The following is a 1,153,433-nucleotide window of genomic DNA, read 5'->3' on the forward strand; positions in this document are numbered from 1 at the left end:
CGGTATAAGATAAATAACTGTAAATCTTGCATCTTCTAGAGCCCCAGAATATAAATACAAAACTGTAAATGAGTGTGATATTTCCCCTTTAACAAAGTAGTAGATGTGTAACACATATCCAAGCCTGGCAATGGACAGAAAACATGGAACAAGTTAGCAGCCAGTATTAACAATAATAATGACAGAATGAGTGTGTCAGAGTGTTATCATGCCCGACCTTTCAGAAACCGGACCTTGTGGCTTTGTTTTTACACACTTAAAAAGCTCTCGCAGAAAAGCAAGATTAGCTGAAGGACCTGGACCCAAGAATGTTGATTATCCACATATTTTTCACCCAAAAGATTAATATATCTCCAAAATAAAGCAGAGTAACTTTTAAAAAAGTAAGAAAGTGATAACAATCAGTATATCTCTCTATCTTTGAAGCAGTGATATGGAAGTAGTTGGACTCTGCACTGCGAATGAAATGAAAGGAAGGGATTTTCCATCGCTGGGCAAATCCATGAACACAACAGAAACGTCAGTTCAGTCACTGATATCCTTGTTTCAGGTGTAAGTAAGCTGCATGAGATTAGAAGTGGTTTTTGTTTGTGTTAACTTCAAAAAGATAAATGTTAACGTCATGATTTTTGGCATCCTTCCATCTCATTGTTCTTAAAACAGCTGTGTATATATTACATCACGTGAATAAGTAGCTATTAATTCTAATGGTCAAATTCAAGCTTGTTCTAATTGTCTTTCCTCCTTTCTCTCTGAAATCTGAAAGCAAAGGAAAGGAAAAAAATATAACAATGGTGTTTTTGGAGGATCTGAGGGATTTCCTTTTACTTCTTTCCGTTTCGGACAACCCTCCCAGTTTCTTTCCACAGTGCGTGTTTCTGACATTACATTCATATTTGTACAGTAAACTTGGCGGTCATGATGTTTTATTAACCTAATCTTCTAATGTGGTCTGAGTCAGTGGATAAGTGGGTATAATTGATGCGGTTTCCTTTCATAAAACCCCCAAATAACAGCAAACTTTCAGTAAGCAAATAACCTTTCAATGTTTGAAAATGGCATAGGATGAAGTAAAGAACTTTTTTAGTCCAACACCTTTTTTTTTTATACTTTATTGATCAAATCAAAGCCAAAAAAACATTCAAAACAACACGAGAGAATAAATATAACTTGCATAGAAACAATAACAACAAACAAAAACAACACAAGTCAAAAAGACACTCTGTACCAAATCAGATTGTTCCACCTCTTTGTTCATTCATTCTATATCTGTTCATATCTGTTCATTTTAAAGATCTGTTTACTTAACGTTCTATATGTTTTCATTTCTTCACTTCCATTGATTAATTCCCTTTGTTGTGATCCATATTCCTCTGAAATCATATTTACTTTCTCTCATTTGAAACAACCTTTGGATACTATTTGATAACTGCTGATTTTTTACTCCGTACATCAATCAATCAATCAATTCAATCAATTTTTATTTATATAGCGCCATATCACAACAAAAGTCATCTCAAGAGACCCAACAATTCCCCCATGAGCAGCACTTGGCGACAGCGGTAAGGAAAAACTCCCCTTTAACGGGTAGAAACCTCAAGCAGAACCCGGCTCTTGGTGGGCGGCCATCTGCTTTGACCAGTTGGGTTGAGAGAGAGAAAGAGAGAGGGAAAGGGGGAGGGGGGACAGAAGAACAACAATCACAACAACAACAATAAGTATAAGCATCAATAGCCAGGGAAGGATGCCATCTGGACTGTGAAGGACCGCGAAGGCTCGGCCCAGAACCCAGGGTTTCCTGTGAGATGAGAAAGCACAACAAAGTCCGGGGAAGAAGCAAAGTTATTGACATGCTTTGATATTACATGAATGCATACAGATGGAGAGGAGGAGGAGAGAGGAGCTCAGTGCATCATGGGAAGTCCCCCAGCAGTCTAGACCTATAGCAGCATAACTAAGGGCTGATCCAAGGCGAGCCTGGTCGGCCCTAACTATAAGCTATATCAAAAAGGAAAGTTTTAAGCCTGCTCTTAAACATAGAGAGGGTGTCTGCACCCCGGACTGAATCTGGTAGATGGTTCTGTAGGAGAGGAGCCTGATAGCTGAAGGCTCTGCCTCCCATTCTACTTTTAAAGACTGTAGGAACCACCAGTAAGCTGCATTCTGGGAGCGCAGTGCTCTAGTGGGATAATACGGTATTATGAGCTCTTCAAGATATGATGGTGCCTGACCATTAAGGGCTTTGTAAGTTAGGAGAAGTATTTTAAATTCTATTCTAGATTTTACAGGAAGCCAATGCAGCGAAGCTAAAATGGGAGAAATGTGGTCTCTTTTCCTAGTTTTAGTCAGAACACGTGCAGCTGCATTCTGGACCAGCTGGAGAGTCTTTAGAGACTTGTTAGGGCAGCCTGATAATAAGGAATTGCAATAATCCAGCCTAGAAGTAACAAATGCGTGGACTAGTTTTTCTGCATCTTTTAGGGACAGGATGTGCCTGATTTTTGCGATATTACGTAAGTGAAAAAAGGCAGTCCTTGAGATTTGATTTATGTGGGAGTTAAAGGACATATCCTGATCAAAGATAACTCCCAGATTCCTTACGGTGGTGCTGGAGGCCAGGGTAATGCCATCCAGAGTAGCTATATCATTAGATAATGTGTTTCTAAGGTGTTTAGGGCCAAGCACAATAACTTCAGTTTTATCTGAATTTAGTAGTAGAAAATTGCACAATCATTACATGATTTTAATAGTCTTGAGGTCAACCAAATTCTTAAATTTTAGCGTATTTAGTTTGGTGAAGAGTGGGTTTGTTGGTTCTCTGTAACTGGTTTTTATTTACGATTCTTATGGCTCTTTTTTGGAGGGAGCAAGAACATAAACACTGGAAGAAGGTCCTCTGGCGATCATTGGTACAGCCATAATTAACACTGAGCAGACGGACTGGGATACAGACAATTAAGGGAGAACGTTATTATAGGATACAGACGTCAGTTAATGCCAAACAATGTAAAGGAGAATGTCGTAAATGCAGAAAGGCGGTGACCATTACACAGTTAAGGTTTGGGCATGCAGGTTTTCACTCGATCTTATATTTAATGGGGAAAATTCCATCACATCTGTGTCAGTGGTGAAACATTCTGGAAGATGTAGAACACATTATTTTACACTGTTGTAAATATAATACAGAGCGGGAGACACTAAGAGCTATAGTACATGAAGCGGGGCAGGGATGGAGTTTAAAATCATTGCTGATTAAGACTTCAGGGAAATACGAAGGGGGTTGATAGGCTATATAATGCAGGCAGGAAATAGAGTGGTTTTATTTGTTGTTCTTTTTTTGTTTTTTCAACAGACCAATCAGTATTCAGATGATTTAATGTCATGAATCTACACACCAGACGGTCCTCTGGCTAAATACAACGTTCTTCATTTCGCCTCGATGACTTCACTGCATGGATGTATTATAATATCATTATATAAATATTATATAAGAGCTGGATACCGGACCGAAAACGGTCCCTATTCAGTCCAATAAGCCTGACATATATGCCAAAAAAGTTTCTAGCTTCCGGGTTGACTTTCATGTTGTGCGGCCCACTGAATATGTTCAGTGGTGTTTCTCCTGGTGGCCCCGCCCACGTGTTCCCGCTTGGCCCATCGACTTTACATTGTGATGACGTCACAGATCTTTAAAGTTTTACAAATATAAAACCTCCAATGGATCGAAAATTCATAATAGAAAGAGTCATAATTGACCTTGTTTGCAGTTGGAGGTGTCCTGTCAACAGTTTTTATAGATGCCTGTTTTACAATGGCAGTCTATGGGGACAATGCTGTTTGGGCTACCGTGAGTGACCACCGGGAATAAGTGATTGCAAGGCTGAGCAGTAGCATTGTATCCAGTTGGGTCGGATCGAGGCCGGATCACGTTCCCACCTCAAATGAACCCGTTTGGGACGCGACCACATCCTCAAAAGGTATCAGTATGGTTGTTTTGGTCTGAGTATGATTGCTGCGTTCAGATCTGCCTAATCGAGTCACACCAAGGAGGAGAACCAACCAGAGTCCGATTCAACCGGGAATAAAAAAGCACAGGTCTGAAAGAACCGTTAGAAGTATGGAGTCATAGGAGAGCCATAAAAAAGAATAAATCTGTAAAAGAACAAGAAAATAAATGTGGAAATACAAAGAAAATAAATAAGTAAATAAAAATGTGGAAATATAAAGACAACTAACAAACTATAAAAGAATAATTTCAAGCATTTTCATATATTTTCACATTTGTTCATTTAATTCTGCATATATTTATATATTTTTTTTATTTAGCCTAATGTCATTTGTTTATCTTAATCTCTTCACCTTTCATTATCCTTTTCCCTATTGCTTTTGGGCAGGTCTTCCTGTCCAGACTGACATCATGCTCAGTGTGGGAAGCTATCAAATAAAACCTGTGCAGAACCACAGAAACCACGTTTTCCTTTGAGCCTCCCTGACTGACTGTTAAAAAATGCATGACCCTCCCTCCACTATAAATAACCATATTTTGTTATATTCATATCAAAGGTATGTAGTATTGGAAAAAATGAAAAGCAAGGTGAGTGAGAAAACGTGCAAAACAGCATGCAATCAATATAATCTCTATCTACGGAGCTGTGTGAAAGTTAATCAGGGATCCTTTCTAAGAAATGGAAGAAAACCAGCTGATGTATGGCAGACATGGCAGACAGCCTGTAAATAAAGCCTGATTCACTCAACACTTCATAAAAACTTAATAAAAACTCTTTTAATCCTGCTGCTGCGGTTGTTAAACTGTCACATTCACAGCGATATGAAGAGTCAAACTGGCAGGTTTTATATGAGCAGCCCGCTTTCAGAAAAGATCAGCAATATTAAATCTCAGCATTTTTGAATTGAGTTCTGCACACAACAAGCTGCTTCGCTGTCACATTACTGTAACAATGATGCAGGTTGAGCACGAAAACATATAACATTAGTTACTTTTTTATGGTTGCACAAACCAATGATTTGGTATGTCATCTGACAGCTTTAGTAGCACTAATATTGACATTAATGTTAATTGCAAACTTAACATTTGCTATCCTAACAGGACTTTAAAAAAAGGATTCAGCAACTGGATTGAAACTTACATCCACAATGTTGAGGGTAAGATCCAGCCAGCACCTGCCTGGCCCACACTGGAAACATTAACACTTTGTATATTATATATATACAGTATAGTTTTTATATTATATATATATATATATGCACACACACATTACAAAAAAATTAATTAAAAATTAGACTACTAGAGCACAGATCTCCACCAGGTGCATACAGTCAAATCACAGAACTACGTACTAATATACTGTACATACATACAGTATCTACATACCTCTGCATGTGTCTCACAGTTCACGTTTAGCATATAAGTGAGAGTCCTATTCCCTCTTTGTTTAATACTCAAAGTAATGAATACTAAATAATCTATATGAGGTCAATTAGCTCTCATCAGAATGAAGATAACCAATCTCACACAAAACAAGTATTAAACCAATTAAGGAATCAAAGATCTGATCTGGTCTCTATCACTTTCTAGAAAGAAATATGATCCTATTTGGCATTATCAGATGTATCAATGGGACTTTCGAAGCACAGTATGTCCCAGAGTGACAGACACCACTGTGACATATGGATAGATTGAAGTTGCTTCCATCTGGTGGCAACAAGTTTTTTGGCAGCGGTTAAACCAGCTAACATAATCCAGATGATTGACAGGTGCTTCTAAACCTGTGTCATCATTTAACAAAAGCAGGGGGGTGGACATGTTTTTATTAATAATACTCGTTAAGGCAGATGCCACTGAGTGTCAAAAGTATCCTCGCATCATATGGGTTAGACAATTTCTTCTCCTAAAACTCTCTTTTGTGAGGTCTGTACATACAAGTGTTGCAAGTTGAATTAAACTCTTTTAAAAGGACAGGTTCACAGTTTTTCAAGTGTGTCTTAAAATAACAGTCAGATGTCCATATGAACAGTGAAAGAGGTTTTCGTTGTTGTAATCATTCCTCCTCTTCATACTGGCTATTAAAAGATCTCCTTCAAATGTGCTTTCAATGTAAGTGATGGAGGCCAAAATCCAGTGTGTCCACGCGGTCACTTAGTGCAATGATTCATTTTTATAAGAGGCGTCAGCAGTCTGAGTTAGTCATATCTTATTATCAAATTCCCTCTTTGTGTTTCCTCGAAAGGGGTTTCCCTGTTGAACTGCAGTGGAAGAATAGTAACAAAAAGAGGGACTTTGGCACTAAAAAGACTGTAACATTGAAAGATCTCTATTTGATTTGACTCATTTGGACGCTGAAGCTTCATATTAGCTTCAGATAAACTTTTAAATACATTTTTGCACAGAAGGAGGACTGTGGATTTTGTCCCCCATCACTTACATTGTAAGTGCATTATGAAGGGATCTTCTAGTGTTCAGTATGAACAGGAGGAATGATTACGGCAAGAAAAACATGTTTCGCTGATCATTTGGGCTCCTGACTGTTTGTTTAAGACTCCTGCTTGAACTTGTTGTAAATTGCTCGTTTTAGCCTGATGAATGTCACTTGTTCATGAGTCAGTGAACCTTTGTGAGATCTGATCTTTATCTTAATCAACATCTCTAAAAATGTCCATATAAGGTGACCTGTTCAGCTCCATTTGTGGGCAAGTTTCATTTACAGAAATGTTTCCAAAGAGTAAAAACAACAGTTTCCCACAGTAGAGCTTCAAGTACTGCTTTTAGAAATCAGCAGACACATTCATCAGTTGGCAAAACTTGCTTGTTTTGCTTGTTACATGTGTTTATTATCTTTTATTGTTTTTGAGATATTAAAGTGTGAGTTATAAAGTCTTTTCTTGTTCCTCCTGTGATTTTATAATGAGTGTGTATTGCGGAATGTTTCACAGCACTGAGGGAGTGACATCACCAGGAGCAGTTGGAGAGGAGGATTTTAGAGTACACTTTTTGTGAAATATCTTCATGAATCCCATGACTCTGGCCAAAGCTTACATTAAAAATTATATTTTTTGGTAGGAAATTTCGTTGTGAATCCATTGATACAGGTTTGAAAGTGGTCAGACTTATAGTTTAGACGTCAGAAGCCTCTGTTTGACACAAAGTTCATGCCCAGAGATTGCCTCCCCATTGTTTTACATTGTAAGAGTGATGTGGCACTGCAACTTTCAGGGCTTATAAAATCCAAACCGTTTGAGTTATTACAAACTTTTTAACAACTTTTTTCAGCATAGTGCCATAAGTCACCTATTAAAGTTTGAAGCCGATACTATTAACACCCTCCGAAGTGATGGCGTTTGTTCGGGGGCCAAAATTGGGGCAAAGTCTTATCTTGAAAGGCTAATTGCGGACTTCCTGTTGGATTTAGGTCAGGGGTGTCAGCGCATGACTTGTAGGTCTTGAGACGAATAATTGAGTTTTGGTTTGATCTCTCTACGACATTCCTACCATTTTAGTTATATAGGTGGCGCTAGAGAGCACATTTTGGCACTTTAGGGGTTAATTTTTACATTTTATCAAATTTTTCACCAGACCTGATGTACGTGCCAAATTTGTTGAGTTTTTCGAGCATGTTTAGGGGGTCAAATTTAGGTGTGATGTCCTGTAATAATAAAGAAAGATTTGTTTACAAAAATATGTGCAGATGCCAACACTTTTAGTTGGTCATTTATGCCTGTTTGTCCATTGTCTTTCACCTGCCTAAACACAGCTTACCAGATTACTGAATCATATCATCATATCCTTCCTCACATATTGTAGAACAGTGAGGGGGTGTTTCCTTGAAGTTTTCCTAGAGTAAGCAAAGTTACAGACTACAGTGCCAACACACACACACACACACAGAGCAGGCCACAGGCCCATTCTGCCTTTTACACAAACATGTGCACACATACCTCATGGTAACTTTCTAGGTAACGTTGTTTCTGTTGCACATTAACTCACTTTTTTTCGTGCCACTGTTCCTCTCATGGTTACGGGTTTGGCTGCAACAATAATTATGGATACACACTATGAAAAGTCAAGTTTTACAATCTGCGACACACGGACAATATACGCTAACGTTACTTTGCCACCTTAAATGCCTGGTGAACAGGCAAGCTAGCTTGCAAATTACGTAACGTTAGGCTAACATTATCAACGGTAAATATTTTCCCAAAGTTGGCAGGTCAGCATTAACTTAACTCAATTAACAATTTCAACTTTCCACATCCACCCCAGTCCGTTTAGGTTTACAAAGGAGTTAAAAGTAGTGTCCTCACTTGATGACATAGCCAGCTGGAGTGAGAAGGGGGGGTCAAGAGGGATAAAATCAGTGTCACGTTGCTGTCGATTTGCAGTCACTTGAAATGACATTACGCATTTGTCAATTACAACCATTCCCACTGATATTTAGGTGAAGGCTGGAGGAATTAATCCGGTGCTATGATTGGTCTAACTGTTCTTCTTCTATTGCTTTTCAGCAGGCTACACGCTGCTGCCTCTTGCTGTTAGACTTGAATACTGCACGTGCACAATTGAGCCATGGATGTATGAATTGAGCTCACAGGCGTCACCAGCTTTTGCATAGTTTAGAGTTTTGCTGTGTATGGGGGTGCCAGGTAACCATAAAGAGTGGAGAAGGGTTCGAAGAGTCCGTTTTGTTTTCCCCATGACCCAAAATCAGTTCAGTTCAATCCAGTTTCACAAACATGAAAGAAAGACGACTCAAAAGTCTGCTCTGGGTTTTACCACTGATCCAGACAAAACAAAACAAACCAAAAACACTAGTTAAGCACGTTCTAAATGTCTAGTTGACCAATCAGATTGCTTGGTCAACTACCTGTTGTACAATGTGTTTTGTTTTTTTTTACATTAAAGGATGTTGCATGATGTTTGCATGAAAACTGATGTCAATGTCATATTTTGGAGGGAGGTTGTCTGCTCTAAGGCCTTTTAAGCAAGGAACTCTGGTGTCTTCATCTGATGTTGTTTTACATCAGTGAAAGTACTATAAAATGTCTGTGAATCACACTTGTTTTTCTCCTTCAGTCTCTGGATTAGAGCCCACTATTCTTTCTTAAGAAAGCCTTCATGTGTTTCTAAAAAGAAATGTTGAATTTCTTCTTAGGGATCATTAAAGTAATATCCATCTATCTATAAAGGTCACAACTAATAGTGAACTACATCACTAGGAAAACTAAAAACAGGCATCACAGTTGCTAAGGTGTGGGCCCAGTGTAGTCACGTAGAGCACACCAGATGTTGTGCTGCAGGACGAGGGGTGTTATTGTGTTTTTTTCTGTATACGTCATTACAAACGGAGAAACTTCTCACGAGTCACCTTTTGACTCAGCAAACGCCCCCATTTGCTGTGTCAATTGTGATGAGTGAATTCATGAAAATCTGCCAAATAGCGAGCCAAGGGGAGGAAACTCAGAGTTTATCAGTCTTTCGTTATTGCAACTACTGCATGTAATACTTTCCTGCCTCAGTCACGTGTTTTCCCCCTTAAGATTTTTGCCTCTGTCCTCTGCCAAACCCCCCTCTTCCTTGTCCTTCCCATTCTCCACCTTTCCACCAGACGCCCCCAGATTTTATTTCTTGTTTTGCACACCCACCACTTCAACGGACACATCCCAGCCATCCTAATGCTGCCTGCTTGTCAACCCCCTTTAAAATTGTTGACCTGTTTTGGACCGCATCCAGTTGCCAAACTATAAGACTGTCTTTTTGGATTTCTTTATTAAAACTCCTTCTCATTTTACCCTTCTGCCGTGTCTGCATTTGACACCTTCCTGTTTAAAACAATCAAAGGCAGTTGGAAATTGGGGTGCCATGAAAACAGAACACTACTGCTAAAAAAGTTTTAGAAAAGTTTCTAATAAGCGTAAACAAAATAAGAAATGTCAACATAGAGCAAGATGAACATCAAAGAGGGTGAAGCGATGACTGCAGATTGGATGAAGCCACGCGGTTAATTCTTTGCTTGTGAGTCAGCTCTGTGCAGTGATGAAATTGTTGGACCAAATATTCTTTTTTATATTTTGATCTCCCTCTTGCCTCTAAAAAAATAGAGGAGGATCAACCTCTGCCTCTATGGACCAGCCTCGACTGTGTGTGGTACACACCCCTCACCCCTCCTTTCTTCCCTCCTCTCTCTCTCCCTCTCAGTTGGAGAGGAGAATGTTAAAGTACACTTCTTGAGAAAACTCCTCATAAATCCCATTACTTACATTAAAAATCATATTTTTTGTAGGAAATTTCATTGCCAATCCATTGAGACAGGTTTGAAAGTGGTCAGACTTATAGTCTAGACATCAGACGCCTCTGTTTGACACAAAGTTCATGCCTCCCCATTGCTTTACACTGTAAGGGTGGTGTGACACTGCAACTTTCAGGGCTTATGAAATCCAAACCGTTTGACTCATTACAAAGTTTTTTTTCCAGCAGTGTCATAAGTCATGTATCAAAGTTTGAAATCGATACCATTAACACCCTTGCAGGAGAAAGCGTTTGTTCCAGGGCAAAAATTGAGGCAAAGTCTTATATTGACAGGCTAATTGCGGACTTCCTGTTGGATTTAGGTCAGGGGTGTCAGTGTATGATTTGTAGGTCTTGATGAGACAAATAAATCGGTTTTGGTTTGATCTCACTACGACATTCCTACGGGCCGTGGCGGCCATTTTAGTTACATAGGTGGCGCTAGAGAGCACATTTTGGCACTTTGTGGATTAATTTTTACATTTTATCAAATATTTTACCAGACTTGATGTGCGTGCCAAATTTGTTGAGTTTTTGAGCATGTTTAGGGGGTCAAATTTAGGTCGGATGAATGACATTATCAGGGGTGTAGATGAGTGTTGTGCTGACTATGTCACTCAGGAAGTAATGAAATATGAACTATTCACCTGTGAATATGAACAAAAGAAGTTCCCATGCTGTCTAGACATCACTGATGTATTTTAAGATACAGGTAGTTTTTTCCATGGTTATGTGTTCTATGTGGAGGTGTATCGATACTGAGGTATTTAGATGTTTCTGCTTTTCCAGTTGAGGAGGGTGATCTTTTTGGCCACAGTGAGAGTGAGAGTTCTTTACACTGGCTTCCTGTCTGTCAGAGAATTGATTTTAAAATACTGCTGTTGGTTTATAAAGCACTGAAAGGTGTAGGGCCAAAATACATTTCTGATCTGCTGCTACATTATGAACCATCTAGACCTCTCAGGTCGTCTGGGACAGGTCTGCTTTCTGTCCCCAGAGTCAAAACTAAACATGGAGAAGCAGCGTTCAGTTTTTATGCTCCACATACAGTTGTGCTCATAAGTTTACATACTCTGGTAGAATTTGTGAAATATCAGCCATATTTTGGAAAAAAATGACTGATCATGCTGAAAACTTTTGTTCTATAATGTTAGTGGTCAGGTGAAGCCATTTATTTTCACATAATTGTATTTGCCCTTTTTACATCATAATTATAACTGACCATACCCTTGAATGTTTGACCGGATAATAAACACACAAGTTGACACACACAGGTTTAAATGGCTGTGAAGGGTAAGTTTCCACACCTGTGACTTGTTTGATTGTAATTAGTGTCTGTGTATAAATAGTCAATGAGTTTCTCAGCTCTTGAGAGACCCCTGCACATTTCATCCAGGGCTGCTCTGACTTTACTGGATACTGAGCCACGAGGAAAGCAAAAGAACTGTCAAAGGACCTACGAGAAAAGGGAGTTAAACTTTATAAACCAGTAAAAGGATATAAAAAGATATCAAAAGATTTGAAAATGCCAATCAGTAGTGTTCAAGCTCTGATAAAGAAGAGGAAAATGAAGAGTTCTGTTGATACCAAGCCACAGTCAGGTCATGCGGCGGACAGCCCGATCCATGGCTGGCCGTCATTCAAACCCCCATTGCCTTCCCATGCCTTCCAAAGAAATGGCTCATGCGAGGTCCCCACCCGCCCAGTCAAATGTTGTCTCTCCTTTCTTCAGACCCTGGCACTAACGCCTACACTTTTCCAGTGCATCTTCGGGTCGACGACGAAAAGGGGGGGATTGTAGCAGTATGATTTTCTATTTGAGTTTCAGCCCTAGAGCAGTGTGTTAGCACTTTAGTTCTCTTTTCAGTCATTTTTTAATATATTGTGACCAACTAAATAAATTTGTTAAATATTTGTTAAACATTGAACCACGTCTCCTGCCCTTCCTTGTATTACTTTTACCTGCGTGCCTCTCCATTACCATTTATATTGATTTAAAATTCCCTGGGTGAAATTCCCAGGGTGGCGTTGTCGGTTTTCTTTTCCAATTTCATGAGCTTAAATCTTTACCCATAATCGTATCAGCCACTCGTATCGCCACAATTTAAATAAAACAAAAGTTTACAGCATGATCAGTCATTTTTTTCCAAAATATGGCCAATATTTCACAAATTCTACCAGAGTATGTAATCTTATGAGCACAACTGTATCTGGAACAAACTCCCAGAAAACTGCAGGTCTGATGCAACTCTCTGTTCTTTTGAATCACAGCTGAAGACTTTCCTGTTTGCCTTTTATTAATCCAAATTTGAGGGTTAATTTTTTACACTGCACTGTAACTTTTACTCTCCTGTTTCATTTGTCTTATTCCTTTTTAGCTTCTTTTTATTTCCAAATTTAACATTTTTTAATTGTATTTAAATTATTTGTGTTACTTTCATATTCTGTCTTGATGCCTTTTATGCTCTATGTAAAGCACTTTGAATTGCCTTGTTGTTGAAATGTGCTATACAAATAAATTTACCTTGCCTTGTTTTCAGTTGATCTTGTGTGATCTGAGTTTTGGATTATGTGTTGAAGTTGTGTGATGCCTTTGTCTTTCCAAGTGGTGAAATTCAGTGGGGTTTTTTTGTATAGAAGGAAATACGGATTTTTCCATATTGGTGTGTATTTAAGAGCTTCTGGATCCAGGCTAGATCCTGATTCTTTATGATTGCTTTTTTGGAAGTCCCTTCTGACATATTAATTTGATAAATAACACAACATGCTTGGTTCATTTGGAGTAAAGCTCTTAAATAAACCAGTATTTCTTTTTTCAGTATTTCTATTTCTTTATTTCTTTGTCATAATGTGTAGTGTCGTATGGGGCTGTAATGTAGCGATCAAAATGTTCGTAGCCTCGAGAAAAGAACCTTGTTAAATATGTTCTGGTATTTTCTAAGACAAGCCTGAGGTAAGCAGTTGTTTTGAGTAAATCAAGGGGTTTAAGTGGGATTTGGCAGGAGGGAAAACCCTAAAATTTGGTGTCGCGGTGCAGCAGTGCAGCAGGAAAAAATGACTCACCTCAAAATAACTCCCGAATTGATTTGTACTGTGAGCTCTGGTGGCTTTGTTTTCTTTTTGGATGACCTTTTTGTAAGCATCTATGTTTTGACATATTTTTCTGGTCCAAAGGAGGCCCAACCAAAGTTGTTTTGTAGTTGTGTCCGCAGTGATGTTATTCTATTGTTCATTTCAGAGGATCCTCTTTCGCAGTCAGCACTGCTAACAGCCGAGACAAAACACAGACAAGTCCTGTTTCCACTATGAAATAAACACATGTGCCTATTTACATGACAAGCAGCATCAGGTCCATTGATCCAGATCTCCCGATGGTGTCACAGAGTAGCTTACAGCTCAGATCAGGCTGGGTGTCTGCTGACTGTAAGGAAAATATGCAAAACCAAGTGAGGTTACTGGCACCCCTTGATACAGAGCAGCTGTGGAAAAAGCATGACACTGAACTGAAGCCATGTGCTCACTCAATGTGCTATCCTCATCCTGGAGCCATCAGACATGGAGGAGTAGAGGCACCAGTGAAGGCCACTGCTGAGGTCAGAGGTGATGATATATATTCAAATATATATTCATAAATATATATTCACAGATTCACAAACATATCTATCAGTCCTGCTGCTCCACATGGTGCCTAAGAGTTTTTCAGCAGCTGAATGGACCTCAGCTCAGACAAGTCATTTATATAACTGACACTTCAAATATTACTGAGTTACATTATCATTTTTTTTACTGAGTTACATTGTGCTCACCCCTGTCTAACTTACTGTTTATCTGACAAAGCTCGCGTGGCTTCGTTTATCTGACTCAGTTTATCTGTCTGTCTCTATAGTAACTTACAGGAAGCTTCTTTTGTTTTATTTCACTCCTGGAAAAGGAAGTGTGCAACATTTACCTGGCACAGCACAAACTAGTTTCTTCTTCTACGTGCCTGACTCTTAAATGGCCACTATGTCAATATTACAGTGCCACCTAGTGGACCAGCTGACTAGCATTCAATAATCTCAATTTTACATGTACAACAGACTCCATCAGAGACAATAATGATACAGTGGTTTACTGTCAGTCACTAACACAAGAGACAGAGCAGTACGGTCATTTGTTGTTGCTCGTTGTTGTTATTACCAATTTTTATTATCAATGTTATCGCATGGAGAGATTATCAATAACGTTACGTTAAGAAAATGACAACATCACTATCACTTACCGCTCATCCGGCACCACAGCGGAGATAGATGTCAGGAACAAACTAACTGAAGACCAGCAGAGAAATATCAGCTCAAACGAAGAAAAGTCTTGCAAGTTTCATTGACCACAAACATAAAAAGACACGAATATCTCATATTTTAGTTAAACTTTCAGCGACGTTAGAATCGCTGTTTCTGCAGTCTTTACTGCCACGTCAACGAGCCGAAATACGGACAGCGCCACTCTGCCATTGCAACCCACGTTGTGTTCAGATGGGGGAATTACACCCTGGTGTGCAGGCAGCAGCCGGTCGCCAATTTCTTTCTCCTAGGATGGCGAGGTCATGACCCGCCCTATGCTGTAGTGGTTTTTGATCTGGACTTGATCTGATGTGGTCCGAATGTGGAAAAAAAAGCAGTGGAATCTCCCTTTTTTGTATTTTCACAAATAGAATAAAGGTTTCGAGATCAATAAGATAAAAATGCTACCATAAAAATGAATAAAACTCAGGATTATGATACCCTGTGATGTCCCCTGTCGTACTGGAGTATTGGTTTCTTGAGACTTTTAACACTGAACAGGTAGGAACACAAATGGGCAGAAATAGCTATAAGACTGAAAATCAGTTTACCATGAGTAAAATTATCAAAATTTAGGATTGTAAATCAATTAAAGACCATTTCATTATATGATTTGTTCTCATGTCATCCTCCCCCTATTTGTTAAGTTTTTCAGTTCATGAATTAACTTGAAAATGACTGAATAACACCATTTCCAGGCGTTATGCCACTAAAGGCCTTTACACACTGGGGGCGTGATGAATACATTACACGAAAATGCGAAATAATCGCCTGCCAATAGTACACATCAAAACTGTTCACACTAGCAGCGAGCGATACAAATTTTTGATAGAAACACAGAAATATGCATTTGCGAAAGAATTTGTTGACCGCTTTAAAAAAAAGAACGCAATAACGTTCAAAAGAAGTGAAATAGTCAAAGATCTGTTTGTTTTTCTCAGTGCACGACTCCTGTTTCTGATTCTGATTTATTGTTTTATTTTGTCCTGTCTCTTTTGCAAGGTAACCTCTCATTTGTAAGTAATGACAAAAGTTGGATTTTAGTAGGTTATATAGTTTTGATAAATTCTCGAATGTACTACCGGTATATCTGTTTCTTTTATCTGTGAATATCTGATTATATAAGTTCAAGCCTTTACCTGCCCAGTTTTTAAATGCGTTGGCATTCACTGTTGGTTTAAAATCCCTGTCCATTGCTATCGCTCTCAAAAATATTAGATCCTTTTTTTACCCAGGCCATTACTAGGTGGGTTTCTGTCCACCCTTTTTTATAGACTTTGTCAATTTGTGCATAAAAAAAAACACGTGAGTGGAAACGGTGGAAATTTGAAAAAGTTCAGATATCTCAAAATATGTTCTTTTGCTTGGATGAGGTAGAAAAGTTGATGCATCAATAAAAGCAAAATTCAACTAAGTGCGATGGAAACAGATTTAGTGAATAAATACTGACGTACAGTAAACATATGACTTAAATGCATGGATGTATAAAGAGAACAGCATCAGAGGCGGGGCCCCGTTCATTCCTATGAAAGTTGTTCAGTGGCGAATGAAGCCAAAAAAGTTAAACTTCTTCCACATCTGTCGGGCCCGTAGAGCAAGCGCACTCCGGCTAACTTGAAAGGGGATAAAACAATTCAATCATGCGGCTCTTCTAGACTTTTGAAATGTGATCGGACTTAACAGATCAAATTCTGATAGTGAGACGAGTCATTTCATAGAGGTTGTGATGCTCAATAAAATACATCCGCTGATTTACAGATGTTTCTTGCAAGTCTATGGGAAAAAATCCCAATAACATCATGTGATGTTGTAATTATGTTACACCCTTGAAACGGGGAGGAATAATCACAAGAGTGATACGGTAATGTTTCCTCAGTGAGAGCGTTTACTTAAAATGAATTATTGAACATATGCACAATCTACAAATAAACACCCCCTGTTTAACAGGCTGGTTACAGCAGCGTACATGCCCTATTTAAGTTACACAAATATACAGTATTTCTTTGAGACATAATTCCTGTTCTCTCTACTGTTACTAGTAAATAATATACTGCTGTAAGTTACGAAATAGACAATATACAAAAACTGTGTAAAATACATTTACATATGTATAAAATTGGATTTACAAAATGGCGGAAGCAATTGGCGTAGTTACGAGTTGAACTCTGCTAACAAGCGGGAGCTAGCTCACCAGACACTTTACCATACTCGGCAAACTTTACTTTAACTCACTTGAAATGTTACACGTACATTCACTTGACACTCAAAACATATTAGAAGATTATTACGACCACCTTAATAGTGTCAAATGCCGACAACATACCTGAAACGGGGAGAAATAATCACAAGAATGATAAAGAATGAAATAAACAATGAATTAATTAAAGACCTTTTAAAATTTTAACCTCTTTCAACATAATGAATTTCTACTTTTTTTTAAACACATCTTATAAATTGTTTCTCATGACTGTTTGATCTTTTTAACCTTATCACAGCATTTTAAGTGCACTGTCTTTTTTAGCTTGTATAGGCCTTTAGTGTATCATTCTTTTAACTCATCACAATTACGCCATTTGGCAGCTATGTCATATTGGCTTCACAGCTCACTGCTGTTCCTGGGGCCTTGCTTAAATGTCCCAAGACGAAACGGCATTGAAACTGATTCCTGGATGGGTGGACCTGGGAATATGTTGTTACAACAAATACAGCTGTGTCTTTGTGTGCTATCATTTTGGTTTGCAATCTTGTAAGTATGATTGAAACTTTAAGTGTTTAAGCATTTAAACAAACACACTCTGGTTATATTAGAAGAATAAGGAGTTATAGAGTGAGCCGTTGCTACTACCTATAACTAAATGCTGGTATTGATTTGGTATCTATAGTATCTATGTATTGGTTCTTGTGACATCCCTACATTTTCCACTTTGTAGTGTGGTTATCGAGTTGTTTAGAAGAGTAGTTTCCAAACTGGGATCCGAAGACCACCGGGGGTCCCTGAGAGGGCTGCCTAGCAGAAAGACAAATAGATATCCAGGATATGTACACTATATTGCCAAAAGTATTGACTCACCTTCCTTGACGCGCATATGAACTTAAGTTTCATACCATTCTTAATCAATAGGGTTTAATATATCAGTCCACCCTTTGTAGCGATAACAGCTTCAACTCTTCTGGGAAGGCTTTTCACAAGATTTAGGTGTGTTGGGGATTTTTGACCATTCTTCTGGAAACACCGATCATGAGTGAGATCATTATATTTTCTCTGTGACTCTCTGTGTGTTTGCCTTTGGACAGACATGTTTTTTAGTTGTTGTTGAAAGGCTCCACTGACCTTCTCCATTCTGTTTCACGCTCAAGAAGGTAATATTCTGGGTCCTGGAGTAAACAGGACATGTTAAGAGGTCAAAGGCCACATATGGCTTGGGGCTCTTCTCTGATTTGTGTCTTTAGGTGATGTGGCTCTTATCTAATATACCTGTGAATATAAATGTATATCTTGTGGCTGTTTGCCATTGGCTTTAATCCATAGATATATATGTAATAAGTTTGTATGATTTGACCAATCACAGATCATTTCTTTTGTTCCTTCTGTAACTATAAAAGATTAGGGTTTGCTTTTTGCTCGCTGAGACGAACTGATACAAATCTTTGTGTTCTGTCTCCTTATTGTACAATAATAATTTTTAATCTTCAACCCAGCAGTGTTTTGTGTATTATTTCATATGTGTGTTTAGTGTTTTCAGACAATATCCACGACATGGCTCATGAGAGCACACATGAGATTCATTGACAATAAGAAAATCGCCAGCTTTGTAAAACAAGATCACCAACAAGCAGAGAGACAGTTACACACTAACAGAATAATGAAGGATAATTATAGCTGCATATTAATCAAGGTTCATTTATTTCTGACAGGATTCCTGACAGTGTAGATACACTTTACAGCCTTTGTCCATCTCTGCAGCTCAGGGTAACATGAGGTGACTTTTAGAGTATTACATTGTTTTTCAAACAGATGAAAAAGTTCACATACTGTTAGTTAGCTCTGTAAATTATAAACAAAACCTCTCAAGCTAAAATTATGGTTCTCTGAAGAAACTCGTAAACGTTTCTGGGAACCTTTGCTTGGAAGGGTGTTATGCGTTATGTTGTGGACTTGCAGCGGCTCCAAATCTCAAAGTGTAATACAGACATGTGCATCAAGCAAGTTGGTTGCTGGATTCAATCGCTGTTGGGAGTCGGATCCAAAACGGAGACGAAAACAAACGTTTTGTTCAAGTATAAAATAAATTGCTGCATGAACATCTTCAATCAACCCCCGAGCACGTTTGCCCACGTGCAGCCCAGGGAACAACGAGTCTAGAGCTACAACGCTTACTCGTTCACCAGAAAATTAATCACCAACTATTTTGATAATCAATTAATCATTTTGAGTCAGTTTGAAGAAGAAAAAAAATCTTCAACCAGCTTCTCAAATGTGAATATTTCTGGTTTCTTTATTCTTCTATGACAGTAAACGGAATAAGTTTGAGTCGTGGACTGTTGGACGGGACAAAACAAAACATTTTCTGATATTTTATACACTGACTGAAAATCAACAGATTAATCAGTGATGAAAATAATTGCTAGTTGCAGCCTTATTTCACTCAGATTGATGTCATTAGAGATTCATTTCTTTCCGTCTTCAGACCTTTTTTTGAACAAAAAACTCCCAAATTGGGCTACTTTTACAGTGCCAGGCAGTTTTGAAGCTCTGATTGGGAAACTGGACTTACTTCGTTATACAGACCTCTGGTGGCCCTGACTGCAAAAATGAAAATATCAACAACTGCAGCCCACAGTTACCCTCTGTATTAACATGGTAACCTGATAACAGCATGTCTGAGTCAGTGTCATTTCCCATCTCTGGTTTAGCTCTCTTCAGGTTCTCCTTTGTGCAGTTTAGTTTAACTGTAGATCAAGAAGCATGATTATGTAATACACAATAAACCTGTGGAGTCTATTCTGTGGTATTTTACTGTAATAAAACTGCATTGACAATGTTGACAATAGCACCCTCTGCAGTCATATTATTACTGCAGAGTTGAGTTCACCATAGTAACTGACAGAGTTTAATCATAGAACAGGTGTGACGCAAACTTTTGCTTGTTTTTTTTTTATGTGTTGGGTGATTTTTTGAGTTCTGAGGAAACTTGAATTCCAATGAATCATAGCTTTGACCTATAAGACAGAGATAAAACAGGAAGTGTGGAAAAACAAAGCAAAAAAAACAAAGAAGGGTGGTCCATGGAGAAAAAAGAACAAAATGATACAAAGCAGGCACAGACTATTCTTCAAGAAGTTCAGGAATTTTTCCAGAGAGCTTGCCTTGTCATAGCTGTTCTCTTTTTTTCTGAACCCAGCATTATACAGTTTACATACTGATATTCAAAATATTCTGGTATTTTAGCTGCAGCTGAGGGTTGAACAATCCGTCATAGCAGGTAAGTATCTAACTCTCGTTGCCAAAACGTGCATAGAAAGAGAAACATATGAACAAATGTCAATGCCAATATTTACATCTAAAAAATACATCTTTCTATAGATAACAGATATAGATATTTTAATAGTAATACCAGATAAATATTTTTCATACAGGTTGTTAATATGTTTAATATATTTAACGCAGACAGTGACAGATCTGCACACATGATTTTATTTTTTAAATTGATGATCTAATTCTGTGCTGGGCATAAATATACTGCTGCAGTCTGGGACATGGGCTGCTCCATTATTTATTAGAAAAAGTACTAGACTTTCGTTCATTCATCTCTAATTAGTCGTTTCGCACAGAGGCAGAAACATCAGGGAGCAGATGCTTTGTCATGCTTACATACCTACGAACTAAAGCTAAATGAACTAACTAAAGACCAAAATGTTTTTGTTAACCTTTGGGTTTCAGTGCTTAGAGTCCCGCTGCAGATAGTCAGACAAATTTCACTTAAGTCTTTAAATAATGGTCATCAACTTCAACTGTAAATGGGAACATTAAACATGTGAATTTGATCATTTTCTTTTAGACGACTCACCCATTCTTTTTATAATATTTGATAGCCAGCAATAAAAATGATTTGTTAAATACTTACTCTGCAATTTTTATATTTGCCCCAGTGACTCAGTAACCAGCTGTCCCCTTTGGAGCAGTCCCCCGCCCCCTCTCCCTTTCCCTCTCTGTGTGGGTGTGATTGTTTGCAGTCATGGTGAAGCCTCCAGCTACACCTCGTGACTGTATTCAAGATCTCTACTATCACTCAGCACTGCTCTCTCCATACTGCCAGCTCATGATCTCATTGACCAGGTGGTGTTGCTACACTCCAGCTTTACTTTTGCCTGTTTGTTTGTTGTTTTTTGCTCTGCTCTCCGTTCCCTGACTTACCTTGTTTCTCTGTTTTTCTCTCAGTCCTGCTGCCACTGACTCCGGCACTGCAACCCGGTCGCCAGAACAAAACATTGGCATTGTACGTTTCTGCAAACCACAGAAGTGTTGAATATCTATATGAGCTGACTTAGGAGGAGGAAGGGTCGGTGGACGGTTAGGAAGTTTCTTGGCAGAAAGTTGGAAATCAGCAGAGAAGGCGGTTCAAGACCACCTCGAAACCAATGCCCGCTTCCCGTTTCAACCAACAAAAGTGGGTGTTTTTAATGAGGCGTCGGGACATGTGCAGACGTTTTTATTTTATTTTAACCCAAACCATGATCTTTCCCTAACCCTAATTAAATGGTCTTTGTGCCTAAACCTAACCAGACCTTAACCACAGTGTTGTCACATCATAAAACATCATTTTTCAACAGATGATGGCCAACATGGAAACGTAGACATTCAACGTATCCATGGTTTGCAGAAACGTCCAGTTTTGTTCTGACGATCGGGTTGGGCACTGCATCTACTCCTTCACCTGCTCTGTTCTACTACTCTGCTGATTCATAACCAGCTTAACAGCAATCTAAACAAACAGGTGCACATGGCTCTGAACAACAAGGGGAGAACATGAAGGACGAGGAGGAGGAGGGAGCAGGAACCAGCACAGATCCAGTTGCACTATTGAATGTTATTGTGTGACTGTGAAGTAAATTAGAGCACAATACATCATTCATATGATCAGGTTGGACTCATTCAAGTTGTTTATTGTTGCATTACAAGATTAATGGCACATGTATTTTCCTATGTCCAGGTTGGACTGTTCATCATAAATTTAATGAATACAACAATATTTCATGCTCATGTCAGACAGTCTGAATGATGTGCTTTATGCATTTTTAAGAAACTGTGACATTTCAGGTTATTGGTTATTTTTTTGTGTGTGTGTTTGTGTGGTTTTGTTCTTAGATGATGAAAATAATGATGTGGCACAAGTAAACAGTAGTAAAAGAGGAACATTCACTGTTTTGAATAAACTGAGAAACACATAAAGTTTTTACTTTATATGGTCAAAAATGAAAGAGTGGGCCTTTTGGTCAAATAAATGAACTGAACTATAAATGAACTGAAATAAATGATAAAAAAAAAAGCTTTCATGACATTGTTCATATGGCTTCATTGAGTGCTCTCATGAATTTGAATCTAACTTCTACTTCTAAACCATTTCCCCCTTTCCTCTCCTAACAAACACATACACACATCTCACCTAAACACAAATTTCTGGACAATATCAAGTAGTTTAAAGTACTCAAAACTGCCCTTAAAGGAGGGATGCCCAGTGTCTACAAAATGCATTTGTTAAGGCCTCCTGTAACAAGCCAGCAGCTTTAGTTTTAGTAAGTTGCTCTTTGTACTTCCTTGCCAGCAGGTGGCGTTGTTTCCAATCATTAGGAACTCTCTTCTCTCTGGCAGCCGAACTTGAAGAGTGAAGTTGGAGTTGATTTGTGTATTAATACAAGGAGAAAGTCTGACAGGCCTGTACTGCAGGCTTATTTCTGTATAGTCATGTAAAGTCTGGGTAAATATTAAAGTCACATGAAATTAAATTCTTCACACCTGAAAGCTTGGTGTGAAGGGAATTGCTACATCCAAAAATACATATATATAGATAGATTATGTAAATCTGCCTCCAGCTGTTACCCAAGAAAACAATTTCAGAAGGTTTGTGATTTTATTTACAATAAAAGTGTAACTAGAAAGCCACATAGTCCTTTATATTTGTTATTTTAGTAATAGTAAATGTTTTGTTTTTTTTGCATCTGGATCCAGATTTGCATCAAAACACAGTGATGTGATACACTGTTATTGTTATAAGTGCCAGATTTTCCTCATGATAAAATATTTATTTATAGAGCACTTCTTAAGCAAGAGAGCTTATAGATGCTCACAGAGCCACAGAGAAAAAAACCAACTAATTTGTGCTCTCAGATTAATGATTTGTGCTCTCAATTTAACAAATTCGCCTGTTGTAGAGGCATCAAATGCAATCAGTCAGCCGCAAATTTGAAAGTGATGAAGAAGACATTTTCCCTGTTCCCTGTTTCCCTGAGAAAGTGTGTCCAAACTTTTAACTGGTACTGTATATCCAGAAGTTTTTATGAATTGGATGACATCTACAAAAGTCTGTTATCTACAGAATATTATAAGGGATGTCAGAGATAAGTGTTGTGCTTAAAGTATATCCACATGTCTCAGTCCAAGATCAAAATAAAACCTTATTAAATCCAAGTGAGTACTAAAGAGTACAGTCTAGACCTGCTCTACGTGAAAAGTGCCCTGAGATGACTTTTGTTGTGATTTGGCGCTGTGTAAATAAAATTGAATTGAACTGAAATTGAATTGAAGTGATCCATAGTGAGGATGTACACCAGATGAGAAAATGAGGGTGAAGTCAGTGGCGCAAATTTGTGTGTAAAAGTTCAGCAAAATTGAACTTGAAGCAAATAATTTTTACAGATTTAATTCTCCCCTTCAAGTAAATCCACAAATTGCAGTGACTCTATTGGAATGACTTGATTTTGCTGTAAAATTTTGCCATTTTAAATGCTGGTGTGACCGGATATTAAAGGAGACATATTCTGCACATTTCCTCCTCTATTTTTATATATTCTGGGGCTCTACTGGAATATCTTTGCATGATTTACAGTTAAAAACTCCTTATTTATCTTATACAGACCTTTTATGCAGCCCCTCAGTTCAGCCTCTGTCTGAAACAGGCTGTTTTAGCTCCTGTCTCTTTAAGGCCCCGCCTCCTGATGAGCCCACTCTGTTCTGATTGGTCAGCTTCAGCAGACCTTCAGGCACATGAGAGGCTACGTCAACAAACCATGAAACAAACAAACTATCATAGGCCCAGTAGGATTTCACTCGAAATGTAAAACCTTAGCAACAAAGGTTACGGAAAGGACGGCCGTTCATGAGCACGCACATCAACTCATCGTCAAGGTAGAAAAACGGTCCCAAATAAAGCCTTTAGAGCAGTTTTAAGCCCTGACTTTTGACTTGCAGGCAGCATTTCATTTTCTACATACATTCACCTCAAGTTTGGGAACTTTAACCATGTTTAGCAGAGATATCCAACATCATAACAGTTTATAAGGAACAGAGAAACACAAAAAGCATAATAGGTTTGCTTTAATACATTTTCAAAGACACTAAAAGGTGGAATTGCATCAAAGGCAACTTTTGAAGTCCTCACTTTAATGATGTTTAATTGGTACTATATAGAGCAAAACTGAAGCCTTCATTACATCTATTTGGTTTGAGATGCTACAAGTTCAAACCCACTACAGCATGAGAATTATGTTTTGATGGAGTCTTTAATTTCAGACAGGTCACCGGGAAGCAGGGATGTTTCTCTACAGTTGTTTTGTGACAATTTTCAATGAAATATATGTTTTATTTCCTTTCTTTCTTTATGATTCAGCCAACCAGAAACATGTTTTACCGCGACAGGTGACAGAGGTTCTGAGAAACACACTGACTGTGACGCTGGCACCGATTTGACTTTGAATAAAAGCTAATGATGTTAGAGGGAAATAATGACATCCAGTAACACGACAGGATCAGACTTTCTGCTGTGATAAATGTGTCTTAATCCGTCCAGCGTGCCTCTCAGGCCGCTGCACGTCTGGATTACCAGCTGGGCCTGCAGGGCACACTGAAAAACAAAAGTGTTACAACCAAGGGGCATGAACTGGAAACAGGCTGGAAGGACGGACAAATTCAGCCTGAGTCTGAGTTGTTTTGACTTTTAAAAACAGTTTTATTGGTACATAATTAGTCAAGTGCGAGTACACCAGATTAGGTCTTTGTGTGAAACTGTTGTGAGAAAATCAGATCTGCCCCATAACAACATATTTTTCTGTTCAAATGAAAAGCTCTCTAGCAACCTGAAGGTCAACAAAACTATACATGGGAGGCTACGTTGGGAGTCAGTGTTTCTTTTAACCATGACTGCCGTCGTTCTCTCACCTTAACAAAGTTATAATTATAACCCAAACTACCATCTTTTCCTAACCCTAACCAAACCTTAACTATTTTGTTGTCACATCATAAAACAGATCTATTTTTCAACAGTTTTGGAACACACAAACACATGATGTTGCCTTGACGACGGGGGCGTCAGAAAAGAAAAAGCTCCTAATTGTCGTTCTGAAGGACAATTACAAATGGCGTATATTTTTATTTTTAAGGACTTGTTTTTTTGTGCAGGTGAGTTCAGGAAACAGTCAGGTCATCATGTGTTAGCATGCTAACATTTTTTCTACTTAGCACTCAACACAAAGTACAGCTGAGGCTGATGGGAAGAGAGATGTGAAGCGTGAGGGGCCGCTGGTACTGAAAGTGTTTTTTCTCATTCCATATTCCATGTTGCATTTATCTTTTAAACAGTATCTTCATTATAAGTTAATTTAGAAAGACAAGACTCTCCTGGATAATATAACAATCACATAGGTTTATATTATGATCACCATTTCAGTGATTTCAACTTAATATCGTCATTTGATTTGATTTGATTTGATTTATTGATTGGGACAGTGTGCAGTTTTAAACATTAAATATGCACTGTACCGGAGTAAACTCGATGCTAATTTGCATCCGTAGTCCCCAACAATCAAAATATACAACAGCACAACAACAAACAGTACAAAGCAAAAAAAAACAAAAACAAAAACACCACACAGAACACACCATACAAAATACAAAGCTACACACAACAGCACATCACATAAAACCACAATGTCAATTAGAAATTAATAATGTAAACTAGACTCAGCGGTCACACAGCTGATTGGTCTTGCGTATTTTTTTTTAGTTTGGCCTTGAATGTATTGATTGAACTACAGTTCTTCATATCACCAGGTAGGACGTTCCACTGAGTGATGGCTGACTGTCCAAATGAAATGGTACAATCTTGTATGGAGGATATTCTGGAGGATCTAATAGAACTTACTGAGCGAGTGAACAAAAAGTCACATAGTGGAGGAAGCCAAACCATTTAAAATTTTATAAACAAGGCACAAATTTGAGAATAATCTAAAATTGTCAAAGCTCAGTAAATTGTATTTCTCCAGTACCCTACAGTGATGGACTGTATTATGATATCTCTAAATACTACAGTACCCATGAGCTTCGTCATTGTAAACAAAACGGGTCACCATAGTCGCTGAATTCACTCAAAAGTGAAATTAAAACTGAACTGATTCACGTTGGGGTTAAAAAATGAAGTTTCCACCTGCGGTTAGCGGTGCACAAGACTGAATCTTAAGCGCTGTGATTGGATGTTTCTTGCAAAAAAAAAATGCACCTTGGGAGCTGTAGCTAACTTCTGCCTCTAAGTTTCTATGTACACAGTCTTTAACTCTAACTTTTTATCGATGTTTTCTAACGCAGTTGTTCATCTTCTGTGCTGACGATTTAACCGGGAGAGTTTCATGTCGATCAAATTGTGAGTCACTAACACTGTCTATGGAACCATTGGAAATAGCTCTTTGAAACTCTATTATATTTACTGGTATTTAGTCATAAACCAAAGTGTTGAACATATTCTATTTGTGCCCTCATGGTGGCAGTAGAGGGGATCATCAAAGTTATTAGGATTCATCCTCTGAGAACCATGAACGTCTGTAAGAAACTTGATGCCAATCCATCTTGTTGATGTTGAGTTATTTCAGAGGATAAGTGTAAACTTTGACCTGCTGGTGGCGCTAGAGCAATATTCAGGTATCTGTACCAAATCTTTAGTTGTTGAGATATTTCATTCGGGACCAAAGTGGTGGAGTGACCGACCAATGTTGAAATCCATAGAGCTCAACTGTCTCCCAACTGTCAACACTGAGGTATAGTTTTGTTTTTATCCTGGTAACACAATGTCGGTTTTTATCTTTTGGGCTTTGAAAAGGTTTCGTGAACATCTCAGTCTCTAGTCCATCACTTGAACAAAGTAATGTGCAACTAGATTTATTATGTTCTCTTTGAGCTTCTGTATCCGTAGTGGTTAAACATTAAGGAGTGTAAAGTTAATTTTGCACTGGAACTTTGAAATAGCCAATAAAGTCAATTAAGTTGCCCTGCCTTGCATTTGACTGACCTGCTAATGCACTGTGACTCTTGCACTGAAATATTTACCTTCAGACAGGTAATCTGAGCAGGTCTCATTGCAGAGTCTCACCCAGGTGATCAGCAGGTGACAGAAGCGTCCAGGTAACATTCCTGTCGCATTCCAGTCTGTCAAGCCTGACACGCAACGCACATGCCGAAGGCGTGTCTGATCCACTGCGGGATAACTCCGCCTCAGGGTGACTGTGGGAGCACGTCGGGTAGCGTGGAAACGTTAAAAAATATGTAATCTAGTGGAAAGCTGTGTTAAGACGTCAGCTTTTATGATATGGCTTTTATCAAACGCCTACATCCTGTTGATTTTATTATTACAAACTAAATGTCTGAAACAGAAGATTAGATAAGTGTCAGGGTGGTCAACGGAAAGACACTTCATTACAACACTACATAACAATGTTATGGTTACAGTTTGGTTATGTTTAGGAAAAGATGATGTTTTAAGTACCAAATAAGTAGTCATGCTTACAATAACAACCACATAGGCTAGTTAAACCTACATTAACTGATTTCTTCTCCTCTTGTTTTCAGTGGAAACAAGTAGTGAACACAACAGTGACCTATCATGACTTTTTATGTTATGTGTGTCCACATCCAGCAGTCACGTAGCAATATTATCATTCATTTGGAGTCGTGTTTCTGTCCACCCGGTGAATTTAAGTCCAATATTCACTCTCTTTAAGCTTCTGTTTCTGCTCTCTACCAACTCCTGACTATGTTCACCAGCTAGTCTACAGCTAACTGCGTCTGCTTGTCGTTTGGTGCTGAGCAGGTAGTGTACAGTGGCTTTTTAGAGATTTTTCTCTGAAAACGACGCTATGAGAGCGCTGAGAGTGAACCAAAACAGTAAAGTTGCAGCCGGACAGTTAAACAATGAGCTGAAACTTGATATAAAGCTCTGTTAAGAAAACAAAGCAACAGGTAGCATCACAATATGTATCGCTATTGTCTATGCAGGTATTTTGTATTTATTTATTCATTTATTTTGCATAAACCAAGATTCCATTAGAACAAGAAATACTTTATTGCATGGATTGTGCTACCTTACAGTATATGTCACATAATTTAATCAGAAATGCTGCAATATGCTAAGTCTTTGAAGTCCAAATAAGCAGAAATGTCTGCAGAAAATCCCGACATTTGACATTAAAATAATCAATGGCATGATCTTTTACCAGATTCAGGCATAAAATAAAGAAAACAGATAAACCAGAGCAGGAACAGTAGGGTCTACAAGGCCAATACTTGTATAAATATAACAGACAGATGTGACTTTAATTAATTAAAACATTGAGAAACTAGTACTGTTATGGCTCAGGGAGATATGAATTTATCACATGTAGAAAAACATTTCTATCGAGGCAACATGTGGGCAAACTTCACCTGATGAGGAAGATCAACTATTAAAAGCTCCAGAGCAGCTACTAATAAACTAATGAATGGTGAAAAGGGGTTTTATCTTTTAGTGTTAGGCCATCTTGCCCTCCATTTCCCTCAAAACATTATTAATATTAATATATCATATTAGAATTATTATAATCCCTTTTTGTGAGAAGTTTTCTCACCTACTCGACCAGCTTTTGTCACGCTGACAGACTCAGAGTGAAATCCAAGTCGGTCATAAAAGCCTGTTTGCAAAGAAAGTGGTGACAGGTGACATTAAACACGGGGACTTGACTGAACAGCTCGGGCTTTTACTAAACCGACGCCTTCCTCCACTTCTCTTCTAACGAGGTGAAATTAAGTCGGATTAAAGCGTTTATTAAGCCTCATGACCCTGTCGGATAATCCCTTGAAAGTGACCCAAACATTCTTTTCCAGGCCAAATGAAACCAATCTCATTCAACTGCACCAGTGAATCCGCAGCCTGACTGACTCACACACACACGCCTCCTCCCTTTCAAAACACTGAACTAAACCGGTCCTGCAGTTTTGACAGCAGACTTTTTTTTTTTTTTTTTTTTCTTCTCGGTTCCTCCGGTGTGTAGTTGTAACTTCGAGAAATATCTTGCTCCATCTGATATCCAATCTTAACCATGTTTCTCACGCACAGAAAGCCACAGGGTCTATAAGAGCCACGGTGCCACCAGGAACCTGGTCTACAGTGCAGACGGATCCGACACACAGACACACACGCAGCATGGGTGAGTCTCCGCTCTGATTTACTGACAACACCTCCTATAAACCTGCTTGTCTGCTGCTGCTGCTCCGATATGCAAAGCTTCTCTGTACAAACAAAGTCTGGTTAGATTATTGACAGGTTTTTTCTGCATTCGCTCACAGCTGTTTACAATTCACATATGTTAAAATATTCACAAAAAAAATTATTATGTAGATCTAAATTGTCAATCTGTGTAACACCCTCAGAACTGTAAAAACTCCATATTTCTATCAGAAGACAATGACCTTGGTTTTGTGTCATTTGTGTCATTTTCACATTCATATAAACTAATATAATATAATATAACACGGTACACTGTAAAACCTATAAAATGATCCATTGTGTTAAATCAGTACTCATGTTTATTATTAACTCAGTGTGATTACATTAGATAAGATTGTCAGTTTTAAATCAGGTCAGAAAACTTACAGTCATGAGTTCAGTCTTGTAGCTTAAAATGATGAGTTCACTGAATGTCCAACTGTTAGCTTATTTATTTAGGTTAAAATTCTCCAAAAAAGCTCTCCTTCTTTCTAAGCTGCATGAAGTGAGACAATAGAGGCTTGTTCCTACATATGTCTCAAATGTGTCACATGATCTTCTCTGATCTAAAGTAAAGCAGCTTTAATCGATATTTATCATTATAACAGTCTGATCCGTCAGTGTGTCGGTCGTGGCTCGTAGTGATGAACCTACAGAGAATTATCTGCAGCTCCTCTCGGAGCTTTATAGTGAGTTTCAGCTCGTTGTTTATCTGTCCGGCTGCAACTTCACTGTTTTGGTTCAGTCTCAGCAGCTCTCATAGTGTCGTTTGTGGCTGCTGTTTTCAGAGAAAAAGCTGTAAGAACTGGTCTAAATGTAGCTGCCAGCAAAACATTAAAAGCTGCAACAGTTACATGATAGATTAGTTCATGAGTTATCAAACTTTACATTATTATTCATAAAACCAAATCATCAGGTTATAATACACAGATCTGAGTAACTTCAAACAGTATTTTTATATGTGTCACATGACCATGCAAAATGTAAAGTGCTCCCTTGTACTTACAAACCCACAAAGACCAACTCTGCAGTTTTAACATTTTTTTTTTTACGCCCTAAAACTTCACTGTTCTGGCTCACTATGACTCTAACTCTCATCACCCCTTGTTTCCAGATGCAGGCAGATGTTTTCAGTGATAAACCCTCCACAGTACATTACCTGTCCAGTATCACACAGCAAAGCTGACAAAGCTGGTGTGAGCACAGTGACATCAGAAGCTTTATTACGTACAATAAACCTGTTGTGTTACTGGTTCAGCTCTGTTTCTTTTCTGTCTTTTGCCTCGAGGAACATTCAGATTGTGGTTTCTCTGTTCCAACACACAGAGGAATCCCTTGTTTTAAAAGCAGTGATCACAGATCAGCAGACTGCGTTAAAGACAGTCTCCGAACGCTCGCACAGCGCCAACGCCTTTAATTTAACACCTACTCATCCTGCTTTATTGTGTCACAATTAAAACTGCTGCTGACGCCCGGCGCGTCGGCCTCGTCAGACACGTTTCACAGCTCCTTTAATGTCATTATTTGTCATTCAGCTGTGTTTCAGGTCCGGCGACGGAGGGACGCTACAGTTCCTGTTTAGGTTTATCTGTCTGCTATATTTTCTGTGTGCATCTAGTAAAAGATCAAACCACTGATTATCTTAACGTAATGCCAACTGTCTGGTTTTTCTGCAGACGTGTGGCTTACTTAGAGAATTTCAGAGCTTGTTTTCTCTTTCAAGAGATGTCGTTTGTTGCTGTAAAGTTTGGATTTTAGAATATTATGGAGAAAAAAAAAGATCTCTCATAAGGCACCCATTACAAGTTGTATCAAATAACTTTATCAAGGTTAATTGATGCCATATAGATCCGTTCTGATAAATGTTTCTCAACCTTTACACCTGCCGACCTGATGGACTGTTGTAAAACACTTCACCACACTTTATTAACGAGCAGAATCATTGATTTATTTGCTCTTTGCATGAAAGTTTTGCTCTTTACACTTTATTAATGACCTACTAACATTTATAACTGTGTAAAACTTAATGAGGAGGAGAAACAACAGCCAAAGGAACGTTTCACAACCGTGTAACCCGGCAGTTGTTCTTATTAATGGATTATAACTGATCTAAGAAGCATTAGTAAATTATTTTTAGCGGCGTGACTTATAAGTTTTAAGTTCAAGTTCAAACGTATTTGTCATTCCAACCACATCCATATAGAAATACGCATACAGTAGGACGGAGATGCGTTTCTCAGGAACAGGGTGCAAAAATCTACTAACATACCTAGAAACACATAAGAACAGTTAAAAACTCAATAAAAAGAAGCAGATTAGTAGACCAGCGCTATGCTAAAAAAGTGCAATTAAGTAACTGAATGTAAAATATTTTAGGAAAGGCATAGGAAAGGTTTTACACAAAATAAATAAAGCCGAAATAGATCATATAATATTAAAAAATAGCCGACATTGCTAAAAGTTAGCAATGATCCTTTGACTTTTTCTTGAACATTTGCGTTTTTTTCCGTAATGTAAAACTTAATAATACAAAAAAGATGATAAAAAACTGTCATTATATATATTTTTATATATTTTTTGTACTGATGTAAATTGCCACGTAAATGTGTTTGTCTATCTGTGTGTGTTTGACAGCTCAGAAGACGGCTCTGATCGTTTACGCCCACCAGAGCACCGGCTCGTTCAACGCGGCGGTTCGAGACGTGGCGGTGCAGGAGCTGACGGAGCAGGGCTACAGGGTCGTCGTGTCTGACCTGTACGCCATGAACTTCAAAGCTAACGCCACCCAGGACGACATCATCGGTAATCCCTGTCTGTCACTGACTAAATTACCGAGCGAGCACAAAACAAAGTCAAACCCTGAGCGGCCTGCAAGATCTGCTTTGCTCTTTTTTTTCTGGAACACTTGAGAACAAACGAGGGATATTAAGGTCACAATACATAATTAAAGGATAAAGCTGGTGTTATTCTATATTTTATTGCTGACAAATCGCATGAAAATGCCAAAACCGACAATGTGTTAGTTTGTTGATCGATTCTTTCTGCCCCGAGCGCATCGGCTCCTACTGACATAAATCTTTAAAAACAGCTCACAAATATATATTTTCCTGTTAAAAATAGACTCAGTACTTTCCTAAAACAGCTGGGCACTGAAATGTTTAACAAACGTTACTAAAACAGGAGGAAATACTGCATTTGTTGGGGACTATTTTCATCGGCGGATGAATCCATGTTTGTTGCTCTAGTGAGTATTTCTTCAGCAGGACGGTGTGTGTTAGATTGAATAAATAAACTACAATAAACTACAGTGTATGTAAGATAAATTAAGCTCTGGATACACACACAATACTTGTTAGTAGATAAGTTCGTTGTTGGTTTGGATCTTTTCATGGGATTTATCGCCAGCAAGAGAAACATAGAATATCATCAGATTTATCCTCTAAGCTCTGACAGCGTGTGTCATGTCCAGGTGATCTGAAGAACCCGGAGCTTTTCCAGTACGGAGACGAGACCATGCACGCCTGGATGGAGGGCCGCCTCAGTGACGACATCGTAGCAGAGCAGCGCAAAGTAGAAGAGGCTGAACTCATCATCTTCCAGGTCAGAGGTCACTCACATCTCTTGTTTGTTGTTATTATGTGCTGAACGAGCGGCAACTACCACGACGGCACATAATATTCAAATAATACTTTCCAAAACAAGGAATACAGAATCAATAAATTATGGGATAAGCAAAGACAAAAAGGAAAATAATTTACTTAAATAATTAAAAAAAAAAAACAATAAAGTAAATGCATTAAGTGGATTGTTGTGTCTCTTTCTGCAGTTTCCTTTGTACTGGTTCAGTGTGCCGGCCATCATGAAGGGCTGGATGGACAGAGTGCTGGCACAAGGCTTCGCTTTCTCCCTGGAAAAGATGTACAATAACGGCATTTTCAAGGTCTGTCTCAGGTGGACAATTACAGTAGATCTACTGAACCAACATGAGACAAACAAAATGCTGATAATGATAAAATGAAATATCATAACTTTGAGGTACTTGTACTTCCCTTGAGTATTTCCATGTGATGCTACTTTATACTTCCACTCCACTACATTTCAGAGGGAAATATTGTACTTTCTACTCCACTACATTTATTTGACAGCTTTAGTTACTTTTCAGATGAAGATTTGACACAATGGATAATATAACAAGCTTTTAAAATACAACACATTGTTAAAGATGAAACCAGTGGTTTCCAACCTTTTTTGGCTTTTGACGTCTTACAAAAAGCAGTGTGTAGTCGGGGTCACATTTCACATGTCTATGAGTTGTTAACAGCTCCACCAAATAGTGATTTTTCCCTCTAAACTTCTCACATGCTTTCATTTCAATAAATGTTCAAATGATCCAATATTTCAGCAAAAATCAAAGATTAGAGAAAAAGTCCAAAAACTGAAAACAGATTTATGTATCAGAACTTTGTTTTTTCTTCTTTCCTCTCCCATTAATCATCTCACGACCCCTCAGATTTATCTGCTGACCCTTTGGAGGGGTTCCTAGGTTGGGAACCACTGGACTAAACTAGCTAACTGTATATAAAGTAGTGTAAACTAGCTCCACCTCCAGCAGCTACAACAGTAACATGCTGCTCTAACACTGATGCTTCACTATTAATAATCTAATGATGTCATATATAATAATATATCAGTCAGAGGAACCAAACCACTACTTTTACTGCAATACTTTAACTACATCAAGCTCATAATACTTATGTACTTTTACTGCAATACTTTAACTACATCAAGCTCATAATACTTATGTACTTTTACTTAAGGAGGATTTTTCATGCATGAGTTTTACTTGCAATGGAGTATTTTTACATTGTTGTACTTTTACTTAAGTAAAGCATCTGAATACTTCTTCCACTACTGCAGATTATAATATAATATAATATACATTTATAGGTCACAAAAACAATGCACCATGATACTGTTATTCCATCAGATATAATACAATAAAAATGCTACATTATTGTCAAATTTTAGAAAAAAGAAGCTGTTTGAATTCACTCCTGAAGTTTAATCAACTTCTCCCACAAACATGCAGTTACTGTGTTTTCCTCACAGATCAGCACCTATACGAGTAATTATATTTTAGTACAGTTCCTCTCATCACACTCTTTAAAAACTATTTTTTATGTTTCTCTGAAGAAAAAGAAAGCGATGTTGTCCTTCTCGACCGGAGCGACACAGACTATGTTCCGCCCTGATGGCATCAACGGAGACATCAACATCTCACTGTGGCCTCTACAGGTGAGTCTGAACAGCCTGTTTAAGCAGAATTAAATTGTTGTTCTTGTTACTTTATTTTTTGTAATTTAATGTTACTGTTAACAGCATGTACGCTGAGCCAACCTACTCTGTACAAATAAAGGTTAAATAAATAGAATAAATCAATTATTCACCAGATATTAGGTGATATATAGTGTATATGGTGCATGAATATAAGCATAAAGCATTATGCTTTATTTAAACTGAAATACATCAATGTAGATAATAACGACTTGTACTATATTTTATTTAGATTCATTTTTTTTATTTGCATATAAAATGTCAAATTAAATTTTAAGAACCAAACTATATATCAATAAATCAATAAATTTGTGCCTGTAATTGGGGGGATCCTGCAAAAAGAAAACTTGTTTTCAATCATAAATAACCAAAGATATTCCATCAGTCATTCTGAAGCTTTTTTTCTCACTTTTATCATAAGGCTTTTTTATAATCTTTATTTATTAATTTACCTTTTTATTCTTTTTACGTCTGCCCTTGTAAGGCACTTTGTAATTGCTGATTTTTATACGTGCTATATTTATTTTATTTATTTGTTTGTACTTGATAGGGACAGAGCACATTAATGAACATCAGTATAAAATACAAGATGTAAACACGCTGGAGTTAGCAAAAAAATGCTAATTTATATCCGTGTTCCCTATAGGCAGGTAACAAAAACAGAAACAGTTCAAGTAACAACATGCAAATACACAAGTAGAAAAAGACAAAATACATTGTACACATGTCCAATTATATAATAATATGTATATAAATATATTGTTATTGGTGGCGGATGGTCGTTAACCTGCTTCTCTCTTATTTCTGTCTCCCTCCTTTCTTTCAGAACGGGACTCTGCACTTCTGTGGATTTCAGGTTCTGGCTCCTCAGATATTCTGGAGTCCGGCTCACTGTCCCCCCGCCGTGCGAACCGCGATGCTAGAAGGGTGGCGGACCCGACTAAAAGGACTGCTGGCTGAAAAGTGTTTGACCTTTGCCCCCTGCGAGATGTTTGACCTCAGCTTTCAAGGGGGGTTCATGCTGCGGCCCAAGGTGAAGGAGGAGCAAGAGTCGCAGCCCTTCGGTATCACCACGGGACACCATTTAGGGAAACCGCTGCCGCCTGACAACCAAATCAAAGTTCAACCCACTGATGAGAATAGTGTGAAACCATCCTGCAGGAACTAGAACCTTCTCTTCACTCATGAATGTGCCTTTAAACCATCTATATACTGTATGTGACAAGATTACTTTAATACCAAAATACTGTATGACAATGAAAAAACTCTGCACACGGTCTCACTTACTGCTGAAATATTGAAAAAGTCTTTGGACGAATTGAGACTAGTGTCCTTAATATGTTTGATCTTAAGTCACTTGTTTTCTATTTTTGATCTTTGGGGTCACATAGATGTTACTTAAGATTTATTGGTGTTGTTATATTCTGTCATTTTGTATTCTTCTAATCTTTTTAATGCTTTTGCGACGGTGACAGGATATTTGTTGTGTTAGTTCAACGTTCTCATCAGTCAAACTAATGTTTATAGTCCTCTGATTGGATGATTGAGGCAGCTCCTATGTACTCCCTCTCTATATATATATGTATGGAAGTGTGTTGATGCCGCTGAAACGTTGTGATCTAATAAATATTCCAGCAGTAAGTGAGAAAGTGTTTAATGAAGCTGAAATAAAACCATTTAGAACAATGACTTGAACTTATTTTTATTTTAGATGCATAACGTGTTTTTCATTTGCATTTACACAGTGATGGAAAGTAAACAGTAAGTGCATTTATTCATCTCTGAAGTACAATTTTGAGGCAATCAATAAATAATCAAGTGGAGTATATTTTGCTGATAATACAGGACAAATGTTCACTGTGTGTATTTATTTTCATTTTTACTATTTACTGGTTATTTCTGTGTACTGTGTACAAAGAACATCTATGTCTTTCTATTCTGGAAAAGGGTCTTTCCTCTGTTGATCTTACTGAGATTTCTCCGTTTTTTTCTACATTTAAGAATTTTTTGAAGTTTCCTTCCATGAACCGAAGCTCTAAGTACAGAGGGTTTGTACAGATGTTTTTGGACTATATAGATTTGTTATGGTACCTGAAGATTCGCTAGTATTTCCCTGTGTTTCCAGTGTTCCCCTGTCCGTCTCTCTCTGTGTGTGTTTGTTTGTGTGGGTGCTTCCAGCTCTACATTCCTGTCTACAATCAGCTCATCACCTCTCCCAGTCTGCTCACCTGACTCTCATCAGTTCATCAGCTTGCAGTGTGTGTATATATACCCGGGCTCTTCAGCCACTCATCGCCAGATTGTTGTTTCTACTCAAGTGGCCTCTCACTTAGATATTGTTATTTCTCCAAGTTTGGATTTTTTGCTAACTGCTGTCTCTCTTGCTCTAGTGCTCCTGGACCATCGCCTACCTGCCTGCCTGCCTGCCAGCCTGCCCGCTTGCCCGCTTGCCCGCTCTCCGGCCCATCACCACCTGCTCCCTTCTGCCAGCCCTCGCCATCCTCTCTCACTCCTCTCAGCCCTCCAGTCCTCTGCCTCAGCCCGCTTCATCTCCACTCCATCCACCTCCATGCCCTCACTTCCCTGGCAATAAAGCCTTATTTCATTCACTGTCACTTTCGTCTGTGTCTGCATTTGGGTGCACCTTGCAACCCCCCCTACAAGATTAAAATGCTTTGACTTGATTGGTGCTGAAATGATCAATTAAACAATCTTATAATCAAAAAAATATTTTAGGTTATTTATCAAGCAAATGGTCAAGTGAATCATGATGGGACTTGTTATATATGTGCATATATCCTCATCTCCATATATCCTGTCATCTCCAAGGTCACATTAAAGGACAGGTTCAAAATTTTTCAAGTCTGTCCTAAAACAACAGTCAGCTGCCCATATGAAGACTAAAAAAAAGGTTTTCCTCACTGTAATCAAACTCTCCATGTGAGAAGTTTAGAGGGAAAAATCACTATTTGGTGGAGCTGTTAACAACTCATAGACATGTGAAATGTGACCCCGACTACACACTGCTTTTTGTAAGACATCAAAAGCCAAAAAGGTTGGAAACCACTGGTTTCATCTTTAACAATGTGTTGTATTTTAAAAGCTTGTTATATTATCCATTGTGTCAAATCTTCATCTGGAAAGTAACTAAAGCTGTCAAATAAATGTAGTGGAGTAGAAAGTACAATATTTCCCTCTGAAATGTAGTGGAGTGGAAGCATAAAGTAGCATCACATGGAAATACTCAAGTAAAGTACAAGTACATCACAAATGTACTTAGTTACTTTCCACCCCTGATAAAACTGTTTTGTCATACTGTTATTGATCTGGAGACATTTTTAATTTATTTAACAAAAAAAATTGGATGTGTTCATTTCAAGTCAAGTTTTTTTTATAACAAGAAGGTGTGTTTTAATTTTAAATATGTATATACATATAATATATATACTTATATTAAAATTTAAAAAAAAGATGTTAATAGTAGGGATAATACTGTCGCTCCCCCCTCCTGTGTGCGGCAGAATGGAACAGTCCGTCACCGCTGGGGCAGCGCAGTGAGTGCTGACGGTGACGTCACTCCCGGACTGTTCCATTCTGCAGGCTGATCGTCAAGAGGAGGTTGTTGTTTGTTGTTTTGCTGAAGTGTTGAGCGAGAGAGAGAAAGCGAGCCGCTGCCCTGCTCCAATACCGATTTAAGAGTTACTCATTTAAAGGATACTAGGAAAAAAAGAAAGACATTTAAACCCCCAAATTAACCTTGAGTCGTGTTTATAATCAACTGCATCGAGCGGAAAGAGAGAGCCCGGAAACGGCAAACATGAAATGGATGTTCAAAGAGGATCACTCCTTGGGTAAGGGAGGAGGGAGCTGTTATTGTGGTTTACAAGAGTGATTAAAATGTTAAATAAAAACCCAGAGAAATCATAACAATAATATCTATTATGTTGCCCTGTGGGAACATTTCTTTGGAGTTAAACGTGTAGAAAACGTCACTTTAAACTGCGTCGGTCGTACAGAGTGGCCTGTCGGTTAGGCTTTTTGTTTAGAGGAGGCTTTGGTTTGTACATACACGCTAAATACAGCTGTAAATATTAATGTCAGCTCATGTAAAAGCCAATTCGCATGTCTCTACTTTAAAATAGATGTTTTGGGTTTGTGTGTGTCAACAAATCATCGCGTCATTGTTCTTATTTCCACCCCGGAACGACGACCTGCTTTCAGGCTGATTGATGGAGGATATTGACACATTAAGCTGCTAAGCCTCCATTCTGCTGTGAGCTGACTGTTTGCAGCTGGATATTAAAGATTTTTTAGTGTCTATATATGTAGTTAAACATGATATTTTTCTGTTTCCCCACCTGCCATAAACTGGAGGCCTGAGAGGCGTCACCAAGAGGGGAAAAAAGTTGTTTTGGCTGAACATTGAGGAGGCCTGCAGGCTTCTTTTGCATCCCTTCTATAGTGTTTTACATAATGACTTCTGTTGATGCAAAGTCATGATTATTGTCAATAAACTGACTAATCATTTGCTCTTTAGAGACACATGTAACTTTTCCACATTAAAATGTCTAAAAATGATTAGACCTATTTATATATTTTTATATTCCACTGTTTTACAGACGCTCCTTTTCTCACGATTGGGAGCCAAAAAGACGCTCTTTGGGCCCCTGTTAGACAGGAAGTTGTAATTCCACAGTTTGGTCACTATGTCAAATTGGCTTCAAAACCCCACGCTCTTCCTGGAGGCTTGGTTCAAACCCAGAGAAATTAGTAATTTTAATCAAGGTAACGGTCCGTTTCATTTGGTCTCCTGTCAGTGGCGTCATATCCCCTTTACCTCCTCTACTCGCCATAACGGGGAAAGACCAGATAATACGTCAGGGAATCAGAAAGGAACTTGACAAACTAGCTAGCTAGCCACACTGTTGTTTACTATTGTTTATATTGCTCACTCATTATGGAGCACAAGATTATTTATTACCGTTTGCTGCTCGTTCCGTCGCCGAAGCTGTCCACGTAAAGCCAACGTTAGCTAACGTTACTTGCCGCTATTTTATTAGAATGGAATGACATAACATGAATATAAATTTAATACATTACTTTATCCATGAATATGATTTAGCCTCTCTTCTTTTCTTCTGTCTGAGTCACATCAGATCGATTTTCATCAATGAAGACAACAACTCCCATGATCCCACGCTCCTTCATGACATCGTCAAACTGTTTTTTGTTATTGTTTTGCTTGAGAGACCCCTGGTGGCGAAAATTAAACTGACAGCACTTATATAGCGTTTTTCTAGTCTTATCAACCACTCAAAGCGCCCCACAGTGTTTCTATGCTCACACGTTCACACGCATTTGGGGTTCAGTATCTTGCCGGAGGACACCGCGACATGTGGTGGCATTTAGCCCTATATCATATAATCAATTATCAGCTTTTCATTTAATCATTTGGCATATGAAATTAAGAAATAACCTGATGTCATGATAATGCTAGTTATAAGTAACCAGACCTCAAAGTGATGCCTCAGAATTGTCTTTTACTAGCAGCCAAAACATCCAGATATCTTTGGTTTTTAATAATATATAATAAAATATGTAACTCTTGATTTATGCAACACTTTCATTCACAATTAAGATAAAATCCTCATAATTTACAAGAGAGATACAAAGAGTATTCATACTAAAAATGTATAATAATAATTATAATAATCTTACAGCATCTTTCATACAAAAAATGCAGCTTTAAGTGCTTTACAACAAAAGAAATGAACACAAAAAATTTATTCATGATAAAATTAGTTATGATGAAAGTAGACAATTCTGACAACATGTTTGATGTTTTAACCATTAATTCATAATCGAAATTAACTTCCTGTTGACAGACTAGCTGATAATGACAAGTAGAGTGTTTACAAGCTTTAAAAAAAGGGGCTTTAATGATCAAATTTACATATTTATCCTTTGTGTTAAATCTTAATCTGAAGTAATATATTTAAATATTGATAATGTACATGTAAGTAGCATTTTAATGTATACTGGTGGGTGGTCTAATCTATAGAAATATATATTTTATTGGGTTTTTTTAATAAAAGTGGTCAGATCGTATGTTTTCCATAAAAATATTGATCTGAAAGGAAACTACAGCTGTGAAGTAGATGTAGTGGAAGCATAAAGTAGCATCAAATGGAAATACTCAACTGACATGTCTGATATTTAACTTCCTGTCGACAGACTAGCTGTTAATGAGAAGTAGAGTGTTTACAGACTTTAAAAAAAAAAAAAAAAGGCTTAATGATGCAATTCACATATTTGTGAGAACATATGAAATGTTGCTGCTGAGAAATAATGTGGTTTTTAAAGGTGCAGCACTTCAAAACATTACAAGTGTAAAAACAAACAAGTACATGTCAGAAATATTTGGCTTATGTCCCACCTCAGTGTTATTGTTAGTGCCCGTTATAGGACCACATTACCCATAAACACCCACTACCTATTCTTCTTATTATTATTATTATAATTATTATGATACAGACAGTTACTAGCTATTGACTGTTGATTAGTTGCCAGTTATTGAATTAATTATTCAGAGTCAAGAAAATCGGGACAATAGAAAACATTTTAGGCAACGTCTTTGGGCTTTGAGAAACAGTGATTGACATTTTTCACCATTTTATGACATTTTAAGGACAAATGATTACTTGATTTGAGAGAATAATAGACAGATTTATTGATAATGAAAATAAACGGTAGTTTCAGCCCTAAACTGTATTGTTCTTGTCAGTATACTGTTTTTGTAGTTGATATACAAACAGATCAACATAATATCCCTTTATACTAACAGGAAATTATAAAATACATAAATGCAAAGTAGAGTGTAGAGGCTAGGGTTAATGATCAGTTAATCTTTTGATTTTTTTGATTAACCAATCAATTGTTTAGTAATTTAGTAATAAATTGTGAAATATTCTCATAAGTTTCCCCAAGATGACGCCATCAGATTTCTTTTTGTCCGACCAACAGTCCAAAATGCTGATCTATTTAATTTACAGTCATATAAAGCAAAAAAAAAGTCCTGTTTTTTTATAATAATTAATTGATTATCAAAGTTGTGTTTTTTTTACTGTCAAAAAGCTAATCAGTTATTCAACAAATTCTTTCAACACCAGTAAAAAGCTGACTAAAAATTGTTTTTGTTATCAAATTAAAGCCGCAACGATCAGTCAATCAATCAGTCAGTTAAAAGAAGATTAATCTGCAAGTGTTTCGGCAATTGATTAATTATCAAAAATATTTTTTAAGCAAAAATGTGATTCTGATGTTTTATAGACAAAACAACCCTTTCATTCATAATAAAAAATACTCATTTAAAAGAAGCCTACTACTACTTTTTAGTAATGCCAGAAAATGTAAAATATTCAATGAATACTTTGAGCTGGACTTCAGTGTAGAAGCTGCCAGTCTGCTATAGACAGTACAGAGTTAATATGGTTAATAAAGTTTTCTAGAAGCTAACAGTGACAGGAGTGACAGATGTGGAGGTTTAACTGGTCTCGGTGAGTTTAAATCCACTGCAGCTGTCTGTGAATCTCTTACCTCAGCCGTCAAATATCGATCTGTGTCCGTCTGGTGAAGAGGAAGTGTTACCTAAAAGGTTTCTGTCGTCACTTAACATCAACCTCAATAACACAAATGTTTGTTTTTTGTCCTGCAGAACATCGATGCATAGAGTCAGCCAAAATCCGCAACAAGTACCCTGACAGGGTCCCGGTGAGTAAAAACCATCACCGCTGACTTAAAGAAGGTCGTTCGCCGTGTGATGCATGTTGGCTGTAATCACGTCTGCTGGTGCCTCTGTGTGGTTTGTCAGGTGATCGTGGAGAAAGTGTCTGGATCACAGATTGTGGACATCGACAAGAGGAAGTACCTGGTCCCCTCCGACATCACAGTGGCTCAGTTCATGTGGATCATCAGGAAACGCATCCAGCTGCCCTCAGAGAAGGCCATCTTCCTGTTTGTGGACAAGACGGTGCCTCAGTCAAGGTGAGGGCCGGGAGACAGGAGGAGGGGTTCGGTTTTATGTTTTACTTCAGAGGTTCCCGACCTGCTGGTACCGGGCGCCAGGCTGCAAGGAAACTGAAGATAATTAGTTAACTTAATAGGCTAGTTTTGCAGAAATTACCTTGAACTTGGTGCATTTTGCTCCCCGTCATGTCCGCAACAGCAGTATGTGAGGTAACCAGACCACCATCACTTCCTCTCAGCAGAATCTGAATATTACTTATTTGTCATTTTTAAATTGAGTAAATAATCATAATGAAATACAGAGGAGGAGGACAAAATATGGTTTAAATTAGAGCTGAAACAACTAATGTTACTAATTGATTAGTCGAACAACAGAAAAGTAATTGGCAACTATTTTGATAATCATTTAAATCTTTTTTTTTCTAGCAAAACTGCTAAAGATTCATTGTTCCTGGTTTCTTAATTGTGACAATTTGCTGGTTTTCTTCATCCTATGTGATGGAAAACTGAATATCCTCTGGTTTTAGACTGTTGGTCGCCAAAAAAACAATACTTTTGAAGACTATGTGATGGGCATTTTTCACTGTTTTTCAAACATTTTACAGACCAAACAAATAATTAACTAATCGAGAAAACAATCAACAGATAAATCGATAATGAAAATAATTGTAAGTTGCAGCCGTAGTGGTCTTTAGTTGGTAAGTTGTAAATGTACAGAACAGATTACAGTGTGTCCGTAAATAAACGCTGCAGCTTCTCAAGACCAAGAAAAGTCACGTCTGTTGTTTCCCACAACTGCTGGAAAACTGAAAGGAGGTTAGCTTCAAAGTTAGCAACAATGAGGTTAGCCTAACCTGACGACACTAAACAGAGAAATAGAGAACGGAGAACCGTGTGGCTGCTAATCACGCCAGCAGAAATGCTAAAGATTCATTGTTCTCAGTTTCTTAATTTTGACGATTTGCTGTTTTTCTTTGTTCTGTTTGATAGTAAAGTGAATATCTTCTGGTTTTAAACTGTTGGTCGCAAAAAAAAAAAAAAAAAGCATTTGAAGACTATGATCAAGAAAATAATCAACAGATCAATCGATAATGAAAATAATTGTTATTTGCAGCCATTAGTTTAATTACAGTCTCTCCTGGAAGGCAGTGGTAGTGTTGAACTCTGTTTTTTAACATGAACAGTGACAGAAATAGTTGAATGAAGAAAGTTTAAATCGAGCTCTTTTCTCACCTCTGCATGCCCGGCCAAACAGAGAAGTGGGTGTAAATGTCAGACTGTCAGATTCAGTTGTGGGGGGGCGGGGGGGCTTCAGAAACCTGCTGAACTAGAATTGAACCAGGTCAAAAAAATGATGGCAGGTTAAACAGCAGGACGTTTATAAGTCACCTTATGTTTGTTTTTTTTATGCCTGTAATTGGCTCTGTAATGATCTGACCTGTTGACACACAAATGCCTTCATGGTCATATAAGGTAGTTAAGATTAAACCATCAGTCAAAGTCACATTTATGACTTTTATCAACAGGAACTCTGTTTAGTTTTATCACCACAGTCTGGATGAAGAGACACTGTCGCCTTTTAACATCTATATTTTTATGGCTGGGTGTAGAAGTGCTGACACTCCCCCCCCCCCCCCCCCCCCCCCCTTTTTTTTAAATAAAGTTGACACCTGGAAATTATTAACTAGAGAACGACACGCAGAGTGAGCAGTAGTCGCACCTATGAGCACCAAACGCTCAGACATTCCTCATTGTCATTACTCAGCACTTACAGCCAGTATTTTTAGCTCTGTCAGGGAGAGCAACAGGCAGGAAGGATTACAGCATGAGTCAGAGGAAAGGAAAGTGGAAAGTGGCCTCTGGGGGGATTCCAGCGAGACTTCTAAGCATGTTTTCTGTTTAAAAGGCCATGTCTTGTGTCATCATGAAGGTCCAGTGAAGAAATAACTGTGTGAAAAAACAACCAGAAAACTAAATCTAGTTACACTTTCACACTTACCCATCTGCTGTTAAGTCCCAGTTTCTTCTCAGGTTTTACTAGCAGGGCAGGGCGATATCACCTAAATGACCTCAGCAACAGTTAATCAAACGATATCTTATTAAATACTAAATACACAAGACTGTTTTTATTATCAGGTAATCTGTGGGTTATATTCTCGATAAATGGCTTTGTCTACGCCCGTTACAGTTTCTCAGTGACCATTGTGACGTCCTCAAATGTCTTGTTTTGTCCCGACCAACAGTCCACAACCCAAAGATGTTCAGTTTATTCTGTCATAGACGACAAAAGACACCAGAAAATATTCACAATTGAGGCTGGAATCAGATTTTTCTTGACTCCAAACGATTAATTTAATAGTTGGCAACTAATCGACAGTCAATAGCTAGCAACTATCTGTATGATGATAATAATAATAATGATAATAACAACAAGAATAAAAATATCCTCCCTGTCACAGGAAGTAGCGGGTGTTTATGGGTAATGTGGTCTTATAATAGGTACTAACATGCTAACACTAAGACGCTGGAATCAGAGAATTTGGACTTTTTTCTTAACAAATTACTTAAAAGGACTAATCGATTATCAAAATATGTGGCAATTAATTTATAGTTGACAACTAATCAATTAATCAGCTAATAGTTGCAACTCTTCCAGACATTCCTGTCTGCTCCTGTCTCTTTAAATGTACTATATTGTCATATAGATTCCATACATATTGAAAGAGGATGCAGCTGGTTTCTCTGTTTCCTCTCTGCTTACCAGTGAAACCAGTATCCCCAGTTTGGCTCTCACTCATTATGAAAGTGTTGACATCATCATCATGTGTTTCCTCTCGCATGTGCTCGCAGCAGTCGTTAACTCTGCGTCTTCCTTCCCGTTGCAGCATCACGATGGGGCAGCTGTACGAGAAAGAGAAGGACGAGGACGGCTTTTTATACGTGGCTTACAGCGGTGAAAACACCTTCGGTTTTTAAAAAGAAAAAAAGCCGATGATCGTGACCCCGGCCTTACCTGCGGCGCCGCTCGGCCACACCGACACCCCTCCCGCATCTAATCACAGCCCCGACTCGGCCCCTGGAGAAACCCGTGGGAAGCCCCAGAGAGATTCAGTGACATGAATGCAACAGAATGATTGACTGACTGCTCACCTGACTGGATAGAAATAAACGAGTGCACCGGTGTGTTTTGTTCTGGCCCATGTTGCACCAGTTCTTCATAGAGTCATAGATTAAGTTGTGTATAGTGTGTTCAATTTCAATTATTATTATTATTATTATTTGTTTTGATGTTGTGATTTGAGTGTTTTTAGCTTTTTTTTTTCCACCTTTGAAACGATATGTGTGAATGAGTTTTGCTTTTAGTTATGCTTTCTTCTTTGAAGACAATATTTAAAAGAATTTTAATTTAATTATTTGAAGGTAAGGTAGCTGGATGACCTAACCAATAAAAATATTAAAGTTAAACTGGGTCAGTTTTTTTTTTATTATTATTATTTTGAATATTTGCACAATATTTATTTTAACTAAGTTTGATCAGCTTCGACATGTGCAACTTTTTATTCTTCACTGTCCACATAACACTTTTACTCAAAATATAAATTACAACATCAACAAAATACACAATCCATGATTGAAAAGGAGCCGGGAGAAGAAGAAAGATGCACACAATAAAACACTCGTACACCAAAGACGGAAGACTAAACACAAACATTTAGTTCATGTTGTCCAAATATTTGGTCTTGGATCATTTGAACATTTATTGAAATGAAAGCATGTGAGAAGTTTAGAGGGAAAAATCACTATTTGGTGGAGCTGTTAACAACTCATAGACATGTGAAATGTGACCCCGACTACACACTGCTTTTTGTAAGACACCAAAAGCCAAAAAGGTTGGAAACCACTGGTTGTATTTTAAAAGCTAATCTAATAATCTTTCCATTCAAATTGTTTTAGTTTTATTTGTCCAGTTTTTCAGATCTCTTGTCTCTTACATTTCTGCCTCTACTCAAAAACAATGGAGGAGAACTGAAATTCATTTCTGCTGCTCACAGCTTTGTCAACAGCCACAACAACAACATGTCCTTTCTGAATCAGCATCTTGGTTATTCTTGATAATTCGCCGATGTCACTATAATATGTCATTATCTGTAAGAACTTTTTTAGTTAGTTCCAACGAACACTGACAACACCCACGAAAATAATGCAACATCTGTCCGCGGCCTTTCGTCTGTGGTTATGACTCAGTCAACAAAAGCAGAAGTATGATCAGCGAAAATGTATTGAATGTATATAAGTATTCATTGTGTTCACTATGCAGTCTGGCTTGGAGTGTTAAACTAACAAATACATGTAAGAGCATTTTAATGTTGTAGTTTATTGCTGTGAGGCCAATTTTAGCTACTTTGGGTAGATTAATAGTAACAGCACTGCATCATATTATATAAGTATCATGTTTAACTAATAATAATACACTATATAGCACCTTTCACACAAAGTGCATAACAAATTTTTAAAAGAAAAGACAATTTAAACAACAGAATATTGAAATATTTTATGCAAAAACTTGTAATTATATGTAGTGGAATAGAAGTACAAAGTATAAAATAAAAATACTCAAGTAAAGCAGAAGTACCTCAGACTTGTTAAGTCCAGTACTTCAGTAAATGTAAGAAGAAGTAATGTTCTATTAAAATCAACTGTAAAATGAACAATACTTAAATTAATGCTATTGACACACACTGTATGTCAGGCTGTGTGTGTAAAATGATGCATAAGACATATTTCCATTTGATGTGATGGTGCAGCCATAAACACACGAGGTCTTGGGTTTGAATATTTCGCTCACTGTAAACATCATATAGCTTCAATTAAACGCTGGAAGAAGTCGATACCAGTGATGGAAGAAGTACTGAGATAATTTCTTTACCCTGATATACTGTTAATATTCTGACCCTTCACAGTATCTCCTTATAATTAGTCTCTGTACCACATCTTTTTTTTTCTATTCATAAATATCTCATCAGTCACTCATAAATGAGTGATTTAGAGGATGGGTTCACAAAACAAAGTCTGTCTTAAAATAACAGTCAGGAGCCCAAATGAACATGAAACCTGTTTTTCTTGCTGTAATCATTCCTCCTGTTCATACTGACCATTAGAAGATCCCTTCATAATGCACTTACAATGGAAGTGATGGAGGACAAAATCCACAGTCCTCCTTCTGTGCAAAAATGTATTTAAAAGTTAATCTGAAGCTAATATGAAGCTTCGGCGTCCAAATGAGTCAAATCAAGTAGATATCTTTCAATGTTACAGTCTTTTTAGTGTCAAAGTTCCTCTTTTTGTTACTATACTTACACCGCAGCTCAACAGGGAAACACAAAGAGGGAATTTGATGCTAAAAAGACTGTAAATGTGGTATATATCCACTTGATATGACTAACTCAGACTGATGAAGCTGAAAATAAAAATGAATTATTGCACTAAATGACTGTGTGGACACATTGTGGATTTTGACCTCCATCACTACCATTGAAAGCACATTTGAAGGATCTTTTAATATCCAGTATGAACAGGAGGAACGATTACAGCGAGGAAAACCTTTTTCACTGTTCATATAGACACCTGACTGTTGTTTTAAGACACATGGGAAAAAATGCGAATCTATCTTTTACTGAAGCTCTCAGAGAGTATTCTTTAGGTTTTACAATATTTGTTTATGGAGAAAAAAACATTTGCAATCACACTGATTCAAAGGAAGAATCACAACATTTCAGGTTAAAATAATGGTGTTCAGGGTGTTTTTGCTGCTCACAAAGAAACAATAATCTATCACAAGTCCAAAGACTGTAAAATTGTCTGGCTCAGTAGTTTTCTTTTCCTATTTTTACTTCTGCATCTGCAAAGGTCGTTCTACGAATATCCTCTACTTGGTAGTAAACAAACAGAATTTCCCTGATTCATAGTTCAGATGAAATTTTTGTTACATTCTCACACATTTATTCTGCTATCTGTGCAATTTTTTTATTGATTTTTTTCAATCCTGTGACTTTGGGGAAGAGGTTGAAGAGGTATTCAGATCCTTTATTTCATTAAACACATTAAAAAACAAAATATATTTTGTTGCCAAAAGTTAAACATCCTGCATTCAAAATTCTACTTGAGTAAAAGTACATAAGTATTACTAGCAAAATGTACTTAAAGTATCAAAAAATTGTCCCTTTCAGTGTTAAATTATGGAGCCCCAAACGTCCCAAAAGTTGATATTTTTTATTTTATGTGTACAAGATAATAATTTGTCTGCACGAGTGTTTATTTTGTTAGATAAAAAAAAAAAAAAACTTTTTGGGGCTTCAGGGGGTGTCATGTTGGTTATTCTGCAGTATAATGTACAAACCTTACAGTTCCTATTAGTACGTGGCGATGTAGGTTAGTCTAATCGGGTACAGCTGTGCTTGTTTGCAGGGCCTTTAATCTACAATAATGCACCATCTTTTTATAAACTTATTATATCTTTTGTAAGTAAAAGCAATGTAGCAGCTTTAGCGGAGAAATAAATGTGGTTCAGGTTAAAAAGTTGGATATTTCCTCTGACTTGTAGAGGTAGAAGTACCAAATAATATCCCAGTAAAGTATAAGTATTTGTAAATGTTTTGGAGTGCCGCAGGGAATCATACTGAGTCAACTATTATTTTGTATATGAAAGACCTCTGCTCTGTATATAAATACTCTTCTTGTGTGCTTTAAGCCGACAACAAATTAATCTTCTTCTTCTCTTCCCCAAATGGTGGTGTGATTTACTCCAAACAGAATTTTATTTTTCTATTTAACCAACTACCACCGAATTATCGGTCCCTGTGACACTGTCAGACTCAGAGTTTTTGAAAAAAAAGGATCAAAATCAATGCTTGGTCTGGTAACCCCACTTCTGTCTAACTCCACACTCCCAGATTTTTTTAAATTTTCAAACTTGTAGTCTTCAGCTCCAACCGACACTGACTCAATTTATCAGATTTCACCACAATCTGTATATAAAGATGAACGTGGCGAGGTGTGACGTCATCCCGTTGGCACTGGAGCCAGTTTGAAGCCCAGAGTTGCATCTTTTCCGTTTGGAGCCAGGAGTGCGGGGTGTTGCCTTTCACGCTCTGGTAACACGCCCCGCTACCCCAGACCCAAGCTAATGCTAGCTTACTGGGAACACCGAATGCTGCACACTTGGGCTAACATTAGCTACTTTAGCTAAATTGTACTAACAGGGCAGGTATCATAATCAAGTAACATTAAACTCAGTGACATATTGTGACAACAATCCGACTCAGTGTGAGTCTTGGAGCCGGGGAGAGCAGCAGGTGAGCCAACTGTCAATCACAGCTGTCAATCAATGCCGGAGGCAAACAGAAAAGTCTTCAGCTGCGATTTAAAAGAACTGAGAGTTGCAGCAGACATACAGTTTTCTGGGAGTTTGTTCCAGATATGTGGAGCATAAAAACTGAACGCTGCTTCTCCATGTTTAGTTTTGACTCTGGGGACAGAAAGCAGACCTGATCCAGACCACCTGAGAGGTCTGGATGGTTCATAATGTAGCAGCAGATCAGAGATGTATTTTGGCCCTAAACCATTCAGTGATTTATAAACCAACAGCAGTATCTTAAAGTCAATTCTTTGACAGACAGGAAGCCAGCGTAAAGATCTGAGAACTGGAGTGATATGATCCACTTTCTTGGTCTTAGTGAGGACTCGAGCAGCAGCGTCTGATTGTTTAGGGAGTCCTGTGAAGACAGCGTTACAGTAGTCAAGTCTACTGAAGATAAATGCAGGACAAGTTTTTACAAATCCTGCTGAGACATAAATCCTTTAATTCTTGATATATTCTTCAGGTGATAGCAGGCTGACTTTGTAATTGTCTTAATTTGGCTGTTGAAATTCAGGTCTGAGTCCATGACTACACCAAGATCTCTGGCTTGGTTTGTGGTTTTTAACATTATTGATTGAAGCTTTTAAACACTCTTCCTTAGCTCCAAATACAATTACTTCAGTTTTGTCTTTGTTTAACTGAAGAAAATTCTGGCACATCCAATCATTGATTTGTTCAATGCACTTACTCAGTGCTTGTATTGGACCACAGTCTCATGGTGATACGGTAATTTGTGTGTCATCCGCATAACTGAGGTAGCATATTTTGTTGTTTTCCATAATCTGAGCCAGTGGGAGCATGTAGATGTTGAACAGAAGAAGCCTCAGAATGGAGCTTTGGGGAACTCCGCATGTCATTTTTGTCCACTGTGATGTGTAATCACCCATAGACACAAAGTAGCTCCTGTCCTTTAAGTAGGATTCAAACCAGTTTAGCACTGTGCCAGAAAGTCCCAACCAGTTTTCCAGTCTGTGATCAACTGTGTCAAATGCCACACTGAGATCTAGTAATGCTAATACTGTAATCCTGCCACTGTCAGTGTTTAAGTGTATGTCATCGAAGACTTTAACAAGAGCAGTTTCAGTGCTGTGGTGTGGTCGAAATCCTGACTGGAAAGCATCAAAACAATTGTTTAGTGCCAAAAAGTTGTTCAGCTGTTGAAAAACAGCTTTTTCAATGATCTTGCTTAAAAACGGGAGGCTTAATATGGGCCTATAGTTGCTCATTAGTGAAGTGTCTAGAGTGTTCTTTTTTAAGAGTGGCTTGTTGACGGCAGTTTTCAGGGCCTGTGGGAAGACACCTGAGAGAAGAGATGCGTTGACAATCTGTAGAATATCTGAGGCCATGCAGTTTGAAACAGTTTTGAAAAAGCCTGTAGGCAGAATATCAAGGCAGCAAGAGGAAGATTTCAGATGTTGTATAATGTCCTCCAGGTTTTTATGGTTGATCGGATGGAATTGTGTCATACTACTCAAATTGATTTTAAGTGGACACAGGTACAACGCATATCCTGCACCTGATATGGAGGCACTGACTGCTTGTCTAATTTTCTGAATTTTGTCGGTGAAGAATGAGGCAGATTCATCGCAGGCCTTGGTGGATAGAAGTTCAGGGGCTACTGACACAGGAGGGTTTGTTAGCCTGTCGACGGTAGCAAATAAGGCACGTGCATTATTATTATTATTATTATTGGCAATGATGTCAGAGAAGAAGGACCGCCTTGCATTTTTCAGTTCCAAATTATAAATGTGATGTCTCTCTTTATAGATGTCATAATGAACCTGGAGATTTGTTTTTCACCACCTGCGTTCAGCTTTTCGACACTCTCTTTTTTCCATTCTGACCAGCGAGGCATTTCTCCACGGAGATCTTTTCTTACCAGAGACAGCCTTCACCTTAGTAGGTGCAATGGCATCAATAACATTTGTAATTTTACAACTGAAAGCATCTACAAGCTCATTGACCAAGACCCAAGAGAGGGCAGGTATAACAACGAAGGCCTGAATAAATATTTCACCGGTGTTTTCAGTGATATACCGTGTTGTGATTACCTCTGTTTGAACATTTGTGTGCATGGAGATAGCACTCTCAAAGAAAACACAGGAAAGATCAGAGAGAGCAACATCAGTCACCACAACCATAGAAATGTTCAGACCCTTAGAGATAATGAATTAAGCAGAAATTTGCAGAGCAGCAAGGCTCACTTGTAGTTTGAGTGTGTTTTTAATCTGTAAATAATGTGTCCCAAAGAGTATCATGTAGTATTTCTTGCTCCTATTAAAATACAGTTATGTTTTTTACAGTAGAGAACCAACTTGCCTGACTTCTAGTTTTTTATTCTGGTAACTGTCGGTGTTTAATCGTGTATAATTTCACACTTTCATTTTCTTTTGCTACTGTACTGAAGTTCACAGAAATAAACAAATTAACTTCTCACTATTTCCTCGTATAATTATATTGTGTCATAACTAGAATAATGAAGTAAAAATCTATTCGCTTTTTTTCTGTGTAGAAAACTTTTGGTTCTCAGAAAGAGTTGAGGAAGTGAAAATTACAGTGTCGACCATGCAGTCGTTTCACATCATTATATTATATTATATATATTATATAAATGTTACAACAGCCACTACTTCTTATACTGCAAATATTAGTAATACTGCTAATGTTCACATTGTACTACTAATGCTTTAGCTACTATTACTACTAGTACTACTAGTATTTAATTGGGATATTTTTCACAATCATCTCTAGGGAAATGATTTGAAATCCTTATTTTATTTGAACAATTTGTCGTTCATTTTCCAGAACAGGTCACTTTGTGATATTCAGGAGATTAGGAGTAATATATGTATATGTATATATATATGGTATAAACAAAAATAATGAACTTATTCTCTCATAAAGAATAGCTATAGTGTAGAACCTTATGTGAAGTATAATTTAAACAAAAGACAAAGATCCCTATGTGCACATTCAGTAACTTTACCATCGGCCTTGGAGACCGGCAGGTTTAATGTCTCTTGAGAGGAGAACAAACTGTTTGTTGAGTGTGTTCGCTGAAACTGAGAATGAGGTTCATTTTTTGTTTTACTGTCTTGTCTATGAGGATGTAAAGGATGTAATTTTTAGTAAAAATGTCCTCCATTGATGTTGATTTCTTTGGGCTGGATGATAATGAAAAACTTGCTTCAGGAAGTGCACCTTTTTTGTAGCAGTTTTTATTTGCCAAGTTTGGGAGAGAAAGCAGAATATTTTGTTAAACACCGAACTGTAAAATAATCTGTAATTTTGTGATGAAATGTTTGACCACTACATCTGTACTGTTGGTGTCTTGTAAACTCACGAGGGTTCAACACTTTGTGTATATGACACAAAACCACTATTACTGCTTATACTGCTAATATTAGAGGACTGCTAATAATATAGAGGAACTGCTATTATTCTTCCTGCTATTTGCTATTATTACTGCTATTGAAAGTCTCAACCTACAGCTACTACCACTAAAAGCAATAATTATACCACTGCAATTTCTACTACTACTACTTCAGTCAACTAAATCAATGAAACAAAAAGCACTGCTCATTAAAAAAAAGGAGTATGCATTCCAATTAAACTGGTTTTGAGTCTAGTCCCACATCAAGTCCCCCTGCACTCAAAAATGTGTTTTATGTATTGTTCCCTCACTTGGATGTTGTTTTTAGTGTCACTGCAGAATGATGTATGTGCAAAGTTTTCAAAGTCATCTTCTGAAGGAAGAAAGTTTGGTCCAGTGTGCAACTTACGAGCGATTCTTCTCCATAATGCAACACCACGAGGGAGGTGTCTGATCTTCCCAAATGTATTCTGCAGTATGACAACGAGCCCAAACATCCAGCCAGAGTCATAAAGAAATATCTTCAGCAACAAGAAGAACAAGGAGTCCTGCAACAGATGGTCTCTGATCTCAACATCATGGAGTCAGACAGGAACAACCGACCTGCCGAGTACCTGAAACACTGTGTGCAGGTGAACTGAGGAGAACTGCTGCTGATTTAAAGACAAAGCTGCTCACATTTAGGTTTCTTCTGTTTACTGAATTTTGTATCAAGTTGATGAATGATAAATGAAATTGATAAAGTGCTTAAATCTTTTACACAGTACTGTATATATCTCTAGATTTCGAGGGACTAAATGTGCTTTTAAGAATTTCAGACTTCTTTTAAATGCAGAAAAGAACAAGGTAAACTATTCCTTCACTCGTCCTTACACCCGCCCTGCATTCGTCCTCGTTGGCCTTATCTCAGTGTCTTCCCAGCCTGCCCCGGTGTCTTGTCAACTGTTCCTTGTTGTCTAATTAGGTAAGTTTGTACTTAAGGTCTGGTTTTCAGTTGAGTCTTGTTGGATCATTGGTTATGTTTTGATACAGTCAGCCAGCTTTGTGTTTTTTGCCTGCGACTCTTCAATAAAGAAGTCTCCTCAGAATTGCTTGACCTGCTGTCCTGCATTTGGGTCCATTTCCTGCTATTCTACATTAGGGATGTGCAGAGAGCCCAGTATTTGTATTTGTATCTGTTTTTGTTGAGGCAGCAAAATTACTTGTATTTGAATAAAAGTGGAAAGAGGCTTAAAAATCCTGTTTTTGTACTTATTACGCTTTTAATTTTAGAAAATTAAAGTGTTACAATAAGTGTTGATGAACAAACTACCTACGAAGGAGGTCCCCACACCAGGTCTCGAACTGGAGTCTCCCAGATCATAGACGACTGCGCTGACTATTGAACTAAAACTTTACTCATTGCCTCTTTGCAGACAGACCTCTACCTATTTATACACCCATAACACAGAGACAGCACACTGTGTAACATGTAGAAGAACTTCAAAGGTGATTCTTGCTTTGCACTTTTCATTTATTCCCTTTTTTTACAACCCAACTTTGTGGAAAGGAGAATGGGAACAACAGGTTATGGAGAGTCTCTTGGGACCCCTGATAGATGTAACAGGACTGCCCAGCTTCTATATAAGCTGGAGGCAGTCAGTCATTTGCCCTCTCTCCTCTGGCTTCCATGTTGGTTTTTGGTTGTGTTTAGTTTCATTTATCTTTTAGTTATATACAATAAATCCATTTTAGTTACAACTCATGTGTGGTCTCCCCTCCTTTGTCTATCTATGGCTATCTATAAAGCTCCACTGCTAAAGCTTCCAAACTACCTCACATCTCTTCTCTCATTTAAATCTTATAACTACATTATCCAATAACAACCTAACACTCATTTTGGCAGAACTGGTTTCATGTACTCTGCACCTTTTGAAATGGAATAAACTGCACATATGACATTATCACGTTCATGTTTTCTCTGTATTGCAGAATATAGCACTTAACAGAGAATAGAGAAGAGGAAGGACAGGGGGAAACCACCGGGTGCTTTCTTAGAATATAATTAAGCAATGGAGAGATCATTAGTATATAAAGGGAATCCAGAGCAGGTCTCCAGCATCAGATCACCCCTGAAGATCGAAGGCTTTCATCCAAACAGCAGCACATCTGTCTCTGTTGAGGAACCATGAAGACTCTGGCGGCTTTCATCCTTCTGACTCTGATCTGCTTCGTACATCACAGCTCTGCAGGTCAGTGACTCTGCTTGATTTCTCTGAGATGCCACTAAAACTGCATTTAACAGACTAAGTGTTATGTTATGTTAAGTATTAAGTGTGTGTGTGTGTTCACAGCCAACGGTGCAGTGTTCGCGACTTCAGACGGATACTGTATGGGCCACACTCAGATGAAAATTCCTAAGCAGAAGGTGAAACATGTGATGGAGAACCCAAGTCACTGCACAACCAAAGCGATTATGTAAGTATACAGGTTTTGTTTTTGGATCACATTAGATTGTACCGATATTAATCATCTACCACATATTACATGTACTTTTAATGCAATGATTTTGCATCAAAAGAAAATCAGAGAAACCTGCAATTTTTTCTTCCTGCCAGTAAGTAAAAATAAGGTAGAAATACTTCTTTAAAAGTAAAAGCTTTAAGTAAAAATAGTAGCACACAGAGTATTAATATATATAGTATTAGCAGCAAAATGTCCTTAAAAGTATCCTGTGTGTGTTTTTTATGATTTCAATGAACTGACAATTGAGGAAAATATTCAGTTCAGTGTATTTAGTGAGAAGTGCTGAATGTAAAGAAATCTGAAATCTCTACAATGAAATATAAAAGTTAAAAAAGAAGTACTTAAAAAAGGAATATATTCCTTTTAAAATCAAACTACTTTGTATTGAGGGGTTATTTCATCTATAACAATGTCTCATATTTTATGAGGTTTCATATGTTTTTATATGTAAATCTATGTATCTGTGCAGGTAAAGACGTCAGATAAATGACTTAAAAGTAAAATATTTCTTTTTAAAATGTAGTGAAATATAAAGTTTCTGAAGATGGAAATGCTGAGTAAAAGTACTTAAAGTACCATAAAAACTTAATTTCTTGAGTATTTCTCTATAACAATAACTATTTATGACTAAATAATCAACAAAACACAAATACAGAAATGTTAGATGCCAATCAGCAAATGACCAGTTAACAAATTGATGTTTAGTAGGTTGCAGAGTCTCCACAAGGGAGCGCTGTTCAGTCGTTATATGTGAAGACCTTCAGGTCTAAAACAGGAGGATTTGATTATTTCTATTTTCTGCTACTTTATATTTCTATTTCAATTCATTTCTGAAGTAAATATTTGACATTTTACTCCACTACATTTGTTTGACAGCAGTAGTGCAGATTCAGATTTTACATACAAAACATTCAGTGGTGGAAAGTAACTAAGTACATTTACTCAAGTACTGCATTTAAGTACAATTTTGAGGTACTTGTACTTGTACAAAGGTTAGTGTAAGTCTCCAGGAAATGAATGTAAGTCTATGTAATGTCCACAAAAGTGACCTAAGTCAACGTATGCTTGTGCCTCTAACAACATACAATATGTTTTGTGTGTTTCTTACAGAGTCACGTCTGTGTGTGATAGGCAGTATTGTATTGATCCAAATTTCCGATGGGCAAAGAGGCTGTTGGCAGAATTTGAGAAGGTCCCTGATAAGACGTCTCCACCTGCTCCTTTCAATAGCTCCAAGTGTGAAAAGGAAATATAGTGATGTGGTGCGAGAATGCTGTTCCTTTGTGTACTGCAATGACGTGTAAATGATCTATTTTAGTGGTTGTTGTAATTGATAATCAATGATAATTACACAGAAAAGTATCTTTGCAGGTTAAAGCTGCCTTTAACTGACATCGTCACCTTTGAAAGTTTCATGTTTAATGACTTTGATTAAAATACAGCTTGAAATACTTTCTAGAATATTAAACACACCAGCCAAAGTTTTGTCTAAGATTAGAAAATAACAAGTGGTACTACGGTTTATTACTGACTTTTTTAAATGTATGTTTATTAATACTACACGAGCTAATGTCTCTTTCTGTGTAAAAGCTGTATGTTTGTATTATGTACTTAGTTTTTAGCTTTTTAAGTGCAATATATATCCAACGAGGTAAAGGCTGTTTAACATATCTACAATAATTTAATGTACTTATACTATTTAAAAGGAGAAAAAAGACTGTTACTCCTTCTATATGAATGCAAATCCTTTCATGAAAATATGTGTGCAAATTTTTGAAATTTCCATAATTATGTAAATGTTGATGTGAACTTCTGTGTTGATTTCCAAGAATAAAACCTGTTGAGACAGAAATACAAAGGTTACTGAGTATGAATTTATGTAGTATTAGAAAAAATTCATTTGAAATCTGAAGCTAAAGTATCATCATTACTGTAATAATAATGATAACAAATGTAAGTCCCAATATTCAGCATTTATAAGCAGTATATAAATGGTTTATAACACTATAATGTAGATGTAAGCAGATATAAAACAGTTGAAATAATATAAAATATGTCTTCATAGGAAAAGTTATAATTGTTGACAAACACTGTACATTAATAAACACTTAGATATGTTCTTATGTCTGTTTCTAACTACATTATAGTGTGTTACAAACAATTATTAAATATTTGCATACTACTTATGAATAACAGTGTTACCATTAACATAAAACTGTAAAAAAAAATCCAACAAGTCCTCCAAAGTAAACGACCAAATCTGTCGTTTGACCATGTGACTCCAGAAAGTCGAGTCGGAAGTCATCCCCTAACCTCAACACCGTGGTTATTACTGCTGACATGACGACGAATGTGGCCCAACTTTAAGGAAGTAGTAACTTTAATTTACACCGCACGTTCCTCTAATCTTAACAAAGTGATCATTATAACCCAAACCATGACCTTTAACCCTAACCAGACCTTGACCACAATGTTGTCACATCATAAAACATCATTATTGTTTAACAGTGATGTGTAACAGTTTTGGGAAACATAGGAAAATGATGTTGTTCTGCTGATTAAGGTGCCAGATTAGAAAACGCTCCTATGTGTCGTTCTGGAGTCACATGGTCAAACCAAGCCCGTTCTCATTTCCAGGGCGTCGAATACCAACACTTTGTCACACCCTTTGGCGTCTGTATGAGGCGCACCGGGCTTTCAACTAACTCCAATGTAAACCCATCTGTGTCATTATTAGACGACATGAGACTGATGACCGATGACGTCTATACAAGGTGACAATTTCCCTCTTAGCACGAGGCATGCTGGGTGGATGACTAAATAGTTAGATGGTAAAAGGTGGATTTTGTTGCAGTCATTGTGTTTACTGTTGCCATGACAACGTTTCATATGATCATTTCAATTCAAACCATGATCGTTCCCTAAACCTAACCAGATCTTGACCAGCTCTGAACGCGTAATATTGCCGCATATGGATCTACATCAGATTTAGCTGAACGCGTGGTGCGTCTCATACAGACACCAAAGGATGCTGACAAAGCGTATTTGACGACCTGGGATGAGAACGTGCTGTCAAACAACATATTTGATCATTTAATGTGGAGGACTTGTTGCGTTTTTAGCTCCGTTTTTGGTCTCCACCAGCTCCTCAGAAAGACATCTGTCTCTTCAGCTGCTAAAATCCTCCATTTTTGTGTCACCAGCTCATCACTGCATTTGTTTGTCTGCTGTTTAACGTTAGCGTAGTTTTTAAAGTTATCTGAGTGGTAACGTGCATGTTAATGAAGTAACGTTACCGCAGTCGTATCTTTAATGTTTTCTGTCCCAGTGTGTGAACATCAGGGTTGAAAATTTAAAATTAAGAATAAAATCCACGAACCTTGATGGTTAAGTCCCTGCTGCCATTTAGTATTATATGTTTCAAACTGCATTTGACAAATGAGTATCATGTGATGTATCAATAGATGACATCTGATGACAGTAAACATTATTTTGTTCAGAAAATGTCACGTTTTTGTTCATGATTTAGACTCTGCTGGTTAAATGATGTTACTTGGAGTTGAACATCTGGTTCCTTGATTGTCATTTTAGACCTTTTATCAGGTTATGATGGACACACAAATCAATCATGTCATTTCCTCCACTTGAACATATGAAGGAGAGTCGTCGATGTTTCAGGCAGTTTGTGTTACAGTCTCCTCCTTTAGGACTTTGTTTTTTCTGTTTTTCGTGTGAATTCAAAGCAAAACAAATCAAGTTTTTCCTGTTTTAGTCTGCAAAAGTAGCGTCTCATTTGACTCTTGAAACACATTGAAGTGCAAACACTGTTGTGTAACATTAATTACTAAACTATCCGATAGTTTAGTAATTAATTTTACATTAGTGTACGATTAATTATTTTTTTTTTTACTAGGCCAACTCACTGATGAAAGTAACTTCTCCATCTGTCTTCTCTACAGATTTTTGATGATGTGTGTTCATGTTGTAACACTTTGAACCATCCAGACATTTCATAAAGAAAAGCCTTCTTTTTGTTTAGATGTCGTTATCACGTTTACTATGATTGCGCAACTGTTTCACATCTATGTGACTGGCTGAGAGAGCGTTAATCATCACACCCACTGATCTATATTCACCGTCATCCATCCCTTTTGAATGTTGCACTGCTGCACGTACATAGCAGGTGCACACGGAGATGTCCACACAGTCTGTGAGCTTAAGACCCACTACGCTGCTCTTGTCATTGCACTTAATCAGTTAAATTAGGGCCCAAATGTATTTAGCACATCTGTCCGAGTGGACAGACATAAATACTGTAATTTATTCGAATGAATGAATAAAAACTTTTTGAAAAGATCTTCCTCTGATTTTTTTCTCAAATTAGTCCCTGTATTTGTCTGTCTGTCTATCTATCTATCTATCTATCTATCTATCTATCTATCTATCTATCTATCTATCTATCTAGATAGATAGATAGATAGATAGATAGATAGATAGATATACAGATATAGATATAGATATATTCTATAGCGAAAAACAAGTTGTTGTCTGGATTGGGTTTCTTTTCTATTCCAATTGCCGACTTGCAGACTAAAACAGAAAAGCATGTGGATTTTCGTTTGTTTGTTTGTTTGTTTTAATTCACACGAAAAACAGAAAAACAAAGTAATACATTGATTGTTTATTCTGTTATGAGTCAAGTTGAACACAGCTTTGGGTGGAGACTACACGGACCCCAAATGAAGGCGGACAGCACCTCCTTCCTGTTAAAAAGACGGACAGTGCGTCCGTCCAATCAGCGATGAGTCTTGTCAATAGGAGAGCGTCCAATCAGCAACAAGCTTCGTCGATAGCAGGTACCTACCTTTTCCGGTAGAAGTTAGTGTTGCTGTGTTGTCAACTTTTACGGTTGTGATTTCTGATTTGTTGTCGTGTTTTCTCTTTTGTTGTTGTGTTTTCTCTTTTGTTGTTGTGTTTTGTAATTTGTTGTTCTGTTTTGTAATTTGTTGTTGTGTTTTGTCATTTATTGTTGTGTTTTGTTATATGTTGTTGTGTTTTGTCATTTGTTGTTGTGTTTTGTCATTTGTTGTCGTGTATTGTTATTTGTTGTCGTGTATTTTGTCATTTGTTGTTGTGTTTTTTGTCATTGTGATCTGCACTTCAGGGCCACCGTACATCTGTCTCTGTTGAGGAACCATGAAGACTCTGGCGGCTTTCATCCTTCTGACTCTGATCTGCTTCCTGCATCACAGCTCTGCAGGTCAGTGACTCTGCTTGATTTCTCTGAGATGCCACTAAAACTGCATTTAACAGACTAAGTGTTATGTTATGTTAAGTGTTAAGTGTGTGTGTGTGTATGTGTTCACAGGTCCCCACAGGGTAGGGTTCATGTCTGAAGTCGGATGCTGTATGAACCACACTCGGAAGATAATTCCTAAGCAGAGGGTGAAACATGTGGAGGAGACCCCAAGTCACTGCCCAACCAAAGCGATTGTGTAAGTATACAGGTTTTGTTTTTGGATCACATTAGATTGTACAGATATTAATCATCTACCACATATTACGTGTACTTTTAATGCAATGATTTTGCATCAAAAGAAAATCAGAGAAACCTGCAATTTTTTCTTCCTACCAGTAAGTAAAAATAAGGTAGAAATACTTCTTTAAAAGTAAAAGCTTTAAGTAAAAATAGTAGCACACAGAGTATTAATATATATAGTATTAGCAGCAAAATGTCCTTAAAAGTATCCTGTGTGTGTTTTTTATGATTTCAATGAACTGACAATTGAGGAAAATATTCAGTTCAGTGTATTTAGTGAGAAGTGCTGAATGTAAAGAAATCTGAAATCTCTACAATGAAATATAAAAGTTAAAAAAGAAGTACTTAAAAAAGGAATATATTCCTTTTAAAATCAAACTACTTTGTATTGAGGGGTTATTTCATCTATAACAATGTCTCATATTTTATGAGGTTTCATATGTTTTTATATGTAAATCTATGTATCTGTGCAGGTAAAGACGTCAGATAAATGACTTAAAAGTAAAATATTTCCTTTTCAAATGTAGTGAAATATAAAGTTTCTGAAGATGGAAATGCTGAGTAAAAGTACTTAAAGTACATAAAAACTTAATTTCTTGAGTATTTCTCTATAACAATAACTATTTATGACTAAGTAATCAACAAAACACAAATACAGAAATGTTAGATGCCAATCAGCAAATGACCAGTTTACAAATTCATGTTTAGTAGGTTGCAGAGTCTCCACAAGGGAGCGCTGTTCAGTCGTTATATGTGAAGACCTTCAGGTCTAAAACAGGAGGATTTGATTATTTCTATTTTCTGCTACTTTATATTTCTATTTCACTTCATTTCTGAAGTAAATATTTGACATTTTACTCCACTACATTTGTTTGACAGCAGTAGTGCAGATTCAGATTTTACATACAAAACATTCAGTGGTGGAAAGTAACTAAGTACATTTACTCAAGTACTGCACTTAAGTACAATTTTGAGGTACTTGTACTTGTACAAAGGTTAGTGTAAGTCTCCAGGAAATGAATGTAAGTCTATGTAATGTCCACAAAAGTGACCTAAGTCAACGTATGCTTGTGCCTCTAACAACATACAATATGTTTTGTGTGTTTCTTACAGAGTCACGTCTGTGTGTGATAAGAAGTTTTGTTTTGATCCAGATTTCCGATGGGCAAAGAGGCTGTTGGCAGTATTTGAGAATTTCCCTGATAAGACGTCTCCACCTGCTCCTTTCAATCGCTCCAAGTGTGGAAAGAAAAAATAGTGATGTGGTGCTAGAATGCTGTTCCTTTGTGTACTGCAATGACGTGTAAATTATCTATTTTACTGGTTGTTGTAACTGATAATCAACGATAATTACACAGAAAAGTATCTTTGCAGGTTAAAGCTGCCTTTAACTGACATCGTCACCTTTGAAAGTTTCATGTTTAATGACTTTGGTTAAAATACAGCTTGAAATACTTTCTAGAATATTAAACACACCAGCCAAAGTTTTGTCTAAGATTAGAAAATAACAAGTGGTACTACGGTTTATTACTGACTCTTTTAAATGTATGTTTATTAATACTACATGAGCTAATGTCTCTTTCTGTGTAAAAGCTGTATGTTTGTATTATGTAGTTAGTTTTTAGTTTTTTAAGTGCAATATATATCCAACGAGGTAAAGGCTGTTTAACATCTCTACAATAATTGAATGTACTTATACTATTTAAAAGGAGAAAAAAGACTGTTACTCCTTCTATATGAATGCAAATCCTTTCATGAAAATATGTGTGCAAATTTTTGAAATTTCCATAATTATGTAAATGTTGATGTGAACTTCTGTGTTGATTTCCAAGAATAAAACCTGTTGAGACAGAAATACAAAGGTTACTGAGTATTAATTTATGTAGTATTAGAAAAAATTCATTTGAAATCTGAAGCTAAAGTATCATCATTACTGTAATAATATTGATAACAAATGTAAACCCCAATATTCAGCATTTATAAGCAGTATATAAATGGTTTATAACACTATAATGTAGATGTAAGCAGATATAAAACAGTTGAGATAATATAAAATATGTCTTCATAGGAAAAGTTATAATTGTTGACAAACACTGTACATTAATAAACACTTAGATATGTTCTTTTGTCTGTTTCTAACTACATTATAGTGTGTTACAAACAATTATTAAATATTTGCATACTACTTATGAATAATAGTGTTACCATTAACATATAACTGTGAAAAATCCAACAAGTCCTCCAAATTAAACGACCAAATCTGTCATTTGACCATGTGACTCCAGAAAGTCGAGTCGGGAGTCATCCCCTAACCTCAACGCCGTGGTTATTACTGCTGACATGACGACGAATGTGGCCCAACTTTAAGGAAGTAGTAACTTTAATTTACACCGCACGTTCCTCTAATCTTAACAAAGTGATCATTATAACCCAAACCATGACCTTTAACCCTAACCAGACCTTAATCACAATATTGTCACATTATAAAACATCATTATTGTTTAACAGTGATGTGTAACAGTTTTGGGAAACAGAAAAATGATGTTGTTCTGCTGATTAAGGTGCCAGATTAGAAAACGCTCCTATGTGTCGTTCTGGAGTCACATGGTCAAACCAAGCCCGTTCTCATTTCCAGGGCGTCGAATACCAACACTTTGTCATACCCTTTGGCGTCTGTATGAGACGCACCGGGCTTTCAACTAACTCCAATGTAAACCCATCTGTGTCATTATTAGACGCCATGAGACTGATGACTGATGACGTCTGTACAAGGTGACAATTTCCCTCTCAGCACGAGGCATGCTGGGTGGATGACTTAATAGTTAGATGGCAAAAGGTGGACTTTGTTGCAGTCATTGTGTTTACTGTTGCCATGACAACGTTTCATATGATCATTTCAATCCAAACCATGATCTTTCCCTAAACCTAACCAGATCTTAACCAGCTCTGAACGCGTAATATTGCCGCATATGGATCTACATTGGATTTAGCTGAACGCGTGGTGCGTCTCATACAGACGCCAAAGGATGCTGACAAAGCGTATTTGACGACCTGGGATGAGAACGTGCTGTCAAACAACATATTTGATCATTTAATGTGGAGGACTTGTTGCTTTTTAGCTCCGTTTTTGGTCTCCACCAGCTCCTCAGAAAAACATCTGTCTCTTCAGCTGCTAAAATCCTCCATTTTTGTGTCACAAGCTCATCACTGCATTTGTTTGTCTGCTGTTTAACGTTAGCGTAGTTTTGAAAGTTAGCTGAGTGGTAACGTGCATGTTAATGAAGTAACGTTACAGCAGTCGTATCTTTAATGTTTTCTGTCCCAGTGTGTGAACATCAGGGTTGAAAATTTAAAATTAAGAATAAAATCCATGAACCTTGATGTTTAACTCCCTGCTGCCATTTAGTATTATATGTTTCAAACTGCATTTGACAAATGAGTATCATGTGATGTATCAATAGATGACATCTGATGACAGTAAACATTATTTTATTCATAAAATGTCACGTTGTTCATGATTTAGACTCTGCTGGTTAAATGATGTTACTTGGAGTTGAACATCTGGTTCCTCGATTGTCATTTTAGACCTTTTATCAGGTTATGATGGACACACAAATCAATCATGTCATTTCCTCCACTTGAATATATGAAGGAGAGTCGTCGATGTTTCAGGCAGTTTGTGTTACAGTCTCCTCCGTGAGGACTTTGTTTTTTCTGTTTTTCGTGTGAATTCAAAGCAAAACAAAACATGCTTTTCCCGTTTTAGTCTGCAAATTGGCAATTGGAATACAAAAGAAACCCAATCCAGAAAACAACTTGTTTTTTTGTTATTGCATATATATATCTAGATAGATAGATAGATAGATAAATAAATAGATAGATAGATAGAGGGTGTGATTTGGAGGGAGAATCCCCGTTTGCCTCTGCGCAAGAGCGCAGTGCCATTACGCACAGCTGTTCACTTTTTTTTACCTTCATTAATTCGCCTGAAAATTACACCAGGCTGCTACAAAATAACCACACACACCTCTACACACAGCAGACTGGTCGGTTATACCTGATATTCTGCTTTTTATGAAGGAGCGTCCGTTTACCTGGGCTCATCAGCCTCTTTTCCAACTTTCTTTTTACCAAAAGTAGCGTCTCATTTTACTCTTGAAACACATTGAAGTGCAAACACTGTTGTGTAACATTAATTACTAAACTATGCGATAGTTTAGTAACTAATTTTACATTAGTGTACGATTAATTAATTTTTTTTTACTAGGCCAACTCACTGATGAAAGTAACTTCTCCATCTGTCTTGTCTTCAGATTTTTGATGATGTGTGTTCATGTTGTAACACTTTGAACCATCCAGGCATTTCCTAAAGAAAAGCCTTCTTTTTGTTTAGATGTCGTTATCACGTTTACTATGATTGCGCAACTGTTTCACCTGTATGTGACTGGCTGAGAGAGCGTTAATCATCACACCCACTGATCTATATTCACCGTCATCCATCCCTTTTGAATGTTGCACTGCTGCACGTACATAGCAGGTGCACACGGAGATGTCCACACAGTCTGTGAGCTTAAGACCCACTACGCTGTTCTTGTCATTGCACTTAATCAGTTAAATTAGGGCCCAAATGTATTTAGCACATCTGTCCGAGTGGACAGACATAAATACTGTAATTTATTCGAATGAATGAATGTATTTGTCTGTCTATCTATCTATCTATATAGATAGATCTATCTATCTATATAGATAGAAATACAGATATAGATATAGATATATTCTATAGCAAAAAACAAGTTGTTGTCTGGATTGGGTTTCTTTTCTATTCCAATTGCCGATTTGCAGACCAAAACAGAAACGCATGTGGATTTTCGTTTGTTTGTTGTTGTTTTTTTAATTCACACGAAAAACAGAAAAACAAAGTAATACATTGATTGTTTATCCTGTTATGAGTCAAGTTGAACACAGCTTTGGGTGGAGACTACACGGACCTCAAATGAAGGCGGACAGCACCTCCTTCCTGTTAAAAAGACGGACAGTGCGTCCGTCCAATCAGCGATGATCCTTGTCAGTGGGAGAGCGTCCAATCAGCAACAAGCTTTGTCGATAGCAGGTACCTACCTTTTCCGGTAGAAGTTAGTGTTGCTGTGTTGTCAACTTCTACGGGTGTGTTGTCAACTTTTACGGTTGTGATTTCTGATTTGTTGTCGTGTTTTCTCTTTTGTTGTTGTTGTGTTTTGTCATTTTTTTTGTTGTGTTTTGTCGTTTGTTGTTGTGTTTTGTTATTTGTTGTTGTGTTTTGTTATTTGTTGTTGTGTTTTGTCATTTGTTGTTGTGTTTTGTTATTTGTTGTTGTTGTTTTGTCATTTGTTGTTGTGTTTTGTTATTTGTTGTTGTGTTTTGTCATTTGTTGTCGTGTATTGTTATTTGTTGTTGTGTTTGGTTATTTTTTTGTTGTTGTGTTTTGTCATTTGTTGTTGTTTTGTTATTTTTTGTTGTTGTGTTTTGTCATTTGTTGTTGTGTTTTGTTATTTGTTGTTGTGTTTTGTTATTTGTTGTTGTGTTTTGTCATTTGTTGTTGTTTTGTTATTTGTTGTTGTGTTTTGTTATTTGTTGTTGTGTTTTGTCATTTGTTGTTGTTTTATTTGTTGTTGTGTTTTGTCATTTGTTGTTGTGTTTTGTTATTTGTTGTTTTGTTATTTGTTGTTGTCTTTTGTTATTTGTTGTTGTCTTTTGTCATTTGTTGTTGTTTTATTTGTTGTTGTGTTTTGTCATTTGTTGTTGTGTTTTGTTATTTGTTGTTTTGTTATTTGTTGTTGTCTTTTGTTATTTGTTGTTGTCTTTTGTTATTTGTTGTTGTGTTTTGTCATTTGTTGTTGTGTTTTGTTATTTGTTGTTTTGTTATTTGTTGTTGTCTTTTGTTATTTGTTGTTGTGTTTTGTCATTTGTTGTTGTTTTATTTGTTGTTGTGTTTTGTCATTTGTTGTTGTTTTATTTGTTGTGTTTTGTTATTTGTTGTTTTGTTATTTGTTGTTGTGTTTTGTTATTTGTTGTTGTCTTTTGTTATTTGTTGTTGTGTTTTGTTATTTGTTGTTTTGTTATTTGTTGTTGTCTTTTGTTATTTGTTGTTGTCTTTTGTCATTTGTTGTTGTTTTGTTATTTGTGGTTGTGTTTTGTCATTTGTTGTTGTTTTGTTATTTGTTGTTGTGTTTTGTTATTTGTTGTTGTGTTTTGTCATTTGTTGTTGTTTTGTTATTTGTTGTTGTGTTTTGTTATTTGTTGTTGTGTTTTGTTATTTGTTGTCGTGTATTGTTATTTGTTGTTGTTGTTTTGTTATTTGTTGTTGTGTTTTGATATTTGTTGTTGTGTTTTGTCATTTGTTGTTGTGTTTTGTTATTTGTTGTTGTGTTTTGTTATTTGTTGTTGTTGTGTTTTGTTATTTGTTGTTGTGTTTTGTTATTTGTTGTCGTGTGTTGTTATTTGTTGTTGTGTTTTTTGATTTGTCGTTGTGATCTGCACTTCAGGGCCACCGTACATCTGTCTCTGTTGAGGAACCATGAAGACTCTGGCGACTTTCATCCTTCTGACTCTGATCTGCTTCCTGCATCACAGCTCTGCATGTCAGTGACTCTGCTTGATTTCTCTGAGATGCCACTAAAACTGCATTTAACAGACTAAGTGTTATGTTAAGTGTTAAGTGTGTGTGTGTGTGTTCACAGCTGCCAACGGTGCAGTGTTGGCGACTACAGACGGATGCTGTATGAACCACACTCGGATGATAATTCCTAAGCAGAAGGTGAGACATGTGGCGGAGAACCCAAGTCACTGCGAAACCAAAGCGATTATGTAAGTATACAGGTTTTGTTTTTGGATCACATTAGATTGTACAGATGTTAATCATCTACCACATATTACGTGTACTTTTAATGCAATGATTTTGCATCAAAAGAAAATCAGAGAAACCTGCAATTTTTTCTTCCTGCCAGTAAGTAAAAATAAGGTAGAAATACTTCTTTAAAAGTAAAAGCTTTAAGTAAAAATAGTAGCACACAGAGTATTAATATATATAGTATTAGCAGCAAAATGTCCTTAAAAGTATCCTGTGTGTGTTTTTTATGATTTCAATGAACTGACAATTGAGGAAAATATTCAGTTCAGTGTATTTAGTGAGAAGTGCTGAATGTAAAGAAATCTGAAATCTCTACAATGAAATATAAAAGTTAAAAAAGAAGTACTTAAAAAAGGAATATATTCCTTTTAAAATCAAACTGCTTTGTATTGAGGGGTTATTTCATCTATAACAATGTCTCATATTTTATGAGGTTTCATGTTTTTATATGTAAATCTATGTATCTGTGCAGGTAAAGACGTCAGATAAATGACTTAAAAGTAAAATATTTCCTTTTAAAATGTAGTGAAATATAAAGTTTCTGAAGATGGAAATGCTGAGTAAAAGTACTTAAAGTACCATGAAAACTTAATTTCTTGAGTATTTCTCTATAACAATAACTATTTATGACTAAATAATCAACAAAACACAAATACAGAAATGTTAGATGCCAATCAGCAAATGACCAGTTTACAAATTGATGTTTAGTAGGTTGCAGAGTCTCCACAAGGGAGCACTGTTCAGTCGTTATATGTGAAGACCTTCAGGTCTAAAACAGGAGGATTTGATTATTTCTATTTTCTGCTACTTTATATTTCTATTTCACTTCATTTCTGAAGTAAATATTTGACATTTTACTCCACTACATTTGTTTGACAGCAGTAGTGCAGATTCAGATTTTACATACAAAACAAATTAAAAGTAACTAAGTACATTTACTCAAGTACTGCACTTAAGTACAATTTTGAGGTACTTGTACTTGTACAAAGGTTAGTGTAAGTCTCCAGGAAATGAATGTTAGTCTATGTAATGTCCACAAAAGTGACCTAAGTCAACGTATGCGTGTGCCTCTAACAACATACAATATGTTTTGTGTGTTTCTTACAGAGTCACGTCTGTGTGTGATAAGCTGTATTGTATTGATCCTGATTCCCGATGGGCAAAGAACCTGTTGGCAGAATTTGAGAAGTTCCCTGATAAGACGTCTCCACCTGCTCCTTTCAATCGCTCCAAGTGTAGAAAATATAGAAAAAAATAGTGATGTGGTGTGAGAATGCTGTTCCTTTGTGTACTGCAATGACGTGTAAATTATCTATTCTACTGGTTGTTGTAATTGATAATCAATGATAATTACTTGAAATACTTTCTAGAATATTAAACACACCAGCCAAAGTTTTGTCTAAGATTAGAAAATAACAAGTGGTACTACGGTTTATTACTGACTTTTTTAAATGTATGTTTATTAATACTACACGAGCTAATGTCTCTTTCTGTGATGAATGTTTTGAGTGTGTGAACATCAGAGTTGAAAATTTAAAATTAAGAATAAAATCCATGAACCTTGATGTTTAACTCCCTGCTGCCATTTAGTATTATATGTTTCAAACTGCATTTGACAAATGAGTATCATGTGATGTATCAATAGATGACATCTGATGACAGTAAACACTATTTTGTTCAGAAAATGTCACGTTGTTGTTCATGATTTAGACTCTGCTGGTTAAATGATGTTACTTGGAGTTGAACATCTGGTTCCTTGATTGTCATTTTAGACCTTTTATCAGGTTATGATGGACACACAAATCAATCATGTCATTTCCTCCACTTGAACATATGAAGGAGAGTCGTCGATGTTTCAGGCAGTTTGTGTTACAGTCTCCTCCGTGAGGACAGCAGGTTGGAGGGAAAAAATCGATTACTGGACTTTTCAGTGTTTCCATTGTTTCTGGTTTGAGTGGAAGTAAGCGTGCCAACAACACTGTGTGGAGAAGTTCTGTACAGATAAAAAGAGGCTCTTCAAAACACTCCATCTGCGTCTTGAAACACTAAACACTTGATAACTGCAGATGTCAGTGTGAGGAGAGTTTACTTGGTTTCAAATGGACAGAAAGTCGGTGACCACAGAGAGTGAAACTGATCTACATTTAAGTTCCTCAAACAGAAACAGTCAGATATGTTCAGGGAGGAACTGTGAAGACTTTCAACCAGGCTCTCAGTTTTAACATTACTGTTAAATATTGTAATATTTAATCATGATATGAATTATGATAATTACACTACACATCTTTTGTTGTAGTGTTATGTATGGTCACAGTCCTCCCATTAAAATGACCACTCTGCACATACTGTACTTCTGTTACTTTCATAAAAGCAGTAGTCAGTCCTCTGTGTGTTTTATAGTTTTTACAATGTTTAATTCAGCTGATATAATAATATGTTTTTGGTAACATGGTTTAATGTAAATGTGCTTAACAAAGAGCCAAAAGTCAAAATTTGTGATCATCTTTTAGGCCTGTATTTAATTTACTCTTGTTTTTAACTCTGTGTTATTCTCTTGTTGTGCAGTATCTTACTTTTCTCCAGTTCCTCTTTTTATTTTATAACTGTTCTTGTAGAAAAAACAAAATGTGTGGAACTCTGATTGCTAAACTGTGCAATAAATTAAACTACCTGTGTGCACAGATTAATAGCCAGTACACAGTCCAGCACTGAGTAAAAATAAAGTCTGAAGACTTCTGGCATTCATACGAGCTGAATGAAAACACAGTATAACAGTTAAAATACTATCATGAGTCATAGCATGTTTGTTAAAGCCAAACTAATATCTTGCAACTATTTTGATGATAAAATAATTGTTTCTGTCATTTTTTTAAGCAAAAATACGACAAATATTACACAAATATTTGCTGGTTGCAGCTTCTCAAATGTGAGCATTTTAAGCTTTTCTGTAAAATATAATATATCTGAAGACGTCACCATGAGCTCGACGAAACTAAAACCAGCATTTCTCACTGTTATTTAACATTTTATAGACCAAACAATTAATCAGTGTGTCTAGAAATTCCACAGATCAATCAATAATGAAAATAACTGCAGCCCTACGTACATTATACATATTATATTTATGCATTAATATTCACATTTGACTTGTGCAGTTTCTAACTTATACACAGATTTAAGAGTCTGATTGTCACTCTATCATATGCAGCAAGTAAGATTCCTCAAAACAGTCAGTCAGCATTAATGTTCAGGAAGTCTGAGGTTCGAAGGCAAAAGATGAAAGATGAAGAGTTATTATTTCAGTTTTAAAATACCTGGAAGTTCGATAAACAGCGAGGAGACAACAGGAGTTACAAGACGTCAGAGTATAAGATATGATGCACATTAAAGTACATTAAAGGTGGTTTTGCATGTTTTAGCTCATGAAATACACATCGTAAACACTGCTGTCCATCATTTCCCACAGCGTACTGAAAGTTTTTAAATTACTTTTCCTTTCATTTCTACTCCTGTCAGAAAAAATATAAACTTGCAAAGACATGACAGGTGCTTGTGCTGAGTAATCTGTCACACTGAGGAGTTTGTCACTGTTACTTTTGTGTTTGTTGACATTATCGTCCCTCAGTAAAGCAACAGCTGCGAGCAAACAGTTTTGTTTTTTTAAAGCTCTCCTTGACGGTGCGTTTAAGGACACTCTAACATCGTATATTTGAGTCAGCTACATGACAGCATCACGTTCGTGAGACGTGTGATCGAAAAAATCAGAACCACAAGACAAACAATAAGCAGACAAAGTTGTTAACTGGATCATATGAAGTTTTTCTATTACTTGTGATCTTCCAACGCTGATTTTTTTTTGTATTTATCTACCGTCGTGCTTTACCGTGTTCCTCCTTTAATCCCTAAACTACATCAAAATGTAGTTTGTATTCTGTGTGCTGTAAAAAGTTCTTCATCGGTTCGGTTTAGCTTGTAGTGCTGCATGTTCTGTATTCGCTGATATTAAAAGGAGCTTATAATAAATAGCCTTATAAGTACCAGATAGAGTTAAAGCATGAATCCAGAACATGAATACACAGGAACGTAAAGGTTAAAATGTGTATTATAGTGTCTACAATATAACAGTCCTTTGAGTCTAAATGTACTTCTACAGGATAAAATATGTAGTTGAGTGTCACCATTTAATTACTGGATGAACGTGTCCATTAGAAAGCTGTAGACGGAAGTGTGGATTGATGACTTTTGGTTGACATCAGCCACTCGCTTTCTTCTTTGGACAACGACGTGAGCTCATCTGGTGACAAGTTGACTTTGGAACAGCTCTCCTCTGACTCGGCGGTCATTTCCTCGTCTCTCTCCTCCTTCCACAGCCTCTCGTACTCGTGCTTGAGCTCCTGATAGGAGCGGGAGAAGGTGTGAAAGATGGAGGTGGCTGGGAACGCCATGATGAGGATCCCGCTCAGGATGCTGGTCAGTGCGACTATCTGTCCGGGGATGCTGCGCGGCACCATGTCGCCGTATCCAACCGTAGTCATAGAGATGATGGCCCACCAGTAAGAGGCCGGGACGCTGCTGAAGCTGTGGTGGGGTTGCGTGGCGGCGTACGGCGCCAATTCGCTCTCCGCAAGATGGACAAGAGGTGAGAAGAGGGTGACGGCCACGCAGACGAACAGCAGCAGCAGGCCGAACTCCCTCATGCTGCGCTGCATGGTCAGCCCCAGCGTCTGCAAGCCCAGAGAGTGGCGAGCCAGCCGCATCACGTAGAGGATGCGAAGGGCCCGCAGCAGCCGCAGGATAAGACTCAGTTTGTCCAGATAGCCTCTGCCGGCACCCATGATGACGTCCTCCTGTGACTGATCTCTGACGTCGACCACCAGGGACACGTAGTACGGCAGGATGGCAATGGCATCGATGATGTTGAGGGGACCACGAGCGAAGGCCAGCTTGCTCTGAGCGTTGACGAATCGCAGCACAAACTCCAAGGTGAACCAGGCCACGCAGATGGACTCCACCACAAACATGCTCTGACACTTCTGGGAGCACTCGCCCTGCGGACACGGAGATGAAAACACACTTAGCAACTTTAAAGAGGAACTTCAACAGTCTTTATATTTATGCTTTTTGTGATTTTCTGTTACTTTTATACTGTCATGATGTCAGATATCTTTGTTAAACATGGTCAAAGTTCCACAACTTGAGGTTAACGTATGTATAAATTATCCCTGCAAGACAAAACCCAGGGCTTCAACCTGCTCCATAAACAGCCTTTGTTGCTAAGGTCTTTTTATGTGTTGTTCACGTTGTCCACTCTCACATTTCAGATCTGATTTTGGCTCCAACACACACGGATGAAAAAGAAGTGAAAACCTGCTACTTTAGTTTGTTTACGAAGCCTCCGAAGCTGCGGGCTCATCAGGAGGCGGGCCTTAAAGAGACAGGAGCTAAAACGGCCTTTTTCAGACAGAGGCTGAACTGAGGGGCTGCATAAAGGACCAGTAGAAGATAAATAAGGAGTTTTTGACTGTAAATCATGCAAAGATATTCCAGTAGAGCCCCAGATTAAAATTATCGACCTTAGATAGATAGACAAGATCCTCTTTAAGATCAGTTTAGTTGTCACTGTTAGTACTTCTACTAATATCCTCTGTAGCTCCAGAGGAAGTTTTATAAAGTCAGAGAAAATAACCCTGATGACCTGAACAAAAAACCTGCGTTACAAACTGCATGGAGTCTGAAAGATGTGGACATTTACCAGGCAGGTGGAGTCTAATGCTGTGTTCACGTCCTACGGGACGGATGGAAAGACATGGAAAGATCACGGGCGTTAACATCATCAGAGTTGGCCCAGTGAGGGTTAAAAATAATGTGCATGTGTGTCTGTATCCATTAATCAGCAGGAACAATGAACTTTGGCTGATGTGAGGCTTCTTTCTTTAGTAGTATTTCTGTATTATATCATAGTGCCAAGTCAGAGTTTCCAACTTGGAAATTTATGACTTGGAAGTTGGCATGAACACTATTTACAAACCAGAATCTTGTTTTTACGATGATTCTGATATGACATGAATGCAGCATAATGAAAAATGCTATTGAGTTGCATTATGGGAATTGTAGGATTGGACATTTGTGGACCTTGATGCATACGGTACCCAGGACTACAGTAAAATTCAGGATATTTTGGCCTTTTTATTTAAATTTCCAGATGGCACTAAATGGTATAAATTTAAGTAAAATTTATAAGAAACCCAACAAAATATATACAAATATACTCTATACACATACATATACCCATGAAACATATACATACATACGTATTGTATAAAACATGCATGTTTATACACACACATATGCATACGTGTGTATGTGCAGATACCACTAAAATGCCAAATTAGTGAATTTATATTAAAAAAAAAAAGACGAAAATGAAGCAACGCCTGTGAGCTCGTTCAGGCACTCACATGCCGTAATCCCTTCACTGTGACTGTTGACAGGACACCTCAAACTGCAAATAAGGTGCATTATGACTCTTTCTATTATGAATTTTTAATCCATGAAGGTTTTATATTTGTAAATCGGCTCTAGGCTCATCTAGACAGCAAACACTAATGCTGCACATATTCTACATTTAAATAATAATCTACTCCGCGTGAGTTGGCTCACTGAAATAAAATAAAATAAACCTTCCTAGCACACGTTTTACTTTTCAGTCAAACTAAAGTGCCAAGTTCCAAAACAGGTAACCAAATGTGATCAATTTTAGCCACTTTTCCTCTCAACAATACTCACAAATAACTACTTAAATTGTAAACAGACTGCACATATACATATATATATATATATATATATATATATATATATATATATATATATATATATATATATTTATATATATATATTTCTAGTCTTCCGACCACTCAAAGCGCTTTCACGCTACAAGCTGCATTCACTCATTCATATCAAATCAATGTGCCTGTTGGCTGACAGTGAAAGACTCATTTCGCTCTGATCAAAGCTTTAAATATTGCAGAATTTTTCTGTTAAATAACAAAGACGCCACAGAAAACAATCACCTACCTTCCACAAAGTATCGTCAACTGTCAGTTATAGTTTTTCTTGACATCATTTCAGTGCTGTTTGTTTGCCTCTCCGAGTAAGCAATTGAAAAAGCTTTTTTTTTTTTTAAAACTACACAGCAAATAAATTGATTTTGGTTTGAATACGCAAGCAAATACAACATTTCTTTGGTGCTGAATGTTAAAAAGTGTCAGTTGTAATGTGAAGAATCAGTGATTAAAGTGGAAGAAAAAAATCAATTTCCATTTCAGTGCGACTTGGAGGGCTGACTGAATGACGGCAGGAAATTAGAAAACAAGATGTCTGATGTCGGGGTGATACCGGGGTGAGAAAAACAGATAAAATCATAATTTTGTAAAGTGCTGGTTTATAACGAGTGCCTTAATGGTTACTAATGAGAAAAGGCTGACGGGCAGATTTTGATAAGCATTCGAATCAACACTTTTAATCTAGAGTCCGTCAGAGGAAATGCAACTCCTGGAAATAAGTGAATCATTTGTGGAGGAATTCAGGGTGAACTTCATTTGAACTTTCTGTTTGCCAACGACTCAAACCAGGCAGCTAAAGAGAAGCTGGCAGAGTCAGTACATTTATTCAACTATACTGTTCAATATATCCCCTCCAAACAGCGATTCATCATATCAGTAACCATAACAACACTCTTATAACCTTTCACACCAAAAACATAAGAGCAAAAGACTAAGAAATGTATGAAGCCTTGGAGAGACTATGGAGAAAAACAAATAATGTACACTCTCAAATTAATAATTTGTGTGCATGATTATTTAATTAGTGTTCTTGATTTAACTATTTTGCTCGTTCCCCTTATGTAGAGGACAATAAACGCATCCAGCCTGGAAGTTTGAAGGAAGCGACAGAAGAAGAAGACATTTCCTCTATAACTCTTCGTGTGCAGATGTGTGATGAATTAAGAGATGGTAAAACTTTCTTTGATTTAATTCAGGTTTGTGAGTAATCCTGAACTCTGAAGCTGAGTTTTTATGAGCTGGATGACAACCGCAGGAGGCAGAAAAGTCTGTTATCCTGTTTTAAGGGACCTCAGATAAAACAGTGTTGTGCTTACAAGCCAAAACCCCCCAAACAAATATATCCTGGACTGACACACACACAACACACAACACGGGAGACGGTTTAACACAAGTCGGTTGCTACTAAACTCTACAGCAGAACTTCAGCTCATGTAACTGCTTTGTTGTGATTTACTCAACATGACTTTGCCAAATTCAAAGGTTACACAAAAGAGAAATAATTTGACAGTAAAGAATAAATCTAACCTTGGTGTTGTTTGTCCAAGTTATCTATATTTTACCAGGAATAATAAAATAATACTCCTTTATGTCTGCTGTATTGATCACCAGCTGGTGAGGATGCTGTTTGCAGGATGCAGCTTTAGTCTTTTTGCTGCATCATTACTCATCACTGAATTAACATTATGTCATGAATGTAGCCTTCAAACGTATACAATATTCTTTTGTAGGTTTCTCATTTTCATATCAGGAAATTAAAGAGTCAGTTTGAGACAGATTTCAACCAACTCAAGGTGTTATGTTACTCAGCTAGAGATAATAAAATGTCATTTCAGCCGGCAAAATCGACAACGCTCATCTAAAAATGAGAAGCTGCTTTTATCTACCTCAAGGACGCATTGTTCTATAAATTACCAAGGATTTTAATAGCTTCAAATTTGCTTTCTTTGCCTGCCAACACTCTGATTTATCTAATTTATTTAATTTTATTTACCCGTCAAACTGAATAACAGCCAGTTAAACCAGTTAGCCATCATTCAACTTCAGACGGTCTGCCAGACCCAGAACTGAAAATTACACCGGTTTCCAGACGAAGAAATGAAAATGAGCCTTTGAAACATACAAAAAAATTAATAATAATTTCATGTGTTTAATCTTCTGAACTGAACAAAGTCATTGCTTTTGATTTTCTGTTGTCCTGATTAGTGCGACTGGCTGAACATCCGTCAGGGAGAAATCGATCCACCAGCTCCGGCTTAGAAACATAATCACATCCGCCCAGACTCAGACTCTTCACGCTGACAATTAGTTACACAATCAAGCATTAACACTGGCCAGAACAATTTATTAACGGCTCCTCATCTCACACTTAGGTTTCTCTCTAATGACTTTTTCACCATCGATCTATTTATGTGAATTTATATTTATCTTTTTTTTAATAATTAATTTTCCTTTTAAAATGTTGATTTATTATTTTAACTTTATACAGTCCAACTTCATTTAATTCTTGGCTTATTCCTCTGCATGACTTGTTGATGGGACTTTCTTGAAAAAGCTGCAAAAACAACAATTTAAATTATAACCTTTATTAAAATAAGATAAACTGTGTTGATCCCATACAGGAGAAGTGAAGAGTTACAATAATAAATTATTTTTTACATTTTTTACAATTATATATTTTCTTCTGTTTCTAGTTCACACAAAATCATAAAGCCTGCATGTACAGAATATACAGAAGAAATTTTATGTGATTATAGCTTCTTTTAAATTACTCATATGACACGTTTTTGTCCGTTGTACTTTGGATTTTTCTGATCATATTAACGTGATAATACTGGAATCACATTTTCTCCAATTAAGAAGTAATTCTGAGGACAGAAATATTTTATCTTTTGAAAAGTACTGAAAAACGAATCCATGCTTTTGTGTCTTTACAACTAGATTATTGTAATTTACGACGCTTTTATGCCCCAGCCGAGGAGCTCTGCAGCTCGTCTGCAGACAGTTTAATCCTATCAGACTCTACACGGTGAAGAATCTAAATACATTTCTGAATTATTGTGTCCATGAGGCAGCTTAAAGTCTCTCAGGTCAACTAGCCAGTGTCTCCTAGATGTTTGGCTTAAAACGATGAAAGACAGCATTTTCTATCTTCGCTGTACACTTTTACATGATCCAATTAAATTGAAAGTTTGGATGTCCTTTTCTAAACTGATGTTTTGCTCTTGTGTTTGTTACTGTCCTGCCTGTTTGATACTTCATGCTAAATTATTTCATTGTGAAGCTCTGTATTATTTAGAAAGGTGCTGTACTTTGAGAAGTACTTTGCAGTCTGTTATTGTGTGTTTCTGATGCTACCACCAGGGGCTGCCACAGTCACAAATCTAAATCTTCAAACCCTACACACAGACAGAGATGCTGTAAGGTTTGACCATAGTTTTCTTCATCGAAGACTCCCTCCAGACACGTTTTAAGTCACATAAATAAGACTCTGCTTTGAATAATAATTTGTGTCTGATATGATTTTTCCACACAAAAGTCTCTTCTTAAAACGTTTGTTTATCGGAAAGCGTTTCCTGATTTTACCTGAACTGCCTGCTTATTTTACTTGACTTTATTTGTTTTTAATTTCATGTTTATTATTTTTAATGTTTAATTTTGTGTTTTATTCCCTTTGTGTTTTATTATGTGTTTATTTTTTATGGCTTTCAGTTTGTTTTAATCTCTCTGTGTTTTAAATGTTTTTTGTTTTTATTGTAAAGCACATCTGTAACTGTGTTTTGAAAGGTGCTACATAAAGTTTATTGTTATTATTATCATTGTTGTTGAAAATAATCTATGAATACTACAATTTTTAGTGTAGGGGGACTTTAAATACAATTGTTACACAATTGTTTGTGATTGAATTCTGTTTCTCACTGCTTCACTACATCTAAACCTCCCTGGAACACATTCAGAAAAGGCTGCACGTGTGTAAAACAGGTGTAATGGCTTCATACTCACTCTGGTCTCCTCGTCTCGGAGGTCTGGCATGGTGCTGATGCACAGGCTGACAACAGTGACCAGCACCATGATCACAGAGAGGCAGGCGAACATTTTCCCAGCCAACCCTGAGTGAGGGTTTTCCACCACTTCTCGCAGCATCCAGATCATTCTGCGGTAGCCCTTTTCAACCTCTACGGGGTTTTTCTTCAGCATCACCCTCTTCTGCCTCCACTCCTCCTCCTTACGCTCTCGCTCGGCCACCTCCTCCACACGGGTGATCATACGGCGACGGCAACAGCGCTCCATATGGCCCGGGTCCACGCCCCAGTAGTCGAGCTCATCGTGTAGCGACACGGCGCACAGTTCTCGCAGCAGACGTAGTTTGCCTGCAGCCAGGAAGTTGAGGATAACCCTAAAGGCTGTAGGGTTACGGTCGAAGAAGTACTCCTGGCACGTCTCGTCGTAGTCGTCGCAGAGGCGTGCGATCTCCTCGGGTGTGGTGCAGAAGCGCAGACGTCCCAGTCGGCTCTGGGGGAACTGCTCCAAGGTGCTCCAGGGGAAAGTGTAGCGGTTGCCCCCGACATTGATGAGAACCTGCAGGGTGTGGTCGACCACATACGAGGCCTTGGGGTCACGAAGCAGCTGGGCGCGCTGAAAGTACACGCCCTTGATGGTCTCAGTCTCTGGGATCTCAGTGAAGAAGCGATCAAGGCTGCTGTCATCACTGCTGATGGAGTAGGTGCTGAAGTCGTGGTTGGCATTGCTGATGATGGGCATGCTGGCTTCTGGATGTGTGACGGGATGGCAGAGATATTTTTATGTCCAGTTGACAGGAGATTAAGAAAAATCTGTGATGACAAAAAAAGAATGAAAAAGTCAGTCTTTTGTATCTCAACACCTTATGAAATTGTGTTTTTTGGTTACACTTGAATATACAACCTGCGATTTACAGTGTAATTTTGTTGTATGAATCAGGTACTTTACTAGTACCTAAATGTGCCTAAATGTGTTTCCAGTGGAAGAAAATAAGACTACAGGGAACATGAGAGTGACAATCAGGTAATTTGAGGGAGCATTTTTCTAAATAATGGGTACCTGCAGAGTGCAGTACTGGGAAACCAAAGGGAATTTGGACAAAACAGTGCTAACAACAATGTTATTCTGTGGAACCTTTTAAGCAATTATCAATTATCATCATTAATTTAGGCTACCAAAACTGCAGGGGTACAGTAAGCAATGAAAGAGGCTTTGGAAAAATCTCTTGAAACTCAGATGGAGAACATGTATGAAAAATATGTTAGTGGTGTATAAGTGCATTGCTGTACTCCATAAATATTCAACAAGTCCCTCATTAGTCCAAGATTTGCTTCCTTTTTCTTTGAGCCTCCTAACTCAAAACTAAATTCCTGTACCCAAGCATTGCTAAGTACCCCTGTCATCATTTTGGGAATGTAACCCATACATGTTGTTCTTCAATAACCCCTCCACTTGAGTTTTGAGATTTTCCCCAAAACACCTTTCACTGTACCACTGTGGTTTTGGTAGCATATGACAACTGTGAAAAACATTATTACTTCATAGGTTCTACAGAATATCACTGTTGTTAACCTCATACTTCTTATTGTTTTTAAAGCTATGAACAGCTTAGCTCCCTCCTACGTCGTTGACATGCTCTCTGAACACACACCAGACAGACCCCTGAGATCATCAAATAAAGGTCTCCTCACTATACCAAGAATAAACTCTAAATCAGCTCATGGTGCCTTCACTCATTATGGTCTTACTCGTTGGAATTCTCTACCACATGAACTCAGGTCTATTACAACAGTGTCTTCCTTTAAAAGCGGACTAAAAACATATCTTTTTTTCGAAAGCTTTTAGTTAGGTTAATGGGTAAAACCTTCATTTTAGAATGAGTATTATTATTGTTATTTCTTTAATAATGATAATAAAAACACTTTCTTATCCTACTCTCTTATTGTAATACCTTCTTAACTTCTAGTTTTATATGTTGTCTTATATGTTTTTATATATATAACATCTCCTTATTTTATGTTTTATCTTATATGTTTTATATATGTACTGTTAATGTAATGTTGTATGTTTTTGTCATGTATGGTCTTTACTTATTTTTTTTGCTTTTGTTTTTAAGCACATTGAGTTTACGCCTGTCGTATGAACGCCGGTCAAACTTCAGTTTTGTTTCCCAGTACTGTACCCCGAAGACACCCAGTATTTACAAAAATATGCAGAGTATAATTTATTTCTCCACTCCTCTGAAATGCCCAGTTGTTACTCCTTTGTTCACCATCGTCTTGTTTTCTTATACTCTACATATATTTACATAATTAAAAGAAGTATTCTTTTTGTACTTGAAGTGTTTTTAAACTTTTCTGTCTCATTTCAAAGCTTCTCATCAAATAAACCGACATTTCATATGGAGTACCACAAGGCCCTTTCCTGGGTCCACAACTGTTCACTCTGTACATGTTGCCACCACAGGTCATAATCCATAAATACAGTATTAAATGTCATTTCTATGCAGATGACACCCAACTCTATATAGCTGTTGACCCTGATGACCCTTTATACCCTTAAAAATGCACCTGTTACATCAATTTATGGCCGATCCAAAATGTCCTCAAGCTAAATCAGAACAAAACTGTCTCTGCACTGGCCTCCAGCTGGTTTTAGGATCCAATTTAAAGCTTCTTATACTTGTACAAAGTTTATATATGGACCTGCCTTTGACTATTTATTTGATATGATAAATAAATAGTCAGCTGCAGTTTGTTCCCAACCAAGAAGTAGTTCAACAAACAAGGTATAACTTGTCAGTTATTGTGCTTCAGAGGTTTTATTACCTTTGGACAGAGCCAGGCTACATGTTTCCCCTGTTTCCTGCCTTTGTGCTAAGCTAGGCTAACTGGCTGCTGGCTGTAGCTTCATATTCACTTACAGAGGTGAAAGAGTTGCTTCGATCTTCTCATCTAACCGTCCCCTGTAAAGTAAACTATTCCTTATTATATAAGATTATTCTACTACTGTACGATATACTGTGATTGGCCACAAGGACAAAATTGCAGCATCATATTAAATCCCAAATTTTCTTTTGATTGGCTCATTAATTAATTGACAACACAACAACATTAGAGATTACATCCACTCAAATGATATCTAGCATACTAAATTTAATTGTGTTGAGCAGCCTGTTTCCATGTGTCTGTATCTGTTCCAGTTTCCATGTGTTCCTATAATTGTTCATTAAAGTAGACAATTCACCGAAAAAAAAGAAAAGACCTTGACACTCCACTTTGAGCCCTGACACCCTGCTCAGTTGGCTTCTCAACAATTCACGCCTGGATTCATGTGACTCTGACGACTCTCACACGGCCGTTGTGCGACCTTGAAAACTGTCAACAGCTCTGGTGTGACATCATAGTGTGATCAACCCAGAGAAGTTAAAATGTCTGAAACCCGCCAGCCAACAGAACCAAAGAGGCTCCTTCGACTCTACAACTTCACTTCAGTTCAGTTTACATCCTGAAACAAGTTTTAATGGATAAAAATATCTATGCTAACATGCAAAAACACATTGTGAGCTTCAGCCTAGTACGCTTTTTACGTCCATATTAGACGATTCAGCAGCTCACGATTAGGAGGTTTGTTTATGTAGAGAGGGGAGAAGTCGAGGTGTGGAGGTCATGGTGGCAGATTGATGTTTGTGTCCCGTCAAACCTGCAACTGTTTGCTTCTCACTAGAGCTGCAACGATTAGTCAATCAACAGAAAATTAATCAGCAACTGTTTTGATAATTGATGAGTCATTTTGATTCATTTTTTAAGAAAATTCTCTGATTCCAGCTTCTTAAATGTTAATATTTCTGGTTTCTTTAGTCCTCTATGACAGTAAATACTCTTTTAGTGGAACTACACAATAAGCATTCTGGCTTTTTATCAGCGGTGGAAGAGGTACTGAGCTCTTTTACTACAGTAGTAGTAACACAATTATGAAAAAAATACTCAATTACAAGCAAAAGTCCTGCATTCAAAATCTAGTACTTAACAAAAAGTTAAGTAATAGTATATAAATATTAGCAGCAAAATGTAATTTAAGTATAAATGTAAAAGTACACATTATGCAAAACAGCCCCATTCAGAGTGTTATATTTATCATATCATTTATCTTCAAATTGATTAATTGACATTTACATGTAAGTATCATTTTAATGTTGTCAAGTTGGAGCTTATTTTAACAACTTATACAGTCCGCTAGTCTAATCTATAACAATGAATATTTTATAAACTGACCATTGTACATATGAAATATTGATGTGAAAAGTAATTACAGCTGGCAAATAAATGTAGTGGAGTAGAAGTACAAAGCAACATAAAATGGAAATACTCAAGTACAGTACTTGAGTAAATGTAATTATTTGCTTTTTATATTTTATCTTCTATTTGATATTGTGCAAACAAACAAACAAATATACCGTATTTCTGCCATGATTTTAAGGCCAATATCTGTCCCGAAACCAACTTTTAAGAAATTATAACCTGATATTATTGAGATGACTCATATATTATACAACTATATTAAATATATAATAACAAGTAAATGTTCCAGCTGGATGTCCAGTCTTTGATGCTCAGGACTAGAGCTGCATGCCAGATAAAACACTCCAACCTCATGTTAAATCATCCAACTGCACTGAACTGATCAAACAAACAGATAAAATAGCAAGGTTTTTGTTCATCACCACAAATCAGGTTTTATTAATCCGAAGAAGATCCAGTTAAAGGACGATCAGCTTTGGGCAGTAAAGCAGTGGTGGAGGAAGTATTCAGATCCTTTACTTAAGTAAAAGTACCAATACAACAATGTAAAAATACTCCATTACAAGTTAAAGTCCTGCATGAAAAATCCTACTGCAGTAAAAGTACATAAGTATTATGAGCTTGATGTAGTTAAAGTATTGCAGTAAAAGTACATAAGTATTATGAGCTTGATGTAGTTCAAGTATTGCAGTAAAAGTACATAAGTATTATGAGCTTGATGTAGTTAAAGTATTGCAGTAAAAGTACATAAGTATTATGAGCTTGATGTAGTTAAAGTATTGCAGTAAAAGTAGTGGTTTGGTCCCTCTGACTGATATATTATTATATATGACATCATTAGATTATTAATAGTGAAGCATCAGTGTTAGAGCAGCATGTTACTGTTGTAGCTGCTGGAGGTGGAGCTAGTTTCAACTACTTTATATACAGTTAGCTAGTTTAGTCCAGTGGTTCTCAACCTAGGGGTCGGGCCCCTCCAAAGGGTCAGCAGATAAATCTGAGGGGTGGTGAGATGATTAATGGGAGAGGAAAGAAGAAAAAACAAAGTTCTGATACACAAATCTGTTTTCAGTTTTTGGACTTTTTCTCTAATCTTTGATTTTTGCTGAAATATTGGATCATTTGAACATTTATTGAAATGAAAGCATGTGAGAAGTTTAGAGGGAAAAATCACTATTTGGTGGAGCTGTTAACAACTCATAGACATGTGAAATGTGACCCCGACTACACACTGCTTTTTGTAAGACGTCAAAAGCCAAAAAGGTTGGAAACCACTGGTTTCATCTTTAACAATGTGTTGTATTTTAAAAGCTTGTTATATTATCCATTGTGTCAAATCTTCATCTGAAAATTAACTAAAGCTGTCAAATAAATGTAGTGGAGTAGAAAGTACAACATTTCCCTCTGGAATGTAGTGGAGTGGAAGTATAAAGTAGCATCACATGAAAATACTCAAGTAAAGTACAAGAACCTCAAAATTGTACGTAAGTACAGTACTTGAGTAAATGTACTTATGTTACTTTCCATCACTGCTGTAAAGTCTTTACGTTGACAGAAGTGGAAACAAACGAGAGCAGCATCGAGTTCATTCAGCAGAAATACGTCTTAATTGACAATAACGTGTTAAAGTTATCAGCCGTGAATGAAATAATAAAAGCGGAACAAAAAGTTCAGTCTCACACTCACCTTTAAAGGCTGCAGGCGTGCTGCCTCAGCTCTGTCATGTCTATAATGAAGGCGTTTCTCACTAATTAAGACTCAGACCAAACCGCCCGCATAATTGCGCTGACTGAGTCGCACATCAGCAGTTATAAGCCCAGAGATCATTCTCACTCTCTCAGTTTATAAATCCACTCTGAAGTTTGCAGCTCGCTATGAGTCTGTGCAGCATCAGCAGCTCCGGAGAGACGTCGCCTCTCCGGCTTCCTCGGAGTTGGAGGGAATTAAATTGATATGATTTGTTCCTCGGCTCGTCGCTCCGTCTCCATTGACCCCCCGCTGCTTCCGAGGAGAGAAGAAATGCGATTATCTAACGGCGGTGTCCTCCTGAAACCTGCTGCTGCTGCTTCTGCTGCTGTATTTTCATCTGACAGCAGGACCACCCTCCTCCTCCTCCTCCTCCTCTTCCTCCTCTCTTCACCCTCCTCCCCTCCCTCCCATCTACAGCTCTCACTGTTTTCTACACTGTAAAAAAGACACGAAGGCAATGCAAGTCAGTAAAGGTGAAACGCAGTCAGATGGAAGAAGTATTCATTCTTTAATTAAGTAAAAATACTCACTGACAAGTAAAAGATATTTAAATGATTCATTCAAACATGCTGTCATAATTTGGAGTGGTGCTTACGTCATTGTTTTATTTGTCTGTGCTTATGTGATCAGATGAAAATGAGCCTGTGTGGTTAAATCTGACAGATTAACATGATGGAAAGTTCTCATGTTAATGTGTTTTTTCCTTCTTAAATAAACATAAACATTAATTATTACCCTGAGAAGTATTATAAGCAGAATATACTTAATTTATCATCAATTATAGCACTTATGTAGCCAAATATCCCATGTCAGTTAAATATTATTAAATATACATTCATGTATTGGTAACAATCAGTTAATCAGTCAGACTTTATTTGTAAAGCAGCTTTCATACAGATTAGTGTCATTCAAAGTGCTTGACAAGCTGATAATGAAACAGAACAAATGTAGACAGTAAAACAATTTGAGATTAATGCACGTGAGAAATGAAAATGTAATAAAATTAGATTTTTTTTTTTTAAAACTATAATAATATTAAAGTTTGAATGGTTATAAAAGTTAGATTAGAAATTTAAATCAAATAGATTAAAAAACAAAGACAAATAAAAATCAATGAGGGAAAAAATAAACATTTTTTTAATTTGAAAAACTTTAAGTCTGCTAAGTTGTTAGCAGATAAGTGTTTATTAATGTATTTGTCAAAAATTATAACTCCTCAAACTACTAAACAGATAAATAAAATATAGTAAAACACAGAGTTGTGATAGTATAAAATATGTCTTCATAGGAGAAGTTACAAATACTGTATATAAATTAACACTTAGAAAATAACATTATATCCGTTTATAAGTTTGTTATTAATCATTTGTTAAATGTTTATAGAGCTATACTGCTCATAAATGCTAAATAAGGAGAACTTAAACCTTCATTAAGTGATTTTTTGTCCACTTGTTTTCATCAGAAACAAGCTGTTGAACTTTTAAGCTTTTGAACTTGTTGCCGTGTTGCACATTCAGCAGCATTTTACAAACTAATCTTTTGTTTTTGTCTGCATAATCTGGTTGTCAAATAATATTTGCATATGAAATGTAAGTAAGATAGAGAAACATAAAGTGAAAATACTCTGTAAGATATTTCACAATTATATTTAAGTACAAGATTTGAGTAAAAGTACTCTGATTGATTCCACAGCTGGTGAAATGTAACGTATGTTAGAGATGTGGGCGATGACGTGTTTCAGTAAAAGTTAAGGAAACTTTATCGTCAACACTTTGTAAAGTTGGAGTCGTGTCTGAGCTGTCTGCTCCTCTTCCTCTTCAGTCAATATGTGTCTCATATTGGATTGTTCAGGTCCGGACTGAAAGCAGGGACATTAAACTCCCCGTCCAGGTTTCCACTGATCAAACAGATACTTTTGTGCTGTCAGTGCTGTTCTGAAGCAAAATCACAAGAGCTGGATGCTGGATGGGAAAACTGGTCCAAGAAGTTTAAACTTCCTGTAATCAGTTTTTATATCAACTATGTGTCATGTGATGAACCCACACAGCTTTTGAGCTTCTTTTAGCTCGTAGTTTTAGTTCAGTGGCACATTTCTATTGTGTAACTATTTCTTAAAGCTGGAAACAGGCCTCCCCAAATCATGCACGGTATGGCTTTTTCTTTTTTTTCTTTTGTACGTGTATGTAAGATGTTTATGTTTTGTTTTTGTATATTAAAGGCAACCAATCAGCTTGTTTGAGAAGTATAATTATGCCACATTCATGTTATACGTGATGGATATTAGAGAAACACGTGAGCGTTGATGTCATCAAACAAGTCAGCATAACTGACATAACAACAAAACACTATATCCATTAAATCTGGCTTTAATCAACATGAACATATCCGTATTATGAAACATCATGTCGAATGTATCAGAGCTTTCAAAAAAGTCATACTTACAGCTTATAAATTGATGTGAATGCTATTTACAAGTCAGAATCTTGCAATTACAATAACTCAAATATCACGTAAACGCAGCATTAATAACCAGTACTTCCATACAGAATCACCACTGGTTGCCTGGCAACATCATGCTGACAAAAATGCTCAGGGCTGTTGTTCAAAAACCATAAATTGCAGGTTTAAAACAAGATATAAAGTTTGTTTGATCATTTTTGAACTGTGATGATCCAGGCTAACTGCTTCCAGTGTTTATGCTAAGCTAAGCTAATCGCCTCCTGACTCCAGCTCTGTATTTAACACATAAACATGAGAGTGGTATCAAACTTCTCTTCTAACGCTTGACAAGAAAGTGAATAAACGTACTTCCCAAAATATCTAACTATTAATTTAAGCCTGTTTTCAGCAAACAATCCTTGATGAATCCACCATACACCACCTGCTCAGCACCAAACAGCAACAAGACAAAGTTAGCGACTCGCTGGTGAAGAAAGATGAACGCTTAGCAGCTAAAGATCTGAATGTTTTTTCTCAGAAGATGGTGGAGACCAAATCTGAGCTAAAAGGAGAGTGACGTCGCAGTCAGACAGTGATATTGAACTTCAATCCATCAGCTGGACAGAAACTCAGCTCCAGTGAGATGTTAGCTTTGTTCTGTGTCAGCTGGATAAACAGACACTTGTTTGCTAACACATTCACCATAACAATTCACTGATGATAATATATCAGAGCTGCATGTCCTGTTCTGTCTGGATTGCATTAAACGTCCAGCTTTGCAATCTTCCTTAGAGGTTTTGCTGACGTGTTTTTTTGTTGTTCAAATGCCCAAAAGGACTCTTGTTTATGTTTATCTGACAGGGAACAAGTGATCATGGAAATTATGACTGTCATTTATGAATTTGTCACAGAAGACTTGTATTTCTGTACTTGTACTGTTTCCTACAGACTAACAGCGTTGGTTTCTTTTAACCATGAGCATGCATGTGATTTAAACGTCACTGAAGTTTCCACTGAAGAGATGAAAACATCAGATCTGTGTGGAGCGATGAGGCGACTGTAACGTTCCTCTAATTAATACATGAACAAACATATTTCATCACATTTTCCGTATGGTTTTCCATCGTTTGAGCTTTGATTGCCGCTCTTTTAATGACATCATCTCCTTGCGTCGTCTTCTTCTGCAGCGGTTTAATGGCACCGACTGGAGAATTAGCGTCACCTGCTGTTTATCTCTCACATTTTCCATTGAGTTACATTTGGATGAAACAGTGTATTTTGTCATTCAGTTTAGAGGACTTGTTGCTATTGTTATATGATCTTAAATAATCATAAATGTTCTTTTAATTCATAATCTTTAAGTTGTGATCGGATGTTACAGTATGAGGCAGATAAGTAGCCGTACAGTGAGTTAAGGATGAATTAGTTTGACCTTTTAAACATTTTTTTCTTTTCTTAAGCCAAGAGAAAAGAAGCTCTGTACCAGATATACAGTAGTTACTTTCCATCTGCAGTTATGCACACAAACAATAAACAATAAATAAACAGTGTTTTTTACAGTGTAAAGCTGCGAGTCTACTTGATCATGACTCTTCAGTATAAACTGAACTCCACTGTGAAGCCTTTGTTTGAATGCAGCTAAATCCAGATTGACAGTTTGTGCAGGCAGACATCCAAACAGAGAGGATTAATACAAAGGACAGAAGATAAAACACAGCCTGTCACGCACACACACACACACACACACACACTATTATGTCACTCATGATTTGCATCGCTGCTTTACAAGAAGCAGGTGGTTGTTTTGGTTCAGATCTAATAACCAGAACATCAGTCGCAGTGAAGGTGACATCCTTGCTCTTTAAATGTGACTTCTGTGGAAATAAATGTTTATGAAATGAGGTTTCGTCTGAGGATTTATGTCCTGTTTATATTTTGTAGCGTGCATGGAGGATGAATCACACACAACTTGGTGTCTTCTTGTTTACTTTGATTAACTGAAGTGAAGTTACCATGGAAGCTGATGTAGGTTAAGGGCTTATTTGGTGAGACAAACTACTTGAATTTAGTATGTTGTGGCCTTTTTCTCCTTTATCTTTTCAGTTGTACATGCTTGTTATCAGCAGTTAGCATCTATTTTGTGTTTATTTTATGGTTTGTTAATGTACTCTCTTTTTTACTTAAATTTATGATGTTGTTGTTTTGTTTTTTCATTTTGGTGATATAATTCCTTATAAGCCCTTTTAGGGTTTTTTCAAAAACTCACCAGCACAATCATTTTTTACTTCTTCAATGCATTATGGTTTTTGTTGTGTGTTGCTATTTGTGCACCTGACTGGGCCTTATAAGTGAGCCTGTCAGTGTTTTTGCATGAAAACTTTGCAACTGCAATTTACATGTATTCAGCATACAGTGAGTTTTTTTATAGGCTTTAAATAGGGATGTGCTGCAGCTTTTGTTCTTAAGGATAATCAGGGCTATTTGAAAATGAAGAAACATTTGATGTTGATGTTGATTTCAAGACTTATGATGGATTATGTCAGACATAATACCCGACAAGACATGATGATGTAACGTATGAGACCAATGCTGAGAATGAAGGTTCACAGTCTGTCTTAAAACAACAGTCAGGAGCCCAAATGAACACTGAAACATGTTTTTCTGGCTGTAATTATTCCTTCATTAGAAGATCCCTTCATAATGCATTTACAATGGGAGTGATGGAGGAAAAAACCCATAGTGTGTCCACACAGCACAATTTTGTGCAAAAATGCATTAAAAATGTTATCATCATTATCTGATGCTTGTATGAGGCTTCATCAGTCTGAGTTAGTCATATCAAGTGGATAACTGCCACATTTACAGTCTTTTTAGCATCATATTTCCTCTTTGTGAGGACAATCTTTCAGTTTTCTTGTTAAAACTGAGTGAAAACAATTAGAGAGTTAAAAAAAAACAAAAACCCTGCAGAACCAGAACCAATCCAAGGTCTTCAGGGCGGCCCTTCATATTGGGGCGGTGACATGCAGTTCACCACAGAGGAGAATGGGGGCGAGAGCATCATTTCCAGTAAGGCGTGTCCTTGACTAAATGCAAGGGGCGTTAGCTGCCGTTCTCGTCGCCGTTCTCGCAGCTACCGTTTATTTAGAAATCCCCAGATGATCGGTAGGCGGTGAGATCTCTGATTGTCTGCAGTCGTGAGTCTAGAAGTATAGTAATAAAAAGAGGGACTTTGGCACTAAAAAGACTGTAACATTGAAAGATATCTACTTGATTTGACTCATTTTAATGGCTGAAGCTTCATATTAGCTTCAGATAAACTTTTAAATACATTTTTGAGGTGGACGACATCTGTGGCAGACCGCAGCGCTGAGAGAGGGGAGATGATCAGAGTCGTCATCCTCATGTCTCGTCTTTAAACCCAACAAACCAGAACAATCTAGTTCATCTACACCAAGATCAGAGTGATGTTGTGGAATTGTGATAAGACGACCTCTGACCTCCTAGGCTGATGAATATCAAGGATTACATGATAATCCACAAGCAGGAGGGAGGCAAACTAGAGAGCATGCTGGGACGCAACAGGGCTACAGGAGCATGCTGGGAAATTTGCTGAAAACAATCAATCAGGACTGTAAGCGTCCGCTCCGCTGCTGGAACAGGTCTGAGGATTCAAACACCGACAGACGATACTGAACAGCCACCCGGATGAGTCTACAGATTTATTATGAGACAGGAAATTCAGTTTTTAATGGGGGAAAAAAATCACTCAATAAAATAAACTGAGAAATTGTTTCTAGTGCAAACCAGACTTCATACATAAATATCATCCAGTATTAAAGGGGTAGTACTGATTCTACACATGTTGAGGACTCAGCCTGTGAAAACAGCTGCATAATGGTTCTCTGGAGTGTGATGTCATAGTGATGTCATCAGTATAAAGGATGAATATTCAATCCAGTCGCCAGAAGAAAACATCGGCATTGAACGTTTCTGCAAACCGCAGAAACATTGAATATATACGTTTCAACACGTGAAATACGTATCCTGTTAACATTTCTACCTGTTGAATAATGATGTTTTATGGTGTGACAACGCTGTGCTTAAGGTCTCGTTAGGTTTAGGCACAAAGACCATTTGGTTAGGGTTAGGGAAAGATCATGGTTTGGGTTAAAATAAAAATAAAAAATAAAATAAAAACGGCCGATGTCTCACTAAAAAAGCCAGTTTTCTTGCCAGAAAAACAGCTGCAAATGTCCTGACGTCTCGCCAAAAACACCCGTTTTTGTCGGTTGAAACGGGAAGCAGACATTGGTTTTGGTTTCGAGGTGGTCTTGAACCGTGTTCTCTGCTGATTTCCAACTTGCTGCCAACAAACTTACTAACCGTCCAACTACCCGTCCTCCTCCTGCATAGGAAAGATCAACTCATATAGATCACATGTGAACTACGTCACTTTAGAAACGTTGAGATGATACGTATTGTTGAAATGTTAATATGCTACGTATCACACGTGCCGAAACGTAGATATTCAATGTTTCTGTGGTTTGCAGAAACGTACAATGCCGACGTTTTCTTCTGCCGACCAGGCTGGAATATTCAGCCATGACTTTGAAAATCTTTTAGATAAACACTGAGCTACGTTTTCTGTCCTCCAACACGACGAACTCCTCCGACAATTCAACTCTTGTGACATTTCGGAACAAGACTTCTCCTTGAGAGAGATTTGGTCTAACACAATAAAAAACAGACCAGATCAAAGGTAAAGAAAAACATCTTATTTCTCTGTTTGGTCCTTTCCATAATGTTGTCAGACACTTATAATAATAATCTGAGCCTGTCAGTGGCAAAAACACTTTAAGTGGACGTACATTTAGAGGACGCTATTGCCCCATTGGATTACATTGCAGCCTGTTTTGCATCTGCTGGCTGAAGTGCTCTCACTCAATACTGAACCAGTTTCATAATCTGTTCTCCCCATGAGTCACTTAGACACAAAAAGATGGAAAATAGGGTCCAGGTTGAAAAATACCAAAGTTTCCTCTTAAATGTCACTCAAGAGCTGAAAACATCAGATCTGTGTGGAGCGATGAGGAGACTGTAACCTTCCTCAAATTAATACATGAAACAAACAGAAATGTCATATTTCCATCACATTTTCCAGATTGTTCTACATCGTTTGAGCTTTGACTGCCGCTCTTTTAATGACGTCATCTCATTGTGTCCTCTTCTTCTGCAATGGTTTAATGGCCCCAACTGGTGAATTAGTCCCACTGACTGTTTATCTTGATGAACCAACTCCTAATATTAGCAAAACGATAGTGGATGGAAACAAGCATTAATTTGAATCTTCTTTTGCAGATATTCTTGAAATTCTGTTAAATTTTGCACTAAATTTGGATGGAAACCTGGCTTGAGATACAGACAGATGACAAATTAAAGGAAAAACCAACATAAAGTGTTTCTGTAAGGTATTGGGCCACCACATGCTGCCAGAACAGCTTCAATGTGCCTTGGCACTGATGTTACAGTCTCTGGACTCTACTGGAGGGATGAACAACATTCTTCCAAAAGATATTCCCTCATTTGGTGTTTCGATGATGGTGGTGGAGAGCGCTGTCTAACACAAAATCTCCCGTAAGTGTTCAGCTGGGTTGAGATCTGGTGACCGTGAAGGTCATAGCGTATGATTCACATCATTTTCATACTCATTAAACCGTTCAGTGACCCCTCGTGTCCTCTGGATGGGGGCATTGTCATCCTGGAAGAGACTGCTCCCATCAGGATAGAAATGTTTCATCATAGGACAAAGGTGATCAATCAGAACAACTTTGTATTGATTTGCAGTGACCCTTACCTCTAAGGGGACAAGTGGACCCAAACTGTGTCAGCAAAATGCCCCCCACAGCATAACAGAGCTACCAGACCCCCTCACTGTAGGGGTCAAGCATTTAGACCTGGACTGGTTTTTCCTTTAATTTTTCGCCTGTCTGTATATCATACTATGTGATCATTCAAAGATCATGTAGTTGAGTCCAGCTGTGTTTAAAAAATTAAAGTTCATGCAGATAATTTATTTATTTGTCCCAAATCCACACTACATACTAATTATATACAGTATATACTACTGTACCTACCACTCATCACAGTACACTGTTTTTGCAGTTAGTGTAGAACAAATGAAACCTCATACTAAAACAATATAAAACCTCCTGTGACAACCTATCATCTGTTACCTCTGGGAGAAGCTGCCATTTTGCCTTCTGTTGTTTTTTTCCTGCTTTTTGGGGAGAGCAGCAGGTGAGTCAACTGTCAATCACAGCTGTCAATCAACACCCACACAGCAGACATCAAAGCTACTATAAGTCTTCAAATCTTATTAATGGAGCAATAATTTCCAAAATGACCACCAGCACACTTATTAGAGGGTCTGAATTTAGAGATTGAGACCATAATGACTCATTGAAAAAAATGATTGACTCACTATTTCTAGAGAGAAGTTGAGGCTTTTTGACTGAGAGTCAGTTGGAGCTTCTAGCAGCTGTCGGTGGCACTTTAGCCTCTTAACATCCACCGGGTCGCTGGCGACCCGCCTAAGCCAGTTTTGGAGAGGTTCAGGGACATCAGTGACACCACAAATTAAAAACTCCCTAGCTCCCATAAGTTCAGGCTTTTTTGATACTTTCTTGAACCAAATTTGAACTGAGGTAGTTTTGGTTGTGTTTTAGCCACATGCTAAACAAGCGCATTTCCAGAAACTAGAAGATGTTTCAAATGAAGTCTAATACATGCACTATGGCCTTACAGGTTTTCCATTTGGGTGTGCCAAATGGGCGAATTCCAAAAGAAGGGTGGATGTTAAGAGGCTACGGTACTTCTGCATTGACTTCAACATCTAGCCGTGGTAGTTGCTGCTTGTACAGCATGCTCAAAAATTGACGGTATTTATTTAGTATGCATACTGTCTGCTTTGATTGATTGATTCTGAATGTTGTCACTTTTGTAAGTGTGAACACACTACATAATCAAAATTTAGGACACATCAAATGTTTGTCTATCCGCTCCTCTGACCTTGACTCTAGTATTCTCTACTGAGATGTGTCAATGACGAACTACTTCCTGTTTAAAGCTGTATCTCCCCAACAAGTTCACAGAGCAGCTCATTAACATTTTGAAATATTCCTCTCTCTTCACAGAATTTCATAACGGCAGGCTGATGCAGACTACAGCCCTCCTTTCCTTTCATTTTGTTTGGAAACCTTAAGCCTCTTTTGCAACTTAATTTCCTGATGGTGCTGGAGGTTAACATGGTTCAGTGGAATCTCTTCGACAGAAGAAATTAAACCAAACTCCTGGGGAATTGCTCTGCTCTCTCAATTTGTGCCAAATCACCAGGGGAGCCTGTGGAGCAGGGCAACTGATAATTCACCCTTGATTCAGCACAAACAGTCCTCTCAAACACTCATTAATTAACTCCTGCCTCAAATCCCAGCCTTATCAGGTCTCTGGGAGTCTACTTTCAAAGGCCGTCACCACTTAAAAATGCTGTTGAACTGTATTTCATTAATATGAAATGTTGATGTGAGCTTTACTTCATTAAGCATTCAGGCTTTGTTTGTGTCGTTCCTCTAAGTCTCCTGTTTCTCATAATGGAATGAAGAGAGGATGTAGATGGAGGAAACCCTCAGAAAGGAATCGGATTATATAGGCCAGGTGTCCTTTTACAATTATTGACTCGCTGCCCTCTCAGCCCCCCCCCCCCCCCCCCCCCCCCCCCGACTCAGCTTACAAGCTGCTCGACAGATCCAGGATATACATCATGTCCGGGATAAACAGAGTGCATCTTACTGTGGTAATGGAAATTTTATTTATGTAGCACATTTCATTACAAGGAAGCTCAATGTGCTATAAATTAAAAAAACAAAATATATATACTGTGAACTCAAAGGGTCTGCTTGTAAAATGTGTTTTAAAGGTGCAGTCTGTAGAGTTTAGTGGCCTCTAGCAGAACAGACTTGGCAGATATGGAATATAATATTCATCAATATGTTTTAATTAGCGTATAATCCCATGAAAATAAGAATCGTTGTGTTTTTGTTAACTTAGAATGAACCCTTTATACCTACAGAGGGAGCGGGTCCTCTTCCACGGAGCCCGCCATGTTGCACCGCCATATTTCTACAGTAGCCCAGAATCGACAAACCAAACATTGGCTCTAGAGAGGACCTTTCACATTTTTTTGTGAGTTTTGCGGCCACATGCTTCTACATGCTTGGAAGCAGTTAGTTGCAAACTGCAACCTCAATGCTAGATGCCACTAAATCCTACAGACTGCTCCTTTAAAGGGAGCTTCACCCAGATTACACAAAAACCCAAAAAACATATTAAAGATTCAATAGTTATTGAACATCTGGTACAATAATAAGATAGTTTCACTGCAAGTACTGTTAAGAAAGCGTTATGGTTTTTGGAGTCTTTTACCAGAGGGAAGGGGGATTTGAACAGAGTTGGATGTTCATGATCCTGGACAATTTTCTGTCCATTTTGAGGAATACAAGTGATGTAAATGTCCAAGATGGAGGTATGTATTTGATGTAGTCAATGTATTTAATTTGTTGTCCTACGACATCCGCTCTGCCATTACATTAATCACTCATAGCAACTAAAGAATGACGTTTTTTGTGGTTATATTTAAGCACTCACAGAACTAAGTTAAGGTTAAGGAAAGATTTCAGTCTCATTGTTAAATAATGTCAACAAACAAATAAGTCAACAGTGCCTTGATGAACGAGACAGGACGTGTTCATTTCAATTTACATTTAACAGAAACCACAATCTCACCGTAACCCAACCAGTGATTTTGCCGCCTAAAGTTAACCACAGTCGGACCCCATTACTGTCTCATTCATCATGTGTCTTGGATGCTTCCCATTAAAAAGTTAACCACACATACATTTGTCAAAGCAACCAGTTAGTCCACATCCTTGAGGTCTTTTATCGTGAAAAAAGAAAAACGCTTTTTGAAAACATTTCTGATGAAGCATAAATTTCACCTTTGTGTCACTTGTCAGTGTTTTTAATTTATTTTCCTACAACATCCACATTTGTTTTCAAGTACGGGATGGGCTCATTGTTGCCCCTTGTGGTTGTTGGGGGGAAGAACATCTGACCGTCAAATACCAGCAGGTGTTTTCTGCCATCGGAGACTGTCTCAGTAGATAAGACAGTTCCAAAGAGAGCTACTGGCCGAGCTTTGTGTTTTACTGGCGCTGAGTGCGGAGGCTGTGTTTTCTCATGGAGGGCTTAATGTCGCTCTGAACGTGGCCTCACTTTGCAGAAACAAAATCCCAAGATACTTTGGGGCAGCAACTCGTTCCAACCCAGAAGGAGCAGCCTGCTCCAGCAGAGTCCTCAGACTTGGAGGTGCAGATTATTTTTCCAACCACTTAACACTCAGCTTCAAACCGCCTGCTGCATGCTGATGGTTACAGATTGCTGAAGCCAGCAGAACTATATCATTGGCAAAAAGCCGAGAGACAATCTTGACAATCTACCAATCTGGATGCTTTCCACTCTTCAGCTGCACATACATCACCAGCCAAAAGTTTGGACAGACCTTCCCATTTATTTGAAAGAGTAAGTGTACGCCATAGATTCTGTACATAAAAATCAGAACAGAATCTGCAACATGCTTCGTTCAAAGCATTAAATGACCATTAGAGCTTTACTGTTAAGAGCTACTCTGCTGGACAACACTGCTTTATCTTTGGGGAAGAGATGCATGGTGGGATAAATGTGATCTTCTGGAACAGCAGTGATTTGAAATTTCCCAGAGCTGTCAGAGATAAATGGAGCTGAGTCATGCAGCAGAAAGAGGACAGAATGCTTTAAAGACTGATGCATCTCTCATTTACAGCCTGAACACTGCAGGAGCGGAGCAGAAATGTGAAAACAGGAGTCCACATAAAAATGCAAATTGTTGTTTTCACACACCTCTGTTTGGATTCAGATTAAACAAACAAGATAGATGGTGTTCAGCAGTGAGCTTTAAGGTGTTGGCAGGCAGGTTTTTTAACTTTGGACAGAGCCAGGCTAGCTGTCTCACCCTGCTTCTAGTCTTTATGCTAAGCTAAGCTAAGCTAAGCTAAGCTAATTGCCTCCTGGCTCAAGCTCCACATCGAACGCACAAACATGAGAGTTTTATAAATCTTCTCATCTCACTCTACAGATGTGTTCAGACAGAAAACTGCGAATTTTCACCTTGTGTCAGCTGCACAAATTTGACAGATGACACAATATGGACAGTTTGTGTTTGTTTCACGTATTAATTACAGTCTCCTCATCGCTGCACACAGATCTTATGTGGATGGTTGCAAGTCACATGCTTCATTTACATCATGATTTAATCGGTAAGGTTTTTTGATGCACAAATTGAAAATGTGAAAACGTCTTCCCACTTTCTATGTTACTGCGCTGCCCTTAAAATTCACTTCTGCTTCTGTCTGAACACATAGTTGGAAAAAAAAAGCAAATAGTTCAACCAGCTTCCTGTCAATCATTATGCATTACGTACTGCAACACTGATATGAAAAAACACAAATCTGCGCAATCAAACAATGGTGAAGTTTGACCAAACTAAATGATGGCTCCATATTTACACTGATGAATTTTCTAACTCTGTGCAAATTGGTTTTCACACCATACAAAAATGAAAAAAATGGCTTCTAGTAGCAAAACAAGTTATGATACCTGTTATAATCTTATAAAGATTCAGATCTGTCTTCCTCCACAGCCCGACCTCCGACCCTCCATCCTTGCAATAAATTTCGTGTTCTCTCACAATATTTACTATGCTAGTCCATTCCTTCTGAGTCATATGTCTATTTCCACTCTGCGATTAAGAAAAAAGCATATCAGCTTGATTATGGAGGAGCTGGATCCCAGAGGGTCTTCACAGAGGAAAAGGAGACGTCTCCTGAGGCAGAAAGGCTTGAGTTTATCATAAGAGTCAATATGCCAGATGACATTTGGTCCTTTTGAAAAGTAATTCGGCCTCTGGAGACGTTCTCCTTCTCCTCAGTGAAACCCCTCTGGGATCCAGCTCTTTCATAATCAAGCGGACGTCCTCTTTTCTTCCTCGTAGGCCGAACTCTCCACATTTAGAATACATCCATCTCTATCTGTGCACTTTAACTGAGTATAGTAACTGGTAACGAATGAAACCGACAGCATCCTGCAGGTTAGCATACTGCTTCCTTCTGGAGAAACCTCTCAATCGAAGAATTCGTTTAGGTTTACTTTCACTAATTACATAAACATGCCTATTGAGCAGTAATACTGTATCAGCACACTCAATGCCCGGTTCAAAGTAAAATTCAATGAGCTGATCCGTATTGGGGCGTTGCGCTGGGAGCAGCTGAGCAGAAATAGACATATGGCTCAGAAGGAATGGAAGAAGAAAGAGAACGCAAAATATTGAGAGGCAATGCAAAAAAAAAAAAATCTCGCTGTGACCCTCGCGGGGCTCCGTAGTTTTCACTAACTTGTAGTTAGATAATATCTGGGAATTCTGCCAAACCAGTTTGTTGATGCCCTTACAGGTCTAATCCCTTGTTTCTTTAATTCGCCATCTCTTGTTTCTAAATATGCATCTCTTCTGGATTTTGCTTTTAAATGACTGTTCCTATTTCTCAGCAGGTAGTTTAACATGTACAAGGTTTTGTTATCTTTAAAGCACCATACAGGGAAGGTTGATACCGCTGAGTGATAAAGCTCCACTAAAGACAGTTCAACCAGTTTTCACAGCACACAGAGGTTTTGTGTCTGATGGTTTGGCAGCGACGTCCTGTTGGCATTTTCTACCTGAATAAGCACATGTCAACAGGGAAACAGTAAACATAACTCAGCACGACAAACAAACAGGCAGATCAACATCGATGAGGGTGTTTGTATGTGCATGACATTCATATGTTCTCTTCGTCTGTCCAGTCTGTCTCTCTTTTATCTCATCTTTTGTTCTATTTACATGACGTTGCATTTTAACTCATTTGTACATTTCCAACCTTCATGACGCCCACATTCATCAAATTGAGAGAGAAAAAGAGAAAAATACTCCAACTGGTAACTAAAATAATAAAGCTATTCATCAAACTTTTTTACAACTTAAAAAAAACTCTTAAATCTAATAATAATCAGATTTAGGAGAGCTCATCGAGTCTGTGAGGTACAAAATATTATGATGATGAATACGACTGTATTTTAATTAAAGCAATTTGTCTTTGTCAGGATGGGGTATTTTTTAACCTATTATTTATATTGGATCTAAACATGTGATTGGATTTTACACAGGGGGTTGTTTTTTGTTTTTTTTGCATTTATCAGGGATTGAAACAACAAGAGTAAAGCCTCAGATTTATTTTAGTTTTCAATCATTTTGCTTCTTGTCATTTGTACTAAATCCTTCTTATTGTATGATTTCTCTGATGTCTGCAGCAGAATTACTTTCTTGCTCCAGTTGGTTTTCTTTTTGTCTCCATTTTATCCAATCTCCTTTCAGTTCATCCCTACCAATATATATACATACATTATAAATATATTAGATTGTTGTCATGTGTTAATTGCTACTGAAGAAATTAGGGATTGCACACAATAAAATTTACTTTTAGAAAATGTTACAATTGATATTTTGTGCAGAAAAACATATCACTGAGTAAAATATGATCTGACAAGACAGAAGTGCTTGTCGGAGGGTTGAATAGCCTCAGAAACTCCTTCCTCCAACACCTTCCTGACATTGGAGTTGGGGGGGATTGTGTCCGACAACTTTTGTAACTTTCTGAAACCAACAATGCGACATTCACACCCGCCTCATGCAGTGACTGGGCAGCTGCGTGGAGGCGAGAAAGTAAGCAGAGTTTCTCTCTCAGTCTTTCTCTTGTACATTCCCAAGCCGTTTGACCATCTGACTAAAACTGCTGATGAATCATGCTGCCGCCTTTGTAGTACGTTCAGCTCTTTGTCCAGACTGAAATTACATATTTCTTGCCAAAAACTGGGTTTTTTTCCCCAAAAACTGAATCCAGAGTTTGAAAATCTTAAAATGCGGCTTGATGTGTCAGTGTGTACAGGATATACGATGCAAATCTTCTCTGTGATCACTCATAGAGTTTATGGTCTGCCATTAAATTTCATTCTCGTTCCGTTGTCTGACAACAGAAACAGAAAAATATGTAAAAGAGACAAACTATATCGTCACTTTGGCTGCGTGACAACACAGTGATCACAGAGCAGGAGACTGGAGGTCGAACAGGCTGACGCTCTGCAGGGATCTGCTGATTAGGTCCTTCTCACCAGATGTTGGCTGTGATGCAGCTCTGTTGTTTGCCAGCTGAACAGAGGATGAAGATTTTGCTGTTTTGTGTTGTTCAAGTGTTTAAATGTGGGCAGAGGTCTTATTAAAACGACCTGGAAACACTAGTGCAGACATTAATCATTTTCACATGAACACCGGGCACCATGGTTGAGACGTACTCATGTTGTCTGCTGCTTCCTTCCTTAATTCATTGATTGTACAAAGACTCTTTAAGTGACTTTAATCAAGGCTTGATTGTGCACTTAATGAAGTGAAGATTAAAGTTGGTGCATCGACCTTCTTCTCACAAACCCAATCAGAGCCAAATGAGTCTGAACCAGGTGGTGAAGGTTTGTAACTATTGATGAGCTCGCTCATAGATTGACAATCCAAAGACAATTTCTTCCCCTTGTTTGAATCCAAACAAGCTGTTTGCTTAGCCTAGATTCCCCCTGACTGTAGTTCAAAAATCAATAGAGGAAATTGTAAAGCAGAGAAATTAGAGCAAAGAAAAAGAGGAGAAGAGCTGCTGATTGGAAAACACAAGGAAAAGGTCAAGCAGGAGGATGAGAGGGAGGAGAGGAACGCTGCTGAAATCGAATCATTCCCCCGAGTTTAACAAATGAGCTGTCGAACTCTGTGTGTGTGTGTGTGTGTGTTATGTCAACATTGGCTCGCAGGTTCTGCTTCAGGCTCAGTTTGTTTATGCAGAAATAGCAGCTGCCATACCCTCCACACTGTTCTACGCCTGTACTCACACACACACACACACACACACATACAAACAGAAAAACAAGAGAAGGGAAATGTAATTGCATCAGGAACGTAACCGGACTCCTTCATGTCTCACGCTGGTGTAACATGACATTACTGTACTGAACTAGTTTACATGTTACAAACCAGGTCGTTCACACACACGAACGCACTAAAAATCACCAGAGAGCGAGTCCAGCATCTGTTTCCTCCGTCGCTGATTCAAGTCGTTCCCACTGTTGGATGTAAGAACATTCAGCTGCAGCTTATCTTCTTCTCTTTTAGCTATTTAATCATCATCCTCACTATTAATGTTATTGCACTTTTACAAAGGAAAACAAAAACATAAAGACGTTCAGATGAAAATGATAATAATATTATTTATATGACACTTTTCAAGCATAAACAAAGTGTTTTCCAGATTAAAAATGATATAAGGAATAAAAAAAAAATCATAAACCCATGTGAGCCTCCTCCATATGACGTATAAGAGAACAGAAACGTGAGAGCACAGAAATCAAGCAGCACTGTTATAAAACAGATGAAACGAGTTCAAACATAAACAAATAAGATGCTTTATTTATCTATTTTTACTTTATTTTAGTTGATTACTCATGTGTATTTGAATATTGCCGTATGTATAGGTATATGATGTATATATTTTTTGACTATTCTGTAACGTGCATATGCCTTTCTGTACTTTATTGTGTAATAAAATAAAAAATTTGATCACAAAAAAAACCCAAATAAGATGCTAATAAAATCAATAAGTTCATGTAAAGAACATAAAAATGCCAGAAAAAGAACAAAGTTTGAAAATAAAACAGATAAAAGTGCAAAATGTACAGATGTGCATATAAAAAATACTAAAACAATGACATGAAATAAAAGCAGAATTACAATTGAAATGACAATAACATTTAATAAAACACCATAAAAATATAATTATATAACAAGGAAATATAAAAGTGATGCAATGATGTAAAAGTTGGAAAACAAGTGTAGGTCAAAATAAATAAGATAAGAGTTTTCTGGGATTTTCTGGGAATAGTAAACGGAAATAAGAAATAAGAACTGGGAATAGTAAACGGAAATAAGAAATAAGAACTTAATATTACTAATATTACTTAATGAGGCGGCTGTGGCTCAGGAGGTGGAGCGGGTTGTCCACTAATCAGAGGGTCGATGGTTTGATTCCTGGCTCCTCCAGTCCGCATGTGTCCTTGGGCAAGATACTGAACCTCAAATTGCCCCCGATGGCTGTGACAGCGGTGTGTGAATGAGCATTAAAATAGATCCTGATGAGCAAGTTGGCACCTCGCATGGCAGCTTCTTCCATCAGCGTGTGAATGTGTGTGTGAATGTGTGTGAATGTGTGTGAATGTGTTTGTGAAAGGGCGAATGTTGACATGTAAAAGTGCTTTGAGTGGTCAAAAGACTAGAAAAATGTTATACAGTCCATTTACCATTTATTCGGCTTTTCAGCAGCTCAGACAGCAACAGAGAAAAACATATTTCAGCTTTAAAAAAGCATTTAAAGCAAAAACAAGCATCAAACATACTTAAACTAAGTCCTGCTGTTGTTAATGTCTTTTATTTAGTTTCCCTCCATTTGCTATTTTAATCATATTTTATCTCTATATTGATTTTTATCCTTATTGTAATTTCCTCATTGTTTAAGTCTTACTGTTTCTTATTTGTATCCCGTGAAGCACATTTGGTGTTTGAAAAAGTTCTATACAAATAATAATTATTATTCAAGCTTAAAACCCCCTCTCACCATGAAAGCCAGGATTATTTAAATGTGATATTTCCTTTAAGTGTTAATGAAAACAAACAGCAGGCTGTCCTTTTATAATTTGAGTTGTGAATTCCTGACTATCCTCACAGATTTTTCATGATGCATATTAAACAGCACAACAGTGATGATCTCTGCTTCTCACCCACTTACTGTGTTCTGTTTCTATTCCTGTAGAGCAGCTCTGAGTCAAAAAAAAAAAAAAAAGTCTTTCAGGAATCAAAACAGGGAAAAAACACAGCTTCTACATGCAACACAACAGTCATGATGATTCACCTGACAACATACACTGGAAACACAGAAAACACCTGCAGCTACAGGCCCCATTATCCTACAGAGGATGTTCATCCACTCAGCACCCACATGCAGCACTTTTGGCCTCCTCTGAGTGCACGAACCAGCTCTCAGAAAATAACTTTCCACTGCACCGACAAAACTCTCAGCATCTCAAAATCCATTAAAACACAAGCGAAATCCCTCATAATAGCCTTCGACATATAACAGACTGGAGCAGTAAACCGGCTTTAGTGCGTCTACTTCAGTGCAGAATGATGTCTGTGCAGAGTTTGTTTTCACATTCACCTGCTGAAAGAGGAAAGTTGCACCATGTACCAACAGTATGAGCAGGATTTGTGACATCACGACTAGTTCGGAGCCAATCGTTGTCCGGTACGCACCTTAAACTAGTGCCATGTGAATGAACTTTACAGCGAAGGAGGAGACGTCTCGCATCTTACGGTCAAACTTAAATATTTGCATATTCATGGGTTTTTCAATGAGGGAGAAGGATGTAATTTTAATGTCCCCCCTCCAGTCAAGAATCTATTTTTCTTCTTGTTCCTTCACTTTGATGTTTGAGCTTCGCTGTGCAGAATGATTCATGTGCAGAGTTTGACACTAGAAGGCTGTTTTCACATTCGCCTGCTGAAGGTGGAAAGTTTCTCTGAGCTTAAAATGAAGCTTTGTTTATTCAGGAAATCTCATTCTATTATTTTAATTTTTTTTTTTTTTTATTTATTCAAATCTCTCATTTTGCAGCCAATCGTGGTCCAATATGCAGCTTAAACAAGTGGAGACTCGAAGCCTCCAGAACATAAACACTGAGACTTTACAGTGAAGGAGGAGACATCTGATGTCCAGCAGTTAAACTTCTGAAATAAAATATATTTGCATATTAACAGATTGAGGCAGAAGGAGGAGATGCCATTTGAAGGAGTTTTAAGGAATTTAAATTTTATGGGGTAAAACCATATCAGACACAAATTATTAGTCAAAGCAGAGTCTTGTTATATGTCCTCAAACGTGTCTGGAGGGGATCTCTAAGGATTTTATTAAACTCACTTTTATGTGAAAAAAACACATCAGACACCAATTATTATTCAAAGCTGAATATATTTATTTTATATATATATATAAATATACTTATATATATATATATATCTTAAAATGTCTGGAGGGGATCTTTAAAGCTGCACTGATTCATATATTGATAAAAGCAAATATTATGTGTAATGTGAGAAGGGAGTCTTGATTAACCTGCAGAGAATTATCACCCTCAGCTCTACTGAACATTTTAGTGTCTTTCTGTGATATTTTTTTGTATTATTTAAGGCGCCGAGGCTTTATTGTTTTCACTCTGACACTCTATTTCGTTTCCAGCTGCAGCAGCAGGCAGCTGTTATCAGTGAAAAAGCTCTAAAAAGCCGCTGTACACTTCCTGCTCAGCAGCAAACAGACACAGTTAGCTGTAGACTCGCTGCTGAACATAGTGGAGCATTTAGCAGCTAAAGAGCCAGATATTTCCCTCAGGAGTTGATAGAGAACAAAAACAGAGCTTGACCTTATTAGAAAGGGTATTTATAACGTAAAAGCCAGGCTTTTTTGTTTTTTTTATCCCAATCTATGTTAGATTAAAATATTACTTTTTAATGCTTTATTGAACAGTAAATTTACAAACAACAAGACGAGTCAACCGTGGTATTAACAATCTGAGCGTCTGAGTGAGAGAAAACAAAACAAAACTACACAATAAAACTATTAAAAATAATAATAATAATAATAATAATAAAGTCAATTAAAATATATAAATAGTAAATAATACAGCATAAATAATACAATAAATAAAGTTTAAAAGGATAAATTAACATAAATTGGTGTTCAAAATAAAGGTTAGTATATTTATTTAGATTTTAGATTTACATCTAAACTAATTATAAAAACATTGAAAATGGGTGGAGAGTTTTCATAAATCTGGCTTTGTCTATATAATATTTTGCCATTATGAGAATTGTGTAAATCAGCAGAGATTAAAACATTTTACTGTATTGAAAACAGTGAAATTAAAAAAAAAAAAAGTATGAGGAACAAAAAAGAGGAAACAAAGTGTCGGGGAATTCAATTATGACATTATAAAATTTAAAAAAAAAACATTTGGTAAAGGAGATTGTGCAAGAATGTTTTTACATTCAGTAAAAAAAATAATATATATGAGGAGGAAAAAATAAATAAAGGGTACAGATTAATAATCAAGTAACATTAGTCAATAACTTTATATGTTTTAAAATTGTTTGGGTTTTTGTTGCTTTTTGATTTTGCTGCTTGAGATTAAAATGTATTTTTTAATGCTTTATTGAACACAACATTTAAAAAAACAACAAGGCGAGTCAACCATGGTATTAAAAACCCTGAGGTCTGTATCACAGAGGAAGTGCATCTTAGTCTGGTTTCACTGGCCATCCTAGATAACCAGTATAACCAGTATAAACAGTATCACAACCAGTTCAGTCAGCTCTGGGTTTTGACTGAGCTATGAGTGTGTTCACATGAAAGAACTTTGTTTTTTCTTCTTTCCTCTCCCATTAATCATCTCACGACCCCTCAGATTTACCTGCTGACCCTTTGGAGGGGCCCGAACCCTAGGTTGGGAACCACTGGACTAAACTAGCTAACTGTATATAAAGTAGTTGAAACTAGCTCCACCTCCAGCAGCTACAACAGTAACATGCTGCTCTAACACTGATGTTTCACTATTAATAATCTAATGATGTCATATATAATAATATATCAGTCAGAGGGACCAAACCACTACTTTTACTGCAATACTTTACATCAAGCTCATAATACTTATGTAGTTTTGCTATAGGAGGATTTTTCATATAGGACTTTTATTTGTAATGGAGTATTTTTACATTGTTGTATTAGAACTTTTACTGAAGTAAAGGATCTGAATACTTCTTCCACCACAATCTCCATTTCTGCAGATTAACATGTGTCTGAAGTATTATTATGGACATTTAACAAAAAGTTAATGTACAGCCCAGCAAAATGTAATTATTTGATTGCCATGACACTAGTTAGTGCATTCATGGTCCGTACAGGAAGACACCTCTCGACTGTGGTGGCCGTATTAACTTTTACATAGCGCCACCTCCAGGACAAACATCTCTATTGTAACAGCCAGATCACTTTGCTGAGTCTACTTGTGATTCTCAGGGAATGAAACACATCAGTTCAATTGTCACCATCAGCTTTTCTCTAACATCACCCTATAATGAAATAATCTAATTTGATAACTGATCTGATTACATTCATCTGACACTTAGTGAACACATTCATGCAGCCAACAGAATTAACTCGTTTAATTTTGGGTGACCTCATGACTTCTCCTCTTACTCCACCATGTGGCCAAAATGCTCCACTTGCACAAGATCTATGACTAAATCTGAACAGTGGATGGATATTTGATGAGTGCACTCATAATCCCTAAATTGATCCCATTAGTTCACCTTTTGAATTTGATGTCTTGAACAATTTATTGGACAGATTGCCATGAAGGTTTGAGAGCACATTCATGCTGCTCAGAGGAAGAACTCTAGTCAACTTTGGTGACCTCATGACCTTTTCTGTTTTAAGGCCAAACTCCATCCTCCCACTACATACATTGCATTCATCCCAATGACCCCACATGTCTGCTGTCATATCAGTTTTTTGGTGCTGTAAAATATTCCAAAGTGTTGTACCTTTTCAGAGGTGGGTGAGGAACCGCCATCACTGTTTGGAACGTCTTCCTCGTGCCGTGTTGACAGATGAGGGGTGGCCTCTACATCACTGCTGTCCAGACTCTCTAAAGCCTCCTGCAAAAGTCACTAAATACCATATTAGAGTTTTAGAATCCGCAGTTTTAGAAATTACATCTGTCATTTTGTTATTTAGAAGGCAAAAAAAATGACAAAAGAATAAGTACTACTTGTCTTTCATGACCATCCACAACAGGAACATATTTGTGACATCTGCTCAGTCGGCTACATTTTTCATCTGTATGGGATACAACAGTCATAACCTTGAGTTCTGTTATGTCAGCTTTCCACATACACACACAATGACATCTTTTGACAGGTGGCTTTCCGGTACCGTCAGCTGATCGATTGCTGCTTTAGTGGATCCATTGTCATCCTAGTGTGAGGCAAAGTGTGTCAGTCTGTAAGCGATATATCATTCCTACACATAACAACAATAACTGTATATTAACATAATTCATTAAGGTTACTTTTAGACTGTTGGCTTCAGGACCAACACTCAAGAAATTCAAAACTGAGGGGGAAAACCAAATTATAATGACTTTATTGGGAAGTTGAGGAACTTACTCCACTGTGTTGAGAGTTGTCCTCAATCAGTGGCGACAGTTTAACAGTGACCCCAACATCAGTCTCATCTGGACTCTCTGCAGCTGCCTGCTGAAATAAACAAATACCTCATTTGAGTTTTACGATTCCAAACTATCACAATGCCAAATTTAGATCCATTATGTATGTCATATCAATGGTGTCAGTTACATTTGTATGAGAAAAATAAGTAATACACACTATTCCCAGTGCTTCACATTATCAAAGTAGGTTCTCTAACCTTGACTGCCACTGCAAAAACTTATAATGGAAGGAGTAGGCTCTGCTCCAGTTATGTCCTTATGGTTTTTGTCAATCTCTGTTTTGCCATGCAGGACCTTGGAAATGTTCATAAAATACAACATTAATTTCCTCTATCTATCTATCTAACTATCTAAAAAAATAAAATAAAAATAATAAAATAAAATGAAATGAAATGACATAAAATAAAATAAAATGAAATGAAATGAAATGAAATGAAATGACATAAAATAAAATAAAATAAAATAAAATAAAATAAAATAAAATAAAATAAAATAAAATAAAAGCTACGTCACGAGAGCTGACTCGTAACCTCTATGCTCGCAACCTCTCGCGATACTTGGCGCATATATAAATCTTTCCGCAGCCGATATTCGGCCTTTCTTTCTCCCGTTAGCGGTGAAGGTGCAACAGTAATCGGTCGTCCCGAGCCCGGGTTCATCCGACACCCTCACCAACCAAGCTGAACTGAGCTCAACCTACACAGCAGCAACATGCCTCCCAAATTCGACCCCAACGAGATTAAAGTTGGTATGTTTTCACTGTCAAGTGGGTAATAAAAGCTTGAAGAAGCTTGTTCACATCCAAGATGGAGTCGTTCGTGCCGGAGAGAAAACGGTAACTAAAGAAGGGGCACGAAACGCGAAGAAGAGAGCTTAAATATTTGAAATCATGTCGCTAGCCTGCAATGTTTTGTTTCTCGCATGTGGAAGTTGATACTTTTGTGGTGGTGTAATGAGAAATCTGGTGTCTGGGGCGAAACACGGTCGATTCCACGTGGGCTAATCCAGCTAGCTGCTAATTTAGCATCACGGGTGTTGACAGAACCTGAAAGTTGACGTTTCTTTTTGTTCGAGTTAAAGGAAAGTTTCATAGTTTTTCAAGCGTCTTAAAACAGTCAGGTGTCCTTATGAACACACAGGTTTGACTTGCTGTAGTAATTCCTCCTGTTCATACTGGATATTAAAAGATCCCATTCAAATGACTTGTAAGTGATTGCAGCATGAAAAACCTTTTCAATGTTCATTTGGACTCCTGGCTGTTTTTAAGACAGATTTGAAAAATTGTGAACGCGTCCTTTAGTTTAGCCTACGGCATTAAAATGTAGAGTATATTAGGCTAATATACTTGCACTATACTATATTGCTACAGTGCAATTAACGCTTGTTACATAAGGTAAGTTAACTAGAAAATGTTCTTGATATTAGTGTGTTAATTGTTGAGGGCTGAAGCAGTTTGTAAATATTTACAGGATTTTTAAATTAAGATATCTGTATTCTAAAAGTTCCCAATACTAAATATTTAATTTATTCTGGCTTAATTAATGTATTGATTTACTATATGCATGCCCCTTTTGATTTGACCTACTTATTGATGGATTATTTAGTCAATGAGTCTAAATCTTTTTTGCATATAAAGCAAATTTAATGAGTTTAAATGGTGTAACATGGAAACGGCTTCATGAATCTGCAGACGATGTCATTTCTACAATTATTTAATATGGCAGAAATCAGACATAGGCATAATTTATGACCACTATGAGTGCGTACAAACTGATGCTTCCTTTTGAGACAATTAATCCTGCCACATCTGTACGAGCACTGCTCCATAAATTACTCATATTAGCATATATTTTAATGTGTCATTTCTCAGCTCTTTAACAAGCACTTTTTTCTTTTAAAACAAAAGTACATTTATCTGAATCTGGGCGATGTGCCAAATACACCCTACAGTTAATAGTTTGACTAATATTCACACTCATCCCACCTTCTTGTTTCAGTGTTAAAAGTAACGATGGAGGTGTCTTCAAATTAAATAGCGTTTGCATAAAATGTTTGATGTCCCGTCCCATATATTAAGACATTCAGTTAATCTCTACAGGCCGAAACTTGTCTGTTATAAAGAAACGCCGATCGACTCAGTCTGTTAATTACAGGGAGAAGTTGTTTAGATAAAGTCTTGAACATAATCTCAACTCAAAACATGGGGATTTTGTAAAGATTCCTACAAGAGCATAGACACTGTTCACATCAGTGCAGTGCTCATAATGAAGCAGACCTGTATATTAATGATGTTTTACAGTATAATCAGTCTTGGTTCTTGTCTTGCAGTGTACATGAGGTGCACAGGAGGAGAAGTTGGCGCCACCTCAGCTCTGGCCCCCAAAATCGGACCTCTGGGTCTGGTGAGTATTCAGATATATTTCTCTGTAGTCGGAGCAGCCTCCCGCCACTATGCCTGTCTGTCTGAGTGACTGAGTATAATCCAGTGGAGGCTCAGATTGACCCAGCTTTAGGAAACAGGGCTGCTCAAACTAATGGACAACTCTGTGCCGAAAAGTCTGGAACAAATCCTGAAGCTCTATTATCCTGCTGAGTTACTGTAGAATGTAACAATAATATTTATGGCGTTAATAAAATTGTAAGTTACGTTAGCTTGTAAGTTGCAGCTTTGGTCTGAGTTCAGTCGTCTTGTTTTGAGGATCTGTTTTCTGTAACAGCTGATTTTAAGCTCATCACTTGTTTTTTTTTTCCTCGTCAGTCTCCCAAGAAAGTTGGTGACGACATTGCCAAGGCCACCGGTGACTGGAAGGGCCTGAGGATCACTGTGAAGCTGACCATCCAGAACAGACAGGCAACGGTACGTACTGAACATCTGCCAGAGCTTCAGTAACTCCTCACAGCCTGCTGTGTTGAGTCAGGATGATGAACATTGATTTAATTACTAGAGCTGCAATGATTAGTCGGACAGAAAATTAATGGCAATTACTTTGCCAATTGATCAATCGTTTGCCAAACATTTGAGCCCAGATCCTCAAATAAGTTTGCTGTTTCTTTGTTGTATGACAGTAAATTGAATATCTTAACATTTTAGGTGTTAATCAGACAAAACAAGCAAACTGGTGACATCACTGTGGAATGCCATTTACCCCTCCAATTATTTAAAAACACCTCATAGATTAAATGAGAAAATAATCAGCAGGTTAAACAGTAATAACTGTTTGCAGCCTTCATAATGACACTCTTGGTTTTCTTCCAGGTTGAGGTGGTTCCCTCTGCATCTGCTCTGATCATCAAGGCTCTGAAGGAGCCTCCTCGTGACAGGAAGAAGGTCAAGAACAGTAAGTGACTTTGGCATTCTTGAACCAATCAGTATTTCAAACTTTCCTCTTTTTTTTTTTTTTTTTTTTTTTTAATAAACAAAGAAGTAAGAAAATGGAATGACTGTATTTCATTTATTTTCCAGTCAAGCACAGCGGAAGCGTGACCTTCGACGAGATTGTTGGCATCGCCCGCATCATGAGGCCTCGCTCCATCGCCAGGGAGCTGTCCGGTAAGAACACAAGGACTACGCTCTCCCCCCCAAAGGGTTTTCTTTTGTCCACCTATTAACCGTTCAGCCTCCCGCCACTATGCCTGTCTGTCCGAGTGACTGAGTATAATCCAGTGGAGGCTCAGATTGACCCAGCTTTAGGAAACAGAGCTGCCCAAACTAATGGACAACTCTGTGCCGAAAAGTCTGGAACAAATCAGCCTTAAATATTCTCACATTGCTCTAAAAATAAAAACAAATGAACATGTCTGACTGTAAACACTTGTTTATGGTAGATAACAGCCACTGGCTCACTTTTATAATTTATTTTCTTCAGGAACCATCAAGGAGATCCTGGGTACCGCTCAGTCTGTCGGCTGCACCATTGATGGCCGTCCTCCCCACGATGTCATCGATGACATCAACAGCGGCAAAGTCGAGTGCCCATCTGACTAAATGACGCAAATAAAATGTTGAAAAATCTGAACATCGTTGTTGTTGTTGTTGTTTTTTTTGTTTTTTTTTGTTTGTTTTTTAACCCTTTGGTTTACTCAGTAGAAACTCTTAATACACTAAAATGAAGGACGAGCTGCTGTTCTGATGTTCTGGTTTTGTATCTCGAGCTGAGAGATTTGAAAGAAACCTGTGAACTAATTTTCAGCAGCAGGTTGTTTGTAGAACTTCAGTTGGTTTTTAAGAAATGAAAGTATCTCAGCCTGAGCACTTATGCTGTATTGGCTGATCAACTGTTGTCTCAATCACAGGCTCATTAAATGCTCTGACATCCCATAATATTAAATGCAGGTGTGCAGCACCAATATAACCTGACAGTTATACTAAAATCAGAATTCCTTGACACTACTGTGATTCTGAGCTTTTCCATCAAATCTAATAGTTTGTTATAAACAGTCATTTCCTTAATGTGCACTAATGTTTAAGGTTACTTGAGTTCAATTTAAAGTATATTTCCTTTTTGTGTAGAGCTGCAACAACTGTTAAACATTTTGATTAAATTATCATTTTCAAGCAAAAACAAATTCTCAAAGACATTTGGTTTTCTTAGTGACGGTAAATTAAATCTTCAGGTTTTGGATTGTTGGACAGACATTACAGACTTCACTGTGGGCTCTGACAAACTGTCAGATGTTTTTCCTCAATTTTACAGACAAATCAATCAAAATAGTCTGTAGAGTAATTAACAATGAAAATAATCATCAATAATTGGTACAACACAGTCTATCCTTTGATCCTTCATTCAGATTAAAGAGAAAAACTCCCAGAAAAACCTGAAACTGAGCAAACAGAACTACTGTAAGAACAGATAAAAACTGCTGTCATCTGTCAGATAAGAATTATATCTGAATCATAAAAAGAATTTATAATAAATTGAACATAATAAAGAACAAGACTTCAGTTATCACATTAATCACAGCGATGTTCATTTTTAGTGTTTCAGTGAATTCAGACTCACCTGAATTAAACGCAGCCATGATTAATTGACTAATTAACACCTGTGGTTTTCCTGCTATGACGAGTCTATAACTGCGTATAATTACCTTCCATCAGTCTCATCTAGTAACGACAGCTGCTTAATGTGATCGTTTATCATCTTAATTACACCAGCAAGTTTGAAATTTGTCAGCTGCTACTGACAATTATTTTCACAATTAATCAGCTGATTTTTAAAAAGTTAAGGTTTAAGTTGATGAATCGTCAGAAAATAGTGAAAAATACCTTTTATGCTTTTCCTGTAGCCAGAGATGTATTCATGTCCAACAGCCCAAAACCCAGATATTCAGTTACATACAGTATCAAAGATATTAATCAATCAACTAATCATTGCAGCTCTACACTGAACTCTAATATTAGATCAAGAAGTTACTTTATTATAAGATGTGTAGAACAAAGCTTCATTTGCTCATTTTTAGTTTGAATTAAAGACAAGTGAAGCCTTGTATTTAAATCTGGTAGAAAACATCTTTTCTCTTGTGTGAGATCAATGTTTTCTGTTGTAAACAGTCCCTGATAAATAATGTTCTGCTATTATAGCATCTGTTATCATTTTATGTTACGTGAGGTTTGGAAAGGTAACAAGCTGTTGATTCACAGAATAATCAAAACCGTTCAGTGTTTATGCAGCTAAAGTTTGGAACATCTTTACTATTCGATGCTGTCTTCTTTTAAATATGAGTTTTATTTAATTTAGCTCTTAATTAGTTTCGTGTGTGTTCATGCATGCTGTCAGCCAGTTATGACTCAATACAGTTTTGCTTTTTATACAAAATATTTATTGGAAATCTCAGCCAGTCATATACAATTCTACAAAAGTATAAATGGTTCAGAAACTCAGCAGATAAGGAACAAAAGGGCCGACTATCTTTTTACTGGATATGAAGTAATGCAGTTTATAAACAAAGCTGTAATCTACTTTTTTTTTTATTTTTTTTTTTTTTATCTCTTCTGACAAATGCAGCCTTTATTCCAACATTATTTCTCACATTTTGCAAGTTTGGTTTTCTTGTATTTTGTCAAACATGTCGTGTGTCAGTGCATAGAAATAAAAAAAACCCCAAAACACCTTAAAGTCAAACCTGGGGCATCAAACATCTGGTCAAATTCTTTCATCTTTCTTCAAAGTATTGCCAATTTTAAGACAGTTTTGTTCAAAGTTCTTCTACGGCTACATGTGTTAAGACAACGCTTAACATTTAAGAACTTTGGTTTCTTTTGTTCAATGTAGAAAAACATATTTGTCAAAGTAAGAGATCTAAAAAAAAAAGGCTAATTGTGACGGTGCTCGTGTTCAACACCGGTCAACTGTTTATTTACCAGCAGTGTTTTTGGTTGATTGAGGACAGATTAGAGCCAGAATCAGTCACTTTCAGCTCTCAGCGTCTTTGTATTTCTGTCACGGAATCTATAGTTTACTGTCAAGAAATCCAGTTACAGAGGAAACAAAAACAGTGTTTGTATCAAAACGTGGATGTATAAAATGATGAAAATACAAAACGGACCGAGACAAAGATCGGGATGTAGTCTGACGTCGTGGTTTCGTTGTGCTTTTTGTGTTGTGGGGCGTCTGGTTGGAAGACAGAAAAAAACAAAAGAAAAACAAAAAACTGGACTCTACAAAAACGTACCCTGACCTCCTATGAGCTCATCACAGGTTTGCTGCTTTGAAACCGTGAAGCGTCGATTCGTGTTGACTCTTCTGGTCCAGACGGTGATAACCTCAGAGGAGGTGTCGGGAGTGCATCTCGTCGTTCAGTGGTTTGAACGTCCTCAGTTCTCCACCTCCTCCTCCTCCGCTTCGTTCTCCGCTTCGGGCTCCTCCTCCATGCGTTCCTCCTCCTCCTCTTCCTCCTCCCTGCTCTTATCGTTCTCAGAGTCGGTCTTCTTCTCTTTATCTTTGCGCTTCTGCTCCGACACCTCCTTCTTTCCCTTCTGGCCCTTCTTGTACACTGTAGAGGAAAACAAACGCCCACCGTTAACAGGAAACATGCATCATTAGAAGCTTAATAGAGTCGTTATATTTCACATTAGTATCTGTGTTTTGATCGTTTGCTCCTCCAGTCAGAGCTTAGCAACCGTAACTAAGGAAGGCGGTGGTTTGCATGGGGTTGCAGTAAGAGAGCCTCAACATTTAAAAAAAAAAAAAATCAAGTAAAATCAAGAGAAAAAGTGTAAGAAACAGATTAAACTGCACGTTTATCATCTCAAATGTAAGCTGAGAACATTAAACGTTACTAGTGCTGCAACTATTACTTTCATTATCCATTAATCTGCTGATTATTGTCTTGATTAATCGATTAGTTGTCTGGTTAATAAAATGGCAGAAAACAGTAAAACATGTTGATCACTGTTTCCCAAAGACGAAGACGACAAAAATGCCAGTCATCTGGTGGTTTTAGGTTGTCAAATTTTGCTGCTCTTCTTTGTCGTACATGATAGTGAACTGAACGTCTTTAGGTAGCTGGACAACCGAAGCCTCATTTAAGGTTCAGATAAACGATTTTGTCCTCCATTACTTTAATTGAAAGCACATTATAAAGGGACCTTTTAATGGCCAGTATGAACAGGAGGAATAATTACATTAAGCAAAACCTCTTTCAATATTCATTTGGGCTCCTCATTATTCATTTAGGGCAGACTTTAAAATAGTGAATCTTTCCCATTAAATCCTGAGAAGACTCAATGATGAACTGACCTTCTAAAGCTTCTCTCAGAGGCTCCAGGAATCGTTCAAACTCCATTTCCTCCATCGCAGCCAAGACGTCTCCTGCGTTCAGAGTTTTTCTTTTGGCTTTCATGGCAAAGTTGTTTGCACTGAGACAAAACACAAAGAGAGAAAAAAACATCTTTTATGTTAAAAACGTGGTATAATGGAAAGTTTTACAAATCATATTCAGTGGTTCAGCTTGATAATGACTGAGATGCTCCTTATTGTTTGATGGAAAACTCCTTTTTATTGTCCTGGATCGAACAGAATTTTGTGAATCGGTACTCCAGTCTCTGTCAGACTTTCTAAATGTTTTATTTGAATTCTTACCAGGACGTTGCATACAACACAAACACGCTGGCAGCTTGGGATATGGCTCTCCTTGCCTCTTTTGACACATTCACCCCATCTGGGAGCTGTTGAAAACAAACGGTGCGGAGGAGTTAGCTCAAAGCTACATTCACACATCACACAACACAAGCAGGCTGAGAAAAAGTATTTATTTCCTCAAGGACGTTAACTACTCAATGCAAAAAGAGCAGTGAGCAATAAATGAGTAAAACACAGCAAACTGTTCTTTTTTCTTCTATTACAAAAACATGGAACTTTGGTTTGCTTATAAACCACAGATGATAATTACTGAAAATAATATTAGATTATGGGAGATACATATACAGTAATCCTTTTCTCAAAATACCATTATAGATGTCTGCAGCTTGTGTTTTTAGTATTTTTTTTTTTTTTAAGTATTTTATAATTCCACTTATGTTTAATTCTTATTTTGTGGTATTTCTGTGTTCTTTCTTAAGAGATTTTTTTATCTCAAGGAGGCTTCCCTGGTTATATAAAGGTTAAAAAAAGCAGGTCTTGCCATAGAGAAGAAAATACTTACAGCACTTGTATTTTCTCTTAAAAAGGACAGAATCACAATGTTTCAAGTGTGTCTTAAAACAGCAGTCAGGTGTCCATATGAACATTGACAGAGGTTTCCCTTGCTGTAATCAGTCCTCCTGTTCATACTGGCTAAAAGATCCCCTTCAAATGTGCTTTCAATGTAAGTGATGGAGGCCAAAATCCACAGTGTGTCCACACAGTCATTTAAAAGTTGATGTGAAGCTTATATGAGGCTTCAGCAGTCTGAGTTAGTCATATCAAGTGGATTTTTAGCATCAAATTCCCTCTTTGTGTTTCCTCGGACAGTGTTTCCCTGTTGAGCTGCGGTGGAAGTATAGTAACAAAAAGAGGGACTTTGGCGCTAAAAAGACTGTACCGTTGAAAAATATCTACTTGATTTGACTCATTTGGACGCTGAAGCTTCATATTAGCTTCAGATAAACTTTTAAATACATTTTTGTCCCCCATCACTTCCTTTGTAAGTTCATTATGAAGGGATCTGCTAGTGGTCAGTATGAACAGGACGAATGATTACAGCAAGAAAAACATGTTTCACTGTTCATTTGGGCTCCTGACTGTTGTTTTAAAGGTGCAGTGTGTAGAATTTAGTGGCATCTAGCGGAACAGACTTTGCAGAAATGGAATATAATATTCATAAGTATGTTTTAATTAATGTATAATCACCTGAAAATAAGAATCACTGTGTTTTTGTTACCTTAGAATGAGCCCTTTATATCCAACCTACATTGGGTCCTCTTCCATGGAGCCTGTCGTGTTTCTACAGAAGCCCAGAATGGACAAACCAAACACTGCTTCTAGAGGGGGCCTTCGTGTTTTTGGTGAGTTTCGCGGCCACCGTAGGTTATTTAGTTGGTTGCAATCTGCAACCTCACCGCTAGATGCCACTAAATCCTACACACTGGTCCTTTGAGAGAGACTTAGAAATTGTGAACCTGCCCTTTAACACAAAGAGCAATCACATAGCACATATTTATCCCTAAAATGTCCCCTCAAGTAGCTTTAAACTTGAATAACTGTGTGTCCTTTACTCCGCATGTTAACTTGTTGCTCCAGCGCTATCTTTAGTAGACTAAATAATAATTATCTGAAAAATAATCCAAACATTTAAGCTCAAATATCAAGTATTTGCTCGTCGTTGCCAATGGTAGAAAGTAACGCAGTACATTCAGTAGTACTGTTATATTTATTTAAATCTACAGTTAGTTTATAGATTGTTCAGACACAGATAAGATGATTAAAACGAGGCTCTCAGCGCTCACTCACCGCCTCCTTGATGATGCGGGTGATGACCGCGTTGGGAAGGTTCAGGTCTTCTGGTCTTTCTGCCATTTCACTCACCGAGTCTTCAACCCTGCTGTCCGTTAGCTTCACCGTCCGTCACGGTTAACGGTTACCGGTCAGCCGTTACGTCCGTTGCCTCTCGTATGAAGCCCGAGTGAGCTGCTAACCGACCAGCGCTAACCTGAGCTCCGTAAAGTAGCTAGCTAACGTTACCGGCTCTTTCCGTTTCACCGGAATGTTGAGTTATTAGACGTACGTTATAAAGAAGACGTTAACGTTTTATTAACTCTTTATGACTCGGTGAGAAGCTGCTCGCGTGTCCATCAGAATCGGTTTGTTTTGAGACGTTTCCCGCGAACCTTCCAACCACGAGCCCTCCTCCGTCACCTCTCAACTTCGACCTCTGACGCGTGCGTGACGTACGTTGACCGTTACGTAATTAACATAAAAGAAGAAGAAGAAGAAAAAACATGAGCTAAATAAATTAATTTAAATGATTGAATAAACATTTTCTTAAAATATTTAAGAATATTAATGTATCGTGTTAATTTTGCTCTTTACTTTAAGACTGGCACGAGGTTGCTAAGTTTATTAATTATCAATTTAAAATATGGCTGACTGCTTTATTTATAAAATTGTACTATTTGGGTTGAATGAGAAAGAAGCATACGTCATTAATCTTATCTTAGCTTAGCTTATAAATTTTATATTCATAAGTGTAGGTTTGACACCAAAAACCTCTCTTCTCATATTATTATTATTTTCATAAAGAATCTTTCTGTTTCTTATGCGTTGTTTTGTTCCCAAGTATGCACCTCATGTTCATTCATGTGATCAATACAGAGAAAGAGGAAAATAAAAAATAAATAAAATAATTTTATGTCGTCCTTTATTGTTATTATGGTTTACTTATTGGGTTTGGGATATTATTTGATTATATTGTAAGGATCTTATTGGGGTTGAATAGTATTTCATTTTATACATTTCTTTAATTGTATTTACTTGACATATAATTTATGTTTTGCACAACAAATTGCACAAGAATTTATATTTCGATTTCATTGCTGAATGTCTGTATGTTCATGAAATTAAAAAGTTAAATAAAATAAACAACTTGACAAATATGAATAAAACAATGCTTACATAATTAGATTACTAGGCTTTTAGATCTCAAAACAGGTATATATGTATATATATTTAAATATCTTAAATCTGCTGTTGCAATTAGGTTTTTTAAAGCACTGTTCATTTTTCTGATTTTTTTGAATATATTATATTTGGGGGGTTTAGGTTGTCATTTTTTTTTGAGACTGTGCTGCGTTTCCTTGACTAACATTATAGTAAATTCAATATCTTCATTGGACAAAACAAGACATTTGATATGACTTTGGGCTCAATTTTCTGAATGTTTAGATAAGACATACAGTACATGTGTTGTTTTTTTCCCTCTTCTTTCCCCTCAAAAATGTTCTGAATTTATTGTAAATTGTTGTCATTATTCATACAGTGCTTTGATAATATTGTATCTGAATACATTCATGCCATTAAAGAACTTTGAATTTTAATTAGAATTACATAAAATACACTAAACACAAATCTAAATATCAATTGTTGACAACATTCTCCAATAATTTGGTGGTGTCACAAACTTTATTTATTTTTTGTGAAAGATTCATAATTATATGTTGTTAAATAACTTCTGGACAGAGATTTTTAACACTGTTTCAGACATTATTGGAAGAAGAGTTTGCAGCTTTGTTCAGGATCTCTCGCTCTCTGTCTGCATCTGAGAAACACACTGTAGCTTTTGTATCCCTGCTGGCAAGACAACTGATACTCACTTTTGTTGTATTACAGATATTCTTTTCCAGAATATTCTATTCACACATACATCTATTATTCTGTTTTCTAATTAGCTCAGACAGTATAATGATTGTGACAACTATCTTGTTGCTGTAAATATTAATTGTAAAACTTAATAAATAAAAGTGATAGGAAAAAAAATAATTGTTTTTGGTCATTCAAAAACAATCTATTGATTTCCATGTAAACCAGTATGTGTAACTATGAAAAATAATCCAAATCACATCTGTTAGCGGGAAGTGTCTTGATAGATAATGTAAAAATGTGTTTAAAGTGTGTAAAGACCACAGCCAGTCATCTGAATCCATAACAAAACCATTTAGCAAAGACATCAGCTGTAACAATAAGCCTGTGATCCTTCTTTCTCTATTTTTTGTATTGTCAGTGAAGACCAAAATCAACAATGTGTTAAATGTGTCTCTCAACACTTTCTGACATTCCTGCCCTGTCAGACTCCAACCTGCTGGTTGCCCATTATTTTTATATCCAACGCCTGATATATCTTATTCCTGTGTGCACCGTTGTTGTCCAAAAACTATTAGAAACACGTCAATGAGCCGCTGGGTGACGTGTTCCTTCATCACCATGAAAACAAACACTGTAGTTTATTTTGACTCAATCCCACACACACACCGTCCTGCTGCCAGAAATCCTCAATAGAGCATCAAATGTGGATAAATCCTCTGCTGAAAATAGTCCCCAACAAATGCACTATTTCCTATTTTGAGTAACATTTGCTAAAAACTACAGTGCCCGACTGTTTTGGGAAATTACTCAGCCTTACTGAAAAAGTGAACTACACTGTATCTATTGGATTTTAAGTTTTCCATCTAACAAGAAAAGAAAGAGAGAGAAAAAAGACAATTTCAAGCACAGACGATAAAGAAAAGAACAGGCACATCTGTCAGACACTGCACATCGTTTTGAGTTGATTATCACATTATCACAACAACCACCACAGCTAAGCCTTAATATCTCATGTACCTCATATAAAAGTTCTAGTTAAAACAGCAGACACGTTCACAGTAACATATCTGTGAGGCATTTTTTTTTTAAGATTTACGCCTTCAGCTTGTAGCAGAGAGCCACAGACGGGGTAGAGAAGTCAGAAATTAACTCGTTGTCGGTTTTGGTCTTTTCCTGGGATTTTTTGATGGTATTTAAAATATAGAGTAACATCTTTACTATATCCTTATGATTATAGTGTTACAGTGACTACAAAATAGTAGTAGTTGGAGTCTCATCTCTGAGTGTTTGTTGAATATTTTGGGCTCTTCTTGAGGTTTCTTCCATTTTTTTAGTTTTCTCCTTATCCAAATCAAGGGTCTAAAGATAGAGGATGTTGTATGCTGCACACATTATTATAAAGCCCCATTAGGGACAGTTGTGATTTGTCATGTTGGGTTATATCACACTGAAGTGTTAATGCCACCACTTGCCTGCTTGCACATTATCTGTAGTGTACCGATGAATGTTAAAAACCCAGAACTGGGCAGACCTCCAGCTCAGCTTTACACCTTCCCTGCTAACAGAGTGGATAAGGTCGGGGTTTGTTGGGTGAAAAGGTATTTAGGTGGTTTCCATGGTAGCTGGCTTCCTCACACATGCAGCAGCGTGATACAGCCCACACAGAGAAAAAAAAAAAAAAAACAAGACATTTAAAGCATAATAATGTTCAGCTCAAAGTTAAGAAAAACATCCTTCTGTACAGGCACATCTGTCACATCTGTGCACTGCACATCGTTTCAACTTGATTATCGCAGCAACCGCCGCAGTTGAGCCTTAGTATCTCATGTACCTCACATAAAAGTTCTAATTAAAACAGCGGACACGTTCACATTAACATATTTGTGAGGCGTTTTTAAAAGATTTACGTCTTCAGTCCAATGAGTTTAGAGCTGAGAGCCGCAGAGACGGAGTCAGACATTAACTCGTTGATGGTCTTTTCATTGGATTTTTTTTAAGTAGGGATGTGATTTACATGCATGCATCTTCATCCCTAACTTAAAAAAACTGGATTCTGCATATCACGCTGCATTATGTTTTGTAACAAGAACAAGCTCATGTACTCACCATTGCATTTTATATGAATCTTGAGGATGAGGAGAAAAATACACATGTTGCTATTTACTGTCAAGACATTGTTAGGTAATCTACCTTCTTATATCTGCAGCCTTTTATCCTGCAACTATAGCACTAGATCTACTGATCAGATTCTTTTAAATGTCCCCAGGTGCACTCAGAACTTGGTAAAACTGCTTTATCCTTTTATGCACTTTTAGCCTGGAATGAGCTGCTAAATACCAGTAAACTTAGAAGAACTCCCCTCTTTGAACACCTTTAAAGGTCTTTTACATGTTGCTCTTTTAAATAACCTTGACTTGAGATGGACTGTGTTATGGATATAAATGGTATGGCCTTTATGCTTCTCTCCTTTTACTCTTTCCACTGTGTAGCTTTTATGTATTTATGTGTTCTATCATGTGAAATTGTTTTTTATGTGACACTGCTTTTGCTGCCGTCTTGACTAGGAATCCCTAGAATAAGAAATCTTGTGTCTCAATGGGACCTTTCTGGCTACATAAAAGATAAAACAAAAGCAAAAAAACATTGTAAACCACAACATTGTAGAGGAGGCTATGAGGTCAATTTCTACGCCCACCAAGTTCAAGCTTCTGTAGCTGTTTCTAGGCAGCGCTCCAGGATACTCAAGTTTCCTCGACTCGCAGTAGATCGCTCGGTGTTGTTGGAACAATCACCGCTGCTGCTGAACTCTTTCTGTGTTCATCTAACATGTCGACAGGCTGCTGCAGATAGATGTAAAACTCACCCCTTAAGATATCAATGGGTCAAGACTTTCTCTTCTGCAGTGTGATCGTTTTTTAGTGCATTTTAAAAGTCAAGGAGTTAATATTGTTTTACAATCAATACAAATACAGTTTATTACACACTGCAAATACAGAATGTTATTGTTGGCTGTTTTCACTGCAGCCCACAACTAATTCACTCATTTCTTAAAAATGTATTAAATATAGCCTACGGTACCAGTCAAAACTTTCTCATTTATTTATTTTTATTTATTTATTAGTTTATTTGTCAGGGACGATGCAAAAAACATTATAACAGATTAAAGTAACATGAAACAGATGTGTTGCATATAGGATTTCTAGCCAAGGCTAATTTGCGACCCCTGTCCCTCGTTAGGCTTTTCTACTTAAAAATAGTAATATAGTAAACAAAGCTCATAATAAATAGTGACATTCTCAATGACAACAGTTCATGGGAATGGGAAAGTGTTACAGTAAACACTCATGCAACCACAAAAATACACTGGAAGATGCAAACAGCTGGTGGATAACAGATAACACAATAACGTTTGTATTTCCACCATAAGGTCTGCACTGAGAAGTCATAGTGTACAGAGCGCTGAGGTCACATATGGAGCTGATGTAAAACCAAAACTATCTGACGGGGGGCTGCAGTCGAGTCATAATTCTTTGAGTTTTGTCACTTTATACATTCATTTTTTCCCATTTTGAATATAAAAATATTGATTTGTGCAGCTTTAAGTTGCAGTGCATCGAGCTCTCAGACTCCGAACCCTTTGAGGAAATCGCAGCCACAGAACGTCAGAACCTGAAGACCGTTAAACAGGGTTAAGACTGTGAAACCACAGACAGACTTGAGATCTGTCAGTTTGTTTTAGACTGATGAGTACAGAGATACCATCATCTCCTTTATATGTTTTGTTGAACATGTGGTTACTTTAGCAAAATTTCTTACTTATCTGTCAGTGGTAGAGCAGGAGAGTCAGACCTGTTTGTACAAGAAGGAAATAAAAGGAAGGCCCACAAATCGGCCTGTAAACAAAAAGCCAAGAACAGAATCTGTTGACGATAACAGGCTTTAAACTGAGTCATGTGACCCTCATCAGTAACACCAGCACACCTGACCTCTACTGCAACAATTAGTCAATTAACTGATTAGTTTATCGCCAACTATTTTGATAATTGATTAATCGTTTTGAGTCATTTTTTAGAAAAAGATATGTCCAAATTATCTGATTCTGATCTTAAATATGAATATTTTCTGGTTTGTTTAGTCCTCTATGATGTAAACTGAATATTTTTGGGTTGTGGATTGTTGGTCAGAACAAATAAAGACTTTTGAGGGCGTCACCTTGGGCTTCGAGAAACAGTGATTGACATTTTTCACCATTTTTGGACATTTGATTGACCAAACAGCATCGATTGATCGAGAAAAGAGTCAACAAATTTATTGATAATGAAAATAATTGTTAGTTGCTGCCCTAATAATAACGCTGTTGAACTGTCTGGTGCAAGAACATTATGATATAAACAACTAGAGATACACACAGCCTCAAAAACTGTAGAGACTACAATCCTCTCTACCAGTAAGATAAATGATGGCTGATAGATTTGATTGATGTTCAAAACAGACATCAGTCACACAAGGTTTCAAAGAAGAATTAATTGTTATTCTTTCCATATACAATACTCAGTATACAGAGGATTAAAATTGCATTCCTTCAGTACAACAGTGAACACTATACAATAAGTAAAAAGACAATAAAGTGCACATAATATTAATTAAAGTGCAAGGGATGAAAAGTGCTTTGTTTCATTAAAAACAATGAAATGTTGTAGTGGACAAGAAAGTGTACACAAAAATAGTAATAATAGCTGCAACAGTGAAAAGAGACAACATAAAAATGGCAACAGGAACAGTAGTAATAGTGATTACTCAACACTGAACACTAAAACCTGGAGGATCAGGAACTGCGCTGCTGCATCTGTGGTTTGTTATTTTAAGGCTGTTGCTCTGTCATTAGCTTAGCAGCAGTTTGAGGTTTAAGATTGATTTAAACCTATGTTATCTGGAACAAAATCATGTGTTATATCCTGTCTTATCCCTGCTAAACACCACTAGAGGTCACCGTATCTGAGGTTTAATTTACAGTAAACTGGTTTAGATTTCTACAGCTCAGATAGTTGTATTCATTTCTAAAAGTTCAAATCTTTCACCATGTATGATCTATGTATGAAGAGTTGAACTTAAGTGCTAAATTATGCTTTTTTCTTTAAAATTGTGTTAAATATAAATTCTTATGGTAACAATCATGCATAAACACACTACAGAAAGTAGTTTTGTCACATGATCTTCCATCTTTGTTTCTATCAGAGGAATACAGGGTTCATGTTTACTGAACAGAAAACACAAACCTGCAACATTATTCATAGACGACATTTTGACACACTTACAGAGAGACCGTTAACGTCATTAGTAACACCTGATCTTTTCCTACAATGACAGGTCAACATGTCTGGACCACAAAAGGACCATATCTGTTTATACGCATATCAAACTTTATTGTTCTTGCTCTTGATTCTTATAAGAATCATTCAATTCAATACGCTCTGGTGGCTCACGTTGGTGGACCTTTTGTTGCTCATCTCTCTCCTTATTTCCTGTCTTCTGTCTCTACTATTGCTGTCTAATAAATTACCTTAAAATTGACTCAATGACAAAAAAATAAATAAAATAAAAGTGTCAAATCAAAATGTGTCAAACCGAAGGCTGCAGACTCCATGGATCAAACTGTGAAGGCTAAATCTATTTATGCTTTCAGATCTTCTGTGCAAAGGCCAAATAAATCTGTTTGAAGTGTTTTGAAATGTGAAACATTGAAAAACCTGCAGACAGACTTTGAAAGGAAAATTAGTTTGAAAATGAATTAGTTTGAGGTTAAAGGTGTATTCTTGGCTTTGGAGTTTTTATATGTTTTCAGCTGGTAAGATATTTAAAAAATATATACATTTGAATAATGAATTGAATGAATCTTCTATAAATATTCATTTATTTAATTTATTTCGTAAGAGAAACTTCAGGAAGCCGTTTTAGGGTTTTTTTTTGTATTTCTATAAAATTATTGTATCTTATGCAAAGTGATGGATGTAGGATGGTTGAAGTGAGGTTTTTTTAAATTTATTTATTGTTTTGTACTGTACTTTTTGTTGTATGTACAGTATGTATTTTCCTCTATAATGTCCAGCAATGTTGTTATTTATATCCTTTCTTTTCAGAGCATAAAGTCAATGTAGCTTTTTTCTTATCCCACGTTATCCTAAAAATGTTAAATTTAACATTTAATCGGAGTATTTAACTATTTAACCTGCTTTTAAAGACAGGACTTTTCCAGCAGATCTGTAATTTCAATGGAATTATAAAAAAAAATTAAAATATCAATTTAAAAAACATCAGTCACAACAGTTCATACTTCAGCTCTTATCCATTTATGCATCAAAGTATTGTAGATACTATATGAATGTAAACTGTTGTGCAGCAGGTGGCAGCTGGGTGTGGTGCTACAGTACATGTGTGTTGTTCTTTGCACACTGTGGAAACGTCAGAAACAATACAGATCAAGATGGACGCTCACATTGTTCATCAAGGGTGAAACCAAAGACTGTATATAAAAGTATATACAGTACAATACTCTTTATATACAGTCTGTGGGTGAGACAGAAGCTAAATTAAGCTTTTTGTTAAACAGTTGTATAATCTGTTCTGTTACACAGTGACGTTTATCCTTCCTTAAAGCCCCTGGAAAGGCAAATCCATGATTGGCTATTAATCATGTAATTTGGGATCTAATGTGCATATAGTAAACACCCAAAAAGTATGAGAACACAGCCTCTGACTTAGTCTATGTAATTCTTTAGAAAGTTTCTCTCCCTTCCCTTGTTACCGGGTTGCAATTAGGCGGGGCTAAACTAGGGAATTTATTACATAATAAATACCTGCCCAATCATATTTAGGAGAAAGATGATTGACGTGTAAAGTGTGGTAAACTGTGCAAATTAAATTTAAAATAAGTTGAACTAAAACAGAAACATTCTGGAGGCTGATGGTTTTATGTAATTTGAAGATTTAAAAATGTAAATGTAATGTAGTGTGTGGTATTGACTGGAGGGCTTGTTATTATCTGAATTATTATGGCATTTTTATTAAGCTGATAAAAAAAGCATATTTGTGTGATGATCAAAAGTGTAACTAAACCTTTTTATGATTGTTAAATCCTTATTTCATGTTATGTTTATTGTTCTGCAATTTATTATAAGACATCAAAACAGATTGCTAGCAATTAACCCGAGAAAAATCACAAGTTTATCTTAAAATGCCATCTCTATCTATGTGTATTGATATATCATAAAAGATAGAAAAAAACCCACAAAGACAATGAATTAAACCACCATCAACCTGAACAAGGATCAATTTACCAAGAAAATCTTATTAGGACAAATGAAAGAAACCTTTGGTGTATTTTATATTGCTTCTATAGACCAATATCACAAATTTGCCTCAAGGAGCTTTACAATCTGTACACAACGGACAACGCCCTCAATTCTTACAGAGTCCAAAGGTCAAAGACAAGGTCAAGGGCTGGAGGAGGAAGTTATTGTCTTCCTCATTGTCTCTTGTTAGTGCAACGCTCAGCACACAAACCTGTTCAAAGATTATATTGAATTTAAGTCCAATCATGTTAACTGGTGGCCTATAATGAAACTATGTTGTAATGAGGTCATTTTATTGAATGTTTATTACATCATGTCATGAGACTCATAAATGCCACAAACACAAAGTCTATTTACCACCAGTAATGCCCTCTCATTTATTGTGGCCCTCATAAACTTAATACACTGATGATAGTAAATCTTGATAAAGGAGACGTTGTCTTAAAACAACAGTCAGGTGTCCACGTGAACAGTGAAAGAGGTTTTCCTCACTGTAATCATTCCTTCTGTTCATACTGGATATTAAAAGATCCTTCAAATGTGCTTTCAATGTAAGTGATGGAGGCCAAAATCCACAATGTGTCCACACAGTCATTTAAAAGTTGATGTGAAACTGATATTCAGCTTCAGCAGTCTGAGTTAGTCATATCTAGTGGATATCTGACACATTTACAGTCTTTTTAGCATCAAATTTTCTCTTTGTGTTTCCTCGGACAGTGTTTCCCTGTTGAGCTGCAGGTGGAAGTATAGTAACAAAAAGAGGGACTTTGCCACTAAAAAGACTGTAACGTTGAAAGATATCTACTTGATTTAACTCATTCGGATGACTGAAGCTTCATATTAGCTTCAGATAAACCTTTAAATACATTTTTTCCTCCATCACTTCCATTGTAATTTCATTATGAAGGGATCTTCTAATGGTCAGTATGAACAGGAGGAATGATTACAGCAAGAAAAACATGTTTCAATGTTCATTTGGGCTCCTGACTGTTGTTTTAAGACAGACTTGAAAAATTGTGATTGTGATGTAATTTAATTGAACATTGGGCATGTATTCACTTGAACAAATAATAATTCAACTTATTATATTAATGTCAAAGGTTGTGGAACAATTAGCAATGGCAAGTGGTGCTGGAGAAAAACAACTAGGAACAACCCATTTATGAACCAAAATAGATGAAGATCGAAGAATGGACAGTGGAGGACGAAGTATTCAGATCCTTTATTTAAGTAAAAGTACCAATACATCAATGTAAAATACTCCATTATAAGTAAAAGTCCTGCCTGAAAAATCCTACTACAGTAAAAGTACATAAGTATTATGAGCTGGATGTAGTTAAAGTATTGCAGTAAAAGTAGTGGTTTGGTCCCTCTGACTGATATATTATTATAGATTATAGATTATTAATAGTGAAGCATCAGTGTTAGAGCAGCATATTACTGTTGTAGCTGCTGGAGGTGGAGCTAGTTTACACTACTTTATATACAGTTAGTTAAGGAAAAATCACTATTTGGTGGAGCTGTTAACAACTCATAGACATGTGAAATGTGACCCCGACTACACACTGCTTTTTGTAAGACGTCAAAAGCCAAAAAGGTTGGAAACCACTGGTTTCATCTTTAACAATGTGTTGTATTTTAAAAGCTTGTTATATTATCCATTGTGTCAAATCTTCATCTGAAAAGTAACTGAAGCTGTCAAATAAATGTAGTGGAGTAGAAAGTACTAAAATGTAGTGGAGTGGAAGTATAAAGTAGCATCACATGAAAATACTCAGGTAAAGTACAAATACCTCAAAAATGTACTTTACTTTAATCCTACTGACTGGGGTACCTGCAGAACTCAGAGGTCTACTTTTGTCATATCTCACAGGTGCTTTATTTTGTCATGACTTTGTCAATCAATTTGTTCCTAATGACTTCATGTCATTGTTTTCTGATTCTGTTTTAATTAGTGCTTTTTAAAAATACCAATATAATTTTTACACAATAATAAAAAATATATACTATTTACACAATATTCATATTAACTATAACTTTCCTCGAATAATAATGATCTATTTTTTTCAGATGACATTAATTACATAACTAATCATGTTTTGAGAGGAAATAAATGAACATTTTGCTATGCTGGTTGTTTATGACACTGGTCTATTCTTGGGGTCTCCAGGGGCCCCAGTCAGTCGTCCTTGTATGTTAAATATGTTGGTAGGATGAGGGTTGAGTAAATGTGCTTGGTTACTTTCCACCACTGAGAGAGGGAGGCATCAAAACAACTGTGGAGTAAAATAAATAATTAATACAATAATATAGTTTTAGTTAAAAGTTAAAACTTGCTGGTTCTAGTTTGACTCTCCCCGAAACCGACAGAACCGACTGTTGGATTCTTTAGGAAGCGTAAAGAGGTTTGTTTATGCAGCACTACTTTTGTGTACATCCGACAATTACAACCACAGACCAAGATAACCATTTTCGACAATTTGTGATAAAGAAAAAGAGGCCATGAAAAGTCGACTACAACGCCCAGTTTTCAATTTCCAGTCTGTATTTACAAGTACTGCTGCTCGTTTGATGTCCCGACGGACGGGAACGGCTGCGTATCTGTTGGATCTACTTTCTCTTGGATGGCAGTGCTGCGCCTTTCTCCCCCTCTCTCCCGTGCTAGGCCGCCATCTTGAATTTTAATGTTAATTTCCAAAAAAAAAAAAAAAAAAAAAAAAAAATGTGTTTCCTGTGATATTTTCGTTTAAGGGTGTCGTGCCAAAATTTGGATTAGTTTTAAGGAGTGGTGTGTTATTTCGTGGCTGTTTGAGTCAACCACCCAGTGAGTATTTTGTGTGTTTGTTGTGTTTCTGTTGTCGACTGGAGACATTTAACGAAACCAACGCGTGAAAATGCTTCCAGCTATTTAACTGCTAACGTTAGCTATCATGCTAAATAACAGAGCCGCACCGATACACCGATTATCCGCTGGCTCCGGTAGCTGCCGCAGATCGTTTTCGACAAGGATACAGACACGGAGTCCAACTTTTAATTTGCTTATAAACGACAGATTTACCCCGTTAAACCGGCTAATAATGGCTTCCACATCAAACAACCAGAGCTAGCTTTAGTGTTAGCTGCGGTGCCCCAGCGGTTTGCAGGTAACGTTAGCTTTACTTATCCACTTACTGGGACATGTGTGTGGCCAACTAGCGACTGTCGACGTCGAATATTTGATTCACATATAATTCAACATTAGATATCTCTAATGGGAGGAAAGGTAACTGATTTGTGTGTGTGTTTTAACCGACTGGTGTTCCCAATTGACGGTACTAGCTGACGTTAGCAGCCTGCTGAAGTTAAGTTTGATGCTTGCTGGCACAAACAGAGAAGTAACGTTACGTTAATGTTATGTTAAATTCACTAATGTTGACTTGTACTATTATCACCAGGAGATAACTGTTAACTAACATCGTCTGTTAGCGTTAAGGCGTTTGTTGCATGCTGAACGTTAGTGGAAAAACGTCGAGGCGGCTTGAGATGTGGAGTTTATGTATTTTGGTGTAATATTATAGTTAAATATCACTATCCACATGTGTCACTATGCTGCTGATATTGTGTTTCGGTGTTCGTCTTTATGTTCGGGGTAACCACTGGTGTTTATGTGATTGTGTAACTTAGCCAACATTAACTTGCTCGTCGCAGACTACCGGCGTTTGCTGCAAGCTAACCGCCGCGGCCGAGCATCTCTGTGTCGGTGGAGGAGGACGGGTGGAGAGACTAGTAGCAAACAATAGCAAAGCTAAATTCATAACTATGAAACAATCTCGGCCTCAGCTGTCGGTGTGGCCTTCCGGGTTCCCTCTGCCTCTCCTTATCCCTGTACTGTGTTGTGTTTTAGTGTGGCTAACGTTAGCTTCTGAGCTGATAATGCGAAGCGTTTTATGCATCGATTACAAATCCGATGATGCTCCTATGCGACGCATTTGGGAACTAATATACTTGTGTTATACACATCTAAACATTGTGTGTTGTGTTATGCAGTTATGAATACGAACGTGATGCGGTTATATGGAGCATAAATTCACAAAGCAGTATTTTATATGTATGGATGATAGCGCACTTGACAGTAAGCCAGTGTATTATTTGGGGTTACCACTAAACGGCGCTACAGGAACATTTTAAACTTGCTTCCCAAACACTGCTGTGATGTGTATCTTCAGCCTACTACAGTGTAAACCATTGGTTCCCAACCTCTTTGACTTGTGACTTCTTAAAATAAAGCTAAGTCTACCTGGGATCCCTCGTTACACGTTGTCTACCAGTTAAACAAAGGAGGATTTATAACTTTTAGAGGCTTGAGGAGATAAAATACAGTGATTCACCATAAGTAAAGCAAAAATTAGTGGAAAGCTTGAAGAAAAAGATCATTTTGTTTGTCAGAAATATGTTTATTTCTGTTGTCCTATCCTGCCAAATCATCTCGCGACCCCTTAGAGTAAACTGTCATGTGACACTTTAGCTTTGGTGGCATTATTTTCAGAACCACTTATACTCATTCTGACTTTTTGTTTGTTAAATTTAAAGATTTACCTTTTTAAATGAGACCAGGGTTATGACTGTACTTAAAAGGGTTGAAGAACAGTAACCCTTATTTTTGGTTCTTTATTTTCGGGCTTGTGCTCAAAAATAGGGTGCCTGGTAAGAGGTTAATCCAGTGAACCCTTTGGGGGGTCCAGACCCCCAGGTTGGGAACCACTGCCTTAAGGAACCTCTATTCTATCATTGAGTAAATTGACGACCCCTGACGAAGTGACGTATTTTATGGATATTTCATATTATATTCAGTGCAGTGTTAAAGTGTACAAATAGTGATGCAATAACTACAGGAAGTTTGTGTAAAACTAGCAATTTGGATGAATTTTGAGCAGATTATTGCCTGTGAATATTTCAGTGCATCAGAGATGAGTTTTCCTTATATTTTCAGGAACTTTTTATACAATTCTCTGTCTGTATTATTTGTAGTCTTTCTGACAAATTCAGTGTTTTCTTCTCCCTGACGCCTGGCCATTGTTATATGAGCTCTGTGGTTGTTTTAATTTGCATACTTTTTTACTGCAGGATGAGGCTATTTAGCAGAGTGAAGAGTCTGTAAATATAGCTTGTGTTAATGTCTTCACTTTGTCTTTATCCTGGTGAGATTTTGCTGAGATATACTGTGTGTGTGTGTATATATATATATGTGTGTGTGTGTGTGTATAATATATATATATTTTTATTTTTTTTTCAAGTTTTCCCCCCCGTGAAGCTTTGGCGACCCCTAGTGGGGGTTGGGACACCCAAGTTGGGAACCAGTGGTGTAAACAACAGAAGTCACCACTTAGTAAACTGACTTGATGCTGGTCACATTTTGAACGTCACCAGCCGCTAATAATAGGCTGTAATGGTTGTCCTCTTACTGGGCGAGCTGTGACTGATTGGTACCTCACTTTAGGTAGACTTCAAAACCTTACCCAAGTTGTTTGGCAGAGATGAATCATCTGTATCCAAATGTTGTTTAGATATTCATGCAGATTGGTCAGAGACATATTTGAGTTCACTTTGTACATGTGTGGTGCAGTCTCATATCTGTGTTTACAGCTGTCCATTTCTGATAACATCCTCCAAGATGCAGTTCAGTTTTAAGTGTACACTAGGTGAAGAATTAAGAAAGTTCCTTACTTAGTCGTGAGAATAGTTGCATTTTGTGTTCTCTGGTAAATCCTGTTCATTTCATAATTGTCTTATTTTCTTGGTAGTCTTTCCGCAGTTAACATCTCCACCTGCCTGTTTTGATCCTGTTTTGTTTTGTATTTTTTGTAACCGAATAACATTTTTTTCGGATGTTCATCTAGTCTAATGGCTACTGTGTTGTTTCTACTCCGCCTCAAGATTTCAAACACTAGACCCCAGTCTTCCCCACTCAAGAGTGTTTCTTCATCTCGGTGACTAAATGCAACTGGACCAGGGGGCTTGTGGGCATGAAGTGGCTGGGCGAATCCAAGAACATGGTATTAAATGGCAGACGACACGGAAACAAGTTGACCAGCGAGCATCCTGTGAGCCAGAGCCAGACTCGCTCTCAGCATTCACAACGAACATCCCTACGGCACAACAAAACCCACCCCAGAAACCGAAGATGTAGCCGCAGTGAGTTAGACGTATTGAAGTTAACAAATGTATAGATCCGTCAGCAGTTGCATACTCTAACGTGTCTGTGTTTGCTTTTTATAGGGTTTAATGCAGCCAGCCTGGAGGCAGAGAGGCGCTATGTGCCCTCCTCAGGAATGACTGCCAAGGAATTGTGTGAGAATGATGATCTGACCACAAGCCTCATCCTGGATCCATACCTGGGCTTTCAAACTCACAAAATGAACACCAGGTCAGCAGATTTACTACAGTGGAGAGCATTCTTACTGATGTGCACGGATGTCTTCTCCTTGACATTGTTTCATTTTATTTCAGGTTTTCACATTTTTAATCCGTTTTGTGCCGTTAATGTGCCTCCACAGATTTCGACCAATTAAGGGAAGACAAGAGGAGTTGAAGGAGATCATCGAGCGCTTCAAGAAACACGACAACTTGGAGAAAGCTTTCAGAGCTCTGACATCAGGGGACTGTTCCCGAAATCTTTTTCTCCACAAGACGAAATCTCAAGAAAAGCTCTTCAAGCAGCATGTAAAAAATATCATCTAAGATCTGCTCCGATGTTGTTTTTTTTTCCCAGCATCACAGTGAATTTAATTAAAAGATGACTAACTTTATGTTTTTACAGGTATTTGTGTATCTGCGGATGTTCGCCACTGATAGCGGCTTTGAGATTCTTCCTTGTAATCGCTACTCATCAGAGCAAAATGGAGCTAAAATTGTGGCAACAAAGGAATGGTGAGGACATGATAGATGATAACAACCCCTCCAGTCAATAGTAGTCATTATATGTATGTAACTGTTCTGACTCGGCTGTGTTTGTACTTCTGTGTGATGTCCAACAGTGATGGTTGCGAAGAGCGCTGCAGTGATTGGTCAATAATCGATTAGTTGCCAACTAACGGCAACTATTTTGATAATCGATGAATCGTTGTAGTGGCCATTTTACCATGTTCCAAGTTCCTCCTTCCACTTAATCTGCAAAGTATCTTAGTTTTGACTCGTGTTCCACTTTTCTTGTGAAACCCAGCGCACTCACAAGTCCACAGGAAAATGTCACATAAAGGCTGATCCACCACCGCCTTCATGTCGTATTCCAAACACACATGTTATAACCCGCCATCTCGATGTACACATTAAACACGTTATACAGGTTACAAGTTGTACATGACTATACACATGCACAATGAAACTACCTCACAGCACAATCCACTCTTGCAAACAGTAAAAATTTGTTCTTGCATTTTAGTACCCAAGAACACAAAAATATCAAGTATTTGCACCTATAATCCTCCTCAAAATATACTTGAACTGTACATATACTGTGGATTAACTGTTGCATGAATTTTAAATAATGTAAAATAGAAACAATTTATTAAATATCAGTATGTACCTAAGTGGCGCTCTCAATTGTTTTGTGGTTCCAGCTTCTCAAATGTGGATATTTTCTGGTTTCTTAAGTCTTAAATGACAGTAAACTGAACGTCTTTGGGTTATGCACTGTTGGTTGGGATGTAAGAAGATATTTGAGGACATCATCTTGGGGTTTGGAAAACAGTGATCACCATTTTTCACCAATTTTGACATTTTATGGACCAAACAAATAATCAATTCAGAAAATAGTTGCAGCCCTAGTTGTGATGCCCAAATATTAAGCCTACACATATACAGGCCTGTATGTGTAAAAGCACATTAACACAAGGTAAAGCAGTCAGCTGCTGTAGTCTGTAACACACTTTTGTGCCTTGTATTGTTTTACAGGAAAAGGAACGACAAGATCGAATACTTGGTGGGTTGCATTGCTGAGCTTTCAGAGAGTGAGGAGAACATGTTGCTCCGACACGGGGAGAATGACTTCAGTGTCATGTATTCCACCCGCAAGAACTGTGCGCAGCTCTGGCTGGGGCCAGCTGCATTCATCAATCATGGTATTAGCCCTGATCACTAGTGATTGGGTTTCATTAGCACTGTAACAACATATTAAAATGACTTTTCTAGTGAAAAAATACATAATTCTTGTTTTTATCTTCATTAGTCCAATATTCGTGATATGGATAGTAATTTGATTGTTTATTTCGTCCCCTCTTTTCTCTCAGATTGTCGACCAAACTGCAAGGTAGTTTACTTTTTTTGTAGGTTTTTATTTAGAAAGCAAGAACTATTGATCAATTATTGCTGAATGTGGAAGCTCGGATTATTAACACATCTTTATTTGTTTTTGTTTAGTTTGTATCGACGGGGCGGGACACGGCCTGTGTGAAGGTTTTGAGGGACATTGAACCAGGAGAGGAAATCTCATGTTACTATGGAGATGGCTTTTTTGGGGAAAACAATGAATTTTGTGAATGCTATACATGTGAACGGTAGGTAATATTTTAATTGCACTACAGTGTGGCAGTACACTACTGGAACAGCTAATGTAACTGTATCAGTGTGGTGCCATTAGTTTAGACAATATAACTGATACGTTTATTTCATAAAATGTAGAGACTTCATCAAAATGACTTTTTTTGCTGATTCTAATTTCTTTACTGAAGTTTTTTGTGACGTCTTACAGAGTCAAAATCAAATTTGTATGGTTTCTCAAGTAGAATCAGTAGTTTGTTAAAATCTTTGTTCTCTAATCACAATATTGTTAAGGTTTTAATTGTTTTGTTGTTGTGCAGACGAGGTACTGGTGCTTTCAAATCCAAAGCTGGACTGCCAGTGGAAGTGCCAGTGATCAACAGCAAGTACGGGTTGCGGGAGACAGACAAGCGTCTGAACAGGCTGAAGAAGTTAGGGGAAGGAAACAGGAGCTCAGATAGTCACTCTGTAGGCTCCCACACCGACGTAGACTCTCAGGAAATGCCAAAAACACATCAATGTAAGAGTCCCCCAAAACTTTCATCTTTGTCTTCGTGCTGTTGCCATAGCTACAGTAACGGTTTAGATCCCAAACTCAAGAACGGGAACAGAGAAGAATTTCCATGTGGCAGTAAAGGCAGCCTGCCATATCTGTATTGATTAAGTACATACATTAGAGCTGGACAATTTATAGATTTAATACTGTTAAGTACTGAATGATTAATGTCTCTGTAATCATATGCAACGATGTTGTATGTAAATATCTCCTGATTGCACCATTACTCATTCTCAACATTATATATTATTAATTTTGAGGCATTCAGTGGAAAATGTCACATTTCATTTTGTAAATATCACCTTGCCAAAGTACATGAGTTCAGTTTTTCTGAAAATGTGATAAATAAGTAACATACAACATTTGATCTTTTCCCTTTAGCTGCCAGAAAAAGAACGTCATCATCTGGCCTGAAGTATAAAAACAGGACTCAAACCAGACAGACTTTGTCAAGAGCCCTTACTACCTCATGTTCAAAACAAGGTCGTGTAAACAATAACAGGGTACCAAAGAGACTAAAATCCCAATCCAAGCCTTCACTAAGTAAAGTCCAGTTGCGGAGTCGCAGGAGGGGTGCAGAGCCCAAGGCGTTGTCCAAGGGAGAGACTTGCCAGCTGGGTCTCAGGGACTCAAAGGTGTCGCTGTGTAAAGGTGTCACCGTCAAGAAGGAGAAGGATGGACAGGAGCTGGTGCAGCAGACACTAGGCCAGCGGGGCTGCCTGACTCGTCATGCTGCCAAGGAAAATGGCAATCTACCAGTTGTGCAGAGCAGTGAGGGTAGTCAGTCTTCAACGTACAGAACTCGCAGGTCCACAAGGACCCTTGTAAAAGCCCAGGAAACGGCAGCTGGTGTTAAGCTGGAGCCCAGTGCTATGGACGGCTTGAGCCCGGTCCCTGGCGGCGTGGTCATTAAAACAGAGCCTGCCGACATGGAGGAGTATCTCCGCCATGGGATAGGCCTGGAGCAGCCGGCGTTAGACACCGGCTATTCCAGAAGAGGCTCGTGCAACAGACGGAAACGGCTGACACGGCTCAGGACTGAGCGGACAATTAAATGTGAGGACTCATATAGTGAGCCGTTCATGCCGGTGGCTACTGGCCACACCACTAACTTCCCAGACTGTGGTAACGTGCTGTTGAGCTTCTCCGACCGACACAGGGACTACAATGGGGTTGCCAATGGCAGCAAGTCCCTCCGCAGGGACAAGGGTAAGAGTGGCTGCCGGTCACAGGACAAGGGGAAGAAGAAGCGTCAGATCACACGCTACGACGCTCAGCTGATCCTGGAGAACAACACGGGAATCCCCAAACTGACGCTCCGCCGGCGGAGGGACAGCAGCAGTAGCAAGACCAATGACCCCAGCGACGCCATTGGCTCCTCCAACCTTTCTGCCTCTACGGTCAACTCGGCCTCTTCCAGCAAGATTAGCATCAAGTTCAGCAAGGACCACGATAAGGACAAAGGCAGCTCATATATAGCCAAACTGAATAACGGCTTTCCGCCTGTGGTCCACAGTAACTCCACCAAGCTGAAGATCCAGCTGAAGAGGGAGGACGATGCACGGAGAATATCCCAGACAAAAGCGGACCAGATGCCCTATAACGGGGATATGGGTCAGAGTCTGGAGGCCAGGAATGGTGGACATCGGACCCAAAAGGTCATGGCAGATCCTTCATCTGAAGAGGACAATGACGAGGAAGGGGAGGATGACGACGATGACTACTTCGACAATGAGTTTGAAGACGATTTCATTCCACTTCCTCCAGCAAAGCGCCTCCGACTCATTGTGGGTAAAGACTCCATAGACATCGATATCTCCTCCAGCTCCAGGAGGAGAGAGGATCAGTCTCTGAGGCTCAATGCATAAGCTGTGGAGCTCATCACTCCCACCTTTCCCTGTAAATAAAGATGACTCGCTAATCAACTGTTGTGTTGATGTAAAAGAAGTACAGTAATTTAAAAACAAAAAAAATTGCTGAAAAATTAAGAATCTGAAGAATCTGGCCGGATCCTAGGTGAAAAATGAGAATTTGTTTTAAGTTCAACTATTCCTTTAAGTGAATGCACTTGTTATATTCATAATGGACATGGATATTGTAGAAAGTGTACAGTATGGTGTCTATCCCCTCTGTCTCATAGGCAGGTTTTTATTGAACCTTTTGATTTTTATTTTATTTTTTTCTGTCTCATGGTTTGTAATTTTTGTGTGGCAAACCATACTGAATGTACAGTATGGTGCAGATGGTCCAGAGGCATTATAAGATCAGTCAGTCAGTTCATTTGGTTTTCAGGTGCCATGTTGTCATTATCCCAGTAGTTTTCCTGAACCACTTGAATTTTCAATAATTCATCTATTATCCGCATTATTTACTGTGTAAGTTTATCATGTGTCTCTTGACAGTCAATGAAAGTTAAAGCAAATCTGTGCTGTTATGAAATTTATTCCCATGTGAGCGTCATAGAAAGAGTTGCACAATTTGTTTCCAATGAATCAGCTCACTGCAGTTCATTCAGAGTGCTGTAAATAAACGTGTTCATTAAACTGCAGAATCCCAAGAAATAAAAGCACACAATGTTTTATAGTCAGTTGAGTACAGTCAAAATGGACCAGTGTTTCCTTTAGGAGCTGCTGTATAATGGTAACATGGCACACATGATATTCCAACCCTTTTAAACAAATAAGGAGGTAAATCAAACTAAATTCATGAGTAAAGGCTACCTATATACTTTTCAACCTGTAATTTTGAAAAGTAATGTACAGAAAGACTGGCTTATGTCCCCCAGCAGAACTTGACATGACATTTGTTTTCTCTCCTGTCCAGTCTCAATTCTTATTTACCTAATCTGATTTTTTTTTTTTTTTTTTTTTTGCAAGCAAGTTAACTGATGTCCATCAACACGAGAGTTTGGGGAGGAAAATCACACATTGTCTGAAATGTACTTACTAGCTTAGAATCATGTATTCTCTTCTCTGTGGTGCTATTTTATTTCCTGACCATCTGTCTGAATTTCTGTCCTGTGTAACTCTTTAATTGTTATTGATTGTGGCAGCATTAACTTCAACAGGCCCAAATTCTGTAGAAATACACATTATACATCACTTGTTATCTGTAGCCTACATATGTTTCCTTTTTCTTATCAGTTTGTATTTTCTTAAAGGACTAGTGTGTAAGATTTAGTGGCATCTAGCAGAACGGACTCGGCAGAAATGGAAAGATAATACTCACAAACACAGACGGGTGGCAAATTAAAGGAAAAACCCAACATAAAGTGTTTTAGTCAAGTGTTGGGCCACCATGAGGGATGAACGCCATTCTTCCAAAAGATATTCCCTCATTTGGTGTTTTGATGATGGTGGTTCACATAGGTGTGCAGTTGAGTTGAGATCTGGTGACTATGAAGGCCGTAGCATATGATTTATGTCATTTTCATACTCATCCAACCATTCAGTGACCCCTCGTGTCCTGTGAATTGGGGCATTGTCATCCTGGAAGAGACCACTCCCATCAGGATAGAAATGTTTCATTAATAGGATAAAGGTGATCGCTCAGAACAACTTTGTATTAATTTGCAGTGACCCTTCCCTCTGAGGGGACAAATGGACCCAAACCATGCCAGCAAAATGCCCCCCCACAGCATAACAGAGTCACCAGACCCCCTCACTGTAGGGGTCAAGCATTCAGACCTGGACTGTTGTTTTTTCTTTTGATTTGTCACCCGTCTGTATGGTTTAATTAGTGTATAATCACCTGAAAATAAGAATTGTGTACCTTAGAATGAGCCCTTCATATCTACATAGGGAACAGATCTTCTTCTACAGAGGCCGCCATGTTTTTACAGTAGCCCAGAAGGGACAAACCAAACACCGGCTCTAGAGAGGGCCTTTCGTGTTTTTCGCGGCCACCATAGATTCTCCTACACGCTTGGAAGGGCAGGTTGAGGGGAGGGGTATTCAGGTGGTTGCTAACCTCACTGCTAGATGCCACTAAATCTTACACACTGGTCCTTTAAAGCTGGAGCGCGGGACTTTTGTCTCCCCCTTCTGGCAGTGAGAGTAATAACAACACTGTCAACACGTGTTTATGTCACAGGCTCCGCCGTAGCCTACTCCGTCACTACTGTCGTGGCTGTAAAATGGTGGATAAATTGTTTTGAGCGTCACACAACTGCCGCGAAACGACTCATTTCACCATCAGAATTTGATCCGTTCGGTCCGATAATATTTGGAACGTCTAGAAAAGTCGCACGATTAAATTATTTTATCCCCGTTCAAGTTAGCAGAGGGCTAACCGGAAGTTAGCGTCTCGGCCGGCAGAAGTCTCCGGTGCACAGGCTCGGCCGTTAGAGCATGCTTAGTATGCATTCATCCGGCCAGCGCGGGAATGTCAAACCCGACACCAGATTAAAAACTCTATACGGTGAAACCCAGAGAGATTTATCTGGTGGTGATTGGCTCAATCAGCATTGTTGTGAACTTGTTTGGCTTGAATGTAACAAACGTTCATTTATATGTAAAAGTCCCGCACTGCAGGTTTAGGAGGAGCAGATATGCTTACAGGCGTTTTAGTATGCAAAATTGTAAAAACTACTGTATTCAACAGCATTAGGTGCCTTAACAAAGAGCTTTTTGACACATTTAGACCAAATTTGTGACTCGACTAATCAATGAAGAGTGAAAATGCTAAGACATCTGCTTCCCCCTTTGAAATATGGAAACACTTCTCAGAGTTCACTGTCAGTCCTTCTGTATATTATTTTTGTTGTGTGGAAGTAAATGAACTGCCCAATCGATTAAGGGATCAACTGAGATGAATGTTAACCCACTTTTCTTGTGTTTAATATGTACTGTTCATATCACCAGCAGCTAATCACCGTTCTGAACCTGGCTCAGTCTGTCCTTCCCCTTCGTCGGACGTCTCCATCCTACACTGTAAACTGTTCCAGGTGTACCGTCTGTGTGGTCTTTGTCCAATAGACAGCTGTCAAGATTTCCAATTGATTTAAAAAAACAACAAAAAAAAACACAAAAAAAAAGCAAAAAAAAAGCAAAACAAATGTGAATAGTTTGCGGACATTTTAGCGTGTTGCGTGGGTAGTGGGAAACATGTAAAGAGAATTAAAAATGGGCAGTGCATATATTGTCCAATATGTAAATCATGTGAACACATCTTGTACTTATTTAACAGTTTTGAATACTTGAAAACTATATAAAGTTTCTTTGTGACTCTTGTTTCCTGAGCGTGTTTTGACATCTGCTGGATGTTGATGTCAAAGTGATATTTGTTATGTTTTCATTTATATCTTCATCACAGTGCAAACATGTCTGTCATTGAAGAAGTGGCTACATCTTACTGATAAAGTTAGGTCATATTCTATATATTTCTTATTTTCAGCAAATCCCATGAAAAGACAGAAAACCAACAATGTGTTGGCCGTCCATCAATCATTTTAAGACTTCCCTACTCTGTATCTCTCAACCCCAAGCCCATTGGTTCCTACTTAAAGATATCTCATAAATAAGCTGGTTGCTGTAGTTTTTTAGCAAACGTTGCTCAAACAGGGAGAAATAGTGCATTTGTTGGGGACTATTTTCAGCAGCGGATGAATCCACACTTGCGCCAGTGAGTATTTCTGGCAGCTGTGTGGGATTGAGTCAAAATAAACTACAGTTTATGTTCATGGTGATGAAGGAACACGTCACCCGGTGCAACAGTGTGACTCATTGATGTGTTTTTAATAGTTTTTGGACAAAAAGGAGGTTTACAGCACAGAGGAATAAAATATATCAGACTTTGGATACACACACAATACTTGTTAATAGAGCAGTTAATCGTTGGTTTTGGTCTTTTCATTGTATTTGTTTACAATAAGAAAATTATAGACTATCACCGTATGTATCCTCAAAATTCAAGACAGCAGAAAAGTATATAAAGGTATATATGAGAATGCTAAAACAGATGTTCAGTAAGTATGATGTTCACCATCTTGTAGCAGAAACACTTTAAAATTGACCGTAGTTTAATATGAATCAGCAGATTTATGATTAAATAGTCCATATATGGAGACAGCATTACTATTCATGATTATTATGTTTTATTTTTCCCACATACTTCAGTTACATCATTGCATTATCATTTTTTTTCACATTTTCCCCCCAACAAAATGTATTTTATTTATATTTATTTCATTATTTTTATTTAAAATCCAGAAGTGCTGATAATATATTCAATGTTACAGTATTAAGGTATTTCTAAAATAAAATATAATAGAAATATATAATTCTTGAAATGAATGAGAAATATTCAACCGTTTTTTATAAAGAAAATTAAGAAATGGAAATTTTTCTTAAAAAATGTATGTCACAAGAAAAGATAAAAGGAAGAAATTTGTTTTCAGGGGTTTTTAAAAATATATTTCTATAATGTTTTTCAAGAACTAGTTAATTAATAAGAATGAAACGATAATAAAAAAGCAACATAATTGAAAGTGTGCATCTCAATCAAGAAAAGAGAACAAAGTTTGGAAACCAGAAAGTTAGTTTTTGAATTTAAAACACAATAAAACAAGACAATCATACAACCACATGTAATCATATTGTAGCAATCTAACTTTTGACCCTGTTGTTGTCAGCCAATCAGGAGCGTCCTTTCAAAGCTTCATCCAATCAGATTCGACGGAGCGCTATTTGAAAGCTGCTCGGCTCACTGTTGTTTACCTGCAGAAATCGGTGTTCACGGATCTGGTCGGTAAATCGAGCTGGTTGGTGCTAAAATAAATAGTTTCTTTGAGTCACAGTTTGGCCTCGTTGCCGACGTTAAACATGTCGTCTGTTGAAGCTCGTGCTGTGGTGAGTAAATGAATTTATTTAGCTGTTTTTTCTGTGTTCTTAGTGAAGCCGCCGCTATTAGCTTCGTCGGCTAACACCGTTAGCCAACACCATCTGTTCTCTGGCTTAGCTTGGAGTTAACTTGGTCATTTGTGCTTTTTATGCAGCTATCAAAGGCAGCTCTGTGTCAGGCGGCTTTTCTCTAGCTTCTCAAGTTTTTGAATTGAATGTCCTTCTCTTTTCAGCGGCTCCCAGCCGGAAACAACCCAGTAAAGATGGGTAAAACCACCGCAGCAGGTCCGAGGAGACCTGCTCTTGGAGAGATTACTAACGTCACTGCAGCAGCAGTCAACAACACAAAGGTAACATTATGAAAGAGAAAGTTTGGTTCACTAACAGGTCTTCATATTTTATGCCCCTTAAAGGACAGGTTCACAATTCATCAAGTCTCTTAAAACAGTCAGGAGCCCAAATGAACATTGAAACCTGTCTTTCTTGCTGTAATCATTCCCCATGTTCATACTGACCATTAGAAATGAGTCAAATCAAGTAGATAACTTTCAACGTTACAGTCTTTTTAGTGCCAAAGTCCCTCTTTTTGTTACTATACTTCCGCCGCAGCTCAACAAGGAAACACTGTCCGAGGAAACACAAAGAGGGAATTTGATGCTAAAAAGACTAAATGTGTCAGATATCCACTTGATATGACTAACTCAGACTGCTGAAGCCTCATATGCGTCACATCATCTTTTAAATGCATTTTAGCACTAAATGACTCTGTGGACACTGGACTTTGACCTCCATCACTTACATTGAAAGCACATTTGACGGGGATCTTTTTAACAGCCAGTATGACCAGGAGGAATGATTACAGCAACCTCTTTTACTGTCTATGTGGACATGTGACCTCAATCTTGAGCGCTGAACAGCTGTTTATTTTCAAATCTAACAAGGCTTATGTACCCAATTATATCGCTATTTACTTGTCAGCCATCATGTATAATCAGCAGATGTTCAGGTCAACTTATTTATATAGTCCAATATCACAAATTTCCCTCAGGGGGTTTTACAATCTGTACAGCAACATAACATCCTTGGACACTCATCCTTAGATGTTGCTGTTGATTTGTATCAGTTGGCTTAAAACATTGTTTTCATCTGTAATTCCATGGCAGGTTGCAATCAAAACCTACAGTGACAGAGCAAGAGATATACAAATTATACACAACAAAAATCTAACACAGTTAGACATAATCTAGCAAAGTGTATCTCAGGCAAAAATAAAATTTATGTACAAGGCAAACCCAGTCAAATTCAGTGTCTGGACAGAGTTGGGTTGTTTTTAGTCAACTTTTCATTTTTGCTTGCAAGCTACTGTGAATGCTGACAGAACAAACGATCAACTTGTTTCCACAGAAGAAGGGAGCAGCCAAAGAATCAGCCAAACCATCTTGTGCCCAAAAAGTGAAACCGACCCAGCCGGTGCATCCAGTAGTCCGGGTCGAAGCGCCCGTGGATCCTCTCCCTCCGGTTTCAGAGGAGTCAGCTGACGTGTCGATGAAGGAGGATGAACTGTGCCAGGCTTTCTCTGAGGCGCTGCTCACCGTGCAGGACGTAGACGAGCAGGACGCTGATATGCCGCAGCTCTGCTCAGAATATGTCAAAGATATTTATAACTATCTACGTGTCCTGGAGGTAATTTATCCCCCACTCAGCCAAACTCTCTGCTTTCTCTTGTAGCTGTTACAACCTCGTCTGTCTCCGCAGGTGCAGCAGGCTGTACGCGCCAACTACATGCAGGGTTATGAAATCACTGAACGCATGCGAGCTCTTCTGATCGACTGGATGGTCCAGGTTCACTCCAGGTTCCAGCTGCTGCAGGAGACTCTGTACCTCACAGTTGCCATCCTGGATCGTTTTCTGCAGGTAAAAACCGCCTGAATCGTGTTTTTATGTTCATGTTTTTTGTGAGCTGTGTAAAAACCTTCCTGCTGCGCTGCAGGTCCAGCCGGTCTCTCGTAGAAAGCTGCAGCTCGTCGGTGTGACTGCCATGCTGGTGGCCTGCAAGTACGAGGAGATGTACGCTCCAGAGGTCGGAGACTTCGCCTACATCACAGACAACGCGTTTACAAAGTCTCAGATTCTGGAGATGGAGCAGCTGGTTCTGAGGAGCCTCAACTTTCAGCTGGGACGTCCTCTCCCGTTACACTTCCTCAGACGGGCTTCCAAAGTGGCTAATGTGAGTTTTTTTGCATGAATGAGATGTAAGGATGAAAACTCTTTCTTCATGTTTAGACCAGATTTATCAAGATTGTAGCAACGGTGGTTGTCGGTAAGCCCAAACTGCAATAAGCACCAATCACCTTTCTATCTGAACAGTTCATTAGTTTTTCCTTCACAATATTAAACTGATCTGCCAACAAAATGCACTCAAATTTCCATAATTAGTCTTTCAATGAAGAGTTTGCACACAACTCATTTGACCACACAAACAATGCTCCTAATAAAATTCATACTAACAGTCAGATCTGTTGGCCGCTCTTTTCTAACAATAGTTGGAAAGTTGTACTGAAATTTTATTTGCTTGGACTGATAATTGTATCCCTGACTCTCTTTTTACTGCACATTAATGCGTACACACAAGTGTATATGGGACAGTTGAATGTTTTTATAATGTCCTGGATGTTTTTCTCAGTCTGATGTAGAGAGACACACGCTGGCCAAGTATCTGATGGAGTTGACCCTCATCGACTACGACATGGTGCACTATCGTCCCTCTGAGATCGCCGCTGCTTCCTTGTGCCTCTCTCAACGGCTGCTGGAAGGGCTGCCGTGGGTGAGTTTGTTGGAATTGAAGCAACCAGTTTAATATATAAAGAAGTTTCCTTTCACTGCTTTTTAAACTGGTCTGTGCTTTCTTGTCAGTCTCCTACACAGCAGCACTACTCCACTTACGACGAGGCCCACCTGAAGCCGATCATGCAGCACATCGCCAAAAACGTTGTGATCGTAAACGAGGGGAAAACAAAGTTCCAGGTGAGTCGTCTGATTTTAAAAAGCACAATAACTAATGTAAATGTGTGAAGCACAAGTTTAAATGAATAAATCTGTTTCTCTGCAGGCTGTCAAGAATAAGTACTCCAGCAGCAAGCTGATGAAAATCAGCCTCATTCCTCAGCTGAAGTCTGCGATCATCCAGAACATGGCGGCTGCTCTACTCAACAACCCTTGAGACCACTTTTTTTTCATCAGTGGACATTTCACTTGCACTTTATTTTAGATTTTTTAGATTTACAAACTGTGGAGAAACTTCACTAGTTTTTAATAAATGATTTTTATAATTTTTGATCCAAGCTTGTAGTTTGTTCAGAAATTTGGGCACTAATCAGTTCTGCTTTTTGCCAAAAATTGTGGTACGTGTGATTTTTACTCTTCTGCACCATGGTGTCTTGCAGCCTATCAATCAGTCTGAGTTTCCTGCTGATAATGAAAATTACAGTTTTAAAATCGGTGGTTTCTAACAGCAGCTTGGCTGGACCTTTAGTGGACATTTCTGTGGACTTAAATAGTCTGAAGGTTTTCCGCTGAGTTCAAATACTTTCTACCTCAGTGGGTGACGCAAGTGCCTTATTTGTTTTTTGGGTTTTTTCCATAATGGATGTTTTCTGACTGAAAGATGCATGGTCATTGTATAAACACTTGGACACAAATGTTATCATGCAATAGATGTAAGCAGAGCTGCATCTTTTGTACTTGTGTGTTTCTGATGTTTGAAATATTGTGCCGTCACACATGCAACTTGTGGTAAACATGGGATTTTTTTTTTTTTTTTTTCATTAAAAAAAAACTGAATAAATTGCTTTAGCTTGGCTTGTAAATGTTGTTGGATCTTGTTGACATGTGACAGCTGTGTTTACTGAATCTAAACATTTGATCAGCCTAATTTTTAACAGTAATATATTAATCTGTATAAAGTACTTTGAAATTCCTACATTATAATCTGTCTGGGCTGCATTTTAACATACAACTGCAAAATTACATCTACTTTGGTACAATCTGGGAAAATACAGTTACATACTGAATCATGAAAACTTGCAAAAGCAATTACATTAAATTGAAATGTACCTTTAAACTGTTACCAGGAAATCTACAGTGTCTGTACAAGAGTCCACAGTAGGAATGGAACAGTGTAGTCATGATTACAGGTGATAAACATCTCATTACCTGCATCTATATATATATACTCCAATAACTTTGAGCCTTGAGGGAAGTGACATCAGGTGTGAGGAAAACCTCTGATGTACAGACTGTGAACACAGTCTGGCCACAAACCAGCCAACCAAGAGAAGACCAGCTGACTTTGCAAGATGTTGAGACGGAGCTTCGCTTGCTCCCTGAATGCACCGATTATACCGACCTGAGAAAACACTCAAACCGATCATCATATGTCCAGCGGACTAGAGGAATTTCCCCATGTTTTTGAGAGAAATTGGCAAAATGTGTTTTTGCATATTGCAACTGGAGCCTGTTTCAACAAACCAAGATTAGTGGGTTAGCTGGCTGTCTGTGGGCTTAAAGGATGGGTTTATCATTTATAAAAGTTTGCCTTAAACCAACAGTCAGGAGCCCAAATGAACATTAAAATATGTTGTTCTTGCTATAATCATTCCTCTTGTTCATACTGACCATTACAAATGAGTCAACTCAAGTAGATATCTTTCAATGTTACAGTCTTTTTAGTGCCAAAGTCCCTCTTTTTGTTACTATACTTCCACCACAGCTCAACAGGGAAACACTGTCCGAGGAAACACAAAGAGGGAATCTGATGCTAAAAAGACTGTAAATGTGTCAGATATCCACTAGATATATGACTAACTCAGACTGCTGAAGCTTCATATAAGCTTTTCATCAACTTTTTAATGCATTTTTGCACAGATGGAGTGGATTTTTGTCCCCCGTCACTTCCATTGTAAGTGCATTATGAAGGGGTCTAGGAGGAAAGATTACAGCAAGAAAAACATGTTTCAATCAATCAATCAATTTTATTTAAAGTGCAGATTCACCATGCAGCGTGGTCCCAATACACTTTACAATTAGAGAGAATACATAGGACAAAACATACAGCAAGAAATTAAAATAATAAACCACATTAAAAACATCAATATTAAAGGAATGTTAAAGGGTGATGGACCCCACTAAGTTGTAGGTGATGCTGTAATGAAGTGATGCAGGTTTTCAGTCTTGATTTATAATGGAAGACCATTCCAGAGATAAAGGGCACAGTAGGCAACGTTTCAGTATTCATTTGGGCACCTGACTATTGATTTAAGACAAGACTTGAAAAATTGTGTGTCCTTTAAATTTGTAATGGTGTATTTTTCAAGTCAAGTCAGTTTTATTGGCTATATATTTTTTTTTTAACAGAAGTTATCTCAGGGCATTTTTCACATAGAGCAGGTCTAGACCGTACTCTTTAATTTACAGAGACCCAGCATTCCCTCATGAGCAGCACTTGGCAACAGCAGCAAGGAAAACTTTTAACGGGAAGAAACCTCAAGCAGAACCGGACTCTAGGTGGGTTTAGGTCCATCTGCCTTGACTGGATGGGTTGAGAGAGAAAGATGGAGAAGCACAGTAACAGCAATAACAACAATAATATGACTAATAATAATAATAATAATAGCAGGCGTGGGCATCAAGCAGGAACACGGCAGCACAAGGTCTGCAACTATGACCCACTGAAGCCCGCAAAGTCTGTCACCCTGTGAGACGAGAAAGCACAAAAACTCCGGGGAAGAAGCAGAGTTAGTGACATGCATTAATACATGAATGCGTACAGATGGAGAGGAGGAGAGAGGAGCTCAGTGCATCATGGGAAGTCCCCCGGCAGTCTAGGCCTATAGCAGCATAACTAAGGGCTGGTCCAAGGTGAGTGTGGCTGGCCCTGACTATAAGCTTTATCAAAAAGGGAAGTTTTAAGCCAACTCTTAGACATAGAGAGGGTGTCTGCCCCCCGGACTTAATCTGGTTGATGGTTCCATAGAAGAGGAGCCTGATAGCTGAAGGCTCCCGTTCTACTTTTGGAGACTCTGGAGAGTTTTATTGGTACTTTTTCCTCAATAAAGGATCAGAGCACTTTTTCCACCACTGTGTAACCCTGATAACCGTCGCTTGTGACGTTGCTCTTTGTGTGTTTGAAGAAGAAAAATCAGGCCACTAGGATACGACGTAACCCCAGTGAGAGAAGAAATGTGGGACTGAGGTCGATGAGGTCAGGCTTCAGCTCACCAGCTCTAATAGTGTCATTAATCCGGAGCGTCGCTCATCTGTTATAAAACCATCTGAAGCCCAGAGATCGACTGAGAAACTGTTCCTTCAGTCACCCGCTTTGTTCGACGCACAAAACAATCAGACGTTTGGCTCCGTCTGCGCTCTGTGATCACAACTGTAACGTTTACGACGTTGGAGGCTGTGAACGTAGCTCATGTTCCCTCGCATGCTGAACTGACTGACTGTATGTGCTGTGTTGTGGTGTGTGGAGGGCCATTGTACTCCTCAGACTGACCCTGACCTCACCACTACCACCACCACCACCACCCGCCTCCACCCAGACAGGTCAGTCAATACTGAATGGTGTGAGCTGCTGAACACTGTAACAGGACAGGACAGTAATCCGCTACACACAACATAAATATTACCACTGTTATCTGACACCCTCACACACAGGGCCAGCTGCATTAACAACACTGAGGTCGTGTTCATTTTCAATGGAAATACAGGATTATTAGCAACTTGAGGGGAATCTACAGTATATTATGCCAGTAGTTCTCAAGCTTTTCGGTGTCAGGGACCCTCAAATTGATACACATCAGGCCGCAGACCCGTATTTGATAAGATGTAGTCTCAGGGATCCCCATCTGATAAGAATTAGTTAATCCATAACTGTCTATAGTGGCAGATTAACAGTGAAGAGTGTGAAACGTTCTCTCATTGGGTTAACCTCTAGTCAATGAAATAACAGTGAAATTCAAATATTTCCCATTTTTCTGGGGACCCCCTGGAGCTCCCTCAAGGACCTCTGGGGGTCCCCAGTCCCCAGGTTGAGCACTGCTGCATGATACAACTAAAAACTAAGCTGGTGGTATTTTATAGGCCGATTTCTGTGTTTCATATTTAGCTTTTTACAACTTTTAGGCCAATAAATAAAGGATGAATTATTTCACATCTGCTGGAACCAGCTGCAGCAGCTGTTCATGAGTTTAAACCTCGTTATACTCAACTTTATATAGAAACACTTTACACACAACACAGTTGATGCCATATAATAATATAATGTGAATCTAAGATGATCACTGGGGTAGGAAATATAAACCCAAAGGGGAAATGGTGATGTAGTAACACCCTGTAAAACCACAAATCTTCATTTTTACATTTCTGTTTGTGTTCAGATTAAACAAACAACATATAATGTGTTAAAATAGTGAGTTAGAGAACTTTGAACGGAGGCATGCTAGCTGTTTCCCTCTGCTTTCAGTCTTTATGCTAAGCTAAGCTAATCGCCTCCTGCCTCCAGCTTCATACTTAACACACAAGAGCGGCAACCTGTTGATCTTCTCATGCATATTTACCAAAAATATTGAATATTTCCAACTGTTTCCAACCCTTAGTGTATCTAACAGCTTTGTTTTTTTGTCTTGTGTCTTGAGTATTTGTGCATCTAAAATCCTGTTTCTGGCAGTTTTGGTGTTGTGTGAGTAAATTCACATATTGGAAAAATTCAACAAATACATTATAAAATAAATAAATTGAGGGAAAAATGTAAATTAATTGTGATTCCTATCATTGAGGTAGCATATATGTTTTAAAAAATGGGTCATCCAATAAAATAATTTAGATAATAACAATAGTAATAATAATTTTGATGGGTTCCCTCCATTACATAATAACAATAACTACTATTTTTATAGCACCTTTCACATAAATTGCAATAAAAACACAACAGATCCCTTCTTGTGTGCAGTTGAGATCTTCTGTTGTTGCACCAGCAGCTTGTTTTTAATCCTCCTCTTGTTCCATGATTACGCGCGGCCGTTGCGGGGATTTAAGGGTTACAAGGACTCGTTAATTCTCATATCTGCCACACGGTGGGGACTGAAGGAGACTCCCCCACTGCTGAGCTTCAGTCTGCAGACTCGCTGCTGCTGCCGCTGCTGCTGCTGCTGCTTTGTTGTTCCCGTCGAGCAGGAGGTCACTCAGTCCGACCAGCAGTCCACTCAGAGCGCACAGGAGCCGCACAGCTCTCCGCAAACACCGTCCAACTCTCCTCCGCAGTTCAGCGCAAAAACAGGTAAGTAACCCGCAACTCGGACTCCGTGAGGTGAAGATCCTGTAGACGGAAACTGCATGTCTTACTTATGATTTTTTTTTTTTTTTTGCACACGAGGCGCATGTGGCTGCACGGGTGATTGGGTTCAGATTGATCCCCAGATCATCGATTGATTGGTAGTTTATGAAAACGGTCATATCCTCGAAGCTGTTTTATGAATGTAATTAACTGAACAGGGCTGATGATGTGGCGCATGTGGGATGATTTATGTATTTGAGTTTCACTATTAGACCACTTGTTACTTTGGGACTTTCTGAAATGTCAGTTTTCTGTTCAAATTGTACATGAAACATCTTATTTGGCAGCTCAGACATGCACTTATGATCTTTAAAGGCTCTTTTGGGAACAAAAACTGATTAAAATGTGCACAACTCAAACTCTGATTAGTTAAGATTCAGCTGCAAACTCTTAAGATATTTAAACACAAACACAAGGCTGCTTTGGTTAAAAATAGCTGAGTTGATGCAAATAATTTGGTGCAAGCAGAAAGTGAAGGTAAAGTTTATCTGTCACTGTGAGGAGGAGGAGGAGGAGGAGGAGGAGGACTGGACTTTGTCCCTAAACTGGATTTTATACTCACACCTTCCCACACAGTTGCTGATTAAAGTTTTTAAAGGGGAATCAAGCGTTCAATATTTGCCAATATGCAGTGTGTGAAGCCAGAATTTTCATGTCAAAAATTTTAGAGTCAGTTTCTTTTTGAGTCATGAGGGTCCTAAAGCCTCTGAAACAGCATTTAGCTTCTGACCCCTCAAAACAAAGCAGTGTCTCATTTGTTACAGATTGTCTGCAAGCTGTGATCAGTTCAACCACAATCTAATCTTTACCTTTTTATTTTAAGAGTCCAGAGGAGGTAAAACTATCCGACATATTTCTAGAAAAAGGCAAAGATTAGAGGAAAGTCTGAAAAAATCAAGAGATGAGACGATTAATTGATAGTTTTGAGTCATTTTTAAGAAAAAATGTCCAAATTCTCTCATTAAAACTTCTCAAATGTGAATATTTTCTGGTCTTTAGTCCTCTGTGACAGTAAACTGAATATCTCTGGGTTGTGAATTGTTGATCAGGACAAAACAAGACATTTGAGAACGTCACCTTGAACCAGTGTCCACCATCTGCCGACATTTTAAAGACAGAGTGACTAATCAGTTAATTGAGGAAACAATCGTTAGTTGGGGCCCTAATGATTCTGTGTAGCAGAAATGTTTCTGTTTGCTGTTAATCATCCTGTGGGCTGGTCTTGTGGGAACCAGTGATTTCAGACCATCATGTGACACTTAAAGTCTCCTTGAACTAATTTACAGAAACATATTCAATCAATCAAATGAATTGGAAAAAGGTGTAGAGAGGAAATAAAAGTTGGCTGTTTTTTAAGTGAATCTGAATTGCAGTTGATTGTCGGTTACAAAAACTCCAAGGTGGCATCTTTACATGTCTTGTTTTGTCGGACTAGCAGCCCAAAAACACCAAAATATTCAGTTTATTATGATATAAAACACAAAAAAGCAGCAAATTCTCACACTGGAGGAGCTGGAATTGATGGATTTTGGCTTTTTTGCTTGAAAAACGACTTAAAATGCTTTCTCGGTTTATAGGGCTGCAACTACCGGCTATTTCTCAATGAACTGATTAGTTGTTTGGTCCATAAAATGTCAGAAAATGGTGAAAATTGTCAATCGCTGTTTCCAAAAACCTTCAAATGTCTTGTTTTGTCCCGACGGACAGTTTACTGTCACAGAGGACTAAAGAAACCAAAAAATATTCACATTTAAGACGCTGGAATCAGAATCAGAAAAATTGCAAATTTTCTTCTTAAAAAAATGACTCAAAACGATTCATCACAATAGTTGGCGGTTAATTTCATAGTTGGCAACTAATCGATAAATCGACTAATCGTTGCAGCTCTATACTGGATACAGAGAGGAAACTCCATCAGCGACTGACCCGTGTCTAAAATGTAATAAAAGATCGATACTGGCTCAAAATTTTATCAAACTTACACAACATCCAGTTCTCCTGCAGGGCGATCGACTGAGCTGTGTGCCCCCGTTTTTTTTTTTTTTGTTTTTTTTTTAAAGCCGGGAGGGACTGTTATGTGTTTATGAGGACTGGTCTGCGTTACAGATGGAAATGTGGGTCAGTGTTGTTGCATGGTGGCATCACAGCTCGGCCAACATTTCAGCTCGCTCCCCCTCCTGTGTTCCCCCCCCCCCCCCCCCCCCATCAGTGAATCTCTTCCTCAACATCTGAGGCTGTAAATCATTTCAGCTGCAGGGTGAGCTTCCCTCCAGCATGACCTTAATTACCTTTCCATACACCGGGAACAGAAAAGAGTGTCTTGTTGAATGGATTATGCTCTCTGCAGCAGTCAGCAGCTGTTGGCGGTTTAAGGTTTGGACGGCTGTCAGACAAGAAACTATAGAGTCACCTTCGCGAGCGCCGTACCAGTTTGGCTGCATTCTGAGACCTTTTGAACAGGATTAGTTTAACCTGACGCAACACACCTTTTGTGTTTTAAAACGTAGGGAAAAAAATAGTCAACAAACTTCTGTGCATCTTGGAGGAAGGAGAGCTGTGTTTGATGATTGCATGAATCCATAACCTGTTTACCCTGTTTAGTGGAATTGCCCTGAAGGTAATTATGGGTTTAATAAGGTTTGAGCCGCTCACATTTCTCCTCCACAAACAAACAACAGACTCGACTCAAGTAGAGTTTTTGCTCACAAATCAAAGGTTGTTGCTGTCAGATGAAACCACTTTTCTTCATAATGTCAACTTTTCTTAAATAGGAAAGTAAATTTGAGTAATCAGAGTTTCATAACTCACAGAAAAGGTACTTTTAAAGGGGAAGTCTGGTCTATGTTTTTCTTTTTGTCAACAATAAGATAAGATCAAAACCAGCAATTAACTGATCTGCAAAGTGCTGTCTGTCATATATCTTATTCCTCTGTGTCATAGAGCTCCTTAAAACTATTAAAAACACCTCAGTGAGCAGCACTGATGCACTGAGTGACCTGTTCCTTCATTACCATGAACACATGCTGTAGTTTATTTTGAATCAATCCAACAGAAATACTTACTAGAGCACCAAATGCAGATTCATGCACCGCTGAAAAATAATATTTCCTCCTGTTTCAGTAACGTTCGGTAGAAAACTACAGTGACCAGCTGTTTCTGAAATTACAGAGAGTTTAAAATAAATAAACTATTTAGTTTGACTCATTTAGTTGGAACCAGTCGTCTCGGAGCTGAGAGCCCCAGAAAGTATCGAGAGACAAATTTTTCATTGGATTTGTTGACAATAAGAAAAATAAAGACAATTGGAAGCTTTATTGTTTTTTTAATTTTGAAGTTAACAAAATGAAAGTGGCACAGGACCAGAGCTGCAACGATGGATTATCATCATAATCAATTATTCTGATGATTGTTTCCTCAATTAATCGTTAAGTCTGTAATAGAGGAAAATCCCATCATGATCTCCTGGAGCTCACGGTGATGTCATCAAACAACAACAAACAACAAACAGGTCAACAAACCCAAAGATACTCAGTTTACCTTTTATTAGAGAAGACTGAACCAGACACTGTTAATATATGACTTAATCAATGATCAAAACTGTTCTTTTCAAATTGTCTTGTATTGATACTAAACAACATCTATAATATATATTGATGCTACATGATAAAAGTTTCAGTAAGGATACAAAACAACTTACATCTAAAGATATGAACACGTTTTTCTGCTAAATTTATTTTATCATTGAACAAAAGAAGCCGAAGTTCTTAAATATTAAATGTCGTCTAAACACAAGCAGCTGAACAGCATCAACTAAATAAAACTGATTAAAGACGCCAGCTTATCGTACTTTGGACACATTTTGGTCATTACTAAGGTTCAGTACTCGGCCCTATAATCCACCAATTGATTAACGACTAATTGTTCCACCATCACATGAGACAACGGCGTCGTATTTTCTCCTGTTTGGTTGTTTGTCAGCAGGAAATCTGAAAAAAGGTCCAAATTGATTGATTTTCTTCAGCAATAATCTTCAATATTCAAGTTGTACCATCACTGATCACTAAAACTGAAACAATTAGTTGAATGATTGATTAGTTGATGGACAGATAGTCCAGCAGTCAACACTTTATTTCTACATTTCAGTGTAAATACAAGTGATGGACAGTTACTTATTGGGTTCTTTAAAAAGAAAAAACACCAACAATGACTGGTTCCAGCTTCTGAAATGTGAACATTTCCTGATTTTCTGAGTCTTATAATATAGTAAAACTGAATATTTTTGGTTTTTAGGCTGCTTGTTCGGACAAAACGAGTAATTTCAATATGTTAATTTGGGCTCTGAGAAAATGTGATGTGCATTTTTCAGTAGGTTCAAACATTTTAAAAACCATATGATTGATTTTTAATTTAGAAAATAATCTGGAGATCGATAATTACAGGAAAGAATAGTTGCAGCCTTAATTAAAAAATAGAAAATATAATAATAGACTGACTCAGATACAGCAGAGTCAGCTCTGATACTGATGTGTTGTGATGAGTTCATGTGTCAGAGGAAAAAGCAGATTCGTTCAGGTTCAGCTGATGTTTGCATCAAGAAACGCAGCAGATTTTCTGTTTACATGCTTCATGTCGTGGGAGTGAGCGCTCGAGTTTGAGTCTAAACAAGCATGAGATTTTTTTTTTCCCCCCTTACTTGAAGGGATTTGGGACGACTCCTTTTTCCCACACCTCCCCTCACCGCTGCACCTCCCCTGCTGCAGCATCATCATGGAAACCTGCACAGCTTGCTCCTTTCAGTTGAGTGGGAATAGAGTCGTCTGGGAGGCCCGAACTGGTTTTGGCACTGGAGTGATCAAACATTGAATTAATCATGGTGGGCGGGATTCACTCACTGACAAGCCCAGGCAGTACCTCTCTTTGTTGTGGTGACACCCCCCCCCCCCCCCCCTCCCTGACCAGTAGTCCACAACCCAAAGATATTCAGTTTACTGTCATGGACGACTGAAGAAACCAGAAAAAAATCACATTTTTGCACACAAAAGCAAGCTGGAAGGGAGAATTTTAGCTTTTTTTTTCTGTAAAAAATGACTCAAAACGATTAATTGATTATCATTAGTGGGAGATTATTTCTGTTAGTTGATTTAAGATGAAATTTAAGCCCAAATTCTCACAATCTGACTGTCAACCAATCAGAATACGCTTGCTGGTTTGACATGTTTTAAGTGCAGTTTTCTGAATAAAGTTTAGAGGAAGAACACACTCGTTAATACATTCATGACGCACACAAACCAAAACGATGGTGGAGGTGAAGTTTATGTGACTTTGCTGCAGATGGATGACGAGCTGACGTCATCGTAGCGCTACGATTCGCCACATGTTGATCTCACGATCTGACAGCCTCAAACTGATACCGCAGTCTGACACCGATTGTGACCAAGATTTTATTAGAGCTGTCTTTGTGCAGCGTGACGTGCAATGAAAATTATACGAGCTTGGTTGTTGAACAGTGTGAAGGCGCTGTGTGAGCTGCATACTGGACCACGATTGGTTCCAAACTAGTTGTGATGATGTCACAAATCCTGCTCATAGATTTAAGACGTGAAAACAAACTCTGCACAGAGAACAACATCTAACTGAATATTTGCTGGTTTTATTAGTCGTATATGATTGTAATCTGAATACTTCTGCTGTTTTCTGGATATTTTCCACTATTTTGTGACGTTTTATAGACTATATGATCTGTTAATATCTTCTATTTCAAGCCAAATATGTTGCAGATTAAATGACAACAACTTCTAAATTTAAAAAGCTGAAAGTTTTGTCATTTTGCTTTAATGTAAGTGATATTTTTGTAATCACACCTTCTTTTTTTTTTCCCAGTCTGAGCTGCTTCCACACTGTGTAGATCTGGTCGTGTAGCTCAGGGCAGCTTTACATTGTCTGAAACGCACCTGAAAAACGTCTCAGGTGTCTCTGAAAACAAGATCTCACGGTGAGAAAGGGGCATCTTTCAAACGGACGCGGCTGTGTTTTTTTTGTATTGTTCTGAGGAAATGTAAGGCTGGAGCGGCCCTCCGTGTGTCGAGTTTCCCCTTTTGTTCCTGGAGAGAAAATAGTGTCTGAAAGCTGCCTTTGTGTCGGTGGCTGCTCTGAGCGGGACCCTGCGAGGAAAGAGGGAGGGCGTGTGTGTGGCGGGGTGGTTGTACTATTGAGAGGGTGGGTGTGTGTGTGTGTGTGTGTGTGTAAGAGGGGTTGTTGTCAGGTGGGGAAAAGACATGGAGGGGCGTTGTCAGTGTATTATGTGTATTTTGGTCTCTTAGCTTAAGCTATTGAATGGTTAAGACCAAATATGGAGTATCATACAAATTATATGCTTCAGAAGAGGCCTTTTGTGCTCTTGTTGGAGTAAGAAAATCTTCAGACAGCTTAAAAATATATTAAATTGGCCCAAATATATAAGATGATATAATTTTTCTGGAGATTACATTTGAATAAGGGTTGAAAGGGGTTTTCATGGACAAGATAATTACGTGTCAACGACATCAGATATTCTTTTTGAATGGAGAGAGTATAACTGTGACTCTGGCTGCTCCAGAAAGTGTTGCATTATGGGTTGTTTGTAGCCTTAAAGGATAAGCCTGGCAATTTTCTATGTTTTCTTTTTGTCAACAAATCTCAACAGTATTTGAGAACAACAGTATTGTGTGTGTGTGTGTGTGTATCCAAAGCCGTTGTTGTCCGTCAGCGAGCCACACCGCTGCACTGGGTGACGTGTTCCTTCATCATGAAGAGTTTGGTTACGTTAGTTTGTTTAGAAATGGCTCCAAAGACTAATAACAGTGTGGAGTTTTCAGTCTCTGGACATCAGTTCTGCGTCATGCAGACGTCACTGAGCACTTGCAGGAACGTGGTTCTGTTTACAGCTTCGTTAGCTTGTTGTGCTACATATCACAAATTCTTGACTGTGTACTTAAGTTGTTTAAGAAATTTACAGTGTAGCGCAAAGTCAAGAGGTTGTGATGGTGATGAAGATGATGGTCCTGTTTACACCTGGTATTAACATGCGTCTCGGGTGATCCGATCACAAGTGGACAGCTTTAAGTACGTCTGTTTACACCTGGCATTAACATGCGTCCTGAGTGACCACTTGTGATCCGATCTCACTTCCCCGCTCTGTATGCAAATAAACACGGACATCATTCCCGTCCGTAGACCAGACCACCTCCGAATGTGGTCTGAGTGATCGGATCTCAATCTGTCCTCAATGCGTCTTGGGTGCGTTTGCACCTGTATTTAGAGCCCGAGACTGATGTTAATACCAGGTGTAAACAGGGCCGATGAGAGGAATAAGATATATCAGGCTTTGGACACACACGATCGTTGCTAGTTTGGCTCCAAACATGAGATTTGTTGACAATAAGAAAAATATAGAAATTTGCAGCCTCATCCTTTAAAACCACAACTTGCCATTTCTTATTTTTGTACGGATTAAACAAACGAGATATAATGTGATAATCACTGAGCTTTAAAGGTGCTCGTAGTTTGATCTTTGAACTTTGGGCTGAGAGAGGCTAGCTTGCTTCTAGTCTTTATGCTATGCTAAGCTAAGCTAATCTTCTGGCTCCAGCTCTATACTTGATGCACAGACATGATGGTGTTATCAATCTTCTCGTCTAACTCTGGGCAAGAAAGTGAATAATTGTATTTACCAAAATGTCAAACTGTTTTTTTTTTTAAAAGGAAAATGCTGAGGTGACCCCATAGCACGTCCCTGGTTCGAAAGGAAAATAGCAAATCATCACATTTGACAAGCTAACCAAAGAAGATTTGGCATTTTTGCTTGAAAAATTATTGAAACAACAATTTTCTATTGATCGACTAATCGATTAAACCATTGCAGTTCTACTTTAGATAGAAATTATAGTTCTTAATCTGGTGATTTTTGGTCAATGTGTGAAATTGTGGCCAGTTTGTTACAGGGATAGTTAGTGGTCGTGTCTATAATGTGAATTCCAGGGTATTAAATGTTCATCTGCAGTTTTCTGTAGTGGTCCCAGTAATATTTGCTGGTAAATTGTACTGAAGTAGCATCACATGACGTGGTTAAGCGACGTTTGAGTAAAAAAAAAACATAAATGCAGTTGCAAGAACAAAACTTTCCACTTATATCTTGGGATGTTTGATTTGAAAGGGAACTTATTTTAATTCTGTTCTTTCATCTGTTTCACTCTGCGGATGTCTCGCACCCACCTGGTCACGGCAATTACAGTCAAATCAAGTGCACCTGCAGAGCGGCCGGCCCACACTAAACTGATATAACAGCTACATGAGTCTCATGTTTTACCTGCAAGACTCGTGTTTTAATGCTGTTGTTCATCGTTTGTGATGTGAAAACGTCATAAATAAAAAGTATTAGTTCAGTTATAAATCTAAACGCACCGCGGAGCGTCTCTCCTGCAGAGAGTCGATCACACTGGACGGTAGACGAGGAGACGCAGAGACGCGTCTGTTTAAATGGGAGTTTAACCGACTTCTCTGCATTTAACACCAGAGCTGAGAGCGTCAGAGCTTGGAGCAGAAACACAGTCGCTCTGCATCGCTGCTTTTGTCTGCTTCCATCATCTCGCACTGATTCATTTTGAAAGAACAACAGCCAATGGGGGAACTCCAACCCTCGGCCAGCCGACAAATGGTGTAACTTCATCACTCACTCAGTCACGGACAGGCGAGGTTGTAGGGCTCCTCTGTAGCCGGTCCAACTAAAAATATTAAAGCACTTCTTTGGGTCTATGTGCCTTTTTTGGAAATAATAGCTGAGAAATGTTTTGTTCCTTCAGTCGTGTCAGATAAACCCTCGCTTTGTTTGTGCTAATATGAGATTTAAATTTCAGGCTACAAATAGATTCTGAGCTGTTATGAAAGGAGCAGCGAGGGAAGAGTGGAAACAAAAGAGTTGATTGTTGTTGTTGTTGCCCCCACGCACCTCCCGCACATTTCTGCATGAGTCAAAGAGTGTGTAAGCAACGTGGACCCGATGTGCTACAGATGCTGCTCACTAACACTGTACAACTGTCAGTCCTGTCTGTCACATGACCAACCGTCAGCTCCAGTCAGTCAGGAGTTAAGAGAGACCGTCTCCTTTTATAGCGTGACGGCACTAAGTTTCTAAGAGTTTTAAATCCAAACTCTCATATTAACACCAACAAAATGACAAAACAACGATGTGCAGAAGTTCAACTCATAGCGAACATCACATGAACATCTGCCCCGTCACAGATTCCAGTGTTGTTTCAAGTGGCATCAACGTCTGGAACCTACAGCTGAAACAATTAGTCATTTAGTTGATAGACGTAAAATTAATCGGGGGGTGATAGATATAGATATTAGATAACAGATTAATCTCTTTTAAGCAAAAATACAAAAACATCACTAGTTGCAGCTCCTCAAATATGAATATTTGCTGGTTTTCTTTGTCTTCGATGACAGTGAACTGAATTATTTTGGGATTTGGACAGTTTGTCAGAAGAAACAAGTAATTTAAATATTTCTAGAGCTGCAGCGATTAGTCGATTAATCGATTTACAGAAAATTAATCGGTAACTATTTTGACAATAAGTTTATCGTTTTAAGCAAAACTGCCAAACATGTTGATTTTAGTTTCTCAGATATGAGGATTTGATGTTCGTCTTCGTCATAAAAGAATTAAATCAAGAAAACAACCAGCAGATTAATCTAAGTCTGCAACTAACGATAATTTTCAATACTGATTAATCTGCTGATTATTTTCTTGATTAATCTATTTATCGTTTAAGTCTTCGGTGATGTCGTCAATGCGCCTGTTTTGTGTTTGAGAGTCAATTTACTGTCATATATGACAACAAAAAACAGTTTCATCACATTTTAGAAGCTGGAACCATCAAATGTTTAACCATGAAACGATTCATCGATAATCGTTGCAGCTCTAGATTAATCGTTAAAAATAACTAAAATAATCTTTAATTGCAGCTATAAATATTTCAACTTGGGTTCTGTGATATTTTGATGGTCATTCTCCACTGTTTCCTGATGTTTTACAGAACAAACCACTAATATATAATGAATGTATAATGTGTAGTATAGTAGTCGCAGCCATAATCCAACAGTTTATATTTTATTTTTCCAGGACAAATGTTTAGCAGATTAAACTTTAATGGAACATTTGTCGATCATTCGGCAGTGCGTCCGTGTGGGTGGTATTTTTTCACTCACACATTTTTTTTGTCAGCCAGTATCAAGTTGTCAGACGGAGCTTGACGTTAACTTGCTGCCAAAAAGATGCTGTAAACAAAAATATGTGACAGTTTCCCCAAGAAAAGAGTTGATAAGAGAATTATTGGTGTCGGGTTATTGACGGGGAATCAGAGCGAGACATCAAGCAGCTCAGAAAAATGAAAACAGAAGAATGAAACAGAAAAAAAAAAGTGGTTTCATGTTGACTGTGACGGATTATCTGTTGAACAGCAGCACGCCGCCGCCTGATAAATGTAGCGTCACTGGTTTTTACTGTGTACGGACCAGTTTTGACGCACTTTCCCATCCGAGTGGTGGAAGTGTGTCCAAACTTTTGATTGTTACTGTCTACAGAAAGAATTAAAAACAGCAGAGAGACCTAAAAGTGATGTGAAAAGTGACAGCATTAGAGTCCATAATAACACCATCTGTCACCTGTTGAATATTTGAGACGCAGCTCATCAGTTCGGACGTGACGGCCGGCTCGGCAGCATTTTTCCTCTCAGGAGCGTGTAAAAGTGAAACCTTGTTAAACATACAAGGGAGACATTTTCTCAGGACACATGAAGGAATGTGGCAATAGAACAGCTGCTCACACAATTGCAAAATAGAAATGAAGTTTATTTGGCCTCATGAATCGGTAATTCCCAGTATATTTCAAATATTTACAATAAACCTCACAAGACAGGAGGAAGAGGAGGCTGAAACAAAGACTGATTTGTCATGTAGGGAATGTAGGGAGGCGCATTTGGTGACTAACAATTAGTTTTATTATCGATTAACCTACTGATTCTTCTTATCAATTCATTGATTTATGGTCTAGTCTATAAAATGTGAAAAAATGATGAAAAACTTATCTTGTTTTGTCCGATCAACAGTCGAAAACCTAAAAATATTCAGTTTACAAACAGAAAAACAGAAAATCCACATTTGAAAAGCTACAACCAGAGGATTTTTTTAAAATTTGAAACATCACTGGCACGATAAACTGATCCGATAAAAACACTGCCAATAATTCTTTTGATTGACTAAATTGTTTCAGTTCTTGGTGACTAACTTGAAGACTTAATTCAACTGGAAAGTAAAACCAAGACCCTTCCAGATGCTACTGGTTATAGCAAAATGAGAAAATGAGAACCGAAATTGGCAATCACACGGAAAGTTTCTGATCTCTTTTTCTTTAATTGGATTTCTTTGAATTTTTATGTATTTATAGCTGGAAACATGAGACGGCAGCTGGGAAACTAATAAAAACTCATGCAGATCCGTGTGAGACAGACAAAGAGAAACTTGCTCTTATCTTTAGTTTCCTCATTGAGTGTTGAGTCATTCAGTGCAACTGAAGCTGTGTTGTTGTTGTGCCTGGTACAATCAGAGGCTTTGGAAGGAGGAGGAACAGACAGGCAGAAGTGGAAAAGTTTATTTATTAACAGAATTAAACCAAATGGCTCCACAGGGAGCTCAAGTTGTTGAATTTCTCCAACAGAATCCAAACAATGCAGCTCCACAATTATCTGGGTTTTTATACCCAGTTTTGGGCATCGCAAAGAGTTTCTAATGTTTCTATTCGTCACATATTCCACTGGACATTTTAAAAGTGTTGCACGAGTTTAGAGATTGATTATAGTTTTAGTGGAATATATTTAAGTAATATACCAACTGAACTGAAAGCTCATGACAAATATCTTCTCAAAATATTTCTTGTAACAAGCAAAAAAGTAATCACTAATATGCAACTAGTGCAATTTGTGCATTTGCAGTTGCAAAAGAAATTATAAGATGGATAGATTTGACTTTTTTTTTGTTAAATTTGTCAAATATTGTATGTAAATGTTGATATGGCACAATAAAGAAGAATAACTTTTTCTAGCCTTTAAATATAACTGGATAAAGACAATCTGATGTGCAGACATACAAACCAAAGCTCACATCTAGCTAAAAGTAAAATGGATCTATAAACGGATCCGAGTGGTACATCACATTAGTAACATGACGTCTGAACTATAAATGTCAAACAGGTAAAACCTGAATCTGTCTCTCCACCATCAGTTACAGCAGCTTTGTGTTGTAAAACCTCTAAAACATATCGACACAAAGGAAAGAAGAGAACTGAAAGTTGAATCACACCTTGCAGGAGGAAAATATAACTTTCACCCTCCAGGTGTTCTTGGAAAGAGACAGCACTGTTTCCTTCATTCAGTGAATCATCTTTGTCCACACGTTCACCTGCTGTGTTCTTTTGTTTGTTTTTAATGCATCGACGCCGTCTTGGACACCGGTTGAATGTTTGTGTAATGGAATATGTGACAGAAGCTGGAGATATAAAACCCAGATAACTGTGGAGTCTTTGTATTCTGGAGAAATTCAACAACCAAAGCTTCCTGTGAACCTTAACAGCCTGAAGAAGCTGAAGAAGCTGAAGTACGTTCATATTATATAGCTGCTTTTTAAATTTCATTCTGAATCATAATAAATAAACTCTTCCACTCCTCTGTATGTCTGTTTGCCCCTCCTCCAGAGCAAAAAAAATTACCTTGTTTGCAGGCAAATGTGTCCTGCCAACAGTTTTACAGACATCTTTTATAATAGTCATTTATTTAGAAAAAATAAAGATATAAACTTAGAAAGTCTCCACAGATTAAAGGCACACGCTGTAGACGTGAGCTCAGGCTGTAGTGTAGCAAATGGCTTTGTCCTGCGTTGCAAAACTACGTAGTGAAATCAACCAAAGAGCTAAACGAAAAATGGCCAAGCATCAAGGAGACTGAATGTGTCAAAATGAAAGTGGGGTTTACCAGGACAGTTATCAGTCCCTCCAGGACTTCACAGTTTTTATTTATTATTGCGGGCAAAAATGTTTGATTTTGCAGCAGCTTTTCTCAAAAATTGCAATACAATTTGCAATGTTTTATGTGCTCTTTTTGCGGTAAAATTGCAGGAATTGGGAAAGCAATACTGCAATTTCTTTTCTGCAGTACTGTTAGTGGCCACCGGGACAAGTTGGTGGCGGCGGTGTATCCAATGCACTCAATGCTTTTCTGTTTTTAGCCTCAGCTGCGTTACTGCCAACTTCCACATTTATTAAATCACATCTCAATATTCTTCAGACATAAAACGCTTGAATGATGAGTGTAAATGGAGCCTCAGAGTAGCTCGACCCAACTAAAACCTGCGCGGGTGTTCAATTTGATGCTGCGCAGAAGAAGAAGAACTTCACTGCTGACTGTGACCACAACAAATAAGAGAAAATATATATAATGGAGGCAATAAACTGAAGGTTCATAGGTGTGTTCAGCTGGGTGTGACTTCTCTAATTATGAAGTTTAGAAGACGGTTAGTGAAGTTCGTTAAACATTCATTATCATTTGATGTCACCTACAGCGTCAGTCAAGTCTGGACACACTTTCTCATTCTAGTGAAAGGGAAGGTGTGTCCAAACATTTGATTTGTGCTCTGAAGTACATTCTTTCTCATACATTTGAAACTTTTCTAAATAAAAATGTTTATTAGAAAAGTTTAGAAAAGTAGGTGAAGTTGTGCCAGAAATGTCATCATCCAGAGGACTTTACTGAGTGACTAAAGTGAGATCAGAGATGATTCACACTATGAACAGTAGGATAACAGTTTGGAGGACACTGAATGTTTTGTTTTTCTTTTTTTGGAGTCAAGAAACTGCCCAGACTTGACTACAGCGGTGTTGACAGCAGCGCTGGCTCACACTTCCCTCTTGCTCATCTTGAAAGTGAAATTCAGTTACACATGTCGTATAATTAGCGCAACACCTGGGAGGTTTCTTGGCAGCTCAGGAGAGCTTCAAATTAGGAAATGTGTTGTGGTAAATGAGAGACACCAGCTTCTCTCTGTGTGTTCTGGAGAAGCTCTCAGTCTCTCACTTGTGTTGAAGTAGTTTCTGTATTTGTGAGCTGACCGACTGACCGGCTGCATCACTTCAACACACAGCGGTCAATACTGAGCTCTGTGTGCTAACTGGGACTCAGGAAGGTCAGAGAGGACAGACAACCCAGTTTCTAAGTCTGTGTGAACTGGGTCAAAAAAAAACCTTCTGACCGGACTGATTCTACCTGTAGAGCTTCAGTTTGTGTCCAAGAATCATTTTTAGACTTCACCTTTCTTTTTCAACAGCACATTCATGATATTTACAGCCTTCATATGTGCTCCAGACTGTGTAGAAGCTCTTTGCAGAAAAAATTTGATTACTCTTTGACTTCTACACATTTGACATTTGCATTTTTTTTGGTGTGAACAAGCAGAAGCTATAAATAGCATCTTTCTTATTGGTTTTATTTAAAAGACATTTTTAAAAAGTTGCCATATTCAACAACTTTTGGCCGATAAATTAATTGAAACATCATGTACATTCCTGATGCAGACATGCTGCTGTTCTCTCAGCAGCTGCAGCACAAAGTGTCTCCGTGGCACTTTTTAAATTCAACAGAGCCTTTGTTACAGGACAAGAAACATAAAAATGCTTTTGTCATGTTAACAACTTTCAGTTTTGGTATTTAAAGCTGGGAGGGAGCCTTGAAGGCACCATCATGTTGTTTTGAAGGATAAATCTGGAGAAATGATTTGGCATAAACATTTCTTATTGTCAACAAATCCCAAAAGACCAAACCCAACAGTGAATTGATCCTACTAATTATTGTAGCCTGGTATATTTTATTGCTCTGTGCCATATTTGTCCCAAAACTGTTAAAAAGTCATCAGTGAGACGTGTTGGGCCACATCAAAAACTGACACAACAAGATTCACCCACACATGTTCACAAAATAAGCAGTTTATGACGCAGGAACTATTCACAGCGCCAGTTGATTACTGTACATAGCAAGCTAACGGCAAACCAGGACTATGCTAGCACTGTTCAGCCATAATGGCTCCTCAAGCTTCTTTCTATTTCTACTCTAGTGGTGTTTTTTTTTTTGGTTATTGTGGCTTTTTTCATGTTTTATTTGCTCTTTTTGCAGTAAAATTTTGGGAATTGGGAACAATTGCAAGCAAAGGAAAATAATGCGAGTTATTTATTTATTTATTTTAAACTACTACCAAGTGAAGAGTCTTATGTAATCACACCCTTCGATAAAAGCACACTGCATATCACAGAAACTACTATATTTCACTGTTTATATTGACATTTCTTTTCTGAACATTAGAACCATGGACTCAAAGTTATATTAAAAAAGAAAATACTTTACTTGAATTCCATTTATGAGCCTTTATTAAATAAACTTTTCAACATTAGCACCAAATGAAATCAGTCAATAATGCCATTAAAATAAATCCTTTAACATAAAAAATACAGTCCGCCATGGGCCTTGATGCAGCCGCTTCGGTCACAGTGATTTGCCTACATAGTTCATTCATTCTTTCATTCATTCATCCATTCATTCATTCATTCATTTATCCATTATTCATTCATGTAGACGTTTCTTATGCTTCGCAGTAGAAAACTGACTGTCCAGTGAAGATTTCTGCTTTTCCACAATGTTATGAGGACAAAAATGTTTCCCTCCACTGTTGTGTCCATTTGTGTTAATAATTGTGATGGCAAAAATCGCAATTTCCTGAAGGGACTGGATAGTTGCTTCCCGCTGGCATTTTGTTCTTAAGACTGAACATCATTTTATACAAGAAAGAGTATTATTGACTAATCAATACAGCTCTAACAAAAATGAAACTAAACATTTGTGAAGCTTTTTTTTAAAGATTAATATCTTCAGGATCCAATGTGTTCGGGGCTGAGAGCCACAGACAGAGTAGAGACATCAGAAAGTGAAAGAGAGACGGACTCACGCATTGCTGGTTTTGGTCTTTTCATGGGATTTGTTGACAAAAACGAAACTATAGAATATCACCAGCCTTGTCCTTTAACTCTGCATAAGATCTTGTCTCTTGCATTCGTGCCACTTTTTGTTTCACTTTTTTTTATCTATGGTTAAATCCCTGATTTTTACTGCTCCTGTGTTGTTACAGTAAGCATTTTTTAAGTTCTAGGTTTGAAAACGAACCTCAAAGAACCTACTGAAATTAAGTGTAATTTGTGGTTTCAGTCTTAAAAAGTGGCGTGTCTCCTTTCAAACGCTTGCTGTTTAGTATCAGAGGCTGACCTGGTCTTTGTTAAGGCTTCAGCCTGCTCTGTTTATAGTCTATAATACCTTCCATCTGGCTTTACCGAGACCATTTGCCAAAATGTCTTTCCCATTGCATATTCTCTTCCTCTGTCATCCCTGCAGGTGCCCCTCCCATCCCTACCAGTCTCTGAACTGGCACAGGCAGCGTTGTAACAGTAACCCATTTACAGTGATGGGGAATGTGGGTCGGATACACGGGCACTGTGCTCACGCTACAGGGCTTCACTGCCAGGAGGAAAAATCCAGCCTGGCCTCCATATTTCACCCAGATTTTCATAGATTTATTGGACAGTAAGAGGCCATTACTGTACAGAGGAGGAGAGCAGGGATGGTTACAGGGAGGTGAAGAGAATGTGGAAAAATTACTGAGAGAGAGAGATGCTGTGTTCATGTCAGGCTTGATTTTTGTAAATATGATTCATCAACATTTTCCTGTTGCAGAATGCAAATAGTGGTGTAGCAAATAGTAGCAATTTTAGGGTGTTTTTTGTTGGATTTAATAACTTTGTGTCTGCATTCAGATATAAAAAAAAATCAAAATTATTCATAATTTCTGTACAGTTTCGCTCCGATAGCTAGTTACATTTGGATCTGGTTCCCAAATGGCAAAGTGTCCCCATTCGCTGAGCTCCAACGCAAAAAAATCTCCTTCACATGCAAGTATGTGGAAAACATTCAGGCAGCAGGCTTGTCATCTTTTGACAGTGTGGTTTTTGGTTATTTCTATACTATTATGATATTGGATGTCTCTGTTGAACGTGGACAAAGTTCCAAATCGTGAGGTGAATGTATGTAGAAATGCTGCCTGCAAGTCAAAAGTCAGGGCTTCAGCCTGTTCTAAACGCTCCGTTTGTGATGTTTTTCTTCTACCTTGCTGATGAGCTGACGTCGGCTCGTCGCAGAAGCTCATAAACAGCCGTTTGTTCTGTAGCTTATGTTGTTGTTTTCTAAGGTTTTTCCATGTGTTGTTCATATTGTCCACTCTCATATTTCAGATCTGATTTGAGCTTAAACATGTACAGATGTATTTGAGAAATTTGGTGGAAAGAAGGAGAAAAAGAAGTGATATCCTGCTACTATAGTTTGTTTATGCAGCCTAATACTTCTAACCAAATTCCCTCCATATCCTGGAATCAGATTTAACTTCTTGTTTTGCATGTGTGAAATCTTTTTGATTGTTTTAAGTGATTTTTGTATTCTGTTTTTATTGATACTGGAGGGAAAATGCTCTCATTGATATCAGGATATTGACTCCAGGCAGCCTTCGTCCTGCCCTACATTATACTGTAAATTAGTTGTATCTGGATCTCAGGGTTTGTGTAAGTCAGAGAAACCGCGGGAGGTCAGAGGGGGTATTGACCCTCCTCCTCCTCCCGTGCTCACAGATTGAGGTTGGGATTGTGCTGGTTTTGCGGGTGTAATCCTGCAGATTTGAGCCCCCCCTTAGTCCTTGATCATGATCAGCCAGACCAGCTTAGACACGGAGGTCTTTCGGTTCTGTAGCATCTGTCACCTCGTGTTCACATCGAGCTCATCACCAAACAAATCTACACACTCGTGCTCTGACTTGTGGTACAGCTAAACCACATCTCTCCCACACACAATAACTTCTCTCCTGCTCTAACCATCATTTGCATGTCTCTTGTTCATGTAAACTTGTAATGTGACTGTTATGTTTCATGTTTACAGATCCGGCACCATGGGGAAAGGCTGCATGACAGCGACCAAGTACTTCCTGTTCCTCTTCAACCTTATCTTCTTTGTGAGTATTTATTTTATTTATATGGTTTGAAGTACAAACAACATACACAATACGATCATAACAGAACAATAAAACCCAGCAGGGACAAAGTACAACGTACATTACTGATGAACTTTTAATAACAGATGAGATTTAGCTTCATTAATGATTCATGATAAAATGTCATTAAAGGAGAAATCCACCTTAAAACATCAAATACAGAGTAAAAAAACTTCTCTATTTCATATTTTCCTTATTTGTTTTTACTAAATGTAGTGACTTCATGTGTAGAAACAGTATTTCCAGCAACTGTTAAATGTTAAAACATGAACTATAAATAAATGTAACACATATAAACTATTTAAACATTTATAATAACATCAATAATTTATAATATTAATAATGCAGTTTTAATAAATTAGATAGTCTGACTTTTTTTCCAGTTGTTGTTTTGTTATTGTCAAAAACTAAATAGTTGTGTGTTATCAGACCAAATCAAACAAACAATCACCTTGACTGCAGCTCCTCCTCCGTCAGTCGGTGCATTCAAGCATTAAAGATGACGTTGTTTTGATGGTGTTCAAGTATAAAAGGAAATATAAGTTAATATAAAGTTGGATCAGACTGTTGTGAACAGCTTGAGAGCAGCGTCGAAACAATCCAATGAACTTTTCATTCATGTTCTGGTTCTGTTTCTCAGAGTCTTAATTACAGTGTAGATGAAGTGTTTGTCACCTTGTTACCATGGCGATACTCATTTCCTCTCTGTCTCTGTTGTGGAATTGAAGTCTTTGGTTTGAGGTTAAGAGTTTCTCAGCAACCTGCCAGACGGATGTGATACTGTGTGCGTGTTTTGTATTTCTTCTCTTACTCGTCCTCTATAGGAATATACTGTACGATCTCCGCAGCTCGTGCTTCTCATGTTGTTGTCATTGTCGTTTGAGTCTTATTATACTCTCCTCAAAAATAAACAGAAATCAGACTCTGAGAAACTCAACACTTACATCTGTTTTGAAGACATGTCAGACGTCCTTATAGACTCTTCAGCCCCGCCAGAACCAAAAATAACTGAGCTGAACACGGCTGTATTTACCACTGAGGACCTCGGTATTTTCTACAAGGAATTTGTCTATTTTTAGCAACATTAGAAGGAGCACTTGACATTTTACAAATTAAAGTTACACAAGGTGGTCTTTTATAAGGCTGATAACAATACTTTTTGGACTCTTTATACCTTAGATATTCTTAGATAGATATGACTGTTTTACAGACATCGAAGTCCTTGAAACTTTGACTTGACTGCTGTGAAACTGCATTTACTTTAGGCTTAAAGACTTGAAAGCCAAAACATTTCAGTTTCAGGTTTTGACCTTGTAAAGTCCTGAATCAATAAAAAATGAATAAGACAGTGACACATAGGCATTGAATAGCTGCGCACCTTGAATATTTAACAGTCAGGTCTGTTACTGAACTAAACAACTTGCCTCTTGACTTTCAAGAGGCATTTAAAACTTGACTTTAGGACTTCAAAACATCTTTTTTTACTGGACTTCTGTTTACAAAAACAGAAGCCAACTCAGGACAGTCTCTGTGTTGCGTTAAACTGTTTGCTGCAACACGTGTCTGTGCTGGTGACTAAAGAGAAATCTCTCTGTCTTCAGCTCTCAGTACTTCTGTAACTTCTAACTGAATTTCTGTGGTTTGGAGTTTAGTTTTACTCCTACTACTTTGATATATCAGCTTTATTTCTCTGTTTACTGAAGGCTTTCATCTGTATCAGAGCTATGGTAAGATGCAGAGTATTTCCTGGCAGTGCTTCACATCAAAGGTTTTCGGTGAACCAGCAGGAAGCTTTCATTGTGGAAAATAATTTGAAGATGAATCTATGCAACAAGATACGGAAAATTTCTGTACAATTGTATCAGCGGATCAGTTTTAAATCTTGCAGGCAGAAACAGCCACTGAGAGATGTTAGCTGAGCTGCAGAGAACAGCACACCTCCAACACATCAACAGTGCTTTTTACTTCGCCATCCTGTGCTGTGGAAAAACATTCGTACTCTGCCTGCACAGCTGTTGCTGTATCCCCACCCGTGACAAAAAACGGCTGAAATCAAACTGCTTGTTTTTTTGTCTGCAACTTATCTGCTCTGTAAATCGCTTATTCTTTGTTCTTTGAGAAAATTAGAAACCTAAAGGTAGAAATTTATGTTTCAAATTCTTTGATTTGATGACGGCGCCCCCTGCTTTTACATTTTTTCAATTAAATACTGTTCAATGATCCACTTACGTAGCTGGAGTCCTTATTTCCATACAGCAAATCAAATGCGTAAAACAACAACGTGCCTATTGTTGGCAGAGCAGATGGTTACACTGAGCCTGATAGCATCCTGCTACACAGCACAAGACTCCAAAGACTCTTTCCTGCTAAAGTCTCCTTCTTATCTAACTTACAAACATGAACACATGTCTTGTCCTGCACCTTAGCTTGTTGAACGAGCTACCAAACAAACATTCACCGGGGAAAAGTGCAACTCTAACGTCAGTTAGCAGGTTAGATAGCTAATCAGCTGCTCAGCACATTAAACAGCATGTAAACATACCTGAAAATGTCACTTCAGACCTGTTAGATGCTGGTTTTGTCGTCCTTCGAAATCCCTGTTAGCGACACACTGTTTGTCCATGACTTGTAGCTACAGAAATTTGTTTACTTTGTCTTCATTCGTACACCGGTAGTCTGCCAGCTGCTGTCAATCAAACACAGACACCGACACGCCCCTCCAGCAAGCTGAGGCATAAAATAGTATTCTGATATTTCCCCATTTTGATGACTAAATGTGATTTCAGTTGGACTTTAAAAGAAGCACACTACTGCTGTTCAAATAAAACTGTATAAAACCGATCTGTGAGTTGAATATGTTGTTACCTTACATACGCAGGAACACAAACCTGTTAAAGTGTATTTCTGACTTTTCTGACCCGTCCGTGTGTTTCTCCTCCAGCTGTTCGGGGGCGTCATCATGGGCTTCGGACTGTGGCTCCTCCTGGACAATCAGAGTTTCATAGTCGTCCTGAGTAAGTGCCTGTATCGGATTTAATGTAATTTTCCTTTCAGTGAAACCGAGGAATGAACGGAGCAGATTTGTGTTTGACTGTAAAACTGAAGACTGTCTCATAAGTTATTTTCTTTATTGTTGATAGATTAACGATGGGCAATGTAATTCACTTGACCTGTTTCTTTTTATTTGTGTGTTTTGAAACAATTATCACTTCAGTGAGGTCAGTTATCTGTGTCGGTTGTTTTGATTGAACCGTCGTCACTTTGTTCTGGATTTTAGTGCGATGACTAGTGAAGAACAAATAAAACAAAACGGCCAGTATATTTTTTTTCCACTGGACTCTTTACACTAATCCACTTGTAGAGCGCATGTAGGCCAATACAAATGGAGCCATGATTACACAGGCTGAAAACAGGCCAAGTTCTGGCCGCAGGCTCCCTCTCTGCGTGTGTGTGTGTGTGTGTGTGTGTCTTTAAAAGAAACAGAGAGACAAACAGAACCAAAGATGAAGACATTTTTCCAAAGCCTCTGATAAGACACTCTTTCAAACTGTTGACCAGTCACAGTGACCCTGATGAAGTTCGTACTGTAGACCCACACGTGTTGATGTTACTGTGAAAGTGAAGTCTGTGTGTAGGAGGCTGAGGTGTGATGTGTGTTCACTGCTTGTTTTCCACCATATGAGACTGTTCAGTTAAACACAAGTGTCCAACAGATTTCCTCCATTTTCATCTGCCTGGTTCTCTGGACTGTGTTTTTAAAAAAAAAAAAAAAAAAAAAAAAAATTCCTTTCAGCCACAAGAGGAATTTTTCCTTTTACATCTTTGTCATCATTGATCTACGAAGCCCAGGAGAGGCCATGGAGAAAAGAATAATAATCCATGCTCTCAAATTAATAATTCATCTTCTCGATTTATCTATTTTGCCTGTTCTCCTCATGTAGAGGCACCAAACGCATCCAGTCTCCCGCAACTTTGAAGAAAGCGATGAAGAAGACATTTCCCCTGTTCTTAGTAATGCATCCATGTGTAACATCAGTTACTGATCCAAACTGGATCCGAGGCAGCCAGGATTAGCTGTACGTCTTCCTTTCTCACACAAAGGCCATGTTCCTTGCACTTATTGTGCATCCCGAACCCTGAAGCATTTTTTTTATGAACTGGATGACATCCGAAGGGGGCATCAAAGTTTTTTTGAGAGTGAAAAAGTCTGTGTTGAAGGGTTCTTGGATAACAGTGTTGCGCTTACAAGCCAAAACTCTGAGTATATCCACATATCGTAGTCCAAGATCAAAATAAAACAATTTAGCACAAATTACAAAATTGAGAGCAGGAATTATTAAATTTAGAGCACAGATTATCCATTGACCAGTGCTTCTGTGGAGCGTCTGGAGCGTGTCCAGCTACAGCACATATTACCAAACCTGGCAATCGCACCATTGCTGCATCCAGCTGTTGTTTGCACGAAACTATCCATAAGACGTTTTTACATTTCTATGTGTGTACAGATGAAACAAACAACATGCAGTGTATTATAAGTGAGCTTTAGAGGTGCTGCTAGGTGTATTTTTGAACTTTGGACAGAGCTGAGCTAGCTGGTCCCCCTGCCTCCAGTCTTTATGCTAAGCTAAGCTAACCTCATCCTGACTCTAGAAACATTTTCCCCAAATGTTAAACTCCCTGCTGTATCTCTGTCTGAACAAGTGAAAGTAAGTGTATTAGAGGAAGAGAATCAGAGAGGAAGAGAGAGAGAATGAGACGAGCAGTGTCAGCGAGACAGAAAGGCACAGAGACGACTGAAGAAGAGTTGATGCTGAAGGAGAGACAGCCAGAAATATAGAGACAGACACTGAGCAAGTGTAATGGAGAGATAGCCTGTGTGTGTGTGTGTGTGTGTGTGTGTGTGTGTATGTGTGCTCTCACAACAGGGAGCGTCACTGAGGACATTTGTCCCTCGTCCGTGGCCACTCTGCAGGTGTCCTCCCCTCAGACACTGGGCCCTTTCTGCTCCGTCCAGCATCAGCATGCATCACATCAGCCCAGTGCGCTCACTGCCTTACTCATCTCTCACACACACACACACACACACACAAACACACACACACAGAGCCACATCACCGGTCTGACCGAGTGGAGGGAGCGTGAGTCCGGGGATTTCATGGAGGTCAGGGATGCGGTCATACGACACAAACCACACGTAACGGAGGGTTAAAGTGCAGCTGACAGATTAGCTTTGTGTCTGGACATAAATGACAAGTATTGATGCTCAATGGAACATTTTATAAGCCGAGCCGGTGGCCCGTTCTAGGCTCACAGATGATCGCAGAGGTTTTGAGGGTGAATAAATGAGCGGCCTGGTGCAGCATGTGAGAGATGAAATCAGCCTGGTGCTGCTGAAACCTGATTGTACAAAGTCTGAGCTGAGTCAGAGTGAAGCAAACCAGACGTAGTTCCTGCTTTTACCCGTCTGATATCATCCTCGTCATCTGGTTCATTACAACTTCAATCTTGTTTTTTGGTAGTTTTGGCCATCATTGGTGTCAGTCAGGATCTCATAAATAGGTTCTGGGAACACAACTACAACTAACAACTAACATTGTGCATTGCATTCTTGCATTTTTGTTCTTGTCACCTTCATATATTTCATACACTTCATTTCTTTGTCCACAGCACAGTCAGGATTTTAATATTTCATTTCAAGTTTTATATCATATGTCACAACTATCATTATTCCATTTTGTGAATAGAGTTAAAATTTTTAAAATTTCTCTGATTTCATGAAGGTGCCCCCTACTTTAACATTTTTCAATTAAATACTGTACCATCATCTGCCTACATAGTTGGAGCCCTCATTTCCTTACAGCAAATCAAATCTTGCATAAATTGATAATGTGTCGTTCTATCTATCATCAGCAGAGCAGATGGTCACACTGAGCCTGATCGCATCCTGCTACACAACACACAGGGCCCCTTTGTGCAATTATGAATTTAAGATGACTTTGTGTTTGTGTTTTTTAAATATCATCTTTTTTGAGAAAACCAGAATGTTGAAGTCCTGGTATGTAAGCTTTAAACAAGAAAGCTGATCCTGAGGGTGACTCGGCGGTGTTAGCCAAAGTGAGGCGTAATGGAAACTTGTGCGTGTTGTTTTGTGGGATCGGTGTATTCATGGTCTGTTGGCATTACATGTCAAGGTTCACAGATCGTAATTCAGCATGCAGTATTTCGGCTTTAGTCTGGGGTTGAGGGCTGCGCTGGTCGCCCTGCAGGTTGACACGGCACACGTGTGCATGTGTGTAAAGGCACCGAAACACAGGCAGGCTTTCATTTCCTGCGTCACACCCCCCCCCCCCACCCCCAGCCTAATTTTCCATCATAAACTCCGCTGGTTTCCCTTTGTCTTGGTTTTGAGCTGCGAGCTGCGTGCCCTGGTTCACTGATCCCAGGGGTATCCCATGTTTCCTTGAGGCCACAAGGACTCTGTGAGGGGGGGTTTTCAGTCTTTAAAAGGGTCTGTTGGCAGACATCAACACAGTTACGTGTTCCTTCCAGCATGCTGCATGTACACAACCTCGACTTGCTTTTGTTCAACTCTGAATGTATATCTCAGACGCTGTGATTCTGTATTTCTGCAGGTTCAATGTTAAAATAAAACTGTCGGTTCTTGATGCGTCATGCTCCATCAGTGAAGAGGGTTCCCCAAATCCCAATCTGGAGTTTGAACTGTAGCTTTTTATTTTAGGTTCCTGCATTATTTTCGACACTGATTACACATCAGTAGAAGAACATCGCAGCCACACGTTGGTTTCTGATTTCATTAATTTGTGATGATCACACATGAGCTCGTCTTGTATCAGTTTCCCCAAAGTTTGTAGAGTTCTGTTTACTTCATGGAGTTTAGAGGATTCTACAAATGTTTTTCTTTATGAAATAATCCTTCAGATGAATTCAAAAATATACGTAGGTCTAACAGAAAAAAGATACTGATGATGTACTACGATATGAATGTTTTTCATGACCAACTTTTTATTTTTTGATTAGTTGTATCCCATTCATACAGAACGGGACAAGCATATATTAATACAACTAAATGACAGTTGCAGAAAAAAAGAGCAAAAAACAAATGAAAAGGAAAGAAAATTAAAAACAAAACAAAAACTAACAACACATACAGTTCATCCACCCATACAGCCCATCCCATCCTGCATTTTAATTCCTGAAAATGTGACTGTTGACAGTCTGAACATTGACAGTCACAGTCGATCTTTCAGATAGTGATGAACCTACAGATAATTATCAGTGACTCTGCAGCTCCTCTCGGCTTTACAGAGCTTTCTAGTGAGTTTTAGCTCATTGCTTATCTGTCCGGCTGCAACTTTACTGTTTTGGTTCACTCTCAGCGCTCTCATAGTGTCGTTTTGGGCCGCAGCAGGCAGCTGTTTGCAGAGAAAAATCCCTAAAAAGCCACTGTACACTACCTGCTCAGCACCAAATGGCAAACAGACACAGTTAGCTGTAGCTGGTGAACATAGTGGAGCATTTGGCAGCTAAAGAGCCAGATATTTCCCTCAGGAGTTGGTAGAGAGCAAAAACAGAGCTAAAAGAGAGTGAATATTGGACTTACATCCACCAGATCCACTCAGATACATTTATATGTAGGATTTCAAATACTAAAAGACCATGAAAACTATGATATTAATGTTGTAGTAGGTATGAAGTATAGATTTACAGATTCTGACATCTTTCATAGATTGAGACAGCAGATTTATAGATTCTTTTGCTGCACTTTGTATGTTTTTACTGTGCCTGCCAATCACCCGCAAAACTCTGTCTACCCTAAATGATTCTCTGGAATTATATGTAATTTGGCGAAGGTTGTTGACGTAGAGTTTTGTTTAGTTTTGAGCTGTTGAGATAAAATATAGTGTGTGTTTTTGCGGTGAGGTCTGATGACACTCTGAACAGACTTTTCGACTCAGATGAGGCGAGATGTACAGTAGAAGGAGTCTTATTTTTCAGAAGATGTTTTGCAGATTTTTCAGGCTGTGATGTGTCACATGGAAGCCCTCATTTGCCAATGTAGAAGTGCACACTCCAGCAAATTCCTTTCTTTATCTCCACACTCTAAATCACATCGTGAAGAGGTTTTTCTGTGTCAGAAATTGCTGATGACTTAGAAACAATAAAGTAGATATAGTTTGTTATTGATGGACACAAAGATCTGAAAGTATGATCCCTGAAGTAGGCATTTCTACGCAGTTTGGTGTGGCCTGGAGCCATGCGCCTGCTGAAATATCTCACCAGCCGCATCTTTTCACCTGTAAAATAAGATAATAAAAAACAACTTTACATATATAGCACCTATTATACATAAAAATTCAGCTCAAAGTGCTTTGCAAAACAAAGAGAAGAGCAGACGATGTTAACCTTTTAATATATTAAAATACATTTAAAAATAGGAGGAAAGTAAGATAAACAGTTAATAAATGAAATAGAATAACTGAATAGCCATAATAACAGCAACATTTATCTTTATCAAAACCATTTCCACCATCATTATCTCAATAATTGTAATCCGCTAAGACTGAGCCAAAAATAGCAGTAGCAACAAGGATACAATCTCTCATTGGCTTCCCACCCATGAACACTGCCAGTTATGTTCCAGGAGTTACTGCTGATCAAACCTGTGCCAGCCTTGTAGATTGTTTTCCAAGCAGACCTGCATCCAAGATGAACTTATTTAAAAGGAGAACTCCAAAGATTTAGCATTTCACTGCTGTAACATGATCAGACACACAATGCACAGTTTTAAATAAAAAGGGATCAAAATCAATGCAGCAGAACCAGATATCATCTTTTTATTCCACGTTCTTTTTCCAAAACCTTCTGAAAACCTGGTGCCTGCATTACCCACAATGCAGCTGGTGATTGAGGGGTGTTATGCTAGTGCAGCTAGCACAGTTTTAAATAAAAAGGGATTAAAATCAATGCAGCAGAACCAGATATCATATTTTTATTTCATCTTTTTCCAAAAACTTGTCAAAACCTACCCACAATGCAACTGGAGATTGAGGTGTGTTATGCTAGTAACGGTTAATGTAGCCTGGAGCTGCTAGCCTGCAGCAGAGATGAGGAGCTACAGAGGTCTTTTGTAACTCCAAACCCCCAGATTTATTTTGAACTTTTCTGACTTGTAGCCTTCAGCCCCAACCGACGCTGACTCACATGACATCACTTGAGGCAATTTATCAGATTTCACACAGCTCCCTCTGGAGTTAGTGTTAGCATCTCCCAACACCTGGAAATGCACTTGTGTGTGTAAAATAGATGGAATTCTCCTTTAATGCTGGCTTAATGTTGTACAGAAGTCACTGTTGTTTTATTTATTGCAGGGATGTTTTATTATACTACATTAGTTTTATTTAAGTGTACCTAATGAACTGGCAAGTGTGTGTATTTTATATTGGTAGTTATGTTTTTATGATTTTTGGCTCTGAATCGTTGCTGTTTGTTGTCCTCAGTACATTTCTTTGTTCTGTGTTTTTAATGTCTGGCTGCTGACCACATTTCCTTCAGGATGATAATAAAATTAAAGCTGAGTTTTCAAAACCTGAAATCTCATCTGTATTGTTTAACAGCCTGGATGTATTTATAGAAACATGCTCTGCACACCTCTATGCTGTGTGTATGACGCAGACAAACTACTGATGTTTAGGGCTGCAACTAACGATTATTTTCATTATTGAATTATCTGTCAGTTATTTTCCTGTTTAATAGATTCGTTGTTTGACATATAAAATGGTGAAAAATGTTGATGATTGTTTCCAAAAGCCCAATTTACAACCTAAAATATTTAGTTTTGTCCCGACCAACAGTCCACAACCCAAAGATATTCAGTTTGCTGTCATAAAAGACTAAAGAAACCAGAAAATATTCACGTGACAAGCTGGAATGAGAATCTTTTTTCCTTAAAACTGAGTCAAAATGATTAATTGATTTTAAAAATATTTAATAGGCGATTAATCTTCTGTCAACTGACTAATGGACTAATCGTTGCGGCTCTGCTGATGTTTGAGACAGCGCGGTTTCTGATCTGCTCTCCTCGTTTCTCTGCAGATAACTCTACAGCTGTAAAGGTCGCTTGCTACATCCTGATTGGAGTCGGAGCTTTCTCCATGCTCATGGGCTTCCTCGGCTGCTTGGGGGCCATTTATGAGATCCGCTGTCTGCTCGGCCTGGTGAGTGAGAGGAGAATACTGCATGTTTGTATTTATTTATGTATGTATGGAAACATCCTTTAGACATGATGATGGATTATGCAGACATCGTACGATGGGAGCATTTACTGCCTTAGAGGTTAAAACTAGTTCTGCGTTTATCACTGATGGCAACAGCAAAGCTTGAAATCACTGGATAAAAATTTAAAGGAAACACTTAAAAGCAGCAACAATCAGTCAATTAATCAATTAGTTGATAACTGAAGTTATATGCAACTATTTTGACATTCAATGTTCTCATTTTAATTGCGTCTTTCAAGCTTAAATACCAAACAGTTGACAGTTCTGGGTTCTCAAATGTGAGAATTTGCTTTTCCTTGTTTTACATGATAGTAAATTGAATATTTTACGGTTTTGGACTAATCACCGGCTCTAAGAAATTGTAATGCACTTTTTTTTTACTATTTTCTAGGAATGAGTTGAGAAGCTGGTTGTGTCCAAAATCACTCCCTATTTTCTATATAGTGCACTACATCTACTGTCTGCCATTTTATTTGAGTGTTCAAGTGCTAAGTGTGTAAATGTATCCACTAAATATTATAGTAGTAGTAGCAGTAGTATAGTAGAGTATTTCCATTCGATGCTTTATACTTCTACTCTACTACATTTATTTGACACTTAAAGTTACAAGTTACTTTTATTAGTTAAGATTTTATGTAAAATAATATATTTGAATATTCTAACTGTTGTTTAAATTGTCCACTCTTTTCTTTTCTTTTTAAAATGTGTTATGCACTTTGAGCTGCATCAGTGTGTGAAAGGTGCTTTTATTCAGTAAATAGTGTTTCATTATTATCATTATCAAAAAAAACATGATACACTGTATATAATATGAAGCAGTACTATTACTATTAAATACTGTCTAAAATTGGCACCACAACGATAAACTACAACATTAAAAATGCTTTTACCAGCTAATTTGATAAAAACAAAAATATAATATACTGTCATATAATTCTGAAGGAGTTTTACTTGTACTGGAATATTTTTAAGACTACAGTATTTATACTTTTACTTTAGTAAAGGATCTGATAGTAATCTGGATTTTCCATCACTTACTGTCACAGGAAGTAGTGATGAAGTGATTTCACAGAGTCGATGTTGTCAGTTGAATCATCTGCCTGTTGTTTTATCTGCGTCATTGTACACAGAGTAACGCAAGAAAACATCATGACAGGCTGGTTTCTGTCGCTGCTCTGACACTCTCAGCTCTGGTGCTGAATGTTAACGAAGTCAACTAAACTAAACGTTGTCAGCAGCCAATCAGAAGAGACGCCCAACTCAACCTAAATATGACCAGGACACACAGGGATGATGAATACTGACAATAAAACATGAATCTTACAAGTCAAACGAAAGACTCACGTAGGCTGTTAAAGCAGTTTGATTATCAATTAACCATGTTAATTAAACATGTTTATAGATATGAAAAAGCTTGAACCATGAGCACATGACAAAGTAATATATTGACGTACTACTACTACTATCTTCTGAGGTTTTATAGGTTTTACATATGATTAATCAGAAAGATAATCAATAGTTAGTAGCAGCCCCAACACACTGTTTTAAAATGTGTCTTCATGAGTGTGTTTGTCATCTATTGTTGACCTCACAATCCTTCCTCCCTCCTCTTCAGTACTTCACCTGCCTCCTGCTGATCCTCCTCGCTCAGATCACAGCCGGCACTCTCATCTACTTCCAGAAGGCGTTGGTGAGTGATGTCACTTCCTCCATCCCACTGAACTTATGTGTTTTTCAGCAACAAGAAAGCGCCTTCAGCTTCCTGTCTTCACCAGAAGTGGAGATGTGACGCCTTGTGTACATTGACATCTGCAGCTAGTAATCACCTCGCGCCCACATTTACGTAGATATCTGATTGATTTTATAAAATAATGCACAAACGCTGGCAGAGCTGAAAGAACACCAGAGAGACTTTCTTCTGCAGCAGTCTGACAAACACTGAGCGCTATTTTCATACCGGCGCTAATTAGATCATTTCTCCTACACAACACCCGAATCAGCTGCTCATGTTTCTGTTCAAATAATCATGAGACTGTGTCGATATTTGTATTTTCATTATGTGTTTATAACAATATGATATCAAAACATAAGTTGCCTGAATGTGGCCATTCAAAACGTGCTGATACAATATTTCTTTATCTAAAACACAGAGTGCAGAAGAGTGGAAACTCAGTTAGTTACACTATTACACACAGTCCTCATGGCTTGGGCTCTTTATTGTGTAACCAGCTAATAATTCCAACTTGTATTATCAATAAAATATGTTATTAGTTGTGTTTATAAATCAGAAAACAGAGCAGCAAAGAAGAAAAACCATCTGGTTTAGTGATCGTTTGTGACAAATGCAAAGAATGGTGATGTAAAACTATATATAAAACTATATATTATATAATATATTAAGTAATAATCTGCATCATTGTACCTCTGTGTCAGCAAATCCAATGGATGTCACGTAAGAGTGAAAACACTTATTTCAAACATGGTCCCAAGATGTTAAAAGACAAAGAAACATTAACAAGAACAAGATGTTTGACATATGAAAATAATCTTTCTCATCTCATATCTGTGGTGGATGCGGTCATGTCAGGTCACATGACCTCCTCAAACTTGTGAAACATTTGTTCCCAAAAACCGCAACATTCATTATGGGAATTTCCCCCTTTTTAGTCTCACCTAGAATCTGCATTAATGAATGTAAATGTTGACTGTGTGCAGTGAGTTTTAACAGATGGAATGTGGTGGTTTGCAGCACACCTGTTAATAATACACCTTCATCCTCTGATTGGTTGGCGCTCACTCTGGCCGTTTGTCATAACGTGCCATCAGAAGCAGTGTAACAACAACAAGAAAGAACAACAACATGTGCTATCAATAGAAACTGATTCGAACCTTCCTGGGTTTCATAACAAGTGTACGACTTTAACTGAGAATACAGCATCTGATAAGCATCATCTGATAAGGTGACATCTGGTCAATGTCATACACCAATAAACTGAAATTGAAACTGACAGCGTTTGGTGTCGCGCCGCCCTCTAGTGTTTAATATGAAGTATTTACATATAAACAAAAGGCAGCAGAGATGTTTAAGTGGAAAATTACTCTTGAGTAGCTACTGTATCGGAATATGTCAGTAATTTTACTTCTTTTGTGGTTATTTTAATATTTTTTTATTATTTTTTTTCTTAAAGATCCCCTCCAGACATGTTTTAAGACATATAAAAATACTCTGCTTTGAGTAATAATTTGTATGTGATGTTTTTTTGTCACAAAAAAAGTACAAATACCTGACATCTACTTCTTCCTCATTCAAAAATCCAGAAGCTATGAATATGCATATTTTTCATTCCAAACGTTGAACGTCGTGACACAAGACGTCTCCTCCTTCACTGTAAAGTCTATTCTCAGTGTTTGTGCACCGGAGGCTTCAAGTTTCCACATCGCGCTCGTGTAATGTCTCTGGCTGACGTCCTGAGGCCAGTTGTCTTTTGAACTCTGCCCCCTTCGTCTCGGGGAATCATCTTATCCCCACCCTGCACTGCTGACTGATGAGCCCAGCGCTCTATTAATATATAATATACAACATGCACTTTAGTTGTTGCACTTATAGTTGCTACTTTGTACTCCGTTATTATGCGCTTTATGCTTTTTCATTTTTATTTATTGTCATTCTTTCCTGTATGTATTTTAGATTGTCCTGCAGGGGAATAAAGTTCTTTGAATTGAATTGAAAAGTACTTTCACCTCAACTTCCAACAAAGTAACAGCACATCTAACTGAGTCGGACACAGTTCTGTTTATTCCAGTTTATTCCTGGACTGTTTGTTGTTATCTGTGCTGCTGCTGTCACAGTATCACACTGTGAAAAGTTTATGAGCTGGACAGTGACATGAACGTCCACAACTAAAGATTATTTTCATTATCAATTAATCTATTTATTATTTTCTCAGTTAATTGATTAGTTGTTTAGTTTATAAAATGTCAGAAAATGATGAAAAATGTCTGTCACTGTTTCCAGAAGCTCAAGCTAACGTCCTCAAATGTCTTGTTTTGTCCCGACCAACAGTCCACAACCCAAAGATATTCAGTTTACCGTCACAGAGAACTAAAGACACCAGAAAATATTCACAGTTGACATTTGGACTTAAAAAAATGACTCAAAACAATTAATTAATTATCAAAATTGTTGGAGATTAATTTAATAGTTTGCAACTAATCGATTAATCGACTAATCGTTTCAGCTCTAGTAGCATGTTTGTTTATATTTTACTGATTTGCTCAAGCAACAAAAGAAGAAGAAGAGAGAAAACCCGACAGACTTGGAGCAGAAATCGTCTTTGCTCTGCTGAAATGGACTTTGAGTTCATGGCTTCATGTCTTTGCTTCAAGTATCTGAATAGAAAAGGCTGTAAAAAAAGAGGAACTCAGTTCTTCGGACTGCAGACAGATCTCTGTTTATTGTATCTGAACATTTGTTGGAAGCTCTTGGCTCTTCTCAGCCTCTGCTCACTCTCTGCCAAATTGAGTTTCAAGGCAAACCTCCCCTCCTTCTGCTCTGTAACGAGGGAATATCTGCTTTTCCAGGACAGTACGCAGATCTGTGTTCACTGGAGACCTTGAGCGTCTGGATCCTCGGATCTCTTAGAGAAAAGATTTAACAACAATTACACACAGATTTCCTGCGTCTCCAGTGGTTTGGATCCATTCAGAAACAACACTTCTGTGTTTGGCTTCTGGTTGAAACTACTTAATGTTCTGAACATGCTGGAAATCTGACCACTGATCGCAGATCTGGCTGCCAAAATCTTCACAGCAAGAATGCATGGCTCATGATTCACTTGACATACCAAAGTCAAGAAAAAATAGGACATTATTCAGGAATGCAAGTGAAACATGACACTGATTTAAACTGCTGTAATACTGTGATGTTAATTTATCCTACAGATGTGTTTCTTTTTCAGGAAACTTTATGGTGTTTTTGTTACAAGAAAATCAATCTCGTGTCTGTATGTTGCTGGAAGGTGATTTCTTTATGTTTTGACAAAGCTAGGCTAGCTGTTTCCCTCAGTTTCTAGTCTTTATGCTAAGCTAAGCTAACCAGCTGCTGGTGGTAGCTTCATGTTTACCGTAAACATTCGAGAGTGGTATCAATCCTCTCATCTAACTCTCAGCAAATAGAATAGAATAAGCTTATTTCCCAAAATAATAACAATAATGAAACTTTATGTATGTAAGTGCTTCACAAGTCAATACAAACAAGGTAAACAAAGACAAAAGTTAGGAAAATTAAACCATTAAGACAGAGCAGTGCTAAAAAGATCAAGAACATTAAAGGGAACATAATCATGGTTTTTGTGATTTTCAGTTTTTTTATACAGTTATGACGTCGGGTGTTAAACATAGTCAAAGTTCCAAAACTTGAGGTGAACGTGTGTAAAAATGCTCCCTGCAAGTCAAAACCCAGGGATTCAACCGGCCCTCAACACATAGTTTGTAAAGTTACCACTACTTTCCCATCGAACTGACATCAGATCGTTTGCACTTCCCCACAAACGGCCATCCATTCTGTAGCCTTGGTAGCTAACGTTGTTCACGTTGTCCACTCTTATATTTCAGATCGGATTCAGACTTGAACATGTACGGATGTGTTTCAGAAGTTTCCATTTTGAGTAGAGAAGGAGAAAAAGAAGTGAAATCCTACTATGATTGTTTATTGACGTAGCCTCTGGAGTGGAGTTCATCAGGAGGCGGGTCTTAAAGAGACGGGAGCTAAAACAGCCTGTTTCAGACAGAGGCTGAACTGAGGGGCTGCATAAAGAGCCAGTATAAGATGAATAAGGAGTTTTTTGAACTGTAAATCATGCAAAGATATTCCAGTAGAGCCCCAGAATATAAATATACACCTGGAAATGTGCATGATAGGTGCCCTTTAATTAAAACATATTAAAGAAGTAAAACAAGGTATAAGTACATAGATTCATACACACACACGGGCGCATACATACATATATTCCCACAGATGCTACATCACACATATGCACATATCAAACTATTCCTTTAAGTCAATGATGAGACAAAAAACTAAACCTACAGCTTCTTCTTCTGCACTCTGTCACTGATGTGTGTTCAGATTGAATACAGTGTAATTTTCCATCTAATTTATGTGTGCGGGTTTGAACACTGGAGTGTTTTTGCAGTCCATATTTATTCACCACAAGAGACTAATGAACATGACACACCAGCAGTTGCACTTTCGCTCCTGTTGTCTCTGTGTGTTCTCTTAAACTGGAGTCCTACAGTTCTGGGAATACAATATTTTTCCTCGAGGAAACATTTTCAATTCAAGAGGACACAACTTTCCGCTTCAGTTTGAACCAGCTAGAGTAAATCTGCCATGTTTGATTAGATATTTTATCAACACTACAACCTGTTTTCTTTCAGTTAAATGATGAGATGTCCAAGATCGTCACCAAAGTGCTGGACAAGTATCCAGGAAACAACTCCACCACAGAGCAGGCCTGGGACTTCATCCAGAGGAATGTGAGTCAGATTCATGCTCTTTAAATCTGTTTTTATCTGAAATGAAAGCTGCTTTTAAATAACTACAAATACAAACATGAACTAAGTGTCTCATACTGAAGTGTTTCTGTCAGTTGATGTTTCAATCGTTACTGCAAAAAGAGTTTTTGAGTGCTGAAATTCTTTATTTTCCACCCTTAACATGTTTCCAATACAAATTAACCCTTTCAGCCCAATTGATTTGAGTAAAAAATATCGCCCCTTATTCTCACATAGACGTACTGTAATACACATCTGTATGAAACCAAATCCATCCATTTTTTTTTACCTTTGATGATGAAATTAAGATATTTTAATGGATTTTAAGGGGATTTATTAATGGATTGTAATATATTAAGGTATTTGTAATGGATTACACGCACAGGTTAAGGGGTTTTTAAGAGGTAAAAAATTGATGGTTGATTTTCATGTTTTTTTGTTCAATTTTCAAGGGTTTTTAATGCTTACAATGTGTGATATTATATGTTGTAGGCAGTTAAAGCTGAGGCCATTGCTAAATTATTTATTAACATTAATAAATGTTTGTGAACTTTTTGTAAAGGGTGACTTATCAGACAGTGGTACCAGAAAACAGAATGATTTGTTCAATTCAATATTCATTTTAAAATGCTGAAAGATAAATGAGTTTTCCTTTTAATTATTTGATTGTGAACTTTGAAGACAACAATAGACAGTTATCCAGTCCTGGTGTCTATATTCGGCATCAGTTTCAGTAAGTGGGCCGAGCTGATCTGTCATTCAAAAATCTTCCTGCCAAACTCTCAATCTAACATCTGACAGGAAAATTGATGCAGAGACCAATTTTTCTGCCTCTTAAGTCGACAAATTGACTTAACCCATAATTGACGAGGCGTTTTCATTCCTGTCTGAAGAGCTGCTCAAACTGAAACATCCTTGAAAAGTGTTTTTTTTTTTTGTGGGCTGCTGACAGTCTCTCTGATCTTTTCATTCATGATGCTACTGATTCTCCCTGCTGACCTCCGTCCTGCCGTCTGTGTGCAGATGGAGTGCTGCGGCTGGAACGGTCATCTGGACTGGAACGGGAACATGGTTATCATCAACAGCTCTCAGCTGCTGTTTCCCTGCTCCTGCCAGAACATCTCCGTCACCACCGGAAACTTCTCCGACAGTGGATTCTGTGAGGCTCAGACACCCGACTGGCCCGTATACGACACGGTAAACCGTGTTTTCTGTTACTCTCACCTGACATGAAGGATTGGGGGGTGGAGAGGCTCATACTGGTTGTGTTCTTCATTCAATCACTCTGTGTTTCTGTGTCTTAATCAGGGCTGTGCTGCCAGCGTGGAGAGCTGGCTCCTCACCAACATCTGGGTCATCCTGGGTATCTGCCTCGCAGTGGCTTTTATTGAGGTACAGCAGCACCATCGTTCATAAACAAGTCATTACCTGCTGGCTGGTGATTTTCTATATTTTTCTTATCATCAACAAATAAAAAGACCAAAGCTGACAATAACCTGATCTACTAACAAGTATTGTGTGTATCCAAAACCTGATATATCTTATTCCTCTGTGCCATAGACGTCTGTTGTCGTCCAAAAACTATTAAAAACACGTCGGTGAGTCACACCGCTGCACTGGGTGACATGTTCCTTAATTATAAAGAGTTTAGTCACATTGGTTTGTTTAGAAACGGCTCCAAAGACTAATAACACATTTATATTTTACATTTACATTTTGTCTTTTGGCAGATGCTTTAATCCAAAGTGACTTACAATTGAGGCAAAACAATCAAGCATTAGAGAGTGACTCCGAAAGAGCCGTGGTACAAATTCTCAAGTAGCTGACCAGATACAAGTGCATTGAGAAAGAGACAGAAGGAGGTGTTTTTGTTTGTTTTATTAATATATAAAGTAAGAAACAACTTGAAGTAGACAAGCACATAAGAAATACCATAAGCAACAAGAAAAAAGTGCAACAATCAACAAAGTGCTAAAAAGGTTAAAGGGGCTCAAGACTTCAGGTGTTCACGAAAGAGCTGAATTTTCAGGCGTTTCTTGAATGTACACGTTTTTAGTCAGTTGGTCCGTGTAGGGCAGACGCCACTGAGCATGTGCAGGACCATCATTTTTATTGTAAACAATTGATAATTTTTCATGTCTTTTCGACCTGTATGAAGTTAGTATATTCTTCTGAATCCTCCAGCTCACAGTTTCTTCTTCTTGTGCGTCAGACAAATAGTAAAAAAAACAAAACTTAAGTACATAGTCAAGAGGTTGTGATATGTAGCACAACAAGTTAGTGAAGCTGTAAACAGAACGTTCCTGCACATGCTCAGTGGCGTCTGCGACAGAGACTGAAAATGTGATCGCTGTTATTAGTCTCTGGAGCCTTTCTAAACAAACTAACTTGACCAAACTCTTCATGGTGAAGGAACATGTCACCCAGTGCAGCGGTGTGGCTCATTGATGTGTTTTTAATAGTTTCTGGACAACAATGAAAGGTCTACGGCACAGAGGAATAAGATATAACAGGCTTTAGATACACACACAACACTTCTGAGTAAATCAGTTCAAAGTTGGTTTGGATCCAAACATGAAATTTGTTGACCATAAGAAAAATATTGAAAATCACCAGAATGATCCTTTTACAAGCAAAAGTCCTGCATTCACAATTGTACTTAAGTAAAAGTAAATTCTAATTAAATAATCTATCTTGCCTTCTTTTCCAGGCTTTTGAAATAAATTTAGAAATCATAAATATATCCAAATTAAACATTGCATTTCATACAGTACTTTTTTTTTAATGTGGTGTTGTTTTACATGTAAACGTTCACGTTGCTAAATGCTCCACTATGCCAAATGAAACATTTAAATCATGTTTTGAAGATATGAAATGTTTGGTCTGTCTTGTGTTTGTGTTTGACAGCTGCTGGGGATGATGCTGTCCATCTGCCTGTGCAGGAACATCCACACGGAGTACAGCAAAGTGCCAAAGTACTAAAGATCAACCAACAACGTCCTTGAACTGAAGATTCACAGAAACAGAGAGAGTAAACGTGATGCATTTTTCCACCCTGTATTAGGTGAAATATTTTGTCCAAATGTAAAATACTGTAATGTGTGTTTGCTTCATATTTTGTTGGATTATTCTTCTTTTGAGGCACTTCCATCTGTTTTTTGTCAGCCCAGTTTTCCTTGGAGAACTTTTAGAGACTTTTTTTAGTTTGAACTTTGGATCAGAGAGCGATGCTGAAAAATGTTTTAGAAATATTGGATCTGAGAAATGAGCTGAGGAAAGTAAGAAATGATGGATGAGGAGGATACATGCAGGCTCCCAGGCTCAGATTACAGTGTTGCTGGTATCCATTAAGACTGTTTCTCTGTTAGTTTTCGCTTCATCGTTTCACATTTTAGTTTCCCAGAAAAACCTGAAGAGAGAGATTCATACAGATTTGGGAGATTCTGCACGACAACTGATTTGGACAACTGGAAAATCCACAGAGTGTGGTGTGTGTGTGTTTTTTGTTGTTTGTTTTTTTTTTGTTTTTTTTTTATTTTTATACACCAGCGTTTTTGAGTTATTGTGAAAAGTTTTTAGTACTTTGTATATAATTTTAGTCATTATTTGTGTGAATTTGAATCAAAAAAAAAAAAAAAAATACTGCCAGTGTTTTCTTTAGACGCTGGTCTGTCCTTGAATTTTAAAAAGTTCTTTTCTTTTCATGCTTTCTTAATTTTGAAAGGATTTTGTTTTGGAAATAATGGAAATAATGAGGTACTAAAGAAAAAAACCTTTATGACTCCAAAAGTACCACTCCCAGTTTACAATTGTCTTTGATGACAAGCAGAAACAAGACTTCTTTTTAAAGATAGCTTTAAGTTCATCTACAAGCCCATATTCTACCTAGTTTAACCTAAAAGAACAAGTGTTTGAGCAGTGAAATGTTTCTTTTAACCACTTTTGAAATATGTGAACTTTGAATATGAGGAAAGGGAAAGAATAGATTTTAAGTTCTATTTTGGAGCAGAGGAAATATTTTTGGGGAGATCCATCCTGGAAGTGAAATTTGTTTATAAAAAAATCATTTAAAATTCATTTATGTGAAATTTTAACTTTCAGCCAAGATCTTGTGTTGTTTTTAAGAATGTACAAATACACCACTCTGTTTCCTTTTTATGTACAGTCTGTATGAAAAACATTCACTTAACCTTATAATGGTTCCTAAGACAGAAAAGGACGTCTGTTTATAACTAGATGGACTTCTGGTAGCTAGCTGGATTAGTAAGTGTGTACTCACAACATTCATTCTGTTTCATTTTGCCAATAAACTGATTACAATACTTTCTTTGTTTGAAATCAATCATTGCTGCAAAAATTGCATCCAAGTTTTGTTGCATTCATATTGTATGTGTGTATAAATATAAAATGAAAGAAATCTCAGCACAATTCTGAAAGGTGCAGTGTGTAGAATTTAGTGGCATTTAGCAGAACGCACTTGACAGAAATGGAATATAATATTCATAAGTGTTTGTTTTAATTAGTGTATAATCACCTGAAAATATTGATTGAATTGTTGTGTTTTCATTACCTTAGAATGAGCCTTTTGTATCTACATAGGGAGCGGATTCTCTTCTACAGAGCCCGCCATATTGCACCACCATGTTTCTGCAGTAGCCCAGAACGAACAAACTAAACACTGGCTCTAGAGAGGGACTTTCACATTTTTCGTGAGTTTTGCAGCCACCGGAGGTTCTCCTACATGCTTAGAAGGGGTATTCAGTTGGTTGCACTCTGCAACCTCACTGCTAGATGCTGCTAAATCCTACACACTGGTCTTTTACAGCCATACTAATTAATATTTTTATAACTATGTATGAACTGTCAGTGTGTTGGTTGTGGCTCGTACTGATGAACCTACAGAGAATTATCAGTGACTGTTTTGGTTCACTCTCAGTGCTCTCAAAGTGTCGTTTTTGGCCGCAGCAGGCAGCTGTTTTCAGAGAAAAAGCTTCAAAAAACCACTGTACACTACCTGCTCAGCACCAAATGGCAAACAGACACAGTTAGAGACTAGCTGGTGCAGCCGTGGGGGGCAGGGGTCACATCCTCTCCAATTTATGAAATATGGAATTTTGTCCCCCCCCAATATTTGTAATTTACATGACATCAGACTCCCTCAAAAGGTGAAAGAAAAGTAATTTTTTCCCCTCAATATTCAGAGTTAAACCGACTCCAAAAAGCACAGGATTTGTATTATTCACAGAGAACCTCCTGCATCATGTGTTCATTTCATGTTCTTTCTCAATGACAACTTAATATATAGATACAACACTCTGTACAGATGTTTAATTAAGATAACCATTAAAACCTTTATGTGTAGGTTTGAATATTTGTAACTTTGGTGACTCCTGGTGGTGGAATTACTTATTATTCCATAAACACCTCTACTTTATTACCATGTCCAAGAGTTTATATTGTACGTGATTCCACTTGTTGTTATTGTATTAATCCATAATTCCACCCAGGAGCATCTAGCAGTCAATGTTTTTGAGGTTTCACAATGCACGTTAAACCGAGTTAACAGTAATTATCCACTTTTGCTGCTATGTTTATGATCAAACCACCCACCATCAGTAACTATCTACAACTATAACTGAATACAGTAGTGGAGCATTTACTCAAGTACTGTACTTATTTTGAGGTACTTGTACTTTACTTGAGTATTTCCATGTGATGCTACTTTATACTTCCACTCCACTACATTTCAGAGGGAAATATTGTACTTTCTACTCCACTACATTTATTTGACAGCTTTAGTTACTTTTCAGATGCAGATTTGACACAATGGATAATATAACAAGCTTTTAAAATACAACACATTGTTAAAGATGAAACCAGTGGTTTCCAACCTTTTTGGCTTTTGATGTCTTACAAAAAGCAGTGTGTAGTCGGGGTCACATTTCACATGTCTATGAGTTGTTAACAGCTCCACCAAATAGTGATTTTTCCCTCTAAACTTCTCACATGCTTTCATTTCAATAAATGTTTAAATGATCCAATATTTCAGCAAAAATCAAAGATTAGAGAAAAAGTCCAAAAACTGAAAACAGATTTGTGTATCAGAACTTTGTTTTTTCCTCTTTCCTCTACCATTAATCATCTCACGACCCCTCAGATTTATCTGCTGACCCTTTGGAGGGGCCCGACCCCTAGGTTGGGAACCACTGGACTAAACTAGCTAACTGTATATAAAGTAGTTGAAACTAGCTCCACCTTCAGCAGCTACAACAGTAACATGCTGCTCTAACACTGATGCTTCACTATTAATAATCTAATGATGTCATATATAATAATATATCAGTCAGAGGGACCAAACCACTACTTTTACTGCAATACTTTAACTACATCAAGCTCATAATACTTATGTACTTTTACTGCAATACTTTAACTACATCAAGCTCATAATACTTATGTACTTTTACTGTAGTAGGATTTTCACGCATGACTTTTACTTGTAATGGAGTATTTTTACATTCCTGTATTGGTACTTTTACTTAAGTAAAGGATCTGAATACTTCTTCCACCACTGACTGAATGACACTTATTAACACTATATTGCATTTAATATCATTATAGAACAAGAAAATGTTAGTGAAAAGACTTTAAACTCAGGGCTAACATTAGCTGGTTAGCTAGCAGCAGCTGTTGATTATTAAACATTGAATAAAGAAAGCTCAAAAACATTTAGCTGCTGTTGTAGTGCTGATTTAGTTGCTAATAATAGCAAAGGACAACAAGCTAACACAGTTAACAACGTCATGACCTGGCTCCAGTGGCCACAATAAAAAGGAGACACACTATGATGAAGCTTCAACAAAAGATATTTATTTAAGTAAATTAAACCAAATTAAATAGATAACAGAACATCTACAATAGGAGGTGTGGAAGTCAATGGGATCAGTGGTGTATGTGAAGCATGGATGGTGAGTGTGTGTGCGTGTTGAAAGGTGCATGAAAGCAAGGATAAGAACTAAACCAACATAACCAAATCAAGAGGGAGAGGAGCAAGGCTGCAGAGGTGCAGCAGCTGCAGCAGATAGGAGAGTCAGCCAGAGAGTGAGCTGTGCTGCAGCCACCTGAGAAATCAGGTGTTGCAGGTTAGCTAACGAGCACCTGCAAAGAGAGCAGACAGGTGACTCACACAGCAGCCGCAAGATGACAGGGGTCATCACAACATAGTGGAGCATTTAGCAGCTAAAGAACCAGATATTTCCCTCAGGAATTGGTAGAGAGCAAAAACAGAGCTAAAAGAGAGTGAATATTGGACTTACATTCACCAGGTGGACAGAAACACAACTCCAAATTAATGATAATGTTGCTCTGTAACTGCTGGATGTGGAAATAAGCAACTGTTTGCTTCAACATATTAACTTGAAAGGTGATGATGTGTCAGTGTTGTGACCACAAATCAATTAATACAGGTTTAAATTGAGGATTCCGCAGCTTAAAATATTTTAACTTGAGAGAGGTTTTTTAAAAAAAACAAATAAAGAAGATAGAAGATAATAATAGAGGCAACTGTATCTCCTCATAAGCTTCAAAGTCAGTCTGAGCCGCAGTTATAAACACAAAAACATCCCAGTGGACAAATTTGTGTGTTTAGTCTGAGCACATCCAGGACCTGCAGCTTTACAAAACTCAAGAGGCAGAACTGCAGCAGCCGTTACTTTTCTTACCTGTAGACAGAGCAGGTTGGACTGAAATTGCTGAGCCTGATGGTTTCAGGTGCTTCACATCACTAGACACTGTATGCGTCCTAGTTGAGTACTTTACCTTTGGTATTGTGAGTATTTTCAAGTACCTTGGGCCTTATATTTGATACATTTAGTTGGACACTTATTATGCTGCACATCATGTGCTGTTTTTAGCTCTCTAAACTTAGCGGTTTGGAGTGACTACAAGAAAGAGTATTAAATCACATCTTTGAAAACAGCTTACATAACAGCATGACTACTGTTGCTACCATTTAGTACCACTGTTATTCCTTGTACTATTCTCATAGTTATATGCATCTCTTTTAGCAATGTAGGAGACTTCTCCTGTGTTTTGTACAATAATATAATAACTTAAACAGATAATGAATGACAATGTAGTAAAACACAGTTGTAATAATATAAAATATGTCTTCATAGGAGAGTTTATAATTGTTGACAAATACTGTACTACTGTAATAAACACAAATCTGTTTACATCTACTTTATAGTGTGTTATAAACCATTTATTAACTGTTTACATACTGCTTATAAATGCTGAGTAGGATAAAATAATTAGTCCTTGTGTACAGGATTTTAAAAAATGAGAAATTGGACATCTACATTACCATGACACCTGACATCTGCTGATGAAGATCATGTGATATGACTGAAACAAACAAATGAATGCAGAAAACAACAATAAAAAAAACTGCACACAGTTCTGCAGTTCCTGCTGTAACCAGCAGGGTGAGATGTACATCCACACAAAAACCTCAGTAACAGATGCAGTTATCAAAAGTGTCCAAAGAAACCAGGAGAGAGAAGACAGGTGAAAGACTGATGAAGAACTGAGTTAATGTTGTGATGTCTATTTGAGTATCAATGAGGATTACGTAGTGTTTACTTCAATATTAAGATATTATTTGGTATTTTCAAGCGTGTTTCACAAGCTTCATTTCTTGTGTAAGTCAGACTTGTAGAAGTTAAGAAAAATATAAACATGATTGAGGGAAAAGGGGATGGAAAAAGTTTTTGATTGTGATGTAATGTTTTTAATGTAACATTAAAATGTATTTAGGTCAGATATTATCAAAACATTCTTACAAACCCCCTCTAGACAACTTTTAAGACATATAAAAAGACTGCTTTGAATAATCATTTGTCTGACGTGGTTTTACCTTGTTATTATTGGTTGGTTATTACCTTGTTAGAAATCCTTAAAATTACATTTCTTCCTTCTCTCTCAATGTAAAAATCCAGAATCTATAAATATGCAAATCTTTTTCATTTCAAAAGTTTTCCTGCTGGATACCAGATGTCTCCTACGTCACTAAAAATCTGTTCTCAGTGTTTGTGCACTGAAGGCTTTAAGTTTCCACATCACACATGTGTAAACTGAATACTGGTTGGCTCCAAACTAGTTTTGATGTCACAAATCATGCTCGTAGGAAACATATTTTAAACTGAGATTTAATGTGAGCACAGAGTAACTTTCCTCCTTCAGCAGATGAATGTGAAAACAAACTCTGCACAAACATCATTCTGCAAAGAGAACAACATCCAACTGCAGGAACAAGAAAAAAACATTTTAAGTGGAGAAGGACTTTAAGAGTCAGTGAGGAGTTTTTGATAGAATTTGTACAAAAAGTGGACAGCTGTGTTTTCATTTAGTAAATCTTTTAACTAGATGAAAAATAACCTCATATCAGGCTTCTTGGCATGTTCATGATTGCTTAGATCACTGTTCCCAACCTTTTTGGCCTGTGACTAGGAATGGGTACTGACCGAATTATGTCAGTACGACAGAGTACTGACTCATGTTAGATCAGTCGGTGCCAAACTTCAGTACCCGCAGCCCCGAAATAAGTTTTAAAAACACACATTTACTGACTGAACCGTTTCACGCAGGGGCTCCGACACTGACAGGAGCACCAACCCACAGATAAAAAGGGACAAGACAGATCCATTTTACCATCCTGATGGCAGCTAGCATCGTTATCATAGCTGTGCCATGCTGTGTGTAGCCCATAGAGTTTATAAAAATAAGGTGTATCAGGCACTACGGTGTCTCTGGTTTAACAGCACCATGTTGAGCAGGTTGACAGGTGCGTTTAAGGCGTTTGTGGGCTCTGAAAGACATCAGCAGATATAAACTCACACAACTGACGGACTGTTAGCCTAGCATGCTAATTCTACAATCTCTCTATAATAACAATGTAATACCGCTTTGTTATTACAGAGACCATACGAAAACATATCCATATGTTTATGTGTGGTCTCTCTGTATAAACAACTTATTATTATTACAGAGAGAGTAAAGTACCAAAAAAAGGTACCTTTGGGTACCAGTACCAAATTTGAGGTACTGGTACTGGTATCAGTTCAAACCTTTACAACCATAAAATTTATACTTACAACTTGTCACAGGTTGTCCATAAGCAGTGAGTGGCTTAACTGAAGAGGGACATTTCCTTCTCATTTTGTTTAATTTTAATGTTTTTTAAAGAATTCTGAGGAGGTACAAATGTCCAGTGTTTTACAAGAAAAAAGATTTTAAAGGCAGGAAAAATAAAACAAATTTTTTTATGCAGTAATGTTTGGTCTCCTTGTTAATCATGTCATGACCCCTCAGATTGATCTGGTTAGTCATTGGAGGGTCCTGACTCCCAGATTGGGATCATTTATCCGATGAATAAGGGTGTCAAGAGTGTCTGTGGCGTTCACTGCTCAGTGAGTATCGACAGAAGTTCTTTCATACTATTCAGATAAGTCAATTACACACACTCACACTTGCATAACAATGACATCTCGCCTGCCAGCCCTCCTCATACTGAGCTACCTTTAACACTCACACACACTCAGCTTCATCCTGTTTTCAGAAGGAGGACAACACTCCCACGTCTGTCCAACACACACAAATTCAACACGCTGCTCGGAGCAAAGTGTTCAGAAATCTCTGCCAAAACTCCACATGCACATGTTGTATCCTCCTTCACCCTGTGCAACAGTTCATCTGACTGTAAACACGATGTGTGTTAAGGGTGAAAGAGAGACTTGTTTTTCTTATTATTTTATTACAGATATAAGCAGGTTATTATTTGTACTGTAACCTTGCAATTCACAACAAATGCAACATGTAGAGCAGTGATGTAAGCAGCCATAAAATCATAATTTCCAGTGTTACTCAAACAAGTCTTGCTAAAACAAGACTAAGGGCATTTTCAAATCTATAATTCATTTGCTCTGGTCTGAATCAGTGGATGAGTTGGTAAACTTGGTTCAGTTTCTTTTCACAAAGAGAAAAATCCAAACGAACCAAAATGCATCACTACAAGTCAGGTTAGAATAATCTCTCCTCTCATTGGTCAGATGTGTCTGGGGCGGGAGTAAGAATGTAAACACAGGAAGAAAGTCCTGAAGAAGGTCCTATTTGCTAAATATCAAAAATGCAACACACCTCATTGTTAGTCCAGGTCAGAACACAATAAATTCTCCAGCTAGTTGTTAGCAACATGGGTGTATTGTAAGAGCTGGATACCAGACCCAAAATGGTGCCTACTCAGTTCAATAAGAATTGCTCACCTGGTGCATATGCAAAAAATGTTTCTAGCTTCGGTGTTTACTTCCGGGGGTATGTGGCCCACTGAATATGTAGTTTCTCCCGCTCAATCCATAGACTTTACATTGTGATGATGTCACGAATTTTTAAATCACGTTTCTAGGCTCAAGGAAAGCTTTACAGGCGTCTCTTTTAGCAACTGTTAAATTCGCTCATCCGCATCCCAGCATGCAACGTGCACCTGGCTACGGGAGCCGTTTAGCTTAAATTTGCAGCCTTGTAGTCGGAAAGATGGATATCAGACAGAGACTGCTTCCTCTAAAGGGTTTAACATCTCATCTGAGGGAAGGCATCTTGTGGAGCACAGTGTCTGTGCTGGGGCATTGGGATTTATTATTAGGACCAGATTCATTATTAGAACTTCCAGCAGCAACTTAATTTTTCCGAAGAGGTCTCCCATCCAAGTTCTAACCAAGCCCATGCCTACTTAGCTTCAGTCACTGAGCAGATACAGGGTACATGTTGGTATGGCTGCTGGATCTTTGTACTCCATGAGCACTGTTGGATGGTCCGGTGTAGTAGTTTTGTGTATTTTACGAAGGATGTGTGCAAGGTTCAGACTTTGTCTTGGATTGCTTTTTTCTTCTTAGTTTGTATATTTCTTTTATTGTTTATGTTTATTGTGTAAGTTTTGGGCACATACTGTAAACCAATTTCCCTCTTAATCTTAATTTTTCTCTATTTTTTGTTATTTCATAGAAAAAATAATTAGAGACATCTCTACCTAGATTTACTCTATCCTCTCCCCACATTTTTAAAAATTTCTTTTTAAATTGATTTATTTCTTCATCTTGTGCATGCTAAGTCTCTATGGATCGCTGTTTTCTTGTATTGTCACTTGGTGGCACTGTTTCCTTGTTTGTATATAGCACTTCATTTCAGCAATAAAGTTTACGCAGAATCAATAGTGCATTATCAGTGCTCCATTACCTGGCAAACTAGGTAACTAGGAGTTTGAAGTATGATAGCAATATCAATTCAGTGCTAACGTTGAGCTAACGTTTGCTTGAATAAACCTAACCAAGAAGACAAAGTGCTATTTCTTCTTCCTCTCATGTTGGACTGAAGGCAGACTGGATGCTACAGTCACTCACTATCGCCTCTTAAGGTATAAAGTGGTATTACAAGACAGGACAGGCTGGGGCTAGCTGGTTAGCATGCTAACTTCAGTAGATAGCTCTGCAACACCATACATACGCATGTATTATTTCTTTGACATAACATGAAAACTGTTATTTCTTCATATTCTGTTGATAAATTTAGTTTTTGAATGTTTTAAATTAAAATTCTTGCCAAGTCTTACACAGTGCAGCTTTAAGAAATAAAGAAAACACAGACAGTCTAAAGTTAGTAAATTTCCTGGAAAGATCCAGGTACTTTAGAGCTAATTTAAAGGTAAAATAAAGACAGTGTTCAATTGATACACTTCCAATTAACAAATTCCAATTGCTAAGCTAGCATAACCTATAGTCAGTTCAAAGCAGGTCAGCCAAACATGCAAACATGTTTTGTCTACAGAAAAACATACAATTCAACATATGTGACAGTAAAGTTTCCAATAATAAATGACAAATGGAAATCTATAACTTGTACCAAATTACACTGACAATTCTTTCCTGGAAACTTTGAAGAAATTAATAAGAAGAAACTATAAGAATAATGGACCTTTAAAATAATGCGTAACCAAAAACTGGTCCAGTGGTTAGGCAAAAAAAGTCTAACAAGTCCACAGATATCCAAAACAAAGAACACAGATTCAATAAAATATGGGTCATTTACACACAAAGACAAAAAATAACTAAAATAAAAATAGATGTTATAGATGAAGTTGAAGCTTGACACTGGATAAAAACACTGCAATTTAATTTATTTCCACAGATGTTACAGCTGTTAGTATGTGGTCTTTGTTTACCACTACCATCATCCCATAACCCTCCCTTGAGAAGTGTATAAAACTTCTCAAAACCAGTGTTACATAATGCTTTACACAAAACTAACACATACATACAGGAAGAAAATAAAACAGTAAAACAGACATAAGATTAAAATGTAAGATGTACAGTATATAAAACAAAAACAATTGGTAGATCATTGGATAAAAATGAGTTTTAAGAGGTGATTTAAAGGAAGATGACTTATCAGCCTGAGCTCCTCAAATAGGTTGATCCACAGCCCTGACTATAAAGACCAGGGCCCATATTTATCTGTGCTGATAATCATTACTAATTCATTTCCCACCGCTCAGTGTGAAGTTATAGAAAATCAAGCTGCATTTGTGCAAATTGTGGCTTTATTTATTCAATTATTCTGTTTGAAATGGCTGATGGCAGAGATATATTTAAAAGACCTGTAAGGACACATAAGTCAACAGGAGGTTTAGCTGGAGATGAGGTGAACAATGGAGAAGATAAATTTAATGTTTTTAATGAAGTTGTGCCCACTGTCCGTTTGCATCATTATTGCTGTGTGCAGTGGTGTACAATACATGCAAGATGCTGCATAAATCTCGAAAAAAAGATGTAAAGTATCTGATTGGATAGGGCTGGACCATGCAGCTGAATCAAATTATCTCACCTACAAGTTTAAATTATATGGTCATTGTTGTAGCCACCTGATTGGCTTACCAGTGTTTACTTACAGCCCAATGCAAATGACTTGTTAAATATCATTATGAGATATAAAGTATTCATTTTAACATCATATTTTTGCATATAAAATCTAGATACCTATACCTTTGATATTTATACACAGAGCGACTCTGAAATGTAATCTGGAGCCATGAAGAGGCGGCTGTAGATTGTAGATGGTAGAGTCCACTAATCAGAAGATAAGCAGTTCAATCCCTGGTTCCTCCAGTCTGCATGTCAAAATGTCTGAACCCCAAATTGCTCCTGATGGCTGCACCAGTGGTGTGTGAGTCTGTCTGAATGTGCATTAGAACAGATCCTGATGAGCAGATTGGCTCCTTGCATGGTAGCCTCTGCCATCAGTGTATGAATATGTGTGTGAATGGGTGAATGTTTACATGTATTGTACAGCGCTTTGAGTGGTTGGAAGACTAGAAAGGTGCTATATAAGTGCAGTCCATTTACCATGTAGATAACAGAAGTTAACTTGGGGTGTAGTTGAAAGAGGAATTGGACAGTGGAAGAGAAGATGTTCTTCATGGAGAGGGTTTGCAACATGTGTCTGTGCAATATGTGCAAGATGCAGCACTATTACAGGCTGTGAAACCATGTGGCTGAACCAAGATAATTTCACACAGCTGAGTCAAATTACCTGTTACCTTAATTAACATATAGGCTACATTTATTTCTCAGGCTTTCTTTACAGTTTTAAATATCATCTTATAATGAATTTTGGCATCATGGTTTTGTTACATAATATTTGTAAGTTACCTGCCTGGTTACATGCCTGTACACATAATATACCAAATTACCACTGTTTAACATTTCCAGCCGAGACTGTGAGAAAGCTACAACACGCCATCATTATTTCTACTTTGCTGCTCTGACTGTCATAAAACAGCGACGTCTCACTCTCTCCCAGGAGTAATCCTTCTCCTGCTGAAAGTAGTAAGTAGTGAGTGAGTAAATCTCTTCTGCTTCATAAATAAGTTTTAGCCCTTGGTTAACTCTCAGTGTGATTCTGAAACACTTGATAAATATAGGCCCAGGGTCAAAATCTTACTTATAAAACCTGTTCTTTTAATCTTTTCTGCATCAAACAGCTCATATATAACACATTTGTAAAGTGCTGACATCAACAAAATCCAGAGATAACTATTCAGTTTGTAGTCAGTTCAGTCCAGATTCAGACTCCGGTCCAGATGGATATTCAGGATACATCTGATCCTCTCTCAACACACACACCTGGATGTTCACTCACACTCTTACAGAGATAATCACTTCCAACTGATGAGAGAAGAAGAAACAACAGAGGTCATAAATCAGTGTTTAGTGAGGCTCATCAGCTATCAGTCAGTGATGCAGCACATCCAGCATAAAGACCAGCTGGGACTTCAGTCCTGTTCAGACCAGAAGTGGAACAGCTGTGCGCTGTAGCCAGCTTCCTTTCAGCTCTTATGTTGATGTGTTGGAGTGAACACACTGAGCTCCACACTCACAGCCCTGCAGAGACTTTTGGTATCATGTCTGTTTACTCTGCAGATTTTACTGAAGTACACAGAGGAATTAAACTGCTGAAAGTCATGAACACATCATTACTGCAGAAACAGAGACATTCACTCATCAGTTTACTGATGGATTGACTGTTTATCATGTGAATTGTTACAAAAGTTTAAAAGCTACAGAGTTTCTGTGGGATTTGAAGATCTTTCCTGCTGTTAAATGATCACATGACAATCAGTCAGAGCTCTCAGCTAAACACTGTGATTCCTGGACTTCAGCAGAGGTTCTGGTTTGTATAAAAACCACATGGTTACTAAACATAATTATGGTTCTGTGAAATCAGAGCCAGTGATTTGCAGGCTGCAGTCAGACTGATCTTAGAGCTCTGACAAAGATGAACTTATCAATTCTTTAGTGTTGAAATTAGAAACACTTTCAGATCAGATTTGATGGTATGACAGTCTGATGATCAGGACCTCTATCACTATACATCTTGTAAGACATCAACTCAAACACATGATCACAATAAGCTTCTGGCTGATCTGTTTGGCTGACTGTTCTCTCACTCTCTCTCTGTCTTTCTGCCCAATCCTGAAGCTTGTCACCACTCTCCTCTCACTGGGGAAAACAGCCTCACTGAGGAAAACAACCACTGGGAAGGTTAGGGGTTCTCCAGAAAATACTGGATATTTGCTTTGATACTAACTGTGCTTAATACAATACTTCTGAAACCAGCATGGAATGACTTCAACTCTCTACTGACCTCAGAGTCTCCAGTCTACAGTGTTGAATTTGCTTAAGATCAGACAGCAACTTCATGTCTGAAACCTGCAGCTTGTTGTTACTCAGATCCAGCTCTCTCAGATGGGAGGGGTTGGACTTCAGAGCTGAGGCAAGAGAAGCACAGCTGATCTCTGATAAACTGCAGCAACTCAATCTGAAAAAGGAATAAATGATGTCACTTTAGAACACAATGTTGCTGCTTTAAATCATTCAATGTTTCGTAATCTGCTCAGAGCTGAAGAAGGTTTAGAATGTAGAAGTTTAGAAGGTTGTGTTACGCCTTACATGTAGTCAGCCCTATGGGGTGAACAACACTCTACCATTCACCCAAAGCAAAACCCTAACACCTTTTAAAATACCCAAACCATGAAATTTATTGACAAAAACATACAAAATCACCAAGGCACTAAATATATACTATAAATCAAAAAACAGAAACACTAAATAGAGAGGCAGCGAGACCAGCAGTCCACAGTGCAGGTTAAAAACTGTCAAATACAAACAGTGAAAAAGAGCTCTCATTAATATTAATGACAACATGCCGTTACTTCAATAAAGACACAATAACTTCACTTCTTAATCTCTGTGGCTCCATCTATACAAACTCATGTTGTGCAGCCAAAGACAAGTAAAAATGCAAAAAGACTAAAACATGACACATCTATATTTTTTAGGCCTACATGTGCAAAACAGTTGAGCAAGAAACTGCCTTGAAGCCAGTAACTACAGACCAATAAGTACACTACCAGTACTCTCAAAGGTTGCTGAGAAACTTGTCATTGAACAACTGACAACATTTCTTAATACAAGCAATTTTGGTCTACATTGTATGCAGTTTGGCTTTAGAGCAAATCATTCCACTGAAACTGCTACCTTGCGCTTAATAGAGCAAATTAAATCAAGACTTGACAAAGGAGGAGTAGTTGGTGCTGTATTTTTAGATCTGCGTAAAGCATTGGATACAGTCAATCATGATGTTTTAAAACTCTCTAAATTTAACTTCTCATCTAGAGCACTGGCATGGATGTCTTCATATTTATCTAATAGGATACAATGTGTTAAAGTTGGTGACACACTGTCCAGTAACATGAAGTGCACAATGGGTGCTCCACAAGGGTCAGTGTAAGGTCCCCTATTATTTAGCCTATATATTAATGATCTCCCTCACCAGTGTCATGATGTAGAACTACAAATGTATGCAGATGACACTGTTGTGTACACACATGCAAAAACAGCTGAGTTAGCTGCTGCTAAGCTAACAATTGCATTGGAAAGGATCACACATTGGCTTGATCAATCATGTCTGAGTCTAAATGTAAACAAGACCAAAGGTATGTTTTTCTCTAAAACCATGGTACAACCTCCTAATGCTGATGTTTTCATCAAAGGTGAAAAAATTGACAATTACTGATTTTAAATATCTTGGTGTGACACTGGATCCAAATTTGAACTTTAAGAAACATGTTAACATGTTAAAACAGTTAAAACCATAAAGTACAGCGTAGCAAATTCTTGACATGACTGTCTCGCTTTGGACACAGCCAAGATATTTATGCATGCTATGATTCTTTCCCATATGTCTTATGCATCACATGTTGGGGGCAGGCTGGAGAAACATCCATAAAACCTCTTGGGTCCTTATACAAACAAACTCTAAAAACTCTAGACAAAAAGCCAATACATATCCGTCACTGTAGGGTACTGGAGAAATACAATTTACTGAGCTTTGACAATTTTAGATTACTCTCAAATTTGTGTCTAGTTTATAAAATTTTAAATGGTTTGGCCCCTCCTCCACTATGTGACTTTGTGTACACTCACTCAGTAAGTTCTATTAGATCTGCCAGAATATCTTCTATACAGGATTGTACCATACCATTTTGTCGCACTGCATTTGGGCAGTCAGCTTTCTCTGTGAAAGCCACAACTCAGTCGAATGCCCTACCTGATGATATGAAGAACTGTAGTTCAATCAATACATTCAAGGCCAAATTAAAAAATCTACTGAAGACCAATCAGCTGACCACTGAGTCTCGTTTACATTATTAATTTCTAATTGACATTGTTGGTGTATGTGATGTGCTGTTGTGTGTAGCTTTGTATTTTGTATGGTGTGTTCTGTGTGGTGTTGTTTTTTTTTTTTTGCTTTGTACTGTTTGTTGTTGTGCTGTTGTATGTTTTGATTGTGGGGGACTACAGATGCAAATTAGCTCTGAGATAGCTCCAGTGCAGTGCATCTTTAATGTTTAAAACTGCACACTGTCCCATTCAATAAATCAAATCAAATTAAAAAAAAAGAATAACACAAGACCTGCATCACTTGCAAGGGCTTCATCATTCTGCACATTAAAAAACATAAATGCTATCCCTTAATGCAACACATGAACTGACAGTACCTGCTGTTTTAACTATATAACTTTGAGCACAGACAGCAGAAACTGAAGGTGTGCTCATTAGCTGATCTGCACTGTTTGTATTTGTGTTGACAAAGCATTATTCTGATACCTTCAGACAGCTGCTGGCTGGCGTTAACTCCCCAGCAGGTAGAGACAGACTGAATACAGTACAATCTGCACTCTGTTCAGTCAACTTCCATGATTTCACATCTTGTAGTCAGAGATAATATCAAGTCAAGTCAAGTCAATTTGATTTATATAGTGCCAAATCACAACTCAAGGCACTTTTTACACAGAGCAGGTCTAGACCATACTCTTTAATTTCCAGAGACCCAACATTCCCCCATTAGTCATCACGTGACGACAGCAGCAAGGAAAAACTCCCCTTTAATAGGAAGAAATATCTCATTAACAAACAAACCGAGAGCTCAGATCAGTGTGTGGAGCCCTTTTTCATTCTGTTCCTCTCATAGATGTGATCTCTTGATCTCCCACAAAACAGCCAGAGTCAGCTGACTGTCCTGAGTCACAGCAGTCCCGTAAACTGCGGCAGATCCACAGACTAGAACTATTCACATCACGGTTTACAGGACTGTCATGACTCAAGGCAGCTAATATAGCAGCTAGCATCTACGTTACTTTTAAACTTCAAATACGATTTTTGTGCATGTTGTAATAACTCAATTTCCACAAAGTAGACATTTTACATTGCTCTAACTGAACTATTTACAACAAGTAACCAATGCATACAACAAACAGTGAACATGTACATGTTTACTGAATAAAGGCACAAATGCAAAGATTGATCTCTGGATTTCAAGAATCAACTATTGGTCAATCAAATAAAAATAGTGAGTAATTGGAAAATCTATTTTCTTGTTTAGGCCTAAAGTTTAGAAGATGGAATCATCAAACACCTGAATCCAACAGGATGCGGGTTAAAACTGTCAGATATAAAAGACAAAAAACAGAGGTTCAGAGTGAATTATCCAGTGTAGGATTTTTCTTGTTATATGATGGTTTCAAACATGTGGCTCAACATTACTCTGACACAGTCAATGGACTAAACCACTGAACAAGAAAAGAAAGACTTTCCCATTAACATACTCATTGTGGATCCACATAGTATCAGCTTTATGTCTGTAGTTTAGTGTCACCACAACTGTACCATCATATTAGTTAGGGCCGGCCAGACTTGCCTTGGATCAGCCCTTAGTTATGCTGCTATAGACCTAGACTGCCAGGGGACTTCCCATGATGCACTGAGCTCCTCTCTCCTCCTCCTCCTCTCCCATCTGTATGCATTCATGTACCATAAATGCATGTTACTAACTTGGCTTCTTCCCCGGAGTTTTTTGTGCTTTCTCAACTCGCAGGAAACCCTGGGATGCAGGCCGAGCCTTTGCGGTCCTTTGTGGTCCTATTGGTGTCCTTCCCCGGCTATTGCTGCTGTTATTGTTATTGTTATGATTGTTGTTATTCTGCCCCCCCCCCCCCCCCCCCCTTTTTCTTTCTCTCTCAACCCAACCGGTCAAAGCAGATGGCCACCCACCAAGAGCCTGGTTCTGCTTGAGGTTTCTATTTGGTGCTATGTAAATAAAAATTGAGTGATTGATTAATTAATCTCAGCACAGAAGTAAAAATGGTGTCTGACCTCAGAGTCTCCAGTCTACAGTGTGGACTCTCCAGAAAATCACACAGCAGCTTCACTCCTGAATCCTGAAGGTTGTTTCCAGTCAGATCCAGCTCTCTCAGATGGGAGGGGTTGGACTTCAGAGCTGAGACCAAAGAAGCACAGCTGTTCTCTGACAAACTGCAGCGACTCAATCTGAATAAATAAATAATAAATAATGTAGATTAAAATCCATTTATAATCCAATCAGATGTTTTCAGGTTTTAAATGTGTAGTTCAACATTACTATGTCCTAATCAATGAGCTTTTCTCTAAAATGAACAGAGTGACTCTGTCATTATGTTGTTGTGGATCATCATAATGTCAGCCCGCTACAGAGAGCATCCAAATGTCACCACAACATTCAGACAACTGTTCATGTCAGCAGTGATTCATAAAAATACTTTGAACACCTGCACTAATCTCTCTGTGTCCCTCTGTGTGTGTGTGTGTGTGTGTGTGTGTGTTTATGTGTGTATGTGTTCTGAAGGATCAATATCAATGATCAGACATTATTCATTAAAACCAATTAAAGAATATAGTAAAGAAATATTTCTCCTTCAGCAAGTAAACTTGATCAATTTAAAATGCATATTAGTTGAGAGGATCTTTTGTACACAGATGTGACTCTTTACCAAAAATGATAAACATTAGTTGATTTTATGAACTGACAGTGGACATTTTCTATGGTTTCTTTAAGAATCAGTCATCTTTTATAACTATAGCCCAAATTTTGTACAGTAAAAATATGAATATATGGGGAAAAAATTAACTTCATGGATGTAAGTTATGGATGTATATAAATTAGGTTCAGCTGTCAAACATTAAGATCGATAATAGTAACAGACAATCAATGAACTGACTTCAGAGTCTCCAATCTACAGTGTGGACTCTCCAGTCCAGCTGACAGGTGCTTCACTCCTGAATCCTGCAGCTTGTTTCCTCTCAGATCCAGCTCTGTCAGATGGGAGGGGTTGGACTTCAAAGCTGAGACCAGAGAGGCACAGCTGATCTCTGACAAACTGCAGAACCTCAGTCTGAATAAAGAATAAATGATGTCAGTTCAGAAGACAAAGTTCATAAATGCTATCCCATAAGGCAACAAATGGACTGTCAATACCTGCTGTTTCAACTTTATCACTTTGAGCACAGACGGCATAAACTGAAGGTCTGGTCATTGGTTAATCTGCCCTGTTTGTATTGGTGTTTACAATACATCATTCTTACACCTGCAGACAGCCTCAGGCTGGTGTTAGCTCCCTGGCAGGTAGAGAGAGACTGAATACAGTGCAATCTGCACAGTCAGATCAGATCAGTGTGAGGAGTCTTTTTCAGTCTGGTCCTCTTGTAGATGTGATCTTTAGGTCCCCTACAACAGTGGTTCTCAAACTTTTTCACATCAAGAACCTCTAAACTGACACAAATTAGTCCACAGACCCCAATTTGATAAGATTTTTGCTTTTAGATGTTTTATTACAGGAAGGGATGAAACCCATGACCAAAATAGTCATACATTCTGTCATTGTGTTTCTTATGGATGGCATTATAGTGAATATAAATTATTCCCCTTTTTGCTGGGGAGCCCCTGGAACCCCCTCAGGGATACCCTGGGGGTCCCTGGATCCCACTTTTAGAACCACTGCCCTACAAGACAGCCAGAGTCAGCTGACCATCCTCAGTCACAACAGTCCCGTAAATTGCAGCAGGTCCAAAGACCGAAACTATTTATGTCACGGTTTACAGGACTGTTGTGACCCAATGCAGCTAACATAGCAGATTATAATAACACATTATAATAACTCGATTTCCACAAAGTAGACATTTTACACATTATGCTGCTCTAACCAAACCATTTACAACAAGTAACCACTGCTGACACACAACACAGTTCACGTGTACATGTTTACTGAGTAAAGGCACAAATATAAAGACTGATCCTTGGATTTCAAGAATCAATTATTAATCATTCAAATAAAAATCTGTTTTTTGTCCAGCCTTAAAGTTTAGAAGATGGAAACTCCAAACACCTAAACTCAACAGGATGCAGGTTAAAACCTGTCAAATATAAAAGACAAAAAACAGAGTTCAAGAGGTTCAGAGTGAATTATCCATTGTAGGATTTCTTGTTATATCAAGGCTTTAAATATGCACTTACTCTGACACAGTCAATAGACCACACCACTGAAGAATAGGCTAAGTCTATAGAATAGACTTTACCAGTGTGGATCAGCATAATATCAGCTTTATGTCTACAGTTTAGTGTCATCACAATTTTCACACCATATTAATCTCACAGAAGAAGTAAAAAGTGGTGTCTGACCTCAGAGTCTTCAATCTACAGTGGGGACTCTTCAGAAAATCACACAGCAGTTTCACTCCTGAATCCTGAAGCATGTAGTTTCCTCTCAGATCCAGCTCTCTCAGATGGGAGGGATTGGACTTCAGAGCTGAGGCCAGAGACTCACAGCTGATCTCTGTCAAATGGCAGTCACCCAATCTGAATAAATAATAAATGGTGTTACTATGTCCTAATCAATGAGCTTTTCTCTAAAATGAGTAGAGTGACTTTGTCATTGTATTATTGTGGATCATTGTAATGTCAGCCTTCTACAGACATCATCCAAATGTCACCACAACATTCATGACACCTATTCATGTCAACACTGATTCATAAAAAATACGCGTGCATTGATCTCTCTCTTTAAAACAGATATTAGTTGAGAGCATCTTTTGTATACAGATGTGACTCTTTAACAAAAATGATAAACATTAGTTGATTTTAAGAACTAACAGTGGACATTTTCTACAGTTTCTTTAAGAATCAGTCATCTTTTATAACTACAGACCAAATTTTGTACAATTAAAAATGAAAATACGGAAAACAACTTCATGAATACAAGTTATGGATGTGCATAAATTAGGTTAAGTTGTTAACACATAAAGCACAACAACAATAGTAACAGAGTCAGTGAACTGACATCAGAATCTCCAGTCTACAGTGTGGACTCTCCAGGAAATCACACAGCAGCTTCACTCCTGAATCCAGAAGCTTGTTTTCACTCAGATCCAGCTCTCTCAGATGGGAGGGGTTGGACTTCAGAGCTGAGGCCAGAGAAGCACAGCTGATCTCTGACAAAATGCTACCATTCAATCTGAATAAAGAATAAATTATGTAGATTAAAATCCATTTATAATCCAATCAGATGCATTCAGATTTTAAATGTGTAGTTCAATATTACTATATCCTAATCAATGAGCCTTTCTCTAAAATGAGTCATTTTATTCCATTATTAACTTTATCATTGTGTTATTGTGGATCATCATGTCAGTCTTCTACAGCAATCATCCAAATGTTACCATAAAATTCAGACACCTATTCATGTCAACACTGATTCATAAAAAATACTTTAAAACACCTGCATTGTTCTCTCTGTGTCCCTCTGTGTGTATGTGTTCTGAGGGATCAATATCAATGATCAGACATTATTCATTAAAACCCATTAAAGAATATAATAAAGAAATATCTCTCCTTCAGCAAGTAAACTTGATCAATTCTAAACAGATATTAGTCGAGAGGATCTTTTGTATACAGGTGTGAAGCTTTACCAAAAATTATGAACATTAATTTACTTTAACAACTAAGAGTGGACATTTTCTATTGTTTCTTTAAGAATCAGTCATCTTTTATGACAACAGACTAAATTTTGCACAGTAAAAAAATTAACATGGAAAAAAGAAAATTAACTTAATGGATGTAAATGTATGTATAGTACATAAATTAGGTTCAGTTGGTAAACATTAAGATCAACAATAGTAACAGCAGTGAGTGAACTGACCTCAGAGTCTCCAATCTACAGTGTGGACTCTCCAGCCCAGCTGACAGGAGCTTTACTCCTGAATCCTGCTGCTCGTAGAGACTGAGGTCAATCTCTCTCAGATGGGAGGGGTTGGACTTCAGAGCTGAGGCCACAACTTGACAGTGAGTCTCAAAGAGTTTACAGCGAGAAAGTCTGTCATGACACATATATTACAACATATGTTATCATGAAAGAGGACACTTTATATTTACTTCATGCATTTGATGATGAGACAGTTTGACATTCCCTATTTTGATTAACATTTGCTCTTCACATCAGTGGTTCAGCTAATTTTGTTTTTACATTCAAAAATAATTTTCATCAGATTTGCTGATCCCCTGTGCTCACTATGAAATGGCTCTGAAACCATTAAGAAAAAAAATATGATGAAAGCAATTCTCCATTAGTTCAGAAAGTGCCTTTGGAAAATGATACAAATCATATTTTAAACTCTTAATCATAATGGTAAAAACAGTTTGTCTGATTATATATTATTTGTAGAACCTCCTCATGTAATAATAACTTTACTGCATTCACTGATAACTAATATGATTTTCAAGTTTTTGAATGGTCATTAAATTATAAAAATCAAATAGTTTATGTCACTATTGCCGTGTCTTAAAAAAATATATTTTCCCCTGTTTTAACTACCAGGTGCCAATAGAACATGTGTGGCACGTTCAGTTTGGCTCTTTTCCATACAAGGGCAGTACCTACAGCATTTACTACAGCCATCAAAAAGTTCTGTGTGGAATTCCTTCAAAAAAATAAACAAAAATGAGGTAAAGCACAAACTCTGCTAGGTAAAGCTAGCATATTACAAGTCTGAAACTACTATGCATAGTCGTTTGAGAGTGTTGAGAGTTGTGAAAATCGTGACTGAGTTTCTCTCTCTGTCTCTCTCTCTCTCTCTCTCCCTGTGCATGTGTGGTATAATTTTAAAGACTTGTGATGTGCTGAAGGAAACAAAATGCAAAGCAAAACGATGATTATTGATATGATAAGTTTTAAGCAGAAGTATGTGGAATTGTTATTATTATGAAGCATTATACCAGTCATATTATATGTACACCTCACAAATTCTTGTGATTAATGTAAGGACACATAATATGATAAAGATAATCACACTCAGTGCACTGGATTAAATTGTAAGTGTGTTTGTATTAAATTTCATTATTTTTTTAAAATAACTTCAAGAGAGAATTAAGAAATAAGGATGAAAAATGGCAAGAATTACCTTTAAAAAATAAAGCCAGAAGAAAGAATATGGAAATGATAGCTGATGTAAAGAGTTTCTAATTGTGTAATTGGCCAGTATGAAGAGGTTGGACAAGAGGTGTGAGCTGATTTGAGACATCTGCAGAAACTTCTTCAAACTGAGGTCCAGAGATTTATGCATGTGAGGAACCTTTGAAGAACGGTCGAATAGTTCCTAGTGAATATAGAATAGTATTTTCTCTTGAAATGCCTATCCCTACTGATAACTGAAAAATACTGATACATGTATCACAACCACCACAACCTCTAAAGTCCCTTATTTGTTTTACCAGGTTTGAACAATGCCTCCATCACCCAAAGGAAGATGAATAGAAGAAAAAACTGTAAAATCCATTAATAATTACTAAAAATAAATAGAATAACTGCATTCATTAACAGCTAAACACAACCAACTGAAAAATCAACATTATTTGCACTAACAACATTTGAAACGGCTCAACAACATCTGTGACTAAATATAATTGATGTATTATTTTGGCTATAAACAAGTAGCATATTATTTTAACAATAATAAGAATTTTATATTATATATATTTGAAGAACTAAACTACTAATCTACACTGATTTATAATGTTAAGCACATCTGAATTTACCGAGCCTTTCTGCAGTTCCTCACAGCTGGGATCAGTCTCTTGCGTCCCTCCAGTGATGTGTTGTACTTCTTCAGGTCCAACTCATCCAGAACCTCCTCTGACATCTGCAGCATGTAGGCCAGAGCTGAGCAGTGGATCTCAGAGAGTCTCTTCTCTGATCTGTTCTCTGACTTAAGGAACTCTTGGATCTCCTGATGTACTGAGCAGTCGTTCATCTCCATCAGACAGTGGAAGATGTTGATGCTTCTGTCAGGAGAGGCATCAAGAGTGTTCATCTTCTTCAGGTTGTTGGTGACTCTCTGGATGATTTCTGGACTTTTCTCTGTCTGACCCAGCAGGTCCCCCAAGAGACTCTGGTTGGACTCCAGAGAGAGGCCATGAAGGAAGCGAACAAACAGGTCCAGGTGGCCATTTTCATTTCTGAGAGATTTCTCCATGGCTCTCCTCAGGAAGTCATCCAATGATGGGTAATTATGATTACTGTCAGATGGGTCATGCCTATCATTGTTTCTGAAATAAGCAGAAATTTTCTCAAGGAAAGACTTTGGTTTTGACTGCCTGAGTTTGTACTCCTCTCCCAGGAATTCCTCCAGTACCTCTGCCTTCCTGTTGGTGTAACAGTGGTACATGTAGACTGCAGCCAGAAACTCCTGAACGCTCAGGTGAACAAAGCAGTAGACTGTTTTCTGGAAGATCACACTCTCTTTTTTGAAGATCTCTGTACAAACTCCCGAGCACACTGAGGCCTCTGTGACATCAAGACCACACTGCTCCAGGTCTTCTTTATAGAACATGATGTTTCCTTTCTTCAGATGTTCAAACGCAAGCCTCCCCAGCTTCAGAAGAACTTCCCTGTCAGCCTCTGTCAGCTCCTGTGGACTCGTCTCATGTTCCTCATCATAGTTTTGCTTCTTCCTCTTTGTCCAGCAAAGAAGCAGCAGGAAGTGTGAGTACATGTCAGTCAGGGTCTTGGGCAGCTCTCCTCTATGGTCTGTAGTCAACATGCACTTCAGAACTCTAGCAGTAATCCAGCAGAAGATTGGGATCATACACATGATGTGGAGAATCCTGGATGTCTTGATGTGTGAGATGATTCTGTTGGACAGCTTTTCATCACTGAATTTCTTCCTGAAGTACTCCTCCTTCTGGGCATCAGTGAAGCCTCGTACTTCTGTTACCCTGTCAACATATGTGAGAGGGATCTGACTGGCTGCTGCAGGTCGGGAAGTTATCCAGACAAGAGCCAAGGGAAGCAGGTTACCCTCAATGAGGTTTGTCAACAGCACGCTGACTGATGACTTCTGTGTGACATCAGACACAACCTTCCTGTTCTTGAAATCCAATGAAAGTCTGCTTTCATCCAGGCCATCAAAGATGAACAAAACATTACAGTCAGCGAGCTTCTCTGCTGTGACATTCTGTAATATTGGATGGAAATCATGGATCAGCATGAGAAGACTGTACTGCTCATCTTTGATCAAGTTCAGCTCCCTGAATGAAAGCAGAATCACTAGATCGACATCTTGGTTTTCCAAGCCCTCTGCCCAGTCCAGAGTGAACTTTTGCACTGAGACGGTTTTTCCAACGCCAGCGACACCATTTGTCAGAACGACTCTGATAATGTGTCTATGTTGGTCAGGTAAGGCTTTAAAGATATCGTGGCACTTGATTGGAGTGTCATGGAGGGTCTCCATCTTGGAAGTTGTCTCAAGCTGCCTCACCTCATGTTGGGTATTAACCTCTTCACTCTTTCCCTCTGTGATGTAGAGCTCAGTGTAGATCCTGTTGAGGAGAGTTCTACTTCCTGCTTTATCATTTCCTTCAGTCACATGTTGATATGTCCTTCTCAGTCTGAACTTATATATATCTGAAACCTTGTGCAGACCACTATCTTCTGAAAGAGAAGAAAAATATAAATGTGAACATTTATCAGTGTGTTTACATGTTCTTATGTACCCAGGTTATTCAGAGAAATTACGTGGGTAATTGGGGAACGTGTTAATACACACAGTTGTAACCTGGTTACTGTAAATATGTGTGTACAAGCAACAAATCAGTCATCATATTTCTCCTCTACATTGATCTTTCTTATGTATAGCATACCTTTCCTTTTTATCAGTATTAGTGATAGAAGACGTGTGTTAGACCTGACTTTTTGCTCTGTTTTGCTCTGTGTCTGAGTCAGAGCTTTTTCTCACAATGTGCATATGTCTGAATTCAACAAACAGTAAAATGTTAAGAGGTGGAAACTGACTTGATTTCTAGAGGGAACTTTGTGTTAGTTTAAATTTTAGTTAGACTTTAAAACAAGGATAAATCACTCTGTGCAATGATCTCCCCTGTTATTCAGTTGCTCCACTTTCCCTATCTGATTTGTTGAGTGCATGGCAGAGAAACTAGCAATCTCCAGGAGAAATCTACTCGGGGAAATAATAAAAATAATAAAATAACACATTTAATTTGTACCACACTTTTCATTCAGTAAAACTCAAAGCTTCTCTACAACCCTGATTACAGTAACCAATAATGGTTACTTTGTGGTGACCACCCATCAGAATTAAATCATTGCCCACCTGAAAAGAGTTCATTCATGTTTTCCACAGTTGCATCTACAATCTTTCAATGAGCCAATGACGACCCCCCCAGATTACCCACGCAGTGTGAAACCAGCCTCCAGGATGTATTGTATGTCTCAGAGCCACCAGTGTCTATTGGTCAGTGGGGGAGATATTACCAGATTTACGGTTTGCATTGTTATGTCTGTCGTCATATGATCATTTAGTCTGACTTCATATGTATCTGTCCCATTTCTTTTGAACCCCTGCAATTTAGGCACTATGTGTTCATATTTCTATGTTGATGTAAACCTATAAAGCTGAGACTTTAATGTAGTATCAATTATTTTATTTTAAATTGAATGTGCTGAAGCACAGAACCTGAAGAAAAAAAGATGAGTTTGGACTGTATCTAAAATTATGAAAAATATAAAGATACAGTTTCTCCTCACAGATCTGCTGTCTGGATGTGATTTCATGTTTGTCCCTCACTGTGACTGACCTTCTGCTCCTGAGCCGACATTTGGCAACTTCCTCACCAGATCATTCCTGCTGATCTTCTTTAAAATGCTCTTGATCACTTCAACCGCTCCAGCAAATTCATATTTCTGCACCATCAGGTCCACCGTGTCCCGCCTCTCTGCCTTTGACAGTGGGTTCTCTTTGATGGGTTCGATGTCACCCACCTTTTCGTACTTCAGGAACCACTTGAAGTTCTCAAATTCATTGTCTCTTAAATCATCCAGAATGTTGAGGAGGTCCATGATCTTTGTCATCTTGGCTCTCTGGTAAAATCACAGAACATTGATAAGAGAACAGTTTTGTTTCTCTAGGGCTTTTCACACTGCACTTAGCCCAGGGTTAAAAGCATTCTTAGAGCCTTCTTAGCCCCAGGTTAAGGGAGCTTTTAGCCCCTGGCTAAGAAAGCTTTCACACTGGCACAATTCTGGCATATTGCTAACCCCATGGGCTAACCCCGCCTTTAGCCTAGGGCTTGCTGGCCCTGCACCAGGGCCTGGTTAGCTCTGAGTTTGCAGGGTTATCCCCTGAAAATTGACTAAACATGGAGCTAAAAGGTGCCAGTATGAAACAAGGCTACAGTAAAATAGAGTAGTCATGCGTCATTTCAGGGCTTTTTAGCCCTGGGCTAAAAATATGTAGTGTGAAAAGTCCTTGTCTGTCTGCCAGTAGAAACTTATTCTGTGTTCCTACTGGATCTGACTGATTTGACAAAAAGCCCGGTTTGGCTCAGAGAAACTCAAGAGAATCTTCAATAAAAATGTCTCATCACAAGTCTACTCAGTATCTGTTCTGGAGCTTTCTATCAGATCGAGTTTTCTCAGTTGTCATGGAAATGTACATTTTAAAATTTACATTTTTCTGGCTTAAATGTTGACAATAAAAGTTCAATCTTAAACAGCAGTCAACAAAGCAATCTCACCACAAGGTCCAGTTAGTCTTCTGCTTTCACAACTAACCCATTTGTTGTGGTTCTGTGAACTCTGGTGTGTTCACGTGTTTTGGTTGATTCGTAACGCTGGTGTTAAAAGAGTACCTAAAAATGAAGGTCGTCTCTCAAAGTGCACTCTTGTGTGTTTTTTTGTTCTGTGAAAGTAAAAAGGACAAACCATTGGATTTTAATAGTAGGCTACATATGTAATTAAGTCATTAATTAAAAATTGAACTACTGTTAAATCTGCTGAATGTAAAACTGTCAAGGAAGTGATCTTATACATGATCTGTAAGCCTAGCAGTTCTCCAATAAAAATGAGTGAAACTATAGTGAAACACAGTGACTATCCTCCTGTAATATCATGCTTTTTCATTGTATTTCATCCTTCCTGTCTGTCTCTAGTTATGATAAATGACATTCTAGTCCTAACTAATGATGTTGATAGTATGTCTCTGAGCTCTTTGTGACAACAGAGAAGATCAATAAACTCAACAGGTTCAGTCCGTGATTTTGATGATTGTATTAAGAGTTTTCAACACCTTTTGGAGCATTTTCTGTTATGCAAATAAGAAACAGTTTAGGCGTTTGTGTGAGAATTGGGCCTTTAGTTTCTAACTGCTAATGCTGAACCCACCTTAAGGCCTTCATCATTTCAGGTGATATCGTACTATTACGGCATTTTCCTGAACATGTGTTTAAATACCAAAAAACAAAAAAAACAACAACAAAAAATAACATAGACACTATGACCGTGGGGTCTGTGCTTCTTTTTGTATCTACAGATAAAAACATACGTGAGAGCAAAGAGATTTAAACTTCTAAATGTGTAAACTCTGAATGAATATGATGAACATCCTGAACATTTATCTCCTGTAAATTCAATTTGTTTGTAGTGTCTAGTGTATGCATGTAGTTTGACCGTATTGTCTACAGACATTTTATGAGCTGCAGTGCTTTGTTAAACACATCAGGTGCCACTTTACATTTAGATGGCTAAACTTGCTGCATAAGATCTTAAGACACTCACTCATAAAATTATGGCGGCACGTGTAGACGCAGCGGCCCCTCGCTGTCCCGACTGTGCGGTATTTTGTTCTGTTAGTAAGTGTTTGTCCGGAAGTTTTTCGTATTCGTCTCATCTGTCTACGCTGGAATACAAGTACAGTCGACAGACTCTGTTAGACATCTGCAGGAACCAGCTTTACAACACTTTGGATACTGCACAAACAGAGTCGATAGAGGAGCATTTTGGACCTGGTCTACACTACCCACAAAGGGGCATACAAGGCCTCACCCCTGCCCCACATCGGACTCTCTGATCACATCACTGTTATGCTAATACCAGCATACAGGCCGAGAGTGAAAGTCACCAAACCGGTTCAGAAGCAGGTACAGGTATGGCCAGAGGGGGCCTCCTCTGCTCTCCAAGACTGCTTTGACACAACAGACTGGGAAATGTTTAAGCAAGCAGCCACACACAACTACCTCACAGACATTGAGGAGTACACAGACACTGTTACTTCTTATATCAGCAAGTGCATTGATGATGTGACCCACACAAAAACCATCATCACTCGATCTAATCAGAAGCCATGGCTGACAGGGGATGTCCATCGGCTGCTGAGGGCCAGAGACAACGCCTACAGAGCTGGGGATGAAACTGGCCTGAGAACAGCGAGAGCCAACCTGTCCCACGGCATCAGGAAAGCAAAACAGGAATACACAAGCAAGATAACCAGCCAATTTAAAGACAGCAGAGAAACACGTAGCCTGTGGCAGGGCATTCAGACCATCACAGACTATAACCCCACGCTACAGCTCTGCGACCACAACATCTCTCTGCTCAACAACCTCAACAGCTTCTTTGCACGTTTTGAAGCATAAACCAACATGACCAACACATGAAGAGGACACTCTTCGCCATCAACACCCGCAAGTCAACAGGTCCAGACAACATCTCTGGTTGTGTTCTGAAGGACTGCGCAAAGGAGCTTAAAGATGTCTTCACAGATATATTTAATACCTCTCAGGCTACCGTTCCATCATGTTCACCATCATCATACCTGTGCCAAAGAAACCCGCTCCATCCAGCTTCAATGACTGTTGCCCTGTGGCACTGACCCCCATCATCATGAAGTGCTTTGAACGGCTAGTCATGTCACATATAAAATCCATCCTCTCCCCCACCCTGGACCCCTTCCAGTTTGCATACCGGGCCAAACGGTCCACAGAGGATGCAATCTGCTCTGCTCTCCACCCAGCCCTCACCCACCTGGACACAAAAGACTCATATGTGAGAATGCTGTTCGTAGACTTAGGTTCAGCATTCAACACCATAATCCCACAACAGCTAATCAGTAAACTGGACCAGCTGGGGCTCAACACCTCCCTCTGCAACTGGTTGCTGGACTTCCTTAGTGAAAGGCCACAAGCAGTATGAGTCAGCAACAACACCTCGAGCAGCATCACACTCAGCACAGGGGCCCCCCAAGGCTGTGTGCTCAGTCCCCTGCTCTTCACCCTGCTGACTCATGACTGCACACCAACCTACAGCTCAAATCACATGGTGAAGTTCGCGGACGACAACCCTGGTGGGTCTCATCACCAAGGATAATGAGACCCACCACAGGAAGGAGGTCAACCTTCTGACCACGTGGTGCAATGACAACAACCTCCTGCTGAACGTCAGCAAGACCAAGGAGATAGTTGTTGACTTCCGGAGAGGCCACACCCAACATCCTCCACTGACCATCAATGGTGCTGCCGTGGAGAGAGTGAGCAGCACCAAATTCCTGAGGGTGCACATCAGTGAGGACCTATCCTGGACCACCAACACTGCATCACTGGCGAAGACAGCACAGCGGTGCCTCTACTTCCTCCGCAAACTTAAGCGAGCGAGAGCTCCCCCACCCATCATGTGCACTTTCTACCGGGGCACCATTGAGAGCATCCTGTACAGCTGTATCGCTGTGTGGGGTGGGAGCTGCACCAACCAGAACTGGAAAAACCCTGCAGCGCATTGTGAACACAGCTGGAAGGATCATTGGTGCCCCACTAACCTTCCTGTAAGACATTTATAACACCCACCTCACCCTCAAAGCGACCACGATTTTGCGCGACGCCAGCCACCCTGCACACAGTCTGTTCAGCCTCCTGCCCTCAGGAAGAAGGTACCGAAGCCTCTGTGCCCGCTCCACCAGACTCACTAACAGCTTCATACACCAGGCTGTCAGGAAGCTGAACTCTCTCCTCACCCTCCCTCTCCCTCCTGGACACCCTGGATTCTGAACCCTGACCTTCAGGGTGCTTTCCTCGACGGACTGTGTCACCCCAACAGTTCTGGTTCTTCCTCCGCAGGCTCCACTTCACTCAGCTGCCCGTCAGACCCGCTGCTTCTTCCCACTTTAACCTGAATAACAAACCGGGCTCAGGGCTCTGGTTGGATCCACATGCAGAACCAGGGCTAACGTTAGCTGGGAGGCTAGCAGAGGCCAGCTGGCTGTGCTTCCCTTCGGTCATGCTGCAGCTAGCCTCTCAGCTAACGTTAGCCCCGGCTCTCCATGTGAATCTAACCGGAGCACCAAGCCCACCTTCTGCTCCAGAGTGTGGACCAGAGATTAAATCCTACACATTGATCCTGTTTGTCTGATAAACTCAAAGAAAACTCTACTGCTCCTCCCACTTGGCAGGTTCATTTAAGTTTTAATGCTGAGATCCTGAGCTCCAGTCTTCCTAAGTTCTTTCTTCATATATTGTCTTTCTTGATCATACTTAGTACAATCTACGATTGCATGCATAATAGTCTCCTCAGCCAACTGGAAAAAAAACGTGCATATATTGGTATTGGCAATCAGCCACAATGAGTTGGAAATATCAGCATATTGGCATATTGGATATTGGCAAAAAATCCAATATTGTGCATCCCTACTAATAACTGATGTATGAGGTTGTTGGAGGTGGTTGTTGTAGTGTTGGTTGTCAGTCAGTGGTGTTTGATTTTAAATTATATTTCAACACTGAATCATCTTCAGGTCAGTTTGCAGTAGAAACAGTCTCTCACTTTGTGTCTGATGGTCCAGGTTCATTACTAAAGTCTGGAGGATCAACTTTAGACCAGTTCTCTTCACAGACAGACAGCTGAATATTAGAGACTCTGCTCCATCCTTCTCCTCTGAGGAATCTGAGAGGTAACCAAGTAATACTGGAGACACACACACAAACACACACATACACAGTATAATAAACCCAGGCCTGTTCTCAAGTTAGTAGCTTCTTATTAGTTTACATTACTTTAACTACAACCATGTGTGTTTTCTAGCCATCACAAAGATAAACTTTGACTCTGGTTTAAATCCAACAAATAGACTTCAAATAAACATCTATCTTGTTCTCAACTGTGACTTTTCTTTATTTTGACCCTGCCAGTGCGCCACTTTACTTAGCTGTGAGGACACAAAATCAGGAGAAGAAAACGGGAAACAATGTTTGGAGATGTCCACACTGTGATATCATATTTTTCTGACAGTTGAATCAACTAAACAATTATTCCAAAAACTAATCAGCAATTTAATCAATAATGACATTATTATTATTTATATAATTATCATTATTTGCAACCCTAATATTAACACTCACCCTGCGTCAGACTTTTTTCCTCCTTCTGCTCTGTTGACTTTAAAATGGAGTCAGCTTTACTTCCTTCAAGTATATCCAGCTGCAGCCCCAGCACGTACATGCAGTATCTACATGACACACCCAGGTAACTACATGACACACCTACTTGGTTAGGTTTAGGCATGAGGAGGGGGATGGTTGGGTTAGAGGTTGGAGGGGGTGTGTCATGTAGTAAAGTGGGTGTGTCCCGTAGGGTTAGGGTAAGTCTGCAAGACTACAGCTAGACCCTCCTCACTCTCTTCCTGTTTGCTCCTCTCCCTTTCATTCCTGGAAGTCACGTGAGAGAGAGAGAGCTGGTCCAAACAGAGATAAACGTTTTGCTAGTCACCATTTAAAGTTGCTCCCAGCTTTCTAGAATTACTTACAGTAGTTTTTCTCAATGGGGGTGGTACCACCCCCAGGGGGCATTCAGAGAACGTTGGGGGGCGCTGGAAGCAAGATTTTTGATAGGGAGGCGCTAAGGTGTTCTTGGGGAACGTTTGTGTGTGTCTGTTTTTAATGCCAATTTAGTCCTACATTCTATGCACATTTCATCATTAGACTTCAAGGTTTTCCTATGTTTTTTCACAGCTAATCCTGTTCTGAATTTATTCTTTTTTCTAAAACAATAATTCAAAAACCCCAAATTCTTTAGTAATGACAAAGAACCAATAAGAGTATTGATAAATACTCTTATTTCTTGCATTTGGCATTTTGTTCATTCCACCAATGCAGTCAATAAAGCAACATAACACATCACTATAACTACCATCTCTACTGTCATCAGATCATTTTAACACCTGCTGACACAAACATGATGAAAACTGTTGGTTACATTACCTCTAGATGCTGAAAATAATCTGAATCAAGCTGATGAGTGAAGGTGAAATTAATCAGCAGCTTCAACCAGGAAACCAACCAGAAGAAGAAGAAACATGTAACTCAGAGCAGGAGGTTTTTAAGGTCTGTTGATTCACAAACAGTCTCAACTCTAGCTGTGTTCTTTAAGGAAATCTGATAACAGAACAGCAGCTCTGAACTTTGGAATGAAAAACCTGGAACAAAAGTCAAATATTAACAGACAGTATACATCTTTGTCAGTTTAAGTCTGATGTGTGCCTTTTATTCCAACAAGGAAATAAAAAGTGCTGAGATGGCATTAATGTAATCTGTTGTATCTCTGTGATATGTGCAAAACAGGACAAATAAATTGTTTGTGGATAAAATAAAGATAAAATTCTAACCACAGCTGTTCCTATAGCTGGCTAGTGGCTACAGCCTGACTATGGGAGGATGAGAAAATCGCAGTTCAAATCCATTCACTATAAGCCTGTTTTACCAATGTTTTGTGATTATTATATTTTATGACACACAATGCGTTTTTTTTAAATAAATATTGTAATGATAATAGTCCAAAATCGTTTGAAAATGCATAGTTTTTAGTCAAATAACATCAAATTTTCTTGGGGGAGGACCCCCAAACCCCCTGACCAAAACCCATGTGGGTCTTTGACCTGGTTATTTTATTTGACCACTGCAAAAAAACAAAAAACAAAAAAACAAAACAAAACAAAAACAGATGGTTGGATGTGTTCTTTGTGGTTTCTTGGGTGTGTTTATGTTTAACTGACCTGGCTTACTGGTTAACATAATTTTACCACCATGACTAACACTAAAGTCCACCCTACACACCTTGCAAAATGGATGGTTGGTTCCTAACATGTTTTTGTCAGGAATGGGAAAACAGTCTTTCTAATAGGTATTTAAATATTTACTCAGATATTTCATTGTTTTGTTGGGTTTTTTTGATGGCCTGGTCTCATGTATTTCATTATCCATTTTTCATGCTGTTTACTGACTGAATGACTGTTTTTACTTGTCAAAAAGAAGAAGACAGGGAAAAGGATGCTGCTTGCTTTATGCTGCCACCTGCTGGATGGTTGTGGGTATAGCAAGGCTTTGCTGGCATATACAGTACATATATGAATTCAATGGTGCTAACCAAAACAACTTGAATGGGCCAATAAGGATTCTGTATAACTGTATATTAAAAAAGGGAAATACAGGAGATTTACAGCATAAATTCCGAAATGGGACCACAGTGGGAGAGGGCATGAATACATGGGAGAAACTCGGGGAAAAACAGGAGTTGGAAGGTCTGCACATAGAGCCACTAGTATGGCTAGAAACACATTAAAAGTATTCCTAATTACTGAAAGTTTAACTGTCCAATGTCTTTGTGTGACCTTAAACTTGCAGCCAGCAACCTTTTGTCTCCCCAATATGGTAGAGAGAGTAATTACAAAAACAGTCTGTCACTACTGTTGCAGATGTAAAACGGTGGATAAATAGTTTTGAGTGTCACAACGCCCTTGAAATTTCATTATCAGAATTTGATCCATTCGATCCAATAACATTTGGAAAGTCTACAAGAGCCACATGATTAAATTATTTTATCCCATTCAAGTTAGCAGAGGGCTAACTGTTAGTTAGCCAGCTTGGCCAGGTGGAAGTCTCTGATGTGCATGTTCTGCCCATAGAGCATGCGCAATACGCATTCATTTGGCCAGCATGGGAACGAACCAGACACTAGATTAAAAACTATGTATACTATGAAATACAGAAAGATTTATCTGGTGGTGATAGGCTTAATCAACATTGTGTGAACTTGTTTAGCAAGGGCTTGAATATAACGGACATTCATTTATGGAAAAGTCCCACCATCTGTTTTGCTTTATATGGTTTCAATATCTTTCCATTTTTTCCATCATTGGGTTCATTGTATTTTGTTCATTTGTTTTCACTGGATAAACAGATTTTTATCAGTTTTGGTTTTTTTTTTCGATTGTGAGTTTTGGAGGGATAAATGTGAGGATTTGTTATAGCCCGCATCCAAGTAAGAGCTACAGCCTCCATCTTGATAGTTAGTTCAAGCTTTTCAACTATAAAAAGTATTGTATTGTTTTTTTTATTATAGCTGAGATGAGTCATCACTTGTTTGATATCACAGCACAAAAAAGAATATAAAAAAACATAAAAACATCATGACAATAAATAAACTGTTGTTGAGTGAGCAGCTTTCATGGTGGCAGTTTGGGGTTGAGGTCCTTACTTAAGGGCTCCTCAGTAGTGGTAATGATGGAGGGCCAACACTGCTCTTTTTGTTCTGATTAAACCAAATTTAACGTGCTGGTCAAGAGAAAAGTGAACACGCTTTTCTTACATTGACCACCATGGTCCCCACGGGTACTTAAGTAAATTTTGTAGTTAAAAATGGTAAATTCACCCAAATTTCCTTAAAAAAACAAAACATGTTTTCTCACTTACCTCTTGTGGAATCTAACTACTGGAGGGTGGTTTTGAATACAGCTGAAACAATTAGTCGATAAACGGAAAATAATCCATAACTATTTTGACAATCAATTTGCCGATTCCCTATTTCCTGCTTAAATGATTTGCAGCTTTCGGTCTTAATAGGAAACTGAATATTTTTAGATTTTGTGTTTTAATTATTAATCAAGAAAATAATCAGCAGATGAATCAATCATAAAAATAACTGCTAGTTGCAGCCCTTATTTTAATGTATCTATCCCTGCTATTTCTGCCCTCCATCCCAATATAATGATTTATATAATGAAACTAGTTAATGGAGAGATGAGTTGTTATTAAGAATTTACTAACTGCCTGTGTGTAAAATCTTTCTTATGTTCGTAGGGACTACCATTAGGAAATATTTTATCTAAATACTTTCATAATGTGTAAATCAGTTGCCAGGAAACATCTGTAGCTCTGTGAAATACAAAGCAACCAACAAGTCACTGTAGCGTTATACACTGTAACGACACTTCCAAAAACATTTTTAGAGGCCAAAAGATAAAATAAAGTTAACTGCCAAGGCTTTGTGAATGTATTGTAGGTCTGACTTTGTTTTATTTCTATCTGCATAACAGGAGAAACATCTGTCTGTTTCATTCCCCTATACATGAATGTGTAATTGTGTTAACTTGTGCTGTGCTACTCCCATAAAAAAATAATGGATGTAGCCACCGTGATGTGACCCACTGGTTTGTGGACTCCTGTTTTGAAGCTTTGAGTTTGCATTTTGAACATCGTCATCTTGGAGATTTGGAGCTAGGTGACCATATTTGAACGAGAGGGAGGAGCTGACCCTAGCACTAGCTGCTAGCTTGATTAGCATGGTGCATTTATAGTCTATGGTTAACTGTGATAATGCTAATACTAATGCTAATTTTTGCTAGCCAAAAACAGCTCCCAGTCTGAAAAGTGAAGTCAATTCTTTCTAATGGCCAGCAGGGGGCGACTCCACTTGCTGCAAAAAGAAGTCAGATTGTATGGAAGTAGATGAGACAATTATCTTACTTCTCTCTTGATTTATTACCTGAGTTAACACTTTGCTAATGAGTTTATGGTCTCAATCGCGATCTTTATCTGTTCTCCTTGTATATTTTATCTGGTGTCTTTGTTTTTTATTTATTCTGATTTTATTTTATCGTATTTCTTTGACTGTGAAGCACTTTGTGACTGGTGTTTGTGAAAGGTGCTATATAAATAAACTTTGCTTTGCTTAGTATCAAGTCTTCTTTAATGCATCATGATGTTATTTTGTAAATTATGGCCCCATTTAGAGTGAAATAGATGATAAAGCAGTGTATGCTTTAGGGCATGGATACGTTGTGATTGACAAGTCGCTACCACAGTGACAGCGTTGAATACGTAACATCACCATGGTGTAACCCCAGAGTCACAGTGTATAGGCGTAGCTGCTGCTATTTGAGAGTGTGTTTTCAGTTCATTAAAATTAATTGTAACATTTTGGTCACCTAAAAAAGTCTTGTTCAGCATTTGGTTGTGATAAAAGACTCTCTAAGGAGTCAGATGTTCCGTTTTTCTGGTGAGTACATTTTGAAAGTCGCATTAGCATTAGCATTATCACTGTTAACCATACATTGTAAACGCACCGTGCTAACCAAGCTAGCAGCTAACGCTATGGTCAGCTCCACCCACTCGTCCAAATATGTTCACTTCTGGCTCCAAAAGTCAAACATGATGACGGTCAAATCCAAGATGGGGATGGCCAAATCACTAAGTATCCAAACCGTACACCAACTATCCAGTTACCAGATACCCAGTATCCAAACCGTGCACCACCTATACAGTTACCAGACACCATCTATCCAGTCATCCTACGCTGCCACCCAGTGGACATTGCGTGCGACCCAGTCGACAGCGCGCACCACCCAGTCGACAGTTGGACATCGTGACAGCTTGCAAATGAAAAACAGAACAGAAGTTTGAGCATTTTACTAGATATTTTATTTCATGTCAGAAAATGCTTTGATATCCCTTTTTTCAAATTGAGTGACAAAGCATTTTTAAAGCACCGTATTTAATTTTATGATTTTGTTTCAGAATAGGAAATCAATTGAGGTGAAGTTACATGGATTTAACAATCTGCCTTGTGAATTCTGTATAATATTTGATAAATCTCTGCCAATATATAATATATAAAGAGCTCTCCATAGATGTCATGGTGATTACGTCCATATTTTTTTTACAGTCTATGGTCAAAATAGACAGTTAACAATAGTGAATTTATTCCAGTGCATAATCAGCTCTCTATTCAAGATTCAGGCAGAGTTAATACAACAGTCTGCATGAATATTATTATTAGAGGTAGATTTAGATGCAGGTTGAGGAGCTGCTTGAAAAGAGAAATAGCTAATGAAATAGCTAGTTACAGTCAGTTTAGTTTAACTTTCTTTAAATTTTAATAAATCTTGTGCGTATGTAATTACATCATGATGTCATCGATAAGCAAATTAGAACGTTATCTAGTGACATCTAGTGACTTTTCCTGCAGGCTTTAGCTACTTCCCACTGACAATAATTGGCAACACTGCCGAGTCGTCACCATCAGTTCATGGCTGCATGTCAGGATAATAACCAATCCTCTCCGTCCCCGTTGTGGAGAAGGCGCACTTTGTTTTTCCACCCCATCCTGAACAGCTCTCCACTCTCCTCTCATTCCTCTCCTCTGTCTGCCTCCTGCTCCAGCATATGTCATTTTGCCTGTGCAGGGGTGCGTTACACAACCAGCCCGTTATGCTTCTCCATCCCAGTCTTGCAAACTATTGGCTAGTTGGTTTGTTTACAACGCACAGAGCTGACCATAAACAGGCAAGAGGCCATGTGTCACAAACTGCAGTAAAACCCCCAGTTGAGACGCATATTGCAAATCCGCTGTATACATGTCCAAAGAATGCTCCTAAAACCCGAATAATAACAGCATATCCCACGTCTTGATCGAAAAATGCTACATTCGGAATAAGGCCTAATTTGGAATTTCCAAACGGAATATGCTGTTAACATGACCCATATCAAATTCAGAATATTGTCATATTTGGAATAATAGTGGCATGTAAACATAGTCTTTGACTCCTAAGATTCTTCAGCTAGTTTTATGTTACTTCCCTCTCCCCTGGATCAACTTGGTGTCATAACAGTGTGTTTTTCCGAATTAATAGTATTCGTGCAGTTTACAGTGAGATTATGCTAACATAACAGATGTTATTTGGCTATTTAGTCTAAAGTTATTGACATAACACTGAGATATATTGTGTTTTTTCTGTGGAATGTTGAATGTCAGGTCAGATATGTCAACTATATTCCATATTTTCTCTTTTATTCCTCAATCTAAACAGCTCAGATATTAATAAGATAACATTTTCAGTTGGTTCATTTAGCTAGCTTAGCAACAGGATCATTAAAACATAAGAAATGTGTTACCTAGTAAATGGTAATGTGTATATCCGTTGCAAGGAAATATCTGTAGCGCCATCAAATGTGAGACAACACACTACAAGTCAATGTAGCATCAGAAACTTCCAAAAACAATATTTTTAGGGACCAAAAGATAAAATAAAGCCACTGTAGGTCTGGATTTGTTTTATTTCTACCTGCATACCTGGAGAAATATGTCTGTTTCAGAATTAGTGGTATTCTTGCAGTTTACAAGGACATATCCAATTATGCTAAGCTAACCATCATTATTTGGTCATTTAGTCTAATGTTATTGACACAATGTTATGCAATTTGAGGTTTAGTTTTTGTTTTTTCATATGTAAAGTGTCAGGTCAGACATGTCAACTATATTCCACATTTTCTCTTCAATCTAAATGACTCTGATATTAGCAAGCTAACTTTAACTTTGTCAGTTAGTTCATTCAGGAAGCTAACGCTACAGTTACCCCTGGCAGTTAGTAGCTGTAAATATTTAGTAACAACTCATCTCTACGTAAGAACTAGTTTGTGTGGTTTGTGTGTTAATTAAGTGATAAATCTTCACTTAATAAGCACTTGAGTTACAACAAGGCCTAAGTTTGAACTTACTGTACAAACAGCTGGTTGGTTGTTAAAAATGAGGTACGTTCCCTGTAACTGTGAAAACATGTTGCTCAGGAAATGACTAAATAAAGTTAGATGCATGTGTGTCCTGTCATGTTCAGTTCACAGTCTGAACACACAGAATCACATCAGATGTCCTTCAACACAGACATGTGAGAAACAACAGCTGACAGGAAACAGGCAAGACATTTAGTCTGTGTGAAGGTCTGTTCATGCATTCACACACACACACACACACTCCACAATCCAGAACAATGAGATCATCATCAGCCATGTTAAGCATAATGTAATTTCACCTCACAATGAGGGGCGTTGAATCCACAGAAAGGAAGTCATTAGTGATATGGATGAGAGTCTGTGTGGGGTCGATGGTGGGTGTTGGGTGGGGGGCTAGGTAGGTTAAAACCCTGTTGAGCCTTTTCTGATGAAATTCTGCTGGTTGAAAATATTCAGGGAAAAGCTCATACAACAGCACTTTGGTGAGGGCGGTACTCATTCACGTCATGAAGTTTTGTCTGAAAAAGTCTCAAGTGCGCTGTTCCTTTTTCTCCTCAGACCTAACATAAGACACCCAAGTCTCCCTCATTGAATTTAGCTTCACATCAGCTTTTTTAGCTCAGATTATGGAAAACAACAAAATAATTTACCCTGATTATGCAGACGACACAGAGATTTACATAACGATATCACTACGTGACATTGATCCCTATAAGCACTGAATCACTGATTGGATGTACCAAACATTTACAATAACATTAAAAACCTCAAACCAAAGCCTGAAATCTGGGTGTAGTAATGGACTATGACCTTAATTTTAACATCGACATTAAGACAGATACAAGGAATGAAAGGACGTAAATCTCAGCAGGATTTAGAAAAACCTTTCCACACGTTTATCTTCAGACTACTGTGCTCTACAGTGTCTTTACAGGTCTCTTTAAAAAGTCAAACAGATACAGCTGCTTCAGAGTCCTCACTAAGGTCACATTCAGACCGAGTCCGGCAGTGCATGAAAAACTGGTCTAAACATGGCTAAAGACCAAGAAAGACCATATCAGTCCAGAATTGATTTTAAAGTCTCTTTTATCTAATTTACAAACATGAACACACATCTTGTCCTGCACCCTAGCTTGTTGAACTAGCCACCAAACAGACATTCACCAGGGAAAAGTGCACCGCTAATGTCAGTTAGCAGGGTAGATAGCGAAATAGCTGCTCAGCTGCAGCACATTAAACAGCATGTAAACGTATCTGCAAATATCACTTTCGACCCATTAGATGCTGGTTTGTTTACTTAGTCTCTGTTCTGTATGGTGTAACACTGGTAGCCTACCAGCTGCTGTCAATCAAACATAGACACTGACACGCCCCTCCAGCTGGCTGAGACAAAAAAAAGGAGCATTACTGATATTTCCCCAAAGGCCATTTTTCCTCATTCAAAATTATTAACAATACATTTAAAAAAATCATGTTGACAATATTTTGACTGCAAAGAAGGATGATTAAATGTGATTTCAGTTTGATTTGAAGTAGAAGCTAAATGCGTATGAGACAATGATTGAGCTTAAACACTTTCTGTGTAGACACCATGTAAGTGGATAATTGGGTTTAACAGGTGACTTATTTAAAACTGCCTGATCACTTGATTGACTCACCTCTAGCACTCTTTTTGTATCAGTCACCCAAAAATGATTTATAGCTATGTTTGAGTGACAAATGCCATCTAGTGGCCGTAGTAAATCTGGCCCAGAGCAGCGGTGCAGTTCAGATGATGTATATATACGTTGACAGATTTCCTCATTCAGAGGAGGAGGGGTGGATGAAGGCATTAACTCAACAGTGGACTTTGCCACAGGACACCGCTGTTCATTTCCTGTTTCCAACCGCGATTTGGGACCATTTTTAAAAAAAATGTAACTATGATCGTCCCCTAACCTCAACCCTGTGGTTATCATTGTAGCCATGACGATGAAGGTCACCTAACTTTAAGGAAGTGGTAACTTAAATCCACACCACATGTTTCTTTAACCTTAACAAAGTCATCATTTTAATCAAAACCATGATCTAACCCTAAACCTAACCAGGTGGTTTTTGGGCCTAAACCTAACCAGACCTTAACCACAGTGTTGTCACATCATAAAACATAATTATTTTTTAACAGTGATTTGTAACGGTTTTGGAAAGCACAGACGAATGATGTTGTCCTGTTGATTACTGCCAACAGGGGCGCCAGATTAGAAAATGCTCCTATGTGTTGTTCTGGAGTCACATGGTCAAACCACGTATTTGGACGTTTAATTTGGAGGACTTGTTGAAACTGTGAGATGTCTAGAACCTATAATAGAAAGATCTTAACTCATTTTAGCTTATTTGAGAACTATCTTAGCACCTTGCAACCAAAATAATGAATGCAAAAACTCCCCATATACTTTAAGATCTAACGTTTTTGCAAGTTGTGTTTTGATAGACCGGTTCTTGAAATGCTGTATGAGTCACTTTTTCTGTCCATTGAGCTTAAAGCTTGACACTCGCCGCCCCATGTTTCTCCTGCATATACAGGAGGGAAGTGTAGCATGGAGGACCTCATTTGGAGATATTGACATAGCTGTGAATGTCCACAGAAGCTCCCAGGTGTCCTTTCCAACAACAGTCAGTGTGTTTGTTATTCTGCATGTGCTGAGACCCAGGAGTGTTCCTTCTCCTCCTCCACCTCCTCCTCGTCCTCCTCCTCCTTGTGCAGTATCAAAGTTCACAACAAGAGGATTCATTCTGCATGAAACTGAAGGTTTTGAAGGTTTGGGTTTCTGTGTTTTTGCCAACATCATTTATTTAATATTTAATATTTGAAGTGAAATGTTGAAATGTAGTGGCTAATGTGTTTATTAAGTGTGTTTTTCTATTTCCATCTTGTTACTGTGAGCCTCATTGAGTGGTCCTTCCATCAGCTGACAGTGAATTAATTCGTGTCACGTACCATCACAAAGCTTTCATGGCTATAAATGCAGTTGTATTTGTAGTGTGATGGTGTTTTTCTCCAAATATCTTAAACATATTTGAATATTTGTATCTGATCATATTGGGGACTTTTGCTGTTGTATTGCATGAGTGGGTGAGAAATGCTAAAGAAGGAAACCACATACTTATAAATGCAATGAAAAACTAATGGAACATCTGGGTTAGTGGTCCACCATCTCCTAATTACTGAAATATATAAATAATACAGAAAACATGTATCAGAGGCAGGATTTTACCACTCATCACAGAAGCAATTATTTTTTCTTTCATCATGACAATGTGTAAAAAAATGCAATTTGTTCATTCATTTGTATGACAGCATAACGCCACCATGACAACATTTTTTAATATAATTTAATAATTTTTAATATTTGCTAAGTTTCTTAACATAATGACAAAACACAGAGTTTTCAGAGACTCACTCATTTATGTCAAAACTTGTATATAATACATAAAATACATGCTATATTAAGAAAGGTGTTTGAAATATTAGACTGTATCTGTATCTCATAAAAACAGCAGTGGTGCTGCTGCTGCTGAAATGTTATGCATGTGTACGTTTAAACCAACTGATCAAGTCAGGCTGCCAATGCAGAAGGCTCTGGCAAAAAAAACACGCAGGACAACTTTTCACTCAAAGCAGAATTTTGAGTAGCAGTTACCTCCATTTCCAAAAAAACAAAAAACAAAAACATGTCTTTATGTCAAAGAAGTCACAATGCAAAAAAAATCAGAGATTTCTTTTCAAACACATCATACATGTTAGAAAATAATTGCTGAAAACATGTGAAAAGACTGTGAACTATGTGGAACTGATTTGTGGATTTAGAGCATTAAACTGTTTCCACCATTTCTGTGTTCAGGATTTTTTGGGCGGGCCTGAAATGGTGGCTCAATGGATGGTTGATGGGTGGAGCTGCCAGCAGCTCCGGCGTCAGCACTGGCTGTTTGACTGGGAGGAGGGGTAGAGTCAATGGATGCACTACTGGCAGCGGTCAACACCTGCCACTGCCTGCGGCTTTGGCTTCAGCATCGACTGTGCAGCTGGGAGGTCCCCGGCCAGAGGGAGAGCATTTGCCGGGCTGCACTTCATAAAAAAAGCACAGCGTGAAAGGCAATTTTTCAAATGGTGACGGCCACAATGAAGCCGCCAAGTATGTTGCAGCAGAGAAGTGAGTAACGTTAAGTGCACCAAACTCCATTGAAAAAACATCAATTTAACATAATGATGATTGGTGATGGATTATTTTTACTGAAACATGTCCACATTTACCTACAAAATATGTCCCGAATTAAACAGTGGCTCCTAGTGTTGTTTTATTTTTGAAATATCTTCCAGGTTGCTTGTCTTACATAACAAGGCCTATTCAAAATTGTGTATTTTTATACAGGAGTTTGGTATGAGCGTTGTTAACTCAGAGGCTGTTTAGTTGGGCAGACACGCCCCCGGTGTTTTCAGAGCGGAGAATACTGCTTATTTTTCCACAATTTTGAAACCTAATTTTATGAACTCTGCAATTTTTTAATCATTCATATTTGGCTGGGTGGTTAAGTACACATTTTTCTGTGGCTGCGAGAAACTCAGAACACATATTTATTATTGCTTTATACAGACTGTAAACACTTTTTTTCCCACAACATCAAATTGAATGTAATGTTTCCAGCACTGTTTCAATCACAACAGTTCACATAGACGCAAATCTACCCCCTGCTCGTGCCAAGTCCCAGTGGGCGACCTTTCTTTTTCCGAAGTCCTTCATGCTTGCAGCTCCTCCGCAGGCCTGTCAGGGTTTATACATCAGGCACCTGCAGCGGGGATCGCTGTGCCCATCACATGTGACAGTGGAACACGCTGAGGTAATGGACAGAGACAGAGCATGCACTGACTTAACTCACAACTCACTGCTCCGTGTCTCTCCAACCAAGAAGACGAGGAGGGTTTTTTGTATCTCCAAAATGTCTTTCTTCAGAGGACAAGACACAGCAAGAATCTCAATTTCACTGGTGGTGATTAGAGATAGACAAGCTGTCATGCTGGATGACAGGTGATGTTTTGGGTGGTGAAATGAGAAGAAAAAAAGTAATTTGTATGCAGGGTCTTTTTTTGTTTGACGTCTGAGGAAAGGAAATGTTTTATCTTATCTGTTTAGTCTGACAAACAAAAAAAGCTGCATTGTTTGTCCACACCATATGTCTCTTTGTATCAACCATATGTTTTTGCAGAGACTAAAACACACATTTGTTTTTTCACTTCTATCCACACTGTTTCAGAGAAGGTGAAATATGACAATAAATCATAAATGAAATAAATTAGTATCTTACTGGACAAAAAATTAGTATCAACAATATAATTGAGCACCTCATAATTAAAAGATAAAATGAAACAAAAATTATCTGAGGTCAACAAATGAACTTTCAATGCTTGTTTTGTTAGCATTCAACAATTACAGGTCCCATGAGTCAGCCATTGGCCCACAATTAACATTTAGTGCTTGTGTGAGGTTTTGAGTACGCTCGTTGAATACTAACATATTTGTTCGAATGATGAGGTGCTCCAATGTGAAACTGGAACTGCAGGTTCTGTTCCTGAAGTAGGAAAACCTCCTTTAAGATCACAATGACTTTTGTAGTAACGGAAATAACTGAAAATCCAGTTTTAGAACAGAACCTTACTCAACAGTATGTTGCGTTGTTCAAGACATAAAGACATAAGTTGAACCAAATAATTACAATAAGTAAAATAATCACACCAAAAAAACTCTGGTTCTTTGATGGAAGGTCAAAAGTGAATAACTTATATAAAAGTTTTAGGAGAGAAGTTAACTACCACTCCTGCATTTCAAGTAGCCTGGTTTCAGACCTCAGAATAACCGCCAACATCTCAGATTTGCTCATTCATGGCTGTTTCTGCTAGATGGAAAAACAATCGACCAATCAGAGCTTTGCAGGTGGGATTAAGAATGGGAACGCTATCTTCCTACATAGCTAATTAATTAGCTACAAAGCTACATCCATGAAAAATTGCAACAAGTGTGTATAGGATTGACTCAGCTGTCAGAAGTCAACTTACAGAAATAACTTTCTTTAATTGAAATATTTCTTCAATTGATGTGAAATTGATGTTATGTGCAATGTTGTCATGTTATGTAATTGTTGGTGTTGGTATGGCTGAGGACGTATTGTGTCAGAGTCCAAGACAAATTTCCCCGAGCGGGACACTAAAGTTTATCGAAAAACATTAACTGCTCTGAACAACTGCCACTGCAGCTTCTGTGTTGATTGAAAATTACGATGGTGGGACACATACAGTATGTCTTAGTTAGGGGAAAAGAAAGAACTTTCATCCCAGCAAGAAATAGGCTAAAATGAACCTAAAATGATATTTTCTGTTGGTTGTTTTAGTCAACCAACAGAAAATAAAACCAACATTGACATAATTAATTGAAATATTTCTTCAATCAACGTTAAAAGTGTTAACTGCTTCGAACGGCACCTGTGTTGAATGGAAATTACAAGAGTGGGATGTATAAATGAACCTAAAATGAACAAAATGTTAGGTTGAATAAAATGGCAGTACAGTCTGATTATCAAGTCATGTTTCAAAAAGAAACAGTCATCAATCTCAAAAATTCTGCAGCATGCAATGATTTCACTGTAGAAACCTGATAAAACATTTAGAAGTTTAAGTCAGCTCATTTTCAGACTCTGGATCAATGTTTAAATGAATTCAGCAAATATGGTTTGCTTGCCATTGCAAATGAAAAAGTGTTTAAAGAAGCCATGTTGCTATGGCTTCTTCTCCATAGCAACATGGGCTGAGGCTCATGGGTATTGTAGCATTTAGAGGCTTTTCCCCTAAAAACATATATATGAATATCATTTTTTTATCAAATCATTTTATTTCTGTTTTTTTCTTTTTTTTTTTTTTAAACTAAGCTTGATTGAACTCCACAATCTATACAAGTACCCCTGTTTGGGAATCAGTGCTCTACAATCACACAGTTTTTTTTTTATCTGAACCAAACGTAATCATGGAAACTAAATTTGTTTTTGGAAACAGCCATCCTCATATTTTCAACAGATTTTAGATACAGGGTTGAAAAAATATTTAAAGTCTACCTCTATTCAAAAATCTGTTTTTCTTCTTGTTCCTTCAGTTGGATATTTAAGCTTCACTGTGCATAATGATGTATGTGCAGAGTTTGCAAATTGGTTTGGTAACTTTTTTAATGGAGAAATTACATCAGGCACAAATTATTATTCAAGTAGTACCAAGAGTATTTTTATATTTCTGAAAACATGTCTGGAGGGGGTCTTTAACTAATATTTAAATACATGTTTTTCAGGGGAGAATCAAATATTTTGCAAACTGTACACAACAAATCTGAAGTTTCCATAAAGAAGCTGCTACAGCCTTTGTACTACAGAGGAAGGACAATCGTTATAAGCTGAGATAAATCCTAGTGATGTGTTATGGTTTCCCCGCTGCGACTGGCTTTCTCACCCGCTGTGAGACCAGGAAGTCTGCTGCATTATTTAAAAATCACCCTCCCAGCCACAGCCTCTAAACCGCTGCAGGTTCCCTTCTTCTTTGAGTGCAGAAAATAAAAACTGTTTTTATAGACAAGGAAAAGAGAGAAGGTGAAGGCTCCTCAGGAACAAAAATGCTGATGTCAGTCGAACCACCCATGGAGAAGGTGGTGAGTGGAGGTTTAACTCGTCTTCATCGCTGTTCCAGATTGTGCTGAACAGACTCGAGCTCCCTGGTGTCCTCGACATATTCTGCCAGATGGTTCTCCTCTGTCAGTGCAGGGAACAGAGGTGTACTGTTCACAGTTCAGTTAGGATGGCAATGCTTCTCTACCATTTCACTGAGCTGTGTGGGCTGTACTCCTAAACCCCTTCAAACTGAAATACCAAGCAAGGGGTTGTGGGAATACGATGTATTTTTGAATTAGGATTTGAAATAATTTTTGAACTAGGAGGCATGGATGTTAGTTGTTGCTCCAAAACACTTTATTACAGATTTTTATGTGTATTTGTGTGTGTGAGAGGGGATGGGTGGAAAAATCTACCTGACTGACCCCTTGATTGTAATTAAAGATAAGAATTTCATGACTTCCAAAATGCAGCAAACCAAACTACATTGAAGGATTCTTTATTTCTCTTATTGTAAACAAATCCCATGAAATTACCCAAACCAACAAATAATTGATCTATTTACAAGTATTGTGTGTGTATCAAAGCCTGATATATTTTATTCCTCTGTGCTGTAAACTTCCGTTGTTGTCCAAAAACTATTAAAAACATGTCAATGAGCCACACCGCTGCACTGGGTGACATGTTCCGTCATCACCATGAACACACACTGGAGTTTATTTTGACTCAATCCCACACACACCATCCTGCTGCCAGAAATATTCACAAGAGCACCAAATGTAGATTCATCCGCCACTGCAAATAGTCCCCAGCAAATGCACTATTTCCTTGTGCTAGAGTCACATTTGCTAAAGACTACAGTGCCCCATCATTTTTAAAGATTTACATCTTCAGTGGGAACAAATGGGTTGCTGCTGAGAGCCACAGACAGGGTAGGAAAGTTAGAAAGTATTGAGAAATTGACAGACTGTTCTGGCTTAACTACTGCCATCCATTTCTAAAAATGAGGCATTCCAGGCAAGGTAAGAATTTTAACTGTTAAACCTTACAATAAACTTGATTAACTGCAAGCTTAATGAAAGAACTGAAAGTTGATTGTGGTGCCACAGTCTAAAACTTTGACATTGGTTAGACTGATCAAAATTGGAAGCAAGAGGAAACAGCAAGCCTGGTCCTCTCCAAAAATATGCCTGCAAATAGTCACTCAATCAGAGCTTTGTGGACGAGATTAAGAATCATCTTCCTACATCGCTAGCTAATTAGCTACATAACTACAATCATGGGAAATAGCGACAGAAAAATTGGACAAGCATCTACGAGATTGACTCAGCTTTATAAGTTGTTGTAAGTCAACCAACAGAAAAAACAATCTTTAATTGACATAATTAATTGAAATATTTCTTCAATCAATGTTAAAAGCATTAACTGCTTTGAACAGCTTCTGTGTTGAATGGAAATTACAACAGTGGGATGTATATGTCACCATATTGGTTGGCAAAACAAAAAAAAAAGACCTTTCTCCCAACAATAAATCAACTAACATGAACACAATGTAAGGCTGAACAAAATGACAAATCAGTCTGAGATGTCACAGAAACAACATATTTCTTGGCAAACAGCTGAGTGCAGTAACTTCCCGCTTCCGGTTTTTATGCTAAAATTAGATGGAGAAGAATGCCTTTCACATCAACTTCTGGTATCGATCTTCTCATCTAACGCCCAGCAAGCGAACAAATAAGCGTACTTCCTGAAATGTCAAACTTTTCCTTAAAGGGAAACTCCACTGCTTTTCCACATCATTGTGTGTTTCCAGGTTTTGGGGAGTACAACTGCATATGTGTAAAAAGTAGTAAAAAGCCTTTTATGTCTCCAGAGGGAGCTGTGTGAAATCTGATAAATTGCCTCAAGTGATGTCACTTGAGTCAGCATCAGTTGTGGCTGAAGACCACAAGTTTGAAAAACAAATTTGGGGGTGTGGAGTTAGAAAGAAGTGAGATTACCAGACCTCATCTCTGCTGGAGGCTAGCAGCTCCAAGCTACATTACTCACTACTAGCATAACACACCTGAATCTCCAACTTAACTGTTGGCTTTCGGGGTGTATTTTGGGTAAAGTAGGCACTGTGTTGTCCTCTTTTAAAGCAGGACTATCTGGGACTATCAGGACTGCACTAGTTTCTTTTATAACCTTGTCTATGTACTATGTACCTGTGTACTTTGTTGACAGTTGTTCATTGTGATTCATTTGATAGTACTGATTGTATTCAGTGTAATGAATTTGATCATTTTGTAAAAATAATTTGCTGTGATTGTTTTTACCTAATTGGTCTATTTTTATGTTGTAACTTGGATTATGTGTCCATTTATTGAATTTATGTTTTGTTATTGTCTAATAAAATGATTGTGGATTAGACTGCTACATTAAAAGCAACTAGAAAATGCATGTGAATGCTGACAGCTGAAATAAATTGCAAAGCATTGCTGAAAATTCTACAGACTTGTTCAGTACATTTGTACATTTAAGAGATATGGCAGTTAATAAGTAGTATGGTGGTATTTCACTAATGGCCACAAGGTGGGGCTATTGGTGCCATGATTCATTATGTCGTGCACATTCTCATGGAGAACTTGTGAACAATGTTTCATTTTATTAAAGACAACATAATTGTAGAAATATGTTATGATATTACAGTAGCGCCCCCTGTGGGTAGAATTGTATCAAATGTTACACACTTGTGCAATGTGGCGTGTGTACAATATTCCCAAATTTGGTTGCAATCGAATTGAGTAGTGAAGAGTTATGGCCCGTTAACTGCATCAGGCAATGCCTTCAAAAGTTTGGTAACCAATCAGAGACAAACGGTAAGTGATACCAACAAACTAACACATAAGTTTTGTTCAGGGTTATTTAAATATGGTGTGTATTAATTTTGGTGAAGATTAGATCAAACATGTGCCAACAGAAGCCAAAAATGTTTTTACCGCAAAACCCAAAATGGTGGAAAATTTTTCCTGGTGCAAATGGGCATGGCCTATATCCATCGAACACACTGTGCAAATATTGTTTTGATAGGCCACGGTTCATCGGTTATTAGCAAAACACATAATAACTGGTACCATGTTTTAATATGTTAAGCATTTCCATGTGGGACACCTTTCCATGAAGTATGAATACACTTTTAGTGCACTTTTAGTTTTTGAAATATGTACTTTCAAACATTCCTCCCATAGACTATTCCAGAATAAACTTTAATATTTTAAAAATATATATAAAATCACAGGAATGTGCTAGAAAGAAGAAAAGTTATAGCATAACTGTCCTCAAAGAGCTGAACATTTTGATAATTGAAAGGTTTCTGTTGCTGAAAGTATGCCGAAGTAGTTAGCAATTGAAAAACGTATGGAAGACTAAATAAAGATTTGAAGAACAAAAGTGTGAAGTGCTTGTCAGCATTCACACTAAAAATGGATCCAAACTAAACTGTGTGGAGCGACTTCATGACAGCATTTAATGATCAAGCAGGAGTAGGTCACCTTGCCCAGAGGTATCGTAGCTGCACTGGCCCATCAACTACATCTGCACCAGTCCATTAAAGTGAAACCAGCATCAGTGAAAACACAGCTTGCACAACTGGATGTGTCATCCTTTTTATCTCTGCTCTCATTTTATATTCTTTAGTTGTTTCATGCACTATGTGAGTGATGGCTTCTCACATCTGGCGGCTGCAGATTAGCATAGTTTTCTGAGTAGAGTGCAAATTCAAAATCAAGAGATGAGAAGGGCAAACTGCATGGATTCTTCGGAGGTTACTTTGTACCTTTAATATTTCTGATGTGATACTTAAATTGATGGATTGATTTATGAATTACGATGGCAAGAAGCTAAAATGCAGAGTAGATATTTCACATTAAACATCCATAACAGCTTCCTTAGAGACATTGTACATCCACACCGGTGTTTTCAGTTATTCTAGTTCATTAGCTTAGGTTGAAGTTGGAAGGAGCTTTGTTGGGAATAACGACAGGTCACCGGACTTCGTGTACTGAATATATATATATGAATTGTGGAGATATGTGATCGGCAAACTATTTCATTTCTGTTGTCATTTTCAGCCATATATGTAATATAATACAGTGGTCCGACCTATCTGATGTTTCTACTGTGCTTATTTTATGTACTGTGTTGCTTTGCTAGCGTCTTTGTAAACCAAATCTACTGAACAGTAACATTTCACTGCCGGTCAGATTAACTGGTGGCTGCCTTTGTCATAGTGGGAAGCTGCCTTACCACTGCTTTACTCATTTATTCTTACTTTTAATTACTTTTACTACTTACTGCTTATACTTATGTACATGTGCTTCTTTGTTTATTTCTTTACTAGCTTAAACTGACATTTATTTTTGCTCTGCGCCATTAAATTGTATGTATGTGATGCCATTTTTTTTGATTGGCTAGTGCTTGTTGCCTTCATTGGTTGGGTTGGTTAGGTTTAGGCAGGAGGAATGAGAATGGTTAGGGTTAGGGTAAGAATATCAGGGTAAGCCAATCAGAGGCACAGTAGGGCGGGTCATGACTTTGCCATCCTGGGAAAAAAAAAAAATTGGCCATGTGAGGCAGAGATTTTCTACCCTGAAGTTATTGTAAACAAACATTGCGATTGGTTCTATTATACTTTCTTGGTCAGTACATTTGTTATCAAACATGTAAAAGTCTCGAAATATACATGTTTGTCGGTTACATGTTATGTAATATTTTCAAATGTGTTTCTCTAATTTTGTTTGTGATGAAGAATCTAAAAGTACAAGTTAATGTTTGTGAAATAAGAGTTACAAAAACATTTTCCACGTGGTTTTATTTTCCTAGTATTGTCTATTGCTTTATTCTGAAAATCAGATGCGGAAGCTGTATGTCTCTAACGGTTAGCTTGACTGTGGTATAAATAGCAGCTAACAGCAGCAACAGCCCACATCAGTCTGCTGCTGTCTGTGTCTGCTCTGAGCTACCGGCAGCGTCAGTGCTGATTGTAAGAGTTTACTGGATGTATTAGTTTGTTAGGAGACACTCGATTTCACTCCCACAACAGACAACTTTGGAGGAAGAAGCTCATCTGTTAGCGGTAAGTTACCGACGGAGGTTTATATTGACGTTACAGTGCTGATACACTAATAACAGCTAATTTACAGTAGCTATGTTATCAAACACTTAACGTTACCTTAATCATCTGCTCTTATCAAATCAAGTTCCGACTAACATGAATGTTTTTAATATTTTAGTATTAAAACAACTAATTTGCTCATATTTTCTATTAACTTCAGCGGTTCAGTGTTAATTTGCGACCGTTAGAATTGAACAATTTAACGGTTTTGGTTTCAAATATTGATAGAAAACAAGAGATATTGTTTTAAGGTCTGATTTGACCTTTTTTTTAACGTTAGAGAGAAATAAAAACATCCTTCACACCTTTCTGTCAGCCTGAAATGTCAAGACCTTTCCTAAAGTGACCCAGAATATAAAAAAATAGAAATATTTCAACATTTTATTTGTGTGCAGCTGATACACAGTCTTGTCACTTTGTAAATTTGACCCGTATTTATTAAAAAAACAACAACTCTAAAACCACCATTCAGAAATGTTGTTGTATTCTTCACGTTCACTAACATTCATTGAAATCATGATGGTTGTTATGTTCTCCTACTTTTAGGTAACACAGGGCTATAATATAGTGTGATTGTGAATGTTTTTTTTCTCCATAAACAAAATAAAAGCATAAAATCTAAAGAATACACTTTCTCTCTGAAAGCTTAATTACGTATTAATCACCTATTCATTAATGACTGATGAGGTGCTCATGAATGAAAAATACATTTGTGGCTCAGAAGTTTGGTATAGAGACTAATTATGAGAGGATACCGAGAGGGTTCAGAATATGAACAGTATGTTACGGTTAAAACCTTTATTATTACCATTACCATTACCATATTACCATTATTAAAGCACATTTGTTCTGACTTCCATAAATATTTTATAAGATGCAGTTAAATTCTGTGCAAAACTAGTGAAATATTAATTTACTGATTTTATTGGTTGTGCTGATTTTATGGCTCTCATTGGTCTTATTGGGTGTGTGGTTATGTGTTTATTTTTATGTATGAATGATTGTTAGGATGATGTTTGGTCTGGAGATAAATGCTCTGTGTGATGCAGTGATGCTGAGCCCAAGAAAAAAATTCCCAAAGGGGACATTAAAGTGATACTGCAACCATATCTAGGTGTGCATTTTTAGCTTAAGGACTAATTAAGATTGAATTAAGGGCTGCAACTAACGATTATTTTCATTATTTTCATTATTTTCATTATCGATTAATCTGTTGGTTTATTTTCCGATTAACAGATTAGTTGTTTGGTCCATAAAATGTTGGTCATGTTTTCCTACAGCCCAAGGTGACGTCCTCAAATGTTTCATTTTGTCCCGACCAAAAGTCCACAACCCAAACATATTCAGTTTAACATCACAGAGGACTAAAGAAGAAGAAGAAGAGAAGCTGGAATCAGAGTATTTAGATTTATTTATTTATTTATTTATTTTTAAATGACTCAAAACGATACATGGATTATCAAAATAGTTGGTGACTAATTTAATAGTTGGCAGCTAATCCTTGTTCAGAGTGATCAGGTGTCTGAACAATGATATGTGATGAGGACGTGGATGATGACTGACAGGTGAACAGGAGATACAGTAAGAGTACTGGAGGTCTCCTCTGAATGGACAACCTCATTACCTGAATTAAAACAAGTGGTTTACATTGTGTAGAAAGTCGAGAAAAAAAGGTTTTTAGAACCATTTCAGAGCAGTTCCTCTGACATAGAATATGTTCTTTTTGCAGGTGTGTCGAGCTGCAGTGATTAATCCATTCATTGTTTTTAGTCATTTTTTAAGAAGAAATTTCCCAAATTCTCTGATTGCAGCTTCACAAATGTGAATATTTTCTGGTTTCTTTAGTCCTTTATAACAGTAATATGAATATCTTTTGGTTGTGGACTGTTGGTCTGGACAAAACAAAACAAAACATTTTAGGACATCATTTTGGGTTGCAGGAAACAGTTATTATGTTCTGTTAATTGATTGGGTGTTTGGTCCATAAAATAATTAAATAATGCACAGATTAATCGATAATGACAATAATCATTAGTTGCAGCCCTACATGTCTGTAAAACAGGACACTGCCTCTTCTGTTGACAGTTCACCAGCCGGCTATATTTCATATTTTTAAAGTAAAATTAAATCTTCAAATGAGACTTGATTACCTGCCATCGTGGCCTGTTGAGGAGCCAAACAAGCATTTGGCTGGTGGTTGGTGTCACTTTTACACCCAGTGAATCTCTACAACACACTGCGACCCTGCTGCTTCAGCTGCCAGACTGTCTGTAGAGACACACTTTGTTTTTTCAGTGTGAAGTTGTTTTTTTTTGCATTTTGTATAAATCAGTTTGGCACATTCATGTGCACCATCTGCATGAAAAAAAGTTCAGAATATGATCATATTTATTGTTCCAAAGCAAACCAAAAGAAGATGCATTACATATCTACTGTGGTGTTACATGTTCACATTTATGAGGCAAATGTCAATTAACGAGTTAGTGAGCGAGCAAATCCACTTTAAATCGACCCTCTTGGCAATGCATCAGTGTGTTTTTGGGTCTGTTTGTTGTCTGGTCTTTTCTTCAGGCTGCAGCTGATGATCATTTTTCATCTGTTGATTTTTTGATCAACTGATTAAGCATTTAGCCTATAAAATGTCAGAGAGTAATGGCAAATGTCCAGAGAGCTCAAGGTGACATTGACAAATTGCTAGTTTTATCTAACTAACAGTTAAAAACTAAAATATTGTACGTTTAAAACGATATAGTACAGCAAAAAGCAGCCAACCTTCCCATTGGACAGTTGCTGTTGGCATTTTTAGCAAAGCTAGCAGCGTGGCTCTAGGGATGGCATTATCAGTCAGTCAGTCTTGACAGACAGAATTGTTTGGACTACTATTAGATGGACCATCATGACGTTTTGGACAGACATTAACAGATGAATCTTCCCAACTTTGGTGATTGTTTCCCTCTAGCACCACCAGCAGGATTTTGTTTGTTTTGGTGTTTGTTTGCGTTTGTCTCAACAACTATTGGATGGATCCCCTCAGGATGAATCGTAATTTCTTTGGTGATCCATCATCAGGTCAAAATTTAAATGTGTTCAACACGTTGGTTTATGACCTAATACCTGCCAAACTACTAACATTTCCATCAGCCTCAGCCCTACTTTGTGTTTAGTGCTAATTAGCAAACATTAGCAAGCTAACATGCTAAACTAAGATGGTGAATATGGTAAACATTTTACCTGCTAAGGATCAACATGTTAGCATTTAGCTCAAAGTACTGCTGTGTGTAAGTACACAGAGCAACTAGTGTGGCTGTAGATTCTTCTTGCTTAATAAATCACAATTAATTGACAATCAAAAATTTCTGTCAATCGACTAATTGACTTTTGGTTTCAGAAATTCTATTCATACTTTTCCCTTTGCAACAAAGGAGTTTGAGAGGTGAAAATGCTGCCATTTCCTCAGAGGTTTCATGTCTTTAACTATTAGAACAAGGTTTTGTTTTGATTTTTGCTTTTTCTTGACTGCGCTCTGCTGCCGGTCTCACCAACTCAACATGCTGAAAGTTCAGGTCATGTCTCTGGGGGGACGTTGACAGTCATTGTGGCGAGGGGAACCACAGGTCCATCTGTCCCTTCCCCTCGTGTGCAGCACTGAGGGACTTACTCTATTTGTGGATCACAGCGTGGTCGCTGTGGTCTGACAAAAGGAGTAACGAGCCGCAGGGGGCGTGATCCTCAATGACTGGCAGTTACTTTACTTCCCATCCTGCCAACAGAGCGTCTCGAGGGTAAACTGAAGGAGGAACGCTGCTGATTGGACTGAAGCTGAGCTGTGACAAATAGAGACCTACTGTAGACTTGAGACATCTGGTGTCATCTGGAGAAAATACAAAAGATCAGGCTGTCAGAAGCTTCAGTTTAAAAAAATATTCCTATCAGCCAGTAATTTGGATTGTAGTGTTGATAGTTATTCCTTTCTTTAGTAAAGTTTGGTGATTAAGCAGAAAGAATTTAAGTACTTTGTTTGGATTTAGAGCTGAAATTAATTGATTAGCTGATTGGAGAGCTGCAACGATTAGTCACTCAATTAGATGCCAACTATTAAATTAATCACCAACTATTTTGATATTTTGATTTTTTTTAAAGAAAAACAGTAAAATTCTCTGGTTCCAGCTTCTCAATATTTTCAGATTTCTTTAATCTTCTGTGATAGAAAAGTAATTATCTTATCTCGGGTTGTAGACTGTTGATCAGGACAAAAGAAGACTTTTGAGTTTTTCACAATTTTCTGACATTTTACAGACCAAACAACTGATGGATTAATCAAGAAAATAATCAGATTAATTTTCTCAATTTATCTATTAGATGTTTAGTCTATTTAATGTCAGAAAATAGTGGGAAATGCCAGACATAAGTACCCAGAACCAGTGGTGGCATCTTCTAGCCTAAATTTTTTGTTCAACCAATAGTCCAAAATCCCCCCAAAATTCAGATGTAAAGCAGAGAGAAGCAGCAAATTCTCAAACTAGAAAAAACTGGAACCATAAAAATTTCTACTTGTTTTTGCAGACTAATTTTTTGACAGACTAATCAATTAGCTCCAGTCGATTAGAAAATTAACAACAGTTTTGATATGATGTGAAGCAAAAACAATTTCAGCCTCTCAGATTTGTGGATTAGCTTCATCTCTCTGTTTTATATCTTTGTAAATTTTATATTTTTGGCTGTTTGTTGGACAAAACTAGCATTAAAAAGATGTCATCTTGGGCTACAGGAAATCCCTTAGACGGGCATTTTTGTTTTCTGACATTTTATAGACATTATATAAATGATTAATTGAATATCGTTGTGTCTTTTGCTTGGACAAAACTTGCAATTGGAAGACACCATGTTGGGCTTTGGGCAATTGTGATGGGAATTTTACAAGTAAAGGTAAACAAAAAAGCATTAGTTGCATCCCTGCTTAGCTTCGTTCAGAAAAAGCTAAACTAGAGCTTCCAGCCTCTTAAAATGAAGCAACTCGTGACCCCTCATCACAGCCCTAATACGGCCTCAGTGTGAACATAGGTGTGATCAGTTCAACCAAAGAGTGATTTTTCCTTCGCAGATTTATCTCATTAAAGGATTTTTAAAGGTTTGAAGAGGTGCCCAGTATCGTAAAAAACAAGGTAAAAAGTAAGAAAAAGAGATGAAACAGTGCATGAAGGATTTCTGTCTGCTAATGAGGAATGTGTGTGACTGAGTGGTAATGACTCAATCTGGCACAAAGGAAGAAGGAGGAACTGCTGTTTCCTTGATTCCGTTGATTTAATCACCAGCGTTTAACACAACCAGCTCCCTTCAAACACACTGCAGACACATCATGTTAATGACCCGGTGCTCTGTCAAAGGTTTCTAGTTCTAACGAGATTAAATTCAGCCAAACTGAATTAAAAAGCAGATGGTGAGTCCCACCCTCCACAGAGCGACCCCTCCCCTGAACTACGCTCACCTCTGCTCTGTCATGCATGAGGGCTTTATCAGCTTTTCTCTTTCTTGGTGGTCTCGCTCAAAAAGCATTTTGATTTTCTGTATTGTTCAACCACATAAAACATTTACTGTTATGTGAAGATATTTATGATAAAGCACTTTTAAAAATCTGGGTTTCAAAGCACTTCACAATAAATTTGAAGAAAATAGAAGAAATAAATGCACATGAAAAAAGAGAAGAACTTACATTTGAATAAATTAATGAAATAAAGACAAGTGAGAACATTAATAAAAAAGTACAAGTAGGAGACATCATGTATCCTGCAGTTAAATTTTGCATATTCATAGATTCATAGATTCTGGATTTTTCAGTGGGGGAGAAGGAGGAAATGTCATCTAAAGTATCTCTAATGAGTTAACTGAACGTTTTGTGAAAAAAAAATCAGGTTATTAGCATTACGTTTACAATTTTTCAAAGAACTTTAGTACGAAGTCAAGAGGTTGTGATACGTAGCACAACAAGCTAGCAAAGCTCTGTAAATGGAACTGTGTTAGCGCACATGCTCAGTGGTGAAGTACAAGGTAAAAATACGATCACTGTTATTAGTCTTTGGAGCTGTTTCTAAACAAACCAATGTGACTAAACTCTTTATAATGAAGGAACACGTCACTCAGTGCAGCGGTGTGGCTCACTGACATGTTTTGGTCTGGAAGGTCTACGGCACAGAGGAATAAAATATATCAGGCTTTGAATACACACACAATACTTGTTAGTAGATCAATTCATCATTGGTTTGGCTCTGCACAGGAGATTTGTTGACCATAAGAAAAATATAGAAATGGAGGCGCCCTTTAAGGCTTTTGTTGACCTTTAATAAATGTATGTAATACAGAAAAATGCCCTTTACAATTTACCAGAGTACAAGTTGACATATTGACATGTCAGTGCAAAACCCCAAAAAATCCAGTTTACTACTGAATGAGCAAATATTCACATTTTAGAAGTGAAATTTAACAATTTTTGCTTGAAACAAAGATGATAAATTGATTATCGAATAGTAAAGACTTGAACATAGACAAAAGCATAGGTTTGTAGAGCTAAGGATTTTACAATATTTCATAATTAAAGTAACACTTGAACACTTTACATGTTTATTAAGGTTCCGCTGGGAATCAAAAGTTATAGATATATAGTTATAGTTATAGGCAGATATAAGACTAATTAAACTAAAGAATTTACAGTCTTGATGCCATCTAGCAGTACGTGAAACTTTGCGTACATGATACATAGAGTGTGCTAACCTTTAGTGCATTCCAACCAAATTGGATTTGGTAATTTAGTCACTGTGGTCAGAAGTAGTGCAGCTGTAACACAGTGGCTAAATTACGAGATAATTTGGCACCAAGCCACTCGTGCACACACTGAGCGCATGAGAGCCAATAAATCCGACCAGAGTCTGTACACGGCTGCTGAGAGAAACCAGCAGACAGTATTTTTCTCCACATGAACATCAAGTTTATTCTCACAAACCTGAACCAGATGGTCCTGGCTGTAATGACGGTGACGTTTCTTTTAAACACCAAGGCAATTACAGCGAGTGGAATCTGCTCCCTGTGTGGTCCCGGTCAGACAAGAGCTGCTCAGCGGTTCAGTTAGTTATATAATCTGCATGGAGGGTTACAATGTTAGTATCTGAAATGCAGTTTTTAGTCACACCCAGTGTATCGGATTCACTTAATAAACAGCAGTAAACACTAGTGACTGTCAGGATGACGAGAAGCAGCACAAACCGTCCTCTGCCGCTGTGCAGGACTCTCAGCTGTCTGAGGAGAGTGAACGCCACACTCTCCGCCTCTGCTTCCACCTCTTGGGGTTCGAGTGTAATTGGGTCTCTGGAGGATTACGTGTCTACCTCCGTGCTCAACATTTTTACTTTAATCTTTTAAGGTTTGGTTAGTCCTCCACTGGCTGACAGCTCAGCACTCTCAAGTGGCACTGAGGGCTGAAGTGTTGGCAGCAATTGGGAATAATTCTCTTTTCATCACACTTCCATTAGGGGTGAAGCTGTTCTTTAGCTTTTAAAGCAATCAGATAACAGCTTGTAGTTTGAAACTGGCTGACAGTGTGCTGGAGCTTGTTTCTCTGGGTGCATTTTGTTGGTTAGCCTTTGTGTAATGACAATAATTTTATAGCTCTCGTGTTCTTACTGTCATTGTCGTCCAGAGGTGTAACGGGACACAAAATTCTAAGTTCGGTATGATTTCAGTACAGCAGAGAGAACAAAGAAAAAGGTAGAATATAACATTTTGGTCCTTCATTTTGAAAAACATAAACATCTGATAATGTCTCATTGGCAACAACTGTTAAGGAAACAGTTTAGTCGTGCTGCAGTGGAAAGTAAAAACAACATTCAGAACAGCTTCACTCAAAGGCTGAGTGAAAAGTTGACAGCCACAGAGAGTTGAAAGGGACAGAGGAGACACAATAATGTTTAAATACAGAAATATGGTGCATATTTTAATAATAGTGCACTCAGTCAGTGTAATGGGAGGATCGTCCAGCTCAGGTCCCATGGCAGCGACACTACATGAGCATGGTAACCAAGGTAACCAGGCTAACTTGGCTAAGCCAGCTAGCATATATCCATGGATGTATAAAGAGAACTGGATACAGCATCGGAGGCGTGGCCCTGTTCATTCGTATGAAAGTTGCTCAGTAGCGCATGAAGCCAAAAAAGTTCGACTTCCGCGTATAATATTACCCGGATCTTCTGTGATCATCGGGCCCATAGAGCAAGCGCAGTAGTGGCCTTCACTGGTCGAGCCAGCTACTTCCGGTTTAGCCCTCCGGCTAACTTGAATGGGGATAAAACAATTCAATCGTGCGGCTCTTTTACGCTTTCGAAATGTGATCGGACCGAATGAATCAAATTCTGATAGTGAGACGAGTCATTTCGCAGGGGTTGTGATGCTCAAAAAATGTATCTGCTGATTTACGGACGTCTCTTTCACAATGTAAGTCTATGGAAAAAAGTCTTTTTGGGCCCAACAGCTTCACATGACGTTGTAATTACATGGTTTGGCCACTATGTCAAATTGGCCTCACAGCCTGGCGATGTTCGTGGGGGCTTGCATATATCCACTAGCATGCTACAGCTAAGTGATGCACTGCCAAAACATTTCACTGTGGAACTTGCGCTCTAGAATTATTGTTCCGCATGTCGGAGTCAGTGGATTATCAAACTATTTTGACAGTAATTGTTTGTTTCATGGAGCATACCAAACTGAGGAAAGTCACTTACCGAACTGAACATCTTGTACTGAATAGTTTGGGACGAATACATAATTACATCCCCCTGTTGTCTAATCTGCAGCTGAAAGGAACAGTTTTAAGCCCCTTTGCTGTTGATGATCAAGGTGTTATGGAGTCGAAGCAGACGAAAAACAAAATGGTAAAACTTTTAGGTTGTTTAAAAGGTGCTGTTTAGGTTGACATCTTGTACGGACATAGATGGTCCCCAGAAGATAAATCTTAATAACTTTGCTGCACCTCTGACTTTTCCTTTAGTGCTACTAGCAGGTTTAAACTAGTGGTGTTGGGTAAAATGTGTCGATAACTATTGGATGGATTTAACATTGATGTTCCCCTGAGGATGAATCATAATAACTTGGGTGATCCTTTAATTCATATAGCACCATCATCAGGTCAGAATTACAGTTTGCCAAATACTTGCTTTGTTGCTCTGGTCGAAGAGGAAACAAGGAGTGTTTAATTAATTTAAATATTTGTATTGTATATACAGTATATTACTTTGTGTTGCTGTACCATTAGCTGTAGCTAATGTAACATTAGTGCCATAACTAATGGTCTATTTCTGACTTGTATTTTTCTCTTTTCTATGTATTACTTTGCTCTAACTAACTTGGTTTAAATAAGGTGTAATAGTTCTTTTTTAGATGAGAAAAAAGACAAACTTGCTTTGTGTTTAGTTCTAAAATGCAAATGTTAGCAAACTGAGATGGTGAGCATGGTAAACATATTAAACATCAGTATGTTAATGCTGTCGTTGTGAGCATGTTAGCATGCTGACTTAAGCATTTAGCTCAAACCACTGCCTTGCCTAAAAAAGTCTCATAGAGATGCTAGCATAGTTGTAACTCACAGTCAAATATGTCTTGAAATGAGTAAACTGTGAATCTGTTGCTGCACACATTAAAAAGACAGGAGAAGGTTTTTCCTTTGAACTTGCTGTCATCAGGATGACTTTGAGTTCATTTACATTTGTAATCTGCATCTCAAACAGATCATTAAACACTTCAGAGATGAAAACAGTTATTGAGGTCTTCTGAGATGTTAAATTGGTGCAGGATTAGTCACCGTTTCACTCATCTGCACATGAACGTGATTTTGTTTTTTTCCCTCCATTTCACACTGAGGAAATAGAGCAAGTAAGAAACGGGAGCGGGGCTTCTTGCTGTGTGGGCAGCGCTGCTGTCAACAGATTTGGAAGGTCCTCCACATCCGTGAGTCATGTGCCTTCTGTTTGATAGTCCTGCATCATCGGCACAGCTGCCAGCAGCAACCTGTAGCTGTATGCAGAATGAGCAGACAATATCCTGCTCAACAATGAGAAAAGCAAATGACTGGCCTGGACTTATTCTTAAAAAACATAATATACTACATACTGTACTATATTAGTTAACCACAATCATGGTGATGTTCGTACTTTTGAAAGTTATTATGTCCACAGACTTTCTGGTTTACTTTCTTTCAACTCGTGTTGTTCACTAAACCAGAATATCTAACAAAAAGGCACAAATTACTGTTCATTGCAGAAAGGTTCAGATAGAGCAAGTGTTTTGCATTAATTTGCAGTTGTGTTTCAGGCCATCTGGCAAATGTAAATCCAACATTCACTCTGCTTTTAGCTCTGTGTTGCTCTCTACCAACTCCTGACAGAAATATTTGTCTCTGTAGCTGCTAAATGCTCCAGTATGTTCGCCAGCTAGTCTCCAACAGTCTGTACACCAGGTCTATTATAGCCTTTTCACTAAAAACAGCTGCCTACTGTTTGTGGAGTCAAAGGTGATGAGAGCAGTAAACAGTTAAGTTGCTACCAGTAAACCAAAATATGTAGCTACAGGCTAAAACGCTCTGTAGAGTCAGATGATAATTCTGTCACTTTGATCCATGTTAAAGAATAACTCAACACTCACTGAAAATCTGGTTTTTGCTGACCTGCAATGGTTTAACTTCACACCTTGCTGCAGCGATGTACAGGTGTACTTGGGACACTATGACATCACTACTGGGTGTGGTTACAGGTACAACAGAGCAATGGTGGAGCATTTAATGATATAGATCATATTTGGGCCTGTATGGTATCTCTAATTGTAGTGGTTTTAATGTGATCAGGTTAAGCCACAGCTACACTTTTTTGACTTTTTCGTTCCCATTTTGTGAAATAAAATTTAATGCTTGTCAAGCGTGATTGTGGAACGTGACTTACTGACTACAGAAAAACATAAACCAGTTGGGATTACTGGCCCTAAATCACATTATCAACAGATCACCATCATCATCAAAGTCAAAGTCTGACACATGCTCTGCAGCCTGAAGCTGCATGTTTGATCGTGTTCAAAAGCTGCTTCAGTGTTTTCACTCAGAATGAGCTGAAAACAATCGGCTGGTCATCAGCTCTCACAGATCAGCTGTGGTGGCTCACAGGGGACAGTAGTCACACTGAATATTCAACAAAAGCTTTGCAAACACTGAAATGCAAACAAAGGAGCTCCTAAGTATAGAGCATTGAGGGATTAGTTGGTCCACTTTTAATGTTGCTGCAGTATTGTCTGTATGACGGGAGCAGAATAATAGTGTACTTACTCAGCTTTACCGGTTATCAATGTTTTTCACGCTTTTCTGTTCTGTCACGACTCTTCTGTCTGTCTGTTTACTGCTTAAGTCTTGATGGTTTTGACAAACAGCTCTGCAGTTATGAATCATGTTTTGCATGTATGTTTAAAACAAACAAAGAAAACATGAATCATGAACTGTGAATTGTGTAGAACAAAAAGCTTTGTGTTAACGTTTCAGAGTGATGAATCACTCTCATTACTGAAGTGATTTTTCCTTTTCCTATGGCATTTCCCTCCTAATGTACTGTAGGTACCATACTGTATACAGTCGCAGCAACAGCATCGATCATCATTTTATTCCTGCATGCGTGCGGTGGTTGCTATAGAAACAGCCAGGCATTAGGTAGGCTACAATGCCCAGGTCACAGTATATACCTTTGTCTAGAAGGAGAGCTTTGAAAAACTTCTGAGTAATGACTTTAGAAATATGTCGATACATCTGAGACGTGCAGGGTCGGGTTGATGTGTTAAATGTATTTAATGAGGCCTGCAGACTGAACCTCCTCAATGTTGTCACATCTCTTGATAGATTATTTCAGGTATGGAATGTGCAAGAGGCGTAAAATACAGAATATACAGTATTTTAGTTCATTTGATTGAGATTGAAAATGATGTGTTTATCTTTAATTCAACAAGACTAAGAGTCTCATGCTGGCGGCTCTGAGAGGCTGCACAGCAGCGCTTTGAGCTAAATGCTAACAACAGCAAGCTAACATGCTCACAATGACAACAATAACATTTCGGCTGTATTGTTTACCAGGTATGCTGTAAATGGTCATCGTGTTAGTTTAGCGTGTTAGCATGCTAACTGTTTCTAATTAGCCATAATAATCTTAATGATAAAGTTGATATGACACTTCTAGCATGTGCATCGTTTAAAAGCATAAAAGACATAAAATTATTCATAGGCTGTGTGACAAAAATGAGTTTTAAGACGCAATTTCAAATAAACATGATTCGGTTAGTCTGAGCTCCTCAGACAGATCTTTCCAGTGATTTGGTGCCCTGACAGCAAAGGCAGCTGATGCAAAGTACAGCTGAGGTAATATTGACATGACTTGACTACTCTTGGGACCGTGAATATCTGAACCAAATTTAATGGCCATCCATCAAATAGTTGTTGAGTCATTTCAGCCAAAGCGGTGGATGACTGACTGACAGAAAGACAGTCAGTCAGTCAGACATTGTCATTCCTACAGTCCTGCTGCCAGCGAGGCTAAAAACAAATCATGTATTTCAGTAGAGAAACACTGCTTAGCTGTCATTTCCTGTGATTTTTATAATACTCATCAAGATAAGAACCAGAAACAAAATCTTACATGTCAGTCAATTAAAATGTGGTAATGTTTTATCTTTTGGTATTCCTTTCACGGGTGATTTCTTTGTGTGTGAATATATTCCAGCCATTATTACTCCTCTTTTTTTCTCCTCTACAGCTGATGTAAAGCAGCACCTGGTCAAAGGCTAAAGACGTCCATTCACCCACCTACATTTGTCTCAAGAGCCATTAAACAGGTACAGATGGTATGATGCTTTCTGTTGCTATTCAGTCCTCTCATAATGTTCTGTCTTCAGTTCACTTCAGTTTTGTCATATTCACAAAATTTCTGTTTTGTTCGTATTCGTGTTCGAATTCGTTTCAACATTTCTGAGTGCTTTTACCTTCATACAAGAGCTCATGTTTACATCTGTATGTTAGTCTGAAAAACTTTGGGATTTCAGTGATATTTGGTGGACAGTTATGTCTAATAAACAAGTCATTTGTTTTTGGTAACGATGGCACCACAATGTAGCTGTTTACAGAGCATGGTTGGTTTTTCTTAGATTTCCTGCTTCAGGATATCTCGCTCAGGTTTCTCACCACCGTGTCTACAAATATTGTTAGTTCTTCACCAGAAACGGTTGGATGAGCCCAAAAAATAGTTTGACATTCTGAAACTTTTTCTAAGCTAGGAAGATCTGTAAACATCTAAGAGTGTAAATAGCGTGTACTGAGCCAGTCTCCAACATTTGAGGGCATTTAATGGCAACAATGTGTTTGTGTCTGACTTTCCTTCTCTGTCTGTGAATCTTTAAAAAAACAGCTCACAAACATAGTAATAAAAAAAGATTTTTCCCAAAATGGCTGGTCACTGTAGCTTTTAGCAAATGCTGCTCAGACAGGGGGAAATAGTGCATTTTTTGGAGACTATTGTCTGCAGCAGATTAAACCACATTTGGTGCTCTAGTGAGTATTTCTGGCAGCAGGATAGTGTGTGTGGGATTCAAGGAACATGTCACCCAGTGCAGCAATGTAGCTCATTGATGTGTTTTTATTGTGTTGGGATACACACACAATACTTGAAATTTGTTGACATTAAGAAAAATATAGAATATCATCAGTGTCACTCTTTTTCTCTAAAAAACACTGCTGCCATCACCATGATTGTCGTGTCATTGTGTATTTTGATGCAGGTCTGACTGCTTTTTCTAGAAGTTATTTTACTTTTTGTCTCATGTCACAGTGACTCTGTTTTTATTGTGGCATACAGATAATTACCCTGGTCTGGTTTACATCATTAGACTGATCAAATAGAATTCAAACTCGTGGCTGCAGACAGACAGAATAATGAATGTAAATCCCCACAGAGGTCAGACTGAAGGCCTGATCAAATTTAGTCCAATTAACGCTAACTTATTTACACTGTCAGATGTCTTTGATGTTCAGGAGCTTCATCTACTTCAATAGAAACATATTAGTTTATGTGGATCCCAACAAGTGTTTATTCATGCAGTTTTATAAAGAATGCAGTCTGGAAAAGTATCAGTTAATTTATCTTCTCACTGTGTGTACTGCAAAAACTCAACTGCTTTGTACAACATGCAGCACGCAGGCACATGTGGTCATCCCCACAAACTTATCAAACACTAGGGCTGCACAATAAATCGTTTCAGCATCGACGCCGCGATGTGCAGAAGTCACATTGCAGGACGCATGATGTTACATGCTACAACTTTTGATGTGCTCTGGTTAAGGGGTGCTCTGGTTAAAGTGGAATTACCCTTTAAAGCAGCCCTCAGGTTGACCAACAGAGAACATTTCCTCAGAGACGAGGGTGACGGCATCTTTCTCCCCCTCATGTCAACATTTATAACAGCTCCAGACTAACAGGATGGAAAGACAGAACCAGCGGCACTGACTAAAACATGACATGTTTGCTGATACTGAGAGTAGTATTTTAGCTGTGTTAAATAATTAAATTGTCTGAATTTTAAACTCTATTTTAGGATACAACTTGTCCCCGTGTGCATAGTCAGCACAAATCATGACATCACTTTCACCTCAGTTCAACTGGAAGAAAAGAATCATCTCACTTTGAGAAGAACGTCATGTTCACTGCACCACAAAACACGTGCGTGACTAAAGTTTACAGGCATTTTATCACAAAAGAGTCATCTTGTCATTTTAAATTCACACAAATTGTGATTTTTTTTTGTTCTAATGACATTTAATTAGTAAACAAACTCACTTTAACTTTTAGATAAATTCTGGATCTTCACCTCCATGTGTTACGTTTGTGTGGTATAATAAGTTATGTAAATTAAAACTGTTTTACATCACGTCACAACCTTGACAGCATTTTTCAGAAACATAAGGCTCCTAATGAGAATGACCTTAATTTACTTTCTAATAATCAATATCTTCCCTGTGGAGAGAGGATGCAAACTGACCACTGGACAACCTGCAGCGACTGTTTAAACAGGTCAACAGTGAACAGCTCGTGGTGCTAAAATCAGGTCAAACTTAACTAGATCAATGATGATAACAACACTTAATCTTAATTAAAACACTATTTGAATTCCACTGCATCATTTAACCGAAAGAGATTTACAACTAGAATTGCAGCCTGGGATTGATAGGATACATACAGTACTTCTCTGTCTGTGTTTTCTTTAAAAAACATTTTCATTGCAAAGAAGAAGGCCAGACAGTCTAATAAATCTATTTTTATTTCAAGTTGAATTTAAAAAAAATCTTACTCTTCTCCACTTTAGTAGTAAAACTGTTGGTCCTAGCCTGATAATCAGACTAAATTGCCTTTCCTTTTCAGATTGTATAGAACTTGGTGTGCTCAGCTAAAGATCATTTGTTTTGTGTGGAAGCTGATGAATCTCAATTGTGATAGTTTACTGATCTGAAATATCATGTTAAGCTGGAATAAAGGTGATATAAGTAGCTTATGGGGCTGCGACTCACAATTATTTTCATTAGCAATTAATCAGTTAGTTGTTCGGTCGATAAAATGTCAGATAATCGTGAAAAATGTTGATCACTGTTTCCCTAATGCCAAGATGCAACCTTAAATACCTTGTTTTGTCTCGACCAACAGTCCACAATCCAAAGATATTCAGTTTACTAGCATAGAGGACTCAAGAAACCAGAAAATGTTCACATTTAAAATGCTGGAACCAGAGAATTGGCATATTTTTTCTTAAAGGCCTGATGAAACAGAAGTTAGAGTGTCTTTAGCTTCTGTACTGTGGCGTATTTCCCAGTGAAACGGAATATTTGAGCAGCGTACAAGAGGGATTTAAATCAAATCCTTCGCATTTGACTGGACCATCTGGTTAAACTGTCAAAGTGATGTCACTGTGTTCCCAGATCTCAGCAATTAATTTGGTGAGTACAGTGTTATCATAACTGATAGAAATAAGAGCCAAAACTTTAAAAAAAAAAAAAAACCCAAGTTGTAATAAACCAGTTTTTTCTTTAACTAGTCCTCTTGAGTCCTTTAGCAGTGAACTGATTCCTCCCACAGCTTGTGCTGCAATGAACAGTAAAGAATGCTGCACTCAAACAAGAGCAGAAAGTAAAAATACATAATGCAACAAAGGGTAGTGGAATACGTGTTATCCCGCCCAAAAGTGGGATGATACTTCAGATCTCTATAGTTTAAAATGTCGACTTGAGATCCATTGTGTCTAAAATGCAGAGAATTGCAGAAGTGATAATAAATGTTTATCACATTCCCCACATGGTGCATATCTCACACAGCAGTATGAGATTGCTCTTCAGATTCCCAACACAGAGTGTTTGAAGTGGCTACCATGGCAATAACTTCTACATTGCAGCTAATAAATAAGGGAAAAGGAAAGAAGTGACACTAAATTAGCCCAAACTGGTTTGAGTGTCTCACTGAAGAGGCTGATGATTCAACTAATTAAACCAAAACTGCTGGTGACCCCATAAGAGCTTCACTTCTTCTTGCTTCTCCACTACTATTCTTTCACATCTGTTTAGCATTCAGAACAGGAAAGTCAGTCAGTATTGTTGTGACCTGGCTCAAGTGGCCACAACAAAAGGGAGACACACCAGTGTTAAGTTTTAACAAATAGATATTTTATTAAAGCAAAATGAAACCAAATTGAACCAAATTAAAGGATTAACCAAATATGTAAAGCATGGGGTGTGGATATCAGTAGCGTCAGTGGGTGTATGGTGTGCATGGGTGTAAAACACAACACAACTAATCTTAACAGGTGCCTGCGGGGAGAGAACTGCAGCAGCAAGGCAGCCAAGTGTCAGAGAGTCAGCGAGAGCGTCACCGCAACCAGGCTTAAATGATGAGGGAACACACCCTCAGGTGTTCCAGGTTATACTGACAATCCACCTGCAGGACGAACAGAAACACAGGTGAACCACACAGCAGCAGAAGATGACTCAGCAGGGGTCACAATATGGATGCTCCAAAGAAGCCTCCGCCTTCAGGGACGCCCCATCTTTATGTATTCCTCATCCAACTGTTATTATTTGATATGCATCTCAGGGCCTTTCCAAAATCAAAGTGTGTGAAAGAAGATAATATGATGTCTCCCCCGACTGGCTCTGTTTATGGTTATGAGGCATGGTGGCAGCCCCTCAAAGGGAGCAGCTGTCCTTGTGACTGGTTTTCATAACAGGTAGCTTTCAGCAAGGACAGAGAAAGGGGGGAGTGGTAATAATTACCTCTTTGAAAACACTCCCCCGAGGCTAGCCTTATCCAAGATTTCTCTCCTCCATTTCACCAGTCTTTCTCATCCACCTTCATTCAGTTCCTCCACATGAAATGAAAGATAGAAGAAAATTGTTCATTGACTTTGCTAAAGTAACTTTTAAATGCTGAAAGGAGTGTATTCAGAAGCATCTCTAGTTGACAGGACTGATTTTAGGGAGATTGAAGGATTTTCTGAGAGATTGGCACCACTTTTTGCCACCATCATTTACAGAAAATATCCTATTGTTTATTAATAACATATGTTCAAGGTTTCTTAATTAGTACTCAAGGGTAAATTTGTTGTGCAGACGAGAGATTCAGCATTCCAGAGTTAAAAACAACATCGCAGCAATACAGATTCAAGAGACGTCAAAACAAAATACATTAAAACAAGTATCATCATAGTATCAAAAATAGTATCAGAGTACAAGAACTCCTAAGAAGGTCATGACAAAGTGCCTCTACACACACTCATCCACTCACTCAAAAGCTTAAAGTGCCATGCATGGGTAAAGTGCATCATCTTGTGATAGCTTTGTTTAGTAGTGCAATGGCTGCAGGTACAAAAGCATTTCTGTATCGTGTTGTTCTCCACCGACAGCCTGAGCGAAGGAGCTGGAATTCACTATAGAACAGAGCTCACCTTACAATGTTTTTTTTTTTTTTTTTAATGCATGAATTGTGCTATATGAATAGAATGAAAAGTTTCCTCCTCCTCCTCCTCTTCTTCTTCTACTTATTATTATTACTATCAATAAAAGTCCAATAAAAGAGTTTCATCTTGGTTTTATCAATGTGAAAATGGGACAGTTTTCTGAGACAAAACAAATGCTCATGTCCCTTTTTACACACTGCTCTCAAAATTCTTCTCAAAGGTCAATTTAGAGTCAATGGCCCTGTTCACGCTTAGTTTTAAAACCTGTCTTGGGTGATCGGGTCACGGGTAGAGCGCAGTAAATACAAGTGTAAACGACCACCAAGACAAGTTGTGATCTGATCACTCAAACCACTTGCTGAGGTGGTCTGGTATGCATTTTACCACATATCTTTTGTAGTGTAAATGCTAATGCATCCTGATGCGTCCTCGACAAGGATGTAAAAAGAAAATACATCAAACCAGGATGTGGTGGTTGTTTTGGTGACAATAGTCCTACGCCAAATGACTTTGTCCTGCCAATCTCAACAGTTGGAATAGCCCGTACATGTATATTAGTTCTTGAAACATTTGTGTTTTCTTAGCTAGTCCGTGCAAAACAAATTTGGTGCTTGTCTGGATACAGACTGACATAATAACTATGCGCGTGGCCCTTTGACCTTCTAGCGGAAGTGACATAAGCAGTAACAGAATCTGAGCAGAAGTGGTCAGCTGTGTTCAGATCACTGAAATGCATTTTAAAACCAAGTAAACAGCCTCTATGACTGTCCCAAGATACCTGTAGCTTTCTACACAGTCTGGTCTTTGATTGATGGTAGTCTCATAGATTGAAGTATGAGTTCTGAAATCTATGATCATATCCTTTGTCTTGGATACGTTTAGCTCCAAGAAAGATTTGTCACACCAGGTGATAAACTCATCAATGACTGAGCCTTGGCTGGACTCCTTGTTGTGTAGCAGACTCACAATGACTGAATCATCTAAAAACTTCAATATGATCCTGTTCTTATGCTTACTTTGGCGCATGTTTGTGTACAGAATATAAAGTAAAAGTGAGAGAACACATCCCTGGGGTGAGCCAGTAGATGACCATAATGAATCTGATAAAATGCGGAGTTGGATAGTATTAAAGGCTGTAGAAAAATCAATAAATAGCAATCTAGCATGGGTTTTATTCCCCTCTAGGTGTTTAAACAAAAGGTTAAGTAAGGTCATTATAGCATCCTCAACTCCTCTGTGTGCCCTATAGGCAAATTGCATAGGGTCGAGTGCATGCCTGGTTTCCCTTGTAAACTCTGTCTTCACACACACAAGAGAAGTGTGGGCAACCAGCCTGAAATCATTAAAAGCTTTGGGGCTGCTGCCTGTAGGAAGAGGGGTGATCAGATCCTGCTTCCACAGGTTAGGTATACGTTGTAGGTTCAGAGACAAATTGAAAATATCATAAAAGATAGATCTTAATTGCCTTGCACATGACTTCAGTAACTTTCCACTGATATACTCATGGCAGGACAACGCCTCTTGATTATCTTTAGAGAATGGAAGGACTTTTCAACTTCTCTTTGCTCCAGGACAAAGTACTGATTGTCTTTGAGTTTACATCTAAGTCCCTCAACTTCATCTCTAAAGTCAAACTGATCAAATCTCTGATAGAAGTTATTAAGAACATTGGCAGATTCACTATCTGACCTGAAGCCATCCATACAGTAGTTATGTTGGTTCTGTTCTTGCTTTGCTGTATGCCTGTGATTGTTTTCATGCCAGACCAAGCTAAGACAAGGTTCCTCTCAGCCCCTCCTCCTTGACTGAAGGACAGGTTCTTCTTCTGTGGACTGTAGACTAGACCTAATTGCCTTAGACATCCACTGTTATTGGAGTAAACCTTAATCTTTTTAGTAGGAATAATCATATTCTCACAAAAGGTAACATAAGAACAGATTACATCAGTGAGTTCATCAATGTCCTTGCAAGAGTCTTTGAACATCTCTCAGTCAATGCAGTCAAAGCAGCCTTGAAGACAAGCAGTGGATTCCTCAGACCAGATTTTAACATCTTTGGTCTGGATTTTTTCAGTTTTATATGTAGAGAGAAGGAGCATGTAGTTGTGGTCAGCAGAACCTAAGGGAGGCAGGGGGATTGATTTATATGCTCCCTTAACGGTACCATAACAGAGATGTTATTCTGCCTGGTTGGACACGTTACATATTGGTAAAAGTTTGTCTAAGACTTTTTTAGGGACATATGATTAAAATCTCCAAGTTTGAGGTTCAGTGCTTTGGGTGAAATGGACTGTAGTTTTTGCACTACATTAAATATAGTGCTTGTGGCAGTGGCAGGATTTGCCTTTGGATGAATATACACAGATGAATATTTGTGGGAATTCACATGGTAAATAGAATGGACGGAGCGACACTGATAGAAGTTTAACATCAGGCGAGCAGAGTCTTTCTCTGACAGTCGCAGAGCCACAATAGCACTTATTGACATAGAGGCACAAGCTCCCTCCATTAGATTTTCCTGTCACCTCTGCTTGACGATCCAGGCAAAATGGAGTACCTAATCCGTCTATAGACAGGTCGCTATCTGAGTCCTGCTCAGTGAGCCAAGAATCCGTGAATAGCATGATGCAGCTGTCTCTGTAGTCTTTGTAGTAGATTTCCTTGTAGCTCATCAAGTTTATTCCACAAGGACTGGACGTTTCCTGTAACCAGGAGGGCAGGGGAATACTGGTGAGCTGCTGTTTCCTTAGTCAGTCTGACACCTCCTTTTTTCCCCCACTTCCTTTTCTTAACCACTCAAATGATCACAAATCAGGGTTTCATTGTTGTCCCTTCAAATAAAAGTGAAAAGTGCCCTGAGATAACTTGTTATGATTTGGTGCCATATAAATAAAATTGAATTGAATTGAATTGAAATAAAGTCGGGAAACTGAAGATGATTAGATGAGGCAGCGATGATTAAAAGCTCCATCACTGCAAATCAATAGTGAAATGTCTAAAAGCACCTGTTCATGACGATCATAGGCAATCAAGCATCAAAAACACGCACAAACTCACTAAAAACATCAAACATAGGACGCCGAAAAAACCCACAGCAGGTTGCCGCATGAGCATGCACCCTTGCGTTCCAGGCAGATGCCTGACTGGTGAGTTAAAAAACAATTTTTCTCTGCTGTCTGCCAGTATGGTGTGACATTTTAAAGCTGCATTGTTTCATTTTTGGACACTGGGGGTGGAAGAAAACAGCTGCCACCAAATCCCTTCCTCATAACGTTATTAGCAAAGGCATCAAGCAATATTAGCATTCATTTTGAGTGATGTTTTTGTCCAGCTGATGAATGTAAGTCCAATATTCTCCTTTAAGCTCTGTTTTGGTCTCCACCAACTCCTGGGATATCTGTCTGGGTCTGGGAGTGCAGGAGTTATGACTCATTTATATATACAGATGTGTATACATATATGGATGTATATGTAAATATACAACAGTGGAAAGCATGTAATTTCAATACTGAGCTCCGACCGTGTTTTGTTAGGTTTCCACTGAACCAACAGAAAACAAAGTAGTTAATTTCCAAGCAATGAGTCCATTCACTGTTTTTCAAGTTCTGGTGGCTCATTAAATAATTACAATAAATGCAAAAAAACAAAAGATGTAGTACCAAAGACCTGCTAACAGCATCAGCATTCTCACAGAAGTCAACCAACCACACAGTAACTACTGAAGCTGACTTTTTTACAACTTCAAGAAGGATAAAAAGTCTATTTTCCAAACTCCAAACCGTTAACTGCGCTGCAAATCCAGAACTTAAATATGCATCTCATTACTACTACTTTTTTTCCTGATGATAAATGATCTATTCTCATCCACTGAGGTAAAAACAACCTGACAAACCCTTTGATTTTTCTTCACACACTGCTAAAAGCTGTTCAGTAACTTCAGTATATTGAGAATATGCTTAGAGAGGATAACATTTGTATTTAATGGTCCAGTAAACTTCTCTGGAGTTTTAGCTCACAGTGATGAGTAGAGAATGATTCAGTGAACTTTTCCTTTAAATATCTACATAAAGTCATTAATTTTGCTGACATTAAAAAATTGCTTCCACAGTGACACTCATTGCATACGCCACCTTTATTAGCATTTATAATACACAGTGTTGAGGAGTGCACAGTCAGCATATTGCAGCAGTGAAACAAGATCCCAGTGTGAATCTCCAGCTTTCCACAACCTGTGTGCGTAACTGTTTCTGCAGCGATTACCCACCTGTGACAGGATGCTCCAGTCCAATAAATCACGGTGTCAGAGAGGCTGGAAGGAAGTGCAGCGTATACAGAAGTGTTTTCCCTCAGTGCAGGAAAACTAGTAGACCTGATTGCCTTCATCCATCAGAACAGAACTGTGCAGCAATGAACGGGGAGAGGAAAGCCCAGAAGATTTCATCTTTCTGTCTCCGTACATTAGAAAGTGATGTAAAGTGATGAGAAAGTAAATATTTATAAGATTGGTATTGATATTGGTAAATCTCAGGAATATCGTGTGGTTGCTTGTTGGTGTTTGTGTATTTTCCCTGTGTGGCTTCTGATATTCTGAATACAATGATATATGAGGTCCGTCCAAGTGTTCAAATATTTTGTCACCATGGACAAAATGTAATAACTGTGAATAAATATGTGAATGCTCGATATGGAGTTTTGGAAAAGCCACTTTCAGATGGTTCTTACACTAAACACCAAAAAAATTATAAATTTGTGATGTTCAGCTACTCCAGGGCTTAATGTATAATGCAGTAAGTGCTATTTTTTGTCTGTTTTCTTTAGAAAGTCTGGTCAAGAGATCAAGAGATTTTATTGTCATTTGCGCAAGTACAGAACAGTAAAGGTACATTGGAATTATTCTCTAACTCACTGGTCCCCAGTATAGCCCCCAATAAATGCACTATTTCCACCTGTTTGAGCAACATTCACTAAAAACCAGAGATGCACCGATCCACTTTTTTCAGTTTTGATCCAATTCTGATACCTGAATTTGGATATCTGCCAAACCAATACTAGAGCTCTTTTTTCTTGACTATTATTATTAATATTGTAATCATTATTATTGTTATTGTTGTTGTTATGTGTAAGGCTACATGCGGCTGTAATAAACCACACAGCACTTCTTATTAAAAGAGGTAAAAATATACAAAAATGTATTAAATTTTAATGTATTCCAAAGCAAAATTTGACATGGTGTGTAGTGTGACTTTAAAGAAAAATCCATTAGTTTCTACTGGGGAGTTGTGCTGACCCAAAACAGCATGCAGACAGATTCTGAGGTTAAAAACAAATTAATTTATTATAAGCTAAAACACAAGTTAAGAACAGATTGAAAACACAGGTTAAAAGTCCAAGTCTCTCAGAAGAAATAAAACATCACTAAAGGAAATAAAATGTCTCAGTGTTAAGAGTCCATCTTAGAGCAGTCCTGTTTTAGCTTTGTCTGCAGCATGCGGGTGGTCTCACCAGACTTATCTGTCTCAGTCTCCTACTGCATCAAGAGTTCATATGATGTAAGGTGGAAGAATCCAGCTATATAAACTAAAAGGGACGAGCCAAAATAATAGCACAGATTCACCCCTCCGCTTTCCAACAAAGTGTGTCCCTCTTTCCTCCAGCGGCCTGCAGGCACAGCATGCTGAGCTCCGTCTCCTTCCTTCTGTTGGCTGTTTGCCTTGCTTTTATACTCTCCTTTTCCGCAACCAGGCCATAGGCTGGCATCTTCCCTTTGTTCTTAGGTTGCGTTCATTGCAGTCTCTTCTACACTGGTCCGTCACTGCATCCATGAGCTCTGCTTCTCTGTCGGCCGGTCAAAACATTAGACTATGGAATCTGGATTGGAATGTGGATCAGTAATGTCAGTCCAATATCCGATGAGTGAATGATGTCAGTATCGGCACTGATACCTATCAGTGCCGATACTGACTATCAGTATCGGATTGTTGCATCCCTACTAAAAACTACAGTGGACAGCAGTTTTTAAAGATTTACATCTTAAGTAGGAACCAATAGGCTTGGAGCTGTAGTCTGCTCCTCATCTCTGCTTGAGGCTAGCGGCTCCAGGCTACATTAGCTGCTACTAGCATAACACACTTGAATCTCTGACCGAACTGTCAAGTTGCATCGTGGGTAATGTAAGTGCCAGGCTTTGACAGGTTTGGTATAAAAAAGATATTATCTTAGGCTCTGCTGCATTGATGTTGATCCTTTTTTTAAAGGATATTTATAGGTATTTTTTACAAAGTCCATCATAAGTGTGACAGTGTTATAGAAGTGAAATGCTAAATCTGTGGAGTACTCTTATAAAGGTTATTTATAGTTGTGCATTAGGAGGCAACCATGTAGCTTCTTTTGAGAGCCTGTAGCTGGACAAGTGCCTTCTCAAAAATGTGACTACATCTTGGGGCTACAGTGACCAGAAGAATGCTTGTGTTTTCTCTTACAAGTTTCCAGTGCCATGGAGATCGTTGATAATAAAGACAACATTAAGCAATTTAAAGAAAGACTCTCACTAGTTTTCTCCTTTTCAGTAACACATCTAACAAAGTCACATCCAGATTTTCACAGTGACAGACTGCTCAGCAATAGCCTGCAAATCAGTAATGAGACAACATGAAATAGAAGTTACCCAGATGTAACTACAGTACTAGGAGGACGTGCACTGTCCACTGTCACTCAGTATCACAGAATAAATGAAACAATGTAAACACAGTTACTGTGGGGAATATAATTAAATCATGTAATGATTTGGTTAGTGTTTAATGACAGTTGGTGAGAAGCAAAAGACCAAAATCAAATCAAAAATGGGTTGACCTCTTTCCTAAACGCTTAACAAACACTTAATGGAAAACAGACTGATGGACTGTGAGAATCAATATCTTTTAAGTTATTGTGTTTGATGGCAGCTGGGCTTAACAAACAGAGAGAACATCAGTACATGGACACACACTCATACAAACAGCCACATACTAGGTGCTAATACAGACACACTTACTGAACTATCAGGCTGTCCCAGTATGAGCTAATCAAACCCAACACCTGAATGATCTCCAGTGTTGCCCCGCAGGAAATCAGTGCAGGGAGAATCAGGCTGCAGGATTATTGAATTGAAGCAGAGCGATTCTTCATGACTGCAGAGGGGAGAGAGAATTTTTTGTGGCCATTCTCTGTATGGCTGCGTGAAATTACCCAGCTGCCCCCAGACCTATTTTTGAAAGGAGCCACAGCTGCTAAATGGGACGAAAGCACTACTCTGTGTTTCTGTGTGTGAGTGTGTGGTACAAACTCAAAATGTAAGATACAGGAAGAGGAGGACCTGCATTTTTGTGTCATAAAAGTACCTTTTTCGCTAATGTACCATAACAGGCCAGATGCATAACTTTTGATCCATCATAAAAGCTGGAGTGCGGGACTTACATATAAATGAACATCCATTACATTCAAGCCCTTGCCGTACTAGTTCACACAATACTGATTAAGCCCATCACCGCCAGGTAAATCTCTCTGTATTTCACAGAATACCAGAGTTCTGGTGTCTGTGGTTCCTGTGCTGGTGCACCAGTAGTGATGTGTTTTACACATGGTAAGGTCGGACTATCCTCAGTGCCCTCCAACCACATTGCGTCACCAGGGTGGGGACAGGCTCATGTAAAAGATTTCAGGGGTCTACAGTGATGACATCAACAGTTTTTGTGTAATTACTCTCACTGCCAGAAGGGGGAGACAAAAGTTCTGCACTGCATGTTTAAGGTTGATAGTTCAAGTTTCATACCAGTTCAGCCTAAACTAAAACTACAAACATCATACACTTGTCACAAGTATGAATTGCATAAATCAAGCCTGCGTCCCTTTTTAACAGAGGGGTCACGCTATATAATTATATATAATATACCGTATATGAAATATGAAAACGTGTCTTCAGTAATTGTATTTGACAAATCACATCGCCAGATTCCTCCAAAAGCTGAAAGAAAGTAAATTTGTTCCCCTCTGTCAATCATACCATCACTGATGAACATGTTAAATATAAACTAGTGCGTCACTGCTATGGATGATTAACACATCTGAACTGGGATTCATAATATAACAGGCCTGAGGATGATCTATTATTGCCTTTGGTTTTAGGTTTTAAAATGTCTTAAATTCAAATATATAGTCATTCATTTTTGTTAAACTTTTTGTCTACTTGTGGGCAGTGGAAACAAGTCGTGAACCCAACACTGTCATATCATCACCTTTCAAGTTAATATGTCAAAGCAAACAGTTGCTTATTTCCACATCCAGCAGTGACGGAGCAACATTATCATTCATTTGGAGTCGTGTTTCTGTCCACCTGGTACATGAAAGTTACCAGAACTAGTAGAGTTCAAACTGTTGATGCAGATGGTTTCAAATCAAGCCCCCAAACTATTGATGAAGGTGTCACTCAAGGATTAATATAATGCCCACTGCTATTTACCCTACACATAAATAACATTTATTTTACAACTCAGCACTGTAATGTCCATTTTTATGCGGATGATACCCTCTTGTATGCCATCGGCCCTTCTGCAGACCAGGCTTTCTCTAGAATCTGTAAACCACTTGCATCAATCAGGCAGTCATCAGTGGCAAAATGTCCAATTTTTAATCATTTTAAAAACACACCACACTCATTGATGAAGACTTTAATAACAGAGCCTTAAGCAGCTACAAGAAGATGTGTCCTGCCAAGCTGAGAGGAAAATTACACACTTGCATTTCATACATGTTTAGTGTGAGGTTCTAAAATAAGTGGAGGACATCACCCTGATCATCCAGTTTTGTTTTTTGTCTTTTTTATTGGAACAGCAGCTGATGTTGAATTTATAGATTTTCCTTCTATGTCAGCTGTTTTTGGATTGAGTTTTCATCTAAAATGTAAGTGTAATCATGTAATTATAACAGAAGTAATGTAATTATGATTGATTAAATCATGATTACTGGTAATTGTGACTGCTGTTTTTGCATTTACAATCCCTGTTGGTTTTTAATCAAGATGTCTGTTTCTGCTTTTCATTTTTATAATTATGGCAGCGGTTTTGTGATTGCAATAACTGCAACTGTGTAATCATGTTTTCTCTGACATCATTACAATGCTTGTTAGGTTTTAATGTTTTGTTTTTTGACAGCTCTTTATGTATTCTTTTTTTTTTTCTTACAAACACTGTCTCTGTAATTGTGTTTTTCTCTTTGTTCATTTCATAATCACAACGCCACTTTCTGTTTTCTTGTGGTATTTGTGTAATTTCAGTTCTTGTGTAATTATGTTGACATGAGTGATTGACAGAGATGTGCTAATAATGCTGAGTGCAGACAAACTCCCAGCACACCACACATGCCCTTATTTTATTAACCCTGACCTCACCCAAAGAGGCAGCAATTACCCAGAGTGAACCGGCAGTTGCAAAACCTGTGTTTAATTGCAGTGAGAGCAGAGCAGCCGGCATTTTACTTCATTAAAATAAAAGCCCCACAGTGCGGTCAAATTAGCAGTAAATGCACATTTACACAGCTGAGAGCTCACCAAAGTCAGACAAAGAGAGAGATGGTAAATAAGCAGGAGTGACTGGTGTTAACCGGCGTGTCAACCCTGTTAAAAGGGCGCAGCGGAGGACAGCTGTCAGTTCCAGTCAGTCTTCACTGCTGGTTTTAATCTCAGAGACCTGACACCCACCAGACATAACCCTGGCAAACAAATCTCACCTCCCAAATTTAAGGTGTTTTTCAAGGTATTTTTCTTTGCATGAGCAGCAGTTTATTTCAAGCTAGGATTTTTTTATTGTTAATCTAAAAAAAAGACAATTTTAAACATCAAAAAATGAAAGTCAGAAAATCTAATTAAATACAGCATGCATTGCACAAAGATTGGAGAAATGTAAATAAATGGAAATGTTTCAACAAATAATAGATTTAAATGTGAAGAAATAGTACACAGGCAATAAAAATAAATAAAAGAATTATTTAACTCAACTTTATTTCTACAGCAATTTACACACACACACAAGAGAAATGATAAAGAAAAGAGAAAAAATGATTATTCTCATTTAAAGTTTTCACAGTTGTAGAATCATACAGTAACATTACAACACAGTGAAATAGACACCATCAGACCCACAGCACATACTTCCTTAGAGCAGATACAGATATTGATGAAAACAACAATATAAAGCATTTTATAAACAAGTCTCACAGCTATTGTGTCCAAATTCAGCGACTAGATCCAGCAAAGTCTGCATTTCTACATCACATCATGCAGTCTGGCCTGCTGGATCCTTTACTCAGATCTGGAGCACACATCCTTTGCAGTTTCTAGTGCCAGTTGTTTAATGAACCATTCAGGTCATGCTCATCAAGTTGAGGGCAACTTCCTGGTATACCCTTGAAAAATGTGACTGAGTTTTGACGCGACCAGTATTTTGGTCTTGTGAGACTAGACACAGGTTCAGCCTGCCCTTCGGGTCCTTGATGGGCTGTTTCCTCTGGAGGATCCTGCAATTTTCCAACCCAACTCTGGAAGGAAGGGATTCTGGATTCCCTCCAGATTTACGTTTCTTTTTAAAATATTCCACTATTTCACAGCTTTGTGTTGTAACAACAGTGAAACCACCCACATCATGTTTCCATGTTTTTATTCTGTAATGTGTTGCACACAGTGGTTCATATCACACATTGTATAAAAGAACAAGAGGTAAATGTCCAGAGTCTCACTGATAACAACACATGCAAGCATATGTCTGGTGATACTCTACATATCCTGTTTTTTTATTGTCCTCAAATCTTATGAAAAGACCAAAACCAACAATGAACTGATGTACTAACAAGTATTGTCTGATTTATCTTACTCCTCTGTGTCATAGAGCTCCAATGTTGTCCAGAAACTATTGGCAAAAACCTACATATATTTGAGCTGTTTTTAAAGATTTAAATCTTCCTTAGAGACGCCAGAGAGTATTGTGAGCCAGACTAACACATTGTTGGTTTTGGTCCTTTATGGAAAAATATAGAATAATTAATTTGTCTTTTAAAAACAGTAGTAATATAAACTATAGCCAGTTCCTGAAAGTGTCTCAGTTTATTGTTCTGATCACTAGCTGTGTTACTGTATGTCTCTCCAAAGAGAAGATTATGTTTTGTCTCTTGAATAAATAGAAGAAATGCACATGAGCAGAAACAGCTACCATGGATGAAAAACGTCTACATCTCCAAAATGTGTAATTTCATCAAACCAAACTAAACACAATTGTTGATGAGATTTAATCAGAAATAAAAACCTTTAGCATCATCGTTTAAAAGTTTCAATGTGGTAAAACAAGTGAAATCCTTCACAGTAGTCTCGCTCTTGATTAAATTTGCCGTTATTAAACTAAACTGCTTTTGGTCCCCTCAGATGTGACAGGAGGCTATGTGTTAGTTTTAACTGGTAAACACCATCAGGGACCATAAGTGCACAGTTGGTCCTCTTCACACCCACACGGCTGGCCCCACTTACATCAACATGTCCTCCTCACCAGCAGCCAACGTCCCTCCATGTGTCATACGATCCCACAGGGACAGGCTGTCAGTGTCACGTCCCCAGAACTGACAAAAACTGTCACTGCTGATGTGTCATCATGCTTTTCTCTGTGCTGCTCGTTGTGTATGCTCATATCAAACGCCGAGTCTTCAGTGCCTTCATGCAACATGCTGCATAAAGCGACAGTGTAAGATGTTTCACATTTATGATTGATATAAGACTAAAATAATGCATTTACCTGTTCCAGTTGAAGCATGAATTCACACCAATCAGGAGTTGCAGCACACCTCCACAAGGTTGTGTGGGAGTGGGAGGTGGGGGTGTGGGAGTGTTCATTTGTAACCGCCATGAAACAATCAGAAAATAACAGTTTATTCCTTTCATTCACCTGTTTTCTCGCTACCACTCCCTAGCTTGTTTGACGTTTCTCCAAAAGTTGATTCTGGTTCAACTTTCAAGCTGCAGGCTGCTGCTCAAACTTAAAATTGACATTCAAAATAATAAAAAAAATTTTAGTAATTAATTTTTTGTTGATTGATAAATTGATCATCAACTAATTGTTTCCGCTCTTTGAACTGTATATATGTTTGAATTTTCTTAAATTATATTTTTCTACAGTTTTCTACTTATATGTTTAATACCAACAGAAGTGTGTGTGTGTGTGTGTGTGTGTGTGTGTGTGTGTGTGTGTGTGTGTGTGTGTGTGTAGGGGCAGGGGGAGGTTTCAGTGAGAGGCTCAGCCATGGAGGGGGACTGCCTCAGCTGTATGAAGTACCTGATGTTCATCTTTAACTTCTTCATCTTTGTGAGTTCTTCTTCTCTCTTTCTTCTGTTGTCTAAAATCAGAATGAAATGAAAGCAGCAGACAAAAAACAAATCTGTGACTTTGATTTGTTTCTCAGAATATCTGACAAGAGCAAATGTCATAAGACAGAAAATTAAAAACATTATTACTTGAATAATAGTGTCCATAATATGCAGCATCTTTCCTTGTTGTTTTCCAGTCGTAAGATAATATAAAAGAAAATATTAATAAGCCTGTTGGGTTATTTTTGTCATTTTGCTGTTGCAATTAGTGCTAATGCAGAAAAAAAAATCACCCAGATCACATTAAAATACATAAATGAAATTCTGACAAGCTAAAATAAAATGTATTATTTATGTGTTTTCATACCAAAAATATGAACTATGGGCTGTTTACAAACCTGGATTATTCACTTGGTCTTCACCTCTTTCAAAATATGTTTGCTTTTGTTTGGTACCATTAACTCTACTGCTGGTATGAGCTGTATTGGACTTATTCAAAGGATAAGGCTGCAATTTTCTATATTTTTCTTCTTGTCAACCAATCTCATTGTGTATGTATCCAAAGCCTGATAGATCTTATCCCTCTGTGCTGTAGACCTCCGTTGTCATCCAAAAACTATTAAAAACACGTCAATGAGCCATACAGCTGCACATCATAACCTCTTGACTTTGTGCTTCATTGTAAATTCCTCAAAGATCTTCAGTACAAAGATACATAAGATATATCAGGCTTTGGATACACACACAACACTTCTAAGTGGATCAGTTCATTGTTGGTTTGGCTGCATCATAAGATTTGTTGGCACTAAGAAAAATCAGCAGCTTGATCCTTTAAATATTTTTGTCAAGTCTTGTACACTCTGTATTCTGACTGACTCAGCAGAGTATGTTGATGTGCTGAACAAGTATCAGCAGTTAGTGAAAGTTTACTGTGTTTCAACTTCAAAAGTCACCAGCTGAATGTTAACACTGTAGCTTACCCCAACACTTTCAGCCCCCAATGAAAAACAGCATTTCGCTGGTCTTTTTCTTCCCACCAGTCAGGAATCTGAATTCTCTGGATACTTATTAATTATCTGTGATCACATCGTATCGCTCTAACTGACTAATTAACCCCCTATCTCCCAGCTGGGTGGCTCCTTCCTGCTGGGTGTCGGTATTTGGGTGCTGCTGGACCCGATGGGCTTCAGGGAGATCGTGGCAGCCAACCCCCTGCTGTTCACAGGGGTCTACGTCATCCTGGCCATGGGAGGCATGCTGTTCCTGCTGGGTTTCCTAGGCTGCTGCGGAGCCATCCGAGAGAACAAATGTCTGCTGCTCTTTGTGAGTCTGCTGCAGTCAGCAAGTGTCATCTTTCATTAATAAGATGAAGAGAGGGAGTCACTGGTTTTATTGTGACAGAAAGAAACAGGGAATCATGACATCCAGTGGGATCATCGTAGGAAAAGTGAAACACTTTGTCATCACTAAAACATTACTGCACATTTTCAGATCTTTAATCAAGAGTTAGTTGAGTAATGATGTGGTTCTGGTCACAGCATGTCACAAACGAGTCTCAAAGTCTCACTCTAGTCTAAAATGTGTTTTTCATCTTGAGCTTCTCTGTGCAGAATGATGTTTGTGCAGAGTTTGTTTTCACATTCATCTGCTGAAGGAGGAAAGTTTATTTGTGTTCAATGATGGTTTCACAATTTTTCAAGTCAAACAACAGTCAGGAGCCCAAATGAACACTGAAATAGGTTGTTCTTGCTGTAATCATTCCTCCTGTTCATACTGACCATTACAAGATCCCTTCATAATGCACTTATAATGGAGGTGATGGGGGACAAAATCCACAGTCCTTCTTCTGTGCAAAAATGTATTTAAAAGTTTATCTGAAGCTAATATGAAACTTCAGCGTCCAAATGAGTCAAATTAAGTAGATATCTTTCAACGTTACAGTCTTTTTAGTGCCAAAGTCCCTCTTTTTGTTACTATACTTCCACTGCAGCTCAACAGGGAAACACTGTCCGAGGAAACACAAAGAGGGAATTTGATGCTAAAAAGACTTGTTGTCTAATGCTAACAAAGACACATTATGAAGGGATCTTCTAATGGTCAGTATGAACAGGAGGAACAATTACAGCGAGAAAAACCAGTTTCAATGTTTATTTGGGCTCCTGACTGTTGTTTTAAGACAGACTTGAGGCGTGTACCTACAACCATGATTTGTAATACAAGTGTGATGTGGAAGCTTGAATCCTTCAGTACACAAACACTAAGAATAGACTTTACAGTGAAGTAGGAGACATCTTGTGTCCAGCAGTTCAGTTGTTGAAATGAACGATATTTGCATAATTATTCATAGATTCTAGATTTTTTCATGAGTGAGAGGACGTAATTTTAAGGTTTTTCAACAAGGTAATTTTACTTTTTGATGGAAAAAGCATATTAGTCACAATTATTCAAACAGAGTATTTTTAATGTTTTAAAACATGATTGGAGGGGATCTTTAAAAACATTTTCAACCATTTTTCATCATTCTGATTGATCCTGAAATCTCTGCTGCTTCACTTTAGAGCTTCTTCTGCTTTATGTACATGGCTGCAGTTCCTAACTGGCCAGTGGACACAGTCACCTTCAAAATTACTCTTTTTCAACATATCCATGGCTACTGTTTGAGTCTTTGTTTCCTCTCTACTCTTCGGCTGCCTCCTGTCTACATGCACTGCTGTGTAGAGTAGTGTATAACATACAGTATGAATGCCTCATCTGCTTCTTAAAGATGAAATATTTAGTCGCTTTTGAGGTTGATTTGTTTTATTTTGTTTCATTTCATTATCGTTTGACTCATAAACTCAGAGGAGAGAATGACACCCACAGAGCATGACAGAAGAAGCTTTAGAGCGAAGTGATCATAGGTAGAGCTGCAACAATTAGTCGATTTAATTGATTAGTTGATCAAAAGAAAATTAATCAGCAATTATTTTGATATTTAATTATCGTTTAAGTTGTTTTTAGTAATTTTTTCGAGAACATTTGATAGTTCTTGGTTCTCAAATGTGAGAATTTGCTGCTTTTTTGTCTTACATTATTACATTTTTCACAGTTTTCTGACATTTTCAAGATATATATAGAACAATTAATCCAGAAAACAAGGAACATATTAGTCAGTAAAGAAAATAAGTTGCAGCCCGAGTCACAATCAATCAGAATTATGAAAAATTCTGGGGGGATCTAAGTAGAATATATTTGAAGTTGTACATTAAAAGACCCTATATCTGTACAGTGTGTGTTTCATCAGATTGGTACTGCTTAATTTAATATACACTTTACATTTATGTGTTAATTCAGCCTAAAAATGGTAAACAATTATAGTGAAACTCCAGTAAGGAGAGTTAGAGGAACTGAACCATCTATCCTCCATTATGTAAAGCCAGCTTGAGACAATACAAGTGTGCCATCTAGAGGACTTTAATGTAATAGTTCTCATCATTATTACTGTCAGTGTTTATTTATTTGACCTTCATTTCACTAGGCAGAGAAATTATTATTAACAGCCTCGTCAGCTTACTGTTGCATGTTGTGTGTGTTTGTTTGTGGTACACAGTTTGTACATATATGTCACATATCTGGAGTCATAGTAATATTTGTTTAGACAGTCTATGTAGAGTAAGTTACTGTGTAGATGACAGTAATCCATAAGCATAAGCTCTCTGGGTAACACTGTGACCTTGTTTGTGTCTTTACTGGGCTCAGTTCTTCATGCTCATCCTCTTCATCTTCCTGGCTGAGCTGGCAGCTGCCATCCTGGCATTCCTCTTCAGGGAGCATGTGAGTAACATCTCCGGATCACTTTGTTAGTGAACAAAACTTAGTTAATCAGTACATCACCCAACATTCTGCTGATACCAGAAAGAGTTCCTGCTGTTGTTTTACAGTTTCTCTGTCGCACCAACAGGTTTAAGCAACTGATGCATTTTCCTTTTGTGAATTCCTGTTGAGTCTATTATTAGTCATCCACCCTTTACTATAAATGACCACAGAGAAGGTTTGAAGCAACAAAAGGTTTTCATATTCAAGTACAGCGACAGAGCAAGTCAAGTAAGTTTATTTAAAGTGTAAAATCACAGAAGTCTTAGAACACTTTACAAGAAGGTAGTCAACATTACAGACAAACAGATTATAACACATGAAAACACAGTACAACAAAATTAAAATTCAAGACAGAACAGAAACCAGTACTAAGGAAAGTACAGCTTTTATAGTCAGGGTTTAATTATTTAACTGCAGGCTTTTAAATGATAAACGATTAATATTTATGCTGCTTGCTGCGTTCTAGTAACCGAAGCTTCGTGGCATCATCATAGCAGATCTCACCACACAGATGTTTTCATTAAGTTGTAGTTTTGTCTGTATTTTGTCTGACGACGTCATGATCAACACAAACAGAAAAATATGTAAATGAGAAAACTATATGTGAATTCAGCCGTATTAAACGAAGAGCAGGAGTTTCCACATTAGTGTTTTTGTTCTAACACATGACCCCTGAGGGGCTCTGTAATTAATGGATGATGATGATGATGATGATATAATCAAAGGAAAATACAGTCCCTATAGTTACATCTCATAATTTTCTCTCTAACAGTTTTAAAACATGTATAATTATCCATAAAGTATCCAAACATTGTATGCACCAAGTTTCAGCCAAATGAGTTCATCATGTGCATAAAAGCACCACAGAAAACTGGCGACGGTCAGACGTCTCTTTACACGTGAGGTTTATCGGCCCTGATGACCTCACAGACAGACATGGATGTGAATAGCAGCAAAGTATTCTTGTACTCGAGCACGTTGATCCATGTGGTTATAAATATTGGGCTGCATGATGATGTCCACACAGACACTTGCTGGTCAGGCCAGATGGCAGAATTTACATCACTCATAGACTCATGCGGCTATTATAGTATTTTAGCTTTTCATGCATATGGACTCAAAGTGACAGCCGCCTTCTTCCCTCTCGCTGGCTTGTGGTCGTGTTTAGCGTTGATACGTTATTTATGTCTTCAGCTCAGAATGTTATTTCCTCACGTTGCCAAAATACTGGTGCAAGTTATTCATTTTAGGACCGATGTGTTTCCATGCATTGTTTTTCTTCCTGGAAGTCAAGTTATTAAGACGTTGACAACAATGAGCAGCTTTTCCTTCATTTTGTTTGAAGTACTTCTGCGTAGTGTATCGCCAGTGTTCCTCTTTACAGACTCACAGACTTTTGACTCACATTCCTTCTAAGTTCATTAGGATTCAACAGTCTCGCTGTGAAATCAACAAGCAGTCAGCTGACTTTCCAAAAGTCAGCAACTCTGCAGACTTTGCTGAAGGAATTAATGATAAACTTCATTTATAACCCAGCACTGCACAGCGTTGTGATGATAACGATTACTGGAATTCTGCAGTGTCATTGAAAAAGTCATCAGAACAGGAGTTTTTTAACCAGCATCATGTTTGTATAACTGTTTGTCTTATAAGGACATGATGGTGAGAGAATCCAAACAAGTGTGATTGGTGCATAAAGTTGAACCTCACATCAAACCGCTGAAGTCATGGTGGACTGTGCCAGGATGTTATGTGGATGTTAAATTCACAATGAACGGCATCCTGTTGAACCTCCAGTGTTTGTGTATGTATGTGTGAATGGGAGTGAAGCTGGCGGTGACATCTTATCCTTAATTTGGTGCAGTAAATACAGGATATATCAAAAGTGTTTTAAAAGAAAGCTTGAGGTAGAACTGTGTTTTTAACAGACGTACAGTCCTCAGAGTTGTAGGTCATGCATACCTGGTAACAACAACTGAACTGTGTCTGTGTCTCTGTACAGTTAACCAGAGAGTATTTCACCAGGGAGCTGAAACGTCACTACCAAGGTCACAACAACACGGATGTCTTCACATCCACATGGAACGCCATCATGACCACGGTGAAGCATCAATTCTTCAATTACCTCTTTTTTCCACCTTATAATCAACCCAGTGTGACAATATTTACCATCTGTTGTCCACCATCCCGTTTCTTTGTGCAGTTCGATTGCTGTGGCGTAAGTGGCCCTGAGGACTTCGAGGAAAGTCTCTTCAGGCTTCTCAGCCCCAATAAGATGGTCCCTGAGGCCTGTTGCCAGAGGAACAGTTACCCTGGAGACCTGGAGCACATCAGCATGGAGCAGTGTGTGAGCGGCAGCGTGACCTTCCGACACAACAAGGTCATTAGAGAAAACACATTTTTCACACAGACCAGAGTGCACTTCATGTCAGTTTGAATACACACGCCTGAAAGACCCTTTAAAGTAGCAATACAACAATTTAAAAACACTTATTTCATTATCACTGATGCATTAATGTGTAAGCAGCGTTTTAATGTTTCAGTTGGTCCAGGTTGAGCCATTTAAATACTTCACATACTGTATATAATAATGTTGTATAAAACTAGCTTAATCACAGCAAATCATGTGAATTCTGCTAAAGATGACAGTTACTGCTACTCTGCTGAGCTAATCTACTTTAGCCAAGATCGTCCATTTTTATGGTTAATTTAACTCCTTTTCAATAGAGTAAAAACTGCTTTAAGTGAAAAAAAATAAAAATCCAAGAGGCAAAGAGTGAAATGTGCAAGTATTACTGAGAAAACACAACTTTATCTTTTGTCTTAAAGACATTTATAACTAACATTAACATTTTAACATTAGCAAGGTGTGGGAAAAAAGCAGGATCCAACTTAATGCTGATTAAATGTTTATCAGCTAATGTAGCTTCTGTTGTAGATTTTGTGTTTTTCAGTTCTTTCCTGAGCTGATATTAGAATCTGTTTCACATGAGGTTTTATAAGACTAACAGAAGTTTTTAGGTAATTTAGCAGAGTATTATTGTCACCTCACACAATACAAGAAAGAATAACTGTTTTTTAACCCGACAAAAACATTATGTTAACGCTGCTTAAAGTCTTGAGCAGAGAAACGTGATTGTTCTCAATCACTATGATGTCATCATGGTTACTTGACAAAGCTCCGCAGAGCCACAGAAGACATTTTAAGAGTTTCAACTAGTTAACTGATCTTGATATATAAAGTTGGTGGAGTTCCCCTTTAATTAAAGCTGAAATGCAGAGTGTTTACTTCGTGGACTACAATCGTGTTGCGGGATTCGTACTTTTAATTAAAGTGAAGAATTGTTGTACTTCCTCCATCTCAGAAACATGATTCATGACTTTCAAAACTGTGCTTCAAAAAGAGTTTAATGCTCTCAAAATTATTTCCTCTTTCTTTCTAACCCTAACGCTTAAATACAGACTAAAACACAGCGTGCAGATCAGTGGACATCAGGATTATTGAGTATGGTTGTAGTTCTCTTCATCGCCGTGTTTTTTCATGCAGGGCTGCTACTCGGCGATGGTGGACTACTTTGAGACCTACATCTACACAGCAGGAGCCATGGCCATCGTGGTGCTGACAATTGAAGTATTTACTCCTTTTTATTAAAATACTGTTTCATTTATTGCTTTTCAAAATCTGCATTCGGGACAGCAAATGCGATAAAAGCACGAGTGTGTTGAGTAGTTAAAGTGTAGAAGTCGAAATGCTGAGTAATGATATTTAACAGTATTTTATTGTGGAAACCAACAGCTGGTTGCTTTTTGTCTCTAGAGAATTAAAGGATAGATGAGGTGATATTATATGTTTCTCTTATCGTCAGCAAAGTACCATGTGGATTCATCCACTGCTGAAAATAGTCGCCAACAAACTTCTCTTGTTTGAGTAAAAAACTACAGTGAACAGCTGTTTTAGGAAAGCGAAGTGAAAGTAGAGCTGCAAGAAAAAATGCAACAAGTTTGCTGGTTGCAGCTTCTCATATTTTAGGATTTGAAGCTTTTATATTTCATACATGATAATAAAGTGAATATCTTTAGATTTTGGACTTTTGATTGGACAAAACAAGACTTGATGACATCACCTTGGACTGGAAGAAATTATAACCGGCATTTTTCTCTATTTTCTGACATTTTCTAGGCAAAGTGATTAACCGCTTAATTTAGAAAATAGAGACACATTGTTGGTTTTGTCTTTTCATCTTTTTATGTTGACAATATGAAAAATATAGAATACCATCAATGTTGACTGTACACTTTTTTGCGCATGCTTGAAGGGTTTGAGCTTCTCTCCTCAGCTTTAAAACAAAAGCTCATCACCTCTCTGATCGCTGTGTGTCTCGTTGTCTCCGCAGCTCTTCGCCATGGTGTTTGCAATGTGTTTATTCAGAGGCATCCAGTAACCGCCGCCTGCAGACGCATCATCAGCAGCAGCGGCAGCAACAGCCACCACGAAGGCAGAAGCAGAAGGAAGACAAAACTGTAAAATATGAAATGTATTTGTACAGTGATCGTTTATGTGTCTCATTGGTTTTGTGACATCATTTTGTATTTCACAGCAGCAGCAGCAGCAGGAGGAGGAGGAGGAGGAGGAGGAGGAGGAGGAGGAGGGGGGGGTTGAGGTTCTGCTTTGGACACAATAGACACACACACAGGAAGTCATCTGTGACCTGAAGCCGAGGTTCTGCACTGTCAGCACTGCTCTCTCACAAGTAAAGGATTAACACTGGTGCTTAGAAGTTCTACCAGCTAAAAACTAAGGGCAAAGTTAACGGTAGACGCGATTCTGAACACTAAAGTCACTTTAGTCCAGGACTTAATCTGTGTCCAGGCAAAGATGGAAACACACACCACACAGTTTAAAGCATGATTTATAACCTCAGCTGGTCATGATGATTGATTTTCAGGATCATGAAGAGTCTGTTCAGTTCTGCACAACAGTTCAGGGACCGGCGACAGCCAGCACATAATATCTGTCAAAGATATAATATCTATCAAAGATGTTTGGTTTCTACACTTAGAGTCTGAGAAATGTGAAGATGATCGTGTAGTTTGAGTCGGTCGTCAGAACACAACAGGCTTCATGCACCAACGTTTTATCTTTAAACTCTGAGATTTGTTTCAACTCGGATTCAACAAACTCTTTTAAGGTCACAAACTTGTTTCATCGTGATGAACGCCTCCTTTTCATGAGAGATTTTATCATTAAGGAAAGACAAGTTTATTTATACAGCACATTTCAACAACAAGACAATTCAGAGTGCTTTACATAAAATATAAAGGGCATCAAGACGGAATGTAAAAGAAACACATTAAAAAAAGACACATTTAAATACAATTTAAAAAGAGTTCAATGGACAATAAAATAGAGTAAGTAGACAGATAAAACAGGAGAATAAAAGTTAGAGTGCAGCTACAGTGTAAGATATGAATCAAAAGCCTCAAAACTGATTTAAACAGAAAAGTCTTCAACCTTTATTTAAAATAACAGAGTTGCAGCATAATCGACGCCTCTAAAAATGTCCATATAAGGCGACCTGCTCCGCTCCGTTTGTGTGTGAGTTTCATTCACAAAAATGTTCCTAAAGAGTAAAAACAGGAATTTCCCTCTGTTACAAATCAGCAGACAAAAACATAAAGTTAGCGGTGTCAGTATTCAAGGACAAAAAACGAAATAATAAGAAAATATAAATCATCAGAGCAGCGAATGATTTGACATGAAGTTAGATGCTCTTTCTTTTAAAGCAATGTGCTCCACGACTATTATGAGAGGCGTCATGTGACAGTCACAGAGATATCTGCCTGCAGCAGGTGATGTTACACCGTCAGCTGCAACACAACATGATACTGGACAGAGAGCTGCTTAAAAACCACGAAGCAGCTGTTCCATCTAACTACTGAACTGTAGAAGTCATTTGTGCCAAAACGTGCCAACAAAATAATAGAATAAATTAAAAAAAACATGAACTTATTACTACAAATATTACAGTTGCATTTTGCAGGTTATCTATTTTAAAAATTTTTTTTGTTTGTTACATATTTAAACTGTGAACTCATTCAGATTAAGGCGTTATACTAATTCAAACAAGTGTTTTCCCCCTGAGGAGAAAGATAAACTGTCTGCACACGACTTCATTCATACCTGAAAGAAAAATCTGAATATGAGAAAACTGGTGAATGCGACGAGTTCTGTGCGTCGTGCATGAGGCCCGTTGTCATTCAGACGAGTCATAAATCATTAAACGTCTTTTCACAGTCTGTTTTTAATTGTGTGTTTACGAGAGTCTGAACGTTGAAGTATTAAGATAAGTAAAGGAGTATTCAGTATTTAAGTTTGTCATGGAGCACCTGTAAATGCATGCATCTTCATGAAAAGGAGTGTGTGTGTGTGTGTGTGTGTGTGTGTGTGTGTGTGTGTGTGTGTGTGTAAATATACCTCAGTAGGACTGTGCTGGTGTACAGTATGTGTTTTTCTCTTTGTGCACAGTGGAATCATGTTAATTTTGTCAGTGGTTATAAAATGGAAATTTAGCTAAAATAACTTTTTTTTTTTCTGTACGTGTGTTTTGAAACCTGTAAATGGCACTGAGTGACATTAAACTGATGTCTGTGATTTTAGTGGTGGTTTGTTTCATTTGTCCTTCATGAACAAACGCTGCATGTGGGGAAGTGTCAGCTGTAAATTCAAGAGGAACAATAAAAAAAGTGTTACGAACACAGGAGATCATAGATATAAACTAATCTAATCACATGCAGAACAAAACATATTATCTATATTAGTGTTTCCCAACCTTCTTACCTTGTGGTCGTTAAAATTAAGACACTAATTATCAGTTTAACTTGACATGATAAATGAACAACAACCAAAGACTTATTTTTCCCCCTCAGATTGTTTCATTTGTATTATTTTTAGAGGCCTGAAGATGTAAAAGTATTGATTATTTCACAAGCAAGAAAAAAGTCAGAAAGAAAGAAAAAACAACCTAATTTTGTGTCTTTTAAACTTGACCCACTACTGATCAACTGTCCCAGCAATAAAGTTAAACACAGTACTCATTAAAACACTGCAGCTCCGTTTAAAGTGTACAGACACTTTTGGAGTGTAAATATCGATGGATACTGTGGTGAAAACTTCCTCAAGAGGCTGAAAGAGGATTTCTGGATTTATACTCTAGAGATATTTGTTGTGGTTATTTAACAAAAGAGAGTTTCATATGCTGTATATTGAAAGTGCATTTCTTGCCATGGGAATAGAAGTTAAAATAATCTCACCACAACTTCCTGTTTATATATGTATAGACATTACATCATGGCTGAACCGCTTCCACTTATAAAATGAGAAGTAAACATTTAAAGGGTCTGACTCTGAAGGACGCTGCTCCACAATCAGAAAACTCAACAACATGTTACATGAACAGTAAAAACTACAACAATAATACAATCATAGAAATAAAGACACAATATAAGATCCAAGTAAATATTAAAAACTGCTAATAAAGTGAAATAAACTACATAAAACATTGTCATCACAAGGTCCATATTACTTACTAGCAGTTTTCAGCATTTACTTGGATCGTAAATCATATTTATTCTATGGTTGTATTATTATGACTGAGTGGTTGTTTTTACTGTTAATGATACATGTGTGTGGTGTGTTTTTACCCATTACAGGATGTAAATCACCTGATTGTTCCCCTCTGGCACAAAAACAAACTGTTTTTTTTTTCTCCTGATTTGGGTGGATCACATTTCTGCCTGGTCACCATAGAGTCAGTACATTTACACCCACACCGAGGCTTGTAAACTGATATAACTGTAAAAACAAAAGTGATAGGGAGACAGCTGTTGTTTTTTACTGAACTTTGTGCTGCAGGTTTCTTAATATTACAGATAATATTCATGTAAGTATTTGAGCCTGTTGAGTTAATCCATTACCAAATGTGGAGAAAACCTCTTGAACAGACTGGGACGGCTGCTCTGTACCTTGGACTCGTTCTGTCACACTTGGTTGGAGAAGGTAAGTTCATGGAGTAATTTGACATGTAGAGTGTTTTTTTTTCAGATATAAAGGCTTCACACTCCATGTGCACTAAAGGAATAACAGTGTAGATTTTTGTTTTTTCCTTTCTGTCCTTCTTGCTGGTTTCTGTTGGTGTAGTTGTTGATATCACGGTTTGTTTCTATATCACAAGAAACCAGCGGCTCCATCTTGTTTCTAATTCTAATGTTGAGTCAGTCATGTTGCATCATGTGATTCTCTGCTTCCTGTTAATCACCTGACACACTGGAAGAAAAGAAAATCTCCAGAAAATAATCCCCCAGAAACATGTCAGCTTAGTTTACTTCCCTAATTTAAAGGCAGTCAGGTTTCAGCACAGTGTGAGAATCAACAAACCTTTTCCCCTTCACTGAAGTCACACTGTCATTGTGTGTTAGTGCAGTCAGTAAGCAGGAAACATCTTAAAAACTCTCTTAGATGATGCATTTATGGACACTCCTGAAAAGCTCTGCAAATAAGAGTAATTTTTATCGATTAATCTGGTGAACAAACCAATCATTTGGTCTATAAAATGAAAATTCAGATCACAACTTCCCAATAAAGCCTAAAGTAATGTCTTCAATTTGCTCATGTTGTCCAACAAACAATCCAAAGATATTTATTTTGAAATGATACAGAAAGAGGAAAAGCAGCAAATCCTCACAAATGAGAAGCTGGAACTAGAATGTTTTTGCCATTTTTACTGATAAATGACTTAAAGCAGCTATAAATTATATTTGTTATATTAACAGTGTATCAAATGTCAGTGTGTAATGTGTTGGTTGTGGCTCGTACTAATGAACCTACAGAGAATTATCAGCGACTCTGCAGCTCCTCTCGGTTTTACGGAGCTTTATAGTGAGTTTCAGCTCATTGTTTATCTGTCCGGCAGCAACTTTACTGTTTTGGTTCACTCTCAGCGCTCTCAAAGCATCGCTTTGGGCCGCAGCAGGCAGCTGTTTTCAGAGAAAAAAGCTCTAAAAAGCCACTGTACACTACCTGCTCAACACCAAACAGCAAACAGAAGCAGTTAGCTGTAGACTAGCTGGTAAACATAGTGGAGCATTTAGCAGCTAAAGAGCCAGATATTTCCCTCAGGAGTTGGTAGAGAGCAAAAACAGAAGCTAAAAGAGAGTGAATATTGGACTTACATTCACCAGGTGGACAGAAACACGACTCCAGATGAACGATAATGTTGCTCCATAACTGCTGGATGTGGAAATAAGCAACTGTTTGCCTACTAGTTCAACATATAACTTAAAGGATTAGTGTGTACAATTTAGTTGGATCTATTGGCAGAAATGGAATATAATATTCATAAGTATGTTTTAATTAGTGTATAATCACCTGAAAATAAGAATGATTGTATTTTCGTTACCTTAGAATGAGCCCTTTATATCTACATAGGGAGATAGGTCCTCCTCCATGGAGATGTTTCTACAGTAGTTCAGAATGGACAAACCAAACACTGGCTCTAGAGAGGGACTTTCATGTTTTTCGCAAATTTTGTGGACACCATAGGTTCTCCTAAATGTTAAGAAGGGGAGGTGAAAGGTATTCAGTTGGTTGCAATCTATAACCTCACCTCTAGATGCCACTAAATCCTACACACTGGTCCTTTAAAATGTGATGATGATATGTTAAAACTTGTTTCTGTTGCCCCCAAGTAGACAAAAAGTCTGTAAATGCATGTTTAACTGGCTCTAATATTTACTGGCAGTCTTTAAGTATTCACAGTGTGATTTTCCGTCTCCAGGCAGTGTTGTTAAGGTGCTCTGTCAGCCTGGTCAGCGGGTCACTTTGCCGTGTACGTATCACTATGAAGACCACGCGCACATCTCTCAGCTGTCTGTACAATGGAGGAGCCCAAACAACGAGCTGCTGTGTCACTATATCAAACACAAGGCTTTCGAGAACTGCACCACCGGCTACACCATCACCTACACCCCTGGCAGCATCACGCTCAACATCCAGCGGGTCAGGATGGAAGACTTTGGCACTCATGTTTGTTCTGTGAGCAAACGATTTGAGTTCTCTGACTTCAGCATTGAGCTGGCCATGACGACGGGTGAGTCCAACAGTTGGTTTATTTACTTTAAAGGATAAGGCTGGTTGATGATGATGATTTTAAATGTTTTTCTTATTGTCAACAAATCTCCTGTGCAGAGCCAAACCAACAATGAATTGATCTACTTACAAGTAATGCATTTGTATCCAAAACCTGATATATGTTATTCCTCTGTGCCGTAGACCTCTGTTGTTGTCCAAAAACTATTAAAGACACATCAATGAGCCACGGCGCTGCATTGGGTGACATGTTCCCTCATCATGAAGAGTTTGGTCACGTTAGTTTGTTTAGAAATGGCTCCAAAGACTAATAACAGTGATCTGCTGTACAGGAAGTGATGGAAGAAGTATTCAGATCCTTTACTTCAGTAAAAGTACCAATACAACAATGTAAAAATACTCCATTACAAGTAAAAGTCCTGCATGAAAAATCCTACTACAGTAAAAGTACATAAGTATTATGAGCTTGATGTAGTTAAAGTATTGCAGTAAAAGTAGTGGTTTGGTTCCTCTGACTGATATATTATTATATATGACATCATTAGATTATTAATAGTGAAGCATCAGTGTTAGAGCAGCATGTTACTGTTGTAGCTGCTGGAGGTGGAGCTAGTTTCAACTACTTTATATACAGTTAGCTAGTTTAGTCCAGTGGTTCCCAACCTAGGGGTGTTCTGATACACAGATCTGTTTTCAGTTTTTCTCTAATCTTTGATTTTTGCTGAAATATTGGATCATTTGAACATTTATTGAAATTAAAGCATGTGAGAAGTTTAGAGGGAAAAATCACTATTTGGTGGAGCTGATAACAACTCATAGACATGTGAAATGTGACCCCGACTACACACTGCTTTTTGTAAGACGTCAAAAAGACAAAAAGGTTGGAAACCACTGGTTTCATCTTTAACAATGTGTTGTATTTTAAAAGCTTGTTATATTATCCATTGTGTCAAATCTTCATCTGAAAAGTAACTAAAGCTCTCAAATAAATGTAGTGGAGTAGAAAGTACAATATTTCCCTCTGAAATGTAGTGGAGGGGAAGTATAAAGTAGCATCACATGGAAATACTTAGTTACTTTCCATCACTGCGTACAAGGAACTATTAGTCTTTGGAGCCGTTTCTAAACAAACTAACGTGACCAAACTCTTCATAAAGAAGGAACATGTCACCCAGTGCAGCGTTGTGGCTCACTGACGTGTTTTAGATACACACACAATACTTGTTAGTAGATCAGTTCATTGTTGGTTTGGTTCTGCACATGAGATTTGTTGACAATAACTAAAATATAGAAAACAGCAGAATGATCCTTTAAAGACTGTGTGAGCTGTGACTCTGTGAGCTAACAGGATGTGTTGGTTTCTTTAGAATCTGTCACTTCAGCTCCAACGAGTGGATCCAATCAATCAGGTATGTTTACATGAAGCAGACGTCAGGCTATTTTCTCCTTACTTGTCAGTGTTAAAGGGATATTTCACCACAAATTGAAGTTTTAGTTACTACATCAAACACACAGCAAGTCACTGCCCTTCAGTTAGTTACATGTTGCTCTTTAAAACTTACTGGTGTGATCTCTATTAAATTTCTGCACATTTCTCCAAACAACATTACATTTTATGTCATCTTTCTGGCACAATATAAAATATAAAATAAATATATTAAGTTTAAAGTCATCAGGGACTTTATAGCATTATGCCACTTTAAATTGGAATTTTTCATGAGTTACTGATTAGATTTTATTTGATTTTAATCTAATAGTCTAATTTTATTTGACATTTCCGTCTAAAGCAGCATCCATCGTGTGAGCACAGTCTTTAACTAGAATATTATCACATTTGAAGTAAACTTTATTTCATTATGTGTTGAACTGTTCCTTTAAAGGATCTGGTAGACATTATTTATTATCAAAAAACTGTTCAAAGCTTTACTTTGTATAAACTTGACATAATGTGAACAAAATAAGAGCATTAATGTGTGTCTTTGTCTTTTCAGGTCCCAGCTGGAGACTCATTCTACTCCACACTTTGGTTTTGTGTGTTTATATAGGAGTTAAACAGTAATCAGATATATTTATTCAATGAATGTTGATGCAGCTGCAGACAGAAACACGCTTCAGTTCACTGAACAAAAATATAAATCCACACAGAAGATGCACCTGTCCTGAGCAGAGCACTCAATAAAAATCTGCTATGATATGGGATGTTGTGTTGGGTCTATGACTCGTGTGTGTGTGTGTGTGTGTGTGTGTGTGTGTGTGTTTGCACAGCCTCTCACATGTCTGCACACGAGAAGTGCATCATTGTTTCTGCTGTTTTGCTGAATAGAAACATCAGAGGAATTCAAAACACTGCTTCCTATTGGACAGTCTGTGTGTGTGAGTAGGTGTGTGTACATGTGTTTGTGTGTGTGTGGGCGTCTGTTGCCATCTTTGTGAGGACCCATTTCAATTTTAAACCATTGTCATTGTGAGGAATCCAGGTTTGGCTTTTCTATCTATATATAATACTGATATATTTCAATAAGGAGAGCTCAACCGGAGGTATATAATAATATTTATTGATGTTAGTGACAGAAAGATTTTTGGCTATTACACTTTGTTGAATCTTCATAAAGCCTAGGCCTGTATGAAGATAGCAGAGAGATGACAGGAACCCGTGGACTCTAGATGAGCGGAGCCAGCAGGTGGTTGATGGAGAAGGAGATGATGGAGGTCTGGTAGTGATGGGGAGGAGGTGGATTGTGACAGAATTGCAAGAACACTTAAAGAACAGCATCTGGGGACTGATTGGCTCGAGGAACGTGGGCAGACAGATTATCGGTCAGGTATGATGATGACAGAATTATGAATAAAGGGATTTTTTCTGTGATGGAGAGGAACAGAACAGGGGTGGAAAAAAGGTAGAATGTGGAGGAAGAGATCTTCCTTTTTGAACCTTCGGTCTTGGTTGCTGTAACAGTTATTACTCTCCATACTTCCCTTGACGCTGTTCTCTCAAAATGAGTCTACACTGTAAGAGATGGGGGACGAAATCCACCACAGTCCTCATTCTGTGCAAATATACATTTCTACGTTTGACTGAAGCTAAAAGTTGGTCTCTTCTAAATGTAGAGTCAGTTTAGTACGACATTCCTACCAAGAAAAACAACGATAATATGATGATGTATATATAAGTTGATGATCTTCCTCATTCATAAGAGGAGGGTGGATGGAGGCATTAACCCAACAGTGGAGACCGCTGTTCATTTCCTGTTTCCAACCACAAGTCGGGACAGTTAACTACCATCATCCCATAACCTTAACCATGTGGTTATTATTGTAGCCATGACGATGAAGGTAGACTAACTGTAAGGAAGTAGTAACTTTAACCCACACCACATGTTTCATTTTAACCCAAACCAATCTTTCCCTAAACCTAACCAGACCTTCACCACAGCGTCGTCACATCATAAAACATCATTATTGATTAACAGTGATGTGTGATGGTTTTGGAAAACGCAGACAAATGGTGACATCCTGCTGATTACTGCGGATAGAGGCGCCAGATTCTTGAGTCACATGGTCAAACCACGTATTTGATTCAATTTGGAGGACTTGTTGGAAACTCTTTGTTTATGTAAACCTGTGTACTAAAAATCTGTTGTGTGTATGTGTGGTGTTGTTCTTACTTTTTTATGTGAATATCTGTAAAGGTTTTAATCAGGTTTCCTTTTATTTATGCAATATCTTCTTACACAATGTTGTTTTGTCTGCTTTTTGTTTGTCTTGTTTGTTTCTTTTAATCATTAACATCAACCTGTCCAGGGACTGCAGATAAAAATGAGCCTTTTGGCTAAATCTGACACATTTATATCATATTGGTGTTAATTAATGTATGTTGTCAGCACAGAAAATCCCTCATATGTGTACAGAGGTTATAATGAGATATTCATACACTGGTTGCAGAAATGAATCCTGGGTTTTCACATGAAATACAAGCGTTTCAGCCACAGTTTCTCTTTTTACAACAAAATCTTCAAGTATTTGTTGACTGTGTTCGGCTGTTACACTTGTCCTGTTGCAGTTTCCCGACTCTTCAAAGTATCGGTACACTGAGTGCCCTCGCTGCACTGGCACCAGCAACATTTCCAGGAATAGATAAAGATTTTCCTAGAAAGACTGCAGGAGGCTTGCAGCTACATAATTGAGCTTCCTGTGGTCCTGATACAATCTACAGATGTCTGGTGACAACCGATGCACAGCTTCATCTCCACTGAGACACACAAACCAACCTCGCTGTGTTCAACCATCAAACAAAAATAAAAATAAATAAAACAATAAATTAAGTGTAGATATAAAAAAAGCAATTATTAATAACTGGGAGATAAATTGAGGAGGATGTTCAGATTTATGGGCTCAAATAAGGGTCAATAAGATTTTGAGAATTTTTAAGCCTGTGTATGAGAAATTCAAGTTTGTAAATATGAAGAAAACATATGCACGTTGAGTGTGTCTAAATAAACTCGTAGTATATATCAACGTATATCCATGTATATGCTGCTTTTGTGGGCATGTGAGTACAGATTTAAAGCAAAAAACTGTTGTGAAACTCAAGGCGAGCTGAAAATTCTAAAACTAAAACTATGTTCAAACTCAATTCACACAGTTTTTTTCACAAGCTCCAAATCTTTTTGACCCTCATATGAGCCTGTACACATTCTCTCTATGTCTGAGTTTGTAAGACTGTTTATATAAACAAGATGTCACTCTGTATGTGGGAGTTTCATTGTCAATATTCACAAGTGAACAACAATTTTGATCCTTTTGAATTCAAATTCTTTATTATTTAAAGATCCCTTCAGACATGTTTCCTCTGCTTGGAATAATAAATACACTTCACATGTTTTTTCTACAAAAACTCTTCAGTTACCTTGTTAAAAAAAAACAAAAAAAATGTGAAAGGTCCTCTTTAGAGCCAGTTTTTGATTTGTCCGTTCTGGGCTACTGTAGAAACATGGCGGCGCAACATGGCGGGCTCCATGGAAGAGGACCCGCTGCCTCTGTAGATGTAAAGGGCTCATTCTAAGGTAATGAAAACACAACAATTCTTATTTTCAGGTGATTAAACACAAATTAAAACATACCTATGAATTTTATATTCCATTTCTGCCAAGTACGTTCTGCTAAATGCCACTAAATTCAACACACTGCACCTTTAAATTTCTCTTCAAAATGATAAGGTTCAACATCTTTTCACAAATGTTTGACATTCGGTGTTTCACAACATTACAAATATGATCTGTATCTGTTTTTGTTTTTAATAGCTGCACCCTTATGTCAAGAAACAAATTGCCTAAAAATATTGCTTCATGCAGATTTCAGATTAGTCTCATGTTTGAAATATGTTCATGTTATTTCCCTAAGCAGATTATATACTGATATCATGTATATTTTATAGCTTATGTTTTAGTTTTTTATCCAAACTAATTCGACTATATTTCAAGGGCAGAAACTACAGGCTGTAATACTGAATTATTCCACTTGATGGCGATATTATCAAAACTTAAACCTGTAGAAAACCTGTCAGCGTCTGTGAACCTGAACCAGTCAGCAGACAACCAGTGAAGAAAAGGTTGAGAGTGTAACAAACCTTTTTCACAGCAGACATTTTGACTTGTCATTGTAGAAAAAGCTCAGGTGTTACTAATAACATTTATGACAGCGAGGCAGCAAGTGCAGTACGAGGACCCTGAAACTGAGACAGCTAAATGGGATTCAGCCGCCATTAACTGTATTTATTTATTTAGTTTCCTGTTGTAACATGTCAACATGTCTTCTGTGGAAAAGGCCTGAATTAACTGAGCTGCTGTGGTCTGTACCGCAGCATAAAATATAAAAGGAACCAAGTCCTTTAACAAATGCGCTGTTCAGGCACAGCACATGTCAACAAATTACACAAGGAAATATTTAAAGGAGTAGTCTGACAGTTTGGGAAATATACACATAAATGTCTTTTTGCAGCATGTTAGATGAAAGGATTGAGACCACTCTCATGTATTTACATCAAGTATGGAGTTAGAGTAAGGAGGCGATTAGCGTAGCTTAGCATAAAGACTGGAAACAGGGGGAAACAGGTAGCCAAAGCCTGTCCAAAGTTGAAAAATTAACCAACCAACACGACTAAATTGCAAAATGTTCTCAAAGGGAACATAAGATGCTTTTTGTGATTTTCAATCATTCACATCCTCTTGAATGAGAAACTATTGACTGGTACTGTTTATAGAGTTATGATGTCGGATGTTAAACATGGTCAGAGGTTATGTTTGTGCTTCATATCACACACAATCAGTTAAGTCAATACTAATATCAAACATATTGATTAATGCAGGTCATGTTTTATTCTTATACAGGGTCAAACTCACAGCAGTGGTATAAACAAGCATCAAGGAGGAATTTTCCAGAAGGACTTTTTCAAGGCAGCTAGCTTTGAAGAATTCTTTACGTAAAACACCAACTGTGAGCACAAGGAAAGGTTGATATTGGGAACTGACCTTTGACTTTTTGCTTTTCATGAGATGTGAAACATACAGAAAATAAAAATGTGATAAAAGCCAAAAAAGCAAAGTAAAAGGTACCACACTGAAATACATATGCTGATACTTTGGCATTCTTGTTAAAAGTAAGTGTATTTATGACTGCTGTGTGTGAAACTGTGGAGTCATTTTAAAGTTAATATGAAAAAAATACAAGCTTATTTTTCCCAAATGATCGTTTTAAGTACCAGTTTTTTCTTTACATGTGTTTTTCCTATGAAGAAAAGAACACATCCCGGATTAAAATGCATTTTGTAAGTTTTTTTGCTGCAGCCTTTAAAATAAAACAGGAGGAAGTTTGTGGTTTAATACTCCCCTTGTGTTACATATTTGAGAAGTTAAGCAGTGAAAAGGGAACACACAGATCAAAACAAATGACAAGAAGAGTGTATCTTGACAAAATTATGGCCGCTGTCACAACGGAGCTGTAAAACCAGTGAGTTCCCTGTGTGATGGAGCTCATGGATCAAGTCTGTTTGTTTCATTTTATCTGCATCTGTAAAACCCACATTGTCAGCGCGGCCCAGAACGCACGATAAACGGCCTTATGTCAACAGCAGGATGTGGGGTTTCCTGAGGACGACCTGGACGGCTGCCAGCGCTGTGAGTGAATCCTGATGTTATATATACAGTGTGTCTGATTCGGCCACGTGAGCAACCTATTTTAGTTCAGTTCAAACCTATGGCACAGCTGGCTGCACGTTCCAGTTCAAATGAGGCAAAGCGAATCGTTTCTGTCCTTAAATCACATTTGTTTTTTTGCTGCAAAAAGGCTGAAATGAAGAAATGAAGGGATCAAGTTTTTGTTGAGTGTGTTGTGATTTAAAGGAAGTTTTGATCTTTTAAAGGAAAAAACTCTGTTGAAAGCACATTTTCTCAAGTACTGTAGTTAAATACTGTTTGAGGAATTTGTACTTTATTGAACTCATTTACACTTTATGGTGCTTTATACTTCTACTCCACCACATTTCAGAGGTAACTTTTTACTTCATTTTACATCTCTGACAGCCGTAGTTACTAGTTACATAGAAGGCATTTATCAGCTTATAAAATATCAAGGCCATTTCCACCACTGGAAACAACAAATACACCACCTTAGTGTGTTTTTGTATGAGATAAAAAAACTCATAAATATGAGCTTATTTTGAGAAATTATGTGATAGTATCTCAGCATTTAATTAATGACTTAAAATATGGGTTAGTAGAAACTACAGCATAATTATAAAATGTAAAGTAAGGGTTATAAGATAGTTCATGACACAGTACTCTAATAATTATGGGAATAATAATAACAATGATAATAAGTCATCATTGTGAAATACTATCTTATAATTATGAGATAATAAGTCAAATTTTGGGGGAAAAAATTACTTATTTTCAAGCGGAAACTAATATCTCATAACTGTGATCTAATATTGAATATTCATATATATTCACAATTCATAATCATAAAACAAGTTGTAAGTGTGAGATTTCACAATGATGACTTTTTAATCTCATAATTATGAAGCATTATGAGTTGAAATTATCTCATAATTATAAAATAATATAAATAAAGTCTTAGTATCTGATAATTATGAAACACTGTCATTATGTGACTAAGTCGTAGTAACTAGTAGTGCTAGCTATACTCTGCATCTGCAATAATAATCCAATAATATAGTATATAAATTTCCAATGCAGAACTTTTATTTGTACACTGTATTATTGATACTTTGACCTAACTGAAGGTTCTGAATATTTGCACCACTGGTCATCCCACCATTAAATATTGAAATATGAGAATTATAACCTCATGTCATTCTCAAACTCATCGACAGATCTTTACCTGCATCAATTGATTTTTTGGCCACTTGAGGGAAGCAAGAAAAGCAGGAAAACACAACACTGACATATATGACCTTATAAAGTTGTGATGGCGAACATGTTAGCAAACAGTTGCTTATTTACTCATCCAGCAGACAAGAGCTGGAACATTAGACCCATGTTTATCTCTCCCTGGTGAATGTAAGTCCAGTATTCTCTTTCTTGTAGCTCTGTTTTTGGTCTCCACCAACTCCTGATCTGGCTCTTTACCTGCTAGTCTCTAACTTCATCTGCTGTTAAGTGCTAAGCAGGTAGCGTACAGTGTATACGGGGGTTTATCAGGGACTTTTCTTTGCTGAAAACAGTTACTGCTGGGTTGATGAGAGCAGTGAAAATGAACCAAAACAGTAAAGTTGCAACAACGAGCTGAAAGAAGCTACAAAGCCCAGCAGAGCTGAGAGGACCTGAAGAGTTGGGTGATGACTCTATAATGTGAGTTTGTTACAATAAACAACCCTTTTTATAGTAAACACAATCATCTGATCCATTGTTAATATAAAAACATTGATTGGTGCAGCTTTAAACAAACAGAAACTAGAAAACAACATTTCTGAGTGTTTGGAACATATTGAGCATACTGATGGACAACAGAGAAGTGGATTCATTTGGTTTTAATGGTTTAATTAATGTTTTATTTGTGCTTTTTGTTTTATTTTGTACACTCTGAATCATTTTGTTGCAGTGTGTTAAATAAACTCTTTGTGAATATTTTTGCCCTTCGCTGCACATCAACCTTTCTCCTTAAAATAAAATACAGACTCTTCAGCTGAGGATCCATCAGAGGTTGTTTTCTCTTGTGCATGTTAGGCAGTGTTGGGGCGGTAACGTTAGAGTACTCAGATTACTTTTTTGTTGTAACATAATGCGTTAGTTTGTAATAGAAGTAATCTGTTATTTAGTTACATTTTCAAATAAGCAATCCATTACTGTTAAAATATTACTATATTTCCCTGCCACAAAAAAACAAAACAAAAAAATCCCTGATGCATTTGCACTGTTTCTTTTCTGTTTATGCATCTATTCCTACTTCTTAGCTTCTGATTGGTGCGTATTAGTGGAAGGTATCCAATCCTGTTGTTGTGTCAGTGTGAATGTGTAGCTCAGCTGTGTTGGGCACAAAAGTACTCTTTCTCAATACGTAACGCTGTAACCTAACAAGTTACTTTTTAATGGCAGTAATGTTGTAATGTAACCAGTTACTTTTGAAAGTAATGTTACCCCCCCAAGCTCTGGAATAGTCTCCCAATAAGCTTAAGGTCCTTGGATACTGTGGACTCTTAAAAACCAACCTGTTGTTGCCTGACAGGCATTTGGGTAGTATGTGGTATTCTATATTTTAATTTGTCTATTTTGTCTGCTCTCCTTGTATATTTTATCTGGTGTCTTTGTTTTTATTTATTTTTGATTGTATTTGATTTTATTTTCTTTGACTGCGAAGAACTTTGTGACTGATGTCTGTGAAAGGTGCTATATAAATAAACTTTGCTTGCTTGCTACCCAACACTGATGTTCAGGCTACTGTGTTGAGCAGGACAGCTGTGTTTGTGTTTAAACACTGGAGAGAATGATAATCAGCATGATGACAACATGTAACACAGCATGTCGCTCAGAAGAGGAACAAAGTTCATCTGCGATTTCATATGTTTGATGTTTTTTCTCCAGTTGTTGTGTTGTTGTTTGTGTCCTAAAGCTTGTCCCCGGCGTCACAGTTCTTCCTGCCAGATGTCAGCAGAAATTACTCAGACAAATGACTAATTTAGAAGGTGTGTGTTCATTAATATCCCATTATCCTTCTCTTTCCATCCTTTAATCTTCTGTCATAATGAATTACAATTTCAGCCCATCAGTGTTCTTGGAGACTCTGTAGAAAAGAAATAGCATCATGTACATTACATTAAAATAGTGTGGCTCACATAAATGTTGTGACATTCTTAAGTTTTATTGTTAGATGGACTTACCTGCTGTTTGAAGTGTTAAATATTTCAGTACTCACATACAGGACTTCACTGTCGCTCCCACCGAGGATCCTCAGTTTACATTGACATTGTACAGCTACATGCAAATATACTTGGTGGGCTTTTCTTATTATCAGCAATTCCATGAAAAGACCAAAACCATCAAATAATTGATCTACAAACAAGTATTGCATGTGTATCCAAAGCCTGATATATCTTATTCCTCTGTAGAGCGCCGCTGTGTCCAAAAACTATTACAAACACATCAATGAGTCACATCGCTGCACTGTGACATGTTCCTTCATTATCATGAACACACACACTAGTTTACTTTGATTCAATCCCACACACACACACACACACACACACACACTGTCCTGCTGCCAAGAAACACTCACTAGAGCAACAAGTCCTTCAAAAGAAACAACAAAATACGTCATCGGTCCATGAACTCTAGAACGACACGTGGAAGTGTTTTCTGATCTTTCGCCTGTATCAGCAGGACGAAACTCAAAAATAAATAAAAATAAATGTGTTTTATGATGTGATAACACTACGGTTAAAGCTTGGTTAGGTGCAGGGAAACAGTGTGGTTTGGGTTAAAATGATGGTGAGGAAACCTACGTGGTCGTGGTTTAAAGAAAAACAATGTTTGTGGTTGGAAATGGAAAACAAGCAGCAATCTCACGTGTTAAAGTCTGATGTTTTGTTGATCCGTCCGCCTCCTCACCTCTGTACGTGGACTTTGTCGCTCTATGACACCATCACCTGATCGCCTCTTTTTCTCCCATCATAAATACAACAGCCGCTAGAGGGCGCTGTCACTTGAATGTAGTTTTAGTTTATGGATTTTTCAGCTTTGAAAGCTGAACTAGGCTCAACTTTGGCCGCAATGCAACTGGGACGTCATCTGGCAAGATGCTGCATTGGCCAATCACATACATGCAAGTGCACGCTACATTTCTGCTGTTTACCGCACAATTGTTGCGAAAAAAGATAAAACAGTTGCCGCTATGATAATTTTCCTCAGTTGTAAAATCCTGTGTGAGTATTACAACCCGCTGCACAATGTTGTAGCGTCTGATAAATCTTTAAATGCATTAATCAGTAACTCCAACTTCCTTGATTGTCTTTCATTGTGTCACCAGAACCTCAAACAACATGCCCCCGCCGCCGCTGCCTCTTGTAATGTTTTAACGCAGGGCTGTTTTCAGTCTGAATGCCGCCTTACTTGGGAGAACAGTCTCCACAAGAGCAACAAACGCAGATTAATCCTCAGCTGGAAATAGTCCCCAACAAATGCACTATTTCCTCCTATTTGAATAACGTTTGCTTAAAACTACAGTGCCCAGCTGTTTTCCATCAATTAAACTAGATATTTGTGCCTTGTTTTTAAGAGTTATGTCTTCATCAAGAACAACTGGGCTTGGAGCTGAGTCTCATAGACAGAGTAGGCAAGTTAGAAAGTATTGAGACAGAAAACAACACATTGTTGTTTTTGGTCTATTCATGGGATTGGTTGACAGTAAGAGAAATATGAAATGGTGCCATTTTTACCCTTCAACAATAATGACACTGTCATACTAAAACAAATACTGTTACAGTAGCATGAAAGAGACACGTGAGCTTTAGTCAGTGTGGCAATTTTTGCTGTTAGAGGGAAAAACACATGATGTCTTTAAAGAAAAAGAACAGCTTCAGTCAAGCCAAGCAACACGTGCAGCAGCACTGTGTTGTCATTCAACTTCTCTTCACAAGTTGCGTTTTCATGTCTCACTATCATATGGATATCCCTGACATTTCTGCAGGGAGTTGTTTGTGTGTAGTGGAGAAAAAAGGAAAACATGAGACTAAAGCAGCAGAGAGCTGCTTCACCTTCCCTCCGGTCCATTTGTTACTATGGTGAAACGAGGCGGCGAGCAGCAGCAGAGAGGAGAGCGCGCTCAAGGACGCTGTGTATTTAGTCTGAGCTGGCTGAATATCTAGAATAACAAACCTTGTTGGGCTGCTTTGTTATTCTAGATATAGAGAGAAGGCTCTGGGAAAAAATGACATACAGTACAGGTAGACTGGTCCAGCTGCTAAAACTCCAGATATTTTGAAGGACATGTCTCTGTATATCTCCGAATATCTTTGGGTTTTGAAGTGACAACTACCAGCTTGAGGCTGAAGCTTTAAAGTACATTTAAGTACCACTAGATGATCCAATTGACTCCCATTCAAAAAGCATCAATCTCTCTCTAAAAATACCAAGTCAATCATCTTTTTCAATGAGTTGTTATGGCTCAATCTCTAAACTCAGGCTCTCTAATAAGTGTGCTGGTGGTCATTTTGGAAATTATTGCTCCGTTTATAAGATTTATGTCTGCCGTGTGGGTGTTGATTGACAGCTCTGATTGACAGTTGGCTCACCTGCTGCTCTCCCTGCTGCTCCGGGACTCGCACATAGTCGGATTACTGTCACAATATTTCACTAAGTTTAATGTTAGTTGATTATGATACCTGCCCTGTTAGCTCAGTTTAGCTGCAGCAGCTAACGTTAGCCCAAGTGTGCAGCGCTCGGTTCCGGGCAAGTTAGCGTTAGCTTGGATCTGAAGTAGCGGGACATGTTTCCACCCCACACTGCTTATTTGAAAGCTCCTGGCTCCAGATGGAGAAGATGGTGCCAACCTTGAGTCCTTGAGTTCTGACAATCTGTCTGCTGCTTATTGAAATGCGACTGGAAACATGTTTCTTTTACTGTTTCCTTTGATGTGACATAAAGCTGAGCCACAAATCAGACTCAAGGTTAGAGAGACACTGTTCTTCCTATAAGAGGACTAATATATTATTTAATGAGCAGAAAAACATTGCTGACCATTAACATGAACACGGCTGAATTTAAGCTTATGAAAATGTGAAAATTAGAGGATTTGCCAATTCTTTGTACAGATACAAATAAAATTTTCCCAACATTTAAAACTGTTGATGCATCAGTATTCTGCACTGTGGATAAAACTGGAAAAGTTAACAGGAAATTATGACCTTGAGAAGTCAAAAGCCTCAGTGAGTTGATTACGATACCTGCCCTGTTAGCACAGTTTAGCTGCAGCAGCTAACGTTAGCCCAAGTGTGCAGCGCTCGGTGTTCCGGGTAAGTTAGCGTTAGCTTGGATCTGAAGTAGCAGGACACATTTCCACCCCACACTGCTTATTTGAAAGCTCCTGGCTCCAGATGGAGAAGCGACCGACCATAAACTGCAACACTGGGCTTCAAACTGGCTCCAATGAAACCAACAGGTTACATCACATCTCGCTATGTTCATTTTTATACACAAGCTATGCATGTTTTTAATTGTTCTTCACTAGTCTGAATGGGCCAAAAGGACAAACAAAAAACAAACAAATGAAATAAAAAAGATGTTTTATTCTATTTTCCGTCGAGTATCTTTAAGAGTACTCACTCAAAAAATCTAATTTGAACAATAACAGCATAAAACGTTTTAAGTCTTATATGCTTTACAGGGTCCATTTGGGGCAATCACTCTCCACAGTCTCTCATTTACATCTTGTGCTTTCTAAGCAATGCTGACGGTTTTGATTTTTGGGTTTTTAATTTAATCCTTATTTAACTTAAAGTTATTGTTGGAAACCTCTTTTGCACGGGAGACCTGGCCAATATTTATTCAGATAATTCAAAGTAATTTGTCTTTCTAGAATCAGTGTTCTTGTTATTCTGAATAACCACAGTTCACACTATCAACAGTTTTTACAGGGACTATTTCTTTGGTAGAAAGTAGTTCAAGTGAAAAACATCTCCATTGTTTTTATCTCAAAACCTGAAGAAGAAAAACCAAAACGATCTGCTTGGCTTGAAGCTTCTAGAGATTAGTAAGAAAATATATTTTGTTGTTATTTGGGTAAACTGACCCTTTAATATGAACCTCGGATGATGGCTGACAATGTTCTTTGTTAGGATATTACGTACTCAAATGAAAATTACATCCTGAAGATTAAATTCTTAACAGCTGATCCTAATCTGATCAAAAAGACTATATTTCTCAGAGGACAATGAGGGAAACAGTAGACAGAAGCAACATTACATCACCAGAGTGTCTCTTCTTCTCTTATCTCATCTGACACATTTCCTGGTCAGGTTCTGACGACATTTTCCTTCTGTAGAGCAGCCAGAGTGCCTGGTCTAACTGGTGGTAATACAAGTAAGTCTGTTATGTAAGAGTATTAGCAGGATTAGCAGTGGTAGTCGTTTCACTAACAGGGTAAATTATAATAGCAGCAGAACTTCTGAAGGTGATTTGATTGATAAGTTTGTTTTTGCCACTGCAGTCCTTTGTTGAACAGAAAAACCCATAAAAGACACCAGCCGAGCAGTGATCGAGCATTAATCTCGACATGATCCAGAATTTTCCTGGCATTGTCGTGAAGCTTCGATTTATTGCAACAAGAGAAGTCAAGAGTGTCCCGAGCTGATGGATGTGGCGTCAGAAGCTGCACGCCGCCCACGCTGACACACATCCTAAATGACTCCAGCTTTGTTCTCCAGATGGCCAGAACTTGTTTTACTGTTTTAGAGTTCAGAAGTGAATCACATCTCTATAAGATGAGACGAACCTTACAATGATGGGCGTTGTAAGGATTGGCCGAGTGGTGGAAGAAGGACACGTAGAAGCAGGAGCAATCTTCACCCGGTTTGCAGACAAAAGGAGGAGTTCAGACTGACTTTGCTATTTAGAAAAAAATTAAAAATATACTTGTCAAAAGAACTCAAGGAAACTCATCAGTCCACAAAATAAAAACCTAGCCTCGGCCCATGGCTATCAGGTACAAAACACACAGGTCACTGGAACATTAGTAAAACTCTACAGCAAAGAAAAAAACACAGTAAAGTTTCAACCTTCTGTGTTTCTTTATTCTTTCACCACTGTTTAGTTTGGACAAATTGTGATTTGAACAATACGAAACATTCACAAATGTTTAACTGATGGTGATAGATGGTGATCAACATCAGGCCGGAGCGGCTCACTTTGAGCTTCAAAACCGCTCTCCAGAAACCAACGGGTGATGTCACAGTAACTACGTCCATATTTTTATCATGGATGTATAAAGCAATGCATGAAGCAAAAAAAATCGACTTCCGGGTATGAAAGTACCCGGATCTTCCGCATTGTGTCACTTTCGCTGGCCGAGCCGGCTTCTTCCGGTTTCCCTCCAGCTAACTTGAATGCAGATAAAACAATTCAATCATATGGCTCTTCTAGGCTTTTGAACGGATTTAATTCTGATAGCGAGATGAGTCATTTCGCGGGGGTTGTGATGCTCAAAAAAATGTATTTGCTGATTTACGGATGTCTCTTTCACAATGTAAGTCTATGGGAAAGTCTTTTTGGGCCAGTGTGCATCACGTGACGTTGTAATTACACGCTTTGGCCGCTATGTCAAATTGGCTTCAAAGCCTGGAGCTCTTCCTGTATCCAGTTCTCTTTATACATCCATGATTTTTATACAGTCTATGGTGCAGTAGTGGTTGTCCTTCTGGCTCTGCCTGCGAGTTCCCACTCAGCTATAAACTTTACATTATGATGACGTCACAGATATTAAAATCACTTTTCTAGGCTTGAGGAAAGTTTTACAAATATAAAACCTTCATGGATTAAAAACTCATAATAGAAAGAGTCATAATTTACCTTATTTGCAGTTCGAAGAGTCCTGTCAACAGTTTTATAAATGTCTGTTGGTGGTCTGTGGTGAAAATGCTTTTTGCATTGTAGGGGTTCTTTTTCCACATTACCTCAAGTGGCCTCTGGGAGAAATTGGCAGGAAGGCTGAGTGGAGGTACCGTATCCATCTCTCTTAGTACATCCATGGGTAATATAAAGTGGAGCCCATGGAGCACAACAAACATTTCAGTAATGTGTACATTATGTCAGTGTAAGTAGCAGGTTAGCATACAAAACTCCCTGTATGCATCATCCTAAATAAGCCTTAGAGGGCTACAGTGTAATGTAAGAATGGTGCAGTGGTAAGTTAGCTTAGCTTCACAACTATAACTATAGATCTGTTGTGGCAGCAAGATATAGCTGTAAATAATAAGAGCTAAACTAAAAAGTCACACCTTTGCCCGTCTTTCCCATCTGACTGATGGGATGGCTCCATTAATCAAGTGTGTCCCAATGAGATCTGATATATAGATATACATGATATAAATAAATACATCACACAAGTAGACACATGTATACTTGCAAATACATCAAGTGTGGGGATTGTTGTATACCCTAAAAAATAGGTCTTGTGTTGATACAACAACTGATATTAGCATCTGCTAGCATAGCTTCAGATTGAAAATGAGGCCACCAGCGGCTGATTGATTGGTGGAAAACAAAACAAAAGTGAAAAGTGAAATGAAATGGCAAATTAGTCTGATTATCAGGCTAACAGTTGCTACCACTCCAGGATTATATGAGCAGCTCTGACTGCAGTCACTGTTATTATCGTATTCACTCGTCAAGCTGCAGCAGACACCGTTAAAGTCACCACAAAGTCATGAGGCTGATGGGAAACACTTTATGTTTATGTTCGTTGTGTCCTTGAGTTCTGACAATCTGTCTGCTGCTCATTGAAATGCGACTGGAAACATGTTTTTTTTTACTGTTTCCTTTGATGTGACATAACGCTGACTCAAGGTTAAAGAAACACTGTTCTTCCCATAAGAGGGCTTATATATTCTTTAATGAGCAGAAAAACATTGCTGACCGTTTACATGAACACGGCTGAATTTATGCTCATGAAAATGTTAAAATTAGAGGATTTACCAGTTCTTTGTTCAGATACAAATAAAATTTTCCCTGTTGATGCATCAGTATTTTGCACTGTGGATAAAACTGGAAAAGTTAACAGGAAATTATGACCTTGAGAAGTCTAAAGCCTGAGAAATAATGGAGTGCTGGACATTTATAAGAACAACAACAACAACAACGTACTGACTCATAAATAATTCATGAAAACCATTGTAGAGTAACAGACATGACAAGTTCAATTAGGAAAACTGAGTTTGCCCTTGAAGAAAGAAAAAGAAAAAAAATAAGCACACTCTTTTTTAACATTAGTATGTGTTATCTGTAAACCATTTTTCATTTATATGGTTAATAAAGGAGATGATGCTGAGATTGACAGGAGTAATGTAGTTTTACAACAGTCGGGCGATTCATCTTGTACCAACAGCTGAGAAGAGAACTCACCAGCTCTGGTTTATCCTCATTTAGCTCATATTATGTGAAAATAAACATTTTAAAAATCACCTTGAAGTTTAGAAGTTTGTGAATTAATCTTGTACTTAACTTGAGTATTTCCATTTGATGCTACTTTATACCTCCACTCCACTACATTTCAGAGGGAAATATTGTACTTTCTACTCCACTACATTTATTTGACAGCTTTAGTTACTTTTCACATGAAGATTTGACACAATGGATAATATAACAAGCTTTTAAAATACAACACATTGTTAAAGATGAAACTAGTGGTTTCCAACCTTTTTGGCTTTTTGACGTCTTACAAAAAGCAGTGTGTAGTCGGGGTCACATTTCACATGTCTATGAGTTGTTAACAGCTCCACCAAATACTGATTTTTCCCTCTAAACTTCTCACATGCTTTCATTTCAATAAATGTTCAAATGATCCAATATTTCACCAAAAATCAAAGATTAGAGAAAAAGTCCAAAAAGTGAAAACAGATTTGTGTATCAGAACTTTGTTTTTTCTTCTTTCCTCTCCCATTAATCATCTCATGACCCCTCAGATTTATCTGCTGACCCTTTGAAGGGGCCCGACCCCTAGGTTGGGAACCACTGGACTAAACTAGCTAACTGTATATAAAGTAGTGTAAACTAGCTCCACCTCCAGCAGCTACAACAGTAACATGCTGCTCTAACACTGATGCTTCACTATTAATAATCTAATGATGTCATATATAATAATATATCAGTCAGAGGGACCAAACCACTACTTTTACTGCAATACTTTAACTACATCAAGCTCATAATACTTATGTACTTTTACTGCAATACTTAAACTACATCAAGCTGACAGTTCTTACCCAGTTAGCATATGGAATTGGGCCACTTCAGGCAATGATGAGACACTGCTGACCTTCTTCTGGCCCGGACAAAATGGATGTGAACCTGAAATGGCCCACATGTAAAATAGCAAATATGGCCCAAATGTCCCAAATCAAAAGTTGGCCTTTTTTTGGTAAAGCTGCGATGCCACTTCTGGTTCATCTGGTTTGCTCTTGGTTGACATACGGCTTTCTTGTGGCCCAGATCTGGGAAACAGGGGCGGACCGCCCAAGTGCCATCATTATACGCGGTATGTGGGCTGGATGAAAGGGCCAAAAATGGCGGGTGTGGGCTGGTTCTGGGCCACAGCAATTTTGCTATCTGTGTATGTACTTTTATTTAAGTAGGATTTTTCATGCAGGACTTTTACTTGTAATGGACTATTACTGTTTTTACTTAAATAAAGGATCTTAATACTTCTTCCACCACTGAGCATAACTCAAATAATCTGAATTTACTATTTATAGGCACAGACGTCTTAATTATGTTGCATACTTGCCTGAAAATGTTGTAACTTGTTAAGTTATTCTATTTAACATGTATGTGCTGATAGAAATGTATTATGTTATCACATGAAACGTTTGTGTTTAATTTTGTATTGTTATCATGAAGACAATAAGTAACAAAGTAGTTTTTAGAGATTTAAGAAGAAAAGTAAATATTGTTAGAGTATCTAAATTTTTAAATAACCTGCAGCCTCACATTGATATTGATTTATTACTTTTAATAACATCACTGTTTTCAGTGCACCTGCAAATTCTGTACTAATACAAACCTTGTCTTCTTTTTTCTTGTTTTTATCTAAAATTGCAAACACACGTAAACAGAGAAGGTTAACTAAAGGATCCAGGTTGCTGTAAATAATGAGCACGTGTCAGTCAGGCCCCAGATTATGCAACCAGACATTAAGATTAAGATTTCTTTTATTGTCATGTGTGTATTTGACCAATCCTACACACACACTAGGAGCAATGGGCAGCGCTCAGGACCAACACCAGTTATTTTTACCAGTGCCAATGGTCAAGGGCACTGACAGGAGTATTAACCCTAACATACATGTCTTTCGATGGGAGGGAGAACATACAAACTCCACACACGGGACCTGAGACGGCCGCGGCGTGAACCCAGGACCTTCCTGCTGTGAGGCAACAGTGCTGCCCAGACGTTATTAAGATCATGTCATATGTGGACATTTACTGTTCCTGACATCACGAGACACTGAGAGTCTGAGAAGAGGGAGACAGAGAGAGAGAGAGAGAGAGGAAGGGAGGGAGGGATCAGAGTTACATAACTGTGTTGAAATATATCTGGAGTCACATGTTCAGAGTAAAGGCCTGCAGTGAAACACACACACACACACACACACACACACACACACACACACACTCTGGGATGTTACCAGACAGACATTAAAGATTGCAGTGTGGTTCGGAGCCATGTGAAGGCTGTGGAGGAGAGCTAAACATGTGACCAGGAGAGGGGCGGAGACAGGAAACTAAGCCCCGCCTCCTGCTGGGCGGAGCTCTACTCTGCTGTCCAACACAGTACTGACACAAGTTACTACTGTACTACTGAATACTACTACTGCTACTGCAGTATTACAGTTACTACTGTTCAAGTAAAGAATACTGAATACTACTACTATTACTGCAGTACTTCTACTTCTACTGTAACAGTTACCACTGTAACTGATAATACTACTACTTCTGCTGTCACTGCAGTAATATTTATACCAATACTAGAACTTCTATGTAGTAGTACTGCTGCTATAGTGCTTGTATCTCAACTACTACAAGCACAGCTACAAGACTAGTTCTACTAAAACTGCCACAGCACTACAGTACTGTATTAGTACCACTATTACTAATAGTATTACTCTTACTACAAGACAATTACAACCAGAACTACAGTACTAGGACTTCTAGTACTTGTACAGTACAGTACTACAACAGTATTAGCACTAATTGTACCACAGGACTAGTAAAATCAATACTACAGTACTAGGACTACTGCTGGACTAGTACAATAACAGCACTAGTACTTGTAGTACCACAGAACTAATACAACAATAATGCTAGTATCAGTACTATTACAAGTACAACTCCTGCAGGAGTAATACCACAATGCTGCTACCGCTGCTGCTATAGTACTTGTACTACAAGAACTACTACTAGCTACTAATATTAGAGGTACCGCAACCACTACTACAACTACTACTGCTTATTACTTGAACTAGAGGACTAAAAATATACTAGTACTGCAATAGTACTGGTATATTTTTATCATTACTGCTATTGTTTTCTGCTAACTCAACTTTTAAAGTACTATTGTTTCTGTGACTACCATTACTTCTACTACAAATGTTACTACTGTGGCTGCTACAAGTACTACTGTTGGTTGTACTCTAACTTATTAAATTTTATTAATTCTACTGTTAGTTGACTGATACTACAACTGATACTGATACTACTACTACTACTACTGCTGATACTGCTAATATTCATGACATCATTGAACAGTTTATACCCAGCAAATAGTACAGTTATGGTTATATCTCTTGTCTCTATTCTGTTTTTAATTATTCTATTTATTCTTTATATTTGATTCAGTCCATTTAGTTATTGTGCATAATTTAGCCTTCAAGTGTATTTGTCGCTTTTATCTTCCTCACTGTTTTTGTATTTTGATTTATGTGAAGTGGCTGCTGCAACACTTTAATTTAGTACTCTATCAATCTTTTACCTGCTGCTACCTACAACTACCCCGACAGCCAGTACTATCAAATAAACGAGGTTTTTCCTCCAACACAGCTTTATATCATATCATCATCCCAAGAAGCTGACAGAGTAATTAAACAAACATAATGACACTAACATAAAGACAAACTGTTCCTGGCTCAGATCTAGTTCAGTCTGTTCTGTTCTGATCTCTTCTTCATGTGTCTTTTGTAAAAGTCACTGGACGCGAAACCAGAGCTCATTCAGGCTGCGGCTGAACTCAGTGTTCTGACGAGCTACATTTAGCGATACTTGGCACGGTCTCACATGTTGTTGATGACTCATCGATGCTGGTTTATGAAAGCTATGAAAAAGCTTTTGAAACTCTGACTTAGACAAACTACAAAAATGTTGGACGGCCAAGTTAAGAAAACAGGACTGTGTTTCTTTGTTGTTGAGAAGTTGGCAGTGGAGAAGATACTGTAAGAGAGTTTGACCCCACGGCAGATTCTACCAACTCTGATACTGTTACTGCCAAACAAGTTTTGATAGTGCTTGATGTTGTACCTGAAATTACTTTTTGTGAAAGTTTACAGGAAACTAAGCTGCCTCACAGTAGCAAAACTATCTGCTAATACTATAATTATCTTCATAACATGTTTTGGTTGTTAGTAAATGTGTAAACAGTTCCTGAGAAGGGGCGGGTCGAGCAGAGGGAGGTGCAGGTGATGATGAGGTCAGTGAGTACATGTGTGAGGTTGCAGAATGCTATTTGTTAAGGATACCCAATACATAATACACTGTTTTTGGACTATAATACTATATTATGTGTTAACAATACTGTAATAACCATACAAACATACCATAAACAATACCACATAATATAGTAATATAGTCTAAAAACAGTGTATTATGTATTGGGTATCCTTAACAAATAGCATTCTGCAAGTTTTCTCAAAAAAGTGCATTTTTCAGATAGGAGGTTTTGCTCTTCGGCCATCGATATGTTTTTAAATTATTTTATCACCTGCTACATTTTTAATGGTTGGGTAATGTAGGGGTGCAAATGCGGCCTGAGGTATCTGTATTTTTAATGTTTTAATGGGTCTTACCATGATTTTATGTTTGCTGAAGGAAAAAGGAGGAAGGTCGTCTTTTAAATACCCAAACGACTTGAAGTAAGAACATTTTATATTTGTAGAATCTATTTTAATCATGTTAACTTTGGGCCAGTCTTAATAGTGCTGTTTTTGTGTTTTTACAGGCGGTACTGGCTGCTGTTTATTTTAAGGTTTAAGTTTAGTTTTTAATTAGTGTTCTTATTTATTTATTGCTTTTAGAGTCAGTTTTTAACTCTGTTTTCTGTTTCTTTCTAGTGCTGCGGTTGGTGGAGGCCTCCAGTCACAGGACTAGTTGGGAGTTCACTCACCTGTGATAGTTTGGGGTGTGTGTTGGCACATTATTTAGTTGGTGTTTCTTCTGTTTGTGGTGTTTTTGGGGGTTTTTTTGCAGATAGTAAACTCCCAGACCCTCTTGCTGTGGTTTGGTGGACGTCAGGCCGCAGTACGACTGTCAATCAGCTCCCTTCTCTAGCTTTGGTTTAATTGTTTTATAGATTTTTAATTGGTTTTAATAAAAGCCCGTTATGGCCTGACCCACACTGACTGTCTCGGTTTCATCATTGAAGCATTTTAAATTTTTACATTTAGAATAAATGAATGTGCACATGCTCACAGTTTTGGACTGCAAGCCTTCTCTAAGATCGATATCACTCTTGTGCATTAACTATGCAGCCATGAGGCAATTAGCTTAGCTTAGCACAAAGACTGGAAGGAGAGGGAAACAGCTAGCCTAGCTCTCAGCAAGTACGTCAACAAGCATACGTCCCAAAATGTCCAACAATTTACAGTCTTGGTATGTCATGTGAAAACAGGACACAGCTCTTGTGTTTCAAAGGTAGATCAACTTATGAGTGAATGTTTTTGATCATGTTTTCCTGCATCATTTGGAGTCTATCAACAGCAGAGTTTGTCAGTAACGCTTTACTTTAAAATGTAATGGGATTACTTTTTTCAGTAAAGAGTAGTGTGAGAGATTACAATGTGAAACTCAATCATTACATACCAGTTACTAACTCCAATAACATTCTGTTACTCAGACAGCTTGGGGGTGGACTTGTTTGTCGTCTTACTATTAGCTTGATGACGGTTGATATCAGTTTGGACAGACTGGTCTTACTGGTAGTTTGATGGAGGGTTGATATCAGTTTGGTATGTGCTAGCTTAGTGCGGGGGTTGGAGGTTTGGAGACATGGTTAGCCTCCACCGAAAGAGGAGAAATGTGTCTCCAGGTAACTCCAGAGTTGTCATGTATCTTTCATAGCTAATTTACTAATGTTAGCCACTGGTAAGACTACATTCAGGAAATAGCTGGTTTGGTCCACTGTCAGAGGGTTTGAGAGCAAAGCAGCTTCACTGAGAGAATGTTAACGCTAACATTAATGGATGGGTTCACAATTTTTGTCTTAAACTTTTGTCATAGTTTTTGTCAGACTTTTGTCTGTTTTAAAAACAACAGTCAGGAGCCCAAATGAACCCAAATGAACAGTGAAACATGTTTTTCTTGCTGTAATCATTCCTCCTGTTCATGCTGACCATTAGAAAATCCCTTCATAATGCACTTACAATGTAAGTGATGGGGGACAAAAATGTATTTAAAAGTTTATCTGAAGCTAATATGAAGCTTCCAAATGAGTCAAATCAAGTAGATATCTTTCAACGTTACAGTCTTTTTATTGCCAAAGTTCCTCTTTTTGTTACTATACTTCCACCGCAGCTCAACAGGGAAACACTGTCCGAGGAAACACAAAGAGGGAATTTGATGCTAAAAAGACTGTAAATGTGTCAGATATCTACTTGATATGACTAACTCAGACTGCTGAAGCCTCATATAAGCTTCAGATAAACTTTTAAATACATTTTTGCACAGAATGACTCTGTGGACACACTGTGGATTTTGGCCTCCATCACTTACATTGAAAGCACATTTGAAAGGGATATTTTAATAGCCAGTATGAACAGGAGGAATGATTACAGCGAGGAAAACCTCTTTCTGTGTTTATCTGGGCAACTGACTGTTGTTTTAAGACACACTTGAAAAATTGTGAACCTGTCCTTGAAGCTAGCTGTTTATGGTCAGTAAATACCTCCAAACGGTCGGCTGGCTGCTTGTTAAACCACAACGTCTCCTTTTCTTTTTCTACACGTGTTAAACACATAACATGGAACATGTTGATGTGGAGGTTTTGTAATTGATCAAATTACTGTTGAGTCATCAGTAAAGTAATGTGATTACGCATGGTGTGTTCACATGATGCCATCATGTGAACACACCATACTGACAACACTGATGAAGTCACTTTGTCAGGTCACAACTCCCCTGTTGTCGCTTCAAATCCCCCTCAATCACCTTCTCCTCTCATGTTACTGTCGTCACATCAAATTCAAAGAGCTTTATTGGCATGACCATAATCAACACAGTATTGCCAAAGCAGTGTATGAATACTGACAATCATTAACAATACATTTCAGAACAGGGAAAAGTGCAAAGAAAGGAAATGTGTATATAAAGGCCAAATGCAATGATTAACAACTTAGAAAGCTGTGTTTGAAGTGTTTGAAACAACAGATTTAACTTCTTTCCTTTAAATAAAATTGTATCACATTTTAAACATTAGCCAAACATAACACATCACTCATTCACAGGTAAAAGCCAACCAGTGGAGGAAGTATTCAGATCCTTTACTTCAGTAGAAATACCAATACAGCAATGTATAATACTTCATTACAAATAAAAGTCCTGCATGAAAAATCCATAAGTATTATGAGCTTGATGTAGTTAAAGTATTGCAGTAAAAGTAGTGGTTTGGTCCCTCTGACTGATATATTATTATATATGACGTCATTAGATTATTAATAGTGAAGCATCAGTGTTAGAGCAGCATGTTACTGTTGTAGCTGCTGGAGGTGGAGCTAGTTTACACTACTTTATATACAGTTAGCTAGTTTAGTCCAGTGGTTCCCAACCTAGGGGTCAGGCCCCTCTAAAGGGTCAGCAGATAAATCTGAGGGGTCGTGAGATGATTAATGGGAGAGGAAAGAAGAAAAAACAAAGTTCTGATACACAAATCTGTTTTCAGTTTTTCTCTAATCTTTGATTTTTGCTGAAATATTGGATCATTTGAACATTTATTGAAATGAAAGCATGTGAGAAGTTTAGAGGGAAAAATCACTATTTGGTGGACCTAACAACTCATAGACATGTGAAATGTGACCCCGACTACACACTGCTTTTTGTAAGACGTCAAAAAGCCAAAAAGGTTGGAAACCACTGGTTTCATCTTTAACAATGTGTTGTATTTTAAAAGCTTGTTATATTATCCATTGTGTCAAATCTTCATCTGAAAAGTAAGTAAAGCTGTTAAATAAATGTAGTGGAGTGGAAGTATAAAGTAGCATCACATGGAAATACTCAAGTTAAGTACAAGTACTTCAAAATTGTACATAAATACAGTACTTGAGTAAATGTACTTAGTTACTTTCCACCACTGAAATCAACCAAACCTGCCGACCACCACTGAGGCAGAACACAGCTTTGAGAGACACACACACACACCAACAGTAATACAGTAAGTTTGTGTGTTTGCACTTCAGGGTTAAGCTCCCACACGACTTCACTTAGTGAACATCATTAGACCTGACAAAGCATCGATCACCAGCTTTTCAAAGCCAACGCTGCAGGAGGGCAGCAGCTGAAATCCCTTTTAATTACGGATGAATGGGATTATGTTGTCAGAGCATTTCACCCCCTCAACACACACACATTCACACACATACAAGGCCTGACTCATGCTGAGATTAGTCAGACCAATATATCAATTTGCTGATGTATCAGGCCTTTCATTAAATATCAGATATCAGCTGGTTTTGACCTTTTGCCCAGTCGATGTTAGTCTGATCTGTCTGTGGGCTTCCAGTCTGCAAAATGTGGCAGTAATACATTATGGTCTCAGCACTTTATTAATGTAACTGTTAAGTAATGTACTGTACTTTGTTAATTAATTATTGATTATAATGCCTAATATACACCACCATTTATATTGTACAGTTGAGTTGTTTCAGTAATTTATTTTCCTTGAAACCTTTAAATTATTTTGGGAATTAACATGTAAATAATACAGATTTTAATGTAATGTTTTGATGCCAAAGAAAATTTATAGAAACTGAAAGAAATGTGAAAAAATATTCACTATTTGCAGCTTCAAACATCAACTAACCCCCCAAAAAAGAACATGAATTGTAAAGTGTTCAAAAACTAATCATCTGTAGGTGTCATTTCATCACATATATGATGTGTTTAAAATGCGATTATCACAGTTATGTAGCTAATGCTAATGCTAATGCTAATGCTAAGAAAGTTAGTTGGCTAACTTTCTTAGCATTAGCTCGCCAGCCAAAATGTTTCAGCTGCTGTTGCAAGAGTTTACACAACATCACTTCAGCAGTACACAGTGTATTAACAAATTACCTGCTTCAGTGCACTTTTATGATTGAATTAGCTTCAGTGAGGTAGCTAGCTTAAAGGGCTAGTAAAACCGGTGTTTCAGGTAATCTAATCACACATCCTCTCAACTGGAAAACTGGAAATGTGGTCAGAAAAATAGCTGTAGACGTTCTAGTGGGAACACAGGAGATAAATAAATGATTAATTACTGTGTACTGAGACCAAGTTTTGTGTATTGATTAACTGGTTTATTCAACAGGAACAGTGAACATTGATAAATATTAAATTAAATGCGTCAGAATTAAATTAATTTTTTTCTTTCTTTTTTTTCTATCTGGATTTCACACACCCTAAAAATAAATATATAAAGGGTTATATAAAGAGCTTGTTGAAATAGTTTATAAGCAAACAGAATGACAAAAATAGTATTTTACACATCATTATGCTAATTAATACATAAAACACAGAAACACAATAAACATCATATCATACATACATACTGTATCTTTCTATTTGACACTTAATTTTAGTTATTTTACTGAACAGTATTGTTTATTGATGTATTCAGTTATGTCTGATACACTTTTACTGCCTTTTGCTGGTTTTGGGTTCCACCAATTCACATGAAATATCTGAAAATCACTGCGTACATTTACATTTATTATTGGCAGACATGTTTTCTCCAAAGCAACTTACACATGAAGCACAATGCAAGAAAAGTTATCACATGTAATCAGACAACCACATGTGCCTTCACTGTGTATGTGCAATAGTTTTCCACCTGTGATGAACATGTGAAAAATCTTTCACATGTGAAAAACAACATGTGCTTTTGTGAAAGTGATGTAACTGTATTGGTTGAACAGCTCTGTTGTCTTCTCCAGCAGCAGCAGCAGCGATCAGTCAAAGTGATAAATACACACGGCCAGGAATTTTCTCTGACTCATCAGATGACTCAGCTGCACTTAAATATCCACTATAACTGTAGCACGAAGGCTAAGACTAATATCCAGACACCAGCCTTTAACTTGGTTAGAAATCCTCCTGAGATTAACTGTGTAACAACCAAGATGTTTTATTTCTACAGAACACACAGCAGAGCATCAGTATGAAGATTAAACACACACAAGTTCTCCACAAGTGCACAGACCACTGAAATCCAACCCCCCCTTCTGCAAAAACTAAAAAAATAATTAAATGAACCCATTGTTTATTATACCTCAGTGAATAGCTGAATGTAAAGGGCCATTGTTGGAAAATATGTGCAAAGGGTTCAAGATTTCCCTTCTTCCCCGCTTATCCAGTATAATGTTATCACTAACAGGATATGACACACTTGAACAATTGTGGTTTCAGTGGTCTTAAGCTGAGTGGAAGTGCAAGTCATTGCCAGGCAGATGGAGCAGGGTGTGTAGAGGACAACTGATAGGCTCAGTGTGCCGGGGCAGTGAAAAGAGTGTAGATAAGATAGGAAGTGAGAGGCAGGAGGCCACCAAAGAGCAGAGGAATTAACACAAAGCTTTGTTAAGTCCACTGATCATACAAGGGTGTAACTTTGGTTTGTGAAGTGGAGGGAACACAGTAAAGTGGGGGGTCTGGTATATCAGCTGGTTTTGACCTTTTGCCCAGTCGATGTTAGTCTGATCTGTCTGTAGGCTTCCAGTCTGCAAAATGTGGCAGTAATACATTATGGTCTCAGCACTTTATTAACGTAACTGTTAAGTAATGTACTGTACTTTGTTAATTAATTATTGATTATAATGCCTAATATACACCACCATTTATATTGTATAGTTGAGTTGTTTCAGTAATTTATTGTCCTTGAAACCTTTAAATTATTTTGGGAATTAACATGTAAATAATACAGATTTTAACGTAATGTTTTGATGCCAAAGAAAATTTATAGAAACTGAAAGAAATGTGAAAAAATATTCACTATTTGCGGCTTCAAACATCAATTAACCCCCCAAAAAAGAACATGAATTGTGACATTTCACATTCTGTAGGTGTCATTTCATCACATATATGACATGTTTAAAATGCGATTATTACAGTTATGTAGCTAATGCTAATGCTAATGCTAATGCTAATGCTAAGAAAGTTAGCCAACTAACTTTCTTAGCATTAGCTCGCCAGCCAAAATGTTCAGACCTCTACCTATTTATACACCTGTAACACAGAGACAGCACAGCGTGTGACATGTAGTAGAACTTCAAAGGTGATTCTTGCCTTGCACTTTTCATTTATTGCCTATTTTTTACAACCTAACTTTGTGGAAAGGAGAAGGGGAACAAGTTATGGAGAGTCCCTTTGGACCCCTGATAGATATAACAGTGGAGCAGAGGAGAGAGACTGAGATAACGATGTAACCAAACTTTTTTTTCTTCCCAAAAACAAATAATTTTTAAAATATTTGTATGAAACAAATATTTGTAGAAAACCCACTATTTGTACTTTGCCGAATAATGTATTTCTATTCAGGCACACCCCTAATATATATATATGCATATAAGGTCTTCCAGTCGGTCAAGTCACATTTCCTTTCTTTCTTTTCATCCCCTCTCCAAAGAAAGACATTAAATTTACCTGTGAGCAATTTTTCAAGTGCGCATGTACTATAGAACAGTGTTGGCAGGCCGTCTGTGTCTGCTACTTGTGCGTGTTAATTTTTTTGAGTATATCAGGGCCTTAAAATCAGCAGCTCAACTCACATTCTCAGCCAGAATCTGATAGCTGGCCAAAACAGTTGCCTACTAAGCACGATTTATGCTGTTAAAAAAATTACAGTGGAAATTACACCCCAGGATTCATGTCATCAGTCTCTCACTGAAGCTGTTTGGACACCTTTTACTTCACATTCTGATAGTTTTTAAGTGTTAACACAGCTAAAATATTTAGATAAACTCAATAATTCATACCATGGTGCAGCTTAAACCAAAGATGCTTTTTCAGCCAGAGAAAAGTTTGGACATTTTAGACATAACTGGTTTATTTGACAAGGGCTGCAACTAAAGATTACTTTCTCAATTGATTGATTAATCATTCAGTGAAATGTTACAAAATAGTGAAAACAATAGAGGCTCCAGTGAACCAATAGTCCAGAATCTTAAGAAATTCAATCGACTGTTAAACAGTGTCGAAGAAAAACAGCAAATTTTCACATTTAAGAAGCTGGAAAAAGAAAATGTTTGGCTTGAAAAATAAGTTACACAATTAATCGGTTAGCAAAATAGTTGACAGTTCATTTTCTGTTGATCAACAAGAATTAAATTAACAGAAAAGAAATAATAATGAGTAGATGAATGTGTAATGAAATAGATAAGAGAGAAAAGAATTGAATAAGATTAGATTTGTTATTTGCATATTTCTCTTGTTCCCACTTTCCTCTCTGCTCTGTTTCTGTTTATTCTCCTGGGGATCAATAAAGTTTTATTTACACTTTCCTCTCTAGATCACAGGTTTAAACTCAAAAAGTGTGCAGGAAAGTTTCAGTATAACACATATGCTTTGAATAGAGAGCACATGCATCCTTTAAAATTAATTTGCTGCTGGAGTCACAGCTGAATAAGTTTCTCTCTCTCTTTTGTTTTGTTTTTATAGTATCGATTAAACAGTTTTAACACTTCCTGCTGCTCTCTCTCGCTTATCGCAGATCATTTGGCAGTGACACAGTTGGCAGTAAAGCCACATACAGGAAATGGGCCGTATCTCTTCAATTCTTTCTCCAGTCAGTTTAAAAACATGCTCAGTGGGCAGATGAGTCCTCACTGCGCTGGTGCAAGGACGAGTTATGAAACAACCTCTTGGCACAGACACCTAAGAGTCCGTCTGTCCAACCAGCAGCCTCCTCGAAATTACAGCGTAAATTACATGAAGTCAGAATACAAAACCAGATTCTGTAAAATCCAAACATTTCTCAAATTCTTGATTTCTACAATATCTGTGCATGTTGAAGGTGAGAGAATGATTGTGACACATAAACTACATAACAACAGTGGGTTAATGTTACCCAGAGAGCCAGTGGCTCTCAGACACAAGGGTGTTTTGACCAAGTTTTAGTGTTATTTTCTAATATTACTGTCAGATTATTTATCCAAACTAAAGCTTGTTATAGTCTACTTGACTCTTTTTGAACTTACATGTCACAGTTTGTTATTGATTGTTAATAACTTGTGTCTTTTGAATGTCATATGCACATTGTTTTGTACAAAAAACCAATAGATTGGTGACAGTTTTTAGCTAAAGCTTGTTATGTGTAACGTTGGGTCAAAATAATGTTGTATTGGTGCAATATTGATCCAAACTGGGTACAATCTTAACCCAGTGAGTTTTAGTGTGTATGATTAAGGTTTGTTTGGATTTGGCGAGTAAAACATGCTGCGGTTACAGTTAATAATAATAATAATGATATCTTTATTTGTGTAGCACTTAATGGTTTCAAAGTGCTCCACAGAGCGATGGAACATAATAAATAAATTGTTAAGGATAATAATAAGATTAAGGTTCTTTGAGTCTGTGCAGTGCTGCTTTGAACTAAATGGTAACACATGCTAACAGGCTCTGAATGCTCACATGACAGTTCAAACATACTAATGTTAAGCAGTATGTTTAGCATGTTAGCATGCTAACATTTTCAAGGTTAAACTTTATTGTCGTTATACAATACGGGATTACACAGTGAAGGCCGGATGTTATTAGATTTTGACCAGATGGTGGCGCTATATGCAAAATTAAGGGATCACCACAGTTATGTTGTTCGTCCTGAGGGGATCATGAATGTTTGTGCCAATTTTTGTGCCAGTGTATTTTATAAATGTTGAGATATTTCACAGGATGAGTGAAAACTGTGACCAGCTGGTGGCGCTAGAGGAAGTCTGTAGTCTGTAGGATTCCTCCTCTGGGGACCATGAACGTCTGTACAAAGGCAAAAAAAAAGGCAAATCTTAATTGTATTTGTGTGATGGGAGGCAGACGTGCTACATCACACTCTTACTCTTCGCCTCAGTGCATGAAGGAAAATCTATTTTTCTGCATCAGCACTGAACGTTGGCATTGGATGTAAAACGTGAAGCACTGAATCATCCAATATGGACCTAATTCACATGTTTCTGTAATAGGGAGCAGCTGGCCTAAACGTCATTAAAAATGTTTTTTTCTCTTTTTCTCTTTTTTTTTTATAGTTTTCCTTTTTTCTTTCTTCTTTGCCTAATCGTCTCTAACATTGATTGCAGGCTGAAATACATTTCAAATAAAAAATAAAAACATTTCAGAGAGTGTGACGTATATCTAACTTTTTCTTGATGAACAACAGATGACCATTAGACCAGTGATTCTCTGCAGTGTCTCTGCTTGTTGCCTGGCAACCTCACGGTGACAACAAAACTCCAGGAAGTCACTGCTCCTGGGTTTTGTAACTCCTTCTGAAACCACAAATTGCCATTTTTACATTTCTGATAGTTTACGGATTAAACAAACAAATGACAACATGGTTACAACTGAGCTTCAGATGCATCTGTAGTTTAGTTTTTGAACTTTAGACAGAGCCAGGCTAGCTGTTTCCCCCTGTTTCAAGTCTTTATGCTAAGCTAAGCTAATCACCTCGTGGCTCTAGCTCCATACTCAACGCAGAGACATGGAATCAATCTCATCTAATTCTGTGCAAGAATGCGAATATTTCCCAAAAATGTCAAACCATTTCTTTAAAACGTTTGAGTCTAAAGTAATTTCCAGCTGTTAATATCTATGCCTGTTTTTGTTTTGCTTTTCAAAAAAACAAAAACAAAAACATCTTAGACCTGCTTCTAGTTATCTGGGATTATTTTATTGTTGACAATATGATGTTTTATGGCTGGTAGAGTGTAGAAACCTAAAAACTAAAGGTGACGGGACCTTTTTAAACTCACTACTTTAGACTTGCTTTTTTTTATATTAATTTTACTATTTTTTAAATAATCTTTGTGGCATTTTATCATTTTATTACAATTTATTAATTGTTTGCTTTTATTCTTAATAATTCTTTATATGTCCTTTATAATTTTATGTAAAGCATTATGTAACTTGTTTTGAAAAGTGCTACGTGCATAAAGGTATACTATTATTATTATTATTATTATTATTATTATTATTATTATTATTATCTACTGTAAATGTGTTGAATCAATGACACTGACTCTTCCCGGAGGTCCTTTAACGCAGCATTAATTAGCCCCCTCTCTCGTCACGTGCTGCAGTGCGACTCTGATCCAATGGGAGACTTTAATTGAAAGGACACACGTGGTGACGCGCTACAGTGTTTCGTCACGACCAGAGTGATCACGTGCGTAGCCTACTTTTTTTTTTTTTTTTTTTTTTTGTTCCCATCTTTTATTTATTTTTCCCTCATAAATGTCCGGTTGACGCAGATGTGTGAGGCGGTTTCCTGCTCGTGTGTGTGTGTGACAGTCAGACCGGGGGAGGCGAGGACCGGTGGAAGAGGTTTGTGCCCCGCCCCTCTCGGACACGTTGCCCAGGGAGAGGCTGCACGGGCTGGATGGGACTCCTGCCCTCCTGCGTGTTGCGCGCTGGTTTCACTCCATCATCAGTCCGCTCGGTCCCGTCTGCGCGTCCGCACACGGGTCCACTTCTGGTAAGTGACGGTCGGGTCTGCCGCTCGCACACACCCGCCTCTCTCCCGCTTCTCACTCACTCACCTGGATTATTATTTTTTTGTCAGTATTATGAGAGAGGATCGATCCGTGGAGGTGAGACTCTGCTGCGCAAAAAAAAAAGACGGATTTTGGAGGTGATGTTTGCGGCTTCTGCACCGCGCTGAACATGCAGGTCTGGTTCATTTCTGTGGTTGTTAAAAAGAAATCCTCTGCTGCTCAACTTCCTGCATTATTTTTTATTGCATAATTACACTGTGATGGTGCATTTCAGCAGTTGAAAGCTGTGTGTGTGTTTCTGGTTTTAATGGGAGTTGAGAAGATTATGCATGAAGCCACAGATCTTGTCGTTGCATCAGCAGTGAGTCTGCATGTGAACTGACAGGCGAAGGGAAACAGGTCCATGTGTTTGGATGTTTTTTCTTACATAATGTTGGACGACCTGCCCATTTGGAAGAGGCAGAGGAAGGTTATTTAATCTACTGGCCTGTATATTCAGTCATTTCAGGAAGCTGTGCAGTAATGTCCGTGAGTGCAGAATTCAGACTCACATGCGGGATGTTTAGGCTTAAATCCAGAGCTGAAGGCAGGAATTTAGAAATACTGAGGTCATGGGTCAACATTTTTACAGTGGAGCCACTTTTTTGACAAATGAAAGTCCGTAAAGTTTTCTGTTAATTCCAGTTTTTTTTTTAACATTTAATCATTAATTTAACTGGATTATATTTGACGGTCTAAATTAGAGCTGAAACGATCAGTCAAAATTAATCTGCAAGTCGTTTATTTAAGAAGAAATGCCAATATTTAACTGGTAACAGCCACTCAAATGTGAATATTTGCTTGTTTTCTTCATCGTCTGTGAGTCTAGTTGTCTTTAATATTTTGGGGATTTGGATGTTTAGTGTTCAGTTTAGGCTCTGGTAAACTGTGATGAACATTTTTTACTATTTTCTCGCATTTAAGAGACCAAATGATTAAATAATCAATCAAAGATATAACTGTCAGGTTAAAGGATAATGAAAATAATCATTAGATGCAGCTAAATGAAAGTCTGGATGTCTCCTCACAACCAGGAAGATACTGTAGTTCTGGTGGAGAAATGTAGAATCTCTTAATTTCATTTTATTTATTTATAGCCTACTTTTAGTTAACTTAGGCTCTGCATTAGACTACATTTGAATTTTGCGATCATCTCTCAGCTGTTAAAGCTTGAGTTTAGTCTTTGTTTTGTCTTTTTCTAACAATTCTGTGCTCCAGTTCCCAGAGCCGAGGACTGAAATCCTTTTTATATTCAGACCCAGATGTTCAACTGTCTGAAATGTTTACCGTGATGTAGGTTGAGTCTTTGTTCTAAAAGTGACAACAGGTTCTTAATGCAGGTTGTTCAACCTCTTTAACTATTGATCTCTGTCTTAAATTTCCCTGTGAGCTCCTGAAGCTCTGTTACCCTTCTGACCCATCGGTGCGTCAGTCATTACAATCTCACGCTGCGCTGCCAAACAGTGTTTAAACCCACAAAACCTCATCTTTCCAAAGTCTCCAAAGACTCTAAATATGGCAGAATTTTTTTGGGAGATGTGTGTGAAATGTTAGAGCCATAAAAAACAGTCTTGGATTTAAATATTTCACTTGGTGTAAACATCTTAACTTGTAGATTAAATGAAGAGTTGGAACGAGCTGATACACAATATACATACAGTTTATGATACTGTCAAACAGTGCGGAATAAGATGATTTTTCAACCGTAATGCTACTTAATGGGGGATATAAGGGTGCAACACTGGATTTCAAGGGGTTAAAAAGATCAGTTAGGGGTTAGGGTTATGGTTAGGGTGGGTTAGGGTTAGGGTAAGGTTAGGGTTAGGGTTAATAACAGTTTTCCATACTGTATATAGTTAAAGTTTTGGTATTGACAACACTCTGTGAGGGATAGAATGATACATTTCTGGACTTATTTCCATCATTGTCCTGCTGTTTTCACAAACTATCAACCACTTAAAGTGTCTGACATGAAGAAATATCACTAAATAAACACTGAAATGTAGATAATTGAATCTCAAGAAGAAACAATCAATGATATGTTTTAGTTCTTCATTGTTGTGATGATTACAATCAGATATAATCAGGTTCTTGGAGCATCTTATGTTTTGTTTGGTGCATATAAAGACCACATCCTTGTTTTTAAAAGTCCTCATCCTGGTTCTGATGAACCTGGATACCAGCTACTCTGGACTCTGATAGAAACCAGAATACTGTGGCATGTAAACACCTCATCCAGGTTTCTGATTGTTCTCTCGTTACTTCTTAACATTGTTATGATGTAGAGATGCGACTATCGCTGGACGACATCACGATATTTTTGACCAAATACTTCGATATCGATGTTGCGACAGTATTGTTGGGATGATTATCGGTGCTTTCACAAAATATTTACACAATGAGATTTTTGATAAATAAACAATAGTAATGTGGATATAATGACTAAGAAAAAGCACCAAACGCTCCCGTCTGAGAAGCTGGAACCAGTTTGATACTTTGACTTAAAAAATATCTCACATGATTATCAGATTCATGAAAACAGTAAAGGGGCGGCTGTGGCTCAGGAGGTAGAGCAGGTCACTGTTGTTTAACACTTTATAGACAAAATAACTAATCATTTGATCAAAAAAATAATCCAGATTAATTGATAATGAAAAGAATTTTTAGAAAATAGTTTACATTCACACTTTAAAACATCATCTGAACATTTCTGCTGTGTGTTTGGTGTTTTTGGCGGCAGGTCCGTGATGCTCTCTGCTGGCTGATAATCTAGCTTCACCATGTCGACCTCAGACTCGGATTACTCCATTGACTGGCTCGCCAGCGACGAGGACGATTACGACGGTCCAGAGAGATTAACCCCTCAGCACGCAGATGCTCCGCCGGTACCCTCGTCGTCGTCATCATCAACAACCACGTCGTTAAGAGAATCTCCTTCGAGCTGCTTCCGCTCCGGAGCGACCCAGAGGAGGAGGAGTGACTGTAAAGACGGAGGCCGCTGCGGGGACGTCGCCGACTCTCCGGCCCCTCTGGAGACCCCGGCGGTCAGTCCAGTTCAGGGATTTACCTCTGTTTGTAAGCAGCAGACGCTTTCTGTGGAGTCAAAGCATCACGCGGTCAGGAAGAGAGCACACAGCGCTGCTCTAGACGAACTCTGTGAAAAGCCTCAACCAGACACTGAAAACGAACTGTTCTCGCACAAGGTGAGAGGTTTTTAAATGATAACACACAGACACTATCAGAGCTTTCAGGGAGGATTAATGTCTGTCACACTGAAATCTGGTACTTGAAGCACATTTTTGCCTTGTATTTCTTCTGGTGGTGTAACCTCGTTCCTGTAGAAGATTGAACAACATTTAAACAACTGAACTTCAGATATCTGTCATGTAGGTTAGTTGCAGAAAATGTAGTGATGTAGAGTAAAGCTTTGAAGTCAATCTCAGAATCAGAGAGTGAGATCTTTCTAGAGCTGCTATTTAACATCAGTGTTTTCCTACAGTACACTATGTGGCCAGAAGTATGTGGACAACTGAACTACGGCTGCAGTGTTGTGATTAATGTGTTGATTAGTTTCTCAATTAATCGATTGGTTGTTTTGGCTAAAAAATGTCAGAAAATGAACCCAGAGTTCAGTTTACTGTCACAGAGAACTAAAGAAACCAGAAAATGTTCACATCTGAGAATCTGGAATCAAAGAATGTGACTCCAAATGATTAATCAGTTATCAAAATAGTTGGTAATTAAATTAATAGTTGACAACCAATTGATTCATTGAATAAATCATTGCGGCTCTAAACTGAACATGTGATTGATGAGTATTAATCTGCTGCTGTATCAGCCTCCTCCTCCTCTCAGCAGAGATTTTCCACCAGATGTTAGAACCTGCTGATTCAAACGTAGCATTAGTTTGATCCAGTGGAAGAATTTCTTCAACAAGTTGAGGTAGAAGTTATAATTTACTCCTCTCCTGAGCAGGTGTAAGTGATTTTTTTGGATGGAGGAACAGTTAGAAAGACTAATGATAGAAAAGGAAGCAGAGGCAGAGCACATTTACACTATATATGATGCTCTGCAACAATATTTTGATCAAATTAAAGTATATTATAGTAAAAGTACAGATGGTTCAACTGAACAAAGAAGGGAGGTTAGTGGGAAACCAGCTTGTTATAATGTCAAACTGTGTACTAACTTTACACTCTGTGGAGTTTTCTCATAAACAAACAAAAGTTATTTTTACATCCAGCGTTACTCATCAAAACACTCCGTGTGCATCCTGGAGGTCCTGGAACAAAACTGTTGAGTGAATTTCCTTCCTTATAAAGCATTTGAAAAGCCAACTTAAAAAAAAAAAAAAAAAAGTATTTTAAATCCTGTATTGTTTACAACCGTGTTTACTTGCAGTCTTCTTGTTTCCCGCCTTTGTTGGCGCATTTCTGCATTTCTTGGCTCAGTGCAGCCACCTGCGGATCACTGGAACAGTGTGAAACATTTGGCAGGACTGTGAACTGTGTCTCCTGCATGCATGAGTGTCCTTGTACATGTGCAGAAGACAAACAAAAAGGGAGATGCACTGATAGAAAAACTGCTCCGTTGGGCTATTAGAGCTCATAAACTCCACAGGGAACCTTTCAAATGAAAAGCAAAGTATCATCAAAAATATGATTGAAAGCTGTAGCAAAAAGATTTACCTCAGCTGGAGCTGACGGTGTCCATCGATTAATCTGCTGGTTATTTATTTGAGTAATCGATTAAATGTTTTGTCTATAAAATGTCAGGAAATAATAAAAAATTCCTGTTAGAATTTTTTAGAGCTCAAAGTGATGTCTTCAAATGTCTTGTTTTGTCTGATTTGTTCGATACGACACCAAAAAGCTTCATATTCTCACATTTGAGAAGCTGCAACCAACAAATATTCTGCATTTTTCCTCTTAAAAAATGACTAAAATGATTATTTGATTATTGAAATAGTTGCTGATTAATTTTGTGTCAACTGACTAATCAATTAGAAGCTCTAATCAATTAGAAGCTCTAACCAAAAGTACACAAAAATTGGTGAACATGTACTCATACTTTTGGCCATATAATGTATCTGACCGTACAGAGAGAAACTCTTTGTAGAAGAAGCACCGAAAGCAGGAAATAGACCAGAATGCAATGCAGCGACAAGATTGTTCACACTTTGAGTAAAGGGGCACAACTTTAGCTTCTTCCAGATTCTGAAAACTCTTCTGTACTTTAAGAAATCAATAACTGATGTACAGCAGAAGTTCACAGAAGTGGGAGAAACCTGAAAGTACAAACTCTAAATGACAAAGTAGCCTCAGGGAGGCATCGAACATCAGCCTGCCGGTATCAAACAGTGTAAGAGGATCTGATGGTGCCAGTTTTCAGGGTAGTCTGGTGTCACCGGGTCTCACGTTATCCGTCTGAGTGTCACAGTGACGCCGAGGGAAGAAGGCGGCAGCGCGACAGCTCGGCGAGACACGTGTGAAGTCGTCGATTGCTATCAGTTTCTCCATTAGCTTCTGTCAGCTGTTTAATGGCGACTCTCTTATTGAAGTGCCCGCGGACATTTACCTTCAGTGGTAACACGAGACTAATGGCATCAAATGGGAGCGGGTGTAAATGGGTGATCAGTCACTCAGCTGTAAATCAATACGTCCTTGACAAAATGAGAAATTTAAGGTATTCAGAAAGCTGTGAATCAAACTGTTGACACACTCAGACACACGCTGTTCATTACATTTACTGACTTATGTAATCCTGTATGCAGTTTTAGGAACGCCATAAGCAACGCTCTGCTGTGGATAGATACCCTTAAGTGGCTATTAGAAAGCACTTTAGGTGGTGCAGAGCTGATAGCATGAATGTTAACCTCATTATCTGTTCCACACAGTGCATGGAGCTGCAGTGCTACGTCCAGCCTCTGTCGTCCATCCTGCGCGGCCTGAGATCAGGCAGGTACTCCGAACGTAAGTGTCTAATCCCGGATCTCATAATCCCCCCCCTCCCTCCTGTAAGGTTGCCACTCTGCTCTGCAGCTCAGCGGCAGGTTTGTTAATGGACACATTTTGTTCAGATCAAACTGCTAAAGATAAACACATCATGCTGACACAAAGTGGGATGATTATTTCACTGGATGTTCTCCTGAATCAGACTCGCTCAGACTAACACTGAATGTTTTTTAGCAGCCTGGTGTTTGTTGGTTGGTCAGTTAGTCCAATGTTTTGGTCCAGATGATGAATTTTGTCTTAAAAGTTTGTCTTAAAACACTTGTTGTCCTTTTTTGCAAAAGTGTTTATTTGAAGCTAAAATGAAGCTTCAGCCGTCCGGATGAGTCTAATCAAGCAGATATATTTCAAAGTTTGTCTTTTTTGTGCCAAATTCCCTCTTTTTGTTTCTGTTCTTCCACTGCAGCTGAACAGGGAAACACTGTTGAGACACAAACAGGAATTCTTTACTAAAAAGACTGTAAATGTAGAAGATATCCGCTTTATCTACCTTCATATTAGCTTCAGATTGGATTGGATTTTCTCCTCCATTGTAAGTGCATTATGAAGGGATCTTCTAATGGTCAGTATGAACAGCGGTTGTAGCTCAGGAGGTAGAGCGGGTTCAATCCCCGGCTCCTCCGGTCCACATGTCGAAGGGTCCTTGGGCAAGAAACTGAACCCCAAATTGCTCCCGATGGCTGCGCCAGCACAGCATATCTCACCGCCATCAGCGAATGGATGAATGTGGCTCGTAATGTAAAAATGCTTTGAGTGGTCGGAAGACTAGAAAGGCTGCAGTCCACTTACCGTCTACAGACACGAGAGTGATATCGATCTTAGAGAAGACTTAGAGTCCAAAACTGTGAACATGTGCACATTCATTTCTTCTAAATGTAAAAGTTTAAAATGCTTCAATGATGAAACTGAGACAGTCAGTGTGGGTCAGGCCATAACAGGCTTTTATTCAAACCAATTAAAAATCTATAAAACAATCAAACCAAAGCTAGAGAAGGGAGCTGATAGACAGTCGTACTGCGGCCTGACGTCCACCAAACCACAGCGAAAGGGTCTGGGAGTTTACTATCTGCAAAAAAACCCCCAGAAAACACCACAAACAGAAGAAACACCAACTAAATAATGTGCCAACACACACCCCAAACTATCACAGGTGAGTGAACTAGTCCTGTGACTGGACCACCAACCACAGTACTAGAAGGAAACAGAAAACAGAGTTAAAAACTGACTCTAAAAGCAATAAATAAATAAGAACACTAATTAAAAACTAAACTTAAACCTTAAAATAAACGGTAGCCAGTGCCGCCTGTAAAAAAAAAAAACACAAAAACAGCACTATTAAGACTGGCCCAAAGTTAACATGATTAAAATAGATTCTACAAATATAAAATGTTCTTACTTTGAGTCGTTTGGGTACTTAAAAAACGACCTTTCTCCTTTTTCCTTCAGCAAACATAAAATCATGTTATCATGACCCATTAAAACATTAAAAATACAGATACCTCAGGCTGCATTTGCACCCCTACATTACCCAACCATTAAAAATGTAGCAGGTGATAAAATAATCTAAAAACATATAATAAAAGCTGTTTCCTGGACAGCAGCAGCAACCTCACACCTGTACTCACTGACCTCATCACCCGCCCCTTCTCAGGGACTGTTTCCTGTAAACTTCCATAAAATGTCAATTCAGGTACAACATCAAATACTATAAAACTTGTTTGGCAGTAACAGTATCAGAGTTGGTAGAATCTGCCGTGGGGTCAAACTCTCTTACAGTATCTTCTCCACTGCCAACTTCTCAACAACAAAGAAACACAGTCCTGTTTTCTTAACTTGGCCGTCCAACATTTTCATAGTTTGTCTAACAGAGTTTCAAAAGCTTTTTCATAGCTTTCATAAACCAGCATCGATGAGTCATCGACAACATGTGAGACCGTGCCAAGTATCGCTAAATGTAGCTCGTCAGAACACTGAGTTCAGCCGCAGCCTGAATGAGCTCTGGTTTTGTGTCCAGTGACTTTTACAAAAGACACATGAAGAAGAGATCAGATCAGAACAGACTGATCTAGATCTGATCTTTTTAAGGTATTTTCAGACCTGTTGTAGTTGTTTTTTGCTCTGGTCTGAATCTGTTTTTTCCTCTCGGTTCTGTTTCTTTTCACACAGAAAACAAATAAAGCGAAAAAATGTCACCTCACAGTGAGTTTCGTGTTTAAGCTTGTCTCTTTATTCCTGCATCGCTCCCCGAGGAGTCTGCACATGTTCGTCTTGGCTGAAGATGTTAAATACTCTATATTTATGTCATAATTATAAAATATCTAATTATATACAGCATTCATCTCTACATGATTAAAGAGTTATGAACATTCTGTGCTGCCAGTGACATTGATATATTCCTTTTGATTCACTTTCTTTTCTCAATTAAGGTGTTCATTTAGAAATAATTAAAACTGAACGTCCACAGTAAAAGACTCAGGGAGGCACAGCACACACTGGCAACTACAGTAGCGGAAGAAAAGGAAAAAAGGATCAAAGGCCTCACGAGTCATTTAACATCCGTTTTAAACTAAGACCGCTTCAGAGATGAAAGACCGGATCAAAGACGCTCGGTTGTGCACACAGTTTAGGTGAGATATGGACTTAAGAACGGCTGTTTGCTTTTCCTTCCTGCACGCAAACATCACTCTGCCAAATATTAGAGGGATTCAGTCATAAGTAGAGTTTGGGCATCGCTACTTTTTTTTTTGTTGAGAGTATATGATTCACTCACCACAATACCTATAACAATGTGTTCCTCTAAAGGCTTCATCATAAGATATTTTCTCAGTTAAATAATCACTCAAAATGTACCAAACACCACACGGTCATCATTTTATACATATCTTTAATATTACATTAAACCACTGGAGTGAACTCATAGAAAACCATACTTGAGTTCTCTTATTAAATTCTGAATTTAGCGAAATTGTGAAAATTAGAATATTTTTATGTTTGTGACTTTTTAAAGCAACCACTGTAGGTCCAAAAATTAGCATGCTAACATGTTGAACTAAGATAGTGAACATAAACATTACACCTGCTTAACATCAGCATGTTAGCATTGTCATTGTGAGCATTAGCATGCTAACGTTAGCAGTTAGCTCACAGCCTCACAGAGCCGCCAGCATGTCTGAATACTCTGAATTCTCTTTTTTCCAGCTTCTCCAATGTGAGAATTTGCTGCTTATATATATATATTATATGATATTAAACAAAAAATCTATGGATTTTTGACTCAACTCAGTCAGATAGCTTTTATCATGAAGTAGCTGCAGGAAGTAAACGTGGAGGTTGTTTTGCTGAGGTCAGTAAGGTTTTAAAGGCCCTGAAATCTGATTATTTTCTTGATTAATTCATTATTCGTTTCGTCTATCAAAATGTCTCAAAAGAGTAAAAAAAAAGCCCATTACAAGAAGTCCAAAGTGACGTCTTGAAATGTTTTCTTTTGTCTGACCAAGTTGAGTCAAAAATCCAAAGATATTTTGTTTAATATCATATAAGACGAAGAAAAGCAGCAAATTTTCACGTTGGAGAAACTGGAATCCAGGAATGTTTGAGACTAAGAGTATCCAGACATGCTGGCGGCTCTGTGAGGCTGTGAGCTAACTGCTAACTTTAACATGCTAATGCTCACAATGACAATGCTAACATGCTGATGTTAAGCAGGTGTAATGTTCATGTTCACTGTCTTAGTTCAACATGTTAGCACGCTAATATTTGCTAATTACCACAAAACACAAAGTACAGCGGAGGCTGATGGGAACGTCATTAGTTCAAGATATTTTAGTTTCGTAGTTGAAGGTATTTAGTCATAAACCAAAGAATCTTCATCCAGATGATGGCGCTACATGAAAAGTCAGTTATTAAAATTCATCCTGAGGGGATGAATGATTGTGTGTACTAATGTCATGACAATCTAACAGTTGTTGAGGCATTTCACTAAAAAACACAAATATTAACCTCATGGTGGCGCTAGAGGAAAAGTTAAAGGATCATCAGACTCATTAGGATTCATCCTCTGAGGAAAATGAATGTCTGTACAAAATTTCATGGAAATCATCCAATAGTTAAAATATTTTAGTCTGGACCAAAGTGGTGTACTGACCAACTGACAACTAACACGGCTAAAAATGACTTAAACGATTATCAAAACAGTTGCTGATTAGTTTTCTGTCGACCAATCAGCTAACAGATTCATCGACTAATTGTTGAAAACATATTTTCTCAATCAGCTTGTTCTTATGAGCAGTGATATCCAACATGAACATTTTCTGCTAAAGTTTTGATTTTTTGGGGGATTTCTGAGCTTTTCTCACTGGTTGGGTGGGGCAGTGGGCGGGGCTCAGTACCTTTGCACCAATCAGAGTTTAGCAACATTTGAATCAACTTTTGAGATGTGGTTGAAAGCTTCAGAAAAAGATAGATCCCCCTAAATCTTACACACTGGTCCTTTAAAAGCTTAAGTCAGTGTGCAGAGCCAGTGCACATACATACAGGAGCCTTCCTGAGTGATTAAGAGAAGTATCTGTTGACTCTAAGCGTAAATTGTATTTCTAATGATGCTGCTGTTGTGTTTTAAGTGAATCAAGCTGCTGCGGTTTGTGGTTTTAGCGTAGTCGAGGCTTTAAAGAATAAAGCTGATGAGCATGACGACACAGCAGAGGTCATAATTGGTACCGTGCTCAGATTCAGAGCCACGTGCCTCCTCTCCTCATGCTCAGTGCAGATTTCTCTTTTTTTTTCTCCTGCAGGTCTCAGCAGTTTCCAGGAGAGCGTCGCGATGGACCGTATCCAGAGAATAATGGGGGTCCTTCAGAATCCAAACATGGGGTAAATACCTTTTTAGAAATACTGCAGTAGTACGTACTCTAGTAGTCAGTAGAAACAACAGCATGCTAGAAAATCCTCCATGTTTGCTTTCTTCCTTTTTGTGTGTCTGATCTTTTTTATCCCGAGCAGCCGGATCACATAGTTTAGAGAAATAGTGTCCACATGTCAGATAAAAGCAGTTCGGACCACTGGAGGGCTGATTGAACACAGTCAGGAATGTTTGTAAGATAAAATACTTTTAAGGTGGATGAGAAATGCTAAAAAAAATCTGTTGGTTTTGTTCAGCGGCCACACTTCACTGCATCTGATTGATTATATGCTTACGAAGCTGCTTTTCTTAAACATTTATAGTTGTAAATACAAAATACCTTTAACACATTGCACCTAAGGGACACAGTATGTGTCAAAATTTATGCCCCTTAATCTCAAAATGATTCCCGTTGAACCATAAACACGCTGTAAAAAATCAGACAAACCTGCCCTTTACAAAAACGCCAGTTTCTTAGTGATCTAGTACGGATAAGTATCAGTAAATCCACTTTAAAATCATGGAAAGAACTTAGAACTTGGTTCATAATCATTAAATTTATGACATTTTCTTCAGTAAAAGCCTAGTCGATCTTTTTTTTACAAGCAAATGCAGCTTGTAACTCTGGAGCTGGTTAACAATCATGTAAACAAACGAAAGCAAAATATTCAGCAAAACAGTCAGACTGACAGAATCAGTGAAAACAGCTTCTGTATGTTGTTTTTTTGGCTATATTCATACATTTTTTTGTTATTATTGAGAACTCAAGAACACATCTGTCGATAGAAAAGGCTCTTTGAGCAACATCAGCTTTGGAGTTCTATCTGGTCTGAGCCAATAAACAATATTTATCACATTAACTGGCTAAACTTCCGAACCGTTCCCCGTTATTTCCTGTTTTACAGTCTTTAAAGTCTCTCTTTTCAAATCTGTCTTAATATTAAAAAAAATGTGTTATTTATTTTACAAAACATAAAAATCAACAAAAAACAAAATTCCTTCATGTTTCCCTGTTGAGCGGCAGTACATTTGTACTAAAAAGGCTTCAACTGTGGAAGATATCTACTGAATTTGACTAACTTAGTGGCTGAAGCTTCATTTAAGCTTCAGATAAACTAACATACATTCCTAAACAACAGGAGGGAGAAAGTGATCTTTTATGGTCAGTTTGAACAGGAGGAATCATTACAGCGAGCTAAACCTGTTTCAATGTTCATTTGGACGCCTGACTGTTGTTTTAAGACAGACTCGGAAAAAGTGTGAACTCGTCCTTCGAGTCCCAACCTGCTCTGTTTGATGATGAGATGCGAGTAGGTTAACAGGACTGGATCTACTGGTAGCAAAAAGATTCAGTCATCTGAGGTTCAATTTGAAAAAAATATACAGTTAAGCACAAAGTCAAGAGGTTGCAACAAGCTAGTGAAGCTGTAAACAGAACTGTGTTCCCGCACATGCTCAGTAGCGTCGGCCTTACACGGAACTACTCTCAAGAGACTGAAAACATGTTCACTGTTATTATTATGTCTTTGGAGCCGTTTCTAAACAAACATGTCACCCACGTTTTTAATAGTTTTTGGACGACAACGGAGGTCAACGACACAGAGGGATACACACACAGTACTTGTTAGTAGATCAGTTCATTGTTGGTTTGGATCCAAACATGATATTTGTTGACGATAAGAAAAATATAGAAAATCGCAGCCTTATCTTTTTAAGTATTTGGTACCAACTTTCTGTACTTCAGTTTTTTTTTTTCAGTGAGTCTACAAAAGCATCAAAAGGATCGTATATCTCCACCACTTCGGAAAATAAAATAAAACATTAATCTCAAAAGCCTGCAGACCCAAAAATGACCTTTAAGCTTTAACTGTAACAAAAAGGCGATTTTTGTTTTTATTTCAACATGAATAACTGTTAAACATTCATGTATTAAATGTTGTTGAAAGGACCCATTTCACACGTCATATATTCTTCCTGGACTTTCTACGACCTTCAGTAACGTCACAGACATGAAATACGACTCTTGAGTGACTTCAAACAGGTCGAACACAGTTGTTAAGAAGCTGTTTCCAGCCGTTTCAGTCATCTTGTGTTAGTCTTTGATGCCAAATGGGTGGAGTTTGTCTCTCCAGAAAAGTACAATGAACGTCGTGAAGTTTGTTTGACAATCACAGGAAAACATATGAAGGTCATTTAAGACACTTTCCTGTGATTTACAGCGTCTGTGACTCTATCAGCACTGAACAGACGCGGTAAACTGCAGCCACGTGCAGATTAAAACAAATGGGGAAAAACGTTTGGGAAGAGTAAAAGACATCTGACGTCATTAAATTTAATCTTCTGTGACGGCCTGAAGGATTCTGGTGAAACCACAGGATTTTATATATTTTCCCCTGAAGAACATTTTGCAGTTGACCTCCCAAACTCTTCAATTTTACTATATAATTTCTTTTGTTTTTTTTACATTTTGGAAATAAAATGTGTTTCTGAGTCTGACTGACGCTGGATTGATACCAAAATCGATGTTGATACTTAAAATAATAAAAAACTCATGCACAATGATGTATTGACCAATACATTTTTCTACATAAACAATTTTTTTTACACAAACAAAAGTGATAAAGATATCTGAGTAGAAAGTATTTACACTTGAAAGACAAACTTCAATATCAAAAATGATAATAAAAGAAAATAGAACTGTTTAAGTATAATAAACATACATTAATTGCAGTAGAAAAGTGTAAATAAAGACAAACACACAATAAACGAAAATAAATTTGAGTGTGAAACTTTATTCTTGACTTTGGAAATTCCAGTTTGGCAAAAATAATCTTAACTCATTGTCCACTTACTAGCTTTTTCTGTATCTTTCAACAGTATGTCAACTGTTGGATGGCACAAAATTTCCTTCAACTCAACAATTCAAAAACAGAAGTCATACTGTTCAGTCCCCCTAATCTAAATAACCCCATCAGTCTTGGTCCCATATACACCTACATGAAGCCCACAGCCAGAAATCTCGGAGTACTGTTCGATCCAGGTCTAAGTTTCAAACCACACATTAAACGCACAATATGTAATTTCAGCCGCTAGGGGTCTCAATCAAAACAATAACAAGAGACGGAGTGTGATAACGGTGTGAAGTAGCAAGGGATCATGGGAGTTGTTGTCTTCCCAGCTTCACTGGGATACGATTACTCCGGTGTTAATCATTCGGGATGTTTTTACCCGCAGAGGTCTCCTCCTCTCCAGAACAAACGGACCCGGAGATTACAGGTAAAAACACTGAATAAAGCTGTTTCACCTAAAAAATCAGTGTTTCTCCGACGATGTTTGGCGACCACCGGACGTCCGGTACGGGCTGTTAGCCGAGCTGCTGCGAACACTTGTTCGGTTTATTTCTCTTATAACTTTAGATCCAGACGTTCGGTCGGTTTCTACCGGGAGACGAATTATCCGCAGAGGTCTCCTCCTCTCCAGAAACAAACGTACACACAGATTAAAATCGTTAAAAATACTAATTAAAGCGTTTCACCTAAAAAAAAAATCAATATTTCTCCGACGATGTTTGGTGACCACCGGACTTCCTGGAGGGGCTGTTAGCCGAGCTGCTGCTAACGTTTGTCCAGTTTATTTCTCTGATAACTTAAGATCCAGACGTCCAGTGACTAAAATCCTTCTTCCGGCTAAAAGATATAGTTAAAAACGACTTAAATTTATCATGAAAATGTGTCTTAAAACTGAATAAAAGTCCATTTATAACAGTTTGTGTGGAACAACCACAACGCCGATGTATTATCTTGTATGTGTGTAAGTTACTCTTTGGTAGACGCCATTGTAGCGGACAAACACAGCACCGCCGTATGCATCTTGTGCGTGTTTACTCTTTGGTAGAGGAGGTATGACGCCATTGACATGCGACCAAATGAAACAGTCCGTTACTTTAATTAAATTACAGATTTCTCTGGGTTTGAAAATTGTTGGAAACATTTGGGATAATGTCAGTACACAACTCAACAACATATATAACATAGGTCTAGTTGTTTTTAGACATTTTAATGTGGAATAATTACATATTATACCTTTAACAAAGTTGTCCAGTCCTGCTTCTTCCAAATCAGAACCATTTCCAGAATTAAGCCAATGCTCCACCATTCAGACCTTGAAAAAATCATCCACACTTTCATTTTCTCTAGACTAGATTACTGCAACTCCCTCCTTTCTGGTATAACACAAAAATCCCTGTTACGCCTCCAACTAGTTCAGAACGCAGCAGCTCGGCTTCTTACTGGTTTTAACAGACAACATCACATCACCCTGATTCTGGCTTCTCTCCATTGGCTCCCTGTTCGTTTTAGAATTGATTTTTAAGATTTTACTGATCACTTTCAAAGCACGTTTGGGTCTGAAGCTCCAAGCTACATAACAGACATGCTGACCCGTTATGAGCCAGCCCGCAGCCTTAGATCCTCAGGTGGGCCCTTCTGGCTGCTCCAAAGTCGAGGCTTAAATCTAAAGGTGACCGTGCTTTTTCCATCAGGGCCCCTCGACTTTGGAACGACCTGCCTGAGGAGATAAGGCTCACAGAATCAGTGACTTCCCCTCCCAAAACCCATTTTTACAGACTTGCTTTTATGTAATGTTGTCTTTCGATCATCTTTCTTTTAAACTTTTTATCATCTCTTTATTGTCTTTCTTTGCCTTTGGCCGCCATCTTTTTAAGGTCAGATCTGTTATTGTCTTCTGTTTCATGTCTTTGCTTTGCATTTGTCTGTCAAACCACTTTGTTTTTAAAAGGTGCTATATAAATAAAGTTATTATTGTTATTATTATTATAATTATCTCCTGGTCTTCATCAGTGGTATGTCAGTTTAGTTGCATCATGAGACCCAAGTATGAAACCTGAGTCATGTTTTCATCTCCGGCCACTGATGAAAACCATAAGATGTAGTTGAAAGCCCCAGAAAAAAGCTAGTAAGTAGAAAGTGAACCTTGAGTCAAGATTATTTTGTCAAACCTTATTAAATTTGAATAACAAATATACACAAGTAAAGCTTCTCCTTTAAGAAGTTAAGGTCACAATGCAATCTAACTATAAAAGGTAAAAAATAAATTATAAAACAGTGACTGGAAATTCCATGCAGCCTTTTTTTTTACCTCTTTGTATCCTGATAATATATTTTTAGGCTCAATTATTCCATTATCAGAATCTGTTTTGACCATTAATCAGTCTAACTGCACAAAATGTCCAAAAAAAATCACTGCAGAGAAGAATCATTTCAAACACTTCAGCACAAGATGATCCCGAAACTCCACCAACACACTCACGTAGGACTCCAAGTTTCTGTTCCTCTGAAACGAAACATTCGTTAGTCGCAGATTTGATGTGAAACGTTTTGTTCCTGGAAACTGAACTTTTTATAGAGTCACAGCTGAAAAACGATCTGGATGACGCACGCTTTTGTAACATAAGGGATGGTTCTTTTGGGGCCAAAGCTGATCTGTCCGCCACATGACAAAGATTCATTCATTCATTCATTCGGTTTGTAAATTATATCCCGCTGACAGACAAACTAACAGGTGAGAATCATGATCTCCTCTGTGGGAGAAATGAAACATCCCACCTGGAAACACAAACACGTAGTAAAGTAGGAACATTTATGTGCAAATCTGATCCAAAAACATAAATAAATCTGCATTAACGGATATTTTTTTGTCCAGCAGAAACAAATTATGAGCACAACACTGACATTTCATGACCTTTTAAGTTGATATGTTAGCAAACAGTTGCTTATTTCCACATCTAGCAGTTACGGAGCAACATTATCATTCATTTGGAGTCCAATATTCACTCTCTTTTAGCTCTGTTTTTGCTCTCTACCAACTCCTGAGGGAAATATCTGTCTCTTTAGCTGCTAAATGCTCCACTATGTTCACCAGCTAGCCTACAGCTAACTGCGTCTGTTTGCTGTTTGGTGCTGAGCAGGTAGTGTACAGTTGCTTGAAACAATGAATAAAAGACAATAAAAAAATCAGGTCAACAGGTTTCCTTTGCTGGCCAAGAATCTGACCCACTTTCTTAAACAAAAACAGAGCACATTCTGTACATTTTTTTTTGTTGCTTTCCGTTTGACACATAAACCTGACATGTGGGCTGTGAAATGAACGTCTATGTTAAACACATCTGAGGCTGGACCACACATGGAGCTCTGCAGCGTAGGTGGCATTAAAATGTGTCTCAATAACATCAGATTTAACACGCATAGGTCCTCCAGTGTTGGGGGGGGGAAGTATTCGACTCATCCGCCGTCAGAACACATGCAGTGTTTTTATAGGCTCCATTGTTTCCCATTTGGCAGAATGAATTGCTGAAGTAAGTCAGGAAAAAATGGCAACAAATCCAGTCATGTTGGCAGTCAGAGGCCGAGAAGAAAAGAAAAAAAGATATTTACAGCAATAAAGTCAAAGCTGCTTGTGAATACTGAGATATATATTACCTGCTGGGATTCATTCATTTGTTGCTTTTAGAGTGAATACATGGAAAATATCTTTAGTTTGTGTTCTAATGGGTTTAATGTGAAATTTTAAAATTTGTAGCAACAATACATCAAATGTTCTTCCTCTGTTAACATGTGATAGTAGTCTGAATATCTTTGGGTTTTGGACTGTTGGGCAATGTATTGTATTGTATTGATATCGTTATATCATAAGGCAGAAGTGTCTTCTCCTGGTTTTAAAGGCTGTTTTACTGTAAAATTTTGTAATTCTCTGAACTTACCAGACTGTCGTAGCTGTTCTATTATTTGCCCTTTACCTACTTAGTCTTTGTATCCACATTACTGATGATTATTTATCAAAAATCCCATTGTGTAAATATTTCGTGAAAGTACCAATAGTCAACCCTACAATACTGTTGCAATATTGATATTGAGGTATTTGGTAAAAAGATATTGTAATATTTTATTTTGTCCATATACATTCAATTAGTTGGTCGATATGCTCTCGTCCGACTAAATTCTCATTGGTTAAATAATCTTTGTGTTACTTTCATTAGGAGAAAAAATTAAGTCGATTTAGTTGAAGATTATGTACGCTTTCAGTCGACCAAGATTTTCTTTGGTTGCCTACATCCCTAGATGTCTGCGTTGTCTACCTCATACTTCAGATCAGATTAGGGCTCAAACGTACAGATGTATCTGAGAAGTTGCCATTTTGAGTAAAGAACAATACTAGAAAAATAAGTTGTTGCTTCTGTTCGACACCATCTTCTCCGTTTGGACCTTCCTGCTACCTCGAGGAACGCTAGCTTACTATGAACACCCAGTGCCACACACTTGGGCTAACGTTAGCTGCTTTAGCTAAATTGTGCTAACAGAGCAGGTATCGTAACCAAGTAACATTGAACTTAGTGAAATTTTGCGACAATAGTGTGACTCAGCAGGTGAGCCAACTGTCAATCACAGCTGTCAATCAACACCCAAACAGCAGACATCAAAGCTACTATAAGTCTTCAAATCTTATTAACGGACCAGTAATGACCACCAACACACTTATTAGAGACTGAAACCATAATGACTCGTTGAAAACAAGTGTTTCTAGAGAGAAGTTGAGTCAGTCGGCGGCACTTTAAGGTTGTGGCTTGCTTTGAAACCAGCGGAAAATTTTTTAAAAAATTCTGTAGCCTTGGTAGCTAAGGTTGTCCACTCTTTTATTTCAGATCGGATTCAGACTTAAACATATACGGATGTGTTTCAGAAGTTTCCATTTTGAGTAAAGAAGGAGAAAAAGAAGTGAAATGCTACTATGATTGTCTGTTGACGCAGCCTCTGGAGTGGAGTTCATCAGGAGGGCGGCCCTTAAAGAGACAGGAGCTAAAACGGCCTGTTTCAGACAGAGGCTGAACTGAGGGGCTGCATAAAGAGCCAGTATAAGATAAATAAGGAGTTTATTGAATTATAAATCAGGCAAAGATAATCCATTAGAGCCCCAGAATATAAATACAGACCTGGAAATGTGCAGAATATGTCCCCTTTTGATATATAAATACAGATTATAACCACTTTAAATATAATAAAGTCCAGCACAACAACTAAAATTAAGGACTCAGACATTTCATTACCACAACGTTGAATCACCATCTGTTTGACAGTATTACATGGTGTGTGGTGTGAAGTCATGTAGGGTGTGTGTGTGTGTGTGTGTGTGTGTGATGCTGTCCTGGCTGAAATAGTTGTTTTTTAAATCCAACTCATGGCTGTGAGCAGGTGGGCGGGGCCTCAGCGGGCCGCTCTAGGGCTTACTGCTCTATTTATAGCCTGTGAATGGAAGGAACGAGGGCCTTCCCCCGCTGCCACGTGTGGGCTGCAGCCTGCGTGCGTGCGTGTGTGTGTGTGTGTGTGTGTGTGTGTGTAAAGCAGCGCCGCAGCAGCAACTCGCCGCGGTCACATTTCTCATGTGGAACTGAACATGCCCTACTCGCCTTCCTCCGTACATGTCATGTGACCCTCGTATAGATAGCATCACACAGACGGCGAGGAATGCAGATATATAAAAAAAACACATACACACACACACACACAGCACTCGCCCCCTCTCAGGCTTTTTATTTATTCAGTCTTTGTGCTATTTCATGATGTCCACCAATCAGATGAAGCCAGAGTGCTGAATGTGTTGGCAGAGGCTTTATAAGGCTTATGTAATGGCCATTGGCGAGACATCCCTAAGCCATCTGAGCTGCAGGGCGGCTCGTCTCCGACTCTCTGTAATCTGCAGCTGAAAACTCCTCTCCTGTTCAAATGTCAGATTCAGTCTGAAGTCTGAAGCAACACATGACTTCACCCTCGTCTCCTGTCAGCAGCACGTCACTCTCTCTCATCACCTCGTTCTCTCTGTCTCCCGTCTCTTCTAGCGGACGCTTCCTTAGCATTATACTGAAAATAGAGGAGATGCTTCAGAGCTGGTTCCCCCATATCAAACCAAATCTGACCCAGAGAGACGACAGCACTCCGGCTAAGAAGCAAAAGGTAAATATATGTTGAAAAGTGACAATAATAAAGATTAAAAATCCTGTTTATGGAGTAATGTGGCGCTGACGGTAAGGAGAGAGTCATGAATCAGATTATGTAACAGCATCCTGGAAGAGGACAGTGGAGGCATTAATGTATTTTTATTGGGCAGAGGAACTGGCAAAGATTTCCAACAGCAACAGTTTCACAAGAAGAGTTGGAGGTCAAATAAGGATGGGGGGGGGGAAACCAGAGCGGCCTCGTGCTCGCACACAAGAATGTGTTGACTCCCCCCCCCCCCCCCGATCGATAAATCCACGTTTGGAAACAACCGAACCAAATTTAACCGAGGATCTGGAAGGGATTCTCAGAATAGAAACCTCCCGAAAACCAAATAAATCATTGCTGTCACTCGGATACTTGAGTGAAATGTATTTATTGGCCCCGTAAGAACAAGCTCAGATCGCTGCTGTTCCCAGTTTCAGCTAAAAATGGCTAAAATCTCAGAACCCCAAACCCCGACGTCCACACTCACGGACTTCGAGGCGTGTTCCCGTTAAGTCTGCGAGGGCTTAGGGCTGTCCCATTGTCAAATTGTAAAGTGCACGAGGGCTCTCTGGCAGACATTTTGAGCCCTTTATGTACACCTTATGTAAGTCCGCATTGCTGTCATGGATGCACAAAGAGAACTGGATACAGTGTCGGAGGCCCTATGAAAGTCGCTCAGTGGTGCATGAAGCCAAAAAGCCACTTCCTGAACAGGGGACTATCTTCTCTGACTATATAAACCTCACAATGCCTCCGCTAAGTTTCTTTTATATCGCTGATATAGTATCTGCGTTGTGAAGATGGTGAACTAACGGCTGACAGTTAGTAGTTGACTCCAACGAAGATACATAGGCAGCTCTGATGTCATACTATAAGTATTTTTTTTATATATTTCAGAAGTTTAAGATGTCTCCTCTCAGGGTTTGTGCACTGGAGGCTTCAAGTTTCCACATCGCACTTGTGTGAGTCGCATACTGGACCACGATTGGCTCCAAACTAGTTGTGATGTCATAAATGATAGTCTTAAGTAAACACCTTTCAACCCAGATTTGCGGCGAGCGCAAAGAAACTTTCCTCTTTCAGCAGATGAATGTGAAAAAGAGAGAAGAGGACAACATCCAAAACACATTTTTGAGTGGAGGAGGACTTTAAGTTATTGTTTGTCTTTTTTTGTTTTAAGCAAAATGCCAAAAAAAACTCTCTGGTAGCAGCTTCTCACATGTGAATATTTGCTAGTTTGCCCAGTTTTCTATGGCGGTAGACAAAACATCTTTGTGTTTTTGACTGTCGGTCGGACAAAACAAGTCATCTGAATATGTTCTCTTGGGCTTCAGGGAACAATAATCAGCATTTCTGTTTATTTTCTGACATTTTATACACGGAAATATCAACTGAATACTAAAGCAAATAATTGTCAGACCTATTGATAATGAAGATAATTGTTACAGTTCTCCTGTGATGGAATAATACGACCTGTTCCTCAGTTTTCTGTGTGCAGTTTGATTAAAAACACAACTTTATGACAAAAACGCTCAATATAAACTAAAACTATTAAAGTGAAACTAGATTTTGACACATATATTGCAAATTTCTAAACATTTGACTCAAATGATTTAAGTAAGCCTGAAGCTTTTGGCTAGTTTTTTGTTTTTGGATGCAGAAGCTGATGAAATCCTTCTTTTCTCCTCCAGCAGCATCATAGCAGTGCCTCCCCTCCTCCATCCTCTCCGGTGTCGCTCTGCTCCTCAGACTCCGCAGCCTCCTCCACCCACCTCAAATGGTTTCACACTTCACCCATCTGCTCCCTGAAAACACCTGAGTCAGCGCTCGGCCGCTCCGCCGCCGCCGCCGCCCCTGCCCCCACCACCACCGCCTCCTCCTCCTCCCCTCTGCCCTCGCGCTGCAGCCGGGAAGTGACCCAGGACAACGCCGTCTCCTCCAGCACCGACTCGCACACGCGCCGCCTCAGCGCCAACCCTCGTCTGAGCCGGGGGCCGCTGCCATTCAAGATCAGCTCGCCGTGTCTGGAGAGACTGCTGCAGGCGAAGGAGAGCATCATCGCTCCCAGAACTGTGGGAGACGGCGGCTGGTTGTCTTAGCTGCCCGCGGAGCAGCGTGACTGTGTCAGCGGGTGATTTGGGGACAGATCCATGTGAGACAGGATCTCACCTCGCAGGCCCCCACATGGCTTCCATACAGCCCGAAGATACTAAAAAGGCCTTAAAAAGCATGTTTCAAAGTCTTCTAAATCTTTTTTTTTTTTAATCTACAGCTCACTTGGACTTCAGTTGGTCCAGGATGAGCAGGAAGAGTCCGAATGTGAGAGAAATAAAAACGGGGCAGTGGGTTAAAACGACTGCAGATTTGACGTGTTTCGATGACAGCTGCTTGTGTCACGAAACACGGACCTCTAGGTTGAGTTTTCACTAGTTGTTTGAGTTGGATGGGTTTAATTTTCTAACAAATCCAAAGGTTAAAAAACAATGTTGGCAGGAGAGAAATACTCCCTCAACAATCGACTGACTTGACTGAACAAATAAGGCGGGAATCATGAGCTCTGGGTCTGACTTCCTCTGAAAACATGTACACGACTGTATTTATGGATCTAACTCTGAATGAATGCACATTACACTTGATAAGGAGACTTGTGGTTTTTCATACCTGAATACTTTTGACTGTTACCTTGTTTTTGATCTGCTTCAGTTTATAATGATTCCTCTACCTCATGCTGATACCACGTCACAGTTCGACGATCGCCGTCGAGTCAAACGCTGAATCCTAAACTCGTGAACTTTTACAAGAGCTGAGAAAAGTCACTTCTTGCTTTTAAGGCTGAGTAAATCAATAACATGATTCAATCAATACTATGAATGTGGCAAATGCATCCAAAGTGAGTTTTTGATTAAAATGAGTCTAAAATCATTGATTTAACACGATACAAAGTAATATTTTATTATCGCTCAGCACTAAATAAACCAGTCAGTAACTTTTCTCAGCTCTCAGAAACACTTGATCCCTCAATACAAAGGGTCTCGTTTTTCATTCACTTTAAGTTTTCGTCTTTCACATCCTGCATGTGTGAGTTTCAGACTGGTTTAATTGGTAGGTTCACATTTTTTTCCCCCAAGTCTGTCTTAAAACAATAATGACATCTGCTGTAGTTGTTCCTCGAGTTCATACTCGCCGCAAAAAAAAAAAAAATCATGTTTTAAAACAATTTTAATATTTTCTTATGAGGGAAAAGTTAATTCCAACGTTCAGCTGAAGTTAACGTGAAGCTTCAGAAGTCCAAGTTTGTCTTTTTAGTACAAAAATTCTACTTTTCCGCATCGTAGCTCAGCAATGAAACATTTCATGGGAACATTTCAAGGAAACATGAGATTATTTTTGCACTAAAAAAGACAAACTCTGGAACATAATCACTCGATTCACACTGCTGCAACCTCACAGTAGCTTCAGCTGAACTTCAGAATGTGTTTTTACTCAGAACGAGGACCATTGCTGACATAGATATCGCTTTAAAAGGCAATTTCTTTGCAGCAAGTACAGACAGGAGGAACACTAATGCTTTTTAAAAGTACAGACTTGAAAATATGTGAACGTACCTTTTTTAAAGACTTCTTTAACAATAAATACTTGGTCACAGGTGGTGGCGGTGCCTGTACACATTTTAATTTAAACGCTGTTCAACTCCAGAGGAAATTCAGAAACCAGAAACATCTCCTGCCAAAATGTTAAGGACAGATTGAATTTTTAAAAAAAATCTTGTTAAGTTAATCTTAGTAACTTGATGATTTATACATCGAGAGAGTTTTTGGTCGCTTTTAATAATTCCTCCTCTTCATACTGGCTGTGAAATGATCCTTTACCAACGGCTACAAATCTTTCATTCAGCATGAAAACAGTTTCAGCTGAAAGTGATCTGGTCTTAAATTTCTGATTCTGTCAGAATGTTTTTTTTGGTCGCCAAAGCTTCAAATCAGTCATCACAGCGAGATCCGTCAGCATCGTTTTTAGACTGACGACCAAAGATTTCACCACATTTCTCTCAACGATTGTCGACTGGGAATCTTCGTCCTGGCAGTCGTGTTGTTTGAATTTTATTGCTGGTGTGTGTTTTTTTTCTTAGCAACAAACCTACATGTGACTACCAGGATGATTCAGTTCATAGAAGCACAAAGAGAATTTCATTGTAAAAACACCGAACAGTTAGAAGATCCGTGTTTGATCTGCTGAAGCTTCTCTAGAAGACAGTTTTGCAGATATTTTGTCACTTATTTCTTTACTTTGCGAGGCAGCAGGATTCACAAGATCACGAGAGAATCTATCTCGTCAGAACCACCGGTCGTTTGGACCAATCGGCGTTCTGTGAGGATTCTCGCTTCTCTCACGTATCCAGCTGCCTCGCAAACTAATACAGCGATAGACAGATGGTTCATCCAATCACCTGCCAAGTATTTTTTTTTTTTAAAAGTGCCTGCCCTTCTCCCAACAGGACGACTGACGGCTGCGTCATGTCTCTTATTTCTAGCAGCAGAACAGAAATTAAGATCATCTTCAGGCTGGTATGAAGAGGAGGAATTATTGCAGCAGCTATAAACTCTCTTAAACAAAGTATTGTTTTGAGATAGATGTGAGAAAATCCAAATCCATTGTTTAAAACAGCTTCTTGCCAACATGTACAGTATGAAACACACTGCGTAGACATGTTGAGGTTTTCCTTTATGTACATACTTTTCACAGTTTATTTACGCCCCCCCGCCCCCCTAAAAAGATGGCCTTTGTGATATTTTGTACTTCTGAAATAAATGTGATGTCTGCTTTCTGAAAGGAAGTGTGTGTCTTGTTTTAAACAGCAAACCACAAATCAATTATGCAGCATTTATTGTTGTTTTTTGTTTTTTTTTGTATGCTTTGGGAAACTCGGCATAGGCAATGAAAACAATAAATATGGATATTATGCAAAACATTTTTCCTAATGAAGCATTTTACACAATGTACAATATTCCTTTTTCTTCCTCCATCACCTGCTTGAATATTCTATACACATGTCCAAACAAATAAACATACCTCCATGCAGAAACCCTGAAAATGGGATGTGGAGTAATGGAAAAAAAATTAACACTAAATGCACTTCTCGTGTGGATTTTCGTGTCATTTAAAAACTGCTAATAAACCACAAGGAGAAATGAAACTTTGTGCTGTTTTAAAGTACATAAAATTAAAGTAAAAAGTGGCCCATCTGCTCAGGAGTTCCCTACAACTGGTGCAGTGATGGCGATGCATCTCTGGGTTTGTGTGTTTGTGTGTGTGTGTGTGTGTGATAAGACAGTCCGTGCCCGCTCATTCCTGGGACTCAGTCATGTATTCAGAGTGTGGAACTGCCCGCGTCAGTAGTCCGTATCAGAGCCCTCGGCGTTGTCCACGTTACGGGAGAGCATATAGTTGTCCATGTCGATGGAGCGGCAGTTGTTGATGGCGTAGCGCAGCCTCTCCGCCATGACGGCCTGGCTGGAGTACGGAGGCAGACGCAGCTGGAAGAAACAGGTCTGAGAGGTCGGCAGGCTGTCGTACGGCTGCGGAGAGAAAACGCAGAAAGTCACATAAAGATCCTCCAGATGTGTTTTAACCCTTTCATGCATGAATAACCAGTCAGGAAGTGTTTTTATTCCTCTTTAGGCATGAAAAAAAAAATTGAACTTTTTCAAGGAGTTTGTCCAACTCAGTGGACGGATGATTAATCATCATTTTCTCCCAACATAAAATCAATACTTGCAAATTTTAACAATTGTATTACTGCTTAGTTGTTACTTGATGTTACAAAATTTTATGTACCTGCAAGGGTCTATTACTATAGAAGGATTGGCGAGATGTTCCTGAGCTGCTGAGTATTTCCGGCCGGCAGTCGGCCATCTTGGTTTTGAGAAATTTGTGTTGCACTTACAAAGGCTGGCCAATGAATGTCAGTGTCTGGGATGACACACACGAGTCCACTGTGTTGTGCAACTATACCATTAAAACTCGTGCATATATAAGAAAACAGCTTTTGAACAGCTGTCCGCTGTAGTGACCACGATGCATGAAAGGGTTAAATACATGAAAATGCTCTGCTTGGAAAAACACCAGACTGGCCCAAATATCAGGTGATGTTTTATTATGAACTTGAAAACATTTGAAGAAGTCGCGGTTTTGTTCACAGGATCAGAGATCCTTTTTGAACGGAGAGAGTAACCGCTGTAACACTGGCTCCAAAGGAGAGTGGTGCATTATGGGTTGTTTGTAGCCTTAATGTTGCTATGCTAGTGGGTTTCTTGCAGTCTTAAAGCCCCTGGAAAGGCAAATCCATGATTGGCTATTAATCATGTAATTTGGGATGTAATGTGCATATAGTAAACACCTAAAAAGTATGAGAACAGCCTTTGACATAGTCTATGTAATTCTTTAGAAAGTTTCTCTCCCTTCTCTTGTTACTGGGTTGCAGTTAGGCGTGGCTAAACTAGGGAATTTATTGCGTAATAAATACCTGCCCAATCATATTTAGGAGAAAAATGATTGGCGTGGCTATCTGGTCAAGCTGACTTCACAACACTTACTCTCATCTCCCGCAGGAGAAAACAATGCAGTACACTTTTCTTTGCTTTTCGCTAAAATGAGAATTCAAATGAGCCTGATGTGGTTTGAAAGTTACTGTGTTAAGCTAACTAGCAGACTTGGGTACATCATCCAAATCTGTATTAATCACTGAGTGGATAAGTAGCCCAAAAGTGTAGCATAGCAATGCTAATGCTAACCGCTTCATGTAAGTGAATGAAAGATGCTAAAACGATTAGCATCCTGCTCCAGGAGTCTATAATGAGTCTGTTAGTCGGTTAGTTCAGTTTAACCTGCAGGAGTTTCTGGAGGCTCGTCTAACGTGTTTTTCTGCTGTGGAGGAAATAAATTCGTGACGAGTGAAAACGAACTGAAAGTTTTTAGAGCTTTTGCTCAGAAAACAGCTGCCTTCTGTGGTTGAAAGCAACATTATTAGAGCGCTGAGAGTGAACCAAAACAGTAAAGTTACAGCCAGACAGTTAAACAATGAGCTGAAACTCACTATAAAGCTCCGTAAAGCCACTCATGACATTTTTTCACCTGATAAAATTTCTCTCATTATTTATTCTAACTAACTACCAGAACTGAGCCCTTTAAAGGATAACTCCACTTTATTGCAACTTGGGTCTTATTTTTGTACCTTTGAACATTGTTTCTTTCAGTTGTAACAACAGATGTTTCAGTTGAGGGCAAATCATTTTACTATTCGACTGTTTTCTCTTCCAGTTAAGTTGGTCTAATCTGTTTACAAGCTGCCTGATTGTCTGACTGCTCGATAACGACTTTGCAGCGTTTCCAGATCTCAGCTAGACTTGATGAGTTTCATCTCCAGCTAGAAGTTGATGAAGTCCCACATAGATCCTGATTCACTCACCCTGTCCACCTTCATGATCTGAAACCTCTGAGAGATGTCGGCCGTGTTGGCGGGCAGCCTGGAGCGTCCGGAGACGAAGCGCATGAAGAGGACTCTCTCCTCGTTGGAGAACTCCTCCAGAGTCTGCCAGAACCACTGCACCAGGGAGTGCTGCTCGTCCACCTCTCGGTAGCGCACCACCTTCTTCAGCACGTCGCAGCAGATCTCCGGCATGCCGCACACCATCTGCTCCAGCTGCTTGGCCGTCAGCAGGGACAGCAACGGCACCGGCACGATCCACGACATGCCTTCACGCACCGCCGCCACCTGACAGAGGAGGAGCATCGCTGCGTTTGAGTAAAGAGTCGCTTCACTCTTGCTTACCTCTACAGTAGAATCTAGATATATAGTTTCTGCTTTACTTCTCAAAGCTTTGAGATATCTGTCTCCAATATAATGGGAGTGAAAGGAATTTCATGGCATAAACGTGCTCATAAATCCAGTTCATACAGTGTTCCTGTTACTGGATAATCCACAGACCTCACTATGAACACTTTTCATTAAAATTACTTTCTACTGAAGAAATATTTCCTGTAAAACTGCTGATTGTTATTCAGATGAAGGCTGAAACTTCAGACAAATAAAAACGCGGCTGAGCAGCACTAGAGGTGAAGTCTGGTGATCGTCTACGTTATAAATCCAACGAAGAGACTAAAAACCAACAATGAACTCGTCTACTAACAAGTATTGTCTGTGCTGTAGACGTCTGTTATCCAAAAACTATTAAAAACATGTTAATGAGTCACACCGCTGCACAAACACACACACTGTGGTCTGTTTTACTTTATTTTTTTTTTTACTTTATGGGATAAAAGCGTCGGCCAAATGACAAAATATAAATGTAATCACACCCACACCGTCCTGCAGCCAGAAACACCCAGTTAGAGCAGGGCTGCAGTTAACCGTTATATGTTCATTATCCATTAATCAGTTAATTGTTTGATCTATAAAATGTTAGAAATGTCCGTCACAGTTTCACAGACTCCGAGGTGACGTCATCAAATGTCTTGTTTTGTCAAAACCCAAAGACATTCAGTTTGTAAGCAAATAAATCAGAAAAAAACCCAGAAAATCCTCTTATTGGAGCACAAACAAGAACATTTTTGGAGTTTTTGCTTGACAAATGATTAATCACTCATCAAAAAAGTTGTAGATTAAATTTCCTGTCGACTAGTATTAATCCGCCGCTGAAAATAGTCCCCAAAAAAATGCACTTTTTACTCCTGTTTGAGTAACGTTTGCCAAAACTACAGAATCCAGCTGTTTCAGGAAATTAATTAAGCCCTTTTAAAAAAAATTAAACTACATATTTGTGAGCTGTTATTAAAGATTTGTCTTCAGTCAGATCTGTTGGGTTATTTCCAGACGGACTAACACATTGTTGGCTTCGGTCCTTTCATGGGTTTTGACGACAATAAGAAAAATATAGAAAGTCATCAGCCTCATCCTTTAAGCCAGATGTGTATAAATGAAATGTACTGGCGACCTTCTACTGAACTAATGAAACCTATTAAACAAGAGGAATAAATGAAACCGGAGAGCAGAACTTTGAAACCTTCTGCTCCGGTCTGATGAACTCAGTGACCTCGTAACATGAGAACAGTGAAATCATCACCTCTGCATCTGTACTGGTCTTTAATAATAATCTACACTGAAAAACGCTGCGTCACTCACATAAAACAGGAAGTCTTACCTGTCGATCTATCTCGTGCAGCCTGTACTCGATCGCTCTTTCCACGTATTCCTTTCTGTTGGAGAAGGTGAGAGGGATGCTGTTTCCTCCCGGGATGATGGGCACCATCTTACCGTCTGCACTCTGCCCGACAAACGAATCCAGAGGAATCATCTGAAAAACAAAAACACGACCGATAATCAATACGACACTGAGATACAGGTGTCTGATAGACGGACCTGTGCTGCTGTTAGAGGACGATTCTCACTGATGGAAAATATGATCTACTAAAAAATAACAACCAACACAGCAATTTAAACATGTGGCAATATTTAATACAATCAATCTGCAACAATTCTGATAATAAAATCACCGTTTTTGTTCATTTCTACGTAGTTTTTGTGCAGATTTAATGTTTTTCTTTGTCAAACGTGATGGTGAACTGAATATTTTGGGGTTTTGAACTGCTCAAGACGTTACTCTGGAAAATGATAAAAAAAACATTTTCATTACTTCAGACAATTTATACACAAAATGATTGATTGAGAAACTGATCATCAAAATAATCGTTAGTTGCAGCCTTAAATACGACATTTAAAAACATTATTCTAGTGCTGATATATTCTAAATAGTGACAAAATAATCAAAATATAAAAACATTTGTGTCATAGAAACAAATGAGTCTTTTGACTGATCGTTAATATAAAATGAGAAAAAGTGCAGCTTTAAAGTTTCTGCACATCTGTATATTCTCATTTTTGATTTATCTGTCGGTTTTCTTCGATTAATCATCGAGTCTATTAAATGTCAGAAAACAGTGAAAAACGTTCATGTATGTGTTTTCATAAAACTCGTCTATAAAAACGTTCCTTTGAGTGATTCACGTCGCTATTGATCTGTTACAAAAGCTGTAATTTATCTATTCTTTCATTCACTGGCCCGGAGAGCGACGCGAGATCGTAATATCACGGTGAGACATCTGACGGCTCGTCTGGCGGAATTCGAACCAACGCCAGCAGAGAAGCAGAAAAGGCAGACAAGGAGATTCTTTCTCTCTCCCACACTCCCTCCTTTCATGCCAAAGCAGCAGATGCAGCCCCTTCCTCCTCCTCCTCCTCCTCCTCCTCTCCTCCTCCCTCGGCCTGGCTGACAGAGCTGGCCGCGGCCGTGTTGTGGTTCCAAACCCCCTTCTCTCTCCTCTACAAGGCTGGGAGCGGCGCCAAGTCTCCACCAGGCAGGATACGCTGCATCAACAGTGGCCCTGGCATTCCTGCAGGCCGGGGGCTTTACAGTGCAGGGGTTGTGTGAGGTTGTTTGGACAGAAGAAGGGGCTCCGGGATGTGTTAGCTTTCTGCTGCTCGAGCCAGCCTATCTGCGGGGTTCGTGCGGGGTGGGAGGGAGGGGAGGGGGGGGTGTGTGTGGTCTGTGTCGGGGCGGTTTTGTCAGTAATGGTTGGAGCCACAGATGCGAGGTTTTTATCGGAGCTGGGAGAAGAACAGAGTGTACCAGAGGAGAGAGGAGAGGCACAGCTGAGCTCTGAGTGCTGGTGTCTGAAAGCTAAACCACAGCCCCCCCAGCAGGACTTACATCAAGCTTTCACAAGGCTTAAAGGAGAACTACAAGATCTCTAGAGCTGCAGCGATCAGGCCATTAATCAATTAGTCGATCAGTCGATTCTGATAGTTGATTAATCGTTTAAGTCAGGGCTTCCACCACATCAAGGCTCCAGTAAAAGTGCATTAAATGATATTTCAGTACAAAAACTCCATTTCTGTATTAATGGGAGACGTGACACCTTCGTTGTGTAACCATGTTCTTAAAGGACCAGTCTGTAGAATTTAGTGGCATCTAGTGGTGAGGTTGCAGATTGCAGCCAACTGAATAGCCCTCCGCTCCCCTTCCAAGCGTTTAGGTGAACCTATGGTGGCTGTGAAAGGACCTCTCTAGAGGCAGTGTTTGGTTTGTCCATTCTGGGCTACTGTAGAAACATGGCGGTGCAACATGGCGGCCTCCGTGGAAGAGGACCCGCTCCCTCTGTATATATAAAGGGCTCATTCTAAGGTAACGAGTCCTGTAATTGTAATTTCGTTTCTTTGTCTACCTTCTCTTTTGTGTTTTTAATTATGATGTCTAGACCTCTTCAAATGTAAACACTAGACCTGCAGGATGCCTCCGGTGCGAACCACACCCTAGGGTATGTGTGTCAAACTCACGGCCCGCGGGACAAATGTGGCCCGCCACGTCATTTTATGTGGCCCGCGAGAGAAAAAAAGTCTGATTGTAAAAAAAAAAAAAAAAAGAAGTCAAAAGCGGGCATTGACCGAAAACTACATTTCCCACAATGCATGCCGATAACGTTACCCACGAAGTGACGGTATCCCACCAGTAGACTGCAATGAATCCACATCTATGAGATTTTCCCAACAAGTGGAATTGAGAAATATAAATAATGACTCCAAAAAATGTCCAGAAAGAGAAAAACTGATGCAGACGGAAGAAAGACAGGAAGGAGAAAACATGTTTGTGCTCCAAGGAGAAAAACCGGTATTTCTTTTGTATTATGAGGCGTCTGTGATCAAAGAGAACAATCTACCAAACACAGAGCGACGTCTGCCAAAAAACAGCCTTCAAGAAAAACAACAAATTGTCCAAGAGCTCAAAGGCAAACTGTGATCGCAGCAGAATTTGTTCACGAAAGCTACAACAAAAAACGATGTGTTGTGTTAATAACAATAATAATAATAATTAGCAACAAGTTATTAATAATAATAACTTGTGTTTGATGTTATTTTTCTTTATTCTCTTGGATAGTTTGATGGTTGATTGATGGAGTAATGTGGGTTTCATAACCTGACAAAAGGTTTGTGTTATAATTACAAGGCAACAAGCAAACATATCTTTTTACACCTATGCAAATATATATATATAATATTTGTAACTTGAATAAGTTCAGAGTTATTTAACATTAAGGAGTAGTTACATTTATTTTACATTTAAAAGCTACATCTGGCCCTTTGAGGGCAACGATGATGCTGATGTGGCCCTCGCTGCCCTACGGGGGGGTCGGCTCTGATACCCACAGCAGACCAGACGGTGTGAAAACACATCTTTGGGAGGGGTGGGGGGCGTTCAACAGGTATAAATGTTTAGCTCTCCTCATGCTCGGGGTCTCGCATGTTGAACGACCTTTTCTTTGCAAAGAAAATAAAACCTTGTCGGCCGGCAGAAATCTCTATCTCGTTCTTCACCAGCAGCGGAGAGTTTCCACTTCGGTCCGTTCTGATAGACGCCACTAAATTCTACACACTGCACATCAAAAAGTGTCCGAGCTGTTGCTGATATCTGTCTGTGTTTCTCAGCCAGTTTAAAGTCTGGATTGAGAGAAACGTTTGGTTCGTTAATGTTAAACGCTGTCAGCTGTAAATAGGCTGAACCGCCAGTAAATCACATGTGTTCACTGCTGGCTGCTGCTGGCCGTCACTGGGTGCGGTGCCGTATGGTATGTGACATCATTTTGAAGTGTGTGTTTTGCTTTGTGACAGTCAGGTCTGGTTATGGGAATGAAAACAGGCTCATGAGGCTGTGAACTGACTGCTTATTACGTTTATAGCTGTTGCACGCATGTGATTCTGATGAATCGAGCGTTCACATGGCGAGGAGAGGTAAAAAACACGCTGCCCCTCTGTCAAAACAAGACCGGGTCAAAACCTCGTATACGTCAGCGGTTGTGTCTATAATGTGAATTCCTGGATATTTGATGCTCATCTGTGATTTTCTGTAGTGGTCCCAGTGATATCTGTTGTTAAAGTGAGCTGGAGTAGCATCACATGACGTGGTTAAACTACGTTTGAGTCAATAAATGCAGTTCTAAGACCAAGATTTTCCACTCATATCTTGGGATGTTTGATTTAATTCTAATTATATTCTGATTATCTGTTGACTCCTCCCGCTCTTACATCTGTTTCGCTCTGCAGATGTCTCTCATTTTTCACTCTGTATTGAGTGTTTTGACAGATTGATGGTTATTTGGGTGCTTTAACTCTCCCTCCTGCCTCTATGAAATTGTAAATTAAAAGTTTTGACAGCATTTTGGATGCAGATTCAGGAGGTTTATCTCTGCCCGGTTTACTACAGTTAGTCGAATCAAGCGCACCTGCAGAGCAGCCGCCCCTCACTAAACTGATATAACAGCTACAAGACGTGTTTAAATGCTGCTGTTCATCATTTGTGATGTGAAAACGTCAGAGAAATAAAAAGCTCGCATCCTGGTATTAGTTCAGTCATAAAGATCCAAACGCGCTGCGGAGCGTCTCTCCTGGCGGCTGCTGTCAGCCGGCGAGTCGATCACACTGGATGGTAGACGAGGAGACGCAGAGACGCCGCTACGCGTCCGTTTAAACTGGAGTTTAACCGACTTCTCTGCATTTAACACCGGAGAGCTTCGCAGAAACACAGTCGCTCTGTATCGCTGCTGTCCGCCGCTTCCATCATCTCGCATTTTGAAGGAGCAACGACCAATGAGGAAACTCCAACGCTTGGCCTGCCGACCAATGGTGTAACTCCATCTCTCACTCACTCACTCACTCGCTTGCTCGCTAACGGACGGCGGCGGCGGTTACAGGGCTGGTCTGTGGCCGGTGAGCCGACAGCCAGCCAACTTCTTTATTGTGCTGTTGGAGCCTGAGGTTAATCCTAAATACAGTGTATGTAATGTAGCTGTGATCAGCAGCAGGGAGGATACGGAGAAGTGGCGGCTGTGTGTAACCGGTATTTACTGCTCAGCCCTCAGGAGGAGGACTGGCACCTATTCAACTTTTATAAGCAATAAAAAGTTTCCAACTTGATGCGTCCAAGGACAAATTAACATTCACCACCGTAAATCCAGTCTGTGTGCAAACTCAGGCCGCTGGCTGTGATGTTTCTCTGTTCTGTAAATGTCTTTATAACAGATTTCTAATATGTGGCAGCAAGATATTTGTAACTGTTACAATCAAATGACCAGTATTACAGACACTTTATCCCACCCAGATTTACTTCATCTTCTTCTTCCTGATTCATCAGTCTACCTCCCTCCTGTCAGACAGAGTGACGACGTGTAGAAATGAGACTAAATAAATGTGTTCAGTTTATACTGAGGCGTCTGTTTTAACATCATCAATAGTATGAAGCACCTCGTTCAATCAGGTTTTCAATTTAGTGGAATAACTACAACAAACAGACATTTCCATCGTTTTTTAAACCAATTAATAGTTTCTCAATCATATATCATAAGACTGAGAGATAGAAACCAGATAAACATTCATCTAACAACTAAACTAACAACCAGTCACATCACAGAAACTCTTACATGATGGTTCTTTAGGAACGTAAAGCTCACTTCACAAAATAGACACATCCGGGTTTCTAACCACAGGTAGACGTGAGGAGACGAGTTACAGTTACTTAGTTACTTGAGAGGAGCTGTTGTGGACAAACAAGGTAAAAAGAGGCGACGCTTTGACAACTTAAAGCACCTTTTTGGTCTCAAAGTAGTTGAGAGACACTCGAACTGTTAAACCACGTAAAGTCACAAACAACACAGACTGATAATGAAATGTTTATACTTCATATATTCATAAAGGTTTCTGTTAACTGAGCAGAAAACCTGCGACATCAAAGACAGGAAGTACAAGTTTATCACCTGAAACATCAAATAAAGCAAACAGAGTGCAACCGCTTACAGTCTGACACCAGCAATTAGACCCATCCGCTGGAATAACAGCAAACCGTTCAAGAGAAAGACAACAAACAACAACATGATCAGCTGTTTCCAGCGTCAACATGCTGCTTATTTCAACTCTCAGATGATCTGAACGGTCGATGAACACAGCTGACATCATATGATATATCTTATACACAAGATTGAAGATTTTTGTTAATTTTTGTATAATTGATTTATTTATATAGATTTTCTGTTTGTAGCTCACACAGTTATTGATCATTTTTCAGGTTATTGATCTACTACTGGCGAATTATAAGCTCAACAGAAATAGTGACTTAACTCAAATTATGATATATATCAATATTAATATAAAAATATCATGAGAAAATATTTCCAGCTGTGCTACATCACAACTAACGATTAGTTTCATTATCGATTCATCTGCAGAATATTTTCTTGATTAATCGTTTAATCGTTTGGTCTAAAAAGCCATGAGAAACGCTCCTCACAGTTTCCTGCAGCACAACGTGACCAAACAACAACAATTTAATATCACACCAAGAAAAGCAACTAATTACCAAATTTAAGAGACTGGAACCATCTAACAGCTTGAAAATGATTTCAGTGATTAAATCGATTAACAAAATAGTTGATTTATTTTCTTTTGATCGACTAATGTTGCGTCTTTAATCACAATATATACTGTTATTAAAATATGTAATTATATATATTGTGATTGGGGATTTTATCCACTCTGATGCCTTCCATAAAAATAAAAACTGCAGACATGATCCACATTAACATCTTCATCCGTTTTCTCACCTCATGGAAATTATCCTCGGTGATGCCGCTGTCTTCAATGTGAAGAATGCTTTTGAGCGTCTGCACATAAAGGAGGTCGACTTCCTCCAGGTCCTCCAGCAGCAGGGGGATGCAGCACAGCTGTTTCCACACCAGCGGCGCCAGGTGCAGGTCCAGAGGTTTCTTGGTGCGGATGGCCACGCCCATCAGGATGCCCAGAAACTTAAACTGGAGCATGTGCTCGTCCAGACACGCAGACGGGTTGAAGAGAAACCTAGAAAGATTAAAGGAGACGGAGATATTGAACTGATTTAAACTGGTTTAGATGATGAGTTTAAGATTACACTCGTCATGTCAGGTTAGCCAATGAGCAGCGCGACTGAGCAGCAGATCTGGCCGATGACGGAGCTGGAGGCAGGTATGACAGGGTTCATATTTCACAGATGAAATGAGCACATAAATGGACATTTTGGAAACTTGGATTTTGCTGCACGAGTACATAAAGATGTTTTTTCAGATGTTATAATTTTGTTTTACTGCTGCTTTTGGAAGCTCATTCACTGCTGAATTAACTTTGTCATCCAGCATCACAAGCTGAGACTGATGAGTAATCAGTTCCAATAGATGGTGAAGATTCAACAAAGATATTCAAACATGTTCAACTTTATAAGAAGAAGAAGTTTTGTTCTTGTTTTCTACAGTTTATTTTAAACAACAGAGGATGAAGTTACATCTGCAGCTGCTTCATTTGACTCTTGTGACTCACTCAATGTTACCAAGATAGAAGAGGCGACTGCAAAAGATACAAGAAGGTTGATGATGTAGGGCTTCAACGCAGGGTGTGAAAAAATGTAATTAATTTAAAATAAAATAAGAAACATTAAACAAATACAGAAAAAAAGTCTAAAGAAATGAAAAGAACATCTAGTTGGGGGAAGATGAATAAAGGCAAATACGAAGAACATCAAGTGTCGTCTGTTTGGGGAATAAAAAGACTTCTATAGATTCAATCTGACATATTATCAGTATCGATCGATGTCATATTGTAAAAGGATCATCATATTGATCCAATATAATCATACTGATGATATTTGACAGATTGTGGAACTGTCATTTCTGGGAGTTCAGTTCTGTTTGAGACTCTTTATAACTGTGACATTAATGACAGAACAACAGTATCTTTGGTTTTATGTCAAATATCTCTTAGTTACTTAAAAGTAGACGTGTCTGATAAGTTGAACTTGTGCTCACACACTTGTTCTTAAATAAATGTTATTCAGTATCAGCCATTATGGACGGGAGAATATATTGATACTGATTTCAACGTCTCTACTTGTACCTACAATTGATCCTAAATCTCTCAGAACAGAAGGATATTTAAGGTGGACAGTCAGAATCGATGCCGACAGGTCGACGTTTCCCTCACCTGTCTCTGTTGTAGCCGACCTCTGCTGTGGCGTTGGGGGAGGGGATGAGCAGGTCAACCACTCCCGTCTCCAACTCCTATAAACACATTTCCAGGAAAATAAAGAAATTATATCACTGTATCACAGGACAACCAGTAAACTCCTGGTTTATTTAGAATAATTCTGACTAACGTGCACATTGTGTGCATGACAGATCCGTTCATACCTGACACATCTCTGTGATGGTATCATCAAAGACGCCCCCTGCGTCGTCGGCTCCCTCTCCCACCAGTTTGACCTTCCAGGCCCTCGAGGGCAGTCGAAGGTCAGACGCATTCAGCTTCACAACCTGACGCGCGATCTGCACGAAGATCGGTTTGCACTTCCGTCCCCTGCAGAGAGCGAAGAGACCCGAAACCAAAAACAGAGAATCGTAAATTTAAAGACAATGACGCAACAAGTCACCCCCCCCCCCGCCTCCTCCTGCTCCCCCCCGCCTCCATGTTTCCTGTCTGTTTCTATAAACCAGTCTGTAAATGTTTTTTCCATTGTTGGCAGTTTAAAATCCCATTTTAAGACCCTTTAACTTCTGCTTTTGAGTCTACAAATGTTATGAGAACATGATTATATTCTGTCTTTATTATATGATCTGTTTCTGTGATATATAATTATCTATTAAATAATCATATTATTAAATATATTTTATTTAAGATATTTTCATTATCTTTCTATACATATTGTTTTCAAATTCAAAAAGACATTTTAGCTCTATTATGCGTATCATAATCTCCTCTCCTGTTTCAAATAAAGGCATAAAAGCCAAACAAAGTACCTGACTGATGTATTTTCACTGTGACCTTTTGTCTTATTTCAACATGTTTGTTGGAGCCAAACTGGGAAACGTGTAAAAGGTTACAAACACACAGTACTGACCGCGTGGAGATCCGTTTGACGGTGATCTGGGGGCCGTAGTTCTTCCCCTGCACCATGGTCTTGCCGATGGAGCGCACCATGGGCAAAGTGTACACTCTAGGGGCCAACAGGGGCCTCAGCTGGCCCTGGACGATCCCCCAGGTACCAGCGTTGTAGTGGGAGGTGCAGCTCTGCATAAATAAATAAAACTTACAGTCATTACGTAACAGAGTGAAACACACTGCTTACATAAAATAATCAAGAGGAGCAAAATGCAAAATCCCTTCAAAACAGTTTGAATCAGTGTTTACGGCATCAAAAAGGTTAAAATTTGACATCTTAAAGTCATCAAGTTACTTTCTCTGACTTTATGAGAAAGGCAGTTTGTTCCCTGCAGTAAAGACAAACCATGTCATTTGCTGAAGTTTGTGACAAAGTGATATTTTTCTCAAGTCCTGATCTGTATCCTGGACTAAGATTTCAAAGCTAACCCCTGATTCAAGCTGGAAAACAGGTTTTACATCTTACAGTCATTATATAACTTTCACCTTCTGTCTCATGTGCTCTGAAAGCTGTTCGGAGCAAAGAATCAAAACACAGTACGCAGCGTTTCCTGTGGCGTCATAATTATTGTAATGGTAACACATTCATCAACACTTCATCTAAACCTCTGTAATTGTGTGTGTGTGTGTGTGTGTGTGTGTGTGTGTGTGTGTGTGTGTGTGTGTCTCTTTGCGTACCTGGTTATTGGGGCTGAGGTTGAGAAGTCTCCATGAGGAGTACATGAGGTCGGAGAAGTGGTAGAGGAGGCGTAGACGAGCCCTCACCGCCTCGATGCTCACCTCTTTCAGCCCGCTGTACTGAGGAGGCACCGCCACGGGCAGACCCAGCTGCAGAGGAACCGACGAGCCTGAGGACCACGAGACGCACAGAGAGACGGAAAGATGACGAGAGGATGAAGGGAGAGGAGGAGGAGGAGGACAGAGAAGGATTAGAAAAGGGACAGGAGGTGAGGGTGGGAGATAGAAATGGTAAAACTCTTGGGTCGCTGCTAGAAGTCACACTGAACACAGAAATCTTGATGTAGAGCGTAAAAACTAATTTATAGAAACAATCAAGGAAAAGTATTTTGTTGTAGGTGTTCTGTTTGTTGTTGTGCTGTTGTATGTTTTGATTGTAATGGACTACAGATGCAAATTAGCTTCAAGCTAACTCTGGTGCAGTGCTTCATTTATGCTTAATACTGCACACTGTCCTGTTCAATAAATCAAATCAAATGTAAATAATCTCAGTAGTATACAGTATCAGAATCACAGATATCGTCTTTATTATTCCACACATTCCTCTTCCTTCGCCTACGTTCCCCACAATGCAACTCGACTGCTTTGTCTGATCGTGGTGTGTTATGCTAGTAGCGGCTAACGTAGCGTGGAGCTGCTAGCCTCCAGCAGAGATGAGGAGCTACAGAGGTCTGACTTCTTTCTGACTCCAAACCCTCAGATTTTATTTTATTTTTTTTTTAACTTTTCAAACTTGTAGTTTTTCAACCGACACCTCGGGGACCCTGAGGCGAGCGGGAACGATTACGGCCGATCCCTCCCACTCCAGACATAAACTTCTTGAACCACTCCCCTCCGGCCAGAGGCTGCGGTCCAGACCAAAACCTCAAGCCACAAAAACAGTTTCTTCCCAACTGCAGCTGGCCTCATCAACAACAAGGCCTGTTTCACATTAACGTTAAATCTTATTATTAATGCATCTGAAATGGAGCGTTACATTAATGCAAACTTTGTAGATTTACTATTATTATTTGCACATTTGCACGTTCCTGCTCAGTATTTTCTACATTTGATTCTATTCACTTGTAAGTTCTTTTCACTTAGAACATATTTTACACTTTTTTATTGTCCATTTCTATTCTATATTATTGATTTTTGTGTATATTTTCATTGTTAGGCATCACAACACCAGAGCAAATTCCTTGTATGAGCAAACCTACTTGGAAATGAACCCGTTTCTGATTCTGATTCTCCACAACACCTGGAAACACACTTTGATGTGTAAAATCAGTGAAGTTCCCCTTAAAATTTTATGAGGTATTCACATATTTTTTCTGTTTTACAACTACATGAAAATAGTCTTTCTGGCACATACTCGTACTGGAACGTGGCAGCTTTGCATGAAATTCCTCAGTGTTTGTTCACCAAACAATGACGGTGCCTCATCTGACAAAAATGTGCCGTTTGTTGCTTTGGTATTTACTGCGCGTCCCAGCGGCACCGCAGGAAATCTGACCTCTGGGATAAAGTGTGTATCCATTAGAAAGCAGCGGCGGCGGCGTGGCGGGAGGGGGGGGGGCTTTATGTGTGTGTGTGTCTAACCTGGTGCTCGAGGCGGCACGGAGGGAGCCGTCCACGCGGCGCTGTGGCAGCGTCCAGCAGAGATCTGGTGGATGTTCTTGCCCTGCAGCACCGTCGCCAGCGTTGGTTCTCTTACATGGTTGGTGTGACCCAGACCCAGCTGGACCGCAAAGATACATTTATAATCAGGACATTTACTGGCTGGATAAGGTTATGAGTAGCATCCTGGCGTCATTAGTGGTGGTTCAGTGTGTCAGCAGGTTACCTGTCCCTCAGAGTTGCTGCCCCAGGTGTAAACGTCTCCTGTGGAGGAGAGAACCAGAGTGTGTTCGGCTCCTACAGCCACATCCTGGATGTGGATCCCTGACAGAGCTGGCACCTGCTGGGGACGGTTGTGGTTCCTGGCTCGGCCCTCTGGCAGGCCAATCAGACGGTCTGCCGCAGGAATGGAAAAAAAAAAAATTATGTGTAAAAAAAAACAAAACAAACAAACAATAAAAACCTCTATTGTGAAAATACTGCTATCTTGATTACTGCATGAATTCTGGGAATGAAGTTGAGGCTGGTTTCTGCTTTTCTGGCCCCTAAACTGTGACTTTATGAAACGAAACATGGCCGCTATCCACTCAAAGTGCATGTTATCAAGAGCTCACAATCTCTGAAAATGATAAAAAGAAATCATTGATGAATCATTTATTAGCTCAGAGTTTATTTGGTTTGTTTGTTTTATTAAGTTGAGAGGAGTTTCATCGTATTCGCCTGCAGCTTTTTGACCTAATTATATATACAGATATTCATCATTACCACTTATGTATCGGGAGCTGTCAAAAAGAAACTATTTCACTTAAAACAACAATAAATAAATAAATAAATATTGATTACCTTGGCCGAACGTAAACACTTTGCCATCTTTGGTTAAAGCCACAGAGAACTGTGTCCCACAGGCCACTTTTTTGATGCCGATTCCACACAGAACGTCCACTTTCTAGGGAATCAAAATTCAAAATAAACCTACATTACATTCATTTAAAAAAAAAAAAACTACAGCAGTATAATAGATGAAGATTCAGTTTTTACAGTTCCAATCACCCAGCAGGCCTCACAGTGCCTACCTGAGGAGAGGACTTGGCTGTGGAATTGCCAAGTCCCAGTTTTCCATAATCTCCATCACCGAAAGCCCAAACCATCATTCCATCAGCAGAGACGACCAGAGTGTGGTTCAAACCACAAGCCACCTGAGGAGAGAGAACGGGCCAACGTAAACACCACGCTGTCTACATTCATCTGTGTTTACTAAGCCTGCAGATATTTAAGCTGTCAAACAGAAATGAATGCCTCTTTCTGCAGCCTTGAAAGGTTCACTGGTGATTCTGTTTCACCATTAAGAGTCTGCAAGCACTACATAACGATAGTTTACTTCAATATTCACACTAATCTTTAGATAAATGTCATCTGGTACTTTCTCAGACATGTATTTTTGTCCAACCTGTCCGACTTGGTAGCCCTCCAGCGCGGTGACTTTCTCTGGTAGCTTCTTGTTTGAGGTGTTTCCCAAACCCAGTCGGCCATAATCACCGTTACCAAATGTGAAAAGCTTCCCATCAGCTGTTACCACCGCCGAATGTTTGAACCCACAGGACATCTGGAGAGGAAAAACAGAAAAAATGTTGGCAGACAGAAAAAAGAAAAGAAAGTATGACTGAACCCAAGCTAATGAAACTGTATATTAGTATTTAAACCCTTTTAACTAGATGATCCATCATCATTTCAATCTGACAGACCGACCTGCACCACTTCCTCTCCTTGCAGGGCTTCGATCTGTCTGGGTCGACGCTGGCGGTCGCTGTTCCCGTGGCCCAGCTTGCCGTAATCCCCGTCTCCCCAACTGAACACCTCGCCGCTCTCCGTCAGAGCCATGGAGTGGCCGTCGCTGCCGCATGATGTCACCAGCTGAGTCACGACAAAACCTGAGAAACAAACGGGACGGACAGTCAGTGAAGGAGTAACTACCACATTTATTCCTTTAAAATCTAGATATCCCACATTGGGTTTCGCCCTCTCGTCAATGCAATAAATTGGAAAAATCATTCATATTTTTTGTGGAGCAACTTTATGAGTAGAATAAGCTCCACTCTGTAGCATCACTGTATGACAGAGAGAGATATTTTGAGCTTGTATCAACTAAATAGTTCTGCATCACCTCCAGTACTCTGATCTAGTTGCTCATAAAAAAAATCATCTAATTTCCAGGCTGCATCTACAGGTTGTGAAAATTAAAACTGTATTATTTCTGTCTTCTCAGCTGATCTAACTGCTTTTAGTTTTATCACAAATATATATCCTGTGTTATCTAACAGCACTGTGTACAGTACAAACAACAGATGATTCAGTTCCACCTTGCAGAGCTGAGATGACGGTGAGGACGTGCAGGTCGTCAGAGTTGCCTTGTCCCAGACGGCCGTAGCTGCCCTCTCCGCAGGCCAACACCGTCCCGTTAGGCTGGATCACGAAGGTGCAGTTCTGACCACAAACCACCTGGAGGAGGAGGAGGGGGAGGAGGAGGAGGAGGAGGAGGAGGAGGAGGAGGAGGAGGAGGAGAGATGATGACAGGTAGACGAATGAGGGAATAATTAGGAAACAGATGAGGTTAGAGTAAAAGAGGAAACAGATGCAGGAAATGAGGTTGGTCTAGTGGTATATACAGAGTATAAATCATCATCTCATTTTATGACACTGGACAGAAACAAGGATCAGTTGTTAAGCTGGAGAATCCACATGTCAGTGGAAACACCTGTAGTTTGGTCAAAATTATTATTTTAGTATTATTTTAAGTGCTGTTGTTGTATTTTCTTTGAAGTATTTTTGAATTTTCTATTTAAGTCTTACTTAACTGAATTTCTTTGCTCTGCTTAACATGTTTCTTTTCTTTCTTACTGCAAAAATATATATCTAATAGTGCTGGAATATTTATACAGTGTAAGAAAGAGATAATAAATGCAGTGTTTCCCCCAAAAATATTTTTTTGATGCGATGATGGAGAAACAAATAAATCAATGTTTTTCTCCAAAACTCTGGAGTCAAGAAAAAATACAGATGGGGAAGAAAGGAGAGGGACAGCTTACTTTTATGCAATAAATGCAGCTTATTAAGTCATCCTCTCTTTGTGACCGCTTTGTTTAAGTCTTGAATATACTGAGCAAACAAAAATATATATACACCATCCCATGTGCCTCGTCCCTTAAGGGTTTTTTCAGTTCATACCACCAGGCCTGAAAAAAAATCTAGTAATGTATTCTAAAAAGTATACATGCTGCTTGGAGGCTGTACTTTGGCACAGTGTTGCTTTGCGTTCAATGCTAATGTCGCCATGCTAACATGCTGACCATGCAAATGCAAACCTGCTGATGTTTAGCAGGTGTTATGTTTACTATTTCACCATCTTAGCTTTGCATGTTAGCATGCTAACATTTGGTATAAACTGCAAAACACAAAGTACAGCTGAGGATCATGGGAATGTTATCAGTCTTGTAGGTATTTGGTCATAAACTAAAGTACTGAAACTAAAAAACTGAAACTTTGACCTGATGATGGATCTTGAGGAAACATCAGGGGGGTCACCAAAAGGATTATAATATATCCTGAGGGGGGGGCATGAGTTTGTGTACAACGTTTCATGGCAATCCATCCAATAGTTATGTCCAAAATATTTCACTGTTTTGACCAAAAATGTTAACCTGCTTAAGACTCTACAGGAACATCAGAGGATCACCAAAGTCAGTTGGATTCATCCTTTGGAGACCATGAATGTTTGTGCAAAATGTGATGCTAATCCAACCAATAGCTGTTGAGATATTTGGGTTTGGACCAACCAACCAACCGACCGACCAGCTTTACCGTCCCTACAGCCTTGCTGCTAGCATACCTAAAAATAAGAACTACATCGAAATCCTTAACTGTCACGTGATGTAACTGGATGTGATGGGTGTAACAAAGACATGACAATCGTCTGTGTACCTGTTGTGCCTGAGAGAAGGACGGGGCAGTCGTTGGCACCAGGATGTTTCTACCAGCTTCTGCCAGCTGTCCGTGTCGCCCGGCACCCCACAGAAACACATCACACTTCCCTCCGAGGTGCCAGTCCTGGAAACACCCAACACGAGTGACAAACAAGTCAAAAGAAGTGGGTTAAAACAGCAGCAATCACCTCGAGAGTCAGAGTCTGATTGATTCCAGCTAATCTAAATCACCTCTGGTCTGGAGGTGGCCCAGGACATGATCTGTTCATCCATACCAGACGCCCATTTACTGTTGTCCTGGAAAAACACAGTTCAAAACGTTTTATTACACGTGACACAGGTGTTCATTACATCATAAATTACAGTTTTAACAGCAGCAGCCTCCCTCACCATGAGCAGAGCCATTTCATCTTTGGGCACAGGCTCCAGGTCAGGAACGGAGAACGACTCGGGGAAGGTGGCGCCTCGAGCGAGAGCCTCGGCAGCTTTGACCGTCGTGGAGAAGCAGTCCAACCAAGCCCACTCGCTGGCGCTCCAGATAGCGGTACCAGACTCCGGCGGGCAGTGTCGGAGGTGAGGCGGCACGGGGGGGCGACACAGGAGCTGGTCCAGGTGGAGACCCACAGCCAGGGAGGCGAGGCACTGCATGTAGGGGCTGTGGACAAGCTGCTCCCCGCAGACGACATGAGGCTGGAGGTTGAGGAGAAAAGGCGACGTTAGAAACAATCAGAACGATGAAACTCAGCCTCAGGTGCTCTAAAACTCTTAAATACCATTAACGATGATGAATTCTGTCTGTCTTACTTTCTTCTTTATAATCTTTAATGTTTTATCGTATTGTTATTAAACCTTTTTTATTGTTAATCTTTATTTTCATTTTAGTTTTTGGGCTTAACTTTGTAGAGCTGCAACGATTGATTAACTGACTAGTTGCCAACTATTCAATTAATCTCCAACTACTTTGATAATAGATTCATCATTCGGAGTTTTTTTAAGAGGAAAATTTCCAAATTCTCTGATTCGAGCTCCTCAAATGTGAATATTTTTTTCTGTTTCTTTTGTCCTGTGACAGTAAACTGAACATCTTTGGGTTGTTCAGGACAAAACAAGACATTTGGAGATGTAAACTTGGGCTTTGGGGAAACACTGATTGACCTTTTTCAGCATTTTCTAGACCAAACAACTAATCTATTAATAGAGAAAATAATAAACAGATTAATCCGTGATGAAAATAATCGTTAGCTTTGTTTTTAATCTTGTTTTGTGAAGCACTTTGGGCTTCATCTTTGCCTGAAAGGTGCTGTACAAATAAAGTTATGATTAATATTATTATCGTAAAATTCTGGATCTTAAACAGGTGCATGAAGACTGGGAGGCTTTCTGGAGTATTTGTGGGTGGAAAATTTGGTCTCTGTGCTTCATCTGTGAACAATGACGCACTAATTCGCCTCTTATAAACAAGCCTACTTTGATTCTGAAACCCTCCGTAGGTCGGATTTGAAAAGACCCGAGGTTAATTAGACTTGATCCAAAATTCGGTCAACCCAATCAGAGCTAAACAGACAGAGAACATCAACCTCCTCCAATTAACGTCATTATTCCTGCGCTTCACAGTTCACACATGAAACACATGATGATTCAAAGCTGATAGAAACTGCAGATCAACTCGAGTCTTTTGGGACTGAAATTGTGCAGATTGGAAGAATTAATTCCCTATTAAGACTTCAGTTTATGAGCGTTGAATAGCGGAGCTTCCTCCGTGTGTCACAGACCACCACAAAGAAATTTGAATATTGTGGGAAACACACTGCACTGATAGCTCCGAGCAAATTTAATTCAACAGAGCAAGGTTTCAATCTAACAGAGATCTTCAGGCGTTGAACAAACTATTTTCTGCTGTCAAAATCAATCAATCTGCTTGATGTTACGTTATGTAAACCTCGCCAGTTATCTGCTGAGCCAAATGTCTCAAATAAAATGTTTTAAGGTGGATTATTTCTCTAAAAACCAAGTACTGTTCTCCTTCAGCTATTTTTAAGATTACTGAGCACAATAAACGTCTCTGTACCTTCTCGTAGGCGTACTGCTCCTGCAGCATGACAGGAAGTCTCTCCAGGAAAGCCCTCATGCAGGGCGCCATGTTGAGGCCGACTACGCCCTGCTTCTTCAGAGCTGTGCGGCAAGTGGCCAGCACATGGTTGGACGCCATGAACTCTTTGGAGCTGTTCACAACCAGCACATCCTGGATGAACACACACACACACACACACACACACACACACACACACACAGGTGAAGCAGACCAGGGAGTAAATAAATACTCAATTTTATTTTAGTGATGCGGCTAAAAATTGTGGAAAAGTTTGACTCAGGCGAAGGGAAGAGGTCTTACCTTTGACCTGTTGGAGCAGACGGCGACACCCACATCTGGGATCCAGACGATATTCTGGATCGCCCCTGAACCGGCTACTACCGTCTGGACGACTGATCCGTCCTGAACACACACACACACACACACACACACACACACAGTGACTCCAGTGCAGAGGTATTCAGTGTCACTGTAAACCACACAGTGTTCTGTAGCTGCCAGTAAAGATGAGTATGTAATTAATCATTTGTTCTTTTATTCTTGCACATCTGTGTATCTCTGTGACTTGTACCTGCAGTATTTACATATATCCTGTGTGGGTGTTTTCACCTCCATCTGTGTGTGTGTGTGTGTGTGTGTGTGTGTGTGTGTGTGTACTTCTTCTTCTTCTTCTTCTTCTTACCCTCAGAGACCAGATGTTCATGAGGCCTCCCACTCCTCCAGATGCCAGAGCCAGACCGTCGGGACTGAAGGCCAGCGTTCTTACTGGAGTGATGTGGCCCTTCAGCTGGAAAAAGCACGTCGCTCCACCTTCTGACCACCGGGAGGACTGCAACGTAACCACAGCGACAGTATGTGAAGAGGAAGAATGCAACATGTCTGCTGTGCTATTGTCTGGATGTATGATGATAACATTTAAGAAGTTAATAATAATAAAAATGACAGTTAACTTTATTCATGTAGCACCTTTCATGGATAAAATGCACAGATCACACATTTTAAACAAATAAAATATGAGAATATATTTAAAGTAGGAAGGAAGTAAAATAATAAAACAGTAAAATAAATCCAGTTAAATGAAAAACTAACCTAAAAAATGTCCCTTTTTTGCATTTTACCCTGATTATACTGTAATATCACAAAAGAAAAAAGCTCAATAACATCTCACTTCATCAGTTCAGACTTTCATTCAACATGTCGGGTGACAATTAATAGTAACTGTTAACTAAATGAATAAAAGTACCATGAGTTTAGGGTTTGCTTCGTTCTCCCACCATCCCTCTGATTCAGAGGAACAGGATTCTGGGAAGTTGGAGATGACCTGAGGAACGGTCCAGACTGAGACCAGACCGTTCTGGCAGCATCTGAAAAACACAATGACACATGAAAAGTTTCGACCAAACCAAAAGGAAATACTTCTCTATTTTGGGAAATATGTTGTCAACATGCCAACGTGTTTAAAAAAAAAATGAGAATGTTTCCTTGAGATTTCTTGAGAAATGGTTTGAAAAGCCTGCAGGCTACAAAATCTCTTATGTTTCTGGAGCAAATGTATTTCTGTGTGTGTGTGCTGGAAGTGAAACAGCTGTTCTTTTTCTTGCTTATAAGTCGCTTTGGGCTAAAAGCACCAAATGTAAATGTTTTGTTGTGGAGATTAGCTGAGAAGTTACTGTCAGGTGTGTAGAAATCTAAACGTGAGTCACTTAACATTTCAAATATGCCTAAACGTGTGGATGTTGACATTAATCTGCTAAAATATTTCGGTCAGTGGTTAAAGGAAGATTTTAGAGTGAGACACTGGATGTTTTAATGTACTGTACGGCTGCAACTAACGATTCTTTTCATTATCAATCAATTCGTCGTTTCCTCTCAAAAAACATCAGAAAACTGTGAAAATATGTCTTCATATGTCCTGTTTTGTCTGACCAACAGTCCAAAAATCAGTTTACTATCATGTCAAGTAAAGAAGACGCATCAAAGTCTCACATTTGAGAACCTGGAACCAGTAAAATTCAGACATCTGACATTTGACAACAACGATTAATTGATTAATCGACAAATTGTTGCAGCTCTGATTGTCTCTATCGTACAGTTCAGTCACTTTATCTGACATCAGTTAAAGGTATGATTCTGAAAAAACAATGTGACGCAAAACAGGAGCTCTTGATGAACAGATAAGCAATCAGTGTCCACAACAAAAGGCGAAAAAGTGAATTAAGTGAAAGCTTCAATCACTTGTCTGATCAGTATGTGATCAATACGTCTTTCAACCAGGCTTTTTAACTTCTGTAACTCGACGAATCAGCGTGCACCTAAAACTCTTTAGTATCACAGAGCAACCTACATGGCCAGCATGCTGAGGGGATTCGGTCCTCGTCCCTGCAGGCTGCACCAGGCCACGCTGTTAACCAGGGAGGGTTGTCTTATACTCTGCAGGCAGTACCAGCCAGAGCCTGAGTCAGAGTGAGAGTCGGGACTGGCCCAAAGCTTCACCGTCTCTTCTTTGGCACAAGTCAGCAAAATCTGACCGGTAGGACTCCACTTCATACTGGTGATTGACTCCTGGAAAAAAACAACATGCAGGTTCAGTATGCAAAAAATGTATTAAGTATCCACCAATTTAAGGGCAAAACTACTTCGTTAATTCGTTGCAATTAAGTAAGCAGGTAACTGTAAATCTGTGTCCACATGCAGCACGTCAGTAACCACATTTCTCTGCTTCCTCCGACATTATTCTAGAAGTGCGTCTTACGGATTTTAACTGTACAAGTGATAGAAAAACACTGATTTCCGCCTTTTTTTAAATGTCACTTCTACAGGCTACATTGTGTTAGTTTCAGTCAGACTTTGGATGGTTTTATGTTAAATAAGAGGAAGCATCGGTCCATGTCATGATCTCAGCTTTCATCCAGCCGCTATGCTGTTACGTTTCCTGTCTGCAGTTCTTTTGTTATGCACATGAATACTTGTGAAAAGCCAATTAACAACCTGGTTTCTTGTAAACACGGCAATGAAAACAGCATTCTCCAGGAGGAATCTACCTGTGCTTCTCTAATCCTCTACTCAGATAGTTTGCAGAGGTGACTGTCGTCTGGCTCATTAATACATTGATTTCACGTTATTATCATAATATATTTCTGAAATTTGTCTTGCATCCAAAGGCGTACACTGTCTCCAAACAACAAAACAAATACTCGTATATAAACGCAGTGTTTGTGCAGTGCTGCTCTACCTTGTGTGCATCAATGACCACAATGGCTCCTTTTTCTAACGGCTCTTTGGATCCAATCAGCAGCTTGCCATCTGCGTAGCCCACAGCGAAAGGCTTGTCTTCACTGTACCAGGCTATGTGCATCACTGCCACTGAGGGAGGATGATAAAAGTTCACTTTGTCACTCACATGAATAATTATCAAAGACATTTAAACTACTGACAATCGCTCAGTTGTGTGAAATCATAAATACAAAAAAACAGAATAATCACAAATAAAAACCCTCCTCTTCATACCGTCTTTCCTGTAGCAGTGCTCCAGCTCGGTGCGGTGCATACTGGAGGTGTCCAGCACCTCGATGAGGCCCAGAGATCCGTCCATCCGACCCACCAGCAGCATGTCCATGGGCTCCCCGCACCACAAAGACTCTGCTTCCTCTTCGGGCCAGGCCAGCGCCGACACCCAGTGAGGCTGCACGTCCAGAAGGCCCTTACCACCTTAAAAGTAGAGGAGAGGAGATCAGAGTTTATGTAAAGCTGTTTTTATTACACTGAGAATATGTGTTTATTCTGTACACAAATATATAAGCTGATTTAAAATGTACTGAGAGGCAACATCATGTGGTTTGAACTAATTATACAACAATGCCCACAGAGAAATGCTAATGTACAGAGTTTCATTTGCTTGTGCAGTAAAGGATGCATTCATATTGCAGAGGCACAAGAGAAAATGCGCTCATGAAAGCTAATACTAATGTAATTGTGGACTTTCATCCTTGAAGCCATTGAAAGTGGCCAAGGACAGATGGTATGTGCTGCAGGGTGTGTGGTGGGAGGCAGGAAATGATGATTGGACCACATCCAGTCCCAAGGCATATTTATTTTTAATGGGCTATAAAATCTTAATGCCCTCTCATTCATATTCTGTGGACCTCACACACCAGTTATATGAACTGGGGCCACATACACACATTTTATGCTGAAACAGTTTCTCAAAACAACTCTAATGGAGCTCATCATTAACACAAAGTATAAAAAAAAAACTAATAGAATTAAGACCCCGGAGGAGCTGGAAATAATAAATTTTTATACCATTAACTTGCCAGATGTTGACCATTTTTTCCATAGCGGAGGCCAGATATTTTCCAGTGACGCTCCAGGACAGAGGAGACAAGGAAACATCACTGGGGGATCCCAACCCTGACATGCCCTCCTCTGAAGAACCATCACTGATGACAGACAACAGACAAAAAAAGCACAAATTAAGACAAAAAGAAAACATCAATATGGGCAACAGGATAACCTCAAAACACAACATCTGACATATTATCACCTTATAAAGTTGTTATGGGGAATGTGTTAGTTTCCTATTTACACATACAGCTGATGCGGAACAACATTAGCATTCATTTTAATGTACTGTAAGTCAAATATTCACACTCCTCTTGGTTCAGTTTGGCTCCTTAGCTGCTGGATGTTCCCCTTTATTCACCAGCTAGTCGCTAACTTTGTCTGATTTGCCTTTTAGTGTTGGGCAGGTTGCATACAAGGGCTGCAACTAATGATTATTTTCATTATCAATTAATCGATTAGTCCTTATTAGTCTTTAAAATGTCCAAAAATGGTAAAAAATGTGGATCTCTGTTTCCCAGAGATCAAGGTGACGTCCTTAAATGTCTAGATTTGTCCCAACCAGATATTCAGTTTACTGTCATAGAAGGCCAAATAAACCAGCAAATATTCACACTTGAGAAGCTGGAATCAGACAATTTGGACATTTCTTCTTAAAACAGAACTCAAAACGATTTATTTGATTACTAAAATAGTTGGGGATTCATTTTCTGTTGATCGACTGCGACTGATTGTTGCAGCTCTTTTGCATTCAGTGGCTTTAACAGCTGCCTGCTGCTGGAAATGAGGTTGATGGGAGCAGAGTTTGTAGGCTGGGAACCAAAGAGCTCCAAGAGGCTTCAAACCTAACAATACGAGACCCCTTTCACATAACAGATAATCATCTGATCTATTGTTTAGAGAAAAATATTGATACTGACCTTTAACAGTCATAAAACATGAATCAGACAGACCATATGTACGGCAGACAGAACAGACTGGCTCCTGTCAGTCCCTCTGGAGTTTTTTGTGATTATTGTGGCCAAAATTATTTGACTTTGAAGTGGCTTTTCTCAAAAATTGTGATACATTTTGCAATGTTTTATGTGGTTTTTGGGGGATAAAATTGCAGGAATTGGGAAAACTACTAACAATGAAGAGTCATATTTAATCACTTCCTTCAATAAAAAGCAACAATAGAAGCAACTATATTTTAGTACTTATTTATTTTCTGAACATGAGAACCAGGGCTGAATCACAAGCAGCCTGTTGATTTCAACATTTAATGTGGAAAAGTTGCAGTAATTTAGCAAAATAAGATTTCTTGAATTTGCGTTTATTGTGATTGCAAAAACAGAGTTTCCTGGAGGGACTGACTCGTCATTAACTGATAGAGATGCACAACGTTCGATAGCTTTTCTCTTTAAAATGTAACACACTGATGTTTCTGGAGGTTTGTGGTGTTTCAGAAAGTCTTACTCCTTATTGAAGATGCAGGTCTGCTGGAGAGTGTACTGGCTCTTGGTTACATTCCACACTCTGACTGTCCCATCGTTCCCAATAGTAGCCAGCAGGCCTTTCTTACTGCACCAACTACATGTGATGACCTGAGTGAAACAGAGAAAAATTTAATTTAACATGTTTGAGTTCTAAACAAGCCGACAAACCGCCGTCCTGATCCCCGTGCCGACTCACCCTGCTCTGGTGAGCCTCTAGCTTGATGAAGGAGCACTTTCGCAGATCACCCGCCATGTCGGCGAAGGTTTGCGGCCGGCTCTGGTTGTTGTCGCGGTCGTGGGCGGCCAGCGTGCGGACCAGCTGCTGAGCGGCCCACTGACGGTGCTGCGAGGAAAGTCTGGAGGACAGACAGCAGGCCGCCAGAGCGTTGGCCAGTTCCAGAGGGCCTACAGCGGAGGGATTATGGGAAGGATGGGCATACAAATGCGCAATTAGACCTGCTCGACACGGAAAACAAGGTGACAAGGTTGCCCCGGTGAGTGAGAGAAGGTGCACAAATGAAAAAAAGACACACACACCAAAAACATAAAAAGCACAGAAAAACCAAAATTTGACCCAAGTGGACAAAGAAACAGTGCAGAGCTACCACAAGTATGAGCCACGTGAGCATGACAGCTAAACATAATATATGAATTATGACATGATTATGAACATGAATTATGACTACATGAATTACACAAATACATGCTTATTACAATGAGATGATTAACATTTAAGCCAGCAAAAAAAAAAAAAAACACATTACAACACATTGCTTTGACATTAAACTTTGTAAAAACACACACTGTCCCATTGAATTCAATTAAGCAGTTTAAAGCTGAATCACAACGTATAAAATACATCATTCTGACAAATATTTGAAAGATAAAAGTATTGAAAGTGGCTTAATCAACCAAGGAGGTGCCATATATGGTAGTTTAATTCATTTCAAATATTGCATCTCAACGTTGTATCTTACAGAAAACAAGGAAACAAGAAAGAGCAACAATGGTAAACCGTCTTATTTCTATCTCCTGCACTCCTAATATTCTACAAACCTCTTTTCTCCAGATCAGCCTTGTCATGAGCAGGCCTGAGTCTGGCCCCTTTATCTGCCAGCAGGGCCACCAGAGCCTGTGTGACCACAAAATTGGGTGAGGTGACGAGCTTGTTCTCCTCGGCAACGCCGCGCAAAAAGCTGGGCAGGAACTTCCGCTGGATCGGATCGTCAACCGTGGTGAGATTCATGCCTGTGGCTGCTGAGATCAAGTTCTGGAAATGACGGAAAAATTGATTTAAGGCAGATGTATTTGTTTTGATAAGCAAACAGCAGCGACAGTAATTAACAGGGAAAATATTAGAAATTATACTTCTAAAAGAAAATTAGTTCACAAATGTATATTATATAAATAAAGGCCTGTTTTTAATGAGGGCCTGATTCTGTCTTCAGTTAAGATAAATGCCAGTATTTTAAAATTTAGAACTTAAAATTTTACACCCATTAATTCTTTATTGAGTTGTCCTGGACTTGATATTGTTCCTTTTATCACTCGACATACAAGTATTGAAGTGTTGAAGTGGCTTTACATTGTATGATACGCATCAATGTTTCCATCACTTGGATAGAAACTGACGACCTTCTGCTTGATTACTGATCAATCCTTGTAAACAAATCATCTTAATTGTGATTTTATTTCTATATATTGTATCACAGCTTGTCACAGACCATCAATAAATGTTTTGTGTGTGTTCAGCAATTAAAGGCAACAAACAAATATGTGAGTAGCGTTGCACTGGTGTTCATGTTATATTTGAATATTGGATGATTCTTACTGGCTGTGACATTTAAGAAACGCCACATGACCTATAGTATGGAGCACAGAATCATAGGTTTCACGTTTTAAGGCAGTTCTGCACTGTTATATAACTAAAACACGATGACACACGATACAACTGACCAGATTTGGGATAATTGCTTAAAAACAAAGATTACAGGGCATCCTGGTGGCTTTAAGACATCGGCCATCTTACTGCAACATCCCCCGTTTGAGTCCAACAGACATACTAACAGACAGATACAACAGATCTCAAAATGGAGCTATTTGGATCTGTCTTAAGAAGAGCGAGGCAGCTGAGTAACATCGTGTACCTGAGTGCACAGCTGCACCAGCAGCTTGGCGGCGTTGGGACTGTTGGAGGCCAAGCAGCCCACTGCTGTGCTGAGGTAAGCCAAACAGGAGATGGGTTTGCTCGCCTTGGCGGCCCCGCGGGGCCTTTCAGTGTGGCCGGAGCCCGCTGTAGGACTGGTGGAAAGACCGGCTCGGCCCGCTGCCGCCAAGCACATCAGCCTGACCAGAGTCCTGATGTCAGTCAAACCAAGAGACTCCAGACCTGCCGCGAGGCTGCAGCTCGAACCGCTGAGAGGGAAGGAAAAAGGAGGAGGAAAGATAAATATATATTATCTAACAGATAGCTGCTTCTTTCATCTGCCTGTCAAATGGATTTAAATGTTTGACTGTTTTCATTTAAAGGGTTGAAATGATTAAAATACTTTGGGATTATAACAGCTCACTTTTCTCATTATTATTATGTCAGTTTTGGTGAGTTAAAGCTGCTGTATTTAGACTTTTTATGTAATTATGGCATCTTTTCAATTATCATAATGTGATACTTAATTTGTAGTGTCAATTTTTTATCCTATCATGACGGAGGGGTTGCCAGGGTCGTGAATTTTCACCACACATTGGCTTTACATTACAAATAGCTTAATACTGTAGCTAGTGTTTTTGATGAGGCCAATGTTTCCCCTCATGTTAACCTCACACAAAAAAACAAGGAAAAAAGGAAAAAAGAAAGAAAAACTGCAGGTCATATAGTCCACACACACACACGGACAGACAGAGGGAGTGTGTAGAAATGTTCTTGCTCTTGTGTTGGTGAAGGTTACCTGACAGACAGCAGGGACAGGGCTCGCATCACCATGGTCCTGGCGAGAAGCACCTGGGCTGCAGCCGTCACCCTCCTCAGCGCCATCACTCGGTCATGTGGGTTCTGCAGGGCTGCGGCCTGCTCCCCGAGGGTCACCCTGCCTGACGAACTCTTATCCACCGAGGTCTGACAGCCTGGAAACAACCACACACTCACTTTACAGCTGTTATATAAGAATAAAGAGTTGACAGTTTAACTCATGAAGGTTTCTGAAGACTGATGACGACAACTCACAGCTAATATCTGATATTAACTTTGAGCTTAATAAAATAATATATTTCACATGCCAACACACTGAAATCTAATTGTCATAGAAACCAGGTTAAGTACATGTTTCCATCTGTTTTTATGTTTTTTAATCTGCTGTTTCGTGTTGATTTAATAATGTATTGTATGTCATTTATCTAATGACAGAGTTCAACATTACAAGACAGCATTTAGTACATCACAACATGCACAGACACACTGTTGAAACCAGAATGTTTTTATTATAAATAGTACTGCTCAGTTAAGGAGCTGCAGCTAACATTTATTTTCCTTATTGATTAATCTGCAAGTTATTTCTCATTAATCGTTTAGTCGCAATTTGCTCACAGCCCAAGATGTTATTATCAAATGTCTTGTTTTGTCCAAAGAATAGTCTAAGGCCCAAATATATTCAATTTACTACAGTATTAAAACAAGGAAAATCAGCAGTAGTTGTCTGTTTTTCTGTAGTAATAGTAATGTAACATTTTTCTGTCGGTCAACTAATTGATTAATTGACTATCGTTGCAGTTCTATTATCATCATCACCAGTCATCAGTGAAGAACACAGATCCAGGAGGAAAAGCTTGCAGATGTTTGGATGCCTTTGTTTTGTGTGTAACGGGCAGAAAATGACAAACAGGCATGTCACTGACAGCTTCACTCAAAAAGCTGAAGACAAAACATTAAATGGTTCCAAGGTTACTGGCCCCTGAGGTCAGAGGTGTTAAAGGGAAGACAGTGAGATCATGAACCCACCTATCTGCAGCAGGGTCTCCTCCATACTGTTGGTGGCTGTCACCATAGCTACGGAGGCTCCCAGCGGGTCGCTGTCGGGGAACTGGACAGCTTCAGGGACGATCCTGCGCTCGCTCAGACCCAGCGGGCCGGCCAAAAGCTCGAACTCCTCCTCCCCCGTCAGCTTCTCGTCTTCGTCCACATCCAGCATGTCCCAGTCCTCTGTAGCGGGATGGACAAACACGCATGATTTAAAAACAAACACATACTTCTGTGTATCACTGCACGAAATATTTAATACATCACATGACATTACAAGTATCCATAATGCACCTTACCTTCATAGACACTGTCCTGCTTTCCCAGGAGGTCAGGAGCCTGTCCTTTATATCTGAATAACATGAACAAGTTTAAATAATAAGATAAGACAAAATAGTGCAGAAATAATACAGATCACAACTACAGTATGTGACGCACCGCCCATACACAGTGGTAGGTGGCAAAAGTTATTATTAATACAGTCAGATAAAGATATATCTGTGTATATGAGCATACTCTAGCTCTAGTGGTAACCTTAAGTTGCTCAACAACAAGCCATTTCCACCACCTCTCTTCGTAAACAGCTTAGTTGTAAGAACCGTTACAGAGAGGAAACATCCATAATGCTTTCTGCTTTCCTTTCTCTCTTTCTCATGCATTGCATACCTCTCCACAATGGGGACTTTAGCCTTGCTTTTGATGGCCAAGTACTTCTCTCTGCAGGCGCCACACAGCAGGTAGTAGGGGTTTCCGCTGCCGCACTCCCCTCCGAACCAGCCGTCTACGTAGGAGCCGTTGCTGCGGTAGCCCTGCCGGTTGGCGCTGCGGCCGCAGCCCGGGTGGCTCTTCTTCATGTGTTGATTGAAGTTGGCGACGTTGGCCTCGCACAGCTCGCACACCACCACTTCGTCTCGATCGTCTGTCTCACATACATGCTGTGAGGTGCAGAGAATCACACACACGCACACACACATACATGAAGACAAACACAGACACACACACAGGACAAAGTTGTCGGGCTTTAGCAATGCAGAAAATGAATCCTTGTGATGGATTATGTTAGAAAAATGAGTTGATGGCAGCTTTGCATTAATGGATTAATTTTCCAGCCACTTATCAACATCCAGAAAAATCACCTTTCTCCTCATGCCAGTTAGATCTATGAGTGAGTGAGCTTTCAGGGGAAATGTGCTTGGACGAGTGAGAGTGTTGCATAAACCGGGTTAATGAAGCTGGGATTTCAGCGTGCACATGTGAGTTAAGTGTGAGTGAGAAGTAATGCGCAGCAGGTTAGGCAGCAGAATGGAGATGGCAGCCCTCTGGCCATAGCATAAAGTCACACACACCCATGTTGGCCAGTCCAGTACCTCCGGGATCCACATTCCCAGAATGTCGGTGTCACTGGCAAGGTCCTGTCCGAACATGGCCTCCATCGTCTCCTCGTCCAGGTCCATCTCCAGCTCCTCATCCAGGTTGAAGTCATAAAGGGCTCCAGGGTCTTGCTGCTGCTGGAGGGATGAGACCTCCCGACGTGACTGGCTATGGTGGGCCTGCACTGAGCGGTACAGTCCGGCTTAGAGGGAGAGAGAGTGTAAAATGAAGTGAGGAAATGGGAGAGAAATATGCGCTTTGTTTAGACCAAGTGCGAAGAAAAAGTAAAAAGGTGGAATATTCTCACCAGCGCGGGCTAACAGTGTGCGTGCAGCCAGATCAAAACGATGTTTCCTACCGACAGCAGAGCGGCCTCTGAGAGGAGCGCCGCTGGAGGCTGATGCGCTGTCCTGCTCCAGACCCTCCGGACTACAAAAGGTACACAAATATAGATTTTATTCATTTTTTTTATACATAGATTTTCTTAATAAACTTAGACTTGCCCTGTCTGACTTTGCACACAAATAAAGAAAAACACATTTACCCTAAGACTAGATTCCTACATTACTATCTTCATTTCAATGTCCCTCACCCCAAGTACAACATATTCTAGTGTCTGTTCCACCAACTCAAAGGAAGGCCATTAAAATACTTCAACATCCTGCTGACGGTATTTAAAAACTATTCTGGGCTTCTCTCTTTGTTTACTCAGGTCTCTCTCCTGTTCTGCTTCCTGTAGATGAGACTTTGGATCAGATATTTATGTTGCTTTGCTAATGTTTACTTGCTACCAAATGTCAAACCTTCCCACAGAGCCAGAACCAAAGCATCACATTTTACTGAACATATTGTAAGAACAATTTGAACATGTAAGTCTATACTTTGCTCATGTATAATACCAGTAAATTAAGTTACTGGTAGTGAAACTGTGATTGTACTCATCTTATTTAAGGTTAAGATAACGTATAAACTATTTGAGAGCTCCTCCTCTACCTCTCACTGAAGCCTTCCTCCATTTCTGAAGCGTCAGCGCTGGCGATGTCTCCGGGTGAGCACAGATACGAGCTCCTGTCCAGAGATTTGCCTCCAGCGGACGCCGTCGCACCCGGACAGGACGAGTCAGATCCATCGCCGCCGACGCCAACGCCACTGCCGACGCCGCTGCCGACGCCGCTGCCTCTGGTGTGAGGCTCGTCGTGCTCGTCCTCTGTACCTGGATGCTCTATCATCCACATGGCGAGCACCGTGATGTTCTGAGCGTCTGCTTCTCCTCGAGCGCCTGGGGATAAGCAGGAATACACATCAGACCCCTTTAATGAAGATACCACTCATAGTCATATAAAACACTTCTTTGGGGAATAATGACATCCACCTACTGTGTTTATTACGCACAAATTCCATGCTACAATCGTGTAAACTCACCGTATATCCTGTACTTTTTCCAAATTTGGTGAGAATAAGAATTAAGCTCAAATACACAGCATTAAAAGAAGCATCTAGGCAAGAACAATCCAGGCAAGCGGCTTGAGAAAGACTGACCAGTTGCCTCCAGAGCTTTGGTGATCTGGCGCAGGGAGAAGCCCATCTCCAGCAGGGGCACAGCGATGGCGGGAGGAGGGGGAGACGTTGACAGCCTGCTGCTGGGGTCTGACAGAGCTGCAGCAAAGATCAACCACTGTGAGTGAAATCTGGCACGTATGTTTGAATATGCTGCTAAAAGCATTTAGAAATATGTTGAGGTTTGTGTGTATCACTGTAAAAAAGGAATATATAACGTGATTTTTCTAATCTATTTATCTATGCCGTCTGTTGTCCCATATGAAGAAAAACGGACAAGATAACTCATATTATTGTGGCTGCTGCATTGCTTCCTGAATTGTATTATAGTGGAGGCGTCTCCACAAATGTAAGAAGAAATTACTACATTTTTGTGAAATATATATATTGAGCTTCGGGGGAAAACGAGCAGAAGTGCAAATTCACACAGTAAAGGCCATGTATCAAAGGACTGACTCATCGTAATATCTCAAGCAAAAACACCAAACATTCCCTCGCCTCTTGATTCTGAGAATTTCTTGTGTTTTTCTTTTGTGTGTATGATGAAAAATACAATTATCTTTTAGTTTCTGACAGTTAATCAGACTGAACAAGCTATTTAAAGATATTAATGTGGGGTTTAGGAGATTACAAAAGACATTTTTTACTGTTTTCTAACATTTTTAGGGTTAGGGTTAGGGCATCAGGGCGTTAGGGTTAGGGCGTTAGGGTTAGGGCGTTAGGGCATCAGGGTTAGGGCATCAGGGCGTTAGGGTTAGGGCGTTGGGTTAGGGCATCAGGGTTAGGGCGTTAGGGCGTTAGGGTTAGGGCATTAGGGCGTCAGGGCGTTAGGGTTAGGGCGTTGGGTTAGGGCGTTAGGGTTAGGGCGTTAGGGTTAGGGCGTTAGGGTTAGGGTGTCAGGGCGTTAGGGTTAGCGCGTTAGGGTTAGGGCGTTAGGGTTAGGGCGTTGGGTTAGGGCGTTAGGGCATCAGGGTTAAGGCGTTAGGGCGTCAGGGCGTTAGGGTTAGGGTTAGCGCGTTGGGTTAGGGCGTCAGGGTTAGGGCGTCAGGGCGTTAGGGTTAGGGCGTCAAGGTGTTAGGGTTAGGGCATCAGGGGTAGCGCGTCAAGGTGTTAGGGTTAGGGCGTTAGGGTTAAGGCGTCAGGGCGTTAGGGTTAGGGCGTCAGGGCGTTAGGGTTAGGGTTAGGGCGTTAGGGTTAGGGCGTCAGGGCGTTAGGGTTAGGGCGTTAGGGTTAGGGCGTCAGGGCGTTAGGGTTAGGGCGTTAGGGTTAGTGCGTCAGGGTTAGGGCGTTAGGTCAAATGATTAATTGAGAAAATAACTGACAGATTAATGAAAATAATCGTTAGCTGCAGACCTACATCAGACAAGTGAACAAGCTTAAAACTACTTAATTTCTTTGGCTTTAATGTCTTTTCACCAGCACAACAGCGGTATTTACGTGCATATCAGTGCGGCATACTTACAGGTACCTGTTCTGTTCTGTGGTCTGGTGGGCTGGGAGTCGGGGGAGGTGAGGCTCTGCCTGCGGCCGACCTCGTCTGATGGAGATGTTGGCAGAGACGAAACCGGAGGCGTCTGGGCTCGACGGGTGGGAACCAAGGTGGTGGTCGGGTAGCTGGAGAACATTTGCCTGTCACAACACAGAGAGGGGTCAAAATAATCATCTCAATTTAATGAAAAAAAAACACAAGGCTAATCATTAACGCTGACTGTGTGTGTGTGTGTGACTGACAATATGTGCAGCCATCTGTTTTCTGACCTGAGGAGGCTGAGAGGCATGACCCCTGGCGACTCCGAGGCAGGGACGGTCTCTGTGTCGGTGACAGGTGTGGTAGCGGTGGTGGTGTCCTCCAGCGAGGAGCTCATGAAGGAAGTGGTGCTGGAGGCGGAGGGGCTGGTGGTGACTGGGGTTTGTGCCAACTGCTCTCCCTCTGTGCCTTCCCCCTCACCCTCTGGTTCACTTCTCACTCCTAAGAGGGATCAAAAGACAGACTAAGCTGACAAAATGCCGTTTTATCTACAGCATATTGATATAATAGTGATCTTTCTGTAGTTAAGCAGTAATAATGATCAGTGTAACGCTGAAACAATCAGGCTACTGTCAACTGAATTTATAAAAGCAGATCAAATCTCTGTATTTTCTCACCAGGCTTGGCTTTTCCCCCACTGGGTTCCTCCAGCAGTCCGTTGACGACTAGTTTGTAGATCATGGCCTGCGCCCTCTCCAGGTCTGCCAGGCCTAAGGCCCGCTTGATGGGGGAGCGCATCACCGCCCGCTTCACCATATGGCGCATTAGAAACTGAAGCGCCGCCCGCATCTCCACCTCCTCTTGGCACACTGGCGAGGTGGCAGCTGTGCTCCCACTGGTGCTGGCATTTAGATCAGCGTTGTGCCCGCTGGGTGCTGCTTCCGGTAACACCTTGATGTTAGAAGAGAGAATGAGTTATCATACAGTAAATGTGACAATATGTGACCTGAATGTGGAGCTTTCATCCACATCAGCCAGCCTTTTTGTACACAGATGTCCTCATTATTTAATTTATATAAAAAGTAACATATAAAACTACGATAGGAAGGTGAAAAACAATCACTTCATAAAGGAATAGTTTGACATTTTGAGAAATATGCTTTTTGTTGTCCAGAGTTAGATGAGAAGATCAATATCACTCTCACAGGCTCATAGAGACTCATTTAACTCCAGAAATAGTCCTGAACATAACCCCGAGTAAAATCACTAATCATACGGATTAAACAAAATGTTTTAATAAGAAAACTTTAGAGGTGCTAGTAGACGGACTAGCTGTTTCCACTTGTTTCCAGTTTTTATGCTAAGCTAAGCTAACCGGCTGCTGGCAGTGGCTTAACATTTATTTAATGAGATCGGTATCAATTTTCAATTCAAACTAAAATAGAAAGAGAAGAAAGAATTCGAATAATTCCCAAAATGCTGAACTATTCCTTTAATAGTGTCATCATCCAACTGGAGAACATGTCGGTGTTTAAACTGGTTTTGTGTGAGTAAACCTAGAAAGCTTCAGTACCTTCGGTATCAGGAGCAGCTCAGCGTACTTGCTGCAGCTAAGCAGCGCGCTGAGGGTCTTCATGGCTCCCAGGTAGAGGTAGGACAGCTGCACGGCGTGGATCTCTGATTGGGTGGCGACAGAGGCAGACGTGGGCTCGTGGTTGCGGGTGCCGTGCTCGTGGCCCTTCTTCCTGTTCCCCTCGGCGGGAGTGTGAGGAGCTGCGGAGAAAAGGGTCTCGCTCCCACCTACCCCACCGCCGACCACAGAGGAGATCTCGCTCTCTGACTTTGAGTTGGGCGCCACGTGTGCTTTGACCTCATCCAGGCTGTGGGACACACGCAGGTCAGAGGTCGTGGTATTCGGAGCCGCTCCAGACGAGGCTCCGACGTTATCCTTCGGTTCGTTACGGTTGTGCCCCTCGTTGTCCGCTTTGTCTTCGTTACCGGTCGGCTCGTGCCCGGTCGAGGCCGCGTTGCGATGCTTCTTGTCGTGGCGACGCGCGCTGAGCTTAGCGGCGGTTTCCTCGTGGATGCTGGTAAGGTAGGTGAGATCCAACAGCAGCGAGGCGGTGAGGCCGCGGAAACGCGCCACGTCGAAGGGCAGCGGCTCACAGGGTTCCAGGTTGTATAGCGGAGTGTCACTAGGTGACCAGAAAGTTGGGAAGCTTTAATAGAAGGGAGTGGAGAGTGAAAAGAGACAAGGGAAGGAAACACAAAGTGAGGGAAAGGGCAGGAGAGAAAGAGCACGGCATGCATGACGAGAGACAAAAAAAAAAAAAAAAGGAATGTGTGGGTATAGCACAAAACCATGCCGAGTGAGGATTTATCGGGCCGTGCAAAAGAGTAATGGATTAATAATGATGCAAAAGGGCAAGTCAGTAACAGATGTGAAAGCAGCAAATTAGAGCGAGGGGGAAAAAAAACGGAGGAAGTGATAAAAGCAAGAGGCTAATGCAGAGTGTGTCAAGAGGAATGTGAATATACAGGCAGAAACATTCAGAAATCACATTCAACTCCATCTGTGTTTCTAAACGCATTTCAATCAGCCATGTGGTCATACCGCTGATGACCGTATGCCTACACGGAAGCACACTTCATATTAGTAACCAGAACAGAACATCATGCATAGCACTGCTGCTGGACCCACATTCATGTGATCTTACTGTTGAGGAAGAACAACAGCTTTCTTTCCCTCCATTAAAAAAAGTTATTTGAAAGTATATTTTTTTTACCCAACAGCAGTGACAGTCAAGATCTCGGCTGATATTAGTAAAATCAAAATAAATTTACTTGCTGACAGTTTAAAATATCTACAAAAATATACCAGTAAATAAGAAATATAACAACATATAAGAAAAGAGGCCACAGCAAAACTTTTTTCCCGCAGTACCTGATGGTGATCTCCGCCTCGTCCCACTGCACCTTCGCCGAGGTGCTGCCTTCCTTCACCACGCCCAGCAGAGTAGCATGCCGCCCGGTCTGCTTGTGCACACACCGCCCGCCGACACGGAGTCCCGCGTCCGCCCCGCCGATCACCGCCAGGACCGGCCACACCTCTGTGCAGAGCGTTCTCAGGTGGTGCTCCGACAGCTCCCCCAAACCGTGCTGCCGTCCGTGGCGTCCTCTCTCCTCGTCCGTCCTCGTGGGGGTTTCTTGGCTTTCCCGCTGGGCGTCGTGCTCCTCGCGGCTCTGCACTGAGCGGCTCTTTTTCAGCCTCTGACCGCCGCCGCCGCCGCCGCCGCTAGATGCGCCGGCCGGCTCTCTGAAGCAAGGCTTGATCTTGTGAAGCCGTTCGACCATGGTCTTGTTGATACGTTGAGTCCAGTGGTCCGTGCGGTGTAAGATCCGGATCAGCTGTGTGGTGGCCTCGGCCAGCACGGTGGCCATGGGGCTGCAAACCGGGTCTCCGGGTAGGAGGTCTCGAGGTGTTCCCCGCATCTGCATGTCACAGATCTTAACCTGGAGACATTCAAACATTATCAGAATATAGATTCATGATATGAGCAAACATCCTGTATACAAGTAAACAACATTAAACTTAAAGATATTCCTTATCAGAGATAACAAAGCCTTTATAATACTGAGATAAAGTCAGCGTTACCACACTAGACATAAAAACACTTCCTCGCTCTCGTCTCTGGTATTTCTGACTTGAGAGTAAAATGTGCTGCTCAGCCTTCATCACTCAGCAAATAAAAGTCTGGAGGAGGAGGAAGGTGTGTTTGTTTTAAGTATTGTTACTGTTCTTCACTGTATTTACAGAATAAGCAACAATACACATTAATCATTATTGACATTTTAAAAACAGCAATGTAAATGTGCTGAGATTAGCTTAAAAAGTTAATTTGCTCCTGTAGTCCCGAGTGTTTTATCAAAGTGTTCGTTCCAGAGAGAAAACATGAAAATAAGTAACTGCTGAGTCACTGCTGTTTATATACAATCCAATTAATTCTCCAGAGATACTCTTTAATATGGTAATTTTCTGCTCATCAACAGAAATCTCACTTGCGGTAAAGAAAGTATAAACAACTAAAAGTGCAGTGACTCCTCACGTTGCTCTTATGCAAAGTCTGAACAGCTGGACATTTATGTCGTCTCACCTTCTCTCCTGGGTTGCTGCTGTAGAACATCACACAGGGATATAACTCGGTTGCATCAACGTCCTCAAAGGCTAACTTTGGCTCCTGTGGAGTCACAGAAAAAAAACAAAAAAAAAGCTTTTTGTACCGTTTCTTTCATGGATCGTCTCTGTTCTTTCATTTGGTGTATTTGAATAATAAAGGTTAGATTTATAATAATAATAATAATAATAAGATTTATTTATAGAGCACCTTTCATGACATAAAATGCAGCTCAAAGTGCTTTACAAAAGAAATATAAAACATATATACACATATACATATGCACATACACATGGATACACACACACACACACACACATATATATACACATATACATATATGTATGCATACATTCATTCACATACATACACATTAAAATGGGATAAATATCAGTTAAGACAGTAAAAGAGTAAAAGACAAAATTCTAGAAAAGGTATAAAATCATAGAAATAATAGTAAAACTAAATGAATTAAAGGTCATAGAAGTTGGTTTTGAGTTGCTTCTTAAAACTGTCAGCTGAGGTTTCCTGTTTAATACGAGGAGGGGAAATGATAAAGAGAAGTGGCTGAATACAGCCAACAAAAGACTAATACTGAGTGTTTGCAGCAGGTTAGTGGAGGGAGTTTCTTAAAAATACCTATTTCTTTTCATTAAAAAATATACATTATGTACATATATACTAGAGCTGCAACAATTAGTCGATTAATCCATTATCAGATAATTAATCGCCAACTATTTTGATAATCAATTACTCGTTTTGAGTCATTTTTTATTGATAGTAAGCTGAATATCTTTGGCTTGTTACGTGACGTGGAGCCGTCTCTCTCACCTCTCCGTTCTTGCCAAAGGAAATGGTTCTGGCCTCCATGTCCAGGACGCAGGTGATGAAGTCTCCCTGAGTAAAGCTGCTTAGCGTCAGCGTTTGCTCCCCGTTGTGATAGAGGTTGCCGCTGTACGCTCGGTATAACCACATGTCTGACGTGGTGCGGTGGTTGAAGTCGTGCACGGGCCATCGTGAAACGCCCACGCATGTGCCCTCATTGCCTCGGTTCTCCTTCACGATGTAAAACTACGAGGACGATAAAACGTGAAATGAATCAAAACCTTTGAGTAAAACACTTTCTCATCAATTAATGCTCATTAATGCAATTAATTCAGCTTTTTTGATTATCCTCAGCCGAGTTTACAAGACTAGATTATCCTTTTCTTTGTGCCACTTACCTTCCACTGGTAGCATCCGGAGGAGATACCAGTGGAGGCCAGGCCGTAGCCTTTACCCCCACTGCCATGCGTCAGCCCCTGGCCGTTTTCCACCACACAGCACTGAGCCTTCTCCGGGTCAAAGGACACTTCCTGAATGGGAAGGTTCTCGTCCTCCTCCTCTGCCTCTCCCTATGTGGATTAAAGAAACGGGTCAGTCCCTCAAACCAATAATGACGTTAAAGACGTGTGAGCGGGAGAGAAGAGCGGTCGGTCGCACACCTGGAGTTTGAGTTCCTGGACTTTTTCTTTAATCTGGTTCGAGTGTTTGGCTTGAGCGATGGGAGCTTCCCACATGCAGTCAGACAGCAGAGAGAAGAGCCGCTCAACCACCTGGAAGAAAGTAAATTATATTAGCCATAAAAGCAAATTATTAGTCAAAAAAATCCTGTGAAAAGACTAAAACCAACAATGTGTTAATGTGTCTCTCAGCCCAATCTTTTAAAACAGCTCACAAATACTTTAATACTTTCATTTTTAAAAAGGTTCAGTAATTTACTCAGACAGCTGGTCACTGGAGTTATAACAAACAGGAGTAAATAGTGTATCTAGGCTTCTGTTTGTTTGTTTTTTAAAAGGGGAACGCCGCCCTTTAAGACTTGTAAACATCAAACTAACTGGCATACCTGTGTCATTTGGTCATCCTCCATATTGGCCTCGCAGGCAGGCAGCACAGCCTCCAGAACATGAAGAGCCAGAAGACGAGTTCTCAGGTTTCCCACCAGAGGGACCCCTAGAGCCGACAGCAATGGAGTGTGAGAGGCTCATCTGTGTTTTCCTTTGTTAACACATTTATGCATGTTGTGTTACATAAACTGGTTGGTTACCTGAGCAGCATTTCTGTGCAGCGATATTGAGAAGCACTTCAGTCCATTTAGGGGAGGCCATCTTGGACTGGATGGCCTTGGAAGACACCACTCTCCTTAAGAAGACCAGGAAGTCTCCGAGGTGCAGCTCAGCCGTGTGCTGCTTACGAAGCAAAGCTGAAAAAACAAAACAAAACTGGTTCCTGATCTTACAAACAACTGTGCATTTGTCTACTTCTCAAATTATTGTTCAGGTTCTTGTTGGGGGGAAAAAAGCACAGGGGAAGTTCAACAAGGTGTTTTCCATCATCACCTCTGAGGTCTTTCTTTTCAGAGTCTGCACCGTCCTCGTGTTTGTTGTCCTCTTGGTCTTTCCCGGCAGACAGAAGACTAACTCCGGCCTGAGACAGCAGATTCTTCAGCTGACTGCAGAGCAGGTCCAGCAGAGATTGGACAACTTTGGGGCTCAGCTTGTCAGCGTATGTGCTGCAAAGCCAAAGATGAGACACAGCTGTTAAAGTCATCTTTTCTTTCATGCCTACTCCATCTCTCTCTCTATAGTTTTAAACCCTCCTAAATCCCCTACCCGGTGCTGATGGCCAGTATCTGCAGGAGCCGTGTGGAGGCCACCTTCAGGGCGGTGCTGAGCTGGGACACTCCGGGTTTCTGTAGCAGCTGGAGGGGCTGCCCCAGCATGGTCTCTGTGCCGCAGAGCTGGGAGAGCACGTTGAGCAGCCCGCTGGAGATGGCCAGGGAGACGTCCACCGGCTGGTAGCGAACGCTCAGTGCAAACACGGTCACCAGCAGGAGGCGCTGCTGGGCTTCTAGGATGGAGAGAAGAAACCAGAAGATTTGAGAAATGTGTTTTGCTCAATGGATCGTCTTCTCGTACACACACGAGTAAAATGAAATCCAAAGTTCTTCCACTTGTAGATGAAGCTGCCGACTGAAAATTTAGAGTTAATGTTAGTGGATTTTGTAATGAATGTCTATGCACTACTGTGGATGTTCAGGAGGAGTCTTTGTTACCGATGTGGTGCTTGTTTGCCTGCAGCGCTCTCTCCAGTGTGACAGACAGTTGCTGGTAGATCTTATGAACAGCTGTCTGGATTTCCATCTGGAGGCTCCTCTTAGCTGCTTTTACACCATCCTGCAAGAAAAACACACACTGATATGTTAAAACACAGGTAGAGAGCACAGTAATATGATTATTCTCGTGCCATCTGACCTGACTGAAAACGTATTAATCTACAAAACCCACAGATGGAAGTACGTGTCGATACCAGCTTCATACCTGATAATGATGCAGCTGCACGCTCTCCCTCTTCAGCCCTCCGGTGCCCACGGTGCCGAGGCCGAAACAACCTGCAAGGAACTGCAACCTGACGGAGGTGAGCAGGGACGAGGACTGGAAGGCACCGCTGGACCGATCTGCGTTCCCGGGCTGGCTGCCCCCCTTCTCCTCCATGCCAGAGATCAGCACCACAATCTGGTGAAGCGCTTCCAACCGCAGCTGTAGAGGAACAGAACATCCCTGCTGGTCAAGTCGTTCTAACAGGTGAACCACTCCGACTCCGACTGCAAACAATATGATGCTAATCTCAGATAATCCACTAACGAGAGCAAACCTTACTTGCTTGAAATACTCAGCAGAGCACCAAACTGGCAGGTGAAAAGTCTCTAATGAATGCACTCTGCAAAGGTTACAGCGCCTTGATGTTTTAGGATATTTTAAAGTACACATTCATGACCCATTTACAACCTCAGCAGGAACTTGAGGCGCCACATGCTGGGAATCAGAAAGTATTGAGAGATGGACTAACACATTGCTGGTTTTGGTCTTTTCATGGGATTTGTTAGACAGCCCCTCACCTCTGCCCTGCTCTGTTGCTGCTCCATAGCCAGGATAGTAGCCTGCGGACTGGTGGACATGCTTTCTTCTGGCTCCTTGAATGCCGGAGCCAGGCCCACGTCGCCGCTGATGAAGCTGACCATGTTGTCGATGAGAGCGTGGATGCCCAGCGAGCGGCTCAGGTCCAGGTCCGACTCTTCGTACGAGTGCGCCGAGCTGTAGCTCCGCTGGCGGCTCAGTTTAGCCCGGAACCAGGACTCGGCCAGGGAGTCCGGCGAGCTGTGAAGTAAGCCTGAGGGAAGGGAGGAGAGGGAGAGAGGGAGCCTTTCAGACGCGTAAACACATTAAAAAAAAAACTCTACTGATGGATGGACCATGTTGCTTTTAAGCACTTTAGAGCTATGCGGTGCGATGTGATATTACTCCATAAGAGCTCATCTAATGATTAAATGCTGATTCTTCATGCGGACACAAGCCTTCATCAGCCATTATGAATTCATCTATAATGGGCGCACTGAGTTCCCAATATCCACTGAGGAGGAAATGCTGCAGTTGGAACAGTGAAATGGTAACCAGTGCTGGCATTTCCAACAAACAAAATAACAACTGAAAGCACTGAAGTCAAAGAGTATCAGCACTGATGGTTTCTTTAAACGTGTCAACTGGTAATTCCATGAAATCTCTTCAGTGGGTCAAACCACATTCTTCACGAGGAATGAAGTCATCTTTGTGCAAAGTAACAAGCATTCCGAGCAGAAGAATGAACTTTTATATCTTCTACTTTAAGATTTCTTTCTGCTGTTTATGCATTTGCACGCTACACAGAGAGGAGGAATATGAAGTGTCTGAGCTCAAAAACAAGGGCCCTCATCATGTGAGATGAATGGAGAGGGGGGGGCGAGGGGGCGAGGGGGGGGGGCGGGCATCACAGTCATGGAGGTTATGAGCTAACAAGAGGAAGAAACATGCCATCGTTTACTTGCTTGGAGCTCCTCTTGTGTTTGGGGCTCAACTGCCCCAAAAGAAGCAAATAAACTATCCACAAAGGGATCAGAAGACAGAGAGACAAGAGTAACATATGAAAGATGACAAACCGAACAGCTGCATCATCCTTACTCCGCAACGTCAAAGTTAGATTTACTGATCTTTACCTCTCTTTTTGTGAGAGAACGCCAAGTCAAGGTCGACGTTTCTCCGTCCACTCTGGAAGAGGAAAACAGATCACGTCACCACGCTGTTGGAACTTTATAAACACAAAAATATAAATGTAGTGAAGGATACGTATATGTTTGGGAGAGTGTATGTTTTACCAGAGTGTAGCCCTCTTCATCTGACTCGGGCTGGGAGAGATCAGACTCGCTCCTGGACTTCATCAGCCTGTAGCTGGGGCTGCTCTGCACCGAGCGGCTCTCTGCGCTCAGACTCTCACTCCTACGTACACAAACACACCGCAGACACCAGTTAATCATATGTCAGAGCAACAGCTTATAAATACAACTCAACTAAATACATAACGATTTTACCCACAATGATGCTACATAAAGCAAAAACAATTCCCACTACGCCACTAAAAAGTATAATATAAAGTTCTAAACACGATAAATCTGATACTATAATTATATGTTGTTCTCTACTGTTTATTTCATAAACAGTAGAGAAGAGAAACCAGACACTATCAGGTTCATGGTGCTCCGGGGGGGGAATGTGGAGCGTAAATATAGGTCAACGTTTAGATGAAACTTGTTGACACAAGTGAAAAGTAGGTTGAGAACGTCGAGGTTCTTTGTATCAGCAAATTTTTGATGAAACAGCCAAACGCTATAAAAAAAAGTTATGCCTTCCTCTGCTGCCTGTAGGCGAGAGTCGAGGACTGGACGCTAACCTGTGTAACTTAATATCCCAATAAAAAATATTAAGCTCTACAGTAAAGTTTTACTGTTATTACCAGACCAACATGGAGCAGAATTCTGACGACACCTTCACATATTTTCCACAGATTTTAAACCGATAGAGATGCTGCTTGTAGGTTTTTTAGAGGTTACCGGTTATTTATTTATGTATTTGTTTGTTTATGTGTTGTAGTGTTAATTGTTGGGAGATGATTAATGGTTAATTTTTGTTCTCTCTCTGCTCCACATTGAACCTCTGCATTTTAGTGGCCATGTGTCCTGTGCATTTTATGCCGGTCGAGTTTTCCAACAAACACTTTGTTTTGTTTGTTTGTGAGGAAATAATAACGGTTCTACTAAAAATCTACTGAATATTTCTTTCAGCCTGCTTGAGGTCATTTTAGGTTGTTTTAATGTATGTATAATGTGTGTATATGTGCTTATTTTTTGCTCAAAAACAATCTTTGTTGTCTTAAATGAATATTGTTTATCACATTACAAGCAAAAAAAACATTCGGCTGAATTCTGCAGATTTTCATTCTGGATCACCGATGAAAACTGTAAAAAAATCCACAGATTATATATTATATTATTATTATAATGTCTGGTTATTATCATCGTTATGACGGTAACCAACAACAAAGACAAGAAGAAGAAGAAGAAGCCTCTCCTACAGCACAGATTTTTGTTCATAGGCATCATATTCCAGTTTTAGAAGATAACTGTAGTGTTAAACTTTTTATATTGGTGTACATCTTGTTGTCCAATTAGTCTTTTTTCCATTATGTACAAGCTCAAACATTAAAGAACAGGTTCAGATTTAAAACATCACTCAAATGCCAACATGAACACTGAAACAGTTTCCTCTTGTCTTTACCAGCCAGATGAATCTGAATATATCTGGCCGGCTGAGCGGGGGTGAAAGCAGTGCTCGCCCCGACCTCGTTACCACAATAATATTTATTAATTTGGCAGATGCTTTCATACAAACGTGGTACAATCTAAGCCCTTAAACCCCCCTCAGACTGGGGGGGGGGGGGTTGTGCTGGGCAGCTTCCAGGTGTGAATGTGTAACTACGCGACTGTTTCCCCTGGAAAAATAAACAAGTCCATCCGACGCTTATATGAGTCTTCAGCAGTCAAGAGTTAGACAAATCATGTGGGCGGCAAAATTCCCTGTTTGTGTTTTCTTCCTAACACAAAGAGGAACTTTAAACTAAAAAAGATTGTATCACTGGAAGATATCAATCTGATTTGCCTAACTCAGACTGCCAAAGCTTCACATTATCCTTGGCTGAACTTTAGAAAGCAGTTTTACACAGAACAAAACAAAAAGGCCGGGGATTATGTCCTCCGTCTCTTAAATTGGATTCTCTTTAGTCTGGGATGTGTTCACGGCCGGTATGGACAAACAAGAACTGTTTCAACGCTCATACGGGCGTGTGCGTGTTGTTTAAAGATACACTAGAAAAAATGTGAAATCTATCCTTTATATTTTGTCACAGGAGAGGGATCTGTGCGTCCAGTGCTCTGACCTTGTCATGAAGCTCAGACACTCCTGCGTTCCTGTAGCCGACTGGGTCTGACCCTCTTCCTGGTTCTGCTTGGTCAGTTCTCCCAGTACAGGGCTCACCCCCAGCACCAGCAGGGCACAGCGGTGAATCACAGAGTTACAGGCTGCCGTGTACAGGTCTTGACCCTCTGGGAGACCCGTACTGCCCCTCCTCCCCTCCTGAGACAGAATGGCGTCCTCCTCTGTGCCTGCGCCTCCTCCTCCTCCTCCTCCTACTCCTCCTCCTCCTCCTCCTCCTCCACTCCTGGAAACAGAGCCGGAGCCCAGGCCTGTGCTGCTGCTGCTGGCCCGCTCTCTGTCCCGACTGCGAGCCACCTCCCGCGCTGAGAGGAAACATTGAAAAATTTCTGTGTTGTGCGACAATGCACATACACACACATATATAAACACACACGCACACACACACACACAAAAGATGCTGGGTTAGAGGACAAGCAACAGCCACATAATGCACCATTAATGTTTATTCAAGTCCAAAACCAAAGCAACACACCAACATTGATCCTAGCGCATTTTAAGCCCCAGTTGAATCATCTGTAAAAGAGCTAACAAGTAACTAAAATGCACCTGTTTCCACCCGCCTGCATGTCAGAAGCCACATTGAGCAAGATCACACGACACGCTAAGAAACTTCCATTAAACTAACTGGTGAACTGCTTCGTCCCTGACAACTGCAAGACTGCTGCAGACAGAGAAATGTCAATAAACTGGTTATCAGCAGTACTGCTTTGTCATATAGAAATCATTTGGATTGCACTTAGATCTAATGTGCATTTAAATGATTTAAATAATAATGTAATATTCTGGTACTCTGTGCTTGTTTGTAAAGTGAGATGTGTCTGTTTTTTTGTAATCTTAGCCCAGTGTCTGCACATGTGCTCTTATTTAATGTGTTTTAATTGTGATGTTTGTTGTTGTTGTTGCAGCAATTCTCTTTATCAGAGCCTACTGGGTTTATACTGGGTTTATGGGGGGGGGGGGGGGGGGGGTTAATGGATTTTTATGTATGAATGATTATAAGGATGCTGCTGAGTGCATCTGGAGAGAAATGCTCTGTAATGCAGCGATGCTGAGCCAAAAAAAGTTTCCCCCAAGGGGACGATAAAGTTTATCTTATCTCATCTTAAAAAAATATTCAAACCATTTAAACTGCTACACCTAAATTACCTGAATAAACTTGTCTTTTACCAGCACAATACATTCAACAGGTTATAGTGCAAAGCAGAAAAATTCATCATTTTCAACCAGTTTAATAACTGAACTCATCAAGCAAAGATGTGGTGATCTGCTGATTTGCACACTGAAAGCATATTGTAGCGAACAACTCCAGAGAGATGTACTCACTTCCAGCCGTCATCACTTCGTGTTCCCTGTCCTCCTCGTCATCGTCTTGTTCCTGATGGCCTTCCTCTCTCTCACGGTCGGCTCTCTCCTCCAGCTCTGCCTCCTCATCGATGGTGCGTGTGAACGAGTGTTCCTGAGGGTCCATGTCCAGAGAGTCCTGATTGTCTGAGATCTGAGTGGGTGTAAACAAATGACATCCATCACATCCAAAGCCGACCAATTCACACAGGAAGTATCTAATTAGAGAGGGAAACGTTAAAGCTATAATATGTAATTATTCCACATTAAAATGTCTAAAAACAACTAGACCTATGTTATATATGTTGTTGAGTTGTGTACTTACATTATCCCAAATGTTTCCAACAATTTTCAAACCCAGAGAAATCTGTAATTTAATCAAAGTAACGGACCGTTTCATTTGGTCGCATGTCAATGGCGTCATACCTCCTCTACCAAAGAGTAAACACGCACAAGATGCATACGGCGGCGCTGTGTTTGTCCGCTACAATGGCGTCTAACAAAGAGTAACTTACACACATACAAGATAATATATCGGCGTTGTGGTTGTTCCACACAAACTGTTATAAATTGACTTTTATTCAGTTTTAAGCCACATTTTCATGATAAATTTAGGTGGTTTTTAACTATATCTTTTAGCCGGAAGAAGGATTTTAGTCATTGGACGTCTGGATCTAAAGTTATCAGAGAAATAAACTGGGCAAACGTTAGCAGCAGCTCGGCTAACAGCCCCTCCAGGAAGTCCGGTGGTCGCCGAACATCGTCGGAGAAATATTGATTTTTTTTAGGTGAAATAGCTTTAATTAGTATTTTAACGATTTTAATCTGCGTGTACGTTTGTTTCTGGAGAGGAGGAGACCTCTGCGGATAATTCGGCTCCCGGGAGAAACCGGCCGAACGTCTGGATCTAAAGTTATCAGAGAAATAAACCGAAAAAGTGTTAGCAGCAGCTCGGCTAACAGCCTGCACCGGACGTCCGGTGGTCGCCGTACATCATCGGAGAAACACTGATTTTTTTTTAGGTGAAACAGTTTTATTCAGTGTTTTTACCTGTAATCTCCGGGTCTGTTTGTTCTGGAGAGGAGGAGACCTCTGCGGGTAAAAACATCCTAAACTAAAATAATCCTATCCCGGTGAAACTTCACACCGTCATCACACTCCGTCTTTTGTTATTGTTTTGATTGAGACCCCTAGCGGCTGAAATTACATATTGTGCGTTTAAGGAACATCGGAAATGTTACAAAACTAGTTTCGGAGCTTTTGAACCACCTACAAACTACTGAATAATTAGAGATGTCATATAAAGATAAATACATGTGTGTAGATGTGTTTATGTCTGCAGCTGTAGTTTACTCACCCTCCTCTCACGCGAAGAGGATCTGGTCTGGATGAAATCCATATTCTTACAGGCCAGCAGGCGGTTTCGAACTTTATAAACACTGCGATAGACTTCAGCCAGGGTCTTAGACGGCTGGTACCTGATGGAAAAATGAACACAATGCAGATGTGACATGTGATTTGTAATTCAGGCTGGTATTATGGAACAATATCAACAGTTTATCCTTCATGTCATATACAGAAGATCATGCTGGATTACCTTCCCTCGCCGCAGGCTTGGCCCTGCAGCCCCGTGTGCTTCAATAAGGCTGCCAACACAAACCTGGACACAGTGTCTAACAGGGACTCATTACTGAGAGACGCATTGTCCCAGTCTGCAACAGAATGCACAGCACAGTCAGTAAAATTCCTCTCTAGAAAACAGCCAATGTAATTCATTATGTGCTCAGTCCAAAGACAGACCTTTGCTGATGGCATAGTCTTGCATGTTGATCCAGAGGCTGTTGGCAGGTTCTTTAGTGGAACCCAGAGCCAAAGCCACCAGGACACTCAAGTCAGGATGCAGCGTGCAGTCGAAGGGCTTCTGCTCCTCATTACCAGAAAGTGCCGCCTCCAACAATGAGCTGATGCAAGTGTCTAAAGGACAAAAGTGAACGAGCATTCATCACCTCAGCAAGTCAGTGAAAACAACAAATGAGTAATGGAATAAAAATGAGTCATTAGAAAAAAAAAAAACACTTTAATGAGACAGTCCAACTAAATGTCCCGCTGGAATTTTAACAACTGGGATCACTACATCATGTTGATAAAATGTAAACAGTAATCTATCCGTCCTCTGCCTACCCAGCTGTGGGATGTCCATCTCCAAGCCGTTGCTGAAGAGGGGGGTTTTGAGCCAGTAAGCAGTGTCCTGTTCCTCCAGCGAGGTGGGGGCTCCCTGCAGCATCCCGCCGAGGCAACGGCCGACCAGCAGGGCGACCGTCCTCTCCAGGTCGACGAGCCACACCCAGGAGAGCGCCGGCTGCGGCAGGGACATTCCTGAGGCTGGCTCAGCGAAGTCCGAGGTGCCTGGGAATTTAAAAAAAAAAAAAGGTTTTGTGTAGTGGAAGAGGGATAGGATCAATTATACTGCTGATTGTGAGGTTTAATGAGGTATTGAGAGCTATTGAAAGTTCTGTTATTTTTGATTTGTACAGTGAAAATGTGATGGATCACGAGAGAAATGTCATATGGTGGACACCTTTAAACAGCGTTAATGGGAACCAGACTCCCAACCTGAGTTACAGCCATGTATTATCTAGAAAACTACAAGATTCCTAAATAACTTGTGTGCTGTACTTTGCAAAATAATTTAGGTTTTTTTTTTTTTTTAAATGCTTGTTTTTTTAGGAAAGTATGTCCCTATAACAATTTGTCTTTCCTACACAGAAACATGTGCAAAATCAGTTTTACATTAGCATTGCAACATGAAAATAACATTGTGTCAACTCTCATTTGGTAAGTTTGCAAATGCAGAAATTAACACACTAAATTAGGGATGCACGATATTGGATTTTTTGCCGATATCCGATACGCCGATATTTCCAACTCATTGTGGCCGATTGCCGATGCCGATATATGCACATATTTTTTTCCAGCTGGCTGAGGAGACTATTATACATGCAGTCATAGATTGTACTAAGTATGATCAAGAAAGACAATTTATGAAGGAAGAACTTAGGAAGACTGGAGTTCAGGAGTTCAGCATTAAAACTTTAATGAACCTGCCAAGTGGGAGCAGGCAACATATCAGCCTCTCATAATCAGCAGAAAATTTCGGGCTGATGCCAATATTTCATTTTAGAGCTTATATCGACCGATACCGATGACGTGCCGATAATATTGTGCATCCCTACACTAAATCTTTGAGTAGAGCCAGTGCAACATACACACCAACTTAGCTTTGATGCATGTACACTTTACTGTTTAAAAAGAGGACTCGACACAGATCTGGTCTGGTTTACAGCACATGACATTAAAATGTTAAATGTGTTTGCCACAGACCAGTCCAGTAAGGAACCCCAACAGATTTTGTAAGGAACAAACATCGACTATACTTAAGAAAATAAATTCAACCTTTTCATTCACAAAGAATTATTGTGTAGTAAATGTGTTTTAGATATAATAACTACACACCTGTTATAAACCAGGCCTCATATTAATATGCAGCGATAAAGTATACAAAACCCTGGGGAAGCAGGTGTTTAATTAAGAGTGTCAAATACGCAGAACATTTTCAGGTTTCCATGTTTCGTGCTCACCATGAAGAGGCCACTGCAGCTCCTGGTCCTCCAGAGGGGAGGCAGCAGGCAGCAGTCTGTTGAGGCGGTCCAGAGGCGGCAGCAGGTCCAGCAGGTGGCTGAGCAGAGGCCTCGCCACCGACACGGGAAGCAGCAGCAACGAGTTGATGATCTGACACAGCATACTGCCCGCCGCCGACACGTAGATCACATCTGGAGACGACAGAGACATGATCAGCAGTTTACAAATGTAGTAAACAAATGTAGGGAGTTTTAGGATCAGATCTGCTGTAAAAAGCAAAGTGAAAAGGAGAAGAAATATGGGAGAGGGTTGATGGAAATTATGTGGGTCACTTCCCATTACTGTGAGTAAATAATCCTCTTTAATTTACATAATTAACACCTTAAATAATTTCTGTGTTTACTTTTAATAATAGATTTAAACAGCATGCATTAATATTGTTTTCTCATCATGGTCTCAAGCTGCTGCTGCTGCTGACTCTGAGTTGACGAAAACATAAGTTAAGATTCTAATAAAGATCAATATAATGAAAGTGTTTCATGATGAAAAGGCAAAAGAAAAACAAGCTGAGGAAAAGGTCAAGATAGTGACGCTGCTGAAATGATTAATTGCTCCTCTTCACCTTGCAGCTTCTCTCGTATGCTGCCGTTCCAGGAACTCTCTTTAATCAAAGTGGCTGAGCGGGAGAAAATGTCTGTGGCGTGAGGCAGCAGGAGCTGCAGATGCTTGTGGAGCAGAGCCACGCTGCTGGAGTTCTGGGAAAAACAAGAAGATATTTTGGTACACAGTCAGAGAAAATGTGATTTATATAAATACCCGTGGCCACTAAAAATCCATTCATTTTGTCAAGTGTTATCTTTAAAACAAAAAAAACTATACAACTAGGTTTGGGTTCATGCATCAGTTATTAAACTGCTTCCAGAAAAACAATTTAATTTAATTTTACACCTCATTAACAAGAACATGCGAGTCCTGAAATTAGACATGCAATAAAAATTACATAACCTTATGATATTGAACATCATGACGCATCTGCCTTTCAAGTCTGCTTGATGCATAACTGCATGCATAACATGTAAGACATGTGTATTCCCACCAGTGTCTCAAGAAGACTTTTAAATAACTACATGATGACTTTCTGATTGTGTAAATGCCGTTTCACCAGATTATACAACTCTAATCTATGCAAGAGAAGCTGCACATCTACAAACACTGAGCGTCCGAACCTCGGTGACAGAGTTGATGTGGCAGTATGCGAGCAGCTGCTTCTGCAGGGAGCAGAGGAGCTGGTGGAGGTGCGCTGGTTGGCTGCTGTCGGAGGAGGACATGCCCTGCTGCAGCTTATCACTGTTCTTCTCCAGCTCACCGAACGCCTGATCCTGCAAAACACAGAGCAAAGAAATCAGATACGGACAATTTACGGGTTCACGGGGATCGCAGGTATAACAGGTATCTTAATTTGTTGATCTAAATGTTCAAATGAAATGAGTATAACTGCTTCGTAGCCGAAGGGAATTGAGTTCAGGAAAGGTGTTTTTCTATGGCGGAACATTTTTCAGCACAGTTTGCTCTGGGCTGTCGATTTAATGAAAATTACAGAGGAGCTATCAAACGGATCCAGAATTGCCTCGGACGATGTGATTTTCATGTCCAAATTTAGCAGTTCGTTAAAAAATGTTTTGTTTCTCCTGAACCTGGTTTGTCCTTTTTTTTTTTAATTTTCACACCTGAAATCACTTTGCAGAACCGATATGTTCCCTTGTAATAACTTTTAATACAGCAGGGAAGCACACACATTCAACTACGAATGATGAGTTTAAGCTAATAAGCTACAGAGAAGGATTTCTTTGTTCCACCATGGTTCGAAAAAATACTTTAACTCATAAGATACAAATACAATCTTGAAATTTAGACCACACAAATGTATTTCAGAGCTGTGTTGGATTCTTTATTATAGATGTGATTTTTCCATCTGTGATTTTTCCCAAAACAGAAAACTCAAGAGATAAAGAAAAAAAAAGGAGGAAAATCCGAAAGGGAAAATTCAGCGAGAAAGCGACGAATCCAAAAGAAATTACTCAAACGCAGAGAGAGTCTTTCAGTCTAATCATCATTCATTGCTCAGGCCTGCATAATCACACACACACACACACACACACACACTTGAAAACAGCCTCTGTGTGTGTGTGTGTGTGTGTGTTAGAGTCAATAAAATGACGTCTTTAGAGAATGAGGCACAGGAACAAGCCCCTGCCGTGCCAGGAAAAAAGGCAGCAGGTGATAATAACAAAGGATTATGTATGACTCATGCTCTCTCTGCAGTACTTGAATATTGAGAGAAGCAGGAGAGACGATGGAGTGTAACAATCCTGCTTTATACGTTGACTTCGTAACGTTCGCCTTTGTCAATTCTAAATAGATATCATAATGATACCACAACTGATGCTTCGTTATTTAAAACAAACACTGAAATCAATAAGAACAAACGCGACGCTCCTCTCACAGAGCCGTCGACTTACGGTGTAAAAGCCCAGGTTCCTGAGCAGCGTCTTCATCAGGATCTCAGCCAGGTGGGTGTCAGGGTGGCCGGCTGCGGTGTTGTAGTTGGGGTCCGGGGAAGCTGTGAATCCCGGACCAGAGGAGAGTACCTCCGGGCCGTCAGCGGGAGAGCTGTAACCCAGGAGCGAGGCCACGTGGGTGTGATCCTGCAGACTGGTCAGGATGATGTCTAGCTGCATCCTCTGTGGTGCAAATGTAAACAAATCAATGAGACTGCTGACAAGACATAAAGGAAATATGTTCCTTTAGCAAAACCAAGTCGCAGCACTGATAGAAAACTTGTTACTTGGTTCAACGTGTTCATACTAGGGATGAGTTTCAGATGTTCATGCTTCAATTTATCACAGTAAACAGTATCATCATATAATCATCAATCTTTTCTGAAATACTAGTATACAGTAAAATGACTTCAGACTGTGATCAGCTTGGATTTAGTTTAAAAAAAACAAAACTAAACAGTGAACCGCCATCAAAACCAGTAAAAACACCACAAACAGCAGCAGGTGAGATGGTGAGAGATGAGATCTCGCTGCAACAGTAAGAAGACATTCGGCGGCGTCACTTTGGGCTTTAAGAAAGAGTGTCATTTTACCACTTTCAGACAAATGACTAACTGATTAATCCAGAAAATAATGTAGCTCTAGAGAGAATAAGTATATATTTTTTAACTATTCCATTAAGGGCAGAATGTTCCACAAGTTGATAACAACCACTCAAAGCTTCTGCTCTCTACAACTTGTATTGAAAGAAGTCATTAATTAAGATTTCAAACAGTTCCTGGAAAGGAGCAGTTGTTACGGTCACTATTAGGGCTATACAATATGACAATATATATCATGTGACAATAGAAGAACATCCATCATTTCATATTATGCTCTATCGTTTATTTTGTTTTGTCGCAAATCACACTCTTTACAGCAATATCTTTCGTCATTTGGAGTCCGTCCATCTTCTGTGTGGATTACATTAATAAATTAATTAATTAATTAAAAGATTAATAAACTTAATCCGTGCAAAAGATGGACAGACGAGGAGGGGCGGGGGGGACGGACCAGAAACTATTTATTCATTGAATTTACAGAAAATGTGCTAGATCGGGATATGAGACTTTGGTCATATTGCACAGCTCTAGTCACAGGTGAAGGCTCGAGACATTTGAATGCTGGACGTTAAAGCTGACCAACCAGAAACAGAGACTGACTTCTCTGTTGTTGAGATGTGTATTGGGAGGATTCTCTTAAGGCTTCTTGGTCAAAACTTTGTGGCTGGGAGAAACATCAAACACAACCTCTTACACCAACCACACAACCGACCAAACAGAGTGACCCATTAACCAAACTCCTCATGGTGTAAAAGCTGCATCCATCACTGATCGTACTTTTTCAAAATCTTTCAGTCTACAACAACAAATGATGCACCGAGTGATCTATACAAGCCCTCAGTACAGTCATTTACATTAGTGGCTCTTAACCTAATGGCTGTGAGCTAATCTTGATGGGTAATTAGATGTTTTATGAGACATTTAAAACATATTTCTACTACACAAATGCATCCACAGTTCTTACAGTAGAGCAAACGCTCAGTTTTCATCATTTACGCCTCCACTGATAATCAAAAAATAAAAATGTTCTTAAATTGAACAGTTCAACGTTCTACATGTGCATCCAGCGACACTGATACTGATATAAGACGGCTGTTGAAAGAGCAGGAAGGAAGCTCTCGCCGTGCATCAGGCAGCATGGAGTACCTGTCCTTTAGAGAGACTCTCCCATCTGTCGGGGCCCTGAGGCAGCAGCGAGTGAAGAAGCTCCATCCTCTCTCTCAGCGGAGGCAGCAGCATGGTCGCCCCCACCGACAGAGTCTCAATCACCGCCTGACGGGACAAACACACACCCACATATTGTCACAGCTTGACCCGATGATGGTGATAACAGCCTACAGGTTCAGCACTTGTTGACATTCGTTATCTTAATGTCTTCCACGCTTATCAAATTAATATGTTTATCAAGGCAGCATAAAATGAAAAGTACAAGGCATTAAAAACATATTTAGTACAATGCTACAGTAATTAAAAGCATGTTTTCAGACAAAAAGAACAGCAAAGAAGACTACATTTTCTAAATATTTCAATTAATTAAAAGGATATTTATAAAAAAAAAAAGTAACCAACTTAATCTACAACTATTTTTGTAATCAATTAATCATTTAAATCATTTTTCATGCAAAAATACAAAACACTGGTTCCAACTCTGCTTCTTTTTTTATATCATTAATTAAATATCTTTGGAGTTTGGACTGTTGGTCGGACTAAACAAGACATCTGAAGACGTCACTTTGGGAAATTGTGATGAAAAATTTTCACACTTTTTAATATTTTTACACCAAATGATTAATAGTTAAGGAAATTATTGGCTTATTATATTTTAAGTGAAAACTGACACATTTTTATTGTGCTTCATTGTCGCTTTTGTATGTTGCTTTGCTGCAGACAGTTTCCTCTCTCTCTCTCTCACCTCCTGAATCTCATCTGGCACCGAGGAGTCCATCAGTCTGAAGAGCAGGTTCCTCAGCGGCCTGGCCTGCCGACCTAAGATACTGGTGGCCACGCCCCCGGCCAGAGCCAGAGCCAGATGATTGGACAAAAGCCGAAGGCACAGCTTGAGGAAGTTATGATGCTCCCTGCGAATACATAAAAAACAGCATATATGTGGGCATAATTATAATTTGACAGTAATCTACAACTGAAAAGGAAGGGACCTCGCACTCTGGCCCGTCGGGATCAGATCATTTTGCTTTTTAAAAATGAGGGATATTTCTTACAAGTGTGGTGTGCTTTTATTTTGAAAGTTTGATTGACATGTGTACTGTCAGGTGTGTAGAGACAATAAGTAACTGCAGCTGGACACAGAAAATTACTCATATATTTGAATGGAGAGTGTGAGCGAACCCACATCTTTTTGAACATTTACTGCTTCCACATAGTTTTAGATACAGACTTCATTTGAACTTTAAATGAGTCACGAGACTTTGACCTACAAATTTTGAATTTACATGTTTTTTCTATCTTTTATTGTTTTTGAGATATTAGAGTGTGAGTTTTAAGGTCTTTTCTTGCTCCTCCTGTGATTTTATAATGAGTGTGTATTGCGGAATGTTTCACAGCACTGAGGGAGTGACATCACCAGGAGCAGTTGGAGAGGAGGATTTTAGAGTACACTTCTGGTGAAATATCCTCATAAATCCCATGACTTTGGCCAAATCTTACATTAAAAATCATATTTTAGTAAGAAATTTCGTTGTGAATCCATTGATACAGGTTTGAAAGTGGTGAGACTTATAGTTTAGACATCAGAAGCCTCTGTTTGACACAAAGTTCATGCCCATAGATTGCCTCCCCATTGTTTTACATTGTAAGGGTGATGTGGCACTGCAACTTTCAGGGCTTATAAAATCCAAACCATTTGAGTTGTTACAAAGTTTTTAACAACTTTTTTTTCAGCATAGTGTCATAAGTCACCTATTAAAGTTTGAAGCTGATACTATTAACGCCCTCAGAGGAGATAGCGTTTGTTCGGGGGCCAAAATTGGGGCAAAGTCTTATTTTAAAAGGCTGATTGCGGACTTCCTGTTGGATTTAGGTCAGGGGTGTCAGCACATGACTTGTAGGTCTTGATGAGACGAATAATTGAGTTTTGGTTTGATCTCTCTACGACATTCCTACAGGCCATGGCGGCCATTTTAGTTACATAGGTGGAGCTAGAGAGCACATTTTGGCACTTTGGGGGTTAATCTTTACATTTTATCAAGTTTTTCACCAGACCTGATGTGCGTGCCAAATTTGGTGAGTTTTTGAGCATGTTTAGCGGGTCAAATTAAGGGTTTAAGTGGCGTAATAATAAAGAAAGAAAGAAAGAAACAAACAAACACACGAAAAACAATAGGGTCCTCGCCCTTAGGAGAGGACTACTGTTTTACAGTAATCCTCCGCCTTTTGGGCTCGGTCCCTAACAAGTAAGTACAAATAATTTGTCAGTAAGAAAGAGCACAGCCAGAAGTACATGAATGTGTTTTGTTTTCTCCACAGTCTTTGTCACTGTGTCGCTGTCACTTGTGCTGATGGTGGCTTTTAGAAGTGAGTGACGTTACCTGGAAGAGGGGAAGGGGAGAGGAGGAACTTCACTGTTGATACCGTCACAGTAGCGCTCAAGGAAGGAACGCAAGTGGGAGAAGGTGCTTTCTTCGAGGTCGACGCAGTAGGGTCTGTGCCAAGCCACCACTTGCCTAGAGAGACGTGAGTAAATATTTATATATCAAGTGCTCTAATACTTAAAATGGTAGAAAGAAAATACATCATGTTCACCCCAAAGAGTCACAGTGATGTTGTTGAAACACATTTTCTTAACATTTCATATTTGCATATACAAAGTTACAGAAGACTTCTGTGCTTCCTTCCTCCAAACTAACACAGAGATGAAGAATCATCCCTTCCCCCCGCCGTCTGCCGGTGTTCGTGCACTGTGTCACGCACACAATTTGTTAACTAAGCAGGAAATTTGACACTAAAAACCACTTCCAACTTAATTCTGGACTGTTAGCATTCTGCGTGGGCTGAATGATGCAGACTTTATTTCCTGTAAACTACAGCTGCATCAATTAGATATGAATATTTTCTGGTTTCTTAAGTGTTCTGGGACAGTAAATGCCAATAGTTTTTCACCATTTTATGACATTTAATAGGCTAAATGATTATTTTATCAACTTTTACTGAGAAAATATGCAAAAACATGGCAATATGGATAAAATCCTGTAGCCTGGTATATGTCATTTTATGCTGTGATATAGATAAAAAAAAGTGATATAGTAAATTTTCAGGAAAATCATGTGTATCATCTCATGGTATATGTCTTTATATCATCATATTGCCCTAATCTATATACATGAATAAGGAAAGAAAACACACACCAGCCCTCTTTTATATAAACAATGCTGGTGTGGTGTAAATCTAACCATGTGAGAATAAGCTGGTTACCAAAACATCTGCATCTGTACGGCAGGTCAGTGCAACGTGATGCTCGCAGTCAACTTTGTAACACAAACATGAAAAAGTCTGCTGTACATTTCACATGCAGTTATTGACCTTTCACTTATGTTACGCAATTCCACAGAAATCCAGAGATGTTGTGACATCACCCTCCCTCCCTCCCTCCCTCCCTCCTCTACAGTACATGAATATCTTCTGAATAAACCCAGGTTATGTCAGTGTATTTACTGTGCTGGTAGCTCACCTGTCTCTGGGCAGGGCTGTCCAGGCCAGGCTGTGGGAAGTGCCGGCTGAGATCTGCTGGATAGCGACTCCATCCAGACCTACCACCTTCTTGGGCTTGGTGATCGGCCCTGTGGAGTTCCCCTGGCCGCACTGACCCATGGAGTTGTTGCCCCATGCGTATACTTCATTGTCTAGATGGCGGTTGAGTAAAGTATTTCAACATTAAACTGAATTATAATGTGTTAGGATTTGCTTCAGAGCTGCTTCAGAGGGTTACGTATTAGCTTAAACAAATTTAGTCTGTGTGTTTGCTATTACATCACGCTACTTGCGACATGTTTAACAAGCACAAACTCTTGCTGTGTCAGCAAAATCACATTCATACAGTGACTGACAGAAGCAGCAGATCAGATTTAGCATGTAGTATTGAGCATTGATCCCTGACAGCATGCAAATGTCGCTCAATACAGATAAACATTTAAACAAAAAGAGAGAGACGGTGAGGTACCGTGTGACAGGGCCAGACAGTGACTGTCCCCGATGGAGATGTCCACCACCCTGGTGGTAGCCAGCTCCTCGATAAGTTTAGGTCTGAGCGCCGTGGCCTCAGAGGAACCGCAGCCCAGACAAGCACCACAGCCCCACGCGTACACCTAGAAACCAGTCACATGAATGAATATTAGCAGATGATTTCTGATATTCACAGTCTGTCCTGTTTATCTTGACATCTTTGAGACAAAGCCATGGAAGAAGAACTACCGCGTGTTACGTAACAAGTCCTGACAATAACATACATCACTGTCAACGTCCAACCAGCTGCATAAAATTCCTTTCTTCGGGACAAGCCTCCATTTTTTCCTCAACAAACAACAGCTTCTGTTCTGTTCTCGGTTAACAACGCAGGAATGAAAGCTCACCTGTCCAGTCGAGGTTAAGGCGAGAGACGACTGGCTTCCTGCGCACACTTTTCTGATGAACATTCCTTGAAGAGCTTCCACTACTTTTGGTTTGTAGACCCGATTAGTATCACCATGACCCAGTTTACCTGCAGGACAACACATGGTTCTTCTTAGACAGTAGATAAAATACTGTAAAATAAATTCTTAGACACACTACAAATTAAAAGCATATACAAAACTACAAAGATTATGAGGAAATATTTGTAGAAATTCACATATTTTGGACAAGGCTCGTTCAAAATGCGAATTTCAGACAAATCAGAGCATCAGAGCTGCAACAATTAGTCAATTAATCGATAGTCGATCGGCAGGAAATTAATTGCCAACTATTTTGATAATCGATTAATTGCTTTGAGTCTTTTTTTAAGAAATTCTCTTGTTCCAGCTTCTTAAATGTGAATATTTTCTGATTTCTATGATGCTAAACAGAATATCTTTGGGTTGTGGACTGTTGAATCTGGACAAAACAAGACATTAAAAGTTTGCACTTTCAGCTTTGGGAAACATTTTTCACCATTTTATAGACCAAACGACTGATAAACTAAAACAGAAAATAATAAAGCGATTAATTGATGATAATAATTGTTAGCTGCAGCCCTGTATGGCACTAATTGTGATATAAAACATTCAAAATAGATGTTTAGGAACAAAGTAACTCATGGTGTAGAGGGGTTTACACACCATTGTCCCCTCCTCCGAAGGACCACACGGTGCGTCCATCCTTTGACAGCGCAATCGTATGAGAGCTACCACAAGACACCTCTCCCACGTTGCTGATGTCTTTAACCAGGGTAGGAATGTTTCGGCTGTTGCTGTCACCGTGACCTGCATTCCCGAACAATGAAAAAAAAAAAAAAAAGGGTCAGGCTGATTACACGACACGAGTGTAGATTTCCCTTGTCTGAATTAGGAATGGGTTAAGAGAGGTTAATTAAGTTAAACAACTTACCTAATCTACCAAAATCTCCTTCACCCCACGTGTACAGCTCTCCATCCTCGCTGACTGCAGCACTGTGTCTGTAGCCAGCAGACACACACACCACCACCTGACACAAACACACACATGTTATCAGACTTTATTGATGCCAGTAAATGCACAAAGCTAAAAGACTTTCTCTTGTCTGATTGCATGATACAGATAAAACACCACATGTCAAGTTGAAAGCCTACCTTTCCCTGTAGCGGCCCCTGGATAAGTTTCGGGTATTTCTGTGTTGAGCTGTTCCCGTGACCCAGTTTGCCGTAATCACCGTCACCCCAGCTAAACACCTCACCCTCCGTGGTGAAAGCCAGCGTGTGGCCATCTGAGCCTTTGGACGACGACACCTTCTTGATGGCGCGGTGGGGTTCAAAGGTCAGCTTCTTGAGCGTCGACTGGTTGTTGGAGTCCCCGAGGCCCAGGCGGCCGTAGCTGCCCTTCCCGCAGGCCCGCACGGAGCCGTCGGAGGAGATGACGAAAGTGCAGTACTGGCCTGCTTCGATCTGCACGGAAATGAAGGAGAGTTATGCGTCTGTGTGTATGAGAGACTGCAGCCTGACTCAGCAGTTTCACAACAATGACGTGCTGCTTGAGTGAGTGAGTGGAAGTCCAACTGGTATCCTACAAACGTTGTGGCAAAATACTATGATAATGATGCTATGCTACAGTATATCATAAGACAGTATGACATATGACCTATCAGCTATAAAGGATATGAGTAGCAGTTAAAGTTAAAGGATATTTCTGGCAATTTTCTATATTTTTCTTATTGACAAGCCTGCGTCGGTGTGCTGCAACGCCTGATTTTGTCGGCAAACGGCCTGAGACAAACAGTTAACAGAGCTTCACTAGCTTTTTGCGCTACATTTCACAACCTCTTAACTTTGCACTACATTGGTAATTTCTTAAAGAGCTTCAGTTATTGGAGCCGTTTCTAAACAAACTGCCGTGACTATAATCTTAGTGGCGAAGGAACATGTCACCCAGGGCAACGGTGTGGCTCTTTGATATGTTTTTTATAATTGTCAGCTTCATCCTTTAATGATGATTTATGAATTCCAGTGAGATATTCAATATCATACATAAAAAACAGTTTAGTGCAACCTCATTCCACAGAAATGCCCCAAAAGTCACAGTGCACACCTCGATCACCTGAGCTTCCTGATACTAAACAGAGATGTGAAGTGCAGAGGTAAAAAAAAGGATAAACATCAGGTAGGAAAATGATATGAATTATAAGGTGTATTCTATCGTCATAATGCTGTTTTTCTTTCCCTCCTAGCAGAAAAAGAGAAACACATTGCATGAAGGAAATATAAATTAGGATGCTGTCTGTTCCACCATCTTAAAGAGCACTTTAAGAAGAAGAGCACAGCGAGTCTCTGTCTCTATCTGTAACAAACACTGCATGTCACATTACTTTGATCTGCACTTGTACTTTCCCTGTGGGGGAACCAGTGTAATTTGAATTTAAATGCATTATGTCACCATGTTGATGTAACAGCCCTCTTTTATGCTGATCAGTGAAACATTATTTTCCCCCTTAAAAGTCAACAACACATTTGCAGAAACCTAGTTTTTTTTTTAAGCTCATGCCAGTTTTCTCTGCTTTCTATAATGAACGCAGGAGAACAGATGCTTCTTCTCTCTCGACATGTGCAGTCACGGAGCTCTACGGCGGACATGTCTTACCGTCTGCGCGTCGGCGAAGCTGGCGGCCAACTTGGGCTGCAGGATCTTCTCCTGTGTGCCCTCCACAAGTTGGTGGCTGCTGTTACTGCCCCACACATACACCTCACAGGTTTCAGACACTACAGGCGCCTCGCCGGTCTGAATGCTGTCTGGACTGACACAGGTGCGAGAGTAGTCTGATGCCATGCGACATACCTGGAAGAATAAGATACGGTTAAAGGAATGAATTAGATTCTCAATATTAACCTTTTAGGTGACAAATAACAGCAATCCTGGAATTTATCAACACATAAAGCAGGTTTGATGAAGGTGTTGTTTACAGCTCAACAATACAAAGTCCTAAATGTAAAATACTGCTTAAATGTCTTACTTCCTCAAAAAGACAGAGTGCCGCCTCGTACAATGAGCAGAGGCCATCAGAGGTCCGTGTGGGTTCTCGCCACTGGCTGCGATCTGCTGAAGAGCCCTGCAACAAAAATCAATGTTTAGACCATAAATGGCTTTAAAACCTTATAACAGACCCTAATTAACCACAAACCTTCAGGGAACCAAGACCTTTTTGTACCGATTACTATCATATATTTTTAGAAGGTAAGAAAACAAACATACATCTGAGACTGAACCTGAATCCTCAGTGGATTTTCACAAATGTTGATGAGAATTCACTATGGCAACACTCTAAATAAGTGGCGCAGAATGCAAGTCACGCTTAACCGAACATCTCTGAAAATGGTTTCAGTTATCACACCTTAAAAGCATACCCCTGACTGTTTCTTTGCATTAAGTTCCTACAATTTCCACTGATTTCCACTGGAAAGAGAAACAACTGTTTGAATGAATACTGTCGGATTTAATGCTTGACAGACGGTGCATGACATTTTAAAAGCCCATTTGAGAGCTAAGAGCAATAAAAAGCTAATGTGTCTTTGACGTAAGCAAAAGGCACGTTTACTGTGATCTGCTTCGCTTATCAAACCACTAAAAGCTCAACCTGCCTCTGTTGTTGTTACTGTTTACTTACCAGAGAGCGTCTCATCTGCATGAGGATGTTCATGAAACAATCATAGCCGATGAGGCCCTCTTGGTTCTGTAGCACCTTACTCTGCTCCATCGTACTGACCACGGCTGATGCAGCCAAGGCCATCTCGATCCACTCCAGCAAGTAGCGCAGGGAACCTCTCTGGGAAGCCAGCCCCAGAAGTAACTCAGAGGCGAGCCGTCGCCCTAAAATATCCGCCCCGGAGTTTGGCATGGTCACTCCCTTCAGAAAAGTGGTGACCTGGGCCAGACAGTCCAGGCCCATCGGTGGGATCTTGCTCTCGTTGGCCAGAGAGAGGGGCGGCAGGGAACTAACGACATCGATGGCTGTGTGAATGACATCATTACACAAGTTTATATTGCCGCCGGGACCTCCTCCGGGGCTGGGCGGAGGAGGCATCATCCAGCTCTGCCGCAGCAGAGCGAAAAGGAGGCTGAGGCCCGTGCGAACACCCATCTCGATGAGCGCGTCGGTGCTGGAGCGCGGCCGCTCGCTGACGGAGTGCAGATCAGCCGAGCCCGAGTTGTTCTCCGGGGAGTGCTGCTGCTGCTTGACCTTTCCCTTGTCGTGGTACTTGTTGGAAAGCGCGTAGAAGATGCGTTGGAGCACCAGCACGCGTTTGCGTAGGGCAGCTGCGAAGGGGGAGTCAGAGCAGACCATCTTGGCCAAGGCCAACTGGCTGTTGAGCAGAGCATCCAGGTAGTGTTCCTGCTCATCGCTGGAGAGGGATTCACGCTCAAAGTCCGGAAGCTGGGGACCCTTCAGACACAGCACCTGCTGGGGCAGCAGCACAACCTCTTTGTTGGCCAGCAGCTTCGAGTAGAGCACCGTAACTCCCTCCCGTGTGGCTATCGACTCGCTGTCCTCCGTGATCCATGAGCTGTTTAGGTGCTCCAGCCATTTCAGTTTCACCGGGGGGATCATTAAAGCCATGGCATGTCACTCCGGAGCCATCAGTCCTGGAAATATTAATTAGACATGATGCAAAATGTTAATGTCGACCTGTTCTCAAGGGCCACAAAAAATAACTTTGACAAATCTTTCTAGGAGCTTTCCTTTCCATTTAACACTACTTGTTTCACCAGAAGCCACATTCAAACATACTGTATGTCATAATCATATGACGTAGGTAAAATAAACTAAGATTTTCCTTTAAATAGACCAATATGCTATCAAACCAGTTGAGGTAAACAACTCATTGAATTAGACAAAATATAGTCCAGGTTACTGTATCAACACAACCTCTAATGTCCGCTGACTGAATATTTCTGGTTCTATCTGATTTAGTTTGAGACATTTCTTCCGATTCGAATGAGTTTATGGGAACTTGACATGTGATTTATCTTTAACGGCTCATAATATGTTGAGGTCGGTCTTCCCTGAGAATCCCTGCTCATGTTTGTACACAGAAGCAGGACATTTTATACAGTTTATCATCTTGTAAACATACAATCTTAATGTTTCTGTGCTGCTCAAGTTCTCCTTTAACATTTATCAGAAATTGGCGTCACATAAGTGCACGAAGGCAACATCGTCTATACACATGCATCACTGAACTAAAAACACATCATGACAATTCATGAAATTTGATTTATTCCATGTAGGAGAAAGTCTGTAAAAGGTTTAGTTATGCACTCGTGTATAGTTACAATCAGAATATCTGACACCTGCACAGGCTGCAAGTCCTCGGCTGCAGGAATAAAACTATACAAGGAATTAAAGTAAAAGGAATAATAGATATAAAGTAAACACTTGTGTTTCACATGGAGTTGCTTCTTTGTTGGTGAATTTGATAAATATCAGCGTTTGAGGCAAAGAAAAACCTGCTTAACCTTTCTTTAACTCCTTGGGATCATGAGCATGAATCCTGGAAGCAACAATTTGAAAAGAGACATTAACTGATTCTTTATAAGTGCTGCTTCTTGAGGTTATAATTTATATTTTATTGATTCTGATTCTCCTTATAAATTGAGAATCTGATTGATATCTGCAGATCATTTGAGTAAGAAAAGAAAGCAAAGACCATCTTCATTTTCATCTGCTTTAGGCAGCTATATAATAACTATACACAATGATTACAGTTCATCACTACTGTCTTTGGTGATGTTTAGCCATACTTTAGAGGACAAACTCCAGGCGCCACACTGTAAACACTACACACGCGTTGACCTGTACTTAACAGGTCAGAGTACTCCGCACTTTGCTTTCAAGGATCGTTAAGCGGGACTAATAAGAACGCTTCTCGATTAAATTAACATTTGAAACCAGTTTCAACATAGAACCGGTTCTCTGTACCCAACCCTGCTGCTCCTGCTGCCTCTGGGTTCATCTTGACAGGAGTGTAAGTCAGAGGTGAAAAATAGGTCAAAATCTCATTCAAACAGGTTTAAAACACCACCTGACGTGATGATGGTTCTTCATACCTGAATGAAGGGTGATAATCCGCAAACTCAACAAATTCTGTGGTTCACACTGTTATGTGTGTGTGTGTGTCTGTCAAAGACCAGTTCATTGAGGACAGCTTGTCTAACTGTGGACAAAAGCCCAATTGGGAAAAAGCTGATTTTTATGTCAGTGGTTATGGTTAGGTTAAGGTTAGGTTAAGGTTAGGTTAAGGTTAGGTTAAGTCTCCAGTGAATTAATGTAAGAATGAAATGTCCCGAAAAGTGACCCAGAACAACAGATACGCAGACGTACACGCGAAACACGATGTGCAAGTATAAAAGAACAAATGATTAATTACACATTCATCTTACTGGCAGCTACAGAACACTGTGTGGTTCACAGTGACACTGAATACCTCTGCACTGGAGTCACTGTGTGTGTGTGTGTAGGATCCATTAAGATGTTATAAATAATCTACTGGTTACCAAGCATTTAATGCAAAACAATAATGTCTGTAAGTGTATTTCCATTCGCCTGATTGAATTTTGCGTAATAAAAACCTGAGTGGAAACGCCAGAAATTCTAAAAAAAAAAAAAAAAAAAAAAACATCCAAAAATCAAAGGTTTTTATGCTTGGCTGAGGTGGTGTTTCGATAAAAAGAAAATGCGACAAAGTGCAATGGAAACAGATTTAACGAATACACGATGATGTAAACGAGACATAGTGATTTAGCTCACTCAAGAGACAAAAAGCAGTGGATCCGAGTGGACCAAACCGATGAAAAGTTAGAAAAATTACTACATGAAACAAACTTAAACGCCATAAATACATCCATCTACCAACTGTTTATCTATCTGGTCCAATCATGTATGTGAATTAAGCATTCAAAACAATGCAAACCATCAAAACACCATCACCACCATGAACAAGAGCCTCACACATTTTAAATCAACAAAAACTTAACATTAAAAATTGATTGCAGAGTTTATATAACCAATCACATGAGCTCCGGCAAAGACTTAATGTGATTAATGTGAATTGCAGCCAATGATCTTACAGCTGGAATAAACACTCCATTCAGACACGGCGCCTGCATTTATCTATTCGACTTGTGAGCATTAAGTGAAACCGTGCCTGTGGATTGACAAGACGAGGGATCCGCAGACAAACAGATTGTGGGAGGCTTTGGCAGCCTTGGCGCCATCAGTCTGGTTATATCCTGTTAGGTTCAATGCAATCACATACAATTTCAGACTCAGAGCCTTGTACAGTTTTTTGCAAATCCTAAGCAAAGTATAGAAACACAAACAGCAATATTCTTGGCTAAAGCACACAGAAGCTTATTATGACTGTTTTATACTGAGCGAGTGAGCCTGTAAAACAGACTCAGAAGGGGATATTACAACCTGATCGCAGCGTGCATTTTGTCATTGCACTTGTCATTGTCATTTGTCACTGTCTAGCATCATGAGCCAAACATCGAGTCTTGTGCTAGCATTACCTAATCTGTCAGGAATTGTCCTGTCATGGTAACAGACATGATAGAGATTTTTTCCACATACAAAGCCTACATGTGAACTGCAGAACCACATACTTCAACCAAAGTGCACCAACTGACCCAGAACAGGCTGCAACTAATGATTATTTGCATTACCGATTAAATTATTTCCTTTTATTAATCAATTAATTGTTTAGTCTATGAAACGTCAAAAAGAAGTGAAAACCTAGCACCACCACAACTTCCCTAAACCCAAAGTGACGCCCTTAAATATGCTTGTTTAGTAAGACCAACAGTCCAAAACCAAATAGAGAAACAGTCAAAAGTTTGGTTTTCTTCATTTTCACTCATTTCTACATTATACAACAACAATCAAAACTATGAAATGTGACGTGGAATTACATAAATATGTTAACTACATGCTTCTGTTATTTCATAGTTATGTCTTCAGTGTTGCTTTACAATGTAGAAAATAATAAAGAGAAACCCTTGAATGAGTAGGTGTGTCCATCCCTCTTACTGGTGCTGTATATTTTAATAACTATCAGGTATGACGAGCTGGAACCTGCAAATGTTTGACGTTTATGCTGATTTATGTTCTTTCTGTGGACTTATCATTGCAGCTGTATATCAAAGTCATCTTTTCCAATCCTTCAGTGTGTTTTTGTGCAGGTCAAGAGGAACTTTTCTCTTCAGCCTGAGCTAAATAAATATGTTTTGTACTGACACATTGTGCATATTTCCTTTTTTAGTGCCTGTTTTGTCTCATTTTATCGTGAAAGTGAGTGACAGGAGACTCCCTGACCGTGTTGACAATTACACTGATAAGCTTGCAGGCAACACTAAGTTACAGTTGTTTAGATACAGTGTGATTATAGGCGGTTAGCAGCCAGCTAGCGAACTCATCCGTCTCAACCGGCCCATGCTACCGCTAACACTGTGCTTTCGTTTCTAGCTGAGGTTATTAGCAAAGAGCTAGCAGATAACATTAGACAGCTAGTACCATGACACAGCTGGCTTGAAAGCAGACTGTGCTGCTGCTGCTGCTAACCTGCTTGCTGTGTCAGGTTTAGAGAGGCAGCTTTCCTTAGATGACCGAGGTGATAATCACCAACAGCTAACCGTTAATTACAAATCACTGACTGCATAACAGGAGACTGACAGACAATTAACTTAAGACATTAAGGCGAGTAACGGTAACGTTAGCCTTTCTAGCTCTTTAAGCAAACCGGGACGTTAATGCTGAATGTTATAATGTTGACAGTTTGTTTTGCAATCAGCCAGAGAGGCAAATAACGCTACTTGTTTACGTTAGCTAACGTAAGCTAACTTTCCTCACGTCACTAGCTAGCGATGCAAAAAGACCTAAACATGGAGGTAACACCCTTATGTGCAGGTATGACAGGGGGCGAATACACAAGATATGCAGTCGTACACGTAAGTATACCTGTGCAGAAAGCCCAGCACCGTATACCGTGAGCTATTTTAGCCAGTATTATGTTGGCTTATCTGCTGTCTCATAGCGGCAAGCTGGTTAGCTTCCTGGCTACACTTTACTAACGTTAGCTGGAATAAAAAGCTCGCTTACCAGAAACTGTCAAAGGCCTCCTCCTCTCTGCGCCGAGCTTACACAAGAGCCTAACTGTGCCTCATTGCACAAACACGAACAGTTCAGTCAATATCCGTACGCTTTGATAACGTTACTGTGAAAGCAGACAGAGCCATGCGTGGATGTCCATGCCTCCGCCCGCCTCTCCCGTACCGTCCGCTGCAGCGAGTCCGAGCAGCAGGCTGCTCCGCTCAGTCCCAACCCCTCAGCGAGCCCCGGCCCCGTGCTGTGACGTCGGAACCTGTCTGTCTATCTGCCTGTCTGTCTATCACCCTGTCTCTCTCTCTTTCTCTCTCTCTGTCTCTGTCTCCTTGTCTGTCTTCCTGCCTATCTGTCTCCCTGCTTGTCTTCCTGTCTCCCTGTCTGTAAAATTGAAAGAAGTACATAACAAAATTATGCATAATATTCAGCATATCCCACCAACAAAAAGAGCCAACAAAACATCTGTTTTATGAATGTCAGTACACATCAGGATTACTTATAAGATTACTTGGACACTCAAACCAAACATTCAGTTAATCTGGAAGCCAAGGATGTAATACTATAGTAGAGGGCTGACCAATATATTGAAAACATATCGATATTGTGATATGAGACTAGATATCGTCTTAGATTTTGGATATCGTAATATCATGATAAGGCATAAATGTTGTCTTTTCCTGGTTTGAAAGGCTGCATTACGGTAAAGTGATGTAATTCTCTGAACTTACCATACATACTATAATGTCATACTTAGTCATTATATCCACATTACTCATGATTATTTATCATAAATCTCCTTGTGTGAATATTTTGTGAAAGCATTGATAATCATACCTACAACACTGTCACAATATCAATATCGAGGTCAAAAATATCATAATATTTGATTTTGTCCACATCGACCAGCACGACTATGAAAACAAAAAACAGGAAGTTCAACACACTGTCGATTTATTAATTTTACTGGGAAAATTTCACATCCATAAATCCAATTACTGGAGGTCTCGACCATCATTTGAACTTTTCATGATTGAATTTAGAAAGTATTTTGAGTCTATCCAACTTATAAACACAAAGAAATGTGCACATACACTCAGTATGCTCCAATCATTTTTTAAAGATTTTATTGCCTACCTTTTTTATTGAGTTATTTTTTAAATTAATTTTATTATCATTACTTTAAACCCTATGTCCTGTTAACATGATGAATGTATCCACCGATAGAAATTGAAGTCATGCCTGTTATCTTTATTTCATTATGATGCCTCAGTGTTTTTTCTGTTGTCTTAATGTCACATGCTGTAAGTGACGGTTTCTATAAATAAAGAGATGGAAGAAAAAAAGTCTCCCTTTCTGTCTGTCTGTCTCTCTCTCTCTGTCTTTTTTTAAATTTTATTTTTCAAGAAATAACAAGACATGACAGGACAAACTGTAGCCTATCATTCATCGGAGGAGGATAGTAAACGTATTTACACAGCAAAAACCACGAGGCAAGGTAGGCAACTACCTGGGGCTGCGATATAAAAGGGCCCCAAACAGCTATAGATTAATTATGATGTTTAGACATAAAAAAATATTGAATTATGTTACCATTCTAGCTCATTTTACCCTGAAATAACCCTGAATTAAGGCCTCCAAAGCATTCGCAGATTCAGATTTTATGATGCACTATTATTGATTAAACTATCCAGCATTATATAAAACAGTTAGCATTAAAAGCTTCAATCTGAACAGACGTTAAGTAAATTAAAGTCTTGTGCTGATAAAACCTCTATTTCACTTCTAAGTAAAAATTTAAATGCAGGACTTTTGCTTGTTTTTGTTTTCTTGGCTTCAGTTAATGCTATTAAGATGAAAGTTTGGAGTTTGGTTGTGCGTCTGTCTGCGTCTCCGTCTCTCTGCCTGTATCTGCCTGCCTGTCTGTCTGTCTGTCTGTCTGCGTCAGCCTGATTACTTCGCTGCCTGTCTATCTGCCTGCATATACTGTCCCTCTCTCTGTACGCTGTGTGTTCATAGCAGAAAGTCAACAGTGGCTCACCCTCACTGTCATTCACGCCCACAAAGACAAAGACGTCCAAAACACATACTGCGATTTTGCACGGTCAGTGGTTTCAGCAATACGTGACCAACACTGCCATCACTGGTAACTGTTATAACACATATAGTGACGCTTTCATTATTGTCATAGTGTTGCAAGATCAATTAAAATGTGACTAAAGACACATTTTTATGGGTCCAAGTTGTCAAAAAATGTTCAGCGGTGAAGAATTAATCAGCATTACCTGATCTATCCACAGTGGTGTTGTCATGGTAACAGAAATAACAGAGATTTTTTCCCAAGCTTATACATGAACTGTAGAACCACATACTTTAACCAAAATACACCAATTGTCCAATAATCCCGCATGGATTATATCAAAGTAAGGCTGCAACTAAAGATTATTTTCATCACCAGATTAATCTGTAGATTATTTCCTTTGTTAATCAATGAACTGTTTATGGTGTGAATCACAACTTCCTTGTTTTAACCGACCATCAGTCCAAAGCAATTAAAATATGATAAAAAAAAAAGACACATTTTTATGGGTTGAAGTTTTAAAAAAAAAAAAAGATGTTTGTTGTCAGCAGGGATGGAAGAACTACTCAGATCTGTTACTTCAATAAAAGTAGCAACACCACAATGAAAAAATACTCATTACTTTAAATAATCTTACCAGTAAAAGTATATAAGTATTCTGTATTTAAAGGATGGATTCACAATGTTTCAAGTGTGTCTTAAAACAACAGTCAGGAGCCCAAACATTAAAACATGTTTTTTCTTGCTGTAATAATTCCTCCTGTTCATACTGAGCATTAGAAGATCCCTTTATATTATACTGTGTTTACTAATTGTTGGATTTATTTTATTATTATTATCATTATTATTTATAAGGTTTGGTTAATTAATAGAAACACACACAGTGGTGATGTCATGTCATGTGGTGTCTAAAGAGGGTTTTGTGGTTATCTTGTTCTTGCAGACTCACAGAAGCCCAGCCTACTCTGCACTTTATCTCAGAAGCAGATGCTATTTTCAGCTTTTTTTTGTTTGTTTGTTTGTTTTTAACTATGTTTAGCCTGCAGTTTTTGTTTTTAATAGAAAACTGACAGTAGAGAGCTGACAGGAAAGGAAGAAAGAAAGAAAGAGAGAGTTGAGGAATGAAATGAAACAAAGGATCCCAGCTGGACTCGAACGTGAGACGCTGCAGTTACATAGTTCAGAAAACCTCACGGCCAGCAGACATGTTCCAGAATGTATTTAAACTTCATCACCAGTATAATCACTGGTTTCAGTTTCAGTGTGAGTGAACTCAGGCAGTCACTCTGAAGACATAAACATCCTCACTTTATCAAACACAAACCGGTTTGGATGAGCAGAGGTGGAGATTATTATGGAGCAGTTGCTTAAACACCAGTTTGTTAATGATTGCAGTGTTACTGGTGCTTACAGGCAACAGTTTACTGCATTATGTAAAGTATTACCCAAAAGAGGAAACAGTCCCTGTCAGCAGTATTAGAACTTTTCTATTGCTCATGGTTTTTTTTGTTGTTTTTTTTTTACTTCCTGTGGTTTTTGTTCTTGTGTTACTCAGTTTTTCAGTTGACGCACATTTTGTTTTTGTTGTTGATCTTTCAGTTTGCAGTGTTTGTCATTTATCTTGATTATAAAGCCGTCGCTCTTTATTTATTTTTGTTCTTTCTTCATGTAACATTACTTTCCATTAGTTTAGCTGTGATGATTTTTAATTATCTGTTAATGCATTAATTTTTTATACAAATGCATCAAACATTTGGTAAATAAAGTCAAAAATAATGATGACAAATAAGGATAAACATCCATCAAAGCTCAAGGTGACCCTAAATGATAAAAAAAACCCAAATATTTATAAGATATTTTATTCACAATAATATGAAACAGTCTGATTTCAAATGATAAAAATGCCAATTAGTAAACAACCACTCGATCAATTGGCTTTATAATTTCAACAACTTGAAGAGACAGTTTGCGGGTTGCAATAAGCCAGCAGAGTCATTTCTGTGTCTGTTTCAGTTCTGTTGGTGTGGACGGAGACCACAGGGAGGAAGTTCCCAACCACTAAGCACAAGTCTCAGCGACACCCTAATGTCACTAGTTGTCTAATCACCATATTTTTTATATCTGTGGGAGGATGAACCACAGATGATTCCTTGGACTCTCACTTGAAAACAACAAACAATATTTTACACCACTTGACCTCAGTCTCGTTTATTCCTTCATCTCCATTTGTATGTCATTTCCAATAGAAATGCAGTATATATCGTGTGGAAATGTCAACATTTTAACACATTTTGAGTCTGATATGCATTCAGGATGTGGAGAGGCGGTGAAACTGTCACCTCACAGTCATATCTCATTGTTAATATCACAACTCAAGTTAACTTTCATGTCACTTTCCACTTTCATAACTGTAATGACGAACCTTGCACGTAAGCTGCTTCCTTTAGCATTCAGCAGTGTTCATTTAGTTATTTATGTTTTTATTGGCACCATGTACAGTGTTAAAGTTAAATGTTAACATTTATAGCTAATTTTGATCTGCAGTCCCTTATAATTAAAACATATAACAGCACAATAACAAACATACACAGGACACATTATACAAGCTACATACAACAGCTCATGTATTCATGAATCTGTTTTTGGCCTGTAAGGGGTAAAAAAAAAAAAAAGGTCAAACAAAAAGCTGACAGACACATAACCTTCACATATTATCACATTATATCAATTGTTATGGCTAATATGTGTGACAGTAAGCAAACAGTTGCTTACTGTCACACACACAGCACAAAAACAACATTATCATCCGCTTTTAGTCTCCTGTCACCTGACAAATATAAGGGACTGTACAGTTATTGTGTAATTTTTCTTTACTTTGCCCTTGACTGAGAAAAAAACAATTCACCTTTCCCCCTAATGTTTCAACATAATATAACAGCAATGAGTTGGTACAACAAGATTAAAAATGGGTGTCAAATATTCACCAGCAGGCCTCTGATGAAGCAGATTATTACAGTTTATTTATAGTTTATTACAGTTGGCAGTGGAACCGCTCTAATCAGGTTTTTACTACTGGGACAAGCAGAAGTTAATCCTCCTCTGGTTAGGCAATATCTTATTTAAATATGAGCTTTGTACACTGATCACCTTTTTGTTGGCACAAAAGCAATGAAACGCCGCCGTGTCATTCACAGATAGTTAAATGTTCTCATAACGGTGTGAAACAGTTTAACAGTCAGCACATGTTCAGTTCAGTAAAACGCCTTTAACTGTGCTACTTGGAGTCGTTCCAGGTAGTAAACGGGCTTGATGTTTTATCTATGTAGGTTAAGTGTATTGGATTCATGCTCATATTTGAAGAGTGCATCAATTTTTGTAACTTGATTACATGTTTTTGTGGTGCTAAAATCGCTCTGAAACTGCAGGTGGTGGTTAAATATAGTGAGTGGGAAGTGTAGTGAGGAGTGCAAAATACTTCAAAAGCATAAAAAGATTAAAAAAAATATACAGTTAGTTATAATAAGTGCTGCTCAGATCCAGTCTCCCCCCCTTCAAAATGAGCGACCCATAAATAAATATGTGCTCTCAGAATAGTAGTAAGTGTCTACATATGGTGTTGTAGCTCTGCGGGTGTTGATTTCAGGAGGTCTCGGTCGTGTCCCAGCTGGTCATAGTCTCTGATCCGTTCCAGCGTTTCCCTGCAGGCAGCCGCTCTCATCTCTGCCGTCATGACTAACGCCCCCACGGCTGACACACTTGTTAGCTCCATGATTCAGCAGCTGGCCCAGAGTGTCTGCGAGTCGCTTTTTAAGAGCTTTTTAAGAGGCATTTCAAATGAATCATGAGACCATTTTCACCACACACACAAAAAAAAAGAAAGAAAAAGAAAATGAAAACACTGTTTCATGTAGCTTTTTCTGCACAGACTGTTCAGAAAACTACTGAAACTGCTCAGTTTGTTTACGGCGCTGAAGACATTTAAAAATATGTGTTTTTATTCTTGCTGCTTCAGTTGGATGCAAACTAATGTATGTGCAAAGTCTGACACTGAAAGGCTGTTTTCATAATCATCTGCTGAAAGTGGAAAGTTTCTCTGCGCTCCGTGAAAATCTAATTTTGTGCCTTTTGGGTATTTGAGCATGATATGTGACATCACGACTAGCTTGGAAGCCAAATGGTCCAGTATGCAGCTTACACAAGTGTGATGTGGAAACTCGAAACCTCCAGTGCACAAACACTGAGAATGAACTTTACAGTGAAGTTTCAACAACAAGGCAACTCAAAGTGCTTTACAGAGAGCATAAAAGGCATCGAGACAGAATATAAAAGCAACACAAGACAACGTAAAGAGACATTTAAATACAGTTAAGTGTTTAAGAAGGAGACATCTGGTGACCAGCAGTTCAACTGTTTTTCTTTTTTAACCTTTACTTGTTCAGGGGAATTTTCACTATGAGTAATTCTTTTATTTTTCTGGAACGTCTTGATCACATTCACACAGTTATACAATCATAACTGGAAGCTGCCCAGTACAACCACAGTCTGATCTGCTGCCACTGGAGCAGCTAAACTGGAGCGGTTGGGGTTAAGGAGGGTCTTGCTCAAGGTGGTAACGAGGGAGGGGCGATCACTGCTTTCACTTTCCCACCCGGATTTATCCTGCCGGTCTGGAGGATTGAACCAGCAACCCTCCAGTCAAAAGCTTGCTTCTCTAACCTTCAGACCACCACTGACCTTTGAAATTAATGATATTTGCATATTTATAGATTCTGGATTTTTTCATGAGGGAGACACACATTATTGTTCCCAACAGAGTATTTTTTATATCTCTTAATATATATCTGGTAGGTATCTTTAAATCTATTAAATAGTTTAAAAACCCCCTCTAGACATGTTTTTTTTTTAGGTTTTTAAAAATACTAATAATTTGTGTCAGATATGTTGATATGATATGTTAAAAAAGTTCAATTACAAAAAATGACATCTACTTCTTCTTCCTCACTGAAAAAAGACACCAGATGTTTCCTCCTTCACGGTAAAGTCCATCTCAGTGGAGGCTTCAAGTCTCCACATCACACTTGTGTAAGTTACATACTGGACCATGATTGGCTACAAGCTATGTGATGTCACAAATTATGCTCTTAAGTAAAGGCCTTAAACTGAGATTTAAGGTGCACAAAGAGAACAACATCCAACTGAAGGAGCAAGAAGGAAAACTCATTTTTTGAGTGGAGGAAGACTTTAAGGAGTTTGGATATAGTAGCAGTATAAGTAAAGATATTTTATAGCTTTTCATGAGCTGTGAGCACATTAAATGCCTAAAATGATACCAGTTTTGATTTTACACCGACAGCCTTCTAGGAAAAATAGCCTTGACTCAGTGATGTGAATTGTATATTGTCAACAAGTCAACAAGTGAAGAATTTCTGTAAACAAACTCATACATTGATTCAGTGGATTCAAATGAACACGGTGCTGATTTTCTGTACGTGCTGATGCACACATATACTGTACACAGTATTCATGAGACTTCTCAGATAGCATTAATGTTATGGGAACTACAGTCTAGCACAAGTTTACAGAGCAAACAGTATTGTGCAAGCGTGCTTGTGTAAACGTCAGCTGAGGCTGTCGGTATGAATCAATCTGAACTTGACTCACGAGTCTTTAATGTCTGAATGAATACTCTCATTAGAAAAATAAAATCAAAATGTGCAACGACTATTGCAACAAGTCTGTGAGCACTTTTGATAGGACTCTAACAGTAAGCATTAAAAGGGAACTCAATTGATTTTATACATTAGATTCTGTTTCCAGGTCTCGGGGATCACTGCTGTATGTGTGTAAAAGGTCGTATAAAGTCTTTCGTGTCTCCAGAGGGAGCTGTGTGAAATGTGATAAATTGCCTCAAGTGCTCAAAGGCTGAAGGCTACAAGTTTGAAAAGTAAAAGAAAATCTGGGGATGTGGAGTTAAAAAGAAGTGAGGTTACCAGACCTCTGTAGCTCCTCATCTCCGCTGGAGGCTAGCAGCTCCAGGCTACATTAGCAAGAGGGGTCTGTGTGCTACACGACCACCCCTGACCTTTGACCCCTAAACCCTAACCCTAACACCATCTCACCACTCATGCCTAAACCTAACCAAGTGGGTGTGTCCTGTAGCATGGATGTATAATAAGAGCTGGATAGGGCGCCACCGCTCAGCCTTGCAGCCAATTTTTCCCAGTGGCCACTCGCGGTATTGCAGCGAAAAATCCCCCTGTGGCCCAAAAAGGATTTTCCCCGAAGACCGCCATTGTAAAAGAGACGCCTGTAAAACTGTTGACAGGACCCCTCGAACTGCACACAACATCAAATGTGACTCTTTCTGTTATGAACTTTTGATCCATGGAGGTTTTATGTTTGTAAAACTTTCCTCAAGCCGAGAAAAGCGATTTAAAAATCCATGACGTCATCACAATGTAAAGTCTATGGGCTGAGCGGGAGCTCGTAGGCCGTACAACACGGAAGCAAACCTGGAAGCTAGACACTTTTTTGGCGTATGCGCCAGCCGAGCAGTTCCTATAGGACTGAATGGGCGCCATGTTTAGTCCGGTATCCAGCTCTTATAACACATCCATGTCCTGTAGATCCTGCAAGACATTAGCCGCTACTAGCATAACACACTCGAATCTCCACACGTCTATATCACCAACACAAATGTTCATACTGACCTATATTCAGTTATTATAGACAAAATGCACAGGAAAAAGTCGTCATTGTCTCAAACACACAGCACAAAGGACATTATTGACTAAAAAATATACTTCAGTTCTTTAGCTGAGAGTTGCGCTGTATGTAAAGACAGATCATTTGCAAAAAATAGAATCATTCTTCTCTGATGTGCAACTGTATTTTTAACAAATATTTGTATGTATCAATCATCCTTTAGAGCCTGATACGGTCCTATGTATTGCAGCCTCTTGTAAAGGACCTGTACAAGTCACCGTTGTGATTCTGAATGGTTTGTGCATCGCTGATCATTTATCTTTGCTGTCCAGGTTCTGTGAAGTCCAGGTTGATCCCGGACAGCAGCTCTCCTCCACAGGAGCGGTTCAGCAGCTCTTTCAGGGCTTCATTCACGTCGTTGTTGAAGACAGTGGAGAAGTTACAGTTGGGGTAACCTCCACCACCTCCAACCATGGGAGATGAACCCATGACCTCCTGCACCCATTTCAGCTCGTTGCTAAGCTCCTGGCGCAGCGCGTCCAGGTGGTTCTGTCTCTCCTGGTAACGGTTGCCGATGGCGCTGAGGCTGGAGCTGAAGGCCTGCATGTCGTCCTGCAGGCTCCTCTTCATGGCCTCCACTTTGCGGAACTCGTAGCGGATTTGTGAGATGTCATGACGCACTTCTTCGCTCTCCTCTTTATACCAGGCCTCCTTTTCATTGTATATAGAAACCATGGCGTCGATATCTTCCTGCAGATAGTCATGGGCTGCTGCCAGGCTGGCGAACGAGCTCTCCATCTGGTCAATGTCCTCCACCACCTGGGCGAAGCGTTCAAAGTTTACATAGGTGTTGTTGGGGGGCATGCTCGAGTGGGATTTGATAGTGTACTCCCTCAGGCGCTTCGTCTTCAGCTGGCGCCGCTCCTGTTTCTTCGGCTCTTGGGCTTTATTTTCCTCCTTGTGCTCGTTGGACTTTAGGGTTTAAAGAAGGGAAAGTTAGGAACTGTCAAACATTTAAAACATATGATAATAATACAATAATACAATAGACAAAACAAAAATAAAATAAAATGTAATAAAGTTTTCACTGTACCTTAATCCATGGGTGATTAAGAGCATCTTGAATTGTTAATCTTTTCCTGTAATGGAAAGAAAAACACCCAAATCATGTTGCGAAACTTTCATAATCACTCATGCATTATGTGATTTTGGTGAGCAGAACAAATTTAAAAAACACAGAGATTACATTTCTTGTACTAACTAGCACAAGTGTGCCCTGAGGACAATGTAATTCAATAAGTTACACTTAAGCTCTTACTTCGTATCCTTCTCCAGCAACTGGCTGATGAATTTCTTGGCCAGCTCACTCGTATGGCAGAAGAACTCTTCATCAAACTCATAATTTATGGCCAAAATGTTCCTCAGGGTGTCTTGTTTGGTTTCCCCCAGGAAAGGTGAAGCACCACTCAGCCTGGAACAAAAAACATTAGAGGAAGTGCTGTTTATCATCCTGTTTGAGGGGAAAGTGTATGATATACATTAAGTGGAATTATGTTCATGTTTTTGTTGTGGTTCACTTGCAGGATGTAGGTGATGACCCCGATGCTCCACATGTCCGCTTCTAATCCCAGCGGCTCGTAGTTGACGATCTCCGGTGCTTGAAAGGAAAACAAACGGCAGGAAAAAAAAAGATCATAATTGAAGTAGCAGAAACATTAATAAACTTGAGAAAAAGGAATAAATAACAGATGAACTCGTCTTACCTACGAACTCTGGTGTTCCGAAGATGTTTTTGAACTCGACACCAGCTTCGATCTTGTGAGCGAGACCGAAATCGATCAGTTTGATTCTTGGCAACGGCACATTCTTGTCCAGTAACATTATGTTCTCAGGCTGCAGAAAATACAAAAAAAACAGACATGACATTTACTCTACAGTTACAACATTCATGTTACATAGCAAAAATACAAAGAGGACTTCATACTGTATACATTCAAAAAGTGCAAAACTTTCAGTGGGTCCATTATTTTTGCCACTGCACAGACAGAGAGTAGCTATTAGTCTCAGAGTCACTGTGCACCTCATTATTTCTATATCAAACACAGCTAATTGCTCCACCTAGTGGAACAAATCTCACTCATGTATTTTATTGTGTTTGTGTGCTTTCTGTATAAGAAACATTTTGTTCTACAGTGCTCTTCTCCTCCGGCTGCACCTGTCAGAACACGAGAAGAAGAAGAAGAACTCTGTCTAAACTGATACATCCTACTTAAAATGAGGGAAGACTGATCTGATACATTTACTGAATAAAGGCAACAAGACAACAACACAGAATGTCAAAGCCTGAAAAGCTGTTGGTTTAATCCACGGTTTAGTATGTCGAATCCTTTTGATATTATAAGATTTAGTTACAAAAAAAAGAAGCTATACCTTGGAAACATCAGCTGAGAAAACAATCTCCAAGTCCATTTATTAGCTGTTGTGGAGCTTTCAGTCATATCACACAATCTTCACAAGCAGATGAAGTTGTCAAAGAATTGTAGATGTTCAGTGACTGACTGTGTATCTACTATGGGATATTTTAAATGTGTGTCAATATTCTGTATTTGTTTTATGTCATTTCAGTGTGATACAGAAACAGAAAAATCAATCAGAAATCAAGTAAATGTATTTTGTTTTTACAACACAGGCCTGGACAGTCAAGTCAAGTCAATTTTATTTGTATAACCCAATATCACAAATCACTAATTCGCCTCTGGAGGCTTTACAGGCTGCACAGCAACACAACATCTTCTGTCCTCAGACCCTCGATTAGATAAGGAAAAATTCCTCCCAAAAAAACATATACTGGTAAAACAATGGAGGAAACCAGTATGCTGATTGGGTGTTAAAGATGTGGTTATGTTCACTATCTGTCAAACACATCTTATCAATGTAACATGTGTATCTTCTACAGGATTCAGAGGGAAATTGTTTGCTTTCCTTGTTGCATTTTCTTTGTTTGTTTTGCTGTTGCTGTGTTGCATTCATGTTCAGATGGCAGAGTACATGTAAATTTCACAGTGTAATCTACAACACTTTAATTAAGGGCTTAATTTAAGGGCTGCTCATCCATGTCGGCTTTAAAGCTGAGGTTCATATAAGATCATGATCGAAAGCTCCAGAACAGTAAATGGATCTTGTGGTGAGCTTGTTTTGTCAACTGCTGTTTCCGAGGTAAAGGATGAACTTTGACCCTCAGCCGACATGGACGAGATGTTTGTCAAAATGCTCAGAAAAATGGAAATTTGAACAACATAGGCAACCTCCAGCTGCTGAAGAAGACAGTGCAATATGATCAAAAGCTCCAGAACAGCTTTATAAAAGGATCTTGCGGTGAGATTTTTTTGTGACTAAGCTTCTGTTAAATTTTTTTTATCTTCTGTTACGGTGAACTAAAAGAAATGAAAAACAAGAAAAATATTGTGTGAAACAAATTTGAACTTGAAGTCACATGACATGTTTTGCTGTTTTTTTTTTTTTAAACAGTAAAGCAACAGAAACTGTCACATGTTTGACAGCTGTTTGTTATTTACTGATGTGACCTAAGGATAAGGATCATTATTTACAGCATGTGGTCTCTGCTGATTACATGTCATTCAAACATTTAAACAGCTGGAAGACGTGCAGTCACACACAATCTGCTGAATCATTCTGAACAATAAACTCTGAACTTTAACAAAATGTCACAGTTAAATTTAATGAGTTCATGAGATCTTTGTGCTCTTCAATGTGACTCCGCCATGCTTTAGAGATGTCTCCTACACAGAGCTGCAATGATTAGTTGATTGACAGAGCTATTTTCTAGGGGTGTGCCCGAATACAAATACGTTATTCGGCAAAACACAAATAGTGGGTTTTTTTTATGAATATTTGTTTAATACAATATTTTAAACATTATTTGTTTTCGGGGTGAAAAATAAATCATGTCAAATACCAGCACGCAGGTCGGTTACATCGCTATCTCAGTCTCTCTCCTCTGCTCCGCTGTTACGTCTATCAGCAGGTCTTAACGAGGGGAGTCACATCCACCTGCTACATGACGCACATTTCCTAATTTGGACATCACTCCTGGAGTTGAGGATGTTCCCCAGAGATAAAGCTGAGCTACTGACACATGCTTCATCTAAAATTAAAAGCGCGATAAAAACAAAAACAGAATTTTTAAGCCTCTTTCCACTTTTATTCAAATACAAATACAAATACTGGGCCCTCTGCACATCCCTACTACTTTCATAATCGATTAATCATTTTGAGTCATTTTTTAAAGAAAAATGCACAAATTCTTATTCCAGCTTCTCATATTTTCTGCTTTCTTTTGTCCTCTGACAGTAAACTGAATATCTTTAGGTTGTGGACTGTTGGTCGGGACAAAACCAGTAATTTTAGGTTGCATGTTGGACATTTTATAGACCAAACTAACCAATTAATCAAGAAAATAATCAACAGATAAATTAATCAATAATGATAGTTAATTGTTGCAGCCCTTCTCCTACATGCAGTTAATACAGATTGAGTGCGGCATGCTTGTCTGGACAAACCTTGAGATCAAAGTGGGCTATTTTTCTGGAGTGAAGGTAGTTCACCCCCTCCAGGATTTGCTTGATGAACTGAGTGGCTTCTTCCTCGCTCAGAGACTCCTTCTGGGCCAGGAAGTCAAACAGCTCACCTCCAGAGACCCTGCAATACAGACTGTTATCATCCAGCTGCCTTTATTATTATCTGCATAAAAAAATCAGTTGGTTCCATAAATGAGGTGAAAGATGGTCACACCGACTCACAGATGATATTTTGATATACTACAATATTAAAAACACAGGTTTATGGTCCTTTTATTGTGTGTGTTGGCTCAAAGTGACACTGTAGGGAATTTTGTACTATAAAAGCTAAAGATATGCTCTTAATGTGACTAAACTCAGACTGCTGAAGCTTCATATAAACTGCAGATAAACTTTAGAATTAATTCATAGCTGCAGGAACATTTACTAATGTACAGTATTTGTCAGCAATTCTAACTTCTCCTATGAAAATATTTTTTTTATATTATTACAACTTTTACTGTATTGTCATTCATTATCTGTTTATACAGCAGACTCCACTTATGGCTGCCCACAAGAGGACAAATACATTATTCATGCTTTTATTACCTCTCGGCTAGACTATTGTAATTCTCTGTATGTGGGTGTAGAATGGTCGACTGCAGTTAGTATAAAATTCAGCCGCTTCTCTTCTAACTGGAAAAAGCGTGATCATGTAACACCACCAGTATCGGCCTCACTCCGCCGGCTTCCTGTTCATCCCAGGATTGATTTTGAGATTTTTATTGCTGGCTTTTAAGGTTTTTAATGGGCTGGTTGCTGCCTTATCTAGCAGTACTGTGCATCATCATACTCCAGTTAGAGCACTGAGGTCGACCAATCAGATGCTCTTGGATGTTCAGAGATTCAGTGACAAAAATAGAGATGAACAAGCCTCTGCAGTGGCTGCTCCTAATCTCTGGAACAGCTTATCTATTCATATAAGAACTGCTCAGAGACCCTAGAAAGTCACTGCTGGAGACCCTCCTCTTCTCGTCGGCATTCAGTTTGAGTTGAGCTTGACTTCATCTTCTATTGTGCCACAATTCTTTTATTATAATTATGTTTATTGTTTTCTTTCATTCCTATTTGTTATTTAGTTTTATATTGATTTATTTTGGTAATTTAAGCCTGTTCAGCACTTTGGTCAACTGTGGTTGTTTTAAATATACTATATTTTGGCTTGACTTGACATTATAGTGTTATTAAAGGTTTATTACGGTGGCCCTGAAGTGCAAAACACAACGACAAATAGGAAAACACAACAAAAAATGACAAAACACAACAACAAATAACAAGACACGACAACAAAAGAGAAAGCACGACAACAAATCAAATAATAAATAATAAACAAATAATGTTGTGTTTTCTGCTTTTGCGGGTGTGTTTTGTTATTTGTTGTTGTGTTTTGTTATTTGCGGTTGTGTTTTGTTATTTGTTGTTGTGATCTGCGCTTCAGGGCCACCGTAGTTTATATACTGCTTATAAATGTCAAACTGGGGACTTTAAATAAAGTGTTACCAATAACAACACACACATTATTTAGTCTTTCAGAACTGACAGTGTGAATCAGTGTGTGTCGTGTTGGACAGATTATTCCCGCTCACAGCTCCAGGATGAGCACCACGTCAGTGCGGTTCTCGTAGACGTCATGCAGTGTGACGATGTTGGGGTGCTGAATCTGCTGCAGGATGTCCACCTCCCGCTCGATGTCCTCCCGCCGCACTCCTCGGGAGCTGGCCATGCTCTGCCGCTTCTTGATGAACTTGGCAGCGAATTCCAGTCCCGTACTTTTCTCTCTGCATTGCTTTACGATGGCAAACTGCCCACTGAAACACAAAATACGGAATCACAGAGGTGCAAAGAAAAATCTCTGAGTGACGCTTGAAGTGATAGGGGAATAATAGGATTAGGGTTAGGGTTGGGTTAGGGCCAGGGGTTAGGTTTAGGGTTAGGGTTAGGGTTAGGGCCAGGGTTAGGGTTAGGGTTGGGTTAGGGTTAGGGCCAGGGTTAGGGTCAGGGGTTACGGCCAGGGTTAGGGTCAGGGTCAGGGTTAGGGTTAGGGTCAGGGTCAGGGTTAGGGTCAGGGTCAGGGTTAGGGTTAGGGCTAGGGCTAGGGTTAGGGTCAGGGTCAGGGTTAGGGTTAGGGCTAGGGCTAGGGTTAGGGCCAGGGTTAGGGTTAGGGCCAGGGTTAGGGTCAGGGGTTAGGGCCAGGGTTAGGGTCAGGGTTAGGGTTAGGGCCAAGGTTAGGGTTAGGGTTAGGGCCAGGGTTAGGGTCAGAGTCAGGGTTAGGGTTAGGGCCAAGGTTAGGGTTAGGGTTAGGGCCAGGGTGAGGGTCAGGGTCAGGGTTAGGGTTAGGGCCAAGGTTAGGGTTAGGGTTAGAATTAGAGGTTAGGGTTAGGGTTAGGGTTAGGGTTAGGGCCAGGGTTAGGGTCAGGGTCAGGGTTAGGGTTAGGGTTAGGGTTAGGGCCAGGGTTAGGGTCAGGGTTAGGGTTAGGGTTAGGGTTAGGGTTAGGGCCAGGGTTAGGGTCAGGGTCAGGGTTAGGGTTAGGGTTAGGGTTGTATAGGTTGTACAGTACATTTTTTATTAAAATACAAGACATGTGCAGAACCAAACCAACAATTAACTGATCTACTTACAAGTATTGTGTGTGTAACCAAAAGCCTGATATATCTTATTTCTCTGTGCTGTAGACCTCTGTTGTTGTCCAAAAACCATTAAAAACACATCAATCAGCTAGGGGTGTGCCCGAATACAAATACATTATTTGGCAAAGCACAAATAGTGGGTTTCATATGAATATTTGTTTCATACAAATATTTTAAAAATTATTTGTTGGGGGTGCTCCCCAGAGATAAAGCTGAGCTACTGACACATTCAAAGTGCTCTCAAGGGACTCTCCATAACCTGTTGTTCCCCTTCTCCTTTCCACAAAGTTAGGTTGTAAAAAATAGGCAATAAATGAGAAGTGCAAAGCAATAATCGCCTTTGTGACAGTGTGCGGTCTCTGTGTTATGGGTGCATAAATAGGTAGAGGTCTGTCTGCAGTGAGGCGATGAGTAAAGTTTTAGCTCAGTAGTCAGCGCAGTCGTCTATGATCTGGGAGACTCCAGTTCAAGACCTGATGTGGGGACCTCCTTCGTAAGGTAGTTTATTCATGAACACTTATTGTAACACTTTAATTTTCTAAAATTAAGTGTCATAAAAACAAAAACAGTATTTTTTAAGCCCCTTTCTACTTTTATTCGAATACAAATACAGATACAAATAATTTTGCTGCCTAAACAAATATAGATACAAATACTGGGATCTCTGCACATCCCTATAATGAGCCAAACCTTCGCTCCAAAGACTACATTTATGGTAGTTTGTCTAGAAGCGGCTCCAAAGACTAATAACAGTGATCACATTTTCAATCTCAGGAGAGTATTTCCTTGCTAGCTTGTTGTGCTATCCAAACCTTTTGACTTTGTCCTGAAGTTCTTTGAGAAATTTACAATGTAGTAGTTAGTTAGTAGTAGTTTAATGAAAATAACCGTCAGTTGCAGGAAAATGGGACGATGATGCAATTACATCGAGTTATTTTGTTATTTGATAAGTTGTCCCGCTCACTGAATGTTGTTCACTCCACAACAACAACTGGTCTGCAGTGCTGCAGTTGGCTTGTGATCCTAGTTTGTCACTCAAATTTTCCCACCACCTCAGTCTATTTATAGTAGCACACACATTCTGCAGCAAACGGCACATGGCACTTCGTCACCGCAGACACTCGCTCGCACTTGCATGTTAAAACACAACAGAGGCAAAGACTCGCATGTAAATTTTCTGGGTTTCACGCTGTATTCAAAATTCAAAGTTTATATGACTCTACAGCTGCATCTATTTTTGTTTCCCGGTTCACATGAAAGGTTTGTAAGCGAACACTCTTCTACTTCCTCATCTGCAGCCGGTCTGAGAGCAGATACAGCTGCTGCTAAAGATAGACGACTCCTTTAAAAAGCAGCATGACATGCAGAACAGTTGTCTCCACCTGACAGCACACTGCAACAAAACTAGGCCTAAAATACATGCTAACGTATTTTTTCTTTATCTTTTATCTATTAGGAATATTTCTATAAACTATGATTTACTTCAACATTTTAAATTACTACTTGAAATTGTGCATACATGCCAGATATCTCCAGTCAAGGAAGCAGCTTTTGCACACAGTGTGACTCCTGTTATAGCAGTGAAAGAGGCTTAAAAACACATTTCACAGGTGCTGAACGTAGTTAATGATTCAGTGTAATTTCCATAATGTTACAGCACAGCAATAACTGCTTCGTGCAGATACCTGCATGTTGATTAATGCAAATTTCTGTTCTATAAATTGTTTTAATGAATAACATTTCAACACCAACATTGATATAAAGGTTCAGTTTTTCTTTAATGTGTGAATAAATTAATGTGGTAACAACACATGCCAATATAGATGATTAATGTTGCTGCAAATTTATCAATATTACTGATGTTTGTGCCTGAAGTACAATACTGAAATAGTTATCTGAGAGTTATCTGGAGTAATACCACTAGAGCTGCAACGATTGGTTGATTAATTGATTAATTGATTGACAGAAAATTAATCAGCAACTATTTTGACAACTGATTTATTGTTTTGAGTTATTTTTATAGGGAAAAAATACAAAAATTCTCTAATTTAAGCTCCTTTAATGTGAATATTTTCTGGTTTCTTTAGTCCTCAGTGACAGTAAACTGAATATCTTTGGGTTGTGGACAAAACAAAACATTTTAAGTCGCTTCTTTGGTTTTGGGAAACAGTGATCAACATCTTTCACATTAGTTGCAGCTGTAAATAACACTATGAGGCTGTTTCTATGTTTACACAAGTATTTTGAAGTGATTCGTTCATGCTGTACGTCCTTTAACAAAAAATGTTAAGAAAAACATCAGCTCACTTATAAGACAGATACCATTAATTTTATTTTTTATTCAAATTAAAGAAGAAAAAGGAAAAAAAAAACATAAGAGAAATTTTCCAACATTTGAATCCTTCATGTTAGTGAAAAACAAAATAAACATAAAATCGTCATGTCCTGTTATTTATTAAATTAGCATAAAACTGACAGGCAAGTGCATTCACACAATCTGTTATTTAGATTCTGATTTACAGTAAAGCCCCCAACATAATTCATTAAATTATGTGTAAAACACATGCAAATAATGTGTGCTTTGATACACATAAATTCACCATCCAGAAGTAAATGAGACACTGCATGTATGTGTGTGTGTGTGTGTGTGTATGTGTGTGTGTGTGTGTGTGTACTGTACCTTCCCAACTCTTCACCAATTTCATAGAAATCTTCAACTTTCTGTTGCTTGAATAAATCCATGGCTGCTGTCACAGTTAGGCTGATAATTCTGCTTCAGTTAACCTGGAACAGCAGACCGCAGTTATTTAATCATCTGGAAACAATTCTACAACTTATTAATAACATAATTTCAACATGGCAGTGCTAATAAAAGATAGTCTGTTATAAATTCAAAGTGTCACTGCAGTTTCTTTGGATCTGTTGCCAACCAGACAGCTTAGTTTACTGTAAACTCTGTCTGGAGTGACAAATGTTATTGTAAATGTCACCAGTAGATACATTAGTGAATAGAAAATGTCTTACCATGTTAAAAATACTTGGTGAACAGCATGTCCTCCTCCTGCCCTGCTGCGCTGCGTCCTCAGTGTGGTATACAGGCCAGGAGGGCTCTGCCATGTCCCGACACATTCCTGATCTATCATGGGGAGGGCGTCATGCTGAACCCCATTCAGAAAACTGCTAATTTAATGTGGCATTACAACAACTGCATGAAATCTAAAAACACTTAACTATATGTGTAATGTAGCATCAAGCAGTTAATTTGAATAATCAACATTGATCCCTGTGACTTTACATGATACAAAGTGGAAATCTTATTTAAAAATATGAATCTGGTGTATTGATTACATGCAGAATTACACTCTCAAATTGTGGCAACTTAGAAAATACCTTCAACTATGTTAAAAGAGTTATTCTGTACCTTTGCCAATAACTGAGGAAATGTTTATTTTGCGATGTTATGAACGGAGTTTGTTGACACCACACTAACTAGAGGACCCATGTTGCCTTCTGGCTCGACCATCTGTTCAGCAGCCGCGCTGAAACCGACACCTGTTGAGGCTCTTGAGAGAGCTCCCAAAAGTTTGAAAATCACTGAATCAATTATTTAATCATTAATTTATCCTTATGATTTTTAAAATAAATCCAATTTTTTTTTTTTTTTTTAAATTTTACTCCCTGAAAAACAGTGTAACCTCATAGTGAACCAGAAAATCAAAATCAAAATTCTGATCAGTGTGTAAGATTTCGTGGGATCAACTGGGAGAAACGGAATATAATCTTCATAAGTATGTTTTAATTGGTGTATAATCACTTGAAAATAAGAATCGTTACCTTAGAATGAGCCCTTTACATCTACATAAGGAGCAGGTCCTCTTCCACGGAGCCCGCCATGTTGCACCGCCATGTTTCTACTAGGGGTGTGCCCGAATACAAATACATTATTTGGCAAAGCACAAATAGTGGGTTTTATACAAATACTTGTTTCATACAAATATTTTAAAAATTATTTGTTTTCGGGAAGAAAAAAACCTGTTGTTCCCCTTCTCCTTTCCACAAAGTTAGGTTGTAAAAAATAGGCAATAAATGAAAAGTGCAAAGCAAGAATCACCTTTGAAGTTCTTCTACATGTTACATGGTGCGCTATCTCTGTGTTATTTATTATTATTATTAGTTTTATACTATTCAGATCTGTAATATTTTCTTTTAATATTCCTTTGTATAGAAAAGATCATCCACCATTCACCAATTGCCATCCAACTGTTAACCATTTAATTCATCTTTGACTACAATAAATTGTTGGAACGTCCATTGGACTCTGTGTCCAACGCCACCACGATCAACACAACTTTTTCACAAACATCACAGATTTTCCATTTACACTTACATCCCTTCTAAATTAAAGAAACGTAAAATAATGTTATTTCTGTCCCAATCAAGTACAAAATCGCTCTTCTTCAATAAGGTTGTTTGATCAACACCAGCAACTTCATGCTAATATAACCACAACTGAGATTAAGCATCATTCAAAGGAGAGTGATGGCAGTAGATTTTCTGGTTTGTCTGTTTTCACATGCCAAGGAATCTGACAAACTAATGGTTTAGTTTCCATAAAAACAGCTGAAGATATTAATGGATATTAATCGCCACCAAATGATGAATCTATTGAACCCCTTCAATACTGAAAACACCACTAATGTAGCTCCACCTGCAGCCAATACTTTGTATTGTAGATTGTAATGATTGTTGAAGCCATTTTGGTTCAGACTAAAGTATCTCAGTAATTACAGGATGGATTGCCATGAAATTTGTTTCAGACAGTCATGGTCCCCAGAGGATGAATCCTAATGACTATGATGATCCTCTGACTTTTCATTTGGCACCACATCAGATCAAAGTTTTCACTTTTCAGTGAAATAACTCAACATCTACTGAATGGACTGACACAAAACTTTGTACAGGCGTTCATGGTTCCCAGAGGATGTATCCTACTGACTTTGGTGATCCTCTGACTTTGTTGACTCTGGTTTTGTTGTTGTGTTTTCTAAAATGTTATGGTTCCTGTTTTGTTGTTGTGTTTTGTGGAATGTTGCTGTTTTTAGGGTTTTGTTTTTTTACCGCATTTGCTCAAATTGCCGTGAGTTGGAATGAGTGAAGAACATGAAACTTGGCACAATAACTGGAAATAATTTGCATGTGCTTCTCAAGCAATATGAGCCCAATTGGCCGGACGGTGGTGCTGTAATTAATTCCATTTTTGAAAGGCAACACCCCTCACACTGTAAGGACGATTGACTAAGCTCAATGTGGTCTACAACTATCAGCTCTTGGACCATAAAAGTCCACCATGATGGATATTTTGCTAATTTGCATAAACTTAAAAACAGTAAAATTAATAGAGCTTTTTGTTTTTTGACCCTGTCAACATCAAATTTAGTATATATACAGCATTGTGGGACGGAGATACACATTTCTATCATAAATGAGCAAGATCGGTTGAAAAACATATCTTTGCAAAGGGCGGAGCTTAGCAAATATTACTCATAGCCATAACTCATTAACCATTTGTCTGATCATCATAAATTTTGGAGCATAACTTCAGTCCGGGATTAGGACCGGGTCTACCAAAGCATTTTGAGCCCAACTTATGGGGGGCGCCACAATTGCCACAAACATGTATCTGAAAACCTGGTGGACAGAATTTTACCAAAATATGAAGCGCCATATTGATCAGTGCAAGTGGGCGTGGCCGAGCACATATTGGCTCATAACTGAAGATGCCTTTGAGAAATACTGATTAAAAGAACTGGAGACACATCAAGTTTCATTCAAATCTGATGAAGGGGGGACAAATGGCGAAACTTTGAGTGCACAATTATTTAAATGCTGCAGGCTTTCTGATGATGAAACAAGTGTGTTATTGGTACCACTCTTTCTGTAAACGGAATTAAAGTAGCTGAAATGAGTTTGCTCACTTTTGTAAAGACTGAAACCCGCTCGTTGATGCTCGCAGCTTTAATTTTGGCCATTTGAGCTGCTTCCTTCCGATGACCACAAAAAGGTTTGAACCCGCAAATTGCAAAAATTTCTTTTTGTTGTTGTGTTTTCAGATTTGTTCATGTATTTTTTGAAATGTTGTTGTTGTGTTTTTAGTTTTGTTCTTATGCTTTGTCCAAGGTATTTGTGTTTTGCACCTCAGGGCCACCATACCAATTGAAGGGTGAGTCTTGATAATATGTCTGACTGTGTGAACAGATTTTTGTTTCCACACAGTGATCAATAGAAGTACACACAAACCCATGTCCCTACTTCCCACATCAGCTCCTCCATTTCTTACAAAGTCAAGTAAAAAGTATATCAAACCAACAAACTTATAAAATGTACTACTGTATGTGACCAAATCGTCGAAGCTGAATCTGGGACAAGGAACACAGATAGTAAAATGAAACAGTCAGTGAGAGGCAAAGGAGTCACAGGTAGATAAACTGAAACAATACCGCTTTTCAGATGGAAGAGACGCCCAACGGAAATAGTCAAATGAGGCACCTTTCCTTCCTTTTGAGAGATAAACGTAATTCGAGCAGAGAGCACACATGGTGTGCCAGTGCTCTGTCAGCTCCTGACTAAACGTAGTGAGGATGGAGAAGAAGTCAGGTGTTGACCTGCAGATGGAGACATCAGAAGGAGGCCTGAAGGAGCTGGTGCTGCGGTGGTTCACTGAGACGCAGGCGCCGCTCATCCTGCACAACGGAAACTTCCCAGACTGGTTTCAAGGCTTCGCTGCAAGAAAGTAAGCAACACCAAGATAAGTGTTTGGCATAGGAATCAGGAGAAATAACACTTTTCTTGTGAAAGTTTGCGTCATAAGAGTTGCATTTGTTTTTGGCCCTGTGAGTTTTAGTAGGTTGTTGCATTTTATTTGCCTTTATTTGAATAGATTTCTGCAGCACGCTGTTATGTTTTTCCCAAACTTGTTTACCTGTTAGTTGCAGGGCTGTAGCTACCTATGAAGACACTGAGGTCATGCAGTGGTGGAATATAACTAACTACAATTATTCAAGTACTATACTTTTATTGCAGTATTACCACATATTTATAGATATGACTACTTTTGGGCCAACAAAAAATAAATATAAAATGATTAAGTATGTCCCCAATTTATTCCTAGTAGTGTGGAGTGTTTAGATCTTCAAATATAAAATACAATATAGAATTAAACAGTTAACTGAATGAAACAGGAAAAAATCCAAACAAATTAATAAATAAATACATTTTCTGAAGGGTTGGGGTCGGCCCTGGTTATTTAAATATCTGAAAAACCTCCAATTTGGTGGGAACATTTGTATTAAGTACTGTAGAAAAGTGCAGAATCCTTAAAGACAACAATCAAAAAATCAGCAGTAGTTCCACTTAAACTGTTTATTCATGCTTTGCACAGACTGCCTACTCCTGATTTTACATTTCTGTTGAGGTAAGGAACAGATGATTTTCAGCTTGACATAAAGGATAAGTGTGCAGGGTGAAAAATCATCAGTTTAATAGGATTGAATGGACGTAGCATTGACTGATCTTTGTTTCCTCTGAGCGTTGGCATAAAAGAGAGATACGAGTTGGAGAGGGGTTTCATAACATGGCAGTGTTATTCTTAAATCTAATTTGCCTGTAAGTCTGTTTAATTGGTTCTGTCTCGCTCTCTGCCCCAGGGATGCGGAAGATCTATTGAGAGATAAAGCTCTGGGCTGTTTTCTCATTCGCCTCAGTGATAAAGCCGTTGGCTACATCCTGTCCTACAAGTGAGACAAATCAAGTCTGTTAAACATTGGTGTATTGTTTCTTCACGGTCTTTCTGATCTGTCTCACTGCCTCTGTGTGTTTCCTCCATAGGGGTCTCGACAGGTGTCGCCATTTTGTTATTACCCAGGACCAGGATGGACTGTTCGTCATATCAGGAGACTGCCAGACTTACCGCACTCTCACAGAGTTAATAGAGCACTACAAGGTCAGCCCCATCCAGCCCTTTGGAGAATACCTGACCTCCAGCTGTAATCAGGTGAGGAGGAGCCTGTTAGCCATGGAGAGGTTTACTTTAAGTCCCCTTAGTTAGAATTAATAATCAATATATAAACAGTTAATAAATGGTGTACAACACACTATAATGTAGTTATAAGCAGATATAAGTGTAAATTCAATAACTCCCTCTGTGGACACCCGTAAGTGGAGGCTGCTGTATAAACGGATGTGACAATATAATAAAACACAGCTGTAATAATATAAAATATGTCTTCATAGGAGAAGTTATAATTGTTGACAAATACTGTGCATTGATAAACACTTGAAAATGTCCTTATATCTGCTTATAACTACATTATAGTATGTTATAAACCATTTATTGAATGGTTATATACTACTTAGAAATGCTAAATAAGGAGACTTTAAAGAAAGTGTTACTGATTTGGTGACTGGATCCCCCTAACCTTATAATAAATGTGTAGTTTTACCTGAAGGAATACTTGTGTTGTGAGTGTTAAACATTAAATGTGGTTTATAGTTTTGTTTTGTTTTGTTTTTTTTCACTGTGGTCGGTCGACTGGTCCATCATTTTTGTTCAGACTGAAATATGATGGATTACTATGACATTTTGTAAAGACAGTCATGGTCCCCATCCTACTGGCACTGGCGATCCCCTGACTTTTCTTTAAGCACCTAGTACAACAGGTTTTACAATTATCCATTAAAATATCTTCACATCTACTCGTTAGATTGGCATAAAATTTTGTACAAACATCCATGGTCCCCAGACGATTAAATCCTTTGGACTTTGGGTGATTCTTTTAGTGCCACTATGAGGTTGGTTTTGTTTTTTTCTGAAACATCTCAACAACTGGATTGCCATAAAATTTGGTACAAACATTCATTCATTCATGTACCCCACAGATTTATTAATTATAAGACATTTGGTGAAGCCCTGACTGTTGTAGCTGCACCACCAGGTCCAAATTTCACTTTGTCCAATAATTTGGTTTGTATTCAAATACCTGCAAAATCCCATCAGCCTCAACTCACTTTGTATTTAGTGCTAATTAGCAAATGTTAGCATGCTAAAACATCAGCATTTTAAAATGCTAACATGCTAAACTAAGATGGTAAATATGGTAAACATTAAAACATCAGCATGTTAGCGTGCTAACATTAACTTTTAGCTCAAAGCAGTAGCCTTCTGTGCCTAAGTACAGCCTCACAGAGCTGCTAGTAGACTTTAATGTTAGTTGGTGTAAAGACTGTTATTTCCCTCCAGTCTCTTTCCTTTTCCTCCTCTCCTCTCTGTACATTCATGAAGTACATTACAAAGCTCAAGTTGAAAACTTTTTTAACTTGAATGGGTGTGTATTTGCATTGACCTTGTATGTAATCACACCGTGCGAAAAATTTTCTTTGCATTCTGTCTGAACACACCACAGATAATGCTGTAAAAGTCTTATTTTTATTTGTAAAGTTTTTGATTTGCTTATTTCCAACAGTAATGTGATGATGACATGTCGTCCATCCTGTTGTGTGGATCCATTCTTGTTGCTTTATTTGGACAGTTTGTTTATTTATGCTTTTATAAGACAGACCGATAATTTTAATGACAGTAGGTTTGAATTATAATTTGGTATATTAGTTGCATCAAACAAAGACAAAAACAGCTGCATATTTCTGACATTAATAACATAAAGACACTACAGTTTCTAAATCTAAAAGCCTTAACTGCTACCACACTGGTTTAATTTGACTGGTGCCTGCATCATTTCCATGTCTCATCTGTTTTCCTTGTTGAAGCCAAAATGTGCTTTAAAGGAATCATAATAACAGCGGTTGTTGTTTTCAGGTAAACACAGGTGAGCTGTATGACGTGGTGAATTACAACGACAAAGAGAAATCAGGAGTGAGTGTTCAAGCTCTGCGAAACCTGTGGGACAAGAAGAATGATCACAGTGACCCGATCAATAATCAAAGGATCCATCAACAAATCGACCCTCTCACGGGGCAGCCACCTGCGCTGCCACCTAAATCCAAAAGCAGAAAGCTGACAGGAACTGTGTCTGTGGACGCAATGTCCCTCTCTCAGGTGAGACGGAAGGTGGAGCCGACTGATTATCATTTCCTAGAAATACGTTCAACACAGCGTCGTTGGATAATTGTGCTGCATATAAAGACACTAAGAGTTCTACACTTGTTCATAAAAATATTTGATTAGATTTGAAGTGAATGTCTGACACGTAACATTACACTAAATTATTAATAGGAAACATTTAAGTTTAATTGCAGGCACATATACAGTATTGTACACTTTCTGTCTGTAATTTCAGATATACAGTAAATTTACAAATAACTTCCAAGAAGTTTCCTGAAAATAACTATATAATATGTTATTTTCAATTGGTAAACTTCCAATCTACAGTCTACAGACAAGCACACAATTTAACATCTATGATAATAGTGGAATAATAAGGGAATATTTATTCCCAGATAGCATATGGAAGTGGGCCACTTCAGGCACTGCTGGTCTAGTTCTGGCCCGGACAAAATGGATGTGAGCCTGAAATGGTCCACATGTAAAATAGCAAATATGGCCCAAATGTCCCAAATCAAATGTGGACCTTTTTTTGGTAAAGATACGGTGTTCTTAGGTATGTGTATTCTGGATGTGGGCCAGTTCTGGTTTATCTGGTTTGTTCTTGGTTGACATATGGTTTGCTTGTGGCCCAGATCTGCGAAACAGGAGTGGACCGCCCAAGTGCCATCATTCCACGCGGTATGTGGGCCGGATGAAAGTGCCCCAAGAGTTGGGTATGGCCCGGATCTGGGCCGCAACAATTTTGCTATCTGGGTTTGGTTTGAAATCAAACTTTTCTTGCAAGGAAATTACCATTTTTTCTTATAATTAGCATCAATTACATTATTCTTTCCAGGACAACTTCTAGGAAATTACAAGGAATTGTAATAATGTAATTATGATCATTGTCGTTCAGTGAGTATTTATGGATGTAGAAACTTCACCACTGTCTTTCAAATATTTTTTTTATATTTTCAAATATATATCAGCTCACACAAAGAACACATTGCTGACATTGATAGGTGAAGCATTGATTTCAGTTGTATCTTCATTCATAAAGCTCAAACAGCTCTGTGGCAGCATGTGATAACATTATTATCACTCTACACTTGAATATTTTAGTTTATCGAGCACTCATGTACGTACATGAAAATCTTCCTTTGTGCTTTGATGTAGTGATTAAACAGTAAGAGTGAAGACAAAAATAATTCTGTCACTCATACAAAGAGATCCACATTCACAAACATTGGACCCAAATAAACTAGTTAAAAAATAAGTGATATATAGATATTAATAGTTAACTGAGTGTTCAGTGGTTCAGTGGCAGTCATAAAAAAACTAGTGTTAGACTCTTCTTTCCATTTAGATCAAATAAGCCTACTGGCAAGAAGTGAGCAAGAAGCTACCACCTCATCTTGATGGCTGTTTAGTGTGAAGATTTTAAACTAAAATATTTGCTTCTTGTTTGTCTAATTTGAAAGAGATCTCCCTCGATTTCATAACGGACAGTTTAGGAAAAAAAGGAATCAAAATTGATGCAGCAGAACCAGACTTATGGTCTTTTTTTATTCCACACATTTAAACCCTGGCGCCTACATTACCCACAATGCAACCTGACCACCAACACTCAGAGATTTTGGTGTGTTATGCTAGATGCTAGTTGTGGCTAATGTAGATGTGAGAATGAGCTGCAGCCTCCATCAGAGATGAGGAGCTACAGAGGTCTGGTCACTTCTTTCTAACTCCAAACCTCCAGTTTTCTTTACTTTTCAAACTTTAGTTTAACTGCCTCTAGTGACATCACTTGAGGCAGTTTTTCAGAAATGTGTATGTGGATGTGTTTATTAAAGTTCCCCTTTAATAAAGTTACCCTTATTAAATAGTTGTTTCCAAGGTCAAGAATGAACTTTCAGTCTCAACCTTTAAACCAAAGTCCTTCTGGCCTTTGAGGCTTGAGGCCGTAACAACAAGGCTTCATTTTCTTTTGTTTCCATCTTGAATATTTTGTTTTTATTTGTATTGTAATTTTGTATCGTCTACCCTGTCATATGTTGAGTCATTTCACCTATCTTATGATCTTTATATTTGACTTGTTTTGCTTTTTCTTGTTTTACTGTAGAGTTGCAACGATTAGTCGAAAAGTCAGCAACTATTTTGACAATCGATTAATCATTTTGAGTCATTTTTTAAGAAAAATATGAAAAAATTCTCTGATTCGAGCTCCTCAAATATGAATATTTTCTGTTCTTTAGTCTTTTATGATAGTAAACTGAAGATCTTTGGGTGGTGAAAGCAATAAGACATTTGAGTCACTTTGGGTGAAAAGTGAAATCAACATTTTTCACCATTTTCTGACATTTTTGGAACCAATCGACTAATTGATTAATGAGAAAATAACCAACAGATTACAATAACGAAAATAATTGTTAGTTGCACCCCTATTTTATTATAGTTTTATTTTATTTTAAATTATCGTTTGTTCTATTGTTGCTGTTCTTGTATGGACCCGAGGAAGACTAGTTACCACTTTATGGAAGCTGATGAGGATAACAAATGAAGAATAAAGTCTTCAAGTGCTTAAATTAATGTAAATTTCAACACCAGCAATGACAAACTGGGCAAACTCCTTCTGCTGAGGAAGACAGTGTGATATGATTGAAAGCTCCTAATGGCCCTTGTGGTGGTGAGCTTGTTTTGTCATCCCTGTTCTCACTGATTTGGTGTTTTGTGTTTCAGGGTGTACCTCCACTCCCAAAAAGAGGCATTCCTCTGGTCTTCACCCTGAGCGGATCTTTGCCCGATACGACATCACATCCAAGCGATGCCCAGAGCGACACAAACAGAGCAGAGAGACTCAGAGGAAACACAAACCCGCTGCTCATGTCTGACAGAAACTCATTTAACACCACAGACACAAAATATCCGGGTGATGTTTGTCCTGCGGGTCACTCAGAGCGGACACAGGTGGAGAGCAGAAGCAAATCTCTACCAAGGCTGGACAACAGCAACATGGAGGAGGAGGAGGAATACTCCAACCAGCTGAGCAGCCCCCCTGTCACAACGCCAACATCTCATTCTCCCTCTCCAGTGAAGAGGGTCACCTGCCACACCTACTCACTCCACGAGCCCAGGCTGAGCAGCTCCAGGTCAGAGCAGCAGAGTGATGATCACGAGGTGCTGAAGTCCAACCCGCTGTACGACATCTCACAGGCGTCCGTAGGGAGTTCAGCTCAGCAGGGTGATGTCATGTACGCCAAGGTCTCCCAGAGGTCAGCGTCCGCTGCCGCTCTGCCCGACGACACCTACGAGCTGATCCCAGGGGAGGCCGCCGCCATGCAGGGGAATATGTACGAGTCGCTGGAGGACATGAAGACCAAGAAGTCTAAATCCACTTGGGGCAAAAATGTAAGTCACACACTGTGAGCAGAGATATTGATCTTATTGAGAGTTGAAAATATTTAATCTTTTTTCTTATTTTCTCTTTGCAGAATATGAAATGGAAGAAATTCCTGCCTGATTACAAGAAGAAATAAAAGTGACAAAAGGACTCACATGGATAATTTGTGTTCAGATACAGAACAGACTGATGTTGATGTATGAAACAAAAAGAAATGAGAAGCAAATAGAAACTCGTTTTAAACACTCCATGAATCACACTCTACATACATTTTGTTAGTTTTCCTTCATTTATAATTTTTTGTATGTCTGGATTTGTCAACTAAGCTATTTTTGATTCTTGTTTTTGTGGTACAGTAGTGGTAGCAGCGGTGATATTTTAGTAATTGTATCAGTGGTGGCATAAAAAGTGGAATTTTGTCATTTGTTTATTTTGTCTTTACTGTATCTGCAACGATTAGTCCATTAATTGATAAATTGCAAACTATTAAATTAATCAGCAACTATTTTGATAATCGATTAACTGCTTGGAGTCATTTTTTAAAGAAAAAAAACATACTCTGATTCCAGCTTCTCAAATGTGAATATTTTCTGGTTTCTTTAGTCTATATGACAGTAAACTGAATATAAGACATTTGAGGACGTCATCTTCACCATTTTCTGACATTTTATGGACCAAACAACAAATTGATTAAAGGGCGGGCTCACAATTTTTCAAGTCTGTCTTAAAACAACAGTCAGGAGCCCAAATGATCAGTGAAACATGTTTTTCTTGCTGTAATCATTCCTCCTGTTCATACTGACCATTAGAAGATCCCTTCATAATGCACTTACAATGGAAGTGATGGGGGACAAAATCAACAGTCCTCCTTCTGTGCAAAAAATGTATTTAAAAGTTTATCTGAAGCTAATATGAAGCTTCAGTGTCCAAATGAGTCAAATCAACTAGATATCTTTCAACGTTACAGTCTTTTTAGTGCCAAAGTTCCTCTTTTTGTTACTATACTTCCACCTGCAGCTCAACAGGGAAACACTGTCCGAGGAAACACAAAGAGGGAATTTGATGCTAAAAAGACCGTAAATGTGTCAGATATCCACTTGATATGACTAACTCAAACTGCTGAAGCCTCATATAAGCTTCACATCTACTTTTAAATGACTGTGTGGACACACTGTGGATTTTGGCCTCCAGCACTTACATTGAAAATAAATTTGAAGGATCTTTTAACAGCCAGTATGAACAGAAGGAATGATTACAGCGAGGAAAACCTCTTTCACTGTTCATATGGACACCTGACTGTTGTTTTAAGACACACTAGAAGAATTGTCAACCTGTCTAATCTAGAAAATAATTGACAGATTAATCGATAATTAAAATAAATTGAAGCCCTAGTCGTCTCACACATATTTAAATCCTGAGAAATGAAACAAAAAGAAGCCAAAACTCACTGGGAAGCTCGTGTCACTATTCGCAATTATAACTTGTGCTTCTCCTACAAATGTCTGCTGTGAAAAAGGTGTATTAAATGGTTTCATGGTCTCATTCAGTCCTGTCTGCAGAAGTCGTCCACACATTTCCATCTCTGGTACAAGGAGCTCCAATATATTTAGAATAAACAGCAGAAACATGATATCTGTATTGTCTGTAAAAACTACTGTAGCAATAACACACTATAAAAGTGCTTCACTACAAGTAAAAGTTCTGTATTCATAATGCAAATGTGTCCAAGCAGCTTTTTAACAGCTTTTTTCTAAAAATGTTTATTGAATTTTGAATTTTCCACACCAGTGCTAATTAATTAATAATTCATAATGACTGAATACATTGTTGTGTTGATTTTTAAGTCATTGAAAGTGAATTCCACATTAGGAAACAGTGGTCATGTCATTTATACAACCTGAACCAGGAAAGGTGAGTCTGTCCTGATTGGCTGAAACGGTGGTGTAGTGCAGGGAGTTGTGAACACATTCCTCTAACTGCAGGACCAAAATCATCCTAGCACTATGGGCAAATTATACATTTTCTGAATCCTTGCAATCCAGTGAATCTTCAGCTTTTTAAATTATGTGTCTGTGATGTTGGTAGTTGTCACAGTGCCAAAACAAACACCATAATTTAGATGACAATTGTGGGAAAATGTATGTCTTTGAGACTTTTAATAGCTCAACGGAGCTCTGTTGTGCCAGGCTCTGTTGTGTCCTTTCAAATGATACCAAACATAGTGAGACACAGTGGTGGAAGAAGTATTCAGATCCTTTACTTCAGTAAAAGTACCAGAACAGCAATGTAAAAATACTCCATTACAAGTAAATGTCCGGCATGAAAAAAGTGTTTTTTTATTGGTGTATTTATTTGTTTGTTCTGTGATAAAAGGACTGTTCAAGGACCTTTAATTGTTTGTTGGAGATAAATAAAGGACTTTGATATCGTATATAGCATGAATTAGTTTATGTTCACATTTTTTATTGGTCATTCAGGAATACAGAGGCGGAGCAAACTGCATTCAAATGCTGAAAATGCTTTGACTGCAATATATTTTTATTGTGTTATTATAAAAACGCTCAAAGATTTTGATCGTTACATAAAAATAAACGTGTAGATAAATAGAATAAGGCCCATTGAGACTGGGAATGCTGGTATTGGGAGTAAAAGAAGTTCTCATAATTTCCTGTAGTCCTGCATTCAAGTTTTTACTTAAAAGTGGAGAGTAAAAGAGAGGTGTTATCAGCACAATGTACTTAAATTTACTTAACGTCTGTTCAAGGTGGAGCTTTTAATTCTAACTATTTTATATAATGCTGCATAGTTTCATGAATAATAATGCATCATATTTAAATTGTTATATTTTGTGAGTAAAATCTGAATCTGCAACATAACCGGTAACATTTATCTGTCAGGTAAATGCAGTGGTACAATGTTTTCCTCTGAAGTAGAAGTATACAGTTGCATATTTAATTTTAAGTGCTTTATTGGGGCCTTTTGTAAGTTATTTTGGGGGTATAATGAGTTAGAATAGTAACATAATACAATCATATCTAAACATCATAATAAATCTATAGCTGTTTAAGGCCCTTTTAGTCGGTTGGGCCCCAGGCAATTTGTCTTATACACTTGAATCTCAATAAAGACGTGTTGGGCAGTTCCTCTTTTTCACCACTAGATGTCGGAGGTCTGTGTGTGCTGCCATCAAGCTGCCACAGAAGAAGAAGAAGAAGAAATTACGGAAGTACGGCTTCCAAACAGATTCCCGTTGGAAGAGGAAAATACAGTATCGCCTCCCTGTCATTAAAACTAATTAAATCTTGGGCTAACCATTACTCAAAAAGACGATGGGCACTAGAGATGACGAATATGATTATTTGTTCAAAGGTAAAAGCTTTTTTCTCCTCATTATTAGCTGTCAGGCGAAACGGGCCAGCTGATTAACTGTCAGGCTATGCTAACTTAGCCGCCGCTAACCTTTGTGCTCTGCTCGGTTTTCACCGAGCTTTCTGGAAAATGTCAGCAGGTTTAATTAATTTCCACGGCACGGAACAACCCTTCTCTAAACATGTGAGCTAAAGATATGTGTTAGTTCATCACCTCATGTTAGTTATCGTTAAACGACCGGGCCTCCTGACCGTTAGCTCGCACTTAGCGTGTTAGCAGTGGGCGCGGAGCAGCTCAGCGGCGGACACACCTAACCGTTAACCGTTAACACGTCATCTTCACGGGGTACCACCGGCCCAGCGGGCAGGACCGATAAAGGATAGGTTCACAGCGGTCCAAGTTTGTCTTTAAACAGCATTCAGGTGTCTATATGAACAGTGAAAGAGGTTTTCCTCGCTGTAATCAAACCTCCTGTTCATACTGGCTATTAAAAGCTCCTCTTCAAATGTGCTTTCAGTACAAATGATGGGGGCCAAAATCCACATTAAAAGTTGATGTGAAGCTTATATTCAGCTTCAGCAGTTTGAGTTAGTCATATCAAGTGGATATCTGACACATTTACAATATTTTTAGCATGAAATTCCCTCTTTGTGTTTCCTCGGACAATGTTTCCCTGTTGAGCTGCGGTGGAAGTATAGTAACAAAAAGAGGGACTTTGGCACTAAAAAGACTGTAACGTTGAAAGATATCTACTTGATTTGACTCATTTGGACGCTGAAGCTTCATATTCGCTTCAGATAAACTTTTAAATACATTTTTGCACGGAAGGAGGACTGTGGATTTTGTCCTCCATCACTTCCATTGTAAATGCATTATGAAGGGATCTTCTAATGGTCAGTATGAACAGGAGGAATGATGTATTTTAAAAAAAATATTGTAATTAAACCTTTATGTTACAATTTAAAACCTCATTAATATTAAAAATATCTTTTGAAAGAGTGTCCTGGCCAAGACAGGCAGCAACTTAACAACGTAAAAACAAATAATACAGACAGATCAATCACAACCTCTTGTTAGTTAATATAAAATAATGAAATCATGAATAAAATAACAATGAAGAGAAATTAAAAATACAACCTTAAAGGTCCCATATTGTAGAAAGGGAGATTTCCAGTTCTTTTTTTGATTATAAAGCTGGTCTAGATGCTATAGAAATACTGTGAAAGTATCAAAACGCTCAGTCCAGGGAGAAATGCACACAGCCTGTATTCAGAAACTGTGGACTTCTGTAAGGCTGTGATGTCACAACTATACGCTCAGCATTTGTCTTGGAGGGGTCGCTCGCCCCTCCTGAAAGAAATAAAGTATATTTATTCATGTTATTAACCTAATTTATGTGCACTCGTTTCATGTCAGCTCAGTGTGAGAGTCTTTTCTGTGTCTTACGGTCATTTATGTTCGCACTGGTTTCTCCCCTCTGCTCTGCTCTCTGTGTTTCACTGAGGGCGGGGCTCGCCCCCCCCCCCCCACACACAGGGAGCAGAGCAGAGGAGAGACGGTAGTGGAGGAAACACTGCATAGTTGTTGGATGTCAGGAAGCAAGTTTGTCTTTACACAGCCGTCCAAAGGTTGGTTAACATTATCCTCAGTGGTGGCCATCGCAATTTACTGGTGAGTTTTACCTAGCTAAAGGCTAGGCTACAATCTGTTACCTGTGGATGGCCTGGGCGAGCGTCTGAAAACAGTTAGCCAATCAGAAGAGAGGAGCATTGAGCAGACATCAAACAGCCTGTTTTAAGTGGAGCTCCAGAGAGAAGCTTAAGAGAGGAGATGATGATATCTTTTTGATATCAAGACTTCAAATAAAACACCGGAAAAGTATAAAATAAGGGACCTTTAATCCTAGAATTGGACTGAGAAACAGCAGCAGTCTGAGGCATTAAAAACCTTCCAGCAACCACACTGACGCTGGCAGATGATGCACAGAGTTCCTGCAGCTTTAAACCTTCCCAAAGAAACAAGTGACTGTAAATTATGGCAAGAAAATCCGATTTCAATGTTCATTTGGTTAACTGACTCTTGTTTGAAGAAAGACTTGAAAAATTGTGAACTCGCCCTTTAACGATACCAAACTGTATAATATAAATTTAAGGAAGATACAGTGCCGCATATAGCTAACTGACTAGGCTAAGTGTTAGATAGTTGTTGATAGCTTGGTTTAGTAAACAATAAGGTTACTGAAATGTCAAAGTAAACAAACTACTGGTGTCTGTCTACATTTTAATATAACTAACATATATATACCTTCTATCTCAGACTGGCAGATTCAGTATCTTCTTTTAAGTCGCTTCTGAAAACTCACTTTTATCGTACGGCTTTCTTGTAATCTTTATTCATGGATTTATTTATGTTTGTTTGTAATGATATATATGTGGGACTGTTTGTGTATTTGGCATTCTATTCTATCCTTTTGTCTTTTTATGTCTGCCATGTCATTTAATTTGATTATTTTGATACGTACTATGTAAATAAACTTTATTATTAATACCTAGGTGTTAGCTATAATGTTAAGATATGTAGAATAACTTGTAATTATCATGTAACACTAGGTAAGATGTAGGGCTGCAACAAATGATTATTTTCATAAACGATTATTTTCTCGATTGATGGATTAGTTGTTCAGTCGTACATAAACAATCTGCTGATACTGTAACACACATGTTAAACATTTAGATATCAGTCCTGTGATAAACTGCTGAGCTTCTCATCTAACGTGAGCTCAGATTGACTTCAACCCTCCTGCAGGATAAGCTCATATTGATAACGGCTGGAAGTCAATAAATAAATGAGAACTATGAACTGGTTCATAGCAGGACTGCGACTAACGAGTACTTTCATTATTGTTTCCCAATTATTTTCTTGACTAATTGTGACGTCTTCAGTTTGCTTGTTTGTCTGACTAACCGTCCAAAACGTTAAGATCTAACATTTACTGTCACGTATGACAAAGAAAAACTGCAAATCGTTGCATTTGAGAAGCTTGAAACAAAGAACATTTGGCATTTTTGTTGAATAATAACTGAGATGATTTATTATCAAAATCGTTGCAGCTCTGGTTCTAAGCTGATGAGTCAATCTGAGCAATTAAATTCTCGGAACAAGCCTATTTAAGGAGCTGCCAGGCATTACTCAAAGATGGTATTTTATAAGAACTATGAAAATGAAAATCTAGAGAAAAAAAATGTGTAAATTTGAAATAATAAAAAGTATAAATAAGCACCAGGTATAAAAAATAGATGCATGCGGGTACTGATACTGCTCTGAACAGTAAGTAGGTAATATTGTCACTAATTAAATGTGACATCAATAATAGAACATTAATGTCATCCATTAATCTGCTGATTAATTTCACCATTAATCAAATCACATCACACATCATTTCCCAGAGTGAGTCTTCAGCAAATCAACAAGCTGCTTGTTTATCGACCAACAGTCCAAAAAAGATTTTCAAAACAAAAGATATTCAAAACAAAAGATTTTCAAAATAAAAGATGTTCAATTTACTATCACATAGGACAAAGAAAAGAAGCTGGAACCAGAGAATGTTTGGTATTTTTTCTTGAAAAATGACTTAAAACATTGACATTAATATCAAAATAATTGTTAAAAAAAAGCATTAATCAACTAATTTTTTAATCAGATAGCTAATTGTCGCACCTCCAAGAGCAGCAAATTACACACAATATGTCGTACGTAATGTAAATAATGATCATATGTAGCGATAAAGTTCTCAATGTCAAATTAAGTGATCAGAAAGTGAGATCAGTACGTACATGTGTAATATAATAACATGTATGAACAGTAAATAAGCTATAATATCTAATGGGTATCATTTTTTTTATGAAATTGATTAGATAGTGGACATTTAAGGAATGTTTTGACGTGATTGTTGAAGGTGGTGTTTCTTATCTCTGTCTCCTCAGTGGTCCTCATCGGTGACTCAGGCGTGGGGAAGAGTAACCTGCTGTCCCGTTTCACCCGCAATGAGTTCAACCTGGAGAGTAAGAGCACCATCGGAGTCGAGTTCGCCACACGCAGCATCCAGGTGGACGGCAAGACGGTGAAGGCTCAGATCTGGGATACAGCCGGCCAGGAGCGTTACCGCGCCATCACATCAGCGTGAGTGTTGTACAGCCACAATACACTAATTCACTAACACGTGTCATAAATCACAGTAGAGCTGAAATGTTTAGTCAATTCATTGATCACCGGCTCTGATGAGAATTGTGTGACGATGATGATGATGATGATGATGATGAAAGGAAACGTTTCCTGCAGGTACTACCGCGGGGCGGTGGGGGCTCTCCTGGTTTACGACATCGCCAAGCATCTAACTTACGAGAACGTGGAGCGCTGGCTGAAGGAGCTGAGAGATCACGCCGACAGCAACATCGTCATCATGCTGGTGGGCAACAAGAGCGACCTGCGTCACCTCCGAGCCGTTCCCACCGACGAGGCCCGGGCTTTCGCTGGTAAGATTCAGTTCTTCCTTTAATTATTTATCCTTTTAATTAATGAGAAAACTTCCCAGCGTCCTGGCTAAGACAGGCAGCGACAATCAGTTACAGAAAAACAACGTAAAACAGATTAACATAAAATCAGAATTAAAAAGAAATGTGATGACAAAACCCATGAATGTCATTTCTAATAGTTTTTAAAAATATTTCATCTTAAAAACAACTTAAAAAACTTGTCAAAACAACTTTAGAGTGTCTAAAACCACAAAACTGACACTTCTCAAAACAAATGTTAAGGTACAGGAAGAAAAGCGAAGGCTGAAAATCAAAAGAACAGACTATAAGAATCAATAGATATCAAACATAAGAAACATACAAATGATTAATAGGCCAGCTGATAAAAATGAGTTTAAAGAAGCGATTTAAAGGAAAAAGGTGAATCATCAGGTGTTTCTAGTGTCTTGACGTCTTCAGTAAAGTAAAGAAATTGAATTAATTTGAATGATTTGTAATAATGCATAGAAGTGATTGTTGTAGTGAGATGTTTTCGTGTAACACGCTGTGGTTGAGATGTTTGTGTGCAGCGGGTCAGACCGGCCTGTTATCTGAGGAATGCCACATATTTGATATACGCGCTCTGTTGCTCAACTTTACCCCGCAGAGAAGAACGGTTTATCTTTCCTGGAGACATCGGCTCTGGATTCCACCAACGTTGAGACAGCCTTCCAGACCATTCTGACAGGTGTGTACTCTCTGTGTGTTTGTGTGTGTGTGTGTGTGTGTGTGTGTGTGTGTGTGTGTGTGTGTGTAAAAATTCCTGTTAGTAGTGTTGGGCTGATGGACAGTCATCAACCACTGAGCCTTTAGCATCGTAACGTCGTCTATCCATCTTATGCGTAGATTAAATTATTCTTATTGGCTTTTTACTCACAAAGCTTTTATTGCACCTACAGTAAGGCAGTTAGATGTTAGTTAGTTATTAGTTGCCCTCAGAGTTGTTGCCGAAAACGAGCACAGAGACCCGGAGACATGAGAGTAGCTGCAAGCTAACAGCTAGCGCTACGTTCATTTACAGCAGAGAGCAGGACGGAGAACAGACGTCTCACTCTGCTGCTTTTTGCAGCGACTCTGCTGCTGCTGCTGCAGACAGTCAGTTTATAATCGTAGCGTCTCTCATCAGAATAATTATCGACTGTTACTGTAAGTGCAATAAAAGCTTTGTGAGTAATTTATCCCCCTTATGATGTTTCACCGTGGACATCGTCACATCCCAACCCGAGTTCTCACAGCAAGACGTGCGCTCATTTATAAGAGCAACTGCTGCCTCGGCTCTAAACACAAGTTTATTGAGGAAACGATACACAGGTGTCGTTGTCACAGGTGTCTTTGTTATCAGAGAGCTTTTGGTTTTTATGAGGGTGATTACAGTGAGAGGAAAGTCAGGTGAGTGAACTTGAGTTGCTGGGAGAGAAACAAACAGAAACACAGCAGCACTGGATTAACCTCATTACATAATGTAATGTATGAACAGCTTATCTTTGTAGGAGTGGCAAAAAAAAAACAACCTTTTGTTATCAGGAGTGAAGAGATGAACAACTGCAAAGATAATGCTGTTGTATGTTTTTGAGTGCTAATGGTCCTGCTAGTGTCTCTACATTATCTCTGTCCACAGAGTCAGATAGTGAAGTTGAGTGAACTCGACGCCCTCGTTTAGTTCAACTGATTACTGAGTCAGTTTAGAACAAGAAACAGGTTTATTACCAAGAACTGCCTTTGTGTTGCGGTGCATAACAATCAAAAAAGCAATGAAAATAGTAAAAACTTATTCTAAGTGAAAATAGATGTTACAGTTTTAAGAATCTTGACCAGGAAGTGACATTTACTTCTCAAAAACATGTTTTTCTTCTTGTTCTTTGTACGTAAATCTTTAATAAAAAAGGCCACAAATTTATAGCTTCATCTTTTTTAAAAAGACTCAGTAATTTCCTAGAACAGCTGGACACTCTTAGTTTTTAGTGAATGTTATTCAACCTGGTCCATTTGTGAAGGACTATTTTCAGCTGTGGATTAATTGGTGCCGGTGAGTCATGCTGCTCTGCTCTGCATGTTTAGAGAGTGTTTGTGGAGAACAGCGGCTTTGACAGAAGGCAGCTATATTAAACTCCAGGAAAAAAAACTAATCACTTATCTTCTGCCTCTTCTCGAAACCGTTTGTGCTTCACGTTCAGGCTTTCCTCCGTCTACGCACAATAACTGATGGTGTGAGTGAACTGGAACTCGATGTATTTATAAGTATGTTGAATGTCCAGATGTGTTTTTTTGTACCTTTCTGTTAAATTATTTGGAATTAACTAAATTAAAGAAAATGGAAACAAGTGAAATAGCCTAATAATCCAATTTTGATGCTCTAATAAAGTCCGTTTGTTCAATAAAGTTAATTTGTATTCACATTTAACAGTAAACTCATCATCTGGATCTGAGCTCAGCTGTTAGTCTGACGTTCCTGCTTTAATGGTTTTTGATATTTTGCATAATTAGAAAACGTTCACTGTGACTCTTTTGTCATCAACATCACAATCTGCTTCCTGTCAGTCACCGGGCAGCCGCGGAGAGAAACAGAAATCATCTCTACACACGACCTCGTCGTTTGTGAACCGGGACGGCGCTTCGTTTCAAGCTAAATAGAGAGCTGAAGTCATGACGTCACTTCCTGTCTGGCCTCTAGCTCTCATCCAGCGTCTCTTTCATCTGTCTTGCTGAAATAAATGAAGCGTGTTTCCATATTCTCCTCAGAGCGCTCGGCTCCACTCCAGCAGCTGCTGTTAAAGGTTCAGTATGTAGAATTTAGTGGCTTTATAAGTATGTTATAATTAGTTTATAATCACCTGAAAATAAGAATTGTTGTATTTTCATTACCTTAGAATGAGCCCTTTATATCTACATAGGGAGTGGGTCCCCGTCCATGGAGCTGCCATGTTTCTACAGTAGCCCAGAATGGACAAACCAAACACTGGCTCTAGAGAGGGACTTTCATGTTTGTTGCGAGTTTCGCGGCCACCGTGGGTGAAGGGAGGGCTGTTCAGTTGTTTGCAATCTGCAACCTCACCACTAGATGCCACTAAATCCTACACACACTGCACCTTTAAAAGCTCAAACTTTTTTACGATTTTAACAAATTTAAACAACAATTATTTGCTGGTATTTACATCATCAGACTTTGGTTTCGTCCATATTCATAAAATTCCTCAACGCTTTATTTAAAGTCATTTTTCAGTGTTTCTAGTTGAAATCTGTGCAGTTAGTCCTCTCTATCAGCAGATTAATCACTAAGTAGCGAATACAAGGAATTCAACGTGGTCCAGTAAAGACGGTGTGTGGCGGGGCTGGACTATGAGTTTACATGTTGACATTAAACTATGTGTGTGCAAAGAAGCAGCATATAAATAGAAGTATAAATATACATGAGTTTTAATAAAGCATGTGTATTAACAGGATATATAATGTACAGTTAACACATCTGTTCTCGCTCATGATCTCGTCTCCTTCGTCCAGCTGATATGTGGAGCTTCTGAACGTCCAGGGCCGCTAAAAACATAAATACTGAATAAACAACGATATTTGGATGTTTTTGAAAAATTTGCCGTCCTCATCTAAACATATAATGTAGACAAAGACTCTGTTCTAAAGCTGCATTCTGACTTATTAGTACAGTTACAAATGTCAGCGGGATTTAAATAAGATTTTCTTACTTCTGGAACAGAACGCAGAGGTTCAGGTTTGAGTTTGGCTATTTCTTTATCAATCGATCAGTTGTTTGATCCATAAAATGTCAAAAAAAACTGTCCTCAAATGTCTCGTTCTGTCCACAACCCAAAGACATTCAGCTTACTGTCATAAAGGACTAAAGAAACCAGAAAATATTCACATTTAAGAGGCTGGAATCAAAGAATTTGCACATTATTTTTCTTAAAAAATGACTCCAAACAATTAATTGATTATGAAAATAGCTGGCAATTAATTTAATAGTTGACAGCTAATCGATTAATCAACTAATCGTGGCAGAAAGAATATAAAGTACATGACGTTTCTTCTGGTCTCCTCCGTCTCTCCCCTCAGAGATCTACCGTATCGTCTCCCAGAAGCAGATGTCGGAGCGCCAGGAGAGCGACATGTCACCCAGCAACAACGTGGTCAACATCCAGGTGCAGCCCACCGAGAACAAACCAAAGATGCAGTGCTGTCAGAACATCTAGCCCAGTCCTGGATCTGCTGCTATCCCTCCTCCTCCTCCTCCTCCTCCCTGTCTCCCCCTCCTCTCTCTCTCCACAGTCCTGCCTCCCTCCCTCCCTCCTCCTCCTCCTCCTCCTCCTCCTCTACCCAGCTCCCAGCTGCCTGACTCACCACTCACCCTCCTTCTTCCTCCCCCTCCTCAGAAAATAGACTGCCTCGGTGTACTGCGTGGAGTGGGAGGGACGAGCCACAGCTTCAAGGCTGTGACCCGAACTCTGCACCTACCTGTACCTGCCTCCCCCCCCACCCAGCCCCCTCCTCCTCCTGCTCCTCCTCCTCCTCCTCCTCCCCTCCCTACCCCAGGTAAATAAACCCCGTTATAAGAAGTCACCGCGTGGGGTGGCCCCCCAAGCAGAGCCCCTCTGTCTTTAGGCTACTGCAGGACAGCAGGCAGCAGGCATTTCATATCACTTTAGATTTCATTACTGTAGATGCGCTGACATGTCACAAAAATGTCTTAATATATGAATGTGATTTGTTTTCTTCTTCTTCTCTTTTTTTTTCTTCATACTTTGTGCTCCTGTTGATTTCTCACTTTTTTATGATCTTTCTCTGTATTGTATCATATATCTACTATTAGGTATATATGAATTTAAAGCACATCAAAGTTGCTCTGAAGTGTATTCCTCTATACAAGCTGTCTGTCATTTTTAGGCTTCCCCCCCCTCCCTCCTCCTCCTCCTCCTCTTCCTCCTCCTCCTCCTCCTCTTCCTCTCCTCCTCTTTAGTGCAATGTACTGTTTGGAAACCATGTGGATGTATCGGGCACAGTGTAGACGCGTGTGCTCCGTCGTCGCGGTAGTGTCATGCCATTCTGATCTGATTGCTGTGAATATGACGCTAGTGAAACGTAGAACCTTTCGCATTTGCAGAGCTTCAGTTTGCGCCGTTGGGGGTGTGGGGGGGAGGGGGGGGGGGGGGGGGGAGGAGAAAAAAAAGGGCCAGGTGTGAGCTAGCATTAGCATGTAGCGCGCAGCCTCGTGAAGTTGTTGTCGCCGTGTTTACAGCAGGCGGCGGGTTCGGGGGGGGGGCAGCTTTTCTGCATGTTTTTTTTTTTTTTTTTTAAAAGATGGAACTCTGCTGCGCTGCATGTTTTTATCAGGCGAGAGAGACTCGATCTGGACTCTATACGGAACACTATCATTGCCTCCAAGGGGTGTGTGTGTTATATATATATATTTTTTTTTTTTATAAAGGCTGTCATCATGAAAGCTGAACACGACTCCCGCACGTTCGGATTTTCACATCGCGCTACTTTTAAAGTCTCGGCGCGGCGTCACGCAGAGACGCTGACGCTCATGCTGAGAAGGATGTTCAGATTGAAGTTCAGCGTTAATCCATCGGGCTTTTCCCCCCGCTCCAACATTAGGAACACAGTATGCATTCATTATTATAAACATATTTGACTACAACTATGCAGAAACTAGTACATGGCTGTTTGGATTTTTTTTTTTTTTCCTCTTAGTGCACTTCTTATAGCAAATGAAGGAATTTAAAAAAAAACAGCAAAGGTAACTGAGGTAGTATTCTCATGTGACATTTCTATGATACTCAATAATATTATAATCAGAAAAAATTATGCTTTGCATGTAACCACAGAACCGTAGTTAAGACGCACTGAGAAAGTAAGAAAAAGTCTTTCACTCACTAAGTTAGATTTCATGAGCGTGAAATTGTCAAAAATCTTGCACTGAACCCTCAATAGTTGCTCTAGTAAACATGCTTTCTTGTCTGGGATTAGATTTTTTTTTTTACTGCACATGGAGAATCTGGACCTCTTCTGTCATATTTGACTGTTTCAAAAAACCAAAATATATAACGTTCAACACTGCAGAACATACGCCGAGTCTCCAAAGTCTTTCCTTTAAATCCTCAGTATTCCAACTGGCAGGAATAAAAAGGTTTGACGGCGTGTGTTTTGTTCAGCTTTATTAAAAAAGCCAAACACATTCCTGCTAACGTCTGGTCACAGTGCCTCCTTCACCGCCTCCCATTCACCCGCTAACAACTTAACCACCATAATCCGCCTCCTCCTCCTTAACCAAACACCCAAGCTTCGTCGTCTGCCCCCCTTCCCGTCGGGGGAGAAGAGCAGACGTCTGTGTCGTCCCTGTCACATAAAGCCTACGTACACCGAGCTGCCTCTGACTTCAACACAATGCATGGCTTTTCTGTACGACCGCAACGTCAACGTCGTATCCCGCCTTACGTAGCTTACATTGTCTCATTACTGTCCATGAAATCTGCCGAGGGTCAGGCTTGGCTAGCTAGGAACGACGACATGCTTTATTAACAAGCTAATTCTGTGTCCAGTGCAGCGTGTAAACCGGCAGACGCCTCGCTAACAACCTCCCAGCTAATTAAAAAAAAAACTCCAGAGTGTGTAGTCTGTTGAATTTCCAGGTTATAGTTGTGTCAGTGTGTGACGGTGTTAGCGGACATATACAATGCCTGAAGTTGGTGTGTGTGCGTGTGTGTGTGTGTGTTTGTATGTATGTGTGTGTGTGTGTGTGTGTTTAGAGGCAGAGGGTAGATTGGTAGCTCTGGAGTGTGTGTATGAGCCTGGCTGGCAGTGCCAATGGCGTTTCTTCGAACAGACGGCGCCGCCAGCCGAGCTTCTCCAGACTCACTAGCTGGCAATCCGGACAAGTCGAAGTGATTCCTTTTTATTCTGAAACTATGATTTCTGATCCTGTTTCATGTACCTCCATTGTTCTGTTTGTTTTTTTTTTTTTTTAAGAAGTGTGTTTTGATTTCTTTTTTTTTTTTTTTTTTACATATTTTTATTACAATTCTATAACTGACTGTAATTCCAGTGTAAACGTGTAAGAGTGAAATGATGTCATTTCAATGAATTTGGAGGGTTAAATGTGAGAGGGGGGTCAAAATGAATGGTTTTATGTTTTGTACAGATTGATAAATTGTACAATTGTGTCTATATCTTAAGTTATCAGTTCATCTTAATAAAGCGCACCAGTCATAAACCTTTATATGAGCTTGTATCTTACTTGTAATGTTGGTGATGTCATGCAGCTGACACATGGTTTATATAAACAGTATTTACATATATATATACACACTACCGGTCAAATGTTTTAGAATACCTCAATTTTTATTGAAATTTACAGTTTAATGTCTCAATGTACAAATAATTGGAGATAATAAAAGAAATTACGGAATCTTTTTGTTTAATATTCACAGTCGACACCTTTTACAGTGTTTCACTCGCAGGTTTCTTTCACCCTTTTGTCCAGTTCATCCCAAACCAGCTCGACGTCTGTACTGGTTCCATGATCTGAAGCAGACCGTCTTTTCTTTTCTTCTAAGATAGTTCTGATGTAGATGTAGACCAGAGGGGGGACTGTGTGGGTCACCAGTCTGCTCTGTGCAAGACACCGACTCTGGATCTAAGCAAAAGAGCCGCAGACCGTCACGCTTCCTCCACCGTGATTTACACAGACAGACGGTTTGGAAGTTAAAGTTGGGACACTTGTAGGAATTGTTTGTCCGTTGCTGCAGAAAAGCTGTGAGATGTTTACCCATTACTTCATCCCTAAAAGATGTATAACGCTGGAATTTACAGTGTATTTCAGGTTTTGGTAACCTAAACTTTTTTTACCTTTTGCAGTTCACTGCTTACCTTCACATCCTGTAACGTTAATCACTGGACTTGAACTGCTTAAATTTCAATAAAAATGTGAAAAAAGGGGGGATTGTTCTAAAACCTTTGACCAGCAGAGTGTTTACTGTATGTTCATTTCACCAGATCACAGCTCTCGATACCAGAAGCTGCTTCTCTGCATAAAATATGTAAATTATTATTAACAGTAGTGGAAGTTTTTTAGTTAACATTAACTCAATTACAATTTTGAGGTACTTGTACTTAAATTGAGTATTTCCATTTGATGCTACTTTATATTTCTACTCCACTACATTTATCTGACAGTTTTACTTCTCAGATGAAGATTTTACATGAAATAACATAATGATAATCTTATAAATTACACTGTATTATTTAAGATTAAACCAGTTGTTACCAAACTTTTGGTAACAACTGCTTTACAAAAAAACCTGTTTATTTGTGTCTCATTATCTGAGTTGACATTTCTCGTCTTCTCAAATGGTTTTAAATAAATAACTGTTTGAGGCCCAAAGAGTTAAAAAAAACAACAACTAATATTTCACAGAAAAAGCAAAGATTCTGAAGAAGAAGTTACATAAATTCTGAAAAAAGTTATGTAACTTCTTTCCTCTTATTAATCATCTCACAACCTCCCAGATTTATTTGTGATTCTTATAAAGTTCTGTACCAGCAACAATAAAATGCTGCTTATGCATTGATTCTTCAGTATTAATTATGTACTTTATTTAAGTATTTAATGCAAAATGAGTACTTCTATAACTTTATGTATATTTAGCCAATAGTAAATTGTAAATTGTAAAATTATACAATTATAAATTGTACTTGTAATGCAGTATTTTTACATTGTGGTATTTCTACTTGTGCGTATTTGTGTAACCAGACATGACACCACTCCCCTGAGCTATGACGACTTTATTAAGCTTAAGAGCTTGAAACAAACAAAAAAACAAAAAACACAAGTAGCACTGGATACATCTACTATAGCTGAAACTATTTTCTGGATCAAAGATGAGAAAATGACATACGAGCAAGATATAAAGTCGGAGCAAAAAAAAAAAGGAACAAAAGCAGGAAAACAAATACGTTGAGAAAACAAAGCTGATAACATCTGATTGTCAACATGTCCTGTTATTGCTATTTGCCAAAGTTTTAGAATATTTAAAAAAAACTGGAAAATTAAGCAAAATTTCATCCATTTACGGCTCAATTTCATCTGGATTATAAGAGATAGTTGCCACAAGGAGATGAGAAATATTTTCTTTGTTTTTAGGAGCTTTTATGTGAAGTAAATAAAAAATTTTAACTTTCATTGGCCTTTTTTTCCTCACTATACCAAATACATCACTGCATATCCTTAAAACACATGTTCCAGATGTTTTTGGTTCTCATGTTGAGTCAGTCAGATGACAATAATTTGCACCAAAGGACATAATAAGGGTTTTTTCCTGACTAACTATTAATATCTTGAATAATCTTTGGCATGCATGTGTATTAAGCTCGACACAACAAAAGAAAAAATCACAATAATAACCACTACAATGTACAGCGAGTGTACATCCGATACACCACTTAGTCTACAGTACATACAAAAAGAGAGAAAATATGGATCCCGTCAGGATCTTTAAATATGTAAACAGGAAATAAGAAACAATGTGTAAAAATACCAGAACTATACAGGTAGTGTAAACCTGACCAGCATTCCTCAGTTCCTTTTTTTTTTTTTTTTTTTTTTTTTTTGGGAAGGAACATCTTTTTCTTGTACAAGTTTGTACAAGTTTGTTTGCACTGCGAGCAACAATGTTCATATGATGCTTGTTCAGGTGTGAAGTCGGCGTCTCTCTTGTCTTTGGCACATTTACAGTTCAACTCCGCTAATTTTACACGAGTAACTCAGTCAGTTTTTTTCCCGTCGTCCTCCGGTTTCCGTCTTCTGACTCAGGATGTATCAAAAATGACAAAGACACCAGCATACCAGAAAAAAAAGGTATACTCGTGCGCGTATGTACGTGTATATTCCCTCTGTTGACGTTTCTGTTGATGAGGGGGAAATTTACAATACGACACAAATATGTAGTATTGACTGGCACGAAACAGCTCGAACAGTTTGGATATAATACAGTGATAAGATATCAAACAGCAGTGCAACGGTGTGAGCACTGCGAGAGGGAGATTCACACACACGCAGAAATAAATATTAGTCTCAACAAATCATATCTTTGTCCTCCTCCTGCGCTCATCAATCAAAAACACATCCCTCCAACGTTGTGTCCCAGTTCACAGTTTCTGGATGAACTGGGTGTGCACTGGGTTCCCCCCCCCCAAAGGCGTCCAGTCTGTTGGGGTGTCGGGGGTCTAGAGCAGCGAGCTGGTGGGGCTGCCGGGCAGCGGGGGGCTGTGGCTGTGGAAGGTGAGGCTGTGGCTGTGAGACGGGCTCGGGCGTACGGGCAGCAGGTCATAGTGGCTGGGGATGTGGCTGTTCCTGGGAAGGTCGTACGGGTTCTGAGGGTAACTGGGAACCACCATGCCGCCGGCTCCCTGGACGATACTGATGGTTGGTTCTGGGAGAGAGAGAGAGAAGAGAGGAGATGACTAAGAGTCTGCAGCCATGCTGGTGGTAGAAAACAGATTTTGACCAGATTAGAGCTGCAACAATTAGTCGAATGACTGATTTTGATGATCGATTAATCGTATAAGAGAACAAGTTCAACTTCTCTGATTCCAGCTTCTCAAATGTGATTTTTTAAAAATGTATTTAGTCTTCTATGATCGTAAAGTAGAAGTAAAGAACATCAAACAGGGGTGCTGAAACCAAAGTCAAAGTTCAAAGCACAAAAAAAAAGTTCACACATCCAAATCAGTTAAATTGTTCCTTTTATTCCGCTTTCTCCGTCAAACTTGAGCGCAGCAGAAAAAATGCACAGATGTCTCTTCTTCTTCTTCTTCAGTATGAAATCTATTTATTCTATGACAGTAAACTGAATATCTGTGGATTTATGGACTGTTAGTTGGGACAAAATGACATTTAAGGTGTCAAGTTCAGCTTTGACAAACAGTGGTCAACATTTTTGTAACATTTTTGTATTGTTATTGTAATTGTTATTTGCAGCTGTAGACGGGATGACGGCACTAGAGGAAGAGTCAGGAGAACCAATCCATCCAACAGCTGTAGAGATATTTCAATAAAAAACTAAAAAGTCAGCCTCACGGTGGCGCCAGAGGAACAGTCAGAGGATCACTTAAGTCAGGAGGGTTCATCCTCTGGAGGCCGTGAACGTTTGTACAAAATTTCATGGCGATCCATCAAATAGTTGTGAGGATATTTCAATCTATTTGTTTATCCCCCTTTTTACTCTAATAAAACAGAATGAAAATGAAAATTATAAAGTGAACAAACGTACCCATGTCGTAGACGTTCTTGGCTGGCGCCGTGGTGGTGGTGGTCGTGGTGATGATGGCGGCGGAGCAGCAGTGCGTCATGTGTTCATGGTGAGCCGGCGATTTCATCTCCACGTAGCTGCTCTCCAAGTGTTTGCAGGCCAGAGCAGGCGGGTCGTTGATGGTGGCGTACGGGTTTTCACTGTTGAGGGAGCAGGTGCTGGACAGGGAGCCCTTCATGTAGTCTGACGGAACAAAACCGACACAAGCAGAGCGGAAGAATTTATTAACCTGAGTGGTTGAAGAGGTTCTTAACTGTCACTGAACGTCTGCTGGTGATGCTATATGAAAATAATGCTCTGCTACTATTGGATAGAACCTCATATTTCCACTTTCACCTTTTATATCGATTAAAAAATGATATTCTGCTCTATAAAACAATACTATAAACCTTTTGAAATGCTTTTAAAACCTAAGAAAGACACTGAGAGCAGCACAGCGGCTGAACAAAACCGTCCTGCTATTCAGCTTCAATAAAACAATCATGTCTGAAACATTTGCTGCAAAGTAGGAATAAAGAACAGGCTGCTTGGTTATTGCAAGAGTTACCATGGTGACCAATTTCATCCCTGATAAAAAGGACTGGGCAATCGGACGTCATGTCAGGGATTACATTTCAACATGTATGTTAGAGGAAACATTACATCACAGGACAAATAGAAGATGAAAACATGGCAGTAGTAGTTTTAGTGGAGGAGAGATTCTCCGGGTGAGTTTTGGGAGTGAAAGCAGGAGGAGAGGATCCCGGCAGAGAGAGGGGGAAACACACAGAGGAGAGGAGTCAGATTCATCCTGCAAAGACACAAACACACCTGTAACACAGAATCACGGAAATCTGTTAAAAATGATATGTTATCACTACAGGGAAGCAGAGCGTTCAGGTTCATACTTGGAGTTTTTCATGCTGCACCTGAAGAAACCACTGAGCTGCTGTTCTTCTCATCTCACCCACTTCTCCTCCCGCTGCCTCGTCCGCATGTTGTTTTGTTTTATTTTGGCAGGAATTTTCTCATAAAACAAAGTATCGGACAAACAGAGTGTTTGATCCGATGATGGAAAGTCAATGAACATGAATGACAAAGGCGATATTTTACTAAAAAACTAAAATGACGCTACAGCAGCGGCTCCATATTTACCATAAACTACTGATGAACTGATGTATTTTATGGACATTTCATATTATATTCAACTCATAACAATAACAGTACAGAACAATTAATAACTGTACAATGAACCCAAACATAAATTCCTGCAGGGAGTTTGGATCAAATTTTTAATGGATTATTTCCAGCGAATCAGAGACTAATTTTCCTTTTTTTATACAATTCTATGTTTGCATTTTTATTACTTTACTCTTATACTACCTACAGTACTGTGCAAAAGTTTTAGGCACTAAAAGTAAAGTGAGAATGCTACAAAAATATTGCTATAAATTGTTTTAATTTATCAATGAACTTCTTATAAAAGTTGAGTAAACAGCAGAAACCTAAATGAAATCAACATTTACTGTGAGCAGCTTCGCCTTTAAAACAGCAGCAGTTTTTCATGGTAACTTGCAGGTTGTTGGTTGTTTTTTATTTTTCTTCTATGGATTTATTATTTAGTCCATCTCAGGTGCTTCTTCATGTTAATCCCAGATTGACTCCATGATGTTGAGATCAGGGCTCTGTGGGGGCCAAACCGTCCCATCTGTTGCAGGACTCATCATTCTTCTTCTTCTTTATGACTCTAGCTGTTTGCTCGGGGTCGTTGTCATGTCATGAATAAATTTGGGACCAATCAGACGCCTCCCTGATGGTATTGCATAATGGATAAGAATCTAAACATCTTGCACAGTACTGTAGATCATATTTAATAGGCTTCTTTTTGACACATTCAGTCATTTTTCACTATATTCTCATCATCACTGCTGCCAGTTTACTGAGGGCTTTTTTTTTTTTTTTTTAGATTTTATGATTTTTATCATCATATTTTGGCGCAGCAGCAGTTTCTGCTACTGTGAGTAGTTGTTGTAAACAGCAGCCTCAGGCTGTTTTCTGCAGCTCTCTGTCCAGCGTCATGTTGTGTTGCAGCTGACAGTGTGACATCACCTGCTGTAGGCTGTAATATTCCCTCCTCTAATGTCTCTGTGACGGTCACATGACACCTCTCATGTTAGTCGTGGAGCGCTTTGCTTCAGAAAGATGTTTTTTTAGCATCTAACTTAATGTCAAAGCGTTTCCTCTTTATTTCTGCTCTGATGGATTCATATTTTTTTAATTGTTTTTGTGTTTCTGACAGTAGGAATTGGACTTTTTAGGAATATTTTTGTGAATGAAACTCATCCACAAACACAGCTGAACAGGTCGAGTGACAAAGGTTGAACTCCTCATGAACAGGTGACGTTCATCAGGCTGAAACGAGCGAGAGTTTGTTGAATCTGACTTGTAACAAACCTCACAGAATAAAGTCAGAGAGAGATTTAGAAGAAGCACATGAAACTGTTCTTGCATGAGAGCCAGTGTGTCTGGCAGCCATGAATATATGTACAAAAGCGATGAGGTGACATGACGTGAGATAAAACCTCCAAATTCTTTCTCTTTGGTGAATGTAATGCACATCCATGGATATTTATGAACACAGAGAGAAGAAAAGAATGACTGATCACAGCCGTAAATCTCTTCTTCATATCTTCAGTGGTTATAACTGCATGAGGCTGCAGTATCTGCACAGTGTGGACGGTCAGGGCTGCCGTTACATGCGACATGCAGCGATCAGCATCCAGCAGGACTTTAAAACACAGAAAAAACTGAGGGTTCAAGGTTCAAAATGCAAGAGAGGCAGTCATTGGTTGAGGGGGGGAGGGCTGTTCGAGCAAGAGGATTGGTCCGGGGGAGTCGGGCGTGTGATAAGGTCACATGGGGCTCAGTCCACCTCACACTGTACCTCTGTAGCGCGGCTCCATGTGGTAACTGTAACGCCGGTCGATGCAGTAAACACCTGAAACCAGAGAGACGTTTATATACCAGTTATTAATATGAAGATTAAAAGGAGAATTCACATGTATTCATGAACTACTGTTATGATTATTACCAGTTTGCATATGCATGAACCAGTGAAATGAAGTCATGTGTCCCTGTGTTCAGTTGTTCACTTGTTACACGTCAAATATAAATAAAAGCATTTTTTGTGTATTTCTATATTAAAATCCCTCTTTTCTCTTCCTTTTTAAAAAAAAAAAAAAAAAAGTCACTTTAAGTCAACATAGAGGGGTAATACAGGGGTAAACAAGACAAATAAGAATATCAAATAAGTATATCAAAAGAGAAAGAGTAAATAAATGTGAATAAATAAATAAATAAATAAAGTTAATGTTCAAAGAAGGAAATAAATAAACAGTTTTAGTTGCTTTTGAATTGGAGGAGGTCCAAAAACATCAATGAATATTTAAATACAGTAAACAAAGGCTTTGTTTATGTGAATTTGCATTTATGTATGTGATATTTGGCAGGAACAAAAAATGTGATTTATTATTTAAAGAATCCTTTATAATTATTGTTAACAACAGAACAAAAGGCGAAAATAAAAACAGTGTAGATGTTGATAAAATATGTGTGTGAAGTTGCAGAAGCAGAATAAGTGAAAGTGTCTTTTTTTACTTCCTGTAAGATGTTTTCATGTTGGCGTTTACAAAAAAAGTACACGCCACCCATCATATAAAACCACACGTGACCGTTTGTGGGTCGTAGCGATATCACGGAGTGTGTGATGTCAGAGGGCAAATTTCTACCTCATCATCCTCCTGATCTAACAACAGGTGAGGAAGATGTTTGTGGAGGCCAACAGTCCTCTACAGCTCAGTATTGTTCTGTATTTGTCACAAACACCTCTTAATGGTCCAATCAGATTCTATTTATTTTATTTTAATTAACCCTTTAACATCCACCCTTCTTATAGAATTTTTGCATATTTGGCATACCCAAATGGAAAAGCTTTTACAGAAGAACTGTAAGGCCGTGACGCATGTATTAGGCTTCATTTGACAAGTGACATCTTCTAGTTTCGGGAAATGTGTTTGTTTAGCATGTGGCTAAAACACAAACAAAACTACATCAGTTCAAATAAGACTCACAAAAGTGCCTCCTCGTTATAGTCAGTGAGTCATGTTTGAATAACAATAATTAGGACATGCTTTATGCCAGAACTATGCAGAACACCATAAACCTTCTACATCTTGTCAACCTGTATAATATTCCAGACCTCTAGGCCTCTAACCTTATGGGAGCACTGGTGTCCCCGAACCTCTCCAGTTATCTCCAACTGGCCAAATTGTGCCAGTTGCTTTTACTCATTACTGCGTGATGCTAAACCGGGTTAAATCCTTCTTGTAACTGCACCATCACTGAGAAATACGTCACAATACAGAAACTAAAGAGACTCTAACTTCCTGTTAGTGATCCCAGCTCGACTTTGCTTCACTTTCATCCTCATTCTATTATGTTTCATATGAAATAAAGATATTACACCTAGACTACAACTACAACATGTTGTTACCATATCAGGCTTAAATTGACCTGCTTGACTTCACCAATACTGAAATTCTGCTACACACTCAAATAAATGAAAACTCATAGATTACATAAAAATCCTCATAATTTTTCTTTTCATAACTTTCATTACAGTCAAATACAATAAAATAAAAAAGGAACTTAATTGATCTGCTAATCATGGAGGTTTAGCCTATTAAAACTGGAGGATGTTTTTAATGTGAGACCAGAATGGACGACATCAGTGAGGAATTTGGCTCGTAGATATTAAGCTGCTGTTTGTTTCCTTTGGTTCAAACAACAACAAAAAAAAAGTTTCCACATCTGTGTCTGTTTGTCTTAAAGTACATCTCTAAGTGCGTCTGACTGAGAACGTTACAGCCGAAAACAAAGTAAGAGACAAAAGAGCAGAAACTCAGACTGACCGAGCTCACCGAGGTTACAGTAGGCTCCCCACTCCGGAGCGCTGTTCCTGTGTCGCTTCTTCCTCTTCATCTGGGAAAATCAAAGCAAGCTGATAAAACATCAGAAAGCACAGACGCCTTCAAAGAAATCAAAAAATGCATTATATGCTTGTAAATATCAATACCGAGAAAAAAAAAAGCATTTTGTAGATGAAACAGAACATGAAGATTTCATCTGAAAGTATAAACAAATGTGAGATAAATGTGAGTTCTATTTGTTTCCAGGTGCAGGCAGCTGTGTATTTACACTTTCTGGTCACCATTAACGACTATTTTCCAGGAAGTAAAGCTGTAACACTATAATGAGGCTACATGATTTAATAAATAGAGTCAAACTGTAGATGTTAAAAGCTTCATCCAAAGATTTAATCAGGAAAATTTCCTCTTTAGAAAACAGTTCCTGTGAAAACTTTGGTGGATTATCAGGTGTAACCAGGATGTTGTTCCTGTATAGAAATGTTATTTTTGAATGTTTTAGTGTAATTTCTTTAAATTTCACTGTAAGCACCATAAACAGACATTCAATCACCTCCGTTGTTTTGGAGTGGAGGCAGAAATTTCAGACACAAAACCTGAGTAAATAAAACCATTTGAGTTAAATGAGAAAATCTGTTTGTTTTTTAACAAATATGTGAGATATGTAATGTCTCTATATAAACTTGACAAAACTTGGCAGCCTTAAATGTGGAATAACTAATTTTTTGGCCACTAGTTTTCAGCAGAAACATGTTATGAACACAACACTGACATATCATCAGCTTTTAAGTTGATATGTTGAACTCCAGCAGTTACGGAGCAACATTATCATTCATTTGGAGTCGTGTTTCTGTCCACCTGGTGAATATAAGTCCAATATTCACTCTCTTTTAGCTCTGTTTTTGTTCTCCACCAACTCCTGAGGGAAATATCTGGCTCTTTAGCTGCTAAATGCTCCACTATGTTCACCAGCTAGTCTACAGCTAACTGTGTTTGCTGTTTGGTGCTGAGCAGGAAGTGTACAGTTGCTTTTTACAGCTTTTTCTCTGAAAACGAGCACTGAGAGTGAAGTGAAACGGTAAAGTTGCAGCTAAGCAATGAGCTGAAACTCACTATAAAGCTCCGTGAAGCCGAGAGGAGCTGCAGAGTCGCTGATAATTCTCTGTATGTTCATCACTACGAGCCACAACCAACACATTACACACCGTCAGCTCAGACATTGTTATAAAAATATCGATTATAGCCGCTTTAATTAACAATAGCTGGTACAATTTACACTACTGTCTTCTGTTAAAGTGTAACACACAAGCTGCTGCTGAGGAAGAGAGAACTTGGACCCACCTTGGCGGAGCTCCTCTTGTCTGGTTTGGCGTAGTGTGCGGAGTAGGTGCAGGGCCCCAGGGTGCAGTAGCTGGGGTTGGAGAAGCAGCGGCCTACGGAGCTGTTACTGGGAGAAGACTCTGCAGAGGAGAGCAGACCTGTGCACTGCAGCCTTTCTGTCACCACATCACATCACAACACTTTCTCATATCCTGCCCTCCACATATCACCTTCATATATACATGCATGTGCACCTGAAGTGACACTGTCGTCCAAAGCTGCAAATTAAAAATGAAGGAGCTTCAACTGGAACCAAGAGGAGGAAATTCACTGCTGATTTTTCCACATTTTATAGACTAAACGATTAATTGAGAGACAATCGTTAATAAAAGTGAGTTGCAGTCTAGTTCAGGTTGTCCAGTTTGTCGGGATGTGTGCGAGGAGAGAAAAGCACCTGGAGGACAAATGAAAAACATCCAGAGATGCGGACGTCTCACCTGAGAGGGAGTAGTCGGTGGAGTTGATGTGCATGGCGGGCGTGTAGGTGACGTTGGGCACGTGGTGACCTTTCTCTCTCTGCCGATAGCGGAACCAGACCACCAGACCCAGCATGGCCATGATGAGCAGCAGCAGGAAGATGATGCCCAGCACGGCGCCGGCTGACTGGCGCTCCGACGCCAGCGCCGGGCTGATCTTGGTGTACGGGTTCAGTTCCTCCATCATCAGGGCCGCTGAGGAAAACAGTCCACAGGTAAACATGAGAAAATATTTAACACCTGAACTCCTACAACGACCATAAAGTACAGCTACAGCTTACATGAATCCTCATAGTAATTTCAAAAAAGTCCTCATGTTTCAAGGTAATTTCTTGAATCTAATGTTGAGAATCACACTAAATTATGATATTTTGCCTCACTGAAATAACCGAAATCCAAAGGGGTTAAACAAAATATCAAACTCTTATTATACTCCTTGTACTATGAAGGTTCACATTCACAAAAACGGATCAAAATCAATGCAGCAGAGCCAGAGATCTCATCGTTTTTTATTAAATACATTCTTCTTCATTGTCAAAACCTGGCGCCTACATTACCCACAATGCAACTAGACTGTGGACAGTTTGGTTGAACATGCATGTGTGTAGCCTCCAGCAGAGACGAGGAGCTACGGAGGTCTGCTAACCTCACTTCTTCAACCTCGACCGACCCTGACTCAGATAACATCATCAGTGACATCATCAACTCCCTCTGCAGACCACAGAAAGGCTTTTAACTACTTTTTCACATATGCAGCATCGCTCCCCAAAAACCTAAAAAACACACTTTGATGTGTAAAAATCGATGGAAGAGACTTCAGCTTTACTACAGACACACAGCTATAAATAATGAGGCCTCATGTCAAATTACAGCATATTTGTCTAATCCCTCATATCCCGGTTGGTTAGTTTTAATTCCTTGTTCCCTGTTCCTCATTTAGTCTTGATTATTACACTCATTCTCCTTAAAGTCTCCCTTAAAAATGTGTTTTTCTTCTTGTGCCTTCAGCTGGATGTTTGTTCTTCTTCTCTGTGCAGAATTTATTGTCACGTTCATCTGCTGAAGGAGGAAAGTTTATCTGAGCTCACCTTAAATCTCAGTTTAGCGTGTGCATCTATTCTCTCAGATCATAGACGACTGCGCTGACTACTGAGCTAAAACTTTACTCATCGACTCATTGCAGACAGACCTCTACCTATTTATACACCCGTAACACGGAGACAGCACAGCGTGTAACATGTAGTAGAACTTCAAAGGTGATTCTTGCTTTGCACTTTTCATTTATCGCCTATTTTTCACAACCTAACTTTGTGGAAAGGAGAAGGGGAACAACAAGTTATGGAGAGTCTCTTTGGACCCCTGATAGAGGAGAGAGACTGAGATAACGATGTAACCAACCTGTGAACTGGTATTTGACATGCTTTTTTTTTTTCTTCCCAAAAACAAATAATATTTAAAATATTTGTATGAAACAAACATTCGTATAAAACCCACAATTTGTACTTTGCTGAATAATGTATTCGGGCACACCCACTAGTATCTATGATCATGATTTGTGATATTACAACTAGTTTGGAGCCAATCATGAAGCCTCCAGTGCACAAACACTGAGAATTTACAGTGAAGGAGGAAACATCACACAATGCTATTACTATACAGTATTACATGGTAATAAATGACAAACTAGTTTGCTAAAAATACAAGAACAAAAAGTTTAAGACAAAAAGTTCTTACAAACTGTAAGATGAAGAACTCCTGCAGACATGTGAGTCCATCAGAGCACTTTCATCTTTATAGGAATATCATCTCACGCAGTTTCTCTGTATTTCAGTCTATCTGTTTACTCGTCATCTCCTGTATTTATGATTCACATGAATCTACATCTAAAGAAAACCAGAAGAAACACCGAACACTCTCGTCCATTAGTTCTCACCCTGGTCACAGCGGATGCCTTTGAAGCCGATGCTGCAGTAGCAGGTTCCCGTCACGTAGTCGCAGGTGGCGTTGTTCATACACTCGCACAGCTGCTGGCAGCCGTAACCGAACGTCCCCGCAGGACACTCTGGACACAAGATACACACATATAACAGTTATCACCTGAAAGCTGTTTGATGTCCACTTGTTTGTGGGTCAAATTTCAGATTATGTGCATTAAATGAATATCATGTGGATGATAAACAGAGGCAGTAGCGCACACACGTTTGTTTTTAGTACAAAAAAATCTAATTTTCATTCTACTGTGACTTCCAGACAAAAGAGACTTTTCTCACCACACAAATTCAATCTCTTAAATGCAGTTTTTTTTTTACAGCCTCTCATGAGTCTTCTGGCACGAGTCTCGTAGTTGTTCAGGACAAAAACGTTTGGCGAGGCAGCTTTTAGTTTTTATGCTCCGAGAGGATCTGAGAGCAAAGTGCTGATGTCTTAAAGTTGTTTCTATTTTTTATTGTTTCTAATCTACTTTATTGTTTTTATTATTCCTCTTTTATAATTTATATTTCCCCCTGATTTAGTGTCCAGTTGTTTTTAATTATCTTATTATCAGCTTGTCAGTCACCTTTGAATCACAATAACCTTTATTAAAGGTGCTTTATATATAAAGTTTGATTGACTGACTGTATTTACTTTATATGTGATTGTGAGGAAGCCTGACTATAGTGGCTAGGAAGGTGGTGGGAGGCAGACTCTTGTTGAATGTGTAAAAACTGATTTATTCAGTCCAGTGTAGCAAAAAACAAACAAAAAGGTCAAAAAATGAAATTAACACAAGCAAAATCAAAGTTAACTAGCTTAACTAAGGCATGATCACATGCACACAGCTACACCGTCATCCCCCTAAACCTACATCTCTCCCCTTAAATAGGCCCTCCAATCTATCAGGCAGAACTACATTTATTGCAGGGGTGTCCTTTCCCTTATGCCACCTGGCATATAACAATGCTACTTGTATCAGTCAACATTGTTTACACAAAACACATCCACAACATTAAACCTCAACCTGAGCCAAACAAGTACAAATCATATCGATACTAAACCAAACATTTAATGAAATAACATAAATGCCCCAATACTTGGTCTAACCCAGTTACATCACTGATGATGTCACCCAGTGTATAAATACAGGAAGTAGTTTGTTTGTTTGTGGAGCACATGGTGGGTACGGTAAATACCAAAAAGGATGATTAACTTATGAAATACAGAAGTTAACCAATAAACAATAACTAAACTTAACAATACTTGTCGGTGTTTTACTTTAACCAAAAATGTTGCTGGTATGTGAAGTGTAACCAAACATAATGCAAACCACAAACAAACCTGGGGTAGTCTGTGTCTGCAAGTTACAGATTAATGCTGGACAATTAATTACAAACAATTAACAAGCATGGTCAAATGAATAAGCTTTCTGGCATTAATGGTGAAAATAGGGACAAATGGTGTGTTCTCACCCACTTTGTCACAGTGATTATTTATGTTTTTAATAATATATAATTGTATACTTACCATTACTACATGTGCAGTGTATTTGTCTACATGTGTACATACATATAGTGCTTCTTATTGTATTTGTAATATACATAATATTCTAGTGTGATTAGGTTACTTCTTTTATCTATACTTGATTGATATATTATTATTACTAGTAACAATTATAATAATGTGAGGTCCTTCATATGAATTGCATAAAAACATTTAATGCAAAAAAATATTTCAGTGATTCAATAAAATAGGCAACAAAAATGTGAACAGTCTCGTTAAAAGTGAAAAAGGTCTTAAAAAGGTCTGAAGATGTTTGTTTTTTTTAATTAATTCACTGCAGCTGGATGTCAGATGTTTATGTTTAGGTTGTTCTGCAGGTTTGATAATAAGAGAAAAGTGACTCTTCACTTCTTTGTTTTGACATCGACAAACAACTATGAAGCTGATAAACTATTCAGGGTAAAGTAAAGTAAAGTAGTGATAGAATTAAAATATCTATTGTAAAAGAGACAGGAAGTCAGTGTAAAGGAGCTGCAGTATGGATGTGAATAAAATACTAACAAGTATATAAATTAATGACTTTATTATGTTATATGTGATTAGATATCCCAATTTTTATACTTATACGTATTTATACATACTCTAACGGTTGAAAGATGTATATTGTTTTATGATATATATTTTATATCTATACTATAAATCTGTTGCTGTGACACTTAATTCCCACATGTGGGATCAATAAAGTTTATCTTATCTCAATATTTACAAAATCATGCTAAAAATTTAATTAATGTTTAGTCCATTAAACTACATTTTCATACAAAGTGTGAAAAGGTTGTATTTTTTATAATTTTTATTATTGTTGAAATATATGAACAGAATTATGTATGATTGTTTTTTTCTAATTTAATGATTCCAATAAAGACAAATATAGATTATTGATCAACCTTCTCAAAGCACTAAAATCTCCCCAAAAATGAAAAACTAAGCTGAGTGGGAGTTTTTAACATAATATTCATAACTATGTGCTGAACATGAACACACTCACTGAGTTCACAGCTCTGTCCTATGAAGCCCGTCCTGCAGGAACACTGTCCGCTGATGTGGTCGCAGTCCGCCCCGTTCTGACAGCGACACACCTCGGCGCACTGGGAGCCGTAGAAACCAGTAGGACAGCCTGGTGGGACACGACACACAACAACTGTTTATGTCTGTGTCATGTGTTCACGACATCTGTCTCCAACATGAGCGAGAAATCTGGAAATGTGTCTGGAAGCAGCTTTTCTGGGATCGGCTAATCTGTTCTGTCTCAGTGGAACCAACACGGATCATCTCTGGAGATTGAACCGAACCCAGTTTTTGCGATTCAGGCGGATTTTAAAGAGTTGAGAAGACTGTTGAGTCTTTGTTTTTCCTCCTTCTTGTTTCTGAGGACGCAGCAACATCGCTACAGCAGACTTCAACAAGTCAACATGATGATCACACAGGTTGTAAACAAACCAGAAATATAGCAAACAAACATTATTCCCAAAACTATCTGTTATAAATATCTGTCTGTCTGGTGAGATGATGTGGGTCATGACATCATCAAAACTGTCCAATCAATGAGTTACCTGTCAGTCCGTATGACTACATGTTTACTGCTGTTGGTTCATATGTAAACAGTTAGTGTGAACTTGAACCGGACAAGAACTAAAAGCCAACAGCATGTGAATGAACTGAACCTAAAGCTGGTTTTATACAGACTGGACATTAATGGATCAGGCAACAATAATAATACAACATGATAGGAAACAGTTTTATTTCCTCAAACAAGGAGTTTTAGAAGTAAAAACCAAGAAGCTGCTTATTTATTGTCAAACTGTATTTGAAGGGTGTCGCTAAAATCAGTTTCCAAGTCACAAAGGAAAGAAGAATTATGTAATCGCTGTATCCCAATTCCACACTACATACTGACTGTATACAGTATATACTGCATAATATAGTACTGACTGTATACAGTATATACTGCATAATATAGTACTGACTGTATAGTTTACTTTTATTTTGCAGTTAGTAGCTGTACAAGAAACATGCTTCTTCATTTTATACCAGCAGGAAATTATATAATATGTGTGATGTGCAAAGCCAATCAAACCTGCTACTGCTAGTTAAATCTGACCAAAAGACAGCTCAATGTTTTCTTTTGAAATGTGTCACTATATCACTATTAATTGTGTCCAGCTGTGAGCTCCTCCACTTCCTTTGAGTGGGCTCTTCTAAAGGCTGATTTATAGCAGGTTGCTCCACACTTTTGTTACGTGTCATTCAACAGAAATGAAAGAGTCAGGCAATGTTTTCAATTTATTGACTAATTAAACAAGGATGTTACAAGTTATCAGTAAGGAAGTTCAGTGAAAACTACAGTCTCCATGGCAACGTTAGCAATACTACTCAATCACATTGCATGATAAAATATGTGTCCACAACATAACAAAATTCTCCAGGTGGGCAACATGAAAGTCTTCCATAAATCAGCCTTATGTCACTGACACTGTGGACCCTTCTCAGACAAAACAAGAACACTGCGCCCCTCACCCAACCTTTTTATTTTGGAGGGAGGTTTGCAGATGAAAACTAGCTGTAAACTGTAAAATCTGGAACATCAAATGGTAGCATTTATGGTTAACACTGTACATGGTCCTTATAAATAAATAAAATTGGCAAACTAAAAAGGTGACGATTCTCAGGAAAGTTCTGGAGTCCAAACTAACTTCTAGTTGTTCTTAGAATACCAGCATGCAGCTTCCTCTTTCACCTGTATCTTTGCCTCACGCCAAACTACACTCATCCTTATTGTTCCAACAGCTACAACAGATCATTCATTGTTTTGTCTCCTCTTGCATCGATATTCTTGTTTAAGCCACGACACAGTTACACAACTACAGGTAGTTCAAGGATCAGTGGCACGACTCCAAAGCGTTCTCATATCACCGCGCTGCTGGCCTCACTTCACCGGCTCCCTGTTAAATTTAGGACTGGATACAAAATCCACTTAATTACTTTTAAGGCCTTAAACAAATTGGCACCAACGTATGTCAGTGATTTACAGACATATAGATCCATCAGGCCTCTCAGTCAATAGAACTAGGGCTTCTAGTGGTGCCAGGCTCAAGGATCAGGACCCGTGATGATCAAGTTCTTGCTGTCCTGGCTCCCAGGCCACATAACGGTCTACCTCCGGGGGTCAGAGCAGTGTTTTAAATCTCATCTTCAGACCTTTTCTCAAAGGCATTTTATTGATGCTTCATCGCCCTGATTTGTTTCTCGTTTCTCATATTATTTTGTTATTGTATGTTTGCACTTTGTAACCTTGGTTCTTCTTCTTCATGTCGCTCCCTCTGCTCCCCCCTCCAACTCTCCCATGCACCTCCACCTTTGAGTTTTGCATTAGAGTAGAATAACAACACATTCAAAATTCAAGACTTTTTAGTGAGTATACTTCATCTGGTCACCTTTCCAGTTTGAACAAACTACATACTAAAAAAAAAACAGTTTAGAATCAGTGTTGGATCTGGGACACAGCTCTGGTCTTCAGGCTTGTAGTTCTACTATCCGCCACTAGATGGAGGTGAAGGTATGAGCTAGTCAAGCAGTGACTCCGGTGCAAAAAGTGAAACTGCATCAATGATCTCACAGCAGCCAGAAAGAGCATCACTGTTTCCCCTCATTGCAACCTTATTCGATCTGTGTGTGCATCTGTGTGTGTGTGTGTGTGTGTGTGTGTGTGTGTGTGTGTGTGTGTGTGTGACACATACGCTGAGTACAGTAGAGTCCCGTCCATCCAGGGCTGCAGTTACACTCTCCATCTGTAGCGCTGCACTGGGCTCCGTTGTGACAGTTACATGTGTGGATGCAGTCTGGACCCCACGAGCCCTGAGGACACGCTGTCATAAACACACACACACAAACACACACACACACACAATTAGAGAAACACACACGTTAATACACACAACCTCTTATCAAAACACACCAGCAAACGTCATCCGCCTGAGGGCCGGAGATCAGGACGGTCTGCGCCTTCGTTTGCCTCACCAGTGATTGAGTGATTGTGTTCTGTTCAATGTAAGATGGATAATTATTGTCAGAGCCGATAAAGTAATTGTCTTGAGGTTGTTGTTTTTTTTCTTTCTTTAAGTCGTCGGCTGGTTCATGGTCAGGCACAAGTGAGTAACAAGATGCAGAGAAAATTAATTTCAGTTGGTTCTCCTTTGGAAAGCAAAGACTTGAAGTCGATAATTGCTGAGTTGAGAAAGAGAAAACAGAGAGAGAGAAAGAGAGAGAGAGTGTGTGTGTGTGTGTGTGTGTGTGTGTGTGTGTGTGTGTGTGTGTGTGTGAAAGAGGAAGAAAGATTATTGGTTACGTCTTACGTTTGGAGCAGTCCTCGCCGATCCATCCAGGGTAGCACTGACAGGAACCGTCGATGGGATTACAAGTGCCGTTGTTGGTGCACAAACATGTCTCGGCGCAGGCTTTACCATACTTTCCACTGGGACACACTGTGGAGATGCACACACACACATATAAAGTTAGATAGATAGTCTGTTAAAACATTGAGAAATATAATAAAAACTATGTGGTCCAGATACATTTCCAAGCAAGTATGCAACATAGAAAAGACCTCCTATATAAGGGGAATTAAGATCATTTGTGCAATTTTTTTTAAAAACCTGCAATAATTGATTTTTTTTGGCCACTTGGGGGCAGCAGATACAAGTTATGAACACAACACTGACATATCATCAGCTTTTAAGTTGATATGTTGAACTCCAGCAGTTACGGAGCAACATTATCATTCATTTGGGGTCGTGTTTCTGTCCACCTGGTGAATGTAAGTCAAATATTCACTCTCTTTTAGCTCTGTTTTTGTTCTCCACCAACTCCTGAGGGAAATATCTGGCTCTTTAGCTGCTAAATGCTCTGCTATGTTCACCAGCTAGTCTACAGCTAACTGTGTCTGTTTGCCGTTTGGTGCTGAGCAAGTAGTGTACAGTGGCTTTTTACAGCTTTTTCTCTGAAAATGAGTGCTAAGAGTGAACCAAAACAGTAAAGTTGCAGCCGGACAGCTAAACAATGAGCTGAAACTCACTTTAAAGCTCCGTAAAGCCGAGAGGAGCTGCAGAGTCGCTGATAATTCTCTGACACACATTACACACTGTCAGCTCATACGCTACTATAAAATATAAAATATCGATTATAGCCACTTTAAGTCCTCATCTCTGCTCGAGACTAGAGGCTCCAGGCTACATTAGCCACTAATAGGATAACACAGCCGAATCGAGTTGTGGGTAATGTAGGTGCCGGGTTTTTAACAAGGAACAAGAATGTGTGGAATAAAAAGATATGTCTGGCTGTCCAAAAAAAACTGTCCATTGTGAGTCTGACAATGTTATAAGAGTGCAAGTCTCAGCTGGTGGAGTAGTCTTATTAGGAAACAGGAGCTAGAAACAGAGCATATGGAGGAGTGAGGCAAGGACATGTGTGCATGTCACAGATAGGATCCAGAGAGGATCTGCTTTAAAAAATATGGTAGAGTATAGTACTTTGAACTGGAGTATAACCCTGGGTATAACAAATTCATCTGTCAATTATTAGTATCAGTATCTTGATGTCTTTAAAGTGTAACTGCACCCACTGCATAATTATAAAAAATGCTAAAAAAGTGGACAAAAAGCTGAAAGGGGGTTGATGTGGATGTGTGAGGCAGGAGATGCTCAGTGACATCCCCTGGCATGAAGAATGGTAATAATAATAATAATAATAATGATAATAATATATGAAGACAGTTTTAGCTTCAGCAGCTAACAGCAGCATTGACCAGCTGCAGAGCTGCGGTCCACAGCTGCTCCACAGCGGGCAGGTTCAGTAACGTTGGAGCTCCGGTTACGCAGCGATCTAACATTTTAAAACATGATTTTAGCAACTGATAACTGCAGGAACAGACAGCTGGAGAGTTGAAGAGCAACAGGATGAAATGCAAAGAGGATTTCTGCTGTTTTTGTGTATTTCAACAGCGTTTCCTCCCGCAGACAGTCACAGACGGAGAGATTTCCTCCAGCAGGTCAGTGCTGCTGTTAGCTGCTGAAGCTAAAACTGTGTCGATCAGCATATATTTGAAATGAACGCAGGGTTTGGGGAAGTAAACATTCTACCATTTATGTAAATTTCATGACGTAAAGACTATGTCAGCAGTGTTTCCGCCTTTTCAGGGCTGATTTTATACATTAGATGACAAGTTGAGCCATTTTCAATCCATGAAATTTTTATAAATTTGGTGTTAATGTCAATATTAACACCAGCACTGATGTGTTTCATCACAGTAGAGTCATATAATTTAGTTTGCAGCTCAAAAAACACGTTTAGGTGTGCAGCACCTCTTTAATCTCCATCAATGTTACTCAATCTATCTTACTCTCACAGCCACTAAAACATTAACAAATGAGTGCCAATCATATTTTATAATTTAATTAGTGTTCAAACAGTAATCAGAGTGGATGGACAGACGAAAATTCTATCAAGAAATGTTGAAAAGAATAAAACAAGCAAATATAATTTGATTAAAATTAGTAAAACCAATTTAAAGACAACTGTAAAAAAGTGAAAAATATAAGTTAAGGAGAATTAAAAATCTTTTTAATTCAATTTTAATAAAAATTAGAAGTTTAATAGCATTTTTTGTGCTTTTTAAACATATTGTGCAGTAAAGTCTGAAATAAATCAACACTATTGACTGTGTCTAATGTGATAAACTCACAGAAAACAAGACGAGGGAGTTAAAAAAGAGAAAAAACTGTTTAAAGTTTCTCTTCCAGACGCCTAAAAAGGGCTGAAAGAAGCTTTATACAAAGTTAGTTTGTTTTGCAGATAATCATTTTAGGGAAATGCACATCCTGTTGCTTAAGGATGTGATATTTCTGTGATATTTTTATATTCAGATTTCACTAAATTTAATAAAATATTGAGACAGATACTGTAGTTTCTGATGAGCCTGATAATATATTAATATGCTCTGGGGTTTTTTTTGATTATTGCCAGTGAACATGAGAGGACATACTGATATTACTGCATGTTATATATCAGCGTAGTGTTTGGTTTCATCTCATATTTATGAAGTTAAAAGACTGCTTATAAAACTTGACATATAGTAACGTCCCCAGTTTTATTCCCTGCAGTAACATCATATTACATTTTAAAGAGCTTAAAGTGTAAAAAGTTATAAATATTATGAGCTGGCATTTAACTTGACCTTAACTCATAACAGCAAATTTTAAAATGTTTAATGGTCCCAGTCTCATTATGCTCCTACTCTCTAGAATTAGGAGTTAGGTTTAAAGTACGTGGTTAATGACTAAAACATTAAGTTTTGAATCAGTATTATTATTATTCCCTTTTTAATAAAATAATTATATCTCCTTCTTGTATTCCCTTGTTATTGTAATACCTTCTTATCTTATATGTTTTGATCTTACCTTATGTGTTTTATATATGTAATACCTTCTTATCTTATATGTTTTGATCTTACCTTATGTGTTTTATATATGTAATACCTTCTTATCTTACGTGTTTTAATCTTAACTTATATGTTTTATATATTTAATACCTTTTAATCTTACGTGTTTTAATATTAATTTATATGTTTTTTATTGTAATACCTTCTTATCTTACGTGTTTTAATCTTACCCTTATGTGTTTTATATATGTAATACCTTCCTATCTTACGTGTTTTAATCTTACCCTTATGTGTTTTATATATGTAATACCTTCCTATCTATATGTTTTTGTCATGTATGATCTCATTTGTCTGTTTTTTGCTTTTATTTTGAAGCACATTGAGTCTATGCTTGCTGTATGAAATGTGCTTTATAATTCAATTCAATTCATATTCATCTGTATAGAACCATTACATACAAAAGCAGTTCAAAGTACTTTACATAAAAAAAGAAACAGCAAAAATGTGCAAATAAACACAAACAACATGTATACACATAAAATCACATACAGAAACATGCGTGCAAACAAACAGACGCTGTGTTCATTTAGAAAAAAATGAATGAAAAGGAAGGTTTGCTTTTACAAGAACAGTGTTGCAGTGAGTCTAAGTTCAGCAGGCACACTGTTCCATTCTTCTGGTGCATAAATACTGAATGTCATCTCACCAGACTGTAAAAAGTGCTCCAGGCACATGGAGGAGATTTCCACCTAGTGACTGCAGAGATCTGCTGGGGTTATACACTGACAGCATGTCTGAGAAGTACTGTGGAGTCAGACCAGCGAGTGCTTTGTAAATCCGAGAGGTAGGATTTTAAAACTGTATTCTGAAAACAACAGCTGGTGACGGATCCAAAGGACTGGAGTTATACAGTTTTTGTCCTGGTTTGGAACTCATGCGGCTGAGTTCTAGATAAATTGCTATCTATGATTGTGTTGTTCGGGAGACCTCATGAACAGAGAGGTGCAATATAATCCAGCCGGCTCATGATAAATACATGCATGAGTTTCTCAGACTGGGGGAAAAAGAAAAAAAACCTCTGATTCTGGAAATGTTTCAGAGTTGGAAAAACTTTTGGTGACGCTGTTATAAATAAACTTGACTTTCATAAGGATTTGCGCTGCATAATAACGACAGTGAGATGCAGTGTGTGCTTATAGTCGGCTTCATAAAACATTACAGCCGTATTAAAATTTTATGAATGAGTGATATTTCTTCCTAATGTTAATGTTCAGGCAGGAGTTGGATAAGATAAATACATTAAACACACATGAGCTATGTAGATATTCATTATTCTTACATTACTCGTCTCCACTCATTTGCATTTTACTGTGTTTTCCACCTGTTACGTAAAATCTATTGTCTTCATTAATAGCTTCTGCCTGTCTGTGCTTATAATGGCCATTAGTCACCACACAAACACACTAAAACCCAGAGGGGCTTTCTTTGGTGTGAATCAGTGCAATAAAGATCATTATGAATGCTTTAATGAAGTCTCTACACTTATGTAACAGTTACCAATGTGTGACTAGTGTCTGTAAAGTTTGGATCAAAGTAATAATATACTGTATATACAGGACACATGAATAAAACCAGGAGGATTTAATGAGCATAATTAACAGAGGAGGGACTGTTCAGTAGCTCCCTGGTGATCTATTATCTTAGCACACAATTAATTTCCAGCCTGTGCTGAGGAAACATCTAGACAACTGTTGGACATTTATTTGACAGCTTTAGTTACTTTTCAGATGAGGATTTGATACAATGGATGATATAACAAGCTTTTAAAATACAACACATTGTTAAAGATGGAACCAGTGGTTTCCAATCTTTTTTGGCTTTTTCACATGTCTATGAGTTGTTAACAGCTCCACCAAATAGTGATTTTTCCCTCTAAACTTCTCACATGCTTTCATTTTAATTAATGTTCAAATGATCCAATATTTCAGCAAAAATCAAAGATTAGAGAAAAAGTCCAAAAACTGAAAACAGATTTGTGTATCAGAACTTTGTTTTTTCTTCTTTCCTCTCCCATTAATCATCTCACCACCCCTCAGATTTATCTGCTGACCCTTTGGAGGGGCCCGACCCCTTGGTTGGGAACCACTGGACTAAACTAGCTAACTGTATATAAAGTAGTGTAAACTAGCTCCACCTCCAGCAGCTACAACAGTAACATGCTGCTCTAACACTGATGCTTCACTATTAATAATCTAATGATGTCATATATAATAATATATCAGTCAGGGGGACCAAACCACTACTTTTACTGCAATACTTTAACTACATCAAGCTCATAATACTTATGTACTTTTACTGCAATACTTTAACTACATCAAGCTCATAATACTTATGTACTTTTACTGTAGTAGGATTTCAATGCAGGACTTTTACTTGTAATGGAGTATTGTTACATTGTTGTATTAGTACTTTTACTGAAGTAAAGGATCTGAATACTTCTTCCACCACTGGAAAGGGATTCATAAAATTAAGTGTTACCGAAATTGTTGATAGTTGCTCACTCATTAGTATTTTCTACCAGTTAAAGAATTTATTAAGAATTTTTACAAATTATCAACTACATATGAACCCAAATATAACAAGTGGGCACTTACCAACTAAAGTAACTTAAAGGAGGTTCACAGTTCTTCAAGTGCGTCTTAAAATAACAGTCAGGTGTCCATATGAGCAGTGAAAGAGGTTTTCCTCGCTGTAATCATTCCTCCTGTTCATACTGGATATTAAAAGCTCCTTCAAATGTGCTTTAATGTAAGTGATGGGGGCCAAATGCATGCATTTTAGTGCAAAAATGCATTTAAAAGTAGATGTGAAGCTTATATGAGGCCTCAGCAGTCTGAGTTAGTCATATCAAGTGGATATCTGACACATTTACAGTCTTTTTAGCATCAAATTCCCTCTTTGTGTTTCCTTGGACAGTGTTTCCCTGTTGAGCTGCGGTGGAAGTATAGTAACAAAAAGAGGAACTTTGGCACTAAAAAGACTGTAACATTGAAAGATATCTACTTGATTTGACTCATTTGGACGCTGAAGCTTCATATTAGCTTCAGATAAACTTTTAAATACATTTTTGTCCTCCATCACTTCCATTGTGAGGTCATTATGAAGGGATCTTCTAATGGTCAGTATGAACAGAGGAGGAGGAGGAGGAGCAATGATTACAGCAAGAAAAACATGTTTTAATGTTCATTTGGGCTCCTGACTGTTGTTTTAGGACAGACTTAAAAGATGATGAACCTGTACTTTATCACTTTTTGCACCACTGAAAATGTCCTAAAAATGAATCATTAAATACCTCAAATTCCCAGGAAATGATTATAAATTTAAAGGACCTGTAAAATAAAGCATTACCAAAATAGAAATTTCTTCATTTAAGTAATGGAAGCTCATTCTGTCTCAGTTAATGGTTCGTTCACAGTGAGATGTTTTCTTTAGGGATGCAGCAGACCATGTGAGAGTTTTCCAGTCAATAACATCATTAGTTTGTACAAAAGGAGAGAACAGGGACGGGAGCAGGACCGGCTCCTCCGGCGGTTAAAAGCCCTCCTGCTGGACATCTGATTTATCAAGCCTCACCCAGTTATGAGCCTGTTAAAAGATGCAGCGGCCAGCAGAATGGCTAATGTAGGACAGGGCAGAACTAAGGCCGTCTTCATGTTTAATGATGATGAATATTTCATGGCACACGCCTCCAGTGTCTCTATTTCGATTTGGCAACGAACCTTGGGCCATCTGCCTTCATCGGAGAGTTAACACCTGTTTAACCTGCAGAGGGGCTAAACCACACTGAAATACTGATGTACAGGAGGAACCCACAAAAAGATTATTCAGATAAAATGAGGTGGTAGACGTTGTATAAAAGGGACGCAGAGCGAGCTCAAGGTTTTTTTATTCTATCGCCTTCAATTCTAATGAAATGTAGACATTGTAGGGCTTCGCTTTGTGCACGGTGCGTCAGATACTTTGAGATATGAGGGTTTTACAAAAGAAAAAGCTGTGTAAATGAAGATGTCAAGAGGATCATTGTGGTGGTTCTATTGTACAGCAGCTGTTCTCTGTCCTGTTTCTAAATAAACAGAGTTGAGTGGCTGCGAAAAGTGTGAGAATGTGAGATAAATCCTCCTTTTTTGGGGGGAAATTTGGGCATTTGATCAACTTAAAAAACTAAATATGGGTCCCTGTGCACAAAGCGTGCAAAACAGTGATCTTGCAGGTCACGCTATGTGAGATGGGTCTAAAAATATTTCGGTCACAATCTGTTGCAGAGTTTACAGTATCGGTTTGAGGCTGTGCGATGAATGGTTGGTCAATCATAGTGAGCATAGAAAAACAAAATGCAAGTAGAGACGCCATCAACTATTATATATTTAAAAATGCAGCAGAACTAAAAAACTTTGCCCAAAGCTCTGGCATTGTTGTTTTTTATAAGCTTGATTAAAAAATGGTGATTACAGTATCACGTCGGCCATTATGGTAAATGATAAATGGACTGTACTGGTATAGGTACAGGTAGGTATAGGTATAGGTAGGGTACCATGCTAGGTCCCAACCGGCCCATCAGAGGAATCTTACCATTCACACACATTCATACATTGATGACACAGTCATCAGGAGCAACTTGGGGTTAAGTATCTTGCCCAAGGACGCATCGGCATGTGGACTGGAGGAGCCGGGAATTGAACCACCATTAGTGGCCACAGCCACCCCATATGTTCTGCATCGTTTCATGTCGTATTGTTTCACAGTTTGGTCTAATATGTAGGCAAATAAGTAAAGAATAATTAATTTAGCAGTTTTAAAAAGTTACAAAGTGCTTCACAATAAAAAACATTTTGTACAGACAGGATAATAACACAAATTAATTCACTCTAAAACAAAGAAACACATACATAAACGCAAAAGTTATATCCTGCTGGTTAGCGACTAACCAGCCGTGAGCAGGAAAGGAATAAATGGTTGTGATTCTCTGAGCAGCATGATGTCACCTCTCTGCTCTCTTATTAGACTTACTAATGTTACCAGCAGCTCTGTGTGTGTGTGTGTGTGTGTGTGTGTGTGAGGCAGTGAGTTAGCCTGATGTTTATACTCGTTGTGGCAGCTGATATATGGAATAAACCTCAGTCTTCCCTGTTACAAGTCCAAGCAGATCCAAGCAGAAAATAAGCTAATTTTGAGCAGAAAAAGTAGTTTTTAACACACAATATATTGTTGTTTTAACATCAAATGCCCAACACAGACCTATGTGATTATGTGTACAGCGTAAAAATGATTTGCTGTGTAGTTACTCTGTTAGAAAAGGCAGAGAACACAATCAGGTCTTGAGTTGGATAGATATTAAAAAGGTTTCTTGATGCAGCACTCCACTGATTTTACACATCAAGATCAATTTAATCATCATGAGACGTATTACTCCGCCTGTGAAAACAGTCGTATAAAGTCCTTTGTGTCTCTGCAGTGAGCTCTCTAAAGTCTGACACCGTGTCCGAACTGAATGTGACTCGAGTGAGCGTCAAAATCAGTTTGATTGCTTTGTTTTCTATCGGAGCGTCCTGACCGGCGGTGAGTGACGCAGCTGTCAGACGTCCTGTTTCTGTTCACTTCCTGTAGCTCGTGTTGAAAGTGCTGTAGGACGTGGTGTCACGGATGAGGAACAGTTAAAGCTAAATCAGGTAGCAGCAAAGAAACATCTAAATATCACAATAAAAAAAAAGTACAAACGTAGAACAGCAAATACTCGCCCATCTTTTACCTGAGTGGTTATATATGATCTTGAATGCACCGCTGATGCGTATGCAGTTACGTAAGTGCATGTGTGTGCACATCCTGCACTTATGTTAATTTTTTTTTTGTATATCTTATAAGGTTCTTATTAGTTTAAATCAGAATTTTAATGTTTTATGCAGTTTTTCTTTTTTTTTTTAATATTTATTAATCATTATTGAATTACCCCTGTGTGCGTATGTGTGCTATAAAAATGAACTTGCCTTGGTGTATGTAACCCCATTAGAAATCTGTGATGTCATGAAGCAATAGTTAAGCAACCACCAAGAATTTTCCAGCTTGAATCTTTGCTATAGTTCCAGTATTTAAAGAGTTTCTGCACATCTTGAAGGTTTTTTTCATTTCATTTCCATTGACGAAAGTTTTTGCAGCAATTTATATATTTTTTAATGTAAGGACATAGAGTAACAATACATGAAAATAAAAACTTGAACTGTTTTGCCCTTAAAAAAAAAAAAAACAGAGCAGCAGCAAATATTTTCTGTAACTGAAGGACTGAAGGAAGCTGGAACTGACCTTGGTTGCAGAGTGAACCGAAGAAACCGGAGAGACACTCGCAGTGGCCGGTGACATGGTGACACGCCCCGTCGCTGTGGATACACTGAGGACAGGACTGGCTGCAGCGGTGGCCGTAGAAACCGGGCGAACATGCTGCAGAGGACACACACACACACACACACTCATTGTTAGAAGGATGTGGGTGAACAGTGTGTGTGTGTGTGTGACAGAGAGAGAAAGATCCATGTCAGAGTCGAGGAGGGGAAACTTCTGATTAGTTCTCTGATTAGTTCTTTGATCATTTTAATAATGAATTTCATGGTCCAGTTAGTCCCAATTTAAACCCCCGTCTATATGAAAGCTTAATATCTGCTACCTATATATTTGTGCGTGCGTGCACATGCAAAAGTGTGTCCAAGAAGCCCTCCGCCTCCTCCCTCGGGCTGCCCCCTTGTTGGCTGTATCAGCTTTGCTTTGTTTTCCTTCCACCACTGATTCCTCCCTCCTACGTCTTCCTCAGGCCTTTAAATTTGTTTTAATTGATGTTCCTCTAAGTGGGAAGACAAGCCGGTGCGGGCTGGCCCAACGCTTCTCTCACGTTACAGGATTTTTCCTAATTAAGATAATTACCTAAACCGTGAACCGAGAGCTTTTAAATTCATCAACCTGATGCAAGGGAAGCAAAGGAAAAGTGGTGTGTGTTATATATATACACACACATATATCAATAGAACAAAGCAGGCTTGACTTTCATACATGTTAAACACACGGTGGATCTTCTCCTGAACTGTCCATTATAAATTAACTAAAGATGAAAAATAAACCATGTAGTTGCAGGATAAAAGCTTTAATGTTCACAGATTTTAACTGTACTGTAATTAAGTGAACAGTCATAATAACTTATTGATTAGTCTGGTGTCTATTTGGTTGTTTTCAGTCTTAAATCTTAAATAGTGAAACATGTTTGGCTTTGCAAAGCTACCAAAACAGAGCAACCAGGAAGTTAGTCATATCAAGTGGATATCTGACACATTTACAGTCTTTTTAGCATCAAATTCCCTCTTTGTGTTTCCTCGGACAGTGTTTCCCTGTTGAGCTGCGGTGGAAATATAGTAACAAAAAGAGGAACTTTGGCACTAAAAAGACTGTAACGTTGAAAGATATCTACTTGATTTGACTCATTTGGACGCTGAAGCTTCATATTAGCTTCAGATTAACTTTTAAATACATTTTTGCACAGAAGGAGGACTGTGGTGCAACTGGTCATAGGTCATCATCCATTATCAGACCTCCACAATTAAATATAAAGTAGAGAAGACGCTGACTGGTGCCATTAAAGGCTTTTAAATAACTACAGGAGATCATGTCTCAACAAGATTAATGGTGCGTTCCAAGTCAGAGGTCAGAAACTGTAAGAGTTTCCTCACAACAAAATGCAAAATGTAAATAATCAACATGGCTGACTGCGAGAAACTCCTCTCCTCACGGCAGGCAGCGTACGACTATCTGCAACGTCAGCAGAGCTTAATGAGAAACATGAACGAAACGGAGGAGGATAGAGAGGTACGAGCCTGTCACAAAATATTTAAATCAATTTTTTTGGGTAGCAATACTGAAGGCAGTGATATTTGGCTTCTTCGAGCTCTGGTTCTATTTGAGTCCAAAATAAATATTTAGAATTGTGAAAAAAAAAAAAAAGAGAGACAGAAAAGAAAGATAAATATTACAGTCAATATTCTACCAAGTATTAGTAATGTTACATGTTTCTGATATTAGTGAGTGACATAAGTAAACATTGTTCATTGTGAGATTTTTATTACTTTAACACCAGTTGAAACGTCTGTGCTCGCTGCCGTATTATGTGCCGTCAGAGCGTCTGCTTCTCAGTGAAGTCGGGATGAAACTGGAGTTTCACAGTTGGAGCTCTGACTTCGAGAGCAGTTCCATCAAACTTTTTCAAGTCGGAGCTCAGAAATTTTCAAGTTCTTCTCGAGTTGTCTGGAATGCATCATACGAGTCTACAGCTTGGATGTATTATAAGAGCTGGATAAGGCGCTGCTGCTCAGCCTTGCAGCCAATTTTTCCCAGTGGTCGCTTGCGGTATTGCAGCAGCCAAAAAGCATTTTCCTTTTAACTGTGCTGCATTCATTTGTTGGCTGGAAAGACGATCAAATGTTCTGCTATGATCAAGCTTTCAGTCATAAACCCTCTAAATCCTGCCTGCAGATCTGAAAGGGTCAGAAATCCATCCACACTTGTAGTATAAAGAACAACTTATGAAACCAACATATTTCAGCTTGTGGTCTTCATCAGAGTCAGTATACAACACAACACCAAGAAACAAAACCTCATTTACAAAGGTTAAAAAATAAATAAAAGACAACCAATCATATACAAACACATACGTGCTAGCCAATGAGGTAGTCACATGTGTTTTTTGTTTCACACTCATCTAATTTAAATGCTCTTTGTAGTGTGTTGTATACTGACCCTGATGAAGAAGTTGAAACACGTTGGTTTCATAATAAACTTGTTCTTTATGCTACTGCTGCCTGAGTCTTTCTTTCTCCATTCACCTTGGAAGTAAGTACCAGAAATCCCTGCTCTGCATATCATAGTGTCCTTTTTATATAGACATTAAGGTAATTTCTGTTAAAAAGCTTGTCCATAAAAGTGAAATTATAACAAACTATAAATCCTTGTTTCAGCTCAGCACACATGTACATCGCAGTACATTGAATGTAGACATTAAAGGGGTTTTAGAGAGATCACATTTCCATGTAAAGGAGCATGTAATCCCAATCTGAAAGCAGGAAGATTATTATCTCATTATCTAGAGGATTTCCATTACTGATGCAAGAGCATGTCTGACCGTTATTCACAATGAGTACTTTGATGCTTGAGTGAATTTGACTTTAACATATGTGTGATGTTACTATGTTTTGGCCTCATCCTTGCTGCAATAAAGAAACTACAGTATATGGGGGATAAAATATGTGTGAGCGTATCTGGTTTCTTTACTTCGTCTGCAGTTGGTGCCGCGGTAACCCGGAGCGCACACACAGGCACCGTCCTCCGGCGAGCACGAGCCTCCGTGCTCGCAGGTGCAGCTGTAGGAGCAGTTGGGTCCCCAGCGTCCCTCCTCACACACGCTGTCACAATGGACACCTGCAGAAAACACACACACACACACACACACAGATTTTAGTCTGAGGTAAAGCAGGAGACTTTGTTCTGAGCTACGTGGCTTTAAAGTGAAGTCAAACTGACTTCTCTAACTCCACTCACAAAGTTTCAGATGTGTCACTTCAACTTGAAAAAAGGAGAGAAAAAGAAGTGCAAAAAGTGGCGGATGAGGGAACATTAGAGGATACCGTTTTTAAGCACCTACTCAGAGATGGAGTTAGCGGGGAAGGAAATAGTGTGAAGGAGACGTAAAGAGTGGAGGGAGGTGACAGATAAGAATGACAAAGATACTCTGCAAACCCCTCGATATTCTTCTCCCTGTTAAAGGATAAAGCTGGTGATAGTCTGCATCTTTTTATTGTCAACAAACCCCATGAAAAGAATTAATCTACTAACAAGTACTGTGGATCTTATTCCTCTGTGCTGTAGAGCTCCGTTGTTGTCCAAAAAACTATTAAAAACACATCAATGAGTCACACAGCTGCAGTGGGTGACATGTTCCTTCATTACTATGAACACACACAAACATTCATCCGCTGCTGAAAATAGTCCCCAACAAATGCACTAATGTTAATTTAAAGTCTCTCAGATCAGCTGACCGGTGTCTCCTGGATGTTTCCAGAGCTTGATTTAAAATGAAGGGAGATGGAGCATAAACTTTGGAATAGTTTTTTCAATCTTGCTTATTTGATATTTAATGTTTTTAATGTTTAATTTAACTGCCAGACTTTGTGCTGAAAACAGACGTCACATAAGTTATTTTATCAACAAGAGCAAACTAAATACTTCCTGCAAACATACTGCAATAACATTAAAGTTTGAAATATAAATAAGTTATTTCATTTAATACTCTCAAACCAAAGCAGGAAAGTCCGCAGCTGTTTATTCTGTATGAAAAGCTTCTTCAGTGCAGCAGCACCTGAAGGCAGCAGGACAGATATGTTGATAAATCTGCAGCCGCGGCGCCATTACGCACGGCTGTTCACTGTTATTACCTCCATTAAACCACCCGATGTCACCAGGCTGCTATAAGGTGAACACTCACACCTGTACGCACGTCAGGCTGGTCGGTTATAACTCCGTAATCTGCATTTTTATGCAGGAGACGTCGGGTTATCAGAGCTCCTCACTGCCTCCTTTCCAACTTTCTTTTTAGCAGAAGTAGCGTCTCATGTTTTATCCTTGAAACACACTGCAGTGCAAACACTGAGTGTAACATTAATTACTAAACTATGTTAACGAGGTGAGATACATTAGAATTATGGCTATAACAGTGTCGGCGTCAACAAATTTATTTTTTATTTCTAGTTGTTATATTAACTAACTGATGATGACAAAACCTGCTCCGTCTGTCTTTGACTGCAGATTTTGGTGATGTGTGTTCATGTCGTGATGCTCAGACGTTTCCTGAAGAAAAGCCATCATGCTTAACTGTGATTGGTTAAAACAAGTAAGGATCCTTTAGATTTGGTTATTAAAGAATTGTGTCCCAGATAAGTTCTGAGCAGGACATTTGACTTCCTGGTAGACAAACTATGTAACACACACAGTTTCTAAATGACCTCGGACATATCTGAGTTTTTTTGTTACTTATCAGCCAACACATGCACTGACACTGATACATCTTCCACCTGTTGTCACCAGAAAGAACTGTGCAAACAAATGATGTAATTATTAATTCTCAAATTATTATCTGCTATAATGTATTATCTATGAATATAGCATCTTCCTGAATTGCATTTTATCATTTGTGTGGATTTTACTTCATGTTTATTGGTCCCTGCCTGCTGCTACAGACTACATTTTCCAGACTCGCGTCCACAGTACACCTACAGTGGCTGGCATGAAGGTGGGTCTAGCCCCTCTCTCACAATGCTTATGTGGGAAGATATGAATACAGATGCTCTGACTGTTAGTGAATTCAATGTAGATCCCATGAAATTGATGACAAGTGGGGCAGACTGTCTGACAGATCAAGTGTGAAATATTTCAAATGATGCTATAGCACGGCTACGGCACTAGACTTTCTTAGCAAACACCAGCTCACTTGAGAAAATTAACGAAGAGGATTTCATACTCGTTATGGAATTTTCCATCTTTAGAGGTTACAAATTGGGTTACATTGGGTCAAACTTGGCTTTGAGGTCACACTGTTCATTCTTCTCCTTGAGACTTCAGCTGTCTGTGATGTTTTGGGGGAGGCGGGAACCTCTCTGATAGAGGGTATATCAGCATTTCCATGGTTACCAAGGTCAGAGGAGGCTTCCCTAAACAACACAGATGGGTGGATGACACAGTCAGACGCTCAAACCAAAACTGCTGAAACTGCACGCATCATGACTTAAATGGTCCCTTGTTTAGAAACTAGTGAACCAATCAGACTAATTTTTCATATTGTAGGCTGATAAAAACGAGGACTCGGACCTTCAGGGGGCAGAACGGAAACTTGGCCGAGTGCTTCCATAAACATTTTCAGCATTAAGACATCAAAAGTCTCATGTGCGCCTTTCTCCACTGCTGACCATCACTCAAAATATCCACAACAACACTAGTTTGGATGAGAAATTGGAATTAAAATGCCTTAAAGCCCACCAGCCAGGGGATATCATCATCACTCATCAAACTGAGAGAGGATTGCAAAACATGAGAGCAGCATGAGACCATCTGGACAATGGGCGTACTGGTCCAAATTGACAGTTCATACAGGAGCTCAAGTGAGCATCATAACAAACAAGTCACATGTATTAAACTGTGTGGAAAGCGTCTCTCTTTTGGAGACTATGTGTGCATGAGACACAGTGATCTCTCAGGCGGAACAGAGGTTTTCACACAGTGACCCACCTGATCGCTGCAAAGCTGGTTGACAGCTCGCTCTCCCTGCAATTTGTCCTGTCGTTCCCTACGTCTGACTGTGCTGTGAAACTAATGAGGCCGTAGGAAAAAAAGCCTGTAGGAGAAGTCTGATCTGACCACACTGAGCTTCATACTGCTCTGCTCTGTTCAGTAAAAGGAGGCTTTTACTGAAACCCGTCACTCTGCTGGGAAATTATCATAACAACTCCCATGACGACATCTGAGTCAGAGGGGAACTTTTTCCACCTTGAAGAGGATGAAATCTTTCGCTTCTAATACCACGGGACAGCCGCGACTCAACTTATTGGCCACGCTGTCCATCGAGAACCAGCTGATTCAGCAGCTACATGACTTCATCCCCAAAGTCATCAAGAAGTTACCCAGAGGAAGAACTGCTGCGGCCTGCCTTTCTCTTCAAGTGAGCCGTCAGCTTCGGTGAATGAAAACATATTTTATGATCCTGCCTTTTGTGGTGCTGGTCTGTATTTTTGCGCTGGATTGATTGATATTGATGGTGATGAGCGTCAGTGTGTCCATGCGTATCTATTAAAGTTGTTGTATTAATGGATCTGTATCCCTAAAAAAAAAAGTTGTCTTGTGTGCTTTGTTATGTGGCCTTCGGTGGTGTTGAGCTCTTTGCTGTTCGCTTATGGTCCTGTAGGCTCATTTGTTCTGAGCTTCTCTCTCTCAATCACTCGCTCGCTCTCTGTCACACACACACACACACACACACACACACACACTTCCTCTGTGTGTGTGTACAAGACCTGCTAGAAGCAAGTTGTTGTTGTTAAAAGTGTTTTGTGGAGTCATTCATGGACCCATGACGTGTTAAAAAAAAGCACATCTGTAGTGAGAGATAGTACTGTAGTTCTCCTGGTATCTGTTGAAGTGGTTGGCGCCCCACCAATTTTTTTACATATAAAAAAGCCACTGAATCTGTCGCTGACATTAACATTCAAAACTATGCAAAGTAGCTCATACAGAACCAGTTTTACACAGACGCTTCTTCTGCTTCTGTGAGAGTAAATGTCAAATTTTAGGGCCCTTTCACACCTGAAAGTCCGAACCAAGCTTCATGTTTTTGTTGCATTGTAAACATTTGATCCGGTCAGTTTTGGTTTCTTATTGCACTAAAGAACTTTCCATCTACATCCTGTCGTCATCACCTATGCAGGCTGCGTCTCCCTATACATGATATTGATTTGTAGACAACATGTGTCTGATGTATCCTTGTCGTAGCCTTATTACCATTTGAATTAAAGGAGAAAAATGAATGAACAGATTCATTTCATTGCCACTATACTATATTATTATATGATTATACTATATATACTAGTTTCTTTATCTTCAGGTAGCTTTGCGCTCTCGTCCTCTCATCCTCTCTGAAAATACCTAAAAGTGTCGACGTTTTTATGATTTTTTTTCCAGTTGACTTTTTGTAACGTCATCAGAATATATTTCAATTAAAACCTCGGTCTCCTCCTCTCCCCATGTGCTTTTCTGGTCCTATCAGAAGTTCCTGTAATCACTCTGAAAGTCTGCTGAACCATCCAAGAAATTGTCAGGATGTAGCATTTATTTTTTGACGCAAGCATACAAACAAAAAGTGACAGGACAGGCTTGACAAAACAAAAAACAGACGATCCAGCAAACTGAAAAGCAGACCTTAAATACAAACTAAACTAATCAGGGAACGAGGAACAGGTGACTAGACACAAGGGTAGGCTGGGAGTGATTGGCTGAGGAAACGCAGGACTAACGAGGGTGATGCAGGGCAGGTGAGGGAAGGAGCACACGATCACAGGAAGAGGAAACACAGGGGAAACCAGGAAACCAAAACACACAATACTCTAAGCTACCGGAAACCCAAAAGAACACAAAAAGTCCAAAAACCAAACAAAGTCCAGGTAGGATGTGACAGAAATGTTTTCACACTAGAAAAGAACCAAACCATGGTTCAGTTTGATCCGGACCAAGATCACCTCTTTCTGTCGGTCTAAGGTTCGGCTGTTTGGTCTGGATCGTGATCCGGGGGAAGTTTCACACCTGTAATGTTGGTTCGGATCAAACTGAAAAGCTTGAAAGTCCACATCGAACAAGGTACGTGTGAAAAGACCTTAAGACAAAAATCTTAATTCCCTAAATTCTGCCCGGGACTTTATGCCCTTTAATCATTTGCTGAAGTGTCTTCTTCTTTCATCAGTCTTGCATTTGTGTGTGTGTGTGTGTGTGTGTATGTGTGTGTGTGTGTGTGTGTGTGTGTGTGTGTGTGTGTGTGTGTGCATGTGTGTGTGTGTGTGTGTGTGTGTGTGTGTGTGTCCTAAGAGGCAGGAGTCTGTCTACACAAAAACTGGCTTGCAGAACGGATCAGAGCCCTCGCTGCTCGCAGGGGGACGGTCTGGAGACTGCAACGCCCGAGAGACTGACGTTACATTCATTCTTAGTTACACTCACCCACACACACACACACACACACACACACACACACACACACACACACACACACACACATCTAAATATAGAAACAGACAGACAGCAGGACACACAGACAGAGTAAGTATCGAGTATGTGCAAATACAGTATTTCTCTCTCTCTCTCTCTCCGTCTTTCTGCAGCCTGGCGTATCTGCAGCTCATTAGAAACTTCCTTTGACATAGAATATGAGAGAATATGAGAGTGGAGCGCAGGCAGCCATTATTACTCAATTAATAAACTACCTCTGAGCCATAAAGTGAATGAAAATCAGAAGCTCTCTTCCTAAGGCTGTGGAGTTAAAACAAAAGGGAAAATGGAGGAGAAGATACGGAGCAGAAAAAAGGCCAGATGTTAATCCCTTCTATCACCTCATCACATCCTAAAGTTTTTGGAGAGTATGTTGCTACTGGAATAATCATTTCCCATGTGACAGCAGCGTTGAGAGAAAATTCGGAAAGCAGATTTGACACAAATCATATGAATGTTTCTGACCTAATTCAGTTGACGAGACACTTAATGTAGGAGAAGATAGTCTAAAACAAAGGAAAGCAAACACTTGGAAGTAACTTCTTTGTGTCTGGCGCTGCTGCATGTATATAATATATGTACTATGTCTTATTTCTGCTCACAAACAAGTGCTGTGTCAAAGTTTCATTCACTTCTATTAAATCTGAGTATGTACAGTAGTGTGTGCACACTGGGAGATTTATGGGATTTTCTTCCTATCTTTATTCGAGAACGTGGTTTCTTGATTTCCCTCAAAACTCTGCCCTCATACTCAGACGGTCTCACACAGATTTGCTCTGCTCCTGCTCGAAACTGTACGTCTGCACTCAGATATACTGGTTAAGTCCTCCTGCTTAAACCCTTCATCTTACATCCAGGCTGCTTCTATGAACTCCTGAAACGTCTCCTCTCAGATTTCTGCTCTTGCTTTCGGATTTTCGTGCAAATTTACCAACAGAATGCCGGTTATGGTGAAATGATCACTGCAACCTCGCAGGTGTGTCTGCTTTACTACTTAGAGTGTCCCTTTAATCATGCTCATACACTCCCTCCCTCCAGGGTTTTATTATATTTACTTCCCTTCATTGCACGACTTTTGGAATGAAGGAATGGTTGATATAAACATTAGTTCCCCAATTTTTTTGCACTTCAACAACCTTTAAAATACTTTTCAAAGTTTCACTGTGCAGTACATCTCTGCATGTTCTGTTTTTAACAAAGTTCAGTACTTCATACTCAATGCAATGCAATTCCCACAATGCAATGCACGAAATAAATAATAATAGTGAGACAGCTTGAGGGACATCTCTGATGCACATTTCATATACTTTCCTGTTATTATCAAGTGCATAAATGTCTTTTATACTAACTGTATAAACAGTACAATATACAGTTAATACTGCTTCAGTGCACAGCTGTGCACCAGGGGTGTAATCACCCACCTGCCTCCTCTCTGCTTAATTAAACAAATGGTCTTTTTTTTGGTCATTAGATTCTTTTATTCTTGACATAAAGTTCTCAAAGATTTATTACGCTGTTGGGAGTGAAAGTAGGGAGACAGCACATTTATTAAGGTTCAGGTATCTCCTCTGCAGTGAATTGTGCCTTTTTTTACGACAGGATGTTCCTTTTTGAAAATGACTGCAATGAACAAAAAGACGAGTCTCATCTATCGACACGTACGTTACACACTCATATTCATGTTACTTCTCATCGTATTTGCAGTCTGTCAAAGTGCTGTCTAATGCTAGCATCCCATAAAATGTTAAGGCACTACAGTGGTATGACTATATGACCACACATTCATTCAAATGTTACATGTGTATCCTCTAAAAATGGGTTTTCCTTGTCCCTTTCCTCGGCACAGCCATGTATGTTTTACAAATACCTAAAATACTAATGAGTCTGATAGTATTATAAACTGCTGCACAGTGTTTTGGCATCTGATACGCCTTTAAACACATGTAAATTTATCTTGTAATGTCTCATCTGTACCTGAAGCAACACACCAACACAGCTGTTCTCCATCTGAAGGCCCGGCGGCACAATCTAAAGTTTATTGTTCTCTGTATGTATCTAAATTAGCCTTTCTAGCTCAACGGATCAATATTTGAAAAGAGATACAAGACAGAAACAGCTCAGGTGAATCAAAAAGAAAACAAATCATAATTTTCTCTCTTTGCAATTTCTTGTATAGTTATATTGAGATTAAAATGAATAACAAACGGTCTAATGAAGCCTTATTGTTTTCTGTTTTCACCCACTAGGAGCATAAAGGATCATGGGAAAAGACTCACAGGACTAATCTTCATCCACGGTCATCATCACCCAAACTGTAATTACATGGATTTATCTGTTTCAGATTAGCATATACACACCATGTTTCTTTATTTCTTCAAACCAGACTACTAACCTTTGATCTAAACTTTGATCCAAATATATTAATCAATACATTGAAGTTTCTCATAATATCATTTCATAACTAGTTCTCCCTTCTGGCAAAACACCCTTTACATGTTAATCAGTGTATCAATCATTGCTCATCACGACTCTACTGATTGACAATTAGTGGGTAAAATAAGCAGAGCTACATCTAGAACATGGCAATTAATACCGCTGCTGAGGATGTTAATAAAAAAAGGTCTCGCCTAAAAAACACGTAAGACACACGTGTCTGAGAGGAAAGCCGAGTTTCACTTGAAAGAGGCTTTATCCACAGGGAACCTTTGAGAAGTTGAATTATTGAAGAGAGCTGGGCTGTCAGAGTCATTCAAGCTTGAATCTCCATCAGTTTTAGAATTATAGGTTTGAGTTTCGGCGTGTGTCACATTGATTAGTTGTCTCAGTTCATGTCATGGTGTCGCCTGAACCGCCTCCCCTCTTCCATCGGTTCGGCCTCAGACTCTTTTGTCTTCTCTCTCTCTCGTTCCTGCTTCACCTGCCCTCTAATCTGTGTCCCAGTGCAGCGACTGGAAGTGGATCACAAAGGTGTGTCCTTCAAAGGACCTAAAGGCCAGACTGCCAGCATTTATTGATGTCCATCACTCACAGCTTCATGGAACACAAACATTTCAATTTTAAACCTGCATTAACTGATTTTTTTGGACACTTGGCGGCATCAGAAACAAGTTATGAACACAACACTGACATATCATCAGCTTTTAAGTCAATATGCTGAACTCGCTTATTTCCACATCCAGCAGTTACGGAGCAACATTCTCATTAATCTGGAGTCGTGTTTCTGTCCACCTGGTGAATGTAAGTCCAATATTCACTCTCTTTTAGCTCTGTTTTTGTTCTCCACCAACTCCTGAGGGAAATATCTGGCTCTTTAGCTGCTAAATGCTCCACTATGTTCACCAGCTAGTCTACAGCTAACTGTGTCTGTTTGCCGTTTGGTGCTGAGCAGGTAGTGTACAGCGGCTTTTTACAGCTTTTTCTCTGAAAACAGCTGCCTGCTGCGGCTAAAAACGACGCTATGAGAGCGCTGAGAGTGAACCAGAACGGTAAAGTTGCAGCCGGACAGATAAACAACGAGCTGAAACTCACTATAAAGCTCCGTAAAGCCGAGAGGAGCTGCAGAGTCACTGATAATTCTCTGTAGGTTCATCACTACGAGCCAAACACATTACACACTGACAGATCAGACATTATTATTATAAAAATGTTGATTAAAGCTGCCTTAAGAAATTAGTTTAGATATCCAACCCACTGACTAAGTGATGCACATCTAAAAGTAACCCCAAGTGTTTTTATATTGAGTCTATATTCATAACCTTACTGTATCAATAATGATTGAAGGACCTTTCCAGTTCAATTACAGATATATCAGGTGACACAGGTCAGGTGGTTCTGAGGAGAGAGATGCTCTAATGAAGGTTTGTGTGGATTTAATGGATAGATGCTTCAGTAACGTTTATGCTCCACTGATGTCTCATTTTGTGAGTAAATTTGGCTTAAACCTGCATTTTCCAGAATGTTCTTCAATATAGCTGTGTTATTGTTAAAACAAGTTCTATTTGAACTGTGTGTACTTGGATTTTACCCAGAAGTTGTTGTTCTTCTGCAGCAATCATTGCTTATCGACTTTGGACTCCGGCAGGCCCAGAGGATAATTCTACTCTTCTGGAAAAATGTGGACTTACTTTCTGAAGGAACGTGGACAAAGGAACTTGCAGCCTGCGTCGCTCTGGAGAGACTGACTTACAATATATTGTTAAAGTTAGAGACAAGAACTTTTGGAAAATCACACTTTGCTGTCTTGTTTTTTGTTTAGTTGTGTGTTTTTTTGTTTTGGGAGTGGGAATGTAACACTGTACAATGTCTATAACTTAAAAACATAAGAACAATATATTTTTTAAACTACGGTGCATTTGAGCGCTCCTTATCAATCATTTCCTCACTGTGATGCTTCTTTCAAATGATCAATGAAGTATCAAAACAGAGACAACTTTCATTATACACAATTATAGAGTATGATTTGTAATTTTTCACTTTCATGCAGGCACATGAAGGAACATGACATGGACAACTGGTAATAGTGTGAAAGATTAGTGATAAATAAATCCATTTAACTTTCCTTTTAACGCCGGGTTTCAATCATCTACCTCCTGCGGCATCTTTTCATTAATTAGTCTGGTTTGTGTAACATGTATATTTAGCTGTGACGGATAATCACAGGAATGCAAATACCTGGTAAATGTGTTATTTCTTGATTATCTGAGTTGATGAGGATCCACTAAGAATTGATTGGTGCATAATGGATTGTGGGATACTGAGCGCTGCAGGGGACCCATTACTTATCTTTTTCAAAGTTCAGAGCCTTTACAAATTTAACAGCCTTGTCAGCCTTTTATCACCTACTTGGTTGGATTGGTTGGATGCTTGGTGATGTAGTGACCACTCAGAGGGTTAGTTGGTGACCTGTTGTAGGTAGCAAGCTAACCACTAATTCACTAGCTGGCCCAGCTGGGCTAATGCTAGTCTGTTTTCTCTCTGCTGTTGTGTTTACTTCCCTCTGGCATTTTGTTCAGTAGAAGGTTATAATAAAGTTATTCAAGCTACTGAGCTTGCTAACAGTCGGTTATGATGTGATATGATTTACTCAGACATAAAACAAAATCCGAGGGATAACATGTTAAAGTGAAAACATTTCTTTCCAACATGGTCCCAAAAAACATTTGGACCAAAAGTTAGCAAACTTGTTTTCTCGTTAGCTTATATTGGTCATTAATGGAACAATAACTTCACACAGTTTATTCAAAAGACGTATTTGTAACATCGACTCCTGTCTTATAACACACTGCAAACTGTTGCTCTTTTGTGGAGAAGTTTTCACTCTGACAGAGGAGATTATATAAGAGTGAATGGTGCAATACAGTTGATAAGCTGTGATAGCTTCCTCTACTTTTAATGGAGTCCTGTTCCCTCAAAAGGTCAGAACTGTCAGGACGGTTTGCTGTTGTTCAAACGCACAAATTTGCAGGTTCACTAGAATTTAACTCAACAAGAAAAATCTGATTTACTGTACTTCACCCCTCTAGCAAATTCACTGATTGGGATTTCACTGTAATTAATTATATTTGCTGGTGTATCCAAGGTTTTCTAAATGTTTTTTTGTTTGTTTTTCATGTTTGTACTGTTACCTGTTCTCATTACATTTTATCTATGCTGATTTTTTTGGACTTGTTCACCTGATCTGACTGCCTGTCAATTATGAGGTGGTTTATTTGACCTCTAAACCTTGTTGTAAACTGACTGAGACTCCACCACTGTGGTCTCTGTGTCTGCATTTGGAAAATCAATTCAGTGCCAATCGGTCCCGAACTCTGGCTGCACCACTGACCTGTCCAACCTGCGAGACAGCGACATAAGCCGGTCACTGGATCGCAGCCATCGGCGTTGACACAGTCACATCTCTCTCTGCAGTCCAGTCCGTATGATCCCTCCTAACGACAGCAAGAACACACCAGACAAATAAAATATAAATGCAAATAAACTGTGTTGTCTATACGAGGCATTAATGTTCTCATTAATTGTAACATACTAGAGAATTGGTGTTTTATTAATTCAGTTAAAACTAAACAAAGATTAATGAGCCTCCACCTCTTTGAACTACAGCGCTTTCCTGCATGTGCCCAAGCGGGTGACTGAACAATAAATTCATATTTAAATGAAAGAAATAATGACTGTTCAGACCACTCACAGGACACGGTAAGTCGCAGTATTCATCCCTCCAGCCCGGGGAGCAGGTGCAGGTTCCATTGACCGGGTCGCAGGCCGCCCCGTTGGCACACTGACACGTCTGATTGCAGCTCAGTCCCCAGGTACCACTGGAGCACGGGATGGAGCAGTCCACGCCCTGCCAACCTGGACAGAAACACACAGACGAGACGGACCATCAGCACATAGCAAGGCTGGAATGCTATTGTGAATATCAGTGAAATTGTAATTCCGGTTTGTTACAATTTTCATAGTTTTGTTCATAATTTATATCGGGTATGATAACATTGTGCTCACCAAACTAGATCTGGAAACGCGGTGACATCCAGAGAATAATGTGATTACTTTTTTCAGTTACAGTAGTTTAAGGGATTACAGTTTGTTACAGTTTGTTTGCCGTCTTACTGCTAGTTTGATGGAGTATACAGAACATCATCCCTCTAAGATTCCCAGAGATATCCTGTTTGATTTGTTTGATATCCTGTCCTCTTCCTCCTCTCCATCTGTATGCATTCATGTCACATCAATGCATGTCACTAACTTGGCTTCTTCCCCGGAGTTTTTTGTGCTTTCTCATCTCGCAGGAAACCCTGGGTTGCAGGCCGAGCCTTCGCAGTCCTCTTGGCGTCCTTCCCTGGCTGTTGCTACTGCTATTGTTCTTGTTATGATTGTTTGATTGCTGTTATTCTGTCCCCCCCCCCCCACCCCCCCACCCCACCACCCTTTCTTTCTCTCTCTCAACCCAACCGGTCGAGGCAGATGGCCGCCCACCAAGAGCCGGGTTCTGCTTGAGGTTTCTACCTGTTACAGGGGAGTTTTTCCTTACCGCTGTCGCCAAGTGCCGCTCATGGGGGAATTGTTGGGTCTCTGTAAATTAAAGAGCACAGTCTTGACCTGCTCTATGTGAAAAGTGCCCTAAGATGACTTTTGTTGTGATTTGGCGCTATATAAATAAAAACTGATTGATTGATTTGCAAAGACCAGACCTTCTTATGCTTCTTTCTTTCATGCTTTGCTGATTAATTTCTCACCCTCTTCTGCTACTGTCTCCTGTGGTGTACCCCAAGGCTCCATCTTAGGCCCGATTTTATTTTCATTATGCTTCCACTGGGGCCAGATAGAAGAATAAACATCCATTATCACTGCTACGCTGATGATACGCAGCTGTACTTAACTAAGTTAAACATACATTCTTTAGTCTCTGTTAAGTTGTCTTAAGGATGTGAAATGCTGGAATTCCCAGCTAAGAGGTCCTTCTTATGGGTTCCAAATATTTCAATATAGCCAGTTCTCTGTGGTCTCTGTCCTCAAATCTCAGTAGACATGCCAGAAATCTGCGAATATCAAATTAAATATTAAATTAAGACTTTAAAATTAAATAAATTTGGTAATTAGCTATATCTTTTTCCACATTATGTTGATAGCAACAGCAAGACCTTTTCTTTCTTTTGTAGATCTGGAGACCGTCTTACATGCTTTTTTTACCTCATATCTTGAATACTGCACCTCTCTTTCTGTGAGAGTCTTCCAGAGCCTGCAGCCAGTTCAAAATACAACAGCAAGGCTCACATCTTGATTTTACATCTTGCATTTTGCATATAATGGTACGCACCTTAATGTGAACATTTTTGTATTTATTATGTATAATGGGAACATTTTGGTATTTTTGTATTTATTGTTATGTATATTTTATTCTCTATTTATTGTGCAAACTTGTCTCTTGCACCTGCGTTGTGTAGACAAGCACAGTCCCGCACTGGACTCGACTCACGACCTCGGACATGGGAGGCCGGTGCACCAGCAAGGAGGCTAAAACCCATGGGCGCTAGTGTCTGTCACCAGCACGTCTCTTGAGGTGTCGGGGAGTGAGGTTTACTCGCTGCATAGCACTGTACCCGCTGGCTACCGTCACATTGGTGCCAGCGTCAGTCCTCAGATCCCCTGATCAGTTACTCCTCATTATTCCATGTTCTCTCTAGACAAAATCTAAGGGTAATTGAGCTTTTTCCATTAATTTATTTTTGTTTTAATTATCTAATTGTATTTTGAACTTCTCTGCAAGGCACACCTGACTTGACTTGACTTTTGACAGTATATTGAACTGCATAGTGCTTTAAGTCCAGCCTAGTTTTGTGACTCAGGTGTTTATTCAGACATGAGTCATACATGAACATCTAAAATCACATTTATGCAGCAAGGTGCACTTTGCAGCATCTTATCATACACAAAGTTTTAATATACACTAGTAACACAGCCAACACATGTTTGATAACCCTTTACACTCGGATTGAACTTCTCCCTGTTAAGTTTTCCCCTCAGTAGCTTTAAATGAAAAAAAAAAGAAATGAGGGTTTTTACAAGGTGAAGACAGACACCCACTTGGTTTAGCCAAAGCTCTCAGGCCCCTGGCTCCGCGCTCTGCTTCAGATGTCTCTCCACTTAATTACCCATGTTCCCAACGAGGTTCTGTGGCCCATAAATATTTAAAGATGCTGATATTGAGAGATATTAAGGAAGTGAAGTGGAGAACAAAATATGAAACGAGATAAAGTTCTGGAGATTGTTAAGGGAGGAACTTTTACACTTTTTTGGAGGGTCAGGAGTTTTCACAGGTGAGTTTAGAGAAGTGTTTGGGAAGAAAATAAGCAACTACTACTAAAATAATGATCAAGAATAACCAAAATTTCTCATTTTAAACATGGCAATGAGTCTAAAAATGAGTAAAACATTGTGAAAGTAAAACTGATGACAATAATGATGAGTTATTCCTCCACAGGAAATGAGAAAAGCAAGAGGCAGCAACGGAGGCGAGAAATGTTTGTGGAACTGAGAGCAAAGCTGTTTATAAAAAACCCCAATTTCAGACACCACAGATGAAGCTGCTGAAAAGTCCTGCCAGAAAATACAAAGTGGAAATCAGTCTGCTGAAAGGAAAAAAAAAAAACACTCCTTAACCACTTAAAAACACCTGTGGGTGTTGTAATCAATAAAAAACGGTGTTATATCACTGTTTGGTGTTTTCAAGTGTAATGGAGTTTTATGGCAAAAAAAGATTTGTAGCATCTGGAGTGTTTACGGTAAAATGTGTGAGTTTTGGTGTGAGATCCTCCAAATTTAAGAGCAAAACAAACTCTGAGACGAGTTTTTCCTTCCACAATAGAAGCAAACAGATCTGAAAGCACTGCGGGTACAAGAGAGATTGTGCTTTGAATTACAGCAGCCGCTGCTGTATTCATACGTCCAACTTTAAAAGAAATGGTCGACAGGCATTCAGAGAAACACGGCCTATCAAAGCGAAGAAGAGGGAGATGAGGAAAAGTATGTGTTGCAACTCTGGGTCATATGTTTGCTGTGCAGGATTTTATTTTTTTTGACACACCTCTCCATCTCCCTGCTTACTGTGTGTGTCATTGTGTGTGAGCCAGATGAGCTCGACATCCAGCCGTCCTGTGAGCCAAAGGATTGCCGGGTGCTGATGTGCTGATTGGCCGGTTGATAACAGCTCTGCCACACATAAAGCATCTGAATGCCGCATTCGTGACGCATCATTTGCATTGTAATTACGAGCAGCAGAGTTGAGGGAAAAAAAAAATTCACATCTGCCTCCTTGTTGTAATTCTGAGCTGGAAATATCAGAAAATTGTGACAGTAGTGACGGTGAAAACTACAAGTGTCAACAGACCGGCGGTAAAATGGCTAAAAAAGCTACCATCTCTGACAGTTACATTTAAATAAAATACAAAAAAGGTTGTTGCTGCTAGTGTAAGAGTGCTCATTCTTACCTGTATGACTGTGTGACTCTCTCTTATCTTGCACAAAAGGGGATATACGCTCTTTGTGATTTTTATACTGTTATGATTGTGGATGTCGATGTTAACGGTCCAAAACTTGAATTGAATGTATGTAAAAATGCTCCCCTGCAAATCAAAATCCAGGGCTTCATCCTTCTTTGAACGCTTTGTTTGCATAGTTACCTCTACTTCCTCCTCGTGATGATGTCAGATTGTTCGCAAATGCCCACAATCGGCCATCCACTCTAGGGATGTGTATTTGTATTTGTATCTGTATTTGTTGAAGCAGTAAAATTATTTGTATTTTTATTCGAATAAAACTAGAAAGAGGCTTAAAAATCCTGTTTTTGTTTTTATTACGCTTTTAATTTTAGAAAGTTACACTAAGTGTTCATGAATAAACTACCTTACGAAGGAGGTCCACACATTGGGTCTCAAGCAAAACTTTACTCATCACCTCATTGCAGATACACCCATAACACAGAGACAGCACACCATGTAACGAATAGGAAAGAACCTCAAAGGTGATTCTTGTTTTGCACTTTTCATTAATTGCCTATTTTTACAACCTAACTTTGTGGTAAGGAGAAGGGGAACAACAAGTTCTGGGGAACACCTCCAACTGCGGGAGTGATGTCCAAATAAGGAAATGCGCGTCATGTAGCAGGTGGATGTGACTCCCCTTGTTGAGACCTGCTGACGGACGTAACAGCGGAGCAGAGGAGAGACACTGACATAGCGATATTTGATGTTTGGTTTTTTCTTCCCAAATACAAATAATTTTTAAAATATTTGTATGAAACAAATATTCGTATAAACCCCACTATTTGTGCTTTGCTGAATAATGTATTTGTATTCAGGCACACCCCTAGTCCATTCTGTAGCCTTTGTTGCTGAGGTTGTTGTTAAGGTTTCTCTATATGTTGTCTGCATTGTCCACTCGCATATTTTGGATCTGATTTTGGGCTCAAACATGCATGTTTGTATTTGAGAAGTTTATATTTAGTTTAAAGAACAAGAAAAATAAGTGAAATCCTGCTGTTTGTTTACAAAATGCTTCCTGAAACTAACCAATCAGAACACAGTGGGCTCATTGTAAATTATGCAAAGATATTCCAGGAGAGCCCCAGAATATAAATATAGACCTGGAAACATGCATGTCCTTTTTAATGTCTGTTCTCTGTTGCACTGTGGCCCATAAGGTAGAAATGACAAGATTGCTGAATTGAACAATATTAACACTGATACAGTAGATGCAGCAAATGTAAAAAGGCTCAATACTTTGTTTGTATCTAGTTTCACTTGTAAATAAACTGCTCCAAACAGGTAACACAGCTCAAGTAGCTACTTTAGGCTAATTAAATGGTGTGACTACAAGGTCAGCAATGATAATGTGTCAAAATCAGAATAACTCTCAACAGATGACACCAGCCATGAGAGAGACTCTCTCATCTGTGTGGAAGTGTGCTAACCCTGTAATTTTGTAAATATTAAATCTAAATAATTACACTTGCTGAGCACTGTGTATTTAGAGTAGAAGCAGTTTTTTCTTTTCTAGGAGTGAGATGTGCTTTTTGTTTAACCCATTTTTACCTTGTATAGAAAGCTGTAATTTATCATAGTTATATTTCTGTTCAGGGAAACTCGTTAAGAGATCTTTTATTTCTTATTTTGTTCATTCGCCACCAGCAAAGTTTTGTCTGTAAAAAACTGCTTTGAACTTCAATTCCAACTGTGCTGGGGGACATAACATATGTTAAAATACATATATGTTACACTAAATAGGGAAATTTCACCACTACATAGATCACCAATATCTCCTGAAATCCCTTGAACATGATAAATAAACGATCTCTAACAGTATAACAGAAGATCACAGAGCTGAACCGCACCTTCTCTGCAGATGCAGGAGCCGTCGATGTGCCAGCAGGAGATCTCGTTGTGACAGGAGCACGAGGAGGTGCAGTTGATCCCGTACAGGCCTGCAGGACAGCTGATAGAGCAGTCGTCACCCTGAACACAATGAAACACACAGACAGACAATGAGAGATGAGGAAACGCTCACACAACTGAGAATGACAAAGGGCTCATTCACTGATAACCAAAGAGTGAATGTGAATGTGTATATTAGTGTATTAGTGTATATGTGGGAGTGTGAGCGGTACATGTGGGTATATGCACCTGAAACTTGTATGGTGGAAAAATATTTTTACTTTTAATACTTTTTTGCATTTACTGTCGTAATGTTTCTTCTATATAAGCGTAAAAAAGGAAGAAAAGTTATGTTGGTACCTTTCATAATGTTTTTCAAACTAGTTCAAGTATTCATTCATATTCTGCTAGACAGTCTGAACATCTTCATCATCTTTATGTCCCGGTAATGTGGTTACATTTTCTTTGTGATTTAGAGGCTGATTTGTGGAATTCAAACTTACATATCGTCACCTTCCTAAAATAGCGGCCTGAGTCATTTTTTCAGGTTTCTCAGAAAACACAACGGGCTTCTATAATACCGGTCAAATGATGTTATGATGACTAATGTTCAAGTGAGATTTTCATGAAATAAAAACACAAAAGCAAAGAGGATCCTTTGTAATTTTTTAGCTGTTAGATTACAATACAGTATTCAAATCTTTCTTAATTAGATCATGTAATGTGGAAAAAACGAGACAAAAACTGTAGATGAAATATTGTTTAAAAGGCAGAAAATAGTTAACAGAAAGCCCTGTAATCACTTGTAGCCTTTCCACTCTTTGCTAAATGCTAGCTTCATTAACTTAGCTATTTAGCTGACTAAACAGACTAAATAACTACGCAATATGACGATTTAGACTTTTTAGACTTTTTTACACTCTTGACATAGGCCGTTATACTACAGGGGTAGAATCACATGATCTGTTCAACTGAGGATGTGGGCCATTATTTTAGGAATGTGACGATATTGTCCATCACTCATCATCTTTGTTTATCTTTGTTTATCTTTAATAACACTGATAACTCTTGTTTATTGTAATTCTGTTCATCTTGTCTTGAGTTTTTGGGAGAGGTCCTTGTATCCTACCTCTCCTGCACAAGTGTTTGTTCTCTTTGAATGTAAGTATAGCTGAGTCGTTATGACGTCTCCCTTTCTGCCCGCAGTGGTTCAACTAGCCACTTCCTGCAGGAGCTGGTAGTCAAAAAGGGTTGTTAAGGTAACGGCTACAACCAAGGCTACAACTACCAGTCTGGTCTCATTGTCTCTCTCTCTCTCCTTGGCTCCACACCTCTCCTGGTTTTGGGTTTGTTTTTTCCTGCATTCAACAGCAGCATTGTACACATTTCTCACTCATTCATACATTCCATTCACTATTGATGCAGGTACTCTCCAAACCTCACGTCTTTTGTAAATAGTTATGTTGTTTTATTTCCCAATAAAACATTTAGTTGATACTTTAACCTGACTTGTCTCTCTTATTTGTCACTCACACTGAGCCGGATTGTGACAAACAATAGTTTTTTATATGTGAGTGTCCTTGTGTAAAAAATCAATAATTTTATTTTTTCAAATTGAAATATATTTATTCCAGCAACATAATGCTGCTAACTAACCATAAATAAATAAATTAAATGATTCAGGTCTGCTTGAACTAATAGGGACTGGATTTCTGTCTTGTCTTGTTTAAAGCTATGAACATGTACCTTTGCGGTCATTTCTACACTCTCACTGCAGTTCTTACAAAACTATGTACGTAACTGTGTGTGTTGAGCTTTCTCTGCCACCATTAACAACATGTCAATGTGACATTTCATGAGGACTGTTTTCCTCATTCACTGTCTGTGGCTCTTTTATTTTTCATGAGACGACCGGCTCGGTTGCGTCACCGCTACAGAAGGTACACCTGACTGTGTACACAGGGTTTGTAGGGTTTGTTAGGACATGACTGACAGAGAGTTTTCACCACTATTTCCCACTTCTGCTGCGCCGCTCCGAGTAAACAGCAGTTCATCTTTAAATTCATTATAAGCCCGTGACTGCAGCAAATTTGATGGCGGCGATGCAGCAAACAAGCACACACATTATAGAGTAGAAAGACTGCAGGGACGCCATCACCGGTGATGGCGTCCCTGCAGAGAAACATGATGTCTGTGCTTGTCCAATCAATAGTGGACATGGTCAGACCAGCTAGACAGACAGTTTGGCATTAGCAGGGTGTGTAACCTTCTTCTGAAGCTGTTAGCATGCTGTGAAAACAAGCTTCACACAACCTGAACCTCCAGCACGCTGTCGCATTGATCAGGACCTTCAACATATACTGTAAACTGTGCTAATTAAAGCTGCCTGCTTCCAACCTGCTGCCTTTAAATTGCTATTAATCTAATATTCACAAAGCGAGCCAAATGTGCAAAGACAGAAGAGAGAAGCCTTATTAAAAAGTTGGGGAATTATAGACTTAAAAAAAACTTTGTTAATAAATAACATGTGTGGACCCAATAAGGAAACTCATTGAATTTCCCAGAGGAAGTAGGAGTCTAACAAGTGACCTCTGGAATAATAAATACGTGTGGATCGATGGATCCTGATATTTATCATGTAATTTTTAATTCAAAGTGGCAGTTTGGAGTTTTATAAGCCTTTTGTTTATATTTTTCTTATCTCAAGTTCAAGATCAGAGCCAATAAATAAATATATAAAGCAGTTAGTTTTTTTTTCTTACAACAGTGTACAAACAAGATCAGATATGTCAAAGTTTAAATTAAAAAAAAAAAAGAAACATGACATTTAATCACTATGGGGTAAAAATCCCACTAATTAGCACTCCTCGATGGATTGGAGGAACATGTAATTAGGCCAGCAGGCTATTAGGCTTATAACCCTCTTGCACACTGTGGGCAGTAATGCCAAAAATACATAATTGGGTCCAAAAGTACTTTAAAACAATGAAACCATTTTATTAGGCATCACACACACTCCAAAATTACTCTCTGTATAATCACAATATTATCCATTAAGTCCAATAAAAATTAATTTTCCTCCTCCTGTTTCTCTGTGCCGTAGACTTTTAGCCTGTAGATTAAAAACACATCAGTGAGCCACATTGCTGCACTGGGTGACATGTTCCTTCATTATGAAGAGTTTGGTCACATTAGTTTGTTTAGAAACGGCTCCAAAGACTAATAACAGCGATCACATTTTCTCTGTCTCTGAAGAGTAGTTCTGTGTAAGGCCGCTGAGCATGTGTGGTAATGTTGTTCTCTTTACAAAGCTTTGCTAGCTTGTTGTGCTACATGTCACAACATCTTGACTTTGCACTGAAGTTCTGTGAGAAATTTACAAAATCAAGAGGTTGTGACACGTAGCACAACAAGCTAGCGAAGCTCTGTAAAGAGAACCGCAGAACTACTCTCCAGAGATTGAAAATGTGATCGCTGTTATCAGTCTTTGGAGCCGTTTCCAAACAAACTAATGTGACCAAACTCTTCATAATGAAGCAACATGTCACTCAGTGCAGCAATGTGGCTCACTGGTGTGTTTTTAATACTTTTTGGACAACAACGGAGGTATACAGCACAGAAGAATAAGATATATCAGGCTTTGGCTGCACACACAATACTTGTTAGTAGATCAGTTCCTTGCTGGTTTGGCTCTGCATGAGATTTGTTGACAATAAGAAAAGTATAGAAAATTGTCAGCCTTGTCCATTAGGGGTCCTGGCAAAGTGCATGCTGGCTCACTGATACACTTTCAACTGGAATAACATCTTAACGTCAACAGTAGGGCGCCACCTGTGGCTTAAGACGCCGACCATGAACTTCAGCATCCCTTGTTTGAGTTCAGTCAAGGACCTTTGTACTCTCTCTACTGTCTGTCTGTAAGAACAGTACAAAAAGCCCCCAGAAATACTTAAAAATGTAATGTAATGTAACACTTGTGCATCACAGACCTGCAATTACTGTTTGCTTTATTAAAACTGTAAGGACAATCTTTCCCTAACCTGAACGGTACCACAGTTGCATTTTAGAGGTAAAATTGTTTTCACCTGACAAAAGCAATTTGTAGTTTGGTGGTTTTTTGGTCCCCTGGTGGCTACAAGACCCTGAACACCAGCTTTGTTTGATTTATATTTTGTCAGACCAACTCTACTAACTTTTTCTATTGAATTCACTGTTTAGTTTAAAAATCAATAGAATCCTGGGAACAAAGCTTTTAGTCGGGTTAATGAAACTGATTATTATGTTATTTTCTCTCACAAATACTGGTGCCTCTTGTACAGTATATCCATTAAATAACTGTAATATATGGACTCTTGGAAGACAACATGATGAAACAATAAACAATTAATTAATCTAGAAGCTAATCATACACATCTTCAAACAAAGTCCAGAGCTGTCCAACTATAATGACCAGTAGGCTCAGAGATACTGTGACAGTATCTAGAAAGAAGGTTTTGTGGAACATTTTTTGTGGTTTACAGACTGTAATAAAACACTTATTTGGAAGAAAACTCTCTGTAATTCTTTCACTGAAACCAACACAACAATTCTTCATGGTATGACAGATCAGAAATGTGGTCCTGTAAATTTCAAACCTTAGCTCAGAGTTGCACATGTTTACAGATATCGATCCAAACTGTCCAAATTGGTGACAATACCACATATAAATTCTGTTTAAAGCTGGTTTCTTGTCTACACAGTGACACACAGACTACCCGACTGTGAGTTACCATTGCAGCATAAATTCCCTCTAAATCAATAACACTCCGCTGAGAGCAACATCTATCTGAATTTAGCTACTATAAACCAAACAGACATTCATCTATAGCGCTCATCCTACTTTCATCTGCTGAAAATCCCTGATGTTCTCAGTCCAATTATCAAAGTCCCTGTCATCTCCCTGCTCCTAGGTGTCTCATCTCTGCTCTCCGCTAAGTCACTGCAAGATCACTCAGCACACCAAGAGCCTCCACCAGTTATTGCTTCACACACACCAGTCAAAATCCTCACATGCTCACCCTCACACATAACTTTCATGTTAACTCTTGCTCGACTGTTTAAAATTCGAACTTGACCTGCAGCCTCTTAACATCCACCCTTTTTTTGTGGGAATTTCGCCTATTTGACATACCCAAATGGAAAAGCTTATAACAGAAGAACTGTGAAGCCAAAATGCATGTATGAGGCTTCATTTGAAAGGTAACATCTTCTAGTTTCTGGAGATGTGTTTGTTTAGCATGTGGCTAAAACAAAAACAAAACTACATCAGTTCAAATATGGCTCAAAAAACTGTTTTTGGTCTTCATCTACAATGAGTCATATTTGAATAACATGCAAATCACTGCATACCTTCTACATCTTGTCAACCTCTAGGCCAAACCTTATGGGAGCTTTTTAGTTTGTGGTGTCACTGGTGTCCCTGAATCTCTCCAAAATGTCTTCAAGTGGCCAAATTGTGGCAATTACTTTTACTCATTACTGTGTGATGCTAAACCGCTTACAACTGTCTTAAGCAGGTCGCTGGTGACCAGGTGGATGCTAAGAGGTTAAATCTGTCCTCTTGTCTCCACGAAACCTAAGCTCTAACTTTTAATTTATATTCTATGTTAGAGCCATTTGTATCTATGTGTGTGTTAAGGTCTTTCCCTGGTTGCCACAGTGGGTGGCGTATTGGACAGCAGCATATGGAAATGGATATGTAGAAGAAGAGGCTATTACTCCTAGCACACAGTTTTTTGGCCGCCATTTAGAGGCTAATCTTTAAGCCTTTTTTTTTTTGTTTGTTTTCATGCAAGTTATTGGTGTAAGTGTGTATATAGCAAAGGCTGTATTGGTACACGGTGGTAAATAAATACATCTTAAGCACAAGTCCGCAGATGTTTGATTTACTACATGGAGCCGCTGCATGACAACACGTCAATTACATATCTCGGTAACAGCCCCTCCCTGTGGCTTGGTTTTTTTTTGCTTTGTCGAAATCAAGTCACTACATTCTAAATCCAAGTTTTTAACCTAAATGACCACTATTATATATAGAAATATGTTGTTTGTTCACACTGAAAAGCTTGCAAAAAAAAACAAGCAAGCAACACATACAGCAAGTGGAAAATATAACAACTATGGCTGTAGCAAATGATTATTTTCATTATCATCTGCTGATTAATTCCTCGATTAATCAATTAATTGCTTTGTAATAATAAAATATCAGTGAAAAATGCCCATTAAAATTTCCTTGAATCAAAGGTGATGTATTCGTATGTCGTGTTTTGTCCAATCAGCTGTCCAAAACCCAAAGATAATCAGTTTGATATCATGTAAGATAAAGAAACCAGCTAATATTTGGCATTTTTTTCCTGTCAATTGACTAATCGTTGCAACTCTAATCAAAACAATCTGAAATGGCTCTAGGGATATTCTGAGAAAGAAAAAAAAATAAAGCATTAAATTCTCTAAAATCACTTTTGTTTCCCTTTTGTGACATTTTCATTTTTTTGACATTAACAGCAGCATTTCAAAATTGCAGTTTGATTGACTCATATGATTCCCTGATGGTAGAAATAGTTACGTACAATCTTGTCTTGCTAACAGTTAAAATAGTTCCCAGTCAACATGAGTACATAATGTGTATTATTAGTAGGGATGTGTAGAGAGCCCAGTATTTGTATTTGTATCTGTATTTGTTGAGGCAGCAAAATTATTTGTATTTGTATTCGAATAAAAGTGGAAAGAGGCTTAAAAATCCTGTTCATGTTTTTATTACACTTTTAATTTTAGAAAATTAAAGTGTTACAATAAATGTTAATAAATAAACTACCTTACAAAGGAGGTCCCCACACCGGGACTCAAACCGGAGTCTCCCAGATCATAGATAGACGTAACAGGAGCAGAGAGAGTGATGTAACCAACCTGCATGCTGGTATTTGACATGTTTTTTTTTTTATTCCCAAAAACAAATATTTTTAAAAAATATTTGTATGAAACAAATATTCGTAAATAAACAAAACAAAAAAAACACTATTTGTGCTTTGACGTATTTGTATTTGGGCACACCCCTAATTATTAGTATTATTATAAAGTATGTTTGGGTTTTGTACACAGTGAATATGACACATGACAAGCACCAACAGCAGCGCCGCAGTGACACATCAGCAGGGACACACATATTTATCAGGATCACTCAGGCCTGATATGCACACCAGTCAACTAAATTATGGTAGTTAATGGCAGTTTGGAAGTTAGAACATTTTTTAAAACCTTTATATACTGAAGGCTCTCTCTTTCAGAAAGGCGGCGTTCAAACTCACACAATTATACACATTCATACCTGGAAGCAATGGTTTGTTTCACCTTTAAACTGAGGAATCAAGGAAATTACTGAAAATTACTAATTACAAATGACTAAATTACTGTTTAGCAGCACAGTTCCAGACCTACAAGTAACCACCCACATCTCAGATGTGTTCAGTGACTCAAATAGGTTCATTTACAGCTTTGCAAGCTGGAGAAAAAAAAAAACAATCAGATGTTTATAGGCATGTTTAGGATGAGGGATGTTATTTACCTACAGAGCTAGTAGTATAGAGCTACAGCCATGAAAAAAGCAACAGAAAAATGGTTACAATGACTCTTAAATAAACATATATTTTGATAATTGTAAAATATGTTACGTTAATCTTTTAGCACCTGCAACTGCAGCTTCTGTAGCGACAGAAAATAATGTCTGCCAGATCAATACGTCACACTCTACTTACTGGTCAGGTAAAACAACTCAAAAACAGCCCGAGAAACTGTTTAATATGAACATGAGACTGAAGGAATGAAGTGAAAGTAAATGTTTAGTTCTGTCTGGTGTTGCTATTTGCACCAAAAAAAATGATTTGCTCTTGGCTCACGGTCTAACTTTCACCTAATTTCACTGAAAAGTAATCTGTTGCTAACTGTGAAGGATGTTGTTTGGTGTACAGACTGTAAAACCTCCAGAGAGAAAATTGTGATTTTGGGCTATATAAATAAAAACGGACTAGACTTTAAATTACTAAATCTGTGACAATATCCTGATGCTGAGAGCCTTAAACCTCGAGTTGGTTTCACAATGAAAGCTAAACATGTACTCACACACACAAACACACAGAGGCTGAAATTGAGTGTTGGTAATAAATGACAGTGTTAAATTCACTCTCACACACACACTTTAATACCGCTTACATACACAACACTCGGACTGATGTCTACACATCCTCTTTCTCCTTTAGGTTGACCTATATCATGGGGGTTTTGCACCTGCGGTAACCTTTTTTCATTACGAGCCATGTAACTCTGCGACTAAACCTGCAGAGTCAACAGCCGCTGATAAATTAACTTCAGCGTGTTGCAGAGCATGTTCTGCACCTGCTGCTGCAAAGCCTCCGCACATTATCTACACATGAAAGAACATCTATCGAATCAGGTACCGGTTTCTTGTTATTGAGAACAAAGATACTGAGCTTCTGGATGAACGAGGAGTATTTGTGTAGAATTTGTTCACAGAGACACATCATCATCATGTTTTTCTTTGTTTGAATACTATTTTATGTACTTCGAGATAAAATTGATTTATAAAAAGTGTTTGTTTCATATTTAATTTCTCGCCGCTGAAGCTTCTGTGTCTGTTCCGCTTTGCTCAGAATAAACCGCTGCAGTAAACCTGGACTTAAAAGGGTGGACCGATGTAGAAGAATATGACATTATCTCTTTGGTTGATTCATTAGGTCTTCTGTTCAGCTGGGCTTTAGTCAAAGCCAGCGACTCCTAATCAGAGATATTGTGTTTCTCTTAAAAAACTGTGCAAAAGAAAGGCAGGTAGTGAAAACGTATAATTTAAACCTGCAGTAACTGATTTTTTGGCCACTGGGGGGCAGCAGAAACAAGGTGTCACCAACCCTTTCAGTGATCTGGAAAATTCCTTACACAGCTTTATCCTTCATTTTAACTCATGAAGTCCCTAAGAGACATCTACTGAACATCCTGGTGCAGTCATGTGACAATGTGTGAATCTGTGTACCCATGACATCACTTCCAAAATGGCGGTGTGCCTGGTCAGCAAATGTGACAGAACTAACTCATTTTAAAAAGCTTGTTTTTTTTGTTACTAAAGGTAAGTTTCAACCCATTTAACAATTCTGCTGCTTTAATAAGACGTCCTGTATTACATTTAACCTGTTCTGACCACATTTCTTGAACAAATTGATATAAAACAAGTTAGGGAAATATCGTTATTACATATATGTTACATTACAGATCTTTGACACTAGGGGGTAGAATTTCAAAAAAAAAAAAATCTGAAATGTGTTCCTTGTGGTCCATTTGACCTGTTTTATATTACCCATAATTTTCCTTTAAGGAGAAATGGGTCGGGGTTCTTATGGGTTAATAAGTTGATGTGTTGAACTTGTTAGCAAACAGTTGCTTATTTCCACATCCAGCAGTTACAGAGCAACATTATCATTCATTTGGAGTCGTGTTTCTGTCCACCTGGTGAATGTAAGTCCAGTATTCACTCTCTTTTAGCTCTGTTTTTGCTCTCTACCAACTCCCGAGGGAAATATCTGGCTCTTTAGCTGCTAAATGCTCCACTATGTTCACCAGCTAGTCTACAGCTGTGTGTGAACAGGCCTTTATCCAGTTAAATTGTCCTAGTAGTAAATGTAAAGTAAAAATTCCATGGAGAAAACATGATTTTGTGTAGAAGAAATATATTTTTTCTGCTTTCCTATTCTGTTAATCATCTTCCAACCCCTTAGCAGGTTCCTGACCCTAAAGGTTAGGTAGCAAAGGGTCAGTTCACCCAAATTATAAAAAACAAAACATATTATATCTAGTTGTATCCATCCATGCAGAGAGTTTTGGTCTTATCTTTCTGAGATTTCTGCCTCCATCCCAATACAATGGTTGTGATGCACCCAGGATTGAAAGATTACATTAAAAACATCATTTTTCATGATACAAAGTCCAAGTTACTGTGGATGGATATGGTATATCATTGGATCTATTTTCTTCCAAAGAAATAGTCACTATGAAAACTTTACGTTTATGTTGTCATATCTATAAGCAGATTCATGAAAAAGCCTTAGAAGTTTCCAAGAGGCCCACAGAAGGGAAGAATTTAGATTGAACTGGTCCGTTTCCATTATGTAAAAGAAATCTCATGAAACAAACAATTTGCATATAATCAAAGGAGAGGCACAGATGACGCAATGTCCTGTCTCCTGCATTTTCTACTACAACACTTGGACACCCCTGGAAACAATGCCAGACTTCTTTTCATTGATTTTAGCTCCGCCTTTAACACCATCAGGTAATCAAGAAGCGACAGCACCTACAGGTTCCATCACCGTTAATCCATCTGATCCATAACTTCTTCTCCAGCAGATCACAAGCAGTAAGGGTTGACAACTCGCTGTCAACCACCATTATTCTCAGTACCGGCGGTGCTCTACAGGGTTGCAGCATTTCTCTGCACCCTCTATACAAATGACTGTCAAAGTCCATCCGCCATTACCCTCTACTTCAAATATGCAGATGACATGGCCGCCCTCGCAATGCTCAATGACGCAAATGACTCTCTGCCTATCAGCATTCCCTATATCATGATCTGGGTGAATACTCTTTTCTGATTGGCCGGCAGGTGTGTGTTAAAACCGTATATATTGCACACGTAGTTCGGCTCAAGTTTAATAACCGTTTCTAAATTTATTACCTGTAACCATAGCAACATTAAAGAGCACAGCTGTCAAAGCTTACTCATTATGAAGTTTTGAAGAATGGGATGCAGCAGAGGAAAAAGAAATGGAGACCTGAAGAGCTTAAGATGATAGAAGAAGAGAAGGATGAGATTAATATGAAAAAGGCAACAAAGTGGGCTTTTAATATACTGAGAGACTTTCTCTACCAAACTCTGATTTGGAGACAAACTCTGCAGTTATGCTTAATGACACCTTGCGTGAATTTTATGCCTCGGTTCAGGCTGGCGGCGAGTACAGTGTGGCAAGTTGTCATGACAACAGTAAGCTTTTATTTTATATTGTTGACAGATGACCATGTTATAAGCAGGATAATAAACTTGTACATGTGCGTTGAGCGATTTTAAGGAACTTCGCCTCCACGTTGTGCCTTAAAACCATTTAACACACACCTACTCGTTGATGATCTCGTACATATCCCATTTTAGCACATGGTGCAACAAACACCTTCAACACCTTAACATTTAAAAAACTAACGAGCTGCTCTTTAGCCCTGAGATGCACCGATACCAATACTTATATCGGATATCAGTCTGATACTGACCCAAATAGCTGGATCTGGTATCAGTGACAATGGGCCGATCTGGTATTGGATACCATTATTTTAATAAATAACAATTCAGTAAATTTATATCTATGTATTTATTTGTTACATTTTGTTTCCCAGTCTCTTCCATACGGTGAGGCATACAGCTCATTAATTAAACACTGGTATAGGATTGGTACTCATTATCGACTGATACCTAAAGCCCAGGTATCTGTAACAGGACTGAAAAAGTCGGATCAGTGCATCCCTACTTTAGCCCCCCCGCAAAACACTGGTCCAACCCCCCAGTCTCACCATTAAAGGACAGAAGGTAGAGGTGGTGGAGTCTTTAGGATATCTTGGCAATAACCTCCACTTCAATCATCATACCATGGACATTTACAAGTGTTGCCATCAGAGACTCACATCCATCCATAAACTAAACCACCTGTCTGTCCAACCCCATCTTCTCCTGTACCGTAGCATCACTGAGACAGTTCTTCTGTGTGCTGCCATCTGTTTTTTTTCCATATGCTTACTGTTACCAATACGAACAACTCATTTAGCCAGCAAACTCATTGGTATTCCCAACCCCAACTTATCCAATTGTGTCACCTCATCCCTGAGTCACAAACACTCACAATCACACATGACCCAGACCCCCCCCCCCCCCCCCCCCCCCCCCCCCCCCCCCACCAGCACTTTACCCCCCCTCTTGTGTAGAGTGTCAATCCACGTCTTCATCTTTGTCTCTGTAATTAAGTTTCCCCAGAATTTTATAGGTTTTACTTGTTTGTGTTTGTACGCACCTACTGTGGAAAATCATTTCCTCCTTGAAGACAAATAAACTATCTGAACACCTGCAACTCCTGAAGATGTAAATCTGAGACGATGCAGTGATTAGACTGATTCTGTAAAACGGACAGCTTTCTCAACATCAGATATGAATCACCGCAGATGAGTGACGATGATGACGATGATGATGGTTGTTATTGCATTCATCTCAGAGTAGGTGTCTGTCTATACTTACTATATATCCTGGTGCACACACACAACCTCCAGTGGTGCCGTCACAGTCGGCTCCGTTGGCGCAGGCACACAGCTCTCTGCAGCCCTCGCCGTAGTAACCCGCCGGACAGGTCTCGTTGCAGTAAAGCCCCGCCCATCCCGCTGCACAGGTGCACTCTCCTGACAAAGGGTGACAGCTGAGAGGGAAAAGGCATTGTAAAATTAACCCTCTCATGCATGAATTATTAAATCACAGAGTAATATTTTTTTTGTTTATTTTTACTCTTAAATATAATGAATATTAATATATTGTATTTTGACATGTGTCCACTGTAGCAGACACCATGCATCAATGGAGTAAAAAGTGATTAATGGAAATCAATATAGGCAAAATATATTATATACATACATATATATATATAGAGAGAGAGAGAGAGAGCAAATGGTATGAATACACATAGGAACATTAAATAACAACAACAATAGAGAGGATATTTGAAAAACATGTCATGGGCCCAATAGGCAGAATGTGCCCTTTGTTGCATGACGTCCACTGGAGAGGACAGAAGAAAAATAGTATTAAAAACTTGATAAAAGTATTTCAAACATCTTATTTAGTTGAAAAATATACTTTTTTTACCTGTTTTTTTCTCTGAGAATAAAAGAGTTTAGCAGATATTCCTGAGCTATTTATTGCATTTTAATTTGCATTTCCTCCACTTTACGCCATTTTGAATTTATGATTCAATATCTCAAAATCACTGAGAGAATAAAAAATGACATTCAGATGGAATTGTAGACAAAACTTTGGGGGTTCAACACCTGGTAGTTGGGACATGGTACTACAACGTAAATGGTTCAAAATGGCTTCCAAATATCCGTCCACTGTAGTGGACACCATGCATGAAAGGGTTTTAAATATTTATATCTCTAACATACTATCCTTACTATATTTTGATCTAATAGTTTGAGAACAGACACTTTAAGTACCGTTGAAACACGACATAACTGCACAAGACAGTCCTGTGTTTAACTGAATGCAAAATGCTTCACACTGGAATGCAGAGACATCAATCATTTCTGCATCTGGACTCACTGGCAATGATTCAAACAGAGCTTTCGTCTATACTACGTCACTTTCTTTCTTTCTTGACCAACAACTGAGCACCTGAGCGTGTTTGTCTCTTTGCAGGGGCAGTATTTGTCGCAGATGAGTCCGTACAGGCCGGTGGGACAGAAGCGGTCCTGGCAGCTCGGGCCCTTGAAGCCCTCGTTGCACAGGCAGGCACCGTTGATGTGGTAGCACTTGGCGCCGTTCTGGCAGTCACACTTGTGGGCACACTGCGGCCCGTAAGTGCCGACCGGGCACTCGTCCTGGCATCTGGGTTAAAGACAATAAGAAAGCAGCGGTGAGAGGAAGTTTTTAGTGTTTCTGGTCAGCAGATGAACAAAGAAGCTTCTTGTCACAGTTAAAAGCTTAGCTGTTCATTCAATTAGCCGTCTTTTGTCCGGGCGTATTTATTCGCTCCTAAAGAAGTACCGAAAAACATTAAGAGATAATTGTATTCACTGTGTTTTTTAAACCCATTTTCCATAAATAGTTCCTGTGGAGTTTTGCTTGTTTTGCCAAAGAAGCTATTAAGTTATTATCTGACAATTTTCTGACTTCTGTTTGCTTTCATTCTACTCTAGTTAATGGAAAAATACAACTTCAAAGATAACATATTAAGTAGGAATGCAGTCCTCAGAGATGTCGTTAAATTTGTTTTTGTACAAATAACAGTAAACATTTTTGAGTTAATATGCATGTTTAAGAAGTTATCATCAGACCAAAAAGGGACGACGGAGACCAGACACAAGACTGGTGTCAGCAGTGTCCGAATTATGTACATCCAAGTCCGGTTGGGTTGAAGGTCTCAATATGTCTAATAACTGATTGGATGCAAGCAGACTCTACCAGCTTCATCATCATCATCATCAGGGGAGAAAATATGTGTTGTAAGGCAGAGTGTTAACTGTGAAGTGTAGGAAAAATGACAAGTATTGCTGCTTTTTTTTAGCAGAGCATCATGCTGCTGCAGATGTTGATGTTTTCTCTCTATTTCGCTCTGTTCAGGTCGACCACATGTCGCATCAGGTCTAATTATCCTTACGTCAGATCTGGTCCGACAGTCCTTAACCTGCACTTAAGCAGCTTTTCCACGGTCTGTTTTGGCTCGGGTCCAAAATTTTGGACCTATGACGACCTCTGTCAGTGTCTCTAAATGTAAAATGTCAGACTCATTTTTCCTGGGAGGACAGTTCAGATTTGTAAGTTAAACAAAAAATATGATGATTAATAAAATGTGAAATATGAGTGAAAGTCTGACACTGGCATAGCAAATTAAGCAGAGTGAAATCATCTCAGTCTGTGCAGGAAGTGGCTGAAATGTCGAGAAATCAAAGACGCAGCTGAATCAATGAGCTCCCCACTATCAGAAACATGGATAAACCTGGATAAATAACACATCAGATCCCAAATATGATAAAAACTGGGATAAACACCCAAAACCAGGATCAATCTCATGATAACTGAAAGCTTGTTTTGTTGTTCAAAACATTTAAAATAAGTTTCACATTCTTCACAGTCAGAATTATACTGAAAGGACACATTTAAAATTTGAATAATGGTCAATGATACTACTTTACAATAAGTACAGAATGATATTATCCAACACTCACTCAGAGCTCTCCATTTTTCCTCCCAGATGACATGTGCTCCACCGTCACGTACGCTCACACCATTATAAGGTCAACAGGCTACACATTATGCTGAGACCCGGTGTGGCGCTCAAGGTTAAAGCTTACAAAGTGGCCATATGGATTATAATGAGCCCCCCCCGACTGAACAGATAGAACCGTATTGAATAGAAAATTGTTTCAGCTAAGTGAAAGCCTAAGTTAGGCTGACGTCTCTGCATCATTCTCAACACGTCCCGCGAGATGAAACCATTAAGAAATAGACAAATCACTCAATTAAAACGGCTCAGCGAGGACTTCTGTTTTGTGTCACGTTTAAATCATGCCAACTTCCTCAGGACTCTTATCTCGGCTAATGCCATTAGAACGCCGACCAGGTGGAGGAGAACTCAATCTAGGAATTATTCCATGTAGGCTAATTCACCTGTCTGGGGCCTAAATGAATGGAGGTAATTTGAACCAATTGAGAATAACGATGGAGAGCGAGGGAGAGAGAGAGAGAGATGGACAGAGAAAGGAGGAGAGAGGCAGAGAAAGAGAAGGAGCCACCGGAGGGACGTAAGGGGGTTGGAGAAAGTCTTTTTCAACTAATAGACAATGTCAGAGATGATGGAGGCAGTAAAGTAGAAAACAATTTCAAATGGCTCTTGGTAAAAATCTCCCACTTTTGTTGACGGGGGAATGGACAAAGACAGAAGGAGTGTAACAGCAATCCAAGAGCATTAGTTGAGCATTACGGGCAGAGTAGGGAGGAAGAACATTAACACATAACACTGAAAAGTCTTCATGTTCTCTGCACACACTGTACCTCCAGCTCACATGTCGTAAGATATGTCTAATTTTGAGAACACATGTGAATTTCAATAGAAGTCTATCAAAATTAAACAAGTCGTCTCTAATATCCAACATATGTTAAGATAAATAAGTAAGTAAGCTTTTATTTATATAGCACACACAGTTACAAAGCGTTTTACAGACACATGCACATGCAAAATTGAAACAGATAGATTAATAAAACAGACAAACACGACACAAGAGAGAAATCAACCAAAATGAAATAAAAACAGGACATGGGAACTAGAAGGGAGGTCTATAGAAAGATACTTCGTTTCAAACAGCCCAAGGATTCGGCAGAGTTGGGTCTAAGAATGCAAATGCGCGGTCACCTTTTACATTTACATTTTTTCATTTAGCAGATGCTTTTATCCAAGGCGACGTACATATGAGACTGATACAACACAAGCAGGGATCTGTACAGGAGACAACAACACGAGTAAGTGTCATAAAGCTTAAGTTTGGGACGTAGACGCCAACAGGCGGTGCAACAAGGCAATGATTAGATTGCATAGAAGCATGTTTGTTTTTTCTCTACCTACAGTCCATCAAGTGCAGAGGTGTTCGTGAAAGAGCTGGAAGATTGAGAGGGACTCTGCAGATCGAACAGAGTTTGGTAACTCGTTGCACCACCGGGGAACTACAGAAGAGAAAAGTCTAGCTGGTGACTTAAGGTCCTGCTGTGGTGGATTGATTGTGTGAGTGGCTTTTGATTGGCTGTTTGTGCGAGTAGATAGAAGGCCGAGATTTGAGGATTGAAGAGGTCGTGAAGTGGAACGGGAGGACAAGGAGCTCAGAAATGTAGCTAGGGGCGAGGTCATGGAGTGCTTTATATAGAATCAACAGGATCTTGTAGTTTATTCTGAATTTTACTGGAAGCCAATGGAGGGACGCAAGAACAGGGGTAATGTGGGAGGTGGTTAGGTATGAAAGTACAAGACCATTTATATAAATATTTGGGGGTAGAAGTTAACTACAACTCTGAAGGTGCAGCAGAAGCTACAGATTATAGTGTTGAGAAAACTGATTTTACAATCTGCAGCTTAAATCAGTTTAGTTTTAATTTCTGGGTCACGTTTGAGTGAAATCAGCAACTGCGGTTGCAGTAAAATTTAAAATCAATGTATATGAGTGTAAATATGCTGGAAACAGCCTATACAATACACATCATGTGTCAGTTTTTAAACATGTAGATTGTAAACCCATCCCAGGCTGCTGAAATACACAAATTTCCTGAGAAATTAAGGAGCACATGCCCAGGGTTATCCTTCAAGGCAGAGATTCACAATTATACAATTCTGTCTTAAAACAACAGTTAGGAGCCAAAATGTTTTTCTTGCTGCCTCATATATATATAAGCTTCAGATACATTTTTAAATGCATTTTTGCACTTAAAGACTGAGGACACATTGTAGATTTTGGCCTCCATCACTTACATTGAAAGCACATTTGAAGGGGATCTTTTAATAGCCAGTATGAACGGGAGGAATAATTACAGCGAGGAAAACCTGACTGCTGTTTTAAGACACATTTGACATGAAATTGTGAACCCGTCTTTTAATGCCTCAGTTAAACTGCAGTTAGATCATTTTCTGCAGTGTAATGTTTTAGTGAAACATATATTTTTTGGAGTATCATTTCAAAAGGAACCAGATCAAATTGTTCAGGGATTTGATTTGATTGCATGAGTCTCCGGAGAACCACAACAACGTGGAGCTGAGGGGGACTGTTAGCCTCCACCTGCACCTCCATCACCTGTGTTGTTAGACCAGGAGGCAGAGAACGAGGGAGAAATGAAAAAAAATAGACCTGGACCACATACTGTTCCTCCTACTATGATATCACTGTGTTAGCTACTATAAACCACAAGCTAATGAGGTCAAGAGTGGTTTTACTGTATGATGGATGGGGTTAGCTCGACGCCCCGAATCACATTAAACACATTTATTGGATAAATGTGGGTCATTAAAAATATCAAGACATTTTAAAGGGAGAGAAAAGAGAAGCATTTTGGTGTATAAATAGTCTCTTTTATTTGGCATTTAACAAGAGATGAAGAAATATTATTATTATATAATTTATAAAAGGTATTTTGTTATTTAAATGTATCTTTAAGTGTTAAAAGACAGAAGAATTATTCTTGTTTTTTGAAAACTGAAATAGCAGAATCAGCTATTTGGTATTGCAAAAATGGATGAAAGATGGAAAATAAAAGATGAAATCTGTATTATTATTATTCATTTACTAATTTATGTTTTGCATCCATTAAGATCAAATTTTGTATTTTGAAAACCTATGTTGTATACCCCATATTCATGGTGATTTCTCTTGTAAAGTCACATGACAAGTTGTTGGACGCTACAGTATATAAATAAACCAGACACAAGCTTGGACTCCACCCTGATGATGGTAAGATAACTGAATATGTCTGTTGAGTATAACGTTGTATTATGATTTAATTTTGATGCACACATCTGACAGCAGATATGTGCACTTTGTCATTATTTTTATTTAAGAATTGCTATATTAAAATATCAGAAATGACTAATTTAGTCATCTAAATTTAAATAAGCAGTCAAGCCACCTGGTAACATCTGCAAGTTAGAGGGCCCAGTATTTGTATTTGTATCTGTATTTGTTGAGGCAGCAAAATTATTTGTATTTGTATTCGAATAAAAGTGGAAAGAGGCCTAAAAATACTGTTTTTGTTTTTATTACGCTTTTAATTTTAGAAAATTAAAGCGTTACAATAAGTGTTCATGAAGTGTTCCCTTGTGTCTTTAGTTCAGCTTTATCTCTGGGGAACACCCCCAACTCCGGGAGTGATGTCCAAATGAGGAAATGTGCGTCATGTAGCAGGTGGATGTGACTCCCCTCATTGAGACCTGCTGATAGACGTAACAGTGGAGCAGAGGAGAGACACTGAGATAGAGATGTAACCGACCTGCTCACTGGTATTTAACATGTTTTTTTATTCAAAGTATTTGTATGAAACAAATATTTGTAAAAAAAAACCAAACAAACACTTTTTGTGCTTTGCCGAATAACATATTTGTATTCGGGCACACCCCTACAAGCAAACCTACAAAAATAATCGCATTTCATCTGTACTCTCTGTATTTCCCACTAATATAGTCACATAACTTGTTTAGATTTACAGCATCAGTGTTGCTTTATTGTCTGTATTAATATTAGTATCAGTATCAGTATTTATTACGTACTTCACAGTCATGTTTATCTTTCTCCCTGCTGGTTAATATTTGCAGTTGCAACAAGCTAATTTCCTAAAGGGGTTCAATAAAGTTTTATACAATGTTACAGCTGTTTTCATACTTCACCTCTCTCCGATGTAGCCGGCGGTGCACTGGCACTGACCGCTGATGTGGTCGCACAGGCCTCCGTTACGACAGGTGCACTCCTGGGAGCAATTAATTCCAAACGATCCGAACGAACACGGCTGAGCGCAGACGGGACCCTGAGGAGGAAGATTACATGATCATCGTGTTTATATCTACATCAGATAAATGAATTTGACAACATACCACAGAGTAAACACCGTACGCTTCGCATTAATGAAATTGAGTTTGTCACATTAGAAGTTAGCAGTGACATCAAGAGTTTATTTTCAAAATGTTGACTTCTCAGAAAAACATTTTTTTTTACTGCCCTCATGTTTGAGTTTATTCAGGGAATTTCAAAATAAAATAAAAGGATTTTATGAAAAGCATAATAGTATAATCAAAGCAATTAATCTTCCATTTATGCAGAGTCAGTCATTTGTTTCTAAAACCTGCAATTATATATTTTCTTTGCTTGTTGTTTGTTTGATACTTGTTAAATTGTAGTCATATTGTGACTCATCTGCCGTTAATCTCACATGAATTTGTTGCTTTCAGCCTGGAAAGATAAAAGTTTGTGGAGGCAAAACAAAAAAAAACATTTTAATATTGAATCTCTATACAGAATATTCATCCCCAGATCCAAACTGATCTCAGCTTTGGCTTTAAAGATTCTCTACTGGCTGAACTCCAACAGAAATGCACATTATTTGGAGTCGGTTAGCTGGATGCTGTGTGTGCTGTGTTGTGGATGTGATGCGGGTCGTACCACCCAGCCGGCGGGACAGGAGCACTCCCCTGTGACGTGGTGGCAGGTTCCTCCGTTCTGACAGGGACAACGCTGTTCACACAGGGAGCCGTGTTTACCTGGAGGACAAGGCTCCTCACAGCTGGAGGTAAAAGAGAGAGGCAGGAGTTAACGTACGACCATTTCTAAGAGCATCTTCAGTTCAGTTACGATGCCTTTGTCAATCAGCTCTTAAGTTAGAAGGACGGGTTCACAATTTATAAAGTCCGTCTTACAGTAACAACAGTCAGGTGTCCATATGAACAGTGAAAGAGGTTTTCCTCCTGTTTATACTGGATATTTAAAGATCCCCTTCAAATATGCTTCAAATGTGTCCACACAGTCATTTAAAAGTTGATGTGAAGCTTATATGAGGCTTCATCAGTCTGAGTTAGTCTAATCAAGTGGATATCTGACACATATACAGTCTTTTTAGCATCAAATTCCCTCTTTGTGTTTCCCTGTTGAGCTGCGGTGGAAGTGTAGTAACAAAAAGAGGGACTTTGACACTAACAAGACTGTAACGTTGAAAGATATCTACTTGTTTTGACTCATTTGGATGTTGCGGTTGTTGTTGTAGCCGCTGTGTAAAGCTGCAGACCTGCACATATCATGCACAAGTTGCCAATATCAAAACCATTAAGAACCGTTCAGAGAAACACTTTGAAAATGAGTTGCAGGGTTATGAGTTTCAATTCATCTCCATGGAAACACTTGAGGCCTTAAGTACCATATTTTTTATCCCCTCACAGCCCGGCGCCCTCGCAGCCTTGATGTGATGATGATGAACATGTCAAAGTATGTGTGACAAAAACTCTGCAAGGGACGTTTGGATTCAGCCTTTATTAAGAGGGACACTCAGCAGCATAAACAGCTACTCACAAGGCACCGGTGTATCCGGGCGCACAGAGGCACTCGCCGGTCTGATGGTGGCAGGTGGCACCGTTGAGGCACTGGCACTCCAGCATGCAGTCCTTGCCGTAGAAGTCGAGGTCACAAGTCTCCTCGCAGCGCCAGCCCTGGTAGCCGTCGGTGCAGACGCAGGCTCCGGTTATCGGGTTACATTTGGCCCCGTTCCGGCACTGACAGCGGTTACTGCAGTGGGGACCCCAGTAGTCGCTCTCACAGCCTGAACGGAGAGAAGGGACAGTGAGTCAACGTGTGTGATTTAAAACTGCGTAATCGTCGATATCTGTGTGAGTCATGAGGTCTGAGACTGTGGAGGATTCATGGACTTCTGAAAATGAAATAATCCTCGTGAGAGTGTGAGCATCTCACAGGAGGGGGAGAGGAGGAAAGGTGAGATGAGCTGAGGTCAGAGAGGAGAAAAGGAAGAAAAGAGGAAGAAAAAAATTAAGTGCAGTGAAGAAAAAGATAAAGAGACGAGAAGAGAGAAGTGCAGAACAGAGGAGGAAAAAGAAGAGAGGGTAACACATTACTTTAAGTCCCTCAATGTAGCATCTATAAGTAGTATATAAACTGCTAATTCATGGTTTATAACACACTATAATGTATTTGTTAGCAGATATAAGTGTTTATTAATGTATTTGCCAACAACTATAACTCCTCCTGTGGACACACATAAGAGGAAGCTGCTATCTGATAGTGATTGAAAATATGGTAAAACACAGTGGTAATAATATAAAATATGTATTAATAGGAGAAGACAAATACTGCACATTAATAAACACTTAAAATCTGCTTATAACTATATAATAGTGTGTTATATAACATTTACAGTATTACATGTTTATGAGGTGAGGTTTATCCTGATATAAAACATTAAACATTAAGCTTAAACCTGCATTAACTGCTTTTTTGTCCGCTAGTTTTCAGCAGAAACAAGCAACGAATACAACAAATATTCAAATATGAGAAGCTGGAACCAGCAAATATTTAGACTAGATGTTACTTAAACCTGCAAAAAAAGTTTTTTGTTCACTTGTTTTCAGCAGAATCAAGTAGTGAACACAACTCTGACATATCATCAGCTTTTAAGCTAATATGTTGAACTTGTTAGCAAACAGTTGCTTATTTTCACATCCAGCAGTTACGGAGCAACATTATCATTCATTTGGAGTCGTGTTTCTGTCCATCTGGTGAATGTAAGTCCGATATTCACTCTCTTTTAGCTCTGTTTTTGTTCTCCACCAACTCCTGAGGGAAATATCTGGCTCTTTAGCTGCTAAACGCTCCGCTATGTTCAGCAGCTAGTCTACAGCTAACTGTGTCTGTTTGCCGTTTGATGCTGAGCAGGTAGTGTACAGTGACTTTTTAGAGCTTTTTCTCTGAAAACGAGCGCTAAGAGTGAAGCAAAACAGTAAAGTTGCAGCTGGACAGCTAAACAATGAGCTGAAACTCACTATAAAGCTCCGTAAAGGCGAGGAGTCACTGGTAATTCTCTGTAAGTTCATCACTATGAGCCACGCACAATACACAATGTAATTTGACATATAGTTATTATAAAAATATCGATTATAGGCGCTTCAAAGTAAAGAGATTAGTAGAGATACAGGTGAGACAACAGACACTGATATCCACAACAATAACTACACAGAGAAAAAATTGGTGTCAGTCTTTCATGAATAGTGGAAGGAATTATTCTGTTGCACTTTTCGGCACCTTGAACACTTCTCTGAGGGGAGTAAATGTGGTCATTCTTCATATTGCCAGCTTTAAATCTCAGTCAGTTGACAGGTGGCTTAAAAATTGTGAACTGCAGTTCCCATAAAGCATCTATCCTGACATCGGTAAACTCTACAACAGCACGTCGATGTTTACCAACCGAGCTGGTCTGTGATCTCTTCATACCAGCAGATAAGTGCAGGCAAGCCAAGTTAACTTTTATTTATGAAGTGATTTAAAAACTATGAACTCACATATGCCGATAACCGAGTTCAGGAGGAGTTTTTAAAGTTTTAGTTAATGAGATGTTTTGGAGAAGAGTAATGCAGAGTCTTGGTGCAGCCTGTTACTGATGTCGGGTTGCTGGTGGGAAAAAAAAGGGATAAACCACATTTTACTTTTTAAAATGAATCGATAACTAAGCTCATTACTGGAGAAAAGTAATTAGTTACTCCATGTTTCATTAATTATGTTATACCATAGCAGAAAGAATATTTCTTACAAGATTTCCAATAAGCGTTGCCTTTCAGTGTGTTATACTTTTATTTATGATATTTTCAACATGACTTAAAAAAGCAGAATAAAACAAGAGAAATCTGTTTTAGATGAATAACAAGCCGCAGAAACTTAAATCAATAATGTCTCTTTTTTACTCTGCGGGGGAAAGTTCACTTTACTTTACTTAAAGTTTACTTTACTTTGTGAAGTCCCATCCGTCAGTCTTACATTGAGACCTTGACAGAAGATTAATCAGCAACTATTTTGATAACTGAATAATCATTTCAGTCATTTTTCAAGCAAAAAATACCAAAAACATTGACTAGTTCCAGCGTCTCAGATGTGATGATTTGCTGTTTTTCTCTGTTGGTGAATTGAATATTGTAAGATTTTAGACTGTTAATCAGCCAAAACAAGCAAACTGAAGACATCACAGTGGCCTCTGGATAATTGTGAATGCAATTTTTTCACTATTTATTAACATTTCATAGACTAACCAATTAATTAAGAAAATAGTCAGTAGATTAAATGATGAAAATAGTGATTAGTTGCAGCTGTTGACCTTTGCACTGCTAGAAGCATCTGGCAAGTTTTGAGGGACAATCAGAGACGTGATCTGGATCATCCAAACAAAAACAAATAGATTTTAAGGTAACGTTAATGTGACCAGCTTCCTGTCTGCAGAGCTTATTCTTTATAGTTTGCTCTTACATTTCGATCTGTCACTTCCCTACATGTAAAGTGTATATTTCTGACACTTAAACAAAATTGAAGCAAACTCCTGAATATTAAGTGGAGATAAATTGGATTTCTGTAGAATAACCAACTTTATCATCTAAGCTGATTAGTTGTATTTTTCACATAAAGCTTTCAACTGTGTACCTTTAACTTGGCTAAAAAATAAAACACCACCAATGGTTTCAGTACCTCCCATAGCTGCTTCAAGGTGACTGTTAGTAGATCTCTATTCTGGATCTCTTTCATCCCAAAAGTCACTTCAGTCCTCAGTTGGCTGAATTCACTGTCACTGGTGCTGCTCTTATGGTTTTATCCTGCAGTTAAACTCTGTAGGACTAATTGGCCTCAATATGCTTCAGACAAAGTGTTTGTCAGATCGTCCAACAGCATCTAAAACTCCCTTTTCTGACGACAGGGGACAGTCGACAGTTTAACAATCACACCGACTTCACACAGTAATTAGCAGAGGTGTGAAAGTAGGAAGGGTTTGAACTTGTGAAAGCTCTTTTTTTTATATATATATTTGTCACACAACAACTTTTGTCACTTTTTGTGTGTACAACCAAGCACCATGAATGAGGAGAGACTGATTTATTATTGAACTTCTGTAACGTTGTCGGACTCACAACGGACAGTAGATGCACCAGAGATGTCACTGTTTTTATCCCACACATTCTTCTTCCTTGTCAAAACCTGACACCTACATTACCCACAATGCAACTTGACCTCTGACAGTTCAGTTGGAGATTCAGGTGTGTTATGCTAGCAGTGGCTAACGTATCCCGGAGCTGCTAGCTTCTAGCAGAGATGAAAAGCTACAGATGTCTGGCAACCTCACTGCTTTCTAACTCCACACCCCCAAATTTTTTCAAGTTTTCAGATGCAATTTATCAGATTTCACACAGCTCCCACTGCAGGCTATATGAACATATGTATTAGAACTCACCAACACCTGTAAACAGACTTTGATGTGTAAAATCGCAGGTCTCTCTTAAACCATTTGTACTAAACTACAGAGTTTTTGGAGAGAGGCTGAGAGGTCAGTGGGATGCAGCCAGGTGGAGGCTATGATGGCTTTGTACCCCTCCTTCAAGCGTGGCAGACATTTTACCTTTAGACATGCTTGGTCAACACGTAAGAACTAGTTTGTTTGAAGCACGCAGAGGCCTTAAGGCAGAATACACCTGCCTGGAAATGCATTAACAGTCAAATTTTACTCCTATATTTATCCCGACGTGATCTAATAACAGCTCAAAACAAAACATCAGCCTGCAGTGTCGACATGCAGCATGATGGATGCAGGAACTCACGGAGTCCCATCAGCGTGAAACAGCAGAAACTTAAAGTCATCAAATTCAGCATTTAAATTCTCTAAGCCAGTGTTTTGCAGAATGAAGTGGAACTACCACGGGACAATGGATTATGCTATTTTTCTTATATTCTAATGAACCCTCACTTACAAAAATTAAACCTAAATATTGCCGGGCACAGTTAATTTCAGCCTTTTTAGTCTCTTGTCAAGAGATAAATTAAATGTTTTCTATAACAAATCCTTTCTTTAACCTGTCTCTGACGCTTTATAAACACTGACGACGGTTGATTCAACAGAAATTCAAGGATCTCTTGTCAGAAAATATATCACAGAGCTGTAAGTGGATGAATTGCTGGTATAAATCAGAGCCTGCAGACATTAGATGAAAACAAGTACAATGATGGAACACTTTATTATATATTACATCATGTTAGATAGCATAAATCAAAGCTCTATTATCTTTTTGATATATGCTCACGGGGTGAACTGCACTCCGCAGAAAGGATGTAAAGTACAGAGAGTTTGAGTGCCAACAGCTCTAAAATGAATGCTTTTAAAGGTATACTATGCAGGATTTGTTAGTTGGTTTTTTGTAAAACAGCATTTAAAGTTGACCAGAGCGAGCTGAGAGAGAAAAAGAGAGAGCAGCACCGGCGAGAACAAAGCCGTGAATCAGATAAATAAAACATTATTTTCGGTGATGTTCTAAAGCACAAATAAACACGCCCACACCCCTGCACAACCCTGCAGGAAGGCGCCACATTGCCGGATTTTGTGTGAATGCAGAGCTTCATCCTGTCCTGCCGTTTGAAGTCAGTTGCACTCCTACTATAGTAATTACGGCAGCCTGGTCAAAGCTGATAGTCCCTCAAGGCTACCATAATTACTGCAGTAGCAGGGCAACTAAACTGCCCAATTTTGTTAACTTGCTCAGCTTTCATTGATTTGGTCATTTTCCTTGATTTTTGTGCTTCTTCTGTGGTTAAGTAGGCTGCGTAGTTAGTTAGTTTCTTTATTCATCTGTTTTAATTGTGTTTATTGTTGATATACGACCAGGAGTCTGCACAGGGTGTTTTATTTTGAAAATTGGATGCTCAATGCTGTTTCTGTGTCTGACTTCCTGCCCAGCTCGATCTGCTCTGTGCTGCTTGACGCGGCTTCCGTAAAAAGTAGACGAGGCGCCTATCTTTAGCGCAGCGCAGCGGAGAGCCGCCTCTGGGACGCTTCTGAAACGCGCCGTGGCACACTCAGTGGAATTTAGGGGTAAACGCTGTTATTGGCTGGGAGATACACACCCACTGCCCAAAGGTCGACGCCCAGAAACGTCCCGAACACAGCAAAATACTAAGAAAATACAGGCAGAAGGCAGAGTCTCTGCAGATAAACACACTTCTAGTGGGTCGTAAGTGATGATTGAGAGGGATTATTTTTATATGAGTCTACACATTGTTTATTAAGAAAATCCTGCATATTATACCTTTAAGTTAAAAAGCAAAAACCCTAGAAGTGGTGTCGAAACAAGCTAGAGGAGGGATGGGCAAAGTTGTCCAGACTTAGGGAACTTTTCTCCCCCAAATGTGGGTGGTAGTTTCACAGATACTATAGTGTTAAATGTTTCATCAGTACTGTGGTGGACAGAGCTATGAGCAGACAAAGAATAAATTAGACTCACACTCCCGTCCTCTCAATCTTTCCTTAATTTACTCTACACATCTCTCAGTTCCTCCTGTCCTCTCTCTATTTTCTCCTCCTTATGCCTCTGCCTCTCTCTCTCTCTCAAAGAGGGGAGTTCTCTTTATTACTCTTAACTAGTGAGCCAGCATAGTCAAATCCTTTATCCTCTCACTGCCTCAATTATTCAGCAGCAAAGAGTCCAAATCAAGTGACTAATGACTTTGATCAAGAGTAGCTCGCTGGCACTAAGCAGAACTTTCTGTACTAAATTAAGAGCTGCATAATACACTTTGGCAGGGGCCAACTCTTTAAGGAATGTTTCTAGGTTTGTCTTTGGTGTAGTCACTCTTTGCCAATAATAAAATTTGAGCTTGCTCAAGAGGTTTGGCCCTTCAAGATTCAAGATTCAATAACTTTATTGTCCCCAAAGGGCAACAGTTTGTGCAGCAGTAGAACAACACAAGACAACACTGAGCATAGAGTACATCAAAAAAAAGATTTTAAAAAACATATAAAAGTCAAAACTGTTCAAATGCAAAAAAGAAATTCATGTAAAGGTATTTAGATAACCTTTTCCTCTCTGAATTCACCAGAAATCACATTTATATACGACTAAATTGCAGCAGCAGAACTGTTTTGCTAGAAACTTGGAGTAAACTTCACTTCTAGGAGACAGAGTTGAGCTCTTTTCTCTCTCATGCCTAAAGGAGAAACACATTTATATTACATTTTTACCCTGGAACTTTATTTCTGTGACAGTCTCCTCCAGAGTTTGTTGTCAAAGGCATGAAATAGTTTGATATTTTGAGAAATACGATTATTTGCTTTCTTAATGAGAGTTAGAGGAGAAGATCGATACCATGTGGTAGGTGTGAAGCTAAAGCCAGGAGATGATTAGCTTAGCTTAACAGCTAGCTCTGTTGGATGTGTAAGTAGAAATGGTTTTCTACTGTTTAGTGGGCAGAAATCACTTAACACAGCTTAACTGGCAATGAACCTTGGTTGTGCTGGTCCATTTTGTTGTTTAATGGTGTATGTATGATATAACATGACATCAGATGCAGGTGCTCAGCTTCACCACAGTTCAATAGCTGAAAATGTTTCAGTAAACTTAAAGTTCATCAAAATGTGACGGCTTCATCTTAAAGCTGCCAATTTGCAACCAATAAAAATTAGACACAGAGCCAAAGAGGACATTTTGTATTTTGGACAGCTCCCATTTTTCATAACTAGAAAAAAAACTCTTACCGTTAAAATCTAACATTATGTTTGCTCTCTCCACCTCTGTTTAAAGTAGGCGACCACAGCTGTATACTTATAAAATGATTTTAAAAAAGTGTGGCTGCGTATTTATGTAATTACTTTTCACTGATTTACAGCAGCTATCTAACAAAAGGCAGTAACTAATTTCATTTTGTTTTGCTCTAAGACTTTGATGGGTAAAAATATATTATTTAGTCCGCAGCTGTTCTATGGAACAACCTAAACTCATCACATCAGAGCACATATTCAAAGTGGCCTTGAAACGATGGTTTCTCAGTAATTCATAACCTGATATTCATAACGAAGGGAGGTCAGAGCATGCAGAACATGCTACCTCGCTGTTGGCATGTATGTATTTGTCCTATGTTGTTACAGTAATGCTGTTTGTTACATGTGATGGACCATAATGGAAATAAGCCTTTTTTAACTTTTTTGTGATTTAATCCTCAATGATTGTAACTATTTTACGTTTTGGATCATCAAATAAATTAAATGAATCAATGGAAAAGGAAACACACCTGTATTTTTCTGTTAATATTCATGTAAGGTCCTTAAAAAGATGATTAAACTGATTTTGAAACCTTGAGCCGGATTGGCAGGTTCAATAGGCACTTATGAGATGTTTCCTTTTGAAACCTATGTTCAGAAGAAATGCAAGGTCAGCTTTAGTGGATTATTTTACTGCATGTTTGAAGACAAAAACATCTTTGATCAGGACAGTAATTAAGAGCATTCACTATAGTCATATGATGGTATGCTCACCAGTGGCGGGGTGGGCGCTTGAATGACTTTCCAAATTCAATTTACTAATTCAAGAGTTTGAGTGTTTTTTCCTTCTTATAACAGGAATTCAATAAATTACAACCTATCTTAACTGAATTGGAAGATTTATAGACGAACCTCCTACACAGAAAGAAAATCTTGGAGATTATATTGTTATGAGGTTATTTGTTTTCAGATGTATTCTATAACATATTAAATCCGACTTTCTATCTAAATTAACTGACCAGCATTTAACATGAACAATAACAACAGGGAATGGGAGTCAAGTGAAGAAAGATGATTATAATTTTGTTTTACAGAATGAAAAAAAGGAAGGAGGTAATCAACACGTATAATCGACTCCAGCAGGAAGAACTCCACATAAAAAACAGACTTTAAGGCTCCGAGGAAGTTAAAATAATCCCTGTTGCACAAGCTAAAGTGCTCCTTAATGAGTCAAAACATGAAACACACCAGGAACACTTCAGCTTCATGACTGATGTCCTCTTTAGTCTAATCTGTTCGCATGGCATCCTGCTTACTGCATACTGTTGCTAAAATCTGCCAGACTTATCAACACCACTCATGTTTATTACTTCTGATGTTGAGTCAGGCTTTCTTGGTTTGTGTGGCGACCCTGGGGCGCCATCTCCCCATGAGTCGTGCTCTTGTCCAGAGCAGTGGTGGAGGAAGTACTGAGATCTTTTACTTAAATAAAAGTAGCAATACTACAATGTAAAAATACTTCATTACAAGTCAAAGTCCTGCATTCAAAATCTACTTAAAGGATATGGCTGTCATGAATCATCCTGCATTTAGGTTAAGTTTTGTTTTTTCTCTCTTTTAGTTCTGCATTCCCTGTTTTATTTTGGTTTCTAACTCTCCTCTCGTTTCAGATCCACTTCCTGCCCTTGTGTGTTTCCCGTTCCTGTCCTCGTCATCATCCCCTAATGTCCTCCACCTGTGTCTCATTACCTTCACTCCCCTTGTGTATTTAGTCTGTGTGACCCCTGCTCCCTGTGCTAGTTCGTCTTAGCCCTTAGTCGCAAGCGTTCCAGCATTATCCTCTTTGTTATAGTCTCTAGTGTTTTTGACCCCGGATCTGCCTTTTTTTGTTTTTGGAACTACTGTTTGAGTCGTGCATTTGGGTCTAGCCCTGGTGTACCAGACAACCTTGTCAATGGCTGGCAATTTTCTATATATTCCTTATTGTCAACAAATCTCATGTTTGGATCCAAACCAATAACAAACTGATCTACTAACAAGTGTTGTGTGTGTATCCAAAGCCTGATATATCTTATTCCTCTGTGCCGTAGACCTCCGTTGTTGTCCAAAAACTATTAAAAACATGTCAGTGAGTCACACCGCTGCACTGGGTGACATGTTACTGCATAATGAAGAGTTTGGTCATGTTAGTTTGTTTAGAAACGGCTCCAAAGACTAATAACAGTGATCGCGTTTTCAGTCTCTGGAGAGTAGTTCTGTGTAAGGCAGACATCACTGAGCATGTTTACAGCCTCACTAGCTTGTTTTGTGATGCATATCACAAACTCTTGACTGTACAATATTGTTCAAAGTCAAGAGGTCATTCCCCTCCTCTGCCTTTTGAGCAACAGGATTTGGACATACTTTAGTGAGACTGACTTTGACATTTAGCAATATATTTGCAAAAACATGGCTAAATGTCAAATCACTTTATAAGGCCTGCATTCATGATAGGAGAAAGGAAAAAGTCAGACAAGCCTATTTTCTGCCTAATTCTAAGGTTATTATAACCTTTATCTACTCAGGGGAAACCAATTGAGAGCAACGTTCTCATTTACAATGGCGCCCTGCAAATACACAACCAAAACAAGTCATATAACAAAAGTGTACAATCAACAAAACATAAATACAACACAAACGCAAGACAATAACTTATAAAATACAAAAAGAATACAAAGAAAAAGACTAATATAAGTATAATTACACATGGATTAAGAAAAACAAGATCATTCATTATATAAAACATCATCCAACAGAATCTAAAAATGTTCTAACTTTAGAGAGTCCTGAAGCTTATTCGACCTATGAGGAGTATAATAGGTGAATGCAGTTTTTTCCCAGTTCTGTATTCATAAGGTAATGCATTCTTGTGAGCGGGTACAGTATCCCATCTTTCTAAGTCTTACAAGTGATGATAAATAACACGGTAGCTTATTTAGGATGGCTTTATAAATAAAAAAGACAGTGTTGTTCCCTTCGAGTGGTAAGTGATGTCCACCCCACTTTCTCATAGAGGATACAATAATAGTTCTAAAACTGTCACCTGTAATAAATCTAAGAGAGCTGTGATACACAGCGTCAAGGGGCTTGAGGGTACGAGCAACGGCATGCATGTAAATTACATCTGCATAGTTAAGCACTGATAAAAATATTGCCTCTACAATCTGCAGCCCACTGCTAAAAGAGAGGCACAATTTAAATTTAAACTTCTCTGTCAGTTCCTCAACATGAGTTTTAAAGGATCATTTTTCATCTAACCGGATACTGAGGTACTTATAACATGGAACTTTTTAAATTTGACCCTTAGATTTTGTACTATTAGTTAAACTTACTGGATTTTTCATGTAGGCAAAGAGCATATAATTAGTCTTATCTGGTTTTAAGTAAAAGTTTAAGTTAAATCAAGGCCTTTTCAATAGCTAAAAAAATCTGTCTTTAAATTAGACAAAGCTTTGTCAATAGAGGCCACCGATGAGTAAATTACTGTGTAACATAAACAGAAGAGGACCTAGTATTGAGCCCTGTGGCATCCCTTTTGTAACTTCAGGGAAGTCAGATTAATGGCCTTCTGCAACTATTGCTTGAGTTCTGCCAGTAAGATATCTGTGAAACCAGTTACATGTATTTGTATCAAAAACCAATTGATCAAAGTTTATCCAAAAGAAGAGTATGATCCGCTGTGTCAAATGCTTTAGACGAATCAACGAACAGGGAAGTACAACAGTCCTTCCGATCCAGAGAACAGATTATATCATTTACTACCTTACATGCTGCTGTTAAAGTGTTATGTCCACATCAGAAACCAGACTGATGGGGGTTTAAAATGCAATGCTTAGACAGAAAGCAAAGTAATTGATTATTGATGAGCTTTTCTAAGATTTTGGCTAAACATGACAGTTTGGAGATTAGGCAGTAGTTACTTGGCTCACTAGTGTTGCCTTCTTTATGCAGAAGCAGTACATGAGCTGCTTTCTACACTTATATAAGGAATATTCCTGGATACAAGAGTGAGATTAAAAATATCTGTTAAAAGATAAACTATAATAGGTGCAGCCGGTAGTAAGAGTCTTGTATTCAAGAGGTCTGCTCCAGTGGCCTTTTTTTTTTGGATCAATGAGGCCAGGACATCAAAAACCTCCTCAACAGAGAACTGTCTAAGGGAAAATCTTTCCCCAAAAGAGGTATTGCTATTATATCTGCACCCAGCTTTGACTGATGTAAGTGTAGATAGATTTGGATTTTTTCAAACAGGTGACCAGAAGAAATAAAACGACTATTAAAAATATCACAGATTTGTTCTTTCTCATGCTTTCGCCCACGCTACATCTTTTAACCTCAACATCTCTGAGATTTCAGGTGTGAACCAAAGATTCGATCTGTTTTTTACCTTGTAATTTCTTAAAGTGAGCATGTTTATTTGCTAAGGAGTTAAAAACGACTGAGAAACGGCTAATTCAGGGTCAAGAAATAGCACATAACCTTGTGATAACACTGAGAAATAAATCACGAATAAAAGCCTGCTCAGCAAAATGTTTAAAGTTTTTCTTTATAATAATATGTGATGGAAACTTTTTGGAATCTCTAATGCAGAAAATTGGACAATAATCACTCAAGTGTAGTGCAAACACACCACTGTGGCTGTGAATTTATGTTTGTTCGTTAGGATTATATCTATCAGTGTTGACTTTTCTGGATTTCTGGTGTCTGGCCGAATAGTTGAAGAAATGAGCTGAGTTAAATTTAATTCAATACAATGATTTTTTAGCCCCTCAGAGGAAGAACTTAACCATTCAAGGTTAAGGTCACCCATGAGCAAAACTTCAGAACCTTCATACTGGGATATAAGATGTACCAGTTTGTATAAGCAGAGCAGACGGGGGGCGATGGATCCTGATTACCACAACATTATTATTAAAGATATTTAATGCAAGGAATTCAAATTCTTTTGGAAGAGACACAGAGTGCAACACAGACACAGCAAAAGAGTTTCTCACAAAAATAACAGTCCCCTGACTTGTGGTTCGTTCCACCCTACATGTAAGTAAGTAAGTAAAACTTTATTTATATAGCACCTTTTTTAACACAAGTTAAACAGTCAACAGATTCAGCTGATCTGATGGAAATGGGGAGATTGTTCCAAAGTCTGGGTGGGGGTTAGGGCTAGGGCTAGGCTTAGGGTTAGGTTTAGGGGGTTAGGGCTAGGGCTAGGGTTAGGGTTAGGGTTAGGTTTAGGGTTAGGGTTAGGGGGTTAGGGGGTTGGGGTTAGGTTTAGGGTTAGGGGGTTAGGGTTAACAAAAGCACAGTCGCCTTTGGTTTTTAGTTTGGCACGTGATACGGCCAACAGGTTTTGGTTGGAAGACCTAAGTGACCGCATGGTAGTATACGGGCTTCGTAGCTCAGATATATATGCAGGAGCTAAACCGTGTAAGGCCTTATAAGTGATTAAGAGAATCTTGAAATCAATCCTGAACTTCACTGGCAGCCAATGCGGTGAGGCTAAAACAGGAGTGATGTGGAATCTGCGGCCACCAGTCCTAGTTAATAGCCTAGCTGCTGCATTTTGTACAAGCTGAAGATGTGACAAGTCAGCTTGGCTAAGGCAAATGAAAAGGGAGTTATAGTAATCGAGACGGGAAAAAATGAAGGCATGAATGATATGCTCTAGGTCAGAGGCTGACAGTAATGGTCTGATTTTTGCAATGTTCCTAAGTTGGAAAAAAGCAGCATTGAACCTTTTTTACTGACATGGTGTTCAAATTTCAATTCAGGGTCAAATATATAACGCCAAAATTCCTGGCGTTAGTTTTGACATAGGGGGCAAGTGGGCCAATATGCTGAATGATGCCTTTAGCAGTATTTCAATATTTTCATGTATTGTAACTGTGAATTGCAATGACATTATCCTTACTTTTATCAGACAAGTCAGCTTTCTGTTAGAATTAAAATATCTGGATCAGTTTGTTGGCCCCAGATTCTAATGGAGTCCAGTTTTGGTAACAAGCTTCTCACATTCATGTTGGTTTAATCCAAGACCTCTGCGGTTTAAGAGGAGTCAAAACTTGATTAGTAGTCGCCTGACCCTTGGTCATAAAATGGGGAATTAGCTTTAGATTGCCAGTATTTACACCATGCCGACCATGTCACTAGCAAGTGGTGACACCAACACTGGGGATAAAATTAACCTTAAAGCAGGATGTCCATGAGGTGCACAGACTCCTCTTTGAGAGTCTCTGATTGTCATTGATTACAGCCTGAACAACGACCGCAGAGGCAGAGTTGTGTTGCTGAATCAGCTGCAGAACAGTGGATGTAATGTTCTTTACGCACGCACCTGGATAGCAGACAGTCCAACCACCGCGCACCGCCACGTGCCGGACCGTAGAGGTGCTGACAACAAGCACCAAGAGTGGGCGTCACACCTGAGTGTTCCCACCTGACTACCCGAGGGACTGGACCTGTCTGACCGCTACTGTTTGGAGGAAGGAGGAAGCTTCCTGAAGCTGACCAATCAGAAGAGATTGGGCTCATCAGGAGGCGGGCCTTAATGAGACAGGAGCTAAAACGGCCTGTTTCAGACAGAGGCTGAACTGAGGGGCTGCATAAAGGACCAGTAGAAGATCAATAAGGAGTTTTTAACTGTAAATTATGCAAAGATGTTTCAGTTGAGCCCCAGAATAAAAATGTAGACCTGGAAATGTGCATGATTTGTCCTCTTTAAGAAGAACTGCTGCTGTTATACTGTTACAAATCAAACTGCCAAGTCCTTATACTTTCGGCATAATCAGGTTATAATATATCAGAAGAGTCATATCTTATCTTATCTTATTGTTCTCCAACAATATTCAAATTTGTAGTACATGATATGATTACGTACTTATATGAGCATTTCATATGCTTAACGGCCCTATTTTACTATTATATTGCATTGTGTTGTACAGGCCTGTAAAGTGCTTTCGGTGATGTCTGCATAGCTGATTGATGTCGTCATTAAATTGTCTGCTGCACCTACTTTAAATGCTGCTCTCTCTTGTCTCTCCAGCCATTCGTAAAAAAAAAAAAAAAAAAAACCTTTTCACTGGGTTTCACTGTACTGCTTTTTTTTTCCTGACGCAAGCAGAATGTAATAATATGCAAATGTAATAATCATTCATTAGTCATTATCAGGTGGAAGTCAGCTGGTTGAGTTGTTTTGCTTTTTCACAAAAGTGCTATGTGGCCTAAGCAAAAAATATTTTGATATGCATTTCTGCACTGTATTTAATTTAGTTTGAAGATATGAGCGTGCACAGATCAGTTTCTCTACCAGGATATTCTACTGAGTGTGGTCCCCTTGCAGCGCCCTGCTTCACATTTACACAGTTTCAAACATAAATATATGCACAATCTTAATGTCTAATCAACATTAGAGATCTGATGTCTGCAAACTTTCTTTTCCTTATGATTGGCACTGACCGTCAGCATACACAAACACAGTCCTCCAGTTTCTGTCTGTCTCGCTTTTTTTTGAGCTACAAATGAACAAGATCCAATCTTATAAATCTGTGCTTTAGAGATACTGAAGCCATCATACATGCTTTCACTTTTATATTACTGTAATAGTCTCCTAACCGCCATAAATCAGAAAACAAACCACAGACTGGCTGCTAGATTATTAACAAAAAGCAAGAAAATGGATCATATTTCTCCTCTTTTAATGTTTTTATACTGGCTACCAGTTTGCTACAGATGATTTTACATATTACCTTTAAAGCACTTCATAGCCCCAGACTGTATCTCTGAATGACTCGCCCCTTATCCGTTGGCAGTTCCCATGTCAAGGTGTAAAACTAAAATGGAACAAGCTCTTCCTGTTCAAGCACCTCAGCTGTGGAGTGAACTGCCTGATGAACTCAGTATCCTCTTTTAAATCATTTTTAAAAAAATGTATTTTTATCGAAAAGGTTTATGTAACTTGATTTGTCTTTCATGTGTGCATTTATATCTATATTAGGGCTGCAACCATGAATTAATCTGCAATTTTTTCTGACCAACAGTTCAAAACCTAAAGATTTTTAATTTACTGTCACATATGACACTTCCTTAATCCTCACCTGTGAGGAACTGAAACCAGAGAATATTTGTCCTTTTTGTTTGGAAATGACTTAAATAATTACTTATCAAAATAGTTGCCAGTTAATTTTCTGATGATTGACTAATCATTACAGCTCTAATGTATATGTAGATATATGCAGCATATTCATTTTTGTGTGCATAACTTTATGTTGTAAAGCACTTTGTAATCTCTGATTTTGCTGCATAAATAACTAACTTTTATTTAATTATCTATTATAATTATTACATGCATATTGCAGGTGGTGCAACGTCTTGCTGTCTCGCCTTTTTCCACTCACTTAAACGTCTAGAACAAATTAAAAAAAAAAAAAAAAGCAGATAATGTTTCTGACCAGTAAGAAAAAAATACAAAACCTCTGCAGCATTAAATTAATATTGAAAGTATCTCTTCCCCCCCCCCCCCTAAACAACCGCTGACAGCTGCGATGATGAGTGTTTTTTCATTCATCAAAGCTGCTTATGTTCACCAGTGGATGCAGTCACAGGGTTACGGTAATTAACTGTGTGAAATGTGAAAAAAAAACAAAAAAAAACAAAGCTCAGCATTCAAAACTGTCCATTCACAAGAGCAGGAGAAAAAAAAAATAATCTGAAATTGAATTAGCTGCTTTTGTGCAGCTCTTGACTGTGCTTCATTTTTCGGCTGATTGAATCAGAATTAGAGTGGCGGACAAGTAAGAACACAATACACTCAGGAGAACATTAATTGTTGACTTCCAAAAGGGCCACTAGAGGGCATTTCACACAAAACCTTAATTTATTTATTTTTATTTGCTTAAATGAATCACAGTAAGTCTGACTAAGCACATCAGCATGACTTTCTACCTGATAAACAGCACAGACGTCAGTTTAATCTGTAATGATTGATCAAGAAAGAACTCAACTACTGATCTGGATAACTAAAAATTTAGATGACAAAGTCTGTGACAAGATGACTCAGACACATAAGTTATTACTGAGCACTCACAGAAATTAAGTTTTTAAAGCTGCAGCAAGTTATTATTGGACTCTTATTGGGATTTTTTGCCCTGAGTTTTGCCTCTCAGGCAGGAAACACACACAAGTCTGCAGACTCTACTCTGGGCTGAAAAAAGGGCCTCCACCTCGTCTGCATTTTCAGATGAAAAGATTAATTAATATGCTTTTGAATTGATTACCAATCAAAGATAATGCAGTAAAAGACAGTTTCAATAGTGGAGATTGAAATAAAACATTATTTCTTGAGTTTAAAGGTTAATTTGTTTGCATTTGAAATAATAATAATAATGTTATAATATTATTGATCATAAAGTATCATGTGTTTATCAAGGAAATTATGGTTGATTTTCCTGTTAGTGCACTATAATGCAGATATTTACTTGTTTTTTTTATATACTACCATTACTATGGAAAACATTTAAGTGAAGAAAATTACATTTCTCTACTTTTCTCTACTTCATCGTGAGCCGTAATACAGTATGATTAGAAAACTGTTTTCCCATAAAGAGGACGCACGCGTCCCACTGAGAGGGTGATCGATGAGCGGCCTGATCAGACGGGAACGAGAGGGGAATACCCTGCCGATGAGGGAGGCAGAGGGATAGTGCTGAGTGGCCGAAAACACAGCGGCACTCCCGACTGCCACCGGGCCATCTGTTGATCTATGGAGCAGCAACCGCATTCATTTGTCTTGGCTCTGCCCTGCTGATCACATTCTGGGTTTATGGGGGGGCCACACACTGAGCTACAAGGTGGGGGGGGGTTTATTGGAATTTATTCAGTTTATTGGACTGAACAACTGGACAAATTAGCAGCAAGCGCAGGGGGAGGATATGAAATATAGTAGGTGAGTATCTTACTCACAAGCAGATACAGAACTCACACACAGTAAAATGTATGTTCACTTATTGTAGAAGTGGAGATTCTCCCATAAATACACATTTTTACTTTCTTTTTGATAAGACACCATTCACAAAGGGTTTAGAGCAGCAACTAACATTTATTTTCATTATCAATATATTTTCTACATAAATTAATTGATTGTTTGGTCTAAGGTATGTCAGAATATAGAGGAAAATGCTATAGTTGACACTTTCAAAACAACCTTTTTTGTCGAACCAACAGTCTGAAACACAACGATACTCAGTTAACAATCATAGGAGACTGAAAAAAACCATCAAATAATCACATTTTAGAAGCAGGAACCAGTGAACTTTGTGCACCTTGCTTAGAAAATTTAAAATATTTTGCTGATTAATTCTCTGTCAATCAACTAATCGTCTTCTTAAAACATGTTTTTACCGTCAAGCATCACCTGGTTTTAGCTAACGCCTCCATGCCTCTATCTGTTATATTATATGTCTGTTAATGTTGGTTTTTACCTGATTGATTGATTACCTGATCTGTCCAAATGAGGAGTAAAGACTGCAAGTAACAAAAAAGTATCTTCTAGATAAATCTACGTTCAAAAACACCAACAGGATGTGATTTGCACATGAACTCACATGTCCTCCACCAGTTTGAGCTTCATGCGTAGCTGCAGACACACACAGAGAGAAGAGAGCCCGTCTTCTCTGAACCGAGAGCCACTAAATGGCTCGTTGCACGGATGAATAAATGATCATAAAGTTGTTCTGCATCTGTCATCGAGCTCGCCTTTAAGATTTCACCCCCATCAAGATGCTGTTGGATCGATGCCGCTGTCAGCCAATGAACGCCCTCTCAGCTGCACTCACAGCTTCTGTCAGGCAAAAGCCGATGAACTATCCAGTCAGTACACACACACACACACACACACAGCCTCTAGCTTAATTCATTCATTTTTAATTCAATGGCATCTTTGTCAAAAACCTGTGGAACAGGGAGGAGAGCGCTGTAGCAATCTGCAAGATACTCATTTTTTTTGACTTTGACGACACCTTTGGCATAAGCAGTCACTGCTTTGGTGTTTTGCATTTACCGCAGGCAGTGGCCCAATATAATCTATTATTAAACGCTGCTCTCATATTTATTCCAAACAAATTGCTATTGTTGCCTCCATAAACACAAAGAGGATAACTTCCTACGCAGCAGAAGAAAGAAGAAAGAGAGTCCTTCTCATGGCTGAACAGCAAAGTAAGGGCTTTCAAAGCAATCTATAGTATTGGTTGACTCATTATTGTATCAGCAGTGGAACGAATGGGTTTTATTTGTATGAAAAATTCCAAATTATTACCTAAAAGCGAAGCAAATCACACCCAGACAGGTTTTTTAACTGGAAAGTCCCACAGGCTCATTGAGAAAGGTCAACGACGGGGACGAATTGTGCTTCTGGAAAGTATACAGTAGTGAAACCGAGGTTCAGTACATTTATATTTCCAACAGCACCCGGCTATTGCCCAGAAACGCACCACTTTATTCAAGGCCACAGTGCTTGCATGAGTAAAACTATTTTCATCAGCACACTGTCAGACAGCCACCGTGCACTCCCTTGACAAATGAGTAAACAATACTTTATAAAAGAAGCCGCGACGGTGTTTTTTCTGAAGTACGCCTCTTTCACCTCCACAACAAACTGATGAAAGTCACCGATTACAAAAAAAAGCTCTGGATGTACAAGTGTGCTGCCAACTGTGTGTGAACTGCAGTTAAGTTTTTATACTTCGAAACACCCCCGTCAATAGATAACTATGTCAAGCAAAGCTTGAGTTATTAGGAGACGGCTGACCCATATACAAACACGCACGCTTGTGTTTAACTCAGAGCCATTGATTTCCTATTTTCAATTAATAATTGTAATTAGTGGCAGCATATTTCAGGCTGTATGGGACGTGGGTCGATGAGAAGTGGGGGCAGCGGGGGGGAAGAGGGGAGGGGGGGGTTTGTGATGGAGGACAGGCCAGATGGATGACACAGTTTACTGCTCACAGGCCTGGAATAAAGTGTCAGTTTATTGTGACATTGACGGACTCGATGACCGTGCGTGCCGTGTCTGCAGCTGTCTGTGCATCTAGGTGATTTTGTTTTTTTTACAGATTTTCCTTTTAATGAGGCTATTTTCATGTCCAGATAATAAGCCGGGAAAGTCAACACTGCGTTAATCAATGTTAGAAACAGTCATTTTAAGACCTCGGAGGAGGAGGGGGGGACATATCACGTCTGCACTTATTCATTACTTTACTGACTTTGTTGCGCCGCTCTCTTCCTATTGTTTTTTTTTTTAAGACTAAATAATTGTTGTCATTAGCAGTCGTCAACAGGTTTTGCGGTGGAATGATGCATGAGATGTGACAACCTTTCACTTGATGGTTTTTGTGTGTGTGTGTGTGTGTTGGACTCGTTCAGCCGTAGTCCACCTTGCTTTCTTGTGTGGTAATTGCATTTTAATGATCTCACTTTATGCAAACTTGAGGTATAAATTTGAGTTCAGGTCTAATGGCTCTTGGCAGGTGGCTGTCCTCCCACTGACCCACTGACAACTATCTAGAGGTGAGAGGTGCACATCAGACAGCTGACGGCTCCATTTGGTCGAGGTCAGAGGTCAAACCTTCAATCTAGCACAGTTACCGCACAGGAGTTGCCCACTGGACCTGAACGAGGTGACTATCTATGAAAGGGGTGTTCAAATACAAGTCTTACTAAATTTCTACCACATCAAAGGTTCAGTATAAGTGAGTTAATTCATGATATTTCAGTACAATAACAGTAAACTGTAAACACCTGCCAGCCTTCACTATGGGAGAAAACAACATTTCTGTGTTAATAGGAGACGTGACGCTTGTTGTGTAACTAATAGGGATGTGCAGAGAGTCCAGTATTTGTATCTGTATCTGTATTTGTTGAGGCAGCAAAATTATTGGTATTTGTATTTGAATAAAAGTGGAAAAAGGCCTAAAAATACTGTTTTTGTTTTTATTTACGCTTTTAATTTTAGAAAATCAGTCAGTAGCTCCAGGAGTGATGTCCAAATTAGGAAATGTGCGTCATGTAGCAGGTGGATGTGACTCCCCTCATTAAGACCTGCTGATAGACGTAACAGCGGAGCAGAGGAGAGACACTGAGATAGAGATGTAACCGACCTGCATGCTGGTATTTTATTTACAAATATTTGTGCTTTGCCGAATAACGTATTTGTATTCGGGCACATCCCCTAGTAACCAAGTCCTTAAATTTGGGCACAAAAGGTGTGATGGACAGGCAGAAACACTGGGTATAAGTGTGTAATAGTGAGTTCTTCACTGTATTCGTTGTTGAAAATGTTTGATTTTACTATTATTCTGCCGGAGGCTTCATATGACGACTTCAGCTGGTTCAGTTTTGTGGTTACCTCCATGTTTTTTGGGATAATTGAGTTTAAAACTGGCGTGTTTGGTGTCGCACTTCATTATAGACACTGTTTCATTGCTAATAAGCACATACAGTAGGTCTGGTGCTTTCCTCAGGCAAAATAAACGCATATTTTCACTCAACCAGTCATCCTTAAACGCATGTTTTTCACTATATTTCTATTTTGTATCGGCTATTTTACCTTTTCAACCAAAGCTCCAACATCTGACACCAACCTAACTAACTGTAGTGGCTAGCGGGCATGATAGCAATGTGTCAATCAAAAGCAGTCCGGGTCAGGCTGTCGTTGAAATTTTTAAATTATTAAATTGTTGATTAAATTATTAAATTGTTATTCTGTCTGTATCCAGACTGGAGTTAATATTGTCTACATCCAACTGAGTGTAGAGCTGCTGGCTCCCGTTGACTCTTATTCAAAAAGTGTCGACTTCTCTCTAGAAATACTAAGTCAGTCATATTTTTCAATGAGTCATTATGGTCTTAATAGCTAAATTGAGGCCCTCTTATAAGTGTGCTGGTGGTCATTTTGGAAATTATTGCTTCCTTAATAAGATTTGAAGACTTAAAGTAGCCTTGATGTCTGCCATGTGGACGTTGATTGACAGCTGTGATTGACAGTTGATCATAAGCTGCAACTGGGCTTCAAACCGGCTTCAATGCAAACCAACAGGTGACCTCACTACGTCCATCTCTGTATACAATCTAGACTGCATTGTCATTGTGAGCGTGCTGACATTACCGCTGAGCACAAAGCACCGCTGTAACAAAGTGCCGCTGAAGCTCAAGCTTTTATTTGCTATTTGTTCCGTAAGACATTTCCTCTGCAGGATCAGTGAAGTGCCATCTTATTCTAAACCTTGATTCTGAGTCAGTCCATACGCCAGCCTGGAGAGCAGACTGGCTTTAGGTGGATCCTTTAGGAATCAGCACACCAACCTTCCCTCTCAGTTGGAAGTTACGCCAGCACTGAGCCCCTTTGAAAAAGGTCAAGAAGGCTTAAAGTGCAAAATTACTGAGGAGGAAGTGGATGAGGAAATAAAGAGACCGAGGAGGCTGCGATTGTGCCCCTCTTCTCTGAGCAAATGTAAAGAGAAGGAAGACAGCCAATGAATAATTCCTGGCCATTTTCAAAGTCAAAGCGAATTCAGTCGTGTGGGGAGGAAAATATCTTTTGTGCTGGCCACTTCAGCTGAAAGCCGGCGGTGGACGATAAACAAGTTAGTTTGGAAATTAATCAGAGTGCAGAGAGAGAAATGTTAAGACTGTGGAGGAGAAGGGAGAGGGAGGGGAAGGAGGGAGGGGGCAGGTGGGAAAGCAGCACAGAGTGGGCAACTCGTTATATTCCTTAATGGGTTGTCTGTCATGAGGTTTTGCCAGCGTGGGCTCACGTGGCATTAGAAGGAAAATGGGTAATCAAAAGGTTCCCGAGGTGAGGTGCCAGTCCATTTCCCCTTTCACTCTCAGACACACAAGATTGATGGCGTTCAGGGGGGAGAAGGAAAGGGACTCTCTGGGTTTGATGGGAAAACAGCGGCCTGAAATTTGTTTACTGATAGAGTCTATTTTCTCTAAATCTGTTAAAAGAGCAGCTGAAGCACAAAACTATTCACTTTGACAAAGAAATACAAGTGAGTTGCTTCAATATCAAACTCCCATAAAACAAATCCAATGTCCTATATGTTGATATCATGAGATACACTTGCTGTTTACGTAGACATAATCTTACAGCGTCTAATTATACAGGCCATTTTCTCCTCAACCTCAGTGAGTCAATTATTCAATATATAATAAATATAAATAACAACAAGCTGGAACCCTGATGAAACAAGAAAGATGATAGCATCATTCAAAGGGTTTCTTTTTCACATATTTAGTCAATTCTGCTCCTTAAGATTTTCATTAAAAAAGTCAAATTAAACGAGAAAATGCACCGTTTGTAACTGCTGTCTGTATTTGTTTTCTGATCTGACGCCTCTATCAGCAGGACGACATCATTTATTGCTGCCTTCAAAAACTGTTTTCTGATCTAACACAGCTTTGGTTAAGGTTTGCTTAGGTTTAGGCACCAAAACTAATTGTGTTAAAGCAACAATAAACGATATTTTTTCACAATAACAATGTATCAAATGGCAATGTGCAAGGTCAAAGGCGTTTGTAGTGGCAAACCTACAATTATCAGCGACTCTGCAGCTCCCCTCGGCTTTATGGAGCGTTATAGCGAGTTTCAGCTCATTGTTTAGCTGTCTGGCGTCGTTTTCAGCCGCAGCAGGCAGCTGTTTTCAGAGAAAAAGCTCTATACAAGCGCTGAACACAATCTGATGTTGCTCTGTAACTGCTGGATGTAGAAATAAGCAACTGTTTGCTCACAAGTTCAACATATCAACTTGTGTTCATTCCACTGAAAACAAGTGGCCAAAAAATGAGTTAATGCAGGTTTAAGTTTATGGAACAATTGTGTTCATGATTAAAAGAAATCAAAGAATACATTAACCCCAACCTCCTCTGTCTGCGTACTGTGTAGCTCTATAGTTTACTCAAATCAAAACTTTATCTCAATCAGTTTACTGTCTTAACTTCCAAAAAGTGTTTTGTAGCACTATAAAAGACAAGAGAAATACTATTACAATACATGCATGACTACTCTCCCTTCAGGTGTCTTTTCTATAATTACATCTGTGAATGGTTGCCCATTTTCTTGTTAACCTGGCAGATATATAAAAAAAATTGCCTTGAGCAGGTTACAATGAGTCTAACATCAAAAAAATGTGTGTTGAACACAAGTTTTTGTTTTCCCTTAAAACCACTTTGTGCATTTTGTTCCAGGAGAGATTAAAAACGGGTCTAATGAATCCATTTATCCCATCATTGGCACTGACACACGGGTGTTTGTGTTGTCTCCAGCTGCAGAGCTTGTTTAAAGCAGTTTATTTCAGTTCTCCTGCTTTGTTTCTCAGCTATGTGACTAGCCTATTTTTTCATGGTTTGCAAACAAGTCACGTTGTCGGGACAAAACAAAGATCATTAAATCGTTAGTCTTTTCACAGGAAACTGTTTTCTGTCCATATCATGACGGGGGGAATGGTTCATAAGATAAGGACAAAGAATTTAAGGAAATTAGTAAGAAATGTAAGAATATGTATGTATTGTGCCAGAAATATCTCCTTCCTCATAGAACACAAAGTATGAATGAAACAAACGAGCCGCCCCTTTGTATACTGCGGCCAAACATCTCAATCTGTGTGTGTGAGGAGAAAAATTCCACTTGCAGTGCATAGTGATATATATCCTATATACATATATGTATATACATATATATATATATATATATATGTGAGCAGCAACATGTGCCTGAACTGTGTATGCATGCTGTTTGTTAGGATTATGTTGTTGTCAGGTTACTGCACATCTTTGCAGTCTGGACTTGATTGTGTGAAATACTGGAAATATCCAGTATTTCACACAATAACAGTAAACAATCACAATAGAGGTTTTCTCCCATAGTGAAGGCTGGCAGGTGTTTAAATCAGGCAATTTCAGTCCAACTGAAATTAAACTGCTTTTTTCTGTCTACCAAAAAAGTTATATTTAAGTTATATATAGTATATAATCTATATTTTAAATTCTTTGATTTCTTGATGGCGCCCCCTAGTTTTATATGATTTTGATTAAATACTGTTCCATCATCCACTTATATAGAAGTCCTTATTTCCATACAGCCAATCAAATCTTTTCATAAAGCGATAACGTGTCGTTCTATCATCGGCAGAGCAGACGTCACACTGAGCCTGATTGCATCCGGCTACACAACACAAGAGCCACAGACTCTGAACAACAAGCCACATTAGCTTTCCTGCTAAAGTTTCCTTCTTATCTAACTTACAAACATGAAAAAATGTTCCCAAAGACCTTTTTTATTCATTCTAATACTACAAAACTATTAACAATACATTAAAAAACATGTTGACATTATTTTTGACTGCAAAGAGGGATGATTAAATGTGATTTCAGTTGAACTTTAAAACATTAGACTAAAGCTGGATTCTCAATGATATTTATGAAATATTTAAATACATAAAATGATACTGGTGTCTTAACTGTGACTTCAGCCGTAACAGGAATGAGATATGAGATCCACAGACAGAGATACTCAGAAGTCATTGTACTACCGTTTATCTGAAACTACTTTCAAACTTTGTTCAAATGGTTTTGACATATGGTATTGCTCACATCTAGAATTCTGTTGGAATAGGTTGCCTGGATATTCGAAATGAATGAATATCCTATGAATAGCAGTTTTTTTTTTCTTTCTGGCAGTAGTAAATGTCTGTGGAATATTATTATTTAACACAAAAGTAAAACCTCGGTGACATTTGAGCGTTTTGCTTTTCAGCGGACAGACTGTGGCTTAAAATGTGTTGCACGCTGTAATTTAACAAACTGCAGGAAATGCTGAAGGATCATTTTTCTTACCCTCACAACAAGCAGGAAAACACATGCTTCACAGCTCCCTATAGCAGCGGACAGGCATCAGAGCACCAAACAGTGGAGTGCATAGAGCCAATCACCCCTCAGGGGTTGTGGTGAAATTTGATTAAAAAGTTTGTTGGTAAATTAATTTTGACCAAACACAAGGGGCATGCTGATGCGGCTGTAGCCGTTAATTGGACTTGGCAATGGGGCAAGTCCACTCGTCAGCTCTGTGTGTGTAAAGCTGCGTTCGTGTCGAGCAGGACAATCACTGTCCCTGCGGACTGTGTGTATTATCACCGAGGACCTAAATGAAGTGCCAGGATAAACATCCAGAGGAGGTGCGGCCTTGGCTAATGCACACACTCTCTAATGCCTTTCTGAGTGGAACAAGGACAGCAGTGTGTGATACTGACTGCACAATATATGTAAACACATATATAAAGTAACAACTGGTTATTTTATGTGCATCCCTCCCCAACACACACACACACACACACACACCTTCCCTTGATCTCCATCGCTCTGCCGCTCCATACATCCACACTCTCTCTTTGTAATTATAAATCTCCATGATCCTTTCTATCCCTTCCTCTTCCTCAGCTTCTCATATACAGTAGCGCTCCCTCGACTCTCTGCAGAAACCCGCATCATCATTCCTGCAAAGCTACACTTAATGACTTGCTGAACTCAGTCTTTTGGGTAATGAAGGATACACTTTGTCATAAAATGCTAGTCTCTCTCCTGAATGGGGTTCAGAGCAGGATGAAGCCTGGAGGACGGACCGGCTAATGGCTAGTGACCCCGCAGTATCACTACCCTTCAACACGGACAACAGGTATTAGCTGCTTAATGAACTCGATGCTAATGAAGAGCAGAGGGACTTCAGAGTCATCTATTGCTAGGTGAGCATGCATGATTCTGTGCAAATGACTGTGCTGCAGTGACAGTTCAGAGAAGCGGGGATCAAAACAAAAATACAAGAAGCAGAAGAACAGCAAGATCAGGAGTGAGGAGATCCTGGGAAAAAAACGTCTGTGATTTATTATGTAGTAAACTCATTAGATTCCTCAGTTGTTTTGCTGTTTTAGGACATCAAGTTGTCTTTGCACTGTTTCTTCAGATGCAGCCGACACTCCGGTTAGCATCATAGTATCAGTGTAAAAATGAAAGATTAATTACAGCATGTCAAACTAATGAGGATAGCATGTTTTAGACAAAAGACATAAACACTTCATAGTTTCTTAGAAGCTAATCCCTTTTCAAGCATGGCTGAATTTTTCATGTCCTCTGAGACCATCTAGTTTTCTGTGACATCTCATTAACCTCCCAGCCTAGAGCTACAATGGATTATGGGATTGAGAATGGGCAAATGAATCTACGGGTACATCCCAAGTCCCTTATTTGATCTTTCCTCGCTTGAACCGGAAGTAGTTCTGGTCCACCATCATGAAGGCCGTCCCAAAGCTCTTATTTCTGCTGCTCCTGTTAATTATAGGTCAACAAAAGAACCATAAACGACTTTCTTCAGTTATTAGAAAGATTTTTCTTTTCTGATCTGTTATTTCCCCCGTTAACTTTTATTATGGATAAAATGAAAGTAAAGTTGTCTTTCAGCAAGATAAATAACTACAGATAATTAATGCCTCTGAGCAGGACACAGTATAAATACAGAAAACAGGTTTTTATTCATGTGCAGGTGTTTGTTAAACAGGTAACAGACTGCAGAGAGGAAACAGCTGCTGGCAGTGATAACTGTGCACCTTTTATTAGTGTCACCACAGTGCACATATGTGCGGACACAAACTCCATCAGAAGTCTCTGCAGCTGTTAAAGCTGACTGACAGCTGTGTCCAGCTGTGATCAGCTGCCGCTGTCACCAGAAACAGACATCGCTTCACATGATGCTTCAGAGGAAAGACATCTCACTTCTCTAAAAACATGTTTCCTCATTTATTTCCTCATTTCCTCCCCTTGCATGGTTTCCTTGCATCTCTCCATGCATCCTCAGTGGGAGGGACTAAGATGCATGTGAGGGAAACATGGATGCAATTTAAGGGACTTGGGATGCACCCCGAGTAATGTGTCATAATGCTAGTAAAACTGTCAGCAACTGATTTTTTGGTCACTTGGGGGAAGCAGAAATATATCATCACCTTCACATAAAGTTGATATGTTGAACTTGTTAGCAAACAGTTGTTTATTTCCACATCCAGCAGTTACGGAGCAACATTATCATTCATTTGGAGTCGTGTTTCTGTCCACCTGGTGAATGTAAGTCCAATATTCACTCTCTTTTAGCTCTGTTTTTGCTCTCTACCAACTCCTGAGGGAAATATCTGGCTCTTTAGCTGCTAAATGCTCCACTATGTTCACCAGCTAGTCTACAGCTAACTGTCTGTTTGCTGTTTGGTGCTCAGCAGGTAGTGTACAGTGGCTTTTTAGAGCTTTTTCTCTGAAAACAGCTGCCTGAGTGAACCAAAACAGTAAAATTGCAGCCAGACAGCTAAACAATGAGCTGAAACTCACTATAAGGAGATAAAGATATCTACATGTTCAACCCTAAAAGGCCTACCTTTTTGATTTACAACTCAAATATATGCCAGTTGGACAGGGTGTTTAATGAAATGTACAGCAAAAAAAACAAACTTTTTAGGTATTGAAAAAATGTTTAGGTATTTTACTGTAACTGTGTAAGCACTACATCATCAAGGTAGTTTTAAAACATTTGTTTTAGATTATTTTGGGGGCATTTTGCTGTTATATGACAGTAGAGTAGCGGATGTATGTTGCTGTCATATGGTATACAGGCCACAGGTACTACCCAAAAAATGTAGCTACTCTACGTCTACTCCACATTTACTTGTTTAATTCTAAAGAGTATCTATTAAATTTCACTATATTTAAAAATGTTTATTTTAAATTAACTAAATCATTTTCTTTCAATTAGAAGTGTGACATTATCCCTTTTTGGCTTCCACAAAACTTTGTCAGTTTAACAGCAGGTGTCACACCGAGTCTTGTTTTCAGATTAAAACCTTCCCTTAATTCTTCCGTCAATTTATCAATTCTGTCATTTTAATTTACATACAAATGTAACTATTCCACTAAAGATGCACAGCAATGGCAGAAAACAATAAGACATCATAGAAAAATAGCTAAAGGCACACAAAATTTAAACTTAACTTAAGAAATACACCCAGACTGACTGTCACTCTTTAAAGATTGATTGTGTTTGTGCATTCTAGCTGTTTCAAAGCAGAAAAACTCAAACCGCTCTGAGGGAAAATAAATTTTTGGACTCGCAACTCCACCGTTAGTGAGGAAGGATAAATAACAAGACGGAAATATATTCAAAACAAAATTGAAATTTAGTGTGTGTGTGTGTATGCAGAGACAAAATGCTCAATTTGCTACAATAATGATGCTCTACATTGGGTTTTGGTTTGGTTTGTACCAGTTTGCACCGGCTCAGCTTCTTCACGATCATCTGTGTTTCTTCATGTTTGCCCTTGCAGACGTTGTGAGAGGTGAGACGTGAGCGTTTGTCTGATCGTCAAAGCGGGGGGACTATAAAGGCGCCAGGTATCTCCTCCCATCTCATAATTAACTCCACTAATGTTTGCTCGCAGTGGTTCGACTTTATCCGTTTTTTTTTATCCGTGTGAGTTTAGGTTTTAAGTAAATGTATTATTATAGTAGGTGTGCTGTGAACTTTCTCGTACCAGTGGGTCTTCTGCTGAAGTCCTTGAACCTGGCGATCTTTCAGATAAAAACACTAAATAACAAGGGTGAGTGAGCCCCGGTGTCTAATTGTAATAGAAGTAATCTTCATGAAAGGCCACACTGCAGACTGTTCCCAGGGGTTTTTGTCTCTTATAGCAGCCTATCAGCTCCTACCGGGAGCTTAGTTCCTCCTTTCCTACGGTAAATTGCCTCCAGGCGGCCTCGACTTTGTTCCCTCTTGTCTCCCAATGGAGGGATGACCTTCCCATCTCATTCAGGACTGCATAGTCACTGCCTATGTACCGGTGGGGATTGAAAACTCATCTCTTCAAGAAACATGTCACGTCCAGCTCGGCCCTACCTTCCTCTCACTCCTCCAAATCACACCTCTGTCTCCTCGTCTTACTCCTGTCTTCTTAACCTCTTATACCTGCCACTTATTTCCTCTTATAAGTTATTTATTTGGTACTTCTCACAAACAAGTGTTTTCATCATGTATGAGTAGCCAAAGACAGGAAGTAGCCATGGAGCATATTCCTCTGTGCAATTGATGATTACGTTTTATTCTCTTTTTTATATATATATATAAAAGTGACCCTAGGATTCTGAGAAACTAAATAAACTAATATGCTTTAGTGTTGTTGAGCACAGAGCTCAGAGAACATTAAAGTGATTCAAATTTAAAAGAAATAAAATGGCCGTTTTGGTTCATTTAAAAACACTTCTAAAATGAATAGACTCCAGTCAATAATGATACAAGACCTTCAAAAACACAAAGTAAGATGAGGAGTGCATAAATGAGTTATAGATAAACACACTTCTAATTTAGACACTTAACTGAAACCTGAACAAAAACTGTTTCAGCAGAAAATACTCTTAACCCCGATGTGTTTTTCTAGACTTTATTTAGAGGCCCAAACCAAAATGTGTTTGTCTGTCTCGATACGTTGTCCGTGGCCCCGAGCCCATAAGATCCTTCTGTAGAAATAAATCATTTAAAAGTACAGACATAGACATATAGTTTAAATTTTAAAAAACTCTGTTATTTCCCAAAAAAGCTGATCAGCAGTCTAATTTTTAACCCTTTAACATCCACCCTTTTTATAGAATTTTCACCTATTTTTGCATACCCAAATGGAAAAGCTTTAAACAGAAGAACTGTAAGGCCATGACGCATGTATTAGGCTTCATTTGACAAGTGACATCTTCTAGTTTCAGGAAATGTGTTTGTTTAGCATGTGGCTACAACACAAATAAAACTACATCAGTTCAAATAAGGCTCAAAAAAAGTGTTTTTGGTCCTCGTCTATAATGAGTCATATTTGAATAACAATAATTAGGACATGCTTTATGCCAGAACTATGCAGAACACCATAAACCTTCTACATCTTGTCAACCCGTATAAAATTCCAGACCTCTAGGCCTCTAACCTTATGGGAGCACTGGTGTCCCCGAACCTCTCCAGTTATCTCCAATTGGCCAAATTGTGCCAGTTGCTTTTACTCATTACTGTGTGATGCTAAACTGCTTACAACTGGCTTAACAAACATCACTCAAACAAGAGAAAATAGTGCATTTGTTGGGGACTATTTTTAGCAGCGGAAGAATCCACATTTGGTGCTCCAGTGAGTATTTCTGGCAGCAGGATGGTGTGTGTGTGTGTGTGGGATTGAATCAAAGTAAACTACAGTGTGTGTGTTCATGGTGATGAAGGGACATGTCACCTCGTGCAGCTGTGTGGCTAATTGACGTGTTTTTAATAGTTTTTGGAAACAACGGCGCTCTACGGCACAGAGGAATAAGAACAATACTTGCAAGTAGGATGAGTTCATTGTTGTTTTGTTTTTTTTCATGGGATTTGATGACAAAAAGAAAAAGGCAGAAATATCAGCAGACTCATCCTAATGTCAGTGGATAAAGCCTGTTGAGGCTATAATCTGTGTTTGCGATATAAAATGTATTTATTCTTCCTCACTCACTGGAAAAAGAACAGAGAATAACTAAAATGTAAAATATGAAAAACACGTGATAATCAAACTTGGTGAGGGGGGAAAAAAAAGGGGGGGGGGGCCTTGTAGAGCGTCTGAGTGGCAGCGAACCGAAACACATGCAAACACATCAAAAGCTGAAGCTGAGGCAGCAGCGTTGCACTGTGATGGATCTGTATGGATTTTGTTCAACTGAGCTGAAGAGTGGCACCGCGAGATAAGGAGAGAGAGGCACACAAGAGACAAACACAAGAGAGAGAGAAGAGAGAGAACAACAGCTGAGGGAAAAGCACAGGCAGCATTATGTTGTTGCACACCTTGACAGGCTTTCCCTAACATGGATGCCAGCAAGAGAAATCATGTGAAACTTGGCTCTTGTGGGGGACTTAGGCTGCACGAGGAAGAGCTGCAAAGAGAGGCAAATACATCATTCTAGGCGAGTGCAGTCGAGAGTTTACACACAGTTGTAAGAGACGTGTTTATTATGGCAGGATTGAGATTATATTTTGTTTCTGCAGCTGTTTCTCTTTGTAACAGAATGATTGGAGAACACACTTCCCCTTTTTCACATAAAACAGTGTCAAACTTGGTTTATTTAACTAATTAATTGTGTGTCTCATGAAAATATAACAATATCTAACGGGTTAAAAGTACACATACACCACACTGTGTGGTGTAATTTTATAAGACTTATGATGTGCTGAAAGAAAAGTAAAATACAATGCAAATTATTACTGTTAAAATGACAAGCATTAAGTAGAAGTGTGTTGAATTATCATTATATTGAAACTTGTGATTGATATATGGGCACAAAGTATGTTCAAGATAATCTCACTCAGTACACTGGATAAAATTGTAAGTGTGTTTGCATTAAACTTCACTTTTAAAAAAAAAATAACCTCAAGAAAGGATCAAGAAATAAGGGTGTAAAAAGAACCTTGAACAGTAATAAAAAATAAAAGAGCATAACTGGATAGAACTGGATATGCCAGGCATAACCAGTTCAGCCCAAAATCTATTTAGGGGATTTTAGGCCTGCAATAGGTGATGTAAAGAAATTATACTGGTGTAACTGGCTAGTATGAATAGGTTGGACAATAGGTGTGCCCTATATAAGACAAAAGATATAAAAACTGGGGGCCGAGGGCCAGCCATCCTGGTGAACCTTGTGTACACTGTATTGCTCTCCTTTTTTGCATTAAAGTACATTTTGCTACTCAGAACTCTGACTCCTGATGATTCTTCTTTTTTTGAACATCAAAGAGAAGTTTTGTCCTTGAGTTAATTTAAAACTTTTTCCAACTGAGACCCAACGATCTGACGCGTTGCTTGTCCCCTTTTCATCTCAATTAGCCAATTTTGGAAGCTTCTGATTGGATCTTGGACCGCTCTTCTTGGCAGAATTGGTGCAGTTCAACCAAATGTTTTAGTCCAAAACCTTAATTTCAGCTTTACTTTGAAATCCCAAAACCACCATGTTTGTTTAGTCCTGCTGGAACACCTAATTGCATCCAGGATTGAACTTTCTAGCTGATGGTTTTGATGTTGTAATCTTCAGCAATGCTCCAGTTCCACTGGCAGCAGAACATGATGCTACCAGCACACCTGACATAGCATTAAATGCCTCACCTTTTCTCCTCCTAACATACCTCTTGTCATTGTAGCTGAATAACATCATCTTTGTTTCATCTGACCAGAAAACTCCTCCAGAAGGGTTTTTTTTTCAGAGTAGCCTCTTGTAAAACTCTCTTGACTGAGGACAGAGTTTGTTTGTTTGTTTTTGGTGATTCTTGGATTACATTTTTACCCCTCTGGACCAGTTATCTCCCAGCGGTGGGTGATAGTTTGGGTTTTCTTCTTGGCAAAGAGACCATTCTTCCCAGTACTTTGCATTTAACAAACAGCTGTTTGCACTGAGGATCTTGGATACCTGAAGTTACTTTGAGATGGTTCCAGTTGATACTTCTGAGATCTGTACTGAACTCTTTGGACTTTCCCATTGTAATGTTTGTGGCTCAATCTAGTGCAAGCTCTATTTATAAAGTCACAGAGTAATTCCCAGACAGAGTAATGGATGGATATGAACTTTTTGCTATTAAACTCTGATAAAACTGAGTTATTAGTTGTTAGACCAGCAAAACATGAGCATCAGCATGAGAACCTGAGTGTCAATATTGATTATTTTCTCTTATTTTCAAATGCAGCCCTATTACGTTAAACATATCAGCAGTCATACATATATGTTCAGTTCTATGTTACGTGACAATAAATATTGTCAAAAAGTTTTTGAATTGTACAGTCCAGGTGATATGTGCCAAATTTGAGGTGATTTGTTCACTTTTTCATAAAAGCATGAAACCTGGACAGTTTGGGGCCCTGAACATTTTCAGAAATGGAGCCATTGCAAAAACACTTCATGGTGGCCATGACGACCAATTTACTTTCCGCCATAACCTAATTATGTATATTGCATAACACAGAAAAAGTGATGTCTACCCCCTATGTTTTTATGGCCAAGGATTACAATAATACCATATACAACATCATGAAACTGTTCAAGTTAATAGTTAATGGTGAATTCATTAATGCTGTGAGAAGGAAATCACAGTATAGGAATACCTAGGCTAGACTTTATAATATCGTGTCTGTTGCATGCATGTTGTGTAAAGTTTTAAAAGCTTGAATGTCCAATATATATATCAATTTGAACATCAATATAGCAGCAAACAAGTATTTGCTATGTAAAGATATAATGGTGCAGAGAATGAAGTCACACTCCCTCTGTATGTGTTGTTATCCGAGCTTCTATGTTCTTTGTTCAGATAGCCGTACTGAATATACTGAAGTCAGGTATTGATTACATGCAGATGTTGATACAACTACTAGGCTACTTAAATATATATCACATTAAATAGTTAGACATTATGATCTTACAGACCTTTGCTTCAAGAAATTTTCTCTAACTGGACCTCTAGTTGAATACCCCTGCTTTAGAGAAAGTGGTCTTGGTCCAATCCCAAACAAATCCTGGAGCGTTTGTGGTGAGAATGTAAGCCAACCTCAATCAGACTCAAGTGCTAAGTGTACCCTGCAATTTTTGCTTTGCATGCTGGGATGTGATGACTGAGCGATGTGTGATCAGTGAGCTGGAGAGTGAATCAAGACCTGGACTTTCTTCCTGTGTTTAGGTTCTCGCTCTCGCCTCAGACACTATTGCAGACATAATTGAAATCCCCCCCAAACTTGTCTCTCTGTTTGACCCTTCAAAGGTCATCCATTACAAGAGACACACACAAAAAAAAACCAAACGTATTCTCTGCTGGCTCAAAAGCTGCACATTGCTCATCGGTAATGGCACGTTAATGTAATGTGCTCGGGCATCGTCCGTTTCCGTGACAACAAATGGAGACCTGTGCCAAATTGATCAGTTCTGGGAAATGCGGACAGAGGATGGAGAATGGGGTTCACAAAGAAAACCTGATTGTTTGTGCTTTCCTGACTCCTTCCGCCCCTTGTGAAGAGAGGTGAGCTACCCATAAACCCTTGTGTTCAGGGGTCATTTCCTATAAGTCGGTTGAAATTGCACTGTCACCTCTATCAAGCCAGGACACGGCTTTTTTTTAAAAAGAGGACAGAGAGTCACATTTTTAGGTGTGTACTGAGGTTATTTGGGGGCAGCTTGAGTTGAAATGGCGTTGCTGCTCTCAGCTGCCCAGATGAAACAAGATAAAAGGTAAACACTTCAGATCGAAAATACCTTCTCCCATCATGCATTTGTGAATATATACACTCACCGGCCACTTCATTAGGTACACCTGTGCAATCTAATGCAATCCAATACAACAGCTCTGCTATAAATTCTACATTTATGAAGCTTATACACTTTCAGTTTTTGCTGACATTATCAGAAAGATGATAATTCTACTTTATGTTTATTATTGAGGTCATAGTGGGTGGTGGTGGTGGTGTACTGGAATATTTTTGTCCACTCCATTAACATACATGAGGGGGGTAAAATATTAGGAACACTTTTTAATATAAAGCACTCCAGTACACCACCACAACCACCCACTACGACCTCAATAATAAACATAAAGTAGAATTATCACCTTTCTAATAATGTCAGCAAGAACTGAAAGTGATTAGATTGCACAGGTGTACCTGATGAAGTGGCCAGTGAGTGTATATTTATGTATTTTTATTGCTGTCTCTGCTTGTATAGCTGCTTTTATGACTCTTCTGTTTCTCGTGATGGTGAAGTACTTTGTAAACTTTGTTTTTGAATACCTCTGCTGTTATCAATATCATCATATACGGACAATAACTTAACTTACTTAACTTAACAACTTATAAATGTGAATGTTTTTGCCGAGGTTAAAGGGGACCATAGACTGTATAAAAATATGGACGTAATTACCGTGACGTCACCCGTTGGTTTCTGAAGAGTGGTTTTGAAGCACAAAGCGAGCCGCTCTGGCCGTCACCATCTTGGCAGTACGTGACTCTGCCTAACTCCCAGCCAATCAAAAATGGGCAAAGTGGCGGGCCGAATGGCTGAAACAAGCCACCTAGCGGCTGGCGGACCTGTCACTCAAAGCAGCCACGTCCTTCATTATGCATAACTTTACGGCTTAATAAAATTTAAACGGGTGAGTTATAAAAAAAATTCACCCCCCGTACAGTTGTCATGAAAGAGGAAATTAGCTATATAGACCAGGCTGTAAACATGTTTATTTCTATTGTAAAGTTGGACATTTTAACATGGGGGTCTATGGGGATCAACTTGCTTTTGGAGCCTCAAGTGGTCATTCAAGGAACTGCAGTTTTTGGCACTTCCACATTGGCTTCATTTTACAGCCCCAGAGGTTGCCGCTTGCTTGGCAGCAGCAGAAATGAGCCGTTAACACAACATTGACACAGCCAGCAGATATGGAGCAACCTGACAAACGTGAATCCAATATTCGCTCTCCTTTTCCCTCTGGTTTGGTCTCCACCAACTCCTGAGAAAATATTTGGTCCTTTAGCTGCTAAATGATTCACTGTGTTCACCGGCTAGTTGCTAACATTGCCCTTCTGTTGTTTTGTGCTGGGCTGTTAGCGTACAGCGGGTTTAATTAGCTGAAAAACATCTTGAAACAACATTAACAAGGCTGATGAGACTGAACCGGAGCAGTAAAGTTGTTTGTCACTACGAGCAATCACTTCACATTACGTTTTGTAATTTGATCTGTTAATATAAAAATATTGATTAGAGAAGCATTACGTTGCACAATACGAGCTTTTATAAGTCCTGCAGACTCTTAAAGTGACTCTTCTATTCAACACATCAACATGATTCTGTCTCCTGTGAGCTCTCAGGACAGTAATCAACTGTTGATGTTTCATTTGTTCTCATTGAAAATAATGACATAAAAATACCAATATAACTAAACTAACACAGTTCTGTCACCTCTGAAATTAATAAAAGTCTGAAGGCACAGATGAAATCACTGTTGATCAAAATGAAACACTATAAATCGCTTATGTAGCAACTCGCATTTCCTCTGCTGGATTATTTTAAGAATTTCTATCATCTTAAACTGCTTCTTTGCAATGTTCTTTCCCTTCATCTTATCCTTCTTGCTCTTGATTATCTTTCTCATCATAATCACAATCTTTACATGATAATTTTCATCATAATTTGTCCTTATCTACCATTTTCTTTTCTTCTTCTTCTTCTTCTTCATCTACTTTTGAAGCATCTTCCTGAGTCTCCTCTTTTGTCATTGCCGTCTCATCCTCTTCCTCTTGTTGCTTCACCCCACTTCTGTCCAAGCTATTTATAATGCCTGGCAGAGCAACAAAGTCCTTCAACTGGACTGGAGTTTGGAGAGGGAAGGCAGCTCACAGCTTCACCAGATAATCTGGTTAGCTACAGTAGGAGACAATGCAAAAGGACAATCCTGTGGCCTTTTCTGTTCTTCAGTGTCCTTACTCAGAGAGCCCACTTCAAGTTTGAGCCACTTGTTACTTAAAGATTGTGCTTTATATGCATAGGAAGTCATGAGGATGTAGCTTTCAAAAGGGAAGAAACCCACACAGTATAATCTTGTATAAAGCAATCAAATCATTCTTTACAGTATCACATATACTACTAAATGGTTTTGCCAAACATGTGTGCAGTGTTACCACATACGGTAGATATATAGGGAGGTGATTGGGGTGGATTTGCAGCATACAAAGCGAAGGATAAGCCTGTGTTTGGTGGTTTTCCTCCTTGGTACGATTCACTTGTGCAGATCTGAACACTGCAATCATACCCATTAGAGGAGGTGGTCTCAGTCCGCTAACAAACAAATTCTGGGGGGGTTCGTTTATGGTGGGAAAATAATCTGACCCCCATCTGATCCGACTACAAGGCTGCAAATTTGAGCTAAACGGCTCCTGTGGCCAGGTGTGCTTTGTATGCTGGGATGAGCAAAATCAACAGCTGCTAGCAGCTAGTCGGAGAATGAAGCGAGGGCAGAGAGGAGCTTCTTCAGGACCTTCTTCCTCCCGCCCCAGAAGCATCCGACCAATAAGCAGAGAGAACGTTCACAACTGGCTTTTAGTGATGCTGTTACGGTGTTCTGCTGTGCTTCTTGAGCGATTGCTTGTAGTTAAGGGACGGGGCCCTTGGTAGTTAGATATCACTGATTGCTCACACGCGCACACTAGTTGTTTGCTTTGTTGGCCTCATTAGGAGCAGGGGTGCTGTTCTTCTTGTGTTTGTTAAAAACCACTGAGAACAAGACATAGAGAGTGAGGGGTTATTTTTGTTGTTTTCTTTGTGTTAGTAAGTTTATCTCTGATTTAGGAGTCCTCTTTTGGTTATATTGTTTTTTTTGATTTGCTCAGCACCCACCGGCCTCTCTCCCTCAGTTAGCAGTTTGCCTTTTGTGTATGTGACATCTGTGAATCACCGGCCTTCCTGGCAATAAATGACTATTTACCAAATCAACATTCTGGTTTTATGTTGCTTCCCTTTCCCCTAGTGAGCTGGGTTGTAACAGATGCATTTTGGTTCGCTCTGATTTTTTTCAACTCATCCACTGATTCAGATCACAGCAAACAGACAATAAGTCTGGAAATGCCTTCAGCTACTAAAACACAACCTACAAACTGTAGGTTTAAGTGGCTATAATAGATATTTTTATATTAACAATAGTTCTTCTACATGAAATTAAACGCTTGTCGTAATGAACTGACAAAGATCTTCACTGTGCAGAATGATGTATACGTGCGTAAAGTTTGACACTGGAAGTTTCTCCAGCTTCTCTAGAGGTGAGAAATGATCTGTGACATCACAACTAGCTGTAAAAAGCAACTGTACACTACCTGCTCAGCACCAAACAGCATATAGACACAGTTAGCTGTAGACTAGCTGGTGAACATAGTGGAGCATTTAGCAGCTAAAGAGCCAGATATTTCCCTCAGGAGTTGGTAGAGAGCAAAAACAGAGCTAAAAGAGAGTGAATATTGGACTCACATTCACCAGGTGGACAGAAACACTGCTGGATGTGGAAATAAACATCTGTTTCAACAGATCAGTTTAAAAGGTGATGATGAGTCAATGTTATGTTCATATTTTGTTTCTGCCAAGTGGATTAAAAATCAGTTAATGCAGGTTTAATGAAGAGGTTTTAACCACCTAATGAACAAGGAGGAGGGTAAAAGCTCAGAGAAAGCTTATAAGTGGACGTTGACGTTATTTAATTATACATTCTGATCCCTTTCATGCTCAAATATATATTTTATTTGAGTGCTTGGTTTAGAAGTTATTTGATTATTTGCTTTTTTTTTTTTGCAGGCAGGTTTGAAGACATCTCATCAACAAATCACAGCTGGACTTCATCTTGTCGGCTCCCCTCAGTGAATAATTGCTAAACTCTTTCCCCATCAGGCCAGTCTGATTCATACCAACTGGAAGAGCCTCCAGTTAACTGATCTGAATTAAGAGAGCAGGTGTTATCCATTAATCAAGATCCAGTGATGTAAGTGTTCTGCCTGAGAGAAATTAAGCCTTTTAAATTCACTCGATACATAACCGCCGCAACTAAACTCTGTTTATTTGCAAAACATCATGAAGAACGCTGTTATCATCCTGAGCTATGAAACAATGTAGGAGACTTTTAAATCTGTTACTGACCACAGGATTGATTTCCTCAGACCAATCAGGTAAGACCACGCATAAAATAAAACACAGTCCGTGTGAGAATAAGCTCAATATCCCCCATGAGATCCCTCCCATGGGGATAATGAGCTTATTTGAGCGGTTCAGGCTCACCGTGCAGCATCTTTATAGCAAAATAACATTCTTGCACAGATAATGAGCAAATGACAAATTCTGTTGTTGGGATGTAAGGAGGCAGAGTCTTTTCATGCTGTGGTGTATTAATCTAACATAGCATATTGGGAAAAGTTTTTTTATTTTCCAGTCTTCATCAGATTCACCTGTCATACAGCTGCACTATTCTGCAGGTGTGAGACAGACGGAGGAGGGAAAATAAGAGGGAACGATGAATAGATGGATGGAGGCACAAATAAAAGAGTCAGCCGAACTTCCAGAGTGAACTTGACATACTAGATTGAGTTTGTGTTTACCTCCTCTTCTTCCCTTTAACAGGGACATTACTGGGCAGTCAATACTTCATCCTTCTCTTCCCTTTAGCCTAAGTGGTGGTAGATTTACCTAACCCCTTGTCTTCAGTCTCCTGGCCCCCGGACAGCAATAAAAAACTGGTAAACAATGGGGAGGCTAGAGCACTCCAATAACAAAGGGGGGCTAAAGGGGCTTGTGTGACTCATTAAGTGTCAATAGCCCCTTCAAATCCCTCCAACCGCACACACACACACACACACGGTTCATACAAACTGGACTCCCTCAGTACCAGTAAAAGAGTTTGAAGAGTCGAGAAGTGGAACCAGACAGCAGAAATGAGAAAGATATTGAGATGAAATAGCTTCATTTCCAACTTAAAGGTGCAATCAGTGCAATTTTTTTTTTTTTTACTGTTCCATGTCACAAAACCTGAGTGTGTGTTGGGAGAGTTTGATAGAGCTGCTGATCAGCGACCGTGACTCAGTCATTACTTCACCAGATGCTGAAATGTCTTTTATTTTTAAAACAAAAAACAAAACAAAAAAACTCACTTTCTTTGTTTGGCCTCAAACAAAAAACTCATCCACTTCTACTTTAGCCCATCATCATCTCAGATATGTTTTTTATTATTATTATTATATTCTGATTTTTCTACTCTAGTCAGGTTCAGAAACACTGTCCACACTTCTGCAAACTTATCTTCCGGAAATGATCTTTATATATAAGTATAAAGTAGTATTAGTTTACATTACAACAGCAAATATGTTTTAAATGAAATGTCCAAGAAAAGTACATTTTTTTTGTCAACATAATGAGAAAATGTTAATTAATGTATCTGGCTAGTTGCAAAAATGTTGATATTGAACTTACGAGTAAAAAGTCCTTTTTTTTCTTTTTGGTGCCAAAATATCCTAAATATCATTGACAATAGAGCGTTATTAATCTTATTTATGGTTATGTTTAGACACTGGCAGCACTTGGTTGAGTTCGGGGAAAGATGATTTTGGTTTAATAAAGAAAAAGTCCCGTGTTTATTAGCATTTAACCGAAACCTAGATCTTTACACTAAATCCCAGCGACCACTAGAGAGCACTGATAAGAATTATTTTTCAGTTGTCAAACATCCCACTCATATAATCAGTAATAATCAGTCTCATGACATATTTATGACATATATCAGTTACAACCTTTTAAAAATTAAGTTTGTAACCAAGTTTGTTGGTTTAAAACATTTGTTTATATCATATCTTTATGTTAAAATTAATATCGGTGGAAGTGTTCTGTCAAAATTTTCGGCCTGAGGGTCAAAAATGCTCCATTATTCATAATACATGTAATTGTTGTGTTGTATGTCAGTGGAAGGAAAGCATGAAATGATTGCTGTAGCTACATATGGTAGACATGTGAGGATTTACATTTTACATGAATGTGAGACAAAGATGAACTAGAATTACAGGGTAATTTTTATTTAGTTTTTTTTACCTTGCAGTAGAATATGCAGGTTGAAGAGATTTTAGATGTGATGTCATCACTCCCAGATATACTTCAGTCTTGCTATATGATCTGATTACATTTGCATTACCTTTTCCAGGGTTTTTCCCACTTTTCACTGTGTCTGCAGCTGAGTTTGTGAAGAAATTTCATGACTGAGGCAAGCTGCTGTAACGTTTACTCACCGCTGGAGCAGTCCAGTCCTCCCCAGCCGGGCTCACACTGGCAGGTATCAGGAGAGACACACCGACCGTGGGCGCACTCCTCAGTGCACAACGCTGAGGAGAAAGAAGAGGACGTCGAGATTAATAACAAACTTTTAATTACATCTAAATAATAAAGTGATTGTGCTGTCTCTCATCTTAAGTTTGATAAATTGCCTCGGGCTGCAACTAACAATGATTTTCATCATCGATTAATCTGTCGATTATTTTTGGGGGGAATTGATTTGTCGTTTGGTCTATAAAATGTGAAAATGGTGAAAAATGTCGACACCTGTTTCCAAAAGCCCAAGGTGCAACTTAAAATGTCTTGCTTTGTCTCAACCAACAGTCCACAACCCAAAGATATTCAGTTTACTGTCATAGACGACTAAAGAAACCAGAAAATATCCACATTTAAGAAGCTGGAATCTGAGAATGTTTGCATTTTTCTTAAAAAATAGCTCAAAAATTGATTATCAGAGTAGTTGCCAAGATGCTTTTGATCTCAGGATGCTTTTGCTGTACCAGCGCATAAATCATGCGAGATGAGTGGTCGGACAAACTACAACATAAACAGTGATCAGGTACACTCATCTAGAAACAAAACCTCACAAAATCCAAATAGAAGCAGCACTATTCATCAATACTGTATGTGCGTGTGTATCTTTCCTTTATCAACAGTAATGCAGCATCTTGAATGAGTTATTCAGAACTACGACAGCTCATTACACTTTTTCAAAGACTGATCAGAAACATTTTTCCAGGTTTGATGTTTTGAACCGATCTTTAAAGAGGACCTATTATGCTCATTTCAGCTCTAAATTTTTATTTTTGGACTCCACTAGAGTAGCTCTGCATGATTCAAAGTTAAAAAAAACTCCTTATTTATCTTACACTGGCCCTTTATGCAGCCCCTCAATATACACAGTTTCTCTTACGCTCCGTTTTAGCTCCTGTCTCTTTAAGGCCCGCCTCCCGATGAGCCCGCTCTGTTCTGATTGGTCAGCTTTACGTATCAGAGTTGTCATTGCAAACCAAACATTTACTGCTTTACTGCTTCAAATTAAAAGCTTTTCAATGACTAACTAATGGGAGACTTTTTATTGTGTGTAATTTACAGGAAGTAAAAACGTGTTCCTCACTGACTTAGCGGAGCTTCGTTAGCGGCGCTAAAAACCGGTCGAAACAACAACATTTGAAGCTATTTGTTCAGCAGATCAGTTAGAAATAACGCAGGGAGGAAGAGTACTAGCCGAAACAACCTCAGTGAGATGTTTTATGAAGAGCTGCAGACAACCAGCACACCTCCAACAGGTAAACTACTTATTTTACTTTGCTGTGCTGTGTAATGGCGTCGTAGCTTGGCGTAACTACTCTCAGAGCTGAGCAGCGAACTTGCGCGCTGTGCACGTAGCAGATGTCCATATAAAGAAATGCGTCATGAACTGACGTCAGCTTGGGCTGAAAGTAAAAAAAAAACGTTGGAAACCGAGCGTTCAGAGCAGTCTGAAGCTGCTGTTTTTTGCTCACAGGGATTAATGCTACATATGTTTACCTCATTATTTGACACATCGGCCAATTTTAACATGAACATCTGACATTGTGACATTATATATGTATGTCTGAAAATAAGGAAAAGCATAATACGTCCCCTTTAAGTGCTGCAATGCAAAGTATCTTTTTATTTATTTCTCATTGAATGTTGTAAATTTTTAGCTACACTTGCAGCGTGGCTCTGGGACGGCAATGTCTGTCAGTCGACCACTTTAGTCCAGATTGAAATATCAACAACTATCGGTGCCTTGAAAGTCTGCAGTAAATTTTCATGATCGCCAGGATACGCCTGCTACTGACATCTGTGAAAACATTTATTCATGAATAAACTTTACCTTTAGGAGAAATGTATGTGAACATTTTTTGAAATTTTCTTTTCAGTCGACCCATGAGGAACAGATTAATATGTGACTGTAGAATATGTTCAGTACTGACGTTTGGCATCTAGACTCTGACCTTGTCACTCCCCACAAGGAAGCACCCAGCTCAGAAAAGTGGTGATAATAACTTCCCCCTTAAAGGAACCTGGACTCAGTCCCTATAGGTGGATGCTGCAGTAGAGATTTTTTTTATATTTTATTTTATATGAACAGCAGCAGCAAGTGTCAGCACTGACAGCTTAAGTACACCGCCGTAATCAAAAGGGTGCGTTGGATTTATGAGAGGGAGTCTGCTGACAACCTGAACTAGCTCTTAGGCTTGGTTTAATTTCTTTCATGGAGGCATTTTCATTGTGTGTGTGTGTGTGTGTGTGTGTGTGTGTGTGTGTGTGTGTGTGTGTGTGTGTGTCTCTATAATATTTGAATCAGCTGGATTGAAAATGGATCAATTCTTATATGTGTGATTCCAGAAATCACCCTGCACTTGACAATTTATTTGACCATAAACTGTTACAAACAATAATGATGTTTTATGATGTGACAACGCTGTGGTTAAGGTCTGGTTAGGTTTAGGGAAAGATGATTTGGGTTAAAATGATCACTTTGTTAAGGTTAGAGAAACATGTGGTACAGGTTAAAGTTACTACTTCCTTGGAGTTAGGCCATCTTTGTCGCCATGGCTACAGTAATAATCACAGAGTTAAGGTTACAAGACAATTGTAACGCTGTTGGAAATAGGAAGTTAACAGCAGTCTCCTGTTGGGTTAATGCCTCCATCCAACCCTCTTCGTCTGAATGAGGAAATCTGTCAATTTTTATATACATCATCTGAACTGCACCACTTACTACGGCCACCAGATGGCAGTCAACTATATGTCATTTTTGGGCGACTGACGTTACGACTAAGCGGGTAGCTCCCAGTCTGAAAAGTGAAGTCAACGCGGAAGTGCCTTAAACCTACACTTTCACTACACTTTCTGCAAAAAGAACTCCAATTGTATGGAAGTCTATGAGAAAATGACCCTACTTCTCTCTTGATTTATTACCTCAGTAAACACTTTCCTCATGAGTTTATGGTCTCAAACGCTAGTTTCAAGTCTTCTTCAATGCATGATGATGTTTTTGTATATTATGGCCCCATTTAGAGGGAAAAAGATGATAAAGCAGCGTATGCTTTAGGGCGTGGCTACTTTGTGATTGACAACGTTGATTACATAACGTAGCCATGGCTAGCCAGATTCACAGAGTATAGGCGTAGCTGCTGCTATTTCACAGCGTGTTTTAGTTCATGAAAGTTAATTGTAACATTTTGGTCTCCTAAAAAAGTCTTGTTCAGTGTTTGGTTGTGATAAAACATCCTCTAAGGAGTCAGATGTTCAGTTTTAGGCCTGTTTTTCACTAGTGAAAATTAGCATTATCACCGTTAACCATAGATTGTAAATGCACCTTGCTAACCAGGCTAGCAGCTAGTGCTATGGTCAACTCAGCCCTCTTGTCCAAATAAGGTCACTTCTGGCTCCAAAAATCAAACATGGCGACAGTCCATTCCAAGATGGTGGTCGTCAAATCGCTACACTCGAGACTTCAAAACGGCAGTTCACAAACCAATGAGTGACGTCACGGTGACTATGTCTATATTTTTTACAGTCTAAGGTTAAGAACTATTGTGTTGTTTTTCTTGGGAGGACAGTCTCAAAAAATAATGGTTTACAATGTATTTTCACTTTATTTTATTTTATGTTTAGTAATATTATCAAATAGGTTTTATTTTCCATATTATGTACATGTACATGTTTTTTTGTTCTTTTGTTGTAAAGCACTTTGAGCTGCATTTTTTGAATGAAAAGTGCTGTACAAATAAAGTTATTATTATTATTATTATTATTATTATTATTATTATTATTACTACTACTACTACTACTACAAGGGCCTTAATCCCATGCATGGAAAAAGCGTAAATTTGTAAATTTTGCCCTTGTCCCTGTTTCAACTGTTTGTGGTTTGACAAATGAATGCATCAATGAGTCATAGATGAATCCATCAAGAGTACAAATTGTGACCGGCTGTTAATATTTATGTATTCAACGACCCTAAAAAAATCAACTTCACTCAGATACGGTTAGATTCCAGGAGCCAGTCTCCTGATAGGGTGTAAGGCAAATAATCTGAGTCGTATAGCAAACCGATAAGGCAGCTGTGACATCTTCATTTTCACCTTAAGCTTCCTCAACTGGTGTAATATTTCATTATGACATGACCTTACAGCTGAGCGCTGTCACGCACTATCAGAACAAAACAAATGACTCTATCATAGCATAATAAAGGATGCAGTGTTTTCACGGGGCTGCCGTGTCTCACTTTGTCATTATCTTGTGCAGCGATTAGCTCAGAGGCCAGAGGTGGCCATGAGAAGATGTGAGGATGAGGACAAAAGTACAGAGAAAGAATAAAAATAAAGGGAAAATGAAAAGGTGACAGATGAGAACTTAGAGCAATAAAGACATAAAACAGATTAAGACACACACACTTACACACATATACGCAAATCTATTTCTCTCCATATATCACATTTAACACTAATCTAAAAACATCACTCTCACTGACTTCAAAGAGTAACATGTAAAACTTTAAACCCACAGGGAGAACAGCAAATTGACTTTTAATAATAAAACTTGACTCTTTCACCTTTAATAAATGTGTCATTGCATTATACAGTGAATTTTGAGCGGCTCTTTCTGAGAAACCACCAAAAGGCTTTCATACTGTACAATGCTATGTATAATTATAAATGTGTTATATGTGGTTTACAACCTGCAGATGTATAAAGTATTTCATTCACACATGAACGTTCATGACTCCATATAGCATTTATGTGAATGTTTTTGCCGAGGTTAAAGGGGACCATAGACTGTATAAAAATATGGACGTAGTTACCGTGACGTCACCCGTTGGTTTCTGAAGAGTGGTTTTGAAGCTCAAAGCGAGCCGCTCTGGCCGTCGCCATCTTGGCAGCACGTGACTCTGCCTAACTCCCAGCCAATCAAAAATGGGCAAAGAGGCGGGCCGAATGGCTGAAACAAGCCACCTAGCGGCTGGCGGACCTGTCACTCAAAGCAGCCACATCCTTCATTATGCATAAATTTACGGCTTCATAAAATTTAAACGGGTGAGTTATAAAAAAATTCACTCCCCGTACAGTTCTTTATATGGTCACCTGCTTCACACACAGTGAGCCAGTTCCGCTAACATTATAGAATTTTTCCATTGTTTCAGGGGTAGTCACGCTGACCCATTTTTCAATTACACAGCAATGAGGACTGAGGGGCTGCATAAAAGGGCCAATATATGATAAATAAAGAGTCCAAAAATAAAAATATAGAGCTGGAAATAAGCATAATAGGTCCCCATCAACTCTTTTGTAAAGTCTCTATCTGTATCACTTTTCATATTGAAGAAGGACACAGAAACACTTGCTTCAATAGAGGTCATTACACAGATAATACATCATCTGGCAGCATCTTGGCAACAGCATCCACGGACGGCTATGACTGTATCAAACCTTAACAACTGAGCTATCTCAACCTAATTCAACAGACGTGATGACACTTCCTGTTTCAGTGCTATCAGTATGTTTGACTGTCAGTCTTTGGACTATAAAAAATAAACCTGAGCATCTGAAGGAAATACAGTTTAAACAGGGGAGACATAAAAACTTCCAGAAAGAAAGAACCAGACTGAGATTTTAACTGGACCTTCAAGAATATATTTGTAAAACATCTGCCATCCGGCACCTCAGAAGCTCACATATTTGACCAAGTATTGCAAACAGATGAGGTCTTTTTCTTCGTTTCTTGGTTTTTCTTTAAATGCAAAAACAAGAACACAGTATAAAGGAATATAAATCTGATAGCCAAGAACACACACACACATCCATCCTTCCACATATGGCAGCATGATATTATACAGATTGTATTTCCTAAGCAGTGGTAATTTGTCGATACTCCATGACAAGTAGATTAACACAAGTAAATAAGTATTCACCACAAAATATATCACCAAAGTATATCACCAAATCCAAATGTATACAAGACATAAAAAAATGAAAGACAGCCAAATAAGAATTTCTTCTTCCTACCAAGTTAACAATAATGTAGTGTCAGTGTCATTTCATGCTCTCAAACTGTTTACAACAACAAGTAGCAGTTTTACGAGGTGTTATGTGCAGGTTGCCAGGCAACCGGCGGATAGTGTAAATGGGGTCAGAGTGGCAATCTGTCCAAGCTGTACGCTGCCAAATGCATGCTGGGAAAGGTGGTAATTGTTCTTTCTCCCTGTTAAGAGGGGAGAAAATGATACCTCTTCCTACATCATAATTAATAGACACACATACACACACACACACACACACACACACATACACATAATTACAATGATTAAAAATAGTCATTTAAAAAGAAAAGATAGAAACTATAAAAATGGCAACTGAAGCTATCACAATAAAACTCTGTATTGCTTAAAGAGGGCATATCAGGCTTTTTGTGAGTTTCTGTTATAATGTTGGATATCTATGTTCTGGTAGCTGACCAATCAGAACAGAGTAGGCTCATCAGGAGGCGGGGCCTTAAAGAGACAGGAGCTAAAACAGCCTGTTTCAGACAGAGGCTGAACCGAGGGGCCGCATAAAGGACCAGTATGAGATAAATAACTGTAAATCATGCACATATATTCCAGTAGAATAAAAATATAGACCTGGAAATGTGCACGATACGTCCCCTTTTAAAGCAAAACTGTCTTTATTATCATCTGAGGTTTATCAATCATCCCTTCCAGCTCATTTTGTGAGGATCACTTGTGCATCAGAGTATGAATACTGCATCATATATCAGGTAGTGATTGTGCGGGGAGAAGAGTCTTTAGCTCCTCCATCACTGAGATATGATGTGCTGCTTCTCTGGCTCTCTGTTTGTGCAACTGAGTCGTCTCGAACTCAGAAACAGACGGCTTGACTTGCATAAATATGTGCACAAATTAAACATCACATAAATGAAAAAGGAATGTCTCTTTAGTTTCACTGCGTGCACACATGCAGCGCAAGTTCATACACACTCACCTAATCCTGCGTCACACACAGTTTTCACAGCACTAGCTGTGTTTTAAGGCTATGGGGCATTGTCTAAAATCAGCAAAGCGCACCAAAAAAAGTGAAGTGCTGAGTTTTGAAAGTTGCAAAGAAGTATGCGGGCAGGAAGGAAAAGAGGGTAGAGTGGATGCAGGAGTTAAGAGCGTCCTCCGTAAAAAACAAGGTTTTATGGGTTTATGGTGCTTTAGCCACGGAGGGGTCATCCTCTCTAAATTTATGGTGGCAGTGTTTTAACATTTTACAGCTTTTTTCGTGCATTAGGAGAGGAATCCTTGCAGACACATGTACTTGGCACTGCACGCTGAGTTAAGATTTATACTGGTGGAGGGGGAGACCGAGGAAGAGTCGCTGCCTGTATTTGCTCAGAAAAAATACACAGTGCAGGACCGGCGGCGAAATGTGTTTTAGTGTGGTCGAGGTGATGAGTATTTTGTTTGCACTCGTTTTCATGAAGACATTAGAAACACTGTTCAACATTGAAAACATTAAAGAGTTAAATAATTTTGTTCAGTGAGTCTAAACACCTAAATGACAGAATACGTCGCTTGTTTGTGTCTTAAAACAACGAAGAATACGACAGTTCTGCCTCCTCTATGGTTAATGTTTGGTTAGTGAAGCTTAGTGTAAGTTCTCAGCTGATAGGGGCGTTTACTCTTTTACTTAAACCAACCAGATTTTGCCACGATCTCTATCAGCCAATCATATCTCCGCTGTTATACATTAAATCTGTTCTCCTTCCTGTTGCTGTCAGCTGTCTTTTCAGTGCTAATCGTCGTGACCTTCCTCCAGCACATTCACCTCCAGCTTCATCACTTCCGGCGCCAGATCTGAGCTCATCAGAATCCGGGTCTCAGCGTTCTCTTCATCCGTTACCACCTCCAGTGTCTTGACTCCATCGGTAGGTATCCTCCTTTACTCACGGCTTCACTACCCCCCTTTAAAATAATTACAAATAATTGTTGACTCTAATGAATTCTCTCCTGATTGAACTACTTTGTTAAGGTTAGATTAGAGGACTGTCATGATCAAGGTTAGGGAAATGACTGCTGTTGGTTAAAGGAATAGTTCAACATTTTGGGAAATACGCTTATTTGCTTTCTTGCCACAAGTCATCTCTGTAAATATGAAGCTAAAGTCAGAAGAAGGTTAGTTTAGCTTAGCATAATGACCTTTAGACCTCTGGCCACCGAAGACTGCCTGGTCCCTAAAATTTCAAGACTCTCCTCCCAAGAAAAACAACAAAATAGGTCGTAATGTCAGTCGGCCAAACGTAGAGATACATTTCTGGTTTCTAACCACCGTGTCACATCTCCAACCACCAGTTGGGACAGTTTTTTAAATACTGTAACTAAAATCATCTCCTAACCTACAATAACACTGTGATAATTATTGTAGCCATGACATCAAATTATGTCTAACTTTAAGGAAGTAAAATCTTTAACCCAAACCATCTTTCCCTAAACCTAACCAGACCTTAACCTTAATATTATTACATCATAAAATATCATAATTGTTTAACAGTGATGTGTAACAGTTTTGGAAAATACAGACAAATGATGTCCTGCTGTTTACTGCCGATAGAGGCGCAAGATTCTGGAGTCACATGGTCAAAACACGTATTTGGTCATTAATTCAGGAGGACTAGTTGAAATTCTCACAGTGTGACTGCTGCATCTACAAACCAACCAATCAGAAAACAACATGAAACTACCTGCACAACATTTCTTAAGTACCATTTTTGAATAAAGTAAAAAAAAAGGGAAAAACACACATGTCCTCATTAATACAATGACTGAAAGGAAAAAAGTTTGTTTGGGTGATATTTGTGTAAAATAAATGGCAGTTCAATCACAATATCTTCCCAAATTTTGCTGTAAGTTCACCCTTTAAAGCATTTCTATCACTGTTCTTGAGGAAAGCATTTTTTAAATTGTAGGTGAAAACAGTCTCTGTGCTCCTGCAACCACAAGCTTATAGTTTTATAGGTTTTACATCTATAAACCCAGGATTCAAAGTGGAACTATGTTTACAGAGAGTAATGAAAGTTAACCTGAGCGTTGCAGTGTAAAAAAAACTTCTTCATAAATGTCTCGTTGGGATCTATCCAGCATATTTCTGGAAGGAGAGAGATGAAATGCCTTGCAAATATCGGCCCAGATTTTAATAAGAGAGCCAAAGACACATGCTCTTGTAATCCTAAAGGAGAGTTAATAAATCATTAAACCGGTGCCTAATCCTTTCATCCTGCGGATTGGAGCAGAAACAAGGAGGATTACATCAGCAACGGGTACAACAAGATTAATAGATATCAAATTAAATAATCACTACCTAATTCCAGCTATTGTCTCTGCATGCTAAAGCAGTGCTCAGTGCTCTTGAATCTCTTGATCTGCTGCTGCAGGGAGAATGAGAGTGGAGGTACGAACAGCAGCGCACACCTGGCACCATCCTCTGGTGTCTGATCTCCGTCTATAACTGTCGACAGGCCTGTTCACGACATCTCGGGGCAACCGGGGATGAAAATGAAATTGTTCTGAACAGAAAAAGAAGTTTTGATATTTCTCCGCTTGTGCTCTGGACGTAACATCACGTTCATAAGATCATAATAGTTCTGCACTTTTCTGTGTAAAATGATTACTTTGATAAGAGACTAAGGGAGATATTTACTAAGGTTTTGTGCCTCTTTTGAGGTGCTAAGCAGGATTTCCTGTTTAGAAGCCCAAAATATGGGAGGAGGAAATGTAAATTTATACAAATATCGGCTTCGCCTGCAGCAGACTGACAACTGAAGCAGGAAATTGCGTCCGGAATTTAACAAAGCAGGTTTAAAATCTGCAGCTTTGTTTCTGCAGCGCGAACACACAAACGGACAGAGACACAGTTTTAAAGACACATTACAGAGTGACTTTAGAGGAGCTCAGCAACACAACACAAGACAAAAGAGACAGACACAACCTTTCTGTTTCCCTCAGGTCCGTCCTGCAAATGTTTCCTGACTTTCACAGCAGCTTCGGTCCTGATTCAAGCAGGTAGTTATAGTTATTAAGCAGAGTGTTTTATTATCTGTTTACAAAAAAGATCTTGTTAAAGGAATTTAAAAGTCTTACCAAAAACCTCCAACTGATTTTTCATAACTTATTCAATCACTGATCTTCAACCAATGTTCCAATATTCAACAGCAGAAAGCACTTCTGTTTGCCAGACATGCACAACGTGAGTCAAAACAGTCCGGCTTCAGCTCTTACTTGGCGACACTTTATGCAAATCGGATGAACTGCGGCTCATTTGCAGCTGTAGTTAGTAAAAAACATGCTAAATGAAAAAAATTGCGCCCCTGACGGTAATTTGCGACAAGCTTATTAACCCATAAGAACCCAGATCTATTTCTCCTTAAAGGAAAATTATGGGTAATATAAAACAGATCAAATGGACCACAAGGAACACATTTCTGAATTTTTTTTTTTGAAATTCTACCTTCAGTGTCAAAGATCTGTAATGTCACATATAATGTCATAACGATATTTCCCTAACTTGTTTTATATCAATTTGTTCAAGAAATGTGGTCAGAACAGGTTAAATGTAATACAGGACATCTTATTAAAGCAGCAGAATTGTTAAATGGGTTGAAACTTACCTTTAATAACACAAAAAACAAGCTTTTTAAAATGAGCTAGTTCTGTCACATTTGCTGACCGGGCACATTTTGGAAGTGATGTCATGGGTACACAGATTCACACATTGTCACATGACCGCACCAGGATGTTCAGTAGATGTCACTTAGGGACTTCATGAGTTAAAGTCAAGGATAAATCTGTGTCACCATGGGTTCTTATGGGTTAAAAGTCCTCGTATGTTTCTGAATGATGAATCACACAAAGGAAATGTATTGATGTGTTGGGGATCTAACCGAATACAAAAACATTATTTAATTATATCTAATTAAAACTATTTGCACCACTGCTTCCAGGTGACTCTGTGAACAAAAACTACCAGCAGCCAAAGCAGCATGACAGAGTAAAAAAAAATTTATATTCCTCCATAGTAAATTTCATCAGTTTTCTCCAGATTTGTTGTTCATTGCAGGAAAAAAGTTTGACTGATGTTGTGAACAGCTTTCTCATTTTTCATCACAGACATTTCATTTATCTGTTTTATACACAACCTCCAGTTTCTGGAAGAAAAATCATGAAATATGGCTCAATGCAATTCAGTCCTGGACCATTAACAGCTTTTATTTAGACTCAGTTTAGTTTACAGTTTAGTTTCTTTCTTTTTTTGGAGCTGTGCATTCTTTATCATTCGATTAATTTCAGTCTATGGTTCAAATATGTTATTTTGCATATTTTCTCCAGTGTTTATCTGAATACAGACATTATTGTGAAGTAAACAGATACAGATAGCTTTCTGTTACACCCCTTCTATGTTTGTTATTTTGCATGTTGACACAAAAATACAAATTATATATTAGACATATTGACTGTCAATGTATTTTCTGTGGTGTACTACACTATTTTATACAAGTGAGGATTACTGGATGTATGTTTTTTTTCTGGGACATGATTACAAATAACATATACATTCCAGCAGTAGTTTATATCAGATTTGCTGTGGAGATGTGACAGCAGAGGTTTCTGTGGGTGGAGGGTGACAGAGAGGTGAAAGGTTGAAGCGGGTTGACAGGTGACGAGGTCACAGACGGGCGAAGCTTCTCGGGTTCAACATTCAGAGAGCAGCGACACAAACAGCACTCAGCATCCAGGAGGAAAAAAAAAAAAAAGAATGAGTTGGACCGAGAATGAAAAAGGAGACAATTGAGGGAGAAATACTGACAAGAGATAAAATGGCCTCAGGCAGTGATGAAAAATAACAAAAGCTTTCCTGCGGCTGCAAGACGGGGAACATCAACTAAAGATGTGCTCAGTTTAGTCACCCTAAAAATTTAAAGCCTACATGTGCTACATCCTATAAATAATTACATGTTTATTTAAGAGACACAGACAAAACAGGAAATGAAAAACAGAAGCCTACAAAACAGCAAAGAGGGGGAAAAAAGCCCCTCTAATCAAATTAGCAGCCCTGCCTTCTTCCTTCTTTTCTGCATGCGGAAGAGAAACCTTTCAATTAGCTCCTGCTGTGCATATCACACAACAAAAGACCTGTCCGAAGCCATTAACGTTAGCAAACCAAGCAGGCATCTTTTCATGGTAAAAATTGAAGAATTAGCTTCCGGCATTTGAGCTACTCAACCAGCGGGGGCACCAGACTGCGTGTATGTGTGTGTGTGTGTGTGTGTGTGTGTATGTGTGTGTGTGTGTGGTGGAGGTAGTGTCACACAATGGAGTCGATGGGTATTTGTCCGTGTCCCCCCAGAAGAATCTAATAAAGTTGTTTACAAGCAGATGTTGAATAAAGACACACAATGCGCTCCTCTTTAGCCTCCCCCCACCTCCCCAGGCAATCCCATTCACTTCCTCTCTTCAATAAGAAAAGGCAACACAGCGCTATAGAATTTACCATCTAGGGTGGATAATTGATTTCTTTTGCCGGATCGAGGAGGAGTCCACCAGCGTGAGATAAAGAGCAAGCGGGGTAGATGCTCCTCTTCTCCCCCTGCAAATGTTGAAATTGTTTCTGACAAGTTTGAAAGCTGATTTTGTGCTTTTTAAGTTCGACCTTCACACATATATATTTTCAGCATCTCGCTTTTATTGGCATGAATCTGCTCGCATGTGGATGCTCAGACAGAAGAGGCACACTGAGGAACTTTTAGTATTATTATTAAGATTATTATAAACATTTCCAGTCTATTTAAGGCTTCGTATGACCGCCTCCCGACCTCCTAACACCACTCCACCCTCAGCATGTGGAATTCAGCAGGTAGTCCAGCTCACTCTGGGCACTAAGGGGATTATTTTTCCCCAGAGATGTTTGGACATATCCATAAATAGCCAACGTGTATGAATCTTAGCTGGCTGGAGGCAAAATAAAAGCACAACAGATCTTAGGTGTCCTTTCAATATACGAACTATAGCAACCAAAACACTAATGTTTCCGGTGGAGTCTGTGAAAATAACAGATTTTAATTAGAAAGCCATGTACTCCTCTCTAAAAGGCTGCTCCTTCCCTGTATGAGTGAGCATCATTCACAAATATTACACTATAAACCCAACAGGTATCAAATTACTCATTTGTGCACACAAATGAACAGAACGTAACATTATTCAGTTTTGTTGATATGTGAGTAAATGTTTAAAGGTGTCTGTCCTTGTTCATCTTCCACATTTACAGTCTTTTTAGCATCAAATTCCCTCTTTGTGTTTCCTCGGAGAGTGTTTCCCTCTTGAGCTGGAAGTATAGTAACAAAAAGAGGAACTTTGGCACTAAAAAGACTAAGGAGTAGGGATGTGCAGAGATCCCAGTATTTGTATTTGTATCTGTATTTGTTGAGGCAGCAAAATTATTTCTATCTGTATTTGTATTCGAATAAAAGTGGAAAGAGGCTTAAAAATCCTGTTTTTGTTTTATTGCACTTTTAATTTCAGAAAATTATTATGATTACTGAGATAAACCCATACTAGCTACTAGGGGTGTGCCCGAATACAAATACATTATTCGGCAAAGCACAAATAGTGGGTTTTATACAAATATTTGTTTCATACAAAATGTAATGTGTAGGGAGGAACTTCAAAGGCGATTCTTGCTTTGCACTTTTCATTTATTGCCCATTTTTTACAACCTCACTTTGCTTGTGTCAGTAGCTCAACTTTATCTCTGGGGAACATCCCCAACAAATAATTTTTAAAATATTTGTATGAAATAAATATTCGTATAAAACCCCACTATTTGTGCTTTGCCGAATATTGTATTTGTATTCAGGCACACCCCTACTAAGGAGGACTGTGGATTTTGTTCTCCACCACTTACATTGTAAGTGCATTATGAAGGGCAAGAAAAAAAAACATGTTTCAATGTTCATTTGGGCACCTGACGAGTTTAAAAGAGACTTGAATAATTATGAACTTTTCCTGTACATAAAACTGTGCAGATACATATTAGTGTTTTGTCTCTCAGACCAAATGGATCCAACCCAGACACCAGAGAATGAAGTTACATTCACTTCATCTGCTGATACGGTGAATGCGGGAAAATATCACAGACATCTTTTGTCTTCATCTCTTTACAGAAATATAAAAGGTCTCTTATACTGGAAAATAAAAGGCAACAGAAGAAGAAGCACTCAATGACCCAAGAAGACAACTCTGTTCTAACATCACATCTTCAGAATAAAGCTGAAATCTTTCCGTTAAGAGAGATATCGTCCACAGTAACTCTATATTAGCAGATGTTTCGTGCTTGCAGCTTTCCTTCTGTTTACGTTTATTTCAAAGCTTTCTGTGGTCAAACTTAAATGGAATCACTTTGTAACAGAGCCGGACTGATCTAACTTTGACAGCTCTAACAGCAGCAGATATAGATATCTGCCTGGGCACAGAGTGAAAAGATAACGACAGAGATTGAATCACTGTTCCACCAGATACACTGCAATTTTAACAAGCCCGCATACTTCTTGTGTATCAAGTGGGGAAAAAAAAGTTTGAAAATAACAATGCAGATGACAGGAAAAAATGATTTTGTTTGTTGCGGAGACGTTATGCAGAGCTCACGTTCCCCCTGTGGAGGGAATATTTCACATCCACCTGTATTCTGGAGATTGTGCCTGATGATAAACAACAATGGTGGATATGTTTTTATTGCCATTTGATCAAACATGCATTATATAAAAAATACCCTTACTTCACATACATAAGACAAAAGCAATATGTATTAACTTTATTAGATTGTATTAGACACCGTTCACAGTTGTAAAGGACTTTGAAAAGCTACCGTGACCTCCAGCAGCACAAGATAAAGTATTTAACTAGACTACAGTATCAAAGTGGTCATAAGACACGGTTGTTATATTAAACGCTGATCAAATTTTGGATTACTACTTCTTCTAGAGAGACAACGATGAGATGAGAAATTGCAGCTGTACAAAAAGATTCATCTCACAAGAGAGAAATAAAACCATATTTCTTCACACAAAATATTTGATTTTACTTTTTCTTTTTTTAAATAATTCCCCTTTCATGTGAAACACTGGATTGTTTCAGGCTGTCTCGCCTTTAAAAAAATATTTCACCAAAACATTTTGAAGGCAGAAAATCACTTTGGTTGCTGTTCACAGCTCATAACATATTAAACCTGTGACAAAGAACCACACAGGGACTCTTCTTCATTTTGAAGGGACACAGAGGCCCATAGCTAAAGCAGCATAGGCGTTGCTGCCTTGGGGTTTTCATCTAGTTTGTTTTTCAAAGTCTTGCTGGCCCGTCGTGTGCTCCCTCAGGTCAGGCCACCAAACTCTCTGAGCGACGCCTTGAACCCCAACTTGTCTTTTTATCCGGAGGACTGTGTCTGGGCTGGAAGGTGCCATAGTTGCACTTTATTTTAGTGTGAGTTCATATTCAAAGTTTTAGGACTGGAGGTGCTATTGTTGCACATTTTTGAGGGGCTCCGATTTAAATCTATTGGGGCTCCAATCTAAAATCTTGCCTAGGGCACCGACATAATCAGGGCCGGATCATGGCCACTGAGATTCATCGGTTCTGCTTGGCTGGCACGTCTGGGTATCTCTGACGCAGGTGTTCTAAATAAATGTACCTGTATTTAACCATAGGTAGCATAGCAACAGTTTTCAGCTGTGTTTTCCTTATATTTCAGTTGTCCTTCAAACCATCAACCAACACCATGTTTGCTGTAGTCATTTCTATACTCGTTTCTCTTCCTCCTCTCAGTTGTTTTGCTATATTTTGAGGTAATGTAAGGTGATCTGTATCACTGCTGGACATCATCTTGGTAAAAAGATGTGTCTTGAGATGCACGTTTCTCTATTCTTGTTGTTTGACTGTGTTTATAATTTGAGAACACATAACATAATATGTGTGTAGGGATGAAACCGGATTTTGGATAGATGAGAACCGACGCGTTTCGGCTTGTGGCCTTCATCAGGGTCATCATAAACCACATTACAAACATGATGACCGTTCCGTTATATCCGTTACATGAATGAACGACATACAATGACATATGGCAGTTTGTTATCAAGTAGCAGCCACTCTATAACCTTCTTTCTAAACCAATCTTCATCTTGTTGTGTGTTACAATAATCATTTTATCACATATTTGTATAAATATCTGTTTAGCTGAACTCATCCAAGTGCTACTTACGAACACACAGGTCTCCGCTTTCATAGAAGCCCGGGCAGCACTGAGAGCGTCGCCTGTACATGGTCCTCACACCTCTCCTGTAGGCTGTCTTATAGCTGATCCTGCACACACACACACACACACACACACACACACACACACACACACACACAAATGAAGAAAAGACTGCTTCACCTGCCCATCACCTCCAGTTTTACTTTTATTGAAGTTAAACTGAACCACTTCAGTAAGGTTAAGACCAAAGTGACACCTCTTCAAGTCTTCTTTTCATTAAAATAGTACATTTAAGTTTAAAGGAGCAATTCACATGTTATCATGTTATTCAGAATATAATAACATACAAAAAACGTCTTCAAATCATTACACTTCTAAAAAAAGGCGACACACTTAAATATAGAAGAGAGTTTCTCCCACTCACTCAAGGACTATGATGTTTTCTGACATTTCAGCTTAAGATCAATGACTCAGCTCTTAGCTGGAGGAGCTAAACTGGTGGCTATAAAGCTTAATGTGGTCATTAAAGCCGATACGCCGACGGTCGCTCATCAAAATGACCACATCAGATAGAGCTGAATTGCCGTTGTTAGGTAGTAGACTGACTGCCTGTGTCTGAGTTTGACTTACTGTACGAGACGTGAGCTTCAGACTCATCAGTGAGATAAAGAAGAAAGGATCTGATTTTATAGTCCAGACTAGTGCAGGAACAGTTAAGACTTTAAATTTAAAAAATTTAAAATGACAATATGTCATTTATCAAGTAAAAAAGCCAAAAGTTTGCTGGTTTCAGCTTCTCAAATGTAAGAATTTGCTACTATTTTGTGGATTAAATGATTAATCTACACTATTCAGGGCTGCAACTAACAATTATTTTCACTATTGATTAATCTGCTGATTATTTTCTAAATGATATCATTATGTCTATAAAATGATACAGTAAAAAATGTCTCTTATAACTTCTTAGAGTCCATGGTGACATCTTTAAATATCTGGTTTTGTCTGATCAACAGTTCAAAACATAAAGAAATTCACTAAAACAATTATTTGTTTGCACAGGAGGAAGCAGAGATGATAAACTGGAGTTTATTTAGAACCATAGAACCACCATTTTATTTTCTTTGTGTATAAGATGATGATCAAACATCACATCTATTACACTGATTGCATTTATCTCCCCTCTCTCTGATTATTTATATTATTTAACCTCGTGCTGCTGTGGACATTATGTTAATGTTACTGAAAGACCCAACATAGTAAACCTGATACCGAGACATTTACAGAAAGGTGACTCTTATTCAAACATGAGTTTCAATAAGCTGTGAGATGTAAAATTGCCAGATCATTTACATAATAAAGCGAACATCTGACAGCAGCGTTTGTGTCGTTGTGGGATCTAAAAGGTTTCTCCGTATGTTCGTACCAAGCGGCAACCTCCGGGGCTATAAAATGAAGCTGATGCAGAAGTGCCAAAAACTGCAGTTCCTTGAACGGCCACTTGAGGCTCCAAAAGCGAGTCATTCCCCATAGACCCTCATGTTAAAATGCCCAACTTTACAGCAGAAATAAACATGTTTACAGCCTGGTACAAAAAATGGTTTTGGTCTCTGTAGCTAATTTCCTCTTTCATGACAACTGTACGGGGGGTGATTTTTTTTATAACTCACCCGTTTAAATTTTATTAAGCTGTAAAGTTATGCATAATGAAGGACATGGCTGCTTTGAGTGACAGGTCCGCCAGCCGCTAGGTGGCTTGTTTCAGCCATTCGGCCCGCCTCTTTGCCCATTTTTGATTGGCTGGGAGTTAGGCAGAGTCACGTACTGCCAAGATGGCGACGGCCGGAGCGGCTCACTTTGAGCTTCAAAACCACTCTTCAGAAACCAACGGGTGACGTCACGGTAACCACGTCCATATTTTTATACAGTCTATGGTTCGTACCTGTGTCTGGTGCATTTGAACCAGTTGAGGATGTCGGTGCAGCGGGTGTAGTAGACCTGGTCGAACGGATGAGCGTAGGACTCCTGGACAGTCACTGCATAGCTAGACGGACAGGAAACACAACAAAGTGTTAACAAGATGCTTAAAGAGTTTTATGAAGACCATGTTCTATTTCTAATCTTGAAAAAAAAAAATATTGTAATTGTGAAATTAACAAAACAGCCTCCTGCACTCCAATATCAAATCCAAGGTTTTTTCCATTTATTTTCAAGGTCTTGTTGAAAACTTAAAACAGAACGATATTGTTGTGGAGCAGAACAGCTAAACATCACTTATTTTTCTAATGCAGCTATAAAGTCAATAACGTTTTCCTTTTAAAACTGATCACCAGGATGTGAAGTATTGATCCCAGGATAGAAAGCCAAGGCACAACGTGTCCTTGCGGTGCTATTTTTTTTAAATATGAAAAATGTTTCAAGTCGATCGATTGTTTCTGAGAACTTTGAAAGCTTTACTTTATTTCCCTAAAAACAAAAAACTTTCAGGGTTTCCAAGAATCCTGACAAACAATAATAAACACCTGACACAGAGTTTGTTCTCAGTGTGTTTCCCTTTGTGCTGAATAAAGGTTACAGAACTGAGTCTAACCTTCAGTAAAAACTGTCATCAGATCATAATATCCATTTCTACAATTCCTACTGATTACACAGAGAGATTATCGATCACAGCACCTGCACTCGTGTCGCTCTCATCAGAAAGGACACGGTGCTTTTTACTCAGCGTAGCACTGAGTGGTGAGACCACTCAAGCAGTCACATTAGCATCACTGTGAATTTATGGTTTCAGTATGTCCCCAGGAGTAAACCTTTTCCTTTTTGCTTTTGATTATTGGCAAACCCCCTCACCCTTGATTTGTGACGGGGAGTCCATTAGTTCACCGCAGCATTTTTGAGTGGTGTTATTTCATTCTGAATATGGAGAGAAGAGGCTGAATTTTTTTTGTTGGAACTGACCTCTCCCAGTGGCTGCACACGTTGGGGTCGTCCGGGTTGAGGGACGACGCCAGAGAGATGAAGCTGAACAGGTTGAGCCACAGCAGGGCTTGGGGGGAAACCCCACCGGCCCCCATTGTCCTCTTCCCTCCGTCCTTTTTGGGAAGCAGAAAGAACAGAGTAGAACAGTAAGATTTCACCTTTAAAAGGCTGCTGTGTGCAGTGAATCAGAAAAAAAAGATATAAATATTACCACTAAAAAATACACTGTCATAAGCTGTAGAGCTGCAACAATTAGACAGTTAATTAAAGGATTTTCTGTTTTTCTTATTGTCAACAAATCTCAAATCTTGCACTGATCTACTAACAAGTATCGTGTGTGTATCCAAAGCCTGATATATTTTATTCCTCCGTTGTTGTCCAGAAACTATTAAAAACACATCAGTGAGACACACTGGGTGACATGTTCCTCGTCCCTGCAGAGCGTGGTTACTTTAGGTTGATTAGAAACAGCTCCAAAGACTGATAACAAGTCAAGTTCAAGTAAAGTTTTCACTCTCTGTAAAGTATTTCTGTGACAGGAAGAGGCCACCGCTCTGCTAGCTTGTTGTGCTACGTATCAAAAAGTCCTGACTTTGTACTTTATACTTGAAAAAAGCGTCCTCGCACATGCGCGGTGGCCTCTTCCTGTTAAAGAAATACTTTCCAGAGAGTGAAAACGGGGTCGCTGTTATTACTCTTTGAAGCCGGTTCTAAAGGAACTAAAGTAACCAAACTCTTCATGTCTGACTGACTTATTTTTGATACATTTTGGACAACAACAGAGTTCAACAGCACAGAGGAATAAGATATATCAGGCTTTGTTTTGTTGGTTTGGCTCTGCATGAGATTTGTTGACAATAAGAAAACTCACCTGCCAAATCCTTTAAATTTTAATGACATCTGTATTTATTTGTCTTTAACAAACACTTGCATGCAAACTTAAAGTAGTAAAAGAGAAAACGCCCCCCTCTCTGTTTAGGTTTAGCATGTGGAAAGAAACAAAAATGTTCAGTATAAAGTTAGTGATATTGCAAAAACCAGTAAAGAAGGAAAAATTACAGTAATTCACAAGAGCAGCACAGAGCAGATCATTGATAAAAAATGAATCAGTGGAACTAATGACAACATTTTTAGAGCAGCAATTTTAAAAACAGTATCAGCAGGTTGTGTTGCTGTCGGTGGGTAATGTCATCATATAAAAAAGCAACAGGATGCAACTCTGCTGTAAAAATAGAGATTTCCACAGGCTGAACGCACGTCATAAGAAAAGAGCGGTGAAAAGTTAAAATGTCTTGTACTTTATGCAAATAAAATAGCAGAGGCCACGGGTGCACCGCTGAGAATGCCAGTCAGCAAACGTGGCTCTGCAAGCAACAACTCAATGTGCCTGACACAACAAATCTTGTTTCCACAGAAATCATTCTCTGCTTTACATAAAGGTTAGCTACGACAGTAAAGGCAGCAGTGGGGAATCATCAGTCTTTACTGAAGCTGTCAATTTTTTTTTTTTTTTTCCCTCAAAATGGGTAAAACTGCTGAATTTCAATGAGAATTTGAGATGTTGATGTTTGGCTTCACAGATGTTGTTATTGCCACCTTTAAGGCAATAGTGCAAGGGGAGAATTTAAAGCAATGCAGATGGAAATTTCCAACAAAATTATTACCAAAACAGCCCCGACAGAATGAATGTCTCCATTGAGCCGCCTACATCGTCAAAACATTTTCACAATGAATGTTTCCTGGGAGTGTTGTTGACGGCGACTGTGGGCATGACAGTGACATAAGACTCGACAGGGGACCTATTCCTCACGCCGTCGGGCCATTTCAGCACCGTACACACTTGACAGCCCCTGGAAAATCACCGTGATGATGAATAAAACCCCTGAGTGACAGACGTGGTACGAGCCAAAACTCTCCCTCCCTCACTGTCCTGTAAAGGGACGACGTTGTGATGTTCGTTTGCGGACGAGCGGCGGAGCGTTCTCGTTAGATATGAGCGAGGCCGTGAGGAGACGCTGTGAGGATGTTTTGTTGTTGTTGTTTTTTCTTACAGGTTTAAGAGAAGCTATGTGGAGACGGTGGTTATAATTATTCAGGTGAGGCGGCCTTGACGAGATGAATCGACAGTGATGACTGAAGCTTAAACAACTGTATTGACAAAATTGCGATGATGGTAATTATGTGGTAAATGTGGGAGAGACAGACACGTGTGTTGGGTCATTCTTTTGTTATACATCTATTTAGTAGGGATGTGCAGAGAGTCCAGTATTTGTATTTGTATCTGTATTTGTTGAGGCAGCAAAATTATTTGTATTTGTATTCGAATAAAAGTGGAAAGAGGCTTAAAAATACTGATTTTGTATTTATTACGCTTTTAATTTTAGAATATTATTTACAATAAGTGTTCATGAATAAACTACCTTACAAAGGAGGTCCCCACACCAGGTCTTGAACTGGAGTCTCCCAGATCATAGACGACTGCGCTGACAACTGAGCTAACACTTTACTCATCGACTCATTGCAGACAGACCTCTACCTATTTATACACCAGTAACACAGAGACAGCACAGCATGTAACATGTAGAAGAACTTCAAAGGTGATTCTTGCTTTGCGCTTTTCATTTATTCCCAATTTTTACCACCTAACTTTGTGGAAAGGAGAAGGGGAACAACAGGTTATGGAGAGTCCCTTGAGACTTACCCCTGATAGATGTAACAGTGAAGCAGAGGAGAGAGACTGAGATAACGATGTAACTGACCTGCAAACTGGTATTAAACCCACTATTTGTGCTTTGCCAAAAAATGTATTTGTATTGCGGCACACCCCTACTATTTAGGTGTAAAAAATTGGACAATTTTGTGAAATAAGCCCAATAACAAAATACCAAATATGTATTTCCTACACGAAAAGCAAGAGGATTATTTAACCTCAGCAGGAAAGCAAAATAAAGCTTTTGTGATGAAACCTGAGCAAACACTCAGGACGTCAGATCAGGACACATTTACACTACTGAATGTTTTTATTGAAATGTACCTGATTTAATGTCTCAAGGTACTCAACACATAAACAACTAGAGATTAAAGATAAAAAGAAATCTTTTTGTTTAACCAGATTTAATCTAAGTCTTTGACTCATCACTGTCTAGACCTTTTGCAGATATAACAGCCGACACACACGTGACGTTCTTCCTACAATGGAAACCGAATATTGTTGGGAAAGTTCTTCCCATTTGACCGTCTTGTTCTTTTCTTCTAAGATAGTTCTGACAGCCTGGAGGTTTGTTTTGGATCATTATTTTGCTGGAGGATGAACTCCTGACCAGCTAGCTGTAGACCAGAGGGGACTGCATGGCTCTGCAGGATGCTGTGGTCGCCCTTTTGGTCCAGTGTGCCAGTCACCAACTCTGGATCCAGCAAAAGAGCCGCAGACCATCACACTTCCTCCTCCGTGCTTTATACAGACAGATGGTTTGGAAGTAATCAGCTAAATTTGACGCCTGTAGGAATTATTTGCATCAACTTTCAAGGCTTTATTTGCTTCTATTGCTGCAGAAAAGCTGTGAGTTGATGTAAAAAAAAGTTATTATTTTTCTGTTTTTGGTCATCTAAATGTTTTTTTTTCCCTCTGACAGTTTACCTTTGTACCATTTAAGGTTATTCACTGGACTTAAACTGCTTAAATATTAATAAAAACTGGAAAAGTGGAGTTGTTATAATACTTTTTGTATATCGATGGCCGAAGAGCAAAACCTCCTTTTTTGAGAAAACTTGTTGTTTTCTTGCAGAATGCTATTTGTTAAGGATACCCAATACATAATACACTGTTTGTGGTATTGTTTACAGTATGTTTGTATGGTTATTACAGTATTGTTAACACATAATATAGTAATATAGTCCAAAAACAGTGAATTATGAATTGGGTATCCTTAACAAATAGCATTCTGCAAGAAAACAACAAGTTTTTCTTTAGTTTTGTCAAAAAAAGCGCATTTTTCAGATAAGAGGTTTTGCTCTTCTGCTATCGATATGTTTCATTCTGGAGTGCACAGGACAAACAACGTAATTAAGGAGCAAACATGTTACTTCGAGATACAAACTGTAGCTTACCTTAAGCAAATATTAGTGATGATGAGTGGTAATCTGAGGTGAAACTGAACTGTATCACAAGAAAGACGTCCAGCGGATGAAGACGGTGAGACTGGACCTCAGGATACCTGTGTTTAAGACAGAGAAGAAGAATAAATATATTTATCACTCAGATGGACAGCCATGAACAAGGAGAAGTATGATTTTTACAGCCCTACAGCTCCTGATCAATAACTCTCAGCAATTACACATGGCGCGATGCCGTTGTCTCGTGAGTAAAACGGTGCAGATTTTACCCTTAATATTGTTGCACTGCAACAACGTCTTAATCATCACCTTCTAGTTAGATGCACCTGAGGACACCAAAACTGCAGCGAATTCACTTCCTCAAATTAATTCAATTTCAGCACATACAGGTAGATGCTTCCATCTGATATTCTCTAGGATTAAACAGAGAGATAATTCAGACCCATCAAACATTCAGTCAGCACTGATTATACCTGAGCTCTGCCATATTTTATCACTGCAGTTCATGGAAAGTAAAAAAGAAATAAAAAAAACAGCTTTGAGGTGGTTAATGTGTGTGTGTTCCAGTGTGTGAATGGTACATTTCTGTTGCATGTGTAGGCTTTTTGTTCAGTGGCTGCTGTTTCTCATAAGCAGCAAGTCACAGCGACAGAAAATCAATAAAAACATTGTTATTGTTAGTCAAACAATATTTCCCCGGCACTGATGAATGTCTCAGCATCGGAGGGGGGGGGGGGGGGTTAGCAGGGGGGAAAGCTGTCAGACAGTGAGCTTAACCAGAGCTGCCGAGATGTGATGCAGACACTGGTACGATGGGGTTATGGGGGAAGAGGATGTGATGCATTATAAAGTACTGGTGAAAAAGACAGACATACTCTCAAGCCGAAGTAACTCTATTAAAAATGGACTGACAGGACACAATCAGATCAGAGGTTTCAGTCTGTGGTAAGGATTAAAACTGAGATAGTGTTTTTGCCGACAATTTTTTTGTGAAATCAAATCAGTTCTTTGCACAATTAGGCTGCTTCTGGCAAACATTACGACCCTCCATGTCCGCTTGAATCACTTTCCACAGATTTTTCCATTAATCTTGATGGTTGCACAGTTCCTCAGAGCCTTACTGTTCAGAATCTGGGGATAGTATTTGATCCCTTTTTTTTTTTACCTCTGAGCCAAACATCGAGTATATTACGAGAACTGCCTCCTTTCACCTTGGTAACTTTGCCAAAATACATTCTCCGTTTTATCCAGTTTAGACGCTGAAATCCTTGTACATGGCTTTACAACATCCAGAATCGATTACTGTAGCGCACTTGTCTCTGGCCTTCCTAAAACAGCAACAACAGGTGTTCAGTTGGTTCAAAACACAGCTGCCAGAGTCCTCACGAGTTGGATCTTACTGTATAACCCGTCCTGATGTCTTTGCATTGGCTGCCTCCTTCTTACTTACTTATATCTTACTTAAATGAGCGGACTCCTGCGTGTGTCTGCAGTCTTATTACTCCGTATTAGGGATGTGCAGAGATCCCAGTATTTGTATTTGTATCTGTATTTGTTGGGGCAGCAAAAATTATTTGTATCTGTATTTGTATTCGAATAAAAGTGGAAAGAGGCTTAAAAATTCCTGTTTCTGTTTTTATTACACTTTTAATTTTAGAAAATTATTATGATTACTGAGCTAAAACTTTACTCATCGCCTCATTGCAGCCAGACCTATCTATTTGTACACCCATAACACAGAGACAGCACAGCGTGTAACGTGTAGGGAGGAACTTCAAAGGCGATTCTTGCTTTGCAATATTGCTTTGTGGAAAGGAGAAGGGGGACAACAGGTTATGGAGAGTCTTTAAGAGCACTTTGCTTGTGTCAGTAGCTCAACTTTGTCTCTGGGGAACAACCCAAACAAATAGTTTTTAAAATATTTGTATGAAACAAGCTTTGCCAAATGATGTATTTGTATTCGGGCACAACCCTACTCCGTATACTCCATCACATCCCGTACCTTCTCTTGATGCCGGCTACTTAACTGTTCCTCAATTTAACAAACAATCTTTTGGTGGTAGAGCCTTTGCCCACTGAGCCCCCCCCCCCCCTCCATTGGAAAAAACTACCACTCTGCACGTTCGCGGGAGGTAAGCCCTGTTGAGACCTTCAAATCTAGGCTGAAAACACATCTTCATCCTCTATGTGCTGTGGCCTCTCCTAATGTCACCAGCTGTCTTCCTCTTCGGCAAGTAGTTACCTCAACTCTCTCTGCTATATGATCTCTATTTTTCAATTCCTAACCTCAGTCCTCTTGTTATATTAACATTATTACCTCTATGTGTGTGTGTCTCGTTTACAGAGACTTATTGGGTGATGTTCACCTTAAATAAACTGTATTTGAAATTGAAGTATCAGCATGGAGCTTTTAGATTTGGGATTGTCTTATTCTGAAAGGAGGAATGGAAGTAAAAAAAACACACACAGTAATCTATATTTCCTTTTAGGTGAGGTGAGCTACACTTCATACAGTGTTTTCATCCAAATGCTGCAGAAATTTTTAATTATTTTCCAAAAAAAGAAAATGCTAATCAATGTGGTTTTCCATTATCTACTAGGTTGCAAATATTCAGAAGAGTGTGCAGAAGTTACATTCTTCTGTAACTTGGCTGTAAAACTCAGCATTTCATTGCATATCATTGCATCTTCCCACCTAAAATGATATTTATTGGTGCTATTTGTTTTTTTTTCTCCTCTGGCCACACATACCCATCAGTGTTTTTGTCTGCTGCATTTTGCTTGGTTTGGTCTGAAATCTGAAATGATGAGCGTCGGAAATAGGCTGATGTGTCTGCACTGCTGGAAAATAAACAAGCAGTAGAAGATTTTACCATAATTTCTCTCTCTCTCTCTCTCTGTATTTCTCTCTCTCTCTTTCTCGCTCTCTCTTTCTCAATACACATAATTTCCCAAAACGTTCAGAATCTTTCAGACTATTTTTGGAGATATTTTTGCCTTGATTCATAAGTGAGCAGGTAGAGAGGTGACAGAAGATGAGTGGAGAGAGAGAGGGGGATGTTGTAATCTCAGTACACAATATGCATCCAGGTCACCACAACACACAGAGTTTGTTCAATCCATCGTGTTCCCATTTATGTACGTTGTATACACAAGTTCTAAAGTAACATCAAACAGGTGGTCACATGTCTAAAACCAAAAACACAAACCTCTACCTTGATGTAAAGTCCTCTCAGACTGAAATCAGGCCATTTAGCACCATTTATTCCTCCCTCTGTCCCTACAACATGATGTCACTGCCACTGTTCATGGTGTTATGGATCAGGGATCAATAATCAGGTTCAACATGGGCCTGTTTGTTCCAGCGTTGCTCAAAGGTCGAGCCAACTACAGGCACAGTGGAGACGTAGGCTTTTCTGTTTTTCAGTATATTTTGTTTGAGTGTTATTTTATTTCATAAGGTAAAACAGATTTTTAAAGGATAATGCTGCTGATTTTGACGATTAAACTCTATTAAAATGCATCGTTGCACTGGGTGAAGTGTTCCTTTGCCCAGAAGATAACGGTTACAGTAGTTTCTTTAGAAACGGCTCCAGAGACTAATAACGACTCGTCTCTGAACAGTAGTTCATTTACAGAGCTTTGCTAGCTTGTTGTGCTACATATCACAACCTCTTGACTTTATACGTAAGTTATTTACGATGTACAATGTAGTGCAAAGTCAAGAGGTTGTGATATGTGACACAACAAGCTGGTGAAGCTCTGTAAAAAAAAAACACATTCCCACACATGCTCAGTAGCATCTGCTTTACACAGAACTACTCTCCAAAGAGTGAAAATGTGATTGTTGTTATTAGTCTTTGGTGCCATTTCTAAACAAGCTATTGTAGCCGTAGTATTTGGGGTGAAGGAACCAGTCACCCAGTGCAGCGGTGCAGCTCATTGACGTGTTTTTAATAGTTTTTGTACAACAACAGAGGTCTACAGCACAGAGGAATAAGATATATCAGGCTTTGGATGCACACAGTACTTGTAAGTAGATCAGTTCATTGTTGGTTTGGATCCAAACATGAGATTTGTTGACAATAAGACAAATATAGAAAATAATGCCAGTCTTGTCATTTGTAAGTAAAGCCTTTCAGAGTTACAGCAGCATATATTAAGCACTGTGAGACTCGGTTATTGATCAGTTATTCACACAATATAAACAACAGCATGCTTCATTTATGGCTGAATTAAAGTACTGTTACCTTTTCTGTTACACCGGCACATATTTATGTTTGAGACGCAGATTATTGATTATTACATTACATGATATGAGGTTATATTTATTGGGATTAACATGAGCCTTGTATTTAAAGCACTGGTAAAATCGTTGCTAGAGATCGTTGCTGAGCTTCATTTTTAATTTTATTTTACAACCTTTCAGAGTGAAAGTTTTCTATTTGCAAACTGTCTGATGTTCTTCTATCAAGGTCTCTCATCACATGCAGTCAATGTGGTTATTCAGACAGAGTTTCTGATCCGTTCTATGTTCTCTCTCAGATTTCATAAGGACTAAAGTGCTCCACTGAAATTGATGTTCAATCAGTTGTCACAAGTGAAGTCTAACCCTGTTACTGAATTATTGCGAAAATTGTCTTTCAAAAGAAACAAAGGTACACTTTTCAATTCAATTTAAAATGTTTTTCAAAGGAGTTAAACTTGAATCAAAATATGTCCTCTTTTAATATTTTGATTTGTGAATCTTAACTGAATCTGTAACTATAAAATTCTGGCAGGACCTTGTGTCACGCTTCCTGTTTAGGCCTTGTGTGTGTTTCCTTTGTCCTTTCTGTCTCCGTTCCTGCCCTCAACCCTTTATCTCTCTGCTCTGGTCTTTGCCATTTCTCCACCCGTCCACCAGATGCTCCCAGACTTTCCTTCCTGTTTAACAAACCCACCTGCTCACGTGTTCCCTCATCAGCTCCTCACTACTTATACCGGTCTGAATCATCCATTCCCAGCCAGTCCGTCATAGTTGCTTTGAGGGACTCTTTGGTTCTTGCCAACCTGATCCTGATCCTGATTCTGCCTGTTCCCATCTGTTCTTCTTCGTTTTGTTACCTGTTCCTCCACCTGTTCCTGCCTGATCCTGTGGTTTAGACCTTCAGCCTGTTTTTGACCTGCCTGCCTGCCTTTTCCCCTTTTCGACGTTGTTTTCTTGATTCGGACTGATTCCCTGCTGACTACCTGTAAGCCTGTGTTTTGGATTTCTCATTTAAATGCACAATATGTAATTTCTGCCACTATGGGGTCTCTCAATCAAAACAATAACAAAAGACGGAGTGTGATGACGTTGTGAAGCAGCGTGGGATAATGGGAGTTGTTCCCAGCTTCTTCGGGTTAGGATTACTTCAGTGTTCATCGTTCAGGATGTTTTTACCGGGAGCCGAGTTATCCACAGATGTCTCCTCCTAAAAATCAGTGTCTCTCTGACGCTGTTTGGCAAACACAGGACGTAAGGAGGGGCTGCTAGCTGAGCTGCTGCTAGCTGAGCTGTTGCTAACGTTTGCTCAGCTTGTTTCTCTGATAACTTAAGACACAGATGTTCAACATGTTTTACCGGCAGCAGAATCATCCAGAGGTCTCCTCCTCTCCAAAACAAATGTACACGGGGATTAAAACAGTTTCACTGTAACAGCAGTTTCACTTAAAAAAATCTGTGTTTCTCCAATGCTGTTCAGCGGAAAGAGGACGTCTTAGCCGATCTGCTGCTAACGTTTGCTCAGCTTGTTTCTCTGATAACTTAAGATCCAGATGTCCGATAACTAAAATCCTTCATCCGGTTAAAAGATACAGTTAAAAACGACCAAGATGTAAAAAGTTTATCATAAAAATATGGCTTAAAACTGTAACTCTTGTGTGCGTATGCTGTTTGGTAGATGCCATTGTAGCAGACAACCTATACTCTTTGGTAGAGGAGGTATGGCGCCACTGACAGGCGACCAAATGAAACGGACTGTTACCTTGATTAAAATTACAGATTTCTCTGGGTTTGAAAATCATTGGAAACATTTGGGATAATGTAAGAACACAACTCAACAAAGCATATAACATAGGTCTAGTTGTTTTTAGACATTTTAATGCAGAATAGTTACATATTATAGTTTTAACCTGCCAGTCTGTGGTGTCTGCCCCGTTCTCATCTGTGACACCTTGGGTATTATTTTGTGTAGCTCAGTGAGAAATAATTCTGGTATAAATTCAGAAAATAATAAAGGGAGCTCTGAAGGCGCTGTATACATGCATAAGTGAGGCATGAAATACAAACCCAAAACCAAGCATTGGATGGAAATAATGAATTGCAGCTTGAGAGGAGAAAATATTAAAAATGACACACAGGTGCACGGTTTAGGTTTAATTTGCTCAATACAGTCGAGCAAATACATCTTTCCCTGTAAAAACGTGCTCCCTGCACAAGCACAGTGTATATATCTATCCCATGAGCTGCTTCTTGTAATGAACACTTAACAAAGGTCATCACCCCCCCACAGTTTAATTAACAGTGTCTAGCCACAGAATGGTCACAACAAGCTCGCTCACTCACATCCACAGCCAGGACCAAATATGTGTCCACACGCAAAGACCAGTAAAGCCATCTGCAACCGTAGAGACCTTCAATATTTGTGGCTCAAAGCTTCATTGACCAGCACGCTCCCCTGTGGCCAATACATAGCTCCAACCGTGGAGTTACAGTTTGCTGACAGCAGAAAGAGACCAGTCAATCTCCTCGATGGTCTCCCGGGGCTCTTTGATAATGTTAACTCAAAAAATGATGCAGCACACAGTTTACTGTAACTGAGACGGGTTAAACGGTCACTCCTGTCAAATACAACCAGATACATGTTAAATGATTCTTAATGGTTCATAGGCTCGGACATATTTGGGTCAACACACTACGGCAACGAGAGAGATGCTTTATGTGTTTCTACAAAAGATTAATGAATTAGTCAAATGATTCATCAAAGAAATATTACAATCCCTCAGATCTTCGGGGGGCACGATTAATAAATCATAAGCAATTTCACTAATCAACACAGTTTAGTTTTCACTTCGGCTGTACGTCTGACTCACACCACCACTGAGCTTCTGTACACACTGAAGCACATGTTATTGCAATCGTGGTTAGTGGAGCATAACCTCGATGACCCATATGAAGCCTCCTCTCTCTCTCTCTCTATCTGCTGTGTCTTTAAGAGCAACGCTCAATTGGCAATGCACCAATCTGTGAAATCACCCTAATCCGCCCATTCACCCTTCATCCTGCCTTGATCAATGGTCACCTACAGGCAAAGGGGGAGCTAATGATGGAAGGATAGTATTGATGGTCAGGGAGCCAGGTCAATAAATCAATGACTTTAGTCCCTTCTATCTTTAAGACATGCTACTTTTGTTGATGAAGGGGTTTTCACATTTCACTGCAAATGGTTTTCGAATATTAGCTCTCATTAAACTTGGAAAACAGGATCAATGGCAGCCAAGAAATCGCTACAGGTCAAAAAAAAAAAAAAAAAAACAACGAAGTGTCAACTTAAACGTAATATAAGGCTGACATTATTCTCTATTTTCCTTATTGTCAACTATTCCCGACAATACGAAGTGGTCAGACAGAAAAAAAGACTGAAATATGAAATAAACTGTTCGTGTTACCACAAAGTAATCCAACTAGAATGTACACTTGCTTGTATTTGACGCTGAAGCGACTTCCCGTAGGACGTTGAAGTGTGTTGCAGCTAAACTTGAGCTAAATTCAGCTTTTTCCCCACATGATTATGCTTTTTTTGTCCCCGGCGACTTTGTGTCTGCACCCCTCATTGAAATAAATGAGAGGGTTGTGTTTTTCATGCAGTGCTGTTGTCTGTCTGAACACAACCTTTTTGACTTCCCTACCATGTCTGTGGCACTCAGCACCAAGCTCATTGTTTCCTACAGTTTCCTACTTTAGATGTATCACATATCTTTAAAAATCCCCTCCAGACATATTTTAAGATATTTCAAAATACTCTGCTTTGAATAATAATTTGAGTCTAATGTGTTTTTTTTTTACCACAAAAAAAGTTCAATGATCTCGTTAAAGTCCTTAAAATGACATCTACTCCTACTCTTTAAAGGACCAGTCTGTAGGATTTAGGGGCATCTAGTGGTGAGGTTGCAGATTGCAACCAGCTGAATACACCCCCATCCACCCCCCCCCCCCCCCCAACTTCGAAGTGTGCCGCAGAACCTACGGTGGCCGTGAAAAATGCAAAAGTCCCTCTCTACAGCCAGTGCTTGGTTTGTCCATTCTGGGCTACTCTAGAAACATGGCGGTGCAACATGGCGAGCTCCGTGGAAGAGGACCCGCTCCCTCTGTGGATATAAAGGGCTCAGTCTAAGGTAACGAAAACACAACAATTATTATTTTCAGGTGATAATACACTAATTAAAACATACTTATGAATATTCCATTTCTGCCAATAGATCCCCCTAAATCCTTCACACTGGGCCTTTAATGTAAAAATCCAGAGTCTCTGTAAAATCCAAATCATGCTCTGAGTCTTAAACTCAGTTTTAAGGTGAGCAAAGAGAAACTTTCCTCCTTCAGCAGATGAATGTGAAAACAAACTGCACATACATCATTCTGTACAGAGTAGAGAACAACATCCAACTGACGGAACAAGAAGAAAAATAACTTTTTGAGTGATGGGGGACTTTAAATTAAATAAACACATTTTTTTAAAACTCTTGGTTGTTTCCTAATTTCCTCAAATCACTGTAGTTTTTAGCAAACTTAGGTTTTTTGCAAACATCAGTCAAACAGTCACTCTAACAGAAGGAAATAGTGCATTTTTCAGGGACTATTTTCAGTGGCGGATGAATCGACATTTGTGTAACATTTCTAGTGAGTGTTTCTGGCCGCAGGGAGGTGTGTTTGAGACTGAGTCAAAATAAACCACAGTGTGTGTGTAATGAAGGAACATGTCACCCAGTACAGCCATATGGCTCATTGATGTGTTTTTAATAGTTTATGGACAACAACGGAGGTTTACAGCACAGAGGAATAGGATATATCAGCCTTTGATGCACACACAATACAAGTAGATCAATTCACTGTTGTTTTGGTCTTTTCTCATTTCGCTTTATCGTTTAAAGGGGACGTATCATGTACATTTCTAGATCTATATTTATATTTTGGGGCTTTACCGGAATATCTTTGCATGATTTACAGTTAAAAACTCCTTATTTTTCTTATACTGGTTCTTTATGCAGCCCCTCACTTCAGCCTCTGTCTCTTAACGGGCCGTTTTAGCTCCTGTCTCTTTAAGGCCCGCCTACTGATGAGCTCGCTCTGCTCTGATTGGCCAGTTTCAGGAAGCTTGGCTCCATAGGCTACGTCAACAAACCATGACGGCTACGTCAAAAAACTATAGTAGTATGATTTCACTACTTTTTCCTCATACTTCATTTCTCAAATACATCCGTATATATTCGAGACGAAATGCGGTCCGAAATATGGGAGCGGACAACGCAAACAACACATAGAAAACCCTTAGCAACAACCTTAGCAACAAAGACAAAGGACTAGTTTGTCACTGACTAGTTTGTCTTCCTTGATACCAGACCAGCCACATGATGAAATGATACTCTACCACATGATTTTCATAACCATCATGAACCATAACATTGCATCAGTGTATAGTCCATCTACAGTAAGTAGGAGAAGTCACCAGTGGAAACACAGTGGACGACCTTTGCTCCTTAATATCAACAGTAGCCAGAGAAAGTTTTATGGGGAATCAGAAAACTGCTGCCTCTGACTGACTGGGTTGCTTTCTTGGAGCTTTATCACAAGAGACAGACTCAAGCCTGAAATTCAGTGTGGAAAAAAAAAACATATTTCAAGATGCAGCATTAAATACTTTCTAGAAGCTGAATACAGTCCACCCTACCTCCTATAACCCCTCATATTCCATAATATCTTTGACTCCTGGGGCCATTTAACTTGCACTTAATGTATAATTAGCCCCCAGAAAACCCAAGCATTTCCTGTTTTGCAGCTCCTTCTTCGGTATCGGGGACAATGAAGTAATAGCTTTTTAGGAGGAACACGGTGTGCAACAGAGAGCTGAGAAAGCATTTCTGCCTTGCAGGACAGAGAGACCTGATGAGGACAGTGGGAGAGTGAAAAGCATCCATCATCCATGTAAACATGTTAGACTAGTCTCTTTAATTACAGCAGAATCTGATTTTAAAAAGGTAGACCCCCCCCCCCAAATGCAGTGTTAGCAAGATAACTAGTCCCAAGAAAGTGAAGATATTCTGCAAGTTCAGCGATTTAAATGTAAACTACAAACTGAGGAAAGCTGAAAGAGCTGAAGGGACTCGCCTGAGAAGCAACAACACAATTTTTCACTCTTCTTCACATAAACTGTTGCCAACAACATTAACTAATGGTCGTCCAGAAGCAAGATTTCGCCATGTGAATCACCAATCATGTCATGCTCTACCTGAAAGATGGGAGCACTTGGCAGTAAATGGGCTTCCTGCTCTAAGGTTTTTGTGTTACTCTGCTGGATGAAGTGTTTGAAGATGTTTTGAATTGTATGAAAAATAACCCGCTGCGTTATGTTCATCAGCCTACGTGCCCTCGATTGTGTTCGTGATTCATCAGTTCTCAGAAGGTCCCATTCAACTAAATTGCTGCTGGCAAACAAAAGCAAATTCACCTTGTTGCACTCGTCAGTCAACGTAACACAACTTTTCTCTCATTGTTATAGAGATTCATGTACTGTACGATGATTCATGTGGGGGAAGGACAGATCCAATAATCCCATAACATCCAAAGAAATTAGAGGTAGATGTTAAAATGATTTAAAGGATCTCAGGCCTGTGCCAGCTATACAAACTGAACTAAAATGTTTTGTTTTTGTGGAAGTAACTCTACTGGGTACAGAAAACTGAGGCTGTCTTCATCTGAAAATCATCTGTAGTTGAGTTATAGTTATTGGATTTCATAGCTGATTTAACCACAAACTTTCAAATTGTTTCTCCAGCGATAATGTTCGTCTGCAGATGGGTTCAGTCATGCTGACGGATCTCTTAAAACTTACTAAGCTACTAAAATACCAAAACCCATTTGTGGTTAGTCTTTTTTTTTCCCAAAACTTTGCTGGTTCTGGATTCTGAATTATGAGGACTTTCTGCTTGTTTTCATCATTTATGATGTAAATTAAATAATTTTTGGGTTTTTTTGACTGTTGGTCCGACAAAACAACTAATTAAAGGACACCACTTTGGGCTCTAGGAAGTTGTGATGGATGTTTTTAACTCCTTTTTCCACTTTTCATAAGCTAAACAATTAATCGGTTAATTGAGAAAATAATCTGCAGATGAATCAGTAATGAAAATAATCAATAGTTGCAGCCCTACAATCAACTAACAAGACTTAACAAGACGATCAAATGTGGCAAAACAAGCTGAACATCTCTGCTCAAAGCTACAACAACATGTGGAACAAATACTGAATCACTGCTGATTCACAGTTAATTAAGGAGTCTACAGTCGTGTTAGCTAAAGACCCACATTTATACAATTACATTTGAGTCTCTTTACTATTATTAATTAGGTAATATAACAATAAAGTTGTCTGCTACAGTTATTTATCTATTCATTTTTGTTTTCATTATTTAATTGTATTATTAATGTCTGTGTTTTTAAATGTGCTCTGTACAGCCTCAACAGTTGACCAAAGTGCTGCACAATAAAGATAACAAAAGCCATGAACAACACAATAAAGACACAAAGACCAACGCAACTCTCATACTGAGTTAAAAGCCAAGGAGTAAAAATGTGTTTTAAGACGGGTTTTAAAAACAGGCAGTGAGGGAGCCGGTCTGACATGTTTTGGGGGCTTCAACTGCAAAGTCTCGATCTCCTACGGTAAATAAATTTGACTTGACCCTTCCTGACTCATTTTCCTGTTCTGTCTGCCTATTACCAACTATAAAAAATTAAGTTTCCTTTGATTGCGAAACTTTCATCACGGTCCATTCTTCAGCAAACACTGAACATTCTTAGTGTTCTTTTTTTATTGAGTCCTTAAACTTAAACGAAGAGTAAATCAAAGTAATAAATTTCACATGCTGAGCACGTACAATGTGTAGTGATTACCACGGTTTCCTCTGGAACCACAAGTTGCTCAGTAACCTGAAATTAAAAACCACCACACATTTGTGTCCTTTGTATCACGTTATTTTATATCCTCATGTCAAACCTTCGGGGTCAGTAGGTGGTCTGCACAATATCGAATCAGTAAAACGTGTACAGCATGAACTCTTTTCTGTATGTTGCTTTAAAAGGAAGCCTGTAAAAAGCTGCCATTTTTTTCAAGTTGAAGCAATTAAGTGGAATTGTTTAGGAAAAATACCCCAAAAGTGCAGCTTACAGTAATCTTAGATTTCATAAATAGTACATACTGTTAAACACATTCCATTATTTTTACATTGCTCTTATTGAGTTTCTGCACAGGAACCATATAAGCATATTTAACTGAAAAAAAACTGAAATCCTGCCAACAGACAGCTCTGCTAATTCCAGTTTATACCACAAATCTATCCACTATGATTAGAAAAATAATCCTTTCAATAATTGACCCGCTTTCCCAGATGACATATTGAGCGTGCACAGTATGATGCGTTGCTGAAAAATCTCCAATCTTTCCAAGTATCTTGCAGCATTAATTAATATACAAACTAGTACACATCCTGCAAATGAAAGAATGATCAATGTACAATACTGCATAATGAGTACAAGCTGTATAATGACTGCTGGTTACTTTCCCTTTGAACGTATGCCTGAATGAGGTTGCGGTCTGCAGAGCATAAATAGTTGATGTGGCCTGAGTCTCACACACACACACACACACACTAAAGGGGGTTTCTGAAACATGGGTGCCCCAGTTTCTGCTTTTCTATTATGGAGCCTCTCTGAGGACCAAATATACTGAAGTGGACTGAATGAGGCGTGGGCGGGCAAACCCACAAATGAGCTATCTAGACAATGACTGACGACAGTTACTGACATGGTCGACGGGGTTTCTGTGCGCCGCCTTTATCAATCACGACGTGCTGTCGCGACGAGCAAAACTTCATCAAAGTGATGAAATCTCTGAACAAAAAGACAAGACAGCCGCTCAGCTGTTCACACAACGCAAGTCTTGCTTCCTTTGTTAGGCTACTGTATCTAAATCTGAACACACACCCCAGATTTGAAAGGCATTTATGTCTTAAAGTAGTGCTTCTCAACCTGGCGTCCGGGGACCCCCCGAGGGTCTTTGCTAGGGTTCCAGGGGGTCCCAGACCCAGTTCTCCTTAAAGGAAAATTATGAGGAATATAAAACAGACCAAATGGACCACAATATATATATGTCATAACGATGTTTCCCTAACTTGTTTTATATCAATTTGTTCAAGAAATGTGGTCAGAACAGGTTAAATGTAATACAGGACGTCTTATTAAAGCATCAGAATTGTTAAATGGGTTGAAACTTACCTTTAGTAACAAAAAAAACAAGCTTTTTAAAATTAGCTAGTTCTGTCACATTTGCTGACCAGGCACACCGCCATTTTGCAAGTGATGTCATGGGTACACAGATTCACACATTGTCACATGACTGCACCAGGATGTTCAGTAGATGTCACTTAGGGACTTCATGAGTTAAAGTCAAGGATAAAGCTGTATAAGGAATTTTCCAGAACATTGAAAGGGTTGGTGACACCTGTGTCACCACGGGTTCTTATGGGTTAATTTCACTATTATTTCATTAACTAGAAGTTAGCCCTCAGTCGGCCCTATGGGACGAACAACAATCACCCATTTACCCAATTTAAAAGTCCAACACCTTTTTAAAAACACCCAAGCCATGGGATTTATTCACAAAAAGATACAAAACAACAAGTACACTAAATAAGTGTGACAAACCAGCAGTACACAATCAAAAAGCTTCTCTCTGCCACAGGAACATGGAACATTTAAGCTCTTCCTCACTGGGCCTCTCATTGTGGACTGATTGTAGATGACCCAACAGACGGGAGAGGAAAGAGAAAAAACACACACAGGCAACTAGGGATGTGCAGAGAGCCCAGTATTAGTATTTGTATCTGTATTTGTTGAGGCAGCAAAGTTATTTGTATTTGTATTTGAATAAGAGTGGAAAGAGGCTTAAAAATCCTGTTTTTGTTTTTATTACGCTTTTAATTTAAGAAAATTAAAGATGAAAATTAAAGTGATGTCCAAATTAAGAAATATGCGTCATGTAGCAGGTGGATGTGACTCCCCTCATTGAGACCTGCTGATAGACGTAACAACAGAGCAGAGGAGAGACATTGAGATAGTGACTATAACTGTCTTGCGTGCTGGTATTTGACATGTTTTTTTTTTCTTCCCAAAAACAAATGATTTTTAAAATATTTGTATGAAACAAATATTCATAAAAATAAAATAAAAAACACCACTATTTGTGCTTTGCCGAATAACATATTTGTATTCAAGCACACCCCTACAGGCAACACATACAGCCATATCAAGCCCAATGAGAGAATGTGTAAGAATGACTCACTGTTAATCTACAGAAAAGTCAGTTATGGATTAACTAAATCTTATCAGACTGGGATTCCTGAGACTACATCTTATCAAATATGGATCCGCGGCCTGATGTGCATCAATTTGAGGGTCCTAGACACCAAAAAAGGTTGAGAACTACTGTCTTAAAGTACAGTCACAGAGAAGGAGATGAAGGCAATGAGCTTTTATCGAGGTCTGCGAGAATAAACAACTGATGCAAACTCTCGACACCCCGGCAGGAACTTTTCTCCCGAGAGCACTGCGATGTCAGCTGCGTAATTCATGAGTGAAGCCTGTCAGGAAACCGAGCCGCTGTGAGGTATTTCTGAAGCGCAGGCACAACTCACACAACTCATCCTGTGATTTGTCAGGCTGGGCTGGCCCCCTCCACCCACCTTTCCATTGATTAGGAGCCTAAGTATGGTGCTGATTAAGCACAGAGATTTACAGTTTCAATCAGGAATGTATCCGACTGTATAGCCTTTGTGTAGACATATATGTTCTGTAACAATAAGACTTTCTACACCTATTATAAAGTACAAGAACATTAAACATGATTTACACCAAATAACTTATGTTGTACGTTATCTGGCGAGCAAATGAAAACCACAGATTTGTACAAACACTTAAAACATCATCAAAAAATTCAATATGATAAAGATTTCAAGGCCAGAAAAAGAGAAATCCCTGACCTTATTTACACCTGGTATTACCATCTGTAACTGGATACATTATTTGGATCCATAAGCCTTTGTATTTACACCTGGTATTAATAGGCGCAAGCAGTTTAGGCGGAGCAGGAAGACAGACAGGGTGAATCCCAAGTCGATGGAAGTACAGAAAGACTTATAGCCACCACTACTACTTGTAGTTTGTAGCTTTAACAGGACTTGTCAACTTGCTGGGTAGATTTTCTTCTTAAAGAGGACACATATTCTGCACTTTTCCAGGTCTATATTATACTCTGGGGCTCTACTGGAATATCTTTGCATGATTTATAGTTAAAAACTTCTTGTTTATCTTATACTGGCCCTTAATGCAGCCCCTCAGTTCAGCCTCTGTCTGAAACAGGCAGTTTTAGTTCCTGTCTCTTTAAGGCCCCGCCTCCTGATGAGCCCACTTTGTTCTGATTGGTCAGCTTCAGGAAGCTGCATCTCAGTAGACTTCTGCCGGCTCCAGAGGCAACGTAAACAAACAGTCTGATTTTACTTCTTTTTCTCGTTCTTTACTCAAAATATAAACTTTGAGTTAGTTTGACGGTAGAAGGTAAAAATCACTTTGTAAACGGAGCATTCAGGGCAGGATGAAGCCCTGGATTCTGACTTGAAGGCGGCATTTCTACATATATTCACCTCAAGTTTTGAAACTTTGACCATGTTTAACATCTAACATTATAACAGTATATAAATGACAGAAAATCTCCAAAAGCATCAGCATCCTCCCTTAATAACTGACAGCCTCAGAGTTTTGGTCATGATTTATATTAACAGTTCAAAGGTTTTTTTAAATAATTGCAGACAAGAGCTGGTTCACCAGTAATGATCGTATGTTTGTTCTGTCTGCATGATTACATTTTGTATTGCAATGAGTATTTTTTCAGTTAAAAAACTATCTGCAAAATAAACATGAAAAGTTTCATTTGATTCTCATTGAGACCAGAATCGTGCCGCTGCTTTAATGAAGAGTTACAATATTGATATTAAATGATCGCAGATTAAATCTGTGGAAAAATGACAAATGCTTGAACACTGTAGATTTCCTCTGTTTGCCCTCTGAGAAATTATATCACCTGAGATATCAAAACCAATGGACGCAATTTTTATTTTCCAATTTTACATGCAACACTGGGAACAAAAAGCATTTATCTTAAAATTCAGTTGCATTATCTGTCTGGAAAATAAATGTGACCGTGAAAAAACAAAGCTTGTTTGCAAATAGCCCTGGTGAAATTACACACTGGGCATTACGCTGAGAAATAACCGATGGGCAATAATTTCCTGTTTCAGGGTTTAAAAAGACCAAAATGTTTTCCAGCAAACAGCGTGAAGGCCTTGGCCGCCGGGTCCGAGCAGCGGCGAAGACAAAAACAATGAAGCTCTCTGTCCCACAGTTATGGTGCAAACTTAACTTTCTGTGAGAGCTGGAATCTGTCTGACACAAAGCACACCAGAGCAGATCTGGAAAATAATGAATTACAATATTTTTGTGACAATAATACAGATGTCAAACAGGATTTATAGGCTTCATGTTGCAGCTTTCAGGTGTATATTTTGTTCTTCTGTTGCAGGTTTACACGTGTTGTCAGTTTATCTTTTCCATAATTATGTGTTTCAGGGCTGCAACTAACAATTATTTTCATTATAGATTAATCCGCTGATTATTTTCTCGGTTAATTGTTTTGTGTATAAATTGTCAGAAAAAATTGTGAAAAACACCCGTTATAATAATTTAAAGCCCTAGGTGATGTCTTCAAATGTCTTGTTTTGTCAAAACTCCAAAGATATTCAGTTTACTATCATGTACGACACAGAAAAAGCTTGAAACCCTCACATTTTAGAAGCTGCAAACCAGTGAATATTTTGCATTTTTGCTTTAAAACACATACAGTATTGGCCTCGCTGACCCGGTTTTAAGATAACAAACTGTAAAATTTGTCTGCTCAGCTGGAATCTGTGGTTGTAATATTACACACACACACACACACACACAGAGCAGGGTAGATGTGTGCATGTGAAGCACAGATTTAAAGTGCAGAGGAGAAAAAGGGGGAAGAATGCAGTGACATTATCTTTAAAAATGTTGCTTTGCGTGTCTTGGGGTTTATATTTTCACCCACATATAATATACAATCCATATTTTCCCAGAGAAAAACAAGATATTGGCCGTTTACTGTTATACCTACTGTGATATTTTATTGCAAACATATTGTATCTGCAGCCATAAAACATGATCTTTCACACTAATTAGGCTGAATGTGAAACACAATGAGTCATCTTCCAGTGTTTAGAAAATAATGTTGATTTGCTCCTGCTGTGATTTGAACTTTTTTTTGTATCTCACATGGCCGGAGGACATGTTTTACTGTTGTTTTCTGTTGTTGTTTTATATATTACTCTAATGGTCCCGCATTGCTTATTATTATAAAGAGTTTAAATGCATTTCCAGATTCATCATAACAAAATGAGTCTTTTTTTCCCCCAATTTCACCTAAATCTTCACAGGTGGAATCAATTGTTTTTAGAGCTGCAACGAGTAGTCAGTCGACAGAAAATTAATTAACCGATGATCGATAAATCACTTTGAGTCTTTTATTAAGAAAAATGCTAAAATTATCTGGTTCCGGCTTGTAAATGTGAATATTTTCTGTATGGCTTCTTGATTAACCTGCAGATTATTTTCTTGATTAATCTTTCAGTCTATGAAATGTTGAAAAACTAAAAAACAATTGCATTCACGATTTCCGAGAGCCCACCGTGATGTTTTCAGTTTGCTTGTTCAGTCCCAAACATTCAGATATTCAATTCACTGTCACTTATAACAAAGAAAAACAGCAAATCATCACATATGAGACGCTGGAACCAGGAAATGTTTGATATTTTCACTTGAAAATTCAATTATTATTCAAAATTATTTGTTGGTTAATGTGGATGTGCGGAGATCCTAGTATTTGTATTTGTATCTGTATTTGTTGAGGCAGCAAAATTATTTGTATCTGTATTTGTATTTGAATAAAAGTGGAAAGAGGCTTAAAAATCCTGTTTTTGTTTTTATTACACTTTTAATTTTAGAAAATTATTATGATTACTCAGCTAAACCCATACTAGCTACACTCATAACACAGAGACAGCACAGCGTGTAACATGTAGGGAGGAACTTCAAAGGTGATTCTTGCTTTGCACTTTTCATTTATTGCCTATTTTTTACAATCTACCTTTGTGGAAAGGAGAAGGGGAACAACAGGTTATGGAGAGTCTTTAAGACCACTTTGCTTGTGTCAGTAGCTCAGCTTTATCTCTGGGGAACACCCCCCAACAAATAATTTTTTAAATATTTGTGTGAAACAAATATTTGTATAAAACCCACTATTTCTGCTTTGCTGAATAATGTATTTGTATTCGGGCACACCCCTACTGGTTAATTTTCTGTCAAGCTCTAATTTTCTAGTTTCTTTAGTCCTCTATGATAGTAAACTATTTACATTTTAGGTGCATCTTGGACATTTTTCACCATTTTTTGACAACAACCAATCAATAAGTAAAAAATTGGCAGATTAATTAATCTCCTATTAACAAGTGATGTTAGCCATCTTATTCAACTGCTAATAAGTCAATTTTCTGGTAAAAAAAAAAAACAACCCAAAAACACGACTATGGACTTACTGTATCAAGATTATTGAAAAGTACCAATCAGGGGAAGGATACAAAAAAGTTTCCGAGGCACAAAATATCAGTACAGTAAGGCTGACCATAAAAAATATGAAGAATATGTCAAAGCTGTAAATCTGCCTCGAGCAGGCCGTCCTCCAAAACTGTGAGTCTGTGGCCTTGTTCACACCTGGCATTGTTATGTGCACAAGCGGACAGCTGTAAAGTGTGAAAACACCCAAGACGCATCGAGGAGGCATTGAGGATCTGAACGCTCAGACCACATTCGGAGGTGGTCTGGGCCACATTCCTTTAGCAGTGTGTCCGGAGCCACACCGAGGGACTGCCTACTCAACTGATGTCCTCTGCATAAGCCGAAGTACGTCCTCATTCACATGCAAACAGCGTCGTACTAAAGAGTGAAACAAGAAGAAGAGGCCACAAGAACAACAGGCAAAATTGATTCTCCAGCAATATTTCCAGCAGACTGGGCACAGGAAGTGCATTGCTGCCTCCCGCCATTAAAAACAACAACAACAACGCATTCGGTCTTTGCAAACAGAAAATGATGTTTATTTGCATATAGAGCGGGCGGAGTGAGATCTGATCACAAGTGGTCACTCGAGACGCATGTGGAGATGCATTTTAATGCCAGGTGAGTACTTAAAGCCGTCCACTTGTGATCGGATCACCCAAGACGCATGTTAATGTCAGGAGAGAGTGGAACTGGTGAGAGGAGGAGGAACCATCAAGAGACCCTTCACCAGTCGCAGCCAAAACCAGAATGTATTCATGTTTCCTGGAAGTTAATTGGCTAATATTTGGATAATTGTTTAAGTAGTCGTTTGCTGGTCCCGGTCTTTCAAATGTGATGATTTGCTGCTTTCATTTGTCTCATGTGACAATAATCTAAATATCTTTGTGTTTTTGACTGTTTATTGGACAAAATCAATTGATTAAGCAAGAAAATAACCAGCAGATAAGTCAATAATGAAAAGAAGTTTACTGTAAGGCAATGCAAGTTTATTCATATAACACATCTCAGCAACAAGGCAATTCAACTTATTTTACATAAAACATTAAAAGCATCAAGACAAAGTGCAACCGTAGGTCAACGATGCTACTGACCCCGGGCGCGTTTGTGCCTTTACCTCCTACTTCATCTCATTATCACTGCATGTATTTGCACCTTCTAATGGACCTCTTCTCATTCATAAACAGCTCTTTCCTTCAATCTCTTGTCTTGCTTGTCTTGACCTCACTCTCCGCCTGCCAGCAGAAAGGCTCGAGGCTCCTCCGCAGGTCAGCCTCGGATGCTCTGGATCTGCACCAGCGTCCGTGCCCGTAGAGTCTGAGTCACCGCCAAAACTTCCTTCATAAATCACAGGGTTCGATTTGTGGAGTGTTTTTATTCATGAAAATAAATCAGAACCATAGTGAACCTATATAGACTATGAAGCATATTAAGATATTTCTTGCAGCTGTTAGTTTTTTAAATTTAATTCATCAGGTTGTGTAATATTTTCATTCATCCAGAACCAGAGAAGATATGATTATATATTATGATGCCCCTCAACTCTCCTCTCAGTACTGTGGATGACGCCACTCGGCCAAACGTGCCAACACACTTAATGTCAATCATGCAAGTCACTGTTTAATTTAACTCTATATGCAGCAAACTTCAATACTGAATAGAAAATAATCACAACATGCAATAGCACAATGTGCTGTCATCATCAAAGTAAACAGGCTGCAGTATATTCCTGCTTGTCAGACTAAGAGAGAACATTCTGCTTTGATGACGGACTTCTGTCTTCTCTTTCTGTTTCTCTTGCGGAGGGGTCATCCGCAGCGTGTGGCCTCTCTTTTACCCACATCTCTGCAAATCTCCAAGCAGGGAAGGAGGCGACCTCTGGTCCATTTACTGCACCATCACGTAGCCGAGACAGTGTTTCATCTCCGTTGTCACACGGGTGCTGACAGTGGGAGTCCATTTCTGATTTTATTGTTGTTTGCACTAATGACTGTTCTCACGTTGCAGCGCTTTACTTAATAGCCTATTTTTTATTTTTTAGATATTTTTTATGGTGTATGAAGCAGCATACATCACTATGAGGGGGAAACATTTTTGTCCCCACTGGGGATAAAAATACCTCAGCAGAGGCAGGGATATATAGACCACGGGGGGGGGGGGGAATCCACACCATTGCCCACCCGGCATATCGCACCCTGCATGTTCATCTCATATTCCTGTGGTGAGGTCACTTCTAGATTAACTATAACTGAGCTTTATAGCCATCACATTAAATGTTTGGTGCACATCAGCTGAAACACACCGTCCCCATCATGCAGCTTGGTGGCGGCAGTATAACGCTGCGTGGATGCTTCTCTGCAGAAAACCCTGGATGTGCTCATGAAGGTAGAGAGTGACATGAAACCTGCTGCAGTCCACTATTTTATTTTCTATTTTCCTGCAAGACAATGAGCCCCAACATTAAACTAAATCTTCACATGAATGGCTTTAAAATAACACACTTAATGTCCTGAGTGACCAGATTAAAGTCTGGTTCCAGACGTGAGATTTAAACCCACCAGGTGTTGTTCTCATTCTGTTTCTGTGTTTGTTTCCACCTGCTGGAGAGCTTTGCAGACAGGATTAAGAATGACAAATATTATCCTCCTACATAGCTAACAAGCTACGCACATGCATGAAGTATAGTGATAGCAAAATGGACACAAAAACGTTGACGAGTGTGGATGCGATCGGTGTAGCTGTACAGGTTGTTTAAGATGACTGACAGAAATAACAACTTGTAAATCAGAATATCACTATATTTCTTTAAATATAACATGAAGATGATGTCACATTGAATGAATGAAGTGAAATCAATCAGCATCTCATTCTGATTATCAAGCTAAAGTCAGAGTCCAGACCTCAGAGAACCTGCTTTTCTTTAACTTCACGTTATTTCAAAGAAATGTGTGTTTTTTTTCATTTTAAAATACTATTGTTGCAGCTTCTACTTAATAATCTCATGAGAATTAAATTAAAAACTAGCTGCTGGTATTTCAAAAGAGACACTTTCATATATGCTTTAGAGCAAATGTTTTACAAAGAGAATTACTGATAGAAATTTGGTGTTTATAGCTGTATTAATTGATTTTTTGGGCCACTTGTGGGCAGAGTATTGACATATTATCACCTTAGAAAAGCTGATACATTGAACGTGTTAGCAGGTTCTTACTTACAAATCCAGCAACATTACACATTCACAAACAATAGATTTAAATCTACTATGTTTAGTCCCCTTTCAGCTCTGGTTTGGTCTCCACCGACTTGCTCCACTGTTTACCAATCAGTTGCTAACTTTATCTGCTGTGCACAGTGGGTTTATCTGCCTGCTGCTGCTGAAAATGAGCTTAATGAGAGCCGTGAGAGTGAATCAAAACAGTAAAAACAAAACAACGGGCTGCAAGAGGCTAAAACGTTCTGCGGAGCCGAGGGCGACTGCAGAGTCGGGTGATAATTCTCTGTAGCTTTGTGACTGCGAGCTACTCGTTTAACATTGCATACAGTCATCTGATCCATTGTTAATGTAAGAATATTGATTAATGCAGCTTTAAGTCATGAAAGCGCTGCAAGTTTTAACGCCTGAATGAAACTGTATTAATCTTCAAACTATTGGAGTTATAACTCCTGGCAGCTCCGTCTGGACGGACGCCCAGAGTCGTGTTATAAAGTTCACTTCCTCCTCTGAAGGCGGCGCGATCCTCTGTGCTTATTGACAGACAGTAAGAGGAGTTAAGCCAGCAGGCTGCGGGTTAGTGGTGATATTCCCCCGGGTGAGCTGGCAGACATAAGAAGACATATCAGCACTATTTGTAAAAAGTCACACACAGCCCCGCAGAGGACGGTCCACTTGTCATTGAGATAAACTAGCTAATAATTGATCGTCACAGAAATGAAGGAAGGGCACCGGGGTTAAATAAAACCCTTAAGTTATTGTGTGTGTGTGTGTGTGTGTGTGTGTGTGTGTGTGTGTGTTCTGTGATGGAGAGGCGAGCTGAGCGAGGTTCAGCTCAGCTAGAATGTGGGATTTGTTTAATGGGAAATGCACTTGCTGCATTATAAAACCTCAAATATCAAATATTTCAAAATTTGCTCTCAGTGTTGGTGAAGGATTTTCAATTCAATCTGAATTTTAAATTTATTGAACGAATCTGCTGCCAAAAGCACACGACGGTGTTGAGATGATGTTTAAAAGCAACATGACACTGGAGAGTTTGTTTTAAATATTTTTTAGTGATGATTTGTTTTTAACTGAGCTTCATGTTTCAGTGTCTATCAGCCTCATGGAGTGAGAATTAAGCAGCGGTGGAAGAAGTATTCACATCCTTTACTGCAGTAAAAGTACCAATACAACAATGTAAAAATACTCCATTACAAGTAAAAGTCCTGCATGAAAAATCCTACTACAGTAAAAGTACATAAGTATTATGAGCTTGATGTAGTTAAAGTATTGCAGTAAAAGTAGTGGTTTGGTCCCTCTGACTGATATATTATTATATATGACATCATTAGATTATTAATAGTGAAGCATCAGTGTTAGAGCAGCATGTTACTGTTGTAGCTGCTGGAGGTGGAGCTAGTTTACACTACTTTATATACTGTTAGCTAGTTTAGTCCAGTGGTTCCCAACCTAGGGGTCGGGCCCCTCCAAAGGGTCAGCAGATAAATCTGAGGGGTCGTGAGATGATTAACGGGGGAGGAAAGAAGAAAAAACAAAGTTCTGATACACAAATCTGTTTTCACTTTCTGGACTTTTTCTCTAATCTTTGATTTTTGCTGAAATATTGGATCATTTGAACATTTATTGAAATGAAAGCATGTGAGAAGTTTAGAGGGAAAAATCACTATTTGGTGGAGCTGTTAACAACTCATAGACATGTGAAATGTGACCCCGACTACACACTGCTTTTTGTAAGACGTCAAAAGCCAAAAAAGGTTGGAAACCACTGGTTTCATCTTTAACAATGTGTTGTATTTTAAAAGCTTGTTATATTATCCATTGTGTCAAATATTCATCTGAAAAGTAACTAAAGCTGTCAAATAAATGTAGTGGAGTAGAAAGTACAATATCTCCCTCTGAAATGTAGTGGAGTGGAAGTATAAAGTAGCATCACATGGAAATACTCAAGTAAAGTACAAGTACCTCATAACTGTACTTAAGTACAGTACTTGAGAAAATGTACTTCATTATTGTCCATATTTTCATTATGAGATATAATGTGTTTTTTATTCTATGTTTGCATACGGCCTGAGGCTGCTGAAAACATTGTCAAACTTAATAATCACTGAATAACAATTCAAAAGGTTCATGTATTACAGTCAAAACTATTGAATTTCCTGTACAATAGCGGAATAGAGAGTGAATAAAAAATTAATCTTCCATTCCCTGCGGGTCTCAAAGGACATCAACAAAACAACGAGCCGCACGGATCAAAGTTCTTTGACACATTTTGCTGTTTGATTAAAGAAGGTATTTTTTTCCTCAAAGAACAGTGAACCTATTAAAGCTGCAGGAAACTGAAATATTGAATTTCAACAACTTTTTATTAACATTATCGTGTTTATTTCCTGGTGTCTACATTCAGGAGTCAACAGTTGTTACTAGTTTGATCACAGAAAAGGAAAAGTTGCAGTACTTTGATTGACAGGTCATTATAGAAATCAGTTAGTTCAAGTTGAGAGAACGGCGAGCTGCCAGCCTCGCTGTGGTGTTAAGCAATGATCCTTGGAAAGACCTTTTACAGGAAAAGCTATAAATTTGCAGGATTTTTCACCATGAAAATTAGAAACACAAGGTTCATCTCAAACGACTTGAAACAGTGTGGAAGAAAAAGACATTTATATTCAGCACACGTATCAGCCTTTCTAATACAAAACAAACTATGCTGGTAAAAAAAAAAAAGATTTACTGCAGCTTAGCTGTTGGACCTTTGTGGAGCTCAGTGACAGGTACGGTTCTGGAGGGATGGGATGGAAAGTGCTGCAAATAACAATTCATTTCTGGTTTGATTGTTGAGTCTGTAAAATGTCAAAAAATAATTTAGAAAAAATGTCATTCACAATTTCTTAGAGGCCACGTTGATGTCTTCAATTTGCTTGATTTGAGTTTTGTTTGACTAAAATCCTCAAGATATTCAGTTTACTGCCACATATGACAATGAAAAACAGGAAATTGTCACATTTGAGAAGCTGAAACCAAAGATAATTTGGTATTTTTGCTTTAAAAAATGACTGAAATAATCATCAAAATAGTTGCAGATTAATTTTCTGACAATCAACTAATCATTAATCATTGCAGCTCTAGAAGGATGGAAATGTTGGTTTGGTCCATCAGTCCTCCATATTGGTCCAGAGTGAAACATCTTGACAAATACTGGAAGAATTACCATGAAATTTTTGTACAGACATCAGCAGATGAGTCCTGAAGACTTTGATGACCTTTCATCTTAGCTGTACGTTGTGTTTGGCGCTAGTTAGCAAACGTTAGCATTAGGGCTGTAGTCAACCAAAGAAAATCTTGGTCAACTAAAATCATACATAATCTTCAACTAATCGATTAGTCGGCAACCCATTGTTGCTAACTTTGGAGCTAACCTCCTTCACTTTTCCAGCATTTGGGGAAACAACAGACGTGACTTTTTTTAGCATTTAGCATCCCCAAGCTGTTGATGTAGCACTTTTCTCCTTATGAAAATAACACGGATATTATTCGACCAATGAGAATTTAGTCGGACGAGAGCATAACGACCAACTAATCGACCAGTCGGCCAGCAGACTACAGCCCTAGTTAGCACGCTGACATGCTAAAACAAGATGTGACCTAAATATGACCTGCTATTGCAACACAAGGAGAACCTTCACCCGCAGATTAAGTTTGATTCAGCAGTGTTACAGTTTCTATTACAGCTGCAGCTTTGAGCGGAGACGTTCAGCTTGTTTCCTTCTATTAAATCATCCTCCTCTTCCTCAAACACACCAGGACACAAAGTGAATGACAGAACTTGTTTCATAATGAAAAGCGGATCTCATTTCTCAGGTGTATTAACACTCTACTGTCTGCATGTAGTTCACTGTTTATTAGAAACAGACAAGACAGTTATGCTGCATACTTGCCTCAAAATGCGACTATATTACTTTATTAAAGTGTTGACAGATTTGTATTGTATATGGAGCATTGCTTGGACCTAATGTTTTTATTTGATCATGATAATTGTATTATAGGAAGTAGGTTATAGTCATTTTTTTATGTGGTTGTCTTGATTTCATTTGCATTTAACAGAAAAGTCTCCAGTCTAGACAGAAAAGTCCAAAAAATGATGGAGCTCCTCAAAAATTATGTGATGTTTTGTAGCTTATAACTTAAAATGCTTCACAGATTACATGTAAATACTGTAAATTTCTTTAAAATAAAGTTTCCTGTAGCTTGAATGTTTAAAATACCATCTGTAGATGTTGAATGATACACGTTTCCATGAACACAAACCCAAGATACATTCAAGGATGATTTAAAATGTATTTTCAAACACACAAATCACTCATTAACTTCAGGGGGTAAAAAAGTTAATCCATCACAAAAATCCCAGCAAAAACCTTTAATGCTAACAGAGCTTTATCACCCGTCTCCTTATTAAACGGATGCACATCTATGTATCCAAATCCACAAGCATTTAAAACCTCTGAGGACTGTCAGTCATAATTAGTATGTTGTTGCCGCCCCTGCTGCTAACATTAAAGCAAAAGAAAGCAAAATTTATCTCTAAAGGTTTCTTCAGATATTCGCTTTAGAATTCACATCAGAGCACATGAAGGTGTTTTCCGATGCACGGCAGCACACGGCAATCAGCGCTTTCCTTCATTAGACGACTGAAGGTCATCTGTAGCATCTCTAGCTCATATGAAAAATGCTTCGGGCAGATTCTCAGGTGAAATAAGGTGCAGAAACAGCAGTATTTAGGTTCAGGAAAGTTAATTCATGATGCTAATGATTCTGTTGAGAAATCATTCATGAAAACTATATTAATGACTAACGAGTTGCTTATGTTTTTCTTTGCCCACCAGCTGCTGTCCAAGACGTTAATCGTCCAGACCGACCCGACCCAAGGCCAGAGCAGAGCAGGCTCCTGCCCCGCAGGCCCCAATTTACTTTGTGTTAATTGGATCAATTATACATTTGTTTAGTGATATGCATCATTAAAGCCCAATTACAAACTAAAATAGGCTCCTTTTTTTTTTTTTACCTAAATCTAAACCCCATTGCTAGAAAAATATCAGGTGATTCTGCAAAACCAAAGATTGAATTTTGCTCTTCGTTCCACGTTTCCAGTAAAAATCCAGAACTGGTCAGACATGTTTTCATGTCATCCATAAACTGTTAAATTTTAAGGCCAATCTCTTTTCTTTATTCTTTTAATAGTCATCATGAAGACATGACTGGTCTGTTTTTATTTATTTATTCATGTTCTCTGTACCATGCTTTTTTTCCATATGCGCCATGTTTTTTTTAGGATTTTATCCAAATTGTGTTTATTTTATTCTATATTCTATGTCATTTTATGTGTTTTTATTTGATTGTATGTCTCAGTCTCTGTTTCACAGCATTTTAAGTTGGCACTTTCTACAGTATCTGGTATGGTTGTATGGTTAAAGTAGAACTGCAATGATTAGTCGATTAATCAATTAGTTGATTGACAAAAAATGAATTTTTAAAGAAAAAATGAATAAATTCTCAGATTCCAGCTTCTCAAATGTGAATATCTTCTGGTTTATTTAGTCTTCAATATTAGTAAACTAATTATTTTTGGGTTGTGGACAAAACAAGACATTTGAGGACGTTATCTTGGGCTTTGGGAAACAGTGTTTCAAATTTTTCACCAATTTAGGACATTTTATGAATCAAATGATTAATCGATAATGAAAATAGTCATTAGTGGCAGCCCTTGGTTAAGGTAAGGTTAAGATGGTGGTTATGGAATATACACTATGGTGAAGGTATTGTTAGGGTTAAACAACTAAAACACTTAAGTTAATATTAAGGAAAAACTGTAGTTACTGTTAATAAAAAGGTTAATTACGTCAAGTCAAGTGTATGAAAGTCAGTCTCTGCCATGCTGCATAAAAGGACAAACTACTTCCTGCATGGAAGACACTAAACGGTGGCAGAGTCCAATGTGTAGGAATACTGGGCAGCAAAATCTACTTTTAACATTTCAGTTGATATCATGCTTATATATCCTCAAACAAATCAGTGTTTAACCACATTATCACAAACTAACCCACATACAGCAAACGCCACGTTGATGTCTTCAATTTTGTTTGTTTTGTCCGACTAAAATCCTTAAAGCCTCTGGAAACGAGCCTTGAAATCATAAAAATGCATATATGATTTTAAAGTTGAGTGTCTCATTAAGCATCCACAAAAATCTGAATGAAAATAAACATTCATAAGAAAACTTTAGAAAACCACTTCATTTTCTATTCATTCACTAAAATGTTTTGCTGATATGGAATAAAATACCAAATCTATCAAATAACCCTAAGCCTACTTGGTTAGAAAGCCTGACTAATCATAATTCAGTTTACTGCCATATATGACTATGAAAACAAGCAAATTGTCACATTTGAGAAGCTGAACCCAAAGAACATTTTGCATTTTAGCTTAAAAAAATTACTGAAACAATCATCAAAATAGTTGCAGATTAATTTTCTGTTGATCGACTAATCAATTAATCGTTGGTCAATGGTCAATCAGTCCTCCATTTTGGTCCAAAGTGAAACACCTTGACAAATACTGAAAGAATTACCATGAAATTTTGTACAGACATCAGAGGTTCCCAGAGGACGAGTCCTGTTATACAAAATTATGATTACACTGTGTATGAGTGTTACTATTCTATCTAGATCATGATGAATTGTTCCTGTCTTGTACTGCAACTCAGCAACATCAGCAGACTCATCAGCTAAGGTTAAAGGAAGTTCAGCGTTATGTTTATAAAGAGGACGGTGTAGAAATTAAAATTCGTTGGAGAAAGAGTGAGACATGTCATCTGGGGGTCAGTTGGGCAGGAGAACTGAAAACAGACACGACGTTATCTATAAGTCTGTATTTTGATAGATTAAGAAAAGAACTGTAACGCCCACTTAAGGTGTATAAAACCCTGTTATAACCACTTTATTTTCTATTCATTCACTAAAACGTTTTGCTGATATGGAATAAAATACCAAATCTATCAAATAACCCTAACCCTACTTGGTTAGAAAGCTTGACTAATCATAATTCAGTTTACTGCCATATATGACAATGAAAAACAGCAAATTTTCACATTTGAGAAGCTGAAACCAAAGAACATTTGGTATTTTTGCTTAAAAAAATGACTGAAACAATCATCAAAATAGTTAGATTAATTTTCTGTCGATTGACTAATCAATTAATCGTTGCAGCTCTAGAAGGATGGTCCTCCAATTTGGTTCAGAGTGAAACACCTTGACGAATATTGGATGAATTACCATGAAATTTTGTACAGACATCAGCGGTTCCCAGAGGATGAATCCTAAAGACTTTGTTGATCCCCTGACCTTCATCTTATTCTGATATATCTCAACATCTGCTGGATAGATTGGCACTAAATATGCTCCCCAGAGAATAACTTCAGTGATCCACTACCCAAGGCTAGATTACTAACCAGAAGCAGAGCAGGAACCTACCCCAATGGGCCCCAATTACTTTGTGTTAATTGGATCAATTATACATTTGTTTAGTGCAATGCATCATTAAAGCCCAATTACAAACAAGAATATGCTCCTTTTTTTTTTTTTACCTAAATCTCAACCCCCGTATTGTGGTGATTCTGCAAACCTGAGGAAGAGTTTTCCAGTGTAGTAATACTGGTTGGTTTATGGGACTCCAAATGAATTGGGGGAACAAGTGTGAGGGGGGGCACTCAGCAGGAGTCCAGAGGGAACAAGTGTGTTGTGTGTGTGGGGGGGGGGGGGGGGGGCACTCAGTAGGAGTCCAAAGCTCATTTTGTCCCTGGACCCCCTAGAGGGTTAATTTGGTCCGACCAACATTTCACCAGAAGTCTGTAAAAGCTGTAGTCAATTTTCAATCTAACTGGTGGCTCAGCAACAGATGTTAAGATTCTGACAAAAAGATAAAAAAGACACAGATAGCTGAGTAGCCTCATGTTTTGATTTGGTTTATATCGCTTTATCCAAACCCTTTATAGGCAGAACACATCTCGTTCAGTTTGGTTGGCAGCTGTCGTAGCGTGGTCAGGAACTAACAGAGACTCTACAGACTGTTGATTGTCAGAAAAGAAGAAGAAGGAGGAGGATCGCTTTACTAGGTCTCGCTGTGCTCTGATGGACTTAGTATAATCCACTATAATGCTTAAAGCTCTCAGGGTCTTCTATGAGGGAAGCTGTCAAAGCTGGTTAACTTGAAGTTGAAAACTCAATCTGAAGGCCCGATCCGAGGAGAGGAAGTAACTAAACATCGAAAACTGTGACGGAGAGAAGGTTACTCTGCCAGGAAGCACTTCTCTAACTTGCGTTTTTTTTTCTTCTTTCAGAGGACGCTGACAAGTGCTCTCTACATGTTCGGGGGTACAGTCACAATAAATGCAACAGCAGAATTAAATTCTTCCCTCAGTACCAGTGGCTGTGCAGAGTCGCTGGGGTTGATCACTGCTGTAATTTGGTTCCACTCGTCTCCCAGAGCAGGCAAGGTCATTACTTATTACGAGGAACATAATGATTCGGATTGTCCGTCTCCAGGCTCTTGTGTTTAATGAAAGCAGTGGGGAAAAAAAAAATGCCACAAAAAAATCTCACACAAATTCCCAGCTGGCTTCATTTCAGGCTTTTTGGTTACTATGATTACTTTACTGTACTGTTCAGATATGCAACTTGATTTGTAGCCCAGGGACTCCAGCGAGTCCCAGGGTTAGTAGGCAGTCTGAAATAAGTCTGAATTTCTAAAATAAAACTTTTTTTTACTGGTTTGAAAACTGCAGCAGTAACCGATGCTGGTAAATTGGGGTGTTTTGTTTATGTGTTTCAGGCTTGAAGATGCATCGGCTCACACCGAGGAAGGAAATGCAGACCTAATCAATAAAGTAACCACCAAAATACTGAACCGTTGAAAAAGAGCAAAATATTTTTCTCAGTACATATTTCTACCTATCAAAATAAAAAAACAATAATATTAACACCAGCACTGCTAAGGACGAACACCAGAGTGAAGCAAAGTTGACAAGAAGAAAAGATGCATTTTCTTATCGCTGTTTCATCCACACTAATATGGATATTGTTGATATTTTTCCTCCATGTTCCGGCCTCTCATCCACATGCAAACAGCATTTTAGGTCCTAAAACACAGACTCTGTGTATCTGCATGGATATGGAAAACAGAGCGTTTGGGAAATGATGACGTCACATCTCATTGTTGCTTTGCGTAATGAACATGCACCTGAAACAACAATCTGTACTGCCCGATCTGTACCGCACATACGCGAGCGGGTCCACCATCTTGGACAGCTAAGTATGGCAACACCACTTGGACAAACAACATTAGAGTTGAGTTTTGTCACTGCCCGATCCACGTTATCTAATCTGTATGAGGGAGATGTAAACTTCAACATATATTTTGCATATTATTTATTTTTATTACAAAGTAATTTCCTGATTATCTGAGAGGTCTTAATCGCTTTTCTGTTCGTAGTTATCTTAGAAATAGAGACAAAGAGATGTAGTTCAATACAGAACAGATGAATGTTAGGTCTAGCCTTATGGATGGATAGGCTAGGGTGAAATAAACCATTAATCTCTCTAAAGCTGATAATACTCGAAACTCTTCATCTTTGTTGATGTTGTAGCACAGTAGTTATTGAGCAGTGATAGAGGACTGTTAAACTCAACTCTAATGCTGTTTGTCCAAATGGAGTTGCCGTACGTAGCTGATGCAATTCGGGCAGTTACAACAACTATCGCCAAAGGAAAATAAGCTCACTATACACACTCAGAATGTTCTTCTCTGGTGTTTGACGTTGGTGTGGACTTTATCGCCACCCACTGGTCCTGCGTGCCTGTTTGATCGTCTGCAGTCGTTTTTGCGTTCTCATGTGTACGGAGATATTTTGTAAAACAAAGGTCATGTATACAGAATTTTTTTTTTTATATCCATTTAGAAGAATATCCGTATATGTGTGGTCAAGGCCTGAGTTGATTTGTTAAGTAGAAATTTATCTAAAAAGTCAACAAATGACCTATGTTTGGTATATTCATGTAACGCCTGTTGAGGACAGTTGTTATGTCGCTCACAAGCATAATCAATGGACATAGATCTATATTTGTTAAATATGTATTATTTAACAAATACCTATATCTGTTAAATATCTATTTTATTTATGCCTCTCATTTAAAACCTGCTTTGTTTTTAGTGTTTCCAGTTTTTAAATGTCTCTTTCTGTCTATTTTTCCACCTATTTTGAAACACATTATAAAGCAATTTTTTGGTATGAAATGAGCTGTTTAAATAAAGTTTTATTATTATTGGACAAAAATCAACACTCAACACATAAAGCATGCAAAGCAGGACTTTTCCAACACAGACACCTGAGTTTAGCATCTTCTACATGAGCTGCGTCGCTGAAGAGTGTTATTATATATATTATATATGTTATTATTAAGTTATTTTACCGAAAGCCGTGCACTGAAACTGTCAATCAACTGACCAGCTGAGATGAAAATGAGTATTATTTACTGCAATCATGAAAATGAGACAAACAAACATGAATGAACAGAAAAACCTTTTACATTCCTCCAAAGAGGAGTTTTAGTTTCACCACATGACATCAAACAGATTACTGTAATGATCAGTTATAATAATATATATAATATTACTGGTTTCAGCTCAGAACAGCCACTCGGGATGATTTAGTCCAGTATGACTCATCTAAAAACACTATTACCAACTATTAAAACTAGGAAAGGTAGATTGTTAAAGGCTCAGTTCACCCAAATAACAACAACAACAACAAAAACAGACAAATCTCACTTGTCTCTAAGGCTGGATTACCAACGTTGGTACCAACCCAGGAGCCCCAAAGCCTCAAGTTAATGTCACATCATTTGGGTCAATATCATTTGATTAATGGTAAATTACAATATAAATTATGACAGATACTCCATCTTATGTTGGACGTCTGACACTTGTGTATCAAAATCTAGTTTTAAGACTTGGATTCATATAGTTGTGTTTTATCAAACTGAGCAACCTTTGGTCAAAGGAGTACTGTCAGTCTGCAACCAACAATTATTTACATTATCAATTAGTGACTGATTGATTATTCAGTGTATTAATGTTGTTTTGTCTGACCAACAGTCACATCTGACAAGCTGGTACCAGAGAATTTATGGCATTTTTGTTGCCATAAATGGCTCAAATGATTAATAAGTTATCAAAATTTTCTGCCAAACAACTAATCAACCAATCATTTCAGGTCCAAAGCACTACAATGTATAGTGGGGATCAATAGGGGCCCCAACAACAAACTTCTCCCCTGGGGCGAAGTTCATAGAATCAGTGTCTGATAATCTGCAGACACTCTGATCAGTTTTCATTGGACCACTACTCTCTACCAAAGATACCACAGAAGTGATATGTTTTGGTGTAATTGGCGTGAACCAATCATCTGCAACCGTGTGGCCTATTTCCCACCTCAGATCTATTCAGAAAATTGATTTTGGTCGACGGCTCTGAAAGGACGCTGATCATTTCTAGAACAGCTGACGCGTTTGTCCAATTTGAAGATTGTAGACACGCACGTTTTCTGATCTACCATCTCTATGGTTACAGTTAGGTTGGGTTAGGAATAGATTGTGGTCACGGTTAAAAGAACACAGAGTTGAGTGTTGGTTGCAAACAGGATGCAAAGCCTTGTTGACCCGTCCGTTCACCCCGACCTTAATAGGTTTTGAGAAGCTGTTATGACGTCAAACCACTTCTGCTTTTTCTCCTGCCAGGCAACAGTCATAATCTGTATGACAAGAGGAGGTTGTTGTCAGGTTCATGTGAACAAAGGCTGTTTTAAGGCATTTGAACCGATGCTTAATGGTTGTTTATTCTGGTGAGGACGGACGCAGCAAACACCAGTGACAGACCAGCAGTGCATTCAAGGACTTTAATTGAGTAATTGTTTCAACTCTACACACGTCAGTTATTCATTGTCATATCATCTGTCATAATTCATCCTTCACTCTGTCGGTGCACAATGAGCAAAGCAAGAATTATGGGATGTCTGTAGCTCTCACCACAACAACCTTTGTAAAAAAAAACAAAAACAAAAAAAAAACGTGACCCCCCAACATAAGAGTCTCCTCTCCAAGAAAGCTTTAACATTCCCCCCGGCAACACAAGACAAACATCCCGTCCCACTTTCCGAGTGTGTGTGTCAACGTCGCAAAAGTCACAACAACCCCCTGAAACCTTGATGGGATTCCATCCTGCATTGCTGCAATGTCACCGCTGTAACTACCGCTCTGTGCTGCGCTGGGCAACAACACGCCGAAGCCTCTGTCTTGTTTTGTGTGTGTGTGTGTGTGTGTGTAATGTGCTACTCGTCCATTTGCCCTGTAGAAACCATTCATGATGTTTTGTAATGGTCAGCTCCATCATCCTCCTTCCTGTCCACTCCAAAGTACCCACCAGGCAGAACCACTTAAAAGTCTTTCATGTTGCTTTTTTTTTTTTCCTCCTCTTTCTCCTCCGCTTTGCCTTTGTTGCAGGATGAATAAGATGCTGTGAGAGCCGATGGGCTGCTGGCCTTAATGGTCTCTCCCTTTTTACCTCCACCTCATGAGCTATTTGAATTTCATGACTGATGTTTTGCCGTTGCCTCATCTCAAGAATGAGAGAACAGGGCTCAAACTTCTTGACGAAGTCTCTCCATAATTCATAACCAGCCCCCCCCCCACCCCCCCTCCCTCAAACACACACACACACACAAAGACACCTTCTCAGCGACCAGACGGTTTTGCTCAGGAGCATCATAAATAAGGCTCAAGATTTTCATCTCTCATTTCTGATGTGATAAACAAAAACGTATGCAGAAATGCAAGTCGCTGGGAGAAAAAAGAAAAAACAGAATGCATGAAACACCTTTTAAAAACTCACAAAGATTACATTGATGAAGATGATGTTTCCCAGTCTTACACTGGGAAGATACTTGATAATGCAGCGTAAGCAGCTCAGGGAAAAAAAACAACTTTCCATGCAAAAGAAGCCGACCACAAGCGTTGGAACTCCGATATAACATGTCCTTGAGAAACAACAGCCAGTGTTCTCCCATTTATCAACACTGATTACGTGTATTGATCTGACAGAACATGGAGGATTCCCAGTTGAAAGGGTTCAGCAGACTGGAAACTGAGCGGCTGCTGCCTCCGAGGATCATGATCTGTCCAGATTGGAAGGGGACGGACATTGTCAGACTCTCACACAGCGTCACCCGTGAGGTCAACGTCTCTGAACATGCTTTATTATCTAGTAAATACACAATGATGTATCGTCGACGTTTTACAGATATTTGGCTGAATTATCTGTGAAGTTTTGTGATATTATTTCAGCAATAGTTCTGTAAAACAAAACAAAAGCTCCGTCTTTCTGTACTGGCCGCTTTAACGAAGGTAAAGCACATCACAGGTTAGTTTTGAGTCTTCGTTGGACATCTGTGTATAAAATAGAACATCATTTTTTGTGCCTAGGATTGTTTATCTTTTGCAAAATATTGCCTGATGTGCTCCAGGCAGAAATTTTTCTCTCTCTCTCCAAAATGAGCATGAATATGAATAGCTTTTTGGAATGAAATAGAAATGGAAAGTCCAGTTTAATGTGCTGGTAGACTGACAAACAGTACTTTCCTGTTTCTACACAGCATTGAAAAAAGCCGAGAGGGACCGTGCACCGCTTGCTCCAGTATTCCTCCTGTATTTCTGCAGCAGATCAGGTGGTTAATGGCTTTGTGTGGACTGTTTTGGTTTTGTATGCATGTGGGGGGGGGGGGGGGGGGGGGGGGGGCCACTAGCCTGGAGGAACCATTACTACTGGTGATACACTTCAATCCTCTGCTCTCAACAGCATGTTATTATTTAAGCGGTGATTGGAATTATGTTTACAGTTAACGGGCAAAATCAGGAGCGCAGGAGTGTTGCGGGGAACGGATTATTAAAAGCAGACGATGTGTTATTTTTCATATAGACTTTTTAATGACTCCCATCACTGCAGCCACAAATAAGTATTGGTAGTTAAAGTACTGAAGGCTGTCCTGATCATAATTAATTCATACTTGATCTTTTTTTTCAAAAGACGTTTAGATTTTTAGTCTTAATATTTTCTTGTCACATAATAAAGAAATCATTTCTATTTTACTGACATGAAGCACCTTAAAAAACATTGAAACATGCTCCTGTTCATACTGACCATTAGAGGATCCCTTCATGATGCACTTACAATGGAAGTGATGGAGGACAAAAATGTATTTAAAAGTTTATCTGAAGCTAATATGAAGCTTCAGCGTCCAAATGAGTCAAATCAAGCAGATATCTCAACAAGTTCCTCTTTTTGTTTCTATACTTTAGCCACAGACGACATGAAGATCCTGATAATCATCAAAATACGCTTAAAACTCTTAAAAGGCACTAAAACCAACTGGAATCACTTTAACTTTCATTTTGCGAAGAAACAAATATTTTTTATTGCATCATAGGACACAAATCTTTTTTTTTTTTTTGTTAAAAACAAACAAGGACAGATTCAGACTCTCACCAACACTCAGCAGGTAATCACAATGAGACAGGAAAGAAATTCATCCATTAATAAAAAGAATCTACTTTATCAACCTGACGTCCAAACATTCACATCCTCAGCCTTCAACCGTGGTGACCGATGACTGGAAAGTCGCCCTCGTGGCAAACGGCAATTCAAAATAAATCAGGAAATCAATACGACTGTATGTTAGTGAGCCGGGCAGCTTTCTCAAGCCACTCATGTGAGAATATTCGCAATTATCACGATAATGGAAATTCACCACGATTAAATTATCTTTGAGTGTTTTTATCCCGATATAAGATAAAATCTTATATCTCCACCGCAGCTCAACAGGGAAACACAAAGAGGGAATTTGATGCTAACAAGACTGCTGAAGCTTCATATTAGCTTCAGATAATCTTTGGGTTTTGTCCTCCATCACTTACATTGAAAGCACATTAGATGATCTAATAACCAGCATGAAGAGGACGAATGATTAAAGCAAACAAAACCTCTTTCAGTGTTCATTTGGGCTCCTGACTGTTGCTTTAAGACACACTTGAAACATTGTGAACTCCTCCTTTAAACTAAATCTAAAGCAAAGTCTGATATATGTTTAAAAGTATCTCAAATTTGCATTTTTCTTTTTTTTTTTTTTAATCTCATGAGCATTGACTATTAAAGTAATATAAGTATTTTCCATTGAAACAGAATTATCCTTACCTGGAAGATAACAGGGTTTATTTACATATCAAACAGCACTCTTCTTTCCAGTCAAGCATGGCCTCAACTTACTTCAAGTGCAAGACATGTGCTCCAGAGATTCTCAGACTCAGGTTTAGTCGTTTGAGAGTCTGCAGCCATCTGCCATCAGTCTCATTTACTGCGGGGTTTTTTTCCCCCTGAGATAAATGCAGCTTCTTCTTTTTCTTTTTTTTTTTCTTTAACAACCTTTTGTCGCATCTTGCACTTTCGCAGAGTGCAGAACTCACACTTCTGGCAACTTAAGATCCTGAAATGATTCTTCAACTGAACTGTTGACCCTCCATCACAGGCATCAGCAGCTCTCTCTCTCTCTCTCTCACACACACACACACACACAGCATCATCTTAACAAGTAAAACATTTAATTAACGTAAGAGCTCAGGAGTCGTCAAAAGCTGCATTATTATTATTGCGAGGGCACATTTGTGACAAATGTCTCAGTGACATATTGCACAGCACATTCTCCGACTAAAGCAGCGAAGCAAATGGAGCTACTTGAGGAGAGAAACACAGAACAGGAACCTGAGCAGCTCTTCTCTCAAGCACTTCCAGCTTTCTTCCTCACTGTTTGGGTTCACTTTGAGCTTTACATTCATTCAGAATATTTCCATTAATGTGACATTTTTGAAAACAATCCTCCAAGAGACATGACCTGAAACCTCCTAAACACACTATGTTCAGTATGAGAATCCATGAGCAGACCAGCTGAAGGTTTGCTCAACATCGCCATCTAGTGGCTTCAGTGTGAGACTCCCTGTGTAAAGTCTGCCTGCTGGGACGCCTCAGGGGAATCAATGCTAGTACTACAACAGCAATGATCATCTAATTAACGGCCAAACCTTTTGATCACTGTAGAGTCCAGACTTCTAGCTGGGGAAACTGTGTCAATATAAACCAGCATTTTTCAGTCCTCAGCATCCAGAGTAAAGAACCTCACTGCAGTTTTTTAGTCCAGGTCTGTCCTACAAGTGACTTGATTACAGTTAATTGCATTCACCCGTCGGCCAAGGTCGATTACATCCCGATTAGATGACTGGAATAAAAATCCAGCAGAGCTCTGGCACCTGCAGGACTGCACAGCAGGATGAAGCAATTGATAGTAAAGCAACTTGTTTAAATAAGGAAAATCCCTACAGTGACTGGACGTCAAGAAAGCATATAGTGTAGTTTCATAAAAACTTTTTTTTTTTTGCATTAACAACAGCTATAATTTAAATGACTGATAATCTAATTAGAAGAATCTGGCACGTGCAATAACTGTGATTCCTTCTTAACAGAAAAATATCAATAAGGTTTGCTCAAGTTGCTCAAATTTTTGCACATATAGCTAAAAACTGAATCATGCAGCTAGATTATAAACACATGCAGGTTATTTAAGGTTATAATATGATAAAAGGGTTTATTCATCTAGTGCGAATCGACCGGAGTCTTTGCAACTGCAATCCTATAATCAACTTCAGAAGGATAATCTGCAGTAGAGATATTAATATTACAACAGAAAACGTGTTAAAGGGAATACTGGAGGAATATTACGACGTTAAGATTTTTAAAAAAAGGACAGATATGAGCGCGATGAGGTGATTATAAACTTACTGATGCAAAACCGGGTTTAAGATTAAATGATTATTCCATAGAGATCCTTCTGTTCTTTACTGAATAACTGGTACATTTTTTAGGTAATTAAAAACATGATAGAGTCACCAAAAACAGCTTTAGCGCTTACCTGCAGGATGCGTCCTAAATAAAGTTCATTCTGGTGGACTGCATGCAAAGAGTAAATGTGGTGTTAAAAAAGCGACGCTGACGGTTGACATGGCTGAAAGTGATTAGAGTTTAAAAAAAAAAAACATGTGAATGATGAATGTCGCGGTGGAAACATGAGTAAAGTCCTCAGCATCAGTGATGGTGTAGTTGCCAACTTGAGCTCAGTGTCTGTGCTGATGCTGCGCTGCAGCTTCTCTCCACAGCGCAGCCAAAGAGCAGCGGACTCAGCGAGAGGACTCCCCCCCAAGCACCGCCGCCTTCGGGAGGGGGAAACACGCTGTTTTACAAGAAAGTCAAAAAACTGAACATATTCTATTAAAAATAAATACAGTTATTACACCAATTTGATTGCTGATGTCTGAATATCAATTATAGCTAATTCGTTTTTATGACCAAAGGAGAAAAAACTAAACTAAAAAACTAGCTGATGAGCATTTAGCTTATTAATTTTTGCCAGCATGCTAACAGAAAAATGGGCATCTTTTTCACTTGAGCCACCTGTTTATTACTTAATTTATGTCCAAGATTTACTGGTGTTTTAGCCTTTGTTGACTCCACCAGAGACAACAGCTGTAACGGCTAAATTTGAACTTTCTTCTCCCATTACTTCTTTATTTCTGCTCTCTTACGTTTTGTGCTGGACAGTTAGCCAGCGATGGAAGAAGTATTCAGATCCTTTACTTCAGTAAAAGTACTAATACAACAATGTAAAAATACTCCATTACAAGTAAAAGTCCTGCATGAAAAATCATACTTAAGTAAAACTGCATAAGTATTATGTATTGTATGTTATCACATTTCACATATCATGTATTGTATTATATGTAGTATGAAGTATTAGCTATATACATTCTGGTTACTGGTCCTCCATCTTTAATGCTTTATCATGTGTTTTTAAGAAACCAGTACAGCCAAACCCTCTTACAGCACTGACTGGTTTCTAGTCTGACAGTGACTCTCTTTCTAAAACACAGTTCCATGGCTGATGTTTTACTGCTGGACAGATTAATTCTGTTTAACTGGACACAATCTGCTCCTTTCTTTTCAGTGATGGAAGAAGTGTCCAGATCCTACCAAAACTACCAATACAACAATGTAAAATACTCCATTACAAGTAAAAGTCCTAATGAAAAATCCTACTACAATAGAAGTATATTGTATAAATATTATGAGCTTGATGTAGTTAAGGTATTACAGTAAAAGTACATAAGTATTATGAGCTTGATATAGTCAAAGTATTGCAGTAAAAGTAGTGGTTTGGTCCCTCTGACTGATATATTATTATATATGACATCATTAGATTATTAATAGTGAAGCATCAGTGTTAGAGCAGCATGTTACTGTTGTAGCTGCTGGAGGTGGAGCTAGTTTACACTACTTTATATACAGTTAGCTAGTTTAGTCCAGTGGTTCCCAACCTAGGGGTCGGGCCCCTCCAAAGGGTCAGCAGATAAATCTGAGGGGTCGTGAGATGATTAATGGGAGAGGAAAGAAGAAAAAACAAAGTTCTGATACACAAATCTGTTTTCAGTTTTTGGACTTTTTCTCTAATCTTTGACTTTTACTGAAATATTGGATCATTTGAGCATTTATTGAAATGAAAGCATGTGAGAAGTTTAGAGGGAAAAATCACTATTTGGTGGAGCTGTTAACAACTCATAGACATGTGAAATGTGACCCCGACTACACACTGCTTTTTGTAAGACGTCAAAAACCAAAAAGGTTGGAAACCACTGGTCTCATCTTTAACAATGTGTTGTATTTTAAAAGCTTGTTATATTATCCATTGTGTCAAATCTTCATCTGAAAAGTAACTAAAGCTGTTAAATAAATGTAGTGGAGTAGAAAGTACAATATATGAAAATGTAGTGGAGTGGAAGCATCAAATTGAAATACTCAAGTAAAGTACAAGCACCTCAAAATTGTACTTAAGTACAGTACTTGAGTAAATGTACTTTCCACCACTGGATTTTGAGGTTCGTTGACAGAAACTTGTTGAAAATTCAAACCCAGAACAGGGAAGGTAAACTTTATAACAGCATTTCTTTGAATTGCAATGGAGTATTTTTACATCGTTGTATTGGTACTTTTACTTAATATTTCTTCCACCGCTGTTAAAATCACTGATTATCATTTAGCTTCTGGTATGTTCAGGTTCACTCGGATAGCACGCTAGAACCGTGTTACTTTAACGGGCCTTTATCAGGAGAACTGAAGATATGGTTTGTTTTTGCTCTTAGATATAGGTGCTACATAAAAACCATTCATAGCTAATTTCAAGTTCCGGTCTTTCCCACTTTGTAACAGCGTTCAAAAGTGTTTCTGAACGTCCAACACACATAGATAACTCTATGGTCCAACAGCGCTTGAACGCAACGAGAGAACTAGTCTATGCGTAATGACGTCATCGACTTGTCAAGGACCCTGCCGTACTTCCCTGAAGTTGACCGTTGCTGTTTACAAGTGTATCTTCCCGCGTTATGATAAAACAGCTGGTTAACAAGAACAGACGGATATTTATGGCTCGTTCCTGAGTTTAGAAGATGATTAAGACCGAGAGGATCCTGCACCTGAAGAGCTGCCGGGGCCGGAAGGTGCGTGTGGTGCGGGAACATTATCTGCGGGAGAAGGTCCCCTGCTACAGCTCGCTGTGTCAGGCGGACTGCGTGAACGGTAAACAAAAGCTCCGACACACACACAGCCATTCATTTACCGTTACAAACACACTCCGCAGCTAAAAACATGTCAATAGGTGTTAAATGTTTACTGACGTAACAGTTTCTTTGACTTGAGGCAGCCAGGTTAGCTAACGGCAACTATTCATACAGCTACTTAATATCCTGCTGTTTTTAAAGTGACACCATCTCCTTCTCGACAAGTTTATAATTTGTTCCACAGTTAGCCAAGTGTGGTTACAACCTGGAGTTTAACAGCCATTAAACTAGTAAATCAGAATCAATCCCAATCAGTGCAGACAGACTGTGAAGGCAGTTTATTAAAGATCCCCTCCAGACATGTTTTAAGATGTAAAATACTCTACTTTGAATGATAATTTGTGTCTGATAAGGGTTCCACAAAAAAAAGTTCAATTATCTCCTAAAAATCCTTAAAATTACATCTCCTCCTTCTCCCTAATTAAGAAAAAAATCCAAAATCTATAAATATGCAAATATATTTCATCTCAGAAATGTAACTGTTGGACACAATAAAGTCTCCTCCTTCACTGTAAAGTCTTTTCTCAGTGTTTGTGCACTGAAGTTTCTTTACTTTTGTCATATATGACAAAGACAACAGCAAATTTTACTCATACGAGAAGCTGGGACCAGAAAATATTTGGCATTTTTGCTTGAAAAATGATGAAAATCAAGAATTAATTGATTATCAAAATAGTATAGTAATAGAAACTAGACTTATGTTAGTTTTGAAGTGAATAAAACAGTAGTATATCAGCCAAAATGACCATGGAAACACCAGTAACGTAAGAGTGAAAGGCAAAAAATGTCACTTTCACCAATCTACTCACTTCCCAAACAGATGGGAAGCTGTTGCCGGGAGACCTGATCCACTACGTGGTGCCTGATGTTGGGGTGGTGGTCGACTACCTGGAGATCTTGGAGTTAAGAGAGCTGCAGGGCATCGTCTTCACCCAGACCGCCTGCCAGGGCGTGCAGCACAGCAAAGGACGCAGGTACGATCACACCTAACGGGCTGAACATTCACAACATGATATCTCTTTAATCTAGTTTTGTTCTACGGGAGTCATTTAACCTCACACACGGTTGTAAATTATTGTGGCAAAACTAGGGATGTGCTGGTATCAGCACATGCAGTGCATCCCTGAAATGTTCAGGAACATTTCCTGCATGGAGTCATGTGTGAATGGGGGCGTAACATTTCAGGGAAAATGCCGGTACGGCTGTGTTGTGAATGAAAGCAGCAACGTTGCAGGAACAAGAACGTAAAGGTGATGAAAGATGCTTTCACATGGAGCGAGCGAACCAATCACAAGACTTGACGTATTGCGAGTTGGGCGGCGTTTTGGTTCGTCTTTTTTTTAACATGGTAGCCACGTCATGGACTTCTTTATACTACAGCTAAACAGAACATTAAAATATGTTTCTGAAAACATTTGAGGTGAGAAACAAACAATGCAGTAACAGAATATTGATTCATATTTGATCAGGACTTCTTAGTTTGACAGTTTCTTCTTCTTCTTCTTCTTCTTCTTCTTCTTCTTCTTCTTCTTCTTCTTCTTCTTCTTCTGTAAGTGTTGCATTACCGCCATCTGCTAGACTGTCTCTTTATTCAGGCATTGCCATGTTATGTGTGAAAAGGTGCAAGACAGAAATGTTCCTGAATGTAGCTGCGTGTGTGAATAGTGTAAATCACTAGAAGTGCCTGAAAGGTTTATTATTTTTCATTATAGCCTAATTTATCAGTACCTCATATATTGCAATAGTATTTGGGGATCTATTTATCTCTCCCACCTTCATCAGCTTTTTGTTTTGCAAAAGTTTTGCAGAATTGCTACATTCAGCAGAAGGGCGGCCGCTCTCTTCAATCAGCTCAAACTCCTAATAATTTTTAACATAAACAAATACCAAACCTGTGTTTTTATCTTTAAAATTTTACATCAGCCTGCTTCACTTCGCTTTTCCTTGTAAAGCATTTTTCCAGCCTAACATTGATGTACACAACTATAACACAAGACCTCCCAGTGTTTGTACTGGACTCTGTCAGTTCTCTATCAGACATCAGGAGGCTCAGCTGTGGAAAAGTTACTCACACATTCACATATACACACAAACACACACACACACAAACACCAAAACACACACACAAACCGTCATTACATTATTTTATTGATTTTGTGCTGCCAACTTTATATTTGCTTTTTGATTCTATGGTTGCTTGTTTGCTTATTTTTGTGGATTACGTCACTTTTATATTTGCTTATAATGTGTAATGAGGTGAGATTGTTTCCTAAATCTCACCTGCACAATGTGTTTCTTGTTGCTTTGTTTTACTGTACAAATAAATCAATTAAATGAAAATGAAATGAAGAAAGTTTATCCCAGTAATGTACCAGGAACTATGTGTGAACGAGGCTTCTGTTAAATACATTTAAATGACTTCACACCGTGATCACCTTGGATTTTATCCACTGAGCAGTGGACTCTATAATCAATCACATTAAAAAACAGTTTCAACTGTAATGTGTGATAAATGCAATTTCAGCGTACGTTTGTCAGTCAAACGCAGCTCTCTCTCTCTCTCTCTGTCTCTCTCTCTCTCTCTCTCTCTCTCTCTCTCAACCTTACGACTGAATACTCATAAACTAGTGACGCTTCAGCAGCTTGATGACTGATGTTATTATAGAAAGTCATGGCCGGAGTAGTTAGAGCTCAGCAGAAAGCTCCGTAAGGTTAAACTTTGAGTTCACGGTGATCACGGTGATGTTTGGCAGTACTGAAACGAGCATACTGGAGGTCACTTGTTTATTTTTCACCAGCAAATTCAATCATTTCAGCTTCAGGTGTAAGGAAGGCAACTATATGGACAACATTATTTATTCTTTAATCTATGAAAGTTAGAAAATAGTACATTTCTTTTACAAACTTTACAAAAACGTGAGCTGCAGTGAAGGCACCGAGAGCAGCTCACAGTGATGGAGACCTTTTAATTCCTAAAGCTGCTTTTGAATTAAGTCCGTAATGATTACCTGCGTGTAAAGAGTGGGCAGAGGTCAACCTCATTATATCGCAGCTCTGCTGACGAAGCTAAACCAGATCTGGCCTGTGACATGAAATATGTCTCCCACACAAACACGCAGGAGTGCTTTTCGACAAACTTGATGAATCCTGTAAATAAAGAGTCCCACATGACCTCTGGTTTCATTCCAATTTGTTGTTGTTGTTTTTTTTTTATTTCTGCTTATGCTGCCGTTCGCAGATGTTGCATCATTAATATGATGAGGCTTCACTTTTCTGATGATGTTACGTAGTCGGTGGAGCGTAATGATGCTGCTGCTGCTTGCTGTTGTCGCCGTGCTGCGTCAGTAACTGCAGCTTTACATTCACTTCAACACACATTTACATCTTACTACACCTGTCTCATAATATATATAGAGACACACTGCTCAGTGCATCATATACTTATCTTATTAAAAGAATAATCCAACCTGCTGCTCTTCTCCTCCACCATATATAACAGTGATCTATATGCAGCTCAGTGCACATTTTGCTGCTTATATTTATTCTTTCAAAGGATATTTATTCATTCCCATTAAACAAAAAAAGGAAGTTATTATTGTCAATGATTTATAGTTATTTTTGTTATGGGATCACAGACATGTTATCTAGTCTAGTCTTTGGTTGGGATGAAAACTGTCTGCTGCAGTGTACTTTTATTGACACAACCACTGAGGAGGTAAATCAGCCCCTCGACATCTCATCTGATTAATATGCCATATCTGGTTGTGTCCATTTTTAAAAAGTGTAAAAGTGACACAGTGACAACAAGAGTCCAGAAACTCACTGCGCCTGGTGCCGCTCACCACCCTGTAAAATCAGAATATGCTGTTTTTATATTTCAGTGTCTGTAGGGATTTAACAAACATGTTAATCAGGGAGTTTTAGAGAAGCTGGTAGGTGGATTCTATTATTGTTGACCTTTGTCACAGCAGACATTCTGACATGTCAAAGCAGGAAAAGCACAGATGCAGTTAATAACATTAATAAATCATTAAGTTTCACCAGTACAGACACTTTAATGGAACTGAACCACCTTTTTTTCCTGCTATGATAAGTCAAAATTACAACCACCAGGGAGGTAAATGTTCCGAAAAATTCCTTTCAGCACCTCAACATATCATCTGATTAATATGCCATATCTGGTTGTGCCCATTTTTAAAAAGTGTAAAAGTGACACAGTGTAAAATCAGAATATGCTGTTTTTACACTTCAGTTTCTGTACGGATTTAACAAACATGTTAATTATGGAGTTTTAGAGAAGCTGGTAGGTGGATTTTATTATTGTTGACCTTTGTCACAGCAGACATTTTTCACATGTCAAAGCAGGAAAAGCACAGATGCAGTTAATAACATTAATAAACCATTTAGACTCTGGTTAAGAGTGTGATGGTTCACCAGTATGGACACCATGGTTGATGTGTCCTGCTATGACCAGTCAAAGTCAGGGCTGCAACTAACGATTATTTTCTCGTTTAATCGATTAGTTGTTTGGTCTATAAAATGGTGTAAAATGTGGATCACTGTTTCCTAAAAGCCCAAGAAGTCGTCCTCAAACATCTTGTTTTGTCCACAACCCAAAGATATTCAGTTTTAAGACTAAAGTAACCAGAAATATTCACATTTGAGAAGCTGGAATCAGAGAATTTGGAAATGTTCTTCTTAAAAAAATGACTCAAAACAATTAGTCAATTATGTAATAGTTGTTTCCAGTCTTTATGCTAAGCTAAGCTAACTGGTTGCTCGCTGTAGCTTGATAACTACCATATAGACATGAGAGTGGTACCAATCTTCCGCTCTAACTCTGCAAGAATGTGATAAACATGTTTCCTAAAATGTCAAACTATTCCTTTAATGCATCTATTTACCATTTAATCATCTGTATTTATTGTTGCTGTATGATTTGGATCTTAAGAGTGTCTGAGTGTTGTTTCTGTTGTGTCTCCGAACAGGCAATACAACCGTCTGCGAAACCTGCTGAGAGACCCTCGACACGACTGTGTGCTGTTTGCCAATGAATTTCAAGAGTACGCCTACTGTCCGCGAGAGAAGGGGGAGAGTCAGGAGAAGTGGCAGACCAGGTGAGCGGTCGTTACTACGTTACCAACACCCTCCGTGAAACAGTAGGAACTCCTGATTTAAAAGTGCAATCACAACCAGCAGCTCAGGTTTATAGCAGGGATTAGCATGTGTCATGTATAACCTACAGTTTACAGGGTTTCAGTAGCCAAGTTTCCAGTCAAATGTAGCTAAAATTTGAACCAAATTACCAGAAGTAATGCACGTTTTCATCCCCTACCGTCATGTGAATATTAGGATTTGGTTTGTTGAGATAAACAGCTGGTGATGCTAACTTTCCAGTCATTTGCCAGTAAACCACTGGAGAAGAAGAAGAACCTCATACAGTTAAAACAATGTATAAAATGTAAAAAACATGGATTTTCTGTTCGTTCCAGGTATTCATTTCTCCTCGTCGCTCAGTACTGATCTGGTGTTTTTGTCTCTTTAGTGGACGTTTAAGTTATGTGTTTCATGTACGTCATGATTTATTCATATCATACAAATCTGTTTTGTTTGCACTTTGTTGCATTTTGCTTTTATCGATAAATTTCCACTTCAGCCATGTGTGAAAAACGTGATACCGTATTTCCTCTAATAGTGGCCGGTATTCAATTAAAAGCCGGGTCTCTGATAATGGCCGGGGGTTTGGTCGACACGAACAAATAAAGGCAGAATAAAGATACTGGAAAAAACAGAAGCGTGAGCTGCTGTTAGCTGACAAGAGGAGAGCACGGCTAGCTGGAGGTGGGAAGAAGAAAGTTAGCTTGGAGCTAACGTTAGAGAGACAGCTGATTGATATTTGATATTTGACTGTGCTGTTAACTGGCTATTAATGTTTATATTCAGTGTAACGTTACCTCAGATTTGTTTAGTTTTTAACTGACACTGGCCATATTTCCCCTCCAGTACTTGACTGGTCATGCTTCACACAAGTTATATTGAAATGTTTGTGTAATGTTTCACAATAAAAGTCGGGAAATGAAGGCTTTTAATTTTATTAGTAGCATAATGCAGTAACAAAAATTTAACAGCAAACGGAAGCAGATCAGAAAACAGGGAGGCTTTGTACTAAAATATGAGCAAATATACTTATCAAACAGTGGGAATTAGGAATAAAGGCATCTCTCTAATGTAAGCCTGCTTCCAATAAAGGCCTCTGCAGTTGATGTAAATAAAGGCCCTGGCCACTATTAGAGAAAATATAGTGGCCTATCTAATACTATTAGAAGTATTCTGAGATTCTTTCAAGTTTTTGGTGTAATTTTTTGCATTGAAGAAATGCGAGAGGAAACTCTGAAAACTGGATAGTTGGACAGGTGTGGATCCCACCTGTAGATATGAGGAGCTCATCAGAGCATTAATGTGATGTGCAGTCTTTGATTGGATGAAAACTAAACGCAGCAGCGGTCTGGACCATTTTAAATTCCGCACAGCGGCTTTAAAGGAATAGTTCAACATTTTCAGGAAATGCCCTTATTTAAAACCTTTCCTGCAAAGACTTAGATAAGAAGATTGATGCCACTTATTGTAAATATGTAGCAGCTTGAATAATTTATCTAAACACAAAGACTTGAGAAGAAGGGAAACACCAACAAAACACCAGCCTGCCACCACCTGTAAAGCTCACAAATTAACACGATATATCTCATTTGCTTAATGCGTTCAAAAAATATTAAAAAGTATAAAAAACGACAAACACAGGTTTGACGTTTTTATGGAGGGTTAGTGTACGTGCTGGACTATTTCTTGGCTACTAAGTCTGTCATTAACTCTTGGAAAGAAAGCGAATAAACGTGTTTCCCAGAATGCTGAACTCCAGTATTTCTGTGTGTGAGATTGCTGTGATGTGTTTGTAACTCTGAGTGCAGATTTTTAGATGAAAGTTTAAAAAAGTTTAGTTCAGTAAAGCATTGCAAGCGCTCAGATTAAGTTGACGTTTCAACTTTTGATCAGCCGGCTGGTGGTGCAGAAGCAGATATATATTTATTTTATTTAATCTTTATTTAATCAAACAGTCTCACTGAGATTCAAATTTCTGTTGTAAGAGAAACCTGAGAACAATCAGCTGTCAATCAAACATGTACAGTGACTCTCTATGGGAGTTTCAGGATTTATAAAGATGTTGTTTTTTTTTCTTCCGCACATAACTTAAAAAGAAAGCAGGAGCACTTCAGAGCAACATGTATGCAGAGTTAACTTTATTGCACTTATTATACTTTCTTGCTACCTTAAGTGTATCAAGAAAACCTCCGCTGTATATCTGAGCACTTAATCTACAAAATGGGATGTTTTTCTTCATTATAATAATCAAATAATATTGAAATTTTTTGCTCAGTCAAAGATCTGATTGACGGGAAGCTTAGACAGTAAACTGGAAACATTTGATATTTAGTTATTTAGTATATTTAGTTATGAACATTGAAATTTTCAGATCAAATAATCAAGCAGTTGTTTCAATAACGCCATGAAATCTGAAAAGATCCAATCACCAACTTCGTGTCTGAGCAAAACTTCACCTCCAATACATGACGAACAGATAATTACTTCCTGCTTAGCACAGTGATTTTAGTTATAATAAAGTTTAGTTGTGATGCTGTTGCTGCAGTGTGTCGTCTCCAGACCGGAGGGTTGAAAGACAGAAGGCTGCATAAACAAGACAGTAAACAGAGCTGTAAATTATTTATGTCTGTGTTCTTTTATAATGTGAAACCTTCATTTCAACTTACAGATAGTGTTGATTTATGTGTCAAAACAGCTAAATACAAAATATATAAGTTTAGGGCTTTAACAGGCAAGCTGTCCACATAACAAGCCGTCTATGTGCACCTTGTACTTGAAGTCGTGAATTTTTGTGTGTGTGTGTGTGTGTGTGTGTGTGTGTAGGTGTGTGTACTCTGCAGCGGTATGGTACTATAACCACCTGGCAGGTATGATGGATGTAGTGATGATCACAGAGGACCAGGACGCCGTGGCTCAATACAGCTGCCTCAACTCTGGAGTGTACGTCATCTCCGTCCAGGTAACGTGACGCACCTGCGCATGACATCATCATCATCTCCGTAGCTACCTGAGCGCTCGGACAGAAACACGTCTGGTTGTCGTGGCTCCGGCAGGCCAACAGCTACAAAGTTAAAGTGTCAGCGTTCAGTGTTTAGTTGATTAACGGATTAGTCGATCAACAGAAGAACTATCAGCAACTATTTTGATAACCGATTGATCGCGTTAGTACATTTTCAAGCAAAAATTCACTGTTTCCAGCTTCTCAAACGCTCAGTAAACTGAATATCATTGAGTTATGGACAAAACAAGACATTCCTATTTCTAATAAGAGTAATAATCAATAATAATCAAATAACCTTTTGTCATGAGAGAAGCGTGGCTCGTAGTGATGAACCTACAGAGAATTATCAGCGACTTTGCAGCTCCTCTCAGCTTTACGGAGCTTTATAGTGAGTTTCAGCTCATTGTTTATCTGTCCGGCTGCAACTTTACTGTTCTGGTTCACTCTCAGCGCTCTCGTAGCGTCGTTTTCAGAGAAAAAGCTCTAAAAAGCCGCTGTACACTACCTGCTCAGCATCAAACGGCAAACAGACACAGTTAGCTGTAGACTAGCTGGTGAACATAGTGGAGCATTTAGCAGCTAAAGAGCCAGATATTTCCCTCAGGAGTTGGTGGAGAACAAAAACAGAGCTAAAAGAAAGTGAATATTGGACTTATATTCACCAGGTGGACAGAAACACGACTCCACATGAATGATAATGTTGCTCCGTAACTGCTGGATGTGGAAATAAGCAACTGATTGCTAACAAGTTCAACATATCAACTTAAAAGCTGACGATATGTCAGTGTTGTTTTCTCCCAATTTTCTGACGTTTAATTGAGAAAATAATCAAGAAAACAGTTGGCAAGTGAATTGAAAATAATCATTAGTTGCAGCCTGAGACACTTTAATCAGACACACTATTATTAACTCTCTCTATACTTGTTTGGATAAATGCACTGTTGGGTTGTCACTGATGTTTGCTGCAACTGTCCTCACCTACTCATAAACAACCTATGAATACATTTATACATACAGTTTCATGCAAAAGTTTGGGCATCCCTTGACAAATAACATGTTTTGGTGATTTTTTTTTTCAATTGAAAAGATGTAAACAGCCTCTCTAGGATGTGGAACATAAAACACAATCATTTCTGCAGACATTCACCTACAGCAGATTAATCTATAATCAAAATAATCTGTAGTTGCAGCTCTACTATAGAAGCTGTGGCAGTGTAATTGTCCTGCTGCTTTGTTCACAAAGGACAATGAGTCCTACGAGATGAGTTCACCCTCAAACACACTTAAAACTAAAGAATCTGCTCTTTAATTTCTTGTTTTATTTCCAATCTGCTGTGTTGGAGTTCAGAACCAGAACAATAAAAACATGTGTTTCCATAGAAATGCCTGCAGACTGCTGTGTGTGTGTGTGTTTAAGGTATTACATCACTCAATGATAAACACAGAAACCATCACTGCATTTCATCCATCTACTCTGCTTTTGATGTTTTTTAATCAATACGCTATAAGGATATTTTCTGATATCAGTATAAAGCCTGATATGGCAATTATATACAAAATCACTTAATATAGTAAAAGAAATGAACTCTGTTCCACTGTTATGTATCACGAGACCAAACTCTTCATCTGTGTGAAATAGAGCTGCAACTAACTATTATTTGCATTAAAAAATTAATCTGCTGATTTTTTTTTTTCCCCAATCTGTTGATTGTTTAGTTTATAAAATGTCAAAATCATTTGAAAAGTACCCATCACAGTCTTTAAATTGCTTATTTTGTCCAAACAACATTCAAAAACCCCAAAATACTTGATTTTACTGTCACATCAGACAAAGAAACGCAGTGAATCCTCATGACTGAGAAGCGGGAAATAATTTTTACTGGAAAAAGTACTCAAGCAATTCATTGATTATCAAATAGTTGCTAATTAATTTCTGTCGATCAACTGATCGACAAATTAACAAATAGTTTCTATTCTAATTAAAAAAATACTTATAACAATAAATAAAGATTTTAAAGGATAATTCTGGTTTATTACAACGTTTATTTTTCGGGTTTGTAGGTTTCAATCAGTTATGTCATCACTGACATCTGAGAACGAGGCAACATCACTAAAACAGTCGGACGTTAAAAACAGTCGGAGCAATAAGACAGTTTGTTTTCTTCAGATGGAATAAAACTGAGTTTAGAGATGAAACTGAATGTCTGTAATAATCAACATTTATTGAAGCCTCTTGGCTTTTAGCTCTGCCTGCACATCTTTTATGATCGAATCTACGTTTCCACTTGTAATAATGTTTTTTACCTGACTTTATATATTTTTTTATTTTCAATTTAATATCGTGCAAAGAAACAAACAAATCCGTCATTTCATAATAAAACTCGGAGCGCACAACCACAGTAGGTGCAGGAGGTCAAAGTCGAAGCATCAGATTTACAAAGTTCACCTTTATTTTCTCTTCCATAAATAATTTAGACTAACCTGTAGGTTTCAGTCAACTTGATGATCACAGTGTTATTGTTGTTATTGTTACTGATAAGAATAATGGCCAAAACTACAAAAATGAGATTAAAGTTGCAATAAACAAGAGTTATCCTTTATTACAACTCGTATGTAATCATAGAACAATATCATCGAATCACAGTAACGTTGTAAAGGGTCATTACCAAATTCTTAGGTTTACAAATCAAGAACAAAAGATTATAAAACATCTAAAGACTTGTATAAATAATCTATATTGAATCAGTGTTTTTCCCAGATGGTCTTATTTAATTGTTCACTTAAATCATTTTCCTGCAGCAGCGTAGCATCGATTTACTCTGAACACTGAAGTGATTTTTATTAACACCTAATTGTCTTGCATCGCTGTGCTCCAATCATGTCGCTCCATTGAGCTGCTTGACAACTAAATATGCTGTCGGAGTAAAGAAGGAAAAAAGTGGTCGGAACAAGTAAAGTTTTGACAAAGTGGCCACAGTATGACTCAGTCACAGATAGCCTGGTGAAACTGTGTAAAATGATGTAAACAGCTTATTCAGATTAAAAAAAGCAGTAATTTATTTGTCTTGTCTGTTATTATTATTATTATTATAATTATGGAAATCAGTACACAATAAAGGAAATAAGCGAAAACAGCTGACGGGTGGATTATAAGAGTTACCACCTGACTATCAAGAGATCTTGGTAGCGAGGTGAAAACAGCAGAGTGTAGTTATTAGCATAAGTAGATTTATAATGTAGCCTAGCAAACAAAGAAAAGGATTCTCTACATGTGTTTTTTTTTGTTTGTTTTAGCTGAGAGCTGATAAAAGGATTGATTAGTAAAAAGCTCAGTGTGTGAAGTGAGCGTATCACAGTTTACAGGCGGGAGAGACGAGTGATGAACTCGTCACCGCCACAGTAGAGTTGTGAAGTGGGAGGAATTATTTTCGGGCATCCAAGGGTTCATGGAGGTAAATTTTCCTGTTAATTCTCTGCATAGAAAAGGTGACGCCACTGACAATCAGAGTACTTCAAGTCTGAAACTCTGTCGGTTGAATCATCAGTGCAAAAGATGAGAAACTATGTTAGAAAATGTCTGGTGTTTTGATAAAGACCTTGGACATAAAAAACTGAGATGTTAACTATGTCTTCCTGCGTTCATTTCAATGAAAAAAAAAAACTCATCCAATCACAGAGATCTTATATACAAGCCACTAACAGAGATCTGAAACTGGAGATTTACACTTTGTCAAAACCTGATAAAACATTCAGCAGTTTTAAGTAGTTCACTTTCAGATTCTGGGTCACTTTTATAATCATAATAGTTTATTTATACATTTATACTTATCAAACCAGCAGTTACAAAGTGCTTTACAAGACAGACATAAAGGGAACAAAGGACAGAACAACATACCAAACGCACACGCATTCCCATGTAGGTATCAATTAAAAACAAATATAAATAGATCAATAAAGATTATGAGAGAGCCTTATGATAAAAGTGAGTTTTCAGGCGTGAGGAGAAGACACTGAACTTGCGTCTTTGATTATCAGGCAGGTCGTTCAATAACAGTGGCGCCCTGTTTCAGTCCTCGTCCTTGCATTAGGAGCAGCCGGGAGGTTTTTCTGCCTGAGGACCTCAAACAGCCTGCAGGTTGATAAGTAGAGTAACTCAGAGATGTAATCAGGGGGCCACGAAGTGCTTTAAACATAATGAGCAGGAACTGGCAGCCAGTGTAAAGACATTAAAAGAAGAGTAATATGGTCTCTTTTCTTGGTTTTAGTTGAATTCAGCAACTTTGGTGCCTTGATTTGTTCCCAATTCCTACGACAAATTGTTTTGAATTTGCTACCGCTCTGACTGGCCTCATCTCCATAGCAACGTCCCCTAAAGGCTCATGGGTTTCATAGTATTTTAGAGCTATTTAGAGCAGTATTTTAAAACTGTTGGCTGTTACATAAGCCTACAGTATCCAAGAAACTGCTGTCTGTCTATGTTTAAGAACACTATAGATGTTATTATGCTATTGAAGCATTTTATCTGTTCAATCGTCTCTGTCCACAGAGCCAGCTGTCTGTCACCAGGCTGACTGACAGCAGAAATAACTCGACCCTGAATATGAAACTGCGTTCTTCAAGTGTGTGATGTAGGGATGAAAGATGTTGAAAAAATATCTACATATTGCGATTATTTTGACTGATATTGCAATTGCGATATGATTTGCGATATTAGAGGGAATGATCATTTTTACATCATTATCCCCATTTTCATTGAAAAAAACATTAAAATGATTATGATGTGATGTTTGCAGGGATCTGTACCAAACAGAGATGTATATTGCGTCTCCTGCCATATGAAAACTGCAGTAGGTAATATTGTGATTTCGATTAAATTTTGATTAATTGTTCAGCCCTAGCGTGGTGCCTGGAGCGCCCCCGTAGCTGAATGATAACTGCGTAAGCCACATAACTGTGACGGGATCTTTGTTGTGTGTCATACCCATCTCTCTCCCCTTGTTTCCTGTCTGTCACTTCACTGTCAACTGTGCAGTAATGGCAAAAAAAAAAAAAAAATGCCAAAAGAAATAATCTAAAAAAAAAAGTATGGTGCCTGTATAACAGAATTGAACATAAGTATCTGCATTATCTTATAACTATCATTATCTAACATCTAAGATAAGACCCTGACCCATGATGCCAGTTATTGTTAGGGTTAGGGGTTAGGTTTAGGGTTAGGAGTTAGGTTCAGGGTTAGGTTCAGGGTTAGGGGTTAGGTTCAGGGTTAGGTTTAGGGTTAGGGGTTAGGTTTAGGGTTAGGGGTTAGGTTCAGGGTTAGGGGTTAGGTTCAGGGTTAGGTTTAGGGTTAGAGGTTAGGTTTAGGGTTAGGGTTAGTGTTATGATTAGGGTTAGGGTTAGGGGTTAGGTTCAGGGTTAGGTTTAGGGTTAGGGGTTAGGTTCAGGGTTAGGTTTAGGGTTAGGGGTTAGGTTTAGGGTTAGGGTTAGTTTTATCTGTTCCTGAAATATCACCGTCCATGTGTCGTTATTTTCCAGGATTATCTGCAAAACTTCTGGCAGGAGCTGCAGGCAGCCCATGAGCTGTACAGCTCCATTTCCCAGACGCTACAAGAGAAGGAGAGCGTGAGCACGGAGAAGGAGTTCACTGAACATCTGCCAGCTGAAGTCCTGGAGGCTGGTATCAAGTCTGGACGCTACACTCAGGTACAGTTCAGTCCATCTCCATAGTTTGTCTCAAAGGAGTCTTTCCTAAGAAAAGCAGTTAATGGTGTTAAAAATGAAATTTTCTAAATGTGTCTGCTCCTCGTTACAGGCAGCCACCAATATAAAAATCAACTTGCAAAGACCTGAAACTTGCTTGAGTTTGTTAACTGAATATAGTGAACATCATGTCTGCATTTATTTTTGTCAAAGTTAATGTTGTCAGTGTGTTGTAATACAGGACAAAGTGGAGGTGCAGATGGATTTGAAAGGTCTACAGTGCATGACCATACAAAGATATAATAACCTTTAAAAATTAATAAAAGCAGACGCAACAAGCACTTGATGATTGCACTTGATTACAAAAATTAAGCAAGTTTCAAGCTTCTGCGATTAAATTTTCATGCCATACAGAAAGTGTGCAATAGTGTCCAAGCTATATTTTTTTCTCATTCTTTACACAATTTGGCCAATTGTTTCTGTCACTTTTTATATGAGCAACACTGTGAACGCCTCCCAGGAGAGACTCTCTGAAAATGTGCGCTCTTATCACCATATTGAAACGATTATCATGTCTCGCTCCCTCTCTATGACGGCTGGCTTTTTACACCGACTTGTGGCTGTTCAGAAAAGCTATAAACACCTCTGTGTGTTCAAACAAAACATCATACAAACAAATTCTTTTATAGTATAACGTGACTCACAGCCTCCTCCCAGTTAAGACCTTGGAAAGGTCCATCCAGTGAGCTCTTCTGTTGAAATATATACTGGCCACTTTATACCACAACATGTCGTGTTTACGGATTAAATGGACTCTTGCCAGCCCATGAGACATAAGTATTTTCTGTAGCCATGGCACAAATACATCTTCAGAGTCAAGGAGATGTTTAAAGAAGGAAGGAATATTTTGAATAGTATCCAGTCACACATGAATACTCAATCTCTTACAGTTACCAGCTATAAAACATTTGCCTGTCCAGGGTACACAAGTTGTTAATCTTCCAGGAGTCAAAATAAATCATATTTTTCTCTCCTTTTTATTAGGGTACTCTGAATGTCAACAAGTACCGGTCACAGAATGAAGCTTCAGTCAGGCCGGAGGGTTTCACTAACAAGAGCACAGGTGCAAAACTACAGCGACCATCACGACATTTTCTCCCTGATCAAGTTGGGGCAGATCCATCCATCGTTCACTGCAAACAGAACTAACATCTCATATCTGGTGTCTGTATTTGTCTCTTCTTATCTTTGTCTCCTCCTGTCTCTGTTCTTCGTACGTCTGTTGCAGATCTGAGCAGGGAGGTGTTGGTGTACGGTAATAAGAATCGTAACAGGGCTGTACACGGCGACACGGTCGTGGTGGAGTTGTTGCCGAAGAGTGAGTGGAAAGGGAAGGTCACAGCGCTGACCGAGGGACAGGGGGAGGAGAAGAGCGGAGAGGACAACGACAGTAAACCCATGCCTACAGGTGGGACTGAACTCTTTGCCTTTTTCCTTGTTTGTTTGTCTGTTAGTTGACAGAATATCTAAAAAAAACGAATTAACAGATTTCACTACAGTTTTGTGGAAAGTTAGGAGATGGGCCAAGAAAGAACCGATTCATTTTAGGTGCAGATAGAGCCACCATGTGGCCAGTTATAAAGCATTATGTTGGGGTTGTGCGGAGTTGTTGGCGTGTTTATTTGTGCCTTAGAACATAACGGCTGTGAAACAATCAGAAAGTTTTATTTCTCTGATTCACTGCTTTGTTCTCACTACCGCTGCTCCCTCTCTCCATTCCCTCTCAAGCTCCTCTGCTCTCTTTTTCTCTCATCTTTTAAAATAAGTCAGTAAGGCGACAACAAAGTCAACAAGTAAACAAGGTTCTTCTTCCTGTGGGCATCTTCGATCTGGTTGCCGGCTTACATGATTGGCTGCTGCAGCGTGACATCGGGTTGCATTTTGGCAAATGTTGATTCTGGTTCAACTTCTTGCCAGGCGGCCGCTGCAGTTCTTTGCTGAACCCCACGCAGTCCCCACTCCTGCAGCCTAAATGCACTACCCCCATTCAAATGAATTGGAAGACTGCCGGTTTTATCGTATTGCCGGATTTGGCGTGAATGCGGCCGCTTCCTGGACTGTGAGGCGGAGAAACAAATCCATCTCTCTGCGCAGGCTATGTCTGTTTACACCTACACAATGTTTACACTATTTTTTTTACAATTTTTTGCAAAATGTTTTTTCCTACTGCTCCTACATGATGATTTAAGGACTACACACTACACTTTCTGATGAGTCCTCCTCTAGATTGATGATTATAAACATACTTGAACTGTGTATGAAGGCATCTTTTAGTGTCAGAATTTATCTGTGAAGGTTGTGACAAAGTTCTTCTTGTCTGACAAATATAGGGCTGCAACTAACAATGATTTTCATTATCAATTAATCTGACCATTATTTCCTCGATTAATCGATGAATTGTTTTGTCTGTAAAATGTCAGTATATATTTAAACTTGCCCATTATAATTTCCCACAGACCAAGCTGATGTCTTCAAATGTTTTTTTGTTTTTTAACCAACAGTACAAAACCCAAAGACCCAGTTTACTATCATATATGACAAAGAAAAGCATAAAATTCTCACATTTGAGAAGCTGTAGCCAGCAGATACTTGGTATTTTTGCCTTAAAGAAAGTCTAAAACAATGAACTGATGGTCAAAATAGTTGCTGATTAATTTTCTTGCGCTAGACAAATGTTTCATCAGTGCTAAATGTCTCTATACTGATGTCTGATTATTAAAACTTGCAGGCCGCGTCGTGGGGATCCTGCAGAGGAACTGGAGGGACTACGTGGTAACTTTCCCTCTCAGGGACGGGACTCAGTCCCAGAGCAGGAATTCCCAGCGTATCCTGGCTGTTCCCTGGGACAATCGCATCCCAAAGATACGCATCAGCACACAGCAGGCTGAGGCTCTGCAGGTCTGGTTCGCCTTGTTTTGGCTGCTAATTTATTTACTCAGCAAATGACTCACTTAATTATTTAAAAAGAAGAGAATTAGATCATATCATCAACTGTTCTTATAACTAACTTGATTATTTAATCATTTATGTGGACTGTTAAGGTCTCTGTCTCAGCCACTTATATCTTAAAATCTGAATATATCTTAAATTATACATAATGTAAACATAAAAAACAAAAGGGTAAAATACACAAGACTTAAAGTTCCTCTATGTGTCAGAAGAGCAGAACTATCAGCTAAACGTACGTGTTAATGAGGTTACGTAAAACCAGCGTCGGCTAATTTAAGCTACCGTCCCCTTCATCTCCCTCGTCTTCTTCACCCAGGACCACAGAGTGGTGGTGCGCATCGACTCATGGGAAAGCACGTCGCTCTATCCGAACGGACACAGTGTGCGGGTTCTGGGTCGGGCTGGAGAGCTTGAGACGGAGATCCAGACTATCCTCATAGAGAACAGCATCAACGTGCTTCCATTCTCAGACGCACAGGTCAGAGAAGAAACTTCTTCCTCTTACTCATTGAATAATTCTCCACTTACAATTGTGACGATGTAATAATAACAATGAAAAGACTAATAAAAAGATGTAATGTTAGCATTTACCTTTCTTCCTCCATATCAGCAACAACGTTATCTATTAGGCTAATTGCTAATGGCAGCAAGTACTAGCCAATCAGAGGCAGAGTAGGGCGGATCTTTGCTGAATGTGGGTGGGGGAAAAAAAAGCTTTGTTTACGTAGCCTCTGGAGCTGGAGGAAGCTTCCTGAAGCTGACCAATCAGAACAGAGTGGGCTCATCGGGAGGCGGACCTTAAAGAGACAGGAGCTAAAACTGCCTGTTTCAGACAGAGGCTGAACTGAGGGGCTGCATAAAGGGCCAGTAGAAGACAAATAAAGAGTTTTTAACTGGAAATCATGCAAAGATGTTCCAGTAGAGCCCCAGAGTAATATATATATATATAAATATAGACCTGGAAATGTGCATGATACGTCTCCTTTAAAGCTATGTTTAGTGATTTTTTTTATTTAATTTTTGGCCACTTGGAGGCAGACAAACTATGACAAGCTGAATAGCACAACTTCTGACATATTATTGCTTACAAAGTTGTTTTGGTTAAAAACATCAGCAAACAAACTATTTCAGCAGACACACTGTCATGTTTTTGGTCATGTAACAAGTGTAATTTCAATACCATATCATGTTCAGTATTTTGGGTCTCTACCAACTCTTAAAAAGAATATCTGGCTCATTTGTTGCTAAATATTCCACTTTCTTCACCAGCTAATCGCTGAGCCATCCAGTGATTTAAATCCAATTTAAAAGGTTTAAATTGAACTATGAGTCACTAGAAACCAATGCAAAGATTCAACATCTTCTTTAGACCTAAAGGATACACACAATGCATTTTGTAATGCATTCAACAACTTTTTGTTAGGAAGAAAACTCTTCAGTGAACCTTTAAACAGAAATAATGTGGAGACACTGCCACCCGGAGGCCATGAACAGGACTTTTTTTTTTTTAAGTGTCACATGAAGAGTCCATGAGAGTTTTCTCTTCTTTATGAAGGACATTTACATGATGAGGACTCATTCATTGTTGAATAGTTTTCAATGCTCAGCGTGACGTACATAGAATAACAGAATATCTGTTTCCTCTCCAGTGTGTTTATAGTATATGTTTCCTTTTTTCAAGGATTTTCAAGAGTCGCCTTTTCTTTCCACTCAGATTCATATTACTATTTTTATTTTTTTAAACAATGCCCTCTGGTGAAAGTAGTGTCTCAGCTCAGCACAGCTCACACTATTGTATCTCATTGTCTCCTTTCAGCCCAAAGCACAGGCCAAATAAATTTTGCACACATGTCCCGTCGCTTCGGTTCTAGTGATTGCACCGCTGCTTTAGTGACCTTGTGGTGGTGTCGGTTTTGTTCTCAGCTGAAAGAGATGCCCGTCAACTCTCCTGAGAAGCCGTGGAAGGTGGATCCCGCTCAGGCGACGGAGCGACGGGACCTCAGGAAGAGTCACCTGGTGTTCAGCATCGACCCGAAGGGCTGCGAGGACGTAGACGACACGCTGTCGGTACGCAGCCTCGCCGGAGGGACGCTGCTGGAGCTGGGGGTCCACATCGCTGACGTCACCCACTTCGTCGCTAAGGGCTCACTCACTGACTTGGAGGCACGTTCGAGGTGGGGGAAATTTCTGTCATGTGGCTAAATCATCACCTCAAAGTAGTTTACGCTCATCCCAGCATGACGTCAAGAAAAAATAACACCCGCATACTGAATAGATGCTCCCAAAAAGCTGATTTGTTAAGTACAGTGACGGCGTTTCATCAGGTAATATTCAACATGTGACCATAATCCCCTTATGCTGCACCGAGGTTATGTTGTTGTTTTTATATAGTTTTATTTCTCTGTTTGCTCATTCCTTGACACTTGTATTATTGTATTTCATATTATTGTTCTTTATGTGCACCTGTGAAACACCTTGTATCTATTTGACTTACATATTATAGTTTTATTTCTGTCACAGAAGCTAATTAAAATGTTAAACCTCTCGCTGTAGTGTAAGGCAAATTAATATGGAGAACATTTATTTATGCGTTTTTACTTATTTATTTCACAGGATTATTAATAATTACTGATGAACTGTGAGTGGCCCCGTCCTTATGAATATAGACAGTGATGGAAATGCCACGGGATCAAAGCCTCATTCTAATTGTCATGTTTCCTTCTCCTTATTATTCTTATCCTAAGAGCTACGACCTACTACCTGGCAGACCGCAGGTACGACATGCTGCCTGCTGTCCTCAGTTCAGACCTCTGCTCACTGCTGGGAGGAGTCGACAGGTCGGTGGTAACACACGTCTCTATATTATGTTTTCAGAGGTGTCTAGTTTGTGGACACACTGAAACAAGCCTGCCTCTTTGTGAATCTGTACCAGGTATGCGATGAGCGTGCTGTGGGAGCTCGACGCACAGACCCTCGCTGTCAACAAGGTGTGGTACGGTCGCACGCTCATCCGCTCCTCCTACCAGCTGCACTATGAGCTGGCTCAGGCCCTGCTCAACGGAGAGCAGGCCGAGGTACCGGAGCTGGTCCGGCTCGGGTCTGAGGAGAAAGACGCTAAGCTAGCTGAGCTCACCCAGGCTCTGGAGAGGCTGACCCACGTAGCCAGACACCTCAGAGCGCACAGGGACAGAGGGGGCGCGCTGGAACTGGAAGGGGTGGAGGTACGAGTGGTTTCCCTTGATTTTTGTTATTTTTACACTGTTATAATGTCAGATATCTCTGTTAAAAATGGTCAAAAAGTGCTCCTTGCAATACAGAAGTCAGGGCTTTAGCCTGCTCTGAACGCTCCGTATGTAAAGTTGCTGTTTGCACATGCTCACAAACTGCCGTCTGTTCCGCAGTCGTTGTTGCTAAGGTTGTTGCTAAGGTTGTTGCTAAGGTTGTTCCATGTGTTGCTTGCGTTGTCCACTCGCATATTTCGGATCAGATTCGGGCTCAAACATGTACAAATGGATTTGAGAAGTTTCCATTTGGAGTAAAGAAGGAGAAAAAGAAGTGAAATCCTGCTACTATAGTTTGTTTACGTAGCGTCCGGAGCCAGAGGAAGCTTCCTGAAGCCGACCAATCAGAACAGGAGGCGGGTCTTAAAGAGACAGGAGCTAAAACGGCCTGTTTCAGACAGAGGCTGAACTGAGGAGCTGCATAAAGGACCAGTAGAAGATAAATGAGTTTTTTTATACCTCTTGGGAACACCTGGAGGGAATTTCATTACATATGGCACAAACATCCAATTAGACTCAAGGATGATCTGATTAGAATTTGGTGGGCAAAGGTCAAAGATGACTGTGACCTCACAAAACACATTTTTCATACGTTAATTATAAGTTTCACACAAATGTCTAACAGGATAAAATGAAGTGATGACATTTTATTATCCAAAAGGTCAAAGGTCAACTTCACTGTGACATCATAATGTTCTGTGGCCGTTATTCAACACATAACTCAGGAACAGACGGAGATACTGTGACCAGATTTCACATTTGGTCAGATAATGAATTGTTGACACTAATCTCGGGCGCCAACCTTGAAACTGTGGTGATTTTATTAAATTCCTTTCAAAGTCTTCACTACAGATATTATTGGACAGACATGGATGTAAACTGTAAGTTGACTGGTTGACGGAGGCGTACAGCCACACGGTGGTATTTCTAGTTTAAATATAAATCATGCAAAGATGTTCCTGTTGAGCCACAGAATAAAAATACAGAGCTGGAAATGTGCAAACGTCCCCTTGAAGTGGTTAAAGATTTTCAATAATATATAATTGAATACATAATACCTATACATATACAAATAATTATAATACATAACTGCCTTCTTCCTCCGTCCTGTTATATGTTGTTCATCTTGTTTCCAGATGTAGCGGTAAGTTAGTGGGTAACTCTACCTGCCGGGATGTTTTGCTGACTGTAAAGTTTTGTGTGGAGGAATAATGGTCTGAAGCTGTTTTTAATGGTTCAGGTTTGGGCCTTTAGTTTCAGAGCAAACAGTCATATTTCAGATAACAGACTGCTTGTAATTTTGTGTTAACAGTTTGTGTTTCCTGTTTGGATGTGACGGTGCTACTGTGCAGAAAACCAGAGTGGAGTAATTTAAAACGTGACACCCAGACCGAAGGCAGAAAGGTTTTAATCTTACACAAGATCAGAAAGTAATTTAGGTTGTAATATAATCACTGAGACTGTGTGAATACGGAGCGCTCCGCTGCAAACCCGCTGACAGTTTTCATATTAGAGTCGTGTGTTTCATTTATTCGTTGGTCATTTATCAAAAACCTGATATGAATTCTCCCTGCTGCTCATCTTCTAAACTGTATTTTACCTTATTTAGATACAGTGTTATATATTGTGTTGTACTACAGTAGATGTCAAAAAAATAACCCATTATTTATTTACCTTACTGGAATAAAAGCATCTTCATTACATTGCTGTTGTAGCTGTGAAAACACTTCCTGTGCCAGTGAGAGTCAATACTGAGAGGTTTAAAATGTATTTTATTAAGACTTTACACAAGATTAACGACACGGCCTGCACTAATTCTGAGTAAAAATCCATAGTCTTAAACGATAAGGCTGCAGTTATTCTATATGTTTTTCTAATTGTCAGGAAATCCAATGAAAAGACCAAAACCAACAATGTGTTAATTATAATTAAATATTAATAATCTTTGACTTCCTGCTGTTTCTGTGGCTCTCGACCCAACGTCCATCGACCGAAGGGAATCACTGAAGTCATTCTCACATCTATAAAATGTGGCGTGCTGCAGAAAACAGTGAATATATCAGGGACTTTTCTTTGTTTGTTCCACTGTGGGATTTTTAAGAGCGCTATAAAGTGTTTAAACTGTGTGTGTGTACTTTTAAAAATAATGCCATGAATCGTTTTTATTTATAACGTACATACAAGGTTCAGTAAACAGAAGAAACCTTAAACCTAAGAAGATGTTTCTTTATGACTCTGGCTGGATGTTTGGGCTTGTTGTCCTGCTGCAGAATACATTTATGACCGATCAGACGTATCCCTGATGGTAATGCATTACGGATAAGAATCTAAACATCTAAAGTACCTAAAACTTTTGGATATTACTTCCAAATGAACACAGAATTCAGACACTCAGATGAAATGGCGATGGGTAAATATAGTCTGTATGTTTTAAGGTCTTTTTGACAGAAAGATTAGATGGTAAATTTGATGCAAAGAAGGCAAGTTTATTTGTATAGCACATTTCAACAACAAGGCAACTCAGAGTGCTTTACATAAAGCATAAAAGGCATCAAGACAGAATATTAAAGCAACACAAGTAAAAACAATTTAAAAAGTGTTAAATATGGAAATAAAAAGAAGCTAAAAGGGAATAAAGCAGATAAAACGAGAGAATAAAAGTTACAGTGCAGTGTAAAAGTCTTATCCAAAGAAGAAAAATATGTGGATGTTTTGATCTTTTTTCAATAGTGTTTGACAACAACAGAGCTGATAATAATAGATAATAAGATGTATCAAGGTTTGGACACACAGACGATAAAAATGAGCAGACGTATCCTTTAATATCTGCATTAACAGCTGTTGTGAAGATTAAAGAATTTTGTTTCTTACAACATAAAAGTTCCCTGAACACAAAGCGTTCTTTCTGTCTTTTCATGTCACATGTTTGACTCCCATCGATGTCGCCGTCCCTCCTCAGGTTCGAGCCCAGCTGGACAAGGAGAAGAACATCACAGCCCTGGTCCCCCGTCAGCCCCTGGAGGTCCACGAGACGGTGGCCGAGTGCATGATCTACGCCAACCACTGGGTGGCGCGCAAGATCCAGGAGGCCTTTCCTCATCAGGCTCTGCTGCGGCTCCACCCACCGCCACGGGTGGAGTTCTTCAGCCAGCTGGTGGAGAGCGCCAACGCCAGAGGCTTCACCATCGATACCAGGTGACTGATAGCTTCATTTATTGCACACACACACACAGGTGGTGAACATATGACTTAGACTGATTGATTAATTGTCTTCCTCCAGTTCCAACAAGGCTTTAGCAGAGTCTCTGGACGCGGCCGTGGACCCGCAGGACCCGCAGGTGAACAGGATGCTGAGGATGATGGCCACCCACGCCATGTCTCAGGCTCTGTACTTCTCCACCGGCGCTCTGCCCCAAGAGATGTTCTACCATTACGGTACACGAGACATTCCCCAAACATCAGCTGTTTTATATTGTATTATTCAGTGGAACGTTTCCAGATTTTCAATGCAAAAAAAAAAGGATCTTAATTTGTTAAACTGTCATATTTAGAAGCATATGAAACTTTCTCATCTCTATGATTTGATTTAATTATTTTAAAATATAATAAGAGTAAAAAATAAGACTATTTATGGTTTGAATCTGTGCTGTTTTCCAGGTGAATATGTGGAAAAGTCTGTTATTTGTAGGTTGTTTTTCTGTCTTTCAGGTCTGGCTCTGGACTTTTACACACACTTCACGTCTCCCATCCGTCGCTACGCCGACATCGTGGTCCACCGCCTCCTCACGGCGGCCATCGCCATGGACAAAGGGTCGAGCTCCAGCGAAGCGTTAGACAGTAACAGAGAACTGGAAGAAATTTCTCACCACATCAACAGCAGGAACAGGGTCGGTTCTGTACATCTTCAGCACCTGAAGCCAGAACTGTTGTCATGGATGCATAGTGTCTCCTGACCTCTGACCTCCTTGTATCATCTCTCCAGGCAGCCCAGCGCGCCCAGAATTTGTCGGTGCAGTTGTTTCAGTGTCTGTACTTCAAAGACAGAGACCCTCAGACAGACCAGTGCTGCGTGGCCGACGCTCTGATCTACTCCATCCGTGACGACGGCGTGTTGGTGTTTGTCGCACAGTAAGAAACTCTGACAGATAAAAGTTGTTCACTTTTGGTTGTGGAAGATAAAGCTGGTGATATTCTGTATTTTTCTTGTCAAATCCAATGAAAAGACCAAAACTAACAATACTTTCTGACTTCCCTTCCTTCCCTGTCTGTGGCACTCAACACCAAGACAAATGGTTCATACTGAAGCTCACAAATATGTAGTTTCATTTTCATAAAACTCTCAGTAATCTCCTGAAACAGCTGGTTTTGTAGCAAACATTTCTCAAACAGGAGGAAACAGTGCATTCATTGGGGACTATTTTCAGCGGCGGATGTATAAAGTTAAATGGCCCCTGCAACAGATCGTCGTGTGACAGTATTGCATTGTTTCAGACGGTCCTGGTGGTTTGTTGAGTATCTAATGGCTACACCGGTGCTCTCCTCAGGTACGGTGTGAAGGGGCCGGTGTACATGAAGAATCGAGAGGGTCAGGTTGTGGCTGTCGGAGAGGACGGCAGCTGTGAGTGGCAGAGCGGCTCCGTGCGACGATATTCGGACCACATCACCACCACCTCCGGCTGCGGCACCTCCACCTTCAGACTGTTCGACCACATCACTGTGAGTCACAGAGAAGATTTGTTAGTTTTTGACCTGAAACTATTTGTTGATGAACACAAATGTTTAATGTCTAAAAACAACTAGACCTATGTTATAAATGTTGTTGAGTTGTGTACTTACATTATCCCAAATGTTTCCAACAATTTTCAAACCCAAAGAAATCTGTAATTTAATCAAAGTTTCATTTGGTCGCCTGTCGATGGCGTCATACCTCCTCTACCAAAGAGTAAACACGCACAAGATGCATACGGCGGCGCTGTGTTTGTCCGCTACAATGGCGTCTACCAAAGAGTAACTTACACACATACAAGATAATACATCGGCGTTGTGGTTGTTCCACAGAAACTTATAAATGGACTTTTATTCAGTTTTAAGCCACATTTTCATGATAAATTTAGGTCGTTTTTAACTATATCTTTTAGCCGGAAGAAGGATTTTAGTCATTGGACGTCTGGATCTTAAGTTATCAGAGAAATAAACCGAACAAGTGTTAGCAGCAGCTCAGCTAACAGCCCGTACCGGACGTCCGGTGGTCACCGAACATCGTCGGAGAAACACTGATTTTTTTTTTAGGTGAAACAGCTTTATTCAGTGTTTTTACCTGTAATCTCCGGGTCCGTTTGTTCTGGAGAGGAGGAGACCTCTGCGGGTAAAAACATCCTGAATGATGAACACTGGAGTAATCCTATCCCAGTGAAGCTGGTTATTTAACGACGAAGACAACAACTCCCATGATCCCTTGCTACTTCACACCGTCATCACACTCTGTCTTTTGTTATTGTTTTGATTGAGACCCCTAGCGGCTGAAATTACACATTGTGTGTTTAAATGTGAAGATTTCCTGTTTTTCTTTGACTTATAGGATAGTGAACTAAATATAAGTCGTTTTTGGCCCTGAAATCTTACATCAGGCATTTTTTTTGTACTATTTCTGGGATTTTATAGAAAAGACGATTGATCGATAATGAAAGTAATCGTTAGTTGCAGCCCTGATGACATCTAACGCTCTCCGCAGGTTCGTATTTCCGTCCAGTCGTCACGTTGCCACGCGGACAGTCTGAACCTGGAGGTGATCAGCAACAAGCCCCACCGGAGCGCCGAGCCCCAGCAGCCCCAGCAGCACCAGGGCCGCAGCCAGCTGGTCCAGGAGGTGGTGCGTCAGGCCGAGGAGGCGTCCCAGCAGGCTCAGGAGAAAGCCGCCCGACGCCCCAAACTCTCCAGAGAGGAGAGAGAGTTCTCCCAGAGCAAAAGCCCCAACCTGTACTTACTCCTGGAGGAGATCAGAGAGCTGGCCCTGATGGACCCGAGACTCACCGCACAGGTCTGCGCTTCAACGGCGTGAAGCTGCTGTGACACACACAGAAAAGGCTGCTGGGTCTTTAAATATCAGGGATGACTGTTGTGAAGAAATATCAGTAAACAAATCAACCGTTTTAATGCTCATCAGCAGCTGTTTTTAAAATCATGATGGCAGATTTGTATTTATTTATTATATTTACACTTCCTGTCATGTGAAAGGCCTTAACGAGTCTTTGACGACATTAAACGAGACGAGAAATCAGCTGATTCTGTGGACGTTTTCATTAAGTTGGTCTAAAGATAAAGAGCGAAGACTTATAATGTAGTAACAGAGGACGTTATGAGGAGGTGATGGTCTTCACTGGTGTTAATGGTGAAAATGGTGAACACACTGGGGAGAGACTAAACGCTCTTGATGGGGCTGCCCACCCAGTATGCGAAGATCCACCCTAACCCAAACCATCTCTCTCCCCAAACCTAAACCTAACCAGTCGGCCTCTTGGGTATCTTCATAGGACTGCAAGGCATGCTGGGTAAACCCTTCCCTCCCACACACACACACACACACTGAGATATTAAATGTCTTGTAGCACTGATGTTGTTTAAGAAAACTAACACTTTTTAATCCCCTGATTACACTTAATACATGAATCATGAAGCACAAACTAATAAATTTAACATCAGAATTAATGAAACACCAGAATCTGATCCGATTAATGAGTCACATCGTCGTCACGTCTGAAAAAAATGTCATATGGTTGGTATTTAGTTTGGTAACTGTATTATATTTGAGATTCAGTATATTTAAATACTACTAGTTGAGCTACTTTTAACCCAATTAAACAAATAAATAGCTTTATAATAACTTTTTTCCTTCCACTCTGTCAGCTCTGACAGTGTAGAGACGGTTTTGAAACATTTAGACATTTGTGATAGTAAAAAAAGAAGAAAATATAATTGATGGATTGAAAACAAAGACTCTCCAGGTGTCTGGTCAGTGGTCGGGTGCAGTGGAGACACATGTAAGTCAGTCAAACTATGACTTTAAAACACTGCTGCAGGTTTCAGTTTGAGAAACATAAAGTGAAAGCAGGATGAGTCTCCAGAGAGTTCATCTCTTTTCATTATTTGATGTGTTTCTGTCTGAATATAAATCATCTGATTGAGAAACTTAATGCTCATTAAATGGATCCAGCACTAGTTGCTCAGGTTGGTGCTTCATTAATTGACTTATATAGTTTTTATCTTAATTATGATGAATATATTAAGTGTTATTACAGTTTCTGCTTCTTTGTATGAAAGTAATTGTTGCCACAGAATCTATTTTTGTAACATTGTTTATGTGCTGTATGAGTGTTTTCTGGTTTGTAATTAAATCTATAAATAAATATGAAACTCGTTAGTTTGAAGTTTTTACTGAATGAAAACAAACAAACATGTTTCTGTTTAAACACCAGGAACACGTTTAACTCTTTAAATCATCTCAGTGTTTAGTAACAGAAATATTAAAATGGACAGAAAAGTATGTTTTTCCATTTTCACTACAAAATCTAATAGATCTTTAGATGTAAGGAACTATTTTAAATCCACAGAGATAAAGCTGTAAATGGAGGTCACATGATCACAGTCGAAATATATTATTAACGACAGGAAAATTAATTAAATTTTCATGTTTTTTCTGTAAAGTCAACTTTAATGAGAGAAAAACATTCATTACAACAAATTCCATTTAAAAAACATCAACAGCGTTCACATTATAATTTTACAGTAATTGTCTTTATAAACTGTGAATGTAAAGATGAAAACATGAAGTCCTGGTTAAATGTTCCAGGAAATGTTTGTTAGATTATAAATAAACAATCTCAGGATGCAGCTCAGAGGTCAGTTTAACAGACCAAGAAGCTTCTCACACGTAACAATAACGAGGTTCAGATTCCCTTGATTGACATTTTAAACGAGTCTCTAGTTCATGACGTTAAAGGTCATGTGACTGTAAGATTTAAGAATTAGAAACAATTTGTGAAACAAAACAAAATTCTGTCAAAAGTAAAACCAGAGAAGCTGCTGACGAATGTGTGTTTAAGAATACGACAGGAAGTGAGGAATATAAAGAGCTGCGTAATCGATTTATCAATTAGTTGAAATTAATCTGAAACTATTTTGATATTTGAATAATTGTTTGTCATTTATTAAGAAAAAAGACAAAATATTCTCCAGTTTCAGCTTCTTGAATGTGAAGATTTGCTGCTTTTCTTTGTCACTTGTGACAATAAACTGAAAATCTTCAGGTTTTGGACTGTTGAGAGACATCACTCTGAGAAACTGTGAATTTGTGACATTTTTTCACAATTTTTTAACAGTAAATAGACAAAACAATAAATGGATTAATAAGAAAATAACTGACAGATTAATAACGATGAAAAGAACCATCAGTTGCAGCTCTAATGATATATTCCAGATGTTCATCTTCATCCATAAACCAGCTGCTGTAGAACATGTTGGTTTGGTCCAAACACGCTGCAGGTTCGGGTCAGTGTCCAAAAATTAACTGAAAATAACTGAAACCATAAAAGTGTTGCTGTTCAGCTCAAAGATCATTAATCTTCCTCCTCACAGTCGTTGCTGGGCTGATGGACGGGGCTCGTACTGGTGCTGGTGCTGGTGCTGGTACTGGTTCTGGTCTCTGTTGTCTCAGACTGTGTCGGTGGTTCAGAGGGTTCAGAGTCTTTGGGTGAAAGCTGGTCTGGTTGTTGTGTGCTGCTGCTGATTGGCTGCGGGTTGAAACCCTCCTCATCCTCCTCTTCATCCTCCTGCTGATGTTTAGAGTCGTTGAGGACGTTTGCAGACGAGACTGATGAAGGTTCGTCTGCCGACAGAGACGAATCAGCGGGCCGAGAGTCTGACGGGTCTGATGGAGGATTAAACACATTATTATTATCATCATTATCATCATCATTATTATTATTATTATTATTATTATTATTATTATTATTATTAGTATTATTATTATCATTATCATTATCATTATCATTATCATCATCATCATCATTATTATTATAATAATATTCTGCTGTCAGACGTTTGTTTACTGAATAAAGATTAAAATCTGATTGATTTAACTGCATAAATGATTATATTATTTATAATTATATTCTAGATGCTTCTTATCACTGCACTCCTGATATTTAAAAATGAGACTGAACTGATAAACTGATTAGTTGACAGACAGACGGTTGATCAACAATCAGTTTGATAATTGATTAATTGTTCAAATTCTTTTTTTTAAGCAAAAAAGCCAAAAATTCTGATTCCAGTTTCTTAGATGTGAAGATTTGCTGCTTTTCTCTTTTTGATTTCACTGTAAATGGATTATTTTGGGGTTATGACATCTGAACTGAGGCTGCAAATAACTATTATTCTCATTATTGGTTAATCTGTCCATTATTTTCTCAATTAATCGATTAGTCGTTTGATCTATAAAAGGTCAGAAAATAGTGAAAACTGTTTCCTCAAATGTTTTGTTTTGTCCACGACCCAAATATATTCAGTTTACTGTCATAAAGGACAAAAGAAACCAGAAAATATTCACATTTAAGAAGCTGAATCAGAGAATTTTAGTATTTATTCTTTAAAAATGACTCTAATTAAACTATTAAATAATAAACAGACTAATTTATTCACTAATTTAATGAAAAATTAAATTAGGATACAAATCCTCCACACTAGACTCAACAACAACAACAAAAATACAACAAAATTATTCCACAAATAATCACAAATTAACTTTATAATTATATAAAATGTCCTTTATTGATCAGTCTGTCTTTGAAACACTTCAGTGGGAAACACTTTAAAGATTCCCTCTGACATCACACCTGTTGTTGTTGTTGTTGTGATTTGCACACTGACTGGCCTGATGAGGACGTAATAATTAAAGATGATTGGAAGCAACATCATTGGTTGAATGTTGCTGCATCTTGTTTGTGATTGGCTGAATTTTGCCTTCATCTCTCGTAGGAAACGTCATGATTTATTTATTTATTATCTTATTCGAGCGTCGTCTCACCTGTTTGCTGCTGCTGGCGGGCGAGCCTCCTCTCCAGAGCTCGCCGTCTGTTCAGCTCCATGCGTTGGCGCTGCTCCTCAGTCAGGGAGGGGGGAGCAGGGGAGGGGGCGGCGGGGGAGGGGGCGGCCGGTGTAGGCGGAGCTGCTGGAGCCGGGGTGGAGTGGATCAGCTCATTGGGGAAGCTTCCTCTGCTGAACGGATCCGGATCCCCAAAGATGTTCGATTCAGGAGCCGCTTCTTCTTCACCTGCAACAAAACAGTTTTCATACAAACATACAAAGTTAAATCTGATCAGCAACACAAATCATTTGTGTCTCTTTCTTAACACAATAGAAATCAACAGCGTGTTTTATCTCCAACCATCTTTACCCATAAAGTCTTCGTGCGTCAGCGGCATGTCCAGTCGGATCCGTTTCAGACAAGTCTGCAACAGGAAGAGAAAAAGGTCGACAATTACAAACACTGCACTGCAGGAAATAATCAAATGTTATGGGAATATTCATCTTCATCCTACCTGCACTTCCTTCTTGTTGCCGAGTTTCTCCACCTTGTCGATGAAGTCTTCAAACTGCAGTTTGGGGAACAACCTGTGAGCCCAGTTCTCCATCTTCTGCATCAGCAGCCGCAGGTTCTCCGCCTGCTCGAAGCAACACAAACATCAAGGAAACGTTTCAGTAAAAGTCTCTGATACCAGGAAGTAAAGGCGATAAGAACTCATCCTCAGTGTCGGCTGTGTTTGACGTGTTGATACGTGTGTAGTCGTGTCTCACCTCGTGGCCTTTGCCTTTAAAATGAACGTTGTCAAACAGCGTCCGCAGAGCTGGAAGTCCTCGTTCTGACGTCAGCCTGAAGACCAGAAATGTCACATTATTCTCAATCAGCTGATCCAAAGTTAAACCTTAACAATTTTTGGAGCATTTTCATGCAGTGGAACAAGCTTTTAACACAATATTAACCTTGTAGAATAAACAAACAGTTGTTTATTTCCACATCCAGCAGTTACGGAGCAACATTATCATTCATGTGGAGTCGTGTTTCTGTCCACCTGGTTAATGTAAGTCCACTATTCACTCTCTTTTAGCTTCTGTTTTTTGCTCTCTACCAACTCCTGAGGGAAATATCTGGCTCTTTAGCTGCTAAATGCTCCACTATGTTCACCAGCTAGTCTACAGCTAACTGTTGGTGCTGAGCAGGAAGTGTACAGCGGCTTTTCTGAGCCTTTCCTCTGAAAACAGCTGCCTGCTGTGATTCTTTGTGGGTTTTGTCATTATGAGGAACTCATTTCTCACTACTTATAGTCATTTAACTCTTTATTAATATACAAATATTGATTAGAGGAGCTTTAAGGTCAGACAGCATGAAAGGGAATAAAACTAGTCCAACCAGGATCTCCACTGTAATTAATCCAACATTAAATAACCAGGGAAACTAACTAGTTCAGGCTGTAAATGTTGTGGTTTGTGGCATCATCATTCATGTTATATACAAATAAACATCAATTAAATAAAATTACTGAATCTGTGGCTGCTTTACTGAAAAATGCTGAGCAGCAATTTACAGTCTATTTGTGTTACTTTGCAATAAATCAAAGTGATGCAGGAAAATGTGTGACAGATACTCAAAATATGTAATTATCTCCAGTGAGAGTAAATATGATCAATGAAATATACTGAAAACAATAAATCGTTACACTTCCCAGGTCCGTCCCAACTTTACCTCCGTCATGATGGGAACTGTGGTAAAATACCTGTTAGAGTCCAGTTTGGGCTGCGGCCTCTTCACTCCTTTCCTTTTAGCAGCAGGAACCTCAGCCAGCTTCGACACGTCGCCCTCTTCCTCACCTTCATCAACCACATCACATGACAACATCAGCGTTTACTAGAACTGATACAAACTGGTCTCCAGTGTTGAATATTCTCTTGACTGATGGTGAATATTGTTAGTCACGACGGCTTCTCACCATTAGCGAAAGGGTCTCCCCCGTCGTCTCCTCCCAGACCCGGGGACTGAGGTGGAGGGAGAGGAGGGAAAGCTTCGTCCTCCATGCCGTCGTAGTCAGAAACGTCGTGCAAACCGTTCTTCTGCTGGTTGACCATGATGTGTTTCTGGAGGAAAGATTCACAACTGTAGCAGCTTTAGAAGCAATATTTGTTCACATTATTGAGACTGTTTGGCTGAATACGAGCAGTTTGTTTTTCTACAAGCATAAAATGTATTATGATGAAACTGTTGGTGTTGTTTAAATATCATTATCTGTCATCCTGGTAGCCGGTAGGGCAGTTAACACAACCTCAAACTAGATTTGTTATCAGTAGAGCTGCACAGAATAGTCAATTGATTAGTTGATCAACAGAAAATTAATCGTCATCTATTTTGATAATTCATTAATTGTTACTTAGAGAACAAGACGACGTCTTCATACGTCTTGTTTTGTCTGATCAACAGTCTGAGATCCAGATATATTCGGTTTATTTTCACGTATGACACAGAAAAGTTTCAAATCTTCACATTTCAGAAGCTGCAACCAGCAAATATTTGACATTTTTGCTTCAATAAAATTAATAAAACAATTCAAATTGTTGCAGATTAATTTTCTGTCAACCTACTAACTGTTTCATCGTTGCAGCTCTACTTATTAGTCATGAAGTATTTTATTTTGTGGTGTTGCTATTTTACTATTATTACTATTCTAATCTTTTAAGTAATTTTTTATACGAAAATGCCAAAAATTAATTGATTCCAGCTTCTTAAATGTGGTTATTTGCTAGTTTTCTTAACCTTCAGTGATATTAAACTGCATGTTTTAGCCTGCTGTTTGATTTTGTATGACAACTTGGGCGAAGGAGTACAGAATTAATCAGTTAATCAAAAACAATGATGAATAGATTGATCAATAATGAAGATAATTTGTTAATGGCAGCCCTATTCATACATATGTATATCTGCATTTCCATATATCAGTTTATTATGCTCACATTGGAGTTAGTGATGTATGCTGTTTATTCCCTGGGGATCAATATCGGCCCCCGATATAAATTATCGCTCTCTGGCGTCATTCATTACCGGTATCGGCCATGAAAAACCAGATATCGGTCAACCACCGCGTCAGCCACCAGAAGGCGGTAAACTCAACCAAGATGCTGCCAAAACATTATCTGTTATTCTCTTGTTTCACCGCCGCACAGACAAGTCAGGATAAAGTGGACAGTCTGGGTGAACAGGACGTTAATGTCCGATGAACTCTGGCCGAACTGACTTTATCTGAGCACCGTTAGAGCTGCAGTCAGAGTTTAAACACCGCGCCGCTGAGCTAAACTAAGCTAAGCTAAGCTAACTGCGAGCTGCTGAGACACTGTAGGTAAGTTAGCGAACATGTCAGCGGACTCCTGTCAGCGAAACAGTCACATAACGACCGAGTCAACTTAAACCAAGAGCCTCTGACGTGATGACAGCTTATAAAATACCAGACTGATAGTAAAATGAAATGTCATAACCGTTAACTTACTGTCCGGTGGAGCGAAACAACGAGCAGCGCCAAACTACCGACGGATATCCGGTATGGGCGATGGATTCTTTTCAAAATAAAATCCAACAGGCATTAGAGTAAACTGATGAGTGATGGATATGTGGAAGTTTGATTAAATGCGTTAAAAACTAATAAATATTTTAATTACTGTACTCCAATTATACAAAGAGAGCCATAAGAAATGTAAACAAAACTAATTCTCAAGAACCAACACAGTTTAAGGCTCAGAGACATGATGACAGATCTTAAAATGGTGCAAATTATGTATAAATTAAAAACAAATGACAACCTGAAAGCATTCAAAAGTTGTTTAAAATGAGAAAAAGACTGATTTGATTATTTGAGAGGAATGTTTAAGAAACAAAGGGTCTGGAATGTGTAAAAAATATTTCTGTTTAAGGGAAAGAAGGGGAAAAAATCACTATTTGGTGGAGCTGTTAACAACTCATAGACATGTGAAATGTGACCCCGACTACACACTGCTTTTTGTAAGACGTCAAAAGCCAAAAAGGTTGGAAACCACTGGTTTCATCTTTAACAATGTGTTGTATTTTAAAAGCTTGTTATATTATCCATTGTATCAAATCTTCATCTGAAAAGTAACTAAAGCTGTCAAATAAATGTAGTGGAGTAGAAAGTACAATATTTCCCTCTGAAATGTAGTGGAGTGGAAGTATAAAGTAGCTTCAAACGGAAATACAATAGTACAATTACCTCAAAATTGTACCTAAGCACAGTACTTGAGTACTTTCACATCGCTTTTACTCCATTTGCAGTCATATGCAATTTGAAGGGTGAAATACTGTACAAAAAATGTGTTTCCATGACTTTTAGCTCTCCATGAATCCACCTTGTCAGTGGATCAATAAGCAAAATAATTTACATGATCAGAAAACTTTTTTTTTCACTCAATAATCAGCATCATTTAAGTCTTAAAAATGGATTTAATTGAAGTTTAATGATCCACAGAGAGTACAACACTTTATCTCCATCACTCTTATTTCTTCATTTTTACAAACTTGTTGACATTAAACCGTCTCCTCTCTGCAATAAGCTTGAGTATCCTATAAAACTTAGCTACGTCAGAAACCACACAAGACCAGTTTGTTAGAAAATAGTAATGATAAGAATCATATACCAAGCTCGAATTAATCCTTCAGGAGTTATGACAGGTACTGGCTATTTTGACTTTCTAGTAACAGCCTGAAAAAAAGTGTCTGTTTATTCAAAACAAAACAGCAAGACAGTTAAATCAACAAAATGCTTTGGACAGGATCAAGTTTTACAGCTTTGGAGTCACTCTCAGATTTATTTCTACAGCTTCAAGGCCACTGAGGTCTGATATGGTGAAAACAGAGGATGTGATTGTGTGTGTGTGCATGTGTGTGTGTGTGTGTGTGTGTGTGTGTGTGTGTGTGTGTTCTCAGAAGCGTCCACGCAGCAGGAACATGAGGAAGACTGCGCTGAGGAGGATGCAGAGCGTGCACACAGTGGGAACCACTATCTCTGTCACCATCTCCATGTGGCCTATCAGCGGATCTGAAACACACAGGAGATACGTGTAAATGTGAGTAAACGCACGTAAATTAGAGCTGCAACAATTAGCTGATTAATCAGTAGATCTAAAATTAACTTTTTTTATAATCGATTAATTGTTCTGGTTATCAAGCAGAAATTTCAAACATTTGATGGTTCCAGTTTATTAAATGTGAAAACTTGCTGCTTTCACATGGTTACATTTTAGTAAAATTAATATTTTGGGAAGACTCTTTGTGATGTATGACATTATGATGATTTAAGACCAATTAATTGATTGATCAAAAATATAATCTGCAGATAATCGTTAGTTGCAGCTCTAATATAAATGTCTCCATGTTTAGTCACAGCGTCATATCACTGGACAGGGCTCCCATAGACCTTGAAAACATACTGTAGGAAAAGTAACATGTTTTATAGATTTATTAAAATGTCTTTGTGCGTTTCATTATTTCCTGCTGTTAGTTACTTCTCAGTGGTGGAAGAAGAACTCACACCATTTACCAAAATAAAAGCAGTAATACCATAATGTAAAAATACTCAATTACAAGTCCTTCATTTACCTACAAAAGTATTATCTGCAAAATGAACCTGAAGTATCTGTCAGAGTTACATTAATATACAGTATAATTATAATAATATTGTTAATTCACTTGAATGTTTGAGCTTCTTTGTGCAGAGTTTTGTCTTCACATTCATCTGCTGAAGGAGGAAAGTTTCTCTGCGCTTTTTTATGACATCATAACTAGTTTGGAGCCAATCGTGGTCCAATATTCAACTAACACAGATGTGATGTGAAAAAACTTGAAGCCTCCAGTGAACAAACACTGAGAATGAACTTTATATTGAAGGAGGAGACATCTGGTGTCCAACAGGAAAACGTTTGAGAATTAAAAAATATATTTGCATATTGATAAATTCTGGATTTTTAATGAGGTAGAAGGAAAAACACATCAGGCAAAGCGAAGTATTTTTATATGTCTTAAAACATGTCTGGAGGGAATCTTTAACTTTATTATAAACACTGTTGGGTGGTTTAATCTATAGAAATATGTGTTGATTGTATGTTTTGTATGTAAAATCTTAACTAGAAACTGTAGGTGTCGAGTAAATGTAGTGGAGTAAAACAGTATTTTCCTCTACGATGAAGTGGAAGTAGAAGTATAAACAGCATAATAGCGCTGATGGGAGAATGATGTTGATCTCAAGTATCAACTCTTGTACCTAAACTTCATCATGCACTGGCCAAGCCTTTTGCATTCCTGCATGTTCCTGATCTCCCTGGGATTTTCTTCTAGCTGGAGGGGCAAAACAAAGAAAAACCCTGTTAGATAGTGAAATCACAACCTCAAGACAGAATTGTCCTTTGTTTGGCCCCACCTGGCTCACCACAGCCCAAACTGTAATGTTGAGTCGTACTAACCTGCAGCCAGGAGCTGGTTACTGGAAGAACAAGTCTCTATGGCTTTCCTCTTCCAGCTCTCCACCTGTAAACACCCAACAAACGGTTAAACAACGTAGTTCTCCTCCAGAAGGGGTTTTAAAGGTGTGAGGTGTTGTTAAGAGTTTACCTCTCTCTGATTGGGGAAGCCATTAGAGCTGATGATGCGTTTGTAGTACTGGACAGAAGCCTTCGGGTAGCGCGGTTTGTTTTTGTTCCTGAAGTCCACGTAGTAGAGTCCGAACCTCTCTGAGTATCCTTCGTCCCACTCGAAGTTGTCGAGGAGAGACCAGGCTGTGTATCCCTTCACGTTCACCCCGTCCTTCAACGCTGCAATACGGACCAGAGAGGACAACACATAACACTCATTTAAGACATGCTAACCATACAAGTCAAATGGCTCTGTTGAGATGTCATCAGTTGTTTCACCTTTGAGCATTTCGTTGATGTAGTCCTTGAAGTACTGCATTCTCCAGTCGTCACAGAGGTCGGTGCAGAGCATCTTCTCCGAAACACCGTTTTCGGTCACATAGATCATGGGGTTTCCATACTGAGTCTGTCGGAGAGACGTCCAATCACGTTAGACTACATGTTTCTGTCTTCATATCATTATGTGCAAGATATCTCCAGTAGAACCAGTTACATGTTGAACAAATCAAAGGCCTTCAAAATAAAGGTCAACTAAACTTAACTTTTTAACAAAAAATGTACCTCAGTTTTATCAGACAGCTAGCTGTCTGCTACATTCATGTTATTTTTTAATTTCAGACTAGTATTTAGAGACTGAATTGAACTTCCACACCGTCAGAGGAGGCGACTGCTTACTGTGATTAACTCAAACGTCTCTGCTTCACATTTACATTTAACAGTAATTTTGTTTTAAACCTTTTATAGGAATCATTTAACATTTTGTTTATTTGATATCTTGCCGACAGTTAGACGAGAAGATCGATACTGTTCTCATGTCTGTTGTGTGAAATATGGAGCTGTAGCAAGGAGGCGATTAGCTTAGCTTAGCATAAACAGCTAGCCTCTACAGCTCGCTAATGAATGCATATCTTGTTTTTTAAATCTGTTTTATAGGGAGTTATGTGTAATTATCTCTTGGCAAACAACAGACATACGCACATTTTCCCAAATGTCAAACTATTTTAAAAAATGTTTTGATTTTATTTGTTATAAATAACTTTATAAAAGTTGACAAATTAACCTAAGGTCCACTTACTTCATTTTCAAGCTCAAACTTCCTGAACTTTTTTTGATTACAACTTAAGTTCATTATTATTGGCAGTATTAATATATTTGCATTAACATTTATAACTCCTGTAGGTAACTGGAAATAACAACAGCTTTTTGTGTTTTTACAGGGTTTCCATACTCACTCATACAATCAGTGTATTGTTGGGTTAAATGTTGAGACTAGAATTTGGGGTTTTATTCTTTTCCTTTTTTTGGATAACACATGAAAAATATAAATGCAAAAACAACAATTTTTTGAGTCTTGTCGAGTCGCTGCACAGAGGCGATTGGAAGATAACTAAAATGTTGTTTGTCAAGAAAAAGTTTCACTACATAACTCCCTCTAAAACCACAAATGATCATTTTTTACATTTCTGTTTATGTGCAGATTAAACTAACAACGTTGGCAGGCGTATTTTTGAACTTTGGACACAGCCAGGCTAATTATTTCCTCCTGTTTCCAGCCTGTATGCTTAGCTAGGCTAACTGGCTGCTAGCTGAAGCTTCATACCGTACAGACATGAGAGTGGAGTCTTCTCGTCTAACGCTCAGCGAGATGGCGAGGGAGTATATTTGCACCAGTTGCATCAATTACAGTATATACAAACCAATTTTCCCAACAGGAACCTAAAAGGTTTCATCTTGCATTTGAAATATTTTTATTCAGATTTGTGTTGTTTACCTTGACAAAGTTCAACAAGCGTCGGAAGCCCCAGGGAACAGAGTAGAGCCATTCAGAGCCGGGATCGGGCCACTCCGGGTCAACCAGCTCAGCGAGGTCACGGTCCGCAAAGTAGCTGTCCCCAAGGCCTGATGGGAAATTCTTCTGGGTGATGTAGCGGGTAGTGAAGTGGCCGAGGCCCAGGAAGTCACAAGTACCCTTGATGTAACTCTTCTCCTGAGGCGAGAAGACGGGCAGCCGCGAAGCTCCCAGGCCCTGCTGGCCGCTCTTCCTGCCTAAAGGTGAAAGGTCAACACACTTTGAAGTGAAACTAAGGTATCAGCGGAAATGATGCATAAAGGCAGCAGCTTCCAGGTGTAATACAGTCACATTTTCATACCCATAATGCAGCAGTTCCCAACCCTTTTTCACCCCTTGTTCTCTATTTATTCAAAGAGGTAAAATTATCCAATAATTCATAAGAAGAAAAGCAAATATTAGAGTCTGAAGAAATAAATATAATTTTTTTGTAGCACAATTTTTTTTTCTGCTTTCCTAAACTTTATGGACTTGCAACCTAAAATTGATCTTGCAGAAAACCGCAACTGTAAATCATCACATTTACTTAATGTTGTGAATGGAAGTGAATAAATGGCGTTGTATGATGTCATGGAGACCGCCATCTTCATACACCAACAGACTGCAGTGTTAACAGGCTGATGTCAGCAGCAGCATCATAATTTTGCATGATGTCTTATAAATTTTGTCCAAAAAATGTAAAAAGCCTCCTCACACCTGAAAATGTGACGGGTGCATCAGAGGAAAAGCACAACTTGAATAAAAATGAGAAAACTTCAGCACATTGTTTCGTTTCCAGATAGACTGAAACTTTGTTAACCAATAAACATTTTCTCATCTTTATTCAAGAAGCAAATAGATCAAATTAGATTCAACTTTATTGTCATTGCACGCAGTAGGCTCCAGTACAACCAAATGCAGTTAGCGTCCAACGAAATCGTGCAAAAAAACAGTAGCAATATGAGACATAAACAGACATTTTACATTTGAAACAGCACAATGGAAAGTTATATGGAAGCCAAAAGATGCCACGTGTATAATCATCTCATTTTAAGTTTGGTCATGATCATGACAGTAGAAGCACAAAGAGTCAATTAATTGATAATTTGATTGACAGAAAATGAATGTTCGAATGTTCGTCATTTTTCAAGCAAAAATATATTAAATAAATATTCTCTGATTTCAGACTCTCAAATGTGCAATTGAACAATTTCATGTTTGGTTGCCCGTATCTTTTTAATTGTTTCCTTAAAACAGTGTCACAAAGCAACATTTTTCAATAGATTTACTTTTACGTTTAACAGTAATTTTGTTTTAAACCCTTTATAGGAATGATTGTTCTCATGTCTGTTGTGTTAAATATGGAGCCAAATGTCAAACTATTTTAAAAAATGTTTTGATTTTATTTGTTATAAATAAATTAACATATACTATTATTGGCAGTATTAATATATTTGCATTAACATTTATAACATTTCAGACTCTCAAATGTGAGGATCTGAGGACATTCGTTACTCAGACAACAGATTGCTTATCAAGAAAACATAAACAGATGATTTTAAGTCTTTGAGCGAATGATGGTGAGGACAGATGGTTGTATGTGATAATAACGTACCGATGTAATCTTTCATAACCTGAGGGTAGTCTCCGTTGAAGATGGGAGTAGCAAACCATCCCAAGTAGAACTGGATGTATCTCTCCGCCGCCTCAATGTCCCTCTGGTTGGTGATGTCCACCGGTTCACCCCAGTCAGCTGTCAGTGAGATTCCAACCAGGCCTGAAAACACACACAGATACTGTTTTGGAATTTGGTCTTTGACTTAAACCACATGAACAAATAAATAAATTGGATTAAAAATGGTACAACTGTAATGATACTGAGCCATCAGTTCTCCTTTTTACCTTTCTGTTTGCTTCTCCACTGTATGTCGTACGTGTGCCAGACCTTAGCATGTGCCTGTTGCAAAGACAGAAAGTTTCACCTTGATGCCTGTTTTTTTTTTTCATATAGTTTAGGTTATTTAATATTACATGAAATTACACACAACTACAAAAATGTCATAGAAGACACAATAAGGTGACGAAGCAACATCATACCAACAATAAATCCACACAATCAATACATATATCATGATCAATAAAATCACATCCAAAGTCAAACCTCCAAAAAATTAATTATAATACACCCATATTTAATTACAAATTAACTAGAATGTTGCCTCCATATTCCCTACAAGTACTGTACTATAACAGCAGACTAACTGTCCCTCGTTTTCTATGTGTCAATTAGTTCTTGTTAAACATCATTTAATTAGATAAATGCAACATGGAGCACAAACTGAAACACTGTACATTATATGCACTGAAGATGAGATGGAGAGTTTGTTCTTGACCTTGAAAACCGTAGTTGACAGTACAATCTCACCACAAGTACATTTTAGTAGCTGTTCTGTAGCTTGCGATCGTATCACATGATCCTCCTCAGCAGTTTGCCCAGTTGTCATTGATTTGTAAATGTTCCATTAAATGGGACACATTATGCTTTTTCTTATTTTCAGTCATATATATACATATATATATAATGTTACAATGTTGGATGTTCATATTAAATGTGTCCAAAGCGTGAAATAATGAGGTTAACGTTTGTAGAAATAATTCCTGTGAGCAAAAAGCACCGTCTTCAAACTGCTCTGAACCAAGCAGCAACGTCTGCGACTGAAAAATTAAGCCAACGTGGAAATAACAAAAAACTGCAGTTCCTCGAATGGCCACTTGAGGCTCCAAAAGCCCCATAGACCCCCATGTTAAAATGCCCAACTTAACAGCAGAAATAAACATGTTTACAGCCTGGAACAAAAGACAGTTTTGGTCTATATAGCTAATTTCTCCATTCATGACAACTGTACGGGGGGGGGGATTTTTATATAACTCACCTGTTTAAATTTTATTAAGGCTTAAAGTTATGCATAATCAAGGGCGTGGCTGCTTTGAGTGACAAGTTGGTACCATCGAAAGCACGTCACTACCATGGCGACAGCGTTGGTAGCGTTAGGTAACCATGGTGTAGCCATCACTATTTCATTACGTTTTCAGTTCATGAAAGTTAATTGTAACATTTTGGTTGCCTAAAAAAGTCTTATAGAGTTTTTGGTTGTACTAAAAGACCCTCTAAGGAGTCAGATCTTCCATTTTCTCCAGTAAGTACATTTTGTTTTAATGGTTTTAAGCCTGTTTTTCACTAGCAAAAATTAGCATTGGCATTAGCATTATTACAATTAACCATAGACTGTAAATGCACCGTGCTAACCCAGCTAGCAGCTAGTGTTAGAGTCAGCACCACCCTCTTGTCCAAATATGGTCACTTCTGTCTCCAAAAATCCAAGATGGCAATGGTCAAAATGCAAACGCAGGAGTTCACAAACCAATGTGTGACGTAATGGTGGCTATGTCCATTACTTTCTATAGTCTATACCCTGAACACTCAATTTCCAACGTTTTTTCCTACTTTCAGCTCGGGCTGATGTCGGCTTGTGATGGATTTCTCTATATGGTCATCTGCTCCACTAGTCACGCCGAGCCATGACTCGAGTTGAAACATCATCATTCTGGCTGTTTCTGCTTGTACTGTTCCTCCCTTTATTATTTCTAACTGATCCTCTCAACAAAGAGCTCCAAATATCTCCATTTCTTGTTGTTTCACCGGTTTTTAGCACCGCTAACGAAGCTCCGCTAATTCGGTGAGGAACAGAAAAGTCTCCTGTTATTTAGTAATTTAAAAGCTTTTTGTTTGAAGCAGTGATGCAGGAAATGTCGGGTTTACATCAGTGGTAACTTAACACGATTCTGATACGGCTGCCCCTCGGCAGGCTTCTGGAAAGCTGGCCAATCAGAACAAAGTGTTCTCATCGGGAGGCGGGCCTTAAAGAGACAGGAGCTAAGACTTCCTGTTTGAGACAGAGGCTGAACCGAGGGACTGTATAAAGGGCCAATATTAGATAAATAAAACAGTTTTTTCAACTGTGAATCAAGCAAAGCTACTCTAGTGGAGTCCAAAAATAAAATAGGTCCCTTTTAAGTGCTCAGAAAATTTTAAATTTGAACAACTACAATTCCATCAAAGTTGGACATACGCCATCTGCCGAGGAAGATCATGTGACACCTACTAAAAGTGCAAGATTGATTGACTGTTAATTTAATTATCAACACCATTTAACATGTAGTGAAACTGGGAAGCTGGGTCAGTTTCCTGTATTTCCCAGTTAGTATCCCAGCCTCAGTGGACACAGAGTGTCATCTCTTCAGTCTTACCTTGATGATGTTGTGAGCAACTTTGTAAGCTCCTGTTCCCTTCAACTTCATTCCAGGTGCATGTTCTCCTGTTTCAAATCCATCCACAGCAATGGACTGAAAACACAAGACACAACACTCTCTGATATACAAGTCAAAAACCACAAGGCCGCACCATTTCTAATCAACTCTACATACCCACGGGTTGTTGAAAGTGATCCAGTATTTCACTCTGTTTCCAAATCTTTCAAAGCATAAGTTGGCAAAGTCGTTGAAGTAGTTCACCATGCTGACGTTCTGCCAGCCACCGTATTTCTCCTGTAAGACCTGGACAGTCCGAGATTAAACTCGTATTAGTTTCCTCAATGCAGCTTCCAGTCAGTGAATGAAAATTCAAAACAAAACTTTATATGTGGGTTAAGTTTTCACCTGCGGTAAATCCCAGTGGTACAGAGTTACGATGGGTGTGATCTTGTTGGACAGCAGCATGTTAATCAGGTCATCGTAATATTTGATTCCTTTCTCGTTGATGTGGTCACCTGAAAAGATTCGCCAGTGAATCATGAAATTAATATCAATATTCACTATCAAGAAATTTAGCACAATTACAATTAAGCCTGCAACTGATTATTTTGTTTACTAATTCATCTATCACTTAGTCTACACAATGTAAAAAATGTCTGAGTCCAACCTAAATCACTAAAATAATGATGCAATTCTCACATTTCAAAAGCTTGAAGCAAATGCTGGCAACTGACATATTCATCAAAACAAATCAGATCAAAAATGTAAAAAAAACCAACATAGTAAACAATTATAATCCAAAAACACTGAAATTCTGCTACAAAACAGAAATGGTTGTGTGTTTTGTTACCTTTCATTCCGCTGGGTAAAATCCTTGGCCAGGAAATGGAGAAACGATAATGATTCAACTTCATGTCCTTCATCAAGGCGATATCATCCTTAAAAACAAACAGCAGGAAATATTTTGAAAATCATGTATTGATCCAATCGGTGGTAAAGACAAAACAGAATACTTCCCTACGAAGCCAAAAACACTGCAACAACGTATTTGGCCGACCGCAATCAGATTTTTTTAACATGTTTTACCAAATAAAGATTATTATGGTGTAGAAATGTGTAATATTTGAGCTCTTATTCCATCTCTACACCCCACTTCCCTTTTTCTCATTGAGAAAAAAGGTAATGTAAAAAAGGTATTGTCTGCTACTTGTCCTACATGAAACATCCCATCATAGGAGGTAATCGACCTGCCATTTGGCTGTGACACAGATATCATTTATACAGATGCTGTTAATAATGATGGATACTCCTTGATCTGATATTTACAACTTAAATCAGTTGCTACGGCTGTCAAGATGCCACACAGACGGCACTCCTGATGTCCGATGAACATTATAAGTAATAAAGAGGAAACAACCGTTTGTTTTCTTGTAATAATGGGTTGATTATGAGTTGAGATGACAAAGCTTGTTTTCTTGAGATAATGAAATAATTAACTCGTGATCTAAAGATAACGGCATTTAGCAGGACTAGTTTATCTGTAAAGAACAGATAAACTAGTCCTGCTAAAAGCTGAGTAGCTGGTAGTTTTGTTGGGGAGGTTAAAGTTTTACAACTTATTTACTGTAGCTATTACTATTTCAAACCTTTAAAGTTTAAACTCATGCTGCAAAGTCAAACATTATTCAAACCTGCAGACGTTCACTTTAAATTCTTGTGGAGAATTTTGGGAAAATGTAGCAGAATGTAAAAAGATTTACAAGACATTTCAATTTTATTGAATGGTCCGGCCATGTTGGATTTAACTATTTCACTCATATAGTTTCACTGAAAAGCTGCAATAAGCTGATACTATATATATATATATATATATACATATATATATATATATGAGAAGATGATTTTTCTATTTTTTACTTAATTAGAAATAAAAGGGTAAAAATTAATGTCAAGGGGTTTGATGACAAACATTAAACAGATATAAAGATTTCATATATTCCTCTAATTTTGGTTGCAGGATAAGAAATCACATTAAAACTTAATATAACTTAATTTCAGAATAATATATTTCAGTTATCAGCATTTATCAGGCTCTGTTTTTCTTCTGTAAGTCACCTTGAATTTATAGTAGCCCTCGCACGAGGAGTCTCCCGTGTCATTTGAGTATATTTTTCCCTTTTTGTGGGAGAACGTATCCCAGATGCTCATTCCTTTCCCGTCTATGTTCCACGCTCCTTCGGTCTGATAGGCGGAGCTGCCGGCTCCCCACGAGAAACCTGCACGAGAAAAACAAAGTAAATACACACACGACAAAACTTTACATTCAAAGACATCAACTAAGAAATCACAACAGACATTCTCACTGTTTTCTGGCATTAAATAGATATTTTATTAATCAGTAATTAGAATAATCATTAGTTGTGGCACTAATATTCAATGACCTTACTGTAAAGCTTTTAGCAATTTTTACTTGATTTGCACCAATGTACATCATATATTGCAGTATATTACTATTATTATACAGTTTACATCACAGTCCCATCTTTAGTCTCTATCCTCAATTTATTATTTTATTGTATTTTACATTTTTTGTATATTATTCAGTCTATTTTATTTTATTTATTGGTCTCAGTAGCTGCTGTAACAATTTCCCTTTGGGATTAATAAAGTAATCTATCTATCTATCTGTTAGATTATTTTGTTATCTGCATGCTGTTTTCAACAAGAATGAACTTTAAACTCAACTTTTACTTCTTCTAAAGCGCTCAGAAAAATCTACAATTCCATGACAACTCGGCATCTGCTGACAAAGATCATCAAACTGATGCTTTTCAAGCTATCTGAGAGAGTTTATTTTGATATTTGTGGACTGTTTTCATGTTAAAACCGTGTCGTACCAGTCGGGAAGGTGCCATAGTAGAAAGACGTTCTCTCGTTCTTTGTCCAGTCGAAGTCCTCACTGGCTGCCACGCACAGCACCAGTGCAAGCACATGGTACGGCCTCAGGACGCACCACTGCAGCATTTTGATCTTTGTCAAGGAGCTCACTGTCTTCAGTTACACCTGATGAACAATTAATTGAAACACTGATCTCAAACAGGAATAATCAGACGTTAAAAACCTGTAAAAGCTGCTCCTGTCAGTCTGAAACAAATCCCAGCCTGAAGTCTGCTCTTAACCTGACAAGTTGAGTTGAAAAGTCACAATAAAGCAAAGGTTCAGAAACTCACGCCAAGGTGTCAGGTGTCCACAGGTTTTGAGTAAAACCATCCTAACTCAAACCCCAAAAAACCTCAGGATTCATTTGTTTAAACATCCACTTAAAAAAACACGCAGTCACTGTCAGACCTCATGGATATAAAAGGAAGAATCTAGTTTCATTTCAGCCAGCTGTAAGACACACTGACACAAAACGCTACCAGAGACAGAAAATAAGCCAGCTTGTCCAGCACGGTCAGGATGAGCGACATTTCAAGCTGTTGTAAATCTTCAGTGATGCAAAAAGGTAACCAAGATTAAAAACCTAAAAGTGTGTGAAAAGTTTTCCTGCGAGTCCTTCCTGCCAAAAGCCTGTCCCCCCTTCTATCATCTGCCCCCCTTTGCTCAGTCTCCGTCTCAGCCCCGGCCGCCTCACTCAGAACCACATATAGATGTCTGACCTGCTGCACACGTCCTGCATTTGTCTCCGCTGGAAACTGCTCCAAAATGCAAGAAACGTCCCCAAGCTTCTGGACCTGGTTAACGCTCACCAGTGTCACCAGCTGGTTCGGTGCCAATGTTACAGAAACAAAACACAGTGAAGCATCCAGGACATTTTCTGCTATTCATCAGCCCACATACAGCAACAACCCCCACCCCCTCCTCCCCCCCTCTCCTACACGCACACACACACACACACCAAATACCCCTCCATTTGAAATCAGTGAAGTGTGAGGGTAAATTTGCTGGTGCAAACAGATCTTTTGGAACAAGGAGGGATTTTGACACTGTAAGCAAAGTTAATGTGAGTGAGCCTGATTCATTCGCAGCTTGGTGTCATAACACTTTAACATGGCTTTATACTGTAGAACTGTGTTGTATTAGTGCACAACAGTAGAGAAAATATTCACACTGAAGGCGAGAGAACATGTGTAGAGTTACAGACTAGTAGAAATAAAAAAAAAAGATGAAACTATTCTGGAAACAAGCGCGTCCATCTTCCACTCGACAACAGGTGGACACAATAACAGAAACACCATCCAATACGATAGCCATAAAAATATACTGTATACGTTACCTCTGTGATGTTTAAAATGTAGAGTTTTTTGTTGGTAAATGTGTCAGAAGAGATTTGAGGCGCTGGAAACTGTTTCTGTGTTCTTTGTTCCCTGAGAGTTGACGAAAAAGAAACAAGATTTTTCATTAAATTGTAATTTAAAAATATATGAATTGATAAAAAAGAGTTTCACCGGCACACAATGTATGAAACACAAATACATTTGTTTATATCTGTTTCAATAAATTTGGATTTTAGAGTAAGGCTGCAATTAATGATTATTTTCATTAGCGATTAATCTGTCGATTATTTTCTCAATTAATCAATTAATCAGGTTTCCCAAAGTACAATGTGACGTTTTCAAATGTTTTATCCACAACACAAAGATGTTCAGTTTACTGTCATAGAGACTAAAGAAAACAGAAAATATTCACAATTCACATTTAAGAAGCTGGAATCAGAGAATTTGGACTTTCTTTCTTAAAAAATGATGATTAATTGATTATCAGAATAGTTGGTGATTAATTTAATAGTTGGCAACTAATCAATTAATTGACTTATTGTCAGCTGCAGTGGAAGAATGAAAGAGTGAATATAACATTTATCATATAGTATAAGTCATAATTAAAGTTCACATACATTAATGCACTAAAATAGCAAATTATAACAGAACCTTTATATCAGTAGATAAAAGCAAAGGAAACAACAAAAGTGACGTCACAGCCTGATTCGTCATTTTGTTTATAAAATATCAGAAATAGTAAACAATGCATAGTCATAATTAATGTTTTGTGCAACCAACAGTCCAAAATTCAAAGATATTCAGTTGTTATCATGTATGACGAAGAAAACCATCAAATCCTCACTGTTGAGAAGCTGGAAACATCAGATTTTTGGTATTTTGCGTAAAAAATACAATTATTTGATTATCAAAATAGCTGCCGATTCATTTTCTGTCGAACTGATTGAGTTTTTACCGATTTATCTATTTTATCAATTTGATTTAATCCTGTTTCTTATACCCACTCGGTACTAGTTGCAAACAGTTTTTAGGGAGTTTTTCCAAAAGCCGACTGAGACGATTTTCTAATTTTTGGGCTATAAATTAAATGTACTCGACTTGACTTCACTCTCAAAGAATATTTCATTAAACAGTATGTGGGCTTTGTAAATATCTACAACTTTAAAGCTGGAGTGCAAGACTTTTGTCTCCCCCTTCTGGCAGAGAGAGTAATTACAAAAACACTGTCGACACATGTTTACGTCATGTAGCCTACTCTGTTGCTACTGTTGCAGCTATAAAATGGTGGATAAATTGTTTTGAGCATCACACAACCCCCCCCCTCCACGAAATGACTCATTTCACTATCAGAATTTCATCCGTTCGGTTTAGAGGAAGTCTAGAAGAGCTGCACGATTAAAATGATTTTATCCTCCATTTAAGTTAGCAGAGAGCTAACTGGAAGTCTCTGGGTGCGCATTCAAACAGCCAGAGAGCGGGAATGTCCTGCTCTGACATGAGATTACTGTGAAATACAGAGAGATTTATCTGGTGGTGAAAGGCTTAATCAGCATTGTGTGAGTTCATTCGTTAATCTAACGTACGCTCGTTTATATATAAAAGTTCCGCGCTGCAGGTTTAAGATTTAAATTGAAATCAGACCATCAGGTGTTGGTCACCAGTTACACAAATAATGTGCAGCAGTGGAAACAATCACAATAGTGATGTCCAATTTGTATGTTCAGGTTCACAGAGGTGAAACCAGCCATTCGTTTCCATAGTGGAAGCCCCCCCCGCTTGTCAGTGCAGCCCCCCCCTCCCTCCCCCCTCAGGGTCACGACCTCTTCAGTGAATACAGTGTGCTGGAGCTCGCCGCGCACAAAGCATGAATACAACCAGTATCATAAGGTGCATTGTTTACAGACTATTGTTGTAAAAAAATGCTGAATTGTTCAAAGCCAAAACTGTTGGCACTGCACTCTCCGTCCACACATTTACATGTTAGTGTGCAGTTTGTGTGTGTGTGTGTGTGTGTGTGTGTGCAGAAAACTGTGTTCTCTCTGCTTGTTGTGTTTGTATTTGTATGCACACACCTATTTCAATTGCATGTGTATGTATGTGTTTTGTGCACTGCATGCGGTTGCAGTGTTTGCAGCGGATGTGTATGCGTGTAGAGAGAAGACAACATGAGCGTGGTTGTGCGTTTAGCATATCAATGGCGTCCAGGGCCCCGAGGACTGTTGCAGAACCACTCTGAGCTTTCTAGTACCTGTCGGCTCACCTCACCTTGCTGTATTTAAGGGGCTTTCTTGTGGCGTCGCAGAGCTGACATGAACATCTTTACTAAGGTCCCAGGATTAGCCCAACAAACCAGGTATGTTGAGAGTGCCGTGCACCAGCCGGGCTCACAGGGTCAGGGGTGTGGAGGTGGGTGGGCCCGTGGCTCCACATCCCACCTCCTGCTCGTTCTCCTGCTCTGTTCTCTGTGACGCCTCCAACGCCAGTTTCCCAAAATCATCTGGACAGTGATGATGGTTATAGGAGACATGCACACATACATCTCAGGTGCAAGATGATGGTTTTAATTTGAGAGACTGAAGCACTGAAATACTTCTAAATCAGTATCATTCCTAATCTGTCGGGAATAGAAATGAAAAAAAATGTTTTTGTTGACCAAAATGACGTAATGAAATTCTCAGAAGCTTCAATTACACTTCCACACACGATTTAAATATCAGCATTAATTGGAGAATTCGTTTTTTATGAAGTTTCTTTGTGGTTTCTATCTTCTGTCTTAGTTATTGAGTGGTGTGTTTGGGGTATAAGTATTCATTAAAAATGCTTCTATATCTACAGCAAGCTGGGGTCTGTGCTCCAACGTGCCTTCTACGGGTCCAGTGGGAGGGTGAGTCAAATAATTGAGTAGAGCTACGTTTTGTTTTGTTTTTTTCTGAACGGATGATATCGACTGTGTGGAACTGAATTGTGAATCAATATCAAGGGTGAAGCGGCAAAAATAAGTTAGTGGTATATAAATGTAATTTCTACAAAAATGTCATGATAGTAAAAACAGTCACAACAAGGAATTTCATTTAATTATTTAAAGCAGATTTAATTAAGGATTCAAGGACTATTTGTCACAATTAGTGTAACAGTGGAGGAAGCAGAGGTATTTGTTTATTATGTACATCCATTTGATGATACTTCTACTCAACTACAGTTCAGATGAAAATATTATTTCTGCTCTGTTTCATTTACCTCACAGGTTTATTACTTTTCAGATTAAGATTTTACATTAAGAAAAATATTATAGTCTTATAAATATTCAGTCTGGTTTTCATTCTAATTTTTCTACGACTACTGCCATTGTAACATTTACCAATGATGTATTGTCATCGTAGACAATTTACAGGTGGAATTTTTATTGATTTAACTAAGGCTTTCGATTTAGTTGACCATTATCTTCTTGATAAACTTTATGCTATTGGTATCTCTTAACAGGCATTATTTTGGTATATTATTTTTGTTTATTTCATCACAATCAATCAGATTATTTAACTGTTGAATAAGTGTTGAAAAGGGTGTACCTCAGGGATCTATTTTACGACCTTTACTTTTCTCAATTTTTAAAAATGATCTTCCAAAAATTTGTGCTAATTCTTCTGTTCAGTTATATGCAGATGACACGGTTATATACACATCTGACTCTGATATAACTAAAATTCAAGGCCCTCTGTAATCAGAATCTTTTTTTGTTCAAAATTATTTTTTTTTAAAATAAGAATCTCATGTTAAACAAGCGGAAGTCTTGTAGCATGTCATTTGGTACTAGTGATAATCTTAATCATTCACCTGCTGAGTTAATTTTACCGATGGGTCTTATTAAAGTTGATAAATGTAAATACTTTGGACTTTGGATTGATTCTGAATTTTCTTTTAGGCCTCTTATTGATTTTATTAGAAATAAAAGAAACGCTAGTCTCAGATGACTATATTGTTTAATTAAAGGTAAAGTCAGCGATTATAATCCATTACACTTTTTTTCAAATTCTGCGAAATTCTGTTCTGTTTGTGCGCTGAAAAAAAATCTGGTGTCCATACACAGTCCAGGCTGTAAATGTAAACACGGTGGCTCGGAGTGAGAAGTGTTGAGACCACAGAGAGGCGGAGAGTGTAGATAAACTGTTGTGCTCATATTAATAATGTGTGAGAGGAACAGAAGTGACTCTACAGCTGACGCATCACTCTGGAATCCGCCATATTTAGTGTTTATTTCAAATATAAACAATCTCTCTCCAGAATCACTGACTCTACCTTTAATGTTTGTTACCTTTCGTGTTTTGTACCTGACGACCCCCCTGAAAACGAGATGACGCATCTCAAGGGGTTTATCATCTTATTAGATTATTTTGAAATAAAAAACTCAGCACAGTGTTATAGATTAAATCAGGCTTTTCTAACCTTTTTGGCTTGTTTAACTGAATTGTTAACAGTTCAACCAAATAGTATTTTACACTCTAAACGTCTCACATGGTTTCATTTAAATACCTGTTTGAGGCCCAAAGAGGTGAAATTATTTCACAATAAAAAGCAAAAATTCTGTCCAAAGATGACTACAAATTTACAAACTCAAATTAATCTTGTGACCTTTTGGAGGGCTAACCCCCAAAACTAGCTACTAGGTCAAAGGTCTGTTTAATATCTTACTGTAGTTATTGGCATAAATAATTAAGATCTAAAGAATTAAGACCAGAAAAAATGGATAGAAAAAGACTCCACGTTTAAAAGAATACTGAAAACTGGAGTTGTGTGAAGTTGGGTTTCTCTACAAGCATGTGATGGGAAACACAACCAATTATCAAACAAAACAAAACAAAAAAAAAGCTTCACACATGGGGGGCCCACAGGAAAGGCTGGATCCGCCACGGGTCAGACCTCCTTTAAATCCTAGAAAGTGTAAAACTTCTACTCGTGGTGCAAATAAATGTAAAAAGACAGAGGATAGTGTGCATATCTAACCCTAGTTGGTTATAGGAGCAGGACAAAAAGCAGCTAGTAAAGAAAAGGAGAGACAAGACTGTCTGCACACTGAAATCTGCGAGCGTCACGGTTTTTATTGCAGCATTTCAACCTGATGAAGATCTTACAGGGTGAAATGTTGCAATAAAAACTTGGGAGCCTGCAAATTTCAGTGTGTGTACAACCTTTTTTCTGTTAATGCAAATGAATGTAACATTTGTACATCAGAGTATGAGTAGTAAAATGAAAGCAAGCTCTTTATATTTATTATTTTTCCTCTGATATCTCAGGTGACCCTTTTCGAGCAGCGGAACTTCGCCGGCAGACGGCTGGAACTGAGTTCTGACTGCCCCAGGCTCAGTGACAAGAACTTCCCAGAGAGATGCAACTCTGTGCAGGTTGAGAGCGGAGCGTAAGTCAACACCACCACCTAAAGCGGACGACAAGTCACTGCAACACACTCTGGGTGTCCAAAACAGAGAGAAATTTGCAGGCTCCCAAGTTTTTAATGCAACATGAAGGGTGTAAAAGTAGATATAATTAATTATTCCAGACTTTAAAACCAGATTGGTGTAGATGGGATTCTACTCTGCTGTTACGGCTAATAAGGAGGTTTTGCTTATGTATCTTTGAGCAGAATGAACTCTGAATTACTTTACATGAAGTTATTTAATTAGGTGATTTGTTGGTGAAATAATGTCTCGACGTCAAGGTCAAAACTGGATTAAATGTCAAGGTTCCAGGTTGCTTTTATAATAGTTTTAAAGAAAAAGCTGCACAGAAAACAGACATATAACACTTAATAAGAAAAATAAAATCCGCATATAATTTGCAAACACTGGCCTAAACATAAATAACAACACTAACTTGGAGTTGGAAAAACTTATTGTTAAAATGTGCAGGAATTATATAACTATTATTTTACCAGAACTTCAAAGACTCACACTGACTCAACATTGATATGCTGTTTAAAAAAAAGGTTTTATGTAACCTTGATGTCCAAAAAATGTCTCTTTTTCAACCAAATTTTGCCCAGTTTGAACCAGAAATCATTTGACCTACAACTCATCAAATCAACACAGGATTTTTATTCATATTTCAGACGGAAATTGTGTCTAATTGTGGAAATTCAAGTTTTGAATCATTAAGATTTCTTCTGTCTACCAAATGGTGTTTATTGGGAATTGAACTTCAGCTGAAATTTGGGAGTTTGGCTGCAAAATGTTGCTTTGTTTTCTGCTCTTTTAGTCCCTGCTAGTCTTTTTTCCTGCATCTGTATTTGTATCTCTTCTCTCTCCTCACTTTCTCTGCTCTTTTTAAAGATGGATCGGTTACGAGCATGAGAACTTCCGGGGTCGCCAGTACCTGTGGGACATGTCCGACCGCGGAGAGTACAACTGCTACGACAAGTGGTGTGCTCAGGTGGACCACATCGCCTCTGTCCGCGCTGTCAAACAGGTGAAACAGGAAGCTGACGAAAACACACACATGAGTTACATTCAGTCAGTCAGTACAGGCGCACATCAACATGCAAACACTGTTATGCATCATGCTTAACTTCTACAAGTCTGCAAACCTGTTTTATTTGACATTTTAAGGATGCAAACTTTGTGTAAACTGTGTAAAATCTGTCACACAAAAGTGTAGATTGTAAAGTTTTTAATTTCCCAGTAACAGAGCTGTGCCCTGAGACTCTATAATAATAGTTAAAAAGAGGGTTTGTGTGAAAATGTCGGCTTAAAATCAGAAGTACATCAACAGAAAGCAGTTTAACTGTACACTAACACACCCAGAAACAATCTCACCCATCAACACGCACTCACTAGAGGTGTATCTGTATATTTCTGTTTTTTGGGTTTTTTTCAGGACAATAACCCTGGCAAAGCGCAGCTGTTTGAGCGAGCTGGCTACTCCGGTAAGAAGATGGAGATCCAGGACGACATCCCTAACCTGATGAGCCGTTACAGCCTCAACAGAGTCGCCTCCATCCGCGTTCTCGGGGGAGCGTAAGTGCAACATCTCAGCCGGTTTCTATCACTGTTAATACACTATCAATCAGTCCTAAAGGCTTAGAATTTTCACATTAAACTGCACTAAACCATACATGTGGTTTATAACAGGAGCTGTATATCTAGTTTCCTGGTTATCCTTCCTACACAGTAACAATATTTCTGCATGTTTGGCTGTTTTTTACTACTTTGGCTTCACAATATTGACAATCACATGGATTCATGGTATTATTAAACCTCATCATGGTACTTTTAATCAGCTGTAATTACTATAAAAATTTACTCCGATGGGCATTTGTGGAATCCTAAAATGCAATATATGTTCATTGTTGTCATTTAAACGGGCCGTTTTAAAAATCTTTTGGGACAAATCTCAAATTCCAAGTTGAGAAAAAAATCTTACCAGAAGGAGGCCATTGCAACCATTTAGTGGCTGTTCTGGAGCTTTCCATGATGGACTTTGCTCAGCTGTTAGAGAATTAAAGATGTTCAAATGTCAGTGTTTTCCAAGGACCTTAAGGACTTTTCGACATAAAACCTGAGATTCAAAGTTCATTCTTGAACTTCATCAGTTGATGAAGATCATGAGATATGATCAAAAGATCCAGAACAGCTACTAAATGATGCTTGTCGGATTTTTCTAAGGTCAAGAATGAACTTAAAAGCTAAAATTGCAAGTCAATGACACAGAAAATCATTTTTTCCTCTTTTGAACAGAACTGAGATCAATACCTCCAATGCAAACTGTAGCCCTAATAACACACAGCCTGTCTGTGCATTTTTATTTCCTGTTCCAGGATTTTACCACGTCAAACTTCACACTTAAACGTAGTCAGTCGATGATTTGTTAATGTTTAACAGGGGGGTTGGCTTAAAGAGAGCAGCCCACGACTACACGCTGCTACTTGTCACTTTGATCATGAAGAATTGAGTATTTATAGAATAGTTTAAAGAATGTAGTAGATCCAAGACGAAACAGACAGAAGGGCGGGACTGAGAGAAAAAGGCACAATTACAAATCCGTCTGCTACTTCAGCACCATGGACAGCGCCAGAGATTCATCAATACACAGCACAGTTTGGCTGCTGATATTTCAGAGCCGTGATCTTAGATTCTAACCTGCAGTCAGATAAAGGATCAATGAGTCAGGCAGACTAGACTAACGTACCTCATAGATCTCATGTCGCCTGCTGAATGTAAGGCTGCAACTAATGATTATTATACCTATCAATTAATCAGCCAGTTTCTTTGTTTAATTAATCATTTAGTCTCTAAAATATCAAAAACAGCCATCATGAATCAATTTGTTTTAATCAACAGTTTGCATTTGACTGATCTAAACTTTGTTTGCAGGTGGGTGGTTTATCAGGAACCAAACTACAGAGGACCTCACTACGTCCTGGAGAAGCGTGATTACAATAACTTCTCTGACTGGGGCAGCCAGAACAGCACCGTGGGCTCCATGCGCAGAGTCCGCTTCAACTAGACACCAACTCAACCTCCGATCTACAAACTCCTGTCAGCACAACTTCCTTCCTTCAACGTCACACTCATGAAACCTGTCAGCTTTACACACAAAACCTATTTTAGTAATAAACTGTTAAAAAAGACAAACGCTTTGAGTTTTTATTGTTTGAATACATTTTAAAGTCGTCACTATTCTAAAAGGATTCAGGTTGTAAATCAAAGGAATTCTGATGCTTTTGGTCAATGAAATGTTAAATATTCTGCAAGCGGTCAAAACATAGTCTAGTTATAACATGAGTGTTTAAGTGGAGTTTTATGCATCATTAAAGTAAAAACACTCATGTACAGAAGTTGCAACTTAAGACAGATGTACTGATTTATGAATAGCTGGTGTAAAATTACTCAAGGCTGCTTCAAAATGGTTTGTTACAAGTCAAAGCTGTGAAAGACAAAGAATTTACTATATTGCAAGCTAATTAAAACATTTTATTTCACTTTATGAACAAACATTTTTCCAAAAAAAGATCCCAAGATTCATGAATCCACATATGCCACAACATGCAAGTGCAATTACGCACAAAACGGACACATTAAAATGCATCAAGTACAAGAGATACAACCAAAAGTACAGAACATTTGTCAGGTGTGTAAGAAAGACAAACAGAATAAAGAAAGGCATGAGGTAGACCGACTAAAGCTCAATAAACCAGTTGGTTAACAGGTTATTTCAAGCAAAAGTCTAATAAAGATTTAAAATAAATATAAATAACTTAAACCTCAAGATTCTTGCTTCATAGAAATTTGTTTTAAACAACCTCTGATTAGAAGCTGTGCAATTCAGACTTGATTGACTGTAGTTTAGATGCAGTGGATGAAAATCTGGCGTACCGCAAAGATATTTGGCGACACATTGATGATAAAGCAAAATGTATATAGTGCCCAAAAAAAACCAAAACAAAAAACAACCTCAGATCAAAAATATAAAGACATTTTTATTAAAAACTAGTGAAGTTTCTCCACAGGTCATGAATCTAAAATAAAGTGCAAGTGAAATGTCCAGACGAAAAAAAAAAAAAAAAAAAAGTTCATCTCAAGGGTTGTTGAGTAGAGCAGCCGCCATGTTCTGGACGATCGCAGACTTCAGCTGAGGAATGAGGCTGATTTTCATCAGCTTGCTGCTGGAGTACTTGTTCTTGACAGCCTGCAGAGAAACAGATTTATTCATTTAAACTTGTGCTTCACACATTTCCATTAGATATTGTGCTTTTTAAAAATCAGACAACTCACCTGGAACTTTGTTTTCCCCTCATTTACGATCACAACGTTTTTGGCGATGTGCTGCATGATCGGCTTCAGGTGGGCCTCGTCGTAAGTGGAGTAGTGCTGCTGTGTAGGAGACTGACAAGAAAGCACAGACCAGTTTAAAAAGCAGTTAAGGAAACTTCTTTATATATTAAACTGGTCGCTTCAATTCCAACAAACTCACCCACGGCAGCCCTTCCAGCAGCCGTTGAGAGAGGCACAAGGAAGCAGCGGCGATCTCAGAGGGACGATAGTGCACCATGTCGTAGTCGATGAGGGTCAACTCCATCAGATACTTGGCCAGCGTGTGTCTCTCTACATCAGACTGAGACACAAACATCCAGGACATTATAAAACATTCAACTGTCCCATATACACTTGTGTGTGTGTACGCATTAATGTGCAGTAAAAAGAGAGTCAGGGATACAATTATCAGTCCAAGCAAATAAAATGTCAGTACAACTTTCCAACTATTGTTAGAAAAGAGCAGCCAACAGATCTGACTGTTAGTATGAATTTTTATTAGGAGCATTGTTTGTGTGGTCAAATGAGTTGTGTGCAAACTCTTCGTTGAAAGACTAATTATGGAAATTTGAGTGCATTTTGTTGGCAGATCAGTTTAATATTGTGAAGGAAAAACTAATGAACTGTTCAGATAGAAAGGTGATTGGTGCTTATTGCAGTTTACTGACGGTTCCAACTTTTCACACAGTTGCCACAATCTTGATAAATCTGGTCTAAACATGAAGAAATAGTTTTCATCCTTACATCTCATTCATGCAAAAAACTCACATTAGCCACTTTGGAAGCCCGTCTGAGGAAGTGTAACGGGAGAGGACGTCCCAGCTGAAAGTTGAGGCTCCTCAGAACCAGCTGCTCCATCTCCAGAATCTGAGACTTTGTAAACGCGTTGTCTGTGATGTAGGCGAAGTCTCCGACCTCTGGAGCGTACATCTCCTCGTACTTGCAGGCCACCAGCATGGCAGTCACACCGACGAGCTGCAGCTTTCTACGAGAGACCGGCTGGACCTGCAGCGCAGCAGGAAGGTTTTTACACAGCTCACAAAAAACATGAACACAAAAACACAATTCAGGCGGTTTTTACCTGCAGAAAACGATCCAGGATGGCAACTGTCAGGTACAGAGTCTCCTGCAGCAGCTGGAACCTGGAGTGAACCTGGACCATCCAGTCGATCAGAAGAGCTCGCATGCGGTCAGTGATTTCATAACCCTGCATGTAGTTGGCGCGTACAGCCTGCTGCACCTGCAGAGACAGACGAGGTTGTAACAACTACAAAAAGTCCACACAGCCTGATGAAACTGCAGGTTTTTGAAGTGTAAAGACATAAATAAATGTCAGACTTGTTCCATCTTTAATGTGATCAAACTAACAAAAATCCAGATGATGTCTGCACAACCGGCACAACTAATACTTTGTGGAAGCACTTTTTGCATTTATTACAGCAGCAAGTCTTTGTGAATAAGTTTCTATTAACTTTGCACATCTAGACTTTGGAATTTTATCCCAGTCTCCTTTGCAAAAAAGTTAAAAGTTCCTTCAAATTGCGATGAATCTCTGTGCTGCTCTCTTTAGTCAATCCACATGTTTAATGGGACTGAGGTTCGGGCCATTCCAAGACTGATTTCTTTTCTGAAGCCACGTCTTGGTCGACTTGGATGTTTACTTTAGATCATTGTTATTCGGAGCCATTTATTATCCCGTACGTCTTGACAAAAGCCTCTGATCCAGCTGAGAAGCAGCCCCAAAGCGTGATGCTTCCACCACCACACTGTTCCTTGGACGATGAGCTGTATCGGCTTTGCACCAAACATCTTTAAGAATTAAGGCCGAAAAGTTCAACCTTTGTTTTGTCAGACCATGAAACATTTTCCAACATGGTTTGTGATGACTGAAAGCATAATTTAGACAGTCTTGGATGTTCCTTTTTGCCACATAACTATTTGTTTTTTCCCCCCTCTGGATTTTTGTTTGTTGGAAGATCACATTAAAGATGGAACAACTGACACTTATTATTTCTGTCTTTACATTTCAAAAACCTGCAGCTTCATAAGGCTGTGTAGACGTTTTATATCCAGTGTAAAAAGACAGAGCAGAGCATTTAGCTGAGTGGGGGATTAATTACCTCCAGGTCACGTAGATAGTTATAAATATCTTTGACATATTCTGAGCAGAGCTGTGGCATGTCAGCGTCCTGCTCGTCTACGTCCTGCACGGTGAGCAGCGCCTCAGAGAAAGCCTGGCACAGTTCGTCCTCCTTCATCAACACGTCAGCCGACTCCTCTGAGACCGGAGGGAGAGGATCCGCAGGCGCTTCGACCCGGACTACTGGATGCACCGGCTGGGTCGGTTTTGCTTTTTGGGCACAAGATGGTTTGGCTGATTCTTTGGCTGCTCCCTTCTTCTGGAAGAAAAAAAAAAGAAAAGTTAATGTTTTATTCAGAAGCAGGCTTTTGTTGAGATTTGGGTTGTAGGGCTTGTTAGATTAGTTTCATTATCAATCAGACAATCATTTTGATTCCATGAATTGTTTAGTCTATGCAATGACTAAAAAACAGGGAGAAAAATCCCCATCACATCCAAGAGCCCAAGATTCAGTTTGCAGTGATAGATGAGAAAGAAAGGCTACAAAACTTCACGTTTGAGAGGCCTAAACTAGAGAATATTTGACAATTTTTACTATTTTTGCTTGAAAACAACTCAAACTATAAGTTGATTATCAAAAATGGTCCACAATTGTTCTCATGATGGGAAAAACAAGTAGAGTTAATTCAGCTGTCTTCCTCTAGTATCCTCTACATGGTTAGACATGAACACTAGCAGATTTTTGCTTACTGTATCTGTATCATTTCAAAATCATGGGCGTTAATCTGCTGCCATCTACTCTTCCAGTTTCTGCCTTTCTGCCAGATGATGAAACCTGCCTGCTGTAGCATCCAGATTCCTCTTCATGTGATCAACTGAAAGACCGAATCAAGACCAACAGCCCCAAACTAGAAGTATACAGACAGGGTTGTCCACATATTTCAGCCTATTGTGAATCTTGGCGTGTGATTCACGGTGCTAAATGCAGGTGTAGCATATTTGAAGGAGGGACTTTGGCACTAAAAAGACTGTAACGTTGAAAGATATCTACTTGATTTGACTCATTTGGACGCTGAAGCTTCATATTAGCTTCAGATAATCTTTTAAATACATTTTTGCACAAAAGGAGGACTCTGGATTTTGTCCTCCATCACTTGGATTGTAAGTGCATTATGAAGGGATCTTCTAATGGTCAGTATGAACAGGAGGGACGATTACAGCAAGAAAAACATTTTTCACTCTTCATTTGGGCTCCTGACAGACTTGATGAATTGTGAACCTGTCCTTTAAGGGGGTATAAAATATGAAGGCCTGTTAGTGACCCAAACTGTTTGTCTTTCATAATGTTACCTTTGTGTTGTTGACTGCTGCTGCAGTAAAGTTAGTAATCTCTCCAAGAGCAGCTCTCCTCGGACCTGCTGCGGTGGTTTTACCCATCTTTACCGAGTTGTTTCTGGCTGGGAGCCGCTGAAAAGAGAAGGACATTCAATTCAAAAACTTGAGAAGCTAGAGAAAGCCGCCTGACAAAGAGCTACCTTTAATATCTACATAAAGACACAAGGGAACAAGTTAGCTTCAAGCTACAAAGATGGTGTTAGCTAACGGTGTTAGCCGGCGAAGCTAACAGCAGCCGCTTCACTACGAACTAAACACAGACAAACAGCTAAATAAAGTAATTTACTCACCACAGCACGAGCTTCCACAGACGACATATTTAACGTCGACAACGAGGCCAAACTGTGACTTCAGGAAACGATTTTATTTCACCACCAACCAGCTCAATTTACCGACCAGATCCGTGAACACCGATTTCTGCAGGTAAACAACAGTGAGCCGAGCAGCTTTCAAATAGCGCTCCGTCGAATCTGATTGGCTGAATTTTTGAAAGGACGCTCCTGATTGGCTGACTACACACACAGTGGCCAAAGGTAAAGGTGAAAGTACATAAGTATTATGAGCTTGATGTAGTTAAAGTATTGCAGTAAAAGTACATATGTATTATGAGCTTGATGTAGTTAAAGTATTGCAGTAAAAGTAGTGGTTTGGTCCCTCTGACTGATATATTATTATATATGACATCATTAGATTATTAATAGTGAAGCATCAGTGTTAGAGCAGCATGTTACTGTTGTAGCTGCTGGAGGTGGAGCTAGTTTACACTACTTTATATACAGTTAGCTAGTTTAGTCCAGTGGTTCCCAACCTAGGGGTCGGGCCCCTCCTCAAAGGGTCAGCAGATAAATCTGAGGGGTCGATCATGTTTTTTTAATGAAAATGTTTAAACCAAAAAGTAACTAGTAACTAAAGCTGTAAATAAAAAGCAAATAAATGTAGTGGAGTAGAAAGTACAATATTTCCCTCTGAAATGTAGTGGAGTGGAAGTATAAAGTAGCATCACATGGAAATACTCAAGTACAGTACAAGTACCTCAAAACTGCACTTAAGTACAGTATTTGAGTAAATGTACTTAGTTACTTTCTACCACTCATTATGTTAATAGAGGTGATTTTTTTCAGTAATACACATGTTGTTGATTGATGATCAGTGATATTCAGCCTCAGCACAAACTGCTTGTTAGAGCTAAATTACCAAACAATTAATAATAAAGGAAATTATATTTTCTGTGTTGACATTTAGGTAAACAAGTAAAATAAGGGTCTGTGCTCTTTAACTGTCAAACATGGCAGCAACATTTTCATATACAGTATGTTGAAGTAGTACGTAGTATGCAGCAGCTTTAAAAAATGAATGTTGGATGTTTTTTTCAGGGAAATTAATTTTTGCAAACATCTAAAATTTAAATAATAGACATGACGTCATTGTGAATGAGACAAGTGCAGGATGTCAGGATTTGTGTTTGCTAGGATGGAGATGGATAGATGGATTTGCAGTTTTGTTTTTTGTTTTTAAACTAAAAGTAAATTAATAAACCGGATGTTAAACTGCAATCCTGATGAAATTACCCGATCCTGAAGGTTCTCTCATCAGCTGAGGCTGCGGTACCAACTGTTAGGCTTTAATTAATAAAACAAAATCAAATACTTACAAACATTCAATTCTTATATATTTTAATATCTATTTTTCCACTAATTATAGTGATGTAATATGTCACATCAAAGCCAACATCTGTAAATATGCAGCAGGTGTTTTTAAAATGCAAAAGTTACATTTTCCATTAAATAATCCCTAAACCCACAGCTCACTGTTTCCTATCAATTTAAGAGGGAAAAACACATAATAATTCATATAATCACACAGAATAACAGGAGAAACACACCCGTCATTTATATGTTTATATCTAAATACTTCCAGAAGGAAAACAGACCGAACAGAATTTCTAAATATATAATTTGTAATTAAATTTGCAGCTTGAATGTCTTTTATTTGAGTAATAAACACTTATCCGTCTAACCAGAGATAATCACATCCTACGGTGGCGTCAGTGATGCGTCTATATTCTCTACGTAAGGCTGCCACATTAATATGAAAGGTTCTGTATCCTTTTTTTAAGGCTGCATGTGATCTTTCCACAACTGTTCGTATCAGTGAGTAAAAGGGAATCAGATCTCGGTTGGTTCCTATTTTAAAAAGAAAGAGACGCTGCAGTAATGAGATTATTATAAGTCTCATATTATAAGTTGACAAAGATGGACAAGCGGTGGCGCTTACTGCTGATTTATTGAAGCATCTTTTCTATCTGATAAGAGTAGCTGAAGTCGCATCTTTACATAACCATGAAATTGCAAAACACAAACAGTACAAAAATACACAAGCCTAATGGACGGCTGAATAATATAAAGCACTAAAGTTATATTTTCCCTGTATAATAAGAAAACAGCTGCCCAGATTTAAAGGACAAGTGTGCTGATATTCTGTGTTTTCCTTATTGTCAACAACTCTCATGAAAAGAGATAAACACACATCATCCTGTTGCTGGAAATACTCACTAGAGCATTAAATGTGGATTCATCCACCGCTGAAAATAGTCCCCAGCTAACGCACTGTTTCCTCTAGTTTGAGTGACGTTTGCGAAAAACTACAAAGACCAGCTGCTTTTATGAAATTACAGACTTTTTTTTTTTTTTTTAAAGAAACTATATTTATATGAGAGCTGTTTTTAAAGGTTTACATCTTCAGTAGGAACCACCGAACCTGAGGATGAGGAGCCTCAGACACGTTGTTGGTCTTTTCATGGGATTTGTTGACAGCATAAAAAAAGCTGAACAAAAACTACAGTCCTGTCCTTTAATATTGTAAAAAATCAATTAAATTGGCCAAAGATGGAACTGAAATGAGGAAAAACACTTCAGATTGATGCAAATATGTGAACAAACGTATCATTGATCCTCTCACTGACGGTCGACTAGATCCAATTATGACGTCATCAATCAGTTCTCAATCAATCTGTTCAGACATTCCTAACTGAAGGTGTTTTTTTTTTAAAATACAAAGTTCATGAACCTTTTTATTAAGTTAAGCCAAAAGAACAGCTGTATAAAGCAACACTGTTCTAGAAATTAAAAAAAAAAAGCTCTATAAGCGAGGAAGCTGTGGCGGGAAAAGTAAAGACAGTATTGGTCCAACACTGATTTTTATTTAAAAAGTTCAGCCAATTCTGATCTAGAAATGTAGATACGGACAAGGTGACATATTAAAGGAAAAACCTGAATAAATGTTTGGAGAAATGCTTTTTTCCAAATATGAAAATGGTGACAGTGAAAGCTCCACCACCATCAAAAAACACAAAATAAAGGAATATTTTTGTAAAAATGGTGTTTTTTTTTTATCTATGACATGGTGGAAAAACACCTTATTAAGACATTTTATGTTTTTCATTTAAGTTGTCACCCATCTGTATGTTGTCTTTTAATTTTTTATGGTTAATATGTTAAATCATACAGTAAAAAAAAAATGTATTTAATCCTTTAAATGACTGGCAGTGCTACAGAGTTCCAGTAGAAACACCATCAGTGTATAAAACATTTGCAGTCAGTTGGAGCTGCGCTGTCACATCATTAAAACCTCATTTCATTTACTGTCTTGCTGCTGTTGCGGAGAGACGATGAGATACAAACAGAATTAGTTAAAAGGATTTTGGTTATGTTTTTGTCCAATTTTTTTACCGTATAGTTTTTCTGACCAGAAACAGATATACAGGAGACAAACTGGCCTTTAACATTTATTCTGTTGGTATTCTGCAGAGGCGGGTTCTTGGGATCGTTTTTTTTAGTAAACACACATAATCAGTTGCCGTTCTGGTTCATCTCCAGATACTCGTTGTGTAATTTTTCTTGGGTCTCGTAGAGTTTTCGCAGCTTCTTGGCTTGACCTTTGCTGATCTCCTTCCCTTCGGCGTCATGAGTGGGGAAACCCTGTTAACAGTCGACGAGGACGAAGAACAAGATGATTTAACATGAGAATATTACAGACATCTTGTAAAAAACATTCATTAAATATAAATGCATAATAATGAAGAGTGTTCTCTTAATTGATAGCAGAAATAAAAGCTTTTAGTGACACATCAAACTTTGCAAGAACGACATTGATGAAGGAAACTTTCTCCCTTTAAAATGAAGTTTCACAGCCGCTGGTGCAGCAAACTGGCTCTGTGTTAATTACTGTGTTAATTACTACTGTATAAATACATAAATGTAAGGTTTCCTATGGTTTTACATTACAATGATCTACATGTGGCTTTATCAATGTACAGACTGATGGTTTCAGGGCTTCAATTAACACGTAAAAAATAAGAAAATTTGTTACCGTTTCATCAAATTTGGAATATTTGTCAGTTTCTGCGCGAAACATCTCACATGGAGGGATCTTCATTTTTGCAAGTTTAGCCATCTGAAACAGAAAAAAAACAAGTAAATTAACATGTTAATAGTCAGAGAAACAAAAAACAGGACGAAACTTCTCTTCATGGAAACATCTGGAAATGGATTTAATGTAAATAAACGTGGACTTTAACTAAAATGTTCATCTGACTGACCTCTTGTTCTTGTTTCTTCTTGGCGGCTTCTTCCTTCTTCCTTTTCTTCTCATCTTCCATCTGTGGAAGAGGAAAATGATGGTGAACAAAGAACCTTTATGTTAGAAATTTCAGATCCATTTACAAAAACATTAAACTCTTACTGGAGTGATGTGTCATCCAAAAAAACAACAAGCTGGGATTTCAGAGTTTTTCTGTCTGTGTTAAAATGTATCTAAAGTTTATTTCTTCTGGTCTGAACGACAGCAGAAAGGTTTAATTTGTTGTGCTTTTGTCCAGAGATCATAAACAGTCACACAGACTAACAGATGGCTTCTTTATTGAGCAGAGTTACTGGTTTCTACAACTTAAACTGTGCTGTGAGTTCACCTTCATGCAGGTAAATAATGCTCGTCACCATCAGTCCAGACTTTATTTCATTCTGCAAACTATAATGTTCTTTTACCATCTTCTTCTCCTCTTTCTCCTTCAGTAATGTCTCCTTGTCCACCAGTTTGACCACCGTCGGCAGACCTGTAAGGACCATAAAGCAGTTCTTCAGTTTTATTGTGTTGTTGTTACTCCGTCAATCCTTTACTTTAACTTTTAAAATCACATCTTGGATGAAAGAGCTGCTTGTACATGACAATAACAAGCACTTGCTGTTATAAACCATTTATTAACTGTTTATACGCTGCTTATAAAAGCTTCATAATGGGGTTAGATGACAGAATATTGTAGTTTCAAAGCTCCGTTACCTTCATGATCTTCCAGTCGGACGCCCAGCTCCGGTAACGTATCATCACGGACGACGTCACAGAGCTGCAGCAGCTCCAACACTGGATCAGATTAAAAAAAAAGGACTTTAATTCACCTTGAAGACGAACTTAGAACCTGATTCAGTGCTTGAGTTAAACTTCCAGGAGAGATAGAAGGAGATCAGAGTAACCGTCGTCCTCACCTTTCTGCTCTCTGGCGATTCTTCGGACTCCCTCTCTGAAGTCCGACAGCACTGTGAGGTACGGCATCACCGTGCTCTCCAGCTGGAAACACAGCAGCAGCAATATGTTAATAACTTTAATTAAATAGCAGCAGCTTGAAAATGTAAATGTGTTTTTTTTTTGGACATGATGTTCAGTTGGAGGAAATCCTGAAAAGCTGGAGGACAAACAGCTCACTACACTGAACTAAACTGCAGCTTTTTAACTAAAAATAAATTAATAAATAGTATATTAGTGATGTGACATATGTTTGAGACTAGGGCTGCAAGTTTTGATTATTCTTATTATCAATTAATCTGCCAATTAATCAATTAAAATATATACATATCAGAAAATGGTGAAAAAATGCCCTTCACAGCATCCTGGAGTCCAGAGTCATTCACTCAGGTGTCTTATTTTGTCCAACCAACAGTCCAAAACCCCAAAATATTACATTTACACTAATGCAAAACCAACAAATGCAACAAATTCTCACATCTGAGAGCCTTAAACTAGCAGATGTTTTGCATTTTTGCTTGAAAAGTTACTTAATTGATAGCTTGATTGTCAAAATATTTAAAAATTCTAATTCATCAACTAGTCAATTATTGGACTGATAGCTGCAGCTCTATTTGAGACAAAGTATAATGAACTTAAGACTGATTCCTCAGTAAAATAATAATAATAACAATAATAATAATAATAATAATAATAATAATAATAATAATAAGCGGCACATTTCTCATGATAGTCAAATGTCAGATACGTCTCCACCAACAAGAAAGAAAACGCTTCTTTTCTTACATCGATGTTCTGACTTTGTCCTCCCACTGGGAAACCAACAGGCTCTGATCCTTCAATGGCACCAAATATCTAGACGATAAAAGTAAAATATTCAGTGGCTTTGACAGGAAACATTTAATCCTCCACCGTCAGATGAAACTGTGTTTGTTATGTAGACACTTGATGATGTAGTTTATTAATGTGAGATTCAAGCTAACAAGCATCTGAACTGGATCAACATTTAAAAATGTTTCTTACAATTACAAACTAAAACTACTGATGTTATGTTCAACACTGTCTGTGTATTAAATGAATACAGTTTGAACAATGTTCGGCCAAGATTACTCACAATGTTTAAAGTGACAGAAAACAAAACACAATCAAACATTTTAAAACCCTGATTACAACTCTTATATTAAATAAAAAACAGTGAAAACCTGTGAAAAACAAGTTTGTATATTAAGTTGAGACTTAATGCAATTTAAAGACCAAAAGCTACAATGTGTTAGTTCTTCTCTCAATATTTCCTACTGAAGATGTAAACTGTAGTTTAAGGTAACACTTTATTTTACATTTTTCATTTTATATTAATTTCATGAGTAATTTGCAGGATTTTAATGGTGAATTTTTAGGACATTTTACAATAAAGATGGTGCAATTTGGTACAAAGTATAAGGAAAAAAAAGTTACATTGGTTTAGTTGGTAATTCATCATGTTTGAGTTTATATGTAGCTAAAATTCTTAATAAATTAGACTACTGACAATTCATTAAGTGCATTAAGTGAAGAACATACTTAGTTTTCCATGTGTAGTTTGGTGTGTCAAACAATATATTAGCATATTATGATATCAGCAACATACAAACCCAAAAATAAAGGGTGGGGACTCACCAACTACAGCAACTTAACACTTTTTCTTATAATTTGTACCAAATTGCACGACCCTGTCTGTAAAATATCCTGAAAATTAACCGTTAAATACCTGAAAATTACTCCAGAAAATGGTCTGGTCACTGTAGTTTTGTAGCAAACGTTACTCAAACAGAACAAAAAAAATGCAGTTAAATTAAATTTGGCTTCAAATTGCTGTTAATGATCAACTGAAACAAATCATATTTAGAGGGAGATGTGCGACAGGATGATGAAAACAGCAGCAGCAGGAACAACGTGCTCACCTTCAACATGTTGGTGAGATACACAGCGATACTCTCCATCAGCATGCGGTTGGGTCTCAGCTTGGCGCTCTTCCTGCTGGCGATGTAGGTGTTGCTCTGGCCGACCAGCACTCTCATCTCCTCCATGGCGGTGCGAGTATCCATGTTGTCACACAGAGCCTCGTGGACGGCAGACTTCCTGTCGTAGAAACTAGATAACACACACACACGCGTAACCTTTAAGCTTTAAGTCACGTTTGTTTTAACTGCTTCAAATGCAGCGTTACCGCCACACTGAGCATGTGTGGAAATGATTATTATTGTTGTTTCCACTTACCCGTTGTTCAGCTCCACCTCTGCTGCCTCCCACTTCTCAAACTGACCGGTGATGTCAGTGGGAGCGCGCAGGATGTCTTTCACATTCAGGAAGAACTCCTGTTACATGAAAAAAAACACACACACATCAATACAAAACACCGTATTAATATAAACGTCTTAATTAAGAGGCTCGTTTGTCCCGTTTTCACCTACATTCATGAACTTCTCGTACTGGACGGCTGACTCCATCGTGTTGGAAGAGTAGTCCAGGGTGTCTTTCCAGGAATGCATCAGGAAAGCCAGACGGAGCTGACGAGCTGCAGGAGGACGAACAGAACAGCTAAAAACATCTCAGATCGAATCTAAACAGATCAAATTTTCCTCTACATCCAACAGTGAGCTGTGCTTTAACTGCTACAAGACAGAAGAAGAAGAAGAAGAAGAATCACCTCAACAACTTAAAAGTCCAATTAAAATCATCAGTTTCATAGTTTATTAAACTGATTTTAGTTTCTTTGTGCAAGAGATGATGATAAAACATTTATTACAGTGGACTTAGTTTAACTGACCCTCGGTTTAGATGGTTCATAGAACCGTTTTCATAATCGATCAGGTGTTTATAACATTAATGACGTGAAGCAGATCCAGATGTGTTACCTGTGTTCTTTGCCAAGGCGTCCTTAATAGTGATGAAGTTCTTTAGAGACTTTGACATCTTGCATCCTGCGATCGTCAGGTGTCCGGTGTGCAGGAAGTAACGGACCCAGAAATCATTTTCAAAGAAAGCCTGTAAACCAGAGGTGTCTTTTATTACATTCCAGTTAATCTAATTAAACTACAGGTTGAATGTTTTGTGTCTGAGTGTTTTTATGACCTGCTGCATCCATGTTTCACACGTTTAAAGTAAACCTTTTCAGTAACTGACGGACAGTTTTTGCTCTCGTACCTCAGACTGAGCCAACTCGTTGTCGTGATGGGGGAACCGCAGATCAAAGCCGCCGCCGTGGATGTCCATGGACTCTCCCAAGATGGAGCCAGCCATGGCTGAACATTCAATATGCCAGCCGGGCCTTCCCTGTTACAACATCAAAAAGTCCTTCAGTTTTCTGCTTTCAGGGGAAAAACCTCCGTCTAGTCAACCTTTGTGGAGGTTATGATCTTTACAAGTTATATTGGATATTATATAAACTACAATAAGAGACTCATCGAGACATTCAGAGCTCTCACCTTCCCCCACGGAGACTCCCAGGAAGGCTCTCCGGGTTTGGAGGCTTTCCACAAGGCAAAGTCATTCTGGGACTTTTTCTCACTTAATCTGTCAGCAGAGATGCTCAGATCCCCTACAGAGCCGGACGAGATGAAGGAAAGGTAAATAAAAATAAAAATAATAAGATGATGATCAAGGCCGACATGACTGTAACTGACACTTTTAACTACAGCTGCAACGATTAGTCGATCAATAGAAAATTATACGCCGACTATATTGATAATTGATTAAATACTGTAATTCTCTGATTCCAGCTTCTTAAATATAAACTGAATATTGTTGGGTTGTGAACTGCTGGTCGGGAACGTTTTGGGCAAAAAGTTTCACCATTTTCTGACTTTTTATAGACCAAACGACTCATCAATTAATCAAGAAAATAACTGACAGATTATTAGAAAATAATTATGCAGCCCTACTTTTAACTGCACTCGGTAATAGTTATAAAAAGTTAAGAAACATAGTGTTTAAGCTACAAAGACAGAAACTAGAACTATTGTTTTTTTATTCATGTTTTGTTCATGTTTAATGTGTTAAAGTTTAAAATTCAATTTAAAAAAAAACATTACAAAGAGAAATCTGTCTTCAGCATTCAAGTTAAAGCTGGATTTAACTCCAGTTCTATGAGTACATGTGTGAACTGGTCCCAGTCGCTACTGGTGCAGCTATAAAATGGTGGATAAATGGTTTGTTTTGTTTCAGAATGAATCAGAATTTGATCCATTCAGTCAGATAACATTTGGAAAATGTAGAAGAGCCGCACGATTAAATTATTTTATCCCTCAAGTTAGGACTAAACAGGAAGTTAGCCGGCTCGGCCCACAGATGTATCATAAGAGCTGGATACCTGACTGAACATGGCGCCCGTTCAGTCCTATAGGAACTGCTCTGCTGTCGTATACGCCCCCCCAAAAAGTTTCTAGCTTCCAGGTTTGCTTCCTTGTTGTGCGGCCCACTGAATATGCGCAGTAGTGTTTCCCCCGCTGGCCCCGCCCACAAGTTCCCGCTCGGCCCGTAGACTTTACATTGTGATGACGTCACGGATTTTAAAAATGTTTTCTCGGCTCGAGGAAAGTTTAACTAATATAAAACCTCCATGGATCAAGAGTTCATAATATAAAGAGTCATAATTGACCTTGTTTGCAGTTCGAGGCGTCCTGTCAACAGTTTTACAGGCGTCTCTTTTACAACGGCGGTCTACGGGGAAAATGTTTTTTGGGCTGCAGTACCACGAGTGACCACTGGGAAAACTTGGCTGCAAGGCTGAGCGGCGGCGCCGTATCCAGCTCTTATTATACATCCATGGCTCGGCCAGCGGAAGTCTTTGGGGTGTGCGCATGCTCTATTGGCACCCTTCAACTCTGGCAAACCAACCGTTGACGAAAAATGCATCGTTACCGGTGCGCCAGTGTGGGAACGTTGCCACAGACACTAGAAACTACAGGTTTAAATCCTACATAAAGGGTTTGAAAACATCTGACTGTGGCGACTCCTGGTGGTGGGATCACAGAAGACAACATGTATCATCGTACCTTCTCCTTCCTGTAACGCTTTCTGATCTCCGACTGCCTCTGGCACCAGTTTGGCGTACGAGTGCTGCGGACTGGCGTCAAACTTTGAGGTGTTAAAGTAAACAGAACCGTTTGATTCATACCTGAAAAACATCAGCAAACCATGAACACTGTTAACTGACAATCCATGTGTAATAAAATATAAATATAATATTAATCACTGGCTGCTTTTTCTTACCCATAACCATTCGAGACAATCTTCTCCACAAAGTCCACAATCTCAGGCACGTATTCGCTGACTCGAGTGAGGACGTCAGGAGGAAGAACCTGGAGACCATAAAGATCAATATACATCAACAGAGAAGTAAAGAGAATTCAAATCTACTTTAACACTGATCATCTTTACTTTTTGCTACATTATTATGGTTTAAATCTTTAAATTAGAGAGTCAGAGTCAGTTTATTATTAGTATATTATTCCTGTTCTTTCAGAATAAATGCTGTCGTAGTAGAATGATCATATGATGTGATGTTCATACTGTACAAGTGTGATGTTTAGGTGTCCGTATACTTTTGCCATAAAGTGTATGAGGCAGGAGAGCAAGAGATGAAGACTTCTGATGAAACACAGACTTGTGAAAACTGACAAGAGACATTTACGTGTCTGAACAGGAGCTTTGTAAATAGTAGGGATGTGCAGAGAGCTCAGTATTTGTATTTGTATTTGTTGAGGCAGCAAAGTTATTTGTATTTGTACTCGAATAAAAGTGGAAAGAGGCTTAAAAACCTGTTTTTGTTATTATTACGCTTATAATTTAGAAAATTAAAGATGAAAATTAAAGTGATGTCCAGATTAGAAAATTAAGAAATGTGCGTCATGTAGCAGGTGGATGTGACTCCCCTCACTGAGACCTGCTGATAGACATAACAGAGCAGAGGAGAGACACTGACATAGTGAATATAACTGACTTTTTTCTTCCCAAAAACAAATAATTTTTAAAATATTTGTATGAAACAAATATTCGTAAAAAACCCCCACTATTTATGCTTTGCTGAATAACGTATTTGTATCCGAGCACACTCCTAGTAGCTAGTTTGTGTTTGTTCGACCTACGTTCAGAGCGTCCATGTCTTTGTGATATTCTCCCTCCCAGTATTTCGGGAGAATAGAGAAGATGGAGTTCTCTGTGACTTGACTTCCAAACTGTTTGTCCAACCAATCAGCCAACAAGTCCTTCGAATTCTCCAACAGCACCTTAGAAGAGAAAGATAATTAAAATTAAATCAATATCTTTATAATTAATAAACTTATGTATCAGCATTCATTGTATTGTTTATTTATTCATGCCATTACATTTATTTAATTGTTTACCAATTAAAATCTATTTAATCTATGTAGGAAATATAAATCAGTGCATTAAAAAATAATGAAATAAGAAAAGATAAAATAAAAAGAGATAAATCATTTTTCATATTGTGGATTTCACTGTTCATGCTGAAAACTTAGTTCTTCTGTTTATTACAAATTAAATGTAAATATTAAAGGCTTCATTTTCTAAGTAAAAAGCAGGTTTTCCTGCAAAGAGCTTCCTGTTGCATGAATTAAATATAAATTTAATATTTTGTTACATTGATCAACACCGTTATGTAGTGAGAGTTTATTAATTTACTATATTTTAATTGGTCAGTTAGTTATTAGTTATTTATTGTCCCGCCCACCAGGACTTTATTTTTATTTATTTATTTAAATACTTTATTTTATTGTCATTGTGGCATTTCATACATTTTACTTATGTTATATATCTCATGTTATGATGACAATACATTTTTTTTAATGATATACATAAATCATGTGTGTGGGTGTGTCACCCAGTGATACAATAAATTAAAATAATAAATAAATAAATCATGACAATTATACAGTACTGACTTTGATTATACAATGTTGTATTAATTCTGAATTCATAGAAAAACGTACACTGCAGTGATTAAACATGTCAAACAACATAATGTCTTACAAACAAACCTAAATATTAATACTTATAAATATTTACCATGTATGAAAATTCCCTAGAAACTCATTTTAAATGTACAAACGATACAAAACCAACAATATAAGTTTAAAATTGGAAAAAATGAGAATTAAAAAGGATGACAAGTATTTCCCTACTTTCCAAAGAGCGGGAAGATTTACAGTGAACACCACGTCCTCTCGGTCTTACCTGAGCCAGAGGTTGAATCACTTCATCCGCTGCTTTGCTGGCTATCGCTGCCTGCAGGGGCTGCAGGGCGGCGGTGACGGCGGCGTCCAGCCTTTCCAGCATCTGCTTCTTGTCTGGATCTGTGGTCGAAGCCAAACTGACCTGAAAGGGCTGCAAACAGCAGAAAAACAACATATAGAAAACCTTCAGACAACCTGCTGTTTCTAAGCAGAGCTGCACAGTTTTAGGCTGATCTGATGCATGTTCACAGGCAGCATCTGACCAATCACAGCAGGTTAACTAGTCTCTGCTTCCCAAACAGCTGATCTGAGATACTGTACTGAAACGCAGCAGAGCAACGTTGTGGCTGCTGGAACGAGTTTTTACTTCACCTGCTGGTGTAATAATGTAACTGGACACTGCTGCTGCCTTATTATTATTATCATTAATAAACCCACTTTTGTTTTTCGAGACTAAATGGTTTTATGTGATTTTTTCACATTCAAAACAACATTTATTTACATGTTCAATATGTAAATAAGTGTAATATGGAAGAGAATGCAGTCTACAGTGTTGTAATTGAGGTAAATCTCTCCCTCTCTCCTCTGCTCACAGCTCCAGTAGTTTATTATCACTGCGTGTTTGTACTCACTCCTCTGGCACTCAGGACATCCTGCAGTATTTGAGCAGCTTGTGGCTTCTTCTCCTTGTACTGGTCCAGGAGATAGTTCTGCCGAGCTCGTTTAATGATCTGAACAGAAGAAAAACCAACATGAAGCACAAACAGACAAATACGAATAATCAGCAACAGTGAACATGTTGCTGTTTACTAAAAAAAAAACTAATTACTGAGTCATTATCATAATTACTACTTAATATAAGTGGAGTTTTCTGCCATCTGATTCAGGGATTAGTTTCTAAGCAACCAGTGTTATTTGGATTATGACTGTAGTCTATATATGTCTGAGCCAATTAACCAATTAAAACATCATATCCTGCATGTTTCATTCTATCACAGATGCCTGAATACTTTCAACAAGACGAACGGGTCCAGAAAATGATTGAAACTGTTTTCTGTAATGATGATATTAAGGATGTGATGCATGTATTTCAGTTCTGATATCAAAAGATGGCAGCTTTATATTCTACTGCGCTCAGCATGTGTCCAAAAACATGTGTCCTCTTGTATTAAATAAATAATTTTTGACGTAAAGACTCTTGTGGTTTTTTATTTAATCGTATTATTTTATTTTATCTTGAGGAGACAAAGGCAAAAAGGCAAAAAGGAGATCAATCATTTCCAGAGAAAATGTTTTATATTGAGGCCAAATGTAGAAAATAATGTAATTAGTCAAATTTATAAGCTTTAGTTATAGATAAAACTCACTTTGTCGTCTATGTCTGTGATGTTCATGCAGTACAGGACGTCATACTTGAAGTAATCTCTCAGTATCCTTCGCAGGATATCAAAAGAGATGTATGATCTGGAAAAAAAGAGGCAAATCATAAAACAATGTTGTAATTAAAAAGGTAGAAACCTCAGAATAATACAATATGAAGCTTTTTATCATCATCTTCTGTTTACCTGGCATGTCCCATGTGTGAAGCATCGTATACTGTTGGTCCACAGCAGTACCACGTTACTTTATTCCCTTTCTGGGGAACAAACAGCTCCTGAAACATGAAGACAGATGATAATATAAGATAATGAGCTCATTAGAGAGTAAATCAAGCGTGTGATGCAGGTCTGGATTCATTGTTCTTTCAGTGTAAGTTGATGCTTCTCATTGATTCTTGTCAGCAAAGCTGCTATTCATCTCCGTCTCATTTGGCGACTAAACATCGAGGATCTTTTATAAAGAAGATGACTACAGAAGAAAGCCGACTCAAGATTTAATCTTTCATTTGAGGGTATTTCAATAATTTCTCATGAATAAAAACAAGGTTTCTGCAGCGTTCAACAAATAAAATCTATTTTAAGAGCTTTTTAATACCACATATAACACAATTTAATACTTTTTTCATGGTCATACCAGTCAAATATGATTAAAAACCAGCAGGGATCATAAAACCTACAATTATTTATTAACTACATTAATTTATTGTTTGTCTGTACTTCCCAGCTGTGTATAACAATAATTCCTAGTGACATAACTAATTCATTAACTTGACCTGGACCCAGATAAGTGGCAGAACCCTGAAGGATGGATTATCTAGTTACAAAATAATCAATTCATTTAAGTTTTTGTTGAAAACTTGCCCACTGACAGTAACAGAAACTCCACAAAAAATGTATTTGACAGCTTCCTGCAGCCTGATTCACTGTCTCACTTGTACTTTATAGATGTAAAAAGTCTCCCGACAGCCGCAAACACACAAATAAAGTTTATAACCAGCAGGAAGGAGGAAATAATGAAGACCTTTGTACATGAAATAAATAAGTCAATAATTCTCAACACTTTAAGACCTGCAGATACCCTGGAAAAGACTCGCGGTTGTCTAAGATAAATAAATTTTATTATATAAGTCATATAAATCTTCAAAGGAACAGATGCAGAACACAACTTTTCATACTCTGACGTTGAACATGTTTCCTGTCACTATCTCTGTGTTTTATCTTATAAGGAAGTGATAAACTTTATTTGTTCTTCATGCAGGGAATCATCATTGATAGTTTTACATAGTAAATCAAAGTCTATTAAAGGAAGAATATCTGATAAACAAGTGAGACAGTTTAATAATTAAACAGTCTAGATATGAAACAACCTTATTAAAAACGGGACAAATAAACATCCAGAGGATTTATTAACTTTTCAAGACAAGTTCGGATGATTAAAAAGGACACAAACACCGACGTGGAGCCGACGTCTTCCCGCCTACCTTGGATCTGGTCAGACTGTTGTAGAGTCGCAGTTGGGGAACGTCTGTTCCTGCTGGTGGAGACCACGGAGGCTGAACCCGCTTTCCTTTCACTGAAGTCAAAGTTACAAACACAAACATTTAGAAAAAGAGAACGTTAAACTTCAATTGACATTAAATATTATATTTTATGTTCTTCTATCTGCTTCATAAAACACAAGAATTTAAAGCTGCTACGTGTCGGATTATTCAACACATAGAGGCTGTAAATTCAGTACATGTTTAATATATTAGTTTGACTTCAGCAAGTGAAGAAGCAGAAAAGTGCTGCTGACTGACTGTAATGTAATTAAAGCATTAAAACAAAGCTGATATGTGTGTGAATTAATGTCCCGTTGCATCAGTAACACATCATCTAGTGATGCAACTGTTGTTTATTTTCATTATCAATGAATCTTTTGGTTTATAAAATGTCAGATCATAGTGAAAAATCACCTTTTTGTAATTTCCCAGAACTGGTTTTGTCAAACTAACAGTGTAAACCCTGAAGACAGCAGAGCTGCAACTAACCATTAATCTGACAAATATTTTCACAAGTCATCGTTTTGACTAAAAAATATCAGGAAATAGTTATAATTTCCCACAGTCCAAGCTGACGTCTTTATATGTTTTGTTTCATCAGATCAACAAACTAAAAGACAAAGAAAAGCATCAAATCCTCGTGTTTGAGAAGCAGAAAATCTGCTGCAGTTTTACTTAGAAACTAAAATGATGATTAAAATAGTTCTTCTGTTGATCAGCTATGTGCTGCACTGTTGAGTTCTGTAATGACAATCAATATGTGCAACGAGGGGAAACGTATCTGAACAGAGAATTCACCTGGTTGTTTATTAACAGTCTGTTTAAATGTTTAAATTTCATTTTAATTTGGTTGTTTTTTATTTTCAGTTTGACTTAGTTGCATCTAGTTTGATCTGTTTCTAGTTGAATATTTTTCATTCATGTTTATATAAAGTTTAGTGATTCAACAGTTACAACCTGTTCAGATTAAACAGAAGAAAAGAGACAAACAGTAACTAATGTAGGAAAATATTAAAATACTTTATGTATTATATACTTTAGTTATTCATTTGTTTTAACCTGCATCTGAACCAGTCTGAATGTAAAACTTCAGAGGAAATCCTGACATGATCATGCAGAATAAAGAAGAAGAAAAAAGAAGAAAAGAAGAAGAAAAAGAAGAAGAAGAAGACTGTAGTGATGAATGTTTTCAAAGTTGTGAATTAAAATGTCGTAAACATGTCACTGAATAGGAGAAAAATGAAATAATTTTAAAATTTCCTGATTAAATTACTACGATGTTACAGTTAGTTTAATGTTTATCATTATTCATATTTGCTACAAGCTGCAAAACCTACTTTCAGTCTGAAATGTGAGTAAATGAAGCTGCTGAACATGTTAACAGGAAACTGTTCATTTATTTTATCCTTCAGTCAGACACAAGTGACAAGAAGAAACTAAACATGTTCAGTTCAGAAATATACAGACACACACACACAGAGCATGCACAAGCATCAGGGCTGAGTATCGTTTTATACCAGTACCAACACCAGTAACAGTACCAGTACCAGTACCCTTAAACTGATACAGAAACCAACAGAACCTTTTTTTCCCCACTTCTTTCAATAACTCCATCAAAAACACCGCGCTCGACTTCACCGCTTCACAGCTGCTGCGCTCGTCGGCCAATCACACGTCGCATTAAATCAAAGAACGCTTGAGGTGATTGGCTGCGAGCAAAACCATACAGATAGTCATTTTTTTCTAAATCTGTGTACAAAAAGGACTTAATGCAGGTATGGTTTGACTGAAGAAGTTTCAATACTACTTGGTACTGGATTATTTCCATCTATACCTTAAAAAGGTTTGGAGCAGCGATACTCAGCCCAACAAACACCAACAAGAACAGCAAATAATACTGAAATGTTTTTACACACATGCAGTGAAACCTTGTGAGAAATTACATCTAATTTCCAGCAAAACGTCTTTGTGTTCTTTATATTCTGTGAAGCCGTTCTGATCTCACGTCTTCTTTGGGCAGGTGTCTCTTTGAAGCAACATGTGCGGTTTATAGCAGCTGCTGTCATATTGTTTGAACAGTGATAACGTAACTCTCCTCAGCAAACAGCTGAAGGCACCGCAGAGCTCTGCTGTGACTGAAATCTAACACTGAATTCATTCAAATACCTGCAGAAGAGTTCATGCATGTGAGTGTTTGCAGAGAAGGGGGGGGGGGAGGGCGCCTTATAAAGACCTCAGACTGCCTCGACTTCCAGGCTGGTAGATTTTTGGGAGCACGGACACGTCTAGCCTGTTCATGCCTTCGACTGTCTACTCACTGCTGCTGTCTGGGATGAGGTCCTGCTGCTGAAGGGCTGCTATGTGTCTGTACCAGCGCAGAGCGTGGACATGTTGCGGATCTGGGGGCCTGCGGAGGAGCTTAAAGGCTTTCTGGTCGGCCTGGGAGGGGCTGAACCCAGCCAGGTAGCTGCGTGAGGTTAGGTAGTCATTCAGGGCCGCTGCCAGCGCGGCTTCCTCACTTATCTGTAGCAAGAAGCCATACTCAAAGGCTGCAGAAACAATGAAACGCAAATAATTACCGACACTAACACTAACAACAGTTTATCCTGGACAGGTGGGAGAGATCAGTGACGACTGAGTCCAGCACACTTCCAACTCTAATTATGTAACAAAACATTAAGTTTAAACTGAGCAGTCGATGCCACACAAACTCCTCGTGTCCCAACTGAACACACATTTATCTTTAATGCAACAGAATAGAGAAACTTGCTGCTCAGTGTCTCATTTTGATCTTCAGAGAGGAACAGATGGTTGGTGTGCCACAGACTCATGTAACACTGCGGGCAGGAGGGAGTGAAAGGAGAAGTGGTTTCATCTATTAACTACAGTACAGATGTTGCAACAAGTGTCTGTGAACAACAATAAAAGCAAACATCACATCATTTTAGTGACGAGCGTAAGCTGACGAGGCAGAGTTAACACCGTCTCCACGGCGATGGATGTACGTGGATGTAAATGTCAGCCTGCAGATGCTCGTTGTGAGGTTAAGAGACGATATGATGGATGAAGAAATGACTCTGAATGTGACGTGAAAATACAAACACGGGTAAATAAAAACAACATGATGATTAATAAGTAAATTAACAAATCAATCAGTTCAAGCCCCAAAATAAAAATTGTCTATCCATGTATAGACAGAGGAGATGCCAACACACACACACACACACACACACACACACACACACACACACACACACACACACACACACACCAAGGACTAAGAATGAAACTGAAATGGTTTAACAATTTCCAACCACACCCATCCGATGTCAAAAAGAAACTTAAATTTTTTTCTCCTTTCATGTATGTATGACCCATTTAAGACTAACAGAGAAACAAACTAACAGAGAAAGTGACACAAACACACAAAAAAAGCAGCAAGTAGAGATTTGCTCCAAAATATATTCATGAATGTGTCTCTTGAGTGTATATTATGTAGTGTACATGAATAAAACAGAAACAATATTCAACTAAAAACAGATCAAAACTAGATGCAACTAAGCCAAACTGAAAATTAAAATGAAATGTCTATTTTAAAACATCCCACAAACAAATTACAGTCTCAATAAATGTTCTGAAATTTCTCTGGAAACATCGGCTGTCAATCATGATGCAACATCACATCAGCCCAGATGTGAAGACAAACGTTATAACCTGTTCAAGCTGCAGGAGTTCAGCTCTAGTCATGTAAACAGAATAAAGTTTGGTGAAATATCGGATCATTTGAACATTTATTGAAATGAAACAATGAGAGAAGTTTAGAGGGAAAACTGGTTTCATCTTCAACAATGCGTCGTATTTTAAAGAAGCTTTGTTATATTATCTATTGTGTCAAATCTGCATCTGAAAAGTAACTAAAGCTGTTAAATAAATGTAGCGGAGTAGAAAGTACAATATTTTCCCTCTGAAATGTAGTGGAGTGGAAGTATAAAGTAGTATTAAATGGAAATAATCAAGTTAAGTACAAATACCTCAAAATTATACTTAAACACAGTACTTGAGTAAATGTAACGGTTACTTTCCTCCGTTGCTAAATAAAATGCTGTTTGCTTACATATATATGAAGATACTGAAGACATATTGAAAAGTCTCATTTCAGTTCAGTCCAGAAGTTAATTGTGTGTCTTTACCGACACATTACGCTTCATTAAATATATATAATGTATCTATATATTAAATAGCCGGGTTTTAAAGGGGGTTTGACGTCTCACTGACTGCAGCTCAGCGGCTCGTCTGCAGGCTTTGGACCACAGATTCAGATATTAACGAGCTAACAAGGCTAATGTTAGCTTACAGGCTGTGACAGTTCATCAAAACACATTAAACAGTGCAGTTACCGCCATGAAACGAGCCTAAGATTTAAAGTGGAAAAAACAAACATTATTCAATGTACCTTGCTCTCCTGAGGTCGACATTGCCACTGGTGCTGCTGGATGGTTGGCTGCTGATGCAACAATAACGTGTCCGGAAGGAGAAACCGTGACATATATGCCAACAGTAGGAACCGGAACCAATGTGTTGGAGCCTGAGCGCAAAGGGGGACTTAAATAACTGTCGGGCTCATCCGCGCGGAAGTTTGTTTTTTGTTATGAAGAGCAGTTGAAAGAAGTTAGCTTTGCACCAAAACTCACTGACTTTTCTAAACAGCTGATGTATTCTTCAACCAGCGGCTGAATGAAGCGTGTGTATTAAGTTGAAGCGGACATGTCTCATATTAAAGAGTACACCGACAGACTGAAGCGTCTTTATGAGCGCTACACCGACTATGTGAGGAGAAACCCGGCGGCTACGGCTCAGCTGGAGAGCACCGTGCGGACCCTGTCCTACCTGATCGCAGGTGAGTGACACCTGAAGGGGTTTATTTTAGTAGCACTGATTTTTCATTCATAATAATATTAATATTAAATGGACCCACGCGCCCTCTCTTTGGCCTTACGATCCAACACCTTTTTTATTTTTTGCTTATTTGTGATTATTGGGTTCCCATCATCCGTCACTTCCCACTTTGGTTTCTCGGGTCTGTAGAAGTAATATCGGAATAAATGATCAGCCCCACCGGAAGCCATTTTTTCCTAGGATGTTGACGGAACGACTCCCCCCACCTACTCTGCCTCTGATTGGCTGGTGCTCGTCGCCGTCGGGGGGGGGGGGGGGGGGGGGGGGGGGGGGGGGGGGGTGTGTTAGGGTTGAGTCATTTCTTTATTTCGCGGCAGAAAGTTACACTATGGATAAATAAAAGTATATATAAATTAATAAATAAAATTATAAATAGATATGTGTGAATAAATAAATATACAAATGTGTAAATATATATGATAAATAAATATACAGATACATTTATATATTTAATGATTTATGTATTTATGGTGACAATTAAACATTAAATTACATAATTATATATTTATTCATTCATTGAAGCATTTAATTATATAATTATTTATTTGTATATGTAGTTTTGGCACTTAAAACCCTCCATAGAAAAGAACCTACGTATTTTTTATTTAAGTACTGTACTCAAGTGGAATTTCAATGGCGGGATCATTTTCCACCCACACCCAAGAGAGTTACACCCAACGTCAAATAGAAACTTAATTTTATTTTTACCATCCACCAATTTACCATCCACCAGTAAGAATGAAAATGAAACAAACTCAAAGAGAAACTGGCACAAACAAACACACAAATAAAACAGCAAGTAGAGATAAGCTCCAAAAAATGACTCGAGAACGTGTCTGTTGAGTGTACTTTATGTAGTATACATGAACAATATACAAATAATATTAAACTAAAAACAAATTAAACTAGATGCAACTAAGTCAAATTGAAAATAAAAACAACCAAATTAAAAATGTAAATGAAAAAAACAAAGTATATAAATGAAATCTGTGTACATATATATTTTTTTGAAACATCCCACCAACAAATTACAGTCTCAGTAAACTTTCTTAACTCTCTCTGGAAACATCTCCTGTCAATCATGATGTAATATTACATCAGCCCAGATGTGAAGACGACTGTTATAACCCGTTCAAGCTGAGCTGCGAGAGTTCAGCTTGATTCATGTAAACATAATGAAATATTCATCCAGGCTGTCAAAGATGATTATATCAGCATTTTATTCTCATGATGTTACACAACAAGGTCAAACTGAGGCTACGAATGAACTAAAACAAGTCTGTCATCATCAGGCACAGTGTTTCACAGCAGAGACTGTTGATGCTACTTTATACTTCCACTTCAAGTCAAGTTTATTTTACAGAGGACATTTATAAACAACAGGAGTCGACCAAAGTGCTTTACAGAAGATTATAAAATGACAGTTAAATAATTAAAACAGAACAAAATAAATCAATAAGTAAGTGTCATAGATGTATAGGGGAGTAACGGTGCCCAAAAGTCACTGTTCTGTATGTTCTCGGTTTTGGGGTCACAGTTTGATATGTTATTGGTACAGCAGAAAAAAAAGATTTTGATCCTATATCTTGAAAAATATAAACATCAACAATGGCTCATTGGCCAAAACTATAACTGAAACAGTTTAGTTGCTGCAGTAGAAAAGGAAAACAACCTTTCTGTTTCTTGCAAGGAGTGTACTTTAACTACATGAAGCTCATAATACTTATGTACTTTTACTGCAATACTTTAACTACATCAAGCTCATAATACTTATGTGCTTTTACTGCAATACTTGAACTACATCAAGCTCATAATACTTATGTACTTTTACTGCAATACTTGAACTACATCAAGCTCATAATACTTATGTACTTTTACTGCAACACTTTAACTACATCAAGCTCATAATACTTATGTACTTTTACTGCAATACTTTAACTACATCAAGCTCATAATACTTATGTACTTTTACTGCAATACTTTAACTACATCAAGCTCATAATACTTATGTACTTTTACTGCAACATTTTAACTACATCAAGCTGACTGACATAATGAATTACAACGTGTCGTGACTCTTGTTTTGCAGGGCGATTTGCAGATTCCCATGAAATATCTGAACTAGGTAAGTAAAGGTCAAAGGTCAATGCAGCTGCTCAGTTCTTCTTTGCATTGACACCTGAGGAAATAATAAGAATGATTGATTAGTTCTAAAATGTTTAAAATCAGTTGATTCATTCGTTAGTTGATGGACAGAAAAATTTGCCAGCTGCAATTTTTTATAATTGATCATTAAATTTAAGTTAATGATGAAGTTGAAATTGTTTGTTTTTTTGTTTCCAGTGTACTCTGCCTCCAATCTCCTGGTGCTGTTCAATGACAGCATTCTGCGCAAAGGCCTGAGATGTGCCCTACATGTGGTGAGCACCGCTGATAGTTTATCCATAAACACACATAAAGATATAAATACTGGTTTTATAAAGGATGGTGGCTGATGGTGTTTGGATTGTGCAGGGAGATTACTCTCAGGAGTGATAATGACTGAGAGGAAGACTGAAGTGAGAGTTTTATTCTGATAAGACTTGGATCGAGATTTTTTTTGTTACCATTTCAGCAAACCATGTCTTGTAGACGTGGTTACTTTCTCTTATTTAAACAAATGCAACCAATCAAAGATATAAAAAAATGCAGTCGTTCCTTTACTCCTTGAAGAAATAAGCTGCAGCTGTAGCTTGAAGAATTAAAATAATAAGCAGTATTATAGTTTCAGTGTGGTGTGTTGTTCCCGTGCTGTAAACTGAAAGTGAAAGTGTTCACAGCGTTCCTGCTCCGTGTGTTTGTTCAGTCTCTCTCTCAGCAGAGGCTCCTCACCTGGCTGTCTGTGTTGGAGTACGTGGAGGTTTTCCTGGAGATGGGAGCCTGTAAGCTGTGGGGTGAAGTCGGCCGCTGGATCGTCATCGGACTCATTCAGATCTTTAAGTACGGCTTCATCCTCCTCCTGTGACTTTTCAGCCACACTAACGTTGTGGCGTTGTGGGGATGTGGGGATGTGGGGATGTGGGTCGGTCCAACACTTTAGTCCAGAATAAACTTCTCTTTATTTAATATTATCACATGTTTCCCTCCTGATGAATTCTAGTAACTGACTTTTCATCAAACATCATCAACAGGTCAAAACTGCTCTAATACTTTGGTTTATGAGAAAAACTGGATACTGTTTTACATGATGGTGCAACATTCATGCCTATGAAAGCTGCTCACTGGACAGATACACAGAAAAAGTCTCCACAGAAGCCTGTTTTTGCCCGTATATATGAATTTTATAAAATATTTTGTTGATATGGCTCCTCTAGAGCTCAGAGAGTCATCTCAGATCGTTTGTACTTACTTAGTCAGGCCTTTTTATTCCCTAAAGGAACATCGATGAAAACCCTCCATCCTCTCGGCTCTTTTGCCTTTCGATGCTTTCCTCGTTTTACAGCTGCTCCTTTTTTCTAATGATTGTGTATGTGAAGAAGTGTACGGCCCACACACCACATATACCTGCACAACTAATAACACTCCCATCAGCCTCAGCTCTACTGAAGGTTTAATGCAAATAAGCAAATGTTAGCATGCTAAGATGCCAAGATGGTGAACCTGCTAAACATCAGCATGTTAGCAATGTCGTTGAGATATTGGCATGTAGCTCTATGTACAACCTCACAGAGCTGCTAGCATGACTGTACACACTTAAAACAACCATTTATTTAATTTTTCAAACTTATGTTATTTAAAATTAAAAACAATCTGACTGGTTTTAGATTGACATGTTCAACTCTCACATATGAGTGTAATGTTCAGGTGTCCACATACTTTTGGCCATGTAGTGTATGAGTCTGGGTGGGAGAGCAGCTGTAGAGGGGAGGTGTTTTTTTACTGTGTAATAACGTGTTGAAGTAATATGAATAATATAATAAACAGAAGAAGAAGAAATCTCAGACGCTCTCCGTCTTCTGACCTGATTCTCTTCTCGCTCTGATCAACAGGGCCATTTTTCGCATCGTGCTTCTTCTGTGGTACAAATCCGGCATCCAGACTTCACCTCCCATAATCCCCCTGGACAGAGGTGCAGACTTCGGCGGTGAAGGTCAGTGATTGGCTCTTTTCTCTCACCATCTTCCTGTCAGAGAACAGACTAAAATGTTTGTCCTTGATCTTCGATTAGAAATAAATTTTCCTTCTTTTTCATCAATAACAGCAGGAAATACTGGCCAGAAAGAATTTAAATTTTTTAGATCTTTGTTTTTGTTTCTTAGTTTCTAGTTTCTCCCGACAATCAAACCATTAATCTGGCTTTAAACTCCAGAAAAATACAAAATCCCCGCTCTCACTTTGTGCACTGAGCAGGTGATATGTGAAGCAGATGTTTATTCTCTTTTCTCCACAGATGAAGGTAACGAGGAGCAGCAAGACGACACGTGCTTCGTGGGTCAGAGGTCAGGACGAGTCGTCAGGCCGCTGGGCAGCGGTAAGACCAGTTTTTTCATTTTTTCATTCTTTTTTTTTTTTCGTTTGTTGTAGCTGATTAAAATTGAAATTTAAGAAGCTTCGCAGTGAAAATTAGAGCTTATTAAGCATCTGTGAGACTGAGCTGCAACACGGAAATATCTGATTTCTGATAAAACAAAAGCCCACTTACAAGAAAGCTTGTTTACCAGAGAGGAAAGGAAAAACTCCCTTGATGCAGGTTGCAGCCAGGTCACATGTTCAGTAAGCTGTTACATTCAGTTTCATGTTTACCACACGTCCTTTCACTCCTTTAAAGAATAAAACATTTCCCTTCCTGCCTGAATCCTGTATCCGTTTCTTAAATAACATTGTGATTGAAGTGAAGCATTATTGCTTAATAACAACCAAACATAAACTTTTACACATTTAAAGGTTCAATCTATTCAATGTTACACCTCTACCCATCTGCTACTTCATATAAAACATAAAAGGCATCAAGACAAAATGTAACAGAAACACAAGACATTATAAAAAGACACATTTAAATACATTAAAAGGAGTTAAATGGTGTGGTAGTAGCTGAAATGTCACACAGGTCATTGAAGGACAAGAGAAGGACACAGAACAAAGGTTATACTGTACAAACATATTTACAGTTAAGTCATAATCTCTACAAACATCCATCCTCCAGCTTCCTGCTTGTTCATTCACTTCCTGTCATTCAGTAATCTCCATGGCTACAAGCAGCAGATAAGCGTGCAGGATGTTTTCTGCAAATGCTTTTTATAAAACACACAGTCGTTTAAAAAAAGTACATCATGCTCTTTAAATAAATACACTTCTACACCAGTTTAATGATCATCAAAGTGATTCATACAATCATTTCTCCAACAATAGAAAATAAAAAATAAGCTAAAATAGATTAAGACGGAGACAAAAACAGTGCAAGATATCAATCAAACACCTCAAATGCAAACAGAAAAGTCTTCAGCTGTGATTTTAAAGAGCTGCAGTTTGTTTCTTAATATGTGAAGCATAAAAATCCTGCAGACCAGGGTGCTTTCAGTAAATCACCAAAGTACATAAATACACGTCATAAACCGGCTCGATGAGAGGGACAAAGAGGGGAAGCAAGTCAAGTTCAGATGCCAATTATTGATTTTATTGTAAACTAAAACAAACAGGCGTGAGGCGTGGAGAGTAACTGCATCAGTTGTGAATATAATGTGCGGATGAGAGAGATGTGGATCCAAGGAGAGAGAGAGAGAGAGAGAGAGAGAGAGAGAGAGAGCGAGCGATGTCCCGGCATGACCCTTAACAACCCTCCCTGGCCGCCAGCTACTGCAGGAAGTGACCAGTTAAACCACAGCAGGCAGGAGGGGAGACGTCATAACATACAGCAAATAAAGTATTTACTTTTACTTTGAAATTATCACATTAAATATAATAAAAACAAAGCAGAAAACAGTAGATGTGTTCTGTGACCTTCAGTCTTTGGTTTAAACACAATAACACATTGTTTCTGCCAAAGTTAAAACAGTTTAGTTGTTTGACAGACATCAGAGCTTTTTCTTTCAGTTTTGAAGTAGTTTCTTGGAAAAAGGTGACGTCACATATTTACATTAACCAATCAGAGATGAATCAGAATCTGATGACATTTGCGGGGCTGCTTGCACATGTCACCAGATGTTTTAAAACAATAACTAAGGATGTTTTTTTCTAAACTTAAAAGCAGTTATAATATTTTTGTTATATTCATAATTTTAGCCTTTCTGAATTCATTGTTTTCTGGTGTTTAACAGCCACAGAAAAACACACTGATCACCTCCAAACAGCAGACATACAGAGTAAGAGACCAGCTGGTGAATAAAACGCTTTTATCCAAAGAATTAGAGACTCAAAACAGCCTTGATGTAAATTCTCAAGTATCTGACAAGGTCCAAGTGCAATGAGAAGAATGCTACACAGAAAGGCTTTTTGTTGTTGTTGTTGTTGTTGTTTTAAGTAAAGGAACAAATGACACACAGTACACATGTGCATAAGAAATAACATTAACAACAAGTAAAGTATTGCATCAATCAACAAAGTGGTAAAAAGTTAAAGGGACTCAAGTGTTGGTGAAGCTAAAGATAAGTTACTTAAAGCCAAAACATAAATAAAATGAGTGAATATTTGTCTCAATAAGACTTTATAAGATAATAATGTCGTTGTGTTTACAGCTTGTTTCTGCTGCCACCAAGTGGTTAAAAATCAGTCAATGCAGGTTTTAAATTATTATTAAAATTGCACTCAGAGTAGAAAAAAGTTTCACACTCTTTGCTGTTTATGTTCCTTTTTCACAGGTAATATTTTGACTTGTGACAGTAGGAAATAACAGGTGTAAATAATGACACCAGTGATGGTGTTGTACTCGCTGGCTGACTGGAACCGAGCTGTCATTAATGTTGTTGGTAACATCTGCACCTAGTAAACATGTAAAAACGTCTGCTCTGAAAAGGGCTTATTAGAAATAAAAAAGTTTAACTATTCCAGCTGTTTTTTGGGTTTTAATTATATTGCAGCCAGTCAGGAAAAGCAGCCAAACACCAGAGCAGAACTTGATCTTTGCACCGTGTTTATTTTGGATGTTTTGAGCTGCAAAAAGTTCAACAACCTGATAAAACGACTTTATTTGTCCTCAAGGAGCCAATTGATTTAACACAAGATAAAAACACAAAGCACATGAACACAAGATATAAATGAATAAATGAATACAACTAATTCAAACTATGTAAAACAAACGGTTTTAATATAAATATGTAAATAATGTAAAATCTTGAGGTGTCGACAATCCTGAAAAGATTTGTGCGCTGAAGTTTTCCTCTCAGAGTTCAGATAGCGGAGGAGATCCAGGATGATCGTCCATGTCAGACTCTGTATTATCTGTCACTGTGGTAAACTTCTCCACTTCTTCTTCTTCTCTCCGTCTCCTCTCTCTCTCTCTCTGTGTGACGCTGCTGCAGCTCCCTCCCTGCAGGCGCGGCTGTGGGGAGCACCGAGTCAGAGGAAGAGGAGAAACAGCTTAAAGGAAGAGAAGCTCCACAGCAAACCAACACAGCTGGGGCTCCAGGAGACCATCGCAGAGTCTGTGTACATCGGACGGCCACTTGTTCACCGTATCCTTCCATCATAGTCACACCAGTATATCGATGGCAGAGGAGCAAAACCTCCTGACTGAAAAATGCACTTTTTCTTGCTGAATGCTATTTGTTAAGGATCAACAATACATAATACACTGTTTTTAGACTATATTACTATATTATGTGGTATTGTTTATGGTATGTTTGTATGGTTATTACGGTATTGTTAACACATAATATAGTAATATAGTCCAAAAACATTGTATTATGTATTGGGTATCCTTAACAAATAGCATTCTGCAAGAAAACAACAAGTTTTTTTTTTTTTTAGTTTTCTCAAAAAAGTGCATTTCTCAGACAGGAAGTTTTGCTCTTCGGCCATCGATATCCGGTTTATTATTACATAAACTAGAAAGCACCTCTGCTCATGTTTACACAATCCTCTAAATGTGTTATTTTAATAATAGAAAATATATAGAAGTTTAAAATCAGCATCTGGTTCAGACGAAAAAAAATGTTTCCATGTTTAAACATCAAAACTCAGCCGATGGATTTCCACTAAATTTCACCAAAGATCTTTAAAGTTTTTTATGGTATTTTGCCACCTAACAAATAAACAGACAAAGCAACAGAGGAGAGTTACAGCTGATAGCTTTCTTCTCAGAAGTGAAGAAAATCCAGGAAGACGGAGATTAAAGCAATCATCAGGTCAAAATGTCAAATTATTCCAAGAATTTAGTTTGACATTCTCACCAGCGCTGTGTGTTTACTGCCAATTAGCGAATTAATTATACATTATAGCTGCCAAACAACAACATGCCAACATTATTAATACCGTGAGCACGTTGATGTGACATTTAACTCAAGTGCAGCTGTGACTCTGTTTACATGGAATCTGGTATCTGATCAACCAGAACAGTAAAGTCATAACATCTCATTTACTAATAAACACTACATGATATTTATTAAACGAGGGTTTATGAGACTTTAAATCTCAGAATTAGAATCAAGTTTTATTGGCTGAATATGTTTCCGCCTACAAGGAATTTGACTCTGGTTTCAATGTGCTTAAACAAAACATTTGTTTAAAAAGATACACAAGGACGACAAAGCTAAGAAAGGTAATTGAACATAAAAATATATCACTGTTATGTGCAAGCAAGTGGATGAAAAAATAGAAACATAAATATAGAAAGAAGAAGTGGACAATGTTAATGAACAGATGAGACTCTGTAAACTGTGATCAGGATACAAATAGTGCAAATATGTGTAAAAGTGCTGAAATAAGAATTTAGTGGGTAAAAAGTGCTGAGTTACTTAATATATATACAGTAGGTGGTTATATACAGTATAAACAGCCTGCTAATATATACAGTAATGAATGATATGTCTACATCTTTTAAACTAAAATGAATATATATACATTTTAATTGATCCTATTTTATTATTGCTACTTATTTATATTGTAAATCTTTATGATGTGTTTGCTTTTATGCCTGAATTGTGCTATAAAATACAGTTTATTATCATCATCATTGGTTTTTATCACCACCTGTTTAGGTGGAACCGCACTGAATGAGGTTTGTGTGCATTAATAATGTTGAACTCTAGATGGCAAACTGTTCCCGGCTGGGGCTTTGTGTTGCTACGTCTGTTAAATGGATTCTTTCTTGTGTGCTGTTTGAGTGGCGAGAGGAAAATGTGCAACAGCCCTACAAAAAAAAAAAAAAAGAGATGCTCTTGTTCACTTTTCTGCAACCAAATCCCTTAAAAATGAAGCTATGACCTTCTGAATGTCATATGATGTCATGCAAACATTTTCAGAGAGATATTTAAAACCTTAAAAACATAAAACGACAAGTTACAACTCGGAGGTGATTCTTTTTGTTGTTTTTTTTTTTTTTTTCTTAGATCTCTTTAGTTTTTTATTGTGCTGCAGTTCTACAGTCAGTCTGCTGAAAACTTTTCTGTTAGACGGTTTTTTATCCTGATCAGAAACCTTCGTGGCTGCAGTGTTCTGCCTCGGACTGTGTGGGAAACAGTCCTGGAAGCCGTGGCTCGTCTCTGGACTCCTTGAACTCTCCAGGTAATATTCTTCTCTCAGTTCATTGAAACGATAAATTAGATTTAAAAAGCCATGTCTGATCATCTCTCGATAACAGAAAATGAAGGATAGTAATTATTATTACTTATATAGCAAAGAAATGTGTTTAGTTCTCACAAATTTTTTACCATTTTTGAAGATTTGGAAAACTTTCAGTTGTGAGGATTATTAGATTTATCTAATCTTTGTCTCAAAACAACAGTCAGGTCTGTTCTTTATGGTTTTGTTCTCTTTATGAGACAACATAATGTCATTTTTGCTTCCATATTTTTCCTCATTATAGTAATTTATTGTTTCTAGTTTATTGTAATCTGAGTGTTTCTGTTCAGGAACTTTGTGGAAATATTGGCCACATGTATATCGCCTTCTTTGTGTCTCCAGAGTTAGAGCAGTAGTAGTTCATTTATTGTTGTTGTATTTTTTTATTAATTGTTAATTTTTAACTTGCGCTCCTACACATAAGTTTTGATTTATTTGTGTGTGGATGCTGGGATCTGTTCTGATGATTTGATATCTCTGGAAGATGAAATATGTTCTATTCATACATAAACAAAAAGAGAATAAGTTATAAATTACAAATTTATGTTTAAAAATTAAAAGATAAAAGACAGATTTTGGAAGAAAATGAAAGTAATTCATTAATTTTGTGTCAGGTAGGTGTTTTCTTAGACAGAAGAAGATTTAATTTAATAAACCTTTTCACAACATTTCTTACATTTTCCAAATCAACCAAACACATCATAGAAGATTTAACAGCAGTGTTAAAATCACAAGCTGCTTACTTTGTGTTGAGGTATTCACCCGAGGCGAAATGTCAGCGCTCATTCAAGATCTCGTTTAAGTTGTTTGTGAAGAATCTGAGTCATCCAGGTCATGGTGATCCACCGAGGGTTGAATCGAGGACTTCTCGGTTGTAAATACTTGAAGATGTTTCGCTTCTCGTCCAACAGGCTTCTTCAGTTCTGACCGACGTCCAGGTGTTTAACCTCTGTGGGGTCATTATCAAGGTCATTGGTAGTTGGTTCGTTAGTGCTCCTGGCTGTTAAAGTAGTTGGAGTCATCTGAGGCCAAGTGTAAACGACAGTCGTTGGAGTTGTCCCGTGTGGCCAAATGTGAATGGTTGGGGGATTGTAGTTGGGGCATAAGTGGTGTCGTAGACCTCCTCCTCCTCCTCTTTTGTTGAGGGAGGGTTTCTCTACTTTGACATAGACGGCCTCCTTCACTCCTCTTCAAACCATCTGTCCTCCTTGTCACAAATATGTTTGTGTTGTCCTCAAAATATCCGATGTTACAGTAAAATATCTGCTAGTAGAAACTACAGCAACTTGTTATGGTTGTGGCAGTACTTGGCTATGGTTAAGGAAAGATTGTGGTCTTGGTTTAATACAGAAGAAAGTCTAAGAAAGATCTCGTTTAAGTTGTTTGTGAAGAATCTGAGTCATCCAGGTCAAGGTGATCCACCGAAGGTTGAATCGAGGGCATCTGGACTTCTCGGTTGTAAATACTTGAAGATGTTTCGCTTCTCGTCCAACAGGCTTCTTCAGTTCTGACCGACTGGTGGGAGGTCCAAGTGTTTAACCTCTGTGGGGTCATTATCAAGGTCATTGGTAGTTGGTTCGTTAGTGCTCCTGGCTGTTAAAGTAGTTGGAGTCATCTGAGGCCAAGTGTAAACGACAGTCGTTGGAGTTGTCCCGTGTGGCCAGATGTGAATGGTTGGGGGATTGTAGTTGGGGGTATAAGTGGTGTCGTAGACCTCCTCCTCCTCCTCTTTTGTTGAGGGAGGGTTTCTCTACTTTGACATAGACGGCCTCCTTCACTCCTCTTCAAACCATCTGTCCTCCTTGTCACAAATATGTTTGTGTTGTCCTCAAAATATCCGATGTTACAGTAAAATATCTGCTAGTAGAAACTACAGCAACTTGTTATGGTTGTGGCAGTACTTGGCTATGGTTAAGGAAAGATTGTGGTCTTGGTTTAATACAGAAGAAAGTCTAAGAAAGATCTCGTTTAAGTTGTTTGTGAAGAATCTGAGTCATCCAGGTCAAGGTGATCCACCGAAGGTTGAATCGAGGGCATCTGGACTTCTCGGTTGTAAATACTTGAAGATGTTTCGCTTCTCGTCCAACAGGATTCTTCAGTTCTGACCGACTGGTGGGAGGTCCAGGTGTTTAACCTCTGTGGGGTCATTATCAAGGTCATTGGTAGTTGGTTCGTTAGTGCTCCTGGCTGTTAAAGTAGTTGGAGTCATCTGAGGCCAAGTGCAAACGACAGTCGTTGGAGTTGTCCCGTGTGGCCAGATGTGAATGGTTGGGGGATTGTAGTTGGGGCATAAGTGGTGTCGTAGACCTCCTCCTCCTCCTCTTTTGTTGAGGGAGGGTTTCTCTACTTTGACATAGACGGCCTCCTTCACTCCTCTTCAAACCATCTGTCCTCCTTGTCACAAATATGTTTGTGTTGTCCTCAAAATATCTGATGTTGCAGTAAAATATCTGCTATTAGAAACTACAGCAACTTGTTATGGTTGTGGCAGTACTTGGCTATGGTTAAGGAAAGATTGTGGTCTTGGTTTAATACAGAAGAAAGTCTAAGAAAGTCAACATAATTGGTGAAGCATTTTTATGGAATTATGCATAATATGTCCAAGGAGGTTTGAATCGAGGGCAACTGGACTTCTTGGTTGTAGATACTTGAAGACGTTTCGCCTCTCATCCAAAGAGCTTCTTCAGTTCTGACTGACTGGTGAGAGGTCCAGGTGTTTAACTCCTGTGGGGTCGATATCAAGGTCTTTGATACTTGGTTCGTTAGTGCTCCTGGCTGTTCTAACGACAGTTGTTAAAGTCGTTGTAGTTGTCACATGAGGCCAAATGTGAATGGTTGCTAAGTTGGGGGATAAGTGGAGTCGTAGGCCTCCTCTTCTGATGAGGGAAGGTTTCTCTACTTTGACGTAGATGGCCTCCTACACTCTTCTTCAAACCATCTGTCCACCCCGTCCAAAATATGTCAGTCTTGTCCTTGAAAGAGAGTTCCTTATTTTTCAGGTGCAGGTAAACTGCTGAGTCTTGACCCAAGTTGAGCCATGCATTAGTTTAATGGTTGTTTCGTTTCTCCGATATAAGAGTCTGTGCATTCCTCTCTGCGTTGGACTACATACACTAGATTGCTTTCCTTATTTTTGGGTATGCGGTCTTTCAGGTGGACTAGTTTCTGTGTCAGTGTGTTAGTGGGTTTGAGAAACACAGGCTGAGTTTTTCAGATACTCCAGACACGTATGGAATGACGACGCTGTTGCGTGTTGGTGTTCTTCTTGGATCTTGTGGCTGTTTTCACAAAGGCCCAGTCAGAGTATCCGCAAGCTTTAAGCGCCTCCTTCAGGGTGTTTGTGCTCCTTCTCTTGGACCTGGACACCTGTTGTACATTCATCAGCTTGGCGGTGCAGGACTCTGATAACTCCTAGTTTATGCTCCAGTGGGTTGTGAGAGTCAAAGAGTAAATACTGGTCTGTGTGTGTTTGGGGCTTTGAGGCTCCTGTCCTCTTTCTTACCTTCTGCACCCTTACACCACTAGTGGAGCTCTTAGATCCTCCACTCATGGCTTTCTAAGTGAACCTCGTACACATTTTAAGACCCGGGGGGATCGTGCCTTCCAGTCAGCAGCCCCTAAGCTCTGGAAGAGTCTTCCAACAAGCTTAAGGTCCTTGGATAATGTAGACTCCTTTAAAAAGCAGCTAAGAACCCATTTGTTCAGACAGGCAGTTGGGTAATATGTGATATTTTATATCTTAATTTGTCCATTTTATCTGCTCTCCTTGTATATTTTATCTGGTGTCTTTGCTTTTTTATTTATTCTGATTTTATTTTATTTTATTTTTATTTCACTTAATTTAATTTAATTTAATTTAATTTAATTTAATTTAATTTAATTTAATTTTATTTTATTTTATTTTATTTTATTTTATTTTTATTTCACTTAATTTAATTTAATTTAATTTAATTTAATTTAATTTTATTTTATTTTATTTTATTTTATTTTATTTTTATTTCACTTAATTTTATTTTATTTTATTTCTTTGACTGTGAAGCACTTTGTAACTTGCTTTCTTGCTCTTGAGTGTATCTTTAATGTGTTCTGTGAAGGTTTTCACTTCCTGGGTTTTAATTTTGACCCACGTGTGTCGTCCTCATATCTAAACTAGTGGCTCGGTGCTGGTTCTCTGGAGGAGTTCAGGGTTCTGCTTCTTCCATATAGAGGTTTGCCACAATGGGAGATACTGGTTAGACCATGGCACAGTCATGCTTTGGTCTGTAAAATCCCCCGTTGCACTGGAAATAGGAGTTTTGTCGTGTAGCAGTGGTTTTGAGGTCACATCATAGGTCAATGTGGTCTCATCCGGGTCCAGTTTCAGTCCTGGAACCTTGCTCACAGAGTCCACGGAGTTTTGAATGTGATGAGGAGTGTTACTGGGATGTTAGATACATGTCTGGCAGTGTTGTGAGTAACTGTTGTAAACCTGTACATGCATCAGATGTTTGTTTTTAAGATTTCTATCAGACTTGAACAAGTGAACGTTGAGAGACCATGAAAACCTGAAGCACAGATAAGACGTATCACCGGAGGATCTCCTTCTCCTCTTTTGTGCTTCTGCAGAAACATTTTAACAGTTAAAAAAGAAAGCGTCTTACGATGAAGTGAAATGATGTTTGTCTGTTTTCCTGCAGCTTCGCGGTGCTCAGTGATAAAAAATTTCAAAATCGATGGGAGAGAGCAGAGATGAGGAGGAGAACTTTTCTTCTGCTGTACTACCTTCTTCGCTCACCTTTCTACGACAGATACTCTGAGTAAGTATCTGTGGAATAATTAATAATAACTATTACTGCAACTGACCAGAGACTTTAGCAAAGACTTTATCAAAACTACCACTTCTGTGTTTATCAGAGAGACGCTGGTTATCATTAATAATAATTAGTCAATTATAATTTCAGTTAATTAATTATTTAGTCAGAAAATTGTGGAGAAAAGCTCATAAAAGTGATGTTTTCAACTAGCTTGTTGGTTTTATTTTATTTAAGTTTTGCTTTAAAAATGACGTAAACAATTAAAATATTATCAAAATTGTTTGGTGATTTAATTTTATGTTGATCGATCAGCAAATCTTTTCAGCCCAACATGAAATACATCACTCTGTTTTTCAAGAATTAATGCTTTTATAAATATTTTTAATAAACGCTCAGTCGTTGGAAGTTAAATTGTGATTGTGTTTTGTTCATCTGCAGGGAAAAGATTCTCTTCCTGCTCAGACTTCTGGCTGATCACGTTCCAGGAATCGGCCTCGTTGCACGTAAGTATCCACGTCTGCTTCATGATGTTGAGATCCAGATTTGAGCTTTTTAAAGCCGCTGACAAAGATGGTTTCTCTATAACATTAAATATGTATTACACACTCCTAATAACTACGACAACAACACACCTAAACTCAGTGTATCTGCTTCATCAGGACCGTGTGGGTGTTGCTTGATCATATCTAATCAACGGTAGTCTGGAAACATAAGAAAACAAACCTGCAGCTGTTATCAGATTTAGACTCAAACATCGTTAATCCTGTTTGGTGCGCAGACGTATGTGATGACACCTTCTTTACAACTCAGCGCTGCTCATTTCAAACCAGTGAGAAGAGCAAGAAAGACACACAAAAAAGAAATCTCTCATGAAATACGGTCTGAACTTTGGCTGAAAGGATCCCATCACTCACAGTGAGGCCTTTAAAGGAATAAAATGTGTTTTATTCTTTCTTTTGGACGTCAAAGTAGCTGTAATAGATGTTGGAGGCAGAAAAGGTGTCGACTCTTTATTCTAGTAATTGTTTGAATGATTTCTTAGAATGTTTTCTTAAAATAACTGTAATTACATAATTAAACATATTCAAATTAGAAAAACAAGTTTTCTTAAAATAATTGCTTAATTTAAACCCAATTAAATATTCATTTATTATTGGAAACTTTATCCCTTATACATGTTGAATTGTATGTTTGCCAGTCGACAAATTTAACATGGTTTGAATGTCTAAGTTACACTAGCTTAGCAGTTAACTTAATTAGCTAAAAATGTGTCAATTTTCACTGTAATTAGCACCAAATTATTCCAGGAAACTTTGTTGAAAACGTTCCTTGCATAGGAAATTATTAATAAATAATTACTGATAATAAGAAAAGTTTCCAGAACTTTCACAGTAAACATGTTTTGTTGTCAGCACCATGAATTCAGAGAATAAATTCATTAAGGAATAAGGTCAGAGCGGCCATTATGTAGCGACACAGAGAGGATTCCTTCATACAAGAAGCGTGAAAACGAGTTTCTCCTCCCTGCAGAAAATAGGCCACAATGCAAAGCAGCAATAAATCAGGTTATCTCTGAGTCAGAGGCTCTTTAACACATTGTAAAATAATTCCTGCAGCTAAGTGATGTGGAACAGTCGATCTAAAGTGACACTTTTGAAAAACAGAATAACACAATCTTCAAATACTAATAGAAAATAAAACACTGTTTCTCAGTTCAATACACTCTGGAGTTTTGCTGCTTCAGCATTTCTTTAGACTTGTATTAGCGTTAGCTTATGGTGGCTAATGTTAGGAAACTTTAGATACAGTAGATACTGTTGTGTAATATTACTGAGTCAGTCTAGTCTGTCTTAAAACAAGTCAGGAGCCCTAATCAACATGAAACATGTTTTTCTTGCTGTAATCATTCCTCCTGTTCATACTGACCATTAGAAGATCCCTTCATAATGCACTTACAATGGAAGTGATGGGGGACAAAATCCACAGTCCTCCTTCTGTGCAAAAATGTATTTAAAAGTTTATCTGAAGCTAATATGAAGCTTCAGCGTCCAAATGAGTCAAATCAAGTAGATATCTTTCAATGTTACAGTCTTTTTAGTGCCAAAGTCCCTCTTTTTGTTACTATACTTCCACCTGCAGCTCAACAGGGAAACACTGTCCGAGGAAACACAAAGAGGGAATTTGATGCTAAAAAGACTGTAAATGTGTCAGATATCCACTTGATATGACTAACTCAGACTGCTGAAGCTGAATATAAGCTTCACATCAACTTTTAAATACATTTTTGCACAAAAACAAGAAGTCCAGATTTAGTCTCTCATCACTTACATTAGCACAGATCTTTTAATAATAGCCAGTATGAAGAGGAGGAATTACTACAGAGAGCAAAACCTGTTTCAATCTTCATTTGGGAACCTGACTTTTGTTTTAAGACACACTTGAACAATTGTGAACTTATCCTTTTAATTTACTCACAGCAGACTCATGCATACAAGTCTGTTTTATTAATTCATCTGTTTAACATACAACATATCAACTTTTAAATGCATTTTTGCAATAAATGACAAGCTCGCTAGTTTCAACTACTTTATATACAGTTAGCTAGTTTAGTCCAGTGGTTCCCAACCTAGGGGTCGGGCCCCTCCAAAGGGTCAGCAGATAAATCTGAGGGGTGGTGAGATGATTAATGGGAGAGGAAAGAAGAAAAAACAAAGTTCTGATACACAAATCTGTTTTCAGTTTTTGGACTTTTTCTCTAATCTTTGATTTTTGCTGAAATATTGGATCATTTGAACATTTATTGAAATGAAAGCATGTGAGAAGTTTAGAGGGAAAAATCACCATTTGGTGGAGCTGTTAACAACTCATAGACATGTGAAATGTGACCCCGACTACACACTGCTTTTTGTAAGACGTCAAAAGACAAAAAAGGTTGGAAACCACTGGTTTCATCTTTAACAATGTGTTGTATTTTAAAAGCTTGTTATATTATCCATTGTGTCAAATCTTCATCTGAAAAGTAACTAAAGCTGTCAAATAAATGTAGTGGAGTAGAAAGTACAATATAAAGTATATAATACATAAAGTAGCATCACATGGAAATACTCAAGTAAAGTATTTAGTTACTTTCCACCACTGCCGTTTATTCTCTCTAATTATAATATCTAATTATACTGTTCAGTCAAGTTTTAATAATATAATAATGGCCCAAATATAATTTATAACAGTGAGAATGAATTTAATGAACACAATCCCAACAATTTATTGGGTCACACATGCATTAATAGAAATAAAGCCAATTTCTTCTCACTTACACCAATCAATTCCAATCTGTTTTATCTAATTATTGTTTTTTATTAATCACTATTATCAGTTGGTAACACTTTAATGCTGAGTCTGATCCTGTTTGTGTTCAGGCCCTCTCATGGACTACCTCCCCTCCTGGCAGAAGATCTACTTCTACAACTGGGGATAAAAACCTGCCAGACGTCATCACAATCTTTTGACGTTTGCGAGTCAACAGAGGAAAAAAACGAACTGACAGGCCGTTACGGCGGGCCGTATCCCCCCCCCCACAGATCACATACAAGGATTTGGAGATGATCGCCACTTCCAGCCAACAGCGAACGCCTTTATATTAATATAAACTGATTTAAGATGTAAGAAATAACTATTTTGGTAACACTTTCAGCAAACTGATTCATGTATATTTTTATGGGGTCTGTCTTTTCTCTTGTCTGGTTTGAGGAAACATCTGCCGCCGTCGTGTCTACACAGTGACAGTTTATATGATTTGTGGCAGAATGTGAGTTCTGTTATTCTATAATTTCATTCCAGTCTTGCCAAGCCCCTCGTTATGTCAGCAGATAAGCTGCAGGGTGACTATAAAAAAAAAAAAAGACAAAGCTGTGAGTTGTGAACAATTCATCCACACCGGCGGGCATCCCACCTGTTGCAGAAAAGAGGCTGCGACACCAGTGGAAGCACATTAAAACATCATGAAAACTTGTGAGACAGCAAAAACAGGTTTGTGTCAGGGTGTGTATGTGTGCTGGAGTCAAAGACAAGAACATAACTGAGGTTTTCAATCTTTATTAACATACTGAATAAGTTTCTTTTTGTAGCCTACAAATAAATAGTTTTCATCCTTTCAAGTCCACACGTTTTGTTTGTTTCTTTTTTTTTTTTTTATGTGGAGGTTTTATTTATGGGTGGGACATACACAGGCATGGCCACTCTAGGAAAACAAAAAAAAAAAATATGACACTCTCTCATCTATCAGAGAAAATTATACAAACCGGTTTTCCCAGACCTCCCATCATCTACTTGGGAGAGTTCATTGAATAATAACTCGTTGAATGTCAAGTCTGCCGGAACACAAGGTGAAGACGCTGACAGACAGACAGACGAGGTGTGTGTGTTTGTGTGTGTGTGTGATCCATGTAAGCTGCAACACCAAGCTAAACACGTTGGTATGATTGTTATTACAGAAGTTCATACGAGACACATTTTTATTGTTTATTTGCATGCTGTCTGGTCCTGAAGTGTCATTTTTCAGCTAAACTGTGTTAGAGAAATATTTTAAAAAAAAGGTCCTCATCCCAGTGACTTATACTGGGAGACAAATCACAACCATGGATGTGTTAGAAGAGCTGGATACGCTAAAAAAAAAAAACGTCTCTAGCTTCCGTGTTGTGCGGCCTTGTGATGATGTCAAGGATGTTTTATTTATAATTCTCAGCTTGAGGAAAGTTTTACACATTTAAAACCTTCATGGATCAAAAAAAATCATAATAGAAAGAGTCATAATTCAGCTTGTTTGCAGTCAACAGTTTTACTACGGTGGTCTACGGGAAAAAAAGCTGTTTTGGGGCCGCAGGTGGATTTTTCCGCTGCAATACCGCAAGTGACCACTAGGTAAAAACTGTGCAGCGGCGCCATATCCAGTTCATTATACATCCACGGTCACAACCCTTTATGATGAGCCTTGAATGTCAGGATTATTATTATTATTATTATTCGATCAACCAATACGTCTGAAACAGAAAAGATAATAATATAAAACTGCCGACAGCGTTAACCTAAAACATCTTCTCGAGGCAGACTTCAGATTCAACCGGCGCAAACGTCAAAGTGAGTTTATCATCGAAGGGTCAGAAAATAAGAGATGCATAGTCAACACGGTGTTGTTTTACGAGCTAGGAGTTAGCATTTCTATCTGAATATCAATATCAGACTTTTTTTTTTTTTTACAAGTGCAGTTTGCTTTTAATCCCTTAATTTGGATTCTCTAATTCCTCTGAACTGTTCTGTTTGTTGGAGCCTCCGCTGCTGCTGCTGCTGCTGCTGCTGCTGCTGCTGCTGCTGCTGCTGCTGCTGTTTGGCGGCAAATTGGAGGCTGCACTTCCTATTTTTAACTATTTTTTAAAAGGATAAATAGCAGCTGGGACATCAAATATTTAATACTTTCTCCTCGTAGACAGAAATGTTTAACTCCAAGCTCATAAATAGTCTGAATTGGTCGAGACAGTCGGCTGTCAGTAGTTGATGTAAATGAATAAGTGAGTGAGCAGCGGTGAACTGAACACTGAATGCAAACACGGTGGATTCTTCTTCAAATTAACACTTAAAAGTTGAAAATATATACTGAACTTTTTTTTTTTTAATATAACAATTAAACAAAAAAAAAAAAGACATAAGCATTAAGTATTTGAGAATCAAAAAAACAACACTTTGATTTATGTATAAGGAATAAAATATAGTAGAATTAACTTTGAAAATCTAAGACCAAAAAAAAAAAAAAAAAAAAAAAAAAATTCCCCGACTGTAAATTACAACAAAACTCTTGGTTTAGAAAAAAAACACTACATCCTCCCGATGGTTTCCTTTAAGAAAATAAAACTCAAGAGTCTGCTAATGAGAATGAGAGAAGGAAAATATTGTCTCACTCCTGTAAAATTGTCTCTAAAAGAAGACGGGCGGCGAGAAGGACGATTTCTTTCTTTCCCCTCCCCTCCATGCTGATCCTCTCTCCGCTGCTTCCCGTCTCTCCCCGTCTCGTCTCTTCCTGCCCCACGTGTCAGTCAGGAGGCTGGTCGGCTCTACACAGGCGTCAGTTAGTGTGTGTGTCTTCCCCCCCCGCAGGGTCGGTGCTCGTCTCTGTTCAGTAGGAACCGTAACGATCCTGAGGAAACACCAGAAAGTGTCAAAACATTTCAAGTCAAACAGCTGCTGAGCTCGAGGATGACGCCACTGCCGCTGATGATGATGATGATGATGATGATGATGTCTCACCTGGATCGTGTTCATGACGCCGTTAGCGAGGACAGCCATCTTTCCCGCCACGGTCTTCACTCCTTGTTTGAACTGTGCGATGTCCGGACCGGAGGGGAGCACGCTGTCGAAGCCTGAAGCCCGAGCTGACGGGGAGGAGAAGAAGAGTTACAGCAGGTCAAAGAGGCTGGAGAGTATAAAACTATAAAATCATTTTTACAGGTGTCTGATGTTGTGGTATAATTTTACAAGACTTATGATGTGCTGAGACAAAACGCAATGCAAATGATTATTGATAAAATGATAAGCGTAAGTGTGCTGAATTAGTATCGTATGGTATGTATACCTCACAAGAACTTGTATGTTAAAGGTAATCACACTCAGAGCGCTGGATAAAGTTGTAAGTGTGTTTGTATTAAACTAGGACAGATCAAAAATCAGGGTGTAAAATGGAAAGAATAAACTTAAAAATAAATAAATAAATAAATAAAGCCAGAAGAGAATTTGGAAATAATAGTGTAAAATAAACCTGAACAGCTTTTAAAAGATAAAAGACCAGGTCTGGACAAAGTAAACATGTCCAAAACCTATTTTTAGGACTTTGGGTCTGCAACAGGTGATGTTAAGAGATTATAATGGTTGTAATTGGCTGATATGAAGAGGTTGGACAAGTGTTGCTCTCCTTTTATGCCGCCATTAAAGAACACTTTGCTGCTCTGAACTCTGACTCCTGATGATGTTTTTTTTCTTGAGCTGATCTGAAACTTTTTCCAACTGAGATCCAAAGATTTATTACTAGGATGTCTCCTCACTTCACTCTTCTTTAACAGATCGATCTTTTCATTTATCTTCTAATTTGTTCCATTTGTTGTTGTTTTTTTGCTTATTTTTACATTTTAGTTCTGGCTGTTTCAGTGGAGTTGTGTTGGATGGAAGAAGTTTGTTTTTCTGTAAATGTTAAAAAATTATAAATTAATCACAGTATTTGGTTTATTATTTATATCAAATATAATCATTTTGTATTTTGATTTCAGCATGTAACCTGTTTTCAGGTCTCTGCTGCAAAAGATCTCAGTGAGATAACAGTTGTTGGAGTACCATAAATAATTGTTGTAATTAATGTAATATCTACTCTTTTTAATGTTTTTTTAAATTTGAACTTAATCTAAATTTAATTTATTGTAAATCTGTTTCTTTTTGTAAACCTGACTGAGTGATTCCAGTGTTCATGCACCTTTAATCTGTGCAAACAGCAATAAAGTCTCTTTAGATTTCCTGAATAAATAAAGCTTAATAATAATAAAAAATTGGGAAATTTAAAGATGAAACCTCTATTTTATTAGTATATGAAGTATTCTAAAAAGTTGAGGATAAGGGTGAAAATTTTTAAATATTTTTGTTATGTTTGCAAATCTCATGAAAAGCCCAAAACCAACAATAAACTGATCTACTAACAAAGTCTGAAATATCTTCTTCCTCTGTGCTGTAGACTGTTGTTGTTTCCAAAAAACTATTAAAAACACATCAGAGTCACAACGAAGCACTGATGACATGTTCCTTCATCACCATCAACACACACACACACACACACACACACACACACACACACACACACACACACACACACACACACACACACACACACACACACACACACACACACACACACACACACACACACACCCTCCTGCTGCCAGAAACACTCACTAAAGCAACAAAGGTGGATTCATCCGCCGCAGAAAATAGTCCCCAACAAACACACTGCTTCCTTCTGACTGAGCAACATTTTTTGCTAAAAACTACAATGTTCAGCTGTTTTAGGAAATCAAAAAGTCTTTTATAACATTAAACTACAGATCTGTGATTTACATCTTTAGTGGGATTTGATGGGCTCGGGTTAACACCTGGTTCTGGACTTTTCCTTTAAACTAAGCTTTTTGCTACTTTTGCTTTTTCACATTTTATTAATTTTTTACCACAACTGAAATAACATTTAAATAAAAAAATGTCATAAGTTTTCTTTTAATTTCTCTCACAATCACACACACACACACGTCTCACCTTTATGGTCGCCGCCTTCTCCGAACAGGTCAGCAGAGCTGATGGAGGTGCTTCCAGACATTCCCTCCAGTCTCGTCTTTGCCTCATACTGCCAGAATAAGAAAGTCAACACTCGGGTTATAACACGACACTGTTTCACAAATAAAATCTCTTTCCAGGATCCATCTCTCTAAATAGACAAGATTCCAAAATTAGAAAGTTTAATTTGAGCTTGAAGTGGTTCTAGTGCTTAGTTATTGTTTTAAAGCGGTTTCTCACCTCGGCGCTGCTCTCTCGACCAAAGAACATGTCTGAGGAAATGGCCTTTGCGTTAGCGAACTTCTGCCGGGCCTCGCTGGACTCCGACACCGGAGCAGAAACATCAGCTTTCCTTCTGCTGGGAAGTCTGGATGAAACACAACAGCACACATCACAACCGTCACAACTTTATTTTGATTTTTTTAAGAATAAAAGACATCAGACAGGAAGTGATCACCATACCTCTCTCCTATTGGCTGAATACTAGAGATGGTGACCTCCTCTTTGGGGTCGTCTTTCTCCAGAGCCCAGGAGGTGGTGAAGGAGGCGGTCCCTCCATCAGTGTCCCACCGGGATCCAAAACTGTCTCCCACTGTAAACGGGTTGTCCTTATACCTGGAAACCACAGAGGAAAGACGTCGCTGCTTTAACATCTGTGAACTCGGCTTCTTCTACTCTAGAATATAAAAACAGCCGAACAGCTTCACTGATCTCAGCTGGTTGAAGCAGATAAATGATGTAACACGTGTTTTTGGAAAAAGACTTTTTGAAGACAGAGTAGAAGCTTTTTCTCTTGTAATGTGAAATATTTACATCAATTAATCCCACGTTAATGTAGCTTGTTACTCAGTTTCAATCTCTTCTGTCAGGTTTTTGGAAACGGTCGAAATTATGTTTAATTGTTTATTGTTCTTGATGGTTTGACAAGTTTGAATTACATCACTGAACACACACACACATTGAACACATCACTCCAGGATTTCACAGTTTTGTTTGATGTGTTTGAATGTTTAATTATGCAGCAACTTTTCTCAAAAATTGTGATCCAATCTGCGATGTTTTATGTTCTCTTATTGCAGTAAAATTGTGGGAATTGGGGAAAAATTGCAAACAAAAGGAAAATAATGTGATATTTTGAAAACTACTACCAATGACGAGTCATATGCTATCACTTCCTTGGATAAAAAACATAACATATACAACCATATTTCAGTGCTATTTTAATGTAATTTAATGTATTTTACTGTATTTTCTGAACTTTTGTTAGCAGGTGAAATTTGTCCATCATCACCTGAATGTGCTGCGATGAATCCAAGAGTCATATGCTATCACTTCCTTGGATAAAAAGCATAACGTATATCACAGAAACGACGATTTTTTTTTAATGTATTTTCTGAACATGAGAGCCATGAGCTCAAAGACATATAAAGAAGACAATACTGTACTTGAGTTCAGCCTTTTCATTAGAGTTTCATTTCCAAAGTGTCCATTTTTATGTTGGAGGTAGATCATGTCCATCTTTACGTCAACTTGTATTCTTCTGACTAACTGAATCAAACCTCATTTAGGAACATTTGGGAATTGTTTTGCTCTGTTTGCAGGTGAGATTTATCCATCTTCCACCTGAACATGCTGCGATGACATAAAATCACCACGACATGAAATGTGACAACTGGTCCGAATCACAAGCGGTCTGTTGATTTGGACGTTTCATTGTAAAGTTGTGGTCATTTAGCAAAATTGCAATCTCTCGCAAATATCGCAGAGATTTCTTGATTTTGTGTTTAATTATTGTGATCGCAACGGTTTCCTAGTGAGACTGAAGAACAAGTTAGACGAGGCTTCAGAAACTCCTGCAGGTTAAACTGAACTAAACAAACACAGACTCACTAGAAACAGACTGGAAGAAACTCACTAGCTTAGCAACATTAATGCTACAAACAACCCATAATGCAACACTCGCTGTAGGAGTCGTGTTACTTCCTCTGTTCTAAAAGAAAATCTGATGTTGTGAACACGTAACCGTCTTCTCCTTGAATATAAGACGACTCTTTCTGTTTCACATGTAATTTTCATATATTCAGGCCAATAAGGTAAGTAGATTTAATTTGAAGGAGTGTTTCACATACTTCGGGGGTCCAGAGGTGAAACCCGGCTCGTCAAACATGTCCAGTTTGGAGCGAGACGAGCTCTTTGCTCCCACAGGAGTTTCCTGCTCGATCACCTGCATCTCTGACATCACCGAGTGAGACACAGCGCTGAAACAGGAAGCACACACACAAGTTTAGAGACACAACAGACACTTTTATAACGATCAAACGCCTCAACTTTAATATGATAAAGAACTGTCACATATAAAGAATCCTGTATTAAGAGAACTGTAATTGTGCCAAATAACGAGACCTGATAACATGCGGTAACTGTTTGAGATCATTAGAGGTTCACAGGAAGACAATCCTCTCAGAATAACAACAACCGGATGTTCCTGTCGTGACGTTACCTCCTGTTTCCGAAGCCCATGCCCAGTCTCTCAGCCTGCTCCCTCTTCTTGCCCTCCAGGTTCTGAAGCTTCTTATCTTCCATCTTCCTGTCGATCTCCAGCTCTTTGTAGGCCAAACGCATCGAGGCCACACTGGTGGAGAAAGATGAACAAGTCTTGAATATTACATTCTTTCGTATTTCTAGTATAAGAGAAATAAAATCATTTATTTGGATGACGTACATGGATTCCTCGGCTTGTTTCTTGGCCTCAGCAGCCTGCTCCTCTCTCAGCTTCTCGGCCACTTGCGCCTGTTTCTCCACCTCTGAGAAACTCTTACTGCTCACCTTCTGGGCACCGAGACCTTTCTTTGCACCGAGCTGCATGAGGAGAAAATGTAGAACACAGATTAGTTACACCTGTTCATTTCCTGTTTAATGGCTTCATGCTGGCCGTCTGTTGTTCCATGTGAGCCAAAATGAGCATCAAGTAAAACAACTTCCAAGATAAAAGGTTTGTAGTTTGGTGAAAAATATGACTTACTCCCTTTTTGGCAGCCATGGGCTTCTTTTTTCCAATGATGGAAGGTTTCACATCTGTAACACAAACAGACATCTGTTAATAAACTGCAAGTTTTATTTTTCCAACCTACCAGAACAATTTTTAAATTGCAGACCTGCAAAACCAAGCAAGAAAAAAAAAACACACCAGCTCAAGACAAAAACAAGTTAATATTGATAAAAAGGCTGAATGCAGAGATTCAGCACTGAGAGGAAAAACGAGGCTTTTTTAAATTGTGAATTCTCAAACTGCAACCCGTCAAATCATTACAGGCACGAAGCAAGGCGCTCAGTTAAAGTGGCGACCTCAAAGATCTGCGTTTCATTCTCTTTGGCGGCACCATGTGGCGTTAAGCAGTAATAGCAGGTGTGTTTTTGGACCTCACTCGACATTACTCCCGTCACGGTAGTACGAGCCAAGCGGCAACCTCCGGGGCTGTAAAATGAAGCCAATGCGGAAGTGCCAAAAACTGCAGTTCTTTGAATGGCCACCTGGGGCTCAAAAAGCGAGTCAATCCCCATAGACCCCCATGTTAAAATGTCCAACTTTACAGCAGAAATAAACATGTTTACAGCCTGGTACAAAAACGGTTTTGGTCTCTTCAGCTAATTTCTCCTTTCATGACAACTGTAGGGGGGGGGGGGGCTGTGATTTTTTTTATAACTCACCCGTTTAAGTTTTATTAAGCCGCTTCAAAGCCGCTCTTCAGAAACTAACGGGTGACGTCACGGTAACCACGTCCATATTTTTATAGTCTATGAGTGCGAGCGAACTGAAGAGCGAGTCTGTTGCGTTAGCTCCGCCTACTCTCTCTGGCGGATAGACCACCGGCGGATGGGAAACGCGTCACCAACTGCGCCGCTTGTGATTTGAATGCATGGCGGGAAAGTCGCCACTGACACCTGGTTCGTAATTATCATAATACTAGGGCTGTAGTCAACCAAAGAAAATCTTGGTCGTCGGGGAGGAGGGAAGGGGGTTGTAACGGGACAAAGTGCACAGTGAACTCGCATTTCTCCGTTTTGCCTCTTCAGGTTAAGCTAACCTATTGTTGCTAACTTTGAAGCTAACCCTCTTCACTTTTCCAGCACTTGGGGAAACAACAGACGTGACTTTTTAGCATTTATTAACTGACACACTGTAGTCTGTACTGTACATTTACTGCCAGACTGACAACTTACCGCTAACCTTTTCCTCTGCTCCGCTCGCATCCACCTTCACTTTCCTGCCGCTCTTTCCCACTCGCTACGCAAACATACTAAGCGCTACCCTGTTCCTAAACGGAACCGATATTTAGCGTTATTTTTGGCATTAAAAATATATTTTGGCCTGGCGGGGGTTCGTTGATATTATAACAGGAGAAACGCTGATACAGTAAACGTTGAGTACAGTTAGACCCAACAGTCTCCATTAGGTTGGGCGAGTTCAAAGTTGTGGAAACAGCGGGGGTGTTTTGAATACACCCCCTTTTTCACAGGTAATTTGTTATTCTGTCCCTCCCGCCGCAGGAAATAATGGATTACTCCTGGAAGGCTACTGATGTAGCATTTTTCTCCTTATGAAAGTAACACGGAGATTATTCGACCAATGAAAATTTAGTCGGACAAGAGCATATAGTACAACTAGTCGACCAGCAGACTACAGCCCTACATAATACTGCAAATGTAAAAGCTTTCATCAGCAGGTCATAGGTTCAGTCACCACTGTGTGACTTAACAGACATTTATTTAAATGAGATTATATCTTTCAGGATGTGTAAGCCGCCGGTGCACCGCAGCATTTAAAACTGATCTTTTGACCTCACCACTGACTAAACTGCTTCACACCTTCTGCACGACAGCAAAGACAAAAACTCTCATGACACCGATGTTAGTCAGTCAGTTTGATCTCAGAAGAATGTTTGTCATGATTAAATTAACAAATTGAGAGAAGGGCTAGGAACTGAAACTACTGACGCTTTAGGAAACTATTCATGTTTCAGGATGCCAGACTCAAAGAATACCATTGTTAGACTCAAACCTTTGATCCCATTCGCCAGTTCCCTTCCAAGTTATGATGCCATAATGTCAACATGTTTCATCAGAAGCGCTAGCAGCAAAAATACCAGTACTCATCCCCGCTGATTACCTGGAGGAGGTATGTACTTTGACTGCTTTTACACAATGCAGTGGCCTTGGTTAAACCAGCATTCAGCGTGTCAAAGAGTTGAACAGCAGGCGCTCACCAGAAATAGTACCAGAAAAATTCCATTGCGTGATAAGAGCTAAGAGAGGTGAGAACGGGAGGCGGCTGATGAGGTGTCAATCAAGCAACACAACCATGCGTCTGAGGCAGAACCAGCCAGCGCAAAACAGCAACTATACCCGCTCTAATCACCTTGAAGTGTCCATCCTTCCTGTGATGACAAACGCATGGAGTCCTCTACAGGACAGGACAGACCAGCAACACCATCATATCCCAAAAACACAAAAAAAAAAGCAGATTTCACATGAGAAAAATGCTCTTTTTAAATAAGCTTTGAGCCCGATTAAGACTAACAAATACCCTGCTGGATGGATCTGTGTCCCCAGGATTGAGCATCTTGCAAATAAAAAGTGAGATTTATTGTTTTCACAGGTGTAGAGAAGAAGAAAACTATGAACTATGCTTCTCAGGCCTTCGTGATTGTTCATCAGATCATTTTGACCTCAGTCCTCTGCGGGTGAAAAGTTGTCAATCATGTCAACAATGAATGAAAGAAAAAATTATTAATAAGCAAGGAGTGGAGCAGGTTCTTTTTAATTACAACACTGCAGCTGCAAACAATTTAGTCCGTGTAACTATACAAAAGATCCAATGATCTAAAAATAGAAAAGAGAAGAGAGAGATATGAAGTTGCAGAGCAGGACTGAGTCAAGTATGTTCCCAGTTGAATAAGCAAAAATGTCAAACATGAGAAGGGAAATTGGCGATGACAATGCTGAGGTTATGAAAGAGCCGGGCTTGTGACGCTTGCTGCCTTCGCTCACGGAGGCCTGATTAAAGAGAACAGACTCACCGATGGAGGCTTTGGGTGATGTGCTCAGACCGTCGATGCTCGGCCCTTCCTCCGGCTCTGCAAACAAAAAGATTATAGATGAAACAGCTGAAATAACACAAGAACATACTCCCACAGATAATCCAAATCAAGTGTCACATCCAGCTGATAATTAAATATAGTCTAGAGTTACAGAACAGGTGAATCTTTATTTTCAAAGACAGTGGAGTCGATTCAACTCGCTGAATGCTCTAAAGTGATTTATGGTGACACTTTCAGCAGGTTGTGGAATCACAAGAGATTAAAAACAAGAATCTGTGCAGCAGACGCCGAGATAAACAGACAACGTTACAAAGACTCGTTTAAATCATTTAAGAAACATAGCAAGAGTCAGACCCTTCCTTACTTTAGTAGATGCACAAGAAACTCACTCATGCCTTTATTATATATATAGATTATTGTAATGCATTTTATACTGGTTTACCAAATAAAACCATTGATCGGCTGCAACTCGTTAGGAAAAAAGGGAACGTTTTACACCAGTATTAGCGTCATCGCACTGGCTACCTGTAACACTGAGGATAGATTTTAAAGTTCTTTTTATTTGTTTTTAAAGCCCAAAAAAGGTCTCTAGCAGCTTCATATTTCTCAGATTGCTCGTCAGAATACGTGCCAAACCGTTCGCTTAACGCCGGCTTGTTAAATGTGCCACAAACAAAATGCAAAAAAAGTTATGATGAGGAAGCTTTTTGCAGCTACGCACCAAAGATCTGAAACTCCCACCACATATTAGACAAGAAGCAGCTCAAAACGTATTTTTACTGTTATCAGCTGTTTTTTGTTTTTTTTAACTACCTGTTTTATCTTCCGTATCTCATGCTTTTACCTCTTTTTATCTTCTTACCTCTTTTAATCACTGTAGTTTTTATTGTTTATTGTATTTCTTTCTTTTAATATTCTTAAATATCTGTTTGTTTGTTTCTCTTTCTGTAAAGCACTTTGAGCTGCATTTCATGTTATGAAAGATGCTAATAAATAAAGTTTATTATTATGTCAAACCCCCCAAAAATACTGGATCCTACATTTCCCATGATGCAACAGACAGCATCTTTTCATTAGACGAGGGCTGCAACTAATGATTATTCTTATTATCGATTAACTGTTTTGTCTATAAGATGTTAAAAAATAAATAAAATAAAAAATGTCCGTCCTGAGTTCTTATTCTCATGGTGACGTCTTCAAATGTCTTGTTTGGTTTTGATCGACAGTCAAACATCCAAAGAAATTCAGTTTACACTCATTAAGACACAGAAAAGGTTAAAACCTTCACATTTAAAAAGCAGCAACCATCAAATATTTGTCATTTTTGCTTAAAAAAAAAGCCAAATAAAACTCAACACCCACAATTTGTAATACAGGCTTTCTGATCTAAATGACATCACTATGACATCATTATTTTCTCAGACTTAAGGCTCCGTCCAGTCTCATTAAAGACACGATACTGTTGTTAGAGGCTCAGTAATACTCCTCAGGATGAGTGAACTGACCCTTTAAAATGAGTCAGACAGGTTAGATTATGATGTTCAGACTGATATGTTGTACTAACGGTTGTCATCTTGGCTTTTGGCCGTTGTGTCCGTCAGCTGTGGGACGACGGCGGCTCCGTTCTGCTCCGGCTCGGAGGGCGGCGCCATGCTCCAGTCGTTAGCAGGCTGAAAACATTAAAAAAAAATCAAGTTCTTTACATGTTCAGATTACTTACAAAGCCACATATGTTTCTATCATTTTATATTTTAGAATTCCTCAAAAGCTTCAGATTCAACAATTAATATTGTTCTGATTTTTCAACAATGTTTTACAGGCTGCATTTTTATATATTTGAGGTTTATTAAACATATTTTGTTACATTTGTGTTGTTGTTTATAGTGTCACTGATACCAATTCTATTTCTATTTTCAAATATATATTTTATTATTAGAAAAATGTTCTTTTTCAACTGTAAATCAGTTCAGATCATGTGATTCTTATCAAAAATGTTTTTTTAATGTTATAAATTAACATTAGATCAGATATAGTTATCAGATTGTTTTTTTTTTAACTCCAACCAACCAAAATATTCACGTTCCTGATGAGGAGAAACTACATTTATTATAATAAACTTATTTATTAAAAAGGTAGCAGCAGGACAGAACATACCTGTGTATGTTCTGCAAAGAAGTCTGTCTCTTTCTTCTCAGGAGCAGCGGGAGTACCTGCCGCCGCGGAGGAGTCGATCCACAGCTGCAATGAGGAAAATGTTTGTTATTATTAAAAGCATTCAAGCTATTTCATTAAAAAACAAAACACACACAGGTAACAAACAAGTTCACAGGTTATTTTTTTGGCATATTGCCTGCGATGTGATTAGTACACACCCTGTGGACTCTGATCTGGATGCTAACATGGTTCAGACACTGATTATTGCTTTACCACTCTTATGTAATATGTCAATAAGCCACAGGACACCGCTGAACACGACTGTCGTATCTCTGAGATACTAAATTACATAAAAATTATTCAACCAATAAATCAGATTGCGAGCAGATATCAGGTAACAGACTGTAAGAGCTGTTAAGTCACATAATATCTGAGAATAATTAGTTTTATATGTAATATTTTAGATCAGATAAGTTGCCTCTCGGTTTATATAAACCTCCAGAGCTGACTGTATGTGTTCCCAATTTTTTTTTTTAGGATTATTTCAGGGCTTTCGTGCTTTATTTGACAGACACAGAGAGGATAACAGGGGGGGGGGGGGGGGAGGGGATGTGTGTGTAATAAAGATACAGGTATCTTAGTACGTGCACACGTTGTACTGAACATTACAGGGTCAAGTGAGGGTTCATCAAGTGTAGCTGATTATACTGATGTGTTATTTCTCCAGAGAGGAGAAGCCGAATTAAAATCATTTAAGGCTGAAAATGTATTTATTAGAGCTGAAAGTGCAGTTTTATGATGATTGGAAGCACGCAATAAACAAAAAAAAGGCAACAGCACTAAAGTTTGATCAACTAACCTGTCAGTCCACTACAAAACATACAGCCTACGATGAAAATGAAAACGTCTCATCCCCCGAGCTGTTTCTACTTGACTGATACTCACATCTGTGCCATATTTGGACAACGCGGTATTCGCTTGCTGCCGGATCTTCTCTCTGTACATCTGGGCCGCGCGACTGTTATACTTGGCGTTGGTGTCGTTTGTGGAGCAGCCGTGCTGGCGGAAGAACGCCGTCTTCAGACAGGAGGAGAAGGAGGAAGTTATTGCATCACATCAGAAACCACAGAGATTAACCAAACCTTAACTTTAACCCATAAATACTGTTTTTAATTCAGTTCAGGCCTCAGCTCTGTTCTGACTTACCGCGTTGGCGTTGCCTCCGACCTGCATACATCTGAGCTGAAACCAGTTCCAGTTGGAGTCTAACTCAGTGGATCTGAAGGAGGGGGGAAAAGGAAAGTCAGCAATCTCCAGTATGACAAGTAATCGTTGCACTACTGGTCACTGTGTCATTCACAAGGAAAAACTCTACGCTGCTCATACGCCACGTTCCTCTAATCTCTGCTGGTAGCACACATGCATCCGCTGTACCCGGCAATTAGAGAGACTGTTTTTTTTCTCTCTCAGGCTGCTCAACCACTCACTAAAACAAGAAGTACGAACCATAATAATGACTCAGAATTAAAAAACAGTGGAAGTGGAAGTGCATGATACTGGTCGGCAGTCTAAAAAGAATCTGAGTTCTAAGTCTAAAAATCTTAATTAAATCACTGATAAACCAACACGTCTTCATCAGGGTATGAGGTGCCATGACAACAGGTGTCCAATTTAAAACTCTTCCAGGTGGTCATGTGATTAGGTCACATGGTGTGTTAATTCTGCCCCTTGAAGAGACCACATAATAAGAGACATAACAATAAGAACAACAAAAAACACACGCAAACATAAACTATAAGAACCTCACATGTGTAAAGGCAGAAAGGAAAAGATATTCAATCACAAATCAATAGTGTGTAATTTAAGGACAATCTGACAGTGATAAAACACTAGTGTGAGTTAACTCTAATAGTGTCCTACAATGTGAAAATACCCTCAATAGTCAAAAAACAAGTGGTCAAAGCTCATAATTACAACAACAATAATATTCAGTACTAACAGGAAGGTGTAATGATGGTTCAACAGTATAGTATGAACATCACAGTATAGAACAGCAGCACAGTGTTCCTCATGAAACACAGTGTAGAAGTCTATTTCCTCGTTTAGGTCTAGAAAGGAAGTGGCCCTGACTTTATCAATCCAAAAAGTCTCCCGTTGAAGGAGACGTTTGTCGCCTCCACCTGCATTATTCAGAGTGACCTCGATGGCCGTGGCGTTCAAAGTGGGGTTGTGTTGGTCCTAATATCCCACAGCTTACGTTTTTTTTTTTTTTTATAACTTACAGAGTGCCTCAGATTCTTTCTAGACCGCCAATCAAAACCACAAACTACCAACACTATTGTTTTTTTCCCCGGTGCAGCACACACCCATTGTTTTTTTCTCTTCATGATAATGACTGTTGAAAGCTATGAGTTATTATTATTATTGTTGTTGTTGTTGTTGTTGTTGTGAAGCCCACCTGATGAAGCTGAGGTGCACGCCCAGGGAGCGGTGGATGCCAGAGCAGTCGATGCACAGGAACACACCGTATGGAATACTTGCCCAGCTGGGGTTCTTGGCCGCGCAGTCAAAACATGCCTGTAAAGAAACAAAAAGTACATGTGAAGCACTATGAGATACTATAAGCACGCAACATCGGAATGGTAATTACACTGCTGTGAAGCAATATGACGAACATGCGACAACAAAAACATGTCTGAGACGTGATGATGTACGTGCCTGTTCTAGCACCCTTATGCAAAACCAACCTACTTTATTTCATAAAGGGAAAATGTGAGCAAATAGTAAAAATATCATTTTATAGAGACCATGAAGACGTGTTCAGACGTCTTGTTTTGTCCAACCAACAGTCAAAAATACAAAGATATTGAGTTTAATATGATGTATGATACAGAAAAGCTTCATATTCTCACATTTGAGAAGCTGAAACCAGCAAATATTTATCTCTTTAGTCCTTAAAAAATGACTAAATAGTTGCCAATTCATTTTGCATCGATTGATTAATTGATCAATCACTGAAGCTCTGACAGAGATGCTTAATCTAAAGATTAATATATTCTTATGATTTACATGCAGTCACTTGCATGAATGACTCAGCTGGCATGTAAAAAATGTGGAAGTGAACAGAGGAAACAATAAGTGCTATATACATTAAACACCATTAGTCAGGAACACTATACCGGTAAAAATGTCTGAATATTGACAATAACAGTGAGTTAATCTATCTTCAACCATTTCGATAATCAATTCATCATTGCAGTCATTTGTCAAACAAAAACGGCCAAATCTGCTCTTGTTACAGCTTCTTCAATGTGAGGATTTAATACTTTTTTTACATTATCTTTTGAATCTTGAACCAACAATCAAAACTAGACATTTGTAGGGCATCATGGGCAAGAGATTGAAAACAGGAACAAGAAAGTGAAGGACTCATTACATCATTCTGGGTTTTTCTTTAAGACTTTAGTGTCAAACAAAAGGCTGCCGGTCTAATTCACACTGTGTCATACAGACCAGAATCACAATCTGTTTATTAGACAAGTATGAAGCATATAAAGAATGTGTCTTTGCATTTACTCCAACAATCGCAACATAGAAGAATAAAAAATGGAACAAAAGATAATAATAGTAATGACTTGAAATGGGATATAACCCTTGAAATGAAATATGGGCTCTACTATGGACAAAGAAATAAAGTGCATGACATATAAGAAGGTGACGAGTGCAAAAATTAAACGTGACATGTGCAATAAATAACTAAATTATGTAACAGTGTGTATATGTGTGTGTATATGTAGATTTGTTGCTGTTGTTTATTTGACTTTATTTTTTCTCTGAAGTGTGTGTTCTGTGTCTGGTTGGCACACTTCTGTTCATATAGGTTTTCTGAAAGAAAACCTTATAAAAAAGTAAATAAAAACATATGTATGTAACAGTGCAATACAATATACACTGTTAAGTCCAGTTTGATTACATATATGTGGAAAAATCATTTACTATAAGGTTTCTTTGAGGCCAACACAGTAAAAAAAGGAAAATTAAACACTAAACATATTATAAATCTGAATATAAAACTCAACATAAGGCAGCAACCCTGTCAAATCTCATCAACACCAAACACTGTTAGCATAAGCGACACATACAGATAAACGTTTCCACTTCACATGTAGCTGTAACATTGAAGTATTTTATGTGTTTATCTTATAAACATGTAGAGTTTAACGACACTCATTTAACCAATAAACACATCATCCTTCTAGCTCGGTATAGCTTTAGCGGTGAGCCGCCTCGGCGTACACAAATCGTATACGTGGCCTTTATGTTTGACCGGTTTACCAGCAGGCTAGTAGCCTTTAGCTCCTGTTAGCTGAACGACTGTGTAGCCGAGTTAAGCTAAACTGAGCTAAGCTAAGCTAGGAGACAGTTCCGGACAAATGAAGCCAACGGGACGGCTGCCAGTAAAATCCCCCGTTAACAGAAACATACACACGGACGGCGGCGGCGTCTTATTCCGTTACCTTGTTTGTAGGGATGGATCTTAGCCTCTTGAAAATGGTCAGAATTTCAGTCTTATTTGGTTCCGTAGCCATCTTGCCACTCTGACAATTTCCATATGCTGACGTCACTACGGGTCCTCCCGTGCCCAAAAGAAAAGAAAAAAAAGAAAAAAGCGATATATCCTGGAGGAATACGTGGACTTTGCGGATATTTGTTCCTTTTGTAATCACCAGAAATAATGTGCTGTCATTCATAAATTACATTTCTTAATCAGTTCATCAGAAAGTTCAAACTTGGTAGTGGTCTCCAGTATTAGCATAAAGCGCCCCCCATATCATCTGGAATGTTTGTAAGTGGCCTTTTGCAGCATTTGTCAGCTATTTCATGGTCAGGCAGCTTTAAAGGCTTTTCAGCCATTGAGTTGTTGCTTCAGTTTTTTTCCCATTGAAGTGTAATAAGCGATAATTGCTCTAGTTGGATAATTGCTGGTTGTGCAAACGTGAAAAAACTACAATGAACATTTGACTATAAACTCAAGCTTGCAGAATGACTTGTCATGTCTATGAAAACATTTTTTTTTTTTCTTAATTATCACTCTTACACACCGTATTCAATTAAGTGCCATAGTCTACACTTATTGGCTTATCCTATTCAACTGCTAAACCAATCGACATTAAGCCCTTAATGGGATCAAATTAGTTAAGGCTGTATCTTGAGTATCCAGAAGTCTCTCAAGAAAAACAGTCATTATGGATTCCAATGAAAAGGGCGGGATACTCTAAATACTACAGTACTTCTCCTTTACTCTAAACAAGAGTAAAGTCAGTAAGTTGAGGCAGTTTTCAAGAATCAGAATTAGAAATAGAAACAGGTTTAATGGCAAGTAGGTTTGCACATACAAAGAATTTACTTATGGTGCAGAACAAGCAGAATATACACAAAAGTCAAGTAATCATAAATAATATATAACAGAAATGTACAATAAGAATATATAAAAACATGATCATCTGCAAAATCATCCCTTTCCATATTATCCATATATTATCTTAACCTTGATGGCTTAATTTTTTTTTACTTGTATGCAATTATTATATTGAATAAACACCAGTAACACTGTCTGCTTTTAATTACTAGATATTTTTATCATGGTCCCTTATCTACAAGCATAATTTCCCAACTTTTACATTTTTTATATGGAATGATAAACACATAATATAACAATATTGCATAAACATTTTTTAAATCCTGTTTACAAAACTATATTAAACTGGTGGATCGATTATTTAACAGGGATGGCACTTTATTTGCTTATGAAGAGTCTCCTCACCAGTAAAAAAACCCACCTTTCCTTCACGTCTGGGGATTAAGCAGAGATTTTCAGTGCAATCCCTTCCGGTATGCTGCTTAGGCAACAACCAGTTAAGGGTTAATCTTACCCTTTATCCCACTGCACACTGCTTTTCTCTGTGACTTACTTCTTTTGTGTCTTTTTTCCCATTTAGACTAGTGAGCTACAGGAGAAATAACACAAAAGAGACTGAATGCATTCGTACAAGGAACATAGACTCCAACATTAAATATCACAAACATCAAAAATGAAGACAAGATGTGCAGCATCTGTGTCAAACATCCAGCTACTCCTTATACCCTATAAAAATAAGAAAAATAAAACAAATAAAAATAAAAGAGAAGAGAGAAAAAAGATGAACATGATAAAATTATTATCATGTGTTTCATCCAGTACCCAGTGTAGAGACTGTGCTGTTGTTGTTGTTGTTTTATTATTGTTGTTTTATTCTTGTCGTTACAATAAATGGAATAAAATGAAAAAATTGTGAATAATATATTCCTTAAAATGTTTTTGCTCTTATGCAATCATTATCTACTCGCAACCAAAATTGAGGAACCTTCTTTTCAACCTTTTTTTTTTTTAGTTCAGCAAAGATACACCTAAAAAATCAGGGAATATGCTGACATAAATCATTCCTTTTGTTGTAGATCCCGAGAGACTGTAGTTCATTTATGTTAATATGGCCTTTTTGTGAGAGTTTTTTAAAATAACTTTGGTGCAAATTCTCAGTTCAGAGTTCTCAGCTGTATATTTCTAATTGGCTGAATTTCATATTCAAAAATACACACACTAAAATCATTGGTTTAAATTTTACCCAGTTTGGATCAATACACCGTAGATATAATACTGGATTAATGTTACCTGAGAGCCACCCAAGACAAAAGGTCATTTTGAGGCAGTTTTAGTGTTATTTTTTATTTTACTGTTGGGTTATTTATCCAAACTAAACATTGTTTTGTACAAGATGTAGTACAAAATAACAAATCGCCACTGAGGAAAGTCAACCCAATGTTGTATTGGTGCTATATTAACCCAAACTGGATAAAAAAAATTCAAACCAGTGATTTTTAGTGTGCAAATTTACAAGTATAATGCCTAAATTCATGGTATTAACAATGGAGGAGTACTTTTATTTTAAATACTTTTAAGTACATTAAGTACATGCAGGACTTCAAAGGTGAAATATGTAGGAATTATGTAAGAATTTTAATTTAAAACATTCGAAAATTAACTAAAATTATCAACAGAATATGAAGAAATAACAGTTTTGACATTATGTCAAAGACGTCTCTGTATTGTGTTGCAGAGATATCTATTGAAGTTAGCATGCTAACCAGCTAGCCCCGGCCGATCCTGTCTTGTAATACCATTTTGTACCTCAAGAGGCGACAGTGAGTCACTGTAGTGTCCAGTCTGCCCTCAGTCCAACATGAGAGGATGAAGAAGTAGCACTTCGTCTTCTAGGTTAGATTTATTCAAGGAAACGTTAGCTCAGTGTTATGCTCTGTGTTCTATGAATTGATATTGCTGTCATACTTGGTCAAAGCATGGATGTATAAAGAGAACTGGATACAGCGTCGGAGGCGGGGCCTGTTCATTCCTATGAAAGTTGATCAGTGGCGCATGAAGCCAAAAAACACGACTTCTCGGTATGAAAGTACCCGGATCTTCCGCATTGTGCGGCCCATAGAGCATGCGCACTAGTGACTTTCACTGGCCGAGTCAGCTACTTCTGGTTTAGCCCTCCGGCTAACTTGAATGGGGATAAAACAATTCAGTCATACGGCTCTTCTAGGCTTTTGAAATGTGATTGAACCTAACGGATTTAATTCTGATAGCGAGACGAGTCATTTCGCGGAGGTTGTGACGCTCAGAAAAATGTATCCGCTGATTTACAGACGTCTCTTTCACAATGTAAGTCTATGGGAAAAAGTCTTTTTGGGCCAGTGTGCATCACATGACGTTGTAATTACACGGTTTGGCCTCTATGTCAAATTTGCTTCAAAGCCTGGTGCTCTTCCTGTATCCAGTTCTCTTTATACATCCATGGGTCAAAGTCCTTGTTACCTGGTTTGCTAGCTAACAGAGCACTGATAATGCACTATTGATAACGTAGCATAGCGTAGTGTAACAGACACCCCAACTTTCTGGTGATTTAAGAGGTATGTGGTGGAGAAAGGACTTACAGCTAAGTTGGAAAGCTCTGTACATTTCCACACATACTCTCTGTTGACAATTCTGTGTCCGGTGGATGGAGCAGCTCCCTCGGTAATGGTTTTTAAAGTTAGTTATAGGGCTGCTCTACATTAATCAATTAGTTTTTTGGTCCATAAAATGTCAGAAAGTAGTGAAACATGTCAATCGCTAGCCCAAGGTGACGTCTTCAAATGTCTTATCTGTCACAGAAGACTAAAGAAACCAGAAAATATTCACTTTTAAGAAGCTGAAATCAAAGAATTCTGACCTATTTTTCTTTCAACAATGACTCATAACAATCAATCAATTATCAAAATAGTTGGCAATAAATTTAATAGTTGTCAACTAATTGTTGCAGCTCTGGGTAGTTATTTTGTTTGAGTCTTTGTTTCTTAGAGGAGGAGTTCAGTCACATTAATAATTGTCTTATTAATTTTGTTTATTTGGCACAAACACTTTGTCCCGTCCTTCCTCTTTTTATTGTCTACATAAATACTCTTAATTGTCAAATAAATGCGACACATGTTCTGTTGGTCCTCCATTATTTTGTCTTTGCTGTTCATTTTGTTCTGGATGTCATGGTTCCCCATCAATCAAAGACCAATTAATCATTTAATCTAAAAAAAAAGAAGTTGATAAAAGTCATCTAATGTTCAGTTTGAGTCCTTAGCTGAAAGCTGATCAGACTATAAACTGACTGTGACTCTAAAGCTTGACCTAAAGTCGAGGAATAAACTATCTATCTACCTTCATTGCTTCACAGTCCATTCATAAAATCAGCCAGGAACAAAAAGAAAGTGTCAAGGTCGTAAGAATAAAATGTTAAATTAGTTTAGAGTGACGTGCTTCAGGTTTCAGGGCTCTCGTGACTCGAATGTCCTTCGACACGGAATCTGTTCTCATAATTGATAACTTGAGATCTTTAAGCTATTTGTTATGGATAACATAAATGTTTAGAGCTTAGCTCAGATCTGGTTAGTCCTGTTGGGTGAATTCTGGAGGGAAACGCCTCTCACACCTCTGACATTGAAACTGACTGCACAAGCTTTTGCACGAACACATTCTGTGAGACATCATGGCGGCAGGTGCCACTCTCCTGCTGCTGGCCGCCTTACTGGGAATTACTCACGGCTTTTATGGAGATAGCATCAGTTTCATGCCTCCACAGAAGAACAAGGACGGGACATTTAAGGTACAGTATTATTATTATTTTATACATTTAGTATCTGTCATTACCTTCTTTAAGTTTTCATGTTTATCATAACTTTATTAAACCAAACAGAAAAGTGATAACATTGGAGGCATGCCAGAGGAGTAAAATGAAATTTGATAAGCCTACCAGCCAGGATTTAATTTATTGTTATTTCATATTTTAGTGATGCTGTTTGAAAAAAAAAATCTCTTCCTGAGTAAACTTTGTTAGAATCAGAGAAATGACTCTACTAATAATGAATATGCATAATGAAAGAGAAAATAAAGAGGGGAAAAAAGGACACAATTTATAATCTATAATCTATAAAAATAGATTAAAAAAAGAACACTATTGAATAGCAAGTCTAAATAAGTGACCTGGTTTTTTAAAGGTGTCCGTCTGAAGTTCAGGTTCAGTTTCAAAGTTTAGGAGCCACAACTTCAAAAGGCTTGTCAGGAGACAACAGTGCTGCTTGTTTACGTGTCAATCATACCTGACATGTAGTATTTATGGACCGGCTTTTACAAAACTGTGTGGGATTTTAACGCACTACAGCTCTATTTTATAAAAAAAGAATCCAGATTGACTGGATCAACTTAACAGTTTTCATGTCACTGTTTTCTTTCACACTGTTTCTTCTTTTTAAATATTGTATTTATTCTAAACATATATGTCAAACATACAAAACACAATAATCAAAAAGATGACAATAGTCACAACAAAACAAAACAAAACCAAACCAAAAAAATGAAAATTATAACTCCTAACGGTGCGCAGTTTAGCCACATTTAAGTCTCAACTAATAAAAAATCCTCCATGACGATCATTATCAGGAAATCCATAATCGCAAATGTTAATTTTTCCATAGATAACGAGCTTCAAAGTCATTGTAGTCACTGATTGAAGGATGGCTTTAGCATCTTTTTCCAGCACACAGCAATTGTATATTTAGCATGAAGATAATAAAAATATACCATCTTTTTCTTCTCACGACTCAAGTTGCATACAGTAGGAAATATACCAAGAAAACATAATTAATAAAGTGGATCACTTTCCTCCAGAAATCTTGGTCTAATGTCTCTTTATCTTTGTTACATTTAATGCATTGATCTGGAATATTAGGATTGAACTTGTAGTAGTTTACAAGGAATAATATTTCGCTGTATTTTTCCTGCAGGTGACCTTCCATCACAGACAGAACGGCAGGAGCAGCTGTCCAGCGGTGTCATCATCCTACACATGTGAGAGCGGTGTGTGCAAGAGCATCGATCAGGCAAGTGTCCTGCTGACGGACCAGAACGGCACAGGCCAAGGCAGGTGGTGCCAGTCCGAGGGAGGCACGACGGCGACCATCTCGACCAATAAAACAACCTTTACTCTCAGGTAAGCCCAGGCCGCAGGGACACAACTCTTCTGTCTTTTTACTAAGCTCTGATTTAGGCTTCGATCCCGTAGACATCAGGGTGTTTTCATCTGTTGGGTGAAGCCGAGCTGCAGTTCAGGTGTCTGTTCTCTATGATCATATTGGTAAGTGTGAGATACAGTAGCATTAGGAAGTTAATATCATTTCTTTATTATTAACAGGGACAATACAGGAAGATGTTGTTACATACAGATAAGCAATACAACAGATGTATGTTGGGTGTCTAGCTGAAGCTGATTTGGAGCCCTGGTCCCTGGTTAGGCCTTTAAAACTATATTAAACAGATGAAATAATAAAACAGACTTGTATGCACAAGTCTCCTGTGTGTAAATTAAAGGATAAGTTCACAATTTTTCAAAAGTCAGGTTCCCAAACGAAGATTGAAGCAGGTTTTGCTCTCTGTAGTAATTCCTCCTCTTCATACTGGCTATTATTAAAAGATTTTAATCAAAGGGAGGGACAAAATCTGTCTTGTTTTGTGCAAAAAAATGCATTTAAAAGTTGATGTGAAGCTTATATGAGGCTTCAGCAGTCTGAGTTAGTCATATCAAATGGATATCTGACACATTTACAGTCTTTTTAGCATCAAATTCCCTCTTTGCGTTTCCCCGGACAGTGTTTCCCTGTTGAGCTGCAGGTGGAAGTGTAGTAACAAAAAGAGGGACTTTCCAAATTACAGGGCCTACATTTGGAACTTATTTATAGCATTTAGCAGGTGATATATTTGGTGAAAATATACACCACAACAGATGTAATTACACTACAAAATCTTGACATTAACGTAGGCCTTTGACTCACCTTCCTCCTTCTTAACGTCCACCAGAACGCACCTCATCTCAGACTGATAGATGCCGGACCGGTATAAAGATATGGTGGATGGAGTGAATATACATTTACAGTCTTTTTAGCATCAAATTCCCTCTTTGTGTTTCCTCGGACAGTGTTTCCCTGTTGAGCTGCAGGTGGAAGAATAGTTACAAAAAGAGGGACTTTGGCACTAAAAAGTCTGTAACGTTGAAAGATATCTACTTGATTTAACTCATTTGGACGGTTGAAGCTTCATATTAGCTTCAGATGAACTTTTAAATACATTTTTGCACAAATTTGTGGATTTTGTCCTCCATCACTTACATTGTAAGGTCATTATGAAGGGATCTTCTAATGGTCAGTATGAACAGGAGGAATGATTACAACAAGAAAAGCATGTTTTAATATTCATTTAGGCTCCTGACTGTTGGTTAAAGACTGATTTGAAAAATTGTGAAGCAATTCTTTAACATATACAGTAGGTGTAAGTGTGTATATAGTACGTAGCCAAAGATTTAACAAGTGAATCTGATCAGAAGCTGTTCAGCGTTCACATCTTTGTTGAAGCCGCTGTTTGACTTGGCCAAAGTTCAATCAAAGTATGACATATGGAGGCTCATGTCGGTGGCCAAATAGCTGTCAAGAAGACAATCAAAGAAGATTAACAGCCTAAAGGAAGTGTTCATTGTTATCTGAAAAGAAATCAAAGTCATTATGTGCTCAGCTTATTAAAACACAGAGCAAATAAAACACTGCGATGTGCACGTGCAGCATTTTTAAAAGTTACAAAGTGCTTCACAGTCAGAAAAAAACAATACATACCACAACAATAAAATATCAGAAATTATTTAACAATTTAAAGAAAAAAAAGACAATTTAGGAGATTTAAATGAAGTTACTGAGTAAATTTCAACGCCTGTTCCAGCGTCATAGAGAATAAGATCAAGACAATACATGCAGAGCCGCAGCTATAACTGGAGATAATTATATATTTATTGAAAATTGGCAGTGCAGGGATGACATGAAGAGGAGTTTATAGTCAGTTAAACACATATTCCAGGTTTTTGTAAGGCTAATCCTAATATTTTTTTATACTTTATTCTTCATATTTGACTGTTTCTAGGCAGCAACTATATAAGTTAAAAGTGAATTTATACTCTCCAGCAGAATAACACCTGTAAGTGTAAAAACTGCTTTGAAACAACATTTAAATCATAATGTAAATTCAGAAAATATAACAGAATAGTTTAATGAATTAACAAAATGTGAAAATTTGTGATTTAAAAAAAAAAAAACTTAAAAAACTTTTACAGAGTTTATTTGGTGACTTGTCAAAGATGTCTGTCAGGTTTTGGTTTTCTAAAGGAAAAGTTCAGTCATGTTATTTTTTGTCTCATTAATCTTGTTTATTTTGGCACAAACACTTTGTCATTGTTCCCAACTACATATATAAATATTGTAAATAATTATTGCACATTTTCTGTTGATCCTTCACTACTTTGTCTTTGTCTGTTCATCCAGTTCTGGATGTCGGTGGTTCCACATCAACCAGAACCAACCAGGAAAACTTTCACCGATGACAAATTAATCACTTAATCTGTAAAAAAGAAATTTAAATTAAATAAAATAATAAAATAAAATTAATCTAGTGCTCAATCTGAGTCCTGAGTCAGAATATAAACTGACTGTTTATAGGGTTCTGGGTTTTTTTTAAGGATATCGTGATATTTTTTAGACTTTATTCTTCACATTTGACAGGCGAACAAATATATAAATTAAAAGTAATTTACACTCTCAAACAGAATAAAAATGAAAGTGTAAAGACGGTGACTTGTGAGAAATGTCTTGGGTGCGGTTCTGCTGTGAGAACTTGGACTCAGTAGTCACACCTTTGAGGAGAGACTCTCCCTCTCTGCCTTCATCCAACCTAACCATCACCAGGTGTTAAATAAGCAGGTGTCGAGCGCATAAATCAATGATTGAACAATTCAAAGACGAGGCTTTGAGGCAGGTAAATGCGGTTATCGGATGCAGTGAGCAGTGAGTGATGTTTTTGATTTATTAGCAAACTGTCAGTATGCAAAACACATCCAGAAGGACTCACAGCGCTGTGGAACGCTCCCTTCTAAAACTTATTTTTTTTAATTAGATTAGAAAAAGAACATTTAACAGACAATTAGAGGCCAAACTGGCTCCTCATCAGGCAAAGAGTAGCAATGTTTTGGTCAATGTTTTTTTTTTTATCAAGCTGGTTATCTTCAAACGTTAAATATTCTGCTGTAAAGAACACATTTCACTGTACAGGATTCTCATCTATTAACATTTTGCTTGATAGTTCAGGTCTGATTTAATATACATTATATATCATTCAACTGCAGTGGGTTGTGTTGTGTTTCAAACTATAGACTAGGGGTGTGCCCGAATACAAATACATCATTCGGCAAAGCACAAATAGTGGGATTTTTTTATGAATATTTGTTTCATACAAATATTTTTTTAAAAATTTTCGGGAAGAAAAAAAACATGTTAAATACCAGTGAGCAGGTCAGTTATAATCTCTATCTCAGTGTCTCTCCTCTGCTCTGCTGTTATGTCTATCAGCAGGTCTCAATGAGGGGAGTCACATCCACCTGTTACATGACGCATATTTCTTAATTTGGACATCACTTTAATTTTCATCTTTAATTTTTTAAAATTAAAAATGTAATAAAAACAAAAACAGGATTTTTAAGCCTCTTTCCACTTTTATTCGAATACAAATACAAATAATTTTGCTGCCTCAATAAATACAGATACAAATACAAATAATGGACTCTCTGCACATCCCTAGTATATACAGTACAGTATGGGCTATATTTTTTATATTTGCTGTATAATTATGCAACTTTTTAAATTTCTAATTGGTGATAAAATCCCTTTTTTGTGGGATCAATTCTTATTTATTTCCATTTAAAATCTGAACTGAAGTCCAACATGCCTTTTTTATGTATTTTCTGTGTGGAAATTCATTATACAAAGTTTTGGGCAAAATATTATAAAAGTATATAGACCGGGGGTTCAATTTTAAACTTATAAAAAATGTATAAAATTTGTATTTTAAAACAACACTACTACATTTTTGACTTGTAATTCACAAACAAATATAAACATTAGTGAAAAGTCCAAAAATGACTACAAATCTGTGAAGCAAAACTTTGTTTTCTCTTATTTCCTCTCCCATGAATGGTGACTCAAGAAGGGGCCTGAACCCTAGGTTGGAAACCACTGGACTGAAATACTACTTAAGTACAGTTTACTAAGTACATTTTGCTAATCTGTACTTTTACTTGAGTGGGATTTTCAATGCAGGCCTTGTACTTGTAATTGAGTATTTTTACATTAATCTGTTGGTACTTTTACTTAAGTAAAGGTCAATCAGAATACTTCTTTCACTGCTGATTGGTGGATACAGTGTCAATATATTAATACTGTATATTTACGAGTCGTAACATATTCCACCTCCTTCTTTTCAGGGAGTCCGGTTGCTGCTGGGTGTCTAATGTGAACGGAAAGACAAACTGGACGGCTGATGCACAGTTGGACCTGGGAACTCGATCAGACACGCGCGCCCTCAACAGCTGTCCCGTAACAACAACAGTGTCTTCTCTACGGTACAAACCTCTCATTTAAAACTGGGATTAAAATATGAAAATAGCAGAGCACAAATACCATCAGTGAGATATATTTGTCAACGCGAATGGAATAACCAGAATAGAACAAAAACATTGACGTTTTGAAGATATTTTTGACCAAAGCAGCATCATTATTCTTCTCTTTTGTCTATTTACATCCTCTACACTATTTCTCTGTTCAAACACTATAAATATGTTTTATTTACAGATAATGTACAGATGGATAACACTGGTACAGACCTGAAAGTAACATACATACATAAGTTGCATCATACAATATTTGCTAGACATGACTTCCCCTAAATTTACATTTTAAAGGTTAGGTGACATAGCATCCTATTTAAGTTATCAATTGAGACAGGCTTTGACCGAATTGTGCCTTAAATGTACAGTACTGTAAGATATGATAATTATAATTACTCCCATGTGAGGATAAAGATGGCTGTCTTGTAACAATGGACTGTAATGAAAGTTTTTTTGTTTTCTTCCTCCTTGATTTTAAAATGTATTTAAAGTTTCCCTTCACTCAAAAAATGTCTTTTGCTTCTTGTTCCTTCACTTGGATGTTTGAACTTCAAAGTTTCTCTGAGTTCACCTTAAATCTAAATTTAACACGTGAACCTTTGAGCAGGATTTGTGACATCACAAACTAATTTGGAGCCAGTCGTGGTCCAGCATGCAACTTGTCCATATCAGACAGTATTAGTATTTAAATATTATATATTTATTAGTATTCAAAGTGGAATATTTATATATGTAACATGTCTGGAGGGAAGCTTTAAGTATTCATTATTTATTATTTCTGTAATTCAAATAGTTGTCAAAAACAAGACACCAAGGGGTCCAAATGTTTTCAAAACTGCTTCAAGAAACCTATCATGTTTTATTAAAAATCATTGCTAAATGTATGGATCTGACAATGATGAAGTATTGTAAAGTATTTTTGTGGAATGGTTAAAGCTTTTGAACTGTTTTTTTATTTTTATTTTTTATAATGACTTCATGTACCAGTGTGATGTTCTAACCTGCAGTGTGTTTTCATGCAGGGCTCCTCAGAACTGTTTTTCAAGGCTTCATCTTCTGGCTCACGATACAGAGGGAGATAATGTGAGATGCAGCTTTCCTGCAGACGCTGCGGTTCACTCCAACATTACTCTGGATGAGGTAATCAATGCATGTCAAGTGGTAAATGTGCAGCGCTAACAGGAGCTGTAATGATAAAATGATGATGTTAGGCTCCTTAATCTGCATATCAGATTATTTGCATTTATCGGATATTTTTTAACCCTTTAACATCCACTCTTTTTATAGAATTTTCACCTATTTGGTACACCCCAATGGAAAAGCTTATAACAGAAGAACTGTAAGGCCATGATGCATATATTAGGCTTCATTTGACAAGTGACATCTTCTAGTTTCTGGAAAATGCTTGTTTAGTATGTGGCTAAAACACATACAAAACTACATCAGTTCAAATAAGACTCAAAAAGGTGTTTTTGGTCCTCGTCTATAATGAGTCATATTTGAATAACAATAACTAGGACATGCTTTATGCCAGAACTATGCAGAACATGATATACCTTCTATATCTTGTCAACCTGTATAAAATTCCAGACCTCTAGGCCTCTAACCTTATGGGAGCTAGGGAGTTTTTAGTTTGTGGTGTCACTGGTGTCCCTGAACCTTTCCGATCATCTCCAATCGGCCAAATTGTGCCATTACTCATTGCTGTGTGATGCTAAACCGCTTGCAACTGGTTTAAGCGGGTTGCCGGCAACCTGGTGGATGTTAAGAGGTTAATATTACAAATTTATAATATTTCTTGTCTCATGACAGTTTAAGTCAAGAGGTTAGCTGCTCCTTCATATTGATATTAAAGAATAGTGCACTGATTGCTTTCTACCAAGATCAATATCTAAAGAAATAGAAGCTGATAATCTCCTTGATTTAACTCTTCGTGTCTGCCCAGGCTACGTGCATGCTGACAAGTAGAGGCCATATCAACGTCGGTGTCCACGTATTTGAGGTGATGCTGGAGGACTTTCCCACCAAGAACCTCACTTTGACCTACGCAGATGGAACATCTGCGTTTCGGCAGGCCTCCGATACGACCGCACCACCTCTCTGCAGCATTAAACTGCAGTTCTCACTGGAGAGTAAGTGATACAAATTACAAATCAATGAAAATGTACATTTGATGGAGTGACAGAAAAGCAACTTAGTTCAACTCGGTAACAGAAGTTAAAGGGAGTTTTTATTTTGCTCCTCTTTTTGCTGTCAAATAGACTTTACAATTTCAAACATGCTGCATCTTAAATATTATAAGATATAATATTACAAGAATAAAGGAGTAATTTTATGAGAAAAGAGTCACAAAGTCATGAAAATAAAGTTGTAATTTAAGAGAAAACATCATTATTAAATCACAGTTTTATGAGATTGATTTTTTTTTTCTTTTTACAAAATGAATTTTAAAAATTTGTTTGTTTGAAAAAGAAACCCAAATCACTGATGTCACTTCCTGTCTGGCCTCTGTTTCACTAGTTTATAATCTCAATCTCAGTGCAATCTCTCATTCAGCATTTCTTTCTGAAAATATAAAGAGCGTTCCTGAGGTTTACTTTCCATATACCTGCATCCATTATTCAATTAATTTCAATCCAACTTTATTTAGTCCTATAAGGGCAATTGTATGCAACAGATACACACACAGTTGATAGGAAAGAAAGAAAAATGAATGTTAATCACAAAGCTAAAGGGATATAAACTTAAAAACAACTATAGGGGGATTGTTAAAAATACACTAAAAGGCTGAAAGCTTAAGAAACTACATGAGGAATTGTTGTTTTGAATTGTTATTGTCAATCAGGGGAATGAGCCTTAAGTAGCCCTGCTGACCAACTGAATCTAATCAATATACATACTGTATCTAGAAGGCTAAAGCAACCTAACTGGCTGCTTTTCTGTCTTGACGACTGTCTATGTTTGTGTTTCAGTTCTTCCTCCGCTGCCAAACTGTGAAGCTGGTCACGTGAGGCCCATCTTCCTGTCGAAGACTCCTTCACACGGTGACGTTCTTCACGCCACCGTGGGTCAGAAATTCCAGCTTTACGCCCAAGCACAGGCTCACCACGCTAGGTGATTATTATCCTACATTTGTTAAAGGACGGGTTCACAATTTTTCAAGTGTGTTTTAAATCAACAGTCAGGAGCCCAAATGAACAGTGAAACATGTTTTTTCTTGCTGTAATCATTCCTCCTGTTCATACTGACCATTAGAAGATCCCTTCATAATACACTTACAATGGAAGTGATGGAGGGCAAAAATGTATTTAAAAGTTTATCTGAAGCTAATATGAAGCTTTGTCCTTTTAGTGCCAAAGTTCTTTTTGTTACTATACTTCCAAAAGAATGTGAATCTATTAATACCTTGCATGTCAATTAAAGATAATCATTTTATGTTTTTTCCTCTCTGCCTCCATTTTCCTGAAGCATATACGACTTCCAGGTCAGCGGCCCCCAGAACATGACCAAAGAGGTCGGAGGCGGTATGTTTGGAAAAGCTGAAGTGACTCTGAGCTGGACACCACAGAAAGATGACATTTACAGATTTGTTCCAATCTGTTTCACTGCAGAGACAAACGAAACGTGAGTATTTTATGTACAATTTCCTACTTAAGTGCACCGTCAGATTTGTGCCGTGTTAGCAAGCTGAGATCTGTTGTTTCTTGGATTGATCTGCAAGGATTAATAAAGAAAAAATCATAGATCTATTGACGTAGGATATTAAATTTGTCTGTTTTCTTGTAGCCTTTTTGCATATTCATACTTATCTGTCATCTAACAGTAAAAAATATATTAAAATCTCATTAACAAGCAAAAAACAGTCAATTATTACTATATGATTGCATCAGTGACATTATTCTTATTATTATCAATAGGCTTATTATCGTTGCTGTTCTTCTTCTGTTTGCATTTTTTGCACTGAAACTTATACTCTTTGTTTTGTCATTCAGCCAATCAGAGATGAGGTGTGTTGTCATCATGGTGACCAAAGCGTCTATCGTTCAAGGTTTGTTAATCATGTAACGCTGCTGACTTACATTTTCTCACAACATAATCAGAAAATGTTGTAAATCAACATATTTGTCCAATTGCAAAAATGTTGATACTGAACATATGAGTGAAATGTTCTGGGACAACGTACCTGGTTGTTTTTTTCCCCATCAATGCAATAAAATATCTGCTAGTAGAAATTACAGCAATATTAAACTTTTTATGGCTGTGGCAGTACTTGGCTATGGTTAAGGAAAGATTGTGGTCTTGGTTTAATACAGAAGAAAGTCTAAGAAAGTCAACATAATTGGTGAAGCATTTTTATGGAATTATGCATAATATGTCCAAGGAGGGTTGAATCGAGGGCAACTGGACTTCTTGGTTGTACATACTTGAAGGTCATTGATACCTGGTTCGTTAGTGCTCCTGGCTGTTCTAACAACGGTCATTAAAGTTGTTGGAGTGTCCTGAGGCCAAATGTGAATGGTTGTTAAGTTGGGGGATAAGTGGTGTCGTAGACCTCCTCTTCTGATGAGGGAGGGTTTCTCTACTTTGACATAGATGGCCTCCTTCACTCCTCTGTCAAACCATCTGTCCTCACTGTCCAAAAAATGCATGTTGTTGTCCTCGAAAGAGTGTCCCTTATCTTTCAGGTGTAGGTAAACTGCTGAGTCTTGACTCCCGTGTTGTCTCAGGTGATGAAGCCATGCGCTAGTTTAATGGTTGTTTAGTTTCCCTGATATAAGAGTCTGTGCATTTCTCACTGCGTTGGACTACATACGCTAGATTGCCTTTCTAGTCTTTCAGGTGGACTAGTTTCTGTGTCAGTGTGTTAGTGGGTTTGAGAAACACAGGTATGTGGCATTTGCTGAGTTTTTCAGATACTCCAGACACGTATGGAGTGACGACTTTGTTGCGTTTATTCTTCTTTTCTTCACCACCTGCCGTGTTTGTTTTCTTCTTGGATCTTGTGGCTGTTTTCACAAGCTTTATGTGCATCCATCAGGTGTTTGTGCTCCTCCCTCAACAACAGAGGAGGTCTACGAACCCACTTATGCCCCACCTGCAATGCTGCCCTTTCATCCTCAACAACCATTTACATTTGGCCTCATGTAACAACTCCAACGACTGTCGTTTACACTTGGCCTCAGATGACTCCAACGACTTTAACGACTGTCGTTAGAACAGCCAGGTGCACTAACGAACCAATTATCAATATCAATGACCTTGATAACGACCCCACAGCGGTTAAATACCTGGGTCTCCTCAACAGTCAGTCAGAACTGAAGAAGCTCTTTGGATGAGAGGTGAAACATCTTCAAGTATCTCCTACCAAGAAGTCCAGTTGCCCTCGATGGATCACCATGACCTGCATGACTGAGATTCTTCACAGACAATCATAATATGTCCGCTTTAAAGAATTGTGACTTGCTAAACGTGGCATTTTACAAATCTGAAAAATCAACTTCTTCTTCTTCTCTAGTGGCCAAACTGGTGACACTGTTTCTAACCTGCCTCAACCTAGTTTGGCATTCTTGTACTGCAGTTTCTTGCTACTTATTGGCCAACATATACAGCAATAAGCCAATAATGGCCTGGCCAATTTATCGGTTTCGCTCTAGTAGGATAATCCTCACACTGCTAACATAATTTATGGGGCACACTACAGTCTGTGTGAGTTACATTGTCCTATTGATAAGGAGTTAATATGGGATGTGATTTACAGGTAAAGCCCATGTTACATGCTCACCCAACAAGATGGTGGTAAGCCTGGAGAAAGCTTCCATGCCCGGCATCGACAAGAACTATCTCAAGCTGAACGACCCGTCGTGCTCTCTCACCTCCAACAGCACACACATCATGGGCAGCATGTCATTCAGCACCTGCGGCACAAAACTTGAGGTGTGTAAAAGGCATTTAGATTTTTATCCGAATCAGTGTTTTTCCAGTTAATCAAATCTCATCAGCTTTAGTAGAAATGGGGGCATTTTACACGGCACTGGGAAGAATACTGTAGTGGTATAACACATTAAAAATAGGATGAATAATTCAGCTGGTGTGACCTCAAAACTGTCGTTCATTGTCCCCGCAGCTACTAATGAGTTTTACACCACCTCTGTTCGTCTGTTTGTCGTAAATACAGGATAAAGGTGACTTTATCGTTTTCAAGAACGAGATCCTCTCCTACGTGCTGCCTTCCGAAGTTATAATCCGAAGAAGGACAGTGAAGATTGATTTCTCTTGCCAGTTTCCCAAAAGCATCAGCATCTCCAGCTACTACAATCTTAAGAAGTCTGACTACATTTTCACTGAGTCCAGTTTCGGCAGCTTTGGCTACACTTTTGAAATATTCAGCGACAGCAACTTTACAACCAAGGTGGCAGCCAGTGCCTATCCAGTGGAGGTCAAGCTGCTGGACATGATTTATATGGGCATTCAAGCTGAATCAGATCTACCAAATGTGACTCTGTTTGTCGAATCATGCAAAGCCACTCCTGACGACAACCCTGAAAACCCCCTCTCCTACGACCTCATCGGAAACGGGTGAGTGGCGATGCTATCTGAGATCACAAAGAAAGATGTTTTTGCCTTTTTTTATTTGACAATGTTTTCAAGTTAAGCTCACTAATTGGCAGTTTACTGAAAAGTGAAAAAAAAACAGATGAGATAATAATGAGAATCTTTTGCGTTGTTACACTTAATTTTTCTTCCAGGTGTCTGCAGGATGAGACAGTTAAAATCCACCCATCTGACTCGAAGTCATTCAACTTTGAGGTTCAAGCCTTCAAATTTACTGGAAACTATGACCAGGTAACTCTGAATAATACTAAATCTAAATCATACCAAACTTATACCAAAATGCATAAGGAGCCAGTATATGATAAATAAGGAATTTTTAACTGTAAATCCTGCACAGATATTCCAGTAGAGCCCCAGAATATAAATATAGACCTTGAAGATACTTTATTGTCCACTTAGGAAATTTTTTCTTGGGAAACATGCAAGTTATGTCCAATTTAAAATAAACATATTTTCTAAGAAGTATAAAGAAATATTTTTTACTAAAGGTTGCGGTTCTGCACTGCTGTAGAAATGCAAAATAGATGCACAGCATGAACTACATTTTCCTGCCATGAAAGGATTGTTTGATTACTTCTGAACTAAAAAGTCAAAACCTGCCGTCCTTACAGGTGTACATCACCTGCTCCGTCATCCTGTGCGAGCCTGGGAATTCCTTCTCCAGATGTGCCCAGGGATGTCTGCGGAACCCGTCCCGCAGACGACGTAAAAGAGGTCTGAGCAGGGAGACCGTCAGCCACTACATTACCCAGGGTCCTTTGCGGTTTGTCAGGGAGGCTGTTCCCAATGCAGCTAAGGATAATGATGTTTTGATGAAAAAGAGTGACACCCCCCAAGCAGCAGGTTAGTATGTGATCCATCTAGATATATATTAATCCGTCTGTCTACTAAACTAAGTTATGTATTATTGTCTTTCATGATTTTTCCCACCAATTTCTCCAGACACCAAATCAAACCAAGGAGGCTGGGAAATCCTCGACACCAACGTCAGCACCATGTTCTTTGCTTCTGCTTTCTTAGTAGCAGTGGTGGTGATGGCTGCGGTCGTTGGTTACTTCACCAGGAAGAGAAGAGCAGATGACCGCAAATCTCTTCTGGATTCAGGCTGGGAAAACTAAACCCAACCAACCTCAGTTTTACACATCATTTTATTTTAAGTTTCTCTTTTAAAAGCTGATAAAAAATCTTAATGATGGGGTGTCCTGGGTCCTGTTCTTCATACATATATAACTGATTATCTTGATTTGCTTGTTTATTTGACACAGGCCTGGATTATTTAGTTCTTGGATGCTGGTTTGAAATGTATTTGAGCTGTTATCATAGCAACAAGTCCTAAAACCCAAACCTGCAAAAAATTATTGATGTTACAGTAATATAATTATGAATTTAAATGGGAATACACAGGTTTTTGAGGTCGTTATGTTAAGTTATGGTCGCCATCCAGTGAAAACTATGTACCTTTTAAATGTGGTGAATTTGTTCCCATACTCCTTAAGATATGTAAACGATTTTAAAACCAATTGATTTATCTGGAAAATGCATTGTCACAAAGCTGAAAATGTGACGTTTTTCTTAGCTCATGAAAAGTTGCTGTCATTGCTTTCACAACACAGAGACACATATAATAAAATACATTTAAAAAGAACCAAAGTATTTTGGAATAATATGAACACAATATACTGAATTGAAACTTTGACTATTAAAAGGCCAATAGACACTGGAAACATACTTAACATTTAACTGTTTTTATGAGGGGAAATTTTTAATTTAAATTATACATGATGTGCAAAATTGATAATAGGTTGGCTTTTAAGGCTTTTAAATCTTAGTTTACTTATATAATTCATAGATAGATAAATAGATAAACTATTATGCACTTTTGAAGATGTGTGCACACATCACTCACAGTGGAACCCCATTCACTTGTAAAAAAAAACGAACTTAGTTTGAACCAAATTAGCTGGATGAGAATTAACAGGAAAACTTTAGCCCTACAACAAGAGTTTAACCTGAATTAGTTAAGCAGCGTTGGAAGAACAGGGTCCAGGTGGTTCAGTTGTCTAAAAGGCGTCATGTAACCAGAACCACAGCTTAAGATACATCATGCTGTAAAGTAAATGCAGAAAAACAAAACTAGTGAATGGTTTTGCTTTTGATTTGTTACATGTTTGTTTGCTTTATGATAAAGAACCTGCAGCCCGAAGTTCACTTAACCAGTTCCACCGCACGCAGACTAGTCACAGAAGTTAAAAAGAGGCACGCACTTCTACCACTGTGAAAACAAAATTCCACTCTGTCCGGTTTTGCAGGATTTTTTCAATGTCACCGGTCTTATTGTCTTAACTTTTTTGCAAACAGGTTCCCAGCAATTATCGTCATTGTCAATGTCAATGTTTGTTTGGTTCAGTAAGACGTGCAATAACAGATGTGTAAGTGCTCATTAGAGACCCAATCAGTAATTTTTGACCATATCAGGTATTTTCATATGTTTAACATAGCCATTATATCGATTTATAGATGAAAAATCCCCTTTTTCATAATTGGAAATACAGTATAGTCCCTGTCTTTACACCCATTACTGAAATAACCAAATCTTTACTTAATCTATTGCAAGACGATTTTGGGAGTGATATCAGCTTCAGATCCTGTTTTTTGAATGGTGGTGTCTACATTTAGATCAATTTTTGTGCTTTTAAAACATGAAATACATGTGCAGATTATATTAATATATTGCTTTTTAATCTTAAACTATGTTGAAGCTTTTGCAGTTCTGGTGAGATGAATGTATACAACTTTCCACTGACAGTTTGAACTATCGGATCTGTAGGACAATGTCTATGATGGTGAAATTATATATTTGTATCATTTAAACTGGGGTTTTATTAACAATAAAAGGGGGAAATCCTTTCCATTTAAAATCGTAATCACATAATAAATGTGTGTTTGTGTCTTGAGTCATTTCTAAAATGAACATTATAATTAATAAATTGTTATTTTATGATTATCCGGACAAACACTGGGAAGTCCCTGCTCAGGCTGGGACTGATAATCTGCACAGATTATCAGACAATGAAGTGATGACAGATTCAGTCCGAACTAAATCTAAAGACTTCTGTAGAAATCTACAATTTCTACAGAAGTCTTTAGAAATCGTAGATTTCTACAGAAGTCAAGATTTCAATATAGTTTGATGGAGAAGAAAAGATAAAAAATTCACAAATTATCAAATGTGTCTTAAAACAACAGTCAGGTGTCCATATGAACAGTGAAAGAGGTTTTCCTCGCTGTAATCATTCCTCCTGTTCATACTGGATATTAAAAGATCCTTCAAATGTGCTTTCAATGGAAGTGATGGAGGCCAAAATCCACAGTGTGTCCACACAGTCATTTAAAAGTTGATGTGAAGCTTATATGAGGCTTCAGCAGTCTGAGTTAGTCTAATCAAGTGGATATCTGACACATTTACAATCTTTTTAGCCTCAAATTCCTTCTTTGTGTTTCCTCGGACAGTATATTAACAAAAAGAGGAACTTTGACACTAAAAAGACTGTAACGTTGAAAAATATCTACTTGATTTGACTCATGTGGATGCTGAAGCTTCATATTAGCTTCAGATAAACTTTTAAATACATTTTTGCACAGATTTGTGGATTTTGTCCCCCATCACTTACATTATAAGTGCATTATGGAGGGATCTTCTAATGGTCAGTATGAACAGGAGGAATGATTACATCAAGAAAAACAGCTTTAATGTTCATTTTGTCTTCTGACTGTTGTTTTAAGATGAGGCAAGGGAAGTTTATTTGTGTAGCACATTTCAACAACAAGGTAATTCAAAGTGCTTTGCATAAAACATGAAAGGCATCAAGACAAAATGTAAAAGAAACACATTATAAAAAGACATATTTAAATACAAGTAAAAAAGAGTTAAATAGAAAGTAAAAATAAGGTAAAGTAGAATAAAGCTAGTGAATCAAATGCTTCCTTTAAGACAGACTTGGAAAAACTGTGAACCTGTCTTTTAACAATTACTGTAGCACCACCATGTGGCCATCTTCAAAACACTTTCATTTCTGCTCATGAGCAAAAATTATTTAGTGATTCTTTTCTTTATTCTTCATGTATTCATCCCTTAGCACCATGTTTATTTCCGCCGACAAAATGGCACCTTTTTTATGTATCATTTGAGCTCAAAAAGCCAAATTCATTTGTTTTGTGACATCAAATACAGTTTTCCTGAAATTGGTTGGTAAGTTCTTGTAGGTGTGGTTTAACTGATGTACAGTACACCGCTGTAACTCTCGAACACACTGTGCAGTTGTAAAGCTTTATGGCATTTCACCTGTAGGTGGCACTACAGCAACACATTTATGTACTCACAACTCACAGTCATGGACCGACTCACTCATACTTATGCACAGTCCTAATATACTGTATCCACCCAACCGCACATCTGTCCATCTGTACATTCATCTATCCATTATCTACACTCACATGTTTTAAATATTTTTCATATCATGGGAACAATGTCAATCAGCATGATTGCATATCACTGTGTATTCTGTTGCAGATCCAGATCAAGATACAGATTACAAATTATTTACTAATATACGCCAGTATTTGTTATAATGAATGAATCAAATGACAAGTTGTAATCATAAAGAGGCTGCAGTGATGGTTGGTGAAGACCAAACCAGAGCTAAAAACAGAGTGAATATTGGACAGATTGTGGAGTTCCTCTGTCCCAAAGGGGCCAAAAACAATACACAACAAAACAAAACTAGACCTGCAAGTAGGTTTACCAATGCAACATGAAACCAAAGGCACAATACCTTGGGAAGAACAGAGACATGAATACAGGATACTTAAAGATGTAACAAGGAGTACTTAAAGTTTAGCCAAAGTCAGAGCTGGTCTAATATCCTTTGGAAGTTCCAGCTCTGTGCTGCACAGTAACTAAATGCTGTTTCTCCATGTTTAGTTTGCACTTGGGGAACAGTTGGCAGCCTGATCACCTGAGAGGCCAAGAGGGTTCATCATCATCCATCATAAAAGACAATCAGACATGTTTTGGTCCTAGGGTGCTGAGAGATTTATAGACAAGCAGCGGTGTGTCAAAGAACTGTTGTCTGACACACTGGGAGCCAGAGCAGAGACCTGAGAACTGCTGTGATTTGTTGATTTCTTGGTCACCTGTAGTCATTTGGCGACAGAGCAAAGCAAATCTAGGTGTCTGCACAATTTTGACAGTTGTTATTGTTACATATAATTTGGCCTGATGGAAGCATATAAAATGTTCAATGAACAGGGCTGAAACATTTGTTCAGGCAGGCTAAGGCTGCAGTGCAAGGGGCTGTGTTGGTGGGGGCATGTTTAAGACAATGAAACACAATCCAGGAGGTCCAGCTGGAGCTACAGTTTAAGACTTAACAGATGCCCAAACGCCACACCAAGGTTTGTAATACTCACAGACTTTAAAACTCTGCAAAGTTATCACAGCAGCAACTATTTTAACTTTCCTCACGACGATTACAAGGTAAATTGTCAGTTCAGGTTCAAGTTTTTTGACCCTGTGTTGGTACCACTACGTCAATGCACAGTCTTCATTCAAATGCAGTGTTGGGCAAATTACTTTATAAATAGAATATATTGTATATTACTAGTTACTTTCATTTGAAAGTAGTAAGTTACTTTACAATATTACTGTTTGTGTAGAGTATTACTTATTACCCTACTTTAGCGTTACTTTCACCAAAATAACTGCAGAAGCATGACTAGGCATTATAAAATGGAAGAGTGTAATGTTGTTTCATAGCATGCAGAGCTGCTTTAAATGGCTCTGATAGCATGTAATCAAAACACAGAAGCTCAAGTTTATTGCAGTTCATTATAAATCCAGTGGTGGGCAATATGCTAAAAACTTAAAGCCTAATGACGGAGCAGGCCTTAAACAGCAAAGCTGTCTTCTCCTCTTGGTCGGCTTTTCTTATTATGTGCGCCTTCCCTAGATATAGATTTCACTTGACTATAATGTTGATGTCCTTTTCTTTGATAAACTGAAAGTAATGGGAGTACACCGATTTCAAAAACGTGCACCCATCTCAGCCATCAAATTTCAGCAACAGGAAGTTCTTCGGGAAATATATTTTTTTCTAGTGGTGGAACGGCGCGCACTGCAGATGAATTCTTAAAAAAAAAACAGAAATTTGTGCACTCAAATATCTTTGAATTATTATTGTGCACAACATGAAATTATTCGTTCAGTGACATAACTCATATTACAGTAGGTATAATAATAGGGAAATAGTCCTCTTTGTTGGCCACACAAGAGAGGTCAATTAGAATTATGATTGTTATTAATCTTAATTATGATTTTGCAAGGGTATAGGTCTTTTAAAGTTAATTGACTGAGATGCAAGTACAAGAAAACACAAACAAGTCCACTTTAGTTACATACACATTTATTACTAATACTACAGGTACAAGTACTAAACACTACAACATTTTACAAACAAGACACAAAAGAGAAAGGGAAACTGGTACACAAGGTTATGGCTAGTGAATGATTGAAATGCATGATGCAGAGATATCTATTGTGTTGTTGGTATGAGAGACCTGATAAACAGATGAGATGACTGTTACCTGAGAAGCAGTGAGTCAAATCAACAGTACAGCATCTTAGTTCTGAATTGCCAATTGAAATTACAAATCATGAAAGCACCAGGGTGTATGCAAGTTGATGAAAGTTTTGTATGAATACTTGCTTGCTCCCTGGGGTGGCTTCTTATGGTGTGCTGGGGTGAGAAGCTGGAGTCTGGATCTTGTAATGATGAGTAAGTCGGCCAGTCCGGAGTTGAAAAGTTCCCATTGGAAGAGAGCTCCTGGTTCATGCTCTCCTAAGCTTGATCCTCAACTCATGACTCTAAACTTTTGAGGTTTCACCTCCTGTTATTCTGAGTCACATCTTCAAACCGGCATGGCAGAAAGCAAGAAAACAAAGACAAAACTAAGAGGAACCAGCAACCAGCAAAAAGCAGCCCAAAGCAGCTTAAAAACAGTATAGAGTCTCAGATAAGCTCACGTCAATCATCTGACACATAAGGAAGAAATAAGTTAGAGTAACATACGCAGCACGTAGCCAAAGTGCAATGGAGCTGGAAAAAAAATAGTATCATGTGCTGGACATCTGCCAGAAACTCTCTGCTCAGAGTGATCTTCAGTAATGTGATGATAGATAGATAGATTAATCAATGTGTGGGCACAGATGTGTTCTTTTTTTTTTATTTCCATATTGTTTGCATGCTTTGTTACAGTTTGAGGTAGATAGAGACCGGAAAGAATTCAAATCATGGACATTATGTTTACAAGTGCACATCTTTGCCACCTGAAACAAATATTTCCTACACTGTTTTTGATTTCTGTAAGTTCAATAATTAGTCACAACTAAGAAACTCTTTGCTGAGAAACTATAGCCATATCTGTTGTTTTGTTTCATAAATATATTATATACACATATCTATGGCAGCGTGACACTATGACACAAAATTTTAACTCACTTTCTTGTTATAACAAGAAACTTTTCTTGTTTTAACATGTTGCTTTTCATGTTATTACAAGATCATTTACATGTTATAGGAAGGTAGTTTCATGCTATAATGATATACTTTTCTCATCCACTCCATTAACATACATGAGGTTGGCAAAATATTAGGAACACCTTTCAATATAATTCACTCCAGTGCACCACCACCACTCACTATGACCTCAATAATAAACATAAAGTGGATCTTGAAGACAACTCATCCAAGAGGCTTCATTAGTTCTACAAAAAAAGCCTCTTGCATGAGTGCAAAACCGTCTTCTAGTCCGCTTGCCTTCGACCTCCTACGTCTTCATCTTTTCAAGACCAAAATGATTAACGGAAGAGTCATCAGCCACAGTGGTCCTTTGAGCTAAATGCTAACATCATTAGTTTTGCATGTAATTAGTCATAAAATAAAAGCTCTGACCTGATGATGACAATAGATGAAAAATTCAGGCTGGGACATGAACGTCTGAACCAAACTTCATGACAATCCATGAGATAGTTGTCAAGAAATTTCATGTACCATATTTGGGAGCTATCCATTCATGTCTGTTGTAGCAATTTATGTAGAGGATGTTGAGATATTTCAAAGGATAAGTGAAAACATTCTGGTGGCACTAGGTGAAAAGTCAGTAGGTTTCACCCTCTGAGGATTATTAATGTCTGTACACAATTTCCTGACAATTCATCCAATATTTGTTGAGATATTTCAGTCTGGACCAAAGTGGTGGACAAACCGACCCACGTTGTCGTCCAATCACTGCTAGTGTGGCTAAAGTAATGCTGACCTGCTACATTTTAAATGCTAATGAAAAGTCAATTTCACCTAAAACTTAATAATTTTTCAATATACTTTCATTCCTTTGTGTTTTGCTGCTCGGCAAATTTGCACATGATTTCCCTGCATTTCATCTACACAAATGACAACTGCAGTACAAGTCATTTGATGATACACTTTTACACACCAGTAATCAGTTTGTTTAAAAGCTACAACAATGTTTCTTTGTCTAACAGCACTATAATATCGTTGCTCTTCTACATACTTTCGGTTTGCACCACAATTATCTCACATGGGTTGATGACAAACTGGCAGACTGACAGCACAAATCTCAGCCGGTGCTGAGCAGGTTTTTCTTTTTTTTTTGTGTTTCCATTTTTCTTCTTTTTCCTTTCGGCTTCAAATAATTTCTTAACTTGCATTCCTGAGGACAATGTTTCAATCCTGCTCGGATCTTCGTCAGGTCAAAATGTCATGTCATGATTAAATTTCGTGGTTTGGATTAAGTGTGCAGGACGTACTGTATGTCTGACATAAAACTACTACTTCATTAAAAATATGTCTTACTCCCTGTGACAATGATAATAGAATAAAATTATTTATTTTTGTCTCACCTTATATGCAAAATCTAAGTCTATCACACTGACTTTCCACAAGCATTTTATATTATTCACATTAGTTGATTAGTTGAAATTAATTTTAATGGCTTTTTCCTGTGAATGCTGCCTTTCTTGTTTTCTGAAAGGTGATTTTAATTTAGTTATATACATGGTTAAAGTGTGACAAAATGCTCAATAAAAACAGAAAAAATCATGGATGACATTTAAGATTTTGAGCAAGTTATTTTCTCCCCTATGATACTAAACAGAATTGCCAGAAGTATATAAGTCACTGTAATTGAACAGGCATCATATAAGCATCCTTTTCCTGCAGTGTGACTGCATGCACATGCATTGGGCCTGCTTATATAATGTTAACATGACATTTGCAGCTTGGTAATAGTGGCTGATATAATGACTGTCCCGGTGCCACTAGTTGTAGATCTGCATCTCAAAGAGCTGCTATCAGCGCCACAAAAGCATCAGTTAAGTATCTGCAAACCAGCTGCAGGTGGAAGAAATCTACAGTATCTCACATTGTGTTTTTTGGTACCTGGCTGCAATCTAATCTCCTCTGTCAGTAAAAATTGTGCTTAATTGGTTTAAATTGAAGATAATAATACATTTCCTCATTGAATTGCTCATGTCTTATATCTATATTATTATCGGTCACCTTTACTTGAATACGAGCTGTTTCCCAGAAGTGAACATTACATGAGTAGTGACAAAAATGTGACAGAGAACAATGCCCCACAGAGTACACTGAGAATCTCCGAGTTACGGGAAAATGAATGTGAAAGTAATTTGCCGCATGCGTGAGAAATCTCATTGTGTAGAACAACATACCTGTCAGCTGAGGTGTTGAAACTTTCCATCATCAGGTGATTTCAAAAATTATTTCATGTGTACAAAAGGTGTCAAGGTGCATCTTGGCATCAACTCAGCATTCTCTTCGTTCAGGTAATGAAACTTAAAACAACAGTCAGGGGTCCATATAAACAGTGAAAGAAAAACATATTTCAATGTTCATTTTGGCTCCTGACTGTTGTTTTAAGAGAGACATAAAAAATTTCATGAAAAAATATACTCATCTACTGAAGCATATAAAACAGATGCATTGTTAAACAGTCAATCCAATCATGCAAATAGTCAAAATTAGCTTTTACTTTTGATACTTTAAGCATTTTCTGCTTATAAAACAAGTTTGTTTATTTTCTTTTTACTTTTTCTCATTTTTAATGCAAGAATTAGATTTGTAATTGAATAATGTCACTACTTTTGTTTAAGTAAAGGGTCTGAATACTTCTGAACCTATGGACAATTCAGCTAACCTGCATGTCCTTTGACTGTGGGAAGAAACCTGAGCACATGGAGGAAACCAATGGAGACATGAACAAACTCCACACATTTCCTACAGTATAGTTTGAGAGGAGTGAAGTGGAACTAACTCAGTAAAATTTTAATTAAGTAAAATAATAATTTCTATCTGATTCCCTCAATATGTGCCTCTCAAGATTCAGTGTACAGCAACAAACAACTTTGAGTTTGAGTTCAGTCTTGAACACATACTATCAACCTACCAACCAAGCCTTGCTGATGAGAAGTTCAGGTAAAGGCATGACCAGGTCCTGGCTGAAATGGCTGCAGGCCTGGAGGAGAGAAAGAAGAAGAGCAATAACACCAAAAACAAAGGGCCCTGCTTCATCAGATTTGTCAAACCAGGAGAAAGCTCCTCCAGATCATCAACCAGCACAGGAGTCCTGGCAACAGCTGCAAACTGGGAGATGAACGTGGATCTCAAGAAACAACTAAAATTCCCAGAGGAGACTACCAGCTCAACTCTCAGGCCAGTTATATGATCTCGAGCAACAAAACAAGTGGTCTTCCTTGAGCTGACTGTGCCATGGAAGGAGAGCATGGAGGAGGCCTTGAAAGAAAGCTTGGGAAGTACTAAGAATTTATCCTTGAATGCCAATAGAGATGGCGGGCATGAAATCTCCCAGTGGTAGTAGTAGGCTGAGGATTTCCAGGACAGTTACTCTGGAAAGCCTTTTTCCATCCTGAGGATCAGAGGTCAAAGAAAGAAGCAACAAGGACATTACCAAGCAAGCAGAGTCAGCATCCAGGTGGCTGCGGCCAAAGTGCCATGAACGCTGGAACAACTCACTCAGCGGAGGGGAGACACGGTAGGGTTGAGTGGATGTGAGGCCTGAGGTGCCGGGGTTTTGCTGTCGAGCCTTTCGGAGGTGTTGTGGGCTCAAATTAACAAAACTCCTGAGAAAGGGGGTGCCCACTACAAAGCTCTGCTAAGAAATTGCCTCGTTAAGGTGTGATTGCTTGCTATCCGTCTCATGCAAAAAGCAGGGAACCTCCAATGAGATGGTAGTGAGGAACCCATCGTAATGCAGATATAGTCTGTTGCCAGCAACAAATGGCAGATTAAATCTGCTCTGTAGCCTGTGCTGTAAAAGTTTTAAAACCACAAAGTAGTGAACTACAATTTTTTCAAAGCCACACAGGATCCTGCACACACATTCTGCAACAACTGCAAGATCTGAGGTCTGATTTGTTGAGGGTATTAAATATTCACTGTGTGAATTCAAGCATTTGGGTGTTTTTGCTCTTACACAGGTTAATCTCAATGATTGGTCGCTTTACTCAGTTTGCCCTGGACTTTTTACCATAGTGTGCACCTTTATTCTTGTCATTAGTGAGCTGGTCAGTCCACCACTTTGGTCCAGACTGAAATATTTTAACAACTATTGGCTGGGTCGCCACGAAATTTTGACTTTGATGGTCCCCAGAGGATGAACAAAAGTTGAGGATACATGCTCAACTCTCTTCTCCATCTATGAAATGCACAGGTGTTCGAACTTAAAAATCAGCACACAAAGAAAAAGGAAAGTCTGCACCAGTCCAAGACTTCAATCTCCTGACTTTTTTATCTAGTGCAAGCAGCACATCAGGAGTTTTGACTTATCCGGTGAAATATCTCATTGGCAAAGAAACTACAGACATTCATGGAGCCTCAAGGATGCATCACAATGAATTTGGTGACATTTGTTGCTCTGAGTGAAATATCTCAACATTTATGAGATGTAGTGTCATATAATTTGATTCCATCTCATGCCATCATTAGGTCAAGATTTTAATTTGTCCAATACTTTTGTTTATGACCAAATTTCCTGCAAAGTTAGCATGCTAACATGCTAAACAATATACCTACTAAACATCGGCATGTTAACATTGACATTGTGAACATGCTGAAGTTTGCATTTAGATATTTATTCACTTCACTTCACTGGCCTCCTCAAGGACAATATGCCTTGCTGCAGCCCTTGAAAATACAGGAGGCACATGTAACAAAAAACAGCAACCATCGGAAAACAGCCAACTGAAGACAGAGCAGGAGGAACAACTTTTCAAATATGTAACCTGTGTACCTACAGGTGAATTGAGGTCAAGGAGTGGCGTTAGGACTGACAGCACATGCTGTTACATAAAATAATGAATTAATTGTTGCTTGTTTACTCCCTGGTAGATTTATTTGTTGTTTTTGCTTGACAGGTACTTAAGTACAGACTGAGATTTACCAAATTACCAAAGCCAGTGCCAAGTGATGGATTGAGCTCCGCCAAATTTCTCTACATGGGAAAATAATGTTTCATACTCTTTGGACAGGGTGTATCTTATTACATCTGCAATACAGAATCCAAAATAGTTTGTATTCTGTATTTTATGTTATTTATTGTCATTTACACATAGTTGCAAATATTTTAACATTTACATGAATTAATTTGACAGTATGCAAAAACACAAATAAAAACAAAGGCCTGGAAACTCAAGTGAGATGAAAAGAGTGACTGATCAGAAACAAAACCAGTTTAAATGCTTTTTCTTTCTTAACCACTTCTCTCTGCTACACTTCAGTGTGAGTAGCATTGAAACCCCTATTAAACTTTCAGTGCAACACACCAGTGACACACACTGGACACATCATACAAACAGAAGTAGACAAGAACCAGTAGGAACAGAGTTGAGACTCATCAAGAGGCCACTTGTGTGCAGGATTTTACAAAAAAAACAAGCAATTGTAGGTGCAAAATCCCTTTTATCCATTTTCTATGTGACCCATAGAAAATAATTAGTGATGACCTTTGTGTAGTGTAGCAGAGTTAGGACCAAGCAACAACTACTACGGCTTGAGGCTGAAGCCAATGTGGATGTATGTAAAAGTGCAATACCACCAACAGCCACTAGATGCTGGCTCCCATTCAAAAAGCCTCAACTTCTCTCTAGAAACATAAAGTCAATACACTTTTTCAATGAGTCATTATGGTCTCAATCTCTAAATTCAGTCCCTCTAATAAGTGTGCTGGTGTTCATTTTGGAAATTATTGCTCCATTAATAAGATTTGAAGACTTATAGTAGCTTTGATGTCTACTGTGTGGGTGACAGCTGTGATTGACAGTTGACTCATCTACTGCTCTCCCTGACTCTGGGACTCGAACTGAGTCAGACTATAATTGCAATATTTCACTGAGTTTAATGTTTTTTGATTACAATACCTTTTCTGTTAGTACAATTTAGCTAAAATAGCTAATGTTAGCGCAAGTGTGCAGCGCTCGGTGTTCCCAGTAAGCTAGCGTTAGCTTGGGTTTGAGGTAGCAGGACGTGTTTCCAGAGCGTGAAAGGCAACACCCTGTACTCCTTATCTGGAAGGTCCTGGCTCCAAATTGAAAAGATGGCGCCGACCATAAACTGCAACTCTGGGCTTCAAACTGGCTCGAATGACATACAACGTCCATCTTTATATACTGGCTGAACCATGCAGGAGAGAAAACTTGGGAGAGTTACAAACTAATAAGAAGGCTAACGGGGAGCACTGAGCAGTTTAGGATTTATTCTGATGCGACTGCCATCCTTAAAAAATGTGTTCTCAAAACTCTTCATTCGAACAAAACAATAATGTGATCAAATGTTTTGTAAGCCTGCACATTCTCACACAGTGAACAAGATAACACTGCAAGATAACCCTTACCCTAACCCTACCCAAACAAAGAACAAAAGAGAAAAACTTATTGTTGCAGTCATGAGAGGAGTATGCAAGTTATCTTTGGAAATACATGCTGGTAAAACTAGTTCTACTCATGTTGTCAGTAAGTCGGACAAAATGTCCTCATTTCCTTGTGGCTGAATATATAAAATGAGCCACCGATGTTGGGGATGGCACACTCGGGAAGATGGCTTCACTCACACTGTCACTGCTGCATCTGCTGCTTATGGTCTCAGTTGCATCTGCATGGTCCATGTACCCTTACTACAGGTACTATGGAGGCTCAGTGACCTTCACCCCAAAAAGACAAAATTCAGATGGGACTTATGAGGTATGTTACACTTCTGGTGTCACGTGAATCTCAGGAGAGGGTAGATTTTTGTTTGTAAATAAGCTCTTTGAGTGACACACACAGACAAATGCATGCTGTTACATCCAGCGGACTGGACTGTAGTTATGCTCTCTGCCTCGTCTACACCCCAAAAAATTATAAATCAGTCACTATTAATTCAGAACTCTTCTGCTCTAAAGAGGGAACACATTATGCCTATTTTAAAGTCCTCATATGGGTTTTCTGTCCAATCCTTCTCCCGAACCTGATAGTATCACTGTCACACTAAACTTACATGTAAGGCTGCAACTAACGATTATTTCTATTATCAATGAATCTGCCAATGTTTTCGAATTTTTAAAAATAGCAAATTCAATTTCTTTGAGTCCACAGTGATGTCTTCAGGTTGCTTGTTTTGTTTGACTAACAGTCCAAAAACTTGAGATATTCCAATTACCTTCAAACATGACAAAGAACAGAAAATGTTCTGTTGATTGACTAATTGGTTAATCATTGAAGCTTTACTCACATGACATTTACGGTAGATTAAACTCCATAATCAGACTGAATTCTTTGCAGGTGGAATTTCGCAACAAACAAACCTCATACTACTGCTACCAGAATGGCTACACTTGTTACTACGGTAACTGCGGATCCCAGACCCAGACGACTAATGCACTTATTGCCAGGAACTCCTACGGTCTCACCTGGTGCCAATACGAGGTGGTGACAAACAGAAAACTCAGCAGCAACCAACCTTTTGCAATTAGGTGAGATTTTATTCCACAAGATGACCACAAAATATACCTTCTTTTACACAATGCATCTGAAATATCTCCTCCTCAATCATTTGTGTCTAATATGTTTTTCCACAAAAAAGTTCAATTAACTAGTTTTTAGCTCTAATTCTTAAAATTAAACATACTTTCTCACCTTTATTTAAAAATGCAGAATCTATGAATATGCAAACATTGTTAATTTCAAAAGTTTAGCTGCTTGACACAAGATGTCTTCACTGAAGTCCATTGTCACTGTATGTTTACTGACGGCTTCAACTTTCCACACACAAGTTTCATATTGAACCAGAATTGGCCTCCAAACTTGTTGTGATACCACAAAATCCTCTAAAATCTCGTCTGTACATGTCTTGAACTGATATTTAAGATGAGCACAGAGAAACTTTCCCCTCTTCAATAAGCAAAACACGATATTGAGAGACAGAGCACAGTCTTCCAGCTTTCTTGTTAAAACCTTGTGGAAACAATTAGAGACTAAAAAAAACCTGCACTGACGAACCAAAGTCTTCAGGGCGGCCCTTCATATTGGGGCAGTGACATGCAATTCACTACGCAGGAAAATGGGGGGAGAGCATCATTTCCAGTAAGGTGTGTCCTTGACAAAATGTAAGGAGCGTACGTTTGAAAGCGGCTGTTCTTGCCACCATTCACATACCGAGCATTTAGAAATCCCCAGACGATTGGTAGGCGGAGATCTCCGATTGTCTGGTAACGCAAGACTATATTAGCTGAAACAAGAGGAGAAGATCCTACATGAATAAAATGTGTTTTGATCAGGCTCCTGACTCCTTGCTGATTTGTCTCACTGGCTGATAAACTCAAATTTGGAACAAGTTTACAACTGAAAAGTGCAATAATGAATACTGAGTCAAATGCCAGCTGCTGAGAAAGTAAAACGAGTTATGCAAACGATCTGAAAGTGAGTCTTCAAATGAATAAGAAAGCTAAAATATGTGCAAAAAAATATATTACAGTGAGATTTAATAAAATGGGCAAGGCAATGAAAATTTAAAAGCAAGATTAAAAAGGTAGGTCTTATAATGATTTTTAAAGGAATTCACCAAAGTTGAATGTCAGATATTTATGGGCAGGCTGTTTCCACACTTCTATGTCTTGACTGTTGGTGCATTTAGTGCTGTAGTGTTCAATGACCTACGATAGCGCCCGGGTGTATAGAGAGGGACAGTCGGCTGAATATGGTGGCGTTATTGAGATCCGAGACAAAGTACTTTAGAATTTTAGAATCATATCACATGACAATACTCATTTACTACAGAGCAATATTTAAGAAATTCATTAATTGATCATATGTTTAATGGTCATGACTGATGGTCATGATTGCTATTGATTTACATTAAGAACTGTAATTCAGGTAACTATGTATTTACAATCAAAATACCTTTTCTTGCAAACAGATACCCCACAAGCTACAATTCTCGCTATGGTCAGGGATACTGGTATTCAAACGTCAGAAGTTCACAGGCCGCTTGGAGAATGATGGCACATGTAGACCTGGGAACCCGATCTGATACTGGTGAATCTAACAGATCTCCCATCACCACCATGCTGCCTGTTCTCAGGTAATGATCAAAGTTACATTTCATTGATGCTGACAACACACTGTGTATCATCTGGATCAATAAAACAATGATGACCTTGTCAGACATGAACTGTTCCTGATTGAGCTTGATTCACACTTTACAGAGTACCCAGGAACTGCCCACGGTCATTCAATATGACTGTATTTGACCCTGATGGTGACCGTGTCAGATGCAGGGTACCAACAAGATCAAGTACATATGAGTGTGGGCTGTGCGGTCTGGTCAGTGGTTTCTCTTTAGATCAGGTAAGGAATCTGAGTCAGCAAAACTCCCATGTAGGAAGTATCAACTTATTTTGTTCTGTGTTAACTTCTAACTCAGGTGACACAAAATGTCAGTCCAGCTATGATAAGAATTCATAAGACTAATATAAAGACAGAAAGTTCAGAATAAGGCAAATAAACAGGGTGTGAGCTTATCTCTTAAAGAATTACCTGCTTATGTAAAAGGTGTGATTTCTCAAATTTAAAGATCCCCCTCTACACATATTTTATGATATATTAAAAATACTCTGCTTTAAAGTAATAATTTGTGTCTAAGATGGTTTTTCTACAACAAAAGTGCAATTACCTTGTTAAAATCTTGAAATGACATCTCCTCCTTCTCCCTCATTGACAAATCTGGCTAACTATTCCTAACAGAAAGGTATAAGGGAATGTTTAAAGATACACCAATATGAAGCAATATAAATTAGAGGGAAACAATGATTGAGCTGTTGGAGCCATTATTGTGTGAGTAACTTTCTCTTTTTTCTGTGTATTAGAACTCCTGCTCCCTTCAGTATACCCGCAGTACTAGAGTTGGATTCCATCCAATTGAGCTTGTGGTGGAGGACTTTCCCAACAAATACATAACTCTGTCCTACTCTAATGGTTACTACACATCAAAGCACCCCCTTTCATCGGGAAGGCGTAAACGTCAACTCCCAATCACCACAGCTGAACCAACCACTACCACAGCTGCACCAACAACCACCACAAATGCACCAACCACTACCACAGATGCACCAACAACCACCACCGATGCACCAACCACCACAGATGCACCAACCACTACCACAGATGCACCAACCACCACAGATGCACCAACCACTACCACCGATGCACCAACCACCACAGATGCACCAACAACCACCACAGATGCACCTACAACCACCACAGATGCACCAACAACCACCACAGATGCACCAACCACTACCACCGATGCACCAACAACCACCACCGATGCACCAACAACCACCACTGATGCACCAACAACCACCACTGATGCACCTACAACCACCACAGATGCACCTACAACCACCACAGATGCACCAACAACCACCACAGATGCACCAACAACCACCACAGATGCACCAACCACTACCACCGATGCACCTACAACCACCACAGCTGCACCAACAACCACCACTGATGCACCAACAACCACCACAGGTGTACCAACCACAACCTCAAGGCCTTACCAATCATCGATTGATCCTCTAAGCAAGCTTCCCCTGCAGTTTTCTGTTCACGGTATGAAATGTTAATATTAATGTTGACATTTGTTGGCCATATTGATATACCTATTTTATCAATTTCTCACTCAGTCTGTCTCTCTTCTGATCTGATTTTCAGTGGACTCTTACCAAGCCCGATCATGCCTTGATGGAGATTACTTTCCCATTTTCCTGTCACCAACTCCGTCTAATGGAGTAAATCTTCCTGCCTTTGTCAACCAAACCCTCGAAATCAAAGTGGTATCCACTGCACAGTACAGCACGTAAGGAAATGTTGTTTTTGAAAGACAGGAGAGCTGTGCTGTGTTCACTGCGCCCTCATTTTTATTGTAAACTCATGAAAACATTGTTTCTCTCGCAGGATTTATGACCTGATTATCGCTGGACCAGAGGGCATTTCAAAGCAGAAAATCTCCACAGAAGAATTCGTCATAAAATGGACTCCAACTGATAATGAATTAAATGATCACTTCCCTATTTGCTTTGTTTCTGAAGCAAGAGACAAGTGAGTTTTGAATAAACCATCTAGATGAGCCCATCTGGTATTTGACTTAAAAACTTTGAATTTAAATTAGATTTTTATTACGTTTCATCTTGCATCTTTGTATAATTTTATATCCAACATTCCCAGGTGAAACTGTTTATATGATTTAAACTTTCTTGAGTCTACTCTCCTATTTTATGTTTTATTCCAGAGTCTACAGACATCAAATCTATCAATCAGAGCTGCGCTGTGTGATTGTTGACGTTGGACACCATGGTGAGTTGACTACATTTTTGCTTTAAGGATAAAGTTTTTATATATCAGCAATGCTTTAGATCATGAATATGTTGAATACACTGGTTATAAAGTGGATTCAGGTCTACGCACCAACATTGCTGCAAACACACAGGAAAATAAAGCAATGCAATCCAAATGTTTTCCTTGTATAAGATAAATTTAGCTTTTAAACAATTGTTGAAAAAGCATAGGGAAAGATCATAGTTTGTGTTAAAATGATCACTTTGTTAAGGTTAGAGAAACATGTGGTGTGGGTTAAAGTTACTACTTCCTTAAAGTTAGGCCACCTTTGTTGCCATGGCTACAATAATAACCATGGGATTAAGGTTAGGGGACGATTGTAGTTATGCTTTTTAAAAAACTGTCTTGACTTGTGGTTGGAAACAGGAAACTAACAGCAGTCTCCTGTGGCAAAGTCCAACCCTCCTCCTCTGAATGAGGAAATCTGTCCACATATATATGTGTCATCTGAACTGCACCACTGCTCTGGCTCACAATTACTACGGCCACTAGATGGCATCTGTGGTTTTTGGGCAACTGACATTTTGACCTGTCGTATTGCTTTTCTTGGGAGGACAGTCTCAAAAATTCATGTTAACATATCTGACCGTATTTAGAGACCACTGTGACATGCAATGAAACAACAATAACGGTGGAAGTGGAGAAGTCCTACCTCATCAGACGCAATGAGGACAACTTGCACCTGAATGACTTCACAGATCCTTCCTGCAACCTGACAACAAGTTCCAACAGTACCCACCTGGTCGCTGTCATGTCGCTGAACACCTGTGGAACCCTCATAGAGGTACATCATGGATCTAGACCTCTTCATTGCTGCCAAAATCTGTATCTTTATCAGTCTACGTACAGAAACAATAATGTCTTAATATGCATATTTCATCAATCATCATAAAAAACAGTTAACTCCTACTAACAGCTGCTACCACATCTTCTGTGTCGACTGAATTTTACATCATGAACGGACGTATACAGAACAAAGTAAACCAAAACTTTCAAACAGAAATTGACATGATTACAATGTCAGTAGGTGGGTTTCCATTAGGGATGTGCAGAGGGCCCAGTATTTGTATCTGTATTTGTTGAGGCAGCAAAATTATTTGTATTTGTATTCAAATAAAAGTGGAAATAGGCGTAAAAATCCAGTTTTTATTTTTATTACGCTATTAATTTTAGGATATTAAAGTGTTAAAACTATCTTATGAAGCAGATGACTGCACTGACTACTGAGCTAAACTGAATGCATCACTAATGTGCAGACAGACCTCTACCTATTTGTACACCCATAACACAGAGACAGCACACCGTGTAATGTGTAGAGGAGAACTTCAAAGGCGATTATTGCTTTTCACTTTTCATTTTTTGCATATTTCTTACAACCTAACTTCGGCGAAAGGAGAAGGGGAACAACAGGTTATGAAGAGTCCCTTGGGAGCACTTTGCGTGTGTCAGTAGCTCAGCTTTATCTCTGGGGAACACCCCCAACTTCGGGAGTGATGTCCAAGTTAGGAAATGTGTGTCATGTAGCAGGTGGATGTGACTCCCCTCGTTGAGACCTGCTGATAGACGTAACAGCGGAGCAGAGGAGAGAGACTAAGATAGCGATGTAACCGACCTGTGTGCTGGTATTTGTTTTTTTTTTTCCCGAAAACAAATAATTTTTAAAATATTTGTACAAAACAAATATTATATTATATACAAAATGTTGTATTTGGGTTCAACCCTAGTTTTCATCCACCCATTATTGTGCACTTTTTAAATTTGCGCATTAAAAAAACATGAGTGGAAATGTTGGAAATTTGGAAAAAAGTCGAAATATTGCAAAAAAAGGTTTTTATGTTTGGATGAGGTGGAAAAGTTTATGTATCAACATTAACTAAAAGAGTAGTCAATGCAGGTGTGAGTAAAATTGTAGAAGAGTATTTCTACACTGTGGTATTGCTTCTTTTTCTTAATTACTAAATATCTGAGTACGTCTTCCACTACAGCTTGTAATTTAAATCAAACTTTTATTTAGATGGTCAACATTTCCTTTCCAAATGACTCCATTTTACTGTCTTTCACTTTTAGGAGGATGAAGACAACATCATCTTCAAGAATGAGATCACATCTGCCGACCCAAATCAGATCATCTCCAGGCAACACGACGTCGAGATCGCCTTTTCCTGTGTCTATCCAAAGAGAACCAACGTGACTCTGGGATTCAGCCACAAAAACCCGTACGCCTTCACAGAGAAAGGCTTCGGTGCTTTCACCTTCCAGTTTGAATTCTTCGACAGCCAGCTCTTCAGGACACAAAAGGATGCCAGCACTTACCCGGTGGAGGTGTACCTCAAACAGATGATCTTCATGCAGATTGAGGCGACAACCTCCATCCCCAACACAGAGCTGTTTGTGGAGTCCTGCAAGGCGACTCCCTATGACAACCCAAACTCCCGCATCAGATACACCATCATCGAAAATGGGTGAGACATGTGATTCATATTATAGATGTGATTTCTGTGTGCTGGTTGATTAAACTTCTATTTCTATTTTCATATTGTCACAGGTGTGTGAAGGACAACACAGTGCAGATATATCCCAGCTCCAAGTCTCAGTTCAGATTCGGGATGCAGGCTTTTGAATTCATCGGTGCTCATGAGGAGGTGAGGTTACTTTTTTCAAACACACATGCAATTAAAGATATAATATGTAATTATTCCACATTAAAATGTGTAAAAACAACTAGACCTATGTTATATATTTTGTTGAGTTGTGTACTTACATTATCGCAAATGTTTCCAACAATTTTCAAACCCAGAGAAATCTGTAATTTAATCAAAGTATCGGGCTGTTTCATTTGGTCGCCTGTCAATGGCGTCATACCTCCTCTACCAAAGAGTAAACATGCACAAGATGCATACGGCGGCGCTGTGTTTGTCCGCTACAATGGCGTCTACCAAAGAGTAACTTACACACATACAAGATAATACATTGGTGTTGTGGTTGTTCCACAGAAACTGTTATAAATTGACTTTCATTCAGTGTTAAGACACATTTTCATGATAAATTTTGGCCATTTTTAACTATATCTTTTAGCCGGAAGAAGGATTTTAGTCATTGGACGCCTGGATCTTAAGTTATCAAAGAAATAAACCGAACAAGTGTTAGCAGCAGCTCGGCTCACAGCCCGTAACGGACGTCCGGTGGTCACCGAACATCGTCGGGGAAACACTGATTTTTTAGGTGAAACAGCTTTATTTAGTGTTTTTACCTGTAATCTCTGGGTCCGTTTGTTCTGGAGAGGAGGAGACCTTTGCGGGTAATTCAACTCCCGGTAAAAACATCCCGAATGATGAACACTTGAGTAATCCCATCCTGGTGAAGGTGGTTATTTAACAACGAAGACAACAACTCCCATGATCCCTTGCTACTTCACACCGTCATCACACTCCGTCTTTTGTTATTGTTTTGATTGAGAGACCCCTAGTGGCTGAAATTACATATTGTGTGTTTAATATCAAAACTTCACACTAAAAATCACTGGGTTAATATTTTACCCAGTTTAGCTCAATATAGCACCAACACTACATACTGGGTTAATGTTACTCAGAAAGAGTGGTAGAAAGTAACTAAGTACATTTACTCAAGTACTGTACTTCAGTACAATTTTGAGGTACTTGTTCTTGTCTAACGATGTCATTTATAATAATATATCAGTCAGAAAACCACTACTTTTATAATAGAAAATACTTAATGTACTTTTAGGATTTGTCATGCAGGACTTTTACTAGTAATGGAGTATTTTTACATTGTTGTATTGGTACTTTACTTAAGTAAAGGATCTGAGTACTTCTTCCTCCACTGACCAGAAAGTAATTCAACACAAAGGGGTTGTTTTGATCCAGTTTTAAAGTGATTTTTTAAATTCTTTCTGTTGGGTTATTTACCCAAACTAAAGCTTGTTTAACCCAGGGATTTTTAGTGTGTTCAATACTGTCATCAATATGTCAAAAATCACTTGTGAACTTAAAAAAACACATAAGAAAACCCAAAATTAAACTTAAATAAATAGAGAAATATGTTCTTTCCCTACATGTCATCTCTTTGGTATGAATGAATTATGTCTCATCCCCAGTGAAGAAAGTAACATTTATTCAATCTTAAATACATATTTGAGGTACTTGTACTTTACCTTAGTATTTCTATTTTATGCTATTTTATATTCCACCCAACTACATTTCAGAGGGAAATATTGTACTTTTTATTCCACTGCATTCATATGAACACTTACCAGTTACTTTGCAGATTAAGATTTTACACACACAATGTATCTGCCTCCAATATATCTGTTCAATTAAAGAGTAACTTAACAACCTTGAAAATCTTTCAAGTCTTTGCTTACATCCAGTGGTTTAACTTCTCACCTTAAAGCAGTGATGAACAGGTGCACTCAGGGCACTGTGACATCATTGTCAGGTGTGGTTACAGGTGCAACTTTCCAGCCTGACTACACCCAACTGCGGGTTGGTTGTAGTCAGAGGTGCAACAGGCCTGAAACCTCCAACCAGAGAGACAGAAAAACATTGTTTTTCAGCCTGGTTACTCTTTAAACCGTGTATACATACAGTAAATACACAGTTAGCTTCAACTCAGCCTGTTACAAGCAAAAGTACAGAAGGAATAAGCAAAATTTACTGAAAGTTTTAAAAGTAAAAGTACTTGTTTTGCAACCATAACCCTAACCCTAACCCTAACTTTGACTGATATCTTAAATACATTTAATAAAGTACATCATTAATACTGATGCATCAATGTGATGCAATGTGATTTATAAGCTTATCATGTGTTACATCATATATTTTTTTAACTGAAAAGTGACAGTTCCCTCTGAGTTTTAGTGGATTAGAGATAAAAATCTGATGGAAAGTGGACCTCTGGTTAATGTTTGCGAAGATGAAGATTAAATGATTGTCTGGTTGAGTAAAAGAGAGTCAGAGAGTTAGTTTCAAATAAAAGCTGATTGATGATGATGAAAGCTGATGATTTGGAATATTTCCTTCCTTGAATTGTATCTCATGTATAAAGGTAATTTTTTGGAAAATGCTAATATCACAGATTGTGAGAAGTTGAGTTTCTTGAAATAAAAGGCTGCAAATCTGACAAAGTGTTTTGTAGAAGAAATATTCTTTGAAGAGTTGAGGGAAACGTACCCAGATTATACTGCAATATGAAAAGTAAGGATAGAAACTGCAAATGGACTGTTGTCTGTATTACATACATACTTTGTTTAGAGTGTACAAGTGACATTTCATGACTTTATCTGACTTATTGTGTGTGCAGGTGTACATCACTTGCTCAGTCATCCTGTGTGAAAGTGGGATTTCTGGAACCAGGTGCTCTCAGGGATGCATCAGATCCGACTCAGGGAGCCATCGCAGCAAAAGAGAAGCTGTGGCTCAAACTTCCAGTCACTCCATTTCCCAGGGACCTTTGCGCCTGGTGAGAACTTCTGACAGCCAAGGTGAGTGTGCATATTTATACACACACATACAGAAAAGTACTTACCATCAGATTACCCGCTGCACTGTGATTATTTTGTAGATTAATTTGTCACTGTGCAAATGAAATCTCTTATTTCATTTTATAATTGTACACACTTATCAGTTGAGTTGGTAATTGGTGGTGATGGTGAAGACGCCAGTGACTTCTGTTTTTGGTTTCAAACGCAAAAATGAATTGGCTGAATGTCCGCAGACCTGCTGGATATTCAATCCCAAAAGGAATAACGATAAAATGAATCGGCAAAAACCAAAAAAGGGCCGGGTTTGCTCAGTTTATCGGTATTTAATTCTGACACCAAAAACATTTTTTTGTTTTTTGTTTTGAAACAGATTTACCGTTTTTTGGTTTTTGAATTATGAATGAATTATGAATTATCCAATGATACCTGGACCTTTACCATATATTGTTTTATTGTACCTGAATTTTACTCTGATCTCTGACTTTTTGTATTTCTTTTTCCATTTCAGTTTCTGGCTCGAGCATGAATCTGGGCTTGAACATCATCTTCATCGTTGGCTGCCTCCTGGTCTGTGTAGTGGTGGTCTACAGATCGAGGAGGTCCAAAGCTAAATACCAACCCCTGCCAACTTCTGAGATGGACTAAAGACCCAAAAACCTTTTTAATCCACTCAGATGATGAGAAAGATTGTCAGCTACAGTTTAATCTGTCTGTTTTTTGTATAGTTTTTTAGGGTATCGGTGGTTTGAATCACTGTCACACAATCCAGAGTTTGAAAAGTTAGACATTACTTTGATGGATTGAGACGGATGAAGTATTTAGTGTGTGATGAAACATTTTGGGTGCAGTTTTATTCAGTTTACTGGTTTTGGGCATCTACAGGTCTACAGCCTTCTTTTTAAATCATAATTGATTATTACTCATAGACATTTTAGGGAAATATTTTAGTCACTTTATATGAATTTGAGTGTCACTATTGTTTTATGCTAATGAAGTATGATTTAAAAAGAGATTCAGTGTCACTGTAATGTTGAATCACATTTTTACCAATAATACCTGGCTGGATTAACTTTCTAAGGGGTTTCAAGGCAAAGGTTTGTTCTTGAGCCTCTTTGACCCCCACTATACATGGTAGTACCCCAGAGTTGATGTGATTGGTTGGTTAGTTAATTGACAGAAAGTTCATTGACAACAATATTGATAACTTATTAATTGTTTCAGTCATTTTTTAAGCAAAAATGCCAGAAAATTCTCTGGTAGCAGCTTCTCAAATGTGAATATCTGCTAGTTTACCAGTTTTCCATGATAGTAAACTCAACATCTTTGTGTTTTTGACTGTTGCTTTTTTTTTTTTTTTTTACTATTTTCTGATATTTTAATCACTGACCAATTATCTATTATTGGTGAAAATAGTAGTTGGTTGAAGCCTTACAGTACTCCTATGATTGATTAATACTATCTGTCCTTCAGTTTGGTTTCTGTATGCACTTTGATAAAAACACAATTTTACTGCCGATGAGCTCAATAAAAAACTAAAACTATTTAAGTCTATAAAAGTAGATTTTGACACAAAGTCCCTCTTCAAGACCAGGACCACAAGATGGAGGATGGAAGAACTGTCAGAGATCAGATTTTATATCAGTGCTGCAAATTTGTAACGAATCTGCAATTAATCAAATTATGTAGACCCAAATGATATGGAGTAAACCTGAGACTTTTGGGGTAATATCCCGACTTGCTCCAAGGTTTGAAACACATGTGTAAAAGCCAAATTAATGACCACTGAATATATCATTACACTTTACTACATGCTTCTTTTATATTTCTGTGCTGTGAAAATGAATTAATGTGTTAAAGCTTATATACGGCCAGTTTATATCAGTCAAACGTGTGAAAAATAAAAGTTGGTTGTGTATATTCCTGTCTTGTCATGAGTTATAAACTTTGTCTGCCTTTTGAATCACTCACTCCTTTAAAATTAATTATAATATATACATATGAACTTGTACGGAGCCCGGGAGGGGAAAAATAAAAAAAAATCCATGCTCTCAATTTAATAACTTGTGCTCGGGATTTAGTCATTAGTGCTCTTGATGTAATAATTCTCACTCTCAGTTTAATAATTTGTGCTTTTTGATTTCATGGAATTCACCTTCATGCTGTTTTCTCGTCCTGCACACAACTTCACTGTGGATTGCTTAGATTTAATCATTTTTGTCTTGGACTGAGGTATGTGGATATACTTTAAACACATTGCTGAGATCCCTTAAACATATTTTACTTACAGGTTTGCGAGCAAATGCCTCTGAATGTGTTCAGTGTCCTCGACAAGAGAGGAACAGGCAAAGTAGACAAATCGAGAGTGCTAATAAGGTAATCAGTGCACAAGAATTGTTAAATCAAATTAGTCTTTTTTTTCTCCATGGCACCTCCTGGGCTCTGTAAGCTTGTGCTACTGAAGTGAGATAAAATGTGGGGAAGGACAAGCGATATGTCTTCTGTGCTGTGCAAAAACAATAGATTTATGCTTTGTTTTGTCTTTAGTGCTTACGAATGAATGAGTGTGCACCACCCAGTCAACTGTGGCCTTATTGTTGGTCTATTGTCTATTGTTGTGTGTGGATTGTATGTGTAGGTGAATGTCCTCTATTTACAGTAAGCTTGAGGCTGAAAAAGAAGGTGGGACTGCAATCTATCATCACCTCAACATTTATGTAAATACAGGTTAGGTTAGCAGTCGCCAGCACACAGTGTTACGGGAAACTAAATAAATGGATTTGTTATTTTTGGCAGCAGCAAATATTTTTAAAGCAGTAAGCACGTCAGTTCTCTGAACTTTCTGTCCGCTCCTTTTAAATAGAACAACATACATTTTTCATTAATTTCCTTGTTTGAATTGGACAACACAGTAGCAGTAGATCCTCAGATAGCAACTAAGTCAACTAAATAACAATTGTTTTAATTACAGTATTTAATTAAAGGTCTCCTCAGAGGGAAATTTTGCATTATTGCATAACATGAGACAAAGTGTTGCCTGATGAAATGACAGTAAAGTATCATAGCTGGAGGCCATAACAACACACAACAAACAGCCATATACTGCAGGACACTAATAAAAAATACTAATTAATCATAGTCTCAGCAGCTTGCCCTGATGTTTGTCATTTTGTACGATATACATCTGATTCCACTGAATCTCTATAACAGAGCTGGAGAGAGCAAAGTTAGCATGACACATAGAGCCACAATGGACACATTTATGGGAAAACATCAAAGAAAGTTTTTTTTTTATGAGTGGGTCCCCATTTTATTTGTCTTGTGCACGTGCACAAGGACATAAGTGCACACTAGGGATGTGCAGAGGGCTCAGTATTTGTATTTGTATTAGAATAAAAGTGGAAAGAGGCTTAAAAAATCCTGTTTTTGTTTTTATTACACTTATAATTTTAGAAAATTAAAGATGAAGATTAAAGTGATGTCCAAATTAAGAAATATGCATCATGTAGCAGGTGGATGTGACTCCCCTCATTGAGACCTGCTGATAGACATAACAACAGAGCAGAGGAGAGAGTTTTGACAAAGCAAAAGCAGTACAATGCAAAGCAAAGACATGAAAGAGAAAACATTTACAGATCTGACCTTAAAAAGATGGCGGCCAAAGGCAAAGAAAGACAATAAAGAGATGATAAAAAATTAAAAAGAAAGATGAAAATTTTAAAAAAGTTTAAAAGAAAGATGATCAAAAGACAACATTACATAAAAGCAAGTCTGTAAAAATGGGTTTTAAGAAGTGATTTAAAAGAAGTCACTGATTCTGCGAGCCTTATCTCCTCAGGCAGGTCGTTCCAAAGTCAAGGGCCCTGATGGAAAAAGCACGGTCACCTTTAGATTTAAGCCTCGACTTTGGAACAGCCAGACGTGCCTTAAAAGTGATCAGTAAAATCTTAAAAATCAATTCTAAAACGAACAGGGAGCCAATGGAGAGAAACCAGAACCGGGGTGATGTGATGTTGTCTGTTAAAACCAGTAAGAAGCCGAGCTGCTGCGTTCTGAACTAGTTGGAGGCGAAACAGGGATTTTTGTGGGAGTTGCAGTAATCTAATCTGGAGAAAATGAAAGTGTGGATGATTTTTTCAAGGTCGGACTGGTGGAGCATTGGCTTAATTCTGGAAATGGTTCTGATTTGGAGGAAGCAGGACTGGACAACTTTGTTAATGTGTGGTTTGAAACTTAGACCTGAATCGAACAGTACTCTGAGATTTCTGGTGGTGGGCTTCATGTAGGTGGATGGGGGACCGAGACTGATGGGGTTATTTGGATTAGGGGGACTGAACAGTATGACTTCTGTTTTTGAATTGTTGAGTTGAAGGAAATTTTGTGCCATCCAACAGTTGACATCGCTGAGACAATCTACAGCAGCAGCTAGGCTTCTTGGGTCATCGGGTCTCAGGGGAAGGTATATCTGTGTGTCGTCTGCATATCAATGAAAAGAAAAGTTGTGTTGTTGAATGATTTGGCCAAGTGGAAGCATGTAGATAGAAAATAAAATTGGACCTAAAATCGAACCTTGCGGTACACCACTGGTAATGTGGGCTGTGGAAGAAGTAAAATTACCAATGCTGACCAAGGAGGTTCTTTCTAAAAGGTAAGAATAAAACCAATCAAGTGCAGTGTCCTTGATGCCCACCCAGATTTTAATTTTTAAATTTTTAAAATATTTTTATGAAACAAATATTCATAAAAAACCCCACTATTTGTGCTTTGCCTAATAACGTATTTGTATTCAAGCACACCCCTAGTGCACACGGATGATGTGATACACATTCCTATTCCACTGATCCACAGGCGCCTGTAATGTACCGAGAAACACAGCAATGCACCAACAAACGCAGAAGAAGAAGAAGACTGCAAACTAGTAAACATGGATGTAAGTTTTATGAGGAAAGAAAACGATTTAACACATTTGTTAGATCACAATGATCAGAGGGGTGTACTATGAAGCCAGATTAGTGGGTTAGCAAGGTGTGTTGAGCCTAAAGCCAGGGATTTCAATGTCCCAAAGGTGGCTCTTTTAACCTGGCTAGATCACCATGGTAACTTATACTGCAAACTTAACCTGGTCCGGAGCAGGTTATGTTCCGAGTTTCTGCTTAAATCGGCAATAAAAAGTGCCGTCCTTTCACTTACCACCTGATTTGCTGCAAAGTCTGTTTGACACTGCTGGTACTGCAGCTATTAGAAGTCTTTTATCATACACACCATTGATTTGATATGTCATATTGTAAATTTGTAATGGTGCAAGAGGTTAGGGTTACTTGTGGGATGAGATTTTGTTACAATATATCAAACTGTATTTCAAATTAAAAAAAACAAACAAAAAAAACAACTAATGAAGAAATACTTTGAACCAAAAAAAAAGATTAATTTATTGGTATTTATCACAGATAATATTCAATCTATAATATTAATTTCACTTTGATTTGGCCAGAATCTAAAGTGATTTCCATTTATCCTTCATTATGGGACAGAGTAAGACCTGAATGCACTTCTTGAGTATAATGTTTAAATGTGCTGCATCACGTTTAAAGTTTAAGAGTTCTGGATGTGGGAGGAATGGAGAGAGCATTGAGTTGTAAAATGAGTATATTAACTAATTGCGTAATTAATAAATTAATGAATTTGTTTTTTAATGAACTATGAGCCTGTCACGTAAATGATACATTATGAAAGTAAAAGTATTCTTTAGCATTGGTTTTGTTTACTGATGCATTCGCTCACCATGTCGGCAGATCTTAAGCCGCTGCACTGCATGCTGACATCTGATGTTGAAGCTCATCTTTCATCAGCTGCCAACAATCAGAGCATGACCCTATGCTCGATTAATTTCTCACCAGTTCACATGTTTATTCATGTGACCCGAGATGCGAATGTGCAGGTTTGCTTTTAACTTTTATATGGACATTTTTAGTCGCATGAGCAATATGCATATGTGTGCAAACTCTCTCTCTCTCTTTCTCTTTTATAGGCACACATGCACATACACAAGCAAAGAGCTTGATTCTGCAAAATGTTTACTTTACTCACAAATGAATTCTGTGGCCTAAAACTAAAACTGATACAGACTTGTATCATGTGACATTTCCTCTGATTTTTTACCGATATTTTGCATACAATTTTATCATATAAATCCGAGACGAAACTTAATATTTAGAATGAAAAAATGTAGGAATAATAGATTATCAGAATAAATGTTACAAGAATTTAAACAGGTAATGTGCTGCTCTCAGTACACCAGACCTAAACCACTCATAGCATCGACTGGGCAGGGGTCAGAGGTCATCGTTCGGGAGTCAGTGGCAAGCCGGAGAAAGATCAAGGAAGAGATTCACAACCCACTCCTGAGAAACATCTCTGAAGCGAGATGGAGGATAAAACAACATCACTTGACGACGAGATAACACCTGAACCCACTTCAGAAAGAATACCGTAACATGAGAAAAAAGATAGTGAGTTGAGATTACTTTGTCACACATTCTTAGATTAAGAATTGTTAAAATACAGGTTTAGGCAGATCTTTATCAAGAAAAGCATATTTCACTACCCTCATCTCAAATGAACCACCAGAACAGATCACTGATTTGTTACAAACTTCCTCAGATTTCACAATCATTAAATTACTAAAGCAGCTGCTGCATGTTATGAAAATCTTGGTTCCTGCTTCTGTCTTTTACCTACCTTCTACTTTTTGTATTGACAGCACACCAGATAAGTAAATATTGATTATCAGGTGTGAATGGACTCTTTCAGTTTCCCATACAGTATGTGAAAGCAGTCTTGGATATTCAGGTAAACTTGGCCTCACCCTACTTATATCCAGATAATCACATGTGTTCAGGTTTCTCACAGCTTTCATGTGAAAGGACACTTAACAAGCCTATTGATTCAGCGCTATTTACGTGTTTTCTTCCTTGTAAATTTAACTCGATAAGCTTTAGACTGACTTCACATAATCATGGAGGCCTACTCAGTAGATTTGTTACCTGAAACTTTTCATTTAAAATTCAAAGAAATAACCACTGGAGTGAAATTACTGTAATTAATCTATTTAGGGGAAAAACAAGGAAGGTGCATTTACTCAAGTACTGTACTTAAGTACGAGATTGACGTACTTTGATGCCACTTTATACTTCCACTCCACTACATTTCAGAGGGAAATATTGTACTTTCTACTCCACTACATTTATTTGACAGCTTTAGTTACTTTTCAGATGAAGATTTGACACAATGGATAATATAACAAGCTTTTAAAATACAACACATTGTTAAAGATGAAACCAGTGGTTTCCAACCTTTTTGGTTTTTGACGTCTTACAAAAAGCAGTGTGTAGTCGGGGTCACATTTCACATGTCTATGAGTTGTTAACAGCTCCAACAAATAGTGATTTTTCCCTCTAAACTTCTCACATGCTTTCATTTCAATAAATGTTCAAATGATCCAATATTTCAGCAAAAATCAAAGATTAGAGAAAAAGTCCAAAAACTGAAAACAGATTTATGTATCAGAACTTTGTTTTTTCTTCTTTCCTCTCCCATTAAGAGCCTGATGGTTTTGACAATGGCTTGAACTGCCACCCTGGCTGTAAGAATGTGATGCAGGAAAAAGGCACTTGTCAAGATACTTCTATTTTGCATTTGTTTCAAATGTAATGCTATTTTTTTCATTACAAATGATAACATCAGCTTAACAATTTGAGTGAAAAGTTCTTTGAAATGAATCTTTGAAAAAAGTACACGAATTTCAGAATATCTTAGTATTTAGTATGTCCTCCTTTTGCTTTAGTGACAGCATGCACTTGAGCTGGCACGGACTCCACAAGTTTGTGCAAAACCTGATGACCCATGCGATCCCAGAATGATCTGACAATGTTCCAAAGAGCTTCTGTGATGTCACAGAATACTTGGCTTTCTCAGGTCAGGCGACTGTGGAGGAAAGTCCATGACAGTCAGGACACATTGGTCTTCTTTGGTCTTCAAGTAGTTCTTGCAAAGCTTTGAAGGGTGTTTGGGTTCATTATCCTGCTGCAGTATGAATCCTTCTCCACAAAGATGCAAACCAGAGGGTCCAGTGTGTCTCTGAAGAATGGAGTGCTACTTCTCCTTGGTCAGGGTGAAGTCAAAGTGCAGGTATCCATCTCCAGAGTAGGCAAAACACCCTCGGACTTGAATATTCCCACCACCATGTTTCACTGTGGTTTTGATACACTGTGGTATGATTCTCTCTCCTTACATACAGACTTCTGTTACTGCTATAGATCTCAAACTTGGATTCATTAGTAAATAGGACTTTTTCCAGCCATCCACTGTGAAATGCCGGTATTTGTTTGCCCACCCCAAGTGTTTGGCCTCGTTTCCCCTCCTGAGAAGTGGTTTAAAAACTGCTACTCGTCCTCTGAGGCCACTACAGACTACTGTCTTTTGACAGTACTTTTGCTAATTGGAGTTTTGTGCTCTTTATTTAGCAAATTCTGTATCTGTGATGAAGTTGCTTTTCTATCTCTCGGGGAATAAAGCTTAATGTATTGATCTTCTGATGATGTGGTCACTTTTGGTCTGCCAGATGCTTTGGATACAACTAATCCAGTTTCTGCAAAGTGTTTTAGAGCTTCATGCACTGCCCTACAAGAAACCTTTAGTCTAGCCATGATTGGATGCTGAAAGAACTTCTCTTTGCTTAGAATAACAGTTTGACTTCTGACACTGATGCCATGTTTCCCACTATCACAATGCTACTTACTAAGCAATGATCTGCTAGAAACTTGAGGCACAGCCATATTTACAACCGGTGAACACTGGCTGCAGTTTGAGTTACTTGAACAAGCCTCTGATGAGTCGACGAATCTAAAAAAAAAGCTACTGTATGCACAGATCCAAAATAAATACAGGAGTGTATGAATCACAAGTTTCAAAAGAAAGCAAACAAGGACTGCTATGGTGAGAAGATAAATAAACATGGGAGATAACAGCAGTGTGTTGGACTTACTGGCAGTATTTCTTACATGACAGCTTTGATCCCCTGACTTGAAAAAAATGTGAAGCGAAAAGAAGGTGTACCTGTCATCACCTGTCAAGCTGGTCAAACTTGAGCAGGGGTTTAAGTATGTTATGACAACAGCAGCCTTCTCTGTACCTCCCAGTACAATGACTACTGTTCTTCTATTAAACTAAGAGATATGAAGCTGAATCTGCAAGAAAGTGACTGAATCCAATAGGTGTAGATTTTGCACATTCCATCACCTGTCAAGCTGACCAGGAGCACTGAGCTCATCATCTAAAGCTCCTGCTAAAATGTGTATGATGCTGCTGATCCAATTCGGAAAAACAGAAAAAAAAAGCAAATCATGTCTGCCTTGATTGCACAATAACACTGGACTGTGAAGAGTAATGTTGAAAGACTGGTTATTATAGGAAGAGGAGGGTGTATTGTTATTGTAATGTATACCACTTGACTAATGTAGTGGTTTCAATTGCCTAAGGAGTATTTATCAAAAATGTTTTATTCACGCAAGTTGCACAGAACACAATAGAGTTAGGTGTGTTGATGTGGGGTGGACGGATCTTTCCCTCTCTCACAGCCAACCACGATCAGAAAGGTAACATGAAGTAAAACTGATTAAAAAAATCAAAAATTCCTCTTAAAGTCCCCCTCCACTCAAACTTGTTTTTTTCTAATTGTTCTAACAGTTTAATGTTTGAGCTTCACTGTACAGTGTGATGTATGTGCAGACTTTGACACTGGAAGGCTTTTTTCACATTCATCTGCTGAAAGTGGACATTTTCTCTGTGCTCATTGAAAACGAGAGTTATGAATGTAACTAAGGTTCTATGAATTCTGGATGACCGCCAGAGTCGGTATGAAACACCTGGATAATATGCATCACACATCTGCACAGGAGGTAGACATAATACCAACAAAGTCATGCATGTGTCCTGGAGCAGGCGACCTGATAAAAGGGTCTGGCACTCAGCAGTCGTGTCCTACAGAATCTTCTCAAGACTCCGAGTGATGATGAACATCCAGAAACAGCAGTGACAGCAGCAGTGGAGGGACCGCCAAGATGTAAGTGAAGAGGAAGGGCCTTAATCTGGGCAAACTCAGAGGCCAATGTGTCCACTTTAAGAACCATCACACTTCTGTTTCTTCTTAGCATTGGAGGTGCCACCCTGTGTGTGCCTGAGGTGTTTAGAACCTGAAGGGGGGCTGAGTGCAGGGGTTCCTGCCAGTTTCAGCAATGCCACTGTCAAACCTGGCCAACCTCGTGGTCCTCTCTGCAAACAGCATATAGCTACAAATAATGCAAGCATTTGTATGTTAGTGCCTGCTGAGGGTGTTCAATGCCGAGACATGATGGATATCTGGCCATCTTCTGGACTGACAAGGACCAAGCAGGAGGAGGTTCAAACAGAGAGCATAATCGCTGTGATGCTAGCGATGTAGCAGTAGAGTGAGAAACACTCAGCTACAAATCCAGTCTCTGCTAGAGTCGCTGGTAATTCACACGGGTCATCCTGGTAGGTGTAATTGCATGTAATTACTGTCACTGCGTTAAATCAGTAGCCAAGGAGTGAAACAAAACTTCCTCTGCTCTGATTCCCTAACCATCGACACAACTATCATAATGAGATGAACAGCGAGACTGGTCGGTAAAGTATAAAACCTACAAGCTAATACAGCACATGATAGCAATGGAGGCACTAAGCAGGTAAGCTAGCAAGGTATGTCTGCCGGGGAAATAAAGTTGGCTACTTACTTGGAAAAGTCCAATGCTTTGTGGTAAGAGTTTCGGTAAAATTCCTGGCGGAGATGAGCACTGGCTATGCAGCTTCTGGAGGACGGAATCGTAGCTCCAATCGATAGGTTACAAGGCAACTGGCATAAGCTGTACAGTGCTGGTGCTAGCTAATGCTAACAACATACAAGACCTGCAGGTTTAGGTGAGAAGATGAAAGGAGACGACTGCTGGGTACCAGGCCCCTTTATCAGGTTCCTTGCGTCATCCAGATCACATATGTGACTTTAAACAGAGGCTCTGTTTAGAGTGTGACGATCTCAATCCAGCAGCACACTTTACTGCAATCTTGGTGTCAAGAATGAGTGTGCCTCACGCCGTTTGCCACTCACCTGCTCAGACCAGGTCGAAAGCTTGGTGCACATATGTTCCATAACATTTTGTCACTTTATTTGGTTAAACCCATACACATAAACTTCTCTGAAATCACACTTTTTTCATGTTTTGCTTGTCTTTAAACTTTCCAGACTGTTTGTGTTTTCGTCAAGACTGAATAAAGATTACAACAGCCAGCATCCTATACTGACGGACTTTCCTTTACCAAGGCCTTATGAGGCTTCAGCAGTCTGAGTTAGTCATATCAAGTGGATATCTGCCACATTTACAGTCTTATTAGCATCAAATTCCCTCTTTGTGTTTCCTCGGACAGTGTTTCCCTGTTGAGCTGCGGTGGAAGTATAGTAACAAAAAGAGGGACTTAAACTGAAAAGACTGTAACGTTGAAAGATATCTACTTGCTTTGACTTTTTTGGACGACTGAAGCTTCATATTAGCTTCAGATAAACTTTTAAAAACATTTTTGTACAGAGGGAGGACTCTGGATTCTGTCCCCAATCACTTACATTGTAAGTGCATTATGATATGTTTTTCAGGTTTTTCAAGTTTTTCCTCTAGTGTTCAAATTTGCTTAATGCAGCTTTAAGTTGCATTTCCACCAAAACGAAACTGACATTCTTTCCATTGTTCTGTGAACCTGTCCATTACTGCAGACAAGCGCCTCATAAAAAGTAGACAATGCTGCTGCTTCAATAACAAACTAATTAAATAGACTAACTAAACAGAAACAAAAAGCAAAATACCTCTGCCTTAACTGCCCAGTAACATGTAGCTGTAAATAGAAATGTAGAAAGGCTGGTTGTTATAGGAACATGAGGGTGTACTATTATTGTTATGAATTCAAGTTGACTGATATAGTTGTAACTATTGCCTGAAGAATAAGGTATCAAAAGTGTTTCATTCACTAAAAGTTCTCATTTAAAGGAAAAAAACTGCTAATAATCAAGGGGACTAATCATAATGTAAATACAGCATTTTATTGACTTTATGGTCAAACTGGTAAACAAAACTACAAAATAAACAGTCATGAATAATTTAATGCTTGTCATTGTTTGAAAACTCATGTTTCTGTATGTATTTTATTGTTGAGTATTTTAAAGTTGAGGAACAGTAATTTCAAATTAGCTTAGGCGATAGACACAGTAGTATGTGGCACTGTCTCATGCTATGTGTATGTCCCTATACAAATAAACATTTAATAAATGACATAAACTGAAAGCAGGAACCCAACAGAAAACATTTGAGTATATCTGAAAAATGGCCTGCATTAATTTCTTATGACCATCATATAGATGTTTGGATTTCATGCAAAAAATACTGTACATACACATACCTGTATTTTTTTTTTAAATAGACCCCCCAGAGAACAAAGGATGTACAACTGAAAACTGAAAAGTGAATTTATTAGCTGCAGATATACAGTACATCTGTGCACATTCATAAACCTTGCAGTTCAGTAAACAAGAGAAAAAAATAAACTGAGTCAGAATGGTGAAATGAATGTGTGTCATCCATAATGAGTCATCCCATCACCTGTCAAACTGGACAAACATCTAATCAGGATTATTGTTCCTCAGCTCAGTGCAGAGGAGCTCAGTATTAAAAGTACATGTAAATACACATAATGCTGCCTACATGTACATCGTGCTACTAAGAGAAAAACAAAAAGCAAAATACTGTAAAAAACATAGAAAGGCAGGTTGTTATAGGAAGAGTAAGGCATATTATCACTGTTAGAAATACCTTTTGACTGATGTAGTTGTCACAGTTGCCTGAAAAATAATGTATCAAAAATGTTTAATTCACTAAAGTTTCTCATTTAAAAAAAAAAAAAAAGCAACCAGTCATTATTTATCAGTATTTCATGTGACATTACATGAATATTTGAAAGTTGGCAAACAATCAAGCAGGAACCAAAATATAACAAATTTCAGCACTTTTTTGACAGAAAACCGCAATTTTGACATTTTCACTTCCCATGGTTAGAAAAGGTTTATACTTGCAAAATAATTGGAACAGTTGAAAACTGTCATCCAAAGGTATTACAGTGGGAATTGTGTACAAATGTGCCACACAATGACAGAACATTGATTGGGGTTAAGTTTCAATTTCTTAGTTATTTGTGATAAGAATAGTATGCCTCCATGTTATCAGCAGTTCACGAGAAAAGCTATTGCATCACCTAACTATCATTTTTGATTTGTTATACTTTGACGTAGTTGAATAGTTAGGTTTATTTGTTCACTAAAACCAGTTTTTCAGCTGGCCTATTGTTCTGAAACATAGTGCGCATACCAGGGTATTTGGCAGGACTGTCACCATTTTCTGCAGACACCCTATACCTGTATATAAAGATGCTGCAGGTGGATGTGAGAGGCAGAGAATCTGGAGACAGAGGTGAGTCTGGTGCATCATGGCTTCCACACTGATGCTCCTGCTTCAGCTGCTGCTGGTCTCACTGGCGTCTGCTTCTCATCACTTTGGGGGAACTGTGACCTTCAGCTACAAAGGAAGAAACCCTGATGGAAGTTTTAAGGTGAGAAATTTAAACTTAATATGCAACATGCATTATGGATAATGTGTGAATTTCTTAGTTTCATATACTGGAAATCACTTAACTTTTCACTTTATTACAATTTATTGTTTTCCTTTTATTACTCTATTTTACCATCATTTTTAAAAAATCTTCTTTTGTAAAGTTTCTTTAAGTACAATGAGAAGCGCTGTATAAAATTATTGCATTTATTATTTTTACTTTGCCATGGCTTTATTGATAAATATCTTCATTTTTGAGAGAGTAAAAATCCCCCATCACACTGATATTGCTTCCATGCTGTATGTATGTGCTTTTTTATTTTTCAACTCATCATGGGTAAGAACCTCAAAACCTTTTAAGAAAACATAAAAGGTTGTTTTTTTTTATCCTATTCTACAGGTGGATGTTCGAAACAGGGCAACCTATGATGGCTGTCAGTACTCCCACTACTGGCGCTGTTACTCCGGCAACTGTGGCTCCGATGTCAAAAGTCAGAGAGGCATACTTGACAGGAGTACAAATGCACCACGATCTAACAGGCAATGGTGTGAAACTGAAACAGTGTTGACAAAACGTATCACAAATGACAAACCTTTCCAAATGAGGTAAGCTTTTTTAATTAAGTCATATAATACTGTTCTTAATATCTATTCATTGAGTAAAGTTCATGGAGCATCATATTCCTATTTAAACTCATCCAGTTGCACATAATTGTATATTTTGTGGCTCTGCTTATCAAAAAATTAGCAACCCAATCGCCAGAATAAAATGTTGGCATTGTATGTTTCTGCAAACCACGGATACATTGAATGTCTAAGTTTCAGTGTTGGCCATTATCAGTTGAATAATTATGTTTTATACCTATGTTGACAGGTCTGGTTAGGTTTAGGCACAAAAAACACTAAGTTAGGGAAAGATCATGGTTTGGATTCAAATAAAAAAAGTAGATAAAATAAAAACAGCTGCAAATGTCCCGACATCGCACTGAAAACACCCGGTTTTGTCGGTTGAAACGGGAAGTGGTCATTGGTTTCGAGGTGGTCTTGAACCGTGCTCTCTGCTGATTTCCAAACTCCCTAGCCATCCACCGACCCATCATCCTCCTGATAAGAAATTCAGCTCATATAGATCTCATGTGAATACCTTCACTTTAGAAATGTTGAAATGTTTGCAGAAATGTATAATGCCAATGTTTTATTCTGGTGACCAGGCTGAAAATGAGTGGTTATTAGATGCAGTACTTCAAGAGTGTTTGTTTCCACACCTACCAGTGCATATAGCTGCTGTTGGATCCCAACACGTAACTCTGTTCGGCATTGGAACCTACTGACTTATGTGGATTTGGGAACAAGATCTGACACCGGGGAGCCAAACAGGTCACCAGACATTGCCATTCTGCCTTTCCTACGGTAAGTCTCTTGCAGTTAGAGTGAAACAGTATCCTCTAATCATCAGAAACTGTAGAATTTGAAATTGTCCTTCTTTGGCGCCCTCCAGTGGTTGTACTGAGAAAGACACTGTCACAAATGGCCACACAAGTCCAAAAAGACTGAAATGAATGTGCTGAAAGCATCATAGCCCTCACACATTTTCACACAAACTGTTTCTGATGTCTACGAACAAGAACACATGTCATCAGAATAATCTGGAAAATGATAATATCCCATAAAAATCAGTGGCTTTAAATTAATTTATTAATTGAATAATGAGAGTGTTCACTTATTTTGACCATTTGTAGTGCTTAGCACAAAACATGGGGGGAAAAATGGAAAAGCAAATTTCATGTTGGGAAGAGCCACAGCCTTCACAAAAAGAAAACAATTAACAAATACTTTACCTGGAGGAACAAAGCAATTTTCCTCTCTTTTCATTATGAATTGCAGTAGAAGTGTTTCTGTGATTCTACATGTAACAAATTATGAACTCTACTATACCACTACCAGCATTTTGCTTTATACTTTTTAATTTTGTGAAGCACATTGTATTGTATCTTTTTGTATGAAATGTGCTATATAAATAAAGTGTGATTATTTTTATTACTGTATTACTGCATTTGCTGTTTTTCATTTCTGGTTATCCTGACGTGCATGTTTGAAATTCTGATGATGATGATTTGATCCTTTTGTTTAAAGTTAAAAAGCCATCACTAACTCATGTTAATGTGCATATTCAAGAGTTCCTCAGAACTGCCCACGAACATACAGGCTGATGTCCTTTGATCCTGATGGTGACAAAGTTCGATGCAGATATGGAAATATTAGAGGTGCAGAGTGCAGCACATGCGACCAACCGTCAGGCTTCCACTTAGATCAGGTTAGTTGAAAAATCAATTTAATAATATATTGTACAGTAACGGACTGATATTTTGCCTCAATCAACTGGTAAATGTTCACATTTTTAGGGTTCTTGCACATTACACTACCACTACGCCAATGCCGACCCCAGAGTTTATGGATTTGAATTGGTGGTGGAAGACTTCCCACGACGGCCGATCACACTGGCCTACACAGACGGATCCCGTTCCTCCAGATCTCCACTGACTGTGAGGAGAAAGAGACAAGCCTTTTGGCATTCTATAACCACACCCTCACCCACAGCCCCATTGTGGTGGTGGTGGCATTCTACAACCACAGCACCAGCCGCAACCGCAGCCCCATGGGGGTGGTGGTGGCATTCTACAACCGCAGCACCAGCCACAACCACAGCCCCATGGTGGTGGCGGCAGCAATCTACAACCACTACTGTAACACCAGCACCAGCCACAACCGCAGCCCCATGGTGGTGGTGGTGGCATTCTACAACCGCAGCACCAGCCGCACCTGCACCCACAACCCCATGGTGGTCGTGGTGGCATTCTACACCCGCAGCACCAACCGCACCTGCACCCACAACCCCATGGTGGTGGTGGTGGCATTCTACACCCGCAGCACCAACCGCACCTGCACCCACAACCCCATGGTGGTGGTGGTGGCATTCTACACCCGCAGCACCAACCGCACCTGCACCCACAACCCCATGGTGGTGGTGGTGGCATTCTACACCAGCAGCACCAACCGCTCCTGCACCCACAACCCCATGGTGGTGGTGGCATTCTACACCCGCAGCACCAACCACAACCACCCCACCGTACACTACAACCACAGGACTCCCGTACGCCACCACTCCTCCCCTCAGCAAACTACCTTTGCAGTTCTCTTTGCTTGGTAAGTCAGGTTTTACTCCTCATAACTGTCTGATTATATTTTTCATGAGTCAATCAACTAAATCACATTGAGCAAAAAAATTGTGGTTGCAGTGACCTCAAAATGGGTTGAGACCATGTTGCAGCTCTGGCAAGGCCTTAATGTGTGATATTTACGAAGGCCCGTAGCAAGGATTTTAGAAATAGTGAGGTCAGGAGTCCAAGTCTAAAAAAACTATTAATAATTACATTTTTGACACTATATCTGTTCTGTTATTCCTAATCAAAACTATTCAGTTTTATGGCCTGTAATTTTGTTTCCCAACATGAGGGTCTCATAAAGGAACACTCAATACTTTAAAAGAGTACTCTCTTTTAGCATTGCACTCCTATAATGTTATCCAACTAACAATGGACGATTTGGAAAAAGAGGATCAAAATCAATGCAGCAAAAATCAATTTTTTATTCCAATCATTCTTTTTCCTTGTCAAAACCTGGCACCTACATTTACCCACAATACAACTGAAACCACTGACTGTTTATTTGGAGACTTGAGGGTATTATGCTAGTAGCAGCTAATGTAGCCTGGAGCTGCTAGTCTCAAGCAAGGATGAGAAGTGGACTACAGAGGTCTGGATTTTTTTCATTTTTAGACTTGTAGTCTTCAGCCCCAATCGACTCTGACTCAAGTGACACCTAATGAAAGACACTTGCTGTGACATCACTAGATGCCTTGGTGTGGCCAAACTGCAAAAGCTTGAAAGTTTTGACCCATAAAGAGCAGCACAGGGGCAGTTTTCTGACAAGTATTGAGTACATGTTGCAATTTAGAATTAAAAATTGATCTCTTTCTTAACTCCAGTGGACCCACCTGCTCCCTCATGTCAGGAGGGAGAGTACCTGCCAAGGTTTGTGAATCCAACACCCCAAAATGGAGAACGCATCCATGCAGAGGTCAACAAAGAAGTGGAGATCAGAGTGAAAGCACAAGCTAGATACTCAACGTAAGTGAGAACCAAAGTGATCAATGTGACAGCAAAACATTCTCACCAATAACATCAGTAATCACGAGGAAATCTCTGGTTTCTTTGTTTTTTTTCCATACAGAATACATGATATCATCATTAGTGGGCCAATGAACATCAGCAAACACAGGACCACACATGACGAGTTTGTCATTAGGTGGACGCCTATTCCAGAGGACTTGGGAGATCATTATCCGATCTGCTTTGCTGTTGAATCATTCACAGGGTGAGCCTTGGATTAATTTCTTCTATGTTTGCATTAGTATGTTTGTGTAAAACTATTAACTATTTTACATATTTTGCAGGTCTGCTGTAACCGCCAGTCAAAGAACATCCCGTCACCAACACCATTACCACCCCACCCCATCTTCACAGTAAGTGACATTTCTCTGTGTTTGGTGTTTTGTAAAGTATGTCATCAATAAGGTAGAATGCACCTCTCATGTTGTGACTGTAAAATGAAAATTGAAGAAAGCTATGATAAAAGATGGAACCTATCAAATTGCTAAGATTCAAAATAATTAAACAAGCAAATATGTATAAAAAGTTAAATCTAAAATTCAAAGGTAATAGTATCTGTATTTTCAGTTTTTTCAATTTTCAAGATTTCATAATTGTAAGAATAGACTCAAAAAATTGCAAGCTAGATTAAATAGAGTTTTGTCCAGCCATCAGTTTAATGAATACAAAAATATTCACACCATCCACCATATATATCTTTATACCATATCTTTATTCTCTAATTAGAGTATCTTATTAAAGTTACCTAAAATATACACTTTTGCAAGTTTGATTGTATTTAAGAGACAACAAATAACAATAACATATGGCATTACTCCTCTCAGTTAAAGTGTTAAATCAATGTTCACCAATGCTTTTCAGGTCCGGCATCTATCAGTCTGAGATGAGGTGCGTTTTGGTGGACGTTAAGAAGGAGGAAGGTGAGTCAAAGGCCTACTTCAATGTCAAGATTTTGTAGTGTAACTACATCTGCAATGGTGTATATTTTCACCAAATATATTACCTGCTAAATGCTATACATACGTTTTCAAATGTAGGCCCTGTTGCTGGTGTAATATGCACAACATGCAGTTTTCAGCATAACGTCGGAACAAAATGGTTAAAAAATATTTCCCTTGCTCTAGTTAAAACCAACGTGATCTGCACTGAGTCCACAATGACAGTAGAGGTTGAGAAATCTTCACTCTCTGGACTCCATGAGGATCATCTGCAGCTCAGTGATCCCACCAACACCGCCTGCAGCCTCCAACACCACTCAAACAGCACACACGTCATCGCTGTCATCCCCCTCAACGCCTGCGGCACTCAGCTCGAGGTAATGAAGGGTCATTGGTTTCATTATATGCTGTTTGTGATTTCTGGAGCTGCTTTGAGGACTGAATAAATAACTTTTTACTCTGCAGGAGGATGAGGACAACCTCATTTTCAAGAATGAAATCACAACGGTTGACAACCACAGAGACCTGATCACCAGGAAACACCAGCTGGAAGTGGAGTTCTACTGCCAGTACCCCAAACAGGGAAATGTGACACTGGGTTTCACTGCACACAGGAAGAATGTCACAGTGTGGGAGAAGGGCTTCGGCACATTCACCTACCAGTTTGAGTTCTACCAAACCAATCAATTCCGAACCATGATCAATCCAAATTCATACCCTCTGGAGTATGACGTAGGGAGCAGGGTCTACATGGAGATTGAGGCCTCCTCTTCAGTCAACAACACTGAGCTGTTTGTGGAGTCCTGCTGGGCTGCACCGTATGATAACCCCAACTACTGGCCAACCTACTCCATCATTGAAAATGGGTAGGCATGAGTACACACCCTAATGGTGGCAGAGGAAATAGCAGAACCCTCATGAGAAGTTTGTATATTCTTCTTGTGTCCAGTATATGTGGGTTTATCCTGGGAGCTCTGGTTTCCTTGCACAGTCCAAAGACATGCAGATTTGGTGAAGTGGTACCTTTAAATTGCAATGAATGTAAGCATGATTGGTTGTCTGTATAAATGGTGACCTGGGTGTACAGTACACCAACCACCAGTACACCACCCACCAGTACGCCACACAATGTGAGCTGGGATTGTCTCCAACTCTCCATCCAGATTGAAATTAAATGTCAATCTATCTTCCACCAGTGTGTTTCTACTTGTAGATAGTTATCTCCCTCTACCTCAGAGGTTTACCTATGTGATATGAACATGTCTTAATGTCCTAATACCTTAAAAATCTCTGCTGTACTTACTTCACCTCTTTGCCATAACCATGTTTCTTTTCCTTATCCTGTAAATACCCTCAATAGCATATTTATATTCTGCCCATATAATAGCTTCCATTGTAAGGCTTGGAGTCACAGACACAAAGTTTCATGTCTCTTTTTGTTGCTTTTGCTAGGTGTAACGTGGACGAGACTGTTAAAATCCATTCCACCGACAATCGGAGACAATTCAGGTTCTGCATGGAGGCCTTCAAGTTCATTGGAATGCATGACCAGGTAAGGAATGAACTATTCAGTTAGACTGGAGCAAATTACTGTGAGAGGTTTTGGTGATATGTCTAAATGCTTAGAAGTGATAGTTTGATACTTTGTGCTATGTGCTTATTTGCTTTTTTGCTAAAAGTCAAATGAGAAGATCAATACTACTCTCATATGAATACAGTAAACAAGAAGCTGGAGCCAGCAGCCAGTTAGCTTAGCTAAGCATAAAGCATAAAGACTGGAAATAGGCGGAAACAGCTAGCCTAGCTCTGTCCAAAGGTTAAAAAAATCTGAGGGGGGGGGGTGTGCCAGACTATTTCTTAGCTAGAATTTTATATTTTTATATTTTGGTTTTTGTGGAGATTAAACAAGTGAGATAAAAGGTGTTAATTATTGAGCTTTTGAGGAGCTAGTAGGTGGATTTTGGTACCTTTGGAAAGAGTCAAACTAGCTGTTTCCAGTCTTAATACTAAGCTAATCTAATCGGCTACTGGTGCCGATTAGCTTAGCTAATTAATTAGCTAATTAGCTTAGCCTCTGTTAACTATGCATAGTTAACAGACAGATGAGAGTAATGTTGATCTTGTCTAACTTGTGGCTAAAAAGCGAGTAAGCGTATTTCCCAAAATGTTGAACTATTTCTTTAAATGAATCCCAATTCCAAATTAACTTTTACATCTAAAAAGTTTTAAAAATGAGCATGTGCCGCTTGACACAAAGTGGAGCAGAGGTTTGGTCTCGTATGTGGGGTCTGAGTACAAACAACTCAGCTATTTGTTCACTTAGCGACACATCAGTATATCTGCTGATATAATGACAACATATCCTGTTATATTCAGGTGTACATCAGCTGCTCAGTCCTGATGTGTGAAGCAGGGAACCCCAACACCAGATGCTCACGGGGGTGCATCAACTCTACACGGTCAGGCAGTCACCACCATCATCATCGCAAGAGAGAGGCCGTCATCCAGAGTGCAAGCCACTTTGTTTCCCAGGGTCCACTGCGCCTAAGGAGATCAGCAGAGAGCACTGAAAACACAGGTATGATTACATGAAACATGAAGTGTTCTCTGAACAGCACAACTGCCTTATTTGTCTGCCTCAAATTCAAATTGTTTCTCTTTTCTCCAGTGACCAACCTGAACCTGAACCTGAACCTGGTATTCATCGCTGGATGTCTTCTAGCAGCTGTTGGCATGATCAGTGCAGTGGTCATGTACAAAGCCAAAATGTCAAAGGTCAAATACCAACCTTTGCCTGTATTTGAAAACTAGGACAGCAGCGTGTGCAGAATACCAATTTCATATTCATTATGTTTGAAATTATAAAGCAATTTTGATCATTTCTGCTATCAAATATTGGATGTTCATGTATCAGAAATAACGGGTGATTTATGTGCACATCTAAATGAATCAATTTTATATTGAAGATTAGGTTCACATTTTTTTCAAATCTATCTTAAAACAATACTCACTTGTTCATTTATACCTTAAAACAGTTTTTGGTTGCTGCCATTGCTCCTCTTGTTCATTCTGGGTGTAAGAGGATCCTTTCCTGAGGTGATTCGATGTATGAAAGGATGGACAGAATCCAGCCCTTGTTCGGTGTAAACATTGCCTCTTAAGTTCAGATGAAGCTTCAGCAGTCTGAGTTAGACAAATTGAGTGGTTATCGTTCAAAATTACAATATTTTTAGTACAAAATTTCCTCTTTGTGCTTCAATGGACAGCGTTTGGTTGCTGAGGCATGAAAATGTATTTCTATACAGAACAAGCACTATGGATTTTGTCTACTGTCACCTATATTGAAATTGTTTTTGAAGAAATCTTTATGTTGCTGGTATTAACAGGAGAAATTGTTGCAGCAAAGAAAAATCTTAAACTATCATTTAACATCCTTAAAAATGTCTACTTTGTATACACTGAAAAATACTCCAGAGAGGAACAAAAAGTGTGTTTGAAACTTGTAACCCAGAAAGTTTTATATTGAGCCACACTGAAAGGATGATCAGCTGGCACTGCAGCTGTTGGGTGATTGTTCATTTGCAGTGGTCAATGCTGTGGGATGTCAAGAAATTTTACCAGAACTTCTACTATTCTGTATTACAGTATGATTTAAAACAATAATCTTGATTGATATGTAATGTGTAATCCTGTTTTATCTGTTATCCAGTTTATCATTTCTATGTCAAATGCTCTCATTACATGAGAAAAAAAAATGAGGAGACCAAAGTCAATCTTGATACTCTTGCTTAATTAATCAATAAAAATATATGCTCTCTTAAATATATGTTCACTTTTGTTCACTTAGATTTTTTGAAATCCATTACTTTTAATAATTTTAAGTTGTTGAACCTCATCACTTTTTATATGTGGACCTACCGTGTATACTGACAATTAATTAACCAACATTCAACAGAATGATAACAACCACAATAGTCCAGTATAAGTAATTGGATATTGTAACTTGTAAAAGTACACAGGAAAATTATCACTATGAATAAGTATTGTTAATGTGAAGACCTTTAAACTTAAGACTAAGAATATTAAAAGTGGCTTATTAAGTTTCAAGCTCTTGCATGTAGCCTGAATCATCACCAATCCTCCATTCACAGACTGCAATCCTGATGTAAAAGCCAATATGAGTGCCATGGAACAATGAATCATTAACACATAATACTCTCTGCCATGGTCCAGGATGGCCAATGTGGTCATTAAGGCTGCAACTATTTATTACTTTCATTATCAATTAATCTTGTGATCATTTTCTTGATTAATTGATCAATTGTGTGGTCTATTAAATGGTGAAAATGCCCATCTAAAGCCCGAGGTGACATCTTAAAATTGCTTGTTTTGTCTCAAAAACACAAAGATATTTAAGTCACTAGGTTATAAAACAGAGGAAATCAGTAAATTGTCACATTGGAGAAGCTGCATTCTGAAAATGTTTGGTAGTTTTGCTTAAAAATTACTTAAACAATTATTCAGTTATAATTTTCAACTAATCATTTACTTATACTGATGACTCATGTTGCCACAATGTAATGAAAAACTAAAGATGATCTTTAAATAATAGGTTAAAGTATTTAACCTATTATTTATTAAAAAGGCAGTAAAGGCAGGCTTTGATTTCAAAAGAACTATAGCAAAATTCTGTGTGACAGAGAGTTAAAAGACCTACAGCCAGTATTGGATAGGTCACTTATCGGTCTGTGGAGTTGCTGTAACTTGCTTGCAGTGTTAAAAGATTGTGAAGTAATTATTTAATGGGTTCTGCAGGTAATTAGTACATTAGTTTATTAAATAAATGGTGTACATTTGCACCTTTGAGAAAGACCTGCATATTAAAATGTCACCATCAGACTGTGATCTGTTTCAGAGATGTAGATTTTCCTACTTTTCAGCCATTACAATTGCAGGTGTAATGTGATTACCTTCAGAATACCTTTCTTCCAAAGTCTGGAATCAAAGTTGGTCAAATTCTGTCAAAATGATTCAGTCTTTATGTTTTACAACCCCTACTGAAGATAATTTCAGTATTTTTGTAAACATCAAAATACTGTTGTCCATCCTGCATTATAAATGCAAGTTTTGGTGCATTCATCACCACAAGATGGCGCAAGTATTCTCTTTACTGTGAGTCCTACGTCAGCATGAATTGTTTTATCAGTAATTTCATCTGCAACAGCTGAATGTAGTTCACTGAAGTTTCCACATCACACTTGTGTAAGTTGTATACTGGAACACAACTGACTCAAAACTAATTGTGATGTTATAAATCATGCTAGGTACACCCCTTAAAGTGAGATTTAAGGTGAGCAAGATAAACGTTCCCCTTACAGCAGATGAATATGAAAACAAACTCTGTACATACATCACTATGCACAGAGAAGAGATCAACATCAAACTAGGAACAAGAAGAAAAACTTTTTGTGTGGAGGGGGGCTTTAATTTCATTAAACCCCAAGTAGCTTCAATGAAAAATGAAAGTCATCAAATTGATACTATTATAAAGTTGCTTTAAAGGAATAGTTTTACACTTTGGGAAATACAATAATTATTAACTTTCCAAAGTTCAAAAATACACTGTTAAGACAATTAGTCAAAAGTTCATCAAATTTATTTGTTTATTTTTCTTTTCAAAACTCACTTGCTTTATCAATTTCAATGGTAGTCAATCATCTATTGCTTTGTGTTTGAGGAGCCTAATACTGGCGTTATTTATGAAATGTCACACAGGAAGGTCCATGGGAGGTGAGGGTTCATGTGAATTTAATGGACTCATGCTTCCAGTTCATCCAGGTGGAAAAAATGCCAACTTTGGTTGAATTATGCTCAAGCCGGCAAACGTGATCCGGTGTGAGACAAAGTAGATAGTCCTGCACAGAAGGAAAACCTAAAACTGCAATAGGATGTGCATCAATGGCTACGTTTTTGTGTGCACAGTAGTGCAATTATGGCCAATAGTGAGATTAAGACATTAGTGCAATTATGCCATTTACATGATTGCAAAGGCGACTCCCTTAAATAATCCCATTTACATATAAACTTAGCACAAAAAGTAAGGAAATTTGTGTTTGTTAGAGTATTTCTTTGTTGTAACAATGCTTCTTGGCAATAAATCTTATACCGTTGGAAAGCCTGTTTATTTCCCTTTTAAATGGTGCCACATTTGTAAGGAACATGCATTTGTGGGATGAGCAGCAGAGCTGAGTATGCGGGCTGCGCCCATGAAAAATTTGCCAAATCTTCTTTGCCAATGCCAAACAGCTTACTCTGCCATTGACTCTTGTTTGGTGTTTGGTGGATTGGGTGATTGAAGTTTGAAGAAACAAGACATATTGGCAATTTAACAATTTATTCATTTAACAAACAGGAGCCTTAGTAGTGTGTGGAAGAACCATACACAGCCACAACAGCCTGGCACCTCCTCCTCATGCTGGTCACCAGCCTGGTCACACACTGCTGTGGGATGGCATCCCATTCTTCAACCAGCATTTGTTGCAAGTCAGCCAACGTGGTTGTGTTGGTCACTCTGGCACGAACAGTACGCCCAAGCTGATTCCACAAGTGTTCAATGGGGTTGAGGTCAGGACTGCTAGCAGGCCATTCCATCCTCTCCACTCCCAAATTCTGGAGGTAGTCTCTGATAAACCCCACTGTGTGGGGACGAGTGCTATCATCTTGGAGGATACACTGTAAAAAAAAAAGAAAGAAGTTATTTCACAGAAATTTACTGTATTATTTTACAGGTTTTTTTTTTTCTACATTAAGTGTACATGCCATAAAAACACCGTAAATTATTTTTATTAAAAATATTCACCATAAAATAAAGGCTGTAATCTGTAAATTAATATAATGGAATATTATATTTTTATTATTTTTTAAAAGGATTTTTCAGTTACTTAATGGTCTTGAATGTTACGTTACATTGAATTCTATGTAAAAATACAAATAATACACATCCTATTACTGAATGTAAAATTAAGGCAACTTTCTGTTTTCTTTATTTTAAATTTAATGTATAAAAAACTAACTGTAACTGCCAAATAACGGTAAAAAAAACCTTTAGTTATTCTACAAAGAATTTTTTTAAAATACAGATATTTACTGTAGACATTATCTGCATTTTTACAGTCCAACTGTTGTAAAATAAAAACAAAAAAAAAATATTGCTAGAATGCTAAATAAATGTATAAATGTGCACAAAAAAAAAGAAAAACATTGCAGAAATACTTTAAAATTACCTAATTTAAATAATGGTTTGTTTTATACAGTATTCTTTTGTAAATTCATAGAATTATCCAATTTATCCTTAAGACTGTCCCATCAAAGCACAAATTTCTGGATGTAAAACACAAAAAATTATGTAAAATTATATTCAAATTATCTTCCTTTAACACCCATTAATGGTATCTTGAGAGCTTTAGGCTTTAATTGTATGTGATTATCTCATCTATTTACAGTAAATTCATGGTAAAAAATATTGGTTTGATACTGTACAAAAAAATAGGATCATGCGAAAATGGCTTACAAAAACATAATTTTAATAATCATTACCTTATATAAACATTATCTGAAAGTAATTACAAGCAAAATTATTGTTATGACCCGGCCTAAGAGAAACCCTGGCGCAACATGAAAATGACACTCCCTCTCCCCAGCTGCCAAAAAAATCACTGACATAACTCCTAACTTAACAGAAACAGGAGGAAAGATATTTTAAAAAAATGCCATCCACCCCCACAGAAACTGGGCTGTAAAATATATTTACAAAGTTATTTACAATACTGTACACAGTGGGTCAGAGAAGCAGAACAACAACAGCAACAACAATAACAATAGATACATGACTAGCAACAGCATGAACAGCTGGGGAAGGACATCCCCACGTCAGTGCGGTCCATGGAGTTTCCTGCGGATGAGAAAGCACAAAGAACTCCGGGGAAGAAGTCAAGTTAGTAACATGCATTAATGGTAAATGAATACATACAGATGGAGAGGAGGAGAGAGGAGCTCAGTGCATCAACGGAAGTCCCCCGGCAGTCTAGGCCTATAGCAGCATAACTAAGTGCTGGTCCAAGGTGAGCTTGGTCGGCCCCTGACTATAAGCTTTATCAAAAAGGAAAGTTTTCAGGGTGTCTGCCCCCCCGGACCAAATCTGGAAGATGGTTCCACAAGAGAGGAGCCTGATAGTTGAAGGCTCTGCCTCCCATTCTACTTTTGGAGACTGTAGGAACCACCAGTAAGCCTGCATTCTGGGAGCGCAGTTTCCTAGTGGGGTAATAGGGTACTATGAGCTCTTAATAGTTACAGAGATCAATGGCATAGAATCAACAGCAAGCATGCCAAAAGTTGTTACAAAAAATAACCAGCAGGTGTCACACTGAGTATATAAAATTAGGACCCAATGTAATAAAATATGATTCACAGAGAGGTTTACAGGTTGGAGGATTATTCTCTATTTTTGGTTTTATCTTCAGTTTTTGAGATATCTGTCTCTGAGTTTTCTGCCACCGTCCCAATACAATGGAGATGCATTAAAACGTGACATTAAGACTTCAATAGTATCACGTCTTTCTAAAAACAATGTCCCCACTTACTCTGGACAATCCACAGGACACATTCTCAACAATTCTGAGTGGAAAGACTTTCTACTAAACTAATCTGACATCTTTTTACAGTATTTTCTGTGGATTATCCACAGTAACAGTCACACTTTCTAGAAAAACACATTGCTGTTGATTTTAATTTAATGTAACTTTTGAGCGCTGTGAGAACCACAAATGAAACTCCATTGAACTGGTGTGGTGACAGACATCTCAAACACTGGGCAAATAAAACCAAAACTATCTCCATGACTACACATATCACAAGAGGTTACTCAGAAAATGTTTTTCTGCAGTTTTGGGTGAACTGGTCCTTTAACAAATAGACCCACTAGACACCAGTAGATGCTGTTAATTTGGCACTGGAGTAAGTTCTTCATGAAATCTGAAGAGGATTAAAGTCTATCTGTTGTATGAATACACAGTGAAACACTGAATCACAGTTCAAAGAGCAAATATTGAGAACAAGAGAGAAGTAGTGAAGTAGTGATAAATTCAGTCTTCTACCACTTGAGGGCACAAGAGTCAAGTCCACCTTGTGTGGAGTCTACACTCTATTGCAGCTTTCTAAATGGAAAATTAAGAGTGTCTGAAATCAGAAACTGCACAGTCTTATTCATATATTAATAACTCCTGTCTGTGTTTGATACAACAAGATGAAAACATGACAAATAGTCTGACGGACAGTTTAAGTGACTCCTTCACCTCTCTGCCTGTCAGTCTCTGTCACTTATTGACTAACGTGTTCAATCTCAACCAGGTGTGTAGACAGTAATGGGTCTGAATGCAGCTCATTTTTGTAGGATACAGCAGAAAGGTCTATATACATACAGTACATTATATACAAACTTTGTATGAAGTTTGGTGTTATTATCATTTATTTTACAATAATCATGAGTCTTATATGTATAATTCAGTAGTGGGGATGACCTATGAGGAGAAGGGAAAAATGCAGTGAGAGTGACAGTTTAGTGATAAAGTGCTGCAGAAAAATAAAATCAAAACTAAAATTTGTAGCTCTGTACTGCAGTTTTTCCTTTATTAGGGCCTGAGCACCTAGTGGTTCGCTCACACTCTCCATTCAAATATATGAGTATTTTTCTGTGTCCAGCTGCGGTTACTTATTGTCTCTACACACCTAACAGTACACATTTCAATCAAACTTTGACCAGGTCATGTGGGTTAAAAGTCTTTACTTTTCTAAAAAATAGACTTGATGAAAATTAGGAATTTCTTTTACACACAAACTCATCAAAAGTTTTCAAATTATTAATTGAAATTACAGTGAAAGGGCCCAAAACTTGCATAATTTTGATGACACAGGTGTGAGCAAGACAGACATGTCTCACCCTGCAGAAAATTGTCATCCTCACACCGTTGAGTTTTGATGTTTCGCCATGACAGAGGAAGTTGCTATAACTTTATTGTAAATGCTCCAGTCTGCACCAAACTTCACATGTTTGTAAAGTCAGACCTGTCAGCCCAGGTCTGGAGACATCTACATGCCCGTGACAGAAGCCCTTGGACTGCACCGCACCCCGACATGCGCAAGGGTGCAAAGGCCCGTTCAACGCTGCTTGCAGCTTTAATTGGACTTGAACATGTAACTCCTTCAGCCAGAGGAGGCAGAGAGATCTCTCAGAGAGAGATTTACTGGATTTCGACACTCAACACAATGACACCTGCTGGACTGAATGATGATTTTAGTTTCAAATGCTTCCTCTGAATAATTAGAGAACCTGTAACCTCAGTTAGAACTGTTAAACTCTTAGTTTCTGTGTCATTTTTCTCCCCTGCATCTCTCCTTTTTCATTCATTCATTACAGTTCAACTCCATGTCTGTAGTGGACAGGTAGCTCGTGGAAGCAGACAGAAGGAGCTTGGAGTGAACACGTGCACACAAACAAATGCCATTATGTTCTTTCTATCACTGTTGTATCTTAACGAGGAGATTTCTGCAGATCTCTCAGCGTTGTCACAGTTAGATGGTATTCTGCATGAGAAATAAATAAAAAAAAAAGGTTATGATATTATAGTGATATTTGACCCGGACAGACGTGATCAATAAGCACTGTACTTATATCCTTTTCCAGTTTCTTTATCTCCAACTGCAACTTAATTCTTAACTTTCATTGACGCTTGTTAATGGACATTTTGTGAAAGAGAAAATGTGTCAAAGAGTACGATAATGTTGGTAAGTTGATTCTCTTAAGTTGCAGACACTGTAATTTTAATTATACATCTGATATTATCTAACCTAGTGATAATATAACCACACTGATCTGAAGGGCAATACTACTGAATGCTCATTTATTAACAAATAAAGATAAAACCATGAACAGGGGCAAGTGCTGCTCTTCACATTCTCCACCCAGACTCATCAAGCCAGATGCGAGGATTGCATGTGCACACTTCAAGCTTATTCCAGTCTGGCTAGACTTAGTGCTGACCAGAGGCAGCCAAACTGCATTAGTGAAACGGCTTGAGCCTCAAGTGAAAGTTGACGTTAATTCTAGCCAGGCTTTTTCTAGTAAGCGCAGCTTTCTTTAGCTGCGTTGATGGAACACCCCTCTGTAAGCAAACAAATGTTTTTATTTCCACTGTAAAAAAATATTTTTACAGTTTTATGAGGGACTGTTGGGACAGAAGCATTTAATAATTTGAAAAAGCTTCATACTTCAAATATAGTCACATAGCTTATAGTATCCCATACAGTGCTTCACATGAAGATAATGAGACTACTATTAAATTCAAACACTTCCACTCTTTTTAAATTAACTGTTGATAGTAGTCTTATGTCCACCTGATACAGTTTTGATCTCTCTGACTGCAATAAAATTCATACCTTAAAATTTTTAAATTAAAATTTCTGCACTAGATCACAGTGAACATCTGTTGTGTGTTACAACACTCTCATGTTCATTCTGTAGCTTCAGTTGCTCAGTTTGTTCAGAGATGTGTAGTGCAGGCAGGTTGGTGCACAGATGCAGGTGCACACAAACCTCTGTGTTTAATGCTGGAATCAAGATAGACAAACTACACAGCTCCTCTTATCATGGAGTCATATCATTTATTTATAAGAAAGGAGACACTCATAAAATAGATCATTGGAGACATATCACACTGATGAATGTAGATTATTAAAAAGATTAAATGAAGACCTGGAAAAAATAATTGAAAAGAACAGACATGTGCTATTAAGGGAAGGCTGATGTGGAATAACTTTGGCGTACTGAGATGTATAACCAGTAATTCTGCAGTGGATGAATTCTCCATCATAAGTCTAAACCAAAAGAAAGCCTTTGATTTGATATCTGAGGAATATGTGTGGGAGGTGTTAAAAGCTAACTGATGTAGTTCAGTTGTTATACGCACAATCTTAAATTAAGAGAGATGTCAAACAAGTTTGTCCTTCATCAGCTCTATATTTTATTGAAGAGAATCACGGATGATGACAGGTTGAGTGGCACCAGAAACAGTAGTGGGGAGTGGGTGGTTGTTTTTGGCAAATGCTGATGATGACTGTTATAACTAAGAACCAAAATGAACTGGATATAATAAATGAAACCTTTCAGCTTTATGAAGACGTATCGGGTGTAAAATTAAACCATAGCAAAACAGAAGGAGTCTGGTTTGGACCTGTGATTAATGTTCATGATAGAAATGACATGAGTAATAAAAGCTGTTATGAAAAAACTGAGATAGCAAGGACAGGGAAATAAAAGAGTAAGTACAGAAATGAAAAAGTGGAAGGTTGCACCTTTGTCTTTTCTCAGCACAGAACATTATCTACAGACTGCTCTGTGATCACATCCTCCCATCTGCTGCCGCTCTCTGCTCCTCTGCAGGGCGTAGACCCCCGGTTTGTCAAGAACAGAATGTTGATTTCCTGTTGTTATGTGGTAGACTCACACTCTTTAACCTAAAGGAAGATGAACTTTATTCATAAAGATAATATAAACTGTAATACTCAGTTGTGCAAAGTGGAAAAAACAGATACAACTCAGTTAAACCCACTTTAATCAATAATTTAAAAAAGAAATAACATTATAATTCAGATGAATTGAATTTAATTCATCAAGTAAATGTCACCAGAAATGAACACTTTAGTCACCTTTCACTTTGCTCATTAGAAAATCTTGCTATGACCAGCTTGTGATTTTTTTCTTGAGTTGAGGTGTTTTAACATGTAGGTGAGAAATAGTTGATTTCTCAGAAAACAGGCAGAACGGCGAGCTGCTAAAAATACCTCACACTATCTGTAGGAAAAATGATGTTGAGTGTAGGATGAGATGTGAGAGCAGTGAGGGGGGTCGGTATCCAAACTACAGAAGAGCAACAATTGGGAGCAACTGACAAACTGATCTACCTAATCCTTTCTTTCTTTCTTTTTTATAAATTAACTACAGTGTATGAATATGTCTGAAGATGAATCTGGTTCAGATGCACTGTATGTAAATAAAGTTTTACTGCCTGAATATGTTATGAGCATCATTTGTAGGACAAACTATAAAAACTCAGTAATCACTCAACATTTATTTAATAAAAAGAAAGAACATGCTTCTCAAGATTCTCTGAAATTTTATTGGCAAGAAAATTTAGCAAACAAGCAGTTTACAACCACACAAACACACATCATACAGACAAGTATTTATGAAAACATGATGTCAAAGTATTTGCATGCCAGTTATAACGTTAAGATTGTAACACAAATATGCATAAAACTGTTCATCTACGCTAAGTAATGACTGCAAATACTTTGCAACATATGACATAGTGGAAATGTAACTTCAATGTTTTCTATCTTTATTGACAGAAATAAACAGAATCAATCTCTGAAAGTTCATTTGTTCCAGCTGCAGATCAGATCTCAGTTTGTTGTTTTGTCTGCAACAGAAAGAGAAGGACACAATATATTATATTATTCTGTAAAGATACAAAATCAATATCATATTCATAATGTCACAATTGAGTGGGCAGATACACATAAATATAATATATGTCACATATACAGGAAATCACTTGTGAGAAAATTGACTGAATCTGAAAATGCTGATTGGACAAATTGTGTAAGTGTGTATTTTAATGATGTGTCTGCTGCAGATTAACTATTATTGACTGAGATTAAGCAGATTGTTATCCAATTTAAAAAAATAATATAGCCTAATAATTGAATTGTATTTGTTGCTACTGGATATACTACTAAATGGATCTTGAGGAAATACATGATTGCAGTGTGGATCATGTTCACTGAAAACATTTTTTTTTTGTCAACAAGAAAATGGTGGTCAGAGTGGTTTATAAGCATAAGAAGTGCAGGTCTTTGACACTGGAGAGCAGAATTTACATGCTACATCCTGCATATGTTTAGGTTCAGTTCTGTTACATGGGGCAAAGCATTCACACACACACACGTGTGACCGGCTACCGTCCCCATACCGACCATTATTTCCCACCATAGACGCTCTGCAACTGGCTCATCATCATGCCCCGCTGCTGTAAATTATAATAACTTAATCCAAGTACCCTGGCAAACTCTTTTAGCCCCTGCTCTTAATCCTAAACCCATAAATTTTGGTCTTTTAAATATCAGATCGCTTAATAACAAGTCTTTTTTATGTCATGATTATATTACTTTTAATAACCTGGACTTTTTTATAATCACAGAGACTTGGTTATCTGAGGGAGATTGCAGTCCTCTTATTGAAGTAACCCCCCCCCCCCCCCCCCCCCCCCCCCCCCCGCCTGTCAGCCAGGGGAGGGGGTTATTTACAGAAATGGTTTTAAATGCACTCCCATTTTAACTAATAATTTTATTTCCTTTGAACACCTTGGTTTTATGGTATACTCTAAAGAGCCTGTAATCATTTTAATAATCTACAGACCACCCAAACCAAATAATGTTTTTATCCAAGAGTTTGCCGAGCTACTATCCCACCTCATGTCAGAGTATCACAAGATTCTCATTTTAGGTGATTTTAACATCCATATCTGCTGCCCTTCTCAGACGTTTGTAACTGACTTTATGGACACTTTAGAATATTTTAACCTCACACAGGCAACACAAGAACCTACACACTCCAAGGATCACATTCTTGACTTAGTTCTGTACAGCGGTCTCAGCCCCGACAATTTTGAGATTAAGGATATCTGTGTGTCTGATCACAAAGCGGTTTTATTCAATGTGGTTTTAACCCAAGCAGGGGTGGAGCAGCAATTTTAAGTGTGGGGGTTCTAGAGGTGGGACATGAGCACGGCAACAGCCCACCTTTGAGCCCTGTTCCAGTCTCAACATGCCAAATCAAAATGAATGCCATGCATTTCAAAATTTTTTTCTACTACTGTAGTTGTAACCACTGCTTCAGCTTACCATAAAATAATTACTGAGACCATATGAGTGTAACAACTCAGCAGAATTTATTTAGGGTCTGGTAGCAGAATACTACCTACATCCAGTTATTTGTATGAATTGCTGTACTGGAGCATTGCTATCCTTATTATGCTTAAGATAATCACAGAGTATCTTTATCCTACTTCCTCACATACCTTATAGACATAAAATGAAAGGAAACTTACACTTAAAATGAAATGGATAGTTATAGATGCAAAACAAATTGAACGCTGGTAACAAATCAGTAAAGAGTCATTTCTGAGTCCGTGGACTAGTGCAACCTACACTGTCTTCAATTTTTTTTTTTTTTAAAGTGTAGCTTTTAGTAGGAATCCAAAGGTAACCTTTAATTGTATTTAACTGGGAAATTAAATACCAAAAGTTGTCCAGGAGGTTTTGTATCAGCAGGTGTCAGTTCCTCTCCAACACCCACAGGGAACAAGCCGTCCCTCTTCATCTGAAGTCTTCCTCAAAGCTAACAGGAGAAAATCATATCAGCAGGTGATTTGAGGCTAGTGAGTGCAGAGAGTGAGCAACTAGCTCTCACAGGCCACAGCTACAGCCATCTGAACTCTTTTTTAAGCTCAATAATAAATAGTAATATTACTGTGGTCTAGCTTTAATACACAATACAAACTATGACTCACCTTATATTAAATGCAAAACACACATTACTCCTTAACAGAAGGAGTAAAACTATGACATATAAACTCAGTTTAGTTTCATCAGTGACTACCTCAGGAAAAAGTGTGGGGGGATGGAATTATGTTTCTGTGAAAGTGCGGATGTCACAACACCCATAACATGTGACGCCTGTGACGCCCATGAGCCCAAGTTCCTTTTAATCACAGTACACCCATCCGCTGTTGTGTTTTTAACTCTATGTCTGCTAGCAAGTTTTCTGAGCTTTTTACTACTGCCTCTTTAACTTTCAATCCTCATTTTAATAAAGAGGAGCTGGTCTCTCTTTTTAATCACACTTGCCAGTCTGTTCTGGACTCTGTCACACCCCACAAGGATAAAAAGTCAAAGAGAGAACCGCAATCCTGGCTAAATGAATCCACCAAAGAATTAAAGAGAGATTGTAGGAGAAAAGAACGCAAATGGAAAAAAAACAGGTTTACATGTATTTTATGAGATCTGGAAAGACACAATGACCAGCTATCAAAAGGCAGTTAAAGAAGCTAAAAGATCTAATTTTAGCAAGTCATTCCAGGATCCCAGGATTTTATTTAAAATAATAGACTCAGTCACCACCCCCTCCCCTTGTCATTTTACTGATGCATCACAAGAAACGTGTGAGAAGTTTTAAAATTTTTTAATGATAAGGTCATGGAAATAAGGCAATAAATCCCACCCCCAGCCCATGTTTTACATACCAGCAAGAACATTCACTGTTATTTCAGTAAGTTTAAACCTATATCACTGTCATTTTTATCTGATATCATAGGCCATATGAAGCCAAATTCAAAAACAGAAGTCATACCGTTCAGTCCCCCTAATCCAAATAACCCCATCAGTCTTGGTCCCCCATCCACCTACATGAAGCCCACCACCAGATATCTCGGAGTGCTGGTTGATTCAGGTCTAAGATTCAAACCACACATTAACAAAGTTGTCCAGTCCTGCTTCTTCCAAATCAGAACCATTTCCAGAATTAAGCCAATGCTCCACCAGTCCGACCTTGAAAAAAATCATCGACGCTTTCATTTTCTCCAGATTAGATTACTGCAACTCCCACAAAAATCCCTGTTTCGCCTCCAACTAGTTCAGAACGCAGCAGCTCGGCTTCTAACTGGTTTTAACAGACAACATCACATCACCCCGATTCTAGCTTCTCTCCATTGGCTCCCTGTTCGTTTTAGAATTGATCTTAAGGTTTACTGATCACTGTTAAAGCACATCTGGGTCTGGCTCCAAGCTACATAACAGATATGCTGACCCGGTACGAGCCAGCCCGCAGCCTTACTTCCTCAGGTGGGGCCTTCTGGCTGTTCCAAAGTCGAGGCTTAAATCTAAAGGTGACCGTGCTTTTTCCATCAGGGCCCCTCGACTTTGGAACGACCTACCTGAGGAGATAAGGCTCGCAGAATCACTTCTTTTAAATCATTTCTTAAAACCCATTTCTACAGACTTGTTTTTATGTAATGTTGTCTTTTGATCATCTTTCCATTGTCTTTTAAACTTTTTATCATCTCTTTATTGTCTGTCTTTGTCTTCGACCACCATCTTTTTAAGGTCAGATCTGTTATTGTTTTCTGTGTCTTGACGATGTCAACATTTGCACATTCCAGATAGGACAATGCACCATACAAACAGGAGGAAAAGGCAGGGTTTCCTCCTGTTTCTATCGTGCATTGTCCTTGATTTCACATGGCACTAGTTTCTGGAAGCTGCTGAAATATTCCTTTCACAATCGTAAGGGTCACTGTGTATATGCTATCATTGGAGAAAGAAGGAATTTCTTTCCACAGTCTGTGTGATTTGTTTTGAAGATGCTACATTTGTGTTGTGCTGTATTTTGTTTCATTGCTTTTAATTTTGTTATGTTATGGGAGTCAAAAGGTAACAGGAAAAGTGAACACTGGCAACTCAACAACAGAGCCCATGGAGAAAAGTAAAGTTGAACAGGGAGAGTGTAATCTGAGTTTAGCTCCAGTCAAAAGTTAAACACATTATGTTTAAGTAGGAAGGTATTTTTTTTAGAATTTTAACCTTACATTAATGTATTAAGTTAGTTAACTTTGTATTGCTATTAGCTAACTAATAAAAAGAAAGAAAACCAGTTTGTCTCATTTGCTCTGAGACCGTAGTGATTGTGAAGAACCACTACAGACATAGTATAGTACAGATAAAGTATAGTATATATAATATGATATTACAGGCTTGTGGTGAATAAACCCCTCATTACAAGGATGAATTCACATTTGAGAAAGAGAGCACATTCCAATGCTGCAAAAACCATAGGCACTGGTCTACAGAGATGTGGAAAAAAGTGATATGGTGAGATGAGTCATCCTTCACCATATTCTTGACAAGTGGATGAGTGCATGTGTGGCGTACACCAAGAGAACGGTACAGGCCTGAACGCTTGACTCCTACAGTGAGGGGATCCGGTGGCTCTGTTATGTTCTGGGGGGCATTTTGCTGGCATGGTTTGGGTCCACTTGTCCTCTTAGAGGGAAGGATCACTCCAAATCAATACAAAGTTGTTGTGGGTGATCACCTTTATCCTATTGATCAAACATTTCTATGCTGATGGGAGTGGTCTCTTCCAGAATGTCAGTGTCATCATCCATAGGGCACAAGGGGTCACTGAACGGTTTGATGAGCATGAAAATGATGTGAATCATATGCTATGGTCTTCACAGTCTCCAGATCTCAACCCAATTGAACACCTGTGGGAGATTTTAGACTGACGTGTTAGACAGCGCTCTCCACCACCATCATCAAAACATCAAATGACTTGGAAGGATGGTTTTCATCCCTCCAGTAAAGTTCAGAGACTTGTAGAATCAGTGCCAAGGCACATTAAAGCTGTACAGAGTCACCTGATGAGAAATCAAAGGAAAAACATTCAGGTTACTCAACTAGTGGAAAAGCCTGAAACAATACAGTGTTGTGTTGTCCTCATTTTAAGGACTGTGGATTTTGTGTATTATGATGAGATCTCTTAATGGTCAGTATGAACAGGAGGAATGATTACAGCAAGAGAAATGTCCATTTTGGCACCTGACTATTGTTTTAAGACAGACTTGAAAAATTGTGAACTTACCTATGAGCTGAAGTGACGAAATTAAGACAGCATCTCATTTGTTAGTTTGTCTCACAGTCTTTCAGATTATTGCACATCCTTCTCTATTTATTGAGTTGGTTTACTGGTAAATGTTTCTTAATGAGAATGGAGTTCTCCCAGAGTGAAAGTGAGCAACCTTTGTGATAAATGTAACCATCTCAGAGTTAAACTCAGGTATGAACATAAATCTGAAGGTAGAAAAACATGAATAAAGGAAGGCATCTCTACAGTGGTTTATATTAATTAATCAATTTAATTGTGACTCAGTTACTTAAAAAGTCATTCATGTCCAAGAATTTTCTTTCATTTGTGTTGTAGCTTTCTGCAAATTAAATTTATTTTATAAAGTCTGAAGAGTTTTCTGTTTGCTGCTGCATTTTATTAAATGAAATTTGAGGCTTTTGATTAATATCTTAAATAACCTTTATTCTCCTGTTTTATCTCTTATTCTACTTAAGGTTTTTTTTATTTTCGATTTAACTCTTTTTAATTATTATTTAAATGTTTTTTATGTTGCCTTGTGTTGATTTTATGTTTTGTGTAAAGCACTTTGAAATGCCTTGTTGTTGAATTGGGCTATAAAAATAAATTTACCTTGCCTTACAGTTGTACTTTTTTTCCTTATGTTACTTACTTCCTATTACTTTAATAAAATATGTATTGAGTATTGTATGACAGACAATAAGCATGTGGTTTCCATTATTAATGAAATCAATCAGTCAATGTGAAAAATGTAACCCTGAATTTATTTTTTCCTTGATACTTTAAATTTCTTAATTTTATGGAGAAACTGAGATGAAATCAGCATTGCGTGATTCTCATGGTCTCTACATAGTTTTCCTAAATTGTCTTAATTCTGCAGCACAGCAGGGAAAACAACTTTGTGCACTGATATGGGTTGAAGTTTTATCAGGTGATTTACTGTAAATGGACGTTCTGTTTCCCAGAAACCACATGATCATTACGTGCAAACTGAGAGTGAAAGTAGCTTCACCAACAGAATAAAAGGGCTGTAATGCAGGACCACCTTGACACATGCAGGGAGATGCTGCACTGCATCTGCAGGACAGATAGACGCCTTAACAACTGAAGACTGCATGACTGAAACCAACTCCTGGATAGAAGAATGTATTTTTAACATGAGAGAATCTCTTCTACAAAGGTGGGTTATACTTTCACTGTCAGTGATTTTTCTGTTATGTGCCTGATGGGAGAAAAACAAGTTGAACAACATATTATTAATGATAATTAATGTGATGCTCAGGGCTCCACTGTAAACTTGTCTGTTCAAACTTGGCTTGTTGTGACAACCTCAGCCTCAGCACAGAGGAAATGTTTTACTTTTGACTGTTTTCAGTATTTTTATTGACAAACCTGATTCTTTTACTTTGGTTGACTATGATCGACCCCGATTCTTTCTCAGATGATCAGATGTTGATTTGTTTAACTGCTTTTATTTACAGTCTCAGTGTCTATATCACCAGACCTGGGCAGGGCAACGAATAATTGATAATATACCCACGAAATTCTCAGAGATATTAAAGAAAACATTATTACTGTTAATGCGGTGATTTCAATGATTTATGTGCATTCATTCGGTCTCTATATACAGATGATAGAAGGGGAGAACGGGGTAACATGAGCCCCTTTTTACATGTCATGATTTTACCGCAAAATAAAAGTGTATTTGTTTCAAATAATAGTTAATATATATACACCTCAGGTTGTTGTGTACCCATTGAAATTAAAACAAGTTATCTAATTATTATGGTTTTAGAACAATGAGCCATCAAAAAAGTTAGTCCTATGGCACAACTTGTTGGGGGTAAAATGAACATGGGGAAGGGGTAAATTGAGTGCTCTAGGCATAAAGTGTGCCACCATTAAACACTGATATAAAAATGACACAAAATCAAACAATTTTGAGATAATTTTGAACTTTATTAATGCAATCAGTTTAACAAAGGTAAAAGCTCTTTACTTCTTTAGTAAAACCATATGTTTGTGTCTTGTTGTTCAACATGTTACATTTTCAGTAAAGATTAAACTGTGATCTTTGTGTGTTAGCTACAGAAAGCATGTGTGTGTAAATGTGCTTTTGTGTATACAGACAGATGACAAATTAAAGGTTCTGGTGGCCCAACACCTTACTAAGACACTTAATGTTGGTTTTTCCTTTAATTTGTCACCCGTCTGTATGTACAGTATGTTTGTGTGTGGCTTATTTATTGATCAACATTGTAACACTTGTAACAGTGATCAAACAATTACATGAACAGTGTCTCTAGTCTCTAGAATATCAGAAAATAATACTTAAATACACAGGTTACTCTGTACATATGTAGCCTGTTTAAACTTTTGGGGTGTAAATTGAGCCATTGACTCAACCTGCCTCAACATCACTGGCGTGTTTTACCCCACAACCTCCATTTAGACAAAACTGTTTGGCACAGTCATTACAGCCTACATACCAAATGTTATATTTTACCTTTAAGACTTGTATTTTACACCTTTTTGATCATCATCTGTGATGTAAAAACCTATCACCCATCTCTGTTTCATTACATTAGTAATTTTGAGAAAGGACAGAGTTTGCAAAACTTGATAAACTACCATGCTGTTGTCCTGCAACTAGAAAAAGTGACAAACTGAGATTCATCTCAAAGGTTTCTGGACTCATGATAACATTGTTATCTCCCTTCAGCAGGGTAGTAAAGGTGTTTTTCAACAGCAAGTGAAAAATCACTTCTAATGAATGTAGCTGACAAGACAATGAAAAAAAGTCCTGATAACTACAAAGAAGTGAAGCAGTGATTTCTGAGAAGTTAATTAATGAGACTGATAATGATTAATTGTGGATGTTTACACCTGCGTAACAATATTTTCATGGATATGCTGGGGTTGACTATCCCCCACATTCTCAACATAACTGATTCTAGATTCTGTGTCTAGATTCTGAAGAGAAGGGGAATGATAAGAAAACAATGACCTCGACTACGATGGACACAGTTGGATGAGAGTCTACAGGTACACTCCCACTCACATTACCTACATTTATTGAAGAAGATTAGAGACATTTATGAAGGTCTGAACCAGGAAGGAGAACTCATGGATGCAGTTTAACAATGGGATTAATGTGAAATTACCAAAAAGGAAATGATAATGTGAACTCTATTATGAAATACCTGCTTTGGCCACAGTTCATCTCCCATGTTTGAGATAAACTCAAATATTAATGTAATTATTGTAGAATTATGATACTATAATCTTTAGCATAATATAATCGTATTAATAAATTAGTATGAAATAAACATGTTCATGGGAAACAAAAAGGAGATGAAGTGATAAGACAAATCAAAGTCGCAAAAAATAAACACAAGTCACTGCAACAGGTGGAGAGAGAGAGAAAGACGGAGCAGCATCAGTTCAGAGTGAAGCAGGTGGAGGTGAAGATGGTGTTGATATAGATGTTAATACTGAGATAAATTCAAACAAACACACACTTGAGACTAAATGTCTCAACAAAAGGAAACGTGTCATAGCAGCGTGTAGTGATTTTACAGTTTCTTGATGGTCAATTTCAAATTCAAGTTTAATGAATAAAAAACTAATAATCAGATTGTGTTCATTAATAAAAGCCTAATTGCTTAATTTTTGTTTGTAATAATCAGTTTTTAGATATTCAAGTCTATATTTAATTAAATATTTTATATAGACTTGAGCTTAAAGAGAGTCAAATAAATAAATTAATACATGAATAAATTACATACATGCACAATGCATCCTCATATTCAAAATAATTAAATATAAAATCAGACTCAAATTGAAACACTATCATTACACTAAGTAATGTCTGGAAGTCTAAATAAGTAGAGGTCATGTAGGGCCTTATGAGCTCCGTTTTAATGTTTTCCAGATTCTGTTTGATTTTTTCACAAATTCTGTGTTTTATGATTTAAGCACATTTTGTCATCAAAAAGTGTCCAATCATGTGGTGTTTGAATAAAATTTCAATTCAATAAGTAGTTATCCAAAACGTAATCATAGCTTCAACACACAGTACACTCAGACATCTGCATTAAGAAGTGAAACAGATATGTGAGCGCTATAGCCTGAAGTAATCCTTCACATAACAAATAATAATCACAGGATAGTATGAGACGATAGTATGTTAATATTGAATTCCTCAGTTTTTTGGATGACTTAGCCGTGTCAGAGGGCCTCATCGTCATGACTGTGTGTGTGTGTGTTGTAACAGGTTTGTTACTTCATAGAAAATAGTTGGAAATAGCTCAGTCAAACCACACAAAACAATAAATATAATAAATATAAATAAATAAATAATAAATAGCAAGTAGCAATGAAATACACATCATCAAAAACCAGTACAACTCAGTTCAGTGTTCAATAGATGATTAAATTAACCAAGCAAAGCGACATCGGTGTGTGTGTGTGTGTGTGTGTGTGTGTGTGTGTGTGTGTGTGACTCTTCTCACAGTTTGAGTTCAATCAACTCGCTAAAGAGTCCGTTTTGTTTTGCTTAAAACCCCAAATCAATTCAGTTCAGTCCAGTTTCATAAACACTAAAGAAAGACAACTCTAAAATCCGCTCCGGGTTTTACTGCGGATCTCTGCTCTCAGTTAAACACAGACGCAGACATGAGAGGACAGAAGCTGCAGCAATATGCCACCAAAATCACACCAAGATGCTTTAGAAACTCTCAGCATAGTTTTTTTTCTGTTCTTGTTGTGAAAAAAAATGCTTATGTGCTGAAGGGAAAACCCTGATTAACCGTTAATTTTGGCAAATTCCACGATATTCCATGTTTTACAGTTGATTCCATTTTTATTATCGAATTCCGCAATTCCGTCCGTGTTTTCCACATCGTGGAAACCATAGGGCCCCTCACTGTGCTGTCAGTTCAGATATGTTGCACATACGCAAACACACACACACACACACACACATATACACATACATTAATTTACATTAACTTCCTTGCCCTAAATCTAACCTTACTTTAACATTACATCAAGTCTTCATCCTAAAATGTAATGATTTATGTGGTGGGGACTTGATTTTTGTCTCTATAATGTGACAGTAAACAGATTTATGTCTCCACAACATGAGTAATACCTGATACACACACAAAGAATCAGGAAGCAGTGTCTTGTATAACTATCATGGTTAAAATAAGTGAGACAAGCTAAAGTGGAAATCACCACCATCCTGATTTGTTTTGCAAGTTAAATACTATCATTTAGTAGCAGCAGCAGTAAAGGTTGATTATATAAACTGTCAGAGATCCAGACAAACCCTTTCCTCCAGAAACACTGGTGAGTCATCAGATAGACTGAAAAAACAAACAAACAAACAAAACAAAAATAAAGAGCAGAAAGGTGCAAGATCCTCTGCCATTTAAACTTGCTGTAAAATGTGTAACACAGGATTATTTATAATAGGATTAATAGGATAATTGTTATGACCCATTTAGGGGTGGCCAAGACACAATTTGAGAAGTCCCATCTACTAAGGAGCCATGGAGATAGATAATGAATATTGTGATGGCTGAATTTATGTACAATATGAGATGAAAAATACATGGAGCTTGACTTAACTTCAGGGTGGACAAAGGCCAACAAAACAAATCTCACAAGGAAGTTGCAATGAAATTACAGAAATCATAATATACTTCATCAATGGCCTGATGGAAGGTAGCCTGCTCATATGGATGCCAGTGATATACTTAATGTTGAAAATCATTCCTGTATTGGTTGAACTCAGGTAAAATGTGGTGGGAGGGGTATATACATGAGCAGCAAACCAGTCTTGTAAAGCCAGATCACTGAAAAGATGAGAAAAACATTGGACGAAAAATTTGTTGTGTAACCAAAGAGCAAATGCACGTTATACAGGCCCTTGATGTTGTATTGACCTGGTGGTTAAAATCCTTCCCATGTGGTGTGATACCAGCGTCCCTGCTAGGACTCCAGGTGGTGAATGTTGTTGCAGGTTAATCCTCTCATTTTCTGTCACATCTTTACTGCATCTTCAAATGGAGGCAAAAAAATATGTAAACCTTTTCACATAGTGCATAGTGATTTGATTCACTGTTAATTCCATAGTGACTTGATTCACTGTTAATTGAACAATATTGATTAGTTCAGCTCTAATTAATTAGTAATTAATATATTATCTGTACAAAACAAGATGTAAAAATAGTACCAATTCCACTCTATGGCTAACATTTTAAAACTGTGGAACAACACAGATATCTTTTTACAGTTCTTGACTTCCAGGTGAGCTTCTCTGTAATATATTTTTTAAAAATGCTCACAGTGGCTTTATATTCTCTTATATTTATAAATCTCAGCACCATCGTTGTTAGTGAGCAAGTGATAGAACTAGCACCAGCAGAGTAGTTGTTAACTCCAAAAGTCCTTGATTCAACTCTTAATGGAAAGGACAATGAAGAAAGCAAGGAATATCTTGGCATAGAGCTACTATCCTCTATTCAGCCAGTTTGAGCCTTTGAGCATCAGGAGACGCTAAAGAATCCCTTTGGCAACTGAACATGTATTCAAAAAGTCCCTGATCCCAAGTGCCATCAGTATTCTTAACTCTGAAAAGTGACTAATGAGATAAGATAAGCCACAGACATGAACTGATCTTAATGTGCAATATGACCTTGTCATTATGTTTGTTCGCACTGACTTCTGTTTGTTTAATAGTTTTAAAAACTATTACCCCCATATGTTGTTTATCTAAATCTTATCTTTTAGACAACCGTATTTTACATCTTCCAAATTGTTTTGTTAAATTTAGCAATTGTGTGGCAGATTTTGATTTTTCAGTAAGGAAAAGGATTAAGTCATCAGCATGTTATGAAATTTTGTGTTCAGTGTTATTGACATGGACACCTTAGGCAAGTTACTTGAAAACGAATTAATTAATGATTAAATATTACTCATTGTATAAGTAATTACATTACTTATTACACAGCATTATTGTTACAGATTGCCAGAACGAAACAACTTCGATGAACTATAAGAAGAGACCTGTGCAAACTCTGTTGACTTTGTTAAATCTGAAGTCTATCTGAGTATGATTGGCGAACACTAATGTCCTAAAGAAAGACTGTTCTATTTGCAAAGCTCTAAGGATTTTTTGCCACCTATTTAATTTATATCAGCAGATTACACAGTTCACGAGGGTTTGTGCTTCTACCCAAACCATCATTGACTTAGTATTTGTATCACACCAATCCAAAATCTCAAAAAGTGGGGTTATAAACTATGGTCTAAGTGATCATTCTGTTATTTTTTGCACATGGAAGATTCAGAAGTATGTATTTAATTGTCATAACTCAATCAAAATCAGATCTCTAAAGGACTACAGCAGTGAGGCACTGACTAGATCTTTAAGGGATATGGATTGGTATCTAAATGTGTAGAGGTGGATAAAGCTTGGGGATATTTTAAATAATTGTTTCTGGCAGCTGTTGATAAACTTTCCCCAGTTAAATCAGTCAGAACAAGAATCAGAACATAACCTTGGATTAACGCTGATAATTTAAAGGCCAATAAGTCAAAAACTTACTTTTACTTTTCATCAAATATAGGAAATCTAGGAAAAGCAGTTGTTCAACGAATATAAAACACTTAGAAATGAAGTGAATCCAATGATAAGTTGCCTAGTCAGTCAGGGTGCGAGAAAGAAAGACATTTACAGTTGTTTTACAAACAGAAACAAGTCCAGGCTGATGCATTTCCTTTTGTAAAAGTGTCTGACGATAATGTACTTCAAAAGCTTAAGGCCCTGAAACCTTCTAAGACAACAGGTCATGATAACATTCCCACCAGATTTTCAGACAAGACCCTCTATACAAAAAGGGATGCAAATTAGATACAATGGTGATGATTGTGACAATTGTCCTGTCTCCATCCTGTGTTCATTATCAAAGGTAAAAGAAAAGGTCCTACATGAACAAATAGATAGTTATTTATCATCATACAATGTTCTGTATTAATTCCAATCTGATTTCATAAAATCTCATTCTACAGATACCAGTCTGCTCTATCTAACAGATCATATCAGTAAAGAAGTAGATGTGGGAAAGTATTGCAGCATGGTTATGTTGGATGTCCAAAAGGCATTCGATACTGTAAATCATGATATTCTTTTGATCAAGCTTGTAAATGGATGGATGTAAATGGAGCCATGTCCATACCACAACCACTAATATGTGGGGACCCACATGGGGAACATTTTAGGTCCACTTTTCTTTCTGCAATACGTCAACGACATGAAGTCAGCCTGTAATTGTAATCTTTTCATTTACCTAGATGATTCAGCTCTTCTAGTCTCTCATCATGATAAATTAGGAGAAGAAAATTACTTGGTTCAGAACCCCGCAAAGTTAGCATCTGGTTTGCATAAAACAAGTTGTCTCTCCATCTCAGCAAAACAGAGTCAATACTCTTTGGGTCAAATACAAAACTAAAGATGTCTGGTCTGGGTTCAGAGTGGTAGTAAGTGACAGTCAAGGAATCCATTACTTACTCAAGGTGTATATTAGACAGTAAACTATCTGGAGAGCGTATGGCGTTAACAGTTCTCTCAAAGATCAATCAAAAAAATTGATTTTCTTGCTAGAATATTCACTTTAATAGATAGAAATGTTCTTGAAATATTGGCAGGGGCACTTGTTCAATGCCATTTTGATTCTGCCTGCACTTCATGGTATACTAACATCCCTAAGGTCCTTAAACAGAAGCTACAAACCTCTCAAAACAAACTAGTTAGGTTGATTCTTAATTTCCATCATCTTCTCCCAGAGTGGAGGAGAGAGTATCACATAGTAAAATGTATATTGTCCACAGGATTGTCAATAATGTGATACCCAAATATCTATGTAATTTTTTTTTTTCTCAGGTTAGTGAGGTCCACAGTTATCCCATTAGAGGGGGCTCCACTAATTTTGTGCCACGCAGATTCAAAAGCTGTATGGGAAAGGACTCGTTTTTATATTCAGTAGCAGTTATGTGGAATGGGTTACCTGCAAGCCTTAAGTCCCTAAAGAGCTGGCTAAGTAGCAGCTGGTCCTTAGTATAACTATTGAATTGGCTGAGTTGCAGTAGTTCCTAAATACCCATCTTGTTTGTTTTAATTGTTCATGCATTGCTAGGGTAATTGTGTCTGGTTAACAATGACAGTGTTAGAGATTGATAAGATTGTCACTCAATTGAGGGATAAATATGTTCTGCCTTAATGATATTATAAATCTCACTGCAAATTTTCAATCAATTTATACAATAAAAACAGTATTAAAGTTTGGAATTTTATGTATTTAGTTGTTCTATAAACTTAAAACAACAACAGCAACAACAACAAAACTCAGTGTGTACAATAGACAGTTGTTCAAAACTTATAATTTAACCTTGGAGGAACAACTTAACTTCTCAGTTGTTGCTGTTAAACTGTAATGAAAATCTTTTTGTAAAATAAATGAATGCACAAAACTCTGACTGCAATGTAATTGGGAATTATAACCACAGATATCCAGCAGGGGACTCTCTCTCTACAGTAATATGACAGTGTGGTTGTGTGGTCCTGAAATCTGGTAAACATTTTTGCTGATATGATCAATTTAGTAGCTCAGTGACTAAGTGTGTTTTGTATAAAATAAATAAAAGCTATTTGATTCATGAAACAGCTACCACCACGCCTCTGAGAAATGTAGTGAAACTAGTAATGCTGCTACTTGTATCAACACCACTGCCCAACACTGCCATGTAGCAAAAAGAGAAGAAAGAAGCAGAAAACAGTGACATGAATGCTATCTTCGCAGAACTCAGGTTGCACCATGACGAGTCTATGATACTTAAATCACAGATTAATGAGGTGCATATGTTCTGTGAAAAACTTCTGGGCTGTAAAGTGAAACATCTTGAGTGGCTTACCGCTGTTCACAGCATATTTGCAGCACTTTTATATAGGCTACAGTAGGTCATCTCATGTAAGTTTCTATCAGCTTATCTCCAGCAGGTTTCACAGCAGTGTTTAATCTATTACATCATCTAAATATATTTCATAATCTATTTTAAAGTCCCCTCCTCTCAAAAATGTGTTTTTCTTCTTATTCCTACTGTTCAATGTTTGAGCTTCACTGTACAGAATGATGTATGTGCTGAGTTTGACACTAGAAGAAAATCTGATTTCAACGGGCAGGCCTACCAGCATGATTTTTGATCTCACAAATAGTTTTGAAGCCAATCCTGGTCCAGTATACAACTTACGAAAGTGTGATGTGGAAACTTGAAGCCATCAGTGCACATATACTGAGAATGGACTTTACATTGAAGTAGGAGAAATCTTGTGTTTAGTAGTCTTGTTAAAATATTTAGAATATAAATATTATTTTATATTACTTTAACTTTTATTTTATTTTTATTATTATTATTATTATTATTATTATTATTATTATTATTATTATTATTATTATTATTGTGGTTGTTGTTGTTGTTGCCATTATTTTACACATCAAAGAGCACCTAAAACCATTTTTCGCTTATTTTGACCTCTTTTAAGGATAAGGTTTGGCACAGCAATGCAGAAAATGTAAATGAGAGTAGGGATTTCTGGCACCTATTTCCAAGGTGCATGAAGAAGGAAAGTATGAAGGGGTCAAGACTCCAGAGGGGTCCATCAGCGCAGCTAAAGAAAGCTACGCTTGAAAAAGCCTAGCTAGAATTAAGGTCAACTTTCACTTGAAGCTCAAGCCGTTCTATTAACACAGTTTTGCCATGTCTAGTCAACATTAATTCTAGCCCGCTTGAATAAGCTTGCATTGTGAACGCGCATGGAATATATATATATATTCATATGTATATGAATATAATATGTATATTGTATATAAACAACCCAGAGCAGTCGATTGTCGATAAGACGATAATACTATAGTCGAAATAAAAGGGAAAACTAGAGAGGTGTTCTTCTCAGCAGCTGAACAAACCCTGCCGATGGAACTATATGAAGAATATAAAGGGGTCATCACCAAAAAGGACAATACTGTCACAATTAACAAGTCGAAGGAGATGGCTTGGCACAAAATTTCTGACAAATTAAAATCATAAATACATAGGCTATATACGAGCCTACATAGGTGGCTAGTAATGGTCTAAAGGTTATAGGAGCGCGTTTGTAACATAAAGGTTGATAGTTCGATCCACCAGACAGGTAGGATCAATCTGGTCAGGAAAGTGAAGAGCAGTGTTTGTCCTTATTTATGGTTTTATCCTTATCTGTTAATAAATGAACATTCTGATCACTGCCTGTGGCTATATTATCAGTAGGCTATGATGTATGTTTAAAACCATGGTGCAGGCAACTTAAAAGAACCAATTTATCAGCTTACCATTACCAACTACATAATGAGCTACTCTGTGACAGATTTTCTCTTTCACAGTAGCCTATGTCTGTTCAATTTACATCTGTCATTGAAAGTTAAAGAAAGAAAGTTAAGAAACTGGAGAGGGGGTTAATTACAGTGAAAACCACTTATAGTGATCACGTCTGTCTGGGTCAAATATAACTATAAGCGAATGATTATTATAACCAATTATTTTTTAAAATGTATTTCTCATGCAGAATACCATCTAATTGACATTTGTGTATTTATTATCCTACATGAATATAAAGTAATGAAACGGACAGTTTTACTATTTACTGAATTTTATTGACTGTTTCAGAATACAGTACAGCTGTTTGAAACGCAGTGTGCGTACAGTTTTGAAGCAGCAGGGGTTCTGACTTTTGCCAATGACAAGCTCCTTCTTTTCTCCAGTAGCAGAGCAGGCGAAGAGAGCGGTGATCCTTTCCTTAGATTTCTTTCCCCCCTGTTATTCTCATAAGCTTCGAAGAGACTATGTTTGTCATTGAGAGAAAATGACTTTATGTTTCCCGTCATGATTTCAGTGTGCACGCAGCACCAGCCTCAAGTAGGCAATAATGGTGCCGCTTATCATGGGAGTAAAGTACAAAAAATAGAATTAACGTTACCATAGTTTAAAATGTTTTTCCATATGTTGTCATGTATGAAGAGGCCCAAAATGCACTCTGTAAGTGGACTTCTTTATTATTATAAGCAAATTATTTAAACAGCATTTGTAGCTATGGGAATGATTCTGTCCCGAGCTTTTTGATCCATATAAGCAGTTGATCACTGTAGCCGTGGTCACTATAAGCGGTTTCCACTGTATAAATTTAAGCACAGCAGAAGGTTATGGTTTGGACTTTAATTATTTTTTTTTGTCTTCACAGCTCGATCAAAATGAGTGAATGAATAAATAAATTAATCAATAAATAACCTAACCCTAACCCTAAAATAATGTTGGTACACTTTTATTTCTTAAAATATAAATGTTAAGCTTTTAAATAAAAGGGATCACTCCAAAATAAAGGTGACCATGAATAAATTGGAGATTAACTGAGATAGGTATTTTTCTAAATGTCCCTCACAGTTTTTCCGTCTTTTAGGAGCCTGTTCCTACTCGTCAGACTAAATTAAACGAAGCTTGACAGAGAAGACTAGTTCTGCAGCACAAATTGTCATGGTTACTGAGCAGTGACATAAGCTACCTTATATGGAGATTGGTGACCTCATTTAATTTTCTGTTTAAACCTACAGAGGATACTTATGGAGAAATATCCGTTGTATTTATTATTGTTTTTGGTTATATCAAGTTATTTGTGTTTTTCCGACAGCACTTAAAGGAAGCATGGAGAAAACAGCGTTGGTCAGGTGAAAGTGTGCTGTTGCATGGAAAGTGATAAACCCTTTTATCACCACCACACACAGTCTCAGCCTCCTAAATAAACTCAGCTGAAATTGGTGTTAGGTTTCATTTTCTTTTCTCGAGCTATAATCAGATTTGCAATCTTGATTTATTTTTTTGTCCATGCAGGTAATAAGATGATGAAGCCCTAATAAAGAACTGAAGACAGCACACAGAGATGAGAAAAATGTCTGCAGCAAGGTAAAGTTTGAATCTTTAAGCTGCTACTGCACAGAAAATGAGGGAAAGGCCCTTAGTAACAGCAAAATGTCAAAAAAGTATGTATAGTGATTAGAGGACATCTTTCAGACCTACACTCCAAACCTCTAGAAAAATATTTGGTTACTTTCTATGTAATTTGCAGGTGTGTAAAGTTTTTTAATTTTAATTTTTAGGACATTTTGCAAGATTGGTGCAAACTATTAGAAAATTGGAAAAGGAGTTCAGTTGGTTATATTGGTTTATAGTTGGGTTCATATGTTAAAAAAAAGACTGTGTGTAGTTTGTGTGTCAGATGATATATTAGCAGAAATAAACAGGGAACACGATAGAAAGATAGGGCTGCCAGTGGCAGAAGCGCTGCAGCAGACACGCTTCCTGTGTGGACGCTGCAAGCGTGTGAGACGCAGCAGTTCAGCGACGCACACGCACTGCTGACGTTCACGCATCCAGTGTGTCCCAGGCGTTAGTATTTTTAAGATATTTGTTTTTATGTATGTTTAAGTTTAATTTATTTGTATAGCACTTTTAATACAGCAGTTGTAACTCAAGGTGCTGCACACGTAAGACAAATATGAAAAATACTTAAAATACATTGCACCAGATATTGAGTGTCAACTGTTGTAAAAAGGGTTGAGTTGAGATTTAGGCTATTTTTTATATGTTTTATATATTATTTCACTTACTCACAACCTGAAAAATAGTTATAATACAGTAACTATTAAGTTAATCATTAATGCTAAGTGTAAATGGCCTCAATACAGTTTGTTTCATGTGTGTAAAGTTTGCACTCGTAAATGTATTTGTGATATTGCTTTTTTTAAAATTTATTTACGTTGAACACAAAAGTGCCTTATTTTGAAAAGACACTCGACGCATGTAACTTGCGGAAATTGACAGTGAGTCATACTGGCAAGGCGCAAAGATCCTCTCTTCTCAAAGAGAGGGGAAGAGCAGTGTTCACTGTAATATATACAAAGAAGCCATAACTGTCTATAACAAAGCAATATAGCAAGAAAAGATTACTTTTCCAAGATCATTACAGAGAATGCTGGGAATTCTAGAATATTATTCTCCACTACTGACCAGCTACACAACACTTATACTATACACATATATACTATAATAATAATAATAATTATTATTATTATAGTTAGATGTACGGAAGAACAAATAAGGCTAAACAAAAGTGTGAATGCTACTTGATGCACTAAATATAACTGCTAGCGGCTTCAAACCTTTTCGCACTCAATCGAAGGAAGCAGCTCAATCAGCCAAAATTAAAGCTACCAAATACTGAGCCATCTGTTAAAAGCCAGTGGTTTAAGAATAACTTCAAGGCATCAATTTTTTTAAAATAATTAACTTCTCCAACACTTTCATTTTTATTAATTACAATTCCAAGGTATTTAACTTCCTGTTTCACATGAATGGACTGGAAGTAATTCACACTTCTTCAGATTTAGGTGTAGGCCTGAGGCTTTGGAAAATTTATCAGACTAGTTTATCAAACTAGGCAATATGGAAGCTTTTTTAAGAAGAGAGAATTGCTGTCTCATCAGTGAACTGCCTGGTGACAAATGGATTTTTCAAAATATTAATGTCATGAATATTCTCAGCCTTGATAATCAACATATCCAATAACTCTGCGGCTAATAACAAGGGAGATACCACACAACAAATGATCAACGAGTCATGGCCAATTTCCTGCTAAGCCCAAACGCTTTGCAAAGTTTTTTGATTGATAATAGCCATGTTTTTGGACCGATCCTACTCATGTATAACAGAAATGTGTATCTCAGTCCTGCAAGCCTGTATACCCAATTTGGTGTTGATAGAATCGATCCAAAAAATCCAAAAAAGTCCATTCACATATCTGGTTTTCACATTACCCAAATTAACAAAAAAAAACCAAACAAACAAAAAAAAACATCATGGCAGACTTTTATGGTCCAGAGGCTTTTTTGTAGAGCACATTGAGCTGGACTTGAGTGTCAAATTTCAAGTCAGTCGGACTTAGGGCATGGGGGGCGTGGCCTTTCCAAAATTGTGTTTTTTGGCCTTAATTACAGCACCATCATCTGGCTGATTGGGCTCATTTTTCTTGGGAAGCACTTGCACATCATCACATTTATTTTAAACTGTGTGATGAATTTACAGTGACGGTTAATGCAATGATTGTTGTCTGTGTTTAAATGACTATATAATTGCCATATTTACTACCAAGAAAACAAACTCATGAGGGTCTGTCCAAATGCATCCAGAGGCATTTTGGTCTGAGCCTGTTGATAATGCCCCTTGGAAATGCAAAAATGAACTGAGAGGTTCCAAACTAATACACATTTGCGAATTAATGTGATGATGCCAGGCTAGCACAATGACTAGTCACCCACTCCTGAGCACACACAGCTGAAACAACATTATTTCCTCAACAAAGGAGCAGAAAACAAGCTCCAGAGCAATAGCATAACATTGCTTTTGTTTTTCCTGTTGATAGTCCAAAGGTCATAATAAGCACACATTTCACAACAAAACTGCAGCTCGTTGCTGCCTGGACACAGTCTGTTGTTCCCCGGTCACAGTGCGTTGCTCCCTGACAACAGCTTGTTGCTTTCCAGCCACAGCTCACTGACCCTACCAGTGTTTAGTAAACAGGGTTGGTAAAAAATGATTCCTACATACAGAACCTTTATGACAGTGCTGACAGACAACAGTGCTGAATATTTTTTTGTCAGCAAATGCAAAAAAGTACTGTTCTGTGGCTCTGCCAGATCTTTCCCCTGCCCTTGTACAGAGCAAACCTGTAGGGGTCTGGTTTACTCCACAATAACAGTCCAGTTGATTGTTTGAATTTGTTTTGAAATCACACACTGGATGTTGTTTTGTCTTACAGAGAGGAGCTACAGGAGGCCTTGTGCCAGTACATGAAAGATACCCTCAGTTACATTTACACACTAAAAGAATTTAGTGAGAGGCTCCCTGAGTGGATAGATTCAATGGACACAGAGTTGAGGAAGATGACAGATATCAAAGACAGAGGTGACAAAATCAACCTGAGCCTCAGCAATTTTTCTAAATATATAAGAAGCAAGTTGACCCTAAAGTCTGATAGCTGCAAGCGTGAAGAGCTGGAGAAGGAGCTGGCTGCTGTGTTGAAGGACACTCTGGGAGGCCTGGAGAAGCTTGACCGCTTCCTGGATGCAGTGGAGAAGCTGGCAGTCACCTCACTGCATCTGTTTAAGGAGAACCAAGTATTGAATTTACCCCAAGAGATCAGCCCTGACACTGTTCAGGTTTGCATCATTGCTGCACAGCTGGTCTGCCCACTCCTCCTGGAGTTTAAAAGAGATGGAAACATCTTCTTCCTTCCCAGACTTCAGAATGTGGAAGTGCTGGCCTATCAGTTGGACAAATACGTCCAGACCACCCAGAAGATCTGTGACAAGTTCAAGAAAAGGTAAACTTAATTTTCAACATCACAGTCTGTTCTTTAAAATAATATACAAATTTGGAGAAGAAACAATATCTATTGTAGAAAGTAAGTGTAACTGTTTCTTTCACAGCTGTTTCAGTGAGTTTTCCCTGAAGATAGCTATGAATAGTGTGGTAGACCTTGATGTGAATTTGCCTGAAGATGAAATACGAAGGATGCTTTCTCACATTAATCAGCTTGAGGAAATCAGGTAAGCAATAATCTCCTGTTTGGCCCATATGTTGGACTGTACATAAAGATGTAGCAAAGTGTGACATCACCCACTGGTTTGCATTGGAGCTGATTTAAAGCCCTGTCACAACACCAACCAGTGCACAGTTGGGCTAACTTAAGCACAATTTAGGTAAAGTAGCTAACAGGTCAGGTATCATAATCAAGTAACATTAAACGTACCGAAATACTGAGGCAACAGTCTGACAGGGAGATCAGCAGGTGAGCCACCTGTCAATCACAGCTGAGATAGTTACACCACTTTGGTTTAGACTGAAATATGTCTTAAGTGAAACATTCATGGTCCCCAGTAGAGATGAGCAGAGAGTCCTGCATTTGTATTTGTATCTATATTTGTTGAGGCAGCAAAAAATTATTTATATTTTTAATTGTATTTGAATAAAAGTGGAAATAGGTGTAAAAATACAGTTCTCTATCAAACATTTGCTCGGTATCTCACTATGGGGTAGGTCCCTTTGTGTAGTCCTCAGAAGCCAAATACCATTACACCAGCCCCATAGGCTGGCAGTCGTGACAAAAGGAGGAACATCCTTATCCTACAAAAGGGAGGGTGCAGCGTCATCTACTTATTAAAAAACCTCTTCTTGCCTTTCACTCAGAAAGCAAACTCTCGACATGACTATTAACGGGAATATTAACTGTCCACAAATTGAGCTAACCACTCAATTGCTGAGCGCTAATTTTTTCCGAGTCGTGCACGGACTCTCGATGTCTCCGCCATAAGAAATCAAGGGTTTCAAAGAGGAATAAATTCAACTACAGTCACTGCTACCATAGAGCTCACTGTAGCTTCCCTGTCAGCCTGTTGCCAAACAGTAACACATGCCACCTTAGCCCAGCTAGCCATCTCACTAGTATTAGTTAAACCTGCTCTCATATTAGCTATAGCATCTAGCTAGCTTCCACACTAGCAGCTCACTTGAGTTGTTCTTTTCCATGTTCTTTTCTCTGAGAGACCAGGACACACTGATAGGGATAGATGTACTAGGTCACGAGTGGCCACAGGTTCTGTTTTATGCATTTCAACCTCTGAACCTGATTCCGCCAACACTGGCCGGAAACTGTTTGGTTGGCAGGCATCATCCAGTTCCTCTACAACCAACCATGACCTCTCCCTTTATGCAGAGACCTGCTTTTTGCAGGCACAAGGGGAGATATTTCATGAAGAGGTTAACCTGGATGGCCCATGAGAGGTTAAACCTGGATGCAGTTAGATTTCCACAGAATGTCATTATAATCATTTAGAATGCTAGAGCCTCTTCTACCAGGTCACTATATGATTGCAAATGGTATGTGTTTGAGGACTGGTGTGTCAACATTCCCTTGTCAGCTGTTTTGTGAAGTTTGCTGGCTGGCTGTGACCGGAATCACTTAAGACTGCTCTTTTGTTGGCACAGGTGTCTGCTAAGAGGGTCAACGATATTCACGTTTTCGGGGCACCCTAATTGCCTTCAGTTTGCCACAGGATGTGCGAGTGGTGCTACGGCCTAATCAGGTCTTTATACTGAAAAACTCTGATTTGGTGTGTCTCCCCGTTGACCTAGCAGCTTTTTCTCCCCCTCCTTTCTCCCCTTTGGAGCAGGAGCAGTTGCATACATTGTGCCCAGTGCATGCATTACACTCCTATGTGGACAGGACATGGGGGTTTAAGAAATTGGATCAGCTGTTTATGTCCTGGGAAAAGTCTCATATGGGCAAGCCTATCACAAAACATTGGCTTTCTCATTGGATAGTTGGGACCATTTCTTTGGCCTACAGCAGCAAGGGGCTTCAGGCCCCAGCTGGTCTATGCACTCACTCTACTAGGGGACATCCTGGGCCCTATTTAGAGGCATGTCCATCCAAGACATATGCTTGGCAGCCAGTTGGGTTTCACCTCATACTTTTGCTAGGTTCTGTGCACTGAATATCACTGTGCTGTGTGTGGGTTCCTCTGTGGGTCATGATTTGTTAGCCCAATGATTGGCAGTCGGTCTTCAAGATAAGCTTGTCTGGCAATACAGGAGTCAGTGTATGTGTGAGATACTGAGCGAATGTTTGATAGAGAACTTTAGGTTAGGTTCACGGAAGGAGGGTGGTCTGGTGAGATACCTCACTCATGTTATCAGAGAACCAGGGTTACCTCTGTAACCTGAAATATTTGTTTTTATGATGCTTTTAATTTTAGGATATTAAAGTGTTAAAATAAGTATTTATAAATAAAATATCTTGCAAAGGAGGTCCCCACACAGGGTCTCAAACTCGAGTCTCCCAGATCATAGACGACTGCGCTGACCACTGAGCTAAAACCAAGTGCATTGCAAATATGCAGACAGACCTCTACTTGTTTATACACCCATAACACAGAGATAGCACAGCATGTAATGTGTAGAGAAGAATGTCAAAGGTGATTCTTGCTTTGCACTCTTCATTTATTGCCTATTGCCTTTTCACAACCTAACTTTGTGGAAAGGAGAAAGGGAACAACAGGTTATGGAGAGTCCCTTGAGAGCCCTTTGCGTGTGTCAGTAGCTCAGCTTTAGCTCTGGCTAACACCCCGAACTCCAGGCTTGATGTCCAAATAAGAAATGTGCATCATGTAGCAGGTGGATGTGATTCCCCTTGTTGAGACCTGCTGATAGACATAACAGCGGCGCAGAGGAGAGAGACTGAGATAGCGATATAACTGACCTACACACTGGTATTTAACATGTTTTTTTTTCCTGAAAACAAATAATTTTTAAAATATTTGTATGAAATAAATGTTCATAAAAAACCCACTATTTGTGCTAAATGTATTTGGATTCGGGCCCACCCCTAGTCCTCAGATAATGTAATGACTTTGGTGTTCCCCAGACTTTCCACTAGCGCCACTAGCAGGTTGACGTTTTTATTTTTAGTAAAATACCTTGACAGCTATTCAATTGGTTGCCATGAAATTTGGTACAGATATTCATGGTTCCTAGAGGATGGATCCTGCTGACTTTGGTGATTCTCAGCCTTTTCTTCTAGCACCAATAACAGATCACAAACTAGTTTGAATCAGTCATGTTAAAATCATGTGAATTAAATCTGAAAGCACTGTAAAAAAAAAAAAAAAAACAACAAAAAAAAAACTATAGATGTCAGACAGTAAACTTGAAGCATGTACAGAAAGAAGAAATTCAATCATCAATTAAAAGTCCCAGAAGATGACTCTTATTGACTTCAGTGATTCTGACTTTTTGTCAAGCACCAACAGCAGGTCAACATTTTCACTTATCCAGTAAAATATATGTCTACTGAATAAATTTGCACAAAATTTGGTACAGACATTCATGGGTCCCAGACATATTATACTGAGTGACCCACTGACCTTTCCTTTAGTGCCACCATGAGTTTGACATGTGTGATTTTGAAGTGTCTAGACAACTAATGAATGGACTGTCATGAAATTTGGTACAGACATTCATGTTGCCCTTGGGATCAATCATAATAACCCTTACCTTTGCATCTACAGCAGCACCATCATCAGGTCAAAATTTCTGTTTGGTTTATGACCAGATACCAGCAAAACTAATGACATTCCCTTCACCCACTGTGAGCATGTTAGGAAATTAGAGGGGATCTTGTCCAGCAGGAGTTGAGATTTCAATATAATTTGTAGTTTATTTTGTGACATATTGTATCCATTTCTGCTCACCTCTGTTTTAAAGGATGGGTTCAGAGGTTTTTTTCGCTGTAATCATTCCTCCTGTTCATACTGTCTATCAAAAGATCCCCTTCAAATGCACTTTCAGTGAAAGTGATGGGGGACAAAATCCACAGTGTGTCCACACAGTCATTATGCCAAATGCATTTGAAAGTTGATCTGATGCTTATATGAGGCTTCAGCAGTCTTAGCCTTACATTTTAAGTGCATTATAAAGGGATCTTCTAATGGCCAATATGAACAGGAGGAATGATTATGGCAAGAAAAAACTATTTCAATGTTCATTTGGGCATCTCACTGATGTTTTAAGACAGACTTGAAAAACTGTAAACTCGTCCTTTAAAAGTTACTTCTATTGCTTCTTTTATTCTCCTATGTGTTCCAAAAATGTCTTACTGGCGTTTGAAGTAACACGCTGACTTTTGAGATGTGTCATTTTATTTATTTCTTAATTTTTTCTTTTGTCTTCATCAGGATGGACCAGCACTTCCGGATGGTGTTCTTGTTCAAGGAGAAATCTTGTTGTGACTTCATCAGTGAGTTCAACGAACGACAGCCCAGGATGCTGAAGTTTCTAAGCGACCTGGAGGACACTGCTGTTCAGCTAGACAGGATGAATACAGGGGCAAAGGCCTCCAGTGTGGCAGGAAGCTCAGTGGGGGCAATTGGAGGTATTCTTTCCATCGTTGGTTTGGCATTAATTCCAGTAACAGCTGGAGTGTCTCTAACTCTGACAATGACTGGGGTGGGGCTTGGTATTACCAGCGGAGTTAACAGCGCTGTCACCACACTCACAGAGATTGGAGTCAACAGGAGACATCAGAGGAGAGCCAATGAAGCCTTCCAGTGTTTCATGGAGGATGTGCAACATCTCCAGAATTGTCTGGAGGAGGTGTCCAGTCAAACAGAATCCATAAAAGAAGCAAGTAAGAAAGATGTGTTTGTGGTAGTGGGAAAGATTGCTACTACTGTTGGTGGTGTTGGAAAAGGCATAGACTCACTTGTTGATGTTGCCTCTGCTGTTAAGTTGTTGAAAAATGAAGGGCTGATTGCAAGTGCTGGCAAGGTGGTGGCCCAGGAGGGTAAAGCATTACGTAACGTACCCAGGGTGGCATCTGATATCCCAGATATTGGTCAGGCAGCACTCAAAGGGCCCCTTGCTTTGACCAATTCAGCCAGGGCTGGTTTCATTGCGCTCAATGCTCTTTTCCTTGGCATGGACATCTTCTTTGTGTGTAAAGATAGCATCAGTCTGGCCAAAGGCAGCAAGACTGAAGTCTCACAGTTCATCAGAGCCAGAGCTGCACTTTGGCACTCAGAGATGAACTCGTGGCAGAAGATTCGCAGTTCACTGCGTCAGGGTCTGCTGACATCACAGAAAAAACAAGCTGTCCTGGAGACACCATTTGAGCCAGAGATATGGAGATCAAGAAAAATTAAAGCTGCAAGCAGCGATGATCGGGCCCCCGCGTCCTTGCGTATGTCAGGGTATGGTGCGTATGGTGAAGGGCTTCTGTCACGGGCAGAATGTCCCCAGACCTGGGCTGTTTTCAGACAGTGCAAGGGGAGAATAACGTCACATCCTCAATCACCTACTGTGCCTGCTGCAGGGGCTGCTGCATTGAAATGTCGTATGGGGCTCTATGGAGCCAGTTTTCATCACTGACTGAATATTGGTATTTAGACGTGTTCAGGCTGGGAGTCTTATCAAACATGTAAAGTTTGGTGTAGACTCGAGCATTTACACTAAACTTATAGCAATTTCGCCTGTCATGGCGAAACATCAAAACTCAACGCTACGCCACGGCCACACGCTTCAATGATAACTAAATTTTTGATAACTTTTGATCACACACTAGTGTAGATGACACACACTGATTTTGAAGTCCTTACGATGAATTCTGTAGGAGGAGTTTGTTAAAATACAAGGTATGCGAAATGGTCAAAAAAACGCGAAAAATGACCATTTTTATCAAGATGGCCGACTTCCTGTAGGACTTAAAATACGGCTCCAAGAGGCTTTTTTGTGCGTCTTCACATGATACATAAGCCTCCCGAATTTCTTCTTCCTAGGTTAATCTGGAAGGCGGGGCTACAATTTTGAAATTTTCAAGGGGGCGCTGTTGAGCCATATTGTCACGTCTATGCAAATGACCTATCCAGGATTTTAACTGGTGTAGCTCCAGACATGTGTGCCAAGTTTCGTGATTGTAGACCCATCCCTTATCCCTAAAATACAGCATCGTATTTCATGGCGAAGGATGTGTCATCATGGCAACGGCGTTTGGTCATGGGTCATGACCTGCCCAATGTAGCATCACCAAGGTCTTACATCTTAGCTGAGTCAATTTCAGGTGCATCGGCCAAATTTCCTAGGAGTAATACAACAAAGAACGACACATGATACTTCCTGTTGCACTCTGGCCCGTCGGGATCAGATCACGCTTTTTAAAAATGAGGGATATTTCTTACAAGTGTGGTGTGCTTTTATTTTGAAAGTTTGATTGACATGTGTACTGTCAGGTGTGTAGAGACAATAAGTAACTGCAGCTGGACACAGAAAAATACTCATATATTTGAATGGAGAGTGTGAGCGAACCCACACCTTTTTGAACATTTACTGCTTCCACATAATTTTAGATACAAATTTCATTTGAACTTTAAATGAGTCACGAGACTTTGACCTACAAATCTTGAATTTACATGTGTTTTCTATCTTTTATTGTTTTTGAGATATTAGAGTGTGAGTTTTAAGGTCTTTTCTTGCTCCTCCTGTGATTTTATAATGAGTGTGTATTGCGGAATGTTTCAGAGCACTGAGGGAGTGACATCACCAGGAGCAGTTGGAGAGGATGATTTCAGAGAATGCTTCTCGTGAAATATCCTCATAAATCCCATAACTCTGGCCAAATCCTACATAAAAATCACATTTTTTTGTAGGAATTTTCGTCGCGAATCCATTGATACAGGTTTGAAAGTGGTCGGACTTATAGTTTAGACGCCAGATGCCCCAGTTTGGCACAAAGTCCATGCCCAGAGATTGCCTCCCCATTGGTTTACATTGTAAGGTGTAATGTCGCACTCCAACTTTCAGGGTTTCGAGTTATTACAAAGTTGCTCAACACAGTGTGATAAGTCATGTATTCAAGTTTGAAGCCGATACCATTAACGCCCTCGGAGGAGATAGCGTTTGTTCGGGGGCCAAAATTGGGGCAAAGTCTTATTTTGAAAAACTGATTGCAGACTTCCTTTTGGATTTAGGTCAGGGGTGTCAACGTATGATTTGTAGGTCTTGATGAGATGAATAATTGAGTTTTGGTTCGATCTCTCTACGACATTCCTACGGGCCGTGGCGGCCGTTTTAGATACATAGGTGGCGCTCTCGAGCACATTTTGGCACTTCGGGGGTTAATTTTTACATTTTATCAAATTTTTCACCAGACCTGATGTGCGTGCCAAATTTGGTGAGTTTTTGAGCATGTTTAGGGGGTCAAATTAAGGATTGAAGTGGCGTATTAATAAAGAATAATAAAGAAACAAACACACAAAAAACAATAGGGTCTTCGCCCTTTGGGCTCAGGCCCTAATAAAGTATGCACACCTTAGTCACGTACTGGTTAAGATGCATGCCACATAATTGCAACATACGTGATTTTGATTCCGGCAGCGGGCCTTTGTTGCATGTCATTCCCTGTCTCTCGCTCTCCCTTTGTTTCCTGTCATATCTCAACTGTCTTTGTCCAATAAAGGCATGAAATGCCCCAAAATATGTAAAGAAAGATAAAGAAACAGAAATGGAATTTCCATACGACAGAGTGGATGAAAAAGTGAAAGAAACACTGTTTTGTGTAATATGGTTGAACCAAAAGTAGTCTCACAATGTGCCTTTTTGCCAACTTTGATTAATGTGAATGAACCATGTATAAAAATTCAATCTTGCTAATAGCTGTAAATCATTGATCACTACTGAAAATCATTTAAGTCTGTCTTGGAGGAATTCTTAATTAGTTGCATTTCTAATGACATAAAATGATGTATTGAGTCTGTATGTTTTTCTTCCTTGACTGGATTTTTATACCTTTTGCCAACTTTGAAGCTTGTTTAAATACATAACATCTGCATTTCACTGATTTGATTAAGAATAATAGTATGTGAAGAATGAGAATACTACTTTAAACAGAAGAGTTGCCATTTGCAAACATGTGCAATGCTCTATTGTATGTTCTACCACACAAACAGAGCACAATACTTACATTACATTGTATTAGAATGATGCTACGTGCCTTTTTTGCTTCATTTGTTAGACACCAAGTAGCCATATAAATGTGTTTTGATGTGTTTTGTTTTTCTTTATACAATGTTGGATAATGTTTCATAAAGTGGAAGCAGTTTTCCAAAGATGTGTGTCCACGGAGGTAACTGCTTTACCTGTCTTTGTAATGTCTTATTTTTGTAATGCTTGATTTAATAATGAAACTATATCACCGTTTTCACTATCTTTGCCATCTTATTATTCTGATTTGAGAAAAGGTCTGTATTCAATAAATTCATGTAAATGTAAGACAGATTGACTTTCTTTCCTCTCTTAGTCTTGTTTAGTTTAGTTTAGTTTAGTAAGTTTTATTTGTATACTGGAAAATTGAGTTGAGAAATTGAGAAATGTGGACACTAATTTTACTAATAATTTGTCAGATTAGGTTCTTCCACAAAAAGTTTAATTACCTTGTTAAAAACTCAAAAATTACATCTCTATCTTCTCTGTCATTGAAAAGTCCATGATCTATGAGTATGGAAATATTTTTCATTTTGAATGTTTAACTGCTGGGCACAAGATGTCTCCTACTTCACTGTAAAGTCCATTCTCAGTGTTTGTGCCCTGGAGGCTTCAAGTTTCCACAACTCACCTGTGTAAATTGCATACTGGACCATCGTTAGCTACAAACTGGTTGCAATGTCACAAAATCATGCTCATAGGAACCAATTCTGTATTTACATATTAGTGAATTGAATTTTTAATTTTAAGTTAAAGATTTGTATCATCAGCAAATAATGGAAACAAATCTTTGCAGACCAGAAAGATAGTTTGCTGAGGAGAACAACTTTAGGGTACAAAACAAGTGGAGTTTTCAGAATACGCATAGAGCCGTGTCGGTAAGTCTTGCTGTTTGCTGCTTAATGTCATTGCTGTTGATCACCTCTGGCACCTCTGCTATAACCATATGTGGGCTCCGGGTTGGAGCCCCTGTGTGTAAGTCCCTGTCACCTGCTGCTATCATCCAGTGCTGGGCCCCAAACTAAACTTCTAAACTTTTAAACCCTTTTGTACTTTTAGCCCTGTACTGGCCTTCCTTTTTTTTATGTTCTCAGTCACCACATCTACAGTTCATGGCTCCACTCATCTCAGGCTGTGTCAGCTGTGCCCACCTGGCCTTAAAGATTGCGGAGCTGGAAGGCTCTATCCATGCTCCACCAGATCCACGAAGCCGAGATGCTAATGGACACCATCACCTTCAGTCTAGCACAGAACGACATGGCATGTGCCCGAGTGCCTGATCCCACAGCTACCTGTCCTGCTGCTGAGGCTACCTCTCTCCCAGACTCTGTTGTTACCGTCCACTGTCCTGCTGCTCACGTCCTTCCTCCAGTAACTGCCCCCGGAGATTCCTGGATGCGGCTCGGGGCTAAGCCCAAAACCCTGATGAGCTCCACTCCATCACATCACGAGCCCTGGCCCTTGGTCGGTGTGCACAGCAGGAGAGGGAGGTGCTCCTCCCATGCACTCCCTAACTTTAACATCCAGATGGAGAACAAATACGACCAAAACAATACTTCCTCTCTGAGGGGTGTTCCATCAATGCAGCTTAAGAAAGCTGCGCTTACTTGAAAAAGCCTGGCTAGAATTAACGTCAACTTTCACTTGAGGCTCAAGCTGTTCCACTAATGCATCTAGTCAACGCTAATTCTAACCAGACTGGAATGAGTGTGCAGTGTGCACGTGCACGGAGTACATAAGCAGCCCAGAACAGCTGATTGTCAAAGAGACGATACTATGTCGCAAAAAGAAGAGAAAACTAGGGTGGTGTTCTCCGCAGCAGAACAAACCTGCTAATGAAACTAGATGAAGAATATAAAGGAGTTTTCACCAAAAAGGGCAAAACTGCTACAATTAACAAGGTGAAGGAGATGGCTTGGCACAAAATTGATGACAGATATATACCTGTAGGTGGGCAGTGAATGCCTAAAGGTTACAGGAGCAGACTTATTACTAGAAGGTTGACGGTTCAATCCCTGCATTTGGCTTGATAAGTCTGTGTGGGGAAAGTGAAGAGCAGTGCTTGTTGCTGTTCATGGTTTTATCTTTATTAATACATGAACATTCAGATCAGTGACCGTGGTTATATTATCACTAAGCTAGATAATATCAGATGTATATATGTATGTATATATAATATTATGATGTAGGCAATTTAAGAGAACTTTCCAACATCATCATACTCTTTGACACATTTTCTCTTTCACAGGATCCATTTACAAGCATAACTGAAAGTTAAAAATTAACTGGAAACTGGAGAAGGATATAAGTACATTGGAAGCCACTTATAATGATCATGTGTGTCCAAGTCAAATATCACTATAAGCAGATGATTATTATGATTTTTTACTTTTTCTTTATGCAGAATACCATCTAATTGACATTTATATATTTATTAGCCGACATGAATATAAAGTTACGGAATTTTAATGACTGTTTCAACATACAGTACAGCTGTTTCAAACGCAGGGTGCACATTTTTGAAGCGGTGAAATTTACTTAAATTTCTTCTCGTCCTTTATTGTCATAAGTTTTGGGGAGACTACGTTTGTCCTTGAGAGAAAACGACTTTCTGCCTCTGTCATGATTTCAGTGTGCACGCAGCAGCATGGGAGTAAAGTACAAAAATAGATTTACGTGGTTTAAAATGCTTTTCCACATGTTGTCATGTATGAAGAGACCCAAAATGAACACTGTAGGTGAACTGCTTGATTTCAATAGGCGACTTATTTAAAAAGCATAAATTTTGAATATGAATGATTCTGTCAGTCTAAATAGCCTCCAGTCCAACACAGGAGTGAATACAATGGGGATTATATTTTTGTAAAAGTCCCTCACAGTTCTTCTATTTTATGTTTACTGAACACAAACAAGTGATGCGAGTGCGAAAAGACACTCGATGGAACCATTTTTTGAGAGTCTGTTTCCGTCTGTTGGACATTGTTTGTTAAGCTTGACCATTAGCCTGCCATAGAGCAGGCTAGTTCTGCTGGCTAAGTTACTATGGTTACCATGGTTACTGAACTGGGACTCATATAGTATAGTCATACAGTGATGGAATGGAACTCTCCCTTAAATTAGCGAGGCTTATCAAAATAAGACAAGCTATCCAGTTAGCCAGCTTGATGGAACACCCCTCTGGTGTCACAGGCCACTGTTTCCTGCTCTAGCACCCCCTACTGTCCTCCCCTGGCATCCATACGCAATGCACCGACATCAAATCCAGTTTTTGTCTCATATAGTGGGTCTCCCTCTCCTTCCATCTCAGTGCCTGTAACCCTCCCCATTCCTGTTGTGACCAGCAAAAGACTAGACATGGTGCTCCCATTTTGTACTGCAATTCATTCGAACTTGATATCACTTCCCTGTCAGCCGCCATCTGATTTGGACCCAGCAAGTACTATAAACCTAGCTCTGTTCAATGTTAGATCTCTAGCAAACAAATCATTTTTAATTTATGATCTCATAATTAATTATAAGCTTGATCTTATACATCTAACTGAAACCTGGCTGGATATGAGCAACACTGCAATACTTATTGAGACGTGTCCGCCTGATTACAGCTTTTATCAGTCAGCGAGACAGGAAAAAAGAGGGGGTGGAATTGCCACTATCTACTCAAAAAAGTTCAGCTGTACAAAGATTGACCTGGGTAAATTCTAATCCTTTGAATATCTGGCCTTTGTGATTAAAACTAAACCAGCTGTACTCATTATTACAATATACAGGCCTTCGAGGCACACAGCACTATTTCTCCCAGAATTCTCCAAGCTGACTGCTCTTATTATCACCAAATATGACTAGAATAGTCGACTAGAATAATTTTGAATGGAGATTTCAACATTCACATTAATAAAACTGCTGACACCAAGGCTATGGAATATTTAAATCTACTTGAAAGCTTAGAACGTACTCAACATATAACTGAACCCACTCATTAGCAGGGCAATATACTTGATCTGGTAGTATCAAAAGGGTTAGCCACTGATGATGTCTCGGTGTCTCATATCCCTGTCTCTGATAACTACTGTGTGTGTTTTTAACAGTGTCTTGTCCGAGCTCATAAGTACGTTTGATACACATAGTGTGAACTGCTTGCCTGACAAAAAGTTATCTCTGCCCTAAACCAAAAAATGGGAAATGCCCTAAATAAGGTGGCACCACTCAAGGTCAAAAGGAAGCCTTGTGTAAAGACATCACCATGGATAGACAGAACTATCCACGAGCTGAAGAGGTCTTGTAGAGCAACAGAAAGGAGATGGAGAAAAACTCAACTGGAGGTCCGCTGTAGTATCTACAAAGAAAACTTGGCTACCTATAATAACACTGTGCACACTACGAGAAGATCCTATTTTTCCAAAATCCCAATCCCAGAATACTGTTCTCTACCATTAACAGATTGTTAAACCCTGCCCCTGCTTCTGACCTTCTAACCCAAGCCTCTTCCCCCAAATGTGAGGAATTGTGGTATAATTTTATAAGACTTATGATGTGCTGAAAGAAAAACAAAATGCAATGCAAATGATTATTGTTAAGGTGATAAGCATTAAGTAGAAGTGTGCTGAATTATCATTATATTGAATGTATACCTCACAGAAACTTGTGATTGATATATGGGCACAAAGTATGTTAAAGATAGTCACACTCAGAGCACTGGATGAAATTGCAAGTGTGTTTGTATTAAACTTTACTATTTTGTAAAAATAACCTCAAGAAAGGATCGAGAAATAAGGGTGTAAAATGGCAAGAATAACTAATAATAAACTAATAATAATAAAAAATAAAGCCAGAAGTAGAATTGGAAATAATGATGTAAAATAAACCTGAACAATTATTAAAAAAAAAAAGAAGGACATGACTGGGCAAAAACAGGACATGCCCAGGCATGTCCAGTTCTGCCCAAAACCTATTTTTAGGACTTTGGGTCTGCAACAGGTGATGTAGAGAGATTATAATGGTGTAATTGGTCAAGTATGGTAAGTAAGTAAAAGAAGAGGTGCTGATCCCCGCACCTCAGAGTGAGTTGGGTGGTTGTAGTTGTGGTTGTGAGTTGTGTACACTGTAACTGCTCTCCTTTTTTGCCGGCATTAAAGTACTGCTGCTCAGAACTCTGAATCCTGATTATTCCTTTGGACACCAAAGAGAAGTTTTTTCTTGAGCTGATCTGAAACTTTTCTCAACTGAGATCCAAAGATTTGACACGATATAATAGTGAGCCAGCCAGGAGGAAACCAGATCTGACACCGGGAGGCACCCACATCTTCCATCAGAACCATGGGCCTAAATTTAAGAGCAGAAGCAAAAGCAGAGCCTTTGAATATCTGCCAATTCAAATAGTGGTGTCTGCGTGGGAGATGTGGTCTGCCCAGGTGAAATTATCTATTCCTCTGAACCTAACCCTTTTTAAATAAATCACGGGAGCCTGAGCAGCAGGGTGTAATCTGTGTTAAATGTTTGTCTGTCTTCACTGTTTGTATCTGTTTTCACACCTCAGCAAAACCATGGTGCGGAAAGAAATGAATGTGATGAAATCATATTTAATTTATGTATAGCATGTTGGATACTAGCAGCACTGGTGTTTGCGGGAAGGTTGATTAGGTTGGCAGTAAGCCAGGGATAGCTAAGAAGAACAGAGCAATAAATTCCTGGTAATAAGAAAGACAGTTGAATCAGAATCACACGCTATCTCCATCCTGAACCATTCATTAAGTTGAATCTGGTAGACTGGATGTCAATGTTTTATGGATACCACTCCTAAGATAGGAGGTCTGCACAGGTAAAACGACCTGACAAAGCGCACTCTGCCTTAGGGAAAAGGCAGCCCTGTCTGAGAGTAGGCAGAGTAGTATAAGCACCTGTGGATACCGCTTTAACCTGTGTACTGTATGAGCCTGGGCCAAGTGCCAGGGCTTATAAGATAATGAGCTAAAGGTCTGAACGGGCAGGTTGCAAAGTAGCATAGGGAAGAATACAGGAGACACATGCATGCACATATCCACACACACCCACACACAGGTGCAGGGAGAGAATAGACTGCAGAAAGCAGACTTTAATAGCTAAACAAAATAAACTGTAGGAACAAGAAATAAAAGAATAATAAGGCCAAACATAAATTATATATATATATATGTGTGTGTGTGTGTGTGTGTGTGTGTATATATATATATATATATATATATATATATATATATATATAATTTATGTTTGGCCTTATTATTCTTTTATTTCAGACATAAATAATATATAGATAAGGATATATATATATATATATATATATATATATATAAAATAAATAAATATATATACATATAAAATAGAGAGAAGTGAATGGAAGGGCAGATAGTGGAGGGTGATAGTGATGATAAGGTATTAACCCCAAGTCATTTTATAAATGAGGGGGATATAGGAACTAAAGGCATTAGACCACATTTTTGGCTAGAACGGACATATTGTGATGAGGATGGCATAGAACATTGGCAAACCGAACAAGAAATCAACCAAAAGCTATGTCAGATTACAAAATTAGAAATTTGGCTCAGACAAAAGAAGAATTCCCGACAGTACCCTGGGAAGAAGTAATACAAAGTTTGTGGGTACCACACACACTAGCAGTTATATTGGAGAGCCTGTGTCAAACTCCTAAAAGTGCAGCAATACTCCCTTTGCGTCCTTTTTTGGGAATTCCTGAAAATTTAACTATAGCAGGAAGAAATAGAGGGGCTGTATATCCATGGCTGGAGATATGGATTGTTCCCAGGAACGTAGAGTGGGAGACAGGTAAATTTGGGTACATCAACAAAACCCCGGCCGAAGACGGGAGTGAGGACTTGAGATACAATCCTAGGGGAATACCAAAGCTTTAACAAGCTACCACTGAAGGCAAAATAGTAGTACTAATAAGAACAAAAGAAGAAGGGCAGCCAGAAATCACTGGACAAGAGGAGAGTGCTAAATAGGGAGTGATGGGAGCCAGAATGGTGCAACAGGAGGGGCTACTAACGCCAGTGGAGTTAGTGATGAGACAGCATCCAGACATGTCAAGCAGATTAGACACTGCATGAATAAGTGGCACAGGCAAACATCAGGCATCCCACAGTGGCCAGAGAAGGGGCCCTTTGATGTTGCCTGCAGCAAGGAGGTGGAAGCTAACATCAAGCACTACAAGGCAAAAGATACAAGCAACAGCAAAGAAGGGAAGCATGCCAGGGAGCATGAAGTGCTCAGATGATTCAGAGAAACTGCTAGGCAACATGTATTGGATGTCAAACAGATGCCTGCATTGAGAAAGGAAAAACAAAAAGAAGAAGAAATAAACAAAAACCTGGCCAGCAAGCTCACCCAATTACAACTGAATGAACTACACTCCAAGCAGAAAAAGGAAAAAGCTAAAGTGCAGGTAACAACAGAGCAGTCACCAGCTCCACCAGCAACGGCGCCTCAATCGTCAAATCAGCCCTAAGCGCCACCAGGAACTACACCTATGATGCCACATGCTCCCCTACCACCTATTCATGTTCATGTTAACCAGCCCCAGACAAACAGAGGACCGCTCTTCAGAGGACAACCCAGGCAAAGGGGAGGCAACTATTGTCAGGGAAGAGGAAGAGGATTCAATCCACAGATGCCTTGGCGAGCACAATCCCACACTCAACTGAACACAGACCAAGATGAAGATATGCTGTGTTGGGGATGCGACCAGAAAGGCCACTGTTGCAGTGATTGTCCCACCAATCCATAGGTGGGACCAGCGAGAGATTGGCAATAGGGGTGCCCGGAGAAGCCAGAGGGGACACACATGACACCAGTTGTACCAACACAGCCACAAGAAGAACCAACTGTTGTCGTTGAAATACAGAATCAAGAACACACCTTCATGGTGGGCACAGGAGCCACCTATTCCTGTATTGGCAGCGGAGGCTCCTCACTTCCCTTCTCAGGCCAATCCATCAAAACCATAGGCTTCTCTGGGACAACCCAAATAATTCCCCTGACACGACTGGTGCACATGAAAATATCAGCAAAACCAATAACAGCATCCCTACTATACTCAGAAAATACACCCATCAATTTATTGGGACGTGACATCCTGTGTCCATTAAAAGCAACCATCACCTGCACTCACAAAGGCCTCAAATTAAACTTTATAAGAAGAAGTGTCCCAAGCATGATGGCAGTCCACGAGCTAAGAGACTTTGAAAAACCAGCTACTTATGTTCAACCTGCTGTATATTGGATCCAATGGCCACCCAACTCAGAGCTGGCACACCAGTGGAGTGCATGGAAAGCATTGGTACAGAAGGACCTGCCCACTTCACTGGAACCTCAACTGCCTCTACACTGCACCATGATGTATGATGAGTCTCAACAGCATACTGACTATAAAGAATGCTGGAAAGAATTGATTAATGGCAAAATATTCTCAATGGTGTGTCAAGACCTCTATGTTGGACCTCAAGGAGTAGCAGCAGCAGTTATGTTACCACCAAATCTGCGCCACTGGTTCCAGGTAACCAACTCTGCCCCACATGTCACATTGATGATAACGGAGGGACAGAAGGCAAAGGACATAGGACCAATGATGAAGGAAGCACTACAGGTAGCAGCGTGGAAACCAACTCAGAATGCCCATGTACAGTCATCCACCAATGGACAATATCTGAAGATATCCCTGCGAACATATGATGAAGGCACAGGAGTCCAAGTACTGCTTAGTCAGAGATCCCCTTCTCAAGAAGCACTCTTAGAAGAACACAGTGTGCTATTACGTCAGATACCCCATGGTCTATGGTCACAACACAAAACAGATGTAGGATTGGTTAGGTCAGCACAGCCAGTTCACATTAAGACAAAAAAGGGCATTGTGTTACCATATAAGAAACAATACCCACTAAAACCTCACCAAATAGCAGGTATAGAACCCACCATCAAGGGCTTGGTAGCAGCAGGTGTACTAAAACCAACAAAGAGCCCCTGTAATACACCAATTTTTCCCATCAAAAAGATGAGCTCAAACGACTATCGATTGGTGCATGATTTGCATGCCATCATTTCCATTGTGGAATCAGGGACACCTGTGGTCCCAGACCCACATACCCTATTATCTAACATTCCTCATGACACCTGCTAGTACACAGTCATTGATCTATGCTCAGCATTTTTTAGTGTGCCACTACACCCAGACTCACAGTATCTGTTTGCCTTTACATATAAAAGACAGCAGTACACTTACACACGTCTCGCACAAGGCTATGTAGAAAGCCCATCGATATTTAACAGAATACTAGCCGATGATTTGCAACACTTAGACGTGACTAGCACAGTGCTGCAGTATGTAGACGATTTGTTGGTATACAGCCACACTAAAGAACAATGTACACAAGACTCACTCTCCATTCTGAAGGCTTTGGGAAAGGGGGGGCATAAGGTAAGCAAAGACAAATTACAGTTTTGCCAGCCACCGGTAGAATATTTAGGAAGACAGCTGTGGTCTGACAAATGAGCAATTGCCCCCTCACAGATTGAGGCGGTGTCAAAAGCTCCTAAATCGCAGACAGTGGGCCACAGGTTGTCATTCCTGGGGATGGCTAGTTTCAGCCGGCTGTGGATCTGTGATTACGCCATTAAAACAGCCCCACTACGCGGCTTGGTCCGTGCTGCAGGACAAACGAACAGCTCAGCTGAGTTACAATGGACCACTGAAGCTGAGGGAGCCTTCCAGGCCTTAAAGCAGGACATGCAACAGGCACCTGCACTATGTAACCTTTACTATGCTAACGTGTTCCATCTATATGTTGCAGAAAAAGCAGGCTATGCGTGTGTGGTGCTGATGCAGGACACTTCCACGAGTAAGCAACCACTAGCATATTACAGCACCAAATTAGACAACATGGAGACAGGTCTTCCACCCTGTTATCAAGGGCTGGCAGCAGCTGCCTTTGCCTTTCAAAAGGCGTCAGCTATTACAATGGGCCATCCAACCATTTTATACACATCCCACCAGCTGCATGCCCTAATCACCAGCCCCAGATTTGTGTTAACACAGGCTAGAAGAACAGGCTATGAGGTAATCCTCTCAGCCCCAGAGCTGACAATCCAACGCTGCACCACAGTCAATCCTGCTACATGCATGGTTTTGCCTGTAGAAGGCACACCACATGATTGTGTCCAGTCAACAGATGTGTTCTTAAGGCCACGTCAAGATTTACATAACCAGCCTATAACAGCAGAACTTACGCTCTTTGTAGATGGTTCTTGTTTTAGGGATGCTACAGGAAACCATGCTGGTTATGCGATTATACAGCTGCATCCTGATGACACCTTTACAGAGGTTCAGACCATGAAACGTCCTCAGCCTTGCTCAGCACAACTTGCAGAAATCAAGGCTTTGACTGCAGCATGTCATCTGGCTGAAAGTAAGACTCTGAACGTTTACAGAGACTCACAATATGCATATGCAGTCTGCCATGTTCACAGAGTCATTTGGAAACAAAGAGGATTTCTAAGAGCTGATGGTTCCCCAGTAACTCATGGAGAGGCTATCTCAGCTCTGTTAGAAGCCATACATCACGCGAAGGCATTAGCTATCATTAAATGCACAGCTCACCAGAAAACTAACTCCCTGATAGCTAAAGGCAACAATTTGGCAGACGAAGCTACAAAACATGCAGCTACTTCCACCTGTATGAGACCACAACTAGTGGGTGAAGATTGTGAACCACTAACAAATCTAGCATCCCTTATAGCAGCACAACAGCAGTCAGGTCCATATGCACATTCTATATGGCTTCAAAAGATGAGAGTGGAGAGAAAATGTGAAGTGTGCGCGCATCATAATGTGAGGAAAGCATTTTCAGTGCAAATCGCACATATTCCACCACCAGAAGGACTGTTTTGTCACCTAATGTTAGATTTCATAGACATGATGGAACGGATAAGAGAATTCAGATATATCCTAGTGGTAGTCGACAGATTCAGCAGATGGATAGAAGCAGTCCCGACGAAAGGTCCGGACTGTAGATAAGTGGCTAAGTTTTTGTGCAAAGAAGTTTTTCCAGGGTTCGGATTGCCAGATACCAGCAGTTCTGATAATGGACCCTTGTTTGTGGCCGAGACGTTTAAAATAGCCCTAAAAATGCTAGGAGTCAAACAAAAGTTTGGATGTGTATACCATTCACAATCACAGGGAACAGCAGAAAGAGCAAATGGCACACTGAAAACAAAGCTTGCAAAGATCAGAGCAGATAGTGACTATAAGGTTAATCAGGTAGATGCACTGCCTCTGGCTTTAATGTCTATGCGAACACAAGCTAACCCACTAACATCTAACACTGCACAAAGCACTCACAGGGAGACCGATGCCGGTTCCCTATCGCATACGAGGGGCCACTGCTTGAACAATGTGAAAGAGAACTAACATTCTACCTGCGACATCTAATGCAAATACACAAGGCTGTGTTCCAACAGATAAAGACGGTGTCAGAGAACAAGGATGCTGACATCCCAGAGCAGCTGAGGAGAGTCCAGCCTGGAGATGGGGTCTACGTGAAAGTGTTCAAACGAAAGTGGGACCAACCAAGGCGAGAAGGACCATTTAAGGTTATCCTAGCTACCCCAACCGCACTGAAAGTAGAGGGTAAGAGATTTTGGTTTCATCTCAATCACTGCTGCAGAGCATAAGGTCCAAGCAAGGCAGAAAGGGAGCAGCACGACCCAGAACCAGAAAGGGACAGCGACTCCCAACTGAAAGATAGACAGCAACACGAACCCCAATGAAAAAGAAGATCTCAGAGACTAGCCACAAGACGTAGAGAATCAATAAGTAGTGGCTCACTGCCAGCCAGACATGAAGCAGGCAGCAGCTCAACTGGTGTTTATATGGGACTTAAAGCTCAAGTTAGAATCTAAAATGACTCCTAGGCTTGTTACCTCTGATTTGACTAAGGGAGTCAGGTTGCCAAGTCTTTTAAAGATCTCACCCCTTTTTGCTTTGGGGCCAATTAATAAGATTTCTGTTTTTTCCTCATCTAATTTTAAAAAGTTGTCACTCATCCATTTATTGATTGCAGACAGACCGGCAGTCAGGGAGTTTAGAGCAAGTGGGTTGCTTGGTTTTACGGATATATATAATTGTGTATCATCAGCATAGCTGTGGAAGCTAACATCATGTTCTCTGATGACATCACCTCCTGAGTGACTGTAAAAACTCTGATAAACTGTCTGATGAACAGCTGAAACAGAAGTTTGAAAAGATGTGGACTGAAGCCACTAAAAATGTGTCTGGCCTGAGAGCGAAATATTGCAGCATGTGTCCTGGAGCAGTTGAGAAAAAATTTCTCAAATCAGAATGTTAATGAAAAATTCCAAAACATTAAAGACCTAAAGGAGATTGGGAAGGGTCCATTTAAAACCAAACCTGAACATACAGACTCCATTAAGAAGAAGGCTGGATATCTGTTTTGGGGACTAGGAGAACTGCAGCACTTTGCTGACAGTGTCATTGAATCTTGCAAACGGTTTGTGCTTGATACAGCAAAGACAAACACAGATTACAATGACTCTTTAACAAGGGATCTTCTTGAAATAATGGATGAATCCCTTGATCAGAGTCACAAACATCACAAAAGAAATGCAAAGTTTGAGATTGACCTGAAACTTCACGTGTGGCATTGCCTCAAGGGAATTCCTCAAAATGCACCAAAAATTCTTGTCAGATAATGATCCTCGAATTCAGCTGCAGAAGTACAAGACTCAGTACTTGTCAGATTTTCTTGATTTATACAAAGAGAGAGATGATTGTCAGCGCAAAGCAAATGATTTTGTCCAGTTTTGTATCAAACCTGCTGTGGAAGAGTACATCAACAGATCTCTGGGAATAAACATTGTGGATGAAATTTTGATAAGTTGTCATTCAGCAGAGTTCAGTTCCCGCTCCTTTTTCCAGTACAACATTCAGAAAGAGTTGCTGCAAGAGGAAAAATTTGTGAGTTTTACCACGTACATTGATATGTATGAAATACATGTTAAGGATTGGATAGTTGAACACATCAAGCAACAAATGCTAGAGGACAAAACTTTGTCCAAACTGAAACAAGAGAATCTCAAGGTGATAGTTGACAAAATCACAGCAGCCTTAGAGCAGGCCACAAAAGGACCAGATGATGTTCAACTGCCAGACAACAAAGAAAGCATCACAGAGCTCATTAGCAACATGCAGAAGAATTTGATTAAAGACATCTCAATTTCAGTGGAAGCTAAAAAAAGAACCCTGTTTCAAATCCAAAGCACATGTCATCCATTTATCAACAGCCTCAAAATGTCAATAGGAGACTTGAAAGAACAGCTTCAGCAGGAATTCTCAAAGTCTGAAAACATCACTGAGACTCTGAACAAACTTCCAATCAAACCACAGGATGAGCTTTTCAAGCGAGTGTTTGGTTGTGGAAAACAATGTCCATTTTGTAAAGTTCCCTGTGAGGCTGGAGGCAAAGATCACAAGCAGCATCATGCAGCTGTTCATCGACCACAAGGTCTTTGTAAACGCAGTTATGAAGGCACTGATAAGCTGGTTGAAACACTGTGTACAACTGATATACAAAGTGATCGTAGATTTAAAAACATAGACACTAAAGGAAAGTGGCATCTTTACAAAAAGTACACCAAGTACTATCCAGACTGGCACATTCCTCCAGATCGCAGCATAGAGGCATCTGACTACTGGAAGTTTGTACTGGTGAAATACAATGAGATGTTTGCTCAATTATACAGCACAAAGCCAGCTGATGTTCCAGAGGCCTGGAAGAGAATCACAAAGGAACAAGCACTGAAAGGGTTAAAAGATGCCTACAACATAAAGTGAACAACATACAAATGTCTTTAAAAAAAATAATTTGAAACATGTAAATATACACTTTGGAGAGGAGCAAAAGGACATGAAGACTTAACACCTTACAGCATTCAGCAGATCAGATCAAATTCAATTAGTTAAACTCAAGATATTTCAATACTGTTTTAATGTATATTGTGTTTTTGTTTTTTTGACTGTTTTAATGTTTAATATTGTGTTTTTTATGTAACTGACTTTGTGGTTTAAACAGACTAAAGCAGCTGCTGACAGTGAATACTGTGGCTTCCTTTGGTCTGGTGAATATTATGATGAATGACAAATGATGAGTTGAACAAGTTGAAAAGCTGGAAATAGTTATGGTAGACCGTTCAACTTTTTCTATGATATTTCTTTAACTTTATTTTGCTTTTACGTTTTTACTTTCTTTTACTTTTTTTATTTTGTTTTTTTATTTTTTGCAGATTACCAATATTTTGTTTTCTCCTCTCATGCTTAATGACTGGTGTTCATGATAATGATGTTGACAATGATAAAGAAAATGATGATGAACGATAAAGATCATGTAAAAAAGAGATTTATGTTTTTATCTTTATTTTTTGGTTTGTGATCATCATAATTTTTTTGCTTTTTTTTTTTTTTTTCGAGTTTTTATTTGCATACGTGTAAATACACAATTATGATGCTGATGATGACAATTATAATGATATTCTACAAAGACCACATGAAAAAAGGTCATGATTAATGATTAGTGATTGATTAATATGTTTTTTTTCTTTGTTCATATTGCTATATGGCTACATATATCACTTGTATGTGAATAGTAACCAGTGTCAAGATAATGATGATGATGATGATGGCAGAAAGCACAGAAACAATTACTCAGACTTTTAAATATTTACCATATTTTTTCTTGTTTATTTTTTTTATTTTAAGTAAAAATGTAATGATGATGATGATGATGATGATGAAGGCCTACGTAGTTCAAAGGTCATGTAATGAAATGCTGTTTTGAAATATGTTTCACAACTTTCTACATTTTTTATAGTTTTATTCTTTAACATTTCTTGCAAAATGTAACATGTTACAATGAAAATAGTTATTAATGTTTTCTTGGAGATTAAAATAAATAAATTGTCATCAGTTCAAATGTTTGCATGTTGATGCAAATTTCTTTTTGATTCATGTACAAATACTGAGACGTCCTTTCATGTGTTGTTGATGTTTAACTTTTTTTCATTATTTTTGACAGATGATGATGTGTTGAACAAGTCAAGTTAAAGACCAGAAAATAGTTTTATTATCTTTTAAAAACATATTATTATTGTTTTTTGTATTCTTTTATTTTTTGTGTTCTGCTTTTTAATGAGTACAAAGGTTTTTGGTTTATTCATCTTGTAATACAACTATGTTCATAATGACATGAACTGAAGATAATGATGCTGCTGATGATGATGATGAAGAAGAACAAAGGCCATGTGAAACAGATGTTTTCTAACATGTCATCACTATTCTTTAATATTTTTACAGTTTCATTTCTAATAGGAACATGCAAAACATTTGATCTTTTGATGTGTGTTTGATCAAAGTCAGTGAATAAGAGTCTTTATGTTGTTGTAACTGACCTTTTAGCTCATGTTTAAATATTGTCTAAACAAGCCAACTGTGGGAATAATGTGGCATCTTCTGCGCTGTTGATCATGTTCAACTTCTGACATAATGAATTAAACAAGATACAAACAAGTTTTGCTTTATCAGTGTTTTTTTCTTCTTTTTTACTGGTTGACATACAGTATAGTTATGTGTATAATGATAAGTGATAGTGATAATATACTGTATGCACAAAGATCATGTGACAAAATATCTTTTGTAATAAACAATTAATACATAAAGCCATCACATGTAGAATTTAAAACATTTGACACCAAACAACAACTTTAGATCAATATTGCCAATTTCAAAGTTGATAAGTTCACAAATATTGGATATAAAGTTTTTTTTCTACAAATGTATTACTGTAGTTTTATGTTTTTAAAGTAAATGGGCTGTACTTGTATAATGCCTTTCTAGTCTTCTGACTACTCAAAGTGCTTCTACACTACACGTCACATTCACCCGTTCATATGCTGAATGGGTACATATTACATACAAGGTCCCAACCTGCCCGTCAGAGGAAATATAATCATTCACACACATTCAGACACTGATGGCACAGCCATCAGGAGCAATTTGGGGTTCAGTATCATGTCCAAGGACACTTCGACATACGGACTGGAGGAGCCGGGATTGGAACCACTGATCTTCCAATTAGTAAACGACCCGCTCTACCTCCTGAGCCACAGCTGCCCACAATATTAAGATAATACAATAGAGGTGCATTAAAAAGTGACATTTAAAAGACTTCAACAGTATCATGTCTCTCTAAAAACAATGTCCCCACTTACTTACTTTTCTGTGGATTATCCACAGTAACAGTCACACTTTTTAGAAAAACACACTGATGTTGATTTTAATTTGACCCATAAGAACCCGGACCCATTTCTCCTTAAAGGAAAAATATGGGGAATATAAAACAGACCAAATGGACCACAAGGAACACATTTCTGATTTTTTTTTTAAATTCTACCCCCTCTAAGATCTGTAATGTCACATATATGTCACATTGGGCGTTTATGGTAAATTTATTCCTCATTTGAAAATAAATCAGCTTGACAGTTTTATGCATAGTAACACAGATTTGCCTTTTTATTTGCATTTCCACAACATATATCAAAATTATAGGTCTGCTGGTTAGGTTTAACAAGAAATTCTTTTTCAGATTTGTTTTACAACACAAAAATGTGCAAACTGAATAAAAATAAATAAGTACTGCCACATATTGGAGGTGTACTCAACAAGCTACTCTAGCTGTTCAAAACTGTGCAACAGACTTACGTAGTAAACTCGAGAAAACATGTACATAGTGCAAAAAATTGTATAAAAAAACCCAAAAATCACTGAAGGGAAAACTTTTGAATTATTAGCACCATGTTTGAACCATTGCGGCAGTTTAGCCTAAACCAAATGGTAACATTTGAAACAATTTCTTTCCTCAGTGAAGCAAAGACACACATCGCATTTCTCACAGAGGGTGGTGGTTGCATTGATTTTGCAGAATTTGCAACGGCCACGCTTGTCACATTTCACAGGCCAGTGTGCAACCTGGTCAGTGCAAACATCATCTGGAACCCCAACTCGAACTGTCTTGGGTGGTGGTGGAGGAGATGTGGCGTTAAGTGTTGGGTGACCCCTTTGTGAATGCAAAAGAATCAGGCTAGTGGCAACCTCTGACCCACCAACATTGTCATATTACTTACATTTTTATATCGAATTTGATTTTACTGATTTTGGACTGACTGTTTCAATTTGATTTTATTGTGTCTAAGTGTGATCAGATGTGTTTTATTATGATTATATTGAGGTCTTATCGGGTATCTAATGTGTTTATTGTGAATACTTGCTTTTATGTCTGGAGCACTGGACCAAATGAATTCCTCCATGTGGGATAATAAAGTTGATCTGAATCTAAATCTGAATCACTCACCGACCCTCACAGCCAAGTCTGATCAAAATACATTTTGAAACAATAAATAACAATAATATTATATATATATATATATATATATATATATATATATATATATATATATATATATATATATATATATATGTGTGTGTGTGTGTGTGTGTGTGTGTATGTATATATGTATATATATATATATGTATATATATATATGTGTGTGTGTGTGTGTGTGTTCCTCTGGTTCTGACACGCAGACCTTCCTGAGCTGCCTTCAGCCAGCTCTCTGGCTTTTCAGGTGATGTAACATTAACGCTACAACAATGACTAAACAACGTTTTTAATGTGTTATTTGAAAAAATGTTGAAGAAGAAGAAACTCCATCACCTCCATCATGGACTGTTGGTTGAGACGAAAGAAGACATTTGTGGGCGTCAACTTGGACTTTTTTCAACATTTTCTAACATTTTATGGACAAAACAACTAAACGATTAATCAAGAAAATAATCAACAGATTAATTAATAATGAAACAATATATTAGTTGCAGCCCTAGAATAAATAAAATTACCAATAAATAAATATTTACCAATAAGCTATTTGCAACAGGCTGTAAGTACAAACAACTTGTGTGCTTAAAAAATAAACATGTATATAAATTTTCAAATATTATATAACATGACTCTGCATGTCAGAGTCTCTCCAGTCAGTCCTGTCTCATCACATTGTTTTATACAGTGTCTATAACAGTGCTGCATGTTGCATATATTGTGCTGTATTGCACATGCAGTCATTATGCCTCCATATCTCCAATGAAAACATGGAATCTTCTCTTTGACTTTTTAACTATACATCCTGTTAACTTGTTCACTCTTTCAGGTGAGAAAAATACTGCTGTCTACAATTTACACACCTGCTAAAACTAATGCAGATAATTCAACAGTCCTGCAATAAATCCACCTTTATGACTGTTATAATGTTGAGTTTTTGTGTTTCAAATATTCTTTTCTTCTCCATTTAGAACAATGTGGTAGACATAAATGTAGAAACCCCTCTAAAGACAATACAAGTCAACATCAGCACTAATGCAGTCTCAACATGACCATAAAGACGAATCATCACCTCTCTAAACAGTTTCAACAAAAACTCAACATTATAACCTTCATCAGAGGAGCAATTACTTTTTTATTTTACCCAGGTGGATGTAATAAACTGGCAACTGATATTTTTAGTAGCACCACCATAAATGAGTCCGTGCAGTGGGACACATGCAACACAGGCAGAGAAATAAATGCTGCAGTTCTGCTCAATGAACAGGAGTCATGAGGGAAACTTCATCCTTATGTTGTGGAAATAAAAACAATTTTGTGAATGTCACAATCATCATTATCATCATCATCATCATCATCATCATCATCATCATCATCATCACCATCAGACTTAAAGAGATTTTCAAAACACCAGCAGTAAATATGAATTCCACACATGAAACATAAGTAATATTTAACCTACTGCTTTACATTTAAAATCAAACGCCACTGTATAAATTAGCCAAAAGATAATAAAATCAAACATAAAGTGTTTATGTGTCTATTATTTGTTCTTTTTTGTTTGCAATGTAACAGTAAATATTCAGAATCCTTTATTTTAACTAACTAACTCCAACTGATTCAGTTCTCAGTTGGAGTTTGAATATGAACAAAGTTAACAGTTAAAACTGAGAGGTGGAAACTTTGATGTAAAGTTCATTTCATTGCTGCACATTTTGCATGTCAGACGCTGCCATCCAGTGGTTCCACTGCAGAACAACATTCATGTTAAGCACAGTGACATCTGCTGCTGGGGAGCAGGAAGGCCGTCATCTCTCCTCACTTCTTTCAGTGTTTGTGTGTGTGTTTGCTTGTCTTTGTTTGCTGCTTTGATTCAAGGACAAGCCAAACAAGCTGAGCTGAGTTGTTATGTCAATGTGTTGTTGTTATCACACACAAACACACACAAACACACACACACACACACACCTGCAAAATAACTCCAGCCTTTCAATAAATGCAGGTGTCAGAAGCTTGTAGGAGAAAGCACAAGCAACTCATGCTGAGCAATCACAGTTCTTGTGGTATCTCCACGCTATAGCCGCTGGAGGCTCAACCTATAGTTATATTCTGGAAGAGACATGTTAGCTGCAGTGCAGCCTTCAATGAAGCGACAGAGTCAACACATGTAGCTGCCCTTGGTACAGCGTAACACCTCAATGCAGAAGTATAAATTAAGCTTAAAATACCAGAATCTGAAATTGTACTTAATGAAATTCATTTAGGCCCCATTTACACATCAAGTGTCTCATATCTCTATAAAATACAGATATGATTTAAGAAACTTTCATTTACCCTTATTCATATGCGTCTCCTGTTGGTTTTCCCAGGCTCTCCTCCGGTCCGGAGGTTGGTGGTAATGCACCTCTTGCTTTTTAGTAATGGCTGAAAATAACCAGGAAGAATAAACTTTTTCTCTGTTGCTTTGAAATATTGTTAGAAACAAAAGGCCGATGTTGAGAACATTTGACACAAACACCACAACTCTGTGTCCATTTGCACAACAGAAAATGCACGTCCCAAAAGCAGTTGTGTTCTAAGAACTCTTCATACAATCATGAAAATGACATATTGGTGTTTAAAAAAGAAAACTGGAACAAAAGACTCACTCAAGACAGCAAAATAACATATAATCTTTTTTGACACAGTGAAATAAATCATAAGTTCAAACCTGCAGGTAACAAAACTGAAAATTTCCAAAATTTTAGGCAGTTTGTTAACTGCTTCATATCTGTCCTGTCATTTACATCAAGTCATAGATTTTTATCCCCATAACACCCAGTGTAACATTCTCCTTGGTCAGACACTTTAGATACTGTAAGCACTTTGTGAGACAAATCTAGACTCGACATGACTACAGTGATGTCATCACCCATGAATATCACCTGAAGACTCTTCAGTCTCTCCTGAAACTCTGAAACTGTTGTCCCCGTAAGACCTCACATTCACACACTCACAACACAGCTGCTTTACATTGTTTTGTCTCTTTAAATGTGACTTCATAGCAATTATAGACTCAAACGTTTGGTACCTCTGTATATTCTCACACAGTGAATGAACTGATGCAACAGATTTATCTTCATTAGGAACAAGTTCGAAGTCTCTGCTTGTGTCAAATGTTTACAAAATATGTTTTTTATGTGATAGTTGCATGAAAAGAGAGAAATGTGTTAAAATAACCTTAAAACATTAAAAAAAAAAAAAAAGCAAATGCCTATGAAGTTATCACGGCATGACTGCATTAATAGTCTTAGAACACAGTTGGCAGAAGTCCAAAAATAAGTAAGTGGCAACTGAAAAAAAAAACGAAACAAAACTTTGTCATTTACACCTGCTGTAAAATGTGTCGCACATGGTAATTGTTTTGCCAAGGGATTGGCCAAGACACAACATGAGAAAGCCCCATGTGCCAAGCAGCCATGGAGATAGATACTGAATATTGTGATGATTCAATTTATTTACAATATGAGATGAAAAATACATGGAGCTTGATTTAACTTCAGGTTGGACAAAGGCCAGCAAAACAACCCTTACTAAGAAGTTGTAAATATAACCTAATGGAATTAAAGAAATGATAATAAGCTTCATCAGTGGCCCGATGGAGGGCAGCAAACCAGGCTCTGTGTAGTCAGATCACTGAAAAGGTGGGAAAAATATTATAAGAAAAAATTGTTGTGCAACCAAAAAGCAAAAAGCATTTCCTGTCACATCTCTACTGCACCTTCAAATGGAGGCAAAAAATATGTACACAAACAACCTTTTCACATTGTATAGTGATTTGATTCACTATTGATATAACAATATTGATTAGTTCAGCTTTAAACATATAATTAATCAATTAGTAATTAGTAAATTATCTGTGCAAAGCAAGATTTAAAAATAGAGAAAATTTCACTTGACGGCTAACATGCTGGAACTGAGGAAAGCCTCAAATATCTTTCTACAGTTGACTTCCAGGTGAGCTTCTCTGAAAACATATTTTTAAAAAGTGCTCATAGTGATTTATCTTGTCAGAGGACTCAGCAGCATCATTGTTTGTCAGTAAATGTTATAACTAGTGTACAAAACTCTTGTTTAGGGTGTTTTAACATTTCATTTTCCTTTCTGGTAAAGTCAGTTCAATTGTAGGTCCAAGAATATCCAGGATTGTTTTAATGGCCAGCAGAATAGTTGGTAAACCCCAAAAGTCCTTGACTCAACTCCTCATGGAAAAGACAAGGAAGAAAACAAGGAATATCCTGGCAGAGAACTCACTGCTTTCCATTATTGATTACTTGTAATTTCACTACAGTTTAATGTAGGACATGTACTGTAGTTATCTACCCCAACTGGTGAAGTGAGCCACCTTTGTGACATAATTAAACTGTTATACATAATTACACTGTTGAGTCTTAAACATAAAACCAGACAAACCTGCTTGTCACAAAAACATCCAAAACACTGTTGTCTACCTTCACATTCCAGTGTGTGGGTGGTTCTTTTCAACAGCATGTAAAAATATTTCATATCAATCAATCTGTCAGTACACTGAGAAGCATTCCTGTCAACTACAAGGAAGTGAAGAAGAAATGCTTCAGTGATTTCTGATAAATTAATTGTTTACAGGAAAACAGAGTAACAGTGATTAATCATGGCTGCTTGTGAATTTTTCCACACTTATAGTGGGATAGACAAACCCCCAGGTTCTCAACATAACTTATATTGCTGATGACAGTTATTATTATTAGATGATAATATATGGCTCCCACATACTTTGTTAATCTTAATCTTATCTTTTAGACACTTGGATTTTACCTTCGTAACCAAATAAACCTGCATGTATTGTCAATGAGAGGCGGCATATAGATGCCAGATAATAATATTAACAATCTAGAATTCTATCATCACACTATATGGTTGGAAGAGTTGAGTACACCCCACATCGGTATTTACTGATTACAAAAGCAAATCAAGATAAGACAAAAGATAAACAGAAACTGGTTGTTCAGGTGTATGAAATGCTTTCGATTTCTATATCAAGTATAAATACAGAAGCAGATGCAGACAGTCTCAGAGTCTCCTGCAGCCTGATAACAAGTAAGTTAGAGTGAACTTTAGTATGCTGAAACCATTTGATTCTTCTGTATTGGACTTGAAATGTGACATAAAGTTTTTGAAATATAATTTGAAGCTACACACAAATGTATCCAGTTAATGATAGAATGTGTAGTTGTGACTGACTAAGTATTTATATTTTTGAATGAAACTGGTTCTATCAAACATAAGAGATGATATTGTGTCTCTAGGTTTTGATGTGCGGGGGAATGAAGAGAAAAGACGACAATAACGGACCCAGATAAACAAGAGACTACAGGTACGACTCCCACTCACATTACCTACATTTCAGGTTGTACGTTTGACCCTTTGTTTTTGTGCTGCTGCTCTCATGCTCTCTCTCCCTCTCTCTTTCTCTCACCAACACACACATACACAGACCTCAAAGTTAACAGTTTGCATATAATCAGTGGATACCATTTCTGGAAAACTAGTGATGCACCTGTGAGTACCACATACAAAACTCCATTCTCCTGCATTGTATTGGCATGAATAAATGATATTATGATAATAAATGATAGATGAGATATGGATGAGACATTGTTTAACCCTTTAAAGACAAGAGGATTCCATTCAGTTTCTCCTGCTGTCATGACCCGGCTCTTAGGCCATGACTAATGAAGATAAATACACGTTTGTACTGAAAAATGGATCTTTTACATTTATGTTTTAGAAACTGCATCAAAATATATTAATCAAATGTATGAAATAGTAAGTCAGTATATCAGTGGTGTTGGTGAGTGGATGTATGAATGTGTAATGTTTTGTGGTGTAAACTAAAGAGAAGTGAAACAAAAGAAAAGAAAAGGTGTGGTGCAGGGAGAGAGCCAGTGATGAGGTGAGAGGGAAAGGAATGAGGATGACTGATCCTAAATGCATTCTGGATGGAGAGGTGCCAGGTGCATGCAGTTGCACTAATATAGTCTCCACCTACCAGGACCTGAAAGGAGACAAAACACACACACAGCACACAAGACACAAACCTGAGGGTCATGGCAAAGCCTGAGAGTCGTCATACTTCATACTAGGTCTGTGTGATGTAGCTTCAATCAACAATGTGGTATTTAATACAAATAATTTTCTCTGAAATTAATATCAAAATATGGCAATTCTATGCAAAATCACATAAAATAATTAATTCATGTTGATTTAATGTAATAAACTGCTAATTAACACTGTTTTCCCCGGTGAATGTTTGTTTTTTTTGTTTGTAAGCTAGATAAGAGGAGATTTTAGCAGGAAAGCTCATGTGGGTTGTTGATCAGAGTCTGTTGCTCTTGTGTCGTGTAGCAAGATGCTATCAGGCTCAGTGATAAAAACATGAGGTAGAGAATAAAAAAGAAAGAAACACAGACAGACAGAATGGTTTTCTGAAGAACAATAATTTTCCATTAAACTGCGTCAGGCCACTGCAGCTGATTTTCTATACAAATTAGTATAAAATCTGAGGAGCAAAGCACAAATGTCTGTTTTTTAAGTGTCTAGTAAACAAGACTCTTATAAAAACAGAAAGCACAACAAAAGATCACAAAAGACTTAGCATTGCAGACAATACAACAATTCCAGAAAACACAAAGGTTTTGTTTGGTGCAACGTTACATGTTCAGTAATGTCATATTTTCTGCAATATGGTGTCTTCTGTAAGGTTGTGTTGTTTGCAGTGTTATCATTTCTGCTATGCTGTTTTCTTCCCAGCAAAGTTATATTTTCTGTAATGCTTTGTGTTCTCCAATGTTATACTTTTTGCACCTCAGGACTACTGTACAGGATTTAAAGCCAATTTTCCACTAACTAATCACAAGGCAGAACCATATGGAATCAGATTCTTTATAAATGGATTTATGACACTGAAAACACATTTTTTTAGTTCACCTCTAGTGGTATATAGCCATAAAGACAGTAAAATAGTTTTTTTTCTGTGGAGGTTTTGAAATATGCATCCTTTAAATTTTTGCATGAAAAGACATGTAATGAGGTAGGTAATGTAGGAGACGGATACATTGACCATACCTTTGCTACCGTTGCACAAATATAAACTCTCAAGTTGTAGTTAAAAATATCTCCAATTAAGAGATTACGTACGAAAACACTTAACAGCCTTTGAGACCGAAACAAGTTCAGTTACAAATAATTATCTTAAAACAACACCTACTTGCAAAAAAAACTTCTATCATATCTGTATGATTTCCTGCTAACATAGGTCTCCCTTTTCCAGACAGCTTTAGACTGAATTGGGGAAAAAGAATTTGGCGCCACTGTTCCTCATGATATATGAGAGGGAGGGCTTCAACACATACACACAATCTCTAACAATGCTAGTCAAATTCATTTCAAGATACTACACAGACTCCACTATTCTGAAATAAAATTACACAAAATCTATCCAGTTGTGTCTTTAGATGATGAGAGCTTGCTGAGGCAACCTTAAGCTATAGTGTTTTCATTTGCTCTTAAATTCAACTCTTTTTGGTCTGGCATTTTGATGATGTGTTCATGATCTCTAAAGCCATTGCTTCTAATCTAGCACCAGATCCTTTACTTATCATCTGTTGCTCATCTGAATCAACAATGAATCTGATTTGAAGCTGAATCTGACCTCTTATTCCCTCATTAAAAAATTAGATAAAATCCTTACTCCATCAAGATGATGCTGGATGACTTAATCAATACTTTACATTTAGGAAAAATGATTTGCTTTAAGAAACTAACTCTCTCAATTTGATTTTGAATTTGGCAACCCCTTAAGTGTACCTCAGAGCTTAAAATAAGAAGAAAAACTATACTATTTCATTGTGACAAAGTGGATGAGAACACACTATTTGTCCCTACTTTCACCATCAAAGAAATATAGCCTATTATTTAACCATGCTTGTTAATTGTTTGTAATTAATTGTCCAGCATTAATCTGTAACTTGCAGACACATACTATCCCAGGTTTGTTTGTGGTTTGCATTATGTTTGGTTACACTTCACATACCAGCAACATTTTTGGTTAAAGTAAAACACCGACAAGTATTGTTAAGTTTAGTTATTGTTTATTGGTTAACTTCTGCATTTCATAAGTTAATCATTTTCTTTGTTACTTACCGTACCCACCATGTTCTCCACAAACAAAGCAGGCATCCAACTACTTCCTGTATTTATACGCTGGGTGACATCATCAGTGATGTCACTGGGTTAGACCAAGTATTGGGGGATTTATGTTTAGTTAAATGCTTGGTTTAGTATCGATATAATTTGTACTTGTTTGGCTCAGGTTGAGGTTTAATACTGTGGATGTGTTTTGTGTAAACAATGTTGACTGATACAAGTAGCATTGTTATATGCCAGGTGGCATAAGGGAAAGGACACCCCTGCAAGAAATGTAGTTCTGCCTGATAGATTGGAGGGCCTATTTAAGGGGAGAGGTGTAGGTTTAGGGGAGAGCAGAAATTGGAGGATGATAGTGTAGCTGTGTGCACGTGATCATGCCTTGGTTTGCATTTTCCTGAGTTGAGCTAGTTAACTTTGATTTGCTTGCGTTCATTTCATTTTTGAAACACCTCTTGCTTAGTTTTTTTCGTACACTGGACTGAATAAATCACTTTTTACATGTTCAACAAGAGTCTGCCTCCTACCATCTTCCTCACATTCATCTAAACATTTCACAGTATCACACAAATGTCCAAGAATGTGATTGAGTGAAAATACACAGAGAACTTTATCGGGTTATGGTGATTGGGTTGGATTATTTAGACACTATGTTGACTTTTCTTCTGAAATTCTGTAATAAAACCTTAGTGGGTGTGATGTCCAGAGGGTACAAATATTGTTTCTCTGAAACTTTCTCTACAAACTTGGACTGGAGAAATTTTATCCCAACAAATTCACTCTTCGGCCTCTCTTCAACAAAAACAGCATTTCGGATGAACCTGTTGAATCAATGGAGGAAATACCATGGTGCTCTCTAAGAAAACTATTTCAAATCAATGGAGAATGCAGAAACTGTGCACAGTTATCAAAAAATAATGAAGATGATGATGATGACGATGACGATGAAGAGGATAACAATTATCTGTTATACTCTGACCTGGTCACTGCAGATGACTCTGTAGACAACAAGGTTAAACTTTTCTGTCTGTCACACGCTTTCTTTGTGCTGACAGCCTCTGGCAACAGGAAATGGCCCCCAAGATGTCAATGTGCCAGTTTTCTGTTGCCTTGTGGCGATAATAGTCAGTGCACCCTGAGGCTGTGTGCTATGAGATGAAATTGTTTTTCATGTGTTCACTCGTCATTCATAACTAGATAAGTTCTCTCTCGATCTCTTACTCTGGAAATTAGCAAGCATTAAATAATTATGATCAAAACATACAATCAAAGTTAATAAGAACAGCTGGTAAAATAAACAAAGTGACAATATACATTGTTTGCTGTGGGTATAAAGGAATTCTGCAAATTTTAATTTTGCAATTTTGAATTTATGTTAACAATTTAGATGTGATGATAAAGCCCTTAAAAGTTCCTGAAATGTTTGGTTTAGGTACCTTGAAACTGCTTGAAATGTGCTTGAATCTTACTCTTAAAAATCCATATAAACCCTTGTGAAGGATGATACACAATCCAAATGACTGAAGTTAACAACAGTGTATTAAATTCAGCCTGGTCACAAGAATCAAACGTTGGCATTGTACGTTTCTGCAAACCACAGAAACGTTGAATATCTACGTTTCAAAACGTGTAATTCATAGCATATCAACATTCCTACAAAATGTATTATATCAACATTTCCAAAATACATATCATCTCAACATTTGTAAAGTGACGTAGTTCACATGCGATCTATATGAGCTATTAGGAGGAGAGGGGGTTGGTGTGGTTAGTAAGTTTCTTGGCAGCAAGTTGGAAATCAGCCGAGAGTATGGTTCAAGACCACCTCGAAACCAATGCAATGAGACGTCAGGACATTTGCAGCTGTTTTTCTGGCGAGAAAACCAGGTGGTTTTAGTGAGACATTGGCCGTTTTTATTTTATTTTAACCCAAACCATGATGTTTCCCTAACCCTAACCAAGTGGTCGTTGTGCCTAAACCTAACCAGACCTTAACCACAGCGTTGTCACACCATAAAACATCATTATTCAACGGGTAGAAATGTTAATATGCTAGGTTTGTAGAAATGTTGATATGATACGTATTACACGTGTTGAAACGTATATATTCAACGTTTCTGTGGTTTGCAGAAATGTTCAATGCCAACGTTTTGTTCTGGTGATTGGGTTGATTAAATTACATTTTTTCAATCTTTTAAGCTCTTGTTATCAAAGCCTGATCAGCTCGAGCACAGCTTTACAATATGCTCCTTGTCTCTCTGCAGAACCAGCATGAGGTAGCAGGTAGTCATTCCACGAACATGGACAAGTACGAAAAGGTGAGGAAAATTGGGAAAGGTGGATTTGGAAAGGCCATCCTTGTCAAATCCAAAGAGGATGGACACCAATATGTCATCAAGGACATTGACATATCTGGAGTAAGAACCCTTTATATAATATTCCACAGTATCAGTGTTCATTTGAGCTCCTCTTTACTACGTTGCTCTTTCACATTATCTGTCCCTCTCACTTTGACAGATGTCACCTGAAGAGAGGCAGAAAGCTCAAAAAGAAGTTGAAGTCCTCGCCAACATGAGTCATCCCAACATTGTCCAGTATAAAGAGTCTTTTGAAGGTATAAATGATCCAAGATCTTAGCTGTAACCTCAACGAATTACAGAGATCATCTACTGCAATGATATCCTGATGCATACACGTGTTTTCATGCATGTTCCTTATGCTGTATAAAAATCTTTTTAGTGAAGGGCTGTCTGTGTATTGTGATGGACTACTGTGAGGGTGGAGACCTCTTAGAGAAGATCAAATCTCAGAAAGGAGAACTTTTCTCAGAAAAACAAGTAAGCTACTAACTCTTCAAGACAATCATGAATGTTGAAGATAAACCTGATAATCTTTAGGGTGAAACTGTTCAACGTGTGGATAGAATTCATCTTATAACACTCACTATTCCACTTCCATGTATATGTCTTTCATTACAATTACAAATGATGTATATTGTGCAAGTTGATACTCTTAAGTGTGGCTTTACGTTCCTGTGCCTTTCTTAGATCCTGGACTGGTTTGTGCAGATTTGTCTGGCACTAAAGCACATCCATGATAAAAAAATCCTCCACAGGGACATTAAACCACAGGTATTGCTTCATGCACCACATGATCTTGCCTCAGTGATGATGCATTTTTTATTTGTATTGCATAAACTCATGATAATGACATTACATGTCTTTTCATGATGTCTGCATAGAACATATTTTTGACAAAAGATGGGACTGTACAGCTCGGGGACTTTGGAGTTTCAAGGGTGCTGAACAGGTATTTAAAATGTCATCTGAATTAATCTGTAGATCTCTATAAAGCCAAGATTAAAATGGAAATAGTAAAGCATAATACAGTCTGCTTTCTATTCTCTTCTTATGTCCAGCACTAAAGAACTGGCAACAACATGCACAGGAACACCACTTTACCTTTCACCAGAGATCTGCAAAAAGAAACCATACAACAACAAAAGGTACTAACTTGATGCTCTACGTTGTGTTTGTCTCTTTTGTAGTGTAAATTATCATTTAATAGTAATCCAGTGGACAAGTTCTCTCCCCACTGAACTGACTGTGAGTCATGCAGGATTAGGTGAAGTTTTCTGGGAGATGTGAAGGTATCGTGTCTCCTCTTTATTGAGCGAACCTGCTTGTTTATATATACAGCAGGAAGTTACTGTAGTATTGATTTCCACCTAAACTATTTTAATGCATTTATGCATGTAACCTGATCATGATTTAGTTAACTGAATGAAGTAAATTAAGCAGAATCTCAGGAACAACAATGGAAATAAGTCTAGGACTTTATTGTTCAATAACTGATAAAGTCTGATGTGTTCTTTAAAATATATTGGAGTGTTGTCAATAAACTTAAACCTCAGGGTCTCAATGTTCAATTCATAGTTTTCTCAGCAATAAAGTCCTTTTTTTCTCCAGCTTTTAAGTGCCTTGTTATTGAATAAATATAAATCTACCCTCAGAACTGATCCCAGTTTGTCTATTTGTTTGTTCTCTCCTCTGACTTTCTCTCCTCTGCAGTGATATTTGGGCCCTCGGCTGTGTCCTGTATGAAATGTGCACTCTTAAGCCTGCAGTAAGTATTCTGTGTGTGAGCTGTTTACGAACTTATGAGGATTTAATGTATCTTACACAGCATTATAATGCTCACGTACTGATTTAGATCTCTTCTCTGTATGTCTAATAGTTGACAAACAAGAAATTGGGTCATCTTTCCTTTCTTCATTTTTTCTGCAGTGGTTATAACTGTGTACTAAATGTGTTTCCTCTCAGTTTAATGCTGGCAATAGCATGGACCTAGAGGTGAAGATCGTCCGTGGCCTCTACCCTCGTGTGTCTGTTCACTGCTCCCATGAACTGCGTTCTCTTTTGGCACAGCTGTTGAAACCCAACCCCACAGAGAGGCCCTCAGTCAGGAGCATACTGGAAGAACCTTTCCTCTCCTGTAGGATACAGAGGTTCCTCACACCACAGGTGGAGAGCACAGTTAGTTGACTTTGATACAACCTGAATTTACATAAAGCAGACTGTGTTCAGTTATAGAGCATTTATTCTCTACTCATTCCAGATCATTGCTCAGGAATTTGGCCATGCCTTTCTTCACAAGCAGCCTAAAGAGGGTGTGGTGAAGGGTTCACCAGGTAAGCAAACTCTTAATCTCTATAAACAGATATCGGCATACGAATGCAGAATCTGAAGGAAAGGGACAAGATTTGATATGTGAAAAGTTCTGGTTTCCGTTCATGTTTCTGGTTTCCCCGTAAACAGTCCGTGTGGGGAGCAAAAGAGGTGGAACGCATTGGCCGAAATGTTGTCTAGACCTAAAACACCCACAAAAAGTACTGACGTTTGTGTATTGTAACGTTCAACTCGCGTAATAAAAGAAAAAAATATTTTTAGTTTACTTGCCATTTGCTTTATCAATTATTAACTCTTAAAATTATGATGTTATAATCTTTAGCATAATCTAATTATTAATACATGGGGATGAAATAAACATGTTAATGGGAAACAAAAAGGAGATGAAGTGATGAGACAAATCAAAGTCGCAAAAAATAAACACCTCAAAGTCACCTCAACAGGTGGAGAGAGAGAGAAAGACTGAGCAGCATCAGTTCACAGTGAAGCAGTTGGAGGTGAAGATGGTGTTGACATAGATGTAAATACTGAGATAAATTCAGACAAACACCCACTTGAGCCTAAATATCTCAACAAAAGGAAAGCTGCAGCATGTAGTGATTTTACAGTTTCTTGATGATCAATTTCAAATCCAAGTTTAATGAACAAAAAACTATTAATTATATTGTGTTCATTAATAAATGTCTAATTGATTCACTTTTGTTTGTAATAATCACTTTTTAGATACAAAAGTCTAAATTTAATTAAATTAAATTTGCATTGTGTTTGCGCTTGACCCTCAGAAGCCAGAATTTTCCCCACAAAACTAACAGTCGAATGTTACATGACCTTAAATCCAGCAGAATACATAATCAACTTCTGTCAAAATGCCTCCTATTATTTGTGCAATCTTCCCTGAAATGCATATACAATAAGGAGAGAGGCACACAATGCAAACACAATAACTTGCAAACAGCAGTTTCAGCCTGATATGACGTCACATCTGCACTTGAACAACAGGTGCAAAAGCCACAGTAAATGTGTGCACCCGCTTCTCTAGAGAAACCTGATTTCCCCTGCTAGATATCTCCTGGAGAGAACCGATTTCTCTGTTATGTAGTATACACTTAACCATTACAGAGATAATTATATGTAGCCATGTATCCACTTATTTAAAGTAATTAAATACAAAATCCGACTCAAAATGAAACTGACACTAAGTTATGTCCAGAAGTCTAAATAAGTTGGTTTCTACAGCTGAATAGTTAACTGTAAAATTCAGAAATATTTGCTGTTGTATGGAAAAATGTGTTTTCACTAGAGTGCATGTCCTGTCACTGTGCTTTCAGTCCAGATATGGATGCACGCGCACACACACGCATGCACGCATGCACGCACACACACACACACACACACACATATATATATATATATATATATATATATATATACACAAAGAAAAAGAATCAGGAAGCAGTTGAAAATCTGTAATAAAACATAGTGGGTATGTTACCCAGAGGGCACAAAGAAGGTTTCAAGTGTGTAATTATATCGGGTTGGAAGTTGACCACTGAGAGGTAATTCCAATGAAAACTGTTTACATTATTTCAGACTGACAAAGTGTCAGTGAGAATATTTACAGTCATTCTGTATTTTGGTCAACAGTCAACAGTCAGTTTTAGTTTCTGTAAAAAGTCACCAAAGAATACTTTGTCAGTCTTTTGACTTGATTTTGCTACAGTTCTACCAATAAGACCTGACAACTTAATTAGAAATATTAATTAATTTGATATATAATTGTAAGTTGTAAATTGTTAAGTAAAAATTTACAATTGTAAATTGATATAGATCACAGACTAACACCACTTCCACCAGAATCCTTTGAAACAGAAAACATCTATTCAGAAATTGTAAACAAAAACCTTTACACTTTGGTAGTAACAAAAACACACACTCATACACAAACATATAAAGTCATAAAGGGTTGTTGATTTGTATGTTGTTCATTTTTAAAGTGTTTTTTTTCTCTTTCATAGTCTTTTTCAACTTTCTCTCCAAACTTGGACTGAAGACATTTTATCCCAACAAGCTCACTCTTCGGTCTCTTTTGGAAATCAACAAAAACAGCATTTATGATGAAACTGTTGAATCACTGGAGAAAATACCATGGTGCTTCCTCAGGAAACTCTTTCAAATCAATGCAGAATGCAGAAACTGTTCACAATTATCAAAAAATGATGATGATGAAAACAATGATCTGTTTAATTTAGACCTGTACACTGCTGATGACCCTGCAGACAACAAGGTTAACCCTCTCGACCTCATAGTCGCACTCTTTCTTTGTGCTGACAGCTTCTTGCAACAGGAAATGGCCCTCAAGATGTCAATGTGCCAGTTTTCTGTCCCACTGCTGTTGCCTCATGGCAATAACAGTCAGTGTTCCCTGATGCTGTGGGCTCTGAGAGACATCGTCAAAGAGTGGTGTCCACATGATTTGTCTGAATCAAGAGGATTTGTTGAAGACACCATTGTCCAAGCAGATATACCATTCTTTACCTTTGTGAGGCTGAAAAACTGTAGTTTTTCCAAGTCACAGGTTTTGAATCATGTTCTCAGTCGTGGCCAACAGAATCACAACATCTTCATACACAGAGATATGGAAGGAGGAGAACTTAAAAGAAAAATTGCCAATGGTTTGGTCGAGGTTTGCTGGTACCTTCCCTGTGGTAAAAAAAATCTTGACATATTTCCAGGACCAGTTGCCTTTGCCAATTTGAGAGGAGACATTTGTGAGTCACTCGCACAATTCAATTTTCTTTTTCAAGTGTCAACTGCAACCTATGTGTTCCTGGACAAAGTTGAAGACAATGAGCACAAGATTCTGACTTCTCTTCAAGATGTGAAATCCAAACTCTTCTTGGTTGTTAATTGCAAGGACAACTCTAGAGAGGACAAGATGTCTGTCCAGACAACACTGAAAGAGTTAGAGCTACCACAAAGCAGTGTGAAAATCAAAGACTCAAGGGGAAATGTTGCAGAGTTTTCAAAGAAACTTTGTGCAGCCATCAAGACCTCACTGCCAGATGAAACACCCACATTGAACATTGTCAATATGGTTGGAAAAGCTGTTGAACTTGGTCTATCTGTGGATGAAAACTCAAGTGAAAAACAAAGGAAAGCAGTTGAGGAGATCATGGTTGACATTGAGGGGCGAAGTGTACCAGACTATAAGAAACAACAACTTCCTTTTCAGGGAGTTAAGTGGAAAAGATTATCACAGTTAGAGAAGGAGGAGTGTAGATTGAAATCTGGTGACTCAAGCCTTGAAGAGGATAAATCCCAGCTACAGGCAGAAAAACAAAAGATTAGGGAGGAGCAAAGCAAACAAAAACTGTCCAAAGGAATGAAGAGCTTTATTAAAACCTTATCCACAAGTGACAAAAAAGAAAGAGGTTTTTTACTTAAGTGGATGAAACTCAAGTTAAACACACATTCACGGAGGAAACTGTCTGAGCTGCGCAAGGAATTCAAAGAGCAATGCAAGAGGCGAGATAAAAATCTCATTGCAAAGTTAGATCAAGCTTTGATGGAGAGTTCTTTAGGAGTAGAGCATTACATGAGAGAGATGGGACTCATCTATGAGTTCTCAATTTCTGGCTCAAGAAACACTGCTGATGAAATATCTCGTCTCCCTGGTTTGGCAGCTGAAATGCTGTTGGATGGATATCCTTTAGAGCTCTTGGATGGAGATGCTTCCAACATCCCAGAGAGATGGGTGACAGATGTGCTGACGGAGCTTCACAAGAAGGTTGGAGGGAAGAGCAGACTGTTAGTACTGACTGTGCTGGGTGTTCAAAGTTCAGGGAAGTCAACACTCCTCAACACCATGTTTGGTGTGCAGTTTCCTGTCAGCAGCGGCAGATGCACAAGAGGAGCTTATATGCTTTTCCTCAAAGTTGGAGAGGACATGAAACATGAGTTGAATTATGAATTTATAGTTCTCATTGACACAGAGGGTCTAAAATCTCCTGATTTGGCAGAACTAGAGGGAAGTTATGTGCATGACAACCAGCTGGCAACCTTTGTGATTGGCTTAAGTGATGTCACCATTATCAATGTCGCCATGGAGAACTCAACAGAAATGAAAGACATCCTGCAAATTGTAGCTCACGCTTTCCTGAGAATGAAGGAAATTGGTAAAAAAACAGTTTGTCATTTTGTGCACCAAAATGTTTCTGGAGTTTCTGCTCATGAAAAGACCATGTCAGAAAGAAAACATCTCTTGGACCAGCTCAATGAAATGACACAAATTGCCGCTGAAATGGAAAAGAAGCCTTCTATTAAAGCTTTCACTGATTTGCTGGACTATGACATGGATAAAAACAACTGGAACATCCCAGGACTCTGGCATGGAACCCCTCCGATGGCACCAGTGAACACAGGTTACAGTGAAGCTGTAGCAGATTTCAAGAAAAATATTTTGGAGACAGTGAAAGCAGACCAAAGCATTAAAGTCTCACAGATCCCAGAGTTTCTAGAATGGATAAAAAGTGTCTGGAAAGCAGTGAAATATGAGAACTTCATCTTTAGTTTCAGAAACACTCTTGTGGCTCAGGCCTACGACAACCTTTGCAAAGAGTTCAGCCAATGGGAATGGCAGTTCAGAAAAGAAATCCTCTCCTGGCAAACAGAAGCAGAGATGGAAATCTTAAATTCTGAAAATGAATCTGATATTCGAACTTGGAACAAATTGGTTGAATCAAAAAAATCAGAGGTGTCAGAAAAAATAGCATCTGAAGAAAGAAAAATCAAAGAGAAACTTACAAACTACTATGAAAAGAAAGACCAGAACGTAAATCTGATAGAAAAATACAAAACTGACTTTTTCAACAGCATCAGTAGTCTTGCAAAGGAAATCGATTATTCTGTGAACAATAGATTGGATTGTATCCTTGAGCTAAAAATAAGTTCAAAAAAGGCTCAAGACATACAGAAGAAATACAGAGGCGGAATTGAAGACGAGGTCATGAAGCTCCTGAGTGCCTGTGAAAACTCTGATAAACTGTCTGATGAACAGCTGACACATGAGTTTGAAAAGATGTGGACTGAAGCCACTAAAAATGTGTCTGGCCTGAAAGTGCGAGATATCGCAGCAAGTGTCCTGAAACAGTTGAGAAGAAATTTCTCAAATCGGAATGTTAATGAGAAATTCCAAAACATTAAAGACCTAAAGGAGATTGGGAAGGATCCATTTAAAACTGGGCATGAACATACAGACTCCATTATGAAGAAGGTTGGAATTCGAGGAGATCTGCAGAACTTTGCTGACAGTGTCATTGAATCTTGCACACAGTTTCTGCTTGATAAAGCGAAGACAAACACAGATTACCACGACTCTTTTACAAGGGAGCTTCTTGAAAAAATAGATGAATCCCTTGATAAAAGTAGTCACAAAACAAATGCAAAGTTTGTGATTGATCTGAAACTTCACATGTGTGGCATTGCCTCAAGGGAATTCCTCAAAATGCACCAAAAATTCTTGTCAGATAATGATCCTCGAATTCAGCTGCAAAAGTACAAGACTCAGTACTTGTTAGATTTTCTTGATTTATACAAACAGAGAGATGATTGTCAGCGCAAAGCAAATGATTTTGTCCAGTTTTGTATCAAACCTGCTGTGGAAGAGTACATCAACAGATCTCTGGGAATAAACATTGTGGATGAAATTTTGACAGGTTGTCATTCAGCAGAGTTCAGTTCCCGCTCCTCTTTCCAGTACAATATTCAGGAAGAGTTGCTGCAAAAGGATGACTTTGACAGTTTTGACAAGTACATTGGTAACTATGAAATATATGTGAAGGATTGGATATTTCAGCAAAGCCAGCAACAAATGTTAGAGGACAAAACTTTGTCCAAACTGAAACAAGAGAATCTGAAGGTGATAGTTGACAAAATCACAGCAGCCTTAGAGCAGGCCACAAAAGGACCAGATAGTGTTCAACTGCCAGACAACAATGAAAGCATCACAGAGCTCATCAGCAACATGCGGAAGTATTTGATTAAAGACATCTCAATTTCAGTGGAGGATGAAAAAACCACCTTGTTTCAAATCCAAAGCACATGTCATCCGTTTATCAACAGCCTCAAAATATCAATAGAAGACTTGAAAGAACAGCTTCAGGAGGAATTCTCAAAGTCTGACGACGTCACTGAGACTCTGAACAAACTTCCAATCAAACCACAGGAGGAGCTTTTCAAGCGAGTGTTTGGTTGTGGAAAACAATGTCCATTTTGTAAAGTTCCCTGTGAGGCTGGAGGCAAAGATCACAAGCAGCATCATGCAGCTGTTCATCGACCAAAAGGTCTTGGTGGATACAGAAATGTAGACACTCAGAAGCTGAATCAAACACTGTGTACAACTGATGTGCGAAGTGAATGTAAATTCAAAAACACAGATACTAAATGGAAGTTTCATCCTTACAAAGACTACACCAAGTATTATCCAGACTGGCACATTCCTCCAGATCGCACCATAGAGGCATCTGACTACTGGAAGTTTGTACTGGTAAAATACAATGACAGATTTGCTCAAGAATATAAGGCCAAGCCAGCTGATGTTCCAGAGGCCTGGAGGAGAATCACAAAGGAACAAGCACTGAAGGGTTTAAAAGATGCCTTCAACATAAAGTGAACAACGTACAAATGTCTTCAAACAAAACCACATTTGGAACGTTTTTTTTCGAAAGTTTTTTTCAAACAAAAATGAACTTTTTGGAGAGGAGCAAAAGGACATGAGGACTAATCACCTTACAGCACTCAGCAAATCAGATCAATCAAATTCAATCAGTTAAATTATTTTTTTATGTAACTTACTTTGTGGTTCAAACTCAAATACAGACTAAAGTAGCTGCTGGCAGTGAATACTGTGGCATCTTTTAGTCTGGTGAACATGATGAATGACAAATGATGAGTTGAACAAGTTGCTGAGAAGTTGAAAAGCTGGAAATAGTTATTAGACTGTCTCTTTTTCTATACTATTTCTTTTACTTTTTTATTTTGTGTTTTTACTTTTTGAAGATTACAAATGTTTTGTTTTTTCTCTCATGGATAATGACTAGTGTTGATGATGATAATGATAAATGATGATGTACAACAAGATCATGTAAAAAAGATGTTTTATGTTTTCATCTTCAACTTTTGGTTTGTGATCATTAAAAATGTTTTGTTTTTTGTTTTTTCAAGTTTCTATTTGTATACATGTAAATACACAATTGTGATGCTGATGATGACAATTATAATGATGTTCTACAAAGACCACATGAAAAAACTGGTCATGATTTGCAATAGGTTTTTTTTTAATTATTACAACTGTTTGCTTGTTGTTTCTTTGCTCATATTGATATATGACTATGTGAATAGTAACCAGTGTGCAAGATAATGATGATGACAGTGATGAAGATGTCAGCATGGTTCATTCAGTGTTTGCAGTTGGCTTTCTAATGGTTACTACCAGTCAATCAATAACAAATATTGATACAACTGACTTTTGGTGCCTTTCTGAAGCTGAACATGTAACAAAGAGGCAGAAAGCACAGAAACAATTACTCAGACTTTTAAATATTTACCATATTTTTCTGTTTTTTTTTTTTAAATTATTTTAAGTAAAAATGTAATGATGATGATGATGATGAAGGCCTATGTAGTTCAAAGGTCATCTAATGAGATACTGTTTTCTAACACGTTTTACCACTTTTTTTTACATTTTTTATAGTTTTATTCTTTAACATTACTTACAAAATGTAACATGTTACAATGAAAATAGTTATTAATGTTTTCTTGGAGATTAAAGTAAAGAAATTGTCATTAGTTGAAATGTTTGCATGTTGATGCAAATTACTTTTTGATTCATGTACAAATACTGAGACGTCCTTTCATGTGTTGTTAATGTAACTTTTTTCTTTTAGATATTATGTGTTGAACTAGACTAGAAAACAGTTTTGTTATCTTTTAAAAACATATTATTATTGTTTTCGTATTTTTGTATTTTACTTTTTGACGAGTACAAAGATGTTTGTTTTATTCATCTTGTAACACGACTATGTACATAATGACATGAGCTAAAGATGATGCTGTTGATGATGATGGTGATGATGATGAAGAACAAAGGCCATGTGAAACAGATGTTTTCTAACATGTCATCACTATTCTTTAATATTTTTACAGTTTATTTCTAATAGGAACATGTAAAACTTTTGATCTTTTGATGTGTGTTTGATAAAAGTCAGTGAATAAGAGTCTTTATGTTGTTGTAACTGACCTTTTAGCTCATGTTTAAATATTGTCTAAACAAGCCAACTGTGGGAATAATGTGGCATCTTCTGCTCTGTTGATCATGTTCAACTTCTGACACAATGAATTAAACAAGATACAAACAAGTTTTGCTTTATCAGTGTTTTTTTCTTCATTTTTACAGGTTGACATACAGTATAGTTATGTGTATAATGATAAGTGATGGTGATAATATACTGTATGTACAAAGATCATGTGGCTAAATATCTTTATCTCCAACATTTGACACCAAACTACAACTTGAGATTAATATTGACAATTTCAAATTTGATAAGTTCACAAATATTTGGTATAAAGTTTTCTTCTACAAATGTATTACTTTAGTTTTATGTTTTTAAAGCTGTAATCAAAGCCGCTGCACTACTGACAACAATGGTGTCACTCTTTACCAGCTGTCAGTAGTTCCTTTATTTCCATTGTGCATTGCATTATGGGACAACAGTGTCTATCAACAGCAGTTATCAATTATTAATCAACACTATAGACTCAGAACATGTTTAGATTTAAATTGTATAAAATTAGGACACAATGTTATAAAATATGATTCACAGAGTGGTTTACAGGTATTTGGAGGATTATTCTCTATTTTTGGTTTTATCTTCACAGTTTTTGAGATATCTGTCTCTGAGTTTTCTGCCACCATCCCAATACAATGGAGGTGTTAAAAAGTGACATTTAAAAGACTTCAACAGTATCACGTCTTTCTAAAAACAATGTCCCCACTTACTCTGGACAATCCACAGGACACATTCTCAACAATTCTGAGTGGAAAGACTTTCTACTAAACTAATCTGATATCTTTTTGCAGTATTTTCTGTGGATTATCCACAGTAACACTTTCTAGAAAAACACACTGCTGTTGATTTTAATATAATGTAACTTTTCAGTGTTGTGAGAACCACAAATGAAACTCCATTGAACTGGTGTGGTGACGGACATCTCAAACACTAGACAAATAAAACCAAAACTATCTCCATGACTACACATATCACAAGAGGTTACTCACAAAATGTTTTTCTGCAATTTTGGGTGAACTGGTCCTTTAACAAATAGAACCACTAGACACCAGTAGATGCTGTTAATTTGGCACTGGAGTAAGTTCTTCATGAAATCTGAAGAGGATTAAAGTCTATCTGTTGTATGAATACACAGTGAAACACTGAATCACAGTTCAAAGAGCAAATATTGAGAACAAGAGAGAAGTAGTGAAGTAGTGATAAGTTCAGTCTTCTACCACTTGAGGGCACAAGAGTCAAGTCCACCTTGTGTGGAGTCTACACTCTATTGCAGCTTTCTAAATGGAAAATTAAGAGTGTCTGAAATCAGAAACTGCACAGTCTTATTCATATATTAATAACTCCTGTCTGTGTTTGATCCAACAAGATGAAAACATGACAAATAATCTGACGGACAGTTTAACTGACTCCTTCACCTCTCTGCCTGTCAGTCTCTGTCACTTATTGACTAACGTGTTCAATCTCAACCAGGTGTGTAGACAGTAATGGGTCTGAGCAGCACTGACCCACCAACATTATCATATTACTTACACTTTTATATCAAATGTGATTTCAATGATTTTGGATTGACTGTTTTTATTTGATTTTGTTGTGTCTCAGTGTGATCAGATGTGTTTTATTATGATTATGTTGAGGTCTTATTGGGTATCTATTGTTTTTATTGTGGATTCTTTGGTGCTTTTATGTCTGGAGCACTGGACCAAATGAATTTCTCCGTGTGGGATAATAAAGTCGATCTGAATCTGAATCTGAATCACTCACCGACCCTCACAGCCAAGTCTGATCAAAATACATTTTGTAACACTAAATATAAAATATACATATAAAGAAATAAATGTATATAAACTTGACTTATTGTTGACTTGACGTGTGTATTGACTTTGTCGTCTGATTAAAACAGAACTGTTGAAATAAGTTGTAGGAAGTCTCTGGAATGTAATTAGTTCCTCTGGTTCTGACACGCAGACCTTCCTGAGCTGCCTTCAGCCAGCTCTCTGGCTTTTCAGGTGATGTAACATTAACGCTACAACAATGACTAAACAATGTTTTTAATGTGTTATTTGAAAAATAGTTGCGGAAGAAGAAACCTCCATCGTGGACCGTTGGTTGAGACGAAAGAAGACATTTGTGGGCGTCAACTTGGACTTTTTTCAACATTTTTAACCATTTTCTAACATTTTATGGACAAACAACTAAACGATTAATCAAGAAAATAATCAACAGATTAATTAATAATGAAACAATGCATTAGTTGCAGCCCTAAAATAAACAAATATTTACCAATAAGCTATTTGCAACAGGCTGTAAGTACAAGCAACTTGTGTGCTTAAAAAATAAACATGTATATAAATTTTCAAATATTATATAACATGACTCTGCATGTCAGAGTCTCTCCAGTCAGTCCTGTCTCATCACATTGTTTTATACAGTGTCTATAACAGTGCTGCATGTTGTTACATTTAAAATCAAAAGCCACTGTATAAATTAGCTTAAATATAATAAAATAAAACATAATTGAGTGTTTATGTGTCTATTATTTGTTCTTTTTTGTTTGAGGTGTAACAGTAAATATTCAGAATCCTTTATTTTAACTAACTAACTCCAACTGATTCAGTTCTGCTCTCAGTTGAAGTTTGAATGTGAACAAAGTTAACAGTTAAAACTGAGAGGTGGAAACTTTGATGTGAAGTTCATTTCATTGCTGCACATTTTGCATGTCAGACGCTGCCATCCAGTGGTTCCACTGCAGAACAACATTCATGTTAAGCACAGTGACATCTGCTGCTGGGGAGCAGGAAGGCCATCATCTCTCCTCACTTCTTTCTGTCTTTGTATGTTTTTTGCATCAGAGTTTGCAGAGTTGTTCATCATCAGCACCAACACATATACTCTCTCTCTCCAGCTCTCTCTCTCTTTCTCATGAGATTTAGGATTTGAGGAAGAGAGGTCGACTGTTGTCCCTTAAAAGATTTTCCCACCTTACATTCACACACTCACAACACAGTTGTTTTTTCTATGTTTTAAAATCAAACACCAAGTAACCAACCTAATGTGTCTCTTTACATGTGATGTCATACTGATTATAGTCAAGTTTTTTCCGTATATTCTCACATTGAATGAAATGACACAACAGATTTCTCTTTATTAGGAACAAGACTGAAAATATTGTTCAGAAGACTTTCATCTGAAATCTGCAGTCAGTCTCTGTACTTGTGTTCAATGTTTTGCAAAACTTGTGTGTTATTAAAAAAATTAAGACAATGTATTTCTTTATTATTGCTTTGACAGTTTTGGATCACAGTTGGCAGAAATGCCTCAAATCTCTAAAATCTCTAAAAACTCTACACACGTCTTTCAAAAATAAGCAACTGAAAAAAAGCTTTTAGTAAAAACAAAACAAGACTTTAAAGTTGCTTTTGACTTCCTGTTATGTGTCCCAACCTCAGGCTCGGAGTGAAAAGTTATACTATATTACATATAGCTAAAACATTTTAAAGATTTATAACATACTGTTGGTTATTTATCAGAGGGAGGGGGGTGGCTGGGGTGTTTTTGTTTTGTTCTTTTTTGTTGACATTGTCAGAAAGGTGATAATTCTACTTTATGTTTATTATTGAGGTCGTAGTGGATGGTTGTGTACTGGAGTGCATTATATTGAATGATGTTCCTAATATTTTGTCCACTCATTAACATACAGGAGCTGTAATGTTAAATATATTTGCTGATGTAAATGTTTGTTACAATTTATTCCCAACATGTGTCTACCAATAGGCCTAAATATTTCTATATGAATAAATAATGATTATTGTTATTATTTTTACACTGTTAACTGTCAAAAACAGCTATTGCCACCTTTAATATACACTCCTTGGCAACTTTTATTTGGTCCATCTATACAATTTAATTCAGTTCAACGCAACAAATCTGCCATAAATTCTACATTTAGGAAGATAATACTGTTCAGTTGTAGGTGAGACTGTCAGAAGTGATAATTCAACTAGATCTCTATGTTTATTATTGAGGTCATAGTGGTGATGTTGAACTGGACAGCATTATATTGAAATGTGTTTCTAATATTCTTCTTCCTCTCTGTGGAGCAAAACATTAGAAGCTTCTCTAAATATAAAGCAGTCCACTACAACCTCAATAATAAATATATAGTTTAATTAACAATCTCTGACAGTGTCAATCACAACTGAACATTATCTTTGTAAAGGTTGAATTTATTGCAGAGCTGTTGTATTTGTATTGAATTTTACAGGTGTATCTAGTAAAGTGGCCTCTGAGTGTATATGAACCTAATTAAAACAAAGCTATATTTTAAACAATATATAAGAAACTCATCCTATAGCCTGTAGACTGAGTGAATTACCATTTTATTCAACTTCAGTCAAAGAGTTCAGTTTGTGTTAAAATAAAAAAAAATAAAAAAAACACCACCAAGGCACATTAGAATGTGTAAAATTAGCATCTGTCAAATTTATGTCAGACATAACAAAATGATTCATCCACTAATGAACTAATATTCCAGCTGTGCTGTGTGTGCTGATGTAAATGTGTTACAATCTATTTCCTAGATGGAGCACTGTACTACCTGAAGGTCCTGGTAAGGTCATCAAAACCAAAGTGGTCAGAGGCACAGAGGAGGCTGACACCATTTTTAGGGATTTTCATGACAGCTCCACAGGTGCTCACACTGGATAAAAAAAGACCAGAGATGCTAGTTCAGAACGGTTTTTCAGGCCTGGAATGGCTGCTGACATAGAGAAAATGGTAAATAAACACTGCAATTGAAGAAAAAATAAGGACTTTGCTGTTTATTGAGTTTCAGCACATAAAGATGTATACCTTACTAGCATGTATATGTATATTTTCATAAAATTACAGTAATTAAACCTGATCTACATGTTCGACTCCAATGTGAAGTGACAGAAAAATATATGTGTTTTTATATGTATTTTAAACAGGTGTCAGAATGTGCAGTGTGCCAGTCAGCTGATCATATTATTAAAGGTGGAGTATACCCCCATAAAGGTAGCTGTTGTTGACACATTCTCACAATCAATGTCTGTTATTTTATCCAGACCCACCAGCACTGCCAGCCTCCACAGCAGCCGCAGCATCAACAGGCCCTGTCTCAGCAGCCACCTCACCAGCTCCAATACATGCACACATTTCAGCTGAAAAATGTAGGTAGTATGATTTTTTTTTTTATTTGACTGGATTTTAATGACTTTGCATTTTGCAAATATGCATTTTTCAAGTAACAGGGATTTAGTGTTTTTTGTGACTACTTTCAGATTGATTCAATGGCACACAAAGTTATTGTGGGAATTGTGAATGAGAACCATCATTGAATGTTGGTGGTGAGAACAAGCTCTGTATCTATAATGATGTAAACACTCTACATAATTAGACATTTACCAGATAAATTTGGCAGTGCATACACGCTCTCAGTTGTTATCATAAAGGTCAACACAGTACCCTACAATGTAGAATTGCATTAATATCACTAATACCATGGGTTTATGCCTAATGTGTGTTTCCATGTGAATAATAGAGTTTATGTACCAACATGAGAAAAGAACCTTTTTCTTGGATCCACTTGGGGAAACTAAAGGAAAGATTAAGATGAGCCTGGACTCTACAAAGTAAATTTGACTCTAAAATGTAGTTGTACTTGTGTCCTATGAACCTATGAGTTGTTAAATAATGATGTGCAACAGGTTTCACACATGTACTATTCACATGCTTTAAACATTCATGAGGAAAAGGAGGCTGCAATGTTTCAAGGTGGACAGGCAGTACTTACCCTCATAGATGTCAGCAAGATGACACATGGTGTCCTTACAAGTGAGTGAAATGCAGTTAAATAAACATTATTGTCAAAGTCAAATTCAGTAGCAATTAGAAAGAAGATCTTCACCTGCTTTTATACATCCTGATGCAGGTTTTATTAAATATGTAATACTTTAAATCTGTTTGATTTGTGTGTAATCAATTGAGGAAAAAAATCGTAGACCATGCAATCCTCCTGCCTTTCTACTAATCAAAGTTCTCCTCAGTTTGCAGAGAAATTTTTACAGAGGAGGCAATAAATCTTGATACTGCAGTGGACAGTTGAGACTGGACACTTCCCTCCTCAGAGAATCTGTTGTTTCCTTTTTGCTCAACACTGTCAATCATTTCATGTTGTTGCTTTTATGCATGTTATCTCATAAATATGCAACTATAAACCAGTGAATTAATACTGTGCAAAGCAAATTGTATAATTGAAGTTGAATACTGTTTGTTTTAACAGATGATCTAAGCAGCCTGTGCTTTTATTGTGGGATAAGGTAATTTCCTCACATTGCAAAATGTAAAAAATTAAAGGTAATATTTTTTCTGACTTTATCAATGTAAGGGTTGCAGTGGTAATTACAACAATCTTCTACATCATCCACATCTACTAATAAAGGTATCATTCATGTTGTGCTTGTTTTGTGTAGTAAGATTACTTACTTTCCATTGTACAACATGTGCTGTAGAAAATTCAACTTTTAGTCAGAACGCAATATTTATATTGGTGAGAACTTCCAAAAATGAAGGAATAGTAAAGATATTAGTTGTCAATTCATTTAGAGATATTCTATATTTAGGGATACCATATAATGCAAAACTTACATACCACTACACGTCCCTGTTTTCCCAGATTTGCTGTGACGTCTGTCAGAGGTGGTGGTACCATGAATGTGTATAGAGGCCTCCAGTGGATGAGGAGTACTTGTGTCCTGTATGTAAGTAACGGTGTCCCTTGTTATCACTTCTGTCAAGGAGACTATGTTTTCACCTGCATCTGTTTGTTGGTTTGTTTGTCAGCAGGATCCAGAAAAAATGGCTTCATCATGGATTTTTTCCCACTTTTTCTAACATTGTGAGATACGGCCTTGGTGAAGGTATACGTTCTATCGAGTGCACTTCTAGTTTTGACGGTATTTAATTTATTATTTACTCTTTTTTTTTTTTTTATATTATTGTTAGAATATTTATTTCATTATTGATATATTTGTTTTATTTATGTTCTTCTAGAAAGACACCATTTTAAATATGTGCTGTTTCTTGTGATGGTGTTCAGTGTTTTCAAAGTGGTGGTTTAATTAGAATAAATTCTGTAAATGCTCCCAATGAGTGAGTTTGTGTACGCATTTCTCAATAGAGGAGTTGGAGTGAATATGTTTAACGATTAGGCATAAAGGTTTCCATCAAATTACACTAACCTAGTGGCAGATAGTCAGAATTGTGTCTTTGTTGGTCTCAGCATCAAATACTTCAGAGAGTAAAGTTATAGGACTGATGCTAAGTTTCATGGATGTGACACTTTCCTGGTGGTTGATATATATGTGTGTATATATATATATATATATATATATATAATATATTTGTGGACATTTCAACATAGATCTGTTAAATCCTAATAAGCACTAAATGACTGATGAGTTCACTGATGTAATGTATAGTATATGTTTATATTCAATGATCAGTAGAAGCAGAATAACATCACACTGTGCCACTCTAATAGATAATATATTTACAAATATTAATCAATGACATCAGTGATCATTTGCTAGATTTTTGTGATCTATGACTGCAGGATAAGGATGCAGGTAAATTAAAATACAGGTGAGTTTGGAGGAATCCATCTGTGTATTTAGACATGAATCATTAACACAAAACTGAAGAGTTGCCTATATGATGAAGAAGATATTGACAAAGCCTATGAAACATTTCTAAAAAAATATTTAGACCATTAAAGACAAAAACTGTCCAATAAAACATCAGAAAGCAAAATTATACAGATAGGCTGTGGATCACAAAGGGAATACAAATTATCCGCAAAAAATACCTTATTTAGAGAATTCATAAAATATAGAACTATAAAGACAGAAAATAAATATAATAAATATACAAAATATAAATATAAATATATTCTTTTCTATTCACTTTCAAATGATATCTGGACTTTAATCGGGACATGGAATGAGGAAATTGTGTCTCAAAAAACAAGAGTCATTTCATCCTTTTTGACATTTACTCAATTTATAAATGATTAAAAGGTTTTGTGGGTTTTTATCTGTACGTTTGTTTGTCGTTTTAAGGCGACAGTCTTCAAATGCGCGTTCCCGTGACGAGGGGTGTTTAATAACAAAGTAGCGAGAACATACAGACATGTGGTTATGATTGGTCAATTTTACTGTGATTTGAAATTACTCTGTAAAGCTGGATCACCAGTCACAGAGCTGGAAGCAGCATTTTCCTTCCAGCAACTGTGGAGGCGCAAAAGTCTGATCATTTAACCCTTCACATTCAAACACAAACTGAACAAGCAGGTTTGACTGGTTTATTTTCTCAGAAAAGTTTTAGGAGTCCCGTCACTACAAATTTGTAAAACACGTATTTTTAAAAGAAAAGAAAAATAAATACAAACTGAAACAATTTAAAGTTGTATGTCCTTCCCCTTAGCCAAAATTAAAAAAAAAAAAAAACAAACATAAATTTCCTCAGTGCTTAAAATAATATTTGACTCGCCTGCACCGTTTTGCACCACCCCACCCTCTCATAAATTATGAACAGTCGCTTATGTGCAAACCAAAAGTGGAAGTGGCTTCAGCAGCAGAGAAAAAGGGCCTTTCTAATAATGGCGGACCGCCTCGGCATATTTATATGTACCTGTAATGAAACGCTGCGCTTTATCCACAGGACAGATAGACGCCTTAACATCTGAGTACTTCATGACTGAAACCAACTCCTGGATAGAAGAATGTATTTTTAACATGAGAGAATCTCTTCTACAGAGGTGGGTTATACTTTTGTTTTTTCTGTTATGTGCCTGATGGGAGAAAAACAAGTCGAACAACGCAGAACTATTTGTACAACAGATTATTAATGATAATTAATGTGATACTCAGGGCTCCACTGTAAACTTGTCTGTTCAAACTTGGCGTGTTGTGACAACCTCAGTCTCAGCACTGAGGAAATGATTTTTTTTTTTTGTTTTTGTTTTTTAACTGTTTTCAGTATTTTTATTGACAAACCTGATTCTTTTACTTTGGTTGACTATGATCGACCCCAATTCTTTCTCAGATGATCAGATGTTGATTTGTTTACCTGCTTTTATTCTCATAGTCTCAGGCTGCGGTCGAATAGTCTTTTTTTTTTTTGCTTAGGAAGATTCCTAACTGAGTGAAATGACCCGGAAGTATCAAAGTGGCAGCCATGATAAGAGTTGGTCGAATTCTCTAAATGCGAAGGAAAGGTGCGTCAATGCTTTCTTTCTGATCTCCTTCAGCACAGAGTAACCTGCACTTGACTATCTTTTACGAAAGGAAAGGAGATGGTCCATGAATCCTCCGTCCAAAGCTGTGCTCAACTTGTTTGATAACAGGATAAAGAAATGCATTCTTTTCCTTTTCTATTTTTCACGTGAATTAAAAAACCTAATCCACTTCCCGTTTTTTCCTGTTTTCCCCGTTCCTCTAACCCGTTTTCCTCATCAAATCGACAATTCGAATATAAATTAAACCAAAACCAGAAACTAACTTGTTTTTCACTTCACACACAAGCTAAATGTTGCTGGATAGTTTGTTCTGTCCTGTCAAGTTGATAACTACAGTTTTTAGTTTTGCTGCGCTGCTCCACATAATGAGCTGAGAATTTATCAGGAGGACGGCTGCTTTACTCCAAACATTATGAACCTGGACTGTTTGTTCGACCTTTGGATGTGTAGAAGAACACAGAACATGAATTAACATTAGATCCTGACCGATCCTGTCGGCGTGTCGGAGATTTAAATAATCAATGAAGTTATGCTGCTGTATCTAAATGCGCACAGTGGCCAAATGGAGAAACGCACTTATCATTTAATCTGCTTGAGTTTATAATTTAATAAATTCAAGCAACGGGGAAACACTGTCAGTTAACACGAATTCCCACTTTTTGTTTCCCTGTTGAGCTGCAGTGGAAGGATCATTACTGTCACGTCCTGCATGGACTTTATCTGTTTTTGGACTCTGTGTGTATTTTGTTCTCTTGAGTTTTCAATGTTGCACTTATGTTGCCTGGTTTTGGTTTTCTCTGTGTTTCCCTTGTGTGTTCCTTTACTCCTCCTGTGTTCATGTACACCTCCTCTCACCTGCTCTGCATCATCCTTGTTAGCCCAGCCCTGCTCCTAGTGTCTTCCCCAGTTTATCAGCTCCCAGTCTGCCTCCTGTGACTTTTTGGATCATTTCATTAAATATTCGGCACCGTATCCTGCCTGCCTTCTGTCTCTTGCGTTTGGGTCCACCTGCTCCACTCACCAACCTGACACTACGACTCAACCAAACATGGACCTAACAGAGATGGACCCGGTTCCTGTTTTCCTGCCTTTGATACACCCTAATGACTCCGATGGTGACCATATCATCAACTTTTTCCGGTCCGTCCAGGAGGAGGACCCCATTCTGGCAAAAAGGTTGATGGCAAGCCGCTGGGAGTCTGTGGAGCATGAGGCTCCGTTCCCCAGTTCCTCTGTCCTCCCCAGTAGCCATCCAGCCTCCAAGCCAGCTGACCTCCTGCCTGCTAGCTTTGGCCACACTAGTCTTCAGCCTGCACCCCGGATGGCTCACAAGCAGCCAGCCCCCCAGTCACTTAGGGTTGGGGTTGTGAGCCTGCAGCCTGCCAACCACCAGCACTGCCATTCTGCTTCCTCGCCTGACATTCCAGCTCAGATGACTCTGCTTGAGTACTTCTGCTATCAGGCATCTAAGACTGCTAGCAAGGAGCCAGCTAGCCTGCAGCCTGCTGGTCCGGAGCCAACTCCAGCCCAAAACCCTTTACTGGGCACCCACCTGGCCCTGGGAGGTCCCTGTAGCACCAAACTGAATTCTGGTCAACGCAGCAGATGGTTTATTTTCTCAGAAACGTTTTAGGAGTCCCGTCACTACAAATCTGTAAAACACGTATTTTTAAAAGAAAAGAAAAATAAATACAAACTGAAACAATTTAAAGTTGTATGTCCTTCCCCTTAGCCAAAATTAAAAAAAAAAAAAAACAAACATAAATTTCCTCAGTGCTTAAAATAATATTTGACTCGCCTGCACCGTTTTGCACCACCCCACCCTCTCATAAATTATGAACAGTCGCTTATGTGCAAACCAAAAGTGGAAGTGGCTTCAGCAGCAGAGAAAAAGGGCCTTTCTAATAATGGCGGACCGCCTCGGCATATTTATATGTACCTGTAATGAAACGCTGCGCTTTATCCACAGGACAGATAGACGCCTTAACATCTGAGTACTTCATGACTGAAACCAACTCCTGGATAGAAGAATGTATTTTTAACATGAGAGAATCTCTTCTACAAAGGTGGGTTATACTTTTGTTTTTTCTGTTGTTGTTGTGCCTGATGGGAGAAAAACAAGTCGAACAACGCAGAACTATTTGTACAACAGATTATTAATGATAATTAATGTGATACTCAGGGCTCCACTGTAAACTTGTCTGTTCAAACTTGGCGTGTTGTGACAACCTCAGTCTCAGCACTGAGGAAATGATTTTTTTTTTTTGTTTTTGTTTTTTAACTGTTTTCAGTATTTTTATTGACAAACCTGATTCTTTTACTTTGGTTGACTATGATCGACCCCAATTCTTTCTCAGATGATCAGATGTTGATTTGTTTACCTGCTTTTATTCTCATAGTCTCAGGCTGCGGTCGAATAGTCTTTTTTTTTTTGCTTAGGAAGATTCCTAACTGAGTGAAATGACCCGGAAGTATCAAAGTGGCAGCCATGATAAGAGTTGGTCGAATTCTCTAAATGCGAAGGAAAGGTGCGTCAATGCTTTCTTTCTGATCTCCTTCAGCACAGAGTAACCTGCACTTGACTATCTTTTACGAAAGGAAAGGAGATGGTCCATGAATCCTCCGTCCAAAGCTGTGCTCAACTTGTTTGATAACAGGATAAAGAAATGCATTCTTTTCCTTTTCTATTTTTCATGTGAATTAAAAAACCTAATCCACTTCCCGTTTTTTCCTGTTTTCCCCGTTCCTCTAACCCGTTTTCCTCATCAAATCGACAATTCGAATATAAATTAAACCAAAACCAGAAACTAACTTGTTTTTCACTTCACACACAAGCTAAATGTTGCTGGATAGTTTGTTCTGTCCTGTCAAGTTGATAACTACAGTTTTTAGTTTTGCTGCGCTGCTCCACATAATGAGCTGAGAATTTATCAGGAGGACGGCTGCTTTACTCCAAACATTATGAACCTGGACTGTTTGTTCGACCTTTGGATGTGTAGAAGAACACAGAACATGAATTAACATTAGATCCTGACCGATCCTGTCGGCGTGTCGGAGATTTAAATAATCAATGAAGTTATGCTGCTGTATCTAAATGCGCACAGTGGCCAAATGGAGAAACGCACTTATCATTTAATCTGCTTGAGTTTATAATTTAATAAATTCAAGCAACGGGGAAACACTGTCAGTTAACACGAATTCCCACTTTTTGTTTCCCTGTTGAGCTGCAGTGGAAGGATCATTACTGTCACGTCCTGCATGGACTTTATCTGTTTTTGGACTCTGTGTGTATTTTGTTCTCTTGAGTTTTCAATGTTGCACTTATGTTGCCTGGTTTTGGTTTTCTCTGTGTTTCCCTTGTGTGTTCCTTTACTCCTCCTGTGTTCATGTACACCTCCTCTCACCTGCTCTGCATCATCCTTGTTAGCCCAGCCCTGCTCCTAGTGTCTTCCCCAGTTTATCAGCTCCCAGTCTGCCTCCTGTGACTTTTTGGATCATTTCATTAAATATTCGGCACCGTATCCTGCCTGCCTTCTGTCTCTTGCGTTTGGGTCCACCTGCTCCACTCACCAACCTGACACTACGACTCAACCAAACATGGACCTAACAGAGATGGACCCGGTTCCTGTTTTCCTGCCTTTGATACACCCTAATGACTCCGATGGTGACCATATCATCAACTTTTTCCGGTCCGTCCAGGAGGAGGACCCCATTCTGGCAAAAAGGTTGATGGCAAGCCACTGGGAGTCTGTGGAGCATGAGGCTCCGTTCCCCAGTTCCTCTGTCCTCCCCAGTAGCCATCCAGCCTCCAAGCCAGCTGACCTCCTGCCTGCTAGCTTTGGCCACACTAGTCTTCAGCCTGCACCCCGGATGGCTCACAAGCAGCCAGCCCCCCAGTCACTTAGGGTTGGGGTTGTGAGCCTGCAGCCTGCCAACCACCAGCACTGCCATTCTGCTTCCTCGCCTGACATTCCAGCTCAGATGACTCTGCTTGAGTACTTCTGCTATCAGGCATCTAAGACTGCTAGCAAGGAGCCAGCTAGCCTGCAGCCTGCTGGTCCGGAGCCAACTCCAGCCCAAAACCCTTTACTGGGCACCCACCTGGCCCTGGGAGGTCCCTGTAGCACCAAACTGAATTCTGGTCAACGCAGCAGATGGTTTATTTTCTCAGAAACGTTTTAGGAGTCCCGTCACTACAAATCTGTAAAACACGTATTTTTAAAAGAAAAGAAAAATAAATACAAACTGAAACAATTTAAAGTTGTATGTCCTTCCCCTTAGCCAAAATTAAAAAAAAAAAAAACAAACATAAATTTCCTCAGTGCTTAAAATAATATTTGACTCGCCTGCACCGTTTTGCACCACCCCACCCTCTCATAAATTATGAACAGTCGCTTATGTGCAAACCAAAAGTGGAAGTGGCTTCAGCAGCAGAGAAAAAGGGCCTTTCTAATAATGGCGGACCGCCTCGGCATATTTATATGTACCTGTAATGAAACGCTGCGCTTTATCCACAGGACAGATAGACGCCTTAACATCTGAGTACTTCATGACTGAAACCAACTCCTGGATAGAAGAATGTATTTTTAACATGAGAGAATCTCTTCTACAGAGGTGGGTTATACTTTTGTTTTTTCTGTTATGTGCCTGATGGGAGAAAAACAAGTCGAACAACGCAGAACTATTTGTACAACAGATTATTAATGATAATTAATGTGATACTCAGGGCTCCACTGTAAACTTGTCTGTTCAAACTTGGCGTGTTGTGACAACCTCAGTCTCAGCACTGAGGAAATGTTTTACTTTGAACTGTTTTCAGTATTTTTATTGACAAACCTGATTCTTTTACTTTGGTTGACTATGATCGACCCCAATTCTTTCTCAGATGATCAGATGTTGATTTGTTTACCTGCTTTTATTCTCATAGTCTCAGGCTGCGGTCGAATAGTCTTTTTTTTTTTTGCTTAGGAAGATTCCTAACTGAGTGAAATGACCCGGAAGTATCAAAGTGGCAGCCATGATAAGAGTTGGTCGAATTCTCTAAATGCGAAGGAAAGGTGCGTCAATGCTTTCTTTCTGATCTCCTTCAGCACAGAGTAACCTGCACTTGACTATCTTTTACGAAAGGAAAGGAGATGGTCCATGAATCCTCCGTCCAAAGCTGTGCTCAACTTGTTTGATAACAGGATAAAGAAATGCATTCTTTTCCTTTTCTATTTTTCATGTGAATTAAAAAACCTAATCCACTTCCCGTTTTTTCCTGTTTTCCCCGTTCCTCTAACCCGTTTTCCTCATCAAATCTTTGGCCACACTAGTCTTCAGCCTGCACCCTGGATGGCTCACAAGCAGCCAGCCCCCCAGTCACTTAAGGTTGGGGTTGTGAGCCTGCAGCCTGCCAACCACCAGCACTGCCATTCTGCTTCCTCGCCTGACATTCCAGCTCAGATGACTCTGCTTGAGTACTTCTGCTATCAGGCATCTAAGACTGCTAGCAAGGAGCCAGCTAGCCTGCAGCCTGCTGGTCCGGAGCCATCTCCAGCCCAAAACCCTTTACTGGGCACCCACCTGGCCCTGGGAGGTCCCTGTAGCACCAAACTGAATTCTGGTCAACGCAGCAGATGACAAAACCTCTCATTGGTCGCCTTGCCACCTTACCTGTCCGGTCCAGGGCTACGCCTCTGTCCCCACAACTCCCCGTTCCTGCTGACCCATGGCAGCAACTCCCCGTTCCTGCTGACCCATGGCAGCAACTCCCCGTTCCTGCTGGGCCACCGTAGCAATCATCCTGTCCCTATCCACCTGAAGTCGTGGAGTCACTGATCATTGGGTTTCTGTGTGGCTGTTTCCTCTGGCTCCCTGCTTCATCCATGGCCTGATGGAGGGCAGCCTGCCCATATGGATGCTGGTCATATACATAACAGCCTCATGTTGAGAATACATGTTTCATGTCAAAAGTCAGGACACATGTGGACATACAGTACCTTACTCCTCATGTTTTGGTCGTTTTACCATGTTTAATATAGACATCAGACACCATAACAGTGTAAAAATAACAAAATCACAAAAAGTATTAATATGTCCCCTGTATGATAAATGACCCTTTTCACATTGCACAGAGTGATGTGATTCACTGTTAAAATAGAAATATCAATTAGTGCAGCTTTAAATATGTAACTCAGAGCTTGTTATTCATTGTAACTTTACTGTAGTTAATTCAGTGCATTTGTTTAATCAGCTGTGTTTGTCTCTCTGCAGAACCAGCATTAGGTGGCAGTCATTCCACTAATATGGACAAGTACAAACTGGTGGAGAGAATTGGGAAAGGTGCATTTGGAACGGCCAACCTTGTCAAATCCAAAGAGGATGGACACCAATATGTCATCAAGGAGATATATGGCATATCTAGAGTAAGAACCCTTTGCATAATATTAAACAGTATCAGTGTTGATTTGAGCTCCTCTTTACTACGTTGCTCTTTCACATTATCTGTCCCTCTCACTTTGACAGATGTCAAGTAAAGAGAGGCAGAAAGCTCAAAAAGAAGTTGAAGTCCTCGCCAACATGAGTCATCGCAACATTGTCCAGTATAAAGAGTCTTTTGAAGGTATAAATGATCCAAGATCTGTAACCTCAAAGAATCACAGAGTTCATCTACTGCAATAATATCCTGATGCATACACGTGTTTTCATGCATGTTCCTTATGCTGTATAAAAATCTTTTTAGTGAAGGACTGTCTGTGTATTGTGATGGACTACTGTGAGGGAGGAGACCTCTTAGAGAAGATCAACTCTCAGAAAGGAGAACTTTTCTCAGAAGAACAAGTAAGCTACTAACTCTTCAAGACAATCATGAATGTTTAGGATAAACCTGATAATCTTTAGAGTGAAACTGTTCAACATGTGGATAGAATTCATCATATAACACTCACTATTCCTCTTTACTGTATACGTCTTTAACATGTATTTAGTCTCTTTAATGTTTTTATATTTTTTGGCTTTTTCTGTCATTAGAATGACAAATGATGTATATAGTGAAAGTTGATACTCTTCAGTGTGGCTTTACGTTCCTCTCCCTTTCATAGATCCTGGACTGGTTTGTGCAGATTTGTCTGGCACTAAAGCACATCCATGATAAAAAAATCCTCCACAGGGACATTAAACCAGAGGTATTGCTTCATTCACCACATGATCTTGCCTCAGTGATGATGCATTTTTTATTTGTATCGTATAAACTCATGATAATGACATTACATGTCTTTTCATGATGTCTGCATAGAACATATTTTTGACAAAAGACGGAACTGTACAGCTCGGGGACTTTGGAGTTTCAAGGGTGCTGAACAGGTTTGTAAAATGTCATCTGAATGAATCTGCAGATCTCTATAAAGCCAAAATTAAAATGGAAATAGTAAAACATAATACAGTCTGCTTTCCCTTCTCTTCTCATTTCCAGCACTGAAGTACTGGCAACAACAATCATAGGAACACGACTTTACCTTTCACCAGAGATCTATGAGGACAAACCATACAACAACAAAAGGTACTAACTTGATGCTCTACATTGTGTTTGTCTCTTGGTGGTGTAAATTAACATTTAACAGTAATCCAGTGGACAAGTTCTCTCCCCACTGAACTGACTGTGAGTCATGCAGGATTAGGTGAAGGTTTCTGGGAGATGTGAAGGTATCATGTCTCCTCTTTGTTGAATGAACCTGCTTGTTTATATCTACAACAGGAAGCTACTGTAGTATTGATTTCCTCTTAAAGTATTTTAAGTATGAATGTAACCTGATCCTGATTTAGTTAACTGAATGAAGTAAATTAAGCAGAAACTCAGGGACAATAATGTAAATAACTCTAGGACTTAATCGTTCAATAACTGATAAAGTCTGATATGTTGTGTTTTAAAATATATTGGAGTGTTGTCAAAAACCTTAAACCTCAATCTTCATGTCCAATTTATAGTTTTCCTACCACTTGAGTCCTTTTTTTCTCCAGCTTACAAGTGACTGTTATCTGTCTACAAAAGCAAGGAATCTGTCTGTATATCTGTATGTCTGTGTATCTGTGTGTCTGTATGTATGTGTGTCCTTCACATATCTCTTGAACCGTTTATTGGATAGAGTCCACATTTAGCGTGTACATTGCTGGGGAACAAAGGAAATGCTGTGTCCAAATGCAATTTGGACATATTGCACGATAAATATTAATAAATTTAAACTCTGAATAAACAAGTCATCAGCTGCTCTGCTCTGCAGCGGCGGGGCGGGGCTTCTGGGCTCTGCAACTGCATGTCATGATCAGAGCTGTACAACCCTGCCATGAGAGAGACGATGAGACAACATCTCTCTTCGTTTGTTAAAAGTTAGGCTTTGATGTGTGTTTCATGACTCATTTTAAAAAGGATCAGAGAAAAAGAGAGAGAGATAGGGAGAGCGAGCGACAGAGAGACAGCGGTGGAAAGTTTTCTCTGACAGAGAAAGCCTGTGAACGACAGAAATACAACATTATTTGCTGATTGTTTCATAGTGGTTATGTTCTAAACACTCAACATGTGATTTACTGAGGAGACAGACGCTCTTTTGGTGCAATTTGGACATGTCACATGTTTAATATTAATAAGATTTGAATAAACAAGCGAACAGAGCCACTCAGCTCTGTGTCTGACAGTGTTTGAAAAGAACACTGTCACATCACATCACAACGGCATGCACCCGGCTCAGCAATAAACTGCTTCTACGGTTCAACCTCAGTTTAGTTTCATTGGTGAAGTTTCTGTCTGGATTATTACCATTTACATTATTAAATCTTTATCCTTTTAATTGATACATTAGTCAGTTCATACATATATATGTGGCTCTCAAGAAATAAAAAGCAATCTGCCCGTTCTGAACAGGCATGTTATGAACGAGCACTGCTCTAATTGAATAAATGTAAATCTACCCTCAGAACTGATCCCAGTTTGTCTATTTGTTTGTTCTCTCCTCTGACTTTCTCTCCTCTGCAGTGATATTTGGGCCCTCGGCTGTGTCCTGTATGAAATGTGCACTCTTAAGCCTGCAGTAAGTATTCTGTGTGTGAGCTGTTTACTAATTCATGTAGATTTAATGTATCTTACACAGCATTTCAATGATCTCTCACATACTGATTTAGATCTCTTCTCTGTGTGTCTAATAGTTGACAAACAAGAATGGGTCATCTTTCCTTTCTTCATTTTTTCTGCAGTGGTTATAACTGTGTACTAAATGTGTTTCCTCACAGTTTAATGCTGACAATAGCATGCACATGGAGGTGAAGATAGTCCGTGGCTTCTACCCTCCAGTGTCTGATCACTACTCCCAGGAACTGCGTTCTCTCTTGGAACAGCTGTTGAAACCCGACCCCACAGAGAGGCCCTCAGTCAGCAGCATACTGGAAGAATCTTTCCTCTCTTGTAGGATACAGAGGTTACTCACACCACAGGCGGAGAGCACAGTTAGTTGTCTTTGATACAGCCTGAATTTACATAAAGCAGACTGTGTTCAGTTATAAAACATTTATTCTCTACTCATTCCAGATCATTGCTCAGGAATTTGGCCTTGCCTTTCTTTACAAGCAGCCTAAAGTGGGTGAGGTGCAGGGGTCACCAGGTAAGCAAACTCTTAATCTCTATAAACAGATATCTGCATACGAATGCAGAATCTGAAGGAAAGCAAGATTTTGATATCTGAAGCGTTCTGGTTTCTGTTTGTTTCTGGTTTTCTGTAAACAGCAAAAGAGGCAGAACGCATTGGCTGAAATGTCGTCTGGACCCAAAACAGTTTCAATGTTTGTGTATTGTGTGGAAAAACGTTCAACTTGTGTTATAAAAGAAACATATGACTTTCAGTTCACTTGCCATTTTGCTTTATCAAATATTAACTCTTAAAATTATGCTATTATAATCTTTAGCATAATCTAATTATTAATACATTGAGATGAAATAAACATGTTAATGGGAAACAAAAAGGAGATGAAGTGATGAGACAAATCAAAGTCGCAAAAAATAAACACAAGTCACCTCAACAGGTGGAGAGAGAGAGAAAGACGGAGCAGCATCAGTTCAGAGTGAAGCAGGTGGAGGTGAAGATGGTGTTGATATAGATGTTAATACTGAGATAAATTCAGACAAACACACACTTGAGACTAAATGTCTCAACAAAAGAAAAGTTAATTAATTGTCACCAACAACTTTGATCATTGATTAATCATTAAATTAATTTATCAAACAACAATATCAAAGTTTCTCTGTAGTTATGATACTGCTTTTCTCTGTTTTATATCAGCGTCAAATGTTTACTGTTGGGTTCTGGATTTTATGATATTGGATAGTTTGATCACTTTAATTTAATCATTGGAAATACAGTAAGGAATGACCTTTAATGCTGCAAAATTTACACTATATCAGAGGTTATCAAGCTGTGAGGCCTCAGATGAAGATTAATGTGTAGTAACAGACGTGAGACAGAGACACTGCATGAGGTGAAAGGAACAGCAGCTTGTTTGTGTTTTAAAAACAAGTTAGTTATTGTAGTTTACTGATAAGAGTCAAAGAGCAGTGCAGGTCAAACTGATAGTGAATTTTAAGAACGCCCTCTGCTGGATCAAAAGGCAAAATACTTCAAACGGTTTGTTGCATTCATAGACTGTACATTTTGAATCGGAACAGGTCATTAAAGTTCAAATATTTAATTTTTTCCAACATTTGAACAAAAGTTTGAATTTCAAATAAAAAGTGACAGCCCTACTAAAGAATGGCCTTTAATGCTGCAATCATAAAATAAGCAAAAAAGTAAATCAAACTTTACACTTCATCAGGTTTTCAAACTGTGAGGTCTCAGTTAAAGATCTATGTGGAGTGAGAGACGTGAGACAAAGACACTGCATGAGGTGAAAGGAACAGCAGCTTGCTGGTGATTTAAAAACAAGTTAGTTATTGTAGTTTGACCCGTTTATCAGCACAGTGATCAGCTGCAGCAGCAGCACTGGCTGTGACACACTGATCATGGAGGCAATTATAGTACCTGAAATAGCAAAATAAAGTGATTGATTGATATCAGGAGTATTGTAGCCTGAAACTACAGGGATTAAACCAAAACATCAGAAATATGATGAACAGTAACTTGAGCTGAGTCTAATCGCATGAGCGGAAAAGAGAGAACGACGGGCGAGTGAGCTAGAGAGTGAATGAGAGAGAGAGATGAGAAAACTAAGTGGGTGAATAAGAGAAAGAAAACTTTATTTCCTGATAGTTTAACAGTAGTTTTGTTTTCAAAGCAGAAACTAATAACCATCAAACATCATCAGATTATTTACTGTGGAGACAGATACTCTAGAGTTTTAGGTCTCCTACCTCTGCAGGTCTCCTTCTTATTCATTCAGGCCAAACATCAGTCACACAACAGCAAATACAAAGTTGTCATAACATGTTTCATCCATGGTCTGATGGAGGGCAGTCTGCTGGTCATATACATAACAGCTTCATGTTGAAAATACATGTTTCATGTCAAAGGTCAGGACACATGTGGACATACAGTATATTACTCCTCATGTTTTGGACCTTTTAACATGTTTAATATAGACATCAGACACCATAACAGTGTAAAAATAACAGAAAATCACAAAAAGTATTAATATGTCCCCTATAAGATAAATGACCCTTTTCACATTGCACAGAGTGATGTGATTTACTGTTAAAATATAAATATCAATTAGTGCAGCTTTAAATATGTAACTCAGAGCTTGTTATTCATTGTAACTTTACTGTAGTTAATTCAGTGCATTTGTTTAATCAGCTGTGTTTGTCTCTCTGCAGAACCAGCATTAGGTGGCAGTCATTCCTCTAATATGGACAAGTACAAACTGGTGGAGAGAATTGGGAAAGGTGCATTTGGAACGGCCAACCTTGTCAAATCCAAAGATGATGGACACCAATATGTCATCAAGGAGATATATGGCATATCTAGAGTAAGAACCCTTTGTATAATATTCCACAGTATCAGTGTTGATTTGATCTCCTCTTTACTACGTTGCTCTTTCACATTATCTGTCCCTCTCACTTTGACAGATGTCAAGTAAAGAGAGGCAGAAAGCTCAAAAAGAAGTTGAAGTCCTCGCCAACATGAGTCATCCCAACATTGTCCAGTATAAAGAGTCTTTTGAAGGTATAAATGATCCAAGATCTCAGCTGTAACCTCAAAGAATCACAGAAATCATCTACTGCAATAATATCCTGATGCATACACGTGTTTTCATGCATGTTCCTTATGCTGTATAAAAATCTTTTTAGAGGAGGGCTGTCTGTATATTGTGATGGACTACTGTGAGGGAGGAGACCTCTTAAAGAAGATCAAATCTCAGAAAGGAGAACTTTTCTCAGAAGAACAAGTAAGCTACTAACTCTTCAAGACAATCATGAATGTTGAGGATAAACCTGATAATCTTTAGAGTGAAACTGTTCAACATGTGGATAGAATTCATCATATAACACTCACTATTCCACTTCACTGTATATGTCTTTAACATGTATTTAGTCTCTTTAATGTTTTTATATTTTTTGGCTTTTTCTGTCATGTGGCTTTACGTTCCTCTGCCTTTCTTAGATCCTGGACTGGTTTGTGCAGATTTGTCTGGCACTAAAGCACATCCATGATAAAAAAATCATCCACAGGGACATTAAACCAAAGGTATCACTTCATGCACCACATGATCTTGCCTCAGTGATGATGCATTTTTTATTTGTATTGTATAAACTCATTATAATGACATTACATGTCTTTTCATGATGTCTGCATAGAACATATTTTTGACAAAAGATGAGACTGTACAGCTTGGGGACTTTGGAGTTTCAAGGGTGCTGAACAGGTTTGTAAAATGTCATCTGAATGAATCTGTAGATCTCTATAAAGCCAAGATTAAAATGGAAATAGTAAAACATAATACAGTCTGCTTTCTATTCTATTCTTATTTCCAGCACTGAAGAACTGGCAACAACATTTGCAGGAACACGACTTTACCTTTCACCAGAGATCTATGAAAACAAACCATACAACAACAAAAGGTACTAACATGATGCTCTACGTTGTGTTTGTCTCATTTATGGTGTAAATTAATATTTAACAGTAATCCAGTGGACAAGTTCTCTCCCCACTGAACTGACTGTGAGTCATGCAGGATTAAGTGAAGGTTTCTGGGAGATGTGAAGGTATCATGTCTCCTCTTTGTTGAATGAACCTGCTTGTTTATATCTACAACAGGAAGCTACTGTAGTATTGATTTCCTCTTAAAGTATTTTAAGTATGAATGTAACCTGATCCTGATTTAGTTAACTGAATGAAGTAAATTAAGCAGAAATTCAGGGACAATAATGTAAATAACTCTAGGACTTAATCGTTCAATAACTGATAAAGTCTGATATGTTGTGTTTTAAAATATATTATTTTATTATTATTATTATATAATATATCACATTTTCTCAGCAATAGTCTTTTTTTTCTCCAGCTTGCAAGTGACTGTTGTTGAATAAATGTAAATCTACCCTCAGAACTGATCCCAGTTTGTCTATTTGTTTGTTCTCTCCTCTGACTTTCTCTCCTCTGCAGTGATATTTGGGCCCTCGGCTGTGTCCTGTATGAAATATGCACTCTTAAGCGTGCAGTAAGTATTCTGTGTGTGAGCTGTTTACTAATTCATGTAGATTTAATATATCTTACACATGTAATGATCTCTCACATACTGATTTAGATCTCTTCTCTGTGTGTCTAATGGTTGGTTATTACTGGTTATAACTGTGTACTAAATGTGTTTCCTCTCAGTTTAAGGCTAGTGATAAGAAGGATCTAAAACTGAAGATCATCAATGGCCCATACCCTCGCATGTCTGATCCATACTCCCAAGAACTGTGTTTTCTCTCGGCATGGCTGTTGAAACCCAACCCCACAGAGAGGCCCTCAGTCAGCAGCATACTGGAAGAACCTTTCCTCTCCTGTAGGATACAGAAGTTACTCACACCACAGGTGGAGAGCACAGTTAGTTGTCTTTGATGCAGCCTGAATTTACATAAAACAGACTGTGTTCAGTTATAAAACATTTATTCTCTACTCAGTGTTTGCATTGTCACTCGTCACAGGTTCAGTCAGAGACACTTATAATGTCTGACAAAAAAGGAACACTTGTGTCTGAGCATGAAAGGAGAAGAAAGGAGAAGCAAGAAGATAAAGGTATGTAAGCCTATAGGCTCCATTTTTTGATGCCTGAATCTTGAAATAATCTGCACTAAACCACAGGAGAGCATTATCCTCTTACTTTAGCCTTTGATGCGCTATTTTGTATTTCTGCCTTTGTAACAAGGAGTGTAATAATACTAAAACATATTAATCACACACTTATAAGTTGCTGATGAATGAATGAAAAGCTGAAAAGTAATTTGAATGAAATCAGTTGGATAGTTTTGGATTTCTGGACGCTTTTCCGACCAGTGTGCTTGGTCTCCAGAGCTCCGTAGCCCTGCTAGTCAGAGCAATACGAGAATACAACTCACTGTACGTCTCTTGTGTCACTGTGACCTGACGGGTCAGAAGAGAAGAGATGCACAGTGTGCTTGTATTCCTAAATCGCTCTGACTGGCAGAACTGACAGCTGATAGTCAGTTACTGGAGGTCTGTCTCTGGAGATTTGCAGAGCTTTTATTATTATTATTATTATTATTATTATAATTATTATTATTATTATTATTGTTGTTGTTGTTATTATAAACTTAAGATCTGATGTGAAACTTTACTTTCTATTTTTTCCTAAGATATCTGTATGTTTACAGCCCCTCAATATACATAGAAATGATAAAAGTTCGATGATTAAAGTTAAACAATTTAATGGTAAAAGGGTTTTCTTCAGTTTAATCATCTATCATTATCATTTAAATGGGACCTATTATTCTTTTCTTTATTTTCAGTCATATATATAATGTTACAGTGTCGGATGCTCATATTAAAAGTGGCCAAAGTGTCAAATAATGAGGTAAATGTATGTAGAAGTGTGAACAAAAATCACCGGCTTCAGACTGCTGGTTGTCTGCAGCTCTTCATCAAACATCATCATCACTGTGGCTGTTTCTGTTTGTATTATTCCTCCCTGCATTATTTATAACTGATCCACTCAACAAATAGCTCCAAATATATCCATATCTTGTTATTTCGACCGCTTTTTAGTGCCGCTAATGAAGCTCTGCTAATCTGGTAAGGAACACATTTCACTTCCTGTAAATTCTTCACAATAAAAGTCTCCAGTTATTTAGTCATTAAAAAGCTTTTAATTTGAAGCAGTAAAGCAGGAAATGTTTGGTTTGCATTGGTGGCAACTTCACACAACTCAACAGAGATAGGCCCTCTGCACTAAAGGGCTAACATTAATAATTTACTGTGTCCGTCCCCTTTCCAGGAGCACTATTAACATATATGATTGGAAAAGGGTCACAGGTGCCAGTAAACACAGCTCCTACTGTTGATGAATATAAAGGGGATGTAAAACAGTAGCCTTCTGCATTTTAAAACTTTTAAGTTGAAAGTCAATGTTTAATTCATTTATTAATTTAACTGCAGGTGCATCAATCATCTCTACTGCTGGTGCAGAATCTGGTTATGTAACCCAAGAAGCTCACAGTGCTGGTAAGTTATGTGTTCTAGTTAAACCTATAGAGAGATACATTTCCCACTTGTTGTAGTGCTCCGACAGTCAGGGCCCCCAAACAAATTTTGATCAAATCAGAATTTTTAAAAATCGTATCCATTGTTGGCTTTAATGTCAGAGTGAAATGACAGTTAGCTTTCATAATGTGGTGTATTTCTGAGTGAAACAGAATATATGAATGAAGTACAGCTACAAAAGGGATTTGTTGAAATTATTCAGATTTGACTAATTTCTTTAAAGTGGCCTTGGTTTAGTAAATATGAGACCTTTTATGAAGCTGTAGAGAGATTCAGAGCTGTAGAGACTGTTGGCCTCCACCCACACATTCATCACCTGAGTCGTCAACCCAGTCTGGCTGACATTTCTTTTATTCTCAGTGGAAAATGCAAGATTTTAGGACAGTTTTGGCATCAAAATGCTAGCAAGAAATGTGCATTTTATTCTAATAAGCTATGTTCAGTGAATGTATATGATGTTTAGTTTGTTAGTTATTACGAAGGTTGTTTCAGGTCTCGCCAGAAAATTGTAGAAATGTGATGTTTTCTAACGTTGCTATGGTGGTTGCTATGGTGGTTGCTATGGACCCTGCTGCCACTGAAACCACGTTGTTGCATGTTGTTTGAACCATTATCTTTGTGTTGTGTAGTTATCTGAGCTGTTCAGTTATTGAGTTATTTTATGTATGTGATGATTGATTATTAATTGAAATTAATTGAATTTGAAATCCAGAGTATCAGCCACCAGGAAGTATTTTCCTTACTGTCAATGTGTCAAGGTTTTCTTTTAATGATATTTTTAAACATTTGTCAACAAAAAACCCCACAAAAGTGTCCTTGATAACTCAACAATATGATAGGTTAATGTTAAGGCCATCAGTTTTAATTATTTGTCTTTCGCTTCTGAGAAATAAAGGTTTTTTGTCAGTTCTCAATTGTGGAAGCGGCTTCATTACCCATGAGCCTCATCAACTGTTACTATGGAGACAAAGACAAAGTCCACGTTGTGTTACACTACAAAACTTTTATTTACTTTTAATCACTGAATTTATTCCAAACTGATTAAGATTTCTGTGGGCAAAGTGCGTTTGACTCCTTTTTGGCTAAAGTATCTGAAATAAAACATACTTTTTCTTAACATAGATCATCTAGATGCAGTGTAATTACTAGTCTGGCTATACTAGACATTTGATATATTCAGTAGATTTATCATTTTACCCATCTTTGCACACCGGATGAACTACAACTATGGTGCTGATTTGTATCAAGCTGCACGGCACAGCTTTAGGGAATTGTAGTTTTTTAAAAAAAATATTAGTTTTTTTCCAAGAATTTGAAGTTATAAATACTGAATTGAAAGTAAACTGAGGAGGTTTTTTTCAAATTTGTATAATCGGATATTACATATCTAATTGTTAAATGGGTGAAACTTAATTGAAGCAATATTTTACCCATATCTAACAGCGTCTCCAGTTGTTGACTATACTCACAGATATCTGAGGTCAAGAGCTCTCTATAACAGTTGGTCCCATGTCTGAATTATAGACCTTTCCAACGATGTATTCAGTTTAGCTCTACGACAAAGTTTTAATTTTCTCATTTCATGGACACAAGTCATCCCAGACCTAGTTTCAAAGAACACTTTGAAGGACTAAGATATGAAATGAAGCTTTTTGTTTTTGTTTGTTTGTTTGTTTTTTCTTTTTTAGTGGAAATAGTGACCAAAATGAGTCACATTTAGAGATTACAATACTGCTGACAATCTAGTACATTACTACAAGCTTGGGTTAGGGTTAGGGTTAGGATTAGGGTTAGGGGTCATCAAATACTAACACATGCGTAGGTTACTATTCACACAACCCTGAAGATTTTTCTGTATCTTTATGATTCTTGGTTTTGGGATTTTATGTCATCATGACAAACAGCAGCTCATTCAATCAGAATCTGTTTTATTAGCAAATCCAAACATACAAAGAATGTGTCTCAGTGTTTGCTCCCAAAAACACAGAAGAATAAAAATAGACAAAAGTAAGGTAAAAATATTAATAAAGAAATAAACAAAGTAATATTAAAATTAAATTGAATTTTTAAAATCTATTTACAGAATAGAATAGTAATAGTTTCAAAATGGGATATAAAACTAGAAATTAAATACTGACTACAAAGGAAATATAGACTGTACTATGCTATGGACAAAGAAATGAAGTGTATTAAATATATGAAGGTGACAAGAACAAAAATTATGCATAAAAAATTATGTAACAGTGGAGGATGAATGTAACACACAATCTAAAGTCCAGTTTGATGAAATACATGAAAGTGACAAGTGCAGGGATTAAATGAGGCATGTGAAATGTAAAGTCCAGTTTGAAAACCCTGTCTTCATTATACACACACACACTCAATATTAATTGAGGAAGACTCTGTGTTTTAAGAAAGATGATTTCATATTAAATATGCTCAGCCACATATTCTTGGAAATACAACATTAAATGAGCAACTTCACATTTTACAATCACAGGCTATAAAAAGCCTTTTCTTATCAGAGATAGTGGCGTTTGGGTTTAGTTTGCGGTGGCCAGCGGCAATTTGAAACGGAATGAAGCCCACTGACAGCAGACAGCCAAAAACAGTAGTCGAACTCACCACATCCACCCACAACACAATGCTCTTCATTAGCCTTCTGCTGTTAAAACCTGACAGAAAAACGTTATTTCTCAGAATCGAAGGAGAAATAATTAAAACGGACGTCCCCAAGATAAACCTATCATATTGTTGAGTTATCAAAGACACTTTTGTGTTTTTGTGTTGATAAATGTTAAAAATATCATTAAAAGAAAACCTTAAAACGTTGACAGTGTGGAAATACTTCTGGGCAGCTGATACGCTGGTCAGCCAATCGCAAAGCTTCAAATTCTGTATTTCAAATTCAATTCATATCTGCGCTCTAAAATCTACGTTTGTATTTAAATAACATCATCAAACAGTTACATAAAATAACACAAATAACATAACAGCTTAGATAACTAGACAACAGAAAGGTCTCAGTGACAGCAATGTCCATAGCAACCACCATAGCAACGGTAGAAAATGTTGGATTCCTGCAATTTTTTAGCAACAACCTGAAACAACCTTCCTAATAACTAACAAACTAAACATCATTTACATACTGATATATATATATACTGAACAAAGATTATGAGAAAAAAATGCACATTTCTCACTAGAAATGTCATCAAAACGCATTTTAATGTTGAAACCATCCAAAAATATTGCATTTTCCACTGAGAATAAAAGAAATGGCCGCCATTTTGTTTGTTTTTGCAGACAGAAACTTGACAGTCACGTGACGTGGAGGCAGTCTCACATCAAAACGTGTAATAGCTACGTTAGTGCACAGCGCAAAATGTATTAGTTTCACAATAATGGCTGTAATGTTATTGATAACTCAACAGTACGATAGATTAATGTTAAAGCCATCAGTTTGAATTATTTCTGCTTGATTCTAAGACCTTATGTTTTTTTGTCAGTTTTTGATAGTGAAGGTCGAGGGAAGAGCGTTGTGTTGTGGGCGGTCTTGGTGTGTTTCACTAATGTTTTGGGTTGTCTGCCGTCGTTGGGCTTCATTCCATTTTTAAATTGTTGCTGGTCGGCTGCAATCCAAACACCATTATCTCTGTTAAGAAAAGCTGTTTTATAGCCTGTGATTGTAAAATGGAAAGTTGCTCATTTAATTTTATATTTCCACATATATGTGGCTGAGGATATTTAATATGAAATCATCTTTCTTAAAACATGGTCTTCCTCAATTATCCAACTGGATGTGAATGAAGCAGATGAGCGTTTTCTAAGTTAACATTCTCAGTGTTGTTGAAATGAGTGAGTGCAGCTCTGACAGCATGTTGTTGTGTTTGTGTGAAGGTGTCGGCTGCGAGGAGGGAAACACTCCCTCTAGAACCGCTCTGTGTGGGAAACATGACAGCGAGACAAAAGCTCAAAGGTGAGATGAGGATCTTTAACTGTCCATGACCCAAATCATCCAACCATCATTATTTACTCTCAAAGCTGTTTGTGTTGTGTTGACCATCCTCTCCTGTATCCAGCTGTGTGTCCATGAAGAGTGATGATTCTAAGGATTGGATTATATCATTTAAAGATGGACAATCTGCTGGTGAGCTACACTTTTCTTCAGCATCAGTTCAGAGTGAAGCAGGTGGAGGTGAAGATGGTGTTGATATAGATGTTGATACTGAGATAAATTCAGACAAACACCCACTTGAGACTCAATGTCTCGATGAAAGAAAAGTTTTGTTGCAGCCGGTAGTGATTTTACAGTTCCTTTCAAATTCAAGCTTAATGAACAAAGAACTATTAATCAGATTGTGTTCATTAATAAACGCTTAATTGCTTCATTTTTATTTGTAATAATCAGTTTTTAGATATAAAGGTCTATATTTAATTAAATATTTTATATAGACTTGGGCTAAAAGAGTTTCAAATAAATAAATAAATACATGAATAAATTACATACATGCACAATGCATCCTCATATTCAAAATAAAATACATTTAAAATTAATTAATTAAAAACAAAATGAGACTCAAACTGAAACACCATCATTACACTAAGTCATGTCTGGAAGTCTAAATAAGTTGTTTCCACTGAATGGAAAAAAAAAAGTGTTCTCAGTAGAGGTCATGTCAGGTCATGCTCTCAGTTCAGATATGTTGAGTATACACACACACACACACACACACACACACACACACACACACACACACGCACACGCACACGCACATGCACAAACAAACCTTACCTTAACCTGACATCAAGTCTTCACCTTAAAATTTAATGATTAATGTAGTAGGACTTGATTTTTGTCCCCAAAATGTGACAGTAAACAGATTTATGTCCCCACAACATGATTAATACTTGATACACACACACAAAGAATCAGGAAGCAGTGTCTTGTATAACTATCACAGTTAAAATAAGTAAGACAAGCTAAAGTGGAAATCGCCACCATCCTGATTTGTTTTACAAGTTAAATATCATCATTTAGTAGCAGCAGCAGTAAAGGTCGATTCTATAAACTGTCAGAGATCCAGACAAACCCTTTCCTCCACAAACATCAAGTCATCTGATATCAAGGATGTAGGTTTGGTTTCAACTTTGATAGGGACATTTTTTGTTGGACAGACAAATAATTGTTTTCTCTTTCATAGGCACATGTGCACACACACCTACACATATAAAGAACCTGACTCTGCAAAATGTTTAATTTACTGAATATGCATTTGCTGACTTGCCTGAAACCAGATCTGTATCATGATATTTTCTCTGGTTTCTACATTTTATTTTATTGATATATTACTTAAATATAAATCTGAGACCAAAATTAACATTTAAAAATAACATATAATAGACTGTCACAATAAATGTAACAATAATATAAATGTATAGAAGATAAAGGTATGTAAGCCTATAGGCTCCATTTTTTGATGCCTGAATCTTGAAATAATCTGCACTAAACCACAGGAGAGCATTATCCTCTCACTTTAGCCTTTGATGTGCTATTTTGTATTTCTGCCTTTGTAACAAGGAGTGTAATAATACTAAAACATATTAATCACACACTTATAAGTTGCTGATGAATGAATGAAAAGCTGAAAAGTAATTTGAATGAAATCAGTTGGATAGTTTTGGATTTCTGGACGCTTTTCCGACCAGTGTGCTTGGTCTCCAGAGCTCCGTAGCCCTGCTAGTCAGAGCAATACGAGAATACAACTCACTGTACGTCTCTTGTGTCACTGTGACCTGACGGGTCAGAAGAGAAGAGATGCACAGTGTGCTTGTATTCCTAAATCGCTCTGACTGGCAGAACTGACAGCTGATAGTCAGTTACTGGAGGTCTGTCTCTGGAGATTTGCAGAGCTTTTATTATTATTATTATTGTTATTATTATTGTTGTTGTTGTTGTTGTTGTTGTTGTTATTATTGTTATTATAATAATAACATTATAGTTATATAAGATCTGATGTGAAACTTTACTTTCTATTTTTTCCTAAGATATCTGTATGTTTACAGCCCCTCAATATACATGGAAATGATAAAAGTTCGATGATTAAAGTTAAACAATTTAATGGTAAAAGGGTTTTCTTCAGTTTAATCATCTATCATTATCATTTAAATGGGACCTATTATTCTTTTCTTTATTTTCAGTCATATATATAATGTTACAATGTCGGATGCTCATATTAAAAGTGGCCAAAGTGTCAAATAATGAGGTAAACGTATGTAGAAATGTGAACAAAAATCACCGGCTTCAGACTGCTGGTTGTCCGCAGCTCTTCATCAAACATCATCATCACTGTGGCTGTTTCTGTTTGTATTATTCCTCCCTGCATTATTTATAACTGATCGACTCAACAAATAGCTCCAAATATATCCATATCTTGTTATTTTGTATGCTTTTTAGTGCCGCTAATGAAGCTCTGCTAATCTGGTAAGGAACACATTTCACTTCCTGTAAATTCTTCACAATAAAAGTCTCCAGTTATTTAGTCATTAAAAAGCTTTTAATTTGAAGCAGTAAAGCAGGAAATGTTTGGTTTGCATTGGTGGCAACTTCACACAACTCAACAGAGATAGGCCCTCTGCACTAAAGGGCTAACATTAATAATTTACTGTGTCCGTCCCCTTTCCAGGAGCACTATTAACATATATGATTGGAAAAGGGTCACAGGTGCCAGTAAACACAGCTCCTACTGTTGATGAATATAAAGGGGATGTAAAACAGTAGCCTTCTGCATTTTAAAAGTTTTAAGTTGAAAGTCAATGTTTAATTCATTTATTAATTTAACTGCAGGTGCATCAATCATCTCTACTGCTGGTGCAGAATCTGGTTATGTAACCCAAGAAGCTCACAGTGCTGGTAAGTTATGTGTTCTAGTTAAACCTATAGAGAGATACATTTCCCACTTGTTGTAGTGCTCCGACAGTCAGAGGGGCCCCCAAACAAATTTTGATCAAATCAGAATTTTTAAAAATCGTATCCATTGTTGGCTTTAATGTCACAATGAAATGACAGTTAACTTTCATAATGTGGTGTGTTTCTGAGTGAAACAGAATATATGAATGAAGTACAGCTACAAAAGGGATTTGTTGAAATTATTCAGATTTGACTAATTTCTTTAAAGTGGCCTTGGTTTAGTAAATATGAGACCTTTTATGAAGCTGTAGAGAGATTCAGAGCTGTAGAGACTGTTGGCCTCCACCCACACATTCATCACCTGAGTCGTCAACCCAGTCTGGCTGACATTTCTTTTATTCTCAGTGGAAAATGCAAGATTTTAGGACAGTTTTGGCATCAAAATGCTAGCAAGAAATGTGCATTTTATTCTAATAAGCTATGTTCAGTGAATGTATATGATGTTTAGTTTGTTAGTTATTACGAAGGTTGTTTCAGGTCTCGCCAGAAAATTGTAGAAATGTGATGTTTTCTAACGTTGCTATGGTGGTTGCTATGGTGGTTGCTATGGACCCTGCTGCCACTGAAACCACGTTGTTGCATGTTGTTTGAACCATTATCTTTGTGTTGTGTAGTTATCTGAGCTGTTCAGTTATTGAGTTATTTTATGTATGTGATGATTGATTATTAATTGAAATTAATTGAATTTGAAATCCAGAGTATCAGCCACCAGGAAGTATTTTCCTTACTGTCAATGTGTCAAGGTTTTCTTTTAATGATATTTTTAAACATTTGTCAACAAAAAACCCCACAAAAGTGTCCTTGATAACTCAACAATATGATAGGTTAATGTTAAGGCCATCAGTTTTAATTATTTGTCTTTCGCCTCTGAGAAATAAAGGTTTTTTGTCAGTTCTCAATTGTGGAAGCGGCTTCATTACCCATGAGCCTCATCAACCGTTACTATGGAGACAAAGACAAAGTCCACGTTGTGTTACACTACAAAACTTTTATTTACTTTTAATCACTGAATTTATTCCAAACTGATTAAGATTTCTGTGTGCAAAGTGCGTTTGACTCCTTTTTGGCTAAAGTATCTGAAATAAAACATACTTTTTCTTAACATAGATCATCTAGATGCAGTGTAATTACTAGTCTGGCTATACTAGACATTTGATATATTCAGTAGATTTATCATTTTACCCATCTTTGCACACCGGATGAACTACAACTATGGTGCTTGTTGTGGATTTTCGGAGCTGATGCACTGGCAGTTGTCAGTTTGAAGAAGAGAAGACCAAACCAAACTTCGTATGATGATTCTGGGAAAACTTTAATGAAGAACCTTGCAAGGGAGAGCGACTCAAGGGACACCTCCTGTTCGTACGGTGTCCCCAAACTCGTCTGACCCACACAGTCCAAAACCAGCCTTTAAGCCAATCATAGAAACTAGTTCGTCAGTTCCGAATCATAAACCTATGACCTAAATCTGTATCTTTGGTTTGTCTTGTTGCGTCTGATGATGACCTGCATTCTGGCCTTGGTTCGCCTGTGAGGCTCCTGGTTTATTAAACAACATGTGTTATCTTCTGTTTGAGAGAACAGAGGAGTACAGCTTGACATTCTGTTGTCCTGGTCAGTTATGGAATATCCATAACAATCCCCTCTTATTGATCAAAAGATCAATACAAATTACCAATTTATGACTGGACTGGTGGACTGTAAGGGCACAAACAGAGTAGAAACAACATCCGCACAACAGATAACAATTCTCACACAAAAGTAATACAAGAATCAACAATTGCATTGAACAAAATCAAAAGTAAAATCATCAAAACACATAATCATTTAAACACATAATGCAATAACAATAAAAGCAAACAATCAGTAAATTAGATAAAAAACCCCTCTTATGTACCCCTTTAAAACAACTGTCATGTGACCCATGAGTTCTGTCTTCCAACCACCAGGGGCAGTAGTGAGGCAAATCCTCAAAGAAGATCTCCTAGAACACCAAAGCGTTAAAGGAGGTCATTGACAGAGGTCACCAGTCACATGCGCAAACAACCTAAGACAAGACACTTCCTGCCTCTTACTAGATGAAATCCTAGCAACTTAAAGGGGAGTCATACAAACATTTGATTACATCATAACAATAAAACAAATCAATCACAAAGTGAAGTCTTCAACCCATGCACTTTGCGTACAGTAGAGGGCCATCACCATGGAGAGGTTACTAGCACATACGATGCATGGTGATGTGGAATCCATCCTCCTGGAGTGATCCTCTTCATTTTCATCAATTTTCAAACACACATTTCAAAAATAATTAAACATTCAATCACATTAATGAAAAACATATAAGATGACTAGATATTTAGGAGATTAATCATTAACACTACTCTATTTCTACAACTTTTCTCAAACTAAAAATGCATAAGATTAATAATCACATCATTAAAGAATCAAAAAATTATTCTAAGATGTCACCTGTAAATAGAAAATGATATGTTTCTTCAACTTTATGAAGTACAAACAAACATAACTCTATTCAATTTAGCACGGTGTGAGTGATTTATACCAAGAAAGCTTTTAGAAACATTAAACCTACAGATTTTGAGTTTCCTCCTCCTCATCTGAAATGATACCTGGGTGAAAACGCCTCATCCAGTCCTGGAAAGTTTCAAAATCATAATACCTCAAACCTGTGTGATTATGATCTGCAGTGTTTCCAGTGACATGCACCTGGGCTGCTTGGAGTACAGACCCTGTGGTCTTTTTCACTACCAGCTTGATTATCAAACCTACACATGAGCAGAGGAGGATGAAAAGGAAGACAGCAACAGCAAGAGTGGTCAGGAACCTGACCAATCCGGACCCCCATGACCCAAAGACACCTGAAAAATCACCAAGGTTAAAACCATGACTATCATGCAATTCTTTGATACCCAGTGCTGTGTCATGTGCCATGTCCATGACGTCAGCAGTTGCATCAGAGATGTAGGAACAACATTCAGAGCCTATGAGCTTACAAGTTCCTCCTTGAGCCGCTAACAGGAGATCAAGAGCCATGCGATTCTGTAGAGCTACTGTTTTGACTTCCTGCAACTCTTTGTGTTCGGCTAACATAGCTCTGCTTGAGGCATTAAGATGATTTTCTAGGACTTTGGAGAGAGATGAGAGCTCTTGCTGGGACACATACACACCATACCAAGGGAGAAGGAAGCTGGCTACTTTCTGAGTTGATGAGATTTCTCTCTTGTATATGTGTAACGGTGGATACAGTGAAGCTATCTCAGTAGATTCTACTTCTCTGATTAGGGGAATTAAGTACGCCAAATAACAGACACCGCGTGAGTCTTCATACGGCACGCACCGATAGGCCCTGTCACCACAAACTAGATACACTCTCTCAGGCAGTGGGGACTGTTTAAGAGTGACATCTACCACAGTGTTACAGCTACTTTGTCCTAAGTCTTCATGTCCCTTCCCTATCCCTCTGAAACATAAAGAAACATTTTGTAGCTCATGAGTGAAGACAGGGGGAAGATAAGTTGAGCAGTCACGCTGAGGTCTTTGCTCGTTTTGTTGTGGCGCCGAACAGTTGCGTAACTGAATCTTGACTGGCCCTATGGATAAGGTGCCAGCCCATGGTTGCACATAAACTAGAGCTTCAGCCATAGCAGTGGTTGTATATGGTTGGGGAACACACACTTGATTTTCAGAAGGTTTTGAACAGTTAGTTTGAGCTAGAGCAACCTGAACTCTGTACTCAAAGCCTAGTTTCACATATCTTTGTATGTGAATGATGCGGAGAAGAGTGGTGAAATTAAATCCGCTTGGCAGATATTTGTCATTTACCGTTCTTGCAACGTATAGAGCAATATCTGTATTTTGTGATGACTTAACATCCACAGGATATGTTGGAGTATAGCAATCGTCTGCTTCTTCTCTAAATCTTGAAGCAAGATCATTCCAATTGAACGTCTCATAATCAGCTTTGGTGAATGGAATTGGATTAGACATTGGAGAATGTATTGAAGCTGGCATATTTTGACATAGCCAACACTTACTGAGATTACGATCACGCGCATAATCAAGCATAAGACTAAGGGCTGAATTTTCTTTTCGCACTACTGGTTGCTGAGCGCTACGCAGTAATTTGTTTTGCACCCTTGGTTCAGATTTAGTTGGAGCAATTGTGTTAGTGGATGCAAAGTAACCACTCCAGGGGTAATCATCATTCTCCATGAACTTACAGCTTACCAGTTCTCCCCCCTTCTCCTGGAAATTTGCACTCCAAGATCTACAATCAGGAGAACCTCTCAGTTGCTGTCTGGTGAAACACCACAATTCCAGAGGTCTGCTTAGTGGTCTAACAAGTGAAAACGTTACCTTCGTCGACGTGGATGAACTCTGCTTCGTCTCAAACAGTGTTTTATCATATGTAGACCACCGCCATCTACCTCGAGAAAAAGTAACTGGATATGCAATATTACAATCATTCATTTTACATCTGTCAATAGGACATTTAAAAACAATAGAATTCACAATTCGTTTAACTCGGGAGAGAGCTGGTAAAATATGTCCATCAGTCTTTTCTGACTCTTTTTCTTCAGACTCTCTCATTGCAGCATTGTCAATGTATCTCACTGTTTTGTCAGGACTTACAGTGTTGTAGAGTCCCAATGGGCTCATTGATTTGTCCGTATGTCCAAGATCTGGCTCTTGGTCTGCATTTTCTGGATCATTCTGCAAAGGGCGCCCCTGTCCATGGGGCACTGGGTTCATGGCACCGACTGTGTCATGAGAAGGAAAGCCTTTCCGCTCTCCTTCGCCTGGAATCAGAGAGACTCCTGTCTCTCTCTCATTTGGACCGACTTGACCTGTCCCCTGCCCGAACCTACTAAACAGGAGAGAAAAAAGGAGTAACCATCCGGTTACCTGCCAGGGCTCTGCTCTCCTCCGCCAGTGGTTGGGGGGGCCAGTCTGCACCTTGTGGCGTGGATCCATTCTGCTCTGCCTTCGACCTTCAGGGCCGTCCTAGTAGTCAGCAGCACCTGGTATGGACCTTTCCACCTAGGAGACAAAGACACTTTTTCCAGAGATTTGATTAATACCAGGTCACCTTCTCGAAAGGAATGAATTGGTTCTTCCGATGGTTTGGGGAGTCTGTCAGCCACCTGTAAATGATACTTTCTCAAAATCTCTGTTAGTCTTTTCACATACTCAGTCATGAACTCATCCGTCCAAAGCAGAGTAGCTTTGTGTGGTGTCAGTGGGGGACTTGTCCCTGTGGACATTGGTCTTCCCATCAGCACCTCGTGAGGACTCAGTCCTGTAGTTGCACTTGGTGCACTCCGAATGGAGTACAGCACAATCGGCAGTGCATCAGGCCATTTCAGGCCTGTGGCTAGGACTGTTTTGGTCAATCTGTCTTTGATAGTTGCATTCATTCTCTCAACTTGACCTGAACTCTGTGGATGATAAGGAACATGTAACTGCCACTTAAATCCTAAGATTTCTGACAGTCCCTGAGTGATTTTTGACACAAAAGCTGGACCTCTGTCGCTATCTATTCCCTGCGGCACTCCGTACCTAGGGATTACCTCTTTTAGCAGACACTTTACAACTGTTCTTGCATCTTCTTTTTTCGTTGCAAAAGCTTCTACCCACTTCGAGAACCTGTCGGTTATGACTAGCAAGTATTTGAAGCCTTGTGAGCTTGGCATATGTACAAAATCTATTTGCATATTTACAAAAGGACCTGATGGGGGTTCTAAGTGGTCATGTTTCACTGTGCTATTCTTTTTTCTGGTCTGTTGACATATCATACAACTATCCACAAGTGTTTGTGAAACTTGAGTAATGCCTGGAGCAAACCACTGTGAGCGAATAACATCATTCATCACCCCTCTTCCAACATGCGCTGGACCATGCGTCACACGTGCCAGTACATGAAGGAGAGCTCGAGGGCAAACCGGTCGACCATCAGGGTGGAGCCACAAGCCAGACTCCGCGTCAACTTTACAACCTTTACGCAACCAAAGACTTCGCTCCCTGTCATCAGCGTGATTTTGCATTGTCACGACATCATTAGCGGAAGGAACTGGAATTGGATTGGTAGGTTGTGTGGAGGCACATTGAAGTACCAAAGAGGGAGAGGAAAGTGCCGCTTGTTTGGCTGCAGTGTCAGCCATTGCATTTCCTCGTGAAACAGGATCAGTTCCATTCGTGTGAGCAGCACATTTGATGATTGCAAGCTGAGATGGGCGCAAAATAGCATCTAACAGGTCATTAACCAAAGTGTGATGCTGTAGTGGTTTTCCAGAAGATGACACAAAACCTCTCATCTTCCATAACTGGCCAAAATCATGAGCAGCGCCAAATGCATATCTTGAGTCAGTGTAAATAGTAGCCACCTTACCAGAAGCAAGAATACACGCTCTAGTTAGAGCATACAGTTCTGCTGCTTGAGCAGAGGTACCTGGAGGCAGTGCTTTTGCCTCTACTACCCCCCAATCGTTAACTACTGCATAGCCAGCTAGATGTGTGCTATCAGATGGTCTGCTAGCTGAACCATCAGTGTAAAAAATCAAATCAGAATTGGGTATTGGTGTCTGCAACAAGTCTGGCCTTGGGGATGTACACAGGTCAATAGTTGTGATGCAATCATGCTCATCATCTGTGTCAATCAATGGAAGGAGAGTAGCTGGATTCAATGGAGGTGAGCGTTTTAAAGTGATGTGTGGACTATGAAGAATGATTGCTTCATAGCCTGAACGACGTGCAGCTGTCATGTGTTGGGTAGCAGATGTGTTCAAGATGTGAAGTACTGCATGTGGAACGTGCACAACACAGTCATGAGCCAGTACAATTGGAGAAGATTTCTCAATCATGATGGCAACGGCGGCCACCGCTCTTAAGCAACCTGGCATGCCAAGAACCACAGGGGTTAGTCGAGAGGAGTAGTACGCAACTGGACGGTAATGAGACCCATGTTTTTGCACGAGAATGCCTGTAGCAAAGCCATCTCGTTCATGTACATGCAGATGGAACGGCTGATGATAGTCCGGCAGCCCCAATGCCGGAGCCAAGGTGAGAGCATGTTTCAGGTCCTGAAAAGCTTTGTTCATGTCCTCAGTCCACTGCACCTTGGGAGGAGCTGATTGCAGTGTGGCGTTTCGCAAAACAGAGTCCATAGCAGCATACTCAAAGATCCAATGTCTGCAATAATTCGCCATCCCCAAGAACGAGAGCATTTGTTTCTTGGTTGTGGGAGGAGGCATGTTAACCAGCAGTTTCAACCTCTCCGGTGACAACAGGCGCTGTCCATTTTTCAAAACATGACCCAAGTATGTCACCTCAGACCGACAAAATTGCAGTTTGGCAAGTGATGCTCTATGACCACACTCAGCTAGTCTCTGTAGGAGCAAGATGGAGTCCGTTCGACAAGCTTCCTGTGATGGTGAAGCTATCAGGAGGTCATCTGCATACTGTAGGAGAGTGGAGCCCCCTGGAAAGTGGAGGTCATCCAAGTCCCGTTTCACTGCTGCTGCGTAAACTGTAGGACTCTCGACAAAACCCTGAGGCAAACGCTGCCAGGTGTACTGTTTTCCTTTGAATGTGAATGCAAACAGATACTGGCTATCTGGATGCAACGGGATTGAGAAAAAAGCTGAACTCAAATCAATGACTGTGTAGTGTGTTGAGTTGGATGGTAGTGAAGCTAAAATCGAATTTGTGTCTGGCACAATTGGAGCTGTTGGCACTACAATGCTATTAATAGCTTGCAAATCTTGTACAAAACGCCATTCATCTGGGCGGTTTGCTTTTGGAATGGGTAAAATGGGTGTGTTACATGGGCTTGTTGTTTGAACCAACACACCTTGATCCAGTAAAGACTGAATTACACCTTCAATACCAGCAATTGACTTGTGTGGCAAATTGTATTGCCTGACCATTGGTAGTTTAGCACCAGGTTTGAGTGTGACTTCGTGAGGTGGAGCCGAATTCACAAAACCCACATGGTTTTTATGTTTAGCCCATAAAATAGATGGAACCTCTGAAAGCTCTGATGGAGGCCCATACTGTGTGGGGAGGGGTGGTTGTTGCAAAACAAACCTACTCTGAGGTAGCTGGATGTGCTCAGTTAAAGATAACATGTACAGCTCAAGGCCCAAGTGTGTTATTGTTTGAGTTTGAGGAGTCTGCGCAGCTCCTCTCAATGCCTGGCACTGTGCCACCATGCTTTCAAGCTGTTGTGGGTCACAGCCAGGAGAGACAGCTACAGTGATGTATGGAAATGAATCTTTATCATTAACCAATTTGCGCTGTGCGTCAGATAACCGAATTGGAATTGCACATCCCTGTGGACCAACAAACAAACATTGTTCACACTCCAACCCCTCTTGTGTATTCAAAAACACATCAGCTAATTGTTTGTACACCTCTGGGGGGTTAAATGCTGCTGTACAGTGACACTGTAGTACAGGCCTCATGGCAGACATCTGTGTTGCACATGCTGGTGAAATTTGAGCAATTTTTTGAATGCTAGATACTGTGAAACTGGAAGCCATGTTGAAATCAGTCAATGACCAACAATACAAACAATCAGCAATAGTTTTCAAAAACTGAAATGCATGAGCAGCCTTCACATCAGGTAGGCTTAAAAACAATCCATCAGGTGTGCATTGAATGGTGGCATGTAGCTTGCAAAGTAAATCTCGTCCCATGAGATTAATTGGACTTTTCTCAGAAATCAGGAAAGAATGTTGCACATCTGAACCTTCAACAGTTATTTTAGCTCTCTGTGATAGTGGCTCAACAACAGGAACGCCGGAAACACCCACGGTGGTGACAAAATTAGGTGTTGGTGTACATACATGCTCATCAGCTTTAACAGTGGAAATTGTGGCCCCACTATCTACCATAATGTCAACTCTACTACCATTTACTTCAACAGGCATTATTGGATCTTCTGAAGGATCTTTTGAAAGTCGAATTACAGCTGCTTGAATGGGAAATGTTTTTTCTGATCCTGCCCCTCTATGGCCTCCCTATGCTTGATTGTAATATTGTCCATGATTCACATTATCAACATGTGGAGGAGGTGGTAGTGGTTGTTGTTGTTGTTGTGGTAAAGCAAGGGGGGCTGTTTGTTGGAAATTCCTTGTTTGGTGATCCTGGAATGGGTAATTTTGCTTGTTCTGACGACGACCACTTCTACACTCATTAGCCCAATGTCCCGCTTTCCCACATTTGTGACACTTTCCCGGTTTTCGCTTGTTATTGTTTTTGAAATGCTGTTGTCCACCCCCCTGTCGCGCATGCTGTAACATTTGTTTTGGGAAGGAGGCAGATTTGTCTTCAGCAAAAACTTCACACCTATCTAGCGCCATCATTTTGTTTACCGTTGCTTTCCAGTCTTTGGTTTGCCAATCGGTGACAGACAATTTGTATGCAGCTGCAACATTTGGTTTTAGATTTTGCACAAAGGTTGTAACAACAAAATATTCATTTCCTTCTCGTCCTATTCCTGCATTGCTATCCCAAGTACGTGTAAATCTGTTAACAAACTCAGGTACAGTTTCATATGCATCTTGGACACAGTGAATTACTTTATTAAAGTCAGTGCGCTGTCGTGCACATTTTCTTATTGCTGTTTTTGCTTCTTCATTTAACCAGTCAATCATGGTTCTATGAGGAGGCCACTGGCCATCCTCTGTCCGAGCAGGGAAAAGAAATTCACCTTTGCACAAATCCCACTCCGTTCTGTATGAGCCAGCAAGTAATTGTTCAACATCAGGTATCAGACAGTTATACACAGAGCATACATATCTTAACCATCCCCAGTATTCATCTGGGTTTGTGGTCGGATTGGGGGCATTTTGTGTCATTCCAACTATCTCAGCAGGAGTCCATGGTTTGCAGACAGCTGTGTTGCCAACCATGATTTTTGGAGCATTTATTGAGGTGGATGTAATGTTTAGAGGGGGCTCTAAAATGTTAGTTTTCGATCTTGTATGTCTTTCCAGATGTGAATGTGTCATTCTAGTTGTACCTCGTCTCTGAGTTTTGCTACTTGCAGTGTGGGGTCGTCTCTGTGTCATCTTTGGCCTGACTGCAGGTTCTGTGTCGTCACTATGATCTGTGTCAGACTCCTCCCCCTTACCTCTGGCTCCTTGTAACTCAAGTTCTACCTCACTTTCTCCTGAGCTGTCCTGAGTGTCTATCTCTGTTTCTTCAGCAACGGCAGCTAAATGTCTTTTCTTTTCCTTTCTTTTCTGGCTTTTTACCTGTTTGAATGACAAATTAGCTTTCTTTTCTTTTTCTGCAGCTTTCCTAGCTTTTTCTTCGTCGGCTCTATCTTTCTTTTCCTGTTTAACTCTTTCCCTTTCTCTAGCAGCCTGACTGTCTCTTTCCCTTTCTCTAGCTGCTATCTGCTCTTCTCTATTTTCTACTTCAGTCTGTAGTCTTTGTCCCTCAACAGCTGCGGCTAGTAAGAGAAATTCATCGTCAGTCTTTGCTTGTTGTGAAATGGTTTGATCAGTCATGTTAGCAGCTGAAAAGGGGTTTGAAGGTGAAAGTTGTGGAAAAATTGAAATCATTGTTTTGTTTGTGTGTGACTCTTGCAAAGGCACTCCAGCTTTGGATACAATGGTCAACAAAGTTTGTGGAGAGGGAGCATCAGTTTGCCGTTTTGCCCAACCGTATATGATAGCTTTGGAAATGGCCTTCACATTCTCACCATGCCTCTGTTTAATTTTCATCATTTCTGTAGCTCTGGTTTGCAACTCTGCTTCCAACATAGGCAAGTGACATGCTGTCACACATTTAACACAGTTCTCCACTGCTGCTCTGAACTCATCAGAAAAACGATCAACTCTTTTTTCATCCAGACTCACTCCACACCTCTGACGAGCAACAGTTAACCACACATTTACACAATCTTTCATATACGCACTATCCCAAGATGGATTTCCAAAATCTGGGTTAACATTGTACTCAGCAATCTGAAGCTTATCTCTATCAAACGCTCCTTCGTATGGCCATTCGCCATCTGTCCACTGATTCATAAGGGAAGAAAATGGAAACACAAAAGTCCATCCTTTCAATCTACCAACAACTCCCGCCGGAGATTGTGGAGAAAACATCGCTCTATATTGTGCATCTGTGAGTGTGTGGGGGTTTGCTTCGGGAAGCTTATCAATGGCAGATTGACCTTTTACTTCTGAATTGGTGCGTTTGTTTCCTACTGAAACAGATTTGTTCTTTCTCTTGTGTTTTGGTGAATGAATTAATTTTGTAGTAGATTGTGTTCTACTCACTGCTTTAGACGTGTTGTTGCCCATTTTAACACATTTACATTAAAAACATCACACAAACAAACACATCAAACACAAAACAGACACATCAAAACTTTCCCAGCATCACCGAAGTTCTTTTTTTTTTTTTTACACCTCTCTTCCTGGTGCAATAGCAGTGATCTGAAGCCAAACCGACGAAGCAACTCTTCGTCTTGTGTACACTGTTTATTGTTTGAAAAAATTTTTACCGGCGCCCGACTCTAGGACTTAGAATCCCAAGTCTGAAAACATTTCTCACAGGACACAGAGTGGATGATCCCCGATCTTGGCTTAAACGAAATAGGCCAAATCCTACCCCGAAAACGTCTTTTCTATAGTTTAAACCTCAGGTGGGTCCCCCTGTGCCGGACGTAGCCCGAAGCTAGCCCAGAAATCCCAGCCACTTTTGTGGCACTGCAGGAGTTAAGACTCACTCAACTCTGCCTTTTTTTACCTCTTCACAACCACATGCTTTGCACCTGCTTATCACTGCACAGTTTCAACACATTTTCATGTGTTTAGATTCTTTAACCATCAGCTTTTTGCTTTTTTTTTTTTTTTGTTCACTTTGTGACCACCTTTAAAGTGAAAGTGATGCACAGTTTCTTTGTGATTTCGTCAAACGCAGACATGGTAAGGCACAATAATAAAATAAAATTATGCACTTACCACGTCTTTGTTGTGTTGAAATCCTGTTCGTGACGCCAAATTGTTGTGGATTTTCGGAGCTGATGCACTGGCAGTTGTCAGTTTGAAGAAGAGAAGACCAAACCAAACTTCGTATGATGATTCTGGGAAAACTTTAATGAAGAACCTTGCAAGGGAGAGCGACTCAAGGGACACCTCCTGTTCGTACGGTGTCCCCAAACTCGTCTGACCCACACAGTCCAAAACCAGCCTTTAAGCCAATCATAGAAACTAGTTCGTCAGTTCCGAATCATAAACCTATGACCTAAATCTGTATCTTTGGTTTGTCTTGTTGCGTCTGATGATGACCTGCATTCTGGCCTTGGTTCGCCTGTGAGGCTCCTGGTTTATTAAACAACATGTGTTATCTTCTGTTTGAGAGAACAGAGGAGTACAGCTTGACATTCTGTTGTCCTGGTCAGTTATGGAATATCCATAACAGTGCTGATTTGTATCAAGCTGCACGGCACAGCTTTAGGGAATTGTAGTTTTTTAAAAAAAATATTAGTTTTTTTCCAAGAATTTGAAGTTATAAATACTGAATTGAAAGTAAACTGAGGAGTTTTTTTTCAAATTTGTATAATCGGATATTACATATCTAATTGTTAAATGGGTGAAACTTAATTGAAGCAATATTTTACCCATATCTAACAGCATCTCCAGTTGTTGACTTTACTCACAGATAGCTGAGGTCAAGAGCTCTCTATAACAGTTGGTCCCATGTCTGAATTATAGACCTTTCCAACGATGTATTCAGTTTAGCTCTACGACAAAGTTTTAATTTTCTCATTTCATGGACACAAGTCATCCCAGACCTAGTTTCAAAGAACACTTTGAAGGACTAAGATATGAAATGAAGCTTTTTGTTTTTGTTTGTTTGTTTGTTTTTTCTTTTTTAGTGGAAATAGTGACCAAAATGAGTCACATTTAGAGATTACAATACTGCTGACAATCTAGTACATTACTACAAGCTTGGGTTAGGGTTAGGGTTAGGATTAGGGTTAGGGGTCATCAAATACTAACACATGCGTAGGTTACTATTCACACAACCCTGAAGATTTTTCTGTATCTTTATGATTCTTGGTTTTGGGGTTTTATGTCATCATGACAAACAGCAGCTCATTCAATCAGAATCTGTTTTATTAGCAAATCCAAACATACAAAGAATGTGTCTCAGTGTTTGCTCCCAAAAACACAGAAGAATAAAAATAGACAAAAGTAAGGTAAAAATATCAATAAAGAAATAAACAAAGTAATACTAAAATTAAATTGAATTTTTAAAATCTATTTACAGAATAGAATAGTAATAGTTTCAAAATGGGATATAAAACTAGAAATTAAATACTGACTACAAAGGAAGTATAGACTGTACTATGCTATGGACAAAGAAATTAAGTGTATTAAATATATGAAGGTGACAAGAACAAAAATTATGCATAAAAAATTATGTAACAGTGGAGGATGAATGTAACACACAATCTAAAGTCCAGTTTGATGAAATACATGAAAGTGACAAGTGCAGGGATTAAATGAGGCATGTGAAATGTAAAGTCCAGTTTGAAAACCCTGTCTTCATTATACACACACACACTCAATATTAATTGAGGAAGACTCTGTGTTTTAAGAAAGATGATTTCATATTAAATATGCTCAGCCACATATTCTTGGAAATACAACATTAAATGAGCAACTTCACATTTTACAATCACAGGCTATAAAAAGCCTTTTCTTATCAGAGATAGTGGCGTTTGGGTTTAGTTTGCGGTGGCCAGCGGCAATTTGAAACAGAATGAAGCCCACTGACAGCAGACAGCCAAAAACAGTAGTCGAGCTCACCACATCCACCCACAACACAATGCTCTTCATTAGCCTTCTGCTGTTAAAACCTGACATACTATATTATACTATATATATTGTTGAGTTATCAAGAACACTTTTGTGTTTTTGTGTTGATAAATGTTAAAAATGTCATTAAAAGAAAACCTTAATAATAATAATAATATAAATGTATAGAAACCTGTAGGTAATGTGCTGGAAGGTTTTCAAACATCACCTGAGACCTGTCCTTCTTTCAGTTTTGTGAATTTGGGCAAAACGACTCAAGAGTTTCATGAGAGTCACAGTGATGCTCAAACTTCTTTAAATCTTCTCAAAACTTCTATTTGTATAATTTTTCATTCAACTCCTGAACTTATGGCTGATCTTTCACTCTCACATCAGAGCTCACCTGAGAGGCTGCAGCTCACAGATCAGTTAGACAAGCTACGGCTAATTTAGCTTCTAAATGATGTTCATGTCTTAATGACACACATGCAATAATAACTATAATAATAACTGCTCTTGATCCACTCATGGAAAAGGGGAGAGATGGCATTAAATAGTAAATATTTCTCCCACTAATTTAAAAGATTAATGTTTGGATTGATTACTGAACCTTCTTAATAACTAAAGCTAAACTGTTACTGACACTTTGGTTCTTCTTTAAAAAGGATCATTTGTCTAAATTTGCATTTGGGAGGAATTTTCACCAAAAGTAATAAAGATGTTTAATTAAACAGCCTGTCTGAGCAACGATCATAAATTAGCTAACATCACCTAACACCTGAAATTAAATATAATATCAAATGATCTTAGTTTTGTCCAGTGAAGTCGTTTTAGATTCTGTGAGGTTTGGAACATTTAAACTATAAACACTAACAGCTTCAGATTCTCCACCTCACTGACTCCACTAATGCTGCTGCTGCTGGTCAACAGTTGAGGGTTGCCAGATCATCGGGTCGAGTATCCCCCATATCCTGCTCTTTCACTCTTTATCATAATAACACACTTTTTTGCAGAAAACACACAAACCTGGCAACTCTGCATAGATCTTACCGTTAACATTACATGGAGTTAAAGCAGCTAGATTGTTTGAGATCGATAAAAATATTGGTAGGGACATGTCTTTACTGACCAAATCCAAATCTATGCCCATGTTTTATATGTCACTGATCAAAGATTAAATGATAAAAATATGTGTTGCAGAAATTGCACTATGTTGTGTATTTTTAAAACATGTGGTAGAGAATATAGAAGGAAAGAAAGATTTTACAATTTCACATTAAACTGACACAGGCCAATGCAACTGATTTTCTGTAAAAATTAGAGACTCTGAGGAGTAACATTGAAAAAAACACAGTTACAAATCAGAAAACACAACTACATTTCATAACACGTATTAATATTAAAAACACCAGTGAATCAAAAAACAGACTTTTCACAAAAACCACAATCTTGGGCCTATTTTCCACTAACTAGTCACAAGGCAAAGCTGAATCACATCAGGTCCTCCATAGATGCCAAAATGACACTGAAAACACATTTAAAAACGGCATACAAATAAAAATTAATATTATATAACATACTAAATCCTAGAGGGTTGTTAATTTTTCTTGTTTTTATAAGTGATATTTTTTTCTCTTTCATAGTCTTTTTCAACTTTCTCTCCAAACTTGGACTGAAGAAATTTTATCCCAACAAGCTCACTCTTCAGTCTCTTCTGGAAATCAACAAAAACAACATTTATGATGAAACTGTTGAATCACTGGAGAAAATACCATGGTGCTTTCTCAGGAAACTCTTTCAAATCAACACAGAATGTAGAAACTGTACACAATTTTGAAACAATGATGATGATGATGATGAAAACAATGATCTGTTTGACTTTGACCTGTTCACTGCAGACGACTCTGCAGACAACAAGGTTAACCCTCTCGACCTCATAGTCGCACTTTTTCTTTGTGCTGACAGCTTGTTGCAACAGGAAATGGCCCTCAAGATGACAATGTGTCAGTTTTCTGTCCCACTGCTGTTGCCTCATGGTGATAACAGTCAGTGTTCCCTGATGCTGTGGGCTCTGAGAGACATCGTCAAAGAGTGGTGTCCACATGATTTGTCTGAATCAAGAGGGTTTGTTGAAGACAACATTGTCCAAGCAAATATACCATTCTTTACCTTTGTGAGGCTGAAAAACTGTAGTTTGTCCAAGTCGCAGATGTTGAATCATGTTCTCAGTCGTGGCCAACAGAATCACAACATCTTCATACACAGAGATATGAAAGGAGGAGAACTTAAAAGAGAAATAGCCAATGGTTTGGTTGAGGTTTGCTGGTACCTTCCCAGTGGCAAAAAAGATCTTGACATATTTCCAGGACCAGTTGCCTTTGCAACTGAGAGGAGAGGAGACATTTGTGAGTCACTCGCACAATTCAAGTTTCTTTATCAAGTGTCAACTGCGACCTTTGTGTTCCTGGACAAAGTTGAAGACAATGAGCACAAGATTCTGACTTCTCTTCAAGATGTGAAATCCAAACTCTTCTTTGTTGTGAATCGAAAGGACAACTCTAGAGAGGACATGATGTCTGTCCAGACAACAGTGAATGAGTTAGAGCTACCAAACAGCAGTGTGAAAATCAAAGACTCAAAGGTAAATGTTGCAGAGTTTTCAAATAAACTTTGTGCAGCCATCAAGACCTCACTGCCAGAAGAAACTCCCACATTGAACATTGTCAATATGGTTGGAAAAGCTGTTGAACTTGGTCTATCTGTGGATGAAAACAGAAGTTGCAAACAAAAGAAAGCAGTTGAGGAGATCATGGTTGACATTGAGGGGCGAAGTATACCAGACTACAAAAAACAACAACTTCCTTTGCAGGGAGATAAGTGGAAAAGATTATCACAGTTAGAGAAGGAGGAGTGTAGATTGAAATATGGTGACTCAGGACTGGAAGAGTATAAATCCCAGCTACAGGAAGAAAAACAAAAAATTAGGGAGAAACAAAGCAAAGAAAAACTGTCCAAAGGAATGAAGAGCTTTATTAAAACCTTATCCACAAGTGACAAAGAAGAAAGAGATTTTTTCCTTAAGTGGATGAAACTCAAGTTTCACACACATTCATGGAGGAAACTGTCTGAGCTACGAAACAAATTCAAAGAGCAATGCAAGAAGAAAGATAAAAATCTCATTGCAGAGTTAGATCAGGCTTTGATGGAAAGCTCTTTAGGAGTAGAGCATTACATGAGAGAGATGGGACTCATCTATGAGTTCTCAATTTCTGGCTCAAGAAACACTGCTGATGAAATATCTCGTCTCCCTGGTTTGGCAGCTGAAATGCTGTTGGATGGATATCCTTTAGAGCTCTTGGATGGAGATGCTTCCAACATCCCAGAGAGATGGGTGACAGATATGCTGACGGAGCTTCACAAGAAGGTTGGAGGGAAGAGCAGACTGTTAGTACTGAGTGTGCTGGGTGTTCAAAGTACAGGGAAGTCAACACTCCTCAACACCATGTTTGGTGTGCAGTTTCCTGTCAGCAGCGGCAGATGCACAAGAGGAGCTTATATGCTTTTCCTCAGAGTTGGAGAGGATATGAAACATGAGTTGAATTATGAATTTATAGTTCTCATTGACACAGAAGGTCTAAAATCTCCTGATTTGGCAGAACTACAGGAAAGTTATGTGCATGACAACCAGCTGGCAACCTTTGTGATTGGTTTAAGTGATGTCACCATTATCAACCTTGCAATGGAGAAATTAACAGAAATGAAAGATGTCCTGCAAATTGCAGCTCACACCCTCTTGAGAATGAGCCATATTGGGAAAAAGCCAATTTGTCATTTTGTGCATCAAAATGTTTCTGGAGTTTCAGCTCATGCAAAGAACCTAACCAATAGAAAGAATCTCTTGGAGCAGCTCAATGAAATGACACAAATTGCAGCTGAAATGGAAAAGCAGCCTTCTATTAAAGCTTTCACAGATGTGCTGGACTATGACATGGACAAAAACCACTGGAACATCCCAGGACTCTGGCATGGAACCCCTCCGATGGCAGCAGTGAACACAGGTTACAGTGAAGCTGTAGAAGATTTCAAGAAAAATCTTTTGACAACAGTGAAAACAGACCGAAGCAATGACGTCTCACAGATCCCAGAGTTTCTAGAATGGATAAAAAATCTCTGGAAAGCAGTGAAATATGAGAACTTCATCTTTAGTTTCAGAAACACTCTTGTGGCTCAGGCCTACGACAACCTTTGCAAAGAGTCCAGTCAATGGGAATGGCAGTTCAGAAAAGAAATCCACTCCTGGCAAAATAGCGCAGAGTTGGAAATCTTAAATTCTGACAATGAATCTGATAGTCAAACTTGGAGCATTTTTGTTGAATCAAAAAAATCAGAGGTGTCAGAAAAAAATATCATCTGAAGAAACAAAAATGAAGGAGAAACTTACAAACTACTACAAAAAGAAAGAGCAGAATGTAAATCTGATAGAAAAATACCAAACTGACTTTTTCAACAGCATCAGTAGTCTTACTAAACAAATAGTTTATTCTGTGAACAACAGATTGGATTGTGTCCTTGAGCTAAAACTTGGTTCAAATGAGGCTCAAGACATTCAGAAGAAATACAGAGGAGTGATTGAAGACGAGGTCATGAAGCTCCTGAGTGACTGTAAAAACTCTGATAAACTGTCTGATGAACAGCTGACACAGAACTTTGAAAAGATGTGGACTGAAGCCACTAAAAACGTGTCTGGCCTGAAAGAGCGAGATATCGCAGCATGTGTCCTGGAGCAGTTGAACAAAAGCTTCTTAAATCGTAATGTCAATGAGGAATTGCAGAACATTGGAGACCTAAAAGAAAAGGGCAAGTGTGAGTTTAAGGCCAAGTCTGAGCATGTAAAAAATGCAAAGACTCTCAATTACTTCCACAGAAAAGACATAAAAAGAGATTTGCAGAGAAGAGCTGATAATATCATTGAGCTTTGCAAACTATTTTTGTGTGATATCGTAAAGACAAACTCAGATTATCATGAGTCTTTCACAAACGATCTTCTGGACAAAATAGATAAGTCCCTTAAACAAAACTGCAAGCATGTTAAAATCAAGTTTGAGATTGATCCGAAACTTCACGTGTGGCATTGCCTCAAGGGAATTCCTCAAAATGCACCAAAAATTCTTGTCAGATAATGATCCTCAAATTCAGCTGCAGAAGTACAAGACTGAGTACTTGACAGATTTTCTTGATTTATACAAAGACAGAGATGATTGTCAGCGCAAAGCATTTTGTCAGATGTTGTATCGAACCTGCTGTGGAAGAGTACATCAACAGATCTCTGGGAATAAACATTGTGGATGAAATTTTGACAGGTTGTCATTCAGCAGAGTTCAGTTCCCGCTCCTCTTTCCAGTACAACATTCAGGAAGAGTTGCTGCAAAAGGATGACTTTGCCAGTTTTGACAAGTACATTTGTAAGTATGAAATATATGTTAAAGATTGGATATTTCAGCACATCCTGAAAAAAATGTCAGAGAACAAAACTTTGTGCAAACTGAAGAACAAGAACCTTAAAGTCATAGTTGACAAGATCACAGCAGCCTTAGAGCAGGCCACAAAAGGACCAGATGGTGTTCAACTGCCAGACAACAATGAAAGCATCACAGAGCTCATCAACAACATGCGGAAGTATTTGAAGAAAGACATCTCAATTTCGGTGGAGAATGAAAAAAGAGCCCTGTTTCAAATCCAAAGCACATGTCATCCATTTATCAACAACCTCAAAATGTCAATAGAGGACTTGAAAGAACAGCTTCAGGAGGAATTCTCAAAGTCTGAAAACATCACTGAGACTCTGAACAAACTTCCAATCAAACCACAGGAGGAGCTTTTCAAGCGAGTGTTTGGTTGTGGACAACAATGTCCATTTTGTAAAGTTCCCTGTGAGGCTGGAGGCAAAGATCACAAGCAGCATCATGCAGCTGTTCATGGACCACAAGGTCTTGGTAGATACAGGAATGTAGACACTGATAAGCTGGTTGAAGCACTGTGTACAACTGATGTGCAAAATGAACGTAAATTCAGAAACACAGATACTAAATGGGAGTCTCCTCCTTACAAAGACTACACCAAGTACTATCAGACTGGCACATTCCTCCAGATCCCAGCATGGAGGCATCTGACTACTGGAAGTTTGTAAAAAACATTCTTACTATAGTGTTTACAAGACGTAGAACATCTGCCTCTGAGGATTTAAAGTATTTGGGAGTCTCTTTTTGGATGATTTCCTAAAACAGAACGATGTGGATAACTGATGTGTTTCTGGATACATACATACCTACACTACTGATTACTGACTGCCACGTTTTTTTCCATTCTTACATGTTATTTTGTAAATAAACGGACTTATCCTAAGCTGCAAACTCGTCTGGTCTCCCATATTTGTCGCAGCCTATGAGCTGTGACATACGGGGGCTCGTCCAGGATCTGAACCCGGGACCTCTTGCACCCAAAGCGAGAATCAAACCCCTAGAGATCACAGTAATTACTGTATATGAACCATTTTAAGGATGTCGGGCTAATGTTCAATCCCAAACACTTCAGTATTTAGTTTATTCTTGACCTTGGAAACATCACAACAATCTCAACTCAAAAATATGTATATAAACAGTGGAACTCTGTAGCAAAGTTGGTAGAAGAGTAAATACCTTGTTGGTTTTGTGTTTTTCATGGAATTGAAAATATCACCAGACTTATTCTTTAAATTAAGTGTCTCTGCAAAAATCCCCCATATAGGATATATATGTATATATATATATAGGATATGTATGGTTTTTTTGTCTAGTAGAATCTAACCAAATTATAAGAAGACTGCAATAAAGGAAGGATTCAAATTGTTTCCCCAAAAAACTAAAAAGTATTAATACATTTGATAAAAAACAAAAGTGACAAAGATGTTTTCAGGGATGTAACACCTGACTGACTGACTTCTTTCCATTTCTGTCCTTAGTGAAGTTCCAGGAGAGGAGACGATACATCTGTTAAAAAAAATCTGTTTAAACAGTACTTTGTTTATTTAACATGAACAATGAACAAATATGCCGACATTCTTCATATTTAAACACTAAATATCAATCAGTGTTTGACTTTGAGATTATAAACTTCTGTTAAACTGTTGTGTGGTTTAATAAGAAGGCATCTGTCTCTCAGAGCGGTTAAACTCGCCGTCTCGCTGCAACACGTCCGGTCATGAAGTTCAGAAGGTTTATTTATCATCGTCATCATCAGCACACCGTTGACATGCGGTTATATGAACTCACACGACTTCAAAGAGTTCAACGAGGGAAGTTTTGGTCTCTGTGATCCTCTCTGGTACACTGATACTTCCTGTCGGTGCAGCAGTGACTGCTGTAGCAGCAGCTGTGCAATCCTATTGGCTGTTTACGGGTCCTGAAAGTCCTGCTGGGTGTATCATTGCCTCTATATGTCTGTCTCATTATATATATATGTGTGTGTGTGTGTGTTTGTCTGTCCTTATATATATGTGTATATATATATGTGTGTGTGTGTGTGTTTGTATTTGTCTGTCCTTATATATGTGTATATATATATATATGTGTGTGTATATATGTGTGTGTGTGTTGTGTTGCAGTTTTTTTAGTAGATAATAAAATTAAATAAAAACAAAACTGAGGTTCAAAGTTGATTCTTTACCACAGCATCCATTTAGCAGCTGTTCTGGATCTTTCGATTATATCACATGATCCTCTTTCCAGTTTATATGGAACTGTAGGTGTCAAATTTTGACCTTAAGTGTATAAAAATAGAATTAAAAAGTTTAAAGTATCAAAACCTACAAATAAAACGGTCTACAGAAAGTTGTATGTAGTGATTTGGGTGAACTGACCCTTTAATCAGATGATCAGGTCTTATTGTTCTGTAGTTTTAGCAGAAGGTGACTCTCTGAAGTTGTTTCAGGTTTGTTGTTGTCTGTGCTGCTAAGCTGTGACAGGGTTTACTTTTTATGTTAAACAGTTTGTGTCGATTCATTCCCTGCAACAAACAGCCTTTATTTTAGGTCGAGGTGATGTCAAAAACACACCTGATGTTAAAACACATCTGGAGAGGATCTTAAAGAGACAAACAAAGATTAAAGAACTGAACAGGATAAATGACGTCTTGTATACTTGGTTTGTATCCAGACGCTTCCTGCAGAGTTAGTCTGTACTTAACAAACTCTGGTTGTCTTGCAGACGGTCAACAGTACGAGTACGGCGAGGACCTCGGGGTGACAGCGGTGGCTCTGTACAACTACCAAGCAGGTGAGACCGAAGCTGTGAATGTTTGGTTCAGAATCTAAGAGCTTCGTCACACCAGCATTTAAAACAGTAACATTTCAGTAAGAAATTAGTTCAGTGAGGCAAAATAAATGTACAAGTTTTGTTTGCAGAGTTTAGTTAACTTTGACAGGAAATGAAGGCAGCGCTGAGTCACATTTCTCTAACACTGATCTGCTGGAAAGCAACACCAGTAGAACACGTTTGTCTTTGTTTTCATTTTGCAAGAACAGTTTATTTATACAAAACATTTCATACAGCAGGAAACCCGGAGAACACAAGAACAGGAAGAAGAATACAAATAAATACAAGACTGAAAGAGACGAGTAAGACTGATAGAACAATAAAATAAATCAAACTAGATACGAAGTAAATGAGCATTAAAAAGGCAGAATAAAACATATGAAGTGTAGCTTTAACATTTAATTAAAACAAACAGATGTGTTGTCTGCATGTCTTGTTTTGTTAAACCAACAGCAAAAACCCCAAAGATCTTCAGTTTACTATCAGAAAACAAAGAATCTTAACATTTGAGACGATAGAACGACTGAATTTAAATTATTTTTGCTTGATTGAAAATAAACGAATAGTTTAATTTCTACAAACACCTTCATCACCAACTTCATCTGTGTCGTCTCGTTTCAGCCGGAGACGACGAGATCTCCTTCGACCCCGACGACATCATCACCAACATCGAGATGATCGACGAGGGCTGGTGGCGAGGCATGTGCAGAGGCGCATACGGCCTTTTCCCGGCCAATTACGTGGAGGTTCGGCAATGATGTCGCCCCGCCCGCCAAGAAGAAGAAGAAGAAGAAGAAGAAGTTTTTCAAATCCCCCTTTTTTTCACACTCGGGTCTTTTCTCTCTTCACCTCATCGTAGCGCTTCGACACCGTGCGAGACGTCTCCATAACCGGCTTTTCTTTTGCTTCTTTTCATCCATCCCTCCTCCAGCTTTTCCATTTTTTTTTTCCTTCATTCCTCTCCGTGCAGCAGTTAGACAGGAAGTTATCTTAAAGGATGACTCGATACCAAGAGAATAAATATAGAACTAATTATCTGGGCTTAAAAAAAAAAAAAAGGCACAAAGCGTCGTCCTGCACTTCTGCTTTGCACCAATCAAAGCTGCAACAACATTCTTCTTCTTCTTCTGCCTCGCAGCTAGAAGTTTGAAGCTTTATTAATATTTTTTTTTCTCCAGATATTGTATTAGAGTTCAGCTTCACAGCATCAGGTATTGTTGCTTAATCACATGTTGGAGCTGCTCACTGTTTAGTAGCTTCAACTTAATATAAGCAGAAGCAGTTAAAGGTGGAAAAACAACAACAACAACAACAACAACAACACTGCCTTGGATTATTATGATGATGTAAATTGATGGCTGTATACTGTCCAGTACATCCACAACGGACCAAAAAGCTCATTAACCGCGTTTAGCTTCTTGGTCTTCATAAAAGGAAACGCACCTCCCGACTGAAGCTGCACTTCTTGATGAAGACATATTTTTGTTTCCTGTCGCTGTTTTTTTTTTTCTTTGGACGTGGACGAGACGTGTGTGTTTGTGTCTTGCTGCGGTGAATGCTGGAGTTTAGTGTCGTATAAAACGTCGATGTCGCCCAAATAATAACATCCCTCATAAACGACCAAACTGTGTGCCGACCTCGGAGCGACCTTTTTAAAAAACGAGTTGTTTATCAGCAGAAAAACCGGAAGAATCTTTTCTCTGAACACTAATTAACAGTCTAACAGTCGGCAGGTTTAACGAACTGCTGCTCTGTGGGTCGCAGTAGTGTAGCTTCATCGGGTGAGTGTGTGTGTGTGTGTGTGTGTGAGAGTGTGAGTGTGTGTGTGTGTGTGAGTGTGTGAGAGAGAGAGAGAGTGAGAGTGTGTGTGTGTGAGAGAGAGAGAGTGTGTGTGTGAGTGAGAGAGAGTTTGTGTGTGTGTGTGAGAGAGAGAGAGAGAGAGAGTGTGTGTGTGTGTGTGTGTGAGAGAGAGAGTGAGAGTGTGTGTGTGAGTGAGAGAGAGAGTGTGTGAGAGTGAGAGAGAGTGTGTGTGCACTGTAAATCTAAACTTTGGCTTTAATAAAAGGTATTGAGTGTACTAAACTCAGTTTTTATTAACATGTTGCTAACACTCATTTTGAATAAGTTACCTGTACTTTGTAGTTGAAAAACCTTCCAAACTCAGTATGCTCGAGTTGTATTGATTTAGAAAAAACAAGTCCTGGCAACTTAGGCCTTTTCATGAGTTAATGTACTTAGTTACATGTAACTATGTGCATTTACTCTTATACTTAAACACCCTACATATTAGAAGTGTTGGCACTTAAAGTATTTTTTCTTGTTAAGTTACTTCCTATTTCTACCTCCTTACACTTACACAGGAAAATGCTCCTCTATTTTTTTTTTTAATTTTTTTTTTTTTACTTAATTTCTTTTCTTGCTTTTACATAACATTATTGGTACAACTTTATTGAACGACCAGGGCTGGCAGTGCCACAACTTTTTGACTGTTTTGAGTGAAACATCTGGGTACTCACAGTGTATTTTTACATACTTCTCAGTGTGAACGCACTTACTTTCTCAAAATGTTAAGTGTAAGTACAGAAGTATGTGATTTGAGACACAGTACAAGTCTAGGGCTGGGGGTGGGGGGAAGGGGGGTTATTTTCTTAGAAGTTAAGTTAGCTTGGAGATGCAAGGACACGTTACTCGCAAAACACGACTGTCAAACGTAGAATAAAGTTGTAAAATCCCAAAACGTCAGTGAAATTAGGTGCTTTTGTTGTTGTCGCTAACGTAGGCTTTTTTTTAGGTGAAACCATGAGGGTGCATGCCTGGTGGGTCATGTTCACTTAAGCAATATTACTCGAGTGGGTGTTCTTTAGCGCCATTTGAGCACGACAGTGATGCGGTCGGGACCGAGGCGCTTGCGCCCAGGTCCGCAAGCATCACGGTCTCAACTCTGTCTATCCGACTTTGTAACGTTACACACAGGCAGGGAGAGAGCCCTCTCGGCTAAGACAGTTTCCAGCATATTCACAAAAAAATGTAGATTTAGTTGTTCATATGTGACTTTGGCAGCTGACAGGAACACCTACATGAGGTTGATGTAGTTTGTGATTAATTCGTGTGGCGCGTAATACATAACCTTTCAAAAAAATAATAATCCAGGGGTGTGTGTGTGTGTTTAGATTGAAACTGAAATTAAATCCATTAGTACCTAGTTAACATCAAGACTGACAAACAGTAATGTTTTAAGGATAATAGGATCACTGTTAGACTCATAAGCTACATATCTGTCAGCCTTAGAACTGTCTTTGTGACTAATGTGTTTGTCATAGTTTTCACTTGTATTTGACCAACAGCATTGTAAAGCCTGGTCATATAGGAGATGGCTAAAATACTGTGAATGCTTGAATATTAAGTATTAACAGTTGAATTGTTTTATTCTTTTTAACTATGTCTAACACAGGCTCAAACTAATGAGGAGTCCACACAGTGCACAATCTCAGCAGTAGACGGTATTTTCTCATGATTCTCCTTGTGCAGTAATTAATATATCATTACAACTACATGTTCTAATCATTTTCTTATTTTCTATCATTTCAGATTTATCAAGCAGACCAAACCCCTGCCTGGTCTTCATTCCGCTGAAGTGGACACATCTAGAGTATCGTCCAAGGTGAGGATTCTCATTGTCTGTGTGTGTGTGTTTATCTCTCAGGCTACAACTACATATTCTAATCATTTTCTTATTTTCTTTCATTTCAGATTTATCAATCAGGACCCTTCAAAACCAGATTAAACCTTCAAATGCAGTGGACATGTAAGTGCTGCACATTTTGTGCAGAAAAGAGAGGCCATTTACTTAAACATTACCGCTTAAAACATGGGTCCCATACACGGATTGCACAACTTCCTTGCCCACATAAGGAATGCATATGCACGTTTAAGTCTTTTAATGCACTTAAGGTGCATTTATCTACCTGGCACACTCAAAAAGATCCAGGCAAAAGGAGTGAAACAGCATTCCACTGTCCGCTGTGTGACTTTGTTGAGCCTGGCACTGATTCAAACTTTTTCACCCATTTACGTGGGCATTTGAGACTGAAACAAAAGGTTAGTTGTCCATATCAAGGATGTAACTTCCAGAGCAGCAATTATTCCACATTTAATGCACATAAATCCAAAGAGCATCCAGTACATAGTACAATGCCATTCAAAACTGAAATTCTTTCAGGGAAGTTACCTGAAGAACCTCCCCCCAGTTTAAATATTCAAGCCGAGGATAATGTCTCTGTAGCTGATGATTCTGACTTTGAAGTCGTGGAGAGCGAAGATGCAGAAGGACTGGAGAGTCAGTTGGAACATAATTTGGCTGCTCTATTTCTGAAAATGTCCTCAGTTCTTAACATTTCGGAGACTTCCCTGCAAGAAGTTATAGAACAGATCAATCAGATTAATTTACTGTCACAGCCGTTGTTACATACCTCACAAAGAATACTCGATCAGCCTAATGACTCTTTAGTGGGTGAAATAGTGAGAGAAGTTACTAAGAGTAATGCATTCCTGAGATTCACTTCTCCTGGAGGGTCGTTGTCAACTGCAAGCAAACGAAAAGCATACATTTTAAACAACTTCTCTGTGGTAATGCCAATTGAATTTGTGCTGAAAAATGACAAGCAGACAGTTATGTATGTCCCGATATTACAAATGTTGCAGACGTTGCTAGCAAATAAAGACATTTTGGAAAAGGCCATGTCACCTGAGACAAATCTGACACAGAAATACAATTCTTTTAGGGATGGTTCCTGCTTTAAAAGTAACTCTCTCTTGAAAGAGCAAATATTTACGATTGTTCTTTTCTTGTACATAGATGATTTTGAGGTGGCAAACCCTTTGGGAACTTCCAGAAACAAACACAAGTTATGTGCAATCTACTGGGCACTTGGTAATCTGCACTCAAAGTATCGTTCCGGTCTCCATTGCATTCAGCTTGCCCTGCTCTGCAAGGCCAGTGATATGAAAGACCATGGTTATTGGGAAACTCTGCGCCCTCTCATTCAAGACCTGGCTTCTCTTGAGCAACATGGTGTGTATGTTGAACAGCTAGGGGCCAGTGTAAAAGGCACTGTATTATTTGTTGCTGCAGATAATTTAGCTGCTCATTCTCTTGGAGGGTTTTTCGAAAGCTTCACCGTTAGCCAAATATGTCGATTCTGTATGGCAAAACGAGAGGAAATACAACACAAGGAAGTGCGAACAGGCTCATTTCAACCAAGAACAGAGGAAAATCATGACCAACAGGTCAAGAACGTACAACAGGATCCTTCTTTGGCTCCACAGTTTGGTGTTAAAAGAAGCTGCCCTCTAACTGATGGCTTAGAACACTTTCATGTTGTTGATGGTTATCCACCTGACCTAATGCATGATCTTCTTGAAGGCATTGTTCCAGGTGAATTAGCCTTATGCTTGAAGGTACTGATATCAAATGGATACTTCTCTCTTGAAACCCTTAATCAGGCCATTAGCAATTTCCATATGCATTTTCAGACAAAACCAACCAACCTCAGCTTGTCAGAAAAAACTTTTCTACCATGGCAACAATTGGAGGAAATGCACATGAAAATTGGGCACTTCTCAGACTTCTGCCACTTATGATTGGTCATCACATCCCTGAGGGGGATGAAACTTGGGAAGTTTTGATGAACCTAAAAGATGTAGTGGAAATCTCAGTGTCTGCAAGCTTTACAGAGGAGTCTCTGTACTTTTTTGACTGCAAGATTGCAGAGCATAGAGATTTATTTCAGAAAGTGTTCCCAAACGAGAAATTGCGCCCAAAACACCACTACATTGAGCACTATCCTCAACTGATAAAAAAATTTGGTCCATTGTCTGACGTATGGACAATGCGCTTTGAAGGGAAACACAAGTTTTTCAAAGATGTTCTGCGTCACACTCGCAATTTCAAGAACATTTCACTTACATTATCTGTCCGACACCAGAAAATGATAGCATTCCATTTAGATACTAACTCATTCTTCAAGCCATCTGTTGAAATCGACAAAGTCCAGTCTGTGATGGTTGCTTCATTTCCTGAAAATGTGCAGAACTTTTTCTATCACAGAAATGGCCAGCAGAGCCAGACAGTCTTGGTAGCACCCTCTGTCTTCATTGATGGCATTAAGTACAGTGCTGACATGGTCATTTCAGTGGGATCTTGCTCTGGGCTACCAGATTTCAGACAAATATCAAAGATTGTAGTGATCAATAGTGACATTGTATTTGTCTGCAAACTTCTGGCCTCATGGTATGATGAGCATCTAAGAGCATATGAGCTCAGTCACTTGTCCACCTTCTCTGTCACACAGTTGTCTGAACTGAACGATGTTTTTCCTCTATCCCTTTACAGGATTAGAGGCAGACAGTTCATAACCCTGAAACGATACATACTGTGCTGAGTATGTAAATACTGAAGTCTTGAAATCCAATACAAATATTCTTCCTTTTCAGGTTGAGAAGTCATGATGGAAAAACAGCAACTTCTGATGAGAGTGGTCATCAATAAAGACGATATCAGGAAACTGGTTTTAAATGAGAGGCCAAATTCTATTGAGGAGTTAAAAGCACATATGAAGGAGAAACTCTCCCTGCAGTATGATTTTATATTGCAGTATGAAGACAAAGACTTTGATAATGCTCTCTGTAATTTGACACACATCACTGATTTGCCTGAAAAAGCGACACTAAAAATCATTCCCTTGATGACTCTAGAGTTATCAGCTGTGACATCGCCTGGCACGTCATCAGATGCTGACTGCAGCTCAATAGATACGGATATACTGCCTCTCACTGAAACTCCATTAAGAAGACAATGGCCGGAGTTTTTTGATATTCCAAATTTTTCGGTGGATGTTGAATACAGGTTGAGACAAGCTGATCTTGCCTTTATGAAAGATGGAACACGTATGTTGCTGTCACGTGATATGAAGCATGATATTCTGGAAAAACTAGCAGAGGCCATGTACAGTTTTAAAGCGTACCCTGATGATGATGATTACACCAGTGTGTCCCAATCTCTTATCAGCAAGCATCCAAGCCTTACTGAGCCTGGTCCTCAGCCAGGATACTATGGCTGGAAAAACAGCCTTAAATTTAAAATGGGAAATTATCGTACGAAGCTCAGAAGGGCTGGATGTGAGGATGTCATAGTTAATGGGGGCAAAAGAAGCAAAAACAACCCAGAAGGTGAATCATCAAGAAAAAACATCAAACGGCCGAGGGGGGGGGAGGCAAACTATCTCCCCAATTTACCCGACAGACAGAATGAAGAAGGCCTTGAAAGTGCCAGACTCGTTCTCGTGGAAGAAATGAAGAAAAAACAACACAATGGCTTGCTCATGGCAAACTTGATGGACCAGACATTCTCACTACGCCGGCAAGAGATCGTGAAAAAGGAGCCTGCTGTACAGGACATAGTGGAACGGTGGCCAGCCCTGTTTACAGAGGGAGAGGTAAGTTATTTTTGTCATGAATGGTCACTGGGAGTTTTTACTCTTGACTGCATATTTGAAAGCAGGTTTGATAAGATAAACAAAATAAAAATTGAACTTGAGAAAGAATAAATTCACTGCAGATTCACAAAGATATAAGTCTTTGTAAATGTTTATGCGTTAACATGTTCTTTTCAAGTAAAGAACTCTTGCTCTTACAGTGAGAATTTATTGATGTCATTCAGTTTTATATGAAATAGTATGGTGTGTGATTTTACCATACTTAACTGGTATTCTCACTGCCCCCCCACTACCCCATTGCCCTACTTTTTTTTTCTTAGGTCTTTGCAGAGTTTAGCAGAATTGCCACCAAACATCTTGAAAGCAGTTTCTTTGAGTCTCTTGACAAGCACACTCCACGGATCATTGAACTCCTGCAGTCAAAAAAGGGAGCTGCTGGACTGAAGATTCAAGAGTTAATGGCCAACTTGGTAAGAAATTAATTTAATAATTTAAGTTTTAAGTTCTTACTCTCATCTACATACACTTACAGACCAACATTTTCATTCTTTGTCTGACTTTTTTTATTCTAATTGATGTTTTCTGTCTCTGTCTTATAAGTCATCGGATGTAACTGCAAGACGCTCCGTGGTCCTCAAAGGCCTTCCCATCGTCTTTGGTGATGACCCAAACAAGTTCTATAAGACATGTTTTGTAAGTACTTGCACAAAATGCAGTATATTCACTTGTAATACCGACATCAAAGATATATGTCCCTCACATTTCTGCCTGTATTCATTAATGTAGGCCTTCCTTTACTGTCTTATCTTTCACTTCATTTCAAATTTAGAGGGTGTTATTGTAGCTATTGATTGTTATTCTATTGTTCATTTTTTGTCTCTCCATCGCAGATCTTAGTGTATAGTTTATAATGATCATAGTGTCTAACTATCCAAATACTTCCTGACTACACATTGTTTTGCTGATTGTTTGTTTCTTTGCAGGAGACAACGAAAGATGAGGCCATAGACAATGTCACAGTCGGTGTATTGACCATCCTAAGTGAAGACGATCCTGAGCAGCCCGTGTCCACAGCCATCGTCCTTGAGGGAGGTATTGTGATGGACAAAATTCGGGACTTGCCACAGGCATTTTGCCTCATATTTGGCCTCACATATGCCTTGAACCTCGATTACCCAAAATGTGTTGGAAACACATTCAAATTCATTCAAAGTGTAATGCTTGGTTTGGGAAACAAAGCCCTACCCCCAAAACTGTTAACAGTTAAAAACATGTTGTTTGACGAATGAGGAGTCAGATGTGAGGTTGCACTCAAGAACTGCTTATGACAGAGACATGAGAAGAGATGCCTTAACTAAACAGTATTTTGAACATTTTAAGAGCTGCCTAGATGCAGTTTATTTGTTGAGTTGATTTTCAAATCTGTTCAGTGCTTTTATGCTGGTGGTATATATAGTGCCCTCTTGTGAATTCAGGTGTTAAAATGTTGTGTAAAAAGAAATATATGTTGGATAATGTGGCATACCGTTAATGTTCTTATGACAGAGAAGAGGCGTTTGATGCTTTTATAAACAGCATTTTGAACTGTTTAAGAGTCAAGTGAAAATATAATCATCATTTCATTGTTCAATTGATACTCAGACCTGTTGAGTGCTTTTACAATAATGCCTTCTTGTGAATTCTGATGTTAAAATGTTGATTAAAAAGAAATGTGATATGTTCGATGATCTAGCCAGCAAATACCTGTAATCCAGCATAAATTGTGCGTGTTAAGATTCACAGTAAGTCTGCATACTGTTAATGTTTTTATGACAGGAAGAGAGGTTTGCTTTTAGCATTTTGAAATGTTCAAGAGTGACGTGAAAACATTTTCATTTAATTTCAATTTTTTTTACAATAGTGCCTTGTGAATTCAGGTATTAACGTGTTAAAAGAAATGTGATCTGTTGGATATTTGGATACTGTGACCAGCACATAATCCATCAAAAATTGTGAGCACAAAATCTGCATACTGTTAATTCTGTACACGTTTTAAATAAATTGAATGCAGATGACATTCTTTTTCGCAGTATTTTTTTCTTTCAAATTAAGAGATGATAACAAAGTTATTATAAGTACTGAAGACTCAGAATTGACGAGTTAATTTCAATACAATAAAGTTACAATAAATTACTTATTTTAAGTCCAATGCAGTCATAACCAGCAAGTTAATTCAAGAGCTGTGAACTCAAAATAATCATGTTTAGTTTAGTTTAGTAAACTTATTATAAACAAGTTCTCACAAGTACTGCACACTTATATTTAGTAAGTTACATATACTTAACTTAATCAAGTTTACTTAACTCAGTTAGTTTAAGGCAATGAGTTTGCATATTTTTTTTGAGTAACGCCAACTAATTACATTTTACAGTGTGTGTGAGAGAGTGTGTGTGTGTGTGTGTGTGTGTGTGTGAGGGTTTTCATTTAATTCATCTTTGGGGTTTTATAATAATAATAATGATAATAAAAAAAGTGACCTTTTCAAATGCATTATTTTTATCTGTACCTCTGTTTGCTTGAGTCACATCATTACCTGCTTGTTCTTTTTTTTTTTTTTAGTTTCAATAAATAAACTATGAATGAAACGTTTGTTTGTTTGTTTGAATCATTTTAATGTCTCAATATAACAAGTTTATATCTGAGAGACAAAATTCAACAAGTCAGAGGAAGACTTCTGTTTGTCAAAAATGAATCTTCAAGCTCACAAATTGACATTAAAGATAAATCAGGAGCCCAAATTAACAATATTAGTTATTATTATTAATATTAGTTAGTGAAATCAAGCAGAAAACTTCCACAGTTAGTTTTTTTTAGTATAAAATTAACTCTTGTGTTTCTTTGTTAAGCTGTGCTATAAGTATAGAAATAAAAGGGAATTTTATGGTAAAAAGGCTGAAACTTTAAAAGATTAACACTTGATTTGATTCATTTAAATGACTGAAGCTTCATTTTAGTTTTTTAAATATAATATAATCATTTTATCTTCAGATAAACGTTTGAATATATTTTTGCACAAAGTGACGTCTGTAGATTTGACCTCCGTCACTCTGACCTGAGATGAGAAAGACAAAATTCAACGAATCTTCAAGCTCACAAATTGACATTATTATTAAATTGAAACTAACGGATAAGTCGTGCCCAGATGAACATTACTTGCTGTAATTGTTCTTCCTGTTCATAGTTACTGTTAAAAGATTCCTTCCTAGTGAACTTTCAGTAATGCTGAAGTTAATTTGAGGCTTCAGTAGACTTTGACTGAGTTTGTCAAATCAAGTAGAAAACTTCCACAGTTTGTCTTTTAAGTATAAAACTGACTTGTGTTTCCTTGTTGAACTGTGGTGGATGTATAGAAACAAAAAGAGGGAATTTTATGGTAAAAAGACTGAAACTTTGGAAGATAAACACTTGATTTGACTCGTTTAAATGGTTGAAGCTTCATATTATCTTCAGATAAACGTTTGAATATATTAGATGTAGATTTTGCCTCCATCACTCTGATCTGAGATGCGTCACTAGTGACAGACACCTTCGTTTATTATGTGATTTAACATAAATAACCCAAAATCTCCACCTGAACATCATGCTGAAACATAAATATACCTTACCATAGTGATGTGTTGTTTTAGTGTGGAGGACTTGATGATGATGATGATGATGATGATGGTGGTGGTGTCTCAGGAGCAGCTCCTCTTCCTGGTTCATGTCTGATTGGTAAATCAAAAATTATGTTTACAGAAAAGCAGTTCAACGACTGACCAGACTGATACTGGAGGTTAATAAAGACTCAACAGGACTTTACTGTTAACTGACTCATATTAAAGCTAAAACTGAAAATTAATCAGCAACAATTTTAATGATCAAATGAATGTTTAAAACTTTTTGAGCAAATATGGCAAAAGTTCCCCAGTTTCAGCTTCCTAAATGTGAATATTACTGGTTTTGATATTTGTTTATTACAATAAACTGATAATCTTTGTGTTGGTCGACCAGAACAACATTTTGAAGAGGAACCGTCAGCTCTGAGAGCCTGAGTCACAATTTACTGACATTTTACAAATCACAAAAATAACTAATTAATCAGTTTCATTTCCTTAGAGATGATGCTACCTGAGATAACTAAATAATATGTACAAGATAAATAAAAAATCATTATATGTTTTTTAAAATAAACATTTTTGATAACGATCTTTAAATGAGGGTTTAAATATTTGTAACTGTAATGAGGAAGATCACACTTCTGGTCTTTATTATTCATTTATTCTCCCAAAATTATTCATTCTTACACTTTTCACTAATGTTCTTATTGATCTTTATAATTATGTCTGTTTTAATTTGTTAATCAAACTCCATAAATAAACTGACCTGATTGAAATGCAGTGAGTGAATTTCCTATAATAAATAAACTCATCACTGCTCTCTGGTGGATAAACTATGTCATGATTTCTCTACATAACTAACCACATGTCTTTTTCTCTCCTGTTAGTTGTAACTTATCTACCAACATATACAGCGTTACTAATATATCTACACACACTCACACACAGCAGCCCACCTGTTGTCCGTCTGGTTCTCATCCTGAGTTCATGAAACTCAGCATCAATCTGCTCTTATTGAACAGTGTGGAGATCATGTTGCTCATATGTCCCTTATTATGTGTGTAATCCAGAATTCATGATTAAGATTTAGACTCTGCAGACCAGTTAAGTTTTCACACCACGTACATACATATAATATACTGCTTTTTGCATTTCGTACACAAGAAATCATAACATATTTAACTGTTTTATACACACAGGAAATAAAACAATACTTACCTCAAACTGCAACATCAGAAAACTGCTGCCGGTTAAAACATTTTCCCTACAATATAATAATTACTTTGTGTTTTCTGAGTTGTTCCTGAAGCTGTTTCACCTCCACAATTACTTTTAATTTCTTCCAGCTGTGAACAGCTCCTCCATTTCCTCTGTGCAATGCATCATGGGAGAATAGTGTCCAACACCTGTTTTTCAGTCTGCATATTTACTTTTGTCACTTTTTAGTGTGAACACACGACATTCAAACCCTGTTTAGAATCAGGACTCTGATGTGATTACTGTTGAAAGTATTAAAGAACAAACAGCACAGAGATGAACTAAATTAAAAGGTCCTAAAACTGAATCACTCTTTAAAAGCTTGTCTGGTGATGATTTCTAAGAAACTTTTATTGGGTTTAAAATTTTAATGAGACAGAAATTATGCAAATGATTTGCTGGATGTTGTCTCTGATGATGCTCAACATTTCAAATATTATTCTCTAAAGAGAGAAAAATGTTTTCCACACATTGTTTACATTGTTTACATGTTTTCCTCGCTTAAAGATTCTTGGTTACTACTTTGTTGTTTTCTATTACTACTACTCTAACATGTCATTACTATTCTTTAATATTTTTACAGTTTATTTCTAATAGGAACATGTAAAACATTTGATCTTTTGATGTGTGTTTGATAAAAGTCAGTGAATAAGAGTCTTTATGTTGTTGTAACTGACCTTTTAGCTCATGTTTAAATATTGTCTAAACAAGCCAACTGTGGGAATAATGTGGCATCTTCTGCTCTGTTGATCATGTTCAACTTCTGACACAATGAATTAAACAAGATACAAACAAGTTGTGCTTTGTCAGTGTTTTTTTCTTCTTTTTTACAGGTTGACATACAGTATAGTTATGTGTATAATGATAAGTGATGGTGATAATATACTGTATGTACAAAGATCATGTGGCTAAATATCTCTGTCTCTAACACTTGACACCAAACTACAACTTGAGATTAATATTGACAATTTCAAATTTGATAAGTTCACAAATATTGGGTATAAAGTTTTCTTCTACAAATGTGTGACTTTAGTTTTATGTTTTTAAAGTTGTAATCAAAGCCGCTGCACTACTGACAACAATGGTGTCACTCTTTACCAGCTGTCAGTAGTTCCTTTATTTCCATTGTGCATTGCATTATGGGACAACAGTGTCTATCAACAGCAGTTATCAATTATTAATCAACACTACAGACTCAGAACATGTTTAGATTTATATTGTATAAAATTAGGACACAATGTTATAAAATATGATTCACAGAGAGGTTTACAGGTATTTGGAGGATTATTCTCTATTTTTGGTTTTATCTTCACAGTTTTTGAGATATCTGTCTCTGAGTTTTCTGCCACCATCCCAATACAATGGAGGTGCATTAAAAAGCGACATTTAAAAGACTTCAACAGTATCATGTCTTTCTAAAAACAATGTCCCCACTTACTCTGGACAATCCACAGGACACATTCTCAACAATTCTGAGTGGAAAGACTTTCTACTAAACTAATCTGACATCTTTTTACAGTATTTTCTGTGGATTATCCACAGTAACAGTCACACTTTCTAGAAAACACACTGCTGTTGATTTTAACTTAATGTAACTTTTCAGTGCTGTGAGAACCACAAATGAAACTCCATTGAACTGGTGTGGTGACAGACATCTCAAACACTGGACAAATAAAACCAAAACTATCTCCATGACTACACATATCACAAGAGGTTACTCACAAAATGTTTTTCTGCAATTTTGGGTGAACTGGTCCTTTAACAAATAGAACCACTAGACACCAGTAGATGCTGTTAATTTGGCAATGGAGTAAGTTCTTCATGAAATCTGAAGAGGATTAAAGTCTATCTGTTGTATGAATACACAGTGAAACACTGAATCACAGTTCAAAGAGCAAATATTGAGAACAAGAGAGAAGTAGTGAAGTAGTGATAAGTTCAGTCTTCTACCACTTGAGGGCACAAGAGTCAAGTCCACCTTGTGTGGAGTCTACACTCTATTGCAGCTTTCTAAATGGAAAATTAATAGTGTCTGAAATCAGAAACTGCACAGTCTTATTCATATATTAATAACTCCTGTCTGTGTTTGATCCAACAAGATGAAAACATGACAAATAATCTGACGGACAGTTTAACTGACTCCTTCACCTCTTTGCCTGTCAGTCTCTGTCACTTATTGACTAACGTGTTCAATCTCAACCAGGTGTGTAGACAGTAATGGGTCTGAGCAGCACTGACCCACCAACATTATCATATTACTTACACTTTTATATCAAATGTGATTTTAATGATTTTGGATTGACTGTTTTTATTTGATTTTATTGTGTCTCAGTGTGATCAGATGTGTTTTATTATGATTATGTTGAGGTCTTATTGGGTATCTATTGTTTTTATTGTGGATTCTTTGGTGCTTTTATGTCTGGAGCACTGGACCAAATGGATTTCTCCGTGTGGGATAATAAAGTCGATCTGAATCTGAATCTGAATCACTCACCGACCCTCACAGCCAAGTCTGATCAATATACATTTTGTAACAATAAATATAAAATATACATATAAAGAAATAAATGAATATAAACTTGATTTATTGTTGACTTGATGTGTGTGTTGAATTAGTCGTCTGATTAAAACAGAACTGTTGAAACAAGTTGTAGGAAGTCTCTGGAATGTAATTAGTTCCTCTGGTTCTGACACGCAGACCTTCCTGAGCTGCCTTCAGCCAGCTCTCTGGCTTTTCAGGTGATGTAACATTAACGCTACAACAATGACTAAACAACATTTTTTTAATGTGTAATTTGAAAAAAATGTTGAGGAAGAAGAAACTCCATCACCTCCATCGTGGACTGTTGAGACAAAAGAAGACATTTGTGGACGTCAACTTGGACTTTTTTCAACATTTTTAACCATTTTCTAACATTTTATGGACAAAACAACTAAACCATTAATCAAGAAAATAATCAACAGATTAATCAATAATGAAACAATGCATCAGTTGCAGCCCTAAAATAAACAAATATTTACCAATAAGCTATTTGCAACAGGCTGTAAGTACAAGCAACTTGTGTGCTTACAAAATAAACATGTATATAAATTTTCAAATATTATATAACATGACTCTGCATGTCAGAGTCTCTCCAGTCAGTCCTGTCTCATCACATTGTTTTATACAGTGTCTATAACAGTGCTGCATGTTGCACTGCTTTACATTTAAAATCAAAAGCCACTGTATAAATTAGCTTAAAGATAATAAAATAAAACATAATTAAGTGTTTATGTGTCTATTATTTGTTCTTTTTTGTTTGAGGTGTAACAGTAAATATTCAGAATCCTTTATTTTAACCAACTAACTCCAACTGATTCGGTTCTGCTCTCATTTGAAGTTTGAATATCAACAAAGTTAACAGTTAAAACTGAGAGGTGGAAACTTTGATGTAAAGTTCATTTCATTGCTGCACATTTTGCATGTCAGACGCTGCCATCCAGTGGTTCCACTGCAGAACAACATTCATGTTCAGCACAGTGACATCTGCTGCTGGGGAGCAGGAAGGCCGTCATCTCTCCTCACTTCTTTCTGTCTTTGTATGTTTTTTGCATCAGAGTTTGCAGAGTTGTTCATCATCAGCACCAACACATATACTCTCTCTCTCTCCAGCTCTCTCTCTCTTTCTCATGAGATTTAGGATTTGAGGAAGAGAGGTCGACTGTTGTCCCTTAAAAGATTTTCCCACCTTACATTCACACACTCACAACACAGTTGTTTTTTCTACTTTTTAAAATCAAACACCAGGTAACCAACCTAATGTGTCTCTTTACATGTGATGTCATACTGATTATAGTCAAGTTTTGTCTGACTGTCTAATATTTTGTCAACTCATTAACGTACATGAGCTGTAATGTTAAATATATTTGCTGATATAAATGTATGTTACAATTTATTTCCGACATGCGTCTACCAATAGGCCTAAATATTTCTATATGAATAAATAATGATTATTGTTATTATTTTACACTGTTAACTGTCAAAAACAGCTATTGCCACCTTTAACATACACTCCTTAGCAACTTTTATTTGGTCCATCTATGCAATTTAATTCAGTCCAACGCAACAAATCTGCCATAAGTTCTACATTTAGGAAGATAATACTGTTCAGTTGTAGGTGAGACTGTCAGAAGTGATAATTCAACTAGACCTCTATGTTTATTACTGAGGTCATAGTGGTGATGTTGAACTGGACAGCATTATATTGAAATGTGTTTCTAATATTCTTCTTCCTCTCTGTGGAGCAAAATATTAGAAGCTCCTCCAAATATAAAGCAGTCCACTACAACCTCAATAATAAATATATAGTTTAATTAACAATCTCTGACAGTGTCAATCACAACTGAACATTATCTTTGTAAAGGTTGAATTTATTGCAGAGCTGTTGTATTTGTATTGCATTGAATTTCACAGGTGAACCTAGTAAAGTGGCCTCTGAGTGTATATGAACCTAATTAAAACAAAGCTATATTTTAAATAACATATAAGAAACTCATCCTATAGCCTGTAGACTGAGTGAATTACCATTTTATTTAACTTCAGTGAAAGAGTTCAGTTTGTGTTAAAATTAAAAGAAACTAAACAAACAAACAAAAAAACGCCACCAAGACACATTAGAATGAGTAAAATTATCATCTGTCAAATTTATGTCAAACATAACAAAATGATTCATCCACTTTTGAACAAATATTCCAGCTGTGCTGTGTTTGCTGATGTAAATGTGTTACAATTTATTTCCTAGATGGAGCACTGTACTACTTGAAGGTCCTGGTAAGGTCATCAAAACCAAAGTGGTCAGAGGCACAGAGGAGGCTGACACCATTTTTAGGGATTTTCATGACAGCTCCACAGGTGCTCACACTGGATAAAAAAAAGACCAGAGATGCTAGTTCAGAAAGGTTTTTCTGGCCTGCTGACGTAGAGAAAATGTAAATAAATACTGCAACTGAAGAAAAAATAAGGACTTTGCTTTTAATTGAGTTTCAGCATATAAAGATGTTTACCTTACTGGCATGTATATGTATATTTTCATTAAATTACAGAAATTTTAAAACCTGCTCTACATGGATGACTCCAATGTGAAGTGATAGAAAAATGCCAGCAGGTGGCTTGCTGGGAAGGCACTAACAGGATATGATATGATTTATTTATGCATGACAGACAAAGAACAAAAATCCACAGGAAATCACACCTCTGTTCATCTCCCTCCAGTGGCCCTCCTGTTGGCGGCTCACATCAGTTTCAAAACTTTTATTCTTGCCTTCAAGGTGACCAATGGAACAGCACCCTCTTACACTGAGTCACTCATCAGGCCGTATGTCCCCTCCAATCTGCTCCAGTCTGCAAATGAATGACGTCTAGTGATACCATCACTGCCTGGTATGAAATCACGATACAACTTCATCTAAACAACCTCCTGCAAGCAGAAAGGATCAGATAAGGAACCCCCATCTCCTGCATGGTCACCAAACCAGACCACTGACCCAAACCGCCTTTGATCCCTCAAGCTACAAGAGCCAGCAAGATGAGAAGACTAATTCACACCTCAGTGTGAACTGATGAAAGAACCCGTCATTGGTTATCATAACTCACCTCTAAGAGCCAATCGCACACAGAGATGAGCTGGCACCAACTTTAATCCCACTGTGGATTTTGACTTTCAGGACTTGAATGACCAACCCAAAGAACTGATCTGGTTGAAAGCTTGCAGTTTGCTTGTCTGAAGATGTGACTCAGAGCACAGGAGATGAAACCTCAGAATCTGGAGTCATGAGTTGAGGGTCAAGCCTAGGAGAGCATGAGAGCATAAACCAGGAGCTCTCTTCCAATCGTAACTTTGCAAGTCTGGACCAGCTGACTCACTCATCATTACAAGATTCAGACTCCTGCTCCTCACCCCAGCACATCGGACTCCATTCTCTGCAAGAAGCCACCCCAGGGAGCAAGCAAGTATGCGTACAAAACCTTCATCAACTTGCTTGAACCCTGGTGCCTTCATGATTTGTAATTTCAATGGAAATTCAGAACTAATCAGTGGTAGCATTGATTTGACTCACTGCTTCTCAGGTAACAGTCATCTCATCTGTTTATCAGGTTTCTCATACCAACTACACAATAGATAACTCTGCATCATGCATTCAAATCATTCACTAGCCATAGCCTTGTGTACTAGTTTCCCTTTCCCTCTTGTGTCTTGTCTGTAAAATGTTATAATGTTTAGTACTTGTAGGTGTAGTATTAGGAATAAATGTGTATGTAATTAAAATGGATTTGTTTGTGTTTTCTTGTGCTTGTATCTCAGTCACTTAATCTTAAAAAACCTATACCCTTGTAAAATCATAATTAAGATTAATAACAATCATAATTAGGGCCCGAGCCCAAAGGGCGAAGGCCCTCTTGTATTTCATGTGCTTGTTTCTTTCTTCTTCTTCTTCTTTCTTCATTATTCCGCCACTTCAGACCTAAATTTGACCCCCTAAACATGCTCAAAAACTCACCAAATTTGGCACGCACATGAAGGGCCCTAAAAAATATGATTTTTAATGTAAGATTTGGCCAAAGTCATGGGATTAATGAGGATATTATATACAAGAAATGTACTCTAAAATCCTCCTCTCCAACTGAGAGGGAGAGAGAGAGAATAGGAGGGAAGAAAGGGGGGGCGGGTGTGGGGGTTGAATGCAGCTCATTTTTGTAGGATACAGCAGAAAGGTCTAAATACATACAGTACATTATATACAAACTTTGCATGAAGTTTGGTGTTTATTTTACAATAATTATGGGTCTTATATGTATAATTCAGTAGTTGGGATGACCTATGAGGAGAAGGGAAAAAATTGAGTGAGAGTGACAGTTTAGTGATAAAATGCTGTAGAAAAATAAAATCAAAACTAAAATTTGTAGCTCTGTTCTGCAGTATTTCCTTTAATAGGGCCCGAGCACCTAGTGGTTCGCTCACACTCTCCATTGAAATATATGAGTATTTTTCTGTGTTCAGCTGCAGTTACTTATTGTCTCTACACACCTGACAGTACACATTTCAATCAAACTTTGACCAGGTCATGTGGGTTAAAAGTTTCAACTACTGAATACCCTTGAAAGTCAAATCACTTGCATGCAAGTCTACAGGCGGCCGAAGAAACAACAACAACAACAACAACAACAACAACAACAACAACAACAACTCGGGGCACCCGTGCAGGGTCCCCAGCCGTGGCCCCTTCGAGCCTTACGCTATAAAATATTGCTAGAATGTTAAAGAAATGTATAAATCTGCACAAAAAAAATGAAAAACATTGAAGAAATACTTTAAAATTACCTAATTTAAATAAAGGTTTGTTTTATACAGTATTCTTTTGTAAATTCATAGAATTATCCATACAAAAACATAATTTCAATAATCATTACTTCATATAAACATTATTTGAAAGTAGTTACAAGCAACTGTCTACAGACTTTCCCAATTAATGTATGAGATTTACTGTACATAAATAGTATTTGACAGAAATTACGAGCAACTATCCAATATATCCGTCTGACACTCTTCTTCAGAGGGATATTTCTTATATATTGTGTGTACACTGCCATCATTCTTCAGAACCTGCCACTTAAAGGGTGCTTGAGGCTAAAGAGAGCTATTGTATTTAGGTCTTGATGCACAACATATTGGTGTTGGGGCTACATATCAAATCAAATGGTGATAAAAATGTTTGTTGTATCCTATGTTCCATCCTAATGCTGAGGAAAGCCTATGGCTGAAACCCTTTTTTGTTGCTGGGCATCATAAAAAAGTGATATACACTTATTTGTGAGAGCTGACAACTTCATTTGTTTTTTTTGTGAGATGCTGCCATGACAGTGTTTTTTGTTATCATACATATTGACATGTGCAACACATGCTTATTTCAAAAAAGATAAGTAATTTAATTTCAAATTCTGAAGGTAGCTATAATAAAGGCTGTAAATCCACCTTAAAAATATTGGAAGCTGTCTCCCACTACATTTTTTTAGACCACAACTTGAAATTGTATACGTAGCATCCATGCGTTTTTTCCTTGTGAAGGTGTCATTTGTAGATCTAGTTTTTCTTCTCTAAACATTAAGACCCAAAGTGAGTCACAGTCAGTCTATGTTCAACAAAATTCAAGGCCCTCATTGCAGTCCTACTGCTCCCTCTAATCATTAGGTCACTCAAACATTTCTACAGGTCAAAGGGAACAAAGAGCAAAAAGCAGAGATAATATAAGGTGAATAAAGAAGGACCTCAATAGGAGTAAAGCTTTACAATGGTTTACATTTTTTTTAGCAATAGGTGAGAGATGTGTGAAAGACTGGGATTTGATGCTAGGACTCAACAGTTCAAGCAAGGCTTGAGCTTTGATAATATGGGTGAAGGAATGTAAGACCTTAAAATAGTTGAAAAAACTAAAAAAGTAACGCAAGTCATTTCCCAAGACTGTTGATTTGAAGATGATGATTCACATTCAGCTTTCAGTAAAGGTAAGGTAGTCATTTTGTTTTTCTCCGTAACATGAAGTTTCGCATAATGAGAGATATAAACTGAACTTGTCATGGGTTGAGCTAACACCAAGGACAGCAGAAAGGGAAAGTGAGATAGTAGCATTCAGCGCTAGCTACGACTTGACATAACCAAAGCGTTGATGTTGCATAAGTGCCAGAATTTTAAAATGTATGTGGAGTCAGCAGTGCTAACGTTAGCATTTGCTTTTTGTATGCATTAAGCAACGTTAAGTCTATGTGGCTTCAGATAACATAGCGTTATGCCGGTCCTAAGGAAGCTATTAACGTTAGCCTTGAATCAGAATCTCACATCAGTCATAGTAACGTTAAATAAATTACATTTGTCAGTTGACCATTTACATGTTTCAGTTCCTATTCTGTCCTGCAAACATTAAATAAAAGGCTGTGGCAAGTTGTGACCTAAGAAAGACTTTAAGTTACAGCTAGTATGCTAGTGTTAATAAGTTTAGCCAGTTAGCTTGATAAGTTACTAATATTATTTATTAAAGAAACATCAGACCACCCAGCTGCTCCTATTTGCTGCTAGTAAATACGTTACCAGTAACCTGCTGTCTACCGACTAAGTTAGTGTTGGTGTGAAGAACACACAATGAAACACAATGCAGTACGATTTACAGTGTGGTAGTGAAATGAGTGTGGTGTGTGTAAAGTGCTGTGTAAGTGTGTGTGTGTGTGTGTGTGTGTGTGTGTGTGTGTGTGTGCGCTGTGCAGACAGGCAATTAGTGTTCATTTTTCATAAGCCTGGTTTTCTGGTGGAAAAACCTGTCTCAGAGCCTGCTGTGGTACAATTTACCAGACGGCAGAAGCGGAAACAAGCTGTAGTTGGGGTTAGAAATACAGTTGTAATACACTTGGAAAATAATAGAATACCTCAAAATATGTATGTTTTAATGTAATGGTAGTATATCAATGTGTCACAAATTAATTGATAAAATACGTTTTTTAATCATGATAATTATTTGAACTTTGCATCCTCTTCCTGAGTTATTTTGCATCGCTGGCATGGTTTTCCCAGGCACAGCCTTCACATACGGCCTACATGGTTATTGGAAGGTTCCTGGCCTCAACATCCCCATGGTCATACCCAGCCTCACCACTCTGCAGGAGGGCGTTCTCAGCCAGGGGAAAGCCAAGTAGAGTTTAAGGAACTGCTTCTGGGTGCTACACTGCATGACCCAGGCCTACTATCTGTTTACCAGGTGTGTGCACTAGCTCACTCATTTTATAGATCAGTGGCTAAACCGCACTGTCATGCTGGAACTATTGCATGACATAGGGCTAGGTAGAGAGAGCGTGATGAAAACTGGAGGAAACTCGGATCATGTCAACATTAACGCACCTCAGAAGCGCTGTGTGTAAGCATTTTGGATTTTACTCTATCAATGGCAAAATTATTGATAAAGATAAGGCTGTTTGCCGACTTTGTATGAAGCAACTACTTTACGGTAATGTTACCACAACAACAAATGGAGTCACCTGTTAGCTTCTCACCCAAGCGAGGCTAAAGAATCAGAGCACCAGCAGCTACACAACCTCGCCTAACTTCCTATTTTTTGCCTATAAATTACATAATGCTAATGTTCTATATAATTTGAATGAATTCCATAGCACTGTGAATTCATTCAAAGAGACAGCCGTAGCACGTATACTGCATGGGAAATGGACCTGCTTTTCTGCTGCTCTGTACGTTTAAGCTTCAAGTCTATTTTTTCCCAACCCTGGGCGTCAGTGAAGCATGGATATACATACTTTGACTGCTTTGTAAATACATTATATATTCACAATAAAGAAATCCATACAATTATGTTAAACTAATTTTGGCCATCTGCACCAAGATTTCAGTTTCTACTGATAGGCTAGATGATCAGTAATTTAGAGAATTTTCACTGTATTGATGATAGGGATTTAATCACGTTATTTTATATATAATGTGCATATTTGTTGTTTGTTTTTTATTTTAAACTGTATATTCTGCATAATTAAATTATTATATTGCAAGTCAAAAACTGAAAATCACTCTCTTGCCTAAAGCTTGTGCAAAATACTGCACCAGAGTTTTAACTGGTTCCAAATGTAGAGACTACGACATCACTCCAAATTAAACATCCCAACACAGGATACCATCAGTTTTACAAATGGTTTTAAGATTTTGTTGATCACATTTAAAGAACAGCTTGTTCTGGCCCCAACCTCAATTTCAGACAGTCTTAAACCCGTAATGTCCCTGCACTAAAAGAGGCAAAGTTTGATCATGCTCAATTTCTGTTCAAGCGGCAAACTGCACTCCTTAAGAGCGCCGGCCTCATGGCTCACCTTTGCCGCTGCTGTGAGGGTCGGAGGCAAAGTTGCCATTGTGTGTACATTGAAAAAAATACAGGCAACAACGTTGACACCTGTTGGTGTGCAGGTACTTTTAAGAGCATGATACATATTTTCTGCTTTTGTATTCTCAGGACAAGGCTTGCTGAGGCTCATTGCAGAGGATCATAGCCATCGTTGGAATTCTGAAAGGAAGTGGGTGGCTTTCAATCTGTCCTATGAACTTGAGGCTTTTTTTGCATGCAGATTCACCTATTTCCATGGCCAAGGAAAGTTCAATAAATATTTGCCAGAGGTTGGGGCAGCCTCTGGTACCTAAGTGCTTACAGGGTGAGGAAACGGTCTTCTTGGGGTGTCGTCTTCTTTGGTCGCCCACTTCACGGCCTGTCTCTGACATCCCCCGTTATATGGAACTTGGCCTTCACTTTGGAGATGGTACTAGGGCTCACTCACTCACTGCAACTTGGTTTTGCAGAACACCAGCTTGAAGTTGCCCTATCGCACGGGCCCTATCCAGATTAGTTAAATGTGGCATGCCAATTCTTGGAGCAGACACCTACTGACCTCTGTAGCAGGGCCCATGCTCACAGGTGCTGCCAATCAGGTGCCTGGGGGTACCAGAAGTTCAAAACAAGAGTCAGTAGCAACAGCAAAATTAGCTGTTTGGCATTGGCAGAGAAGATTTGGCAAATTCTTCATGGGCGCAACCCACAATTCAGCTCTGCTGCTCATCCCACACATGCATGTTCCTTACACATGTGGCACCATTTAAAAAGGGAAATAAACAGGCTTTCCAACGGTATAAGATTTATTGCCAAGAAGCATTGTTACAACAAAGAAACAATCTACCAAACACAAATTTCCTTACGTTTGTGTTAAGTTTAGTTAGTTTGATTATCTAGAGAGATGGCATGGACCCCTGCCGTTTGCAGTCAGATCAAGGAGAACAGAGGACTGTAAAACCCATGGATTTACAAATGTAGTTTTAGATTTTGTCTAAGGACAATTAATATTGTATGTTAGTATGTGTTTCTATATCACAATATGTGTTGTAGAAATGTACCACTAACATAATTCCATCATGTTTAGTTCCATTCTGTTTGTTTCACTTTCAGAACACTAAAGCTACTATCGAAATTGCAAAATTAGGAATCATGCAATTGTTAAATTGTAAATACTTTGATTAATGGAATAACTGTATTCAGGAATTGTACCCACCTGTCCATGGTAGGGGGGGACTGACTCTGCTCCCCCAGAACTCTGCAACCCCTAGGATTGGCTAGGATGCACCTTCTGAGCGGACAGACCGAAACTTTAAGACAGGCCCTGTTTACACCTGATATTAGCATGCGTCTTGGGTGATCCGATCAGTGCATCTGTTTACACCTGATATTAACATGCGTTTCCACATGCATCTTAAGTGACCATAAACACATACATCATTTCCGTTTGCAAAGACCAAATTCGTTGTTGTTTTTAACTGGTGGGAGGACCGAGGGTCTGTGTACCCTCCGTCCAAAGCTGTGTTCATCTTGTTTGATAATAGGATAAACAAATATACAATGCATTGTGTGCCCCCTCACGAAAATCAATTGCCCGTCCTATTGATTTGCTCTAGCACCACGTTGGAACATGTATATCAAATATAGAGTTATATGCAGCGATCTCCCCACAGCTGCATCTCCCCATTGAGAGACGCTGTGCGCATTTATGCACGAGGCACAGCAGCCTAACTTCATTGATTATTTAAATCTCTGACATGCTGACAGGATCGGTCAGGATCTAATGTAAATTAATGTTCTGTGTTCTTATACACATCCAACAGGTCAGCTGTTACACATACACAGTCCAGGTTCATACGGTGAAACTGTTTGGAATAAAGCAGCCGTCCTCCTGATAAATCCTGAGGTCCATTATGTCGAGCAGCACAGCAAAACTAAAAATGTTATCAACTTGACAGGACAGAGGAAACTATCCAGCAACATTCAACCTCTGAAATATTTTTTTAAACAGACAAGCGAAAAACAAGTTATTTTCTGCTTTTGTTTTTTTTTTACTTCTGATTTGACTGTCGATTTGATGATGAATGGGGAAAAAACGGAAGGTGAATTACGTTCTTTTAATTCACATGAAAGACAAAAATCAAAATAATTCATTTCTTTGTCCTGTTATCAAACAAGTTGAACACAGCTTTGGACGGGGGGTTCATGGACTCGGAGGCAGCAAGTCAATTCCCATGTCTAGTCTGCTGGAAAATAGAGGATGTCAGTTGAGTAGGTGGTCCTTTAATGTGGCCCAGGACATACTGCGTTTACACTGCTAAATAAATGTGGCCACATGCGGCCCAGACCACCTCCAAATGTGGTCTGAGTGATCAGATATCAATGCGTCCTCAATGCATCTTGGGTGTATTCACACCTGTACTTATAGCTGTCCACTTGTGATCGGATTACCCAAGATGAATGTTAATGTCAGGTGTAAACAGGGCCACAGTGTCTTATCAGAGACTCTAAGTTGCTGCTTTTTGCTGGTTGCTGGCTGGTTTTCCAGGCTGGCTGCTGGTTTCTTCTTGCTTTTGTCTTTGTCTTCTTGCTTTCTGCCATGCTGGTGGAAAGCTTACATTTTCCTAGTCTGAAGATGTGACTCAGAAAAATAGGAGGTGAGTTGAGGATCAAGCTTAGGAGAGCATGAGAGCATAAACCAGGAGCTCTCTTCCAATGGGAACTTTTCAAGTCCGGACCGGCTGACTCACTCATCATTACAAGATCCAGACTCCAGCTCCTCACCCCAGCACATTGGACTCCATTCTCCACAAGAAGCCACCCCAGGGAGCAAGCAAGTATTCATACAAAACCTTCATCAACTTGCTTAAACCCAATGTCAGTTTGTTGTACTGTTGATTTGACTCTGTTTCTCAGGTAACAGTCATCTCATCTGTTTATCAGGTCTCTCATACCAACTACTCAATAGATAACTCTGCATCACACATTCAAATCATTTACTAGCCATAGCCTTGTGTACCAGTTTCCCTTCTCCGCTTGTGTCTTGTTTGTAAAATGTTGTAGTGTTTAGTACTTGTAGTTGTAGTATTGGTAATAAATGTGTATGTAATTAAAGTGGACTTGTTTGTGTTTCCTTGTGCTTGCATCTCAGTCACTTAACCTTAAGTCGCTAGACAAATTTTACCCAGTTTAGGTCAATATAGCTCCAACACAATACTGGGGTAATGCTACCCAGATTGCCAAGTTAATTAAGATGTTGGTGCCTTTGAGTTCTTGGGCTGAACATCAATAGAGCCTGTTTGTTTTATCTTCAACTTACTTTTAATGGCTTAAACTGCCACCCTGGCTGTAAGAATTCAATGCAGGGAACCAAAGGGTACAGCATGTCTCTGAAGAATGGAGTGGTACTTCTCCTTGGTCAGGGTGGAGTCAATTCATTGCAGGCATCCAACTACAGAGTAGGCAAAACATGTCTCTGTCAGTTTGATACACTGCAGTATCATTCTTGCTCCTGTTCATCTCCTTACATACACCCTTCTGTTACTGTCATAGATCTCAAACTTGGATTCATTAGTGAATAGGACTTTTTCCAGCCATCCACTGTGAAATTCTGGTATTTCTAAGCCCACCCCAAGCATTTGGCCTTGTTTCCCCTCCTGAGAAGTGGTTTAGAAATTGCTACTCATCCTCTGAGGCCACTACAAGACAGCCGTCTTTTGACAGTACTTTTGCTGATTGGAGTCTTGTGTTTTTTATTTAACAAATTCTGAATCTGTGATGAAGTTGCCTTTTTATCTCACAGGGAACTAAGCTTGATGTATTGATCTTCTGATGGTGTGTTCACTTTTGGTCTGCCTGATTGTGATTTGGATACAACTGATACAGTGTCAACAAAGCGTTTTAGAGCTCCATGCACTACCCTCTAAGAAACCTTTAGTCTAGCCATGATTTGATACTGAGAAAGCCCCTCTTTGCTTAGAATAGTAATTTGACCTCTGACACTAGTTTTGATGCCATGTTTACCACCATCACAATGCTACTTACTAAGCAATGATCTGCTGGAAACTTGAGGCACACCCATATTTATAACAGGTGAACACTGGCTGCAAGTTGAGTTACTTGAACAAGCCTCTGATGAGTAGATCAAATCTGCTACAACATGATGAATCATGAATGAATGAATTAAGTAAAGCTAATGTATGCGCAGATTCAAAATAAATACAGGAGGGTATACAGTGAGCAGAAACACTGCGCAATAAATCACAATAAGAAAGCTAGATACAATAAACAAAACAGAAACCAACTGTGTCATTGAGATATGAGATACAGAAAGAGACAGCACAAGTGATACTATCACAAGTGTCAAACATAAACAAAGGAGGACTGCTATGGTGAAAAGATGAATCAACATGGGAGATATCAGCAGTGTGTTGGAGTTACTGGCAGAAGTCTTTACATGACAGCTCTTATCTTCTGACCTGAAAAAAAAAATGTGAAAGAAATTAAGGACCAGTTGTCACCTGTCAAGCTAGTCAAACTTGAGCAGGGGTTGAAGTATGACATGACAACAGCAGCCTTCACTGTACTTTCCAGTCTTGCAATGACTACTGTTCTTCTATTAAACTAAAAGATATGAAGCTAAATCTGCAAGAAAGTATCTGAATCCAGTAGGTGTAGACACAATAAATGAACTGCCGATAAAAAAGATTTTGCACATTCATAAAGCTTGCAGTTCATTGAAACAATAAAACTATTCTGAATCAGAATGGTGAAAAGAAAACGTGACAAGTCATCCCATCACCTGTCAAGCTGACAAGGAGCACTGAGCTCAGCATCTAAAATCTCCTGCTAAAATGTGCCCAATTTAGAAAAACAGAAACAAAAAGCAAATAATGTCTGCCTTGATGCACAATATATTTAGTTTTAAACCAAAATTCTGTCCAAATCTTACACATTACACCTTTAAAGGGAAAAAACTGCTAATAATCAAAAGAACAAGCCATAATAAGGGCTATAGAAACATGCAGAGGATACAGAAAATGCAATCAAATACAGAAAGCCACTGCAAGTTGCACAGAACACAACAGAAATGAGTTAGGTGTGTTGGTAGGGAGGGCAAATACTAAGGACAAAAATTTATAATCAGAGAAACACAATGCAAATGTTACAGGCACCAGGGTTGGTACCAAGGCAACAGATAATAATTTCTCCTGAAAACAGTACAAAAATGATGAGGCAGGGAAACGTGATAATGTCAGAACTTGGGACTGAACATCAAGTTCCCTCTTTGTGTTTCCTCGGACAGTGTTTCCCTGTTGAGCTGCAGTGGAAGTACAGTAACAAAAAGAGGAACTTTGGCACTAAAAAGACTGTAATATTGAAAGATATCTACTTGATTTGAATCATTTGGACGCTGAAGCTTCATATTAGCTTCAGATAAACTTTTAAATACATTTTTGCACAGAAGACGGACTGTGGACTTTGTCCCCCATCATTTACATTGTATATAAGTGCATTATGAAGGGCTCTTCTAATGGTCAGTATGAACCGGAGAAATGATTACAGCAAAAAACTGTTTCAATGTTCATTTGGGCACCTGACTGTTGTTGTAAGACTTGAACAATTGTGAACTCATCCTAGTAGACAATGCTGCTACTTCAACAACAAACTAAGAGAAAAACAGAAACAAAAAGCTAAATACCTCTGCCTTAATTACGCAATAGCATGTGACTGTGAGGAGAAATGTAGAAAGGCTGGTTATTATAAGAATAGAACGGTGTATTATCATGGTTATGAATTCCATTTTGTCATGGGATTTTCCATCTTTAGGGGTTACATATTGGGTTACATTGGGTCAAGCCTAGGCCTTGAGGTCACAGAGTGAGCAAAATCAAGTCTTGCAGAGAGAGGCACTGACTTTGGATAGGCAGCTGTCTGTGGTGTTTTGGGGAAGGCAAAGATCTCTCTGATAAAAGGTAAATCAGCATTGCCATGGTTACCAAGGTCGGAGAGGGCCTTCCTAGACAACACAGATAGGTGAATGCGTAGATCTTATTGACACAATCAGACATTCAAACCAGAATGTGCTGGCAGTGACCTGAAGTTCTATGCAATGTGACCTGAACTAACACGGGTAAAATGCAGTTCCTTGTTTTGAAACTAGTGAACCAATTAGACTATTTTTTCATATTGTAGGCTGATTGGCTGAGGTTAAAGACTTGTGACTATTGCCTGAAAGATAAGATTCCAGTTTAGTGTTTCATTCACTAAAAGTTCTCATTTAAAGGTAAAAAATCTTTTAATTAAAGCTGCAAGCAGCATTGAATGGGCCCTCACGCCTCCGTGCACGTCAGGCTGCAGAGCAATCAAAGAGCTTCTGTCATGGGCATGTAGATGTCTTCAGACTCGGGCTGTTTTCAGACAGTGCAAGAAGGAGATAAACATCACTTCCTTTTTCCACTATTTTTCCTGTTGCTGGGGCTGCTTTGCTGAAATTTCGTAAGGGGCACTATTCAGCCAGTTTGCATCACTGATGGAATATTGTCATGTAGACGTGTTCAGGCCGGGAGACTTATCAAACATGTAAAGTTTGGTGCAGACTGGAGCATTGACAATAAAGTTATAGCAACTTTCTCTGTCATGGCGAAATATCAAATCTCAACGGTGTGAGGATGAGAATTTTCTGCAGGGTGAGACATGTCTGCCTTGCTCACACCTGTGTCATCAAAATCATGCAAGTTTTGGGCCCATTCACTTGAATTATAATTAGTAAATTTAAAACTCTTGGTGAGTTTGTATGTAAAACAAATTAATTTCCTCATTTTCATCAAGTCTATTTTTAGAAAGGTAAAGACTTTTAACCTACATGACCTGGTCAAAGTTTGATTGAAATGTGTACTGTTAGGTGTGTAGAGACAATAAGTAACTGCAGCTGGACACAGAAAAATACTCATACATTTGAATGGAGAGTGTGAGTGAACTGCTAGGTGCTCGGGCCCCAATAAAGGGAAAACTGCAGTACAGAGCCACAAATTTTAGTTTTGATGGTATTTTTCTACAGCACTTTATAACTAAACTGTCACCCTCACTCCATTTTTCCCTTCCCCTCATAGGTCATCCCCACTACTGAATTATACATATAAGACCTGTAATTATTGTAAAATAAATGATAATAACACCAAACGCCATACAAAGTTTGTATATAATCTTCTATATGTATATAGGCCTTTCTGCTGTATCCTACAAATATGAGCTGCATTTAACCCCCACACCAGTGGCGGCTGGTGAGTCAAAAAAATGGGGAGGACAGGAGGAAAACCAACATGGAATCTTACAACAAACCGCATCAAACTATATCATTGTCCCCCACCTGATGAAATCGGAGGGGTCAGGGACAATTTTATATGCCAATAAAATTGAACCACTCAATTAAAAACAGGATCAATTACACATGAATGAGTTAGTCCAGACATCTCACTGTAACTTCAACAAGCAAACTACCCACAACACATTATATATATATTTCTGCTGCATTCTTGTTAAGGAGATAAATTCACACAACAGCCACACAGAGAGACATTTAACCATCAGAGATGAAATTAGCGACCAAAGAGACAGAGAGAGAGAGAAGCTGTATCTGACTCACGTTATCTGATGTCTTCTTCTTTCTATCATGGAGATGAAGTATTCATGTCATAGCATCAATTTGTGGCTGTTGGTTATCTTGTTTGTTAGTTAACAACAACTAACTTTATAGCTGCTGCTTAACCAGTGATATCATTAGCAATGACAAACAAGCTAACTCTCCGTATGGTTTCTCCGGTTGCTTCTCTCTCCAGCCTCCCTGGCGGTGTTCTGCTGCTGCGCTGCACAGTCCAGATAATTTTTCCCGTTAGCTTAACAACAGTCTTTAATAGTCCTTCCATGGATGTACATCCTTCAGGCTGCTACAAGCCAGCTGTTGCATTGGCTAACTCAAGGAGCTACGACATTCCTACGGGCCATGGCAGCCATTTTAGTTACATAGGTGGCGCCAGAGAGCACATTTTGGCATTTTGGGGATGAATTTTTACAGTTTATCAAATTTTTCACCAGACCTGATGTGCAGTGCACTGGTGAGTTTTTGAGCATGTTTAGGGGGTCAAATTTAGGTCTGATGTCTCATAATAATAAAGAAAGAAAGAAACAAACAAACAAACACAAAAAATACAATAGGGCCTTCACCCTTTGGCCTCGGGCCCTAATTAAAGCTGCAAGCAGCATTGGTCGGGACCTCGCACTCTGGCCTGTCAGGATCAGATCAATTTGCTTTTTAAAAATGAGGGATATTTCTCACAAGTGTGGTGTGTTTTCTATTTGGAAAGTTTGATTGACATGTGTACTGTCAGGTGTGTAGAGACAATAAGTAACTGCAGCTGGACACAGAAAATTACTAATATATTTGAATGGAGAGTGTGAGTGAACCCACACCTTTTTGAACATTTAATGCTTCCACATAGTTTTAGATACAGACTTCATTTGTACTTTAAATGAGACACGAGACTTTGACCTACAAATCTTGAATTTACATGTTTTTTCTATCTTTCACTGTTTTTGAGATATTAGAATCTGAGTTTTAAAGTCTTTTCTTGCTCCTCCTGTGATTTTATAATGAGTGTGTATCGCGGAATGTTTCACAGCACTGAGGGAGTGACATCACCAGAAGCAGTTGGAGAGAAGGATTTTAGAATACCCTTTTTTTAAATCTCCTTATAAACCCCATGAATTTTGCCAAATCTTACATTAAAAATCATATTTTAGTAGGAAATTTCGTGGCGAATCCCTTGATACAGGTTTGAAATTGGTCAGACTTATAGATAAGATGTCAGAAGCCTCAGTTTGACACAAAGTTCATGCCCATAGATTGCCTCCCCATTGTTTTACATTGTGAGGTTTGATATGACACTACAAGGGCTTATAAAATCCAAATTGTTCAAGTTATTACAAAGTTTTTAACAACTTTTTTTCAGCACAGTGTCATAAGTCACCTTTTAACGTTTGAAGCAGATACCATTAATGCCCTCGGTGGAGATAGTGTTTGTTCGGGGGCCAAAATTGGGGCAAAGTCTTATTTTGAAAGGCTAATTGCGGACTTCCTGTTGGATTTAGGTCAGGGGTGTCAGCATATTATTTGTAGGTCTTGATGAGATGAATAATTGAGTTTTGGTTTGATCTCTCTACGACATTCATATGGGCCGTGGCGGCCATTTTAGTTACATAGATGGTGCTAGAGAGCACATTTTAGCACTTTAGGGCTTAATTTTTACATTTTATCAAATTTGTCACCACACCTGATGTGTGTGCCAAATTTGGTGAGTTTTTGAGCATGTTTAGGGGGTCAAATTTAGGTGTGATGTCCCGTAATAATTAAGAAAGAAAGAAACAAACACACAAAAAACAATACAATAGTAGGACACAATAGGGTCCTTGCCTGAGCCTTAGAAGGGCGTGTAGACGTGCTGAATGGAAATAGAAAGCTTCCAAATTAAAGTGCAATTTTAATTCCATGAAAGAGCTTTTAAAGGAGTTTAACAACTCTGTAAAGGAAGAGAGATCAAAGTACTTCTCACGTCCTACTGCTGCAAATCCTCACTACCCCAAACTGCTATTTAGAACAATTAACTTCTTTATCCACCACCCTCCCAGTTCCAATGAAGTCTCTTCTATTGAAAGATGTGAGATGATAGTGACCATTCTATTATTTTCTGCATTTGGAAGATTAAAATCCCCCGTCTTCCTCCAAGAAACATAAGTATAAAGCAGTGTAAAACATAAATATTGATCACTTTATTCATGGTGTTATTGCAATAGATTAGGATAGGTGTCAGTTGATACCTTACGTTGAGAATGCATGGAATTTCCTTTTAAGTGAATTTATTAAAGTTGTCGTTAAACATGCTCCTTGGAAAACAATGAAAGTTAAAGGGAGACATTTACCTTGGATTATTTCAGATTTGATCATTCTTTTTAAATTTAGAGATAAAGCCTGGGCAAAATATCAATTATCTAGGGATCCAGCTGATTGGGATTTAAGACATTTAAGAAATTTCTGTAAAACAAAAACTAGGAATGCTAAGTCCAACTATTATAGAAATAGACTTTCTCATGATTTACATAACCCTAAAAAGATCTAGAAGAGGATGAAAAGTATCCTTATCCCCAGTAACAGCTCTTTCCTCTGTTTGTAGTTCTAAGTCTTTTGTTTCACCTTATTTAAACATAACTACCAATGGCTCATTTTCTTTCAGATGTATTTTACTCACTGAAATTATGCAAGTTATTTCTGTTCTAAATGTTGGCTACGCTCCTGCTCTCAATGGCTTAGAGGCTAAGTTTATAAAATTAGCTTCTCAAGTGCTTATTTTTCCACTTGCCGACCTATTTAATCTGTCTGTATCTACATGTAATCTTCCATCTATTTGGAAATGTGCTAAAATCACTCCACTACATGAAGGACAAGATTCACTAGATCTTAATAATTATAGACCAATTTCTATTATTTGTACTAAAACAATATTTTATCCCCTTTGAATGAAGAACTGAATTTGTCATGTTTCCCCTGATTTGTCATACTTGTTGGATGTTTGTATCTGTACTTTATGTTCTTTTATTTCTGTGACTTTTTAGAAAGGTTCTTTTTGTTTCTGATATAGTGTTAGCCCTTTTGCATTAATGAAGAACTAAATATGTCATGTTTCCTCTAATTTGTCACATTTCACAGATATTTATGCTTGGATTTGTTGTATTTCTATATATTAAGAGACGTTTGTGCTCTTTTGTTTCTGACTTGGTGTTGGGGATGTGGCACGTGGACACTGACTATAGCAACTTCCACGCTTGGATTCACTATACAATAGATTTGAAACCCTGTTCAACCAATTATCTAATGACAACTGCACACCTGGTCTAGGTTGACTACATATGTTGTTTGTCTCATGTCCATGTCCACTCTGACTCTGATGAAGACACAGTAGTGTCAAAACGTTAGTCTGTTTGCACAACTAAAGGCTGTGAATTAATCAGTGAGCTCCAGTCTCTTCTGTTCTCTGGAATATTTTATCCCCATTTTAGTCTGGTTTTCGTTCTAATTTTCTACCACTACTGCCATTGTAAAAATTTCCAACACTATAGTCTCATCTTTAGACAAAGGTTAATTGACTGGTTTCATCTAAACCATCAACCTGTCTCTTAGACCCCATCCCAACTAGGCTGCTTAAAGAAGTCTTACCCTTAGTTAGCACCTCTTTACTAGATATGATCAATCGTCTCTCTGTAGTTGTCTTGTAAGATCTTAGTGCCACATTTGACACCATTGACCATCACATCCTATTAGAGATTATTACAGAGACTGGAACATTTAATTGGCATGAAAGGAACTGCATTACATTGGTTTAAATCCTATTTATCAGATCGATTTCAGTTTGTACACGTTATGATGAATCCTCTATGCATGCAAGTTCCACAAGGTTCGGTGCTTGGACCAATACTATTCACCTTATATATGCTTCCTTTAGGTAATATTATTCGGAAACACTCCATTAATTTTCATTGTTATGCAGATGATACCCAATTATATTTATCAATGAAGCCAGATGAAACCAATCAGTTAACAACACAGTTATTATGCTTGGCCTTAAACACCTTAGAATCTAATGATATAGCTACTCTAGATGGCATTACCCTGGCCTCCAGCACCACTGTAAGGAATCTGGGAGTTATCTGGATCTGGATCAGGATAAGTCCTTTAACTCCCACATAAAACAATTTCTTCACTTACATAATATTGCAAAAATCAGGAATATCCTGTCTCAAACAGATGCAGAAAAACTAGTTCATGTATTTGTTACTTCTAGGCTGGATTATTGCAATTCTTTATTAACAGGCTGCCACAACAAGTCTCTAAAGACTCTCCAGCTGGTCCAGAATGCAGCTGCACGTGTACTGACAACAACTAGAACAAGAGATCATATTTTTCCCATTTCAGCTTTGCTGCATTGGCTTCCAGTAAAATCCAGAATTGAATTTAAAATCCTTCTCCTCACCTACAAAGCCCTTAAGGGTCAGGCACTATCATATCTTAAAGAGCTCACAGTACCCTATTACCCCACTAGAACACTGTGCTCCCAGAATGCAGGCTTACTGGTGGCTCCTAGAGTCTCTAAAATTAGAATGGGAGGCAGAGCTTTCAGCTATCAAGCTCCTCTCTTGTGGAACCATCTTCCAGATTCGGTCCAGGTTGCAGACACCCTCTCTACGTTTAAGAGTAGGCTTAAAAATTCCCTTTTTGATAAAGCTTATAGTTAGGGCCGGCCAAGCTCGCCTTGGATCAGCACTTAGTTATGCTGCTATAGGCCTAGACTGCTGGGGGACTTCCTATGATGCACTGAGCTCCTCTCTTCTCCTCCTCCTCCTCCTCCTCTCCATCTGTATGCATTCATGTACCATTAGTTACTAACTTGGCTTCTTCCCCAGAGTTTTTGTGCTTTCTCGTCTCACAGGAAACTCCTGAGTCCGAGGGTTGACGGCGTTGTCCTGTGGATGTCGGTCCTGACACCTTCTCCGGCTATTTTTGCTATTATTATTACTAGTCATGTCTCTATTATTATTATTGTTGTTATTGTTATTATTGTTGTTATTATGTTTCTCTGTGTCTCTCTTCCCCCCCTCCCCCTCCCTTGGTTGAGCATTATCTTCTTTGCTACATCTGCTATTGGTGTCTCTCAACAGATATTATATTGGTTTAATTTTTACTTCCGTAACCATCGTCAGTGTGCTTCTTTTCATCACAATCAATCAGATTATTTAACTGTTAAACTGTTAAACTGCAAAAAGGGTATACCTCAAGGATCTATTTTAGGACATTTACTTTTCTCTATTTTTATTAATAATCTTCCTAAAATTTGTTCTTATTGTTTTGTTGTTATATGCAGATGACATGGTTATATACACATCTGATTCTGATATAACTAAAATTCAAAGCTCTCTGCAATCAGAATTTTCTTGTGTTAAAAAATGTTTTTTAAATAACAATCTCATCTTAAACAAGCAGAAGTCTTGTAGCATGTTGTTTGGTACTAGTTATAATCTAAATCATTCACCTGCTGAGTTGGCTATTAATTTTACTGATGGGTCTCCACTTAAAGTTGATCAGTTTAAATATTTGGGACTTTGGATTGATTCTGAATTGTCTTTAAGGCCTCATATTGATTTTATAAGAAATAAAACAAAAGATTGTTGATCAGATTGGAATAATTTGCCTAACTCACTCCAATTGATTACTTCTTTCCATGACTTCAAGACCTTGTTGCTTGTCCGCCCTAAATCCAGTTGTTCTTGTTTTTTTATTGTATGTACCTTCATTTTTGTTCATAAGTAGACTTTATTCTTTGTCATAATGTTATTTGATATTTTCCATTTATTTTATTTCTTGCTCATTTTTTGTACAGATGACTCATGTAACAGATGTAGCAGGTGGAGTTTGGGATGGTGGGAGAGCCCTTGTGTGTATGTCCATGTTGATGTTATTATATTGATTGTTTGTGTTATTGTATTGTTCAATGTATTATTCAATGTATTAAAAACAAGATTTTGCATCTCAAGGGGCTTATCCTCTATTTAAATTTTGAGATAAAAATAAAACAGAGGAAGGGTAGGTGTGACTGGGACTGCTCCAGACTGGTTTAAGTCTTATCTGAGTGATTATGCAAAGATCACCTGCAGTTTTCAAGGGTTTATTCTTGGCCTTTCACTGTTCTGTATCTACATGTTACCACTGGGTCAAGTTATCTGCTCCAGGATTTCTTTCCAGTTTTATGCTGATGATACACAAATCTATTTGTCCATAAATCCATCAGATCTCACCTCAGTTACCTCACTCACCACCTGTCTTTCAGACATAAGGTCCAGGATGTACAGTAACTTCCTAATGCTGAACAATGACAAAACATCCAAATTGTCATTCAAAGGTTTTAGAGTGGGAATTGTGTACAAATGTGTCATTCAATAACAGAACATTGATTGTGTTTAAGTTTCAATTCCCCAGTAATTTGTGATGAGAACAGTACGTCTCCATGTTATCAACAATTCATGTGAAAAGTCTTATCTAATCTTATGTAACTATCATTAGGTTCACTAAAACCAGCTATGCAGCTGACCTATTGTTCTGAAACATTAGATTAAGAATAAGATGAAGATTAAGATTAAGATTTCTTTATTGTCATTTCTCAGAGCTCAGCATGCATAGTGTACATACCAGGGCTTTCGACAGGCCCAGCTTCTGCACACCTCCATACCTGTATATAAAGATGCTCCAGGTGGATGTGAGAGGCAGAGAATTTGGAGACAGAGGTGAGTCTGGTGCATCATGGTTTCCACACAGGTGCTCCTGCTTCAGCTGCTGCTGGTCTCACTGGCGTCTGCATCACATTTCTTTGGTGGAACTGTGACCTTCAGCTACAAAGGAAGAAACCCTGATGGAAGTTTTAAGGTGAGAAATTTAAACTTAATATGCAACATGCATTATGGATAATTATGTTAGTTTTATAACTGGAAATCACTTAACTTCTGACTTTATTACAATTATTATTGCTATCATTTTATTTAGGTTCGATTATTGTCTGATATTGTCAAAGTTCAACACTTAAGTTGCAGATTTTTTCTTTCTTTTTAATATATATGATGTGATTGTTTTCCTTCTATTACTATATTTTACCGTCATTTTTAAAAAATCTTCTTTTATAAAGTTTTTTAAGTACAATGAGAAGTGCCATATAAAATTATTGCATTTATTGTTTCTTTGTTAATAAATATCTTCATTTTTGAGAGAGTAAAAATCCTCCTTTACACTGATTTTGCTTCCATACTGTATGTATTTATATCAAGATATGCAGGCTTATTTTTCAGCTCATCATGGGTAAGAACGTAAAAACCTTTTAAAAAATATATAAAAACTATTTTTCGTTTGTGCCTGGAAGTTATTTTACAAGAGTGCCAACAGAAACTTTATATCCAAATATCTTTACGCCTGACTGTAATAATTGAATCCAGGAATGTAAAATGGTGTGGACTGCTTTTGTAAAATGTATAAAATTCTTTTTTTGTTTTTGTTTGTTGGCAGCATCCAGGGTGTCCAACGAGTTTGAATTTTTTCCCTAAACAAGCTTAGTTTTCTCTCATAAATGCCACACATTACTTAGGTTAAGGTAAACTTGAGTACACCCTGAATTATTTCATGTTGTGTGCAACATGTCTGCCCAGCAACTTCTCTGAATAATCAAAAAAAAAAACAAGCCCTATTCATTTTTTGACCAAGATAGAGCCTTTAGTTGTTGTTGCTCCAAAATGATTATGATCAAAACAGATAATCATCCATCTTAAAACTAGGATAAAATTCTATATTCAACATCTCTGAATGACATTGCATTATTACAATTGCTTATTTTGATCCTTTCCCACAGGTGGACGTTCGAAACCGGGCAACCTTCGATGGCTGTCAGTACTCCCACTACTGGAACTGTTACTCCGGCAACTGTGGCTACGATGTCAAAAGTCAGAGAGGCATACTTGACAGGAGCACAAATGCACCACAATCTAACAGGCAATGGTGTGAAACTGAGACAGTGCGGACAAAACGTATCACAAATGACAAACCTTTCCAAATGAGGTAGGTTTTTCATTGAATTCAGTATTTAAGTCATATAAATACTGTTCTTAATATCTATTCTTTGAATAGAGTCCATGGAGCATCTTATTCCTGCTTAAACTCATCCAGTTGCACATAATTGTATATTTTGTGGCTCTGCTTATCATAAAATTAGTGGTTATTAGATGCAGTACTTCAAGAGTGTTTGTTTCCACACCTACCAGGGCAGCTAGCTGCTGTTGGATCCCAACACGTAACTCTGGTAGTAGATGGAGACTACTGACTCATGTGGATTTGGGAACAAGATCTGACACCGGGGAGCCAAACAGGTCACCAGACATTGCCATTCTGCCTTTCCTACGGTAAGTCTCTTGCAGTTAGAGTGAAACAGTATCCTCTAATCATCAGAAACTGTGTAGAATTTAAAATTGTCCTTCTTTGGCGCTCCCCAGTGGTTGTACTGAAAAAGACACTGTGGTGGCAAATGACCATGCAAGCCCAAAAAGACTGAAATGAATGTGCTGAAAGCATCATAGCCTTCACACATTTTCACACAAACTGTTTCTGATGTCTGCAAACAAACACACATATCACCAGAATAGTCTGGAAAAATGATAATATCCCATAAAATCAGTGGCTTTAAATTAATTTACACATTGAATAATAAGAGTGTTCACTTATTTTGACCATCTGTAGTGCTTAGTCTAAAACATGGGGGGGAAATGGAAAAGATATTTTTCTGTTGGGAAGAGCCACAGTCTTCAGAAAAAGAAAACAATTTACAAATTCCTTGCCTGGAAGATTTTTTTCAACAAGCCAATCAACCAAACAATTGTGTTTCTGTGGTTCTACATGTAACAAATTTTACTATACCAATACCAGCATTTTGCTTTATACTTTTTTCTTCTGTGAACATTTGTGAAGCACATTGTATTGCATCTTTTTGTATAAAATGTGCTATATAAATAGTGTGATTATTTTTATCACTGTATTACTGCATTTGCTGTTTTTCATTTCTAGCTATCAACATGTGCATGTTTTTAATTCTGTTGATTTGATCCTTTTGTTTAAAGTTAAAAAACTGTCACTAACTCATGTTAATGTGCATATTCAAGAGTTCCTCAGAACTGCCCACGAACATACAGGCTGATGTCCTTTGATCCTGATGGTGACAAAGTTCGATGCAGATATGGAAATATTGGAGGTACAGAGTGCAACAGGTGCACCCAACCTTCAGGCTTCCATTTGGATCAGGTTAGTTGAAAAATCTATTTAATACTACATTGTACAGTAACGGACTGATACTTCAATCCTCAATCAACGTAAATGTTCACATTTTTAGGGCTCTTGCACATTACACTACCACTACGCCAATGCCAACCCCAGAGTTTATGGATTTGAGTTGGTGGTGGAAGACTTCCCACAACGGCCGATCACACTGGCCTACACAGACGGATCCCGTTCCTCCAGATCTCCACTGACTGTGAGGAGAAAGAGACAAGCCTTTTGGCATTCTGCAACCACACCCTCACCCACAGCCCCATGGTGGTGGTGGCATCCTACAACCGCAGCACCAGCCGCAACCGCAGCCCCATGGGGGTGGTGGTGGCATTCTACAACCACAGCACCAGCCACAACCACAGCCCCATGGTGGTGGCGGCAGCAATCTACAACCACTACCGTAACACCAGCACCAGCCACAACCGCAGCCCCATGGTGGTGGTGGTGGCATTCTACACCCGCAGCACCAACCGCACCTGCACCCACAACCCCATGGTGGTGGTGGTGGCATTCTACACCAGCAGCACCAACCGCTCCTGCACCCACAACCCCATGGTGGTGGTGGCATTCTACACCCGCAGCATCAACCACAACCACCCCACCGTACACTACAACCACAGGACTCCCATACGCCACCACTCCTCCCCTCAGCAAACTACCTTTGCAGTTCTCTTTGCTTGGTAAGTCAGGTTTTACTCCTCATAACTGTCTGATTATATTTTTCATGAGTCAATCAACTAAATCACATTGAGCAAAAAAATATGTGGTTGCAGTGACCTCAAAATAGGTTGAGACATTCATGCATGTTGCAGCTCTGGCAAGGCCTTAATGTGTGATATTTACGAAGGCCCGTAGCAAGGATTTTAGAAATAGTGAGGTCAGGAGTCCAAGTCTAAAAAAACTATTAATAATTACATTTTTGACACTATATCTATTCTGTTATTCCTAATAAAAACTATTCAGTTTTATTGCCTGTAATTTTGTTTCCCAACATGAGGGTCTCTCATAAAGGAACACTCAATACTACACCTATAATGTTATCCAACTAACAATGGACGATTTGGAAAAAGAGGATCAAAATCAATGCAGCAAAAATCAATTTTTTATTCCAATCATTCTTTTTCCTTGTCAAAACCTGGCACCCATATTTACCCACAATACAACTGAAACCACTGACTGTTTATTTGGAGACTTGAGGGTATTATGCTAGTAGCAGCTAATGTAGCCTGGAGCTGCTAGTCTCAAGCAAGGATGAGAAGTGGACTACAGAGGTCTGGATTTTTTTCATTTTTAGACTTGTAGTCTTCAGCCCCAATCGACTCTGACTCAAGTGACACCTAATGAAAGACACTTGCTGTGACATCACTAGATGCCTAGGTGTGGCCAAACTGCAAAAGCTTGAAAGTTTTGACCCATAAAGAGCAGCACAGGGGCAGTTTTCTGACAGGTATTGAGTACATGTTGCAATTTAGAATTAAAAATTGATCTCTTTCTGAACTCCAGTGGACCCACCTGCTCCCTCATGTCAGGAGGGAGAGTACCTGCCAAGGTTTGTGAATCCAACACCCCAAAATGGAGAACGCATCCATGCAGAGGTCAACAAAGAAGTGGAGATCAGAGTGAAAGCACAAGCTCGATACTCAACGTAAGTGAGAACCAAAGTGATCAATGTGGCAGCAAAACATTCTCATCAATAACATCAATAATCACAAGGAAATCTCTGGTTTCCTTGTTTTGTTTTCATACAGGATATATGATATCATCATTAGTGGGCCAACGAACATCAGCAAACACAGAACTACACATGACGAGTTTGTCATTAGGTGGACGCCTATTCCAGAGGACTTGGGAGATCATTATCCGATCTGTTTTGCTGTTGAATCATTCACAGGGTGAGCCTTGGATTCATTTCTTTTATGTTTGCCTTATTATGTTTATGTAAAACTGTGTTTTAACTGTTTTACATATTTTGCAGGTCTGCTGTAACTGCCACTCAAAGCCCAGTCACTGGCCATCACCATCACCATCCCACCCCGACTTCACAGTAGGTGACATTTCTCTGTGTTTGGTGTTTTGTAAAGTACATCTCTAATCAAAAAGGTAGAATGCACTTCTCATGTTGTGACTGTAAAATGAAAATTGAAGAAAGCTATGATAAAAGATGGAACCTATCAAATCGCCAAGATGTAAAATAATTCAATTCAAAAAAGCAAACAAATATGTATCAAAGGTTAAATCTAAAATTCAAAGGTAATAGTATCTGTATTTTCAGTTTTTTTAATTTTCAAGATTTCATAATTGTAAGAATATTAAAAGTTTGCAAGGCCATGTAAGGCCATCAGTTTAACTTATGAATAAAGTTATCTAAAATATACACTTTTCCAAGTTTGATTGTATTTAAGAGACAACAAATAAATCAATGTTCACCAATGCTTTTCAGGTCCGGCATCTATCAGTCTGACATGAGGTGTGTTCTGGTGGACGTTAAGAAGGAGGAAGGTGAGTCAATGGCTTACTTCAATGTCAAGATTTTGTAGTGTACAACTACAACTGTAGTGGTGTATATTTTCACCAAATATATTACCTGCTACTATAAATAAGTTCCAAATGTAGGCCCCGTAAATTGGAAAGTCCCTCTTTTTGTTATTATACTTCCACCGCAGCTCAACAGGGAAACACTGTCTGAGGAAACACAAAGAGGGAATTTGATGCTAAAAAGACTGTAAATGTGGCAGATATCCACTTGATATGACTATTTTTGCACAGAATGACGGTGGATTTTGGCCTCCATCATGAACACTAAAAGCACATTTGAAGGGGATCTTTTAGTAGCCAGTATGAACAGGAGGATTACTTTTAGTGAGGAAAACCTCTTTCACTGTTCATATGGACACCTTACTGCTGTTTTAAGACACTTGAAAAATAGTGAACCTGTCCTTTAAACATAGCTGGCTACTTACACATTATTGAATATTGTTTGATTTTATCACTCTGTATAGAAAATATGCAGTTTTCAGCATAATGTGGGAACAAAATGGTTAAAAAATATTTCCCTTGCTCTAGTTAAAACCAACGTGATCTGCAGTGAGTCCACAATGACAGTAGAGGTTGAGAAATCTTCACTCTCTGGATTCCATGAGGATCGTCTGCAGCTCAGTGATCCCACCAACATCGCCTGCAGCCTCCAACACCACTCAAACAGCACACACGTCATCGCTGTCATCCCCCTCAACGCCTGCGGCACTCAGCTTGAGGTAATGAAGGGTCATTGGTTTCATTATATGCTGTTTGTGATCACTGCTTTGAGGACTGAATAAATAACTTTTTACTCCGCAGGAGGATGAGGACTACCTCATTTTCAAGAATGAAATCACCACGGTTGACAACCACAGAGACCTGATCACCAGGAAACACCTGCTGGAAGTGGAGTTCTACTGCCAGTACCCCAAACGGGGAAATGTGACACTGGGTTTCACTGCACACAGGAAGAATGTCACAGTGTGGGAGAAGGGCTTCGGCACATTCACCTACCAGTTTGAGTTCTACCAAACCAATCAATTCCGAACCATGAAAGATCCAAATTCATACCCTCTGGAGTATGATGTAGGGAGCAGGGTCTACATGGAGATCGAGGCCTCCTCTTCAGTCAACAACACTGAGCTGTTTGTGGAGTCCTGCTGGGCTGCACCGTATGATAACCCCAACTACTGGCCAACCTACCCCATCATTGAAAATGGGTAAGCATGAGTACACACCCTAATGGTGGCAGAGGAAATAGCAGAATCTTTATGAGACGTTTGTATATTCTTCTTGTGTCCAGTATATGTGGGTTTATCCCGGGAGCTCTGGTTTCCTTGCACAGACCAAAGACATGCAGATTTGGTGAAGTGGTGAATGTAAGCGTGAATGGTTGTCTGTATAAAAGGTGACCTGGGTGCATTGTACACCACCAACTCTCCATCCAGATTGAAATTAAATGTCAATCTATCTTCCACCAGTGTGTTTCTGCTTGCAGATGGTTATCTCCTTCTACCTTAGAGGTTTATCTATGTGATATGAACATGTCTCAATGTCCTAATGCCTGAAAAAACCCTGCTGTACTTACTTCACCTCTTTGGCATAACCATGTTTCTTTTCCTTATCCTGTAAATACCCTCAATAGTATATTTATATTCTGCCCATATAATAGCTTCCATTGTAAGGCTTGGAGTCACAGAGACAAAGTTTCATGTCTCTTTTTGTTTCTTTGGCTAGGTGTAACGTGGATGAGACTGTTAAAACCCATTCCGCCGACAATCAGAGACAATTCAGGTTCTGCATGGAGGCCTTCAAGTTCATTGGAATGCATGACCAGGTAAGGAATGAACTATTCAGTTAGACTGGAGCAAATGACTGTGAGAGGTTTTGGTGATATCTCTAAATGCTTAGTTTTACACTTTGTGCATGTGCTTATTTGCTTTTTGCTGAAAGTAAACAAGAGGCTGGAGCCGGTTAGCTTAGCTTAGCATAAAGACTGGAAACAGGAGGAAACAGCTAGCCAAGGTCTGTCCAAAGGTTAAAAAATCTGCAATGCTGCACCTCTAAAGCTCACAAATTAATATTCATGGATATCTTATTTTTAATCTGTACAAACACTGAAGTGTAAAAACTACAAGTTGTTTTTTTACAGGGGGTCATCGGCCAGAATATTTCTTAGCTGGGAACTGTTACGTCCTAGAGTTTTACAATTTTACACTTCGTGGTTTTTGTGCAGATTAAACAAGCAAAATAAAATGTGTTAATTAATGAAGTTTTGGGGGGCTAGTACGTCAATTTTGGAATCTTCAGAAAGAGCTAAACTAGCTGTTTCTAGTCTTAACGCTAAGCTAAGCTAAGCAAAGTGGAGCAGAGGTTTGGCCTTGTATGTGGGGTCTGAGTACAAACAACTCAGCTATTTGTTTACTTAGAGACACATCAGTATATCTGCTGATATAATGACAGCATGTCCTGTTATATTCAGGTGTACATCAGCTGCTCAGTCCTGATGTGTGAAGCAGGGAACCCCAACACCAGATGCTCACGGGGATGCATCAACTCCACACGGTCGGGAAGTCACCACCATCATCATCGCAAGAGGGAGGCCGTCATCCAAAGTGCAAGCCACTTTGTTTCCCAGGGTCCACTGCGCCTAAGGAGATCAGCAGAGAGCACTGTAAACACAGGTATGATTACATGAAACATAAAATGTTCTCTGAACAACACAACTGCCTTGTTTGTCTGCCTCAAATTCAAATTGTCTCTCTTTTCTCCAGTGACCAACCTGAACCTGAACCTGAACCTGGTATTCATCGCTGGATGTCTTCTAGCAGCTGTTGGCATGATCAGTGCAGTGGTCATGTACAAAACCAAAATGTCAAAGGTCAAATACCAACCTTTGCCTGTATTTGAAAGCTAGGACAGCAGCATGTGCAGAATACCAATTCTATATTCATTATGTTTGAAACTATAAAGCAATTTTGATAATTTCTGCTATCAAATATTGGGTGTTCGTGTATCAGAAATAACAGGTGATTTATGTGTACATCTAAATTAATCAATTTTATATTAAAGATTAGGTTCACATTTTTATAAATCCATTTTAAAACAATACTCACTTGTTATTGTATACATTAAAACAGTGTTTGATCATTGCTGTTGCTCCTCTTGCTCATTCTAGCTGTAAGAAGATCCCTTCCTGAGGTGATATGAAATGATGGACAGAATCCAGTCCTCGTTCTGTGTAAACATTGCTTCTTAAGTTCAGATAAAGTTAATATGAAGCTTCTGCAGTCTGAGTTAGACAAATTGAGTGGTTATCTTTCAAACTTACAATCTTTTTAATACAAAATTTCCTCTTTGTGCTTCAGCGGACAGTGTTTGATTGCTGAGGCATGACAGAAGGACACAAAGAGGGAATTCTGTACCACAAAGACTAGCTTTGGAAGATACCAAATTGATTTGTTTAACTCACTCTGCAGAAGCCTCATATCAGCATTTGTTGACCTTTAAAATGTATTTCTATACAGAACAAGCACTGTGGATTTTGTCTATTGTCACCTATATTGAAATTGTTTTTGAAGAAATCTTTATGTTGCTAGTATTAACAGGAGAAATTGTTGCAGCAAACAAAAATCTTAAACTATCATTTAACATCCTTAAAATGTCTACTTTGTATACACTGAAAAATACTCCAGAGAGGAACAAAAAGTGTGTGTGAGCCTTGTAACCCAGAAAGTTTTATATTGAGCCACACTGAAAGGATGATCAGCTGGCACTGCAGCTGCTGGGTGATTGTTCATTTGCGGTGGTCAACGCTGTAGAATGTCAAGAAACTTTACAAGTACTTCTACTATTCTGTATTACTGTATGATTTAAAACAACAATCTAGACTGATTTGTAATGTGTAATCCTGTATTATCACAATCATTTCTATGTCAAATGCTCTCATTACATGGGAAAAAAATTGAGGAGACCGAAGTCAATCTTGATACTCTTGCTTAATTGATCAATAAAAATGTATGCTCTCATTAATATATGTTCACTTTTGTTCACTTTAATTCTGTAAAACACATTACTTTTAATACTTTCAAGTTGTTGAACTTCATCACTTTTATATGTCGACTTACTGTGCATACTGACAGTTAATTAACCAACATTCAACAGAATCAGATCGCAACCACAGTAATCCAGTATAAGTTATTGAACGTTATAAATTGTAAAAATACACAGGAAAATTATCACTATGAATAAGTATTGTTAATGTGAGGACCTTTACCTGCATCCTATGGATGTGCTGGGAGGCATCATCATTGGATCAAGAATTTTATGCACTGGGGCTCTGCTCGCCAGATGTCAGTCCAAGTGAACCTTTGTTCCACTGCACTCTCCCATCTCATCCATGCCCCCTGTTGCTACATGCCTAGCATACTGCTTTTTCTTGCTTCCTCCATTTATGCTCTCACTTCTTCCTGGAAAAGCAGCAGCCTCTCCTTGCCCTGGACCTTGTTGTATTGAGGCGTCGGAAAGCCTCCCAAGCCTGTTCTTCCAATTGCCACTGCCCCCACCACCGCCTTATGCCTCAGGGTCACTTCTGCCCTCTCCAGCTCCCCGGTGGTGCTCCATTTCCTATCAGTGTGGATTTCATTGCCAGCCGCTGAGACTTTGGGATAATTGGAGTCTATGTACTGCAATGCCTCTCTAGGCTGGAAGACCTTAAACTCTTCCATGAAACTGTTGAAAGGAAGCTGCAGGATGTTATTCTTCCCGTACAGAGCTGCGCTGCTAAGGCTGCATGGTAAGCTGAGCCACCTGCAGAAGTATCCGCTGATTCTCCTCTCCATTGTCTCCACTGATGTGATGGGTACATTGTAAACCAGCAACGGCCAGATGATCCATGGCAGGATGCCATGTTGGTATATCCAGGACTTGAATTTTCCAGGCAGTCCTGACTTGTCCACTCTGTTGAGCCAGGTCTCTAGCTCCTTGATGCCTGGATGGCTGCCACATCCCTGAGGCTGTGGTCAAAACATTTTCCCAAACTCGTGACTGACTTCACATTCATAGATGGAATTGCGGTGCCATCCAGGGCAAAGTAGAATTTGTCAGAGACTCTGCCTTTCTTCAGAACAAGTGACCTGGACTTGGCAGGCCTGAAGCTCATCCTTGCCCACTTGATAAGCCTCTTCAGTCCTTGGAGGATTCATCTGCTGCCTGGTACAGAGAATGGCCATCCATGTAGGCCCTGGTGGGGGGCAGTCGCATGCCAGACTTGGTTAATGGGCCTCCACACTCCACCTCTGCAGTTTTTATGACCGTGTTCATGGCAAGGGCAAAGAGGGTGACTGATATTGTACGTTCAGTGATGATGCCCTTCTCCAGCCGATGCCAACTTGATGCTACTGGCCCAGAAGTTACTCTCAATCTGAAGTTGCTATAGTAATCCAGGATGAGGTCCTTGATCTTACTAGGAACATGGTACCAGTTTAGTGCAGTCTCTACCAACTTGTGTGGTATTGACCCATATGCATTAGCCAGATTTACCACAGCACAACCCCTCACGTGCCGCTCTAATCAGCTGGGTGACTGTATGTTCAAGGCAGCCCAGCATCCCTGGAGTCCCATCTTTCTGCACTGAGGTGTCAATATAGTTGTTCTTTGGCAGAAAGTCTGTCGTCCACCGGGACAAGACGCTGAAGTAAATCTTGCCTTCGACAATTAGCAGCGAGATAGGTCTAAACTGCTCAATGTTTGTGGAATTCTCTTACTTGGGATTCAACACACCTTCAGCATAATCTCCACTGCTCGGCAACGACCCCCCTGCGTCACATTGTCCATGTGAGTTTCCAGAGGAGTTTGAGTAGTTCTGGACAGTGCTTGTGAACCTTGTATGGTACTCCACTCGGTCCAGGGGCTGAGCTGGCTCTAGCTGCTTTCACCACCTTCTGGATCTCTTTCAGGCTCGGCTCCCTCATGTCAAAGTTGACTTTTGGGGCTGGTTGGTCAAGAAGGGCTCTTTGGTGTTCCAGCTCCTGGTCTCTCATAGGATCATGCTGAAAGTGATCTACTTCCTCCTTGAAGCATGTGAGATGTTCGCTGTGCTTGCTACCAAGTAACTGCTTTGTGAAGCCAAAGGGGTTGACTATAAAAGCAGCTCTCTTCCTGGCTCTCTCCCTGTCCCATCTCTTGTGCCACTCTGCCCTCTGCAGGGTCATGAGCTTCCTCCTGATGATGTTATGGAGCTCAGCAAGGGGTGGTTTCTCCTCCTCCTCTGCGCTCTAGTGCTGCTTTGTGAGGACCTGGAGCTCTTGCCGCAGCTGGTGGATCTTTCCTGTTCTTTTGTTCATGATGTAAGGTGCTTTAATGTTCCTCTCCTTCTCTTATCCAAATCACTTTGCTCCATAACTTACAATGACTGCAGACATGGCTTCCAGACAGCTGTCAGCATCCCCTTCCACATGTTTGATATTATTCAGGCAGTGTCTTCCCCGAATTGGTGCCACTCTCTCTGCATGCCGGCTGGGGGCCATGTCACCTGCGCCTTTTGGACTACTGTACCTGGTGATGGAGCGTCTGGTGCTTGGAGGTGCTGGGTACTGTGGGGTGATTCCGGGCTGGGCTCCTCCTGCGTCTCACCAGGGTCAGACCCTGTGTGCTGCACTGTCAGACCCTGTGCGCTGTACTGTCGGCTCCTGCACCAAGCACTTCATCCTGGTCTGATGTATTTTTAGTCCACGCAGGTTTTTGCAGACCTTGCCGCAGATGCATCTCATAGTCATTGTTCCATTTGCGTTCGTCATCATCATTTGGTGCGTCCTTGTGGGGTTCTTATTCCCCAACCCCTTGGGCTCCACCCACTTGGGCTCCCCTGGGGTTATGTAATAGAATGTGGATCGGTAGCTTGTTGTGGGTTCTGCCTCTCAAAACTATTCTCAGTTGTCAACCAGACTGTTACTGGTAGTCACTGGTGTGACCAGACTGAATAGGTGAAAGATACATCCTGCAGATGCGCTGGGACGCATTATCAGTGAGAAAAATATTAAAAGTGGCTTATGAAGTTTCAAGCTCTTGCATGTAGCCTGAATCATCATCAATCCTCCATTCACAGACTGCAATCCTGATGTAAAAGCCAATATGAGTGCCATGGAACAATGAATCATTAAAACATAATACTGCCTGCAACTGTCCAGGATGGCCATTGTGGTGATTAAGGCTGCAACTATTTATCATCTTCATTATCAATTAATCTTGTGATCATTTTCCTGATTAATCGATCAATTGTTTGGTCTATTAAATGTGAGAAGATGGTGAAAATGCCCATCTAAAGTGACATCTTAAAATTGCTTGTTTTGTCTCAAAAACACAAAGATATTTAAGTCACTAGAATATAAAACAGAAGAACTCAGTAAATTGTCACATTTAAGAAGCTGCAACCAGAAAATGTTTAGTAGTTTTGCTTAAAAATTAGTTAAAAAATTAATCAATTCTAATTTTCAACTAATCATTTCAGCTCCAAGTTTATACTGATGACTCATGTTGACACAATACAATGAACTAAAGATGATCTTTAAATAAAGGGTTAAAGTATTTTTCCAGCCCTAAAAAGGCAGTAAAGGCAGGCTTTGATTTAAAAAGAAATACAGCAAAATTCTGTGTGACAGAGAGTTAAAAGACCTACAGCCAGTATTGGATAGGTCACTAATCGGTCTGTGGAGTTGCTGTAACTTGGTTGCAGTGTTAAAAGATTGTGAAGTAAACATTATTTAATGGGTTCTGCAGGTAATTAGTACATTAGTTTATTAAATAAATGGTGTACATTTGCACCTTTGAGAAAGACCTGTATATTAAAATGTCACCATCAGACTGTGATTGTCCTACTTTTCAGCCATTAAAATTGCAGGTGTAATGTGATTACCTTCAGAATACCTTTCTTCCAAAGTCTGGAATCAAAGTTGGTCAAATTCTGTCAAAATGATTTAGTTATTATACTTTACAACCCCTACTGAAGATAATTTCTGTATTTTTGTAAACATCAAAATACTGTTGTCCATCCTGCATTATAAATGCAAGTTTTGGTGCATTCATCACCACAAGATGGCGCAAGTATTCTCTTTATTGTGAGTCCTACATCAGCATGAATTGTTTTATCAGTAATTTCATTTCCAACAGCTGAATGTAGGTCACTGAAGAACAATTCTAATAAAGTCCATATATTATTTCTAATAAAGAAGTTTGAACCTTTAATCCCATCTCACACATATTTTACATTTACAGATTTACTGTTTTACAGATGAATTAAGATTATTTTAGTTATTCTGATGTTAATCCAAAGAGGAAAGTACAAAATTTAGTTTTCAGTCACATTAGGCTATACCAGTGGTGGAAGAAGTACTCATATCTTATTTAAGTAAAAGTATCAACATAGCAATATAAAGATACTCCATTACAAGTAAAAGTCCAGGAAATCCTACTTAAGTAAAAGTACTTAAGTATTAGCAGCAAAATGTACTCAAAGTATTGAATTAAAAGTACTCATTTCGTCCCTCTAACTGATATATTATTATACATGACATCATTAGATTATTAATAGAGAAGTGTTGTATTTTAAAAGCTTGTTATATTATCCATTGTGTCAAATCTTCATCTGAAAAGTAACTAAAGCTGTCAAATAAATGTAGTGGAGTAGAAAGTACAATATTTCCCTCTGAAATGTAGTGGAGTGGAAGTATAAAGTAGCATCACATGGAAATACTCAAGTAAAGTACAAGTACCTCAAAATTGGACTTAGGCACTGTACTTGAGTAAATTCTTCTTTTTCAATTTTCTGCTTCCTCTGTGGATTGAACATTCAGCTGAGTGAATGACTGATGCAGCTCCAGAACAAATGAGGCAGTAGGAGAGGGAGTGAGGGAAGAAAAGAGTATGGGGCCAAGTTGTTCTTTGATCAGGCCCTGTGCTGAGTATTATACATCAGCATTGATTGAAGAGGTATGAGAAACAGGGGATACCAAAATTCGAGGCAGAGATGCCTTGTTCACCCTCAATCAAAAACTGAAAACAGATTTGTGTATCAGAACTTTGGTTTTTCTTCTTTCCTCTCCCATTAATCATTTCATGACCCCTCAGTACATATATATATTGACTTGAATATATCAGAAAGAGGGACCAAACCACTGTTTTAACTTTAATACTTTAACTACACTGTGTATACTTTTCTAATACTTATGTACTTTTCCTTAAGTGGGATTTTTCATGCAGGACTTTCGCTTGTAATTGAGTATTTTTACATTACTGTATTGGTACTTTTACTCAAAGTCCCCCTCCACTCAAAAGTGTGTTTTTCTTGTTCCTTCACTTGGATGTTTGAGCTTCACTGTGCAGAATGATGTATATGCAGTCAGAGTTTGACACTAGAAGGCTGTTTTCACATCTGCTGAAAGTGGAAACTTTCTCAGTGCTCATTGAAAAGCATGATTTTAAGGCGTGGACCTACGAGTATGATTTGCGACATCTAGGGGTGTGCCCGAATACAAATACATTATTTGGCAAAGCACAAATAGTGTTTTTTTTTTTTAAACAAATATTTGTTTCATACAAATATTGTAACAATTATTTGTTTTCAGGAAGAAAAAAAACCATGTCAAATACCAGAGTGCAGGTCGGTTACATCGCTATCTCAGTGTCTCTCCTCTGCTCCGCTGTTACGTCTATCAGCAGGTCTCAACGAGGGGAGTCACATCCACCTGCTACATAATGCACATTTCCTAATTTGGACGTCACTCCCGGAGTTGGGGGTGTTCCCCAGAGATAAAGCTGAGCCACTGACATGCAAAGTGCTCCCAAGGGACTCTCCATAACCAGTTGTTCCCCTTCTCCTTTCCACAAAGTTTGGTTGTAAAAAATAGACAATAAATGAGAAGTGCAAAGCAATATTTGCCTTTGAAGTTCTTCCCTACATGTTACACGCTGTGCTGTCTCTGTTTTATGGGTGTATAAATAGGTAGAGGTCTGTCTGCAATGAGGTGATGAGTAAAGTTTTATCTAAATAGTCAACGCAGTCATTTATGATCTTGGGGATTCAAGTTCGAGACCTGGTGTGCAGACCTCCCTCATAAGGTAGTTTATTCATGGACACTTATTGTAACACTTTAATTTTCTAAAATTAAAAGCGTAATAAAAACTAAAACAGGATTATTAAGCCTCTTATCACTTTGACTCGAATAAAAATACAAGTAATTTTGCTGACTCAACAAATACAGATACAAATACAAATACAAATACTGGGCCTTCTGCACATCCCTAGTGACATCACAACTAGTTTGGAGCCAGTCCTGGTGCAATATTCAATTTACACAAGTGTGATGTGGAAACTTGAAGCCTCTAGTGCACATACACTGAGAATGGACTTTACACTGAGGAAGGAGACATCTTGTGTCCAGCAGGAAAACTTTTGAAATGAAAACTATTTGCATAATATGGATTCAGGAATTTTTTATTGAAGGAGTAGGTGTAATTTTAAGGATTTTAACAAAATAATTACACTTTTTCTGTGGAAAAACCTTATCAGACGATAATTTTTTATTCAAAGAAGAGTGTATATATATATATACATCTCAAAACATGTCTGGGTGGGATCTTTAAATAAAGGATCTGAGTACTTCTTCCACCACTGCGGATCCCGACAGGAACTGAGATTGCTGCTGTTTCCCTTTTCCTCCTGTTGCCAGCCGGGGCAGCGCTCTCTCTCCCGGCGGACGGACTACCAGGCTGATGAGCAGCGTTAGCGGCAGAGAGCCCACCATTGGCTGTCCCGACTGCCGGAGCTGGCAGGCAGTGGCGACAGGGAAGGACCGGACCGACGGACCTTTTTTGGGTGGAAATACCGAGAAAACACAAACAACTCGGGGAATATAACGGAAACTCGGGGGAATATAAGTTTTTATTCGGGATTTTGGGTTTTCCAAACGGACGAAAACCGTCGCTAACGATCAACGTTAGCTGGAAGTTTCCGAGTCGAGCCGTTGATGTGGTGACGCGACTCCACCGAATCGACGGGAAGCTAACGTTAGCTGATGCGCTAACGTTTACCTGATAGATTTATCATTTCAGCAGAGCTTTGGAGACCTATTTCAGGATTTTAGCTCTTTTTTTAGTATTTTCGATTATGTAAGATAAATAGCTATGACATATTTTATCATGTTGTCTACTTTTATATGAAATGCAGCATATCCTTAGATAACTACCTGACGTTATCTTAGCTAAGTTAGTATATGAAGCGTTAGCTACCTAGCTGGCTAGTAGCTAACGTCGGCTAACTTTAAACTGACTTCAAGCCAAAGACTTCTGCTTCAAATTAGCTAAAGCTAGCAAGGCTACAACTGTTTCCACGTCACCTAACTGTATCATCACATATCTCTCTGTTATGAATGGTTATTTTGGGCGAGTTGAACTTTATTTTTGAGTATGGCCGTTTGTTTCGAAAAGCAAAGATAAGACACTTTACTTCCAAATCCAGATATGCAATCATCGAACCACCAGCTTACTTAATGCTAGCTTGCTAACGCCGAGTTAGCCGGCCAAACTTGGAGCACTGCCCCCTGCTCACTTTCTGTGGGTTTCGCTTTGAGGCCTTTAGGAAGTTATCCCATCTTTTTTCTTTCCACACAGCCTTATTATGCATCCCAGCGTCTGAATGGAATTTATATGTTCTGAATGACTTTGGATATTTGTGAAGTTTGACAACATTGCATACAGTTGGAGAACCCTGGACTTTGTTTACTTGGCTGCATAAAATATCGTGGATTTCAGAGGCATTTGGAATAACATTATTCTTTAAAAGGTGAGGTACAGACACAAAACCACTCCAGGCATTAGTTACACGCTTATGTTAGAAGTGACCAATCATATTTTTGATGTCTTATGTGTGCCTGCAACACTGATTGAACTGATTTTCATAATCTTACATGGTTAAACTTATCTAAAGTCAAGTTTTGATTAGTTTGATATTTGTATAGGCAGTTAGCATCATAAAACAAAATACTTCTCATCTGAGTGACAAGTGTTGGTGTTCTCAGTCTTCTGTTATCCCTATTTTGCCACTCAGTTATTCCTTTATCATGCATATGAAGGCAGAATTGCTCTTACGTCATAAGTGCCAAAATAAAGAGGTGTTAAGTGTTGGTATACTTAAGTGTCCTGTTTCTAGATCTTGGTTTGTCATCTTTAATTTTTGACGTATGGGATGTCCATGCTAAGTTACTGTGGACCCACCATCTGTCACTCCCTCTCATGGATGCTGTGTGACCCCTCCCCCTCATAAACATTGTTGAGCCTGAGTGGCTTGACCTCGATATGGAGCGTTGGTTTTGTGTTTGCTTCTGATAAATTAGGTTAACTTTGCCCCCTTTCCGCATTTATCATCTTAAACGTGCACATTATTAATTGCATTTAATTAAGAGTGGCAGGCTGATTTTTTTTTTTTTTTTTTTTTCCTTTTCTGGTTAATTCCCATGTAACAAGTATGACCCAGCTCTTGAACACAGTCGTCGTCGGGAGATGCAGTTCAGAGTTAGTTCACTGAACCGAACACAGTGGTTTCTGAAAGCAAATGGCTTTTGGCATCTCAGGCGATGCAAAGAATTAGATGAAGGGGCTGCTCTGGCTGCCACTAAGTTCCTCCTCCACTTGTACCAATTTGCAAATTGTACTTCCTAGTAGGTATGTTAAATCCAGCTCACATGATTCTGGATTTTTTTTTTTTTTGTCTAGCAGTCTGTTTACAGGACCTAAGCCCTTTGGTGTGGAGAGTGGCTCTAATTCTCCAGACCTTCCTGCCCAGCTGTTGTTAGATGCAGCATTACTCAACAAGCTTCAGACAACACAGCTTTCTTAGCTGCCTGGGATTGATTTAGGGCTCTCCGTTGTTTTCAGAGCAGTACCAGTGTATGATTGTTTACTCTGGACAAGTGTATTCATTTAGTAGTTAACCATGAGTATCAATCAGTAAGTAGGTTCAGCTGATTTGGCTCTGTATACCCTTGTGCTTAGTCAATAAGCTGTTATATTGGCCATTGCTTTGGTGTCTGCAAAGCATGCTGATTAGATCACCTAGAAAGTGCACTTCTAGCTTTGCCCACTGTCTGTCTGTCTGTTTAATCTCAAATCTGTCAGAGAGAGAGAGAGTGTTTAAGAACATGAACAATCCTCAGCCAATTTAATTTACAGTCAAGCCTGAGTGTTCCTGACTGTCTGTTGAGCTTTATAGTAAAAAATTTGCTGTCATTTTTTCTCCATCTTAACTATTTTTCAATATACAATCTTTAGCCGTCAGTGAGGAGGATGAATGAAAAACCTGTGTCTAAATTCTGCTTGTGGAGGACATTAGAGAATGTTTATGGCAGTGATTTGGTTTATTGGGTATAATTGTAGGAGATGTCAGTGAGATGATACCTCTTACCACCACCCCTCTACAGTGGAGGTGAATGAAATTTAGTTTGAGGTTTTTAATGCATTGAAAAATTAAATTAAAACATTTTAACGTTAAAGTTTCTTTCCAGAAGCAATATCTGGGTTATGCAGGATAATCCACAGATTTAGTCTATTTCTCCTTTGTTCTCCTTTCGATTCTAATCCGTCCTGTCCAAACCACGGTTGTAGATGATGTGCGAGGTGATGCCCACCATCAGTGAGGCTGAAGGGCCCGGCGGGGGAGGCGGCAGCGGTCGCCGGGGCTCCGGCTCCCCGCTGCAGTCGGACTCGGAGGGTCACTTCGAGTCGCTGATGGTGTCCATGCTGGAGGAGAGGGATCGTCTTCTCGAGACTCTGAGAGAGACTCAGGAGAACCTGGGCTTGACTCAGGGCAAACTGCACGAAGTTAGCCATGAAAGGGACTCGCTGCAGAGACAACTTAACACTGCTTTGCCACAGGTAAGTGAGAGAGAGACCTCATTCATTTGACATAGGGTTGGATTATATAAGGTCATATACTTTGAGATGAGAGAGGTTTGTCAGCCGCAGCAGCACTGGTCTAAACTGTCACACGAAACCAAAATACCTGTCAAATCTCACCTTGTAACAATATGATTCACCCTTTACTGCCTTTACTTCCACATCATCAACATTTCTAAATGTTAAAATGTCACAGATACACTACCAAAGCAAAAGAATGTGCCTTGTAATCTTATTTGAATAGAAAAACACCAAGAACCCCGTGGAGCCCCCCTTTCCTGCATGACTCCCTGCAGCACTGACAGCAGAGTGTCCATCTCACTTTTGGATGACAGCTCTTACAGATCTTTGGCTCTCGTAGGAGAGAAAGCGGTTTTTGGGAGTTGAATGTCCGACTGATTGTAGGGTGCAGCGTGGTGCGCACTGAGGCAAGTTAGCAGAGTTCATTTGTCATGAGTTGTCTACTCCAGTGGTTCCCAAACTTTTTTAGACCACAACACCCCTTCAAAGGAAGTTTTTTTTTTTGTCATGGCACCCCGAACCACCCAACCTTCAATATAACATGCATAACACTTTCATATTACAATATTATATTAGGTTATATTATATCAAAATGAATTTATTATAATATTGGCTCATTCTCAATCATTCAGATTAAAAGCCAAACAAAACAGAAAAAGGCTGCAGGTGTTTTAATGGGACGTGTGAGCTGCTGTTGCTGTGGAGAGAGAGAGAACTACCTGCAGGTGTGACTCCGCTGACAGGACGTCTCTCGTCTTGTTTTCATGTATACCAGCGATCAGAGAGCTACACAACACAAACACGACGTTGGGAATAATACCACAGTGAATGTGCATGAACGGTGACGGATGTTCGTCTTCCACAAGCAGTTAAAACCTGTCTGTGTTGTAGTTTTGTCTGTCGGCTCAGATTCAGTCGTCTCCGTGTTGAGATCGAAGATGTTTTAAGCATTTCCTCCAGCTGATTTTTGTGTCAAAATCTTTGCATAGCTGCCCTGATGATTACCTTTTTTCTGACTGCTGCTGAGCTCCCAAGCTGGAACGTGTGTTGTGTTACTATGACAACCTGCAACTGCGAGTTGTCATGTCAGCTGCTACTACCTGCATGTTAAACAGAGTTTTTAATATGGTGGGTTTTTTTTGTTGCATATTTATTCTGTTTTGTTATGTTTGACAACGTAACATTAAACATAGTTAATGTAAATGTTGCTGATTTTTTTTTTTTATGTGGTAAACTGTTATTAATAATGCACAATAGATGAACATTATGCTGAATCTCATGGCACCTCTTGCCAGTCCTGACAGCACCTCAGGGTGCTGCTGAACCCGTTTTCGGAACCACTAAACTTAGTGACCAATCACAATCATTCTCAGAGTGGACTGATTGGCATCTCATGGATTTTTGCATCAAACTTAAAATGAGTCAAGAAAATAAGAAACAGTGAAGAAGAAGAAGAAGAAGAAGAAGAAGCTACATCTGCTGTGAGAAGCTATTCTGGTGATGAGGAGTGAAAACAGAAACTTCTCAAATGGAGCTACTGAAGTTAATTGCTGCATATATCAGAGGAAAAGTGTAGTGTTACATTATAATGTATATTACATAACACAAAAACTTTGCATCATCGCTTTTTCAAATATCATTCAGCCATAATGTGCATATATTTAATATGCACAAAGCTCCGTACTGTAATAAGAAGGTCGTACCTGTGCTTCTAGTTCTGTTATCTGTATAACGTGGAGGGAAACGACATCCTAGCGTTGTCCATCTGCTCGTCGGTCTCTGTTATATTAATGAGTCGTGTTTCTACCCTTCATGGTCTTATATTAAAAACAAAGGGATCAGGTTTCCAGCTTTCAATGATGCATAAGAGGCTGGTAATCAGTAAAGCGTTGTTGTACTTATGGGTGAACATGCATCCAGGATATATAGTTAACCTGCTGTTTACTTTCATTGTTCGTCTCACGTCTTATTATCTGTCGAGTGTAAGAGACCGTCGCATATAGAAAGCAGAGCAGCTCACACTAGGGCTGTGCGATCTGACGACGTAGATCTTGTGACGATAGAAAAACGTCTATCGTTTATTTCGTTGTGACGCAAATCACACTCTTAACAGCAATATTTTTCGTCATTTGAAGTCTGTCAGTCTTTTGCACGGATTGCATCGATTAATTGCTCTTCTTGGCTCGTTGGTGTTCGTGCACAGGACAGGGGGGGAAGTCATCAGAGCAGCTGTCTGTGTGAGGACACGAGTCTCCAGCAGCCGTTGAATGTTGAGGGAGGGCCGGCGAACTGGGGAGAGAGAGGCCACGGCCAGTTCACATAGAAAACGTTTTCTCACGTAACAGATCCGCTTCTATTTTATCACATGTATCAAGAGACCCCCCACGTTTTTATACACTCCCAGTCTGTTTCTGTCATGTTTAGTGAAGCGTAATCTGAGCAGGCAGCTGTTTAATCACACAGATATCCTGCTGTATATGTGTATCAGTGAATCAATAAATACAAACACAGTGGATTTCTTCCCGTGGAGCAGACATATAAACTATTTTGGTTCGGTAAACTTCTGCTGTCAATCAGCCCGGTGACGTAACTTGTCCGGTCGCTGCAGCTGACAGTCGGCTGCTTCTGTGGACAGAGACGCTGAACGCAGGTCGAGTGAGAGGCGCGGGGTGTAGATGGACTCTTGTGCTCACAGGAGATGAATTTTTTTTTTTCCACTCGTGCTAACGTGTGAGAGGAACAGAAGTGACTCTACAGCTGATACATCGCTCTGGATTCCACCGTATTGCTACATCAGATTGTATGAATTGATGCAACCTCTCTCTGCTCTTTGTTGTACAGCTGGAAAATTACAAGTCAAAACTCTGAAACAAAGACACAGTGTTAGGACTGTAGTGCAGAATAATTACATAGAAATAAACATGTAAAAAGTGTTGTCATCACTTGTATTCACTCAAGCTAGTATGTTTATGGATGTTGAGTCGCTGGCATCATTGGAAGCGAGTTACTTAAACCATGTTTATCTGCTGTGTAAAGTAAAAGAAACCACCAGACTTTGCTTACAGCTCAGTCAAACTGTTCACAGCTGCAACAATTAATCAATTAATTGATTAGTTGCCAACTATTAAATTCATTGCCAGCTATTTTGATAATCAATTCATCGTTTTCAGTTATTCTTCTAAGAATAAACTGTCAAAATTCTCTGATTCCAGCTTCTTAAATGTCCTCTGGCAGTAAACTGACTATCTTTGGGTTGTGGACTGTTGGTCAGGACAAAACAAGACGTTTCAGGATGTCACCCTGTGGTGAAGGAAACGGTGATCAACATTTTTCACCATATTCTGACGTTTTATGGACCAAACAACTCATGGATTATCTCTCAAACTATCATACATACATTTAACACCAGTCACCAGTTTATTAACCACTAGAACAGATTGATAAAATAAACAAAAAGGAAAAAAAAGCGTTTAGAGGAGTTGGTCTCAATCAGTCTCTTGCCATGAATTTGACAAATCAATTTACATAACTTATAGACAACGAATCAAGGATTTATTCAGGCTAAAAAGCTAAAAGTATTAAGTCTGTAATCCTGTCGACAGAGGGCCGTAAACATCCACGTTAGAGTAATTGAAAAGTTTTCATCCCTGACACAAGACATTTTGTAAATACCTTTATTGTTTTTTTTAATAGTTGTGTCTATTTTGTTATGATTAGAAATCTACCATCAATCCATCTCCGTCGATCTTCCAGCTTCTACATAATCGTCATTTCTTCCTTTTTGCTCAACACAGAAATAAGCGAGGCCTCCAGCCAGACTAAAACAACTGAGTTCATATGGGTGCGTGTTTGTGTGTTTGTGTGTGTGCGTGTGCACGTCGCTGCGTATGCTGCTGGGGTGTCAGCTGATCATCTGGATATCTGCCAAACCTCCTGGGATTTGTATCTGGAAGGCAAGAAAATCCAGCTGCTAAAAAAAAAGTAGAAGCACTTTGTCTGCTGTAATCTGGTGTTAACACACCACGCAGCATTCTTTTGTTTACAGTGTCGTTCGCCTGTAAATCTGTAATCCAAAACCCTTGTGAACAGGCAGAGATTAATTCCACTAATTGATTCATTTACATGATCTAATCACCTCGCAGGTATGTTATATTCTATTAACATTCAGTAAATCTGAGACTGAAGATGATCTCGAGGGAAACAAAGTTTTATGCTGCTTTCATATCAGAGCTGGTGACTGTTTCAGTAACGTAAAATTAATCTCAGTCTGTATTTGTTTTATTAAACGCTGCCTTTGAGTGAAATGTCAGTATAAGCCTGCTACTACATCAAGTTTGGAAAAACCTCGGCTTCAATGACTCGTGCATATCACTAACATAACAGCAGCTGGGAGTGACGGTGTGTGGCAGCGAGCAGAGTTCACATTTTGTTGTTTTGTCGGCATAATTTTCTCTAAACTCTTATTATCTCACATCTAGCATTTATACTCCAGGTTTTAACCATGTGTGCCCTATGACTTTTTTCAATTTAGGAAATTGGTGTCTTAGCAAACCCCTCACAGAGTGCAGATTTATACATTTGTGATAGATTTGGTGACTGAAAGGTCTTTTCTATGGCCGGCTCTGTTTACACCAACACATTAACACTCGGTGTCTGCCAACTTTGACCTTTATGTTTTCATCCCTTATGGCGTCTGTTTGGCCAGGAGATTATTAATCTCTATGAGAGTTTTCCTGGTTAAAGAAAGGTTCAATAAAAAGATTAAACTGGATAAACACTTTGTCATTAGGAGATTTGATTTAACAGTGAATTGATGAAGAAACAATGGTGTTAACAGTGATTTTTAGGAAAACTGGAGAAGGTATTTAAACCAAAGGGGAGATATAAAAATCAAGAACAATACAAAACAGGAACAGCAAGCAAATATTAGTCTGATAACTCAGTTCAGATAACATTCCTAGTGACCTTACGAGGAATGAGACTGATGCCGTCATGGAATAAACAGTTTGTTTGGAGTATTGTTGGCTGCAGTAGGTACAGTAGGTGAAGGGGATGTGCAGCTTTTTCTCTCGTTTCCTCTCTCCTGGTGAGAGAACCCTTCGACTGGAATGCACAAACATTCCAGGGCGGCTCGCTCACACGTCAACAGCGTTTTAAAGCTCAAGCGATGCCCTGTTAGACGCCACTTAGTTCAGGTTTTTGTTTTTTTCTTTTTATTCTCTGTATTCTGTGTGTTGCCCAAATCGGTCGGACATTCCCACAATTAAATGTCATCTTACGGATAGCTCAGTGACTCCACTTTTACTGCGCTCACAAATAGATTTCTTTTGTTATCCAATTTTAGGGCCCATATGTTGTGGGGAAACGTTTCAGCGCTTCTGTGCTTGAAGTGGGCGACACTAGATGTGTTTTGGTGTCTCCTGGCAGTGAATTACCAGCTGTGTTCTACAACTACTATAAAGATTGTTGAGGCAGTAAAAAAAAAAAAAAAAAAAAAGGGACTGGTAGTAGTTAGCTACACGCTGTTTTCCACACACATTTTTCTAGCCAAACTTGCTTCTAGCGACAATTACAGTGAGTCATCTGCCAACTCATTACTGTGTTGAGAAGAAAATGTCAAGAAAAGTGCTAACCGAAACCACTAATGACTTAATCGCTTTGACCAGATTGCATCATCAAACACATCAAAATGTCCCTTTTCTTTTTTTTTTTTTTTACAAGTTAAACAGTCAAATTCAGAATGAGTGACATGAAGGAGCTGTCTGAGCATATGGAGACAAAAGCTTTGTTGTATCGCTTGTTTGTGCCGGGTTGTCATTGAACATTTGTGAACGGGCATTGTTGTCACTGACTTTCCAGTGGGCGGTGTGCATGATTTGTTGTTTTGTTTTACTGGACTGAAACTGCTTTATTGAATAGGTAGCAAATGATGCTCAGACATCAGTCCTCTCCTGTCTCAACTGGTTTGTTCTGCCTGCTGCTTTTGGTTGCATTTATACATTATCTGAAAATAGCATTGTTTGATCCAAAATATGTGTTAAATGAAACTAAATGATTGAGACGAAACAGCCTCACTGATACCCCGCTCCCCTCATTGATATCACTTGTTACTTTTACAGATTTGATTGGTTGTTGTGACAGGACATGTTGGTGACTGCACAGTGTTTCTGTCTGTACAACAGTCCAGCAGCTCCTGACCCTGTAAACCAGGGATGTCATGTCTTAGACGCTGCTGTTTGTTTAGTCCTAAAAGGGTCTGACGAGACGTTCTGACATCAGTGCCTTAAAAAAAACCGCAAGAGGCTGCGTTGGTGGGGACGTGCTGCTTCAGGTACCAGTGAGACCATGAAATACTATCCAGGAAGGCTGGTTTGAGTAATAGATCCCCCCCCCCCCCCCCGTCGACCCTGTCACTCAAAGGGCCCTGTGCTTCTCTTTTTATGACCCCACAATAGTGGAATGAACTCCCCACTGGAGTCAGGACAGCAGAGTCACTGCTCTTCTAATGCCGCAGGCTGAAACCCTCCTTTTTATACCACACACACACCACAACGCCAACATATAGACAGAAACACAGTGACGTCACGCTAACAACAGTCACTCCCAGGTCGACAACTGGCAGTTAATTTAAACTGCGGAGATATATGAAACTTGTTTATTTCTGTTGTCATTTTCAGCCATAACTGTAATGTTTAAATATGTATAGTTAAATACAGTGGTCCAACCTATCTGACGTTGCTGCCGTGCTTATTTTATATACTGTTGCTAGCATCTTTATAAACCAAATCTACCCAACAGCGACATCTCACCACTGCTGCCTTTAACATAGCGACAAGCTGCCTTACCTCTGCTTTACTCATTTATACTTACTCATGCTTACTTATACTTATTTACATACGCTTCCTTGTTATCTGGAAGTTATTGTGAACAAACATTATGATTGGTTCTATACTTTTCTTACACCTAAACACCTCATTTCCTTTAAAAAAAAAGTCTAAACTCTGATGACATCTAGCTCTTACTGCTGTAGAGTAAATCACATATTCCAACCATAATTCACAATGATTATTAAGACACCAAGACACAGTTTTACTTAATGTTAAGTTCTTTTATAGTTTGATCAAATGTCATGTCGTAGATAGCTCATTGACACCAGTTTGAATGTGCTAATATCAGTCTAAACATGACCTTAGAAACATCTCTTAAGTCATATTTCATTTAATATTTTAGTTCTGATGTGTTAATTCTTAATGCTACAGTAGTTTTATTTGTCATATAGTCTGAATCCTGATATTTGTGTCATGGTTTGTCTGATATAAACTGGTTTTGTTTTATATCAACTGCATTTGAACTTAAAACAACTGAACACAAAGCCGGGTTTTCCCAAGAATTCCCAGTGTGATAGTTCTTTCCATTTTGAACAAATGTTCGCACAAAATGTGACTGTTGAATTGGTTTTTTATTAATGTGACACAAAGCTAAAATTCAGTCTTGCTGTTATTTAGTTTAAAAACCAAATCATGGGAATTTGGCAGCTTGCTGTTGATATTTGTCTCCTTATTTTGAGGCCATTTCTATATTCTGGTCAGTGGTACAATGGCATGAATTGAGAGTTCACAGCGGTAAGACGGAGAAACAAAGACCGACTTGTTCCACACAGTGACATGAAAGTGACGGAGCGCTAGTGTTGCCTTTTGCCAAATGTGAGCTGAATTAGTAACTTAAAAGGAAAATGACACACAGACACTAGACAGGAGAGTGAAGGCCATGCTGCTCAGTTTAGTTTGTCCTAAAAGCCAACCGGTTTCTGCTGTCAACTTCTGCAAGTTCTGCCAACTATCCTCAGTTCCTTAATTAGTTTAGTTATGCTGCAGTCGAAACTGTTACTGAAACCGTTTAGTTGTGCTGCAGTGGAAAAGGAAAATAACCTTTTTGTTTCTTTCAATGAGGCAGGACACCTGCTGACAGCTGTTTAATGATGATTTATGGTCACTCAGAGCCAATTCTAACAACATGCTAACGTCGATAACCGTGCATATTTTAATAATAGTGTTGCACTCGGTCATTGGAGGATCGTCCAGCTCGGGTCTTTTTTTTTGTCACTCTGACGGCAGCGACACTACATGAGCATGGTAACCAGGGTAACCGGGCTAACTTGGCTAAGCTGGCTAGCATACATCCATTAGCATGCTACAGCTTAGCGGTGCATTGCCAAAACATTGCTGATGGCACACGTACTCCAGAATTATTGTGCCGCACGTCAGAGTAAGAGGGTAATTAAACTATTTTGACTGGAGTTGTTTGGGTCACGGAGCAAACCGAAATGAGGAAAGTCGCTTACCAAACTGAACATCCTGTACCGAACGGTTCAGGATGACTAAACGTACCATTACACCGCTAGTCACTAGTCAAATGAGTATAATCTTGTGAAATCTAACATTGACCTCCACTGGGTTGGGTATTTAGGATGGTTTCTTAATTGGAAACGGTTCCAAATTTATACAAACCAGGAATTTGTTAAGAACTTTTCAATTTTGTTTACTCATTCCTAAAAGGTTGACGTGAACCTACTACTGGACCTCGTACCCACAAGTGTTGATGGCCTCTTCATATCTCATTTTAAAATTCCTACTTTATACTTGTATGTACAGAAAAATGTTCAGATCTTTACGTAGACCTATTTTAACACACTGAGGAGTTAGCAGTCACCAGTGTCAGTGACTGTAGCGGATCTGGTCGCTACTTCACAATAAAGGCTGTAAAATTATTGGGGTTTTTAAATTTGTGAGCTCTTGGTTAAGATTAAATGAAAACATTGAAGAATCACAGAAACTATCTTCATATTTATGACAAACGACTCTTAAATACAGCTTAAATGTGCTAAAAATAAAGGTGTTTTTTTGCATTAAACATTTTTTTTCCTTGCTCAAAGAATATGCCAAGAATAGAGTCAGAATTTGTGTAATCTGTCTGTGCAACCACAACAAACTTTGGAAGATAATGGCCAGATGATGGTGCTGCCCTTTTGTTGCACTGAATAGTAATTAAGCTAATTACCGAGGTAGACAATTAGACGTTGCCTTTACCAAATACACATATTGGGGGCTTAGAGGGAACTCAAATGACCTTTAATATTGTTTCTCTTTATTCTCGTTTTTACAGTTTTGATGAGGAAGTGGGAAGACCAATGGATGTTTATGTATACATATGCATACAGCATGTGCACATAAAGTAGTCCCATTATGTTAAAAACTTCAGGGAGACCATTGATGATCCAGTCTTTGAACAGCAGGGACTTGAGGAATAGAGGTGGCGGAAACTAGCGTTCTGTCAGCTCCTTCTAGATTGACTTTTTCTTTCTGTCTGCGTGCGTTTGGGTAGCAGGCAAAGCGGCGCTGAATAGGAGCCATTGTGGTGTCTAATTAGTTTTTGATGGCGAGTCCTCCTCTAGGAGAACAGATGCCCTCTGCACAGTGTCCGATTTCAGCACACGCAATAAGCTTTTAAGAACGGCTAAAGTCATTATGTAGGAGGTAGGCCTATTGGTTCCGATCTCAATGCCAAATACAGCGCAGTCTGACGATGGTATGGTGTTTGAAAGAAAAAGAGCTTATTTTTTTCAGGCCTATTCATCAGTTGCCAAATTCTGTGAATCCATAAAGTGTTCTGGTACTTTCAGGCAAGATTAGTCTAAAAGAAAATGTGAAGTGAATTGGTGTTATGAAGGTTAGAACATTGGATAGACTGCAGCCTTTAGAGATGTAGACATGCTGACATGCTGGTATGCCGTGATATCAGTTTTAACTTGCCCACCAAACACCATATAGCTTTTATCAAGTATGCTGTCATTTGGAGATTGTTTTACATTCTTTACTTGTACTGTTGATATAACAGAGAGGAGCCGTACTGTTTCCTGATCTCACTCCCTTCTGTATGCTTTTCCAGAGCTGCAGTCAACTCTGTTCCTCTCCTGCAGTGTTTCTGAATAAAAGGCAACGTCAAAATAAAAGATATATTACCTTCCTCATATCAGAATTCAAGGGCCTGAACACTAATTAGTGTTAATATGTCTCACTACTTTTTGTCAATGTCGCCTATTTAGTGTATTATGTTTATATGTGTGTATTTGTTGCTGATATGCTCCAAGACAGCTGACATTCATGTTTGTATTTGTTTTGTTACAAGAAGTCTAAAATTGTTTGTTTTAAATATTGGATACAAAGTGGATGAACAAAAATACAGTTTTGATATTAAAACTATTGTAATGCACATGAACATAACATTTTACCAGTTTGAATTGATTTATTCCTTTTGAAAAATATATTTCTGTGAAAATCTGTTAATAATATATGAAAATTTGGAGTTTCTGTCCCTGTAGGTTATATAGATGGATTATACTTAATGCTAACTATCTTTAAAAGAGGACAAATTGAATTGCTGTGTTGAAACATTACTCATTTATGCCGTTCAATGCCTTCAAAACCGGCTCACATTTTTTTACACCTGCTGCACATGACGCTGATTTTATAATCGTATAATAATAAAGAAAATAGTTGCTGTTAGCGCCGCTAAAGTGTTTAGATATCCTCCTCCACGGCACAGCTGAACGCTGTACAGAGGACAATTATATCCCTGAAAAGCTTTTGTGTGTTCCTCTGTGTTTTAGTGCACTGTTCCTTTAATAGGTTGGCACACATATTCATGTACCCCCCCCCCCCCCTTTAATCCCCTCCCCTGTTCTAAGGCTTACAGGCAGCTCACTCTGCTTCTAACCAGCATGTCACTCATCTACACTTACTGAGGCAGACACGAGTTTACACTGCTGCACGGAGAGACGGGATCAGTCCTACAGCTGCATTCACATGTATACAAGCTTATGATTCCACTGCATTCGATCTGCATATTTTAATTTTATGGGGATTAAATTGTTAAATGCTTAAAAGAACAAGTGACACTCATAGTTTAATCTCTTTTCTTCTAGTTAAAATACAACCAAAATGATTGAGGACCTCAGGAAGATGAATGAATAAGAGAGTATTTATTATTTATTTCAGGGTTATTGTATTGAACTGCTCTGTACACATACATGTTTTCTGTCTAATATTATAGTACTTTGTTTTGCATGTGCACATATTGTGAGGTTTGTGAGTACATGCATGTGTGGCGAGTATTGTCTCTTTTTCTGCTTCCTTTGTGAAATTAATACAAATATATAAAATATTAAGAATAATAAACATTTTGCGGTACAGGAAGATAATTTCTCTGCATCAGTATACTGGGTTGGAGAGCTGGTGAGGCTCTTCTCTATGGTTTGATTTACTGAATATGATTTTTTTTTTTTAAATAAATGATGAGTTAAGAAAAGTTGAGGGAATTGAAGAGAGTCATAAATGGAGGATTGGAGGACAGAGGCATAGAGAAATCTAAAGGTTGCTGTACAACTCAACCTCAGCGTCTTCTCTGGAATGTAGGAAGTAAGCCACTCTATAATTACCCCTGGGCCTGCCTCTTCTGGTCTCTCATTGGCTCGCAGAGAGCGGAGACCTTGATCTTAGCCAATAGCAAACTCCCACTTACTCCTTTTTAGCGGAGCAGAATCCGTGCCAGTCGCTGGAAAAGCTCAGAGGCTTGAGTGAAGGGAAGGGAAGAGAGAATAGTTGTGGTAGTGACTGAAAAGAACGATCAGTTCCAGCAGCAACCCCTCCACCCCCACCTCCACCTCCCCCTCCACCTCCCCACAGTCCCTGCTCACATCTCCCACCCTCAGAAAACGTAGCAAGAAGGCCTCAGCACTTACGGTGCCTGTGTGCTACTGGGCAAAAAATCAGGATGGCACATTCTTTATGTCCAACCATGCATGTAATCTCTAGAAGCAGCGTGTGTGTGTGTGTGTGTGTGTGTGCGTGCGTGTGCACAACTGCATTTGTTTGAAGGGAACTTGAGAAAGATGTGACAGTAATGTAAGGTTTATGAGAACAAGTCTGTTTACAGAGCGGCAGTATCACATGTTCTTAAATGTTTGCATACGTTCAGTTTGATGGAACTCAAATACGTCTGATGTTTTACCACCTTTTGATTTCTCCGCTTCTATTTTGTTCCATCAAACCAGCCGCTGAGGGTACACCGAGTCAGTGTGGTCTACACCATCAATGCTCTCCTCTTGGAAAAGTTAGAGAATCTCTAATCGGTGCTGATTAAAACAACACAAAGCAGCCTGTAGTTTTCAGCAAGTAAGCTGTGGTTGTCATCACATCCATTGTTTCCAATGTAAACATGACCGTGCTTCTGAGGTTAGACAGCATCTGCAAGGAGAGAGAGAGAGAGAGAGAGAGAGCGTGGCTGCTGCCGCTGCTCTCGTGAACAGTTGTTCGCCACTTCTGTCAGAGTTGATGATAGCTGGAACTCTTTTAAACTCGGTGCTGCTGCGACTTACTTTGTTACCATGGTAACCACAGAAACCACACCAAGGAAAAACGTTGCAACGGCTAATTTTTCTGGTATCTTAAGTTCCCTGAATTATACACGTCCTCACCAGCAGTAAACACACATATCTATTAACACAGTGGCTCTGGAGCAACACTGACTTTAAAGTTAAATGATCCAATCCAAGCAGATAAACACTGTTTATGAACTTAGTTAGCTAAATTTGCTGTATTAATCAGATGTAACCAGTGGCTGCTGTGACAAAGTTGTGACCTGGAGCGGTAACCACTGGTTTAAAGTGACCAGTAAAGTGTTGAGGATATCTAGGAATGAGTTAATCTCTAGGAACAGACGTTATATTGCTGCAGTGCATTTAACATTCATTTCACACTTTCACACAAAGTTTTAAACTTAAAATATTTGACAGCTATGCCTCCACAATACCATCACTTTTTTTATCTTCAGATGGCATCTTAGCAAGAAACGGAGCTTAGTAAGTAGCAGTTTCATGTTGCTGTATTTGTCTTCTTCTATTCTAGGAGTTTGCTGCACTAACAAAGGAAGTGAACGTGTGCAGGGAGCAGCTTCTGGAGAAGGAGGAGGAGATTGCGGAGCTGAAGGCTGAGAGAAACAACACACGGGTTAGTAGAATCTGCCGGTGTGCACACAAACACACACACATAATTGTTCTTAATCTTTTAGTTCATAGTAGAAGTATTATACAATCTCCACTATCCACCGCTGATGAGGAACGTTTGGTTTTTCTCCTCTGGAACTCCTCCTATCAAATTCCTGAATGTTTCTTTTTTTCGGTGTAGACGGTTGCCATGACACTGGTTGACACATCAGTGTCTGTCCTATAATGAAAACCATTGTCACAAGTTATATGGGTGCTGCAAAATGCTCAATCATCAAAATATTTCAACCACAGACGATAAATTTCATTACAGACAGCTATGTGTGCAGAGAAAGAGCAGGACCATACTTACATTCAACTAGTGTTATTAGTCAGCACTGTTTGAGTAGAACCTGTTTACTTTTGTACAACGTTTTTAAAAAAATGTTTAATATCTGAGTCTCAACAGGGTTGACCAGAGAGAAGTGTCAGTCTGTCACACATAATCTGCTACTTTGGACTAACAAACATGGACTTAAACAGAAGCAGACAGAGAAAAAGCTCTAGACAAACTAAAATCTACATTAAGAAAATGAGCTGCTGTATGTTTATCAGCCGACCACAACACACAACAAGTTCTGGCTTATTAATGCAAAAACAACAAATCTACAATAATCCAACAGCTTCACGAAAGCTCTGCGTCGGCTACGGAAAAGCGATAACTGTGAAGCGATTTACTGTGAAAGGACAGTAAGCTTGATACTGAATGTGTTTGAGCCACTTTCTGTCCTGTTAACACTGTTCATTGTGTCACCAGCTCCTGTTGGAGCACTTGGAGTGCCTGGTGTCTCGCCATGAGCGTAGTTTGAGGATGACGGTGGTGAAGAGACAGGCACAGTCTCCAGCGGGCGTCTCAAGCGAAGTGGAGGTCCTCAAAGCTCTTAAGTCACTTTTTGAACACCACAAAGCCCTCGATGAGAAGGTACGACTGTAGTGCTGAAGTATGTGTGTATAAACAATATGTATACATGATAACATGCATTACAGATATTTTAATATTGCAAGGCAAAGAAATAAAGATTGAAGTTGTACAGGTTTGTTTATGTTTGTTCTACGTGTTTTCCAGGTAAGGGAAAGACTACGTGTTGCCTTGGAAAGATGCAGCGCGTTGGAGGAACAGCTCACCATCTCGCACAAAGAAGTAAGCAGACGTAACTGACTGAATAGAAACCTCCAGCTTAGTACTGATACAATCTTTTCCAAGTTAAATGATCCCGTTTAGCGGTGCGTTCACATCATGCAGGAATATTTGCAGGAACACGTTGACAGCCTGGTAATCACTTCAAATCCGTTAGCATGCTAATCTTTTATTCTCAGCCCTTTCATGCTTAGCATATGCGCACCTGTCGAGTGATACACTTATGTTTAGTTTTAATGCCGGAGCTAACAGTTCTGCCACAAGATAAGTCCAGTAAACAGATGGTTCCTACCTTTGTATGTGATCATTAGTTGAACTACAGAACTATTGTTATTCAGTATTTATCAGCTTTATTGGAAAGTCTTGCACAGTAGAACCTAGTCGTCCCTGTTCTGTGATATATTTGATGGTAAGAGTTTATGAATTTAAAGTGAAGTTATGTTTGTTTTCACAGTAAGATGTGAAAGAAAATAAAAAGCCACGTTAGTAAAATGCAAACACCGCTAATCTCACACATGATGCAGGAATGAATGACGTGCTCCTTTTATGCTTCTGCGGTGACACGAACTGAACTGCTGCTCTGACCTCAAAATGTGTCAGTCAGCCACTGCTACGCCATTATTTTATACTACACTGAAAAACTTTAACACCAGAAGATGCAAACAAAACAAAACAAACCTTTTTAAAAACAGATGTGGTAACAGAGAATTTTATTTTGAAACATTACAGTAAGTCTGTGCACCTTTCCTGTGCTGTATTTCTATGGACGTGTTGTGTTTTCACTCTGAATGCGAAGTAGAGATTTTGCAACTCCTTCATACAAACATGTGCACATGTATTTAAAGGGAGGGAGAGTCTGGAGTCCACTGTGTATTGAATGGGATTAAGATTGACAAAAGACCCAGAGGATCTTGGGGAAGTGTCCTAGATTTCCTCTCTGCTTCATGCTGCAGTCATCTTTTGTTCCTGGGAATCAGCCTGAGACCACACACACACACACACACACACACACACACACACACACACACACGAAATCGACCACTTGCCACTCTGCTTTTATTACTGGCTTTACTTCCTAAGGCAAGGCAGCTTCTTGCTGCTTTGTTTTCCTGCCGTTTGACCATTTGGCATAGAGCGCTGCTCTGTGCAGGGTATTCATGTGAGTCTGCAACCAGAATAGTTTTGGTTTGAACTCGAGGCCCTGGGCTCTCGAGCTGCTCGCTGCGAGTACTCGCTTAAGTGAAATGGAAAAAATAACATCACAAAGGATAAATCAATCCAATCATAAATGGAAGCAAACTAGGTTTAGTGGTTAACCACAGAACGGTCTAAATGGTCGTCACTAGCAAATAAATGATTCACTAAGGTGTTAACAAACTGGTGTTTTCTCTAGTTGGCTTACCTCAGGGAGCAGAACGGCCAGAAGAGAGGGCTGGCAGATGGAACCAGCGAGGTCAACCACAACTCTGAAAACACACCGAGCACTAATGGCAAGGTGAGATTACTCAACAGCATGTGTGTGTGAAAGCCAAGCGGGAGGCGAAGCCACAGCTGCTCGTGTGTGACAAGTGTCCTGCATCTGTTCAGTTAATTAAAGCAAATTATAACCTATTAAATGACTTCAGGATATATTCAGTAGAGTTTATTTTTAAATTGGTGTAATATGAATGTTTATTGAACATTCTTACGGTGCAGAAATAAACTCTTAATGTCTTCTTAGTGAAGAGAAGAGAGAAAAATCCACAGTGGATATTGTGCTAAACCTGAGATCTGATTAATATGTAATGTCAGCCTGAGCTCTACAGAGTATTACTGCATGCATTTTGGAGTATTAATGATATTAATGCAACGCAAATTGAACATTTGTGTCCTAGCAGCACTGTAAACATGGAGCAAACAGAGTATCGGTGCAGCTTTGACCTTTGACCGGAGTCAACTTCTCTTATTTTTATAGAAGCTTTTCCTTTATCATTACTGTTTTCTCAGCTGTCCTTAAGTACGCCACACCTCAGCCGACTCAGTCCGAGACATGCAATGATTAACTTTGCTAAGTTATGTTATCAACATACAGGCACAGGGCAGAAACATAAAGGGATCAGCAGACTGGAAACAGTCCAGGTTACTTACTTTATATCATAACACAATGTGCCTCACAAAACATGAGAAAAATAGGAAATAATAAAAAGAAATAGTTAGATTAAAAACATCAGAAAGAATCAATAAAGAGACTCGATTCAAAGCCAGTTCTGGATTGAATAAGTAGAGAACGGGGCTCTATTTCCTGCCTCTGACTCCAGTACACTGTGTGCCAAACTATTCACTGGTGTCATTAATCCACTGAAATACAATATGAAACATAACCGGCAATTAACATCAATCTGCAGCCTTTTTACTTTAAAAAGTTAACTGCATGAATGAATGAATGAATGAATCTAAAAGCTTTTTACAGTCTCCCGCCTGTATGAGAATAACAAGGAGTCGTCTGCTGTGATATTAACGTCATGTGTCCTGCAGTAGCTCCGTTAGCTCCGGGAGGGGAGGGGGGGGGCATCATTGTCCAACATGCTGAGTGGGTGAAACAGACTGAGCATCCAGTAATTCTGTTCACCTCAGAATTGGTTGAAGTTGTTCATTTCAAATGTTTTTTTGTTTGAGTATGTTGACATAAATACATGAGCACATATATCCAAACAGAATATACATGCAATTACATCACAATATGCTCTTTTATATATATATATATATATATGTGTATAAAATATAAAAAACAACATACATATATAATAAAAAACACCCTCCTAACCTATCATCTCTAATCCCTTAACCCCCCCCCCCTCCCCTCATCTTCAACTAGAAGATGTTCAAAGAAGGTCGCTCAGTTTAACAACACTGTTCATTCTCTCACAGCGGTCGTCAGATGGTTCGCTGAGTCAAGAGGAGGAGTCGGGACCCGGGTTCGGGAAGGTGGGCGAGCTCCAGGAGGTGGTGGACCGTCAGACGGCTGATCTGGGCCAGATGAAGGAGCGCATGGCTGCTATGGTATCACGCATCAACGAGCTGGAGGAGGACCTGGACACAGCCCGAAAGGACCTCATCAAATCTGAAGACATGAACACACGACTACAGAGAGACCTGAGAGAGGTAATGTTTAGTTATACGCCCGATATACGTCAAAACATCTGTATCACACCCTGCTTTCTCTATATAAAACATAAAATATATAAATGTAGGCCACTGGAACATTTTCCCATCCCTTTCATCAGAAGATGGCAAAGGTCAGAGGTCAGTAGGCTGGGGTCAAAGACTGTGGACACTAATAGAAATGTATGTACATGTGCAGTCAATGGCTCAGAAGGAAGACATGGAGGAGAGGATCACCACTCTGGAGAAACGCTACCTGGCGGCTCAGCGGGAGGCTACCTCCGTCCACGACCTGAACGACAAGCTGGAGAACGAAGTGGCCAACAAGGAGTCGCTCTTCAGACAAGTACGTTCACACTCTACACACGTGATCACTGACGAGAGGCGTGACGTACTGAAGCATGCGCCGCTGCTTCCCGATATTTACAATTCAAATGGATGTAGTCATATCTTCTAGATTAGATTAAGTTTACATTTCATCACACCACTAACCTCTACACACATCATGATGTGACTCTTGAGTAGATGAAGGCATGTGTTGGTTTTGGTGTGTTGAGTCTCAGAGTTGTCTGCCAGAAGGGACGGCCTGCAGTTCTTCTTGGCAGTGTTCAGACCCCTGCTAATGAATTCCTGCTGTATTCACACACTGACTAGCGCAGCAGGCACTGAATGAGAAGCCTCATAGACGCTGGCTCGTTTCTTTTATATGTGCTCGCTAAGATGGAGATGTCTCTCTCCTCTTTTCTTATGGGGTTTTTGTGTCTGTCTTTGTATCATTATGAATGCTCTCTTCCTTACTTCCTGTCCACCCCACCCTTACCCATCCCCTCCTCCCGGTCTCCCTTTGTCTCCCTCTCTCTCTCTTTTTATTTATTTTTTGGCCTCTCTCTTCTTCACCTTGTAGAACTGACAGTTAACCCTGAGGCCAGGATGTAAGCACAGACGAGCCTTCGACATCCTTGTCTAATGACTGTTTGCCTTTGGTTTGTTTATTGTTTGCAGACTGAGGACAGAAACCGGCAACTCCAGGAGAAGTTGGAGCTGGCTGAGCAGAAGCTGCAGCAGACCATCCGCAAGGCAGAGACGCTGCCTGAGGTGGAGGCTGAGCTAGCACAGAGGGTAGCCGCCCTCACAAAGGTATCAGCACGTTACCCAACCTTTTCCTATATTCTTTGATACCAGCACACATACTGTTAGCAGGGCTGTTGGATTAGTTCCTTTACGTCGCAACAGCTCGGAGCTCCCCTGCGGAAGCTGCAGGGGAAGCCATTGTTTATGTTACTCCAAATATCCACAGGGATCTATTTTTAGAGATTTGGCTCATGTTTTTATCCATTTATAGTTTGAGCCTTTGTCTTGGACAACACACGCTGCAGCTGAACCTAGACAGGCAAACTTACAACCTTATTAGTATTGGATCTGGCTCACAGCGCGTCTCTGAAGTTCAAGCTAAGATTCATTGTTACTCTCAGACTTTTACTGCAGAGACGTTTCACATCTTTGAACTAATCTCTGTCATTTCCACAGTTTCTTCTTTCTTGCTTTTTGTTCACTTTATTTAGACACACGAACACAAAACAGAAAGAAAAAACAAATCCAGAAGTAATAAGTCATTTGACTCAAACAAGTGTTAAAACGCATAAAATTTAAAGATGATTCCAGATAAAACAGTAAAAATAACTTTAATGACAACATTACAGACCTAAAAGTTGTGACATGCAGATCTAGTTAGAATACACAAATAGAACAAACATTATATTCTAAACTATTAAATCATCTCTAAACTTTCCATTTTTCTTTAAAGACATTAAGAACTAATAAGCATTAAAGGCCAATTTAATTTCCCTCCACTCTTTAACTCTTCAGTGTCACGCTCCATCTTCACTGTTGACCCCCCCCCCCCCACACACACACACACACACACACACACACCTTCATGCATTTTTAATGATCCTGACTCATTTCCTCTTTGACTGGAGACACATAGTCGTCATACATGACATTAACATAGATCCTCCGTTCTCGTCTGTTCGGTGAAGCTCAACATCCCTCGTTGTGTTATTCCTCCTCTGACACGGTGCTGCCATCACAGTATCCGTCTCCCTCCAACCACGACGTTTAATTGTGCTTAAACTCACATTAAATGTGTCCTGTGTTCTCTCCTCTTCCTTGTCAAACCCCCCTAGTGTGTTCTGTGTGGCTCTAAAGGCACTAAGACCCAGAAGAAGGTAGACCAGGTTTACTCAAAATGCTGATTCCAAATCCTGCTGGATACTGGAAAAAATCTCCCATTTTGTTCTGTTACAGATCTTAACCAGGCCAATAAAAAAATTGAAACATAAAAAAAATGGTCAGAAATTCCAAACAAAAATACTGTCATCACTCTGTCTGATTTCAGTCATTGAAGCACCTGGTTAAGTGACGTAGCAGCTGTAGTATGTTATTTAGCCTGAAACCTGGCCCTGACCCGCCCGTTCCTATACGCCGCTGTGTTTGTGTTTTATCTGCTGGTGTGTTATGTTGCTCAGCACTTCATGCTGGTACCTCTCCTTTAGAAAACTTAATGTTTGGTGTCTAACACAAACAGGAAGTGCCAGCTGATTTGCTCAAAGACTTGTGGAGACCCCGCCCTTTACTAGATTACTAGAACAGGCTGTGTCGCAGAGAAATGATCAGACTATTGGCTTTTAAATAAATACGAGCCAATAGACTGATCCTTATTTTACACACACGTCTGTAGGCTGTGATTTAATATTTAGTTGTATGGTAGATCTGCATTATGGGAAATACTGGCTGTTGTTTTTGTTTTTCTGTGGGTTGTGTTGCTTTGCTGTCCTCTCCTGATGCAGCCGGTGCACGGTTCTCGGCTTGTAGCTGTAGGTTGACACATGTAGACTCATGCTTCCCAGGCTGGTGAAGTTGGTGACCCCCATCCTTTTGAAGGACTTGATCTCCGTCCCCAAAACCTCAATCAGGGCCGAGCTTATTTAGACCTTGTCTCGGCGAGGTCCTTCTCCAGGATGGATGACAAAGCACACTGCAGGGGAGATCAAAGCACAGCTCTAGAGACACTCATTAGATCTGATGAGAGGCCTGAATTTACTGAGCCACTGATCTGTCTTAGTACAGGAAAGATAAAGGGTTTCCTATCCGTGTCCCCCCCCGTTTTCAGGCAGAGGAACGCCACGGAAACGTGGAGGAGAGACTGAGGCAGCTGGAGGCCCAGCTGGAGGAGAAGAACCAGGAACTGCTCAGGGTGAGAAAGAGAGAGGGAATCTGCTGTCATCAAACAAAACCTTTTACTGATATCGAGTCATTCTCAACATGCGCACCTTCTATAAATGTAACGTTTCTATTTTTGTAGGCACGGCAGCGAGAGAAGATGAACGAGGAGCACAACAAGCGTCTGTCCGAGACGGTGGACAAGCTCCTGTCAGAGTCCAATGAAAGACTCCAGCTCCACCTCAAAGAGAGGATGTCTGCTCTGGAGGATAAGGTGATTAACGCAGACGTGTGGTTTATTGTTGGAACACTGTATATCATCGCCATTATAAATATTTGTTGGGTCACTGTGCCAGTCCCATGACTGTTTGGTGGTGACATCATATGTCACGGTGCATATTAGCAGCTCAGTCAGTGTTTATTTGCCAGCTTGTCTCCGTCTCTCTCTCTGCAGAATGCCCTGATAAGAGAACTGGAGCACACTAAGAAGTTGATTGAGGAGTCTCATCATGAGAAGGTGAGGGATCTTTGCCAAACTGTAGAATTAAAGTGAAAAGCTGCTTCTTGTTTGGGGGGAATCTTTGTGTTCCTGTCATGATATACTCTCTAGTGATGTTGACATTTTCCTTAAAGGCTTCAGGCTTTTTGAATCTCCGCCAAATGACAACATGTCTGTAAATGTTTTGTCTTATAGGAGCAGCTCCTGATCCAGATCGAGACCATGAGGGCAGAGAACGAGCAGGGCAGGAGCAGGAGCAACTCCTTACTACACGGGTAAACTGGGACTGTAACATCCTGTATGTCACACACAACATAGAGAGAGAGAGAGAGAGATAGATAGATAGATAGATAGATAGATGGATATTACTTTAGAGCTCATCAAAATATAAAAACTATCCAGTCAATTCAGGAGGGATTGAACAGTCTTATTGCCGTGGAGACGGAGGATCTGAGAGGAGCCGACTGCTGCAGCTTCTCCTCCGTCGCTCCAGGAGGCTGTGGACAGGCTGTCTGCTAGTGTCCATCATAGCTTTCAGTTTGATCTCAGCTGTAACAGGATGGTATCCTCCAGATTCACTCAGCCTCAACGAAAGAAGCTCTTCCCTCAATTAAACTCTTCTCCCCACAGAAACATCCGTCAGCAACAAAAACACAACAAAATTCAGCCAAAGTTGAGAGCTACCAGACTTTGCTGCTGCTTTTTGAAGCGCATGTTTGGTTGTCATGACAACCAAAACTAGATGATGATCAATTTCATTGTTATTGTACATTTGTAAAGTAAAAAAACAACAACATTTCAATAGTTTATTACACATTGAGTTAAATTAAAACATGAAATGTCAATAAAGAAAAACTAAGATAAGATATAAAATGTAATAATTTAATATGCAAATAATCGCAAATATGATAATATTATTAAAGTTAAGCAGATAAATAAGTTAAACATAAATATGCAAAGAGAACGACTTAAAACTCCTGCAGCAGATTAATTATACACACATTTCTAATTATTGATAAGTTTAACAGAATCAATATAATTTCCATATTTAATAATGAATAACTCGATAGATTGGAGACATTTAGAAAACCTGTGAATATGATTAAGATCAGTAAGTTAAGTTGCATAACATAAAATAATATTCTGACTTGGTTTGTTTGATCAGCAAAATAAACCTCTGGTTTTCTCCAGAATGCTGCTGCGTACAAACTTTAAAAAAAATAAATGTTTTATTTTGTCTTTATTTGTACATATTAGTACAGAAGAAACCATGTTTGTAGTCTTCCTGATCAGTTCATGATGTGTGTTTTCTTCCAGACGGTCGCAGCTGGGCAGCACTCCAGACTTCAGATACCCGGTGTCGGCTTCCTCCATGATGGACAGTAACTCAGACCACTACGGCAGCGCTCTGGTGCTGAGGCGGCCTCAGAAGGGACGAGTGGCGGCGCTCCGGGACGAGCCATCCAAGGTGAGCTCCCCCCGACCCGTCCGCTGTACAAACAGTAGATTTATATCTGCTTAATTAATGTTAAAGGAATTCATCAGGTAGTTTAAAGATCTTACTTGTTAAACAACATGGACACCAGCAGAATCTACTGTGAGTGTCATAGATCCTACGGGTTCCTGCGGGTTCCTGCTTACACTGAACACACTATAAACAAAGGCGAGTGTTATCCAATCTAATGAGACGGCGAGAACTTGCAGCTGAATTCTTGTATGTTCAAGTTGAGCAGTTTTATGTTCTTTTCACTTTTGGAATAATCTACTGGTTCGATCTTCTTCACTGTAACTGTTTCTTTCTCCTTCCTGCACCTGTTTCAGTCTAATGTTTGAGTTCTTTTTGATGATTTTTCTTCTCCGTCTCTCTCTGTTTGCTTCCTCTGGACATCAGCGACATGTAAGTCAGTGTGGTGGCGATAACAGTGACAGTTACTTGTCTGTGTAGTGAATCAATGACCAATACTCAAGTATCCAGCTAACCTCCTCATCTCTCTGTGTCACCTCTCTCTCCCCTCATATATTCCTCTCTCTGCTGTTTGAATACTCTCTCCCTCCGTTCTTTCTCCGTTTCCTGTTTTATACCTTTCCGTGTGTTAATCCAGGTGCAGACTCTGAACGAGCAGGAGTGGGAGCGCATGCAGCAGGCCAACGTGCTGGCGAACGTGGCCCAGGCCTTCGAGAGCGACATGGACGCCTCAGACCTGGAGGAGGACCGAGAGACCATTTTCAGCTCGGTGGACCTGCTGTCCCCTGGTGGCCAGGCCGACGCACAGACCCTCGCCTTAATGCTGCAGGAGCAGCTGGACGCTATCAACAATGAAATTAGGTACACGACTTCCACATATTTAGATGAATCTTTTCAGCAGCAGCGCCTGAATTTAACTCGACTCTTATTTCCTTTATTTTTTTTTTTAAATCTTTCCAGAATGATCCAAGAGGAGAAGGAGAGCACAGCTATCCGGGCGGAGGAGATCGAGTGCCGGGTGGGCAGCGGCGACAGTCTGGGAGGACGTTTCCGCTCTATGAGCTCCATCCCTCCGTCACTGTGCGCCGGCTCCTCGTTGGGCGGCTCTCCCCCGGGCTCCGGCCACTCTACCCCCAGACGCATTCCCCGAAGCCCCAACAGAGAACTGGACCGCATGGGTGTCATGACCTTGGTAACCACTTCCTCTCCCGTCATATGTTTCCCAACCGGGACCGTATTTATCACCCCTCTGTGTCTAAAAGCTTTATTCAGTTACGCCTCAGGAAACTCTAGTATTGCTTTCTCTCATTACACAAATCAAATAAGTCAGAATGAGTTTCCTGTGTGATTCTATTCATGGTGTCGTCTCGTATTTCAGGTCTAACTGTGTATTTTCACCTAATTATGCTTTTAACACTGACTGTGTTTATTTACTCTGTCTCCTCTCATCAGTATGATCAGTACTAATATTTTGTGTGTGTGTGCGAGAGTCTGTAACCATGTGTATATGTAACTGCCCCCCCCACCCCCCCGCCTGCCTGTAGCAATATTGCTATGATCCCTACGTCATCCAGAGCTCCCTCTCCCAGCAGACAGTAACTTACCTGCCCTATGGTGCAACCGGCTTCAGCCCCCCCCCTCAAGCTTATAGCTATGCACCGTATTTTCAGGTACCTGCAGATCTCTCCACAGTCCCCTTCCTTCCTTCCTTCCATCCTTCCATCCCCGGGTGGGTGCAGTCTGCCTCTAGCTTTCCGTTTGTTACCTTAAGACACTTGTGAACTTTTCCTTTTTTTTTCCGATTGTGTGCTCCAAGAATAATTATGATGATGCAGACGGAGCTTGTGTGTCAAGCTAGTAATCAAAATATAATTATATCAGGTAATATTATTTTAGAGATAATAAGAATTGCACCGTTTGCCTCCTTTAAGCTTGGTCATGAAGATAAGACTTTATTGTCCCAGAAGGAAATTTGCCTTTGACGCACAATCACTCTGCTGTACGGTACCACAGAATTCAACAGTAATTCACGTCATACGTCTCATAAATATCCAGATAAAAAGTAGTTTTAGTGACAAAAGCTTTCTCTGACTATTAGCAGTAAAATTATCTATAAGGAGTCTTTCAGTGGCTACAAATGGAATCAGAAAAAGACGAGTAAACAGAAGATTTGTGTTAATATTCACCCTCAGACAGGTGCACATTGACAGCATAGTGAAATAGATTCAGTTTAGGCCAGTTAAGCTCCTTTTCCTCACACACCTGGCTGGTGGGTGTTTGAAATATGTGCAGGTTGATCTGGGAGAGACTGCAGTGTGAAAAGATCCAAGTGCTTCACAGAACAAATGGTTTTATCATCTTACAACAAACCTCCAGGCGACTGTCAGTCAGACCAATCATGATCTTGTGTCAATATTCTAGATACATGTGAATATTCAAACGATGACATTAAAGGGAAACACCTCAACTGGTGAGCAAGATTCACTTTTATGGTTAATACTAGCAGAAGAATAAAACATTGAACCTCTAGCTCCTGCACCTGTGAGCTCCTCCTGCTCACCTGTGTGACTCTGGTGCTCTAGGCGGCCTCAGGTCAGTGTAACAGGCTGCCACTGCTCTGTTATTCTATGTTTGTTTATCTCGTCTCTTCCTGTAACGTCACCTTGCTGTGTTGTACAGTACACAGCATCATTACAGTTACATTAGGAACCTGTTGAAATGACTGTAGCTTCACTTCTGTCGGGTTGACACTTTCTCCTGCAGCCACTTTTTTTTTTTTTTTAGTTGTTTCAAAACATGAGCTGGGCTGGAAATTTTGAGGCCACTGTGACTCGTTTTTCCTGTGAATGTTGCAGCTGGTATTTCTCATCAGTCAGTCCTGTCAGGAATTTGTGATCTTGCGATTGCAATAATTAACCCGAGTTCAAGCATTTCTTCAGTCCCTGTAAGATTTCCAGGAGGGGAAAAAAAGGTCACCGATCACTGCCCCTTTTTCCTTTTATGTGTCACATTTATTGAAGCTAGATAATAAAATAATGAAGTCATCGCTCATCAGCTTGATTGCAGCGCGGTTATCGTCTAACTCGACTGGTTGTGGAAAGCTGGCGCTCTGTTCTGCTGACAGTGGAGGACTCCCAACAGTTCATGAAGTTAATTGAACTACGGCTGTAAAACATCAGAGACATGAAGGGAGCGCTGCTTTTAGTTTGGCAGATAAAGCCTGAGAAACAACTGTCAGCTTTAACAGATGTTTTATTTTAATCTCGTCTCGTGAACTTTCACATCTGTCAGCAAGGCATCGATGAAACCGGTCAAACCTCCTAAATAAAGAGACACTGGAAGAAAAGAAGCATTTTGGGTGATTAAATTAACTTTCTGCTCACCCTTCAATTTCCTCTTCCTGTTTCCCTTTTATAGCTCTCTAATCTCTTCCGTGCCCTGGCCTCACTGTGTCAGTTGAGGAAAGGAAATGAGTGATTAGGTATTTTTCTCCTGGGGCAAAATAAACTCCCATAGAAATGTGGCAGGCTGATGGTTTATTTGCTCTGCTAATGCCAGGCCTGTGAGGAATGCAGAGGGGGGGAAAAAATCCCCCCCCCAACCTCCCACCTCCCCTCTTTTAGGTGCACAATGGAAAATATGTCTACAACAGCTCTGTTTCATAAATTCAGGTGTCACACTGCTCTCAGCCAAGCAAAACTACCCAGCTAACGTTTAAGCTAACGTTTAAGCTAACTGTTTCACCTGTGATTTCAACACTCTGATGTTCACCAGAGGTAAACCGGTCACCTATTTAGTTATCCAACTTATTAGTGTTTATAAAAGTTTCCCTCCAACTTCACTACATCACTTTATCTGAGCGAGGCTGCACCCATCCAACCCTGTTCCTGACCCGACCTCTGGCGTGGTTAGTTTGCTGTGTCTCCTCTTCTTCACTCCTGCAGGCTTTCTCTCCAAGAACTGCACAATAAAACAGTTTCTCTGGGTCTCCACTGCTCTGTGTGTGTGTGTGTGTGTGTGTGTGTATGTGTACTTTAGTGACAGTTTACACGGGGTAAATGTGTATCTTGTTCTGATTTCCGGCTCTTGTGTGTTTGTGCATGGCTTGGTTCCACTGCTTGGTCTGTCGTGCGTCTCACTAACAGCTTTTTCTCCTCTCTCTCTCTCTCTCTCTCCTTTTTTTTTTGCTCCATGCTTCAGCCTAGTGACCTGCGCAAGCACCGCAGGAAGGTAAACTAGAGACCTGCTTCACTGGGCACTCTTACTCTCACCCCCCCCATCATGTCCCAACCCTAGACCCCCCCACAATGTAGCATCTAATACAACCTCATACTCTCCCATCTGCAAATACAGTATATAAGAAAACTGAGTACACTCCTGCTTAATATCACTAAAATGTTAAGTATCCTTTGCATTTAATAGACTTTTATTTGTTTTTAAACAATACTTAAGAAGAATTAAGCTTGTTCACTTGAAAAACAGAATGTTTGACTCAAGTATAATGTAAGGTCCATATTTAAGAATGAACTGTGACATCCTTCATCAGTAAGACTCTCTTACCTGATTTTAAGTGATCACTCTTAAGTGATTTTTGCAGCGTGTTTAGGATCATTGTCATGTTGGAAGGTTCCTCTCCTGCCAACCTTCTTGAGTCTGGGAGTCATCTTTTCATTCATTATTTAGGTTCATAGCTCCGTCTATAAACGTCCCCTACAGCCCCGTATCAGCACCTCCATGTTTGACGGTCGGCAGTGTGCAGTCGCTGCGGTAGTCCCGGCCAGCTCCGCGCCAAACACGCCGCAACCCGTCCGATCCGAACAAATTTACTTTGGTTTCATCTGACCAAAGGATGTGCTGCCAGTATTCATCAGGCTTCTTCTCGTGTTCTTTGGCAAAGTTTAATCTTTCAGTTTTGTGAGTAATGGTTTTTCTTTTTTTTTGGACGTCGTCCATAGAGGTTGACTTCATGCAGTGTCCTTCGCGCTGTGTGAGCAGCCACTGAAACACCAGTTTCCACAGATAATCCTTGTGCCAAGTCAGAAGCACTTAACCCGTCTTACCCTGTTTTTCAATGCAAGGATGCGTAAATAGTAAATTGTGCGTGCTGTAATTTTTGGGCAGCTGCACCTTTCTGTTATTGGTAGTATGGTTCCTCCTGTTGCTCCGAACCACTGCTGCAGCTGTGTTCTGGCTTCTGTTCAGTAGCTTACTGAGGATTTTATTCCCTCTCACGTCTTTATGAAGTCCCACAATCTGGTTTCTTACTTGTTCGTGTGGAGCCATGTTGCATTAAACACAACTCAGGTCAAAACTGAGAAAGTTGTTGTGTTCACAGGTTCTTTTATTACCTTGTTCAGGCAGTCGGTCTTAACTGGAAGTCAAAGGCGTTCTCGCTTTCTTGAGGATTGTATTTTCAATTTAGTTTATCGAACCTGTTTGTTTTTAAGATCAATTTTGAATCATTTAACATTTTAGTGATATTGCACAGGAGTGTTTTGTTATATACTATATATGAAAGTATTGTAATATGATGTGAGTAGCTACACAGCGTCTTTCAGGGCCTTCATCTTTTCCACCATCGTAGTGGCACACAGAGGTATCACTCTGGAACCGCTGATAAACTGATAAACAGAAAATAAATCAGCAACTATTTTATTTATTAATTAGTTGTTGAAAAGTTTCAAGCAAAAATGCCAAATGAAAATCTTTGTTGGTCGGACAAAACAAGCAATTTTAATACGTCACCTGGGTTTTTTGAAGTTGTCGTTTGCATCAGTGAAAATTGCATTAATTGCAACGCTAAATGAGTCAATAAAACATTGTCTGTGGAAACTATGGGATACTAAATAAGTCACTTAAACAGTTCTCAAAATTACGTTTTTGCTGTGCTACTTTTATATGATTGTAAAAAGTGGAGACAAGAATGTGTCGTGACGAACGGCACGAGAAACACAAATCAAGATTTTTTTAAATCTTAACTTATTGCTAATCACTAGGATTTACAGAGTTTTGTAAATGTAACACATATGTAATTTAAACAGGTGAAGTAGGTTACCTGTTCAGAAAAAGTCGTCATTTCCACCACAGCTTAAGGAGTTTTTCATTACTTCTTTTATAATTATATAAGTAAGTCAAATATAAGTAAGTCAGTATTTTTTTTTCTTGCAGAAATACTGCAGAGTGAATTCTTCTAGGTTAGCTGGACAAAGTGGCCGAAACATTCACAGTGAACTCAGTTGTTGATTTGTGGTCTGGACTGGGAGGGCAGAGTGCAAAAACCAAAAACTACAGTGTAACTTTAATAAACCACCTTTCTATTCAACAGCCGTGTTTGCAAATTAAGGATGTTTTTTTTTCCTACTTGTGGTCTGAACAGTGAAACCAGAACGATATCCCTCACTAACATGTTCTCTCTCACTGCTACACAGTCTGCTCAGGATGACAAAGCCACTATCCGATGTGAGACGTCGCCCCCCACCACTCCACGCTCCATGCGCCTGAACAGGGAGGCGGGGCACGCTGCCAGCCATGAGGACATCAGAGACATCCGAGGGTAACACCTGTTCCCGTCACCTGAAGAAATTGTTTTATACCTTCACTTTCTTTAGGGCTGAACCTGAGAGGTGTCTAGAATTTTCCACGTACCTCTTTGGTCTCTCTGTTCTCTCTCTTATCTTGTCAATCCTCTCTGGTCCCACAGTCTGGCCGGCCTGCAAGACGGCCAGGGCAGTAACCCCAGCAGTAGTAACAGCAGCCAGGACTCCCTCAACAAAGCAGCCAAGAAGAAGAGCATCAAGTCTTCCATTGGACGCCTCTTTGGGAAGAAGGAGAAGGGTCGACCCAGCATTCCTGGCAAGGACTCTCCTAGCCAAGGTCAGACACTAGGCTCAGGGTTTTTACTCCTCTACAGCACACGTTCATGTAAATGTGATGCCGTTCCATGCTAGCAGCTCTGAACAAGGTGTTTGTGCATCTTCCTAGCTGGCACTCCTGAAGCAGAGAGCTCTCCTAAGGATGGCTTGGGAATGGGCACCCTGGGAGGACCTGCAGAGAAGAACAGGAAGCAGCAGAAGAAGTAGGTGTCTTCCTCACAATCAACTCACTTTCTTCTCTCTATATGATTTATTTAGACTGAGAAAAAAGGTTTTTAAAGATAACAATATATGACACCCTGTTGTGCAGGATGCTGATACCGGAGTACAGTGTTAATAATAATGTTCACCGTTAAGAGTCCATGAGTTATTGTGGGCTCGGTGCTCCCGCTGCAGTCCAGAGCTGGCTCACACGCTCACTCCCCGCCACCTGGCTCACACGCTCACTTCTATCAGCTCATCTTCTTCCATTCCACACCCAGTTGTTTCCACTGCAGTCATCTCCCACAACCATTTTATGTGTGTTTCCCTCATTTGTAGTTTTGTGCAATAGTATTGCTAGTTTTTTGTATTGCTTCCATGCAGCTTTTTAAAGTAGCATCGATTCATTCTTTCTCTTTATTGTTTTGCCAACCTCCCCCCCTCTTCTTCTTTTTTTTGTTTTATCATCCTCCTCTCATTCCATGTGTAGTCCAAAGACCGGGTAAGTTGGTTCATAATTGCTTTTGCTTCGCCTTATCTTCTTCCCCACACTCGGCTTCACGTTGACCTCGCTGATAACTCTCGATGACCCCGAACGACTGTCCCTTTCCAACGTCTGATGGCTTTTCCATGCTGCTCTTTACCCTGCTTTCCACAGAGCAGCTTAACTAACTGGAATGTGTGTGCTGATTTTTTTATTGAGTGACAAATTTTCCTCTTGCAGTTTTCCTACCAAAGCATGAAGTTATACATAACAACGTTTGGAAGACAGTTAATGAAAGAATTCAACCAAATATGTTTTTTTTCTTTTTTCATGTCTGTAAAAGATCATGTCATTTACATCAGTGTGTTGCTGTAAATGTCCTCAGAAGTATGTTGTTAATTAAAACTTTTGTACTTATCTGTTCATCTTTTTTATAATAGTTGATCTGCCAGACAGAGGATGGGCTTGTTGTTTATCAGCAGTATGTGGCACACAGCCCCATCTAGTGGCCAAATACAGACATTTCCTTTATTTTATAGCATCAGTTATGACTTGTTGACATGCTGGTGAATTTTAGCTGCTTCCAACATCCCCCAAAAAACCTCCCAAGGATTCTCCACTAATGGCATCGTTCCTTCATGAAGAACTGAGAATGTGCATGAAATGACTGTATGATATTTAGAAAGGTTTTCCTGTCCTAAATACTTACCTCTATGCATGTCAATGTCCCCTACGGTTGTAGAGGAATGCTTCTATACTAAGTGGACTCTTAAAGCACTGGTTCTTGGAGAAAACTCAGTCCTGAAGACCTGGTTAAGACCGCCAGTCAACTCCCAGAAGCTTAACCAAAGAGCCATCTGGTTGAACCTGGATAGGCTGAGGAGGTTTTGACAAACTCTTGTGGTCATTACAGGCCAATATTTTTGCTAAAACCTTTAAACAAGGACTTTCTGCCAAAGGTTTTCCAGATGACTGTGTCTGTGTTTGAGTCTTCCTGGGGTTTCTTCTTCTTCTTTGTTTTCTCTCAGACTCCTGCTGTCTGTTCTGAACGTGCATGTCAGCTGATGTCATTGGTTGGGTTTGTTTATGTGCTCAAACGTGGGAATGTGGGAGTTTTCGTGGGTCTGTGGATCTGGGTATGTGACGGTGTATGTATGTGGGGGTTCTTGGGTGAGTGAACTCTTATTGCATCGTGGCTTAAATACCTTTATTGTGTGTTAGGCATGAATTACTGGAGGAGGCTCGCAGGCAGGGCCTGCCGTTCGCCCAGTGGGACGGACCAACCGTTGTGGTTTGGCTGGAGGTACAACACTTGACACAAACGATCCGAAAACCATTCAAACCAGTAACACGTCCGTTAGCGTTTAACTGATGATACCCTCCTCTCCACCAGCTGTGGGTGGGCATGCCGGCGTGGTACGTGGCCGCATGTCGCGCCAACGTGAAGAGCGGAGCCATCATGTCGGCGTTATCGGACACGGAGATCCAAAGGGAGATCGGCATCAGCAACCCGTTACATCGTCTAAAACTTCGCCTGGCCATCCAGGAAATCATGTCGCTCACCAGCCCTTCTGCCCCGCCCACCTCCAGAACGGTAACGTTTGGAATAACAAAGCGGACAAACACGCAGCACACAGGATACACACATAGCTGACTGTCACCTGAATGCAGATACTGTTGTCAAACCCTTCTCGGTCTGATCGAGCATGTTACTGATTAACATTTTAACGACTTGATTTATTTCCTAACAACAATAACAATAATAATTAAAGAAACGCTTCTTGATCTTTTTCTTTTTTTCCATCCCGCTCTTCTCCTTCTGTCTGTCTGTCTGTCATCACTTCTTCCCCCTCTTTGCACACTTGACTCACTTGTGATTGGGGGTGGGGTGTGTGTCAAATGATCAGACCACAGGAAACGTTTGGGTCACACATGAAGAAATGGAAAGTTTGGCAGCCACACCTCCCACGGTTAGTCGACCCTGATTGGCTGGACACTGGTGGCTTCTCGCATCTGCGGTGACCGTCGGGGGGGGCTCGTTCCAAGTTGCTCAGAGGGCTTCTCACTCCATTACATGCAGATGTTAATTTTGACACTTTATTGTGATCCAGTGTTAATTTAAGATAATTACTTAAAGGCTTAAAGGGCAACTTGGAACAAGACCTTTGTCTCTCCACTAGTTTGTGATTTTTTTTGTCCTAGTTGGTATCAGTAGTTTTCTCTTCCTTTATACATCCTGTTTGTGTGTGTTTGCTTTACAGTAGCTAGTGTTTTGTGTGTGTGTGTGTGTGTTAGTGCTGTATGATTAATTAGTGAAACCCTGCTGCTCACATCACCGCACTTTGTTTTTCTGTTTTTGAACAAGCTATCTGAAATAGCAGCCAGAGAGAACAAGCCTGAAGGAATTATTAACTTAGTACAGATGTTTCTAGAACAGTGTAATATATCAGGGTTGGGCAATATGATGATATCTATCTATCTTCTACTTAGAACAATTTTGGCAATTTTGCAAATCAATTTGCAGGTCTGTTTTATTGGAAAAGTGGATTTTTATGTGATTTTTGCATAGATGTGATGAAATAGTAAATTAATATACCATAATAGAAGATTATATCTATATCGCCCACTCCTACAGTGTGTTTCTTGTTGTTTTGTCCCCTGTTTTTTTTATTTCCTCGTTGATACCTCACTATTAATTTGTCCGGCTCGTTGTTTGAATTTTATGTTTCCACAGTAAGCTGCTCTAACCAGCACTGCTGCCTCACTAACCCCCGCCTTTCTTTTCTTCTCACCATGCTCACTCTAACCATGCTAACACCAGGAGGATGACGAGGGCAGCTGGGCCCAGGTTTGCACACATTCCCCCCCATAACCCCCCACCCCCACCTCAGCTCACTGTCTTAGCGCTACTACTCCTAACACCACCTTTTACTCAGTGTTCATTCTTCTTTTGTTTGAAGTATCTCGTAGAGGCGATGCCACAGTTTCCCCTCTGTATCACCACCAAGGCTGCATTTACAACACGCATGTCTGGACTGGTCCAGTTTGACTCATTCATACTTTAGAGACATTTGAATTTGGATTCTTTCCAAATACAGAAAAAACAGCTGAAATAATGAGTCTCTGTTTTCTGTTGTTAGTACAGAGGAAACTGCTTATAGTGATCACGTCTGTCTGGGTCCAATTGATCACTATAAGTGGTTGATCATCATTTTTCTCTTTATTTCTCATGCAGATTACAGTCTAGTTGATATTTGTATATTTATAATATGAATATAAAGTAATGAAACAGACAACAGCAATAGTGCTGCAGCCGTTCAGTAAACATCATACATGTATCATGGGAGTAAAGTAAAAAAATTCCATATGTTGTCATGTATGAAAAGGCCCAAAATGACCACTGTAAGCAGACTGCTTGATCACTATAAGCATATTATTTAAACAGCATTTTTATAGGAATGATTTTTGATCCATATGAGCAGTTTCCACTGTAGTCAGAACAAAGTCTGAACCAGCAGCAGGAAACAACCCAGAACAAGGTTTTATACCTGAACACACACATAATGGTACAGACATCAGTCAAGCTGAAGCACAGGCAAAAAAATATGTATATTTACACAAATAAACAAATCAAATTATGGTTTAAAGCCAAGAAAATCATCTAAAATATAAAACAAATAATCATCATTTACAATAATAGAATCAGATCCAGTTCACACCTGGTGATGAGATGATCTTGAACGTGATCAGAGGCTGAATTTATCAGTGTTTTATACATAATGTATGTTTTAAAAATGCAGACTGTAAGCATTATTAGTTAAGATTAGACGTCTGCTGGTGTTGCAGGTGGACTGATGGATGGTAGAGATCACAGAGTTGGATTAAAATTCAGTGTATTGACAATATGACATCATATCTATTCAATTTGAGTTTGATTACATTCAATGACAGACTTGATGTTCGGCGTCTACATCTGTTTGGTTTTCAGACACCTCCGTATTATTTCTATCAGAACATTCAGTAAAGTTTCAGTCTTAATTGGATGTTAACGTGATGGTTGAGCTGAAGAGCAGCGTCGAGGTTTCAGGAGGAAACGTGTGGTGACTGGTTTATCACAGGTTTCGTCACTCGCGGTTACTGTGCAGTGAATCAGTTTCCTGTGTTAAAACCACAGTTAGTGTTTGAAGAGTTAACCAACAGCTCTGCAGACTATTGTTTAAAGAGACGTTACGCAACAACATGTACGAGCCCTGATCAGTCCGACTTCAGTGTCGCCTGTTACAATAAGATAAAGATCATTATTTTATTGGACAAACAAGTATTATCTTACTTACTTTGCTTTGTTTCTACACTTCAAGTCAAAGGTTTATAAGTAACCTAAATGATTCTTGATAAATAAAAGATTCTTAATTAATTTAATACAATTTTAAGCAGTTAACTAATATGTGTAATTGAATTCTCGTGTGTTTAAGTTTACGTAATTGGAAATTACTTATTTGTAAATTGATCTAATTTGTATTATAATTATAATTGGGCAGCTGTGACAGACAGAGTAGTGTAATAGACTCAACACCATTAATCAATAATCTGACTGGGATCTTTAGTTATGAAGAGTTGATCTTTATTATCATACAGAGGAATTAGTGTGAAAGTTTACTTTATATGTTTAAAACCCTCCTAAAAATTACAAATATAAGAAAATATGAACTAGATATTAAATAATAGTCAAATCACCGTCGTGTATGTTGATAAAAGTGTCAATAAGCTGCTTTACATGTCACATCTTTGTTGGTGTTAGTGCTGATCATCAGTATCCTGGAGTAGTTTCTTTATATATGAACAAAACTTCCCAACCTTTCTACATGAACACAGACGCCAGTTAAACCTCGTGTTTTCTGACCGCAGACGTTGGCGTACGGAGACATGAACCACGAGTGGATCGGTAACGAGTGGCTGCCCAGTCTGGGTCTGCCGCAGTACCGCTCTTACTTCATGGAGTCCCTGGTGGACGCCCGCATGCTGGACCACCTCACCAAGAAAGACCTGAGGGGACAGCTGAAAATGGTGGACAGCTTCCACAGGTTAACATCTTTTTATTATCATCACTGACTTATAGAGCTCTACTGCTGTCCTGTTAGACACAATCAGGTAACTAATAGGCTTCCAAATAAACAATAAACAACTGTGTGTGTGTGTGTGTGTGTGTGTGTGTTTGTGCAACAGGAACAGTTTTCAGTGTGGAGTCATGTGTCTGAGGAGGCTCAACTATGACAGGATGGAGCTGGAGAGGAAGAGAGAAGAGTCTCAGCTGGAGCTTAACGGTAACAAACATCCTGCTGATTAATCAATACGACTAGAAACATGACATGTATCAATACACGTCCGTCCAGATGACTTATATTAGATCTTTTATCGTACACCATCTGTGAGTTGCATTAAAGCTGGAGTTGTGTTCTTTAACGCAGACGTGCTGGTGTGGAGTAACGAGCGCGTGATCAGCTGGGTTCAGGCCATCGGGCTGAAGGAGTACAGCAGCAACCTTTACGAGAGCGGAGTCCACGGAGCTCTGCTGTCCCTGGACGAGACCTTCGATCACAACGCTCTGGCCCTCCTGCTGCAGATCCCCACACAGAACACACAGGTGCACACACACACACACCATTTACACCGAGCCTTCAGTTCCTCTTGATGATCAGAACAGGTGTTGAGTCAGGATAAAGATGTTTATGACTCATTCTAAAAGAATTCATTCAGTTTGAGGCTGGTTAAACGTCTCCGTCTGATCAGTGGAAGGAATTTTGATGACCTTGTTTTTTTATGGAGGAGTCGAACTGAAGGCTGGTCGTCTGTTCAACAGCAAAACCAGCAGCAGTCAATCAAGTCCCATCAAATATTTGCCCTGTGAGGAGAGATGGAAGAGTTCTTTATGATTGTTGACTGAAGAAAACACAAATGAATGTGTGTTTACATCCACTTACTGTTATACTGTAATTAATAGTTGGTGGCGCCAAAGTCTCCAGTTGGACAGAAGACACAAGATGACGTCATTAAAAGAGCTGCAAAGTTTAAACGATGGAAAACATGATGGAAATATGACATTTCTGTTAGTTTCATGTATTCATATGAGGAAGGTTACAGCCTCCTCATCATCGCTCCACACACATCTGATGTTTTCAGCTCTTCAGTGACGTTTAAGTCACATGATTCATGATGTCATCATTTATTCACTAAGTCCATTAATTCCACCTCAGACAAGAGGAAAAACTTCCCCATGTCTCCACTCAGGGTTTTAATTTTTATTATTATTGTATTTATTTTATTTATTTATTTTTTAATGAAAACACGCATAAAAACAGTGGATGGAAATACTTTAATTAGCATGAAAACATCCTCTATTAATAGTGCAATAATAATAGACTCAAACAGCACTTCATTCACAAGTATAAGTGACTAAATGGACAATAAAATATGTCAAATATAACAAGGAACACCTGCAGTATTCAAGAAATAACTGAAACAAATGATTGTCAAGATCTACGCAAATCAAATCAAATAATATAATATAATATAATATAATATAATATAATATAATATAATATAATATAATATAATATAATATAATATAATATAATATCAGCCTGTGGAGGTAAGACTAGATGTGATAAAAGATGTCAGTGTAGTAAAACTAGTTTTACTGTTTCAGCTTAAACTGTGTGATGTGTTCATTAAAAGGTTTCAGACTGAGAGTCAGTGTGTGTTGATCTGTGTGATGTTTACATATTTCACCTCAAAGGGATTAATGTCTGATATTATTTAACTCGATCTGTGTTTTTCCTCCTCTTGTCTCTTACAGGCCAGAGCCACTCTGGAGCGTGAATACAACAGTCTGCTGGCGATGGGCACGGACAGGAGGATGGAAGAGGTGACACACACACACACACACACACACACACACACACACACACACACACTCGTAACACAAACTGAGTGATAAATAATGTTTGAAACTCTCCATCCTCCTCTCTCTCCCAGGATGACGATAAGAACTTCCGGCGCGCTCCTTCATGGAGGAAGAAGTTCAGGCCCAAAGACATGAGGGGGATGTCTTTGGGCGCATCAGATACCCTGCCTGCCAACTTCAGAGTGACCAGCAGCGGCGCGGCATCTCCCTCCACGCAGCCAAAGAGGAGCCCGATGGACGGTAAGCAGAGGAAGAAAACATCTCCGCGTGTGCATGTGTGATACGCTCCGTCATCGCTGCTAGAACTTCTCCGTGTTACTCTTAAATTCTTCTCGAATGGCTTGAATCTGCTTTGCCGTTTTTGATTATGATGCTGTGACGACTAACGGCATGTCTTTGCATGTGATTTTCTGCCGCCATGGAAACGCAGGAAGTCAGTCTATACAGAGGCTGGACACTGCCACAGTCAGGACCTACTCTTGTTAACACACAACGGTAAGATCACACAAAACGCACGTTTACCTCACTGCAGACCTCACTGCCTCCTCTCTTTCCAAAGCAGAAACGCAGCTTTCTCGTGTTCTAGTTCTCGCTCTAATAACGCACGTTTTACGCCTCTCCTCCTCCTCCTCCTCTTCTTCTTTCCCTTTGTTTCTCCTCCCTCCATCCATCCATCCATCCATCCATCCATCCATCCATCCCCCGGCTTCTGTCCTGCTTCCCTCCTCTTGTGTCTCGTTCATCTCTCCTCTCTTCCCCTTTTCTCAGTTTATCCTCATTATTTCTATAGGTAACCGCTGGTCAGAAGATGAAGGGGAATTCCCTGCGTTCAAGACCAGGATGATGAACTGAAATGACTTGCAAGGACACTAAAAAGATGTTTTTTTTGTTTTTTTTTTTGGTCGTCATCACAGAGAAAGAACTTACTCACCAATCTCAGTATCCCTAAAGGAAACTTTCTAGATTTATCTACATTTGTTATTATATTTATGTAAACCAATGGGACATTTAATTGATTTTAGAATTACTATGTAATCCTTTTTTTTTTGCCTCTATCCCCTTAATCAACCCCCCCCTTTTTAAAAAAGCATCATTTCCCCACTGTGCCCGCATTAAGCTCAGCTCTCAGATGTATGTAACTGAATGTTTCAATTGTCTGGAGTTTGTATATTTCTACCAACAGACATTTTATCTAATCTTTTTTATAATCCTGATTCTATTGACCAGATGTTTGTTTTCCTTTCTTTGATTTGAATTCTAATCAATGAATTTTTTTTTTTTTTTTTTGCTCAAGTGACTTTCATATGTGATATAACTTAATTCTATATCCTTTGCCATTTTTAACTGTTGTAATTTTTTTTTTTTTTTTTTTTGTAGCTTATGACTTGTGATTTTGTGTAAATGCAGCTCTTATCTAGGTCAATGGATGTGTGTGTGTGTGTGTGTGTGTGTGTGTGTGTGTGTGTGTGTGAATATCAGACAAATTTGCTGGACTGTTTCACAAACTGCTCAACACTGTGAGTCATCCATCACCGTTAAAAAAAAATAACTGCTGGCAAGCCCAGGTGATGGTGACACGACAGATATCATGTGAAACACAGTATATTTTCCTCTTTTTTCTCTCTCTCTCTTCTTTATTTTCCATATCTGCGATACCAAAATGAAACTCTTGAATTAAAGAATTAAAAGCCATATATATATCAGTAGCAAAACAAAAACAAACACACACACACAGAACAGAGGGCTACTTCTTTCGGACGCGAGTGAAAACAGAATTCCAGGTTCTCTCTAGTTGACCTTGCATGCCGAAACACTTTATCACCTCCCCGCCACACCCGGCTCGTCCCTTTAACAAAAACAAACCCCCCCCCTCCCCTCCCTCCTCCTCCTCCTCCTCCCTCACCTCTGGAGGAACGCACCGACAGACTCACTCGTACCGGATGACGTCAAAACGTACAGATGAGTCCAAAGTGCGGCATCTCCTACGATGGACCAACTTCACCGAGGCCTCAGTCGATCCCCGCTGTGACTAGATGACCCTCAAGGCGGCGAGATCCACCCACAAAAAACCTTTTTTTTAAAAAAAACAACAAAAAAACACTTTGTACGAAGACTTCATATCAAGCCTTATTGTTTCTTAACTCCTCTCTCTCTTGTCTTCTGTTCTTATTTATTATTACTCATTCACGTTGTGTTTCGTCAGTTATACTTTCAGAGTAAAAGCCCCCCCTTCCTCCTCCCTCCTCCCCCCTCCCTCGTTTGTTCCTCATGTCTAAGTTCGTCACCGCTCACAACACAGGTTCCTCCGTTAGCTTCCACGCTAACGAGAAGGAACCGAAGAGTTTTTTTTTTTCTTTTCACCCTTCATGTAGTCGACGCTTCAGTAGAGATTTGTTTCTTTCTGTTTGTGATTTTTAGTCATTTATGCACAATGCAAATCATGTTGCTGTTGTTTTATTTCCTGCTCTTCCCGTTGAATCTTCTGATCTTGTAACAATGATGTACAGTCTGAGTACTTATAAACTATTTTTATCACAGTATTATTTATTGCTTACTTTCAATAAAATACTGAAACTTATTTTCCACTGCAGATAAAAAAAGACTAAAGCTTTGTCTTGTCAAGACTCTCCTGCTCTTCCTGTTGTACCTTAGTTTTGATTTGTTGTCTTTTAAAGATAAAAGACATGTTCATTGTTGAGTGAGAACTGAGAACAAAGTGGTTGGATGGAGAAAATGTGTTTTCTATCTTCTCTGTCAGACCTCAGGTTACTGTTGTTCAGTCACTGTGATTGAAAAAACGTGACGGTTGGCAGCGTTGTTTGGTTCAGTGGGCAGTTTGTTGGATAGTAAAGTGAGTGAACATGCACAGCAGTCTGGCATAACCCCCCCCCAATATGTTTACTATGTTAACTATTTTTTAAATGAAAATGTTTTGCTATTTTATAATTTGGAAATATAATTCACCAGTCAACTGGACGTAAGATGTGATATATACAGTGTTTAGACATAATTTCACAGCTGTTTATCACTTGAAAAATCCCAAAGATCAAACAGTAAAAATTAAATTCATATAAATATTAAAGATGAAGAATACACAAATATTAATATTTAACCATAAAATTGTATAAGTAATCTTCTTAAGTAATCGTGGTTCACAGAAGAAGACAGTCAGTAATGACACGTTTTCCAACAACTAGACTAAAGTCAAATATTGACAACGACAATAAGTTGACATGATGATGATATAAGAAGCTACATAGGACATAAAACAAAGTCCATGTATGTAAACATGACTGTAGATGCCACTGAGGACACTGAAGGTCTTGTCCTCTAATATTTGTGGATTTGTTGTCGTAGCAACCAAGAGAAGTTAATATTCTACAATTAAAGTGAATAATTATTAATACTTGAATTAAAATAAACACAGTGGGTGTTTTATAAGCTGATTACAGTGTTTTTTAATACTTTTTGGCCAACAAAATATCAAATAAAGACTAACGGCATATCTCCCCCAGAATCCTTTACTTACATCAAAGTAGTAATACAACAATGTAAAAATACTCCAATACAAGTAAAAGTCCTTAAATTTAAAATTCTACTTAAGTAAAAGACAGACATCAGCAAACTATTTCGAGTATCAAGAGTAAAAGTTATCTGTTCTGCAGATAAATGCTTCCTGTGACTAAGTAGAAGACAGCAGCACAGCCAACCTGTGTCTTCATTTATAAAGTTACATCAGTTCAGCTCAGAGCTGATAATCAGGACAGCAGATCACAGAACACGTCGGCTTTAAAAGTTCCTCATGCAAACTGGGAAGACTGGTTTCCAGTACAATGCACCTCACTACTGAGATGAACTGCAAAACAGTTCAACTGAACAGTTCACCTTTAGGGGTCACAAGATAAATCTGAGGAGTCGTGAGATGATTAATGGGGCAGGAAAGAAGAAAAAACAAAGTTCTTTTATACAAAATTACATCCAGTTATTGGACTTTTCTTTCAACCTTTGCCTTTGTGAAATACTGGATGAATCCTTCTTTGGTGGAAATGCATAAAACTCATAGATCTATGAAATATGACAAAGGGCCATAACTAGACGCTGCTGTTTTATAAGAGATGTCTCAAGTTAAACAGGTTGGTTTAATCTTTTACAGATGCATTTTATACTCTCATTTTATGTTTTTTAATGTAAAATCTTAATCTGTAAAACAACTACAGCTGTCAGTAAAAAGTACAATTTAAAATCTAATGGAATACAAGTATAAACTAGCATAAAGAAATACTCAAGTAACTCTACCTCAAAATTGTACTTAGTTACTTTCCAATGAGCCAATCCAAAATGATAAATACACAGTAACACCCTCATGTTGGGAAATAAAATTTACAGAAAGTGTAATGAACCTTTTTTTTTTTTTTAATGGTTTTAAGTCCAAATACTTGGAGATGTTTTTGGTTTGTGGTCAGTATTAATAAAATCCTGGCTAAAAGGCCCTACATGTAAATTATAACCCTTTGAAATAAAAATAAAATCGGTAATTACAGAAAGAAACGAGCCACAGATTGTTTCATATATATAACAGAAGTGCATTACATTCACCAATAAAGAATAAAGAATCAGAGGCCTTATCTCACAATGATTACTCACTATCTCATAGATCATAGATCTCATAATTATGAGATAATGAATCATAATTTTGAGATAGTAAGTCATAATTATGAAAACATTTCTCGTAATTTTGAGATAGTGAATCATAATTATAAAATCTTTTCTCGTCTTCTGTGTTCTTCCGTAGTTTATGGTTCATTTTTGTTGTGGTATATACATAATTTTAATCAATTTATCAGAAAATATGTATGAAAGACTGAAAATGCCAAAATCAAAAATAAATAAATAAATAGCTCAATAAATAAATAAATGAAATAATAAAGAAATAAAGAAATTAAATTCCCAATTATCAAATAAATGTGCAAGTTAATTTGAAAATAAATAAATATGCACAGAAATATAAAAATACATAAATACTTATTTAATTATTTATTTGACAAATTACTTATTTTTCGTATTAATTTATTTTCATTTTATTTATTTCCTATCTTATTCTTTTATGTTTACATTTATCTCCAAAATATGAATATTAATGTTTAAATAAACAGAAATTTATAGTTTGCTCATCAACCGCCCCCCTTCCCCCCGCCCCTCTGTGACGTCACCGCTGGCACAGAAACGGGATACTGGGAGAGCCGGAAGAGCCAGCAGATCCCGGTTTAACGTTGCCGTTTGCCCATCAAAAGCTTTGAGGTGTGAGCAGACTTAACGTTACATCCACCGGGAACAGGGACATCGTTACATTTCTGTCCGGACTCTGGTCGGAGCTACCTTTGTCGTAGACGGTGAGTTGGTTAAATATTAAAAATGTCTACCTGTGAAAAAGCCAGTGAGTCAGTTAACCGTTCCCTGTTAGCATTAGCATGCTAGCTGCTAGCTGACTGGAAAACTGGAACAGGAAATACCACACAGCCGCCACACTCTCTCCCGACTTTACAGCACATTTAGACACATTTTTCCACTTCTGGTCAGTCGACGTTTAATCCACGTATGTCGACACAACATTTAACGAGGTGTTCATCGTATTTCCAGAACCGGTCTCATGGTGGGAGCCTAAAACACGACAATTATGCCAGTGTTCCCATTGAGCTACGTGCAGAAAAACCACCACAGGAATGTTAAATTAACTGTTTTAATAGGATATAACTATATGTACCTGTTTTAAATGATACTGCTGTTATTTTTAGGTTTGACCTACATGGATTAAAGCAAATTAACCGACATTAACGTTAAACTGGGTTAAACGAGCTACACGGAAATCACCTAAATGCATCGAGATAACTTGATTCTGCCAGCTGCTCCCTGTTATCCAGACTTTATTTACACCCCAGAGTGACACATTTCTTCTCCGGGCCTGGTCACAAAGGCTGTAAAATGGTGTGTGTGTGTGAGTGTGATCACCAGATGGGTGTGGTTGTTATGTGTTGTCGTAGGAGACACTCCTGTCATGTAAAGTTGGGGTTATTCTGTCTCTCCTGAGGTTTAAAAAGCGGAGCCACGTCTCCTCTCCTGCAGCCTCTGATTGAACACAGATGCTGATTGCCCACATTGTGCTGAGTCAGGAATTAAAACAGGATCAGTACTGAAAGCTTTTTTTGTTTCCAGTGAGATGCCAGATCACTGGAGATCATCCAGAACGAGCCAAACTTAACATACCCTTCATCGTTCGGCCCCTTCATCATCTCTGTTTCAGTGCAGGACAGTGTGGTTGTGGACTGATGGTTGACGTTTTTCACCATTACTCACACAGCCTTATGTTTATCGAGTTATCGGTCCATGTAATTACTCTTCCTGTCCATATTGGCTGTGAAGTTCTCCTTTCAACTGAATGAGAATTAATCTGCAACAGTTTTGATAATGAATGAAGTGTTAAAATCTCTGGTTCCAGCTGCTGAAATGTGATGATTTGCTGCTTTTGCTATTAAATCACTATAATTATCATTGTGAATTGAATGTCTTTGTGTTTGGGTCAGTTGGTCAGACAAAACCAGACGTTTCATGACATCACACTGGGCTCTGGGACATTTTACAGTACAAACGATTAATCAGTTAATTGAGAAAATAATTGGAAGTTGAATCTATAATGAAAATAATCATTAGCTGCAGCTCTGAATTTTAGAAAAGGTTTTCTGTGAAGATTCCCAGTAACCAGTTAAATGTATATGAAGCGTTGAGTCAGCTGGACTTTTCAGAACATCTTTAAGAATCTACAACACATCCGGTTGCTGCTGACTCAGTGTTTTTTGAAGATAATATCAGGCTTCAGCAGTCTGATGCAGCAGAATCAGGTGAGTATCTTCCAGAGTTAGTGTTTTTAGTATGAAACTCCCTCTCTGTGCCTCCACGTGTTGTTTCTTGTTTAGCTGCAGTGGAGCGATGGAGCAATAGTGAATTTTGTTCAGTAACTCTGGAAAAAACCCACTTGACTGTTGAAGCTTCAGCTCAACTTAAGACGTCATTTTTACACAGAATTGTAATGACATCGTGTTAAGAAGGGATCACTTCAAAGCCGGTATAGACAGAGACTCATTATAGCAATCAATAACTCTTTCAGATTATTAGTTATTGATATTATTTTATTGGTTCGCCTATAAAGTGTCACAAAACTGCCTGTTGTAGTTTCCCAGAATCTAAGTCCATGTCTGGTTTTGTCTGACCAACTGCAACTAAAGAGTATTTTCATCATTGATTAGTCTGACAGTTATTATTATAAAATGTCAGAAAATAGAGAAAAATGTCCATAACAGTCTTCAAACGTCTTGTTTTGTTTGACCAGAACAATTTACAGAGAAAAACAGAAAATACTCACATTGAGACACTGGAACCAGTGAATGTTTGATCTTTTAGCTTGTAAAAAAAAAATCACCTGAGCAATGAATTGATCATCAAAATGGTTGCTGATTAGTTGTCAATCAACTTATCGATTAATTGTTTCAGCTCTAATTGAGTTTACAATGATATAAAGCAGAGAAAAGCAGTAAATCCTCACATTTGAGAAGCTGGAACCAAGTTTTTGATTGATACATGATTTAATTGATTATCAAGATAGTTGCAAATTAATTTTCTGCATTTGATTAATCAGTTAATCAACCGATTTGTTCAGCTCTTCATGCCAGTAATGTATGAAGATAGACATCTGTGGTAAATGCTCTAAACACAAGGTCCTCTTACTCAGCTATTCCCAAGGCTGTCAACCATATCCCATGGTCTTCTTCAGCTTTGAAAAATATCTGAACCAGCTTTTAATCTGGTCTCTCTGCCTGTATAATATTGTCTTTTTTAAATAAAGTTTTCTGTGTTTCAGAGTGTGTGTCATTGGCTCAGTAAAGATGTGGAAAGCAGCAGCAGGACAGTCGGTCAACGTTGCCGTAGACGACGGAGGAGACGACTGGGAGACTGACCCCGACTTTGAGGTAGCAATGCACACCTCTTCCTCCCTCCATGCCCTCCTTTAGTCCTCCTCACTCCACCTAAAGATAACATTTTACCCTATCCTTCATCTCTCTAACCACCAACACCCCCCCCCTCCCCCACCATCCCACTGAACTGCGTGTTTCCTGTTTTTCCAGAATGACGTGTCAGAGAAAGAGCAGCGCTGGGGTGCCAAGACGGTGGCCGGCTCCGGACATCAGGAGCACATAAAGTGAGGAAGTGAATCATTTTTCTGGTGGTATTAAATCCAAAAAGCTCCCAAAGATGTGTGTGTTTTTTTTTTTTTTTAACTCTGTCCTTCCTCTGAACAGTATCCACCGGCTGCGTGAGACGGTGTCGACGGAGCACACCAGCTTGAAGCAGAAGGAGCTGGAGGCGATGCCCAAGGCCTCACACGGATACGGAGGAAAGTTTGGGGTGCAGCAGGACCGCATGGACAGGGTAACAAAGACTTTAAGAATGATTCTCAAAGATAAACTATTAGATGGAGCTGGAACAGTCAGTTTTTATGGTTTTACATACATATTTTTGAGTTGAGATTGTTTTTCATAGTGTTGCTTCCAAGATCAAGAATAAACTCAATATTGAAGTGATTGGTATTGAACATGAGCTCGACATCCTTAAAATGGTTCATATACTGTAGTTACTGTGATCTCAAGGGGTTTGATTCTCGCTTTGGATGGGGAGGTCCCGGGTTCAAATCCTGGACGAGCCCCCGTATGTCACAGATCATAGGCTGCGACAAATATGGGAAACCAGATGAGTTTTCAACTAAGAATCAGTCTGTTTATTTACAAAATAATATGTAAGAATGGAAAAAAACATGGAAGTTAGTAATCAGTAGTGTAGTAAAAGAAGCTCTGCGTAAGGCCAAGCTTTACACTTGAGACCACACCGGGGCCCAGGTGTGGCTCACGATGGTGATGACGAACCTCCGCCCTGCTGCGGATCCTGCAAAACAACACAGGAGCACCTAGTGGAGCGGAGGGGTCGTCACACTCTCTTCATCTTCCATTAGTTTTTGTTTTTATTGTAAAACTTTAAAGATGTTTAAGTGTCCAAGAAGCTTTTCAGCCTGAGCTTCATAATCAAAGTATTTCATTGTATTTTCTGATACGTTTGTGCAGGAAGGACATTTAACAGCCATGCAGTCAAACATTTATCTCTCTGGTTTCACTGATATTAGGATTTAGGTCTCATTATTGACCTTTGATCTCTGGAGCAATGAAGTCTAAAGCTCAGCACAAACCTCCAGATCGAGTCATATACGATGAATCTTTGCTCTTCTGTTCTCACTTTTTACTATTTTGTAAATATGTTGCCTGCAGCCTCCTTAAAGGGATGAAACCATTTTTGTATTTATGCTATAACATGAATCCATCCTGGGTTTCCATGTACTCAGAGCATTTATCAACCTAAATGACCTCAGAGATGCTCTGCAGCAGTTTCTGTAACGTTCACCTCAGTCTGTGTGTTTTTGTGTGAACAGGCTGAGTCAGTCGTGGCCGTTTCACACGCGGTAATCTTTCCTGGCAAGCAGCTCCGTCCATCCACACCTCTCTCTCTCCGGGCCGTGTGGTCAGTGCAGCATGAATGTGATGACCGAGCGTTGTTTACAGCACACACTGTGTGTGTACTTGTGTGTGTGTGTGATGAGTCAGATTTCGCCACTTCAAACCGCTGGCTGGTGTTTCCAGCTGTAACTGCTCTTTTCATGAATCCCCCTCTCACCTCGTTGCCCTTTTTTTTTTCTCTCTCTCTCTACGATCAAGTGAATCTAAAGTGACGTTTTCTATTTGTGTCCTTTTTTCAGTCTGTGTGGTCTCAGCTTTGTGTGTCTTTTTTTTTTTTTACAGTCTGCTGTGGGTCACGACTACCAGAGCAAGTTGTCTAAGCACTGCTCCCAGACGGACACCTCCAAAGGCTTCGGAGGGAAGTTTGGAGTGCAAGCCGACCGCGTCGACCAGGTATTTCCTGTGGTTCCCCCCCGCCCCCGCCCCCTCCGCTTCCACTGTGTCTTCATCTTAAAGAAATAACACACAGCTGGGTCGAGACAGTTCCCAAAGCTGTTTATAATCATCCTAGTGAAATCTGGATATAAACAGTTAATTGTAAACAGTTAGTATAACTAGTTCTGCAACGGATCAAAGATAAAAACTCATATTTTTATGCATTTTATGTATTTCAAACTCAAACTTGTGAGTCCAATTGGGATGGATTATCAGTGTGATGAGGATAATTAGTCACATTGCTTCTTCCTGTCTTTATTCCAGTCTGCAGTCGGGTTCGAGTACGCCGGGAAGACGGAGAAACACGCTTCTCAGAAAGGTAACGTTGCACATTTGTTTCCAGTAACATGCAGCCTCATCAGAGACTTGCTACAAGCTTCCTTCAGTAGACGATATATTAGTTAATGCTTTTCTGAATTCACTGTCTGTCTTTAGTTTGTTAATGGTTTGAGTTTCCCCCCGATCGCCCACAGGAGGCACATTTTCCAGTCGCAGTTTGATGAGCGTTTGGCTGGTGTCCAGATGAACCGCCGCTACGCTCCTGTTGTTGTGTTTTGATCTCTGCTCTGCCAGGATCCGACTGTACAGCCAGAAGTCATGTTGTCGGCTTGTTAGCTGCTGTTTTTGTGTTTTTATTTCTGGCACATTATAATTTACAGGGCAGTCTGTGAGTGTTGCAACATGTTTTAATATATTTTTTGGTGCTTCAGGAGGAACTTTTTAGATTTGAAATGTAAGTTTATCAGATGTAGATTCAAACACCTTCAAATTAAAGTTGAAATTTCACACTTTAACCACATATTCACTGTAAGATTTGAGGCTCGGTGTGCTGCAGTAGCCTGATACTTCCAGACTGCTCTGTATATGAGCAGGAAGAGCAGCGAGCAGTGCCATGACTCCATACTGTCACCACCTTTTGTGTTGTGTGTTCATCTGCTCACAAGTGCGGAGAGCATCAGCCCAATTCCAACGCTTCCTCTGTAGTCTCACTACTTAACAACAGTGCAGATAATCTCTGTCTGTTGTTGCACCAACAACAGGAAAACAAATACTCTGCTTTTATCTACTTATTTCAAAAGAGCGTGAAGAGATCATGTGATAATGACGGCAGTGAATGTGCTGTGTTTCATGGGGAAATTTTGGAATTGGGCAGCTTTATGACCACTGCTGCCATGCTGCTTCACCCTGACCTTTGACCCTTGCCCCCCCCCTGCTTTGCTGTGTAGACTACACCACTGGGTTTGGGGGGCGATACGGAGTGCAGGCAGATCGTGTGGACGAGAGCGCGGTGGGCTTCGATTACCAGGGCAAAACTGAGAAACACGAGTCCCAGAAAGGTTTGTGTAGTTTCCCTGCCGAGCGGCATTCCTATTAATCCGGAGAAGATCTAGCAGCTGGATACACACACACACACACACACACACACACACACACACACACACACACACACACACACACACACATATAAACACTGACTCAGGGAGTGCAGCTCCACGCAGGACCTGACGAATCATGTTTTGTTTTCTTTGCATTTCTTCCTTTTCATTCTTTTCCTTTGCCTGCTTAATATCAGGTTGCAAACAACGACCTTATTCCTCTCAGTTGCATGTGTGATGTTTGTGTCAAATAAAACATTCTTACTATAATGTTTACAAGACGTAGCACAGAACATCTGCCTCTTTTTTGGATGTTAAATGTCGTCTTCTTTAAATGTTTCTTTGCTCGTCTCAGATTTCAGGTGATTGGCACAGACTCGCCAGCACCTTCTAGACTGTAGCTGCTTTGGGTTTTGGGTTTTCTAAACATGCTCTTTGTTAAGGCGTTTTCTTCCAGCTCACTTTATCGGTGATTAAAAGTTTCTACTCTAAATGCTTTGTTGTTTAAGTGTAATTTGTAGGATTAAAAACAAGCTTATTGCAGCATGATACCTGAGATTAACTACTGTTGATGCATGAGGAGACGCATTTACGACACTCTCGTGTCGTAACTCTGCTCCGCCTCTTCCTGTCTTAACTCTGTGTGTTTCGGCCGTCGGCAGATTACACCAAGGGCTTCGGCGGCAAGTTCGGCGTCGAGACCGACAAGGTGGACAAGAGCGCCGTGGGCTTCGAGTATCAGGGCAAAACAGAGAGACACGAGTCACAGAAAGGTTGGTATCACTGCACATATTAAACACAACCTGAGTCGATATTTAATACATACTGACTATAAACTAATGGACAGATAATTCACACTAAGAAGAAGCTTTAAGACACAATCTGTGATTATAGTTTAATCACTTACAAATGAAATTAAATGTGACAGATTTGGTCTCAACAATGAAACACCTTGAATAAAACTGGAAAACAGCTTATTCATTATTTTTCTAGGTTAAATTTTTCATTTTATTGGTAAATGACAACAAAAAAACAACAACACTTGTTTCTACTGAAGACTTAAAACTTTAAAAAAGTCACAAATATATTGTTCCATATAAGAAAAAAGGCTCGATGATTTCCTAAAACAACGATGTGGATATCTGATGTGTTTCTGGATACATACATACCTACACTACTGATTACTGACTTCCACGTTTTTTCCGTTCTTACATGTTATTTTGTAAATAAGCAGACTTATCCTAAGCTGCAAACTCGTCTGGTCTCCCATATTTGTCGCAGCCTATGATCTGTGACAAACGGGGGCTCGTCCAGGATCTGAACCCGGGACCAAAGCGAGAATCAAACCCCTAGAGATCACAGTAATTACAGTATATGAACCAATTTAAGGATGTCGGGCTAATGTTCAATCCCAAACACTTCAGTATTTAGTTTATTCTTGACCTTGGAAACATCACAACAATCTCAACTCAAAAATAGCAGAGTTGGTAGAAGAGTAAATACCTTGTTGGTTTTGTTTTTTTTCATAGAATTTAAAATATCACCAGACTTATTCTTTAAATTTAGTGTCTCTGCAAAAATCTCCCATATAGGATATATGTGTGTATATATATATATATATAGGATATGTATGTTTTTTGTCTAGTAGAATCTAACCAAATTGTAAGAAGACGGCAATAAAGGAAGGATTCAAATTGTTTCCCCAAAAAACTAAAAAGCATCAGTACATTTGATAAAAACAAAAGTGACAAAGACGTTTTCAGGGATGTAACACCTGACTGACTTCTTTCCATTTCTGTCCTTACTGAAGTTCCAGGAGAGGAGACGATACATTTATTTAACATGAACAATGAACAAATATGCCGACATTCTTCATATTTAAACACTAAATATCAATCAGTGTTTGACTTTTAGATTATAAACTTCTGTTAAACTGTCGTGTGGTTTAATAAGAAGGCATCTCTCTCTCAGAGCAGTTAAACTCGCCGTCTCGCTGCAACGCGTCCGGTCATGAAGTTCAGCAGGTTTATTTATCATCGTCACCATCAGCACACCGTTGACATGCGGTTATATGAACTCACACACGACTTCAAAGAGTTCAACGAGGGAAGTTTTGGTCTCTGTGATCCTCTCTGGTACACTGATACTTCCTCTCGGTGCAGCAGTGACTACTGTAGCAGCAGCTGTGCAATCCTATTGGCTGAGAGACAGGAAGAGAGAGAGAGAGAGAGAGAGCCCGGACAGCAGAGACGATGAGCCTTTTAACATAAACTGTTGTTTCTTTGGTCGATATGACTAAACTATAAAACTGACAGTACAAACACTTAACAGATAGAAACTAATAAAACTTCATGTATTGATAGAGAAGATTCTATAATACTGGTAGAAGTGAACATTTAACGAGAGAGCAAAGCTTCATCAGTTTGTCTTCATCACTGTGAACTCAGCCGACGTGTTCATGTGTCCAGAAGGTCTGAACCAGTAAAAACCTTCATGTCTGGACTCGTAGCGTCTCTGCTTGTAGCTTCTTGTCTTTGACGACTGCAGGCGCATGTTAAAGACCTTGATGGCCTCAAGAATTTACCCACAATGCTCTGGGCTCTGTGTGTGTGTGTGTGTGTGTGTGTGTTTGCCGTCCAGGTTTGCATATGTGGAGCGAGCTGTGATAACCGGATCACATGGTCTGATAACAGGAGGGCCGGACATTTTAATACAGCTGAGAAACAGGCGAACACGTCAGTTTAATAGTGATAAAATAGCTTCAGTGATATATCTGGTATTTTAATAGCTGGATCACACAAAACCAAACATTCCTGGCTTGTAATTTCTAAATGGAATTACCAGGAAATTTACCAGCTAACAGATAAAATATTATCCCATCATTCACTCCCACTTCCTGTAATTCACTCGTCAGGTTTCAGCAACGCGATGAGCTAATATCTGCTTCTGTGTGTGTGTGTGTGTGTGTGTCTACAGACTACGTGAAGGGTTTCGGGGGGAAGTTCGGCGTGCAGACAGACAGACAGGATAAATCAGCGCTGGGATGGGATCACCAGGAGAAACTACAGCTCCACGAGTCCCAGAAAGGTACTGGTGTTGTACTGGTTTAACCTTTTTTATGGCTTTCAGGTTTGAGATGGACACCTCTAAAAAAAATATACAGGTAGAGGACATGAAGAAGGCTGTATATAATCAGTGCTGGTGTTGTTGGTTATGGGGCTTCTCTTTCCACTGCTTCAAAAACTGTATTTAAGTTAAAAATCTAATCTTAATGTTGCTCAGAACTTTTTAAGATAAAATCCACCAATCGTCGTCCTTAACGAGTCGTCGTTTAGCAGACGACGTGTGTTCCTTCCTTCCTTCCTCAGCCCGATGCTTCCTGCTCTGTTGTGGTTTCATCGTGGCTTCAGATGTGGTCTTTCAAAGGTCGACAACTTCCTCAATCTGCGGCTCAAATAGAGGAAGTGAAACCGCAGCTCAGATTTATATTTGCATGTCAGGCGTTTAGCTGATGTTTTCATCCAGCTTTACAATCAGTGCAGCAGAGCAATAAAGTTCAGCGTTTAAAGTAAAATAAAGAGTCACATGAGGTGTTTAACACTCATTAACTTTCTGAAGAAGCTTTTGAGGAGATCAGGAAGTAAAGGTGTGTTCTGATTGGAGGAACCAGGGACCACGTTTACTTCCTGTCAGATAGTTTCAGGTGTTAAAGTCCCTGATCCAGAGCAGCTGGTACTCTCCAGAGGTTCAGGAACGTCGCAGGGATGACTGATGCTGATTGGTCAAACACAGACCTGTTTAAACATGTGTACAGCTTCAATAATAAAACAGAAGCACTCAAGTATCAAAAGGACGAAGGTCAGTTATTTATTAACTTTAAAAACAAAAGTAGGCTTTGATGACGGCGTCTGGATTTTTTTTTTTAAGGGGAGAGAGCGAGCAGCAGTAGAGAATAAAAGAAATAAAGCATTTTACATTTTAAAGTAGAAATAAAAGCATTAAACATTCAGCAGATCATTTACTGTGGAGACAGAAACTCTACAAGTTAAACATCAGAGTTCTGCAACAGTAAACACAAAGAACAACAGGACGACTGTTGTTTTCTCGTGTGTGACAAATACTCGTCAAACGCTGTCGTCATCTGTTGTCACACGGTATCTACACACTCCTTCAGATGCAGCAAATGGAAACAGGAACAATTAAACCTCATTTCAACTGCAGGAACTTTCATCAGAGACCAAGAACCTTTTAAGGAACTCAGTCTCTCTTCCTGCGTTTCCACCGGAGGAAACAGAGTCTAAATGAAATCCCAGGGAGATTGATTAACCTCCTAAAAAGTCCCTGCTGGGGGAGGAGGGGTTTACTCTCCTAAAGAACAGGAACTTTGGGGGCGGGGTTTGCAGGGATGGCCGTCACTGATTGGTCAAAAACACACACAGTGTGACTGTTTAAACTTGTGTATCGCTTCATTCATAAAATAAGTAAGAACTCCACATGTCTCTTTGTTAACATTAAAATAAAGTTAAGATTTGTTTTTTGCTTGGAGAGAGAGAGCGTGGCGTTGGTCGAGCGAGCTAGAGAGTGAATGAAGAGAGAGAGAGAGAGAGAGAGAGAGAGGTAGCCGGTGGATGAGAGAAATAAAACTCTATGTTCTGATAGTTTGATGGTGTTTATGTTCTAACAGACGTTCTTAGTTTCAGTTTTTCCTTCTTAAAGCTGTTTGTCAGGAAGTTCTGCATCAATCTGCAACTTCTTTAACTTTCTTAAAGTCGAGGCCTCTTTCTGCAGAAACTGAAACCTTGTTCTGTCAGAGACAAGTGAGGACAGAAATCAACTGATAGATGAATGAACACAGTTTGTGTTAAACGTAAACCTGCAGTTGTTTCCTGTAAATGTAATATTTTCTCTTCAGTATTCTGTCATCACACAACACGACAACCAAAAAATATTTACAGCTTGTGTCGAATGATGTTGATCTGAAAACCAACATATCTGCAGTCGGTAAATGTTACAAACATTTCTTCGTCCTGAGAAGGTTTCAGGTAAAAGAAAAGAGGCAGAAATAGAAAGCAGGTAGTGAGAAGAGGAAGATGAATGTTGTCGGAGCTGCAGGTCTCGATGCTTTCTGTTGCATTTCCTGTTTTATGACCATGATGTTTATCCTTCATGTCACTGAGCAGCTGTGTTTACTGGTCCTGAAAGTCCTGCTGGGTGTATCATTGTCTCTATATGTCTGTCTCATTATATATATATGTGTGTGTGTGTTTGTATTTGTCTGTCCTTATATATGTGTGTATATATATATGTGTGTGTATATGTGTGTGTGTTGTGTTGCAGACTATAAGCGGGGGTTTGGAGGGCAGTATGGGGTAGAGATGGAGAAGCAGGACCAGTGTGCTCTGGGCTATGAGCACAAGGAGACCCTGGCCAAGCACGAGTCCCAGAAAGGCACAGATACTCCCCACCCCCCCCCCCAAACACCCACAACCCCCCCTCCCATTTCAATACCCTCACCCCCCCACCCCCCCTCCTCCAGATAAAACACTTCCTCTTAGCTTGATACTCCTTCCTCCTTGGCACCGTCCTCCTCCTCCTCCTCCTCAGTAGCAGCTGTTTTCCTTTAAGTTACGGACACGCCTCCTCTGTCAGACCCCCCCCCAGCCCGCCTCTCTGTTACACTTTGCAGCACAGACAGTTCACCTGAATTACATCAAACATTATATTATTCCACTTAACTCTGTTAGTAACGAACCACACAGATAGTTTTGTTTTCTGCTGCTGATTCAGTGTTTGTGAGGCTGAAAAGTGAGTTTAAGATATTCTAAAAAATTCAATGTTTTCTGGATAATCAACAGACAGTCAACAGTTTTCATTGTTTCTTTAGTCGATAATAAAATAAAAAAACTGAGGTTCAAAGTTGATTCTTGACCACAGCATCCATTTAGCAGCTGTTCTGGATCTTTCGATTATATCACATGATCCTCTTTCCAGTTGATATGGAACTGTAGGTGTCAAATATTCACCTTAAGTGTATAAAAATAGAATTAAAAAGTTCAAAACCTACAAATAAAACAGTCTACAGAAAGTTGTATGTAGTGATTTGGGTGAACTGAACCTTTAATCAGATGATCAGGTCTTATTGTTCTGTAGTTTTAGCAGAAGGTGACTCTCTGACGTTGTTTCAGGTTTGTTGTTGTCTGTGCTGCTCAGCTGTGACAGGGTTTATTTTTTTATGTTAAACAGTTTGTGTTCGTTCATTCCCTGCAACAAGCAGCCTTTATTTTAGGTCGAGGTGATGTCAAACAGTGTGATTCATGTTTAGTCATTAAACACAACGCTGTATTAAAGCTTTAGGAGCAGCTGTTTAAAGGGAATTGGCAAAAAGTAATAAACATATAGTTCATCCTTTTTTAACTACACTTGTTTTTTTTTTACCAATATTAATCAATGACAGTTTATCACCTCGGCCCTCTACCCCCCCAATCCATCACCCCCCCCTGCTGTTTCCAGCGCCGCCATGAAGCTGTTTGTTTGCTTCTGCGTTCTCTTCATGCATGACGGCAGCACTGTCGTACGGCCACAGCGCATCTTTACCGACACCTCCTGCTGCGACCACACGGAGACACGGCTGATCTTCAAGTGCACAGATTGAGCCAAGATGGCTGCTTGACCCCCCTCCACCCCCCTCCCCATGAACGTCTGGCTCATGTTATCGTTTCTCCTATCAGTCCTCCTTCTGTCTGCATTCAGTTCTTTTTTTGTTCTTCCTCTCTACAGGTTTGCATGAGCTCATTGACTGCAGCAGCTCTTCTGTTTATTCTCCTGTGAACTCAACCACAGTCTGCTTCATCTGAACTGAGACCAGAGAGAGTTTCATACTGAGCCTCTAATCCAGGCCTCTAATAGAGCATAATGAAGAGGCTAAAATAAATCATAAACAATAATCAGTGCTGTATCTGTTTAAAGTTCTGCTGATGCTGACTGTGGTTGATCTTTAAAGCTGAGAGTAAAACACACAATAACTCTGATTTATCTCCTGTTTATTACCAGATTATTCTAAAGGATTTGGAGGGAAATTTGGTGTCCAGAATGACCGGATGGATAAGGTAAAGACTGTGTGTGTGTGTGTGTGTGTGTGTGTGTTTGTGTGTGTGTGTGTGTGTGTGTAGAGAGCTCGGTCTCATCTCTCTCTCTGGTCGACAGAGCGCCGGGACGTTTGAAGACGTAGAGAAGCCGACTTCATCTTACCAGAAAACCAAACCTGTGGAGGCTGGTAAGCATCCGTCAGTAGCATCTGTGTTTGAGAGAATCAGAATCTGAGCCCATCGTCTAATCCTCTCCTCCTCATCCTCCTCATCCTCATCCTCATCATCATCAGCCGGCAGCAGCACAGGAAGCATCAAGGCCCGCTTCGAGAACATTGCCAAGCAGAAGGACGAGGAGGACAGGAAGAGGGCCGAGGAGGAGCGAGCGCGCCGGCAGGCGAGGGAGAGGCAGGAGCAGGAGGAGGCGCGCCGTAAAATCGAAGAGACACCCAAGGCCCCGTCTCCCGTCCCCGCCGCCAGTCCCAGCCCCGCTCCCAGTCCCACTCCACCAGTCCAACCAGCTGCTGCCCCGACACAGCAGGTGAGACGTCATTTATATTTATCTCTGTGTCGTCCAGTTTCCTGAGTTACTGATTTATCTTGTTTCTTGTGTGCATGTGAACGTGCTGATGGACGCACGCTGAATCATGAACACATCCTGTTAACTTCTTGGTATTTTATTGACACATCGCAGCTTTACTGGTAGTTTTACAGTCGGAGTTGTTTCTATTTTGCTCAAACACACTCAGCTGATGTTCACCTGTTGCAAAAGCTGCATGTTTTAACTTCTGTTCATAGTTGAAGTTTGTCAATAATCCACTGAGGCTGTTAATCACCTGCACTGTTGCTCTAGTTTATCTGGAAAAGTTTCAACCTATGCTGGAAGATACGTCTCATCCTGTTTTCAACTCTCTTTCCGACATGTTCGCTCCCATTAGAGCGCGGAGGAGGCGTCCTACGATGCCGCCGAGGAGAACGGCGAGCAGCAGTATGAGGCGGAGCCACAGAGCCACGTCACACAGCAGGAGGATCTGTACCAGACCCCCGAAGAGACCGCAGCAGCAGGTGATGCCCTCCTTTCATCTGCGTTCAGCTCAGCACTGATGTCATGAGATCAGATCTGTTAGCGTTTTACAGAAAAGAACAAGTGACAGATTTTACATTTTACAGTATCAGTATCAGTAGTAAACTTGGACTTTTCAGTGACGTGGGAGACATCTGGTGTCCAACAGTAGTTTTAAATGATCAATATTTAGATGTTCAGAGAGTCTACATGTTTAAAACACATCTGGAGAAGATCTTCAAGAGACAAACAAAGATTAAAGAACTGAGCAGGATAAATGACGTCTTGTATACTCGGTTTGTATCCAGACGCTTCCTGCAGAGTCAGTCTGTACTTAACAAACCCTGGTTGTCTTGCAGACGGTCAGCAGTACGAGTACGGCGAGGACCTCGGGGTGACAGCGGTGGCTCTGTACGACTACCAAGCAGGTGAGACTGAAGCTGTGAATGTTTGGTTCAGAATCAAAGAGCTTCGTCACACCAGCATTTAAAACAGAAATATGTGAGGCAAAATAAAGTTACAAGTTTCTTTTGCAGAGTTTAGTTAACTTTGACAGGAAATGAAGGCATCGCTGAGTCACATTTCTCTAACACTGATCTGCTGGAAAGCAACACCAGTAGAACACATTTGTCTTTGTTTTCATTTTGCAAGAACAGTTTATTTATACAAAACATTTCATACAGCAGGAAACCCAGAGAACACAAGAACAGGAAGAAGAATACAAATAAATACAAGACTGAAAGAGACGAGTAAGATTAATAGAACAATAAAATAAATCAAATTAGATACAAAGTAAAGGAGCATTAAAAAGGCAGAATAAAACATGAAATGTAGCTTTAACATTGAATTCAAACAAACAGATGTGTTCTCTGCAGTCTGAGGTCTTCAGGTAGTTTGTTCCAGATTTGAGCAGCACAGAAGCTGAAAGCTGCTTTAGGAACCACAAGAAGACCAGCAGCTGAGCTGAAAGCTCTGGAAGCTTTCAGAGATTTATGGACAAACTGGCAACCAGTTTAGTGGGTGGAGAACTGGTGTAATATACTCAGATATTTTAGTCTTTGTTAGGACTCGAGCAGCAACGTAACACTTCCTGCAACACCCGTTTCACAAGGACGTGCAAATTAACTTCCTGGTGCGACCGAGCTCTAACTGGTTCCCAGTATCTCTGTGGCTTTAGGCAGAATACTTAATGGTTTATTAAGAGTTCCTCTAACAGATCAGAGACAGTGAAGTGGACAGATATCTGGTTTATTTTCATTATCAATTAATTAGTGGGTCCATAAAATAGTGAAATGTTCATTACAATCTCCCAAAGTGCAAAGTTACATATTTTATGTCTTGTTTTGTTAAACCAACAACACAAAACCCCCAAAATATTCAGTTTACTATCAGAAAACAAAGAATCTTAACATTTGAGAAGATAAAACGACTGAATTTAAATTATTTTTGCTTGATTAAAAATAAACGAATAGTTTCATTAACTAAACACCTTCATCACCAACTTCATCTGTGTCGTCTCGTTTCAGCCGGAGACGACGAGATCTCCTTCGACCCCGACGACATCATCACCAACATCGAGATGATCGACGAGGGCTGGTGGCGAGGCGTGTGCAGAGGCGCCTACGGCCTTTTCCCGGCCAATTACGTGGAGGTTCGGCAATGATATCGCCCCGCCCCCCAAGAAGAAGAAGAAGAAGAAGAAGTTTTTCAAATCCCCTTTTTTTCCCTTTTTTTTCACACTCGGGTCTTTTCTCTCTTCACCTCATCGTAGCGCTTCGACACCATGCGAGACGTCTCCATAACCGGCTTTTCTTTTGCTTCTTTTCATCCATCCCTCCTCCAGCTTTTCCATTTTTTTTTCCTTCATTCGTCTCCGTGCAGCAGTTAGACAGGAAGTTATCTTAACGGATGACTCGATACCAAGAGAATAAATATAGAACTTAATTATCTGGGCTTAAAAAAAAAAAAAAAAAGGCACAAAGCGTCGTCCTGCACTTCTGCTTTGCACCAATCAAAGCTGCAACATTCTTCTTCTTCTTCTGCCTCGCAGCTAGAAGTTTGAAGCTTTATTAATATTTTTTTTTTCTCTCCAGATATTGTATTAGAGTTCAGCTTCACAGCATCAGGTATTGTTGCTTAATCACATGTTGGAGCTGCTCACTGTTTAGTAGCTTCAACTTAATATAAACAGAAGCAGTTAAAGATGGAAAAACAACAACAACAACAACAACAACAACACTGCCTTGGATTATTATTATTATGATGATGATGTAAATTGATGGCTGTATACTGTCCAGTACATCCACAACGGACCAAAAAGCTCATTAACCGCGTTTTAGCTTCTTGGTCTTCATAAAAGGAAACTCACCTCCTGACTGAAGCTGCACTTCTTGATGTTCGGAGCTTCGTGCTGTACGTTCTCCTTTTTTTTTCTGAACGCTCGCATCAGTCGTAAAAGTTTTTTTTTTATTATTAATGATCAATAACGAGGTTTCCTCCTTTTTACTGATGTTTGAATTGTTCACAGGAAATAAAGGGGCCAATAATGTCAAAGACTTTTTCTCCACAAGCTTAAAAAAAACAACAAAACACTACAGGTCATAGTATTATTTTAATCATTGATACCATGCTTAGAATCATGTACAGAGAGATCATGAGTTATGATGCTATAATAATAATAATAATAATAGATTTGAAGACATATTTTTGTTTCCTGTCGCTGTTTTTTTTTTTCTTTGGACGTGGACGAGACGTGTGTGTTTGTGTCTTGCTGCGGTGAATGCTGGAGTTTAGTGTCGTATAAAACGTCGATGTCGCCCAAATAATAACATCCCTCATAAACGACCAAACTGTGCGTTGACCTCGGAGCGACCTTTTTAAAAAAACGAGTCGTTAATCAGCAGAAAAACGGAAGAATCTTTTCTCTGAACACTAATTAACAGTCTAACAGTCGGCAGGTTTAACGAACTGCTGCTCTGTGGGTCGCAGTAGTGTAGCTTCATCGGGTGAGTGTGTGTGTGTGTGTGTGTGTGTGTGTGAGTGTGAGAGAGAGAGAGAGAGAGTGAGTGTGTGTGTGTGTGTGTGTGTGTGTGAGAGTGTGTGAGAGAGTGTGTGTGTGTGTGTGTGTGAGAGGGTTTTCATTTAATTCATCTTTGGGGTTTTATAATAATAATAATGATAATAAAAAAAGTGACCTTTTCAAATGCATTATTTTTATCTGTACCTCTGTTTGCTTGAGTCACATCATTACCTGCTTGTTCTTTTTTTTTTTTTTTTTTTAGTTTCAATAAATAAACTATGAATGAAACGTTTGTTTGTTTGACTGAATCATTTTAATGTCTCAATATAACAAGTTTATATCTGAGAGACAAAATTCAACAAGTCAGAGGAAGACTTCTGTTTGTCAAAAATGAATCTTCAAGCTCACAAATTGACATTAAAGATAAATCAGGGGCCCAAATTAACAATATTAGTGATTATTATTAATATTAGTTAGTGAAATCAAGCAGAAAACTTCCACAGTTAGTTTTTTTTTTAGTATAAAATTAACTCTTGTATTTCCCTGGATTGTGTTTCCTTGTTAAACTGTGCTATAAGTATAGAAATAAAAGGGAATTTTATGGTAAAAAGACTGAAACTTTGAAAGATAAACACTTGATTTGATTCATTTTAATGACTGAAACTTCATTTTATCTCCAAATAAACGTTTGAATATATTTTTTAAAAAGAGTGAAACTTTGGAAGATATCTACTTGATTTGACTCGTTTAAATGGTTGAAGCTTCATATTATCTTCAGATAAACGTTTGAATATATTAGATGCAGATTTTTCCTCCATCACTCTGAGCTGAGATGCGTCACTAGTGACAGACACCTTTGTTTATTATGTGACTTAACATAAATAACCCAAAATCTCCCCCTGAACATCATGCTGAAACATAAATATACCTTACCATAGAGATGTGTTGTTTTACTGTGGAGGACTTGATGATGATGATGATGATGATGATGATGATGATGGTGGTGTCTCAGGAGCAGCTCCTCTTCATCTGATTGGTAAATCAAAAATTATGTTTACAGGAAAAAACATTAATTGCAGAAAAGTGCAGCAGTTCAACGACTGACCAGACTGATACTGGAGGTTAATAAAGACTCAACAGGACTTTACTGTTAACTGATCCATATTAAAGCTAAAACTGAAAATTAATCAGCAACAATTTTAATAATCAAATGAATGTTTAAAACTTTTTGAGCAAATATGGCAAAAGTTCCCCGGTTTCAGCTTCCTAAATGTGAATATTACTGGTTTTCATATTTGTTTATTATAATAAACTGATAATCTTTGTGTTGGTCGACCAGAACGACATTTTGAAGAGAAACCATCAGCTCTGAGAGCCTGGGTCACAATTTACTGACATTTTACAAACCACAAAAATAACTAATTAATCAGTTTCATTTCCTTAGAGATGACTGAATAATATGTACAAGATAAATAAAAAATCATCATATGTTTTTTTAAAATAAACATTTTTGATAACTATCTTTAAATGAGGGTTTAAATATTTGTAACTGTAATGCGGAAGATCACAGTTCTGGTCTTTATTATTCATTTATTCTCCCAAAATTATTCATTCTTACACTTTTCACTAATGTTCTTATTGATCTTTATAATTATGTCTGTTTTAATTTGTTAAACAAACTCCATAAATAAACTGACCTGATTGAAATGCAGTGATTCCATTTCCTATAATAAATGAACTCATCACTGCTCTCTGGTGGATAAACTATGTCATGATTTCTCTACATTATTAACCACATGTCTTTTTCACTGTTCCTGTTAGTTGTAACTTATCTACCAACATATACAGCGTTACTAATATATCTACACACACTCACACACAGCAGCCCACCTGTTGTTCACCTGGTTCTCACCTGTTTTCCTTCTCATTAGTTAGTTCATGAAACTCAGCATCAATCTGCTCTTATTGAACAGTGTGGAGATCATGTTGATCATACGTCCTTTATTATGTGAGTTATCCAGAATTCATGGTTAAGATTTAGATTCTGCAGACAAGTAAAGCTTTGCACACCACGTACATACATATAATATACTGATTTTTGCATTTAGTAGACAAGAAATCATAACATATTTAACTGTTTTATACACACAGGAGATAAAACAATACTTACCTCAAACTGCAACATCAGAAAACTGCTGCCGGTTAAAACATTTTCCCTAAAATATAATAATTACTTTGTGTTTGTTCCTGAAGCTGTTTCACCTCCTTCAACAATTACTTTTAATTTCTTCCAGCTGTGAGCAGCTTCTCCATTTCCTCTGTGCAATGCATCATGGGAGAATAGTGTCCAACACCTGTTTTTCAGTCTGCACATTTACTTTTGTCACTTTTTAGTGCGAACACACGACATTCAAACCCTGTTTATAATTAGGACTCTGATGTGATTACTGTTGAAAGTATTAAAGAACAAAAACAGAGATGAACTAAATTAAAAGGTCCTAAAACTGAATCACTCGTTAAAAGCTTGTCTGGTGATGATTTCTAGGAAACTTTTATGGGGTTTAAAATTTTAATGAGACAGAAATTATGCAACAGATTTGCTGGATGTTATCTCAGATGATGCTCAACACTTCAAATATTATCCTCCAAAGAGAGAAAAATGTTTTCCACACATTGTTTACATTGTTTACATTGTTTACATGTTTTCCTCGCTTAAATATTCTTGGTTTCTTCTTCATTGTTTTCTATTACTTTGTTGAAGATGTGCATAATTAGATGTAGTCTTATCTTAAATGAATTATATAATGTGGCGTAATGAAAAATAAAAAAACAAAACAAAAAAACCATGGAGGTGAAAGGATTTCTGACGTTTGGAACTAATTTCCTCAGAAGAAATTAAAACCATTAATGTCCCAATTAAACCTGTAGACAGTGAGGTTTGTGGTTATCCAGTAACACGGATGTAATTTCTGTAGATAAGATGTTAAATTAATTCAATTTTGTGATTCCTTATTAAAATTCACTTATCAATTAATTGTTTAAAGACAGAATAAATACATAAAATTACTGATCTGAGACGACATCCTGTAAAAGTCAAACAAGTCAAACTTTAAACCCAATTAAAGTTTTCTTTAATCCATTTAACAGCTCAACGTCTATCAACTTATTGTTTAAAATTAAACAATGTAAAGCCTATAATTTTACATTGTTCATTTTGTAAAATTATAGATTTTACAAAAAGTAAATGTATTTAAAAATACATTTATATATTATTAGATACATAAAAAACGTAAAATTACACAATAAAAATCTTTTAAAACCCAAATTATATCAGTACAAACAAACCCTCTAGTACTTACATGTGGGCAGAATGAGAATGAAGCTCTGTGGCTACAAATATTTAATACATCACCAAGAAATTTCCCTTCATGTGACTTTTGTTTGTTCCTTAATTTGATGGAATTTTTTACTAACTTTTTACTAAAATTGTATTTAACTCAGACTGCTGAAGCCTCATATTGACTTCAGCTAAACTTTTAAAGAGGAACATATTCTGCACATTTCCAGCTCTGTATTTATATTCTGGGGCTCTACTGGAATATTTTTGCACGATTTACAGTTAAAAACTCCTTATTTATCTTCTACTGGTCCTTTATGCAGCCCCTCAGTTCAGCCTCTGTCTGAAACAGGCTGTTTTAGCTCCTGTCTCTTTAAGGCTCCGCCCTCCTGATGAGCCCACTCTGCTCTGATTGGTCAGCTTTCAGGAAGCTTCCTCCGGCTCTGGAGGCTACGTAAACAAACTATAGTAGCAGGATTTCACTTCTTTTTCTCCTTCTTTACTCCAAATGTCAACTTTTCAAATCAATCTGTACATGTTGGAGCTGAATCAGATCTTTGTTAGCAACAAAGGCTGCGGAAAGGACGGAGGTTTGTTGATATGCAACGTCAACAAGATAGAAAAAAAACATAGCAAATGAAGCAGGGAGCATTTCTACATACGTTAACCTTATGTTGTGGAACTCTGACCATGAGATATAACAGTATATAAATGACAGAAAATCACAAAAATCATAATATGGCCCCTTTAAATACATTTTTGCTTAAATCAAGGACTGTGGATTTTGTCCTCCATCATTTACAGGTGCATTTCCTCTAATCTTCTAATGGTCAGTATGACTTGGAGGAATCGTTACGGCAAGAAAAACCTGTTTCAATGTTTACATCATCACCTGACTGCTGTTTAAAGACACACTTGGAAAACTGTGAACTCGTCCTTTAAGTTAAAATCCTCATCCAGTGTAAACACATCGACCCACACAGACACTGAACACACACAGGAAATGTAAAGACTGAGAGGAAAACAACACTAGTGCAATATTATATTTATTTCTTACAGTGAATTTTGGTTGCCATACAAGAAGTCTTGAGGATTTGAGGGGGGAGGGGGGGGGGGGGGGCAGGGGGGGAAGGAAGAGTGCAGTTACAGGAAAATTCTCTCTCTTTTCATTTCAGTAATTAGTTGACTCTATGATGATTTAGTAGCACAAAATTACAGCAACATAGAAAACATGAACACAAGTCTTTGCACAAAATTACTGAAAACATCTTAGCCTCTATGAAGACTTAATCAAAGAATAAAATCTATTAATGAAAAAAATAAAATAAAATAAATTAATTAAGAAAGAAAGAAAGAAACAAAAAAAAAAAAATACCCAAATGTTGGACAATGATAAATGTGGGAGCAGTGTTTAGAAAAAGGGGGGGGGGGGGGGGTGGGTTAGTGAGCCATGCCTGTCCTAAACAGGGCCTGGTGAAAGCGCCACGCCACGGTGATGCTCTTTAAAAGATTCCTACTACATCTACTCAGCTCTACATTTCCACAGAGAAAACTGCTTAGTGACCCGCTGATCCGCATAAAGGACTCAACAGCCACCGCTAATCTTTTTGGTGGATTTATGTATGTATACATATATATAGGTTTCATATAGTTTCCTACCGAGATGGCCTGCAGATATATTTTTTTTATTCTTTTTTTTTAAAAAATTTACAGATTTTTGCTGTTTTTTATACACATGTTGCACACTCTAGACTCAAGGGGGGGGGGGGGGGCAAGGGTGGGGGGGTGTTTCAGAAGATGAGAGAAGTCTAGTCAGGCAGATGGTGGTCAGAAGATACCTGGGTTTTTTGTGGTCACTCGATTGGCCAAAATATCTTAAAATCTACTACTGCAGTAGAGAGTGTGTATCTAGGCAACACTTCATTTAAAAACACTGACAAAGTGATCATGATATGTAACTTTTAAAATGGGAAAATAAAACACAACCAAGGAGATTCATTCAGAATAAATATTGCTTCTTACATAACCCACAAGTCTAATAATATCCACGTTTGTTTGTTTGTTTTTTTTTAATCTATATAGTGTTTCTGTTTTTTTGGCAATCCACGCGTCAGTGTTGAACATCTTTTGTTCAGATAACCTCTATAAAATTTTCATAGAACTCTATACAAATCTTTAAAAATACTGTGCTTTTCTACCCCCTCCCCCCTCCCCACTTCCCCGTCCGACACGTCGCTGTTTGTTTTAAAATAAGTTACATGTTCAAACAGGAACAGGATCATATAGCAGCATTGTCCCGTGCCAGCCTCTCCCTACAGCCGAATGTTCACAGAACACAGAGCTTGTTTCATTTTTGTTCTCCTCTGAAAAAAGCTGCATGGAGCTGCGGAGTGTGATATGAAACCAAAAAACAAGGGTAAAACTTTCTTCCAAAACACTGATCTATATCTATATATCCAGACGTCGGGTTAACTGTCGAGCACGGATCCGAAACCACGAACCACGCTTGAGTCGTGTGTGCGGCTCTGAAAGAATCTAAGAGATAAAACAGCAGCTCTTTTTTCTCTATAGAGCCGTAAAACTGACGAGAGCTTGCAGGAGGTGGAGGAAGGGAACGCTGAGCTATTTAAGGCATCCTCTGCAGGATGATGGGTGAATGAGACCACTGCTTTGGTCATCAGGTCAGCTCTGGCAACTATAAAGGAACCTTCATATAATTTCTTTTTTTTTTTTTTACTCTAAACCTTTTAATAGAGCTATACATATACTCAAATAGACATTTTTATCCTGTTAAACACTCTTATATACACGTTTCAACACATATACTTCTACTTCTGACCGGCCCGTAATCATTGCTAGCAAACACATACATCTCCAGCTTTATAAATGCTGATTTAGATTTAAATTGGACCCTTTTAACAAAGTTTAAATCTTGTCTCTGGATGAGAAAAAAATGGGACTCGAGAGTCAGCGGCTCATCCAGAACTGAAGTTCATCTGCCACAGATCAGAAAATGATTTCTATCCCTTTCTAATCTCACACAAGGCTCACGCTGATGAACATCTGCCGGCTTTGTCAGGTTTTTCTCTGGTTATTTCTTTGCTCAGTGGTCAGAGGGCAGGAGAAGGCGTTTGGACTTCCGTGAACACGTAATTCAACATAAAACCGTGAAGCCACATGATTCTCCATCTGTTCTCATAGTCAGCGGACGGTTCGGTGTGATTTCACGTCGACCCGCTTAAACCGCTCCGCATCAAGCATCACCCTGCTGTAGATAAATACATTTAAAAGAATAAAATCTCGGTTTATCCTTAAAGACAAACGGTTTACTTGTGTAAGGGCCACCAGTGTCAGTCTGCAACAGCTTTGTTAGCGCCGTGTTGCGTCTCCGGCCTTCTTTATGGAAAGAAAGCGCACTTCTAAAAGCTGTTTCTGAAGGTTCGGTCTAAAACAGGACTTTACCTTTTGACTCTGTGTTTCAAATCACAGAATTATACTTCTAGACACGCGTCAGTTTGGGCTCTGATAGCTGGTTCATTGTGGATTCAAACTCATGTTAGCTTGAGGCTAACTATCTCCTCTCTTTTCTTGTTAGCAAAGAGCAAAATACAAACCTTTAAGGTGGTCATTTAGCTAAATAGAAAATATCTCATTTATCTGATAAAACTGGAGTTTTTAGTTCTTTAAATATCAATCTTTGAGCTCAAGTTCTTAAATATCTTATTTGAAATTGTTGAATTTTAACCCAAAATAGATTCAAAAACAGCTTGAAAAGGGTTAGATAGTGGATTCAGATTTGATAAAATGTTATCGAACGACAACCTTTGAGGAATAGTTTAACATTTTGGGAAAAACACTTATTGACATTTATGCTGAGAGTCAGATGTGAAGATTGATACCACCCTCAAGGCTGCTATGAGATAGTTAGCTTAGCATAAAGACTGGAAACAAGCTAGCCTGGCTGTCTAAAGTTAAAAAACATCTGCCTACCAGCACCTCTAAAGCTTATTTATTAAGAGATTAGATTTAACATGTTTATTAACAAGCTTTTGAGGTGTTGGAGGGCAGATTTTTTTTTTAGCCACTGGACAGAGTCAGACTGGCTGTTATGGTTTCATGTTGCTTCTGGTCTTTATGCTAAGCTAATCTAAGCTAATCATCTGCTGTCTCTAGCTTCATATAGAGAGCTGATGTAACATCCTGACCAGCTTCTGTAACTCAAAGCAATCTGTACTGAAGAAACAAAATCACAGGCTTTGTGAAATGTTGAAGTCTGTTTCTCTCATATTAGCTAATTACGAGTTTCTGACTTGTAAATGGCGTTAACGTCAACCTCTAAATCGTAATTACGACTGGGGAAACTTGGATTTTTAAATCCGACTTGGCACTTAATAATACAGAAAACCAAACAAAGATGGATGCCTTACATCAGCCAAAGTCCATCATTCAATGTAATTAAACTCAATTTGAATGGATATAATGTAATTTCGTCAATGAAGAGTATTTTAAAACCTCAAACGACCTTCCTGTCCTTCCAACATGGTGTAAACGTGGCATTACTAACTTTTTATTAGGGCTTACAGGAAATGGTTTTCACTACAGGCAGCTAAAACAGAAATATTTAATAAACAATATTATCTTTTTTGTTTTTATCTTTTTTTACTGTCCCAATCTGAACATATGGACATACTGTTGATATCATTTCGAATGTGGTTTTCCTACTTGTGGAGCAGAAGCTGAAAGTTTCAATTTCACTTTGACTCTATTTAACAGCTATGAGAGTGTATTAATCTCACTTAACTCAGCAAGAAAGAGAATAAGCATATTTCCCAAAATGTTGATGTATTCCCTTAAAAATACCTTGTAATGCTCTCTCTAAAAAAACCCTTTTACTCTTGCCATGTACACACAGAGTGTTTCAGACATTAGCATTACTGTAGGACCACATGAATACTTAGTGTTGACCTGCTAATGGTGAAGTGGAAGGAGATCTGACACAATGAAGAAAAGGAAAAGTACAAAAGTAAAGAACAGCTCTAGTTTCCCTATACTGTGGCCTATAAAGCAGTTCCATGGAAATAGCTAAACTGGCCTTAATGATATTTTGGGTCAACCATTAACACACACACACACACACACGCGCACACACACACACACACACACACACACACACACACACACACACACACAGAGGGAAAAGCCAAGAGAGGACATCCTCTGCAGCTGGTACGACCCTTTCAAGGTGAGAATTTTTCTGGTCCAACGTTTGTTTGTTCGTCTTGAACTTCGTGTCCTCGTCTCGGTTTTCTGTGAACGGTGAGGTGGACACCGGGCGGGTGTAGACCGGCGAGGGGCCCTTCTGGGGGGAGGGGGGGCCTCCTGCTACAGCGGAGCTCCTCCTCTGGTGACCACCTCTCTCTCTCCACGCTTTGCTCTCTCTCAGGAGAAGAAGGCCATCGCAGTAACGGTGTGTGTGTGTGTGTATACATGCTTGGGGGTGTGTGTGTATGTCTGTGACGGTGTGTATTCAGTGTGTGTGGCACTGTGCAGTAAGTGTGTGTGTGTATCTGTGTGTGTGTGCCTGGACACGAGAGATATGGTTTCATATTCGTTTAAACATGTCAGCTAATGTTCTTATTTTGACACAAACAGGTGAAAAGCAAAAAAAATGGAGTCTATCTCAAATTTTTCTCTACAACCTTAGATGCACCCAGAAATATAACTCCGGTAGGACTCTAGTGAAGAAATATTATTCTCTGAACAAACTCTAGCAAAGATAGAAAAGGAGCAACGACCAGCTCAGCTGGTTTTTCATGCACCCACACTGGGGTGTATGGAAAAAGTCTTTAGTATTCCAAAGCAGTTGGGTGAGCACGAGTCTTTATGTGAAAGAAACTTCCAGACAAGTATTTTTTTTCCAGTGTTTGAGGACAAACTATTCCAGAGTTTGTTTGTTTTTCCGGACAGTCCTTCATTACTGGCCTCCTCTGCTTTCTCTCTCCTTGATGTGACATAGCAGCTATTCTCTTCTCTCTCCCCCCTGCAGTTCCTCCCAAGTATCCCATAATCCCTTGATGCTCAGGACGGTGGGAGGGAGGAAGAGGCGGACATGACCAGAGCACTGAGATGAGGGCAACGACGGAGGATGAGAGAGGACAAAAACAGCAAGAGGCAGCATCAGCTTGGACAAAAACTTCTACCCAGTTCCACGACTTGAGATTATGTCTGATGAAGAGATTGGTAAAAGTGATCGGTAAGACCTCCCTCTCCTCAGCCCTGGCTCCACGCGTCACCACCCCGTCTCCTCGGGGCTTATCTGTCCTGCAGCAGCTTGAGGGCCCTCTCGATGTTCATGCGGTGGCCCACCCTCGTCACGCCCAGGTCTATCAGGTCCTCTTTTTGCAGCGAGGGCAGGTGGGCGCCCTCGATCTCATTGTCCAGGAAAGCGTCCCTGTGCTCCCCCAGGTTCAGGCTCTCCAGCCAGTCCGCCACGTCGTGCTTGCTCCACAGCTCCATGGGTTTGGAGGCGAAGGGTTTACCCGAGGACGCCACCGCCTGCATCAGCGTGAGCGGCGACGGGGAACGCGAGCTCCCGCTGCCGCCGCACGAGGAGCTCAGGCTGTAGCCGCCGCCGCTGCCCATGGGCGGGGTGGGCAGGCCGAAGACGTCTGTGAGGGTGGGCGACACGGAGGGCGGCAGCGAGGAGCAGGGGGTGAGGGAGGAGGCGGAGTCCGGCGGGCTGCAGGGGTGCATCTGGGACGGGAGGCTGCTGGGAGGGGTGGAGGTGAGGGCAGCAGCGGCGGCAGCGTTGCTACGCATTCCTGAGTCTTCTGTGGGAGGCCTGAGGGGGGGGGCAGAGAGGAGACGACAGGTTAGTCGGCGTCAGATGATACGCAAACAAATACTGAGCCGAAGACGTCTGTGAGGTAAAAATAAAGTAAAGTTGCAGCTTTTAAAGTTACTGAAGCTTCACATTCTGATATGTGAGAGTTAAACTACTGATAAATACTGTATTAATTAGCTGCATTAACTAGTTATGTTATCAAAAAATTAATTAGAAAAGCTCTAAATAAAATATGACAAGAAAATTTAAATTTCTTTAAATAGAGTTATTGGCATATAGAGGCTACTCACTTCTTTTTATCAGCCCTTAAACTGACAATAAATCAATATTCTTACAATATTCTAAACACTGCTGATCAAGAGATGAAGGTGTAAAAAGCTTTTTCTGTGCTTTGTGTTCATTCTCTGTCTAAACTAACTGGAAGACAAACAGAAATCAAACACAGAAGTTGTGGAAAGAAACACCATAATAAAATAAAATAAAACCTATATAATAATAAAGGTGAGTATGAATGATCACTATGATTATTATCTCAAGCAACTCTCACTTCACTACATGCACACAGCAAACAGCTGCCTAGAAGTTAGAAAATAAAAACTTCAGATGTGTGATTAACAGGTTTTATGACAGACTGGAGTCATGACGAGTGTGTTTCTGTAACTTTATAAATGTGTACTTGAGTGTGTGGATCGTTTTCCTAAAACTACAGATGTTCATCATCCGTCATCACTGGAAGGATTTTTTTAAATCGTAGTGCTGATGAATGAACAGTAGGTGGCGCCACATGCAAAACATTTCACTGAGCCTGCAGTAGCTGCAGGAGAGGAAGCAGCATGTGATAAACAGACCAGAGACGGTTTGCTTTTAATCTCTAATAAGAGTTTCAGTGACAGTAGCTGTATTTTAAAGCTCTTATTAATATTTGTGTATTTATCAAGACCAGTTCAGTAGTCATCTAGTAGCTGTGACTCTTATGATCTAATGTCTCCTCAGTTGGTTTATTCACACATTAATGTTATGTATATTGTTAATGTGATCTTTCCATTAAGGCTTTAAGATGAGGAGTCATCCTCCACCTAAACTAACAAAATGATCAACAAGACTTTTAATATACAAACTAACACCAACAAAGTTAAAATATTGTTTCCATCATTTACTGTAAATCTGCAAACACAATAAAATATTCCTGTTTAATCTTTTATGATCAGCTGACAAAATGCAATTTTTTCCTTTTAAATCAATAAGACAAACTTTTTATTAGTATGTGTTCATATCCGTAATTTATAAATGAGGCTTTAACCTGATAATAATCTGAACCTTGTAGTGTGATTACATGATTAACATCATTCCCTTAAATGTTATAAAATGTTTTACTGCTTTTCCCTTTTCATTCAACAAAGACAAGTTACTATTATTCCATCCATCCATTTCTCTCTACTGTTCATCCTCTAGAGGGTCGCGGAGGAGCTGGGAGCCAATCTCAGCTGACGTTGGGCGAGAGGCGGGGTCAATCACATAGAGACCATTCACACCTACGGGCTTTTTCCAGTCACCAATTAACCTGAGCTGCATGTTTGTGGTCTGTGGGAGGAAGCCGGACGCAGGCACGAGGAGAACACGCTCCACACGGAAGGACCCCAGCCGGCCGGTGGGTTCGAACCCAGAACCCTCTTCCTGTGAGGCGACAGTGCTAAACGCCGCACCACTGCGCCATGGTTGGATGAATAGAATCTCACTTCCTGTTATATTGTGGCAAATATAAAGATTTGAGAGCAGTTTTTTCTTTGAAAGAATAAATCATATATATCCCTGATCTTCAGAAACTGTTCTATCTATGTGGGTGCAGTAATATATGAAGTCTTAATCTGAGAGAAATAAGCTCTGAAGTAAATGTTTCTGTGTGATTACATCTGTAAAAAATGCCTTTTATTATATTGTATTTAATATTATTGTTTATATTTACATGTTATTGTAAAATTATTGATAATCTGTCAATGTTTATAATTTTCTGTAGTGATCTGTCATGCTAATAAAGCTTATTTGAATTTGAATTTAAATAAAACAGAATTATTAAACCAATCTTTCCACATCTTGAAAGGTTTGATCTCATTGGATGAATTTACTGACTGGTCTGTTTTTGGGGTAAAAGTGTGAAGTCAAGAAATCTTAATTTTTTTAATTTTTTTGAGTTGAAGGGGAAGAACTGATGAGCAGAACATCTCTCAAGAAGTTGCTGCTGTTTCATTAAAAAAAAGAAAGATTTCGATACCTAATTTTCATTCAAATGTACAAAATATAAAAGATTTTTCAGGCTTTTTTGTAAACTCAGTTATTAATATGAGTAATGGTCTATTAGATTGATGTGAAATGATCAGTGTAGCAGCTGTAACGAAGGCCTTCAGGTCCAGAAAAAGACACGCTGAGTATTCTGCAGCCAGACGGAAGCCTGCAGGGTTCAATCCACCCACCGGCTCTTAATGGATGGATGTGTACAACAACAACACCGGGAGGGGAAGGTTAGCCACTCCGACCTTTTTATAGCCTTTACAGTACGAGGAGGAAGCTCACAGAAGACTTGAGTAACCGTTTCCCCTCCGAGAAATCTACATCATCAACAAAGAAATATTATTTCATTCTTAATCAAAGTAAGGGAATAAACCTCGACTCAGTTGGGATGAATGGATACTTTTTGGCTTGATGAAATTATTTAAAGACATTATTGAATAAGTTAATTATATGTACATGTGACTTTATAATACTATCAATTGATCCTGATCTATAGTGTTCAGTTCTTCCTCATGCAACGTCGCAAAATAAATCTGACGTTTCTGTTTGTCTTTGTTTCTTCTTTGTGAAATAGAAGATGCAACCTGTGATGAGAAGTCACAAGCAGACACTTTTTCATTTTAAAGGTTTAGTGTCTGCTCATATTTTATATTTTTTCTTGTTGTCAAATCTTCCCATAAAAAGGTCAAAACCAACAACTAAAGGACGAGTTCTTCAAATGTGTCTTAAAACAACAGTCAGGAGCCCAAATGAACAGTGAAACCTGTTTTTCTCGCTGTAATCATTCCTCCTGTTCATACTGACCATTAGAAGATCCCTTCATAATGACCTTACTATGGAAGTGATGGAGGACAAAATCCACAGTCCTCCTTCTGTGCAAAAAATGTATTTAAAACTTTATCTGAAGCTAATATGAAGCGTCAGCGTCCAAATGAGTCAAATCAAGCGCAGATTTACAGTAATTTTAACGTCATATTCTCTCTTTTTATTACTATACTTCCACTGCTGCTCAACAGGGAAACACTGTCCATCGAGACACAAAGTGGGAATTTTATCGCCTTCTATAAAAGACTGAAACTCTGTAAAACAGACACATGTTTTGACTCTCTCACACTGCTGAATATAATCTTCAGATAAACTTTTAAATACATTTTTGCTCAGAAGGAGGACTGTGGATTTTGTCTCCCATCACTTCCATTGTAAGGTCATTATGAAGGGATCTTCTAATGGTCAGTATGAACAGGAGGAATGATTACAGCAGTTTGAATGTTCATATGTGCAGCTGATTGTTGTTTTAAGACAGACTTGAAAACTTGTGAACTCGTCCTTTAATATTTCTGACTAACAAGTATTTTCTCTTATTCCTCTGTGTCATAAAGCTAATTAAAACTATTAAAAACACGTCAACGAGCCACACCGCTGTGCTGGGTGACATGTTCCTTCATTACCATGAACACACACACTGTAGTTTATTTAGACTCAATCCTACACACACACCTTCCTGCTGCCGGAAATACTCACTAGAGCACCAAATATGGATTTATCCGCCTAACAAATGCACTATTTCCTCCTGTTTGAAAAAATGTTTCCTAAAAACTACAGTGAACAGCTGTTTGAGATGATTACTAAACCTTTTTTTTTAAAAAAAAACTGTTGACAAATTTATTTGTGAACTAATGGGCTTTGGGCTGAGAGCCACAGACAGGCCAGAGAAGTCAGAAAGTATTGAGAAACAGACGAACACCTCGTTGGTTCTGCTCTTCTCAGGGGATTTATTGACAATAAGAAAAAGTGCAATAACACCAGTTTCCTTTTGGGGGTTTATGAGCCAAAAACGTTGGTGAAATCATCTCTCAGTGGTGTGTAGACTGAACACCTCTCTGGATCACGATTAAACAGGGTGTTTAAGGTTGAACATCAAGCTAGATAAACATGAAATATATATCTTTACAGGACATGAAAGTCAAGCTGAAACGAGCCGACTATTAAGACGAGATCAGGCCTGAATGAGACGAAGCTACAACTGAAAATAAGCAAAACAACACGTGTGTAAATGTGTAAATGTGTGTGTGTGTGCATGAGTGAGTAAGAGACATCACGCTCACGTTACCTGCTGCCCCAGATGGAGGGATGTGATGGATGTGCTGATACTTGGAGTGGTGACACACACACTAACACACACACACACCAATCCATGCAGAGAGATCACACCTTCCTTCAACTTCCCCCCCGGAGGATTTTGTCCCCTGTTGACTTTTCTTCTAATAAACTGATTGAACTGTCAACATACAAATTGTGCTAAAACTGACCGGCTGTGATGAGAGAACGAGCCGTATCTGACCTCCACGCTATCAAATTTATTTTTCCACCAATTGCGAGGTGCTACTTGTAGCCTAGATATTGCTCTTTCCTACTTGTAACATATGGAACAGCCTGAGGGGAAGTGAAGGGGACTAAAGGGGGGTCGTTCTGCCAAAATGGAAGTGGGCCATCGTTAAAGCGCCGCCTTCAACGAGCCGAGTCGCTTCAGTGAGGAAAACTTACAGTTTTCACTTCTCAGCACCAGCTTTTCCACAGGATGTCGTGTCGGATGGATGAGATGGAGACAGGACAGTTGTGACAACATTAGACATGTTATAAACACCACGTAGGAGCACACACACACACACACACATGGAAAACACACACATGGAAAACACACACATGAGATAAGAGTCTGTGAAAAGAGGGAAATGCATGAAAGAACATAACATCTTTATGAATCTGCCATCTGTCTGCCTTCTGTTTTCACTGCTACAAACCATTTCTCCACCAACTTTCACTTCTTTTCTTACTGCATGACGACGTCTTCTGCTCCTTTAACATTTTAATATGTTTTATGTAATAAAAGGTCAAACTGGACGCCTACAAACATCACAGAGGACACTTCAAAATACTGTCAAACACATATCCCATCGTCTATTGAACTCTTTTTGTTACAGGAGTTACACTGATGCGAAAAGTATGTAATTGCCTATTAGACTAATTAGCACACAGTGCCTCGTTTAGCATCTCTGACCTTATTACCGTTTCTTGCAGCTGCCAAGAGTCACATATAACAAAAGAGGACGATGCTATTTATCTCAGCCAACAGCGCACCAGAATATCTGTGCTTATATCGTTTTATTAATTGCAAACAGTGATTACACAAGTTCTTTATTTGCACCGACGTCACCTAAAAAGGCATCATTCATGTCCACAAGAGTCTGGCAGGAATCCAAACTGTCATCATTTATTCAGTTAGTAGTAATGGACTCAAACGATGCAGTGACATGTTGCACCTTTAATGGCATTAGACAACAACACAGTGTGTGTGCGGCCTGGTGTTTGCTAGAATGCTGGATGAATAAACACAAGATGAACAGTAACAACATAGTTTTTTATCATTTCTGTTTATCATAAACACACAAACATGCGGCAGACATGCTAGCAGCTCTGTGAGGCTCCATTTAAAGCCTCTTTACACTGTGTGATTTTAGACTGTAAAGCTGACAGTCGTGAGAGAAACGTGGTGAAATCTCTGGTCGTCGTACCTGTAAAACTCGCCCATCAATGACCAGTTTGGAGCTTTGATGACCAAACGCAGCAGCAAAACTCTGACAGTCAGAAATTTAAGGCCAAATTCTCACAATGTGACGGCTGCTACGACCCACGACTACAAACCAACCAACCAGCTGGAGAGATATTTTTTAAGTGCAGTTTTTTGAATAAAGAATAAATAAACTATGGACACGTCTCGCCCTCAATGGTCGCCATCTTGGCTACGTAGCGGAAGGAGAGGGACCACTTTTCAAACTGGAAATGGCGGCCGAGTACGTTGTAAATACAGTGAACATCGCCACATGATACAAATGTAAGTTATACATGTGTTTTTTAGCATTAAGCACCACTAAACTGTTGTCGGATATAAGCCATCAGTATGTTTTTTGGGTTAATTTAGCAGTCTGTAATGATTTGGTAGCGCTAACGATAACGTGAATGCTAACACTAGCTAATGCTAATTTGCGATCGTCATTTCCGGTAAGTGTTTGATTTGAGACAACACGACGCCAGTAAGTACATAGTGTACACAGTGTACTACATGAAAGTGTAGTAACAGAAGTATGTACAGCTCATGTGTGACGTCCACCATGTTCTTATCTTAGTTTAGCGTGTTAGCATGCTAATATTTGCTAATTAGCACAAAGTACAGCTGAGCCTGATGGGAATGTCATTAGTTATTTGGACATAAACCAAATTAAAATTTGGTGTTGTAACACTGTTACCATGGTGACTCTAGATACTTCAGTCTAGAATAAAGAGGTTGACCTATAAACTGACCGACAGACTGACGTCATCGCTGAACCGAACCGCTAGTGAGGCCCAAAGAGTCAAATACAACCCTGATACAAAACATAGACATCAAAATTAATAAAAACTGAAAAGCCATGACATAATTCACTATTTCTGTACTCTGTGATCAAATGATCCTGAGGGTAAAATCCTTTCATGGGTGATCTGAAGGAACGTAAATGAAGGCAGAGGGATAAATATCTACTAGGAACACTGCTGCTGGCTTGTAAGAAGTCTTTAACTTGTGTATAGAAAGAAATATCTGGTGATGTATTTATGTCATAGAGAGCTTTACTTATAACTGGAGAACTCATGAGGATACACTGAGAACTGAATGAATGGATCATTTATGTTTCAGATTTAGTGTAAAAATGAATAAAACACGTTGAGAGCTGCTAGAAACCAGTGTCACACTCGGTCATTAAAGCTGATTCTGATGCTGACATTTAATTGACTAAACAATTAATTAACTAATTTAGGAAAAACAGATTCATTGATAATTTAAAGAGTCGTTAGTTGAAGTTAAGTTGTGTTTCATGCTTATTCTCTCTTTCAATGTAAAGAAAATAGCAAAAACTAAAGTCATCACTCAGAGCTTTAAACTATGCGACTGTAGAAGTTACAGACAAAAGCAGATACTCTGCAAATGTGTGACAAATGTACTCACACACACACACACACACACACACACACACACATAAGTAAGTTCAGCACATGTCCCTCGCTGGCCTTCAGCGCTGAAACAAACGCTGGCTCTCCGTCAGCTGAGCCGGTTGAGAGGAAAGTGATGCAGTGCTATTGATATCGGTGGTGGGAGACCTCGCCTTCACCACGCCCACACATCGCATGACTCCCTGCTTCTTTCTAGCACACACCGCCTCACGCATACAGGGTCGCACTCACTGGGATGCGTGCACACGCTGCCTTTATTTATAGATGCTCGAACGCACAAACACACACACACACACACACACAGACTGACTCGGCTGTGCTGGGTTACATAACGGTGGCCTACTAAAGCAGCGCGGCACGTGACCTGCGTGAGATGATGTTGAACTCTGCTGAGGGTTAGGCCTGCCATCCTCTTGCTCCATCTCTCTCATACAGACACACGCACGCATGAACAAACACACACACACACACACACACACACACACACACACACACACACACACACACACACACACCCCTCCCCCGACTCAGACTGACATCACTGCAGGCCTCAAGGCTGCTCTCATCAGCCGGGTTGCTAGGCAACCCTTTCGTCCACAGGCACAACCAACGCACATTTAATCTGGGAGGCTAAGAGACAGGGATAAAAAAAAATAAAACACAGAAGAGAGAGAGAGAGAGAAAGAGAGAGAGAGAAAAATCCCCACAAATATCCAAAGAAGAAAATCTGATGTTAGTACTGATGCTGAGGCTGATCTCAACGTACCGAGGAAGGAAGGGAATAAACGAGAGAAAGGGCAGGAGAGAGAGGATGGAGTAAGAGAGCATGTGTGAATCTAGGCCATCTTCTGTGTGTCTCTCCGTTGCCATCTGTTTGACGGTCACAGAGTCAGGACCACCTATACCCTCCGCAGGCCTCTTCATGTGACGAGGCGCTCCCTATCTGCTGCTAGTCCCCTCGCTGGCTTACAACCTTATCTTCCGCCGCGGTGCCTGGCAAGACAAAGTAGTGCAACACGATAAACCCACCCCCCCCCCCCGCCACCCACCCTCCCCTTTCCCCTCTGAGCACAGAGGCAGATAATCGGAGACCCCGGTGGCGTACAAGAGAGCAGAGTTTAAACTCCATCTGACATGAGAAACACACACAAACGCTTCAGAGCAACAATCCAAAAGACCGGATTACAAGCGAATGACTGATTCTAACAGGACGTTCAGTTCTGCTTTAGGACTGAACGCTGGATGCTGCAGTCAGGAAGCAGGAAGACGTAACAGCGACTAAATTAATCACACCAGTCAACATTCCTTTAAACTACACACACACAGATATAATAAAGAAAACCATGAAGATTCTGACATCTGGGAAACTTTCTCCAAAACTGAGATATTTCTTCAAGCTTACATTTACTTTTGACGTCTCAGCCCGAGTGTGAGATTTCTTACCAAACCGACGTCTCACAACGGCGGCGATTCTAACCAGAAATATCCACAGAGTTGGAACAAAAGACGGCAGGTGTAGCTTTGTCAGTGTGAAATGACACCGCCGTCCATTACTGCAATCTTAGGTATTCATCTGCAGACGTGTTCTCGTCACAGTGTTATAGAATCACTGCTGGTCACTCTGCCTCCATGACACTAAACTCTTCAAAGTGAAGTTAAATCATCCTTCCTGCAATATTTTTACCAACTGATTTTTACTGTGAAGTTACAGATCGAGACTTTTGTTTAAATGGTGATTTCAGCTGAAGATAAATCTGATCGTGACTGGATCATGGTGCTACATCACACTACAAACTGTATAGTCAACGTTAGAATATGACACCACTGGACAGACTGGAAAACTGGATTTCTTGGCATGATCCTAAATTTGTTTGAATCTTATCTACAGGACAGGATTATATATATATATATATATATATATATATGAGCTAATATGACATGAACATCATCAGGTTTCATTCTTTTAGTGTGTTTAATGTGCTCTGTTTAAGCAAAATTTAGCAAAATAAAAAATAATGTACACAATGTAACACGACTTGTGCAGATGACACAAAATTCATGCAGCTGTTATTGAACGTTTAATGTCAACAGTGATTTTGTGTCACAGCCTCCAACATCAAAACATGATAAAGCAGCATTTAGCAGTTAGCATTTAGCATTATACTAGACATAACTGATACACCGCCTTTATTAGCTGTTACTTATTGTTCTTTTTGTCGGCAGCCATGACACTGCGTCTACGTCAGAGATGTAAATATGACCCTTCAGAGCACACAGATGCTTATTTCTGTGTTTGACTGATCACAGTAGAGAGAAACTGGTTCAGTCTTACTGTTTTACAGTGAGACCTCAGCACCAGAGGACATGCAGAGGAGTTGTTCCTGTTCCACATGGTGTTTTGGGGTTCACAGAGGTCCATTTCTGTTTTCTGGATTAGTTAAAGTACCTCAGCTGACACAGAGGTTTGCATACATTTTCATACAAAGCATAAAGAGTATAAAATGTTCCTGGAGTATAACAAGTTATATACTGTATATATAGGAAGTTCTTTACTGTCTCGGTGTGTTGACGCTGGTGGATTCACAGCAGCGTTTGTTGGAACATTGTGGAACTTATAAGATAATTCAACACATCCCTCTGGTAGTCGGTACTAAGAGGCTGATGTGAACTACTGGAACTCATATGTGCAATTAATTTGACTTGAGTCACACATGAGTCAAACAGCTGCTTTCTGGAAGTCATTAGAAACTCATCTTAAATGCTTCCAGCTTCATGCACCTGACTTCTACTAACAGCACAGCCTGATAACTCATCACTTTATATCAAAGCCATGATTTCACCAAAATGGCACAAGAGAAAGTTAAGCTACCTGATGTCACACCATAATGACTGTGAGATTAAACTATAATGTAATGGTAATGAAGTCATTAACCGAACTGATTCATTATGCACTTCTGTGACAACACACCTGTCTGAACACGAGGTGGTAACGAAATTAATTCACTATCAATATCATATCAAGTATCATCTTAAATGATGAAACAAGTTAAAGATGTTTCATTTGTTCCTCACTAGTAGCGACATAATGCAGCAAAATGCTCCAAATTCTATTCAGATCATCTCCTCTACAGGAAGAAGAAGCACATAGTTCACGTATGAAGTTCATGTTTTTCCTAAGTGACAGATGTGTCGACACACTGGAGACTCTCAACAGACCACTGCAAGGAGAGGATCACATGACCGGCTGAGAGAGCTGAGCTAGCTAACGTAGCTAACGTCAATGGACACGTTTCAGTAGGATTTCATTGTTGATAATGACATTCGTTGGGTTTTTGATGCAGCAGTATTGAGCTGTGTCCTCTTTACTATCTGATATTTCTCTGAACAGAAAGTCTGAATACAGTTGGATGTAGTCTGAAGAAGAATTTGAGGGAAAATTCAGTTAATCTGTTAGAACTATAATACATAAAGTAAAGTAATATCGAAGAGATCCTTAAATATGTTTTTAAAAATTGAATAAACTGTCATGTTTGCATGAAAATCCACAATAAATATGTCATATTTTGGAGATAGTTATGTGCTACAAGTCTTAAGTTTCTCTAATAATCATTGATTTAACATCTGTAAATGTTTTGCAGGTTGTTGGACAAACTTTACTGTGTTTTTCTCTTTGCTGTGCAGAGTTTTACTCATATTTCAAGGACAGTTGTGTTATGTGTTTCTTTACTGTTTATCATCCTCGACAAGACAAGTAGAAGACTTGGAAAGCTAACAAAAACTAGCCTACTGACGACTTCGGCTGTGTCAGTTGGTCACATGATCCTCGCTAGGGCTGCATCCAATGATCATTTTCATCATTGCTGATTATTTTTTCAATTAATCGATTAACCGTTTAGTCTATAAAACGATAAAATATTTGGCATTCACAATCTCTCAGACAAAGAAAAGCAGCAAATCGTCACATTTGAGAAAATGAAACCAGAGAATATTTGGCATTTTTGCTTGAAAAATGACAGAAGTGATTATTCGATTATCAAAATAGTTGCTGATTAATTTTCTGTCCACCAACTAATCGTTGCCTTGCAGGTTGTAGCAGCACATCAAGAGTCTCCCACTAACTCTCAGACAGGTAGACACCTACATGGCAACATAATATCCTAAAAAAACATGTAGCATGGCGGTGATTTATAAAAAATGAACACATGAAAGTGGGAACAGAGCTTCATGGCAGCCGATGGAACCTACCTGTGAGGATGGAAGACACAGAGGGGGCATGAAGAAAGAAGAGGTGAAGGAACGACAGGAGACTGGAGAAAATGGAGATGAAGATGGAGAGGCGTGAGCTGAAAATGAAATGGAGTACAAGGTGTAAAAGGTCAAAAGACATGACTTTGAACTATAGACGATGAAAATGAGGATAACATAAGTGTGTGGAGTGAAGCGTGAAGGAGGATACTCAAGGCCGGGCCTAAGCAGTTTCTGGGCATCTCGCTGTAATTACCAAAAATAAATAAATAAATGGATGTCACTGCGTTGATCTAACAGTGTTTATTAGATCAAAAAGCATGAGTGCCCAAAGGAATCAACTCTTTCCCTCTGCTCTCAACACCTCTCTGATGAGCGATGGGGCCCGTTCATACAAAATGTATGTGAGCAGTGAATTATTTATTGTGCTTTTTATTTCCCTCTCGTACAGGGGAGATGTGAGTTTAAAAAACCATGAGCTGAGCTGGTTCAGGTGCAGGGTCCATCAAAATGTTGTCCCCTCTTACTGCAAATCTGAGTCCTGCATGTCCTGAACAGCCTAAAACATGGATATGCAGGAAATCAATCTTGCTATACTGAATGTTTCCATCTCTTAATCCTACCTATTGAGAAATAAACAGCATTCACTTTCATATTTATTGCCTACATGGACTGTTATCATTTTGGACTCGGACCTTTTTACTTTCATCCAAGTAAACATTGGGTTTAGACATGTGACAGGACAGTAAGCACTCAAATAAATGTCAAACAGATAACAGGCAAGAAGATGGACTGAATATTGAATGACGTTCAGTTATGTGCTATGTTTTAAATAGAGGAAACCATCTCCTCAGAGCTACTCTTTTTCAGATGTTAAAGTTAAAATGACACTAATTTAGCATTTAACATATAACACTGACGGACTCATGATGGACAGTAAAAAAAAAAAAATTGCAGCAGAACCAGAGGTATCATATTTCTTATTCCATCTGTTCTTCTTTCTTGTAAAAAACCTGGTGCCTACATTACCCACAATGCAACTCAACCGCCAGCAGTTCGTTTGGAGATTTTGGTGTGTTATGCTAGTAGCAGCTAATGTCGCCGGGAGCTGTTAGCCTCCAGCAGAGATGAGGAGCAGCTACAGAGGTCTGGTAACCTCACTTCTTTCTAACTCCGCACCCCCAGATTTATTTCATTTTCAGACTTGTAGTCTTCAGCCCCAACTGACACTGACTCAAGTGACAACACTTGAGGCAATTGATCAGACATTGTGCAGCTCCCTCTGGAGCCACAAAAGGCTTTATACTACTCTCCAACACCTGGAAACAGACTTTGATGTGGAAAATTGGCAGAGTTCTCCAAAGGTCTTGACTTAATGACACATAGACAAACTGAGACCGCTACCACAACAAAGTAAAAGCTTGTTTCAGTACTGTTCTTTACTGCCATTGCCAGATATTGTGACAAGACCGTTGGCCAAAGTAGTTAGTACCTGCTAGCAGATGCACAATACAACACAATTTGTGCTTTTAGACATGCTTGACAAACAACAGTAGGGCTTCACTATGTGAAGCTTCTCAAAATCTCGCCTTGACAGTGCAGGTTTGGTATCATAATGCTTGTACAGGGACCTTTACCAAAACATGTGCTCACCCACCGTATCTGACAACCTGCACAGCTATACTCTGGTGATAAGAAATTCAAAGCCTCTGAAGGACCCTGAGTCAACTATGCTTCTATAAATTCTATAAGTTCTTCACATGACACTCTTGTCCTCACATATACTGCACACAAAACAACCTAGACGCTGTAGACCTCCTAACCTCTGGATGCTTGCGAAATGTACAGAAGCTATATTTAACAATCAACAAGACGCTATTGACCACCGGTGAATAAAACCAGTCTATACAAAGCAAAAACTTGTAGGTATAATCAGCAATGAGAAAGCAGTGGATCAGCTCAGAGTCCCTGTGAAAAGTGTTGACAGCTTTTTGGTGAGAGAGATTTCTCTCTCGGCCCATTGGTAGTTTTAAAATTTGTGGAAAACTGATGCAGCTCTCCCAAATGAATAAAACCAAACTAAACCACTTAAATCTCAAGTCCACAACACAAGATGCAAAAATTGAGCAATGAATTAAGCTTTCACAATAACTACCCATTAAAATAAATGATAAAATAAAATAAAATACCAGGAAAGATCTGGGACTGCAGACAGTGCTTATACAGGTCATGGAAAACATGGGGCATTTTACACATCAAAATAAAGACTTTGCTAAACCACAGTCAGGAAGGACTGACTGATCACGTACCTTGTTCCGAAGGCCCCCCTGTTCCCCGTGGGGGAGTCGAGGCTTTCTCCTGGCTTGGGTGGCCTGTCACGATTAATTTGCTGCAGAATGGAGCTCAGTTCGGTGATAACGGTGTTCTTGCTGTCTGGTGTGGATGGGGGACTGCGCAGCTCAGGGGGCTGATCGCCCCACAGCTTGGATGTCCTTTGAGTAGGAGTCCTAGGAGGTTCAGAGGATGAAGGGGGCGGGGGAGGGGCCTGAGGTGGTGACCCATAGGACTCTGGTGGCTCTTCAATGAGGGCATCGTGATAAAGTGATGTTCTGTTGATAACGGACTTGCCTTTGGGTTTGGGTGGCACAGGAGGCCGATCCACCAGGAAGGCATGCCCGTCTGCAGTGGCGTAAAGGCTCTCCAGAGCACTGTCGCAGAAGCCTCCCTCTGACGACAGGGTGGAGATGCTGGAAACGGTGCTGGTGGTCTCCATGTGCTGAGGGTCTCCACTGCTGCGGCTATCCACCTCTTCGATGCCCGAGTCACCCACCCCTGACTCTGGTTCAGGCGGAGGAGGAGGGTACGAGGGAGGCATGCTGTTTGTCACCCGTTTGTGTTGATCAGAGACAGGCGGCGGGGCGTGGGCATGGTATGGGGGTAGAGGATGTCCTCCGTTCCGTCTCTGCTGCTGAAGCATCTCTGCAATTGCGCTAGCCTGGTCATCGGGAATGTCAATGCTGTTGGCAAACTCCAGCGGTGGGGGAAGGGGCTCTGTGAAGTCAAAGTCCTCATCAATGTCAACTGAGGCCAGAGGAGGAGGAGGGATGCGGAAGGGCAGCTTTACTGGTTCATCCATGGATTCGCCTAAAGGAACACTCCTTCTCCGTGATGATGGTGGCTGGGGATTGGAGGACAGCGTTGGGGCTTTGAGAGGATCGGGTTGGTTGGGGTCCTTCAACTCAGATGGCCTGTTGCTGTCCTGCCCCTCCAGCTCTTGGTTGTTCACCTTGTTGCTTGCCTCTGTGCTGGTGTGGACCATCAACAACCCAGCTGACTTGGGCTCTGCCACGTCTGCCGGCGCGCTTTTCCTCTCCTCAACTGCCTGATGCTGCCGCTCTTCCCGTGCCCCATCAGACTCATACTTCTGCTCTGTCATCTGTCTCCGCAGGCCACCTCGGCCAGGCCGCCCCATGGTTGCTGTGGAGATTGCAGCAAAACTTGTCTCGATCCCGGATCGTAGTTTGGTGTCAATAAACAGCGGTTGGTTGAGGTCTGGTTTGTGGCTTGGCTGAATGGGGAGGGATTGGGCTTCATGCTTGGGGGTGTGCTGAACCTGAGGAGGATTTTGTGGCTGATTCTGAGGATGGTTTTGTTGCTCCTTCATGGCACGATCACGAGCTGCCAGGGCCAGAGCTAGAGGAGAATTAGGGTCCAAGGGCTTGCCGGTGACAGGATGGAGGTAGGTCCCATTGGCCCTGTAGTGGCTCTTAGGGGGAGTGGCTGGGAGACTAACAGGACTGTCAAGATTGGGACACTGGCCTGTTCTGGTGTTTAGAGGCTCCCGAACCACCGTGGGCTCAGGAGTGTTGAAATCAGTCATGTTGCCACTACCGCCCCCAACAGGGGGTCCAAGCTGCACCGGGGGAGCCAGTATCCTTCGCAGCCTCTCATCGCTACTGAACATGCCTTCATCAATGGACTTTGACTGGCGAAGACGAGGGGTTGGAGTGGGACCACTTAGGTCATCATCCCCAATATCTATTGACTGGAAGGCGATTGAGTTCTTTTTTGCTTCTAGCCTCTTTTCCCGGTCCCTGACCGCCCCAGCAATAGCTGCCGCGAAAGGGTTGCTTAGAGACAATGGGTCCTCCGGACGCAAACCTCCGCTTCCACCAACAGCAGGCGTGAGAGGTGGGTGTTCAGGTGTGGTGGGCTCAATCTCCATACTGCTACCCTGGCTGCTCTTGCCACTGCTGCTGGTGGAGGGCTCCTTGACGATGATGGTGGGGATGGGGATGGAGGAGCACGTTCGCTCTACAGGCGTAGTAGGCATGGAAACTGGGCCAGAGGGGCTTGCTGGCATTTGACACGTTTTCTCTGGGCTGTCCTCAACATTAGGCTGCTTTACTAGCATGCCCTTCCTTCGAGCAGGTTTCGCTGGCACATACAGTGTCTTATTGCCCACCTCGGAGTAAGGGTTCTCGGGAACCGGCGTGCGCCCTCGAGTACGTGTGCTCTCAAACTGCTCTGAGCTCTGCCGGAAATAACCACGCCTTAATGTACCAACATCAGTAGTTCGGCTAATGGTTGTCACTGCATTGGGTGAGTTCTGGGTGAAGCTGGGTCGTGTGGTGCCGTAGCTCTTGGGTGTAGGGCCAGCAGCTGAGTTGTAGGCAGGCGGCGAAGGGGGTGAAATGGCTGGGGGAGGAGGGATGTCCTCCGAGGTGTCGGGCATAGAGAGGCTGCGGGAGAACTTGAGCAGAGGAGGTGTGAGGAATCCCTGTTTCTCATCCTCCGATGTACCTTGGAGAAATGGAGCAGAAAGAAAAATTATTTGATGACCTAGGGGGAGACATCCCTATTTTTCATTTCCAGCGCTGCCTCCTCGTTCCGCAGGAAATGTCTCCTTTATTAATGCGACCACTTTCTTAACCTTTACTTATCAAAGCAGGGGGTTCCTGAAATATGTGAGAGCCAGATAGATGAGAAAAGTAGCTGACTATAAAATGTTTGCTGCTACAAGTGGAAATTTCCTGGTGAGGTAATTTTACCATTTACTACACAAGTGTTAAATATGTGTTTATGAAATCTTGAAAATGGAAATAAAGACAAGAATAAACATTTATATTAAAAGCTCAATGCTGAATTAAAATCTATTCAGAAGAGCAGCCATGAGGTAGTTATGGAAGCTGTGTGTATTAAAAAAGGTCAGGTCTAAAAATCTCAATTAAAAAACACAACAACTTGCACAAAGTGACAAAAAATGGTTGATGTATATGGTTATTTAGCTTGCAGCTGCCATTTTGGGATTCATCTAAACTGGGAAAGTTTGAAAAAAGGTGCTTGTTTATCTCAGAATAAACATCCTTCATTTCAACTGTACAGTTACACACTTTGCTGCAAAAGTTGTGGAAGCAGGTGCCTTGCTCAGGGGCATTTAGGCAATGAGTGACATCATTTAGGTCCCAGAAGTGACTTATTCCCATGAGTCACATTTTCCCAAGTCGGTCATCAAAACGGATCACGATAAAAAAATGCTTTCACTGCTACTTCATTCACTTTTTGTTATAATAACGATGGCATTTGCAAATCAAAAGAGCTGTGAGTAACATTAGCCTGCATGACGTCCCTGTAGTTCAGCACTGAGAATGAGGTTTCAGCATATGCTTAATGACCTCCAATATTATCGCCTGAAAGCACACTCTGCTGACTTGATCATTCTAATTTATCTATAATTAGCTTTAATATTGTTAGAGCACATGGAGCGAGTCTTCTGAGCATTAACAGGATATTACGACAAGCTAAAAGCACAATTTACTGGACATGCAGTTCACAACTCTGAAAAAACTGACACTCACACACACCCACCAACACACACACACACACATACACACACACACACACACACACACACACACAGTGTATGGACATCATACCTATGGACTTTTGCTTTTTCATAGTGCCCTTCTCAGGTATCCCTAGGAAGGCTCCTGGCACAGTGGGTGGCACCACTGCTACTCCCTGGCGGTCATGATACAAGGACTGCAAACCAGAATGTTGTTAATGACAGAAATACACACTTATCATTAGCTCTCTGCTAGGTTATGGCTCAATTATGGAAAAAAAAATCATAATCACGATAATTTTGGTCAATATTGAGATCACGATTATTCATAACACGATTACTCATTGACTCACGGAACAGAAACACTTCTGTTTTATTAAACGTATCAATCTTCACAGACCCCCCGTGTCTTTTTAAGCTCCGAGTCTATTTCTGTCGAGTTTAGTGACGCATAATCTGCACAGACAGCTGTTTAAATCACAAATATCCTACCGTACGTGTATTTTTGAACTTATTAACAGCATCTACATTGACTGATAAAGGCTCCCAGTCTGTCAGAGATTCTCCTCACTTGCTATGACAAACACTGTCAGTTGAAGCCGACATGCAAACTATTTTGGTTCAGTAAATTTCTGCTGTCAATAATCGTTTTATCTCAATTATCTGTATTTTATAATCGTTGGAAGCCAAAATCATAGTTGTAAATAACATAATGATTAATGGCCGAGCAACAACATTTAAAGGTACTCTGTGGAGGTTTTGCACACGTGTGACGTGATAGACGTTCCTCGCAGTGGTTTCACACTACTCAACTGATCTACAGCTGGTAGTAATGCACCAAGAAATGCAGCAAAGCGAGAGAAGAAGACTGCAACATGGATGTAAACAATGCAGGATTCAAACTTTTGAGAAAAATCAGCTTTGCGTAGGTTTTATGAGGATTCGACACGTTTGTTAGACCTCAAGGATGCACACAAGGAGTAAATATAACTTCTATTTGTTTAAAGAAAACCTCCACAGGGCACCTTTAGGACACGTCATAAAACAGAAGCTGTAAAACAAATTGCTGTGCAACAGGCTTAATTTGCAGAGTCAACACAACCAAAAACATCATCTAAACACACTTAAAATGAATATAAGACCACAACATCTTCAAACCTTAACATCATAACATACATTATAATCTCTGTAGTGAAAATATATTTTAAAAAGTCAGCTATTTAAACTTATCTTCCACCTTTGCCTGTATTATCAACATCAAGTGAGTTAAATTCTGTTCTTCTTACGTTCATATCGGCCTGCGTAACCAAGCAGCGACTGGATGGGCGTGGTTTGATTGTGGCGATCTTCGTATCAACCGGCGATGCCTTCTGGGCGTGCGTCATCTCTTCGACTTTGTCTGCAAGACAAGACAAGGGGACCCGTAATTCATGAGCAACGAAATCTATGGGGGGAGGGGGGGGGCAGGACTTAACTTGCAAAGCCTTAAAAAAAAAAAAAAAAAAAAGGTTCTCATGGGCCAAACGCAAGCTAATCATTCACAGTGACCCTTCCTTCTGTTTCCACACTGAGTTGCGGATGAAACTGCAACAGAAAACATTGAAACATTGAATCTTTGAGGGGGGGGGGGGGGGGGGGGGGAGAGGACGGGGACAAGAGGACTTGGATGAAATGTGTTGGGTGTGTCCAGCCTTGGAAGCCGTGCAAGCTCTTTCCAAACAGCCGACTCAGCAGCATCATCCAACTCTCAGGGTCGTTCCCTCGATTAATGTCGAATGAGCGATGAATGTGAAGTCTGCCAAGTTTGACGTTATCTTTCCCAGTGTGTCTCTTTTTTTTTTTTTTTTTTCTGAGCTTGCAACATGGGAAAGGTGTCAACAGCAAATTTGGCAGAACTGAACTTCCCTCTGGTGTGTGATGATGCCATCAGATAGAGTCCACCTGAAGAGTTTTTGCTCAGAGAAGCTACATGCTAGCCCTGATCTAGCCTCTTACTGTATGACCTGGCTGGCTAGCTCTGTCTAGGATGTAGAAAGAAAGCTTCCATGCATTACGGGGTGTGATTACTTAGAGTGACTTGGAAAACAATCCTCTTCTTCTGCGCATCTACACACAGAGGAGAGGAGTGGGGAGAGGAGGAAAGGGGAGGAAAGGAGCATCAATGACCTTAACTACAGTTAGAGCTAAAACACAGACATACACACACACACACACACACACACACACACACACAAAGAAAAAAATAAATAAAAGATGCACATTTCCTCTCTCTCTCTCCGATCTGTTTCCCAATTGGATTGCAGCTAAAGCATATCACACAACACGTACCACAGTTGCCCTGGAAACGTATCTGTGAGTGAAACATTTCCTGGAATAAGCCTCCCCCTCGTCACTCACACACACACACACACACACACACACACACAAGCCTGTAATGACACAAGAGGAAAGAAAAGAAAGCACACACACACACACACACACACACACACGTAGAAAAGAAAACATGCCAGCAGACCTTTTTTAGGTAAAATGAACAAACACTGACTTATAGCACCAGTATTTCAACATATGCACAAACACACACACACATACACACATACGTACATTCCTCTATATAAAGTGTTTTATAAATCCTCATCAAGGGTCTGTCACAATGTTTCTTTGCTTCTGAGGCTTCAAAAAAATCTCCCAGAAACTAAATAATGTGGGCTCGCTGCTGTTAGTGGTGCAAATGAAGGTTCTGGGTCTGCCTGCAGCATCCTGAAGTGAGTTTCTCCTTCTAATCAAAAGGGAATAATGAGACTACTCAGCATCCAAGCAGTGCATTATCTAAACTGAGTCTAGAGGAAGGGGAAATAAAAAAAAAAAATTAAAAAAAACTGTGATTGTGAACAAGGGAAAGAGGAGCTCAAACATCTTTCAAATTTGACATCACTACAACGTTTAATCATGCACCGACAACAGTTAAAACACAACGGATTTCAAAACAGCTGTCATCAGAAACACATTGTAAATCATGCAGATATGCTACAGTACAGGTCTAACACCATTGGGTTTGACTTAAAGGAGCTGGACAAATCAAATTAACATATATACTGAATCAATAATACAACAGTGTTAGTTCATCACAGTGAGGTGGGGGGTGGGGGGGTGGGGGGGGGGTACGTGACATAAATCAATCATTGGAAATAATAGCGGACCAGACTTAAACATGCCTACAGTAACTTACCACCTTTCTTTTTCCTTAGAGTGGCTTTGGGGGGGTGACAGAAAAAGATTTCTGAGTCTTTAAAGCACAGAAACAGACTCTTCCCCAAGCTGATCCTCTCCGGACATGTATTAAGACCACTTTACTACTTTATAATAAAAATGACATCTACTCTTTCTCACTCAATAAAAAATCCAGAATCTATGAATATGCAAATATATTCATGGCGGCGCGCAGCAGCAGCACAGCGGCTTCTCTATATGGACCCTTCTTTTAACGTAGGTAAGTGTGCAGATAACAGGACCAGTGCAACAAGAAGGAACAGCCCAACTGAACTTCTGAACATTATCAACAACTCGTCCGCCTCACTTCCACTGAAGCTCAGCAGACTGCAGCTCCTGAGGACACAATTCCCAGTGGCAGCGGACTGGTGAAGCAGATTACAACGACTCAGAGGCGAAGAGGAAGCAAACAGAAGCAGGGAAGATGTTAGCAGGACGGTCTGTTAGCCAAGCTAAAAGCTAACGTGACCGGGCTAACTATTCCATCGCTATTTCTGGTAAACGTTCGCTCACCGGGTAACAAAATGGATCTGATCCAACTGAGACTGAGTTCATCAGTAGATGAGGAACTGTTGTGTTTTTCTCTTGATGGAAACAACTCGACAGGTTGCTTTTCTTCCATGCAGATCGGAATCATCTGTTGGGGAAAACCTGAGACTCTGTGTATAATTATCTTTGATTATAAATGACTGATTCCTTCGATTTGTGACGTAGGAAATCCTGCCTGACTGAATCTGTGTTTCTGAGACTGTCGTTGGTACACTGCAGCCATGGCGACGGCTGCTTATTTCACTCCTTATGAAAAACACCACATGGACACGTTAACAAGGTTAAAAACTTTGGAGGGCGTCTTTAAAAAGTATTCAGTCAGTGTTTTTTACATTTTCCCACTTCAGCAGATGTTGTACATCACATTATTTACATTTAGATATGAAGACACTAAAGCACTTTAGACTTAATGCTACCAAGCAGCACTATTAATCCTGCGGCTGTATATAAAGTATAGAATGAAATGCAAATGTGTCAAATAAGCAGCTCTGGAAAGAAAAACATGCTGACCGTCGTTTTTTTTTTTTTTCTGTCATCATTTTTCTGCAGCGTCAGCAGATTCTCTCTCCTGTCATTCATTCACCCTTCACCTCTCCGCCTGCTCTGCACACCTTTGATACACGGCGTAAAGCTGCACTTACTAATGATTGATCCATAAATGTGTGCAGTAAATCACAAACTGCACCCAATCTTGGGCTGCAAATAGTATTTTCATGATTGATTAATCAGTTTTTATTCTTTTGATTTATGAAAATACAGTCAAAATGCTCGTAGCAACTTCCCACAGCCCGAGGTGATGTCTTCCATTTACTTTCTGTTCCAACAGTGAAAAACCCAGTTATTCAATAGTTTTGAAATGATGTAAATGATGAATCAATTATCAGAACTGTTGTACCATTAATTAATCTACTAATTGTTTCAGTGGTTAACGGAGTTTCTTGAGGTGTTTCTACGTGAAGGTGAGTCACCTTATCTGAAATAAAGATCAACTCTGTTAACATAACGAAACATTTAGACACTTTTATGAAATAAAACATTAATGTTCAGGGTAAAAGCAAATGTGATATATGTACTGTAGGCTGTCATACACTGAATAAACTCATCACGAGATGTCAGGATCTGCTGAATGATGTCCTGCGAGAAACCCTGGTCCTTCCTTTCTCCTTATTATCTCATATAGTTCCTCCCTCCAATGCTCCTTTCACACTTCTTCCCTTCCCTCCTCCCTTCCTTCTTCCCTTCCTTCCTTCCCTCCTTCCTTCCTTCCTCTCTCAGGCCTGCTCCGTACCGGTGTGGCCTCTCGAGTCAGAATCGCTGACTGTCCTGTCTGTCAGAAGGTATTACTGCAGGACAACACTGCACTTTTAATGCTGAGCACAGAGTTTCCTTTGAGGTGGTGCTCATCACACACACACACACACACACACACACACGCACACATACACACACACATGTGCACGCACACACACAGATAAAACAAGTAAACAGACAAATAAAATACAATAATATGATACTAATGTCATGTTTCTGACATATTAGCTCTGTGTAGCCACAGTGACTACGTTTACACGCACACTAATATTCCACTATTATTCCGACTATGACAATATACCGAATTTGATACGGGTCATGGAAACAGCATATTCTGTTTGGATATTCCGAATTATTCCAAATGTAGCACTTTCTGATTAAGACATGTGGGAATGCTGGTATAATTTGTGTTTTAGGAGCATTGTTTGAACATTATGTGTGCGACACATTCGGATGCGTCTCAGCTGGTTTTTACAGTAGTTTGCGACACGCAGCCTCGTCTGTTAACGGTCAAACCAACTACGTACATCATGGGGGTGTTGTACGTTAATGGTAGTATGTGCAGCTGCATGTAAAAGATAATATTAGTGGAATATTCACTTTCATTAGCCGTGTGAACAACTTAGTAGGAAATTTTCGGAATGAGAGCGAAAACAGGAATATTTTGTGTGTGTAAAGGTAGTCAGTGACAGCTCATGGGTGAAGGGTTTATAGAAGCAAGACTCCTTCATGCATAAATGCAAAGGAGGACAGGAGATGAAGAGGGAGGAGAAGCAGATTTCTTCTTTTTTTGTAAAGCCAAACTAAAGCAAAATGATCAAATGATGGAAAACTTAAATTGCATTAGCCTGAGTTTCATTCAGCCGCTGCGAGCCGATGGATGTTGCAGTCGGGGCGAAATGGATGGCAAAAGGTTACGCAGCATTAACTGCTTACCTTTATCCACTATTGAGAGATTAACCAATCAATGAGAATAGGAAAAAGGGGAACAAAAAAAAGAGAGAGAGAGAGAGAGAGAGAGAGGTGCTGTTAGACACTGACCTCCTAACGCCATCGTGAACCAACGGCAAACTAAGACGCCCTTACCGAGTTCCTCCAGCTCAGAGGTCATGGACTTGGAGCGCATTGACAGGGCCGTGGTCGGGGCTCTCTTTGGTGGTGGAGGAGCTGAAAAACATAGATAAACAAGCATTACATTTTCTTATAGTCTAGTTTTTGTTAGAGCAGCTAAAAACATCACTTCAGTCTAATTTAAGTTACTTGGATGCTCAGTTTGAGGGACCCTGTGGAGCCAGTGGAGGGGGGGGGGTTTGACCTCTAGTAACACTATGGAGCAGTTTTTCTGTGCTTGTGCACGCAGGTGACATGTGGGTGATGTTATACACAGTCCTGCCAACCGTCTCAAACTATTCCACTGATCTACAGGTGGCAATTATTGGCCAAGAAATGCAGGAATGTGCCAACAGAGGCAGGAAAGACAGCAAGCGAGTAGAAATGAATGTAAACGGTGCAGAATTTAACTTAAAAAAAAATCAACTTTGCAAATATTTTATGAGGAAGGAAATTTATTCAGCACGTTTCTTAGACCTCAAGGATAACACACACAATGCATCTCGGTGAGTAACACTGAATGTAAATGTAACTTTTTGTTTGTTTTACAAGAAAACGCCACAGGGCGCCTTTAACTAAACTAACAGCCAATGAGAGTTTAATGTAGAGACAGCGGTCAGTCATGAAGGTCAAACTGATGTCTGGGCCACAATGAAGCTTTAAAGCAAGTCTACGTAAACAATCTTCCTCTAAGAAATGAAACATTTAATTCATAAGCATAACTCGATACACTCAGGACTGTTGTTACAACCTTACTTGGTCTGATATGACTATTAGCTTATGACGGCTAATATTAGCTAATATAGGCAAACTTTATATAGATCTTACTATGTAACTGATATCACTGTTTCAGCATTTATTGGCCACAGTGGCTGCTGTTCAGCAAAACTTACATAGGCTCCATTTAATTATATAGTTAATTTCATTGTGTTGGTGCGCAGGTTTGAATTTTTAATTGCCAAATTGTTTTAATCAAACATCTGACATGTTCTGTTTATGAGGCATTAATCCCACATTAATAGGAAATAAAATATCTTCAGATCTTAACTGATTTCCAAAAGTCTTCTGGTTGTTTTTGACTTTTCTCAGTCAGCAGATCTACAGGAAATATATGAACTGGTTATTTTTGTTGTTTGTATTGTGAACATGGACTAAGTCAAGTTTATTGCTGCCTCTGAGGATGTTATAATATGTTGGAGATACAACTTTTATCAGATCAATACAGGAGAAGAAGTTTAAGCTTATTTTTTGAATCCATGTGTGATAGGAGGAGAACACTAAACACTGAACATCATAGTCACTGTTACCTCAGTTTCTGATAAATATCTTATTACCTCTGAGTGGTCAAACTCTGTAAAGTATCATCTACAGGTTGTTGTACCTTTTTTGCGTGCTGTGTCGTCAGGGTCCAGATTCCGGCTCACTGTCACCACCTTGATCAGGAGCCGGTTGCCTCCCTGGCGGATCATGTTGACCACCTGTCTGTGGCCCACCTTCACCACATTCTCCTGGTTCACCTGCCCAACAAACAGACACACACAAGAGTACACAACAGAAGATACATTAGTGGCAGGAAAATCTTCTTCCAGGAATCAACACATTCCTAAGAAAGTTTTCTTAGTCTCCAGCATATTGTGACACGTATCATCAGAGATATTAGAAGACGAAGAAGAAGAAGAAGGAGAAGAAGCAGAAGAAGAAGAAGGAGAAGAAGAAGAAGAAGCAGAAGAAGAACAAGAAGAAGAGGGGGGAGGAGAAGAAGAAGGAGAAGAAGAAGGAGAAGCAGAACCAGAAGAAGGAGAAGGAGAAGAAGAAGAAGAAGGAGGAGGAGAAGAAGAAGAAGCAGAAGGAGAAGAAGAAGAAGCAGAAGAAGAAGAAGAAGCAGAAAGAGAAGAAGAAGAAGGAGAAGAAGAAGAAGAAGAAGAAGAACAAGAAGAAGAGGGGGGAGGAGAAGAAGAAGAAGGAGAAGAAGAAGGAGAAGCAGAACCAGAAGAAGGAGAAGGAGAAGAAGAAGAAGAAGGAGGAGGAGAAGAAGAAGAAGCAGAAGGAGAAGAAGAAGAAGCAGAAGAAGAAGAAGAAGCAGAAAGAGAAGAAGAAGAAGAAGAAGCAGAAGAAAAAGAAGAAGAAGAAGAAGCAGAAGGAGAAAAAGAAGAAGAAGAAGAAGCAGAAGAAGAAGAAGAAGAAGAATTTATAAAGCACTTTTCAAAACCAGGTTCACAGAGTGCAGCTGCAAACCTACAACGACTATGAATATGATCCATATTTTACTCAAAGACAAGAAAAAGTTATTGAAAGAATAAAAACAAAGAAACAAATCAGGGCAGCGAAGCGTCACATAAATACCTCTGAGAGGAAGAAAGTCTAGAAATGAGATTAGAAAACACAGAGTTTGCTGACCTGACCCCCGAGGGGAGACTGTAATCCATCAAAAATAAATCAATCTGCAATTATTTCGATAATTGATCAATCAAGATAAATTACCAAACATTACCTGGTTCCAACTTTTCAATTATGAGGATTTGATGCTTTGCTCTATCGTATGTTTTAGTGAACTGAGTCTATTTGGGTTTTGACATTTAATAGACCAAACAATTTTCTGATTGATTAATAATGAAAATATTGATTAGTATGAGCACTAATGCAGGATGTACTGTAGTATTAAACTGGGACAAGTTTTTTTTTTCTCTCAAGGTGAAAAGTTTCCCGCTGTGACTTTAACAGTTTAATCTGAACAGGGTAATTTTTTGCTTTAAACTCATCCTGCACATATCGGCTGACAGCACTAAGAAGACTTCAAGGAAAAAGCGGAAAAATTCAATTTGAAAACTGACCATGGATATGCTAATATGGCGGTAGCGGGGTGTTAGCTCTTTCTCTCTACCCGTCCTACCGCCCATCTTTATAATTACAATATTCATGTTAGCGGCAGGAGACGGAGCTACAGTCTGCCTTCAAAGACAATCGGAACAAGTTGTGGCCAAAAAAAAAATCTTCCTGCCGAAAATTCAGCGACAATCCGGTTATAATCAAAGGCGATGCGCGTGTGTGTGTGTGTGTGTGTGTGTGTGTGTGTGTAGAGTTCACAGACACCAGCAGGCCACATCCAGCTCATATATTAACATCTCAGTGCAGCCAGAACCCCCAAAAAAAAAACGCTGCTGCACACCCCGACGCTCATATTAGATTTTTTGGCTCTTCAAATAAACACACACACACATTTTTATACTTTCTCTTTGAAACACATACACACTAGCCCACATGGATGGTTTTTAATCTCATTACTGCTCGTCTAATTTAATATGGGCCTTGTCGGACCGCTCTTCTCATCTCCACTCCAGTCTGCTGCCTCTGCACCCCTCCTCTCTTCTTCCAGACAAATAGTGGAGGAGGGGTCAGATGAAGTGATGAAAGAGAGAGACTCGCCTGAAGCGACAGAAGAGGGGGGGGGGTGATGGATGAGAAGAGGGAGAGAAAGCTAAAGTGGTGGATGGGTGGGGGGGGGACGTAGAGGTCGATGGGAGTGACGGTGGTGAGGCGAAGAGATGGAGACAGAGAGAGAAAAGAAGAAGAGTTGAGACTTTATTTTTCTCTCTTTTTTGGGTTTTAATCTCACAAAAATGCTGCTCGGGCGTCGCGAGGGCAGACATTTCGGTAATTAGAGAGAAATGCTCCCAACAGCTGTTTCGGTGTGACCTCGTGTTCCCTCCGACGACGACACGCTGAGATCCGCTGATACGCTACACACACATGCAGACAGACGAGTACACTAGTTCACATATAGGGGTAGTTTTATGTAATCTGCTCTGTCTTTCCACTGTATTACATAATAATACTAAAAGGATGGACACACACAGATGAATATTTTCATCTAACAAAAATCACGTTAAAGAGCCATTTTGGATTTGTTGTGTGACTGATTATTTTTGGAAAAGCTTTACAAGGAAGACAGGTGACAAAAAAGTTGAAACACACTTATCTTTATAGTTTATATTTATATATTTTACTGTTGTGATGGGTCTTCTTACTCTACTCCCATCTGTGCAGATACTGGGAGTCAGCTAGCAGGTGGAGCTGGGAGGTTTTTGCCTTGTACCTGCCCATCTGGGAGTCTCTCTCTCTCTCTCAGATGGGCCTACTGCAAGGGCCTCAGCCTTCTTCTTTTGTTTGGTTTGTTGCACCATCCAACACTCTTTACACCACATTTTCACTCATCCATACGTTATTAACACAACTGATGTTTCTCCGACTTACATGCCCCACCGGTTAGTTGATATATTATTTCGCTGAGTTAAATAAATTACTTTTTGACTGATATGTCTGTGTGTGGCCTCCCTTCTTGTTGCCAACCTTGAGCCAACACTGTTTTTTCTTTCCAGCTATAGGGTGAATATTTCTTTCCATCATCTCGCTCTATTTACTGACCTGCTTGTACGATATGAAATTGCTTGTTTGCTCGCTGTTCCTGCAGTAAGAACAAAGATTGGTGGAGATTCTTTTAGTTACTATGTATTACACTTGCCAGAAGGGTTAGGGTTAGGGTTAGGGCGTCAGGGCGTTAGGGTTGGGGTGTTAGGGTTTGGGTTCGGGCGTTAGGGCATTAGGTTTAGGGTTAAGGCATTAGGGTCAGGGCGTCAGGGCATTAGGGTTAGGGTTAGGGCGTCAGGGCGTTAGGGTTAGGGCGTCAGGGCATTAGGGTTAAGGCGTTAGGATTAGGGCGTCAGGGCATTAGGGTTAGGGTTAGGGCGTTAGGGTTAGGGCGTCAGGGCATTAGGGTTAAGGCGTTAGGATTAGGGCGTCAGGGTTAGAGTGTTAGGGTTAGGGTGTCAGGTCATTAGGGTTAGGGAGTCAGGGCATTAGGGTTAAGGCGTTAGGGTTAGGGCGTCAGGGCGTTAGGGTTAGGGTGTCAGGTCATTAGGGTTAGGGCGTCAGGGCATTAGGGTTAGGGTGTTAGGGTTAGGGTTCGGGCGTTAGGGCATTAGGGTTAGGGTTAAGGCGTTAGGGCGTTAGGGTTAGGGCGTCAGGGTTAGGGTGTTAGGGTTAGGGTGTCAGGGCATTAGGGTTAGGGTGTTAGGGTTAGGGTTACGGTTAGGGCATCAGGGCATTAGGGTTAAGGTTAGGGCGTCAGGGCATTAGGGTTAGGGTTAGGGTCAGGCAGGAGTCTGACTTCTACCAGCCTGAGGAGCACATCTGGCTCACTGTACGTACTCCATAAGGCCTCACAGATGTTTAGAGTTTATTGTACACACATTTTTTTCCTTTTGTATTTAGATTTTTCACCAGTGTAGAGAAAGCAATGTCCTGTTAAGAGTTAAATGAAATCTCAAATGGAAGTAAGAAGGACTGACAGTCACATTAATAAAACAGAAATTAGAAAGTATACAATATGCAGGCTCGGTGAAAGCAGGCAGAGAACGACTACTGAGGAGATTTTTAATGTTATATCCTCTGACAAGTTACAAATTTGAAACTCATTGGGGGAAAAAAAGCAGGCTGAAACCGTACAGTTCTCCACTTCCTTCTAATATCACTTGACTATTGTATTCATGTGTTTATTTACTTATGTTTATATCAGGTTTTCCTCCTTCTCTCCATTTCCTGCCACTTATCCAGGCACAGTAGTCCAGACATCCCTCCTCCCCAAGCAACGTCTTCCAGCTTCTCCTGGGAGATCCTGAGGCGTTCCCAAACCAGATGAGAGTCATAATCCCTCCAGCGTGTTCTGGGTCTGCCCCCGGGGTCTCCTACCATCAGGACACGCCTGGAAAACCTCCAAAAAGGAGGCGTCCAGAAGGCATTCCTTATCAGATGGCTCAGCTGGCTCCTTTTCGATGTCAAGGAACAGCTGCTTTACTCTGCGCTCCCTCTGGATGTGTGAGCTCCTCAACCCCCCATCTCCACCCCACAGAGGAAACTCATTTCAGCCACTTGTATCCACAGTCTCTTAGTCACTCATCAAACCATGTGACCACTGATGAGGGGAACGTAGATCGACAGGTGAGCTGAGAGCTTCGCTTTTATGCTCAGCTCCGTCTTCCTCACAACGGTAAAACAGCCACATTACTGCTGAGCCGCCTGTCAACCTCGCTCTCCGTCTTACACTCACTCACTCACACACAATACCCTGAGATACTTGAACTTCTGGTTCACTTGGGGCAGCAAATGACTCCCAACGCGGAGGGAACAAACCACCGGCAGAGAACCATGACCTCAGAGCTGGAGACTCTCTTCCAGACCGCTACACAGTCCCCAGTACCTGCTGGAGGTCCCGGTCTGATAATCAATGTAACAATAAGTACTTTTAGTACGTGTTGTGCAGGCTTACTTAAAGATTCTTGACTGCTGGTTGGATGTCAGTGGTTGTTGAAGCCATTCTTAGTTTAATTGTCAGGAATTCAGACATTTTAGGTCAGTCAGAGATTGATAATATTCATGTTTCCACCCAAATATAATGCTAATAATCACATTTCCAGTAAATCGTAAAAAGTGACGATTATTCTCCAGTCTGGAGACATTAAACCATTTTGCAGAAGAAGACGAAGAGATCCAACAGGATGGAAACAATAAAAGAGCGCCGAGCGATCATTAGTCTGAGAAACGCTGATCGCTCCACACAGACATCACAGTTAACATCTGCCTCCGTTTCAGTGAAACCTTCAGTGACTTTTAAGTTTTATATCATTTATCATATTAAGTATTAGGGATGTGCAGAGAGTCCAGTATTTGTATTTGTATCTGTATTTGTTGAGGCAGCAAAATTATTTGTATTTGTATTCGAATAAAAGTGGAAAGAGGCTTAAAAATCCTGTTTTTGTTTTTATTACGCTTTTAATTTCAGAAAATTAAAGTGTTACAATAAGTGTTCATGAATAAACTACCTTACGAAGGAGGTCCCCACACCGGGTCTTGAACTGGAGTCTCCCAGATCATAGACGACTGCGCTGACTACTGAGCTAAAACTTTACTCATCACCTCATTGCAGACAGACCTCTAACTAACAAATATTTTTTAAAATATTTGTATGAAACAAATATTCGTAAAAAAAAAAAACATTATTTGTGCTTTGCCGAATAATGTATTTGTATTCGGGCACACCCCTATTAAGTATGTCTCATTTTGTTTTTAATCGATAAACCAGCTGTTTCACCTCAGTCAGTGGATAGAAATACTCTTAATTTCCAGATTTGACAAATTCAGCCCCAGTATAACCAATAAAAAAGCAAAAAGCAATAAACCGAGTCAGCTGCTGTGTCAATACATCCATTATAATCACCAATATGCACCATCATAGTTTCCAAAAGGCCAAAAATTGATCAACAATGAAAGAGATTCAGCTCACTGTTCCGCTATATTAACAGTAATAATATGAAATTTAATTTATTTTTATTTATTTTAAAGAAATAATTCACCTTAATGGATCTCTATGTCTGTAATTTACTGGTCAGACTGTGGCGTCGTGGGATAAATCAATGCGTCGGTTATCAGATACATGCAGACAATTAGTGATATTGATCAGTTTCCACGATCATTGACTCTGGCGTCTCACACTGACACACACAGAGAGGATTATATGGGTCACAGAGGTTTCACATGTGTGTGTGTGTGTGTTAGTAGAGTGTCGTATCTCCGGCCGGCTGGAGTAGAGAAAAATGTAAAAAGAGAGAGATGAAGCCCGACGGCCATAAACTGCCAAAACGCTCCTGAACCAACAAGTACATGAAAGAAAAACAGCATTAAACCAGCAGCTTTATGGCTGAACATTAATAGTTTAATCAATAGCACACACACACACACACACACACACACACACAAACACACACAAGGAAATCAGGCCTCCCAATACAGAATGAATGTAAAAGTCGGTCTTCTGTCACATCAAGCAGAAGGGCCTATTCAGAAGCCATTATCATTATCATAACCATTACAATAGTTCCACAACATTAAGCATCATTCGGCCCATTTAGCCGAACACGGGCAGCCCTGAATCTATCTGATCGCTCAATCCAATCTCATCCGGAGCGACTACCCCGACCGACGTTCACTGACAGTCGCTAATCTGATTAATCAATTATAATCTGACCTATACAGGCACACACGCTGCGATGACACGCCGCTAATCCAGCCTGTCGGAGCAGGGAGGGGTCGACGGGCTCGCGGCGAGGTCAGCTGATGATACAGATACAGACCAGTATTTGCAAATACATCAAAACCAAACACTGAATAGTTATTGATTTAAATATCACAATAAAAAAAAAAAAACTTTACATGATCAAATAAAACCGTGGGTCCAAACAACGTTACATATACAATACAAATCTGTCAACACTTTAATAAAATAAAACTACTCAACAACATGGTCACATTCTGATGTTTGTAGGAAACTATGCAACATAATAAAACACTTGTCTGCAGGAGATGATTTCACACTAATATACTTGTTTGTGTTGGTGCTGCAACCAACTTGGACCTTTGGGAATCTTTTACTTTTGCAAGAAAGTATATGACAAGTACTTAGAAATCTAAATATGCATCTGCAATATCTCACTGGCTCTTTTTTATTTTTTACAACTGTTATGTTAGATGTTACTTTTGTTTTAGGGCCATTCAACCAGGGACTGTGTGATAATCCAGTTGAAAAAAAAACAACATTTTGCTGGTTTTTCATGACAAATTCTACAAATTCTTCATCATATATCTGAATTTAGTTAAAAAAGTAGGGCTGTAGTCTGCTGGTCGACTGGTCGATTAGTTGGTCGATATGCTCTCATCCGACTATTTCTTGCAGCGGGAGGGACAGACTAACAAACAACGGGGGTCCTACATAAATAAAATTGACTTGACTTAAACCATCTAATCCAAAGGTGGATTAGTTAAGAAGTAGGAGGTTCTTGTAGTATCAAGGTGAAGACTGAAGTGAGAGAAATGGGACAACATGGTGAAGAGACACTGAGAGGTCTGAGGCGATGAGAATACAAGATGACCTCCATCATCCTTCATCCCAGACTGACTGCAGAAACATATGAAGAAGAAGCTGCAACAGACAACAAGTCCATAATCCAACCAGCTTTAACCAGCTCTCTGTGCTGGTAGAAAACCACCAAGTCCTCCAAACTAGACGACAAAACATGTAGTTTGTCATTGCCCTCAAAAATGACCAATATGAGTGTTTTCTGATCTGATGCTAAATCATTGTTTTTCTTACATTGTCATTCGGCTGATGCTTTTGCCCAAAATGGCTTAAAATAAGATTAGAACCACACAGGAGCAGGAGATAGATATCATCCAAAACTGAAAGTCTTTCCCTTTTAAACAAATAACTAACATCATTTGTCAGTAATGTAGAGAGGACAGAAACTTTTCTCTAATTCCACAAAGACATGGAGGTGATGGTTTTGTCCAGACTTTCAGATCTACAGTAGAGATGCAGTTCCGATACCAATACTGACACCTGGGCTTTGGGTATCGGATGAGAGCGAGTACTGATCTGATATCAGTGTTTAATTAATAAGCTGTATGACTCACTGTGTGGAAGAGACTGTGATCATTTGTTTTATGTGTGAGGCAAAATGAGGCTTGACTTAAACGTTGTAAAACAAAATGTAACAAATAAATACATAGATATAAATGTACTGAACTGCTATTTATCAACATAATGGTATCTGATACCAGATCGGCTCATTGTCATCAATACCTGATCCAGCTATTTGAGTCAGTATCGGACTAATACCCAATATCAATATCAGTATCAGTGCATCTCTAATCCACAGAACTGGCCCTTTCATCTCTCACGATGGGGGTGACCAGACAGGAGACATCAGCCAGACCAGACCAGACCAGACCAGACCAGACGCTGGACTCTCAAACCCCTGAGAGACAGACGGCTGACAAGATAATAAAATTAACAACAGGATGTGAAGACACTTAAATGGCCCTTTGGGTCATTTTATCTGAAGAACACAAGTCACGAGACTGAATACACACACACACACACACACACACACACACACACACACACACACACACACACACACACTAACACACCATTTTCATCTCCCAAAAATCATGCTAAAGAGCCTTTTTGGATTTGTTGTGGGACTGATTTTTGGAGAAGCTTTACAAGGTGTTTTACAAGGATCTGGTGACAAAAAACACACCAATCTTTACAGTTTATGTTTGTGCTGCTTGTACGATATGAAGCTGCTTGTTTGCTCGCTGTTCCTGCAGTAAGAACAAAGATCGGTGAAGATTATTTGAGTTACTATGTATCACATTTACCAGAAGATCTGAGGCAGCAGTCTGACATCTACCAGCCTGAGGAGCACATCTGGCTCACTGTACAACTCCATCAGGCCTCGCAGAGGTTGAGAGTTTATCGCACGCACATTTGTTTTTCTTCTCATTTAGATTTTTCACCAGTCTAGTGAAAGCCGCTGTTCTCCAGAAAGTGTTGTTTTATTTATTTAACCTTTATTTATACAGGCTCAGTTGTTTGTGCAGCTATCCTCATTAGGACTTTGTGGACAGCTGAACCTAAACCCTTCTCACACCTCCCAAATGACCTTTTACCTCATTAGGACGGAGCTTTGGTCCCCATGAGGACTACTGGTCTCAACAAGGTCGCTGTTTATACCAGAAAAGGTCCCAAAGATGTAACAAAAACACGCACACACACACAAATGTAGGACACAGTCTGGACCCCTGCTGTCTGCAGTCAGATCAAGGAGATCAAAGGACTGTAAAATATCATGAACTTTAAAACATAGTTTTATATTCGTCTGAGGCAAACTATGTTAGTATGTGTATATATAACAATATGTGCTCTAGTTATACTTTTATTACACTGCCATCTATTGACTACGGATACCAAAATCTCTGTAACCTTAGAGACTTTAATAACCTACAGACATGCACAAATATGTTGTGTAATAAGGCATTTTTAATTATTGCATGATCAAATGAGTGTTGTTTAACCTCTGTGCAGTCGTAGTACTGGAATAATCTGGTCAGTTAATTACTCAGGAACTCACTGCTGAATGATTGAGTGACCTGTTTTCTGTATATTTTATATAAGACACTACTATGTACAATTTTATGCTAAGAATCACGATTGATTGACCGTAGTGATGGACTGAAGTGTGTGATTCAAATGAAGAGTCAGGAAGTATGAGCAGCCATTTTAGTTCCAAACTACATTTTCTCCTTGAAACAAAGGATGAACATTCATTAGAGGTTTTCACGCCCTAAACACACCCAAAACCCAAAACCCTGCCTACGAGTTGATAAAAGGAGCAGACTAGTCCTCATCTGAGCTCATCCAGACTCTACTCAGGTTATCTAAGTTTGTCTTTTCTCTAGACATCTAATCTATTCATCTTTTGTTTCCTCACCTACAGTATGTGAGCATTTTAACCTTTTTCTAAAACAAGCATAAGCTTGCATCTCAGTATCGAACTGAAGGAAATCTTATTCTTTTTCTTTTTATATTTTTGTACCACAATAAGTCTCAATTTTTTATAGTAATTTTGAAGTTTGTTGTCCGGCCAGAAGAACTGCTCCCAAGACCATTTGATAAGTCTCAGTCGTCTCAGTTTTCATTGGTCGGTTAGCCGCCTCAAGCTCCACTCAGGAGCTGCACCTTGTCAAAATGAGGTCAGAACCTCATATATGGATGGACCGTATATGAAACGCTAGAGGGCTTTTAATATGAAACAACGGATACAGGAAGTGGTGACACATGGCGACACCCAGCTGAGGTGACCGATGAAACGTACCATCTCTACACTCATTCAGATCCCAAAGATCTCAGATCTGCTCATGGAGGTTTTTGGGGGTCCGCTGTTGCTCGGGTGCTACAGCGGATTCCCCACAACGCAGTCAGCAACCACAAGAACTATGCACATCAATTATTTTCCTCAATAAATCATCCAAACATAATTTGTTGATGGTGTGGTCCTTGCTAGTGAAGTTGATTATTTCCTCTGGCGTCCCACTGTTCCTCAGTTCACTATCACCAACTAAATGATCTGTTTATCTCCCCATTTAAAGATCTTTTATTCATTTGTTTGATTCAATTTTTCTTCAATTATGTACTCCTCCTTAATGACTCATTTATCATGTTATTGATAGACATTTAGCTATAAATAAATGTCCACATTTACCGGCAAGACGTTGTCTGTGTGTGTTCTTTAAAGCAGAAGACAGACGTCCCTGTTTCAGCAAGAATCACAACTTCTGGTCATGAGACTTAAATCCTAAAGTAGTAATATACATCACCTTCCAAAACCTGCCGCCTCCTCGTCCTGGTCAGGTAAATGTAAACATAGTTCACTTAAATGTTTCTATGTGATTCTCTAGAAACCAGCTGGTTACACAGCCCCAAACACTGACTCAGCATTTTCCTTTAAACTGACACTTCCTTTGTTCTTCCGCTGAATGTGTAGAGAATCATACAACAACAACAATAATAATAATGATTATTTTGTTATGTCTGTCTCAGCATGTCGTTCAAAACTGGAGCAAATTCGGCTGAAAAGCTTCGTGTCAACAGGGTTTTATTTATATGCATGAACTGATGTGACTTTTTCTCTCCAGATGCAGATTCTGATTTAATATCAGCTCATTTTTCCCCCTAAATTTAAAATCTTTGTACCTCACTGTGTTTGCAGTGATTTAATGAATGTATCAGACTGTGGAAACACAGTTACATCACAGCTGATATTCTATCCACTTATTTATTAAAGTCAGTATCGGCCCTGATACTGATCCGGCTGTTGAAACTATCATCATATGTAGGTTAGATATTTTTAAAAAAATCATTCACTTTGCAGCCAAATTTAGCCCAGTTATAACCTTGATATCTTTTGACCTGCCAATCACCAAAACCAGGCTTGGCTCTTCAAAAAAAAAAAAGACACTGAATAAACTTGCAGAGAAGAAGAAACAGATAAAAGACGACAGGAAAAAAAAACACAACAACGATACATAAATAATCCAAGTATTCTCTTGCTTTATGCAACAAAGAAGGATTTGATGAAATGCAGCCACACACACTCACAAGAGTGACGTGTGCGTGTACCTGAACACGTCCGCATACCTTCACCCACACATTAAAGGCGTGGCAGTCATCAGAAACACGGAGCTGATCTGCATCTTAAGACTGCATGGGGGAGGGAGGGGGGGGGGGGGGGTTGGGTGAGAGCTCTCTGAATTCAGTGCGTGTGTTTTCCCCTTGTAGGAAGCTGGAGTACATCAAAGACGGCTCATTAAATACAGAAATATACAGACAGGAAAAAGTGTATGAGTGTGTGTGTGTGTGTGTGTGTAAGAGAGAAACACAAGAAAACACGAAGAAGAAGTGAAGGATTGAAATAGGAAGAAGAGGAGGGGCGGGGAGGATGGAGACAAGAGTTTTATTCTGATGACTCAGAGTCCTAGTTAGAAGACTATTGACTCTGATGAATCATGTAGCTGAATATCAAACTGACGATGAGAACACACGTAAGGGCACGCACACACATACACACACACACACACACACACACACACACACACACACACACACTCTGCATGCAGTCCTCAATTCCTTCACCGACGTTCTGCTTCAACCGAGCAAATTACTGTATGAATTTTCCTGGAAACACACACACATACACACACATACACACACATATACACATATACACACAAGGTCAGCCTCACCTCTTGAAATACACTCCGACAGCACGTACAGTGACACTCCTGCGACATACTGCGATGTAAGATACGCAGCCTCGGGGGGGGGGGGTCACTTACAGACTGACTTTGTTGTGCAGCCGTTCAGATCAAACAGAAGTCACGAGACAGAGTTGTTGTCAGCCAATGGCCAAACAGAAATAGATAGCGGCACAGAGGAGGACACTAATGGATAGTTCATAGCGTTAACTACCACTCTGCCCTACTGGCACAGATCCAAACAGTCCCCTCAAAACAGCGACAGGCCGCAAAAACCCCCACGTCTGCATCGCGCCCCGGAGCTCACACCCACTCACCCTGACGCACCAGAAACATCCACACTTTGTTTGCTTCAACCTTTGGGTTCACACGGTGCAATTACAAGTAAAAAGGTCACTTACTCCTCGTGGTATGAAGATAGTTTTGGTTTTACATGCCGAGGTTCTGAGTTATCTGTCTGACTGCACCCACAATTATAATGGAGGTAAACATAGAATACTGTCATCCTTATCTTGTCTGAGAGTATGCAGGGTTTTAATCTTTGATTATGTGATAATTTTTTTTATTATTACTTTTTATTATTTTTTTATCAATTTATATTGTTGTATTATGCATGTTTCTGCTCTCTATACACAGCACTTTATAAAGCCTTTTATCTTTACTATTACTATTATTATTGTTATTATCCTAATCAAAGTGTTTCTAAACATATGTCATATCTAATAGGCACATTTTTGGATGAACAAAAAACAAAAGTACCACCAACCCCTAGTTGCACCTTTCTAGTTAATGGACCAAACATGGCGTCACCCATGTCCCTTCTTGGACAACCATTGGCCTGAAGCCACATGACCATATATCCAACCCATCTTTGTAGACGCCCCATTGGCTGATATGTGTCTGGATGTATATGATTGGTTGTCTTTTATATTTTTTCAACTTTACCTTTTTTCATATCCAACTTACTTTATTTAAATGCTGTTTGTAATGTGTTTTATGATGACCCTGATGAAGGCCACTGAAGGCCAGTGTTGCTGGAGTTCTCATCTCTCTTCTCCTTGCACCTTGGAAGTAGATGAAGTTGTGCCAGAGACCCTTACTCTGAATCTTTGATAATGTGTAATATTTTATAAGTTGATCATATGTCAGAACTAGTAAAGTAACTAGTAACTATATCAGATAAATGTAGTGGAATAAAAAGTACAATATTTCTCTCTGAAATGTAGTGAAGTAGAATTATAACAGCAAAAATTAGAAATATTTGAGGAAATTACAAGTAACTTTAAACTGGACTTAAAAGATAAGGCTGGTGATTTTCTATATTTTTCTTGTTGTCAACAAATCTCATGTTTGGATCCAAACCAACAATGAACTGATCTACTTATAAGTATTGTGTGTTTATCCAAAGCCTGATATATCTTATTCCTCTGTTGTTGTTCCAAAAACTATTAAAAACACATCAGTGAGCCACACCGCTGCACTGGGTGACATGTTGTTTCATTATAAAGCGTTTGGACATGTTAGTTTGTTTAGAAACGGCTCCAAAGACTAATAACAGCAATCACATTTTCAGTCTCTGGAGAGTAGTTCTGTGTAAGGCAGACAACACTGAGCATGCCCAGGAGCACAGTTATATTTACAGCTTCACTAGCTTGTTGTGCTACATATCACAACCTCTTGACTTTGCACTACATTATACACTGTAAATAACTTTAGTGCAAAGTCAAGAGGTTGTAACAGCATGTTCTTGGACGACAGGTCGCAGGTCTACGGCACAGAGGAATAAGATTTATCAGGCTATGGAACAAATTGTTGGTTTGGCTCTGCGCATGAGATTTGTTGACAATAAGTACAGTACTTGAAATGATCTTCCACCACTGAGAGCAGCACAGATGGGTGACATGAGTCGATGACATGTCTCTACATGCATCTGTTTCTTTTCTATTTACATCATAGCGCTGTGATTCACCAAGCATTCATCGCACATATCTCTGGAGTGATGCTGTACAGTATAATAGAGGTTGCAACCTTTGGTTAGACCTATTTTGCACAGTGACATGCAACAAACTGGCAGGACTGTTACTGCAAGGCGCCATACGTTTGTCTTGTGTATTCCACTTATCACTCTCAGTTCTTTGAATGAACTCCATCAACCGTTTTACTAAACTGACATTTGAGACTCAGGTATCTCAGTCCAAACCAGTAGCTGCTCCAGTCTGTTTGGTAGCACCTGGAAGTTCCTTGATGTCCTTCTGATCATATTCTCTATGTTGTGGATATTTTGAGCTCTGATCCTGTTCATGACGCCAAATTGTTGTGGATATTTTAAGCGATGGTCAGCAGTGGGGAAAGGTGCACATGAGACTTTTGATGTCTTAATGCTGGAAATGTTTATTGAAGCACTTGGCCAAGTGGAGAACCAAAACCGATGCTGTCTCTTTCCGTTCTGTCCCCTGAAGGTCCGAGTCCTCGTCTTTATCAGCCTACAATATGAAAAATTAGTCTGATTGGTTCACTAGTTTCTAAACAAGGGACCGTTTAAGTCACATTGCGTGTAATTTCAGCAGTTTCGGTTTGAGCATCTGACTGTATCATCCACCCATCTGTGTTGTTTAGGGAAGCCTCCTCTGACCTTGGTAACCATGGAAATGCTGATATACCCTCTATCAGAGAGGTTCCCGCCTCCCCCAAAACATCACAGACAGCTGAAGTCTCAAGGAGAAGAATAACAGTGTGACCTCAAAGCCGAGCTTGACCCAATGTAACCCAATTTGTAACCTGTAAAGATGGAAAATTCCATAACACTCTATATATGTTATTAATTTATCTTTAACTCTGTCATCTTTTTGCTATCTGGTCTATTATGTACAAACATTTCTTGTCTGTCCATCCTGGAAGAAGGATCCTTCCTCTGTTGCTCTTTCTAATGTTTCTTTCATTTTTTCCTTATTAAATGTTTTTTTTTGAGGAAGTTTCCCCTTAGCGACAGTTGCTGTGTGATTGTGCTGGAGGTGGGAGTGGTGCTGAGAATGTTTGGAGGAGGGGGGGAACTGGATCATACCATTCATCATTAAATAGGGACTTCATTTGATACTGAGCTTTATTTTTTTTTTGTCAATGGACTGCTTTGCCAGATTTCACCCCCATTTGCTTCTTCTTCTTCTCCCAGTGCAGCCATCTTCTAAGGTTTTAGTGTCATATGGTGTTTTGACAGTGGGCTGATGTTTAAACAGCAGCTCCCTGAACACCGTGGGCTCAGCCACGCTGCTCTTTGTGCACCGTACCTATAAATAAATTATTTATAGGAAACGATGCTTCCACTCTGTGTTATTTTAAGACTGAATATCATGTGATTTCAGCGCGTAGCCTTTTGGGGGTTTTGGTGTGTGTTTGTGCACAGCTGCATGTGTGAGAGATTCCTGTTATTCCTGGTATTGATCAGTGTTAAAGTGGGTAGTGAATAAATAGCTGAGGGGAACTGATGATGATGATGATGGAGGGCTTTCTTCCTTTTTTTTCCCACCTCTGAAGCCCCGAGGCTGAAGCAGCAGCTCAGCTCTGTTCCCACAACAAAAATCAATACCTGATATTAGACAAACATGAACTTGACCAGGCTTAGACATGTAACTTGTCATGTGATGTCAGACGAAAGTGTCAAAAACCCCATGTGACAAATTCGTTTATTAGTTGATCAGAAAATAGTGAAAACTGCTTCAGTTTTATATTTCTTAGAGCTCATGGTGACATTTTCAAATGTCTTGTTTAGTCTGAACAGTGAAAAATCTGAAGATATTCAGTTTACTGTCATGGTTGACACAGAAAAGCTTCAAATCCTCAAATACAGAAGCTGAAACCAGCAAATCGTTTGCATTTCTGCCAAAAAAAGAGACTAAAACGATTAGTCGATTATCAAATTAGTTGCCATTTAATATTTTATAATTTGACAAATCAGTGAATTGTCAAATGTCTTGATGTATAGAAAGATGAGAACTCCAGCAACACTTGTAGTATGAGGAACAACTTTATTAGTTAGCCGAAACGCTTGAATTGCCGAATCTTTCTAGACTTCTTTCCCTTCTCCGTGCACCTTGGAAGTAGGTGAAGTTGTGCCAGAGACCCTCACTCTGCATCAAATTTCTTGATGTATCAAAGTTACTGCAGCTCCATCATTTTACACAATATTGTCAGGTGTTCTTTAATATATTCACAGAACAAAGTTGATAGAAATGCACTGATTCACATTCATTTTTTTGGTTTAAAATAGAAATAACTGAATTCTTGGTCACTTAGGGGAAGCTCAGCAAGCTGTAAACTAGTTGAGATAAATGGAAGTTCAGTATTCGTTCCCCTGTTAGTTCTGGTTTAGTCTCCACCAACTCCTGAGAAATATATCTGGCTCTTTAGCTGCTAGATGCTACACTATGAATTTTTCAAACACAACCTTTCTTTAATTTCCAACAAGAAGGTGAATGTCTAACAGAATTGATCTTTTTACCCAGTGGGGGTCTGACAAAATGAAGGTTAACCAGACCTCCTGAAGAGACCACGGCTGACAAAATAACTACATTAACAGCTGACTAGAAGCATAAAGGACCTTTGGGTCATCTGAACCGAGGAACAAGACAAGATAACTAAAATTCACAGCCAGATGTGAAAGATAATAAATAACCCTTTGGTTATTTTAACTGGACATTAAGTCAAGAAGAAGAGACTGAATTCTCTCGTCCACCGAGGACCCCTGAGGAGATGAACCAGGTCTCCTGAGAGACTGCTGGACTGTTAAAGAGACTCTCTTGGGTCTCATTTATCTCCAGAGACTGTCACAGATTCAAGAGTACATTGCTGAGTGACCTAACGTTGGTAGATTCCCTTCTTAGCTTAGTCTTAATTAATGTTAATTAAGCTGTACAATCAGTATATGAACCGGACAATGTTACTGATCATAAAATCACACAAAGAATAATACAACTCTGATAACTGAACAATGAGCCGTTGGAGAAATATTAAGATTTAGGGATAAAACATTTTTCTTCATGTAAAAACATTTATTGACCATTTGACTGAGCTAAATCTTTTAACACTGAAATATGCACAAACGGCTGTATTTAATATAATATTTCATATGTTGTGTGATCAGCTAATTGCTGCTTTAACCTTTTTGTGCATTTCTAACCTTATAGACATTAATATTTTTGACAATGTTAAAGACATGTTTGAACAAAGCCATGTTGAGTGTTTAATAATAATAATAATAATAATAAATTAGATTCATATAGCGCCTTTAAAAACACCCAAGGACGCTTTACAAACAGGCTTGGGGAAGGTGTGTGTTGGTGGAGGAGGTCTGAAAGGTACTGGGGGGGCCAATGTAGGTGAATGAGAGCGGGGGTGATGTGCTGCCAGGGTTCGGTGTGGGTAAGAACCCTGAGCAGCTGAGTTCTGGACATAATGGAGTCTGTCCAGGGTTTTACTGGGAACCCCGAACGGGACTCCGTTGCAGTAGTCCGGATGATTTGAGATGAAACCGTGGATCAAGGTCTCGGCGACGGTGTCGGAAGATGTTCTTGAGGTAGAAAAAGGAGGATTTGGTGACGGATTTGATGTGTGACTGGAAGGAGAGGGTAGAGTCTAACTATTATGACATAAGAGTTATGTTGCCTTTATGTTTGAATCCATGTGCTTCTGAATGTTTGATCTAAATGTTATGTTGGAATCACTAATGTAGAAACCAGATCCTAAACTCAAAAGAGGCCACCAGTTCAGCCACATCATGTTTTATCCCTGAGAACAAAGAAAATTAATATTCATTAGTACTTGTAGCGCGAAACACCTCAAACTTGCCCAAAACTCCGCCTGTCCTGACTGAGTCGATAAGTTTGTTCTTCATCTCTGAGCTCAGAAACTTTGTTCTCATTTATTTCAGTTTGTTAGACGTCTTCTTTATTCTTATTCACATTTTAATCTTTTTCTAAAACAAGTTTCGGTTTCTTTTCGTCTTTATATTTTTGTCACATTAAGCCTCGTATTCAACGTTTAAGATTCCTGTTTTTGAAGTTTAGCTTTTGGAGTTTTACTAAAGATCGAGTGTAGTCAGAAAAGTTTTATTCGACACGCAACAAATATCACAAAGACTCAACAAAGGCCTGAACTCAACGCAGACCCGCGTCGCTCTGAAACCCAGAGAGCAACACATCGGCCGAGACTTCTAACCGTCTGCTCCGAAGCCAGACAGCCAGACGGACTGTTCAGTAATCCTCTGTGCTCGGTGACATGCTTAAACTAAGCCGGCAGTGAAGACTCTTTTCCCATCGTGGTCTGAAGGAAGACTGGATCAAGACTTGCCGGTGACCCGATACTCCGACCCACAAGTAGCTTCACCAACAAGCTCAACACAACCTGCCGAGTTGATCAGCTCTGTGACAACAAAGCAGCTAGTTTAACTGTGTACAGTTAAAACTGAACCAAAATAGTAAAGTCGGGGGCTTTAAAACAAAATCAACAAGCTGAAAGTTGCTAAAACACTGAGTGGAACTGCAGATTCAGGTGATAATCCTCTGACACAAAGTCATTTGATTTCATTCTTCATTTAAAATGTAGCTTTAAAACTAATGCTGAACTATTAACTCAGGAGGCGCGTTATTTGTTAAAGCTGAGATGTGCATCAAAATATCACAGTTGCAATATCCATCAAAATAATCACAATCAGAGATAGCCCTTTTTAAAACTAACAGCAACTGTTAACATGCACAGAAGTTATTATATAATCTCTCAAATTATTCTGATGGTATAAGTTACTGAAGAACTCGACTCTTTTCTGACTTCAGACACAACGAGGCAGTGAACTCTTTATCCAAACTGCACCGTGAGGAAGAATAAACCACTGCAGGTGACTTCCCCTTCGTGATTACACACCTGGCTGCAAAAATAAATTTAAAAAAAGAATAGAAAAACTAAACATGCGTGCACCAGTGAATGCTCTGTAAACACACAAACACACACACACACACACACCATCTGTCTAAGCTGCGCTGGGCTGAGCGGAAGCTCTGAACACTTTCTTCTTTATGTGATTTAAAGTCTGCTTCACCGTTCCCACAGCATTATATTATATTTACCTAGACGCTGCCTCCTGTGGGTTCCCTTGAATCTTTGTCAACAGGAAATGTAATAGCTGCAGGCCGACTGCTTTCCATACAATGACTGAGTGTGTGTGAGTGCTCAACGAGCTCAAACATCTGCACTACATCCACTAAAGATGAGCCTTTCTGCAAAATGAAAAATCCTAGTGGCGACTTCGCTCTGTACCAACAAACAATACACACATTCGAATCAATAAAGCATCAAAGATCCTTGAACAGTCCCACTCCTCTGGTCAAACAAAGTCTCTCACTGTGATGTCCCATTGATTCATCTCTCCCTGCATTAAGTCCCATCACGAAATCCTCTGTCTAAAGGAAAATCAATAAAACTAATAAAGCAAGGATGCTCCCAAAATGTGTCATGTGGCTTTGATGCTTCAGCTTCCAAATATCCAATATTATAATATTTATCACCACAAGCTCTTCAAACTCTAATCTCAGTTAATACGATCTTCCAAAGACTTCAGCTGTTATTCTCATTATACATTATCATTCATCATTAATGTATTAGTCGCTCTGTGTTCTGCTGTTCTGTGTGTCTTACAGTGGGAGGACTGGTTGGGAGTGTCTGCTGCCCACTGGATCCAAAGACTAAATCATTTCCTGCATCAGCTGCTCACTGCAGAATATTTAGGAAACTGCACTTAAGAAGAAGTAAATAGTGTGTTTGTTGGGGACTATTTTCAGATGCGGATTTGGTGTTTAGTGACTGTTTCCAGCAGTAGGATGTTGTATGTAGGACTGAATAAAAAGAAACTACGACGCACATGTCTGTCGTAATGAAGGAACATGTCACCCGATGCAACAACAGAGATGAATCAGATATATCAGGCTTTGGAAGACTTTTTAGTAGTAGTTGTTAGTTCTTTACAATAAGAAAAATATACACTATTGCCATCCTTATCCTTTGTAGTGAGTCAGCTGCACTTTTCTTCTCTTTTGGGGCCTGATTTGACGACAGACAACTTATTTTATAGAATAACGTATGATTATAAAGCTGCACAAGAACATTAAACATACAGAACAAATGTGGCAACGAAACAACATTGAAACAAACAAAAACCCCTGAAGTAGGGGAGACAGGGGACAGTTGTAACATGGGATAATAATACTAATAACTAAAAAGATGGCGGCCGAAGACAAAGAAAGACAATAAAGAGATGATAAAAAGTTTAAAAGAAAGATGATCAAAAGACAACATTACATAAAAGCAAGTCTATAAGAATGGGTTTTAAGAAGTGATTTAAAAGAAGTGATTCTGCAGCCTTATCTCCTCAGGCAGGTCGTTCCAAAGTCGAGGGGCCCTGATGGACAAAAGCACCTTTAGATTTAAGCCTCGACTTTGGAACAGCCAGAAGGCCCCACCTGAGGATCTAAGGCTGCGGGCTGGCTCGTACCGGGTCAGCATATCTGTTACGTAGCTTGGAGCTTCAGACCCAGATGTGCTTTAAAAGTGATCAGTAAAATCTTAAAAATCAATTCTAAAACGAACAGGGAGCCGATGGAGAGAAGCCAGAATCAGGGTGATGTGATGTTGTCTGTTAAAACCAGTAACCAGATGGTTGTAACACCTTGAATTCCTCCAATCAGAAACAAGCTACAGTGATTAAACTCACTCTGCACATGCTCAGTTAGATTGTACAACTGTCTCTGTGCACTGAGACTGTATTTAAATCAATTTTGTAACCTGTACATATTTCATAAAAACCACTTAAATACATTGTTTCACTAGTTGACACATTGAAGTTTATAATATAGCAAATGAACTATTCCAGTGAAAATGGATTTTGATTTATTGAGAAAACTGCAAAAAATGTTACAACTGTCCCTGGTCTCCCCTATAAAACACAAAGCACATGAGTGAAAAATACAATAAAACACTTAAAACAGCAGAAAAGATTAGAACATAAAATCAAATACTGTCGCTCTTTTCTTTTTTTGTTTGTTTAAAGTTTATTATTTTTGAGTCTCAAACTGAAGAAATAAAATGAAGTTATTATAACGAAGGTTCAGGAACAAGACCATGCTCCGCTCTCTCTCACTAATCCAATCACCTGTGTATACCTGTATAAGTCTGTTTAACCCCCCAAACCCCCCCCCCAGACCCCAACCCTGTTCTTCAAGAAGGTCCTGGGTTTGAACTCGTCTCAGGTCCTTCCTGCGGTGAGTTTGCATGTTCTCTCTGTGTTCATGTAGGTTTCTGCTCCAGTTTCCTCCCACCATCAAAGACATTTGTGTCAGGGTCAATACTTCCATCTAAGTAATTCTCCTTCTTCCTCCTCCTCTATTATAGGAACCACTGGTAGATGATGAGGCAGAAAGCTCATCGAGACGTGCCCCCACCCTGAGTCTAGACCCCCGGGTTCCTAGATGCTCTGGCCACATCCCTCCCCTCGTCCCCTGTCATCCCACCATACACGACCTCAACCGACCTTCAGCTCCTGTTCATCCCCCCAGCGATGAACCCTCTTCATCCCTCTACCTCAATCATCCCACCGCACTTGACCTTCATCCAATTCTTCCCAAATCTTCTCACCGATCCCAATAAACTATTCTTTTTATACAACACACAAATCTTTGTTAGTGAGGACAGAGAAGAGTCTGTCGGATGCTTTTCCTCTCTGCCTCTAGACAAGGATGTACTGTAACAACATTTAACTGCACAGAAATAAACAACGACATCTGCGGCCAGTTATGAAAACATGTGAGCACAGCGCACAAAGAAGCTCTGAAAGGTAAATTTGCAATGAATAAAAGGATACAAATGTTTAAATTTCTGTTGATGTGGCAGTAAAATATCAGTTTGCATGAAAAATAAAAGGTGAATAATATAAAATATAAAATATAAAATAAAAACATCTCAGGGAAAGTCAGCGTTTCTTTAATAAGCCAAAAACAAGCCGGAGCCTCTGGTCAGCCGCGCTGCCACCCGGCAAACCGGCTGCTCATCCAGCTGTAACAGGGTCAAGGGCAATAACGCCTGTAATCAGGAGCACAGAGACACGACTTCCTGCTAGCATTAAACCAAAGTAACCTGCGTTTAGAGATGCGGATGTTGTTCATGTGTTGTCATATAAAATTATGAACTATAACTAAGATGATTCTGAGGTCTGACAGCAACAAACCCGACATGGAAAACATCTCGAACAGAAGCTTTTCTCTTCTCTGTTTAGCTGCACTAGCTGCTAACAGACAGTCAACTGAGACAAAACGACCAGATATACTGCAGAGAGCACAGATGCCTTTCACACAGTCATACGCATCACGTACACATTATTAGTTAAATTTAGATGATACCTGAGCTTCTGCTTTAACTCTAAATGTACACGAGTGCATTGAAAATGCTCATAATTGGTATTAACATTTTAATTTTTATACCATTTTTAGGTACCAATTTCCACAAAAGTTTAAGAAACTTAATTTTAAATGCTGAAAGTTATGAAAGCATTAAAAAGCATCCTTAATATTAATATTTTTCTGTTCTATTATACTTTATATAATACACTGTTGACGATTATAATCTCTTTTGCTGTAAATCAGGTTTTACATCATATGTTTATAATGTTATCCTCATAGCCAGCGTTAACATAAACACAAAAGCATTTTGGTCCATAAATCAGAGCTCGCACACAGTAGCCGGGATATGAGATTTTAGAGACGGAGTCAGTGAGCTGCCTGCTGCACGGCCGGCGGAGAGCCCTCCCTCTTCTTTAAGTGCTTTTGGAGAAAGAAATGGTGAGGACTGCCTGTACTAGTTCACTGCACACAACTGTCAGTTGTGTGCAGTGTTGCAGTCCTCTGAGAGATGCAGAGAGGCAGAGATCTGACAGAATGGCAAGTACACACACACACACACACACACACACACACACACACACACACACACACCTAGGGGCACGGGGAGGCAGATGCATTTGCATGTTACACTGGTCACACATCCTTCTCTTGGCCAAAGTTGAGTGTTATATAAGAGAGTAAGTGCTTTACTCCATCTATCTCTATTGCACACACACACACCAACACACACACACACACACACTCACACTCGTACACGCTTATGCACAAACAGAAGGCACACATACAGGATGTTAACTTTTTATGCATGTTATGTCTTGTGAGCATGACTGTAATACACTTACTACATACATTTGTAAAGCACAGTAACAGCATTTTTTTTTCTTCTTTAAAAACACACTTCCTCATTTTGTTACTGTGCTTAAAGAGGAAACATATTCTGCACATTTCCAGCCTCTATATTTATATTCTGGGGCTCTACTGGAATATCTTTGCATGATTTACAGTTAAAAACCTCTTATTTATCTTCTACTGGTCCTTCATGCAGCCCCTCAGTTCAGCCTCTGTCTGAAACAGGCTGTTTTACTTCCTGTCCCCTCTTGATGAGCTCGCTCTGCTCTGATTGGCCAGCTTCAGAAAAATGCATCTTAGCCGACTTCTGGCGTTTCCGGAGACTATGTAAACAAACTGTAGTGGTGGAAACTTCTCAAATCCATCCATACGTGTTGGAGCTGAAACCTGATCCGAAATACGCAAGTGGACGACGCAAACAACACGTGGAAAAACCTTAGCAACAACCATAGCAACACAGGCTAAAGAAGGGATGGCCATTTATGGGCATGTGTGAACAATCTGACGTCATCACAGGGAGGAAGTAGAGACTTTCAGGGACCATTTTTACATACGTTCACCTCAAGTTTTGGAACTTTTACCATGTTTAACATCTAACATTATAACAGAGAATCACAGAAAGACTTAATGACTCCCTGCTCACTACTGATGCTCTGAAACTCAATGGTAGAGCAGTTACTTCCTTCTGTAGTGGTAGTTCATTGAATGGTCAATCACAGAGGCGGATGGATACAGAACATCAACATGGATGATATTTCCTTTTGGATCCAGTTGGTCCAGTTTGATCAGATATCCTAAATGATGAAGCTCCAACACCTGACGAATGTGTCGTTGAATCTTTTGTCTCTTCGCTGTTTTTTTTCTTAGCGAAGATAAAATGTGACAAAACGTTTAGGTGGCAGGGATTTTATTTTTAGGAGGTGCTGATCGTTGCTTTCACAGGTTTAAATGTCAGATGCTGCTTGCTGCTGTCGGTGATGTTAAATGTCAGAAAGGATAGAAAAGAAAAAAGGTAGACGGGCAGATGAGAGGACAGAAGAGAGGAAAGAGGAGAGAGAATATAGGAGAGGAAGGGAAAGAGAAGAAAAGAGGAAAGTGAGGAGAGAAGAGAGGAGAGGAAAGGAAACAAAACAGAGAAGAGAGGAGAGGAGTCATCACCTTTGACCTTGCCGCTTCCTGACCTTTGACCTTTCAAGTGCAGCGAACCTGCGATTAAACCATCAATAACAATCCCTCCTCCTCTTCTCTTCCACTCATCGACTCGTCTCGCTCACTCAAAGTCAACGACTGCGTTGATATGAAGACGCAGACGGCTGCTGAAGCGTAGCGGTTATCGATGGAAACCACGACAAGAACCCACTTAAACATATTTAGACAAATGATTTGAATGCACGAAATGTATGCGTGTGCATCCTCATGCCAAGCTGTAAGAGGAGATGAAAGATTGATGCTTAGCCAAGCTTTAAATCATGCATGCAAATGGATATGTTCAGCTAATGTACAGTAGAAGAGAAAACAGGGCACATGTGCACTCTGGCGGACACAGAAACAGATGTTTAAACACACACACACCTCCGAGATTTTAAAACTCTGGCCAGGTATATGAAAATAAATGGAAAGATGATAAAAAAAATATGAAACAATGCAAAAAATTCCCTCTAGTTTAGCAACACTACGTTAAAATTTTGGCTTCCCGTCCGTCAGTCCACGATCTGAAAACCAATCAGCATCCAGCATCTTTACAAGTGTCCCGCTTAATAAAATGTATTTTTGAGGAGACAAGAGAGGAGACGTCCAGAGGAGCTGGAGGTAATGATCCACAAACATGTGATGTATAAAATCTCCACCTGCACATGTGACTGCTCGTCTTTTCATTGGAAATCTGTTCAGCAGCTCAATGTCGCAGGTCATCTGGTGGGACTGTAAAAGGGATTATATACTAGTGCCAACAGGCTGCCATGGCAACCGCATCACCACTATATCATGACTACTACAGGAAGGAATAAAATGAACAACCAGCATGTTTTTAGTTTTTTTTGTGATCTTTGAAATCCTTCTTCCGTCGGTCAGAGAGGAGCCGTCACAGATAGTCTTATTAGACGTTTATTTTTTTACTGTTTATTTTAGCAGCAACGTTAAAATAAACAACGCATGCTTCATAAACCGAATACAGACTTTATTCAGAGCATCCATACTTGTTTTTATTTCTGCTTTGTTCATTAAAATTATATCAATTTGCATCCTGAGATCATTGAGACTCACAGATTTATCTGCAGTTTGTGACTGACGGTCATTTGATGCTTCCATCATCTGTGATGTGTGAATATTATAAACAGTTTCTCACAAACCACGTTTGTCAAACGAGCTCCAGTGTCACAACCTGCCTGGACTTTGTGTGTTTTTTGGTCTTTTTATGTTCTTGTGTTCTTCGGGGTCTCCTGGTTTGCAGTTCTGTTTAGTCCTTGGGGTCATGTGGGTTTTCTTGTTATATTTGGATGGTGGGTTTGGACTGTCTTTAGCCTGGTGTGTTGTATACTTAAGTTTAGGTTCATGGTGGTTCTTGGACAGGTTGGTGTGGGTTGTATTTAGAGTATTGTGTTTTCTGGGTTTTAGTTTTGTTACTGTGTTTCCCTTGTGTGTTCATGTTCTCCTCCTGACCTGCTCTGCTTCCTGTGTTTCACTCAGCCAATCACTCCCAGCCTGCCCTCGTGTCTCGTCACCTGTTCCCCATTCCCTGATTAGTTTAGTCTGTATTTAAGGTCTGGTTTTGAGTTGAGTCTTTGTTGGATCATTCGTTTTGTTTCGTCTGTTAGTTCTGTTCATGATTAAAGGAGATTTTTTTCATCATATCTGTATTCCAGCCTCTGTGTTTGGTTCCTCTCCTGCTTCCTCAACCTGACATCCAGATCTTAAATAGTTACGTTGCACTTTGTTTGTACAACTGCACTAGTGAAGAAATGTAACAATCAAAAGTCCTCTGAAGAAAAGTCATTGACATCTTCATTGTGCTTGAATTGCAAATAACGATTATTGATAGGCTAAATGATTAATTAATTAATATTTCGGTCAATAAAACATCAGAAAATGGTGCGAAAAACCCGTCAGAACATCGTTGAGTCCAAGGTGATGCTTAATTTGTCTTTATTTTACAGGTTTAGAGTCCAAAACCCCAAAATATTAAATTTACAGTAATTTAAGCACAAGAATAGCAACAAGTTCTCAAACCTGAAAGCTTTGAATCAGCAAACATTTGGTATTTGTGTTCAAAAAAATTACTTCAACAATTATTCGATTCATTTTCTGTCAACCGACTAATCGATTAATCGTTGAAATTTGAAGTTTGGTTTGTGATGGATCAACATGAAACTCCATGATGAAGAATTCTGTTTTATGAGACTTTAACAAGACTTTTGAAACTCTGCCAAACAAACTCAGTTACTCACTCCGACTCTCAGCAGCCTGATGTTCCAGTTCGAGGCCAAACGTTTATTTACATACTTTGCCGTCTCGTGTTAATGAAACTTGCACACTGTGTACACACTGTGGTGTAAATTCACCATCTCTGTTGATTCAAAAAAACATCTTAAACAAACACTGATTCTGTCTCAATGACATTGTTGATTATTTGTCTTCATTTCTTTTACTATTTTGTCCCAAAATTGCTTCTCTCTCCTGCAACTTCACACGTCTCCTGCACAGTTTTAAATATATATCTTCTTTTAAATATGTGCAAATATTGACAGACAAACACAGCATCCACTAAAAGCACACGGCGCAACCTCAGCAAAGCCCCGAACTAAACGATAACAGACCAATCCGTTACAGGCCTCGTGACAGGTGAGACAGCTGTGCAATGTGCTGCGAGTAATTGGCAGTGTTTCAAAATGAGGCTGGATTGAGACACGATGTGCCATTTGGCAAATATGTGTTGTGTCAGTGTCTCTGTCCTCGCATCATATCCCCTCCCCTGCTTCTCTCCCCTGCCAATGTCAGACGGAGAAGCTGAGGAATGAGGACAGGATGTGATAATGGTAGCGAGGATTGATAAGAACTGGGAAGAATCCAACAAAGAGCTTCAACCATTTATCACCTTAAAGAAATGTTCTGCCAATGAATGCTGCTGTTCCAGTCAGAGTTGGACCTCCAGCATGAAACTTATAGTAGGGATGCGCAATATTGGATTTTTTGCCAATATCTGATATGCCGATATTTCCAACTCATTGTGGCTGATTGCCGATATATGCACATATCTTTCTCCAGCCGGCTGAGGAGACTATTACACATGCAAACATAGATTGTACTAAGTATGATCAAGAAAGACAATATATGAAGGAAGAACTTAGGAAGACTGGAGTTCAGGAGTTCAGCATTAAAACTTTAATGAACCTGCCAAGTGGGAGCAGCAGTAGAGTTTTCATTGAGTTTATTAGACAGACAGGATTAATGTGGAGGATTTAATCTCTGGTCCACACTCCGGAGCAGAAGGTGGCGGTAGTGTACCTAATACGCTGGTTGACAACCGCCGTTATAAACCAAAAAGAAGATTTTTTTTTCCAAACAGAGTGGTACATCCTGTCAGTCGAAGTGTTTCCTGTCTGTGCAGCCGAACAAAGCAGCTCGGACTATTTCACCCTGACGGTCCCGGTGTTTCCTCCGCAGGCCCCACTTAACTAAAGCTGCCCGTCAGACCAGCTGCTTCTTCCAACTTTAACCTGAATAACAAACCGGGGCTCGGTGCTCCGGTTGGATCCACATGGAGAGCCGGGGCTAACGTTAGCTGAGAGCCAGCTAGCCTCTACTAGAAGAAGCAGCTGGTCTGACGGGCGGCTGAGTGAAGTGCAGCCTGCGGAGGAAACACCGGGACCGTCAGGGTGAAACAGTCCGTGGAGGAGAAGGCAACAAATCAGCCTCATAATCGGTACCGATGACATGCCGATAACATCGTGCATCCCTAACTTATAGCTATGGTATTGATCCTCTGAGGCTACTGTACTTCTCCAAACTGGTATACATCTGCAGCTCGGACTTCAGACGACAGACGCAGACTGACGAGATGATTGAAGGGGGGTCAACAGAAATTGGAGATAAAAAACAAATGAGAGATAAGGAGACAGCGAGCGGAAATCATATTGAGGCAGAGCTGCAGACACAGATACAGTTTGCTCTTCTCATTTGATGCTCCATTTAGCAGAAACACAAAATAAACCCATCCCCATCTCACAGTGCTGCTTACAGACACACACACACACGGTCGTTATGGAGTCATATAAGAACAGAAAAAAAAGAAGAAGCTCAAAATAGACGATGTGCTTTTCCTCTGACTGTGTGTTTTTTTTTTTCTTCCCACAGCAGCTGTTATATGATTTGTAATGTTCATGGTTACAGCAGTGACTTACAATAGTATTCAGCACATGACATTTCCTCCAATAGTCGAGCAAAAGCATCATGATTGTGAAACATCTCAGTGGAGGCTTTGCTTACATGAACAAAATACACAACAGCACCGAGTCATTTGGATAAAAAAACAAATCTTTACTACGGAGGTATTTGGAAGATAAACCCAAGAGATCAAAATACTTCACAACACAAGATACAGAAATCTTGTCAAACACTGTTTAGAGTTGATCTGGGATTAGATTAGTTTCAACATTTACTCAACAAATTCTCTCAAGTCTCAAACCAAAGAAATATAAAATTATGAGTGAATAAAATTTCCTCAACAGAAAAACAAAACTAAAATACAAGATTATCCCGTTACAGTATCCTTCACTGTCATTTCACTTCAGTAGTTAACTGTTAGTCAGTATAATCCAACAGTGTGTCAGATGGTTTAACAGCTTCAGAAACTGCCTCCGCTACAACTTTACAATGATGGAACTGTCCAACAAATTTCTGCAACTTTCCAAAACCAAAAAATCGTGACATTTATACCCACTGACACAGTGATTGATCAGCTGTGTGAAGGTGAGCTCTCTCTTTTTTCATTCATTACACAACAATTTCTGTCACTTCTGAAGTGTACAAACAACTCCGACACAATGAAAGTCTTCAAGGAAAGACTGGAAATGTGCAGAATTATCCTCATATTTACATGATAACTGCATCTCGCCGATCTCGCCCCTCAAACAACGCTTCATGAGAACCAGTTCTCTTCCAGCGGCCCCTTGTGCTGCTCCAGTTTTCAGTCAAAGTTTTGACTCAAAGCTCTCATGTGGACGAGTGTTACAGGAGTCTGTCCCCATCGGAGTGACAGTCAACGGCGAGGACGTCCAGCGGTGGTGTAACTCGATTTATCTTCCCCTATCTGAATCATCCAGCACAAATACTAGAAGATGATTGGCTGCTACAGTAGAACCTTTTCCTTACGTGACAGCACTTATATGTAACCACACATACAGTATAGAGGATGCACAGAGAGACCACAGCGAGCAGCCGTGATGTTTATTATGTCTACAAAATCATCCTGAGCTCAATTAACAAGCTAATCTGAGGCAAAAAAGCCACCCAGTGAAACCTGTACAGGTCTGGAGGTCGGTTAATAGTGACTCACAAGCAAAGTAGGGCTCAGCACCAAAAAATCCTTTTACTGGAAGATGAAGTTTTAACAGCATGTTTCTGGAAATCAAAATGTAAAAGGCTTGAAATGACCATCTAATAATCAACATACCCTCATGGAGAGTGGACTGATAATGTCTCTCGCTCTGTTTATTAGGCTTCTGGTCCTGAAATGAACAGCTGATGAATGAACTTTAAAAAAAAAAAAGAAAGAAAATGAACCCACGCTTTAAAATGTAATATAATTAAATCAAGAATCTAATTCAAAACAGATTTAATATTCACACAGTAATGATGACAAGATTACTTTACTAACAGCAACAGTTTTTCTTGCATTTGCAAATAGTGGCACCAAAAAAACACACATTTCCTCTTTAAAACTCATTATGCAGCAGCCTGCCGCTCAGCTGTGAGAGTGATGTGATGTGACGTCTGTTATTGGGGGTAGAGGTGCTGCTGCCTTTGACTGTATAATACCGTAACGGGAGACCAAATTGAGAACAAATGTAATATCAGATCCCTTCGAATCTGTCATCGCTTCACGTGTCGGTACGTTCGCGCTGCACAGGCGAGAAAATACACTGAAGCTACAGAATAACAAAGAAACAGCTGTATTACTTCCAGTTAGTAAGATCTGCTCTGTTTCATGCAGTTAATATCCTCTTTACGTTATGATCTGTTGAAATATGATAAAACTGTGTGACATCATGTTGCTTACTCAACCACCGTAAGCAAAACCTTTCAGTAACCTCTCACTCTGTGTATAAAGCAGATTTTTTGAGTTAAACAAACAAAGACTTAAACAGGGATGACAAGACTCACGACTCCCTCTGGACACTATTCATCCCGTGACAACGTCTACACTACACTTCAAAATATTATCTTCCATCCATGAGTCACTATCCCAGTTACAAGTGACAGGAAGTTACTCTGATTGCATGAAACTGATGATTTCACAAGAAAGTAGCTGCTGAAGGCAGGTTGTGTTTAAATACACCAGATTATTATAACAAAAGATCCCATAAACTCATCAAACACAACATACATTTGGCTCATTGATGCTCACATTTAGACTCAAATAAATGTAAAGAACGACCAGGGAAAGGATTTAATATCTCCTAAACCAACAACGTGAGTGTTAAATCCAACAGCAACCAGACACCAAAAGCCACATTTCTACACCGTTAATAAGCTCAGGAAGACCTCAGCGCTCATCCTCTCCCTCGCCATGCTGACTCAGGATCTGCAGACTAATTGCTTATACAGGGGAAAAAAGGAAAAGGAGCAGCTCTTACCTCGATGAGGAAGTCGCCCGTCCTGAGCCCCGCCTGCCACGCCACCCCTCCCTCGTCCACCGACTCCAGGTACTGCAGGGCGGGGAAGGCCGGTGTGGGAGTGAACTCCTCGATGGGCGTATCCGCTGCACGGCGAGGAAGGACAAAGATGGAAAGGTTATAGATAGATAGAGAGAGAAATGACATATTCTTTAAGTGTTTACAGTTATATTAAGATGAGAGTCGGGTTGGTAGATTAACAGAAACACATGAGAGAGACGTGTTTGGATCTGACAACCAGGACAACATAATATCTAAATTCATCAAACACAGATTTAATTAATAACATTAAATGCCTTTTTTAACCCTTTCAGATCACATCCACAGTGATATTGTGCACTTATTTAACTGTATATACCAAAAAAACAAACATAAAAACAAAGAAATCAGTTTCTTTGTTTTCTTATATCAAAATCAAATCATGTTTCCTTCCTGTAAAACAAAATATTACAACCAGTTATATCATGACATCCATCAATCAATCAATCAATCTTAACTTTTAGATCACAGATTGATTATGACATCAACATGTTTCCAACGTTACGTCCCGTCCGTCTGTACTGTTTCACTCAGAAATACGATTCTCTCTAAACGTCGTTTCATCTGGACTTTAACTAATGACGACAGCGTCTCTGAATCTGCTGACGCTGCTTTTACCTGACGCTTGTTTGATCTTGACTTATCCTGTCATTTTAAATTAATTTAAATTAATTCGTTTAATCTTTTTTTTTAATTATTTTCCTTGTTTTTATTGTTTTATCATAAATGCTATTATCTGTTTTCATGTCAAGCACTTTGTGTTGCATTTTATGCATGAACTGTGTTATTATAAATAAAGTTTATTATTATTATTATTCACATTTAAATGCAGCAGAATAATCATTAATGTTATTAATATCACCTGAGCCTTTCCTACTATAACAAAACTGTCAAATATTCACTGTGAACTATTCTATTTATGTTGTATTTATGTTGTATTTATGTTGTATTTATGGACACTTTGTGCGTGTTAGTTTTCATTTCTGTGTTTTACTTCTAACCAGCTCTGTTTGAACACATTTATTTTATTTTGTTTCGTTCTGTTAAGTTTCTTCTGTTATTTGTTCTTTATTGATTTACTGGTCGTCTGTTTCATTATGAAACAAACTTGTGTTATATTGCAAAAGTTTATAAAATATTCCCCCAAAAAAACAGTTTGTTGTGAAAAAAGTCTGCTGATATATTTCTTCTCTGTGTGTCAAATATAAAAACAGTTATAAGAAAAGAAAACACCTTCCAACAAATCTAAAACTGTCATATTCACCTGTTGTATCTTGTGCATCAATAGCAGTTATGATGCATTCATGTAGTTTCATACAGACAGAAATTATGAGGAGAAACATTCACGACTTCTAGTTTTAATTCTGAATCCAGTTGGCAAAAAAATGAAAGTCAAACAAACAAAAAACTACAAAGTAAAAACAAAACAATAGAAGAAGAAGCTGCAAAGCTGCATGTAAATAACATCCATATATTAACTTGAATACATTTGTTTCAGCTAATTGAACAGCAAATGAACTAAACACTGTTTGTTTGTATCTCACATTCAGTAAGTAATGAACTGCTACAAATTTAGCATATTCATATAATAATAATAATAATAATAATAATAATAATAATAATAATAATAGGTTTATTTAGCACAGCACCTTTCACAGAAATAGAATTCACAAAGTGCTTCACAAGAATAAAAGTTAAAAATAAGAACTTAAAACATACAAACAATAAAAACTAAAACCGCAAGTTTAAGTTAACACACAAAGGTTCCTAAAGGTGAGACAAAGATCTTGTAGGTCTTCAGCTGCTTTTTAAAAGCTTCTACAGACCACAGACTGTTTGTCTAACAGAGGAAAGCTCCACAGTGTTGGAGTCACAACCTCAAAGACACGATGACCTTTAGTTTCCAGCCCAGAGCCAGTAGATCCCGGTCAGATGATCTAAGTGACCTACTGGTGATGTAGGGCTGGAGGTCACTGATGTACTCAGATGTCCGTCCATGCAGGACTCTATACATGAAAACAAGAACCTTAAAACGAATCCTAAACCTGAAGGGAAGCTACAGTAAAGCTCATTAAATGGTTGTGATGTGAGTCGTCCTGCTGGACCTGGTTAACTGGTCTTAAAGCAGCCGTTTGTAGACGGTGAGACAGGTGAACAGGGAATTACAACAGTCCAGCCGGGTGTGAATCATCATCTCTAGTTTTGTGATAGTTGGATTTAATACGCTGATTGAAATGCGTCGCATGATCAAATATAACAGCGAGATTTCTTAAATTAGACCCAACAGCTGAGGAAAGGGACCCGACGTCGGGAGCTTTACTGTCTGAAGCTTTGATAAGAACCTCCGTCTCGTCTGTATTAAGCTGTAAAAAAGTTGTCAGACATTCAGTCTTTAATGGCCGTCAGACAATCGGTGGGAGTTATCAGGCTTAAAAGATCATCAGTGTAACAGATACGGATATATCTCTACATTTGCTGATAACGTGACCTAAGGGAAGCATATATAAAGCAAATAAAACAGGACCCAAGATGGTGTTGACCAGGTGAGCAGCTGAGATCATCATCTAGAGATAATTGATGAGTAAAGCCTCCAAAAACAGCATTAGAGGAGGTTTTTCCCATTCTGCCAACATTCTGTGAATGCAGCATCAACACCAGTTGGGCAGATTATTATCTCAGCGGGTCTGACCTCAGTGTGGGAAAAAAAAACAACAGATTCGTCACAACTGAACAAAAGTCGACTTAGATAAGAAGATACAATGTGTAAATAAGACAGATCTGGAGTTGATGAACTGTTTCCTCCTGCTTCCCAGTCCATGAGCTAAGCTAGGCTAAACGCACAGAGAGATAAAATAAATATCCGTCTTATCCGATACCGTGTTTGATCGAAAAACAAGTGTATTCCTTCTGAAAAACAAAGTGAATATAACAGTTCGTCTTTAAAGGGAAAGGCTGCGGTGTCAGTCTAGGGAGCTGCTGTCATCTACACTTTGCAGGATTGTACATGAGATATTTAACAGTGTCTTTGCACATTAAAGCCTCCAGTTTGTGTTCATTTAGAATATTCGATGAAGGACTGAGCAGGAAGGAGACCAGGAGGGAACAGACGCTTTATTTATTAGAGCTTCCGTATCATTTGAAAACGTTCAATACTTTTTGTTTCGGATCATAAAACAACACATTTTTTTTGAATGACTCAGTTTGAGGAACATGTGTTATTTTCTACAAATCCCTTTTTATTTGTAACTAAACTTTGTTTCATTTTTCATTGATTATTATCATGAAATATCTGATCAAATAATAAGTTAATGAGACTATTTCACCTGTCGTTTCCATGGTAATTGGAAAGTATTGATGTTCAATAAGCAGCCCTGTTGTTTATACAGGAAAGACATAAGGTGATTAAAATAAACGGACACTGATGAATGATGTATGGTTGTTTTGAACGGTCTGGCACGCTGGTAGAGAAGAACACAACACTATTGATCCTAACAAAGCTTCAAATCTCCATCCATGAAAGAGAGAGTTCACACACACACACCCCAAAAAAAACATGATTTCCCTTCATTTCTTAATTTTTTTTAATCGTTTTCAGCCTCAGTTTGCCATCCAGCCTGTACTGTACTATCACAGCTCTCTCTCTCTGTCTCCCACACGCATGTTGCAGCCCTCCCTCCCTCTCTCTCTCTCTCTCTTTGCTCTCGGGGAGGTTAAAAAATATTGTGGCCGAGAGAAACCAGTGGTGACAAGTGACACTTCCTATAACTCATCCTCCTACTGGAAGACACAGTCCACGAGCGCGTACCAGGGTTTTTCACCAGGGGTATTTACATGATTGTGATGACTATGTTTCTTTAGGTATCTGCGTGTGCATGCGTGTGTGTGTGTGTGTGTGTGTGACACAAAGACACAAACCGAGAAGGAGAGAGGAAGAGAGAGAGAGAGAGAGAGAGAGACGGGCAGGGAGCACAAAAAAATAAATAAATAAATAAAAAAAACCCGGCAGAAACGCAGAGAGCAAAAGAGGATGTAAGCTTATGTGACAGCTCGAGCATCAGTGCATGTTTGTGTGTGTGTGTGTGTGTGTGTGTGTTCACCCCCCGTGCAGGATAAGCTCGGCTGGGTCAGTTCCCCGGGGTGATAGCAGTGTGTGTGTCAGAATGACTAGAACATTCCTCTTGTTTTTCCCAAGCCAAATCCCTCTTTCCTCTCCCTCCTTGTCAGTCCCTCTCTCTCAGTCTCTGCCTCCCCCCCCCCCCCCCCCCTTCTTTCTTTCTCTCTCTGTATGTGTCTTAAAAAAATAATAAATAAATAAATAAATTAAAAACGGGAACATGAATATACTAAATTTACCTCTCGACAGTAACCATGGCGTAGACCAATCCAGCAGGTTGTGGAATGCAACGTGGATTATGACATGGCAAGAATCGTCATAGAAACCGACGCAGCAGCTCAAAAAACTGGCTATTTTTAGAGCCAATCTCACTGGCTTGGTGAAATATCAAACAGGCCACTTGTATCACAACAACTCATGATGTGGTGGTGGTGGGGGGGGGGATATGATGGATGTTCGCTGCAAGGAAGCAGGTGCATAAACCCCAAAAAACGCTTTTCCTCAACTAACCAGGTGTTGTGATGTCATAGTACAAGTGTCTGTCAGCTCTGAAAGGTGGTAAAAATAAATAAATAAGGAGAGCAAGTTTGGGTGGATTACAGTCAGCTGCATCTCTAATGACAACACATGCCATCACAAGATATCTGACACTCCTGCTGTATGTGTGTGTGTGTGTGTGTGTGTGTGTGTGTGTGTGTGTGTGTGTGTGTGCAGAGGTCACAGTAAAGTTGCTTTCTTTCTAATGGCACAACTTATTTGCATGTTTCTGTTGGAGGAGGGAGGAAGGCTACAGCATCACTTCATGCATTCTCACACACACACACAAGCCCACAAGATCCTGGATGAGTCAAACTGCTCACACACAACATTAAAAAAAATTGCACCAAATTACATTTTGCAAGAGTGTAAACATGTCAAGTCTTGCTGGTTGTGCTGCAAAGGATGGATGGAAGAAAGAGACAAACAGTGAAGTAAAAAGCAGAAAAGTCATAAAAATAAATGTTCCTACCTTTTGCACCTCGCAGGACGAAGCCAAATCCCTCATTCTCCTTTTTCTGGAGCACCACCGTCTTCTCGTCCACCACGCAGTCACTGTGGAGGAGATGCCGAGCAGAGCGCCCGTTAGCACAGCCCATCATCCGCAGCATGGCCACGGACGCCCTGCCCGAGTGGAGGTTCATGCTGTTGGAGGAGAGCTAGTCCGGCCAGGGCAGGGCAGGGCAACCCCGACCCCACCCCACCACCACCACCGCCGCTGCCGCCGCCGCCGCCGCCTCTTCCTCCTCCTCCTCCCGCCGGCCTCTCTGTCTATCAAACGGTATGACAGCGGCCCCGGCAGCTCGGCGACAGCATCTCCAGGAAAGAGACGACCCCAAAAGAGAAAAAAAGAAAAAAGAAAAAAGGGAGACGACGACGAAAGAGACGCGCCTCCCTCCCCTCCCTGCAGCTTCCCTGCCGCCGCCGCAGCTGCAGCCTGTCAAGCCGCCTCTCCTGCGCGGAGAAGCGGGGTCGGCAGCGCGGTTACCCCCGCTGCTGCTGCTGCTGCTGCTGCTGCTGCTGCGGAGGCTCCGGCCGGCGGTGTGGGAGTGATGCGCCGTCGAGGAGAAGCGACATCAGGCTGGTGGTGATAGCGGCTAATAGCTCATGATGAGGCGGGGAGGAAGGCTGAAGCTCGCCGGGTTGGTTGGTGGTGGGGGGGTGGTGGTGGTGGTGGTGGTGGTGGTGGTGGTAGGGGGGAGGAGGGGGGAGGTAGTGGTGGTGGCAAAGAGAGTGAGAGGGAGGGAGCAGCGGAGTCTCGGTGTGGATGGATGTCTAGGTGTGCGGTGCTCTGCAATGTGTAATCAACTGACTGGTGGGGAGGGTGTGCGTGTGAGAGAGTGTGTGTGTGTGCGCGCGTGGTGGCAAAGGGAGAGAATGAGTAGGTGGGTGACCAGCTGAGGAAAAGGGTGACAGTGGGGTCCCAACATCTGCCTGACTCACTGATCAGTTCATTGATTGATTGATAACTGCATGACGTCGTAAGGTTGCAGCTGTCATCTACCACCTCGATTCACTGACGTTTCTGTTCACTTTTATTGTTTGTGGGAAACATTCAAATGTTCACTTCTCTCTTTAAAACGATAACTTTTTTATTTTTGCAAAACTGTAAGTTTGCAAGGAAGGATCATGCAAGAGTGTTACTGGATATCAAAAAAAAGGTCAAACAGAAACTTCAAGTATGAAGGAAATGACATGTTTAAAAAAGTAATAACTGCCTATTTTGCATTTGCAATTATCCACGCTGAAGCCCCTTTATGTGGTAACTTCATCTAACCTCTTCAGACAGGTAATAATGCAGCACACATCTTACAGTACATGTGTTCCCGAACAAGGTTTCAGGGTCTGGGGTTCCTGGTATGTAGTGTTTGTAATCCAGCCTTGCTGGTTTTTTTAATTAACTCCAGTTTTTTGCTTAAATGGCTCCACTGATATTGAAAACAAACGGAGAGATCAGCTGTTTCATGTGCATGAAAATCCTCACAGGTTGATGCTTCCTCCATGTTTCTCTCATCATCATTAAATGACATAAGAGGCAGCTCTGCAGTCAACATGCAGCCGCAGTTTAAAATATTTCCTGTTAAATTACAGCACGTCTCCCATTTCCTCATTTTAACTAACAGAAGTTGCTTAAATCTAAACTACACTGTGGCTGCTGCAGTTGTTTATAAGAGGAATCCTCCATATGGTGATGCAGCTTCTCTATGAGTTGAAAGGATTAGTCCCAAATGAGAGGCAGCTCATGAAGTTTGACTCAGCAGTAATCTGTCTAATCTGACATCTTTCTCCTCAGCTCCAGATACGTTAACAACGACCACTAGTCTCTCCCACTTCCTCTGGAATATTCTGGGATTAAAACACGCATTAAAAAAAAACTGTACGTTCCGTCTCATTTCCTGTAGAGTCTGGTGTGGTGAGACTGATCTCATCTGGGTTGTGAAAGCAGAGCTGCGCGGGGAACCAGCGTGGGGGGGGGGGGGGGGGGGGGGGGGGAGAGGTGCAACTGAAAGGCCAAGTTTGCTCCTCCAGCCTGTGGTGTTTGCAGTGAGGGTGCATCATTCAGCTTATATTAGGTGCAAGGATTACACTGAATAGACACGTGGGATGAGAGAGAGAGAGAGAAAAAAGACAGAGAGAGGCGAGAATAAAGAAGGAGAGAGAGAGAGAGAGAGGCGCGACTGCCATCCTAGCAACAGTTCCCTTAGCAACGCAATCTGTCTAGAGAGGAAGGAGGCCCGCACTGCTGACACACTGAAGGTTATCTCCCAGCATTCCCTTACACACACACACACACAAACATACACCCTCTGGCTCGTAGTGGGCGGCCGACGGTAATCACACCTTGATCACCCAAATCTGACACGGTGGCAGCTTGGATAGGTCAGCACACGGCGGCGTGCGGAGAAGGGCCTGACGTTTTATCGAAGGTGTCATCTCGTTCAACAAGTGATGCGAGTAGGGGGACAAACAGACTGAGACTGATTTATCAAAACAAAGTGGAGCTTGCAGGATGTGGGACATGCTGCTTGACAGGCTGTATAGGATGAAGTGCGAGCTTCCCCCGGGGAGCACGCCGCCTCAATCTCAGCTCCGCCGTGGGAGGCCGCAGTGTATTTATAGCCGAGAGGAGAGAGGTTCTGTATGCGATGCAATGGCTGCTTGTTTGTCAGACATTCATCTCCTGCTGTCCACATAAAACTTTTTATTAGAGTTTGGAGGTCTGGCTCAAGGGTAGAGTAGTTAGAGACGGTAATCAAGCTCTTATATTGCATTATTATGGACGGTAGAGAAAATGACGCAAGCTAAACTATCAGTCATTGTGGAGGAGGGCTTCTAAACTCTCAGCGGCACGCTTCAAACGCTTATTCCTCATCCCTGCATGCTTTCATCGGTGCCATGTGACTCGACAACGACTCCTCGGGCGCCAGCATCATCAGCGTTTTATCTGAAACAGCAGAGAGCTGATGCATCATATATGAAAATCAACATCTGGCTTTCCTCTCCCTCTCCCTCTCCGTCTCCGTCTCACCTCACTGCAGCCTCAGTCAGCGAGGAGAAGACTGTCTGTCCACAAGTCATCCACCACCATCATCAGGACATGCAGTGTTAAAAGAGTCAGCAACAAACACCTGGTGATGTTTAAACAGCAGCATGTGGCCGTCACCTGCTCACCAGATGAGATTTTGCTCTTTATCACAAGAAAAAAGTGTGTTTTTGATCCATAGATGAATTAAATCAAATAAAAATACATATTGTATTGATATTATGATGAAGTATGATAAGTTCTACGCTGGTGGAGCAGTTTCCGTTGTGCTGTCACACTTCTCTGTCATCAGGATTTTAATAAAAAGTACGACGGAGCCTCAGGTATGTTTGCTGGATATGAAGACAGCTTTATTTGACTTTTTAAAGCAGACAATGAGCTGCCAGGAAGGTGTCATCACTGCCATAATAGAAAGTATCATAAAGAGACAGTTAAATAAGAGCAATTATTTGACCTTGTAAAGCACCATAAACATCATAACCTATTATATCCTGTATATCTACAGCCTGAGACATAACTTGATGACACAAAGCTTGACAGTTAAAACATTTTGCACTGAGAGACGTTCTCTTCTTTCACTCTTAGAGACACTTTGGATCATATTTATGCACATAATGTAAAGTGCAAGCGAAGCACAAGCTGTTATATGTGCTGTGTAGACTGTTAGACCTCCTGAACGTTGGAAGCTTTTTTGTGTGTTTTCTGTGTATGTTGTTGTTGTCTTGGTCTAGATTTGTTTTTTTTATTTACTTTAGGCTTTATGTCTGATCAGTTTTACTTCCAGTGAGCTTTTTAGCAGGACCATAGCTGCCACTGAAGACACTGAGGTCATGTCCAATGTATTTATTCTGGAAAATTTGGGGGTTTTAGCAGCATATATGCATCTGTCTTGACCTTTTTTAAATTGAGTCATCCAATCAGGCAGATCTTTCTTCACATCCCGTATGTATTCCAGATATTATCTACAGTAAATACATCAGGATTCCTCCATTCCACACCTGAGACTGTCAGTGATATTCTGGTGCTACTGTATAACCAGCTCAGTTTATCTCCTTTTAATTTGTGAGCGGAGATCAAACTGCTGTTTGGCACCTTTTTCCGGCCCATAAACACACAGACCAGGAAAGTTCCTGCCTCATGCAAAATTTAACGGCACCCTTCCACACAATTATGAATCTTTAAAGAGCAAAGGACTGACTTGGACAAGTCAGCCTTCCAAAAAAAAAAAAAAAATAGTTGAAAATGATGTAATTTGTTCCATTAGGGAGCATGAAATGGAAATACTCAGAGCTCAGTCTATATCCAGGTTAAAGCTTAATTTCCAGTGGAGATTTCCCTTGGATCATTAATGTCACATGAGTCTTTAGTCTTTGCCACAGTTCACTTTTGTCCAACCAGTCTTTGCTTTGCACTGGGTGAGGGATGGTAGAGATGGTTCACCTTGACCCATATTGGACACTTAGTGGGAAAAAAAAAACACCTTCCAGCATGTTCACTGGGCAATGAAGCCAAATTGAGAGACGCCTGCCAGAGGAAATCCAGCTGAGTAATGAGCAAAATGTCACGTTGTCCTTCATACTGTTGCCACACATATTTTATATTCTGCTACACGGGCCTGATATTTTGTCACAGAGTATATACAGAGAGTAGAGCAGTAATTAAAACTAACAGGGTTACTGTGTTCACTAATTGCTACAATTTTTTTTCCATTAAGTTTGGTAGAATCAGACGTCAGTAGTTTGACTGAGCAGGTTATTTAATCATGTACAAAACCAGCAAATCTAGAATCCAATTCCTGACAAAGACGCTGACAAATACTTTAAAACACCTCTTCAGATCCCACAAGGGATTCATTTATTTATTTATTTATTTCTACATGCAAGAGGTGAAAAAAAGTCAGTGGTGGAAGTATTCAGATCATTTGGATGTTAAAGTAACAACAACAACTTTGAAAAATAACTAATCTTTAAATGTGAAGCTGTTTTATATCATTATAAATTGAATCTTTTTGGGTTTTGATAAAACAAAACATGCAAACTGAAGACGACATGATGGGTATTTCTCACAATTCTTTGGTTTTATAGACCAAACAGTTACTTTCTGAATCGACACAATAATATATTCTTCAGCAATAAAATAATCATGAGTTACAGCCCTATTATCATCATTAAGAGTTGTAAATTTGCAGATGCGGTGAGAATTGTGGTATCATTGAATTTTTAACAGTGAACAAACACGACTTGTTTGGTTTTAGAGAAGCAGCGCTGTTGCCAGTTTACACACTGAGGAAGGACGAAACATCTGTGCGGTGCATGAATAAACAGTTGAAGTGGCTTTGCTGTACTACTTCTGATTTTTGATTAGAAAAGCAGCACAACGTCCACATAAGATGACAGAACGCTCATCTCTTATTTATGCAAATGTACGAAGTTTGTGCAAATTTGAAAGCGTGACTGTGTCAAATGAGAAGGCAGCAATTTTCACTGCTATTATGCAGCTGCAACATCTGTCCCTCCAGGACAAGCTGAGGAAGAAAAGGCCTTTCTGCACAAACTGCTGCTTGGCTGTTTCCATGTATGGGTTAAAAACCAAAGAGCGTGTTCTGCTGCGCAAATCGCTGCATGCCTGATGATGATGTCGGACAGATGACCCCGGTGTGATCAAACACAAACCCAAAGCTCATTGATAGTCATGTTCCTGCGAGGACATTTGGCTCACCTTCATGATTGATTTCTCTAAGTAGGATTTCTTCACGATGGAGAATAAACTCTACGCTCTATGTATCCCAGCTCTTTCTCTCTTTCTCTCTCTCACACACACACACACACACACACATCTATCCTCCTCTCTAATGAAGCTTGTATTCAAGTGGATGTGACAGCAGAGAAGAGTGGAGCAGAATAACTTAGGAGCTGAATACGGAGAAAACCTTGGGATTCAACGTCAGGTACCATTAGACAGGACTTTTCACTTAGCCGAGAGGACAGGGTTTATTCTAAATCTCATTTACCTACTAGGGTTCTCCCCTTTTTTTTTTCTCAACAACAGACGGAAGGTTTCCATCCAAAGCTGATTGAAGATTGAAAACCCAACAGCTCGATTTGAAGACAAAGAATCGACTTCATTGCACCCGAGTTGATTGTGAATATTTAATCTACAAACAGCCTCCTGAAGCTGAAAGAAAATCAACAGCTTAAAAGTTTGTTATCTTGACTTTTTGGTGACAGCAAATGCGTTAATAAAGATGATTGCATGACTTGAAAACAACCCTGTGTGAGGTCTTACCTGGAGGCATCAAAGCTGTCGTAGGAGCCCACAGTGTAGTGTCTGAAAAGCTTCCGTCTGTCAGCGCGGTCCGCTCGGGAATCTGATAAATCACAGCAGAACGACATCAATATTAGCGTCCCGTTCGTAACCAATAACAACAGTTTTCAAATCAGTCATCGCTGTTAGGGGAGGGTAGAGGTTCTGTCTCCTCAGGGTCCAATCCAATAACATGACAGGACATCTGAACCTGAGATGTTTTACACAGTTTCTAGGGAGATTTATCTCTAAAGCAGAAGTTACACCTGTTATCTCATGATCTGTACAGGTCAATATACAGTATGTGTGCTGTGAAATAAAATTGAATGGTAGGTTATCATTTTATAAATCTTTTGTATATATGTTACAAATGTTTTCAAACTAAGGGATTAATGTTTGTTATCAACTGAATGTGATGTAATGTCATTGTCATTTTGGGGATACATGTCGGTGAAGAAACCCTACTGCTAGATTAGTTGAACTCTTGAACTTCTTTCTATCTGAGGATTGCTTGCTGACCTCTGGGATTAGCTAGAGATATCTTTGTCTTAAGCCTACTGTTTTAGAGACTGTGTGGATCATGAGGTACCTAGACAAGCTAAAGTTTAAGGGTGAGGGGTTAAGGTTGGGGTTAGGTTAGGGTTAGGGTTGGGGTTCAGTGTCCGACTGGGGGTTCCGTTGCACTGGCCTACAGTTTGGACTCTGGGTGCCCCCTATGAGGTTGGGGTTGGGTGAAGTGTGAGGTTGAAATCAGTTGCTGTTGTGTTGCGGTGTGGATCATGAGGTACGTAGACAAGCTAAAGTTTAAGGGTTAGGGGTTAGGGTTAGGGTTAGGGGTTAGGGTTAGGGTTAGGATTAGGGTTAGGGTTAGGGTTAGGGTTAGGGGTTAGGGGTTAGGGGTTAGGGGTTAGGGTTAGGGTTAGGGGTTAGGGTTAGGGTTAGGGGTTAGGGGTTAGGGTTAGGGGTTACCCTAACCCTAAAACATGTCCATGTTTGAAGTTATTGATTGACCATGAGGTCTCTGTTGGATCGTATGACCATACTTGTTTGTAAGAAGGTGTAACAGTTTGTGGAAGTGTCCATTTAGGGACCAGAATGTTTTTAGCTTTTCTTCCGGAGAGGCATAAAGCTGTCTAGTTTGGGTTCACAATCTTTAGAAAAAGGGTCAGGTGAACAACATGCTTTCTCTCCAAAAATACAAGATAATTGTATTTTTGTTTGTGTTTGGACATCTGTATAATTGTTACTGATGGTGTGATGGATTGTACAGTGTCTACAACCGCTTCAACAAGTAACAATGTTTAATGCTTTCTTTATGTCTCTGTGTGGTTCTTGAGCAACGATGGAAAATTTTCACAACAGTGAATGTACAACAAGTATCTCTTAGAGCTCAAAGGAAGACAGAAAAGGAAATCATTGATGCTGCCATTCAACACTTTCAGAAATTGCTCCTGAGAACGTGAACAGCAGGAACAGATCTGTCTTCTAGTCAACATAAAATACAGATCATATAACTACATGTTCAAACAAATGTCTCCATCCATTCATGGTACAGTAAATGGGGTTAAATCAAGAAGTGTTTACTTAATAGGTTGTCTCCTTGCTTTGGACAGTAATAATGTGTAATGTCCAACAAAAAATATGTGTTTGTCACTGCCCAGATGAACATATTGTGATCTGAGGACCCTAACGGCAGGATGACGTCATTTTTAAATGCCATCCATAAAGCACATGACCATTACAAAAATGATTTCTGATCTCCTACCACTATGGTTAAGATATGGATATGCTTGGGTATAAAAACGACTTGGTTAAGAGGTTCGGAGCGGCTGTGGATCAGCAGGTAGTCCACTAATCACAGAGTTTGATCAATAGTTCCTTCTGTCCACATGTATGAACCCCAAAATTCCTCCAGACAGTCAGACAAGCACCTTGAATAGCAGCTTGTTGTCATCAGTGTGTATGAGTGTGTGTGTGTGTGTGTGTGTGTGTGTGAAGGGGAGATTGAAAGGCAAATTGTAAAGCACTTTGGACAAAACGCTTTATAAATACAGTCATTTACCATTTAGAGAGATGGTGGTGGATGAAATAAAACAGTTTTGACTGTTGGAAGGAAACAAGAAATGAACAGCTGTCTCCAGTGTCAAACTCCCACCAATCACCCCAAGATTTCCTCCTTAGAGATGCTGCTGAGCTATAAGAATATAAACATTACTTCAGCCTTTGCCCCGGGGCGCCAGGTGAACATTAATATACTGTTTGTCCTTTTAGGTTTCAGGTGAGAACTAAATGTATCATTCCTTCACAAAAGCCAGACCTGCCCATTGGATACATTTAAAATTATATAATGTATTGATCCAGCTCAATTGTGTCATATTACAGGAATCTTGTTTTTCCTTGAACTTAATTAATTAATTGATCTTATTGGCCACTTGGGGGCAACATTTGACATATTGTCTGTCTTCTTAAAAAGTTGTTAGCAAACATGTTAGCAAACATTTCCCTATTTACACAAGCAGTCCAAGTCCAATATTCACCCTTCTTTTAGCTCTGGTTTGTCCACCAGCTAGTCGCTAACTTGGTGCTCGACTGGCAGCATTTAGTGGGTTAACGGAGCTTTTTAGCTGAAAACAGCCACCTGCTGTTGCTTGATAACAATAAAACAAAAACAATGAGCTGAAAGATGCTAAAACACTGTTTGGTTGAGGAGAATCGCAGAGTTTGTGATAATTCTCTTTGGGTTCATCAAAACATTCATATTACTGCTTTAAATCCTTTAGTATGATCCAGCAAGACCTTGAAAGTCACTGGACACACGATCTCTGTCATTACTGGCAGATCTTTGGTAAAACTACTGTTTTTCACTGAGTTCCTTCAAAATTCAGATGATTTTATGTAAATTTGAAATCTACAGTAAAAACTGTACTGTAAACACATATAAACACATACTCTGACATGGATGGACAATCAGTGATAAACATGGACAAGGTGTACAACAGACAGATATGAATGTTTACATTTTGGCTCACAGTGTGACGCCTATTTGAAATGAATCAATATAAATTGAGAAAGAAAGCGAGTGTTTAAACAAAGATCCAGAGGGTGGCAATATTGGCTAATGGATGGAGAAATAAGAGACTTGACCTTTAACCCTACAACACCAAAAGATGTTTGTAACATTGTGGACGTGCAGATGATAAAAGCAGAAGCAAAACACATTTAATATGAAATGTTGGTATCATTAAGCTGAACACAATCATTGGCTCTGTCTAAAGCTTCTCTTCTGTCTCGTTTAACTTTTGTTTACAATTTCACTAAAGGAGGAAGTTCAATAACATTCAGAACACAGATTTTCATAGATTTAAGGGAACAGTGTTAAAAAAAATCTAAATTTGTAAAAATTAGTGTATCTAAGCACACACACACACATGACCTCCAGAGTGAAGATTCCTCCTGTCTCATCTATTTGTCCTCTTCATCCCATCCTCCCCCCTCTTTTCTCTCCCTCTCTTTCCTTCCTTCACATACTCTCTCACACCAGCTGTCACACTTTCACAGAAACTCCATCTCCTCTGATCCGGCTTAGATCTTGTCATCTTTGCAGGAACATTTTTTTTTTTCCCCCCCCCCCCCACCCCGATTCTACATCCACAGTGTCAGATTGGAGGAGGGAGGATGTGGCTGGGAGTAGATCATCGACCGACACACAGAGAGAGAGAGAGAGAAATGGGTTACAGCTCTGTGTTTTTGTTTTGTTTTTAAAGAGGAAAGACGGGAAACGAAACAGAGTTAATGTGTGTAAAAAGAAAGAAAAAAAAGAGGAATGAAGAGAGAATAGTATATGCACAACACAGTCACACTCCATAGCAACTGCTGTCTGACTGCAGCCAGCTGGTTTCTATGGTCACAGATCAATAGAGATGGTGCATGCATGGTGTGTGTGCGTGTGTGTGTGCGTATGCATAACTGAATGTGAACATAAAGTATTAATATGTGTGAAAATATGCACGCTACATTGCATCTGTATTTGTGTCTTTGTTCTGTCAGCTGTTTATGCTGTAAGCGTATGTGTGTGTGTGTGTGTGTGTGTGTGTGTGTGTGTGTGTGTGTGTGTGAGGAGTAGTGGATCCTGTCAGGCATCTGGCCCTCTCTGAGTTTCTTCCAGGTCTTTATTTTTTTTCCCCTCTCCTCCGCCTCCTCCTTCACTCGTATCTCACCTTACGGCGTGAGGGAGAAATGCGAGAATGAGACGGAGGAATTGACGCAACAAGCAACCGTTGCCAAATGGGACATTAGTCAGTCCGTCCTCATTCGGATACGACGTCATTACCTGAACTATAGGATATCGATAGGATTGTAATGGATGGCTCCGTACTGTTTTGTTGTCTTACAAGTTTTGTTTTGCTCAGATTGTTGTATTTTTCTGTAATCAGCACAATCTTTATCTACAGTATGTCTTATCCATTTTTTCTGTTGATTTTTATCAATGTTTATCATATTTACTTAATTTAGTGACTTTTAGCTATGCTAGCGCTCATGGCTCTATTGATATCAGCCTGTTTTTAGTCCAACACTTTGGTTCAACCTGAAATATCTCAACAACCATGAGATGGATTGCAGACTTTCATCGTCAGCAGAGGATGAAGCCGACTGACTTTTCCTCTAGCGCCACTGTGAAGTTTTTTAATTTAAAATCACAAAACTATTGTACGGATTCCCATAGAATTTGGTACAAACATACATTCATTCCCCATCTTCCAGATTCGGTCCGGGGTGCAGACACCCTCTCTATGTTTAAGAGTAGGCTTAAAACTTTCCTTTTTGATAAAGCTTATAGTTAGAACCGACCAGGCTCGCCTTGGATCAGCCCTTATGCTGCTATAGGCCTAGACTGCTGGGGGACTTCCCATGATGCACTATATAAATAAAAATTGATTGATTGATTGATTGATATAAAATAACTTGAGTAGTCCCTCATCATCATCATTAAAAAGTGCTGCAAATTAATACTAAATATCTAGTGTCATTTAAAATGTGATTGTCTGATTTTACTCGTCTCATAGTTACCATTTACAGTCTTGAAATATTTAAATTATGATTTGCTGAAGCAAAGCACCACGGCTGCATAACCAAATACTCAGGACAGAAATCCATCACTAAAACTTAATAAATGTTTTATCTCCAGTAGGAAAAATAAAATCTATTTTAAATTTTAGAGATGCAGAAACTGTTGTACATACTTTTATCTCCTTGCACCTTGATTATTATTGCAACAGTGTTTTCTCTCGTCTTAATCAACAAACTTTGAACGACTGCAGACTGAACAGAACTCAGCTGTCAGACTTTAACCACAAATAAAAGACACGATCACATCACACCTGTTTTAACCTCTTTACATCAGCTCCCTGTTTGTTTTAGGATTGATTTAAAGATCTTATTGATTATCTTCAAGGCTTCAAATTATATTTCACACCTTTTAAACCTCTATGAACCTTTGTGTAGTTTGAGATCCTCAGGCAGACGTCTTCTGTCTCTTCTTCAGGCTGAAAACTGAAGAGGAGTCTTTGCCATCGAGGCCCTGCGGCTCTGAACGACCTGCCCGACGAAATCAGACTGTCTGAGTCAGTTTCTCCTTTCAAGTCTCTTCTTAAAACTTTCTTTTATCAGAAAACATTTCCTGACTTTACCTGAGCTGCCTGCTGATTTTACTTGACTTAATTTGTTTTTATTGTCGATTTTTAATTTTGTTTTACTCCCTTTGTGTTTAATATGAATAATAATGTGTTTATTTTTTTATGGTTTTAGTTTGTTTTAATCTCTCTGTGTTTTAAATATGTTTTGTTTTGTAATGTGTTTGTAAAAGTGCTATATATAGTTTATTATAAGTCGGTTGCTAGGAAACATCAAAAAGGAAGTCACTGTTGTGTGACGTAACTTCAAAAAATAACAGTTTTAGGGGTCAAAAGATAAAATAAACTTAACTGCCGATGCTTTGTGTAGATGTGACTTTCTGTTTTATTTCTATCTGCATATCTGGAGAAATATGTGTTTTTTAGTAGTATTCGTTCAGTTTGGGGGGAAATATCTCATTATGCTAAGCTAACTGATATTATTTAGTAATTTAGTCTAACATTATTGGCACAACACTCAATAACAGTCATACTCAATAATCACTAGGATGTATTTCATCCTCTGCTCTGTCACTGCGGCGTGAAAAACTGTCTGAAAAGGATTTTGTTTCCAGAAAACATCAGGAAACGTTTCTGTGGCAAAACTTTACATGTTTTTTGCTGATGATATTCACATATTCAAGCATCCTCGTGTGAGACGGGTTAAGTGATGAATGTCCCTCATAACCAGCCTCAACCTGCCAATGATGATAATCTGTGATCAGAGGATGTAAACAGCTGACTGTGCTCCTGTGTTTGTTCTTCTACAGTAATTTATATTCAATTATGAGCCATATTGAGTCGTGTTTTGCAATGCTAAAAAAGGTTATTGATCTTTTCCTTTTCCTTCTCTAATTCATTGTATATCATTAACTGCATAAAAATACTTGAATGGACACACAGGTATTGTTGTTGTGTAATAGTCCACTTTTTTTGTTCATTGAGTGAAGTTGAGGGATCAATCTCAGCTCAGTTACACACAGAAAAGCTTTCACCTAAATCTGCAGTTCTTGCTTTCTGGTCTTAGAGAAGCTGGTGCCCCTTGACATTACTATACCTGCTTAACCACTGAGCTATGTGTGTGTGTTTCAGTGTGTGTTTCAGTGTGTGTGTGTGTGGGCTGCAAGTTTACTCTTCTCAAGGGCTCTCAAGGGTCCAAACGTGAACCCTAACAAAGCATGTCTAAGCAGGGCTTAATCCTGCTGCATCACATCTATTGAATTAGAAGGATTAGGAGCTAAAGGTGTTTAAGTTAAATCAGCGTGTGTGTGTGTGTGTGTGTGTGTGTGTGTGTTGGTCAAGGGGATGAAAAGGTAAGATGCAAACCCCTGATAAGTTGCACACTTCACATATCCAAGAGAGAAAATATATGATGCACCTGCAGTAACTTTGAATGTAAATATTAAGTATTTTAGACTTTAATTAATAATAATAATAATAATTAATTCTAAGGCTGTTTTTTTATTCCACTCATAATCTTTCTGTAAGACCAGCCACTTCTGATTAAATACCAGTTGTAAACACACAGTATAATTAGACAGTAACATTGTTAAATCCACTAGATGAATACTCATGATTGAGCTGATGGGTTAGTGTTTGACTTGATTATCCCTCCTCGAACTGCGAGAAACATTTCATAGTATTTACAGTAAATCAGAGAGAAGCTCAAGACAGATCAGGATCGGGAATATTAATTACTTCTTGCATTCTCTCACAGACATGATCCGATAAGATGATCAGAAAAGTTATCAAATGCCTGATGAAGGTGAAAAATACTTCTAAATTGTCCAAAAAAGGGATGAAGATGTTTCTAGAAATTGGTGTTTTTTGTTAGGTGACTGAGCAGGACGCCTGGTTAATGATGGAGAGGCTTAATAAGTATACAAGTATGTTTTATGTATGTTTTGGGATTCACTTTTGGAAGCTCAGTTCTCTGAGAAACTTTTTTCCCAGACTGTAGTTGGTGAGTGTTAAAGGTCAAAATGATTTATGCTATCTCCACCTTGAGCAGTTATATTTCATTACATTCAAATTGAGGAAACAGGATGCATCCTCATTATTCAATTAGGGGGAGCAAAGTTATGGTTTTGCTCCCCCACTTTTTGTTTTTTTTTTAAAAAAAACAACCTAATCATCATACAGTCCCTGCAATCAGGTGATTATATTTAAGCAGCCTATATCAATGATCATTTTTCTATTTTCAGCAACTGACAAAAACAAGTAATAAAAAAATCTGATGTTTTCAGACCACCCTTTGAGTTGGTTCAGTCCAACAGACAGAGAGGAGCCTTTCCTCAGTCAAATGTTCAGCGGTGGAAGTAACTCGTTTAGACTTCTGCAGACTACTTTGCTTTAGTATCAGTTTTAGTCAGAATTAGTCAGAATTTGGAGGAAATTATTTTTAAATATGATGATGCATCACTCTGTGTAATGATCTCTCATCATGATCACCATTTCCTGCGCTGATCCACCCAATTATACACTGTTCTGATGCATTCTTGGTTTTCATATCATCCTCAATCTGATTAATCTAGACTAGTGCAGGCGGCTGTTTCTTGACTTAATCCAAGAGGTTGAGTGGTGTAGAAATGCAGGAAATTTGTCCCAACAAACAAAACAACAGACCCACCCACAAATTATGTATCTTTCCGAGTTTGCTTCCCCCATTTTAATACATAATCAGGTGCTATGCACTGCAGCATACAGTAGATGTGTTGTGGGACTAAACGGTTCCATTCTTGATGAATAAATAATGATGTAGGTATTAAATAATTACCTCAACAAATGGTTTATTTTAATCGCACACGAGTGCTTTGGATATATTTAGAATATTTTCTGTAAAAGGTTAGTCTTACCTCACTACTATACAGATTAAAAAAATGAAATACAACCTGTTAATTAGCTTTACAGGTGTTGATATTCTTTTTTTAATTTTTATAATTTTTTAAAACTTTTTAGAGACCCAGTCTAGCTGTTTCCTCCTGCTTGTCTTTATGCTAAG

The 1,153,433-nt window shown here is 38.8% G+C and overlaps 39 protein-coding genes, 5 long non-coding RNA genes, 2 other non-coding genes and 1 pseudogene across 100 annotated transcripts in view; 30 read left to right on the forward strand and 17 right to left on the reverse strand.

The window, feature by feature from the left end:
• Positions 1-26,476: 26,476 nt before the first annotated feature.
• Positions 26,477-36,427, forward strand: nqo1 (NAD(P)H dehydrogenase, quinone 1). Of its 4 annotated transcripts, none has more exons than XM_042413020.1 (7): positions 26,477-26,531; positions 29,253-29,343; positions 32,037-32,204; positions 32,872-33,002; positions 33,229-33,342; positions 34,596-34,697; positions 35,563-36,426. In XM_042413020.1, exons 2-7 carry the CDS (start codon positions 29,340-29,342, stop codon positions 35,902-35,904), a joined length of 861 nt encoding a protein of 286 aa, XP_042268954.1. In that variant the 5' UTR covers positions 26,477-26,531; positions 29,253-29,339; the 3' UTR covers positions 35,905-36,426. The 4 variants fall into 4 exon arrangements, with proteins under 4 accessions (XP_042268954.1, XP_042268933.1, XP_042268938.1 ...); XM_042412999.1 differs by lacking the exon at positions 26,477-26,531 and adding an exon at positions 26,549-26,922 and having other exon boundaries at positions 35,563-36,427; XM_042413004.1 differs by lacking the exon at positions 26,477-26,531 and adding an exon at positions 26,552-27,402.
• Positions 36,428-38,322: 1,895 nt separating this feature from the next.
• On the forward strand, positions 38,323-46,226 carry LOC121913942 (gamma-aminobutyric acid receptor-associated protein-like 2). Its single transcript, XM_042387727.1, has 4 exons — positions 38,323-38,587; positions 42,451-42,506; positions 42,607-42,779; positions 45,647-46,226. The coding sequence occupies exons 1-4, from the start codon at positions 38,554-38,556 to the stop codon at positions 45,735-45,737; spliced, it is 354 nt and encodes a 117-aa protein (XP_042243661.1). The 5' UTR covers positions 38,323-38,553; the 3' UTR covers positions 45,738-46,226.
• A 9,435-nt stretch (positions 46,227-55,661) lies between these two features.
• On the forward strand, positions 55,662-63,450 carry LOC121901928 (C-C motif chemokine 7-like). Of its 3 annotated transcripts, XM_042419036.1 has the most exons (5): positions 58,638-58,830; positions 60,758-60,912; positions 61,221-61,316; positions 61,425-61,551; positions 62,709-63,450. In XM_042419036.1, the coding sequence occupies exons 3-5, from the start codon at positions 61,253-61,255 to the stop codon at positions 62,851-62,853; spliced, it is 336 nt and encodes a 111-aa protein (XP_042274970.1). In that variant the 5' UTR covers positions 58,638-58,830; positions 60,758-60,912; positions 61,221-61,252; the 3' UTR covers positions 62,854-63,450. The 3 variants fall into 3 exon arrangements, with proteins under 3 accessions (XP_042274976.1, XP_042274970.1, XP_042274967.1); XM_042419042.1 differs by lacking the exons at positions 58,638-58,830; positions 60,758-60,912 and adding an exon at positions 55,662-55,697 and having other exon boundaries at positions 61,232-61,316; XM_042419033.1 differs by lacking the exon at positions 58,638-58,830 and having other exon boundaries at positions 60,904-60,965.
• On the forward strand, positions 55,691-57,908 carry LOC121901944 (C-C motif chemokine 18-like). Its single transcript, XM_042419051.1, has 3 exons — positions 55,691-55,782; positions 55,885-56,008; positions 57,167-57,908. The coding sequence occupies exons 1-3, from the start codon at positions 55,719-55,721 to the stop codon at positions 57,309-57,311; spliced, it is 333 nt and encodes a 110-aa protein (XP_042274985.1). The 5' UTR covers positions 55,691-55,718; the 3' UTR covers positions 57,312-57,908.
• A 794-nt stretch (positions 63,451-64,244) lies between the features above and the next one.
• Positions 64,245-70,459, forward strand: LOC121901915 (C-C motif chemokine 7-like). Of its 3 annotated transcripts, XR_006097416.1 has the most exons (5): positions 64,245-64,367; positions 66,551-66,758; positions 68,117-68,212; positions 68,312-68,438; positions 69,589-70,459. XR_006097416.1 is itself a non-coding variant. In XM_042419011.1 (4 exons), the coding sequence occupies exons 2-4, from the start codon at positions 68,149-68,151 to the stop codon at positions 69,737-69,739; spliced, it is 342 nt and encodes a 113-aa protein (XP_042274945.1). In that variant the 5' UTR covers positions 66,482-66,758; positions 68,117-68,148; the 3' UTR covers positions 69,740-70,459. The 3 variants fall into 3 exon arrangements, 2 of the variants coding, with proteins under 2 accessions (XP_042274945.1, XP_042274953.1); XM_042419011.1 differs by lacking the exon at positions 64,245-64,367 and having other exon boundaries at positions 66,482-66,758; XM_042419019.1 differs by lacking the exon at positions 64,245-64,367 and having other exon boundaries at positions 66,710-66,778.
• A 956-nt stretch (positions 70,460-71,415) lies between these two features.
• LOC121897987 (potassium voltage-gated channel subfamily G member 4-like) lies at positions 71,416-85,760 on the reverse strand. The gene is made up of 3 exons (XM_042412834.1): positions 85,331-85,760; positions 79,326-80,155; positions 71,416-73,529 (listed from the first exon to the last, which is right to left on the reverse strand). The coding sequence occupies exons 2-3, from the start codon at positions 80,082-80,084 to the stop codon at positions 72,687-72,689; spliced, it is 1,602 nt and encodes a 533-aa protein (XP_042268768.1). The 5' UTR covers positions 80,085-80,155; positions 85,331-85,760; the 3' UTR covers positions 71,416-72,686.
• A 21,184-nt stretch (positions 85,761-106,944) lies between these two features.
• Positions 106,945-108,461, reverse strand: LOC121900805. The gene is made up of 3 exons (XR_006097092.1): positions 108,378-108,461; positions 107,981-108,048; positions 106,945-107,879 (listed from the first exon to the last, which is right to left on the reverse strand). It is a non-coding gene; the product is annotated as an uncharacterized LOC121900805 (long non-coding RNA).
• A 572-nt stretch (positions 108,462-109,033) lies between these two features.
• rpl12 (ribosomal protein L12) lies at positions 109,034-112,455 on the forward strand. Of its 2 annotated transcripts, none has more exons than XM_042416671.1 (6): positions 109,034-109,187; positions 110,768-110,841; positions 111,198-111,296; positions 111,696-111,777; positions 111,903-111,989; positions 112,306-112,455. In XM_042416671.1, the coding sequence occupies exons 1-6, from the start codon at positions 109,151-109,153 to the stop codon at positions 112,422-112,424; spliced, it is 498 nt and encodes a 165-aa protein (XP_042272605.1). In that variant the 5' UTR covers positions 109,034-109,150; the 3' UTR covers positions 112,425-112,455. The 2 variants fall into 2 exon arrangements, with proteins under 2 accessions (XP_042272605.1, XP_042272615.1); XM_042416681.1 differs by having other exon boundaries at positions 109,185-109,274.
• On the forward strand, positions 110,882-111,008 carry LOC121904488. The gene has a single exon (XR_006098244.1). It is a non-coding gene; the product is annotated as a small nucleolar RNA SNORA65 (small nucleolar RNA).
• LOC121904490 lies at positions 112,060-112,186 on the forward strand. Its single transcript, XR_006098245.1, has one exon. It is a non-coding gene; the product is annotated as a small nucleolar RNA SNORA65 (small nucleolar RNA).
• Positions 112,456-114,233: 1,778 nt separating the features above from the next.
• On the reverse strand, positions 114,234-118,796 carry pole3 (polymerase (DNA directed), epsilon 3 (p17 subunit)). The gene is made up of 4 exons (XM_042416695.1): positions 118,366-118,796; positions 116,518-116,603; positions 116,176-116,294; positions 114,234-115,429 (listed from the first exon to the last, which is right to left on the reverse strand). The coding sequence occupies exons 1-4, from the start codon at positions 118,429-118,431 to the stop codon at positions 115,251-115,253; spliced, it is 450 nt and encodes a 149-aa protein (XP_042272629.1). The 5' UTR covers positions 118,432-118,796; the 3' UTR covers positions 114,234-115,250.
• An 11,464-nt stretch (positions 118,797-130,260) lies between these two features.
• kmt5b (lysine methyltransferase 5B) lies at positions 130,261-139,175 on the forward strand. Of its 3 annotated transcripts, none has more exons than XM_042416409.1 (10): positions 130,261-130,386; positions 133,476-133,733; positions 133,818-133,965; positions 134,096-134,261; positions 134,359-134,468; positions 135,492-135,658; positions 135,827-135,846; positions 135,957-136,093; positions 136,397-136,596; positions 137,014-139,175. In XM_042416409.1, exons 2-10 carry the CDS (start codon positions 133,565-133,567, stop codon positions 138,498-138,500), a joined length of 2,604 nt encoding a protein of 867 aa, XP_042272343.1. In that variant the 5' UTR covers positions 130,261-130,386; positions 133,476-133,564; the 3' UTR covers positions 138,501-139,175. The 3 variants fall into 3 exon arrangements, with proteins under 3 accessions (XP_042272343.1, XP_042272354.1, XP_042272362.1); XM_042416420.1 differs by lacking the exon at positions 130,261-130,386 and adding an exon at positions 130,419-130,705; XM_042416428.1 differs by lacking the exon at positions 130,261-130,386 and adding an exon at positions 130,728-130,824.
• Positions 139,176-143,337: 4,162 nt separating this feature from the next.
• On the forward strand, positions 143,338-146,807 carry LOC121902957 (G2/mitotic-specific cyclin-B2-like). The gene is made up of 8 exons (XM_042420018.1): positions 143,338-143,480; positions 143,705-143,821; positions 144,876-145,154; positions 145,227-145,385; positions 145,462-145,698; positions 146,155-146,295; positions 146,385-146,495; positions 146,581-146,807. The coding sequence occupies exons 1-8, from the start codon at positions 143,454-143,456 to the stop codon at positions 146,689-146,691; spliced, it is 1,182 nt and encodes a 393-aa protein (XP_042275952.1). The 5' UTR covers positions 143,338-143,453; the 3' UTR covers positions 146,692-146,807.
• A 4,767-nt stretch (positions 146,808-151,574) lies between these two features.
• On the forward strand, positions 151,575-191,254 carry LOC121880496 (CD82 antigen-like). 2 transcript variants are annotated; one of them, XM_042407560.1, is made up of 9 exons: positions 151,575-151,806; positions 169,971-170,043; positions 173,024-173,096; positions 180,196-180,317; positions 181,993-182,067; positions 186,816-186,914; positions 187,956-188,129; positions 188,241-188,324; positions 189,840-191,254. In XM_042407560.1, exons 2-9 carry the CDS (start codon positions 169,981-169,983, stop codon positions 189,912-189,914), a joined length of 765 nt encoding a protein of 254 aa, XP_042263494.1. In that variant the 5' UTR covers positions 151,575-151,806; positions 169,971-169,980; the 3' UTR covers positions 189,915-191,254. The 2 variants fall into 2 exon arrangements, with proteins under 2 accessions (XP_042263494.1, XP_042271149.1); XM_042415215.1 differs by lacking the exons at positions 151,575-151,806; positions 169,971-170,043; positions 173,024-173,096 and adding an exon at positions 179,212-179,393.
• Positions 191,255-206,505: 15,251 nt separating this feature from the next.
• On the reverse strand, positions 206,506-220,365 carry LOC121896933 (protein NLRC3-like). The gene is made up of 8 exons (XM_042411047.1): positions 220,301-220,365; positions 218,032-218,152; positions 216,993-217,156; positions 216,054-216,336; positions 212,997-214,890; positions 211,105-211,278; positions 210,389-210,420; positions 206,506-206,540 (listed from the first exon to the last, which is right to left on the reverse strand). Exons 4-8 carry the CDS (start codon positions 216,325-216,327, stop codon positions 206,506-206,508), a joined length of 2,409 nt encoding a protein of 802 aa, XP_042266981.1. The 5' UTR covers positions 216,328-216,336; positions 216,993-217,156; positions 218,032-218,152; positions 220,301-220,365.
• Positions 220,366-241,685: 21,320 nt separating this feature from the next.
• LOC121898997 (tetraspanin-18-like) lies at positions 241,686-280,804 on the forward strand. 8 transcript variants are annotated; one of them, XR_006096583.1, is made up of 10 exons: positions 241,686-241,872; positions 254,730-254,817; positions 272,240-272,335; positions 273,466-273,660; positions 276,076-276,150; positions 278,195-278,293; positions 278,396-278,572; positions 279,740-279,823; positions 280,587-280,713; positions 280,791-280,804. XR_006096583.1 is itself a non-coding variant. In XM_042414569.1 (10 exons), exons 4-10 carry the CDS (start codon positions 272,273-272,275, stop codon positions 280,632-280,634), a joined length of 741 nt encoding a protein of 246 aa, XP_042270503.1. In that variant the 5' UTR covers positions 241,686-241,872; positions 254,730-254,817; positions 258,814-258,967; positions 272,240-272,272; the 3' UTR covers positions 280,635-280,798. The 8 variants fall into 8 exon arrangements, 4 of the variants coding, with proteins under 4 accessions (XP_042270503.1, XP_042270496.1, XP_042270480.1 ...); XM_042414569.1 differs by adding an exon at positions 258,814-258,967 and having other exon boundaries at positions 280,587-280,798; XM_042414562.1 differs by adding an exon at positions 258,814-258,967 and having other exon boundaries at positions 254,730-254,808; positions 280,587-280,798.
• A 38,673-nt stretch (positions 280,805-319,477) lies between these two features.
• LOC121896455 (circadian-associated transcriptional repressor-like) lies at positions 319,478-342,398 on the forward strand. Of its 3 annotated transcripts, XM_042410380.1 has the most exons (7): positions 319,478-319,743; positions 319,831-319,937; positions 322,542-323,004; positions 325,698-325,773; positions 330,603-330,681; positions 339,618-339,732; positions 341,454-342,398. In XM_042410380.1, the coding sequence occupies exons 3-7, from the start codon at positions 322,582-322,584 to the stop codon at positions 341,859-341,861; spliced, it is 1,101 nt and encodes a 366-aa protein (XP_042266314.1). In that variant the 5' UTR covers positions 319,478-319,743; positions 319,831-319,937; positions 322,542-322,581; the 3' UTR covers positions 341,862-342,398. The 3 variants fall into 3 exon arrangements, with proteins under 3 accessions (XP_042266314.1, XP_042266305.1, XP_042266322.1); XM_042410371.1 differs by lacking the exon at positions 319,831-319,937; XM_042410388.1 differs by lacking the exon at positions 319,831-319,937 and having other exon boundaries at positions 341,457-342,398.
• A 2,231-nt stretch (positions 342,399-344,629) lies between these two features.
• herc1 (HECT and RLD domain containing E3 ubiquitin protein ligase family member 1) lies at positions 344,630-415,236 on the reverse strand. Of its 7 annotated transcripts, none has more exons than XM_042410331.1 (79): positions 414,975-415,236; positions 409,485-410,461; positions 408,834-408,929; positions 408,464-408,658; positions 406,963-407,274; positions 406,742-406,838; positions 406,474-406,617; positions 405,751-405,878; positions 405,342-405,486; positions 404,853-405,024; positions 403,714-403,848; positions 402,081-402,246; positions 401,315-401,440; positions 399,528-399,749; positions 398,235-398,387; positions 397,631-397,763; positions 397,008-397,199; positions 395,551-395,775; positions 395,170-395,343; positions 394,967-395,081; positions 394,727-394,847; positions 393,352-393,523; positions 391,970-392,330; positions 389,856-389,976; positions 389,697-389,748; positions 388,566-388,837; positions 387,988-388,206; positions 387,723-387,843; positions 387,280-387,517; positions 387,007-387,179; positions 386,715-386,870; positions 386,514-386,620; positions 386,110-386,220; positions 385,849-386,019; positions 385,457-385,696; positions 384,605-384,688; positions 383,395-383,963; positions 382,024-382,669; positions 381,128-381,401; positions 380,741-380,951; positions 380,445-380,611; positions 378,965-379,081; positions 378,419-378,704; positions 377,733-377,854; positions 377,401-377,627; positions 376,721-376,989; positions 376,354-376,406; positions 376,037-376,237; positions 374,991-375,165; positions 374,193-374,460; positions 373,102-373,315; positions 372,242-372,501; positions 372,026-372,153; positions 370,529-370,665; positions 369,734-369,934; positions 369,459-369,589; positions 368,571-368,788; positions 367,470-367,590; positions 366,909-367,055; positions 366,527-366,628; positions 366,203-366,376; positions 364,525-364,824; positions 364,366-364,431; positions 364,133-364,258; positions 362,515-362,653; positions 361,904-362,085; positions 361,605-361,760; positions 361,231-361,353; positions 361,001-361,103; positions 360,384-360,553; positions 360,140-360,278; positions 358,499-358,668; positions 357,780-357,949; positions 357,073-357,238; positions 356,867-356,943; positions 355,462-355,714; positions 348,960-349,112; positions 347,228-347,533; positions 344,630-345,338 (listed from the first exon to the last, which is right to left on the reverse strand). In XM_042410331.1, exons 2-79 carry the CDS (start codon positions 410,433-410,435, stop codon positions 345,153-345,155), a joined length of 15,003 nt encoding a protein of 5,000 aa, XP_042266265.1. In that variant the 5' UTR covers positions 410,436-410,461; positions 414,975-415,236; the 3' UTR covers positions 344,630-345,152. The 7 variants fall into 7 exon arrangements, with proteins under 7 accessions (XP_042266265.1, XP_042266278.1, XP_042266235.1 ...); XM_042410344.1 differs by having other exon boundaries at positions 372,242-372,450; positions 380,451-380,611; positions 391,970-392,354; XM_042410301.1 differs by having other exon boundaries at positions 380,451-380,611; positions 391,970-392,354.
• Positions 415,237-423,604: 8,368 nt separating this feature from the next.
• On the reverse strand, positions 423,605-434,173 carry dapk2a (death-associated protein kinase 2a). 2 transcript variants are annotated; one of them, XM_042410355.1, is made up of 9 exons: positions 434,049-434,173; positions 433,705-433,808; positions 429,983-430,204; positions 428,340-428,478; positions 425,523-425,652; positions 425,341-425,416; positions 425,078-425,230; positions 424,853-424,898; positions 423,605-424,731 (listed from the first exon to the last, which is right to left on the reverse strand). In XM_042410355.1, the coding sequence occupies exons 2-9, from the start codon at positions 433,764-433,766 to the stop codon at positions 424,075-424,077; spliced, it is 1,485 nt and encodes a 494-aa protein (XP_042266289.1). In that variant the 5' UTR covers positions 433,767-433,808; positions 434,049-434,173; the 3' UTR covers positions 423,605-424,074. The 2 variants fall into 2 exon arrangements, with proteins under 2 accessions (XP_042266289.1, XP_042266296.1); XM_042410362.1 differs by having other exon boundaries at positions 433,705-433,839; positions 434,049-434,058.
• A 3,029-nt stretch (positions 434,174-437,202) lies between these two features.
• On the forward strand, positions 437,203-444,924 carry sh2d7 (SH2 domain containing 7). The gene is made up of 6 exons (XM_042417045.1): positions 437,203-437,814; positions 438,728-438,817; positions 438,909-439,074; positions 440,893-441,132; positions 443,857-444,525; positions 444,609-444,924. Exons 1-6 carry the CDS (start codon positions 437,663-437,665, stop codon positions 444,651-444,653), a joined length of 1,362 nt encoding a protein of 453 aa, XP_042272979.1. The 5' UTR covers positions 437,203-437,662; the 3' UTR covers positions 444,654-444,924.
• A 2,796-nt stretch (positions 444,925-447,720) lies between these two features.
• Positions 447,721-457,596, forward strand: rab11a (RAB11a, member RAS oncogene family). Its single transcript, XM_042415148.1, has 5 exons — positions 447,721-447,886; positions 451,870-452,065; positions 452,225-452,418; positions 453,065-453,145; positions 456,520-457,596. The coding sequence occupies exons 1-5, from the start codon at positions 447,847-447,849 to the stop codon at positions 456,654-456,656; spliced, it is 648 nt and encodes a 215-aa protein (XP_042271082.1). The 5' UTR covers positions 447,721-447,846; the 3' UTR covers positions 456,657-457,596.
• Positions 457,597-461,235: 3,639 nt separating this feature from the next.
• Positions 461,236-633,566, reverse strand: LOC121898175 (multiple epidermal growth factor-like domains protein 11). Of its 4 annotated transcripts, XM_042413109.1 has the most exons (24): positions 633,255-633,566; positions 593,881-593,987; positions 589,753-589,886; positions 588,740-588,841; positions 586,807-586,907; positions 570,445-570,537; positions 529,297-529,543; positions 528,397-528,517; positions 527,628-527,764; positions 521,885-522,097; positions 520,739-520,913; positions 508,326-508,446; positions 502,626-502,789; positions 502,266-502,368; positions 490,919-491,065; positions 487,916-488,050; positions 478,482-478,610; positions 477,867-477,995; positions 475,118-475,246; positions 472,526-472,654; positions 470,554-470,787; positions 470,078-470,196; positions 468,722-468,791; positions 465,725-466,749 (listed from the first exon to the last, which is right to left on the reverse strand). In XM_042413109.1, the coding sequence occupies exons 3-24, from the start codon at positions 589,866-589,868 to the stop codon at positions 466,685-466,687; spliced, it is 2,979 nt and encodes a 992-aa protein (XP_042269043.1). In that variant the 5' UTR covers positions 589,869-589,886; positions 593,881-593,987; positions 633,255-633,566; the 3' UTR covers positions 465,725-466,684. The 4 variants fall into 4 exon arrangements, with proteins under 4 accessions (XP_042269025.1, XP_042269026.1, XP_042269034.1 ...); XM_042413091.1 differs by lacking the exons at positions 465,725-466,749; positions 468,722-468,791; positions 470,078-470,196 and adding exons at positions 461,236-462,893; positions 463,734-463,955; XM_042413092.1 differs by lacking the exons at positions 465,725-466,749; positions 468,722-468,791; positions 470,078-470,196; positions 633,255-633,566 and adding exons at positions 461,236-462,893; positions 463,734-463,955; positions 632,371-632,473.
• LOC121898204 lies at positions 495,805-500,790 on the forward strand. 4 transcript variants are annotated; one of them, XR_006096379.1, is made up of 8 exons: positions 495,805-495,846; positions 495,941-496,039; positions 496,265-496,492; positions 498,041-498,099; positions 498,506-498,562; positions 498,688-498,755; positions 500,233-500,361; positions 500,490-500,790. It is a non-coding gene; the product is annotated as an uncharacterized LOC121898204 (long non-coding RNA). The 4 variants fall into 4 exon arrangements; XR_006096378.1 differs by having other exon boundaries at positions 500,233-500,298; XR_006096375.1 differs by lacking the exon at positions 500,233-500,361.
• A 1,729-nt stretch (positions 633,567-635,295) lies between the features above and the next one.
• dis3l (DIS3 like exosome 3'-5' exoribonuclease) lies at positions 635,296-662,478 on the forward strand. The gene is made up of 18 exons (XM_042413421.1): positions 635,296-635,968; positions 636,830-636,983; positions 640,998-641,126; positions 643,990-644,125; positions 649,700-649,867; positions 650,909-650,987; positions 651,153-651,332; positions 652,653-652,822; positions 653,190-653,351; positions 654,797-655,047; positions 655,618-655,710; positions 655,806-656,094; positions 659,114-659,349; positions 659,435-659,589; positions 659,863-660,041; positions 660,137-660,282; positions 660,699-660,870; positions 661,886-662,478. The coding sequence occupies exons 1-18, from the start codon at positions 635,839-635,841 to the stop codon at positions 662,210-662,212; spliced, it is 3,156 nt and encodes a 1,051-aa protein (XP_042269355.1). The 5' UTR covers positions 635,296-635,838; the 3' UTR covers positions 662,213-662,478.
• Positions 662,479-664,539: 2,061 nt separating this feature from the next.
• On the reverse strand, positions 664,540-669,821 carry tipin (timeless interacting protein). Of its 2 annotated transcripts, none has more exons than XM_042407353.1 (8): positions 669,741-669,821; positions 668,196-668,359; positions 667,983-668,076; positions 667,006-667,081; positions 666,750-666,872; positions 666,605-666,659; positions 666,236-666,481; positions 664,540-665,077 (listed from the first exon to the last, which is right to left on the reverse strand). In XM_042407353.1, exons 2-8 carry the CDS (start codon positions 668,329-668,331, stop codon positions 664,767-664,769), a joined length of 1,041 nt encoding a protein of 346 aa, XP_042263287.1. In that variant the 5' UTR covers positions 668,332-668,359; positions 669,741-669,821; the 3' UTR covers positions 664,540-664,766. The 2 variants fall into 2 exon arrangements, with proteins under 2 accessions (XP_042263287.1, XP_042263295.1); XM_042407361.1 differs by having other exon boundaries at positions 668,196-668,340; positions 669,741-669,812.
• Positions 668,930-681,301, forward strand: LOC121894647. 2 transcript variants are annotated; one of them, XR_006095592.1, is made up of 3 exons: positions 668,930-669,593; positions 671,189-671,328; positions 681,276-681,301. It is a non-coding gene; the product is annotated as an uncharacterized LOC121894647 (long non-coding RNA). The 2 variants fall into 2 exon arrangements; XR_006095591.1 differs by lacking the exon at positions 681,276-681,301 and adding an exon at positions 674,670-674,752.
• lctla (lactase-like a) lies at positions 671,218-683,683 on the reverse strand. Its single transcript, XM_042407343.1, has 14 exons — positions 681,925-683,683; positions 681,143-681,303; positions 679,878-679,965; positions 679,433-679,542; positions 679,202-679,330; positions 679,025-679,120; positions 676,619-676,673; positions 676,332-676,493; positions 674,660-674,934; positions 673,168-673,294; positions 672,869-673,068; positions 672,721-672,784; positions 672,522-672,595; positions 671,218-671,300 (listed from the first exon to the last, which is right to left on the reverse strand). Exons 1-13 carry the CDS (start codon positions 682,049-682,051, stop codon positions 672,522-672,524), a joined length of 1,668 nt encoding a protein of 555 aa, XP_042263277.1. The 5' UTR covers positions 682,052-683,683; the 3' UTR covers positions 671,218-671,300.
• A 1,976-nt stretch (positions 683,684-685,659) lies between these two features.
• Positions 685,660-691,921, forward strand: crybgx (crystallin beta gamma X). The gene is made up of 6 exons (XM_042411060.1): positions 685,660-685,808; positions 686,140-686,188; positions 688,593-688,714; positions 689,625-689,760; positions 690,169-690,308; positions 691,665-691,921. Exons 1-6 carry the CDS (start codon positions 685,660-685,662, stop codon positions 691,795-691,797), a joined length of 729 nt encoding a protein of 242 aa, XP_042266994.1. The 3' UTR covers positions 691,798-691,921.
• Positions 691,922-692,745: 824 nt separating this feature from the next.
• LOC121894652 (G2/mitotic-specific cyclin-B2-like) lies at positions 692,746-697,014 on the reverse strand. 2 transcript variants are annotated; one of them, XM_042407394.1, is made up of 8 exons: positions 696,870-697,014; positions 696,535-696,651; positions 695,225-695,500; positions 694,186-694,344; positions 693,873-694,109; positions 693,265-693,405; positions 693,066-693,176; positions 692,746-692,979 (listed from the first exon to the last, which is right to left on the reverse strand). In XM_042407394.1, exons 1-8 carry the CDS (start codon positions 696,894-696,896, stop codon positions 692,869-692,871), a joined length of 1,179 nt encoding a protein of 392 aa, XP_042263328.1. In that variant the 5' UTR covers positions 696,897-697,014; the 3' UTR covers positions 692,746-692,868. The 2 variants fall into 2 exon arrangements, with proteins under 2 accessions (XP_042263328.1, XP_042263318.1); XM_042407384.1 differs by having other exon boundaries at positions 695,225-695,503; positions 696,870-697,013.
• Positions 697,015-699,758: 2,744 nt separating this feature from the next.
• cars1 (cysteinyl-tRNA synthetase 1) lies at positions 699,759-716,883 on the reverse strand. Of its 2 annotated transcripts, XM_042428668.1 has the most exons (23): positions 716,759-716,883; positions 714,624-714,854; positions 712,246-712,337; positions 710,951-711,039; positions 710,753-710,849; positions 710,018-710,116; positions 709,387-709,536; positions 708,279-708,419; positions 707,404-707,492; positions 707,187-707,308; positions 705,618-705,730; positions 705,337-705,465; positions 705,048-705,177; positions 704,604-704,707; positions 704,410-704,507; positions 704,094-704,283; positions 702,940-703,008; positions 702,117-702,198; positions 701,914-701,994; positions 701,622-701,689; positions 701,177-701,236; positions 700,948-701,031; positions 699,759-700,556 (listed from the first exon to the last, which is right to left on the reverse strand). In XM_042428668.1, exons 1-23 carry the CDS (start codon positions 716,778-716,780, stop codon positions 700,428-700,430), a joined length of 2,469 nt encoding a protein of 822 aa, XP_042284602.1. In that variant the 5' UTR covers positions 716,781-716,883; the 3' UTR covers positions 699,759-700,427. The 2 variants fall into 2 exon arrangements, with proteins under 2 accessions (XP_042284602.1, XP_042284688.1); XM_042428754.1 differs by lacking the exon at positions 714,624-714,854.
• A 47-nt stretch (positions 716,884-716,930) lies between these two features.
• pex16 (peroxisomal biogenesis factor 16) lies at positions 716,931-735,966 on the forward strand. The gene is made up of 11 exons (XM_042428990.1): positions 716,931-717,202; positions 719,351-719,386; positions 719,605-719,681; positions 720,107-720,240; positions 721,290-721,390; positions 721,691-721,771; positions 724,755-724,907; positions 726,885-726,957; positions 731,691-731,810; positions 732,246-732,310; positions 735,224-735,966. Exons 1-11 carry the CDS (start codon positions 717,070-717,072, stop codon positions 735,280-735,282), a joined length of 1,032 nt encoding a protein of 343 aa, XP_042284924.1. The 5' UTR covers positions 716,931-717,069; the 3' UTR covers positions 735,283-735,966.
• A 1,078-nt stretch (positions 735,967-737,044) lies between these two features.
• arfgap2 (ADP-ribosylation factor GTPase activating protein 2) lies at positions 737,045-753,044 on the reverse strand. The gene is made up of 16 exons (XM_042428871.1): positions 752,929-753,044; positions 750,870-750,988; positions 749,618-749,690; positions 749,357-749,488; positions 748,412-748,495; positions 747,822-747,927; positions 746,237-746,293; positions 743,182-743,234; positions 742,882-743,018; positions 742,660-742,791; positions 742,289-742,417; positions 740,622-740,774; positions 740,400-740,526; positions 740,142-740,229; positions 738,102-738,226; positions 737,045-737,991 (listed from the first exon to the last, which is right to left on the reverse strand). Exons 1-16 carry the CDS (start codon positions 752,998-753,000, stop codon positions 737,971-737,973), a joined length of 1,608 nt encoding a protein of 535 aa, XP_042284805.1. The 5' UTR covers positions 753,001-753,044; the 3' UTR covers positions 737,045-737,970.
• Positions 753,045-757,507: 4,463 nt separating this feature from the next.
• LOC121898335 lies at positions 757,508-771,377 on the forward strand. Its single transcript, XM_042413333.1, has 13 exons — positions 757,508-757,647; positions 758,825-759,030; positions 763,390-763,527; positions 764,595-764,712; positions 765,518-765,704; positions 766,545-766,686; positions 767,041-767,196; positions 767,565-767,620; positions 769,331-769,506; positions 769,748-770,148; positions 770,319-770,415; positions 770,796-771,027; positions 771,127-771,377. Exons 1-13 carry the CDS (start codon positions 757,531-757,533, stop codon positions 771,300-771,302), a joined length of 2,202 nt encoding a protein of 733 aa, XP_042269267.1. The 5' UTR covers positions 757,508-757,530; the 3' UTR covers positions 771,303-771,377.
• Positions 771,378-784,390: 13,013 nt separating this feature from the next.
• LOC121896953 (cell wall protein DAN4-like) lies at positions 784,391-795,999 on the forward strand. The gene is made up of 13 exons (XM_042411084.1): positions 784,391-784,534; positions 785,114-785,304; positions 786,747-786,911; positions 787,036-787,177; positions 787,696-788,446; positions 788,549-788,693; positions 788,792-788,935; positions 789,126-789,190; positions 789,829-790,016; positions 791,300-791,694; positions 791,778-791,874; positions 794,552-794,732; positions 795,241-795,999. Exons 1-13 carry the CDS (start codon positions 784,391-784,393, stop codon positions 795,375-795,377), a joined length of 2,745 nt encoding a protein of 914 aa, XP_042267018.1. The 3' UTR covers positions 795,378-795,999.
• Positions 796,000-806,361: 10,362 nt separating this feature from the next.
• On the forward strand, positions 806,362-817,426 carry LOC121897946. Its single transcript, XM_042412762.1, has 14 exons — positions 806,362-808,451; positions 808,851-809,056; positions 809,723-809,860; positions 810,626-810,764; positions 810,853-811,654; positions 812,496-812,637; positions 812,741-812,884; positions 812,964-813,032; positions 813,541-813,599; positions 813,804-813,994; positions 814,083-814,483; positions 815,070-815,169; positions 815,994-816,195; positions 816,286-817,426. Exons 1-14 carry the CDS (start codon positions 808,329-808,331, stop codon positions 816,426-816,428), a joined length of 2,859 nt encoding a protein of 952 aa, XP_042268696.1. The 5' UTR covers positions 806,362-808,328; the 3' UTR covers positions 816,429-817,426.
• Positions 817,427-833,368: 15,942 nt separating this feature from the next.
• Positions 833,369-857,440, forward strand: LOC121895759. Its single transcript, XM_042409224.1, has 8 exons — positions 833,369-833,611; positions 835,402-835,476; positions 845,216-845,252; positions 845,416-845,487; positions 848,399-848,962; positions 849,069-849,188; positions 853,374-854,336; positions 856,488-857,440. Exons 4-8 carry the CDS (start codon positions 845,465-845,467, stop codon positions 856,534-856,536), a joined length of 1,719 nt encoding a protein of 572 aa, XP_042265158.1. The 5' UTR covers positions 833,369-833,611; positions 835,402-835,476; positions 845,216-845,252; positions 845,416-845,464; the 3' UTR covers positions 856,537-857,440.
• Positions 857,441-880,014: 22,574 nt separating this feature from the next.
• Positions 880,015-894,261, forward strand: LOC121896171 (interferon-induced very large GTPase 1-like). The gene is made up of 11 exons (XM_042409932.1): positions 880,015-880,050; positions 885,146-885,298; positions 885,399-885,495; positions 885,621-885,718; positions 885,929-886,012; positions 886,123-886,190; positions 886,300-886,386; positions 886,952-887,006; positions 887,204-887,404; positions 887,499-887,571; positions 889,585-894,261. Exons 2-11 carry the CDS (start codon positions 885,182-885,184, stop codon positions 894,237-894,239), a joined length of 5,535 nt encoding a protein of 1,844 aa, XP_042265866.1. The 5' UTR covers positions 880,015-880,050; positions 885,146-885,181; the 3' UTR covers positions 894,240-894,261.
• Positions 894,262-910,198: 15,937 nt separating this feature from the next.
• On the forward strand, positions 910,199-951,438 carry LOC121895355 (ribosomal protein S6 kinase alpha-6-like). The gene is made up of 25 exons (XM_042408455.1): positions 910,199-910,287; positions 911,486-911,637; positions 911,738-911,834; positions 911,955-912,052; positions 912,313-912,396; positions 912,507-912,574; positions 912,684-912,770; positions 914,238-914,292; positions 914,492-914,704; positions 914,787-914,859; positions 917,064-917,215; positions 917,316-917,412; positions 917,538-917,635; positions 917,851-917,934; positions 918,045-918,112; positions 918,222-918,308; positions 918,850-918,904; positions 919,063-919,263; positions 919,377-919,467; positions 920,845-920,910; positions 924,850-924,928; positions 925,032-925,099; positions 927,797-927,862; positions 949,998-950,066; positions 950,727-951,438. The coding sequence occupies exons 1-25, from the start codon at positions 910,275-910,277 to the stop codon at positions 950,861-950,863; spliced, it is 2,358 nt and encodes a 785-aa protein (XP_042264389.1). The 5' UTR covers positions 910,199-910,274; the 3' UTR covers positions 950,864-951,438.
• LOC121895413 lies at positions 929,461-940,048 on the reverse strand. 6 transcript variants are annotated; one of them, XM_042408576.1, is made up of 5 exons: positions 939,916-940,048; positions 932,570-932,977; positions 932,294-932,379; positions 930,547-932,204; positions 929,461-930,186 (listed from the first exon to the last, which is right to left on the reverse strand). In XM_042408576.1, exons 2-5 carry the CDS (start codon positions 932,909-932,911, stop codon positions 930,068-930,070), a joined length of 2,205 nt encoding a protein of 734 aa, XP_042264510.1. In that variant the 5' UTR covers positions 932,912-932,977; positions 939,916-940,048; the 3' UTR covers positions 929,461-930,067. The 6 variants fall into 6 exon arrangements, with proteins under 6 accessions (XP_042264510.1, XP_042264676.1, XP_042264755.1 ...); XM_042408742.1 differs by lacking the exon at positions 939,916-940,048 and having other exon boundaries at positions 930,547-930,571; positions 930,707-932,204; positions 932,570-932,911; XM_042408821.1 differs by lacking the exon at positions 939,916-940,048 and having other exon boundaries at positions 930,510-930,571; positions 930,707-932,204; positions 932,570-932,911.
• Positions 951,439-952,639: 1,201 nt separating the features above from the next.
• LOC121896035 lies at positions 952,640-959,654 on the forward strand. Of its 3 annotated transcripts, XR_006095928.1 has the most exons (5): positions 953,750-953,766; positions 953,856-953,910; positions 957,919-958,068; positions 958,199-958,291; positions 958,582-959,654. XR_006095928.1 is itself a non-coding variant. In XM_042409768.1 (4 exons), the coding sequence occupies exons 1-4, from the start codon at positions 952,915-952,917 to the stop codon at positions 958,885-958,887; spliced, it is 642 nt and encodes a 213-aa protein (XP_042265702.1). In that variant the 5' UTR covers positions 952,640-952,914; the 3' UTR covers positions 958,888-959,654. The 3 variants fall into 3 exon arrangements, 2 of the variants coding, with proteins under 2 accessions (XP_042265702.1, XP_042265627.1); XM_042409768.1 differs by lacking the exons at positions 953,750-953,766; positions 953,856-953,910 and adding an exon at positions 952,640-953,007; XM_042409693.1 differs by lacking the exons at positions 953,750-953,766; positions 953,856-953,910 and adding an exon at positions 957,409-957,598.
• Positions 959,655-960,610: 956 nt separating this feature from the next.
• LOC121896287 lies at positions 960,611-962,570 on the reverse strand. The gene is made up of 3 exons (XR_006095967.1): positions 962,452-962,570; positions 961,243-961,341; positions 960,611-960,689 (listed from the first exon to the last, which is right to left on the reverse strand). It is a non-coding gene; the product is annotated as an uncharacterized LOC121896287 (long non-coding RNA).
• Positions 962,571-987,660: 25,090 nt separating this feature from the next.
• Positions 987,661-996,879, forward strand: LOC121895289. The gene is made up of 14 exons (XM_042408337.1): positions 987,661-987,916; positions 988,887-989,092; positions 989,296-989,433; positions 990,187-990,325; positions 990,414-991,032; positions 991,856-991,997; positions 992,101-992,244; positions 992,328-992,396; positions 992,793-992,851; positions 993,416-993,606; positions 993,689-994,089; positions 994,607-994,706; positions 995,352-995,553; positions 995,644-996,879. The coding sequence occupies exons 1-14, from the start codon at positions 987,794-987,796 to the stop codon at positions 995,784-995,786; spliced, it is 2,676 nt and encodes an 891-aa protein (XP_042264271.1). The 5' UTR covers positions 987,661-987,793; the 3' UTR covers positions 995,787-996,879.
• A 297-nt stretch (positions 996,880-997,176) lies between these two features.
• On the reverse strand, positions 997,177-999,291 carry LOC121895676 (annotated as a pseudogene).
• A 4,239-nt stretch (positions 999,292-1,003,530) lies between these two features.
• On the forward strand, positions 1,003,531-1,046,494 carry ppfia1 (PTPRF interacting protein alpha 1). 7 transcript variants are annotated; one of them, XM_042407863.1, is made up of 31 exons: positions 1,003,531-1,004,705; positions 1,006,523-1,006,792; positions 1,019,797-1,019,898; positions 1,020,691-1,020,855; positions 1,021,000-1,021,074; positions 1,022,465-1,022,566; positions 1,023,979-1,024,212; positions 1,024,412-1,024,558; positions 1,025,215-1,025,349; positions 1,027,385-1,027,468; positions 1,027,577-1,027,708; positions 1,027,889-1,027,951; positions 1,028,129-1,028,208; positions 1,029,251-1,029,401; positions 1,030,036-1,030,259; positions 1,030,359-1,030,590; positions 1,033,599-1,033,628; positions 1,035,827-1,035,951; positions 1,036,099-1,036,271; positions 1,036,380-1,036,473; positions 1,038,177-1,038,258; positions 1,038,349-1,038,549; positions 1,038,863-1,038,925; positions 1,039,777-1,039,803; positions 1,041,861-1,042,036; positions 1,042,179-1,042,276; positions 1,042,421-1,042,596; positions 1,043,809-1,043,877; positions 1,043,988-1,044,156; positions 1,044,347-1,044,411; positions 1,044,685-1,046,494. In XM_042407863.1, the coding sequence occupies exons 2-30, from the start codon at positions 1,006,523-1,006,525 to the stop codon at positions 1,044,400-1,044,402; spliced, it is 3,735 nt and encodes a 1,244-aa protein (XP_042263797.1). In that variant the 5' UTR covers positions 1,003,531-1,004,705; the 3' UTR covers positions 1,044,403-1,044,411; positions 1,044,685-1,046,494. The 7 variants fall into 7 exon arrangements, with proteins under 7 accessions (XP_042263797.1, XP_042263867.1, XP_042263711.1 ...); XM_042407933.1 differs by having other exon boundaries at positions 1,044,707-1,046,494; XM_042407777.1 differs by lacking the exon at positions 1,044,347-1,044,411 and having other exon boundaries at positions 1,044,707-1,046,494.
• Positions 1,046,495-1,049,111: 2,617 nt separating this feature from the next.
• LOC121895830 (src substrate protein p85-like) lies at positions 1,049,112-1,066,041 on the forward strand. 4 transcript variants are annotated; one of them, XM_042409345.1, is made up of 16 exons: positions 1,049,113-1,049,306; positions 1,051,826-1,051,934; positions 1,052,091-1,052,164; positions 1,052,265-1,052,394; positions 1,053,810-1,053,920; positions 1,054,227-1,054,281; positions 1,055,189-1,055,299; positions 1,056,001-1,056,111; positions 1,058,315-1,058,425; positions 1,060,676-1,060,786; positions 1,062,389-1,062,444; positions 1,062,542-1,062,611; positions 1,062,717-1,062,964; positions 1,063,362-1,063,488; positions 1,063,846-1,063,914; positions 1,065,013-1,066,041. In XM_042409345.1, the coding sequence occupies exons 2-16, from the start codon at positions 1,051,851-1,051,853 to the stop codon at positions 1,065,147-1,065,149; spliced, it is 1,605 nt and encodes a 534-aa protein (XP_042265279.1). In that variant the 5' UTR covers positions 1,049,113-1,049,306; positions 1,051,826-1,051,850; the 3' UTR covers positions 1,065,150-1,066,041. The 4 variants fall into 4 exon arrangements, with proteins under 4 accessions (XP_042265443.1, XP_042265279.1, XP_042265522.1 ...); XM_042409509.1 differs by lacking the exon at positions 1,055,189-1,055,299 and having other exon boundaries at positions 1,049,112-1,049,306; XM_042409432.1 differs by lacking the exon at positions 1,060,676-1,060,786 and having other exon boundaries at positions 1,049,114-1,049,306.
• Positions 1,063,456-1,068,803, reverse strand: LOC121896245. Its single transcript, XR_006095950.1, has 3 exons — positions 1,068,676-1,068,803; positions 1,067,439-1,067,534; positions 1,063,456-1,063,543 (listed from the first exon to the last, which is right to left on the reverse strand). It is a non-coding gene; the product is annotated as an uncharacterized LOC121896245 (long non-coding RNA).
• Positions 1,068,804-1,075,209: 6,406 nt separating this feature from the next.
• LOC121894790 (SH3 and multiple ankyrin repeat domains protein 2-like) overlaps positions 1,075,210-1,153,433 on the reverse strand; it is a 253,666-nt gene continuing 175,442 nt past the window's right edge. For both annotated transcript variants that reach the window (XM_042407673.1, XM_042407742.1), the window contains 9 exons: positions 1,144,746-1,144,827; positions 1,138,389-1,138,471; positions 1,133,188-1,133,312; positions 1,101,727-1,101,862; positions 1,100,322-1,100,402; positions 1,095,392-1,095,504; positions 1,094,197-1,094,302; positions 1,090,570-1,093,063; positions 1,075,210-1,076,683 (listed from right to left, as the gene is read on the reverse strand). In XM_042407673.1, coding sequence (XP_042263607.1) covers positions 1,076,155-1,076,683; positions 1,090,570-1,093,063; positions 1,094,197-1,094,302; positions 1,095,392-1,095,504; positions 1,100,322-1,100,402; positions 1,101,727-1,101,862; positions 1,133,188-1,133,312; positions 1,138,389-1,138,471; positions 1,144,746-1,144,827 — 3,749 coding nt within the window. In that variant the 3' untranslated portion in view covers positions 1,075,210-1,076,154. The remainder of the gene's footprint in view (positions 1,076,684-1,090,569; positions 1,093,064-1,094,196; positions 1,094,303-1,095,391; positions 1,095,505-1,100,321; positions 1,100,403-1,101,726; positions 1,101,863-1,133,187; positions 1,133,313-1,138,388; positions 1,138,472-1,144,745; positions 1,144,828-1,153,433) is intronic.

This window comes from Thunnus maccoyii, chromosome 1, assembly GCF_910596095.1.
Source record: "Thunnus maccoyii chromosome 1, fThuMac1.1, whole genome shotgun sequence".
Taxonomy (NCBI): domain Eukaryota; kingdom Metazoa; phylum Chordata; class Actinopteri; order Scombriformes; family Scombridae; genus Thunnus; species Thunnus maccoyii.

What these genes read in the sequence shown, in the direction of transcription:
- LOC121913942 (XM_042387727.1), top strand. Translation starts at nt 38,554, where the DNA reads ATGAAATGGATGTTCAAAGAGGATCACTCCTTGG. An exon ending in AGTACCCTGACAGGGTCCCG is followed by an intron (nt 42,507 to 42,606) that starts GTGAGTAAAAAC and finishes GTGGTTTGTCAG; the next exon opens with GTGATCGTGGAGAAAGTGTC. An exon ending in AAGACGGTGCCTCAGTCAAG is followed by an intron (nt 42,780 to 45,646) that starts GTGAGGGCCGGG and finishes TTCCCGTTGCAG; the next exon opens with CATCACGATGGGGCAGCTGT.
- LOC121895355 (XM_042408455.1), top strand. An exon ending in GTTTCAAGGGTGCTGAACAG is followed by an intron (nt 912,575 to 912,683) that starts GTTTGTAAAATG and finishes TCTCATTTCCAG; the next exon opens with CACTGAAGTACTGGCAACAA. An exon ending in AGATATATGGCATATCTAGA is followed by an intron (nt 917,216 to 917,315) that starts GTAAGAACCCTT and finishes TCACTTTGACAG; the next exon opens with ATGTCAAGTAAAGAGAGGCA.
- LOC121896933 (XM_042411047.1), bottom strand. Translation starts at nt 216,327, where the DNA reads ATGACAAAGATCATGGACCTCCTCAACATTCTGGATGATTTAAGAGAC. An exon ending in TGTCGGCTCAGGAGCAGAAG is followed by an intron (nt 214,891 to 216,053) that starts GTCAGTCACAGT and finishes CTTCTCTTTCAG; the next exon opens with AAGATAGTGGTCTGCACAAG. An exon ending in CATTTTGTCAGAGATCAGCT is followed by an intron (nt 206,541 to 210,388) that starts GTGCTTCTCTGG and finishes TATATCTGACAG; the next exon opens with TTTTAACCCGCATCCTGTTG.
- dis3l (XM_042413421.1), top strand. Translation starts at nt 635,839, where the DNA reads ATGATTAAGACCGAGAGGATCCTGCACCTGAAGAGCTGCCGGGGCCGG. An exon ending in TGTACGTCATCTCCGTCCAG is followed by an intron (nt 644,126 to 649,699) that starts GTAACGTGACGC and finishes GTTATTTTCCAG; the next exon opens with GATTATCTGCAAAACTTCTG. An exon ending in TTTCACTAACAAGAGCACAG is followed by an intron (nt 650,988 to 651,152) that starts GTGCAAAACTAC and finishes CGTCTGTTGCAG; the next exon opens with ATCTGAGCAGGGAGGTGTTG.
- LOC121880496 (XM_042407560.1), top strand. Translation starts at nt 169,981, where the DNA reads ATGGGGAAAGGCTGCATGACAGCGACCAAGTACTTCCTGTTCCTCTTC. An exon ending in TCTTCAACCTTATCTTCTTT is followed by an intron (nt 170,044 to 173,023) that starts GTGAGTATTTAT and finishes TTTCTCCTCCAG; the next exon opens with CTGTTCGGGGGCGTCATCAT. An exon ending in GGGACTTCATCCAGAGGAAT is followed by an intron (nt 186,915 to 187,955) that starts GTGAGTCAGATT and finishes GTCTGTGTGCAG; the next exon opens with ATGGAGTGCTGCGGCTGGAA.
- arfgap2 (XM_042428871.1), bottom strand. Translation starts at nt 753,000, where the DNA reads ATGGCTACGGAACCAAATAAGACTGAAATTCTGACCATTTTCAAGAGG. An exon ending in GATCCATCCCTACAAACAAG is followed by an intron (nt 750,989 to 752,928) that starts GTAACGGAATAA and finishes GTTTCTTTACAG; the next exon opens with GCATGTTTTGACTGCGCGGC. An exon ending in ATGGGCTTCGGAAACAGGAG is followed by an intron (nt 742,418 to 742,659) that starts GTAACGTCACGA and finishes TTCCTGTTTCAG; the next exon opens with CGCTGTGTCTCACTCGGTGA.
- nqo1 (XM_042412999.1), top strand. Translation starts at nt 26,722, where the DNA reads ATGCCAATCCATCTTGTTGATGTTGAGTTATTTCAGAGGATAAGTGTA. An exon ending in CAGACACACACGCAGCATGG is followed by an intron (nt 29,344 to 32,036) that starts GTGAGTCTCCGC and finishes TGTGTTTGACAG; the next exon opens with CTCAGAAGACGGCTCTGATC. An exon ending in CACCCAGGACGACATCATCG is followed by an intron (nt 32,205 to 32,871) that starts GTAATCCCTGTC and finishes TGTCATGTCCAG; the next exon opens with GTGATCTGAAGAACCCGGAG.
- crybgx (XM_042411060.1), top strand. Translation starts at nt 685,660, where the DNA reads ATGTTGAGAGTGCCGTGCACCAGCCGGGCTCACAGGGTCAGGGGTGTG. An exon ending in TTCCCAAAATCATCTGGACA is followed by an intron (nt 685,809 to 686,139) that starts GTGATGATGGTT and finishes CTATATCTACAG; the next exon opens with CAAGCTGGGGTCTGTGCTCC. An exon ending in TCTACGGGTCCAGTGGGAGG is followed by an intron (nt 686,189 to 688,592) that starts GTGAGTCAAATA and finishes CTGATATCTCAG; the next exon opens with GTGACCCTTTTCGAGCAGCG.
- LOC121897987 (XM_042412834.1), bottom strand. Translation starts at nt 80,084, where the DNA reads ATGCCCATCATCAGCAATGCCAACCACGACTTCAGCACCTACTCCATC. An exon ending in TCCGAGACGAGGAGACCAGA is followed by an intron (nt 73,530 to 79,325) that starts GTGAGTATGAAG and finishes CCGTGTCCGCAG; the next exon opens with GGCGAGTGCTCCCAGAAGTG.
- dapk2a (XM_042410355.1), bottom strand. Translation starts at nt 433,766, where the DNA reads ATGGATTTATTCAAGCAACAGAAAGTTGAAGATTTCTATGAAATTGGT. An exon ending in CGGAACACCAGAGTTCGTAG is followed by an intron (nt 425,417 to 425,522) that starts GTAAGACGAGTT and finishes TTTCCTTTCAAG; the next exon opens with CACCGGAGATCGTCAACTAC. An exon ending in TTAATCACCCATGGATTAAG is followed by an intron (nt 424,732 to 424,852) that starts GTACAGTGAAAA and finishes TAAACCCTAAAG; the next exon opens with TCCAACGAGCACAAGGAGGA.
- LOC121895830 (XM_042409345.1), top strand. Translation starts at nt 1,051,851, where the DNA reads ATGTGGAAAGCAGCAGCAGGACAGTCGGTCAACGTTGCCGTAGACGAC. An exon ending in GAGACACGAGTCACAGAAAG is followed by an intron (nt 1,056,112 to 1,058,314) that starts GTTGGTATCACT and finishes GTGTGTCTACAG; the next exon opens with ACTACGTGAAGGGTTTCGGG. An exon ending in CGAAGAGACCGCAGCAGCAG is followed by an intron (nt 1,063,489 to 1,063,845) that starts GTGATGCCCTCC and finishes GTTGTCTTGCAG; the next exon opens with ACGGTCAGCAGTACGAGTAC.
- rab11a (XM_042415148.1), top strand. Translation starts at nt 447,847, where the DNA reads ATGGGCACTAGAGATGACGAATATGATTATTTGTTCAAAG. An exon ending in ATATGATTATTTGTTCAAAG is followed by an intron (nt 447,887 to 451,869) that starts GTAAAAGCTTTT and finishes CTGTCTCCTCAG; the next exon opens with TGGTCCTCATCGGTGACTCA. An exon ending in CTTCCAGACCATTCTGACAG is followed by an intron (nt 453,146 to 456,519) that starts GTGTGTACTCTC and finishes CTCTCCCCTCAG; the next exon opens with AGATCTACCGTATCGTCTCC.
- ppfia1 (XM_042407777.1), top strand. Translation starts at nt 1,006,523, where the DNA reads ATGATGTGCGAGGTGATGCCCACCATCAGTGAGGCTGAAGGGCCCGGC. An exon ending in ACAAAGCCCTCGATGAGAAG is followed by an intron (nt 1,020,856 to 1,020,999) that starts GTACGACTGTAG and finishes CGTGTTTTCCAG; the next exon opens with GTAAGGGAAAGACTACGTGT. An exon ending in ATGGTGGACAGCTTCCACAG is followed by an intron (nt 1,042,037 to 1,042,178) that starts GTTAACATCTTT and finishes TTTGTGCAACAG; the next exon opens with GAACAGTTTTCAGTGTGGAG.
- LOC121897946 (XM_042412762.1), top strand. Translation starts at nt 808,329, where the DNA reads ATGGCTTCCACACTGATGCTCCTGCTTCAGCTGCTGCTGGTCTCACTG. An exon ending in CAGGCTTCCACTTAGATCAG is followed by an intron (nt 810,765 to 810,852) that starts GTTAGTTGAAAA and finishes TCACATTTTTAG; the next exon opens with GGTTCTTGCACATTACACTA. An exon ending in GCACAAGCTAGATACTCAAC is followed by an intron (nt 812,638 to 812,740) that starts GTAAGTGAGAAC and finishes TTTTCCATACAG; the next exon opens with AATACATGATATCATCATTA.
- pex16 (XM_042428990.1), top strand. Translation starts at nt 717,070, where the DNA reads ATGTCTCATATTAAAGAGTACACCGACAGACTGAAGCGTCTTTATGAG. An exon ending in CCATGAAATATCTGAACTAG is followed by an intron (nt 719,387 to 719,604) that starts GTAAGTAAAGGT and finishes TTTTGTTTCCAG; the next exon opens with TGTACTCTGCCTCCAATCTC. An exon ending in TGCAGACTTCGGCGGTGAAG is followed by an intron (nt 721,391 to 721,690) that starts GTCAGTGATTGG and finishes TTTTCTCCACAG; the next exon opens with ATGAAGGTAACGAGGAGCAG.
- LOC121894652 (XM_042407384.1), bottom strand. Translation starts at nt 696,896, where the DNA reads ATGTCGTCTGTGGAAGCTCGTGCTGTG. An exon ending in CTGTGGAAGCTCGTGCTGTG is followed by an intron (nt 696,652 to 696,869) that starts GTGAGTAAATTA and finishes TTCTCTTTTCAG; the next exon opens with CGGCTCCCAGCCAGAAACAA. An exon ending in TGCTGGAAGGGCTGCCGTGG is followed by an intron (nt 693,177 to 693,264) that starts GTGAGTTTGTTG and finishes CTTTCTTGTCAG; the next exon opens with TCTCCTACACAGCAGCACTA.
- LOC121898335 (XM_042413333.1), top strand. Translation starts at nt 757,531, where the DNA reads ATGGCGGCAGGTGCCACTCTCCTGCTGCTGGCCGCCTTACTGGGAATT. An exon ending in AAAACAACCTTTACTCTCAG is followed by an intron (nt 759,031 to 763,389) that starts GTAAGCCCAGGC and finishes CCTTCTTTTCAG; the next exon opens with GGAGTCCGGTTGCTGCTGGG. An exon ending in CCTGCGGCACAAAACTTGAG is followed by an intron (nt 769,507 to 769,747) that starts GTGTGTAAAAGG and finishes TCGTAAATACAG; the next exon opens with GATAAAGGTGACTTTATCGT.
- LOC121895289 (XM_042408337.1), top strand. Translation starts at nt 987,794, where the DNA reads ATGGTTTCCACACAGGTGCTCCTGCTTCAGCTGCTGCTGGTCTCACTG. An exon ending in CATCCCACCCCGACTTCACA is followed by an intron (nt 992,397 to 992,792) that starts GTAGGTGACATT and finishes AATGCTTTTCAG; the next exon opens with GTCCGGCATCTATCAGTCTG. An exon ending in GGACGTTAAGAAGGAGGAAG is followed by an intron (nt 992,852 to 993,415) that starts GTGAGTCAATGG and finishes CCCTTGCTCTAG; the next exon opens with TTAAAACCAACGTGATCTGC.
- LOC121896035 (XM_042409693.1), top strand. Translation starts at nt 957,455, where the DNA reads ATGAAGAAAAAACAACACAATGGCTTGCTCATGGCAAACTTGATGGAC. An exon ending in CCCTGTTTACAGAGGGAGAG is followed by an intron (nt 957,599 to 957,918) that starts GTAAGTTATTTT and finishes TTTTTTTCTTAG; the next exon opens with GTCTTTGCAGAGTTTAGCAG. An exon ending in AGTTCTATAAGACATGTTTT is followed by an intron (nt 958,292 to 958,581) that starts GTAAGTACTTGC and finishes GTTTCTTTGCAG; the next exon opens with GAGACAACGAAAGATGAGGC.
- herc1 (XM_042410292.1), bottom strand. Translation starts at nt 410,435, where the DNA reads ATGGCTTTAATGATCCCCCCGGTGAAACTGAAATGGCTGGAGCACCTA. An exon ending in AGAGTCTCTCTAAAGGACAG is followed by an intron (nt 399,750 to 401,314) that starts GTACTCCATGCT and finishes TTTGCACCACAG; the next exon opens with AGGATGCAGCTAGACATCAT. An exon ending in TCTGCTCCAACAGGTCAAAG is followed by an intron (nt 366,377 to 366,526) that starts GTAAGACCTCTT and finishes GTGTTCATCCAG; the next exon opens with GATGTGCTGGTTGTGAACAG.
- rpl12 (XM_042416671.1), top strand. Translation starts at nt 109,151, where the DNA reads ATGCCTCCCAAATTCGACCCCAACGAGATTAAAGTTG. An exon ending in CCCCAACGAGATTAAAGTTG is followed by an intron (nt 109,188 to 110,767) that starts GTATGTTTTCAC and finishes CTTGTCTTGCAG; the next exon opens with TGTACATGAGGTGCACAGGA. An exon ending in CAGGAAGAAGGTCAAGAACA is followed by an intron (nt 111,778 to 111,902) that starts GTAAGTGACTTT and finishes TTTATTTTCCAG; the next exon opens with TCAAGCACAGCGGAAGCGTG.
- LOC121898997 (XM_042414546.1), top strand. An exon ending in ACAAATGTCTGCTGCTCTTT is followed by an intron (nt 273,661 to 276,075) that starts GTGAGTCTGCTG and finishes TACTGGGCTCAG; the next exon opens with TTCTTCATGCTCATCCTCTT. An exon ending in CATTCCTCTTCAGGGAGCAT is followed by an intron (nt 276,151 to 278,194) that starts GTGAGTAACATC and finishes GTCTCTGTACAG; the next exon opens with TTAACCAGAGAGTATTTCAC.
- LOC121896953 (XM_042411084.1), top strand. Translation starts at nt 784,391, where the DNA reads ATGGCTTCACTCACACTGTCACTGCTGCATCTGCTGCTTATGGTCTCA. An exon ending in ACCATGCTGCCTGTTCTCAG is followed by an intron (nt 786,912 to 787,035) that starts GTAATGATCAAA and finishes CACACTTTACAG; the next exon opens with AGTACCCAGGAACTGCCCAC. An exon ending in GTGGTTTCTCTTTAGATCAG is followed by an intron (nt 787,178 to 787,695) that starts GTAAGGAATCTG and finishes TCTGTGTATTAG; the next exon opens with AACTCCTGCTCCCTTCAGTA.
- LOC121901944 (XM_042419051.1), top strand. Translation starts at nt 55,719, where the DNA reads ATGAAGACTCTGGCGGCTTTCATCCTTCTGACTCTGATCTGCTTCGTA. An exon ending in CGTACATCACAGCTCTGCAG is followed by an intron (nt 55,783 to 55,884) that starts GTCAGTGACTCT and finishes GTGTGTTCACAG; the next exon opens with CCAACGGTGCAGTGTTCGCG. An exon ending in TGCACAACCAAAGCGATTAT is followed by an intron (nt 56,009 to 57,166) that starts GTAAGTATACAG and finishes TGTTTCTTACAG; the next exon opens with AGTCACGTCTGTGTGTGATA.
- LOC121895759 (XM_042409224.1), top strand. Translation starts at nt 845,465, where the DNA reads ATGAGAAAAATGTCTGCAGCAAG. An exon ending in AGAAAAATGTCTGCAGCAAG is followed by an intron (nt 845,488 to 848,398) that starts GTAAAGTTTGAA and finishes TTTGTCTTACAG; the next exon opens with AGAGGAGCTACAGGAGGCCT. An exon ending in TGTGACAAGTTCAAGAAAAG is followed by an intron (nt 848,963 to 849,068) that starts GTAAACTTAATT and finishes TTTCTTTCACAG; the next exon opens with CTGTTTCAGTGAGTTTTCCC.
- kmt5b (XM_042416409.1), top strand. Translation starts at nt 133,565, where the DNA reads ATGAAGTGGCTGGGCGAATCCAAGAACATGGTATTAAATGGCAGACGA. An exon ending in ACTCACAAAATGAACACCAG is followed by an intron (nt 133,966 to 134,095) that starts GTCAGCAGATTT and finishes GTGCCTCCACAG; the next exon opens with ATTTCGACCAATTAAGGGAA. An exon ending in GAATGCTATACATGTGAACG is followed by an intron (nt 136,094 to 136,396) that starts GTAGGTAATATT and finishes GTTGTTGTGCAG; the next exon opens with ACGAGGTACTGGTGCTTTCA.
- LOC121898175 (XM_042413091.1), bottom strand. Translation starts at nt 589,868, where the DNA reads ATGGGGGCCGGTGGGGTTTCCCCCCAAGCCCTGCTGTGGCTCAACCTG. An exon ending in CCTGTCCCGCCGGCTGGGTG is followed by an intron (nt 527,765 to 528,396) that starts GTACGACCCGCA and finishes CTTCCTCCTCAG; the next exon opens with GGTCCCGTCTGCGCTCAGCC. An exon ending in AAAGAGACAAACACGCTCAG is followed by an intron (nt 520,914 to 521,884) that starts GTGCTCAGTTGT and finishes TTTCCCTCTCAG; the next exon opens with CTGTCACCCTTTGTCAGGAG.
- cars1 (XM_042428668.1), bottom strand. Translation starts at nt 716,780, where the DNA reads ATGTCGACCTCAGGAGAGCAAG. An exon ending in TCACAGACATAGACGACAAA is followed by an intron (nt 710,117 to 710,752) that starts GTGAGTTTTATC and finishes TCTTCTGTTCAG; the next exon opens with ATCATTAAACGAGCTCGGCA. An exon ending in TGATTCAACCTCTGGCTCAG is followed by an intron (nt 708,420 to 709,386) that starts GTAAGACCGAGA and finishes TTCTCTTCTAAG; the next exon opens with GTGCTGTTGGAGAATTCGAA.
- sh2d7 (XM_042417045.1), top strand. Translation starts at nt 437,663, where the DNA reads ATGGAGAAGAAGTCAGGTGTTGACCTGCAGATGGAGACATCAGAAGGA. An exon ending in CAAGGCTTCGCTGCAAGAAA is followed by an intron (nt 437,815 to 438,727) that starts GTAAGCAACACC and finishes TCTCTGCCCCAG; the next exon opens with GGATGCGGAAGATCTATTGA. An exon ending in TGACCTCCAGCTGTAATCAG is followed by an intron (nt 439,075 to 440,892) that starts GTGAGGAGGAGC and finishes TGTTGTTTTCAG; the next exon opens with GTAAACACAGGTGAGCTGTA.
- LOC121901928 (XM_042419042.1), top strand. Translation starts at nt 61,253, where the DNA reads ATGAAGACTCTGGCGGCTTTCATCCTTCTGACTCTGATCTGCTTCCTG. An exon ending in CCTGCATCACAGCTCTGCAG is followed by an intron (nt 61,317 to 61,424) that starts GTCAGTGACTCT and finishes ATGTGTTCACAG; the next exon opens with GTCCCCACAGGGTAGGGTTC. An exon ending in TGCCCAACCAAAGCGATTGT is followed by an intron (nt 61,552 to 62,708) that starts GTAAGTATACAG and finishes TGTTTCTTACAG; the next exon opens with AGTCACGTCTGTGTGTGATA.
- lctla (XM_042407343.1), bottom strand. Translation starts at nt 682,051, where the DNA reads ATGCTGCAGTGGTGCGTCCTGAGGCCGTACCATGTGCTTGCACTGGTG. An exon ending in GTGGAGAAGCAAACAGAAAG is followed by an intron (nt 676,494 to 676,618) that starts GTAAAAAGGAGA and finishes GTGTGTTTTCAG; the next exon opens with GCCTGGTTGGAATCTCACTG. An exon ending in CATCAACGAAATGCTCAAAG is followed by an intron (nt 673,069 to 673,167) that starts GTGAAACAACTG and finishes TCCGTATTGCAG; the next exon opens with CGTTGAAGGACGGGGTGAAC.
- LOC121901915 (XM_042419011.1), top strand. Translation starts at nt 68,149, where the DNA reads ATGAAGACTCTGGCGACTTTCATCCTTCTGACTCTGATCTGCTTCCTG. An exon ending in CCTGCATCACAGCTCTGCAT is followed by an intron (nt 68,213 to 68,311) that starts GTCAGTGACTCT and finishes GTGTGTTCACAG; the next exon opens with CTGCCAACGGTGCAGTGTTG. An exon ending in TGCGAAACCAAAGCGATTAT is followed by an intron (nt 68,439 to 69,588) that starts GTAAGTATACAG and finishes TGTTTCTTACAG; the next exon opens with AGTCACGTCTGTGTGTGATA.
- LOC121896171 (XM_042409932.1), top strand. Translation starts at nt 885,182, where the DNA reads ATGGACAAGTACGAAAAGGTGAGGAAAATTGGGAAAGGTGGATTTGGA. An exon ending in AGGACATTGACATATCTGGA is followed by an intron (nt 885,299 to 885,398) that starts GTAAGAACCCTT and finishes TCACTTTGACAG; the next exon opens with ATGTCACCTGAAGAGAGGCA. An exon ending in ACAGGGACATTAAACCACAG is followed by an intron (nt 886,013 to 886,122) that starts GTATTGCTTCAT and finishes ATGTCTGCATAG; the next exon opens with AACATATTTTTGACAAAAGA.
- pole3 (XM_042416695.1), bottom strand. Translation starts at nt 118,431, where the DNA reads ATGGCAGAAAGACCAGAAGACCTGAACCTTCCCAACGCGGTCATCACC. An exon ending in GTGTTGTATGCAACGTCCTG is followed by an intron (nt 116,295 to 116,517) that starts GTAAGAATTCAA and finishes GTTTTGTCTCAG; the next exon opens with TGCAAACAACTTTGCCATGA. An exon ending in TCTGAGAGAAGCTTTAGAAG is followed by an intron (nt 115,430 to 116,175) that starts GTCAGTTCATCA and finishes TTTCCTCTACAG; the next exon opens with TGTACAAGAAGGGCCAGAAG.
- tipin (XM_042407353.1), bottom strand. Translation starts at nt 668,331, where the DNA reads ATGGTCAACCAGCAGAAGAACGGTTTGCACGACGTTTCTGACTACGAC. An exon ending in TTAAAGGCAAAGGCCACGAG is followed by an intron (nt 666,873 to 667,005) that starts GTGAGACACGAC and finishes TGCTTCGAGCAG; the next exon opens with GCGGAGAACCTGCGGCTGCT. An exon ending in GACGCACGAAGACTTTATGG is followed by an intron (nt 666,482 to 666,604) that starts GTAAAGATGGTT and finishes GTTTTGTTGCAG; the next exon opens with GTGAAGAAGAAGCGGCTCCT.
- LOC121895413 (XM_042408576.1), bottom strand. Translation starts at nt 932,911, where the DNA reads ATGGATCCACGCCACAAGGTGCAGACTGGCCCCCCCAACCACTGGCGG. An exon ending in CATTGGGACTCTACAACACT is followed by an intron (nt 932,380 to 932,569) that starts GTAAGTCCTGAC and finishes TTGCATATCCAG; the next exon opens with TTACTTTTTCTCGAGGTAGA. An exon ending in GATGAGGCGTTTTCACCCAG is followed by an intron (nt 930,187 to 930,546) that starts GTATCATTTCAG and finishes ATGAAAATGAAG; the next exon opens with AGGATCACTCCAGGAGGATG.
- LOC121902957 (XM_042420018.1), top strand. Translation starts at nt 143,454, where the DNA reads ATGTCGTCTGTTGAAGCTCGTGCTGTG. An exon ending in TCCTGGATCGTTTTCTGCAG is followed by an intron (nt 145,386 to 145,461) that starts GTAAAAACCGCC and finishes GCTGCGCTGCAG; the next exon opens with GTCCAGCCGGTCTCTCGTAG. An exon ending in GGGCTTCCAAAGTGGCTAAT is followed by an intron (nt 145,699 to 146,154) that starts GTGAGTTTTTTT and finishes TGTTTTTCTCAG; the next exon opens with TCTGATGTAGAGAGACACAC.
- LOC121896455 (XM_042410380.1), top strand. Translation starts at nt 322,582, where the DNA reads ATGTCGACCTCAGACTCGGATTACTCCATTGACTGGCTCGCCAGCGAC. An exon ending in CTTCAGAATCCAAACATGGG is followed by an intron (nt 330,682 to 339,617) that starts GTAAATACCTTT and finishes CGTCTCTTCTAG; the next exon opens with CGGACGCTTCCTTAGCATTA. An exon ending in CTCCGGCTAAGAAGCAAAAG is followed by an intron (nt 339,733 to 341,453) that starts GTAAATATATGT and finishes TTTCTCCTCCAG; the next exon opens with CAGCATCATAGCAGTGCCTC.